The sequence below is a fragment of the Meleagris gallopavo genome, chromosome 1 (assembly GCF_905368555.1).
Source record: "Meleagris gallopavo chromosome 1, MGAL_WU_HG_1.1, whole genome shotgun sequence".
In the NCBI taxonomy this organism is placed as follows: Eukaryota; Metazoa; Chordata; class Aves; order Galliformes; family Phasianidae; genus Meleagris; species Meleagris gallopavo.
In genome coordinates this window covers 188,269,387-189,422,819 of record NC_139404.1, presented here as the reverse complement: position 1 = coordinate 189,422,819, position 1,153,433 = coordinate 188,269,387, and the positions used below count along the sequence as shown (strand labels likewise).

The 1,153,433-nt window shown below is 36.6% G+C and overlaps 1 protein-coding gene and 2 long non-coding RNA genes across 4 annotated transcripts; 1 reads left to right on the top strand and 2 right to left on the bottom strand.

Annotated features, from left to right (window-relative positions):
• Positions 1–27,991: 27,991 nt before the first annotated feature.
• LOC146545837 (uncharacterized) lies at positions 27,992–45,653 on the top strand. Its single transcript, XR_014881297.1, has 4 exons — positions 27,992–28,103; positions 28,808–28,888; positions 29,676–29,732; positions 45,501–45,653. It is a non-coding gene; the product is annotated as an uncharacterized LOC146545837 (long non-coding RNA).
• Positions 45,654–321,150: 275,497 nt separating this feature from the next.
• Positions 321,151–824,677, bottom strand: LOC146545836 (uncharacterized). Of its 2 annotated transcripts, none has more exons than XR_014881296.1 (4): positions 824,284–824,677; positions 616,065–616,114; positions 461,170–461,257; positions 321,151–321,862 (listed from the first exon to the last, which is right to left on the bottom strand). It is a non-coding gene; the product is annotated as an uncharacterized LOC146545836 (long non-coding RNA). The 2 variants fall into 2 exon arrangements; XR_014881295.1 differs by lacking the exon at positions 321,151–321,862 and adding an exon at positions 459,801–459,935.
• On the bottom strand, positions 673,104–674,039 carry LOC104909416 (taste receptor type 2 member 40-like). Its single transcript, XM_010706222.2, has one exon. It carries the CDS (start codon positions 674,037–674,039, stop codon positions 673,104–673,106), a length of 936 nt encoding a protein of 311 aa, XP_010704524.1.
• Positions 824,678–1,153,433: the final 328,756 nt, after the last annotated feature.

The following is a 1,153,433-nucleotide window of genomic DNA, read 5'->3' as shown; positions in this document are numbered from 1 at the left end:
AAATTCCCAAGTCTTCATATACCTACTGAAATTCAGTAGCCATAACCATCTAAGCAGCATAGCATTCATGAAAACTGCATTCAAACAGGATTTCAACAAAAGTTACTTAGATTTTTGGGGGAAATGAATTATGCATCTTAAATATCAACAAGTATTTATTCAACTAACACTTCGCAGCTTGAGTGGTCTCTAGAAATTTAAAGAAAGAACATATTGTAATACTGCATGATAAGCTCAATATTAATTAGAAGTTCTACCAGTCTGTTAACTAATGCAGACAAACTTAAGAATATTCTTAGCTAAGCTTATTATGTTGTAACAAAATTTAGAGAAGCATAGCTGAAGTAGCAGCATCCGGTCTATGACTACTGACCTCAGTCTCACTTCTGTTCTAGGGAAGATCGTGGAGCAAATTCTCCTAGAAGCTATGCACATGGAAGACTGGGAGGTGATACAGGAGAAACTGCATGGCTTCACCAAGGGCAAATCCTGCTTGATCAAACTAGTGGACTATTATGATGGTATAACTGTAAGAGTGGACAAGGGAAGAGCCACTGATGTCATCTATTTGGACTGCAGTAAGGCGTTTGACACAGTACTCCACAACATCCTTTCTACAATTTGGAAAGATATGGATTTGATGGATGGAGTGTTTGATGGACAAAGAACTGTCTGCAGGATCAAGTTCAGAGAGTGCTGGTCAATGGCTCAGTGTCTGGATAGAGATCAGTGATGAGTGGTGCCCCCCTGGGTTCAGTGCTGCAACTGAATCTCTTAAATATCTTCATCAATGACACTGACAGTGAGGTCAAGTGCACACTCAGCAAGTTTGCAGATGGCACCAAGATGTGGGGTGTGGTTGACACACAGAAGGGACGGGATGCCATCCAGAGGGACCTAGAAAGACTGGAACAGTGAGCCTCAGAGAATGTCATGAAGTTCAATAAATCCGAGTGCAAAGTCTTGCACCTGGCTTGAGGCAACCTCCACTACTGGTATAAGCTGGGGGATGAAGGGACTGAGTGAAGCCCTGTCAAAAATAAGATACTGATAAATGGGGAGCTGTACATGAGGCAGCAATATGTCCTTGCAGCCCAGAAAGCCAACCGTATGCTGGGCTGCATCAAAAGGCGCAAGACCAGCAGGGTGAGGGAGGTGATCTTGCCCCTCTATCTGCGATAGTGGGACTTCATCTGGACTATTGCACCCAGATGTGGGGTCCTCAGTGCAGAAGAGGAGTGGATCTGTTGGAGCATTGTTAGGGAAAGGCCACAGAAATGATCCAAAGGATACAATACCTCTCCTACGAGGCTAGACTGAAAGACCTGCAGCTGTTCAGCCTACAGAAGGCTGAGAGGTGACCTGATAGCGGCCTTTCAGTATCTAAAGGGGAGCTACTATAAAGAAGAGGACAGACTTTTTAGCAGAGCCTGTGGTGATAGGACAAGGGAAATAGTTTCATGCTTAAAGAGGGTAGATCTAGGTTGGATATAAGGAAAAAATATTTTACACTGCAGGTGATGAGGCACTAGAACAGGTTGCCCCAATAATGTGAATTGATGACCCTTCGTTGGAGACTTTTAAGGCAAGGCTCTGAGCAACCTGGTCTAGCTGTGGATGTGCCTGTTCATTGCAGGGGAGTTGGTCTAAATGACTTTTAATGGTCTCTTCCAACTCTAAAGATTCTATGATTCTATGATTTCCATTACCAGCTCTACACTAAGCTTTAGATTCTGACAGTGTGTAAGCCTTTGAAATGCTGAAATGGAGCTCTAGGTTGATCGGCTATTGTTTTAAAAGTAGTATCTGCATATGCCTCTGCTTCTAAATTCTGTGATACAGTTCTTTTCTGGAGTGATGCAGTACTGAAAGAAGCAGCCTAAATCATAAAACCAGCTCCCGTAATAGTGTGATGGTAATGGTAGCTCTGAGGAAAAGTTTCCATCATGAATACTCCTGAATGTAGTTGTGGCTCTCTCTTTAATTTCCAGGCTCAGTAAAAGCAAAATTATGTGGTGTTATTATTATGAAGTGCTTCATAGGCATTTGGCATTTCTGCATTATTTTTTTGTGAGACTGAAAAAAACAGAACCCAAAATTACAGAAATCTTCCACCAAAATCTGTGTGGAAATTTGCAACATAAGCAGATAGAAAGCATCAGCCAGACAAAACAAATAGAATGGAGGATCATGTAAAGGAAGGATGAATGAATCACTGTGCCAAACAAACTTCAACCAGGATTTAAATGAGACATCTCCAAAACAAATTTTAGAATCCTGTTAGTTATGAGAATGACTGTCCATTCCAAACTGTCAGCACAGGGTCAGGATGAAACTTGGTAAGCCCTCTTTCCTAGACTTTTCTGAAAGCCTGACCAAGCAGGATATCCTAATCCAGCATTAATACAAATAAATAACAGTCTAGCAGGAATGTTTTCCATTTTGTAATGCATGTGATAGGTATCTAGAGACATGCAAGTCTTTAAGTCAGAAAATAAATGAGTAGGTTATTGAGGACTCTTTGCTCTCCAGAGTAGTCATCTTCAACGTCTTTAATTTCTTAGCACTTTGCTAATTTTTCTATTAGGGGTCTAGGTCCCCATGTAGCAAAGTTAAGTCTAGTTCTGATAGGATTGTTTTTTATTTTTTTTTTCATGTAGGCCTTAATAGAAGTGCAGTGGCCCCAGGAGACCACAAGAGAGCAGAATAAAGAATGTTGAGCTTGTGTTTTCTGCCCAAAGATGACTCTAAGAGAGCAAATACCCTATATAAGAAATTCAAGAAGGATAACACCACATTTATATATATTTTAATACCATTATACTATACTCTATATGACAAGGTAATTCCACAACTTAGCTCTTAAGTGAGAGTAACTCACCCAACTCACCTTTCCTTCACTTTTACTCCTCCCAAGCCAATTTTCTCCTGAAGACTACCACTACCAACTTTCAGTGTTGCATTCTATCTCATGAGGCACAGCTATAACCTGCATTAAACAAGAAACAAATACTTCTTTTTTTTAATGTTTATATACTAATGCAGAAAAATAATTATAATAATTTTTAACTGTTCTTTTGCATTTTAGGGGAAGTCTCAAACCTCTTAATTTTGATGGGTTACGCAAAGTAGTGAGTAAATATAGGTGTACTATATTTTGCACTTGTCAAAAAATGTTTTTTTTGTGGATACAGTTTACTTAATGAGCAAGCTTACCAGCTACAGTGTCATATACTTCTATCTATTCTAGGTATTTACACAATTATGTGTTTCTTTTGCTTTTTCAAAGAGAATTTTACCCAGAGTCATAACTTCAGAGACTAAAGTACATCATTTTCCCCTGAATGCTAATTAGATTGATAACTGATTATTTAAAGCTTATTAAGGAACTTGGTAAATTAATACACGGTATCATAATACATCTTTCAGATTTCCCAAAAATTGATTACTTGGAAGGTTGTTGTATGATGGAATGATAGACCTGTGGGATTTGCAGATTACTGAAGGAATAATTTGCGTCTGTGGCTCACTGAATTTTGTTATAAGAAGGGTGTTAGTTGTGCCATAGCACCTTCCACATGCCCCACAACAGCCACTTCTGCCTCAGCTGGGTTTTTTAAAATGTTCTCAGGCTGTATTTTTCCACAGTTGACTTGCACCACACAACTAGTACTTCTGTTATGAACCAGGAAAATTGGAGCAACTGGTAAAGCAGCCATGAGGCTGGCTTCTGCATCAGCCAAGTAACCATTTTCAAAACAAAATTCACACAAATCACCAATCAGTAATAAAATGGCATTTTCATCAGCAATAATGTGAAATTTTTGCATTCATGCAAAAGCCACCTCCATTGGAAATTCATTTGGCTCTGTTCTTCCTTGTTAAAATATTTTCAGAGTCGTAAAACTGGATTCAAATTTGTGCTTCCCCAGATTTATGTTTGAGGGAAAAATGCAAAGGAATATAAGAATCTCTCAAAAAATGTAAGTCTTTATGAGAAGTTAATCTTGAAATGAACTCTGAAATACGCTGGGTTTTGCATTATACTTTTTAGCACCCCATCACAGTTTCAACCACAGCCTAGTCCTCCCATAATTAGGTATATTGAATCAATTCAGAAGTGCTTAACCTCACATCTTGTTTTTTAAAGAAAGCACTCTAATAGGTGGGATATGAATGAAAATACTATTGGTTTTGGTAGAGAACACTCTATAAATTTGAAAGATTGTTTTTCAGTTCCTTACACAAAATTGGAACAGTTCCTGTGTAATACACCTTCTGACTACCTAGTTGTTTAGATGATACTGAGTTAAAATACTAACAGCGCAAAGGTGCTTATAAATCATTTTGCAGAGGAAAAAATGTATGCATTACTAAAGGAATGCTGAATAAGAGCTAAATTCTCAGTCACTAGGATAAGGCAGAGATTAATAAACCAAGCAGATACAAGGTGAAGCAGGCAGTACAATTCTTTTAGTTACCTAGAAATTCAGCAGTTCAGTGTTATTTTTTTTCATAATTTATATAAAAAGTACATTGATACTTTGAATCGTATAGAATCATGGAATCATTTAGGTTGGAAAGGACCTCTAAATTCATCTTGTCCAACCTATCATCAATATTGAGCACTAAACCATGTTTCTTACTGTCATATTCACACGTTTCTTGAACTCCTCCAGGAGTGGTGACTCCACCACCTCTCTGGGCAGCCTGTGCCAGTGCCTGACCACACACTCTGAGAAGCTTTTCCTGATGTCCAACCTGAACATCTCCTGGCATGTTATACTTAGTATAATCTGGTATACGTTACTCAAAAGAATGTGTCCAAAATATTATTTTTAAATCTTTGTCTATTCATCCAGTAAAGAAGGCAACGTGGCTATCCTTCAGCCCTGAATATATATACCCATGAACCTAGTGAAATAAAATGGACAAGTAAAGACCTGTTCTACTACAAACTGTGGTCCACTTAAGCTTGGAGAGTGGTTCACAGGTCCTTTCCAGTTTTTCCTTCTATGTCCCTCTGCAGCTGTGACAGGAGTAGCAATGACCCACATTTCAATTTTTTTTTTTTTTTAAAGCAACTGTTACTGCATTTCTTTTTTATATATTTCACTATCTCACTTTTGTCCCTTGGCTGATATTACCCATCAGTTATCACCCACCAGAGAGCACTCTGTCAAATCTCCCAGAACACAAACACAATAGCTTTTCTGCATGGCTTCTCCCATGCCAGAACAAAAAGCAATTAATCTGTTAAAAAGTATAGTCAATTGAAAAAGAGGTTGGTTATTTTGAATTCAGGATTTTTTTTTTTTCCCCTTTGGTAATGTTATGCAAATAAGAGCAGTAGTCATGGTTTAATTCTTTTGGTTTGCAGTTCAATCAGGACTTCTTTAAATTGCTCCCGTGTGGAACAATAATCCATAAGCAAAGAAAAAAGAGGAGTCAAGCCTACGTTTCAAGGACACCCACCTCCACTACTTTGATAACCAAGCTAAATATATGTATATATGTATATTTACACATGTATCCTTAGGAAAGCTTAAAAAAACATATTAGCAAAGCACAACTTACCAACTTACCAAAAGTTGGTTCAAACAATATTATGAATATTTGAAAGGATCAAAGAAAACATTTTTTGTTTAGTTGTTTTTCTTTTTTTTTTTTTTTTCTTTTTTTTTCCCACTCTTTCTTCAAGGAAGGCTTGCAATCTGTGATGCAATAAAGAAGTTAGAAAAAATTCTATCTGAAAGATATTATGAATGCTGCACTAATAGAAAGTCCAGTTTCCATGTCTGCACAGAAATAAACCAGCTGCCTTCACTAGAAATGGTTGGAACTTATTGTTATTCTATCTTGATTCAGAAACTACTGACATTTCCCTTATGGTAGAATTTTAAATATATATATGAAAAAGAAAAAAAAAAAAGAAAGATAAACCTTTCATTTCTCAGAAACACTTAGAGAAAGTAGATTTTCTTTTACTTTTTTTCCAAAACCTGTTCTTCACAGACATATATATAACTGATTATTCAGCGCAGCTCTGTACACCTGATGATATTGAATATAACAGAAAACATTTGTGTTCTGCTCGAAAAGAGAAATCGTCTCCATGTGGGTTTGAAGACAAATACCAATCAACATGACAGGCAGAAACAAGCACAAACTATGCTGTATGCTAATGTGTCCTAATTTACTCTTCTTATAAAATGATGGATATTCAAAAAGTCACAGGAAACTATACTGTTTTTCAATTATAAAGGTAACTTTACAAAGGCACTCCAGTGATGACTGGGGCACCCAGTAAAAGGATAGAAAATTAAAAGATGAATATAAATTTCCTCGAAATTTATGTACCTTGAGGACACACCTTGAGTACTGTGTTCAGTTTTGGGTCCCTCACTACCAGAAAGGCACTGACATCCTGGAATGTGTCCAGAGAAGGGAAACAAAGCTTTAAAAGGTCTGGAGCACAAGTCTTATGGAGAACAGCTGAAGGAACTGAGGTGGTTCAGTCTGGAGAAAAGGAGGATCAGAGGAGACCTTATCATACTCTACAGCTGCCTGAAAGGAGGTGGTGGAGGGGTGAAGTTTGGCATCTTCTCCCAGGTAACAGCAGTAGGATGAGAGGGGACGGACTCAAGTTGCACCAGAAGAGGCTCAGGTTGGATATTAGGGAAAATTTCTTCTCTGAAAGAGTGATGAGGCATTGGCACAGGCTGCCCAGGTAGGTGGTGGAGGCACTGTCCCTCAAGGTGTTCAAGAATCTCAGAGATGTGGCACTGAGGGACATGAACATGGTGGGGATGGGTTGATGGTTGGACTAGATGATCTTAGTGGCCTTTTCCAACCTTAAGGATTCTTTGATTCCATGATTCACTCTGTTCAATTTTCTATGCATTCTAATTCTAGCACTATCTCTAGGTATCACTGCACAAAATTAGCACAGAAATAAAAACTTAATCCATTTACAAATGATCCACACCCTGGAAAAATTCACAGAGGCTGACAAACCAGATATTATGAGGTATTTATGTACTCAGTATCATGGAGATTAACTGCGTTTCTATTCTTAGTGAACACTATAGGAGTACTGTCAATGACTTCTGTAAGAATAGGACTTTGAATGGAAAATGATCCTATTGAATGGTCACCAACCATAATCTGCATAAAGATGCCACATAAATAAATTTAATTAAAATCCTTATAGAGTCTTATTATTATACTGGAATGTATCTTCTAATCAAATCTGAGTGTAACATTGTTAGAATAGTAAATTTGATTTCATGTTAAATAAGGTTTTCTGTTGTTGTTTGTTTGTTTATTATTATGTGTGTGTTTCTATTTTATATTTATGTACTGTCAACTTCCAGGCAGTGAATCCACCTGCAATACTCTTTTGCCTTCCACAATCTTACATCCCTATTACTGTCTTTTAATCTTGTCTAGTATATATTAACTGAAGGGAAATGGCTTAGCTGCCTGCATAGATGTAAATCAGCTTATCTCCTATCTCTAATGGTGACTATTAATTTTTTTATATTTCCCTTTCAGCAGTGGGCAAAGAAGATTTTTTTATGGAGAATAAGCATTTTTTTGATCTTCACCTCCAAGAATATGCTCACTATCTAGGTAGATTATCTAGTCGAAATTAAGAAGAAATATTAGTTTTCCTCATGTAAAGTGAGATACAAGCAGTATCTGAGTCAATAACCCCAGACTCCCTTTCCCATCAGTGAGAAAAGCAGACTCTGCTAAAATGCAGTTCTTCACTCCTAAAATAGACATCTGAACTCAGTCAGATGAATTGTGCCCTAAGAGCACCTCCATCAGCTATAAATGGAAGCTAGGACAAGAATCTGATATGGAGATATCTACAGAGGAGATGCATACAGTTATGGGAAATTAATTCCAACCAGATTTTGAATAGAAAGATTGGTTCAGAAAAAAATCCTGAATATCCTAAAAGTTCTTCAAAAATGGAGATGCTTAATCAAGAGTCTTTATTCCCCGATGAAATAAATGAAATTCCTGATTTCTCAACATATCTTTTTTTGGAGAGAATAGAGCAGCTCAGCAAGGGAATTCATTATGGCATGAAAGATCAAGATGTTAATGCAACTACATGTTCTAAAAATATTTTTTTTTCAGTGTGGAAACATACAGAATTATGAGAATAATTACAAATGTGATCAACTCACAAGTAGTTTTTTTAAAATTTTCTCTCTATTTGAGACTCCTTTAACATTAGCAGTACTCAGATTCAATTAACTGGGAATGAATATAAATGAAATACCTGGATATTTAGGCTTCCAAGAGTAATTTACTTTAATTTCTGTTTTGTTGAATAAAATATTGTTTTTGAAAGTGCAGACATTCTTTCTTAGAAACAAACATCTCGTATCGGAATCTTCTAAAACTTATGTTGTTGTTTTTAAATTACTGTTTCTTTTCTTCTCTTTTTTTTCCTCTCTTTTGAATTTTTTTTTCTATTTTTTTCACATGGAATATCTGTGAAATATCTGAATTAAGTAAATTCAGAGTTATTGTAAGAATTATATGTATATATATAATGAAATCAGCAATTTTATATATATTCATATTGGTATAGATGTTAAGCAGAAAAGAAACAAAATATCACGTGGGATGGAATAGATTTTTTAAATTAAAACTTTCCTTACGAAAAGCAAAGATGTAAATGTAAATCAGAAAAAAAAGCAAAAAAAGTATATTGCGGTCTAATCTATAAAAAGTAATTGGATGACATATGTGGAACTAAGCTATTAAATTTAAAACAATAATATTAATTGGTGTGTAGTTCAGAAAATTGGATTCTGACATTTTAACTAAATGCAGCTTTTGATAAGCTTGACTGGTAGATAAATATTGTTAATGTCATATATTTCTGCTTCTACAAGCCAGTCATGATGAGACTTTTAGTTTCATAACTACAGATGACAAAATCTCTGAAAACAATAAAAAAATAAAAACAAAATGAAATCCCACAACCTAAAACTTGGACATTATATTTAAAACTGCTTAAAATATCTCTAAATATATATTGTTAATATTATGGAATCGTATCTGAGTACTTGTGCCTCCCTTGAGTCAATCAGAGAATATTCTTCCTCCGAGGTATTCAGGTTTTTTAAGAATGACTGGGCAAAGATATTATCACTGTGAATATCATCCACTGGTGACATGTGAGGAAGAAGAGCCGTTAATGAGAAATGCTATAGAGACTTTGGTTTCAGTAAAGCAATATCTATTCCAATATGGCCAAAGGCCATGTGTATTGAAATAGAGAATGTAAACTACACTAATGGTATGGGTTTGCTAACCTGGGATATAGTAACTCTGAAAAAGACTTAGGGCCATTGTGGATAATCAACTAATAATGAGATCCCAGGTGACACTGCAGTCAAAAGGAATAATGGATATAAACATGGAATAGTGAGTAGGAGTTATGAAATTAGAATAACTCTGCTTTTGACAATAATGAAACCATTCCTGGAATAATTTGTCCATTTCTGTTATCAGTGGTTTAAGAGAGAAGCTAAAAACCGGGAAAGGATTAACAGGGGAGTAAAGGAAATGACTAAAGGGATGAATAGCAGTGGGGAACATGAGGCAGTCCATGTTTTCAGTTCACCAAGGAGAAGAACACAGTGACTTGCTGGTGTCTCTAAATGTCCATACAGAAAGTCATGGCATCATTAAGGTTGGAAAGGACCAATAAGATCAGCTAGTCTAAATATCAACCGAGGACAACAGAAGTCCTTTCAATCTGGAATATTAAAGCAGAATACAACCAATATTGGAAAGCAAAAATGAATTCATCAAAAGCAAAGGCAAAATAAACACAGAAGTAAATTAGTCAGTGGAATCACAAATACTGGTGGACAATATTTTATCTTGAAGTACTGTAAAGCAGGACTGGATATTTCTTTCATAAAACACCATATGCTGTGCTTCAATTCTGACCATTGAACTTCAGGCAGAGATTAGTGCATATTTTCCTATGGTTTGAACTTTTCATAAAACAAATGTTCCCTTAAGTGCAGCAAAATCTATGAACAGCATTTATTAATAGTTATATGTTGCAGAGAAAATTAGTTGGCACTTGCAACTTTCCTTTTGGAAGTGTGCCTCTCGTAGTGAACAAAAACATCCTTTGAACTTTTATGAAAGACTCCAGCATCTCAATTTCTTACAGCTTGTATATGCTTAACTTAGAGAAGTCATGACTACTTGGCGGTCAATTTCTCAACTTCAGGCAGTGGATCCTGTGCTTGATCATAAGGATCATAGACTTGATCATACAGATGCTCCACACATGGAATCACACAGCAGACTGAGAGCTCTACAGATCTGCATGGACTCTCAGCTTGCAGGGTGCACAGTTTGAATAGCTTTGGTCCTGATGTTCTATTCACACATGTGTGGGGATAGCTGCCTAAACTTAAGATGAGTTAAACAAGAACACTGATGTGAAAACTGTGGTGCATATTGCATATCCAATTAGCAGGTCTGGACATAGATCTCAGCAGTCTAGGAAGACGCTGCGACTGATGACTCCTTACTAAGCAGAGACCCTTAGTACCCTTGCCTTAAACTAGGACTGACTCAAATGTCTCCTTCTCCTGGCCATAAGGGTACAGGGAATGGCCCCGTGATGAAAGTCTGCAGTAAAGGAAATAGCAGATACAGCTTTGAAGGCTACCTTAAGCCACTGCCATTTAGAATGTTATTTAGAAAGACTAGTCTGAACTCAAAAGATATCATTCAACAATTTCCTTGTGATTCTAGTGCTTCATTTCCAGTGCTTTTCCCCAGGAGGCTGTGCCTGAATTGCATTCCAGGGGCAATTCAATAACTAGAATGCAAGCTGGGTCTTATTTTTGAAAATTAACATTTAACTTTAATTGCTCCTTCCCACACTACTTTGGAAATTATTCCTCTGTGCAAACTGAATCTGAATGGAAAAGGTCATATACAATTGTAGATTTTGAAAAAAGAAAAAAAAAAAAAAGAAGTAAGAACTCTAGCTCTAGTTTACCACCTTGTCTTTATCTTAAAAATAGCAGTAAAAACAAAACAAATGTTGTCTGCTCGCCTGCTTTACATTTGAACTATATAAGGAAAGTTATATTGTTGTCTGTTGCTTTGCTGAAACAAAAAATAACCAATTTACTCCTGTGTGGTTCAGAGGAAAATAGCCTTGAGAAAATGTTATTGATGTAGTATATTTATGTAGGGTTGCAAGACAAATTATGCCATCAGCAAATAAGGTCAGAGTAGCAGAGTGAATTACTGGTAAAAATAGGTTGCTTGCAAAGGACAAAGGTTGTTTTAACTGCATATAAACCTTGAAGCCAGATGAGAAAAAATAATAATAGACTCAGTGTGGAATGTAGTATTTTAAACCTTCCCAAAACTCTAACTGATTTTTCTATATGAATATTACCTTTTAAGGAAGAATGAATAATGTTGCATGAGTGAGTATCTGCCTATGATTTTTTGGAGTCTGTTTAAGTGTCTTTTGTGAAGTATAGAACAACATCTTCAGCTGCCAGACTTTGAACCTTGACTTAAAAAAGAAAAAAGATTTCACTTTCTTATTCTTTCTCACACTGTCCTAAAGAATTTAAAGTAGTTTTCAACAGTGAGAGAGAAGGAACCCATCAGTTGATGCTGGACAACCCGTTTGACCACAGGTATATGTACTCTGTACATGAGAGCACAGTATTTAGCTTCTAACAGCAGAATTCAATTTCTGGATACTTGCCTTATGTAACTCTTCATCTATCTGAAACATGTTTAACACAGGTTTTGCTTTATCCAGGGCTGACAACGCCTGCCAGAAAATGCTTACTTATTCTTACTACACTTGAAGTTTTTCAGTTGTTCATAAAAATGATCTTTGAAGGTCTATTCCTATGCTGGTTCTGGGCTAGCCATAATTGTAGCATCAGTTCTTAAGAAAAAAAAAAAAAAAGTCATATTAATTTGGTAAATAATCTTTAAATAAAGCAGTATTTATTCATCATTTGCATTTTTTTGAAAGGGTCACCACATGGCTAGATATATCCCAGGCATTTGTTGCTCTCATACAGTGTTTCAGTCATTGGCAATGATGAAATTTTTGGAAAAGGGTTCAGAGTGGACAACTTTCCATTTTTGGAGTTGCCCTAACTTCTGAGACAACACAATAGGCTGCCATTCACCCACACATTTTCCATTCTTTTGGCTCTGAAACCTGTTATAGCAAAGTACCTGAATTTCAGTAGGATGAAGGGAGAAAGTCCTCTTGAGCACTGGCATAAACAAAGCCACGGCTGTTTACAGCACTAATGATGCCTCAGGTCCATCTGCCCACAACGAGCACCACCTCAAGAGGATTTGTCCTGGAGACAGCTAATTCGAAAGGCCCAGAACAAAGCCTGGGAATGAGCTATCAGTACATATGCAATTAGTGTAAGTCCCTCACTGAGCTCAAACCTCATCTCAAGCACTCAGGTTACACCTGGACAGCCATATCGATAGTAAATGGTGAGACTCTGCCCTACCAGCCTTGAGCCTGGAACCTCTTGTGGATGTCAATAGCCTCAGTGAGCAGTTTTGAAACATAAGCAATCATCAACTATTCTTTTGAAACAAGAATTTTCTCTTTTTAAACCTTTAAATATCACTGCAGAGCTAAACTTTCCTGACAGTAAATTTCTGCAATATGGTCACTGATGTTAAACTGACAGTTACAGCTGCTTTCTCATATTTTACACTGCTCATTTTTAGCTTTCCAAAACTTTACTAAGTACTTCACCTCTTACTTCCTGAGGATGTACAGAACTTTACCATTCTGCTTCTGCTTTCACAAATGTTACCTCCTGAATAATACAAATGAACATTTGCATCTTAAGAAAAAAAATCTGTGAAACAGGTCTCTGCCTGGAGGAAGAAGAAGAGATATTTAAGGAGTGTGATTGAAAAGGAGTTGTCTTCCTTTCATAGGAGGCAGATATATACCTCATAATTATCATAAAGGATGTAGACCCAGAAAGTTCTGCTGAGGATCAGTAGTTAAAGCAATAGCTTGCAAGACAAGATTCCTCGATGACAAACATAATCTATCTGTAGCTCTTGTGTTAACAGAAAATCAGCTCTATTTTGGGCCAAATTTCAGCATCTTTTAAATATAATTTATGGTAACGTAACTCAATTGATTTTGATGCAGCCACTTTCATGTTACATCAGTGAAAGTGAAATCAGGATATAATTGCAGCCTCAGTTAACCAAGTAGATTCAATCTATTGATTAGGGCTTTAGGGAAGTTACAGATGGAGTTTTTAATGTATTTTGCTAAAAAAAAAAAAAAGTTTTTTAACAACAACAACAAAAATAGGAATAGTGTCACTGCTGTTAGTTGACAGGGCTTGACTTAAAGAGGAATGTGTTGGACTCCTGGACTGATAGAATGCATCATTTTGAATTCAGTTGCGCATTCACAATGCATCATTTTGAGACATTGTGTCTTCAAGCTGCATGCCATTCTATCCCCTGAAGGCAACTTAATTTGAGTCTACTTCCTTGATTGGGGACCTCAGAGGCTCCTGCGATGCAGAGCTAAAAGACCTGAGACCACACAACACTGTCCTCCATCACACTGCATACAGAGGGAACTGGAAGATATTGAGGAGCTGCTCTGTTAGTGTTGCATGAAAGACAGAGTCAGGAAGCAACCCAAATTAAAACTAAAATATGGCTGAAATGAAATGTTTTGAATCAATTAATCAAAAATTGTACATTTTAATTCAGTAATGCCAAAATATTCTTTCAGTATGAATTCAATCTTGCAAATTTTAAAGTACAGTGGAAGACAAACTGTTTGTGGGATGTGGAACTAACAAAGCCCATTCTCTAGAAGTATGTTTCTTAAATCCTTTGCCTCAAAAAATCCTTAATACCTTCCTCACTCCATAAGGATCTAGGTGATCTTTGTGGTGCCTTCCAACTCAAGCCATTCTGTGGTTCTATGCTTCCACAAATATATACACTCTCTCCTTCCACCTGTTACTATGATTTTAATATCTACGTACTCAATTCTGTGTTTTGCCACCTCTTCTCGAAGCAGGACAATTTGCTCGGCAGAGAGAACTTGTGTGTGATTAATCATGGAATGTTAGAGACAGATGAGTGCTGAATTCATACTGCAGTTCTTTTTCTCACTTGGACATTCACTTAAATTATTTCTACAAATCTAAATTAAATGTGTAGGATTTAATGTCTCTGAAATCTTTTACTGCAGTAACCAAAGAATTCAGGTGTATTGAAGTGAGGAAAAAAAAAAAAAAATGGATAAAAGGACAGAGTGACTTTCTGTCTGCACAAGGCATTCCTCCCCAGAACAGGCAGAGAGATATTACAAGAAATCGCACATTTGCAAACATTGATTTTTTGGACTTTTCTGTACCTTGAATATGTTTTTTTTTCTCTGTATAAAAGTGTTAGGATGTTCAGTTTGTTTTTAAAAACTAAAACAGAACTTTCAAGGGGTCAAGCTTTTATTTTTACTTCAGCTTCCACTAATTACCACCTAGCTAGGGTCTCATTTCTAACAGTCTTGACGGTAATGAGACTGATTTCTATCACACTACTAGTCTCTTCAGGCTGCATATTTTCTGGAAAAGTGTTATATATATCACAATGGAGGAATCTAATCATTTCTGGAAAAAAAAGAAGCCCAGGTAGCAGGTGGACTATGTGCCTTGCTGTCTTATTTGCTTTATTAGCTACAATATGTTCTTACTGTGGAATATAAAAGTACTATTTAATATATTTACTTTCAGGTAAGGAGGTAAGTGCATTACATATTTTACATGTGGCAAAGTGAGAGCAGACAGACTGTCAGATAGATATTTAAACTTTTGAATGACTAATTTTCTAAATGCCAGGCTCAGGTGTCTGTTAAAATTAGCCTTGTTTTATTATCATTAGTATTATCATTAGCATTATTATGATGATAATGATCAGACACCTGCTCAAGCAGCAGCTGAATTGTTTTTGTCAGTCTTTAAATAAACACATAAAAGAAAATGATTTTATGCCTATGCTGCTCATCATCCCAGAATGAAACAGGAATCCAAACTGAGATATGGACAGGGTGACGAGCTGCAAAGGAACAGGACCAAAACTCTGTAATGTTTCCAGTCTAGCATACTTAACTGCCAACACTGAAAGGAAACATGAAGGACATGAGTTAGTGAGCATGGTGGTGATGGGTTGATGTTTGGACTAGATGATCTTAGAAGTCTTATCCAGTCTTAATGATTCTATGATTCTATGAAATATTTTACGAGCTATTTGTGTACTCAGTCTGGGCTTGCTATTATATTACGTATATGTATATCTTTATAGATGGGTGTATGTATGTGAAACACGTATTATACAACTTCACACTGGGTTATAAAGGTTCTGATAAAACATCAGATAAAAACTACAGAGGTGCTCTTATGAAAGCATGATATAACTGTTGTAAGTGAACGTTTATAGCTGGTAAATAGGGAATAGTGAGTTGGTGGTAAACCATGAAGCACCTAGAATCTGAAGACTGAAAGCTTTATTTTAATGCTATGAAATAGCACATGAAGGAGTATCAATAAGGGAACGTAAAAAGATCGTAAAAAGAAAAAATCTTTTCAGAAGAAGGCTAAGAGAAGCAATGTCTTTCATGAAAGCTAAAGAAAGATTGTACTTCACAACACAAGAAAGGTATCTGTAATTTAGGTAATTGAGTTCTGAAGGATTCAATACCAGCCTACAGTTTTTTGAAATGGAAGGGGGTGAAAAATGTTGTTACTCAGGGTAGATATGGAATATCAGTTCCTGGTGAGTTACCAGACTGACCTCATCTAGCTGGATGACAGTTCCACTTTGAGTACAAGTTTGAACCAATGACCTTCAACAGCATTTCTATGGCTCAAAGAAGACAGAGCAGTAGCTATTCTGCAACCCATTATGCATAATTTCAAGGGAAACAGAGAAGACTGTCTGATGTGGACAACCACAGTTCTGATGGGAGAATAGGGATTAAAAATACTGAAAAAAATTGGAATGTTAATCGTTATACTAGAATATCACTTGGTCACCTAGCATTCATATGATAAAAAGGGTACATCATGTGTGCTGAGTCACACAGTCCTGTAGTAATGTTATTATATTGTCTGCCAGTTAGGGCTGAAGGGAAATTAATGGGCTTTTAAGGACAACGGTACCCACCTAATGTTAAGCATACTTGAACAGTACTTGACTAGCATCAGCTAAATTAATGTAAGAAGATCATATATGTTTTTGCACAATTTTAATTGCAGGACAACTGCAAAACACCAGTGCAGGGAACTTACATCTGCACTAGTTTGAAGTGGAAGTTTGGGAGACTGAGTAATTATCAGAGAAAGAAATGAAGAAGCTGATTATTTAAATCTGAACATTTTAAAGCATTATTAGACCTCATTTTTGGAGATACTAATAAAACACACCTTTTTGACATATTTACAAGGTAAAATGAAGAGAAAAGTAATGCAGGAGAGTATCTGCTAAAGTGTATTTAAATCTTCAGGGCTTGTGTGTGTGCAAAACTATTAGGAAAATGTCTAATACAATATAAAACATATTAGCTGTGTGACCAGATTCAAGACTTGACAACTAACTTAGAAGTCACTCCCATTCAACTTCAAGCAATATTCTGAGAGAGTGAAAAGGTGAAGAAGGAAACTTGAAAATGAAACCTCAAAAAATGTGAGAACAATACTCTGACATATAGAAAGCTGAAATTTCTGCACTACCCAAGGAGCACAATGGCCTCTTGGAGATTTCTTTCCCCAGAGGCAAGGATTTCAATTTACACCAAGCTTCCAGAAGTGATTCAGTAAAATATCACAAAGCTTCCAAACGCTCTGGGGCTGAACCAGGCTCCAGATTAACTCCCATTGGGCTCAGGGAGAAAGAAGGTGATAATTAAAAGAGAAAGTTGGGAAGCAATGTACTTTTATTGCAAATGTCTGATATTGCGAAAAGAGCAGCATTAGTGTCTGAAAAGTATATGAAATAATACCAGTGTTAATAATCACCTTATATTTACCAGAAGATATACAGAATGAACAGAATGATTTACCTCCTATGTCATTTGCCAACGTTAATAAGCACAATACATTAAAATCTACTTGTTGAAGAAACCCTTCAGGTGATGTCATGTGATGATGTGATTCAAAGACCTTAAAGCATCTACTCTTTTCAGTTCTGGTATTGACAGAAAATTGGAGTTCCACATTAGAGAGGTACAAGCTATCTGTAGAAATTAAGCTAATTAAGTGTTGAGGAACAGCCATTTCAAATGGTTGAAATCCTTCTCCTCCTGCTGCAGCAGCTGCTACTACTAAACTGTAACCATAACCATGGTGGTGATGATGGAGGTAGTGAGGAGAGATGTGCTAACAGACAAAAAAAGTTCAACTAATGAAATTTGCCAAAGCAGTAGTTAGGAAAATAAAAAAAGCTATGAGAGCTTTCTACATAAAGTTATTTTTGCCAGCTGAGGTGGCAAAAATATTTAAAGAACAAACTATTTTCCCCATTTTAGACTTTAGGAGAGTCTTCTCGATCTTGAAGTATTTGGACATGCAGACAATTGCTGACTGCAGGGAAAAGCTTTTGTATCTGTGTGAATATGTTCCGTGTGGGTATCAGTATGTCCTATATTTGTATTCTGAGCACTAGGAATTAGTCAGATATTTTTCAGTTCAGGAGCAAGGTCATACAGAAATCACAGAAATCACAGAAACATCAGGAAAGGTTGGAAAATACCTAGAACATCATCCAGTCCAACCATCCACCTATCACCAATACAATAGCTCTCCAACAAAAAAAGTAAGAAAGGAAGCAGAGAATATTAAGGTGACTAAGATCTCTAGGAATGAGCGTGCTACAAGATCCAGCAGGACATCCATTTCTGCATTCTGTCAAAATATTATTAAATCCTGAGATCTCCAAAGAATTCCTTTGTTCTGAGTGGTGCTAGAGCAGGGAGAGAATAGAGTCTGAAATATAAAACCAGAGAGAAGCAGGTAGAGTACAGGGACTTGCAAAACCTGAGTGGAGATTTTTTTCCTACTGACATCCAAAGTTCTTTTGCCTCTCAGATGATCTCTGTGGTCTTTTTCCAAGCTAGTGCCACTCCAAGGCAACTTCGTAGCTCTTCACAAGCTTTCCCAGTTCATTCAGTAAATATCCTTCTTTAGTGGCAGCATTCACTGTTACTGAACTTTTCAAATGCTCCCCTCTTGCTCTCTTTCTTTTGCTATCTCTGTCTCATTTTAACACACCAAGAACCTCACACTTTCAGGTCTTATTTCTCAGATAAGCTCAATTTTCTGCACCACTATAGCAGTGCTTAAAGCCTGGAAGATCTTCAGATTTCATGAACTGAGATTTCTCCTGGCATTATAACATCCCTAGCTGGCACACAGTCAATGAACCCTGCTAATATGCCATCAATCCTCGCTGGCCCTGGAGAAAGAAGAGTGCCGGGACTTGGCCAGAATACTACTGTGCTTGGCTTATTCTCAGCTGGAGTTGTTTAAAACAGTCCCCAGGCTGCTCTAATGTGTGCCAAAGACAGCTTGAAAGTCAGTGAGAGAGTCCCTGAGCCACCCCATTTCCTACACCTTCTGTGCTTGATGGGCTCTGGGTACATCAGGCAATGGGGGCCAGGCAGTGCCTCTGATCTGCTGCCGCCAGCAAACACCTGAATTTCAACTTTCAGATATGCAACTTTGTACCGATATGCATTAGACCATTTTAGAAATAAAATAAAGTCTTGAACTTCACACGTGACTGATGCATGTGTGTATACAAGACACAAACTCCCATTCTGTTTAGTTACATTAATTGCCACATGGTAATTTCTCTCTTCTTGTTATAAAACAGAGAAGTGTTCCTCTGTAGAAACTTAGCATTTATCTTCTGTAAATCCCCTGGCTACTTTTCAAAGATGAGCTACTGAAGAATAGGTGTTCAAATTGAGTTTGTGGAGTTTGAACCTTGTTTCTTGTTACCTTGTCTTAGGAAAGGTGTTTAAAAAAGATTGTAAAACGAGCGTGAAAATCTGTTGTTATGGTCTGTGAGGGTTTCTATACTCCCTGTGTGCTCCATGTATGGATCTAAGCAATGACGTAAAAGAACTTAGAAAATATTCAAAAGTCTTTCATTCTCCTTCACTACACTCTGATTTATTCCTCAGATCTGCTGAGATCAATATGAAAAGGTTAACTTTAAATGGAAAAAAGTTCAGACACTGAGCCATCACCATGACAGTGTCCATTTCCCATACTGACTTGATTCTGCACATGCCTGCCTGGCAGCTTCACTGACTTAGCATGGGGCAGAGAACGTGCACTGAGCATTGCTGGGAATGTTTATTCTGAACAGCACTGCAGGTTTTTTTGTTTTTGTTTTTGTTTTTGTTTTTCCTAAGGAACACAGGACAGCTCATTTTTCCTGAAATTCAACCTACTCCTCTTTGAACTCAAGGATTGACCTTATTTTACCAGTGGATTTTGGCAACTGTAATTGTGTAGCTTTTGTGGATTGGGTTTTTTTCTTTGTTCTGTTTTGATTTTAATAATCCCACAAGTGTTTCTGTTTTAATACACTAATTCAGGCTCTTCTCTATGAATAAATGTATTTAAAGGTAGCACTGTGGTCTGACAGCTAATAGTACTAGAGAAATTAAGAGCTGTCTAATGCTGTGACTCATTCTCTTGCTCCGCAGACCTTCTTCAGGTCATGGACTGTAAATTTTTCTGAGCATGGATCTTATCTTCTCCTATTTGTTTTTGAAATGTTCTATGTATATATAACGTTGGGAAAAATGATGCCTTTTGACGAATAATATCTAATATTCAACAAGGGGCTAAACTCCAACATCCATTATTTCATCCAAATAGGCTTTTCCCAGAAAATATCTGTTCCTTTTAATAAGATATTTGCATTACTCACTGAAGCAGTCTTTTATGTGGAGGGTGGGTGGACTCTGATCTCTTGAGGTCCCTTCCAACCCCTGTAATTCTGTGATTCTATGAAGCTAGTTTTAAAAATTATCAGGTTTTTTTTTTTTAATATATATATTTATACCTTTTTTCCTACCAGCCTGTTCTCATTCTCCTTATTTAATTTCTCCACTCACAAGAAACACCCCTGAGCTCTCACTCTGGTTTACCTTTCAATCCTTTGTTAATACATTTGCCCTGCACTCACCTTCAACACAAATATACACTTAATGCTCCTACATAATAGCACTTTCAAGAAGGACAAATAAACTGAGGAACAAAAATTTAACGAGGGTTAACCAAACACATCGGCATTTACCTCCTAAAGACCTAAATCTCAATTCAGTGCTGGCACATCATTATGTGTTTACACACCACAGTCTGCACAAAAAGATTCAAAATGATTTTACAACAAACAGAGTGTTGGCATTTGGGGGGCAGTGTATTACTTTAAAAGCAATTACCAAATAAAATATTGAAAAGAAATGTTGACAGAAGACTCTTTCATTGGTTTTCCGCACAGAATAAACTTTTAAGCCAGAACAGAACAGGTCTGCTGGGACTTGACAAGGCCCCCCAGAGATCTGTGGTCCTGCAAAGTTTAAAGCAGGCAGTGGAGGACTTGTCAGATGCCATCTACTTTCTGTGACAGGCAGAAGCTTAACTTAGATTGCAAAAGGAACAAATAAAGATGGGAGAATAGTCTGAAAGGAGCCTTGAATTGGCTGTACATCTGCATATATATTACTCTCCTTTTGTTATCAGTTGGGTCCTGAAATTCCTCGTGTTCTTATCTGGTGAGAGGAGTTACAAGTCAGGATAAGCCTGGCTGCATGCATACCTTAGCAGACACAGTCAAAACAAAGGAAGGATCTGCTGGAAAGCGAGGGGAATAATTATAAGATCTTGCATAAATGCATTCCTTTTGGTATGAAGAAGTTTGTGCCCTGGGTCAGAGCGGTGATTCATTGTACGTAGAAACTGGTCTCTGGCAAGCAGACACACTCTTCTTTTGAGGAAAATATAATAAGCCCCTGACAGTGTAACTCTACTGTAATAGGTAATGCTTAATATTATGTCCTAAAGCATAAAGTTTGTATCCAAACAGAAGAAGGATGCTCACACAGCTTGGTCTTGCCCCCACATACTTTTAGAAGACACACTAGCTGTGCCCCCAGCAGGGAGCTGCGCATTGTACCTACTCACAGATCTGATTTTCCAGCTACAAATGCTCCAAATGTCCTTACACCACACTCTCCTTTTTTTTTTTTTTGCTTCTCCTTTTCACAATTTGCTTCCTTAATTTTCTTTTCATATAATCATAGAACCATTAAGGTTAGAAAAGACTACTAAGAACATCTAGTCCAACTGTCAGCCCAACCCCACTATGCCTAATAATCATGGCCCTCAGAGCCACATCTGCATGGTTCTTGGACGCCTCCAGGAATAGTTACTCATCACCTCCCTCGGCAGACTGTTCCAATGCATTACCATTTTTTCTGAGAAGAAATTATTCCTAATTCCCTACCTGCACCTCCCCTGGCAAAACTGAAGGCTATTCCCTCTTGTCCTCTTGCTGTTGCTTGTGGGAAGAAACCATTTTATAAGTTATGATGCTTTAAAATGTGTTTTACCTTCCCTGTGCTATTTGTTGCTTTAGGTTTCTAGCCTGTATTAAACACGTCTGAATGCACGCTCTACTAAGGACTGACATTTTGTGAGTTCTGTTGTTCTCACATCCAAGGGAAAAATGTAACATTTGCTCATACCATGGTTTGAAATAACAAGACAGATGAGGCGGTTGAAAGCTTCCATCCAACATGAGAAATAATAAGAAATTGCTTCTTGTAAGTAATTAAACACAGTCATGCAGTGTGGCTGTGCTTCATTTCAAAGAAAAAGGCCATAGAGAAGCGTGAGATCATAGGAGTCAGTCACACAATATATATCTGACAATCAGCCTTTTATGCTTATTGGAGAAATAATAGTAAGCTGCACTAAAGAAATCCTTCAAAAACCTCTTCTACTTGAACTTAAAAATGGGAAGAGATAGAAACGCTGAAGCAACGCTGGTTTTGCAGCAGTGACACAAGAAGACTGTGAGCAGAGAACACAAAATGGGGAAAGAGAAAGATCACCTTACAGAGCTGCTGTTGTAAGAAGTAACACCTTGCATGGACAACCCTGAACTGGACAAGCAGCAGTCCTCTAAGTGCTGGGGGACATATATTTTGGCAAGACACATTCAGTTCCTTGGAATAAAAGAAGAGACTAGAATCATAGAATATCCTCAGTTGGAAGGGATCACTGAGTCCAATATCTTGCTCAACACAATACCACAGAGAAATCAGACAGTTTTTCTGAGAATGTTGTCCAAACACTTTTTGAACTCCAGGCTTGGTGCTGAGATCATGTACCTAGGGATCCTGTTCCAGAGTCTGACCACCCACTCAGTAAAGAATCTCTTCCTAACACCCACTGACCCACCTCTGATGCAGCTGCAGATCATTCCCTTGAGTTCTGTCATTGTCATTAGAGAACATAGGTCAGTGCTTCTCCTCTGTTGCCCTGTAAGGATATGCAGGTCACCATGAGGAGTTGCAGATTACTATGAGGAGCTGCAGAGCACTGTGGAAAGCTGCAGGCTGCTGGGAGGCCTCCCCTCAGCCTTCTCTTATGTAGGTTAAACAAATCAATTCAGCCCAGCTTCTCCTTTTATCTTTCCCTCTGGACCTTCCACCATCTTTTGTAGTCCTCCTTTAGAAGTTCTCTAATAGCTTTATGTTCTCATACTGTGATTCCCAAGACTGCACCCAGTGCTCAAGATGAGACTGCAGCAGCAGAGCAGAGTGGGACTGGAGATCTGATGCATGCCTGGATACAGTTGGCACTTTCGTCTGTCAGGGCACACTGTGCACTCATATTCAACACACCATCAAAGAGAACCCCAAGAATGAGTGCACAGGGATAAAACAAATGCAGGCTTCAAAAGGAGTCTTGTAAGGGAGATAAAGCAGAAAGTGTGTTTCAGCAGAAAATCCAAATGCCTAAGGTCTTAACAAAACAAAAACAAAACAAAACAAAGCAAAAACTAGCATATAGAAGGAAACTGAAGAAGATGAAACAGGCAAGTGCTTCAGCCTTCAGTTTTATCAGGCACAACCTGTGTGTAAGTCAGGAACTGAAAGCCCAGGCATACATATGGATGATATTGCAAGAAGCCTTGTAAAAAGAAGTTACAAGGAATTCATCCTGGGATGAACATGGGAAATCTGACATGTTTTCTGATGCTGATTCTTGGAGTTTAAGTATGGCTCCGAAGGTGCCATGGGCAGCTGGAACCTTCCAAAGCTTTCTGTCGCTTGGCAGGATCCTTCAGCCTCCTTTCTGAGATATCTGCTGAGGATTCTTACATGAAGCCACATTTTCCATTCTCCAATCAATCACAGAATCATTAAAGTTGGAAAAGATCTCCAAGATCATCAAGTCCAACCATCAACTCATCACAGCCATGATGTTTCAGAATTTGTTTCTTTAGGACATTCAGCTTTCCTCTTGCATTTTAACCTCCATAATCAAAATGTTTGTTAGTCATCAATATTGAGAAAAAAAAAAAAAAAATGGGGCAGCAAGAAGGTTTTATATTGCATGCATTTTGAGGAGAGACAAAGATACTCTGAGAAATAAGTTATACCTGAGAAATAAATTCTACCAGAACATAGTAATTGCTTCTTTGATTGTTGCAAAGAAATTTAAGGGCTGTAGCAATGTAAGGACAATCAGGTGCTTCAGAGCCAGAATTTGTTAACTACCAAGCTATGAAGATGAGGAAGGGTCTAGAGGGCAGGATGTATGAGGAGTAGCTGGAGTCCCTTGGATTGTTCAGCCCAAAGAAGATGAGGATTAGGGGAGGCCTCATGGAGACCTGCAGCTCCTCATGGCGGTCTGAAGCACTTCACAGGGGATCGGATGGGCAGCGCTGATCTCTGCTCTCTGTGTCAGTGACAGGATCTGAGGGAACGTCATGGAACTGTGTCAGTGAAGGGTCAGGTGGAGGCTAGGAAAAGGTTCTGCCCCAGAGGGTGGTGGGCATGGAACAGGTTGCCCAGGGCTGTTGGCATGGCCCCAAGCTGGTGGAACTCAAGGAACACTGGGACATTGCTCTCAGACATTGGATTTGAATTCGGGTGTTGCTGTGTAGATACAAGGGTTGGACTCAATGATCTTTGTGAGTCCCTTCCAAGTTCAGATATTCTGTGATTCTATTATATACAAGCATGTTTTAAAGCAGAAGGATTGATTCTGTCAACCAGCAAACCACCCATGCAGACAGTACAGTTGTAATACCAGTAAGACGTGCTTTAGATCAGATACATCATCTATAATGACTAAGACTAATAACAACAAGTTCTTTAGATCAGATACCAGTCTGCTCTGAGAAACTATGAATGCTCCATCCCTGGAGATGCTCAAGGATGGGTTGGATGTGGCCCTGGGCAGCCTGAGCTGGTGGGTGGCAACCAGCCCATGGCAGGGGGGTTGGGGTTCAATGATATTTGATTTGATACCTTCCAACTTATTTTCATGTAACAGATTGCAACTTCCAAGTTTCTGAATTTTAATGTCCCTCCCGCATTGCACTTTTCTTATGACTGAGTCTTAAATTCCTACCTGAGCCTATATGCTTTTGTTGTTCACTTCTATAGATTTTCTGCCAGCTTTCTGTTTCATTTTTATGGAATATTCATTTGATGAGTTTTCCCGTGTTTTAGCTGCTGTCTGCCAGCCAGAAACATCAAAAACCACCTCTATTCTCTGCAATATAAGAGAATTTCAAACAGAGAGTGATGAGATATCTCCAAGTAAAAGACAGAGGAAAAAAAAAAAAAGAAAAATAATCCCTTATTTCTTCAGAAGCATCTCAGCCATCTCAGACAATCCTTCACTGCCCTGGCAGTTTTAGAAATGCAGCTCTGCACCACTAGAAAGGAAAGGTGTCTCAAAGCAAATATTAAGTATACGCTTTGAGCCTTGAAATGTTGAAATTACACTCAAACACTATCCTGCAAGTGCTCAGAGGATGGTTAAAAATCTCATTCCTGCGGTCAGAATGCTCAGCCCAGGTTTTATGAGCAAGTGGTAGGCAGAGTGAGGGGTCTTCTTGGTGGAAGGCTTGCCTCATCCATCTCCTGTGGATTTCCTTTTCTTCAAAAAGAAGAGCCAGCACAGGTAGTAGAGAGCCCTAGCATTAATCTATTTTCCAGATTAGCCCTCACTGGGGAGTACAAGTGAGCTCCATGTCTGCTCCCGTTCAGGCTGCAGGCAAAGACACCCATGCTCATATCTTTTTCATAGCAATATGTATTCATACAGAGCACTGTAGCTAAAGATTTTTCTGTGCCAAATGGACATGGAAGAATGCATTAGCACTCAGGGGTAGTGGACAGCTTCCAGAGATTTACTGTTGCTTGTTTTTCTCTGGTCAATGAAATTCTTGTACCACTGGTCTGCCTGCAGCCTCAGATTTTGCATGTTTTTCCAGGAATGAGGCAATTTTTCACCCAGAATTTCCCCTTATCACCACTGCTCATTCAGATGCATAATCCCCTTCTATTTTGCCTTGTACTCAGAACCAGCAACTGACAATCTGCAGCTGGTCTCACACTAAGCCTTTTCTCTCAGAGAGAGGTCAGACACTGGAATGGCCTGCCCAGGGAGGTGGTGGAGTAGCCATCCCTGGAAGTGTTCAAGAGGCATCTGGATGAGGAACTACAAGATATGGTTTAGTGCTTGTGGAAGCAATGGTAATGGGAGGACGGTTGGATTAGATGACCTTGCAGGTTGTTTCCAACCTTGGGATTCTATGATTCTATGTTCGAGTATTAGGATATTTCTTCTGGCAGCTCCCAGGTGTGGGGAAGGGATGGCACATAGCTCAGTAAACACTGCGTAACACTGCATCTCAGATCCAAACTTTACTCCAGAGCATAGCAGTCCTCCTTGCCTTGCTTGACAGAAGCAGGAAGAGTCGAGAAATTCTTTATGGCCACAAAAATCAGATTTTTTTTTTGTTATTATTATTTTTTTAAAGACAGATTCACAGGTGTGTAGTGAAATTAATTTAGGGAGTATTGGCTGAATAGGCAGCTGATAATGGAAGAAAATCCAAGTGCTCTGAGCACTTGGGTATCTGGGAGGGCAACTCATATGGAGTGAAGTTGGGGTCTCCTGGGATCGAAAGGTGCTTGTAGTGCATCCCACCTTGCCCTTAATGAAATGACTCCCAGGGCAGTGGCATAGCACCCCTTTTATATATATTTTTCTCATCTTTCTTTCACACACTGAAATAACTCATAAGGAAACGCAGTGGATTGTTACATTGATGTTGGCTGAGCAGTGGTCAGCTGCTGCCTCTGTCTGTCACACTGCAATTTGGTGTCATAGGGACATATTTACCCATTTTTATGATTTTTTAAACACTGTATTATTAATAAAGTAGAATATCACTATGAATGTTGATACATAATCAATGGATGTCTGTAGATGTCTCTAGAAAGAGAAATTATATTTAGCTTAATTCAAAAAAGATTCTCCACTGCTTAGACAACACATCCCATGTACGTGCTGCCAAAATTAGTTTCTAAATAAGCCCAAATTCATGTTGATAAATGAATCTCTGAAACATCCTTCTTCTCTTAGCGCAGAAAAACAAAAAGTTGGGAAAAGAGAGGACATTTTCCTCCTGGCTCCTTCGTCAGCCACAAATGATATCTAGGTTGGATATACTTCAGGTTGGATATTAGGAAAATTTATTCTCAGAAAAGTGGTGAGGTATTGGAACAGGCTGCCCAGGGAAGTCGTGGGGTCACCATCCCCAGAGGTTTTCAAGAACCATGTAGATACCGTAGTGAGGGACATGGTGTAGTGAATATGGTGGTGATGGGCGAATGGTTGGACTAAATGATCTCAGTGATCTTTTCCAACCATAATGATTCTATAATTCTATGATTCTTTGATATTCCTTACCTCTGAAAGAACACAGAAGAAAACACTTGGGGATAGCATTCAAGAAGACGGCATGAGAGTATCTCAAGGGAAGTAGCTCTTCCAAGTATTTCTAGCTGTGTACTAACCATTGAGGCATAGTGAGGATATCCATTAGATATCACAGAAAAAAAAAAAAAAACCTCCAGACTTGTAAAAGCAGATATTTTACATTGCTAACCACTGTATTGCAAAAATAAAAAGCAAAAGAATAACAAAACCCAGCAACAACAAGGTAACAAAGGAGACATTTGAGGCATTTTATCTCTCTGTGCTGAATAAACGCAAATAAAATAGATGCAAATAAAAGAAGAGGAAAGCTGATTTTTTTCTTTCTTTCTTTCCTTCTTTCTTTCTTTTTTTTTTTTTAATACGTGAATGCAATAACAGGCCTAGCAATGGCTACATCTTTGCGTAGGATCATCCACTACGATTCACAGAGCATTTTTTGAGATGGACACAAACATTTACTTGTAAATTAGCCAGCGGTAGGTGCCCACGCATCTTCACAGATTTAATGTAATTTAAGGGAAGCATATTAGAGATGTGGAAAACAGCACAAACCAAGTTTTAAATGTACTCCCTCATGAAAAAACTTCATAAAAAAAAAAATTCTAAAGGTTTTTTTTTTTTTAAAGCTGAAATGTTCATTTCTTACATAGCTTGCTTACAGGCAATAAAGATAATAGTGTGGCGTGAATGTAGTCATCTGTATTACAGAGAAAGGAAAACAGGAGCACAGAAAGTTTATTAAGGAGAATCCTTTAAGGTTTCAGCTTACAGACTCCGAAATGAAAGGCAGACAAATTCTGCTTAAACTCTATGGGGAGTTAGAACTAAGTAATGCAGTTGTTAAACTAGCTGAAAGCAGGAAGTAACTTTTTTTTTCTCTGCGTATAAAGACATGCGGGTGACCAGAACATACTAAGAACAGTAAGGAGGACTCTTAGGAAGGTATTTGAGTGACTTAAACTAATAATTTCATTTCTTCACCAATAGCTCTATGATAATACTATCATTATTTTCATCCTTCAATGTCAATTTTAAATTCTAAATACATTACCTGAAAAGCAAGTGGTGATGTATGCTGCATTTTTTCATGCTGAAGTTAGATGTTCTAATAATTATCTGTGTAGTGCTATGGTCAATTACATACATAACAGGGCGGGAGAAACTGACAGCCTTGTTTCTATCATGAGTTAAAGTCATTAAGCCAGGAGGTTCAGTGCTTCTTTTTCACAAATTTAGCTTGATTTGCTGTGGTGACTCTATTCTGTTACGTTTTTTTTTTTTTTTTTTTAATGGGATAGTTAATTAAGTAACTCTGATTTTTAATATGGTAAGATGTACTTCTCCATATTGGACTTTTGAAGCATTCAGAGTTTTGAAGCATGTCTTTTCAAGTAATTGTGGGACTAGGAAACATCATGAGTTCTGAAACATATAGGCTGTTTGTGAAGTGTTATTGTACTGTGTACCTTATGGTTTCTACAGTACTCTCTATACGTGAGAGTATAAAAGAGGAAAACTGCTAGCTATTATACACACACCCTGAAAGTATTCTGTTTGAAATCACCTTGTTAACTCACTAAATGGAGACAAATTAAACCTATTATAGAAACTTCCATGGAGATTTGCTTCTTTCTGCTTTTTTCTAGTAACATACAGTGGAACTTAAAAAATTATGAAAATACATAAAAATAGAACAATCCAATCCATATTTCCTGAAAACTTTCCAGGTAGGTATTTCAAATTTTAAAGGTTTTTGCAAGCTAAAAGAAACTATTTTGATTTTGTTGTATGTTTTCTGGCAGCAAATGCTTTGCTGGTTTATAGAATATGAATGTTAGTTTTATTGGCTTCATTTTATATCAGCAGAGAGAAAACAAACAGCAACCACTTCTTGCTTAGGAATGTCCCTGAAAAGGAGTTGTCTTAGCACTGTATTTTTGATATATAAACTCAACCGTTATATTTGTATCAATTATTTACCCAAGGATTTTAAGAAGGCTTAAAGAATGTCTTTTAACTGAACTTCCCTGCGAGTGCCCTGTGAGCATGAGCATTCGAGTGCCCTGAATATCAGATGAGTTCTGTGCATGAGGAATCTGAATCACAAGGAAGACAAATCAGATTAGTTCTCCACGGCACCAACAATGTGTCATCAGGTTTTGTGACCAATCTTCCTATGGCTCCAAGCCACAGCAATCTTTCCTAAGTATTTCATTTAGAGAGGATTTTTTCCTGACATAGCAAAGCTAGAGAAACCACTGGAGTTCCCAGGCCACTTCTTGCAAAGCCTGTGTTTTAATTAACATTTAGCTAAGGGAACTTGTGCAAGTATTTTTATGGGCATAGCTAAAATCCTCCTGCCTGATGAGTGACAATATTACATCTCTCTTCAGCAGATGGATTAAATGGGAGGTATGTTGGGATTCAAATGATGAACTTGGCTTCAGAATGTTAACTATTTCATACCTAATACAAAGATCACACTGCTTCACTTTCCCACTATCTCTATTACAGGAAATAATAGCTGCCCTTTTTAAGGAGCTGAAGGGGAAGGACTTCAAACACTTAAAGGTAAGAGCTGAAAACAAAAACATTGATCCTGCTGGTTCCATTTTCTTCAGTTTATATTTCTGAATATAGTAATAACAATAGTGCCAAAGAGACTGGTTCATATTCAAAATTTAATACCATTTCCATTAAGATTGCTGTACTAAAAGCTACCTACAAAAGAGGCAGACATTTTTGTCTTATGCATACAGATTCAGGACAGACATAACATTTCTGCTAAGAACTAAACTTACCCAGTCTAAAAATCTCTAAACGAAATAGAAGAAACTTGTTCTTTTTCTACGTTAAAACAATCTGTTTTGACTTTTCAGTCCAAAAGGATGTTTCTTGCTAAATTTCACTTTAGTGTATTAAAGACAGTTTTAGGGAAGTGTGCTTGCAATCCTGAAATGAAATGTGATATGACAGGTCAAATTAAAGATCTTTTTCTCTACCTAAGATAACTTTTTCCAAGTTTCTTGAGCCACCAATTAATTAAATCTGCATTCTGTATGCCCTCATCTGCTCTACAAAATGCATAGTCTGTGAATATCAGAGGGTTTATTCTAGCAAGTTACACAAGGCCCTTAAGAGTCCACTGACTTCAGTGGTATTTGGCAGCCTTCAGAATCTCACTGGAGAATAGAAAGAATGAGAAACTATTTGGGGAGGAGTTCACACAGGGAGAAGGATCATTTTTAAAGTGACTTGAGAGATAACTTCATATTCTGAGAAATCTCACACACTGTGACCTTTCATCGTGGTATTTAAAACTAAAATGTACAGTGGACTTGAAAAACTTAATGTAGGAATGGATCCTGAAGTAGACTTTTGTAGCTTTAGTTTCTGAAGTACTATATGCCATGCACAAAATAAATACAGCGTTTATTTGCACCCTATTTCTTGCCTTTCACTGCAAATTCCAGCTCTATCCAGGAAAGCAACAACAATAAAATTGGCATCTTATTTTTGTCAGGGCATTAAATAACAATTCTGAGACTCATCTAATCTTGGAATCAATGAAACAATGATGTTAAACAGTGTTTTTTCCTAATATTGACCTCTGAATAACACCTCTTGTCACTGATGTCCATCTGGATAAGGAACCTTTGGCTCCAACACACTGAATGAGACCATCTAACCAATCTCTTTTCCACAAAGTGGTCTATCTATCAAAATCATGTCTCTCCACTTTAGAGACAAGAATACTGTGTAGATAATGCTGTAGTAAAGTATAATGGAGGAAGGATATTTGTGCCAACAAAATCTATGTCTGCTGCTGGAACTTCGTCACTGCAGGCACTGAACACCTACATAACAGTTGTTCTGATAGAAACCTTCAGGTGACTTGCAAAGTAGTAATATCTGCTTTAGACATATGGCTGGCCCATGCAGAAGCCATTTCTGCTTTGACTAATTCTCATTGCCATCCAATTTGGCCTGCTCGTCCCAGGCATTTATGATTCTGGAGAATTGCCCTGGTTTCTCTGCTTTAAACCCATCTCTGTAACATGGCATTAATAAATACAGACCGTTCCTCTACAAAGATAGTCACAATAGTCCCTTTAAATCTACTCAGCTGTAAAATTCTTGTACCTGTGCCAAACTCTACTGTTTAAGGAGACATAAAGAGACACAATTAGAACAATGTAATTGAATTAGATATAGAAAAGCATTAGACTGAATACAAGAGTAACTGAGTTCAGAGGGGCTGCATACGGGTATAGAGTTGGAGGCACTGGAGAACTGGGTCCTCAGGTAGAGAAAAACGGAAGAGGGCAAAATAAAGTCAACTCTAATTAGCTTACAGAGTCGCATAGGAAGCAGCCATATGGGTCTGTGCAGCAACAGCTCTTTGAAGTGAATTAATTGCTTTGACCTGGTGCTGATTACAGCTTGCAGAGAAGGTGGGGCAAGTTTGTCTTGTGGGGAGGCAACTTAAGAGAGGAAGATGCTGAACCTTAGAAAACAGTGACCACATAATTCCTGGGGCAGAGAGAACTTGAAAAGTGACATCTTTAAATCCTAGGCACAATACATCTTTAATACTTCAGTAGTTAGACTGGATGGATACATGTCATAACTGATTCTCCTACTTCAGCTACTTTACCTACCTTCCACCATATCAAACCAATGCAGAACGATAATGCTGTGTTATTGATGACAAAACTATATACTCTCCTAAGTCTTCCAAAACTTCTCACTCAGCTGTTTACTTTACACACCTGTGCATCTTCTATTTGCTTGAAAAGAAAGAGACACTGCCTTAGTCATGAGATCTGCCTAGGTTTGACATAGTGAAGTATGGTACTTTTGTTTTAATCTCAGCTCTGCCCAAGATCAGTTTGGCCAAGCTGATGTAACCTCTAAATGAGATACATATCTTGTTTTCCCTAGTGGCAAAATAAATAGGCTTCTTTCAAGTAAAGTTTAGAACAAAATGTCTAGACTGTTTTTGTGAAGTGAGGTGAACCCTGGTGAGCTGGGGGTACTGTACATGCTCTGCTACATAGCAAAGTGTGTTAGCTTCACAAAAAGAAACCCAGTGCTCCCCAAAGCTAAATGGTTCGATCACCTGGGGAAATGTAAACACACTTTTTCCCCTGTCATTAAATTTCTTTTGTTCTTCAAGCAAAATGGAAATGGTTTGATGGTGTTATGTTGCCATGAGTTCTTTCTCCACTTTGCCCAACCAGACTGAGACTTTGAAGAGTTGGAAAGGAAGAAAAATGTAACATATGAAGACAGATTCCTCACCAAATTAAATACTTTTTCTCAGTTCCTGGATTAGTTTTGTTGTTGCGTCTAACAAAATCAGTATCATACATTATTTTGAACAATAGTATTCCTTAAAAGCCACTTGAATCAAAACTTTGGAAATTGCATTACTTCTTCATCAGGGTATCTGAAATTACCTTAGTGATTTCCTTTACAAACTATAGTGAATGCAGTGATTACTATTAGAGCTGATTGAGATGAAAAATAAATTATTTGGGCTTCCATAGACATTTTTAGCAAGGGCATAGCTTATATTTCCAGTGAATGAGCTCCACTATAAATAGATGGATTTACATCTTCTGTGAAAACACATCTCATGTGGGAAATGTCTACATTTAAAGAGCTTTACATATATACTTTCATCCATACTTAAGGCTAAAACAAATCCAGAATATAGCCTACTGTAGGTATTCAGTGAATCACAGTACAATTTCTTGAAGGGGTTGTTTGTGTACCCCCAGTGATAACTCTTAGTCTTCCTGTTGTGTGATAGATTGCAAACTGTTTCTCAGATCCAATTGCACCTGGAGTTCAGCTAATTTGGAGATCATAGCCTATGACATTCAGCTCAGCTGAATCTAGCTGTCAGCTCCAGCTAATGTAGAGTTTAATAAATATTTAATTAATAGGTGGTTCTTTAAAGATGCTGCTGCAAACAGGGTGCACTTCCCAGTTTACTTTTTCTGGGAAATCAGTTACTCAGAGTAACATACAAGTTAAAATAAAATAAAGTAAAATAAAAGAATTACATTAAACTTCCTTCTTAGCCATATTTTCTCTCTTATCTATTTGTGCTACAAGCTCCATAGGACCTTCCCTTCTTAAGTTTCCCAGCATGGAAAGCTCTCAGAATAAAATAATCATAAATTAAACATAAAAATGTTTAATAGCTCTTGGAGTTTCTTTTTTTTTTAATTTTTACCATTAATGTTCTATTAAAAACTTCCTATCTATTAAAGTATAAACTAGAAATATATTTTGGGGAGGTAATTTTTTTTTTGTCACTTTCAAAGAAAATATTTGTCTAAACTTCTATATGAGGTCAGACAAAACAGAAGACCAGGCTGCTCATGAGTTACAAGCAGAGCAGTTGACTTCATGCCTCAGGATGCACGAAACTTCAAATCATACCCCCTGCCTTGGGCTGGTTGCCACCCTCCAGCTCAGGCTGCCCAGGGCCTTATCCAGCTTGGCCTTGGTCTCCTCCTGAGAAGCCAACTTCTCCAGGCAACCTTTTACCAATGCTTTATCCTGTTGAGACTACACTACCCTGTGACATTTTTGAGCTAATTCCCACAGTGTATAATTCTATCACATGCTCTAGATATAAGAAAATCCTGTTTTTTTTGTTTTTTTTGTTTTTTTTTTTTTTTTTTCCCCTGTGCTACTTAGTTCTAAGATTTGAGTTCTCATCCCATTTCATTTCCATGACTGCTCTTATTTCATCCCCAACAGCAAATCAGTCAGAGACCTTTCTGCAAACCTCCTAAGATATATGGAGGAAATATTTGAAAGTGTTGTAAACTTCATGGAAAGAATATTAAACATATTGAAAGCTGTATTTATATTTCAGTTAAGAATGACCAGCACCTCAGCAAAGCAAGGGCTTCTTGGACTGTGGATGCATACTTACGTGCTCAGCTGCATCCAGCTTTCAGTGGGGTGAGACTTGATGTGACCAAGAAAGGTGCTGGGAGGCAAAAGGTTGTATAGGATGGAAACTTTCTGGCTTTGGAAGTTGGAAACTTGTCTGAAGTAAAGTGGAAACTAATAGAAGGGAGCTGACTTCTTCAGTGTCTACATTTGCATGGTTGCCATTACCAAATTGTAAAAGGGTTATTAATGCAACTCCGTGAGTTTATTTCTCCCTTAGGGTACTCACTAGCAGCAGACTTTATAGCCTATGCTGGTAAAACATTGCAGTTACTGATCTACTGATATTAATGCATATTCACATTTTCATCCTTCTGTTCAGTTACATTTCAATAGAAGAAACATGTGTGAGTGAGCTTGGAAGATATTTACAGTGAGATATACAGCACGACTGTACATGATAGAGATAACTGCATAATGCAAAGTAGCTGCACTGAACACATGAAAATATACAGTGAAAGAAGGGCATCTTCTCTTAAATTCCTACCTTATTAAAGGTAGTTATTTGTTCTAGCATAGCACCACCAGAAAAGTTACAATGACAAAGCAGAAAGAAACAAAACAACTTGATTAAACATAGCATAAATGGGGGCGAGGGGGGCGGTGGGAATTGTCTGACTAACACACACCACCTAGACACAAAATACATCTGATACATCTGTCTTCTCCCTAGGGAAGAAAGGCAATACTCCAACACTTAAGCTTAACATTCTTCCAGTAATTTAATGGATAAGCATTAAAAAAGAAAGAAAGAAAGAAAGAAAAATCCTTTATGCAATTTAGAGCAAAAAGCCAAGTCTTTATTGAAAAGGAAATAAAGGAAATACATAGCAATTGTACTTCACAATAGGCTGTTTTTATATACTTGTTCAACATGATGCCTAAAGCAGCCCTCACAAAAATAAATAAATAAATAAATAAATAAAAATCTTTAATGCATTTCAAGCTTGTTTATTTATTTATTTATTCTCTTTCCATGAAAAGAAGAAATTCCTAATTTCACAGAAGGGACTGTATACAGACATATTTGATGTGTTGGAGCCTTTACACTAACGCTCACTAAGTATAGAGTGGTAGATCAACAATATTCACCTCTAGAAGCCATCAGAAAATGAATCCTATTCTATCAGACTAGAACTTGCATTTGCTCTTCAAGTGATTCACAATTTACAGGAAATTCATCACTGGCTACTGAGGCATCAATAATCCTCTTTTGGCCCCAAAACTCACTGATGGTACAGATATTTGTTTCAACAGCTGTAACAGCCAGTCTGGGTTTAGTAATGTGCATTCTGCTTCATCTGGAAGAGCTAATCCAGCCCTTCCATGAGGAAATAATATGAAGGTTGAAATCGTCATTATCTCTTCTCCTGTTCTTACATCATATAGACAAGGTACTTGATGACCCAAATCTTCAAACCTTTCACTTACCCTGAACAAAGGAATATGTGTACTCATTTCAAAAGCTGCTAAAAGCAGTAAAAACTGTGCTGATTTCAAAGACACTCTGTGTCGATGCCACGTTCTTTAACCATGTGATTTAAACACATCTGTAAGTTAAGATGCAGTTGTTATGGCTAGTAGGAATGTAGGCAGACACCTTGTGCAGCACTCTCTCACTTGTAGTGGTGAGATCCGACCTCATTATATTGGTATCAAATAAAAAGGATGACATTTGGGTAATTAAAATTTTTCTCGTTGATAGTAAATTGTTAAAAAATGGAAATTTTCTTAGAATAAAGAAAAAAAAGTTGATGTGGATGGATGAGGCAGAATAAAACATAAAGAGTGAGTGTGCTAGTGAGATTTGGTTGTGATTTTGCTGTTTATTATTGCTACACACGACTTCTTCCTTTACAAAAGACACTATCAGCCTGTACAAATGGTTTAAGCTGTATACTTAACGGATGACTGGAGTTTTTTATTTATTGACTTTGTAGTAATTAATAAAACAACTATTAGCTAATGAGCTTTAGTAGTTGCAGAGAGTTAACACTACATGTCCAACGTTATTAAATTTGGAAGTGTACATTAAGCCTTGAGTTTTGCAGTGAGACAAAAGTGGTTGTAGTTACTACATTGAAATCACTTCAGTTATCATGCTGGCTCTGAGATTTTTGAGAATCTTGAAAAGGTTTATTAACTGTTTATGAAAAAAAAAAAAAAAAACAAAAGCAAAAACAAGAACAAAAACAAAAACAAAAAAATTTCAGCTCTGTCTAGACAGAAACCTTAGAGTTGGAAGGGACCTTTAAAGGTCATTTATTGCAATTCCCCTGCAATGAACAGGGATATTCACAGCTAGATCATGTTGTTCAGAGCCTCATCCAGCTTGACCTTGAATGTCTCCAGGGGCAGAATATCCACCACATCTTTGGACAACCTATACTAGCTCTTCATGACCCTTACTGTAAAAAACTTCTTCCTTATATCCAATCTAAAGAGTATCCCCTCTTTAGTTTGAAGCTATTTCCCCTTGTCCTGTCACAAGTTACCCTGCTGAAGGGTCTGTCCCCTACAATATAGTGCCCCTTTAGATACTGAAAGGCTGATATCAGGTCTCCTCAGATTCTTCCCCAGGCTGAAGAGCCCCAGCTCTCAGCCTGTACTTGAAGGGAAGATGTTCCACTCCTTGGATCATTTCTGTGGCTATTCTCTTGATGCACTCCAACAGGTCCACACGTGTTTTGTACTGGACTGGAGAACTCTTCATCTGGACACACTAGTCCAGGTGAGGCCTCACAGTACATAGCAGAGAGGCAGATCCTCTGCCTCAACTTGATGGCCACGATTCTTTTGATGCAGCCCTGGATATGGTTGGCTTTCTGGGTTGTGAGGACACACTGATGGCTCATGTCCAGCTTACCATCCACCAGTACTCCCAGGTCCTTTTTGACAGGACTGTGCACTATCCTTACATCCCCCACGAGATTCTCTATCTCTACATCCCATCGTGGCAGGGTTGCCATGACCCAGGTGCAAAACCTTGCATTTGGTTTTCTTGAACCTCACAAGGTTCAAATGTGTCCAAGTCTGTGTAGATATCTCTGGATGGCATCCTGTCTCTCGGATATGTTGACTGCACTACACAGCTTGGTCTGTGCTCCAGACCCTTGTCAAGCTCCTGTGAGGAAAGGCTGAGTGACCTGGGTCTATTCAGTCTTGAGAAAAGAAGCCTTAAAGGGGATATTACTAATGTTTACAAATATATGAAGTGTGGGAGTCAAAGGGACATGACCAACATCTTTTCAGTAGTCTGTGGGGATAGGACAGTGGGAAATGGCCATAAACTTGAGCATAGAAAGTTCTGTATCACTATGTGAAAAAACTTCTTCATGGTGAGGATGACAGAGCACTGGAACAGGCTGCCCAGGGAGGTTGTAGATTCTCCTTCTCTGGAGATATTCAAGACCTGACTGGACACCTACCTGTGCAGCTTGCTGTAGGGAGCCTGTTTTGCAGGGGAATTGGGCTCGATGATCTCTAGAGATTCCTTCCAACCTCTACAATTCTGTGATTCTGTATCATCCACAATGTTGCTGAGGGTGCACTCGATCCCACAACTGATGTCATTGTTAAAGATGTTAAAGAACATGGTCTCAATACTGAGCCCTGAGGTCCACCACTTGTCACTGACCATCATCTGAACATTGAGCCATTGACCACTACTCTTTGGCAGTGGTCTCATGGACAATTCTTCACACATCAAACTGTCCACCCATCACATCCATATCTTTATGATTTGTAAAGAAGTATGCTATGGGAGTTCACCTTCCAACCCATTTGATTTGCAGATTTCAGATTTTTCAGCAGATTGATTTTCACTTCACGCTCACAGATATGCTATGGGATCTCTGTCCTTCACATCCTTGTTGTCCCAGTAAGCCACTTAGAAGGGATTTATGGATCCAAGCTCTAGTCTCCTATTTATCAGACAAAAAGTGAAAATGTCTACCAAAATATTCAATACTAGCCTTTATGTAGTTGCGCAATCAGAGGAATGAAAGATAATGTTAAATCTGTATAAATGTATAAATAAATGTATATATAAATATATATACAGATATATAGTTTTCCTTTCCAGATTAGTGTCAAGGTAGAGAATTGTGCCAGAACAGAAAAAGTGGAAGATACAAGGGGTATGAAAAGGATGAAATATCTTCTTGCAATACCAATGTTGGTTCCCACCATTGTAAATTGATTATGAATCCATAGCACCCCACCAGAATGATGTAGTTGAATGAGTACAGCATCAAATCACACACACAGGACATCCAGAAAAATATATCATTCTTTCAATAGAGGCAGTATCTCCAAAATGGGTATTTCTTCAGCAGGCTCAAGATGTCATCAAACAGTTCTTGCTGGTTTTGTAAAATCTGATCAGAATCTCTTTTCTCTGCTCCTTTTTACTGCCATTCCTTTGTGTTTCCATCCAGAGTATTCATCTTGATTATTCTTTTTTATCATTTTGTATCATCAGACCAGCTTCTTTATTTTCTCTTTCATTACTCATATGAATATCTCTGTCAGTTGCTGCGACTGCCTCATAGTACATATTATTTTCTGTTGCAAGGACATAAAATAACCCTGAAATTTGAACAAATGTCTGAAAGATTCTGACTATTTTTGTTGGTAGCTTAAAGTAATACTATTGTTTTTTTCTTTCTTATTATACATGAATCTACTAAAATAAGCAATACAGTGTTCAGGTTATATGGAAGACAGAATGAACTCTTCAATTAAAAAGTGCTAAGTGCATTCAGTCAAATTTTAAAGTTTCTTGTTTTTTTGCTGTGCTGGTTGAAAGCTGTTTTTCAGTTCAGTTCAGCCACAACACAGGACATGGTTATATACTGCATTGCATTTTCTATAGGTTGTAGGAAACATTGAGCCTCAGATGGTTTTCATATGTCTTTGACTGCATTTTATGAGTTTTGAGGTTGTCACTGTTGCATTCCCTAGAGTTGCAGCAATAATTCTACTCTGTTGGATTAGGCATCTCCTCAAACTTATAGTTATGTTTTAAATTCAGAGCACTGGACAGCTGGAAGTTGAGCGCAGTATTAGGTAAAGTTCTGAAGGATTGTTTCCATTGCTTTCTGCAGTCTGCTGTTTTTCTTTTATATTAAAAATGGCCAAATAATTTTTCTTCCATGATTTTGGACCACGAGTCACTGCAGCCCAGGACTTACGGAGTTATGCAGCCATCCATGAAGATGATTTCTGGATATACTAATTTCAGCTGCAAATCACAAGAGGCTGTTCCTCTGTACTTAATACCAATAAATTTTGAGGAAAACAAACAAAGCTTTATTTGCTCACTGTGTAAGTAATTATTAGATGATAGAAAATATTTTATAAAGTGAATGGAAGATGCATCATTTGACTTATTTAAGACTGTTTCAGGGAAAAAACTGCATACATAATGTTGGAAAAAAAAAAAGGCTTTTGTCAGATGTAAACTCTGTTTATCAATGCATGCTGTTAACTTCTAAGCCTTTATATAAAGGCAAAATGTGATTCGGAAGTTACTATTATTATTATTATTTACTTAGAGCTTCTAGATGCCTTTGTAACGAATGATGATAATAATAATTTTGGTCATGCACTATTGAAACGAATGGTACTGATATCCCATTATTTTTAACAGCAAAAAATCAGGCTATCTACTGTTTCCTTTGTAAAAAGTATAAGGAACTGAATAATTACACAATAGAGTACACACACATAAAATTACTTTTAGGGGAAAGTTGACATGTGATATTTCAAACTCAACATTTGCCTTTCCATAATATATATACTATTTAACATCTATATTACTAATTTCAAGTGAGTTCACACTTTACATGTATACTTCTGTCCCTAAATAGAAATATGTGTTTTCTGTTTTGATGATGGGTCCAGTATGAACATACTTGTTCCAAATAAAATAATTTATGTAGTCTTAGAAGGCAGACTTTTCTTCTAGCCTCGAAATGTGATCATCAACATTCATTTTATTTGCTCTAAATAAATTATTCAGATCTTATTTACCATATTATTAAATTTTAATTGTTCCATTGCATTTTCTCAAATGTAAACAAACCTGTGCAAGAACAAAACACTGCTTAATTATGGCAGCTTCAATTGCTCAACAAAAGAGACATTGCAGAGAGGAATTTTTAGGTTGTCTAATTCTTCCCAAAAGGCAAATACAGCTTTCTCAAAGATATTGCCTACTAATTTTGTTACATATCCACAGCAGTAAGTTTTCTGAAGATCTTGCAAAAGGGAGCATTTAAAGTCTTGATTTTTTTTTTCCTTTAAGATAATTACACATTAGTAGAATTTTCCTTTGTTTAGCACTGCCCAGAAACTTATATTAAAAGTGATAAGTACTGCATACGAGTATAAACCAGAAAGAAAGAACACAAAACCCACCAAACAATTGTAACAGAAGATACCTGTGTTTTGCCTCTTACAGCTACTGAACAAGTGTTGACTTCATATGTTGCCTACTATGAGGTCACAGCACAGTGTTGCAACCAACACCATATTGAACATACTAAAATAAAATCATAGAATTCTTGAGGTTGGAAAGATGAATAAGATCATCTAGTCCAACCATCATGCCATGCCTGTGATTGCTCTAGACCATGTCCCTCAATACAACGTCTACCTGTTTTATTGAAAACCTCCAGACACAGTGACTCCACCACCTCCCTGGGCAGCCTGTGCCAATGCATCACCACTTTTTCCAAGAACCTTTTCATAGTATCCAACCTGAATCCATTCCTGTGCTGGAAAAAAGCACTTGCCTCACTGAAGATTTCACTCACAGGGCATACTGGAAGGCAAAGCTATACATAGGTGGCCTGCACTCAGCAAACCAAGTCTGCATTTCACCGTAACTCACATATCATATAGTGGTGTGATTCTCCAGGAGGTTCAGGCAGTCAAGATAGTGCATGCAAGTGAACATGCAGCCCCATGAGATGAAGCAATGACCGTTTCTTTTTTTTTACATTACTTTCAGTAGCAAAACTCTAATGAATGAGGTGTGAAGTCTGGTCCTAGATACATGTCTGTGAAAGAAGCCTCTGCCTGCCCACGTGCATTCAATCACATTAGAGCAGGACTCTGAGATGGTGGAATGTGAGCCAGCAGAAGTCTGGTTTGGACTTTGGTATATAATTACCAACTTGTGCTTCAGCAAGTAAGTCCCTGAAACCATTAAAAGCAACAGTGAGACCACAGTGGGACTCATTAGTGAGTCACAGACCTAAGTCCATGTGCTTGAATGGTTCCTGAGCTGTCTTGGAGCACAGGAAAAACTGTCACATAGTTGTCAGTCTTCAGCTCTTTCTGACACGCCTGTAGAAACCCTACCAAGGACTTAAGATCCTGGAGTGTTAACAGGTCAGCTGGAATTTTTTGGTATAAATGTTAAAAAATGTGTGGAAAACAGTTGGATAGTTGGTAGACAGAGCAGGACGGCTGTTTTGTGTGAAAGGAATGAACAGCACAGTACTGTAACAGGGACTCCAACAACTTCAGCATTGTTTTTCATTTAGTGTATTATACTCTCATTTCATATGCCTCAAATTATGGACAAAGAAGCACATTTTTGTTCATATTTAGCCATGATTATAGAAGAAAAAAAAGAGTCAGTGTTGCTGTTGGCAAAATCCAGCTGTAATCTAGCAATCACAGCTTCTCAGAAATAGTCTCTTGCCCTATCAGAAAATACATGTGTGGTCTGATCATAGCCAGAATGTTTGTCTGGCATTTCTCCACTGTTCTCATCTATGGCTAATGTTTATGACTACTTTTGCACAGCCCTGGGGGCCCTCTGTCCTTCCAAATATGTCTTTTCCTCGATGATAGATTAAAGGACTCTATCTGTGACCAAGTGTTCTGCTTTACTATTGCTATGCAGGACTATACTATTGCTGATCCAGAAAATAGGCCTGAAATTCAGAGAAAATGTATGGTCCCTACATTTGTTAAAGAAATAGCAGAAGGCTAACAGAGCTGCAGATAGCTGTCTGCTGAACATCCAGACTTCAGTGACTAGGTGTCTGCAAATTGATGTAAATCTTACCTCCTGTAACTCACCTCCTTGTACTAGAACCAGACAGTAGATACTGTGCTTCAGAGCTGGATCCCCAGCTGCAAGCTGGGAGACAAGAAGTAGGAAGTTCTGAGAGCTAATGCTACAAGGTATTTAGCTGAAATTATCTTACAAGAGGGAGTGAGAGTTATCAGGAGTCAACATCAAGTAGATCCTCTGGAGCACCAGGTGAGACCAGAAAGCAATTACTGCCAGCTTGTGATCTGCCCAGTCCATGTGTGCAAAATTTAAAGAATTGGGATTGCCTGGGATGAATCTCTCATTATGCAATAGCAGTTAATTTTTTTATTTTTTTATTTTTTTATTTTTTTATTTTTTTATTTTTTTATTTTTATTATTTTTTTTTTTTTGTATTGCCAAGAAGACACAAGACATGAGGTTGAACAGCAGAATCAAGATTTCTTACAATACTTTTTATGGGCTTGCTTCAGGTTTTTATTTAGACCATAAAAGGCCCACAGGAAGTAGAATGAGGAACTTAGAAATTGTGATTGCAGGGTGATCTATGACCATCAGTAGTGTCACTCCTAAAAGAAGGATTCAGGAATCCTTCTTGCTAAACCATGAACACTGCATGATGCTCCGCTGATGCACCAAGTCCCAGATCCATAAGGTATCCATCTAGCCACATGATGGCTAGATCAAACACTACACTATCTCCTATTACTAGGTAGTACAGCAGGGCTAAACAAAAGATTTGTCCTGTCAGTTGAACTCTGGAGTTTCAATATGGTCTTGGGCAATACAAAGTTTTAATGGTGGTGTCAAAGCTAATGAATGGCTAACAAGTAGAGCTGCAATATCAGTTGGATGAAATGAAGACCTCCATGTTCTTTACAGTTCTAATTATAACATATGCAGTATGTTCAAACCTAGATAAGAAATATTCATTTCAGCTCTGCTGCCTGCCTGAAATAACCTGAATAACTCTTCTCTGTCTGTTGTATTTGCAAATCTAAATATACCACACAAACCCATTCAGTTTGAATTACATCTGGAGAGGAACCCAAACCTCAGTCCTTAGCTCCCACTGCAATTTTATTTTGCAGATGAGAATCTGTGTATGGACAATTTCAAATACAAATGATCATTTATTGTAAGTCTGTTCTGAGTCATCTAAGTAAGAGTGGCTCTAAAATTGAGTGTAATAAAAAAACGGTGTGACTGTTGCATTTTTTTTTAATGGTTGATCTTTAAAAGAAACAGAAAAGATGGGAATGGAATCATCGAATCATTAAGACTGGAAAAGGCCACGAAGATCATATACTCCAACCATCAAGATCTTCAGCGTTATTTTCATCTTTATTTTTGTTCAAAAGTATTATGCTTTCTTTTGATTAAACCTTATGCATTTCATTTTTAGCCCAAGTGAAATATTTAATTTTATTATAATAATTATTATCATAATAAATTTGCATGTAACTTTTTTTTTCAAAACAGATTTTTTTGAAAGAAACATAGGAATCTTTCTAACAACTTTTGTAATCAAAATGAAATCAAATTTGCAGATGTTTCTCCCTTCCAAATTTATATTTGAAAAAAAAAAAAAAATTGTCAAAAACATTCCCCAGAGCTAGTCACATGTACCTGCCAGACTGACATTTTCATCTGAAAGAATGGAATTTTCATCACACGTGATCCATAACACTGACCTCAAGCCATAATTTATGTTGCTAATAATGTGTTCTTGGAAAAAAAAATAATACAAGGTGAGGCTGAAGGAAAGGTTTGCTTGTCAGATGCCATGGCAGCAAGCAGAGTTTGACAGCAGGGAGCAAGGGGTGAAGAGGAAAGAGACGGCTGTTATTATGTGTTATGTTCCTCCATGAACCGAGGAAGACGGACCCACTCCAGTAGTTTCAGCTGTTCCCCCTTCAGCCCAGGATGCTTATCCTTGAACTGTGACACTGAGCTGAGAAGTAATGGCATTATTTTGCAGACTGGAAACTCGACAGGGCAGGGACTATCTCTCTGTTTGCACTCCTTCAGCACTGAGCATAATGCAGCCTTGGTGGAGACAGCCTCAGGACAGTGCAAACAATCATATAAATAACTCCTCATGCACGAGAAAGCCTCACTGGAAGGTTTAATTGCTGTGACAATACCAACATCTGCTCCAGTAAGAGCCTACTTGTATTCCTACATCACATTAGCAATTTGGGATGATTCTCCTTGCGTGTTGGCATCTAAAGTATATTTTACTTTGCCTACAAAGCTCCCCTGCTGTCAAGTGCTTCAGCTTTCCTCCTATGCAGCATTTTTATTCTAAACACACATTTTTAAGTGCAGCTGGGGCTAAGTGACCAGCAAATCTGATTACTGTGAGCGTACAACGCCTGACATCCTTTATGCACTTGATTCTTGACTCAACACAGTGGGGGCTAATGGGAGCTGTGAGGATAATGCCCTGTGTGGCAGGTTGAGAGCACGGCTCTGAAAATTAACATGGGAGGCTTTCCATCTTCATAAGGCTGTTTTTCCAGCAATGACAGTGATGGGTGGTGTGTAATATCAGCAAAGATCAGACCATGGCACAAACAGAAATCTTATGATACCAATGAAGGGGCTCTTGAAGACCTTGGATATTGTGGAGAGGACCTAAAGTCTGACTATTATAAATTAAATAACATCTCAAAAAATCATACTGATTAAAGAAGAGGTGGCAGAGAGTTACCGTATTAAAGTTCTTTCTTTTATCCATCAGAAAAAGAGTGGCTGTATGTCTAAAAGAGAAAGCTGGAAGAGTTATTCACTGGGATTTCGTACAGATATTCTGAAAACTCTTGGAGACAGCAACATTTCTTCCCTCTAACTCTATGCACAATCAAGTTAAATTAGTAATTCTTTCAAGGAGGGGTGATCCCTTGTTGTGTGTCTGCTACAGTTGCAACCTGGCCTGTGAAAATATGCTGGTGTTTTTAATAGCTCCATGATGAGATTTGCTATGAGAATGGCTCAGTGAAAATGCTTGCACTGTGTGGGAGGTCAGACTAGATAATTTTAATAGGCCTTCCTGAACATGAAATATATTATCAAACAGCAACAGAGTAATACAGGCAGCAATTATTTTTGTAATGAGAATGGTGATTGTGTGGACAGCATTGAGCAAAAATAAATGAGAGCCAGAGAATAATAGCAGGCTTCTGTAACATGAAAAGGAACAAACATTCCTATAAACAGAATTAGCATTGTTCATGCTTCATATTCACGCATAATTTTGCTGAGCTGTCACCTCTATTTTGCAGAAGAAACAAACAGGAAAGAGAGTTGAAATGGATGCCCAAGAGCACACAGTGGAGTGCTGGGTGAGAGTTGCATTTTCTGGCACTCAAACCACTTCTACCAGCTCCTTTTTCCCCCTGAGACTTCTCACTCACCTGGAAGTTCTGAAGTACATTGCGCTGGTGAGTTGCCCCTCTCTTGACCCACCTACTCCCACCCTGTTGAACACAGTGATATCATGGGGACCTCTGACAATCGTTGTCCCTCACATCAGATCAATGTGATGTCTCAGGACAGCTTGGACAGAGGGAGACCTCTGCATTTATACTGTCTTCTTTTTCTTGGAAGTTGTGCTGCTTCTGTGTTCAGGGATTATTATTCTTTCCTTTCATTGCTAGACACACATTTCCACACTGGATAGTTTTCCCTGCCCTCACTAGCTACTTGAGACCAATTTGCAGATGCTATGCACAGTGGCTATACGGCCAGAAGCCAAGTTACCAGCAGATGTAAATCAGAAGCTGCAGCAATTTGCATCAGCTGATTATCTGATATGACTCTAAGTGTGTCCTTCCTTCCATCCCCAACACAGGATGCTCTGTCTACAGGATGCAATAACAGTAAAATGCTAGTAAGATTAAAGACCCTCTCTAGTAACCTTTTGCAATCTGGTTTATTAATTGGACCATGGGACTCACAAACCAGTGTGCTTTTACCTCAACTACTAATTATCTGGCACTCAAATCCGAAATTAAAAACCTTACACAGATGATTAGAATCTTAGGGGTACATGATTCTCTCCTGTCATGTTAAGGAGACAGACTCATTCTGTACATACAAAACTGGAAAGAAGATGACAGGAACAATTTTACTGCATTGCTGTTAACACTCATGACACCCATGGAATCCAGGGGAAAAAAAGATAAGACAAAAAGAAAAAGAAAAAGAAAAAGAAAATGAAAAAATTAAACTACAATAGTGATGTTTTGGCAGTCTGTGAACAAGTGCACTTATACAGGGCTATTAATAGATTAAGATCATGTCTACTGTACTCCCAACAGCTATCTAAGGATCCTGAAGTGTACTCATAATAATAGCAATGTTCAGTTATAGAGTTTTATATCTCCGAAGTACTGTACAAACATTAACTAATTGATCATCAGCACCACAGTGATCTGTCAACATTAATCAGAAATACCTTTTGAAGAAAGACCAACCCTGTATTTAACTTGTTCAGGTGGCAGAGCTATTCCTTGGAGGGCCTTGCACTCTGGAGGCTGAGTGCCTTCCTACTGTAAAATTAAGTGTTGTAAGAAACACCTGTTGTGGATGCTCTGTTTTCTCATTTGACCTCTTGGAAATCAATATTAGAAAGTGAAATGCTTCCATGCTACGAGGTTTTTGCATCACATCTGTATATCCTACTTGTGATTTCTAAATACATGCATTTGTATAAATCTGTACTAAAGAAAATACTGACAAGAATTTAGTGTGTTCTGTGGGAGTTCCTACTTGGTAGATGAACATCTTCTGTGTCTTTAAATGATTGCACTATACAAACAGAACAAAATTCTTTACTATTCAGCACCTTTACAGTAGCAAGATTTGTTTCCTTTGACTGTGAAAATTAAGTAGATCCAGAAATAGGAACTACATTTTTCTTCCTTTTCTATTGTTATGAGTCATGATGTTCTTTTGATGATGTTGACATACCAGGAAACGACTCTCAGAGTTTGCCTTGTGTGGTTTCTATTATTTAAGTTGTTGTGGCAGTGTCTTTTTAGCACATGGTCAACTTAAAACATAGATTCATAGAATAACCCAAGTTAGAAGGGACCCATAAGGATCCTTGAGTCCAGTTCCTGACCCCACACAAGATCATTCGAAAATCAGACCATATGTCTGAGAGCATTGTCCAGACTCTTGAACTCCGGCAAGATCAGTGCTGCGACCACTTCTCCAGTGAGGTTGTTCTAGTGCCTGATGGCCATCTAGGTGAAGAACCTTTTGCAGGTATGCAACCTGAACCTCCCCTAACGCAGCTTCATGCTGTTCCTGTGGTTTTATCATTAGTCACCAGAGAGATCAATGCCCGGCTCTTTGCTCCCCCAAAACTCCCTCAGATTTATCAATCAGATTTATTCCATCTGTCTCACCATACCAACTCTGATGGAAAGGACTGCCACAGGATTCCATCACAGTTGTTGAAGTAGGTAATAATATCTCCTTCCTTGGAGAAGGAAGCCACCTGGACACTGTCCTGAGAACCTGCTTTAGGTGTCCCTATTTGAGTTGGAGGGTTGTACACAATGATTTTCCTCCCAAAATCAATAATTCTGTGATATACTAAATAAAATAGGAAAAAAACAAAACAAAACAAAAAAACCTACGAGTCTTCAGCACTATCTATGCAGAATCTAGTGACTATTTTAAGACAGAAATACATGCAATAACACAGAGGTAACTATCCATCCTCTGAATACAATAAAAATTAAAAATCAACATATTTGCACAGGTTGTTAATTATGTGACCATGTAGTGCTCTTCTGAACAACCTGGTTTCCCTGAGTACCCTGAAATGTAAAGAAGCAGAATGTTCTTTGCACATTCTTACTCAGTGTGTGGCCATTTAAATAAAATAAATATATTTTTTCTAATTTTATTTTTTATTTCACTACACACTATCTAGCCAAACTTTTCTGTTCTTTTCCATGTGGGATTATCTGTCATTCTAAGTGCTTCAGAAATATTAATGAACTCCAGCTGTATTCCAGTACAGGGTGGAGGACAAGAGAAGAATAAGATTTAAAGTTTCTCGTTTATTTAACTATTGCATGCTGGATTTTTGTAGTTCTGTTATAACTATAATAAGGTCAGGCAGAGTTTTCGCATGCAGTGTGCTAGATCTTCAAAAAGAAAAGTAATAAGGAACAAAATTACATTCATTATCATAATATTAAAATGCATGTAATTCATTGATAGGTTTGGGAACTATAGTTACATCTCACAGACTTCTGCCACTAAAATAAGACAGTTATCTACAGTACCATAAGGGTTCCTCAGACGGAGTGGTTAGCATATATTTTGTAAGCCCCATGAGGCTCTGCGTTGCAAATATGGTTTGCAACATTTCTGCAGAATGTGAGATGGAAGAAGCAAAACATTAGTAAACCAACTGCTGATAGTGGGCTGATAGTACCAAGCACTGACTGATCCAGACAACATCAATAATGCTGGTGGGTTGGCTGGATGACCAAAAATGTAAGCCTTTCTGAACTGTTCATTTTTCCCTATCTGATTCCACGAAACAAGAATCTTTTTTTTTGTTGTTGTTCCTCCCTCCTCCCAGGCTTCTCCACAAAGCCTCTCTCCTCCCTCTTACTCTTAGCCTTCTGCTTCCTTTTTTTTTTTTTTTTTTTTTTTTTCCAATTTGATTTCAGCATCACCACTTGAATTCTCTTTTTCCCCCCATAACACAATTTTCTTCCCACACTTCTCATCAGTCGTAATCCTATCCAAGCAATTTTGTTCTCTTCTTCTATCTTGTTCCCTCTTGCTTGTTACTGACCTCAATTTCTTCACCAACTCATGGTCTCACAATGTTGTTATATCCTTCATCCTGGTCATCTGTGATGCGCATGGAGATGTACCTCAACAACCCATATCCATTCTCAGTCCACTCTTTGTGTATCCTAGTTCCAGGGCTACTGCTCTGACTTTGGGTTTTAATTACATAAATCATCTTCTTTCTAGTTTGTTTTTAAATCAAATGGATACACATTCCTGCTTGGTTATCAACAGAAGAAGTGCAAAATAAGTTTTTCACTTTTAATGGAGGATCCTGAATCACATGAGGCTAGAAAAACAGAGTTGTCCTTGAAGGATTAATTGGTCTATCCCTCAAGGGTAGAGAAAGATTTGAATATGCTTACCCCGTGTTTTGGCCATAACAGCCTCCCAGGTCGACTCTAGAACTAAAAGCAGTATGACAGCATCAGCAAGGTGCTGATATGTAGGGTTACCACCCTGAATTGTCTGAATATAGCTGAGCTCTTTCCAACACACATTTTATCTCTTGGAAAGAAAAAGAAATAAATTTCATTTGGGAATTTAACTCAGGAATTTCATTAAGGTCTGTCTTGCTCATCATTTAGGCAAATAATCAGATAGGCTTCCAAAAGATGAGCCCCTCAGCTTCTGTGGAGCACATCCAAACCTCTCAAGCCTGCAAAAATCTCAGGAGAATGTGAAATTCCTCTCTGTTCTGTGAATTTCAACTTCCAGTATACAATATAATTTTTTTTTTTTTCTAATCCCAGATGGAGTGTGAAAGGGAAATTGAAATGAAAAGCTTTCTGTCACAGACTTGGGGTACCTCTAAATCTTAAACACCCTTGGAGAGGATATTTTTTGATTTAATACATATTATTCCATTCTACTGGGAACAATCTCTGTACCACTTGCAAATTCTACTTTGCTTCTATGAGCTCTCTGTGTATTTCTACCTTTGTACTATCTTTTGGTGAATTTGCTAGATGAAATCACAGCAAGTCTGTTGCTGAAGGGAAAAATGAACAACAGATCTTCTGAAACCCAGGTCAGACCTCCTTCCAGTAGACAGCTTCTCCCTACACTACCAGTAAAAGTGGAATCTTTTTTGCTTGATGTTATGTCAAAAAACATCACTTCAATGAAGCAATACCAAAATTTTATGCATTTAGCTTTGAAATGTCTCAGCACTCATAAATGAAATGGATAGTGTGAAACTATTTTGTTTAAAATAGTCTACCATGGGATAAAAAAAATAAGCTCAGTGAATTTTCTCAAAAAAATGCAATCCTTTTCTTCTTTGTTTTGACTGAGTGCAAAAGGCAACAGAAACTTCTTTTTTTTTTAATGTAGTGTAATGATTGGCTAACCTCAGAATCAGGGATAGAAAAGCAAAAACAAAAAACCACACACACACACACTCAAAAAAACCCAAACCAAACCAAAACAAAAACCTGTGAAGAAACAAGTATTATCCTAGGAAATTAGGTTCATACCATTCAGATCATTCTGCATGGATAAATTCTCTTTTACTGGAAAGAAACTTTAGGACATAAAGAAAAACCTCCATAACATACGTGCAAACACACAAAAACACTATGTGTATGCTTCCTTGCTTCCTTCCTTCCTTCCTTTTTTCCTTCCTTCTTTCCTTCCTTCCTTCCTTCCTTCCTTCCCTCCTTTCCTCTTCCTTCCTTTCATCTTTATTTCCAATTGATGGGTGACCATAAGCAACAAATTAACCAAAAGTTTGCAGTTGCAGCACAAAATGTATGAGTTATATCAGAAAAGTTTACCTTTAACCTCAGAAGTAGAAGCTTTGTAATGCAGAGAAATACCATTCATAAATTCCTCTTTGATTTCTATAGCCAAGGCATACACAGAAGCAAATGCATTTTAAATGAGGCTACTTCCAAGCTGCTATAATGGATATTTTATCATGGTTTACACTGTAGAAAGTGCTGAGAAAGGAGCAAGAGTATGGGAATAGCAGTGTAGAAACACTGTATGCTTTTATACCCTTTTAAGGATGTGTGTGAGGTGTCCCATGTACAGGTCAGGGAGTAAGGAACTATAAGATGGCTTTTATGCTCATTTTCTTGAGTCTCTAGGCAGGAAACAACTTTTCTATCTTATTTATCCTTATTTGCAAAAAGAATATGAAAATATTTTTTCTAATTTAGAGTATGGGGTTTAAAGTCAATGACAGAAAATCTGAGCTGAAGAAATGGAAAAAATAAATATCATTACCCATGCTCAAGCGTCCTGTTCCCCCCTATACATTTGCAAACTACCTTTGATCCTTCCCAAGTTTGTACCTCAACACCAGATGTATTTCCTTTGATACAATTCTTAGAAACACTGTGATTCAAACTCATGATTCATGGCTGGACTTTCAGAGAGAAGAAGTCCCTGATCTCAGAATCCCACCAGTACTTTTGCCAGTGAATCCAACCCCAAGCTCTGTTTCTAGTGTGCGTTTGAACTACACCACCCCTGTGAATACCAGCTCTGTTAATCTTCTATCAGGTACTCAGCTGACTCCAATGTAAAAATGCACTGTGAATCCTAATAGAACATTTGTTGCATTTCAGCTATTATGGTAAGTAAATCAAACCTCTGTTCTTGGATGCATTCCCTCTTTCTATCCCAAATTACTCTTTCAACTCACTATCCCTCAAGGATGTTTTTTCATTGTCAATATTTTATGCATTTAACTATGATAAATAAAGAATGTAAACATGGAACATGAATGCATTCCAGAAGGATAAAATAGCACTGTAAAGACTCAATTTTGCTTTGATTTTCAGAAATTATTTCTTAAGAGAATTAGAGGTGTACAGAAGAAAAGGCTTGCCAGGCAAAAGTTATAATAAAAAACAGAACATGAAAATAAACAATGTTTTAAAGATCTAACTATCTTTTTACAAAAAATACCTTGGGGAAGTGAAAGTACGAGTGGTATGCGTTGATTAAAGGATGTACATGTAACCTTTGATTTTTTTTTTATTTTTTTTTTTTTATGGAGTACTTCAGACTGATAGGAAAAATATGGCAAGAAAATGAGATCTCTTCAGCTATATGGGGGCTGAGGGAGACGTTTCCAGGACTGTCGATTTCTGGTGCTCTGAATCTAGTAAACCTGATGCATTAAAAACACTCAAAATAGGAAACACTAATATATTTGAAGATTTTTCTGGATGCAAGAGGAAATTCAAGCAATGTCACATTTTTTGATAGAGAAATTCTGCAAATATATATATATAAAAAAAAAAGAGTAAAAAAAAAAGTAGAAAATATCCAGACCATTGGCTTCAAGGGAAAGAACAGGGAAATGAAGTAGAAAGGTTTTTGTAACATGGTCTCTGAATATTCTGGGATCTCATTAAAACATACAGAAAATCTTGGGATAAATGAAAGAACAGGGGGAAGGTGAACTGAGAAAACATATAATTTCTCCTTCAGGACTGGGGAGCTGATATTTTTGCTGTTACCATAGCATCGAACCAGAGATTTTGCCTGAGTAATGCTTGAAAAGATGAGAGCGGATGGTATCGACTCAATGAGTGATATAGACTGACTATAAGTACGTTGTGATGGGGTGGAGTTTTACTTCCATTTTTTCTTGGGTTCTGTTAACTGGCATTAGAGGAAAAGGGCATCTGCTGGAAAATTTTCAATGTTTTGAAGGCGTGACAGAGGCAGGATTTCAGTCAAGATCTAGTGCCAGCATGAGATGTTCATGCCATCTATTTCTTTATTCTGCCTTTGAACATCTTCCCTCCATCATTTTCTAGATGTTGAAGTCTGTTATTTGTGCTTCTTTAGAAGATAAGGAAACAGAAATAATGCACAAGCCCATACTTTACATAGTACAACATCATTTCTGACTTGTTTATCCTGAGATATTACTAATTTTGAATTACAAAACCCCACCTACTACACTATAGAGCTGGATGGAGACCTTGCATTTTACATTGTAAATTGACACAAATGATGCCACTTAGAACATTATGGCAGACTTCAGCAGGAGGCTTACAAATGCTGCTTGTAATTAATAAAAACTCCAATCTCAAATACATTTCACAGTTTGTTCCTGGGGAGAAGTACTTCACACTTTTTGAACTTTCAGGCTGATGGGTTGAGCGCATAATTGGTGCAGTTTCTTTTGAAGTGGATAATCCAGTACACGGCTGAGCAAATGACAAACCAGATGTGGAATGAAAGGTACCCCTCGGGGGCTCAGAGAACCTGAGAAACAATGGAATCTGCGGGACATTTTTAGTGAATCAGATCCTTGTTCTCCTCCACAAAAGTGGAGAAGAAAAAAACAAAACCACGGTAACACATAAAACATGCAGCAACAAATTGATGGTAACTTCTGCAAGTGGGAACATGAACTATATGGCATGTGGATAAAAGAGAAAGCATCTGCAAAACATGTGAGGAAAACTGTGAATATAATGCTAGCAATTATGATTATAGTGTTGTATACGCTACTGCACTTAATTACAATTTTCTGTTCTTTTCATGCTATGGAAATGGACTAAATGGACTACAAAATATATCTCAAAAGACAAGCAATCTGTGGCATGAATAGGATCCTTCTTTATCTTAATACAATGAGGACTACAATTCATAAACATGGCAGCATCTCCCTGATAATTTTTCAGAACACGATTTTGATTAAAAAATGAACATTGTGAAAAAAATTAGCAGCTATTATTATTTCATCTGTGAACATGAATAGGATTATTATGAGAGTTAAGAAGAGGGTACTAAAAAAAAAAACACAACAAAAAATAGTTTACTTTGTGAGTTACATTAAAATGGTAATGTTTCCTTTTCTAAAAAATAATCCTGTGTTATTTTATGAAAGTGAAAAGGCAGAGTTTTTAAAAATCTTCATTTGCGTGCTTGGAGTTTTTCTCATTTTTCTTTATTGGAATGAGAAGGTGTGCAACTTTTGTAGTACTCACATACTCAGTTAAAAGTTAAAACAACAGTCATAATTATTAATCTTAAATTGTGAACCGGAGCAGTTTTTCTGAGTAGATCTGTAAAATATTTTGCAAATAATCAATTCTGTTTAGGAACATTGGTCGAGAAAGGACCCCTGAGGGAACTGAATTAATTTGCAAGAGTTTTGTTTTTTTTTCTTTTCATTCTGCATGCATATAAAAACATACACTCCTGTTTCAAGTGTAGGTTTCAGGCAGTTCAGATGTTCCAGTGAATTAAATGAGCCGATGCAGTTTTACAGGACCTGAAGAAATAAGACATTATACCTATTGATAGGGGGTGTTATATGAAAGCATAGTGTTGTACAACATAAGGTTTTCAGTGGCACGAATTTGGGACAATGACATACTTGGGACTAGTAAACCTGCAAGTTAGAGGATTCTCTGTAAAGACACACTGATAAAACTTGACAGTTCATTGCCCCATCATGTATACAGCAAGCCTCATCCATTTTATAGATTTTTTGAGTGTTTAAGAGTGCAATGAGTTGGATAACTTGTCTCTAAATAACTCAGAAACTCTGGTTATGTGTTTGAAGAGAAAGGCTTAGATGCATGGGAAGACTGCTGGAGGGAAATAGCAAATAAAAAGCTGAAAATCTGTGTGTATGTTTGAAGAGGGGCAGGAAGATCTAGATGCAGGACTATGAAATGAGAAGGAAGACAGTGTGTGTTGTATTCTAGACACATCTGAGGTGGAAAGCAAAGAAGAGAGTGGCTGTGAAGATGGGAGAGTGAGGTATGAGCAAGTCAGAGAGAAGAGTTTAGATTTATTGGAGGTGAAGGAGTAGATGGATTTAATGCAGGTGCACATCAGCCTCCTGGGCCATACTGTCCATACTGGACATTCCAAACATACAACCTGAGAATGCTAGAGGGAGTGAAGAAACTGAGTGAGATAAATGCTTATTAATGAGCTTATTGAGCAAGTTATCCATGTTTATACAGATTTATTTTTTTTTCTTCAGAAACACTTCTGAAAGTAGTAGGGAGAGTTATTTACATTCAAGGGAATTTTTCTTCAGTATCCAGTGTGAAGACACATAACTTAGATTATGCTCTTTGAAATGCAGTAATGTAAGGGTACTGAATACATCAAGGAATGAATTCTGCTAGGCTCATGGGCACAAAAGTCCAGCTATTCACTGTTCAGTCATACTTGATCAACTACACAGTGTCTATTGAGTAGCTTGTGTTTGAGTTCTTAAAAAATGGTCTGAAGTTAAATTCTTAAATGCTCTTAATAACAAATTCATCTTCCAGATTTTCTGCAGACTTCTACTAGATATCTCCTGATTGATATCATCTGTCAACATAGAATCATAGTCTAGCTTGGGTTGGAAGGGACCTCAAAGATCATCTAGTTCCAAACCCCTTTCATGTTCAGGGTTGACAACCACTAAATCTGACATTAGATCTGGCTGCCCAGGGCCTCATCCAATCTAGCCTTAAACACCTCTAGGGATTATTACGCCATTGATAATGCTGGTACACATTTTAGAATAAAATCAATCCATCTCCTGTCGGAATCTGTTAAATTAGAATATTGCAGATCTCCACTATTTACATGAGAGAGTTAATATGCATTCAGATATTCTGTGTGACATATTCTGTGAATTAGTAGTTTCTTCAGTTTTTCTACTGCAATCATCTAATTTAGGAGCAAACTAGCCTCTATTGCTACAGCTTTTACAAAATCTAACATCCTTGCTTGAGGTCATGTTGCTGTACATTTCCTTCACTACCTACTGCTCTCCACAGAGGCTTTGTCTAGACTTAGCAACTCATCTAAGTAAGATTGATTTATCCCAGTCTGGACAAGCTGTACAGCTCTCAATCTCAAATTTGATCTTCTCTCCTCTGTATTTTCATGGATTTATACAGCTCAGAGAAGCTCCTAACACTCCCTCTGTAATTGAGACAGCCATGTTTCATTAGTGGGTAGCAGGATTCTATAACTACCGCACAACTATTTTGTTTGTTTAAACTTGTGTTTCACCAACAGCATGAAAATGACTTCTCCACGAAGTCTTTTTCTTGTCATGCATTCTCTAAATATGTAATTTCTGTTTTCTGAAGGAAAAGTCTTGTTGTGGTTTTTCATAAGAAGTAAAAGATGGTGACTTTTTTTGTTATGGACAGCTCCATCTAGGAATGCTGACTACTAAAAAGTTAATTTGAACATGTATAATGAGATTACAATAATTTAATTAAAGCCTATTTAAAAATCTAACATTTATTATTAGCTTGTGTACTTTCTAATTATTTTATAGGGTTTTATTGCTTATGGCAAGAATCCAGTCATAACAAAGCTGTGAAACTTGATACATATACAAGCAAAGAAATGCATTTGCAAACTTTGTTTAAAGAAGGAATTGTCAGAAATGTCACAGTACAACATTTCACAAAAATGAGAAACTTTGCTTTTAATGGCATAATCCTTCTCTTCCTTGTTAATATACTAAAGACTACATTAATAGTTTTGGAGGGCAAGAGGGGAAAGAGGACTGCACTTAGAAAGCACAGGGCTGTGTAATATCATCACCACCAAAAGATTAAGAAGTAAAATCAATATCTCAGTGTTCACCCAATGCATTGTCTTTTCCAATTTTTCATGTGGACACCAGAAATAGATTCTGATGTCAGCTTGAGTCCTGATCTTGGAAACATTATCCTTGCCCACAAAGAAAAATAATTTAATTGATTTTAAGTGAATAGCAGTTTAGAAAATGAGATTTCTGAATAGAAATATTTTTTTAAAGTCTTTCATAGACTACTCAGTGTACTTAATTAAGTAGTACCCTTATACCTGGGTTATGTAGACAGAACACCTACAGATACAGTAGTGTCAGCTAAGATGGAATCAAAGCTGTTAATAGAAAATGCTAAATCTGTTAGTCTTGTTTTCTGAAGATTTTTCTGGTGTCTTGTCACCATCCTTGATCCCTCAGAAAATCCATAAAAGTCCTGTAATTATTTTAAAATACTTTAATCAAGATTTTTCCACCATCTTAGACCAGGAGGGCATAACACATAAATAGTTTATTCAGCTTTAAATCAGGCTTTCCTGAAAGACAAAGAGGCACTATGAAAATAATACTATAGTTACCCAGAGAATTAAACCCAGGGGGAACTGACTATATCATAAAGATCATGTTTTTAATCCACCTCTATGTGAGTGACAGATGGTCAAACCAAAGAAACAATACATTAAGCAGATGGACTTGGTATCTGATTCCCAATTACAAGAGTTGCCCCAGGTGGAAGATTACTTCTACTGATGAAGGAAAGTGATTTGTCCCAAGTTGTTGTCCAAAAAATTGTTCACTCTACTCACCTTTCAAAGTTAGGTTATGGCATTAAAGATCTGATAAAAAAACTCACGGAAGATGGCTGTTAAGCTTAGTAGTTTATGGATCAAACTTTAAATGTGAATGATAAAAAGTTAGGGACAAGAAGTTGTTAAGATATGCAATCTAGGTGACTGGGCTTTGCCCTAAGATTGAACGTGAGAAAATATTAGCTACAACACAAGAAACTATGAGATGTACATAGTAAACAACAGTGTGGGGAGTGAATAACCAGCTATGTTTACACCTAGCTTGTGCACTGAGAATACGTATTCTATCTTGCCAGTGCTGGACTCCAAAATGGGAAGAGCAGCAGCTTCATATCTAGTAAAGCAGAAGAGAAATCCCTTGCCCTCAAAGACCACCAGATGTACTTTTCCTTTAACAAAAGTGCCAGAAGTATTTAAAATAATCTTTGTATGTAATGTAGGACAATAGAGCTGAAAACAATAGAACTCTATGAAAGGCAATAAAGCTCCATTAAACTTTGTTCAGGCTTCTGCAGACAATCATACATTAGTTACCAGCTGTACATAACTATTTAGTCAAAGCATGTATTTCAGTGATAATTCCCCATCAAGTGGATAAATGGAAGTATTGTTGTGATGGATTCAACAAGTTAGTTCTGTAGATTTCTGTGCATCCAGGGGTTAGAAATATGTTCTGCTCTGAATATAGATCATCCTTTCTCAAAGCTGACACAATCAAACCAGTTTCTCGGATCTCTTCCCCTATCTCATGTGCTCATGGCACTTACATTAGGTTACAGCTTAGCAAATGAGAGGGTGTTTGCCTTTCAAAATTAATTAAAAGTATATAGGCATATATTCTTTTGGGGTCAAACCAAAATACAATTTCTGATTGATTAATATAGGCTTCCACCGATGATACCATTCAAGACAATAGAAAACAGTGAATAAACAGAGAATTACGCTGTCATTTTAAATTGTTTACCCATTTCAAACGCTGACACTCAAAACTGTTTCTGAAACAGAATTCCGATTGCAAAGCAAAGAATTATAAGAGTCATTATGAACATCAAATGCTGGAACATTTCAAGATTTTTCTCTTCCTTCTTTTGATCATGGTTAATCTCTCAAGCAGTGAATTTTATGAGTAGATTCAGTATGCTGCAGTTTCTTTCTTCCTATTTCCAAATATCTCTGTGCTAAAAAAACCCCAAACCAAAATCAGAATGCAATGTCCCACCTGATTATCTTAACTATCTGCATGGAGACAAAGATGAAAACTTCAACGGGTATTGGAGAGAAGTGTTAATTTGACATCAGGTGACTTAATGCCACATTGTGCAACATGCTTCACTTCTTTTTCTTTAATATAAATAGTACTGCAATTGCATTTTGATCCAGTTGTAATTTAATCCAACCTTTTGTTTTTTAAGCAGATCAGGTTTCTAAACTACAGCATATTCTTGGATTGATATTTCTGTTCCATGACAAGGTTGAGAGAGGCAGAGACTGCTGCTTCTCTTCTCTTAATTCTTAGGGACTGCTTTAGTTTCCATACAAATATAACTTGCAAAAGTAATGGATGAAATAACCTTTTTGTCAGTAAAGGCTGGACTAAGCCAACTCACCTTTGTAAACAGAAGGTAAAGATCAGGTTATATAGTTCTTTTGAGCAAGGCTTTGCATCTGTTTCAGATGCATCTGGCAGTAGAGATAAATTTAAATACAAGCACTCTGCAACATCGACAGTGATATTAGTTATAAAACAATGGCAGACACACATAACTATAGATTGGAACATTTGAAAGGAAATTGCACTAATCAAGAATGGAAGAAAAATGTTTCTTTCTTGCAGATGTGCATTTTCTTTGGCTAGATATCCTGCTGAAACTGTCTTAGCTCAGTAACCAATGCCTTTTTATTTGTTCCAAAAGTGAGGCAATAATTTTAATAGTAAAGATAATGTAATTCTTCTCTAAATGTAAACTACTTTGGAATATTAATACTGAAGGTCTCTCATACACAAAATAGTTTCAGTGAGGACACAGGGCAATGATACAGCTGTGCAATGGAGACAGCATCACCTTACAGATTTACTGCATTGCATCATAAGGAGATACAGGAGAAAAGCAAATAGCCTTTTAGGTGAGGGGGCGAGACTTGACATTGACCAGACACTTTAAAGATGGTTTACAAAAAGAGAGAAGTTTGGTATGACCTTCTCCTGACTCTTGTGTTATTTATTTTATAACAGCAGATTAGTGATTCTCTATGACAATCACCTCAGTTTGGTTCAGGAGCATCCGTGGTTCCCAAGAGACTCACTTGAAACAGCTCCTTTTTCTATAATAACTCCCTGCATTTTGGACTGTGAGATGGGCTATAGAATAAATATGATCAAGACTTTTTGCAGAGATATTCATCCACAGGCAGATCTGATTCTTTGGGATATAGGAGAAGCAGTGACAGGAAGGTGAAGGAGACCAAGAGATGACAGGCAAAGCAAGGGGAAGTAAGGAGCAGAAGCAATGGAGTGGCAAATGGATATATTTATAGCGACTTTATGGCTTTCTTTTAAGGGGTAAAATTCCCTATGTGTCTAGAAAGTGTCTGTGATAAGTCCCAGAGCTTGGAGCTGGGTCTGTCTGCACCTCCTGTTTTAATGGAGGGGCTCAAAGCACACCAAAAGAGCTTGACAAATCTAGAGCTAAGTTTTATCAGAACATAAAGGAGATCCTTAAACTCTGTAAAACAGAGAAACCACAGCATACATTTAATACAATATAAAAGGGTTTGAAACAAAATATTCTCCTCTCCAGTTTGCCCTTATAAAAGAGGCCTATTTCTTCCAAGCTTCCCTCTGCAAGATCTGATTGGGAGCCTTACCCTTCTTCCATTTGTGCATTTGCCCCACCTTCTCCCACCATTTTGCTCTGTGCAGTTCTGTTGCTCTCATGGAAGAAACAGCTTTGCCCTAATAGAGGGACAAAGGAAATACCAGCCTCTGTAGAGTAAATGCTGAATTCCAGCTGGAATACACTGTGCATCTAACACATCACCACATATCCATGTTCAGCTAATCAGATACCATCCTTTTGTCTATGATTTGGTAATGTGAGCACCACACTTTATTTTCCTACTTTTGGTTGACTGAAGTTAGATAAAAACAATTTCAGTCTGTGAATGTGATTTCCTTGGTCTTTTGCATAAGCAGTTATTCAGTTTTAGTGTATTCAGAGAAACCACTGTTGCACTGGCTTCCCAGAGATGTGATCTTGTTTATGTATTTTAGTTCAAGAGATTACAAGGCAGGAAGGTTTTATAATTTGACTCCACCCAGTAATTTGTAGGGAAGACATTCTACATATAAAAATCAGTACTTTATCTTAGAAGGCATTCTCTAAAAAGAAAGCACTATGAAAATATGTTTCCAATAATTTCCAGTAGCTCACGGGGATGAAATCAAACAGAGATTTGAAATCTTTTTTAGTATGCTACAAGTAATGCTAACAGTGAGGTTGAATGAAATCAGGACTTAGTGCTTCACGTAATTTTTTCCAAAAAAAAATATAAGTTTGGATTTAGTAGACTAAGTCATATCTTTCTTCTCAAAGTGAAGACACTTTGAGAGAAAAAAGGATTAATATTTGCTCAAGGTTGGAGCAGTTCATTCATTTTTGCTTTTGTGCATTTCAGACAAGATTGCTATCTTCCTTTACTGTAAGCTAAGGGAATCCTGTTTGGCCACTCTCCTTCTTTCATCCCAAGTACTCTGAGAACCCATCAGTCGTTCCCACATCTCCCACGTACACATTTCTTTCTGAAATATAGGAAGGAATAAAGTAGGAGACCAGGGGTGTTTCACTGATATTAAAAAGCAACTTAAGAATAATTAAAAGGAAAACTAGAAATTTTCTGCAATTGGTAATAACTACACAGTTTGCCTGGTAAAAGATGGAACACATGCACTGCCTAAGCATGGTGTTACCACTCAGCCACAAAAATGAACAATTAATTGATCAATTACTGATTTTTATTAAGTATTTTTTGCTATTGTCTATAAAATTCTATAAAATTTAACTCTGTGAATAAGCAAATATAAATAAAGTGAAAAACATATCAATTTAATTGTCGATTTGCAGCTCAATTCACTATAATTTTGTTAAGAAACAGTGCAACCAGAGAAACACCTTTTCACCATTCTCCTCTGTACTTGTTTTTGACTATCAATCCAAAGTACTGGTAGGGCAGGAAGGACAAATTTGTGTTTCTTTCTCTTTCCAATTCCTTTTTCCAGTGGTAAATCTAACAAAGATATGAGCTTTAAAGAAGCTACTAAATATCTGTTAATACTTCACTATCACCTCATGTGTACAAAAGCTTCTCAGAACTTGTAATTTTCTTCTGGCTACTGTTATTGAGCTCACCCCCTTCTATTTCCCTCTCATACCTTCTTAACATGAAAGGAAGACAAAAGAACCTCTTACATAATTTAGAACAGAGAGCAAACTTGTATATTAGTGTATCAGGCAGGGTGTTCAGCTATTCCAAATAGCCCTTTATTGAATGAAAACTCCGTTCAGTTTGACCACCCAACAAAAAAGGCATTATCTGTGAGTCTATCAGTTTGGCGTTCTATTTCATGCTCATTATGTCTCAACGTTACAGTTGAGTTACTCAAAAAGTTCCATGCAGCCAACCTGCACGTGCCATTGCTATCCCAATGTGTTAGATATGTCATTCTCTTATTTTCCCAGACACAAAACACAATCCATGGTAAGACTTATGCAGGTAAAATGTAAATTTCACAAGTATTGCTTCTCAAAAATCTTGAGTGATTTTTCAGTGAATCACGTGATTAAAGTGTAAGGTACAACTACAAGCTTTTACTTTTACATTACTCTTTTAATTAATGGTAAGAAGAGAACTGTGGGACATGAAGAAGAGTAAGCAATGCCATCTACAGTAGCTATTATTCAGTTCTTAAGGACTGAATAATAACAGTGAAATATATTGCTTCCTCACCTGACCAAAGTGAACAGATGATACTAAGACCTTTTTCTTTGGACTGTCCTAACATCAAACTTGAACAGAAACAGGAACCATTTGCTTGTTCAGATTTTTGTTCTCGTTACTTAAGTGTTAAATTATGTTGGATATTAGGAAAAAAAAAAAATATTTTCAGAAAGAGTAGTAATGCATCGGGATGTGCTGATCAGGGGGGTGGTGCAGTCACTGTCCTTGGAGGTGTTCAAGGAAAGAGTAGATGTGGTGCTGAGGGACAGGATCAGTGGGCATGGTGGAGATGGGTTGATGGTTGAACTAGATGATCCTAGTGTTATTTTTCCAACCTTAATGGTTTTAAGACTCCAGGATCCTAAGATAAATGTACATCTGTAAATTTTCCACAGTCTAAACTCACTTTCTAATTTTGAATAAGAAACCACTGTCCTTGGAGATTAATGAAATGTTTCACAACCACAACTGCAAAGTATTCATTTCTGTAAAAAAAGATAAATAACACTGTAAAACAAAAACAAAAACAAAAACAAACAAAAACAAACAAATAAACAATCTTCAAAATACTGAAAAGTTTGGTTCAGGTGATTGAAAAGGAAAGGCTATAGATGCAACTTCTGTCTTCTGTATCCAACCAGAGTGCAAGTGCCTGCAGCTGAGCTCAAACCAAAGCTCGCTTTTTTGACATTCAAGAGAGGTATTTCTGTGCTGTTATTCATTAAGCTCCCTCTTGCCCAGTTATAGAGTAGCTCAGCATTGTGGAAGGAGATGTGCCTGTTTCATGCAGTTCTGCAATAACTGTGAAAAATAGAAAAAAAAATAGAAAAATAGAAAACTAAATTCATAGACCTGGTGGAAATTCTTGTTGAATAATATATATATATATGTATGTGTATATGTACATATATGCATATTTGGTATAGATATTGAAATTGATGTTTAAATTCCCTCTAAATGATTAAAGCCATAAGCTGTCTTAAGAAGGTTAGGTGTAATGTGAGGATAAAGAATTTTGTATTTTTATCCATTTTATTCTAATTGACAGACTAGTTGACTGAAAAAGCCTCACCTTTCAATTTAATCGAAAGGTCTCTTACTACATTAATCTGTGACAAATAAAAATTGAAAGAATAAAAAAGAAAAAAAAAGTACACTTTATTTTAAGGGGAAAAACTAGGAGGAGAAATATTCCCAAACTTCATGAAATTTGATTTTATTTTGTTGATGTTGTTGAAACCTGAATGCTTTTTAAGTCTAGATTTTTATTTATTTATTTATTTATTTATTTATTTATTTATTTATTTCCGTTTTTATTTCTACGTGCACAGGGATTCTCTGTCAAAACCTTTTTGTGGCACCAAAGAGAACTTTAACTTCTGCAAGGCTCAGTGCTCATCTCTACAATGAAAATCAGAAAAAATGATCCAAATTACACAACTCTACAAACATGACATGCTTTTAAAATAAGCTAAATTATACCCACATTGATTTCCTGATAATATGCCTTTACATTGCTTCATTAAACCATTAAAAATTAATTTGGAATTAATTTCCTGCAATCTCCTTTGCAAAGAAGTTCTTACAGAAAGAGGTGATTGCTCCTCTTTAGATTGACATATATATAACTTATTGGCCTAGATGTTTACCATGCATTCATTCATGACAGATTAAAAGTTGGAAATAGACGCATAGAAGTGATCAAGATATGATCTTTATCTGCATTTGCTCTGCAGAGAAGAAATCCAGCACAGAGGTAATGTGATCTTGGGTCACCTCTGATAATTTTCTAAGCTGCAGAGAATGTCAAGAGCGTGTAGAACCGGTCCAGCTGAAGTTGGTCATTCAAATTTCGGATGTTTCTCCTTTGTGATGGAGAAGCAGTTCTCAAAGGCAGAAGGAAGACCCTACATTTTCAGTGACAAGCAGTGGTGATGTTTCCTAAGATGCCTCTTGCTTCTTATGCCCAGGTCCTTGTAGGCAGTAGAATGGGGAATGAACATTAAACATTTTGACAGGACAAGGGGAAATGATTTCATACTAAAAGAGGGGAAACTTAGATTGGATACAAAGAAAAACTTTTTTTACAACATGGATGGTGAAGCACTGGCAGAGGTTGCCCAGAGAGGTGGTGGACTGGGAGACACTCAAGGTCAGGCTGGATGGTGCTCTGACCACCTGATGGAGCTGTGGGTGTCCCTATTTCCCTGTTTATTGAAGAAGAGTTGGGCTAGGTGGCCTTTAAGGATCCCTTTCAACTCAAATGATTCCACGCTTCTATTATATAGTTCTATGATTTTCCATGCTTTCAGAAACTGGTGTGGGCACTACTTTTGTTTCTACTTGGCCTATTATCCACTTTTAGCGTAGCTGAAAATTTTGTTTTTCCTTCATCGAATTTCATGATTTCCTAGTCTCTCGGTTCTGTTCTTTCTTCATTTCTTTTAAAGGATCTTCCTTATTCTGGATCAGCTCAGCTCAGCCTGCAGTTTCCATTAGCCCAATGCCAGGCACATGAAAGACAATTTTGGGAAGTCTGCTACATAACAGAAACCTACTTAACAGAAACCCTCTGAAACATTCCACAAATCTCTACTTTCTTGCAAATCCTTTATGAAACTCTATCACTGAGTCTGCTGAGAAAAACCTTAATAAATTGACTGTTGACTGAGTGAACAAGAAATACAACATTTCCTTGTATTGTCCTGTCTCTTTGCATGAGCATGTTCTTCCTTGTCTTATACCTTATATACAGGGTCTCAAAGACAGCCTGTCACTTTAATCTGCATTTTTCAGTGTTTAGCACAACAGCTCACGACGAGGCCTCTAGGCATTATAGTAAAATAAACAACAGAAAAAGATAACTATGATGGTATTCATAAGGGTTGGGTTGAAAAAACTACACGATCAGTTCACTTCTCTGGACCTTTATTCATTCAAGGTCAAAAAGATGAAAGAGCAGAGCTCCCTCCATAAAATCTCTCAGCCCTTCCCAATCCAAGGCACTTCAGCAAGTTATTTTTATTGTTACTTGTCACATTACAGTTCTGCACAGTTAAAAAACATCATAGAAGCTACAGTTATTATAGTTATTAACATTTTATGGCCTTGTTATTCATACCTTAAGCTCCTTAAAATGAAGTGGTGCATTTTAAGGGAGCAGCCTGTATTTAATTGATTCCACTGTAAAAAGATTGCCCTACTTCAGCGGTTTCCAATCTTTTTCCTTGGGTTTTGCTTATATTAATGATGACAATATCAATTTTATCTCTTTAAGTGAAATGATACAAAGCAGTTCAAATTTCCTTACTGTGCTATGTGTCTGTGTTTGGTTTAAATATTTTCCCCTTTTTCATAATTGAGCACCGTGGAACGATTTGCTGTGCTCTTAGCTACTTCATGCACATTTCTTTTTCACTTCAGAGTATAGAGTCATGGATTCATTTTTGTTATAAACTCCCTTGAATTATATCACATCTATGACGTTTTAAGTGCATGCCCTTGAGAAATGCAAGCAAGTTGCTGATTCTTTTGAGGACAGTTTGTCTCACCTAACTTTAGATGTCTGTAGAGAAGATACCTATACTCACAGTGACTTAATTAGAATCCATTTTTAATCGCTGTAGAGAAACAAGACTGCTCACTTCTACAACTTCAGTAATATATTGCACCATAAGACTTGTCTCTTCTAGCCAGGCTCCTTCATTTCCCTTGACTGTGTTGGAATCCTAGAGTGAAATAGAATTGAATTGTATTGTGTTTCTAGATCTGAGCTAGGTAGCCTGCTGACCTAGCTCTCTGCGCACATCAGAGAAAGAAGTCACCACCCTTCACAGCTTTTGTGTGGTGGCAGTTTTGTGTGTCAAAGTTTCTTTGTTTTATGACTTCTAAACATTTAAATAAAAATATCATAGAATTATAGAATCATTAAGGCTAGAAAAGACCACTAAGGACACCTAACCTAACCAGCAACCCACCACCAACATATCACTAGCCATGTTTCACAGAACTCCACGGTTCTTGAACACCTTCAGGGTTGGTGACTCCACCCCTTCCCTAGGCAGCCAATGTCAATATCTCACCACTCTTTCTGAAAATATTTTTTTTCCTAATATCCAACCTGAACACCCCAAAACACCATGTATTGCCATTCTGTTTTGTATATCTGTACAAGAAACAAGGACAACCTTACTCAAAGCACTTATATAGAAGCAAACGGAGTTGTTATTATTCACCACAGGGAATTGTACTCGTTAGAACATAAAACTCAACTGTTCTGGTCGCTACTGAATAATGACTTCCTTATCTTTCTCGCTGAAAGAACTTCAGCCACTTCTGTCTGGATGAGGTTAGCTTCTATTTCTATGAGATCGAGAAGATAAAAAACAAAATGAATGAAAAAAACATAGGCAACTGAATTACAGTTCAGCGATAATGCCAAAGTGGTATCTGCTTACTTTATACTTCCCACACTGGAGAAGTCATTATAATTTTGATAATTCAGTATTGTGACAAACAGTTATGGAATAGGAAATGGCCACGTTAAATCTGCTGTTTTCAAAGAGGGTAGGTAATGAAAAAAGGAAGTAGTACAAATGTAAACTATTCTTCTCTACACTGTAAACCTTTACAGCCTAACACACTTCTGCTCCATTGGCAGCGTCTGGATTGGAGAGAGCCAGGAGCTGGATGTGCTGTGACTGTTCCCAAACACACTGAACAGGACAGAGGAGTACTGTATCACAGTCTGCACACAGAGCATGCCAGGATGTTGTCTGGCAGCTCATGAAACATCTGTTTCTATGTTTGAATTAATTCAAAATTTAAAAAGATGTTCAAATATAGATATTTTTCTATTTTTCTTGTTTTTAAGAGTTAAAGAGGAAATTCTAAATGGTTGAAAAATCAGTAATTAATTTTGATGATGCAATAGCAAAATAATGTACAAGTCTTTCTCGTCCTCTAATCTGAAAAGCTAAAGGTACTTTCAAAATACTCAAAAACAGATTAAGACTCTTTGCAAGTTGTTTTTTTTTTTCCTCCTCTTTTTACTCACATACACAAAACAAAGTGAAGAAAAATTAAATTACTGCACTTGAATTGTATTGTGTTTCTAGATCTGAGTTAGTTAACCTGCTGACCTGACTCACTCTGCACACATCAGAGGAAGATCCTTTATTCGATGAGAAGAAATCTCTGCAAATAGTGTTCTCCTGAGTTTCCTAACAGGGTGAAGATTCAGAAAAGGAAAAGAAAAAGAAGACACTAAAAAAAACAAGGGAAGTTAAAGTACTAATTGTATTTAAATCACCATGTCTTACAGCTACGTTTGCATATCCCTGCTATCAAATGAAACACCTTTATTCTGAATATAGTCTCTCGACTCTTTAAGTTCGGTGTAACACTGAGAGCACAAAAGCAGCATTCCATATCCTCTACTGGCTGTTTGTCTCCGATGATAGCTGCATATAATTTGTTCCCTGCTATAGCTGTTCAACAGCTGTCTTATGTTGTCCTCAGTAGTTTTATCTACATAAAATAGTAGAGAGACATTCACAACTGAAGGCATTGAGAGATGTGAAAGAGTCAGACTTATGCCAGCTGTCAGTTTTGGCCCCTCTTTCCACCAGCTTCTTGACTATTGTATGGCACTCATAACCCTCTCAGGTGTGGTTACTCAGCCCTTGGCCAGTGATCACCAACAATGCCACTTATCCATCCACATCTCATCTGCCCACATTCCCAAGAATGTTGAGGCAGGAAGAACTAACAAACACCGTGACAAAATTAATTGGTAGCAAGAAGCTGGAAATAAGAAGTAAGTTCTACATGCCCACCATGCCACCTCAAGGCGGTCTCTTAAAATCTTCCTTTTTTACTCTCCTAAATACACCATTAACTGAGTGTTCAGCATAGATTACAGCATTGAAAAATTGATGCTGACTTCAGAAGTGGGAATTCATCAGACATGAGTTTAACCACACAAAATCATCCTCCTAGGATAGAGAGTGGTGAGGCATTAGCACAGATTGCCCAGGGACATCGTGGATGCCCCATCCTTGGCAGTGCTCAAGATCAGGTCAGATGGGGCCCTTGGCAGCCTGATCTGGTGGGTGACAAGAAACCTGTGGTAGGGGGGGTGTTGGAATTAAATGATCATTATTGTCCCCTCCAACTTAAGCTGTTCTATCATTCTATAATTCAGTGATTCTACAAAATCAACGAAAGTAAATATTTGCTATTCAGTCTACAGTTCTAAATTCCGATGGCTGTCTTTTCTTTCCGTTTCATCTCAGATTTTCCACAATGTTCTTAACTATGTGTAAATAAAATCCCTGCTCATGAGCATTAATGAACCTATTAATGTAAACATTGATGCCCTTTTGGAGTAGTTCATTTGACACTTTCACTACATCCAATACTTACTGACATTGATATTGAAAAATGAAATATTTTAGAATAGGTGATATATTATTTTATTCATACAGTTAACATTTTTTACAGGAAAAAAAATAAGTAATTTGAAAATTATTTTACAAGTCATAGAATCATAGAATCACAAGGTTGGAAACAACCTACAAGATCATCTAGTCCAACCATCCTCCCATTACCACTGCTACCACAAGCTACTAAACCATATCTTGTAGCTCCTCATCCACACACCTCTTGAACATTGCCAGTGACAGCGACTCCACCACCTCGCTGGACAGGCCATTCCAGTGTCTGATCACTCTCTGAGAGAAAAAATACTTCCTTATGTCTAACCTAAACCTCTTCTGGTACAACTTGCAGCCATAGCTGAGCTCTTTCATAGTTGCGACCATGTTGAGCTCTTTCCCTCATAATGAATAAAATGAAATTATTAACTCTAACTGAAGTATATTATATTTCTTCTGCCAGGGCATTGCATAAGCACATTAGGATAAAATAGGACATCTTCTAGGAAGAAAGAAAAATGTCTGCTGAATATTGTTAAGCAATGCATTAACATTATTCAAATTCCTCTTAAAGAGCTCTCCTTCCCCCCACAGTTTCTTTTTGACAGCTGTCAGTTGGTGAAGAGATGAGTGAGGGGGTTGGAGTTCTTATCTAAAAGGATTTAAAATAATGTTACTGACAGTATTTGAATCAAAATTACTGCTTAAGTAACATTATAAGGAATTCTGTCTTTTAAAGGCTATTCAATTATGTCGCATTTCTCAGTAGCCGTACCTTTCAAACACCCTTCTATCCCCTGTGGGACTTGTGTCATTTCATTTTCACAGGGTGTAAGATGGCATACTGGTACATGATCGGTTGCCATTATTAACTGAACATTTGGCAAATATAGGACTGAGGAAATACAAAGGAGCTTCAAGGGTTTGAAGCACTGACTTTGCTGTGAACATTCAGCTGTGGAATGATGGGGATCCTAAGGCATGTAGCAAACTGGGTATGCATTACGCTAGAAGAATGGATGAAAAACAACAAAGATTTTCTAGCAGATAATTTTAAGTAAACTTGAAGCATTATCATTCTTCCCTGAACCACTTCCCTTTACTTTTCTTTCTAATCTGTCTTTTAAAAATAGCATTTTTCAACCTTGTTGAATGAGTGGTCCTCTATGAAATAAAACTAATGGCATGTTTTTCCTTGAATAAAAGTAGGAATAATAAATCAATGATGAATTCATTGGATTTATTTGTGCTTATCTTTTGAGATGTCAGCAAAGAAGTTGGAATAGCTTTAAAGAAGATAGTGGTGGAAAAGTTCACATTTTAATATATATGTTCAAAACCAACTTTTTTTGTCATTTATAAACACAAAATAAGTGTTCTTCTCAATACATTGTAAGTCATAATTGAGAGATGAATGGGAAAACTAATAATAATATATATATATAAATTATTTTTTTAGAATTAAGTCTTCTTTCCAGAAGGAGTGATGAAATATTGGAACAGGCTGCCCAGGGAAGTGGTAGAATCATCATCTCTGAGGGTGTTGAAGAAAAGGTTAGGTATGACACTGAGGGCTGTGGTTATTGGGCACAGTGATGATGGTTTGGGGTTGGACGAGATAATCCTAGTGGTCTTTTCCAACCTTAATGATTCTATGATTCTGTGATTCTTATTCTGCTAGTAACTCATTAGATCTCCATTTTAAAGTCTTAAATTCTTGTTTACAAAGTAAAATACCTAATTTCCACTTTTCTAAGCTTAAGGTTCTTTTGCAGCTTGCTAAATTTATAAGGTCTACTACATGAAGACCCATGTAGGTATTGGCAGTCTAAGTTACCTCTTATTTAGGATTTGGACACATCATAAAATAATACACAGCCACGATCCCTTAGTGACCTACTCTTGGGATCAGATGCATGTCCTTATCTCAAGCTTAAATGCCAGCAAAGGAGGTTAATGGTGATATACTTAGTCTCACTGTTTTAAGACTAAGAAGATACAACTGACCAGTTACAGCATCCCTTTAGTTAGTCGTCAAGCCTTGAAACGTGGAACAGATTAGGTCTTGGTACCATTACCTCTGTGAACTGATGTATCAGACTTAGAGATGCCTAGCGGAATGACTGAAGGTAAGTGTATATAATAACTTACATAATAAGGGTTCCTAAATTCTGAAATGATGAGAAATTGTGGCTTTTTTTCAGAAACTTTCCCTTTACTTCATATATAGTGGAAAACAAACGTTAAATAGTCCCAAACTGAAAAAGTAGTAGCAAAGCACAGAGTTATCAAATGCAAAATAACATGCATATAATTCCAGAACTGGGTATAATGATTCATGTTGAAGGCAGTTGATAAATGATCATTTAATAAATTTCAATAAATTTAATAAATGTCAGCATACGTAGACTTAACTTTTTATAAGAATTTGAAAAGAAAAGATAAATAAAGTTATTCCCCTGTATCAAAAACCCAGAGAAAATCTAATATGTTTAGGAAAAAAAAAAAAAAAACAGAAAAAAAAACAAAACAAAACAGAAAAAAAAAACAACCAAACAGACAACAAATATCAACCTATCAGTACACTTTTCCTTCCATAAGCTGAATTTCAGTGGAGCTTAGAGATGTTATTTGACTTGATTATGTTAGTTTTTCTATCCCGTATGGTTAAATAAACAGATCAAAAATTATTTCTACATGTTTTGCATGATTTAGAGATTTTATTTTTAATACATGTCTAAATATTTATCAGCTACATTTGAAAAAAGAAATGTTCCAAGAGCTGCTGTGATTTTCTGTTAGAGAAATAATCATCTAGGCAGATAAATATCTTATGATATAGCCAGGTAAGGCACCGAACAAAGCAACAAACAGACTTTGGAACTTACTATGTGAAATGAAGAGATCTTCCCAGTGTCCCCCCACCTCTGTTTCTTGTTTCTCCAGTATGGTCCACAGAGGATAAAATTTGCTGATGACTGAGAAAGCCAAGCAGATCACTACATGCTCTAAAATCTATAATTATTTCAAAGAATTCTACTTCATTTTCTCATCCTTACTAATGATTATTTATTTATCTTCACAAAGAACTAAAAGACATAATTTGGGGCTCAAAGAGGAGAAATAGGAATCATAACAAGCATTGAGTGAAAATGGGTGGGAGGAAGAAGGTTTGTAACAAGTAAAGGTAATTGAGTGGTAATTGCATGTAGATTTCAATGTTTAAATTTAGAAACAGGGCAGATAGAAAGAGATACAGTTTGAGTTCAGTGTTAAAGAGCTCCGGAGAAGATATTCGAAAGCAGAGAGTAACTCCCAAAACAGCAGAAAAGAAGAAGATGCAAAAATACATGTGATTATAAGGAAGGCTTATGCCTGAGTTTCTACATTTCTCACTTGAGAAGAAGACTGTCAAACAAGTTGACCAGGGGTGATGGATGCCCCATTCCTGCAGAAATTCAATGTCAGTATGGATGGTAGTCTGAGCATTTGACCAAGCTGTAGCTGTCCCTGTTTGTTGCAAGGCAGTTGGAACAGATGAGCTTTAAGGTCCCTTCCAAGTCACACAATTCTACGATTCTAAATGACAGAAGTAAAAGAGAGAAATTTTTATCTTTAAGACTATCCCTTATATTTTCCTCCACTACTTATATTTACATCTTTCTTGGTATCTAGCACCTGGAAATGCAGAATATCACAAGACAGACAATTTTCAAGATTCAGAACTGTGGTTTTTGTTTTGGTTTGGTTTTGATCCCTGTGGATCCCAAAAAATGCTAGGAAAGAGAAATGCTGTTCCCTGGAATGTCACACAGAGGACTGCTGTTGAACCTATATCAATCCACAACATTTTCTTGAATACAAAGCTGCTATCAAGGAGTTGGTGGGCTTTGATTCTGTGTCTATACAGAAGAAAAAAAATAAGTGTATATAAATGAGAGGATTTTCTTTGGTCATTGCATTCTATCCTCTAGACGCTACCACAGGATTCCCTTTATGACTGTAATTTGCATCTTTTTGTGACCTTTTTCTGGAGAAAGCTCTAAAAATTATGGTTTGATTTTTGGGTGGTCTTATGTGAAGTCTGGAGTTGGACATGATGACCCTTATGGGTCCCTTCCACCTTAGGATATACTACGATTCTATGATTCTATCATCTTGAAAACTATGTCTAACTTGGAGGTCGTGTGACCTCTATTGCCTCAGAATTCTCTAATTCCTAACTGAAACGTATTTATAGCTATGATCCTCTGTATCTTGTATCCTCTGATGGTTCCCAACCCAATATATTTGTATTTATAAACTGGTCCCTTCCTTAATAATTTTTTCTGATTTCTAGACTTTCAAAGTAGATCACTTGTGCACCAGACTATGAACTACCTTCTGCTCAAGTTCATATCTGCAAGGAATGCCTTTTAAAGACTACTTCTGTAGCACAAACACTTTCCTACCATTGCAATACACATCTTTCTCTATCATAATGCTCATCCTATCTTCTTTCACTTCCAGCTGCTGAGAAGTTTTTCCTCTCTATTCCCACAGATTAATGTAGTTATGGTGACATGTGCATTTTTCACCTCTGCACTGCACTTCTGTTTTCCATTGTGTATATTGCTGAATGGGAAAAATAATGTACAATCTCAGCTGGTTGCTGACCTCCTCCTTGTATGAAGATGAGCCATAAACATATCTGTTGCTCCCTTGGCTGCTGGCGAACTCTGCTTTTCAAAGCAATTCATAAATAAATCTCTGAATACCTTAGAGATTCTCCTTGTAGGTGCCTCAGCAACTATGTGAATCCTTTTTAACTATTTAAGCATAAATCACAGAAAAACAACAACAAAATCATCGTTAGTTTGGAGTCAACCAGGTGAATTAAGCTTCCAGAAAACACTAGCACAAAATCTCTTAAAAAAGAGATTTTTAAAAAAATAAGTAGAATTGAATTTATAATAACAGTCCCCATATAAAAATAATCTTACCCTGAATATGCATTTTCTTATTACTGTCTTCTAAACATTCAGATATTTCAAAGACAGTTACCAGGACAAAGACCATAGAGGTATAACAGAGGCTAAAGTCACTGCAAGCAAGACACAATATTTCTGCTCTTCAGAGCAGTATACTTGTTTTTAAAAGTAGAAAGAAACTGAATATTATCATAGTCCATGACATTTGCAGGGTGTCCAAAATGGATGTCTATTAAAATGAAAATAAAGCATTTCTGGAGTCCAGTTGGTGTTTACTAAGCTCTTCCGTTAAAAAAATCTCTTGGACCTTTTCTTGTATTTACAAGATGAAAAAGAATAAGGATATTCAGCCAGGCAGGAAGAAAAGAGAAAAGCAACTCAGAAATTGCAATGTTTTTTGAAAGATTTTCTTCCTTTTTTAATAAACGAACTTTTTAATGTAATCTGAGGACTCACATTTTAATACTTGCAGTGAATTGTAATGAATTTTAAGAAAGTGCTGTATATCTCTTTTTGATCATATCTATCAAAAGACAAGAACTAAGCAACTAATGAGCAATAATCACACAGAGCTCACTGTCACACCCAGCCAAGCCAAATCCAGCAGGATTCGGAGGACATGTGCTCTATTACAACACGTAGTAATGGAAGGTTTGACCAGTGTGCATGCATGTTTTTAGTAAAGGAAGACTAAAGTAGACTGTGCTGCATATCACCTAAGAAAACATCAGGAAAAACTTCTTTACAGAAAGGGTTGTTAAGCAGTGGAATAGGCTCCCCAGGGAGGCGATTGAGTCACCATCTCTGAATGTGTTTAAAAACTTTTTGGATGTGGTGCTCAGGGACAAGATTTAGTGGAGGGTTGTTAGAGTAGTATGGTTAGGTTGCAGTTGGACCTGGTGATTTTTAAGGTCTTTTCCAACCTGAGCAATTCTATGATTCTATGATTCTATGAATATAAGGTTAGTACAACTCCCTTCCTATCCAACTGTGCTGTCCACATGGCTCAACCTTGGCAGAGCGGCCTGAATAGCAATAACTGAGATGTCTGTTCAGAAGGACAAGAGGATATGGCCATGAACTGGAGTTTCTCAGGCAGCTCTCATGTGTCATATGAATGCCAGAGTTCTAGCACAGGGACTAGAGTGGGACTGATCTCCAAGACACGGTATTGGGCACCCTGCTCTGAATGTCTCCACTGGAAAAGAGTTGGTCTAGAAGGATCAAGAAGTGCTCTCCAACCAATTCCATTCTGGAATTCTGTAAACACTGAGGGCATATTTGCTTGTAATTGATAATCCAGATGATAATCCATCATCTGGATTAAATAGTAACTATGCAATAAGAAATATGCTTTTGGGAAAAAAAAAAAGAGTCAACCTGAACAGAAATATAAAAGAATCGTAGCACTAAAATTTGTTCCAGTGGCGAAAAGTCTTGCAGAATTTAGTGGTGGTCAATCACTCTGATATTTGTATAAAGCCCAAGGGTGCCTCCTGCTCCATGGATGGTGGGAAGAGCTTGTAGCCGTCTAGTGGACTGGCACTGTGGGCTTAACAAGGAGAAACTCACACCTGATACACATGGATGTCAATGCACACTGGTGTGGATCTGGGCACACTGGGGTGTAGCTTGGGTATGGCCATCATGTCTCCCACAAAAGAAGTACAAAAGTTGGAGATTTTCCTTAGAAAGTGGGTGTGCTTTTGTAATGCCCATTTGCTGGACATCTGTGCTCAGGCTCTGTGTGTTTGTGAGTGTGTATGTGGGTGTGAGTCCAATTTTATGGGACTAGTTACAGAAAGATGTCTCAAAATGTGTAGGAATTCATTATCATTTTGTAAGTTTATAGTGTTGTGGTTTATTTGTTTTACTGTTGAATTGATCCTAAATGTATGGCTCATTGATTGCAAGATAATGATAAGTTGTTAATGAATCTACATACTTCCTTGATACCATTTGATTTGAACCACATGAATTAAGGAGGATTTTTTTCCCCTGCAACACCTGGAAATGGAAGCACTGTTTTTAAGAAAGGGGAATAAAGTAAAATCTTGGGTCAAAAATCAAATTTAAAGGGACCCTTTGAGGGGATATTTGTAAAAGTTTAAAATTTTCAGAAAATGCAAGTTATATTTATTGCACTCATTTTCAAAATATTACCCTTTGACAAGATGTATTCCCATTTTTTTTCTGTTAACTGAAACAGGAAGCGTTTCTTTCAGAACTGGTTTTCCCAGTTCATTTTTAGTTTAGTGTCATAGAGACAGTAGTGAAATTTGAAGGGCTCAGGCAAACAATCAATAAATCACCCTGTCCCCAAACTGGAGAAATTCAGACCAGATTCTGGATCAATGCCCCATTTCATGATTTTATCTCTAGTTGAACTTCACAAGATTATATTGTTCAAAAGATAATTTTGGAGACATCAAAAAAAGAAGTTACAATGATAAACGAATAAAAATTTCCCTGATGATGTTTTTTTGAACACAAAAAAGTTTAACAGGTTTCCCAGTGAGGTTGTGAATGCTTCCTCCCTGGAAGCATTCAAGGCCAGGTTGGATGGGGCTGTGAGCAACCTGGTCTAGAGGGAGGTGTCCCTGCCTATAGCAGGGAGGTTGGAATTAGATGATCTTCAAGATCAATAAACAAAGAAATGAAGATGGCAATCTGTGAGATACTCACTAAATGGACTGCCCAGTAAGTATGAGAGTGAAAAGGACAGCCAGAGGTGGTGATGCTGTCAGAAGAGAGCAGTGGGGAGGAAATAAATAGAGAAGTATATACATTAGAGAGAGAGAAAATAAAAGAAACTAAGAATTCAGAAGTGTACCAGAACACTCTCTGAGTTTATTTTGCACGGATCCAATCCATTTTTATTTTTATTTTTATTCTTTTGGTCTGTAAACTATAACCACTGATTCTTTCCTGCTGGTCTCTGCCTCTTTTAGCTACTTATAAAAAGTAATCAAAGAATTACGGCACAGCACCATCTATGGTTGCTAAAACTCCTCAGAACTGCAGCATTAGAGGCACTGGGCTATGCTCAGCAGAAAATGGGATGCTATTTAAAAATATATTAAAGAATTGCTGAAGCAGCAGTAATGGGGGGTCTCATGCACATAACTTGGGTTACAATTTTTTCTCTGATCTTAGTGGGACCACATTCCAGGAAAGTGATAAAGAACTTCACCATAAAGTATAACTAAGTGCAGTTTATTTAAAAATAATAATAATAAGGGGGAGGAAAATATTCCACTGACACAGGGAAAGAGTAAATATAATATTAGCACAAGCAGTCTAGCAGCTACCCTAGATCATCCAGATTCAAAATACTTTTTCTCTACATTGCTTTAAAAAAGGTTGCTTGTCTTCAGCAAGCCTTGTAGCCTCTATTTTTAAGCAGAAATCCTCTGCATTTTAGTAGGCTTCCATCAGACTACTAACTTCTTAGAAAAAAACGGCTAGCAGGTATAAAATTAGCTACACATAAACTCAAAAAGTTAATATTAAAGCATTGTTTGAGACACAAAGCAATAAGAATAAAAAGCAACTATACCCATAGTTATTATAACTTGCAGTTAATATGTAACACCTTTTTTTCTGCTGCTTCATTTTTTCCTTAATCTTTTCATTCATGTTTTTAAGTCGATGTATACGAGCCATGCCTGATATACCTCTTGAAGGAGTTATTCCCTTTAAAAAAAGATTCTGGTCTTGCAGAACAAGTTATTTCTTGGTTCAATGAATTACATCTGCTTTACTTCGTGGTTTTTAACTGCTTCTTAAGATACTATAGAGGCAATAACAAACTCCTGCAATGAGATCTACATCAGACAGACAGACAGGATGTCAATCCACAGATTCTGGCAGAGGAGGTTGCCATGGAATCGCAGATATTTCATAGATGTGAAAAATGCTATTTTGATGTCTTTTGAATTGGATAAGGAACTGTTTGTCAGTAAGGCTGGATCAAGTAAGGCTCATCAAGGTTTAGCTCTGCAAAGTTAAGCATTTTTTCAGGTCCTGTCAATGATTAACATGGAAAACAAAACATCCTTAGGAGTTCTGGTCACGTTAATTTTTCTGTATACTCAGATTGGGATGGTTTTCTAAATAGCATCTCAACCAAATATAGAAGGAATCTCAGCTCACCCTAGTTACATAATTTTTCATGTTGTAAATTTCATCAAGATTAATTTCACATTTCACCTTATTTTAGGAGAATTAATTAGTTTTGTAGTTGCTTAACCTCTGAAGACCCAAATAAAGCAAAACCTCTGAAGCTCTTTGGGCTTCAGTTAACCCATACGAGTACAGGCTCACTTTTGAAGGTCTGCAGAGGTATCTTCAGACTAAAATGTACTGTGTAGGTGAAAAGTAGCCAGCATTACAAGATCAAGATGAGATTCTAAAATATTGAATACTTCCGCAGTTTGTAACAGGATTTGGGTTAAACTGTCTGTGAAACTATTTGGGGATTTTTTGTTGAAGATGACTCACAAGTATCCTCAAGAATAAATCATGATCAGATAACAAACAATATTTTCTTAAAAAAAAAAAAAATAGTTCCACATTAATAACATGCTTTCACATCAAATCTCTTTTCAGCCAACTTCTATTTCAGAACTGAGATTTGATGTAAAGTATTGCTTCAGTATCACAAGTGTGTGACCTTTGAGCATGACTGCTGTAGTTCAGCTGTGGGAAAAAAATATTTGACTGCTTTGATTAGACTGAAAATGCAAAAAAAAAAAAAAAAAAAAAAAAAAAATCCAGATCCAGGAAAGGTGACAGCCTTGTTCATCAAACAAAGAAACAGAGACTTCATTTCTGTTAACGGCGCCAAGTAATGGCATGCAGAAGATCATTTCAGTGACATAGAAAGAAGAGAGAGAATACTTCTATTGTTAATTATAACAATTAATTTATGATAGGTAGAACATTTAATGGAACAAAATAATTACAGGAGGATTGCTTAACTCGGTTATTTGATTATTCATAACTTTGAGAGAGAAGTTTTCTGCTTTGTACGGTGCATGATTGCTCTGGATTTCCACGCTCTGCTAGTGAAGCTGAACAAACTGGAGATTTGGCTCCACTGAGTGCTTTGAGAGCATCCTGATCCATTTCACTGCATAGCCAGATCCTTCCCATTACATACACTGCTGTAGAGTGTATGGATATCTGAGATTTCAAGACAAGAGCACATCCTGCTCTTGTCAGGAAGGATGTTTCAGAGCTTGACCTTATGTTTAAGCTCTTGCTGAATCAGGATTTTAACAAATGTCTGAACTCCTTCGAGAAACAGAAAAGCGCTCCTGAACTGGGGCCTTTTGGCTAGATAACAGGTATTTCCACAGCTTCCCTAACCCTACCAGGAGAGAATTACCCAGGTCCACAAAGCATCCTGTTGTAACGGGAGGACCCGTACAATAAGGAGGGCTGTAGGAGAAAGATGCCAATCTTTATCTCCAGTCTGCAGAAAAAAAGAATAGTTTGTTAGGATTGTTCTGTAGACAAACTTCTCACAAGGAGAGAAATCAGAGAGAAAAATCATAGAATCATAGAATCATTTGATTGGAAGGCCATCTAATCCAATTCCTCTGCAATGAACAGGGACATCTACAACTCAGTCAAGTTCTCAGAGCCCTGTCTAGCCTGACTGTGAATGTCTCCAGAGATGGGACATCCACTGCCTCTCTGGGCAACCTGCTCCAGTGCCTCACCACTCCTATTACAATTATTTTTTTTCTTATATCCAATCTAAATCTCTACTATTTTGGTTTGAAACCATTTCTCTTTGACCTGTCACAACAGATACTGGTAAAGAATCTGCCCCCTTCTTTTCTGTAGCTTCCACTTAGATACTGAAATGCTGCTCTCAGCTCTACACAGATTCTTTTTTTCTACAGACTGAACAGCCCCAGCTTTCAGCCTGTCCTTGTAGTGGAGACGTTACATCCCTTGGATCATAAATAGCCCCTCCTCAGTAAGAACAGTCATCTCAGTGAAAAAGAGACAAAATCTGGTGTCTTCTGTGTATTCTGCAAAACTTGTGCTCACTTTCTGTTTCTTTATCTAACTCTGAAGCTTTTAGGAGATTAAACTTGACATGATTAAGATAATAAATAAATAAGCAAATAAAATAAAACAAAATAACTGAAGTTTACGTTAGGGAACAGAGTGAAACCTTTCCTGAACTAGGGATTATCATATTACAGACCTGTCACTACAGTTTCCTGTGGGGGGTCGGCATCTTTTCTTACTTGTGACAGACAAAGAAAGTGTGACAGACTTGATCAATATTTCAGTCAACTAAGCAGCTGGATAATAAAAGGACTTGAGGCTGACAAAGTTCTGTTTTGAGACAATAAAATAAATATCTACTTGAAGATGTGTTTTAATTTCTGTTTTGTTTTGTTTTCCTTCTCGTGTTTGTTAAACAGCTTGCATACATCTGAATTTTCCCTTCTCTAGCTCAAGATTTGTTTAAAATAAAATTTGCGAAGAGTCTTAGATGTGGAAAAAAAATCAGAATACCTCTTACATTGAAATGTGCTTTGCATTATAATCATTTTTACTATTATTATTATTATTATTATTATTATCTATTCATCAACTATAAAAGGGCAGCCAGGTAGAAAGGTATTGTTAGCATAGTACATTCATTTTTCACGTCACTCTCTTGTGATGATCCCTCTCCTGTTTTCCCATCTGATTCCAGCCAGAGGTGTTACAGGGCAATGCAGACAGATCCATCCAACAGACAAGAAAAAACATCCTCTGAAAAAAAGTAATTCCATCGCATGCGCACTGTCTGAATTCCAGGTGATTTAACTCCTCAGAAACTTATGCAATTCTATGATATGTTCAAATCTTGCGATGCCATTTTTAACCTAGTGGTGCCCTACTTTTGAAACTCAAGCCCCCTCCTTTGGATTTCTGGCACACTCTCCCGGGATTGTAGCTTGAGACAAATGTGATAAAATCTGACCATGCAACCTCCTCTCATTGGTAGCAAAATCTGCACGTTGTGAGAGGGGCCTCTCAAAATGGAAACACATACGCATGTCAACAGTTCACTGTAATAAGAGGAACATTGGATACTCTCTCCTGTCTGAAGCTCTCCTGTTGTAAATTCTTTCCTTTGACTGCTCCTCTTACCAACATTTGTTCTTTGGTTGTTTGCGGTCAGATTTAGAGGACAGCCTTAGAGATGCCGCCTATTCTACCATGTACAAAGGATTCTGAAAAGGATTATATTGCAGATTTCGTCTTCTGTATAGTCATAACATTTAAAATGCTATTAAACTTTTGCTTTCACTGCACCATGGGTTCCTGTATCCTACAGCTTACCGCATTTCAGAGTCTGCAGGGGTTCATATCGTACTCCAAGCTTTGTGTAATGTTGTAATGTTTCTGTAAAGCCATTATGAGGAAGAATGCTGCAAGTTTTGTTTTTTATTTTTTTATGGCAGCTTTGTGTGGCACTTATTTATATACCTTATTATGTATTGTAGTCCCTACTGATCATTTTTCATAGTGTTCTAACTTGCTAGGCATTCTTTCCCTAAAGGGCCTAAACAAAGTGCTTCTATGTAATCAGAAGGCTTTAAAGGTGATCTGTTAGTATGCTTTGTTCGTATGCAGCTAAAGCTTTACACTTACCTTACCTTCTTTTCAAGCAGAGATCAGCTTCTTCTGCTACTATTCACCATTTGGTGTTACAAAAGCCGCACTTCAGGAACGATCAACCACAGAAGGCACCTTTTGACAATGGTCTGGCCAAACAATTCAGGTCATTGTAGGAGGAGGTGTCCTTCCTTCTGCCTAAGCTCCAACTGACCAGGGATAAGTGACAGCTTTTGTTTTGTTGGAGAGTGATTAATCTGATTTACACTAGTGTAGACAAAACTGAGGGGTTCACACAGAGGTTTTTAAAATATCTGTATCCAAGCTTGCTATAGGCTGATGGAGAATTAAATTAACAAATGCCCATCAGAAAAACTTTTCCTCCAAGATGCTCAGTACAAAAAAATCATAGAATCATATAATGGTTTGGGATGGAAGGGACCTTAAAGATAATCCAGTTCCAACCACATTTCTGTGGTAAGAGTTGTCAGTCACTAAATCAGGCATGTGATCATATTATCCATTTCTTCTTTTTTAGGCTGAACATTAAGACAGTAAGCAACTCATCACAGTCTGATATTGCAGAAAAGAAGGACGAGGAGGAAAGGGAAAGCTAGCGTTTACATTTCAGTGGCTTCTGTTTGTGTTTATGTTCCCACCCCCATGGACTTTACTTAATGCCTTGAGAAACCTTTTATCAAGACAGAAAACGCCAGCCCCAGCAGGCTATGGTAAGGCTTACGCTGCTTGATTCAGACTCTCATGCTGATTCAAATTATTTTCTATCACACATCAAAGAAACTTCCAAAATTTGGCTTGTTCAAATTGCTGCACTACTTCTGGGTGCTGCTTATTACCATTAAACAGTCTAAGCCTCCAGGCTCAATTAACTGTTTCATTTTATAACAGCTTTATCATCCATGCATTCATGCACGAATCCATCCCTCTCTCCCTGTAGTTCCTGAAGGCTATTTGTTCCTTCACCAAGCTCCCTCTGAAGCTTATAACCCTTCAACAATCCAAATGGACAGGGCTTTTTGCAAGGCAAATCACTCAGTGTATACTAAGGTGTTCTGAGAATCACTGAACCTCACACTAGTGGGATGGAATCTCAACCTTTCCTTGAAAGCCAATTCATCTTCAATTGTTATTTATTCTGCTTAACTTTGGTCATCAAAAATTCAGGCAGCTAGCCTAACTATGTTGCTTTAATGCCTCATGAATGCAATAAAGAGACACAGCGCTGGGTGATTCAGTACTTTCAAGGGTAGATGCCTGTGATCTGCAGGATGAATTACCAATAGAGGTGCTACATTATCCGTGTTGTCTGTAGATAATTACCTTTGATGACTAACTTTCATATGGATAAAATTAGATGATGTGATGATAGAATGACCTTGCAGATGAATAGCTCCCAGTGCAGGCACTTTTTAAAGGCTATGAATATTGTGTTATACAAACAATGAGATATAAACATGAGATGTTAGTTATAACAGCAATAGGCATCATTTACATACTTCACATTTTTCAGACCACTTGAAAGCATCTTACAGTTATCTATCTCTATGTATTTTATGTTGAGATTTATTTAAAAGACATCATAAGAATGAGACAGAATAAAAGGCAAACAGCACCAGCTTCACAATGCTCACACCTGCACAAATTTTCATAAATTATATGCAAGACAAAAGAATGTTAAAATGTGCGACAGCAAGACCTTGAATCTGGCGGAGTTCAGAAAAGTATCTGCCTACAAATCTTCTTTAAAACGAGCATTCAAAAAGCACCACAAAGACTCTGGTGCTCTGAAGCTACTTTTTATTTGCAAACCAAGTAGAACAGTAAGATTCAGGAGCAGATAAATTGAGTCCATGAAACAAAAAATTTGAAAACAAGTCACCTGAAAAAACACCCCAGTAACAGTGCCTAGTAAGAGACATATTTCAGCATTAATTAAGGATTTGTTGGATTTTTGAACCACACAAATACTAATTTCCTGTCTTCTGCTACTAGCAATTATCTAAACAAAAAAAGCATGCTAACAGTCTGAAGTGTGTTTGCAATTGTTACAAATCAGATGTAGCATGAATATCATCTTGCCTGCCTGAATTTTGTATTTGTAGAATTAGAAATCACACGAATATTCTATCAGAAACATAATGTTGTTTTTTTTTTTCAGAAATCTAAATTTAAACTTGGTGAACTGTGATCAATTGCTACAGAAAAGTAGAAATAAATAAAAGGGGAAAACATTCTGAGAGGACCACTGGTACCGTTATTTAAGAAGTCAGGCTAGCTTTCCTTCCAATGATTTTGTATCCAGTTTCTTATCAAGACTTTGCTTGCTCCTGGGTCACAGACCAGCAGCAGTGTCAATTACTTCACTATGTTTTGTTGGGTTTTGTTAGCACATATTTCCTAGTCTACGTTGCAGACATGTATTTAATCATGTGATGAACTGGGACAATGTGAACTGGTCTTAAGACACGGTATATAATGGATGCATAGGTAGAAACATCTGACAGATGTGAAACAGTACCGACATGGAGAAAAAGACATATTTGATGAAAGAAAGGAATAATGCACCTTATTTCTCCTTTTCTTTTTCAATATCCCATCTTCTGAATCTCATGTTTCTCATTAGATTTTTGATGTTGTATTCAAGTACTAGTAAGTGGCAAGAGGAAGAATCTCTTTGATGAAGGCAATCTTGTCTGAAACCCTCCTCACTGTTAGCAGAGGGGGGGTTGCTCGTTATTAAGGTAGCACAGTGAAGTCATTTTAAGAATGACTACAGAAAGCTAACTAACCTTCCAGGGAAAAAGAACCACCGGAAATTTTCCTAATAAAAAATTACAAGAAAATCTTTCAACTAGTGTGAAATGACAATGAACCATTAACACCACTACTAATGATCAGCAGCCCAAGCACTGCTCAAAGCACTGAGAGACTATACAAATTATCAAGGTTTATTCTTAAAGGTTAATCTTCAGATTTGCCAAAGAGCGCGTTAAAAATATGCATCTATTTACTCTCAGAAATAATATAATGGAATAAATGTGGAGAATATTAATATAATAGTTCTTATTTAAGATGAATAAGTGTTTCACCATTTTTGGTCTTTTAAAGATAATGTTTTTCTGTATTTACTTCAAGTACGAAGTAATCACATAACTTCAGCACATGCTGTTTAGAGCCCCTGGTGTTAGGTGAGACACAGACAAAAGGCTTGGTAAATGCCTTAGCTATTCTGTGCTTCTATTTTTTCCTGACATATAAAATGGAGCAACGGCAATTTCTTATCTTCCTAGTAGGATGCTGTGAGTAATAACTAACAAATACCTGCAAGGTTCTGAGGACTTTAATCTTATTTATTGGAGAGGTCAAACCCTTGAGCTTCCAGGAGGAAACAAAGATTTTATAATGTGAAAAAACACAGGCTTATTCCAGCACATAGATTAGTCCTGAAGAGAGTCATGTACATTCCAGGCTCCTGGGAAAGAGTTGTAATGTGTGTTGGATAAGGTGATACATCTTTATGTGAATTAGGATCATGCAGTTTTTGTTTCCAAATAATTAGTTATTCAAAGCCATGCTTTATTGCAAGGCTACACGTCTTTGCTCTAAGACAATTCAAAAAGAGTAAGCTCAGATCTGAAGATGCTTTTGTATCCAGTGGTGTCTATTTAATTCTCTGGAGAAAGACAACCTGCTTTGTCAAACAATGCCAATTGGAATGAATGCAAAAGTAGATATTAAAAAAAAAAAAAAAATAGAAAAAGAAAGAGGGAAAGAAAGAGAAAAAAGAGAGGATAAAGAAGGAAGGAAGGAAGGAAGGAAGGAAGGAAGGAAGGAAGGAAGGAAGGAAGGAAGGAAGGAAGGAAGGAAGGAAGGAAGGAAGAAAGGAAGGAAGGAAAATTCAAAATCCTTATAGGCATGTTTAAATGCTCTTATTTACAGTTTATATACATCCAAACATATCTTGGATGTTTAATGTCATGCGGTTGTTTTTTGCCCTTATTCACCCTTACTCTTTAGCCCTTATTCATGTGCACAATGACTTCAATCTTTGCCATAATTTTGACTTTTTAATAGGGATTATAAGAAAAAAAAATCCCAGAGAGTACAGCAAATGTGTATGCTTATCACTTTGGGCCAGAGACCAGTTCTCTTGCACAATCTACCCTAATGATAAAATGATTTAAAAAAAAAGATATTTGTGATGGAAATAGGAAGTATGAATGACTGATGGCCTGACAGTAATGTGTTCACTGATTATGACTAATGAAATTCAAGAGACTTTGAATGAAAATCTGTTCTAGGTTATGCAATCTTTACCCGTATGCTCAAACTTGAAAATGCAATAATTTGATTATGTCAGTCACACAAGCAAAAATAATATTTAATCTAAGTAGCCTGAAAACACATCAGTGAGATGGTAGGCAGTATTATTTCCTAGGTATTTAGAATAGTTATTATGTACTGTCATCTCTTCACTTCGGGTTATTTTAGGTTGTGTATAGCCCATTGGAAATGAAGAGTGAAAGCTCAGTCTGAAAGCAGTGTATTCTTTTACATTGTTGTCACATAACATTGTGTCATTTCATTTGGTATTAAGAGTTGTCACATCATATTATGCTGTAGGTCAAGTAAATGCTAATGTAATGGGACACACCAGATACAGATAGCAGGAAACCAATCAGAATTCATTTGCATGTCCTCATCAACTTCATTAGCTGGTTGGTAGCTCAATACGATCAAACTAGTTTTGAGGAAAAAAAAAGAAAAAAAAGAAAAAAAAAAAGATGTATTTTGTCTAAGTGTAGGTAGTCTAAGAACTACTGAAAAGTTTGTGAGCAAAAGGAGATTTAGGCTACATATTGCCTAAGTATCTTACATGCCAGAATTTACATGTAAAACGCTGAATCCAATTCTAGTAGTACAAGACTTAAGATTTTTTTTCATATTCAATAAATAAGGGCTTTTAACTTGTGAAATATTTTTCCCACAGACTGTCTCTTCAGTGGAATTTTATTGAGCTAGTTAGAAAAAGCATCAATGAAAATGTGCAAAAAAGTGTAACTATGAATACACAGAAATTTTCAAATTTGTCTGACATATGTTAAATCCCAGGCTAAATAATATGTCTAATTATATTCGTTTATTTATTTTACTTTTAGGGGATGGCACTGTTAATGAATATCATCTTTATGAGCCTACAAGATTAGTATTTCTGATATAATCAAACAACTTTTTAAAATATGTTGGTTGCTTTCACAGGCTTACAGACTGAGGATTATCTTGTGTCTGGAGAGTTTAAACCCATTCTCAAGTCTGTGTTGAAAATCAAGAACAAGAAGAACCACGAAACACATAATTATGAGATAAATTTTGGAAAAAAAATAGGACACGTGAGCTACCTTTTAAAAATGAGAACTTCAAATGCATATTAGTTTCTGACATTTGTAATCAATAGAAATAACACCATACACAAATAAGCAAACAAAATAAAGGTCCCAATATATTAGGTAATTGTCTCTCTAAATATTTTACAAATAGAACTCTAACTACTGCTCTCAGAAAAAAAAGCTTTTAAGGGACCTGAACACAAGCCTTTCAATTTCCAGGACAGGAGTTCCATGAATCTAAATTGTGTTGAACTGTGCCTTTCATACACTGAATCTGCAGTGTTTGTACAGGGAGTGCAATATTTTCAGATGTGTCTTGGCCACTGTGCATATGACACGATGTCATCATTTCCCTTAAGAGATTTCTGAAGATTTTTTATCTCAATATCTATCAGCAAAAATTAACTGCCAATCAGATTTGCTGACAAAATTGGTGAAAAATCTTTAAAGACATTAAGATTATGGAAAGGAGCTATAAATAATACACAAACACAAATGGAAAACTTGTTCTATAGATTTTCCTACTAATGTAAAAATTTGATGCTTGGCTAAATTACATCTTCAAATTCTACATTTGGTTGTACAGTCATGGATACTACTTCATATACATGAAGCATCTGGCATGGCAGAGCTGTAATCTTAGGTCAGTTCTGAAATTTAGAGTTAAATAAACAATAGTAGTAATAGGAGAATGCAGCAGTAATTACCAAAACACTGTTTTTTCTCTGATTTCTAATGTAACTTGAAGGCTAGTTTAAATACGAGTCTCTTGAAAGGTTACTCCAGATACATAAGACCTTTGGCTGTCAAATTCATTTGCTAATCATTCCCATATTTATTTATTTTTACAAATCTGTTTTGTCAGAGCATAGATAAAGTGATTTTTTCTTCAATATAAAAATAGAAATCCTCTGAAAACTAGCTTCTCAAGCTTTGTTTAGTTACTGCATAACTTAATATTTTAACTTAACCTTGAGTCATTGTGGAAATTTAAGCATGTCATGAGTTTATTTTTCTTTTTTCTAGTTAACGATATTAAGCTTCAGTAGAGATCTTTAAAATGTTTTCTATTCTGAGGAATCTCTATGCTCTTTAGTACTGGTGATATGGTACCCTAGCAGGAGAAAAGGGAGTCTCATAAATCCCTCCTCGATTGATAAGATTTCTGGTTCTACAACTTTGCATTTTTGGTTGCTTTTAGGTACAGTTTCAGTAGAAACAAAACAGAAATCCAAGCTGTCAGGATGAATTCCTTCTGGCCAAGAAAAACAGCAAACAAAAGTGACAGTTGACAGAGTCATAGAATGGCTTGGGTTGAAAGGGTCCTCAAAGATCATCTAGTTCCTGCTCCCTTCCATGGGCAGGGCTGCCACCACTAAATTAGTCATTAGATCAGGAGACCTCATCCAGCCTGGCCTTGAACACCTCCAGTGATGGGGCATTGACAACCTCTGTGGGCAGCCCGTTACACCTCAACATCCTCTTAATGAAAGAATTCCCCCTAAAATCTGATCTAAATCTTTCAGTTTATAACCTTTCCCCTTTTTCCTGTCATCATCTGCTCATGTAAAAGTTGGTTTCCCTTCTGCTCAAAAGTGCTGCACAAGTACTGGAATACTGCAATGAAGTCTCCCTGGAACCTTTTCTTCTCCAGACTGAGCAATCCCAATTCCATCAGCCTGTCTTTGAGAAGTGCTCCAGCACTCAGATCAGATCATCCTCATGGCCTCTTCTGGACCTGCTCCAACTACTCCTTGTCTTTCTCAAGCTGTGGGACCCAGACCTGGAAGCAGTACTCCAAATGGAGCTTCATAAAAGCCCTTTCCCTTTCAGATTATTATGCATAAAAACACATTTCTAAATGAAAACAACCTTGGTTGCTTTATTTTTATTTATTTATTTATTTTTGCTCCCTAGGCTTGGTGCAGTTTCCATTCAGTTCAGACATCTCTTCAGTGAGTTTGGTGCCTTCCTCCCTCATCTTTATGTCACAAATATATATAGCATGGGAGAAAGAAACTGCACTATGTGTAAAGCCTATCCACACTTCATTCTTTTTTATTTTTATCTTCTTTTTTTTTTTTTTTTTTCCCTTCTCCTTTTTGTGTGTATAAATATGCCTTCAGGCCCCATTTTGTTGGTGAATTTTGATTTCTGTAAGATTCCATCAGAAATTAAAAGATTTTCCTACCCAACTGAGGCTCTCATTTTGCAAAACATCCAAGTAGATGCCAAAATTTCAACAGAAGATTTGTTCCACTGACGTGGGTGCTTACGCACATTTCTGCATCAAGACTGAAGTAGATCAGGTGCTACTGCTAAACAAAAACACCCACACCACCACCAAAGCTGTGCTGAGATGCCCCAAGCAGGATTGTTTTACTTGTTGCTACAACTGCTGGCAAAATGATTGACAAAAGGGTTTGTCATCTTTCTTGAGCAAGTTGAACAGTGACTAACAGTCCTCATGATAATCGCTGAAATACAGTACCGAAACAATTTAGCTGTTAATTTGTCAGATCTGAGTATTCTTCTGAGTAACAAAGTAAATTCATTTATTTGAACACCGATTAATGAAACAAGGAGGATGGCAGAGAGAGTTAGGCTTGATAAAATACCTCATTAGTTTATTTATATAACTGTAAGTATTTTTTTCTGCTATTGTTTGTATTTATTATTTATATTATGACTAATAAGTGAGTTCTTATGTTGCATATACATAATCAGAACAATACTCACTTTGGAAAAGTTTTCTGTCTTTATTCCTTTGTGAACTACTCCTTTAGGGTATACTTCATAGATTAGAAGCTCTTAAGGGTTCTGGGTACAATACCTATTTACATCATTTGGGATTTAGTGTTGGAGATCTCTATTCAGGAAAGTCAGCAGGAGCTGAAGGCACCTTGCACCCTACAGGCAATATTAACAGACAGCTTAAGAATGCTTCATTAAACAGATGAGTTTCTTTGAACGCTCCTTATGGATATATACGGCCAGCCCTCAAAATGACCTCAGCACACTGAGCTCTGCTATTTCTCAGAGCTGTGGATTTTTCTCATATCCCACCAATTTCTGCCATTATGCATCCAAAATGTGTGTCCATGTGTGATGTTTGTGTAAATAAAAATGACCCCAGAGGCTCCTAGCTTGTCCTGTAAATATGAAATATCCAATTCGTGTATGTAACTCCAGCTTCTTTAGCTCTAGTGATTAAATTACCCCTTAAAGGACTGGAAGAGAAGTAGATCCTGCAATAACAGGGAAGCATTGTCTGAGCTACATATCTTAGACCCAATTAATGGTGTGGCAAGTGCACCTTGCATTGTCAGATGCGTCTTTTCCTACTGTCCAACAGCTCTCTGAGATAATTGATTCTGGCACTTCTATTACTACCCAGAAACACAAGGGCATATTTTTTTACAGTCACTCTGGCAGTGGTTTGAGAATGATGATTTTTTTTTCAGGATATTGCTTACACTACCTATTTGTGCCTTCACAGAGGCTGTGTATAGATTTGGCACTCATACCCAGCGATGAGCATAACATAAAAGTGATAGATTCACAGTGCTTTTTTTTGTTGTTGCAGCTTCTTCCTTTCTGATATGTCCACCTGTGCTCTGTGTTTGGTCAGTAGAATGAAATTTAAATTAAAGAAAAACTTAATACTTCAAGATGTACAAATATATATTTTTTTTTAATCTCTAGTATATATAAATATAAGCATATATTTATATTTATACTTTTTTTTTCTTTTGTGTTTGTAACTAACCATGGAAGAGAACTTACTCTTCAGTCAGATACATTTCACAGAGAAATAAATACCATTACGTATGTGCATTCATGAGTGGTTTCTCTGCAGAATATTTGTGGCATGTAGAGATAAAAAAAAAAACACACAAAACCTATACATTCAGTATTATCATTTCTGGTTGCTCAAATTTGTGCCTGTACACAGAAAAATGATTATGCTTTTAGAATTCAAGAAAAGTAGAATTGGAAGAAATGTACCTTCAGTGATTATATATAGGTAAGTGTACTGCATGTACTTCAATTTTCTTCCACTTCCTTAAGACACAGAAACTTATGAATATAAATTTTATCAGTGGAGTTTTCCATGGAGTAGTGCAAAGAAGAAATAACAGCATTGTGTTTGAGCAAGGTAAATCTAAATCAAAAATTATTTTTCAAAGCTGATAGGCCAAACGTTCACAGAAGTCTATTAAATTATGCCTGAAATTCTGTACTCGGACAGTGAACCACATATATGTCCACAAAGACTCATTTATACTCAGTTTCTCCTATTAACTGTAGGCATGAGCCTATTTGACCATAAATAATTGAATCTGGGTGAAATTTACTGTAGGAAAAATGGAACCTTGCTGATAGATTTAGACCTTGCTCAGAGCTGCCGCATTGTGGCCCCATCTGAGTTTAGCACAGACAACTCATATGATGCTTGTCTTTGCAGAGATTGCATTCACACATCTCTGCCCCTCCCTTTAGGTATATAAATGAAGTCCCTCTGAGCCTCCCCTTCTCCAGGTTTAGCAACCCCATTTCTCTCAGCTTCTCCTCTTAGTAAAAGGTGCTTCAGTCCCTTCACCATTTTGGTGGCTGTCATTGGTCTCCTTTGTGTATATCTGTATGCACCTTTATTGGGTATGGCAGAATTTTCAGCTTCTTTCTATTTGCAAGACTCCAGCAATCTTTTATGCAAAGGGTGATAGAAATGTCATGGTCTGCATAAGGAATGGGAATGCCATGTGGCCTGGTGCATCTAGCATACTTGGTAAATGAGCTTAGCTATTGCCACAAAACTGTCTTGTTATTGCATTTTCACAGCCTCATTCTCTGCAAACTCTTCTGCAGAAGGAACCTCCATAACATCATGAGATGTTGATAAGACAAGAAGGAATGACCTCAGATTGAACCAGGGGAGGTTCAGGATGGATATTAGCAAAAATTTCTGTTCTAAAAGAGTGGTTGATTACTGGAACAGGCTGCCCAAGCAGGTGATAGAGTCACCATCCCTGAGGCTGTTCAAGAAATGTGGAGATGTGGTATTTAGGGACATGCTTTAATGGGCAATATTGGTGGTAGGTGTGCAGTTGGACTAGATGATCTTAAAGGACTTTTCCAACCTTAATCATTGTTATTCTATGTCTCCTCCAGTAACATCAATACTACAGGACTGGGAGTGAGACCATAAAGGAAGCAATGCATAGGGAGGAGGAGGAACACAGTCAGCAAGACAATGCTGTAACAACCTTCCTTATCTTCTGTTTTCCTCCCTCCCACCCTTCCTTATCTTCTGTTTTCCTCCCTCCCACCTTCCCTGAACTCTGACACCCACACAATCTTGTTATGTAGAGATCAAAGGAATCTCTGTTAAAAGCTAGGCATGGAAAAATAACACATGCACAGCTACATTCTCTTAAAAAGAAAAAAAAAATATTGAGGACATTTATGTCTGTTGATAATTAGAGATGTTTATGACATGCATTAACAATAACTCTCCACGTTGCCTTTTTGGAAACACGTGACTTCATGTTAATGGCTTGTGTTTGCTAACAATTTACAGGCAGACACTTTCCATTCTAATATACCACTTACTCATTTGTTCTTCATAATTTTAATTTTATGTATATCCCTGCCTGAGTTCCAGAAATGACTTACTCCATCACCCACGCTGCTTCTCCTACTTAAAGATGTAAATGGGTCCCAATTGTACAAGATATTTAGCATATGCTTAAATTTAAGCATATGAATACTCCCACTGAGGTAAATGGGACTATGTACTTAGAGTTAGGCACATACTCACGTTGCTTTTTCAGTGCTAAAAAAAAATAATGTACTTGATTTCCTGATTACTGCACAGCCCAGTGTTAGCTTAAGACATTACTTCACCTTGTGTGTGACAGAGCACAGGAACAGGCTGCCCAGAGAAGTGGTGGGACCTCCTTCTGTGGAGATATTCAAGATCCACCTGGATGCCTATCTTTGTGATCTTTCGTTGAGAATTTGCTTTAGCATGGGGGCTGGACTCAATGATCTCTTGAGGCCCCTTCCTACCACTGCAATTCTGTCATTCTTTGATTCTGTGACATTACTTTTTTTTGTGACCTCGTGGCATATTCTTTTGTAAATCCTTTCTTGAACAGTTATCCTGCTGAGATTAACCTTCCTTCTCCATCTTTGCTGATGTATCACGCTTCCTTATTTGCATAATTGCAAGAGTTTTCTCTGATGTGCTCAAAGTGGAGATCCATTCCAGGAGAGCACACATCTGCACCAAGAAATCAAAGAGTGCAGCATTACCTGGCAGTAAACTGCTGTCTTAAAGGTGTAATTTATGTTACAAGGAAGTTTTTACACAGTGAAATGCAATCTATTCAAATCTGTCCATGTTTTGTGCTGTTTTTCACGCTTTTCCTCGCCAGGGTATGCTTTGGATGGTGATTGTAATGAAAGTGAGATTGGCCCGTGCATGTCTTATATAAATACATTTACACATCTACATCTGAGGAAAATGTAGTCAGGCAACTACCGTCCTTATTTCAAGAAACTCAGCCCCAAGCTTCTTTCTAATTCCTGAGAGACTTAGGTTAGGAAACCTGACCCTGTTCAGAAACCAACAGAGAATGAACTCACCTATTACCCTTAACACTCATTCTGTGAGGATCAAAGCATTTATATCTTGTACAACCCTATAGTATAGAAAGATTTCCAGAGAAAGTTGGTTATTCATTCACAGCTTTAAATACAAAATATAATCTGAACATGTGAAAGGCTATTTGTCTGTCTCTTCCTTTATGCTGTTAATTTCTGTTCTTTTATATAGAACAAACAATAGGAACTCTCTGTTCAGTGATGTTCTATATACTATCAAAATACGCTGTTCTTAAACTGAAAACAATTAGAGCTATACATGCTTTCAGTTTTTTACTACTTTTTACACATGCTTCTAGAACATTATTTAAAAATAATCCTTACTATAATATTCAAAAATTCATTGTTCTTACTGTTACTGTTATTATTATTATATTTTAATAAAAGAAATAATCAAAATTTCTAAGGAAAAGAAAATATGAATTTCACAATGTCCCAATTTATTAAAAATAAATTTTCACTGGAAAAAAAAAAAAAAAGAAAACAGGTGTACTGTTATACTGTTAGCAGTTAAGTAGGAAGAGATATCAGGTAGTGTATTCATGTCTGAAAGAACCAGTTCTTGTTTTACATCTACACATTATCTTTTACACAAAATAGCATTTTAAACAGTTTTTCATAGTCTTTTGAATTGTTTTGCAAAGGCTTTTAAAAATGTGAAGAAAACAGCATTTTTCAGACTGCTCCACTGTTGACTTGAAGTGGAAAACAAGGGGAAAAGGGATCCCTTCTTGATGAATGGAAAACTGAGTAGAGAAACACAGCATCACCCTCTATTGCTAAGGCAATTTTTTTGACTAACGGTCTTACACAGGATAATAGCTACCAATCCCTTCTTGGGCAGAAAAAAAACACTCTACACTGAAACTAAAAGCAAATCTCACTTTTACTTAACTAATTGATAGTATTTTATTTGAATTATATACATATTGAAAAAAATCAGAAAATTGTCTAATGTTAACATGTTTAGTATGAATGCAAATTTAGGTAAAAGACTATCTGATGTATGAAAACATCACCACATGAGGTGTCAACAGGACCAAACTTCAACAAAAAAGTGTAAATGCAAGTGTCAATCATATTGCTTTTTAAAGTATATATATAGTGATCATTCATTACAATGGATGATAGATGCTATTCCTTCAGCATATTCTTTTTTTCTTTTTTTTTCTGGAAATATTCTGATTAGCTGATCAAGAGTTCAGGATCTACAATTATTCTTTGAAATAGCTGTTTCTTTACAGCAAATGGATTCTGGGAAAATGCCTCCTTAGGATTTAAGTGCTAGCTACAGATAGCATTGAGAAAATGAGATGATGCATTTCCTTGAGTATTTCATCTGCCATAAACAATCTCCAGATCTGTAGATAACTTGGTTCATTTGATTTACAGAGCTATTAGAAGTGTTTCTGTTTTCAGCAGAAGGCCTTCTTGCAGCACAAGATCCTGCTTCACCTGATGGCACAGATCAGAGGAAGCAAACAGTGATACTAACGTCTATATAGTGACTTGAGGATGACATGGTCAAATTCTATGGAGCTGATGGGTTCATGATCTCTACTCTTCATTCTCCCTTTTTTGCCAATGAAAATAATCTTTTAGTGAAGTACATCTATTTTTACATGATAGACATTAATAGTGAAGATGAACTACAGTGGAATAATGATTAGCAGCTTGCAGATCATTCACATAGCATAGGATTCCTTTTGTTTCTCCTTAGAAAAGAGATTTACAGTGCCTGATTTATCTGCAGATTGAGGCTTGCAGCTATGGCAAGCAGACTGAAATTGGCATGCATATGACTTATTAAGACAAGATCTCCAAACTGGCTCTTATTTGTGCTTCTTAGAATCATAGAATGATTACGATTGGAAAGGACCTCTAAGATCATCTAGATCAACTGTCCACCTGCCACCAATATTGTTCACTAAACCACGTTCCGAATTATCATATCTATGCAGTACTTGACCATCACGAGGGGTGGTGACCCTGCCACCAGCCAGGGCAGCCTGTTCCTATACCTCATTAGTCCTATAGAGAACAAATTTTTCTTAATATCCAGTCTGTACCTCCTCTGGCACAACTAGATGCCATTCACTCTTGTCTTCCTGCTGTTATGTGGGAAAAGCTGACACTCACCTCACCACAACCACCTCTCAGGCAGCTGTAGAGAGCAATGAACTCTCCCCTGAGCCTCCTCTTCTCCAGGTGAAACAATCCCAGTTCCCTCAACCTCTCCCCATAAGACTTTTACTCCAGACCCTTCACAGCTTCATGCTTTTCTCTGAACATATTCCAGGACCTTGATGCCTTTCTTGTAGCGAAGAGACCAAATGGAAACATAGCAAAGTGTAGCCTCGCCAGTGCCATGTACAGAATGATCACCTCCCTGCTGTTGCTGGCTGTGCTATTTCTGATATATTTCTGACACATTTCTGACATTTGGTTGGATTCTCCTCATACAAATTTGACCACAGCTTTAAAATAAATAAAAGGAAAAGAAATAGGTGCAAGCACCACCCATTGTTGCCATTAACATAAATTCTTCAGCTCTCAAAACTTACAGACAAAGACTCTTCTCAGTTTATGGATTCTTATTCCAATCCTGCATCACTAAATATGTTAGTGATAGATTTATTGGCCCAACTGAAAGCCACATTGAAGCTCTATCATGATAGAAGTAACTGAACTCTAGTGGTCATGGGATATGCAATCAAATAAATTCCACACGTGTAGGATCTGTACCGAGAATATTTGTCTCCTCAGCTCCAGAAATGATTTAATCCATGCTAAAATTTTGAAAAGTAGTGCATAGCAAAAATCAGGATCTAAAAACTAATGGAAAATGTCAGATTAACTTGTATGAAGGAAGAAAAGATTCTTGGTGTGAAAAAATGTGGTTTTCCAACACATTTATAATTGCACTGCACATAGAATAAGTGGTCAAATATTTATCAAAAGTGAATGTTAAAATTGCTTGTGGAAACAAAGTGATAAACACTCATGCAGAAGCTTTTGTGGTTGAATAGAACTTGTGGTGCCTTTTTCTGCCAACTAAGAAAGAGAAACCCTGTGACTGTTTTAATAAATCTCTGCTAGGCATCTAGCTGCAGTTAATACAGAGAATACAGGATATTTGAAGCTTGTCTTTGTATATAGGAAAGGGAAAAAAATCTAATTATATGTGAGTAACTTCATCTACTGGAGGATACTACTATATGACTGGAAAAAGAAGCTAAATTTGTCAGATTAAATATTTATTGAGACATTTTTTTCTGCTTTTATTTTCAACCTGACCAAAGGTGATCATAACTGACTGTATACAGCTGGGACACAATGAAATGGCTTTTGTTAGATATCCAAAACTTATACAAACTTATTTAATATTTTATAGTCCCCGTATGACATTTCATGAGATCAGACTGACTGCTTTTGACAGTACCAAGAAAACCACAAGAACAAACACAAAGTGAACAAAAAATGCACTGAAGAAACCAGAAAAGGTTCCGGAAGTAAAGACAGTGCTGCTTTCAAGAGACTGATTTTGTTTGAATACATGAAAAAGACGACAAATATTTAAATAAAGATGTCAACCAAAGTTAATGAGATTTCAGAGGATTCTACCTGGTCTTAGCCCAACTGGAATAGGTCTGCAAATCATCAAAATCTACTCATTCCTCCATCACAGAAGCACAGAAATATATTCCCATGGTATTCTAACATAACCCCATAATTTATCTGTCAAAACTATACCTGATCATTATTAGTTTTTTGTTTCTGTAACATGAAACTACAAAGCTCTAAGAAGAGATTCTTGTACTATCTTGCTGGCTAGACATCATGAAGAATTTCTCAGTGCATACCAATTAAATCTGATTTAGATGTGATCCAAAGTAGGTGTGTCTGTGGAACTGGAGATTCTTAAGATTTAAAAAATCATTATATCTATTTTATAAAAATATTTTGTCGGATGAGAAAATAACAGAAATGATGATGTGTGACTTGTTCTTTAGGAAGGAAGAACATTAGTATTCTACTAATGGATACAATGTCACCAGAAAGTTCACCTTTCTTCATAATACTGTAATTAGTATTTCATATACTATAATTTTACTCTTGATAAGATAAGCACTTTCTGAGGAAATTTCAGTGTCTATATTGCTAGTGCTGGCTTAAAAAAAAAAAAAAAAAAAAAGAAAGCAATTTAAAATGACAAATTTTTATATCTAATGGTTGTCCCAACTACTTAATGGTATGAATATCAAATATTTTAGGCACCTTAAAGATTTTAGTGAGTTTATAGCACTGCAAACTGGCCATGCTCAACACTGCTTAATTTTCCTCTGTTTTCCTTTTTTTTTGTTTGATGAAACCATCCTTATGCCCAATTCAGCTTTGCAGAAAAGAAAAAAGAAACAGAAAAAAAAAAAAGTATATTTTCTTTGCCCTACCCTGAAAGGCTGAGTGTCACTTTTGATCTGATCTAAAGAAATCTGAGAATATCACTCTGAGGTCTCTTTCATCAGCAGGTACCAATTGAGCAGAAGGGAAATGTTACAGAAAACCTTTAAAAATCCAGGGTTCATGTTTGTGTAAGAAGTTGCATCCAGAGACAATGTGATATATTTCCTCTTATCTTATTGATGTACAGGGACTTGTGTCTGGAAATCCCAGACAAGCTAATTCTTTTCCTAAACCTCAGCTCATCGTGACTCATCCACAGCCCAAAACATTTTTGAAAGGCTTGATTTACTTTCATTTACTTTCATGCGTGGATGACCTGAATCATTTGCTGTAAATTAAAAGGAAAAAAAAAAAAAAAAAAGGAAACTTCTAAAATACTTTTTTTTTTTTTGCACACATATTAGAGATTAGAAGCACATTATTACTGAAAAATTCCCTCTAGGCAGACGGAAGCCATACAAACTTCATAGCCTCCACTGCAGATCAATTCAAGCGCACCAAAGGGGAAATTATCACTCTTCAAATATTTCAGTAGCCTTGACCTCTGTTTTCGCTTAACCTGGGACAAGCTACTGGGCTTTAAGTCTAAACCAGGTGGAGCTAGATCTTTCAGACAGATAATTAGGAAATTTGTCATTGGTTCAGAGCCAAAACCCAAAGTGTTCACCTACATGACTCAAAGGCATAATACATTCCTGTTTTGTCATAATGACAAATCCACAAATATTACAACACCATAGCAGTGAATTTCATATTTTCACTCTTGCAAAACACTAAAACAAACATAGAAATACAATCCAAACTCTCTTGATGGCCATATCTGCTGTGGATTTCAGTGAAAAAATATGCTGTTTTTTTAACTTTTAATTCACTCTAGCTTTCATAGGCAAATGAGGGACACTGGCTGACAATGAACATCTGTAAGGAGATTCAATGAGAACAGCTCTTCTGTGCTGTTCTATGCTCTGAAAACAGGACTGTGCTTCCTCTACTGCTGAGCAAACTGATTTTTTTCCATGCAATGCTTTCCAGGGCTAAGGCTGGCCAACAGTATAGATTAATGGGGTGATGACTTAGAAACTTAGGAAGTGATAATCCATGAAATTGGGCAAATCTACACTGTGCAAGTAAGGGGGGTCCTACAGTGCTGATAGACCCAAAAACCTTTATTTAAAAAATCCTGTTGTAAGTGTAACCAATTGAAGAATTTCAGTTGACTTCAGTGAAATTAACATCTTCTCTTTTGATCTATTCACCCACAAAATATTATAGAAAAGATAATTCAGAAATGGAACGCTACTTGAAAAAAACGTAAGTATAAATTATCGTATGAAAACTTTAGTGATGAATTAAGGTTTATCACTAATCTTTTAAGGCTTATCATCTTATCTTTTTTTTATATTTTCATTAATTACATATGGAAAATTAGTGAAACATAGATCGAGGACTATGAATGATGTCTCTTTACAGATCCAACTATTTTTAAAATGTTAACAGGATAACAGGCAGAAAGCAGAATGGAGATAGACATTTTCTTTTTACACATCAAACATCCCTAGACCTGTGTATCCTTTCACTGCTCAGGAAAGAGCTTCAAGAGCAGGAAATTAGTCATCATACTTGGCTAAAACTGGCCCATAGGTTTTGCCAAATATATTAATGGAAATTTGTGGCTATTTCAATTCATGAAATACTTTGTGAATAGGTACAGACAACGCAGATTTTAGAAGCATTTATTTTACTTTGAAATCTCAAAAAGCAATATTTATTTCAAAAGAAAACAAACAAATCTTTAAAATTGATCAAAAATGGCCTCAAAGTATCCACAATGTGTTGGTTAATCAGATATGAAATTACTGAGGTTTTCTTTGTTCATCAAAACAAATAAACAAATAACCATTCCCTGAATCTCAATGAAGAACACTATAACAGGATCTCTGAAATAATTTCTTAATTAAAAAAAATAAAAAGTTGTTACTATTTCACTCCTATAGTGCTCCTATATGATCAAGTGTGTGTCATGGACTTCTATGGAGGAAATTTCTGCTATTAAGACACATTATCTTGTCTATATAAAAATTCCAATATAGGCAAAACATTTCTATATTCTCTCTCTAAAAGAATTAGAATTTTTCCAGATGTCAGAAAATGTCCAAATAAAAATCTCCTGTAAGAATGTGCCTATGTCTGCTCGAGTACTTTTGCTACCAGTATAATTCCCTTACGTGCCTAAATGCTCCAGCTTTGTAAAAATCTACTGCGTGCTAAACTCGAGTGATACTGATTGACTTCTTCAGAATGTCCAGTTGGATCCCACACCGGCAGGAAGTTGCAGTTTAAGAGCACTTTTGCTGGGCTGTGAATTGGAGCCATGCTTGAAAAGATGAGAGCATGGGGGGAAATTGATATTTAACAGCCATTCCACCTTAATCACCTGTTTTTTGTACATTGGCTTAGTCCAACTTCAGAGGGGAGTTGGTTGGTGCTATTTAAAAGCACTTTTACACCCTGCTTGGGAGAAACATAAAAATAGCCATTGCATATCCATCTTTAAAAGATGGGTGGAGTGAAAGTGTTTTTAAATAGCATAATTTCACAGCAACTGAATCCACGCTTTGCATCAACATTTCAATTCAAAACAATTTATAAATTGTTTTATAAAATGTTGGTGTAAAATATCTACTATATTTCTGACCTCTTCTGTATTTTAAAATAATTGGACAGAATTTATGTTTGAAATTTACTAAGGTATATGGTAACACAGACTCTTTAAGATTGGAAAAGAACACTAACATCATCTATTCCAACCATCAACTCATCACCACCACACCTACTAAACCATGCCCCTAATTGCCAAATCTAAATGTATGATAACCAGGACCTGGGTATCTAGGGGTCATTGTTCAAAGATGCATACAACAACTTTGTTTTGGGAATGTCTCAATGCTTTGGACACCTTGACACTGAATAGGCAGGTCTGGTTTTAAATTATCAATGCATTCATAGAGTCATAGAATCATTTAAGTTGGAAGGGACCCCTACATGTCATCCAGTATTTGTAATTTTTTCTATTTTTTTCTATTGATGTAAACACACATGCAATCATGACCACAGTATGGATAGCTGCACGTAAGTGTATGCTATATAGAAACATATAGAAACATGCAATATCCCAGTTACACTGAAATAGCTTCCTACCAACGCTGCATAACTCCTACTTTGTGTGAATATTGTCAGTATACATGATGTGCATAAATTTGTGCTGTTACTTTCATTAAAAAAAATAAAACAAAAACAATAAGATAGAAAAAAGAAAAAAATAAATTACAAAGACATAATTTTAGCAACTTCTTGACAAGTACTTAATGTCTTCCAGTCAAGCAAGAAAAGAAAGTATGTTAGTTGCTTTTTAAACTATTATTCCAATAAAAAGTAATTATAGTGATTAATTGCATAATGATTACAGTAATCACAGCCTATTCTTAGTTGATTAAGAAAGACAGAAGAGTCTCATAGAAAGCATTCTACTAACTCTACCTCTGTTTATTTTATTTGCCCTTTACTCATTTTCTTATCTGAAGTCACAAATGGAGACAGTTCAAAAACAACCTTGCTAGTTGCTTTGCATTTGATCCACTGTCCACTGATAAGAATAAATTCACAAATGTGTTGATTGCTATTCTGGAGGTAAGAAGTTCTATTTCTTTGTCCTTAATTATTACCATTGTATTATTTCTGTGGTTATTGCAGTAGGGTTTGTTGGTGTTTATTTTTTATTTTTTATTTTTTGTGAGAGTTTACATGTACTTTTAAATACATATAATATTTAATATAATACATTGAGAAGTTGTGAGCTCTGTGAAGAAGTAGATGGTAGTGGCAGTGGATGGTTGTGGTAGTGGATATTTTTTTGAGGGATTGGAAATTTTTGGATGAATCTGCTGGAGAAAACATTCATGTTTCTATCAGTTCCAGTGGAGTTCTCATAAGTGGCACCAATTAAGAATCTGCTCTATCATACTGTCTCTTCTAACAGTCCTCTGGGACACTGGCTTTTGTTAATCAGTTTGGTGCATGTTGATATCAAACACTACTGTGACAGGTAGCAACACAAAACCCTAAATAGAGAGAGGGTGTGATGAACATATATCTCAAAATATGATGTACTTTTGACTTTTCTTGCAAAATTGGATGAATAAAGCAGATAATAGTTGCTTAGGTAAAATTTGCCATCTGAAAGAAGGTCCAATGATATCTCAGTCCCATCAGTGAAATTGATGTCCTACCATCCTATGTTGACTGTGTGTGGGATTTTTTAGACATGGAAACATAGAATGAGGGCATATCTCCAGGAAAAATGCAAAAATCTTTGTGTTCATAAATCTTAAAAAAAGTTGGAAATGAAAAACAAGAAGATAAGAATAAATAATAATGATAAAAGAGGTCCATCCTGCCTAGTTGGAAGTCTGCACAATCCTGGTGCTATTCAACAATATGAGCTTGTCCCTATGAAAGTCTTGCTGAGTTGAGGGTCCCTTGGCTCAGATGCAGCATCAGTAACACAGCAATATTCTCTGAGAACTGTCCAAAGATATTCAGCCCAAGACTGTGCAAATCCATCACAACCACAAGATGAACTAATCTCTCCTAAATCTCATCCTAGTCCTTCAACCAACAATGTCAGATGTGTTCTCCACAAGTCAGTCCTTCACCATCTAGAGATAAGAATACTAGAATCTGTTCAGATAAATGTCAATGTCAAGGTTATTATAAATGGAAAAAATGGTATTCTGTATAATTCCTCCACCCGGTGGCCAGGTCAGGGATTTCGCTAGCCCAGGTGATGGACTCATGGCAGGCCGACTCCCATCTCAGCCATACGTGTCCTTGCAGCTTGTTTAAGGTGCTAGAAGTAACTAGCCTGGGTAACAGGGTAAATCTTAAAGGATCATTATTTACCTGGGCACCCAATGTTTTGTTTTCTGGATCAGGACAGGTAGCTCCATTTGGCCAGGTATGTGCTTCTTTTTGCTGCAGAAATTACTGTTCTCCAGAAATTCGTTTGTTTGTTTGTTTGTTTGTTTGTTTGTTTCCCTCCCCAGTCCTGAAAATACTGATTTATTTTATTTTATTTTTTTTCAGAAAGTGAACCCATTTGCAAAATCAGACTGGTTGTGAAAAATACCACATTTCAGCTTTGAAGAAAATATATCACATTCTACAATTGTCAAAATGCCCTGTTTTGACATTTTAAAATGAAAATAAAAGAAACTTTGAAAGGTCACTATCAAAACAATTCGTTGGTTTTTTTTTTTTTTTTTTTTTTTAAATTAAGTGAATTCTTTAACTTGATTTCTCCCAAAGCATTATTTTTATTGTTTCTGCCTTTGCTTTCTTTTTCCTCTTCTGTTACTGGATAATCAGTACTAGAGCATTTGCAAGGCTGAGACATATTTAGATGCCATGTTCTCTTTCTTTGGTAAAAGGACCAGGATGCCCAACTGCTTTTGTGACTAATGAGAACAAGGAGCTTCATTTCACCCTCTCTCTCCAAAACCTGAAAGTACTTGCAAAACAGAAGACTTGCTTCCCACCTGGCACTCATGCTTATATTCCATCACACTGTTTTATGGCCCACTTCAGTTAAAAGACATGCAATTATCACTACTGCTTGTTATTATAAATTCATACATGCATTAGAGGGGCATTTCTCTCTGTCTCACTCTTTTTCTATCAGTTGTAACCTTTCAGTTTATTCTCTGTTACTCACAATTCCTCTAAATATATCCTTTGCAGGGAGGATATATTGAACCTGTCAAGTTTATTTAAAGAAAAGTTAAACTGGGGAAAAAGCAGGAGTATGTTGACTGGCCAGGGATGCTAAGGTATTCAAGACAAGGCCTTGCTCCACTTAGCAGACTACAAATCCTCCATATGTCGAGGGAAGCACAGAAAAGCAGATGATAAATGGCAAGTGAGAAACTGTACATTGATAAATGAGACTGCAAAGGAAGAATACATCTGCAGCAAATCCTTCATTGTTGCCTGCAACTCTGTTGAATTGCAGAGTGCTATTTATATAATCAAACCTGCCAGTAATCACTCAATTGGAAGCATGTTCTTACATTTATATGATTCCAGAAAATGCAAGGAAATTGTAGTAGAGAGCAGGAAAAATATTCAGGTTGTACCTGTTCAGCAGATGAATGTATTCTTTGTCAACTCTGGATTGAATGTCTCTTAGGGAAGAAGTGACAATAGTCAAGGAGAAGGTAATTTAGGGTCTCTAGAAATATTCATACTATAGGTGGGCTGTAAGAATTGAGTGACCTGTGGGATTTTGACTGCAAGAGCACTTTAAATGGTTCAAAAGTCCAAAATGAACACAAACTAGAATCTTCAGATTCTTATCCAGAGATAGATATCCAATCTCAGGTCCCTTTACTTAAAAATAGTTTGAAGGAAATAGTCATTGATGAGGCTGATTTTTATTTATAGATTAACAGATTGTTGATATCCAACATGGGTTAATGAGAGGGAGTTTGGATTTCAGCAAATCTTTCAGTACTATTTCTTACAGTAGTGATGGTGGCCCGTCACTATCACAGAATCACAGAATGGCCAGGGTTGGAAGGGACCTCAAGGATCATGAATCTCCCACCCCCCTGCTACATGCAGGGCTACCAACCTCCACATTTAATACTACACCAGGCTGCCCAGGGCCCCATCCAATCTGGCCTTGAACACCTCCAGGGACAGGGCATACACAACCTCTCTGGGCAGCTGTTCCAGCATCTCACCACTCTCTCTCTAGTGAATTTAACACACTAGTGGGGTTCTGCACAGTTCCCTTCTGGGGGCACTTCTCTTTAATCATTCCATCAGTGATTTGGCAGTAGGATTTGAAGATTTACTAAGTGAGTTTGCAGACAATACTAAATTAAGAGGAACTGTTAACTCCCTTAGGGGTGGAAAGTAGTGTGGTCACCGACTACATGAAATTTCAGAATAGCAAGTGTCAGATTCTGCACCTGGGATAGGATAACCCTGAATATATGTGCAGACTGTGGGAACAGAGGCTGGAGCGCAGCCTTGTGGAAAGGGATCTAGGGGTTCTGGTTGACAACAAGTGCATGAGAAAACAGCCAAAATGACCAATCATACGTGCAGGACTGGGTGCTGTAATATAAAAAGGACATGAAACCATTAGAGAGCATCCAGAACTGAGCTGCAAAATTAGTGAAGGGTCTAGAGTGAAAGATGTATGAGGAGTATCTGAGGTCCCTTGCTTTGCTCAACTCAGAGAAGAGGAGGCTGAGGGGAGGCCTCATGGTGGCCTGCAGCTCCTCACAGGGACTCTGAACTCTGGTGACAGAGACAGGACTCTTGGGAAGGACAAGAAGCTGCATCAGGGAAGGGTCAGGTTGGGGTTAGGAAAAGTGTCTTCCTGGACAGCTTATAAGCTTATTTCGAATTCCAGAAGGCCACAATGATGTCTCCCTGGAGCCTTCTCCTCTCCAATCTAAACAAGCTCAACTCCCTCAACATTTCTTCATAAGAGAGTTGCTTCAGCCAATGTATGAGACTTGTTTCAATTGATGATAGCCTGAAGCCTTAAAAATTGAATGATACGGTTCCTTGTTTGTAATCCAACTGCTGAAAGAATCTCAATTTGCCTTACAAAAAGTACATTCTTGCTTGTGTAATTCAATTTTAAATACCTTCAGGAAGTTTAAACCCACATATAATATGCAAATTATAGGTGCTCTGAAACATCACATTGATTTACACTGTAATTGTTCCATTACTGGTGATAATAGAACATGTCCATGCGTACTTATTCTTTTAGGCAAGATCACTGTAAAATAGGTTGGCATTACTTTGTTTTGCAGCAGTCATTTTAATGTAAATGTAAATTATAACACGCCAGCCACATTATAATGTGTTGAAAAGTATCCTGAAGATACTGATATTTCTCAGAGATAGGGAGAGAATAGTAAAAAACCCCCTCGTCTGTTCATTACTACAAGTACAATAGTAAATATTAAAATATTATTGATAGGATTCACGTGATGAAAATTCATAATTCATAATAGCAAAGCAATGGAAAATAGTGATGCAGAGAAAAAAATACATCTAATCTAGCTTTGATTGTCCACCCTAGATTAATCCAGGAGCAGTCTTTATTTAATGGAAATTTTCTGTGTTCTCTCTTTCTTTGCTCCTTTTCCACCATTTTACTTCCACCTTACTCCTAGTGAATTTAAGATCCTGAGATAATTTTGTAAATGAACTAAAGGTAGGCAATAAATTTTGCACTCATTCTGTATGTAGAATCCTTGATGAGGATATGAGTGAAAAATAAGATCAAAGTAAACAGCAAAGGTCCAGATTTGACTTATGAAACTGTTAACACAGGCCAAGGGAAAAGATTTTTCCTGGACTATTAGCAGATTGGGTATGCAAAGGAAAGAAAATTCAAACACAAATTATTTAAGAACATATTGTCTTAATCTGATATGTTTTATTCTAAATTTTGTTTTTAAGATGTGAGACACTCAATGGAAACATTTTATTGTATTCACTTGATATTTGTACTAACACATAACATTTTCACTTGAGATTTAGGTAGAAATGAATAGAGTTTAGATATCTTAGTTTACATAATCAGAATGCTTTTTATTCAAGTGCAGTGTGGTACTAATTTTGAGCTCTGAATTATGACTTCTGAATCACTCTGAACGATGACTTCAAGAATGACTCCACTGTAGTCTCAGCCACTTCCTCTGATTTTCTGCTCATATTTACAATTTCTACAAAAGATGAACGTACCATTTTAAGTCAAGGCTACTCCAGAATGTTTTTTTCATATTACTATTTTTTGGAAACTTCAGAGCATCCCTACAGCCACATCGTCTTGTGATGGTTATTCTCATATGAATATGAATACAATTAGCTACAGAGCTTAACCTTTCTGCAGATATTTCAGACCTAAAGAGAAGATGTGTAAAAAGTCATCTCTCTCTTCCAATGCCTCCAACTCCAAAAAACTATTAATTAGTCTACTGAAAGACATTATTGTTCAAGAGAAGCACTCTCTCATATCATTAGAACATCACAAACACAACAGCACCAATATTCCATTTTGGTGTCTTAACAAGTAAACTTGACCTAGATCACAATTGTGACATTTTACAGAAATCAAGACCAACTTCAACTATGATGACCGCTAATATTAAACAGATTATTCACACTGCTAATGCAGATACACCTCTGCTTTCCTGTGACATGCACTGCTTCAGGGATTCATGATGTTAGACTAAGTGACCACTGAAGGTGAATTCTTCTGCCTTGTATCAGAAATAGTGCTGGCAGCAGGAGCAGGGAAGTCATCATCCCTCTGTTTTCAGCATTGATGAGGCTGCACCTTGAGTACTGTGTTCAGTTTTGGGCCCCTCTCTACAAGAAAGACTGTTCAGAGAAAGGCAATGAAGCTGGTAAGGAGTCTGGAGCACTTATAAGGAGTAGCCGATGGAACTGGGATTATTCATTCTGGAGAAGAGGAGAGAGAGAGAAAAGGAGACCTTATCACTCTACAACTACCTGAAGGGAAGTTGAAACGAACTGCAGGTCAATGTCTTCTCTCATGTAACTAGTGACAGGACTAGAGGGAATGGCCTCAAGTTGTACGAGGGGAGGTTCAGGTTGGATGATGGGGAAAATTTCTTCTCCAAAAGAGTGATCAGGCACTGGAAAGAGTTGCCCAGGGAGGTGACTGAAGATATTCAGTTACTTTGTAAATGTGATAATTAGGAACTTGGTGTTGTGGGCAATATTGATCATAGGTGTGCATTTGGTCTTGGAGACCTTTTTCAGCCTTGGTGATTCTGTGATTATGTGATTCTGTAATAATGTTGATTTTTTTTTTTTTTTTTTTTTTTTCTGAATTCACATTGAACCAGTATCATATCAGCAAGGGAAACCCTGGCTTTTTTTGTGGCTTGAGTAAAGCCACAGATAAGGAAAGTAAATCCCCCAATTTATGATGTAGAAGAGGATTTCCCCGGGATCACGGTGCTCAGAATATGTAACACTATGCAGTTGCATTTCTTTATGAGTTATTAATGGAATTTGCTGATAGTTTTCTGCTGCACTGTAGTAAGTAGAGATTTTTTAATTATTTATTTTTAAAAAGGGAGTCGCTATAGAATTTAATCCAGACCAGCTCATCTGAATAACTGTCAACAACAACAAAAAAAAGACAATATGCTACAGAACTTTCAAGAATGCAGGTTTTATCTTATTATATTCTTTTTTTTATTATTATTATTTTATATTTAAAATGTGCTTGAGAAAACCTTCTATTTATTTCTGTCTTACTTAGCGTAATCATTACAAATATGTATGATGATAAAAGAAACTAGTGTGATTTGAAGTTGCCTCTCAGAGTCACTCCTGCCTCTTGCTGTATTTGTTTGTGTTTATGTAAGCAAAAAAATGGCATGCATTATCTTTTTATGAGCCTTGCGATTTATTCTGTTTTGTTGTCAGACCTCTGGGAATGCACTCTATAAACTTTATTGAGACAAGATATCTAGAGACGTTTGCATATTTGTGAGCTCAGCACAATATTACTTTTTAATGCACTTTTGACTTTGCATGGAGAAAATGGAGTAAAAATTGTTAAGCAGCACTATTTCAGGTGGCTTTCTATTTATTTCTGCCTTTATTTTTTCCTTAGGTTAAAAACAAATAAAGTCTCAATCATTTAAATGTAGAAAAACACTACTGTCTGCTAGTTCAACTTCTGACAACTCCTGTGATCAAAAGGTCAAATTACTACCTGAAGTGCCCAATCAAAAAAAGCTGTTAAGAATACCACTTGTTCAAACACCTGTTTAAATACAAATTGAAATGGGTACAATTCACAGAGCCACAGAATTGCAGAGTTTGGAAAAGACCTCTAAAGACCAAGTCAAACCTGCCTGCTAAAGCAGGTTCCCTACAGCAGGTCGCACAGGTAGGCAGCCAGGTGGGTCTCGAATATCTCCAGAGAAGGAGAATCCACAATCTCTCTGGACAGCCTGTTCCAGTGTACCATTACTCTCACAGTAATAAAAGTTCTTCCTTGTGTTAGTATGTAACTTCCTGTGTTCCAGTTTCTGCCTGTTGCCTCTTGTTCCATTGCTGCATGCCACTGAAATAGTCTGCCCCCATTGACTTGACTTCTGCACTTTAGATGATTATAAACAGGTATGAGATCCTCTCTGTCCTCTCCAGACTGAACAGTCCCAGATCTTTCAGCCTCAAATAAGAAACTATTTTTGAGGCAAAATTTATGACCTATTTTCAAACAATAGTCTATTTACAAACAAACAAGCAAACAAACAGAGAAACAAACATGACACTGTTTCTCTATGCTCTACCTGAAATTTGTAGAAATTATCATAAGCACTTTGGCTGTACATTAGCTCAGCGGGCCATGGGTATTCACATACTGGAGCAAGTCCAGTAATACACTGAAAGAGGTTGAAATAATTGGTTTTGTTCATCCTTAAGACAAACTAAAGGGTTGTATTACTTTAGACTTTACCTAAATAATCATAGAGCCATAGAATGGCTTAGTTTGGAGAGGACCTTAAAGATCATCTAATTCCAAGCCCCTGCCATGGGCAGAGTTGCCACCCACCAGACGAGGTCTTGGGCATCTTTGGGAATGGGGCACCCACAGCTTCTCTGGACAGCCTCTACCAAGTCCTCATCACCATCTGTGTAAAGAATTTCTTTTTAAAATCTAACCTAAATCTCCCCTCTTTCAGTTTAAAGCCATTTCCTCTTGTACTATCACTATTAAACTGTGTAAAATATCAGTAGCCCTCCAGCTTACAAGCTCCATTCAAGTACTGGAAGTTCTCTATGACTTCTCCCTGCAGCCTTCTCTTCTCCAAGCTAAACAAGACCAACTCCCTTAACCTATCTTCATAGGAGAGGTGACCTAGCCCTTTGACCATCTTTATGGCCTTTAGGTCTAGCCAGGACTATGAGAAGATGCAGAGATGAAAATCTGGTTATACTGAGAGGGTAGTCAAGCTCTGGAAAACATGAGTAGAAAAACTTTGTGGTATCTGTTTGGTGATATCCAAAATTTGACAGGACAAATTGTTTAGGTTGACCTAGCTGATCAAATTAACCTTATATAGCTGACACTGATCTGATCAGAATGTTGGACTACCTGATCTCCAAAATTCAATTATAATCTGAGTTACCTTATTACTTTATGTATATATACATTTTTACAGATTTTCAGTAGCGTACTATATACTTCTGCTTTTAGCAATTTGAAACTAGCCATAAATTTCATAAAATTAAAATGAATACTGATTTCAGCAAAGTAGTTGTGATCTATCATACTCCCTTTAATGGTGTAACGTTAAAAATCTTTCTTAAAGTAGATCTTAAATTATCTATGCTTGTTTAAAATATTTTATTTACATAAGTGGTTTTTCCTTTTGTTGGAAGAAAAGATCTGAAATTTAATAATTAGATACTAAGAGTAATTACATATGTATTTATTTCCTTTTTTTTTTTTGACAGTTCAGTTTGATCCTCCATCTCAAAACCCTTCAAGGCTATAAAATCTTTTATAAATCTTAAATAAATGAAGAATTTATTCTTGAGAGATTTTTTTTTTTTAAATCAAAATCCCACTGTCCATCTTCTTTGTCTTCATCCCATTTCTACATCATGATTTGATATGTGAGTCTTTTTACATGAGTTGTACCCAAATGTAAGCTAAAACTTATGAGCACTCTAAAAAAAAAAAAGAATAAATAAAATAAAATAAAATAAATGGAGAGAGTTCAGATTAGAGAATGTTTACCGAAAACATCCTTCTATAGTGCAAAAACTCTTGTGATAGAATCTGGAGAATGGAAAGTTACAGCTATCATTTCCACTCCTTGAAAGATTTCTGACTTATTACATTTTCCATCCCTGATAAATTACTTGACATTGAAATAACATTGTTACTGACAACTTGGTTAAGTGACACAAAAGATTCTCTGGTCCCTACCATATAGGGATTCTTCTGAGAAATTTCTAAAGAAATAAAGACTTTTTTCTTTGTTTTCTGTTCTCAAATATGCTAATTATTTTTCTGCTCTCTCAACAATACAGAATCACAGAAACACAGAATCGTAGGGATTGAAAGGGACCTCCAGAGATCATCGAGTCCAACCACCCTGCCAAAGCAGGTTCCCTACACCAGGTCGCACAGGTAGGTGTCCAGGCGGGTCTTGAATATCTCCAGAGAAGGAGATTCCGCAACCTCCCTGGGCAGCCTGTTCCAGTGCTCCGTCACCTTCACCATAAAGAAGTTCTTTGTGGTGCACGTTTGTGTGGAACTTCCTATGCTCCAGTTTCTGGTCGTTTCCCCTTGTCCTGTCTCTACACACTGCAGAAAAGAGTCTGGCCTCGCCACTCTGCCCCCCACACCTTAGATATTTATAGATCTGAATCAGGTCCCTCTCAGTCTTCTTTTCTCAAGGCTAAACAGACCCAGTTCACTTAGCCCTTCTTCATAGGGGAAATGCTCCAGGCCCTTCACCATCTTTGTGGCCCTCTGCTGGACTCTTTCCAAGAGATCCCTGTCTCTTTTATACTGGGGAGCCCAGAACTGGACACAGTACTCCAGATGAGGCCTTACCAGGGCAGAGTAGAGGGGGAGGATCACCTCCCTCGACCTGCTGGACACGCTCTTTTTAATGCACCCCAGAATGCCATTGGCCTTTTTGGCCACGAGGACACACTGCAGGCTCATGGCCAACCTGTTGTCCACCAAGACACCCAGGTCCCTCTCTGCAGAGCTCCTCTCCAGCAGCTCATCCCCCAGTCTGTACTGGTGCATGAAATTATTCCTCCCTAGATGCAAGGGAGGAATAATCTACACTTGCTTTTGTTAAACCTCATCTTGTTTCTTACTGCCCAGCTCTCCAGCCTGTCCAGGTCTTGCTGAATGGCAGCACAGCCTTCAGGCATGTCAGCCAATCTTCCCAACTTCGTATCATCAGCAAACTTGTTGAGGGTGGCCACTATCCCCTCATCAAGGTCACCGATGAAGATGTTGAACAAGACTGGACCCAGCACCAACCCCTGAGGAACACCACTAGTTACAGGTCTCCAACCGGACTCTGCACCACCATTTATGACCCTCTGTGCTCTGCCAGTCAGCCAGTTCTCAACCCACCTCACTGTCCACTTATCTATCCTTTCAAAGAAGGGATATGTTTGGCTACACTGACATCATTTCCTCATTTAACCTGAAAGAGTGACCAAACAGCTGAACGTTCCTTTAGCTGTGACATTGTACCATTTTTGAAAGTCATTGCTTCCATGCACACACTGAGGAACTTAAAAAATAAATCAGTAAGTATATCTGACAATTGAGTAGTTGCTCCATTTATGCCCTAATTCAGCAGGGCACTAGATTGTATACATCATAATTATTCAGTAAAACACACAAAGAACGTGGTGATGGATGTGCTTAGGTGTTATGTTGAATTAGGTACTCAGTTACGAAAGACAGGAAACAAAGCAGAACTGATCATATATGGAAAATCATGTCTCCACGGACCTCAAATGTTAACGATAGTCTGATATTATAACGACAACGATGTACTGATATTATAGGGGAAAAAAAAAAGATGAACAGATTTGGAGAAAGCTACAATATAATTTGTAATTTTGCAAGTTATCCTAATCCTTATAAGCTTTCGGACTTTGCTTTGAATATTAAAATCTCTGGATTATAATTATTATTATTTTCAGGTGTCAATATATGAGGGAAGAAATAATGTGCTGGAGCTTGTTGTCAGAGGAGATTGTGGAGACACAGAGTATCAGGAGGTTCAGAAAGGATTAAAGAAATTAAGCAGACAAATTAAATGAGACAAATTAGATATCCAATGAGCAAAGTCAATACTCCATTATTGAGTGACTGTTAGATCAAATAAATAAGCCTCATTCTATAGGGATTTTGATGAACTGTATGAATGAGTGAGCAGAAACTCCTTGTCATAGAGTCTTATAAGGAGAAGAGCAAGTTCCACATGTGTACAGAGTAAAGCTATTTATTCATACAGATGGGAATCAGCTGCAGCAAGAATTCTTCTGAAAAGGATGTGAGCATTGTGAATGCTGAGTTTAACACAAGCCAAAAGCCCTTAAGCAGTGAATAAGTCATGCTCCATATTTACTTACAGGAGAAGGAACGTGATAGGAGACTGAGTTTGCGTTATTCTCCTAATGAACACTGGTGAATCTACATGAGGAGCACAGTGTTCATTCTTGGACTCTTCAAATTCAAGAAGCACATGGAGAAACAGAGTCAGCAAAGTGCAACCAATGCAATTAACCTAGAGATCACAACATAGGAAGTTCAAGGGTGTTGGAACTGTTTATTCTGAATGAGTCAAAGAAGGAGTCTCATAACAGCCTGCAATTATTTCAAGAGGAGTTACAGAGATGATGGAGCCCAATTCTTGTGGTTACAGATTGTAAAACAATGGATGCAAGCTGTTGAGGGTTCAGACTAAACAACAGAAATATCATTTTTACTGGAATTGTTGCACAACACTGAAATAGGAGGAAGGGAAACTGTGGGATCTTCATCCCTGGAGGTTTTCCAGATATTTTCTAATAGTCACTGCTGACCTGACCTATCTTTAGCAACATTCATGCACTGAGCAAAAGGTTGACTAGATGGCCTCTAAAAGTCTCATGCATCTAATGTTTCTATTTTTCTATGAAGGGAAAAGTAGGGAAGGGAATAGGGAGTTGTGTGCCCTCCAACATTCCTCGAGCAAAAACTGCAGATATGGGGAAGTTTAAAGGAGTTGTCTGCATACAAGGGTCGGACCTATATACCCTCGTATGCAGTCTTTTACAGTTCCTCTCAGAGACTTAGTAAGCCTTAGACCATGTTTGTAGGATATTTCTTGTATTTTCTGAAGCAGACTAAAAAATGCTGCCTCCTTCTCCTCATCCCTCCTATCTTCCAAGTATGATGCATACTTCTGTTCACCCACATATACGCACTATTTGCTACTGCAAGGCCATTTGCAACATACGTGTACATCACTTTAATGATAGAAGAGCCTTATTGACTTTGTGTACACCAGCATAAAATCAAATCTATGCCAAGTAAAAGAGTTTTGTATGGTTGGTTGGTTGGTTGTTTTTTTTTTTTTTTGACTGTCCATACAATATACATTTATTTTTTTCATTCTCTTTTACCTGGGGCACTGTTAGGTATAAACGAATAGAGAAGTGGAAAATAGAATGATTCAAAGTGCATCAATTTGACTGCTTTTCCTCTAAATTTGATGGGACCCAACCCATCTGGAAGAAGTTACTGCTGTCTTAAAAATTATTTACTAAAGTTCTCTTTGTATTTATAGTATGCAAACCAAAATCCATGGTATTGGCCCACAGCAACATTTTGCTCAGGTCTAATGACATCACACAGGAAAAGAAATCATGACATGAGCCTCTTCCTTGCCTACCGATGTCTTCTCTAACAGAGTAGTGATACAATCTATAAAGCAAAATACCAGATTGCAAGTGGAAAATTAAATGGTCTTCTCAGTAAAGCATGAAGAAGAATCAGTTGCAAAGGACCTTGGGAAAGTCAGGGTATAGAATCCTAATGCAACTGCCTATACCGTGTATATACATGAAACCATCTAAATATACGTATACATATAAGTATAGATACAGCAATACTATTTAAATCATCAAAATTCTAATGATCTTTAGCTTGAACAAATCTGAAAAGGACAAAGATCATGATTAACTGTTTTTGATTTTGTTTTGTTTTGTTTCATTTTTAGACAACATAGCTGGAAAAAAAATAAATGTGTTTAAACTTACAAACTCTTCTTCAATGTTCTGTGTATTCACCTTATCAGACTTGTGTCCTTTGGTCATCCCAAATTCTGAACAGCTTTGACTTGAAAAATGCTGACAGAAGTCTTGGAAAACTCAGGTGTCTTTGCAAATTATGGTGTTGTTGTATATCGTTGAATTTTAATAGATATATCCTTTCTGTATATTATTCTCCTTCCCTTTCCCCTTCATGGTGTCTTCTTGCTGATCTGGCTCTTCACATTAGGGCAATATATCAGTACAAAATGGGATGAAACTTTATCATTCCCTGATAAAAATAATTCCATCCCACAAGTAAATTACAATTACAGTGGAGGTTGAATACTTTTATCAGGCAGTGTTAACTCAGTGCTGAAAATGTGCAGGTATAATGCAATTGCCTAGGGAGTATAAATGCATTAACAGCCAATAGGATTACTGATCTTATGCTACAAAAATGAAATAATTTTAATCTTGTAATTTTGCTCTAATTGTCACAATTAAGAACTCTTTATATTCTTCCTTGATTTTCTCAAGGAGTATATGTATGTATTGAAGAGAATAATGTACATAGCCATTTCCTAAGGCCAGCTGGGTACCAGTAGAGTAACGGCAAGTTGCCAGCTCATATGCATGCTGTACTTTTCTTTGTGTAAGACAGCAAATTCAAGAAATTTCCCATCTGCTTCATCTGTTGAATTATATCTTCACTGCTTCACCATTGTGCCAATGTTCATTAGTTTATTCTGTTTCGCTAAGGAAAAATCTAATTATCTGCTGATCCCTCAAGGTAAAATGGGTCTAAAAAATGTTTCATGGATTAGTGTCACCAAAAAAAAAAAAGGAAAAAAAAAAAGTAGAGTATTTAAAAAAAAATTTGTAAAAAAATTTGAAAATACTTAGGATTTGACATGTTATCTCTGAACTGTGAATACATAACGTTTTTTTCCCTATTAGATCAAATCAAGATACATTTTTCCGACTTGATAGAGTTTAAGGCTGGAACAAATATGTCAAGATCTTTATATGCATCATACACACAGACACACAGACACACACACACATATATATACACACACACTTTTATTTGTTTATTTATTGGCTGCAGAATAAATGTTCCTTATTGTTTAACCTTACACAGTAATAAGAACCTACTTCTTAACTGGGTTCTTCTTTGACAATTAAAGGCTGAGTTTTTTCTAGGAAGATGTTAATGATGGGTCATCTTCAAATGTGCTTAATAAGATTTTACTACTATCAGATTCACAGCTAAGCAGTGCTTTAGAATTTACTCCTCTTTTCTATCACAGGCTGGCTTTGGCCTGGAGCTTCCAATAGGACCAGGGAAAGGGGCTGTTTTATAGGCATGATTTTAACTACAGTTTTGTATGTTACACTGGAAAGAACTGATACCTTTTCTCTCCTTATTTTTCCGTATATCTAATGATCATATAAATCTTGAATAAATCAGTAAACATCATGACCACAAGGTTGCAAGGCAGATACCTGATTGCTCTCCCCTGCACATTCCTTTGGAAGAAATGGACAAGAGAATCACAGAATCAGAGAAACATAGGTGTTGGGAGGGACATCTGGAGATTATCTAGTCCAACCTTCCCGATAAAGCAGTCTACAGAAGGTAGCACAGGAAAGCATCCAGCCAGGTCTTGAATATGTCCACAGATTATGATTCTATAAACTCTCCACTCATCTATCCCACACTTCCTAAGCCTACCCATGAGAATGTTACAGGAGACAATGTCTAAAGTCTTGCTTGAAGTCATGGTACAAAACATTCACTGCTCTCGCCTTATTTACCCAATTGGTCATGGTATCATGGAAGGCTATCACATTAGTCAAGCACAATTTCCCCTTGATAAGCCCATGTTGACTACTTCTGATAACCTTCTTCTCTTCCATTTGCTTGGAGATGGCATGTAGAATAAGTTGTTCCACCACTTTCCCAGGGATGGAGGTGAGGCTGCATGAGGGGAGGTTTAGGTTGGATATCCACAAAATTTTTATTACAGAAAGGGTTGTTAAGCACTGGAATAGGCTCCCCAGGGAAGTGGCTAAGTCACCATCCTGGGATGTGTTTAAAAGTGTTTGGATGTGGTGCTCAGGGACATGATTTAGCAGAGGGTAGTTAGATTAGGGTAGTATGATTAGGTTGTGTTTGAACCTGATGATCTTTAAGGTCTTTTCCAACATAAGCAATTCTATGATTCTATGAAGTTTGTCTTCGATTTCTGATGATTTCTGACCAGATTCCTCTCAATCAAAGAGACATCTTCCTTTCTCCACACAGTCTTTATCAATAAAGATGGAAGCAAAGAAGATATTCAGTAACATTGCCTTGGTGGTGTCCTTCATTACCAGGGCACCCACTCCATTAGGAGTGGGCTCACATTTTCCCTGGTCTTCTTTTTTGCTGTTGATATGCTTTAAGAAAAGAGAATGGGGTGTGGAGAATACTTTTTCTCCCATCTTGGAAATGATGCTGTTAGTCTACAGCAATCCTGCCATCAGCACTTTGTCTCATATCTCTTGAAATCTTGGCTAGACCATAAGTCTGATTCCATAATTAATATCAACCACTGGCTGTTTCCAGTACCAAAATAATTTGAAGGCAAAGTTCAGCTATGCACATGCAGAAGAGCATCAATGAAAAATATAGACTCTTTCTCTGGGGGTGATACAGACATAAAATCTTGTGCAATTACACTGAAGCAGATCATTTCTCGTGTTCTACAGAAGTAGATATGATTGAAGCAGGAGGATGGTTGTGAATGAAAAATTAAATAGGGGAAATCTAAAGACATTATTTGTGTCTTCTTTCCCGATTCTTCCTCCCACCTTTATTTTAGAAGGTGTTGTTCATGTGGGCTAGGTTATACATAATCTGTCAGCACCCATATGCAGGAGCCCTGTAATGGAGCTGAAGATAATTCTGTAGCCTGGGTTATCAAATCCTAAAGCTGATGCTCGGGGATGATTTATTAGGTCACTCACTCTGTTCCCTGCCATGCCAAGGTGAGTTCCAACAACATTTCTATGTGCTTAATGGTTTAATACAGTTCACTGAAGTTTATTCATGAAACAGAAAGTGTGCTCAGCACTTTCTCCTAATGTGCAAAAAACCCTGCATAACAGAATTCAGATTTTAGTTGGCAGGAATGGGACTCAAGAGAACTAATTCACTAACCTTTACAGCACACTTTTCCTTTAGCACAAGTGACAGAAATTAAATACTTAATGCAGCTCTCACTTGATGTTGGAAAATGGCAAACTTTATAACAATGCAAAAAGCACCAATTTTGTTCACAACTGTATGTCCTAGACCAATGTATATTATACAATAAATATTCATTTAAAAAGTATTAGAAATGTACAGTTCATTTTGGGAGAGGAAAAATACAAAAAAACCTTAAACTGAAAACAAGTACCTTTTGTGGGTATGTGCTGACACAACAGAGTTTTGTAGTAAAAGTCTATAGGTTGTTGTGTTTTCTTCCTTCTCTCTAAAGGAAAACAGACTTTAATATTTATCCTCACAATGGAGGATCTTGGCGGAATTAAACTGAACGATCAAAAAGATCTTTTAAAATTGCTTACACTTGAAGGAGTTGAATGAATTTTCTAAGAATAGAAGAATGCTGTAACAAAATCAAAATCAAAATATTTATAATTTTGTGATTAGTGATCCATTCCCTCATTTAAAGACAAGGAATTCAGTAGATCTTTAAGGGGAACCTAAAAATAGAAACAGTTGCTTTTTAAAAAAGCATTGAAAGATGCTTCTGACCTTTTGAAACAGTCTGAAAGGAAATTCTTTCTAGAAACAAATATTACGGAAGAAACCACAGCATGCATGCAGTGGAAAGGGCATTTACCAAAATGAATTGATTCCTTGTTTTACAGGGCAGTGTGTCTGGGCCATCTCAGCTGATTCAATTGATGTTACTTACAGTTTGGAATGTTAAATACAAAGAAAATTAAATAATACATTCACTTTCAGATATTCATTCATAAAATGGAATTACAATTTTTATTCTCTGTGTTGACAGCTATTTGACATATGGAGATTTGAAATGTATATATGTTATTTAAAAGATAGATGAATCAATATGAATAAAAGAATTGTACTAATTTTCTTTTTCTTTTTAATATTTCTAAAAGGAATTTTGCATCTTCAGAAACTTCTGATATCTTTTGGATTATTAACCTAGTTGCAGGCAGGACTAGTAAATCTACAGCAATGTATTTTTTTTCTTCTTTTTCATACTTATATGAAGACAACAGAAGAAATAACTTAGGTAACATTTTTTTTTTTTCTTTCTTTTTTTCCCCCAGTCATAGAGTTACACAGAAAATATAAGAAGTTTGATAGTTATGAATATTAGCAATTCTGGTATGGGCATTAAGTATTCTTATCCTGTCAATCTAATGGAAATGAAAAAGGTGTAGGAAAGGTGCTGAAAATTAAAGCCATTTCATATAATTATTAAATGTGCCACTCCACTCCAAAAATGGTGTAACATTAAAGGGCTTTCTTTGATATTAATCAAACTTTCTTGCCTGAAATACCTTCAAAATGTAATTATTCTGGTCTTCAGTCAAGATCAGCTGTCATTCAAATTCACTGTATGGATGCATACAACTTTTTGTTGTTTTTCCTAAATGATTACTATGAGAAGAAATAGAAAGTTTCACAGAAATAAAAAGTAATTACAACACATGAAAGATAAAGCTGTTGGAGAGAATAAAGGTATATCATTCAATATCTCATATGTTCTCAATCATGGAAGTGTATTCTGCACTTGATAGAAGAATGATGGTTTACCAAGAGTTACATTCTCAGTTTGCTAAAGCAGTGCTGTGCAATCACTGTGCATGTCCCAAATAGGTTCAGAAAATCATGAGCCCAAGAAGGAACAGAATTCTCACTGACACAGTGCCTTCTGTGTTGCTCTAATAGAAAGATACATAAATTTCTACATGCTGCATGTCACTGTTCTTTACAAAAAGCAAGCACCTAAAAATGTAAAGACGTTATATTAGTTTTCTATTCCCAGAAGGGTGTATTACTAAGTAATATAAGTTAAGTCAGTTTTGCTGATTTACATCTGCAAAGAATCATAAACAACCAAATTTTGGTAATGGATTACTTCTCTATACCACCATGAATTCTTTCTTCTTTTTCTGATGTCTTCAATTCCAGTAAGACTGAGCAGAAATTTGATTTATTTCACTTTCCCTAACCAAAAGTAAACGTAAGGGGAAACATCAAATAAAAATTCTATCAGTTTGAATTGTCATTTCCTGCAGAAAGAGAGAAAAAGTCCCTTTTTAACCAGTGACCTAAAGCCAGTTTTGATACTCATAGGGTGGAGCAGAAGAGAATGGGTCAACTCATGCCCATATAAATGGATCTGTTTACTCAGATCTGCTTTCTAAAATTAGCTTCTTGCATCAAATTGTCCTTGGTCAGTAAGTTGTTCAGACCTATAGCATGTCCTTTAGATGTCCTGCAGAGCACAGGTTCCAGCTCACAGAATGCATAGAATCACAGAATCATAGAATCACCAAGGAAAAGACCTTCAAGTCTGACCATCCACATTTCATCCACATTTCCACTAAACTCTTAGTATATCTAATCATTTCTTGAACACCTGAAGGGTCCGTAAGTCCACCACCTCCCTGGCAGCCTGTTCCAATGACTGACCACTGTTTTGGAGAAGAAATTTTTCCTATCATCCAACCTGAATCTCTCCTGGTGCAACTTGAGGCCATTCCTTCTAGTCCCATCACTAGTTACATGGGAGAAGACACTGACCTCCAACTTGTCTCAGCTTCCCTTCAGGTAGTTGTAGAGAGTGATAAGGTCTCCCTTAAATCTTCTCCAGAATGAATAATCCCAGTTCCATCGGCCATTTCTCATCAGGCTTGTGCTTCAGACTCCTTAACAGTTTCATTGCCCTTCAATTTTCCAGGGCCTCTATCTTTCTTGTAGTGAGGGGCACAAAACTGAATACTGAGGTGTACTTAAGGTGCAGCCTCACCAGGGCTGAGTACAGAGGGATGACCACTTCCCTACTTCTGCTGGCAACACTATTTCTGATACAAGATAGGATGCTGTTAGGCTTCTTGGCCAACTGGTTGTTCATGTTCAACTGAGAAATATCCTCAAATCCTTTTTCTCCACAGTCTTCCAGCCACTCTGCTCCATATTGGTAGAGTTGCCTAGGGTTGTTGTGGCCAAGGTTCAGGATTTGGCACTTGGTCTTGGTGAACTTCATCCCACTGGCCTTCATCCAACTCTACAGCCTGTAAAAGATTCATCTGTAGGTCCTTCCTACCCCCAGGCAGATCAATATTTCCACCTGACTTGGTATAATCTGAAAACATACAAGATGTGTGCTCAATGCCCTCACCCAGGTCATCAATAAAGATATTGAAGAGGACAGGCCCCTAAGCAGCCCTTGGTGAACACCAGTCATGGCTGGTTACCAGTTGGATTGAACTCCATTCACCACCAATCACTGGGCCCAGCCATACAGCCAGTTCTTTACCCAGCAAAGAGTGTGCCTGTCCAAGCCACGGGCTGCTAGCTTCTCCAGGCTGTGGGAAACAGTAAAATCTAGGTAAACTACATCAACACATTTTCCCTCATCCACCCTTCACTCGATTATGGAAGGAGGTCAAGAAGTGAGATGCGGAACTGACCAATCCCTCTCCTGCCGTTTTCACAGAGTGGCTTAATTTTTTTATATTAAAGTTCTGCTTATAAAATTAATTAGAGTTATAACTCCAGCACAGGAAATTGAAGACTTTAACAAAAGAGCTGTCTGTGAAAATTTCACACTAGTAGTTTTCTCGTATTCAGTGCTATTCAGAGAAAACTAGTCTTCTTTTCTTCATGTGTAATGATTTCAATTTGGACAAAATTATGTAATATCATATTGTAGAGAAAATAAAACTATTTGAAAATGTTATAGCATGTTTTTTTATTATTATTATTTTTTAATTTATTTTTATTTCCTGGAACAAAAAGTTTTATATTTCTGAAACCCTTTTGTTTCAAGATGAATTTTACATAACACATGAATTAATATTAAAATGATAAAATGTTCATGAAATATTTCATCCTATCCTATGAAAAGATAAATTAATCTGGAAGCTTATTGATATCCTAATATTTTTGTAGTGAACAAGAGTCCATTCTTTGGTCAAGTGTGGTTACCTCTCATCAAGCCATGCAATTTAAATTTTCCATTTTAACTTAAATCAATGAACTTATGGGAAAGGCAATACAGTCTGTTTATACTAGACCTGAAAGTTAGTCTGTAATAGCAATTCAGTTCATTCTCCTACTGATCTTTTTTCATAGTCTCCACATTTCTTTTACCATTTTATTGGATCTACTTATCCTTCTCTCCTGTCTCTTTTAGGTTCTTCCTGTACTGTGTCTTTTAAACACTATAATTCCTTTTGTGTTTCATTTTGTGAATGTCTCTTCCAAATAACTGTAGAATAAATGCACTAGGTTCCAAACTACTTTTTCCATATATATAACAAGAAATATACCATCTTTTCCATTAATCTGTTGCCTGTTTTTCTATTCATTTTGAAAGCATTTTAAGGCATGATCGTAAATCATTCTGTCTTCCCTGTACTTAGGACAGTAGAGGTGTATGTCTAACTGTTCCAGAAGCACCTTTGTAAACATTATAGCACTTCATAAACATTATAATAAATAATAGCAATGCTCTATGCCAATTTATCATTGCCGAGAAAAGGCTCACTAAAGTAATTTTATGTAGATTTTTAGCAAAATGTATATACATGTATAAGAAATCCATATTTTCTTATAGAAATGTAATTCCCATTCAAAAAAACTAAGGATAACTCTGATTTTGTCAAGGAAAGTGTTTTGTAGGAACATAAATTAATGGTAAGCAATAGGACAACTGCAAAAGAACAAAATTTGATGTAGCTGAAGTTTGTGTCAGCTTTTTCTTTTTCTTCCCCTTCTCCTCTATTGCGCTGATACTTTATATCACATTCAGTTTTCTGTTCTAATGTTCTTCCAAATTTTGCAGCAACCTTGCAGACCTGTATGCTGAAAACACACTGCGACAATAGGATTAAGTGCCTTTCACTCTTTTACACCATTTCAAATACTGTTAGAAACAATTATGGCAGAATGTGGCGAACATTTAGTAATAGTTTTGGTCTAAAGTAAGTGAGCCAGTGATCTCAAGTTCAGTGGACATACAAATACAACAGACTTCAGTGCTGATAGTTGTATAAGAGAGAGTTGTGAATGGTTCAAAATGAGAAATAACATATTCCTTCAAATTTTCAAGCAAAACTCTCCAAGGATGGGTCAAGGTGTAGAGAGGAGGGAAATCCATGCTTCTTATCCTCAGTGCGTAAGCTCAGTTTTCATTCCTATAGATGTGACAAGCATTTTTCAAGAAAAAGATTCAAAGGAAAATAACAAGTTATCCAATCCGTAAAGAATTACTTCACTTTAATGACGTAACAATCCATATCTTTTCTACGTATATTTTAGACTGTTTAATCATGCATTTGAAAATGGAAATTAGACACTAGTCCTAGATGAAAAGTTCAACTGCGGTATTGAAATTTCAGAACTTACTAAAAAATGATTGGATATCTGATTACAGTTTGAATTTATTCCTAGCAGAAATAAAATAAGCTTCCTGGGGAAAAAAAAAATAAAATAAAATAAAGCAAAATAATAATAATAATAAAAAAATTTAACATGACAGCTTGACTTGCTGGCAATCAAAACATGTTATAAATGCTTTTCTGGGAGGCCTTTTCAGACGAACAGCAGGAGATCATGGCAAAGAAACAATACAGAAAAAACTGCTACTCCCTTTGGACAACAATCTTGGTTTTTCATTCTCATTTGATCACAGTCCACTTTACATACTCAGTATATACATCTGAACTACAGACTGAGATAAATGCATTCACTAAGTTCTCTCACTAATTTAACTTCTATAATTGTTATTGAGGCACTATCAGAATAAAAATACTTTTTCTTCTTACTTAGCTAATTTAAGTATTTCAGTTAGCCAAGTTGCTTTGTCCCAAGATAAGGTGAAAAATAAATAAAATAGACTTCCCAAAGCAATGCTCTCCTTTCTAGTTTGATCTGTCCTTTGTAAGATATCTGCTTCTCATAACAAAGTGCAATAGAAACAATCCACTGAAGCGTTGTACCCAATGGCCCTATGGGCTGTTAATGTCAAAACTAGAAAATATGGAGATTACTTAAAAGTTTTTAAGGGTAAGCAAGGTTCTAGATAAAGAGAATATGATACAGAACAAAGGAAAGACTGACGAGGATAAGAGTCTTTATGAAAGCTTTTTTAGTGAAATCTTTTTTTTGAAATCAAGCGGTCATGAAATTTACTGATGCAAAACTGAGTAGGATTGTAGAAGAAAATCTCAGTACCTTAGAGGAATGATTAGTTTAAAAGAGGAAAGGAATAGAAATTAAAATGAAAAAAAAAAATCAATTATTTAGGAGTAAGTAACAAAAATTTCTGAACTGAACTAAAAGCTTTTTCCTCAGAAATTGAAAGACTTTCACTGATCACTGGTTGTCTACAAGAAGTCACCGTAAGGCCATCAAAAAAAAGGCAAATAGGCAAATGTGAAATTAAGTGCAATAAGTATTCAGTAAGTTCATTTTCAGTACAAATCAGAAAGCAAATTCAGGGAAAATACAATGGTTTAGGGAAAAGAAAGGCTATTTTTATCATAGGAGACTAAAATATTTTTATCGCACATTCAGGCTCAGTAAAGTCTGAGTGGGGAATACGGTTTCTACTGGTAAGAGTATCATGACAGAAAATAATTAACTCAGCTGAAATATGGGGCTGGATAAAGAATAAATGTATTAATTTCATCTAAATTTTGGTGAGGTTTTTTTATAATCCATTACTTTTCCATGGTGATTTGCTAATACTAACAGAAAGCATGCTCCAAAGTGTGAGTTTTAAGAGTAATGCTGCAGTAGATACAAATTCTGGTGCTATTTCTTCGTTTGAATTGCATATTCATGGTATTTAAAGTCTTTTTATTTCTGACCTTCTAGGTGCCACTTAATTAAAACACCTAATTTAAAAGAGTCCTAGTTTACTAATATTTCATGTATATTAATTTAGAATATTAAACTTGAGGGGAAATAAAGCTCAGAACAATTTGGAATACTATAATTCCACAAGGGACTAACAGCTTTAGATGGTCCCACTTTCGGCTGCAAAATTTTGAACATATTAAACAGCTTGTTTGAAGTATGCTGTACATGGTATCCTGTGACTTGATTTTTTTTTTTTTTTTCAGTAGTATCCTTGTATAAGATTCCAAATTGGTAAATCTCTTCAAACATTGTTATGGAGTTATTATTGGTACCATTACTAAAAAGGAATTAAGACAAAGAGAATCCTCTTCCAGTTAATCCAATATTTTCCCCTTTTAATCTTTGCAAAATAAATGGAAGGACATTTATTTGGTGTTTTTTTTTTGTTTGTTTGTTTGTTTTTGTTTTCCCCTTCATGTAACATAAGGAGAAGCTCCTAAAAAACCTACAAAACATGTTTTCTGTTTTACTGACTCCTCATGAAATAAACAGACATAGATAATATAATTATCCATGCTGTTTACCAAATGTTTCGATTTCAGGTAGAACTCTCATGGGAGACAACATTTACATTTAAAGATGACTGATAAATAAATTATCATTTTGGTTAAATAATACAGTAAATTCTGTATTGCATGTGGACATCTAATAGAAGACAATAATTGGTATGGCACTCGTCTTGCCCTCTATATCACTGATCTTAAGGAATAAATGCCCCTTAAAATGTAATTCAATGAATTATCATTAATGGAAGTTATGAGAACTAATCAGACTGTCAGTCTGCATTTTTTGGTGTCCAGAAAATGAAAAGCAAGCAAGACACTTAGTAGAACAAGTGAGACATGCTTTTTACCGTGATAAAGATGTAATCCAATACAAATCTACTGAATGTCATCTTCTCTTGGAGTCAGAATGACATCTCTATTCTCCACACTTTTAATCCTGAGGCACCTCACAGCAGCAACTGTCAAACTATTGCTAATTCAAAAAAAGCCCTGGAGGTGAAAATATTTGACAGCGTCTCTCACTTATCCAAATGAAAAATCAGGTTATTTTCTTTCACCATCCTTTTTGCCCACTTCCGTACATACTTCTTTCAAATTGACTTTCATTTGCTCTGTCACTGGCCACACATAAATCTGTAGCTATAAGATTTCTCTTCCATTGTCTTTAATGATTTGACTATAATTATCTGCAGTGAAACACCAAGATAAAATGTGAATTGCATTGTACAAAAGGGGAAAACACCTTGCTTTTAAGCTGTACACATGACGTGAGAAACAGAAAGCACTTTCAGTTATATTTTTCAGGAACCCTTCCTGTCTTCTGGATATCTTAATTCACCTAATTAACATTTCAGTAAAAATTGGGTAAATATTAAATACAAACCATTGCTAGTGGCAAAGAAGCTTGGAAATAATCTTGAGGAGTGATCCTGAGCTTTATTTCGTTCTCTATTTGCTCTCTATTAATTCTACTTTTAAATAAAAAAATTTGGACTACCCTTTTAAATGTAATGCACTTTTCATAATTTTATGTCTCTTTTGCTATAAACATGATTAAGTTTGTAGTACTGGCGGTTTCATCTTCATGGGCAGCTGAGATCCACCACGTCACTCTCACATTTCTGCTCAAAGGAAGGGGGGAGAAAATACAATGGAAAAAGGCTCAGGGGCTGATAAGGACAAAGGCATCCATCACCAATTACCATTACAAGTAAATCAAATTCAGCAGAGGGAAATTAAGGCAATTTTAATGTTTAAAAACATTCCCAGTCCACTCTCTTCTACTTCCTCTCCCAAGCAGAGGAATGGGGAATGGGGGCTGCCATCAGCCTACAGCACTTGATCTCTGCAGCTCTTCCATGGTCACTCTACACCTGCTTCACATAGGTTCTCTTCCACAGGATGCCATCTTTCCCAAATTATCTCATGTGGGCTTTTCACAGACCCATCTTTAAAGCACTGCTCTAACGTGGCTCCTTACTACAGGGATCCTCTCTACCATAAACTTTGGTATATAAATACAATCCAAATGTTTACAGTATTTAAGGTCACTAGGTCATAAGGTTATTCATTTGGTAAATTACAAGTCATTGAGGCTCCCTCAAAAGCCAAAGACTCTCATTATGGAGATGTACATCATTGTGAGGTAGCATGGAGATCCCCAAGTAACTTTGAAGCAGATTAGAATGGCTGTGATGTGCAGGGCACCAGAATAAGGACTTAATAAAATAGATCCAAAAGTCAGTTTATATGAAGTGAAATCAAGGTGATAAGTCTATCGGCCAGCAAAATATTTTTCATGTGCCTACAACTCTATTTCAGGAGATAACTCAAGGAGCGTGTCCATATGGCATATCTGAGCCCGGTGTACTTGCTCTCATACAGTAGGTAGGAGACCAAAGTGCCATCTGATCTTAAGGACCCTGTCATGACTGGGACTCAGTTGAATGGGATTTCTCTCAGTGATTGTCATATCCCAAGGTTCCTTGTTCTAATCATTAAAATTGATTTATATCAAAATCACTCCATTTTCAGTAGAAATTACTGATTTTGAAAGATTACAAACAAAAATCTTGGAAAGAAATTTCTGTATTTCTTTTACATCTTAACCAACAACCAAGATTCAAAGGCAAATTATGGAGTCAGTTGCTGGACAAAGCCTGACAACAACAGAAAGTTTGCTATATTAGTACATAATTAAACCAAAACAAAGAAGATTTAGACTAGATGTCAAGAGGAAATTCATTGCTCTGAGAGTGGTAAGGTGCTGAGAAGATTGCCAAAGAATCTGTGGGTGCCCCACCCCTGGAGGTGCTCAAGGCCAGGTTGGAAGGAGCCCTGGGCAGTTTGCTGTGGTGAGGTGAAGATAGATGATCTTTAAGGTTCCTTCCAACCCATTCTATGATTCAATGTATTTCCTGTAGATGTGCAAAAAATCTCACGTATAAAAATTTCCTTGTTGAGAAAATATGAAAGAAGCAAAATGCAGAGTTTAAAGAAAAAAAAAAAACAACAACAAACAAACACAATTACCCACCTGCCCCCTGATTTCTTGATATTTTATCAATATTTTTTGGCCATAGTCTGATTAGATTGACTAGAGAGGCATCCATTTCAAATTTTTGTCACAGCATTCCAAAATAATATTTTCAGAAAATCCCTTTAAAATCTTTCATTATCAATGGCAGAAAGATATTTTGTTAAACTCAGTGAGCTCTGGATCATATTCTATGTGCTCTAGTGGTTTCTGTGTTATTTTTTAAATTGCTGAAGCTTGTTTGTAAGGTTGACATTAAGCTGTGAAGAGCAGGACTAAATTCACCATCTTAGAGCCAGTAGGTTATCTCCAAAAGGATGTCAAAGCTCTGATTCATTCATGAAACAACGTTCATACAATCTGTTCTGTATTACAGTTTTCCTGGATAGATTTTCTTGTTTGTATCATGGCCAAGACATTTCAGTGTTCCTGTTCCTTTGAAACCCTCTGGATAAGATTTGAGTGATTTCCAATGCAGAAAATTATTGTGGTAATTAATTAATTACAAAACAACTCTTTGTTAATAAGCCCACCACTGAAACCTAAGTTTTTCTCAGAAAGCTTTCATTTATTTTCTAAAGTGTTTTTGAACTGTTGGTGAAAAAAAACAAAACATAAAAATATGGAAGTATTAACCTTGCTTGCTTTGCTTTGCTCCTCTGTAGGAAATAAGAAGAGGGAAAAGGAAAGCAGGATAAGGCTTTTCTTTAGTCCTCTTTCTCTGGGCAACCTGGATCAGAAGTAAATTCTTGATTTCATATACTTATCATAATGCAGGATGGCATGTCCCCATCACGCAGGTCAGTTTGCTTTTGTTGATATTGTTATTCACCTTTCATTTGTTGTTTTCTAGAGAAGGATGAATTATACTTTATATCCTTTAACATAAGCTGCTTGCAAGAGTACTGTTGCATTTGTAAATCAAACTGTTTTTAAAGAAGGAATTTTCTCACAATCGTCCTGCAATGTGGTTTATGTACAACACATTTATTGCATTTATGAGCAGTGTATTAACACTTACATGGAGTCTGATTCTCTAGTTAACTACTAGAACAATAAAGTTGATGGGTTCATCATCATTCTTGATTTCCAATGGGTAGTGTTGTCCTCAAGGAGACCATTCAGGCTGAGCCCTTTTGCAGAGGAGCAGAGTTATCACACCATCCTTAACATCCAATCTTAAGCTTCCCTCATAACTTCCTATTACTGGTTCTGCACAAAAGAAAATCCTTTAGGATTTATATTTATCTGGACATGTATGTTTTGACTTCAGATATCTAGGCACAGAAATTTGATTTTTCTAGAATAATGTGATTTGAAGAAAGACCAGGATAAACAGTGCTGATTTTCTCATTTTATTTTATAAATACCTTGGAAATGTCACTTGCCTGATCTGCATGTGCTGTTGGTTTTGAATTTCAAATGTTAGAACTGCTAGAAAAATAATAATAATAAAAAATCTAATTCTATTCAATACGCAAGACTAACATCACTCCTAGCTACAAAAAAATTATTTATTTATTTATTTATTTATTTATTTATTTATTTATTTATTTTCCCTACATAGCTGATATTCCATTACTTGGGCAAGCTTGCACTGAGAGAGTGAAAGCAAAGCTCTCAAAGTTCCATTGTCAGCCCTGGCACCCATTCTGGGACTGGAGCACAAATAACATCCTTACAACTAGGTCCATAAATCCAAGATATACTTGATTATAGAAGTAAGATTAACCACCAGAAGCACCATTGGGACTGAGAGTAAAACTGGGGAATCACTGTGTTTTATGTAACGAAATCTTACATTTTCTTCCTTAGAGACTGTGGATATAATGATAGTTAACATGATAACTTTGTGCTTTCAGTGAATTTAGGACATTCCTGCAGTTGTATCAGCAACATGTCACTCTTTACCTGTTAAAATAATCTGTTAAGAAAAACTCAGCTGAGACAATTTAAAAGATGATTAGTAGATTTGGGAGAATGACTTCAAGCATAATAAGCAAAAATGAAACAACACTACAAATAGTGTGCAAGTCGCCTTTTCTTGGCTTCTGATTTAGAAGAAGCAACAGGCTTGGGGTGATGAAGTCTGGACAGGAAATGTCAGAACTGCTCAAATAATTTCACTGTGATCATTTCCATCACAATTTTCTCAATTTATTGATATATATGAAACTGAGTCCTGACTCACGACATTGCCTACGTTTCAAAGACAGTACAAAGTTATTTATTTTGCTTTGAACTTTCTCCACTCTTCTTAGCTACGTCTCCCAGTTACATACTCCAATAATTTTGATGTATACTATGTTTAAAATAAAGATCATCCATCCATTTTAGTGAAGTCTAATCTCAAATCACTTTGTCAAGCAAGCACTCTCCTTTCTAAAGTGTATTTGCTGATCAACTGTATAAAATAACTGCTAGTTCAGTAACATGCTTTACTTTTCTTTCTGGCAGTCCACATATTCACTGCCAGTGAAACTGTTTAAAACTGTAGAATCCTTACGGGGTTTATTCATCACCAAAGTCTTATTTTCTGAAGTAAATTAATGATTTGCTATTCATGGAGACTTTACTCTGCTTATCACTGTATTAACTTGCATCAAAAAATCACACTAAGTCATTTTTCAAACCTTGAGAAAAATAGCCTGGAGACATTCTGGTGAATGAAGGTCTGCAGGGGAAGCAGTGAATATATTTTGAATAATGGAAATGTACTCAGTTAACATCAGGTAAAGCTGTCAGAGGTTATTGCTAGCATTCAGAATCAACCCTCCTTTCCACGAACTCTATGTCTGAACAAAGTGAGAGCTGACATTGGGAGCGTCTGCATAAAGAAGAGCTGCATTTTCTGTACAGATTTTGGCTTAGCTGTGAAGGTTGCCCGGATGCCAATTCACATTGGCATTGTGTCACTGACACTCGGAGATGGGTATAAGAAATCCAGGAAATGCTTGCAACAAATGAGAGTGGAATCTCGGAAAGATATATGTCAATGATAGAAAAAAAAAATGTAAATGAGAGAAAAAGTTTTTGAAAAAGTTGTGTATTTAGTTAATGGAAACAGAAACCACAAAAAGGCAAGAATGTTGAACACTGCTGAACTCTGCACCCAAAATAAAGTAAAGTAAAAGGTGTCTTTGTCATAGGAGAGGAATACTGTACCCTCCTTTTTCTTCTATGAGGAGGTATTTAAAAGCAGTTTGAAGATCTCAGACAAACTAATACCCTTGGAGTTGTTTTTGCAATAGAATCCAACACTGTGCTATGTTAGCAAGGAAGGTAAAGAACTGAACTGGATTTCATAATTCCTAGGTAAAATATAATTAATCAATTGATAGTTGATTTTATATACTCCTCATATGTCAACATCCTTTTTCCTGTGTGGTGACTGAAACAAATTTCTGCTTTGCATAACAGATTGAGTGGACAAAGCAATTTTAGCCACCACAAAAAATTTCCATATGGTACTGAAGCTCTGAATTCATTGTTATTTTGTTTATAGAATCATACAATGGAATCATTGAGTCATAGAATAGCTTAGGTTGAAAGAGACATTAAAGGTCATTGAGCTCCAATCCCTTGCCATGAGCTGGTTGCCACCCACCAGATCATGCTGCATAGGGCCCCATCCAATCTGGCTTTGAATGCTTCCAGGGGCAGAACATACAGCAAAACATCTTACCTGTTGCCAGGATCTTATAATCTAAATAATAATAACAATAACAGGCAATGGTTAGTGGCCATTGACACAGAGATGAAGCATAATGATTAATTGTAGGACTGAGAGTTTTTAATGAAAATGAATCTGTGATTTCTAGATAAACTTTTTCTTCACCACAGGTTTTTATCTTCCCTCTTGCATTTTGTCCAGCTGGCCTATGCATACTGGGAGTTCCTCACAACAAAGACTCTCTTTCTATATGTGTGTTGCAGCTACCGGTGTCTGGGTTTTACTGTCATCGAAAGATTATTCACACAAATATTTCATGTCAGAGAAAGTGAAATAAGCTGTAGTTCATACACATCACGGAATCACAGAATGGCCCAGGCTGGGAATGAACTCAAGGATCATGAATCTCCAAACCCCCTGACACAGGGCTATCAACTTCTCCATTTAATACTTGACCAGATTGCCCAGGGCCCCATCCAATCTGGACCTGAACACCTCCAGGTTATCAATGACACGCAGATTCTAAGAGATGTGGACAGTTACAAATTTGTTAGATTAGTATAAAATTTGAAGTGCTTAATTCATACTTGGAATCACACTTATGCACAGAATTTGTGATGCATTCAACAAACATTATCTGAAAAGCATCAAAAAAGACAGAGAACTACTTGAAAATATGTAGGAAAAAAGGCAGTGTTCCAGAAAATTCTGATATATATATATATATATATTTTTTTTTTTTCCTAAGAAATTTAAAGGAACAAAAAATTAGTAGCTATAGAACATAGTCAATGGATAACAGAGCAAACACTTTGTCTCTCACGTCTCATTGTAATTGTACTATGGGGATGTTGTCTATTTACTGCTTACTTCTTCCCAAAATTTGAGTTAAAATGAAATCTATTTTCTTTACACACGTAATTTGAAATATATGTTGGGAAGAAAAGTTCTAAGTTTGTATTTACCAAATATGGAAATGACAATGTCTTATCAAAGAAGAAAGCTTAGTACTATCTCTTATTATTACACTTTTACAATTATGTTTTCTTTAGTTATCGTGGTCATCAAACTGAGGATATCAACAAAATCTACTGAAATGGAAATAATTAAAATGATTATGAGAAAATTCATTAATTCCAATTTATTTTACTGTATGATTTGGTTGCTTTTTTTTTCCTTTTTGATGACTTCTGCTAGAAATATTCAGATGTCTCAGATTTCAATAGTGTATTTTGGATGCACTGGAAGAACAGTTTGAAAGAGTGAATCTGTTCTGTACCTGAAATCAAAGAAAATGCATTCACAAATTAAGACAAAAATTTATAATAGCATGTTATGAAAATATAGCTGGAACTCTGAAAAGTGAAATGATATAATTTATATCTCTTACAGTTTATAGCATTTAGAGTTTGCCTTCTAAATTAATTAATGGTATTTAGAATAGAATACGAAAAGAAATACAAACTAAAATATGACAAATGTCCTAAATATGATTGCTTTATATTTTAGAACCTTCTTCCCATAATCTCTTGCCTAGGATATTTGCCCTAGTGGCTTGATAAATATTTTTTCTCTCACATTATATACCTGCTCTGATAAAGAAAGGGTTGATTATTTTCTAAACCAGTTTTGTAATTAATTCTAAAGTAACACACCATCCCCCTTGTTGATACTTGCTTCTGCGTGTTTCTGATAAAATATTATTTTTTAATTCTCTCTGGATTGATTAGATATAATGTTCAAAGCGAAATCTACTTATAACTGACCTAAGACACTTTTGCTAATAAAAATTTATTTTAACTTCACTTCAAAGATGAAAGTTTCTTAATTAACAACAGGAATTTACTGAACCAAGTTTGTTACAATCATATCACTATTTCTTGGAGCTGTACTATTTTCTTTATTATTAAAATCTACTGGAGATAAAGGCACAAAAATCATATTTAGACACAATGAAAAACTTACCACTCTGAATACTGCTAATGCTTTTGAAAATCAAAGTTTTAAGAAGTAAAGCTTTTACATAATGAAGAACATTTAAAATTTGTACTTGGAGTAGAATTCACCACTTAACTTCCATTTGCAGTACTTAAATGACACTCAAGTGGTGCACATGACTTCAGATCTGTAGGGGGCAAATTTCTCCCTTAATCAAAGCAGTTTTTACTATGCTATTTGAAAAATGATATTAGCTAACTCCTAAACTCTTGTTCATGTTTTTGTTTAGTCAATAATATGTTATTTTCAAGGTTGCATTTATCAATGTCAAGAACAATATTTTCCAGAAAGAAACCTGTGCTGTAACATTTCAGCCATTATAGTTTAGTAGTCAGAAAAACATTTCATAGTGTATTCCATAATACTATGTATAATTAACCTACATAGAAAGACTGATCAGAGGCCCTTCAAATAAAAAAAAATTAAACGTATTAATATTTATATGGCCATTTGTTGTATCTGAAGACCACATAAGCTTTAATGGTCTATCCTGAACTACTGATCTTTTAACACTGCCAATATCCAGTCTTAAAGAAGAGAAAAATAAAATAAAATAAAAAGAAATGAGTTTCTCCTTGTCTACCTAATCTTTTTTTATTCTGAGATCTTCTCAGTAATCCCAGGTTAAAAAATCTAGACATTTTAGGGTAGGGAGGACTTTAGACATATTTAACTCTCAGGTCCTTGGTTTCTTATAAAGCAAATTAAGCACTGAGGGAGGAACTAATAAGTATAGCTAGAACTGATTCTGCCTATTCTGATGAATAGAAATGGGAAAAACAAACAAACAAACAAAAAACAGATTTACAAAATAAGCATAAGAAACTCAGATTCAGTCGGAAACTACTGAAAAACTGAAGCCTGATGGTCAGAAACCTGAAGTAAAATCACATTTTATAGTACCTGTTTTTCTGTAAGCAATACTGGCAGCTCTACATATTCAAAAAATAGGAATTAAGTCTAGAGAAATTCATAAGCTTTATCATTAGCATGTTGTGATGTTTAAGTCATTTCAAACTTGAAGACTGACATTGACCTCTAAAGCTCATAAAATTCATTTGAATTATGATTTTCCAGTTTAGAAGGCAAATATGAGAGAGAGAATATTTCTCAGGATTGTAGTAAATAAGAGTTTAGTAAATTTATTCTGATATAGATGGAAATGCAGCCAACAGCTTTTTGAATATTCTTCTTGGAATATAAAGAAGATACTCATCTGCTTTAAAATCTATTCCTATAAGTTCCAGATTGATGAACATCTCTGAGAGAAATTTGGATATTCTTTCCCACTGTACAGTTCTATGAAGTCTTACTTTTTAAACTTTTTTTTTTTTTTTTTTTTTTTAAAGGAAGGGAGAAAGCAAGTAATCACTGAAAAGAGCAGTAATCTACTACTGTGACATTTATTACATCTGTTCTGACTTGGAATGTATGTTTGATATTTACAAAAAATCTTGAAGAAGAAGAGCATAAGGAAAGTTAGTGAAATTGGTCAGATAAATACTAAGAAAGAAAGGTATAATATTCCTCAGCTTGTGGTAATGGAAAATTTTATAAGACTAATGAAGATGTTGATGTATCTATTATTCATATGAGGTTTGGTCACTGTGTTTGTCTTCTTTTACTTTTCACAGTATATATTGGCACAGAAACCTCTGTTTTATTTTCTCTTCTTCCAGTGTTTTGAGTTCCCATAACATACATTTCACAAGTGCATTTAAATTTTGACACCATATGCACAAAGTGAAAAAGGTTGGGCAGATAGTAGCACACCAAAAAGGAATCTGGAGAATACAATAGATCACAGTAGTACAGTGGTATGGTGTTACACAAAATAACTTCACACCAAATTCTTAAACAGTTGTATTGTAGTTAAACCATACAAAATGATCTCCCAATTGAACAATAATCTTACTGTCACACTGGTTTGCACATCCATTTTTAAGAACTATGTTCCAAAAAATCTAACCTATTTAGATAGGATCTAGAAGAGAGAATCAAATATAATTTAAGGAATAGAAATCTTGAATTATAAGGAAGTCTACAAAAATAAGCATGACTGAGTGTATTTAAAGAAAACCTATATAGAGACATCCAAATGAACTTCAATTAATTTAAAGGCTCCACAAAGAAAGACATGACAGAGTGTTCCACATATTGCTGCAGCAAAGGAGATCCAGGTCAGACAATAGGAAAAAAAATCTTTTCAGTGATAAGAGTTATTAAGCACTGGATTACTTAAGGGTAGCAGTAGAATTCCTCTCATTTGGATTTTCAAAGGATGAGATGGAGAACTAACAGGTTATAATGGATTCATACGACTCTACAGACAGAAAGTGATTACTGGTGGTCCACTCTGCATTAATCTGAACACTGAGAATCTATGTTACTGCTTCTGTGAATATGCAGGCATTGGTCATCATGAAGATGTTCTTTAATAAAATCAAAACACAGGATATGAAAGTATTTCCACTTCTGATGTGTTTTTTTAGAGGCAACAAGAATATTTCCTTGTACAAATCTCTTCAGGCAGAGATAGAAAGATAACAACATTGTAGATAGCAGCAATACAATAATTTCCTTAGACTTCTGAAAAGATAGAAAGCTGGAATGTATGTTTTTCCTGTCTAGAAACCATTCATCAGACAGTGGCTGTACAAATGATGATCTACTCTTAGACATTGTAAGACATGAGATTGATAAAAACCTTCTTTCTTCAACTGGATACCTCAGTGATAAGTGCAGAAAAGCCACAGATTTCTGCAGTGTATCTGATCAGCTCTGGGGATATCATCCAAGGTCTTCATTAGAAAAGGAAATGTCACTGAGATCTAAAGTTAGGATCATCAGCATTGCCTTTTATGAGGTACGTAATTTTGAGATGTTGCTGAGAAAAGTTGGTATTTGGCTTTTGATCAAGTACTTTGCAATAATTTAATGAAGATAAACATTGTTGGAATTTAATTTAAAAAGTTATTTAACAACTAGAGGGTGCTGCTGACCACTTAGCAACTGTAGGAAATGCCAAACTAATTTACTGTGTTCAGTTCGTAATAGGAGCAATATTACATCTATCTTTGGAAGGCAAAGTAGATTTCCAGGTACACAGAGATTAAAATTATTTTGTTTTAGGGGAACTCTAAGTGGGAGTCATCTCATTTTAACTCAGTTGTCTATAAAATGATTTCCTAATGCCAACAGTTAGATAATCAATAATATCAATAGAGTCCAGAGAGAGATTCAACTGACCTCATAGCTGGGGCTTGATACAGTTGTCTTATCACAGAAAATGGTACCAGTTGAGATGTTTTGATGTTTCCCAGCTGGCTATCCACTGTAGGTCCAGAAAGGCAGAACTGTTTTGCATCTCCTAAAGGCCTATTCTATCTTCAGTGGTTTATATATAAGTTACAGCACAGGGTATATATTTTAGGAAAAGAAAAACCTCTAGACTCCACTGACTGTATCTTCATTGTCAGCTTAGACATTTATATCCTATTTTCTACATAGACAACTTTACTGCTGTGATCCAAAGTCTGGTGAAGTTCTTTTTGTGTATTTTATATTAGTTACAGAATTGCAATGGTGCAATACATCTGGAAATTCTTTTATTTTAGATTTTTTTCTTGTAAATGGAAGCAGGAATAAACTTGCTAGCTTTCTGGGCAAAACAAAATCCCTTGATGGAGTCTTTTGCCTTAGGGAGAAGCAGGGTCTTTGGCAAAGGGTGTATTTTATTGTGTAGCTGAGTCTTTCAATTGAATTTTAGATCAGTCAGCCATCACTCATTCCTGTAAAAAGCATAATTTAAAGGGGAAAAAAAACACAGAATTATGGTCTAGAGGGAAAGACACATGAGAAGTGGCTGAAGTCCCTTGGGTTGTTCAGTCTAGTGAAGAGGAAGCTGAGGAGAGACATCATCATGGCCTACATCTTCCACAAGAGGGTCAATGGAGAGGCAGTGCTGATCTCTCTCTCTTATGATCAGTGATATAACCCAAAAGAATGGCACGAAGCTGCAGCAGAAGAGGTTTAGGTTGTATATTGGAATAAGGTGAGTCAGGGTGGTCAGGCAGGTGGTCTCTCCAGGGCAGTGGTCACAGCACTGAACTTGCCAGAGTTCAAAAAGCATCTGGACATTGCTCTCAGACACAGGTTCTGATTTTGGGTGGTCCTGTGTACAGCCAGAGGTTGGACTTGATGATCTTTATGGATCACTTTCAACTTGGGTCATTCTGTGATTCTCCGATTAAAATAAAGAACATGGATATCATACTGCAAAAGATTTATTGAGGGTGATGTATGTTATAATGGGAAAATCAGATGCACTATTCTTATATTGTTGAAACAAAATGTTACTTCCCTAGCGATGTAAAATAATCACAGCCTATAGAAGTATGAACTCCACTTGTAGGCTTCTTTTTTTTCTATTCAGTTTAGATTGGTTAAGAGAAAATATTTCCCTTGATGAGTCAGTAACATGTCACAAGGACTATCACAGGCATTGTCACACAGATTATTTGAAACACTATCAGTCAAAGCACTGTACAATATACTCTCTGGAAAAAAACATGTACTGGTGAATCATGGTAAATAATCCCTCTTTCAGAAGGATTTAAGTATATTGCAAACAGCTGAGCAATATTAACTTTCTGTGTCTGAAGTAGCCCTGCTGAGATAAGCACATATGTAAACAAATAATTGTTTAGAGTTGAAAAACTGAGAACATAACAGAGGTAAAGCAAAAATCGGAAATGAGAGACTCTTAGGTATGAAATAGGAATTTTACGTGGTTTGCATCAGTTCATAGCTGCCCATGGAGGTTGTGGAGTCTCCTTTTCTGGAGATATTCAAGACCCGCCTGGACACCTACTTGTGCGACCTGGTGTAGAGAACCTGCTTTGGCAGGGGGGTTGGACTCGATGATCTCTGGAGGTCCCTTCCAACCCCTATGATTCTGTGATTCTGTGATTCTGTGATATAAATCAACATGATTCATTTAAATTATAAGCATATTTATCTTCATATGAATATAACCTTAAGGAAAAATTTTTTTTAATTACTTTTTTGTCTGCATCAGTTCATACTATTAAAGCATGATTGTTGCAGACTCAAACTATTTAATTGTATCTTTTGACTGATTATTATCACACTATTGCTCACCCAATGGACTTTATTATCTATGATCCACCAGCTTCACTTATGAACAATTCTTAACATATTCCTCTTAATGTCTTGCTCAGTTTTTTGATACTTATATTTTTCCTACTCTTACATGTGTAAGATGAGAAACTGAAGACAGAAAAAAGAGTATATAAAAGTTTCTATGCCTAAAGAATCAAAGTACATAGATATGTAGATAGGCATGAAGATATATCGATAGATATTAATAGACACACAGAGATGCACATGATCATTGTGCAGAAATAAAAATACATGTATAAAGGGAAGTTTTCCTTAAATTAATCTCAATGTCACATAATATTTTGAAATATTACTTTGGTGATATGGGAAAACTCCACCTCAGTAGTAAGAGAAGAGTCGTCTTCTTCCAATTTTTGTCTGTCTTCTGGAAACAATTATTTTTGGCATGCGCAGGCTCCAAGGGAAGTCAAGCACTGAACTGTATGTCATATTGCACAAGACGGGAAGATAACGCACAACACCTCATGCATTCTGTTCTTAATTATTAGTATTGCACATTAGAGCCATCTCATATAGTTTTCTAAGGATGGTAGAGTCGGGAAGGGCAGAGAACAAACAAAAAATCTAGTTCAGTATTCTGTAGATTTTTCATACAACAACATGTATTTATACATACTGTATATACACTCACTTAATAACTGCTTTTGAATTTGTTTCAAGTTATGTCTTTGGGGATTAGTGACGATTCCCATATATTAAAATAGCCGGAAGAGGCAACAAAACCCTTAGGGAATCACCAGTGCAGTAACCATCACCCTTATTTTATACTCTCTTTCTAAAAAGAATGATTTGCTTTGTGTTAGGTGAGATTCTGTGAAGTTAAACTACGCCTACAGTTTCTTGAAAATTAAAATGATGTGTACCAAATGCTACAGGTTTTGACTGACTCCTTTCAAAGAAGCTAACTGCTAGAATCATAGCTGTGGATGCATTAGAAATGGGAACCATATCTTTGTGTCATAATACAGAAGGAGCGCATGCATGTTTTGCATCATATTTTGACTTCAAATAACTGGAAGAGTATGTGATTAGGTCTGAAAATGCTGTAACAGTTTTCATGAATGTAGATTTTGTAAAAGATCAAATAGCACAGGACAGCCAAAGATGGAATGCTTGTACTTCTGACAGTGGATGGAAAGGAAATGTCTTGAAAATACCCCTGCAGTTTGTGCCTAGTGCAGTATTATGTGATATGTGAGGCTTATGAGGTAATTATGTTAGGTGAGGTAATGTCTAGAATACAGTTCTCTCGTTTCTGAGCTAAGCACCTGCCTCTCTGAGCTGCTGTATAATACAATATGTAGGTATCGTGCAATAATCCTCTTAAGCCTCCTCAGAAGGCTGGAGGACAGGCAGTTATTGCTCATCCAACATTGCCTTTCAATAGCTATCCAGACACTCAAGAGAACTTCCCAATGAACTCAAAGGATGGAGGAGGATCCATGCATTGAATTTAGATACTTCTCCAATTAGAGAGTCCTGGGAAGTGGATGCATGGGATTGTTTGCTGATTCTTTGTTCTCTTACGTTGTGCTTAAATCTCATTTTAGACATAAGTAACGTGTTCCATTAAAATTTAGAAGTGAATAGGTGCATTTTAGGTAGCATTTCAGAATTGAAACAAAACCTCCCATTCCACCTGCTGCCCTTCTTGATAAGCCGTTTATACCTTGTGAGGTGTCCTGTTAAGTTCTGTTCTGGGAGGAAACGTATTTATTCGCTGTATAAGGATACTGGAGGAAAAGCAGGACACATTTCATATCTTCTGCCTAAACAATCCCCAAATATAAGACACTGTAGTAATCACTTTGCCTCTTACCCTCTGGGAAGGATAATGACTTACCTAAAAACCCTCTAGGCTTTCTAAACTACAGGAGAATCACAGGAGAGTCTTTGCAAAGGAGAACAGAAGAGTATTTCTACTCCCCTTCAGGCAGTCATGATACCTTTAGTCTTTTTTTGAGATCTCTACCTAGAGATGAATAACCTCCACTTATATGTCAGACCTATCTTTAACCTTTGCCATCCCGTAGAACAGCTCACCTTTCTCATGTGCACTACATCTGACTTTGTGTATCTTCTCTGATCTACTGCCTAACTTAAGTCTAGCACTGAGACTTGGGGCACTCTTAGTTTCACTTAGAGCTGAGCAGCTGCATGGACTCCATCATTCTCTCAGGTCTTTAAATGTTTATTAAAAAGTTAAATGCTAAGTCCTGCAGATCAGAAATGTGAATGAAGGCATGGTGTTAGGTCATAGGCCTGAAGGAAAAATGAGATACTGGATCTCATTGCCCTGGCTCATTTTCAGTGAAATGGGAAATCTTCGGAGAGAAAATGAAGATGTAGAGCATTAGAGGCTCCAGAAACATTGAATACGGGAAAAACAGGGAACAGAGGGAAACAGACACTGAAATCTACCCTATGTGACATCGCACGTGTTGAAACTGAAAGTATAATATGAAGCATTAGCAGGTATTAGAAGCAGTTCACTTTCCAGGAGAAAAATAATGCTGAAACAAACTACCCTTTTAATTTTTTCAGTTCATCATTCAAGCTGCTGAAAGTCTTTTCCCAGTGTTCAGGAAATAACCTATATTTTATATTTATTATTATTTCATGTTTTATATTTTATACCTTTATTTTATGTTTTATATTTTCATCATTAAGTCAAAAGGACACATAGTTTCATACATGTGTATTAGTATCGTGGACACTGAATAACAATAGAACTAGAAATAAGTTATTGCAAGCAGAATAATTGACATATTGCTTCAGGAAATAATCATTTGTTATGCCAGTCATTCAACATGCCAACAGCCAGTATCTCAAAGATTTCTCTGTAATTATTAGGGAGGCTAAAATCACCCATAATCACAATCTTACCTGTCTCTGTTATCTGATCATATAGTATTTCATTCTCCTGCCTTTTCTGTCTTGTTGGTCTCTTGCAGTCCTCTGCTATTTGGCCTTAAAACACTATCTATGAGCTCAATCCAATCGATTCTCTAGAGTTAGAATTCTTTTGTGTGTTTCAGTGACAGATAAGGGCAAATCTTCTATTTCAGGTCTTTTTGAAACATCCTATAATCATGTATCCTACATTAAGTCTTGTTTTCATAGGAGTAGGGGGAAGAAAAAAGAACAAGAAAATAACCCAAGCTCTTGCTATACTGTCAGTGTCATTCATTTTCATGCAAATTTCTAATTGTAAAAAGCTAACAAAATGTTAGCATGTTTGCACCAGCACTTCTACATTTCAATTTATTTCACACCATACATTTTCATTCTGGCACCCTAATATTATACAATCCCTAGCATGGCATGCATGCTTACCTGTGCTTGTCTGTGTCTGAATGTTTGCATGTTTGTCTATTAGTTCTTTATATTTTTTGAGTCAGATTGCTGATTCCAAAGCAAATCCAACAGCTATGAAGTTATCTCAAAGATATGAACATTCATTAGATGCCATGAATTTATGAAGTGACAGAGAGATACCCTTTACTACGCTTCTACTCAGTGTTGAATAAGATTAAACTACTAAATAGCAAAGACTCTACAAGGAGAGGTACCATGGAAAACATGCACTGAGACTACATAACTTCTGCTGCTCATTTCTAGTACATCTGTGTTGATAGTCATAATTTGCTTCCTTTTCATTACCAGATTTCACTCTTGTTTTTCCTTTCCTTAATTTATTTGCTCTCGTTTTCTTGCTAGAGGAAGATACAAATATGTATCTATTAAATATAAAGAAAATTTAAATATAAAAATTAAATGGATTTTAGCAAGGAGTCTAAAAAATTCTTTTTTTATTTACTTTTATTCTAGTATTTTCTTGCAACTTTTTCCAAGAAGTTCTTTCTGATGCTGACAGCTTTTAAGCTGAATGGCAGCCATGTAATGCATTTGCTGAGGGAGGGTATGGCTAAGCACTGCCAATCACTTTAGACTTCACTCAGCTATATGCTTTAGATACTGACAGAAAGCAATAATCTAGCACAGAGGTGATGTGTAAGATAATGTCATTTTTGCTGTACTTGTATTGTAGTACTTGATCTCCTCCTAGCACATTTGAGATCTATGGATGGAAAAGACATTATAAATTCCAGAAATGTGTCGTCTCCTGTATTCCTTTGAGATATCCCACATTTTCTTTCATACAGTAATATGCTAAGCTCAGCCAATACACCACTGAAGTTTTCCCCTTGAAGATGCTTTTTAGGGATTTGCTGGCTCCCTTGTCTTTCTCTGAATTTCCATGAAAAAATAAACTTTAGTGAAAAAAATGTGGAAAAACATGAAGAGTAGGCACTAAGTACATTAAAAAGGAGGACTCTAAGGTTGTTAAAGTATTGTGACATCAGTGAAGTGTTAGACTGAGGCCTGTAGATTTTCTCTTCCAGTAGTGCTGGAAATGTGTAAGAATTTTCTTTGGAAGTATATCTGCCACCAAAAAGATGAATGTTTTTAATATCAATATTATTAATAAAATATTTTCACAAATATTTTGCTTTTTGCTTATACTAAAACAGACGTGCAGAAAGCTTTCCTTACAAAAAAAAAAGATGAAAAAAAAAAACCAAAAAAACTGAAATCCGTGTTTCTGTTACACATTTTTTTTTCTGACTGATTTTACAATAATGTAATAAAAATATTTCCACACATTGAGAAATTTATGAACTCTGGGAAAAGACTCATCTCACCTAGATCAGGCATTTGCTTATTTCAAAGATACTGACATCTGAGCTCTCCACTCAGGGGTCCTTTTATAGTCATAAAAGAGAAACAGGCAATTTTGAGTCATAGTTCTTCTCTCTCAAGACAACTAAGCAGGGTCAGATAACTGATGATCTACAGTGGTCATTTTCCCCTGTACAGAGGACTGATATTTCCTTCAGATATTGGCACCTACAATGAAAACTTCAGTAGGTAGATGAAATGAAACCTCTAGGCATCACAGGTTCCACAAAGCATGGGTCTGTGTCTACCTTCATTATATAGTACTTGAGATAAACAAATTTCTAATTAATCTGACTCATGCTAGATTCAGATCATAATATATCTTAGGGGACAGCAGAGAAAAAGCTTGGCTTGGATGAGTTTCAGTACTGCGTTTTTAACAACAATTTCAAATGAAAAAAAAAGATTGCCTGAGTCTCACATATCAGCTCAATCAGGAAAATAGACCTGAGTTTTTAATTTTAATCCAAACAACTTTTCTACGGTAAGATAATGTCTGATTGTTGTTGAGCATATTTGTTGTTTGTGTAACTCTGCTGACACAATCACAGTTCATGATTTAATGACAATATGTGTAAAAACAGACTCATTAGCAGAATTAGTTAGTCGTGAAATATTTACAGGAAACAGATACTTCAACTTTAGCCTGTTACCTACTGGCTTGATATTGACTTTCTTGAGTTCAATTTTCAATTAATAACAGTGAGGTTTTTTTGTAATGTTTTGAACGGTTTAACTTGTGCTTGTTTATAAAAAGAAGGATGAAATCTACCTAGCTCAAGAGTGACAAACTTCTATATCTGTAATAAGCTAGTTTTGCTGATGTTCCATCAAAAAATGGAAAATCAATATATATGCTTGGTGATAGCTTGCAATCAAGTTTAAGATATACATACAAATTTGTTTAGTTTCCTACAACAACATCTGATTCTTCTGGAGAACAATATTGAACTTTTCTTTGTGAAAGAGTTCTTAATGAAATGTAGAAAGGACACATAATACAAAACAATTATCCGAAGTACTATGGTGCATATTAAGTACATTTATTGCTCCCTGGATGCATGGAATGGTGCAGGTAAGAGTCCTGCAACAAAATATTAGGTGCTCTAGCCAGAGTGACTTGATTGACTTCTCGAGTAAATATTCTTGAAGACAAAACAATAAGCACATGCTTGGCATGAGAAGAGCACATCCATTACTGCCATTGGTGAGGACACGACATAATCTTTGCTCATCTTGGAAGAGTTTTCCTTCTTTTTACCTCATCACCAGTGAACATCAGATTAAGAACATATAGAGAGGATTTAGATAGAAGTTCAGTGTTTATGAATTGTCAATTCAGCATCTATTGCAAAGAAACGGGTGCTTCACATAGGTATAACCAATCCTAGACTCTCTGGCTTGTCAGAAATAGCTTTGTGGATTTGATTTAACATTTTTTATTAAATAGTTTCTAAAAGAACAATGAGTAACATAGGAAAAAAGGAAAATGTAAAGCTATTGACAGTTTTGAGGATTAAAAGAAAAAAATAGCCATTTTTACATAAAAAGATAATAGGTATTAGAATGGTATTCATTAAAGACTATTAAGGGGAAAATAAATGAGGTTAAAAAATGCTATTAAGGTTGCAAAATGAGTAACTATCAATAATTGCCCTTGCAAACTGATTTGCATGTCTCAGTTCACTAAATAAGGCAGAGATCTCCTATCATGTAAAAATCTCCATCCGACAGTTGATAATGATCTTACTGATTTACAGAGGGAAAAAAAATGTCAGTGGGATATTTCATAATGAAATGCCTTATGAAATCTAAATATAGTGATATCTACCAACTTCCCCTACAATTGATTGTATTTATGGAATTGTCAGAATGTGGCTTGTAATGAGAAACCAGCTCAACCTTGGCAACAGAAAGATGTTGTTTCTCTTTAGTTAACCTCTAAATGTTGCAATTTATTATATATAGATATTCATTTGTAATGAATGCAGATGGTCTCCTTGCTTCTATTATTTTGTCAGTTGTTCACAGCACATCGATTTTACAACTATTAGGGATTTTTTTTAAACTATTTTGTGAATAATTTTCCTACCATCTCCCCTATAAAACCATGCAAAACATAGTAACAACACTGTGGTTTCCCATTTGATATGTAATATATATGTATGTAATATCAAATATTGTAATATATTCGTAATGTAATGTAATAATATGTAATATGTATGATTTCCAAAGGTATTGAAAACAATATGGTTCTGCTCAGAACCATGGTTCAGCCACTCTGTGGCTTTTTTTCCAAGCTCTTCCTATTTTCCATAGTAAGCTATTGCATTTTTTTAATATGTGACTATGCGTAGCTACTACCTTAATATGCAAACAAAACTTCTGCTGTAGAGGTTACTTGAGTACCCAGATTTTGAAAGATATCAATTTTGTAATTTGAAGGTTACTGCATTTCACAAACTACAAGTGTGAAGCTACTGTAAAGTTATATTTCGTGTGTGATTTCTTTCCAGAATCACTGATTTTTTAACCAACAGGGAATTTTATCTTCAGGCTAAGAAGATTTTTCAAAAAGTAAGTTTGTTTTTTTTTTTTAATAAAGTCTATAAAGAACACCTCAATAGCAAAACTGCCTGTTTTATTGTGTGGCATATCAGTTTATGTGACATATGTCACATTGTAGGATCAGTCCAGCTATCACATAATACCACACTCTAAACGGTACTTCGGTATTTTGCTAGCATTTGGCACCAGCATCATAGCACTGCGCAAGGCTACCATTGCAACCAATCACAGAGAACTCAAGAGGACAGTTGAAACAACAGGATTTTTCAGTTCTCATCCAGAAATCTGCTGTTGCCATTGTACATCTATTGATTTCCTGAATTTGTTCCAACTCCACTGCATAAATGAAGGAATTTTGAGACTGAGGACATTACAGTCACTCAACTGAAAATCATTATAGTAATCTCCTAAAACTGACAATGAAAGAAAGGAAAAAAAGAAAAAAGAAAAATTGAAAAGGACAGAATCACAGAATGGCCAGGGTTGGAAGGAACCTCAAGGATCATGAATCTCCAATCCCCCTGCCACATGCAGGGCCACCAACCAAACCTTCAAATAGTTTTAAAATGTCCTAAAAAATTAAAGGAAATTTTACCCTTGGGCTCTCTCAGAATATTCACTGAATAAGTTTTTTTCTGTATTTTCAACATTAATATTAATTTTAGGTGAATAAGCTTAAGCTAAAAGTTTGTATGTTCAAATATTTTAAATAATAATAATAATATTACTTTGGATAGGACTATAAAAATGCATTAGTAACTGATTGAATTGTGCTGATTTGTTTCCACCAGCACTTACAACAGTAGCGAAAAAGAATATATGCCAGTGAAATAAGTCTTCTCATTAATGAATACACATATATATATATATACATTTGTCTTTATTTTTATTCTTTTTATAGTAACGTTACATTTTTGAAGATCCATGGAAATTTATTGAATAATATTTTTGATGATACATGGAAATTCACTGAATAAATAACAACTGGCCAACCTGAAAGTTAATGTAAAGTATTAAGGTGGGTCAAAAATCCCCATTAAAAAACAAAACAAAACCAACCAACCAACCAACCAAACAAAAAACCCCAAAAACATAATAAAACAAACAATAATGAAAAAATCTTTATTAAAACAAACGTGTAAAGCTTCCTCTTACAGTAATGCTAGTGGGTGCAATTGTAATATTAATGAGTCTTGGGAATTGATGATTTCAGAATTCGTAGCCTCTCTCATCTTTGATCCATTAGTGGGTATAGATCCAGCAGGAGTGAGCACAATTGGGCAAAGGATGCCTAAGTGGAAAATTGATCCTTGTAAGTGCTAGCTTACTTGCTTGACACATTAATGTTTCCTGTTTTAGTGCATTGAACTTTTGCTCTGTGATAATGGGAGTTCAAGTCCCACTTGGGATGTTAAACTTTCAGTAAAGACTTAGAGTGAGCATGGGGGATCTGTCATTCCTTTACAATTTAATTAAAAGGATAAGTTGAAACTAATGGAGAAAATATAATGCAATTGCCATCATCATCATCTAATTCTGGAGTTGAGAAATAGACCTTTTCTGTCACTTAGTCAAGGGAATGGGTGACTGGGGAGTTAAAACAGACAGTGAAAAGTATTGAAAGGTGCTACATCTGAAGTCTGAGCTTTTTAGTTACTGTCTCTCTCTTTCTGCCCAGCCTGTGGGAATCAAAAAATAAATAAGATCAAATTAAAAATTCAATGACTTTGAACCAAGTTTGCACCTCAAGCACTTATTAATCAGACGCAATATAAATAAAAAGAAATAAATTGATAGTTTTGAGAATGCCTTACAGACTAATTAAATGGTTTGCAGAGAACTCTTGAGAGATGGGCAATTAAATAATTTCCCAAATAGGTAATTCGGAAAAGTTGAGTAGTGAGATAAACTAGGGAATAGTGTCTAGGGAGGCAAAGTTAATGATAATGAAACTTCCCCAGGTCCTATCCTGTGCTTAGATCAGTTGATTATGACTGAATCTATAAAAAATTTACATTCACCTAAGCTATTAAGTAAAGCTTTTACAAGGAGGAAAATATATATATATATTTTAACAAGATCTAGGTATTTCTCCCCTTACGATCCATTTCTAACCTCAGTATAACTCAAACTTTAGCCCTTTAATAGAAGAAAGTTACAGATTTCATAAGATTGATTTAAAGTTTAATTTTTCAGTTGCTAAGAAAAGATCAAAAAATCTCTAGGCTAGAGACTTCTGGCTTATTCTGCAGATTCCTCAGATACGTCTTTGAACTTCTGAATGTTTATCCAAGCTGAACATGAGGGTTTCCCTTACCCCATAGACATGTTACTGCATGAAAGAGGACATAAATTTTGAACCTACAGGTTGTTGGTAGCTAGCTTTTTTTATTCATTAAGTGTTCAGTGCTGAATGATTACAACTTAATAATGCAAGCACTGGTACTTACATCGATCATCTTCCTGGAAGAATGACTAAAGCAAATGAAAAAAATGTATATGTGATGACCCCTGGTACTTAGATATCAATGCCACAGCTCCTAATATATGGTAACTACAAAATAAGTCTCCACTGAATAGAATTTAGAGCATAAGAAATCCAGAAAGATAAGATTCTCAATGATTTGAAGATTTATCCTCATATTTGATGCAACATTTCTTCTGAAATATCTTTTAGCAGGTATAACAGTTCAAATACTGCTCTCAGCAACTACTTTCCTTATACTGAGTTCAAGTGTTCAGGCACAGGGCCTAAATAGATTTATTTAATATTCTTAACCACTTTCCAGATTTCCCTCATCTGAGAATGTTCATTTGACTCCCATTGCTATAGAAATGGGTGAATATTTCAAGCAAAAAATGACAAATCAGTTTGGTCCCTGGAGAAGTGTCTGGGTAAAATGATTATGGGAGGAAAACAAATGAAAAACAAACAAACAAACAAATAAACTCCCTTACTTCCTTTCTTTAAAAGATTAATTCTAAGGCAATGCCAATTCAATCATGCTGATGATAGGGTGGAAGGACTGGAAGAGGCACGGTGTGTTCTGGGACTAACTTGCGTCTATTGCCTCTTTGGTTAGGATGGCGATGTGGCATTGTTTGATTTTCAGCCTGTGCAATGTACCAACAGATTCAATGAGAAATGGAGCATAATCACATGGACCACTGCCTCAACACTAAAGGTGGCTTCCTGCTAACACCCAAGATCTCTTTTGCCTCTGTAACATACATAAATACCAAGGATTATCAACCTGTTTGGCCAGCTCAACTGTTTATCTAATTTTTATTATCAATGAGTTGGTTTTTTCAACTGTTTGTTTGTTTGTTTGTTTCTTTTGGGGGTTGGGTGGGGAGTGGAATGAAAGATTGTAGACTCTGAAATAATTAGTTATTTCAGATAACCTGTTAAAGAGATAACACTGAATGTTTACTCCATAATTGCTCCATACAATAATGAGTATGTTTAAATATATGATCCAAAACAAGTTGCTATTTGTACTTGTTGCTATGCTTTGTTAAGATTGGCTATGAAACTGGTACTAAGTGTACAGCTATATATTTTTCCAAACAAAATCCTCTTGTGGTCTTTATAGTGATGTTCAGGCATAACCAGATGTCTACTTTGCATAAGTTGCTGTGCATCTGAAGAGTGAGTTTTGTTCCAAAATAGTAGTTTCACAACATCCCAGAGGAGAACGGAGCCCACAGTGTTATGGTTCATGATCAGACACATCCTTTTATGCTTCCTTTTCAACCAAGAACTGTATACGTGCCTTTGCTATAGTCTGACTATTTAAATGAAAGAAAATAATTAAATAATAGAAAATAATCTGGTTGCCCTCTGCCTTTCAGTCCCAGCCAGTATTTGTTCAAATTATCTTACTGAAAGGCCAAATACAGAGAAAATTAATTCTTGGTATCTGATAAGTAAGTAGGATTTATTTACACAAATTTGTTTAATTCTGATCTCCTGCTTGTCTGCTAGTTCATCTGCTCTATTTCACTCATTTCATGCAGTGGAGGGTTTTTCAATTATAAATCCAAGCAGCACAGTATATTTGAGCATTCTGTCAGCTTGATTTGTTTTTATGTCTGTAATGAATTTTAAACTCTCTCCTCAAATGTCATCAGGTACAATTTGAAAACAGAACATTTCTGTTGATTTTTTGGAGGAATTACAAACAACTGGATAAATGGGAAAAATCTGGAGATAAATGAATCAACCTTACAGGAGCTTGTGATTGAGAGACTGAGAAGAGTAGAAAGTTCCTTCTCATGTTCTTTATTTTACCCTATATCCTCTTGTGTTCTCTTTCTTTTCCTTATTTATTTCACTTTATCTACAATATAATGGAAATGACAGTTTTTATAGAATTTGTAGAATTCTGGGAAAGATGAAAAACAGTTGGCTTAAACAGTTACAGATTATGGGTTTGATTATTTCAGTTTTTGGAAACTGGGCTATCGGGTTCCCCATTGGCAGAAAAATCACCCATGGTAAAGAATGGTTAAAAGTGTCTACAACTTTGGACAAAGGACCCTCACATAGGGTTAAGGTATGCTAAGATGAGAAGGTGATTGCATCAAGGATGAGAAATCTTTCATGACAAAGAACAAGTTTGGGGTTTGGGGTTTCCTATGGAAATAGAAATTTTTCCCCATGTCATTTCTCCCACTTGAGGTAAATATGGAAAGTGCATGTATGCATTTGCGTGATTCTACATATGTATATTAAAACAATAATAATTCCTTGTTCCTGTGAGGATTATTCAAGACATAATGCTGTATTTACAATATATATATCAAAAAGTTGTCAAAGACCTGAAGCAAAAATCTTTATCAAAGCCAAAAAACTGATGCACAGCAACTCCTTGCGTCTCCTGTGCCTGAGAAATAAGGGATGCATTTTCCTTGCTAGACCTGTTAAATTTATTGACAACCTTAAGCAGTAGAAAACACACTACTGGTTTGAAAGTTGAGACATTCCCAGGACATTCATCAGTAAGTGACCAGCAAACTGAATGGCAGGACAACTTTGTAAGAAATCAGGGATCACCAAATGGTAAATACTTACTGTCTGGAAAATGTAAGTGCTCTGAAAAATCAGGTAATTAACCTGAAATTCTCTCTTGTCAATAGGAAGTACTCAGGGTGACAAGATACCCTGCTACACACTAATATTGTTACACCTAAAATGTTGCATAAAAATAGGTAGTTTCTTTTTTGTTGTGACAGAGAGATAACTGTGATCTACTTAAACCCGTACTTTTTTTTGAGAGTGATTTACTGCATACATCCTAAAACTATTGAAATCTTTGCAATCTGTTTTTCCTCAGACTTTTCAGTCTGTTGAACTCTGAAAGCTTTATTTTACTTTTGAGTCAAGTCTCTACTTTATCCTTTGGAGAAGTACAATTTTTACTGTAACTATGCAGAATTTGCTGGCTCTTTCATGGACCTAGAGTGAGTTTTGCTTGTGCTATGATTTGCTTTCCTGCTGTGTACCAGCAACCCATCACATTTCTTGCTTGCTGCTCCATTTCAAGTGGCAGTCATGGGGAAATAGTATTGGATAACAATCTTAGGTTTGGAGGAATAGATACAGGAATATGGGACTGGCAGGCTCTGTGATGCCCAGACGCCTCCACAAAGAGCAGAAAGCTTTCTCCCTGCCCCTAGGCCAAGTTTTGTTGGCACTTGGTTTGTGAAGGCTCTGAATTAGTGTACAGAACAGTGGGTTAACACTTTTCAATTACTACATTGTTGATTTCTTCCAACCAAGTCAGGAAAGAAAACAACGTGAACACATGACTGTTGTGGGTATTTGCCACTCTCCATAATGAGTACAAGAAGACATCTTTCAAATTATGAAAATCTCTGTTCTGCTAAGGGAGCGTAGACAGCTTATTTAATAATATTAGATGGCTAATTTTTTATTATTATTATTATTATTATTATTATTATTATTATTATTAAAGTTGCATGACTGAAATCCTACTGTTACGGAGTGAGAAAACTCAGGTCAGGTGATCATGGTGTGGTTCAAGTCTGATTCAACAGCCTCTTAGCATATAGGATTTTCATTTACCTTGAAAAGAGATCAAAGGAATACGTTTTAAGTCGGTCAGAGGAAGAAAGAATCTGCCAGCAAATATGCAAATAAAAGGCTAAATGCATCCTGATAGCAAGAGATAAATGACCTTATCACTTCTGGGTCTTATTTTTTCACCAATAAAATACTTTTCAAATATATTTAGAATAGCAGTACTTATCCTATGTGAAAAGACAGAAATCTACCCTCAAATTCAAGTGTAAGACTTGTAATGATGTTGCTGAAATAACCTCTGTAGGTGTGATAGCACACGGATGAAAGGCAGATACATCAAGCTTCCAAAATATAAGTTTGCAGGAGGTAATTTGCAGACTTACAGAATAAAATTAAACTAAACCAGCAGAGCATAGAGCTAGATGCTGGCATTAGAAAGAACACACAGCTCAAAACAGGACCACGGTCTACTAAATGTCTGAGGAATCAGTGAACAGAACAGAAATGGGAAATTTACTTAACACGCTAGAAAAAGCATTCTTCAATACTTTGACCTCCAAGTTGGATCTCCAAATTTTTCTCTCTACTAGCATTGATCAGACGGGAAATTCTTCCATTTGGTCCTTCTGCAGATTTCTTCAGCTGCCCAGTTGTATGTGTGCTTTGGCACATGCTCTGGCTTTGCTCTCAATATATGCTCAAACCACTCATATCATATTCTCTGAATAACTTGGGGCTATAAGAGTTAATGAACCATCATATAAAACTTGGCATGTAGTATAAATTCAATCCATTTAGTACCTCAGTCTACTGAAGTACTGTCTTTTGAATGCATTCAGGCACCTCTCTGTACTTCGGGTAACTTTCCAACTTGAATATTCATATGATAAGATGGAAATAAAACCTGTATTGAAACGCTATTTATTTCTGATGGTGAAATAGTACCTAAGCTAGTGGATACATGTACTGCATCACCAGCTCTTGACATTACTTTCTTCGGAAACTCTTATGGCTATAAAAATATGCGAACTGCATCATAACTTGTGCTCAGGTCTGAGCTGAGTTTTGCTGGCATTCTAGTTATGTATGTCTTCCATTAAACTATTTAACTGAAATTTCACTATGATATTGGGCTGCAGTTCATGACACATTTTCTCTGATAAACTGGAGAGGTTTCTTTATGAATCTGCACAGGATCAAATCGTGCTGAAGACCTTTTACAATTAAGAGACACTTGAAGGCTGCCCTGACTCATCTCATCCAAAACAGATGACCTGACCTATTTCTGTCGATGATTAAATGGAGACTCGCTCATCTGTAGATATCCACACTGTTGACATAGAACTGCAGAATTATACAATATCCTGAGTTTGAAGAGAATCACAAGAATCACTGAGAGTTCAACTTCAGGCTCCACACAAGACTACATGAATCTTAAACCATATGTCTGAGAGCATCTGACACCTATAAGTAACTGAGATATCTTGCAACTACCACTTAGCAGACAAATTGTGGCCTGTAGAAAGGACTTAAATGTAGTTTCTAATTTTCTCAAGTGAAGAAATTAAGATCTGAAATATCAAGTCAGATCAGAAGTCCAATTTCAAAGTCTTCAATGTGAACATAATAGTTTTATTGTATCTTATACGTATTTGATAATTTTGATGTCAGAGATTTTTTAAGATTGGAATTTCCACAACTGAAATGTCTTCAGTGAATGCAATCATGAAGACAGATGCTTTATTCTTAATTGGAGAGTATGGATTCGTTTTTCTTACCACTATTACTGAAAGTGCTACGAGTGGATTTTCCAGGATGGTGCTATAAAAATAAAGGTTGATTGATTAATTGAAGCCCTAAAGCTAGGAAATGTTTTCCAGGAATGCTTAGAGGAAATGCACAGTGGTCTATGAATAGACACAATTTACTCTGTGCACACCGAGATCCAAATTTACAGTTGTTAGATATGTTTGTTTGGGATAGGGTGTACAGAAAATTTCTGTGGTCCCCATGGGGCCTCATCTAGTACCTGAATGGAGGATTTGTATTAAATGTCAGGAGAAAATTCTTTATTCGGAAGGTGGTAAGGTAATGGAACAGGTTGCACAAAGAAGCTGTGAATTCCCCATACCTATAGGTGTTCCAGGAAAGGTTGGATCAGAAATGCCTGATTATGTGATTGGTAACCCTGTCCACTGCAAGGGATTGAAGTCTGTTTCAAATCTAACATATGATTCTGTGATTGTATGGCAGTGACAAGTATGATAAAGCAGTGACAATTTTTCCTTGCTCATACATTCATGTTATTCTGAATCAGAAGATGAGGGTATCAGAATGTCAGACAGGCTCACTGAGATTTCCTAATTGTACATTTCAGATGCTTAAGTCCATAGAAAATATGTTAATATACATATAAAATATATATATAAGTTTATTTCAGATTGCAGCAACATCTCTAATACCAAGCTCTTCTGGCTCTTCTGAAGTGAAATTGTCTCTCAGTACTTGTCATATACTGCAAGAAACCCAAGGAGGCCTTTTTTTTTTTTTTTTTTTTTTTTGCCAAAATTTAGTGAAAGCAATCAAAGCTTATCCATTAATTTTAGAAGTCTTTGAATCACTTTGCACCTGTTTCAATTTGTGTGTAAAAAAAATAAATAAAAAAAATGAAGGGAGGAGCATTAATTAATTTTTGAAATGAAATATAGGCATGAAATACTAATGAAACAAGTAATGAAATACTAATGAAGCAAGTCACTTCAGGAAATCTAACCAGGAATTTAAACAAACAAACAAATCAAAACAAAACAAAACTAAAAAAGAAAAACCCAAACAACTATTTTATGATTTGAATTAGTACACCAGTTATTTTCATGAAGCATGGCAGGTATATTCTAATAAGAAAGGTTGTCCTTTTCCATCTAGCTGAGATATAAAAGAGGACAACTCTAGCTCACTGATTTCAAGTTCAAAAGCAAAACCTGTTTTTAATCTCATTTACAAATGTCCATAACTTAATTGAATTTTGCTTGGTGATGATAATGCCAGTCTAGAATATCAACCTTCTAACAGCTAGACGCAATCTTTTAATTACAAGTTTAAATTTATTAGTGATTGTCAACGGTTTACGGGCTGGTTCGGCCCGGTTCCGTGACTAGAAGGGCGGAGGGATCCGCGGATCCGCGCCCCCGGGAAAAAAAAAAGAAAATAAGGGACCCCGAAATAATTGAAAACAGTGGCAACAATCTGAGGTAAAACAAAGTAATTTACTAAATATGGTATCAACAGAATTTTATAAGGAGAGAGAATGTGAAATTGATAGTGGATCGGCCTTACCACAACGCTGAGATGAGAAGCGCAGGCAGAGAAGCGCAGGCGAGAAGCGCAGGCAGAGAAGCGCAAGCGAAGCAGCGCAGGCAGAGAAGCGCAAGCGAAGCAGCGCAGGCAAAGAAGAGAGCATCAGGTGACCTTGCCGGGAGTTATATCTCCTCGCTGACCACAAAGCCCCCTGGGGAAACGTAGCTGCTCTTCTCCGCTGGACAGGCACCCGGAACTTGAGCATCAGCAGTCAAACCCCCAGTACATTGCATGATGTTATGATGTGGAATACCGATAATGAAAAATCATGAAACCATGACATTCCACCCCTTATTCCACATCACTACATCATGCTTAATATAGACAAACAAAATATAAACACACGCACTAGGAATTACTGACTGCACTCCCTCAACATCAAGTTCCCTTGCGGTACACATTGAACATCCCCGTTTTCCTGCATCACCCACCAAGTGGACCCAGGTCCCTGGGCAAAAACAGTTCCACGAAGAGGTTTGTCCTTCTCAGAGGCTGGAATAACCCAAACTGCCTTTCCCAACATATTCTTTACATGTACAACAGGGACTTTATCTCCCTCTACGGTATGTAGGGAGCTGGACTGGGTTGGACCACCACGATTGATAGATCCTCTGGTATTGACTAACCAGGTGGCTTCTGCCAAATGCTTCTCCCAGTGCTTAAATGTACCGCCTCCCATTGCTTTCAGCATAGTTTTTAACAACCCATTGTATCGTTCAATCTTACCTGAGGCCGGTGCATGGTAGGGAATATGGTAAATCCACTGAATACCATGACCTTTAGCCCAGGTACCTACAAGAGAATTTTTAAAATGAGTCCCATTATCTGACTCAATTCTTTCTGGGGTACCATGTCGCCACAGGACTTGTGTCTCAAGACCTAGTATGGTATTTCGGGCGGTAGCGTGGGGTACTGCATAGGTTTCAAGCCACCCAGTTGTTGCCTCCACCATGGTGAGCACATAACGCTTACCATTACGAGATCGTGGTAAGGTGATATAATCAACCTGCCATGCCTCCCCATATTTGTACTTTTGCCATCGCCCTTCCTCCCAGAGAGGTTTCATTCTCTTGGCTTGTTTAATTGTGGCACACGTGTCACAGTCGTGAATGATTTGCGCAATAGCATCCATAGTTAAATCCACCCCTCGGTCTCTAGCCCACTTATATGTCGCATCTCTCCCTTGATGGCCTGAGGTCTCATGGGCCCATCGGGCTAGAAATAATTCACCCTTGTTCTGCCAGTCCAGATCTGTTTGGGCCACCTCAATTCTGGCAGCTCTGTCTACCTGATGGTTATTTTGCTGCTCTTCAGTAGCCCTATTCTTGGGCACATGGGCATCTACGTGACGCACCTTTATAACCATATTCTTTATTCGGGCAGCAATATCTTTCCACAGGTCAGCAGCCCAAATAGGTTTACCCTTTCTTTGCCAGTTGTTTTGCTCCCACTGCTGTAACCACCCCCATAGAGCATTTGCCACCATCCACGAGTCAGTGTAAACATAAAGCATTGGCCACCTCTCCCGTTCAGCAACATCCAAGGCCAGTTGGACAGCCTTTACCTCTGCAAATTGGCTCGATTCTCCTTTTCCTTCAGTGGCCTCTGCAACTTGTCGTGTGGGGCTCCACACAGCGGCTTTCCATCTGCGGTGTTTCCCCACAATACAACACGATCCATCTGTGAATAGGGCATATGTCTTCTCATTTTCGGGTAGTTCATTATATGGTGGGGCCTCTTTAGCACGTGATATCTCTTCTGCTGGCGGTGTTCCAAACTTTTTGCCTTCAGGCCAGTCCATGATCACCTCTAGGATTCCTGGACGGTTGAGATTCCCCATCCGCGCTCGCTGCGTAATCAGCGCAATCCACTTACTCCAAGTGGCATCAGTAGCATGATGGGTGGAGGGACCCTTTCCCTTGAACATCCAGTTCAGCACTGGCAGTCGAGGTGCCAGAAGGAGCTGTGTTTCTGTACCGATTACTTCGGAAGCAGCCCGAACCCCCTCATACGCGGCTAAGATCTCCTTCTCAGTTGGAGTGTAGCACTCTTCAGACCCTCTGTACGCCCGACTCCAGAATCCCAGGGGTCGGCCTCGGGTCTCTCCTGAGGCTCTTTGCCACAAACTCCAAGTGGGACCTTTCTCTCCAGCAGCAGTGTAGAGGATGTTCTTTGCATCCTGTTCCATCCGTACTGGCCCCAGGGCCACGGCACGGGCTATCTCTTGTTTAATCTGCTCAAAAGCCTGCTGCTGCTCAGGACCCCACATAAAATCATTCTTCTTCCGTGTCACCTGATAAAGGGGGCTTACAATGAGGCTGTAGTTTGGAACATGCATTCTCCAAAAACCCACTACACCCAGGAACGATTGTGTCTCTTTCTTATTAGTGGGTGGAGACATGGCACTGATTTTGTTGATCACATCTGTTGGGATGTGACGACGGCCATCTTGCCACTTTATACCTAGGAACTGAATTTCCTGGGCAGGCCCTTTCACTTTGCTTCGCTTAATAGCGAAACCAGCACGCAGAAGGATCTGGATTATTTGCTCTCCTTTCTCAAAAACTTCCTTTGCTGTGTTGCCCCACACGATGATGTCATCAATATACTGTAAGTGCTCAGGAGCACCTCCCTGTTCCAGTGCAGCTTGGATCAACCCATGGCAAATGGTTGGGCTATGTTTCCACCCCTGGGGCAAACGATTCCAGGTATACTGAATGCCCCTCCAGGTGAAAGCAAACTGTGGCCTAGATTCTTTGGTCAAAGGAATGGAGAAAAAGGCGTTAGCAATATCAATGGTGGCGTACCATTTGGCTGCCTTTGACTCCAATTCATATTGGAGTTCTAACATATCTGGCACAGCAGCACTCAATGGGGGTGTGACTTCATTCAGGCCACGGTAGTCCACCGTCAGCCTCCATTCTCCACTGGCTTTACGCACTGGCCATATGGGGCTGTTAAAAGGTGAGTGAGTCTTGCTAATCACTCCCTGATTCTCTAGTTGGTGAATCAGCTTCTGAATGGGGAGCAAGGAATCCCTGTTGGTGCGGTACTGCCGTCTGTGCACCGTTTTTGTAGCAATCGGTACTTGTTGCTCTTTCACTCGTAGCAACCCCACGGCAGATGGATCTTCTGACAGGCCAGGCAAAATAGACAACTGCTTAACACCTTCTGTGTCTACAGCAGCTATTCCAAAGGCCCATCGATACCCTTTGGGATCCTTAAAATATCCCCTTCTGAGGTAATCAATACCAAGTATGCATGGAGCCCCTGGGCCAGTCACAATAGGGTGTTTTTGCCAGTCTTTACCAGTGAGGCTGATTTCGGCCTCCAACATAGTCAGCTCTTGGGAACCTCCAGTCACCCCATGAATATAAATTGATTTTGTCCCTTGGTGACTCGAGGGCATTAGAGTGCACTGTGCACCAGTATCCACCAGGGCCTTATATTTTCGTGATTCTGATGTGCCAGGCCATCTAATCCACACAGTCCAATAAACTCTATTATCCCTTTCCCCCCCTGGCTGGGGGCAGGGCCCCTCTATTTGTTACCTTCACTGTCTGCAGCAACTGGAGCAATCACCTTTTTAGAGAAGTTCACCTTGGTGGTTGATTTGTCTTGTAACTCTCTTACCCGTGCTTGAAGTACAGGAGTAGGTTGTTTATGCCACTCCTTCATATCTTCTCCATGGTCACGTAGGTAATGCCACAAGGCAAAACGTGATGTGGTCTTACTGTTGTCACTTGCTCGAGCAGGAGAACGTCTTCTTTTGATAGCTGAGACATTAGATGCCACCGGCTGGGAGGAAATCAAGTTGATCAGCCCCTCCAATAGGCTGTTTTGGGGATTCTGGTCCCCATTTGATGTATCCGTTACCTCCATGGATTTATCAGCTTCAGGCACGGTTGATAGTTTGTCTATTATATCTTCTTGTTTGTTTTCCATTCTGTCCAGCTTTTCAGCTACCTTTGTAATGGCTGAAACACAAGCTCGCAGAGGGCTTAAATGTAACTCAAAGTCTTGAAGTTTATTAACCAATTCACTTATAAGGGGTCTTCTTTCCCCTCTGCCATACATTGCTGCAAATGTGCTGGCGTACCTTTCTGGTGCGGTCTTTGTGAATGTACGCCACATGTTTGGTGTACACCTGACTCTCTCGGGATCAGATACAGATAATATGCACTGACTGTAAAAAAAAAAAAAGAAAAAGAAAAAGATAAAAAAAAGCTTGTGCTTCTTTCTGACTCGTGAATAATTACATTGTTGTATGGGCATATTGGTCTTCTTAGTTCACAGGACGTGACAATGAAAAAGAAGTATCTTCTGGCACCCAATGGCTCTGGAAGCCAGTAGGCACTGGGAAAACCATTGCTGCAATGTACAAGGTAATGTAAACTAGTGAAGTTCTTACTACAAAAAATGAAGCCAGTCCCTGCGCTATATTCCATTTCTGTTATCTAAAGCTAGGAGAGGTGAAATCAAACCTGAGTTTGATATAAATTCTGGTATACTGCAGAGAAAGCTTAATTCCAAATGTAAAAGCTAATCTATTCTTTTATAGCCGTTCTTAATATACATAACTGTACATATTTTTTTTCTGTCTTGCAAGTTAGATATTATTTACTAATAAGAAACATTGTTATTATTATTGTGGAATACAGATACTATCTTTAAGGAATTCTCATTTTAAATTAGCTAGAGAAATGATGCTGCTTCAGTACTTTATGTAAGATTTTTATATGAGGCAAACATAAGAGCATAAAAACGACTAAACAAGGCTATGTATTTTTTTCTTTTTCAAGGGAAAACTTAGAAGCTGCAAGTTTAATCACTGTAATTTGGAAAAAAACGATATAAGATAAATGCAGATGATGTAATATCTATGTAATTAGCTTGTAATTGCAGTATAATTGCACAGTGGTTTTGCTTTGCAGTAGATTGCTAAACGGAATTTATACAAATTTTGACATCATATTTAATTTACTCATACTTTTGTGGCACAATAATTTCAAGTGATCAAATAGAGAGTGCATATATACAGATTTGAAGTTTCCTCATCAGAACACAATATTATTTGCATATATTTATACATTACAATATACAATACAATATTAATATAATATTATTAGTATATATTATAGTAATACTATATTATGTTATATATTATATGCTTATAAAATAATATAATATGATATAAATATATATACAAGATATTGTAAATATTTTTACATATAAGTAAATTGTATGAAGCACAATAGTGTAAGTGTGATATGTAATCTTAGTTAATTATAAGTAAGGACACTATTATTTCACATTTTCATTGATAGATACTGAAAATGGAAAAAGTAAGAGCGAATACATGTTTGTATAAAATCCACACAGCAAATAATATGACAACATCCTAAAAATCCCCTTTGCCATAATAATAATAATTTAATTAAAAAATAAAGCAAATAAAGCATTCTCTCAATCAGATTAAGTCATTTGTATAAATCATTAATAAAGGCTAAAAGAAGCTCAGGTTTGCAAATTGTTGGATCTTTATTTGAATGCTAAGTGCATCTGAAGAAGCAGTGATAATCTGGTGGATGCTAATGAACATCAGGCACTGATACATAGGAGAACTTCTGATGCAGCTGCAGACAAAGAATGGCAAAGAATTTTAGCAGAAATACTCCAGAAATACTGAAAAGAAGTGAGAGAGAAGCTCAGTGAGATCTCATAAGAATTTTTAATTATTGAACCTATGGTTTCCAGCTAAAACTTTCATAGGAATTCAGTTCAAAATCAAAATTATAAAAAAATTATCTGAGTCTAGTATGAAGGTGAGCTTGTACTTTCAGCTATCTTGAAAATAGTTTTGGAGTACTCTGCTTTTCAGTAAGCAAGGTCTCCTGAAACCTATCATCTGTCAGAGTGAAGTTATTGGTCCTCTTTACCATCATGCAAGTATTATAAGGAATAAAGAAATATCAAAATCATTAGTCAGGAAGAATCTGTCCTTTGAAGAAATTAAAAAATAGACAGATAAGACATTTTTGCAAAAGAAATAACGTTTATGAGTTGCATTGTAGATGTTCATAGAATTGTAGATGTTCATAGAATTTGGTTTGGAAGGGATCTTAAAGATTATCTAGTTCCAACCACCTGCTGTGGGCAGCGTTGCCACCCACTACATCAGGGAGCTTCCCTTTAACTGCAGTCATCACCTTTTTCCGCCACGCCATAAAGACACAAAAAAATAAACGAGCCTCAGAAATCTGATTTTTTATCAAGTGATAGTAGTGTTAGTTTTCTCTCTTTTGTAGCAGGTAACTCAGTATATTGTTATAACTTTAAAAAAGAAAAAAAAAGAAAAAAAAAAAAAGAGGGTCACAAAGATGATCAAAAGACTGAAAGGACCGGAGCTCTTCTCTTTTGAAGAAAGGGAGCTGGGCTTGTTTAGCTTTGAGAAGACTTTGGGGAGACCTCATTATGGCCTTCCAGTACTTAAAAGGAACTTAGAAGCAGGAGGGGAAGCGACTTTTTAGACTGTCTGATAGTGATAGAACTAGTGAAATCATTTTAAACCAAAAAAGGGGAGATTCAGGTTAGATATTAGGAGGAAATTCTTTACTCAGAGAGGGGGTGAGGAACTGGCATAGGCTGCACAGGGAGGTTGTGGATGCCCCACCCCTGAGATGCCCAAGGCCAGGTTGGATGGGGCCCTGGGAAACCTGATTTCGTGTCTGGCAGCACTGTTAATAGCAGAGAGGGTGGAACTGAATGATCATTATGGTCCCTTCCAACAAAAGCCACAATTCTATGACTCTATGGTTCTATAAATCTAGTTCCAAATATTGATCTGATACTCTCATTCTCCGTGCCTAGCTTAGTATAGAAAATTATAACTGAAGCTATCATCAAAACTTAATTAGAGTATGAATAAAGATTGTGAAAAGAAAACATAACAAAAAATCCTTTGGGAAGTACACTAAGAAGACTTTTGAATTGCACATAGAACAATGAATACAGCACATCTCGGTATAATATAATCAACGAATGTCCCTCATCTATACAAAAAGTCATATGCAATGCAAGGACGTCAATGCCATTGTACATATACTGTGATTTGATATATTATCTGACATGCTAAATATATACAGAACAAACAGCAATTATCATAATTAAGTCATCTATATATCTATTCATAACACTACTACTTTATAACGAACAAAGGAAAATAAAAGAGACAAAAATGGGTTGCAAAATTCAGTTCCTGATACTGCTAGAAAGTCATGACATAGACATTTAGCACTGGAAGAAATAATGATAGACCTGCTACAGTCAGCTGGATTAGTGATCCACTAGTTAATTTGTCATGCTCCCTGATTTTATCACACCACAATAAACAATGTTGTTTTTCTGGGGGTAACTTCTTTTAGTTCTGTTTTAAAAGTCCTCAAGCTTGATTGTTGTCCTGCCACAGCTGATAGCATCATTTCTGATACTAGCCATCAAATTACACAGGAAAAACAATTCAAAAAACAACCACGACCAACAACAATGCAAACAGCATCATAAATCCCCAAGCCCTTTTCCTACTCTAGCTGTGATCTGCCCCATTGTAGCTCACTAGTTCTTTCTTAATCAGCAAGAAATAAGAAGACAAATCTGAATCACTTACAGTGTGCCTGAAAGATTTCCAAATAAGTGATTGGCTTGATCATCTGCTTCAATGCTTTTTGAAAAAATGACTGTCTTACTTAAATGTTTTAGTATACCAAAGATTTAAACTCTCTCTTTTGTTACTTTGAAAAGAGTCTAGGCAACCAACTTCTTTGTGCAAAGCCGTAAACTTTGGGTTACTCCTGGCTTCCAGTCATGTGAAAGCCAATCCTTCAATACTCATCCACTACAAGGGCCTCCCAATGCCTTTATAATTTGGGAAGAGAATGACTTGCAACCAGAATTAAAAAAGGAAATTAGGAATGTATTGGTAAGAAAGTTTTTGAACAGTCAAGTACAGAACAAGTTCTGCTCCTCAGAATTTTTTTGGAGAAAGTCTGGTGAAATTTTTAAAGAAATTCAGTGTTCTCTGAGGTTCTGAGAACACTTCAACTTAGTCAAAATGGCTTCTTTTGATAAAACATAATTGTTTTAATGTTTCCTTTTTTTTTTTTTTAATCTAAGTCACTCAATACTAATATATTTTCATTTCACATAAAATTCTCTTCCTTTTCTTGAATTTTGGAATGATTCTGAAGCCAAAGTAAACATGGTTTTGTGGAGCTTCTGGATTTCAAATAAAATACACTCTTTATTGGAGAATGGTTCCATCTTCATTTTCCTTGCCAACTCATCACAATATAATCTGTATGCACAGACTCTGCTGTAGACTGGTCTGGGAAGGACCATGACACCGTATCCTGCCCATCTCTCTTGGGTCAAAATTAGCCTTTGGAAAACTGTTGAAAGAGCAGCTGCTTAATCTCATAGAACAGTGTCAATAAATGTTTTCGCCCTAATTGAGAATATTATAATTTAGGGGAGACTCCTTGCATCACACTAATGACATGCATAATATGATCCTAAAAAGTGTGAACACAAGAATAATTTTTTCTTGATGGACAGATAATGATTAGAGTATGATAGCTTACTGTACAGCAAAAAACGTGTTGGATGTTACCATGCTCATTCAGCCAAGTTCCCATGCACATTCAGTCAAGTTCCATTCTTACTTTTTATCTGAGATAAATAAAACATAGCCATATTCAAAAGTCACTGTGATGACAAGACTTCTGGAGTAGTTTAGGGTAATTTAATTCAGACAACTACAGGAGATGACCTTTAGAAAAATATATCTTCGAAGCCTTTGTGCATCTGATAGGTTTATTTCCTCTGTCATATTGTCCTATTCTGTCAAAGGACTCATCAGCCTCCTTAAGAACTAAGAATAGATATCTCTGAAGAGATAGTTTGTTTTGTAATAGACCAGATGGCATTCAGTGACAGATATATTCTAACAATACATTCCCAGAAGAGGACACTTCTGTTCCTCTGATAGTACCTGAATGACATACACTAACTATAGCTTCACTAAAATAGATGGATTTATTACTAGTAGTATTAACATACGCTTTCTGGTTCATGCAAAATTGCTTAGTTTATACTCTAAGAAAACATACCGTTGCATATTGTTTTAGTTTTGCAATTCTGACTCTGTTCCATATTCAGAAGCAATTTACTTCTTAATGGTAGTTTAACTTGATCTCTGGTTTTAAGGGAATAATCAGCCATAGTCTGCATGATTATATCATGTGATATTTCAGGTGTGCAGGCAGGGCTATGCTTAAACCCCAGAGGTTAAATCCATTTAACTCAGATTAGTTTCTAACTAGTCTTTGTAAGCAGTATCTTATAAATCTCCAATGTGTCAGTAGCTCATCCTACTAACAGGAATGTGTTTTTTTTTTGTTATTGTTTTACCAAAAATGAAACAGTTCCAAGACTTATCCTGCAACTGAAAACACATTTTTTTTCCATTTTTGTTCTTCCAGAAGTCACATTCTAGTTCCTACTAAACATAAGCTTGCAGAGTTGGCTCTGATTCTTCATGATAGTGATAGTTTGCACTCAAGCTCTGGATTACACAGAAAGTCTTTATAATGACTCTTTATTGGCAGAAATAAACTGCTGTATTTTAAAAATGGTGGATTTAAGTCAGTGCTTAGTCTTAGTAATAGAAGTATGATAAGCTGATAGTGTGTTAGTGTAAAGATTTTATATTGAACATAAAAAATCAAGCAGTGAAATAGTTTGGTTCATTCACGCTCAAAAACTCATTTCCAGTTACACACAGTACACATAAATTATAGATATCATAATCCTGAGAAGAGATGATAATTCAGGAGTCCCAGATCTAGTTCAAGAAGAAATGATCTTTTGCACACTCACAGGAATGTAGAAACATTGCCTGAAATGTAGGTAGAGGCTTGGATTTGATCTTGGATGTAATTTGTCAAATTATATCTATCAAGTCTAGTTACATGTCAAGATTTAATGAAATGTGACCAACACAATTAAGCACAACAACAAAATGACAGAAATGCATTCACTAAGATAGTTGTTTTATGTTAAAATCAGAAAATGTTTCTCTATATTTGGAATCATTTCTTAAATACAACATGCTCCTTGCCAAATGTCAACCATTCTAACAGAATATTCACAGGACACCATCAGAACACTTCTATTGCATTACTGAGGGTTTAAGTTGTAATTAAATACAGAAACTGTCTGCAACTTACTGTGACAAATTTGTTCCACGATCTTATCAATATAAACCACAACTCAGAGACTATATATAGAGTGTGTACTGCTCACATTTAAACATATTTACACGTATTTAAACTTAGCAATTGTAATTGAACAGTCATTACAGACTTCTTGACCAAACTTTTACAAAAGTGTTGTTGCTGTACACTAAAGCCAAAAGCTTAATGAACGTGTGACTAGACATTGATTCAATTTAGCAGTGATAAGCATGCCAGCACTACCTGGAGTAGGTGATCTCAGGTAACAGCAGCCAGCAAAACACAGTACTCATTAATTATGCTGCAGAAAAGATTAAATCTACAAGATTTGCTTGAAAACAGACAAGCAGTTCCCTGTTCCTAGGGGACAAATCATCTGTGAAGATTTGGTCAAATCCTTGATATCCCCTTTACATGCGTTTTGTTCAGAAAAGAGTACTGAATTTTTAATTATGTGTATGTATAATTATTTGTAGTCCTCCTTCACTTTTTTTTTTCTTTTTTTTTTTTTCTCCAAACAACGCCTTGCAAGCTACAGATGTGATGAGTTCCACAGAAGACCAGGCAGTTAGAATGACTCCATAATGCATTCGTGTACTCACTGGTGACAATCCTACCATATACAACAGAAGATGTTGGTAAATCCATTGTTTCCAAGTACTGGACTGCCATCAACTCTGTGCTTATCTTAGATTTAATCATTTGATTTGAGTCGTTGCTTAGAGCAAGGATTCACAAAAGTACTTACAAAAGATAGATCAATTCCTGCTGAGGTTTGTTGCTATCCGTTCACTACTCTTCTTTAAAATGATGCAACTTTAAGCTTATGATTCCATGCCTCCAGAAAGAAGTATATAATTTTTTCTCAATACAAGAACATTAGCTATTCAAATCCAAGTTGTATAAGAAAAGACATCTCAGTGGAAAATAATGCAACCTAGAGATCAATCCTTAAATTATTTTTAGCGGGGGTGGGGGATGTGGACAGAGAGAAATAAAAAAATTGTAAATCCCTTAAGTCCCCTATTTTCTTTGAATTAGAGTTAAAGGTTCTATGTTATATAGCTGATTTTAAAATTTTATGCCAAGTGTAGAGTGTTCAAACTCCACAGTTAGATCCTGTATTGTTACAATTCCTTCAGGGTGAATTTCTTTACAAAAAGAATTGCTTTCTGTAGAAATGCAATCTCTTCCCACAGGCTACTAAAATTTAAATTTGTGATGGCATATCTGACAACAAACAAACAAACAAAAAAAAGCCCAAAGTGCTGTTATAGCTAAATAAACTGCTGTAACAACAAAATCCTTACGGCATTAAAAATATAATGAACAAACTTGAGTTTTTTAAATGAAATATAAATCATTAAGCACAGAATTTTAGTCAACCCTTTTCAGGTTAGATAAGGTTGTAAGACTAAGAAACTGTACAAAATTTCAAGCAATCACATTCTTACCTTAATTACAGATTTTCACCAAGATCTCAGGAGCAGAGAACAAACCATTTCTTTGAGCCAAGAGATATATTCAACCTGCAATACACAAAAAGAGAAAAAATGAAGACTGACCCATAATTTCCAAAACTATGCTTTTCTTCTATCACTCTGGGATTAGAAAGTAATACTGAAATTGTGCTCAGTGCTAGAAAAAGAAGAGATAAATTATATGTTCTATGAGGAAATTGTAATCATGTGAATCATTTAGTGACTTCTACACCGAGCAGATGATGCAACATGAATGAAAACCTATCTTGTGTCACTAATTCAAATAGTTGTTAGAAGTAATCTTTTTCTTATATCTTTGATTTACCCATCAAGTCTTCTTACCTGTTTTCACACAGCAATTTAGTATATATATTAAAAAATATATACTATATTTCACTATAACGTGCATGGATATATTTGTATCACAATAAGATCTGTGAGCCCCCTTTCTTTGACCAAAACAATGAATTACTTTTGTATACACTCAGAGGAAAAACCTTGTCCCTATGTACATGGATGCATTAAAAAATATATCTTGAAATACGATTGTTCAGTCTTTCTATCTCATTTCACACTAAGACAGCAAAGATACTCCATCCGAGAATGGAAATTTAACACATATACACACATGCATGTATACACATACACATTTATAAATATGTACAAGCATATACATATATTTAATATGATGATACAGAGTGGGACAGTGAGACAAAAAGTTTCTGATATTACTTCATCTTCACAAACTGTTAAACCACAGAATCATAGAAGCACAGAACGATTTAAGCTGGAAAAGACTCTAGAAGGTCATCTACCCCAAGTTCCCTGCAACAAGCAGGGACAAACCATTACAGGAGATGGTAAAAAATATATCTGACACACTATGTTCCTTGATTATTTTGGAAATTTATATGAATGCAAAGGAAGATGGAAAGTGATTAATTATCTGGTCCCTTTCTCTATTGGACAGATATCTTAAACATAAGTCAATGGGTAATCACTTGTTGGCTCTAGGCCCGCAGAAATGAGGAGGACCATAAACACATCTGCCTACAGGCTTACTTTTAAGATGCACAAGGAGAGAAAATAGATCTGAAAGAAATGTTTCCTTCAGCAGGGAAAAAAGAAAAAAAAGAAAAAAAAAGAAATATTTTATTTTCCTCTTCAATTTGTGAATTTATCTGATAAAATTTTACTTGTCCAAAGTTGTAACTATGAGTTCTTCATATTTACACTGCATGTATACTGACTGTCACATGCTAAAATACCACCAGTATAATATTATATATGTATACATCCTCTTTCTTGAGGGCACTGGACTTTCTACAAACACTTACATAGTTATTGACTTGAATTCTTTCATTCATTACTAAGATGCAATAAAGCATTTAGGAAAACTTATAAGCAAGAAAACCAATTTCATGAAAAGTATTTGTTTTGTCCTCATGCAAATCGTAGGACATGAAGACACGTATGAATGTGATGAAGTTGTAATGATTTAATGAGGTTACAACTTATCAGCTGAGTTGTTTTGAATTACTGTTTGCATGATTTTGAGCTCTCATCTCTTTACAGGTTAATGAAAAACTTCAAATTTAAAAGAAGTTAATTTAAATAAAATATCTTAACTTTGCATTCAGTATGGCTCCAGCTGAACATACTGGTAGTTAGAGAGCTTAGCTAAGAGGAAGATGAAGTTTATTAAGCCAAAGCGACTGAACTTTGTATCTTAAGGAAATAATCACACTTTTCTCCATCACTGATTTCAGTGAATCTACTCCAGTTTCCATATGAATGAAGGATCAATATGATCCACAAATCTAGGGGGTATCCTTTCTTTATTTCCTACCTTTACATATTATCTCTGTTACTGTGACAGTATTTTTTCATTTGACTTGCTCTTAGTTCCTTCTCACACTGCCCGCACTATTACTACTTCTTTAGTTTAATGTTAATGACTGAAAAGCTCTGAAATCTAACTAGTAAAATGGGTGCTTGCAATTTAGAAGCACTTTAGAGTTCTCTAAGTCCTTTAATTCAGAGAAAAATCAATTTCTTGACTTGGGCTTGGAATTGAAAAAGATGAAAAATTAAGTGAAGATTCCAGTCACACAATATGTATAAGTTTAAGGAGGGATGAACCTTTATAGACATTAAAAAAGCAAGCATGCCATAATAACCTCATCTTCGTACAAAACAAATCCTACATTTGGTGCTGAATTTAAATACCCAGAAAAAGTACTTATAAGCAGGAAGAAAGACTTTTTAGATGGTCTGATAGGACAAGGGGGAATGGTTCTAACTAAAAGAGATTTAGGTTAGATGTTAGGAAGAAATTATTTACTCAGAAGACAGTAAGGATCTGGCACTGCTGCCCAGAGAAGCTGTGAGTTCCCCATCCCTGGAGGAGCTCAAGGTCAGGCACAAGACAGGGCCCTGGGCAGCCCAATGCTGGGTGGCAGTTCTGCCCTTGACAGGAAGGTTGGAACTGATAGTATTTAAGGACCCTAGCAATTCTATGAGTCTGAACTCATCAAATTGAACTTCAGCCATTCCCCTTCCTTCCCCCAAGTAGACTTCTTGTAGAATATAAAGAGGTTACTTCACTGATATGTCTTTATATTGTACAAAAAGAAACAATATGAATTGTTCTATTGTAGTATTTTACAGGTGAGGGATCACAGGGTGCTCACTCAAGACAGACTGTGCTACATGATGAACCCTGTAGCATTAATAAAAAGGAGCAAACAAATATGCCATGTTTTATTCAGCAAGCATGGAGTTTTCATTTAATGATTCTTTTGAACACAGAATAATTCCTGTCTTCCATGACTGATTTATGAGAAAATGGTACCTTCTATGAGGCCCAGGGTCAAAACAGAAGCTCCAACACTACACAACAACCAGGGAGTGAATATATCACGTTGTTCACCATGAGTGCAACTTTGGGATGGTGAACCTTCCAAACCGAGTATGATGGTTTCACAATGACAGGCAGCTGAGCTCCACCACATCACTTTCTTACTCCCCCTCCCCAAAGAAAGAGGGGGATAAAAAGTCTCAAAGAGACCTGGGACCTGCTCCTGGAGGGATTGCATGGGCTGTATCTCCTCCAGGCCATATCCACTGCTGCACCATAGGCTTGTCCATAGCTAGACTTTGAGTTCTGCTCCTTGTGGTGCCCATGGGCTGCAGGGGAACAGACTGCTCCACCATGGGCCTCTTCTGAGCTTCAGGGAGCTTCTACTCTACATCAAGAGCACCTCTTTCTTCTTCATTGACCTAGTAGCATGCAGGGCTGCTTATTTCCTGTTTCTCACCCCTCTCTCCTAGCTGTTGTTGTGTACCAGTTTTTCTCCCTTCAATCTGTTCTCCCAGAAGTACTCCCAGCATTGCTCATGGCTCAGCTCTGCCCAGCAGCAGGTCCCTGTTGGAGCAGCTGGAGCTGTTCTGCTCCAAGATGGGGCAGTGTCACCTCTGAAGACCTCCTGTTATCAAAAGCTCACCAGGTAAACCCAATACAATGGATGACTTACCTTGCATGGCAATAGGGAAAAAATCCCATCTTCTCGTTTTCAGGCCTTTGAATTTATATCACCGTGATTCTATGTTTGAAAATCTTCAACTAAGATTTTTGTCAAGTTTGTTTTAGGATATGGGGCAAATTGCTTTCATCTTATTTCAAGTTCTTTGCTCATTAGCCTAAGTTATATAGGAAAATTCATCCAGCCAACTATAAGAGGAGTCTGGATGACATTGTGTCTATTCTGCACCATTTTAACATCATGAAATTGGACCAATGAGCAATGTCAGGTATCCACAGTGCTTGTAAGAGTAGTTTTGCTGATCTGCTTTAATTAATTAATTTATTTTTCCTAATTCTTTTGTGGAAGTTGAGTTGAGCTTATATCTCTAGGGAGTAGCTTTCTCTTGCTAACACATATGTTGAAATTACAGCTTCTCTTATTTTTCTGTTAGCTCTTTGATGTTTTCATATTTATACTTATAAAAAAAATTTTAAAAATGGACTAGTCTAGACTATCCAACATGATTTTTCTCATAATCAGTATCTAAAATAATAATAGTTTCTTATTTGATTGTTTTGCAAACTGAAATAATTTCTTTATTAAACTTTTCCAATTTAGTTTTCTTTATATTCAGATTATCATTTTCTATTGCATTGCAGTTCTCCATCATATTCTACTCTTCCTGATCCAGTTTAGTCACAATCATTAGCAGATAAACACCATTACAGATGCTTCTATAATCAACTCAGCTATGAAGCTGAAAATGTAGGTCAATTTTTGTTCACTGAAAAGTGAATCAAATTTCTTTCTGATGATATTTGAAAGTGTGATATGGGGGAAAAAAAAAAAAAAGCAAAAAAAAAAGCTCTACTTCATACCTTGGTAAACTTTGACAGACTCCAAAATCTTGACCAGCATTAATAACCAGTAGCATGAAATCAGAGATTTCTCATGCTGTAACTACTAATAAATGTGCATACAGCTAATGCCTTATTTCAGGTTAGGGCTTATCAACTCTAAAAACCACAATTACGGCTGTGCACTCCAGCTTCTCTCATCTCTATGCAAGTGTGACCAGCCAGAAATATGAGGAAAAAAATTAGCCCCATGAGTCTATCTTATGGGGGAATTACATAAGTAAATGAATATCACTGAAAACACGGATTAAAAGAATCCTAAATAAGGTGTTTTAAATCTCCTGCTCTCCTGTGCAGTTTCAGAAGGCTCTTTTATACTCTTACTCTCAATATCTTAGCAAAAAAATATCCCTATGAGACCACTATGTTTCCAGACATGAAATCACTATCTAAGGTTTACAGTGCTTTATGAAGGACATGAGAATAGATTTTGGATTTTGTTAATTTCATTTTTAATGCTATTATCTTGCCAAACAGCTTGGCAAGTTGTGCACTGCCTTACACTTGCAGTCTTTTAATCCTCAGTCAACCCCACAGGAATAGACACATTTGAAACCTTAGCTATTAGTCAAAAGGAAGACTGATTATACAATCAGAATTACCAATAGGTCTAGATTCTGAAGTAATCTTTTGGTCAGGTAGGATGGTTTTTCTCCTATTACTACCCTCACTGATGGTGAAGCTTTAGGTAAATAATAAAATATCAACGTACTTCAGCTTCTTCTTTCATAAAATGGGCATAAGGTAATCTCCCATATCTTTTGTGCTGTTCTTTGAGGTCTTCTGATGAAAGGTGCTAAAATAAGCACTATGTATTATTCATATGTTAATTCTCTCTGGCATATTGCTTTCAGTAAACTTCATTTAAGAGCACTGGGAAATCAACATCAAAGAAATGCAGTTACACATAGTGAATACAGTCAGTAGTGGAACAGGCCAGGCCTGACACAACTCTGAGAAGCAAATGCAAGCTGAGCATAAAAACTCTGTAATCTCCTTAAGAACAGGAAAAATAAATAAGTGAATAAATAAAAGGTCCCACAAAACTTTCTAATTTTTCTACAGTTGGCATGGCAGTCTTATAAGATTCAGTAGAGAATTAGGCCCTCATCATAGAATTCTGTAGGACAGCTTAAAATAGGAAGAAAATTTAATTAAGAAAGTGATGCTCTGGGACAAACTCATGACTAAGATCCCCTGGGTTCTTGAGTCTTTTTGTTTGTTTGTTTGTTTGTTGTTTGTTTGTTGTTGTTTGTTTGTTTTGGATATTTTTAACGGGAAAATTATTCTTAGAGAGTTTTGAGATTCTGATATTTCTTTCAGCCAGGAGAGATTTATATTGGACATAAGCAAAGAGGTTTTAACAATAAGGGCAGTGATGCACTGGCACAGGTTGCCCAGAAATGTGGTGGCTGCGCCAACCTCTAGAGACATTGAAGGTCACACTGGAGGAGGCTCTGAGTGCTTGACAGGGCCATGGGTGTCTCTGTTCATTGTAGAGGAGTTGAAGTAGATGGCTTTTTAATGATCCCTTCCCAATCAAGCAATTATATGATCCTTTGATTCTATGAAATATCTTGCGTATGACACTCAAACACTGACTACTACAAAATCTCTCATCACTTCTGAGGTTGCGGAACAAGCTATCAGCCCAGAAATTTTAAAATAACTCCTTCTTATTCATTCCGCAGGACATTTCTTTACAGAATCACACTTATTTAACAATCATCTACAAATTAAATATATACACATATGTGGCAGTATTTGTTTCCTTTTAATCATTTCTCTCCTTCATTTTGAAACACTGTTTTCATATGAAATGAAACATGCTGCAGCAATTGAACTTTGAGGGTAAAAAGGAGATTTCACCCAGCAGCAGCAAGATCTTCCCAAAAATGCTTTATAGCATAATTTCCTAACAAGAGCCCTGAAGTCTAAACTCTCAATTTGGTAAGCAAAGGCAGGATATGTGCGCTAAGGGAAACAATTCATTTTAATTTTGTCAGGAAAATTGTTACAGTAAAGGCCTAAGCAACGCTTCATCTACCTGTCACTTGTCTTAAAAGGGCAGATTACTTTTTCCTCAATCTTGGCACATCCAATTAAGGTAGACTTACAAGCCAGGCAGGTGTAAAGTGCAAGCCAGCACTTGTTCACATTAGCAATTATCAATGGAAAAAATACATAAGTACTGAGGCTTGGCACAACAGTTGCCCTGGCAACCGTTAGCACTCAGAGTCTCGACTGAAACTAACATGACAGTTTGACATTTTTTCCCATAAAAAGATGATTGCATTCTCCCTTTCTCTCTCTGTTTTTCCCTTCCCCTCTTTTTTGTGCTGTTTTTTTGCAAAGCTCTCAGCTATGACCCTACCTTGTTTAACTCTAGCTGCTCACCCAGAAGGTGCAGGGCTCTAATTGAGCTCCTCTGTTTTGCTAGCCATTAGCACATCCACTATGGAAACTATGTGTTTACTGCTTATCTGGCCAAATGTGAAAAGGAGAAGGGAAATGTGGATAAGCTGCATTAGTGTTACTGACTTTAGGCAATCAGAGATCTGCTTGTCGGGACAAGTTCATTCCCTGTTATCTTTTTTCATGTTGATAGTCTGCAACTGAGTAAGGCACACAAATCATTTACAGCAGCTTGCCTTGAAACACTGCTCCCTCTTGCTTCTTCTTGAATCTACTGTCTCCATATTGACTACATTCAGGAAGGAAAAGAAAGTCAGCCAGAAGGAAAGGGTATGTATTTCAACTGCAGAGGAAAAACTCAAAGTCATCAAGAAACCCAAGTTCCACCAAAGAACTCAGTTTAAGATAGCTCTGAAGAAATTATGATTTTAAAATATCTACGGTCATAGAATCATAGAATCATTATATCTGGAAAGGACCACAAAGAAAAACTAGTCGAACCATCAACTCATCTCCACCACGCCCACTAAACATTTCCCTCAGTGCCACATCTTTACAATTCTTGAATGCCTCCAGAGACACCACCTCCCTAGGCAGCCTGTTCCTATTCTCATCACTCTTTCTGAGAAGAGCTTTTTCGCAGTATCAAACCTGAACAACCCCTGACACAACTTAGGTCCATTACCTCTCGTCCCGTCACTGTTACCTGGGAGAAGAAGCCCACCTCCACTGCACCACAACCTCCTTTCTGGGAGCTGTAGAGAGTGATAAGGTCTTCTCTGAGCCTCCTCCAGATGAACAATCCCAATTCCCTCAGCCAGTTCCCACATGATTACTGTTCCAGACCATCCTTGTTCATCCCATCCTTGAAGAAAGAAGAACTCGAAGGAAGTTCAACATAATTTTATGCTGTGCGGTATTTGTGGACTCAGTTGTTTGAACTTGTTGACTGAATTAGCTAGCAGGTCTATTATTTCTATTTCGCATTTTTATATCAAGCAGATTTAGAGAGTAATACACCTACATTAAAATTTTGTTGATTAGTGACAACTGAAGTCTACCTGGTTTTTCCTTTTCTGTTTCTCAGAAGTAATTTCCTTTTGTTATTAATATCTCTTTTCTACACAGTCTTTTGACATGCATTGTTTTCATTCAGTCTTATACACTCTTCAATTTTGTTAATATCTTCCAATTTTAAAAAATTAAAATGTTAAAGTTCTATATCTCATTCAGGTTTGAGTGCTTTACTTTCTTCCTTCTTTCTCTCCTAATGTATATCATTCCTGTCGTTTAGTTCATTGTGTTCTTGCTTTCAGCCAGCTCCAAATGAATGAAGAGAAAGGAAGGCTAAGGGAAAATTATCATATTTTCTGGGTAGAAGAAGAAAGCATCTGGGAAGCTGGGTATACAAGAGAAGTTTTCATAGTGAAACTGAGCTGATACTCTGATCCTTACTCATAAATTCCAGATAAGCTGAACAGAAAGACATGCAGAAAATCAAAGTAAACAAATCCTAGTGTTTAGAAAAGAATTCTGCATTTGCTTATTAATGCATATGCTGCACCCTCAGACCTCACAGATTTCAAAAGAGTAGGCTGTGGCTATGGAACAGCATTGACCTGAGAACTCAAGTTGCAGAGCCAAATCTTACTGCCTATATTGCTGTGATCTGTTCCCATGGGCAAACAGAATCCATGGTGTAACTTTATTCTGTCAGCAGGATGAAGGTATAATAAATAAAACTAAGACACATTTTACAACATTAAACAAACTTCCACTGCTAGTCAATGCGACAGTTTTGACTAGCATTACATCTACTAGAATGTTTCTAATCATGAACAAGAAACAAAGTCATACTTCCTCCGGTACAGTTGCATCAGTCGGATGAGTGAACCAATAAACATTAAGACTTCTTTCAGATTTTGGGACTAAAAGAAACTTATTCTTTTTTTTCCACTATTCTGTGCAATCTCTTCTACGACAACGTAATTTAATTTAAAAATCATGATGCTATAAGTACTTGAGAAGCAGTTACAGCTATTCAGTCAGAGAAAGGTCATGTTAACATAAATATTGAAAAGAATGATAATTAGGCAAGGAAAACAGCAAAACACATTAAGAAGAAATGAGGCAATTTTTAAATGTTAACATCTCAATTCAGAAATGTTTACACTACATTTAGTGGTTCAATTTTCAATGAACATTCCAATAAAAATAAAATACTGAGCAAAATTATGGAAGACAATTACAGTAAAAATGACATTGTACACATTTTACCATTCTGAGAGTAAATGAATTGTCTAAACCTTGTTAAACACAACAGAATTCAAATAGTCCAAGCATGACTTCCTGCAGAATGTAGCAAAGTACTCTCTTTTAGGAGTCAAGTGTTTAATTTTCTGGTGATAGTTCAAAAATTGAAATTCTGAATGTTTGAATTAGTTGCAATACATTTAATCATGTCTGTAAATTATCCAGCTCATATCAGTGCACACTGATAAAGGTAAGGATTCACTGCAATGCTAGTGATTTCATGGCCTGAAACATACTGTGACTTCTTCCATAGTGATGCTTTCTACACAGTTTGGGGGATGGTTTTAACATAATCAAAATATTATATAAATGCTTAAAACTTTCTTCAAAACATTCCTTGAGTTTACATATGTACAACTGACTTCCATTCCCCTCTCTCTTATAGCTGTTGCCAGCTGAATATTTTAAAACTTAAAGTAAAAAGCTAAAGTTCCTACTCAGGACTATGAGAATCACGTACATTTGTGCAAGCTACCTAGACATTACTGTCCAAGTTAGATTGTCACAATAATGCAGTATCGTGGCAGTCACCAAATCATGGTAGTCATCAAATCATGGCTGTGTAAATCAACTACAGAAGGCTGAGAAAAAGTGAATGGTAGGAAGAAGTGCAGAGCAATAAAAAAATGGGACTTCAACTTTTTGAATTATTGTTATTATTATTTGTATTTGCCAGAATACAGCCACACAGTTTAACCTCCACATTATTCAGGTCAAAGTAATGTTCTGATTTTGTTTATTTTCACAGAAGAGTCACAATGAAGTAGGAAATGGTCACATAGTAGTCGATCAAGTCATTGAAATTGGGCACATTTAACTAAGAATTCTTTCTTTAATTATATCCTCTACACCCTGTTTTAAAATGCAAATGAATCTACTTAAGTGAATTCACTTTAAAAGGTCTGTCATGTGAGACTATCCTTATTTTAAGAGAATCGGGATATTGAAATTTAAATGAAAACAACAACGACAACAACAACAACAGAAAAAACAAACAGAAGAGACTTCAGGCATAGCAGAGCTTTAAGTGTGTATAAAGTATCTCGACAAAAATGTGTGGCTTTCATTCCCAGGGGACAGACTGTCCTGTCCTCAACCAACACATTTGACAACAGCACAGTGCCAGAAGACATTAGGCTGAGCATCATAACAGAAGCATGAGAAAGTCGTTTACCAGTGTTGTAAGCAGAATTGTCGTGATTTTAGCTGGATATCAGAAAGTCAAGCTACTCCTAACACCTCTTGCCAATTTTTTTCCCCTTACTTCAGAATTTTAAACAAAAAAGGGAATGACAAAAGGAGTACAAAAATGCATTCAGCCTTTGTGAAATGACAGCAGTAGCAACAATAAAAGCCATACCTATGGTTCATTTTTTCTGTTCTTTACAAATTTATTTTCTGTACAAATGTAGTTATTTACCCAGGATCTGTCATCCTTGGGTAAGACTTTGGAATACCTAAAGGGTCAAGTGCTATGGTTTCTGTATGTAGCTTATTAAGTTACAAACAAAAATCAAACAGTGTTTCACAGCATAGTACCTTCCTGCAGAAACTTGGCTAAAGTGTATTTATAGAAGGATTGAATCATAGAATTGTTTAAGGTGGAAGGAACCCTTAAAGGTCATCCAGTCCAGTTCCTCTGCAATGAACAGGACACCTACAGCTCCATCAGGTGCTCAGGGCCACATCCAACCTAACTTTGGCTGAGGTTAGAAGGGACCTCTAGAGGTCATCTCATCCAGCCCCTGCGCTCCAAAAGTGGCACTCAGAGAAGGCAAGGGTGAAGGAAAGGGGGAAGGAAAGGAAGAAAGAAAGGAGGAAGAAAAGGGGGGAGGAAAGGGAAGGAAAAAGGAAATAATTTCTTGATAACATAAAGAAAGAATGCAAAAAATATTTCCTACAGTAGTATTTTGGGGATTTCTTTAAACCTGAGAGGGATACCACAGCCTACTAAACCAGTCCTGTGTTTTGCTTTTTGCTTAGAGAGTTCTGCCAGCAGTTTCACTCAGAATTTTCTGATGTGATTTAAGCCTTTGCTTCTTGCTCTTTGCTCTGTTCCCTTCAGGCCAAAAAAAAAAAAAAAAAGTATTCCTTTTCTCTTTGAAAGTCTCTTCTGCATGTTTGGAAATGGTTATCCTGTGTTCTTTCAGCATTCTTGTCTCTAGACTAAACAGTCTCAACTCTTCCAGAGACTACACTGATTTCACAAAGTCTGCTTGCCATTTTTTGAATTTGAACTAACTCAATAGATTCATAATGACATCAGGTCAACCGAACAAAGTCTTTAAAATACAAATATGTCTTGTATACTATTTGTTGATTCTTTCACAGGAAATTCCTGTTGACTAACACTATTTAAAAAAGCAAGGAACAAATTGCATGAGCTGACAACAATAACAATTGCTGCTGGTTTACCATATCTGACGCATGAGTCAGAGATGTCTGTATTACTTATGAGAGGTCAGTCCTTTGGGTGTGTCATGGTTTCATTTCTTAACCTAAAAACCTTTGCCGACCCATATATATGTGATTTTCAAACAAGTAAACAAGCTTCCTTGTTTGTGTTACACTACTTGTGGGATCTTGTCAATGGAATACAGCTCTCTCTTGAGATCTGGGGCTGGAGTGATGATATGGACTGTTAAAACCTTAACTTTTATGCTTATTTTCAAATCAGGATTTGGTGTTTTTGCCAACCATTTAATATGGGGAAGCAGTCTTTTTCCAAGGGGGATTGACTGTGCACACAACAACTTAAATCTGTGAAAATGAATCAACTGAGTCAGCTGCCGATGACTGCAAAAATGTCCTGGATGCCATTTGCTGTTACCTTTTCAAGCAGAAGCTTGAAATTAGGAGAATTATAGCAAAACTGTCATTGAAGACAGATCAACTGCCCAGAATTTGCAATGCAAACCTATTCTTATCCCTTATGCAAGAGAAAGATAAGTAAAAATATAATAAAATCAACAGCCAAAAGAGTTTCTTTCCCAGTTGCAGCTTCATCTTATTTATTGTTGATATTTATATATGTATATATTTAAAAGCTTAAATCATTTGTTAGCTGTGCATCAAGCTAACCCATATAAATGCCAGTTTTATTGCAGCTGTTATAGCTTTTAATATTATTTATTATTACTTTCCTAACACCTAGAAAGTAGTATGAAGCTTTAGGGCCTCATTGTGTGTCTCTGTACAAGCAAGGGAGACAAAGGCGACTGTTTCCCTAGGGGGCTCACAGCATAGGATTTTGTGAGGACAGAGTGGCTAGACAAACATCAAAAGGGACAGATAGGGTGACAAGGTGATTCAAAAGTCAATATATCTTCTTGAAGAAGCGGAAATAGGTGTGTCACTGCAGAATGCTGTACAGGGATAGCTCTTTGTGCTTTGTGTCACACCTGTTTGTTACTTTATAGATTCTGATAAAGCCCCATACGTGAAAGGCTCATTGTGGGCTCATCATGGCATCTGCACAGAGCGAGTGGTGGAAGGAAAGTGAATTATTTCCAAGAGAGACAAACTCTGGATTTACCCAGCATCACAAGGGAGTGACTTCTGCACAGTCAGAGGAAAACACTGATAGAAATAACTTAGTGAAAAATTACCAGCATCTGTCTTGTCCTGTAAAAATCTATTGCTTAAATGAAAATAATAAATAAATAAATAAATAAATAAATAAATAAATATTTAAATCTGCAAAGGACTAGAAAACTTCCACAGCCTTAAGAGGTCAAAAGGGAAAAAAAATAACAATGAAAAAGAGACAAATGTCTATCTGTTTAACAAATGCAACTTGGAAAGTCAAAAACTATAATGGAAACATCTTGTAGAAAATCCTTGTCATCTGCTCCATGCTTTTTCACACTGTGAAAGATCTAGGTTTAATTCCTCTTTTCAGTTTGCCATGACATAGAGGAGATGATTTATCAGCTGTTGTTGTCCTATCTGAGTTTTTGTAGGTCAAACCTAGCATCCTGGTTTACAAAACTTTCAGAGAAATGTGCTTCCCTGTTTCATAGTTTCTTATCTAAAGTCCAGTTCTGCGGCAGATCCATTCACTGGTGGTCAGCATTTTATTCAGAAGGATTCTGTCTATGCCAGTGCACATTTCCAAATGATCTATTTTCTAAATCAGCTATGCCAGGGTGTGAGATCAGCTGAAGAACTTTCAGGAGTAGTTGATGGGCAAAAAAGGTTTGCGTTCTCAACGATGGGCTCTTAGCTACACAATTTAATCCAGTTCCTCACCAGAGAGGATTCTAATTCAACAAAAGAGCAAAGCTGTTTAATTACAGCCATTTTATGCTAATTTTTAGGATCCATTATTGAGGTAATGTGTTCAATGAGAGAGAAGACAACCCAAAACAACAGACCAGTAAGACTGAGCACAGGAGTGAATAAACTTAAAAAACATTCTGTGGCACTGAAGGCTAATCTTGGCAAAATGGCATATACTATGCATAGAATCAATACTGTTTATTGTTGTTCTCTCTCTCTCTCTCTCTTTTTTTTTTTTTTTTTTTTTTTTTTTTACCCCAGCAGGAAATTTTTGGTCAACATTTGTTGCTACAGAGCCTTTTGGGATGTTCTTTCCTACTGATCATGCTTCCTCTAGAAGCCAAATGTACAGAGGTTGCTAAGACATGCATCTTATTTTCATATGAATGCTTAGCATATTAAAATATGTACCTCTGTAGAGCTGAGAGAATCACAGTAGAAAATCACAATATATCAAAATCAAAATCACAGAATTGTTGAGATTGGAAGGGACCTCTGAGTATGTCTGGCCCAATCCTTGCTCCAGCAGGGACACCCTGAATAGGGTGCTTAGCACCGTGTCCAAGTGGCTTCTGGAGATCTCCAAGGAGGAGACTCCACAACCTCCCTGGGTAACCTGTTCCACTTCTTCTTGGTGATTATAAGTATATTGCCATTTAATTTTGCTTAAATAATAAAAAACAAAAACAAAAACAAAAAACAAACATGTTTCTTTGAAAACTGTACATTAAATTCACCTGCACACACAGATTCCCAAATTCACTAGTCCATGTGCAACATTTATGTATGGATAGAATATCTAAGATCACATATATAGTGGAGATCAAGGAAACACATTTTGAGGAGATGGCATTCATCTCCTTCTAAAGCATAGTCCACTGTGCCAGCAGGATTCCATTCTGAATATTTCAATGCTCAATTTGATTGCTACAACATAGGAATCTAGGAATATTTGCAAGGCTTGTGGCTATCCCACCTGACCACAAGAAGCCACTCCAGAAGAGTGCAGATTTCCCATTATCCCCGTTGACAAGCAGATGGTTTCAACTTCAGAAAAGGTGATAAAACAGAAATTACACCAATGCAATGCAAAAGGTAGATAGATAATGGTGATACTAGTGAATGATATCAGAGCACGGTCATTAATGCTTTAATCTTAGTGTCTTGTGATACTTAAAATAAAGCCTCAGCCACCAGGACCAGAGAGAACAATTTATGCAAAGCTAAATGAAAATCATAAATGGTAATTAATGAACCATAAATTATTGGATGCTATCTAGACAAAGGGTTACTCGGAATGCGTTTGCCGTGACCATGACAGTAATTGACTTGCAGAAGAAGATAGCAGAAAAGCTCCTTGGGATGAAGGATTCAACTCCCTGAATCTCAAGCCGTCCAAAGCTTTGCTGCCATCTGAGTGTCTAAGTTTATCTAGAAAGGCACCTTTTCAGAAAACAGGGTTTTTATCCCCTCAGCACATAGCTGAATTATTCTGATCTGTAGAGAAGTTGCAGGTAGCTAGTATAGCCTGAGTGCCTGATATTTTTAATGTGGCAAGATTACCTTAAATTGGCATCTTGGATGTAGTTTTGTCTTTGCTTAGAACATTTAACTTAGGGCTGGATCTTCTTTTCAAAGATTATCGAGCATGAGAGCACCTCCGAAGATTTATGTGTCTGTTCCTTTGTACTTCAGTTCTTTGTCTGTCCAGTATGGATAATCTGTCAGATATGAATGTCTGTACCTCTCAGTGTTTTTTAAATGGATAAAGACATTTTTAACTGCATAAAGACTAGGGTAATGGAGACTACCATGGCAAATTAGACAGCCAGTGTCACAAATGAATATGAAAATCAATTCAAATATCAAAATAGAGTATGTTTTATTCTGCAGTGTTATTTGGTCTTGCTGGCTTTGGTATGAGACAGATTTCTGCCCTAATTTATTCTCATCATCTTGGCCTTTTCTGTGCAGTCTGTTCTACTTCCTGCAAAATTCCAGCAAAAAAATTTGAATTCACAGTGCATTTGAACTACACTGCACAGCTAATCCACTTGAATTGCTGTCATTTTTACTATTTTTTTCCCCTTAGTTCTGGGTCATCTGCTACTTCTAAGCATCCGAGAGAGACTGGAAGGGAAGGAATGTTGCATATTGTAAGACTGTGCTCATAGCGTATTTAGAGATTCATGTTATCTTGTAACTGTAATGGAAGAGTTCTATTACTGGCTCTCTTTAGTTCTCCATATCCACAATGAATCCTTACAGATCTTTGCCAAAGGGCTTTCCTATTTTCTCCTCCCTTAGAACTATAATCTAATTCATTTGGGACCTGGTACTTTGTCAGTCTTTTAATTGTTCTAATTAACTTGTAATCTGATCTTGGACAATATGAGATCTTTTTAACATCTTCATATTCCACCAACAGAAAAATCTGCTGTTCTCTTAAGTATGTTACCATAATTTCTCTGTTTTTTTTTGTGAACACTGATAAATAGTGTAGTACATCAGTGACAATTTTAACTGTGTCCTTCAGAAGTGAATAGGTCAGAACAAGATTTTTCAGTGCGTGGCTGACAACTGTCATACTTCATAGAGATGCCATTCTTCTAGTTCCCATCTGGAAACACTAAGAACACACATATTTTTCTAATGTGTATATATGTATATACACGCATATATATGAGAGCTGCTTCAAAAGCAGTGCCTCCTATTTTATTATGTTGACCCGTGAAGTCTGAGGCGGATGTTTATAGTATGAGAGTAGAGGTTAAACCTTCACACCAACATCCCATTACATTTTGTTACTGTGTGACAGATGGCAAAAGAGATGCCTGACAAAATTTGTTCTGATATGGAAATACAGATGAAGCATAGGCATGGAACTGAATTCCTCCACTAGAAAAAAAGAAAAAAAAAAAAGATTACACCCATTGACATTCATCAATACTTGCTTAACATTTAGGGAGACCAAAGAGTGGATGTGAACACAATGAGGTGGTGGGTGGTGCATTTCAATAGAGGCAACGCTGTGTCACCTCTCCAGGTGCAGATTTTTATGAGTATGGCATGCAGGCTCTTGTTCATTGCTGGCAAAATCACATAGCTAATGGTGGTGACCATGTTGAAAAACAGTGTTCTGTAGCTGAGAGTTTGCTCTATCAGATGGTGTTATTGTACTCTTTGTATTAACTGTAGTTTCCATAGAAATAAATAGGAGGCATTACTTTTGGATCTATGTATGTAAACACAAAAATATGTCTGATATGAATAATACTTATTCACCTAATTAAAGTATTTGAATTGAACAAAGGGATACATGAGGTACATAAATAACAAATACAGAGATCTGAATTCTGTCATGTACCATTATTACATACTTGGAAATCAGTGATCATAGACATCTCAGATTATGACACCCAAATTGTACTAGATGACCTTTAAAGGTCCCTTCCAAATCAAACAATTCCATGATTCTATGATTTTAAGTCCACACATTGTTTGACCATCTCATGATACCCCTATGACACAAAATCCCTGAAATTAGACAAGCTCCAGGGATGTTAAATTATCTCTATCTGCTGATTAGTGGTGGAAACTTGAAGCACACTGTCATAAAGTACCATCAGTTAAGTATTTTTTGGAATTGTTTTTCTTGGAGTGGTTTCAACAAAAAGACAATAATTCTGTATATGCCTAGAAAAGCACATAGGGAAAAAAAAAAAAAAGAGAGAGAAGGAAGGAAAAAAAAAGGCTCAGTTCTCTCCATTCATTTTTTCATTGTTACCCTGCTTGATGGGGTCTTAGGATGTCCTTGCTCTTGTTGTGGAAGGAAGCACAATAGACCTTTCCTTACAGAAATGTAGAAGTACACTGGAAGGTGATAAAGGCAGGGCTGTGATAAGACAAAAGAAATGGAGCCATCGCTTCTTGAGGAAGACAAGCATGTATTTTTGCAATCATTTTTTTACTTCTTTTTCTTATTATCATATATATTTTTTTTCTTTTCTTTTTGTATTTCCACACTTTGTTGGACATTCCAAACTCTGGAAAGTTTAAAGTCTAACAGTTTTCATAATGTACTTTCACCTGGTGCTGTGAATAGCACAGCTCACAAACCTCAGTCTCTTGGGGATTTCACACTGAGATTGTACTGTTTTTCAACAAAACTGTCATGCTGCTTCCATGTGAGCTTGGCTTACTGTTCCCCTGGGAATCCACATGGAAGAGAGATTTCCCTAATGTCTTGGCAGTAGGGAAATTTTAATTTGATGTTTATGACTTATCAGATACCATAAAATTCACTCTGAAATCAGGGAGGTGCATGTACTCTGTGACCTGCTGGAGTGTGGATTGAGGCTGATTGCCTTTGTGTGATTAAGGCATTTGTGAAGACCTCTGTTTCAATCCGATGGCGGCCAATAAGGATTGCAGCACATGATACTGCCAAGGTTCATAGTCTATTTTGTTAGATCAACAGGAACTGTTATGAAAACAAAACAAAACAAAACAAAACAAAACAACAACAACAAAAAACCCCCCCCACAAAATTGTAGCTTTAAAATACGTGTGTACTCTCTAGATTGGACACAGAAGCAACTAAATTCAAAAAAGGTGATAACTAATTAATTAATTATTAGCTACAGTGATTATAATCCATTTAGTACTTGGAAGGAAATCCATTCTTTGGAAAGCAATGAGAGGAGGAATTAAAAAGGATCATACGAACTATCAATAAAAGTCAATAGAATCAGAAACTGTGTGGAAAAAGGCAAGTGGATGATGACTTTTTATTATTTCCTTCAATAGGGGAAGTAGAGTGGGACCAGGGAAATGAAGAGAAATCTGATCTGAAAACAATCTAAAGGAAATTTTTATTCATAAACATATAGTTAAGCTTTGACACTCATTATGGCAGCATTAGAAGCACAACTGAGTCAAGACAGATCAGAGAAATTCATCTCAGACATCAGAGTTAGGGGTGATCTCTGGCTTGGGATGATTTAAGACGTTGACAATCAGAAATTGAGAAGACAACAATCCTCTGCATATGCATCTTTCTCATACTCATTTTAAGTGATTCTCACTGCCTATTGCCAGAGACAGGATTTTGTCTTGATGAACTCTATGGTTTATTAACTCACATATTTTTCATTTCATTTAAGAAAGTAGCTTGAATATCGAAGATTTCCAGCTCCAAAGTGTTCTTCTTATGTGTGAAATGCTGTAATTTAATGTGTGCTCTGATTTTTGCTATGCCATGCAACATGATCTCTCACAGCTGGGGGCAATTTGAATATCTAGAAAAGTCAGTTGGTACAGTTGTTCATTTTTCTTTCGTCTTCTTCAGTTTCTAATGTCTACTTCCATCAGTTCAAATAAATTGGCATTTAATAGAAGTCTTTAGTTATTCTGAGAAGATGCATGACCCTCTCAAAGAGAAATTCTTTGTTGGTGGTATGCCATGTTGCAAAATGCAATTAGCTGAAAAGCTCTTTGTCCCTTCCCAAGGGATGGCTTAATGGAAAAGCAATAGAAAGATGAGGATGTCATCCAAATGAGGAAAAGAAAAACAATAATTTGAAGTTTTCTGACTACAAAAGATAGGATCTCTACAGATAGTAATGAAAAATAGCATTTTATATCAAGCAATGCACACAGCTACAATAAAGTAGAGTGACACTTCTTTCTGCCTCCTCATTCTACTCTTTCTAGTAGGAAGGCAGGTGCTCTTCTTAAATGAATTTTGCAGATATATTTAGGTACCAGCTACAAGCCATATCCTCTTCTAGATTTTAATGAATCCACACTCCTACTAATTTGTAATTCTTCAAAACATTTAGTATTTGTGCCTATTAGATAGCAATAATTATATTTTAAAGTTTTCAGTATATTACTTATTTAAAAGTGGAGCAGGAATTTAAGTTAGTATAACCAAAGAGATATTTGTCAGAGCCGAAAATGAAAACAGAAAAAGAAAAATGTAAAAAGGAAATAAATATTTTAGTTCCTTTCCAGGATGGATGTGGCTCTGGGCAGCCTGCTTTAGTGGTTGGCGACCCTGCACATGGTAGGAGGGATTAAACTATATGATCATTATGGTCCTTTTCAACCCAGGGCATTCTATGATTCTATGATTTTATGACAAATTTGTTTGAACTTCTTTTCATTAGAAGTTTTCAATCTGGAAATTTCACATAAGACTTTACAAGGTACTTTTGGTAACATGGCAGTGAATAACAACAATTTATTTCCCTTTTCAGAAGTAATTAATAAACAAAGAGAAGATGCCGTATTCCTAGTAAATCAATATGCCAATTGCCAATTCTTAGAAAACAATACTAAAACCCAACTGTATTGTAAAATCTTCTAATAATTGTGCAAATACAGTAGGGAACTGATTGCTGGGAGCTACTTTTGGACTCTCTACTGGAAAGCTGTTGAAGTAATGCAGACGTACCTTTGCTTTTTAGAGAATAATTTAAGAAATATACCAAAGGGCTAAATACACTTGGTAACAAGGTAATCTATTGGTTATAATGGCAAAGTCTGAAGAGGTAATCTGTGATTCATGTAATGGAAAGAGAAGCTGAGGCAAAGATAAATGGTCAAGTAGTATGTGTGTAGCGAACTGGAGACTCTAAGATCATTTACTGTGGGTCTAAGTAGCTGTGGTGTACAACGTGGTGGCAGAGGAGTCAGGGTATGGAAAACACCAAATGAGGAGAAAAAAAAGAATAGAATCAATTTTTAGAAATTCAGTAAACAGACTTTGATGTTAAAGTACAGAGGAAGAGAGGATTTGAAATGAGAGATGTGTTTGCTTGGAAAACCTGCTGCCACAGAGCTGAGAGGTGTAAACGGACACGAGGGAGAGAATAACGTTTCTCCAGTCAGAATTGGAATCTCAAAGCAATAACTCAAAACTATCACGTTCAGCAGACAATTAGAAAATGGACTAAAAATATGTAAGAATGGATGTTATGCTAATAACTATTCCTGGGAAAATAACTTAGAGCCTTGTCTAAATTAACTATTAAAAGCCAAGGAAGGGACAGAGACCATGCAGGCAGGTCAAGAAGATGCTGCAATCAGTATACAGCTGTGCTATAAAGGCTGGCACACTGTTAGGAGGTGAAGGGAGGACGAAGGAGATTTCTATTTGATGTGATGTAAAAGGAAAGAGCAATGCAAGAACTCTGCAATTTGGATTTTTGTTTTTGGAAGACTAAATGTTCTGAAACACCTCTTGAATTCTTGTGTGGGAATAATGACGATTAAAAAAATAAGATATCCGGGGTAGAAATATTTCATTAAATTAAAGAAAAAGATAATCACCTATTCTGATTTCATCCTGTTTTCAATGCATTTTAAAAGGATAGGAAAGAAAACAAGCAAGGAAGCAAGCAACACAACAACAACGACAACAGCAAAACAAGAGCAATGAAACTACACACATTTAGAAGTGGAAAAATCTAAGCACTCCTCTGCAATCAAAATGAAACCTTACGCACTTGCCAGTGTACCTTGTCCTCTGTGTGCTGCACTCACCCCCTGCCCCTAGCCTCCCAGGGCTTATTTCAGAGTAAAACATGAAAGGCAATAGGATTTCCTCCCCAATAGCCCAAGGCAGCTCCCTGCTCACTTGTCCATTTCTCCAACCCCACTCAGAGGCAGCCAGCTCTCTTTGTTAATGCCATCAGGAATCCATATAGGTAATCAAAGCTTTTCAGGTCTGCTACTGTTCCCACATGTCTTTGTGCCTTATTCTTGAATAGCTTCATGTTTCTCTTTACCTTCCCATGAAACTGATGGTTCATATCTTCCATGTAAAATGCTTGTGGAAGGATGTCTGCTGCATGTGTACAGCTTTAGACAAGTAAGTAGTATAGCAGTCAGAACACGTACATATACATTGTAAAGATCACGCACCATCACAAAATGAAAGAAGCACAAATTAAATAACAATGAAGAAGGAATATCACTAAAAATTCTTTTCTCCAGGTGGGTGACCATGCTGAGTATTGTTACGTATCAGTTGCACTCTACATGTAATTGACATAAAACTTCTGGATATCAACTCTATCTTCCACATTAGAAAAGAATGTTATAATTGAATGTGGAATAATATGAACAAGAGCCAAGAAACCAAGATCATTTTATTGCCTACCCAACCTAAAGCTCCAACAATCATGTAGCTTCATATAAGAAACTCACGTATTTTATTCAATAGTTATTAAAAGTTAAAAAGATATGTACAGGAACAGTTTATGAAGTGGAACTTGCTTATATAACTGACCAGATGGAAGATTTAAGAATTATTGCAAAGAAATCTCTAAAGCCTCAGTTCAACGAAAATTTCAGGGAAAAAGGCAAACAGGGTGCAGGTTATAGCTAGGAACCACAACAGAAATCACAGAGGATAGTGGTTCTGCCACAATAGTAATTCAACACTAGCTTCCTGATAAACCCCAGCTTTATCCCTAATCAGCTGCCTCAACACACACCAAATGATGAGAAGCATTTCTAAAAAGAGATGGTATGGAGCAGGCACAATTTGAGCCAAAATATTGTGTTGTAGAGAACCCAAATTACAGTGAAATATGTATATGCACTCTCCCTGTCTTGTTCCAGCTAAATGAACTAAGGATAAATTTATCTGCAAAGTGCTGATAGAGATTGATAAGCACACATTTGTAAGGAAAATATGCAAATAAAATTACCAGGAAGCTGCAGTGAACCCAAAGCTGGGGCTTTGCAACTATAGGTGCTGCCCTTGGTAGTAGATGTTTTGCCATCACACTAGCTCCCCAATGCAATTCATTTGTGGCCCGCAGATTTCAGGACCCTAATCACTAGAGGAAGGCTAGAAATAGGAATGAAGGAGGCAGCAGAAAATGGAAAATTGTGCCAATTTTTCCACAAAAAAAAAAATAGCAGGTGGAGGCACAAAATATCCTCTAAGTAAACGTGGTGACTGTACAGGTTGCAATTTAGCATGGAATCATAGAATTGTTTGAGTCAGAAGGGACCTTTAAAGGTTATCTAGTCCAACTTCCCTCCAACAAACAGGGACACCACAGCTCCACCAGGTGCTCAGAGCCCTGTCCAGCCTGACCTTGAGTACCTCCAGGAATGGGACATCCACGTATACAGGTAACATATGCTCCTGACTTACCACTGTTAATGTAAAAATTTTCTTCCTTGTATGCAATCTAAATCTTCCCTCTTGTAGTTTATAAGAATTTTTCCTTGTGTATCACAATGCAAGAAATGTATGGTAAGATAGAAGTTATCCTTTAAAAAAAGAAATATATATATATATATATATATTCATACAGGCAACACAAGCTCTACTGTTTCATTACTCCCTTCCTCCCTCATTCACACTTTGTAGAAAGTGAGCCATAACCCTGCAGGACTGAAATGGCTCAGTTTGCACAACAGAACAACAAATATGAATGTACGCATAGATAGTCAGACATAGTTCTTGCAGGCTGCTGTTGTCAGGGATGGCACTTGTTCTATTCCAAACACTTCAATTATTTCATGATTGGAAGGGGGTAACATATATTGGATGTAGACTGCTTTCTCTTACCTTCTCTAGTGCAGGAGAGACAATAATTTCAATAGTTCGATCTATAGATCTTAAAGTAATTTACAGATATTATTGAAGATGGCACACCCTAATGAAGTAGATTTGTACTTCAATAGCATTAAAAATGGGACATGCACAACTCAAATACTGTGCTTATCACAATGTTTTCCTACCTAATTAAAAGAGAACAAAGAATAAAATGCACAGCAAAGATTAGTGACATGATGTAATATCTTACCAGCTTAAGGGACATGACTTCTTTTAACCTTTGTGCTTCAGTTTTAGGACCAAAATTCAGACCAACGTAAGTCTATATCTGGCTTTAAGTATGTCCTACTGTTTCTTTATTCCTCCCAAATAATGTTAGACTTCAAATAGTCTAAAAAAAAAAAGAAAAAAAAGAAAAAAAGAAAAGAAGAAAAAAAGAAAAAATATCTTTATATCTCCCCATTTCATTTACACACTGTCATTTGTCTCTATGATGATGCAGCAAAACATAAAGCTTTGCTTGGCTAGTTTGCATTGCATCTCTCCACACTGCTCTGTGCCTTCCTCCTGATTTACAGTACCCCTGCTCATCCCATTGCATCAATCACTGCTCCTCTCATCACAGAAGTAAGGAGGAAGATGCAAGTGTATGTGGGGGAGGAGGGGAACCCAGCACTCAAAGTGCCACGTAAAGAATGGCTGGTGTTAAATTTCTGTCTGCAGAGACAGTGAGATAAAATCTGGTGCGTGAGGCATCTTAGCTGAGAATGACTGTTCTAACTTCATTAAACAGCGATTACTGGATTCAGGAGGGAAATGATGCCTCCTTTAAGGGAACATATAATCACTAACACAGCTTTTTCCCTAAAGGCAAATCAGTATGACAAATAGCTTGTGAGATAAGTGTGGCATTTCTATGGTAATTCTATGTTGTCCTCGACAGTCCAAAGGCAAATGTAGGTAACTATAAAGTAGATGAAACGGAAGCCTGAAATTTCAGCGTGCTATTAACTATAAGCAGAATATGCAGAATATCCCCAAAATAGAGATAGTTCCATCTTCTATGGTGTTGCAAATTAACAGTTCTCATTTCCTGTTGAAGCACAGACTCAGTGTTGCTTCTTGAGCAGTGCTTTACATTTGATGACAGTTTCCTTCTCCCACTACAGTACTGCCATTTACAGCTAAAGGTGTTTTATGCTCAAACATAAATTTTCAGTTTCTTTTCTCTGCCAATCATTTTTCTCCCACAACAGTTAACATCTGTTTTCTTTCTGTGTTGCTTTCTAAAAAAAATATTCATAGAGTTGGAGCAGTACAGATATCCTTTCCTATCTGAAATGTAGTGGAAATGCAACTCTGGCTCAGAGTGTTAGAGTTCAGATTGCTCTATTGTGATAGCAGAAGTGGGAAGTTCAGACATAACCATGCCCGAGCTTCATGTGCATTTTGTTTTCCCAGTGTTCTGGACTTTCATGACTTAATTCTGCAAATAGAATTATTCCTTGTGTAGACCATAGTAAGAAAAAAAATTAGCGTAAAACTTATACAAAATCTTTATCCAAGATATTTTCCAACATTTATCTTTATCCAAGAACTGTACAGTCAAATCTTTTCTAGATATGTATCAATCTAATATTTATATTGAAATTGTATATTGCTTAGGATCAAATAAATATTAAATAAAAGATGCCTACAGAGTTTAGATGCCTACATTCAGTCTGAATATTGGCTTTCTTTTTCCAAAAGAAATCTACAAGGAAAACAAAATCAACAAGTGAAACAGTCTTTTTCTAAACTGTTTGCTTTTCCCATTCCTTAGTTTCTTTGAAAATGAATTTTTCAATATTTTTTTATTAGAAGATTTTTTTAAAAATAAAATCATTAGCACTTTAATTTTTTTTTTCTCTCCCTTTCTTTCACGTTCTTATACAGATATACATGACACAGAAGAAGCTGGTCCAATTAATATGATGGAATAAACTTTATATACAAAATAAATGTAGAAATTCTAAAAAAAAAATTAATGGTGATAAGTTTTTTCACTTTCTACCTGAATAAAATTTTGTTATTTAGTTGTGATCACTGTTCATCTTTAATGTGCTACTAGAAAGACAGAAACAACACTATGGCTCTGAAACAATGCTGTGTCCTGGCATCTCACATATATATTTCCTTTTTACCATGTTTAGACAATGACCTATGTGATTTTTGTTCAGTTACAAGAACAAATTGCCATATTGTCTGCTAATACTAAGTAATGGGAACTTAATATTTTTTGGTGCTGATACTACGATTGAGTTCTGACTGACATCTTTGTGTAGAAAAGTGAGATATTTCTTACCGCAAGCTCAGAATTTCTGAGCTCAGGTGGTGGGATCGTAACACTAAATGAGACTAAGCAGACTGCTTTGGCTAAAGCAGAACACTGGCTTAACCTGAATTTCTGGATCAAATTTATATTGCTGAATTCCAAGGGCCCTGGAACCAAGCAGATCTTACTAGCTTGTGCCTGTACTGCTTAGGAATAGTCACCTCCAAAGCAGATTTTTTTCTTGGCTAGAATTAATTTAAACAGTGCAAAATGCCTGGAAGAAAGCTAACAGTTTTATCACTGGGCAGAGCAAGGGTTCAGTGCCCACATTTGTTCTGCATGGAGTTTCAGAAGTAGCTAAATGGTACCTACCAAAGGACACATCACGTTGACTTCACTAATGAACAGAAAGATAAAACAATACCTTTTCCTCCCATGTTGCACTTGGCAATATTGTACACCCCCAAATGATCTGGTCAAAGCATTGCCAGACAAGGAACAGGAAAGAAAAGTTGACTCAGTAACAGAGAATGTGTAATTTATATGCAGTCTTATCCAACATTAACAAAAATGAGAGCTGAACAGTTTGAAAGCTGAAGAAAAAAATAAAACAGTAAAATAGAAAAAGTTGGCATGTGTCAATGAAAAACACAAAAGTGAACAATTAGGGCAGATTTTGTGTTAGAGTCTGTTATCGGGCAAAGATAAATTGGCTTTACATCAAAACTCAGGATCTGTAGAAGATATTAAGTTGATACATTCACAGAATTATGGAATCGTTAGGGTTGGGAAAAATCACTAAGTTCATTCAGTCCAATCATCAACCCACACCCACCATGCCCACTAACCATGTCTCTCAGTGGCACATCTACACATTTCTTGAACACCTCCAAGGAAGGTGACGCCACTGGTAGTAAATGAGTGGGAGGGAAAATTGAGAAGAAAAAAAACAACTACTCACTATGTCAGAAATATACTGTGTCCATACTCACAATGCTGACATCTGGCATAAAGGTTTGGATTTGATGCATGAGCTAAAATGATATGCCCCCTCTTAAAGCTTATGTTGCAGTCCTTTAGTCAGTTTGTTGGACATTAAGTGGTTTTATGTGAATTTTCACCTTTGAGGCTTTGTCTTCCCTCTCATGACAAACAATTGATTTGAGGAGACTTAGGAGCTGTGAAGCAAAAGGTGGGACTTGGACATGCATAACTACAATAGCAGCAGTTGAGAGCAAATTCACAAAACTCAGTTTTCCATGAATCCACATCTTATGCTTAACCCATCACCGTGTCCCTCCCCTTTTACATGAACATATCCTTAATGACATCACTGAGGAGCTACTGATGGAAAAAAGTATTCATGCAGTTGAATTTTAGTCTTTCTGCAGATTATTACGTTATGATGCATGCCAGAGTCATTATGAAAATGATGAATTTTGACTGATTGTTAGAAAACTTTAATATTCATAGTCCTCTAGCTACATATTTCCTCTTATACTCAGAATTGCAGGTGTTCTCCCTGTAAGTAAAAGACATTAATGTCTGCCTGTAATTTCTCTAGGTTATGCAATTTATTATCTTAGTATATAGGTGGAGTAGTGTGTGTCAAATGAAATAATACCTGCCTTCTATTGATTATGTAAAGATGCTTTGATGTGTGTAATGGTGTGAGAAAAAGACATTGTGCTCTCAGACGTGCAGTCAGTTTGAAACTTTGCTACTTGAAATACCAAAAGCCACCTGGGCAGTCTTGACATGGCAGAAGGTGGTTGTTCATTTTTATAAAATACATTATTAGATATGTATTTTCTGGGTTACAGCATGATAAATAGATACCTTGACTACAACTCACCAGGCAATTTGTATATTTTATAGCAATTTATTTCTTAACAAGAGATGGCGCAGTCATATCAGGAAGTATGGTCAGCTTCAGTCTAGACACTAAATCTGAATGTTTCAATATGCCTACAGGACAGCTAGATTTTCAGTTTTGCACTATACTCAGTAGTGACCAGCACATACAGAAAAAAAAAAAAAAAAAAAAAAAAAAGGTGTAGAAAATTGCTCACTCTAATACAAACACTTTCAGTTAGGGTCCACTGACTGCATTAACTAGCTCCCAATTATCTTCAAAAGTGAATTAGGTGTCTAATTCAACACCAACTCTTAGTTGTCTACCATCCAGAGCTAAATCCCAGGCCAATGATGTGATGCTGCAATTAAAGTGACATAAATGCGCTGATGTTTAATCAGTGGGATAATATTGTTCTCTCAAGCCAAGGAAGCTGTGGGCATGGAAGGGATATAAAATTATTAGCAAGGTTTTCTTTTTCAAAAATGCTTTTCTAACACTGACAGTAAGGAATGGTAATTATCTTTTCTTGATTTCTGCCCAAGCCAGCCTAGACCTTACTGGCCTTACTATAATGACTATAATGGAATTAGGCAGCATTTAACCTAGTAGAATTAAGAAGTGCTAAATTAGAACTTGAGTAAATCTGATTGTCAGAACTGGAATACTGAGGGAAAAATAAGATTATGGACCATAATGTACATAGCCGTGCTTGAATGTCTGGTTAGTCATAAACTGCTATTGTGATTATACGTGTTAAGCCAGTTACTATCACAGTAAAGCCATTAGCATTGCAATACATCTCAGTTTGCCCTGGGGACACATGATACACTACTTACTACCTATTTATTCTCTGAGAAAGCAAAAAAAAAACCCTAGTTTTATCCAATCTGATATTATGTCTACAAATTCAAATATGAACTATTGGGAAGTTCTAAAGAGAACTTTCCTTGTTTTGGTATTCCCAATCTTTGTAGTAAAGACTGAAGAAGGTATACATTATATCCACCTTCTCACAATCCCCTCTACATATACCCAGTATTGCAGATATTTTATAATGTGGTAGAGAAAAGAAAGAATAAAAAATATTTTAGACATAACCGTAAGTAATTAAATTAATTTACTGACAGTTTTTGCTTTTATTTAACTGTCCTTGGAGTTCTTCTATATTTCTAGTGAGAATTTAAAGCCTTTCTTTGCCTACATCTGGGTTTTCATATTTTTATTTTCTTTTCTGCAAGACAAGGGACTTTCAGTGTTTACGATCATTGCTTAGCAGATAATATATCTTTATTCTGAAAGAAAGAAAAGGAATTAGGAACTATCCTACCACTGTTATTACCTATTTGGGGATAAATATCACTGTGACGGATAAAGCCTGGGATTGTACATTTGCTCATGAAAGACAGGTACAACTCTATGGCTTTGAGTTTTTCTCCTGTGTGCTCAGTGGCTGAAAACTGTCTCAGACATAGAAATGCAAAACAGGAAAATAAAACTGAGAAATTTGGAATAGAAAAATGAGGAAATGAAACTACAGTTTGTGAATGAGTGAAACACCCTAGTGCATATTTCTGTGATTTAAGATTCAGTGACAGTGAAGAGACTAATGCAGACCTGGAATAAAGTATCAAGACAGAAAAATATCCATTAGAAAATATCAGGAGATCACTTAGAGTATGGAAGATTTTAATTGTAAATTTTAAGTTTTGATCAAACTCACTGAAATGTCTCAGGATTTTTCATCTTATAGTCACAGCTAGCATGTCCTTATAAAGGCTGATTATTTTCAAGGGAGCTGATTATGTAAACAAGGTGAAACAATGCAAATGGGATCACGCAGACAGTAACATTTTCAGTGCAAATTTTGATTTATTTTCCTCTACGTGTGGACAAATAACGCAAAGGAAGGAAGGCTGGTGAAGAACCCTTCTTGCAGACAAGAAAATCCAACTGCTAGTTGAATTGACCACACACTGCCAAAATGGAAAACAAGTTACTCTTGGTTTATTTTTGACTGAACTATCAAAGGGAGAAAAAAGAAAAATCCAAAATCCTGAATGTTGTTATTTCAGTGTCACTTTCCTACAGTAGTCTCGAGAATAGATGAGGCATGGAGGGACATGGGTTAGTGGGTATGGTGGGGATGGATTGACTGTTAGACTATGCGATCTTAGTGCTCTTAAATTCTATAATTTAAGAATTAACAATAATTCCAGTTATTATTGTATGGGATCCAACTCCCACTTTCTGCTCTATCAGGATATATTTCTGTTTTATGCAGCTGTCTGAAATCTGCTTTTTCTTTAAAGACAGTTACAAACAGTTGTTTAACGAATCTGTCATTTCCTCATCTTCATTACTGCAATCTGATTATGTCTAAGTGCTGCACTGTCTTTTAGAGACATTTCTTGTAGGAAGAACAAGTCACATATTCCTCTGCACTTCTAATATTTATGTCAACTTGGGAAAAATATCTCCTCAGCATTAAATCTTCAGAATTTTTAAAAAAACAAAGTTGATACATTAGACATTAAATCTGATGTGAGGTTTTACAGGTTTGATCTTGCAAGGAGCACGTTGTCAAAGAAAATTCTTCAGCTTGTTCACATGCTTGTGAACTGATTGCCATTTGGGTGGCAGTAATTTAGAATAATATATTAAAATGCTATATATGGGCAAGCAGTTTTCTTTCAGACGTAGTGCATACAATCTAGACTGATTTTTTAAAAACACTGTCAGGTACTACTATAGTCTAGTACTCCTCAAGTTGACATATTCTGAATGGCAGATTGAGGATAAGAATGAAATTCATTTAAACGTGAAGGAAAGGGGGAAAAAAGAATGAAATTGCACAGAGATTTAGGGAATATCTGAAAAGCATTCAGGTCTGCAAATTGCAATCAGGGTAGAAACCATAAGCAGCCTACTCAAGCATAGTCTGGTAAGTTTTATGTAAAAACTTTACGTGAGTCATATGTACATGCCACCTTCTTTCAAACAGGTATAATCAAATGGTTTTAAGAAAGTAAGCTATACTGAAAGAAAGTGATAGAATTTGGCTTTCAGTTGAGGATTAAGGTTGAATTATTTTTTTATTGACAAAATGTGACCCTAAAGTTTGAAATTAAGTTCTACTGTAACTTGGACTCACGATATGTTCTCACATCTAGTATTATGGAGCAGAAATGTGCTAGGGAAAACACGTGCATGGAAAAAACCATATCCCTTCTGACTACATAATAATAAGGTTTCTGACTACATGCAGCCTGATTGTTCTTTGGGTGGCCACAATTTTGTTGTCAATGTGTGCTGTCAGCTAGTAAGATGAATTAATAAAACAGTGATGATTACTCTGAATACTCCCATAAGTGTAGATACACTTCCCAGCTACTAGCATGTTCTAGCTCATTCCTATATTATTGGGGCATTTAAATTAATTCAAACACGCTATTTTCTCACCTTTTCTATCCTTCAATTGATTCATACATCAGTGTTTGAGAAAGTGATAGAATCATGGAATCCTATAATCTTTTGAGTTGGAAGGGACATTTAAAGATTATCTAGTCCAACACCCTGTGAAGAACAGAATCATCCACAGCTACACCAGGTGCTCAGAGCCTCATCCAGCCTGAGCTTGGATATCTCCAGGGATGGGACATACACCACATCTCTGGGTGATCTGTTCCACTTTTTCACCACACTTAGAGCAAAAAACTTTTTCCATATATCCAATCTAAATCTCCCCTCTTCTAATTTGAAACTGTTTCCCCTTGTTCTTTTACAACAGATCCTGCTAAAGACTGTTCTCTTCTTTATTATAGCCCCCCCTTTAGATATTGATAGTCCTGACTGTATATATTCTCCTAAGCTTTTCCACCCTCCCTTCACTCTATTCTGATTTATCTGGGATTTGCACAGTCCTGAATACAGGCTTAATCTGTAATATCATTAATTCTTATTATTCTTCTGTTTAATATTCTAATGGATATTCCAGTTCTGCAATATTAAATAATAATAACAGTGATGGTGCTGAGATGTCTCACAGGGGATTGTCTACAAGAGTTTTTATCTTTCTTCTCCTGTGCAAACTTGATGACGATCTAATTTGCAAGTAATCCATACCCATTGGATCCAGTGGAAAACCCACTAAATAATATAAAAATATCTGAAATAGGTATTTACATGTACACACTGGCATGAAATGCTGTAAAGCATCTAAAGCAACTCGCAACCTAAATGAGAATATTACCTTTTTATTTATTTACTTCTTTTGATGAGACTGGGAAGTACATTTGAAAATACATAAACAGATTATATTTCCCCAGCAGATGAGATAGGTCTTGTTTGGCTAGTATACAGTTAACAGTTGGCTTATATATGGTTAACAGATTCTACACAGCAGGATTGGAATTCATCTGTTTTAATTTACACGCTGAGGAAGTAGCTACCCAAAGCCAAGTCAATTCTCTCTACATCTCCCTTATAGTCAGTGAAGATGAATAATTACTTGCAGGAATTTATCAATAAAAATAAAAAATCACATGAAATGCCAAACAGTATTACAGAAAGCCATGAAGACTGTATTTTAACACCAGTGAAGTGCGTGTGTTGACACAACACCTCTAAGTACATCGTTATAGAAAACTCCTTCAACTCCATCCCATTTTAAAACATCTACCAAATTTTGCTTAGCAATATGCTGCTGACTGTCTTTGCTTTATGACTTATCTGTGAATCATTTTTCACGTTTCATGAGATTTGAGGAACTTTTTGAAATGAAAGTATGAAATGAATTAAATATATATGATTGTTAGAGAATTAGGAGGAAAAGAATAAATCTTTTTCAGGGCAAACTGAAGCATGATAAAGTTATGGTTAAGAAAAAGAGAAGATTAGAAGCATAGGAAGTGCCTAGTGAATTCCTAGTGAAGGAATTCACCAATTATGTGAAGGAACTTCTTCATGGTGAGGGTGATGGAGCACATGAACAGGCTGCCCAGGGAGGTTCTCTGGAGATATTCAAGACCCACCTGGAAGCCTACTAGTGCAGTCTGATGTAGGGATCCTGCTTTGCACTGGGCTTGGACTCAATGGTCTCTAGTGGTCCCTTCCATGCCTACAGTTTTGACTTTTTCAGGCTTTGATTTCCATTTTTGATGGTTCTTTTAGGCACAACTCACAGTAATTTCTGTTGAATGTGCTTGCCAAAATAACAGAAGTCTCAGAAATTGATAAAGTGAGCTACCTGGAAAAAGGTATGTATCCTTGTCTTGATGTTATTCTATCATTTGTAGCCCTACTTGTCTCCCAGCAGACTCATTTGAGCTGAAAGCTCCTTCCAAATAAGTGAAGAGACCAAAATAATAATAATAAAAGACTGTATTGAAAGACAGTATTTAAATTATATTCCATTCTTCTTTCATCGATCAGAAGGAGTCTCTTATTAGAAATATTCCTACTGGGAAACGAATGCAGCTAAGTTATTTATTCAAAAATATCCTGCTATAAAAATAAGGAAATGATATTTTTAAGCCCTTTGAAGATGCTGACATATCTAAAGAGAGGGAATTCTTCAGCTGTGGGAGTTTAGGGAATACATCTCTGAGATTCCCCAACAATATATACATCTTCCAGTGATGAGCTACTTTTACAGTCACAGTTCTCATATGCCAGCTAGTTGTAACACTTTAGTTACCAGTTAAGGATTCAAAATGTGCATTTGTGTAAATCCTCGTTGCCTACTTTGCCATTATTTGTAGTTTTTGCGAGGTTAGGATGTAGTTTATAGCTGAAACACTATAAATGTTTCAGTATAAAAATAAAATGCTTTTCTAAACTATGTTAAATCTGCACAAAAACATCAATTTAACCGTAGCTATTGAGAAAACCCACAAAATTATGGCTGAAATGTTTCTTCTATTTCAGGTAAAATCTCTGAAGGAGTAAAATACTTAATTTTGAGCTGGTTAGATTTATATCAGCTTAAATCTTTGGTTTCCTTGGTAAAGGTGTTAAAATGGAGATCAGCTCCATTTCAGTTTATGAGAATAAAAGAAAAGTAAAACTCACATAGCTATCTAAAACTAAGTGGCAAACATTAAGAGAAAGAGTTGCCCTGCATGGTCTCAGGCTGCCATCTCTGGGTAGAGCCCCTCAATTTCTTTTTTAGACTGGTAAGCCTATGTTCAGGAAAACTCTTGAAAACAGACCATCAGCTGTAAAATAATTACATCTGCACAGCTCTGAAAAAGTGGACACCAGTAACTCAGATGTCTCAGCTGCTTGCTCCAGCATGGAAAGTGCACTCATTTTGCCCTCAATATATTTGCACTCTAATCTTAGTGAGGTCTTGGCTGGACAATGCTATGAATCTCACAGTTTTAGAAAGAAAACTATTTACTATTTCTTCTAGTGACTTGGATTCCTTTAAATGAAATTAAAAGGCAAATTTTTCCAAGTTCCACAGGTGGACATCTCTTTCTTGGGTGCAGTCACTACTGAGGGTTTAGTGAGTAAGCCCTGAGGCTTCTTCAGCATTTGTTCCAAGACCAGCTGATCCATCTCAGTGACTTCTCTCATGGTTTCCCATCTGGTATATATTTTCTTGCCTAGTAGAGACAGCATGTGGTTTACTTTTGCACATGTTCCTTGTTCTTTTTATATCGGTACATAATAACAGGAATAAAAAAATAACTGCAGTTCTCCCAAAAGCGAGAGCACTGATCTCTTAACTAATACATAGGCTTTGCTTAATTTGCCTAAGACACTCTGCAGTTTGGTCTTGCTGAGAGTGCTGGGGTTTTGCAGATGCAGAGGATTATGAAGACTTGGACAGCACTGCCATTTCCTGCAGTTTTAACAAGGAATCTTACAGAGCCAGCAGTGCTAAACATGCCTGGTTCTCAGAATCATGTGAAAATCTAATCTTCTATAAAAAAATAGTTTCAGCTGTGAAGTGATACATGTAGTACCACTTCTGGGCATTATCACTGTGATAATTGCAAAGACTGATACATACATTAATGAGTTTTTTATCTTTTCTTCTTCCCTTTCTGTTATTTACTATGGTAATATATATATATATTTGTGCAAAAAATGCTGTCATTATTTTCTCCTTCACCCGGCAGGTTCACTATCATCACCACCTTGACCCACATTGGCTCAAACTCCTCCTTATAAAAAGTCAATATTCCAAGCAGAGTGCTAGCCAATGCTATAGTTTACTGGGTTATAATTTGTTTTCCATTAGCCATTAAAAGCCAGCCAACCAACAAAAGTACAAAACAAACACAAGCAAGCAGCAACAAGAAGAACAAGCCAGCATAAATCTCTGTTATCTTTACAAACTTTGATCAAAATATTTTGCTGACCTGAGTTTTTTATTGTTGTTTGTTTGTTTGTTTGTTTTTTTCTTGGCTTTCTGAAAATCATGAGCTTGTATGTTGCCTAGGGGAAAAAATAATAATTCTGATGAAAAATGTGCAGGATATAGAAAAAGAATACCATGTAAATGTCTACTTTACTGAAAAAGTTCTACATAGTTTGTAAGCTATTATTTCTCACTCCAGGGTGTTTTGGTTTTGTCTGAGATGGAGTTAATTTTCTTCACAGTGGCTAGTATGATGCTATGTTTTGGATTTAGTAGAAAAACAGTATTTACAACGAACAAATGTTTTTGTTGTTGCAAAGCAGTGTTTGCACTAAGTTGAAGAATTTTTAGCTTTTCATAATACCCTGCCAGTGAGGAGCTGGATGTGTACGAGAAACTGAAAGGGGACAGAAACAAGACAACTGTCAAAAACTGACCAAAGGGATATTTAATACCATGTGATATCATGTTCAATGGTAATACTGGGAAAAGTTGGCCAGGGGGTGGCTGCTGGTGATGAGGGACTGACTGAGAATCAATCAGTGGAGTGGTGAGAAATTGTGTTGTACATCACTAGTTTTGTATACTCTGTTGTCTTTATAAATGGCCTGGGTAGTGGGATATGAGTGTACTCTCAGCAAGTTTGCTAATGACAACACACTGTTGTTGAGCAGTTGTTATGACTGGAGGGGCTGCTATCCAAAAAGACTTAGAAAAACTTCAGGAGTGAATCCACATGAACCTAATGGAGTTTAACAAGGCCAAGTACAAGATGTTGCTCTTGTGTTGGGGCAATCCCAGATATATGTACAGACTGGGAGAAGAACTCATTGAGAGCAGCCCTAGGGGTCCAGGTGGAAGAAAAGCTGAACTTGAACCAGAAGTGTGCGCTTGTGCCCTGGAAGGCCAACAGTATCTTGGGTGGCAGAAAAGGGAGTGGGAGCAGGGAGAGAGAGGTGAGTTCTTCTCCCCACCGTGCCCTTATGAGAACCTTATCTGGAGTACCACATCTAGTCCTGTGGCCCACGGCACAAGATGTAGAACTGTTGGAGCGGGTCCAGAGGAGGAGCACGAAGATGAGCAAAGAGCTGGAGAATCTCTCCCGTGATAAAAGATAAAGAAAACTGAGCATGTTTAGCTCGGAGAAGAGAAGGTTTTGGGGAGGCTTCATTGTGATCTTCCAGTATACGAAGGGAATTTAATAAGCAGGAGGCAGGCTGACTTTTTACATGGTCTGATAAGGACAGGACAAGGAGGAATGACTTTAAACTAAAAAAGGAGAGATTTAGGGTGGAATTTAGAGATAAATTATTTACTGAGAGAATGATGACGCACTGGCCCAGGCTGCCCAGAGTGTCTGTGGATACCCCACCTCTGGATGTGGTCATGGCTTGATGAGGCCCTGGCAGTCTGATCTGATGGGGAGCAAAGAGCCTGTGGCTGGATGATCTGTGAGGTCCTTTCAGTGTCATTCAGTCATTTCATTTGATTCAGTGATACTATTATCATTATTTCTATACTATTATATAGCATATATTATACTATTATCTTCCCTTCCTAATTTGTCCTATTAATTTGTCTTTATCTCAATCCACACCTTTTTTTTTTTTTTTTTTTTTTTTTTTTTTTTTTTTTTTTTTCCAGTTCTGACCCTCATCCCACAGTAGGCACAGAGAGTGAGTGGTTTTGTGCTGCCTGCCAGGTTAAACCACAACATCAGAGGAGGGATCAGGGAATACAAGAGTCATTATATAAGAAGAAATGTAGCAAGTTTGGGCTCTATTATCACTTTTTTTTTTTTTTTTTTTTCCAGTTCTGACCCTCATCCCACAGTAGGCACAGAGAGTGAGTGGTTTTGTGCTGCCTGCCAGGTTAAACCACAACATCAGAGGAGGGATCAGGGAATACAGGAGTCATTATATAAGAAGAAATGTAGCAAGTTTGGGCTCTATTATCACTTATCTATTAACATTAAAATGCAATGTCTTATATTTACAGCAAGTTCTGCAGCTGGTCAACATTTGTTCACTGCAGTCTTTGGAAATACAAATAAAAAATAACTGCTTGGCTGAAACCTCAAATGCCAAAAGAGAATGGCAGACAGTACAAAACAGTATTTACAATAATAATGAGGCAGCATGACAGTTGCTGAAGGAAGCTTATTCAAGAATCAGTTCACAGCTGATACTGAAATTTCATAACAAAAGCAGGTGACAAATTATGAACAACAACAACAACAAATAGTAGAAACTCTTAATATTTTTGAAGCATCTCAAGAAATATATTGTATGGAACTTTTTTCCAGAATGAGTAACGCTTTTCCTCTTACTTTGTTTCTTGGGCATCTAGATTTGCACAAACTAAAACTCACGTCTTAATATGGTGCTGAAGATGGGTAAGTATCATGTCATGCAATTACAATTCTCAGAACAGAACTATTACAGAAGGATCACAGATTTTACTTCTGAGTTTGTTATAGGTTTTTAAAAACTGATGTTGGTCTCATAAAAAACATCCTCTATAAGTTGCTCACTGTTAGTTCGTAGAATCATAGAATCATGGAGCTGTTCGGGTTTGAAGAGACTTTTTATGATCATCTGGTCCAACTCTCCTTAATAAACAGGGACACCTAAGATTGTTTAGAGTCCCGTCCAGCCTGATCTTGAATGTCTTGAAGCCCAAGGATGGGGCTTCCACCGCCCTTCACTGGGGAGGTGTTCCATCCCTTGGATCATTTTTGTGGAACCCCGTTGGATGTTCTCCAAAAGGTCCACATCTCACTTGAACTGAGGACTGCATTCAGATGAAATACTCCAGGTGAGATCTCACCAGCACAGAGGGGCAGGATCATCCTCTTGCCCTGCTGGCCACACTTCTTTTGATGAAACCCATGGTTGGTTTTCTGGGATGCAAGGTCACCTTGCTGGCTTATGTCCAGCTGTCATCCACTGGTACCTCCAAGGCTTTTGTGACAGGGCTGTGCTCTACCTAGCTTGTACTGATAGTAGGGTTTGCCACAACTCAGGTGCAGACCTTGCACTTGGATTTATTGAACCTCATGGGGTTGTCATGGGATCACTGCTCAAGCCAGACTAGGTCCCTCTGGATGGCATCCTATCCCTTGAATGTGTCAACCACAATACATAGCTTAGTGTCATCTGCAAACTTGCTGAGGATACACTCAATCCTACAGTTGATGTCATTGATGAAGATGTTAAAAAGCACCAGTGCCAGTACCAACCCATGAGGGACACCACTTATCACTGATCTCCTTTCAAACACTGAGGCTCTGAGCACCACTCTGGGTACAATCTTACAATCAGTTCTTCGTCCATTGAAGAATTCACCCATCAAATCCATTTCTTTCCAATATGGTGAGAAGGATGTTGTGGAAGACCATGAAAAAGGTCTTACTGAAAGCCAGAGAGATGGCATCAGTTGCTCTTCCCTTGTCAATTGACACAGTTATCTCATCATAAAAAGCAACATGGTTGGTCAGGAAGGACCTGCCCTTGGTGAAGTCATGCTGTTTATACACTATCATCTCCCTCTTTTCCATGTGACTTAGCTTCCAGGATCCGGGCTCTTCCATGGCACAGAGGTGAGACTGACAGGTCGGTAGATCACTGGATAGTCTTTTCTATCTTTCTCAAAAATTTTTCCAGTCACCAGGGACTACGTTTGACTGCCATGACTTTTCAAATATAGTTAAGAATGGCTTGCTGACTATGTAAGCCAATTCCTTCAGGACACTGGGATGTGTTTCACTGGGACCCATAGATATGGACGTTCAGGTTTTTCAGGTGATCACAAATCTCATCTTCACTTATAGTGGGAGAGTCATTGCTCCTTCACTTTGTGTTTGCAATTGTATTCAGTAAATAACAGCTAGAATGAAGCTAAAAATGATGGACTTCACATCTCACAATAGCTAAAGTGCGAATGTTTTTGATCAAGGTTGCTGATAGGAGATAAAACTGAGACAAAGTATCCTTTTCAATAAAACTTTTCCAGATTCACTTTGAAATTACTCAATCAATTGAGTTATTCTCCTATTTTTCTCTCTACTGGCTTTTATCATTATCTATGCAAAATAATATTTAATATGTAAGAACATGAATTAAATAAATTATTTTCTTTTGTGCTTGAGAATGATGTCAGATGAATATCCATGGAAGTTTATACCTTGTTTATCCACATAGCAGATGAAGACAGGCTGAGATAGGAAACTTACTTCAGTCTCTTATTGTAATTTGGAAGAAATCAAGATTAAATAATGAAAAATCCAATTCAACTAAATATATGCATATAAATTACACAGACTATTATATTTGTTAATACTTAAAAGAGTTTATGAAGTTTTGGCTATTTTTTTTTTTTCCAAAACTTTTTTGCCTGACCTGGCAATAAACCTAAGCAGAATTATTCAGAGGAACTAGATTTACTTGATATTCTCCTTCAGACACACTAAAAACCATTATAATTCTACCCTCTAAGGAGTCAAGCTGTGAGCAATACAATTTTCAAAATGGAAAAGAAAGGTATACATTGGTTATGGGCAATCTGTTCTTGTAAATTCTGTAATCAGCCAAGATGATGAGCTAAGGCCTTCCTCATTATAACAGAAAATCAGATTTACCTCTGCCAAAAGTAATAGCAACATTTAGCATTTATATAGCTCTTTATCTCTTAAAGCATTTAAGAAATATTAACTAATTACAGGCAGAGTTTAGAAGATTCTTGATATATATATATATATAGATACATATATATACTACAACCTAAAATACTATGAAAGGAAATAAAATTCTGACAAAGAAACTGAAAATTAATCTCTCTTATGCTTAACTGATTACTTGTGGAGGAAAGAAAATCCAAAAGAACCATCAATAGTGATATGAAATACAGCAATGAATTTAACACTTGCAATTGCTCTATAGTTGTTTATAGTTAAAAAAAAAAAAAGTCTTGAGTTTTTTTTCCAAATCTATGATGCAATATTTGCATGTGTGAGCCATTCACGCTAGTGAAGAACTGCAGTTTAACTGGCTAAACACTGTAGCTTCTCTTTTAAATTTTTTTAATGCTTTAACATGTTAGAAAGGACAAACCTTAATGCTTAAATCCAACATTGCTGTAGTTCATGTGGATGGATTTAGCAGCATCCGTGGCTTGAGTCAGGTTAGCATCCAGATAGAATGAAGTTGCTTTCTAAACAGATAGGCATATAAATTGTACATTTTGCTTTATGAAATAACATTGTCTTTATCCAGAGATATTTCTCATACATTAGTTGATTTTAAGCCTGTGTTGTCAGTCAATTACTTTGCTAAAATTTCCTTTAAGAACACCTGTTATTTGTGTGTGAGTGAATCTTATTCAAGTTTTGCTTCATATTGGTTATGATGTCTATGGTTTCATCTGTTAAACGACTGGGAGGCACTTTACCATATATGTTTTCTTCTGATGTTTTTATCTATGCATCTATGCATAGTCCTTTGGATTACCTTACTGTTTGACAGAGCTTTTCTTTCAAATCGCATAAACCTTCCACACCAGATTTTTCTAGCTACCCACCTACAGAGAATCCAGTAGCTGTCATTCTCCAAAAAAAGTTTAATCTCCAAATCATTGTCACATTTGCCCATAGCTTAATCTACACCGAAGAAACACAATATAAGGACTTCAAGCAACTGCATCAGGCTTTCTTTGTTCTTGATTTAGTAATTGAAGTGGTCAAAAAAGAGCCCTGAGTTGGACTGTGAGCTGCAGGAATTAACCCAGCATGTGCCTTGACAGATGCTTCATCTCTTGGTCAGAAATAGATCTATGGTATTCAGTCTGAGAAACACTGTTTTGACATTATAGAAGTGCTATTCCTGAAATCTCAATAGTGAGTTACCCCAGTGGAGAGCTGCAGTGAGCTGCTAACTGGAGTTTCCAGCACAGGCAAAAAAACAACCTCTAAAACCTGCTGGAAAAGTGAATGAACTCATGTCTGCCAGCTTGTCTGGAGGTATCAGGATGTATGAAAACTGGCTGTGCTGAAGCTTGGGAAGCCAGAAGTATTTACAAAGCATGAGAGGAATTCTAGTGAACAGAATGACCTGTGCATTTCTACAGACATTTGTTACTTTCTTATAAAATGCCTGTGTGATGATCATTCTATTACCACTAACTAAGAGGGATACTCCAAAAGTAATGCCTCCTATTTTAGTATGTTGGTCCACAGCGTTGGAGGCAAATGTTGGTGGGAGGGCAGTAGAGGTTGAACCTTCCATTACATTACAGCTGTGTGACAGATAGCAGCAGAGGGACAGTCTGACAAAATGGTGTCTGACACAGGACATATGAAGCAAAGACATGCAATTGAAGTCCTGTATGCAGAAAAAAAATGCCACCCATTGACCTTAATTGATGCTTGCTGAAAAAAAAAAAAAAAGGAAAAAAAAAAAAAACAACAAAAACAGAATACAGGCATTCTGAACCAGGAAAAAAAAAATGCATTATAGATTTTTTTTTTTTGCCATAAGTAGTTTTTAACAAGTGGTTTTGAACTTCCAGTTAATTTCAAAGCCATTTCTCTTTATTTGATGTTTACTTCTGATATACAGAAAAAATGAAGACTTGATAGAAACTTCTTAAAAAAGGAGCAAGACATGCTATGTATGTGATTTTTTCAATACAACTTAAAGACTGTTACTCAGTCCTTACTAACGCTATTGCAGATAATTGTCTCGATACTTCTGTGTGTAGAATTTCTCTTATTTCTCCAGTTTACCATTTGCATGGGCTTTGATGAAACAAGAAAAATTAGACACATTGCCTCATCTATTGTTGAATGATAAGGATCTGTAAAATACTTAAAGCTTGCAATTAAAACTTCAGCTCTCAAAATACACAAAGGTGGTTTCACCGAAGAGGTGAGTTCTCTAAGTTAGGATGACAGCGGTCTTTCCACATGATCCCACAGGTTTCAATCCTATGGGATTTTCATCAGTGATAGAAATAAGATGGAGTGCATGAAAACAAGTTATACAAGTTAAACTGAGTGGAACAGGCTCCCTGGACCTGGGAGTGTTGGAGTCACTGTCCCTGAAGGTGTTCAAGGTATGTGGATATGTGGCACTGAGTGACTTAGTTTGGTAGACATAGTTGGGGATGGATTGATGGTTGAATTAGATGATCTTGTTTTTCAACCTTAATGATTCCATGATTCTATGAACTTTAATCTGTCTCTGGTTAGAAAAAGCTGCAGTTAAGCACTGTTTTTTCATCCTTGAGTATAGCCCGGCTAATTCAGGGTCTATTTGCCTATACCAATAATGCCATAATAGCCATAAAATTAGTTCAAGTTGCACTATATTGAGTGCTCTATAAACATCAAAAAGAAAACAAAATCAAAACAGAAAACAAACAAAACAAAACAAACAAACAAACAAAAAAAGAACCCCTACCTAATTGCCTTTTCTGGGAGTTTTACAGCATTTCCTCTTACAGCTTACATGCCAGTCTATAATGTCTCCAGCACATTACTGATGTTGGAGATTGAGGGTATATACCACAGTGAGAATTCTCAACCTACAAATGCCTGCATTTCATTTTCTTTTTCCAGTGATGCCAAGAGCAAAGCTTATCATGATTTGAACAATGAAAACCTACAGAGAAAGCTGCAAGAAAAATCAATTTAAGTCCCAGAAGTCAGAATAGACTACAACACATTGAAAAAGAAAGAAAAAAGCAGAGGATAAATAGATACTAGCTTTGTGTACACCATCTGTTTAAAATTCCTGCTTTCCAGGTATCACACCCTTATGCATCAAAAACTCACTGATTATTGGGGAGATTGGCAATTTTAGAAATAAAACAGACCAGCCCTCCCAAACTGTGCTGCTGCAATTAGCTGCATCTGAACAATACAATTCAAAGAACAATTTCTGCGAAGATGACCCATTCTATTCCCACCCATTTTTTTTTCCCTTTTCCTTATGTTCTGTTCTGCTATGCTATGTTCTGTTATTTTCTGTCACTTTGTTATGTTATTTTCCATGTTTGTAGCCCCTTGGGGATGTATAATGTGAATAGCACTGCAAATGAGAAAACAGAAAATACAAAGCAAAGAGTGTAGGTTTAGGTAAAGTGACAGCTGCCATTAGAGATAAGGTAATTCTGCTAAAAGGCTCCAGCAGAGATTAAAAACTGACCCACACTGCCAAGCTGACAAAGGAAGAAAAGAGCTTGTTTCTAGGTATTTTCTCTTTTGTGTCTTTTTTTTTTTTTTTCCTTGGAGGTGGGAGTGTTGGTGGAATTTGTAAATATTTTTTCCTTATTTTTCAGTTACATCCTCTTATAAATATCTGGAGAAAAAAAAATAACAACAACAACAACAAAAAAACTATTCTCCTTTTTATTCTCCTTGTTTTTTTTTTTTTTTTAATTCTTCCTTTTCTCTTATCCAGCCAGCCCTTGTCTTTCTCTGTCATGCTACACAGGAGAAGAAAGGCAGCACAAGAAAGGAAGAAATGTGGTACACAGATATGATGCATTTTAAAATACACATTCACCCTCCTGTGTTTGTTTGAAAATAAATCCATGAAAGCATTCACATTTCCTTTATCTGCCTGATAAAATAGTAATATTTTAATTGACCTCAAATTACACCTTTAAGAAAGTACAGTTTTATATTTATTTCCAAGCTCACTCCTCTTACAGAACAACTCGAGTCAAACTACCTGTCCTGACATCAGGTAGTTAAACCTGCAATATTGGTTGAGAAAAAGGGTGTCCAAGGACAAGATTTGAGAACATAGCAGTTCTTGTGAGATCCTGGACAAATGTGTTATCCAAATCTGTCTCCATCTTTCCATTTGTAATATCGAGATAAAGTACCACTTCCTGCACTGTTCTCTGCTGTATAGAATGATTTTTAGAAGAAAAAAATAAAGGTGACTCATAACACATACTGATGACAAAGTCTCTACTCGCTGAATATATATTTACAGCTCTTGCTGGTGAGTTCAGTGATAGCCACCTTCAGACTTTTGCAGTGCTCCCACTGTCATAGATAATGTAGCCTTTACATGTCTTCACACTCTGCCAGTCAGCGACTGATGTGTGGTTTCCTTCAGACATTAATAGCCCAGAAATACAATTGGTAGCAGATAAATATGAGGAAAATAGCAAACTGATTAAGTTTATTGGATGCAATCTTCACATTGGATCCTAATTGGCTAGGATTTTCACTTTAAAGAGGAAAACTTTAAGCAGTTGCCTTAAAAGACCAAATTACTTCGGAATAATAGTTACTAATGATGCATAAAACAATAAAATCCAACTTTGATCCAATTTGACTACTGTGAAGTTTAACTCTGATAGGAAGGAGCAATTAATACACATTCTATGGGGCAACTAGAAGTAATGAAGATGACTGTGCTGCCTGGAATGCTCTTACTTTAAAATCCTGATATATCATTACCTCATAAAGATAAACTTTTTCCTCTCCTTTCCTATTACACAGATGTTTCATTACCGTCTAACTTTCCATGGACTTCACCTATCCACTGCAATGAATACTACAACTGCCAAACTAATGATTTACCGAAGTCTCACTTCGTTAAGGGAAGCTCAGGTGCTGATAAAATCTTATTTTTCTACAAATATATATGGAATATTTCCAAATCTCCTGGTGAATACTGGAGCAAACTGCCCAGCGAGATGGTGGAGTCACCATCACTGGAGATGTTGAAGAAAAATGGAGATCCTAAATTGAGTGACATAGTATAGTGGGCATGGTGGGGAGGGTTGATGGTTGGACTAGATGTTCTCAATGGTGTTTCCAACATTTATGATTCTGTAGTTCTGTGATTCTTTATCTTGGGGAACAGTGAGAAGGTTTGCTAGACTATACATAGATGGTATATTACTTCAGGAAGTATGTATGAATACGACCAGGAAGTACTTCATCTATGGAGAATATCTACCTAGGATCATCAGCTGGATACTGACACACTAGCCGAATGACTCTTGGCATTATTAACCAGTGTGTCCATATAAACCCAGAGTGCTAATTTACTGAAATGCATTTGTAAAAATTCGTTTTTCCATAACATAAACAAAAAACAAAATTCAAGGAAATGAAGCTCTTAACTGAAGAGACCGATTCAGTACTCTTGTACTCTAGCAAATTAGCCACTCTATTGAAGTCATTGGAGTAGTTTTCAAGTGGGCAAACACCTGGCTGGCACATTTAGAAGGCAAATCTAACCATATTTAGTTGTTACATTTCAAAAGGCAAGTATTTTCCTTATTTAAGATAATTGAACATGCTACTGAAATAAGCTATATGCCTACCTTAATTCATCTAATTGATAGTCATTACAGAACAAATGTACACTTAAAAATGAATATATATATATATATATATATCTGTGTATGAGCTAATCTGATTCTTAAAATTACAGATCTAAATGATTTATTTGGGGATGGGACAATCCTTTCTTTTCAAACTTCAGGGAAATGTAGAAGATGGACAGGCAATATCTATAGCTGACACATGATTAGACACCTGACAGATTTGAACTGGAATACTATCCCCAGGCAATCAAACCTATTAACCTTTTTCCACAAGCTAGCTAAATCTAAAAAGCTCAGCAGTATCAATTTATACATTTGTTCAGTTCTCAATGAAATGGAAGTGGAGTGATTCAAAAGGAAAATCATATGCTGATCTACAATGTAATATTAATAGCCAAGTTTGTGACAAAATTGTACAGAAATATCAGCATTGCTACCCTGAATGAAGCATTTATAGATAATTAAGTCAAAAATAGGATTTACAGATTGCTGGACATTCTCTCTGATGATGTGAATGTGTATAAATGTTGGAGCTATGATAAAGAAAGAAGAATGTAACCAGATTGTTTTAGAACTGGAAATAAGAACAAAATAGGTAAGAAACAAAGTCAAAGTGACTATATACAGAAAATATGTAGTTCAGAAGTTTTAGACCATTATATTTAACGACAAACAAATAAGCATTTTAAAAATGGCTTTATGAACATTTGTCTTTTTTTTTTTTAATTAAAATTTGGTATCTAAATAAAACTAAATGCTACAGAGAGAAGATGATTGTTTTCTTTAATGGGAAGTTGGATCAGTTTACATTCAATGCAGAAATAAGCAACGGAATAGTGAAATTCAATTTGACTGAAATTAAGAAGGTTCATCTTTCTGGAGAGGTGGCCAGCCAATTCATCCAGTGATGTCTTCATTTTTCCAGATTATTACTCCACTGAGTTGACATATGACAATATTACGCTCTGTATAAAATTCTGCCATATAGGTTGCATGCACTTAATGCTATTTGGATTCTGGGATAAGTACTCATTTACCAGGTCACTGTAAACCACCTTTGGCACAGCTGATTTCCTCGAATACTAGATACATCTCTCCAGTTTGGTTCACCTGACAGAGTGATAGAAAACATCTTCCTTGAATAGATACAATTCTTTCACAGCTGACAAGAGCCTTGTCCAGAGGATGAGTGCTTGTGCACTTTTCCCAATTACTTTGTCAGTGCTCTCTTCCCTAGAGATGGATACCAATTGCCTGGATTCCATGCCCTCTAATTACAAGCTACTGGTCCTGTTATCCCAGCACAAGAGCAGCCAGATAACAATGTTCTCATCTTGATGATCTTGCAGGTCACCCAGGGACAGGTACCATTTCCTCCGCCTTTACGATATCTGAACCCCTAACCTCCTTGCTGGCAGGGAATTATGAGAAGCAAAGTCCTTGACTTAACGTACACACTGCTCAGCCACTAAAACATCATTATGCTATCAAGATTATTCTAATCTTAAATGCAGAAAACAGTACCATATCACCTATTAGGAAGAAAACTAACTCTATACCAGATGAAACAAGAACATGGGTGACTTGTGCCAAAAGAAAAAACCGGGCTTATTTTTTTTTTTTACTTTATCATTGTGTAATATCACACATATAAAGTGAAATGTCAGTGAATTTAATGGAAGATCATAAGAGTTCAAAATTGAAAAGAGAGGACTAATACAAATTCTTTTTTTTTTTTTTTTCCATAAAATTAAATGCTGATAAGAAAGAAATCCATGTAATGTTTTGTTTTCCTTTCTTTTTTCAAGCTTTCCTTTCTTGTCTTCGTGCCTTACATATATCTCTGAAAATAAATCATAAATCTGAATAAATTCAGCAAAGAGCAAACAATAGCCTCACTCACTCCATCAGTCAAACTACTTACGCTCCTGGTATTTTTTAGCAAAATGGTTTTGGATTTTTTTGGGAGGGTTTCTTTCTCTTCCTCCTTTTTTTTTTTTTTTAATTTTATGACAGCTGATTATCAGCTCTGATTATCATTTGTATTCTTTGCTGTTAACAGCTGTCAGGCTTCTTTTTCTCAATACAGATGATATCAAATAGCTAGAAAAGACTTATCAAATCAGTTTTTGAAATCTGAAGAGTAAAAGACCTGCATGTGACACATTTGCAGATGTCTGAGCACAAAAATTTCTAAGAATGCAAGCATGTTGGTAGCAAAGCTGAGCAAACACCATACCTGCTGCTGAGTGAACTCTTTCTGTCTTCCAATACCTGTGCCAGGACACTGATTCTGCTTTATTAGACACTTTTGGACACACAGCCATGAGAATTGCAGTAAATATGTTCTTATTTAACTAGTTATCCAGAGGCCATCTAAAATAGCAAATTGCAAAGAGTCAATCTGGGCCGTATTTCCTTAAAAAATGAGAACCTGGGAAAAAAGTGTCAAGAAATAATGATTTGGGAAAAAATGAATTCCCTTCCTGCTATCTTATTACTCAGAAAGGGAAATAATCCTCTGATGATTTACTCAGAGAGTTACAACCCCTGTAATGTCAATTCTGGTGCACATTAACAGATGTGGTATCATTAAGCAGTGCAGAGACCACAGAGCTGTCAGGTGTATGTCCAATGAAATCTACATTTTGTACTGCCATTAACATCTTACAGTAGTACTGAGCATACCTGAAAGCGTTTCACACTTCTGTTCACTAAAAATAGACATATTTACACTGCTTGATGAAGCATGGTACACACAAACTCCAGCCAGCTCTGGCAATGCCAGTTTTCCATGTGTCAAAGCAGCATTAACTTAATAGCTAGGTCTAGTATTCATAAGATGGGCATCACATTGGCAACTCTCCACTCATGGTGATCTCCCTAGTTGAACTAGGATCACTGATAGATGATGTAAAAAAGCTTGGCAGTCACTTCTGCCAGCTCCTTCAGAACCCTTCGGTGCATTCCATCCAGTCATGCGGACTTTTGACCGTTCTAGATGTTAAATCTGTTATGTCATATATTCAATATGTAGACCAGTATTTTTACACATTGTGACATTAAGAATTGTAATCATCAAGTCATATTGTAAACATATAATGTGTAAGACTTTGGTGTATGTTAGCCTGCAACTGAATTGCTAATTTTTTATGTTGAGTAGACACTCCAAAATTGTTTTTCCTTTTTTATACAGTTTCAGCTTTGAGTATAAAAAATAAAATAAGAACTTCAGACATGTATGTCCACATTTGCTATAATGAATCCTGTAAGTCATTCCACACAAGCGATTTATCTGAAATTCTACAGAAAATCGAAATCACTATCAGATTTCAGATGTTCACTGTCACTGTTCCCACATCTAAGCCAGTACATCACTGTGACCTTAGAGAAGTTACTGAATCTCTTTGTTTCTATTTCATGTTCACACATTAATAGACCTGAATGAAATTGCAGTGAAATAGAAAATAGTTTGCTATTATGCTGAAATATTCCTGCATTAAAAACACTTAACATAATGATGCAATAAAAGAACTGATGTAGGGCTGCTGGAAAGCTGGAATGCAGACTTTTGTGATCACACTGCCTATATTACTTAGATGATACCTTGAGGGTTCTTCCTGTTTATGAGGTGATAACCATTTCATAAGCTATATACCTTCCAGGTTTATTATGCAAGGACACAAATACACCAGCTTAACAGCAAAAACTCTTAAGGCATTACACAAAAAATTGGTCTTTCTTTTCATAATCAATCATACGCTGCTTGATTTCCACATCATGTCCCTATTGTTCAGAATAGTTAAGCAGCACAGAAGGAATTAGCCAAATTTTGTTTTATATTTCATGTAAGAGAGCCATGGAAAAAGCTGAATGATGTTGCAACATAAAAAGATTTTCTGGCAGATTAAAACTGTGAATTTAGTCAATATTCTTGAAAACAGACCTCTACAATTTTCTAGAAAAGAAGGACTCAACCCTTTAGCAATGTGAGGGATACTTTCAAAATATCTTTCATGCAGCCTAAAAATGTAGGACTGGTTACAACTTTCCTCTTCACATTGAAGTGGCTGCATGATGAGTCAAAATACAACTTAATATTTATGAAATAATTACATCTGATGGAGAGTGTGATGATTCTAGTTTGGAGAAAAAAGTATCTTCAAGAGAGTAGCTCTGATTTATCTTTGTAACTTGAGTATTTACACTAAAACATTCAGTTGTTTTCTACCATTAATCTTTTTTTCCAATAAACCCAAGGGAGAAAATTATTTTTATTATGATAAGAGACAGAATCCAAAAATAAAATTGTGACATAGAATTTTTCATTTACTTATACTCTTTAACAGACAGTTGTATACTATCTGTCAAAAAAAAAAAAAAAAAAGATAACCTTCAAAAATTCCATGAATAAGAGGATTTTAATCATTCTCAGTAGTTCTTTACCTTTAAATATTTATCAATATTCCAGGAAACGTGATTTCTTTGCACAACCAAAAAACAGTGGTAAAATATAACTCCATTTCTAATGTACTACATATGAAGAGCTTGATAACATTCTAAGAGCTTTCTAAATCCTGTGGCATGAGGATTCACAAGGCTACGTCATCTCCTGTCCTCTTTTGTATGACTTTCTGCCTAAGGGTCTGGACAGGAATCTTAATATCTTATTTGTAAATCAATCAGGCTCAAAATGCCATTCTTGTTTTGAAGACTCTGCCATGCATCTCCCATAGACAAGCACAACACAAACACAACTAAGCTGTAGGCTGCCACTTCACCTTACCACTCAATGTCAAGAATTTAGCATTTTCCAAGTCTAATACCATGTATAATTATTCAACTTTTCATTGCATTTACATTACAGAAGAAAAAAGTAAATCTCTTTCCTCCATATTGTACAATATAGTCTTTTAAGTCACGTCAGCCCAGGCATAATTTTTTTTTTCTTTCTTTCTTTGGAACACTAAAAGTGAAAGTTTGCTACTCCCACCTTTTTCCATTGAAGGACAAGACACTTCAGTGCAGATATTTGTTCTCATTCTAGACTTCCTTTCTAGCATGCAATAACTTGAAACCAAACATTCATTTGATTATAAATTCAGAGAAATTTCTAGAAGAGTTCCCCATGGAAAATGTCCTGAAAGCTCAAGTCAGCTTAAATTGAAACCTAAACCATTTTCTGTTAACAATAACTTTCCCTTGAGAAATACACCTGTTGGGTTAACTTGCACATGTGTATTGAGGCCAATTGTATGAGCTTTGGCAAGATCAAGGGCTGAATGCTGCATTTCAGTTATAAAAATCCCTTGCAATTCTACAGGATTGGATCAGTGTCGCTGGAAAATAGAGAGAAGGAAAAAGTTCTGGGAGTGTTGGTCAATGCTCAGGTGAACATGAGCCAGCATTATGTGCAGGTGTCCAAGGCCAACAGCATCCTGGTTTGTGTCAGCAATAGCACAGTTAGCAGGACAGGGAGGTGATCATCATTTTGTACTCAGCTCTGGTGAGGTGGTACCTCAAGTACTGTTTTCAGTTCTGGGCTTGTCACTGCAAGAAAGACATTAATGCCCTGGAGTATATACAAAGAAGGGCTATGGAGTTGTTGAAGGATCTGGAGCACAAGCCCTGTGGTGAGTGGTTGAGGGAACTGGAATTGTTAATTTTGGAGAAGCTCAGCTTATAACTCTACAACTGCCTGAAAGGAGGTTGTGGCAAGGTGGGAGTTGGCCTCTTCTCCTAGGTAAAAGTGATAGGATGAGTGCTAATGGCCTTAATTTGCATGAGGGAAGGTCCAATTTTGGATTTTAGGAACAAGATATTCTCAGAAAGAGTGGTAGTGCATTGGAAGAGGCTACCTAGGAAGGTGGTGTGGTCACTGTCCATGAAGGTGTTCAAGTAGAGGTTAGATATGGCACTGAGAGTCATGGTTAGTGGGCATGGTGAGAATGACTTGACTGTTGGACTTGGTGATCTTTTCTATGATTCTATGGTGAAATCTAAGGACCAACAGCAATAAAGTAACTCTCAGCTACATGTGCTTCTTCATCTCCTAAGTGCTCTACCGGGACGCTTCAGAATCATACACAAGATCTGGATCCATGGCAGGCAAGTAAAATTTTTATTCCAACTGTGAATGATGACAAAAACAAAAGCACCAAAAACATCAACTGATCAAACAAAAAAACAGTAAGCATAAAGTATTTTTCACCAAAAGAGGAATCTGTCTTGTTAGAATATGAACATATTTCAGCTCTCATCTCTTTTATGCTTAACCTTTTCAGGCAAACCTGAAAAAAACAGTAGTTTCCAAATCTCCCAGTGTGAACTTTGATATTATATGCTAACCTACAATAAGAAGGAAGAGTTTTTAATCTAGAAGGCACTTGTGCCTCAGGACAGCATAGGTTCTGTGTCATTACCTCTGAGCACTATTACTTTAAAATGAACAAAGATAAAGCTGCATTTAAATCTATCACTCAGTCTGGGTTTAGAGAAGTGATGTTTAGACCTTGCCTATCATAATGTTGCCTGTTTTGTGACTTTTCCATAACTTTGGAAATCAATCTTTCAAGAGGAAAGAAAATCAGGAAGAAAAAAAAAAAATTTAAAGTGATTCTTTATAAATCCATATGAAATGGTGCCTTTCAAAAGTCAAGTCAATGAAGAAAAATTGAAAGAAATAAAAGAAGTTTTGTACAGAGGAGTATGATCACTGTGCATACATTTCTAGATATAAAATAAGCTGGACAGTACCACAAGAAAACATAGAGTTAACAAATCTATGGAAGTAGGGTGAGGTCATCTCTATGGTCTGTCATGCTGATAGACCGAAGGAGAAACTTTTAAAGTGTGTTTCATTTAAATGTTGCATGCATGTTTATAGCAGGTAAGTACGGTCACCTTAAAGTGCCCATGTTTCTCCAGAGATGATAAACATAACATAACATGATTAGTGAAGAAGTAACTATCTTCAGTAACTCTGAGGATTTCCGGCACCGTTATCTATACTGTAAAATGCAATGGTTTGCAGGTTTGTTTTACAAGTATTTAGGCAATTTCTCTGAAGCTCCTGTTCTCTAAAATATGTAGTGGGGGGAAAACAAAACTTTTTTTCCGGTCACCAGTGACTACACATAACTGCCATGAATTTTCAGATATCATCAATAATGGCTTGGTGACTACATCAACCAAATCCCTCAGGACTCTGGGATGCATCTCATCAGGACTCATAGACTTATAGGTGTTTAGGTTCTTCAGGCAATCATGAACCTGATCTTTGCTTACAGTGGAAGACTGTGAGCAACCTGAGGTGTAGATACATCTGTTGTAGGAGTGCTGGACTGGATGACCTTTAAAGGTCCCTTTCAACTCACAATATTGTGTGATTCTAACAGGAGAGGCCAGTGAAGAGAATTTACCTCTTATGTTACAAAATAATGGGGATGAACGTACTGTTCTTGAAATGAATGATAAAGAATCAGAGAGTAAATGAGTCGGGATTAGAGAGCAGATCAATGTGGGTGATGTGGTTCACGTCTGCTGTGGACTGCCTGATCAGGAAGATGAAGTAGAGAAATTTTCTTCAGACATTCTAAAAGGCCTTGGTCCTGATGGGGGACTGTCCCTACATCAGTGTCTAGAAAAGCAGGTCATAAACACTATGAAAGGTGTCTGAAGAGCACTGATGACAACTTGCTCACATAGATAATCAAAATGCTGATGAAGGAATGTGTTTCTGCTGGACCTGATACCTGCAAACCAGGAAGAACCATTAAGAGATCTGAAGGCCAGAGGTAGGCTTGGATACAGTCATCATGAGATGTAGAGAGTGCAGGGGATTTGTGAGTTCAGAACCATAAGCTCAGGCTCCTGGGTGAAGGAAATGGGGCAAATAATAGGATTTTGTTCCTGGACTTGAGGAGACCAGAATCTGCCTTGGAAAACCTCTTGGGATATGAGCCTAGGGTGAGGATGTGTCCAGATGATCACATTGATTTTCAGCTAACTTTTCCTCCGTGTTTAAGAAGAGTCCATTCCAAAGAACAGAAACTCCAGCAAAGTTATAGGAGGCTTTCAGGGATAAATAAGAAGCTCCTGGTTACATTAAAATATAGAAAGGAAGCATTCAATAGGTAGAAACAGGGCCAAGTTTCCCAGAAGAAACAGCATGTTTAAATGTGCAGGGATGGGATTAGAAGGACCAAAATATACCTGGAGTTTAATCTGATAAGAGATTTAAAGGGCAACAGGAAAGATTTCTACAGGTGTATCAGCAGCAAAGGAAAATGGAAGGAGAATATTCATCCACTGCTTAATAGGACAGAGGACCTGCTGGCAAGGGACATGGGAAAGTAGAGTGTACTCACTGTCTTCTTATCCTTGATAAGTCTTGCCTCAGTAACCCAAGGTTTCTGACACAAGTAGAAAAGTATGGAGAAAAGAAGAGTTTTCCTCAAGTTATGGAACATTTAAGAAAAGTGGGCAGACATAAGTATGTGGGATCTGAGGGTATGCTGAGTGATCTGGCCTATGTCATTGCAACATCACTCTCAATTATCTTTTTAGATGGGAGAGGTTACTGTGGTGAGAGGGAAGGAAATATCTTTAAGTAACAGTTACAAAGGAGGCCAATAATTTTTAATGTTGAATCTGAATCTGTTCCATAGTATCAGTTGCATATGCACTTACAAAACCCTGAGCAGGCTTAAAAAATTTGAGCTGCTTTTTTTTTTTTTTTTTTTTTAATGTGACTCAGTATATCTCACTGAAACTTGCTTAACTTCTTTTAAAAACTTTGTTTAGAAAGAGAAATGGATGACCAAAGTACATTCTCACCTTAATTATAAAGAAGTAAGGGCAAATTTATCATTTCACATGTGCAAAATAAATATTACTTGTCTTTGCCCAGAAGTGGCAAAAGTGATTGTGATCAACAGGTATTTTCTCAGTCCAGAAGATGCAATAGGCTGGAACCACTTACCTTATCTTTATAAGATTTCTTGTGTTCCTAAGTAAATAAATTGGTGTTTTTACAGCTTTTTGACAAGGAATGTTGAGCAAATCCTTAATATTTGCTCTCAGAAATTATACTTTTGTATTTATTTGTGGAGTTTTGATCCCTTAATTTCATGTTTTGTTCTTTCTTTAAACAAAAATATTTTAAATTAAATATACATTGCCAAAAGGAGTGCAAAAGGTTGCTTCCTACCTTATATTTGTTCAGACTTACTGAAAAAATTGTTGCCATTTTTGCCACTTGTTTTACCTGCCTACAGTCTGTCCTGTATACTGTGATGTATGACACTAAATCAGCAAATTTCTTTTGAATTTAAATACAAATCAGAAAATATATAGAAACATATCATAATATCCTTGTAAAAGGGACTAAAAATACTACTCAGGCTTCTATCTTATCAAAATAAAATGAAGCAGCAGGGTAGAAGTGAACAATCAAGAATCTAATCCAGACATTACGTCTAATGGAAATAATTAATTTCAAATATATCTGAATCTCTTCTAATTTAACTAGGTTTTTTTGTTTGTTTGTTGATTTTTTTTTTGAATGACGAAAATTCACTAGATACAAAGCAAAGATACTTTACTGCAAAAGTGGCATTGATTGATCTCTTCTTTACCTCTACCTTTGATTTAAAAATGGAGATGAATGAATAAAGCAAAGAAAATACAGTATCAGACCAGATTCTGATCTTTTTCTCATAGCTATTATTCAGAGAGTAACCCTGCTAATTTATGAGACTACTTAAGTATAATATGATCATGGCCAAGGATTGAAGACAATACTTTACAGATGCTAACCAAAAAATAGTACCAGTTTATTTTCTTCCGCATAAAGCCATCTGCTCTTATGCCTTATATGAAGAACCTGTTATAGCCCATTTCCTGGAATGTAGCTTATGATGGTTTTGTGTTTATTTGTTTGTTTGGTTTTGGTTCAGAGTCACTCTATTATCACTACCTATAAGGGTTGCTCTGCAAGTAATGCCTCCTATTTTATTATGTTGGCCTTAGACATCAGAGGTGGGTGCTGGTGATATGACAATAGAAGTTGAACCTTCTCACCAATATTCCATTAAATTTTGGTGCCATGCAACCAATGGCAGCAGAGGGGCAGTTTTATGAAATGGTGTCTGACATGGAAGTGCGTATGAAACAAAGATGTGCCATGAAATTCCTCCATGAGGAAAAAACTGCACTCACTGACATTCATCAATACTTTTGAGATCAAAGAATGGAAGTTAGCATAGCGAGGCAGTAGCTGGTGCATTTAAGCAGTGGCAACAGCAGCAGTGATCGGACCTATATGAGTGCAGCATGCAGGCTCTTGTTTATTAATGGGAAAAATGTGCAGCTAATAGTGGCGACTGTTAAAAAATCATGTTTTGTAGCTAAGAATTTGTTCTATCAAATAGTGTTGCATTTATTGTAGTTTCCACAGAAACAAACAGGAGGAAGTACTTTCAGAGAAACATCTATATCATTTTCTATACTGAAAATATATTCTCCCACATAACCCCACTGTAACCAACATTTCCTAGGAAATCTCAGGCTCTCAAAGATGATTTCAGTTAATAGTAGTTGAAAATGTTGTTTGTTCATGTTCTCAATGAGGAACACTTATTTAGATATCTAGAAACAGGTATTAATAGCCAGGAATCTTGAAACATAACCATCCTCAACTCAACAATCAGGTTTGGAATATGAAGTACAGATTAGAACAGACTACCGAAGAATAACTCAATTCTCTGTTCTCCTGATTAAGTTGCATGCCAGTGAAGTTACAGGATGAAAAGATGTTGCAGTATTGTAGAAGTTATGTCTTTCATCAAGTTTGTAATTTTATTTCGTACCATACATTTTCTAAAATATTTAAGATTATTGACACTGATCCTGCATATCTGCTGTTATTTTGTCATCCTACCATAGAAACTTCTATTTCCCCTAAGACTTTTCTGGACAATGTTTCATTTTCTATGCCAGGTATTTTTCTTGAGGCTATTTAAATCAGAGTTCTATTCATCTTGTTTGGAAAACGTTTTCTCTCTCAATTGCTTTAAGATGATATTTTATTCAAAATATGTTGTCTTAGTCAAAACATTTCTTTCTTTCTTCTTCTTCTTTTTTTTTTTTTTAATTTAATAAATTGGTATGTAGTATGTGATGACACTAATAAGATCAGTGGGGGTATGTAAATACTGATAGCTTATGCACTGAAAGAAAGTGCCATTGAGTATAATGCCTCCTGCTGGACAAAATAAAGGAAATTAGAATTTCAATTTCAGTAATTGGTAGCAATACAGAATTCTTAAATAGATTAAATAGATAAAGTGCAGAAAAAGTATTTTCCCAGCTTATCTCACCATTCACTCTAATCCTGATAATTTTGATCTCAACAGAGACATTTATGTCTCCAGTAGAATTCATTGTAATTTGAATTTCACGACATTTATATTCCAAACATTCCTTCTTATTTCAGTACTACTTCCTACTAAATTCTTTTGTCACTTAGATCAGCAGCAGTCTCATTTGTGTATTAACAGCAGCTGAGGATGAAAGTTTCAGGGAAAAACAAATTGACTTCTCTTTTGAAGTCAATAGAAGTCAAGGGAAAAAATAAATGAGTCTGAAGTATAACATTCATGTTGTTGCCTAACTGTTACCCATTATCACTAATTTGTAACTTTCCCAGAACCTTATTAACCTATTAAGGTCTTGGTAAAAAATCATGATTAACTAATGTCAAAGCTTGAACAGGTCTTTATGGTTCTTCAGTTTGTTGGCTCAAAGAACAGAGATAATAAAAATTTGTATAGTAAACTGAGACTTGTGATATTGCTCTATTCTCTGCTTTTACTCTTCTCTATTTTCATGTCTTTCTGATTCTCTTTCCCAAAAGTGATAAACAATTCAGTAATAAATATGGATATCTGAGTGCAAGCAACAAAGGTAATTTCCACACGAAGGAGGATGCACATTAAAGGAGAAACATGAATACTGAAACCAGGGCTCTTGACTGCTGGTAGACCTAGGATGACATCACTCTATTGACTAGATTCATTTTTCTTTGAAATCATCACATTTGGAAATATTTCAATTTAAGTTGTGTTCCATTTATTTATTTTGTTTGTTGGGTTTTTTACTTGTTTGTTTGCTTGGTTTTGTTTGTTTTTGTTTTTATGTTCCATTTTATTTTGTTTTGTTTTACATTAAAAAGTCTATTTGTCACCTAGGTCACTGGAAAATCTCATGAAGTCAGTGTCTATCCTATATGGTTTACAGTATTCAGTTAGAGCAGCTGGGCCTCATGTCCATCTCAGTTAAATTTTTGTGACACTGTTCATGAAATTGTACCCATCAAAACTGTCCAATTCTAAATAAGGTGTTACTTAAGCTTACAGACAACCTTCATGAATCAACAAGGACAAGTTCAGTCTCAAAAAGGAACACTACAGAGTCTAAGCAAGAACAGGGGACCAGAAAGGAATTCAGAGACATTGTCTGAGCAGCTGAATCAAGTTAGGAAAGTTAAAGCCTAGATGGAATTGAATCTGGCAGAGGACATCAAGGGCAACATGAAGGTCTTTTGCAAGGAAAGGTCTTGAAGAAAAAAAGGGAAGTGATTACACAGGACAGTGAAAAGTCTATAAGCCAGTCAGCCTTACTTCAATCTCTGGGTAAGTAATGGAACAGCCAGTCTTGGAAACAATTTGCAGGCATAGGAAAGAGAAGAAAAATATCAGTAGTAGTCAGCATCAATTTACAAGGAAGAAGTTATGCCTGATAAACCTGATAAGTTTCCCTAATGAAATCACCAGAATCTACACATACCTGCAGAAAAGTAAAAAGAGGGTGGAGCCAGACTCCTTTCCCTAATTTCCACTACCAGGACAATAAGCAATGCGCACACACTGGAAAAGAAGAATTTCAATCTAAATATCAGGGTGCATTTTTTACTAGGTATTTCTACTTGAGCAGGTAGTTTCAAGCAGAAGACTTCCAATGGTACATTCCAACCTTAACCATTTTATCATTTGGCAATACTGTGCTGGAAAAAATAAAATTTTGACCAAGTACTCATATGTAAAGAAACTAGATTCTCTTCTTTGCTTTCTCCTTTTAGTTTCTTGGCCATCACTCATTCTATCAAATCTAAGAGTATTTTGAAATTAAGAAGGGAGAGCTGATCTCATCCTCTGCTTATTCGGAAAAGCAGAAATGTACTGGTATGTCTGGCTCTTAAAAGAGAATTGAAATACAATTCTGCTGAGAATAAGAGCCATATTAGAAAGAATTATTACTATTAATTTTAATTAGATGACAATATCTTGGGAAATACAAATGCATTCTGCAAAAGAAAACAAATGCATTCTGCAGAACTAAACAAATATATGTAGAAAAAAACAACAGCCATCAGCAAAAAAACAAAACAAACAAAAAAAAACAACTAAACAAACTATTTGGCAGCAGAAACAATGCTTAAATACCCTTATAATCCTTCAAACAGACACTACCACCTTCAGTATTTGCCTGCCCCCAGCACTAGAATACTATCTCAATTTATGCACTATTAAAATAATACTTCCGATGATATCTACATCTGCCCAGAGACCAGAAGTATTTTCACAGAAGAAAAGAAGCAGATCTGATTTTTCTGTAAGACAAGTTTCCTTCTTCCTGTCGGTACCTTCATCATCAAGCTATTCAAAAACTTCCTACACCTTTCAAATGCTGACATGCTACCTTTTTCCTTTCCTTCCCTTTCCTTTCTTTCTCTTCCTTTTTTCCTTCTTCTTTTATCATTGATCATATCTAAATAACTCGTTTTCAATAAAAAACATTCCTCTATATCTCTTCTCTCTTCATCTATGCATTTTGCATAGGGATATATGCATATATATGTTGTTTTCAAGGGCTTCTGAAATAATCTTGAACGGGGAGATAATCAGAAATGAAAGTTATAAAAAAAAAAAAAGTGATGAAAATGTTTTTTTGACGAAGAAGATATTTCAAATCTGCAAAATGACTTGAGTAGTTATGGATCAAATCACTTTTACAAGGGGCTTGCACAGAAAGCCCATAAAGTTTACAGAGATCTAACACAGATACAGACCATTCTATGTTGGCTCTACCTAAGGCAGAACAGATCTGTAAATGTGGTAACGATTTGCTGGAGGACTCAAGATGCAGTTAAAAACTAGCTAAGCTTGAATACCACATAGCTGTAAGAAAACATTCTTCTGGATTCATGCCAGCAAATTCAATCAAAATTTGCTATGGATTTGTTGGTTTCAGTTAGTTTATTGTACAATGTAGATACATTTGTAAGTTCCAAACCTTTTTACAACTAACACTATTTATGCTTCTGAATAGCTTCAGGTGATTTCAAAAATGACACTGAAAACTCAAACAGTTTAACTCTGTATGATTCTGGACTGAGTGAAGTCCTTCCCACAACAGCTAGAATAGGCCAGGGACCATTCCAAAGAAGCAGAATTAATATTATTTTGAAAAATAAAGGAACATTTACTGTATAAATCTAAATTTGATTTATCTGACCTTGTTCAAATCTCTTGCTTTTTTCAAAGTGGAACAGGGAGATTCCTCCAAAACATATAGATGCATCCCTAAATACAATCACAAAATCACAGAATCATAGAATCACAAGATTGGACAGGACCTGCAAGATCACCTAGTCTAACCGCCCTCTCATTACCATTGCTATCACAAGCTGCTAAACCATATCTCATAGCCTCCTCATCCAGATGCCTCTTGAACACTGCCAAGGATGGCAACTCCACCACCTCCCAGGGCAGGCCATTCCAGTGCCTGACCACTGTCTGAGAGAAAAAGTTTTTCCCTATGACTAATACCACTCCTCATCACATCCTCCCTTCAGAAAGTTGTAGAGTGCAATAAGTAGGGTCTCCTCTGAGCCTACTCTTCCCTAGACTAAATAATCCCAGCTCCATCAGCTGTTCCTCATAAGACTTGTGTTTCAGACACCTCACCAGTTTCGTTGTCCTTCTCTCAACAAGTTCCAGGGCCTCAATGTCTTTTTTGTAGGGAGGGACCCAAAAATGAACACAGTACTCAAGGTGCGGCATCAACAGTGCAGATTACCTCCCTGCTCCTGCTGGCCACCCTATTTCTAATGCAGCCCACGATGCCATTGGCCCTCTTGGCCATCTGGGCACACTGTCAGTTCATGTTCAGCTGAGCATCAACCAACATCCCCAGGTCCCTTTTCTCTTCACAGTCATCCAGCCACTCAGCCCCAAGCCTATAGTGCTGCATGGGGTTATTGTGGCCAAAGTGCAGGACCCGGCAGTTGGCCTTGTTGAACCTCATCCCATTCACTTCAGCCCAGTGATCCAGCTTATCTAGATCCCTCTGTGGGGTCTCCCTATCCTCAGGCAGATCAACACCATGTCCCAACTTCGTGTCATCTGCAAACTTACTGAGGGTACATTCAAACACCTCATCTAGATAATCAATAAAGATATTAAACAAGACGGGCCCCAGTACCGACCCTTTGGGAATACTACTTGTAATAGGTCACCAGCTGGACTTAATTTCATTAACTACTACTTGTTGGGCACGACCCTATCCAGTTCCTTACCCAAAGAAGGGTATACTTATCCAGGCCACAGACAGCCAGTTTCCCTGGAAAAATACTGTGAGAGACTGTCAAAGGCTTTGCTGAATTCTAGGTAGATTATATCAACAGCCTTTCTCTCATCTACCAGTCTGGTCACCAAGTCATAGAAGAAGATGAGGTTGGTCAAGCACGACCTGCCTTTCATGAACCTGTGCTGGTTGGATTCATGCACATGCCGTGTGATCTCACCCAAGATGATTGGCTCCACACTTTCCCTTTTTTTTTTTTTTTTTTACCTTTTATCAAGGTTAGAATGACAAGCCTGTAGTTCCCCAGATCCTCCATATAGTCCTTCTTGTAGATGGTAGTCACATCGGCAAGCCTCCAATCCTCTGGGACCTCTCCAGATAACCAGGAGCGCTGATAGATGGCTGAGAGTGGCTCGGCAATCACCACCGCCAGCTCCCTCAGCACCCTAGGATGAAGCCCGTTCGGTCCCATGGACTTGTGACAATCAAGATGGAGGAGGAGCTCTCTGACTGTCTCCACCTGAATCGCCGGGGGTGTATTCTGCGTAGCAACCCCAGACTTCCAGATCAGAGTGTAAAGTGCCCTGAGGATAACTGATCTGCCTATTAAAGGCAGATGTAAAGAAGGCGTCGAGGACCTCAGCCTTCTCCTTATCTTCAGTGGTCACATTCCACGCTGTATCAAGTAAAGGATGGAAATTCTCCTTGGTTCTTCTCTTATCACTGGTACATTTGTAAAAGGATTTCTTATTCTCTTTTACTGCAGTGGTCAAGCTGAATTCAAGTTGGCCTTTTGCCCTCCTAACTTCCTCCCTGCATGCCTAAGAAACTTCCTTGCAATCTCCCCAAGTAGCCTGTCCCTTCTTCCAGAGGACGTAGACTCACTTTTTCTTCCGGAGTCTCAACAATAGTTCTCAGCTCATCCACACCAGTCTTCTTCTGCTATGGCTTGCCTTACAGCATTCAGGAACAGCCCGTTCTAGTGCCTATAGGATTTCCATGTTGATGGGGATCCAGGCTTCCTGGACTTTTTTACCCTTAAAGAGTGACTCCCAGGGGAGCCATGCTACAAGCGTCTTGAACAGGCCGAAGTTCACCCTCTTGAAGTTCAAGATAGCAGTTTTGCTAGTCACCCTTCTGTCATCTTCAAGAATAGGGAATTCTACAATTTCATAGTCGCTCTGCCCAAGACAGTCCCCAACCTTCTCATCTCCCACCAGTCCTTCTCTGTTAGTGAAGATCAGGTCTAGCAGGGCACCACCCAGCTAGCTGCATAAGGAAGCTATCTTCCACACTCTAGAAACCTCTTGGACTGCTTCCTCTGCATTGTATGATATTTCCAACACATATCAGGGAAATTGAAGTCTCCTGAGAATGAGTGCTGGTAATCGTGCAACTTCCACAAGCTGCTCATAGAATGCCTCATCCATCTCTTCTTGTCTATAACTGACCCCCACCAAGATGTCACCCTTACAGGCCTTACCCCGATCCTTACCCACAGACACTCAACTTTATCATTCCCTACCCCGTGCCCTTCAACATCAAAAAAGTATTTAATATAAAGCCCTCCCCCTTCCCCCCCCCCCCCCCCTTCTCATCTATCCCTTCTGAAGAGCTTGTAGCCATCCATGACAGCACTCCAGTCATGGGAGTGGACCTACCATATTTCACCAATAGCAATAGGTCATCATAGTTATATAGTACATTGCTAGGAGGATGGAAATGAGAAAGTAGGAGTGATTTGTATTATTTAAACACATAGGTTTTCAAGTTAAATGCTTGAAACCCCACACTGGAATGGAGAGAAGATCTAAGGATTTCTGAAGATGGCATCCTCTTTCATTTTTGTTAGTCTTCTAATATCAACAACAACACTGTGGTGCCAATGTTTCTCTGTCTATTAGCTAAATCTTGCAGAACAGAACTAACAGAACTGATGAATCAATAATTCAGAGAATCTGTGGGTGGTTTGGAAAGCAATGAGGAATTCCATTCTTTGCTATGAAAAATAAGGAAATATTCACTTTTTTGTTTCCTGACTTTATCTGAGGTATGACTATCACATTTCCTTGTGAAGCAGCGAGAGTTGTGTCTTCTTTGTCCCACAGAGCTGTCTCTTTGTATGTTACTGGCAAATCCAAAAGCATGAGCAAAAATAGATGTACTTCTGGGCATTCCATACAGTACAGTGCAAGAGTCACTCAACAATTCTGTAGATATCTAGATTGGCTTATATTGCAACTTATTATAACACAAACACTTTATGCAAATCACTTTTTATGTTCATTCATTTTCCATCTGAGAGAAGCTGGTGGAAGAGAGGATAGTGCTCACTTTGAAGAGATCCCTGGACTCCTCTCATCATTTTTAATACTGCCTTAATGCCTAGTGGCTAATAAAAGCAAGCTAACACCCTTCAACCCGCTGAGCACAAAGCAATGTCTACTGGTCCTAGCAACCTTTTTCAAATTTATATTGTACATGTTGTCCACGCTTCTTGGTTATTACAAGCTCTCTGCTCCCATCAACAACAGTAATTGCAACCTTTTCCTGTAAAGTCCATTGCACTGGTACATTTCAGTAGTGCTCCAGAAAGAAGGCCACTCCAAATGCCGTATGTATTCCTGTGGTTTATGAATCAACTTTATGATTTTAATTTTGAAACTGTTATTAAAGAGACAGATTGCATTTAATAACAATTTTAGTATTGCCTGCTGCTCTAACCAGCAAGCAATAAAGCAAACTAAAATTAAAACAGGAATCTACTGCTCAGAGGCAAGCACATACAGAAGGTGGCGGTTTGTTTTTCTAACCTCCATAAAATATCAGCAGGCATAGTATTTTGGTCATTGTGGTGCTTATTCTCATGGCTGCAAAACAAGCTGCATGTCCTGGGAGCCATTTTTCCAATTAAATACAAAACCCCCTTTCTCTGACTGTCCAGCACTTAGGCTTGTCATACGGACTGACTGTAAAAATGTTGTACCCTGAGGTCTGTGCTTGGCCAAATTGTCGTTTGTACTTTTTGCACGTGATTTTTTTCCCTCAGTCCTCAGCAGAAAATAGAATTTACTACAATGGAATAAATTTCTAAGTGACTGCATCTATACATGGTGACTCCCTGTCAGTCACACAGCTTCTGAATTAGCACTTCTGAACTGGCCATTACTCTGCACTGAACAATATATAAGAAAAGAGTTTTCCAAGAACATTTTATTGTCAAAAATCATTCCTCTACTCAAGTGTTATGCAAACACTAATTTCCTGGTACATAAGAATGAACCCAATAATAACATTTATCTTTATGTGACAAAATATTTAATAGTCATCAGGAGAATAGCTTCATCTGGAATGTACTGAGAGCTAATAGTTCTCTTGTAGCAAAAGGCTGAGAAGAACTTTCGTATGGGACCAGAGTCTCCCAAGTCTGAGGAGGTAGTGGAGGTATTCAAGAAAAGCATAGATGCGGCACAGAGACGCATAGTTTAGTGGAATGGGGTGATGGATTAATGACTGAACTAAATGATGTTAGTGTTCTTTCCAACATTAATGATTTTATGATTCTATGCTTCTACAAAGTTTCTATCAGGGCAATGGTAAGAACTATTCCTCATGTTTGTTTTCACACTGGAGTATGGTCAAGCAACAATATGTTTCTGGCCCAAGTTCATAATCCCTCAAACAGTTTCTAGAAGCAACCATTCCCCAGATCAAATGATGTGTTAATATATCATTTGGAACGAGAAAGTGCTTGACAGCACAGATACAGACCGTTCTATATTTATTAGTTACAGTGCCAGAGAATTATCCTACTGTATTTCAATAGCTAAAAGATCATTTCTTCAGCACGTAATATTTCACATGGTACCGTCCTATTAAAGCCTCATTTACTTCACACATGTTAGGAGTAGCGGAAATAATCAGTTTGTAATTACTGGCAAACAAGAAATAAGTCTAATTGCTTCATTAGGTAGCATCTAAAGGGTGTATTAAAGAAATCAGGCACTTTGTTATTCTTAAATCCTTCTAGAAGAACATTGATAATCACTGCCCTGTGGACCACAGTACTGAGCAATTAATGCACTGTAGAAAGCACTGGGTTTTGCTCTGACTGCAGCCTCAGGTTTAATAGTTTCCCAACATTCAGCCATACTACTCACAGCCATAGGAAATTAAAAGTCTATTGGGTGATGCTCTACCAGATTGCTATGTCTGGAACCAGAACTTACAGGGTGAGAGCTTGTCTTCACTTTCAAGCAGCTCTGAGGGTATTGCGAGTTCTGTAACTTCAAAAGGATTTGAGGTGAAAGGAAAACAAGTACATAAATGATACACCTAAAATTCAGTAGAGAGTTTGAGTTAACTAGAATCTCCTCTATCAATTTGTGAACTCAATACCATACTTTATTTTGAAAATAGACGATGTTTACTAACTGCTGCCAGAATGGAGAATTCTTAAATTTGGGTTGCAGTGTTACAGAATGATTCATGCAAAAACGGGCTGCTCTCTCAGAGCAAGACATTAGTCTTTAATGCTTTCTACATGCATATACATTCCTTTTAATTTCCCATTTTCTGTTTGCAAATAACAAAATTTCAATTAGAGAAAAAGAGAGAAATCTTCTGTTTGCAAGCACACTTGGATAATTAATGACAGTGGGAAGGGGATGCCAGATAGTTTAATAGGGATTTTAGCAAAATATTATTTTATCTCTATTTGCTTAAGAATGGCGATGGTTCTTTAAGTAAAAATGAATTATGGCATGCGAATCTGTTGTGTACTAGTTTCTTTCTGAGTCAGGATAAAAATATGTAAATATTCTAGACGACTCTATTCAAAAGAGAGTTACTCACATCCACAGAAATCCTCTATTTGTTTGAAAATTGAGATGATAAAATATGGCACAATAGTAGGAATTTGCTGTGCTTCTTGAAATAGAAATGAAGAAAAGAAAGATATATGAAACCTGGAATTGTGGTGTTTTTAAGACTTGTTTTGCTTTGCTTTTTGATAACAAGACATTTTTCCTGTTAATGTGGGAAAAGCTAGGGCGACTCCCACTTGGCCTACTTGACATCCTTTTGTTCAGGGGCAGCAACTCTGTGACTGTTCAATTCTCAGGGCAGAGACAATTCCAAAAATTAACCACTAAAATCAATGAAAGTTATTTCAATTGACATTTGTGTCACTGTATCAAATCCTATTTTTTAATGAGTGGCTGAGGCACTGCCAGGCCAATTCTAAAATCAGTAGGTTGTGGTGTAATGCTGGCTTTGGCAGTCTCTTGAAGAGTTACATCAGCTGGGGTCAGGAAGGCATGTCTCTACATGCTAAATTCAGCAGTAAGAGTGAGCTTGGTTTAGTGAGCATTGAAATGCCCAGCAGAATAACAGTGACAAATTATATTTTCTGAAGAACCTTGAAAGCATTTTTTTAAATATATTTTACTCATATCTTCCAGAACACTGGTGAGATCCTTACCAAACAAATTCAAAGTTGAGTCTGTAAATACAACGAAAGTACAACATCACCTAATCATTCCCACTCTAAACTGTTTAACAAAGTTATGTTACTGTTGAGCATAACATCCAAGCAGTAGAGAAACTTTTTCCTTCCCTTCCCTTCACTTCCCTTCCCTTCCCTTCCCTTCCTTTCCTGTTGAATGAAGCTGAAGACTGAGAGAGGCTGATTGCAACCATCAGATGATGAGCAATTAAAATATGAAATATATTACCTGGCAGCAAGAGAATTAAAGTCTACATAATAACCAGAAAATAAACATATTCAAATAATATTGCAAAAAATTCCATCCATAAGCAGTTTTGCTGAGGATATCTTGCAATTTGCTTAGAATGGGACTGTGGAAAAATGAGTCATATGTCTGTATCTTATTAATGGAACACCATTGCAGCATACAACTTCACTGACTCAGGTACTGATTAACGTACAAATAGGTGACATACAAACACATATATTGCTAATGCAAAAAGATACTGGATGTCCTTGTGCAAGATGACTCATTTACACAATAGGTGTCTAATGTGTCATTCCCATGACAGATCTGTGTCAGTATTTCTTAGAGTTAAACACAATGACACATCTTCCTGATCAAAACTCAAGTGGCAGATAAACCCCAGATTCTTTGGAGCATATTGCAAATACACTGTGCTTATATAAAATTGAAAAGACTCATAATAAACAACTCAAAAGATGAGGAGACTTTAAATGAAAATAATAAAAAAGAAAAAAGTAAAGAAAAAGGAAAAAAATGTAATTTTCTAGCACATGCTTATAGAAATTTGACACAGAGCTGTTTAGGTGGAATGAAAACATGAACATTATTGGACTTCAGATGATAACAATATTAACTGAAAGCTCCAAATCTGAGTAGACAGACCTGATTCAAAGATTCTTAAGATATTTAGTTTGTAGATGGAGATGTTCAGTCATGTCGACTTGAACTGAAGAGTCATACAACCATTAAGGTTGAAAAAGACCTTGAAGACCATCAAGACCATCAAGCCTGAAGACAGGCTGAGAAAACTGGGTTTTTCAGCCTGAAGAAGAGAAGGCAGCCAGGAGACCTCATTGCAGCCTTCCAGTACTTAAAGGGGGGATTATAAACAGGAGACGAATCAACATTTTACTTGTGTAGATAGTGACAGAAAAATAGGGAATGCTTTTAAGCTCAAGGAGGGAAGGTTTAGATTAGTTAGGGGAAGTTCTTCACAGAGAGAGTGGTGAGGTGCTGAACAGGTTACCCAGGGAGGCTGTAGATGCCCCATGATGTGTCTAAGACCAGGTTGAGTGGAGCCCTGGATAACCTGGTCTAGTACCAGGTCCAGAGGTTGATGGCCTTGCCTTGTGGCACGGGGGTTGAAGCTTGATAATCGTTGGGGTCCTATCACTAGACCATGCCTTCAGTTGCTATCTCTTAAATACCTCCAGAGTTGAGGACTTCACCTCCTCCCTGGGCCGCACCTTCCCATGCTTAAGCACCTTCTCTGTGAAGAAATTCTTCCTGATATCTGATCGAACTCCATGCCTGGTGCAACTTTAGGCCATTTCCTTCCATCCTATCATTTGTTATCAGAGAAAATATTGACATCCTCCTTGTTTCAATCTCATTTCAGTAATTGTAGAGAGCAATGCGTTCTTCCCTCTGTCTCCTCCAGACTAAACAGCTCCAATTCCCACAGCTGCTCCTCTTACACCTTATTTTCCAATTCCTTCATCAGCTTTGTATCTCCTCTCTTCCATACTTTTGAGAAACTTCTGGTAGCGAGGAGTCCAAAATTGAACACAGAATCGTATGGTCTGGAAGGGACCTCTGGAAATCAAGTCCAACCCCTGCTAAAGCAGGTTCCCTACAGTAAGTTACACAGGAAATAGTCTCAGTGGGATTTGAGTGACTGTAGAGGAGAATTCACCATCTCTCTGGGCAGCCTGCTCCAGTGCTCTGTCACTTTCAAAGTAAATAAGTTCTTTCTCTTGTTCAGATGGAACTTCCTGTGTTCCAGTTTGTGTCCATTGTTTCTTGTCCTGTCACTTCACACCATTAACAAGTGCCTGGTCCCATTCACTTGACTCCCATTCATTAGATATTATACGCATTAATAGGATCCCCTTTAAGTCTTCTATGACCCAAGCAGAACAGCCTCAGGTCTCTCTTGTCTTTTCTCATAAGGGATATGCTCTGGGTCCCCAGTAATTTTTATGGCCTGCCTCTGGACTCTCCAGAATTTTCTTGTCTTTCTTGGGCTGGGGAGACCAGAACTGGAGACAATGCTCAAGAAGGGAACACAGTACTCAAAGAGCAGTCTCACCAGTGCCACATATGAGGTGACAATCCCTTCCCTAGTCTTGCTGACTACAGAATGCCATCGGCATTCTTGGCTACCTGGTCAGCTACCTGCTCAGCAGCTACCTTGGCTACCTGCTGGCTCATGTTCAGCTGACTGTCAATCAGTGTCCCCAGGTCCTTTGTTGCCAGGAAGCTTTCCAGCTGCTCTTCCCAAGCCTATATAGCTATGTGGTGCTCTTGAGACCCAAGTACAGGACCTAATACTTATCTTTGATGAATGCCATGTGATTGGACTTGACTCATCAATCTAGCCTATCGAGGTGCCTCTGCAAAACCTTCCTACTCTCTAGCAGTTTGACAGAGAAGGGAGGCATGCAATATCTGAGAGTGACAGTTCTCTTTGGTTTCAAAGAACCCTAAGAAGAATCCCCCTCCCCCCCTCTTTTTAATAAGACAAAATATCCTGTATAGAAACGGTAGGTAAACAATCTGTAAACCACTGATGTGAAGAGATGACAAATGGAGTGTATCAGCAAGAAGACCAGAGGAATTATGACACCTGCTAGGAGAAATGCTGAATACCAACCCAAGATGGTAACATGAGCCATATTGCTCTATTTGGAGGTCCTAATGTTAGACTCATTACTTGTAACTGTGAGTTGGAAGGTTCTTAGTGATAACAATAGCATTCTGGCATTGCTATCACGAGGTTGGTAAGTCATCATTTTTATTTAGCTGTGAGGCCCCTGAGTGATCTTGGACACATGATTTCCAAATTTGAAATAGATTATTTGAGTTCCAAAGTCACTTTGAAGCTATCACAGCACTTTCAATTCCAAAGCAATCTAAATACATATTTTTCACTGAATATCTTCTAGACTGTTGCAGAAAACTATCCCTTCAGCCTCTCTAACTTCTGGAAAATTTTCAGGTCTGTATGTTGATGAGGAGCTTGATCACTGTTCATGGCTAAGACCTTTGCAGAACTCTTTGGACTAAACAGTGAATAACTCACTCCTCCTATTTCTGCCTCCCTTCAACCCCCCCCCCCCTTCCCCCCCCCTCCCCACACACACACACATATTAATGAACTTAGTACTGAAATACTGAAAGTCAACTTTATATTCAGATCCTAGCACACTGTATCACAGATTTGGTAAGAAGAATGTCACCCTTCATCAGGACAAGCTTGCTTTTCATCAACAGCAGAAATGTCTTGTAATAGTCACTTAGGTGGAAAAGATACCTCTATCTTGGTACTTACTCAAACTTCTCCTCCTACATACATCTATTCCCAATACATTTTTACATTAAATGAGACAAAACACTTTAGTCTAAGCTTCATGGGTGCTCATCCTTACCACAGTGAAGTCAAGGCTAGAGATACTTCTATACAAAGGCTAGAATTAGAAAACTTGCAATGCAAGAAATCTATTAAAAATAAGTCAGTTTCCTTTAATCAGGGCAGAGATGTCCAGCAAACTTGTTAGGTCTGGTAATAAATAAACAAATACATAAATATATTCTTCATCCTTGATGTTTGAAGGGAATCCATAAGAAATTCTGACTACATTTTAATAAAGTCCAACCCAATATGCTACATTTTGCAGAGCGATGCTGAGAAAGAGGAGCTCATGGCACTAAGGACTCAAGACCCACTTCCCAAAATAGAGATTTGTGGAAATCACTATTAGATGTTATACAGAGTCAAAAAGGGCTTATGAATAATTATTTAGAAAGCAGGACGTTTAAGAGTGACACGAAGTCTTTGCCTATCTTTTTTTTCATAACATCTCTTTAATTGTTCCTCTTTCTGCCTTCTTCCTCATAGTCCTCATACTTTGGTGGAGAGAAGACAGTCCAGCCAGGTGATGAAGATTAGGGCATAGAAGAGTATAATGCATACAGGAACAGGTTAGTTTATACAGCTTGAAGGACTACATAGATGAGTAAGAAAGTCCATCTTTGCATTCTGTAGTGGAAGGAGAAAACTAAAACACTTTTGGGAGCATAAGAATTACCCCCAAACTGTGCCATTGATGCTATGAGCTCTAGAGGAGGCTTTGCACAGAACTCGATTGTCTATGCTCTCGTACTGACACCTGGTGGCAAAATCGAGTAGGAAGTAATCAAATAAAGATGGCTGACATTTGGCCTGTAAAATTAACAAGCTTCCAAGTTAATTCATATGTCCACACTGAAAATAATGTTTTATCAAATGCATTCTGGCGTCTACTCTTTCTGAAGCTTGGGTCAAGTTCATCTTAAAGGCATTTGGCAAGACAGACATGTACTTTTGGAGCAGAGCTCTGAGAACATTGCTTTCATTGTCCACGTTACACATCCACAAATGTTCTAGACTGGATTGCAGCCCTCAGTGTACTATGTATTGATCTGATCAAAGTGTGATGACTTGCAGCAGTACTTATCATAGACAGAATATCCCAAACATTGCATTTTTCTGCTGCTGGTGTGCTTAGCAATTTTACAATGTCATGTTTGTAGAACAGTGTTGCTGGAATATTTCCTTGGCTTTCTGATGGTTAAGTTTAAAATCTTGGTCATGGTTTATATATTGGAATACCTATTTTGTTTTTCCATTTTCTTTGTAATTAAATTTAAAACTAAGTCAGGCTTCTGGAACTGATGGGTTTCTTTTCATTGTGTAGGCAGCAAAATGGTACCTAGCAATATGCTTAGGATAGTTTTTTATTTAAACTAGAGCTGGAAGAAATCTTACTAATTGTTCCTTAATTATAACTGTTACCTAATGCAGAGCATAGAAGTTTTCAACTACAAAATCATCTGAAGATAAAGACTCTGTTCATATTTGGAGTTGGATATGTAGACAATTTATTCAACTCTATGAGAAAATACAAAGTCTAAATACCACATATTGCAAGTGTTGGCCACACATGCAGACCTCTCCTAAAGCCTTGTTGCTAGTCTTCATCAGTAACAGTTTGAACTATTCATAACTGTGGAGCCAGCAGTCTGAGTCACTCTCCATCTGGACCATTCTTGTGAAAATGTCAGTGGCAGATGCTGCTAGTTAAATAGGATTCAAGTTAAAAGAATCAGAATAAGATATCAAAATACTCAAAAGAGAATTCAGCTGGCTCCTACTGTCCTTACAATACTATATTTTGGAGTTACCCCAGAATAAAGGTTTACTTATCTGTCCCATGGGAAACACAAAAGTCCTATCAGTCATGGTAAGTAAAGAAGTTTGATGTTTATAGACCTTTGGATACTTATTGCTTTACACTCAGGGTTAGAATCATTGTAAAGCAAATGTAAAACACAACTGATGAGAATGACATAACCTCCTCCAGCATGTGGAAAGGAACTCTTAAAGAGGGCTTTATTTGGACAGAATCACTGCAAAACAGTGTCTTGAGAGCAAACCTGTTGGAGAATGTAGCCGCTGGGGATATAGCACTCGAGAGTACTGAGGACATTTCCAATATCTGTTTAGTCTTGTAGTTTCTATAAAGGAACTCATATGAGTTTCCTTTAAAAGTGCTGGGAAGCAGTATGTTTTCCTTATGTGTCTGGGAAGACGTATATAAATACTTTTCGTTTTTTTTTTTCCTTGCCTGAGCCAAGCGAAGCTTGACGTGAAATCCTTAAATATTCTTATTTTAAATAAATATTGAATGGAAAGAAGAGTAAAATATATTTTTTTTTTTCTTTTCTTTTTTTTTTTCCCCAAGACTAGAAAATATTCTCTTCATATGGAATATGTTTTGGAGTAGGATTTGGGCATAATTCAGAGGAAAGTAGGTGATAATCATGTCCTTCTCTGTGAATCCAGTAGGAAAGAACATTCTCCTGGAAGAAAGAAAAAAAATTGAACTTGCAAACCAGGCAAATATACTAACACTGAACTATATGACTTAGAAGGAAAAGGAGGATAAGTGCCTCATTGCCTCATTGCTGATTGTCCTTCTGCCTCCTTATGAGTCTAACTTGATGACACAGTAATCTTAAAAAGCTTCCTCCATGTTTTTTTTTGTTTTAATTATACTTTTCCATAGCAATTTAAACAGCTTTTTCGACATATTCCAGCAGGAAATTACATATTTGGGACTCACATTCACAAAATGAGTCAGGAAATACACTAAATGGAAGATTTTAAATTACTTTCCGTATCCTCTGAGCTAGGACTTCAGATGGAAGTTAGGTAGCACAAAGTCTGGTGAGACTACTCTAGTTTGTCAGAACAAGATCTTTATATGCCAGGGAACAGCAACTGGAATCCAGAAACTTTACCTCTGTAGGCATACCATATGCCAGGGCAAAAAACCTTTCTCTTTTCCTCCCTCACAGTAAACAGAGTCCAAGAGATTGAGTCACTGTAAATTCCAGGAGCTCCTTAAATGTATGGATGCTAATTATGGGGACATCATTTACTTTTCTGAAGTAAGATGGCTAAGTCAGGGTAAAATGCTAAAACAATTTTCTGATTTGCAAAATGAAATAAATTCATTTATGGAATCAAAAGGAACATTTGTGCCAGAACATGAAAATTGAAAATGGATCACAGATTTAGCATTTTTGGTGGATTTGATTGCTCATTCAAATGAGTTAAACACACCTTCAAAGTGAAAATCAACTTAACCGTACTGTTTCAAACTATAACAGCATTCAAAAGAAAACTTAAATTATGGCAAGCTCAGGTTATGGCAAGTAATTTTATGCATTTTGATACATTGACTAAACACATTCCTATTAACAGCAAAAAAATATGCAACCTTGCTTTCTGTTTTGATAAAGGAATTTGAGAATAGGCTTCAAGATTGCTGAAAAAAAACATCAGGATTTTGTACGTTTGTAACTCCATTTTCAGTCAACATAAATACATTACCTGTGAATTTTCAAGTTGAATATACAGAGTTGAAATCAGATATTCAACTCTGAAACTCAAAAAAAATTTGATCATGTCTATTCACTAGACTTTTATAAGACCCATCTTACTGCAGAAGAATATCCTTTGTTTCACAATCACATCTTATTTGTGCTATCACTTTTAGTCAGTATATACATTTGTGAACAAGTATTTTCAAAGATGAAATATAGGAAGAGTAAAAATTTTATCAAAAATCTCTTGACAAACATCTCAAGAATTCACTAAGAACTGCAACCACTTCTATTGTACCAGATTGATGCATTAGTTTCACTAAAACAGGCCAAATATCCCAATGTTTTGTTCACTGTTTTTTACATTTTAATTAAAAATATATTTTGAACAAGTACTGTTTTCAAGCCACAAGACCTAACTGAGTCATCAGGAACTGTTCCCAAAAATGTAACTATCACATGCTGGGCCCCATGTGGAGTACTGCATCCAGGCCTGGGGCCCCCAGTACAGGAAGGATGTGGAGCTCTTGGAGCAAGTCCAGAGGAGGGCACTGAGATGATCAGAGGACTGGAGCACCTCTCCTGTGAGGAAAGGTTGAGTGAACTGGCCTTGTTTAGCTTGGAGAAGAAAAGGTTCTGGGGAGTCCTCATTGTGGCCTTCCAGTACTTGAAGGGAGCATATAAACAGGTGAGGGAACGGCTGTTTGCAAGGGTGGATAGTGATAGGGCAAGAGGGAATGGTTTTAAAATGAGACAGGGGATGTTTAGGTTAGATACTAGGAGGAAGTTTTTCACACAGAGGATGGTGACACACTGGAACAGGTTGCCCAAGGAGGTTGTAGATGCCCCATCCTGGAGGCATTCAAGGTCAGGCTGGATGTGGCTCTGGGCAGCCTGGTCTGGTGGCTAGTAACCCTGCACATAGCAGGGGGTTGAAACTATATGATCATTTTGGCCCTTTCAACCCAGGCCATTCTATGATATGATACGATATGATATGATATGACATAATATGATATAAATACTGAACTAGTCTACCTCTATATTCTCTTTGTTCTAAATCTATATTAGATCAGAGATGCACACAGGAAGTAGACTGCTTCTGAGGAAAATGGTAAGGACCTTCACATTTCTTCCAGCAGGTAGAAATATATATACTCAGTTAGTCTTGGTGTAGATGTTACTGACATCCACCTTCTGAATGCACTCTACTAGCTGTCACATTCAAGTCTATAGGCAGAGGCACACTCTGCAGTTAAACAATTTTAATAGGCTTCCTCTTGCTGACACTGATAGATGGATCACCAGGTTCTCTCTCTTCACACATATGCCTAAAGAGATTGAAATATCTTTGAAGTCCAGAGGCATTTTGTAGAATACATCTAACAATCACACAGGTAAGTCAAACAGGTTGTGAGATTTTAATCTCCTTGAAATATGTTGGAAATATCATACAGTGCAGAGGAAGCAGTCCAAGAGGTTTCTTGAGTGTGTGGAAGTTAGCTTCCTTATGCAGCTGGTACGAGAGCCTGCCAAGGTTGGTGCCCTGCTAGACTTGATCTTCACTAACAGAGAAGGACTGGTGGGAGATGTGAAGGTTGGGGACTGTTTTGGGCAGAGCGACTATGAAATTGTAGAATTCCCTATTCTTGAAGATGACAGAAGGGTGACTAGCAAAACTACTATCTTGAACTTCAAGAGGGTGAACTTCGGCCTGTTCAAGACGCTTGTAGCATGGCTCCCCTGGGAGTCACTCTTTAAGGGTAAAAAAGTCCAGGAAGCCTGGATCCCCATCAACATGGAAATCCTATAGGCACTAGAACGGGCTGTTCCTGAATGCTGTAAGGCAAGCCATAGCAGAAGAAGACTGGTGTGGATGAGCTGAGAACTATTGTTGAGACTCCGGAAGAAAAAGTGAGTCTACGTCCTCTGGAAGAAGGGACAGGCTACCTGGGGAGATTGCAAGGAAGTTTCTTAGGCATGCAGGGAGGAAGTTAGGAGGGCAAAAGGCCAACTTGAATTCAGCTTGACCACTGCAGTAAAAGAGAATAAGAAATCCTTTTACAAATGTACCAGTGATAAGAGAAGAACCAAGGAGAATTCCCATCCTTTACTTGATACAGCGTGGAATGTGACCACTGAAGATAAGGAGAAGGCTGAGGTCCTCGGCGCCTTCTTTACATCTGCCTTTAATAGGCAGATCAGTTATCCTCAGGGCACTTTACACTCTGATCTGGAAGTCTGGGGTTGCTACGCAGAATACACCCCCGGCGATTCAGGTGGAGACAGTCAGAGAGCTCCTCCTCCATCTTGATTGTCACAAGTCCATGGGACCGAACGGGCTTCATCCTAGGGTGCTGAGGGAGCTGGCGGTGGTGATTGCCGAGCCACTCTCAGCCATCTACCAGCGCTCCTGGTTATCTGGAGAGGTCCCAGAGGATTGGAGGCTTGCCGATGTGACTACCATCTACAAGAAGGACTATATGGAGGATCTGGGGAACTACAGGCTTGTCATTCTGACCTTGACAAAAGGTAAAAAAAAAAAAAAGGGAAAGTGTGGAGCCAATCATCTTGGGTGAGATCACACGGCACGTGCATGAATCCAGCCAGCACAGGTTCATGAAAGGCAGGTCGTGCTTGACCAACCTCATCTCCTTCTATGACTGGGTGACCAGGCTAGTAGATGAGGGATAAGCTGTTGATGTAGTCTAGATAGACTTCAGCAAAGCCTTTGACACAGTCTCTCACAGCATTCTTCCAGGGAATGCCCGTGGCCTGGATAGGTATACCCTTCTTTGGGTAAGGAACTGGCTAGATGACCTTGTAGGTCGTTTCCAATCTTGTGATTCTATGATTCTATGATTCTAGGTGCTAGAGTTATATTGTTATGGTTCTTCAAGCAAACTGCATCTACACATATTGTTTTCCCACACAAAAAAAATGGTTTTCCTAATTACAAAGATGTTTCTTTTAGAATGTTAGCGACTTCTCTAAAAAACACTTTACATTCATTTAAATTCAGTGAAATCTCTTTCACCTTTATATACCTAAAGGCTCTGTACATCTTTTTGTTTGTTTGTTTGTTTGTTTCATTTTCTAAGCCAACTGTGACTCTTGTTAAAGCTGTACTGTCTTAACACTATAGACAAAACTTTTAAGAAAAAAGATTTTAAGAAAGTGGAATTATTAAGACATTTGTAGGAATTCATTATGTTTTAAACCGTACAGGACTTGTGTTGCAGAGCAATATAATGTACTTTCAGTGATATCCCCTTGACATGATTCTGTGTTTTTATCTACTGAAAGTGCTGCAAGTCAGAGCTCTCTTGAAAGCGCATGCTTCTCTGGTTATTTATGTTATGATGAATTTAACAAGAGTCTTTTCTCTTCCAAATAGAGTTACATGATTCCCTTCACTAATAAATAGGAAGTGCATATGCATGTCAAGGAGCAGAAATCATGCTTGTAACATTAATGTGATCTCCTATAAACAGATTTTACTTGTAAAAAATCCCCAAAGTTTTGTACAGTCCTCATATTATTTTGCCAATAGTCATTATTGATAGAGCAGGCAGGAAAGGTGAGCAAGATTTAGTTATTCCTAATAAAATTTGACAAGGATATTGGAGGTAATAGTTCTACTCTTTCTTTTGAAGTGCTCAGTTCATAGGAAGCATATGTAAACTCATTTCAACAGGGCTGTAATTATTGTCACTTTGCTTCTAGATGTGAAGAAAAATGCAAAAATTATATCCTGGAAATGGCTGCAAACTATAAAAGGGCCAGTTTGCAAAGCAGGGATCCCATGGGGTACTGGAAAATATCATAAAAATTATGTGGTATCCCACAGCCTTTCAGAGCTTCCTGATCCAGACAAAGCAATTTCTTGTTTTCTCCTCAGTCACTTGCCAAACCTTTTCCTTAAGGGGGGTTACAAATTCTCTAAGCTATTCTCTAATATTCTTCTAAGCTATATAAGTGGGGAAGTTTTTACATTTTGGGAAGAAGAAAGATCTGCAGAGAAAAGAGATTCTAGTTAAATATTATGTATTGAGTATGGGGAAGACCTTTTTATCTCCCTGTGCATCAAAACTAGTTTTCTTTTTTATCATTTAAAATAACGTAATGGTTAAACCAAGATTCTAGGTTTCCCCTCTGTTCTGGAGGAAGAAGCAAGAAAATCACACTTGCATACGTATTTTTATGAGTGACGCTTCATTCATCAAAATAGAACAGCTTAGGGAGAAAAGATTTAGGATTCCTTCAGTCTTCCAGATAACTGGATGAGCAGGATGCTTTGTTGCAAGGCAGAACTTTGTGTGAAGGAAAGTTCAGAAGAGTCCAAAGCCTACAGTTTTACATGACCACATGTACAATTAGAACAACTCCAGTGTACAGAAACAGGGGTCCTATTACAGTCATTTCCTATGCACTGACAGAATTACAGAAGACACCTTTGGCTTAACCGTGATCCAGCAGGGGCATCCAGAACAGGAAGCCCAGCACTACAGCCAGGTGTTTTTGGAGATCTCCATGGAGGGAGACTACTTCTCTGGGCAGCCAGATCCTCTGTTCATAAAACTTCAATAAACACACCACACCATATTCCCTCAGCTGAAACACATGTGGTGTTTTTTATTTTATGTTAAGAATTTTTCATAAGGTATGAGATACTTGATTGCATGAAGTAGAATATAGGAGCCAGACATGAGCTTCACAGACTCTTGGGTTAAGGGCAGCTGAGGACTTGAACTGCTGAAATGAAAATTAGGTAAAAATAATTTATGAAAATCATTTTGTGGATCCAACTGCAACTGCTCAAAGTGGATTTGCACCTCTAAGGGACTGGAAACAGAGGTCATGTAGCTGAAGATAAATAGATACTTTTCTAATTTTGCTTGATATGGCCTTATAGAGGTTCAGAGTGGATATTTTTAAAGCCAGTACAAATTCCTGTATTGCCTTGATTCTGGTCCAGACTGTTCTGCTTCAGCAACTAAAGACTAGTCAGCTGTTAATTGAAAATTAATTTAAACCCCAGAGCCCTAACTGTTTGCTGAAAGAGGTCAGAAGCATTTAGAGAAGGACTGAGATTCTTCTCAGAGCTTTGCACTGTCCATGTGACATACATTATATGTAAGCTTAGACAAGTCTTGGAAAATATCAGAGGGAACCATATGTCTCAAATTAAAGAAACATCATTTTCCCACTGGAGCCTGTGTATAAATATGAGTATAAACGAAATTAAAAAGGAAAAATAAAAAAAAAAGGAAAAAGGCTGAAGAAAACCACCGATTCTTTTAGTTTTTATTCCTTTCTGTTTATAGCTGTGGGTGGGTTTTCAAATGCCATTTATGATGTCACAGGATATTTGCAATGCATTTTGAGTGAATTAAAATTTTGTTTTAATTGTTCTTGCTCTGCAAATTGACAGTTGTAGTTGACATTTGCAAATTTATGGTTTGGTTTATGTGACATTTTGCTATAGTCTAGTTTGTTTAAGAGGGATTTTGCACCTGAAAGCTCATCATATAAATATATTTTTTTTAATGAAATATACCTATCAGTTTAATAAAAGATTCAAAATGTTCTAAGAATCACTGAAGTTGAGGGGAAGTCTGGAGATGATCTAGTCCAAGTATCTGCATAAAGCAGAGTCTGGTGGAGCAGGCTGCTCACAACTGAGTCCAGTTTTGAATATCTTCAATAATAGAATCTCTATAATTTTTCTAGGACACTGATTCCAGTGTTTAACCACCGTAAGAGTAAAAAAAAAGTTCTTTTTCTTATGTTTCAAAGAAATACCCTGTGTCTCAGTTTGTGCCTAATGATCCTGCCAATGCACACCATTGAGAAAGACCTGGCTCAGTCTTTTTTACTACTCCCCATTAGATGTTCATACACATGGAAAAATTCCACTTGAACCTTTTCTTCCCCAGACTAATCATCCCATATCTCTCAGCTTCTCCTGGTATGTCAGATGCTCCAGTCCCTTACTCATCCTGAGGTCCTTAGTTGACCTGACACTGGACACGTCTCGCTCAGATTTCTCTCTCTTCATCTGCTGGCAATGATCTACCTAATGTACCCCAGGTGACTGGTGGCCTTCTTTGCCACGAGGGCACATTTCTTGCTCATGGTGTACTTTGGTGTACTTTAGGACTCCCAAGTGCTCCTCTGCAAAAAACAGATGTTTCAGAGAAGCACCTAATCGAGCTGATTTCACTGAAGTGTGAAGTTTTACTCTCTACAACTTCCTAAGGAGGGAAAGAGGAGTGGGAAAGTAGCCAGCGACCAGGGGAGATTCAAACTGAACTTCAGGAGAAATTTCTTCGCCGTGAGGGTAGTCAAACACTGGAATAGGCTTCCTAGCAAGGTGGTTGATCCCCCATGCCTGTCAGTGCTTGAAATTCATTTGGATAATGCTGTCATTAATTTACTTTAACTTTTGTTTAGCCCCGAAGAGGTCAGATAGTTGCTCTAGATGACCTATGAACTTCCAACTATTCTATTCTATTCTATTCTATTCTATTCTATTCTATTCTATTCTATTCTATTCTATTCTATTCTATTCTATTCTATTCTATTCTATTCTGTTCCGTTCCAATCCAATCTAATCTAATCTGTTTCTTTCTGTTCCTTTCTGTTCTGTTCCGTTCTTCCACTCTCATGCTGTCCTCTCTCATGCATGTTTTGGGCCTCCTTCATTCCAGTTTTCTGATTCCCAAGTTTCCCTTTTTATTCTTTGCTTCTCAATCTAATCCATCAGCATTTGACTATTCATTATCATCATCTCTGTCCCTTCTTGTTCCTACTTTAACAGCCCTCATCATCTGCATTACTTATTTAGGTATTTTACTTGTGCTTGCTCACTGCAGCATTATTCTGCTCTAACTGCAAGGCTAGAACTATGATTCAAGGAATATTTTCTTCAAAGACAAACTCTGAACTATACTGAAGCATGAACTAATCTGAGATACTAGCAGGTGGGGTCATAGTATTACGTATAACTAAAAGAAATTCAGTAGGAGAGATTCGAGGAGTTGTTCTCTATCTGAAGAACGGCAAACAATGCCTATACAAAAGGAAGAACAAAAAGAAAAGAACTCTAAGTTTGACAAATTCTGTGTGAAGTATCACAACAGTTATTGAAAATAAAAGGGCTTCTCTGAAAGTAATGCCTCCTGTTTTATTATATTGGCCCACAGTGTTAGAGGTGGATGTTGGTGTCATAGCAACAGAGGTTGAACCTTCCCATCAATTTTCTGTTACATTTTGTTGCTGTATGACAGATGGCAGCAGAGGAACAGTCTAACAAAATGGTGTTGGACTTGGAAGTGTGTATGGAGGAAAGGCTTATTCCTCCATGAGGAAAAAATGGCACCGATTGACATTCATCAGTGCTTACTGAATATTTATGCCAACAAAACAGTGGAGTCAGCACACTGAGATAGTGGGTGCTGTGTTTTAGCAGTGGCAACAGCAACGTGAAAGACATGCATGATTCAGACAGCTGTGCAGATTTTTACTAGCATGGCATGAAGGCTCTTGTTCATCACTGGCAAAAATGCATAGCTAGTAGTCATGACTATGTTGAAAAATAATATTTTTTAGCTGAAAATTTTCTCTATAAAATAGTGTTATTATTCTGTTTATAGCTGTTGTCATTTTCACAGAAACAAATCTGAGACATTACTTTTGGAAAAGTAGAGGGGCAGAATCACCTCGACCTGCTGGTTCCTTTTCTCTTGATACAACCCAGGATATGGTTGGCCTTCTAGGCTGAAAGCGCACATTTCTGGCCCATGTTTAGTCTTCCATCAGACAACACCCCCAAATCCTTCTCCTCAGGGCCACTCTCAAGCCATTCTCCACCCAGCCTGTATCTGTGCTTGGGAATGCCCTTGCCCAGATGAAGGACCTTGCACTTGGCCTTGCTGAACTTCATGTGGTTGGCATGGGTCCACCTCCCAAGCCTGTCCAGATTTTAGATCTATCCATTTGGATATGCAAATTCAGTCTCTGAATAAAAATGTGATACAATTTTAAATTACTATACGGGTAGACCAAATGCTAGACAAGCTAGCATTTTTAACTTCTGAAGGCAGCATAAGAAAAAGTTTGCAAAACTTTCTGGTTTTCATTCCAGACAAAAATGAGAGAGGTCAAGTATGGAAGATCTAAATCATCCTGAGATTTCAGCCAGTTTTCAGTACCATCTCAGCCAATTTTTATACTCAAGGTATTTTAATAAGCTTTTTCAGATATACATGCTCCACGGAAACTTTTTGAGGTGTATCTTGCTTTTCCTTTGTTAAAAATTCATTCCTGTTTTCACTGGGGATCTGAATATATGCTGATTATGAAGCCTGCTTATGAAGCCTGCTAAGACTACAAGCAAAGGTGTGCATCAGTGCAAATTATATAAAAGTTTGAATACACATCCTTTAAAACCTGGTTTGCATATGCCAAACTCATTTCACCTCTGAAGAATCACTGGATTTTAATCAAACTTCACTCATTCTTAGTCCTCAGCTGGATTTGAGCCATAAAACTAAACTGCAAGGCTATATATTTTGCATCAAATCCCAAGGCAAATCCAGTCCAAAGCATTCACTCCTGTCAAAGTATGTAATTTTTTAATGGGATAAGGAAATAGCATGAGAATCTTTATCATAAATCAAATGCAGCATTCAAATGCCCAGCAGAAGTCTGTATAACACAACTTCGTGCTGCACTCGCTGATTAAACCTTTGTATTACTGTGTGATACTTTTTTCTTCTTTTTTTCTCCTCTCCTCTCCTCTCCTCTCCTCTCCTCTCCTCTCCTCTCCTCTCCTCTCCTCTCCTCTCCTCTCCTCTCCTCTCCTCTCCTCTCCTCTCCTCTCCTCTCCTCTCCTCTCCTCCTCCTCTCCTCTCCTCTCCTTTTTTCTCTTTATCCTTCATTTGCACCTCTCTATCAGGTCAAGAGCTAGAGAGGACAAATAAATCTACTTAGCCCTGAAAAGATCAACTTAATACACATTTTCATTAACTTCTGCAGAATATTCAAGAGATTTAAACAGTGGCACCTAATTCTGATGAAGACTTTAGTGCAAAGAGAAAATGAACAACATGAATTTGTTCTCATTACAAGGATAGCAATGAGAGGAGAACATAGTATAAGCACACTGGAGAGTCATTAGAATTTTAATTCTCCAGTTTCATGATCTGCCTAAATTGTTCTAGTGGTGGGCACAGTATTTTATATCACAAAGTCCTTTTAATTAGCTTTAGAATATAAATCCTCAACTTAATATTTTATTCAAATTCTGAAGGAATTCTTGCTTCTTGATTATAATTTCAATTACCTGCATTTCCAACAGTTGATTTGTACTTATTGCTATCAAGTTCTTTGCTTTTCTGTTCATTACAGGTAATTGCTACTTTCATTTCTTCTCTTACCATTATGTTTTATAGTCTGATTTTCTAAGGTAAGAGAACTTCTGTAATCACTGTGCAATTGTGCACTTAAAAGGAATGTTTCCTGAAAAAAAAAAAAAAAAAAAATTAAACCCATTGGTCAATCTGAAATAATTTTGACAAATACATAAAGATTTCAATGTTTCTAGATTTCTGTAAGTTTTATGGTAAAGGAATTTGTATCAAAGAGATCTTGCTGGGACATTATTAAGAGGAAAAAAAAAAAACAACAACCAACTGTTTTTCAAGTTCATTTCTTGTTAGACACTAGAAAATCTCCTTTAGCAAATATTTATTCTGAATGTCCTGGTAGAAAAGCTTCAATCAGAGATCAAACTGTATTTGATTAAATAAGGCACTGAAACAGGTTGACTAGTGATGTGGTTGATGCTCTGTCCCTGGAGACTTTCAAGGTGAGACTGGAGTAGGACAATTATCTCTGTAGCTTTGGAGCCACAGTTCATCTTCTAATATGTTCTACTAGAAACTTGTTAGCCACTGTATATAAACATAGTAAAATAGAAAGGACTTTATATCTTTTTGTACCTCACAAATATTAAACTTCCATGCATGCATTTCTCATCACAATTAACCTGGCAGGATGTCTGTTTTTTAGAGGTCTTTGTACACGTTAAAAATTACAAAGGATAAAACCCAGCAGCCATCCCTAATTCAACTTAATTTGTACCTTCTCCATCATTGGTCACAAACATGGATCAATGGTTGGACTAGACAATCTTAGTGGTCTTTCCAACTGTAATGATTCTACAATTCTAACCTTCCATTCTGTGTAGATCTTATGCTTATATACATACATGAATGGCTTGAATCTCTTCAATACAGGCTCTTAAAGTAGATACCCATTTAGTTTATGTACATGTAGAAACAAATACAATTAAATTGCTAAACTCTTCAGTTTTAACAAACTAAAAGAATTAAGCTGAGTTGTTCTGTAGGCTTTTCTACAAATGCTCATCTGATCCTAAATTTCTTAACTTGTCTACTCAGTATATTCCATATTGAGATTACATTTGAGTACATCAGCATAGTGGAACAAGAGATAGTGAATCTCAAAGATAGGAAATTCACACTGTTAAACAAAGGTACATCGTTGTACCTTATGTTGATCAAGTCTACCATTACAAAACAAGAAAGGACTTTGTGAATGATCAAATCGAGTTTTTCTATTGCTAGCTCGGAGAAATTCACATGTGTCTGACATCAATGACAGTACAACCATTGACCTCAATGGATTAATTCTAGATTCAGAAAGACACAGAGAATAGGAGAAACGAAGTAAGAAAAACTGCAATTCATTACTGCAAAACCGTTCCAAAAAATAATCAATAAATATAAATGGGAACTTCATGAACACGTAAAAAAATGAAGAGGTAAGAAATGTTGAATTTATTTTTACATTACTGTTCTTAGTAACACAAAAAGAAGGAAGATAAATAGTGAAAAATGGTACATGAAGATAATCCTTCCTCAGAAACTATTAAAACCAAAGCAGACTCAAAGTAAGCTTTAGAATTATCATAACGAAAATTATTTCTTTTTCTAAGTATAATTATGAACTTATACCTGAACTCAAAAGATAAACAAATGCACCATGAAGAGAATGCATAATGAGAGAGATAGTAAACAGAAAATAAGGTATTGTTGAAGCATCTCATCTAAATAGTACGCTTGACCATATTCACAAAATGTAGGTACTGCCTTACCTGGAATCTGATAATCGTCTTTGCTCAGTAAGCTCTACTCAAGAAAAAAACATAGATTGTATAAACTGCTTTACTCTCATGCCTTACAAAGATGAAGATTTGTAGGACACTTATTGGTTATCAACTACCCTCCATGGATAGCCTGATTCTTCTTTATGATATTTCTTGTCACAAAATTCATGTTCTACCTCTGAAATAAGAGACTGCAGTTCCTAACTTTGCCTGGATTTACATTTATTAGCTAAATAGTATGCTTGAAATATCTTTCAGAAACTTTCCTTGTTTTCAGTTTTTCTTGATTTATTAGTTGAAAGAGGCTTCATACTTAAAAAAACTTCAATCAATCATTAACATGATCTGAATAAATACCCCTAGATTTGCAAGTTCCTTATTGTATAAACATTCCTATGAAGCATGTAAATAAGATTACTCTTTTTTGGGGGTAAGGAAATGATGTAGAGGAAACTGTACTGAAAAATCTGAATGCATAAATTTGATGAATCCTGATGGAGTTGGGCACTCAGGATTTCTAGGCATATCTGCAGTATGATACAGAAAGTAAGCAGCAGGGAAGATAAACAGAGAGTACAAAGACTGCTTTGAGATGAGTATCTTAATCTTTCCTTTGCAAAATCTTACTGATTTTCACTGTCTAGAGACAAATACAAATTACTTAGGAACCTTTTCTCAAGATGGAAATGCTGGATTTAAATAATGTTTTCCAACTCCCTTAAATAAATCACCAGATCAGAAAACAACCTAGTAAGGCATAAACACATATCCTTCATTCCTTTCTACAGTGTGTTCTATTGTTTGGAGGATCTAAGAAGGCACAATATGAGGTCATTGTGGCAAGCCATGTTTTGGTTACTCTTGACTTTTGCAAGCAAGTTAATTTGTGAGTGCCTGGAGGCTGTGAAAAAGGAGGAGTCTTAGCCAGCCCACCTTAAAAAGACATACAAAAATGTCTAAACTGGTCTCGACTTATCTGCTTCTCTAACGTCTTTTTTCAAGCCTACATTCAACACAACTACCCCTTCTTATGTCTCATTTGTACCCACCAGATTCAAGCAAAATATGTAATTGAATGTAATCAGACCCACTGTAAGTTGTGTAACTTCCCCAAAACCCAAGTTAAGCACGACTGAGTATAAAACTAGGTCTTTTACAACTGCAAGCCAATTTGTTTTACATTTCAAGACCCTGACTCCCTACTGCATTACTCAGCAATACTGCTGTCAAATGGCAAGAATATAGCCAAGAGTAATTCCCAAGTTGTCGTATTAGCTCCATAAAACATGTCTTAACAACTCTGTCCCTAATGGTTTCATGCACTATGCACTAGAAAGTGGAATCATTGAGGGCCAGCAGGTCAGCATTAATCATTTCATTGTGGACAACATTAGTTGAAGTGATACCACTGATATTAGTTAAATAGCTCACAGAAATAACAGGTATAACAGAGAAGCCTCCCCAGAATTACGCTGGATACCTTAATAGGACTGTTAGACAGATATTTTATCTGATTCTTTGCTTGCTGGCACCTTCATTAGACATTTACATATGAGCATAGGGACTGTCAACACTCATAAAATCAGACCTTTCCGTTCATACAGGGATAACATTTTACAGTAGTAGCTGTGGTAGAAAAACTGCGGATTCAGACATTATGAGGTTACACAATCCTTTGCTTTTACCTACATGATAATTAGAAGAACAGAGCAGAACAATTCATGTTTAATCATATCAGAGCCACTGTAGCTCTCTAGTGATTTAACTCCTCCCTTATAAGCAACGAGTGAATATATGCTAAAACTGCAACATCACTGATGCTGTTCTTGTCTCCTTTGTTATTAAATAGTCCCCTTATGAGCACTGCTCTACGATACAAGGACTAAGACTCTCAAGCTTCATGCTGGGCTATTCTACTACCTGTTTGTTACATGTAATTAGAGAATCAACACTGATTTGGAAGCGCTGGAAAGTGTTGGAAACAGGAATATATTACTTCTCTGCTTCTGAGTACATAGGCAGTCAGCCCTATAATTTTTGTAACTGTCTTAGACCTTTTTGTTGTTTCTCTCTTTTTCTACTTCAAATGAACATGATTCTCGAAAAGAATTAAGAAATGCTGTCTTTCTACTTAAGCTTTTAATTCTCTTACATGCTAGAAAGCAAGCAGGAAAAAGCCAACCAAACAAAACAATTTGTGAGAATTAGTGTATAAATGCAGGCATACAGTCCTGTATTTTGTTTTGCTTAGAGCAAACATAATGGCAAGTAAACAAGTACAGAAGAGAATGCAATGAGTTAGGCAGGAAGGCAGGGATTCTAAGAAAGTTTTTTTATTATTATTTTAGAGTACTTAGAGGTAAGATTAAACATTCACAAGGGCTCTGGAAGGATTTTAATAAGACAGGTTTATATATTGTGATATGACAGTGTGGATTGAAATTCGGGTGCAGTTGTAATTCCAGCAAAGTTATAATGTGCTTCTGTTTTCATAATGCTGTAAAGGATGAATGAAAGTCCATCTCTTGGTTTACAACATGATGAGAAAGTGAATACTTTCATTGGAATCCTATGGAGATATATGATACATCTAACGGAATTATATATCCAGCAGGGCTTAGGAGCAGGACCTGTGTAATGATGCATCATGTAGACAGTTAAATGCAGGATGTTGAATGTCATAGGACCAAAATTAGTGGTTGCTCACTTGCAGAAAGATACATTATTTTAGACACTGAAAAAATCAGATAAGGGATTTAATCAATGCAATTCTTAAATGAGGCCAATTTTCAGCAATATATATATTTTTTTTTTCTGAGTGTGGAGAATTCATACACAGGCATGAGCTTTTGATATAGTTCCTTACTTTCCAGTATAAGTACGCCAAATGAAGATCTCTTTTCTTAGTCATCAGTACTTTCCCTCTGGTTGGCAGCAATCATTGACTCCTAATGTCATGAGTCAGACATCAGAGACAATCTTTCTGGAAAGCAGCAGTGCAACAGCATGCTATACATCAAGCCAGGAGCACTGTCAGATAGCTAAGATGGCAGAAACAAATGAGGTCCAAAGAAACTTTAACAAGGACATAGACCCTTTGCTCAGGTGATATACAGGACGTTAGTCCAAGAACAGGACATGTACAAATGCTGTACTTTTTTAACGCTCTTTTAGATCCAGAAAGCAAAGACCACCACCACTAGCAGAGCTTTGCTGTAGATATGAACTCTTCTATTGTTTTAATCTCTAGAATGTATAGTTCACATACAAATATATGAGCCATAGGTGACTAATATGGAAAGAGAATTTCCCCCTTGGATGTCTGTAAGAACTTATACCTTTATAATAAAGTGATATTTTTATTATGAAAGTTCTGATGCTCAGTTCAGATTATTGCCTGGGCACAATAGGATAAAAAAAAGATGACATATTTCATTTTCTGTTCTTCCTCTTTCCAAACCTTTACACTGTTGATGGAAGGATGGGTTAAGATTAGGGTTACAGTTAGGATTAGGATTAGGATTAGGATTAGGATTAGGATTAGATAGAGGGATTTCAACTTCGCAGCTCATAATATATAAGTCATATTATATACTGTCAGAGCACAGAGCACCTGAGCTCATTTCTCACAAATCTCCATCCAAGTAGGGTTCTGCTTTTTGCTCATTACTACATTACCCAAGGCCCGAGTAGGTAAGTCATGACATCTACAGTCTTCCTATATCCAACAACTTTCCAGTTTTCTCAGTTCTCATTGCTTCCTACTTAAAACTCTGAGTATCTACCATGAATGAGAATCAGCTTTCAGATTAGTGAAAGCACCCTCTGACTGTATTTTTATAGGGTTATGGCTAATGGTGTATAGAAAGCAAGAGATAATGGAATGACTTCAACATGCATGACCCCCTCATGACAATGAGATGATATTATTTCCAGGAGATTCATTTTCTGTATTATGTATGTGGTAGATGAGAAATCTATTAAAATAGAAGAATGGAGAAAATACTGTAGAGCTGAATGAAAATACTAAACACAGATTATAAAATCTTGTTCCATTTAGTGAAATTGTGTTTGGAGGTTATCAAAAGATTGGTTGAGGAAACCAGCCTTCATAGACATCTTATTGTACACTAAGAAACGTCTTCATTTTACTCTCAAGACTGAGAATGCATATTGGCTAATGTCGCATCTGTTTTTCCAGTCAGTTCTTAGAAAATGTTTTAAATGTGAAAATATTTAATTTTGGGCCTGATTCTGCACCCTGATCCCTCTTGGGATGGGATGCTGAAATATTAGCTGTATTTAATTTTCAAAGTGACCAAAAAATATATATATATATAATCAAAACCCAAAAAAAATGTAAGCAAGATGTGGTTTTCATTTAAGCCTAAGTATATCCCAGATTTCAGATTCAGAGCAAGCCAAGTTTTTAAGAATACAGAACCAATTTAATTTCAAAGTTGATTCAGAACTAAAGGGCTAGTTTTGCTGGACTTCACGAAAAGCAAGGAAAAACTTGTCAGTTTTAGATTCATTTAAGTTTGAGCCTTTAAAGTTCACATCACACAGATGACTAAGTGGCAGAAGGTTGATTTGCAATCTTTGCAGCTGCCAATTGTTTACCTCAAGAGGTTTTTTTCTCTTTCTTTCCTTATTTCTTTTCTTTATTTTTTTTTTCTTTTTCTGCCAGATTGTACAAATCAATGCTTTATCCAAACATGAAAAGCATTGTTTTGAAAACCAGTTAAGGTTGCCAAGGAAACTACAGTTTTGTCACTCTCACATCATTTACAAAACCTATGCACTTTATGGCAAGGAAATGAATAGTAAAAGGCATTATAAATATTACACTGACAAAACAATGGGCACATGCATTATTTTCCTGAGGAATATAGAAATGGAAAGGCAAGACCTCTGATCCTAAGAATTCAAGAATATGGGTTCCTCCCTTGCACTATAATACTAAATTCCTTTCAGCTATGAGCTATGAATAGATGCTTTTTCTAAGTTTCAGCCAGTCAGAATATCTTCAGAAGAACTTACAAATTCAAAAATGACCACACAGCTAGAAAGAGGCCATCTTTGCTTTGTTCAGGAATACTGTGAATATGCTATGATTATGAAAATTAAGCCCACAGCATCTCAAGCTGGGCATCCAAATTGTCCATTTTTGGCTTAAACCAGAGCCTACACTTGACAATGTTGTTAATTGTGCCTGATCTCGTTCTCACTTAAGCAAATGGTGATAGAAGAATCCAACTATCTTCCAAGAGGTAACTATTATGCCTACTGATCATACCAAAACATACAGCAGAAAAATTAAATCAGAATGCAGTAGTGTGTTCTGCTTCTCTAAGGCAGTAGTTAAACCACTGTGATTAACTAGGTAAGTGTGACAGGGCAGTAAGTAAACCACATTTTAACCATTATTGTACTTATGGAAGGACTAATGATTTTCCCTGACAACCTTCAAAGTCTTACAACATTTCCTGCATTTTGCAGACATATACTGAGTGAAAAGAGAGTATTCATATGACCTTCTGCCTGACACTTATCTGCGTTTCATTTCTGTATACCAACCTCTGTTGAAGTTGTAAAATCCTTTTCAACTTCAGCTTGTCTGTACAAGACTTGATGCCATCCAGTCTCAACTGTTGACTTCTGCTTATGTGCTTATTCTTTTTATCTTTTTTTCCCATACATTTTGTTTTGTTTCTTAATTTCAGATCCAAAGAGCTGTATTATTTATAATGTGCTATTTGTAACATAAATAAAACAACATGCTGACATTATAGCACAATGACAACATGTAGATCCTTTTTACATGGCAGGCAAAAAGAATTGATGCCTATGCTAACCTAAATATCAGCCATATTTTTATTTTATGCCCCTTAAATTTTTACTTAGGTTTGCTCTTTTATCTGACTTCTGTATGAATTCTAGGGAGTTTTCCGATCAGCCTTCCAATTTTTCTTTCCAAATCATATATCTACCCAAAAAGAGATGCTCTGATACTTTTGTAGAAAGAGACTTAACATTTACTTATATTTTTGCTCAGCAAAGGTATGAAGTAGCTTTTTGAAGTTTAAAATTTCTGTTACAGTGGAAGTCAGTAGCAGAACATTCCACTTCAATTCTGAAAGTCCTTTTATTATAATTTGTCTATGGCTTTGCTCCATTCTTCTTGTTACAAAGCATCTCTATGTTTTTCTATGTAATTCTATATGTTAGAGAGTTGCTAAAAGGTGAAAACCTAAAGAAAGATGTTATGGAGTTAGAAGTGCTGAAGACACTGATGTTACATCATATGCTTTTAGCAGTTTAAGCGGAACAGCCATTCTGTATGTACAAAATATCTTAGATCACAAACAGTAAAATAAAATAAGCCATAGGTAATAGATTTATATATATATATATATCAATGAGGATAATACATCACAATAACTGATTTCTTGGGAATTGGTAGAATGAGAAAATAAAACATTAAATAAGAGTAAATTATATTAAAAAAAATTAAATGCTGAAAAACTAAAACAAAATAACTAAATGCACAACATAAATTACGAGAAACTAACGATAACCTCATAGTTCTTTTGAACATGAAACAAAGAACCATTACTGAAAAGTTCAGTTGCTGCTCACGTATCCTGGTCCACAAGAACAGAAACATGCCTAGTGGCTTTGGAAGGAATTGATTCATATATCTCAAGTGTACTTCATTTTTTTTTTTTATAAAATGCTGTCACCTGTACCAGGACAGATTGTTCCTCAAGCTGCATAAAGAAAACAATCAAGAGTGTAGCTTGGAGCATGGTTTTAAGAGACACTTTAAAATTTTCTGAGTTTCTCCAAAAGTACATCTGCTCAGATGAAGTCTTGACATGGAAATATTGAATGAATTATCTATAACACTTTATATTCATTCACACTAGATTTGTGTGATCAATGCAGATGAAGTGCAACATTGTGTAAAAGGCAATGAAGCTGTCAATAGTGATGTGTTTAGTAGGGGAAAGTCAATAGGCATATGTGAAATGCTACTGACATATATATTTTGCCAGACTCCTGAGGTGTTCAATCAGCCCTTTACACACAGGCACTGTATATACATTAAAAAAAAAAAAAAAAAAAAAAAAAAAAAAAAGTGATCTTAAGGCCAAGACATTGATCTAGAACTGAAAGAGATCTAAATTCAGCTGTTTGTTTCACTGCAGTTTGTGTGCATGTGTGCATTCTTATTTTGGTCATTCAGGCCCAGATCTACAAAGCTGTGTTTTATGTATCAGTCTTCCAGAACTGTATACATATGACTAGAAGATAGATATTGCAAGTTATGTATCAGAACAGGTATGCAGTTCATAGAATCATAAGATAATAAAATTGTTTGAATTGAGAGGGACCCTTAGAGGTCTAGTCAAACTTCCCTGCAATGAACAGGGGCACTTACAGCTCCATCAGGTGCTCAGAGTCCTATCCAGCCTGACCTCGAATGTCTCCAAGGATGCCAAGGATGGGGCATCCACCAACTCTCTGGGCAAAATATGCCAGTAGCTCACTATCTTTATTGTAAAATCTTTTTGCTCCACTTCGTTTTTTATTATTTTTTCTCCACTTTACTGTATAGTATATCAAGCATTTCACGTTCCTGGGACATATTTTTCCAAAGTGTTTTACTGTTCAGTGTTTGCTTTTAAGAGTAGTTTGAATAGCTTTCTGTCAAATTTTGCATAGACGGAATCAACAGCAACAGTGCATTAAGTTGCTCTTGAATTGAATACCTAAAAATTATCAATAGCTAAAGGCATTGAAAGACAGTTATAAACAATGTCAATGCATTGTGCTGTGTTGGCTTAAAGAGGAAGCTTTATTCTCAGAATAAGGAAAGTGTGATGATGTTAAAAGTGCAAATAAAGGAACATGCCCTGAATTAGCTCATGCAGTTCTTTGCAGTAGTTTGTGACTAAATCAAAGTACAATCACATAATTCTTCACTCTTTGTGTCCTGTTGAGTTCTTGTAAGGTTTCTGCAGAAAAAGGACAACCTGTCAAGTTCTGCACATGATACAGAGTAATGCCAGACATGGGTACCAACTAGAAGACAAGTGGCTGGAGAACAACTCAGTAGGAATGGATCTGGGGATGCTGGTGACAGCAAGCTCAGCATAAGACAGCCATGTACCCCAGCAGCCAATAGGGGAAAGCACACTTTAGATTGCATTAAGTACAGTAAAGACAGCTGATCAAAAGAAGTGATTTTCCCACCGTATTTGATAGTAGTGTGGGCTGTCCTTAACTGCCTATACGGGACATCAGCAAAGCTGGTAGAGGGGCTGAAAGGCATTACAAGGAGCTGAGGACCTTTGGAGAAAAGAAGGTCAAGAAACTTATTTCCTCTGGTAACAGTTACAAATTTACTGAAGAAATTTATAAAGAATAATATTTTAGATTGTCCCACTGATGCCAGTACTTTGGTAGTCACTCTCACATTGAATGATATAACAGAGGCAACATGCTGGGGCTGATTATCACGTGATTCTGATGCTGTGGTCTTCTGCAGGTAACATAGTGCCCACCTTTAAAATAAACTCCTCATATAGTTCATTTGCTTGAAAACATACCAAAATTAGTAGAAACCCATTGGCAATGTAATCATTTTTCTACTAAGCTTTGACCGTCTACTCAACAGCCACAAAATATCAAAGAATTCACATAATGCACCTACTATGTGCAATGTCTGAGAATTTTATCTCATTCTGGCTTTAGCAAAATGCCAGATATTCCAGGTACATTTGGACTCTTCATTGCAATCCTATTAAATATACATTTGACGTGGTACCCATTAATCTTACAAGGCACAGTTCTGAGTTACTCAATCTTGTGACATAATGGATTCCCTTCCTATTCTTTAGATGAGCAATCAAATGGAGATTGACTTTCTTCATTTAGTCAAATAGATTTATCTAAGCTATGTTTCAAATGACTAGATTAAGTAGGGCAATGTGGGAGTTTTTATGTCTGAGGAAAAATCCATTAATAGAACTGTTCCTTTAATTTTAGAGTGAGAATTACTATCAAAACACTGGACTCCTTCCTCTGTAGTTTTTTTTTTGTTATAATGATCTGGATAGTCTTATCTGTCTGTACTACAATTGAGGGTATTAATACTCTTGTGACACGTCTGCAATAAAGTATGTTCCTGGACAGAAGAGACAAAGAGACTCCCCACATGAGACCATTTATGTACTACAGTATGTGCAGTGATGAGGAGAGTGAACAAATGTCCTTTTGTTATTATGTCATGGAAATGATTTTCATGAAGGATTAATTCATTAAAAACAACAAAAGGACATTTTCTTTTCTTGCTCCTAATTAATTTTGGGAGGACAAAGTTTCTGTGCAATAGAAAAATATAATTAGGTTGCTACAGGGAATTTAACCACTCCATTGCATTGTAGAGGTGATAAAGACAGAAAGCCTCCAGGCAGTGTGTATTCTTGAGCCCTCTGCTGAACTATAGGAAGACCTCTCAATTCTTTGTCAAGACCCCATTGCAGTAACAGGCAAATCAATTGCATTTCATCATGATCCAAATCTCAAGGGCAAAAAAAAAGAACATTGCTTGAGATTTCCCTTGACCATTTTTTTGAGGGAGAGAGAAATATATTTATTAATTCAAGACTAATCTATTATACCTCATCCTAAGCATATGTAATTGGAATATGATCACAAGAGATATTATGTCTTATATGGAAAGAATATATTACAATATTATCCAGAATACATTGACAGTGGTCAATTATAAGATTATAACTTTTGCTCGTATTCAGCAAAACAACTTCAAAGAAGTTTTTGTTCAAAACTTAAAAAACAAGAAAAAATAACCTCTTGCTCATACATCATTAGAGAATGATATTAGGGCAATAAACAGAGAACTCAGTTGTGAGATAGAAGTTTCTTCAGCTTTGATCCCCCTAATGTTTTGGAAAACTTGGCTTTTGTGGAAAGCAGATTCCCAAACAAAATCCTCACTTTTGTGTTATCTCAACTATCTGCTTGCATGGCATCAGGGCAATCACACTGATGGACTTGTAGTAAACAAAAGAACACTTAAAGTGCTGCTCATTCAAACATTGGGACTTAGTGTTGTATAGCACATAAGAAAATAAGAAGTGATGAATATTTGTACAGCCTATTTCTAAGGATTTTCTCTTGCCCTTTTACATCTGGCTGTGGCATCTATGGGAATAAGTTAGTGCTTTATCATCTTCAGATGGGCTAGAGAAACAGCAGAAGGTCAACACTCAGCCATTGAGAATAATGATTTTGGAGTCAAGAGGCTTCAACTAATTACTTATTCTGACATAAAATGTAACTCCGAATTAATTCACAACATCTGAGTGTTAGCATGCTTATCGCAAATACAAGTATCTGCAGCTCAGTGAAGTCACTGCTCTCCCCAGTTGGAGTTTCTGTAACTTCGAAGATGTTACACACATCTATAGGAAAAATAAATTCTGCATTAGGGATGGGAATACTGAAGTGCCTCGATTTCAAGTTGAAAATCATCTGGAATCCTAGAGAATTCCAAAAGTAGAGGAAAATGATCTAAAATGATCAGTTTTTGTTTCTTGATCTGATTAATTATAATATTTTTGGCCCAGTGTATGTCAGGTATTATGAGTCAATTGTCTCATTCAATGTCTCTAAGATGAAAGCTACTACCAGTTTCAAATTTTATAACAGTACAAATATTTTATTCATTAGTAGCAGAATATTATCTACTACTAGGATACAAAGTGACTAGTAACACGGTTTTCTTCAAATCTTACAAAATTAAGTTGATAAAGAACAAATTGAATAAATGATAAATGGTTTCAGTGAAGAAAAGCTCCAGTGATATTATCATAAATCTAGAAACATATTAGGACGTCATCTTGCATCAAGTATACATCTACATCAATGTCAGGTTTTCAGTTTTTCTTTAAATGCCTAAAACTATTCTGTGGATAAAATCTGATATGATCAAATTTCCTGAAATGTGTTTTTTTATTGTTGTTTGTTTTGTTTTGTTTTTTTTTTTTCTTTATTTTATTTTATTTGGTTTTGCAAACAGAAGAAATAGCTGCTGTAGCTGGGAAGGCTTAATAAATAACATTTTAAGCACATATGGAGTACTTAATCTAAAGAAAGTTTTTAAACTAATGTACAAGTATTTCCAAACAACCCTAAAAATATAACTTTCCCAGGATCACAGGTACAACAGGGTTGCATCACATTCCAAAACTATTTACACTAGTTTCATATCAATGGAATTTAACAAGGACTTCATATTGCAGGTCCCCACCTGTGTAAATCATTCTACAGCATCAGCATGTCAATAGAACTACAGTAGTTACACTGATATGATGCACATACTCAAATGAAATTGTAATGTTAGCAGTCAAAATGTAACAGTGAAGCTGAAGTTCAAGAAAACATAAAACTATTCATTTAAATCTTGACCTTGTATTGGCAATTAACAAGATAATGTAGATGCCGTGCTCTTTAATATATATATATATACTCATATATATATATATATATTTCTTTTTTTTAAGAAGAAGAGGAAGCTTGTATGAACAGTGATGAACAATAATTAGATAGTTTAGATGGCAGCTGAGGCATATTATCTCAGTTAATGACACTCGTGATTTGAATGAACAAATAAACTTTGAACATGACTGTCTATCAGGATCTCCTCACAGCTGCAATGATTGGCCAAAGGGGGCAGCTTTGTCTTGTTCACTTATTTCCTTTCTGATTTTTTTTTTTTTTTTTTTTTTGTCTTACTATACAAATGAAGTTTAATTCATATGCCTTGGGATAAAAAATTGGCAAAGATTACTTCTGAACTAACTAACACTAAGCTTTGGAAAATACATTATAGTAGTTGTACAAGCTTTCCCCTCCCAAATCAGCAAAGATGCCATGTCAAGGAGTTTCACTAGCATAGCAATATCATTGTCAGTTGTCAAGTCCTGTACCACTATTTCACAGGACCATGTTTGAATAATTAGATATATAAATAAATAAAAATCAATAAACACAGTGCTTTGTAATAACCTTCTTGATGTTGACTCCAGTAACGTGAGATAATTTTTCTTGTCTGTAAAGGATGCATAACAGCCTGCGAGGTTTATTATTCAGCACTATCCTGTTCTAAGCTGAAATGTAAGATACCACCAAAATGAGGTATTAAATAACGTGCCTTTGGGGTTCTTCTCCTGTGAAGAGCTTTTTTCAGTAGCACTGAGGATCAAGAAAAGTAGAGCATAAGAGGTAAAAGTAAAATTGGATGACACATCCCACTGCACAAAGTCACCTTTTTTTATTTCCACAGACAAGTCCTACAGTATTGTGTTTTTTTTTTTTTACATGAAGTATAATTCATGATAAAGCACTCAATTATAAAATAAAGAACACAAAGTTGCTGAATGCTGATCTGATATGTTTTTCTCTTCCAATACACAAAGAATGATAATTTTAAGATTCAATCCATCCTTCCTCAAATTAGACCTTAACTGAGGCTGGAGCGACATTTCTAAAGGGTAAATCAGACGTTCAGTAAGACAGTTCATCTTCTGGAAGCTTCTCTCTTTCATCACTGATTAAGCAGACTGTAAAATCTCTACTCTAGGAGATACTTAGAACTCATCTGGATAAGGCAGTCATCAACAAAATCTAATTGCAAAGAGAGATTCAACTTTCAAACTGCTGTTGATCCGAATGGATTGAGTGGGTTGTTGATAAGATGGCTTCTGGAGATCCCTTCCAGTTTAACTTATGGTTCTAATTATTTTCTTTTCATATCACGTCTGTAAATACATAATGACAGGCTGAATGGGAGACTCCACAACATATAACTTAAACTTGCAGAAAGAGGAGGAATTATTATTTTTTTTCTCCTTAATAAGCAATACTTTCTTACTGTCACATAATGGTTGTTAGGGTGAAAGTCTTTCAATCATACAGTAAAGTGCTCTTAGTATCACAATAGGATATGTGGTCAGAAAGATCATATACTACCTTTCTTTTGCAATGGTAATGAGAACTCTTTTCAGAGAATGCTATTGTCCATATAAATTATTCACCAGAAGAATAGACTGCATATAGATTTCTTAAAAGGAATATTTCATTAATATGACAAATTACATCTCTAGCCATGAAATGCTTAGTTACTTTCATGAATTTATTTGGGAAAGGCATACCATCTCAATTTCCACACTGTGACAGAATATTCAGTAGAACTATTTTAAAAACTCCAAATTGAAGCATCCTGTTGTTCAAACATGTATAGTCAAGGCATTGATTGATTTAGTTTTAGGTTTCTATTTGATTTGATGTTATATATATATGCACAGAAATCCTTGTTTCCTTATTCTCATTTTCTTTCAGTCTTTCTCAAAACAAATTTATTCCAATAGTTAAATTGGATTTTTAGGGTCATTGATTCTACTTCCCTCTTTGATACAAACAAACAAGAAAAAAGATAATTAAATCAAAATTCTAAAACTACTATTATATGTGGCTAATGTTTCATAGCTGACTTTATACACAAGGGCTTGTTTCAGTACTGATTTTTTCAGTGATCTGCTTGTACTACCTGTTGTTATCAGAAAAATGGCATTCTTGGGAGCTTGACAACTTAAATTCTTCAGAAATAAAATATTCTATTATTTTAATTTTTCTCCATTAGTGAATTTCAAACTCTATGTAACTCAAGTATTCATATACTAGTGTGGCTTTGGTGATTTACCATATGTGTATTCTCATTTCCTCCAAGGAACCCCATTAACTGAAACAATCTTCTTTTGAGGTTTCAGCTAATGCATTTTGTGAGGGCTGAGATGATGCATACAGTCAGTTTCAATGATTTAATTAACAAATGATAACTGCGCACACTTCTATAGTCAGTCTGCATGTTCTATGCTTATCTCCTCAATTCATACCAATCCAACAGCATACTGATAGTTTTCTAACATTTATTCAGCCAGTGCTTCCTAGGCATCTGCAGATGGCAGATGAAATGTGGAGCATTAATGGAAAAAGCTTTACTGCCACTGCTAAATTAAGTTTCATTTGCTTTTTTAAAGGCTTTTTAAGAGTTATGTATATTCTGATTTAAGGAGCACTCATTGCTTAAGCATTTCTATCATGTAGTCTTCGTGAAAATGTTTGCTGCTGCTTCTGATTTAGTGCAGCATTGTTCACTTTCATCTGACACATTACTAATTTAAATATTTCAACCATGAGAGGCAGGTCAAGGTGCACTGTTAATTACAAAAATCCCATTGTTGCTCCCTTTGAAAAAGCTCTATAATAGAAGCAAGATGAAAGGCAGTTCAGCTGGCAGAGAAATAGCATGAAAACACTAGTTCCCTTCTTCAAAAGCAGTGTTTACAAAACATAAGGTCACTTTGGTTGGAATTGAAAATGCAGACACAATAAGGTAGTTCCAAAGAATCGTTCTGAAGGCAAACTAAACTTCAATTACATGCTATTTACCATTATCCCTTTTCTTTCTCTCTCTCTCTCTCTCTCTTTCTCTTTTTTTTTTTTTTTTTTCTTGGATTGAGAGCAGTTGGAAAACTTGCAGCATGAAATTATACTTCAAGGTGTTTTATGTAGATACATACTCAATGAATTAGACATCAGTGAGAAGAAAATAGTGAATAATTTTTACCAAATATTTGGTTTCATATACCTGCTGTAAATCTGATGGCACAATAATCTGGAAGCCTTCAGGATTGTTTGCCTATATGGGGTGAACTATAAAAGAATATCTGTATTCTGATTATATAGCAAGTTAAATTATCCATTAGAGCTAAACACTCACCAAATAATCAGCCAGCATTTGTTTTGATTGGCCATGCCATCAGATTAAGCTGATTATATGGAAAAAGACAGATGTCAATCACTGCATCACTTTAACAATCTGCTAATGACTAAGCTTATGTGCTTTAATAATCCTGCTTATTTTAATGGTAAGGGGTGGAAAAGCTGAAAGAAAAACTGATTAGAGCAATGAATTGCTTTTTTAAAAGACGTGATTTTAGCATAAATATTTTTTAAACCATCTTCTACTTGATTGCGTATCTTTTTTTTTTTACCAGTGCACTATTAGTAGTAATTTTCCTTAAAGAAAACAGCAAAAGTAGCAAGAAAGAAAACAATAAAAAGTAACTTTTTTTTTTTTTTTTTTTTTTTTTTTGAAATGCAGTAAACTTCTCAACTGTTTGAAGCCATCGTTCTGTAATCTCTATTTACTTGTGAAGTGGAAAGATGTAAATGACTGAAGTCCATCAGCTTCAAACAGAGCTAAATAAAAGCAAGAGACAAAAGCAAAAGGAACTGCATGATTTTTAAGGTCCCTTCCAACCTAAACCGTTCTGCGATTCTGTGAGATGAAAAAGAGCTATGTTGGCTGGCCTAGAGGTAGCTCATCCACTCTGGAAAGGGCAAGAGTTTGTCTCAGTTTTTAACATAATAACTATTTCTGGAAGTAATGACTTCCAACAAAAAACTATTATTCTAAGGACGTGGACCTCTACACTGTATTTCTGCTCATAGCTGTGAGGTTTACTCATTACGTAATGTATCCTTTTATGCTTGAACACAAATTCAGAGACTGATTGAAATATTCTTTTGAGTTGCTTGTCTAAATTCCACTCAATGTTAGCAATCTGTACAGACTATTTCTCCATATAGGTGATCTTAAATATTTATATGGCTCCAACTGCTTGTGCTAAGAAAGGGAAAGGTAATGAAACAAAATAGAATAAATTACTTATATACTACTAAACATGAACTTTCCTAAGCTTGGGGGATGTGAAGACCTAGATAAGTGCCTATAATAGCTCTAAAGATGCTTGTTTTCCAGCTCTTCTCCCTTACAGAATCACCAACATTGTAAAAGACCTTCAAGATCATCCAGTCCAACCATCCACCTACTACTAATATTTCCCCACTAAACCATGTCTCTTAGTAACACATCTAAATGTTTCTTGAACACAATGACTCTACATCAACAGCTTGTCTATAAGAATCTTATGAGGGACGGTTACAAAGGCCTTACTGATAGTAGACAATATATGCTGCCCTCCCCTCATCCCCACAACAGAAACAGAAGGGGTGCGGATCTTTCACTAGTGCTCACTGCAGCACAGAAGGTACCTTTTCCTTTTCCTTACTGCTTTTTCTTCTTTAGGTTACCAGTCTGATATTTCTGTGAGTATCCATAAAAGCTTTTATGATAAACGTTCATGCAAGAATGTACATCAAAGCAGTGAATTGCAGGTGTGCTATGTAAGATCCACACAAGCATTGCTGGCACAATTCTTTCCCTCGCTGCCTAATTTTCTTCATTTTGCAATTAAGAAAGGAGAAAACCACAGAGGTATCGCTTAAATCCAGTGGGATGCATTAACCCATCTCTTTAGCTTTTTCTTGAGACAGAATGGCATATTTGCTCCCTTGGACCAGATGTTAGTTAAGAAGGGTCTGCATTTTTATAGGCCTCTAACTTACTTTCTCCAGGCTCATCATACCATCTACAGCCTTATTCTTATTCTACAGGTTCACTGTACAAGGATAGGATCCCTGTGAGTATTAACAGATTGTAAACATTCTCTGACCATCTCATAAACATTAAATCATGTATTGACAGAGTTTGTAGTAATAAAATAAAAATTAAATTAAATATAAAGCTATCAACTTACGTATATATATATATACGCACATATGCGTACATGCACACATGCATTCATGTATGTGTATACTGCTTCTACTAAGAAAGCTAAAACTCAAAGTATTTACAAGATGGTAAATCTTTATGCTCATAAACACTCATAAAATATGTTGGAAATAGAGACAAAATAAGGTTCTTTTTCTTTTTTTTTCTTTTTTTTCTTTTTTTTCTTTTTTTTTTTTTTCTGTGCTCTGTTTCAGTACAAAAGGATAAATACCGTTCTTCTTCATTTTAATTATTTATTTATTTATTTTATGTGGGAAGAAGGAATGCAACATTCACTGCTTGCCTCACAGAGTCAAAGAGAATGAGCCAATTCCTTGACATGACTGTGAATAACAAAGGCTGGCGGAAAGTTTAGGACACAAGAATTTGTCTAGAAACTCCTTTTACAAAGAAAGACAGGGTTGTAGGAAAGTCAAAACAACAACAACATATTATCAAAAGGTGGGAAGAACTAAGTTTCAACAGAAAGATCTGACAAACATAAGATTAAACTGGCAACACATTTCCCAAGATAACAGAGTCATCAAACCTGAAAAGGCAATTTCAAAGCATTAGACATTTTTTGGTTAGAGTTTTCTTTCTTTTTTTTTTTTTTTTTTTAACCTTAGGTTAAGCATAACAGCTAGGAGATTGGAAGCAGTGATGACATTCAGTCTAAATTTCTGCAAGGCAACAATAGCAACAAATCATTCATTTCCTTCCGTATATTTTACCAAATTTCTCTATTGTGCCACAGATTTGTGGGTGTTCATAAATTAGCAAATTCCACGTGAGTATACAGACAGATGCTTATTGGTATTGAATCTCTCTTGATGTCGCCTGCAGCCCCTGTTGCCAAACAAAAAGTCACTCCACAGCTTGAATCCTATCAGTATAATCTGCAGAACTGCTGGTAATTGATTTAACATAGGAAGAACATTCCTAACAAGAGTGTTCACCCTCTGATGAAAGATAATGGGGAGCTGGCTTCCTCAGACATAGAAAAAGCTGAGGTATACTCAATGAGTGCTTTGCCTCAGTCTTCATTTATAGTCAGGCTTCCCATGTCTGCCAGGACCATGAGCCTCCAGGTGAAGGTGTGGAGAGTGGTTTCTATCTCATTGTAATGGTGGAAGAAGTCTGAGTCCTCCTCAAGAAACTGAATGTGTTTAAGTCCATGGGGCTGGATGATATCCATACTAGGGCTCAGACAGAGATGGTTAATGTTGAATAATGTTCAATAATAATTGAAAAATCATGGCTGTCTGGTGAAATTCTGGGTGACTGCAACAAGGAAAACATTACTCCCATTTTTAAGAAAGGGAGAAAGGAAAACCCAGGGAACTACAGGCTGGTGAGCTTCACCTCTGTGCCTGGGAAGATCATGGAACAGATCCTCCTAGAAGCTATGTTAAGGCACTTATGAGATAAACAGGTGATTTGAGACAGCCAGCATGGCTTCACCAAGGGCAAATCATGCCTGACCAATCTGGTGGCCTTCTATGATGGAGTGACGGCTTGGTGAACGGGGAAGGGTGATGGATGTCATGTATGTGGACTTCTGCAGAGCCTTTGACATGGTTCCTCACCACATCCTTCTCTCTAAATTGCATAGGTGTAGATTTGAAGGATGGACTGTTCAGTGGATTAGGAATTGATTGGCTGATCACAGCCAAAGAATTGTGATGAAAGGTTCTGTGTCAGGGTGCAGGCCGGTCACAAGTGGTGTCCCTCAGGAGTCGGTCTTGGGACCGGTGCTCTTCAACATCTTCATCAGTGACATAGACAATGGCATCGAGTGCACCCTCAGCAAGATTGAGGATGGCACCAAGCTGAGTGGTGTAGTCAATACACTGGAAGGAAGGGAAGCCATCCAGAGGAACCTGGACAGGCTGGACAAGTGGGCCCATGAAAACCTAATGAGGTTCAATAAGGCCAAGTGCAGGGTGCTGCACTTGGGTTGGGGAAATCCCAGGTATTTATACAAACTGGGGGAAGATCTCCTTGAGATCAGCCCTGCGGAGAAGGACTTGGGGGTCCTGGTGGATGAGAAGCTGGACATGAGCCAGCAGAGTGTGCTTGCAGCCCAGAAGGCCAACTGTGTTCTAGGCTGCATGAAAAAAGGGGTGGCCAGCAGGGAGAGGGAGGTCATTGTCCCCCTCTACCTGATCTTGTGAGGCCCCATCTGTAGTACTGTGTCCAGGCCTGGGGCCCCCAGTACAGGAAGGATGTGGAGCTTTTGGAATGGGTCCAGAGGTGGGCCAGTAAGATGATCAAAGGGCTGGAGCACCTCTCCTGTGAGGAAAGGTTGAGTGAACTGGCCTTGTTTAGCTTGGAGAAGAAAAGGTTCTGGGGAGACCTCATTGTGGCCTTCTAGTACTTGAAGGGAGCATATAAACAGGTGAGGGAATGGCTGTTTGCAAGGGTGGATAGTGATAGGGCAAGAGGAAATGGTTTTAAACTGAGACAGGGGATGTTTAGTTTAGATACTAGGAGGAAGTTTTTCACCCAGAGGATGGTGACACACTAGGACAGGTTGCCGAAGCAGGTTGTGGATGCCCCATCCTAGAGGCATTCAAGGCCAGGCTGGATGTGGCTCTGGGCAGCCTGGTCTGGTGGTTGGCGACCCTGCACATAGCAGGAGGTTGGAACTAGATGATCATTGTGGTCCTTTTCAACCCAGGCCATTCTATGATTCTATGAAGAAAACCTGCACAAATGAAAGATGCTTTAAGGACATGAGTTGACCAAAACATTACAGAAGAGCTCCAAGAATGTCCAGGTTATCTCACGACAATGTTTTTTGCTATGAAATTCAGCTATAGGTGAAAAACTTGACTAATGGGTGCTAATCAGCTATTGCCAACTGCTCACCTTGGTCTTTGTCTGCATTATCTTCCTCTCACTTCAGAGGAAGTCAGTGATTTTTGCATCTATAAAAAATGGAGAACCAGTGAGCCCTCTGACTTTTTAGGTTGCATTATTCTGCTCAGTTTCTTAAATATTAATTAAGCAGTAGCTGATTAATACTATGAAATCTTTAGCTTAATAGAGATAAAACAAACGTTACATGTAAAATAAAAAATTAGTGAAAGCTCAGAAATGTACTGGTCTTTGCTACCAATAAGTAACCCCAACCTATATGTGATCATTAAGTGTCCCTAAAGATTTCAGTACTAATTTGTTTGACTTTTAGTTAAAATTAGGCAATCAATTTCTTCCCCTAGGTAGGTGCTTAACGCCACTTTCGCTGTACATCCAATTTGTTCAGTTTCTGTGAGAACTTTAGCATATTAACATAGGTTAGATGTTGGGCAGATTGGATTTCAAAAATACTGGTTCTTTCTTTATGTAATCTAAATTTAACTCTTTCTGATGGGCACATTAGTGCTTTATGGCTACATGTAGTCACCTCTTTTTAACAACATGAAATAGGAGTTACTGAGCATTAAAGCTGTTGTACATGGTTTGCATTATTTGTCTTTAAATATACAGAAAATCAGACAGAGGATGGTAATATTTATTTTTCTAAGTAATGAATATTTAGAACCTCTGAGATGCAGAGATACCTTAACAGACTGAAGAGCTGTGCTGATTGGAACTGATGGTATTCAATGAGAAGAATGTTCTTCCATGCACCCAAGGAGAAACAACCCAGCACCAACACATGCTGAGAGCTATTCAGCTGGAAGAAGATCTGCAGAAAAGGACTTGGAGTCCTGGTGGACATGAGCTAGCAATGATCCCTTGTTAATTAAAAGGCTAATAGTACTTGCTGAATTTGTGAAAGTATCACCAGTAGGTTGAAGGTGATGATGCTTCCCCTCAGAACTCGTGAAGCTGCACCTGGAGTCCTGTGGTCAGTTCTGGGTCCCCCAGCGCAAGAGAGACTTAGACATACCAGAAAGAGTCCAAAAAAGGCCAACAAGAAGAGCCTGGAGCAGCTCTGCTATGAAGAGAGGCTGAGAGATCTGGGGATTCTCAGCCTGGAGGAGATAAGGGCTGAGGGGGATTCTGTCAATGTGTGTAAATATCTAAAGAGAAGGTGCAAAAAGCAGAGCCAGACTCTTTCCACTGATGCCAAGTTCCAGGGCAAGAGGCAGTGGGCACAAACTGGAACACAAGAGGTTCTAACAGTCAAAATACACTTCTGTGCTGTGGAAGTGGGAGAGCACTGGCACAAGTTGCCCAGAGTGGTTGTGTATTCTTCTCCTTGGAGATCATGAAAGCTGTAATTCTTCTACTACTCCCAAGTATTTCTACCCATTTGTATGTTCTCACAACAACTTTGTGGGTGAGAACAGAAATACACAGTTAGGATAGATCTCTAACTTTTACACTTTGCATACTCAAACTTCAAACTAATTTCCAGGAACACTTTTACTGACCACAGCTAAAATATTGACTGTGTCAAAAATTCAGGGTCAAACTCTAATCCTGTTTATGTGACATTCATTTCCCTTGTTTCTAAGCTTACATTAAGTAAATAACTTCTTAAATAATTACTTGATTTGAGTACTTACATTTTAATATTAATCAATGTAGTCATTTTTAAAGAAATACAGTACTCAAAATGGTATTCAATCATGACACTAAAGCAATTTATGAAGTAATTAAAATTATTCCTAGATGTGACAAATTAAACACTTCAAATAATTCAATTAAAATGTGATTACTGCCTCAGTCTAAAATTTTATAATCATAGAATCATAAAATGGCTTGAATTGGAAGGAACCTTTAAGATCATATAGTTCCAACCCCTTTGCTATACTCAGGGACACCTCCTGCTAAACCAGGTTGCTCACAGTCCTGTGCATGTGGGACCATATCAAAGGCCTTAGAAGTCCAAGTGGATAGTATCAGTCAGACTTCCTTTGTTGACAGTTGCTTTCCTAATAGGATTTGTTGTAAATGAAAAAATGGACAGGAACCCAAACCAATAATCCCTGGAGCTATGAATAATTAGCAAAACCAAAAGACAAAACAAAAAGGGATAACATGTATCTCTGTGTCACTAACCACTACTGAAGTGAGTTGCACAGTTTTTATGATTCACAGATGTGAAAAATATTTGTGGGGCTACTTGTAGCAGAAAGACAAGATTCAGAGTAAGCACCTTCTACAGCATCTCCATTGCTGGATATACTGCTGGGAGTTTAATGGTCTGGAGTCTGACCTGCTTCCTCAGCTGCTAGCTGAACTGATTAGAGTTGAGATGACAAACAGGTACATCTGAGATTTTTATAATAGCTGCTATGCAAGAGAGTACATAGGGTAGGTAGGATTTGGCTCACTGAAAGGTAGCCAGTGTAAAATACTTTCTGTAAAACTGCTCTGTGAGTTTTCTCTGCTTGCGAAGACAACGGACTAGTTTGTGGAATTAGGACATAATGTGTCCCATCTTGGAATTGAATGCATACATGGGTACATCCATACTGTCAAACAAAGCAGATCTCTAATTTAATCCCTGACTGAACATTCTGTGAGTGATATTGTATTCCAAGTTCTTATTATAATTATTTTTTATTTTGACTAAGGTATCTAATTCTACCTTACAAGAATCCTACATATGGTTCTACAGAAAGTTTCCTATAAATCTAACATGCTAGATGCCATATGGATGAGGCTAAGCCAGGTTTGCTTTGTGCACTCAAGTGACTCCTCAGCACTCATCCTGCAGCCTATGCACATCTGTATCAGGGTCCTCTCCAAGGAACATGGCACTACTCTCCAAGGAACATGGCGCTAGCCTGAGCATCAGGTTGCAAAAATAACTTTCCTCAGTACAGGAGAGATATGGAGCTGTTAGAGTGCGTCCAGATGAAGGCCACAGAAATGATCCAAGGGACTGAACATCTCCCTACAGACTGAGAGACATGGGACTGTTCAGCTTGGAGAAGAGGAGGCTCCAAGGAGACATGAGAGAAGACTTTCAGTATCTGAAGGGGGGTTATATAAAAGGAGGGGATAATCTTTAGCAGAGTCTGTTGTGGTAGGACTAGAGGAAATGGTCTTAAACAGAAAGAGGGAAGGTTTAGATTGGATATAAGGAAGAAGTTTTTTATAATAAGGGCAGTGAGGCCCTGGAACAGTTTGCACAGAGAGGTGGTGGATGCTCCGTCCCTGGAGACACTCAAGGTCAGGCTGGTCGGGGCTTTGAGCACCTGATGAAGCTGTGGTTGTCCCTGTTCTGGTCTGTCCTTCCTGCAGAGGAGTTGGACCAGATGGCCTTGAAGGGTTCCTTCTAACTCAAACAACTGTATGACTCTATGACAGCCTGAGAATTAGCCCTCCTTGTCTTTCAGGCACTTGCCCCTCCTCACTCCCCCCAGAAAACCCACCTCATAAACACTGTTTGCATGCAGTTAAGAATCATTTAGCACTTAAACATCTGGCCACAGTCTATTTCATTTCCTGCCTGACCAATAGCTGCTCAGAGCTTCACAAAACATAGCACTATAAAAAATTGAAGTGCAGTTAAGCTTCAGTTGTATCTGCAGATCTACAAGAAAAACAGTTGTTTTTTTTTTAGATTGAAAATATGAACTTTTTTCAAGTATATGGATGCATATATAAATATATATTATCTGAACTCTACATATATACTTATCTGTATATGCTGTACACAAAAGTATACACTTGCATACATATATATATATGCTTGTAAGTTTGTATACATACATTATATTTGGTAGTTTTTCCTTTTGTCTTGTTTTTCAGAGGAATTCTAATATCTTAGATTCTCTCCAGCAAGCAGAAATGCCCATCTTCTCTCTATCTTGAATTAGAAATAAGGAAGCTAATATTGCCTTTATCCCAGTAGAAGATTCTACAGAAAATAACAGGGAGCATTCAAATTCATTGAAAACTCTGGATTTCAGCATACTATTCACATCATCAAAAGCTTTGTGGTCACGCAGGCTGTTCCAATTTTACTTTGAATTTTACTGTTGAAAATGATCTCTGAATTCTCTTCCATCTATGATCATTTTCATAAGTAAACAAATACTTGTAATAATACATAGGTACACAAAGGAGAATCCTCATGATCTGAGGCAGCAGCTAATAAATCCACTTCAGAAATGAGAAGAAAAAGTAAATGTCAGATGAAAACTTTTTTTCATTACATGTGTATCACTGAAAGATGCTGTTGCTCTCCTTACAGTTTGATTAGAAAATTATTTCTCTAAAAGCTATTTATATTTTTCTTCCTGGGGAAAATAACTATTGAAAAGACTGAGGGTTGCTGCTTTTAAAAAAGTCCTGTATTCAAGTAATTACTGTTTACATCGTGACTGAGCTTGTGGCTGTTCTTTTGCTTGACAGCCTTCCATTGTGCATGACTGTGTGTCAACACCTTGAAGAGTTTATAAACATCATTACTTTCACCTAATAACAAGAAACATTTCATTCTCTTAGGCTCTGCTTCTTTTCTCACATACATCAGCTTTCCATCATTGAGATGCTGAGTTTAGTCCCAGTTTGAACTATGTAGGTAAAGGAGAAATCGTGATTGCAACACAATTGCATAGATACAGCTGCTGTTGAAGTTTTGATTTACTGTAGCACAAATAATAGAATGAATCCAGTATAACAGTCATAATATATTGAGCTATTGCTACGTATACCTTCATAGGAAAATAAAGCACTTTAATAGAGATCTCTGAGATAACTCTGGGTATGATAAAATATTTCTATAAGTCTGAGGTTCTATCATGGCTTGAAAAAATGAAGCACTGAGATAGTGTGATACAGAGATGACCGATATAATAATCTCTGTCCTTCAGCAGGGATAATGTGTTAAGATGCAACTATTACCAACCATAATACCAAGTATAAAAATGCTTTTAATTTCACAGTCAGTTCTCTTAAGGAAAATTTCTAAACTACACATTTAGGGTAATGCCTTTATTCCATTTGAACCATGATAAAGTATTCATTTCTGTTTGAAATCCCAAACTTTCACCTGAAGATCCAATATTTTTTATAAAGACTTCTGAATTTTGTTAAATTTGGAGGGGTAGAAATCAATAAATAACCTTCAGTATGTATTAGGGACATTGTTCCCTGAAATTCTATTTGCTTAAAATAAATAATTCTGAGTTCAACCCAACCTTTATATACAACTTAGTTCTGAAAGATGAATGATGTTGTATCCAAAGTATGATGTTGCAGTAGTTACAGCAGCATAATTGTGACATCAATGAAGTATGAATGCTGCCTAATTATCATAATTGAAGCTCTTGCAATTATACTGTCACTTCATTTATATTAACATATTTGGTCGATGTATGAAGCTATCCAGGTTTTATAGGTTAAATCAAGATTTACTTTTCTGCATTCATTTTGATAAACCATACATTTTTTTGCCATACACTTGAGATTTAATTGTGATTAGTGAGCGTTTTGCATTTCACAGGTAAGATGTCAACAGCATTTGTAATTCTAGACAGATCCTCATTCCCTTAAATATAACAACAAGTCTGGAAGATGTTCTCCCACGCCTCTGGTTTATCTGGATTATTAATATATACTTTTGCCTACACATCTCAGAAATACAAAATCATGTGAATCTTGTTTATACTACTTTCAACTAAACCTTATTATTAACTTCTAGTTTACTTCTATGTTTGTATTAACCAGAACTCTAGTTAAGAACTGTTCTATGAAAAAAAAAAAAAAAAAAAACTTTCCCAGAAAGCATTAACTTGATGTTTATTTCATCAATTATGGACAGGTGATTTTGTGTTTAATGAGACAACAATAGTTACTGTGTTCAGCTCACACACTGATGCTAAAAGGCTAATTTTTGAAAAAAAATATTTCTAGATTTTTACATTGCAGTTTTGGAGCTGTGACCTTTCTGGTACGAATATAAAATGCAGGTATGCTAATGCATATCACTCCACTGTTATTTTTCTTACTGTTTTGTCTTCATCCATCCCGTAATTTCTTTTTGCACTAGAGTTCTTACTCAGTACTACCATGAAATACTTTGGCAGTTGAAAGCATTTATGATTTCAGCATGCTCCATATCATGTTCAGAATAAACCAGCATATCTTCTGAAAGCAGCTCATAACAGGGGCATAGTGCTTATTGTTCACAATAGTTATCCAAGTCAAAGCTTACTGCAGTTAAGAAGTTATTGATGATCAGGAGTTGTCTATTAATAATGTGTTCGAAAGCTCTTAATTCAGGTAAATTGAAGTTGTCTTTATTACAACATCATTTTTCAGGATTACTTTTTTTATATTATATGAGCTTCAGACCATTGCTGGAAATATAGAGCAAATAGGCCTAAGTTTTGCACGGAGAGGAAGAAGACCTGGCCAGGAAAGTATAGGTTTCTGCAAATTAAAACTTCTCAAAATCACAGTTTAAACTTAGGAGCCCTTAATAAAGTAAGAAAAGGGATGAGAACATAAAAACAAAACAAAACAACAACAAAAACCTAATTCAAAATATAAATGCAAACAATAATTTCAAACTGTATTCTATTTTCAGTGTGGAAGTTGTTTCTAGAAAACTGAGTCTTCATTATTTTAGATGTACTTAAGGTCAATGATGCAAAGATGAACCCAATTAAAATGTTCTGACTAGAAAGCCACTGTCTTAGCCACACTATACTCATTTCAGTTCCTGTACAACTAAAAGGGTAATTTGATTTGTTTATACCTAACCAACAACAGGATAGGATTCATCCACCTAGGGGAAAAGTCTACAGTAGAGTTGTAAACCTAAATCAGATATTTTAAATAAGCAAAACGAGACAAAACTCTAGTAGTGCCTACTCTCTCCACTGATTGGGTGAGATAATACAAAGTAAGATAAGATGAAAGCCATCTAAGATACTTCTGGAGAAATATGAAAAGTGCAAAAATCCTGTTGTCATTTCTGTATTTGATTTAAAGCAAGAATCCAAGAAATATGAATGATTTTAGAAATGCCACTTCTAAAGAAAGAAGAATATATCCCCAAAAGAAGCTTTTTCATTATATACCAGCTGATTTTGCACAGGTGTAGAAAATATAGAAGATTTTACACGAGATAGCTTTGGTGGTAGACAATAAAAGAACAGGGAAATAAATGGCAAAAATAGAAAACCTTAGAGAAGAAAAGTTGTGATACAGAAGTGAAATAACCTGACAGAGACACTCAGTGTTTCAAGGCAGGAGAGGCATAAATAGCTGCCCTTTGTATCAAATGGCAAAAAGCAAAGGAATTCCTATATTTATGTAAAAAAAACTGTACCAGTTGAAGTCAGATATTTCTCTAACAGAATTAGGAAAAAAGCAGAGACTCTGCTCGTTAAAAGCAATAGTATCACATAAGTTCAATGACAGCTAAAGAATGAAAAGTGGAGACGTTTCCATTACAGTGATTTGCAAGTGTTAGAAAACAAACTGGATCTATATGAAGTAGTTCTTAGGATAGTATTTGTGTACCATCTCTGAACAAAGAATTCAGACTATTTTCTAATATATGTATTTTTTTACTCTCTTTCTTTCTTTTTAGATTTTCATGTTGATTTTGCATTGTGTTCTCAAAGATATTGTGGCAATTGAATTTTTTTTGCATAAATGATCACATGTGCCTGGAAAGTAAATGATGATATTTTTCATTCCAAATTTCAATTTATTCAAAGATTAATACAAATTTATTTGTCCAATTAAAAAGAAAAAACATGCCTAGGAATTTTTTTTTTCTCTAAGAAAGCAAAAAATTTCTTGTAAATCTTACATGTCTTCATTGCAGCATTATGTAAATTCTTGTCTATCAATTAAATTTTTTTGGAAAAAAAGTAGTATGAGTTATACCAGAGCTGCTCTGAAAGTAATGCCTCCTAGTTTATTAAATTGGGTGACAATGTCAGGGGCAGATGTTGTACAGTGGATGATGTATATGTTTGTGTGAAAGTTATTTCTTATTTAGATATGTGCAAGAATTGCACACTAAAGTTTATCACAGATTTGACAGTCTGTTGGAGATTCTTTACATGCAGTGTATATCCAAATTGATCTGATAAATCTGGATATATTGAAGAAAGATAATCTCTTGGAAAGTTCAGATTTCTGTAAATATTGTTTTCTCTTTGTACACCTGTCTCTAAGAACAGTAACTGTTTTATTAATCGTTGCAGTGTTATCATTTTACATTTATGTCTAGGTTTTTCTGTTGTTGAGAAATTTCTGAATGCTAGCAAACCATTATAACATTTGTGATTATGTGAATTCATTTAATATATGTGAAGAAAACAAACCAAACAGACATCATTATAGTTTTGCACTTCACATCATGATGTACTAAACCAGTCAAGCCCTATCCTAAACAGAAGACTTTATCACCAAGCCATAGGCACTGCTGAAACAGTGGGCATCTTCCAGTGGCAAGTTAATGAATGGATTTTTGGCATTCAGTGCGTAATCTCTGAAAATCAAGTCACCATCAGATTGTGGCATATCAATAACATGTCTAAGACATGACCAGTGAATTATGTGATTCTTTTTGCCAGAGTCTTTCTATAGGACAGAGTGGACCTGATGGATTGAATCAGAAGTATGCATTTAGTATGTAAGAAAAAGCCTGCTTTGTGGACCCTTGTCTTCAAAGGGCACTTTATATCCACTCTTCCCAAGTAGGACTGCTTCCATCTGAACTTTGTTTACTGGACAACAGACTGTTCAGAAAACTTCCTCACTAACATCTGGAAATTTAACAGAAACAATGTGACCTAAGCCAAGATTTTGTCCACAGACTGACTCCCTCCCTCAGGAAGCTCATAGAAGAGATATTAAAAAAAAAAAAAAAAAAAAAAAAAAAAAAAGATTTTATTTAAAATTGTTGTGTTCATACCAAAGACATAATTAATTCAGAAGACATCAGTCAAGCATTTTGACATGAAGCTTTCTGTACAATAATGAATGTTTAAATATCCCTATTCTAGCAAGTTACAGTGCGTGGAGAGGGTCAAAGAATGACATACAAACTACTAATTGATAAGACAGCAAAAGTTGAAGGTGTAATGCTACCGTAACAGAAAGCCTTAATTTTCACCTTAGAAGTAAAAGGACCAAATCTTGTTCTCATGCCAACAGAAGGCTATAGATCTCCTCTACTTTGTGTTACCTTGCATTTAAGGATAGACCTGAAAATGCTGTCTATTATGTTTCTAGCTGTATTAAATATGAAATTGATCTTTCATGAACAACTGTTGCCTAGCAATGATACTTCCCCTGTAATTTACAGAATACGTAGTTTCTTAATTACAGAAAAAACATTTCTGAGTTCTTGAGTTGCTTCTTTTTGCCATTAGATCTTCATTAGCAGAAAAAAAATCAGGATGTAAGATTAATTCCTACCTTCCTTTTTAATGTAGGAATAAGAATTGGAACCTAAATATCTACCACAACAACAAAGTTATTCAGTTAAACTTCTCATAGATCTTGATCAGGCAACATTCGGTTAACTACCAAGGGATACACAAGCAGGAAGAGATAGGTGAAGGAGAGTGTGACCCCTCTGATGAAAGGTAATGGGGAGCTGGCTTCCTCAGACATAGAAAAAGCTGAGGTATACTCAGTGAGTGCTTTGCCTCAGTCTTCACTTATAGTCAGGCTTCCCATGTCTGCCAGGACCATGAGCCTCCAGGTGAGGATGTGGAGAGTGGTTTCTGTCCCACTGTAATGGTGGAAGAAGTCTGAGTCCTCCTCAAGAAACTGAATGTGTTTAAGTCCATGGGGCTGGATGATATCCATACTAGGGCTCAGACAGAGATAGCTGATGTGGTGCTGTGCCGTTCTCCATCATATTTGAAAAATCATGGCTGTCTGGTGAAATTCTGGGTGACTGCAACAAGGAAACATTACTCCCATTTTTAAGAAAGGGAGAAAGAAAAACCCAGGGAGCTACAGGCCGGTGAGCCTCACCTCTGTGCCTGGGAAGATCATGGAACAGATCCTCCTAGAAGCTATGTTAAGGCACTTATGAGATAAACGGGTGATTTGAGACAGCCAGCATGGCTTCACCAAGGGCAAATCATGCCTGACCAATCTGGTGGCCTTCTATGATGGAGTGATGGCTTTGGTGGACGGGGAAGGGTGATGGATGTCATGTACGTGGACTTCTGCAGAGCCTTTGACATGGTTCCTCACCACATCCTTCTCTCTAAATTGCATAGGTGTAGATTTGAAGGATGGACTGTTCAGTGGATTAGGAATTGGCTGGCTGGACGCAGCCAAAGAATTGTGATGAAAGGTTCTGTGTCAGGGTACAGGCCGGTCACAAGTGGTGTCCCTCAGGAGTCGGTCTTGGGACCGGTGCTCTTCAACATCTTCATCAATGACATAGACAGGTCAGGGTAATCCCAGGTATTTATACAACCTGGGGGAAGATCTCCTTGAGAGCAGCCCTGCGGAGAAGGACTTGGGGGTCCTGGTGGACGAGAAGCTGGACATGAGCCAGCAGTGTGCGCTTGCAGCCCAGAAAGCCAACTGTGTTCTGGGCTGCATGAAAAAAGGGGTGGCCAGCAGGGAGAGGGAGGTCATTGTCCCCCTCTCGGGACTCCGGTCTTGTGAGGCCACATCTGCAGTACTGCATTCAGGCCTGGGGCCCCCGGTACAGGAAGAACATGGAGCTCTTGGAGCAAGTCCAGAGAAGGGCCACTAAAATAATCAGAGGGCTGGAGCACCTCTCCATTGGGAAAGGTTGAGGGAACTGGGCTTGTTTAGCTTGGAGAAGAGAAGAGACCTCATTGTGTCCTTCCAGTACTTGAAGGGAGCATAAAAACACGAGGGGGAATGGCTCATATAAACAGAAGGGTGCATAGTTATAGGACAAGAGGGAATGGTTATAAACTGAGACAGTGGGTGTTTAGGCTAGATACTAGAAAGAAGTTTTTCACCCAGAGGATGGTAACACACTGGAACAGGTTGCCCAAGGAGGTTGTGGATGCCCCATCCCTGGAGGTATTCAAGGCCAGGCTGGATGTGGCTCTGGGCAGCCTGGTCTGGTGGTTGGCGACCCTGCACATAGCAGGGGGTTGAAACTTGATAATCATTGTGGTCCTTTTCAACCCAGCCAATTCTATGATTCTACGATTCTATGATCCTAAGGTCATAGGGCCATCACAGAAGTCTTTGCTTCTCTTATCATAGGGCTTATTGGAACCACGGTATTGAAGGATTTTCCACTTTTTGTGAAAGAATTTGCCTGTTAATGCCAAAAAAGTGAACTTAGATGTTGACATATGCAAGCACAGAAATAAAATAAAATCAGATTTAACTTGATTGCAACTTGGCCAAAGTTGTCTTATGGGATGGTAGTATGTAGTGTTTGAGGGTAGGAGGAACATTTAAAGAGTGTCTAAAGATTCATGATCCTTGAGGTTCCTTCCAACCTATTCTGTGATTCTGTGATTCAGTCTAAAGAAAAGAAGAGCATAAAAGTGTAGAGCATATGTTTGATTTTTTACTCAAATAGTTCACATTGTGAAAGAAAAGTTATCATGATTTGTTGGGGGACAGGAAGAATGGTTGTGGCATTCATACAATTCAAAAATTAGAACAATATTTAGAAACTGTTCTAATGTATGGAGCTCGCTATCTCAGCATCAGCTCTGGGTAAGGGATAGAAAAAAACACAAACTCTGATGCTCTATCTTCACGAGGTGCATCACACAATGTATCTAAAAAAAAAAAAACACTAAATCTTTAGTCTTTAATTCTGCTCCTTTGAAAACTTTTCAGGGCAGTAGCCATTTCCTGAATGTAGTGGTCTGTTCAGAGCTGTGTAGAAGTGTATGCATTAAGTCCAACAATGTCCCAGCTTCATGAACTATTATTACGCAATTATATAAATTGATGATACATCCTCCCTTGACTCTTGCCTTCAATTTTGGTCATACTGACTCAAGAAAGAGATAAGAGGAATAGAAAAGGTCTGTGATATGGCAATGAAAATTATGAAAGGCATGAAAAGACTGTCATGTGAGCAGAAATGGAAGAGAAGACTGTTTAACCTTGGAGTTAGGTAATTGTTGATATTACAGTCACTTATTAAATAGAATTGTCAGGCAAGTCAATTTTTATATACATACAAACTGGAAGAGAAATATGAAGGAAAATAAAGTATTTTTTAAATCATCTGAAAGAAAACTGATTTTTTTTGCAACACATTTCAGGCAAATAACTCTCTAAAGCAAGCTACTACTTAGTCAAATGACTCAGAAATAGAGCCTCTATTAATCTGATAAATTAATGCAATGTCTTTAGCAATACTGTACTGAATGTAAACCTAGAAAAAATAAGGAAAAACAGTGATGTAAATAAGTTGTTCCTTGTTTACTCTTCATGTATTTAAATACATTTAGAGGGTGCATCTGGTGAAGGTAAACTGCAGATGTTTAGCTCTGTTATTTTGCCTCTTAAGTCATTGTCATCATGTGAACTAGCCTATTGCAGTACTTTATGCATTCTCTAAACAATTCTTTTCAGAGAGGGATAATCACCTCCAAATTATCATATGTTGTGTTGCATTTGCCATCCAATCTCTTTAAGATAGAAAAACTTAGACAATCTGACTCAGAAAACAAAAAAACAAACACACACACACACACAAACAACAACAACAAAAACAACAACAAAAGACAACTCCAACCAACCAACCAACTCTCAAAAGAACCAAAAGAACAATTTTACCTAAGTATTCCCTAGTTATTTTTCTTTCGAAAATTGAGACACTTACACTCTAGGGCTCATGCACTATAATGAGAAAGGAACAGTTTCAAGGCTACTAACACATGACAGAGATTCAATGAAAGTATTGTCTAAGTGTGTTCATACCATTCTCCTGGAATAAGCAGAGATTTCTCTATAACAAAAGAGATTTACAATTTATTAACTCAATATTGTAACGTTGTCTTGGCTGAGCAGAATAAGAAGAATAAGACAAGAGGGGCTTGAATGTTAACATATTGTCTACAATCATGAAAAAGAGATGAATGCCAGGGATGCATCTTGTCACTATTCACCCAAATTCACCAATGAGCTCACACACAATCTGTCATATTCACTGTAGCTATGTTCATCTTTAAAATGTGGTGCTGGTTAAAACTCAGGTTCAGTCTTGAGGAATCCCTGCATCATGTATTGTGCAGGGAAAGAAAAATTGACAGAACCCTAGTCTGAACAACTCCAGACACAATATTATTATTCCAGATGTGTTTCCATAACTGAAAAGTGCATTTTCTGTCTTTTAACTTGTTCTTTTGTATTATTTCTCCCTTAATAGCTATTTCCCCTAATTTAGTACCTTTGGAAAGATGGTATATAAATATGCATTTCCATGTTTCATATGAAACATTTAATACAATATTTTTATAAGAAGCACCATGGAACTTGATGGTCCTTGGGGTCCCTTCCAACACAAGCCGTTCTATAACTCTATGATTCTATGGCATCATGAAGCACAAGGCTAGGCTAGCCAGAAGTCAACAGTGATACTAAAGAAAAGATTTAATATTGAATACTGACAAAAACAGAGACTATTTCAGAACAGAAAATATGAACACTGAAGAAGTACATTTATTTGAAGACAAGACTACTCTTAGCATTTCACAAAGAAAAGTACTGATGACAGATTAACTCTGATATAAGAGGTATATAGCTGGTTATTAGGAAGTAGAGCAGGGACTCCACTCTGCAAGAGGGAAAGCAAGAGAAAACAGCATTCTGGTAAATAAAGTACACCTCTAAAACACCACTCAGATGAGTGGGAGAAAGCTTGTTTAGTACTGAAAATGAATTATGTTTACTAATTTTACTGAGCTAATTCAATGATATTGTATTTGTAGTAGCAGTAGTAGCAGTAGAGTTTGTATCTAAGTGACATTTAGAACAATTAGAAAAAAGACTTGCGTTCTCATTAATAAACATTGCTCTCACCAAGTAGAAAATTCTTATATTCTTATCAGTAAATAAAATTCTGCCATTGCTAGTATAGGATTTCAAATTTTTCATAAGTGACCCTGTATAAGTTGTTAATGCTTTAAACTACCCTGAGCCCAAAAGTATTTCAGATATCTGTGAGACAACAAAGTAATACTCTCAGATAATTTAATGAAATAAATTAGCATCACTTCTGATTTACAGCCACACTCTGAGGTTCAATTTCTGGTAATGGTTTTCTACAAAGAGATACATAAAAGAAATTACAGCTTATAAAACCATTTTTGGCTTGGCTTCCTTTGAAGGAAGTGTCTGTGTAACAAGGGTTTTTATCTCTTCAAATGTTCATTTAGCTTAGATAGATTTTAAACCCTGTTTATCACTTTCAAATGAGAGTGATTAAATAGATACAAGACAATGATTAGCAGGAACTATAGGAGAAGAAATAAAACCTTAAGGTGGACAAGCTGAGGTCAAGGTAGTAGACTGGGAGTATTAGATTAGAGGAGCATCCACAGTAGCACAAGATCTTATAAATATGCTAGATTCAGGATTCAGTGTTCACTTGTTTCTGACAAAATAATTAAAAAATGAGATACCAATCAACAGGAAATCAGGCTCCTTTCATGAGTTCTGGCGCTCTGTTGACTACTTGAGATTTTTATTGTCTTTTTGTAGCATTTCCTTATCAGTCTTTTGTTTCTTTAGAAAGAATGTAGTCCAGTTCATCATGGTGATATTTTTCCTTATTCAGAATTGTGGCCCTTCAGAAATAGCACAGACCCCTGCTATCTTTGTTGCTACTAAAACGATGAGATTTGTAGTGGTAGAACAATGGATAATGGTTTTAAATGAATGAAATAACATATTTAGATATAATATAAGGAAGAAATGCTCTACTATGAGGTTGGTCAGATACTGAAACAGGTTGCCAAGTGAAGCTGTGGATGACCCCACTATTGAAGTGCTCAAAGCCAGATTGAATGGGGCTTTAAGAAATGAGGTCTAGGGGGAGGTGTTCATACCTGTGCCAGGTAGATGGTGGAACTAGATGGTCTTTAAGGACTCTTCTAACCCAAACCATGCTATGATTCTATGATAAAGACATCTATGTTCCTTCTTGATTTTCTACACATTTATAGCAACAAATGACAGAAAATAAAAGTCCGTGATCTGAAATAGCCTTTTTTATTCTCAGTATCACCTACTAAATCATTTCTCTACACCATTTAGCTATGTTTATGTACCACACAACCCTACCTACAAATATCCTAATGAGACATTAATAATAAAATGGATAGCATTTCATGGTCTGATTCACCATTCCTCTGCCAAAGCATTTCAATAACTGCAAAATTATTAAGAAGGAAAAAAAAAAAAAAAAAAAAAAAGATTAAATACAACAAAAGATTTGCTGAAGGAGCTCCTTCAGGAGGCAAAATGGATCATGAATCTAAGACACATTATCAGCTGTTAAGTTATCTTATTAAAGAAAGAACAAACAAATGACAGCTTTGGCACAGCATAAATCACTCATGTATGCTGGCTTAGTGCACTGTATAATTTCTGCACTGAAATAAAATGTGGATTTTAGGTACATTTCTCTTCTCATTGACTTTACAAAAAATGTGTAATAAATGATCCCTAGATTTGACTTTTAAGATAGCACATTAAGTCTGGGAACTTCTTTTGTAATAAATTGGAGGAATCAGAGTTGCAATAGTCATTGCCTGCCCTCTTGAATATTCTCTAGGTTTATATTAAAAGCACAGTAATCCACTAGTTGTAAGAGTTTTGGTATTTGTTTGTTTTTTTTTCTTCTTACTTGTTTCATTTTTTTTTTTGTTGTTGTTGTTCCTTTTGTTTCCACCTTTTTGTTGTTGTTGTGTTGTAGATTTTCTTTGCTTCTGCTTTTTTTCCCCCTAATATTTGTATTTAAATGTGTTATTAATATTTTTATGTTACACAAAATTTATCAGAATGGTTTAGAGGTTTCCATTGTGCACATGAGCTTACATCATTTCACCCTTTTGCTTAGTCATATACATTCAATAAAGAGAGAAAATACAGATGCTCGTTCACAATTCAGAAGACAGAAAAATATCTGGCAGTTGTTATTACAGTCGTTTCCAGGAGGGATTTGCTCTTCCTTGTGCTCTGAATTAATACAAGGTTTTATGAAGATATTCCATATGTGGAAGAAATAGAGGATATGGAAGATGAATAAAAATGGGAATTTAGAAAATCTCTTGCAGCTGATTAGGAAACACTATTTCACAGGCATGACTATTTCTTTGATAGAAAAAAGTTAGAAAGCATTCACTGAGATTTCATTCTGAGATTAACGCATTTAATGTGTCAACATATTGCATTATAATCTTGGCTTTCTCTAGCAAGCTTTAGCAAGGGTAAAACTGATGCCTGACTATAAGCATTTAGCCTTACCTGATTCTATCATGTCAAGCTATCATTTTAAACTGGGGAGATTTACATTAGATATTAGACAGAAGTTTTTCACACAGAAGATGGTGTCACACTGGAACAGGTTGCCCACGGAGGTTGTGGATACCATCCCTAAAGGCATTCAAGGCCAATCCGGATGTGGCTCTGAGCAGCCTTGTCTGGTGTTTGGTGACCCTGCACGTAGCAGGGGGGTTGAAACAAGATGATCATTGTGGTCCTTTTCAACCCAGCCAATTCTATGATTCTGTGATATGATTCTATGAAACAGTGCAACTTGTGCGTGTGTGTTTGTGTGCATCACTGTGAAAAGTACCAGAGATTATATTTGTCATGAAAATAAAGAAAACTGTGACAAGTTATCCAGTGGAAGAAAATATCTAATGAGGAACTGTTATGCTAGAGTGAAAGTATTAGTAAGTCGTTACTGTTGTAATTGTAGTTACTGTATGTTTTGTCAAGTAGTGTGATTTGACTTGTAATTTATTTTTTTGAATGAAGATCCAAGTGAAACATAATCAGTTAAAAAGCCCTTTATGGAAACTGAGGTCATAATCAACTCAATTACTTATCATTTTTCTTACACTCTTGGGAAGTTTATATTTTCTTAAAACAAAGTTTATATTTTCTTAAAAACAAAAACAAAAATAAAAAACAAAAAAGCAAAAATGATCGTACATCAAAATTCTATCGCTTCTGTTTCATAGTTTATTTTACTTTTATGGGAAAATCTCTGCAAAGGCCTGTTTAAGAACCATTTAACCCCACTACAGTAAATATTACCTTTAAGGCATGAGATGTAAATACAACTGTGTTTTCCTTATTCAGTTTTTCACATCTATCTGTGGAAGTTTCTGTACTAAGGCTTTGTTTTTTCATATACCAAACACTTTTAGGTGCAGAGAGTCCAGAAAATACAACAAATGAGGCTGAGTTTTTCCTTGTTTTAGTATTTTCTATTTTAGGAAATTTTCACATGATCTACTTCTTGGTTTCTAATTTATGAGGCTACTCAAGGTTAGATAATTGTCTGAACGGTCTGTTGGAAAACATGCTTAGTTAGGCTGTGCTTTGGAGCATCTGAGTGAAACTCACAGTTTTAGACAAATCCTAATATTCAGCTAATATTAAGCCTTATCAAGAAAGGTGCTGCAATTAGAAGTGCAGTTTGCCACAATATAAAAGCCTTATTCATTCACACCTTGAAGTATTGTGTGTTGATCTGTTCCATTTGTCTCAAGAGGAAGTTCGTGACCTTAGAGAAGATTGAGAGGAGCTTAATTAAAATCAAGCAGATGGGAGGCCAGTGGGATTTTAGACTTTAAAAACTCAGAGGGGAATAGGTAGGTGAAATGTACAAAAACTTATTTTATTTTTTTGGTGATAGTGTTTGTGGTGTTTCTCCCCCCCCAAAAAAAATACAAGAAGTTGGGACTCTTTTTGGAGCCTATGGGAGTTTAAAAGGGAGAAACGAAAGCTCCTCTTCACACAATGAAAAGTCAACTGCAAAAAAAGTCCTATCAAGGGATGCTGGAGAAAGCAGATTTCAAACAAATTAGTAGCAGATCCAGAAAATGGAAGTGAAAAGATGAGGATATAAACGTAAGCTTTACATTAAAAATAAAAATAATAATTCCAGATGGTTGGGGAACAAAAGGAGAGTGGACTGCATGTTGTGACCATTTTTTTGTGCTTTCTATAATCAGCTCCTCTTATTACAATTTATCATAGAATCAAAGAATCATAGAATCGCTCAGGTTGGAAAAGACCTTAAAGATCATCGAGTCCAACCACAACCTAACCATACTACCCTAACTCTAAGAACCCTCCGCTAAATCATGTCCCTGATCACATCCAAACAGTTTTTAAACCCATTCAGGGATGATGACTCAACCACCTCCCTGGGAAGCCTATTCCAGTGCTTAACAACCCTTTCAGCAAAGAAGTGTTTCCTAACATCAAACCTAAACTTACCCTGGTGCAACTTGAGGCCATTTCCACTCGTCCTGTCACCTGTCACCAGTGAGAAGAGACCAACCCTGCTCTTGCTGTAAGCACCTTTCAGATATTGGAAGAGAGCAATAAGGTCTCCCCTCAGCCTCCTTTTCCCCAGAGTAAACAGTCCCAGCTCCCTCAGTCTCTCCTCATAGGGCATATTCTTCAAGCCCTTCACAAGCCTTGCTGCCCTTCTTTGGACCTGCTCCAGCACCTCCATGTCCATTCTGTATTGAGGTGCCCAAAACTGTACTCGAGGTGAGGCCTCACCAGTGCTGAGTACAGGGGCAGGATGACATCCCTAGTCCTGCTCACCACACCATTCCTGATACAAGCCAGGATTGTAAGCCATTGGCCTTCTTGTCCACCTGGGCTCACCTGCTGGCTCACATTCAGCCGACTGTCCATCAGTACACCAAGGCCTCTTTCCATCAGACAGCTTTCCAGCCACTCCTCCCCAAGCCTGCAGGGTTGCCTGGGGTAGTTGTGATCAAAGTGCAGGTCCCAACACTTGACCCTATTGAAACTGACTTTCCTGGAGATAAGTTTGGTATATCCTTCCTTGCAGGGCATGTTTTTCGTTCTTTTAAATGCTGAAATCGGAATTATTTCAGAAATAGAAATGAAGTAAGCTTATTAATTGTCTGCCAACTGAATCAAATAAAGGTTCTTGACAGTAGTTTTGCTTCTTGCCTGTCTTCTAATGAGCCCTAAAAGAATGAGTGCAAGAAATGAGTGATTACATTTAGATTTCTGTTTAAAACTCTATGATTTTGCATGTAGGGTCAAAAGGTTATGAGGAAAACCTACTACAATAAGTGTCCTGCTAGGGCATTTCTGTGAAGTTATTGCTCAGCTTTGCAGTTAGCACTATTTTATGACATGGTGGATTTTAGATGCTCACCTTAAGATACACTGAATCACAGCCTGGAAGCATCAGTTTCTCTCCATAGAAAATGAAATGTGGATTACTAGCTTTGATGTAGACATTTGCACTGGAGATATTTGGAGCTAGGTGAATGAATTCTGACAATTCCGTTTAAATTAATGATTACTTTAGCTTATTTTGTTACAATAAAGAACACAAGCATAACAAACAAAAAACAAACAAACAAACAAACAAAACCTATCATATTGAGTCTAGCCAAATTGACATTGAGACCAGAATTTTATCTCCAAAAAGCCATTAGCAGATTGCAGAGTACAACATCCATTTCTACAGGCTTGTGTCTTTGAGAATGCCTTGAAGACCTTCTTATATCAGAGGTGCTACATTTATGCTAAGCAGCTCTGGACAGTGTACATCTCTGATTTGATGACAGAAACATGCATCCTTTGCCATCTCCAAAAGAGTTAATGTAAAACACGTAATACAAGAATACAATCTATAACGTATCCCAGTTCAGAGGCTTTTAGTACTACAGCTTTCTGGAGCACCTCAAACCATGTGTCTTGTTCAAAACCCAACTTATAGTCTTGAAGCAAAGGAAAGAATTTGTCATGTTTCAATATAACATCAGTTGTGGTTTCTATATTTATTTTGCTAATTCAACAGGCTTAGTCAAAAAAAGAGAAAGCATAGAAAATCCAACTTTAATCAAATATGTACATTTTTGGTAGCCAGCACATATAACTAAAACATGCTGTGGGTCTTGAATAAATACTTAACAAATTACAGTTTTATAGGTTTTAGCTGTCTAAACTTAATCTTTTTATTGTTAACTTTTAAATTTTCCGTGAATTTACTTTAATACCTTTTACACACTCTCCTATTCAAAGTAGGAAGTATTCATCTATCAATTGTCATTGAAGAATTCTCTGATATTACTAATAGAAAATTGAAACCACTAACGGTATTCTGCAGACCCATGCCTGCAGAAATGAATTTTTGTATTTTACCTTGATTATAAACATATTTCTACATACTAACATTTTCTTGTTGTTCTTCTTGGTTTCCTTTTAATCCTTTCTTTGATTAATGCTGGAGAGCATCCTGTAAAGCAGTTTTAGAGTGTGAATGCAGTTAGTCATGTAAACAGTGGCTCACCAGCATAAGTAAGGATTTCATTAAGATCAGTACCATTATACTTGGAAACAATGCAAGCCAAATCCTGAGATTTTATATTTTCTTGTGTTTTGAGCGCCATAAGATATGTTCCAATAACACTAACACGTCCAGTATGCTTGTTCTGTTTCCAGGTTATTCATCAATTTTTCATTTCCTTTGTGCAGTTTCAATTTAGGAAGAAAAGATGCTGGAATTATCAGAAATTTTCTGATTCAGTGAACTACTAAGTAGATCTACAGCATGATGGAGGATTCAGAATTCCTTTGTCTTCTCTGAGTGTTATTCCATTGAACAATATAGAAAATTTTTAATTTACAAAAATCAGAAAGAGTAGAAGAAACTAAAGAATGATGAGACAAAACTTTCTGTCTTTCTTACTTTTCCTTGGAGCAAAAATGCCATGAAATACACTGATTTAATTGCTTTGTTCAGATCGCAACAGGAAAATGGAACAGAAATTATACACCAATCAGAATAATTACATTTCTGACACAATGTTCAGATCTGAGTGAATGAATGGACATTTTAACTGAAGTAGCCATAGTTTTTTGTTTGCATTTCCCATCTCATTTCATTATTTTTTTTTCTTATTTATCACTTTATTATTATTTAAAACAATTATGAATGACAAAATCTGTTTCACTGTGTTTAAAAATGGCTTAGATATTTCTGTTCTGCTCCCACTGATTTGAAGTTACTTGATTAGACTATTACCTTCTTCTGAACTGAAAAATTAAATTAGAGCTTTACTCAGTATTATATTGTTTATTAAGAAATATTCAAGCACTGGCTAATAAATAAGTATGATCCCCAAAGTTTTCCTACCAGATCAACAAAATCACCTCTGAATTGTAGAAGAAAGGACAATGGCAGGGAAAAACAGAAGTCTTGAAGGACACAAATTCCTGCTTATCATTTGTTAGCTGACAAGACACAGGACAGCAATCTCTTCCATTTGCAAAAGAAGATTGATACAACTAAGGTGAATGAACCATGTGGGAGGATGCATGATCCTGTGATATTGTGAGAGACATAACAGCATTATAACATTGATGAAAATTGAAAGTGGATAGGATAAACAACATTAAGCACAATGAGTTGGGTTATTTTACCCCTTATCAGAAATCTGCCCTGATATGTCCTCAAAAATATTATTATTAACATTCTTAATTAACAGAAATGATGAGACATTATTGGAGCACAGGAAAAGGATCTAATTAGCATTAATAAGGTGAAGAGTGGGTGTGACGTTGGACTTCGTGATGACTGTCTATTCTTGAAATATGAATCATCTGGCTGAATTCTTGACTTGGCTTGTTTATAAGAGTTGACTTGGAGTTTATAAGAGTCAGCCTTGAGAATCAACAGTCTTTTAAAGTGTATGAATCCATGATAATCATGTCACCTTTCAAAAATCTCTAACAGAATTTCATTTTCTGCCCATATCAAAGGAACAGCATAGGATGAAATGTGTGAGAATATAAAGAAAAAAGGAACTCTTTTTTTGAAAGAATAAAAAGAACTACTAAAATATTGGTTATGTACTTTTCACAGTCATTTTAGAAGTTACAATGTGGAGTAAAGTAAAAATGCAAAAAGAAATCTGTGCTCTTGAAGTAGATAGAAGTGGTTAGTCAATGAAATAGATTGGTTATTGGAAGAAAAAAAATTATAAAAAATAATTAAATTTTCATCTTTTTTTCTTATTTTTTTTTAATCTACTACTAGCTAGTGCTATTATTGTCTCAGTATAATTTTTGTATTTTCCTTTTTGACCTAATCATTACCCATTTGTATTGTAATGTATACTCATTACTTATGTATTTTAAAACCTGTAAGTCTATACAAGTGTGATCACAGCAAAATTTTGTAAAGCAAATCTCATGAAATGTAAAGTATAATTTCCCAAAAGTGAAAAAATCTGTGAGTGAAACTGTTGGAAAAAGAAATTTAGAAAAACAAGTCAGATTTTTGTAAGAATTTCTGCAGTAGCTTAGTAGATGAGAACTGCATTACAATAAGCTGGGTCCATCTGGTTTAATCCTCCAGTCATAAAGAATAGGTGAAATTTAGGAAATGGCAATTTCCTAAGGGGAAAAGCAAAAAAAAAAAAAAAAGCGAACCAACAGAATAAAAACACAAAACCAAATTCCACAAAAGCAAAACAACACAGAAACAAAGAAACAACAGTGATCTTTTTTTTTTTTTTTTTTTTTTTTTTTTCTGGAATATGATCTACATTCCACAAGTAAATGGTTTAAAGAGTCTTTGGGGACAGTACTTTTTAATTTACATCAATGGAATTCAGCTACTGATAATTTCAAGGATGAATAGGGGATAGCACTTACTCTAAGAAGTGATAAATGCAAAATTATCATAATTCTTAGGGATTTATTTACGATCCCACCAAATATCTTTCACTCATATTTTTTCCAAAGTGAAGAGACCTTATAAATTTTCTACTTGGAAGCTGTCACATCCCACTGATCCTCTACATCATTATTCTCAGTACACTTCCAGTCTCTTCTAATTTTTGTTAGTATGACTAGAAGTACTTGTGGTTCAAAAAATTTGCACAAGAAAGTAACCAATGAAATCATAATATTCTTTGTTTGGTTCTCTAAACCTTTCCTAATAATGTCAGAATAATTTCTCTTCTGACCGTGTCAGATTTTCAAAAACAATATATATATAATGACATCTCCCTGCTGAGTACTAAGAGATAATTTAGAAATCATATTGTTACATATTGTTATAATGGTTTATGTTTTCTAGGTTAATACTTTTACAGTTCTCAAAAGCCAAACCAGTCGAGAAGCAACAAAAATATGAAATCTGCAAAAGAAAGAGATTTTGCAAGAAAACCAAAATCTGTAATATTCTTCTTACAAATTTGAGAGCCAGTCATAAAACTTAAAGAAGGGAGTAGTAGGTAATAATTTATGAGGCATAAATCCTGTCAGTAGAAGCTAATGGCTGTAAACAAACAAACAAACAAATAAATAAATAAATAAATGAAATTCTGTAGTTGAGAATGTATCTAATGTCCTCTGAATGGACAACATTTCAAATCACAAGATAAAGTCAGAAGTTTTTGATAAATATTTTTGATAAATACTTTTGTTCTCTATTAATAATAATAAAAAAATAGATTAGAATAAAACGCTGTAATACTTTCCATTCCATTAGTAACCAAGGAGGAGATTAAACATCTGTTAGCAGAAAGACTGGATAACAATTCACATCTGAATTTTGCACAAAAGAACATTTTTAATTAGTACCCTGAGACAGAAATAAGTTCCTAATGACATTTTGAAAATGTTTAGGAGCTAAAATCCTTCTTATACTGGAGATAGGTGCCTATGTACTTCAAATCTTATGAGCATCTACCTGCATTTTACACACCTAAATACTTTATAATTGTAATTAAAAAATCTTTTACAACTAATAATTACACCATTAACTCATCCCTTCTGGTGGCTAAATTGAACACCTGCCTTTAATTATGATGACTTGGAAAAGAGAAGCAGCCTGAAGATTACAGGATCGTAGAATAGGAAATGCAGTATTACACAAGTACATTTTGTTTAAATAAAACCATCTTATCAGACAAGTGCCCAATTATCATTTGTATCAGAAAATATTTAATTTCACTCTTATTTGCTTTTGGTAAACATTAATTTCAGCACATGTAATGGGGAAAAGCAATGATCCTGAAAGCAGAAATCTCAGTTAGAGATGATTTAGAAGCTTTCAGAGAATCAAAATTACTTCTCTTCTGATTGAAATGATTTCTGTTGTTTATTATTATTATTATTATTATGCTTGCAGACTATGGGCAAATGCTCAACAACATCAGCCTGTGTTAATCTGTGAGCAAGATAGCTTAATAAGAAATGTACTAAAGAATAGAAACTGATTATAACAAAACAAAGCAATTTAACAATCCCACACATTGTCTAAATTTGAGCAAAAGGAGCTCTCTGCGTTTCTAAGGAGCTTTAATTTTAATCTGTCCTGAGAAGTTTAAATCATATTTATATTTTTGGCAGCCATAAATATTCCTACAATACGGGTGAGGGCAATATCAACCTGAAGTCACTTCCTCCTTCTATGTAGGCTGGATATATATATGTACTATATCATTTGTTACACTGTGCACTTTTTTTTTTTTGTTGTTGTTTTTGTTTTTGTTTTTTTTTTGTTTCTTTTTTTAAATAAGAATGCACATGAATGACTCTGAAAGCTGCATTCAATCTACAGCTATATGCATTACTGGTGGTTGTGATAAGGTAGAAGAATTTTAGGCTGTATTTGTAAATGGAAAGTAGATGGTGCTGGGGCTCAAACTTGACACTGTAAGCAATCATGGACACAATTATGTTGTTAGTACAGACAAAACAGATTGCAAAATACCTCTGGAGTTGGCCCAGTCCAACTTCCCACTCAGGAAGCACTGGATTATATGTTAAATTGTACCTTGCTGACAGCCTAATCCAGCTGAGTTTTGAAAAGTACTGAGGCTGAAGGCTCTTAAAATTCTCTGGGCACATATTCTTATTGATTAGACTGATTACTTTTCTTAATTCTAACCAGAATATTTTATTTTATTTTATTTTCCCCCAGCTTGTTTTAACTGTCCTTTACCATGTATTTACTGATTTAGGACATCCATTGCCATGATAGGTTTCACCTGAGATTGGATATCTTAACTTTGAAATGTTATGCATTATTAAACTGTGTAAGTACCTTCTGAAGTGTTCAGCTTTGATTCTGTCTCAGCTGTCCCTTAATTTCCCAATAACTTTTCTCTCCATTCAGTCTGGAGTTCTTGCTTTGATTGCTATCACTGAATCTCCTATTCCTTTCCATTCTGACTCCTTCCTAGGAAGTATGGAATACTGAATTAAAGGTTATAAAATCAGTAGGAAAAAAAATATTGCAAAGATTTTATATACTTCAATAATTCACCTCTGCTATGAAAATGAAGAATAATCTACAAAAACAATGTTAAAAGAAAAGGAAAATACAAAAATAAATAAATAAATTGGAACCAAAGGTGAAGCTATTATGTTTCACTAGTTGATGTTATTTTGGTAAATCACCTGATCTGAACAATAAATAAAATTTAAATCTAATGTTCCATTCATCATTTCAAATCATCAGGACCAAACAATCAACTTAAGCCCAGGTTCTTAAGTGATAAAACATAGTGGTGAATATTATCTTATTTAAGTAAGAAAGATTCAAAATCAGGGCAATGGTACCATGTCTCAGGGACACATCTATGTAATAAGCTGGATTCTGGTTCACATTTTCCTTCTTTATCTTACTGTGAATACTAAAGGTGGCATACCTGCCCCTGTGCAGATATTCCTCAGCATCAGAGCATCCTTGGATGATAAAGTGTGATTGAAGAGACATATTTAATTAGTCATTGCCCCAGGAGAGGGAGGATGATTGTCCTCAAACCTAGAAAATTCCAGCTGTCAGATGAAGGAATTATTTGCAACAAGTATGTAGAGTACATAGCAGACAGCTGTTAAAATCTAAATTTACTCCTGAGCTGCATATTAATATGTTTACAACATAAATAAAGATTTATCCCATTCTCTTTATGCAATCTCATCTTTTAGTGATGACCCAGAGAAATGCCACCTGAGCCCAAGGAAATAAATAAGTGAAGGTATTCAGAAAACAAGTTTGGAAGACTGGCAGGAGATCTATTTGTGATATGAAAGCTCACTCCTCTGGAAAATCAGATTTCCTGGGATAAATTCCATTAATCCTTTGGATTTGAGCAGTAGATTCCTAGGACATATCTGCTACTTTGCTCCAAAACAGAATGGTCAAAGGCATGCACAATATATTAACCTTGCTCTATGGTTTTTGTTGTTGTTGTTTGTTTGTTTCTTTCTTTCTTTCTTTTTTTCATAAAGTCACTTTGAAATGATCCAACAGACTTCAGTCAGATGAATTGAAGGAAATTAAGAAACTCATGCAAAATTATTCGACCTGCACAAGGTAATGAGCAGTGTAATGGTGACAGCAGAGTGAATGTGATGGAAAGTTGCAGTAGAGAGACTCACAAAGAAATGCAAGAAAATTGATAAATATTAGAAATCATCAACTTAAAAATATTGTTCTCTCTTCAAAGCAAAGCTGCAGTACAATTTAAAAGAAATTAAAGTAATTACATCTCATTACAAAGAACACTAAATCCTATGGGTTTTTATTTCTAAATCCAAACTTCAATAAAAAGAATAATTAATAACTACTCAGAAAATTCTAGTGCAACCTTCCTGAGATATTACAATGATTTAAAGGATATCATAGGGTCTAGCACAAATTAATGCTCTTTAAAATCTTAGAGAGAAGAAACAAAAAGTATGGGAGGTGTAAAAATACTTAAAGCTCTCAATTACATTTTGTTTTTTCCCAAAGGGTTTTTTTTTTTTTTTTCCTTTAATGCTTCTTCTCAAAAAAAGTATAATACCTTGCAAAATTATTACATTTAAAGCAGTTTTAAAGTTGCTTTGTGCTTTAAGGATGGATTCTCGCATCTATTTCTCCATTACAGGAGGACCTGAGAATCCAAATTACAAAGGAGTCAGCATTCTATGAGGTGTCACAGAGAAAGTATTTGGAATGTCAAATAAAAAATATGAGGGAATAAATGCTGAATATGGAAAAAAATAGAGCATGGGATAATTCGAAAGACATATTATTTGATAATACTTAAAACAGGATATTAATATACTGGAAGTATTTTATTCTGTCTGGAAAAGTAATGATCTAATACTAAATCTTTTCTTTCTTTCAAATGCAGTGATATATAATTAAATGTAGTGATATAAATCTTATTATTGACAACAACTAATTCATATATTTTCATATTAATTAAATAGGAGATGTTATACTCAGGAATTTACTCCGAAGAATGAATGCTAATAGAAGATTAAACAGACATGTGGGTTTGCAATGAGACTTGCAAAGATACAGAAGAGTGAATTTGTGACACTGAAACACTGAGAACTGAATCATCTAATCTATTGTCCAATTTTTTTTTTTTTTTATCTCCCTCACCATACAGTACATTGATCCTTGTGTTCCCTCCTATCCAAATATTTTGTTGAATTTTTGCCTTATGGAATAACCTCTCTGATAGTCATTCAGTTATAGAAACAATGAAATAATGAAAAAAAAATATCTACAGCATGCAAGCACTAAAATTCACAGTGGAAAATTGATTTTTATTATGGGAATACAGCTCACTGAAGTTATTTGAAGCTGGGCTTCAGGAAGAATCTGGGATGTAAGCCCAGATTACAGTGGCATTAACCTTGCTTTTTTGGCTGCATGTGTAAGTCACGTGGCTGAAGTATTACACAAAGACAGGACTGAAAGAGACAGTTCTGCTCATGTAATTATAAGCCTTCATAACTTGATTTGGCTTCATCTCAGAAGCAGATGCTTATAGCTGGTAGCTAGTGTTTTTTGTACCATTACTACTCGGACAAGAAAACTGTTTCCTATTATACTGCTGAAATTACTGGTACTCTTCTAATTTTGGTATGCCTTCAGGGTCAGAATTTCAGGCAGCTAAGCATTTTTTTTCAGAGATGCCTTAGAGTATCCCGAAAGGCATCAGAATCTAAACCATTTTTCAGCTCACCCAAAAATTGTTTTTACATTATTGTTCCTGCTTTCCTTCTGTCTAGGATCTTATAGATGCTCCTTGTTTTCATTGTATAGTGTGAAAGACTTTTGGACTGTGAGAGTTTTACACAGAGACTGTATTGGGTTCTGTAAACCAAAATAAAAAGGGCAGATGTAGTGTGAAATTAGAGTTGTAAGTGATTAACACAATGGAAAGGTTCTGCCCTATAACTCTTAAACGACCTTCAGCTGTGATATGTAAATGTGTAGCAAAGCAGATCAAAGAGAATTTATACTGCTAAAATGGAAAATCGCTTTCACACAGAACACATAAATTATTCAGGCACTGCTTATATCCCTATTTGCCACTCAGCTATCTTGTCATTCATCCCTCAGAAATTTTGTTTTGTTTTTTCTTCTGAAAGTGTTGCTCTTTTTCTCCAAGGTAGTAAAGCGAAGTTGTATCCTGGATTCTAACACAACATGCCCAATTTCATTTTCTGAAGATTTTTTTAATCTGTCATTTAAGTTTAATGTTGTCTTAACTGCAGAAAACGCATTTGATTTTGGCTGTTTTAGAAAGGAAAATTGTTTCCTTCTTTCCCTTTCTATTTGATCCCAGTTCAACAAAGTACATAAATATATATCTAATTTTGCACACATGTGTACTCATGCTGACTTTGTTTGCCATGTCTTAAAGGTGTTGTGGATGATAGAAGAACTATTCCTGACTTCTTTTTCTGATGGGGATATGTGCTTGATTTTTGCTAGCAGGTGGATCAGGTATAAACCCCCACAGAAGTTCAGCAAGCTTGAAATCATTTTCTGAATCCTGACCTTTTGAAGAGCCTTATGATTCTTGCATGCGTGTTAGCTCATAGACCAATAGGTGATATGAAGCATGACAAGGCTTTGACATGGAGTCCCTGAGTTAGTCCATAACAGACTACAGATCATCCCACAGCACTGAAGACAAGCAAATTCTATTCAAAATCAGAATTTTCTAAAGCAGAATGTTTTCCAGGTGGATGTGTAAGAGTAAACTGCTAGTTTAAAACAGATGCAAACACTAGAATCTCTGCAGAGACTCAAATTTGGATTTTATTGAAATGATCAGGAAAATATCATCTTTAACATGATCAGGATGTGGTCTGAACTGAATATAAATAGTGAAACAGTCCAAGTGGGTTAAATGCACAAAGCATTTAAGTGCACTGTGAATTTAAAAATGCCTTCACTTCTACAGTAATTCTAATTTTATAAGGAATTGTGTTCAGTAACAGCTTGAGTTCAGTTAAACAACTATTTTTCTCCTTCAGTTTTATCACCTTTAGTATAATAATAATAATAATCAGGAAGCAGATAGGAAAGTAAAGCCTAAGTAAACGTTATAAGAAACCACAAAATATCAATGATTTCTGTGTAGGTATTTTTCTTCATATTTTCTACTAAAAAACTACTATACATAAATAACAATTGTTCTAGAAGAAGTAAGCAAGTATTGTAAGGATGTTTCTATAAACATTTACTCACAACAAGGAATGTATTCATGTTATAATTGCATGTCCTGATGAGTATACTTCCACAGACAACAGTGTATTATTATAATACAAGAGGAAAACAAATTTAAAGCTTCCCAAATTTCCCTAAGAGAAAAAAGAGAATGGAAAAGAATAATAATAATATTCCCACAAGCATGTTGACCAGTTAGTAATGGAGACGCTATCAGGTGATCTGTGTAAAAACTAATATGTAAATGTATATATTCACAGTGAAATGCACTACAACGGAAGTGCATTTGGCTAAGCAATATATAATGTAAAATAGCAATCTGGTGACATACTAATGCTCATACTCAAATTCAGTTATGCAGCTTTCAGGCAAAAAGGTATCGTACAGAAGTTTGCTTGTATTGGAAAGAGTCACCATAACATTCATGATGAATGAAAATTAAACGTAAGAAACCAAGGCAAAATCCTCACAGATGGAAAAGTGCATTGAGTACAAGGAAGCCTCAGGTTCTATAATTTGCCACAGAATAAAAGTTGTTTACTTGCTTTGCCTCTTTTTGTGCAGGATACAATAGGCTATGAGCATGTCTCTCTCTCCCCAGAGTGCAACAGGTAGGGAAAATCCCTACTCCAAGCACAGCAAGATGAATTTTAGAACTAGATTACCTTTAAGATTCTTTCCAACCTTATCAACTTGATTCCATGAAATTAGGGGACTGTAGCATGCCCCCTCCAATTAATTCCCACAACGTGGACACCCCCCTCTGTTAATTTGGAAATCACAACATTATAGGTAAACCATTGCAATGGGAGGTGATAAAAAGCCAGTTTTGCTAGGAATGTTTCTTTTTAATCAGAAACTTTGGGACAGCATGGACACTCAAGCAATTACAGACTTCTAGTTTCCCAACAGAACTACTGTGAAATTAGCAGCACAATAATTTATGATGTGTTAAATATTCCACCTGATCTAAAGCAGTGCCTGGTTTGAACAAAAATAAAATCACTTAGACGTTCATAATCAGAGTTCCTTCCTTCCATTTTTGGCTGCACTTTTAAAAAAAAACTTCACTGTGATGGACCAGCAAGAGAATTAAATGTTTGCATTAGGATTTATAGCTAAGCAGATATTTTCAGAGAAAGCATCATGAAAGTAGCTTAATCTTCAATGCAAACTGCAAAGCAGGGTGTTCCTCAGCCAATTCCCATGCCAAAGAAGTCTTGCAGCCACTATGCCAAGCATGAAGTGATGATGCTTTGGCAGCTCTCAGTATGTCTTGTCCAGAACTGAGCTTCTGGCAGTCCAGAGGGAAATATGGGAGCACACCTGCTGAACAGCAGTTCTGAGCATCCCAGCAGGCCACTCAGCCCTCTTATTCACTCTTCTTCCTCCTCCCTTATCTACTATCATTTCTATTCCTCAGTTCATATTTAAAATAGAAGTGTGGTAAATAAGACCCCCAATCCTGGTTTTACATAATTGAAGCTAATGATGCTATTAAAGAAAATATATCTTAGCTTTTTGCAGTATGCTAGCTTTCTGCATAAATTTGTAATTTATTAAAAAAAAAAATCCATTAAAATCTTAGTAATTGGCAAGAAATACATTACCATGAGCATTCCTGAACCTAGAAACTCTATAACAGAACATGTGGGTGTGATAAACAAAACTAGAAGATAATTGTAGCCAGATCTTAATATCTGCTTATAATTCTTCTGACTCTATTAATTCTATCATTTTAGTTCTACTGATATGATTAAAGTTACTTGTACTTTCACTGGGGAATTTGAGAAAAAGGTCAGACCCCAAATATTTTTTTCTTAGTAGAGAATAGAGAGATAATCCAGGATTTATGGAGTTTTTGGGGTTCTTGTCAGTAGCTGCTGATGGATGAAAAAAAATATGCATTGAAAAGGGAGGAGAAACAGGCAGAACAAGGGGATGTATTTCTGCACACTATCTTGAGCAGTAAGAAAAAATGTCTGGTTATTATTTCTTATTTGCTTTCAAATCTTCAACTCAAGTTTAAAGATAATACAGAAAGATTAAGCCTTAGAATTGCCTGCTTCAAATGTTGCAGATGTAAATGCATTTCATTAAAGGAGAAGGTGTTGAAATAGGAAAAGTAATCAAGTAATATCTCAGCTAATAGACATCAATGGAAACTCTCCTGTTCTGTTCAGTGAAGCCAGCTTTTCAATGAGATATTTCATCTAAAAATCAAGTCGAAACTTTTTTTGTTTTTCTCATGTCTCTGTATTTCAGAGGAAAATGAAGTAAAATGAGTCACGGAAGCTCACTGAAGAAAGAAATATTGAAATTTCAGAGGAATATTATTCAGTTATATAGCTGTGGCAGTGTGAAAAATGGTTTTGGAAATTCCTCTGCCATGTTAACACTGTTATTAGCTGTAGCCCCTAGATGGTGCTGCTACAAACACTTGCAGATCTACAGAACACAGATGCAATTAAACTAGGAAAAAATATTTATCAGTTGTGCTGTAGTTAAGATCTTCATTTACCTTGCTCTTTATCTTAATGTCTGTCACTAATGTTTGTTTTTCTTTTTCCTTGTATGACTAGCAGAAGTCACAACCATGAAAATAATATTAAATGATAGTAAATGATATCAAACATCACACAAGATATGGAATGTTTATACAAGAATAAGAACATCTGCATCATCTTACAAACGTCTTTTAGTATAGTGGTATGATTATGAGACATAATTGACTAAAAGCTCTCATTGTACTGTTTTGAAAGGTTGAATTGACCTCATCTAGTTTTCAGGGTGAAATTCAGCTTCATATTTAGATATCACAGAATCACAGAATCACAGAATTGTAGGGGTTGGAAGGGACCTCTAGAGATCATCGAGACCAACCCCCCTGCCAAAGCAGGTTCCCTACACCAGGTCGCACAGGTAGGCGTCCAGGCGAGACTTGAATATCTCCAGAGAAGGAGACTCCACAACCCCCCTGGGCAGCCTGTTCCAGTGCTCCGTCACCCTCACCATGAAGAAGTTCTTACGCACATTCGTGCGAAACTTCCTGTGCTGCAGCTTATGTCCGTTCCCCTCGTCCTGTCTCCACGTACCACTGAAAAGAGACTGGCCTCACCGCTATGGCCGCCACACCTCAGATATTTATAAACCTGGATCAGGTCCCCTCTCAGTCTTCTTTTCTCAAGGCTAAACAGACCCAGTTCACTTAGCCTTTCTTCATAGGGGAGATGCTCCAGGCCCTTCACCATCTTTGTGGCCCTCCGCTGGACTCTTTCCAAGAGATCCCTGTCTTTTTTGTACTGGGGAGACCAGAACTGGACACAGTACTCCAGATGAGGCCTTACCAGGGCAGAGTAGAGGGGGAGGATCACCTCCCTCGACCTGCTGGACACGCTCTTCTTAATGCACCCCAGAATGCCATTGGCCTTTTTGGCCACGAGGGCACACTGCTGGCTCATGGCCAACCTGTCGTCCACCAGGACAGGTCGTCCACCAGGTCCCTCTCTGCAGAGCTCCTCTCCAGCAGAATTCTGTTCAGCAGCTTCTGTTTCTTTCTGTTTGAACTATATGAACTTGCCTTTCATCTAGCACATCTGTGAGGTTCAAATCTTCTTTATTATATTAATAATTCCCATCAGGATGTTTCAGATACTTCAGTGTATCTCAGATGGTAGTAGCAAACTGTGTATAGACAGCTGAATTTTGATCCTGATATTTGGCTTGATGAATTCCACATGTACTTTGATGAGAAAGAGGAATTGTAACCAATGCTGGAAAAACAATGGCTAAAGACAGCAATAATATGCTTATGCCTACCTTAGCAACTAAGTCCTCAATACTTCATGGAAACATAATATGCATCAATATAAAGCTACCAGCTCTGATTCTCTGACTGCTTTCTCACCTCCTAAACCATAACAAGCATGCTCAAGAGACTTGATGACCTGAAAACCTAGCTATTAATTTTACTTGTAATAAATTGGAAAGGGAATAGCATGAAAAGATGCCAAACTATAAACGTGTTCCCTGTAGAACAGTGTAGAATAGCACATTGTCAATATCACAGAAAGGTAAAGAATAGATACATCATTGCACTACAGCAGGTAACTTCTTTTCCATAGTTGCTCATAACGTTTTATGGATTGGGCAACAAATACAATTTCTATATGGAGTGTAGAATGGAGTGGAGTAGAATTTGCCTATAATCATTTTTCTCTGCTGAAAGTGCAATTTGGAGAGTTGAGCTGAATTCTTCAGTAGGAGATGACAAATATATGCTTATGTTTATCCTAATAAATAGTGTTATCCAATGTAGTCTTTGCACATTGTAAGCTTGCATCAGAAGAAGAAACTCAGAAGAAGTCCAAGTTGTAATGTATTGGTCTGTGCATTATTCACCTGCATATAGTGACTGAAAAACAAATGGAAATCATTTTCCTTTCTCAGCTCTGTGTGTTTAAGGCCATATTGCCTATGCATCCTCACACAAGGTTTTGAAAAAAATGTATATTCTAAAATTGCAGCAACATAAGGCTTCAGATCCACCATCCACAGGATCTTTATTTTATACCACTGTATAAGAATACCAGAGGCTGTAAGTCTTAGTTGTCATCAGAGACTTAGAGTACCTGACAGATTTCCTTGTTCTTTCTCCAGTGACAATCTGACATTTTGGAATTTTGTTCTGATCTGAGAGTGTAGGTGAATGAGTAACTTATGTGTAAGTCCTGAGACAAGACTGAAAAGCAAAGAGCAAAGGGCAGTAGTGATAGCAGATATGAGCCTCCTGCCTCCAATCTATAAATGCATAAAGTTGTCTGTGGATGAGCAGGTGACATGCCTACTATATAAAATACAAAACTGTACCAGTATCTAAAAAGATAACTCAATTCCCTTTATGATTGAAAAGAACAGAAATAAAAGCTTCAATTTAAGTAACATTAGAAAGCACAGATTATTTTATCTTATTTTATTTTATTTTATTTTATTTTATTTATTTATTTATTTATTTATTTATTTAACCATATGAAAAAAAAGAGAAATATCATCAAGACTGATTTGGACTGTAGATCTGAGCGGTCTGAACACACCATATGAAATGATGAAATATAAGGTATATCAAGTGCCAATGTGAGGTAAAATGTCTAAGAAATCTAAACAAACATCATGTTTTTATAATTAGAGATAGAATAAAACTAATATACCATAAGGCCAATTTCTATCAAACCTATCTATATAATAAGGAGCCCTATGGAAGTAAAATAAGTGATATTTAAAGGCATGTAAGATACGCTATTCTTTTGTACATTGTGATTTAATTTCCATAACTTTAGGAATTTCTGCTTTTGTTTGTTCCTTCTTCAGGTACAAAACCTGAAGATCCGTGTAGAATACTGAAGTGAAAAACAAGAGAATTTAAATAAATGTGACAGGGACATGACAAATTTCAAATACATCACAGGATATTTCCTATAGCACCTAGACAAACACTTACAAAGTATTTCCTAAAGGGTAGATCATCTCCAGTTCCTTCTACCATGATGACTATAATGTCCAAATGAAGGTCATTCAAGTTGAGCAAAGGGCAAAGCATGACAAATATTTCTTTGCAATGTGAATGTAAAATAGGCCGGAAACATTTTCCGTCTATTATGGGAGATTAGGATATAACAAAAGATACACAGCTGATCATTTACTTTCCGATGTGATAGATTCATAGAATTATAGAATATCCTGAATTGGAAGGGACCCTAAAGAACCACTGAATCCAATTCCTGGCTCCACATAGGACCACACAAAATTCAAACCCTATTTCTGAAAGCTGTGTCCAAATGTTCTCTGAGCACCAGCAGCTCGAGGCTGTGCCAATTGCCCCAGGCAGCCTGTTCCATGCCCACCGCCCTCTTGGACAGAACTTTTTCTTGACACTCACCCAACCCTCCCCTGGCACATCTCCACACCATTCCTTTGGGTCCTGTCACTGTCACCAGAGAGCAGAGATCAATATTGCCCCTCTTCTCATTGCTGCAGGCTGCCATGAGGCCTCCCCTTAGTTCCCTCTTCTTTGAACAAACCAAGAGACATCAGTCAGTCTTCATGTATCTTGAACTTCAGACCCTTTTCTATCTTCATAGCCCCCCTTTGGATGCTCTAACAGTTTTATGTTTTACATTGTGAAGCCCAAACCCGCATACAGCGCTCAAGGTGAGGCAGCAGAGCAAGATAATCCCTGATTCGCAAGGCTGTGACTTGCCAGTGTTATATTTCCTTAGGGAAGCTCTCTCCAAAATCAGGCATACCGTTTCTTGGCACTGACTCCTGGTGCAGGATGATCCAAAAGCTAGAGCAACCCAGAGCCAGAGTCACAGCAAGAGCATAATCTGCACTGAGTGTACATCTAAGAGCTGCTCTCAGTAACATTTAGCACTTCCACCATACATCCAAAAAGCTCATTATTATTGCTGTCACTTTGAGATAACAGCACCTTATACAGAGAAAACTCAGCAGTGATCCCAGTTAATACACACTGATGCAGAGATGAAGGTAATTCCTCCTCTACAGTCTACCTTGAGAAGTTAAAACACAGGGCAGAGTGCTGCTGACTGTCCTTTAATCCCTAATACTCAGCATTAGATGTGCCATGCACAAAGCACAGTACTGCACTTCCATGGTATGAAATCTGCAGGAAGAGGCTTGACCACAGTCAGACAGTGGCTTTTGCCACTGGAGCTCTTCATGTTTTGTCGGCACTGTACATGCTATAAAGCATGCTCTCACATTGGGGTTAACCTGATTACACTCCAGGAATAACACTACATCTGTTGGCTGTGCTGCTGAGAGGCTGCAGTGTGGCTGAAGTACAGCACAAGGTCAGAGATCTGCCTTTCCTTGTATTTTGGCTTCAGCTATGGCCAGCAGTGAATGTCAGAGAAGAGAAGCAAGTCTGTTATAGAGATTCATTGTCCCTTTCTTTCAAACCCTGGGAATCAAGAAGTTTTAGGATCTCTAGGTGAGAAGTAAGGCCAGCTGTAAAGATAACTGACAGTTTGAGATGCATTTTATCTCCTTTGTCTCCTGCAAAGATTATAGCTAATGTTAGTAATACAATAGAATATAATGTATGTCCATCTCCCATCATTACGAAGCCTGTTTTCTCACATTCCTTCTGAAAGCTATACTGAGCCTTTGGCTCATAATCAGTGACTGGAAAAAGGCTGATACACAGTTGTTCAGTCACTCTAGAAGGGCAGAGTGTTTGTGAACGTGTGAAAGAAAAATAAGCAAATTTTCAGAATGGGGCTATGCACTGGAAGGCTGTGACAGTCAGCTACAAACATTATCTCAGAGCTGAGCACTGCACATCACCCTACATTGTATAATACCAATGAGACAAAACTTTGTGTCCACTATCATATTTCCTTTGTCTTTAAAGGGATTATTAAGCTGTCATTCTACCATCCTGAACTGCTCAGTTGTCAGTGCTGAAGATAACTTCTATGAATAATAACTCTGGCATTTTAGAATCCGTATACTCAGCCTCCACGATAGGCTGAGTATACGGATGCCTTCAGATGCTTAAAGAGAGGCTAATGAGATTTGGTGTTCTCCTAAATAAATAAATAGATAGATAGATAGATAGATAGATAGATAGATAAAGGAAAACAAAAAAGATCTGCACCCAAAACATTAGCTGCAGTCTCAGAGCAGCATTCAGCTCCTTTCATACAAACCCGATCTGAACTAATGTGAGACACTGTGCTCGTTCTTATGTGAGATGTCAAGTCTGTGTACAGAAATATATGGCACTGGCATTCAAAGATAGGACTATGCTTTTACCAGAGCACACAGGAAGGATTAGTGTTGAAGTTTTCACGTATTTATAAAATGAAATCAAACAGGCTGCCTAGGGGGTTCTGGAGTCTCCTTCTCTGGAGATATTCAAGGCCCATCTTGACTCCTACCTGTGCAACCTGGCCTAGGGAGCCTGCTTTGCAGCGGGGTTGGACTCAATGATCTCTAGAGGTCCCTTCCAGCCCCTACAATTCAGTGATTCTGTGATTGTAGAGTACAAAGGAAAATGGATTAGGTGGTAAAACTTTTAAGTACAGATACTTGCACATTCTGTTGCAGAATATCATTAGTTTATGCAAAATGAATAGATTAATAAATACATATTGTTTTCAACCATAGTTAGAAATGCAGTTTTCTTAAGGATTATACAATTTACAGGCTTCAGGGCTCTGGGTTTAAGAAGACACCTTTTTTCTCTTCTGTCTAGACATTCTACTTCATTAATCCCCTGCAACATTTTGAAGGATATCATTATTACTGCTCATCCTTCTGCCAATCTCTCTTTGACGAGAATATATGAAGACCTTAAACCACTGAGATGGGAACACTAGAGCTCAGATGGAAACATGACACTGAAAAGGAAAGAATTATGGAAAATTAAATATAACTCCAAAAATAGAATGTTAAATATCGTTAATATAAAACTGGATTTGTAGGAAAACCATATCCATTTCTTGTGTTCAATGTATTCTATTGAAGAGCACTATGGAACAAAAGAACAATTTATCAGCACATCCTAAAAAAAATTGTGAAAATGCATGCAGGAAGCACAATATGGCACTAGATTGTAGGACTGGTACTTTAATGTAAAGAATGTTTTGTGCCTATTAGGAAAATCTAATCTGGAGTAGTACAATGAGTTATATAATGAATATTAAAAAAAAATCTGTAAACCTCAGCAATTATAAAGTTTTCATAAAATATTACACTAATCTGATGTCATATTGTATGTCCCAAATTAAATCTGTAGCTGGTTTAAATGGTTCAGTGCTAACAAACGTCAGTGGAAGATTTGGTAGATTCTAAGCAGCTGAAAACAGCTCTAGTTTCTATAAATCTTCAGCAAATATGCTAAAAAAAATGCTTAACATGCAATAACTTTATTTTCACTAGCTTTTAAAATCAACTTGAATGCTCATTAGGGAACCTAAACAAATATGTGTTAATAGGAGAGTCACATTTTCAGTCGATATCACAACCATTAGCACACATCACTGATACAAATCTGTTTGTTAAGCTACACTGTACTTCTGAAAGAGCACAAAACTATAATAGCAATAAGTCTTCTTGTTAATGACCAGCTTATTGGTGATTACAGAGGAAGGAGGGTACAGACCATGACTTTGTAGTGTTACTTTGGAATTTCTCATTTTATGCTGAAAATTAGAATATCTCAGGCTTATGTATTTAAAGATATTTAGCATTTTTTTAGTCCAGCAAATACATTCTGAAAGTAGCTGACACTACAAATTTAAAATAAACAGCCATACTTCATTTCATTTACTTTGCCAATGGACTCACAGAAGGGCTAACATCAATTTAGACTGTAAGCTCCTAAAACAATACTGAATACAGTCAAATCCCTAGCTGTGAATGCCCATTACTGAAGTGAAATTGCTAGATTTCAAATGAGTCTTTATCTTACATAACTTCAAGAAGGTTTATAAAAAGATGTATTTTTGAAATTCTCTAGCTTTTAATTTCCAATCGTAAACATCTAAAGTAATATTTTAAATAAAAAGATATCCTGTGGTGTGGAATATAAAGTATATCTTTGAAATGAAAGACCTCTTCATTCTTTGTCAGGATTCATATGAATCTGAAATAAAAATATGTAAATATACTATTGATTATACATCCATAATTATACATCCATGATTAATGGATACATTAATCATCATCTGTATCAGGACCCTGAGACCTCTACTTGGACTTAATTGCCCTGACCAAACTCAACTGGAGCCTTCATCTACTCTCTGTGTACAGGAGTCCTAATCTCTTTCTGATCTATACTCAAGGTGTACCTAACTCACTTTACTTACCCTCCCTAAATTCACTGAACAAAATAGAGGTGCAGAAAAAAAGGAAAGAGGAGGAAAGAGAAAGAGGAAAGGAGAAAAGAAAAAAGGAGAAAAAAAGAAAAAAAAGGAAAATAAAAAGGGAAAATAAAAAGGGGAAAAAAAGGAAATAAGTTAAAAAAATAAAAAAATAAAAAATTAATAAGTTTTGTCTATGTGATTTTCTGTAATATATACTGGAAAGCTATAATTCTCATATCCAGATATTTTTTATATTATCTTACTGGGTCAGAGATAAGAAATGTGGCTCCTTGTGTACTAATTACATTCCAAACCCTGAAAAGATTTTCCAGTCCTCCAAAGCCTGTTTTTATAAACTGTGAAAGGAGCAAACTTGTCCTAGTAAGAGGTTAGGAAGTGAACATTAATAACAGTCTTCCCACTAGGAACAAAAAAAGAGTATGGAGACTTAAAATTCAGTTATTTGAGTGCTAAATGATTTCAAGTCCTTAAGAACCATTACTTATTGAATCTGGGAACTCATAACTTGTCTTTGCACACCACAACTGAGTGAAGGATTTGTTGAGTTTGTCCAGTAAAATCAGCTTTCTGGTAAAAATCCAAAAATCCTTCCTTTTCCTTTTCCTTCCCCCCCTCCCCCCCCTCAAAAAATGTTGCATAAAGCAAACCAGGACTCTCCTTTTGCCACCCAGTCTTCTAGATTCACTTATGCACCTCACTGCTTTGACATTCTTGTGGGAGGACAGATAATACAAGAGTGCTGTGTTTACTTATGTGCTTCATCTTGGAATTTTATATGACAAGTGGAAGAGATGCCTCCCCCTGCTACATGCCCTCCGCTGAAGCAGTCTGTTTAGTGTGTCAACTCAATAAGGAACAGCGAGCAGTATTTACTGCATTTTCACTCTGCTTGAGCATTTCTTGCTCTTACAGTGTGCTAACTACAATTTGTGAATTTATGCTACTGCTTCACTTAGAATTCCATCTAATTTCTACCAAGAATTATTCATGTGTCCCAGTCCAGAGTGGCTTAGGGCTTTGTCTCAGACTCTATCTAGTCTATGGATGGAGGGAGAATGTAATATCAGTTTAAATCACTGAATTGATTAAAAGGAGCATTCTGTTATATTTAATTTTATCTGTTTGTGTGCCATTCTGCAGCTATAAAACAGCTTTATGGTTTTGTTTTTAATAAACAACAGTTGCTTAAGTTTACTAGTGCAATAATATGCACATGCACTAAACAGTGATATTCGATTCATAGTTTGAGGATGTAGCTATGTTTTTCTATTTATAAAATAAAAAATAAAATATCTCAGTTCTATAGACTTATATGCACCTACTGTTCAGACTGTTGCAGAACAAAACAGTATCTCCATTAAAGATAAAAAAGAAAAAAGAAAAAAAAAGAAAACAAAGGAGAAAGAAAGAAAACAGTAAGCAAGTTATTTGTCTTTTCTAAGACACTTCTCTGTATCCAGCCACATTAGAACACTTCTGTAGGCAAAGTCCACAGGGAGCTCTAGATTCTCGAGAGAGCTTACATGGAGAAACAAGATAATTTAACAAGATTTGAACCATCCCTGTGCTTACAGGGAGGATTAAAATCCTTTTAAGCAACTTGTTCTTACTGGTTTTCTGCTTCAGTAATATATGTGCTTGGTGGTTACAAGCATCCTTAATATCTGTAATACCAAAGGAGAAGTGTCAGCACGCTTTTTTTTGCTTTGTTTCAATATGTTTGTTGTTGGTTGGTTTTGTTGTTGTTCGTTTGTTTTGACTCCACACAAATATTATTAAATGGATGAAAAATTTATCCGTATGGCTTTCATCCTTTTCATTAATTCATAGTATCTCCAGGGACTAACAGACAGTGGCCATATTTCTGCACACCACACATACAAATGTTTTCTCAAGAGTCCTTTTCCTTCAGTCACTCTATTTATAAAGAATAAATAAAGCCAGTCAGTGATATGCATTATCAATTAATATCCTCTGTGTCTTTCTGCAAGCCAACCATTTGGTTGGGATAGATGAACCTCATGACCTTACATTCAATCACAGTTTAGAACATTCAGACCCATTCCACCCCCTGCCCTCTTCCCTTCCAATGTACACAGCACTTCTCAAAGCAAACATGTTGGAGAAATCTTTTTTTTCTCAGGGACAAATGCCATCTCAGAGGTTCAGAAGGGCTGGAAACAGCAATCAGCATTTGGCTTTCATGAATCCCTGGAGAGCCATTTCTGTCACACATAGAATGTACAATCTCTGGGCTGGTGTTAGTGCAGTCTTTGTCGAGGCAACAAATCTATTGCATCAATGTAGGGCAACCAGCATGGGTATTCTCCCTGGAAGTTCAATTTTAATCCTCTGTTAGTAAAAATCAGTGTTATTTTTCTGACTTCAGTGAAGCTATTCCTGCTGACAGCTGCTAAGCTTCTGGACAGCAGTTTCTAGTTGCTTGATTTTATGGCAATTTCTGAATCAGAGAGATGCACATCATACAGTCCTAGACTGCAGTAAATCTTCAAGTAAATCTACATAGCTTATGGAAAAACAAGGATTTTGCATTGGATGTTGTTATCCTGCAGATATCCATAGGAACACAATGCAGTTATCTCCCTAGGTAGCCATTTGATATAGTTATGAAGTAATACACCCTAGAAATATCTTTTTCTCTGTCATATTTATAGCAATTATGTCAAATAGTGAATTTAAATAATTTGGGTTGATTACTGCTGGTTTGTGAAAACACACAGTTTGACGTATTTGCAAGTTTCAATTACTGTATGTGGAATATAATTATGTGAAGTACAGAGCTTGAGGGGAAGCTGTATTTGCTAAATATACCTTGCCTGAAATGCAATACTTTTTTTTTTTTTTCCCCAAAGTTTGAAAATATGATAAATTCAGTTCATAACTAATCATAAAGGAGTTTCCTTTTATAAAATCTGGGTAGATTGGGTGGAAAGAGAAAATGAAAATCATCACAGTGTCAGCAACTTGTCTGCTACATGAAAATATAAGTTGAATATTATTTTAATTATGTTTTATATTTTTCAAGCCATTGTGAACGATTCCTGTCTTTCCACTTATTGTTTTTGCTCAGTAGCCTTTTCAGTACAATACCTTTTTTTTTTTTTTTTTTCAATATAAGTATTTTTAACAAGAAATTTGACAGTGGTAAATTACCAGCTAATTTTTTTTTTTTTTTTTTTTTTTCAGGGGGTGTTTTCTTAAAGTACTATTACACTTTTAGTTAACAGTTCCTAAACAATGAAGGACCCAGAGACCACCTGATCATCAGGTCCTACCACCAGTGATCGTAGGAAACTGCTCCCCATGTGGAACTGCCATGTAAAATTTCTATTTCCATTTAAATATATTGTCACAGTTGTTAAATCTGGTTCACTTGAAAGCAGCTATGTATTGAATTCATGTCTCATAAAATTAAACAAACAAACAAACAAAAAAACAACACAAGAACAGATTGACATTAAAATCCATCTTACGTATGCTAACCCCAAATAACCCTAAAATCCTTCTGTTCATATTTACTCAAATTCTTGGCTTGGAAAACTCCCAATCCTTCTGATGTCTTTATTTTCCTTCATGGTGAAGCTGCATCCATATCAAGTATGTAATGCATATCTTCTTATTTTACTTTTTACAAATAGTGCAGATAACATAAAGACATAAATGAGTATTTCCTTAAATAATTGCAGATCCTTTCTTCTTCATTTATCAAAACATTTCCAATTATAAACACTAAAATTTCAAATTTCCATTTTCTGAGCTGAAAGATATGTTTTTGTCAGATTTGACAGTGATTTGACTTGAATTTTTGTTTTAAAGGACCAGGAAAAGCCTTTTTTTATAATCTAAGTAAAAAGGTCTTTCACACCACAGTGGGACAATCTATTTCCTTTTTTTTTTTTTTTTTTTTAAATAAGCAGACTAAATGAGGAAAAAACTTTAAAAACAAAAATTGTACCCTCTTTTCTCTACTCAGTTATAATTTTGCTGTTATTCAATGTCTCACCTTCCTATACACCTTCATGACTAAACATTCTACCACTGTGTTGGCTGCTATGCACTCATTAAAGTTATTACAAGTGACATTTCATTTTCTTACTTGATCAGTGTACCCAGTATAATTCTGAAAGAATGTTGAACTCGTGTTCTGCTTGCATGAGTATTATATTTTGAAAAAAATCTTCATAATTAAAGATCAAATACAAATGAAATCAATAATTATACCTGCTGGCTGCAAGAGCCTTTGAATAAGATGAAAAATATGCATGGCAGTTATTGTTTCAGATATTGTCCATTTTGTTACATAACAGCTTTGAGTATTGTCGTCATTTTTAATCTATTTGTATGAATTTCTAGAGCTTTATATAAACGATAATATATTTCCTTGAGTGAAGATATGAACAAGGCTTGAATAAGAATGTGAATGCATTACCTCGTTTTGGTTGTTTGAAATTACACGCCTGTAGAACAGTCTGGTCCTAAGAAATAGTCATACTCCATCCTACAGGTAATGATCTAATGATACATGGAATTCAAAATAACCTTCTCATGCATTTTTCCTTCATTTAAATTGCTGAACAATTAGTCAAAATGAATATGAAAATTGTGTTGTTGTTTTTTTTTTTTCTTGTGTGTCTGGGTTTCTAAAAAAAGCTGAAGAAGAAATTTATATAATTGATATTGAAAGCACTGGCTGTACCTTGCCACAGATATATGCATTTACACTGGCCACAAATATATGTTTGTCTCAAACATGCCATGTACTGTTGATAATGGTATTAGTCAAATAAAAGATACAAAGATAAACATGGAGATATATAAATAAATGAATGGTACAGGAAAAATAATGGAAGTTCTCTGCTATGGGGCCATTTGTTGAAAGAGCAACAACAAAACAGAAGGTCAGAAAATTAGGAGTTTCTAGGGTATCATTACCTAAGCAGAGATCAGTGATGCTGGTGATTTTCTGCATCTGTTGAAGACTTCTTGAAGTCTGCTGAACCTAAAGCTATATTCTGTCTATTTTTTCCCTCCAAATATTGTTAGATATGCATTACAGATGTGTCCTTTATCCTACTCTCTAATGCAACACAAACATCAAGTTTGTTCAGAAAATAAAATTATTTATTTGCCTTGGGAAAGTCTTGGCTTCCTGACTGAGTGAAAATAGCTGCAGCTCACCACACTGTCAACCACCGTCAATAATCACAGCAGCAAGACTCTTCAGGCAGTGAGTCTCAGATAAAGAAGTGTTTTTATCTCAGGACTTCCAATCGGGATCTAATTACGAGTTACTTCAATCAAAACACATCCATTATAGACCTACATACTGTATATATATGTGAATAACAACTCAGATCAGGTTAATTAAGATTACCTACTACTATATGTTCCTTTGTTAGAAAATAACTAGCCTTTTTCAGGGCACTGGCACATAAAAGTGATTCATGTATGCTCATGTAGTAAATTCTTACATATATGAAGTGTGTTGTCAGAAGTCTCCCTTTCCCTTTACACAAGATCTTTCTCATGTTCCATGGACATAAACCTTAAATAATTTGCCCTTCTCTCTTGTTTTGAGTTCATTACTAACAGATAAACAATCTGACCCCACTGTAATGTATGCATTTCATTTCATTTGATTATTGTATTTCATGGCAGTTGGTGTGGAACAACAGCATTAAGTATTATACTAGCAGGATAATATTTTGTCTTTTATTTTAAAAGATTTAATAAATTAACAGCAACATCAAATATTATGCCAATTTAATTAATTTTAATTTATAAAAATTGTATTATAATTAATCTTAACAGCATAAATCATTTTATGACTTGAACATTATGGATCAGAACAACAAAAAAATAAATAGAGTCATTAAGAAATATATTAAAGGTTTAATAATATGTAAAATTTTTTGCATATATGTAAATTTATATTTAACTTCTGAGAAGAAAAAGCTCTACTGCCATAGGAGAACTGAGAACTGAGACGTGTAAATGAAAAGAGCTGATAAATCATTCTGTCTGACTCACTGGATCCATGAATTAGAGAATGGCTTTCAAGTGACTTCTGTTCAGCAAAGGAAGTGTTAATAAATATTTCCTTAAAAAAAAAAAAAAAAGTAAGGCTATATATTGAAATAATTAATAACGTACATTGAGTTTAAAGGATAATTAGCACTATGAATTTGCACTATGAGCTTTATAGCCTACCCATGAATCACTCTGTTAAGCCTAAATTCATTTCATTTAATTTAATAGAGCTCAGGTGTCCAAGCTTGGAGTCCAGTTACAAACCGTACAGAAAGTTGTCTTTTCCATTTTTTTGAGAACAGAGACATGACATTTCTAAGCAACCCTAGTAAAAGATGTGAATCTCCTACAGATTCACAGAAAACTGTGATGAATACAATATTCTGAGTGAGTTAGCTAGTTTCTTTGCTCCCACAAGACAGTTCAAAGGGAGACATTGTTCAATTAATGCAAAATAATATAATGACAACTACAGGATATCAACAAAGAAAAAAAGAAGTTAAGCATCTGAAAGTGGTATTAAAGTGATAATATTTATCATGATATAAAACTAACTACTAAATAAAAAAGAGAAGAAAAATTCAAGTGAAGAATAGAAGGGAAAGTTCCAACTACTTTTTCAAAGTATGGCTGCTCCACTATCTTTTTCTGCTAAGTCTGCTTGTTGAATGCTCTTGTTAATGTTGCCTCAGACCTTCACTGTGCCCTGTGTTTAAAAGATTCCGGTAGCATGTCAGCTAGCCTCTGAAACCTCAGTACAGAATCTTGTCGTAATGTGTTCCTGTCTAAGAATTAGGCTTTAAAAACAAGGGATAAATTAGTACTTAAACTCCACTTCTTGCATTTAATTTCATGGATTAAATATGAATGGGAATATAGGAGGTCTGGTCCCATTTAAATGTAAGCAACCTTCTCATGTTGTATGTGTTAGAACAGCTTCTTAGTCATGCACTTTTAACCCAGCCATGACACAGATGCTCTATCCAACATAGGTGGGGAATGCTCTTTGATTAGAGATATACTGATGAAATTCAAAAGACTTTTTGTTTTAAACAAATAAACAAAGAAATAAATAAATGTTTCTCCACAGAAAGGAATGTTTAGGCACTGAAATGATGATCCAGGATTCTACACAGATTTTACCTCTGGTTCCCAAATGAGCTCAGCTCATAATCAGTGTCTTATTTGAAAGCTTTGAGAAATAACACGGCTTTTCAATCTGCCTACAATGTCCAAAAATACCAGAAGGATTTAATAAAAGTACACGTGCCTTTTTTTTTTTTTTTTTTTTTTAATACAATGTTAACAGTTTGATGAGAATATCAATTAAACATGACTGTGTAGTTAAGATTTACATTTCCAAATGCAGCTGCAGCAAGTAACTGGACTACTAATCAAAGCTGTCTTATAATTTAGCACTGATGAGGAAAGCAGTAGCCGTCAGAAGGGAATGACAGAAAAGAGGCAGCTGCTTTCATATCATTTTAGTGTCCATTTCTTTAATGAGCCTGAGGACTCATAGTCCCTGCTGACTACTCATTAGTTAATGGGATTTATGAGAGGAGAGCAGCTATCAGCATGCAAACAAGCACAGAACAGGTGATGACAGATTTCTGTTTGCAGAGAATAAGCATATTAAGGAAAGGAAGCTTTTCAATAAAGTAAATTATCTGAAAGGGATATTTAACAAAAAGATAAGTACTCAGTTCATGAGCTGGGCAGCACTGAAGTGTGGCTTACAGCTTAAGTGAGATTTGTTATTAAACCTGACTTCTGAAATATCTGCAGTCAGACAAGAAAGAAAGTTAAATGCAACCTAGGGGATTCAGCAGATGGATCTTTCCCATTCTTTATGAATGCCCTGACTTGACGTTTTGCCCCAGCTTGACTGCATTAATAAACAGTCAGGCAGATCCTGCAAGGAAACGTTATCACCTTCCTCTCTGGCCCTTCAAAGTTATTTCATTGGTTTGATCTGCTTGGGAAGTCTGAGATGTCTTGAGTGAGTTTTGCAAGTCCAACTCTTTCTTGACCAATAAGACTTCAGACTGTGCCGAAACCAACTTGCAGAGATTAACAAAGAGAAGGCAATATCACAGCACAGAGCATCAGCCACCCTTTTGTGAAGCTGGAGACCCTTTACATACTTATGGCATTGTAGGGTGGCTGTGATTGCACAGTTGGTTGTAATCTCATGGTGTTTGTTCACAAAGGGGTTCTTTGAGCTTCTTTGCATGACTTGAATTCATGTAATATTAAACACCCTTGGGCCAGATTTCAATTCTTTCTTTTGTTCCAGTCAGAAAGTACAAAGCAGCTGGGTTTAGACAACGTAGTACTGAAGAAAACTTTCGATAATGCTCATTCTGTCCCATTCTTATGGGAGGCATTTTGTGTAGGACGTGTGAGCAACATAGCGGAGCTCAGTTCTGCAAGAGCAAGCTCCTCATAGACTTAATGTTATCAACATATGTCAGAGCAGCCATTAGTCTGCTGTAAACAGGATGGGCTGAGGTGGCAAAGACTGGACATGTGAGATAAACAGCCATAAAATCTCTAGACAATATCCCATCATGTTTTGGGGGCTTATGTTAGAAAGGGCAGAATGAAAATCACACTCGTACAATATGCCACTCTTAGAAGTCTGTTCCACAAAATCTTGCAGCTAAGATTTCATTCTTAGCACTGTATACCCCATACAAACTGCTCTGCATATGTTCTCAAGATTGCTATAGCACATGCTTTTTCTAATAAAGTTTTTAAATGTCAAAGATATTACACGTTTCTCTCAATGGCTCTTTCATCGGGTAAGAGATGGAGAAACAAACACAAGCAAGGAGCAGAGCATTTTTATCCACAGTAAAGGGCAGTGAAAATATTAGATATATCTGGCATAAAACATGAAAAAAAAAAAAAAAGACAACAAATATGACAAAATGTAGAATACAGAAAACAGCCCTCCCCTTAAACGATATCTCATCAAATATGTATTATTTCAGAGTAAAGGAGTTGGAGAGAATTCTGCTTGGCTAACCAGGCATAAGGGACAGATAATAAATAAATATAAGTCCCATAAAGGCATATGACATTAGGTTTAAATCTGTCCATTAAATATTTTTAATTTTGGTGCACCACTCACATCTCTGCAATTTTTTTTAAAAAAGCAAGTTTAGTTTCATGAGTCCCATGTAATGCAAATTTCTAGATTCTAAGAAGGTAAAAACTTTTTAAAAAATGGACAAAAGAAAAAGGTGAAGTTAAAAAAAATGTATTTTAAAACACTGTCTTCATCAAGTCAGTCTTTACATCTGTGTCTGATTCCTTTTGAATTGAAACAGGAATTTGCTTGACACCTCTTTCTGATTTCCTAGGAATGTCAGTGCCAGTTTTCTGTGGTCTAAAGTTGTACAGTATCTTCTGCCTGAGTAAAATGCACTCATTGGCTCTATTCTGTTTCAAGAATCTGAGATAATTTAAGTATAAACATGAAAGTAAATTATAATAGTGCCTTCCTTGCTACATCAATGCAGAACTGCATGTAGGGAATGGAAGTGTGCCTTACTTTTCTGCTAAATAATAATTCACAGTATTCTGTGATAAAACGTATCTTACTTAAACCAGCCATTTCTTCAATGGAAATAAACTGTAATACCCCTTGAGATTGAACCACTTGCTGCTAATTGCAAACATACATTCAGGTTGGAACTTTGCCATCTGTACTTCAACGAACAATGTTGAAAAATACTACAATTTATTTATTTTCATGATTAGCAGAATGTCATCTTTAATCAAGCCACCAATGAATATATTACACAAAAGAATTCATCGCACATCAGACTTGGTGCCTGGTTATCAAATTCTTAGGAAGACTTCCCCACACTGAAATGGCAAAACTAGCACTTCATCAGAGTGATTATTTCCAAAGGAAGTAGACAAGAAACAAATTTCTGCACAGTTGAAAGGATTCGGCCACTCAAGATTAAAACAAAAAAATATATCAACTTTATTAGAGAAAAATGAGAACAGATTGTTTTTAATGGGAGGAAGAAAAAAAAAAAATGAAATGAAATAACAACACTTCACTTTCAATCTTTACCATTAAAATAACCAGCTGAATATCTCTTTTGTATGTACATGGCCTGACTGTGATGGACACTTCCAATCCTAGTCAAGAGAATGGGGATGGAGACTTGTCCTTCCCTCTACCACACTTAGTGAGTGTGTAGAGTACAAATACCCCTAAGCCTTCTTCAGGAGCCATGATTAACCTAATGGTTATACGACTTCCAAGACCAAGTCAACAATTAACACTCTGCACTCAAAGCATAAAATTAATTGCTCTATTCATTCCTTTCATTTTACAGCACTTTTTTGCTTTGACAAAACCTGCTTGTCTCACACAGCAAAGTCTCCAGCACCAACCCTAAAACATAAATCCTTAATTGACTTTACACTCATTGTGACAGGAATTTCTTAAAATATTCTTAGTCCACATCTAATACTCTTACCTTATTAACAGCAGTGGGATGCCTGAACAAATCCAGTGAAAATCTAGCAAACTTCCTAAGAAACAGAAAAAAAAAAAAAAAAAAAAAAAAGAAAAAAGAATCAACACATATGTAGAATAAAAGCTATAATCAGAATCACAATTATATAGAGATATTCAGGGTGATGAAAACTTTGCATATTAGCAATTCTTGAAGATATACACCCTCTTTTTTGTTAGCATTGAATATAGGTGAAAATATAGACATGTTTGTTGCTAATATTAATTTTCTGGTCCCAGGACTGATATCTATACTAAATGACAGAGGAAATTAATAATGATTGAAATAGTCTCTAATCTTATCTTTCATTATATGAGTAATCGGAAAATTTCAAAACAGGAGCGGAATCTTCTCTCTGGATTTTTAGATGTTGTTTATTTTTAGCTCCGCATCATCATTTCCAGGGGTTATCATATTTTCTTTTTGCATTTATTGAAGATATAAGAATAATGAAACTAAAAAATTCAGGCTCTTAAGGGTAAATAAAAAATTATTAATAGTATCTGTTAAAATATTAACAAACATATTATCTTTGTGTTCCTCATGCAATTTTAAGAGAATCAATACAAAAGTTAAAGTACGCAGCCTCATAAGTAATGAAAATATGAAATTGTTGGCATTCCCTATTTCCCATCCCAGTCAGTGAAGTCAGAAAAAGTATCTAAGACACATCACTCATTTTAAGAAGCTTTTAGATTTTTTTTCTGTAAACTTAACTATCAACCAGATTTGAAGTTCAACCTTGATCTTTATCCTCAAGTTTACCTGCTAGAGATCTTGTTTCAAATCCAAATTTCTGCCTCCTCCTTTATACCTCATTTACCATTAACTTCATAGAATCACAGAATCATAGAATGGTTAGGGTTAGAAGGGACCTTTAAGATCATTGAGTTCCAACCCTCCCTGCTATAGGCAGGGACATCTCCCTCTAGACCAGTTTGCTCACAGCCCCATCCAGACTGGCCTTGAATGTTTCCAAGGAGAGGGGATTCACAACCTCTCTGGGCAACCTGTTCCAATGTCCCAACAGCCTTGCAGTGAAGAATTTCTTGATTGCATAATTCAGATAATTCCCCACAGAACCCTCTTGCAGAGCTGAATACCCCATTGAAAAGATTTCTCTGAAGGTATTAGATTTCTGCTTTTGTAAGCTTCCAATTCCTTCTTCCCAATCATGGAGTGCAAATGTGATAAAGCAATATGAAGACAGTGACTTCTGTCAATGATAACATGTAGAATCGGTATTTAAAGTGAACAAGAGGACATTAAAGCTACAACTGGAAACCACCAAATATCTTGAAGAAGGAAATGTATAGCTACTAGGCTTTCTGAAAGCTGTGGAGTTATTTGACTTTTAACAGGAATGTTTCTCCAGTTGTACTAGCTACAGGATGAGACAAGAGAAGGGATGGATGAGGTCCTTAAAATAGAAAATAGTTTTAGGTGGAACAGAAGCTCTAAATCCATTTTTTTTTTAGGAAATGAAGGATTGGTTTTCAATATTTTATTTAAGAGTGTTTGCATTTTTTTTTTGTCTTCAAGTTTCTGTATTTTTCCATTTACAGTTCCTAAGCAAAGATACGAGGCTGTCAGACAAACAAGCAAACAATACACCTTTTCTATTTGCTCCTCTTTTAAATTCCTGTTATTAGAATTGTAAATCCCAGAGGTCCATTCACTCATAACAAGGGATCAGCAGGTGTTTTATATATGAAATTTGCAAAGCTTTTGTTTGATTTTCAACTGAAAAAGAAAAAGTAATTTAGTGTAGATCACAGAGTTAATAGAGATGAAAAATAGTGCAATCTACTTCTGCAGCACTGCAATTCCATACTCTGAGATTAAATAATGCTTAAAACTTGAGTGTAGAGTTTACAAGTTACACGAGATTGTAAATTCTAGTTTTCTCCTCTCACTCACCCTCATTTTCATAAGATTTGTGCCAACTTGACTGTAGCATTGTGATGACAATGGCAAATTCATGTCATGTGTGAATTCAATCTAGGTATCCGATTTAGGAGGCTGCAAGTATGCTCATAAAGTTCTTTCAAATTTTTTCCTTGTATGCTGTGGTCTTTTGACTTCAGCCCTGTCTTCCTGCTGATGGCAAAAAACAGGCCAGTCCTGTAGAAAAGCTGATTTCTATCATTGTCACTGACTGACACTATGCATGTTTTAATCAACTCAGGCTAATGTCCAGTATGCTTAATTGTCCTAGTATTTATTTCAGCTTTATACTGGTGTGTTTAGTGATTTCACTTGTACATAGTCCATTTCACCTTGGTGTTACTGAAAGAAAGTCGTGATCTTTATTTTTATAATAGATTGGGATCTTATCAGATGCATGTGAAACAGAACACTGCTGTTAGCGATTTGGCATAATTTATGCCAGGTATTATTATTTTACTTTATTTTCCGTCTATTACAAATGCATATGACTTTCTGGAAATGTTGGCTCTTGTGAAGAAGAAAAACCCCATTAATTCCACTGAATAACAAACTATTTTAAGTGGTTGTATATTTGAGTAGCTCATAAATATGCCTGATTTTAGCACTGAATTTACTGTATTTTTAATTTTCCAGCAGATTGGACATAGTTTTTTAAAGTTTCATCTGAAACCTTAAATAGACCGTCTGGTCTATTTAAAGGGCACAATGTACTTAACTATTCAAAAGGCACTTGATCCCATGAATGCACTTTGGTAGTAATAGGATAGTCATTTTCCAGGCCAGTAAAAAGCTATTACTCATTGGAACACAAACAGATTGTGAGAATGAACACTCATGCTGATGCCTGGCAGCCTGACAAAAGGAAATGGGAAACGGGAAATGTGGCCCTTTCCTGAATTAAGCTGCATTGATTCTATGTGTTCCAAGCATTTGACTCTATTCCTTGCTTCTCATGATACTTCTGACAATAATAGGATAACGGATTTATGTCACGAAGGCACTGACCTTTGTCAGAGGGAACATTTTGACAGGAAAAGATGTGATGCTACACCCTATAATTTTGACAGTGAATGACAGTGTGGCTGTATGTCAACATGGTAAAGCTTATGCTTATGTTTCTATATTGTCATCCTCAGCTTATCTAATTTGTTGTTGTTGTTTGCTTGTTTGCTTTTTTAACATCTTTTATTGCGTAAACATTTTCTAATGAAATTTCTAGACTGAGACAAATCATACTGCTAGGACGCCTTGATTCTGAGGTCACCCCACACCCATAGAAGTAACTTCTGTTCTAGAGAAAGATGAACTTGTAAGATTGCAGGTAATCCCAGTGAACACTGATGATACTTCTGTTTAATCTATGTTGAAGATATTCTCAGTTTAAGGACAAATAAACTATATTGCCTGTTTTTTTGATAAATGTAAAATATTTCATTCTGCCAAGGTTTTTGCTATTAAAGAAGTCATCTTAATGTAAAGTGTGCAAGTTTAAACATTGAGAAAAGAGATGTTATTCTGTGGAATCTGAATATTTAGGTTATAATCAATTACATGGATAAAACAATTTGTCTTTGAGTTTACTGAGTAGAGATATTTCATTACTATAGTATCAAAGATTCTCATTTGTAAGGAAAAGCCGTATACCCAGGTAGTTAAAAAATGTGAAAAGTAAGAAGAGAAACGGAGATAGCCATTTGTCCAAAAATACAGTGCAAGCATTCAGTATCAGCAATTTTACTGAATTCAAAATGATGACTTCCAACTCATAGTTCTTTAATCAATCTGAACTGTTTGTACTTACAGTTTTTTCTACTTAAATAATTACTTAACATTTTTGAGAGGATAACAGTAAAAAAGTAGTATGGCATGCCATATGCCATGTTGAAGATCTTTTTTTTATTTTTTTTAGTCTAGTAGGAAGAATGTCTGCAGTGCTGTGCATTGCAAAGAAAATTGACAGCCTCTGCCCTGGAGGATCTCATTTTGCAAACTCTTATACATGGGTAATTTCATTCACTTGGGGTTTATTTCTGTTCCCAGTGAAATCATTGGTAAAATTCCCAGAAACTCCAGCAGAGATCAAGAAGGAGAATATCAAGATTGACTTATGCAAGAGCTCTTAGAGAACAAATCAAACCAGAATACTATCAAAGCAATGAAAACTTATTTCTTGTCTTTCATCTTCCATGATTTAGGAATAAAATTGCCGAGATGTAGCATCACTTTTCATTCAGCTTTCCGAGTGACATATAATGAGGTTTCATTGTTCACTATGACACCTTGACAAATGTTGTGTTTCCATTGCTCCTAAAAGTGACTATACAACATATCCCCATTCCAGAAACACAAAGCAACTGTAGTGAAAATCAAAATGAATAATGTATTAAACATGAGAAAGGAAGCAAACGTTAACTAATTTCAAAGTGGGTCAAAATCATGACAATTTGGTTGGTGACAAATGAAATAATTTTTCTAAAATATTACCCAACTATGTCTTTTCTTGCTAGATTAATTTGCAGAGAAGAAATATCATTTTCCAAGCAGATGGGGAATTTCCCAAACAGAGGAGAATTCAGCTTCTACACGCAAGATATAATGAGAACTAATAAATTAGGCAAAGTTCCTGTTTACCTAAACTGAAATATTAATGGCCAAACCCATGAGAATTCTAATGACTGCATTTTTATTTTTGCTTTCTTTTTATTTTTTTAGCATGTTAAAATTTAGAGCACAGTAGCACATGTTGTGATAGATCTATATATCACAGAAACAGTAACATTAGAAAAGGTACCAACCACAGAATACAAATATAAGGTAGCTGAATAATTTAAGTTTCTTCCACGCAGATTTCACTGTTATCAGCAGTACTGAAGATAAATTATATGGCTTGAAGTACTGATAGACTTATAGAATCATAGAATCATCAGTGTTTTAAAGGCTATCTAGTCCAACCTCCCTGTGATGAACAGGGTCACCTACAGCCTGATCAGATGCTCAGATCCCCATCCAGCCTGACCCTGAATGTCTTCAAGGGCAAGGCATTCAGTATCTCCCTGGGCAAACTCTTCCAGTGCCTCGCTTTACTGTAAAAAACTTCTCTATATGCAGTCTAAATCTCCCCTAAATATTATAAGATCTTTTCATTGTTATATGACCAATGAGTAGAAGCTTGTATGCTAGTTGTGTGATATGATCTGATGGTCTTCATCCATTTCCCAGATTGTAACAACATATGGCTCCTTCATACGCCACTGTAATCCAGGCACTAGGATTGTAAAAAACTTTTTGAAACAGAAAGTGACTGTATGACTGCTTTAATATCAACAAAAGTGATTCATATAACTAAGGGAATTTAACTTCTGAAGAAATTATTCTGAAGGAGTTGGGAGTATAATATCATAACTATGATATGACTGACGGCATCATTTGTAAGACAGAAACATATTAACTTAGTGATAGACAGATGTGCATAAGGAACATGGAAGGATGGACAGCATATGAATGAATAGCACATATTAAATCCTCCAAAGGAAGAGGCAAAAATTCTGCAGAGGGTGCCAAGGATCAGGATCAGACTGAAGTGATCATGAGAAAAAAGTATATTATGTCAGGAATCTGCTAGATTGCCTTCATCAGAAAGAGACATTAGATGAAATTTTCTTGAAGTCTCCTGATCACTGGTCTTGGTTCAGAGGGTATTTGCTAGGAGGTTCACACAGAACCAATAATTTTCCAAATTATTTTGATACAGATGCTGGTGGGCTGCATGGGGTAGCTTTTACTAAAAAGGACTGTAGGTAGCATGCAAAATAAGTGGGATCTGCATCTGTTATTCACAATTGTAATACTGATGCATATTTAGTAATGTGATAGCTGACTGCAATGATCTTGAAATCAGTTTATGAAATCCTGAGAGAAGTGAAGAATGTGAGTAGCAGAATAAAGTTGCTGCCCTCAGGACTCAAGGAAATTTGTTAGTTGGGATCCCGTAGGAGTCTGTTTTGAAGCACAAAGGGTCTAGAAAACCTGACTGATGATCTTCAAGAACAATCTCCTCAAAGTGCAAGGATTCATCCAGTTCATCCCAGTGTACAGGGAGTTGAGTAGATTTAGCAGAAATAAAGATTGATAAACAAGGAAATCGAGACTTGGCTCAAAGGAGTTACACAGAAGATAGAAGCAGAGATGGGCTGTGTAAAGGGACTATGGAGACATCTGGTGAATGGGCAATTATAGTGTTTGCACAGCCATATCTCAGCTTGTGTTCAGTCTACCGTGAGATGTGCAAGGCAACAAGGAGCATTTCTGCAAGTACATAAGCAGCAAAAGGTAGTCCAAGCAAAATGCTCTTTTTCAAGCTGAATTGATGTTGGTGGCAGTGATGAAAAGCAGACAATCATGACATTCTACTTTCCTAGCTCATTCTTTACTGATACCTTCTCTCAGCCTCCAAGAGCTCTGTGGCTAACTGCAGAATTTGGAGAATAGGAACAAAACAATGGAGGAACTAGCTGAGCCGTGCAAAGATAGAAGAACTCCATGGAAAAACAGTGTGAGGACCAGCTGCCTGGGAATTAGATCTGCAGAAAAGTCCACAACATGCCCTTACTGACATAAGGGCTAAGCAAATAATGGGGTTGCTTTAGCAACCAGTTGACTGAGGGAAATCATGATTGCCCATAACTCAGCTTCCATGAGACTACAGGAGTCCTATTGTTAGTTTTGTGTTCCTTAGAATGATATAGCAGCGTATAAACTGGGGACAGTTAAACAGAAGCTGTCAAGGCAATCAGCAGCTGATGCCAAACTCATCTCTGAGATCCACAGTGAAAAAGGGAAATTCTACTTGGGTATCAGAGTACTATTTTTCATTATGACAGTGATTAAGCACTGGAAAAATGGTCTGAGAAGCTGAGAAGACTTACACAAAGTTGAATGAGATAATCTCAGAAGAACTTTCCAACTGTAATTGTGTATGACACTTTGATTTTAATATATAACAAAGAATACATGAGTGGATAGTGAATGCAGAAATTCAGTTCCAGAAGAAAGAGTCTGCAAGCAAATATTCTTGAAAATTTCAGTTTTATTGACAGAAAACTAGGAACTGCATAATAGTAATATTCCTTTGCAATATGTACACAGACCACTGTGACCATAGCATCATTCTGAGACAATATCCTAAAAACTCAGTCAGTAATAATGTAGATAGTTAAACTCTATCTAATTCATTTGAAAACAATTTGCAAGTAGATTTGAATTTGATTATAATGAATTATTATAATGAAACTCAGGCTGTTTTGGTTTAAATCTTTGGCTTCTAGTACAGCTCCTTTGCACTGATCTATTACCCTAATGCTGAGCTAGTAAGACTACTGGGAATCCTCCCTCTCTAAGGAAAATCTAGCTGACAGAGGAAATGTGTAGCTGGCTTTGCTCCAGGGTACTGAAGAAAAGGCCATTTCCAGGGCAGGAATGGGAAGCTAAAATGGATACCAGTTTTGACAGTAATGAAGAAGACTATCACCTCTCTATACAAGGACCTCATTATGTTGAGTAACAAGACTACTAAAAATAGATATACATTCCACATAATTTGGAATAAAATGTTCTTTGTTTTACCTAAAAAAATAAAGTTCAGAATAACTTATTTTTGGAAGTGTTTAAATTTTAAAAATAAATTAATGATAAAATCATAAAATAATGCTGGAGGAAAAAGACATTATTTATTATATGATTTTTTTTTTCTTCTGTGACAATTGCATTGATTTCCCATAGTAGTAATTGAAATCTTATGCTGTGTTCTGATTTTTGTCTTATAACCATTTAAATACGAAATGACAAAGCTATTAAAGATATGGATGAATATTTGCATGATTTTCTTAAAGCAGAATTTGACTTATATAAATCCAGTCTTCATTAATTTTTTTTAAGAAAAGGGGTAACTTACTATAGCACAGAAATAAACAAGGTAATCAGCATTTTAAGAACATTCTCTTTAAAACTGCAGCCTCTAACAATTTTGAATCGCATTTCACAGAACACATGAATGAACTCATTTGCTGAGAACTAATGAGAAAACCATCAAAACTGTATCCACCATATATTTACGTTTTCTTAGGACACGCTGCTGAATTCTAGGCAAATCTGATGGCTGATAAATTTTATTTATGAATAATGTCAGGATACTAAAAAAAAGAGAAAAAAAGAAAACAACACAGAGAAGTTTCCAGCTTTCAGTACAGACTAAAAAGACTTCCTCCATCATTCACATTAAATCTGCCTCTGGATTCCTGATGAAATTCCAGGCAGGAAGATTTGTTCAGTGTGCATTAATCTACTGAACTACAAAGGCCATTAATTTTGAATACCACTATCAATTACACTTCATGACATAATGATAACTACATGATTATCTTTAATGTACCTTTTCTGATTCTGAGGGATTCAGTTTTGCTCTCTGGATACTTTATGAAGTACTGTGTCTGCACATTGTTAGGTAGAAACCTCAAACATGTATATGTAAATATTAAATATTTCCACTAATGTTCATGACCTCTTTAGAATAATAATAACAAGGTTTTCATTTAATTAAACTAGAGATTTCTTGTCTTTTATATTTTATTTTTAGCATTATAAAATGAACTCATTAATAGAAACCAATGAAATTAAATGCCAGAAACTGAAATTTAAACCAAGTATCCATCTCACTTTGGTAGATTGAAATGCTCAGCCTTAAGACTGACGGAGAAACTCTTGTTCAGTTGAATCATTCACTTTCACTGTGTCAAGGTTTTCTTTCTTGTTTAGAAGACACTCAAATGATTGTTATGGTTTGAAACATAGCACAGTTAAGTAGATTTTCCATTTGAAGATGCATGTTTAACTAACTTAAATAAGTGGTCAAAATCACCAAAAATATTAAATTTGCGAGCCAATTTTCATCCTAAAATTCTGGCATTCTCTGGCTTCTTCAAATTTTCCTTTTGAGTACGTAGATGAGTACATTGCATTTCACAATTATGACACCAATCTGTGGGGTGCAGTCATATACCGGAGGGACAGAATGCCATCCAGAAGGACCTAGACAGGCTTAAGCAATGGGCCCAGGTGAGACTCATGAGATTCAACAAATCTGAGTGCAGTCTTGCACTTGGGTCGAGGCAACATCCACTACCACTACAAGCTGGAGGAAAGGATTGAGCACAGACCTGCCAAAAATGACCTGGAAACTTTGGTGGATGGGAAGCTGGGCATGAGCCAGCACTGTGCCCTTGCAGCCCAGAAAGCCAACCGTATGCTGGGCTGCATTGAAAGAAGAGTGAGGGAGGAGATCCTGCCTCTCTACTCTGCGCTGGCGAGACCTCACCTGGAGTACTGCATCCAGATGTGGTGTCCTCAGTACAGGAGAGACACAGAACTACTTGAGCTTTCTGAGGGACTACTTTCGTGTCCAGAGGAGGGACACGAAAAAGATCCGAGGGAGATGTGGTGGATGCCCCATCCCTGGAGACTTTCAAGGCCAGGCTGGATCATGCCCTAGGCAACTTTATCTAGCTGTAGATGTCCCTGTTCATTGTAGGGGAGCTGGACTAGATGATTTTTAAAGGTCCCTAACCACCTCTAAGAATTGTATGTTTCTGTGATTCTATAAATCACAATACCATTTTAGCAATTTACCCACACTTAACCACCTTAATTCAGAAAAGTTTTAAATGGTGTCTTCATAATCAGCATCCGCTCTCTTGAGAAACTAAGATACAATCTCTGACTGAAATTCACAATTTGGATGACAATTTGCTCAACATTATTCATTTTTAATGATTTTGCACATAGATTTTCCTGATGGACAAAGATGCGAAATTTCATCAAAAGTGAGTTGCCAGTGGCAATTGTGTCATCTTCTATTAGTTTTAGAAGTCTTTCTTTTTTACCAGCCATACTATGGCATCAGTAGCTATACCAAATATGCCAACATAGGTTAATGAAAATTTCTTCAATGTAATTTCTATTGCTTCATAAAAATCAAGAGATATAGTTGTGTCTTTTAATGGCAGCAAAGAAGCCATTTCTTCAGTGACATTATATTATTTGTCAATTTCTCTGATGAAGATGGCAAGTTGAACTGTATCCATAGCATCTATGCTTTCATCTACCACAAAAGAATAAATTTTGAAATAAGAAGTATTTCTTTCAATAGATTTTCCTATTTCTTCAATTCACCTGGCTGGTCTGGTGAGAAAAGCTGAGTTAAGAAAAAAAAATGCTTTATTTATAATGGCAAATTATACCTTCCATGCTTTCCATACATTGCTTAACAAACTCACAAAGTGGTTTTGTTCACAGATTGCTATCACTAGCTTTAATAATAGAGTTTGAGTTGTAACTTAATATATATATATACATATAAAATGAGAAGACGCTCTTTTTTTTTTTAGTTCCATTATTTTCTCTTTATGAAACATTCCTTGAAATGCACCAAACTGAGCAGCATATTTTTGCATATAACATATCCTTAAGTTGTAATATCTGAAAACTGTCAAAGTTTCCTCACAAATTAAGCATAGTTCCATATTATTTGTCTCAACGAAAAAGTATTCGTCTGTCCATCTTTCATTGAACAGTCTTCACTTCTTTGGGTTTCTATTTTCTTTTGAGACTTCACTAAGTAGGTTGAAATATTGTGTATAATTACTGTGCTTTAATAACCAAGCAGCACAAGTGCATGTGACATGTAATACTCATTGGTTCTGATTCAACTGAGTGTGTGTGGTGGGTGTGTGGGTGTGAGAGCTAGCTCTGAGCTGTCCCTTCCCCTCCAAAGCATCCTATTCTTTATGCAGTTCACATTTGAACTACACATAATCAAGTCATGAAAAATATCACTAAAAATCATATAATAACGTTAATATCTTACAATTTTGTGGGTCCAAAAACTTGTCCAAAAGAAAATCTGAGAAACCTGACTTATGCTCAAGGTTATTCTTGCTTTTTTTGAGAGGCTGGACTTTACCATCTCTAGAGGTTATTTCCAGCTAAAATCATTCTATAACTCTGAATATACTTAAAAAAATAATGATTACATTTTCGGTCTATTTAAAGATCTTACATGGAAGGTTGCCTCCAGGATTTCCATCATAATTTTTTGACAGAAATATCAACACCTAGTTGCAAATATATCCCAGAACAATGTTTCTCCTTCTCTGATACATACATACTCTATGCACTATTTTATAGCATTTTTTGATTCAACTTTGTGTCTGTATAAGTTCCTCTGATAGTGTATATATAAGATGGAATCCGCAATGCATAATCAGTAATTAAGCATAGATTTCTATTCCATTTATAAATAAGACAGACTTATGATAGCTGGATATAATCAATGATTATGAGATTGAATATAATGCTTGCATTTTTCTTCTTGGATAATCTCTAAAAGATGCTTAAGATGTACAGATTGTAAAAATAAAAATAAAAATAAAAATAAAACAACATCAACAAAAACTCATTTTTTATTATAGAAACTCATTAAGACATTTATCTATCTAAGGGTTGTCGAAATCTCCCAATGGAATTTTTGTAGGAGAAAAATATGCTTTTCAGATGTTTTAAACCACAGCCTGCCTTCCAATGACATTTTGATTTGTTTTTAAAATTCTGGAAAATGTAATTCTTTTCATATGAAAACATAGAGTACTAGCAGAGAATATTTCTCATCCTAAGTATATAAATTGATCTCAGTTTAGTAATCTGCTCTTTTTCATATGTTATAACACTTCTTGCTGGACTTAATTATCCTGTAGTATTGTGCAGACAAGGAGCTATGATCTTACTATATGCGAAGTGAGGGAGTGGTGTACAAACACCTTTAAGCTGTTGAACAAGATGTCTAGAGAATGGAGTTAGTTGTCATTTTACACTGATTTCCTTTGAAATATTTCTTCATCTATAGAAGCTGTACCATTTATTCATCTATTCGAGGCATCTTCCATGAAGGATGGCAGTAGAAGAGTTAATAAATTCATTCAAGAGATCTTTTGATTTATTGATCTTCTTACGTACATTCAAAAACAAACAAACAACAAACATCTTTTCTCTCAAAAAATGATCTGCTTAGAAATTTAAGAATATATATATAGTAATAATAATTTAAAAAATCGTTCCTCAATTGCATTATGTACTGAACTTGCATTTTGTAGACAGCATCTCTTACTTCTGCTCCTGAAAGTGATGTTTTTAGCCATGCTCAAGAAAGAAGTTACCTAAAAGTCATGTGCTGTCAATCTAGTGTCAGGCACCACTGACTGATGAGAGAAAAAAAGGCAAACTAGTGGCAAAATATCACAGCCTTTTGCTTCCCACCTGACAAGTTTCTTATATACTAACTGTTGTGATTCCATGTTTCTTTGTTAGTAAAATCTCAGGTTAAATTTAAGAAAAAGGAAATTTCTCACTGAATTAATTCCTGAAATCTGAGATGACATGCTTGGGACAATTTATAGTTTTCTATCTATCTTGTAGTTTATCACTTGTAAACAACTTAGAGCAGAAGCTCCTACCAAAAGTAAAATCACTCTTTGCTCTGTGAGCACAGTCGGTGATACCTAAGTATCTTATTGGCATACAAACACATTTTCCTTTGATAGAGCCTAAATACAAGTTTTCTATGTCTATGAACTAAATGTGAAAGTATTTTCATAGGAATATTTCAACCTTTAGACTGTGATTTATAAGCCTACTTTTTATCTCTGTGAGTAATTTCACTGAAGTTAATTCATTAAGTAATAAATTAATTCAGAGGGAATATTGAGGCTGGAGCCTTGTCAGTGAACCACGAGTTAAAAATGTTATACAAGGTCATGAGGGGTTAAGGAGGAGAATGGAACAGAAAATTAAAGATTTTTCCTTCTGTTTAAATATAACATTGCATTCGACTGTGTTCATCTTTTCTCTTTCAACTTTGATTTTCTCAGTTGCAGGCTTTGTAATAAATTGAGCTCTAGTACAGTGAAATAAAGTCAGGTTAAGAAAGCTTGAATTACTTTAGTGTAAATATATATTTAAAAAAGCATTCTATAGCATTGAGTATCACTCATGACCCTCTCAATATCCTTTGCACATTAGATTCATATACCCAAAACAAATCCCCCCCTGAGCTTTGATTTTTTCAGCATTTTCACTGTCACAGTTTTAATACTGCATCTTTAGTCACTGAATCAGATGCCTTTGGAAGATGCACAAAATGATTTTCACAGCTCTCACATATGGTCCTTTCTCCTCATAGGGCAGGCACATAAGAATTCTTCTCAAATTCTTTATCTGGTGAGACTTTGTTTGATTTTTTTTTTTTTCCCATCTTATTTTATTATTATTATTTTCCATTGGTTGATATGAATGAAATAATAATTTTTACCTTAAACCATCTCTGGGCTTGTCTAATTCTTAAAAGATACATTGAAAACCTTTCTGTCCCTCTGCACAGACTTTTTCACTTTATGAAATAATGAAAATATAACACGAACAGATGATTTTCTGAGTAGATAAGAAATGTAATGAGCAGTCTTATTACATGGGACATCTTATATCTTGGCTCATGTCTATACAACATTAAAAACATTTTGGCAGTTTTTCTCCTTGCTCAGTGTTGTGGTCTTCCAAAAGCGTGATTCCTCCTAGCTCCCATGTCTTCAGGCAATTCTGAACAACCCACCATTCCCTATCTGCAAAAGCTAAGTCTTCATTGCACTGCATGCAATGACATACCTTACTGTGTTAACAGCAGTACATATGAGTTTAGAATAATGCTTTTCAAAGAGATCAGCACGCATGAAAAGATAGATAATCTGTAGCAGAGGAAGAATCAAATATGTATATGTATATATATATATATACACACACACTACAAATACATTCAAATGACATTTGGGAAAAGAGTTTCTGATTCAACATGGATTTTCCAGTCACCAATGATAAATTCTCATTCAATAATTGCTGGACATTGACTGGGGACTGACTTATAATAGTTTTACTGTTAAATTTTCTTCCCATTTCTGGTTTGCTGTAGCTACACATCTTTTCCACATGCCATTAAAAGAATTGTGTAGGAACTTCTTTTTGTTATAGATGTGTACAATTCCCAGTGGAAGGGGAACAGATTTATAAATGCAGTTTCCAAATGTTACAGTAATATAATTATGCTTCAAAGTTTTAATGCAGGTTGATAAAAATTGTCTTATTTCATATACAAATTTTACAGTCAACAAAAATCACCATTTTTTTTTTTTAAAAAAAGGTACTTTAGGCAACACTAGCCTGCTGCATGCAGCTAGATGGAGAATACTGTGGACTCACATTACATGATAATCTCAATCAAAAGTATTATGCACTTTTTCTGCTGGAGTGTACAGCATGGCTCAAAGGTATGGCTGGTGGGTGACAAAGGTCTGGCTGAAAATGGTGACAATATTATTAGAATCCCACATAGATTACCACTGTTTTAAGCATGATTTTGTGATTCATTCATAGATAATAAAAACTACTAGACACAGGAAACGGAGATACATTGCTCACTGTTTTTTCTTTCCACATATAGACTGACAATTACTTCAGATTTTTTATATTCTGCATTATATTTTAATATTTTAAATATTTTTTATATTTATATTTTATATTCTGCATTATGTGGAATGAAATCATTGAGCAAGCATGTAATTAATACTGCTGGAAGTGGTAAAGTGTGCTGGATATTATCTATATGCTGCCGTGTCTCAATGAATGTCTCATCTTTTCATTGTAAAGGCCTAAACTGTCTCCTAAGACATGAAATATCAGCAGTGATATTTTATAAGACAACATTACCAAAGAAACATGATAAAGGAACTCTGTTTGGTCCTCTGAAGTCTCTAGTTTGAGATTTTCATCACCTATGTTTGCTGCTACACTCTATTACCCAGTTGGCACAAACATCACTGATTTTGATGAACCCATTCAGTCCAGCAGCACACCGCAGAGCGTGCAGGTCGTGGCTCAAACCATTCACATCAAGACATATAACTTTCATGTTGCTTACCCCTCATCCTCCAGCTTTGTTTCTAAGCAGTCTCCATACTGTAATGAGTTTTTCCAGGCCAAATTTAAAGATGAAAAATCTGTTTTGTAGTAATTTGGGGATATTTATATGATATTGTAATTGAAACATCAGAAAAACTATAGATAGATTAAAGAGGTTAAATAAAATCTTCCTTTCTATAAGTAAAATTTAAGTTCATTCCACAGATCATTGTACTTATTACATGATCCAGTACAGAGAATGCTGGCAAATAGTGGAAGATGATAAAAAAAATTGTCTCTCACTACTAAACATATTTTCAGTTCATGTTCTATTTTTATTACCAAAGTCTACCCTTATTTCAGGGTCCTTTTGGACATTTCCTCTTGGATAGTTTCATTCATCTAGAAGAAATAAATGGTATCTATAGGGTTTTCTTCTCTTTTCATTCTTAAGCTATATTACAGATTTGCTGTGACTTCTTTGGAATGTTTAAAGAAAAAAATGAACTTGCTTCTGCCCATTGAACAAAAGTGGGAAAAAAAAGGAGATATATATTTGGATCATTGTTGAAGGTACTTCATGTCACTTCTGCTAATAATTTGACCCCTAACATAAAAAACATTTAAATGTGTATCACAATGAACTTGAGAATCCCAATTTATGTCTGTAAATTTACCCTAGATTTTTGGTAAGTAGATGATCTGGTTGATGGAGATCACTGAAGTTGTTATGGACTTACCTCTTAATAAAATATCAGAGAATGAATCTGAGATTTGTTTATAGGTGTATAAAAGGGTAAGCCAGGGTAGTTATACAACAGCAACATCTCTGAGACAATGTTAATTTAATTTTGTTTCTGATAAACTTCTTCTGATAACTTTTTCTGTGCGAACTGGATGGATTCTTAGAAAAAAGATGTACATATAAACTTCCATTTACAATCACTAACAGCTCATTTTCATCTCTCAGACACCTTTCCATTGAAGTATTAAATGCTGCTCAGCCCGTATAACTTTTTCAGTTGGTCCAAATAGGCATCATAAGGGGCTTATCTATTTTTTTCCTGAGCTACCTCTCATGGATTAAAATATTAGCTACCAGGTAGGAACATAAATAGCTACTGAAAATTATTCTGGAACATAACAAACAATAAATAAATTAAAAAGAGGATGAGGTAGCAACAACTTTTAATCACATGCATTTCTGTGTTGCAAAGATTTCCAAACCCACCTTGTCTTGAAGGCAATACTAAAACTTGTCCATTTAATGAACTCACACTAAAATAATATGTCCTGTTTATCTAATAAAACATCTTCCAAGCTCTGGCTTGGAGGAAGAAATGTATTTTCATATTATTCTCAGCAAATTGCTGTTGATATTAATTACAGAACAGCAATGATATTGAATCCATTGCTCTTCAGGGCCCACTGTACCTGCTAGTTTGTCTGATTTTGCTTTTGCTTTTCTAATGTATAATAGAAAATCTGACAATTATACTGAGCAGCACATGTACAAGGTGAAGCAATCTAAAGCAGTCTCAAGGAAGATCAAAGGATGTTGTGCTACAACAAAGAAAGCTGTGCTCAAGGCTAAGAGACTGTAAATGGAAGAAAAAAATCACTATCAAATAGAAATGTTTTTCAAACAACAGAGTTAAGGAATAGAAAGAGAAAAGCTGCATATTGCCTTGAATGCCTAATGGATTACTTTTTCTCACTAGTCTCATCTATGGTATTTTAAAAGCCAGGGAGACAGTTCCCTTTTCCAACTGACACGAAGGGGATTTTCTAACAATAGATTTGGTGTAGTTTTTAATCTTACAGTAGATGCTATAGTGCAAATTGTGCATAGTTAAAAAAAAAACTGAGTCAAGAAACTATGATTGAATGACAAGAGGCTAGGAGAGAGTAGAAGAGCTATTTAGAAGGAAAAAAATGATATAAATAAAATAAAGAAAATGATGGAAAATTTGTTCTTAAAGCAAATTAATAGAAAAATTGAAGACAGAGTGTATTTGGTATTTCACTGTTCAATAAAATAAAAGAAATTGCACACAGTTATGGAAGGTGAAACAGGATCATTTAGAAGGAACTTCTCTAAATTATGCACACTATCAATTCACATCTATACCAGAGATATAAAAACTTCAAGTAAAACTTCCCTGCAGTGTGGAACAGAATCGGTTGCTTTTTGATATCTGAGAAATAGAATCCCTAATCACTGCTATTTTCTTCTAAAAGAATCAGAAGATAATATCATATCTATAGAAAGCCTATCCATGGACACAAAGGTATAAAACTTATTTTGTTGAAAGTCCTGGAGGTGTCTGGTGTGAGTTAATTGCTCCTTTTGTAAAGTGACCCTGTAAAATGTTTTGAAAGAAGGATAACTGTGAAAGTTTCCTCTGTGGAGTTCAGTATGAGAGGACAAAGAGGCAAAGATTGTACAAAGACCATGATCTTTTTCTGTTTCCATGGTGATGCAGTTCCAAAAATGATGCAACCATTTAAACTAGTGGATCCTGTTGCATTATATTTTTAAGAAGATTTAAATCTGTTGGTTCTGCATTGGAATGAGTATGAAGTTACCTGAGCTCTGTTCAAGCTCTCTCCTTCTCTCCACATTTAGAAGTTAAATCAATTTCTGTAGAAACCCTACAGAGAACAAAAAGATTCATGAGAAGTCTCACATTTTTAGGCAAAAAAAAATGTCCCATATTTCAGAGTGATGGGAAAACTGAGGTTTTCAGATTAAAAAAAGTTTCAGGAATGTTTCCATCTGTTGATAAAGCATCATACTGAATTATATTGCTGCATTCAAGTAAATAAATGCCCCTGTTTTCTGAAAATATGAATGGTCAGTACTTGGTTATGAGTTTTCTCTCTTATGTCTACTCTCATTACAATGAGATAAACATTTTAATTAGAAAGGATACCATATATCACACTACCCAAACAGCTGGAAAATTTAGACAAGCTATTGGACAACCAGATGTCTCTTCCAAGTCTCAAACTTTGCAACTAGGAGAAGCTAAGATTAAGAAAAAATGCTCAATATACTTAGGTATAGGTTAAGCCATCCTAGAATTCAGAGTGGATCTGAGAGGATGTTAGTAGAGTCATAGGATAATTTTTTCTTGTGAGGAAAAGGAAGACAGACAGTCTTTTTTGCTTTTCATTAATTGTATGAATTCATCCAGGCAGGTAGCTGCTGTTTGGCTTCATCCACATTATTGCCTTGAGGACACTGATACCCTGATGAGATGTGTTATGTTCCAGGGCATAGGATGCAAGATCAGGAATGCTGTGTTTCCATTGTAGTGTTATACACTGGCTGTGCTGGTGATCTGCTGTGATTCAGTTCTGTGTTACACAACCTATAAACGACCTGCCTTCTCTTTCCCCTAAGTAACAACTATTTTATCAACTTTTCTTGCTAACAGCCTATCGTCACCACATAGCTTTTCCTGATACATTTTAGACCATGACCACCTTGAATTTAGAAGATTTTTACTTCTATTTCGGGTACAAAGAAGTGCTCCTGTGTCCCACAGCTCAACTTCTGTTTCACTTTTAACAACTGGTTTAGTAAAAGAGAACATTTTTTGCTGCAAGCCCTGTCTTAGTAGTGTCCTTGGCTTACCATGGCTGTTCATGAAATTATTCAGTTATCATTCTACAAATTCCTATCACCTTAGTCCTGTCCTAGCATAGTTATAGTCTAGTTTGCACCCTTTTACTTTACTTGTATAAAGACATAGGCAGAGGATTGTATATATTCATCCATTTCCAGGCAACAGACAATGTACCTGAAATGAGGAATATCAGTAGCTGTGTTAATTCCCATAAAATATGTGATTAGTTACTGAAGCAAGTTTGTTTATTCTTCTGAAGATCTGAGATTTCTCCTCCTCTTTTCAACCAAAAATCCTGCAGCTTTAGATAGCACTTAATTGGATTATTTATTTTAGATTAAATAATAATGAGAAAAAGATATCCAAAGGGAAGTCTGCTTTACAGGTATCTAATGATGCCACTAGGAATAAAGAGAAATTAGTCACCACTATGAATGTTATTAAATTAATCCTCATATGTGTTAATTACTTAAAACATCTTTTTTTTTTAAATGCAATTTTAATCAGATAGATATTTGTATTGATTGGATCAGAAATCTCCTAGTGTTGTAGGTAAGTGTAGACAAGATGGTAGTTTTATGTCTGTTTTTCAGAAGAGACAAATAATTGTAGATTCCTTGGCCTCTTGAAAGTTAATCTCATAAATGCCCTGACTACTCTCTGAGGATCAGACAGTCATTCCACTCACTAAATGTACTGGGGACCCACAAACTTGCCTCCTGAAACTCTTGTTATTTTGAGTAATGCATGAGAGACACAGTGTCAGATACTGGTGACACTTTCTTCATGCAAAAGAAATTGAAAACTTTTAAAGGGTCTTTAATATTGGAAATACAATGTGGAAAATACAAACGCCTAAAAGGTGAGGGGCAGGAAATCATATTTATCTGAATGAGAAAATACATTCAGCTATAAGTAATGAACAGAAAGATATGGCTGGTGTTTCCTCTGTGTATGCCAGATACCTTTATCTACTTGCAGTTTATTCTACCTAAGAATCAAGCTTACGAGGAAATTTTTAACAAACATGAAAAGATCTGTTGAGCTTCGGAAAGTATTTTTTTTTGGTAATGAATCAACAACTAGAATAACTTTAACACTAGATCTTCGGTAAAATAAGAAGTAAAGAGGCAGATTCTGTAATACTCTAATTGTCTTTGAACAAATCAAATTGTCTTTAAAGTGTCATCACTTCACTGCTATGTCATTAGAAATTCATATAGAACGAAATAGGTATTTATCATTTATATTCAGTGTAGCAGTAGAATCAGTGACATTTTCATTTTGCCAGCTCTCTTTCCTATTTTGCTATAGAATATTTTTTGAAAACGCTACAAATATTTTAGTCCAAAGTGTTGTCATATTTGAGTACCTGAAAGAAGAGATCAAAGGCTACCTGATGTAGAAATATTATTTGTGTACAACCTTCATATACCCATAAAAGCACAATGATTTAAACAAACTTTCAAATTCTTTTTTCTATCTCCTGAAAACAGTACAGGCAGCTTTGCTCTCTCCCTCTGGAGTGGACAAGACAGATATTAGCAACAAATAAGTAATGCTATTTCTTACATATATTCTGCTGTGAATATCTGTGATGCTAAAAGATAAGGATGAGGGAATGTTCTCACAAGACAATAATTTAGATTTTAGGATCGACAAACTCTCTTTCTTTCTCTGGTTCGAACCAGATTTTTGATTGAAATAAGCTAGTTAACAATCAGAATCATCAGGTAAGGAAGAAACCTCCTGAGATCTAGTCCGACGCTACTATACAGGCTATGTCAACCAACAGGTTACATGGGACTTTGTCCAGTTGAGTTTTGATGCTCTGAACGGATGGAAATGCTACAATGTTGGCCTGGGTCATGGATTGGGTGTTCTTGGTGGGATATATACTACTATTTATATAATAATATGTACTGAATTTATTTCAGCAGTAGTTTTCAGATGGCAAAAGGAAGGAAGACCTACAGTAGCCTCCTATAAAGAAACCTTGAAGAACTGTTGAAAACTTTCAGCAGAAAAACTGCTTTGAACTCAAGTGAGCCTGAGCTATTTCAAAATAATTGGCACTATTGGGATAATCAAGTTCTTGAAGAATCCTGAAAGACAAAAGTAAAACCAAACAAATGAGAGAAGCTTTGATGGTCAGTGAAAGACAGATTAAACCAAAATTAAAATAGACACAGGTCAAGGAGCTGTCAGTTCCAAAGGTTGAAAGGATTTTAGCAGGTGGATATGCTTTTTCACAGTTTTGAAAGTATAACTTTTTTTTTTTTTTTTAAATGCTGTACTTTAATTACTAAATTAAAAATTAACATAAAAAAAAAAGAAAAAAAAGGAAAAGAAAAAAACGATTTATAAGAGGCTTTATGAGCGGTATATATCGTCCTTCACCTTTCCCCCAAAGGAGAAACTGGAAATGCTCAACTTTTCTCAGATATAGGAAAACTGCTAACACAGTGCAGCACGGCTCAGATATGAAAAAAACGGACAACTTTGATCTAGAAAACAGATTAAACAGACTACTGAAAGCCCGCTAAAAGCATTGGGAATCACAGAAAGAACTGATTTCTGATGTGCTTAAATAAATGTAACTACTTCAACACTTAATGTAACCCACTAGACGTGATCTTCAGTATTGTGAAAATTTAGGGATTTTTGTTATTTACTTAAATACAAACAAAGAAGTTGTTGCCAGCCACTTACACAGATGTGCCTGGCACACTCATGGTTAAGCAATATAACCTATTAACTCCCTTTATTTTTATTCAAAATTTTTGTTGTAAAAACACATTCCTACTGTTCACTATGTACTAGCTATTCCAATTTCCATGTCAGTTTAATTACTAGCTTTCACAAAAGGGAAAGCAATTAGGGTTTTATTAAAGAAGTTAATAAATAAATAGATAAATAAATACAATTTGTAAAATAAAATAAAATAATAAAAACACTGATAGAATAAACACAACTTTTCAGAAAATCAACTCCTTTTCAATAAATAGTGTAGTGCTTTTACAGCTTTGCATGCATACAGTACCTGTACAAATAATGAATGTACAGATGTTATGGTATAGCAGAGAACTTGGCTACATAGCTGTTACACCAAAGGAGTAAACAGAAATTATAGGTACACTTTATCCTGGGCTCATGTGGAAAACTCCAGTGGAGTAGATCTCCAAAAGAGATCCTTCCCTACTGGTAGTCAGCTACCAGTATGGGTCTAGGAAAGGTGGAGCCAGGCTCCACCCCTTCTGAAAGCACAGGTGAATTGCCTTCACCTGTGCTCCCGTGGCTGACTCATTGCACGCCACAGATGATTACAGAGGTTCAGGCTGTGATTCAGCAGTTCCCATACAGTACCACATAGAAAAAATATCTTTTCCAAGTGTCTGCCTACTCTTTGTGAACATGAATCTGAAAACCTAAATAGTTTGTCAAGGTCTGGTCTAATTTGTTTTCATTTTGCCAACAGCAATAGATAGAAATCACTATTGGACCAAAGGGAAAAAAAAAGTGAATGAAGATGATACCTGCATACCGTTTGAACATGGCCCATGAATGAACTGGGAAAACCAGGTGCAATACTTGGGATTGATGCTGAATTTTACAAAATCGTTATTAAGGAGGAAATACATTTTTAATCTTAGTAGAGCATGCTGTATAACAAAATTATGGAATTCAAAAGACAATTGAGCCCTTTTAAGATAATGTGAACTCTGCAGTCTGATCACATGAAGAATGAACAGCTTGCTGTACTCACAGATAGCCATGAAATGATATCTACGTTGACATGTAATGGTGAGTGTGTGGCTGTCAAGGTGGGCATGCACTCCTGTGACATTAGAGCATCTGAGTCGGACTGACACAGAGGTTGACAAAGCATGCTAAACAAAGAAGAGTCACTTAAACTGGAAGAATTCATTATGTAAATCCCTGTTGCACTTAACTGAGGACAAGTACATGCCAGCAGGCAGATCCCATGTGTTGATTAAAGACTCAGGCATTTAAGTCATCAGCTATGCTAAAGTGCAGTATTTTTGTCTTATTTTGATTTCCAGATCTAAGGACCTTCTCTACTCTTTCAGTCCTGCTACATGTTTATCTGATGTATTTTAAAGTTCCAAACCAGTTCCACAACCAGTGGACAGGTTGACAGAAGAACATTAAGTTTAACTGAACTTTGTCTGCATACAAAACTGGATGGAAGTACTCAGATAAACTCTGAAGACACAATTCTATCATATTCTCTGGGATAAAAGGAAAAAAAAAAAAAAAAGTCAAAATTAAAAGAAAAGTCAAGAAGAAGAAGAATCAGAGAATTTGCCAGCAGTCCCATGAATTTGCCAGCAGTCCCATTTCCTTCTGTAAGGGACAGAGCTACAGGGTCAAAACTTTGCACCATAATAAAGAAAAATCTGGCCTTAAAGTTAGGAATTCTTTTTCTGTCTCATAACATGCAGTTTTTAAAACATATACCCCAAATTTCTTGTTACCTTTTTCCTCTCACAACATCACAATATAGGCTTTACTCTTATTTTTCTAACTGCTTTAAAACAGAATGTGGCTCTTCTGAGTTTGGTGAACCTATTCCTGAGTTATACCCTGTAGTAATGAAGAGTATGGTAGCCCAATATGAAGCATGAATGTGCAGAGCAATAATTGTTCACACCCGGTATAATTGCATTGAAAGCAATCTGAACCAAATTATTGCAGAATTTTTTTTTTTATTTGCATTTGGGGGGAAGCCCATTTCTAACCTTGTGTTTTATCCAAAGCCAAATGGATAGACAGCTTGTATTCACCAGCCTTCTCAGAAAGAGCCTAAAGGGACCTGTTTGCCAACGTTTGATTCCCTGGCAGCAAGGCTTCTGTAATTTCATTAATTAGCCAGAAAAGGGTGTTTTCTGTTTCTCTGGAATTTTCTAGCCAAGGGCAGACTCTATGGATGCACATCAAAGAACAATCACTGACTCTGCAGAAATCCATTGAAGAATCCCATACTCATTGCTTAGAGGATTGTAACACTGAAGAGAGGGGTCCAAGAACACAGATTTTTATGTATGGTTTTATCAGAATTTAACAGTCCTATAGTGGCATTCATTTGACTTGCCAAGCAGAAGGCAATGGTTTCATCTGTATCAAGCATTCAAGCAGAGCAGCTTGTTAGATATTATAAACAAATATGTTACAATGAAAGCATAATTTAATTTGTTAGAAGCAAGGCTAATTTTGTGTCAGAGCAGTCTGAAATATCAACACTTACTTAATGGAGTTATATATGCATAAGAACACATTCAGAGTTGCTAGCACCTCCTTCCATACAAAATTAGCCTTATCTAAAATGGAATTATTACTGAACAGTAGTAATACTCTGCTGTTCATGACATGGAAATTCTAAAATACTGCTTAGTAGTCACAATAGCATAATGAACAAAGTCTATGGCAAATACACAATTATAAGCAGAACTAAATTTAAGCAAAACTAAAATAAAATAAGAATCAGACAGCTTGTTTATTTATCAGAAATGGCACTTCTCTAGTGCATTAAAATATGTTCCCAGCATGCTGACACATAAAAAACCATATAAATGGAATAAAACATGACAAAAACATAATGCACAACAGACAAAACACCTGCTGAGTTTTCTCCAAGTCTTAGACACTTAAAAATGACCAAATCAAGCAAGTTCACTACATCCACTAAATTTCCCCTAAAATGAGGAAAGTTCAGTGGGTTGCAGGAAAATACTAAATTGCTTTCTACATGGTGAAAGCACACCTGCAAACATTACTGATATATCAGTGTTGTCTATCTGCTTTTCAATGACTGTTATCTGAGCAGCAGTGTTCCCTCCAGAGAAATAAATAAAGGAGAAGAACATTTAAATACTTAAAAATCTCTTAAAAATAATTAGAGGAAAATTGTAGATTCAAAAAATGCATTTAAAACAATCACAACAAGAGAAAATTAATTCTGGTCCTGGTCTTCCCAGTGGTCCTGTGAGACAATGGTGTGCCTAGTATTCCATGTGTCTAACTCAAAAGGAAAATGAGATCTACTTATTTTTAATAAAATTCACTTTAATTTGTATGCACACCTTCAAATACCTGCCATATTTTTCTAGCAATCAGTCGTTCAATCTAAAGCTTTTTTTTCAACACGACAGTCACAGAGGAGCAGGTCATCACCTGATGCAAATTACCATTCCTCAAATTATCATATTCAAGTGCTTTTACTCCAGCTGAGAACTAGCTTCCTGAAATAACTTTTAAGGAATTTTTCTGGTAAGGATGAATTTTGGCCACAACAAATGACCACATAACTTTGTGGCAGTAGTCATTTTCTGAAAAGTAAAGACTGACATATACAGCATCCAGGTCCGGGGCCCCCAGCACAAGAAAGTTTGGAACTCTAGGAGTGGGTCCAGAGGAGGACCTCTAAGATGATCAGAGGGCTGAGCACCTCTCCTATGAGGAAAGGTTGAGGGAACTGGGCTTGTTTAGCTTGGAGAAGAAAAGGTTCCAGGGGGACTTCATTGTGGCCTTCAAATATTTGAAGGGAAGATATAAACAGGAGGGGGAACAGGATATAAACAGGGGGGTTTATGAAGGTGGATAATGATAGGACAAGAGAGAATGGTTTTAAACCGAGACAGGGGATGTTTAGGTTTGATATTAGAAGGAAGTTTTTCACATAGAAGGTGGTGACACACTGGAACATGTTGCTCAAGGAGGTTGTGGGTGTCCCATTCCTGGAAGCATTCAAGGCCAGGCTGGATGTAGCTCTGGGCAGCCTGGTCTGCTGGTTGGCGACCCTGCACATAGCAGGAGGGTTGAACTAGATGATCACTGTGGTCCTTTTCAACCCAGCCCATTCTATGAACTATAAATTATCTGTGAATATACAAGTATATTTAGCCTTATGTTGAATGGAAGGTGTTATGTTATTTCACCTTATCACACACTTGTTTGAGAACTGGAGGCAAATGATTCTGGTAGGAAGGTATGATTTTTAGGTAGAATAGGAGTGCAAATCAGTAGAGATCCAACACTTTAGTGTCATCCAAAACCTTTTAAAGGGAAAGTATGTAAGCATTTTTTGTTGATGTATTTGATGTATAAATTGATAAATTGATAACTGAAAATGAAAGAGCTGGAATTTCAAAACCTTTAAAATGCAGCATTTACACAAAAGCAGATAGGAATAAAATATTAATGACATTCATATCAAACACCTAAATATAATTATTAATTGTTAGTATTTTGTGCATTTATAGCATTATTTTCCTTTCTCTTGGATCTTCTCTATCAGTAAGGCTCTCCATTAATGATTACCAGAGTACTGTAGCTGCATTATAACTGATGTTGCGCAAACTTTCAGCAAGTTTAGGGACAAAGGTCTGAGAGAAACTCCTGCAGTTTTTTTTATTTTTTATTTTTTATTTTTTTTTTTAAATTAAGATTTAACTGAGTTTTGTTTCAGAGTAGTGGACTGTGAAACAAGGATAGGGAGATTAGACTTTGCTAGGGAAAAGTTGTGTATGAAATATTACTATGACAAGGTTGTGTGGATAGTTTGTGATGTGTGAAATGAAATCCCTACTCAATGTGCCTAAGCAATACAATTAGTGCTATATTGATCAGGGATTTCTTGTTAGAACTGAAAAGATTTGTCCTGCAAAAAAGCATACCTAATGTATATGTACTTAAATTCTAGTTTTCCACAAAAATATTCATTAAGATGTCTGCTCTGTTTTTGTTTTTTTTTTTAATGTATAGGTTAATGTGAAAGAGTGATTTCAAGAAACTTTTGTGACTAAGTTGTGACTATTTAGTGGATTCTTGATCAGAGTAGTAAATATAGTAAAATCATGAAATTTGTCAGGGATTCAGTACTTTGCATAGTTGGAGAAACTCGAGCTGATTAGGAGAATCCTGTTCAAGTCATTTTTTTATAGAAAATGTCACCTTGAAATAATCATCAGTTTCAAACAATACATCTTGAGCAGGACAGTTGAAACACTTGTACTAAATAGAAATTGTTTGAACCTGAAGAAGGAAAGCAAAGTGAATAAAAGATTTGTCCAGCTGAAAATATGAATTTCTTTTCTTTCCTTCTGATGATAAAATCCAATCTTTTTTTCCATGGTTTCTTCCAGTTCATAAGAGAATAAAATGTTTTCAAAAATGGCTTTGGAAGAAAACAAAAACATGTCTTTCAACCAAGCAATACCATCAGAAGCCGTGTAAAAAATTCCATGCTGGTTTCAGCTCGGACAGAGTTAATTTCCTTCAGAGTGTCTGGTACGATGTTATGTTTTGGCTTTAAGAGAAAAGCAGTGTTGATAACACACTGATGTTTTATTTGTTTCTTTCTAAGGGGCTGCAGTATCTTGAGGACTGGATGGGGAGCAGTTGGCTGGTAGTGCACAATCACTTTGTGCATCATCTGTGCTTATATATCTAGGCACGTATGTCATTACATGCAAATATACATACATTGTTATCATTATTGTTATTTCTCTCTTCTGTCTTAATAAATAGTTTTCATCTCAACTTACAAGTTCTACATTTTATTCAGATTCTCTCCTCTATCCCACAGGGAGAGTGGGGAGTGAGCAAAAGACTGTGTGTGCTTTTCTATCTGCTGGGTTAAACCACAACAAGCTCACTGAGACTGAAGTGGACGAGCTGGTTATCAATTGGTATTGTTCATAACCTTAATATTATTTATGCAGTATTATATAGTTGTCTTACATTTCCCTGATGCAGTTTTGCTGTCAAAATATCCCACATGTGGCTCCTGCTAGTTAATTTTTATGAGCCACTTTGTTTTGAAAGTTATGATGTGGCACTTGGACTAAGTACCTGCAAATATTCCTGTGCATGTTCAGTTTGCTGCATGCCAAAATGTCCTGGCTCTTTACTACACATATGTTGTACGCCGTCTGTGTCCATAAGTGTGAAAGGAAAAATCATCTATTATAATTACTTCTGGCTAAAAAAAAAAAAAATAAAGATTTTGAAGAAAAAAAAAAAAAAAAGGAAGGGAGGGGAAGAAGGAGAGGGGAAGAGGGAAGAACAACCAAAACAAACAAGCCAAACCAAATCAACAAAATACCCTCTTTTTCAACTGAAAACAATGTTGAAATCAAGGTCTCTGGTAGCCGAAGCTCTAGTCATGGCAAGGTGATTCCCATGATTCTTTCCCTGGGGCAGTCTGGAGGGACACAGGGATGTAGTCCAAGAAATTTCCATAAAACAGAATTGAAACAGAAATTTGTATGGGATCTCTGTATTCTGTGTTTGTCAGTACATTCTGAAATATGATCTGAGAGAATTACATTGAAGGATTAAGTTTAGATGGAGAGAACAGATACTTAGTTCAGAAGAAACATTATTCTTTTGTCCTGCATGTTGTGTTGTATTTTTCTGTCTATATTATGTGTTACTGGATACTATATAAAAAGAGAAAAACAGCTAGGGAATACCCATTATGCTGCATAACATGGTTCTCGTAAAACAAAATCCCTTTTACTTACATAGTTTTAAATGCTGCATCATCTTACAAGCTTTCCTTCCTTCCTTCCTTCCTTCCTTCCTTCCTTCCTTCCTTCCTTCCTTCCTTCCTTCCTTCCTTCCTTCCTTCCTCCCTTCCTTCCTTCCTTCCTCCCTTCCTTCCTTCTTTTTCTTTTTCTTTTTCTTTTTCTTTTTTTCAACATCTTGTTAAATACCAAGATATCCAGATTATGAATTATCTACTTAAAAGCATGTTTTCCTCACTGCGCATTGCCTAGCTCAGGGGAGAACTGACTCTCATTAAAGTCTACAGATGAATTATTGCCACTGATATTTTTCATTATTCTTATATTTTTGAAAAGTAATGTTATATTTAAATAATATCTGTTTGGACTCTTTGAATCATGCAATAAGTCTCAGAAAGCATGTTCAACCTGACATAAACTGATCTGCCTCTTGGCTGGATTCTCCAGACACTATCATTGTAACAGGAATAAAAAAAATAAAATATTACTTAGTTCTTTTGAAGTCAAAAACACAAAATATGAGACAGCTATTGAAAAAATAATTTTAAATGGGAATGTTAGAAAAAGATGTTAGAGGGTGTTAAGTCTCTCATGACTCACTGGGAGTTCCCCACGTAGCTGCAGTTCAAAGAATGTTCAAAATTGGAAAATGAATAAACATCAAGATGAAACTTGCATCGGGGTTGAATCACACAATTCATCACAAGTACTAATCTTGCTGAAAGTACTACTGAGGAATGGTAATATTAATAATAAGGAATAGCTGACTTGAGATTACAGGCCTTAATCTAACAGTTGTTCCTGCTGTGGTATATTAGGTAGTCAAACAAATCTTTTACAAGGAACTATTTACAAGCTTGTGACCTTTTCCTTCTTTTCATTCCCATTTTATTTAAATGCTCACTCTAAATTTATCAAGGGGACTCAGCAATCTGATAGGTTCTAACTACATTTGGATACAGGAAGCACTGATCTGAAAATGTTATTTTTTACAAGTTCTACTCTGCAAGGAATTTGTGACTGCCAAGAGCTTAAAAATTGATGCATACTCATTGGAAATAGTTATTATGTAAAGGATAAAAGATTCTACCAACAATTTGTTATTGGTATGCTGATTATGGTTTGTGTGCTTTGCAAATGTTTTACAAAGAAAGATTTCGAACATGCAAACTAGAGCTAACTGAAATGCTTTTTGATTCAAATATTCATCAGAATTGAATGTTAAATAAAAGCTTTTTTCTTTGCTTTTATTTTATTTATTTTTTTCCTTTTAGCAAATATAATCTACCTCAGGAAAACAAAAGGAAAACAAAACTAAAAAAAAGAAGCAAAAAAAAACAAAACAAAAAAACTCAAAAGAGCTGTTTTTTTTTTTTTTTTTTTTTTTTAAACAACATTGATTTTCAGACACCTGAAATGGTTTTGACTGAATTCTTCCACTGTCTCAGGGAAAGCACCATTCAAGCCACACTCTTATAGGACAATTTCCTGCAAAATGACTAATAGTTCTATAAGTAGCAAATAATGTAATTTGTTCTCTCACTGCCTCTTGTCCTTCTGCTATAGAGAAGATAATCCTTGCAGATTTTCCTCTTGACAATATAAGAAAGCCTGTCTGGATAGATTCCATGTGCTACACACCATGCAAACAACTCTTAATTTCAATAGTTAAAAACGTGCCAGAAAGTAGCAGAAGAATTTGGGTATAGCTGACTATAGAAATTGCCTTCAGGACCCAATATCTGAATAAAGTTTATAATTTACCTTCACTAAATAACAAATTTCTTTTGCTTCTTGAGTGCTATCGGCAACTGTAGCAATCATCATGAATAAATGGATAAATACATAAAGCAGTTATGCTTTTACTGTGCAATGAACACAAGAACCTCGATGGGAAGGAACAAGATCTAGCCCAAACACCTGCTAGAAGCAGGGCCACATTTGAAAAAGTCGCTCCAGGCTTTGCTCAATCAAGTTTGAAAATCTCTGTGATTGAAAATTCCATATAATTTTAATGCTGATTTTTTTTTTCCTAATATTTAATCTTGGTTGTTGCAGCTTGTGTTCATCATCTTTCATGTGCACCCCTGAGATCATTCTGGCTCTATCTTCTCTTTATACTTCAAACTGATAGATGGGAAAAACAAAATGTCAACTTGGCCTTGCAGCTGTAAAACCTCTGTTATCTCAGCCTCTGTATGTACATAAGTAGTAGCGACTGTGTTTCAAGCATCATGAAAAAAAAAAAAAAATCAAAAGAGAATCAAAGTCTAAAGGATGTTACTTCTTTCTTCAGCAGATCCATCGCTTTAGGCTTTTTTTTTTTTTTTTAGTTTTCCCATAAATAGCTGTGTAAGAACAAGATCAAATCCCACTGTTTATTTACTTTAAAAACAAAACAAAACAAAATAAAATAAAATAAAGATAATGGAAAGAGGTTAGAAAGGCACCAGGACAGACATGATATTAAATTCTAAGATACTTCTGTAATGACAGATAATGAAATACATTACACGACCTATGATACTATGCACATCCAGTATATTGCTGCACAGTCAAAACAGAGGTACAAAACAGAGGAAGTATGCTTAAGATGGAGAATTAAAGGAGGATTAGCAAGTGCCTGGAGCTTCATGTCCTTACTCAGAGATTCATAGAAAATACCTCAGAATGGTTTGTAAGAGTGATTTGAGCTTCCTAGGTGTAACTGAGGATAAAGAACTCTTCAGAATTAGGTCCTCAGAGAAGAAATTATGTTATAATATGTAAGTATCACCAATAGAGAGAGTTAAGTCTTGGTGCAGCTGAGACATAGGCACCTCTAAACACAATGGAGATGTCCTGAGATCCTTCCTGGTTTCAAGTAGATACTTCATATGGGCATGATGTCCTGAGCCATCTCTACTATGCTTTTCAGGTGTCTTTGAGCATATAAAATATCTCTAACATTAAATCCCTTGTTAATGCTGTCTCAGCAGTCATGTTTGAATATCCATTTATCCATTCAGCTAATCACATATTGGTATCTGAAAGAGAATAGTTCCACAGATAGAATACTGGCTATGATAGAAACCTGGTTCAGATCAGGTCCCTAATGTGGACAGTGACATTTGGGTATTCTGACCTGTAAACTGAACTTCATTTCTGGTCCAAGAGAGTGTTCAACATTTTTATTTTATTTTATTTTATTTTATTTTATTTTATTTTATTTTATTTTATTTGAAAGACAGTTTCTCCAGAAAACAGTTCATCCTGACTTTCTTAGACTCCCATTTTAGGGCAGAATTAATAAGTGTCTGGAAATACTAGTAGCATTAAGTAGTATACTTGAAATTAAATGTGGTTTCTTCCAGCTTCAGTCTACATTTTATTGTTGTAGTTGTTGAAACAATTAATCCCCGCACTCTAGATAGCCCACTGTGAAGGATACCAAGAAAAGTGATGAGCTAAACCTCGACCTTTGATAACAGAAAGAGAGGTGGTGGTAGTTGTGGGGAACAGATCTATGTTTTTATTTTTATTTTTATTTAAAGGTCACTACTTTTATATTTTAAAATCTTAAGTCAATGACAATGTGGGACAGATTTAAATTTGTGCTAAAAAGCTTAAATTCCCAATACCATTCCCCTGAGCCTCACTTCTTGTAGCTTTTTGGCATTGAGGCTTTGGTATTTTTGTTGTTGTTGTTGTTTGTTTGTTTGTTTTGCTTTCACTTTTTTTTCTTCCATATTTGTTTATTAGCTTTAAAAACGTGTTTATAGTACCAAGCTGAACATACCTTTTACTGTAGTATAGGACTGTCTCCAAGGTATATATAATTATATTAAAATAAACTTTCAAGAATTCTTGTTTCAAGAACACAGAGCATTTACTGAAACTGAAGGTACCAAAGGGACTAGAGTTCTTTTGAGTGACAAATAACATGAGCTCTGCATTTTATATTTTAAAGCATACCTTGTTTTGTGTTGCTGAAAGATAAGATTGTTTTCTCATTTAAAATGTATATTTTTAAGGTGCATAAATACTTAAGGGAAGAACATAGCCTTGGCATAATTATCCTTTGTTTCATGTTCTGCCCATGTCTTATTTTTAAAAAAAACTGTTGAAAGATTATTTCCCATGGCATATTTCTTGAAGTACATTTTATTTAAGCTGCAGATTTAAATAAACAACTGTTTTATTTCCCTGTTGTCATTTAAGAAATTGCCAGAGTCCCTAGTGAAACGCCTTCACCTTTACCTAAAGCTGTAAATATGTGGGGCGCAGCCAAAACAACGGCATAGCATTTAGAGTAGCAAACATAGCATGAATTATTATTATAAACTGGAGCAAATACTTACTAAATGGTCTGATTCAAGAAAAAAATTTTAAAAAATGTCTTACTGAAAAGGTTTCATTTCATTTAAAAAAAGAAAGTTTAGGCTAAGTATCATTAAGGGTGCTTTAAGCAAAAAATATGTGACTGGGAAAAGAAATAAATTGACAAATTACAGCTTCAAAAATGGAATGATGGTATTTATCTGAAGACAAAAAGCTGATGGATGATCCGGGTCTATCTGATCTACCCGCTGTTGTTGATATGTTACCTGCCTACTTAGAAAAGTACCGAAATACATAAAATATATATGGTGATTTATTTTTGTAGATAGCATTCAGATGCCTGGTCAGGAGCTATTTATTTAAAGGTCCCTAAAGACTGCAGCATTTTCTAAGAATGTAGATTAGAAATAGCTGCATCTGTCTTTCCCTCACATATTCTGTTCTTATCAGTAGTGCTTGGATTAGTTTAAAGAGCTTGTAAGAGTTTAAAAATTATTCAGGAAAAAAAAAACAAAAAAAAAACTTTCTGAGATCTAATTTAAAATCCATTAAACAACTGAATAGATTTAAATGATCTTTGGTTGAGACAGTAGCTCTTAATATGGTATTTCAGTGACTGATTCAGTCTATCTCATCCTGCAGACTAATTTTGATTACATTTCCTCTTCTAATGACTGTAGTTTACTTATCAATATTCATAATATTGGAAAGATATGCTTAAAAAATTACTGTATTTTTCGAAGTGTAATATTTAAAGGCATACTTTCTTAGTTTTGTTATAGTCACATTTTCAGTAGAAAATGATTCTGTATTTTCTCTATCAGAATTATTTCCCTCAGGACAATGAATCAACAGTGCAAGCCACATATAAACTCTAAAGATATTATTTTGATATCTTCTTGAGTACTATATTAAAGACAACATTAAGAAGTCAGTATGAATTTATGGTCAAACACAACCACTATAAAAAAACCTTAATTTTATAATTTTCAATGCAATCAGCAACAGGTATAAGGAAATATTTTTAAACAAGGAAGTCCATATTTTAAATTTTGAATTACTAACATTTTACTCAATTGCATAATTTTTTTAATGAGCAAAGTGGTAAATTAAAATTTAAGTCTGAAATCATCTTTGCCTTATGTATGAAATTATTTTTTGTTTGTTTGTTTGTTTGTTTGTTTTAGAGTGGAGGGAATAAGAAAAACAGGAAAACAATGAGGTCAGTAATGATTTAAGACATTTGTTTGCTTTTAGTGATGCAGCTGCTCTTGTAATGGCACCAAGAACTCGTGTATCATTCTATCCTGTTTCTAGACATGTTCCATATTTACTCTTCCTCATGAAGCATAGAATCATAGAATCACCAATGTTGGAAAAGACATTCAAGGTCATCCAGTCCAATGGTGTACCCACCACCAATATTTCTCCACTACACCATGTTTGTTAATATGACAGCTAAACTTTTCTTGAACACTTCCAGTCACTGCAACTCAACCATTTCCCTCAGCAGCCCATTCCAGTGCTTGATCACTCTTTTGGAGAAGAAATTCTTCTTAATATCCAAACTGAATCTCCCCTGGCTTAACTTGAGGCCATTCCCTGAATGCTTAAATCATTTCTACAATTGGATAAGATTCTCCTGAGCCTGTCCTTCTCCAGTAGTTCCAGCTTTCTCAACCTCTCTTCGTATGAAAGATACTCCAATCTTTTAAACATTGTTGCCCTTTGATGGACTTCCTCCAGTATGTCCACGTCTCCCTTATAGCAGGGAGCTCAGAAAGTGACGTAGAAATCTGTATACAATAGAACTGTGGAATCTTTAGGGTTGGAAAAGACCTCTAAGATCATCTAGTCTAACCATCTGCCTACCACAAATATTGTCCACTAAACCATTTCTCTAAGTACTAAATCTACTCTTTCCTTAAACACATCCTGGGACAGAGCCCTCCACTTCCCTGGGCAACTTATTCCAATACCTGACCACTCTTTCTGAGAAGCAATTCTTCATAATGTCCAACCAACATGTCTAATCAGGGCTGAGAAAAACTGGAGGTTCCCCTCCATTGGCCTGCTAGTAGATCTCTACCTGATGCAGTACAGAAAGCTGACTGTACCATGAGGACACACTGTTGTCTAACTTGGTGTCCATTCTTAAGTACATTTCTACCAATCTGACATGAAACCATGACTTAGCCCTTTTAATTTGGTGAAGTTGAGTTTCATTTTAGACTATATATCCTACAAAATTACTCTGATTGGCAACACAACTCTCTAGCACTAATTAGGCACTCTTCTCATCTAGGTATCACCTATAAATTTGCTGAGAATGCTCGATAATCCATAATCATGTCATAAGTGAAGATGTCGTACTGACACTAGTAATGGCTTCTGGGATACATCAGTGACTTCAGCTAGAATTCATGCTGCTCATCACAACCCTTTGAGCCCAGCAGTTCAGACAGTTTTCAGTTTCCTTAGTTTTCCACTTTTCTGATCCATTCTTCATAACTTTTTGTGAGGGTGTTCTGGAAGACAGTATGGAAAACAATCTCCTCTTCTTGTCACCAGATACAAGATTTCTTAACTGAGTTCCTGGCTGTGGTATAGCTGCATTCTCATGAAAATAACTGCTAAAGAAAAATCAAATATTCAGATAACATAGGACATATATATATTCCCAGAAAAATATTTTGCACATCAGATGGTTTGCATGAAGGACATGTTTTATATATACAAAAATATGCAGAAGTTTATGTGAGATTCAAGACATTTTATCAACATGGATGCTGCTTTGATCACTGTTCGTACGGTTTGAGGGTAAATATCTCACTACACTGAGTTGACAGACTTCTTAATGTGTGCTTTTTAGAAATACAAATTTCTGCAAGATAAATATCTCTATAAACCTCCCATTATGAATGTGCGCTAATGTATACAGCAGGATGAATACACTAAGAACACAAATCTGTCATTCACAGCCCTTTGCCTCTTTTTTTTTTTTTTTTTTTTGCATTCCTTTTCAGCATGGCAAGACAACCAGATTAAATAGCCTTGTAACACTGTTCTCTCATTTGATCTTGCTTTTTACATTTATTTTTGCATATATTTTACTTCAGATTTTTCATAATTATAGCGCTAGAATAATTTATCTTCTACTGAAAATGTGTTGCATTGTGAAACAGTGTGGAAATGTGTAACATAGGATGAGTTGAGTGTTACAGAAAGTAAATATGACTGTCAATATTGATGGTATTAGAAGCAAACCTTTCTCACTGAACAGCTTTGATTATCCTCATCTGAAGATCAGTGAAGATACAGAAGATCAAAATCTGGTTTCAGCTAAACTGATTTAAATGCAGGGTACTGCATGGCATTCAAGTGATTCTAACAGAAAAGCTGAATTTTAATTTGATATCCAAATACTATATGTATATATATATATATATAGTATATATATATCAGATATAGCAATCTGCCAGGGTAAGGCTTTGGGACTATTTTCTTCTCACTCCTTTGATTCATTCTTTGACAGTATATTTATTTATGCATTCTTTTATAAATGCAGTCACAGCTTATTTTGCATTTCTCATTGGGATATCTTTTAAGCATAAATCAAGCTCTGCTACATACAGTCAGATGGGTTAATAGAAAAGATTACTTAAATGTCAAAAGAACTGATTAAAACAAAGCCCCAGTGTATTACTCAGTAAATATTTCAGACTATTATATATATCTTATAGAGCATAGAGTGGAGGCTTTATTCTCTTCTTCTTCCTCTGGCTTGGAAAAAATTGGAAAATCAAGCACCTGGAAAATCACTTCTTACTCCTTAATATGGGAATTTTTGTTTCCTCAAATGACAGAACAAATCCTCAACCCATCATTAGCACAGCCAGAAACTTGCAAACTTGCCTTCCCACTTTAGCTGTACTGAAGAACCAAAAAATCTCCTAAAGAAACGATTGATTGTGCTTCAATAGCAGATCCACTAGGGTTGCCATGAGATTGTCTAACATGCAAATGGACTTCTGGATAGCGAAGAAAATCAGAAAAAAAGTTATTAAAAAAAACTATCTACCATTAATGCTAGAAAATTAGCATCCCTGAACTGAAGGATGTTTGACTGTTTGTCAAACTAACTCCTAAAGAACTTCCAATCCTGTTTCCTATATACAGTGCAAGTCTTTTAAAGTACTTTTTGTTCCTGTTTTCATTTGGACTGGTTTTGTGTCTTTGGTCCAGGAGAAATCAGTGTAGCATTTCTGTAGAATGTTCCCTTATTTTGGTGGCGCTTTTTCCATTTCACTAAGTGTATATTTTTTTTTAGACTCTAGTTAATTAACAGCTATGTTATAAAATCAACACTAACAGTTGAGAGTGAATGACTAGATCACTTGATCACACAGCAGAAATGGTAATCTAAACAGGTCAGCGAATGAAGTTTTCTCAACAGTATTAAATGGTCAAAATTATCTTCACACTGTGATGATTATCTTTCTCTTTCAAACAGAAAAATAATCCTTCTTTTATGTAGAATCAAAAGAAGATATAGCAAGACTGTGGAATGGAAAATGCATTATACTGTATCACATTAAATCTAACATAGTAAGAACAAAGTAACTGAGAAAAAAAAAAACTATAAAAAAACAGTTTTGAAGGAATGCAGGTGCTATTTCATGTTCTGTCAAAGTAAGAAACGAACTTGGATTTGACAGTACTGTTGTAGGTTCAGCCAAGAACATCCTGAATTCTCCAACTAACAGCTCTTGTAGGTTTTGAATACACAAGACATTGAAAGTACTGAATTCTTGATGGCATTTGGCAGAGGCAATTGGATCTAATTTCTTGCCATCTGTCTATGAAGGACATTATGTTACTACTATTCATATAGCCTTAGTACTACATTCTTGGACATAAAGCAGGAAAAAATTAAATTTGTATTATATCATCACAAAATACTCAAAGCTTCTGGAATGGAATCCTGAAATATTCATTGCTGTCTTACAAAGATAAGTTCAGAGTGCATTAAGCTCTGAATATTGAACAATGAATCTCAAAATGCCCAAGATAATATTAAATAAAATATTAAAAATCCCCTTGGATAATAAATACATAAAAGTGAGGAGAAGCACCAATTTGCATACAAGTTGTTTACCCAATACTGTCTAATCACGCAGAGATCCAAGTTACTAAAAAAGAGTGGTGTTGAGAACGAAGTGAGTAAAATGTAAGGGAATGGGAATGTCCTATCCCTAAAAGACTTGATGTTTGTACATTCACTTATTTGCCAAATTAAAAAAAAAAAAAAAACAAAAAAAAAAACCACCAAGAATAATGTCCTATATGGCAATGTTTTTGCAGTATATTTCTGTATTTCCCTAGTCATGGTGTCAAATGATCTATTGCTTAGGGAATTTTCAAGATACTGCTGTAATTTATTTGTTAAATCTGGAGAGATTTCTTACCTTATTAATCTAATTGATTTTTGAACCTATATAAACTACAAGCATATATCTGGGGCTGAGTACCACAGCTAAACTATAAATTTTACAGCAGGAAAATTTTTGGTTTGCTTTAACTGTTTACCTAAAATAATTTAGATTTGTTTTGTATCCACTTTTCAAAATTCCTAGTGAATTCATGGACCTCTATCATAGACACACTCCATGGCCCATCCAGTCTAAAATATTATGATCATTTATTCTTCTGACTATTCACTACTACTATTGAAGCAGAGACTATTTGATACTTGGAATTAACTTTTAGCCTTAGCTGAATGTACAGGGGACATGGAGCATCTGCAAAGTCTGTCTCACAAAAGGGGCACAAAACAGATAATTCAGACATGGAATCTTTCCCAGTTTGGGACTATAAGGACAGGCACTTAGGAGATTCCTGAATTATCTTGCAGTTCATTGGGATAATTTATTGTATTTGATGTAGTCATAATGCAACCCAATTGAACTCAGTGTGAACTTGGAGCTCTTTACTAAATCTTCACTTCAGGGGAAAATCAGAGACATAAAACTTGAAAAGGATTTATAAATCATGACTGATTTAAATATGACAGCAGGATTTATAAACTTTATTATTATGGCAAGATTTCAAAGCACGTTTAGAGGCTAAATCTGTTATACCTCTGGAGTAAAATAAGGTGGGGTAACTGAAATATTTCTGCTTAGGGATTTTTAACTTGGTTTGTAGATCTATCACTGAATGTCTGGCATCTTACTTGAGAAGTCAAAGAATGGCAGATCAGTTTGTGCATTTTAAAATCACTATGAAATCAGTCAACTCTTTTAGAGATTATTTTAACTAAATATCATTTCTAAAATAAAAGTAAACACACTCCTATAGATCTTGTCAGAAGGTTTATAAATAACAACTAAAGAAATACTAGAATTGTAGTATATAATGAGTTGGAAAGGATCCACAAGGATCATCAAGTCCAACTCCTATGTACATTAAAAATAAAATTCCTGAATTTAAAATGACTCTTTCTGTTTCTTCAGTCAATTCTTAGTCTGAGCCAGAAGGAAGATCTCTGAAAGACTGAGGATTTCCAAAGCATGTGTAGATTCACAACCCAAACCATGAATTCCAGTTTTCTTACAAATGAAATTATATGTTAGAATATTAATTTCATGTAAGGTTAACCAAGTTCCTGGAATATTAGATTAGAGAGTAAATGCTCTCTGACCACTTTTGCAAACACTTAATTTTTCCATTTCTACACAAGTTTGTATAGTTTGTCCGGAGTTCCTCACATTCTACTTTCAGGTTTCATTCTCTCTTATGGAGGCCTCTTCTCAATCAGCTTAAAGTAGAGTCTCAGCAGGATTGTGATGAGATGGAGGGACTGAAAAAAACTTATGTCACCCTGTGTAAATTCTAATTAATCTATGATTGCACTTTGTTCTAGTCACTTTCTCTGCACCACTGTTTATCTTCTCATTTTTCATTTCTTTTATCTATTTGGATAAAAAATCTCTACCTCTTTAGGGCAGAGACTGCCTTTCATGAATATCTGTCAGGGAAGTGATGTTTATACAGAAAATAAAAATAAACGATTGTCTTAAACATTTTAAATTCTACTGAACTTTGAAATAGGTCACAATCTTTGGCTGAGGCATTAGTTTACTACAGATAAGCTCACTTTCTGCAACACCAGATAATTCTTATCTTGAACAAGCTGTAATGTCATCCAATTCTATCATTATCACACTTTAAAAATAGGTGATATCTGAAAGAAAGTCATTTAAAAACAAATAAACTGAACTTGAAAAGTGTGGCAGCAGGCTGAAAGAGTAATTATGGAACTCTACAGTCAATATTGCCTCTGTATATCTCAGCTGCTTGATTGACTGTAAAAAAATATTTTTTATCTTCTTCTACCATTTAATATTTAGCAATGTTTTTCTTTCCTAATATACTTTTATTGTTTCATTTGTGTTTGAAACTTTTTATTTATTTACTTATTTTTACTGAGATTCCACTTTGGAAAAAGGAAAAAGCATTTGAATAGGAGAATATTAATTTTTTATTTGTAAGGCACAAAAACACTTTCTATAAAGCTGTTAATGGAATAACTAAGTGGAAAGTATTTTCAGAGGAATCAAATATAAAAAAAGAAAGTAAAACAGGCAAACAAAATCTACTTGCACCTACCATAAATAAGAGACATCCTATGACAAAATTGTGTTTTGTTAAGCCAGCCACTCCGGGCTCAAAATAGAACCCAAGACTATCAAAATTTTCAGCGGACATACAAAAATAATGCTACTTTTAGTGATATGGGCTCCTGTGTTAGCAGTATCTGATACAGTTTCAAATCCTTGATTTAAAACAAACAAATAAACAAATAATCAACCTTTAACTTGAGTTTCTCTTCCTAGTCGTACAAACTCATTAACAAGATAACTAACACATGATGGGGGAGTGGGGGTGCTATTCCCTTGACAATAAATTTAAAAAATAGTATTAAAAAAATGCTATTTCACTGAAGCTGGTACAGTTTAAAAATAGTAATAATAAATAAAAAATACAATTGGTTTCAACAAATTGCCTTTTAAATAATATTTCAGAGTTTTTATTCAGCCTCTGTCCATATGATCGAGAACAAAATTAAGACAGAATACTGCCAACTATTCCATTTTATATGAAATTGCCATGCAACAGACTGGAAAACTGAGATATTGAAGAATTTCTGAACATCAGTGGAAATCCAAATATATACCTGTAAATACATTTGTATTGAGTTAAGGCTCTCACTGCTGCTTAACAAATTGATTAATTAATATTTCTTTTAAAACATTTTTAAATTTGTGCTTATATAATTTATTATCAGTGTATATGAAATTCAGTCTATATGAACTAGGTAGTGACCATTTAGTCTTAATCACTTAAAAAGAAAAGAAAAAGAAACCTTGAATGTTTTCTCTATTAGAGGATAGTGATTGTTTTTAAAGGGTTAAGATGAGATGTTTTTCATAAAAATTTCTTCGTGTCTGCACTATTCCTTTGAGAGTTTTATGTCTCTGGCATAATAACACATTGTTGGTTTTTTTTTTAGTGGAATGTTCTCCATCGATTTTATCAGTTACAATTGATCTGCAACAGAGTAGAATTTATGAGAATATTGAATTTTGAATGCACATGAGTATATTAAGTCCAATGGAAGTCATCCCAGAGTACTGAAAGAGTTGGCTGATATTATTATGAGATCTCTCTCAATTATTTCTGCAATAGTCTTGGGAATCTGAAGCGTCCCAGTAGAGTAAAAACTAGAAAATGTTGCTCCAGTTTTCAAGAAAGGCATGAAAGAAGATCCTGATAATTACAGAGCTGTCAGTCTCACCTCATTGCCTTGTGAAATTATGGATCAAATTATTCTGGGTGTTATTGAAAATCACTTGAAAGACAACTCGGTCATAGGTCACAGATAATGCAGTATCACAAGGCTTTTCTCTCTGGTGACAGGATCTGAGGGAACAACAAGGTGCTGCATCAGAGGAGGGTTAGGGGGTGTGAGAAATAGGATCTGCCCCAGAGGGTGGAGGGCATGGAACAGGCTGCCCAGGGTTGGAGGCACAGCCCTGAGCTGCCAGAGCTCATGGTGTACTGGGACACCGCTCTCAGACACTGAGTTTAGATTTTGAGTGCTCTTGTGTGGAAGCAGTAGTTGGTCTCAGTGGTCTTTGTGTTTCCCTTCCAACTCAGTATCCTATAATTCTACTGAAGCTCTTACAGTTAAGGATAAAAAATTAATGCTACATCTCCAGAAATCAACCCTAGGAAAACAAAGTTTGCCTGACCATACAGTAGTCCTATGAAATTACACAGGACCTACAGAGAAAAAAAAAGGATGTATCATGTTATAATTGTCAGAGACCTTGAGTGTATTGAATGCAAATGCATTTATAGGACAGTCTAGCTGCTCCAGCATCACAAGGAAGAAATCACAATAACTCTGAATTCATGCTATCGGATTATTTTCAATCTTAAATTTTGTCTGGATATTTATGTGATATTGTTAAATCACAGATGATGAAACCATTAAAGGAGCTCTCCACTTAATTCAAATAGTAATTGTACAACAAAAAATCCAAACAATTCTGTGCTGAAAGAATTAAGGAAGGTCTTAGAGATGAAAGTTTGTCAAAATTCAGTAGAGATCTTATCAGAAGAAATAATATCATGATCCATAAGTCTAGCTCTTTTTCATTTAAAAATATATAAACCACATTTGTATTACAAAACTCCATTCCCTCTAGAACATGCTCCTCAAATACTACAGACAAAATACATCCCTTTAGTAAATGGGGCAAGTGTTTTAGAATAACACACTCATAAAGCATTTTGGAACTGATATGAGCAGGGATAATGCAGAAGAAGAAAAAAGCAAATCTTTTCTAGATTTCTAGATTTTCTAGATTTGATCCTATAGCAGCACCTATGTGTGGCTCTGGGGAAGGTTCTTCCTTTCTTCTAAAATGTCTAATTTGACTGTGGCTGAGAGCGAGAAAGGAAATCTTTTCGTGTAAGGGGAAACTGTAGATTTGTAGTTTGAGGGATTTTTTTTTAACTTTTATTTATTATTTTGATTGGCTTGTTGATTTACTTAATTACTGAAAAGCACAGGATCCTTTTTTCCCATGTTTGCATGGCAGATATAATATTCTGTGTTTGTCTCAGAATCCTGGGCTTTTCGAGTCATAGAACATGCATTTTAAATAGATCTTAATATACTAAATATTTCTGGCTCTATTGATTGGAATAAAGAGAAAAGAGGAAAAAATAAGAAATAATAATTAAACAAAGACCTATGTGAGTTTTAAAGGCTTAAGCAGCACACACAATCTAAAAAATCCCAAGAGAAATCAGCAGAAAAATCAACAGTATTTGGCTGGCAAGAGATACAAGTGTAAAGTAATTTAAATTGCTTTTTGCATTTCTTTAAAAAAAAATTACCATTTACTCAACAACCCAGTAGTGATCGTGCACTCTTTGCACACCCCCAGCAAGCCCGGTGGTTATACCCAACGCCTAGTACATACAATGAGGTGCAAAAGACTTTATCCTTGGGACAAATATACTTTCAAGCAACTAGCTGCACACCAGAATCTCCTCTTGAGCAGGGACACCTCTCAAGATGTACAGAAATTCACTCAGGATGTGGTGTTACCTTGCTGACAGATCCTCAGTAAATGATTTCTTGTTTTTAAGCTATATTAGCTAAGATTTGATCTTAGATTCATTATGCACACCTACCTTCTATATTGCAAATATTCAAAGATATGAAGCCATTTCAAATCTTGTTAAGTAGATGTTATCATTGTTCAAATTACCATTTTATATCTATTTATATAAAAAAAATGTATTTCTGTCTTCCTCTTACAAGTGAAGTGTGCAGTACTTTAGTCTCCTTCCATGACATCAGTGCAGAGTTAGTTTTCTTTAGTTTCTAAGTTAATGACCCTTTGGACTCTTACCTACGAACGCAGAGTAAAACACTTCAAAAGAGGTCCTTCAAAGAAAAATATTTCGAAAGATAAATTACATTTTCTATTAACTGAAATAAATAATAGAACCTGCAAGAATATTCCAGACATATTTTTCAGTAGCAGCTCAAAATATGATGGATTCTTGAGGAAAGTTTATTCATAAAATTCAACAACGAAGTTGAAACAAGAGTGCACAGATAATCACAGTTTATATTTATATAGTAAATATGTATTATATTTACGAATAACAGATAAGTTTCTACTTATAGTTTCATATCTCGTAGACTTAATCCTCAAAAGAGACTGACAATTTTCTTGAAAAATGAGCTTGAGTGCAAATAATCATGACACTGATAACAAATACAATGAACTGAATGCATATATTTGTGTATGTGTGACATATTACCATTTAGCCATATCCCATCCTGCTTGGTACTTCCTGTTCCACAGATACCAATTTTGATGTTTTTTTTTTGTTGTTGTTTGTTTGTTTTTGTTTTTGTATCACTGAGAATAATAATTTGTGACTTTTCTGTCTGCCGGCCTTCCTCTAGTAGATTAACATAGTACAACAAAACAAAACTACTTTTTTTTACCTTGTGTTTTGACAAAACTTTGCTCTTTACTATAAATCCCTACTAGAGTTTCTGATTTGATTTGCAAATCCTTGCAAACTATGTATGTTGTGCCAAAAGTACTGTCTCCTATCTATTTTCATGGAAACTACAAATATATAAAGAGCTCAATGACTTATTTGATATAATAAACTCTCAGCTACAAAAACTATTTGTTCAGCAATCTCCACCATTAGCTGTGCATTTTCACTAGTAATGAACGAGAACCTGCATGCTGAGCTCATAAAAATCTGTACCAGCAGAGGTCTGTCACCGTCATCACTGTTGAAAAATATCTCACTGTGTTCACATTCACTGTTTGGTCTCTACAAATATTCAGCAAATGCTGATGAATGTGAATAGGTGCAATTTCTTTCTGCATGGAATAATTCAATGACACACCTTTGCTTTACCCACTCTTCCATTTCAGACGCCATTTTGTCTGATTGCAACTTTACTGTCATCAAATCATGGAATTGTTCAGGTTGGAAAGACCTTAAAGATCATTAAGTCCAACCTCAACCTAACCATACTACCCTAACTCTAAGAATCCTCCACTAAATCATGACCCTGAGCACCACATCCAAACAATTTTTAAACACATCCGGGGATGGTGACTCAACCACATCCAGTGCTTAACAACCCTTTCAGTAAAGAATTTTTTCCTGATATCCAACCTAAACCTACCATGGCACAACTTGAGGCTGTTTCCCCTTTTTCTGTCACCTGTCACCAGTGAGAAGAGACCAACCCCTCTCTTGCTGTCAGCACCTTTCCAATATTTGTCACATGGCAAGATAATGTAATGCAATATTGGTGGGAAAGTTCAACCTCTACTACCATACCACTAGCATCTACCTCTGATGTCATAGGCCAACATACTAAAATATGAGACGTTACTTTTGGAGCAGCCAAAATATTATGTAATAAGTAGTGATATTTTTTTTATCATATCCATATAAACCAATGAAAATTCTCCAAGGAATGAGTGTCTCATTTATGTCTAGACGGAGTAGCAATACCTAGAAATGAAGTTCTGATCAGTAGACTTCTCCTTTCATACTAATTTACAGTCCAGATATGATTGTGACTGTTTGGTGCCTGGGATTTTTTGTTTTGCCACTGTTTTGATTTTCCTTCATACAAAATGAATAGATTGGCAGAATCTGCATTGTGGAGTTTTTTCAATTTCTAATTAAAGCATTTACTTATTTCAGCAAAATGATGTCTACAGTGATGGGTGTCCTTGTGTTATTTTAGATGTTACAGATGGAGGCTATGCAAAACAAAGAGAATTAAGGAACAAATTGCTAAGTAGGAACATGCACACATTCACTGTGTGCAAGTAGCATTGGTTTAATCTGACAAAGTGAGAAGTGGATACAAATCAGTGGCAATGACCATAAAGAAAGTATAAATATTCTTAGCTGATGGTTGTTCTGAATCTATTTGTAAAGCACAGCTGATGAGTTTAAGTCCATGGTTCGTTAATTCAAAGACCAGTTACTCTCAGCGGGCTACAGGTTTGTCAACTGCAGACTGGATTCCATTAGAAATTTCCAGTGCATGCACATGCCATGCAGTGGAACAAAGGAGTAAGCTGTGATGTCAATTTGTTGCAACCCTGGAAGTTCTCCTACAGTGGGGACTGTTCAGTGGTTATCACTACACCAAGTCTGTAAATTTTAATCTTGGTGAGAGCACTGTTTTATTCTTCAAAATATAGCTTGCTGAAGGGAATTTTCTCCAATTATGGATTTTGGGGATTTTTTCATGTTGTTGTGGTGATTTTGTTTTATTTTGTTGTTATCTGTTTTCTTTTGATAGCATTAAAATGCAAGGAGGGAAGTTCACTAAAAGTAGTTTTACTTTTCATAAAGACTGGTGGGCTTGCTCTTCTGCTACAGACTGTATGACATATCATAAACTAATTTTAAAATTCTGGCAGATATTTGAAAAAGATTTCATACCACTTTTAAGAAAATTTAATTTGAAAGTTTAATTAAAAACAAATATTCAATGATTCTGTTACATAGTAATAAAGCACAATATATACCTGACTATATATAATATATAATTGATATTTATATATTGTAAAATTTCCAAACTATTCTTTAACTTTTCCAGGTTTTTAAAAATAACAATTCATTGTACAGTTTTAAGTGTGAATGCCAAGTATTTCTCACAATTCTATGTGTAACCTTCAGACAGAGAGCTTCTCCAGACCAATCCATTGTTAATCATTCTTCTTCATACCTCTATAGAATAAAATAAATAAATTCATTTCTCTCTCTCTCTTTTTTTTTTTTTTTAAATGGAATTGAACATAAATGAACTGGGACTATTTATCTAATAATACAAATCTCTTGCCAAAGATCCATTCCAAAATGTGGAAGAGTAAGCTTTTATTCTCTGACAAGGGAGCAAACACCTTAAAACAAGTAAAGAAATAAAAAAGTAAAATAATAACAGTAACAAAGAAATGCATACATGAAATATCAGAGAGAGGAAGAATAAAAGTGTAAGATCTGTCTTTATAAGAAGGTGCATATTGAAGTATTAAATAAGTAAGCTGTCAATGAGCTTTGTGATCAAGTCTACATCTCATAAACAGAGATAAAATATGATAGCTGCAGTCTCTGCCTTGGTTTGCATTTTCAACATAATCATAGTTTTTTTGGCTGTTATAACTGAGCACACTGTGCTAGAAATAAACTAGTATGAATTTGCATTATAGTATATAGCTGTCAAAGTATGATGTTACTGATGTCAAAGACAAATCAAGGACAAGGGCAACCTACTTAGTAAATACAGTGATAACTTTCTCGAGTGAGAAAAAAAAATATATATATATATATTAATAAATTGAAAAGTAAGCTTGTTTATGTTCTTGAAAAGAGTTTGGCCACACAAATGTGGTGATCATTCATACATTTGTAAGCCATATGCAAACCAATGCCACTGCAGCTTCACGTCTATGTCTTCGGGTCAGCAAATCATAAGTCTTGTAGAAATATATATTATTCTGAATTTTTCACTTACAAAAACAAAAACAAAAACAAAAAACAAACTTTTCAGACTAAAAATAACTCAAAGAAAGTAAAAGAACAGAAAATACTGTTTGCAGTATGTCAGAAAATCTTAGTCCATCATAGAATCAAGAAATAAAATGATTAAAAAGTTATCTATACACAACTAGCATAACTACTGTCAGTAAATTTCAGCAAGACATAGGACTTTTTTTTTAAGTAGTGAAGTGCCTGTGCTAGTTATTTTTACAGTAGAACTGTTTTTTTCTTTCGTAATCTATTATAGTAATTATTATCATTAATCATTTCCATTGCAGGGAGCACCTTGTTGTCAACAAAAGATCAGATTCTATTATCTGCAGTACAGGGAATTAACAAGACTTGATTTCCAGAGAGCTCATAATATGACTGCAAGGAACAAATGCAATACTAACATATTAAATTGTACCAAGGAATATTCTCAGGCACTGGAATTCAATAACCTATGTTGTGAATCTGTCAGAATGGTCTTTAGCATGTTTTTGGGTAGCTCCACCTACCATTCTTCAAAATGATATCAGCGTATGCATGAGGAGTTACAGTGAACCAGCGAAAACTCCTAGTTGGTGTTTTGTAAGCTATCACCTCTTTCTGTTTTGTTTTGTTTTGTTTCAAAGACAAAACAGGGCATGTTCAGAGTTATAGAAAGACTTGTGTGTGTTTAGATTACTAAGGAGGATGTAGATGGAGAGGACTTGATACCTGGGTGTGACAAATGTGTAGAAGGCTTAGAAGATAAACATCTTCAAATAGCATTTGGTTAGTCCAAAAATGTCTTTGTAAAGATTCTAACCCTCAGGTATCTTAAGACAGCCAATAAAAGCTTATCAATTTTTTTGCAGTTGAAGTCCATGATAATCGAGGAGGTTTTTTTTTTTCCTCATTCCTAGTAATTAGTTTTCAAACTGCTGTATAATTCTCATCTTTGGAGAAGAAAAGTCATATTTTCTCATCTGGGTGCAACAAGAATGACTCTATGGACTCTACCAATCTCATATTTTGCAGGGGACAGGGACTATGTCAGGGAACCTGGTACTCACAACTATCTGAGATGTTGTCTTCAATTCCCTGAGGTCCACAAATATGACAGTATGATTTTGGCAGCTTTTATTCTTAACATACATCACTGCTATTTTACCTATGCTATTAAATCTCTCCCTGCTCTTCTGTTCAACTTTGCATTTCAAGAAAGAAATATGTATTTCAAATGTACTTCTGTGATGGCAATGCAGGAATATAGTTATAAATGAATTCTTCCTCAAAGTTACAGTGTATTTCCACTTGAACAATCTTCTTGAAATAAATAGACCACATCATACTCTAAAACTGAGGAATTTGTCAAACTATTTTGCTGAAAGTGAAGTAAGAGGACATGCTTTCATCTAAATAGCTAGTTGTGAAGGTTACAAAGCTTGTCACATTAGGTATATTTTAGGAGATTTTTAGTTTCCAATTTAGCTTGATATAAATATTCTACTGTAAGATTCTCTACATTAGAAGAAAAAAAAACTCAGCCTTTTCGATGTTATTGGTCAAGACAGTAATGGTAGATCTGTTACTTGAAAGGAGAGTAATCACTATGGATGAAACACAGATAATAGCATGTGTTCTGAAGTTGCTAACAAAAAATCCATTTACATGATTAACATACAGTAATGTTATTTTCTAGTCTTAGAGACAGAAGGAGGAATTCAACTTACTAAACTGAAATGAGATGAATTTTCTTTCTCATCTACTATTTCTTAGTTGTAACAGTTAATAGAGGGAAAACCAATTTAATTAAACTTCAAGAAAGGCTAATCCAGTAATACTGTGAAGTGGATTTAGCTTGATTACATGGAAAAAATCTCTTTCCAGATTGTTCTCCTGAAAAAAAGTATGATCTTTAATGTATCTACAAATTTTCTCACAGGGCTCAATAATGATTCAAATAGGAAAGTCCCGCTAATTCAGCAATTCTTATGGTGAAACAAATTGGACTTTTCAGAGCCATGTGGCTATGAGGACTCTTATAGGAAGGAGTGTTCCTTTCAGAAGAACACAGAAATGGCTGAAACAACACAAATGATAATCTACTATTTCTGTTTGTAAGAGGCTTTTTGAAAGAAAGGAAAAGCAAAAAAGAAAAGGAAAAGGGAAAGGGAAAGGGAAAGGGAAAGGGAAAGGGAAAGGAAAAGGAAAAGGAAAAGGAAAAGGAAAAGGAAAAGGAAAATGAAAAGGAAAAGGAAAAAAGGGAAAGGGAAAGGGAAAGGGAGAGGGAAAGGGAAAGGGAAGAGGAAAGAGAAAGAGAAAGGGAAATGGAAAGGGAAGGGGAAAGGGAAAGGAAAAGGAAAAGGAAAAGGAAAAGGAAAAGGAAAAGGAAAAGGAAAAGGAAAAGGAAAAGGAAAAGGAAAGGCAAAGAGAAAAGAAAAGGGAATGGGAAAGGGAAAGGAAAAGGGAAAAAGGAAAGAGGAAAGAAGAAAGAGGAAAGAAGAAAGAAAAGAAATTATTTACTTCATGTAAAGTTACAACTTTTCAAAGTTATAAAGCAAGATGAATGTATATCCAACAGTTACATTTATGATTTATAATATTCCAAAAATATGTACCCAAAAAGTACTTGGACTTCTGAAAGAATTTGTCAAGATAGCTGTGTTACTTAAAAGTGAAAAGAAGAAGTGATACGTTCAGTCTAGTTGAGGAAGTTAGTAAAGTATCATATCATCATGATTAAAAGTTAAATTTTAGGTAAGACAGATGGTTTAAAGCCTTTGATGCAGGGATTAAATCTGCTTTACTAACAGATTGAAAAATGTAATTGTTAATTTAGTGCAAGAAGAACTCATTACACAAGGTCACCTAACAATAGCACTTGTGCTCCACTGCTATTTAATATTTTTATTCTTAATTTAAATGACAATATAAAGATGGTTTTTATCAAGTGAATACATATCACAGACACAAAAGCCAAAAAAAACTCACCAGTGGAATTGTAAGTAATGAAGGAGCCAGATGCTGTTATGAAGCAATATGAATTGCCAAGCTTAATGATCACAATCCAAGGAAATGTGAATAATAAAATTGAATGTAAAATAATACATTGGAAAACAAAGAGAATTATATATCCAGATGCCAAATTATGACTTGTACAGCAACAACTTAGGAAAGAAAAATAAAGTAAAAAAGTAAAGGTAGTCAATCAGAACTGGACACAGCTTCACCTGCCAGTAGCTGATGCACACACTGGACAGCTAAATGAACACATCATTGACTGAGACCCAGACTTTAAGATATTTATAATGTATCTAGTTAAACAATGAAAACAATGGCTTGAGTTAGAGTGGACTTCATGCAACCTAGATATTTGTTATGACCTAGAGTTTAAAATCATAGAATGGCTTGGATTGGAAGGGACCTCAAAGATCATCTAGTTCCAACTCCCCTCATATAAACAGATTTGCCATACATTAGACCAGACTGCCCAGGAACCCAACAAGACTGTCCCTGAACACCTCCAGGAATGGAACACCTGCAGCTTCTCTTCTCCAAGCTAAACAGCCCCAATTCTCTCAACCTATCTTCTCAGGTGAGGTGCTCCAGACCTCTGATCATCCTTGTGGTTCCTTCTAGACCTGCTCCAACAGTTCTGCATCCTTCTTCCACTGGATGCCCCAGGCCTGGATGCAGTACTGCGGATGGGGTTTCACAAAAGAAGAGCAGAGAGGGACAATCACCTCCCTCTCCTTGCTAGCCAAACCTCATTTGATGCAGCCCAGGATACAATTGGCCTTCCAGGCTGCAAGAGCACACCGCTGGCTCATGTCAAGCTTTTTCTCCATCAGTGCCCCAAGTCCTTCTTGGAAGGGCTGCTGTCTAGGAGTTCATCTTCCAGTCTATACTCATATCTAGATTGCCCTGACTCAAGTGCACCAGCTTGTATTTGGCGTTATAGAACCTCATTTTTTCATATGGGTAGGTAGTAATAGTACAGGGGAAAATGGTTTTAAACTGAGGGAGGGGAGATTTTTTTAAGATATTGGGGAATTTTTTTACAGAGGGGGTGTTGAGACACTGGTGCAGGTTGCCCAGAGAGATTGTGAATGCCCCATCCCAGGAGATATTCAGTACCACGTTGGATGGCTCCCTGGGCAATCTGATCCAGTGCTAGATCTAGCAGTTGGCAACTCTGTCTGCAGCACGAGGTTGGAACTAGATGATCTTTGAGATACCTTCCAACCCAAGTCAGTTGATGATTCTATGTTGTTACAAGGATGCATTTGCAATTTGAAATGTAAAGAAGAGGACCCCTAAAGAGATGCTAAGACTATGGCACTGAAAAGGGAGAATAGCAAAAGAGAGATGGAGTAACAGGTTTTTTTTCAGTATGTCAGGAGTGCATAGAATTCCATGTGCATAGAAACATTTTATATTGAGATATACATCTTCTAAATCACTTGTTTACATCTATTTAAAACAGTTTCTAGATTTCAGATAACTATGTTCTGTTGAATAAAGGACTTTTTCTCTTTCTGAAGGCTTTAATGATGAATTTAATAATGTCATTTCATAGAAATAAAGCTTCTTCTTTCCTTGAAATCTTTTCTTGAACTGTATTTTTCATATTCAATAACACTTTCTACAACTGCAATACAACACATATTTTTATTAAGCATGGATAGTCCTGAAAAACAGGGAGCCGCTCTAGTTAAAGCAGTAGAGATAAACATTTTTTATTTGATTTCTATTTCTGAAATCAAATCATGTAGTGTAAAGTTCTTATTACCTATTTACTGAATTTAATTTATCTTTTACTGTACTGACACACCTTTTACCTCATGCATCCTGGTACTCACATTCTTAAGGATGATGGCAGCCATAAGGTTAAAATACTGAAGGCCATCAACCAAGCAAAGATGAAGTGCTCATATGTTCAAGCACTTAGCACAGGAGGCATCAAAGAAGTAATAGGAAAGCAACCACATACATCTTTGCAAAGGAGATTGCAAACACTACTGAAGCTTACAGAAAGAGGGAAGATTTGAATAATTAATGCTGTTAAGATGAATTTTTCCTGTACTGTGAGCTTCAGTGAAGAAGACTGATTTGTTAATCACAGAATCACAGAATGCAAGAATTAGAAGGGACAATCGAGAAATCAACTCCAAAGCCCCTGCTAAAGCAGGTACCCTATAATAGATCACACAGGTAGGCGTACAAATTTGTCTTGAATATCTCCATGGAAGGAGACTCCACATCTCTCTCAGAAACCTGTTGCAGTGCTCCATCACCCTTACCAGAAAGAACTTCCACATGTTTTTATGGAACTTTCCATACTGAAGTTTTAGGTCGTTATCCCTCGTCCTATTTGTAGGCACCACTGAGAAGAGCCCGCCCTCATCCATTTGCCTCCCACCTCCCTTTAAATGTTCATAAATATTAATCAGATTAATAGTGTGGGGTGTCTTCCTTTGGGAAGTGACACTGGTCTTTCAAGTTCAAAGAAAACAATAGCTGTAATGTAACTGAACGTTTTCCTACAGACAGCATAAATTTCTAGGTTTGCTCTTTGATTCCAAGAACACTTTATTAAAAAGTATCTTGAAAATCGTCAAGATAATTACTTGCCTTCAGTGCGGAGCCATCTGTTGCCATTTACATGGGGCAGATGTCAATTGCCACCATTCAGACATACACATCTCAGGGCTCAAATCTACAAGAGCTAGCTGTTGATAAGCATTTTCTTAGAGTAAGTGTCTCAATGCTAAGTTATAAAACTTACTTACTTACTCCTAAAACAGCTCAGTTCTGCTCTGCAGATGAAAAATTATTTGGATAGTCGATGATTACAGACGTTTGGGATTCAGAGAGCACACAGATAACAGTGTTATCAGTTGTCAGCTCACATGATCACCCGCTTACCCTGTAAAGTCACATGTTGATTTTGCCAGAGATAAAGTCTTCACTTTTCAACATATTTGAAATATAGAGAGGGACTCATGGTATTGTTATCATTGGGGTAGTTGATCCTGAAAGAATACAGGATTTGGTTCTTTGAAGGTTATGTGCCAGAGTTCAAGATGTTGCCAACTATAGAACAATTTCCTGCAATGCGTCCCTGGTTGGAATGTTCTTCCATTCCAAGAAATGAAAATTATTTTTTTCCACCCATATTTTCTATCAGGTCAAGGGGAGATTAGGAGATAAGCAGCAAAACTACAGCTACCACAAAGAAGCCAGGTAATTAAAATAATGTGCCTTCAGTCAAAAAGGTTCAGGCTTAAACCTGAACTTTACTTCCATTGGAAGAAAGCAAAAAAACTGACCAGCTACTTATTTTGTCACTATTCACAATGTTTAAGCTTAACAGTGCCTGCTGCAAATTGAGAAAATATTTCAAAGCATGTTATGTAATTGAATACAAAAGTAAGACGCACTATGTAGAAATAATGGCATAGTGAGATACAGACAATGGAAAACAGGGTTCAATTCCAACCAAATATAAGTCATAAAAAGCATAACGACATAGAACCTGCTCTTTGGCCAAGGTATGAATGAAGACATGACAAAAAGCAGAGGTACTGCATCATGGGTGAGGGCTTTTCAAGTCCTGCATAGCAATTCTTCTCTTAAACAGATGTGGAAGGCTGAAGGATTAGTCCCAGTTTACACCTGGTATTATATGTGTCCATGTAGAAGGCTTCCAAGAGAACCACAAGCATTAGTGAAATAAAACATATTAATGTCCTGCCCTCTCAGTAGTACATTCTGACTCATTCATCCCTTGAAACTCAGGTATGGATTATTTCAAGTAAAAGTGACAGCATCAGCCATCTGTGAACAATCCAGTTACGTCTAACTCCTCTGACCTTTTCTTGCAGTACCAACTGCCTTGGCAACTCCAGTCAAATCTCAGCAGAGTCTTTACTTAGCTCCCACAAATGTTCTAAATCAATCAAATACTGTAAATTCAACACCAGCCTGCTTGTTTTCTTCTCTGGCAATCTAGCTTCCTGTTTGAGTGCTTCATCCATCATTAACACACTACAGAGCCTGGGTGGGTCTGAATCTTATTAACGCGAGCCTGAACACTTCAGATCAGACAGTATGACAAACATTCAGAATGGATTAGTGGCTGTAGAAGTTCAGCTTCAGATGATGAAAAGGGCTGTTGTGAAGATCAAGAATATTCAGTATGGGTATTTTTTGCAGTATAGGATCTTCCTATGAGTCCTAATGTAAGTGAGACAAGGCCAGTAGGAAAAAGTTGTGGTTTTGTGTGAGATAACTGACTGCCATCTTTGAGAATAACTGAGTTTGGGAGCAAGTAGGTCTCCATGGGGCAGACCTCCACAGGTTATTTTGTAAAATACAGGTGACTGTTGTTTACACCATCCTATATTTTCTTTTCATATGTCCTTCTCTAGTGTAGCACATGGTTTGATGACAACTTTTGAGAGGTATAATTATGAAACAGAAACAATTCATCTGTTAGGGTCTCTTATCTAAAATCAGGTGACTGGCGACTGTTTTGTGCAGAAATTATAGTATCAAATTTTAAGAGGATCCTCTCATTCATTTGCCCACAGAATTTTTATTTTTATTTTTATTTTTTTTAATACAATAATAGGCTTGAACAACATGCTTATAGAACAGCAGTGGGGTTCACTGGAAAACTATGGATTAATCTTATTTGCAAACTATTTGCATGAAAATAAGTGGAAAGATACAGCAAAATAATGTATATTTTTAAAGCTTTGGTAATCCTTACAATTAGAAGTGATTTTATACATAATTTTGATAAATATTCATTTATTAAATACTTAATGAGTACTATAACATAATTCAGCTTCTACTTGATGATGGAGTGAATGCATTTTCAGTCACACGAAAGTCAATGCATATGTGTGTAAATCTACATTCCCGTTCACACAAACAAGCATGCAACTTCTTTGTAATTCTGGATTGACATGCTTTTGTGTGGGTTTGCAGCTGTGAAAATATTATTTTTAAAACTGTGAGTCTATCTGGACAAGAAATACACAAGTCTATCCATGAACTCATGAATCTGTAGGTGACCTCTCAGACATTTCTGCTTCCTCTGAGTAGATGTGATTTGTTTTATGAGTTTACCCTTTCATCCTCCATTCACATTACTTCTACGCAAAATCAGGGAAATTTAGAGATGATAAGAAGAAGAACATACACATAAAGGATAAGCGTAAAAAAAATATATATATATTTACAAGTTGATTCTTTTTGTGTATGTTTATGACATTAATGAAGACTGGGAAATCTATAAATAACAAAAAACAACAACAACAAAAAAGACAAACTTTCCAGATCCAGATTTTCTCCAAAAGTGTAGGAAGACTAAGAAGAAATGATTATTTTTGAATTCACCCCCTTCTCATCTATTTTGAAAAATAAAGTAAAATAAATAATAAAATAGAAGATTTCATTTTGTTTAACTTAAGTATAACTCTCTCTGCTCCAATTAATGCCATTATTCAACAACTCAACCATGTTAGAAATTATTAATTTCTTCACGGATACTTTTCTGATGCTCATCACCAAAGTATCTCAGCCTAACAAAGTATCTCAGATTAATGAATCTATCTTCCTAACACCATTATAAGATAGTAACTATTTTTTCCAAAAGGAAAATATCTAAGTAAATAAATACAGACCTCATCATTCTTTGAAACATCTTTTAGTAGTGCAAAGAATAGAAACAAAAACATCTGTCTGTTTCCCAAAAACCAGTGGCTCTCATAAAAACATGAGGTCATTAAATATCCACTGAAGTCTTTTGATTTATTCATCCAGATTAGACCTGTAAATGCAGAGGTGCTACCATTCCAAATTTATGAAATGTTTAAATGGTTGGTTCAAGGTGACCCAGGAAACCACAACGTCTTTACCAAAAATGGCTCAGTGCTTAAAAGAAGGAATATGGAACAGTTTTGAGGAGATGATGCATGAAATTATAAGTGAAGCATTACTTCCAATAATGGTACTGACCTTTTGTAAGTGCTGTGATAAAACTGAACCAGATCTGGAAAATACCTACAAGAATCACAAGTCACCTTGAAAATACCTCCTCCAGACGCCCATTATCTACATTTTAATGTCTGTCTCCATTCACCAACAGTTGCTCTCAAAAGAGAATACAATGGAGAATATGAGAAATGCAGAAAAGTGCTGATTGAATGTTAAGACTTTGTAGCTTTTGTTTGAATTATTTTCTGGATCTCTAAAAATGCTTATCTTGCTATGTTATTTCTGATTGGAAACAAGCTCCAGAAACACTTGCTTTGAGCAGAAAATTGGAAATAAAATCTAAGATATTGCACTCCTCTTTTATTAAAGAAATAAAGAGAAAGAAAGAAAACAGAAAGGTCTAGGGCATTTCTTTTGTTTGATCATTTGTTCGTTTGTTTTGGTTGGTTTGTTCTCTCCCCTCCAGATACATGTTATTTGTCAGTCCTCACTTCTTCATTACAAAGCTGGAGAAATCTTTCCTTGAGCTTGTCCTAGGCTGTACAAATTCAAGAGCACCAAAAAAATCAAAGAGACAAAGGCAATTTTGTGGCTACACAAGGTGCACTCTAAAGCACTGTATTCTTTCTGCTATAAAAAGAGGGTTGTATTTTATTTTCAGCTTTTCCACTATACATATATATATATATATATGAATGATTTAATGCAGCAGAACATTTTAAGTCTTAAACTGTACTGTAATATTTGGAATTGATTTTGAAAATTAACTATTTCTTCCTCAGAACTGTGTACCTGTTTCAGTCAACCACTTTCTGTAAAATAGTTCATATATACATTCAGTTACCACAGAAACCAGAACTCAGTATTCTCTCTTTTTCTCCATTCTAGCATCTTCACTGTGGTAGTGGCTGGGAGGTTCTCTTTTTTTTTTTTTACAAAATATGTAAAATAGGAATGCTTAAGGTGTTATGTGTAAAATACCTATGATAGATGGCATTACCTTGTGAGATGAAAGGTTATTATTTCAGTATCTGTCTCTGTGCAAGAAGGAACAAAACCTGGTTCCAGATTCCAGGCAAAAAGGCCATTCCTAACATAAAAGTCCATTAAAATGTCTTAAATATTTCTGATTTAGTTAATATTTCATTTGAACAACATGTAATTATTTTAGCAACTCACTGAAGTGTCTGAAGAATGTGGTCTGGGAACTTCTTAAATTTGCAGTTTCCTAAGTCAGTAACTAAATCCAAATTGCCTTCACATCCTGGATCATAAATAGTTTACAAGGTAGACTTAGAAAACTTCCTAGGCAGCTTGTCTCAGTACTAATCTAACACTATACAGATTGATGAAGCACTGCATTTCCAATCAGATTATAAAAAATTATATCAAGCTTCATTTTTAAAGGGGCTTTTTTAAATAAACAATTTAAAAATAGCTTTGAGGTTCTGCACATGTCTCCCTGTTCTTTTCCCTCCTGCCAGTTTTTCATGCATTACCCAAGAGAGACACAGAACAGCAGGACCTGAATCTACAAACTACTGCCACGTTTTTATCTTCAAGCATGAAAGGAGTTATGTCATATCAATGGGGCCGCTCATATACTAAGCTTTCAGAGTTGACATGATTTGTATGCATGCCACTGATTACATACAGGGTTGAGTTTAGGCAAGGGAAAACAGTAAATGTAACTTAATTTAAGAGGCTAGTCATATGCATAAAATACACTAGCTAAGCACATTATTAGATTTATTTTTCCTTTATCCACTTAAGAGAGAAACAACATTGGAACTGCTATATTGTTAAATAGGGGAGATAAAATACAGCAACAAAATGACAGTAGCATCTCTTTAAAGGAATTGTAGGATCATAGAACCAAAGAACAGCTAGGGTTGAAAGGAACCTCAAAAATCACCTACTTCCAACACCTTTGCCATGGATCAGACTGCACAGGGCCCCATCCAGCCTGGCCTTGAAAACCTCCAGGAATGGGCCACCACAGCTTCTCTGTGCAGCCTGTTCCAGTGCCTCACCAACAGAAGATGCTTTGGAATTTAAGGTTTTATATCAGAGTGCAAGTTCTTCTCTGTACATCAAAGTTGGCAACACTTTCAGTGTCAGGTTCTACCCTCATGACCTCCCTCGAATTCCTAGAGAGCTAATTCTACTTCTGAGCTCAAGAAGTTATATTTTTTTATTTGCACTTGAGACTGAGCCATAGATCTCATTATTGAGGCTTGAGCACTCCTTTATTCTGAACGGGAAACTATTGGAGTGAGCTTGGACATCAGAACATAACATATAGCTGCTCTGTGCAAAATCTTTGTTGTGTTTTTATCCTTGAAACGATTCTCTCTGTGCTCTCAAGGAGATACAAATTCATAGTCTGACAGACTAATAACAGCCATGGTAGCCTTCATTCTGCCATGCTCTGCAGACAAAGTAATTAATATAAGCATATGAGAAACCAAAATTGACATTCTGATCAATAAAGGTCTGCTTGACAAACTTGCAAATGACATTGAAGTAGTTTCCCAAGGGTTCTTCCAGTATCACTGGAGTGGCACATCATGTACAAACCCTCAGCTGTTCTGCTACACAACATGCAAGCCATGATGCAGCAGGTCATTAAGACTCCTACATTTTTAACATCTCCTTGCAGCAGTCTGTTTCTGCCTGAAGAAAAGAATTCACACATGTTCTTTCATCAACATAATGTGTCTGACATTGTATGTGTTAGTATGATTAAATGGGTTTTGTTTGCCTGTTATCAGTAGGCTGCAATAGCCAAAATGTAACGCAAAATCACTTTGCTATTCTGATCAGATAAATCACAGTCACAGAATCACAGAATGGCCTGGGTTAGAAGGGACCTCCAGCCCCACCTCCCTTTCCACAGGCAGGGCCACCAACCTCCCCATTTCATTCTAGACCAGGTTGCGCAGGGCTCCATCCAACCTGGCCTTGAACACCTCCAGGGATGGGGCATCCACAGCCTCTCTGGACAGCCTGTACCAGCACCTACATCTCATAGTAAAGAACTTCCCCCTGACAACCAACCTAAATCTTCCCTCCTTCAACTTCAAACCATTTCTCCTTGTCCTGCAGTTATCTACCCTTTCAAAGAGTTGTTTCCCCTCCTGTTTGTAGGCTCCCTTTAGGTACTGAAAGGCTGCAATGAGGTTACCCTACAGTCTTCTTTTCTCCAGGCTAAAAAAGCCCAGCTCTCTCAGCATGTCTTCATAGGAGAGGTGCTCCAGTCCCCTGATCATTTTTGTGTCTCTCCTCTGGAACCTCTCCCACAGCTCTCTGTCTTTCTTGTACTGGGGACTCCAGACCTGGACACAGTACTCCAGATGGGGCCTCATGAGGGCAGAGTAGAGAGGGACAATCGCCTACCTGTCCCTGCTGGCCACCCCTCTTCTGATGGAGCCCAGGATACCATTTGCTTTCCAAACTGCAAGAGCACACTGCTGGCTCATGTTCAATTTTTCATCCATCAGGACCCCCAGGTCCTTCTCTGCAGGGCTACTCTCAAGGACTGCTCCTTCCAGTCTGTATATATGCCTGCCTATCTTTGTTTCCCCTTGGGAGAATGAACTTTCCAAACACTACAGGAACTCTATCCCACACAACACCTGTTTCTATACTGACTCTGACCTCAAGAATTTAGAATTGTTATGTTTTAACCTGGCAGGCAACTGAGCACCACACACTCATTCTCTTGCTCCCCCATCCCATTGCAAAGGAGATCTTGTGGGTTGAGAAATGTCCTTGGCTCTGTACAGAAAAAACTAGAATAGTGGTGTGCTATCAGCATTGCTTTTCTTGCAAAGCCAAAACATACTAGACCCTGTGAAGGAAAAATCAAAATAAAAAACAAAAAAAACACCCACCCACCCACCCACACACACACACAAAACAAACAAACAAACAAACAAAAACAATAAACTTGTGTCCCAACTGAAACCAGGACAAAAATATCTACAAATACCCATTTTTTAAAATGTTATGGAGAAGCATTACTCTTGTATGTATTTTTCATCATGATGTACTAATTTAGTTTTAAAAGGGACCACATACTGTTTCTATGGCTAAGAAAAGGATTTGAGGGAGAGGAGGATTAAAAGATGAAAGAAAATATTTTGCAGTATAAACGCAAATGTCAATAAACACTGGTATAGGAACATTAACAAATATAGCCCAGTGATTTTTCCTTGTAAATGGGAAGGCATAAAACAGATCAGATTCTGATCACCATCCAAATATCTACAATAACTCCAGCGTTTTTAATTAAGAAAGATGGAGAAATGTGGAATAAATTCAAAATATACCACATTGCTCAGTTTTGTTTGGATAATGACTTCAGCAAATGATGTAAGTCTGTGATTAGACCTTTCTGAAGAATATTGGAATGCTTGTTGTATCAGGGCCATGAGTGATTTGCTGTAGATGACTTTGTGAATAAATAATCAGAAGGAAACACGGACAGAACAGTATCTTAATAGCACCTCAAACAAATGAATAACACTACATATATCATTTTCTGCTGTGGTAGCTGCATCTTAAATGAACGATTTATGTATAACTAGGAATAGAGAGAGACCTCCTTTCTGCAACACATGGTGACAGATAGCAGCAGCTCAGTTTGCTGGGTAAAGATTTTGTTCTCTTACTCTGCAATTCCAGCATTTAACCACATGCAGAATTTTTATTTTTGTATATGTCGGGATTTTATTTTATTTTTTCACCAGAACATATATGGAAACTCAGGAAATACATCAAGTAGGAAATATTAGGTCTCAGTCTGGGAGGCTGTTTAGTAGCATGACAGGTTAAGAACATAGGTGTTACAATTGTTGTACACAGCAGAGAGGTGCTCATGACTTTTTCAGGTTACATTCTCAGCAGCTTTCTGCTCAGAGTCCTGTATCCATTCCTGCTGTGTCTTCACAGTACAACCACATCCCAAACTGAAACCAAACATGAAGACAGTCAAAGAAGCTGTTTTGAGGGGAAAGATAAAATCATCAAGGCTGCAAATAATGAGCAAGCAGATGGAAAATACTCAGAGATCCACAACCGAGGAAGGGTCAAGGAAATCTAGAAAATGTGCACAGGACAGTATGGGCACCAAGGGTTAAAGAGCCAGTTGGCTGCAGAAAGAGAAATGAATAAACCACACAGAACAGAGAAAAGGAAAGCAGAGCTACTTACTAGTCATAAATCAATGTCTCAGAATGTCTGCTGGCCTTCCTGGAATGGGGAAATTGAGAGTTTCCTTCCCAGGACACCTTCCTCTCAGATTATTACTGCAAAATGGCTCGTGTTTTAACCTTTAGAGGGCCGCTAAATCCCACTCCCTGAGCCTGCTGCTGGAGCTCTTAAATTCCAATAAATCAAGAAAATTGACATTTCCAAAAATAGCTCTTTTACCCATCCTGAGATAATTACAGCCCAGGAGAATTAGAAGCATTAAGCATACATGAAGTCTCACAAAGCCTCTGGGATATGATTCATCTTGTGATAACCACACCCCTCGCCTGTCTGTCCTGGAAAATTATAAAATATCTTCCAGTTTCTCCACCTCCCTATTCTCCATCCACCTTCCCCTCCCTGAAGAAGATACTTGCGAAACTGAAAGCTGATAAAAAGAAATGGGAATAATAGCTTAAAATTTCCCATTGTTCAGTTTCCGGCAGAAAATTTTCTGGATCTTGTAGAGTGAGAGAAGGAAAATCCCCAAAGGTATCTCTGGCTCCTTGTTATCAATCTCATAGCACCAAAATAATTTAGGCACTGCTGTAAGTAAACACAGAAAATAGTAATAAATGAAGGATTGCAAAATGGTAGTGGAACAGATGGAGAAAACTAGTTGGAGTTTCATTTTGTGGAGAAATGAGTGCTGACTCCAATGGGAAATGACTGGAATAAACTCTTTATATAGAAATCTAGTTTGTGGAGGAGCTGAGTTTCAGTTGAGATTGAAGACATCCTAGGTATGTCTTCTTCTCTTCCATGATGGGAGCCTTGGTGCTTCAGTACTGAGGACTACTAAAATACAGGGTCTGGTCTTTAAGAACAGTCCCTCTATGCACTGCTCCACGATGCAGTGCAGCTAGATGGTAAGCACCTTACACTGAAAGGACATGTATGACTGAGAACAAAATGAATTTTTGTAAATACTAGTTTCATCTATAGACTTAACGAATAGAAAACCATGATAAGGCTTTTTGCTACTTGGTAGGATTGCAACTGTTCAACATATATTTCTCCAAATTCTTTCTGAGAGGCATTCGATTTTTTATTTATGAATGAGTCTGCAATGTTTCTTGCCATCCAGCAAAACTCACTTGGACTGTAAACTAAAAAAAAAAACTTTGAAAGTTTAACAGGAGAAAAAGGTGTTTTTATGTCAGTTGGATAAAGATTTAATGAGATACAGCCTTATCTTCAAGACAGCAGTGAACTTCCTTGATTTATGTCCTCTACTGGAAATAAAAAATTGTCTATTGTGGTGACTTGACACTTATTTCTGAAGCAGCTGCCAGTGGCCAGGTCCAGAGAAAAGACACTGTATTAGATGCTATTTATTTGATCCATTATATTTCTAGTTGTCCTGAATGTTGTACTTATTCAGTAGCTCAGTTGGCTACAAGAACTCAAAAACATATTATGCCTGTACTATTAAATTATATATATACTATTAAATTAATTCTGTCTGCTCTCTTCTGTATCACATACAATTACTTTAATGTTGTATACTTTAATGTTGCATAAAACTTGCATTTTTGAATGTTAATTATAGAACTAACTTTGTCTCCCCTGTATTTTTCTTATCCTCACTCACATGTTTATGAAGAAATATTGGTAAAGTGGTTTTCTCAGTTGTTAATTAGACTGTTGTGTATAGAATACTATTCCTTCATTATAGGAAATTGCCAGTACTATCTTTTCCAGAAGAGACAGAAGATAAACTTCAATACATGTTTTTCTCTCATTTGCTCAATGAACAGTTTTCAAAACCCACAGGAACCAGGAAGCAGTAACATTGATAATGCAATGACTGCTTTGCAGTAAAATCAAAAAGCTAATACTGAATTTGAGCTCAGGCTTAATCAAAGCTTTTCAATAGCCAGTGTCAGATGATTAACTTCTTGACACCAGTTTAGAAGTTCTGACTTTCAAACCAAACAGTTGTATAATACCAGTCACTTCAGTAAATTAGGAAGAAATTATTCTATTACTGTTTGTGAATTCTCCTTCAAGCCATTCTGAATAATGCTGGAAATAGTATAGCAACTCAGAGATGATGATGTTTCAACTAAATTCAATATCTAAAGATAAAAGATCTAGTCTAAGTGAAACTCTCTAACACAGTAAACAAATCCCCTTTCTATGTAATCATGACTGAGGAAAGATCATAGAATTATAGAATCATAGAATCGCAGAATGGTTTGGGCTGGAAGGGACCTCAAAGATCATCTAGTTCCAACCCCCTGCTGTGGGCAGGGTTGCCAACTGCTAGATCAATCACTATATCAGGCTACCCAGGGCCCCATTCAGCTTGGGCTCCAGGTATGGGGAATGCATAACCTCTCTGGGCAAGCTATTCCAGTGCCTCACCATCCTCTCTGTGAAAAACTTCCCCCTGACATCTAACTTAAATCTCCCTTCCTTTAGTTTAAAACAATTCTGCCTCATCCCTCTTCTACAATATCCTTTTAAATATGGAAAATCTCAGTGAGGTCTCACCAGAGCCTTCTCTTCTCCAAACTAAACAATCCCAGCTGCCTCAGCTTGCTTTTGTAGGAAAGGTGCTTCAGCACACTGACCATCCTTGTGGCCCTCCTCTGGACCCTCTCAAAAAGCCCCACATCTTTCCAGAGCTGGAGGCCCCAGACATGTATGCAGTACTCCAGATGGAGTCTCACAAAGGCAGAGCAGAGGAGGGCAATCACCTTCTTCTCCCTGCTGCCATCCCTCTGCTGATGCAGCCCAGAATATCATTTTCCTTCTTGTGCACACTGATGGTTCATGTGAAGTTTATCATCTACTAGGGTCCCCAAGTCCTTGGCAGGACTGCTCTCAATGTGTTCTTCTCCCCATCTGTACTCATATCTGGGATTACCTCAATCAAAGTACAATGCCTTGTAGTCAGCCTTGTTAAACCTCATTAGATTGTCACGTGCCCATTTTTCAAGTGTGTCTAGGTCCCACTGGATAGCATCTCGTCTTTCTACTGTGTCAGCTTCACCACTCAGCTTAGTGTCACAAGCAAACCCGTTGAATGACTGACTTGCACTGAGTCGCACTGTTCCGCTGTCCTACTTCAACATGTTAAAGAATGCCAGTTCCAAGATGGGCCCCTGGGGGACATCACTCATGACTGGCCTCCACCTGGACAACAACCCTCTGGTTGCAACCATCCACTGAATAGCCCACCTTTTGAACAATTATTGTCTTCTCTTTATAATTTTGAATATACACTTTTCCCAGTTTATTTATGTATTTATTCCCAGTACACTATTCATTTTGCTACTAGCATTATCTAAACATTTAATACATGTTGATGGTAAAATTCATAATATTTTACTGATTGAAAAATATGATTAAATGTGAATATCTGGTTGCCTTAAGTTACCAGACGAAGCACCTCAGCCATATTTCAGGGAACCTTCTGTATGCCTTACACATTCAAATGTTAAATCTATCTCCAGGGGAGAGAATCTCAGTACTATATCTGTGTGCACAAACTGTCAAAGCAAAAAAAGTAAAGCTCAAAAATGATCAGTTTCAGAGCTACCTCTTCTTTTAGACGTGTTAGCTGTGTACAAAGATTAGAGTTTTAGGAAGGATTTTATAAAGCTCAGGCAGTCAAGCAGTTGTTCAGATCCATTGGCTGCTTTAGAAAAACCTCAGCTGCAACTGTTTCTTTTTCAGCAGAGTTCTGTTCTGTGTTCTGTTTACATTGAGAAATCACTGATGGAAAAATATTGTTTATTTTGGGCCAGAGTTAAGGCTGTAGTAGTGTGATGAAATATGCATTTCCATCTGTTTGATCAGAATAATCCTCTTATATGTATAATGTATTCAGCCTAAGATTTATTATAACTTTAGCCATTAATTCCCCTGATATTAAGTGTTTGAGATTTAAATTTGAGACCACAAATTGGTGCATGGTTGCACTTAGCAACAATAATTGTAAGAAAAAATGTGGAGTTATTTTGCTCTTGAAATTTCCCGGATTTTTTTTCTTTCCTTTCTTTCCTAACATAAAATTATGATGAAATAATTCATTGAATCAAAATTCGTTGAATAGGTGGTGATAAAATACATTTTATTTCCTCTTCTAATTTTTAGATGAACCCATGGAGAAATCTGAAGGCTAAAAAGCAGTACCTGCAGTTATAAAACCAATTTTTTTTTTTCCCCAAAAAAGTTTGCACTGCTAAAACTACAATACTGAAAAAAAAAAAGAAAAAGGAAAAAGAAAAAAATAATCTCCCCCGTATCTCGGCTTTCATTATTTAAAGATTCCATCAACAGCAGAATCCCTTTTCCATTGCTACTTTTTTAAAACTTCGGTGTAGACATGTGAAGGTACCTTCCCATCTCACCTCTCCAAACCACTCTTGATATCTTTGCTCTCACACCAGGAGCCACCTTCTTTCTTAGGGGAGGAACTAACAGTTCATTTAACTTTTTAATAACTTATTTCAGATCTGCTGTCATAAAACAGGGATGTCAGCACTTCCTTGATTTATTGAATCACTTTTTTTTTACTGGCTTTCTTCACTGAATTACAATCAGACCCAACACAGCTTTGAATTCACAACTTTGAACTTTCATGAGCAACTCTGACATAATTTCCTCTTCATTCTCAATTTCATTTCATTTCTCCAAGTCTTTTTACTTGATTCTCCTGCTGCACAACACATTTGTATGTGTGTGTGCATCCTTCATCTCATGTAATGTCTAACGTCTTCCAGTGAAAAAATGAAACAAGAAAAAAAAAATGATTCTCTTCCAGGCCAAAGACTTGTGTTAACAAAAAAACAAAAAACAAAAAACAAAAAAACAAACAAAAAAAATCAATCTATCCAACCATTCAAAGAAAAGTCCTGATGTTCAATCTATTTAAAACAAAAATAAATACTATAAAACCTGTTCCCAGAAATAATTTGCATTTCTTTATTCAGTCTGAATCATAGAATCATACAGGGACCTCAAGGATCATGAATCTCCAACCCCCCCCTGCTGCAGGCAGGGCCACCAACCTCCCCAATTAATACCAGGCCAGGCTGCCCAGGCCCCATCCAATCTGGCCTTTAACACTTCCAGGGACAGGGCATCCACAACCTCTCTGGGCAGCTGTTCCTGCACCTCACCACTCTCTTGGTAACTTCCTCCTGAACTTATGAGTCTGAAAAAATACGTAACAATTATGTGATTTATTGACATTTGTATAATTTTCTCAGTTTTCCAGCTTTGGGTCATGTTCTTAGCATTGTTCTAACTCAAATAAGAAGCTACATAATTCATAGAGTTTTTTTAAATTTGTTTTTTCCGTAGCGTAAATGAACTCAATAACCCATCTGCTTCTCACCAGAGATGAGATTGCAGAGGACTGGCCCCAGAAGCAAGCTACAATTCTTTTTCAGTATACCTGAAGCACTGATAGTATCATCAATAATGTCAGCACACAGTAATGGGCTTTGTTAGTTAGCTAGCTCTGTGTTTGTTAGCTAGCTCTGCAAGCTCTGAACTGGGAAAAGATGCTAGCACTGCCAATAAAAATAGCTATTATAAATGGCTTTGTTGACGGTATTAGTACTTTTAACAAAGATAAACTTTATTAGAACACAATACTCCTATCCTATCTCTGAAAGGTAATCCTGACTTAAATATTTACTTTTAAATAAGTCCCAAGGTTTTTTGCAATAGTCATAGATGGATTTATTTAAAGGTCATAGGTGCAAGGTGACCTATTTTTACTGGTCTCTTGGGTATTGGCTTAAAACAGAATTCTGTCACACTGTGTAGGTCAGAATTTCAGGGTCAAAGATAATTGCTGGTCCCCTTTGAAAGAGAAGCACTACAAAGGAATAAGTGACAGGTTTGTGAGCATAGCAAAGAGACAATACATCCATTGTGCATTATTCGAGTTAAAGCATACTGCTTGCTCATCAAGCACACCCTGAGCAAACCAAATGGATGCATGTAGGAAGGGTCAGAAATTTTGAAACCCACCCCTTCAAACTGTTTTTTATTATACACAAATCTTTATTTGTGTAGTCTACACACACACACACGGACACACACACAAAAAAAGCAGTAATCACAGTGCAGCTCCCCCCCCTTAAAAATACCATTTTAACAAATACCATTTATTCCTGTTATTGGAGAATAGAAGAATGTAACAGCCTGGTTAAAAATAACTATTAAGATACTAGACCAAATACTGTCTATTATTATTGTGTCAGTTCTCTCAGTAGAGACGAGACAAGTAGATACTTTGGGCAAGAAAATTTTCTAACCACTATTGCAGCATTTCTTCTCTTACTCAGAATTAAAATACTATAAAAAATACCTGAATGTAATGTGTTTGCTAAGATAGAACACTCTTACATGGGGATATTCTTTCCAAAAATAAACTACTATCTATTTCCTACTTTGATTGGAGGGGATACAGTGAAATTATACTTGTTTTTGTTTTGCTCACTACTGCTCAGAATCATTTGTTTGCTTATTTATTTTTAGCTTTGTGGTAAAAGAGCAGTTTTTAAGAGATACAGAAAGATTTTATAATAATATTCCCATTAATTTATGGCCTCTATCATGTCTCTTTAAATAGCTTCTATGCTCTGTGTAAAACATGATGCCAGAAGATTACACAAACATTTAAATTTTTTATTGCCATTCTGTAGGTTTGTAGGTTAAACTAACAACTAACAATTAACATCTTATTCTCCTTGTAAATAATACTCTGCCACATGAACAAAGAGTTGGACATAAAATCAGTGCTGCTAAGATCTGTAGTAATACCTTCTTTAGCAATAAATGAAATTATTCCAAACCATTAGCAACCTAATTAGGAGAAAAGCATGCCACAAAATAATTTGTCTAAGTATTTCAATGTCAAGGGTTCAGGGATGACCTGGGAATCTTTATAAAAATAAGATATGCTTGTGGATTTGAAATTCAAATTTGGATTAAAATTTTAGCATGAATTGCTGACCAGAAAAAAAAAAAAAAAAAAAAAAAAAAAAAAAAGAAAAGAAAAAGAAAAAAAAGAAAAAAAAAGAAAAATGGCTTCAATTTCTGACCACCTTTATCTTTTTTTTTGTTTGTTTTGTTTTGTTTTCAAGGAGAAATATGAAGAAAATTCATCAGTGCTGTAGAGATGTTTTCAAATTATTTTTTAAATTATGGTAGTTCTCGCATTTGAGATCAGGTACTGAAATTGGTAGGAACAACATAAATAGCTAATGAAATTCAAATATATTGGAAAATTACACTGAGACAAAAAGCTAGTCCAAAGGAAAATATCTCATGATCTCCCCAATCTTTAAATAATTTGAAAAGTCGGAAGTTAATGTTATTTATCAACATAATATCTCAATGGAAAGCATCAGAACATCTCAGCATCAAACACCTTCAGGAGTGGTAACTTCACTGTTTCCCTGGGCAGCCCATTCCAATGCTTAAGCACCCTCTCCATGAAGAAATTCTTCCTAATGTTCAATCTTAACCTCCTTTGGTGCAGCTTCAGAAAATTTCCTCACATCCTATCACTTTTCACTTGAGAGAAGAGATGAAAACACTCTTCTTTGCAATCTTCTTTAAGATAGATATAAAGAGGGAAAGGTCTCCTCTCATTTTCTTCTTCTCCAGACTGAACAGATCTTCCTGTTCCCTCAGACATTAGTGCTCTCACCAGTGCTGCACAGAATCACAGAATCACAGAATTGCTCAGGATGGAAAACACCTTAAATATCATCAAGCCTAACCACAACCTAACCATATTACCCTAACTCTAACAAGCCTCTGCTAAAACATGTCCTTGAGCACCACATCCAAAAAGTTTTTAAACCCACTCAGGGATGGTGACTCAATCACAGAATCACAAAATCACAGTGTCACAGAATAGCCAGGGTTGGAAGGGACCTCAAGGATCATGAATCTCCGACTCCCTTGCCACAGGTAGGCCACCAACCTCCCTATTTAATACTACACCAGGCTGCCCAGGACTCCATCCAACCTGGCCTTGAACACCTCCAGGGATGGGGCATCCACAACCTCTCTGGGCAGCCTGTTCCAGCACCTCACCAATCTCAAAGTAAAGAACTTCACCCTGACAACCAACCTAAATCTTCCCTCCTTCAACTTCAAACCATTTCTCCTTGTCCTGCTGTTATCTACCCTTTCAAATAGTTGTTTCCCCTCCTGTTTGTAGGCTCCCTTTAGGTACTGAAAGGCTGCAATGAGGTCACCCTACAGTCTTCTTTTCTCCAGGCTAAAAAAGCCCAGCTCTCTCAGCATGTCTTCATAGGAGAGGTGCTCCAGTGCATTTTTGTGTCTCTCCTCTGGACCCTCTCCCACAGCTCTCTGTCTCTCTTGTACTGGGGACTCCAGACCTGGACACAGTACTGCAGAAGGGGCCTTATGAGGGCAGAGTAGAGAGGGACAATCATCTCCCTGTCCCTGCTGACAACACCACTTCTGGTAGAGCCCAGGATACCATTTGCTTTCTTTGCTTTTTCAGACTGTTTTTAGACTTCTTTCATGCATTCAACACCATATTTATAGTTCTTCTGCTCACTGAAAGACATAAATGAAAGACTCAAAGAAAACATGGACAACTACCACAAGAGAACAGTAATTGTCAGAGTAGTAATAGGGGGAGCAATGCTAGAGGCAGCTGGCTTTTGACATCCTTTATTTTATTCTCAGAATGAGAACTAAACCACTGGCAAAGTCTTCCGCTTGGTCAAGGAGCCAACTTGGAGGATTTTCCTCTCCAAAGCATGTTTCTTACAACATGACGCAGGAAAGCTGGACAACTGGTCTGCACTATAATTAAGTTTAAACAATAGCCAGTCTTGGCTTGATTCCTGTAAAATAATGAACACTGTCCAGCCCTGAATTTACCATAAAATCAAAAGCCTTCTAGTGTTGTTTAACTATGATGACTATCTTGTATTCTGTTTGAAAATAAGAACAACTGCTCCAAAAATAGCAGGTCAAATTCCCTGCTGAAACAACTCCATTACTTTCAGATATGTAATCATGGAAGAGAACTCGGCCAAGAAAACTGAAATAAGAATCTGGATTAGACATAAGACAACAGTAGAGCTTTCTACCTTTTCTTTTTTAATTGCTCTCCAGAGACCTGATCCTCAACAAGTATAAATTAGTGTAGTTTCAGTAATTGCCAACTGAGATATGACAATTTGCATAGGTTGAAGATGGTAGCAATATTATTTTTCAGGAGTGAATCATAGAGATAGAGGAATGCTCTGTAATTATGTCAGAAGAAGTTGTATTTAGTTAATCTGAGATATAGGGAACAGTAGGACAAATACTGCCACAGCAGTATGTGTTAATCTCTCTTAAATAATTTGAAAATGGAGCTTGATTCAGGAAAATGAGATGGTCTTTTGGTTTTCCAAAAAAACCAATATCCTATGTAAGACCAAAATGCCGCCTATTCCAGCATCCCATTTCAAAATTCATTCAAAAGTGAATAGGTATGGAAGAATTCTATAAATAGGGCAAACAGGTAGCAATCCTCCTACAGAATATTTCAATACTTTCCAATAGTTTGGGGCCCAGGGAGTGGTCAGGCCAGATGAGGTGCAGTATGGAATCATAGCAATTGTAAGTAAAAAAATCAAGTAATGTTTGCAATGAATATATAATTAGTTCTCTAAAATCCTCTCGCTGCAGAATTCAGATTTTATTGCATATGTGCAACAGTTCTTTACTTTAATGTCTTACAGTTTTTCCAGATGCAACTCTGTAACAGAAAATAACTTTTGACATGAATGTTATCAATACAGTTGCTTGATTCTACTGAAAATCTTAAACCAGTCAAAATTCTAGCTCTAGTTAACACAGTATAAGAATGATTATAAAATACTTTATTTCAGTATGACCAGCATTTCATACTAACAGATACTTGTGTCCTTTTGAGACATATATTTACAAGGCTTTTCACATATGGAGATCCATCACATCCTTTTTAAATGATGCTGTATTAATCCTGAGTTCTGCTTTAGTGTATTGCAGCATTACAGTACATTTATGAAAGTCAAAATGAAAACATTGTAACAACAACAACAACAATAAAAAAGTCAGTGTTGATAGTTGGCTTTGTAACAAGATTTGGAGACCAAAATGTTTCTCAGCTGAAGAATCTGCATCACTACGGAGGGCAGTGAGCTATTAAGAAGTGTAAGTGAGAAATAGTTCTCTGAATTTATTTAATTCACTTTTTTCACTCTGCTAGTTTTCTGATTTTTGTTTCAACTTAAAAAAAAAATAAAATATGTAATAATTAAATACTAGCTACTTTATTTGATTTCTATCTCATATTCTAACAGATTTTGTGTACGGAGATATTTAAGTACAGATATTTGTATTTAAACAATATAAAATCCACTGAAACTGTAGAGAAAAATATGCATATATATAGCATGTGTATGCTATGAAATGTTGTTTTTAAATAAGATACTAGAAAATACTGTTGGCTCTATTAAAATTGATCTAGGAGGCAACAGTCAGCAAAGTGGGACAAATCTTCAAGAAGCATATATTTGGAAAAGAGTTACTTCTGTCAAGGAAAGCACATCCTGCTTAAAAATGTAATAAAGCAATTGCGAGTGAAAGTAAAAAAGGAAATGTTATATGTGATGCTTCAGTGAAGATGCTCATGTTTGCACTGCAGTACTGTAGCAAGAAAGTATCCTGTATTTTCTGACATAATTTAAGGAAGATACTGTAGAATTAAGATCTTCCCATGCTGCTTCATTGGAGTTTCCATAGAGTTTTAAACCAATTGCCTGGGATGCATAATATAGGTTCCATTATATCTACATTGCCATACCCTCCTGCTCAGGAGTATAAATACTCTTCTGGAAAGTGTAATTTGTCTTTTTCCTATTATTGCCATCAATTATTTTCCTACTGAAATGAAAGTTCACTTCTAGCTGAAACGCCCTTACATTCAGAAGGTCTTCAGCTCCACTGAGAAATAAAATATCTGTTGTTGGAAGCCTGCTAAAAGGAACAGAGAAATGAACATGATGTCTGCTATATTATTGGTATTATATTATATGTGTGTCTTAGTTGTACAGTACAAAAATATTGTATTTATGCATGCAAAATATAATTAAAATTGTTTTAATTAGAGAATATGACTGTACTTGCTTGGGAAAACAAGGGAAAACAAATAAAATGAGCAATTGCTGAAGCCTAATTGATTTGCACAATGACAGAAGTCATTAACTGAGCTATGGTTAAACAGCACTCATCTGCTCTCGTCTGCCTATGCTGTAGGTCTGTGAGATATTTCAAAGAACTCTGCTTTTCATGCATGATACGTGTGAAATGGGCATTTTATTGACTGATAACACAATTAGTAGGATGTATTTTGACAACTGAATGGCAAACTTTCATGTAACTTTCTTTTTTGTGCTCTGGAATATTTTATATGTAAGCATGCGGATGCAATACTGGACCTGTTTCTTGCCAATGCAAATGAACTGATCAGTGACATCAGGATTGGAGGCTGCCTGGGCTAGTGACCATGCTATGGTTGAGTTCATGCTCAGAGGGATATGAGACAGTCAAAGAGTAAAATTGGAGAGCTAAATTTTAGGAAAGCCAAATTGCAGCTCTTCAGGGATTTAGTCAACAAGACACCCTGGGAAACTGTCCTCATGGGCAAGACTGCAGAGCAGAGATGGCAGATGTTTAAAGAGGCTTTCCTCAGTGCGCCAGAGCTCTCCATTCCCCGGTGTAGCAAGTCAGGAAAAGAAAGTGAGAGATTGGTGTGGCTGAACCAGGTCCTGCTGGTCAAAATGAAGAGCAAGAAGAAAATGCACAGGCAGTGGAAACAGGAACAAGTACCATGGAAAGAGTATAAGGAAGCTGCTAGGCTGTATAGGGATGGGTTGAGGAAAGCCAAGGCCCAGCTTGAACTGAGCTTGGCAAGGGATGCCAAGAATAATAAAAGCTTCTACAGGTGCCTCAGCCAGAAATGAAAAGTCCATGAGGCATATCCCAACTAGTGAGGGACACAGGCAGGCTGGTAACAGCAGACAAGGAGAAAGCTGAGGAACTTAACTTTTTTGTCTCAGTCTTCTCTGATAACTGCTTGTCACACAGCCCTCAAACATTTGGTTTGGTAAGAGGGGACTGAGGAAACAATGTCCCTGCTATTGTAAATGAGAATCAGGTTCATGACCACCTGAAGAACCTGAACATGCACAAGCCTATGGGTCCCAATGAGAGATGCATCCTAGAATCCTGAGGCAATTAGCTAATGCAGTCACGAAGCCATTCTCAATGATATTTGAAAAGTCATGGCAATCAGGTGAAGTCCTTGGTGACTGGAAAAAAGGCAACATCACATCCATTTTTAAAAAAAAGGTGCAAAGGTTGATCCTGAGAACTACCAACCTGTCAGTGACATCTCTGTGCTGGGGAAGATCCAGGAGCAGATCTGCCTGGAAGCACTACTAAGGTACATGGAGGACAAAAATGTGATAAGGGAGAACAGTGTTGCTTCACCAAGGGCAAATCCTCTTTGACCAACAAAGAGACCTTTTGCCACTGTTTTTTCCTGTAAGCCTTGTCTCTAAGAAGTTTTTAAAGCAGTACAAGGTGTTACAGCTAAGAAAACAGATCTCCTATTACAGAATTGTCAGTCAGAAAAGGTTTAACTTCACGGCTAGCTTAACTTAAAGTTCAAATCCTACCAGCTTTTCTGTTATAAGCAGGTGACTTTCTCAAAGCAATGAATGAGTAAAATAATGAACTACATTTACTCTCTAATTAATGTTTACTTCTGTACAGTACAAGTGTGGCTCAGTGGAAAGGAAAGTGCTGCTTTTGCTATGTAAGACAAAAACAAAATAATGACAGACATAGGTAGAAGGGTCAACATTTTGTCCCTCTCACTGTAGCATTAGGTCTGGTGCTTACAATACCTGTAAGCTCAAAAATAAGCATAATGGATATCTTCATGACATTTCCCAAGGTTCATCTTGTGATGATGTGGATATAAATACATTCTCTATCAGTTATTGCCTTCTTCTTCATACAGTATCTTGTAATACACCACAGAAACAGATATTCTTTACTTTATATTTTAGATCTGACACTTTCCGTTGCTTGGAGGAGGGAAGAGGTTAGGAGAGATGGAGAATTAGAAGGCAGCATAAGTTCTGAAGTTAATAGAGAATTAGTTTTAAAATTAAAGCATGTCTCAGTCAGAAAAATGAGGGAGACGTTTCTCTGATCAGACCTCTTTCTTCACATCAACTAATACCAATCACATTCTCCTTCATGTTCTTTAAAGCACTCTCTAGATCTTACAATACAGTACACCTTAAACAACTCATCATGAAGTATATGTGAGGCTTGAATCTAAGACCAGGCAAACCACCAAACATTTACTTAAGGAAATTTAAAACTATGATTACTGACATTCTTTGACCACGTCAAAGAACATTAAAATTAAATTGAGAACACACAGGAAGATAAATTTTTATCATTATCACTGTAGGTTGCTTAGGGTTTATATTAATAAGAAAGCTATAGATAGCAATCTCAAAATTGATATATGTAAATAACCAGATATATCTATTTTTGGGCGTATTCTTATGGAGATGGTTTCCCCAATTTTTGTAAATCATTTCCCTATCACAGGAAGCCATTCTGGAGTTTATTTCATCTAGTTCTAAGCATCACAGTGTTGCATGTATTTGCATATGTAACAGTCACATGCTGAGAGATTCACATGCTCTCTTTGGAGCACAAACATTATATGTGTCTAGATTTTATCACATGAATCGCACCCAAAATAATTGCAAGGCCAATCACTGTGGTACATAGATAACACCCATCTTACAAAAAGGAACAAAAACACAGAATTGAAAAGCTGCAAGTGAAAGTCTGTCTAGAGCAGTGTGCACTGCATGATTGCATCAAGTTTAAAAAATCTGCCAGATTATGGGTTTATTTTACCGTGTTACTGCTTTTGTTATTTGCATAGCACCCAGAAAAACAAACAAAAACAAACAAATAAATAAAAATCAGTATAAATAGAATTAAAACTCAAAAGTAAGTAAACTTCAGTGAAAGTGGCAGTGACCAGGGGGCAGTATCTGCCAGATGCTAATTCATTTAGCCCCATAAAACTTTAAAGCATACAGGGTTAGTGCCTCAGTACCCAACATGTAGTGCACAATCAGCAGAGATAGTCTAATAAATAAAACTGTAATAATTTGATCCTGTTATAGGCCAATAATTGCCCTGACTTATTCTCTCACTACCGCTGTTTTGTGTCTTGGGTTCTGACTTGCTAACCACCAGCCTAATAAGAGTTTGACTAATTTATCTTTCCCAGTCATTAGTAGCCCAGCAACCATGCGGAGTTGTTTTTACAAATAACTTTGGTCTTTTTCTTGTTCATTAGGAAGGATTGAAAGCAGTAAAAAGATGAAGTAATTAATAAAGAAGAATGAAATCTATGTTTTCTTTTTCTCCAAATCACTTACAAAATTATATCATATAAAACTAAGACAATGAGAGAAAAGCTAATTTCAATGGGAAAATAAGAAAAATTGCTAATTGCCACACTGTTTGTAGGGTGATGTGGGGTGGAAATCAAATAAGAAAACAAGTAATTGAAGGCCACAAGCATATACCATTAAGCTATGAAATTTCTCATTTCTGGTTTAATATTTTATAACTTAAAAAAATTCTTATTACGAAGCCCTTAGCATAAGAAAAGTTTTCAGAAATCACAGAATTTCTGAAACTGTGTTTTCCCAGTTTCACTGTAATAAATTAAATGAATTTGACCTTCTTGTTATTCTTACAGTGGAAGCTTTCAAGAATGCTATTTATTTTCAACCCCACTTGATGAAGCTTCACAACTTTGTAATAATTAAGGTGACGTTTGAGTTAGGTTTGAAAGTTAACAGAGTCTTTATTCCATGGCTATTTGGAGATACCAGGACAAATCATTTCTGAGCTCAGGAAATGGAAAAATGAAAACTCTGGAGGATGGCATCCAAGATTTCCGTACTTGCCAGGAACACAGCTGTCTGGCAAAAAAAAAAAAAAAAAAAGGAATTGGGACTCTCCAAAAATAAAAATGTTGATTCTCTATGTCCTCCTGTGGTCTTGTACTTCTGCTACTTCTGCCTCTCCGGAGATGTTTTAGAAACATGTAGGGAACATGGTTTAGTGAACAGTATTGGTGCATGTGGACTGTTGGACTGGATCTTAGAAGTCTTTTCCAATTTTAATGATTCTATGATTTCATGATCTATATTTAAGGAGACTATTTAAAATCAAATTACTTCAACATCTTATGGGGAAATTGGGCAATCTTTCAGTGAAACTCACTTTGTAATCCAGTCAAGCTCAAAATACGTAGTGAGAAAACTTAAGGCTAGTAAAATTTGTGATTTTTGATAAAACTCCACTACTTCACTTTTTTAGAAAAATCTGATCTTCTTTATAATTGGAACTTTTATAATGTATCAATGTTTTTAATTATAGAAGTGAAACACAATTATTAACATTGTTTGGTTTGGTTTGGTTTTAATAAGATGGAGAAAATAGTTACTTTGCATAGCCAGTTTTACGACACCAGAAAAATTTCATACCCTAGAGATTTATTTCCTACAACTTTTTCTAAGATTCCAACATGTGTTCAGAGTTATAAATGAACAGAAGAAATTATGTTTATGCTTTCTCTTAGCTAATACTACGTGAAAAAAAGATGTGAAAGCTGTTCAATTTACTTTGAGTTTAAATATTGAAATATCTACTCCTATCTACTGTCCATTATCAAAACATTTCTGAGTGTGCTCTGAGCTGACATAACCACATCTTGTTGGTTTTTAAAACACTTGAAATCCAGACATATGTGGTACTTAAAAGTTTATCACTTATCAGTTTATCTCATAAATGCTAACTTGTCAATCACTATAACTTTACTGTGCATCTGAGACTTAAATCTCCCAAGTATAGATCAATTTTGAAAATACTGTCTTTATGTTTCTGTGACTTTGACTGTTTAGGTACTTGTTTCTCTGCTTACATTGAGAGAGAAAGACAGAACAACATAATACTAAAATACAAAGTGAATATATAAAAACAAAAAAGCCCCCTGAGCATCAGTTGGTATGGTCAGACATATCAGGAATTACTTGCTTTCCCAGTGATTCCAGTATTGTATTTTAAAGGAGACTTACTAATTAGCATTAATATATTTAAAAATTCCTGTTCTGCTAATCTTAGTATAGTAGAAATATGTAATTACTAAATAGAAATATTTATATGAATATTCCCACATCAGATATTTACATCAGTATCTTGATGGCACAAACCAATATTATTTTATGAATTTACCAGTTAAAGGACTACTAGGAAACAGCCATATACAGTGATGATGAACCAGAATAAATAACTAGCTCATTAACTATAAATGCCTCATCTTGCCATCACTTCAACATTTACACTCATATACTATAAGGGGAAATAATATATTTTCTAATGAAAATTATAAAATGAAGGTACTTTATTACCATGATACAGTTACATTTAAAGCCAATAAACAAGAAGTTTTAAGAGCAAGGAAGTCCTTCTTTCAAACACACTGGAAAAGAGCACTCACCTGAGTACAGCATGATCTTTTTCACAATTGATATTGACAAAAGTAGAGAAAATGAACAACTTGTGACAGATTGGAAACCTTCTTACTATAAAATGTGAAGAGGTTCTAACTCTTATATTATAAAGATACTCTCTAAAAGAAGCTAAATGGCTTTTCCTCAAAATTTGAGTTCCATTATCTGGAACTCTTTCATCTTCTAGATTTCAAAGCCCGAGTGATAATTTCTTCCCCTTTGGTGGACATAAAAAATCTCCCAGTAGCTTTCAGGATGAAAGAACCAAATCCTCTGGTGGTGAAAATCCCTCAAAGACCTTAGACTAGGTAATTCATGAGTCAGCCCCCACTGCTAATATCTCAACAAAGGATGTAATGGAAGAGCCACTTTTTGTTCTGAGCTGTACAAGAAGAACTGCAGCTTTTCAACCTCTACGGAAAATAAATGCTGAAAATCCTTCCAGTAGCCTTCATGGCACTGGTTTTACCCAGGATTTTGCAATCCATTTCTTGAACAGGGCTCAACTGGGGCTTCTTTAAGCAGAAGACTTCAGCAACTGTCACTCAACACAACACTTCTGTTTTACCTTGCTCTTAATTTAACTCTGCAAATGATAAGTCAACTGAAGAGGTATAAATGAAGGCAGATTAACCTTTGAAACTGCCACTCGGAGATGCTGATTACTTTATTCAAGTCAATGAGTCTTCAGTAGAATTTGCATGACACACACAATGCTTTTAATACCAATACACTGAATATGCACATATTATTACATGCTTACACCATCACATTCATTTTTCAATATTTTATCCAAACCCTGAAAAGAGTCCTTTTACCGCTTGTATTGTTTTCTTATTTCTTATATTTCAATTTATTGAGGGAGAGAGATTCAAGAGGAACACATTTTCTTCTTTTACATGCAAATACTCCCTTGGTAATTATATGGACAGTACCTTCTGCACCTACATTATAATATTCATGTAGCTTATTTTCTGCTTCTGTGAGATCTTCAAAACATCAGTATTTATATTGTACCCTTCCTGGTGACATCTATGTCAAATGACTTCCTTTAGCTTAACAGGAATGAAACTGAAGTGCTGATTACTAGCCCTCATACTAAATTGCTGCCGACTGACTTTGCTTTTCAATCAGCCTTTTCTCTTAAAGAGCTGCTGATGAAGCCTGACTGAAGACTTTGACAGCTATTCTATTTAAGAAACAATTCTATTTATATACCATATGATTACATCTATGGATACACGTGACAGAATCTGGTTTCTCATGATTAAGGAGCGTTGTATGAGAACAGGTCTTTGCTGCTCCTGTATTTTCCATTCAGTGAAATGTCAAACAATTGATGCAGCCTTCTCTCTCTGAAATTGTAAGTTTTTTTTTTTGTTTCTTTTTTTTTTAATTTTATTTTTCTTTCAAATGTATCAATAAGATAGAATAAAGCATGAGCACTGTATGCTGTATTGATAACTACTAGTAGGGATGCAAGCAGAATAAAGGTGGCTTACACATGTACAGGGAAAAAAAAAAGGGAGGGGAAGCTAAACAAGTAGTATTTTAAAATCTAGTTATTATTCTGTAGTTGTCTGCTGTGTAATATAAAAGAAGGCAGGTTAGTAGAGTTTGTTTTCTGTATTCTAAACTTATTTTTGACATTTTAATTTGGGTTTGCACTTCACATGGAATTCAATCCCTGAGATTTATATGGAGGCACTGAAGACTCTCATACTAGGTTTTAAACACTGTTTTAGAAATTAAATTCATAGCCCTAAGATGGCCACCAACATTTCCTATAATAGCACATGGAAAAAGTTGGAGGCCAAAAAAGCTGTACTGTCTCCCATTGGCAACAACAATTATCAGTAGCACTGAGCTGATGCATGGCATTCCACTCAGTTTGGTGCTGTCAGGAAACTTGCTGAGGGTACGCTCAATCTCACAACCTAGCTCACTGATAAGCTGAAGAGCACTGGACCCAAGACAGGTACCTGAGGAACAACACTTGTGACCAGACTCCACCTACATGTAGAACAGTTGATCCTAATCTCTGGCTGCCACCATCCAACCAACTCTTTATCTACTGCATCTTCCAGCCTTCAAATCCATATTTCTCTAAATTAGAGGTTAAGATAGGATTTAATTCTCATCTAGACACTCTAATTTTACACCAGAAAAATTCTTCAGTGTGCTACTAAATAGTACTTTCAGACATTTTAGGTGATAAGCCTCCATGCAGCCATGAGTCCTGTGAGGTTCATATACAACTTTTCTTCTTGTGGCTATTAGCTAGCATGAGCAAGCATAAAGAACAATACAGAAAATCACATGGAGAAATGCCATGGTATAATAAGCTGTATTGGGAATAACTAAATATGTCCATGATCCTCTTCATCCGCCCAACCTTATGAGAATGTCCAAGTTTGTGCCTACCAAAATATTCATGCAGGCACAATATATTTTGTTACTTTTTAGCAAATATAGGTATTTGGGTATCTCGGAGCATGGGGAGTCTTTGTTACCTGGGTTGCCTCAATTCTACAGACATTAGTCTTGGTTACTAATTGCTACCATAGTCTTTCTGCAGCTCACATGGAATAGCATGGCCAAAGGAGCTGACCTTGAAATAATATATCAGATATGGTTCAGGAGCCTTGAGTAAGTAAATTCACTCTTTACAGGAGAGCATGGCTAAAGGGAGTGGATGGCAATAGCATTCCTGTCTTTGAGATTTTTTGCTGCCTCTTACAGTCATTTGGCTTCTTACACATGGACTGGCCAGCGAGCCAGATGGTCATAATATCTGATAAAAGTTTTGAGTGAATGGATTGTATACTGCTGTGCTTTGACAACTGAGCATCTGATGTCAAAAGTAATCTCTAAATGCAGAATAACAAGGAGATAGCTATAATTGCAGGACAGAGAGAATCAGGGGTGGGGGTTTCCACAAGAATGATAATGAGAATGATTAGGAGATGAAATAAAGCCCTTCTCCATGAATAGAGATTATGTGAAGAATAGTGTTATTTTCCAGATAAATTAAACAAGCAAGAGGGGACATAATAAAGTGTAAAAAACCAAACGCTTTGTGGCGAGAGAAATGGAGACTACTATTCCCCTCCAGCACAAAGGAGGCCTTCAATCAAATGAGAAGGGACAATTGCTGATTATTTCCAGACAATAAATAATTAGACTGTGCAATACACAGCTGCATGACACAAAGGGAAACTGGACAGTTATATGACTAACAACACTACTGACTTAATGATCCAAGTTTTGGGTGGGACATAAAGCCCCATAATTTAACCAGTGCATGTTTGCTATTAATAACAAGTCTTTTGGAAATAAGCAGGGTTTTTATTTTCATCATTTTTCAGCATGGCTTTTTTGTAGCTACTTTTCTGCAGCTACAAATGAAGACAATGCAAGATAAGATAAATCATGACTTTGACACCTTATGGCTTCTATTGTTCTCCTATAAATGCTGAAACATAGTTCACTACAGTATGAAATGGACTTTACTTCTGAGCATCATTTATTTCAAATATATTATCCTGAGAACAAAAAGTAAAATAATTCAATTTGGTAGAATTATGCACAGCCTAATAGATTGCTATTAAATTTCACACAAACTCTTAATGACTTGTCCAGCATCAGAGACAGGAGGAATATCTTCAGAAGTACTACTGTTATAAATTTTGCACATAACAGGAATGGTCTGTACTAGAGATACAGAAACCATGCCTGAAAATTTCCACCATCCTCTTCTCTCAGCTTAATGAGCTGACACTTTTACATGGCTCAGCTGCCTGACAGCAGCTCTGTCCTGGCCTGAACTCAAGGCCACTGTAGTCAGCTTTTAATTTGCCTCCTGGTGTTGTTCAGAAATAGTCAGCTTCAGTGCTGCGTGTACAACTCAGACATGCCACGCAGAGAACTAGAGTAGAACTGAGCACAGTTTAATAAACTCTGCTATCTCTCCTCTTGTTAGCATTTCCATGGTCCGGTAGGTTTGGGAACTATATTTTGCATACCAATTCACTACATGATATGGGACAACTGCGCTTTTCCTGAATATTTGCTTCTGCAACTCTTCTTTTCTAACAGAAAATTGTACAGAATATTAGAAAGCATCTAGAAGAAGTAGAGCGGAAGACATGCAGTTTGGGGGATAAACATTACCGTTCACAAGCCATGTATTTCTTTAGAGAACTGACATGTTGCCACTACTTGACCAAAAGCAATAAAACAATCTAGGTCCCAGAGGATTAGCTGGACCTTTGAATAGTGAAATACTTAACTAAATTGGCAGGACTTTGCATCATGCTGGCCCTAACTCCGTAGGAGTCCAGTGAACATCATTTCTGCAGAGTTAATCAACTGGCGAGTGCACACTGTTGTCTTGTCCTTGAGTAACCTAGAATGTTGTTTTTCAACCCAATTCCTCAAAGTAGCCTGCCCAAGAGGAAAGACTTGAATCTCTTATCCAAAGTCCACTAGTTATCTAGTTTTCAGTCTAAGGAATACTTCAGTGTGTGACAGTGACTTCAGCGAGAAAACCAATACTCCACTCAGGGACATAGTTTGGCTTAATCAGAATATATTAAGGTTTTATTTCAGGATGAATTTTAATATTTCCTGGTTTAAGAAGAGCTCACTGCAGTGTCACAGAAAACACAACTATGTCAATATCCATTACCTCTTTTATGTGATAACTGTGATCAGCAATGCGCAAAGCTCACATTGATTTTTCAGATATTCACTGGTTGCCCAGAGAAGCTGTGGAGGTCCATGAAGGTGTTTAAGAAAAGGGCAGGTGTAGCACTGAGGGACATGATTTTGTGAGCATAGTGGGGATAGGTTGACAGTTGTCTCAGTGGTCTTTTCCAACCTAAACAATTTTGTGTTTCTCAGATTTGATGGACAGCGTCCCTTCTTAGAGATCTTCAGAATTCACCTGGACATGGTGACAGTGTAGGGTGACTTGCTGTAAGCCTGCTTGAGCAAGAAAATTGGACCTGAGGTACCTTCCAACCACAATATTTCTGTGAGTCTCTGATTCTGTGAAAACAAACAACAGTACACTAAACAATAAAAGGGTATTTATAACCAGTTTTTTGTTGATGTTGTTGTTGGTTTTTTTTAATGGAAAATATTTTTGGTTTTGTCATTATCATCTACTATATGTGTAATGATAGCACCAAGATTAGGACATGATGTCATAGAGTCAAGATCCCCCAGTGACCAGATTACTGAGGCTGACTCATGTCTCCTTGCCACATAGGTGATTATAAAAGGGATACCCATGTCCCACAACACCTTCATTTTAAATACTATTTCCAATTCTATTTCTGCATAACAAAGCTAGCAATCTAAATATTTCTCTTAGCTCTCAGGAACTTAGCCTTAAAAGCAAGTATTTCTTCATAGAATAGCACAGAAATGGTATAATAATAGTGAACCAAACTGGTGTTTGCTCCAGTATCAGGTTCACAAAAAAACACCACCCAATACAGTTACTTAGGATCTGATATTAAAGCCAGTAGCATAAGAGGAGCATCTAACTTGCACTTTTTAACCTGTAATGAACCATCCAAAATAGAATGCATAAAGAAGATAGAATGCTTCCAGTTGCTGTAATCAAATGCATTTTCACATATCGATCACATACAAATCAGTAAAAACTCATCCTAAATATAATATTTTAGTACAAAAAAATTGCAACAAAGTTCTTATTTTTTTGCAGTTGTCTGGATCAAAGTAGTCTTGAGACAATGTAAAGAATAAGTATCCTTAATAGAAATTTATCTCCTCAGTGATTTGAGGTGGGCTTGCTAGATCTTTACTTTGTCAAGCTGTTTCACAATGATGCAAAGCTATACTGAGTACAGTGTAATGTAATGTTCTGGGCTGGAGATAAGACAGTGTGTGTGTGCTCTTTTTATGCCCTTTTATCTGCTATGTGACCCTAAGCAAGATGCTTCACTTCCCCATGCCTTTCCTCCTAGACATCCTTCCCTGCCATTGTAGTTTTTGTTGAAGTTTCAATTTACCCCCCATATGCTTTGTCCCACATGCCATATATCTAGTGCTTATAGTATTTATATTAATAGCACCATTGTTTTCAGACTATACATCCTTTGTATTTTACCAGGTAATCACAGTTCTGATAAAGGAGCTCTAAAAAACATTACTAACAGCCCAGAAGCACAGAATATACACCTGAAGAGTTATACACATAGCATAACATGGGAGAGCGATGACTTTCAGAGGCAAGCTGGATGGAAAAGGAACGGGAAGAAGTTATATGCTTTTTCTGAGTCTTGTAAGATTTTATAATGAGCTACAAATGGCCCTTTGATTCAGTGGTAATATCTTTGTGCTATTGTAACACAAGTGGTAGAACCTTCAAACAGATTCTCATTTTACATTCAAGGTTTAGTATTTTTAAATTCTAAGTGTGAACTTGATATTATTTTCTTCACTGCTTTTTAAAGTATCTATAATTAACTGAGAGAGTAGCTTTGGGCACTGGCTGGAAATCTCCCTGCAAGGACTTCATAAAGAAATACGTCAATAAATCATGAAATCTTCTCTCCATGGAAAGATTTGCCATTATGAGAAGCAATAGCACTAATAAGTAACTAGAAAGCACATCTATTAATTAAATGAAATGAAGACATACATTGTTTAAGGCATTGCACTTGTCTAAATCTTATTTGTTATTCACGATCCTTCTACTGTTCAAAATTACAGGTTTTCTTGGAGATCTAAGGTGTACATTTGGTATTGATTATAATTTTTCATCATGTTTATGGCTTTAGTGTTCAGAGCACAAATGTGTCGCTGTATCTGGGGCATAAAATGCTTATTGTAGGCAAACACAAGTACTGCTCCAGGCTATCTTACAGTATATCTGACTCAGAAGGATCAATACCACAGAGGAAATAATAGCTTTTTTTTTTTTTTTCTTTTTTTCTTTTTTTCTTTTTTTCTTTTTTTCTTTTTTTCTTTTTTTCTTTTTTTCTTTTTCACAGCATGTTGAAGTAGGTAAGCAAAGATGGGATTTGAAGAGTCTTTCCCATGTCCCAAGGAAGAATGTGCTGCAGCATAAACACTGAAGTGTTGTGAAGAGCCTGTATTTACATATAGATATCTGCATATATATTTTATATATATTTCCCCCTAGCTTTTTGTGTATAGGCTTCTTATCTGTAACAAGTTCTCACCAGACCTATATGTACTAGAAGTGTCTTTGTAATGCAAAGGCCTCTTAAAATGCCTGAAAAGCATTTAGCATGACTGACACAGTGAAATGTGTTGTAAAAGCACAATGATCTGTGAACAAATCGTGCCTATTCAAACTCTTTTCATCCTGTCTTCTGAATACAGGGAGTCATTTGTCTACACACCTTTTCATGTTATTCATTCTTTCCCAGAAACACATCCTCTTCATGAAAGGATATGTCAAAACACACATACCCACAATATGTGTATACATATATGTTCATACAGTTGTCTTTACACTTTCATACTCTAGATGTCTAAAACTATGGAGATCCCACTACAGTAACCTCCTAAAAAAAGGGCTGTTCATGGCCCAGGCACCTTGTTGGTTGGCGTTCTGCATTTTCTCTCTCAACTCGTATGCTATTTGTAAAAGACATTTAACTTTGTCTCACTTGCACAGCCAAATGCTTCAGCTTTCTAAAAGGTTGTGTTCATTAATATTCTTTCTTTTCTGAGAGGGACCATATTTTTCCAAGCAAATCCCTCGTTCCTCATTCATTGTCTCCTGTTCATGTTGTGGAACAACTGTGGTATTCCTAAACTATGTGCCTTTTACGTGAAAACAAGATGTATGATCCACTATAGAACCATGGCTAATGTACTTCACTAGCATTGTAAAGGTCTGAACCAGTGAAGAAGTTGCAATGACAAGTCCTCCAAAGTATATTGAGAATGTGGGAAAAGAAATAAATAACAGCCAAGAGCTCATGTAACATACTGAGGAGGCTCTTGTAATGTGAAATAGAGTGAGTGATTTTATGTGAAATAGTCCTATAGACTTTGTGGACTTAGAGATTTCATTCTTTTTTATTTTTATTTTTCCTGCTTTTATCTTCTTTCCCATATCTACATTTTCCCCATACTGAACTTCCATTTACTTACACCCAGATCTCCCTTTTCATTCACTTGCACATTTTTACTTCCATCCATTGATGGTACTATCAACAGCTTCTACTTCACAAGTTTCTGTGGGATGCCACTAATGGACCTGAGGAAAATACGTTTCTTATTAACCAATGCCATGATACAGTTTGCAAGTTATCCCACAAAGTTAAAGCTGGAAAATAGTATCCTGTACTGAGGAAGCCCAAGGCATGTGGAGTGAGCTGCCAGGAGCAGTGGCAGCCTATACCATGAATACAAAAGCAGCCCCTAGAGAGCATGGACAATCAGAAACATGACAACCAGAGCATGGCATGCTAGCCTTGGCATGGCAGTTAGCACAGGAGGGTAAAAGGCAGTCGCTTTCTTTATCTACAGAAACAAAATTGACATCCACTTGCTGCAACTGCTGGGCTGAGGCTGTAACTCAGAGAGGCCACAACCTTTCCAAGAAGACACATGCACCCAAACAGACCTGCTGAGGAGATAAATAGCTGCTCAGACCTTTGGATGTGGGGAACTCCAGAATCTGGAAGTCCCCTAATGCTTGAGGGCAGAGAGGCCATGAATGCAAGCGTGCTCAGCTCGATCAACTTCTTGAGCAAGTAGCCAGACTGGGAGAGGAAATCTCCAGTCAGCATGGTGTCTGGGAAACTAAGAGAGATTGACTCGTAGTACTGTGCATTGATACGAACAGACTGACAGTCTCAAGATACTTCAAGAGGAAGATAAGCTGGTTTCCAACCTGAAGGTAAAGGAACTTGACTGATCTAATTAGACAAGGGATCTCATCTCTGCTCAGAGCAGGAGGAGCCTCTCCCTTACCCTTGAAGTGTCCCTACACAACAGATTTGAGGCTCTGCAATTGGAAAAAAAGGACATTGCATGAGTAGTTGTCAAGACCAAGGAAAGAACAACTGTGAAAGGTTGGTTCAATCTAGTATTAGAGATAGTGCCACAAAAACAAACAAACAAACAAAAAACCTGGAAGTCGATACTAAATGGAGATTTCTCACTGGATGGTACTAAAGCACCCATATGTCATCTGAAAAATATCTCTAGAGTAGTTTACTGCTTTCCAGAAGCCCGCATTCATAATATCACAAAGAGGCTACCAGATTTCCTCTCTGTGTTCTCCATCACCCCCATTAGACATGAGGAGCCAGGATGAAGGATGGGAACTGATCAGCTGACTGAGTTGCTGCATGGATGATGCCAGAAATCAGAAGTGTTTCAGATGGTTCTTGTTCCCTTCCATACTCCTAGAAAGGGATCTGCAAAGGCTTTTTTCCTCTTCTCAACAACTTCATTCAGTCTCTATCACTCCCTAAATCATGTAATACATATCATTGCCTTTTACCCAACCTTGCAGTTCAGTCAAGTCATGGCAGAGAATTAACTGCCTCCACAGTTAATTGAAAAGTAGATGAAAATATACACTTCACAGGTACTTAGTGGGATCTGGAGGAGAACCAGGCTAGGCAAATACACACCACTGTGCACCATGACCTGAATAATTCTGGTCAATACTTTATGTTTTCTTGAGGTTGCTGTCTGCATATTCACACTTACATAATTTCAGCAGCAACAAATAAATCCTGCAGACACACAAAGAACTATTTCTAAGTGCCTGAGATTCAGGAAATGGTTCTAGTGGTCTAAAGGATTAATCACTTCCCTTGTTTTTCACCCTGGAATAGAGGTAAGATTTTCACAGCAGTAGCTACAACTAATATTTGAACAACTCCAGATACCAAGCTAGCTTCAATGATTTTGATTCCTATTATGAAAGAATCTCATTGTCTCAGAGGGCCCTCAAGAAAAAGCTAAACATATACAATATATGTAAAGTAGATGTTGCATGTATTAGCCGTATATACTGCCATGCAAAATATCTAACTTACTGATACAAATGTTTTGTTGAGTCTACTCTTGTTAAATCAATTACATAGTAAAAATAAACATAAACTCAACAGAATCATTACCCTGGAAGAGAACTCTTTCAATTACTTCCCAGGAACCCACACTTCTCATCCGAATTAGTGGTCACTCAATAGGAAAGTGGAAAAGCAGAGAAACCACTTGAGAAAAAAATAAATAAATCCTGTAATTCTTGTGCCAACATCTCCCCTAATAAATACATGACAGTTTTACACAGAAACTGGGCACTGTAATGAATATCCAATAAAACAAAATTGCTGTATAAAATACACAAGCAGGCATTTGAAGAGGCTGTGAGTGGTTGGATAATAGCCAAGAGCAAGCAACGGGTAACAAAATACCCAAAGATACTTAAGGGAAATGTTTGCATGGAGTTTACTGTCAAGTCTGTGCACTTCTATGCGGCAATCTGCCATCCTGTTGAACTTGCTGTGGCTGCATGTCCTGATGGTAGGAGAAGGAGCTCTGTGTGCCTGGTGTTTATTCCCCCTGCTTCAGCTGATTACCAATCATTCAGATGCAATTTAGAATCAGCTTTAAAATTGGTTATCATTTCTCACAACTGGCATGCTAACTCTTTGGCAATACAACAAATTGTCGCCCGTGCTAATCATAGTCACAGGCTGGTTTGAGCTTTCTCCTTTTGTGAAAAAGTGCTACATACACCTCTTTCATCTCCCAGAGAAGTTGGCCAATGTTTGTTAGTGAAAATGAACAGTGGAATTTCATACATATTGATCGCATGACTTAATGAATGTATGCATACTTTGCAAAGTAGCAGTGATAAATCAATCTTTACTAATATCTAGTGTCTCTATCTAATCAATAGAAAAATCACAACCACCAGCTTCAGAAGCATCTCCCTCATTCCCTTGTTTGGAATACATGTTTGGAAAGTCTTGAATGGCAAATATTTGAACATTTTTAATCAATCGAGATCATCATTGTGCCGTTGTGGTCATGATAGACATCATAAAAGCACAAACAAAAGCATTCAGACAAACTAGTATTTCACATAAGAGGAGTGTGACAGTCATATCTCCATCATTTTTAACAAAATTGCTAGTATGCCATTATTCCAGATATCTAAAAATTTAAATATTGAAGACAACATATTGCGCTTAGCCCTGTTGCCCTTTACAATAGTTGCAAATATATCATGAAAAAAACAGAAAAATACTAAATAGCAGAGGTTATCCTGGCACCATAAAGCTGGAAAACTCACATTAGAAATTGACAATAATTGTGAGAGAGTGCTTTTATTTTTTATCAGGATAGACTCTTTTGGAACTTGAAATCGTTCTATATTTCTGTTGTGAAATATCTTTGAATTTGTACTGTATTCAAACTGTGACTCATTTATTGAGGGAGGAATTTTCATCCTTTAAAACGGAACTTTCATCCAAATCACTGTATAATGAACACAAGCATTTCCACTATTTTCCTTCAGCTCTTCATTCCCTTATTTACAAATTCTCCTTTTGCTAAGGAATTATCTTCCAAGCACTAATGTTTTAGAATACACTTACTGCTCTTATTTCTTTATTTTAATTAAATCAAGACAGATAGATGGGACAGAAGATTCAAATATCTTTCTGAATTGTACATCAGTCCTCTGATCTGTTTTCATAATTGCCTGGCAAGACTGAAAACATCCTGTACAGTGAACCTCAGGAGCAAGTTGCAGGCTACACTGAATCCATCAACCATGAGGCAAAAAACATTAAAACAATTTAATGCACTGGCGAGTATTGGGACATCTGCTTTATTTGCTGCAGGTGTTTCAAACTGGAGCTATGCCAGGAAGATCCCTCTTATAACATCCATGTACACTGTGCAAGCAAGGACACAGATCTTCAATAAATATAAGGACTGGGAGAATCAGTGAATCAGTGCTTTGGGATGATTCAAACACCAGGGAAAGCTTCAGTTACAACAGCCTTCCTGATAGCCAGCAATAGCAACAACAGCTGTGGCTGTGGTCTGTAAGATATTTATCTAACAGAATGTTAAACTGCTTTCCATTTGATTCATTATGCAGTTGACTGATTTGGATGTTTTAGTGTAATTGTCTTGCTTGATGAGGAGTTCTTTCTTGTCTCTGCATTTAAGATAATTTCTCTGATAACCATGTGGACAGGATTTGTTTGTTAAGAGGCAGTGAGTTTTGTTGATGCTGTTCGATTTTGAAACAGGGTGTTGTTGTTCGAAGATGAAGAAAGTTGGATAGAAAAACATCCTTTGTTGTTTATCAGTAGTTCAACCAAAATTTTTCATCAGCTTTCTCTGTTGCCTTAAACTGAGCTGGAGATTTTTGATAGAATTTTGCAAAGGTAACATGATGCTTTGAAATTCAGTGTAATCTAAAAAGCAAACAAATCACCCTAAAAAAATACCTGCAAGAACAGGAATCTTGCTACTGCAGGCAAATATTCATGGTAAAATATTCAATTCTTAACAATATGGGGCCAACAAGGCTACACTGACATTACCTAAACAGGATAAAATAAAAGAATGCATCTGAAGGTGATGTCAGTGTAAAGCCTGTATTATTCTTTTAGCAGTTCTTCAGTATGTTCATATTAGTTTCAAAGAACTTGGAAAGTCAAAGATTTAAAATTGTTTTTCTATCCTTCATATTCCTTTGTGATGTCATTATGGGCAAATCAGTCAGCATTTATGTGACTCATCTTCATACGACTGGGACAGAAATTTATCTTTCACAGCTAAGCCTAAGAAAAGCCACATGCACTTAAAGACATCTGAGAAGAAGAGAAGGAGAAGACATAAATTATCAGTCAATATTAACATGGTCAAATGTGACAGTTTCAGTTAAAAGGCTTGGCTCACCTTGCCTCAAACATAATCCGGAAGATGCACATACCTATAAGAACATCTTTGCAGACATCACTACTGTTGTTCCTCATTAGGAGTAACTGCTTGCACCAATATAGGTTAGAGAATGACCTGCTGGAGAGGAGCTCTGCGGAGAAGGGTTAGGGTTAGGGTTAGAAGAGCTCTGCAGAGAAGGACTTGGGGGCCCTCATGGACAACAGGTTGGCCATGAGTCAGCAGTGTGCTCTTGTGGCCAAGAAGGCCAGTGGTGTCTTGGGGTGCATTAAAAAAAGCATGGTCAGAATGCTGAGGGGAGTGCTCCTCCTCCTCTACTCTGCCCTGGTGAGGCCACATTTAGAAAATTGTGTCCAATTCTGGGCTTCCTAGTTCAAAGAAAAAATTGAAGGAAAAGAGTCTTCGTCTGCTATTTTTAAGGATTCATTTCTACAATAGAAAGAAAATTTGATGCAAGACATACATTTCTGTATAATATATACAGGGGGGCTGTTGTTCTGACCATTTTCAAAAGAACATTGCTAGCAGGCAAGAGATGGAAATAGAAATTTTTTTTCTTTTTTTTTTTTTTTTAATAATCTTATCTGTATGTCTTAAATACAATCAAAGACAAAACCAGAATTTAGACTGGTACTCAAATTCTATAAAAATGAAGATTCTTGTTTCTGCATGTAGCAATTTTGGCATCAGAATCAACACTAAATTTGTTAATTACGGAGTCTCAAAGTTTCTTCCTATTCTATTCTACTGTACACCATTAAAACAAACATATGTCACATGCAAATCATTACAGAGCACTACCACCTAACCATTTATATTAGTTCAGAAGTGTTTTAAAAAGGAAGACAAATTTTCAGTCCCTACAGATGTGTTCCTTCTCTCCCCAGTCATTCACATCATTTACCAGAAGAATGCAAATCTATTAATGTCATAAACAAGTCAATAAAATGTTAACACCAGTAATAATTCCACAGTCCCCACATACTGCACTAGCAAAACTGCTATCCTCTTAAAGATTCTTCTGAGATTTACTTTCCTTCAGCCATATTCTTTCATTCTCCACTCCCCTGAGAAATGTAGGAAGTACTTGAAAGTTACTCCTGGATCAACATGATACTAAAATACTATTTTATTCTATGCTATCCAACTCTCAGATCCTTGCAATTAAAGTCTAGACCAGAAGACATTCAATTTGCAAATTACTGTCTCAAGCATGAACAAGTGCAATCACTGCAGGAAGCTGAGCATTCTTATCAGAAGTCCTTCAGATGTCCTTAGCAGATGTCCTTCAGATGTTACTGTTGTGTCACCATCATTCAGCATGAACCCCAGCATTCCCTGACCAGGTGTCTGGATGAGGTTCAGTTTGCCTAATAGAATCATAGAATCATAAAAGTTGAAAAAGAACATTAAGATCACGTAATTCAACCATCAATTCATCCCCACCATGCTTATAATCATGTTCCTCAGTGCCACATCACCATGGTTTTTGAACACCTTCAGCGATGGTGATTACACCACCTCCTGGGGCAGCCTGTGCCAGTACATCACCACGCTTAATTAGAAGAATTTTTTCCTACTATCTAATCAGAATCTTCCCTGGTGGAACTGAAGACCATTACCTTTCACTCTGTCACTGTCATGTGGGAAAAGAGTCCAACCCTCACCTTGCCACAATCTCCTTTCAGGAGTTGTAGAGAGTGATATGGTCTCCCCTGAGCCTTCTCCAGACTGAACAATTGCACCTAAAGAAGTCAGAAAAGAGTTTTCTTCTGGAAACTTTCTCAGAAGACTGACATGCTGGGAGGGAAGTAATACTAAAAGCAAAAATGTCCTTTACAGATAAATGTGTACACAAAACAACTTCACGATAGAGTTAAACTTGATAGAAATTAGAACTAGTCGGACAGAAACATTAACTGGAATCAATATGTGATTGCAAAAATGTTTGAAAGCCTCAAATAATTAGAACACTTAATGTTGTTTTCTTAGAGGAAAGCAGAAAGGTCAACTAATTAAATTGTCTTAATGTGAACAATGAGAAGTAAAATCTTCAGCTTTTAAGTGTACTGAAGTAGTACACAGACAAGTGTTAGAAAATAAATTATTCAATGCCAAAAAAATTAAACACAGAAAGAGAACTCTACACAGATTGACATTTTTTTGAAGCACTTAATATAAGTCCCTAACAAAGAAAATAGAGAGTAAAATGAAATTTGATAATTTTCTTGGCTCCAGTCATTTTTCACACGTTGTGCAAAAATGGTATCCTAATTCACAAGTGAACTGGCAATTACAAAAGATATAAGACATTTTGTACTATGAAGAAAATGCTGTTTGCCTCCTGGTGAGGTAAAGGAGATCTTTTCATTTGTAGTTTCCCAGTCAGTGTTGGATAAAGAAAAAACAGGGAGAAAAGGTCAGGGAAAATTTTTTTTGTCTGTGGCAGACGGCAATACTGGGGAGAAGAAATATAGTCACACTTTAAGAGAGTTTTTGCTTTTCAGTTACTTTATTGATAAAAGTCTTCTAGCCAGATCACACTGCAGCTGCTGCTACCTGATATTGCTTAACAAAATGCACTGAGGAGAAAAGAACTGGCTTAGAGAACCATGTCTCTCACAGAAGAAAGATTTTGTAGATTCAGCCTGTGTTTATTGATATATTTGAGTCCTTGGTATATTTGAGCTCCAATTAGATGTAAAACCTATGGATACATAGCTAATATATGTAGTAATTCAGGGCTGTTATCATTCTAAAGAAAAGAAAATAATAAAGCTATGTTTGTTTAATTGGATAAGTTATTTTATTTTGCTTTATGTTCAACACACACAAAGACAACTTTAGCTGGAGATTATGGTACTTTCCAAAACTTAGACAGTCTGTTGTATTAATATTCCCTTCAATCTCCTTCCTGCCCTGAAAGAACTACCAACTTTTGCTGAAATTGATAGGCAGTTTCTATAGTTAATGGGCAGAAGTGGAAAAAGAAGGTTGCAGCGAGGTGGGGGTCAGCTTCCTTTCGCAAGTAACTAGGTAATGTCCTCAGTTTGTGACAGGGAAGGCTCAGATTGGATGTTAGAAAAAATTTCTTGTCAGGAAGAGTGATGAGTTGTTGGTATGGGCACCTCAGGGAGGTGGTGGAGTCACCCTCTCGAAGTATTCAAGAAACGCGGAGATGTAGCACTGATGCTCACGGTTTAGTAGGCATAGTGGTGATGGTGCAACAGTTGGACTAGATTATCTTAGAGGTCTTTTCCAACCTTAATGATTCTATTCTATTAGGAAATTCACAGGGCTACCTTGTAATACACTAATACTCATACAAACAAAAACAAGATACCCATCTCCAAAGAAGAAAAAATTCAACAATAAGTCTAAAAACTCTAAAACGGTATATAAGGAAGGAATAACTTTGTTTTGTTGGTATGACAAAATACTCTCAAAGCCACAAAAAATAAAAACAATGTATGCCAAGATAATAAAATATTGAATAAAGTATAAACTCATTTCCAGTACTTATTATATCTGCGTGAAAATAATGTGTATGTGGGGAAAAGTTCTTTAAGACCTATTTACAATGCTCTTTGTCTCTCTTTATTCACTGCTTCATATCTCAGTGCTTTAGGGCTCTGAGAAGCTAGCCTTACATATTGATGCTGTGATTATTCCCTAATAAATAGTTATATGTCATGACGCCATTGCTCTTGCAGAAGCAATAATATAAATATAAGTCACCTGAATCAGTTAGACTTTAATTGTGCAAGACTCAGGGATAGTGAAGTTGCATCCAGGAAAACTATGCTGTATTTCAAAAAACACTGCAACAGATTTTTCCTCTAAGTAAAAATGAAGGTTTTTTTTTGTTTGTTTTTGTTTTTTTTTTTTTTGCCAGGTTTCCAAGTGTCTCTATTCCTTTATCTCTCATGCCTAAATATGCAGCAACTCTAATTTCCATGGGAAAGATATCAGTAGTCTTCAGGAGGGGAGTTTCTTCAGAAGGGAGGACAAGACATGACCAAAGGGTGACCCAACTCAGGCATGGAAGACAACTGATCTCCTCAGATGCAGTCCCAACATGCCCAAGAAGAACAACCTGAGGCTGGATCCTATAGAACTACAGAAGAGCAGGTTCTACCAGCAGCTCAACCATCATTGCACAAATAAGGAGATGGAAAGCCATGTCTGAAATCAAGTCAACAAGGCAGGACTAGCAAAGGCCAGGGCTGAAGGCGAATTTAGAACATAGTTCAGGTTGCAAGCATGAACTTGAACTGAACACCTGAGCAGAAGATCCATGGGTGGGAAAGAGTGGCAGTGTAGGTCAGATTATTGAAGACCCTTAACTGCACTCAAGGCACTTGACATCTCTACATTTAGCTCCGATGCAATAGTCTTAAATCAATATGTGCAGGAGGTAGCTTGTCCTGTGGTGTCTCAGGAGGATAACCTGAAGATTTATTTTGCTCCATGTTAAAGTCCATTGTCCATCAGTATTTATTAGCATTCTCAAAGCCATGCATGCAGGCTTCCCAGTTGCCAACTACCCACATACTTGTGAGGAGGAATACTTAGCACAATTTTACTCTTGACATCTGTAGATAAACGTGTGAAATGAAGAGTTTGGGTATAATGATTTCAATAAACAAAAGTAATGTTAGTTTGTTCCATTTCCTGAATCTAATTGAGAAAAACTTCAGACGTTTATTTTTAAAATGTAAAAACTCTGCAACTTACCACACATTTAATAAGAAGAAAGCATATTTTCTTACTTATTACCTTACTAAATAAAGAGATGAGCATTTTATTATTACTACTATTATTATTATGTTAAATTGATTATTCTTTTGACTTTTTTCAATGTTTCAAGCTGTTTTTTTTTTTTTTTAAGAGGAGAAAAAATTTATACTGTTTACATTTAAACTACTCCCATCTCCTGCTCTTTCATTACAGTTATATTTCCTGTTTTGCTTATATCCAGGAAAGCTGTGATTGATTGGAGGATGCTATCTCTATTCTCAGCCTTTATGATAATTAACCCTGAAACACACAATCAAGGCATTCCCATTAATATGGTGAGACTGTAAGCCTGTATTTCTGAAAATGTTGTACACATTGTCTTGCAGTCCTCCTTGGCATTTCATTAACAATGGGCACAAATGTATCGAGTTATAGAAGCACAGAAAAGACCACTAAGATCATATAGTCCAACCCTAACCCACCCCCACTATGACCACTGACCACGTCCCTCAGTGTCACATCTCCGCAGTTCTTGAGCACCCCCAAGACAGACACTCCACCACTCCCTGGGCATCCAGTCCCAGTGCATTATCACTCTTCTTGGGAAGAAATTTTTCCTAACATCCAACATGAACTTTTAGTGGCACAACTCAAGGACATTACCTCTCATCCTAATATACAGCATAAAACAAACAAACAAACAAACAAACAAACATTACTATTGACATTTTTTTTCCAACATATCCCAGCCTTTAAATTTCTGCCAGTTCATTTTGAGAATCATCTCTTGGTGAGTTTTGGCTTGTCTGTGTGAACAGCAGCAGGCAGCGGCAGGTTCAGTGCCTGAAATGAAGAGTGCAGTTGACATAAAGCCTATTCTGGAAGTTACACATTTCTATGACAGAGAACCATGATTCTGGTACTATTAAAATAAAAGGCATATAGGTGTAGTAACGTGCATAGACAACTCTTAGATCACATCTGGTGCCCATCTGGCCATAAGCCATACCTCTGTGGAATGCATTACCTGATAATCAGACTCTGTTCCGAGTTCCAAAGGTCTAAAGACTGATCAACGGTGAACAACATGACTCTCAAATCTCAGGAGACCAAGATTTGGCTTTTACTTCGCACTGCGCACTATAGCGCTGATACCAAGCAAGCAGAAAAAGACTTCTTAACCTCTTAATCTTAACCAGGAAACAGTTGGTAATACTATGTTCTGTAGGATAGTTAAGTCATTGAGAGAAGAAAGATACTGTTATTTTTTTCATTTCTCTCTTTAAAAAAAAAATTACATCCTGATAGCAGCAATTCTAATCACTGGATTATTATGTTATTGCTTAGGAAAGCTCAGCTTCTATGCATTTGCAATTTTGAACAGCTTGCAACAGTCTGACTACAAAATTCACAGAGATCCTGTCAGAATTGGTGAAGATTAAAATTAAAAAATATATATGATAATGAGAAGTTGGCTTCTTCTGTCACTTCTGTGTTTTTCAGGTTTGCTTCATGCAAACTTTAAATAGACAGACTATTTTATTCCTAAAACTGAAGAATTTATTAAAACTAATAAATATTCTCCCTGGAATGAGGAATCCTGCTAGTGTTCTGAATCTCTTATTTTTATAAAATTTCCCAGAGAAAGGGAACATTAGAAACATTAGAAACATCAGAAACAACTCATATACCACTAGTGCCTTGGTATAGTGAATTCTTTTAGCAAAATACTCTTATTACAGCAATGGGAATTAACTAGAATACAATACAGGTGAAACAGTTATTTAAACTGCTAAACGATTCCATTGGGTATACAATGAAAGTTTGCATAAAGGTTTGGTGGGAGCTCAAAATAAAGAACAGGAACAGAGTAGTAGTGGGAGCATGGAGGGAGATCAGACAGACACAGACAGCCTTTAACCAAATGGAGTTCAATTCCTCTTTTTCCTTTTGAAATGCATTTTATAGAGATTGGTAGACTAAAATACCTTATCTATAAATGCCCCGTAGCACTAATCTGTTCTGCTGCCTCTTTCTATAGATTTCTTTTCAGATAGGCATATTTGTATTTTTAAATGCATGGACAGTGAAAGGACACTCTTTTTCATTAAGCAAAGTTTGCTTAATGAACCATTTATTATATTTTTATAAAATTAATTCATATTTCTATTTATTCAGTGCTTCTCTAAGATCTGAAGATAGCACGTTCTTCACAATTCAGAGGAATGAAAGCTCCAACTGAAGTTCATGATCTGAAGGATGGAAGGAGAGAAAAAAAAAGAGAGTGTGAAAAAAATAGAAAATATAATTCCAGCTTGGTAGAGCTGGGAATCAAAAGCATCTTTCATGAAACATAAATGTGAATAGGGTAAGGGGCTGCTTGACCTCATGAAAGCTGTGCAAGGTACATTAATAGGAACCTCAGGAGTTGGTGCACTTTTGGGTAAAATAGAAGAAAGGAAGTCTGAAGAAGTAAGACAGTAAGACAAATAGCATGTTAATAGAGAATAAAACACATAATGGTAGCAGCAACTCATGATATCATACCAAAGCAAGTTGGATTGACAACATAGTAGGACAAAGCACAAGCATCCTTATGGATTCAAAGCTATTTTTTCATACGTTTTCCATGCTCTTCAGTAGTGTTTTAATAGCAAGATAAACTTACTCATGACTTTTAGAAGACAGGCAACACATTATGGAAATTCTAGTTCTAGTGAAACTCTAGCTCCACTTTGTCATTTTCTGTCCATTTTCAGTATACCAGAAACAGATAAGAGAACAAAGTTACTAAAACATGAAAATCACAAAATTGGCATTTATCCTCTCTACTCTTAAGAAAAGCAATTGTTAGGATCACTCAGAGTAGATGCTTCTTCTGGCCTTCTATGATGGAGTGACAGCATTGGTGGACAAGGGGAAGGCGACCGATGTCATTTACCTGGACTTGAGCAAGGCCTTTGACATGGTCCCCCAGCGCATCCTTATCTCCAAATTGGAGGGATGTGGATTTGATGGGTGGACCACTCAATGGATAAGAAACTGGTTGAAAGGCCGCAGACATAGAGTGGTCATCAATGGCTCTATGTCCAGGTGGAGGCCGGCAACAAGCGGCGTCCCACAGGGGTCTGTCTTGGGACTGGTGCTCTTTAACATCTTTATCAGTGACATCGATGACGGAATCGAGTGCACCCTCAGCAAGTTTGCTGACGACACCAGGCTGAGTGCTGCGGTTGACACGGTGGAAGGAAGGGATGCCATTCAGAGGGACCTCGAGAGGCTAGAAAGGTGGGCCTGGGTGAACCTGATGAGGTTCAACACGGCAAAGTGCAAGGTTTTGCACTTGGGCCGGAGGAATCCCAGGCATCTACACAGACTCGAAGGAGCGGTCCTTGAGAGCAGCCCTGAGGAGAACGCCCTGGGGGTCTTGATAGAGGAGAAGCTTAACATGAGCCCTTGCAGCTCAGAAAGCAAATGATATCCTGGGCTCCATCAGAAGAAGGGTGGCCAGCAGGGACAGGAAGGTGATTGTCCCCCTCTACTCTACTCTTGTGAGGCCCCATCTGGAGTACTGTGTCCGGGACTGGAGTCCCCAGTACAAGAAAGTCAGGTAGCTGATGGAGAGGGTCCAAAGGAAGGCCACAAAGATGATCAGGGGACTGGAGCACCTTCTTACAAAAAAGGGCTGAGGGAGCTGGGCTTTTTTAGCCTGGAGAAAAGAAGGCTGCGGGGTGACCTCATTGCAGCCTTTCAGTACCTAAAGGGAGCCTACCAACAGGAGGGGATTTAACTCTTTGAAAGGGTAGATAACAGCAGGACAAGGGGAAATGGTTTTAAGTTGAGAGAGGGGAGATTTAGGTGGGATGCCAGGGGGAAATTCCTGTCTCTGGACATGTAGAAATTATGAAAAAACAAAATGGAAATGAGACATGCATAGGGTAAATATAAAGAAGACTAATTGGAGCAGAAGAGAAAGATTACAGAAAGCAGAATTCCAAATGTAGAAGTTTGAAGAAGTCCCTTGCATAATTCCTTGAGACCAAGATTCTCTCAGAATATGAGAGACCTCTGGAGATTCTAAGTTCCTAAATTTTGTATCAGAAACCTTCGTTTCTAAGATCTGAGATATTGGATAATTCGTAGCAAGAATATAGAAAAAGTCTAAGTTCATTCAAGGCATTTCAAACCAAGACTGGAAACTTTAGAACACTTGCATGAGCTCTCTGCTGTATGCTCTATAGTGCAATGTAAGGCATCACAGAAACGCTGCTCTTCAGAACTCCTCCTCAGATGCACAGTTATTGCCCCCCCCAACACTCATAGCAAAAATATCTGGAATAATACTGCATTGCTATTACAATGGATTATTGCAGGTCAAAGTCAAAAGAATACGAGACTGTGGATGGCTATTTATTTTTTTTTTCCAAATATGTCAAATTTGAATTGAAAATGTGAGAAAATGCTTCAAGCACGATTTTATTATGTCTACCTTCAAATTAATTTATGTGTTCCACTGTTTACACTGAAAAATGTTACTTGCTAGGAGCCCTCTACTCTGCTGTCAAATGATTCTTCCCTGCCACTATGAGGATACTTAACAGGCTGAAACCTCATAGTAAAGGCTTCTCCACAAAATATTAGCCCTTTTACTAGATGAAACCTTTGGTGGACATCTACTCTCATATTTCTATAACTCATCACCAACAACATTAAGTGTTTGTTCATCCAGTCTTTATGATGCATCTCAGAATGCTAATGCTTTCAATATATTTAATAAAAATTATTCAATCACTGTGGTCTTTCCTCAAGGGAAGTCATTTGAGAATAAAATTATTAAGCCTGGAATTCATAGTAATGGGAATACACAAAAGTAGTTTATTTATAGCTTGACTACAAGTAATTGCTATATTGTTCTTCTCTATTGGTTTTTCTTATTTACCTCTTAAAACAGAATGCCATATCATTAAATCTGCTCCATTGGTATCTGCCCTCTTAACGGCATGTTAGCCTTTATTTTTATGAGGTAAACGTGAAGCCTTTAATTTTCTCTTCTTTACTGCATTTGTCACTCTCACTGGACCATCTTGTGTCATCCTTTTCCACATGGAGTAGTAACTTACCCTGCTAATACTTTTTTTTAATATATATATATATATACACATGTAATTTATTACATATTTCAGCAGAAAAATAAACAGAGAAAACTATAATGTAAGAAATAGAAGAAAGTAACCTAGGTGCATGGAAATCAGTATATCTTGTTCAAGATGGACAACTGTAAATTATCCAAGTTCTTTTTTTTTTTTTTTCCTTTTGTCTGAAAACTAACAGATCCAGTTAAAAGTGATAGGAAAAAAAATTAGCTAAAAATCAGTTAAAAAGAAACACATCTTTTCCTAAGTTATTTTATGTGAACATTTCAACTTCAGCAATATTTCTCATTTTGACAATCATTGCTTACTACCTATGCTGACATGTTAAGATCGTTTAACTTCGTATTTTCTATATCTTTTTGTTTTGATTTTTGTAATATGAAAGCATTAATCTCAGTGTTACACTCACAGTTTCCTTAACAACTGTGTTTTGCACTACAGAATTCCAGCACCTACAAAAACAAAGAGCAGTGCCAAGAAATTTTCACTCTCACTGCTCAATAAAAACACCTCAATGATAAAAAACATTGAAAGAGACCAAGCAAAGTACAGTGAGGTTGTCAAGGTCACATCCCCTGCCAAGGTTTAAAGCGATGATCAGAAGGTCATTTGTGATGTGAACAAATTTTGCAGAAAAGAGATGTCTTCCAAAGGTCTATGCAAGAAACTTCGATCAATGTGATCACTGTGACAGACTGTCAAGATATTCTTGCTGACAAATAAATTAATAGCAATATACATTAAAAAGACATCAGAATGAACTTACACAACAAGGTCAGGGGATGACTAGCTTTCTGTTCTTTCTGTTACCAAGTCAAATCAATTATTGCAGCCCACTTCAGAGGTCAGCCCTTCCTGTGATCCAGGTCTATGCTGCAACACTACATGGAGTGATCTGTGATCAGTGTGAGCACTGCTTAAATGATGCTCCAAAGGCAGGCATAGGTGTGGCACCAGACAATAAAGCACTAGGGCTGAAGGGAACAAAACTAATGGGGAGGGAACAGAATTGGATGAGAGGAATAGCTCTCCATGTTCTCGAGATCCTACATTGTGTGAAACGAATCCTTGAATATTATTGTGACTTCACAAAACGAAGTGAGCACAGGTGTGCTTTCCATAAAATTTCCACCTTAGTAATGGACTGAGCATACTTCATATACTTGCTGGCAAAGCAAGCAGTTATTTTCCTAGCCAGAACTTAGGTTCTTTCAAAGGAAAAGTGTTGCCTGAATTTTAGGTGTTGGTCATTTTTAAAGCTTTTGCTACTGAAGTAGTATGCATGCTAAAGTACTGCAACCACTCAATAATATTGAGGGAGCCTGGAGTTTCAGAAGCTGTTCCTAATTCTTGTTGTATGAAAACTATCAGTCATGCACTGCTGTTGTAACCCAATTTAGAGTCTAAAGAGCTGAGGAATACATGTGCAATTTGCGTGTCCACTGAGCCTGTCAGGATTTAGAAATGCTATGTTAAAAATCAACTGTTCTCTCCCCTTAGGATACCCATATTGAATTATTAATAACACAAATGTTTCCCTGAACTACCATTTTTTTTATTTCAGTACTTTTGCATAATTATCAGAATTCTGTCAGGGCACTGCCAGTTTATTTTAAAGCTCAGTCATACTGCATTGTAAGTAAACAAACCTATACAAGTGTAGTCATTGTGAATACAAATTGTGAGCAGAGCGTACATTTACTGACACAGGGCTGAAAAATCTCTTTCAGATGGGAGAGCACTGATAAAAGCTACCACACAGTGAAATAGGAAGATCTCACTCGACAATTCCTTAATCAAAATATGTACTAAGGTATATTTTCATGTACAATTTTAAAAATATTGTTTTTATTTGTGTACTGATGTATAAAGAATTAGGTAGATGACACTCAATAATTCCTGTGAAGTACTTTTAAAGTACACCAGTATTTCGTGGATAATGAAGCTATCCACAGCATAACTAGTAAACTAGTATTCTGTGATCTGTAAACCTGCATTGATTTTTCTCTCTTAACTACCCTATTCACCATTTATCATAACAATCAAAAAGACATTTACATTAGAAGAAATGCTGCAAATTTGCAGATGAGACCAAGCTGTGCTGTGTGGCTGATACTCCTGAGGGAAAGGATGCCATTCAGAGGGACCTAGACAGGCTGAGAAGCGGGCCTAGGTGAACTTCATGAAGTGCAACAAAGCCAAGTGCAAGGTCTGGCACCTGGGTGACAACTCCCACAGTCAGTACAAGTATTAAGGATGTAAGCATAGAGGACAGCTCTACTGAAAAGGACTTGGGGCACTGGGGAATGGCAACTGGACATGAGCCAGCAATGCGATTTCATTGCCCAGATAGCCAGCTGTATCCTGGGCTGAATAAAAGAAAGTGTGGCCAGCAAGGCAAGGGAGGTGATCCTGCCCACAGGAACAGGTTGCCCAGGGAGATGGTGGATGCTCCATCCCTGGAGACACTCAAGTTCAGGCTGGACAGGGCTCTGAACAATCTGATCGAGCTGTAGGTGTCCCTGTTAATTGCAGAGACACTGGACTAGATGACCTTTTAGGATCCCTTCCAACTAAAAATATTCATTATTCTACGAACTTCTCCAAGTCAATCATCTCATCTCTCAGGTTACTGTATTTTATGTTTTATTATTTAAACTTAGTCGTACATGAAGGACAAACTATAGCCTCACATTCCTGATCTCAGCAGTTTACTTAGCTAAGAGAGTAAGAACAAATGCTAAGAAAGATTGAAATGACACAAAAATGTTATTATTTGATTAGCAGGGACAGGACACGCTAGTTATATGTATTAAACTATAATTAAGCCAAGGTATCAGGTATGACTTTCCCTTTTCACAAAGCTTAATATCACATTATCCACTTCCTTTCTCTCACTGAGGCAGATCATTTGCTCACTAGCATGGCTATACTCTATGCATTTTTCACTATGTTCTCAAAGTAGATAAAATGCTAAAGTGTCATGAGACACAGACCTGTTAGAGATATGCAGAATACACATCAGTAGATGAACTGCTTTCATATTTTAACTGTGTTATTTACAATTTCCGTCCTCATTTCCAAGTCAACCATCAGACATATTTTCTTAGTCATTTGAGTTATTCGGTTTGTGGAAATACAAATTCCACTGGGACTGAAAAAAATGCTGGAATAATGGATGCATTTTAATTTTGTTTTCTGTGTATAATGACACTCATAGCTCAGTGACAATCCAGTGAAAGCCATATGCATCTACACTTAGTGTATGTGGAAAATAAGTTAACAGCTAAATAAACCACAAATTGAAAAAGAAATCAAACAAATTCTAGAAAGCAGAAAAGAATGCTGATGAACTACATGCAGCTTTTCCCTTGTAAAACTGAGCACTGTGTTTGAATGCTGGCTGAATTCTTTTTATTTAACTTGATCTGCACACTGATCTGTGATGTTGTTTTTTTTTCTTCTGCTTCCTTTTTTTTTTTTTTTAAATCATGTATGCATCTAATTAGAAATATTTATTCATCACTAGGAAAATAAAAAGGACAGTCATGATGACTTTCATGGACTTTTTCTCTCTGTTCCTCGAACTCAGAATCTTGTTCAAGTAACACAGTTTAGCTTGAAAACATCACAGCTCATTTCCTTCAAGTATTTTGAAAATATACATTTCAGCTGATAGAAAGTAAAATGAATAACCCTGATACAGAGATTTAAGATCTTGATGGTCTGTAGAAACGTCTACACACAAACAACCCACACTCACTGTACATTGCATAAAGGCTGTGAATCCTCATAGAGGTTCACAGGATGAAAAAGAAACTCCTTAGAAATAAAAATATAATTTTTCAAAAGGATTAGTGAGTTTGGCTGATGAATGTAAAATTTGCACAAGGCTCATGAATAAAAAATGAATAAATATGATCAATTTATATAAAAAGTCTATGTCTTCAAGCTAACAAAGTTAAATTAATCTACCTTCGTCTGATTTTGAAAGACCACGGAGAATATGTTAAAACTCAGGGGATACCTTAGGATACCTTAAGGCTTTCTTGGGCAACATTTGAATAAATGAAATTATTTCCAAATTCAGATTGCATTTGATAGACAAATTATTGCTTCTCTAGGGAAAAAAGAAAAAAAAAAAAAAAAAGATACACTTGAAGTAAATTTACAAAAGCAACAAGTTTTCTTGTTTTACTTGGTAGCCCAGTGAAGCAGAAACATACTTGTGCCTACAAGAGATATTTGTTATAAATCTAAATGTCTCGAACCTATACTTACCACCACTTCATGTGATATTCTGCATAGGGCTGTTTCTTTTCCTTTCCTTGAAATCACCCAAATTACATACAATTTTAGATAGATTTAATAATCAAATAAGAGATCTATCATTACGGCAGTGGGGATACCAAGTTTCCAGTATGTTCTTTGGACCACAGGAAACTGACTGACGTATATCGAGCTGTATATGTTGCTGTAATAATGCATATACAGATATCTGTCACAATTAAAACTGATTTTCAGGCTGTTGTCTACACAGAGGCTTGACAGTAATTTTGCCTCCCTTTTCTAATTCTGGAAAGCTCTTGAAATCAAAAAGACCAACATCAGATGAATGCAAACAAAGTCTTCGGTTGCCTAACTTGCTGTTAAGTCAAGGCTTGGATATCTGCTATTTTTGCTGTTCAGCTTCAGTTTGTGAAAAATGTCATTTGAGTTTGTACTGAGATAGATTAAGGAAAAGATGGAAACAAGTGTGGGAGTGAAAAAAAAAGGTTTTTGGAGTAACCAAACTAGAATGGGTCAGAAACTTTGTAGAAGGAAGGCTGTATCTGTGCTTCAAATATTTGAAGGTATATCTGTGGGGAAAAAAAAAATGAGCCAGTATCAAATGCTCTAATTACAACTCTTTTTATCACACTGTTGAAGTACTTCTGGTTCTGATTTGATGTGAAATGAAGTCAATACTTTTGCTCCACTGAATCAGAATGTCCAATTTTTAAAAAGCAAGAATTAAGGAGATATATATATATATATATTAAAATACCATTTCTCTTCGGCCTCTCTACATTTTTAAACAATTAATTAACTTGGTTCCATTTTGAACCTGTAAAATGGGGTGGATGGCAGTAACCTGATGTAAGAGATGCTCACAAACAATGCAGTGAGAGAACTCACCTAAGTGTGCTAACAGCAGATTCTCTGCACTCACCGAAGGATTTAAAGGGAAATCTAAATCTAATCTCAGGAATTCGACTTTTTCTGAGTTCAAAAAGCTAATTAATCTTTGTATTCATAACTGTTCAGAGGCCCTAAGGGTCAGATGTATTTTTTAAGAGAGCTGAGGGATGGTGGTAGTTTTCCCCACTGTTATCAGCTGGGATCTTGAACAGTGACAGACAGTTCCTGTAGGCTATTTTCCTCCTTTTCTAAATTACTCAGGCTTTCTGAAGTGCCCTTTTTTCAGTAAGCTACCAAAGCTGTTTTTTTGTTTTGTTTTGTTTTGTTATTTTGTTGCTGTTTTTTTAAGAGAAAAAACATGTATATTGATATAGATTGTGGGGCGTGGGGAGGGGGGAAGAGAAAAGATGATTCTTAATGTATCAGTTAGAACTGTTTCTCAAAAATCTTTAATAGTGAAACAACGAGAAGAAGAAATAGGAAAGAAAGAGAACAAGGAGATAGCAAAAGTTTAGTAGGTGTGAGATGTCCTTCTAGGGGGATGAAATATATCCCCATCTATCACCCTCTGATCAGCCTTACTTTCTTCTCTTTCTCCCTGGAGGGAAATATGAGATTTGCTCTGCTAAAACCACTGTATTTCACTGATAAGCAACGCTTACCTTGACAATGTCTCTGCTTACTGCCCTTGCTGCTTTATGTGTAGAGTTATTTGTTTTGCTTCCACAGCAGAGAAACAAAGACTTTGGCTAGATTTCCTTTGATTTAATCACTTAGCATTAAACTGATAAATATAGTCAGCAAAAAGAGAAATCAGCAATGAAGTACATTTTCTCCTTACTTTGTCCATAGCAAGTAAGAAATCTCTTTGTAAATTGGATGTTTCTTTCATAATTAGAATGCATCTCACCTGTCCTCTGATTGACTTACTGGCAGAATAAGTAGCTGAATATAATACCAGAGGTAGGCACATTTATTTATTTATTTATTTATTTTTAATTTCCTTCTAGCACAGCTGAAAAATGTTGCGGAGAAGAGAGAGGACATTTTGCAGTAGGTTGAATTGCCTCTTTCTCATAATGTACGAATTATACTATTATGACAGTAGCCTCCTAACCTCTGTAAATAGTCAAGTTTTTCCGGGGCTGATACTTTTTAACTTTTTATTCCTCTCCTTCTCTCATAGTTATACATGTCATTGTTTTTTTCTTTTTTTCATTTTTCTTTTTTTTTTAACCAAGAAACTGTCTTAGGCCTTAGCTTTTACATGCTTTTTATTGAGTTAAAAATGTCCTAGGTGAAGAAATGCTTACTTTTATTGAAGAAAGATTACAAGGAAAAACAATAAAAGTTGTAAGGAGGATAAATTATCTATAAATTTATGAAAGAAAATTAAATTCAGTAGAAAATTGCTGTCAGATGAATATAGAAGTATTTCAGGAGGAAATAAATTGAAAATCTCTTCATTTTGATGAAAATCTTCCTATTGACAATCACTGATGTAAACCTCACGATTGCTTGTTTTTACCAATTTGTAAAGAATAAAACAGCTCTAAAATATGTTCAGGTTCTTTGTAAGAAAAATATTTCTCTCAATACTTGTAAAACAATAGAAAAACTGCAAATAATGAAAAAAAAAAATAGTTGTTTCAATCTTTTCACATTAACACACAAGTTTGTGTGTATAGGGATTTAGTATGTCCTTCAGGCTAAATGTACACTAACATAAATGCCCCTATTCAAACATGGAAGCAGATAATCCCAGCCACCAAGAGATTTAAGTATAAATTAAACTGTTATAACTCAGATGACAGGGGATAATGTGGAAGACTAAAGATAAACAGTACCAGTGAAGAAGAGGCTTTTGGAGAACTAGCGTGACTTCTACTGTTTGAAACTGCATTTTTACTTTCTTTCTAGAAAGAAAAAAAATCATTCGTTGCCATTTTTGAGATAGATCAACAGATGCTTTAGAATAATTCAGTAGTCTGGGTATTTCAATACAGAGTTTAAACACCAAGTATAAAACCTGAAAACTTTAAAATGAAAGGCTGTAGGGAGGCTAATAAAGCCTACATTATCTATCTACAACCATCACTAGGCTACTGCCTCACAAACACTGGTTTTATTATTTTCAAGGGGGACAGACTTTGCTTTTCAACAATAAAAGAAATTCCCAGAACTCATATCAGGTATTTTGGGGCAGAAGTTAGTTTATTAAATTTTAAATCACAATTTTCCTGCTGTGTTATTGTGTTAATTATTCCTTTAACTGTTGTGTTTCTTAGAGCTCTACAGAACTGTCATACCTTTCATTAAAGCTGCAGCTTAATAATGCCCTTGAAATATTTAAGATGAATAAAAACATATTTGGCAATGAAAATGATTAAAAATGAAAAATTAATTTAAATAGTCTTAGATGTGAACAGTGTATTACATGGATTCAATATTGGAAAAATCATCAAAAAATAAAAAATGGAAATGTGTGTTTAAATGTTAATGTTAAGCTACATATTCTGGTTTAATCTAAATTAGAAATCATTGGACATCAAGAATTGTACAGCCCCAGCCAGCTTGGCCTTGGTTCAAGGGAAGATTCACACTCCCTCTGGGCAACACGTTCCACTATCTCACCACCCTCGCAGTAAAGAATTTCTTCCTTATATCTAGTATAAATCTACCCTCTTTCAGTTCAAAACCATTTTCCCTGGTCCTGTCGCTACATGCCCTTATAAAAAGTCCCTCCCCAGCTTTCCTATAGGCCCCTTTCAGTAACACAAAAAGGTCAAGGTAAATACATGTAAATTAGAAAATATCCTGTTTCCATCTTAATATTTGGGAAAAAAATCTGTCTGAATTTGTTTCTGTAATTGAGGGGAGGAAAAAAAAAAAAAAAAAAGAGTAGAATTACTGAATGTTTGAGGTTGGAAGGGACCTCTGGAGATCATTTGACCCAAGGCCATGCCCAGAGACCCACCTGAGAATACACACATGTGCTTGTACCCTTCAATATGCTTCAAAAATTGTAAGATGATTTTATAAAGGCATTTTGAAGGCCAGTGAGGCTCATATTCCAGTAAAAACTTCTACTGGATTTCACATTAAATAGGCAAACATTTTTGATGAACATTGCCTATGGTTATAAATGAGATATAATAATCCCATTTGTAACAATCTCATTCTTCTAACCATTAATTCCCTCTTACAAATTGCTCACTTAAAGGCCTTTTATCATGAATGGTAAAGGGGTTATAAGCCCCTTTGGAGAGTAATTTGTCCCATCCTGAGGCAACTGGTCTACATGACAATAATGATTCACCCACTACAACTTGTTATTTCTCCCATGACTTGAGTGGGAGTTTCTAGTATATTGTAGCATGTTGTGTGTAATAATAGCTGGATTTGATATTATACAAAAGCAAATAATGTCATCTAATTATTTCATAAAAATACTTTAAAGTACTTTATAAAACATTTCTCAGAAGACAAGGGAAGGGGGAGAAGAGAATACTCTAATTTAAATAAGAAACTAGTGTGCATATTTCTCCCAAATTTTTTGAATGCCTTCAAAAATTACCAAAAAAGAGCAACTCATTTTCCTGACTAATATCCTAGCTAGATGCTTTTGCCTAATTACTCAAAGAAAATATGCTTTGTTTTTCTCTTCACGGAATGAAAGTCCAATTCTAGGTTTCAGAACTTCTCTTACCTTCACTCTAGTGTGTCTTTATTTTTAAAATGATTGTGTTTGTTTGTTTGTTGTTGTTTTTTGTTTGTTTGCTGGTTTGGTTTTATGTGATTTGGTTTTGTGTGCTTGGCTGTTCTTCATAATGAAAAGGGAATGGATAGGTTTGTGGATAAAGAGGAAAAAAATGAAGATATTATTTTTGAGCTTGATGGCTTTTAGAAGTAAGGAAGAAAGTACAACTTGTTCCATTACCTAAGGAGTGTTTATGAATTTTATCCAATAATTATTTAATGAAAAATACATCTACGGTCATTGAGACAGTTGCAGATATTAAGGAATTTTCCACTCGCTTTAGAATCAAAGAGGCAGTATGCAATTCTGGACTATCATAGAACCATCGAATCATAGAATTGTTTGATTTGGAAGGGATCCTTAAAGGTCATCTAGTCCAGCTCTCCTGCAATGAACAGGGACATGTGCATCTAGATCAGGTGCTTAGTCTGGTTAGAGACTTTGTACTGTAACCATTGGGTATACTGAAAATAATAAAAAAGAAATGCAAATAGCTGTTCATATTTTATCTAAGTACTCTGAAAGCCAGGCAATGAATGAGCATCAGCAACATTCAGAACCACCAACCTGTATGATGGCAGCGTCAGTGGAGATGGACAAAAAATTCAGTGACTGAGTTCCCAAGCCTCAAACAATCCCCTGCCTGAAAGGAGGCGTCTCAAGGATAAGTGAGATGTTAAACTGCTCGTTTTCTTCCAGCCAGGTTTCATCTTTATTTGTCTCATGCCATATTTCTAAGAGCTTTGCTGAACTGTTTACCTTTCTCAAGGCAAATCACTGTTGGAACAGCACAGTCCACCCCTTCTGAAAGTAAATGAAGAATTTTTCCTCTTGTAAGGTAAATATCAGCAGTGTCTTTGCCCTGTCCTCCTTATCTCAGGAAACAAAAGCAATCCGTTTTACTATTATGCTTACTCTCAGCAGAGCACAAGTCTGACAGCTTCCCCTTTTCACCTCTCCCAGCATTCTAGTTTCTTGTCTGAACGCACTTCATCATTTTCAGATTTTCCTTTTGGAAGATTCAATACTCAAATAACTATTACTTTGCATTGCATACACAGTAATCTCAATTTTCCATTCATTGAGTTTTCTTCATTTTCTGTGGAGGAAAAAAAAAAAAGTACTTCTTTACATATTTATTTATCTGCGTACTACATGAAATGCAACATAATTCTGGGCAGAATCAGGGCTATTTTTTATTTATTTCTTTGGCTTGGGGAAAGAAAAAGAGGAGATGGATGGATTATTAGAAGTGCATTAATAGAAAAGATTTCTGGAAAGGGGGAGATAATGTGTCATTAGTATTCCTCAAATTAATACCTTACACCTCCAATGTAAAAAGTTTATTATAGATTTTTTTTTTTTAACATCACTTCAAGATTATTTTAATTAGTGTTTAGAAATGTTTAGAAGAAAAACTAACTGAAAATTAATAACTTCAGGATGATTATTATTTTAGTTAACCGTGAAGATATATTCCTTTACATTAACGGCTTTTTTACTGTATAACTGATGATTATGAAGAAGAATGATGAGAGGATTTCTGACATTTACAAAATACATTAGCTCTGCTCTGATATCAGATATTACTATTTTGCCTCAAGCAAAATAGTATCATGACCAGATGACAGAAATGAGGAGCTGAGCAGAGGGGTGAGGACAGCAGAGGAGAAGGTCTTTCTCTGGTCAGAACACATTTAGCATCCCTGTCACTGAGGATGAGAAACCACAGCCATTTTGAAGGGCATATTTCAATTCAGGAATTGTTTACAGATTGGATATTAGGAAAAAAATCTCAGAAAGAGTGGTATTGGCACAGGCTGCCCAGGGAGGTGGTGGAGTCATCATCTCTGGAGGTGTTCAGGAACCGTATGTATGTGAAAATAACTGATGTGCTTAGTGGGCATGATAGGGATGAATTGATGGTTGGATTAGATGATCTTTGAGGTTTCTTTCCAACCTTAATGCTTTTTTTGATCCTACAACAACTAATCTATCTCTGATATTGAAATTAAAACTACATCCTACAAAAGGTTGATTGATCATCATGAGCAGTTTATTGCAGTGCTGGGTGTGGATGAGAAGGGCCACTGGAAGTGCTGACATATCGAATGAGGATGGAGAAAACAGTCTGTTTCTGAAATAATTAAAAAATTCTCAGAATTGGCCACATAAGTAAATAAATACAAATAGGGATAAAAAAGGCAGTATATCATTACACACCTGTAAGAGTTTGATATTGACAGTATCTGGGATTTTTAAATAAGACTTAAAAAAATGTAGCCCTGAAGAAATGCCAGTGGTACAATAGAACTAAATTTAGCTACTTAGACATAATTAAAGTTAGTAGTTAATGGGTGGAGAGAGATTAATTCCAATATCTTAATTTGTCCACAGTATATTATTAATACTCACAAACACACGCACATGCACACACAAAAATGAATAAAAAGAAAAGAAAATAGAACAGTATTTGTGGAAGAAGTTAATGCGAATAAAAAGTGAGGGGTATTACAAAAAACCCTAATACTTCTCAAAAATCTATTGGTTACAAATGAAATAATTACTATTGTAATTTTACATTCTATCTCGCTACATTGTATTTGCTATTTTAAAAAACAATTTATATACTCACGCAATTAAATATAGACTTCTTATATCACTATTAGTAAAAGTAATGTTACTATGATACAATGATAAAGTACTCCTAAAAATATTCTTATGTTTGCAATAATGTGATAATGACATTTCTGAAAGTACTGAAAATTATGAAGGATCTCATAAACAGGAGGAAGACAAGTGATAGGACAAGGGGGAATGGTTTTAAACTGAGACAGGAGAGGTTTAGGTTAGATATTAGAAGGAAGATTTTCACACAGAAGGTGGTGATGCAGGTTGCCCAAGGAGGTTGTGGATGCCCCATCCCTGGAGGAATTCAAGGCCAGGCTGGATGTGGCTCTGGGCAGCCTGGTCTGGTGGTTGGCGACCTGCACATAGCAGGAAACTAGATGATCATTGTGGTCATTTTCAACCCAGGCCATTCTATGATTCTATGATAGTTACAGGACAAAGGGGAGTTATTTTAAACTAAAAGAGGGGAAATTTTTAACTCAAAAGATGGTGAGGCCCTGGAACATGTTGACAGAGATGTGAATGTTCTATCTCTGGAGGTGTTCAAGACAAGACTGGATGGGGCCCTGGGCAATCTGATCTAGTACTTGATCTAGTAGTTGGTAATTCTGCCTGTGTCCTGGGGTTGGAACTTGATAATCCTTGAGGTCCATTGCAAGCTAAGCCATTATACGGTTATAGGATTCCATGACTGTGAAATGTTGCATATAGAAAAAAAATCATAAAGTCTCTGCAGAGAGACTTTGTACACAAAAGAGTACGATTTTCCCATCGTTTCCACATTTTCACTTTCAAGGTTCTGGTTTTATGTCTGACCGTTTGAAAAAGATTTTCTAGCATTCATAACAGAAGGGAAAGTGGATCTCATGGTCAATTATTTGTCAGACGTGGAGTAGATGTGTTTCCTTGGTGGATATTCAAAGCAACAAGAGTTCAGAGATGGGCTTTTTCAAAAGACGTTTCCCTGTCATATCCCTGTAATTCCTTTCTCTATAATTCCTTATTCCCTTCTCTGCTCTGGATCTGGACAAGCAGAATTATCTGCGGAAAAAAAAAACAAAAACAAAAACAAAAAAACAGTCCAAATTTATCAGAGCAACCTTATCAGAGGTACTGAAACAGGAATACAGGAATAGAATGAATCTCAGAGTAAATATATACTGGCATGATGGTCACATCCCTACTATAGCATAATTCTGCTTGTATTGCATACTAAGTCACCTAATTATTTTGAGGGTTCCCCTTGGAGAACTTCAATTTGAAATCTTTTAACTATTAATAAGAATGAAACCACATGTGAGCTCATCCTTGCTGTTCTCCAGTGCCTTCAGGTCCAACTAGAAACATGGAGCACATGGAGTTGGTTCACTGCAAGAGAGAAATGTGAACTAAATGTGGCCCATTAAGGTCATTCATTCCTGGGCAGAAGATCCCAGCTGTTAGAGTAGTTATCTAAGGGAGCTAATGAATGCTTATTATATATAGCAAAGATATAAAAGAGGCAGCAAATTAGGTTGACAAAGAAACTCAATGCCTTTAATGTAAAATAGTCTAATAAGATTGTTTTTACTGTTCTTTCATCAACTATTTCAGGAGAAATTACAAAAGAGAACTACAAAAAGTGCTACTTTATCTGATGATATCCAAAAATAAAACCACAGAAGCAACCCTGTTTAAGGACATTATTTTTCTTATTCTTTCTTTTTTTGAAAAAGCATTAAATTCAGATAGATACATTTGGACTTATTAAAGACCTATTAAGCCATAACTTATCCAGTAACTTTCCTGGATAAAATGCTGGATTTTATTTATTTACCTATCTATCTATCTATCTATCTATCTATCTATCTATCTATCTATTTATTTATTTTTAGGTTATAGAATATAATTCCACTGACTATAATTCATAAAAGCATCTGAAATATCGCCAAGTGGAAAGTTAATTAAAATGGCAAAGATGGGACTGACAGAAATGTTATAATACAGGGAAAAAATTAGGGAGAAGGTAAAATGGAATCTACAGTGTTGGAAAGAACTTACAGCTCAAGGACCAGTCTAGAAATAACCTAATTAAATAATTGTAATCATAATGTTATGTAACGCAGTTTATTACTCTTATCTGTAAAGTGGGAAGGTAGAATGTAGCAGCATAAATAAAAAGTCACACATTTGAACAATAAATGAGAAGGAAAACAGAAAACTGAGGAAAACCTTGAGATCCTGAATTCTGTGTAGTATTCTGATTGTTCATGTTTGGGAACAACTAATTCAAAACAGAATGAAGATCATAGAATATAAAGGTAATAGAATTGCTAGGGGGAAAATGAAAAATCATAAAAAGGTACAATCGGCCATAAAACAGAATCTTCTGAGAGGACAAGATATTTTGTCATACAAATAAGTTTGTCAGAGGAAAGAACAATAGAGACATAAAATAACTATTTCCCTTAAAGTCTAAGAACAAGGACTGATACAGAAAAAAAGATGGTTATAAATTAATAAACTTAGGCTGGATAGGATATGAAGGAAACAGCATATCAAGGAAACAAAATTCTGGGTGATTTTTTTCAGTAGTATGAGAGAAGTGCAGCAAACCTAATTAACTTTATAGTGGATTTGGCAATGCAGATAATCAGCTTATGTCTGCATAACGTGGTCGCCTGACACAATGTGGGATTGAACTGGTAGTCTTATTTCTTGCATTACTGATTTCTGGAGTTTTACCTCAGTTCATTTATGGTGAAGGAGAAATAGCAAGTTATTTCCCTTAGTACAATGCCAAAAGGAGCATGTGAAATATTTTCAATAAACAGTTTTGAAAATTATTGTGGTTACTTCCAGCTATGTTATAAAGAAAATATCATTCATGTACATTGTTAGTTTTTATTGTAGCTATGTTATTCTGTTAATCTCTGTTTTTAAGTAATTTAAACACTACCTCTTCTTTTACCTTTGCCTAACTTTATAAATACTACATATTAGTAGATCAAAATCTCAGAGAAATAAAGCTATTGGAAAAAATAGAAACAAGGAATGTACCTAGTGTGACAAATGACTAATGATTACTGGCCTTGTATCATATCATTTCCTACTTGGTTTTGTCTTGTTTAGTTTCTAGTCGTTTCAGTATAACTGCTAAGAACCAATCTTCTCACTTAAGTAAGTTATCTTTCAGTAAGTTATTGGATTTCCCATAGTTCTCAGAGTTTATATACAAGCTTTTGAGTGCAAAAAACATAGGTAGGGTTGTCTAAGGTCCGCAAATTATTTCAGAGCACAGTCTAAATGAAGTTTAATGGAATAACTAAGCGTATGCAAATCATAGCTAATGTAATTTTATTTTATCAGAATTTATATCTGTGTCTCTTAATATCCACAGTGAAGATGCCATGTAAGAAAAGGAAATGTGTGGGAAGCAGCATTAAACTATCTGGACTCATTTTATAGTGCTTTTGCTCTCATTCCTTTCCCTCTACAGGGTGCTAAAACAGCTTGCAGTGATATCAGGATCTATAGTTGCTTTTACTATAATAATTAATTATAATGATTCATAATTATGCTACACAATACAACAACTTTAATAGTTTTAGGTTACATTACTAATTCAAAAAATCCTCTGTACTTTTCCCGTGTCTCCAAATCTGTGCTCTAAAGCAGCATGAAATATGTATTCCTGGACATGTGTATATATTCACTTTTACCTTTTTTAAGAAATCCAAAAACTGCTTCTCACCTCCAGTACGGTCAACTAGGTTGAACTGAAACACACATAATGTTCTTCAATTTCATGGTTTTGTATTTGTAACTACATAGATTTATTATCATTCCATAGCTATTCAGTAGTAACTACAGCAACAAACAAAGATGTGGTAATTATTTCAATTATTTTTACAGAAACTGCTCTGTATTCTTGTACAGCTACCTACGTTAAAACTTCCACATTATTTCTCATAACTATTTTTAAAACTATAAAATTATTTATCAATTGAAAAACTACATATGAGAGAGAAGAATTTCAATGAAAATGATTAGATTTTCATGGTTGCTATTGTGTTTGGGGATTCACATTCAGCTAAGTATCACTTTGATCTGTTCATAGCAAGCTACAAAAAAAAAAAAAAGATTAGAAAAAATAAAAACAATTAACAATTTTTAAAATTATCTTAAGGACTGAACTATAACTTACAAGTTTTCATTCATCTTGGTGAATCAGACTTACATTGAATTTCTTGAGCATTAATTTTTTCTATTTCCATAGAGTGAGTTTAAAGGATTAATCTCAAATTCAAATATTAGGAAAAATGAACTGAAACATCTTTGTTTTGTTGGTATTGTTTTGTTTTGCTTTGTTATTGTTTTGTTTTTAATTTTGTTTTGTCTTATTTTGTTTTTTAATCAAAGCTAGAGATTGAGATTATAGAACTCTTCTATAAAGCACATCCTAACAGAAATCTCAGAGCAGAGAATTGATCAAAATACAATTTTAACATGGGATTTACTATATGTTTCTGAAAATAAAGCTTCCACAAAGTTTTTTAAAAGACTAAATTTCCATGAAAACTATAAAATGTCATCAGACAGTTCTGTTGTCAGGAATGGAGTGAGTTCTGCTTTTTTTTTTGACTTTGGTTGCACTTTTTACTCCTGTACTTTTTTCTTCCTACATGTAAACACAAGCTCTCAGGTCAGTGTTTGATAAAATAAATTACTAAGCCAACCTAAACTTAGCCAAAAATGTGTGTGTTTGCATGTGTTTAACTAGGATCAATTTCCCAGAAGGACATTACGCTGCCTAATTACTCAAATTTTTGCCAGCTTCTGTCTGGCAAATGGAATTGCTTGTGGAACTACTGAGCTAGATTCTATTTACAGTTCTGCAATCCAGTTTCTTTCAGAAGCAGTTAATTTACCCCAAATTATTTCTGATTAATATAGATTGTTTTACAATGTTTCTAACCCACTCAATCTATTCCTTACAAACCCATTCTTGAAAATTGCCTAAAAATCAGAATGTCATTATATTTGGAAATGAAATACCAGTTGCTTTAACTCAAACTTTCTGCTTTGAGTCTCTAGAGACTGCAGCATTTGAGGCTGAAATATGGTGTCAACATAGTCAATAGTGAATAAATAAATGAAGAAAAATGGTATTTTAATACTATGGCATGATAAAATCTACTGAGAGTGACCAGCCAGGACCTTGTTAAAGTTGTACTGAGCTCGATCAATGAAATCAAATGTTTTATCAGCAAACTCTGTGATGTGTTTTGTGGGCAAACTCAACTGGACCAACAGTATGTCAGTTAATTTTCAAAATGACAGAAGTAGTAATGGATCATCTGGAATGCTATTATTTAGTGCTAATGAATGATTGTTTGGTGACGGAAGAAAAATCAATTATGACAGCTGTGAGAGATGCTGCCTCAGTTCCATTATTCCAAAAATAAATAGCAAAGTTGCCTGCTAAGGTAGGAAATAAAATAGAATTCCTGATAAACTAGAGAGGCAAATGTTATAGGCACAGAAGCAAATGGAACTTATATTTGCTGCATGTAAACAATGGCAGGACACAAAAGTGGAAGTAGAAGTCCTTGAACTACTGAAATAAAAAACATCCCCCCCAAAAAAACAAATTTTTCCTTCTGGTATTGTAAGTGATCAATATGCTTTCTCTCCCTGGGTGATTTGACTAATTTTGCTTGAGCATCAGACTAGACTGATCTGTGATAAACAGTGTCTGAAATGAGATATTGAAAGAAGTATATTATGGTTGTCTGCTAAGAATTCAAGGATTTAAAAAACAACAGAAAGTCCTGTAATTTTAAAATAATAAAAAATTACTCCAGTAAACAGCTAGCAGAAAAGTGCGGGTTGGTCAACATTGATTCCCAGTACTACAGTTCTGACTCTTATACTTGTTAAAGTGTTGTTTGTAGTAAGAACTCACTGCAACCAAATAAAGCTAAAAGCCAAATGTAAACTATATTTCCAGCAAAGACTGAACACAGCACATCATGACCTTCTAAAAAAGTTCATGCAAAATACCCAAGTCTTAGGGATATTTGTGCATCAGAATACCTATAGATACATGTAATTGTATGTAAATACAGACATAGATATACAATGGATGCTCCACAAGGAATGACTCTTAATTAATTGTATTGGCCCATGGCATCGGAGGTAGAGGCGGTGGTATGGCAGTGGATGTGGAACCTTCCCACCAGTATTCTGTTAATTATTGCTCCTGAATGATGGATGGCAGCAAAGGGGCAGTCTGAGACTAAATGACATCTGATTTGGAAAAGCATATTAAGCAAAAGTGTATAATTGAATTCTTTCATGCAGAAAAAATGCCCCCATTGATGTTCATTGACACTTGGTGAACATTTATGGGGTCCAAAAAGTAGATGTCAGTGCAGTTAGGTGAAGGTTGGTGCATTTTAGCAGTGGCAACAGCAGCAGCGGTACAGTGCAGTCTCCAATTCCAGATTTTTATGAGCACAGCATGCAGGATCTTGTTCATCACTGGCAAAAATGCATAGCTAATAGTGGTGACTATACTGAAAAACTGTGTTTTAGCTGAGAATTCGCTCTACCAGATAGTGATATTGTGTTCTTTGTATATGTGACAGTTTCCATGGAAATAAATATGGACAAAATGGACAAAATGTCTCTTGAGATCTTCACATTACTTTTGGACTGACATACATATATATGGATATAGGTAAAGATACAAGAGTTATCTGATAACATCTCACATGAAAGTTGTTATCCAGTATAGTATTGATTTTCAAAGGAGACCACAATTTCCATCTGCTTCCCATGATTGATGAAAACTTAATTTCCTTCCTGAGACTAGGAGGAAGCGTGACAATAAAGCCAAGCAGTGGGTTCTACCAAAATTCACAGCTGAGTGCTGAAATCTGATTGCTTCCTTGTTTCCTCCTTTTCCCCAGCTCCTATGGACTAGTGTTGGTGAGCTACTGTGTTCTCAGTAGCAGCATGTTGTTATGTATGCTCCACTCCTATCCTACCAGTGTGGAGAAAGAGGGGAAGAAGGAAAGGGATGACAGGTCACTGAGCAATGTCCATTTGTACCTGGATCATTTCTCCAACAATCTGCAGCTATAAAGAGCTGTCTTCTCGGTCTCTGTAGTGCCAGCCACACATGGACTTGTCTAAAGAGCAGAACCTATCTGTATGGTCAGAATCTCAACAGAGTGATCTAGCATCCATTAATGCCATTGAAATTTTCCTCAGATTTTAATGGGGTCTGAACATATTGTGCAGATGACAGAAAACAAGTTGCAGCAAAAAGTTTCATCTTTAGAATAAATGACCTAACAGATACTCACTTATGAATAGCAAAAGAGGAAGACAGGAAAGACAGAATATGCTAAAAGTGTAAGTTTATAAACTTTCATAAATTGGAGCAAGTTTAATTTGTGAATTCATTACTCTTGTGACAAGCTGCTAAAGCATCATTTGTACTAGTATGTCACAAAACTAAACGCAACTTGAAGAATAAACTTTCCATTATATGAAACCCCCTTGGTAATGGAACATGATTATTAAAGGCAGTTGCTAATATATCTTATAAAGAGTTTGTCTGGGAATTACCAATTGAAATTAGTGTTTCTTATTTTATACTCCTTCTATATGACAGCACAGCCAAAGAGATTTTTGCCATTAAATTCAGGAGGAACAGGAGAAGTATTTTGGTTTTATAACAGGAATTTGTGAGAGATTATTATATTTGATTGGAACCATACGTAAGTTTATATCTTGAAAAAGAATTCTGGAAGAATGGAAAACTCATGGTGTAGTTATCAAAATACTTTCATGAGAAAAAGATGAAACACTGCCAAAGAACCAACTTGTCCAACACTGCCAAATCTGTAGCTACCTATGTATTTCTGGGAAAATAACTGTGTTGGTGAATTCCAAATTATTTGAGGCATACATGGGGTAAGACAGCCTAACAGTTCTTAGAGTCAGCAGAAGATGACAACATTGTTACCATATAAAGAAGAGCAGGGTAAGAGAAGTGTTTTAAGGTATTTGTAAATTCTGTAAACCCATGTCTATAATGTTGTTCATTAATATTCCCTGGAGAAAAGAAGGCTGTGGAGTGACCTCATTGCAGTCTTTCAGTACCTAAAGGGAGACTACAAACAGGAGGGGAATCAACTCTCTGAAAGGGTAGATAACTGCAGGACAAGGGGAAATGGTTTTAAGTTGAGGGAGGGAAGATTTAGGTTGGATGTCAGGGGGAAATTCTTTACTATGAGATTAGTGTGGTGCTGCAACACGCTGCCCAGAGAAGTTGTGAATGTTGTGAACACCTAGAGGTGCTCAAGGACAGATTGGATGTGGCCCTGGACCGCCTGGTCTAGTATGAAATGGGTAGGTTGGTGGCCTTGCCTGTGGGGATTCTCTTTCAGATTGCAAGATCTGAAATACAATGCAAAGATATTGGAAGAAAAAAAAAGAAGGAAAATGTTTAAAAGGTTTGGGAAACTGCAAAACAAAGACTCAGAAAAGTAATTCTTGTTAGTTTTCACTATCATATCGAATTTCATGTTGTCTGGATCTTTTTCAGAATGAACTTCTCAATACACCCCAAATAAGAAACAGAAGGAACTTTAGTCTGATTGCTGGGGGAGGGGGGAGGGGAAATAAAATAAAAAAACCTGAAAGGATTAACATTCAGAAGGAAATTTAAGAATCAAATATTTAGATCTAGAAGTAACAGCAGTGATAAACTCTGCCAGATTGAAAAATAATTGATGCAACAGTGAAGTATAGAAAAGATTTAGCAAAATTAGAAGTGGCTTATGCAAATTGGGGTCTGAAAACAAATTTTAATGACGAGTCAAAATGTCCTAAATCAACTATTGATAAACATCTAATCACTGAATGCTTTTCTTGGGTTTGAACCTTTAAAAAAATGAAGTAGTTAAGGATAGGTATTTTACAAGATGCTGCATAACTGCATAGAAAACATATTCTATTCTCCTCCATTCTCCTAGTTAGGAAAGCATTTCCTGAACACAGCAAAACCTTGAACAATTTTTTACGCTGAAAATCCCTTGGGGTGAGAGAAACAAGCTGTTAGGAAAACCATTTTAAAACATCAATATTAATGTATATGCATATATATATATATTTATTTATAGCATATGGTAGAATATTATATTCCACTGGTTAAGGATTTCATTTACATCACTTCAACATTAACAAGGGTTTAAAGGTTGCCAAAGTATCATTAACAGAGCTTGGCCTTGCAGCTATCTAATAATGCTTGGTGTCAGCATAGTTTGATTTCACAGCTTTCTTATAAGAACACTTGATATTAAAACAACCTTATTGTGCACTCCATGCAAATTTCTAATCTAACAAATCAACACATTACAAGACTTATTGCCTTATTACCCATTTACAAAATCACAGACTTTCTTCTATATTCAAGGTAAACCCTGACATGACATCTCACATATAATTATGGTATATAACCGATAAAATTCTTAATCAGCTAGGTCTCTCAAGAGCCTGATTGCTTCTGCCTACTTAACAGGAAGCTTTAATATAGGCAACAGAGTAGTGTATCTAAATATATACTCTTAGGGAGGAATATTTTTCCATACATTTTTAGTGTACATATCCCAAGAGTTTTGATCGCAATTTATCTTCGATAAATTCTCAGTGATCATAGAAAGAATGGAGAAAAGTAGTTTGTTTCAGAAGTTAATCTGAAATGTGGGCATTTGATTCATCTTTGTGAATGCAAAATTGAAAGCTACCCTTGTTTCTTCTACCATACTCTACTTCTGCAGTTAACTACTTTGACTGATTTGTGCAAATATACTTCTGTTTTTTTTTCTCTATCCACATGCAAGTGAAATTCACAGTCAATCTCTCTAATGTGAAGATTGAACTATATTAGTCTAATTACAAAAGGAGCAGGTTTTGAAAGCACTGGGAAGCTTTCTCTGTTTCCATCTGTTTTCTGTTTCCTTTCGCCTTTTTGGAATTCTATTTATTCCATTACTAATTTCTGACATTTCTTGGGGTTGATTTCTTGCTACACTGTGAAAACTCTGTTTCACTAGAGACATTAATCTACCGTAGGAGAAAGAGTGGGAGAAAAGGAGAAGGAAAAACAAAGAATGAAATAAACACGAATCAAGTCAAAAACTACATCAAACACTTTATTCTCCCTCCCCCACCGAAAAAGAGCACAAGGATCAAATGTCATACACTTCTAAAAATAATGTCCTCACTGATAGAGATATAAGTGTATGGATGTCAGTCTTAATGGGAAGGTAGCAAGACTGCTGTGTTTCATATCTAACTTTTCTTCCCCTGCAGGAAATTAAGATCTTAAGGACGCTTTTGAATGTATGCATGTGAAAATATGAATCCTACATTTCTCTCAGGTGTGATACTACATGCCATTGAGTGTGTCACTAAAATGCTGAAAAATTGCAAATGTAAACCTTCTCGCTTCTATTCTGGCTGCAACTGCAGAGCTCCAGGCATCTTAAAATAGGGAAATATATACATATAGCTTTTTCATAGTGTTTTGTTTTTGGAATCATGGTTCGACAGAAGTCAAGCTTCACTCTTGCCTTCTAGTTTAAATCATAAATGTATCTGTTAGCAGATGCTACTTCCCAGTTTCAATTTCTAACAATACTTTTAATTGTGTAAGTCAGTCATTTTCCAGAAAGGAATTATTTCAAACACCTTATTAATGCTTTCATTCAGTCTAATTTGAAACATTTTGTGGCAATAAGAATTTTCTGCAAAGAAGATTTCACAGGGCAATAATTTTCCTGATATGTACAACTATTCTATTTATATTTTTCTTTTATCAGTTTCACATAGCTTAAACTATGTCTAACATGTAGATTTGCTCTGATATATAGTACTTCCTATCATGGGATCTTGAAGAGTTTATACGTACTGTAACTAGTTTTTTGTGACCTTAGTGGAGGTGGAACTTAAACACAGTAGTTACGCAAAACAAATAGATAAGAGAGTTTATAAGTTAAGTTAACAAGGTAATACCCCTTGAAAAATTACTGGAAAATACCAATAAATATCCATGCATCTTTGGAGGGGATGATGAAAATACCCACAGTGTATGCAAAAGGCTGATGCTTGGGCTGGAGATAATCTTATTTAATAGTGTTTTGATAGAAAGATTATAAAAAAAGAAGTTGAATGAATTTTTGATGTTAAATGAATAAATTCTAGTGGCAGTTAGTTCAGGTAAATCCCCAGAAACAGCAGTGGCACACTACACTCTGTCCTTTATGACTCCAAAACATTCGTGAGTTGCCTAATCCCTGGGATTACTTCTTAAAGTTTCATAACATAAAACTGTTAGCAAAAAAAAAAAAAAAAAGAGTAAGATTTCAGTCATGAGCTGTAGTGCTTTAGTTTATGAAATTAGTCTTATCTTTCTTTGTCCTGCTTTCTGCATGAAATCATTTCATTTCTGTTTAAATCGTAGATTACAGATTAAAAAAGAAGATATGGAACTACTTGGTTCATACATCTTAATTTCAGATATCAACCATCTTTTCTCCTTTTCCTCTATAGATGTCCGAATAAAGAATGAGGCAGAGTATTCCGTGATTCTGTGATTCTTCAGCATTAGATGATACATTGCAGATAATTTCCCTTTCATCAAACAAGACTTCACAGGATATTAAAACTCTACATAATTAGATTTGTTTTTCAAAAATTGCAGTTCTACTGTTCTGGACATTATTTCTAGTTCTTGACCTGTTTCTATGTCTCTTTCTATCATTTCATAGATTTTGGATCCCATATGTGTATATTCGTCTATGTATATATATTTGTTTTCTGTACTCCACAGAAGTCATAAAAAGGATTTCTGTGAGCTTCTCTGAACATCAAATCAGTGTTTGTGATTGAATTCTAGTCTTTTAATCATTTTGATCTGAATGGCATTAATTAAAACAGGTACCGTAGGGATGATTCAGACATTCATTTAATCTTCCTACAGCAAACATTCAAGCTTGCACCTTTTAGAATCAGCAATACAAAAATTTTGAAGAAAAAGAATGTATGACAACATGATATTTAAATTCAGCCTTAAAGGGCATATATTTATTTCTTTTGAAACAGGAATATTTCTTCTTCACTGGTAGTTAAGATAACTAGTAAACAGAAATTGCTGAACTTTTTAAAATTAATTTATCAAAACTGTTAAATTCAAAAAGCATAGAATTTGTGACACAAGAAACTATCTGAATCTGTACTGATGATTTTTAACAGATAGTAGAACAATACAGAAAGATCTGAAATAAACCAGTACTATGTCAACATCTAAGAAAAAATGAATAAGGATTAATTAGGCCATTTAATTTCAATCTAATTTCAAACAACATCACATGAAATAATGTAGGATACATTAGATATCAATATGAACATAAGAGTTCATATTGATAATAAAATCAAAGCTGAGCAAATAGTTTTATGGATGTTATATCTTGTCACACAACATTATTGTTTTTTTATGAGATCAAATATTTGGCCTAGAGAGAAATACTTGGTAGAATCCCACAGGACGTTCAAATAGAACTTAATATAGAGCATAATAATATAAAATACAAAATAAAAAATCAAGTGAAACAGAGCATTAGATTTCAGATTGTCATTTATAATGAAGAACCATTATCCAGTGAGAGGGCTTTCACAGAAGTTTTGCCTCAGCTTATTGTTTTTAATAAATTTAGAAATCATAAAGGTTGGAAAAGACCACTGGGATTATCTAGTCCAGCTGTCATCCCACCTCCACTGTGCCCATTTAATCATGTCTCTCAAGACCAATCTCTATGGTTCTTGAACATTTCCTGGGATGGTGACTACACCACCTCCCTGGGCAGCCTGTGCCAATCCTGCACTACTGTTTCTGAGGATAATTTCTTATTAATGTCAACCTGAACCTCCTCTGGTACAACTTGAAGACATTCCCTTTTGTCCTATCACTGTTACCTGGGAGCAGTGGCCAAAACCCACTTCTCCACAATTCTTCTTTCAGGCAAATGTAGGGAGCAGTAAGGTCTCCCCTGTTGTGTGATAGGAGATAGAAGAAAAAATGAAAAAGAAAAATCAGGTGAGAAAATAATTAAACTCATCAAGTGGGTCAGTTTCAACATAGTGCATTATTGAGGCAAATGAAGAACTGGTCACATATGAGCAATTAATCTTAGCTACATTTTGTAGCTAGGCTAGATGCCTACATTCGCAAATCTAGTGACTTCAGTAAGTCACTAGACTTCAAAAAGGATTGAGGACCCTTATATATAATCTTGAATTCTTCTACATGTGCTTGAAAGAGTAAGCTAAATGTTTGAAAAGGGTTCTGAGGAAAAAAAAAAAAAAGAAAAAAAAAAGAACATTGATTAATATATTTTATAATAAGTAATCAAAAATCTCTGTATATTTACTAGTCAATTTTTTTTCCACTTAATAGTCTGTGATCTGATTATAAGCATGTTTACAGTGAAGAGATTTCTGACAGCTGATCATTCTTTCCTTCACAAGCAGAAAAATAAATGATAGGAAACTGAAGTTAAACACGTGCATGTTAGAAGTGGTGCATAATTTCAAACAGGAGTAAATAACCTGGAATGACACTCTTAACATCAGTGCCTGTATATCTGTAGAAAAAATATTATGCATCTCAAAGAAATATACAGACTTTCTTCAGAAGACCTTAGGTAAGGAAATTTGGCACATTAATGAAAGAATCAGATGTTTGTCATGGTCCTTCCAGATTTAGATTTTTTGTCTATATTACAAAAAATAATTGTCTAGTTAATGTCCTGAGTGCTCACAAATAACATTTCTATGTGTGGTGAAATAAAAACAACACAGATATTACTTATAAGGAAATTGTTTGTTCAGATAGATTCCTGTCTCTTAACTGTGCATCCTGTATATAATATAGAGAGAAACAGAAACTGAGATTCATTTGTCTCAGTATATCCACTGACAATACATAAGCCTGAAGCATCTACCCCTTTTGCATTGCACAGTGTTCTGCACTGTAAATGCACACAAATCCATTAATGGAAGCAGTCCTTTTAGTCAGAAGATTTACCTCTGTAATTGATGAAGACACAAATGGGATTATGATAGAAGGATTTAAGACAAAGGTTTCAGAAAGAAACTGTTCATTATATGAAAATATGGTGGCCAACTGTTGTGATGTCAGTTTTTGAATTTTGCCCTGTGGGGAAAATACCCCAAAGAAAGTTAAATGACCTTCAAATTCCCTTTTTTTTTTTTTTTTTTTTATGCCTGCCTAGAGTCTCAAGAAGTCAACCCTCAAGTTATGCTTGCTCTTTCTTTTTAAGGTTGTATCACTACAGAAAACTGTTTTAATAGAGTTTCAGGAGAATACTTCTGCAACATGAAGTAGAATCTACACGGCCTCAATTATAATACCAGTTCATAAAATAATTTAAGATGTAAAATAGCAGCATATCAAAATATTCAAAGAATGATTACTCTCAGAGACTCTTCCTATCTTTCAAAATAGGTGTTTATTTATATAAAGTTTTCATATTTCATGAATGATAGATCCACAAGCTTGTCTCTCATTTCTTCTAGTTTCTCAGAAATTAGTCAGTTTACACAGACTAATTGGCAAAGCCACAGATGAGAAATGATGTCTGTCTAATGCTCTCATGTGATTTTACAGCTGGTCATTTTATTGTGACATGTTTCCATGCTTAAGGATAATGAGAGAATTCATTTCAAGTGGCACTTGGAAAAGATGAAGTTACCATAACTTAACATCTACTGGTCATATATATATTGTACAGATTTTTGCTGTACAATACTACTCTGCTATCATTGTCAGCTGTGAAAGTTATCCAACACAAATCTGCTGAGAAATACGGTAATTTTTTTTTTTTAATGTTTCCCTAAATAGTCTATGTAATTTATGTAGATCAGATAAAAAAAAAAAAAAAACTCGGCTCATAAAAATACACAACAAAAATAAGAAAAAGTCCTACGTATAAATTCAAACAATTGCATTAATTGAACATGGCCATGATGCAAATTGACTTTTTCTAAGGTTACACAGAGTATTCAAACATCAGCATCATATGAAATTTATTTAATGTACAGCAAAAACCCTTAGCCTTCACATTTCATAAGAATGCACAGAATAGCCATAAAGTTCTAGAGAAATGGAAGCATGTTACTAACACTGCTAACTGTTTCTTTTTCCGTATGTAATTTTGTGCATATAAAATAGCTTAAAGATATGGCATATAAACCTAAATAAATTGCAGTCTCTTTTCCTGAAACCTAATAATTTCCTAGGCCAGTAATTATTTAAACTCCATTATAGACAGAGAAAATATCTAAACATACACAAAATGACATGGCTAAGCATCAAATCATATACATTTTGATTCAGTAACAACAAAATGATTTAGGAAATGAAGAATACTCAATTCTGAACAAATATGGTATTTGAGAAAGTATTAAATTATACTTTATAATGTAAAACTATATACAGCTGTAGTTTCAGTTCAGCACTGGATTTTCAGCTCTGATTACAGGTAATGAGAACACTAGGGCAGAATGGCACTTACATATGTGCTGTCATTGGAAATGTTACAGTTCAAAGCACATGTATATGTTATGTGAGCTTTGTTGTTTTGATTGTTTAATCTTAATTAGTTTTTTTTTTTTTTGTCCTCTTAATTTATTCATTAATTTATTCTTACAGTTCTTCATGTCTGAAGTTTCAAAATCACATTGGAAATCGTAATTTATGTTGCAAGGTTTTCTCAATTTCTTGATCTTCTGTAGATATATGAATTTAAATAGTGTACCAGTAATAAAAGTAAGGAATTTCTTCATTAAGTTAGAGAGGTTTATCATGAACTAATCAGAACAAGGAGAAACAGAAAACTCAATTTCTTTTTATCTAAATTGTACAGCTGCAGCTTTTTAAAATTCAAATAGTAGGGTTTTGGAACCTCTTCTGTGCTGTATCTCCTTCTGTACTATGGGAGGATGGGGTGTGAAGGGCAGTTCCTCCTCATATCTGTTGGTCTCATCAGCTTCATGGAGTCTTTACCATCATTCAAGTTGTTACTAAATGCAGGAATAAGATCATAAGCTCTTCCAGAAAGTTTGGGGTGTCATCAAAAACCATCTGGATAACATCTTCAGATGTGCCAAGAATGCACATCTACCTCACAAAGCAACTGTACAAAGTCAGAATGCTTGAAACTTATCTGCATTCTTTCGGGATAAATCTATAGCATCAAAGAGTATGAAACTTGTTAGTACACAGCATAGCACGCTGTTCGTGCTATTGCCGAAAAAACTCACAACAGATACATTAAGAAATAATAGCAAGGATGACTCTGGATTGGAGAAAATCTTTGGGGATAATGCAAAGTAGAATAAAACACAGTAAGGCACAAGCTTTCTAAATAACAGCAATGGCAAGAAAAAGAATGTCCTGACTGATCTACAGTGAACCAGATACCATAAAATAAAGGAGACATCCATAAAACTATATGGCTGAAATCAGGAAAGACATTAAGAATATGATTAAGAACATTACTGCGCGACCATGGTAGCATGGTAGTATGGTTTTAGAGGACAGAAATTCCTCACACGTACTTGAAATGTTCCATAGGGTTACAAAAGTTAGAAGCTTAGAAATTAAGAGCCTATTTTAGACTCTCTTCTGAAGTGAAGAAGAGCAGGATAATGAAAAATTACCATCCATAGGCAAGTCAAGGTAGACTATAGTCCTTTAGAGAATGTCCCAATCAAGTTAGACTTGGGACTATCTAACCTAAACAAACAAAAACAAAAGAAAAACAAAACAACAACAACAACAAAAAGCTTTGGTGTTGTTTTTTTTTTTTTTTTTTTTTTTAAATATCTATTCACTTATATCCTCTCATGGCTTAGTGCGAGTTCATGCCGTAAGGATGAAGTACAATTTCTTTACAGATATTTAAAAGGAACTGAATTTTAGAACTTGTTCCACGTATCAGCCACAAATATAACAAATGCTCAAACAACATAAAAGATGTAGGAACTGGCATCTCTATGTTTCTTCTGAAATCCTTCTGTGAAAATTAATCTTCTATACTTTTTATAAAAATGTCTACTTTATTTAAAAATCAGTAGCAATGGTATTTATAAGATTAGGTAATGAAAGTTTTAAGTTGTGTTTATATATTATTATTTTTTTGGCCTGGATGCTATTTTTAAAATTACATTTTTAATAACTTTTCAGACTTCCAGCCTTAGGGTAATAATTTCTTTAACAGTAGTTCAAAGGTTTAATGTCACAGCAAAGGCTTTGAAACATGATGTGATCCCTTTTATCCCAGAAAATTAGTATATTTTTAAAATAATAATGTACCAAAGTAAAAATACTAATGAAAAAATGATATGGAGCCCAGCTCCCAGATATAAATAGATCAGGGGAATAAACTCAGCTGCAATAACATTTTTGTGAGATCCCTTTTGTGTTTTATAAACTGCAACAGTTCCACCTTCTTCAAAACCAGGCTGAAATAAATTCTAATTGAGGAATGAGAAAGGAAGCATTGCTTCTGAACAGATATTTCTTCACCTACAAGTGAAGGACAGACAGAAGTGTTGACTTCAGGAACACTTTCCATCATTTCCATTTGATTAAAACTACCCTGGACCAACATAAAGAACAGAGAATGTTGAACCACTTGAATAGTAATTGTCTGTTGCACTGTATACATACTTCACAGGACTCATTCCAGAGATAATAGGCATAAAACTAAAAGCCAAGCCAGTACTATTCAGTTTCAGACTTTTTATGCAGATTTTTATTTTTATGTTATTCACTTTCCACACTGTAAATAACTGACTCCATAATATGGATTATCCACAAATCTGTTATCGCAAGAACAGCAGGAATTGCTGAAAAACAAGAAGTGTAAACTCTGGAGAGACTGCCACCTGTCTTCTTTATTTGAACTGCTAGGAAAAGCTATGTAAATATTCTAAACAAATGAAAGATTTGAATGCTTATTCAGAGCTAAAACCAGTAAACAAACAGATGGTTAGAGACAGGAAAGATGAGTTCAAGGAAAAATATAGAAGTATATTGGTATGTTGGATTCCTGTTTTTCCCATGAAAAGAGTAAGTAATAGAAATAAGCAAAGGTAATCCTAAAAATATATTAATAAAAGGCTAACATATTGCATAGTATATAGCAGATTGTTATACTTTCTGACTTTCTGTTTACATTTCTTTGTGCATTACATTGTAAAAGTCAGTAATTTCAGCAAAGACAGGCTTCACCATCTGCAAAGTCAAGGTATGAAGAACTTGGCCTCTGTTTAAAATGGAAGGAAAACAGGACTAATCTACATTCTAATCAACAATAATCTGTTTGATTTTTCTTTTTTTTTCAGCACACAGAGCATTAGTAGGAATACTATGCAAGAATGAGAAAAATATTTTTTTTCCAAACTATTATATTTAAATCTAAGTATCACCCAGAACAATTTTACTGACAATGTAATTGTCAGAAAAAAATGTATCTTTTTTTTTTCTTTCTTTTTTTGCCAAGCATAAAATAATGAAAGAAAGGATTGCAAGAACAGAGAGGGAAAAAGAGAGAACAAGAATAAGTGAGAGAGAAGAGAAAGACCTCTTCCACCCTTTTACAAATCAGAACTGACTTCCATTAAAATGCCATGTTGGTTCTGTGGTGAAATACAGAAAAACAAGTATCATCTACATTATAATACAAAAATGTGCAAAAGCAATGTAAAAATAAATTTTTAACAGATTTTTTTTTTTTTCTCCTGGTTGGAAGATTGTCAACAATTTCTTCCACTTTCTATTTAGCTGACCTTTTTCATTTTACTTTCTCTTTGTGCTTCTTCCAAACGGAAACATGTGGAAAAATCGATAAATGCAATTACTCAGTGTAGTTGCCAGATTTTAAATATTAAAATCTAGGTCTAGATAGGGAAACCATGCATGCACATATAAGTGTACATGAATAAGTAAGTTGAATATTGGACTTGTTGGCTAGGCCATCTAGTGTTAATTTATGTCTGAATATTATCCATCACACCTGGCAATGTATTTAATGCATACTTGTGATTTATCTGTGTGTTTTCTATAATCAGTTTGTGGTTGACATTACCCAACTTGTATAGTTATAAATTCACTTTCTGTAATTGCAAGCAGTTGCTGTAAAAATAGTTGTCTAGAGAACACAGAGTTAGCATGGAGTCTGGCTGTAAAAAGCAGTATTGCCCAGATTATATGAAGAGTTTTGGCAACTTCTCTACTCAGCTCTTTGCTAACAAACGTAATCTGGTATGGGGACCATAACCAAGTGATTAAAAGCTTTCTTTCTTATAACTGAAAATATCCCTCAGAATCTATTTTATGCTGAAGGAGGAATTTCAAGATATTTTGTGTAACCCAATGAAATTCCTTGCATGAATTTTGGAGCAGGATATAAGGAAAACAAATTATGATCTGAGATGTTGTTATGTAGAGCTTAGTGGTTTATCTGGATGAAACTTGCATTTAGGGCAAGTGTCACACAGATGAGAATTTCTTGCTAGATCTGACACTTTTGAACTCAAAGTCACCGAAGGAGAAAAAGAAATCTATTTATTTCGATCACTCCCCCCACAAAGCTTAACTGCACTTATTTTGCAAGCTCATCACAGCTGCACAGTCTCTTTTTAAGGCTATTAGGGAGGAAGGTTTAGATAATTTGCTCTGGCATCAAATGTCTTGGAGCATGAGATACGTGCATTTCTCCCTAGACCTCTCCCATGCCTTTTCACATGACTGTTTAAGGAATGAACAAATTAAACAACATCAGATGTATTTTTGGCTGACTTAATCCGAGTCAATGATTCTGCCCACGATATTTTGGGTAATTCAATAAAAACAAAAACATAAAATAGACACGCCTTACCAAGCCTATGACAAGTAGTCACTCAACCTCCTGTTATTAATCATTCTAATGACAAGTAATCTAGTAGCACAATTTGCAATAACCGGGTAATTTTTTCTGTCTTTTCCCAGTTCAGAAGCTTATAATTCTCTGATCATTTTACAAAAGGGTGATGTTTTCTACAAAGAAGGTCATCTGCCTCTTCTTCAAGCACAAGTACTGTAATGCTTTAACCATTCAGCATATAATTTAAACTAAGTCAACAAATTTAAAGACAAGCATGTCTCTTTACTCCTCCACTACTGCATGCATAATGTCTCTTCCTTGTTCTCAGTATCACAGCATGGTCACCTTTTAACCTCATTATTTTCTAAAGTGTCCTGAGAGATGCTCTGAGCTCAGAATGGTGCCATATAAAGCTGTCTCAGTACTGAAAGAGTACCTGGCAGTCTAGACAATATATGTATGCTGGTCTGAAAGTAACCTTCCACTACTTCCATAAAACCTGCAACAGATACAAAAAGGACAATAACGCTATTTGATTGAGCAAATTCTCAGCTACAAAACACTATTTTTCAACAGTCATCAATCATTAGCTGTGCATTTTCACCAGCGAAAATCAAGAACCTGCATACCGTGGGCATGTGCATGAGCAGAGGTGACCCACTGCTGCTATCATCACTACTGAAATGCAGTACTGAATGTCTCACTGTGCTGACATCCACAGTTTGTTCCCCACAAACATTCAGCAAGTGTCAGTGAATGCCAAGGGGTGCCATTTTTTTCTGAATTCAGTCACACACCTTTGCTTCACAGCCACTTCTATGTCAGACACCACTTTCTCAGACTGTCCCTCTGCTGCCATCTGTCACACAACAACAAAAATATAATGGGATATTGGTGAGAAGACTCATTCTCTACTGCCATACCACTAACACCCAACTCTGGCACTGTGGGGCCAAGCAGAATAGAAGGCATTATTTTCAGAGCAACCTTCGTATGATGAATGCTGGATATTGAAAACAGTGTTTAGTAGGAGAAGCCAATAGAGGAAATTTTTTGGTCTCTGTTCAGATTTTTCTTTGCTTTTGTGACTGACTGCAAAGAACTTTTATGTAAATCAGATGGGGGGGAAAAAAAAAAAAAAAAAAAAAAAACCGAGAGATTGTTTCAACAATGAGAGAGGTTTTTTTAAAAATGCTGCAGTACTTTTTTCTTTTTGTATCACCGAGGATGTTCACTGGATTATTTGTGAAATGAAAGAACAAAGGTGATAATTATGGGTTCACTCCTCAGTGAAAGCATCAGTTAATAGACATTGGTTACATTCCTTACTGTGTCATTGTACTTCCAAAGTGTTCTTCACCACCTGTGTATTGTCCTCCACCTCTCTATTGTGTTACCCTATTTCTTCTTATGGATATTTAGCAGTGAAGAAGACAGGCATCTGTTTCCCTCAGTAGCACCTTAGATATTGGAATGCAAAGGTGAAATTAGAGGATTTTGATAATTCCATATATTCAGCACTGCTCTGAGTTGGAATGTATCTTTCTTGTTATATCATATAAAGAAATCCCTTATTAGGGGAGAAAACGAAAAAGAAATCAACACTTTTCCATGGAGGAAGAAAGAATTTAGAACATGAAAATATGACCACAAATTTAGTTGAGATGTGGAAAGCCTATGGAGCAAAACCGAAACAAGCAACAAGCAAAAAATACCAAGCAAAAATCTCTAGTGTAAGAGATTTATTCTTTTCCCCTAGCAGCAGAGGAGATTATGTGCACCGGAGAGAGATGCAGTTTCAGCTTTGCTTTGGTAGCTGTAGCCTCATCTTTGACAAATTCAAGAAACATAAACCAACAGTGGTGACACTATAAGGGGTGAAATTGCAGAGCGTAAACCAGAGCGATGACATCAGAATGAATATTGTTCCTGACTTGAATCAGAGTAGTGAAGGTGTAAAAAAATGCCACCATTTGTGTATTGCCTGACATTTTTCTCCCTCTGGGATATCATCATCCCCAGCAACAGCACAATGACCTTGTACCAGAATTTTTAGTAGCATGGTGGAGTCAAAGGGTTGATCATTCAAATGCAATTATGTATAAGTGTGTTGCATATGCTTGTATTAACCTAGCATGTTTCATCAGCGTTCACATTAATTGTGTTCCCAAGCTACTTGTCATTTTTTTTTAACCTACTTGAAAAGAGCACAATGATGTATGAGTCCTGATGTATGAGTCACTACTACTGCCTATAATGTCAGCTCTCAAAAGACAAGGAAAAAAAAAAAAAACACCAAAAACAGAAAGAAGAAGTTATGAAATTCTGCATCTCTTTATCTCTGAATTCATCCCATACATCCCAGTTAACATCACTGATATTTAAGTAAATGTTGGCTTCTGCGAAGATTTTTATTCATTAGCCTTTTCCTCATTTCAGTATCCATTTGCAAATTAATGTATAAAGTGTGAAAGGCACATAAGAGAATATTGTGGCAAAGTACAGCACCAGTGTGAAAATGTTCTCAAAACTGAAAATACAGGAAATTGGACATTAACCTCTTTCACAAATATTGCATATAATAACAGAGATTTCTCTCACAACTTGCATATGATTTAAGGTGGTTGAGTTCAGCTGTTGTCTTGGCAGAAGTGTGAAACATCTATTAAAGAAAATCATGGTCAGTGAAAGTAATTTCACTGAGATTCTAGAAATGGAAAGCATCCACATATAACAGTGAATATAAATTAATCTTAGCCAGGGAAGCTATTCCTTTTCAAACAAAGCTGTTATATTCCTCTCTTTTATCTTTATTTCACTTTGCTTTTCTCCTCACTCCTTCAGTTCCTTTTCTTTATTCCTATACTCTCACAATTTCTTTAACCATGTCTGTATATGTACTAACAGCAGCAATCTAACCTTAATATATTGAAAGTAATCACTGAAGCAGACTTTCCTTTTCTCCTGAGGGAACATCTCTTAATAAGAATTTTGCTTGCCTTTCTGGATAATCTGGATATTTTGACAGCATGTCACCTTTTATTTGCTCTCATTTTGTTAATCAGTACTGATGGTAACATTCAAGTCCGTGCTTTTAATTTGAAAATGCTACTGAAGTCTTGTGTTTTGACTTTATAATTGTTAGAGTATGCATTATAATCACAAAATCATTTAAGTATAAAAATGAGTTAAAATTTGTTCATATTTTTGTTGTTTTTTTTTTTTGTTGTTGTGTTTTCTTAATAAAAAGATCTGCAGAATGATACTTTAATTGTTTAATTGGTATTAAAATATTTGACTGCATCGACAAGCAGTGCACAGATTAACACTAATTAATTTTACTTCTATTTACAACTAAGAAAATATTTGTCTTCATTCATATAAGAAACCATTTGGAAGTTGACAGATTGCACTTCGGGATGAGTATTTGACAACTAACTGTTCATTTTTTATCAAAGAGCACAGAATCCCAATATGCTGTTAAGCTCAAATCCATGCTCCTGGCTATAGTTGCGCCCTTTTCTCTATCTGTGGTTGACAAAGATGGTTATAATCCTAATAAATAAATTGACAATTCCAGTGTGAATGGCTTAAAAGTAAAAGATGATCAATACAAAGTTTCTGAGCGTTCACAAGATTCTGGGTCTTGCTTCCAGCATAGCTCCCTTGGACAAAGCTAAGAAAAACATCAATCTAACTCCTAAGAAGATGCACTCACTGTGCAAACAGGATTTATCTAGCAACTGGGGGCCCTTAACAGAAAGAGGAGATAGTAAACTTTTAAGACTAGTTATCATTTTTCTTGTATTACTCTTTTAGGAGCTAAATCCAGATGTGTCTACCATTAGATACGGGTGATCCTAATGACTAGTACTAAAAGAGTTCAGTTACTAGCATGAGACACTAGACACTTTATACATGAAGATAAAGGTAAAGAAGAGCAGTGGGTTTTGTTCATCATGCTCTGTTTAGGACAGAGAAATTATGCAACAAAAGAAGAAACAAAATAAATAAATAAATAAATAAATAAATAAATAAATAAATAAATTTGCTTCATAAGTTATCTACAAGTTAGGATAATTTTTCATGTTTTCCTTAAGACAATTTGCAAGGTCCTAGATCACATTAGGATAACCTTTTTTTTTTTTTTTTTTTTTTTCTCTCATCACATTTTCTAGTTACAAATACTTTCTTTAACTACATGTAGAAGTTTTAAAATATTAGAAACAGAAGGACTGATCAGTGAGTTCACTAGAAAGGAGTGGATTCTCTGCCTGTCAAAGCGTCAAGTTTTTATGTTAGAAAAAAATGTACACTTCCACTTGCCATGTCTATTGGAGAGAAATCAGCTAATGTGAACAGCAAACAATTCATTTTCACGTTTTACTTATCTTCCAAATTCATCTCAAGTTACTTGTTATCTGTATTTAAGATTAAATAGTCAAACAATTTGTTTGTGTCAGATTTTAGAATATGTATCTCTTCTTCTGAATACAAAAAAACAAGGAATACCTTTTCCAAAAACTCATAGGGTAATTCTGATCTCACAGCTAACTTGGCTATAGAACAGTATGGATTTTATATTTGTTCTGGTACTTTATATGTTTAAGGAAAAAAGCTAAATCAATTTTTATTTACTAATAAAATACATAAAATGAAATGAAAAAAAGAACTTGTACCCCACAAGGTGATACCAGAAGACATATTTTCATGCACCTGAGATAATAACCTCAAGGTCATTAATAACGTTGTTTAGTATTTATGTCAATTTTTTAAGAACCATCTACTTTGTAAGCAGAAGCAAAATAAATCTTTTGATTTAAATATTAAATAGAAAATTACCATGTAGATTAAATAACTCTATTTGAATCATGCTTATAATCTTGAATTAAATTATGGAAGATATATATTTTCCTCTGTCAGGATAGTTTTACTTTCTCTGAAAACAAAACAGACAAATTCAAAATTATTTTCTTTAGCTCAGAGAGATCAAGAATTTTCAAAAAGTTGTCGAATTGGAAACCTTATCAAATTGGAAGTATGTAAGATCAGAAATATTTTGAATGCTGCAACTCCACCACACTTATTGGCCTTCACATGGGCAAACTGTTCTATAAGACCTTGTTTTCAAAAGGCAGAGATAAGGTAAAGATCATACAGAAACCCACTATTATTAATTAGATCAAGCAAAGAAGATTATTTGAATGAAGAAATGAGAAAAAAAATCATCCTCAAAAGCCAAAATCTCAACAAGTCCAGGACTCAAATACATATTATTTCCAGTAGAATTTGACAAAACCAACTATGCTACATATTTTCCTGGGCACTTTTGATAAAGTTCCCTCTCCAAGGACTGGAGTGTAACATATTCAGAGCAATGAGAACATTGCTAATTACCTACCATAGCATTCTTCTGGAAATGTTAAGTCTTCATTCTTCACAGATGATTATCAAAGATAGCTAACGTCAACACCACATTTTCCAAGAGTACTTTACAGCATATTCTGAATTATGTTGCAAAGCTTTTCATGTTCAAGATTAACAGACTCCTTCCTGAAAGAATACCAATATGTCAGGAGTTCTGAAACTGCCTTTAAATAATTCTAGGCTTTACCCCATGGTGTAGCCATGATTTACAACAAAAAAAGCATCATTACCATTCACATAATCAGGCACAGTACTCTGATGTATGGAAATTAATGTATAGATAACATCCTCCACAGGCAGGAGTGTGAGAAGAGGACATGGCCACATGTTTAACTCAGGGAGACTGAACAGTCCTGAATTTCTATCTGGACAATGGAGAGAGATCACAGTCTCCAAAGTACAATGCTCAGAATTATACTTCTGTTCAGAAACTTTCCCCTTTTCTCAGAGGAATTTAACTCCTTTCATTGCTGATGGGAGTCTGGCCTCATTAGTTTTGGAAATATTGTTGAAATAGGTCAGAATTCAATAAATATGACTGTGCAGATTGACTTGTCTCCACTTTTAGAATTTATCTTTTCTTTGTGAATTAAAAAAAGAAATAACCTTGTTTATTTATTTATTCCAAGTTGACTTTTGAGAGCTATTGATATGCTAGCAGCATTTAGGCGGACAATATTTCTGCATACACCAGGCACATACTGAAGACAGAAGTATGTCCCCAGACCCCACAGTGTGCAACAACTAATTAAGAAGTACTTATCTGCATGCCCCAATTACTTCAGTATTTAAGTGGCGGGTGTAGAGTACATTTTTTGTGGGAGGAACATCACAAAGGTATTACTGTCTGCAATATATTGTATGCAGAAAAATAATAATTCAGAATTTCAAAGGCAAACCTTCAAATCTGTAGGTGTCATTCCTGATTCTGGTTTTAAAATAAGAGAAGACAGCTAATTCATTGGTACCTTCTGGAAATATCATTGTAACAGGAGGAGAGAATTCAGTATAAATATCTCAAGAAAACTAGAAGGAGGTACACTGCAGGATTTATATCAATTTCAGTAAGAAATACAAAAGAGCAAACAGGATAAAGTAGAGGTAACAACAAAATATTTGTTAAAATTCACTTCATAATAGTTTTCAAACTGGTTATTTTTGTTTAAAATATTTTAAATAATAAAGAAGGAGGGAAATTTATATAAAAAATAAAAATTTCTTTAAAATTAATAGGTATCTCAGTGAAGTTTATGTCTTATTCCTCAGAAGTTAGAATTGTTTTATGGTCCCCACTCTAGTATTTCTAGAATGCACTTAAGTATTTCAACAAAAAAGTTTGAAAAGAAAGAAAAGATCTTACCTATGACACGAATGTCCGTTACTGCATCAATCACATCTGCACCTGAGAGTCATCAATAGATTAATGTTGTCTGGAGGACTTCAGTATCCTGTAATGACAAGTTATAAATCATATGAAAAAGAAATCTATCATGTTCAGACAATAATAGCCCAAATTGGAATCCTGAACATTGTGTTCATCTACACAGACACCTGTATCACATATATTACTACTATATTTTGGCATGAACTATATAGACAAAGGAAGTGGAAAGAAAATTAACATTGTAATGTGAGAAAAATATTTTCAAAACTTAAGTCTTGAGATTACATTACAGTTATTTTCTTATTTTACCAAAGCTAAAGGAAAGTAAATTTAATAATTTTTAAAAAATATTGTTAATTTTCATACATATTTTTACATGTGTAAACCTTGATATCAAGTATCTTGGAGCCTTGTTGACTAGGCAGCAAATGTCATTCTACTACAAAGGCAAAATTATTCTCCTGATACTGTTGTATATAAGAACATTTTCTCACTTCTAATACCTAGTTACACCAAACAGACGTAGGTGAGAACTATTTCAAATATAAGGGTAGGATACATTGAAATTAGTGCCTCTTATTTCCTTACATAGAAAATACTATAGATACAAAGAACACAGTAACACTGTTTGATAGAGTAAATTCTCAGCTATAAAGTATGTTTTTTTACATAGCCATCATCATTAGGTGTGCATTTTTGCCAGCAATGTACAAGAGCCTGTATGCCATGCTTGTAAAAATCTTCACCAGCAAAGGTGACCTATTGTTGCTACTGTCACTGCTGAAATGCATCACCAACAGCCACACTGTGCTCACACCCACTGTTTGGTCACCACAAACATTCAGCAAATGTCAATGAATGTCAGTGGGTCCAATATTTTCTACATGGAGGAATTCGATTCCACACATTTGCATCATCCACACTTCTATGTCAGATGTCATTTTGTCAGGCTGCCATTCCACTGCCATCTGTCACACGACACCCAAATGCAACATAATATTGATGGGAAAGTTCAGCCTCTACTGCCATATCACCAACATCCGCCTCTGACATCATGGGTCAAGTAAAATAAAATAGGAGGCAGTACTTTTGAAACTGACCTCAAATATATATTTACATAAATACTTTTTCTAATAGTATGTGCTTGAAGAAAGAAAAGTAAGAGACTATATCTCTGCAGTGGTTTAACTGATATAGCAGTCTCAAGTTCTCTTACTTTCAATTCACATCTGAGATTTCGTCATTGGTCTTTGACATTTAAGTGCTCCAACAGTGAGCTCATTAAATATTCTGGGATGAAATTCAGCATCTAATACATCTGTGCTGTATACACACGTGAACATTCAGTTCTAGGCTTAAGAAATCTTTCAAGATAAAAGTTCAGCTAGAATTTCCATGTTTCATTAGGAAAAAAATTGTTTTAGTGGAAATGGATTTACTTCAATGAAAAATTAGTTTGTCAGAAGATTTACAGCCACTTCTAAAAATGAAGCTTTAACTTCTACTGATCTCAAACCACAAGAAACACTAATTAAATTTCATATGATTGTGCAATTGAGCTTTGGCGAAAACTTATGTGAATTATAAACAAACTCCTTTCTGGGTTTTCAGAACAATGTTCCTCTTGTATTGTCTTGAATTGTTAGTTGAAATTTTCACATGTTCAATGCTTTTTATTTCTTGTTACAGAGCCACAGAATTGTCTGAGTTGAAAGTGACCTCCAAAAGCTGCTTTTAGTTCTCCCCAGAGCCTTCTTTTCTCCAGGCTGAACAGCCCCAGCTCTCTCAACTTGTCTTTGTAGGGAGAGAAGATACACCTTCCCTAGAAACATTTATGATTATTAGACTAATTCTGCAAGCCCGGAATAACAGAAATTTCAAAGTTCTGGAGCATGTCTTTTATGAAGGAATGTTGAGGGAGATGGGCTTATTTAGCTTGCAGGAGAGAAGGCTCTGGAGAGACCTCAGGGTTGTCTTGCAGTACTTGAAGGGAGCTTATAAGAAGGGGGACCAACTTCTTACACAATCTGATAGTGACAGGACAAGGGAGAATGACTTTAAAGTGAAAGAAGGGATATTTACATATTAGGAATATGTAAATATTAGGAAGAAATTCTTTGTCTCAAAGGGGGTGAGGCACTGGAGTAGGCTGCCCAGAGAAGCTGTACATGCCCACCCTTAGAAGTGATCGAGGCTGGATTGGATGAGGTCCTGGGCAGCCGAATCAGCCAGCCCATGGTAGGCATTTGGAGCTGGGTGATCTTTAAGTTCCTCTCCAATCTAAGCCATTATTTGGTTCTGTGATTCTATGGTTGTATGAGGATCAGCCCCTACTATTATGGTAGATGTGACACTGAAGGACATGCGTGGGGTCATGGTGGTGATCGGTTGGATTGGAGAAATTGGCCTCTTAGGGGTCTTCTCCAAATTTAATAATTCTATGATTCTACAAAATCATGAACAATATTTCAGAAGATATTTTTGAAGGAATCTCTGGTTGTCTTATCCAGCCTCAGACAGTGATCTACTTTAAAATTCTTTCAGTCCCAATTTCTTTCATGGTATATCACTCCACAGATTTTGTGAATGATTAATTTTAGTACTGCACACAATTATGTCACAGATTATACACATAATTTTTAAAGACTGTGAGGTATACTACATCTCAAGATTAAGAAGAAAAACAAATTGAATACTGAAGGACAGAAGAAAATATTTAAAATAAGATCATTTAGTCCTTTAAATGTTGGATTCACATTATTTCAGGATTCATGAAACACTCATAAAGTACAATTAAAAAATTCTAAAGAAGACCATTTTTCAAAGTATTTTGTGATTTTCTCTATATTTCCAGAGAGCAATTTATATTGTGGGGTTAGCTTTCTAATTTCCTATGAATACCTGCCTCTCTTCTTAGACTATATGGCTATCCAAAGGCTGTTATTTCCGTATATTTCTGTTTACATTTAATAGGTAATTTAAATTATAAAAAGTAAAGTAGGGCTTTGTGTTTTCATGAACACATTTAATCTCTCTTATTTCTCAGATCGACAACGGTAGATACATTTCATATAACTGTTGTTTTTTTCCTGAGTGTTTGCTTTGTTACCATTGTAGATTTTGAATACTCCCAGCTATATAGCTTGGGTTTTACAGAGTATTTTCTTATGTTACTTAACTGCCAGCTAATAAATATATGCATTTTAATAACATAAGACATTCATATACTCATATTTGAAATTAAAATTTGATTAAACAAAAGAAAAAAAAAAGGAAGTATTAAGTAGCAGAGGAAATATTGGAACAATTTTGGCAGCATCAGTAAGCACAATTTACATGCTGTATCAAATTCCATTGAATCAAGGAAGATGCATACAAAATAAAAAAAACAGGAAAACCAGTTTGTACTGCTCTGGAAAGTACATGAGTGGTGTTTCTTCTGGTATTTTGGAAAAAAATATTATTTCCTTTCTTTCCATAATCATTGAAATAACTCCAAACAAACTGCTGTGCAATTCACAGACATTTACAACTACCAAAAACAGTGCCACCCACAAAGAATACTGCAGCTGATTTATGCAAGAGCAAGCCACATATTTCAGGCTGAATGAGAAAAATGAGAGCAACATTGGATATTAATAGAACACATGAGGTTCAAAGGTCTGTAATTAATCTTGTCAATACATAAAGGCCCTTTCCCTGCATGAAGCAGGCCAGCCTGTATGCAAGAGTACAACATCTTGATGCCTCTCTATTCTATTAATGCAGAGCCAACCTTGAACTAATGGGATCTGAATCCATTAAAGTGATTGGACATAGTCTTAGTCAAGTTCTTGCATGCTATATCACATTCATAAGAGTATGAAATATTTACATGGTTTCATAGATTTTGCACAGGAAACAGGCAAATTGAATGCATTTTTATTAGCTAAATTGCAAAGAATAATACAGATATTTCTAGAAGATAATTCCTTCCTGCTGTTGGTGGAAGCAGAAAAGTTTGCTCTGCAGATATTGACGGTGCAGCTGATTGATGGATAGAAAAAGCAATGTAGTGCCCATAAGTGCATTTCTGAAATAATGTTGTCCTTATTTTAGACAACAATAACATAATTGAATCCATTCCCTTCTAGAACCTGTTAACATTCAAGACTCATGTAGCAAAATTGACTGAAAATAAATTAAAATTGATTAGTTTATTTTATTGGCTGTGACAAAAGTACAAATGCCACAAATGATAATGATGATCCTTACTTAAATAAAAACTCCAGGAAAGTATGTTGCAAAGGCCTCTGCCATTAGCAAGTCTCTCTCACTGATTGATATTCACTGAGAAATGCAACAGTGGGTATTCTTTAAGGAAACTGATTGTAGTAATTAAAAAGTTTTCACAAAAGAAATATTCTGACTCCAAATGTAAACATCTAGGTTAAGTTCCTCGGTGGGAACAGATAGGTGCCTTCAGATGACCATTCATAATTATGATTTAGTTACTAATTCAACAACACGGGAACCTAGAAGATAAAGTATTGGAAAGTATCTAGTTCAAGAACAGTGCAAAGCAGAGGAATAAATATATATATATATATTTAAGATATATATATATATATTTAAGATTAGAGGTAGTATGGTAGAATTAGACTTTCCCCTAAATTTTCGTTCAAAATTAACATTTTTACCCAATCCCAATGACAACTATGGCCTTTGAGCATCTAATAAATTTATCTGAGACAAAATTAATCTTTTTGTAGAGGTCTCCTATGAGCTCCAAACTTCAGGACCAGCAACCTTGTAGAAAATATTTATTTTTAAATTTCTCCTTTGCTTTCAAAATGAAGTATTAGAAAGAATAGAAACATATGTTCTAAAGTGACAATTTCCCCAGCTCGGATAGCGATAGTAGAGTGAAAAGTGAAAAAGATAAGTAATTACCGCTTCCTCTTTTTAGCTTTAGGAGTAGGTTCTGGAAACACTATTTAGTGCTTGATCAAGTACAGGAAGTCTACGACTCTTGTATGTACAAATATTGAGATTAGTCTCATAATTTGGTAAGCAATGACACATTTGTAAATTAAGATTAGAACTGAATCTTGAGTTGATTCTCTTGCTCGCTCACAGTGATTTCAGTGGCTTTGTAATTCCAGGCACCTTGACTCTTTGATCTGGCCCCATTTCCTCAGTACTAATGAATGAAAACTAAAGTCATGAGTGAGAAAATTCTCAGATTTTACATCAGGAACATTCAGTTCTCATCAAGTGCATTTTTGTGGAAATGGAGAAAGGAAAGAGAGAGATGGAACAGTCAAGGGACAACGACACTCTGTGTTCAAAGCAGCTTCAATGTAATCCAACTATTCTTCAGCAAACACTTCAGTTCGCCAACAATTCTTGAGCAGTTATTAGTATTCTCAAGTTCAAAAGTAAAAGCCTGCATATACAGAGAGTCATTCAAGTATTAAAGTGATGTCAGAGACCTCACATTTGTCTGAGATGCCCAAATGCATTATCAAATGCTCTCCAAGCCTTGAAATCATTTTCTTCTCTATTTTGTGGGAAAGGTTTTAATGGCCCAATTCCTTGCTTCCACAAACATGTTTAATAGCTTCTGAGTTTCTGAACACAGAAAAATATACTTAATGACCTAAGACAGCAATTTAAATAACAATTTTAAACTTTAGCTTGTTCTGTAATGTTTCTTAGTAATTTAACTGAAATCTCTCTTTACTTCGTTAATTATTAAATGCACTCATTTTCCTTACAACTTGGAACCTTACTGATCCATTCTATGCAGAAACTACAGTTGCAAAGAATTTGTGTGTAACAATAAAAAGAAGTTATGAAGTGTAAAGCAGAGTGGTTATTTTTATTATAAGCATTTCCAGGTGAGATTGTGTGGTCACTACTGATGACCAAGGAGTCGCAGGAGCACGAATAGGTGAAGTCTGATTTAGGGAACTGCAATTCTGCAACCAGTGCATGAAGTGTATTAGTGTGGCATGGAGGAAATGCTAAATATATGTTCAGCATAAGAATTCAAAGCTAAAGGTATGAAACAAGTTCTTCTCTGAGGCTGACTTTGCATTCTATTCATATAGGAGGGTTGCAGAGAAATGGGCCTTAAAGCCATCATACATAAAATTAATTTTTGAACAGAATAATTCTGAAAAGGATATAGGCATCATTTGGTAGAGTTGTAGCATGGTTTTGCAAAGTGGACAAAGTGAACCTATTTCTCTGGCCAGTACCATGGGTCTGAGCAGTTTCACTGAAGTTCGTTAAGCCACTAAAACAAAGCTGGATGGCCACTGTTTTTCCCCACACCATTTATATAATGTGCTTTTATTTATTATACAAATAACCATGGGAGAAAAAACAAACAAAGCAACACATGGATGTGTTCCTCACATCCATGAATTACACCCATGCCAATTATAGACTTGAAAGCAGGATAGTTTACACTCACTTTTGTTAGGAAATGAGATGAAAATAGAACATGAGGTTCACACAACACAGTTTCTCCTTCAGCTTCCAGAGTTCTGATGTAATTACTACTCATAGTCTATTGGACATTACTCATTACTACTTCATAGTTGAGCATTTTTATAAGAATGATACATTCAGCAGCGTCATATGTTTGTTTTAGGAATGTTTCTTTAGCCAATATGAAGGATAAAGATTGGAGGAAAGAATTAGAAAAAGATGATATATAATGTAGACAATGTCCCTTTCTGACAACTGATCTCTTTCCCAACTCCTCCTCAGTTTACTGGAATGGGAACAAAAATATTTTAATTTCATAAAGACTTCTTAACTACTGTGTTTTCTCCTTGTAATCAGAGAACTTCCCAGGCAACTCCATATGGATTTACCTAAGGGATGTGAACTAATGTTTATACCTTACTTATATCCTAAACATTCTTTGAATTTGCAGCCCCATTCTGCTAGGCAGTGAACAAACACACAGCTGGAGATTCTTCTTGACCCGGAAACTGTATTCTCCAGGCAGATAAATGAAAGCTTCAATATATTATACTACGATTGCTGTCATAAAGTAACTTAACTCAATTGTGGAATTGGAACAATAAAAGAAAATAGTATCAGATCAGATCGAAAGATGTACGTACACTTCACTAGGATGTGTAATAGAGGGCATATACTACAGAATAGTCTAAGCTGGTGCTGCTATACAAGGATACTTTTCTACACACATTCATTCAGCCTCTTGTGTATGTATCAAAATTTCCTGAGCCTCAGGTGGTGTTTTGTGTTTAATAGTCCTGGCTCAATTTTTTTTCTTCTGCAAATTTGTCCAAATGAATTATTTTAAATCACATATAGCCTTTAGAAATGTGTGCTTCTGAAACCTGTGTGAGTACTAAATAAACTAACCAACTCTGCTGTAGGTATCTGAGAGCTGTATTGTGCTGGTACAGAATTTTCAGTGCTCTAAAATTACTCTGAAATTCAATAGAAGACTGCCTGCAGGGAACTCTTTTTTTTTTTTTCCTTTTCCTCAAGTGTCTGAATTTCTTATCATTATGTTATGCAAAACACCTCCTCAATATGAGGAGTAAAGTCAAGGATCGCAGTTTTAATGTAGCTGGTGTTGAACTTTTGATACCTGGAAGACTTCCCAATTTATACATCTGCTCATCTAATCTAGATTTTTTGTGAATAAGGTTTCACTGGGATGTTACAAGGATGATTAGGAATCTTAATGTCAATACTACAGCACTTTCACCCTCTGTCAAACCACAATGGGCCATACCTTAAAGAAAATCAGACAGATGGTTGGATGGTCAAAAAACGTGATGAAACATATCTTCTTGATATTTGCAGTTTAACATGTGCTGGTGTTTATCCATCTGTAGAACAAGCCACCTGCCAGTTGTTTGAGTGATGTGACTGGCTAAGCATTGCTAAGCACTCAGTAATAATGACAACAACACTGCCAGAAAGATAGTTGTATATGAGCTATGCACACTGATGGCTTTTGCAAAGAAAAAGTGCAAATTACAACTCAGAAGAAAGCAATCTTGTGTTGCCAGAATATTTATTCATGGTGTGCATTATCTGCACAATTCAGAAACACATATACTTCTACTATATTACAAAATTTGCTGACATGATGTAGAAAAGGCTATAATACTATGGTGTCTGTATACTCTCTTCATTACTATGCTGAGGCAGAAGTACATGCATATATTTTCAAAACTAGTTATATAGCTTATTGTCAGCAATTCATTCTCCAGCAGTTCTCTTGCATACCCTTCATTCAATTAACCCCAGAGTCATCAAAATTTGGAAGGAAATGTGAAAATAAAATCTTGCGGCATGCAGTGGAAGCAAATATCAGCTAGTAATACATGTGTCTAGGGCAGTAATGATGTTTCAATAGAAAGACTAACTGTCCTCAAATAGTAAATGGACTTGTGACACTAGGTAATATTCCTTGTTCTATTGTAGATTAGGTATCAGTACAAGCTTTTAGAAATCCTCCCAGTTCCTATTTTGCAGAGAATTCAGCAAATTCTCTCCGATTTCTGGATGAATGAACTTTGCATCCTTAAACACATGAACCATTTCCATTTGTATGAATAAAACTATCTGTATTCATAGAATTGGAAGCTTTTTTTACCTTCAGACATTGTTCATCAATATTTCAACAGTATGAGTGCTATTGTTGTGATTTTGCAGGTTGGAACCAAAAGATCTTAGAGGTCCCTTCCAATCCAAGGCCTTCTATGATTCTCTGATCCTAGAAGTTGTGCAATGGCTATCTGAGATATAATCAAGAGTTCAGTTTTAGTTGCTTTACTTGTTTGTTTGTTTTTGAGTAGATTGTGCATAGTGATATTAATATCTTCCCGCATGAGAGTTAGCAAAGCAGAACTAGATTTAAAGTCTTAAACATCAACTATGAGGGGAAAAAATAACAGCTAAAAGGAGCAGGTAAGAAAATGTGAGTATATGGATTCATTCAAAGAGCTTCTTTTAAGGTTCTTAAAGAAAGTAAAGCATTTAAAATAGTAATAATAATAATAATAATAATAATAATAAGCATATTCCTAGTGCTTTTAGTTTTGTTTGTTTACTGCTTTCTCAGACTCCAAAGAAGTTAGTAATGGAAACTAATTGGAGAAGGTTCCGTGCCTGTGTCCAGTTTCGTTCATAATTACTGAAGTCACTGATTTGGCATGAAACAGCTCTAACTTAATCTGTCTGATTAAAAAGGGCACTGTCTCTTGCTGTACTCATTAGAGCAGAAATGAATTGCTCACTGTCATGCACCAGGCTGTTGCCTTCATTTGATAAACCAAAAAATTAGACAAATTTAGTCAAGGAGTCTTGAAGACTCTTCAGTCTCTCTTTTCTCTGCATATCATGAGGTGAAACACTGCACAGATTATGAGTACTCCTTTTAATTTTTCTTAATTGCATGAACTGGTGGGACTGCCAGACTGGACTGAATTTATCTCTGCCAATTCTTGGAAAATACAATGTTCCCTAATGGAAAGGAGGATGCAAATTACATTGTATTAAAGAAAAACTCTACAGAATGCAAGTCAATACTTCACTCACTGGATATCCCTTCACTCATAATGAAAATAGGAAGTGTGGAGCTAGAGGACTTTCAGTATTAATTGTTTGAAATTTGAATGCAGTGAAAGGCAAGAGCATGGTAGAGATTTGCAAGGATGAGAGTGATCACGATGGACAAAATCCTGATGTACTTATGCTCAGATGGAAGCTAAAAGGTTTATGCAAAGCTCTACATCAGAAGTTACAAAAGCCATAATAAACCTATTTCTTAGTACCTGTGTACTTGTGGGCTGATCCTGGGACTCTGTAGTCCTTGGCATACAATAGAACCACGTGTCCTTAATGTTCTGCTCTTTACCATACTTGCAACTCTATCACACATTTCTCAGAAACACAAAACACAAGGCTGGTACTGCACAGCAGCTTTCAGTGTAACTCAAAATAAATGAGAGAAAAATATTATATAGGTCAAAATAGCTGCTATTAACACAAGTAGATAGATATATAGTATTATATCATGGCCATGACTGCTTTTGTACATTTCTGAAATGTAAAATAGGTGACTAGGCAGAAGTGAGAATATAAAAAAAAAAGAAGTAAAAGAAAAAAATAAAATGAGTAAAATGTTTACATCTTATTATTTATTTTTATTTTTATTTTTCTGACGACTAAACGGGTAAGTAGAACAGCAAAACTGTAAAAATTATAGCCAATTTTAACTACCAATTTCAAGTTCTACAAAAAGATCTCTGAGATCTTATAGTGGTCTTCTTGTACTTGAAGGAAGTCTACAAGAAAGATAAGGAAAGACTCTTTATCAGAGTGTAGTGATAGTACAGGGATGCTGACTGCTCTGTCAAAGGTAGTGAGGCACTGGCACCAGTTGCACAGAGAAGCTGTGGATGCCCCATCCCTGGAACTGCTCAAAGTCAAGTTGGATGAGGCTTTAAGCAGAGTGATCTAGTGGTAGGCTTCCCTGTCCATGGCAAAGGGTTGGAAATAGTTCTTCTTTAAATTCCCTTTCAATGCAAAGCAGTCTATTAATCTATGATTATACAATTCTTCTTCCTGTTTGTTTATTTGATTTTCCTCTATTAAGAAGCAGAAAAAATGTCCTTGTTTACAAATGCTTTTTTTACAAGAAAAGAGTTGCAAATTCCATTCCCCCTTATTTCTAACACTTTCGCATGAGGAAGCAAATTGTGACCTCCATACATAAAAATCAGTAATTGGAGGTAAAAGAAAAATGGGTGCTGTAGAAGTCCACACAAAGAAAGAGTACTTTAATTTTAGGACATGAACTGCATGTTGCACAGATGTAGTACTTACTAGTTAACATTCCAAGTTTGGAGTGGAAAGGAGGTTTTTTTTGGCAGAACGCCTGAGCCTCTAGCATTATTTGATAAATCACCTTCTCCCCCTAAAATAAAAGGTCTTGTCTTAACTTCAAAGACTCGGTTTACTCCAGTGTGTCAAATGCACTTAGAATATCACCTTTTTTATCAAGCAGCTTATTGGCGTCCTGGACATGGACTCCTGGAGACAAGAAGTCTGAAATATTCAAGATGAGTTGTTTTTGAAGAAAACTAAAATTCAGGCTTTCTAAGAACTGCATGCATGTATGTCTCCTGTGAGGTAGGGTGATCACCAGACCACCAAGCCGAGTTCCTATGACACCAATCTAAGCAGCTGTCACATTTTCCATCAAACAGTGGCTAGTAACACAGGGATGTATGTAATAAAGCAGATCATTCTCTTCTAATCACTGAAAACATTCATTCTCACTCTGAAATACATTTTGTCCAAAAGGTTTTGATTATTATTTTTTTCATTCTGTATACTTTGCTGAATAGCATGATTGCATTCATTAATCCCAACAATTTGATTGGCTACTGTTAGCCAGTCTTCATTCTCTTGGAAAGCCACTCCAGGTGTGAAAAGTTTTCTCCTTGCAAAGTATTTTCTGATTTATTCTGTGAATACTTCCATGACTTTGACAAGCTTCAGTTTATCCACAGGGTTGAATAAAAGAGAGAGAGTTTTATTTCTTATACTGTCCCCCCAAAAATGGCTTTTCCACTTACCCTAGAAGTATTTACATAAGCTAGATCCAAATCATTTTTCCACAGTCTGTCTGTTCAGCCTTTGGAGATCCCTTCTGAGATAGCACCATTAGCAAAGTTTTCTTTCCTCATCCTCATTTATCTCTATCGGCCTTTGATCTCTCATGAACAAATCTCCTATTTGTGTTCTTCACATCCCTAAGGGATGTCATATCATCCCAACAATATGTCATGTCATACATGAAAGTCACATTTGATATTTTCACCCAGATATTTGTAGGCACTTCTGGGTGGCTGCAGCTCTTTCTCATAAGATGAAGAAAAGCTAAAACAGCTGGATGTTCTATTTTTAACTTGGCAAGAGAAAGAAATGTTCATATCTTCTAAAACACCTGGAGATACCAGGTCTTGATACTGTCACAAGCCAAAATTTGTGATATTAGCAACAAGATGTGGAGTTGTATAACCTCAGGTTCACTGATGGTTGGACTAGATGATCTTACTGGTCTTTTCCAACCTTAATGATTTTATGATTCCAACTTATTCCTTCATTACAGGAGGGATCTTTCCTCATAGGGTTCTCTTTGCACATCCTTGAGGGCAATAAAGCCGAGTGAGTTTTCTGTAACAATCTGGTGGACTATGATCTCTACTGCACAGAATCACTTGCATTTTTTTTATCTGTTTTTAGGGCAAACTTGATTTTTGGACTTTCTGAATTCCACTGAAAATCAATTATACTGCCTAATGAGCAATTCAGAGATGAATTTAAGCCTCTGAGGCAGAAGTGATCCCTAACTAATTAACCTACAATCATTATGTTGGTTTGAGAGTTTAGCAAGTTATAGTTTCCAGTGAAGATCCAAATATATAAACATTTGTGAAACTTTCCCTAATTGGTTAAAAGTATATTCTCAGGTAACAGCATCTTCCCAAAATCAGTGCTGAAATGTATCAGCATACCCTGCTGAAAAGCAAGCATTCATCCCATAAAACATCTGATGACAGAATGGCAACTGCCAGAGCAATTAACAAATAGAGCTTTGACGTTTCATTTTCTTTGGCATATTCAATAATATTTAATAATGGAAATTATCAGTTACAATTTTAAAAACAGTAGTTATCACTTAAGTTAAGGATTTTTGTGTTCACAGCCTTGTAACGAAGTACAGCACAAGTTTGAGCAAATTTGAACCTTACCACTCCGAACAGGAAATCTGCCTTCTCTCTGCACATGTACAGTATTCAGCAATAGGGCAATGACTAGTAGTATCTATATCTAGATTCATCTATTTAATAGTAATTACATCGCCATCAAGACCACTGAATCCCCATGAGAAAACTCAGCAAATGGAAGAAGGACATTGAGAGTATCAGTCAAAAGCAATGTTGCTGCAGGAAGTGTTTTCACCAGCAAAACCCAATTCTGAAAAAAATACACTCTTTTCACCCTTACGGTCTGGAGGAAATCTGTATGTTAAAGATGTAGAGGAGGAGACAGGAAATAGTACTTTCAAAACGATAAAGTTGGATGTTTTGTGTGGCAAATAGAATGGAGCAAAAAGCACTGTCTTAGTAAAATCATTTTTGATGACTGATCTTTTAAAATAGTTTGAAAAAAATAAATGCAAAATATTGTTAATGCTTCTTTTCAACACCTTACTTCCTTAGAAGTGCTACATGCTAAGGCTTCAGAAAAACACTTTTGACTATTACTCATATTAACCCTTCAAACAGTTCCTACCATATGAGCTTCCATAATTCACATTCAGATTCATCACTCACTTTTTCAGTTTTGACTATACTGTTCAAAACAGAATTCCTGTATTTTAATTGACAGAGATGAGGATACAATTTGAAGCATGTTAAATGTGAGTTCTCAGTATGCCAATTGAACACTAGTAACCTATGTTCTTAATATATATAATTTCTCAGGTTCATTTGTTTCTAAATTGGGCGTGGGTATGAACAGTTCAGAATATTTCTGCTGTCCCTATTCAACAATACTCCACCATGTAGAAATTCAAAAATTCTAAATTTTGAGAAATATAGCTTTATTTTTTATTTATTTACTTAGCTTTATTTTTTTATTCTCTTTTGAATTATGTTTTTTTCCTGAAAGTTCTCCCAGTTCTCAGCTGTAACTTTTTTTCTTTATTTAGTTGACAAGTGACCGCCTCCTAAAAAAGACATTCTGAGGTTAACTTTGATTCAACAAGTACTTTTTGTTGTATCTCATGTCAAAACAGTCTTAAAAACTCTGTCTCTCTCTATTTCTCTCAGAGCCTGGACAATGATAGAAGAAATAATTTTTTTTATTCCAATTTAGTCATAGAACAATGGTTCAGGGCTTTCCAAGCTGTCCAAATGTAGTCCTTAGAGTGGAAATAATGCATAAAAATAGAATCATGGAATTATAAAATCATTAAGATCATGACTAAGGTCATATCCAACTCCAACTCATTGCTACCACGCCCACTAATTATGTCCCTCTGTGCCACCTCTTGAAGGTTCTTAAACACTTCCAGGAATGGTACTTGGGGGTTGGAACTTGATGATCCTTGAGGTCCCTTCCAACCTAAGCTATTCTATGATTCTGTAACAGTGATTCCACCACCTCCCTGGGCATCCTTTCCAGTGCATTACCACTGGAGAAGAAATTGTCCCTAATATCCAACTTGAACTTCCATTGGCACACCTAAAGTCCATTAGCTCTTATCCTGTCACTGCCACAGAGGAGAAGTGGCCAGTCCTCACTTCACTACATCCTCCTTTCAGGGAACTTTAGATAGCAATAAAGTCTCCTCTGAGCCTCCTCCTCTCCAGTCTGAACCACCCTAGTTCCTTCAGACATTCTCCATAAGACCTGTACTCCAGACCCCTCACAGCTTCATTGCTGTTCTCTGAACACACTCCAGGGCCTCAACTTCTTCCTTATAACAAGAAGCCCAAAACTGAACACAGTATTCAAGGTGCAGCCCCACCAGTGCTGAGTACAGAGGGACGATCACTGCTCTGCTGGCTGCTATTGCTGATACAAGCCAGGATACCAGTGACCTTCTTGGCCACCTGGGCACGCTGCTGGCTTGTGTTTAGCTGAACATCAACAAACACTCCCAGATCCTTTTCCTCCATGCAGCACTTCAGCCACTCTGTCCCAGACCTTTAGCACTGCCTGAGGTTATTGTGACCAAAGTGCAGCACCCAGCACTTGGTCTTGTTGAACTTCATCCCCTTGGCCTCAGACCATTAATCCAGTCTGCCAAGATCCTTCTGTAGGGCCTTCCTACCCTCGGGCAGATCAATACTTCCTTCCTAGCATTATCTGCAAACTTGCTGAGTGCACTCATTCACCTCACATAGATTATCAGTGAAGATATTAAACAGGACAGCAGCCCAAAACTGACCACTGGGGAACACTACCAGCTGGATTTAAATCCATTCACCGCCATTCTCTGGGCCCATCCCTCCAGCCAGTTTTAATCCAGTGAAGAGTACACTTGTCCAAGGCATGGGCTGCCAACTTCAGCAGCAGAATATTTTTGGAGACAAAGGCTTTCCTGAAGTCTAGGTATACTACATCAACACCTTTCCTTCATCCAGCAGGGGGGGTCTCTTGTTCATAGAACTAGATCAGGTTGGTCAAGCAGGACCTACCTTTCATGATCCCATGGAGGCTAGGCCTGACAGACGATAAAGGAATTCTCTTTCTATTCAAAAATGTATTTTTTGAAAACTGCTAATGGCTTTGGAAAAAATATGAAGCTTAACAGTTTTAGACTTTAATTTGCACAACTGAAACCGATCTGAATTTTCTTACTGTTTGAAAATAGTAGATAAAATAATTTATTAATAACGATGATCATGACAAAAAATAAAATATTTTTTGGTACTCTTAATCCCCATTTATCTTACACACACAAGCTTGAAGTAATCTACTCATATAATAGTTTACTAATGTATCTTTATCCACAGCTTTTTGGTGCAATAGTTCCAAATGTCAACATTTAAAATACTTACACATATTCCATTTTTGAATTCACAACTTTTGCCCCCAAGAATTGAAAAGGGGGAGTTGAGGAAGGAAAAAGGAAACAATAAGAATCACAGAAAGACTGTTAATACAGTTTTACAAGACTATTAAATTCAAATAAAATATTTACGGAAGATAAGCAATGCTTTTGGTACACTATGCAATTTACATTACAAGTAGGAGCAACTAATCTTCCACACATTCTGGTTTATAATAGCAAGGCATGAACACACCAATGGAAGGGAACGAAGATTTCATTATGAAACTATTTAAAAATAAATGTGTGAATATAAATGATCTATTTGTATCCAAGCTCCAGCAGATCTAAAATGAAAGCCAAAAAGCAAGATGGTGTTGAACAATATTGCTTTCACGAATTGATTTATGTTGGGATTTGGTACTAGAGTTTTTCCCAACTTATGAGTCCTGCATAAAAACAACATTCTTAACCTAACAGCAATGAAGATTTCTGCTTACTTAAATGGCTACTTACTTAATTTTGTTTTTAACAGTGTGCTGATACCAATTAAACACAAGTGCACATTAACTGCTTTATAGAGGCTGTTAGTTTTTCTTTTCCAGTTGGTAGCTCAAGACAAATAGCCAGACTGTTGTAAAGGCTGCTGTGTGAGTACAAGATTTTTCATCTTATTGACAATTTGGAGCAAGTGAGAATAAAACGATTTTTGTTGACATAAACCTATGGTAAGCTGACATGCATATCAAACACCAAATTTAAATATAAATTACTGCAAAAATGCCAACATTACGTCTGTATGACCTGAGAAATGTTGATTTTAGGCAGTCATTGATTGAAAAAAAAAAAAAAGAAAGAAAACACACTCTTGAAAACAGACATTCCAGACTAAAAGAAAAAAATAATGCAAGAATAACAAAAATAAGTGTCCATTTCTATTTTTGCTTTATTTCTCTTGTCTTTATCAATAAAATAAAACTGTAACAAAATGAAGTAGATGATCAGAATATTGTAGAAATTAATGAAGTCTAATTTTTGAATTAAATTTCACAATATATTGTGTCTTCATCACTTGCTACAAGCAAACAAGTGCACAGATTGCACATTATATTTATATATATACATATATTTATATATATTGTACATATTGTATAAGTTCAAGTATCTATATGTTCTACAACCGAAAACATTTTGAGTTTTTTGTTTCTTTTCTATGGTTTGAGCGTGGAGAGTTCTCAGTCAAACTGGCTTTCACTCTTTATCAAGCAAGAATCCAGGACCCCACAGTTAAGAACATTTTCTTTGCCAGGTTAATTATATTTGCTCCATGGGACTGACCTGCTCAATATCCTGAGTGTTTATGTAGGAAGAGATCGTAATAGCATTGTGCTATGGATACAATATAAAGCTTCTATATTTTCTTTACTAGACCTATGTTAAAACTGTTGAAAGCTACCCAGAGTCTCACTATGTTCAGAACTCTGCTCTTGTTTAAAACTATAATCATTTTGCTGAAAGACTGCTGTTGTGCATCAGTGACCCAGATGTGTGCCCAAAGATCTTCACAGTCACACATATGAGCCTCTAACATTAACCGCTTTCCAAATACGGCCAAGACTCTGAAAGCCAAAAATGGACAAGGTTGGCATTTTTCTTATCTTATTCTATTACTGCCATTTGGATCATCTTCTAGAAAAGCAAACCAGTCAAAGTCTCCTAGTATTGTTTTAAAATTTACATCTCTCAAATACCTTCAGAAGGTGATTACATTCACTATATGTCTACTTTAGTCATTATCTGATTTTTTAAATGCTAATACTTCTTTATCTTTAACACACATATTCCATTTGAACTCTTTACTACTACAGCTAGTGAAGCTGGTCAGAAATTAAACTTTATAGGCTCTGACATCAATTTCTTCTCATTCCAAACTGTGAAAAATCTAAGACTTGTATGGACAATACAACATACATACACTTCCTGTGAATTATCATTTATTATAGGAACATATACTTTTTCTTAGCCAGAACTGGCTATTCTTTGCCAAGAATTTATCATTCCAGTTTTGTGACTAAATTCGACCAAATTCCGTGAACAAAAGAGTCCTTACTAGGAAGATCTTCCTCCAGAATCTCCCTGTCATCACCAAAACCACACATATTCTGCTCCATCTGCAAGCAAGAACTCTTTCCCAGAGCTACAGTGAACACTGTAATGAAAAGGATTTTTTTTCCTACTAGTGTATGCATAGTTTCCTATAGTTTGCTGCCAACTAAAATAATGAAAATACAGCAAAAACTGTATGGATTACAAAAGGGTATAATTGATCTTTTTATTGGTGTAAATGAATGGTTGTCTGGCTATAGGGAAGAGATAAACTATACAGGAAGAGGCAAACTATGCTGGAATTCATTTTCACCTCCCATGGTGAAATCTTTTATTGTTGTTTTTCTGTGCAATGGTTGAATGCAAAGCCTAAGTCACAACAAAGCAATAATAGTGCATTGACATGTTCCTGGAACTGAAACCAGAGACAAGTAACTCTACTTACTGCCAGGCCCTAGTTCAAGTCTTCTTACAGCCCTCTGGGTATTTCCAGACTCAATAGCTTTGAAAAGGGAAACAGTACATTAGCAGCCCCTCTGAGACAATCTCAGTAGAGTTACAGCATAAAAAGCCCTGTTTAAATTATGTTAATAGAGCTGCAAGCTGCAAAGAAATTATTTATCAGAACTAGTGCAAGACCCTAGAGTATATGCATTTTTTATATCAGACTTCCATTCTCTTACAGTAGTCCTGGGCTTTTCCTGCAAACACTCAGTCTATTCCACCAGTAATGGAGGATCTCTTGAATGTATCATCTGTGCCTTGACCAGCTATGGTTTTTAATGTCAGGACTTCACCTTGCATGTTCCCTTGAACCTCCCTTTCCGACTAGAGGTATATCAAATCCACCAGTACAATCACAGCATGGCCAGAGTTTTGTGTGAATGCTACATGGTGAATAGCACAGATCACAGCTCTGACAAAGTGCCTCCAAGAAACTGTAGCAGTGACCTGGGTATCACCTAAATTGAGAAGATAGTCTTTGAATGTTGGGAAGCATGGACTACCATATCATTAAAAATTAATGACTAAGAGTTCAACCTCAGAAATCCAACTACAGTATGGAATGAATATTTACAATCACCTAGCTTCCCTCAGTGTGTATGTATGGGTCTGTAGCTCTTATGGATTAAACAGAAATTAATATAAACAAGAAGGCAGTGGGGAGAGGGGAAGGGTACATATCAAACATCTAAAGTGATGTCAAAATTATTTTGCGGGACAACTTTGTGCTAGACTTGCTGTTTATGGGGATGTGCACTAGAGGATGCTTCTGCTGGAGACTATCTGTGCCGTAAGGAAAGCAAATTAGATTGTTTCCATACCCAATTTCACCCCCTCTGATTTCACAGTGCAGTCAGCATCTTGAAGGAGAAATAATCAACAAAAAGCCTTCTGATGTGACTGAATAGCATTGATACAATGGGAGGAGGTTTGCATTTGAAATTTCATCAAGAAAGACACCAGTGCAAAGCAGGCTTTGATTCGCATCTTGCTAACACCAGCTCAAATCAGCAGGAAGCCAGTGAAGTCAATAGGCTATCAAAAGCAATGGGGTTAGGCCCACATTAAATGTGTGTGAAAATCAGTGGAAATAAATAATGGCTCAATGTGTCTGCATGTGCATTTAAACTCTCAGTTCGTGAAAATACCAAGCACAAGAAAAATCAAAGGTAATCTCAGGTTATAAATGGGTCGATTTAGTTTTGACATTAAAAGGTGGGGTTTCATCTTCCTGTTTTTTGGGTCTTTAATCATTCTTCTTTTCCATAATTCATAGCCTTTCACATTTTATTGAATCATTCAAGACTACTCACCCTTTCTTTTTCATCTTTTTATTTTAGTTCTAAAATTTGTGTGTGCGTACATGCTTGGGAAGAAATGTAAAAGAGCTACTTAGCATTTGAAGGAGTGCTGCAAACAGTTATTTCAAGGTTTTTGTTCTAAAATAAAATAAAAAGCCAAGGGAGAAGATTTTTCAAATTGTTTCGCATGACTTTTTATTGCTAAGGTTTAAGAAAAAGATTTTTTCCCTGGAATAAGTCATCAGCAGTGTATAGTGCAGCTCTAATTTACACCACCTGAGGATTGAAAGTGACATAAAGTGAGCAGCTAAGAAGAAAGAGACCACACATGACTCACATCTGTCACATCACTTAATATACTGTTGCTAAAGAAATGAGATGGTAAGAACTGGCATAGTAGAGAAGAGAAGCTTCAACTTCCTAATATAGTAGAAGTTTTAATTCCTCCTGCAATTGCTTTAATGATGCACCAAATAGAAATACAGAAATACAATTTGATAATATTGATAAATAATTGATAATTGATAATATGGTTGAAGTGTTTGATCATAGCCTGAAAGATGAGATACTACAGGAGAGTTTGCAGAATGGCTTCTGCAGTTTTGTTCAGCCCAATGTTCCCTTATGGGACCTTTCTCACTGATAACTTGGGATTATCCCTCTCATTTTACAGAGTAAAGAGGCTACAAATTTGAGTGTTGCCTGTGAGGTGAGTTACAGGGTCAGTGCACACATGTAATGGCATGAAGAAGAGGAGTCACATCAGCAAAACTCAGACAAGTAAGAAAACAACACAGACAGTAGCAATTGAGCAATTAAGAAAGCTTTGATACTTACTTTCCTATTCAACTGATCTTTTACATCTATGAAGATACATTTAAACAAACAAACAAACAAACAGCAACAACAACAACAAAAAAAACAATTAAAGGACTCCTAGCCTTAAGATTGTGATCAAGAATAGAATGTGAAGGAGTTTGGGACTGCAAAATCTAGATTTATAGAGTTCCCATTTCAGAGCAGGCATGTGGCCAGGGAAATATGGGTGTTATCCAACTCCAAGATGTCTACAGATTTTCTATCAAGATATAAACGTTTTTGCAGCTTGTTAAGAAAATTTTATGGCTGACTTGACCACATAATTGAGGACAGTGTCCAGATTCACATAGCTGCAGGCACAGAAGTTTTAAGTTTTTCTGCAAAATTAAGTGATTTGGGGGAAGAAAAAAATTGTTCTCTTCCTTCTAGCAGTTTTCATGGTGAAGATAACTAGTCTTTCTTTACATTATTTTTCATATGATGCAGTAAGAATGTATTGCACAATGATGTGTAAGAGGAGGATACTTCCCATCAGTCAAACAAACAGTTGTTCCCACAGTAACATTTGTACACATTCTTATTTCCATTACAGTTTATTGGTGGGTTGGTGTTACTGCTTGACAGAAAGAACGCTGAATGTTTTGCTAGGAACAAAGAACAACACACTCACTCACACAAATCCTTTGTTTTCTCTCTGTTGATATAGAATTATAAATGCAGAAAAACATATTGTCTGGGATAAAAACTTGCAAGCTTGCTTTTTCTTCCCACGCTGAGTATACTCTCCTCCCCATAGTTTCCCTTCTTTTATGAAAAACAAACAAACAAAAAAAACAACTAAAAAACTGCCAAAGAAACAAACAAAATATCATTTGCAAGAAAATGACTTCATCTTTTGTTGTAAACTCTCAGTCCCTCAGATTAAAGCATGATCTTTGCACTTGCCCATGATTCAGAGTTATTGTCACCAGTCTCCATAAAGCCCTGTTTTACAAATTCTGTGGCATTAAACCACAAACCTGTCTGTTCAGCCCTTCTGTGGTGGCCCGTTCTGCATACACTTATGGTATAGACTGAGCAGCTGGACACTTGCCAAGGTAACTATTTCAATTATTTTTACAACTCAATATATCAACGGATATGGAATTATATGTCAGGTCAGCCAAGAACACCTTCCCTTCTGGGCAAGATTTAGGGCTAAAAGAATGCATTTTCTTCAAAACATAGATTTACAATTTAGGACAGTAGAAAAATGAAGATAAATATAGGTAGATAAGGTACATAGATGTACATAAGTGCATAGATAAGTACATGGATAGATAGATAGACCTATAGATAGATAGATAGACCTGTAGATAGATAGATAGATAGATAGATAGATAGATAGATAGATAGATAGATAGATGGATATAGATAGGATAAAACATTAAATTTTGTTAACATTATAAAAGCTGTATTTGTTTTGTTATAATGTAATGATTATTTAATTACTAAGTTTATATCCTTTGGTCTCTTTCATTGGTGTATATTTGTGTCATCTTGATTGCATATTTATTTTATTAATTTTCTTGTTTCTACTAGATCACTGGTAAAGATTTATACGCTGTTTTATGAGAAATTATATTATGCATTATCACATTTGGTTGGACTTGATGATCTTGAGAGTCTTTCTCAACCTCAATGATTCTATTCTTCTATGATTTATAAATAATAACATTCTGTTAGCAAAGTATAAAGATCAAATATTGTTCCACAGCTGCTGAAATTAGGAAATAAATACCTTAACGCAAATTCAATCCGACTTTCAAATTCCTTCTGTTCTCAGATTTCTTCTGAATTTTTTTTTTCATCATTCCTTTCAAATAATATCACTCTTGTCCTTATATGGGCCTTTACATGGGCCTCCAGGTCAAGAAAGATGTGAAGCTTGTAGAAGGTCCAGAAGAGGGCAAAGGAGATCATCACAGGGCTGGATCACCTCTCCTATGAATAAGGGCTGAGGGAGCTGGATTTATTCAGCCCGGAGAAGAGCAGACCCAGGGAAGATCTGATACCTGCCTTCTTATACTTCAAGGAAGCTTTTAACTAGGAAGGAAATACATTTTTTCACATAGATAGTAATAGGACAAGAACGGTGTGATTTTAATTTAAAACAAAGGAGAATTAGGTTAGATATTAGGGGGAAAATTTTCACTGTGAGCATGATGAGGCACTGGCACAGGCTGCCCAGAGAAGTTGTAGATACTCCATTCCCGAAGGTGTTCAGGGCCAGGTTGGATGGAATCCTGGGCAGCCTGATCTAGTTTTTAGCAACCCTGACCATGGAAGGGGGGTGGAATTAGATGATATCTGAGGTTCCTTCCAACCCAAGACATTCTATGATTCTATAATATAATATAATCCATAAGATTAGGATTTGGTTATACAATACAATAAAAAAATTGCCTCTAGCAAAGGTCTTTTCTTGAATTGAGCTCTTTCTTATCATATGAACCCTGAAACTGCCTTCTGCCTGAAGCTTCCCTAGTGCATCTTGTCTGAGAAGCAGCTTGGTGAGCTGTACGGGTCAGAGCAGAGATTCAGTTAGGCCACTGGTTCATATGGTTGGCAACGGAGACTTGGGAAAGAAGAGATGGTCACAGGCCAAGAATCATATACTCCCTGCAGTGGCCTCTCATATTCCATGAATTTGTCACCTTCTTGGTATCCTGAGCTGCTGGTGGTTGCAGATTTAATTATATAGAATGATTGCTCTAGACCATATCATTCAGTGTGACATCTACCTTTCTTTGAAAAGCTCCAGGGACGGTGACTCCACTGTCTCCTTGAGCAGCTTGTTCCAATGCCTCACTTTATAATCTAAAATCACTTCCAGTTTACCTATAATTCCTCCGAGGTTGTAAAAACATTTAAATTTCTAGAAATGTGGATTAGTTGATACAGAAAGGAACTCCGGAGGTTGTATGATTTAATTCCCTGCTCAAAACACAGTAAGCTTTGAAATACTTCAAGACTAGCTGCTGTCTGTAGCGATTTTCAATCACTAGTTAAAAATAATAATAAAAAAAGAAACCTACATAAACAAAACCTAGTAATTAGGCACCAGTGAATTTCTGCTGTAGTTTTCAAGCTGTGGTTTTCAAGCTTTTCAAAGCTGTTTTTCCCTATACATGTTCTACATCTTTAAAATGTGCAGTATACTTTAATGCCAAATCACATAGCTAACACGAGGGGCAGAACTGAAAGCGGATAGTATGTTGAAAGAAAACCTATAGAGAAAAAGGAATAAGCCAATACACAAGAATCAATTATTTTAGTGCAATGTGTATATTCTATATTTTATCAACTGTACAGCAAGTTACGCTCTTATTACAGCCTTGGTTTTATCAGAAAATTTTTTTTCTAGGACATCAGAGACATACTGGGTCCAAACAAAATGCTGTGGGATAACATGCTGTGTCTTGCATCCTGCACTCACTGTCCTACATTCACAGCTTCACAGACCAGAGTGTAATTCAATGAAGAAATTCCCTCATCAAAATAGAGGATGCACTACACGTAGAATTTCTCTCTAAAAACCCCCTAGTTCTGTAAAGCTATTTTGATGTGCTTCTTTTCTACTATAGTATGGGTGTGCTTCTCCAGGCTATTCTGACCAGACTGCTCAACAGATGGCAAGGAAAAGTCGTGTCTGTCCTCAGCAGCGAGCCCATATGCAATTTGAAAAGAAAATGCAGAGAGCTACAGTAACATGACAGAATCCATTACTGGCTTTTAATGCTGATAGTGATGCAGAGATGAGCCATGAGCACAGCTGTATGTGCCTTCAGGAGAACACTTTGCCCAGCTCTGGTTCAGAAACAGATCATTAGAAGTAAATCAATATAACCCGCAGTTCTTCTTTGCTCTGTCCTCTTTCAGAAAACTAATCAGCAGCACAGCACTGGGTATGGAGAGCTATATTCCGAATGAGCCAATTCACATCAGACTGAAAACCAGAGGAAAACAAAAGCCACATTAAATAAATAAAAATTTTAAAAAAAGCTTTTATTATTTCTAAAGAAAAGTGAAGCTAAAATGTCACTTGCAAGGAAAATTCTCATGCTGTTTTCAGGCTATGAAAAATATGATGCTACAACCTGTATCAGTAACTTTTTATACAGAAAGAATGACTGTTAATGACTTTACGAGGGTGGATAGTGATAGAATAAGGGGGAATGGTTTTAAACTGAGACAGGAGAGGTTTATGTTAGGAAGAAGTTTTTCACTCAGAGGATGGTGACAACTGGAACAGGTTGCCCAAGGAGGTTGTGGATGCCCCATCCCTGGAGGCATTCAAGGCCAGGCTGGATGTGGTTCTGGGCAGCGTGGTCTGGTGGTTGATGACCTGCACATAGCAGGGGGTTGAAACTGGATGATCACTGTGGTCCTTTTCAACCAATACCATTCTATAATTCTCTGAATGAGCCAGGGCTGGATTACTTTTCTGCCATTTCATTCATTTTATAGGGTGCATGAAATGTTGAGCATTTTCATGAATGCTAGTAAAATGCCAAGCCTCGATCATCATTCTGATAATTACTATACAGCATAAGTACAGTAAAATAACCTTGTCTTAAATAATTTTTAAGTATATTTTCATTTTACCTGTTCTATTTCATGACTGAAGAAAAAATCAGGTACAAAGTGTCTAGATGGTTTGCATTAGGTGGTGCAAAATACTTATTTCACAGCACTGTGCTGCATTCTGGGCCCCATATGTCAAACTTGTGCTTTTACCATAGCACTATCCTTATTTTTCTCAACTTGAAATCCCAGAAAGTTCTCCAGTGGTCTAAGCTAGATGTTTTCACCCTCTGAAAGTAAGACATTTTAACAGAAAATTTACCAAACTCTCAAAAATACACACTGAAAGAGCTCTGCATTTCAAGAGAGTCCAACTAGCTTTAATGGAATATCAGCCCTGGAAATTGAATTTCCCTCTCATGAAAAATGTGATAGTTTAGGGAAAATATTGAAAATAAAATACAATAAAAACTTGCAAAACTTTTGCAGAAATGAAATTTAATAATGTGCCTTGATGTTCCTGAGAACAAGCTTCTCTATACCAAAATATGTTCCTGGCTATCCTGATCCGGGTAAATACATTTCCAGTATGGGTTCCTGGAAGGTCTGGCCATCAGTTTATCTACAATCTTCTTGTCAATTTTCCACAGATATGCACTGGTATCTGGAGGATGTTTGAGAAAGAAAGCTTACTGGAAGGCAGATTGGTGAGAGAGCTGTCAGGTTTTCTACTTCCTCTTGGAATCAACAAGTTCCTGAAAGGTATTTCACTTTGACAAACAGGCATTTTTCCAATGGAAATCATTCTTTCAGAACATCTTTATATTTTCTTCCTTGCCCCTCTGGCCTGATGAGAAAATTTGACTGTTGAGATTATCACAGATTTGTTGTTCTCCTCTCCAGGCAAGATGGTGAGGTTACTCTTCTCTCATTTCTCCCTCTTTGGCAATGTCTACAGGGTGTAACAGTGAAAAATGTTGTTTTTTTCCTACTGATCTTTCTATGTCATCTTCCTTTACATAATACTACCAGAATATTGGCCACAGCAAGAGTTGTGCTTTACCCTGTAGCAATGTTTATGAGCTTTTGTGTGAGAGAACAGGGATTAGAGATGATGTTTGTTTAGTCTCTAATATAGCACAGTATCACTTGGATGTAATAAAATATGGATGCTTTATTTTTAAATACTGCAGCAGATTTAATTACTGCTGCTTGCAAAAATAAATGCCACTTGTTGCCACAATTATCAGGTACAATAGCAGACATCAAGCACTCTTCTGTTCGCACAGCTTTAATGAGAAGCAGTCACTTCATTCAGGTTCCCTTTTTCCTCCAAAATGCAATTAACAAACAGTGATTAGTTGAGCCAACTCCAAATTGTATTCAAATGAAAGCAATTTGGCTAAATTGTAGGTCCAATAGGTGATACTTTCTGAAGTCCCTAAAAGAATTAATTGCATGTTTCCATTCCAAAACTGTTGTAGGCAGACTAAAGATAAAAGTTCTCTTTGATACAAAGGATTTGTTTTTGACAGTGCAAATCATTTTTCTATAAAAACATATCATTTGGACCAGCCCATAAGACTGCATGAGAGATTTGTATCTGTACTAGAACTTTCTCTTCTTTGTAGAGAATATTGTTCCTAAATGTGCAAAATGCCCTTCAGCATAATGACATATCTGAAGCCCTCCAGCTACTGACATGATAACTTCACATAAAGATGTTTTTAATAACAATTTGTGATTTATGTCCACATTCTGAAAGAAAATGCTCAGATACATTCTAATAACTTCTAACAGCTGATAAATCATTGACATATTTCTATAGGTGTGATTTCCTACTCTTCCTTGCAAAGCACTTGGTCAGAGATATCAGCTTCACATTAAGTACAGAATATCACTGCAGTTTGATTTTCAAACAAGTTCAGACACAGTAGCTGTGGCAACGTGACAACTCCGATGGAAGGATTAATGATTTCAGCTCCTACTCAGAGCAAGCAGAAAGCTTTCTATTTATATCTTCGTTATTTCCATACAGTTTATTATTTCTCAAGTATCCTAAGAGTTAAAAATCTGAGAAAGGAACTGCAAAATACAAGAAAACAAAACATACAAGGACTTGTTAATGTTCAGATTACTAACTCCTCCAAATCTCTTATGAACTATTTTCTCGTATCTAATGAGATCAATAAAAACCCCACTGTTTGTATGCAGAAATAAGACTGTTTTCTTCAGAGTCCTAAGAAAATTCTAATTACCTCCAGCCTACCAAGAATTCTTCCTGAAGAATTAGTGGGATGTGATTTTCGTCACTTTCCATACTGAATTGTTGGAAAGTGCTCTATTAAACAGCTGCCCAAACCTGGGTGTGCTTTACTGGAGAGTAAAGTAATAATGGATTTATACACAACACACACCCACAAACAATAGGTATGTTACAAAAGTGTTAAACAGAAACACCAAAGGCTGCTTGCAAACTGACCACTAGCTGTCTCAAAAGAGATACAATCACTGTTAATAATAAATGCAAGGTTTTATTTGTGATTTAAGATACTTTATTTGTTTGCACAATTTATTCCAGGATTGACTCTGCTTGCATGACAACTAAGGCATTAAGTTAAAAATGGGTCTGATACTTCATGGTTTTGCATCCATAAAGCTGCAGAAGTAGCTGATTTGCATTCAGCCCCCAGTGAGAATGAAGAATACACATAGATGAAAAGTGCAATGTTACATTATTATTTTTTGATGATACTTTCACTGGATTGCCCATGTGTTATAATTAAAGTTCCATCTAGAATTATAATAAACAAACCAAGTTTTAGAGCACCGTTTTTCCTTGATATATCCACTCAACTCTTACTAACTTGGACTCCCACTCACAGTCACGCCTCAGGTTTTGCAGTTTACACAAATGTAGAGGAAAAAAAGGCCCATCAAATTCGCATAGATTTGCCTTTTGTCTTTCTAGTCCTCATCACTTATTAATGACACTCACAGACATAGATTTGACTGTTCTCAATTTTTTTCTCCTCCACTCCCCCCATTTCATGTTGCACAAAGAGCTGTGAAACAAAGACTCATCAAAGACATCATTACACTACATTTATCTCCACAGAACTGCCTTTCTCATCTATTAGCCTCTTTAAATGTTCCAAGCCCTTCAGTGGCTGCATTCCCTCTTATTATTTCAGCTTCCTTGTCAACATTTGCTGACAGTTTCCATCACTGCCCATCTTCGTTTTCCCTTTTTGATTTTTCTGGGCCAAGTACCACTATGCATAATCTTCCAACTGTTTGAATTCAAACAAAATTCCACTTTTTGCTATTGTTAGCAAAATGTGAATTTTAAATGAGTTATTGTTTTCACTGATTTTAATCTGTACTAGTTATTAATCCTATCCTTTTCACTTTTAAAGAGTAAGAAATCTTTGCTAGACAAGTATTTTTATATGTTTTTAATGAAGTTAAGCTAATAGCCTAATTTCTTTGCAGGAGAGTTTATTTGTAGAATAAGCAGGAAGCTTAATTGTAGAAGCCCCTTTGCAAATGTCTTCTCTCATAGCTCAATAGAGCAATAAATTAGCTGTGGAAAAAAAAAATAAAAAATAAAAATAAAGCATATCTGCTGCTAGCATTGCCTGAAATTCTCTCATGGACCTGTCATGGCTAGTTCAGAGGATAAACACGTGCAACCATTTCTCTGCCCATATGAGAGAGCCATCACTCTGTGACATAGAGACAGAATAGGTGGCGACAGGCTGCCTTTCAGAACTTCTTTTCCTTTAGGTGTCCTGTTAAATTGGAGGATTTTTCCTGCCTTCACTTTCTTTACTCCCTGCGATCAGGTATTTGCATACATTGATGAAATATCTTCTCCCATCTGAACAGTTCCAACTACCTCATCTTTTGCTTATAGGAAAGGTACACTAGTTTCTTCCTCATTCTGGTGGCCCTCCATTGGAGTCCCTCCAATACATCCATGTTTCTTTTGTACTGAGGAGTTCAGAACTGAACTTTGGACCCCAGATGTGTCCCCCCAGAGCTGTCCTCAAAACCATCAATCCAAAAGTTTTGTTGGTATTAGAAAAACATCTGCAACATATTGGCAATGTTAGACACCAACACAATCTTGAATAGGGAAAGGGAAAGGATAAGGAAAAGGAAAAGGAAAATAGAAGAAAGAAAAGAAAAAAAAAGAAAAATAGAAGAAGGAAAAGAAAAAAAGAAAAGGAAAGGAAAAGGAAAAAGGATTGTGAATGTCCACAATTTTTTTCTAACTATCCACTGTAGTAGTGATTCAATGTAGTAGTGTTGTTAGTAAGGCTGAGATGTTCTACATGAGAAAGGACACAACAAAAATACAAATGATTTCTGATTTGGAGCAAGGATATAGACAAAATGTCCTTCTTCTAAAATCACCCTTCAAGAGATTCTTTCAGTGTTGGTTTAATTCATGTACCTGAGCCCCATCAACGACTTCCTCTGAAGCTGAAAGCAATGGTCATTTACTGTCACAGATTGATGTTTCTTTTACAAAAAGATTACAAAAAACAATCAGGGAAAGTCAGGGAAAACAAAGAAATAAATAAGTCTTTGTTTCTTGGTACCAGTATGTTTACTTTTACTGCACTGCTTTGCGATCTCTGCTGTCAAAACATTCAGGTTCAATATCATCTACATATCTCTAGTGGGAGTCCCATGGGTCTTCGCTTTGTCTGTATAGAGAATAGGAATACCAGGCCACTTCCATACCTGATCTGATTTGCTAGGCTTCCCTCTTTGCAGCCTTGTGCCCCTTGTCTTTACCTACTCCAGCATGCTGCGTCTTGAATGGGATGCTTTTTCAGTGTCACACATACTCAAAGAATGTGAGAGGAGCAGAATTAGGCTCCTATCACAGGAAGATGTTTTTGAATGCGTATCCAACTTGCTCTTCAATAATTAAACATATATTTATGAGCTAACCAATTTCATTTGCTAACAGTCAAAAAACATGAATATTTCTAAAATGTTTGTATTTTTTCTCAGGCTACTCTATTTTTCCACAATGCTTAATAAAGCTTAATAGCTCTTCTTAAATTAAACTAAATTAATATGCCAGCTGTAGCCATTCCTGAGCATGAAACCCCCCCAATGTTTTATAATAAATTAATACATACGATTATAGCACATCTTAACATGAAATTCTCATTTGCATGTTGGATGCCAGAACCTATTAGTTTTGCTTCATAGTTCTTACATTAAGTTTATCTTGACATCACTCTCCCTGCCGATAAGTACAATTAACTACTCATTAATTTACTTTAAGTGGATTTTTCTATCCTGGTTTGTAACTGAGGGATGTATGTTTACTGAAAAAACTGTTCTAAATTTCAATATTTTCTTACTGCCCCACTAAATGTCTAATCTCTCTCTTCTGTGAGTTTCCATTACCCAGTTGCATTTTGCATTGATTATTTTTTTCAGCATGCTGGAGCACCTCTCTTATGAAGAGAGACTGAGAGTTGGTGTTGTTGGTAGTTGATCTACTGAAGGCTTCAAGGAGACCTCATAGCAGCTTTCCATTCACTGAAAGGAGGCTACATGAAAGATGGAGAGGAACTTAATAGGTGAGTGTAATGACAAAATAATGGGTAATGACTTAAAATTAAAAAAAATAAAAATAAAAATAGAGTAGGTTTAGATTAGATTAGGCAAGGCACTGGAATAGATTGCCCAGAGAAATTTTAGATGCCTCATCCACACGTTAAAGTTCAGATTGGTGGGACCTAGGGCAACCCTAGTGGGAGATGTTCCAGTTTGTATCAAGGGGTTGAAAAATCCTCCCCTCATTTTTGCTACAAACATACATGCTGGTTTGAGGTCAGTGCAGAACTCCAGTAGAGTAGCATCACCACTCCTGAATATTTTTTTTTTTTAAACAGAATGTTATAAAGAGAGAGGATTTTTGTGAAGTTTAACTCCAATCATTTTCCAGTGTCTTATTTCCTTTAATGATAGAGGAAAGAATATTTCTATATTCATCAAGATGTTGTGGAACTGACTTGGAGGAACTAGGTTCACTGCAATATTTTATAGTGAATGGATGTCAGCTTTAAGGAGTAGGAGTAACACTGAAGCTGTGTCAATGGTCCACTGACCAACATAACAAATTTGGAACTTCTATATCAAGAAAATCTTTGTTTCTGTTCCCTGACATAGTGAATCTTCAGATAAATAGCTTTGAAAGAACTCACTGGAATCAAGGTTCTTCCTTTTCAGGGAACTGAATTCCAAGTTGGATTCTGCACTCAGGAATATTTCTTCCCATTCTAGCTGTGATCAGATGATACACAAAGACTATGGAGATTTGTCGTCAACACTTGTGATTTTTTGATAATCCTCTGCAGGCAAATAAAAATCTTCTTGAATCAAGAAGGATATTTGATCACTATCCTTTTGCTCCTCCTATTAAGAGTGTTAACAGCTGGATATTGAGCTTTACTGAGCTTTGGAATTCATGAAAAATTTTGTTTCGAATTTCTATTATGTTGCCTTTGGATAATGAAATTGATCAGCGTAGCTCAAGGTTTTAAATGTAATGATAGTTATTTTGAATAATCTACCCAAGCAACAGTTTAATTCAGTTCACCTCACCCGAGTTCCTCTAACTCAATAGCACTGTTGAAAAGTATTGGCTAAATGTTCAGCAAAAAAGAAGTGAAGGTTAACAGGAAAGCTGGTAATGGTGCCTTTGTTTCCTAGTGCACAAGGGTATTTGAAAACTCCTTGGTCCTAGAAGTCATTGTCAATCTGAAGCGAGGAAGTCCGCATGCTTATAGCTGTGTTACAAAACAAATCAAGTAATGAAGCCATTCAGCAGAAGTCTCTCTGAGATGAGTATCTGTTAAGACGGGAGGTATATTTTGAGGCAGTAAGTAGTTTTTCAGCAGGACAGAAATATTTTGTTGCTCAGATAGAGATCATTATGAAATTTAGAGGATGACAGGATATTTTAAGGCAGTCCCTTTCTGAGCTCTGGCAGTACATGACTGTAGCAACTCCTCCAACTCTGGAACATCTGTTCATTCTGTACAGTTTAAAATTTATACAAGTGGGTCTTTTAAAAAACAAAATAGAAAATGAATCCACATTAATTCTAAATTTCATGTGTTCTGACATAGTAAAAGCAAATAAATAATGGGCTCGGATAAGTTTTGTTGCATATAATATTTGGATAGGAAAAAAAAATCATAGAGTTGTATTTGATAGATGTGTCTAATAACATTTTAATCTATATCCTTTTCCAATAGTATGATTCAAGAGATGCATAATACTCTGTGTGTAAAAGTAAACTCCTGTTTTCCATTAGAATGGGGTTGATAAACTGAATGGGTTTCAAAAAAGTGCTTATGGCCTACTTGTTACAGTCAGTATAATTGGTCTTTTTTCAGCACTTTATACAATTTCATGTTCTACTCTAAACCACTAAACTTTGTCTAAATAGTCGTGATTCTTTCAACAGCAGAAATGTGTTTTTTTAAAACTTCCACTAATTCACTAGAGAACAAAGACACTTCACATGGCATCTACTTAAGTACAACAGTTTGAATTTTAAGCAACCAGCATTTGCAAGGAAATGAAATGCAATCTAAAGACCAGGACTTTTTCAAAGTAGTTATTTGTGGAATAATAAGGCTTTTTGGGGAACTACAATGCACTCTGAGAAAACCTGCAAATAGAAGAGAAATTCACTGAATTGAATATTCATTATTTCCCAGCTCTAGTCAGTATACCTCAATGTTTCTGCCACACAAGGAAGCACTATTTACTATCCAATAACATTAGAAGAAACACAATAGACCTTGTTTTAGATATGCTCCGTAGACAAGAAAAGGATTTAGGTTCATGTTGGAGGATGCCTTTTGTAGTTATCTCCTCCAGTAATGAAAAGGACCATGATTAATTGTCTTCCACGATTTTGTTGCTCTAAAGAGATAAGAAAAACTAATTAATTGCTTGACACAATGGCATTGTTTATTGGTTTCTTTCCTCGCTCTATTTTCTCACAAAGATGAACATTCCTAGATTGCTTTTCTGGACTATTGTTATTGGAGAGAAGTTCTAGATTTCAACTCTTCTAATGAAGAGAAGGCATCTTTGAACTTACTTTTATGTCTTTTCCCATGATCCACTTATATCCATTAATTTTTATTCCAGTGTTGTTTTTTTTTTTAGTTTAACTTACTCTTTTCTTGCAGTCCTTAACTTCTTATATGGTTACACTCCACTGTGCAGGACTGAGCACAGTCAAATCCAAGGCTTCAAGTCAGCAAAGCACCAAGTCTACATTGAATTTTATTGTGTGTGTAAGAAGCTTATCTAAGTTAGTGACTAACTACATATTTCTTCAAACAGATAAACTAAAATCTGTGTTTTGGGGGCAAAATATTTATTTGATAGCTATTCCTTTGTAAAAGCTACAGCACAAATTGCTGATAATTTCCACATAATAAGAAATTATTTTCAAGGATGATATTTTACTTTCTGGATACTTTTTTCTAATTTTAAATGCTTTGTCTAAATTTTCCTGTTAGATTAAATGATTAAAGGATTACCTCCATATACACAAAGAAGAACAGAAGAATAATAACAGCTACTGAGCAGTTCCCAATAATCTCATCAGATATTAACTCCCCTGCCCTGCTCCTCTAATGGCAGTCCCAGGGGACTCAGCTTCATGGGCTGGGGTGAAGCTCAGCACTGCTTATCATCAAAGGAGCACCTTACAGTCTGGGTGTTATTGCCTCTGGGAGTTGTGGGATCCAGGGCAATAAGGTCTAAGGATTGCACAAGACTAACTATGGGATGTTGATGGGAGAAAAGAGAGTTATCAAGATTAAAAAAATGGAAGGAAAAGAGGGATAAGGGGATAAAAAGAGCCACTGACATGTAAATAATCATAGAATCATAGAATGTCTTGGGTATGAAACAGACAATAATGATCATCTAGTTTCAATACCCCTGCCATGGGCGGGTGGCCAGCCACTAGAACAGCTGCCCAGAGCCACATCTAGCCTGACCTTGAATCTATCCAGGGATGGGGTATTCATAACCTCCTTGGGCAACCTGTTCCAATGTGTCATCACCCTCTGAGTAACAGCTTCCTTCTAGTACTTTTAGGTGGTCTTTTAGGTGATCTTTTATGTTTGTTTTCTCTTTGAATTCCATTTCTAGTTATTTTCTTGGTTGCAGTTGACCTGGTTCCTTATCATGACCTCACATGATAACACTAACTAAACTGTAACAGCAGTGTATTCTATTCTGCATGTGTGTGTATGGATCTCTAAGTCACAGCAAATAGAGGGGAACCAGGGGCCACAGAGGTTTGTGCATCCTCAGTGCCAGCAACAGGAGAGATATGAGAACATGAACTTCATCTAGGTTCATACATCATTGGCTCATCAATACAGAACATCTAAGTGGACTGGCTGGTGAATAGCACTGAATATTTGAAACCCAGGTGTCAAGGTGGTTATAAGTTAGAGTTGGATACCAACTGGTTGCTGGAAGGACATGAGTCCAATCCAGTGGCTGAGGAGACTGAGTTTCAGGAATTTGGATGCTGGTAAGGTTACTGGTCTGGACTAGATACTGGACTAGATACTGGAAAAACTCCTTGCATGTGTACGTGTGAATGACTGCATCAGTAGCAGGAGTGGGGCTGCAGCTTCAAGATCTCCTTTGTCCAAATACCATCAATTAGGGATCTAAGTGCAACTACTGGGTGGATGGAGCATCTGAGCTTAGATGCTGGTCATATCCACACTCTGTCTATCTAAGTCTATACATTTCCCACCAACAACGCTTCATCCTAATGAACTAGAGGGGAAGAAGAAGCAAGCTGTTGGCAGTGGTTGACTTCTTTTTGTGTTTTTAAATAATAGTATCATGGAATCACAGAATCTTTAAGTTGGAAAAGATCACTGAGATCACCAAGTTCAATCCCAACCCATTCCCACCTTGCCCATTAACCATGTACCTCACTGTCAAATCTCCATGTCTCTCAAGGGATGGTAATTCCACCACTTCTCTTGGCAGTCTGTTCTGACGCTTAACCAATATTTCAGAAAAGAAATTGTTCCTAATATCCAACTTGAATCTCCCCTGTCAAAACTTAAAGCCATTATCTCTCGTACTATCACTGTTACTTGAATAGAAACCAACATCCCCCTCACTAAACTTCTCAGGGAGTAATAGAGAATGATAAGGTCTCCCTCCTCTTCTCCAGACTGAACAATCCCACTTCCCTCACCCATTCCCTGTAAGACTTGTTCTCCAGATCCTTCACGAGTTTCATTGCCCTTCTCTGGACACAGTCCAGGGCCTCAGTGCATTTTTTGTAAGTGTGGCCAGGCACATACACATGTGCATATGTACTGAATATATATATTTATGTGTGTGTGCCTATGCAGAATATGCATTCAGCTTCACTCCTGGCTGGAGATGGGAACAGATGCAGACATTTCATCTCTACCTGGCTACTGCACTAGAAAACTCATAATTACTTTCCATGGGTCTTTTATTTACATTATGAAAATATGCAAACTGATCAAAACAAAAGCTTTTTCAAAATATGAGTTAGGGAAAAATACAACTGATCCTCACAGAAGGCAATGGAGAAGGGCAAATTGACTTATGTTCAAAATATTTGTTTTGACTTTTTTTAAGTTGATTGAATTTGTCCAGTGTTTTGTGCAAAATCATGAACAAACCACCAGCTCGATCAGCAGACACTGAGCACAATGTAGGTATCTGCATGCAAGCAGAGAGACTAAAATAAATTTCCACACAGTGGTACTCACACTTATCTGACTGATGCCAAGAAAAGCAGGAGAGTTTTCTTACAGTGCATGACCCTGAATATGTATGATGCTGGACATTGGGGTAATCACATCCTCTGCAGCCCCTTGAGCAAATCTGCATGTTCAGGGATCAGTTTGTCTCTCACCCATGGGAGTTTTTGAAGTCATGTCTAGGCAAAAATAGCAGTGTTTGTACAATATATGTCATTTTACTAAAATGAAAATCCTATAGAGGCCATTAGGCATACAGAAAGTTTCTGGGCATTAAACATGCATGCAACATATGTAAGAAAGATACATCACTATTGTAATTTCGCAGTGCTAAAAGCTGTCACATTTAGAGTAGGAGATAATAAGGGAAAAACATTAGTAATGGTGCCATCTTGTGTCTGAAATCTGAAAATGGTTCATAACTTTTGATAGCCATTTGCAACCCACTGCATGAAGCCAGAGTGTATAGCAGATTTCAGCATGAATTAAAGCAGAAGGTCAGAGAGAAATTCAGCTCTTAGTCCTTTATTCTGGAAGTTATTTTATCTACAGATGTAAGGGATTGTGTTTTAAATGAATGTTAGGTCTGATTCATCTAAAAGAATACAATAATACCAGCAGAGAATTTCCCAGTCTACTAATTAAGAAGTCAAATAAATTGCTGTCTTTACACGTTGCCTTTTTTTGTGTGTTTAAGACTGTGTAGTATTCCATATATGAACTCCACGGAAGTCACACTGCTTCTATTTGCTTATACAGGAAACTGCTTCAGAATTTTCAATAGGAAGCCAAGTAAATACTAAATAAGGATGGGCCTCCAAATTACACAATTTTTTCCCCACTTATTTCTTAATACTTGAATTTTTTTTGAATTACAGAATAAGACAAGAACACAATACACAGTTTTATAAAGGGAAATAAAGCTAACAAGACAACAACAGAACCACTAGGCTGTAGATACATAAAAAGTGACAAACTATACTTGCTTTTAGTTGATATAGAATGGCTTAGCAGTAGGGATTGGTATATTAGTTTAGGGACCTGTATATTAGTTTAGCAATAGGAATCATTTAGTGCTACTTCTAAATCTTTCCAGCTTTGCTTTGCTTGGTGTGCACAGTTTTGTTTGTTTTCTCAGTGAAACTGTTTCACAGGAGTACTGTAATCAGAATAAACTACTTTTATCTTGGCATCCACCTGATGCAAGGATTCTAGGATGTCACATATATTGTTTTCTGTTATAGTGCACTAAGATAGAAAGTTGTTCATTGTAGCATAAAAAGCAAGGGAAATTTGCCAAATTGTGGAAAAACAGCTAAAGATCAGCCAAAAGTCATTTTAATGAGGATGATGATAGAAAAACTAGGAGTAAGTAAGTGGTCTAAGATCACCATAGTCCTCTATCACGCATGCCCAGAAGGACATTAGCATATAATAATGAGTTCTTGGAAAAGAATGAGTATGTGTGCCAATGCATTGCATATGTATGTCTTAACTGTTTAAATGTGGATCTTGGACTCTGAGAGAGCATGCTTGATTTGTCAAGTTGTCCAGTGAGTATCATGAAGAATAAAGGGATGTTGCTTTCTAACACCACACTGGAGTGAGAGTTTTCTTCCCAGATACCAGATGACATTGTGGAGGTGATTGGGCTTGCAAAACAAAAAATGAAAATAACTATGACAAGTTCTCAAAATCCAGATAAGTGTCATCATATATGCAATAAACCTACAGGTATTTCAGTGCATGCATTCATTTCCCAGGATACTGAGATATTTGGTCAATATAAAACTACACTTTTTTGGGTTTAAAATTTCCACTGATTTTCACCTAATGGAAAAGACTTCTGGAATGTAAAATACCTTGGATTTGAAAATTTATTTCATAACTTCTACTTATCTAATGGACATAGATATCATTTTCAAAGACTCAAAACACATGTACCGCCCAACCCTAAATATGAACTTCACATCATTTCAAAGGAAACAGTTTGAGGTTGATTTTACTTAGGTGTTTATTGTTCAGTGCAATATACCTTAGCTATATCATGAAATTAATTGCACTGTATGAAGGTTAGACTGCAACAACTACTGAAAAAAAAAAACAAAAAACACACAACCAGCTTTCCTTAGGACCTTAAAATAAATAGTTAAACTCGTAAAATTTATGATAAGCATTTGTTGTGTACAGTTTGCTAATGGATTCTGAGAAAAAGAATCAGCTTATATAGCTTATTTTTTATGTCAGTTGTTGGTGTTTGAATTACAAATCTCTAGATGCAAAATGTTTTACAGTAACTGCTGATCTGCAAGATATCCTAAAAGACGGTTTCAGTGTGGCAATAAGCTGAGCATCTTATCCTTGATCTGACCATATACTTAAGTTGGGCAGAGCTGAATAACAGTTGTCAAGGCGATATTATTCTTATTCATGAAGTAAAATTTGAACACTTGCAAACCACTGTCTAATGTAGTTCTTTTCTAATGTTGCTAGATATTCTTGTATCCTTGCCATCAACTCTTTATTTAAATATGCATTATGAAACCCAATCCATATTTCTATTAATATTAACAAGAATGTGATTGCAACAACTACAGAATAATTTGCACAAGCTAGTTTTACTAACAGCAGCTTGATCAACTGTTTCCTTATCACTCTCACTAGTGCTTCTTGGTATTCTGTCTGTAATATTCTCAGATCATGGGGAAAAACTGTTTTGGTGAAAATAAATCTCATATTTTTCCTTTTTAAAATGTGTCATAATATCTTAAAGATTTTATTTATATTTTATTGGAGGAAGTACGACCCAACAATTTTCCCCAAAAAATAGGGAATAAAATATTTGTAATAATCACTGATTGTTTAATGGTGCCAGTGGGTAGAAAACTGATGAATTGCACTCCAGCACTTACTGTAAATGTTACTCTTTTCTTCCAAGTCCTTTCATTTGTTGTTTGTTTATCATCCTTACTTCTTTATTTATTTATTCTTTTCCTTCCTTCCTTCCTTCCTTCCTTCCTTCCTTCCTTCCTTCCTTCCTTCCTTCCTTCCTTCCTTCCTTCTTCCCAGCTCTGCTCTTGTCTTGTATACTCATCTAACTCTTATAATTACTTAGATGAATTTACCCACACTCATACCTGGTAAAATATATCCAGGGTATCTATATATGATTTTACCCTGCTACCAGAGTACCATGAAAAAAAGTGGTCCTATTTTTACAAAATTAAGTTATGTTCTAATATTGGAGCTGAGACTCACTTCTGGCTATAAATTTATTTGGAAGTAAATCTGTTTTTTTTGAGTTATGGTTTAAATAGTGGCTATTATGACTATTTTGTGAACTATTTGTGTGGGGAAATTGAGGCATATATTATCTTCAATAAAATAAAACAAATAAAATTCTTAAGATTTTTCTTCAAGAAAAGAAATTCAAATCACTCTGTGCCAAGAAGCAGAAAGATCATTGCAGAGCTACAGTATGATGGAATTTGTTAAATAACTGCTAACATTTATGAAATATTGAGTGGACAATCTGCCTACTGACCTGAAAATCAAATGAAAAGCTATAAACAGTGTAAGAAAAAAACTGCAATCTGGCCCAGGGAAGAACAAACAAGAAATACTAAACAAGCAAAACAACAACAGTATCAGCAACAAAATAACATAAAAACAGTTACAGCAGCAAAATCCTCTATACTTTAGAGAAAAAGGGCTAAGACAGTAGCTTGGGGGTTGAAAGTGAGGTGACAAATCCAGGATCACTAATCTCTAGTACAGGTTGTGACCTGGAGGAAACCATTTTGATTCAAAGACTGAAAGCACATGAAAGCACAGCACTTCTTAGTGCTTCAAGGCCTGACTGATACCAACCGATAGGAATTTTTAGGAAACTACAAATCCTGGGGTGCCTGAAGCACTTCTGTATCTCCCTCTGAGACACATGTACATGCATATAAATACATAAAATATTCAGACTTTTTTGACTGCCAAAACACACCTCACCATAGATGTAAAGATGTAAAGATAATGAAGAAAGACATAGAAGATTTTTAAAAATATTATTATGTTTTTAAGTGGTCTTCTAAAATCGAACATAGGAAAAATAAACTACGCTAATATGCATGTCATAAAATATTTTCACAGTAAGTGGACCTTAAAATGTTCCCCTGGATGATTCATATCTCTATATTTTAGATATATTGTAAGGAACTACTGGAATATTGCTGATGAACAAATTGCCTACACCTCCTCGAGAGGGAAAATACTGGGAGACACTGTGCATTGACCTACTAGTACACTTCTTTGCAGCCCCAAATATCTACATTTTTTATATTTGACTGGAAGTGTAACGAGTCTCTCAGTCTGAAACTCTACATGAACTTAATTCAATTGCCTTACAACTGATAGACAATGTAGAAACAGCTGTTTTATTTAACATTGGTCACTATATTCAAAAAAACAGAAAAAAAATTGCAGCAGACATGGTGAAATCAGATAAGAACGTGCATTAATAGAAATTCTTCTCTGCAAATATTTGAAATACTCATATTTCTGTTCTGTTTAATTCCAGTTGGGACATTAGTCCTCATACATGAGCGAACTTAAAATTTATGTGTTTTAGAGCAGCACAACAAATAACAAGATTTTTCTTTGTGCATTCAAAGTAGAGAGAAAGAACAGTCCACCAGCTCAAGAATTAGAAATTTCCATCACAGAAACACTGAGGATACTGGGTATGTGGTGAAAAGACTTAAGACAAGAAAACAAAGATATATTGTTTATATATATTCTTTTTTTTTTTTTCCTATATAGTGTACAGATATATATGCATATTGTATATACCTTTGTGTATATATAAATGGATCCTGATTCTCTGAGTCTTCTGCATTTAAGAATACATTCTGGCAACTCTCTTTCCCAGTAAACTATTGAAGGATGCAGACTCTTGACACAATGGGATGGGCTAAAGTAACAGTCTGCTTACTCATGGCTGGATTGCATTAAAAGTATCTAAATATTTATGAAACATAAAAAAACTGATGAACTCTGTAGTATTTCAACACTTGCTTACAATTCTGTGATTACAAACTAAAGCACAGTGCACCTTTAGAAGTGGAGAAATTCTGCCCCAGTTAATAGAGAAATCCCTTAAAGATGATCTTAAGAGTTTGCAAGGTGACAGAACTTCAGACCAACAACACAAAACGAGCAACATATTTATCAACTTGGGGCACTTCTGTATTATCATCTTGCACTTCCTCCCAGTCTTAGGATGATGCACAACAGGGCAGGTCACTCTAGTGCTGCAATTTATATACCAAGATCCTTTGGAATATAAATCCATAGAGCCACAGATCTTCCCACTTTCTTTTATTTCCAACAATATCATGAAAGAAACGTGACTGCAAGAAGTGAGCAATATGATAAATTTGTTCCATGCAGCACTTCTGAAAGTTTATTTTGCTTATTTATTTGTTTACTTATTTAATCTTAGTTTATTTGTGAAACATGCTGAAGAATGCTTTTGGATTTGTTCTTCCCTGATGACATTTCCTATAAGTCATTCTGTTTCAGAAAGAGAATAAATAAAATCACTCTCCTGCATGTCTAACTCAGTCCTACATTCCTGTTTCTGATTATCTATTTCAACTAAATATTTTGCTAACCTTTGCAATACTTTTGCAAATTTGATCTCATCATCCACATCAAATCTATTTTTTCCAGTTCTGTTGCCATTAGCCAAAAAATTTACAGTCAAAATCAGACCTAATGGGTCCAGGTAACATAACTTTCCTGATTCTGGCTATTATAAAGAATCTTCTTCTAATTATACAGTTGACAAATTGTGCATAGCTTGCTAATAATTTAAAACTGGACTTAGAAGCATAAACTTACTTAGGAAAAGAACATTTTCTAGTGCAACCTTCAACAGAAGTCACCTCCAAAACTGGATCTAACTAAGAAATTAGACTATTATACAACTAGCCTTAAAAAGGAACTAGTTTTAGTCTTACAACTAATTGGATTCTGCCTTACTGCAAAGTATCCTTACTGCCTCCAGTTCATTTCCCCGTTCACCACTGAGAAGTCTTTTATCATCTTTTCATGCTCCCATAGAATGCTGAAGACAGCAGTATCATTCCTCCAGGCCCATCGACCCAGTTCTGATAAGTGTCTTGACTGCATCAAAGTAAAGACAGAGATGGAGGTGACTGTCTCGCTCTACTCTGCCACTGTAAGGCTTCAGCTAAGGTACTGCATCTGGGCCTGGGGCCCCCTGAACTAGAAGGACACAGAGCTGTTGTGTTGGGTCCAAAGGAAGGCCACAAAGGATAAAAGGGCTGGTGCACCTCTCCTGTAAAGAAAGGTGGTGCAAGTTGGGTTTATTTGGCTTGGAGAAGAGAATATTCTGAGGAAATCTCATTGCTGCCTTCCAGTACTTGAAGGAAGCTTACAAGCAGGGCGGGGACAGACTTTTTATATGGTCTGATAGTGATAGGACAGGGGGGAATAGCTTTAAACCAAAAGAGAGAAGACTAAGGTTAGATGTTAGGAAGAAATTTTTACTCAGAGAGATGGAACAGATTTCCCAGAGTTGTTGTAGATAGTCTATCTCTGGAGACATCCAAGGCCAGGTTGGATGGGGCACTGGGCAGCCAGATCTGGTGTGGGGCAACCCCACACATTGCAGGGGGGGTTGGAACTAGATGATTTTCAAGGTCTCCTCCAACCTAAGCAATTATATGATTCTATGATCCTTTAGTGTTTTTTTTGTTTTTGTTTTTGGTTTTGGTTTTTTTTGATAGACTTCTAGCAATGTAATATTCTGTCACTTAAGGGTGTAAATAAGTAACACAGGTTAAGTGATAACACTATGTCTGGGAGGCTATCCCCTCTGACGTGTTCTAGGATTTTTTAAGCATGACTTTAAGATATCTTACAAAATGTTAATATATTTTCCTTCCACACACAGAAAACTGCAAATAGTCATGACTAAACATAATTTTTGGAAGACTAGAAGGCAGGAGTGAAAACCTTCCACTGTAAATTTACAAAAGCACAATTACTGATTGTTTGCCTAGATCTTGTGTTTCTGAACTACAGACTGTGAGACAAGGAGCTTTGGCACACATCAAAGACAGATAGCTACTGGGACATAGATACTTACTTTCTTTTGTATTTCTTTGTCTTCCTTCCAGAAGCTAATCAGTTCAAAGTGTCCTTGTTTACACAACTCAATACTATGAAACAACACTCTTCAACACCATGGCTTGCTGCTGGCTTAGTGCAAAGGTTACGAGGAGATAATGGGCAAAACTTATCGTTGAACTTATCACAGGTAATTGTATAGCCTGACAGAGTAAAGGAAATAATACAGAAATAAGAAGTCCTCTTCTGGCTAACTGATATTAACAAAAACTTTAAGACAGTGTTTTGTGGTATAATTGATTTTCTACTAGTAATCACCAAAGACTCACAACCAGCCAAAATCAAAGAGCCTTGGAAAAAATAAAAAAAATAAAAAAAAAAGACAAGGAAACTTGAGGCTTTGTTTCTTCTCCACCTGCAGGAAACTACATCTTTCTACTTTCCAGGAAACCTGGATTTACAATTTGTGCAAGCAACACAAAAATAAAATCATAAAATCATAAAATCAATAATGGAATGGGATGGGTTGGGATGGGTTGGGATGAGATGGGATAGAATAGAAGAGAAGAGAAGAGAAGAGAAGAGAAGAGAAGAGAAGAGAAGAGAAGAGAAGAGAAGAGAAGAGAAGAGAAGAGAAGAGAAGAGAAGAGAAGAGAAGAGAATAGGAGATTAGTATTTAAATCCAACACTGCACACAGCTAGGAAAGGAGGAACACGCAGGAGAAGCTAATGCAAATACATCTTTGGCTCAATTCCTGACTCCCATTCCTACAAAAGGCAAGAATAAACCTCTACTGCTTCTGCTTACCTGCATGGCAGTGTACATTAGGTATCAAAAATACCGTTGTAGCCAATATTTCTGTTGCTATCAGAAGATTGGTTTGGCTGCAGGTGAGAAAGGTGTCTTTCATACTTCCTCCTCCCTTGGCACCTCAGAGCTGCAATATGATGACAAACTGCCCCTTCCTTTCAGATATATTCAGATTTCTGACTTGCATTGGCTTATTAGTTGTGTAGAGACACGCTTACTAACTGTGTGCACAGTTAGTAAAGAGGATATGAAATACTATCTCAGGAAGAGTATACTTTATATTTTACATACATATTTTGGATTCTGTTACAAACAAAACAGATATGGAACTACCAGTTACGTCTGTAGCAGGTTAAAAGGTTGCACTCTACTGTTTAAAAATGATACTGCACAATGTTTCTGAAATCAATCTATTCTTGAACGCTTCCTTTCTCTATGCAACTAAATTTGCATATCCTGCAGCTGAAAAGGCATAATTAGTAATTTGTGATTAATTTAAGCGGGAGCGGCTATAAAAATCTTAGGTATTTACATAGTTCTCATAAATTAGAGTTACAAACTGTAATTTGTTAAATTGAAATTCTGCTAAAAGCTTGCATTTACATAGATGTTCAGATGTTAAAGTGTTGACATGCATTTTAAAATCAACATTGCTGGCACATTTATAATTCATGTGAGCTAGCTGGAAGGTTTATTTGTGAAGTTATTTGGACAGTAAAGTATGATAGCCAGTAAGAAGCTGCAATTGTAATCACTTGCAACCAGTGAAAATATGGATCCTCTTTATTAGAAGTTGGGTATATTTCTACAGGGGATCAGCATATACTGCAGAAAACAGCTATAATGAATGACATAGTGTCATATCCTGAGCTAGTACTGTATCCCTGATTCACATCCACTATTTGAAAGAAAAAATATCAGGAAACTGGCTACAGAAAACTATCTGTCCAAGTCAGCCCTTCATACTTTATGGAAGTCTGCAGGTGAAGGCACCAAACAAGATATTCACATCCAGAATAAAGTATGAAAAATGTAAAACATCAAAAGTGTCTCATTTTAAGATCTGTGTCAGTGCATCTGAAATGGAAATGCAAAGGTTCTTTTATGGTCTGTGAAAGATCTTCTCTATAATTTTGCAACTGTCAGTGCTACAAATGCAAACAATGAGATGGTTAATGGACAGAAGGAGAAACATTAGAGTGAGGTCACCCATTAGCTGACACAAGTCAGAGTAGACCTACAAAGGCATAGCCAGATTTATATTGTCTAAGATGACATCTAATACACTCAAAAACATTAAATATTTTGGTGCTGAAGAAGCAATATTTTCAATATATAAAAATGGATATTTGCAATCATATGTAGACCAGTCATATTGTTTCAGTTTTGTTGTCGCACTGTGAGGACAAATATGCCTAACTTATGACTAAATGGCTATGTACTGGAACATTTGTACTTCTATAGAAAGGCCAGGTACTGTAGAATTTCCTTCTAGAATGTAAGCATGGCTCTGTAAGAGCAGAAATAGAAAAAATAGCATGGAGATGCACTTGCTGTATAAATACATCATCTGTGAAAAAGATGGAGGAGAATAATGCCCATGGGATGTTCTCCTGTTCTCTGAGGAAGACTTTGATTGAGGAAGACAGTGGAGAAATCATTTAAGCATGTACTAGGTTTCTAGCAACATTAATTTGACTGTGATACTTTTAACATTGGATCATATGTATGAACTCAGGCAAAGCCCTGGAAACAGGAATATAACAGTAAGCACCTACTATTAACACTACAGAGGAGTATCAGCTGTCCAGCAAGCAAACTTGCAGGCTGGTGCTTTGCTCTGCAGTGCTGACAACAGGGTTAGGCTATCCATAAGGTTTAATAGATGCATGCGAGGCTGCTGACTGTAGGTGTTGATGATCTTTGTCAATGAAAGAAAAACATGAATAGAAAGAAAAAAATTACATCAGATATCATTTTCAAAGTAGCAATTGTCTATTTTTACTTCATTTGATTTATGAAGTATTACATTTCCTTTCCTACTCTGTGTCTCGAGATTGAGATCCACAATCCAGTGTAGAGAACAGAAAAATTATGTTAATGATACTTAATTTTCATGCACAGCTTGCCACAGTGACTAGCTCTCCTTAGAAGAGATGTGGAGTTATTTGTTACTTCAAAGCATGCCGCTCGTAATAAGATTATAAGTGTGTGTAAGATATGGGATGTATGCTCAAATTTTCACCACTACCAATAAGACCTAACTCCCATGTGTCTGACTGTTCAAATCTTCACAGTGATTTGCTTTATAAAATTTCAGGTGCCCAGGAGTCTCCACAGAAGTCAACAGAAACAGTGCTCAGCAGTACTGAAAATAGTTTTTAAAACCAGAATAATCACCTAATCCAGGCATACCCAACCCGTGACTTGTGGTTTTGCAAATGGCTGAAAAATTTTTCAATTTTTTTTTTTATATTTGTCATTTTATTTTCAGTTCACATAAAAAAAATTACCTGTAAATTTTTAAATAATATATAAAGTTGCAATCAGATATTTAACTCAAATATTTGATCATATCTCTTTACCTGACCTATCTCACCAGAGAGAAGTATCCATCGCTTTGCAATCACACTTGATTCATCTCATTGCTTTTTGGCAGAACATACATTTCTGAACAATTATTTTCAAAGATAAAACACAGGAATAATCACATTTCATGAAAAATCTCTGACAAACATCTTGAGAACTCCCTACGAATTGTAGCCACTGCCATCGATCTAATCTGATACATTGGCTTCACAAAAAACAAGGTCAAATATCCCACTAGTTTTATGTTTTTATTGTCCTCATTTTTTTAAATAAAAAGTATTAAAAGTTAAAATAAGTTTTCTTACTTATATACATAACTATATTTTAAAAGATCTTCTCTGAAAGTAACGCTTCCTCTTTTATTATGTTGGCCCACGGTATCAGAGGCAGATGTTGGGATATGGCAATAGACGCTGAACCTTCCTACTGATATTCCATTACATATTGTTGCTGTGTGACAGATGGCAGCAAAGGAACAGTCTGACAAAATGTGTCTGACATGGAAGTGCATACGAAGCAAAGGTGTGTCACTGAATTGCTCTATGCAGAAATAATGATACTCGTTGACATTCTTCAACAATTGCTGAACTTTGATGGATACCAAAGAGTGGATGTGAATAGAGTGAGGCAGTGGATGGTGTATTTCAACAATGATGACAGTTTACTATCTCCACTGGTGCAGATTTTTCTGAGCACTCAATGCAGGCTTTTGTTCATCACCAGTTCACTAGTGAAAATGCATAGAGCACATTGCGGTGACTATTTTGAAAAAAATATATATATATATATTTTTTTTTCTGGTTGAGAGTTTTCTCTACCAAATAGTCTGCTATAGTTTCTATGGAAATAAATAACAGGCATTGCCTTCAGAGCAACTTCTGCATATGTGGCCCAAGATAATTCTACTTCACACAGTGTGCAACAGGAAAGCCATAAGGGTGGACACTCGTGACAATCTAATATTTCTTCATCTAGCTGGCATCAGAAATCTTATTTAGATGCCTTCATAGTTTTTAGGGACTTCATTAGAGGGAAATCTCTCTTAAAAGAATTGAATTTTGTCTCTATTTTTATTGTTGATACTGGTAATCATTGTAGGTTGATTAAAAATCACCCCATTTCAACCCCTCTGCTGTAGACTGGTTGTCATCCACCAGCTCAAGCTTCCCAGGGTACTATCCAACATGACCGTGAGGACCTCAGAGGAAGGGACACCCACAGCCTCTCTGAGCAACCTGTACCTGAGCCTCACCACCTTTTGTGTAAAGAATTTTCTCTTAATATCTAAGCTAAATCTCCCCTCTGCTAGTTTAAAACCTTTCTCCCTTGTCCAGTATTATTTTGTGTTTTATATATACGTATACTATATACTGTATGTTAGAGTTAGGGTAGTATGGTTTGGTTGTGGTTGGACTTGATGATCTTGAAGGTCTTTTCCAATCTGAGCAATTCTATGATTCTATGATTATATTACAAATATAGTATTAAATAGTATTACAATGTTTAAAGTAGTTTTTAAAAATTCTTTTATATATATATATATATATTTATTTTTTTTTTTGTAAGGGTACCTTTTTGAATGTTTGCTTTCATGTCCTTGGAGTTGTGAATTTCAGATAATCACAAGTGTATAAATATGCCTTCAGTTCTGAGCTTTTCTGTTACCACTTGAACACAATGCACAGAATTGGTTTGTAAGAGATAAAGTACTGCTTTTATAAGCCATTCAGAGTTTTTTTACTGTACAGAAAAATTTATAATGTAAAATAGGCAGTACATTCTTGTTACCCCTCCTAAAGAAATTTACAGTAGATCCTTACTATGTGAAATGATCAAAACTCAATGAAAAGGATTTTTTTTCTTTCTATATATATTGCTTGTCCATATATCATCGCATTAAATTGAATATTTCATAACTGAAATATCTTATCTGGAGAGACCATGTAATGCCTAACTGTGAATACATGAGGAAGAGAATAACCAAACTTCTGTCAAGAATGGTTTAGGTTGAGGTAATCTGGGGAGGAGAAAAGGATAAGTATAGCAACAAATGATTGCCTAATTACACTGCCTCCATTGTACCTTAGTAAAGAGAAACTGATCAGCCCATGGGTGTCACATTTACATCTGCAGTCGTTTATGTACACACCTCTGTATATGAGATTCTCTACTCCTCTGTAATGAAAGGTAAAGACAGGTATTTTCTGAGAAAACTTTAGATTAACATTTTAATTCCTTGTTTTTGGAGCTTTTGTCAAGGATCAGAATTATAGATCTGTAGAATCATAGAATCATTTCAATTGGAAGGGATATTTAAAGGCCATCTGGTCCAACTCCACTGCAGTGAACAACTATACCTACAGCTGGTTCACGTCTTCACAGCATCATCCAGCCTGACCTGGATTGTCTCCAGGAATGGGGCATTCTGGACACCGTATTCCAGTGTTTCTTCCAGTGCCTGTCCCAGTGATTAGTGTGCAAGGTCACATGGATGATTACAAAAGTGTCTAGAAAATGCATTAATTGATATTCCCATCTGAGTCAATCCATTTCACTCCTACATCATCAGTATCTTCTCCTCTTGTCTCTTACACTGATTATATTGATAGTCTCAATTCATATTCTTCTGTCTCCGTAAAGTATGACGAACAAATATGGAATAAAATTCAACTACTGAAAAATGTGGACATGGCAAATTGAACATCCAGACACAGACAAACACAAACTTTTGAAAATGTCTTCTTATTACCACCCAGTCTAGCAGGTAAATGCAATTAGAAAATCATTTTTTAGAGCACACTAACTAAATTGCATATGAAGAGAAAACCTACAAATTTTAAATATAATTTAATTCATAATCTGGAATAACAAATAACATTTTTAAGGATATTTTAACTTTTTAGTTGCCTGAGGTTAGCAAAATGCCCATTCTAGTAGAAGCTTTCTGAAAGTGCTTCAGTGCTTCACCATGAATTAATCAGATCTGCCATCAAACACAAATGTATCAGTTTTTTCTTCAGTCTGATGATGGTATTGTCCTCTCAGCCCACTGATATTCCAGCCAGGATAAAGCTGGTGTTGGTTAAACCAGTCATAGCCTCCAAACATTTAAAAACATTTTGCAGGAGAATTGAATGATCAGCAAGTCAGAGACCTGGCTTAAAGCAGGGAGATTTCCATTCCCTCCTGATGGACTTCTGCTCCTGAGTAGAAGAGAATGAAGAATTCAAGTGGCCAGATAACTAGATGGAGAGAATCTCAGCAGCTGAGTAGTTATAAAACTCTTTTGAGAGTCTTCTGTTCTGAGAGTCTTCTGTTTATTTTTTGTTTGTTGTTGTTAAACTGAAACATTTTAGGGAACAAGGAGGATAAGTACACATCATACACAGAGCCAGAAGAATTTTCTCTAACTTATTGATTGAAGTAGAAATCACAGCGACAACAATCTCAGCTTCTGCGAGATTATCTGACTCAAAAATGTGTGTTGGGGATATACCTGTTGAAATACACTAAAGGCATGACATCAGCATCTAAGGAAGGCAATGAAAAACACATCATTTTGTGCCTAGTTCAGTAACCACAAACATCCAATAGTAACTCAGTCTTTCCACTCAGGTTGTTGTTTTTCAAATTGTGGCAACAATAAGTAGGTATCCTTTCATATGCTTTATTATTATTGTTAACAATATGTATTTTTAATCTTTCCCTAGATTTAATTAATCATCCTCCACCTCTGTCTCTGAATAATAATTCCTCTAAAATTGTTCAATTTCTATTGAATATTCAAGTTACTTTTTAATATATATATATATATATATACATATATGTATGTATTTAAATTGCAGGCTTCAGCTCTCTGTACAATTCCTCCTGCTTCTGGGAATATTGGAATATCTCACTCTAATTGGTCATATGCTATCTTTTAAAGGTCATAGCCATCATTCCTCCTATTCACTTGAGAGCAGTTCTTTAGAGGGCAGGCTTGGGTGCAGATTTATAATCATACTCCCATACTGTTACTAAAAATGTAAGCAGTCCTATATGGAAGTCAGCTGTCATAAAATTTGTGGCTGTCAGGTGAGGTCCCAGATGACTGGATGACAGGTGAGGTCCCTGGATGACTGGTCATGTCACTCCCACTTATAAGAAAGGGAGCAAAGAGGACCCTGGGAACTACAGGCCAGTAAGTTTCACCTCTGTGCCTGGGAAGATCATGGAGCAGATCCTCTTGGATGACATGCTTGATCACACGAGGAATGAGTGTGTGACTTGAGACAGCCAGCACGACTTCACCATGGGAAGTTCATGCTTAACCAATCTGGTGGCCTTGGCATGATTGAATGATGGCATCGGTGGACAAGGGGAAGGCGACCGATGTCATTTACCTGGACTTGAGCAAGGCCTTTGACATGGTCTCCCACTGCATCCTTATCTCCAAATTGGAGGGATGTGGATTTGATGGGTGGACCACCTGATGGAATTGGTTAAAAGCTCACAGACAGAGGGTAGTGATGATTAAATGATTCTATGTCCAGGTGGAGGCCGGCAACAAGCGGCGTCCCACAGGGGTCTGTCTTGGGACTGGTGCTCTTTAAAGTCTTTATCAATGACATCGACGACGGAATCGAGTGCACCCTCAGCAAGTTTGCTGACGACACCAAGCTGAGTGGTACAGTTGACACGGTGCCATTCAGAGGGACCTCAACAGGCTTGAAAAGTGAGCTCAGATGAATCTAAAGAGGTTCAACACAACAAAGTGCAAGGTTTTTCACTTGGGCCAGAGGAATCCCAGGCATTTGAAAGGATTGAAAGGAGCAGTCCTTGAGAGTAGCCCTGCAGAGAAGGACCTGGGAGTCCTGATGGATGAAAAACTGAACATGAGCCAGAAGTGTGCTCTTGCAGCTTCAAAAAAAAATGGTATCCTGGATTCCATCAGAAGAGGAGTGGCCAGCAGGGACAGGGAGGTGATTGTCCCCCTCTACTCTGCTCTTGTGAGGCCCCATCTGGAGTACTGTGTCCAGGTCTGGAGTCCCCAGTACAAGAAAGACAGAGAGCTGTTGGAGATGGTCCAGAGGAGAGCCACAGAGATGATCAGGGGACTGAAGCCCTTCCCCTACAAAGACAGGTTGAGGGAGCTGGGCTTTTTTAGCCAGGAGAAAAGAAGACTGCGGGGTGACCTCATTACAGCCTTTCAGTACCTAAAGGGAGCCTACAAACAGGAGGGAAACAAACTCTTTGGGTAGATAACAAAGGGTATCAAAGGATAGGTAACAGCAGGACAATGGGAAATGGTTTGAAGTTGAGGGAGGGAAGATTTAGGTTGATGTCAGGTAGACTAGGCTGGACGGGGCCCTGGGCAGCCTGGTCTAGTATGAAATGGGGAGGCTGGTGGCCCTGCCTGTGGCAAGGGGTTTGGAGATTCATGATCCCTAAGGTCCCTTCCAATCCGCGGCATTCTGTGTGATTCTCTGATAAGATTTCCGATCCACATGACTGTTGTCTGAGTTCCAGTAAGCTTGTTTTAGAGACAGGATTGAACTTGCAAATTTTTGTTAGATATTTATGTCCAGACACATGAATTTGCTGTTACAAAAGTGATAAACAACCCAGAACAGGTTTCTTCTCTGTCAGTCAAAACAAAAACAAAAAACAACAAACAACAAACAAACAAACAAAAAATTGAAAATTCTAAAGTCCATTTATTTATCCTTTGAAAGAAGTAGTAATCAGCAAGTAATTTGCGTATGTTACTACTTTAAATAAACAAGAATTTGTAAAACAAAATGTAAGTAGGTTGTTGGTTTTTTTTTCATACTATGCTATAATTCTTTGCTTTATGTGAGTGACACGGGGGTGGTAAATCTTTTAATACAAAGTGGATTTCAGAATTTTCTCTGACTTTGTAGGGCCTTCGGTGGAAATGCAACTATTTTATAATTTCATTTCCATGAAGAGTTATAAAAGACTTATGATTAATGCAGCAGAATTAGACAACAGTTTATAGTGTTTGTCCAAACTATAAGGCAATTTACTTTTCTTTCTTGTAAACTTCAACAGGACATTGGGATCTTCCCAAGAAAAGTTGATTCTCTTTGTCAAGCCAATGAACAGAAGGAATATGATTACCATTTTCTTAGTGGAAAACTAGTTCAGAGGGATTATGTGATATGCTCATAGTCATTAAATGGAAAGCAGGAAATGGAACTAGATTTTCTGAGTCTCAGTGCAGCACCTCCACTTCAGGCAGTACTTTCAAATTTGCCTGAAATTGGCTTTCTCCCAGTCTGCAACATATTCAGGTTCATTTCACATTCGAAATTATACATAGAAGTGACTAAGTCTATGCGACCTGAACAAGAGTGTGAAGTAATATTAAGAAGATAAAAATTAATTATTTTGTATATTAAACTTACGATATCCCAAGATAATGGAGCATTAGATAAATGTTTTTGCAGTTTATGTGAATTGTCTCCAATTGGTTACCCTTCGTAGAAAATGCTTCATCTCATAAATGTGTGCTTTCTATTTAATGTGCTGATGTGAGATATTGCTAAAAAGCATAACTGTGAGACAGCCATATGGAGAAGGATTCTCATTCTGTATTAGTCACACAGTCTTAGTGCTTTCATGTATTGTATAACAACATAATGCAGTGTACTCTCGCAGGGAGTTCTCGAATTTGAGGAATGAACTACTACACACACAGATTTGCAGCAAAATGGCATCTACTCATTAGTCAGTTGAGCCACCAGAAAATAAATTTATGGTTCCAAGTGGAACCATGGCTCTTAAAGTATCAAAAGTTGAATGTGCAGCACAGTGGCTTTTGTAGGCCTTCTTAAGGTATTCTAAAATGTTAACTGTTAACAGCGGTGTACTTACGCAGTACTTACATGGCATCATTACAAGAGGACAAGAGGAACCCCTGTTGCTCTTGCAGTCAGTAAGTTGGACAGAACAAATGGAAAATCATGGCCTCATCCAAAATGCACCCACAGTAAATGGAGCATGCATTGATTTTAGCAGATTTAAATTACATACTGTGACGAGAAGGACAAGGATCTACTTTATCGAAACAACTCTGAGCATACAGATTTAAGCAGAGAGAGAACAAATGACTCATTTTCTTTCATTATTGCCATCATCTCTCCACTTGGAAGAGGTCATAGAATCAGTGTGGCTGAAAAAGACTTCAAAGATCATCTAGTCCAGCCAATCACCTACTACAGATATTGCCTACTAAATAGTGTTCTTCAGTGCCACATCTCCACGGTTCTTGAACACATCCAGGGACAGTGGCTTCACCACTTCCATGCACAGCCTTTTCCAGTGCCCAGATACTTTTTAGGAGAATAGATTTTTTCCTAATATCCTACCTGATGTGATATTCAACCAGAGATACTGGTTCAATTCAGTGACCTGAGACATCCTGAGAGCTTTTCAGCTACATAGATATGGGAAAGGAAGGAAAACAGCCACAGCAACTCCGTGTAGTTCAAGCAACATTCACTCTATCAGATTCCTAAACAATTAAAATTAATGTTTAAAAAAAAAAAAAAGATTTTCTATTTTTGCATTTTTTAAAATGCATGGTATGGTTTGAATACGTGAGATTTGCCAACCCAAGAAGCCACTTTTCATCATAAATGTCAATGTACAGAAAACAGCTTAGCCTCATATGTTTTGGCTTAGGTGCATGGGGAAACTGAAAAAGTGTTTGCAGTGTAGATGGGGGGCATAATGAAAATGCCACATATGTTGCTAGAAATAAGATTCAGATTTATGCAGGCTAGAAACATAAAATATATCTCCTAAAATAACAGTTCATTTACTTAGGGTTCCACTGAGGCTTGAAGGATGACAGGGTGCCATTATAAATAAGCTGTTGTCTGCTCAGCTTTGGATGACAAATTCAGGTGCTACAGTGTTTTGCCTTTTACAATACATCATTTTCTTAAAGCATGTAATGTCTTAGGCAAAACTATACTCAGGTGCTAAAAATTCACAGGAGGACAATTAGCAGAAGTAGGACAATTTTATTTGACAGTTGTATAATAATACAAACCCTGTTGAGTTGTTCAAGGAATAAAAATAAGGAAACTGATTGGAAAAAGTGAAAAAAGGTTTTTTTGCTTGGTTGGTTATTTGATTTTAAAGAGCAATAAGCTCATGTGTATGGTTATTATGAGTCCTTGTGCTAGAAATAAGTGGGTTCTTTCTAGTAGATCATCAGTTTTCACCTGGGTTAACATTACATTACACTAATGATTTTTTTTAAAAATAACACAACTTTTCCTCAAAATTTCTCCCATCATCAAAATTTTGAGATCATGCACTAGAATATTCAGGTAAAAAAAGCATTAGTAACTAATTGTTACTGAGAATGCAGAGATACTGAATGCCTTCTTTACTTCTGTCTTCAGTGAAAAGGTTCTCCCTCAGGTTTCCCACACTCCACTCACCTGGAGGTGAGTGAGAGGGTCTGGGGAATGGGAGACTTCCCTTTAGTCAGGAAAGAGGACGTGCGTGAGCGCCTAGGCAGTACTAAGGTCCACAAGTCCATGGGACCTGATGGGGTGCATCCACGTGTGCTGAGGGAGCTGGCGGAGGTCATTGCTGAACCGCTCTCCATCATTTTTGAGAGGTCTTGGACAACAGGGGAGGTCCCTGAAGACTGGAGGATAGCCAATGTCACTCCGATCTTCAAAAAGGGCAAGAAGGAAGATCCGGGTAATTATAGGCCTGACAGCCTCACCTCTGTCCCTGGAAAGGTGATGCAACAGCTTGTGCTGGATACCATCTCCAGACAACTGGGAGAAAAGGAGGTTATCAGGAGTAGTCAGCATGGGTTCACCAAGGGGAGGTTGTGCTCGACCAACTTGGTGGCCTTCTATGATGCTGTCACATGCTGGGTGGATGGGGGAAGAGCGGTAGATGTAATCTACCTTGATTTTAGAAAGGCGTTTGATACTGTCTCCCACGACATCCTTATAACAAAGCTGAGGAAGTGTGGGATAGATGAGTGCACAGTGAGGTGGGTTGAGAACTGGCTGACTGGCAGAGCGCAGAGGGTCGTCGTTGGTGGTGCAGAGTCTGGCTGGAGACCTGTAACCAGTGGTGTCCCCCAGGGGTCTGTGCTGGGTCCGGTCTTGTTCAACATCTTCATCAATGACCTTGATGAGGGGATAGTGGCCACCCTCAGCAAGTTTGCTGATGATACGAAGTTGGGAGGATTGGCTGACACGCCTGAAGGCTGTGCTGCCATTCAGCGAGACCTGGACAGGCTGGAGAGCTGGGCAGTAAGAAAGCGGATGAGGTTCAACAAAAGCAAGTGTAGGGTCTTACACTTAGGGAGGAATAATTGCATGCACCAATACAGGCTGGGGGATGAGCTGCTGGAGAGGAGCTCTGCAGAGAGGGACCTGGGCGTCCTGGTGGACGACAGGTTGGCCATGAGCCAGCAGTGTGCCCTCGTGGCCAAAAAGGCCAATGGCATTCTGGAGTGCATTAAGAAGAGCGTGTCCAGCAGGTCGAGGGAGGTGATCCTGCCCCTCTACTCTGCCCTGGTAAGGCCTCATCTGGAGTACTGTGTCCAGTTCTGGGCTCCCCAGTACAAAAAAGACAGGGATCTCTTGGAAAAAGTCCAGCGGAGGGCCACAAAGATGGTGAAGGGCCTGGAGCATCTCCCCTATAAAGAAAGGCTAAGTGAACTGGGTCTGTTTAGCCTTGAGAAAAGAAGACTGAGAGGGGACCTGATCCAGGTTTATAAATATCTGAGGTGTGGCGGCCATAGTGGTGAGGCCAGTCTCTTTTCAGTGGTACGTGGAGACAGGACAAGAGGAAACGGACATAAGCTGCAGCATAGGAAGTTTCTCACGAATATGCGTAAGAACTTCTTTGTGGTGAGGGTGACGGAGCACTGGAACAGGCTGCCCAGGGGGGTTGTGGAGTCTCCTTCTCTGGAGATATTCAAGTCTCGCCTGGACGCCTACCTGTGCGACCTGGTGTAGGGAACCTGTTTTGGCAGGGGGGTTGGTCTCGATGATCTCTAGAGGTCCTTTCCAACCCCTACAATTCTGTGATTCTGTGATTCTTAGGAAAATCTCAGCACTCATTTAAACAGAACTGTGGGTGGTTTTCTTCTGCAGGACATGAGCAATGACCACCTTCCTATCTGAAGATAGAAGATATATTTGAAAGGATGTGCACTATACTGTCTCAGTATTCTGAAGTCTAGACAAAAGAAACACAATTATTTGACTTACAAACGGAAGATTACTTGCAAAAAAAAAAACAAAAAAAAAAACAAAAAAAAAACCCACTGCAAAGCACCTTCCCAAAAATACACAAGGCTTGCAGATTGTTATCCCAAAGAGAGAAACAAAAACACTATATTGCTACTTTTACAGGGTGCAGAAAAACATAAAACCATTATAAATTATAGCATAAATTGTTCTGTTAAGTTATACTGAAAGTAAGGAGTTTTGGTGTCCGATGCCTAGAAAGGGCAGGTATGAATGATCAGTTATCAAGAGTTTAGAGGGCATGAAGTAATCTTGCTTTGGGTTCTGAATGAACTAAATATATTTTTGAGGTTAGATACCCAAGCATAACAAAATTTGTAAATGTGGGAGAATTAGAAGCTCTCTTGGCTGCTGTCCACACATAGAAACTACAAAATTCTTGTATTGCTTTTCTTCTTGGTTGCAGAGCTTTGCTTTTGTCCTTCTTTGATACACAGTTTTGTTTTTCTACATGGTCCAAAAGTCCAGACATGAATTTCTCCTAAATCTAACCGCAACCTAGAAATAAAATCACTCTTCTAGTTTTCTGAGAAGTTTCATCTCTTGTTATCAGGATATCCCATTACATAAAATGCAAGTGCCTCAGTATTCTTGTCTCTAAAGTACACAAGCAACACCTTATCTGTCTCCTTCTCCCTGATGCACGCTGACTTCATACACAGAAGTCCAAGATACCATTTGCACTTACTGGACTCCAAAGTGCATACTTACTGGATTCCTCCTTTGAAGAAAAGGACATTGACTCAGGGCTAATAGTTCTGATGGACAAAAGCCTCTTCCTGCAACCCAAAGCAAGCCAGCTGGATTCATGATTTATGCTCTTGGTCTTTCCTTAACATGAGGTAGCTACAAATCAAATGCTTTTACTTCAAGCAAGGTGTTACATAATGCCATTCTTTGTGTCTTATGCTAAAGTACTTACTTCCCGTGTACCACCACAGAAATTAAGCATATAGGAAGCATTACGTTCAGAGTGATGTACGTAATAGCAGAGAAAGCATGTGGGTACACCTTTAGTATATTCTCCCAGCAACGTAAATTCTGCATTTTACAGGCTTTCAGTGCAAGGGCAAAAAGAGCATTTTTTGGTGTTAGTAGCATTTGATTTTTTGTACAGACTCCTACAGGAATGGACTTTACAGCTTAACTCCAGCTGTGCGAAAAAAGTGTTTCCTTTCATTTCCACTGTATTTATCATTCTAATAATTTAATTTTGCATGCCTGGCTGTGTAGTAAAAGAAAAAAAAATAAAATAACAAACCATCTCCCCCAAAATAAAGCAAAGCGACACCAGCAACAAATACAAATCTAACAAACAAACAAAAAAAAACAGTGAATGTTCACTGCGTTTTCCCCTTTTTATTATCTCTTGCTGTTTCAAAGGCTGCTATCAGTGTTTCCTCCCCCATATTCTTTCAGAACAGAGGTTCCTGGTTTCACTCTATAGCTTTGATCATGTTTTCCCTAAATTCTAATATAAATTTCTATTTTTTGTCTACACTTCTTGGAAGGAATGGACCAAATACAACATCAAATTTTCTGAGATTACACAATGATTTGATTATATTTTCTGTTTCATCTCCTATTCTTTGCTGATCATTGATATATCATGTTTTTATTATTTGTTTTTTAAAAACTTTTTAATACTGAACTGACACTTTATTGAATTATGGACTATAATATTAAAATCTCATTCCTGAGTGGTCAAAGATAGTTCATAATCAATTATTGCGTACTCAAAGTTGGGATTGTTTATCCCATATCTCTCCTTAAATGTAGCTAAATCAAATTCCATCTGACATTTTATCTCTTAGTCTTTCAAGGTGAGATTCATTTGGTTGTATCTGAGCACTTTGCCTTTAAATTCCTTTATAATCAGTGGAGAGAAACTGACATTTTTAGGGGATGAATTATCTCACCCTGCTTTATGATGAGATAAGTCACTCCATAAAAGCACTTATTTCCCTTCACTGATTGTAAAAATGGAACAGAGACCTCCATGCACTACAGAAGCACATATTCAGTCAGATAAATGCCATTCCTAGTATTGTAGGATTCGCCTGCAGTTTTTCTCAATTCCTTTTTTCTGTTTTATTGCTCTAACTGGTTTAGTTTTGATCAGCAAGCTTTATCATCTCATTATTAACTCATTTCCTGGATAATCTATGAAGATGTCAGAGCCTTGAGGGACGCTGCTAGAGGCAATTTTCCTTACATCCTCAAAACTGATAATCTATTCCTAAACTTTGTTTTACATATTTTCACCTATTCATATTAATTTAGAAGATAAATTTCTGCTTATCCTGCATTAACTTAACTTCTACAGGAATCACTAGTAGGAAATTTATCAAAAGTTTTTGAGCATTCAAGTAAACAGGCAATAACTGCAGAACCCTTTTTTAGTAACAAACCTCTTCATACTTTCAAAGGCCTACAAAAGCCTTCTAGCAAGTTCTTCTTTTGGCACACACTTTATTTACTCTTTTCCAGTAATATTTGTATTTTCAGGTGTCCACGAGCTCGGCTAGGTATTATTCTCTCAACTGATCCATGCTTCTTTGATATCTTAATTGCATACTGGCTCCATCAACAAGCAGAAACCTCCCTGATTATTTGTATTAAAATAATAATAATAAAACCATGAAAACTCCACACTTTTTAAAATGATTTTAGCAAGCTGTTTTCCAGAGTTGTTTTGGTCTTGTCCATATATGTTTTTCCTGATGATTTTTTTTCTCTTTTCCTTGGTTTAACATGAAAATAGCTTTTTAAAAAGATTCTTATTTTTAGTGGCATCTTTCTGTCCAATCTTAATGATTTTTTAGCTTTTCTGTTCTTTCTATAGAGTATTTTGATTTCCACACACCTTTCTGACTGCCTTATAGTTGTTTCAAGTGCCTGTGATGATGCTTTTATTCTTTACACCAACTCAAAATCTTTAAGCCTTTTACTTCTTAGATCTTAGATGTGGTAGATTTGGTTCTTCATTCATTTAGATATTAGTTAACTTAAAACATTTTGTGCTCACTGTAGCATAGAGGTTCTTTAATAATAAAAGTTTAAATAACCTTCTTTTCCTCTGTACTGGATAAAGTCAAAAGCTACTTCTGCCCTTTGATTTCCGTAACTGCCTGACCCATGAGAAAGGCAATTTCAGTACCAGAGGTGGAGTTTTACCATCATTTTGTGATGTGACATTTACTCAGATACTGAGGATAACTGAAGACTTCTATTTTTATTGTTTTTCCTGTCCTCACTACTCTAATATTTCTTCATCTGTCACAGTAACAGTAACAATTTAGCAGTAACATTTTCAACCAAATAATGACATTTTCTTATATTTCCTGTGACTTCAGTTCCGAAAGATTAATGTATTCATTCTTGATTCACTTACATGTCTGATTTGTATGTTTAATTGTTTTAAATGTTTGTGTGCCTCAAATTGTACAAGCTTCTGTGAGCCTCCAATGTACAACTTGCTGTTGTTCAGCTTCCTTTTGCCAGCTTCAGACACATCTATTAATATCTTTGTTTAAATGAATATTTTTACATTTCCTATATAATAATAATAATAATAATAATAATAGTAAGACATCGAATAATAATAGTAAAACATCGAAATCCTACTATTTGAATTCTTACTTTGGGAAAGGCATGTGTCTGACTGCAAACTTGGATGAAGAATAATTTGTATCTGTATGGGTGGAAGTTAATTGCTGAATGATCACATTCCCATATAGAATCATAGAATCATTAAGGTTGGAGAAGATCACAAAAACCATCTAGTCCAACCATCAGCCCATCACCACCATGCCCACAAACCATGTCCCTCAGTGCCACACCTCCATGTTTCTTGAAGACTTTCAAGGACTCTACACCACCTCCCTGGGAAGCCTCTTCCAATGCCTCATCACTCTTTCTGAGAAGAAATTTTTCCTGATATCCAACCTGAACTTCCCCTGGTGCAACTTAAAACTGTTAATTCAATGTATTTAGATACAATGATAGATACAATGAAGGACCTGTATAACTCTAAGGACAGTGATCCTAGCACAAAATGCTTACCATGAAAACTACAACAAATACAAAGAGCACAATGACACTATTTGACAGAGCAAATTCTCAGCTACAAGACAGTATTTTTCCACATAGTCACCACTATTAGCCTATTCACATGGATGAGTTGATTGAGTCATTCCTCATTTCATGGTGCAGCAGCTGTATATGATCATTTAGAATGTCCATTGTCTTTCACTGTCACTGCCACAACTGCTGAAACATACCTTCCACGTCTCACTGTGCTGACATCTACTGTTTGGTCTCCATAAACAATGAGCAAGCATGTATGAACCTCAGTGGGTGTTAGATTTTCTGCATGGGGGAATTCAGTGATGTACCTTTGCTCCAAATGCACTTCCATGTTAGATGTCATTTTGCCAGACTGTTTCTTCTGCTGCCATCTGTCAGATTTCAACAAAATAAAATGGAATACCAACAGGAAGGCTCAACGTCTACTGCCATATCACCAACAACCACCTCTGATGCTGTGGGCCAACATAATGAAGTACTTTCAGAGCAGAGCTCATGTATTTTCTGATTTTTTTCCTCAGCCACTGCCAGAGAGAGTATACTAGCCTGCATGAGCTATAGTCTAACTTAGCAAATCTTTCCTCATATTCTAATGTAAACCTTTTGACTTACTATTTCCTGACATATTTTCCAAGGAAAATGCATCAAACCTACTACATTTCAATAAGATGATATCCTTGGATTAAATATAAATATTAATTTTGTCAATGATGTGAATTGTGTATACTTGCGGAGGTGAAAAATTATATTACTATAACTGTTGTCATAAATTTTATGGGATGAAAAAGATGATTCAAATTTATCATTCAAGCTGCCATAGGTATATATTGAGCAGCTCTCAGTACTGATTAAAATATACTAAAAGCAGATCTCATAGTATAACATGCTAAGCGTTATCCATTCCTCCTTCTTCAAGGGATTTGCAGCATCTGGCAAGATCAGGTGAAAAGATAAGGTTCCGTGGGTGTGGATTTATTTTTGCATTGGCTGAGAGGAATTTTAAGAGGAGTTCTGCTCCAATGCGAGCACTTGATGAATCATGTAGATTCTATAAGGTCTACTGGACTTTATTCACAGCTGTTAATATATTTTTTGCTAGAAGTTTTTTTGTATACATCTTGCATGTCAAGTCACTAACTCCATGATCCAACATTTCCATTTTCCAGTACATTCATTACTGTCTAGACCCGGGATCTCCTATTGAGGCTTTTCCTTTGCTGCTCTGATCTCTGTAGGTGGGATTAGACGGAGAAAAATCTCTCTTGCTGCTAGAGATTTAATTACCCAAAGGTTGACAGAAATGCATACATAGTCACCAGAAGTAACATATGCTTACAATTGACATCGTCATGTGTAAGGCAACAGCCAGGTATCACGAAGTTCTTGTGATGGAATGGGCTGAGTAATAAACTCAGCAGGTTAAACAAACAAACAAACAAACAAGTAAACAAATATCAATAAATGAACAGAAACAGAATAGATAAAAGGAATCTGAATTCTGTTTATTGCACGTTGTGCTTCCTCCAGAGAAGCATCTTTTTCTTTTAATTTTTACATTTGAGTCTGATCACAATCTGTGCAGATGTTCTTTCATGCTTCAGGTGCTTAAACTGGCTAATTTTAAAGATGTCCATGGGGCATGCATCTTTTAGCACCCTAAGTAGCTTTTCACACTTCTGCTCCCTACAGACTTTGGGAAATATTTCTTTACACTTGAAGAAACTTATGTTAAGTGGTCTGGAAGAAGAAATTTTCTCCTGTCATTTTAGAAAATTTAGACTTGAGCTGAAAATAAGGAAGTTCTCAGAAAATCAGCTTTTTGACTTTCCAGTTTAAGAATTCCTTAATATATTCTTCCTGATAGTTAACATGAATAGACAGCATATCTCATTGTATACGTCGAATGTTCCATCATCAAATCACATATATGGAACCCATTATGTTAATGAAAGACAGGAAACAAAGTATTATCAGGACAAAACTGGAAGCCACTAAAATTTCTTTGGTTAAACAAAGTCAAACTAAACAAACAAATTAAATTGTGTAAGTTTACAGAATAATCCAATACAGTTCAATATAGAATTTAATTTATATATATTTATACCACACCCAGAATAAATAAAAATATAACTGGGTCTGGTCTTACTCAACATTTTCATCAACGAACTGGATGAAGGGATACAGTGCACCCTCCGCAAGTTTGTTGATACGAACCTGAGAGGAGTGGCTGACACACCGGAAGACTGTACTGCCATTCAGCAAGACCTGGACAGGCTGAGAGTTGGACAGAAATGAACCTGATGAAGTTCAACAAGGGCAAGTGCAATGTTCTAATACATCTGGAGAAAAAAAACAACGGTATGTAACAGTACAGGTTAGAGACTGACCCGCTTGAAACAAGTTCTGCAGAGAAGGATCTGGCTGTTCTGGTGGACAACAGGTTGGCCATGAGCCAGTAACGTGCTCTTCTGGCCAAGAAGACCGATGGTATCCTGTGGTGCATTAAAAGAGCATGGTCAACAGATGGAGAGAGGGAATCCTCCCCCTCTGCTCTGCCCTGGAAAGGCCACATCTGGAATATTGTGCCCAGTTCCAGGCTCCTCAATATAACAAAGACAGCTGAAAACTGAAGAGAATCCAGCAGAGAGCTAAAAAAATGATTAGGGTCCAGAGTATCCCCTTGTGAAGAAAGGCTGTGAGACTTGGGACTGTTCATTCTGGAGAACCCCAAGGGGGGTTCTTATCAACATTTACAAATATCTAAATGGAAGGTATCAAGAAGATGCCAGTTGGCGGTGTTAGGTGACTGGTCAAGGGACAATGTTACTCAAGCCCTCTCCTCTTTCCAACCTCAGAGTATTGTACCTGTTGCTTACGGACATTGCAGGAGCAAGGAGGAGACTCCTGTTCCTGATACACAGGGAGCTGTAGAATAGAGAACAAAAATAACCTGAATCATAAGCTACTAGCTCATCTTTCCCCTATTAACTGAGTAAAAAAGACTTTTCTCTCTCAGCAGTGTCAAATGAAATCAAGTAGCATATGCCAAATGACAATCTGCCATTGCAGGGAATATACCTCAGTGGAGACAGGCATTTTATGTTACTTCTTCGTATGCTTTCTCAGTGCTAAAACAAGCTTTTATCTCAGTTTTCTTGTGTTAGAAATTTTGATGGACTTTCTGTATCTAGAGACCAAGATTCAATACCTATAACTGTTTAGGAAATTGGAACTCCTTTCATAAGAACATTGTACTTCTACTAGACTAATCTTTTATTAGTCAAGTACCATTAGGCTACTGCAACAATAATCTGATTTTTCAATATATGCTGGAGGGAAAAAAAAAAACACATTAAGTGTTATTTGTCAAAAAGAGCGATATTTATTAGATCTGACCTTTCTCTAAGAACACAATGAAAAGTGAGTGTCATTTTTATGCTTGAAAAGATTAGTCTTGCTTACAGTAAGCAAAAGATGAGTCTTCCAGGGGGTTTAAAATTATTGTTGGAAATAATAGAATCTCATTAAAAAGCATGTACTATGAAGCTTTTGTGATTTGCCCCAGTCCACTTTTAAAAGCATGGTCCTACTCAGAACCCTACATTTCCAACTTTTGCTGTAACATGGTATAGTACTTGCAAGTTGACATTTGATGCTGTCTTAAAGCATCATGGAATTAACTTTTTCTGTTTACGAAGTTAAGACTTAATGAAACTGCGTTAAATATCAGTATGTCCTTAGCAGGCAATTTCTCAAGTATAATTCTTGGCTTTCAGATGCTAATGATATAGTTCCATACAAGCTTTGTTTGCTTGTTTGTTTTATATTTGTTCCTTCCTTCTTACTATCACAATTCCTAGTTCATTACCATAGGATCAGTTAATTCATGCATTTCATAAAAAGAGACTCCACTGCTCTGAACATCTGGGGAGTTTGTGTTACTTCCCACCCCAGGTCTCTCCTGCTGGTCACCCTAAACAATACCCTGATTATGAATACATGACCCTCCAGTAGAACTGTTAGATTACTGCATTGATATGGATGCTACTCAAAGATAATGAAATAATTTTAAAAGGTAATCCTTTTACCACCCTTTTTCTGTGACTTATAGTAAAGATATCGCATTCCTAGTCAATCTTTGCTACTCTCTCACTCCACAGCTAGGTTCTTCTTCATGTTTCTCACTGCAGTTTTTTTTTTTTTTTTTTTTTTTGTTTGTTTATAATTCAAGACCTTTCATTAACTGGATATTTCTTAGTGCACAAATTCTACATTCTACTCACCTATAGTAATCATTCAAACCCATAAATATTAAATCTTATATTGCAGCTTCTTTTCTGTCTCAATGTCATACCAAACTAATAAACTCCTAATATTCAGACTGGAATCTGACTAAGTTGACATGCACCATGTTTATTAATACATGATTAATTCTAATTAAGCAATTAAGAAAGATCAACTTGATAGAACATTTTTGCATTCATTTTATAAACATCATTGATTAATACACTTAGAGTTCTGAAATCCATACACAACTGAACAAGGTCTGGAATTTATGAATGCCACACTCTTATCAGATGATTTACCTCATATATTTTATGATATATACCAGCAATTTTCATCCTCATCTTTCTGAAAAATAAAAACAACAACAAACAAACAAATGGCAAAAACAACAACATAAACTAGCCATGTTGCAAAGCTTGTCAGACGTGAGCTAAAAAGAGTCTGTCATAAGCATCAGGACAGCAATTGAAAATACATATATCACTTGAGAGAGGTGAGTTGTTACAACATATTTAAAGCCAGCTAGGAGGCAATAAGTTGTAGGCCAGATAGAGAAGACTAGATAATAATCTTCAGAGAATTCGTTACTGCAAAGAATAAACTGAATTTCAAGGGAAATAATCAATCAATCAATCGAACAAACAAACAAACAAAAGGAAAGGAAAAACAGATATGTGAAACAGCTAGAGAGAAAACCCTCAGTTGCATGGAAATCGTGCTTCAAACATTGTCTAGTCCATACTGCCACAAATATGAAAAGGTCAATTGCTTCAATTCTATCCTTTCATACCCTTTTGTTTTCAGAGAGAATGTCTTTTTGACTTTATTTATATAATCAGTAGTGGAGAATTGGTTTGGGGAGGCTTTGCAATACCAGCACTCACACACCTACCTTCAGTACATGAATTATGTTCTGATAGACAATTATAAAGTGTTAGGGAAAGACTGTTGTAAATTATAACTAATACATCATCTTATAGGTTCCTGGCAGCAGCAGAGAATTATTCTTGAGTTAGAAGACTAGATGTCCAGCACTGTGTGCGATGCAGAACACAACTGCATCATATAATAGCAATCCTAGAAAGAAAAGCACAAAACTATGCCCTTGCTTTCTTTGTCTTGCAGAAGACGACGTTCATGCTCCTTTCAACATTCTTCTGACACTGAGTTTGCTATGCTTTGGCTAGTAATCTGCATATTACCTGTACATATTTCTCTATTCTATACAAACAGTCATGTCAATCAGGAGAGCTAAAGATCGGTAAATACAAAGAGCTACTGTAATCCAACATTTTAAAGCAAAAGCCAGAGAGATCTTTCAGCGCTACATGAAAACTTCTGTTTTATTTGCAGAAAAGTCCTCATCTAATTAATAAATGGAGAACTCCTTTCCATTCTTCCTTGACTCCATTCTTCATGACTCTGATATGGCTTTTATATTCGGTTTAATTTAATTCAGTCAGAAGTGTAATACCACGCCCTACTGAGCAAGGTGACAATAGTGAGGTTAGACATTTTGAAATAGATGTCATCTGCTGACTTTCAAAATAAAATGACATTGCCCAGAAGGGGCAGTTACACAAAGATGAAAAGAATGTTTCTGTGGAAAAGAATGCTGCATCTTCAAATGTAATGTAAAGGAAGTTTCTTATTAGCAGCAGAAAGGAGGCTCTCAATTTGAAGGGCAGTGTTGGTTTTTTATTTGTTTGTTTGTTTTTTGTTCTTTACTTGTTCATTTTTAAAGCAAGTAAAGGTATGTATAACGAAAAAATAATTAAAGATATTTAAAAGTACTAATCAAATAAATATATTCTTTAAGCATTTCTATTTATTGCACTCTGAGGATAGAGATAGGACTAACCTTCAAGCAGTTAAGACAGATATGTAAGTAAAACATGTAAACATATGATTTCTATGAATAAGCATAGTAAACTTATAAAACTCATATTTATATGTTTCTGTAGTATTTATCCAAAGTTCAGTTTGTCTATACTGGGTTGTGGAAGGGAACAGAGCAGGAACTTTTCTCCAGTGACAGGACTGAAGTGAATGTCATGAAGCTGACTAAAAGAAGGATAATGCTGGGTATCAGGAAAAGATTCCTCTTCAGAGGGTTGTCAGGCACTGGAACAGGCTCCCCACGGCAGTGGCACAGATCCAAGCTGCTAGAGCATTTGGACACTGCTTTCAGACATAATGTTTGAATTTTGTGTGGTCTTGTGTGGAGCCAGGAGTTGGACTGGATCCTTGTGAGTCACTTCAAACTTGGAATCACAGAATCATAGAATCATAGAATAGTTTGGATTTGAAGGGACCTTTAAGATCATTTTCTTCTAGCCCCACTGCTATGGGCAGGGACACCTCCCTCTAGACCAGGTTGCTCAAAGGCCCATCCACTCTGGCCTTGAATACTTCCAGGGAGATGGCATTCACAACCTCACTGGGCAACCTGTGCTAGTGTCTCACTCTCACTGTAAAGAATTTCTCCCTAATATCTAGTCTAAATCTACCTTCTTCCAGTTTAAAACCATTTCCCCTTGTCCTGTTGCTACATGCCCTTATGAAACTTCCTGTCCTGCTTTCCTGTAAGCCCCTTCAGGTCCTGGAAGGCCACTATAAGTTCTTCTGGGAGCCTTCTCTTCTCGAGGATGAAGAGCCGCAACTCTCTCAGCCTGTCCCCATAGGGAAGGTGCTCCAGCCCTCCAATCATTTTTGTGGCCCTGCTCTGGACCTGCTCCAACAGCTCCTTGTCTGTCTTGTGTTGAGTGTTCCAGAGCTGGATGCAGCACTGCAGGTGGCATCACATCAGAGCAGAGCAGAGGGGCAGAATCACCTCTCTCAACTTGCTGGTCACACTTCTCTTGATGCAGCCCCGGATGCAGTTGGACTTCTGGGCTGCAAGCACACATTCTTGGCAACAACAATATAAAAAGGCCTTGAAAGTACAAATTCTTATGATGTCATAAGAGTAAATTACTTATTTTCTCTGGATTCCATATAGCTATTCTTTATATTTCATTTGTAATGTAGAAAACAGTCTTGAGTATGATTTTAAATCAGTTGCTGCATATTTCAAAATTCAACATAATTGTGTAGTGTTGCATAACATAAGACAGAAACCTACATATAAAACTATAGAAGAAATCTAAAATCCTTTTTTTTTTTTTCTTTTTTTCTCTGAATCAGCAGTAATGCCTTTTTCTGCTGTTTCTCTTTAGACAAATAATTGCCACTTCTGAGATTAATAGCATCCAAGAGCAAAGCTGTGTTTTCAGATGTCATTAGAAACCATAGACTCCAAAAATGTGCTTCTTCTGTGCATTTTGTTTACTTCCTTATCTTTTTAGGTTCTTTTTGTCAACTGGGAACTGTTCATAGTCTAGTTACATAGGTAGTTTCCCTTCTGCAAAGCTGTGAAATACTGCACTCTTCAATGCCATTCATTTTGAACTCTGATAACAGATTTTTCCATAAAAGTATGTTTCCAATAAAAAATTCATATAGAATCTTTTCAAGTGGAAGGGAACCACAAGGATCATTCAATCCAACCCCTAGCTCCAGACAGGACCACCAAAAATCCAAATCCTCTGAGAGCAGTGTCCCAGTGCTCTTGTAGCTCCAGCAGCTCAGGGTTGTGCCCACTGCCCTTGGGAGTCTGGCCTATGTTCACCACCCTCTGGGGCAGAACCTTTCCCAAACCCCCATCCTGACCCTCTCCTGACACAGCTGCATGCCATCCCCATAAGTTTTCATATTCTGAGAACAATGAATTGCTCTGTAAACTCTGATTATCATGATTTGCACTGTCAGGCATTTATGCCTACTGATACTATTAATATTTGTAAATAGTACAAGATATCATTGCAGATTCAGAGCTCATCACAATCCTGAGACAACTCTGCGTCAATGTGTATATTCCAGTATCACATTACTGCCATGAAGATCAATTGGACTTCAGATTTTCTCACTACACACCTGTAATCTAGGCATTTTTTGAAGAAGTAAGAAAAAGCTATCAAAATATTCTCATTAGCTGTTGACAAGAGGCAGAAAAGTTCAAGTTCATTCACATCAGCTGAACAGCCAACTACTTTCATCATCAAGCTAAAACCAAGCTTTACTTGATCCTCTGTTAACAACATTTGTAAGCTACTTAAACACTCCAAGGTGTACAGCAGAGAATTATTTTGTGAAAAGGACTTTACAAACTGTATCCAACTCTACGAATAAAGCAGCTTATGAAGGATTCAGAAATGGCTTTTGATTATCAATATACAGCCCTTGTGAACAGGGACTTTGAATTGAAACTCTTAGTAGTGGGGGAAACACATTGCAGGGAACAATCTGGATTTCAGAACAAACACCATAACAAGTAAAAATCTAAAAAAATTGTTTATTCAAGAACTAACAGTAGGAAACTATTTTCTTTCATTATATTTTCTACCTTGACCGAGGAACAGAGATGTTCAGCACACTGTTCTCTGGTAGTGTCAGCAGTTGACATTTCAAGAATAGCCCATGAATTTAATATAATCCAGCAGCCTCCTACTAGCACTTCCTATAGGTCATCCAAAATGAGAGGAATTTGGAGGAGTCTTTTTACTTCAGAAATTTTAGTTCATTTTTATTCTAGAGCTTATCCTACAACTCTTCAAAACAACAAAATTAGGAAAAAAAAATGAGGTGAAGCAGGAAGAAGAAATATCTGAATTAAAAAAAAAAAAAACAACATGTAATTCATCCTTTTAATATTGGATAAGTTTTAAGTCAAAAAGAAATTAAATTTTTTCATGATTTTGTTCGTTCTTATGACCCTGTTCAGTCTCTTTCTGGTTTCTTTTTACCCATACCCTTTTTCATCACATTCATTAACACATTCATTCTCCATCTGTGACTTGGATAGCACTGGAGGTAGGTCAGAAAGTGAAGATAGCTACTCCAGCCCCTGTAGCCATAATGGTTTTCTACCATGTATCTCTTTACGTCAGTGCTGTCTTGTTTTCCATTCATGCATTCCCGCAGCACTGTCTCTGTGCTGCTGTTCCCATCTATGCAACGTAGAAATTTGAAGATATGTTGCTCTCAGGAGAAAGATTGGAAACATATTCTCTATGACATTTTATTGAAAAATATATTCCCACATATTCTGGCTGCCACTGGCATTGCCATTTGATCCATCGTCTTATGTGGTGATGGATCAAGGATATTATAAGGTGATGATTTCAAGGATATCTAAAATTAATTAAATGTACCATGTGGTGAAAAATTAACCACAAGGAAAACCATATGGATAATTATAAACAAGGATCAAATGCCAATTATACTAGCAAAGTACACTTGAGGCTCATTTTTATTGAGCCTATATGAAGACAACAGAAGATGACAGTGTCAGCAGAAAACTTATTGCAAAAGTTTGAAATCTCAGCCTTACACTCTGTTCACTGCATTAATTAGATCGTTTCAGAGAGGTAGTTCACCATAAACCCACAAACATCTTTACTAGCACAAGTGAGACCAAGACAATCACCATTATAGGAAGGTTGGAAGTACAGAACTATCTTAAACTGCCTTTGGATGCTGAAGTGACTTGTGACACTACATTCTAAACCTAAAGCCTTCTGTTTAGAAGTAGACATCTAATATTTAGATGTCTGCATGCTGATGTGAAGCTTGTAATGTGGGGTAAGCAAGCTCATCAACACCAATAAGAAGGATGAAACACACACCCTTCATTTCACTGTCCAATGAGCACATCCTTGGGCTCTATCTATCTACATATGCTGAATCTGCCTCTGATTGAGTGAATTTTCTTCATAGCAACCTGTATGGTGCTGTGTTTTCATTTTGTAACCAGACTGACCAAAGGGATATCCCACACTTCATAACATCAGCTTCAGCAATAAAAGGTGGGATGAAGGAGAAGGAATAGGAGTACAGTAGGGATTATGGTATTTGTTTTCCCTAGTAGCCATTACATTACATGTAAAGAAACCCTGCTTTCCTTGAAATGATACAACAGCTCCCTACCATTGGAAAGTGGTGAATTAATTCTTTATACTCCTTTCCATACACGCACAGGTTTTTCTTTATTTTATCTTTATGCCAACATACAAGTTTTCTTGTTTTCACTCTTCCTTTTCTTTACTATCCCAAAGCGTGGGAGTGAGGAAGTGGCTGTGAGACTTAACTGTCTGCTAGGGTTAAACAACGACATAACATCATAACTTCCTCCAGGGTTATTCATGCACAGGAATGCATTAGCTGGTGCTTCCACATGGAAGCACCACTCTTTATTGTTTTAAAATAGTACATACCCACAGAAAGATGGATGAGCACAAATGTTCAGAGAAAGGAGTCTGCAGACTGAAGGCAGAGGAACTGCATCTCAACTACTATCTCAACTACTATCAAGTTCCATAGGAGAAAGGATGAGATATCTGAGACTGTTTAACCTGAAGAAGAAAAGATTGAAAGTGGATCTTATCACTGTTTATGAATATCTTATCTGTGGGAGACAAGTGGATGGGGCTAGGCTCTTTTCAGTGACGTTCAAAGACAAGACAAGGGATAACGGGAGTAAACTGGAACATGGAAAACTCCACACAAACACGAGGAAGAGCTTCTTTACTGTGAGGGTGACAGAGCACTGGAACGTGTTGCCCTGAGAGGTGATGGAATCTCCTTCTCTGGAGATATTTGAGACTCGTTTGGACACCTACTTGTGCAACCTGCTGTAGGGTAGCTGCTTTAGCAGGGGATTGGTCTTTCCAACCACTGCAATTTTGTGATTTTGTGTTATTGCTTACATGTAAGCATCTACAAGTACAATAAATTTCTTAGGCTTCCACAGAAACAATAAAGAAACTACATGCTTTGTCACATTCTGAAACAGAGGCTTAAAAAACTTTATATTCAATGCTGAGGTATGTTTTAAGAAACTTATTCAAATAGTTTAACCTATAAAGAACTGAAAACTTCCTCCACTGTCTTTTAACTTCAATTTACAGCATATTGTGTGGTTGCTTATAACAGTGATGCTCTTCTGAACTTGAAGCTGAAAGCCAAATACAAGTTCAATACATGGGCTGGTCTCTCTTATTTCTGATTAATTACTATAGTAAAATAAAAGAGAATAAAACTAGCTGATAATTAAGCCTATAAATAGCCTTGCTCTTAATTTGTCAAATTCTATATTTTCTTTGCAGCAAAGCCAGTATCTTTGAAACTGTTGCATTCATGAACAATTTTTTAGTAGAGAATCTGATTTGTGATTTAATCTCTTCCAAGAAAAGGATAGTTTTTTTTTTTTTTTTTTTTTTTTTTTTGCCCTTTTCCTGTAGGACCTTCTACTCTTTTCGTTTCTGATGAAAAGCATCATCTTTTTTACTTTCCAGTTCCTGATTCACAGTTCCACATCTTAATTTGCTAACCATATGCTCCTCTGATGAAATCAGCAGATGTTTCTTCTCTCAAGCTTAGTCTGCACATATCTTTACAGTATCAAAAGAGCTATATGCCAGAAACACTAACTAAACGAAACATGTGATAGAAACAGATAAAACCGTTATCAGTCAAATTTCTATGCTATTTCGATTACCATCTCATAGCTATCATTAATCTGAACAAAAATAGAACAATAGCTTCAGATTTTGAACCTTTGTTTCCAGTATCAGTGCATCGAAATTCATCTTTGGGAAGTGGTCCTGTTTACTGTAACAGATACTTTAAAAACAGAAAGTCCAACAGTTTTTCTTCACAGGTGACTGGTCAGAGTCAGGCTCAGCACACTCCCTGTGGGTATTCTTAACATCAGGAGCTTTCTGACCTTGCATACCAGACCTGTCACTTCTCACTTACCCCTATCAATATGTTAAAGTGTGTATTTAGCATTTCACCCCTCTTTCTCTCCACCATGTCATATTCTCTTTGTGCTAACAATCTGTATGTAATTCTAGTAGCTGCTGAAAGAAATTCACTTTGTTTAGGTTTATCTGTTTTGTCTGAGTTCTGGGGAGAATACTGATTTACATGTCTGTCTTATTCATAATAATAACTTGCAAGTTGTGTCTCTTCATGTGCATATTTTACAGTTACGTGAGTCTATCCTTCTTAAATATATATAAATATATTTTCCAAATTGCTATTCCTGTTCAAACAAACCACAAATCAATGTAAGAATCAAAAATTCAAATACTTATCTGCAAATAAAAATTTTATGTTATAAGACTCTAAAACATCTTTACGTTTGCCTTTAGATACTGGCATGCAACAAGAAGAACCCTATCTAAAGTTTATTGAGACTTTCAATGTGATTTTTTTGGGTTTTGGATGAATACATCCCCTATGCTACAAATTATAGGATCAAGAAAGTTGTGTTTATTTCATTTCTAAAAATATTCTGATGCCTGAGACTATGAGGGGTGGGCAGCTGATAATATGGTTACGTACATAATTCTCTGGAAGACTGGATCATTCAGCTGCTATAGAGATGCTGGGCTCTTTCTATCACACATATCACAGCTTAACACGGGTCTCTCAGACCCCTCCTAATCTCAAATTTGCATGCCAAATGACATGGTAAACTTCAAGTATGGTGTGTACCATGGTGCTCTGATTAATGGCATAGTCCTAAAGTTTGCTTGGCTTAAAAAGTGTTTTCTTAACACAACCAAAATATAGCTCCATATAGCTATGGCATTTCTTAATTGCCCAGGAAGTTTTAAAAAATTAGAGAAGAAGGAAGAAAGGCAAAAGGTTTTGACGGACACAGAGGAAGAAAACTTAAGTGTTCCCTAAGACCAGAAAGAAGATGTTCTAAAAGTGGAAACATTTTATTTACCTGATTCACCAGCAACCTTGTTTCATTCATCACCATTTGAATGTCTCAACAAAGTATCTATAGCACAATGGTGCAAGAGGGAAAAATATGATGGTTTTACTCTCTCCTTTCCCCAGTCATTTAGGTGCTTAGCCATATCCACACACACGTACACAAATAACCAACTGAGTTCTTTAGAGAGTTTTTATCTCTCTCTTCTTTCTCTCTCAAATCACTGATTTTTATTTTTATTTTTTTTTTTAAACTTCATTATTTAAACAAACACAAATGAAACTTCTACTATTTGGTCATTGAGAACCAAACTGATGGTAGATAACTATGTTAAATCGATGACACTAACTTAAGGCATCAGTTTGTCAGCAGAAATGCTGGAAAAGGCTCTGTTTCAGAATAGGAACTTGTCCTTCAAATCTTGACATACATGTAATTTTTATTATCAAGGAGTTGAAAGAATCCAGCTCTAACTGTGTGTGTGTGTATGTGCAGGGGAGGTGGTAGGGGTGGGGTGGGGAGGAAGAAGAAGAAGAAAAAACCAAAACAATTGAATTTACTGGCAGATGTATTTCTATATCTCCTAAACTTACTGCAATTCTAACTTTCAAAGAAAATGAAAGAAAGCAAAGCAACATCTTTTCAATTGGGTCATCATCTTGTTTAATTGGATGTTGCAGTGGGAAAAGTTGAGAAATGTTGAGTTGGAGAAAAAAGTCTGGAAATCTTTATGAAAAGACACATATTTTCCTGTACCTCTAGGCACCTCACAAAATAAAGATCTGAAAATAGTTAAGGTTATAGGAATAGATTTGGCAGAACAAATAAACAGAAATTTGATGAGAAGTATTGTGTGCTTCTTAGAATCATTGATGAGCACATGCTTTCCTCCTCATTCATGACATGTACATCGATAATCAACCCACTCACGAAAACAGAACAACAAAACCCAATATGCAGTTAAACACGCAGTATTTCTTCTTTCACAAAAGACTGCATTTTGCTTGCAAGAGAAACCATCTGCAAGCTCAGAAATGACAAATGAAATTCAGTTTATTCACAGTGAGATGAGCAGTTCACTCTTGGCAGTTTCAGCTTATTGAATTGAAGAAAATGAACATAGTTCCTTTCAAAGCTAAGAAATGCTCTCTGACAGGTGATTAATATGAAAACCAAAGTAAACACATTAAAATAAATAAATAAATTAGAATTGAATGGGTCAAAAGTTCTATGCTACTTCTAACCCTGAAAGTCAAGGGTCAGAGCCCACAGTCCACAGGGATTTAGGCGGGTGACAAAGGTCTAAATGAAAAATTATGGGGGAAGAAAGGTTTGGCCATCATGAAATTAATTCCTTTGACAAGTACAGTGTTTCCTATAACCTCAGTTTCTTGTTCCAGCATATTTAGTGTAATTAACCTTCTGTAATAAAAGTTGAAGAATTCCCAGACCATGTGTTGTTGAAAGAAATTTTGATAAAAATCATACTTCACCTCTTAATCAAATGCAATTAAGAGGGCAGCTATTTTAACACACTTATTTAATAGTCTAAGTATAAATAAATCCAAACAAAATATTTAAATCTATTTTTGTCTTCCTCTGGGTCTCTTGAGAAATTTCAATGTGCACTTGTTCAGGAGTAGAAATTGAATGTTTTAAAATGAGAATTACATATCTTATTATGACAATTTCAGTTCTTTAATGAGTTGACCATAATGTAAGTAATGCTAACTAAAAGAGATTCCCCTGGAATTTTATTTATTAGCTACATATCAGAAATAAAATAAAAAGGATGATGCTGGCTGACGTACTGGCTGGTATGACTTGACCCTCTTAATTTTACATTATCCACCAACACCTCATCTGAAAGCAAAACCAGCTTTTTTTTTCTTTACCAATTACCTGTGTTTTTAACCATTTGTTGTGCACTTGTCGTATGACTAAGTAATAGTGAAATTACTCCACAGCTTTGTAATCTCTGTTTTTTTAACTGGCAACTCAGCTTATCTCTGTTGGTTCTTGAGACTGATTGCAAGATAAATTCATTCACACATTTACATCTATACTATAAAATAAAAGATAAAATAAGAAAGCTGAAGGCAACCATATGTAGCTATAATTATAGAATTATTGATACAACTGAAATCTTATCTGAGAACAAAACTGAAGTGCTAATCTAACTTTTTTCCTACAAAGAGCTTTAAGAATTACATCTTCCTCTGGCCATGCTCTGTACCTGATAGACATTCTGTCTTATCTTCTCATTAAATTCCATTTCTACATATTACTAGCTATTAAAAAGAAATTTATTAATATAGTGTAGAAATTGCCTCTTAGAAAAACAGCTATTTAGAAATTAGTTATTAGTACATAGCTATTATAGCTATTTTTTGCAATTTTATTTTATTTTATTTTATTTTTGGGGGAGGGGGGTCTGAGATTTACTTCTGGAGGATTCACGTTAAGTATACATATTTCCCATAACAGAACTTCAACCTACTGAGCCGAAGGGAAGAAGAGAATGAGATTCTTGGTGCTGTTTTTTTTTTTTTTTGGGAGTGGTCAGCATGTTTGCTTGCGTGCCTGTCCATGAATATAAGTGAATAATTTGTGCATACGTTAATTGTATGTGTATGTATATGAATACATGTAGGAAATACATGCTCAGCATAAATCCTGTCTGGAGCTGGGAAAAGACTGCAGTAGACTTGCATGTCTTGGTCCCCCAGGTTTCAAAACCAGGAACAGAGGGTCTTACTCATCCAGAGCTACAAAATAGATATTAAAAAAAATAAAGAAATAGTACATAGGACAATACCAAAACCTGTATTCCTTTATCTATTCACTAGGCCTTTTTCCTTTCTTATATAACAGTATTTCTTGCTATGGATGGCATATATAGTACATATTTCTTTAGGAGTAGTGATGTTTCTGTACAAACTAGCTATATAAATCAGGTGTTCATAGATCTTAGAACCCTGTAGCCTTTTAGTACAATATTCCCATTGCTTATAGCATTCCATGAGATTTGTTTTTGAATTTGCAAAGACTTGGATCTGGAGCTTGTCATGCTTTTGCTGAGTGATGTTTTGCTGACCTGCCTGAGTTTTGTTTTACTGTATCATGATGACAGCAATTCCATGTACAGTGAGATATTTATGACTCTAACACAATGCTGTTGTACTGACAAAATAAAAAGAGGTGACAGAGGACATGGTACCAAGAAGTACAGAGAGGAGATAAAAGAAGGTGTACAGGCAGGCTCTGTAGATCCCATGGCTTTAAACAACTCATCCATGAACAATTGAATAAATGTAGACCTGAAGATGGACAAAACTGAGTTTAGTAAAAAGGAGTACCTAGGATATACAAAAGGCATCATACATAGTAAGTGTAGACATAAGGTGGAAATGGAGACAAATGAAGAGCTAGGTGCAAAAGGATGTTAGCAAACATATAGAAATGGTACTCCAGATGGATCTAGAACAGAGAAGAAACCATTAACCATATTGTATTCCTCTTGGGGAAGAACTCCAGATTCTCACAGTTTGTTGCAACCCACCCACAAACAGCCACCACCAGAGCAAAGCTACCAACACAGAGGAGCAAGGAAAGAGTATGAATAGCAGCAAGACAATGGGGGAAGAAACTGAGAAGCATATGTATTTATACTAATTTTAACTGCATTATTCTTTCTTTTCCTCTACAGTTTAGATCTCAATCAATAATAATTCTTGGATTTGACTGTTAAGATTTAATTCATGTTGTTTTTGACTTTGTATATATGTATATATGAAAGGAAGTGTTTCTTCTTTGCCAACGAAGTGTTGAGCAGAATATTCTCACATGAAAAATAAAAAGATTATTCAATTATACTGGCTGGAAATAAATCTGTATTCTGCCTAAAAACCACAGTCCACGATTTAAAAAAAAAAAAAAAAAAAAAAAAGAAAGAAAGAAACAAAGAGAAAATTAATCTTTTAAAATCCCCATGAGACACATAATAGTAACTACAGAAGCAAACTAAGAATAATACTTCTCATGTGGTGCATCACTGATTTTAAATTTGATCTAGAGGCAAGATTTCAGTTCATCTTTAACTAAGCATCTGTTTTTAACACAAATTTGGTAGATGCAAGTAACAACAGGTACATTTCATGTTTGCCGTGATAAAAGACAAGGAAAGAAAATCAAATTAATAGATCACATAAAGAAAAGGAAAAAAAAGAATGCAAATATAAATGGAGAAGACCAAAAGTACTAGGCCATGGTTTTCCTCATTCAGACTTCTTAACGGTGTCTACTTTCACCTAAATAAAAAATCTCTCATCTTTGAAAATACCTGCTAATGGTATGAGGCGTAAGACATCAGTCATTGTCTGAAATGTAGGTATTATCACACACTTGCTTTCAGTGTATTGTGACACAAAATAAAATGGGTAAATGAAATGCAGTGATAATTTTTTTAGACTAATACATTCCAATTCATGTTTTAGGTATTTATGAGCATGCCAAAATTCAGACTCCTTTGAAGGCTGGGAATCTGCAAAAAGAGGAAACTGTTTAATTGAATGTTTCTGTTTGATCTCATGTTCCCAACTGATCATGTCCTTGGCTGATTTGTCTGTATACTCAGGTGTGCAGGGGCATTTGAAACATTCTTGCTTCCAGCTATAACTCAGGGTCTTCCCTAAATCCTATGCTTTGTTAGCCAGCCCATGTGAATGCCTCAGATACATCAGGATAAATTTTGGAGTTCTACAAATGTCTGTCCATATCTATTTAGGTGCCTTAATTCCTCCCAGCTCGTTTCAAATCACTTAATGGATAAATAAATAACAAGTGACAATTCAGAGTAAGGTCTTTGATCAGTTATTCTTTCTGGAGCTGAATCCATCTCAGTTACAACTCCACGCATTAGTAAACAGACAAGTGAATTCACCAAAATTCTGTCAGTAAGATCAGGATTAGATATTGGAATTCTAAAAAAAAATATTTTCAGGACATTTTTCCTCCATGGAATTATTTAGTTTCTGTGTTTCTAAATATCTGGATGTTGTTCTGAGCCATAACTCCTTTAAATCTCTTTTTCTTGCAAAGCTCTCTAGACAAACTACTGTTCTTTTTCCTGCCCTCTTCTCAGACCATCTACATTTATTTTCCAAGGCCATTATCTGCCTCTTTGCTTACAGAGAACTGTTAATCATTTTTACTATTGAACTTGCTCTCTTTCAAAAGTAGCTTCTGCAGGGTATTACATGACAAAAGAAAACAACAACAAAAACAGAAAACTCACATCACATATAGCAGGAAAAATGTTTGTGTCATCAGCTTGCTGAATGCTCTTTACCAGGCAGCTTTCACTATATTACTTATGCCAGTGTCAACAATTCATAGCTTGCATGTGAGTGGTCAGGAAAACAAATTTCTTTTTATGCTCCTTCACTGAAGGCTCAAAGGAATCACCCTGATGCGCTCTTTAACAATGAAATTTCTGCATGAGCAGGAATTTCTTGCTTTTGAGCTGAGAAAAATGTTAAATAGATATAAGACACAACGTTGAGATCACTTTGGTGTTATTATTGTCACATTTATTGTTATTATTATGTGTACTGCAATGATCCCTCAAAGTATTATGGAAAAATCAAGACTATGTTTTATACTACTGTACACATGCAAAGTAAAATGACATAAATTTCCAAAGCATATCCTTGAATAAGGTGTATGCTATATTCTGCATTTGGGAACAATGAATCTCAGAGCTTAAGGATCATAGCTAAGGACATGTGAAAAAATATTTGCTGTTAGAAGGTACTCTTCTCTCAGTCATGTGTAGATAAATGTAAGGCAAACCTCATATCCTTTACAACAGCTGAAACTGTGCTGTTAGATTAAAATTTTCTTTCTCCTCTCCTCTCCTCTCCTCTCCTCTCCTCTCCTCTCCTCTCCTCTCCTCTCCTCTCCTCCTCTCCTCTCCTCTCCTCTCCTCTCCTCTCCTCTCCTCTCCTCTCCTCTCCTCTCCTCTCCTCTCCTCTCCTCTCCTCTCCTCTCTTTTGTTTCTTCCCTTCTTTTTTTTTTTTCTTTTTTTTTTTTTTCTTTTTCTTTTTCTTTTTTAACCTAGTGTTCTCTCTCTGAGATAGAAACACTTCATCTCAGTCCTTTTTTCTTCAATTCTGTCTGAGGGCCTGAATGGTGATAAAGAGATTTAGTCTTTATTTTTCAAATGTAGGAGATTGTTGACATGAATAACATGTGCACTCCAGTCTTTCTGGATGGATTCATGTACATGTTCATATACTAATATCATCAGCAATTTACTAGATAGCAAAAGTCATAACAGCTGCAAAGTGATTTCAAAAACTGAATACTGAGTAAAAGTAGTACAAACAAATAATGACTTCATATATCAGTCAAGTTACTTAAATACCATGATAGCCCTAAATCCCCACTGCAATCAGTAGTTGATCTTTTGCCATAATCAACATGGTTACAAATTTCACTGGGAACTGACAATGTATTACTATATAATCTTTGTTTTGCCATCTCCATCTTTTCATTCACTCTAGAATTATAACTTCCTAAGTCTCTTGTAAAATATTTTGGAGCTATTTACTAAGTGGTAGCTTTTCAGTACTGTGAAACTGTGTTGTAAACAGTTGTTACTTTTTCTTTTCTTTTCTTTTTTTTTTTTTTTGGCTATTTTACTTTGTGGTGATATATATATGTCTGTTAATATACTTAGGATTTGTTGTTCAGGAAATCCTAACCTAATCTGTATTTAGTTCCCAAATCAAAAAATTGTTGTTGTTTTGCCTATCCATCCTGGAAGCTCAGGTAAGCATCTTAGTTACTCTGTCAAAACATTACAAAGAGCCTTATGAGTGTTTCTTTCTAAATATCATAGTACACCTGAGCAGGTCAGATTCTCAGCTGGTACTGGCAGCCTTATTTCCTCCAAAATCAGTGAACCTGCATCCATCTATGCCAACAAGTAATTTAAAAATCCACTCCTTGTAGCAGTGTAGTTTTGAGAACAACCTCATCCACTGAATCAGATTTGTTTTTTTTTTTTTTTTAATCTTAAATAAGTTCTCTGTATGAAAATCACAATTTCCTGCTGAAATTAAAAGTGGAAATGCATTTTAGCTTTATCCTTGAACCAACAACAAGTAAGAGTCCATGCTGAACATGAATCTATAGATTTATTTTTCTTTTATTTTCTCTTTTTTTTTTATTGAAAGAAAAAGCAAGAAAGTAAAAGTGGTGCAGACTACTGTGAGCCAATATATTTCAGCAATAAATTCTTATGTGCCTTCTAAAGAAATTGCCTCAATCCATAGGTAAACCTATGAAATCACAGAATTGTTTGAGTTGAAAGGGACCACTAAAGATCATATAGCCTGAGTAAACCTTGGATTGATTTGTATTTTTCAATGCAGTGTAGGCAAATCACACTTTAAGCGGAAAAAAAATATAGAATCATAGAATTGCTCAGGTTGGAAAAGACCTTCAAGATCATCAAGTCCAATCACAACCCAACCATACTACCCCAACTCTAACAACCCTCCTCTATATCATGTCCCTGAGCACCACATCCAAACAGTTTTTAAACACATTCAGGGGTGGTGACTCAACCACCTCCCTGGGGAGCTTATTGCAGGAATATCTTATCATGAAAAGAAGTACATAAATTTAGATTAAAAAAGAGTGACAAATGTATTTAATGGCAGGGAAGTGGGAGATGCAGGATTCAGTAAAATTGCACAAATTTCATCTCAGCAATGTAGACGTGTCTGGGCTTGTTCTGAATGGCATGTTTCCTTATTTAAGTTAATTGTGCAAAATACTTTGATTAAGTATGGTTTTGGGGAGATGATCTTTAAACATCCTGAATGCTTCAGAAGAGACTCTGAATAGTTTTGATAGACACTGACTGAAGAAGAGACATCTGTCCCCTGCATCTGTCTACATATCACAACACAGTGTCACACAGAAGTATCTGAGTTCTTTCTGAATGAGGTCAGACAGAAGAAAAAATTGGATAGTGGTGTGATATCTTACCAGATAAATTAGAGACTGTAAAGACTTTTCAGGACATAGGGTTATTTAATTCAACTAAGCATTTTATCTAGCAAAACAGGACAATTTGTGTTTGGACTAGCAACTGTTTTCAGCACTGTAGTTATTTTAGGTTATGTTTAGAGTTCAAAATGCACTCACTATCAAATGATGATAAATCTCTCTACTCCTTTTCTGGTTCAAGTGTACTACCTGTATCTAGTACTTAGGGCAGTCCAACATCTTAAGTATCAGCCAATCCAGGCTGAGATAATTCTATTTATCTCTTTATTTATGTATTTATTTTGCCAACTATAAAAATAATAGAATAAAACTTGAGTAAAACTATCCATTTTACAGAATAAAGTGTCAAGATGTTCAACAGCCCAAAATAGCTTTTGCCAGAATAGACTCAGTAATACTCAGCAAAAGAAGGTTTTGATCAATCAGTGGTTTTTACAAGCTGACATGACACACAGGGCAATGTGAAAGCCCATCTCTACAATCTGAAATGAAAATCTGTAATAACAAAGTTCCATCTGTTATCACCAATAAGCATAGTTCATAAGAAGTTAACGAGAATAAACACACTCTAAAATGAAAAAGGGATTTCATTTTTCTTTCCCTCATTCAAGTTCAGAATCCAGTATCATTAAGCTCTTCATTTTCTTTATAAATGGAAATAGAAATGAAGTTACAGAAAGTCAAAATTTTTAAAAGTATTTATATTTTGCTCTCCTGAAACATCTGCTGTACAGATTGGTCTTGGGGATCTTCAACAGGGGAGCCTGGGCCAGAGCTGGAACCAAGCAAATAGCAAAGATTGTTGATGGTTGTCATGGGGTATCAGCTAAAAGTCTGAGAGGCAATGGTTATCATTGATGGGTGAGGCCCGAAATTAGCAGCAGGTGTTTCTAGCACAAAATCAAAAACCCCAGAGAAAGGGTTATGTTCCTTACATGTTCTGTATAAGGAAGAGGAAGCACCAATTTATTATTAAACCAGGAGATCAAAGGTCAAGGTATCTTGGTTACTGTTGCTTAAAATACAGTAAGAGACCTGCCCCATATAATAATGGTTAATAATAGGGGGAAAGATCATTTTTTTCTTTGTAGTGGGAAAGCAAAAACAGTGATGTTAAGCATTCAAATCCACTCTAATAACCATTTCCATACCGCTAGCTTCTTAATGACCAATGCATTAATCACTTTTCTTTCCTGATTTCCATTTCTCCATGAGCCACATTTTATGACCATAATCAAGTCCCTTGACTTATGTGTATCATCATTTACCCATCCATCATTTAAAATATTTGTCTCACAAAGGCTGCCGGAGACAAACATTCTATGAGTCATTAAATACTTTCATTGAAAATCACTCCAGACATGACAATTATTATTAGCTGTTTAATAATAATTAGTAATGGCCATTAGATCAGATGTTCGTAGTGCTCATGATTCTTTTCACTTTCTAAGCATCTTTCTTTTAAACAACTGTCGGAAGATAATAATCAGGTAATCTTCATGGCATACATTCATACATACTAAGGTTATAATGAACTATAAAATGAAGTTCTCTAAGATGCTAAATCTGCAGTCTAAAGTGTTACACTTACATAAGCTTTTTATTTCCAAGACAAGATTAAGACAGTAAAAATCAGTGCTTAATAAATGAAATGCATATAAATGTGTTTCTTGCTTTCTGGAAATCTATAGGAATTTATCACTCATTAAAACCAAATCAGTAATGTGTAATAAATGAAGTTCAGGTATTAGGTAAATTGTAAGAGATATAAAACAATTCCACTCCATCCCAAGTCATGGGCACTGAGCATTGAACAGCAATATAATAAATACATAAAAGGATTAGAATGCATTGTCCTGTGGAATGGGACTTTTTTTTTTTTTTTTTTTTTTTTAAACAGGCTTCCTCTGTCCAAATAAACTCAAATTTTGCATCACAGAAAGCAAACTTCTCCTTTAACTACCATCAATAACGCTTTCAACTGACCTTTTCACGCCTTCTATAAAGAGCTAAATGTTACACACTTTTCACATTCAATAAAAACTATTACTGTGTTCTAGTTCAATGCATATCTGTGTCATCATGGAGGAAAGTCACTTTGCACTATGTATTAATCTTTCCTTTAAAGTTCATTTCCAAGCTTACGAATTGCTAAATGTGTTGCTTTGATTTATTCACAAATCCTACATAGTTTTGTGACAAAGTAACTTGAAGTTCATATGAAGGTCTTAAGATGTTTGATTGTTCAGCTCTATTTGTCACTGATTTTGACTTAAATTTAAAAAAACAAAAAACAACAACAGCAAAAACAGCCAGGTGATATTCTATGTTTAGTTTAATGACAGACAATAAAAATAAATTTCCAAAAAAAAAAAAAAGTTATTCTGTACAAACCTTCACGTGGTGCAAAGGAGTGCAATAGCAATGTCTTCAGTACTCCCTGTCTGATAATATGCAGACAATTCTGATACATGACTAATGACCACAGTCAGTATTTTCTGTGACTGCAGCCAGGTTACCACAACTGAATCTTCCTTGGAGAATCCCAACAACTGTGTCTTCCTCATCTGATTTTGTCTGAATGAGACCCTCCCGAGCTTCCTGACGTCTTGTTACAAGATGCAAATTACAATTTGCACATAAGCATCTTCCTAAAACAAAAATGTAAGGACTAAAGAGCTCTGAAGAACTTATTTTGTCCAGGCTTCAGTCATATCAAATTATGACTGAAAGTACAGAGTCGAAAGCTAAATTCACAGAGGTAACATAACAAAGATTTGCCCTCACTGGACCTAGAATTCCTCTCATACAAATATAGACCACTACACTGTAGAAAACCACTATTCAGCCAGTTGCCCTATATTAACTTTAAAGGCAATGAAAAGCCATATCTGTCTTTAAACATACCTAGTTCTGATGTGTATTTTTGGCTGAGATAGAGTACTTACATATCTCATTCACTACAGGAAAAATCATTATAACAAGCTCCCCACCCTGGAAACTCTTCCTTTTTATCCCTTAGTCTTAGCAGGTAGCCTTCAGAAAAGTTAGGAACTATGGAAAAGTCCCTTTTTTACCGGAGCTGTCAAAACTCTCATCCTGTTCTAGAAAGGGAAGTATTTTACAGTTTGTTCTAAGTTTTTGACACAGAGGCCTTTGACAATTTCTGTGTAATTTCAGTAAAGTGAGCATTGAAATTGTCAGAAGTTTGCAGTATAATCACTTAAAAAAGTGATTATATTATGATCATTGAAAACACTGGAATTTTAATGGCTAGTAACTTCAGAAATCAACATCGTCATTAGTTAGCTAAAATGCTGGACAATATCAAAAGGAATCTTTTAATTATTTTTGAGAGTCAGATTTTGATGAGTGCTGATAAATCTTATCATGTAAGACTAAAGTTTACTTCTGTCGTTTTACAGGTATATCCAGTATAAAAAGAATATTCTCTCACTTCCTGCTATATAATGATGCATAAATGAATTACAACAGTTTCTTCCTGTGAAATAAGTCAGCTTGTGCAGTTGAAGTTGACAACTCAACTTTTCCCAATGCAGAATTTCCTCAATTCCTTAAAAGAGCAAATTTAAGTTAAAATGTAAATGTCCAAGTCTAGATGGAATTTCTAAAGAATTCATACAGATTTAATGCCGATGTTTTGGAATACATCTGTCTATGGAATTGTTAAATCTGTAGAAGAGAAGTCTCAGGGAAGACCTTATAGCTCCCTACAACTCCCTGAAAGGAGATGATAGTAGCGAGGTGAGGGTTGGCCTCTTCTCTCAGATAACAGTGATAGGATGAGATGTAATAGTTTAAAGTTGCACCAGGCAAAATTCAGTTTAGATATCAGGAAAAATTTCTTCCCTGAAGAGCTGATAAATCAATGGAACAGGCTGCCCAGGGAAATGGTGGAGTCACCATCTCTGGAGGCGTTCAAGAAACACGCAAATGTGCCACTTAGGATCAAGGTTAATGGGGACGGTGCTGATGGGTTGATAGCTGCACTAAATGAGGAATTTTCCTCATTTCTTTCCAGAAAGAATCACAGCTAGATAAAAGCTAAAACTATAGGAAAAAAAGCCTCACTCTTAAAGTATTAAATATACTTGGGGGTCATTAAAGAATCACTATCTCAAAATATTTTTTCTTTCGAGAGATATTTCTCTCTCTCTTTTTTTTTTTTTAATTTTTTTATTATTATTATTTTGTAAGGTGTCTCACTCATAGAGAGATTCATCCTGTTTAGCATACCTGAAAGGTCTCTGCCTATGATGATCAACAAATACATCTTTTAACATCAGTGGGGAAAGATCTATTCTTCCAGGAAGAAATCTGGCTGGCTTTTTCAGATGTGCTTTAGAATAACACAAAGCTTATCACAGGAGTGTGATATTTTGGAACTGTTATAAAGACATATGGAGATGTTCTCCATATATTCTATATTAGCATTTAGTCAGCTGAAATTCTCAGTGCTCGAGAGGGAAAGCACTTCTATTTTCCCCCAACACCTTCAAAAAAAGATTTAGGGTCTTAACATAATGTTACTTTAACTTATGGATAGAAAGATGTTAGATCATCAAGTCATTGAATAAGTTCTCTGTTTTGTGTCAAGAATGATAAATGCACTGAGACACACTCAGTGCATGTACAGCCTTGTTTCTATGCCAGTCACTAACTGATGCTACATGACTGTCTTCTACATTTACAACATCCTTCCTAGAGCATTGACAAGATTACAGATACAGAACAGAGTTTTCCACTGAGCCTCAGAAATAAATTTAAAAAAAATGTTGTTAAGATACAAGTGCAGCATTTGCAAATATACTTTTGATCTCTTATTGTGGTAGCTAATACAAATATACAGTTGAGTATCAACAAAGGACTGCAAATATTGCTGTTGTTTGCATGTTTCCCCACACATTTCTACAATAATAAAATGATGTAAAGTTCCCTGATCAGTAGGGAACTTTTGGGCATCATCTGGGAGCAAATATAAAGTGAAGCAAAACCAGGTGAACATCTGGTTGTGAACATCAAGAGTTTACCAAATATCTTCACACATCTGGATTTTATTCATTTTGGTTCAGCACCTCAGTTGGAAGTATGACATCTTAATATGATTTTGATTTCCTACAAATCGTTAGTCACATTAAAATCATTAACACTTTTGCAGACATCAGACTTATGGAAGAAATCTTTGTAATGTTGACTGGATTTCACTTTGAGACCCTATAGCTCCATTGACACTATTGTAAAATGTGCTGTAAAGAAACAGCAAAACAAATAATACCTCCCTCTTCCCATAACCTCATTCCAGATCAATCAGTACAGCTGATTGAAAAGTATCTGTACTTCAGAAAGAGCAGGTAAAGAAAGATCATAGAGTTGTGCAGCTTACTTACTTCACATTATAACTGGCTGGGAGGATAATAAACAAAGAAAAAGTTCTCCCACCGAGATCAAGTGTGTCAATTCTGCTTTCTTTAACAAGGTTCTAGTCATTTTTAGGACATTTCACTCTGTTTATCACTTCATACATTCATGGCAGCACTCCCACTGACTTCAGCAGCAGTTGTGAATGATCAGCACTTCCATAAATCACAGCCATCGCTTTCACTCATATACACATCCCAGCCCTGGCTGCATCCACATCTACATGGATCACATGTTTGGCTTCATTTCCAGAACTTCTGCACTCATACCAGATTTTATTCTTTTTCCATGCTGCTAAAGGCAGGGCATAGGATAATGAGCACAGTATTGACAGTTCCCCTGTTGTCAGTCTGAAGCAGGGCACTACATGCATGATGGCTAACCTTTAGAAAGGACGATACCCAACAGAGTTATACTTGAAAGAAATACAGTATGAACTTCATCACATCTCTGCTGAGAGTCATAAGTGGAGATTTCTGCAGATATAAATGTGTAACAGAGATGTTTCTTGTGGAGGAATTCAATATCAAACACAATAGAAAAAAATGCTTACCGAAAATAGAAACTTTAATTGAGAAAGCCCACATTATCTTCTGTTCTAATCTTCTCTTATGACTGTGTTACTAATTGCGTTAATAAACAAAAAATCCCTCTTCTGAGATTAAAAGCATAATACTTTTTGATCTGTAATTATCACACGTGAAAGTCATCAGGTGTTCAGAAAAGGCTCTCTGAAGTGGTACATTTATTAATACTAAAGACTGACAGTATAGGTTTTATTAAGATTTTTTTTTCCTACAATATTTAAAAAATTGCTTTTAAAGACATTTCTTAGATCTGTGATCCTATTTTACAAATAGACTTTGTCTGACAGAGTGAACAGATAAGCTTTTAATCTCTATTTTTCAATTAGTAGAAATAAAGCATTTAAAAATACATCTGAAGATGCATCCATTTTATTGATATTAGTTACAGAGATAGTTTTCAAACTCTTTCTTATACAACATTCCTATAACATTCTTCTCAAAACATGGATAATGGCAATTCAGAGCAATGATGTTGCCAGTATTTTCATTCAGTGCCTGACTATCCACCAAGTATACAAACCCTCCTCTAAGTCTATAATCTGTCTAGAGCATCCAAGTTGTCTCAGATAATTTAGCAAGTGGTAAATGTAATGTTGGAAGAGTAGCAGTAATGAGTAAAGCACAGCTGAATGTACAATTGTCCCTGGTAGAGGCTGCTGGAAGACAGTTCAGCTCAACCTACTCTGTAGAGTCATCATCAATGAAGTTTCCAGAAGCAGACACAGACAGGAAAAGCAGAAGGCTTGTACCTTCTCAGGGCAGAGACCTTTCTTTGTACTGTAACACATAATTGCACAACTGATACAAAATACTTACAACAAGCAAACATCTCTTAAGAGCTTTCTCGTTTCTGATTGCTATCACTTTCCTGAGGGAATACTGGATTTTTACTGTCAGAAGTGTTCATATCCTCCTTGAATAGACCAGATCCTCCTCTCCGTTGCACTGCTTTTACTCTACTATTACTTGGTGACCATATTGATGTGTATCTTGCTTCTACATGTTTCAACTACTTTTTTTCCCCAAGATACCTCTATGCTCAAAAGATAATTACAAAAAATTTAAAGAAAAAAGGAGAAGAAAAAAAAAAAAGAGTATAAACATGTAATTTGGATGCAGTATGAGTGAGACCTGTTTTGATGTTTTGGTCAAAATGAACCTTCATTGCAGTTTTTCCTAGGACTGAACAGCCTCTTAATGTTTGCTAAAAACCACTGATAGGAGATCTTATTTGCAGCTCTATATAACAGAGCATAAAAATGATGTAAAGATTCAAACCATCTGGAATTTGTACTGTGACTGACTTTCTGAAATCGATTTTTGACTAAGTAACTCCAAGTTATCTGCTAAAACTGCATTGTGCCTCTTGCTTTGGAGTTTGCCATTGTTCACTGTTTCTACTGTGTGCTTGCTGACAGCAACAATACATTACAGTTGTCATCAGCTTCGTGTTTTTCAGGAAGATCACAAACAAACTGAAGACGAACAAGTATCAAAAGAGACAATGCTGGTGGAAGGCATTGTTTAGCCTTGAATATAAAAACAGCAGCAAAGGTTTAGATGTCAGCTGGCTGCTGTCATAAAGAGTCTGGATTCATACAAGATATTAATGCCGTCCAAAATGCAGCAGGAAAGGGCAGGACTGTGTTTACTTGTCCACTTGGGCAGAGCAGGAGTGAGTTTACTGAAGTATATTAATGTTAACATTACAGAAATGGGAACTCGGTTCTACATCTCAGCAACTAACACTATGTAGTTCAAATATCTTTCCTTCAGAGTTATCAGAACCATCATGCTTGCATCTGATTCTTCTTAAATGCTTTTACAATTGTCTGCAAATGTTGAATCAATATGAAATTGCTGTTATTTTTACTACACATTTCATCAAGACAAGACATGAGATTTCTGCCACAAGTGAGCTTCAGCTTGTTATCATAAATTTCATCCTCTTGTACAGGCTGTATATCTTTTTCACAGTCATAGTAACAATATGATTTTTTATTATCATTGTTGACAGTGATGGTAAAGACTGGAGCAGACAATGAGCCCTTGAACTCTGTGAAAACTTGAACAGATTAAAGATACTGAGATGGGAGGACAAATAAACCTATGATGCTGTTTGTCTAACAGAAGAAAACATCATCTTAACTCTACAAAAGAGAAACTAAACTGGGGAGTCCTCTCTGAGTACTTTCTCCTTCCTTTTAGTATCAGTCTTTTGTTTTGTCATTTTGCTGCTTTTTTGTTTGGTTGGGCTTGGCTTGTGTTTTTATTTTTATTTTCATTCCTCTTTTCAAATAGAGAAATATGAGTATTCAGTCTTCAAAGTAGCTCAGAAGTACATTGGGATACAGGAATTTAGGAAAAATTCTTCAAAACAACAAACTGTTGCCTTGATGAAAGATTGAATTCCTCACACAATTAATAGCTACAATAAAAAATTATGCTAGTTAACTGACATATTGTGTCTATGGTCATTCATAAAGAATAGCTTGTATCTCAAACTTTTTTAACAGATCAGGTTGTAAAGAAGAAAATGTTCTGTCATGATATAAATTTTTATGACCTCAAGTATGAAATGACTAAGTGAATTATGCTGGCCAGCTCAAACTTCTTCCAGTAAAAAGTTCTATAACTCCATCCTGCATTTTGTTTAAACCACACACCTACCTTCGTATCTAATTATACTGTCAATAGGATTTTTTTTTTTACAAACAGCAAAAAGTGTTTTAAAACCAGTTAGCCCAGATTCTGTGTTGTCTTGTATAGAGAAGCAATTCTTCTTTGGTCAACAGAATAATGCAGCTGAAAAAGGGAAACTGAGAAGAATCAGTCCTTCTTTACATAAATCAAAATGTCACTCCTGTTTTAAGATTCAGTATTTCATGATCTGCCAGGTTTCTAAATAAATGCTGCATAACACTTGATACATTTGAAGAGCTGAATTCTCAGCTCTCCAATAAGATATAAAACCAGTTTCTAACCCTGACAGTTCTCAGGAGACTGAACCTTAAAATTATCAGTAGAATAGAGCTGAATACTGTATTAATAAAGCTTTTAGTAATGTAATTGCCAAGATCTTCTTTTGGTTTATCTACCACCAAGAAATAAAAAGGTGAGCAAGGGAAAGATACCAATATAAAAGAGCAAGAAAAAGGGAAAAAAAAGAAAAAAGAAAAAGACATTTTGACATTTTCTCTCTGTATAAATGTATCAGGAAATACATTTTGAAAATTTGAATTACATCTGTTTGTATGCGTATATGATCCTTTTAAGCAGGTGAAGATTATTGGCAGGAAAAACGACTGATATTGTAGGCTTTTAAATATAACATTATCTTTGTAGGATTTTTTAGTGCTTAGATATTAAAATATATAAAATACTACATTACAGAGGGAGGGTAGTACATTATATCTCAAGGATGAGTTGAACAGAAGGAAGGTAAGTGCAAAATAATTACAATTCATCTACTACTTTTCCCCTTTGTTTTTGCTAGCTAATCTTTTAAATTTAATTATGAATTTCTATTCAAGCTGAGATTTAAGGTGCGTTTCTCTCCCCACATATTATGTACAATACTTAGTCCAGGATAGAATCATCGCAGTGAGCTGTGGAACTGTGACTTCAGTTCACCATACATTGCAGTGTTTTAGAACTCTGTACTTCAGAATATTCCATCTTATTTTTTTTTTCTTTCTGCAGTGGGTCTCAGATTTAATTATACAATACTGCTAGTAGCCTACTGTTATTCCTGCTGAAAGCATATAAGTTCCTATAGGAATGGAGCCAAAGAGACACTGTCAGCAGCTGAAGCAGTCTAGGAGATTCCCAATCTGATTCCTGAAACTGAGGTCTCATCAGGTTCCCCAAAGCACAGGATTCAAAGTTTCAGTTCTGTGACCCGAAATATAGAATTTAAACCAAAATACCCCGATTTCTTCATGTGCTAGATTCATGCTTACAGGACATTACAGCATCACAGAATCATTAGGGCTGGAAAAGACTTCTGAGATTATCCAGTCCAACCATGAACCCAACCGCACCATGCTGATTAACCATGTCCATCAGTGCCATATCTACATGGTCCTTGAAAATCCCCAGGAATGGTGACTCCACCACTTCTCTGGGCAGCTTTTGCCAATGCATCACCACTCTTTCCAAGAAGAATTTTTTCTTAAAAATCAGCCTGAACCTCCTCTGGTGTCAATTGAGGCAAACAACATCATACACAAATTAATCATAGGCATATCATCATACGCAAATTCTCTCTTTCCCCTGTTACCCAGGAGAAGAGGCCAACTCCCACCTTGCCAGCACCTCTTTTCAGGGAGTTGTAGAGAGCAATAATGCCTCCCCTGAGCCTCCTCTTCTCCAGAATCAACCATCCTAGTTCCCTCAGCCACTCCCCATAAGACTTGTGCTCTAGTCTCTCCACAGCTGCCCTTCTCTGGTCACATTCTTTCTTATAGTGAGAAGCCCAAAACTGAACACTGTAAATGAGGTGCAGCCTAGCCAGAGTGAGTATAGACGGACGATTACTTCCCTGCTCCTGCTGGCTGCACTATTTCTGATGCAAGCCAGGGTGCCATTGGCCTTTTTGGCCACCTGATCACACTGTTGGCTCATGTTATCTGGGGGCATGGTCATATTATCCACACCTATTTTCCATAGCGAAGAGGTTCCCTGAATTTGCTTTTTTTTGAGTTGCCTCTCTTTGTGATCTGTCAAGTATGGGTAATTATACAAATCTGGATAAGGTGATTTAAACTTCAAATTCATTTGTGATAAAATGTATATATCTACATAGATATAAAAAGACAAAAAGAGAAAACAGTACTTAAAAAATACATATATTTGTAATTAATGGAATAAAAATTATTTGTCCTTAACTATTTGTCCATAGATCTTTAGATCAAATATCAGTTATATACATGTGAACGTGTGTGTGATACATACATGTTGAAAAGATTTATAAAAACAGGCTTTTCCACCTATGTCCACACTGTATGAGAAGATGACCAGCACTCACAATAGTTTTCTAGGACAAAGCCAGAAAAGAAATGAAGTAGCTTAAGAGTCCTGAGAATTCATGTCAGACAATATATGCTTTTGTTTAGAGTGTAACATGCAATTAGCAGTACCAGCAGACAGTATTTGCAGCTTCACATGACTGTTGCAAAAGCTGAATTGCCAAAGTACTCCAAATCCCAGTTGGTTATATGATTATGTATGCAGAAACACAAGCTACTAAGCAAATTAAAAGCAAAATTAAAAAAAGAAAAAGAGGAAAATGGAATCACAACAAAGAAAAAAAGAAGAAAAATAAAACCTACAACTGTTAATAGCTGATGAGAAGTGTATTAATTCAAATGAAAATGTATTACACTACAGTCACTAAGCAAAAACTATAAACATCCTGGAGCTTTTTCTGCATTAACTATCTAAGCCAAAAAATCACATAACAGTGAAGAACACACCTGGTTTGTAGGTAGCTCTTAAATTAATAAATCAACTGTCACATAATTGTGACTTCTACCTGAATCGCAGCTTCAATTAATTTTGAATTGGTTTGCAGTGCAGAGGTGAGGTCAAGGTATTTTTTGGCTGCATTCCTAAATTTAAACACCAGACAATCTCATCCTTCTGGTTAAAAGTAATCAATATTAGCAATTTATCATAATTTGCTCTGCAGAGCACACTTATGCTGTTTAATCAAGTGTCCTGCCTGGTTTGTTTGTTCACAGTTGCGTGAAAGACATCCACTGAGCATGCCCAATATATTTTCCTTCTCCTCTCAGTGTCACTGCAGTGCCTATTGCCCATTGATTCATACTCTGAGATGCTGATGACTTATGCAGATTAGCAGGAGCTAGAAATGAGACACCCATCTAAAGATCTCACGACACATGAAATATTTTTGGAAACAGCTTCCATAATGAAAATGAGAGAGAGAGTTTGATTAGAAATCTTCTTATCTTAAATGTAGATCAATCTTTCAATGAGATTTAATGGTAGAATACTAGAATCTGTCAGTTAACAACTGTGACCTTTTACAGATCAAATACAAACGCAACATTTGTGGTAAGAGAAATTTAACTCACTGTAAAGAATTATATCTACTCTCTAACAAACAGGTAAACAGCCGACTCAGCTCTTCAATAAAATGACCAAAAGGCATGAGTTCCATCTTGAAAACTTCATTATCTGCATCCCAGACAAGAGTGAGGGATTTAGGTGAGGCACAACATCAAGTACGTCATCTAATTACTCTTGAAAGTATGTTTATATCAGGAATATCTGTGAGATACACTGAGAAGTGCTCTGGGATGATCTCCAGCTTGAAGACATGGGAAGATGTTAATTTCCTACATGTCTTTTGGATCTGGACTTCTTTGATTTGGAAAGCAAATAAAGGGAGTAAGGTGAGTGTTCTGGTCTTCCCTGGTATGAAACATGAGTTCTGTTGAGCATGTAGCATGTAATCTTGGATCTATGAACTGCTAAGAATAACTGCAGGATTCAGTAAAACGTATAATTGGGAAAGCTTCTTGTAGGAAGCAGTTGTGTCCAAACTGAAGAGCCAGGAACTCCCATGACACTTATGGTAATTCTTTTAAATGAAAGGTGGTGTGCCTGACATTTATCGTAACTCTGTTGAACATAATTTGATTGAAGTACTTGCTTATTAAGAGTGGCAGTAAGCATCACTGTCTGTGGAGAGGATAGCCTAGCTTCACTCAGTAGGAATTAGAATGACTCAGGTTCTATAGGGGCATACAAGCTACATGGTTAGGTGGCTTCCTCTCACAGACAATATAAGGAGTGTTGTCTTTTCTCACAGGTTGAGCTTGCATTTAATGTAATGCTATGTGTCTGTGGAATGAGGCAGCTGCAGTGGTGATGGATGGATATGAATTGGATTTTCCAACATTGGACTACCAGTACTGGTGATATTGTGTGTATTTGACTACAAAATTCCCAGATAGTTGGGATTGTACCTCCATGACTGGAGATCTCTGTTTTTTCTGTAATCCAAGTTCCTAATTCCATTTTTGAGCACTCGAAGTAAGCATCTAAACTCAGACTGTACTTTTTCTTTATCTGAATTATCATGGTTTGGGCATTTTTCTTGGCATTTATTAATGCATCTTTCCTCTTTTTTTTTTTTTTTTTTTTCTCTTTTTTATTTTTATTTTTTAATGTTTTGTTGTTTCCTTATTTGTTTACTTTTCACTCTTTTCTGGGTTTCAAAAACCTCCACATGTACTCCCCTCTGTGTGATGGCATTTTTCCAAGTTTCTCAGTGTTCCCTTGCTATACAAGAGGATGACTATCTATGGCACAGTGCCATCACTGTATTGCCTGAAAGCCATCAAAGGTCAATACTGTTCTATTCTGGCAAAATTTGTGCTATTTTTTACCCTCTAAAGCTAATTTGCACAAAGTATTGAACCCATAATTTAGGCCAGAATCTGTGAGCATCTGTGGAGATCTAACTTTACTACATAAAGTGTAATATTTTAGATCAGCATGGTGAAAGTTTGCTTTCATTAAGCTATGTATTTGTTGTGTTGTGTTGTTTTTTAAAAAAAAATAACCTGCTCTAAACAACATACTAAAACCAAAAATGAAGATTCAACTATATTCCCAGCTAATCTGGGAACTAGGAAGTCTAATTATTGCTAGGATGCTGAACTTAAATCTTATCTCCAATCCTTCATTTGCCATTCAGATCCCCCAGTATGGTAAATCATTCAACTTGTTTGGTTGAAGATGAACTTTAATAAAAAAATAGTGATGCATCATACTTGGTAAAACAGACCTCTGAAAGGCAATCGTAGAATCACAGAATCACAGGGGTTGGAAGGGACATCAAGAGATCATTGAGTCCAACCCCCCTGCTAAAGCAGGTACCCTACAATAGATAGCACAGATAAGAGTCCAGACAAGTCTTAAATATCTCCATAGAAGGAGACTCCACAACCTCTCTGGGTAACCTGTTCCAGTGCTCTGCTACCCTTATTGCAAAGAAATTCTCCCACACATTTTTATGGAACTTCCTACGTTCAAGTTTTAGGCCTTTGCTCTTTGTCCTATCACTATGCACCACTGAGAAGTGCCTGGCCTCATCCATTTGCCTCCCACCTCCCTTTATATATTTATAAACATTTTTCTGATCCTCTCTCCATCTTCTTTTCTCCAGGCTGAACAGACTCAGATTACTCAACCTTTCTTCACAGGGGAGATGCTCCAGCCCTTCATCATCTTTTTGGCCCTCCACTTGAGTCTTCTTTCTAGGTGATGCCTGTCTTTTTTGAACTGATAAGCCCAGAACTGAACTGCAGTCTATAAGTGGCCTCACCAAGGCAGAGTAGAGGAAGAAGATGATTTCCTTCAACATGTTGGCCACACTCTGTTTAATGCACCCCAGGATACCATTGGCCTCCTTGGCCGCAAGGACACACTGTTGGCTCATGACCAATCTATTGTCCACCAGAATTTCCAGATCCTTTCTCCATCAGTTTGGGAAAATTCCTGGTTTATGCGCTTGAATAGTTCTTGTAGTAACCTCTATGTTTCAGTAAGTACCATTTCATAACACCAGGGCCAGGGATAATGTGAGGGTATGAACTGTAACAACTACTCAGGATTACCATGGGACAACAAAGTGGGTGAAGTGCAAGTGAAAATGACAAAGCTGAGTCTATCTGAAAAGACTAGAGAGTGCAAAACCTCCACACAGAAGTGCTAAGAAATTTGCTGTGTTTACTGGCTCTTAAAAATTCAGATGTTTAGTGCTGCAAAGAAAGATTAAGATTACTCAAAGAATAAGTGAAAAAAAAGTACCTAGGACAGAGTAACACAGGGATGTATTCACTACTTCTGCTGTTATTTCATTGTAATTGTAGCTGAGAAATACTGAATATAAATCTAAGGAGGAGATAGAATTCAAGATCCAGAGGAATAGCCACATATAACAAAAAATTAGAGATTGCTTGCTGGATTGTGGTCATGGCCACTGAAGATTTCAGAGCAGTGAGAAAATTAAGGCAAGGAAGTGCAGGCAAGTGTTTTATTATTGTTGTCCGAACCTGTGCACCTTGACTGATACCTTTAAAGTAAAGAATACCTTAGAAAAGAATGTCTTAGTCAAGAAAACTGCAAAAATTTTCTGTCATTTGATTTCTGCTGTTGAGAGCTGTAGTGGAAAAACAAAGCACCAAAGACTTGGAACTTTGGTAGAAATCTTCTTCAGACCCAGTGGTCATTTCTGGGCTTGTGGGCTGGGGGCAATGTCCAAAGTCTCTACCCAAAGGGATCTGCAGAACTGCCGGAGGTACTAGCTGGAACCTGCTGAGATTCAGAGAATATGGTGACCACAAACACAATGAACTGAGGGCCAAATATAGCATTTTGGTCAGTCTCCATACTGGAGGACTTCCTCTGTGATAGATCATTCAGAGACAGATTTTTCACCATTCTATGATTTTCTGTTAAATCTGCAGAGCAGACCAACTCCAATTGATGTATATCTTGAATTACAGCCAGCCATGTTGGTTTTTGTGAGTGACATTGACTTATAGGAATTCACAGAGGTTTCAAAAATTCTGTACTTCAACAAGCATACAGCCAAGTAACTTGCCCAACAGACTAGCAGCGATGGGAAAATGTTTTCAGAATGTATTTACAAAGAATTTACTGTAAACTGTTTTTTTTTGCAGCCTTTACAATTCTACAGACCTTTGCTCCAGCCATGAACAGCAAAAAGATGCATCACACAAAGAAAAGAGAAGCAGTACACAAAATGCTATTCTGACATCTGTGTTTGCATTTGAAAGCGGAGATATAATATAGAATTTGAGACTTTTAAAAATCTTTACAAGAATGAACATAAAAAGCCATTTTCTTTTTTAGTAGCTCTTCTTTATACAGATATAGGACTTATCTGAAGCTAAGTGAGAACCGTTCAATTTCAGGCTGTAATACACAGAGGAAGCATATGTGCTTTATAATAGGGCAATAAAAACTGCATCTGCAGAGCAAGATGACAGGGTGATGCTGTTGCAATCTTTGTGCAAGAGAATGTGCATCACAACCTTTTTGCCACTCCTTTGTAATTCTTATAATCAGAAGCACCAGAAATACAGAAAGGATGTTTCTTTCATTACCAAAATTATTCTAAAAACAAAATCAGAAAGCAATAACTTTTCGAGTGTATTTTTACATTCTCCATGCTACACTCAAGAGGACAGAAAGACTGACAGTTTTCTCCTTGTAGATACTTGTTTCTTTCTTCATGTCTGAACACTAAATCAGAATATTCACAAACCAGGGCTGCTTCTGATTATTATCAAGCAGAAGAACATGAAATAACCTGGATTTCTGTATCAAAGCACTCAATTGTGTTTCAGTCTGAACCATTAACTTGCTGAATATGATTGCATTATTAATGCTAGATATTTCTCTGTATGTTACTTGCTGCCCTGAAACTTAAATTATGCCATACAAATAGCTAAGAACTTCAGCACTTTGCAGGTGAAAATAGTTTAGAAGAAGCGCATCGTTGAAAATAAATAAATAAAAGGATTAAATTTAGAAAGAGATGCAAATGATTTGTTATCTGGCTGAGGGAAGCTATTACTGAAGTCATGTTATCAGGAGACTGAAAAGCTCTGTCTACGGCAGTGCAGATTCAAGTAAAGCAAAATATTTTTTACATCTTTTTAAATAACTCCTGAACTTCATTAGTTGATTATTTGCTGTATGTGTAGTGGGATGCTTTCATTTTCTGAAGTGTCATGTAGTTTAGAGTTTTTGGGTCTGTGCTGTTAAAATACACTGGGTTGATGGGCTGCACATTCAAATCATATCACATGTATAGATTCTGATTTGTTTAGGTTATCCTCAGGAGCCAACTGTTTTAAAATTAGTTTGTGTCTGTATTTTTCTTCTTACTTTTGATAGATAGCGAATAGATAGATAGACAGATAACTTTAAAGATAGATAGATAACTTTCCAAGGCACTGGAACATGTTGCTCAGAGAGGCTGTGGAATCCCCTCCTTGGAGCCCCTGGATGTGGTGCTGGGCACAATGTTCTGAGTGGCCCTGTTGGATTAGGGTTGGACTAGAGGCAATTATGCTTATGCCTTCCAACCTCAAAAATTCTGAGCATATGAAATAGTCTATGGTAACTGAATCCTTTTAGTGATGGATTATCTCAAATCAATTGTCAATATCAGATAAATGCAGGGTTTATGAGTTGTTATTCTATTTGCTTTGAAATATTTTTGCACAGAGCAGCCTAACCTGTGCCATTCTCATATTCACTTCTTCAGAGTGGTTAAGTACCTCTTCCAATGTGATTTAACATATATTCACATATACCCACTGCAGTTCCTTAGGGCATAGCTTTCTCTAATCTGTGTTTAGCAGGAAGTTAGGATCTTGTGCAGAACTGGAAACCTTGTAAACCTTGGTCACAGTGAGCCTGAAGCAAAAAAAAAGCTTGCTCAATGAGTGTTTCTTAGCTTTGCTCTCTACTACCGTAACATGCTTATTTGCATTTGGGACCAAAAAAAAGTTTATAGTTAAAAAGACAAAAAGATGAAAAAAGATAAAAAAGAAAGTTTATAGTTGCCTAAAAAAGGTCTCCACATGAATAGCTCTATATTCCACAGACTTTCTTCCAAGGAGAGGCAGGTCAACATGATATACAAAGAGAATCATAGAATCATTTGAGTTGGAAGGGAGCCTTATAGGCCATCTGGTCTAATGCCTCTTCAATGAACAGGATCACAGGAGGTGGAACTCCAGCTCACTACAACCTCCCTTCAGGTAGTTATAGAGAGCAATAAGGTCTCCCCTGAGCCTCCTCTTCTCCAGGCTGAACAATCCCAGATCCTTCAGACGCTCCTCAAAAGGCCTGTGCTCCAGACCCCTCAACAGCCATGTTGCCCTTCTTTGAACCCGCTCCAGGGCCTCAATGTCTTTCTTGCAGTGAGAGGCCCAAAACTGGACACAGTACTTGAAGTGCAGCCTCACCAGAGCTGAGTACAGGGGGACAATCACTTCCCTGTTCCTGCTAGCAACAGTTTCTGATGCAAGCCAGGATGTCCTTGGCCTTCTTAGCCACCTGGGCACACTGCTGGCTCATGTTCAGCCGAGCATCAATCAATACCCCAAGGTCCATTTCCTCTACGCTGTCCTCCAGCCATTCTGCCCCCAGCCTGCAGCGTTGCCTGGGGTTCTTGTGGCCAAAGTGCAGGACCCGGGATTTGATCTTGTTGGACTTCACCCCATTGGCTTCAGCCCAGCTATCCAGCCTGTCCAGATCCCTCTGTAGGGCCTCACTACTCTCAGGCAGATCGACACTTCCAGCTAACTTGATGTCATTTGCAGACTTACTGAGGGTGCACTCAATGCCCTCATCCAGGTCATCACTAAAGATACTGAAGAGGACAGGCCCCAGCACTGATCCCTGGGGAACACCACTCGTGACTGGTTGCCAGCTGGATTAAGCTTCACTCACCACCACTCTCTGAGCCCGGCCTTCCAGCCAGTTCCTTACCCAGACAACAGTGTACCTGTCCAAGTCACGGTCTGCCAGCTTCTGCAGGAGAATACTGTGGGAGACAGTATCAAAGGCTTTGCTGAAGTCTAGGTATACTAAATCAGCAGCTTTTCCCTCATCTACCATACAGGTCACTAGATCATAGAAGAAAATCAGATTAGTCAATCAGGACCTGCCCTTCATGAACCCGTGCTGGCTAGGCCTGATCCCCCTGTTGTCCCGCACATGCCGCGTGATCTTCCTCAAGACAATCTTCTCCATAACCTTCCCTGGCACCGAGGTCAGGCTAACAGACTTGTAGTTCCCCTGATTCTAACAATCCTTCTTGTAGATGGGAGTCACATTGGCAAGCCTCCAGTCTTTTGGGACCTCACCAGTCAACAAGGAGCACTATAGGTAGATCATGTTGCCTAGAGTTCAGTTCAGTGGAGATGCTCTGTTTAATGATAGCTTACATAGACCCTATAGAGTTCCCTGTCCAGTTGCAGTGATGTTGTCACTCTTGAACATTGCGTTTCCATGCTGAAGCATCTTCCTTCTCATATGAGAACACAGACATAAATCTGCTCCTTATTCTACCTAAATGTCTCTCCCTTGCTGTGCTTAGGGTGAAATTCCATTGGGACACATTTGTTTTTATAAACAATCTTTGCAACAGTTAAACACTGTTTATAGCTTGTGTCTTGAATGTCTTCAGGACTATCCTTTGCAAAGCAGATCAGCTCTTCTGTTAAGCAATTTATTTGTCTGTGATCATTTAAAATAGTTTCTACATCTTGTCACTGCTTATGTTTTCTTTTCTCTTTTTCCTTCACAATTCTTATTTCCACCTTCTTAAATTACTGCATTCACAATTTTTTTTTTCTGTAAGATGTTTCAGCACTGTCAGATCGAGTTTAATATCCTCTTTCATTCTTTATCCCCTTTTTATTGCTGTCTGCAGTCTAGTGCAGACTTCACATATTCTAGTAGGATTTTTCACTGAGTTTTATCTAGTTCTACCACAGTAAAGTACATATTTAACTGATGCTTTTAGATTCTCTCTACAAAATTGCTTAAATGCAAAAACCCTAGATTATTCAAGCTCTGATTTTTGTCTTTTTTTTTCCCTGTTAGTTCCAGTTTTTCACTGCAGAACATAAGAGACTTCAAAGTCCTGACACTGGCATAACAAAGACTCACCACCTTACATCAATTGCTTTTCTGAATGCTCTCAGACAACATGCTTGAAATTGGTTCTCAGTGACTGTTTGGCAGCAGCTAAATTTGCCAAAATCCAAACTGATGGGATGAGTGAGAACTTCAGGAAGAAGTGACAGGGCCTATACTAGCCCCTAGAGTGGGGCTAGTATAAAACAGTGGGTCTGAACAATCTCAGCACTGAAATGTGAGATTCGTGGAGACAAGGGAGAAAAAACAAAACAAAACGTAACATTGAAAAAAAAAAACTTCAAAGCTAACACTGAGTCATATTCTAGAAGGGTAGAAGGGTAGAGATGGAAATAATTACACAATCACAGTTTTTCCTTTTTACTTAATAGAAAGCTGACTGGAATTGACCTGTAAAATTCAGGTAAATGTCTTGGAAATTGGTGGTGAAAAGTAGAGTAAAGGAATATTTATAATATTTGCCTGAATCTTACTGTAATGTAGTTCATAATAACCAATTGTTCAAACATGGCATGAGAAAAAATAAGAAAAATAGCTACAGGGAATGGACAAACTAATCGAAGATTTGCTACTGTGCAGTGAATTTCATAAGGAAATGTGACTTGTGCAATTGCACTCTCTATTCACTGCAATTCTTCTCCCTAAAGCTATTCAGTCTGGGATAAATGGGCAGACAAGAAGAGCAGCAAGATGCAAGATGTAATTTATCTCAATATTTTGTGCCTCCCAACATGACTGCATTGAAGGAAAAGATGCAAGGGGAAATATTGGTGTTCATCTTTTCTTTGGGATGCTACTGAGCCAATTTCCACATTTATGTAAGCTGACCCATCAATGTATACTTATCTCAGACCCAGTTATAGTATTACCCATGTGATGCACAGAGGTCCTTGCAGGAGAGCAGACATACAGAAACATTTGTACACAGAAGTGGTGGAGTTACTGTCTCTCAAGGTGTTCAAGTACTGTGTGTGGCACTTAGTGACATGATTTAGTGGGCAATATTGATGGTAGGTGGATGCTTGGACTGGATGATCTTAGAGGTCTTTTCCAACCTATGATTCTGTGATTAAGGGAATCATGGGCAGTGCTGATGTCATAATAGAGACAGAAGGAAAACTTTAAGGTATTGCATTCATGGCAAAACTAAGTAATCCATGACATATTAACACCAGAAATTGTGTTTTATTAGTTCTACTACTCATGTATACGTTCTGAACAAATTTTCACTAGCTCTGGAATGTCACAACAGTTGTTACATAAATAAATTGGAAGGGAAAATTTCTCGTCATTAAGATGAAATGGGGGAAATCAAAAAACCCAAGTTCTTCTTCAGAATCTGTATCTTTCTGTCTGGGGAAAACTATTTTTTGTCTGTTGTAGACATTGAGCCACTTTCATAAGAAACAGAACCACACTAGCACCCCACATCATTTTCCTCCAGGTTATTCAAGAATTGCCCGGGAACACTAAGAACTGCTGAAAAGTAGTGTTCCTTACAACTCTGGTTGCATGTTGCTGTGGCTACTGTAGACTGTTTCAGAGCAAATCTGCAATTTATTTGTATATTGATGATTTGAAGGAAGATTTTTTTCATGGAGACTGCTCTGTGGGAAATATGATTTATCTTGCGGCTGTATGAATTCTTCTCTGCTGGATATGCTCTGGGGTGGATGGAAACCTGCAGTGTTTGCTGCAGAACAGATAAATATGTGCTTCACAAAGATGGTACTGTTGCTGATTTGTATACAAAACTCAAGAAGTACACAACAGATATTTGTAGCAAACATGAAAAAAGCCACTAGCATAAAATGCTAATTCTGATAGATTTCTGAGCTTACCCTCAGAGGAAGAGACAATATATTCAGAAGATGTATTATCTTGGGTGCTTAAGGCCATTAGTACTGAGTACTGTCCAAATCAACTAATTGTTGAGGACAGTGAGACAAATTTACTATGACAGGCTGAAAGATAATAACTTGTTTACTAAGGTCTGGAAGTTTACATTGAATGAATTGCCAGATGAATAAAAAACAAATCAGGCAGGAAGAGCTTATTATGGTATGATGGATGCTTCCTGTAGGGTATAAGCAACATCATCTGGAAAAGTGCTGTCTTCAGGCTTTATGAGAAATAGAAAAAAAAAACACATATAGGGAGGTTTTATGCCATAGTAAGCACACCTGGCATTCAGGCATGTACAATGCTTTATAACTGTAAGACTTTTCAGTTTTAACTCAGACACTGAAATACTAGCAAATCCTTTGATAAATGTATTTGCCAATGGCAAATTTTTATACATTTTCGTAAGTCCCTATTAAATTCTAAGTCTCTGCAACTGTTGCAGATAACTCTGAACAGCTCTTCTGTCAATTTTTTCACTATCAATCTAATTTCATGCAATGTGTTATGACCAGAAAGCTTGAGCTTTGACAGATGATCATAGTTGCTAATGCAAAAAAAAAGATGTCAGATAAACTAACATATATGACTACTTTTATCTGGCCAAGTCATTATGACTGCACCAAGGAAAACTCATGCTTTGTTGAGATGTTTCAAAAGACTTCTTGACATAATTTTTACCCAAACCTACAAAATAAAAATGAAATATATACAGCTTTTAAAATGAAATAAATATATATATATATATTTTTAAAAGGATTCTTCTGTTCCTAGATATGATGCAGGTGGAGTCAGACATGGGAATTATTGTTCTTAGATGATTTTCCTTATGTTGTTCTGCTTCTCAGCCCCATGGCTGTCTGATAGCGCAATTAGCATCTTTATGGTAGATTTCTGGTTCTTATTACATGGGAATTTAACAGCAATGTTGAGTACAGGATGTACATGAAGATATATATCCTGTGTAAAAACAGCACCAGGAAAAATAACTTTTAACTGGAAGAGGTAGATTTAGCCTAGACACTAGGAAGAAATTATTTATTGTGAGGGTGGTTATATACTGGAACAGGTTGCCTAGAAAGTTGTATACGCCCCTTCCTTGGAGGCATTCAAGGCCAGGCTGGATGGGGCTTTGAGCAGCCTGGTCTACTGGAGGTGTCCCTACCTGTAGCAGGAGGGTTGGAAATAAATGATCTTAAAACTCCATTCCAATCCTAACCATTCTATGATTCTATATGAGAAATATCGACATTGAATTTTAAGCATATAGTTTAGCTAAGTTGTGTGCCTAACAGTCCTACAGTTAGTAGTCAACAAAGTGCCACGGAATCTATCAGATTCAGCACAACTTCCAATCTTTACTTTAATGAATTGCCCTTTGGAAAGGCCTTTCTACTACTAAGAAGCTCAGGAAGATGCACTGATTGAATCACTTCGTTAAATTAGAGGTGACTGGCAATTCCTTTAGAGACTTAATCAAACTAACATTTGTAGAAACCAAAACCAAAACAGTCATTGAAGTGATAGTTAAATGGAGTTCTCAGACGATACCTAATATAGATTCCCAATTAAAGCAAGGCTATCCCCAACACTACAGTTTTCAGTTTTTGGTTAGCCAAGCCTTGAAAACCTTCAGCAACAGTGATTTCACTGCAAAAGCCCGTGCCCAGCTGAGAAGGTATGCATATTTCACATTCTTCCAAAACAGGCCACTGATAATCTGAATCTAAAGTACTGTATTCAACATGATACAGAAGCAAATCTAAGTCCAAAGAATGAAAAGCAGTAACACTGGTGTAGAAATGACTAAGGAGAATTTTGTGTGAAGTTTTGTAATGAAGATAAGGCTTTATTCAAACAAGGAACAAGGGAGTGTTTGAGGGAGGTGTCTGTGAGAGAGAGAGAAAAATCTACATGTTTTCTTCAGGATGCCAACACAGGAGTTTAACTACATTTTTAAAGCCAAAATGCTCCAATTGCTTTATATACAACATAATAGTCTAGCAGAGTCACATAATCTTACAAGAATTCTTAAGTCTATGATAAATTATTGCTTCTAGTTAATGTAGATACTGAAAATGTCATAAGAAAATATAGAGGTGAAAAAATATAATAAGGGATTTTCGAGATATTACATTTTCACAACTTTAGTGGAATCTACTTTCTTCATTATTTTTGTTATATGGATCCAAAAGAATGTGATGAATGCCCCTAGCCAGAATTGTGGTTTTCAGAAAGGCATATGATTCGCTGTTGCACTTGAACAATTTCTATTTTTAATTTGAGCTTGAATGTAATAGCTAACTGTCCTATCTGTTTCAAATATCCTCTCTCTTATAGCTTCATAATAAGACAATGAAAGACATTTGCTAAACTGCTTGTTCTAAAATACTTAGGGATAGTCTGAAGAGGCTTTCAATACAGTCACCCTGAAATTTAAACACACTTTTATGAGGTTAAAAGCAGAGGTAACAATATCTCCTTCCTTATGCAGTAACTTTATTTAGTAGTACGAATTTTCAGGAAATGGTCTTGATACTTTAATGTCTTTTGTTTTGTAATGTTTAGCATTACTGACTGACAGTTAAAGCACATAACCAAAATTAAAATGTATACAATAAAAAGAGAAAAAATGCTATTTTGATTTATTCATTTATCTAGACGTGGTTTGAAATTCTTAATCATTTTGTACTTGGAGACTTTAAATAATCTATCTTAATTTCCTGTCAACTCTGTGGGTATTACATTTATATTTTGAATGACTACAACTCATGAGGCATCTTCATACACTTCCTATCAATGTAAAGCTTGAAGGGCAATAAATTGTAGGATAAAGCCAGGTTTTAAAAAAGCAAACAACAAAAACAACAAAGAAATAAAATAAAAATCTGATAACTGACGCACAAGACTCTTGAGATACTCTTGATTTTTACTGTATGATCTTGTTATGAAAACTTTTTCAAAGCGCAAAGTTTGATGCACTCACTAAACATACATTATCTCATGGTTTTCAAGCCCATCAGCCCAGAATATGACAGTGAACAACATTTATTACAGTTCACAGAGGAGTTTCACATAGAGGCATTCAGACAGATTTATTCTGCACTCATTCAAACTTGAAGTAAACCATATAAAGCACACACAAAGTAATATACTGGCTCCTCATGGCTAAAGGTCACTGGTGCACCTCCGTTAAAACATCTGAAGCAATCCTAACAAAGTTGTCATACTTTCAAGTCATATTTACCAGATCTAATGTCCTTTGAACCATGTCACTGCTGCTGGAATAAACAGGGACATGGTTGTCAAGGACTTTTAATTTTCAGTGACAGCTGTCAAAGGGTCTTTCTTAAACACCAGTCATATTTTAGATAAGAAAATAGAGTTTCAGATTGCATGCCAGCTGCCAAACATGAGCAGTTTTGATTACATACAGTTTCATTTCCCTAGTTTAATTTGAAATCACAAATGATAAATTGGATTTTATGGTTCAAATGAGATAGAAACAGAGACCAATTATCTCTAGCTTATTTATTACCTTTATCAATCAGTGTTTATTTTATGAATTAACTGACATGTCCTAGTGCAAGGAAGTGAGATTGAATTTTTGATCTTGAATTCCACATGAACTTTTAGAAAAGTACAACAGACTAAACAGAGTCAAAGCCAAGACTGTGGGATATCAGCTGGGTTTATAGGGGCTCTCTAAAGTAATCCTTCACTGTAGATGGAAATTAAGTGACAGGTGATCACTGACCTCAAAGGAGTTCTGATTCATGGTTCTAGAAAGGTTTTATTACAACACTGTTGTTTTTTTTACAGCCTTGAAGGTTGGTGCATGAAACTGGGAGAAGTATAGTGCTTTCAACGCTTTCATTGTTTCTCTGAAGCTCAGTGAGCTTCTAGATTTAATAAGGTAGGTATAAGACCAGGGCCTATCTAAAAGAAAAGAAAGAAATTAAAAAAAAAAAATCAAATGAGTTAATACAAATAATATTTTTTAGATTTATGAAATTCATTTTTTTATTCTTTTTTTCTTATACTCCATGTGATGCAATTCATTCTTGTATTTTTTAGCCTATTGCATTATCCTAGAGATGTTTCAAAGCACTTGCCAGTTTTGAAAGGAGAGATGTACAGGGTTCCTCTCTACAGAAGACCTTGGGTACGGCTCCAATGACTTTATACTGGAGCAGACGAACATTCCCATCTGCTTTCATTCTGCAGCCTAGAAATTCTTTTCTTATTTTAACCCAGATCCACAAAGGAACTGTAGAAAAACAAGTCTCAGTTACAGACATCAGGATTACAGCATCCTGTCTACATGTAGAAATAGATAGACAGACCTCCTGTCAGATATAACTGACTCCAAGCTGTACTACAAGTTGACTAAGGTGAAAGAACAAAAAAAATTTCAGATACTGAACTGAAAAAAATCATGCATTTGAAATGAGTGTTATAAAACTCTGCTTAAAGGCAAAATTATTCTTAATTAACCTAGAAGTATATTAAAAGAAAAGCTTTTAAGTGTAAATACAGAGAATATATATTTTAGTTGAGACAGTGATTAAAAATTTGACAAGAAAATCAAAGCTTAAGTTTGGACAGTTTTCCCAGAATCTCTTTTTACAAATACCAGAAGGAGATTTCAGTCCAATAAGAGTCTATAGCACGTCTTGCAACTTGCAAATGAGATTAAAAAAAAAACCAACGCTAAATCATAGAATAATTAAGATTGAAGGAACACTAAGATCATCTAGTTCCACCATAAAGATCTAAAAAATATATCCCTATTTTATTAGGGATGTTTTAGGTTCTGAAATTTAGACTGCTTCTTCAGTGCTACACGGAGCCCTCTCTATGATAGACAGCACATATAAACCTGCTCCCTCCTTTGAACCCTCATCAATAAGACTCAAACAAAATTCAAGACTAGAAGAAGAGTGCAAAACAGTGTCTGAGCATTTGATTGCTAACTTGAAAGAACACTGAAAATTATTCTACATCTGCTGAGTTATCCTACATCAGTGTTTTGTTGAAGCTAGTCACTTAGGCTTCTATTAAGTTGGACTGAATGTCAAAAACACCTTCATTTTATTCAGAGATCGACAGTAGAGGAGGGTGAGATGAACAGCTCTCTGAATGTAGTTGTTTTGTTGTTTGTTTTATATATATATATATATATATATATATATATATATATATATACAGGGTGTTTAATGATGTAACTAGAAAAGATAACATTATTTTACATCTGAGGTGAGACAAATCCTGCCTGGATGTGTCTCTGGGAAGTCTGGTCTAGTGACTGGAGACCCTGCACATAGCAGGAGGGTTGAAACTAGATGATCATTATGATCCTTTTCAACCCAGGCCATTCTATGATTCTATGAGCCTATGACTCTATGGAAAAGCATATAAATGCCCAATATTCAGGTGTCAAGCAATTAAATCTATTCTCTTATTATTTGTCCCCGCTTCACTCTATAGCTACTGATTATAACCATTCTCATGTCACTTATATAAGATCTAACAGCATAGTTCACATGTCTTCATGTGAGTTCTAACTATTCATCGCTGCAGGAACATCACCTCACTACTCTGGTAATACGCTTAGAAGCTTTATATAGAAGCTATGATCATCATTTTCACTGTGTTATGAAATCCATGCAAAGTACACATTACTGGGGGTTCTTAGGCGAGATGCACAAAGACAGTAAGATTAAGTGTATAACTCCTAAAGCATTAATTCCCTATTGACTCAGTATTATACTATGTGTATGTGTGTGTGTATGCTATATATATGTATTTATACATACATTATACCATTTTTAATCTGAATTGGATTTTTTGATGTATGTGAATATATTGTATAAACCTCTGGCTACTAAATGCATAAATCTTCTTGGCAACTCTGTCTTCTCAGTCTTCTGTCACTTTATTGCTTTGATTTCATCCAAACCCAATTTCATCAGCCAATTTTTCTAATAAAGAGAAAAACAGCTGCTGATACTATGATAGCAGAAGGTATGCTATCACAAGTCATTTCAGTAAACTTTACCAATTTTTCACTTCCTACAGAAGACATATTTTGCTATTTCTTACTTATGAGGGAGGAACAGGTTTGATTTTATGAAAATGATCTGCTCCCCCAAGACAAATTTCTTCTCCCATTCATTTTCACAAGGCTGATTCTGAGGCCATTTATTCTGTGGGTTTAAAGAAAATTTAACTGAGTTGTACATATGTATTCAGAGATCCAAATCTCACAGTGTACTTAGTGTTGTTAAACCTACTAATGATGGAATCCAGAATCTTTTTGCAACCCCTGCAACTCATGCCCAGCAGAAGTTGTTACTAACTTGAATCTTCCATTTGCTTATCTTTACACAGTTTTTGATTTGTTTCCTTAGTTTACCAGGATTACCTGCTCTCTCATAAAGCTTTGATCTCTTCCCAATTGCAAAAAACTTGAACGTACAGCTGCAAGAAAAGTTGACATTTGCTTTCTGAATTGTTCTGATATTTTTAATAGCTTCATTATTGTTAGAAGGTTAAACCAATGTTTGGCATGAAGCTTATTTCATCTTCTTTCTGCAATTTTACAGGAAAAATTTGGAGCAGAATTTCTCAGGAGGAAAGATGAGGTTACTTAAAGGATAAGTTTTTTTTTGTAGCCCTGCAAAAAAGGAGCTGATGGACCTGGTGGATGAAAAACTGAACACAAGCCAGCACTGTGCTCTTTCAGCTCGAAAGGCCAATGGTATCCTGGACTCCAGGACATAAGAGGGGTGGCCAGCAGGGACAGGGAGATGATTGTTCCTCTCTACACTGTCCTCATGAGGCCTCATCTGGAGTACTGCATCCAGGCCCAGGGTCCTCAGTACAGGAAAGACGTGGAGCTGTTGGAGGAGGTTCAGAGAAGGGCCATGAAGATGATCAGAGGTCTGGAGCATCTCCTCTATGAAGACAGGCTGGGGGAGCTGGGTTTGTTCAGCCTGGGGAAGAGAAGGCTGTGATGTGACCTCACTGCAGCCTATCAGTATTTAAAAGAGGATTATAAACAGGAAGGGAATGAACTTTTTATAAGGGTTGGCAGTAATAAGACAAGGAGGAATGGTTTTAAGCTCAAGGAAAGCAGGTTTAAATTAGATGTCAGGGGGAAGTTACAGAGAGAGTGGTGAGGTGCTGGAACAGGCTGGAGAGGTTGTGGATGACCCATCCCGAGAGGTGTCCAAGGCCAGATTGAATGGAGCCCTGGGCAGCCTGGTCTAGTACCAATCTGGAGGTTGGTGGTCCTACCTGTGGCAGGGGATTTGGAACTTAATGATCTTTTGGGTCCCTTCCAACACAAGCCATTGTATGATTCTATGGTTCTAAGATTTAAGAATGATCTTAATAATTCTAATGCATAATTTGTAATGAGATCACAGTTGTCATTTAACACAAGGTCCTAAACAATCTATGAAAATTTTGAATTCAGCCTTCTTTGAGCAGAGAATTAGACCAAAAGATTCCCTTTGAACTACATTATTCTAGTACTGTGATTCTAAACAGTACTTTGCCTCCAATCTCAGAGTTGGATATATAACTCTGGATTTTATTATAAAGTAGTAAAATCCCATTTATAATTTCTTACGGTGACATCACTACTATTACAGTTTTTATAAATGGAAGACCAAAAATGGAAACACTTCCAAGGCCAAATAGAAAATATGCAAAAGAATGAAAAGAATGGATTTAAGAATTAAGGGAATATGATGAGAGAATATGTGACTATTTCAGTCACATCTAGTTCTAGTACATTTTTAAAAATAGCTGTGAAACTAAGTCATTCATTAAAAGATGAAGCAACTAAATGGGCTTAGAGTCTTCCTTTATAATATAACATCATGTCTTTAAAGATGTGTCAAGCTTTCAAAAATCATCTTCCATACAGATATAGAGTAGTCAGAGCTTCCAATGTTTAAAAGAATTTCTTTCTCTTCCTTCAGTGGTCCTTATAAAGCATACACAGTAGCTGCAACTCTACTACATGGTATTTCTCAATTCAGAAAAAGCAAATATTGAGTTCATATTTAAGATGCATTTCAACTAGATGAAAGAACTGTAAGCATGAATTATCAAATTCAAATCAATAGAAGTCAAATGCCGAAAACCAAGTAGCTTAAAAAAATCTTGAGAGTCGGTCTCCAAGTCTGTTCAGCATCCTTCATCTCCTTTTAACTTCCTATTAGAGGTGCTTAGCCTGACTTAAATTATTTTCCATATTCTGTTCAAAAGTCTTCAAAGTAATGAGATGACCCTCTTGCATTTTCTTTACTGATATTTTGTATAACAATGCTGAAGGTGTGGTTCATCACCTTTGCAAGCATGTTGAATTTTTTATCATCCATGGCATGCTGGCATAGAGCTGGAGAACTTGCATGTAGGGAGACAAATATAGTACATTCCTCATCTGGATCATTGAGAGAATCTGTGAACAGATGGGTGAGTCTAAACGTCTATATGAGTTGGCTTACTCTGGAAGTAACCATGGTAGCCAACTAGGAAGCTTTCAGTGTGGATATCATGAAGACATGGAACAAGTCTAGGGAAAAGACCCAGCATTTGTGCATAACTACTTTTATATTTGAATTAATTTATTCAAGAAATGAAAACTATGGTAAATAATCACTTATGGACTCCCAAGTCCCTACTAATTTGAAAACAGGAGCTTAAAACAAGTTCCTTAAAAGTACTGGAGAGGTTTCCATTAAGAGTAGATCAGAAGGAAAACGTGATCATCATAGGATTCACTTAATTTTTCACAACTTTTTTATTTGGTTATATTCAGTGAAAAAAAGATTCACCAAATTGCACAACTATATGCAGAATCGCATGCTTTATAAATCAATGAATCCCACATAAAGTTTGTTCATCTGTTAAGCAGATGAAATCTGCGTTTTAGCCAACCTGTCTCCATTTAACTAGGTTATTTTTAAGAATGTATCTCTATCATTGTCCTTCTTTCACAAGAAAACTATCAATCCCTTAGAGTGTTTGTTCCACTTTGTGCACTGTGACTAGCTATTTAGAGTCCTCTGACAGTGCACATTATCTTCCAATTAAATCTTTCTTATTCCCTGAAAATGTGTCCAATGTTCTCCATCATTATCCCAAGGAGTCTACCGCTCCTTATTCAGCAGCTTGTACTCAAAATATTAATTATGTATTTGTATCCAAGACACTTCTGTATGTGATTAATAATTCAGTACAAGTACAAGCTTTGCAGTTTGCAAATGAGCAAGGAGGTCAGTTTTCAAAAGTCTAATAGTAACTTCAAGGAACAGGTGACATTAGAACAAGTTATATATATATAATCACAGAGTCCTTGGAGTTGAAAGGGATCTTCAAAGGCCCAGGATACAGTTGTCTTTCTACGCTGCAAAGGGCACATTGTCGGCTCACGTCCAGCTTGCCACCTGCCAGCACCCCCAGGTCTCTTTCAGCAGGGCTGTGCTCAATCCTTTAATCTGCCAGCTTGTATTGGTAGTTGGAGTTGCTGCGACTCAGGTGCAAGACCTTGCATTTGGATTTGTTGAATGTCATGAGGTTCACATAGGCCCACTGCTCAAGTCTGTCTAGGTTCCTCTGGATGGCAACCTGTCCCTCAGGTGTGTTGACTGAATCCCACAGTTTGATATCATCAGCAAACTTGCTGAGGGTGCACTCAACTCCATTGTCAATGCCATTACCACCCATCAAGTCCATATCTTTCCAGTTTGTAGAGAAAGATGTTGTGTCAAAGGCCTTATTGAAATCCAGATAGCTGACATCAGTGGCTCTTCCCTAATCCATAGATGCAGTTACACCATCACAAAAGGCCAGTAGGTTGGTCAAGCAGGATTTGCCCTTGGTGAAGCCATGCTGGTTCTCCCGTGTCATCTCCCTGCCTTAGCATTGCTTCCAGGAGGATCTGCTCCATGATCTTTTATGGCACAGAGATGAAACTGATAGGTCAGTAGTTCCTGGGATCATCATTTATATCTTTTTAAATAATGAGTGTGTGTAGTGTTTCTTTTCCTATATACAAGGTCTTTGCCTATATAACAGGTCTTATATCCTTACACAGGTCTTATATCACAGAGACTGTGCATATTCATTTTTTTTCACTGAGCTTTATCCACTGAAACTTCTTGATGTATACTGTGACAAAGACACATCAAAATCTTTTAAACAATCAAATAGAAATACAAAATGTACATAATATAGATCATAGAATGGCTTATGTTATAAGGGATCTTAAAGATCTTCTAGTTCCAACCTCCCTGTCATGGGCAGGGCTGCCAACTACTAAATCAGGCTGCCCAGGATCCCAGGATCCTGGCCTTGAATGTCTCTAGAGATGGATTATCCACAACTTTTTTGGGCAACTTATTTTACTTCCTCACCACTCTCCAAGTAAAGAATTTCTTCCTAACATCTAACCTAAATTTTACCTCTTTTAAAGACATTCCTCCTTGACCTATTCACCTGTGTAAAAACATCAGTTCCCCTCTTACTTTTAAGTTCCTTTAAAATACTAGAAGACCACAGTGATGTCTCCTTGAAGACTTCTTTTCTCCAAGCTAAACATCCTCAGCTACCACAACTTTTCTTCATAGGAGAGGTGCTCCAGCCCTTTGATCAATTTTATGGTCTTTCTCTGGATCCACTTCAACACTTCCACATCTTTCTTGTGTTAGAGGCCTTAGGCCTGGACTCATTACTATAGATGGATCCTCTTCATAAAGGTAGAGTGGAGGGACAAATCACTACCCTCACCCAGTTAGCTACTCCTCTTTTGATGTAGCTCAGGCTCCAATTGTCCTTCCAGGCTGTAAGCATACAATAAATATGTTACTGTGAAGTTTTTCAATTTATTTTTATTTTCAACACCATCAAATCACCAATGCAAGGCATGCTAAAAGGCTGTTCTTTTAAGGATGTTCCTGCTCAAAGGTTGAAACAGAGAGGGGAATGTGTTTGAAGTGAGATGTAAGGATGGGTGGGAAATCATTCCTATTAAATACAAGATCTAGTATTTTCTTTGGAAATAAGGTTAAAATTTCCAACCAAGATTCACTTGTTAAGATTTTAAAGAAACCTGAGATGAAGACAACACTACGGTCTCAAAATATGTATTTGTTACACAGTGTTTAAAGTCAGAAGAGATTTTGGAAAACATTATCTAATCCCGACAAAAAATGTTTCATCCAGTCAGCTTTTCATTGAACCAAACTTGTCTTTCGATAAATGTAAGTGGATTTAAGGAAAAGAGAAAGATGAAGATTACCAAAAGAATACAACTGCATCATCCAAATGCCTTCTGTTAATTGCTAACTGAATCCAATGGAAACAACAAAATCTAAAACAAATCTGATCAGCAGTATGATTGGTTGAAATATGAATAGTTGGGTGCAGTTATATTAGGTAGTATAGTTAAATGAGATACCAGCTATGAATTATCTATGACTAATCACTGTGAAAATAACTGCATGTAAACAGTACTGTGATTTAAAGGATCATGAAAGTAAAGGATTTCCTAAGCATTACAAAATTACAATTCTGTTGGTTTCAGAGGGTGACTTAGAAGCCATCCTGTTCCTGAGTGCAATGGAAGTTAAGTCAAAGTTAAGTCTTAAGATAAAGACAATAAGAAAATTAAGAAAATAAAATAAAAATAAATAAAAATTACAAACATTTGCTGTTTATTCATTTTTAAATGACTACCTTTTTTCTTAGGTTTTGTCTGAACCAATGACCAACAAAATTATCGAGCTCTAACTGCCTTCAGTGGATTTGGAGAAGATAAAGCCCAATGGCTCCAACAGGAATATAGGAACAGAGCTTCCATTTAAGCAATCTTCTGGACTCTCTCGTTTTTCCAAATCCTTTCCGATCTCCAGTAAATTTTCAGAGTTTTTTAATGCTGAAGCATTTAATCCTCTTCATTATCCTGCAACTAATTCTATGCAACTACCAAAGGGATGCCTACAATTTTATTTATTCATTTATTGTTATTAATAAAAACAAAACAGAATACCAAAACGTTAACTTATCCTGTAGAAGAAACTTATCGTGTGTTTCATGTCCAAAATACCTAGGAAGGTATTCTGGAGAGCAGCATGCCAACTGTATACAGGTCTAAGTCAAAGAGCTTAATTACTGATGTTAAACTCACTTCCGGGAAGGGGAAAACGGAAGGGAAATAAATAGGAAAAGTTAAATAGTATTGAATAAATAACAGTTACTTTGAGACTATGTTGCTGAAAGTCTTAAAGTAACAAAGACTGTCATTTAACTGCTGGCCCCATAACAAAGCAAATTTTTCTTGTCATTACAGAAATTTGATTTGTTATAAAATTCACCAAGCTTTCCTGTTCCTTCCTCTTCTGCTTCTCTTCTGGTAACTAGATTTTTGTGTCCTGCTTCAGTGATTGATGCAGCATTTTAATTCCATCTTTGGTATGTCAAAGGAAATCCCTGCATATTATATCTCAGTGAAGGATGGGAGGAAGAAAGAGTCTGAAAAGTATAAGAAAAAGTAGAAAAGAAAGAGGAATAGTAATTCGTACAGCCTTTGTATAGCCATTTGCATCCTGACCTGTATCAAAATTGTTAACTAAGTGGGCCAAGAAAGGTGATTGACCCCTTCTGTTCTGCCCTTGTGAGTCCCATCTGGAGTTCTAGCTCCAGGATCTGATCAGAGGATGTACTACATCCAGGATGATAATCAGAGGGCTGGAGGTGTACAGTGCCAGGTTGGCTGCCCTGGGCAGCCTGAGCTGATGGGTGGCAACTAGCCCAATGAAGGGGATTTTGGATCTAGGTGATCTCTAAAATCCTTTTAAACCCAAATTACTCTATGATTCTGAAAAAATGAAGTATTCCAAAAAGCTACTGCAATGCTGAGGACAAGGAGAGAAACGCTTTAATATTATTAATGAAAACATTTTATTTTTTCTGTTTATTTTAAATAAAAATATAACAAGCAGAAGATTTCTAGAACCATGTTAGAAAGCTCATGTAGCCTTCTGGTATTTACACGCAAGAGCAATCACTGTTTTCCCTTCCCATTAAGTTAAATGGCCACCAAACCAGGAGGAGAGCACATCCATTTGTTTTTAGCAGTACTCAAATAAGTCTATGCCCAATTCTTAGGACCTCTTTTGGTAGACAATGGTTAATATTGACATTTAATATGAAACTCTATGTTATCTAGCTGTACAAATGCATGAATGTCACAGTTCAATTCATAAAAGTCTACATCCTGAATACATGAAACAAAACTGAATAAATATTAATATTTGCAAGCATAAGATCAGAACAAAAGACGATTCTGAGTTACGACTGTCTTAATAAAAGAGATCATTACAGTGGAAAAAATCTCAGGATGTGTGAGCAGTGATTCAGAGGGAACATTCAAAGAAGAACAATACACTGACATTGCTTTTTTTTATTATGTATTTGTTTCTAAGGAAAAAACACTTTGTTTTGGGATTTGGAGGAAACAGTCAATCATTTAATTTGTTCAGATATCTTTGTTAATGTAACAGTACAAGGCTATATTATATATTATATATTTATATTATATATTATATATTATATATTATATATTATATATTATATAATATATATTATATATTATGTATTATGTATTATATATTATATATTATAAATAAATAATATATAGAGAGAGATATATATGTTCCCCTCTCCTCGGTTCTTGTGAGGCCCCACCTGGATTACTACATCCAGGCCTGGTGCTTCCAGTACAAGAAAGATGTGGAGGTGTTGAAGCAGAACCAGAGAAAGGCCATAAAGTTGATCAAAGGGCTGGAGCAACTCTCCTATGAAGAAAAGTTGTGGTAGAGAAAAGAAGTCTTCGAGGAGATGTCACTGTGGCCTTCCAGAACTTGAAGGGAGCATATAAACAGGAAGGGGAAAGAGTGTTTACATGGGTGGATAGTGATAGGACAAAGGAGGAATGGTTTTAAACTAAGACAGGGAAGGTTTACGTTTGATATTAGGAGGAAGTTTTTTCACAGAAGGTGGTGACACACTGGAATAGATTGCTCAAGGACATTGTGGATGCCCCATCCCTGGAGGCATTCAAGACCAGGCTGGATGTGGCTCTGGGCAGCCTGGTGTGGTGGTTGGTGAGCCTGCACATAGCAGAAGGGTTGGAACTAGATGATCTTTGAGGTCCTTTTCAACCCAGGAGTTGAAAATCAGGAGTTCTAGGAAAGTCAATTTTTGTTAAAGAGAATGACGCTTAGTGGGCATGAAGATGACCGATATGACTAAGTGTGCTTGGCCTAGTTATTATGTTTCCAAGTTTGTATGTGCTAAAAATAATAATAAATCAAACTACTTATTTTTTCATAATTTTTTCTGTGTGTACTCTGAACTCCCAGAAGTTAAAGTGAAATAAATAAATAAATAAATGAAAATAAGCATCTTTATTTTTTTGTCCTTTGGGAATTTTTTATTGTTTTTCACAGGGAATGTTTAGCAATGCATCTCAAACTTGCTTGTTTTAAGACCATATCCATGAATAACCAAACTGTAAGTGCCAGCAACAATCTGGGAAAATAGGACAGCTCATAATTTGGGAAGAGCCAGAATGGATGTAGTAAAAAATGCAGAGTAGATATGAATTCACAGGATGGATAGAAGTTGCTAAGAAGAGAAATGCTTTCTGAAATCAGATTTATCACTAATAACTTAAGAAAACTAACTTTCTTTTTAATATGAAATTTAAATACTTTCTAGAGCTGAAAGTATTGAGTGGATGATTACTTAATCTTTCTATTGTCAGTCTCTAAAGACCAACTGAAGAAATGATCTTAGTAAATAAATAATAATTAAAAAAAAATATATCCAACTTTTGAAAGATATAATGCACAAAAAAAAAAACAAAACAAGAAGCCTGTGAAGAGAGCCAAATCCTCTGGATATTAATACTGATGTCCGGCAGCCATATTACCTTGTGTTATGATCTTAGAATCTCATAGGATGAGCAAGGTCAGACTTGGTCAATACTCAAATAGAACACCTACAAAGTAAACCCAGGCGCTGTAAGTCATAGTGTTGGCAATTTAGTAGCAAGAACTCTTCCTCTGTCTTGAGCATTTAATCATTGCCCCAGGCATGGTCATAAAGGTCATTCTACTCTTGGAAATGCTGCCTCCGGAATAGTTGTAAATTGCATGCCTGACCACCTGAAGTCCTTAAGAAAACCATGTCCCTTCTTAAAGAGCAGGGGCAATAACCTTTCTAGGTCCTCCATATATCAGCCAGGAAGTGATTTTTGGCAACCTAAAATATTTTTGGTTGTTCTGACTGATTAATCAAGTACTCTATTCACATATTTACAATCAGAGCAATAATTGTTACTTTATTCTTTTATATTAATACACACACACACTTTGTAACAATTGCACTTTGAGCATTGTGTAGCTAAAAGGTTCTTTGTAAGTAAAAAACAGTATATTTTCATCAGTGGACCAAAAAATATCTTTGACAATATTCCAAACCATATTCCATATTATATTACAATATTCCATATTACCACACATAACATAATTTTGTTATTTTACTGTGTTAATATCATTTTTCAACAGTGTTCTGAAAATGCAGATGACTAGTATAGTGCTCAGAATCTTTTCTGACTCACTTATTAATCTTCTTCCTACAGTATTTAGAATCACAGAATCATAGAATTGCTCAGGAATTGGAAAAGAACTTCAAGATCATCAGGTCCTCCTTCTCCTTTTCTAAAACAATGGGGACTTTTTTCAGATCTGTCTTCAAAAATCAATTGTTTTCTGACAACCAGTAACAGCAATATTTTGGCTAGCTTTATTTATCCTTTGTATCTATTTAATTCATATAGGCTCACTCCCAAAAACCTAAAAATGAGTTTATTCTGTTTAATTGTGATAAGATTCCCAAGTGCTGGGCAGCCTGAATTCAGCTCATCGATAACAGTGCCTAATTTAGGCAGCAGACCTGCTGGGGTTTCTAAGCATAAAGTAAGAATGAGCAATTTATACAGCTCCAGAAATGGGAAAAATAGCCTGGCCTGTGCTCAAGAGTCAAGTTTTGTTTAGAAATACAGTGTCAAAATCAGGAAAACTGCAGAGGCAGTTCCTATTGATAGAATTATTACACATGCGTTACAACTGCCTGTTACAGAGCTCATTCTTTTTTTCTGAATTAACATTACTTGATTACACACCGTAACTCGGTATGGTTTCTTCATAGTTTCTAGCTTAGTACTGACTATAGGCAATGAGGAGGAGGTAATTATGCTTCCTGGCTATTTTGTGCAGAGAAAGTCCTTTCCTACAATTCTTTTATTGTATGAAAGTCCTTTCTATAAATAACCACCATTCTCCCACTGTAGTTTCTTTTTTCCAAAGAAGCCTAATTTTCCAGATCTGTAAAAGGTTTTTTTTGTTTGTTTCCTTGCCAATATTATCCTCACTTAAAGCATATCTTGTAGAAAGTACACTGAACTGGCCCCAGTGAACTAAATGAACATAATTTGAGATGCTCATTCTTTACTTGCACAATTAATTGTGTGTGGGTGCAGAGTTTTAGATTGCTTTTAACAAAATTGCAGATCTATTTTTATTTAAAATGACATTAATATGTCAAAGTTTCTTGATCTCAGTCCTCTCATACAGAGGTCTGAGAATTTCCTGTACCCCTTGATCTTATCTTTATTTTTAATATGACAACCTGCATTCAATGGAAGACAATATTAATGAAAATATTTTCTACTGTTGAACTCCATTTTGGATAACCATTCCAGATGTCCTCCCAGTTCAACAGAGAATCATTGGTAATTATGGCAAATTTTCTAAGCTGTTTACAGTTTTTTAATTTCTCTACAATAGTACATCATGAGAACATTGTGTGAAACAACATATGTAATCCAGAGACACAACACTTATACTTTTGCCCTGTATAGAAGACCTTATGCTCTGACCCCAAAAGGAGCCTGTTTTCATAGTGTTCTTGACAAACCCATACTGACTGCTTGTCATTCCCCTGTTTCTTTATTTTGTTGATGCTATTTTTTTTTGTTGTTTCTTTTATTCCTTTCCTAGGCTTTTTCCTTCCATATAATTTGTTCAGTTACATATCTCCGTCGTTTTCTAGAAATCAACTGAGCAACTGTGAACTCTGAACCCAAGCATGGTTCTTTCCTATTGAAGTCAACAGAACTGAAAATAGTGTACAATTTTGTTTTTTTTTTTTTAAGTAGAAACAGACAATGACAATGACAATTGTTTATACGAAATACCTAGGGGGAAACATCAATATGCTGGTTTTACTCATAAGACATAAGTCTGCTATCCAATACAAAACCATTTCATGTATTTACCATCAGCTAAGAAAAAGATTGTCTTTATGAGCCAGTGCAATCAATACATAATTTTTAATTGCCAAATGAAAGCTGCATATTTTTTCCATTTCCTAATCTGCACTTAATTTTTTCTTATCTGTTTTTCCAAGGGCTGTGCATTTTTTATCTGAACACATATCCTTTTTTTTGGGACATACAGCTCACAAATAAATCAATTCTCTGAATCACAAAGACAAAATCAGAGAGCAGCTATGAGGCTTAGGTTTGTTTTTGCACCTGATGTTTCTTCACCCAGCACTTCCCCTAAGAATGATATTATGATTGTAACTCTTGAAGTTGGGTTACCAGGTTACGAAGTAGAAAATTAGGAAGTGGCAATATTCATTTACAGTATCTCACATGGTCAAGAGCAGGACAAACTTGACAAGTTTGAGTTATGGTCTCCAGGATGAGATATCAAATACAAATTTTCTTTGGAATATTCTTAGCTGTTTGACTGGCAACCTACAATTTAGGTGATTGAAGTTGATTGAGATAAATCTCACTCACAATATTTATCTTCATTAAATGAAATCTTCAGATATGTTCTCGACTAACATAGCACTACTGAACTTAGCTTCCTTTGTCAAAAGTCTTTGAGAATCTTTCTGGATTTTATCAGAAAATATTAAATCTTGCATAGACTCATGCCCTAAATGTTTTATCATATCTCAGAATTATTGGCAAATTGAGAGAGCAGAAAATTCCCAGATGAAGATGGATACACGAACAGAAACTATATCTCTCTGTAAAGAAAAAAAAAAAGGCAGAACCTGATGCTCCTAACCATCATGAAAAATCCTTAACAAGAGTTAAAGAAGTCAGAAGAAATGCTTGCAGTGTAAAACAGAAATAAGTGGCAGAATAGGAAATCAGAATCTAGACGTTTGTATTTAAAAGGGAAATCCCAAAACCGAGAGCCTTGCTATTTAAGCAATGAAAAGTTCACAGGAAATCATGGGGTAGACATAGTCATTGCCTCCCAGTAGGAAAACTCCAGTACAAAATCAATTTGTCCTATTTACAAGAGTTCACTACCTAATGGTGCTTAGGAGCTTGCTGTTTTTTTCCTCATCTGCCAAGAGCATACAAAGAGTTTCAGGTAAACTGCTTTGGGTCACATCTTCTGAAGTGCCAAGTACCCTCTGTGCTGTTTTGTAATGATCAGAACCTGACTAGAATACAAATGTGGTACTTTTAATGCTCTCTATGCAGTCTAGAAAACAACATGGTCCCCAAACAGACTGGCAGATAAATGGCACCGGAGCACTCTCTTGGCAGTGAGTGTCTGTGCTAAGGTCTGAAACTCCTTGAGCCATTTCAGCTGTCAGATTGAAGCAGATGAGCCAACCATTATTCTGCCCAGACCCACAGGCCTGATTAGTATCTGTACTGTCATTCCTATTTCTTCAAAAACATAACAAACCTGCTCAACAGCTGTGTAGGTACAAGTGCACCCTGTGGCATATCTCAGCATCCTGTTATTATAGAAATCAATACTCAGCGAGCAAAGTACAAATCTAATGAACCGCTTAATGTTTCTGTCTTCAGAGATGACATTCTGAGGTCTACCAGAACTTTATTTGTTCCCTGTAAGATGCAGTGATGTAGGACTAGTTTTTCAGTGCTCTGAATAGGTTTGAACTGGAGCCACAGGAAATATGCCTAACTTGAGAATAGCAACAAGTTTAACGAGGCAAGACTAATTAACACACATGCAATGTTATGATGATGGGACATATTCCATATCACCTCTTTACATGGAAATACAATGAGCTAGCAAAAGAGTTTCTCCAAGCAAAATATTGGCAACAAATGATTTTAATGGTTACTGCTACACAGAGCAATTTGAACATAAGTAACCTCATTGGAAATCTTCTGGTGAATGGAATAGAATCATAGAATAGAATCATACAATGGTTTAGGTTGAAAAAGACCTCAAAGATAAACTAGTTTCAAACACCCTGCACAGGCAGGGTTGCCAACCACTAGACCAGTCTGCCCAGAGTCACGGCCAGCCTGACCTTGAATGCATCCAGGGACAGGGTATCCACTTGAGCAACCTGTTCCAAGTACATACTTTCCTGTAAATTAGCTGCTTAACATTTAAGTTTAAATAAAATCTGCATCCACGCCTAGATTTTAATATAGTTCAAATAAATACTTGCATTCTTTAAATAACCAGTCAAATTAACTACACTGTAGCATTTGTTTAGGTTTTATAGGTAGACTGCTTGGTATCCCATACTTTAAATTAAAAAATACATATATATATATAGTTCATCTGTTATTTGAAAAATCTACTCAGATATTGACAATGATGTACTGCAAAGCAAAGACCACGTTAATTACTTTTCTATTTATAAAACATTAGATGTTGCCAAAATAATCCACAAAAACATCTTCTTCATGAGATAATGCAATAATTGGTTGTTTACATAAGGAGAAAAAAAAAAAAAACAGCTGAAGAATAAAGTGAAAAAAATGTCACATACAAAGTAGATTGCTCATTCAAATTATTCACCTTAGATTTTCTCTAAATTGTTCTGCAGCAAAAGCCATACAGTGCCATGGAAATGCCATTTTCATTGGATTTGCAGGAAACACTCAGATTTAACTTCCATAATGAGAAAATTGTTGTACGATGCCTTTTTTTGAAAACCACGTTCCTAACAGTGACCCTTATTGGATTTCTTTTTTGGTAATTTTAACAGTTCTGTTATACTCATTCCTCACAGTTTCTGCATACCAGATAAAATTGTTATGTATGTTTCTCGGGAAAACAGAAAATAACTTAAACTATTCTGTTTGCTTTATGATGTAATTTCTGTAATTCAGAAAGGGATTTACCATCTTTGGCCATACCTACAGAATACACAAATGCCTGCCAAGAAACTTTGGTTCCCAGAAAAGGTAAATGTAGGAAGCAATATTTACACAACTTTTAGAAGCATGGGGGTGTTTTCACAAAGGCTTATATTTCCACAGTGGACATTTTTTTAGAGAAGCCAGGAAATTTTAGACTTCTCTCCACTTCTCTGTACTTCAAGGCCCTGTGTTTCATCTCCTTTATAAAGCTGTAAACTAACTTAATTCTATTGCAAGTCTGTGTTAATTTATTCAATGGTACAATAGATCAGTCCAACTTTATTTTTATAGCATATTGGAAAGTTGTACATAGGTATTAGTGTTATACTTCTGACACGGCATCTTATTGTTTCAGAAATAATACACAAGTTTGTATTGCTCTAGGAAAATCTCAATAATGGTCTTTCCCATAGTTGTAAACTTAAATGAGCAAAGTATACTAATATTTAATTTCTCCTAAAAGGAATTTGCATATAGCAAATGACATTGTTCCTATTACTAGTAAATTGCACAGTGTGTCTGAAGCCAGCCATAAGAAACACATACTTTAATTGTCAATTTAAGTAGGATTACTGTGATAGCTTTTCTAAAAGACAATGTAGAGCCCTCTAATAGGATTCATAACAGCATAGATATGCTTTCTTATTTGAGATGAAATTGTCTGTAAACAATTCTGCACCAAACAAAAGGTTTCTATTTAACTTCCTCTGTTACTTTAACAATGGTGTAAAAGTCTAGCAAACTAGAAGTCTAGCAAACATTTCCTGATATGTATAATCTATATATGCATATATATATATGTATGTATATCTACCTTTAAAAACATTAATTTCTAGAGACCCAGAAGGCTCATACACTTTTTCAAACCATGTTTGTTTTTTTTTTTTACCATCTCATGGTGATATACATAAACTATAGCTTTCTACTTCATTAGTTTTCTCCCCATTTTTCATAAATCTAATAGGTTTAATTGAAGTTATGGATATTCAACTATTATTTCCTACATACTGGAATTAAAACCAACCTTGTTAAATAGATATTTATAACAGAAAATTCAGTAAATCACATATTCGTTTCAGTTTTGATTATGAAAGTGTTTCTATGCAAAACGTCTTACTGGAAATTACAGACATATTTCAAAAGTCACCTTTCATTCTTTCCATCACATCAACAATTTTGCATTCATTGCAGTGCTACAACAAGAAATTCGTTTTTTTACTCCACATACAATAATTCTGAAGTTCCTGAACAACTGTGCCTTCAACAAAACCTATCATCACTAACTGATTTCAACAAAAGATCCCTATCTGAAAACTTGTTAGTCAGGAAGTACAACTGGAAGAACAGAAAGAATCAGAAAGAAAACAAAATAATTATTCCAAAACTTTTCAAAGGACAAAAGGAACATGATTACATGACACTGCTCTGACAAAAAATAATGTTTAGGCCTGAAAAATAGATCAAAACCCAGTCAATTACAACCAAAGAAATAAATGGCAATGAAACAACACAGAAGCAGCATCTAATTTAAAAAGCATTTTTCATATATATTACATAAGAGAAGATTGGAGAACAACAATGATCATCTCGCTTCAACCCCTCTGCTATGTTCAGGGTCGCCAACCACCAGACCACACTGCCCAGAGCCACATCCATCCTGGCTTTGAATGCCTCCAGGGATGGGGCATCCACAACTTCCTTGGGCTACCAGTTCCAGTGCTTCACCACCCTCTATGTGATAAACTTCCTCCTAATATCTAACCTAAACCTCAGTTTAAAACCATTCCCCCTTGTCCTATCACTGTCCACCCTCACAAACAGCCATTCCCCTCCTGTTTATATGCTTCCTTAAAGTATTGAAAGACCACAATGAGGTCTCAGAGCCTTCTCTTCTCCCAGCCAAACAAGTCAATTTCCTCAACCTTTCCTCATAGGAGAGGTGCTCCAGCCCTCTGATCATCTCAGTGGCCCTCTTCTGGACCCGCTCCAAGAGCTCCACGTCCTTCCTGTAGTGGGGGCCCCAGGCCTGGATGCAGCACTGCAGATGGGACCTCACAAGAGCAGAGTAGAGGGGGACAATCACCTCCCTCTCCCTGCTGGCCAGGGTTAAGTTGATGTGAACCAACCAGTTAAGAGTAACTGCAGTGTGCAATGGAACAAAGGACAATGCAAATAATCTCAAATAAATAGAATCATATAATAATGGATTCACAGAATCGTAATATGACTTTGGTTGGAACGGACCTTAGAAGACCAATTAGTTTCAACCCCCCTGCCATGGGCAGGGTTCCCACTCAACAGATGAGGCTGCCCACGATTCCACACAACCTCACCTTGAACTCCTCCAGGGATAAGGCATCTACAGCTTCTCTAGGTAATCTGTTCTAGTGCCTCAACACTCTCTGAGTAAAGAATTTCTTCCTAACATCTAACCTAACTCTCTACTCTTTCAGTTTAAAACCATCCCCCCTTGTACTATCACTATTAGAGCATGTAAAAAATCACTCTGTTCCTGCTTAGAAGTTCCCCTCAAGTACTGGAAGACAACAATGAGGTCTCCCCAGAGTTACCTCTTCTCCAAACTAAACAAGCCCACCTCCCTCAACCTTTCTTTATAGGAAAGGTCCTTCAGACCTCTGATCATCTTTGTGGCCCTCCTCTGGTCCCATTCCAACAGTTTCATATTCTTCTTATACTAGAGGCCCCAAACCTGGATGCAATACTCCAGGTGGGGCCTCATAAGGACAGAGTGGAGAAGGACAGTCACCTCCCTCACCTCAGTGCCACCCCTCTGTTAATGTAGTTGGATAGATTGGATATTTTTCTGAAATGTCAGTCTCAATGTTTTCTGTACTTGCAAATGCAGTCAGCACTGTGATGTGCTTGCTGAACCTGACTCTCATAGTGAGAGTGCCCTAGACAACATCAGCTGATTTTCTTTGGAACAGATATTGCAAGGACTTCTACAGAAGCATGAACATGATGTTACCAAGGGCAAATCCTGCTTGGTCAAACTAGTGGCCTTTCATGATGGTGTCACTGCATCAGGAAATAAGGGAAGAGCCACACATCAGTTATCTGGTCTTCAGTAAGGCCCTTGAGAAGGTACCCCAAAATATTCTTCTCTCCAAATTGGAAATGCATGTATTTGATGGGTGGACTGTTCAGTGGATGAAAAACTGGCTGCAGGATCAATTCCAGAGAGTGCGATCAGTGCCTTAATGTCTGGATGGGGATCAGTGATGAGTGGTGTCCCTCTGGGGTCAGTGCTGGGATTGATACTCTAATATCTTCATCAATGACACGGACAATGGGGTCAAGTGAACCTTTAGCAAGTATGCCAATGACACCAAGCTATGGGGTGCAGTCAACACAGCAGAGGGATGGGATGCCATCCAGAGGGATCTAGAGGTTTGATCAGTGGGCCGAGTTGAATCTCATGAGGTTCAATGAATCCAAATGCAAGGTCTTGCACCTGGGTCAAAGCAATCCTCACTAGCAGTATTTTTCAGGAATGAAAGGATTGAACACAGCCCTGAAGAAAAAGACCTGCGGATATCGGTACATGGGAGGCTGGAGAAAGTAGTGCATCAACAGTTTGAGGGAGGTGATCCTGCCCCTCTACTCTGTGCTGGTGAGGCCTTATCTGGATTACTTTGTCCAGATGTGGAAACCTCAGTACAGGAGAGACATGGAGCTCTTGGAGTGTGTCCAGAGGAGGGCCAAAAAAATGATACAAGGGATGGAACATTTCTCCTACAAGGACAGGCTGAAAGAGCTAGTGCTCTCGAACCTGGAGAGGAGAAGACTCTGAGGTGACATGGTAGTGACCTTTCAATATCTAAAAGGGAGCTACAGGAAAAATGGGACAGACTCTTTAGCAGGGTCTGTGGTGACAGAACAAGGGGAAATTGTTTCAAGCTTGAAGAGGGCAGATTTATGTTGAATATAAAGAAAAAGTCTTTTACAGTGAGGATGGTGGAACCGGTTGTCCAGAGATACCCCGTTCCTGGAAACTTTCAAGTGAGGCTGGATCAGGCCTTGGGCAACCTGATCTAGTTACAGATGCCCCTGTTCATTCCAGGGTAGTTGGACCAGATGACCTTTGAAGGTCCATTCCAACTCTAAGGATTCTATGATTCTATGAGGCTCCTAAGTGCAGCCAAGATGACAGCAGCTCTGGATACAACGTGCAGCAAGAACTGGAACAGTTTCATAGCTTCAACACCAAAAACCGAGATACTTGCTTGTTGTACAGCTCAGTAAATACATGTATTTTTTCCATTATTATTAAAAGGCCAAAGGTTTTATATTGACCTAATAGTGCAGAGTCTCAGGACCTGTCTACAGTTGTCTTGGATTGAGATTATTTCAGTTTTTTCAGTCGTGATGAGGACTGTTTAGCAGTCAGATCAGTATTGTTAAACTTGCTTTGTAGCTTAGTTCTATGAATAGTCTGCCTGATAAAGGCCTAACAGTCTCTAACAAACAATGCAGAATAAACATAAAAACTTCATGCAAGTTAGGTTTGGAAAAGGATACCTTGACGATTTAGCTAGCAGTTTGGGGTTGATACAGCCAAAGTCTAGCTAGGAAATAGAGAAGAAAGGACGCAGTAGACATGTCAGGAAAAAAAAAAAAAAAAAAAAGAACGAAAAAAAGGCTTGAAATTATCTTCAGACTGGGGGAAGGATGAGATTTTACCAGAACTACCAAAGTCTTCCCAAGAGACTGCTGCTGACTTCCTGCATTCCACTCTACTTGACATAGGCAGCTGAGGATTCCAAGGACAGATGAAGGGTGAGTGCAATGGAAAGACAGGGGAGGTGTATAATAGGATGTTTTTATGCAAAAATGTTAATAGCATTAGAACTACTCTTTAATAACTAGTCTATTTGGAACGTAAGCGTTATCATAACTGTACTACCACTAGCAAGAATTGTTTGTTAATTAGGTTGTAATAAAAACATATGTGCAATTGCTGATTTCAGTAATCTAAGCAGATGGGTTGTGGTGTTCAGGATAGTACCCTGGCAAAAGAAAAATACTGTTTATGTCTTACTTTCCATACTTTAGTACTTTGCATGACCTTGCTGTAACTTTTCTTGCTGTGTCTACAAGTTTTGTCCAGCACATCAAATGGGAATTTGCAGGGATAGCTGCTTCCATATAAATGGGGAAATAATTGTGTTCGCATTCAGGCCAGTTGCATGCCAAGCCCAAGATTCCTGTCTGAATGAGGTAACTTCAGTCTTCAGCTAAACTGTAGTTCAAATAAATCTTGAGAATTTTGACCTCAAGCTATAAAGCAAGAATAAAGACATTCCCTTAATTTCTAGTTTTCTCTGGTATCAGAACAATGTTCAAATATATTTCAGATGTGAGCTGAAAACGCTAACTGTAAAGACTATGATATGCTCCAGTACTTAATAATGAAGGTTTCATTAATAACAGGAAAATATTCAAACAAAAGAACTAGTGTAACAGAATAATAAGGCTTTTAAAGAAAAATTTCTTCTCTCTATTTTTATAAGGTATTGTGATAAAGAATTGCATAAAGAGTTGTCTGATGTTGAAAGGGATCTCTGATCCAAACAGAACCATCTAGAGCAGGAGGATCGGTACATTTTTCCAGATATTTTTCAAAACTACATTCAGGACGTATGAGGACTGAGACCTGATAAAGAGGAACAGAAATGATTAAGAATTCAATATCTCTGCATTTTTATTGGTCAGCTTTTAGAAATCAAACATCTTTACAGTATCAGGTAAACAGGCTGTTGAAGAAGATACACATACAGTTAGTAGAGATTTGACTGACTGTCCCAAGAAAGCCTTTATGGAAGATTTAGCTCTTACAAGATGCTAGCACACCTTATCTATGCTTAACTATTATTTCAGCCATGCTCTGTGACCAAATTGTTGCCATGTTTGGAATTGAAACTCAGAAAAATTTCTTTCCAACAAGGAGGAATTACCGGTTTTCCACAGTTACAGCTATCAGCCATGCTAATTTCAAGTTGTTCCGTATTTAGTGAATGCGTCATTGACTTATTATTATTTAAAGAATTGAGCTTATAGCACTGAAAACTAAACATGACAATAAAAATGGCTTTTGAGGTTGATTAAAAACCCCAACAGAATTGGTGTTCATTCTCTTGAGAACTTTTATAAAGAGATGAAGACTAGATGAAAAGAAAGCAAAAATTTAATCAACATTATGTCAGGATGGGAACCAATTTCCTACAGGGACTAATCTCTTTTCATATTATGAGCACATTACTTTTGTGTAAAAAATTTTCATATCATTCACATAATTGTTTTCATCTATGAAATTTCACTGTCATTAAAAAAGACCCAAATATAAATTTTGTTTCTTGCTGTTGTTGTTGTTGTTGTTGTTGTTCTTTTAATTTATTTCATGACACTCTACTTTCAACTTCAGCAGTTACAAAGAAATTTATTGAGAAATTTTTGCATTTGGAAGAATGTTAGAGGTAGGTTTGCTCTTAGGAGATGAAAGATACACAAGAAAATCTTTTTTTAAATTACTTTTTATTGGAGGGGAAAGGAGAGGAGATTGTCAATGACTTTTAAACTCTGAGCCTCATGTCTTTTAGAATGGTTGGAACTGAGCAGAGAAAAAAAATAGAAGAGCACTTGCTTTATTTGCCTACCCTTAATGGTGACATTTCTCCAGGACAGTTGTTTTGTGCAGACAAGAAATAAAAAGGAACAGGCAAGCAATTAAATTGTTCATTCAAAAAAACATAGAATTTGGGAACTATGAGTGAACTTTTTAAAAATCTCATGGACTTTTTTATGATCCCATTTTGAAACAAATGATGCTGTCTCTCAATTACAGTTTTACAGTTTTCCAGGAAACTGAAAATTTCCCCAGCACTTCCTCCCCCCAACTTCCCCAGCCTTAAAAAAAAAAATTTTTTTTTTTTTTTTTTAATAAAATTTCAGGTTTTAAATCTGAACTTCTGTACTGAATATTGACTTTGGACATTGCATAGGATACACCAGAGTGGACAGCAAATAGCACAGAAGTAAAGCATGAAGTGTTTCACGTATAATCCAATGGTTCTATATTAAAAAGATTCAAACTCAATTCAGCATGCCTGTACCATGAATTCACACCTTTTGTGAGCCATCTAGATGGATAGAATTAGAAATTGTTTAGTGAAAGTATAGTGTAAATCCCTATCACAAGAAAACAGCCTCAATCTTGCAATCCTTGTAGCAGAATAGTACTTCTCAAACAAATTAATGCTAAAAATACAGCAAGATGAAGGTGTAGTGATAACGGAGAGGGAGAACCAAAAGAATAAGAATGACTGAATCAAACAGAAGGACAATATGGTTCCCTTATGGTGCATTCTGTGCAGTTCTTAGTTTTGCTTGTGATATTTTAGTAATGTGGTAATTAAAGTGGGCTTGAAGAAACTAGACAGGTGACCTGAACACATTCATGTCTGCCAATAGCAACGCTATCAGAGCAAATGAACAAAGTGTTTTTTTTCCTACTCTGCAAATGTAAAAGACCTGCATGCTAGCTCTCTAGCTCAGTAGATTGCAAGATCACACATTTCTATTATCTACTGAAATGAGAAAGGAGCTTCTTTCAGTTTAAATATCAAATTATACGTATTGGGATATCTATCTGATTCACAAAGAATTGTAGTTCACTCAAGAGAAATGTATGATTCTCCAAATAAATAAATAAAAATATCTTGCTGTGACTCTTAAGATAGTCTTGAGCCAAAGTAGTGAAGAGTAATAATATATTGAACATAATTATATGTTTAAATTATATCTTGAATTATTGATGGAATATTGACCCACATAATGTATCTCTAAGAACCAATTTCTAGCATCTGAACTTACAAGTTAATACATCCTAAAAATATATTAACAGAAGAGTAGATGAAACTATAAATTCAATCTTCTTATCACCCTATATTTTATTAAAAACACTGAGATTATTCTGACATGTACAAGGTCAAACTTGAAAGTTATTCAACATTAGTTTAAATAAGTTACAGAATATGGGAGATTTTAGCATACCTTCTACAACTTTAAAAATTTAGTCCTTATATATCTCTCAGAATTAAGAAAGACAGTATTCTGTGGTTTTATTTGAATGAGTTCCATATAATGCAAAGGTAATAGGATTAATGAATGAACAGAACACTAACCAACTTTGAAGTTTATATCCTTATATTATAAAAACCACTAAAGTGATTAAGAAATCTACTTTAATGATCTTAATTGTATATATAAAAAAAAAGAGGCTAGCTTTTTATATGGTCTAATGTGATAATACAAGGGGGAATCGTTTAAAACAAACCAAAACAAAAATGAAAGAGGGAAGATTTAGGTTATATGTTAGGAAGAAAATCTTTACTTATAGGGTGATGAAGCACAGGCATAGGCTGCCTGGAGAGGTAGTGGATACCCCATCACTGGAGGCATTCAAGGTCAGGATGGGGCCCTGGGCAACACAATCTAGTGGGTGGTGTTCCTTCCTATGAGAAGGGGTTTGTGGTTTGGAACTGATGGCCTTTAGGTCCCTTCCAACTCAGGCCTTTCTCTGATTCTATTCTATGATTTCTTCTTTTCTTTTGCTATGTAAATATATAATTAATTTTTGTTTAATTTTATTTCTTATTTAACGTTATAGAGTCAAAATAACTACTTTATTGTCATCTGATCAGATTTTGATCCAAGGCTGAAGGATTACAAATCAGAAAAGAAAAAGAAAAATCTGTCATTCACTTAAAAACACTAAAAATGCTGCAGCACATCAGTGTGAAAACCTGCTTTTTGATTTATAAATTGAAAGATTATTCTGAAGTTACTAAAAAAAAAAAAAGAAATATAGTCACAGTATAAAGTACTGTATTAATGTAAAAGTAACTTGTAAATATCAGAGAACTTTAATACAACATACTATGACGTCGTTACTGAGGAATGTACTTTCATATCTCTGTCTTTGCAAATATTAATGTTTTTTCATATACATACAAACATATATTTATATAGCTTATTTTATAAGTATATCATATTTAGAAAATTTTTGTTGTATGACCTATTTATGAATATACCTGACTTCATGTTATTTGCATATGTTAATGTATTAAGAGCACTTAATATCCTTAACTACACTATGTAGTTTCAGATTGTTAATACTCTAGAGAACTTACAGCTCTAAGAAGACAAAGACGCACATTTAAGAAGGGGAAAATCTGATAGGAAGAAGTATCTTGTAATACTTCACACTGCCAATGAATGTGATGGACATAAGTGATACTGCCTGTGCCTTATCAAGGTAAGCAAGTTCCCAAACCCCCGGTCCTTTTTTTTCATATCAAGACATTCCTCGGGCAATGTTTTAAATAGAGCTAATGACTGGAAAAAATCTGACAAGACACATTAAGCTGGAATTTCTCAATGTGCCATCACTGGAATATTTAACAAACCTTGCTCTATGTTGATGGATGTGCAATAAAACTCAGTCAAGAGCTTATTTGCAATTTGGTTCTTTTAGTCCTTTCCAGTTACCAAGGCTTTCCCTGCTTAATGACTGAAAGACCAATAGCAGTTTTGCAATAGGACTGACAAACTCCTGGGAGTCACAGAGAGAAACAAACATATTTTTCCCAGCAATATAACTTTCCCTCATGGGATAGTAATTGTGAAACTATGCTTGTAGCTTTTTAGCTACTCCACAATAGCTTGATATTTTTTATTTCTGATATTTCCTGGTGGGCTGAAGTGAGAATACTGAGACACAATTCATTCATATTGAAATGAAGTTCCATGATAATTTTAACATTTTGTCCCACTTGATGAAAACAACGATGAAAGATAGATATCTCCGAAAACAAAATGTCTTACAGAAGGAAGTAAGTGTTCCTCTCCCCAGGCAATAAAGTAAACTCTACACTGTAAATTTTGTGTTCACAGGAAAAGAAGTTATACTCAGAAATCATCTGAACAATTCAGCTTGTTCTATATATATGGTAAACATTAAGACTTAGAATACACAGTGCCTAACTATGTTATACATTACGGTCAAACCAGTCACAACTGTGCATTTCTTATTCAAGAACATTCTAACATTATTATTATTTTTTTTTTTTTTAAGGTGAAGAATAATTATCTTTTCATTCACATTAGATTGTTGTGGAAAATGTTTTTAGGATTATATTATTCTGATTAGATAAAGCAAATGAGACAATTAAAGTTTCATGGAAGTTAAAAAAAAAAAAAGCAACAACAAAACAACAGAGAAATAATAATAAAAAAGAATAAAGGATCCAAAATAAGGAGACTCGATTTGCATTGTTTATGCTTTCTACAGAACAAATTGTAAAAAATTCTGAGCATGCTGGATCTTCACCATCTGAAAGACTACGCAGCTGTATTTTGAATGATCCTTGGGATTTATTGGATGCTTAAAGTTAATTACATACTGGAATAGTTTTCTAGACTGGGGCAAAAAAATATACACGATTTTTAAGAGACATTCATAAGATTTGGAAACTAAATATGTAAGGCAATTGAAGTAATTAAAACTTCAAACGAAAATGGCATTTTTTAATTTCAAACTTATAATGAATTCATTTTACCCTAAGCGTAAGTCCTGCAGGAAAGGTTGGGAGAGGATCTTATTTACCTTTATGACACTCCTCACAGAAGCTATCATATAATGAAGTCTCAACTTTATGTTTTTAGTGTTTGTTCAACTGGAGACTGAACTTTACAGAGCAACCAGGCTTTTACTGTGGTGTTTTCTCAGCCTGCAGTAGAACATTCTCTAAGGCTCAGGTAAAAGACGTCATTTGTCAAGAAAGCTCACTAACACACTGAGAGAGGCAGAGAGAGTACACAGACGAAATATATCCCCCAAAAAAATAGCAAAAGCCACCATCATCCCAATGTTCTTCTCATGTATATACTCCAATATTTTATAAGTTCACAGACAGAAACATAAGTGACTGTTTCTCCTCCAGTTGTAGATTCTCTCCTTGGAACTCTTATCCATCATTTTAGGGGGGGGAAAAAAAAAAAAAAAGGAAATCTATCATCTCAGAAAATGTAAGATAGAAATCAGATCAATATAACAGATGTCTGTGCATAATGCTTCACTCATATAGGCACACACATAAACACTCATGGAGGGTTTATCCATGCTTCTGTGTAGTACATGGCTGTAGGATCCAACAGATGTCTGAGTAATAACTGTGCATTTCTGGTCCTCGGGGCTGTTTGAGCACTGTATTACTTCTACTGAAGTTAAAGTGATTTCTGGCACTTGGCATCATAGCAGTTGTGCTGCTTTCTTAGAAAGATACATATAAGCAAATAGAGATGGCAGTGGGAGTATAGGAAAAATACTAATTTGACTTCTTTTATCGGCTTCAAGAGTCCTCTGCAATGAGATGTCATTTAACCCGGTGTTATTCAAAGAGCTGATTTAACCTGGGACAGAAATTGGCTTATTGAGTAGCATGGAAATAGGAACTAATTATTCTTAAATTGCTATGAGTATAAATTCCCAAAAGCTAGCATTTCTCTCAATCTCTCCTTCAGATAACTGTATAATGTCTTTTTTTTTTAATATATATTTTGAGAGCAATATAAATAATTTATAGTAATGTGTTTAATAGATAAATAGCACTTGGTTAAGTGAAAATAAACACCCAAACCGATGAAATATTGAGAGCTACCTGAGGGGTTTCCAAAGAAGGATATCTTTCAGTTAAATTTCTCTAGTGACCTTCTACTGCACAGCGCCATGCTACATAAATCAGAAAAAAATCACTTGGATATAAAGAGGAATGGTCTGATATATCATAACTAGAAAATTTATTTGTAAAAAGAACCATCTGGAAAAAATTCCTTCTGCTTGTTTCCCTATACATAATGCAGAAATCTTGCCTCAGAAAGACAAATGAAGACTTACACTCGCAGTCAGAGTTCTCAGTTTCAGGATCTTTGACAGATTCTTGATTCTATAGTAATCAATTGATTTCAAATTGGAAATGAAGATCATTGTTTCACCGTGATTTAAGGAATGAGACAAAATCAGAAAGCAAAAAAGACTCTCCTAAGTTTTAAAGAAAATATTCTGATTTGTAGTTTTTAAAACTACTCACAGAAATGCATTCCCATGCTTACCAAAATTTATTTATATAATGCTGGGGGGAGGAGTCTACTAATTTGTTTCTCATCATATTTACCTATAAATTAAAAAAAAAAAAAATTAATGATAACAGAATTAAGCCAAAATGTAAGGCTTCAAATATTCAGTACTTTAGAAGAACTCAAACAACTTAAATTTTATTGCTGACTGTTGAAATCAGGAGAATTTGAACCAAATGGTAAACGGATTGGTTCCTTTCTAATCTGTTGCTCTGATAGGGAGTGTGGGAAAGGAAATAATTTTTGTAAAAATGCTTTAGTTTCTTGGCTTCTCTACTAAAAAGAATCATTTTGTTTATGGTTATTGTTATCATGGCATAGGCCTTCAAATTAGGTCCAATCATATGCATTTAGGCACAATTAATTACTGCTTCAGGCTTAGAAAAATGAATACTCCAAATTACTTCATGTGATTACAAACCAGAGAGAAGAGTTTAGTCCTGTCTGTTGAATAAATAACAGGACCCATCAGTGTTGGGAGTTAAAAAAGAAGTTCAACAAAACAGTATGCAATTTTTTGTTTGTATCAAATTAGTTAACTAGATAATTCTAGCTATCTTTGTTTCAAATTTTGTATGTAGAGATAAGGCATGTCTTGATGTTACTAGTCAGATCAGTTCTTTACAATCTAAAGAGGTTTAATTTTAGTGAATAACACTGAAGCAAAAATTACCTTTCTGCTTCAAGCCAAAAATAATCTTCACAAAAACACAGCCACCTTGTCTGCAGATGGAGAAAGGCACAGGTTACAATACAAGGCATTATTGTTGAGCTGTAGCTGTTTCTCTATGTAGAAAAATATGAACATGTGAAACTGCAGGATGTCTTGCTTTCATGCAAATGTCCCTAGCAATAATGGATTGTGCAGCAGATCCTTGGCCAAGGTACAAAGATGTGCCACAAATCTCTCCCTCTTCTATCATGCTGACATTCAAAGTATCCAACAGAGAAAAAGGGAAAGTGCCTTGTAAACAAATTACTTCTTCATTTATTATCTGGGAAAAGAAAATAAAGAGGAATGTAATAGAAGAGAGAAGGAAAGAAATATTTGATGGTACTCTGGGACCAGCTGTCACTGACTTGCAAGGCTTTGTTGATGCTGAATGAGGTATTGAGCAACAGCTCAGTTCTTCTGAGCTTGTCCTACAGTTACTTTGCTCATGCTGGTTTTAGTTAAATATATATATATATATATCAGTACTGAGAGGAGAAAAATAAGTTGTTATGTACAACCTGAGCCCTAGCTTTCCAAGGGGATGGTGAGATGATTTGAAAGGGTTTGGAGATGGGTGGCTGGAAGGATAGTTGGGGCATTCAGCCCTCAGCAACCAAGGCATAGCTGCCTGAACACACACAAATATCCTTTACAAACCCATTCAGATTGTCTCCATAAGGACAATGGGAAATCAGAAAACTCTCATTTAGCTTCCAACCCCCTTATTCAAATGCTGTTATTTCACAGATGTCATCTCTCCTTTTAAATTGCTGATTATTTCAGGCAGACATTTGAATTCATATTTCAGTCATGACAGACAATGTGTGCTGCCCGTAAGGTGGTTCTGAAACACACAGATGTGTTTTCCATCCGAATAAGGAAAATGTCTACCTACAAAGTAAAGCAAATTTCTAGCAGAGAGGTACAACCATAAATACTCACATGATCCTGGGGATATGCCACGTTAATCAGGGCACTACTCTGTGTGTTATACAAAGAGATCCACTTAACTTCAGCAAAATATAGAGTCCAAACCCTAAACTGGGCAAAGTCCTTGCAAGGTGAAATATTTCTCCTTCCTCAGCTTGCTTTGTGGTGATTTGACTGTTGTGAAAGCACACAGTATTCCAAAGTGTATTCACAATATACAAACTAATACCCTATATGTGATATTTACTGATATGCAGAAATAACTACTGTCCTGATAATCAAGGAAGCTTACTAAGTTCAAACAACTATTTATGATACCATTAGCTTTGTGCCTAATTTCATAAACAGGAAAGCAGCATTAAGAAGGAAATCACTACTGAATTAAAGCTCAAACTGTTGTCCATTGTTCATTTGCTACAGCACATAGGTTCCTGGTGACATTTAACTAATGAATTTTCTTGATGATTAACTACCCATTATACATAACCATTGTAATGGAAACATATTAGCTCTTGATAAGAGTGAGGTGGTTATGTCATTCCAACAAGTGAGTTGGTTTTTCCTTTTTTCCTTCTCCTTTTTCTTTCATGAATTCAAACAAAGAAAGCTTGGGAAAATATCATTAAAATTCAACAAATTGATGAAAAGAAAATACCGTTCTGCTGAGCAATTAAATGTGTTTAGATGAAGCTTTTTCACTTGCTGTTGAATTAGTAGAAAAGTAGAACACAGACATGGATATAAGCTAGATCCTACTGAAGAATATTTACTGAAGGTGACTTATTGAAATATCCACCCCTTGAGAGAAGGTGAAACCTTCAGGGTGGAATGTGTTGAATAATTCATTCTATGATAGTTCCCAAAGCAGTGTGACCTGCGACCTTAGCTGTTAACGAACACCAGGGGAGCCTGGTATGCTGACTAAGGAAAAAACAACATGGAGTGTAGAGTAGGGTGGAGGTCCCATGGCCAAATTCAGTGATCATTCTGCAGGGACAGGGCTTTGATGATTCTATTGGAACTGTTAAGCTAACTTGTTTTCCTGAGCTGGCAGTTTTCCATCTTTCTGTCAAAAACGTGTTTTCAACTCAACTTTGCAAGACCATGGTCTGTATGACCAGAGTCACTCAAACTTCACCTGAAAGTATGAAAAAAGTATAAAATGGTTTAAGAGAGAAGAAACTTTGGAGGCAGAATAGTGAGGAAGGTACCATTACGGACAAACCAGTATCAGTTGAAGAACTGAGCCCCTGCTCCCATAGGGACACCTGCTGAGTAAGATTCTCATACTAGGTTATGCTGAGTACTTCCCAGGGAACTTAGAAATCTCTATAGAGTTACTCCTTGATTTAATGCTATCGCACTTGGCCATACTGTTCATGTTCTTGGTTAACCTCACATGCTTTGCAGATAGTCGGTTTATCACCAGCAATCCCAAAGAATTTGTAATCTGTTGCTTTAATAAATTGTGCTAGTCAATATTCGAGTTGTGAGCACTCTCACTGGGCACAGACAAAAGCCTTAAAAGTGGTCATAAGAGCCCATTGAATTGCAGCTATACGAATTTGGCAGTGTGCTATTTGCGAATCTGTAGTAATGATATTTCATATATTGAATGCAACTGGATTTATAGTGCTGAATTGAGCTTTGCTCAGGATCTCAGATCAGACACACCCAGCCCCTCCAGTATTCAAGGACAGGATATAATGTAATGGGCTTATTTTCTGTCAAACTTCTCTGTCCTTTTCATGTGACATCTACTTCATTATAATTGTAATTATACAGAGCACAATCCAGAAATGAGTCAAAACAAAAAAATAAAGGGCCACGTGTACTTTGCAGCCCTGTTTCTCTTAGAACCCATCTTTTAATTATCTGTAGATGTTTTCTGTCTTCTCTTTTGCCCCTTTGCACTGCAATTCACATTCTGAGAATGCTCTGCTGTTGCTTAAACTGTACTGACATCTTGTGGCGTGGAATTTGTAGGATCCTAAAAACTAAACCTTCATAAAATACAAATTGTCTTGTTTGCTTTTATGCAAATATTTCCTTCTTTGTCTGTTACCTTTGGAGCTAGTTAGTGTTTACTTGCTTGCTTGCAACCAAAGATGGGGTGAATGGTGTGCATAAACACAGCAGCATATTTCAAAAAATGTATTTACCATTATAAATCACAGAATCACAGAATGGCCAGGGTTGGAAGGGATCTCAAGGATCATGAATCTCCAACCCCCCTGCCACAAGCAGGGCCACCAACCTCCCCATTTCATATTAGACTAGGCTGCTCAGGGCCCCATCCAATCTGGCCTTGAACACCTCCAGGGATGGGGCATCCACAGCCTCTCTGGGCAGCCTGTTCCAGCACCTCACCACTCTCTCTGTAAAGAATTTCCCCCTGACATTCAACCTAAATCTTCCCTCCCTCAACTTCAAACTATTTCCCCTTGTCCTGCTGATATGCAGGCATAAATATCAGAAGTTCTTTTCAACACTCAGGAGCACCTGCCAGTGCAGTGAAACTGCTTTAAGGCTGAGGTGAACTTGAAAAATATCTATTTAAAATGTTTGAGTTATCATGACAAAGTAAGATTTTCCACTATAAAAGCAGATGCTGCATCTGAAGCCTGTTGATTAAAAAGCCCGTGTGGGTGAACAGGCACACGCTCTCACACACATGTACCAAAAGAGAATGCTATTAATTTCCTAGCTGCAGTTTTATCACCTTGGCAACAGCAAAGCATTTAGAAAAACTTCAGGTCTTTTCATCATTGAAAATGGAGACAAAATGCTGGCAGTAATCATCAGCTGAATAAAGATCTCTTAGTGGAAGTTCATATACAAAATAGATTATACAAGAGCAAAGAAGAGTCCTACGAGTATAGTAAATTCCAAATAATTTTTTCATCTTTTCAAAATAAGAAGAGATAGTTTGAGATGGTCCAAAGAGACCCAGAGAGACTCAAGGAGTGTTTCCATCTTGAGGTTCAACAAAGCTATATACAGAGTCCTAAGGGAATTAGAGTTCTGAGGGAAGTAGCTGATGTAATCCCCAAGCCACTCTCAATGATATTTGAAAAGTCATGGCGGTCAGGTGAAGTTCCTGAAGACTGAAAAAAAGGCAAAGCTGCTCTCACTTTTAAGAAGAGTAGGAAGAATGATCCAGATCAGTACCAAACTGTCAGCCTCATCTCTGCGCTGAAAAAGATCATGTAGCAGATCCTCTTGGAAGCTATGCTAAGGCACATCAAAGAGACAGAGAAGATACAAGACAATGGGCGAGATTTCTCCTGCCTGACCTACAGTGGCAAAATTGCATCATTGAACAAGTGAAGAGGCATTATGCCATCTATCTGGTCTTTTGCAAGGACATTGATACAATCCTCCATATCTTTCTCTCCAAATTGAAGGATAAGTATTTGATGGGTAGACTGTTTGATGAATGAGGAAATGGTTGCAAGATCATATTGAGAGTGGTGGTCAGTGGTTCAATATTGGTATGAAGATCAGTGAAAAACAATGTTCACTAGGGGTCTGTACTGGGACTGATGTTCTTCAATATTTTCACCAAGTCCTCACTCTCAGCAAGTTACAGATGACACCAAGCTACGTGATGCAGTCGACATGCCTGAGGGATGGGATGTCATCCAGAGACACCTAGACAGGCTGAGCAGCAGGTCCAGGTGAACCTCACTAGTTCAAAAATCCAAGTGCAAGGTCTTGCTCTTGGGTCACAGCAACTCCCACTATCAATACAAGCTGATAGAAGAAAGGATAGTGCAGCATCTGATGCATGGACTCAGATGTGAGTGATCCAAATTGTTTGTTACAAGTTCTCACATCACTTATATACCTTCACAGGTTTTCTTTTTCTAGCTTTCCCATCCACCCCTACAACTTTCCCATCCACCTTTACCTATCAGCAGAGCATTCTACAAAACACTCTTCAACCATTCACACAGGTGTTTATCCAGTCATAGCCACAAGTCGTTGTTTCTTCTTCTAGAGGTGTCCTTGGTTCTCATGCTGTTTATCTTGCTCCACAGCTTCTGCTCTGAACAGTTTTTCTTGTATTCCCACAGGATAGAACAGAGCCCTGACAAAATGGATTTAGGTACACTGGTGAATAGCAAGTTGGACAGGAGCAAGCAATGCAGCGTGTCCTCGAGACCCACACAGCCAACCATATCCTGGACTACATCAAAAGAAACATGGTCAGCAGGGTGAGAGACTTGATACTGCCCTTCTACTCTGTTCATTCAGTATTAGGCCACAAAAATGATCCAAGGGATGGAATGTCTCCCCTGTGAGGGCAAGCTGATAGAGCTGGGGCTTTTCAGCCTGAAGAAGAGAAGGATGTGGATAGACCTGAAAGTGGTCTTTCAGTATTTAAGGGGGGGGGGGTACCAGAAGAAGAATACAAACTCTCTAGTGAGGTCTGTCATGACAGGATAAGGGGAAAGGGTTTAAACTAAAAGAGGGGAGATTTAGACTGGATATAAGAAAAAAGTTTGATAAGGATAGTGAAGCATTGGCACAGGTTTCCCAGAGATATGATGAATGCCCAGCTCCTGGGGACACTCAAGATCAGGTTGGATGGGGCTCTGGGCACCCTCTGAAGCTGTAGGCGTTCCTGTTCATTGCAGAGGAGTTAGACAATCCTTTATAGCAGAGGTTCACATCACACAGTAGAACCTGAAAAATTCTTGTTTTTTCTCTACATACATAATACATTAATTATCTATACATTTGTATATTTATCTGCACAGGATCCTTTCAAGAGAGAGAAGCATTACCATATTTATTTTATAGATGGAGAATTGACACAGGAAGAGACTAAGTTGGTACTCTGGGGGCACCTATGAGCAATACCTCAGTGCCTATGGAGGTATCATTAAAAAGATGAGCCAAGTTTCATCAGTGCAGGGTACGCACTTCCATGTCAGATGTCATTCTGTCAGACTGTCCTCTGCTGCCATCTGTTGCATAGCCACAAAATGTAACAGAATACTGGTGGGAAAATTCAACCTCTACTGCCATCCCACCAATATCCACTTTGCCCAAATCATGGGCAAACATAATAAAATAGGAGGCATTATTTTCAGAGTAGCCCTCATATATCTTGGTCTCTGGATGTTTTCAAAATCCCACTAAGCAATGACGAGCAATCTGGTCTAAATTCAGTGCTCATCCTGATTTAAGGAGAACACAGAAATAGATTTCTCAATTTTTATTCAAACCTGAATGACTGTAGTTCTGTTGATCTATATATATCACTGACATTTCACTTAGTACTTAAAAAATGCTACTATACAATAACAATCAGTATCCGTATTTATAACTGCTTGTTGGCATTGTCAAATGAAAATGTGTTGAATTCTTCTAAAAACCAACTATATAGAAAGGACTCACTGACACTAGATAAGGTTCACCAAAGTAACTAGAACTTTCAACACTTTTTTTAGAGAGAATTTTTTTTTTTTTCCAAAAAAGCTGTCTCTCCAAAATATAGTGGTATCTTCCTATAGTGCTTTAAATTAAGTTTAGAAATTATAAGGAGCTAGAGGCAACTGTCCGTTTGAATTCATTTTAATTAACAACATGATCAAATTCTAATAACTTGTCTTAAGGAATCATAAAAAATGGATAAAATTGATTCTGAAGCTTCTCTTTCCGTCCTTGCAGAAATACAGAAATATCCAAGCTATAAGAAAAAACTGGTAAACTACCTGCTAAGTGATTAATGCAGAAAAATATTTCAGGGGACTGTGATTTATTTATAGTTAAAAGTTTCTGAGCGAAGAGATCCCCTTTGCAAGAAATAAGCTGCCAAAAGCCCAGAAAGTAGGTTGATTTGGCAGTGCAAAGCAATCCTAGACGAATTACTTAAACTCATCTTGGGCTTTGGAAGCTTGTGTCTTTAGATGTGTTTGAAGTAGATTCTTGGGAGAAAACTGAAATCTGTGTTGAGGGGAAACCTCATTTATTTTAGACTTCTATGGACTCCTGAAATTAGTGGAATACTTTTTTATCATTCTTTATACTGAGTACAATTTTTACATATTTCTGATTTTCACCACAAATCATTCACAATTATGTATACTTCGTATATATATTTCTTGTTATAGTGGTTAATTCTTAGAGGTACTGCTGACCTGCAGAGAGTAATTTGACCTTTGTAATAATTTAGCTTAATGCTACTCACAAGAACATATCCCTTATGCACTACTTACAACATCTTTAATTTAGTGTTCCTCCAAACCCACCATAATACATAACATTATGTTTTCTAAGCAGTGACTGGAGTTAGGTTATAAAATATATAGTATGGGTATTAAATTTCTGGTATGATAAGATATAAGCCATGCAGACTATTTTAGTAACATTAATGGTATGAATATTTATATTTTCTACTACTAAAGAATTTTAGGTGCTAATATGATTTTTCTATAATGTTTGAAAGGTCATGGAGTACAAGAGAACTGCCTGAAGACTGGAGGAAAACCAACGTCGCTTCAGACTTCAAAAAAGGCAAGAAGGAGGAGCTGAGAAAACTACAAGTCAGTCAACCTCACCTCTATCCTCGGGAATATGATGGAACAACAAGCAAGCAGAAGAAAAGAAGGTTATCAGGAGCAGACAACATGGATTCACCAAGGAAAAGTTGTGTTTGGCCAAGCTGGTTGCCATCTATGATGTCACAATTACCTGGGTAGATGAGAGGAGGGCAGTGAATGTTGTGTACTGTGAGTTCAGCAACACTTTAGACATGGTCTCCCATAACATACTCATAGGTAAGCTTAGGAGATGTAGGATAGATGAGTAGACAGTGAGGTGGATTGAAAACTGGATGACTGGTAGAACTCAGAGGGCTATGATCAGTGGCACAGAGTCTGGTAGGAGGTATGTAACTAGAAGTGTTTTCCAGAGGTCAGTACTGAGTCTAGTCTTGTTCAGCATCTACATCAGTGATCTGGATGAAGTGATAGAGTGCACTCATAGCAAGTTTGATGATGATGCAAAGCTGGGAGAAGTGGCTGACATACCAGAAGATTGTATTATCACTCAGTGAGACCTGGACAGCGTGGAGAGTTAGACAGATAGGAACCTTTGGCAGATTAGAATAGGCCACACCTGGGGAGAAGGAGTAACTTCACACATCAGTACAGGTCTGGAGATGACCTGAGGCAAAGGAGCTCTGTAAAGAAGGACTTGGGCGTCCTGGTGGATGGCAAGACAACCAGGAACCAGCAATGTACCCTTTGATCTAGAAGTCCAAAGGTGCATTAAAAAGAGTGTGGCCAGCAGGTCTAGGGAGGTTATATTCCCCCTCCACTCTGTCCTCGTGAGGACACACCTGGACTACTGTGTTCACTTCTGGGCTCCTCAGTTCAAGATAGGGAACTGCTGGAGAAAGTCTAGTGCAGGACAACAGATTATTAGGTGCCTGGAGCATCTCCCATATGAGGCTGAGAGGATCTTATCAACACTTATGAATATTTAAAGTGTATGTATCAAGAGAGTGGGGCCAGGTTCTTTTCAGCGGTGCCCAATGGGAGAACAAGGGGCAATAGGCACAAATATGAAGTCCCATCTAGGGCTGAGTTGAGCAATGCCATTAAGTGAGGAAGAATCACTGCATTTATGACGTGGCAACACAGGGTGGAGACGAGGAAGGGCAGATGGCCTGAACAAGGCAACATGACTTCCTGTAGAAGGCTATGAAGCTGAGGGATATTGGCCATGAGACTAGTTGGGTATCAGTCAGCACATGTTAAGAAGTTACTTTGCTAGCAGGACATCAGTGAGTGAGCAGTTCTGTTATTATCAATCAGTAGGTGGTAAGTAATTGCATAGCATATGTATGTATTCATATATTATCATCACATCCTTATTTCTACTTTCCTTATCTTAGTAAGTCGTGTTTATCTCAATCCACAACTTCTGTTTTGTTCCAACTCTCATCCCTCATCCCATCTGGGGAGGAATGAGTAAACAACTGTGTTGTGCTCAACTGCCTGCTGGGTTAAACCACAGAAGAGAGTGACACAGACCTGGAACAGGTTAACCAGAGAGGGATGAGAGTCTCCTTCTCTGGAGATATTCAAAGCCCACCTGGATGCTTTTCTAGGCAACCTACTGTAAGGAACCTGCTTTAGCAGGGGCTAGAGTTTGATGATCCCCAGAGGTCCATTCCAGTTCCTACAATTCTGTGTTCCTATGTTTCTTATAAAATAAAAGAATGTCAGTGTAAGATCATAACAAACTGCAGAGATATTCATTGTGCTCCTATATTACTCCAATTAATATAATGTTTGAGATTTACAGTTAAAGTACAAGGACGATCTGGAAAAAAGTTGTGTTGGGATCACAAACAGAAGTTGTCTTTAGAAAAGTATTATCTTGCACTTTTCTCAAGCCTTGATTTTACTCTCATTTCACTCAGTCGAAAACTGATTCATTTTGGAATGAAGACCACAGGCATTGATAGTTGTGTTGTATTTTGCACTGCCTCAAAGACAAAGAGTAGAGCCTTCAGAGATCTGATGTCCTGAGGAAACAGTTCAAACAAATTCTGTAATGTGTCACTGGAGAAATCCTTCAGAACAAATATAAAAAAAAAAAAAAAATAGAAATTAATGTTTTCTTTCTCTGTTTGTCGCATATCAGCTGAGTATATTAATTCCAGTTGATCCCTTTTAGTAAATCTGAATAAAATATAGAAGTTAATGAATGAGAAAAATATTTCCTACTGAAATATTCTTTAAAACAAAAGAATTAAAATGTCAACAAAAGGATTTAAGTAATATATATATATATACACATATACATATATATATATATATATATATATACACACACACACACACACACATACAGGAAAATACAGATGCTTACTTTACTGATTCTAAATATCTGCCTCCTAAGAGTGGACATATCACTACCATCAGAATCAAAAACAATTTCTTAAAAAGTTGAGAAGATGTTGATGAACTTAGTTAAAACAGATTGCTTCTTTATGCATCTACGTATGTATGTTTATGCATGTATGCATGTATTTTTGTTGTTTGTTGTGAGGTGTTAATGACAAAAGGGTAATTTCATCTGCATTTTTTTTCCCAATACAGAATGTTTCCCATTCACAGCCATGCTTCCCAAATAAGTGTTATGTGATAAAAATTCTTTTCAAGCCATTTAATAACAGAGAAACTTTTGGATTTCAAGACTTTTTTTTTTTTCCCTCTCATTGGAATGTTTACATTTGTTTTTCAATGTTTACAATGTGTGTACATTTATTACAACATACAAGACTCAGCCATGCAATTTCACACAGGTGATGGCAGCAGGCACCAACCAAGCAAGAATCCAATTTGTAAAAGCTTCCACTTTATCACATCACCCTTGAAGGATGCTCTATGCAGTAACTATATGAGCTATCCATAATAAATGATCCACAGGGAAAAATGATTAATCATATCTGCAGTTGTTAGTTTAGCAAGGTAAAACACATCCCAGTGCCTTACTGATATATATTTAGAGGCACAAATTCAATGACCAAAGTGGATGGATAAAAAATCCCTATGTAATTTAAGAAAGTTCTTTGTTAAAGAAAAGCCATGAAGACAACTTCCTATAGCACAATCAAATGAGCATGGGAAAAGTGTGATCTCTTCTGGCACATACATGGACTGGTCAGATGGCTGATATTTGCAACAAGTATAGGATCATGCTAAACAGATGGCACAAAAAAAAACATTTCTTTTTTTGCTCTATTTCGCAAAAGAGAAAACAACTGACACATGATGTGCCGTGACATATTGTCCCAGCCTGCTCTGCATTTAGCTGTAACATTTCATAATACTTTTTTCTTCAAATGAGATGTTACAAAGCAGACTTGATCTCTAACATCCTTCCCTCTACCACTAAAGTTTCTTAGGTATTTGTTTTCTTTCTCATTAAAGCAATTTAGCAATTTTGGCCAAATTTCTTTTGCTGTTATATCAGGTACCAGCAGATAATATATAGGCATGAGCATACTGATAATTTTTCCCCAGCAAACTTTTACTGTGATTCATCACAATTCATTTCATGTAAAGGAAGTATAACATGAAACACAAATCTAGGCATCTGTTTACTTCTGAGTAATTAGTGAAAGATATAATGTCCGCACTAAAATTTCTTTCTCATACAGTAACTGGAATTCATCAGAGTAAGATCCAAGCACCTTAATTGTCAAAGAAACTTGTGCTTTTATCTTCTGAATTTCCCTTCCCAAGGTTATGCAGTATGATTTAAGATTCTGGATTACAGTAGATAATATTCTGAATATTAACCAGCTATAACACAAATTCTTAAAAGTATCCCACCAGAACTTTTCAAAATACAATTGGTCCTTTTTCCTTTTTTTTTTTTTTTCTTCAAGAAGTATCATAAAACTCCTCATCTCTTCCTTCCCAACGATCTAGCATTTCTGTACAATGAGATACTGTACTTTATAACAGTCTATTGAACGCCCCAGTCAGCATTCTCCCCTCATTACAATTTAATGTTTATTATTTACAGCTTACGCTTTTCTTACTGCATCATGATATTATTCTTTCATCATGTAACAGCAATATGAACACATCAAAGTCCTATGTTACTGAAAAGTCTGCAATTATCAATCCCTGAAGTATTACATTTTTCCTCTTAAAACAGCAGTGCATTATATTTTTCTTCCACTAAGATTCTTTAAGCCATTAGTTTGACTGAATAACACTACAAATGACCACTTAGTCACTGAGTATTTTTTCTGTTCTAATTCCAGTTATTAATCTCTTATCTGAAAGTAAGCAGCTTTTCTGTTTTCATTATAACTCCTTTTTTTTTTTTTTTTTTTTAAGTGTTATAAAATGCACAGGATGAGAAGTGACTAATGAAAAATAAACAAAAAAAAAAACCCTTTCAAAGTATTTCTGAAATGTCAATTAGGTTATTTGTTAAATTTCTAACTTCACTGTTTCAGTAAAAGAACATGTTTTAGACTGAAACACTAGTTAGAGAATTTCAAGACACTATCTACATGATCTTACTTGTAACATTTATTATTCTATTTCTGGGGTGCTTTGCTTTGTTGCTTATATTGTATTATGTTTTCCCAGTGAAGAATGGAGATAAAAACATTTTTTTTCCCTAATTTATTTGATTTTTGAATCTAAATTTTTTTGAAAAGGACTTTGGCTCAGGAGATTTGAACTCTATTAATCTCAGACAAGTAATTTCATTTTTGTTTTCCCACTGGTCCTCCTTCTCTCTCTCATTAGCTAATGAGATATTGGGACCCCAAATTCAGATAGGACCTCTTTAACACAATATAATAGTCTCCTAGATTACTACTTCATACACAGCAACTGAGTGGAGAAAAAAAACAATCAGGAAAAGTAAACCAACTAGATGAACTATTAAATCTTACAGAAGTTTAAATCTTATCTTGGAGATTCAGATGTAATGATCAACTGTAGAACACATTAAATACAGACAGCATAATTCTTCTTTACCTCAGAGCACAATGTATGTTCTGAATACAGAACCACAGCTTCATTTTAAATGTTCCTTGTATTTTCTTCTTAAAATAATGTTAAATTCCCACCGAATCACAGAATCGCCAAGGTTGGAAAAGACCTTCAAGATCATCCAGCCCAACCATCCACCTATCACCAATAATACTCACTAAACTATGTCCCTCAACACAAAATCCAAACGTTCCTAAACGTTCTCATTTCGAATTAAGTATTTACACAGGGTTTAACTGCCTTTCCATATAATTTTATTGGACTAGATTCTTGTTTATAAATCCAGAAATATAATTTACAGTTGCATTTTATATTTTTTACAAAATATAAATAAGGAACTCATAAAACAAGCTGGGCACTAAACTTGTTTGGAATGGAATTCCAAATGGAATGGAATGGATTTGCAAAAGATCTTAGTTATCTAGGTTGGCATCAAGCCAGATATATTTTCTGATTTCACAGTATACAGAGAGACAAGTCCTGTCTCTAAAAATCCTATCAAACAGGATCTTACAGGTTACCTAGCAAAGCAAAAAGTATTGATTATCTGATACCATCTCCAAGGCAAAGAAAGTCCTGTTCAAGAATATTTAACTCAAATGGCAAGATAACAATATCCATCTTGAGTTCTTCATAATAATTCTAGTCAAGAAAGCCAAGAATGAGACAGACAGCTGTCACAAAAACAGCTGTGAAGTATTAGTAGATCACCACATTATCTAAATGAGGTTTACACCTACACATTGGCTATCATTGCTTCTTTACAAAAACATAAATAAAGTGCACTGGACAACCTTGGTATCATCTCCAAAATGTATTATTCCAGTTTGAACAGCAGATAGATTGCTTTCATTCTCTGCTGTTTTCAGTGATAAAGATCAGCATTCATAATCTACACCTTGCAATTTTTGGTCAGAAATCGCTAATTCATTTTTACTAATGTCTGTAGATGTGATTAAGAATCAGAAAGGTATATGTTCTGTTTCTACTTCCATAGATTTACAAATGCATAAGCAGCACTAAAAAAGTTCCTTTTGAGTTACCATGGATTTACATCATTATTTTCTTTCTTGAATATACGTATGTTGTAGAGTAAATAACGGTTTTATAAAGTCATTCCATTTACAAATAGAAATTATGTGGCTAAACAGTAGATTTCTATGGCAAAAATATTTAAGAGCTCTTTGTGACAGTCATAGATTTTTCTAATTTATTATTATTTTTTTTACTCCATATCTTATTTGAAGAGCTAGTAGTGTATAAGAGTATAAGAAATGATAGGACATTTCACTGCATTTAAAACTAATATGGAAGCAGATTCAATGTAGAGATGCACAATGAAGAGACAGGAGAAAAAAAAATTCACATTCTAAAGCTACAAAGAAAAAAAAAGAATCATTATATGATTTAACAGGTAGGCTGTGAAACTCACCTTCATGGGACACACTGAGCAACCTTATCTACCTTTGAAGTCAGCCCTCAGCTGAACACAGCTTTGAAACAGCTGATCTGGTGAAGTTTGTACCCATCTAAATATTTTGAAATCTGGTGTCTGTTTCACTTTACTCACTCAGGAATTACTTACTCCAAAATTTTCAATAAAAATTTCCCTTTCAGAATTGTCAAAACAAACACTATTTGGCAGAGCAAATTCTCAGCTACATAACACTATTTTTTGACAAGGTCACCACTGTTAGCTATGCTTTCTTACTGACAAACAAGAGCATAAATGCCTCACTTGTAAAAATCTGCATCAGCAAAGGTGACCCACTGCTTCTGTCACCACTGCTAAAATGCACCATCCACTATCTCAGTGTGCTCACATACACTATTTGGTCTCCATAAATTTTCAGTAAGCATCAATGAATGCCAGTGGTGAAATATCTTTTTGCATGGAGGAATTCAATGACATACTTTCCATTCATCTACAAGTCCATGTCAGATCATATTTTGTCAGACTGCTCCTCTGCTGACATCTGTTTCAAGGCAACAAAATATAACAGAATATTTGTGGGAAGGTTCAACCTCTACTGCCATCCCATCAACATTCTCTTCTGATGTGGGACAAAATAATAAAATAGGAGGCATTACTTTTGTATCAGCCCTCATACTTCACTGGATGAAAACAATTAAAAAACAATTCAAAGATTGAACTTGGAAAGTCCACAAATTATATAGCAAAACTAGAACCGATTATCACTAAAAAAGTTTTTGAAAAATATAATATAATACTATAGAAGTCCTAAATCTCCCAATAGAAATACATTCCAATCTCCATTTTCATCTTACAAATGGTAAATTGCTGTGGTATCACAGAGTCATAGATTGACTGAGGTGGGAAGGGACCTCTGGAAGACATCTGGCCCAAATTCCCTGCTCAAGCAGAGTGCCTAGAACAGGCTGCCCAGGACCATGCCTATGTAGCTCTTGAATAATTCCAAGGATGGAGATTCCACCACCTCTGGAAAACCTGCTTTAGTATTCCATCAACCACACAGTATAGATGTGATTCTTCATGCTTGGATGGAACTTCTCTTGTTCCAATTTGTGCTCACTGCATTCTGCCTTATCACTGGGCAACATTCAAAAGTGTCTGGCTTTTCTACTTTTCATTGCATTATATTCAACATTTCCTTGTAAAAACAGGAAAACACAATTACTGATGTTTCACATAAAATAAGTAGATAAATATTGCAGTTTTGAGAGTCATGTTCCAGCATGGCTTACAAATGCCTTAAAGAAAATGTACAAAAATGATGATGTTGAGATAGGAACTAAAGGAAAATGAAAGTGCTACGAATATACTGACATGATTAAAACCAGAAAGTCACCTTGTCCTGTTTATGAGTAGTTCAAACCAAATGAAGTGCTCAGAATCATTCTATTTATCAGAGGTGTTAGTCAGGAAGGAGAGACAACTCCTGAGAATAATTTTTATCAGAAATAGAATGAATTGCCCTTTGGAGATGCTTCTTTAACCTCACTGACTAAGAGAAGAGCCTATTCCTCACTTCACATTACCATGTTAGCCAGGAAGAAAGTAGGGTTAGCTCATAAAACAGCTTTTTTTTTTTTTTTTTTTTTTTTTTTTTTTTTTTTTTTTGTAGTTAAAGAACTGCAGTGAGTTGAATAAGCATAAGGCAGCACTACAAATACTAATGGAATAAAAGTTGAAACAGTTGGAGAAAAAAATACATATATTTGCAAAAGCATTACAGTATTACTGAACACTCTTATTCCATTAAAACTACTTGAGTACAACTATAATAAATTTGTGACAGTGAGATGAGAACCTGGATCTGGCCTTTTATCTAATGCTCTAACAACGCGTGCATCACCATCATAAAATATAATGGGTCAACAGACATTTTGCAAATGGAGCACATGCCCCATCGCACACCTCCTTCCCATGCAAGTGAAGTCTTTTCCGCAACATAATGGGGTGATGTCCACCATTTTGCCTTTGTTTTCAGATCTCAGATCATGGTGGACGTTACGCAATGTGTGTCATTTTTAACTTGCACAGTTCAATACAAAATCCAGTTCAACAGCAAGTGTCTTTGTAAAGGTTGTAGAACTGATATACTGCCATAGACTTATTCAGCTGGATTATATCCAGGTTGAGAGAGATCTCTGACTTGGACACTTGGACAATTTTTAGATCTTAGATGTTGTTCAACTAGATAGCAAAATGTAGAATATACATAAGAGCACTCAGCTTAACATTGTCAAGTGAACTTTCTTATTTTGGTTCTGGCAAGATTTTCTATTCCTTCTTGAAGCCTTCTGTGAGCTATTTCCAGAGGAATGAGCTCCTAGCATTAAAGCACCACAGCTACAAGAGACCCAGAGAATCAGACTGAATCATAGAATCTCTGAAATAGAGATTCTTTGCAGGCAAGAGAGAGGCAAAAAAAACAAGCCAACAATACTACATTATTCGCTGCTTGATTTGATTTCTGGTCAGCAGTGCAATTTCCTAAAAACGAACTGTGACATTTCCTACAGCTGCTTCCTGAGCATATAAAAAAGGAATCAGGTAGCTTGGGACAGCCATAGGGGAAAATATTTACATGCTCTAGGTCTGTAAACAGTGCAAGGAAAAAAAAATAACCAATGTGATGTGATGTGATGAAATTCAATTATATTGATTCTCTTTCAGCAAAACAGAAAGAACATTATGTTTAAAAATGCATGGCAAGAAGCCACTCTTGTTATCATTTGACAATTTGAAATAAACATTATCCATTCTCAATATGGGTTTAAGATTGCAATCTTGTGTTGAACAGATGTTGAACTTAATAGAAAAATGGGTTAAAAATGGCATCTTTCTGATGGCGTTTCATGCTTATGTTTTAATAGAGCCACCTGTGTAACCTTCCTTTAAACATTATTTTTTAACATGTATACAATTTTATTCCTTTGATTTGGTTGACTAACTTAGTCAATCTTTTCACTAGAAAAAGAGCTCTAAACACATAAACAAAACAATAGAAAATTAATAACAATGCTCCTTAGTTGAGGCAATTTAATAGAAGTGGATCTACGTTTTTTTATGGCACATTACATATATTTTGTTTCTGTCGTTCACTTGAAGTATATTTTTCACAGCAAAATCTCATAATGTTTTATGCAAATATTCTGTCAAGGATCAATAAGCAAGTTGATTTGATGGCTTCTCTTTGTATAACATGTTCAGATTATTTGAATCAACGTCTTGTGATGACAGTGATAAAGGATGCCTCATGCTTTGAGTGCAAGAGCAGCTTAAAATAATTATATTTGCATTGTATGGCAAGAAATTGTACTGTATATTAAGTTGGAGAAATACCTGTTTAGTGTCTCATTTACATTGATAATTATTTTAGTAGCTTTTTTTTTTTTTTAATTGTTTCTTCAAAATATTAAAAGAACTATTTGATGGCCTATATTTTACTTTTCATTCTATTGAAAGTTAACTAAAAACATTAAAAACAATAGAGTTATATATAACTATAAACATAGTCATCAGAGATAATAGTAACTCCTTCAATATAATAAATATATTTCAACTCAGCAAATTCTTAATTTTAAAACAGAGTTATCAAGCCAGCTACTACTGAAGCTGACTAAAAGCTTTTTTTTGAACTGGATGGAAGACAACCTGGACTTGACAAATATCTTGACACAACAAATATCTCTAAACCCATCGGATTTTAAATACTGCATATGTATCATAACGCTGACACCACATGCACTTCTGCCAAGACAGTTTATGAGTTTTAGGAATGACAGATGAACTACACTGCTGAGAGTTCTGCAGCAACATTTCCAACATGTTCAGAGATGCATACAATTTACCTGAGCCTAAGCGTGTTGCAAAGGAAGAAGATGAAGACAAAACATTTTGCTCAAGTGCGGATACCAATTTGCAAAGGCAAACATTTGCTTCTGAATCCATGAATACCTGCACGTAATGCAGGTATTAAATTGGATTTATGTTAGAAGTAAATTGGATGTTAAGGTAGCATTAAAGAAACTATTTAATAAAAACATTCAAAACAAGTTGAAAGTATTGAGTTAAAATTATTTAAACCAAAATGACTTACCAATCCATCAGTAATATTTTAATGCAAGTTTTCTCAACAGCAGTTGGAGCCTGGGGAAAGAAGAGAAATTTGTCTCATTTCCTCTTATAGGAAAATAGAAGAGGATTCAGATACCTCAGGTCAGTGAAGTCATCTCAAGCCCATCAGTGCATATCCCTTTGTACTTGAGATGACACAGATTTACACCAGAAAGGCACATAATCACAGGTAGTAATGCAGATAATCAGCTTGTTGGTTTTATATCATCCTTTCAAAAATTATATTTAAAATAAATTGTCTATTTCATAAATTGCCATGAAACCATCAAAGTACACAAAATTAGATTTCTTAAATTTCTGAGGCAAATTATAGTAGTTAAACAGTTTCCTATGATCATAGGATACATGGGTAAGTCAGGCATTCCAAATTAAGTTCTACTCTTTGGCAAGTCCTTGATTGTACATAACTTCTGTTTTTATCAGACAAATTCAACAAAATGTATTAAACACAGCTTTGTAGTGACAAAGAGAGCTACCATAAAGACCATTCAAGACACTTGAATATGCCCCTTAATGCCATACACTGAAACACAATTCCATGTAAGGAGAGAAATCCATATGCATAGAACCACAGAATAGCTTGGGATGGAAGGGATCTCAAAGGTAATCTAGTTCCAACCCCTGTGCTGTGGACAGGGAATGCATACATACATGCATATTGACTTATATATGCATTCATTTATGTATGTATAGATATTTATTTATACATATTAATGCTTTATATACATTATCAAAATGAAGTGTTACCCCAAAAAGAAAAATAAAAAAAAATTAACTTCTGATTTAGAGTTTAATGATTTTAAAGTTTATAGAAAGCAGACTAGAGTAAAAATATTTCAACATATTTTTGAAGTTTCAACTCACAATACAACTGGAAAATTTAAATCAACTCAGGCATTAAAGAATGAAGTTCACTAAATCGACAGAAAATTTCATAATAAAATTGCCACTGACTTTAACAAATTGAGACTCAAGTCCCGGTTTTAGAAACAAAAAGTACCTATTTGAACAATAGACTTGTCAGGGGAAAAAACAACAACAACAACAAAACAAAAACAAAAAACAACCCACAAACAAATATCGTATTTGCTCAGGGTAGAATTTTTTCATAATCAAGGATTCAAGATATTTTAGCAAATGACATAATATCTCAAGTGATCACAAAACAGGATACCTGCATATTTAGCCCTCATCTGAAAGGTGGCATTTTTGTTCATAATTAAATTCTAGCTGAAAAATGGTACTTACAGTAGCAGAGTGAAACATTCCTGCCTCATAAAATATATGCAAAATTATTGAGTCTAATCTCTTAGACCCATTCCATAGACATCATCCAGCTCTCCACAAAGCTGTTGTGAGTCTGGTAATTAATTCTTTATTTGAAAATAGATTATAATAATAAAAGTAAAATTCTAAGCAGTTGATGGGAATAAGTGCATTAGACATTGTGCACAGAGAGAAACAAGATGTGTATTTACTCAGGTGATCTTCTATTCAAAAACTGATTGACCTAACAAAAGTTGATATGTCACATAAAAAAAAATCACAGCTAAAGTCAACACATCAGTGCTTAAGTCAACAGTAAAATATTTAATTCATATTAGAAACAAAATTAATGAGGCCAATGAAGATTCTAAATATTATGAGGCTAAAAACATTGTTATTTGTAAATGCAATGTTAAATAAGCTTATTCAAACCCATTATTTCTGAATATAAAGATGGCTAAATAAGATGAAATGTTCAGTAGGGGCTGGGGAGGGAAGGCAGCTGTCACTAAAAGCATTATAGAAATTTAAATGTTGTCAACAATAAAATCTGGCACTCTACAAAATGTAATCTCTACTCTGTTTCCCTTTAATACCACTCACTGCATCAGACCTGTAGTCTATGTAGAAAGGTATTATGCTTTATCTGAAGAAATCTCACTCAATCTCCTTCACAAGCAGATAATGACAGAAAACATCCCTGACAGCATTAGTCAGTCACAAATACTGATATGCATTATGGGATTCTATTCCAACATCATTTTAGGCTTTTATGGTTCAGAACTTTAATGAATTAGATTGGGTTTCTAGTAGGAAGCTCTATGGTGTAAGAACATCAAATAAACACCTACTCCAATTGCATGTTTTCAAGATTTTCACAAATTCTTTCCATCAAAGAAAATGATCACATCATAAAATCACACAAATTCACGTTAAAAAATAAATAAATAAATATCCAGTTATTAATCAGACTAAGTGCTGAATTTTGATTAAATTATATTAGCAATAGTTAATTCTAATGAAGATCAGAAATGCTAAACTTGAGGACGTCAGTCGTGAAGGCTTTTATGATCCCACTTGTTTTATTCCTACTTTGCATTATATTAGGCTTTCAAAGCCTACTCTGAGGCTGTATGAGTGGAAGCAGATATGCGTCACTATTTGTCTGAATTACGACATAACTCGCACTGAACAATTCAGTAAGGGCAGCATCAAACTGAAGAACAAGCCTTCTAATAATAAAATGGAACTGAAATGGGGACATGAAAGCCAGAATGAGAGAACATACAGAAAAATCAAGAAAAAATGAATACTATTGATGGACAGTTGATATATGCTGTGGGAAATTTCCCAAAAGGCAGCTGACCATCTACATGGAATTTAAGAAAGTAGAGCAGAAAATAGTAATATAAGATTTGACGCAGTCTTGATTGCCATGAAGTGCTCTAACTTTCTAAAGCGCTTGCACACTCCGAATTTTTTTATCTATTACGAACAAAATTAAGATACAGGTACAAATTGCTTTAACTGGAATAATCAATTCTACTGTCAGATCATGAGGAGTCTGCTTTCAGATGAGTAGCTGATAAGTTCATGGAAAGGATTGTCTATGAAGTACTACTTGATTATTATTATTATGACTGAATTTTATGCTTAGAAAACAAGATGCGAAAATTGCTACAATTTTAGCCTCTCTTTTCAGTCTCTTTGTTATCTAAATAAATGTGTGAGTGATTAAAATGTATCTCTTATTACTAACTCTTATCTTGACTATTTATTTGAATCTGTTTTTCCAACATACTATGAAAACTACTAAATATACAAGTCAAATGTTTTCTCTTATTATAATCTGCAAAAAGAGTAAATATTGGGGTTTCTCAAAGAGACATGAAGATTACATTCTACTTAAAAAATTCACAATATAGTCTCTGTTAAAACAATTCTAAATATTATTTGACTTTATATATTAATTACACACAAGTGAAGTAAATAAAACATTAGCCTAATCAAATAGATGTTCTGAAGAATGTCCAGACAGTAAAAGTTGCATTTGATCCAGGGAACTACCCAGAATCATAGAATTACCAAGGTTGGAAAAGACCTCCAAGATCATCCAGTCCTTATCAACGATATTTCCCACCAAACCTGTCCCTCAGTACAACATCTAAACATTTCTTGAATATCTCATGCCTGTCAGCTTCGCCTCAATCACTGGAAAGGTGATGGAGCAACACATCCTAGAAACTATTTCAAGGCACTTGAAGGACAACAAAATTACCAGTAATCATTGTGGTTTCACCAACGGGAAGTTATACCTGGCCCACTTGATGCATTTCTGTAATAATATGACTAAGCTGATTATGATATAAGGAAAAGATTCTTCACTGTGAGGGTGGTTGGGTACTGGAACAGACTCCCCAGGGAAGTGGTCATGGCACTGAGCTTAAGAGAGTTCAAGAAACATACTGACAACAGACAAAGAGTCTGATTTCCAGGGGGTCCTCTGTGGACAAAGGAGTTGGACAAACTGATCCTTATGGGTCCTTTCCAACTCAGGATAATCTGTGACTCCGTGAGTGCACCCTAAATAAGTCTATAGGCAACACAAGACTTGGAGGAGTGGTTGTTGCAGCAGCATATCATGCTGCTATCCAGAAGAACCTCAAAAGGCTGGAGGGGTGGGCTGACAGGAACACGGGGAAGTGTAGAGTCCTGCATCTGGGGAGAAACAGCATCACACACTGAGGCCACCTGCCTGGTAAGCAGCTATGCAGAAAAGAACCTGAGGGGTTCTTGTAACATGAATCTGCAACACGTTTTTGCCAGAAAGACCCACTGTAATAACAAGGAAAAAGCAACACATTAAGATTAATAAATCACAAAGGACATTTTCAGCAAACTTACCATGTGCAAGAAAGTCTGTTGGAAAAGTTGAAGTATGACACCCTCCCCACATTGTGTGCCAGCTATGAACCAATGCTAGCTCTGCTTTAAGAGCTGTATTCCTGTATTAGCAGCATTAGGTTAATTAGCTGCACAATGGAAACATTTAAAATTATATATATAAAAATAATATTATTGTTACAATATGCTGCATTTCAGATTACTCATACAGTCTCAAATCAGTCTTTTGGGGCATACGTATTAAAAGAATTCTTAATTAAAATGGCTGAGACATTCAATTCACAGAATAAGTGAGGGCAAGGAAGTGTAATTACTATTATAGAGGAAGTTTTTTCTGCATTAATTGAATGTTGATGATTCAGAACACTCAGTCCTCAAACATATTTCCATGTAGAGAGAAGAGCACATTATCTGCTTCTCTGATTATTCTGAAATACCCCAAAAACCTGTTGATGTGAAAAAAGTTCATTTGCTTCTTAAACTACGTAATCCAAAGACCATTGCCTTACACTTCTGGAAGACCATAACGCTAGGATTAATTTAACTAACCTTAAGCCACCTGAAAATTGGGCTCGAGGCAACTTGATCTAGTGCCTGATTTAGTGGCTTACAACCCTATTCATGGCATGGTGTTTGGAACCAGATGATCTTTGCAGTCCCTTCCAACACAAGCCATTCCATGATTCTATAAACCAGGCTTCTAATTTGTCTCCATCAGCAGGGAAGAAAAACAGCCTCTTTCAGTGAACACTTCCTCCAATCTTGGTCAGTAGATGAATAAAATAAACTAGGCATTATCCGAACATTCCTGTCTTGATCAACTGACCCTGATGACTACCTGGAACAAGACCTCTAACATTCACATGGTTAATAAGATACTTTCCTTGCATGTGCTACTATGTGTTTAGAAGAGAACATTAAGTGGCCCTATGAAAATTGCCAGCATTTTTGTAAGGACTGTGCAATTGATACGCTCATAAAAGCATTCAGGGAAAGTGAGAAAGTCCCGGTTCATTTGTCAGCAAAGAATATCGCTATTCCACTATTATAGTTATTTGCTGTTAAAATTAAGATTGAATAATCATCTCCACTGAACAGAATATCTAATTATTACTAATCAGACAGTCAGTGATCCTGATATAAGCCTATTGTAGGCTCTGCATGCTACAGAAGCATACATATGTAAAATTAAAATGCAAATGATTCAATCCATAATAAACAAAAGGAGAATTTCTGAATATTACTTCAAATATACATAAGTAATTGGTAGCCTGTTACTAGGTAATTAGGAATTTATGATAAATTCTTTAACAAGAATAACACTTAGGTTTCAGAGAGAAAAATATCAAGATAGAAATTTTACTGAAACCTCAACCAATTTCCAAAAATACAAGTAAAAAAAAAAATGTGGATTACATCAGGCTACCCTCATGTAACTGCAGTCCTATGCTTTTTCATGGGTCTGGAGCCCCATATATTTAGCATATTTAGCATATAAATTCAATATTTAGCATATAAAGTTTTGACTTATAATTTATAATTTATAATTCATATAATCAACAGCATACCCTATTTTCCAAATAAAAACATTGACCTGGAAACCTCCCAGTTCAAAAGGCATCAAAAACTGAGCTAGAGGAAAGAAGGGGAAAGACTCTTTAGCAAGGTCTGTTTTGATTGAACATGTGGAAATGGCTTCAAGCTCAGGGAGCATAGTTTTAGGTTAGATTCAAGGAAAAATCTTTTACAGTGAGGGTGGTGAGGCATTGGAACAGGATACCTAGTGTTGCCGTTGATGTCCTGTCCATGGAGACTTTCAAGGTGAGCTTGAATCAGGCCATGGGCAACCTGATCTTTTAAACAGATATGTTTGCTGCTCTTCTTTGATTTTTATTCTTATTTTTGATGCTTCTGGACAGTGTCTAATTTGTGTTTTTTTGGTTCTTGCATGGATCTTCTTGGGGGTTGCTAAGTCCTTGCTTTCTACAGGAGGGTAACTCACCATGGGGATGCAAAGATCTCAATTTTGCCTCACCCTGAAAGTCCTCCTGCACTCTCTGGAGACCTTCTGGATCCAGGATATTGTAGGAAGTAGAAAATAATTGGTGCCTTTTGATTTTCTCTTCATGAAATATACATGCTTATCTTCTTCCTTCTGTGAGAGGATTATTTATTGTTATTGGCCTAATCATCCTTCTCTTCATTATCATTATAGTAGCTGGAGGTTTTTGCTGAAATGTCCATGCATAACCAGTTTACAGCCAGAAGATAAGAAAAAAAAAATCTTACTCTAAATGCTTGAATAAATGTGAGGGATGAGGAGGCCCAAGGCATGCTTTGGCTGCAGATTCGCTGTAACATATGAAGACATGAGCTCATTTTAAATACACTTTCTCAGGTATTAGAGCAGTCTGGCTACAGGGACTCAAAGGAGACCATGGGCTAATTTTCTTTATTAAGAAACAAAGCAAATTGGTTTATATATTGCTCACTGCTTCCTCAGTTAAACTGTTTCCAGTGAGCTGGGGACGGTTATGCATGTGCAGCACTGAAGTGCTGACAAAGTTTGGTGCTAACAAACTTGGTATGAATCACATTTATAATTGCAGAGATAAAAGCAAAGCCTAATGGAATAATGTGCAAGAAATCCTGGATTCCATCAAGCTGCAGGGATCTGAAGAATAAATGATATCTGTCTGTTAAAGAAATTCCTTCATCCTAAATTACTGACCACGAAGCAAACTCTGTGCAGTTTCCCATATTGCAGCATCCAAGCCAAGACAGTGAGTACTTTCAGGAAGAAAAGCACAGGTGTATTGCGAATTTATGTTAAAGGAATCCATCTGCCAAACAGATGTTTCAAGCCATAAAAGCTACGAGAAATGCCAAATAGATTTTTGCTGGTCTTTAGCTTTGCTGTATTAAGAACTAATTGAAGGAGTATTTGGACAGCTCCCAGATCACTCATTGAATAGGTCTTGGGTAGCTCAAGGATGACTCTGAGCTTTTGCCTTCTCTTTAGCTATAATTGGTAAGCCTCTACAATGCCTCTGTATCTTCAGTTATCAATTTTTGATTTAAAAAATCACATATTTTCTATTTCAAGAGTAAAGCCAGTTATGTATGATTAAAAAGAAAACTATGAGATTTGCTCAACATCACTGATTTTCTGAAAGTTGTCCTCTTTCAGAAAACGACCTCTACTTTGTCAACATAAAGCCATAATTATCTATCTTTTTCAGATCCTGTTTAAACAATAAATGACTGTATACTGAAGGATTCACAAATTTTAAGGGTTAAAGACACCACTGCCATCAAAATTTCATGGTTTCATTCAGTGACATTGTATGGAGCTCCATAGAGTGTATATAGCTCAATTTTTACACCAGAAAGGCTCTCATTCTTGATTTAAAAACAGAGATGCTGAGAAAAATTATCACTTATTTTGATATGTTCTTTTTTTTTTTTCCTAATGCCTTCTGGCAAACACTTCTAAATGCATACACCTTATTTCTAATTCTGCCTTACCAGTTTCTTCTAACCACCATTTTCTTTTGTATTTCTTTACTACATCACAATGTCAAGAGAGCACCACTTTGATAATAGTAGTACAAGAAATCTTACTGTCTCCAGTTTCACAGGCATAACAAAATTGAAACTACAGAAAAGTTGATGGTTTTCCTATCTAATAAAAAACATTTGTATGCTGGGGTTTTGTGTTTTGTTTGTTTGTTTGTTTGTTTGCTTTTTCCAGAGCTGTGAAAAAATTTCTCCTTTATGATTTCACACTTGAGAATATAAAAGCTGCTGATAGCAGTGGTTCCTATAGAAAAGCAATGCAAACGAGAATTCTTATGAGATTTCTGAAGCATTACAAGCAGAAAGAGTGGGAGAGCTTTCCTATCTCTTTGTATTTGCTATTATACTCTTCCATTCACATTCAGGGCAACAAACAAACAAACAACCCTTTAAAAATAATATCCCTTCCTGTAAAGCCAATAGCTTATATTCTGACACTATTAAAAAATAATAATAATTTAATAAAATTAAGAAAAAAAAAGTATTTACTTATTGATTATTCACAGTATTCATGCTTAGAGACAGTTTTTGGAAAGAGCATGCACTGTGTTTCATTCTCCATCACAGATGCTACAGAGCTTCTCTTTCCAAAGTGCCTTTATTTAGATATGCAGGAAAAACTCAGAATTACATTATCTAAACTTTGCAAGAATGGACGAAGAGGGAATTAAGAGCCTCACTCCTTTTCATTTTGAACAGAGTAAATTACCTTGTATTATTATTATACTGCTCCATGGCTGTCTCATTTAAGCACATTTCAAACTCCTGTTAAGTTTATCTTCTGAACCCTTGTGCTCAGTAAGGATGTCCACAATGTAATGGAGAGCACAAGATTGAGAGAGGGGAAAAGTAAGGACATTTGTCTGAACAAGCAGCTACATTATAATGTATGATTTTTTGGAAAGATTTTATAGTGACCTTAAAAAGAATATTTTTCAGAGCAGTTTCAGAGTATTGGCTACTAATGCATGTATTAGACTCATAGGATGGAAAACACATCTTTTTCATTTGCTTCTCGTTATATTCCCTGTTAAATGCTGGCAGTAGTATTACCCATGGATATTTTTAAGTTTCTTCTTTTGCAGTTAAATTCATAAATCTCTGTAACTATAAATGTATCTCAAGGTCAGAGTTACTACAATAACCTATTCATTTTGTTTTCCTTTCACTAAATCCATTATCTGAACAAATCATTAGGTGACCTTTTTAGTTACAGCAATTCAATAAAACTTACATTAGATGAAGTTTCAGGAACATTAGTCTAATGTGCTTTAAAAGATCACCTTCTCTGAGCAATATAATAAGTTTGTGTGAAAAGCATAAAGCATGTAATATGTAATAAAATCTGGCCTTTAATGAACCATCTAGAAAAAAAAATGACTTGTGTTATAATTCAACAGAAAACCTCCCTTAATTAATGGATAAAGAAGCCAATAGTATCTGCTGAATGTTATTTTTTATTATAAATTCAGCTTGTTTTTCTTTTTTAATTGTATGCTCTTGATTTATGCTGCTCAAGAAATTACAGTCTAAATGACCTTGGGAACAAGAGTAATATGCTATGAAAAGCAATACTTACAGCTAATTAAAAAGGCTCTCTGATTATCAGTTAGCATCAACTGCACTGGTGCATAATTTTCCAAAGTGGCAATCATGATTCTAAATTTAATAAATTGACTTATATGTTTGATAGATGCTTATTTTCTCCAGCAGATGCAAGACTATGAAATACCTTTGGCCAAGCAGATAAATAATAAAACTTAGTTCCAAAAATCAGGTACGAAGTTTGCATCAAGGAAGTTTACACAGGCTCACTAAAATCCATGATGTCCATTAAGAAAAGAAAACATTGAATCTGATTCTCCTTGCAACTGAACGAGAAATAATCAACTAAAAACAAGCTGGAAATATCTATGTCTGATATTTTAGAAGGAGAAAGACAGTTTAAACTTTCTTTTCTAGTCAGTCTGAAGATGCCTATTCACAGAAAGAGCATCAGTAGTGACTTTCTACCAGTTCACCATCAGGCGTTTCTCCTGCAGATATATGCACACTCATCTAAGATAGACACATGAAAATATGTAGAAAAATACAGGAAATACCAGGGAATTGTTTCATAGCTTTCAAACAATAAACAATTAGTAAATGTAACAAAACTACTCCAACTCAACAACAGATAGATGATGTGCAAAGAAATAGACCAAAAATGACAACTAAATACTCGTTTCTTTTTTTTTTTTTTCCAGTTTGTACCTCTAGTAGGCAAAATTGTTCTAGCACATTATAAATTTAAGTATACCATAAGGCCATATGGCTTTCAAGAATAACTAGGTTTTTGTGCTTGTTTTATTTGCCTGTAATTAAGTCAATTTCATCGTTTTTTTCATCTAACCTAACACATGCACCACTCCCAAACCATCAAACAACGCATTAAAAGAGCAGTGTTATAGTCCTTTGAATAACATGCCAACAACTTTGACAAATTCCTTTAAAAACACTGAAGAATTAGAAAAAAATATGGTCTTTTGTTATGCATGATCCTGATGGACCAAATCAAAGAACTGGATAGCTAATTTTCCAACATCTTACACTAGCCACGAGTCATTATTTTAAATATCATATAAAAGGACGACTCTGATTTTAGTAATGAATTTTGTTCATAATCTTTTATTTCTCTGAGAAACCACTGATATATGTTTTTTTGAGATGTTATCTCATGGCACTTTTCCCTCCTAGAAGCAGTGCTTTTCTTGAAGTTTTATTAGTTATTGTCAAGGAAATTATTGAAATATGTTTAACAACCTGTTAATTTTACAATTTTGTTCTGTGTAGTTTAAGGGAATCATATAATTGGCTATTAAATAGATGTTTAAAATACACTACACTACGTGCTGATAGAGATAAGCCTCTGATGTATGGATATTTTCCTTGAGTGAAGAAATAGAAATCCACCTATGTGGCAAAGAAAATTAAAACATTCATGAGATTAATTTTCAGACTCTTATTATCTAAGCTATCTCTATTTTTCATTAATACCTAAAATACCCATATAATTTCATCTGCATCCCTTTTTACTCATTAGAGAATTAAATACCTCATCATCAAAAGTTGTTTTCTTTCCTCTTCTTGTTCCTAATAATAGCATTTTAAATTAGAAAAATAATGGTCTCATTTTACTATTTTCTAAGTCAACCATTTTTCCCTTGTTAGATAAATTCCTTAAAATTATTAATTTGTGTAGACAACAATAATGAAAAGCTGCACCATTTTAATTATATTTATTTTCCCTAGGCAACTAGGCAGCTAATTGTTTGAATTACTAAGTTAAAAAGAAATGTTAAATAACAGGAATGCCAGCATTGCCAATGACTTCAGTGGAAGCAGTAGTGAGTTCATAATCAGCTCTTTAATTGCAAAATTCACTCACAAGGCCTGTGAGATTTTTAAATTCCACTTGTCTTTTAGAGTGCTTAAGGAGCCTCAGGCATTTTGCAGTCTTTGAGGTGGACTTTTGAATTTCCACCATAAAAAATGTGTTTGATTTAAATTTCCTTTTCCAAATGTATTTATGCTGTTCTTGGTGGGATATATTCTGCTGCGTTTCTGAATGATGCACATTCACAAGTACTGCAAAATATCGCAGATTGGTGATGGCAATTGTTTAGCTGTGCAAAAAGCTTTCCAACTTTCATGGAAGCCTCCACTGTCAATACAAGCTGGGGGACTAATGGGTTGAGCACAGCCCTACTAAAAAGGACCTGGGAGGTACTGGTCAATGGGAAGCTGCTCATGAGCCATCACTGTGCCCTCACAGACCAGAAAGCCAACCGTATGCCAGGGTGCATCAAAAGAAGCAGGGCAAAGGAGGTGATCCTGCCCCTCTACTCTGCGCTGGTGATGCCTCACCTGGAGTACTGTATCCAGATGTGGAGTCCTAGGTACAGGAGAGACATGGACCTGCCAGAGTGCATCCAAAGGAGGGCCACAAAAATGATCCAGGGGATAGAACATCTCAGCTATGAGGACAGGCTGAGAGAGCCGGGGCTGCTCAACCTGGAGAGAATAAGGCTCCAGAGGGACCTGACAGTGGCCTTTCATTATCTAAAATGGATCAGTGAGAAGGAATGGGATAAACTCTTTAGCAGGGTCTGTTGTGAGAGGGCAAGGGGGAATAGTTTCAAACTAAAAGAACTTGAGATGCTAAAAAAAACTTAAAGAGATTTAGATTGGATATAAGACAGAAGTTTTTTACTATAAGAGTGACGAGGCACTGGCACAGGTTTCCCAGAGAGGTGGTGGTTACTCATCCCTGGAGACCTTCAGGGTAAGATTGGACGGAGCTCTGAGCAATCTGACTGAGCTGCAGGCATCCCTGGTCACTGTAGGGGTGATGGACTAGATGACCTGTAAAGGTCCCTTCCAACTCAAATGATTCTATGATGCTAGGCAGACTGATATTTATATTGTATATACATTTATATCAGAATATAAAGGCAGACTGATATCTGGCTATTTTCAGAGTGATTACCACACTGGAATCACTCAGCTTCAGCTTTGAAATTCTTTACTTAGGACTAAGTTGCCACTTGACTTAGAAACTGGAGGTGTTAGAAAACTGGTCAAGCTTGCAGTATTTCTTTGTTGAGTTCATCGTAGAGGTTGAAATTCTTTAATGTAAAATCTCTACAAAACCCTGATCAACAAAGTTAATTTACAATAGTAATTTTAGCTTTTCGGATACATATTTTTATCAAAGATCTTTTCTGACTATGGTGAACTTTCTATTAAAAAGGGAAGTCGAAGAATAGCATCCCAGTTTCCCAATAATTTAGTAACTTTTGCATCAAGAAGTGTAAAATTGGTTCAGAGGGTATGGTGGTGATGGGTTGATGGATGGACTAGAGTATTTTCAAACGTTAACATTTCCATGATTTTATGATTCATAAAAATCTCAGTTATATTCCTTGATATAAATTTGACAAACCAGATTTCTTACGTCAAAGGAAAGTACTGCAAGCAAGATGTTACTAGGAGGCTTTTCTCCACTTCAGTTTTTCAGGAAAAGAAATGTTACAAAATTTTAAAGACAAATTAGGACAAAAAATCAGATACCCTCTTATAATTTCATTGTTATAACGTAGCTCGACTGAAATAAACCAGGATTAATACAGTATGAATAATTAATAATGGCCTCCAGCTTAACAACTATTTTTAAAGGCTGTATCTTTTCAAAATAAACATGAAGGAAAAAGTCAGATATTAACATTCAACAGCAATAAAACTCCCTGGGAGCAATTATAATCCCTGTCTAAGACTAACACAACTTGCAAAAAAAGTTCTATTCTTTTTTTTCCTCAGACCTTATTTTTGGCACTAGAATAAATTGACACATGTAGGATTTTCATAATGCATTGATGATTTAAGTGCTACAAATAGTTGCATATGTAACAGAGATGGCAAGGAAACAAATGTCAGATTTCTCAAAGACTTTACAACTGTTGATCCAAAATGCAAAGTGCTTGGCAACTTAAAGGATGAAGCTGTGTTTACTAATTTTCTAGCTGGGAGGTTAAATAGGAAGGAATAAACTCTGAAACATATGTGAGCAGTCTGGCTTACCCACTACTGCAAGTCCCCAAACAGCTGGTGTAGAGAAAACCTACTGCTGTGTATTGCTGAGCTACTGATGGGGATGAAGAGAAGAAAAGTCAGTAATAGTTTTCAAAACTCTCTCCTGTAAATGTGTGCTCTTCAGGAAAAATCTCCATGTGGTCTGGCCTTTTACTGGAAACAAGAACAGCTAGGGTTTTTAACAGATGCTATGTTGACTTGCATATTCATAAAGGGTGATGAAAATTAATTTCTGAATTCCAAGTTAATAAATTAGTGAAGTTTAGAGGGGCTGAGAACACTTCCTTTATGAACATCAAAGTGAGATAGAAGCCCATTGTTACCTGTATATTTAGAGACAAGAGTAAGGAAATAACAGGAGGCACCACAACACAGTGACAGTCACTTGTCTGAACTGTATGGTCAAGGCAAAGGACGGAGACATTGACACGGATGAGACAGGACTATATAGCAGAGACCCAGTTCTTCTCCGTCTAGCAGCATATGAGTCTACTCTGGAAAACAGAGGTTCTTTCTTACATATGCCCGTCTAATTCACAAAAAGGCCTTTACTATCACTTGAGGGAAAGCCTGACCCAGAATATTTTGAGACATTTGTGCTTTGGTACAATCCCAATGAAGACAAATGCAAAAACTGAGATGAAACAAACATCTGAGTCAGTGTAAAAATACCATTAAGAAAAAACAACAGCAGCAGAATGGCTAATAGTAGCTTTTTTTTTTTTTTTTTTTTTTTTTTTAACATCTGCAGCCCTCTGGCTAGAGTTACACCACATGAACCACAAGTCCAGTTCCTCTGATTTACTCACTACATTCAATATATCCTGTAGGACAAAATCTTTTTTTTTTTTTCTTTTTAATGTAATAATTCCTTATATTCAAAATTCTCTTTTTAGTGCTGGTGAAATGGTATTTTTTCTTTCTTGCTTCCCTTCTTTCCTCTCCATCTTCTCTTCCCTACCTGCATAGTCAGTTATCTGCACATGCACGAGACATCATATTTCTTACATGACATTGTGAATTCTTTCTTCTGTCTTCTACTTTTTTTTTATATACACCAATATGTTTCTCACTATAAGAAAAGCCTGAGTCATATCAAAAATGCACAGACCAGATCTGGAAATCAGAAGACACTTAGAGAAAATAAAATACCCCTTCGTAGACCTATTATTCAGATTTTTCTCTAATTATATTTCAAACCTGTTACATTCTTAAGTTCCTGAAACAATCTGGATATGAAAGGCCTCTAAATTTTGTTATTAGTAGTAATTTATTGCTATGATTTTTGATTCAATTTTCATACTTTTTTTTTTCAAGTTCAAGAATCATCATTTATTTATCATTTCATCCTCATATAAGAAATATTTTTCTCACAGTTTTCTGCTTCTTCTGTACCTTTTTTTCTTTCTTTCCTTCTTTTTTTTTTTTTTTTTTTAAGTGAAGGCCTATAATTTAGAAATAAAAACAAAATACAATGTTTCAAATATTATTATTATGGCTTTTTTAAAATTACATGTTGTTATTCTCTGGTTTATTTCTCTAATTTTTATTATGATAATTGCTATAATTCTGCACGTCTTGAACCAGACTAAAACTTTAGCTACTGATAATTTGCACGAGATGTCTTCCATTACTTCATAGTAGATTTCCATACTTGGAATCTGCTGATTTATATCTCCCATATCTCCTGAGGCTTTCAGAATTAAACAAGTTCAGCAACAAGAAATTTACTGCAAATCATAATCACAGAATGGCCTGGGTTGAAAAGGACCACAATGATCACTTAGATTCAACCTCCCTGTTATGTGCAGGGTTGCCAACCACCAGACCAGGCTGCCCAGAGCCACATCCAGCCTGGCTTTGAACGCCCCCAGGGATGGGGCATCCACAACCTCCTTGGGCAACCTGTTCCAGTGCTTCACCACCCTCTATGTGATAAACTTCCTCCTAATATCTATCCTAAATCTTCCCAGTCTCAGTTTAAAACCATTCCCCCTTGTCCTATCACCACCCACCCTCACAAACAGCTGTTCCCCTTCTGTTTATCCGCTCCCTTCAAGTACTGGAAGGCCACAATGAGATCTCCCCGAAGCCTTCTCTTCTCCAAACTGAACAAGCCCAGTTCCCTTAACCTCTCCTCACAGGAGAGGTGCTCCAGCCCTCTGATCATCTTAGTGCCCTCCTCCGGACCTGCTCCAAGAGCTCCACGTCCTTCCTGCACTGAGGGCTCCAGGCCTGGACGCAGTTCTGCAGATGGGACCTCACAAGAGCTGAGTAGAGAGGGACAATCACCTCCCTCTCCCTGCTGGCAACTCCTCTTTTGTTGCAGCCCAGAACATAGTTGGCCCTCCAGGCTGCAGGCGCACACTGATGGCTCATGTCCAGCCTCTTGTCTACCCAAAGTCCTTCTCCACAGGGCTGCTTTCAAGGGGTTCTTCTCCCAGTTTGTATAAATACTGCAGCCCACCCAGAATGTTTTTCATAGCTTTACTCGTAGTTATCATAGTCTAGATAATCATATCTTCCCATATTCACTTGCTCAAATACAAATATTAAAGTTTTTAAAATGTCTAAAATATTAAAGTTTCTAAAAATAATAACTGCTTGTTTCTTAGCTGACATTAGTATTTACATATCCAAATTTAATGCTGATGGTAAAAGCAGCAACAAAGTCTTTATTTCATAGTTTTGAGAACACCATTTGAACTAGGTGTATTTGAGTAGACTAAAATATCCAAAGAATTTAGGTTGGTAGGAAACTTTGATGTCAATTCATCCAATCCTTGCTCAAAGCTAACAGTGTTAGACAGTGTTGCTCAGGATCCTTTCTATTTCAGTTCTAATAAGATTCCACAGCCTCTGCAGATACTACTTCTTTCTTTATTCTTAGACAGACTTTTCCCTGCTGTAATTTACGTCTATCTGTTCTTACCCCTTCACTGCACCTCTCTTGTAGTCTGGCTCCATTTTCTCCCTGATATCTCCTTCAGGTATTGGAAGATAAAAAAAAAAAATCCCCCTTCACCATCTGTTTTTCAGACTGAACAAAACCATCTCCCTCAGCCCCTCCTTGTACATCATATACTCCAACCTTCTAGCCAACTGGTCTTGCACTAGTTTGTCAATCTGTCTCTTTTTATGGGAGGACTCAAACTGGACAGTTCTCACAAGTATAAAACAAACAAAAGTAATAATTTTCTGCAATCGTCTGGCTATCCTTTTATTAATAGAGAATTATGAAGTTAGCCTTCATCATCACAATAGCCTAATTTGATTTGCATTCAATATCTTGACCACCAGTTTCAATGGAAACTTTTAGCTGAGCTTTCTAGCCAATTTTCACCTTGCTTCTATTATTGCATGGAGTTAACTACATCCCAGGTATAGGTACAACCCAGCTCCCTCAACCACTCCCCATAAGACTTTTGCTTCAGACCTCTCACCAGCTTCGTTGCCCTTCTCTGGACACACTCCAGGGCTTTAATATCTTTCTTGTAGTGAGGAGCCCAAAACAGAACACAGTACTCAAGGTGTAGCCTCACCAGTACTACAATTACCTCCCTGCTCCTACTGGCTGCACTATTTCTGTTACAGGACAGGATGCCATTGGTCTTCTTGGCCACCTGTGCACACTGCTGGCTCGTGTTTAGCTGAGCAACAACCAACACCTCCAGGTCCACTTCCAGCCATTCTACCCAAAACCTGCAGCACTGTCTGGGATTGTTGTGGTCAAAGTGCAGGACCCAGCACTTGGTCTTGTAGAACGTCATCCCACTGGCCTCAGCCTGGCGATCCAGTCTGTCCAGATCCCTCTGTATGGCCTTCCTACCTCAGGCAGGTCAACATTTCCTTCCAACTTGGCGTCATCTGCACTAAGGGTGCCTTCAATCCCCTCATCCAGGTCATCAGTAAAGATATTAAAGAGGGCCAGCCCCAATACCAATCCTCCACTGACGACCAGTTGCCAGCTCAGCTTAACTCCATTCACCACCACGCTCTGAACCTGGCCCTCCAGCCAGTTCTTCACTCATCAAGATTCCTTCAAAGAGCAACTTTGCTCTCCAACAAATTAGTTTTATATCTCCCATGAGCTTGTTTTCTGTCCTATGGTCTAGGTCACCATGAGTAGAGATTAGTATCCTCCCCTGAGGAACACCATTTCTATCAGAAGGATTTTGACACCTTGATCATCATCTTCAATTTAACTTTCTCTTACTCCTCCTGCTTGACAATGTAAAAAGGCTCTGAATTATTATCCCTTGGCTGATCTAATTTGCTTTATACTTGGATTAGTATACTATGATCACAGTTCTGACTTTTAAAACCAGAATTTTAAGTTCCTGATATGTACGTAGTTTGCTCTGAAAGTAATACCTCATTTTTCTTTCCATGGAAACTAAAACAGATACAAAGAACACAATAACACTATTTTTCAACACAGTCGATGCCATTAGCTACTCTTTTCACTAGCGACAAAGAAGAGACTGTATGCCACGCTCATAATAATCTGGACAGAGTCATATAATCTTAGAATAGTTTGGCTTGGAAGGGACCTTGAAAATCATCTACTTCCAATCCCCTACTATAATCAGGGACATCTCTCTCTAGACAAGGTTGATCACAGCCCCATCCAGCCTGACCTTGACTGCCTCCAGAGATTGGGTATCCACAACCTCCTTGGGCAACCTGTTCCCATGGCTCACCACCCTCAGACTAAATAAGTTCTTCCTAATATCTCATCTAAATCTATCCTCTTCCAGTTTAAAACCATTTCCCCTCATTCCTTCACTACCTGCTTTTATTAAAAATTCCCTCCCCAGCTTTCCTGTAGGCCTCCTGCATGGTCATCTAGAACATGACATGTCTTTCGCATCACTGTCACCACTGCTGAAATGCACCGACCCACCACCTCACTGTGCCAATATCCACTGTTTCATCTCCACAAACATTCAGCAAGTGTTGATGAATGTTAATGTGTGGTTTTTCTTTTTTTTTTTTTTTTTTCTCTCCACGTGAAGGAATTAAATGACATACCTTTGTTTCATCCAAATGTCCATGTCAGACACCATTCTGCCAGACTGCCTTTCTGCTGCTTTCAGTCACATGGCAAAAAAATGTAATGGAATATTGGCAGGAATTTTCCACCTTTACTGCCATACCGCAAGCAGCTGTTTCTGGTATTAGCCAACAAAATAAAATATGAGGCATTACTTTTGGAGGAGCCCTCATATTTAAACAATTTTGTCTATATGAAAGGTACAAAGTAAAGAAAGAAAGAAAAGAAAAAATAAAGTAAAAAGAAAAAAAAGTCTAATTATCTCCTGCAGAGGAATTAGATAATGAGCAGCACTTTGCACTTTCCTTTTCCCCAGTCCCTAATCTTAATGCATTATCCCTAGGAGTTTCTGCTATTTCCTTTGCAGTTCCAGCAATGCTTTGTTTACCTGCTTAATAATGATTACCTGCTGTTTTTTTCATCAGGTTGTCTCATCTTGAACAGAGCACACATACTGCTAATTTTAATTAAGGATAACTGAAGTACTATGCATTTTCTATTTTAACCAATCTGGTAACAATCAGTGCAGTTTACCCCACAGCTGTGTATCTAGGGTGGTACTGCTTCAGGGCATCTCCTCTACCTCCAAAGGTATGAAGAAAGTGAGCTCTGGATCAGAAGGAAGAATTATAAGTATGGAATGGATAATTATGGGTCTGGAAAACCAAGGTCATGCTAGATCATCACAAATTTTTAGAAAGCTTTAGGTGAACAGCCAAGTATAAGTGCTATAATTCAAAGTGCTGCCTTACAGCTCTCTTACTTAGAAGTAAATAACTTTTTCATCCAAACAGACAAAAGTTACCTTTTTCCTTTTGTCCTCCATCCAGAGATTCAAAATCCATTTCATGAATCATAACTTAAGGAACATTAATGGTACCTGCTGAAGTCTGTACACTGAAAAGTACTGAGAAGTACAGGAGGAATATTACATGTGGTAAAAAATGCCTCTGAATGTTCTATGCATGCGCGTGCAACTTTTTATTGTTCATTATAGGTTTTACAAAATTGCTGACTGAAAAAATCCAGAAAATAAAATCTGCATAAATCTGCCTTGCATAGGTCTGTGGTGTACTTATGTTCTCCAGTTCTCCTTCCATTAGGATCAAACACATCAACACTCCTTGCCCTGTAAGCCATGTTTGTAAATCAAGAGACAGAGAATCTGCATAAAATGGCTGAGGGTTGAAGCACCTCTGGGTCCCTCTGGCTCTACTCTGTCCCAGCAGGGATACTCAGAGCAGGCTGTCCAGCACCACATCCAGGGGATTTTTGGAGATCTCCAGGGAGGAGACTCCAAACCCACTCTGGGTCATTTTGCATAGCAGTACAATTTGATTTCCTGACTTCAGGCTCCTCTTGGACTTCAGGCTATACCCAGGACCCCTGGGCCCCACTGTCAGAAGCTTAGTCACACAACTATTGACATCAACAGGCTGACATTTCAATTTTGAGACTTCAGTGTATCTTGAAGAAGAGAATATCATTAGGAGATTTAAAGAGAAAAAACCTCAATAGAGAATGATATAGAGTCCTTTAGATTGGAAAAGAACTTATTGCTCTCTACAACTCCATGAAAGGAGGTTGTAGTGAAGTGGGGGTAAATTTCTTCTCCCAGATAACAGCGATAGGATGAGAGGTAATGATCTTAAGTTATGCTAGGGGAGGTACAGGTTGGATATCAGGAAAAAATTTCTTCTCCAAAAGAGTAGTGAGGCATTGGAACAGGCTGCCCAGGGAAGTGGTGGAGTCAACGTCTTTGGAGGTGTTTAGAAAATGTGTAGATGAGGCAATGAGTAAAATGGTTTAGTGGGCATGGTGGTGATGGGTTGATGGTTGAATTTAGTGGTCTTTTACTACCTTACTGATTCTCTAATTCCATAATCATTACGTTCATAAATCAACCTGGCCTACCAAGTTTCACCGCTACACCATGTCTATGCATCTCTTATATACTCCAAGGAATAGGGAGACAGACCATCTCTGTAGGCATAGAAGTCTGTCTCTTTTTCAACAGTAACACTTAAAAGTAATATTAATAATGCTAATACTAATAATGATAAATCCAGTGTCTAAACTTGTAATACTTTCTCCATAATATAAGATGTGGAAAAGAAAAAAAAAAAAAACAACTTATCTGTAGACTGAGAACTGATAAGCAGTCAGATAAACTTGAAGGTTTTTTTTTATCCCATATTTTTCAGTTAGATATAACCCCTGAATGTTTCCATAAGGCATGATTACTATTTTGGTGCCAGCTATCTTCAGCCATGGAGGAAAGTATGGCATAGAAGCAAACTAAGAGTATCTACATTGTCCAGCTTTGCAGTTTGTTTGGACAGACAATAATGTATTAAACTCCCCAACCAGATATGCAGAAAAGCCTCAAACTGCCTGTTTAGCCATCTGATTGCAAAAACAAGGCTTCTGTATGACTTAATAGCCACTAACTTACATTAATTTAGAGAGTGAAGGCAAGCAATTTACATTATCAAACATGAGGACATGGATGATGAATAATCTGACCGCAGTTATAAGGGAAATTTCTCCATTCGGGGAAATAAAAAATTATTCACACCAGAATTTGGCAGGACATTAGAGTTAATCGCCACTATTCTTCATATAATCTTTAATGATCACAAACAGTCAGGACCTCCAATTTACATCTCATTTACAAGATGGCATCTTTTAGCAGCATGGGACTTCCAAACACGCTCTCAACTATGGAATGATTAAAGATTTATTCTTGCAGTACGTAGCTTTTCACAGTCTAACCTTACTTACATCTGCTGCAATTACAAAATGAAGATGCTTAGACTGTACTTACAGAAAAACAAGGCTGTGTTTACACTTCAGTAGTTTTTTTTTTTTTTTTTTCCCTTCAAGAGAGTAAAACAAAACCTTATGAGGGAGAACAGCATTCTCTTTTCCTTCTAGCAAAATATGACAAAAACTACCATGCTAGTTTGTCTCTGAAGCACTCTCCAGCGAAGCAGATGATCAGAGCAGATGCACACAGCTTGTCTGATACCTTGCTGCTTCAATAATTTTCATTACAGTAATTGTTGCTTAATGCTGGTATAATTTGTTGCTCAAAGAAAACAATTTTTGTTTCCTTTAATACCATTACTGATGCTGCCTTTTTCCTGGAAGATCCAGGGTCTCTCTCACCCACAGAACAGCTTGGAAGTGAAACTGACTTTCCAACTCTGAAAGAAAGCAGAAAGCCAGGGATGTCTGCGCATAAGGTTGATGTGAAAAGCCATGAAATTAGAGATAGCTGTACGTATGCATAGTTCATGTTGTACATCAACAGACATCAGATTGGCAACTGTTGGAGTAGCAGTCATACATTTACATGAGATGTGACTCCTTTACACTGACAACTAAATTTGATTAATGGTAGCAAGAAGTAAAAAGGCTATTTGCATAAAATACACTTCACAGTAAAAGCAATTTCATATCCACGAAGCACATGACTTGGAAGTATTTTTTCCAACCTCACTGTTCTTAGAAAAGAATGTGTATATCACATATATATATAAACAGTGAAAAAAAAAAAAAAATAGATTAATAGAATCTGGGTGAAGTCGGAAGGGACTTTTAAGATCATTGAATTTCAAGCCCTCTACTGTTGGCTGGTTGCCCCACACCAAATCAGACTGCCCAAGGCTCCATCCGACCTGGCCTTGAGCACTTCCAGGGATGGAACATCCACAATGTCCCTGAGTAACCTGTGCCAGTGCCTCATCACTCTCTGGTAAAGAATTTCTTTGTAACATCTAACCTTAATCTCTTTTTAGTTTAAAGCCATTCTCCCTCGTTCTATCACTTTTTGATGGTGTAATAAGTCATTTATCCTACTGCTTTCAGTTGGAAGGCCACAGTGAGATCTCCCCAAAGCCGGAGAACAAGCTCGTCTCCTTCAACCTTTCTTCATAGAAGAGGTGTTCTAGCCCTCTGAGCAACTTTGTGCTCTAGACCCAATCCAACAGCTCCACATCTTTCTTCCTCCAGAAACAATATATGCAAGAACATATGTATGTTTATGTACTTATATGTATCTTCCCCCTTAGTTTAAGTTCTTCCTAAATGTTCAAAGGCCATCTCATCTCTTCTCAGATCTTCTCTTTCCAATCATTTCATGAGGGTTTTTAAGATGACACTAGTTGGACTGTAGCTTGAGAACCAAGTAGAATTTATTCTCTGGTCTGGAAAACACCTGTCACGCTGAAGACTTTGTCCACAATACCCCCTACAGTTTGCCATTGTAAAGATCTGGTGTTCTGCAGGCAAAAACTTGTCAGACTAACTCTTAAAATAAAGGAGTTTCACAGCATACTCTTGAGACTCCTTTTTCAGTCTTTGCAGGCTAATACATTCCTTATATCCTCTGTCTCAGATGATAGAACCAAGAAAGGACATGAGTCTTAAATATATATTATTAAAAAAATAAAAAAATAAATAAAAAAATCCGATATAACCTGGTCATATGGGGGTAATTTCTTCACTCTTCAGAGAATTCTGTTAAATTCTAAGGCATCTATAGATGGTATGGATAGAGTTTTCCAAGTCTTACTCTTCACTGCCAATTATACATATAAGGGATGAAATGGCGTGTGGACCAGTACACAAGAAACTGGACAATTATTAGTATATTTTCATGAGGAAGCAAAAGTCCTCAAAACCCAAAATTGCAGACAAGCACATTTATTTGATCTTCGCTATTAAATTGATCTGCAAAAGTATCAACTTTCCCAAGGTGCTGTCTTGGCAAGAAGTGTCCTTGAACAATGTAAAAGTCCCACAGTTCCTCAAACTCTGTCAGGGTTTCTGTGGCTGATCAGAATGCAGAACAGATGAATGCAGAACAAATGACAATTAATAAAACAGCTAATACAGAATTAAACAACTGCAGACACATGAATAAACATAGTCATATATACATGCAAAAATAGTGGAGTTTGGACCATTTAAGATCTCTCATATGAAATATTTTCTTTGCTGTTATTACCCAGATGAATGTTTACTTTAATGATTTCCCATGCACCAGATTAACAGCATGAAGATGATAAATATGAATGTTATTTAAAAAGATTAATCTCTTCAACCTATAAAAGCCATGAACTTCAATGTTTTTGCTGGTTTGACAATCTGTCAGTAACTGGCTTGCCCTTTCCCCCATTCCCCAAAGAAGAACACGGTCTCATATTTAGATGTGGGATTTATCTGGCTTTCTTAAAGTGTTGGAAGAACATTTCCATTATATAAATAGCATTTTCCTATACAAATATTGGTCATTTCTTGGTTCAGTGCCCAGAAAAGATATGCCCTGTAGCTCTCTGTTCTTCATAACAGGTGCTCTGTTAAGTACGCTGCCTTCTTTCATCGTGCAGTAACCTTCAGTAAATCAGGATAATTTACAGTGCAAGTTCTGCTCTCTGAAACCTGCTGCTGTAACAAAATTCCAAGATGATGTGACGAAATTCTGTTAAATGCAGTGCAATAGTGTGAATCACCAAATTTGAAATGAATAAGCCTTGTAGTGCCTCAGGCATGACATTTTAGTGGCTGAAGAATTTGACATTATATGCATTCTGAGTATCTATAATCCTATAGTTATCCTGACAGCAGAGAACTTCTGCTCAATAGCAGCTTCTATAGAGAGGAAATTATTAAAATATACTGCACATACTCAGCAAGTAAAATAAATTTCAAAATTGGATCTAGTTTTTACATGTGTATAGCATCCAATTGACGGATCTGACCCATTTTTATTTTTATTTTTTTTCTGTTTTCTTTCTTGCTCTCTAAAGCTTTCACATCTGAAGATCTTATCTCTTCAAGAAATGTTAAGGACTCCATGGAGATTGGTTTTCTTTCAGACAAAATTTTCAGGGATGAACACGTGTATCAAACTCCATAGAGATGGAGCTGGCATAAATGAAAGCATGTATTGCTGTGGTTGAGAGCTTCCTGTAAGCTTCACTTGCATACTCTTGGTGTTTGTTTTTGTCCTATAACTTATCATGAAGGAATTTGGACACATGTAGGACCACCATGGTGATCAAGGGCCTGGAATGCCTCTGCTATGAAGAGAAGCTGAGAGAGCTGGGGCAGTTCAGCCTGCAGAAGAGGAGGCTCAGGGGATCCCACCCATGTCTATGAATTCCTGAAGGAAAGTTCTATGAGGGCAGAGTCAGGCTTTTGTCAGTGGTACCCAGAGCTTAAACAAGGGGCAATGAGCACAAGTTGGAATGCTGGAGGTTCCATCTAAACACCAGGAAGCACTTCTTTGCTGTGGCACTGGTACAAGTTGCCCAGAGAGGTTGTGGAGTGCTCTCCTTGGAGATCTTCAAAAGCCGCCTTGGCGTGGTCCTGGGCACTTGCTGTAGGTGTCCTTATGTAAGCACTTATGTAAGTACTGGACTGGAGGACCTTCTTTCCAACATCAGCCATTTTCTGATTCTATGGAGAATGGAAATTATTTTGTCTAAAGGACAACAAGGAAATTTCAATCGGATTGGTTACCTGTACAAGGTAACTGTAACTCAGTTACCTTTAGCAATAGACTTCCATTGGCATGAAGTTTATTTTTAAGGACAAAGCAGAATCATGCTACCTCAGCAGCTCTTCAGGGCACAATAAAATTAATATTATTTATCTTCAGAATAATTGTACTTTCAACCCTATACATGATGTCTGTGTTTGTAAACTAACACCCAAATCACAGCTAAATATCATGTGTTGATAAGGTGAACCTACAGCTGAAACAAGCTACTGCCAAACAACAATAGGAACTGCCCATGTTCTGCAAATGAGGAGCCAGCATAAGCCAAAGAGATTTGGTGTTGTAAACGAGGAATGAGAATAAAAGGCAATCAAAACAGCAACCAAATAAATACATAAATAAAATTCCCCTACAGAAGACATTCAGACAAAAAATATTTTCTTGCAAGGAAATACAGAAATGCCAGTAGAAAGAAAGACCACAGAGCTTGACCCCAAGTTCATCTCATTGATATGGTAGAGTTTCCTCTCTTTACTCATTAAGGAAGAAGATGGCTACTTTTTCATTTGCATATTCTTGTGTTTTTTTTTTTTCCCCAGAGATTCACTTGTACAACTGAAACCCAGAACTGTACAAACTACTTCTGTACTGAGCAATGTACCAAGAAGCCAGTCTAGCAAAAGTCTACATTCAGCATTGAAAGCTTCACTGCATCTTATTTACTGTTGTTTTGTGGAGGAGTATAATAAAAAAGAACTAATTTACAGCTACTATTTGCAATTGCATAGAACTCTTTTTGGGGGAAAAAAAAAAAAAAAGAAAGGAAAAAAATAAAAAGGAAAGAAAAATGTATTTAACTAGAGGTAAAATGACATATATTTGAATTAAGTGACCCATTTTGCAACAGTTCACAAATTCACCGTTTGGTTTCAGATGCCTGAAGAGAAACCTCAGAGATATTTTGCAGCCAGGTCCCTGTACTAAATATGCAATTTCAGTTATTAAATTAGAATAACTACTTGGGAGACAAGTGAATGATAGGAGGCAGCCCAGACCATCTGAGTCTCTAGGAACTCCCACTGCACACAGTGGGCTTTTGATCAGGACCCAAATCTATTAACATTAAGATTCTCAAATCAGCAGAGAAACTCCACAGAAGAACATTCACAGCAGGCAGCATTTGTGTAAGCCAGCTTCATTCACCTGCTGGCTCTGTTTAGCTCTAATCTTTTTTAATATGTGATTGTCATTTGAAATTAATTAGCTTTGTATGTGTTCATCTTAAATTCCCTTCTTCCTCAAAAGATCTGCACTACAAACAAGAGCATCACAGGTAGCCTATAATATATCCCAGTATGAGTAATGATAGACAATTTTTATATTATGGAAGGAGATGCATCGCCCAGTTGTCTGGTGCCACTGTCTTCAATGTGAGTATTTGCTGCTCATCTTATGGATTTTTTTTTCTAAATTTATCTTTGACAGTGACAAGATAGACAAAACTTTAAGGCTGATCTTAGATGCATCTGTAACAAACACTTTCCCAAACTCCATAGTTTATTGGGTAACCTCAGTAGTTATGTTGGCAGAGTTAACAGGCAGGTACTAAATAGGAAACCCAATCCTCAAACACAGTAGCTGCAGCACAGCGGTAACACTTCTCTCTTCCTCTCCACCATGCCATTTCAGGGGCTCTTCAGTAAAAATAAAGTTCACAGAATCATAGAATGTCCTGGGTTGAAAAGGACCACAATGATAATCTAGTTTCAACACTCCTGCTCTGTGCGGAGTCACCAACCACCAGACCAGGCTGCCCAGAGCCACATCCAGCCTGCCCTTAATGCATCCAGATGCATCCAGGCATTTGAATGCCTCCAGTTATACCTGAATGTAGTAATGAACTACTTCAAATTATTTGTGTGGATCAGAGAATCACAGAATCACAGAACCACAGAACTGTAGGGGTTGGAAGGGACCTCTAGAGATCATCGAGACCAACCCCCCTGCCAAAGCAGGTTCCCTACACCAGGTCGCACAGGTAGGCGTCCAGGCGAGACTTGAATATCTCCAGAGAAGGAGACTCCACAACCTCCCTGGGCAGCCTGTTCCAGTGCTCCGTCACCCTCACCGTGAAGAAGTTCTTACGCACATTTGTGCGAAACTTCCTGTGCTGCAGCTTATGTCCGTTTCCCCTCGTCCTGTCTCCACGTACCACTGAAAAGAGACTGGCCTCACCACTATGGCCGCCACACCTCAGATATTTATAAACCTGGATCAGGTCCCCTCTCAGTCTTCTTTTCTCAAGGCTAAACAGACCCAGTTCACTTAGCCTTTCTTCATAGGGGAGATGCTCCAGGCCCTTCACCATCTTTGTGGCCCTCCGCTGGACTCTTTCCAAGAGATCCCTGTCTTTTTGTACTGGGGAGCCCAGAACTGGACACAGTACTCCAGATGAGGCCTTACCAGGGCAGAGTAGAGGGGGAGGATCACCTCCCTCGACCTGCTGGACACGCTCTTTTTAATGCACTCCAGAATGACATTGGCCTTTTTGGCCACGAGGGCACACTGCTGGCTCATGGCCAACCTGTCGTCCACCAGGACGCCCAGGTCCCTCTCTGCAGAGCTCCTCTCCAGCAGCTCATCCCCCAGCCTGTACTGGTGCATGCAATTCTTCCTCCCTAGGTGTAAGACCCTACACTTGCTTTTGTTGAACCTCATCCGGTTTCTTACTGCCCAGCTCTCCAGCCTGTCCAGGTCTCGCTGAATGGCAGCACAGCCTTCAGGCGTGTCAGCCAATCCTCCCAACTTCGTATCATCAGCAAACTTGCTGAGGGTGGCCACTATCCCCTCATCAAGGTCATTGATGAAGATGTTGAACAAGACCGTACCCAGCACAGACCCCTGGGGGACACCACTGGTTACAGGTCTCCAGCCAGACTCTGCACCACCACCGACGACCCTCTGTGCTCTGCCAGTCAGCCAGTTTTCAACCCAAAAGAGACCGGACTCCAAAGGCACACACGGAATGTACTTGCCAAAACAATGTCATGGCTTGAGCTGCCATACTGTTTTCTGCTTAAAACCATTTCATTCATATTTACTGAATCCTTGCAACTCTGACAGACAAGCTGTTGACATGCCATCCTTCACACTACAGCAAGACACAGACACTAATCTGAGTGTTAATATATTTAACATTGGCCACATGCAGATATACAAATTTTTGAATAGATTTCAGTAGTAGGAGTTACTATTGTAACTGGCTTCTGCAACCAATTTGAGGAGAAAAAGGTTTTAAAAGTGCAGTTTCGTTTGGTTTATTTTTTTTTCTACTTATGACAGAAATCAGTTCTCACCTCTGGTACAGAGCTAGTGATTTACCTAGCTGGACAGCTAGATGGTGCTAAAACATACTTGTTGCAAATCAGTTTTACTTCACATTTCATGGTTAGAAATAAAGTATTTTAACTCTGCAAACATCTACAACTCCAATATTTATGTACACTTTCATCCAGTGAGTCCCTGGAAAAAAAATCCTGGTGATTCTTTGGAAAGTAGTTTTGTTGTTGTTGTTGTTGTTTGTTTGTTTGTTTTTGGTTTTTGGTTTTTTGGTTTTTTTTTTTAGTTCCTGTACTAACATTGATATTTTTAATACAGAGAAGTTGAGGGACTTAATTTTATTTTGGGGCCATAGGTGAGTATGTCAGTAATGCAACCTTCTGTTTCTGTTCTTTCTATAGTTTTCACCTCAGTGAAGCATAGCAGCCTCTGGAGTGAAATACAGCCACACTATAGAATAATTTGGGTCTGACGACAACAGAACTTTAGGAATTATATTGATTGCATGTTATAAAAATCCAGGCAACTGAAATATATAGTAAGGAAGTTCTGATTATTCTGTGATAAATAAATACTGATTATTTTTATTTAAATTAAAAAGTAATAACAATTAATAGATGAGAAATACAAACTCCTGCCTTTTTTATCCATTGATCATTTAGGGTTGAAGTGGAGAATGAGTTTGAAAGCAATCTCAGGTTAATTACAGACAATTTTTTTATATTAAACTTTAATTTTAAGTAAAGGTAATCTTATCCATAATAGAGGCTTTTGTGCAGATGCTTACTTAAAATATTAATTATGTAATCAAACTGAAATTGAGAAGTATTTGTAACAATAAAAGTCATTTGTGTACACTCCATTCCTGCTGGCCAGGAATATTCTTTGCTAAACCCATAGTAATCTTCTCTTTATGGCCAATAAATTAAATCAGTCTCATTGCTTAAATTACCTTCTGCTGCAAAGCTGCTCTACTTAGATGAATTCTCTAGTATTTTCAAACAGTTTTCTTTGCAAACAGCAGTTCCATACTGATGTCACATGCAGACCTTCCTATTTCAGTTTAGAAATAGAGGCATGATAGGTAAAAGCAGCTTCTGTTCCTATAAAACCTGCTGTGCCTGACAATGTAGTCCTCCACAGAGGTCTCTGGTTGTTCTCTGAACATTATAGACATCCTGTCACTTTTAGCAAGGATTTCCTATTCAAGTTTTCAACAATAAGCATGCTTTTAGTGAGCAGCTCAAAGAGGAAATGCCCCAGACCTGAAGTAATATCTTAGCTGACCTCTAACTCTAGAAAGAAACATCTATTCTCATAAGAATCATAGCCATATGATAGCTTAGCTTGGAATGCACCTTAAAGTCCATCAAGTCGATTCCCTGCCTTGGTCTGGTTGCCACCCTCCAGATCAGGATGCCCTGGGCTCCATCCAACATGAGCATATCAGGAATGAAGTATCCACAATGTTCCCAGGCAGCCTGCACCAGTGCCTCACCACCATCTGAGTGAAGAATTTCTTCCTAACATCTAGCCTAAACTTCTCCTCTTTTAGTTTAAAAACATTCCTTCCTATTAAAAACTATCAGACCATGTAGAAAGACAGTATCCCTCCTGTTTATAAATTCCCCTCGAGTACTGGAAGGTCACAATGAGGTCTTTTCAGAGCCTTCTCTTCTCCAAGCTAAACAAGCTCAGTTCCCTCAACCTTTCTTCATAGAAGAGATGCTCCAGCCCTCTGATCATCTTACTGGCCCTCCTCTGGACTCACTCCAACAATTCCGCAACCTTCTTCTGCTAGAAGCCCCAGGTTTGGACACAGTAATCCAGGTATGTCCTAAATAAGGAATGTATTTATGCCAAAGTGACTTCTATATCAACCCACAAGCTAGGGTTGGAGAATATCTCTCTCAGAAGTCTAGTTAAACAATTTACAAATTGCTGTTATTCACATAGGCAGTTTGATCAGTATCTACCCAACTTTGGCAAGAGAATACTTCTCACAGATGGTCCCTTTTCCCTGTATTTTTATGTTTTCAGATTTTTACTTGCCTGAAATGCAGGGATTGTGTACTTCACAGCAATACTTTTGAATTTTCTCTTTGCTTTCCTCTGTAGTAGTGTGAACTTGTAATGTCACTGCTACATCTCATTCAGCACAAGCACTACCATGACCTGGACCACTTGCTCAGTGCAAGTGGCAGATAGGAAGAAAAGTACAGGACAGAACAAGCTGGTGAGGAAGGATTTGCTATTGCTGCTTCTTAATAAGATGTGAAATTCTATTTGTCTTGCTCTTCACACACAGTAATACCTGTAAAGATGAAAGAGCTTACAACCAACAGAGAAGAAGACACAGCCATTCCTAAAGTATGTTTTCTTTCGCAGCGGATAATAACAGGTGCTTGAGGGAAGATGCTATTGTCATACAAATTTATGAAGCCTCTCCTATTAGAAACAGTGAGTGTTATGTCTGAGACTTTCATGGTTCTGCTGTTGTTATTGTTGCTTTTCTCTTGTTTTTAAATCCTTTTGCCCACAAACATCTAAACCTTTACAGAATCCTGTTAAACTGTTCAAGTCTCTAGGCACGTGCACACAGCCAGGTAGAGGCAGCTGCACAACGTTACCCATGTTCCATGCCAGGAATGGACGAACCAGATCCAACCCAGAGACCTTTCAAACTTTTTTCATAACTTTTCTCTCTCTCCAGGGCTCATTAGCATCGCTACAGTCTGGCTTGTGGACCAGAACAGCCTCCTGCCCAGCCCAGGATGGGTAACAGACAGAACAGAATGTCTCAATTTGACCAAAACAAAGTTTCTTGTATTTCTTCCCATAGTGAAGATATTTTCCTTCATGGATGTTAACAAATGCTACCTTCACAGCAAATAAAACCCAGGGAGTTTTCAACTGTTTATCCTTCAATCATCTGAGTTTGGAGCGGAAGGGATTGGTAATGGAGACAGAGATTTCTCCTTTCAGATTCTGCAGAGGTTTGGGCTCCAGGCTATGGTTTTCAGAAGGCAATTTCCACAGGTGACAAAATGCTCTCCTTGTCAAAACAAGGCATTTTTTTTTCACAGATGATTAGCTGGTAATTTGGCTAGCAGATGCTGAGATAGGATCTCACAAATCACCAAGTCCTGTCATCACTCCAATCCACACCTGTTTTCCTATCACCAAGATGAGTGCTCAACCTGGATGAAATTAAATTTAAATACCCCCCTCAGGTGCTTATCAGAAACAATAATCCACCAAAAAAAAAAAAAAAAAAAAAAAAAAGCCATCATAACAATTTTGGAGAAGTAACGCTCCAGCTCAGAAAGGGGCAAATTGAGCTGTAGGAAACCAGCACCTCAGCTTTTTAAACGTTCATTTGTTCCTGCTGTTTGTACTCTATCTGAAGCCACATCACCCTGGGCTTCTGACATCTTAGTTGGTTAGTTGGTGATGTTTTAAAAGGATTCTGAAATTTGATGGAATATAAGCTGTAACTTTTGTTCTTTCACATAAGCTTGCCCCTAGCAAGAAAGGAAGGACGTGAACACTGTTGCCCTTTAGAAAATAAGCAACAAACAGGACTTCTGTTTTCTAAACATTTATGTAAGTATCAAGTTGTTTACCAGCTGAGAGCTTATTTTGGAAAGTCTTCCAATTAAAAGCTTATTTTAGAAAGAATCAAAGTCAATTTTTTCCACAGCTACAAATATTTTATTCTGATTTTTGCACTGTGGTTCCCCTGAAAATGTCTGTTCTTCAGAAGCATCCAAATGTAAGCTATCCAAAGATTACTTGAAATAGGCTGTTTTTGTCTAGATCATTGCTCTACACAGTAAGATGTTTTATGTTATATTTATTGGCACGGCTTTCTCTATATCTGTTTCAGAAAAGCTTATGGACTTGGAAGATACATTTTTGCTCCCAAATCCTAGCAGCGTACAAAGGAAAAGTAGCTCAGTTCCTTTACAAGTAGCTAACACGTAATATTAGCAATGTTAGCAATGTGCTAGTAATCATTTGTTATTGTAATAACTTAGAGCTGCTCTGTATTTATTATAAACAATGAATGTGTGATGACTGTGTTTCATTCTGAATCAATTATTTTTAACCTGGAAAATTCATGTCTGCATTAATGGGAAAGAAAAGGACTGGGGAAAGCTCAGAAATATTTTGTGATTTTTTTTATTTTCTCCAGGAAAATGCACCAATCTCTCCTCCACTCTTCTGATTTCATTACTGTAATATCAACAGTTACAATGGTATTAGATTGGAGTAAACAAGTGGTGGATTAGGTCTTGTGCATTTCATTACAGAAACATAAAGCAGATGTGATGCTCATATGGTCCTCTGATAACGTGACCACTGACAGAGAAAATACATTTGTCTAGTAGTTTAAAATGTCAAACTGGAGCACAACTAGTGCCATATTTACTTCCTATCAGTGACATCTGTATACACTTTGTACTGAAAAACAAAACAGATATCACAGTGATTTCACAGTTCTGTGATTTTTCCCTCTGGTTTTATCAGATGACACTGTACTGCATTAGCTTAGGGCACGCTATGAAAGCATACCTCAATTAGAATGACATGGTCAGCCTTTAGGTCAAGTTCTTTGGTTCTTGATTCATGCAAATTTATTTGCACTTCCAAAGATGTCCATGTGCACAGATAAATTCTTCTCCTGCGTTAGCAGGAGCCACACGTGAACTTGTATGACAAATGCTAGTGAACGCTTCTTCTCATGAAAGTTTCCTGCAGCCCAGGAGAGGGCCACAGTGGAGCAGGGGCTGTCCCCCTGCAGCCCATGGGCACCACACAGAGCAGATCTCCACGTGCAGCCATAGAGGAGCCCACGGAGCAGCAGCAGATGTGGCCTGGAGAAGGCCACAGCCCATGGAGATCTCCTACAGGAGCAGCCATGGGACAGAGCTGGGTCTGTTTCACCTGTGACAGTAATTGCTAAATGATCTTCCTGTCTTTATGTCAACCCATGAGACTTTTTTATCATATTTTTCACCACTCTGTCCTTTTGAGAAGGATAATTGAGAGATCAACATGGTGGAATTAAGCCACCTACTAGTGTGAAACCACCACAGGATTACAGAACATCTCTTACTGTTTAGTAAACAGGTCAGAGCTGATAATGTTCTGGTCATCTCATTGCATTCTTCATCACCAGTCTTTCCTTTAGAGTACAAAGGCCTTTTCTCCTATCTCCCCGATATTTTGCAATTTTGACTGCATTCTGTGTTTTCACAACTATGATTACGCTCTGGAGGTGTTCAAGGTCAGGTTGGATAGGGCCCTGGGCAGCCTGGTCTAGTATCAAATGTGGAGGTTGGTGGTCCTGCCTGTGACGGGGGAGTTGGAGCTTGATGATCCTTGAGGTCCCTTCCAACCCAAGCCATTCTATGATGCTGTGATTCTATGATCCTATGATTAGTATTTTTATGCTAAGGACTCACTAACATAATTGCATATTCTGGCCTGAGGCAGATGCATGAATTCCAGGAGACAAGTGTTTGCACTTTGTCAACCTGAAATTTCTGAAAACTGCATGATACCTCTGTGTGACTCCAGGCATGAGTGAAGGTCAGAACAAAGAAAATGACTAAGAACAAGGTATGAATCTTTGTTTAAGGGTTATTCAACTGAAGAGTGGTTGATAAATAAAAACTTCTTGAGAAAGATCTAAATTTTTATAGTGTTTATAAATTTCTATCTAAATGTTTGTAAAATGCCTAGTAAACAAGCTGACTGACACAAATGAATAAACAAATAACAGAGCAGCTTGGAAATTTTCCATTAGTGAAAACTGTAGCTTCTGTGCAATAAACATTTTCTGTGGGGAAAAAAAAAACAAAAACAAAACCAAACTGCCTGAAATTGTCATTTTCCATTAGGATTGTCCCTCAATTTCTATCTATTAAATTGACTAAAATCTTTTTGAATAAGTAAATAAACGGTAAACTGACACAAGTATTTACCAGTAGTATGTTCTATGGTTCTGAAGATGAAATAATCAGCAGAATAACTATGACATTTAGGACTTTTTTTCCTTTTTTTATTTTTAATTAAATCTAATGCCTAAAATAGGTGAAGAGTGGAGATAGAAGAATGTATAATATCTCTGAAGTGAATGTGGTGTTGAGCTATTTGGTCAAGGCTAAACAGCCGTGGGTCTGTGTTTTCCTATTGCTTTTTCTTCTTTCTACATTACCTATAGAGACCTAATTTGCTTTGTAACCTGCAGAGAATGTCACATCCGGAGACCTTTATCCAGGTTTTTCTATGATCCATAATAACAACGTATTGTATACACTTTAACACAATGCCAGAGTAAAACATATAAAGACATTAAAAGAATAATTATTTACAGAGTATTTAAGAAAGCTCTGAGATCTACTGCAGACAGACTCTTTCTGCCATCATCCCAAGCCAGCTGAGTGTCAACCAGATCTGGAAACTACACCTGCAGTAGTAGACGTAGTAAACTCTCTCAGCTAGATATATTAGCCCAAAGAGAGTTGTCTACTAGGGCATCTTTAAAACATCCATACAGGTAAGTGGAATTCATCTGCAGGAAAAAAAATGATCCTCAAATAAGCATGGGTTAAAACATATGTGGCTTAAGCCACTTGACCTTGGTGACAGAAGCCTGAAAACAAAAATAACTTTTACACTGGAGGAAGTCACAAGAAATTTCCCCTGTGAAAATCATTCTAAGCCTTATGTTGCTCAGACACAATGAATCAGTGGTGCCCGTACCATCACCAAGCTTGGCAATACAGCACACTGAACTAGGAAACACACAGAAGAACATGATTTATACTGTGCCTGTTCTCTGAAATCATCACCAGATAAAAGTATTACAGCTGTCACTGTCTGAAAAAGATATAAAGCCACCATCACCCCTAGTCTAATATATATTAGAGATTTTTTATGGTCATAAAAAACCCCTTGTTCGAGGTTATTGTTAATTGCCTTAGAAGAACCCAATATTTTCTAGAAACCTGGAAACATATGCAACAAGAAATCATGTCTTCCTGCAGGTAACTGTATACAAACATCCAAATTACTGTGCAAAGCTTGAAGGAGATGAAGTAGTCCTATAGTCCCATGTCCTCCATGCTTTCTCCCATTGGGATGCAACTGCAGCAACTTGTAGAACAAGAGGAACTTGTTTTATTCTTTCCCTCGCAACACATTCCTTTTCCTGCAGTCCCTTGCCAGACTTCTCCCCATTTGAGTAGCATGCAATGAGTTGCCTAGTAATCATAGGAGAAGAGGTGAAAAGTCTACTGTGTTCAGAGGATACAGCTTCAAAATACTTCCATGGCCAAAAAAAAAAAATGCGAGAGGAGAAAACATCTTCCTCTAACTCCTAACGCATTCAGTAATCCTTGAATAATAGGAGACTAAAATACTTTTGACAGTTCAGCAACCTGCTCTTTTCTTAGCATTTTGTTTTGGTAAGCCAGCTACTTACAGAGTTTGTACAGACTGACTGGTATCTTTTCCTTGGTAATAAATGTACAAAATAAGACTCTCTCATCAATCTAGCTAAGTCTGCTCATCCTGCTTTCAGCTGCACAATGACCTTTTCACACTGACTGAGTAATATGTTCCATACGCATTTTGGAACAGATATAGATTGCTTACCTTCTCTTCCTGCATGGTGACATGCTGATTAATAGCACCATGAGAACTAGATCCTCGTGATCAATTAATCATCTGTCATAATTGTTCAGTGGTTAAATAATTATTAATTTGGGGGCTTGTGATAGCGAAGGTTGACTGTGTTGGAAAGGAGACCATGTTCTCTTTGCTTCACTGGGGACTTAGCTCTATAAACCTCACAGAAGCAGATGCTTGTCAAGGCATTTTATCCTTCTGTAATTTAGATTCTAATAATTCATTTCAGAAATATATCAAGGTATTCATTAGATGTTGGTTGTCAAGGGAAATTGGTAGTGAGAAAACAATGTCCTCTGTAGGAACAGTGATGGTTTTAAGACAGCCACAACCAACCCCTCTCTGCTGCATCCTATATTAGGATTCACGAGTAAAGTTATTTATCTGAATTGACTCGATGAATGTATTTTTTGCCCCTAAAATCTATTATTTAATCTGTCACTACACTTATTTTTTTTTCTGTTAAAGAAAGTGCTAAATACATTTGTTGACATGAACAAGTACACAACAGAGATCTGTGGCGACATTTTAAATAAAATCATGATTACAGTGTTGCATGAGCAACAATACTGACAAAGGAATTATGGAGATCTTTGAACCACCAGTCTACTTGAGTAGGCATCTATTAGCATAAGATTGAGTCCCTGAAGGTGCAGTTGTTTCCATTCTTGATGAAAGCCCTCAGCTCTCAAGATCTTGGAAGCATTAATGAATGCTGCTACAGACCCAAGGAGTTCTTTTCTGAATACCTAACAGATTATTGTTCTTTTTAGACCATCATTGTGCATGATGAGATGATGAGAATTGGTAAATAGCTGCTTAGTGAAAAATGAGTAACACTGTTGTTAAACTACCCTTTCAAGTGATAATGGTCAATTTTGTATTTAATGATAACACCCGATCATGAAAGCAATATTAAAAACAAATAATTACTTTATTTTGTGTTGCTTCTTGCATTTGACTGTTCTTAATGACCAGTTTGAGGACTACATGTATGCAGATGCAAAGCTTTACCAAAAATAACTCAACATGATTAATGACCTTTAACAAAGCAGTTAATGATGTGCCTTCATAAAAGGTTAACTCTCAGAAACTGTAGGTCTAGCTAACCAAGATTTTTTTTCTTTTTTTCTTTTTTCTTTTTTTTTCATATTTAGATGACATTCCTACTACCACACATTACTACAGAATGGATTCACCTGCAACACATGAAACAATATCTTAAACTCCACTTTGATTTGGGCAGTTACAGACATGTTCAGACAAGTCTCTACATTTTATTACAGCAATATCGTTTTTTTCCACTTCAAATTCTCATCTATATTTCTCCCAGTTGTTTTCACTTATAAATTTACAGATGTTGGTACATTATACTAAAACTGTAAAAGTGAATCAATAAATAATGTTGCATTCACTGAGGCTAGATAAGCTGTCAGAACAAAATTCTCCTATTGATCTGCATAATTTCCATAAGGAAGGAGAAAGGAAAGGAGAAAGGAAAGGAGAAATGCTCTCTTTTTTTTTTTTACCATTTCTGAACAAAACATTTATTTTGGGTGCTTTGACCTCTTTATTATATGTCATTCTCCTTCAACATATAGGGTGAACATTCACTATTCAGAAGCATGCAGAGGTATGAAGCATCTTTGTATTTTTCATCTACAGATCTTCAGTTCATGTCCTTTTTCCTCAGTTAAATGAATGCTTATAGATAAAAGCATAATGCCAGATAAATTTCACCTCTTTTATCTATTTTCCAATATATTAAATTGACTGATTTGGTTGATGCTGACTGTAAATTATATTGATTCTTTAAACTGAACATTTTCCTGGGAATTAGTTTATTTATCCAGGAAAATCAGGGCACTATTTATTAGATTTTTGGTAATCCTTTCTTACCAAGATGATGTTAAGTGATAGGGAGATGTATGGTATTCTGAGATCCTGTTATATGGAAATAATAAAGTCTACCTGAACTCAGACTCACTATTTTGATATAAAAATCCTTTTTGTATTTCTCATAATGGACTATCAGATCACATGAAAACAATTTTATGCCTCTTTTTGTGGCAGATAAATTTTATAAACATTTTTATGAATAACTTAAGTGTCCTCAGAGCACAATCTTCATAGTCAACAAGAATATAATTTCAAGGTAGAAATCCATTTTGATAAAATCCTTTTAAGCAATCTCAGCCAATAGTTGGGATGTAATTATTTCTTTATTTATGATACTTAGGAACTGTTCAAGCTTACTTGTTCTGGACAATTTGTCCATCAGTATGAATGTGGACACTTCATCTTATTAGCATCTGATGGTCACAATTATTACTTATTCTTATAGCAAGCTTTTTCTCATATGTATACAAAGGTATCAAATATTTCTCATTTCTTAAGATTTGAACTCAAGTCACATTCTGTGTACAGGCTAAGATTTGTACTGACAACTAGTATCTTTCAGTAGACTAACAAATTTAGTAAGAAGAGACACTATATGTTGGATTCATCAACTGTATGGTAACCAGCGTAACATCAAGTTCCAGTTGCAAAAATTTGCAATGATTCAGTAAAATGTACTATGAAAATGTGTATCTTCAGTTTTTAGTGTGATCAGAGCAGAATTCTCAAAGTTAATCTTCTCAGGAAAATTTGTTACCGTCGTAATTTACAGTGTTTGAGAATTCTGTAGATCTTCTTGCCAATAAAAGCATTTTTGACAGAAAGCCAGCATAATCACTATAAACAAGATTCAATAGTACATTTAAAAAGCAGTTCAAACTCCTATTTACCCAGCATTAACAAAAGCCCAGGTGGTTTGAATCCCCTTTGCATTGCCAAATCAATGCAGCAAGTGACAGAAGACAAAGGGGAAAATGAAAGGCATTTCTGCAGAAGCGAAAGCACAGGAAACTTAATTATGTTCCAACAGAAGTAAGTGGACATGGCTAAACAGCTATATTCTGCAATGTCACAGCTTTGCAGCACAGTCAGGACTAACTGTGTATTTTATCTTCAGGCATATTTTAAGTCTCTGTGGAAATGAGCATTTAAATACTCCTACTAGAGATCATCATGAGTAAAGAGATGAGTGCAGATGCAAATACAGTCTTGATCATCTCCTTTTTGAAATTAGTTGGCTTGCAGATTTCATGTTTAAATCTATGACTCCAAACCACTTGAATAGGTATTGACCAGATTCTTCAGAATCTCATCTTTCACGGATCTATAGGCACCTGCTATTTAAGCCCATGCAAAATTACAGTGTTTTTTATAGGTCAGATTTTGACACTCCTTTTGCATAACTTTTATGATTGATTATAAGCATCAGGTTATTAAAACAAACAAAAACAAAAAAAAACAAAAAAACACAAAAACATTGTATTATCAAAGCTCAGTAAAATCAGAAAAAGCACACAAGCATGAATTAGCATTTTACTGCTAAAACTAAGTTTATAATAAAGTTATTTTCTGAAAACTCACATTTGTTTCTTTTCATTCAATAATGCCTGTATTCTGATTTTTCTCAAACATTTTATAAATAAAACAGGTATTCCTGGATGACATAACAATGACCATGTGTTAAAACCCACATTCTAATCTTCTCCTGGAACTTTTGTCTGACAACAGTATTCAGTATTTTGTACTATTGTTTATAAAGAGATGCTTCTGACAACCTGGACTACCTCAGGGAGAAACTACATAATAAAAACCTTTCAGTCTTCACTATAAACAAAATTTGTATAATAACAGATGAGCTATATAATCACCTTTAATTAATTAATCGTGATTATCACCTCCTCAAGTCAATCAGCTAGAAGTCAGTTTTAACATTCCAAAAATAATGAAAGAACTGATAACAAAATAAGGAACTAAAGCAGGTTCCAGCTGGGGTTTACACAAAAGGCTGTCAAGCTATCAGAATCTATCAGATTTATGATTCTAATAAAGAAAGAGCATTTGTAGATAGCTTTATAAGGGGTTTGCTCATTTTATAAGAATTGGGTTTGACACAACAGTTCTGATGCATACACCCATGCTTCAGATATGTGCATATGAATCTTTATTATAAATTATTTTACTAGTGCAGCCAATTAAATGATTCCATCTAGATTAAAACTTGGGTTCGAACTTGGGTTTGCATTAGGTTTAGCTGGATGAAATTCAATCTAGATAGGTACAGATAAGTATAGGTATATTCATGGCTGGAAAGGAAGCAGTAGGGGAGCAGATAAAGATCATATTGTCACTCAACTAAAGATTGTGACTACCTCTTGGAAAACAAAACGATAACCCAAAGACCATGATCAGTGAATTTCTGTTTCCCTCCTTTTCCTTTTCCTTATGAAAATGCCAACTTTACAGTCCTATAAATATTTTATTCTACTCAAAAATAGTTTTGCCAAGTATCTAAAAGACTAGTCATTTGACTTCACAAAGATTTTTGTCACATAGCAAGTACAAAGATGTAACCTTACAGATAATGTGTTCATCCTTGAATTATTGACTGTCATTATTTTAAGATTTGTACTGAAAGTACAATGTGTTTGTCATTGTTATCGTTAATCGTGTGTTTACTAGGAAGAGACAATTAATTAAGTTGGCTGCTGCCCCAAAAATAATTGAGCTGAAGGGATAGCTCTTTGTGGAGTGAAAGTGATCTACTTGTAATTGACATTATTAAATATTTTCTTCAGTGTCCATGACACAATTAGTTTTCTTATGAGTCTTTAATAAACATTAGAAAATAAACAGAAAATTGGAGATACAGTTCCTCTTCACAGATATATCAGTGGGCTAACAAGAATAGATCTTGTTGGGAATCTTTTTGAGTATAACTAAAAAGTGTTTTTATTGGCAGGCAAGTTTAGGACCTTTTAAAATATTTATATTACTGAATCACAGAATGGCCAGGGTTGGAAGAGACCTCAAGGATCATAAATCTCCAACCCCCATATATATATGTTATATGTATGTATCCTACACATATATATGTAGGATAGGTTTAAATGTTCCTTTCACAATCAGTAGAGATCAAGAATATACTACATATTCTGTTAACTAGGGACTAGATGTCTGTTTGGGGTGAACAGAATTATTTTCTAAGGTTTGTCTGATGTGTTGACTATAACTCACAGCTTGACACCCATATGTCTGTGTCTTCATCAGAGCCTGAATTCCACCCAAATTTTCTCATAAGGAATCTAAATTCATGGACATTGCAACAAGAACTTAGGAAGACCAGCAGATTTAAATGAATGTTTCTTAACCTTCAAGACTGTTGGGATTTCTGAGATAAGTTAGGTGTATCTCCAGACAGGTGAAAAAGGAAGGGTGAATCAGCAGCCACAAAAAGAAAGTAAAGAAAAAAAAAATTAGAAACTAAAACTAAAAGAGATCTCGATGGAAGGACGGTTTGAAACTACTGAGCTCATACATGAGTACTTTCCAACATAATCACCTTTGGATATCAGATATTATTCTTTTAGTACTGGGAATGATCAAGTAGAAGAAGAACTCTCCTGGGGGGGTGAAGTGGGTGGGTTCACAAACTATATTCCCTCTTGCTCCACTAGCAGTGGTTGAGCTAATGAAAATTCTTCATTTACTGATTATGTGAGAGCATTCCTGACAGTTTCAAACTATATACTACTGCATTCTACTTCATATTATCAAGTAATTTAACTTTTTTATTTGCTCTTGTGCCATTCCCAACATGTCAATATTTCCAAGCTCCCTTTAGCAGTGGACTCGTTCTTTCTGAGCTGACTCCTGGATGAGATTTTAGAAACTGTTATCCTAAAGACCACACATAATAGATAGTATGAATGAGACGTCATCCTATCTAGATGTATGAGACCCCCCAAAAAAAATGTCAGCAGGCTTTATAAGGTCATGTTTACCTAACGTAATGCAAAATATATCCTTGGTATCATGCCAGCCTGCAACACAACCTTCACTTTAGTTCAGGTACTTACAGACATAAACATGAGCAAAAGGGGGGAGAACCAAGCAAAGAGCTCTGCAGAGTGAGCATAACCATCCTGCTTTATAAAAATGTGTCATTGAGGACTGCCAACCCAAACTACTCTCCGCTTTGCTTATACCAGCAATACTTCACAGAGGGAGTGAAAAGAACATCTATTTCAGTTAGAACAGCAGGTATTGAGACTCCATAGCATTTTTTTTTTTTCATTGTTGTTTAGTAATGTTGTACAGCAAAATCTAAGTCTGAAACCCTGACATAGCCCATGATGAACAATGAGGCACGTGTCATTTTTTGGACTATTTTCAGGGCAGAGCTGCCTGGCTTTTAATCAGGTCAAGACAGACTTATACTAAACTATAATGTCATTTCTATTTTGTTCTTATTCCCATGATAGTTACTCTGTTTGATAATGCAATTTCAGAGCATTATCATGTAGGTAGATTTCATATTGAATCAGCAAACTGTATAACAAGAGGCTAAGAAAACTAATGTAAAATAGACAAGTCTTACAATAAGCTTCTGCATCTTCTCACTATAAAATGACATTTGTGACCTTTCTCTTCCCTTTTCAGTAGAATCAGATGGTATGAAAAGCTTTGCTCTAGAATAGATCACCACAACTCTTTGGTGCTGTTTAGCATGACATGTATATTGGCCTTGCAGCAAAAAAAAAAAAAAAAAAAAAAAAAAAAAGAAGTCAACAGCAGTTCCATGTCTTGTAATTCTGATTCCTTGGAAATATGTACAGAATTATATAGGCAAATATAGTGTATTTCTCTGCTCACATTGTCTGCATTAGTTTGGCACTGTGGATCCATAACAATTAATAGCAGACCTATGAACTTAGAGAGCAGATGGCAGCACTGCTTGCTTCACATTGGAACCGCACACTTGACTGCCTTTGTCAAATTAACAGTACAGGCTTTATGTCAGCTATATGTTGGCTGAAAGACAACAGGGAGTATCTGATCTGGTAAGAAGCTTCATGGTGCAAATTATCCTGCAGGTGTTTTTTTTTTTTTTTTAAGAAAGAGACTGAGTTTGATTCAGAGCTGTGCTGGGCTGCTTTTAAGTGTGTGCTAATGCCTGATCTGCATTGTCCAGTGAGAAAGTGAAGCACTTGCCTGTCTTGATCTGACACTTAAAGATGCTTTCTCTAACTTGACTAATGAGTTAAGTCATCTGCAATCGCTTAGAGTTCCTCCTCAAAATTCATAAAGACAAGAAAATAGCCAGAAATTGAAAGAAGATGCCCCGAGTGTTTTCCCTCTCTCCATAGAAACTAAATCCATTGAACTGTGAACATGGAGGTACTGAGAATCAAGTCATCTTATAAATTAAACCAATCAGGGAAAAGTTCATTCTCCTTCCTTTGTACAGTAAATGAGATACATCAAATCATAGTAAGCTTTTTCATAATCTAAATGCACACAATTATGTTACGTCATTTTATTTAATCAATTACTAATTCATTTTACAACTACATCCGCACATTTCATCATTCCCTGTATCTCTGAATAAAACTGCTTTGAAAGAATAAAGTTTTTTCTCTTGTAGATGTGAACACTTCCAAAAGAGGGGTACTTAAGCAGGTGTTGAAAAATAGTAATTTATTAGTTATTTTATTAGATTAATTATTAAATTATTCATTTATCATACTACTCATTGAAGACTTCTGAACACCAGATATCTCCTAAGAATTTGTTTATGTTTCTTTTCTGATTCAGAGAGATGACTGTCATCTCTGGTGTACAGTTTAGCAAAAGTTTTTCAGGCTGAGGTCAATGGGATGAAGTTCAACAAGATTAAGTGCCAGGTCCTGCAATTTGATAACAAAAACCCTGGTCAACACTGCAGGCTTGGGGCAGAGTGGTTGGAAAGATGCAAGGAAACGGATCTGGGGCTGTTCAATCTACTAAGTAGTAACTACATTTATTATTGTGTTTCTTCCTGAGACACAGATCATATTGTTCAAAAATAGAAAAGGAAAGTATGGATGTAAAGATAAGTATAAATGTTGGCCGCATGACAAACATAGCAAGAAACAAAAAGAAGAAAAAAAAAAAAGGAAAAAAATGCACATAAAAGAAACCCCAATAACTATCTGGTATGCATCAGAAAAAGGAAAAAGAAGAACATGATAATTTCATAAGTAGCTGCTCATTCATAAATAACGCAACTGCAACTTGTTTTGTAATTCATCCGCCACCATCTGCTCTTCTGTTCTTTCATCTTCGAAAGTTTCTGCCCAGTGCTGCCATACATCCGTAGGTGCTGATAACATGACTGCAACGTATTATGCTTCACACTGATTTTCCAGACAAATCAAGCAGAGGGAGGAACACTGCACTGGCTTGCTGTGCCTATGCAAATTAATAAATATTAACCTGAGATCAAAGAACCCAATAATATATGTTTTTTTTTTCTCTCTCAGTGCTACCCTAAGGACTATATTCAAAGGTAGAGAACTACTATATCTACGTTTTACAGACAAAAATCTTTGCCTTGAAGTATTCTTTTTTTTCGACTGCCAAGATATCATGAGATGTGAATTTGCATACAGATAACCATTAAAAAAAGCATTGTATTTGACTCTAAAACATATGAAGCCTCTGATAAAGGCTAAGTAAAATTCAGTGCCTTAATCACATGGTCATCTTACCCCTCTGAGAAGCAATGGCCTCCTTTTCAAATCATAAGCAAAGCCACTAATTCCATGGCATCAGTAGCTGCTGTGAGCAAAGTAGCACACCTTAAATCAGCTAAACACTAAAGTAAGTATATGTCTCATCCTTGATGAACAAGATTTATCAGCACAGATATTATTTATATTTGGCTTTCAAAGATAGGGAATGAGGGGAATTTGTAACTAAAGGGTAACTAGTGTAACTAGAAGGGTAAAAGTGAAAGTTACATTTGTGATGTTACGTTTGTTTCTTTGTTCCCCATGTCTCTGGCTATATGAATGTAAAAAGAAGGGTTTTGCCTTATGAACCTGTTGCACAGGGATAGTAACTGTAATCTAATGGTTTAAACTTGAGCCTAGGAGATAGCAAGTTCCAGCCTACTGTGTGAGTCTGCCCCTTGCAATCATGAGTTTGCACTGGAGGCTGGGGCCCTTCTAAACCTGTTACATGGTTTATCTGTACATTATGGAAAGTAAAGCTATTATCTAGAAACTCAAGTATGAATGAGGGAATAGGAAATCTAATAACCTAGATCTAAATCTAGGTTTGGTCAAAGATGTTCCACATCACAACTTCCTCTCTTCTGTGTTTGGATATATCATGCATGCATTGCATGAAGGAAAAATGACAATAATAAAAAATAATCCTTACTCTAGAGTATAGAATTTTATCTTGGAGATTCTTGTTTTTTGTTTCTTGCTTTTTTTGTTTTGTTTTGTTTTGTTTTGTTTTTTGTTTTAACAATTTTCAGTTTCAGCCTGAATGACAAACAGGAATTCAGGACTTCTATCAGAAGGTACTAATTAGATACTTTATTTTGTTTGATATTTGTTTTCACAGAAGTTTTGGAGAAGAAAAAGCTTTGGGGAGACCTCATTGTGGCCTTCCAGTACTTGAAGGGAGCGTATAAACACGAGAGGGAATGGCTGTTTGCAAGGGTGATAGTGATAGGACAAGGGGGAATGGTTTTGAACTGAAACAGGGGAGGTTTAAGTTAGATATTAGGAGGAAGTTTTTCACACAGAGGGTGGTGAGGCACTGGAACAGGTTGCCCAAGGAGGTTGTGGATGCCCCATCCCTGGAGGCATTCAAGGCCAGGCTGGATGTGGCGCTGGGCAGCCAGGTCTGCTGGTTGGCGACCTTTGCACATAGCAGGGAAGTTGATGATGATCACTGTGGTCCTTTTCAACCCAGGCCATTCTATGATTCTATGATTCTATGATTCTATGATTCTATGATAAGTCTGTGAAAGAAGTTTTAGGACAAGGGAAGATGGTTTCAAACTAAAAGAGAAGAGATTTAGATTGGATTTAATAAAAAAAGTTTTTTATGATAAGGGTAGTGAAGGACTGCAACAGCTTGCCATGTAGAGGTAGTGGATGCCCCATGCATGGAGACAGTCAAGGTCAGGCTGGACAGAGCTCTGAGTGCTTGATCTAACTGTAAGGGTCTCTGTTCATTGCAGGGGAGCTGAACCAGATAACCTTTAAAAGTCCTTTCCAAATTGAACGATTTTATGATTCTAGTCAATGTTTCACTTAGACTCACTACTCTGGATCTCAAATTTTAGCCTGCTACAGATTTTCCAGGAGCCTTCTATTTCCCAAGATATCTCATTTAACTTTTACATTTGCAATGAAAGATAAAATCTGCTTTTAAATCACTTTTGCAGTTTTAGTTAATAATAATTGCATAGTATCAGAAATGTAGGAGATCCCTCTATACTGCAAAGTATTAATGCTCATCAAATTTTATTTATCCCTACTATATTGTGGGGTTTTTTTGTTTGTTTGTTTTTTAAGTTTGTACTAAACACCCATATTTCTTTGCAAGCTTATGGAAAACTTTGTCTTGTCCAACCTGCCTTAAGATCTGTGAGTTCTCAACTTTCCTTAAAAGTAACTTGTGTGCATTAACTGTAGTATAATCAAAACAAGTCTTTTCAGAAATACCAGGAATGACTGGATCAAAAAAGAAAAAATTGTCAGTTGAAGATTTTTTGTGCCCTTCATTTGTCTCAGACTCACCATTGTAACCTGTATAAACTTATTTCTGCAATACTACTCATAACTTCACTAAAGTAGACAATAAATAAATATATGGATAGGTTATGTTGTACTAATGTATGAAGAGAATGTACTTATATTGCTCTCTGGAACAGAAGTTAGCAAATGCAAATCAGATTATGTAACTTTATAAGATACTAATATTCATGTTTAGTTTGACTGTGGAAAACAAAAAATTATTTCTCAGAGATTGAGAGGTGTAGTAGTGAGTGAAGTTTCCAGTGTATGTATAACAACAAATTGGTCTGTTCTGCAGAGAGAAGAATTTAATTAAGGAACACCTGAATCAAAAATGCAACCTCGTGTTGAGTTCTAGCATAGTTTAAAAGATTTCAGAACATACTTTATTCATCACAGCATTTTTTGTTCCAAGGTGTTGATTGCACCTGCAGATTAAAATTAATGCATTCTTTGTAGTGTAATTTTGTCTATCTTCACCTCCTCAGTACTGCATCTTGAACTTCTCTCTACTAGTTTAAAGGTCTCTACCACTTTAAAAATGTAATTCAAGAGATGTAGGGACCAAAAATTTACTCCACTACTCTTAGGCACCATCATTCCACAACTTTTTATGTTTTTCTCTCAGTTTTCATGTCTTTCTTTGGACTTCCAAAACTTCACAGAGAGGAAGGAGCTGATTAAGAGAAACTCCCCAGACATTTTATTTTATTTTTTTTAATTGAATTTTATTTTGTATGCATTCATGAAAAAAAAAAAAAGGGATATGAAAACATAACAGCACATCTAAGTCAATGTATACAGCTATACTGTAGATACATACTATAGGGTTTATTTCTTTAATTCTTTGTTTAAGCTGCCTGACTTACAGAAAAAAAAATATTCAAAAGTTTTCTTCTCAAGATTCTATGAGGATTTGGCTGAAAGGTTAGAAAATCAATTGCTTATATAGCAATTTCATTTCAAACATGGGCTGAAGCACACACTCAACAATAAATCTGCTTTTATGAGATGCAGGCAAAGAAAAGAAATGATAAAATATTCTGCATTTATATAAATAATTCTATGTACTCTTTTCAAACAAGATGGACAAAAATCCTTTTATTACCACAGGACAATAAAATACTGATATTGCTGGTAAATTCTCAGAACTCCTACAAAAGAGATCTAAACTAAGAAAAACTTAAGATATGACTCCCTCTTGCCCTATTTCGTAGAATCATAGGATCTTTTGAGTTGTGAGGAACCCATAAAGGTCATCTAGCCAAACTCCCTTGCAATGAACAGAGATGCCTACAGCTAGATATGGTGCTCAAAGCCCCGTCCAGCCTGACCTTGAATGTCTCCACACATGGGGCATCACCCACCTCTTTGGATAACCTATGCCAGTGCCTCACCATCCATAATGTAAAAAACTGCTTCCTTATATCCAATCTAAATCTCCCCTTTTTTCTGTCCTATCACCACAAACTCTGCTAAATAGTCTCTCTCCTTCCTTTTTATAGCCCCCCTTTAGATACTGAAAGGTTGATCTCAGGTCTCTCCAGAGTCTTCTCTTCTCCAGGCTGAACATCCTCAATTTACTTTGCTTTTTCACTGAAGCTACTAATTCTTGAGAGGATCAGAGCTAGTTTAATTCCTTTTAAATTTAGTATTGAGAGAAGTTATTCCATAGCAACATTTGATGAATAATTATGAAAGCTGCTCAAGAAGCTCTGTGAATGCACCATGTTTGAAACTGTGTGTGCATACACGCTGTAAGAAGCTGAAGTACTAGATGCAATTCATGGACAAATCAAAGAAACCAATCAGTTATCAAGCCACATACAGCAAGGTGTATTATCACAATAACATTGTTTCAGTGACAAATACAATTTTCTAAAATAAAATCATGGAAATATGTGTATATGTGATTATGCCACTTTGGCTGTTAACTGTAAGTAATGAGTTATCATACTACAAAACAAGTGTGGGAAAAGTATCTTGTGTCAGCTAATTAACTCCTAACATTTTTACATGAGATTTAGATTTGACTCCTGAAAACTTAAGGTTTTCAGCCCACTCTGCTGAAAACTTAAATTTCACCAGCAAATAAAAATACAGGATTATATTTAGTTAATGCCTCAGATAAAACTGAGGAAAATATATTGCATATTCAGTAGATTCAAATTGTTTGTGTTTTGTTTCAGTTACTTCTTCTGCCGAGTATGTAGAATATCAGAAGATGATGGGATCTGAAGGCTTTCCTACTATTAGTGTTAACACTATTATATAATATATTCTTTTCAGATTTTATGTCTCAAAATAAGGAAAGCATTGAACAAAAACTTGCCAGAATAAGGTGGCTTGTAAGAAGATATGCAACACTGAATTAATGACTCATTTTAGACCAATTAAAAGCTGAGTACTGAGTATCCAAACAAGATGCAGGTTATCTCCAAAGACAATGCAAGCAATCTTGATGATTTAGCTGTTGCAGTGAATAACAGAAATAACTTCTCAACTAGAAAGCAAAAATAATGAAAGGAAGGAAAAAGACATGAATTTTATTGATGTTTAAGTACACGTGTTCTGGAATTGCAGAAGTCAAAGGCTTGCTCTTTCCTCTAGTAAGTTTTAGAATAGAGCCATTTACCAGAGTGGATGACTCCAAAATGCAATGATGAAAGGCAATAAAATCCTAATGGCATTCAGCAGGATGATACAGAGAGCTGAAAAATCTCAGCATCTGCTACCCTGAAGTCTGTGAGATGATTGATTATATTAGTACAAAAGTAAAAGCTAAAATAAGCTGAAGTTTAAGGAAAAGAAGTGACAGAGAACGATATCAATGGTCCCAGACATAACCCAAGCATCATCCAAGGGTTCTCAGTATGCTCAAAACAGCAGTTGAGAGCTGGAAATGTTCCCACAGGTCAAGATGTTCAAGCACAAAGTCGTCTAAAGACTAAGAGTCTTGTCCCTTAACTTGGTAATGCAAACAGGTTTTACTCCACAGTAAACAAGAAAGGCAGTGCAACTTGGAAAACTTCTAGAAGGTCAATCTGAAATTTTGACCTTTTCACACTGACTTTGGAATGCAAAACAAGTCACCTCCGTGCCAATGAGATGCAGCTGCCACAGGGACTGGAAGGAAGAAGAAATTGTAAAAGATACCTATGCGTTCATTATGTTTCCAAAATGTTGAACTTTCTTTTGGGAGAATGTGATTTGGAGATGACTTTTGGAACAAGTGCATGCTGGCTGTAATATGTGCCAGGAGGCTAAGATCTTAGATCTTAGCTTTTCAAATCTACAGGAAATTTGAGTAAAGAGATATATCCCAACATAATCCCTTGCAGGGGATAATTCCAGAAAAAAATTTTCTCAATTCCTCTTTCTTGAGTAAAAGCTATGGCACAAGAATAATGCAGCAGGTCAAGTGGATGTTTTTTTGAAAAAAAAAAAAAAAAGAGTGAATGCTTGAAGCTCTAGTGCAAACAGCTTAGAAATCAAAGACAGTTCTTAATTTATCTCTTTAATTTGTTTCTACAGAATTTAGCTTAGTGCCTGATTATTTAACAGAGACAGTAATCATAGATTCATAGAGTCAGAGAATCAAAAAGGTTGGAAAAGACCCACAGGATCACCCAGTCCAACCATCCACGTATCACCAATAGTACTCACTAAACCATGTCCCTCAACACAAAATCCAATCATTCCTTGAACACCTTCAGGGTCGGTGACCACACCACCTCCCTGGGCAGCCCATTCCAGTGCCTGACCACTCTTTCGGAAAAGTAGTATTTCCTAACATCCAGCCTGAATCTCCCCTGGTGCAGCTTGAAGCCATTCCCTGTAGTTCTATCATCAGTTACATGAGAGAAGAGGCTGACCCCCAGCTCACTACAACCCCTCTTCAGGTAGTTATCTCTATAGAGCAATAAAGTCTTCCCTGAGCCTCCTCTTCTTCAGACTGAACAATCCCTGCTCCTTCAGCCACTCTTCATAAGGCCCCAGATCCCTCACCAGCCTTGTTGCCATTCTTTGAACCCATTCCAGGGCCTCAATGCCTTTCTTGCAGTGAGGAGTCCAAAACTGGACACAGTACTCAAGGTACGGCCTCATCAGAGCTGAGTACAGGGGGACAACTACTTCCCTGTTCCTGCTGGCAGTATTTTTTCTGAGGCAAGCCAGGATGCCACTGGCCTTCTTGGCCACCTGGGCACACTGCTGGCTCATATTCAGCCGAGCATCAATCAATACCCCCAGGTCCATTTCCTCTACACAGTGTTCCAGCCACTCTGCCCCCTGCCTGTAGTATTGCTTGAGGTTGTTGTGGCCAAAGTGCAGGACCCGGCATTTGGTCTTGTTGGACTTCATCCCATTGGCTTCAGCCCAGCTATCCAGCCTGTCCAGATCCCTCTGTAGGGCCTCACTACTCTCAGGTAGATCAACACTTCCAGCTAACTTGATGTCATCTGCAGACTTACTGAGGGTGCACTCAATGCCCTCATCCAGGTCATCACTAAAGATACTGAAGAAGACAGGCCCCAGCACCGATCCCTGGGGAACACCACTCGTGACTGGTTGCCAGCTGGATTAAGCTTCACTCACAACCACTCTCTGGGCCCAGCCCTCCAGCCAGTTCCTTACCCAGACAAGAGTGTATCTGTCCAAGCCACAGGCTGCTGGCTTCTGCAGGAGAATACTGTGGGAGACAGAGTCAAAGGCTTTGCTGAAGTCTAGGTATACTACATCAATAGCCTTTTCCTCATCCACCAGATGGGTCATAGAAGGATCATAGAAAGAGATCAGGTTGGTATGTTGCTGTACATCTCAAATAGTTCAGATTTCCTGGCATTCTTTGTCCATTGACAGTCAAACTAAATGTATAAAACATATTAGGGGCTTGAACTTCTGTTGGTTGAATGCCTACATAAAAATTCATAATCAATTTCTTATAATCTATCCAATAGTATTAACAAATAACTATTCACAATAGTTATACTTCTTTCCTAGGGAGACCCAGAAGTTCACCAGGAAAAAAAATGATGATTTTCTGCAGTTCTGATGGGGAGATTTAATTATAATATTGTTTTCTTTAGAAGATAAATAAATCTAGAAATCCCTCCTACTTTTCTGATGCTGTTTCTCAGAATGTGTGTATTTAAAATCACTTTAGCCTTAAACACACATATTGCAGATGCAGTGTTTGAATAATGTCCTCCATGTTGCTGTTTACATACATAAACAGTCACATTTTATTTTCTCTCTTCACTTTTCTGGATAATCATCTCTACTGTGGGAAGGAAACAAACAGTGTAAACATAGAAAAGAAAAGAAAAATGAGGGATTAACTAAAGAATTTAAAGAGAAAGAAAAGAAGAATAATTTCAAAGGAGGCAAGGAAAAGTGAGGAAGGAACTAGAAAAGCATATATATGTAAAAGAAAAATGGACCAGAATCTGGGGTAAGAGAAAAAAAATGACAAGGGGAAATGTAGGAAAGGACAACAAAACAGAACTGACTGTAGAAGTCTGTGAAAGGGGAACTTCAAACACCCCAAGGTCTCAGCAGGTGATTTTTTTTCCCCACATTTTCACAAAGAAAGGAAGAAATTTACTTACAGTGTTGTCACAAAAGAAAAAGTACAAATATCTCAAAAATAACAAGCTGTCTTGGATTGTGTGGTAATTATAATAAATGTGGGAATGAACTCAGCTTTATTTCACCAATAGACATCTGCAATAATAAAAACAACAGCAGTAAACCAAGTATGATTTTAAGAGGAAGAGCTAATAAAGAATTATGATAAACAAAGTGTGAAATATTTTTGTTTCATTGTTTGATTTCTTGGAAATAATAGGACAGATTCCAAAGGTAAGAGAAAAATAAAAGATAAGAAGTTAGGAAAAATTGAATGTAAATATGGCTCTGAGAAGAAAACAAAGGGTAGAAGAGGATAAAGGATACAAGTTTAATCACCTACTAGAACATTTTTTAATTTATGAATTCATTCATTCATCTTAATCTAATCACAATATCACATCTGAATGCCTAAAGGTCAGAAATAGTTTAATTTCACCTCTCCTCCCTAAAAGGCAACTGAGAGATGATGATATAAATTCATTATTCCTGTTCACTAGTTCTCTCCGCTTTTAATGTGATAGCAAAACAAGCCATCTGATCTGCAGTGAGGCATTGCTGATGTAGTTCCCAAATTAACAAAATCCACTTTTGATATTACTGCCTTAGAAAGTATGTGGGAAGACCCTTGGGTGTTTACCTGTACTGCACAAGGATACCAGATAAAGTAGATGACATGGATTTGGGTATTTCCCCTTCTTAGCATTTTTAAAAGCCCTCAGAAATCACACTGTGGTGGTAAAAGCATTCTGACTTGTGCTGAGAAAATATTGTCTCTGTCTTTTCACACACAGACTGAGTACTAAAGAGTACTAAAGAGTGGACATGAACTCTTAAGGTGGAGATAAGCAATGTTTTAGGAATGAGACAACCCCCTCTGACCTGGAATTATTATGAATCTTTGACTTCCTAAGTGCCTAAATTATTTACCATCTTACCTTCTCTATATTTGATATTTCTTATGATCACTTATGTCAATATAGAATTCTTTGCAGTCATTCCAAAGGCAGAGATATAATGAAAATGAAATGAAAATTATGAACCATTCAGCTAAAAGATGGTATTACCTTGAAGATATACTAGCTAATAGTTTTTACACTCAAGGAAAGTAGTCAAGTCAAAAACAGCTGCACATTCTGAAAATGATTTGAATCATTTAAAATGAGTTTTTGTGTGTGCTTATTTCTTCATTTTTAATGTTTGTTTGTTTTGTTTTGTTTCATTTACTTTAATTTTTTTACTATAAACTTTAAGATATGTTTCCCTGAATGTTTTGTCTGTCAGTTCAACAGATACATTATTTATACAACTAACTAAGCTTCAATGACCTTCCATACAGATATCCTCAAACAAGAAACAAACAGGATAAGGAATATTGAGGGGAAGAGGAATTATCTTCAAGCACTTCATAACACTGAAGAAACTGTCCTTGTGATATTAATGAAAAGAAAGCTAAAAGAAATCCGTGATAAGGAAGAAAACAAACAGAGATGGAAGTAATCCCAGTTTATAATCCTTTTGTAAACTTTTTCAGAAGGTAAAACTTTTCCCTAGTCCTTGTGTGAGTGGGAAGTCTTATTTCAAGAAAAAAAGCTTGTACATCAGTCATTGATTCTATTTAACTTTTGAGATTAAACAATATTAATCAGAAAAAAAGTTATTGTCCTGATACTGTCAGATGGAAGTCAGGTGAAAGTCTTAATGACCACTGTTAGTAAACTGGCAATGGAAAAAATTAGAGCTTTAGTGGTTTTTTTACACACCTTTGTTCTGGGATCCCTGGAGCTGACTGATGAATGTATCTCTACAGGCACTAAAGAAATATATATTGGATGAGAGAGCACTTGGTTTTAATGCAGTCATTAGGAACTAACTACTTTTTTCATCTTTGTTACAATGATCTTGGTGTTGCCTACATTTCGTGTAACTTGCAAAGTTAAAGAAGTGGTACTAGGGAACTAAGTCTTATTTTCAATTTATAAATGCATTTGCTACACAAAGAAATCTCAACAAAAGTGTTCTCTCTCTGTTTTTTTATTTTGTTGTTATGAGACTTTTTTGATATATTTTTTTTTGTTTGTTTTAATTTGGTTTGGGTTTTGATTATATATTTGTAAATGCTCTAAAATAGTCATTACGTTGTCATCAAATAAACATTGATTAGACTTCTTTGCTAGGTGTGAATTTGTCAGGTGTGAACTAATTATAGATACAAGCCTGCTACAAATAGTGTAATATTTTCTCATAAAGCAATAATCGTAAGTCTTTTTTTCAAATGTAGCAAAAGAAGATGGTTAAATCTGCAGAGAATACAGATAATTATTTCAGGAAGTGAAAGGTATGAAAGGTTAAAATCAAAATATAATGACAAGATCAGAATATAAATGGGAAATGGCAGCTATTGTGGAAGAAAACATGAAAATAAATTGAAACCTGGGGAAAAGATGGAAAATGTAAGGACAAAACTGATATTTTATTTACTCTTTAATTCACCTAAAATTCTAATTTCCGCATCCATCTATACCACTCTATTTTGTGTATAACAAAACTGTCATCAATACAAGATAAGGACATCAAGTGCTTGACTTCTGTCCTCTCCCCTGGAAGCAATGATGGATATTTTATTAATCATCGCTCTTGCTTCATGTCTCTTCCTCCTGAAGCTGAGGAGACAGTGACAAAGCTAAGCAGAGGGTTTTGTTTTCATTCTTGGTTCTAATCCCTTTGTCTTTAGAATGTCACCAGAAATGAGTTTGGAGACCCTTACAGGGAAACAAATTGTACGGAAAAATGAATTTTACCGGGACATCCCGATCACATTAATAAATAATAGATAATGTCTCCTTTATTTCAGGAGGCTTTTTCTTTTTTTTTTTTTCCCCATGACAGGTTGAGAAAGAGAACAAAGAGTAGACACTGTGTGGCTTGTCTGATTTCGATCCATGATCATAGTGTGAGCAGAAAGAGCAGATGCCCTATCACTGTTCTGCAGTGGGGCTGTGCAGTGGCTTGACCATGGTGGCTTTCATCTGCTTCTCTGCAGAACTTCACAGGAAGGGCTCTCAAAGAACGTTTGGATCTCTGTTGTTGCAGCATGCACAGTAAGCTAAGGAAATATCATAATTCTGCACATTAATGGAGTTTGAATTTTATGATATACTGTACTGCACCTCCAAACATTATTTTGATGTTTTTTGTTGTTGTTGTTATTGTTGTTTCTGAGTGAGAGGGTGGTCTGGCAACAGAGCAGGTTCTCCAGAGGAGCAGTGGTCATGGCACCAAGCTTCCCAAGCATTTGGACAGTGCTCTCAGATATAGGGTTTGAATTTTGGGTAATCTTGGAAGGAGATAGCATTTGAAGTCCATGATTCTTTTGGATCCCTTCCCTTTAGTAAAAGCTAAAATTCAATGAGTTCTATGAGTTTAATCATCCACCTTCTCAATAAGCATTTCTTAGTCTTCTGTTTACACATGCCTCCTATTGGTAATAACATATGTTCTTGGTAAACAATATTTAAAATATCAGTTTAAAGTGTTATATTCACCATTTACTCGGCAATTTTAAACAGTGATTTCACCCCAAGACTAAGTGAATCACCCTCTTCATTAGTTTTGTAGATTGGACTGAAACTTTCACCATAGTGATTTGTAATCTAGCATTATCTCAATTCCTGCAGAGAGGATATGCATCTTAAAAACACTACAGCTGAGCAGAGAACATCGGAAGAATCACCTAACACATTATTGGATAAAACATAATGGAATTTGCTGAAGAATATATATCATCAGCCAGAAGTGAAACTTTTATAAACACAAGGTACTAAAAGAAAAGAACCTTAGAAAAGACTCACACCTACCCAAAGCAATAGCAAATTGTGTGACATATTTCTGATCAAAACAGTCAATTCAACAAGAAGATTTTCTGCTTTGGGCAGATAGGTTCATGTAAGTACAGCCATATACATTGTAATCAACAACTCACTAAAATACAAACATGAAACATTGAAAACAAACCTATATAAAATAGACTTTGAACAAAAGAATCAGTTTTAAGAAGAGACTTATCCATAAAGTTGCTATAAGTTATTTTGGAATCCTTACACAAATAAACCTGATTCAGAATATAATTACAATTACATTGATTGTCTACGTTTCTCCAGATTATCTTTTAATTAGTTTTGCATATATGAAAGCATATTTGTTCATATGTCACACTAGCTACGTCTTGTATAGCACTGGATCATCCAATTTTAAGCTTCTCATGTGGAAATTCCTTTAGCTGAGAACCAGTGTTTGAGTATTCTGTAAATTTTTACCTCTGTTTCAGTCCTGTTTTCTTTCATTCAAATGTATCATGAGTCCAGAAGTCTTGAACTGAGAATTTGAAATCATGTCTTGTACTTGATTTGCTAGTTCAGTACATTGTTTTCTTTCTGTTTATTCTTCTTATTCCTCTTTATTAAATTGAATTGTGAGAGAGCAATATTTGTATAGAAAAAAAAGAAAAAGAAAAAGATAAAAAGGCATGTTATTTCAGATGTTATGAAATGTTAGGGAGGTTTAGAAACAGAAATCCCTTGATGATTAACATATTTGACCAAGAACAAATTAGGTGAAACAATAAGTTCATAAGATCTTGATTCCATGTCTGTAACTTGAGCATGCTTTTCCTAAGCTGTAGTACAGGGCTTAGAGTTTCACATTTTCCAAATGACACATAAAATGTTGGCAAAGCATCCTGAATGCCAGTTTCAGCTTTGAATTAACTATGATCAGGATAATAGAGTGTATTGAAGGATATGCTCCAGTTACAACTAAAGATACTGCAACCTTCACAAAATCTTTGCTTTGAGAAGTTGACAAAGTCAAAAGAATTTGAGCTACAAAACTGGAAATATATAGGATCAGGAAAGAAATAATGGATTTGATAGCAATTAGGTGAACATCTATCAAAGGATCCCTGAAGCTATCTACATAACATTGCATTTTCTTAGTGTGTTTCCACAAAGAATTAATTAATAGTCCTGAAGTTATTATAGATAGTACCAGAGGAAAAAAGCAACCTGTAAAGTAAAGAAGAAGCAGATACAAATGTGAACTATCCCAGCCACTGATATGTGTTGTGCTATTGTCTCCACAGTTCCCCGTTGACCTGCAGAGGTAGGTGTTGGGTGTAATCCATAATAAGGGAAATGAAGTTACAGAAGAGATTAACAGTGATCCTAGAAGCAGCCATGGGATCATCGCAGTTATTCTGAGCTTGATTTGTAGCAACAACCATTGTGTGACATTGATTATTTTGACACAGTAGAGGACATAGAGCCAAGTACTGAACCACAAACTGGCATGGTTTACAAACATCCATATAGCACCAAAAGTTTTGTACACAGAAGCCAACTTAAACACATCTGTAAAGTAGAGACTGTGAATGTACATCATTACAGTCACCTGCAAAATAAATCTTGATGTGCTCAGGAAGATGAGGATCATATCAGCTGCAGATATTCTTTTGCTTTTGATCCAGTTAATGCTATTAACAGCAGTAATAAATCCATTTCCCATAAATCCAACAACAACTTCAACAGCAACAACGCACATTGAAACGATGAGAACTGGTGGTAACATCTTGTTGCTCTGGTCGCTTCTGCCTGTTTAACTTGTGGAGCTGTGCAAGAAGATGAGCAGACCACACAGTATATGACTAGCTCCCAGACTGCTCACTTTATATCTAAGAAGAAAAACACATCTGGAATTGATAGCAGAAAATGATTGCTGGGATTGTTCCTGAGTTTGCAAATTAGAGAAGGACTTAGCAATTAATTCTAACCTTTCACATACAAAAGATTTGCCTACATTTTTCATTAGGAATATGAGGTAGTCAGCTGTATTAACCTTCCAATTTTTATCCTATTATATTCCTACCTAGCATGACAGAAGGCTCTATGACTCCGTGGTTTGAATGTACCTGGCAATGTGGAAGGGATGTATCACACAACCCACCAGAGGCAGCAGCTTGTTAGGAGATAACAAGAGATTACTAATCCACAGACTCATTAATTCAATCTACAAAAGTAATCATAAAGCCATAGAATTATTTGAGTTGAAAAGCCCCTTAATTTTTATCTAGTCTAACTCCCTTGCAATTAACAGGGACATTTATAGCTAAATCAGGTAATGTTGGAACAGTAATATTGTGAAGAAATGCTTTCATGAATTATAGACTATGAAGGAATAAAGAAAGACTTTGACAACAGAGTAGGAAGCATCTGAAATCATCTGGCTACTGGAAAAGTACTTGAAGTTTTTAGACAATAAATTATTTATTGTTTTTTGAAGAGAAGTTTGTTCTGGAGTCCACTTCTCAACAAAATAAAATGACTCAACATGAAAGACAGACCAAGCTTCTAATCACAGTGAAATAAAACCTGCCAGCTGGATTTAATACTTGCCATTATGCCCAAGTTTCAAGTTTTTGATGAATTGTACAGCAGTGAAGTAGGTAATTTAAACTAGTGTAAGTACATATCTTCATCAATTTACTGAAATGAAAATCTTTTTATTTTTGTTTTCTGTCAGTACTTCAGTCATGTTGAATTTACACTAAAGCTTAGGTCCTACTTATCACAATAACAGAAAGGGAGGAGAGGCAAAGGGAGAGGAAAGAAGAGGAGAGGAGAGGAGAAGTGTAACTTGATCCTCTTTCATTTGTTTCTACTAGGAATGATTAACGATGAAAATGCATTGGAAAAGTCTGCCAAGGAAGTGATGGAGTCAACATCTCTGGAGGTTTTCAAGAATAGGCGTGACACTGAGGGATATGGTTTAGTGAACATGGTGGTGATGGAATAGTGGTTGGACTAGAAGATCTTGAAGGACTTTTCCAACCTTAATGATTCTATAATTCTATGAAAATAATGTTTTTTTTAACTGAAAAATTTAGAATTAACTAATACTGGGATTGTAAGCTTCCTTGATTATTCAATTTTATAGTGAGAATACATTAAAAAGTACTTAGCAAAAAAACAAATAGAGATCAAAATTTTAAAGACATTTAAATAATATCATGTCATTGGATACAATTTGTCTCCACAAAGACAAGCTGTAATTTGAGGGGAACAAATATTGGAAAGAAGATACTCTATGAAGGAAGAACATAAAGGACTTTCATAGCCCAGATAGGGCATTAATGCCCTTTTGTAGACTCACTTTTGAGCTACAGAATTCGCAGTCACGATCAGAGCAGGTTTGATTGGCAAAGAAAGCGCAGAAGACCATACAACATATCAGAGTTCCTTGATTTATCCTCTGGAAAAGCAGTTTTTATGAACGCATAAAGGCATCTGAGCCACAGAGTGAAGCAGGCACTAGTAATTCTTAAAAAGTTATAGAACAATATTAGCATGACACAAACACAAACAGTAAATTCTGGAGAGGAGAGTCAGAATTTACATGACTTTTCTTGCAAGATGAATCTCACCATATTCAGAGAAAGCAGGCAGGTTCAGTTCACTGGGTAACAGCTTTCCCCTTTTGATTCATGCATTCCAATTAACAACTGTAATAAATACTCTTTCTACAATCCCTACAATGATTTTAATTGTTGAAGTAGTTAGAGAGATTATTAAAGCACAGCGAACAGTTTTTGGCTCTTGTAAAACATTGCCTATTCTGCTCATTCAGAAATCCACAAAATACCAATTAACTGTTATCTGGTTAATCTTTCAGCCTTTTACTGTGTGCAAAAAGCATATGAACACGACACTAGAAGATTTATTCCTGGTATTGTTCAGGATGATGTGTATCTTGGAAATGTTTCTGATGAACCATCCAACTACAGTCAATGTTTCACAATTTTTAGTGAGAAGTAATTGTCTATAGCTGAATTGGGGATAGGAAAATTAGAATGTGTTTAACGGGACTGTCATTTTTGCATAATGTTTCTGGTATTTTTTGAAGTGAGAGCTTTGATTTTAGTGTGACAGGACAGTTGCTCAAACTATCACCAACCTTCCAAATGCTCACTAACCTCTCTACTTCCTAACAGAAATGCCTTTTGATGCTCTGCATCAATCTAAACCTTGATTAAATTTCAAAAATCTAAAGATTTCTAAAGTGATAGGTTGTCATGGTTTTATGATTTTTGGTTATCAATATTCCACATCATAACATCATGTAGTGCACATTTAAAAACCGTATTTCTAAGAGCACAGTCCAAACACTTCTTGAGCTCTAGCAGATTTGATGTCATGCTCCCTGCCTTGGGCAGCCTGTTCCACATTCACCATTCTCTGATGAAGATCTTTCTAACTCCACCCTGAATCTCCCCTGATGCAACTCCATGCCATTCTCTCAGGTCCTATCACTGTCACCAGAGAGCAGAGCTCAGGTACTAGATCTTCATTACATATGTTCACTTTTAAATAATGAGCTCTTAAGCAAATGAGCTTCTTATAATCCACAATGAACTGTACATAATATTTATAGCACTGGTTTAAGACACTGATGTACTTATTACTAATAGCAAAACGAATAATAATGATAATAAAAATAAGCGGAAAAGAATACTTCTTGTAGAAGATGAAGAAATAGTTTTGCAAAACTTGCAAAAAGTATACATATAAGTCATCTGGGTTTAGACACTTGCCCAGAAACTCAATATTCCTGGCTCTCTTAATGTAAATATGGTTAGTTGTGCTCATGACACTTTCTGAAAGTGTATCAAGGGTTCCTCAGATATTTACCAAGCTGTGGAAGGCTTGTGATCCTTAATAAAACATCCTGTATCTGTTAAACAACAGTAAATCACACTGCCATTTAACACCTCAATGACTTTATATTGCACAGAGAAATAATGCTGTGAAATACAACAAAAACACATGACAAAGGGTGATAAAGTCTATTACCACTAATTTGCAAGTTGTCATGCTGCCGTCATTGTTGACCTGGAGATAACATACTGTTAATTTCAGTAAGATACTATTTGGTTTTTTTTTGTTTTTTTTTTTTCAGAAGGTCAAAATGGAAGACTGATCAGATGCAGGTAGTGGAAGGAGTCCTTCAAAGTAAGGGTCAAAAAGATCGAGCAATGTCACACAGATGAAAAAAAGGAGTAACTAAAATTTTAAAATATACACCAGAAGAAAGGAAAAGGAGACTGAAATAAACTACTGGCTGTAATCAGTCGCTCTTTGCCATGATGGAAAAGAGTCTAATACAAGCATTAATTTACGCAATTAGTTTTTGTAAGGGATGAGTCAAGACAGCATTTGTAAAGATGAGTTTGTGCTTGATACCAAATAAAGTACGAAAAAATATGTGTTTACTTCCTGAGTAACTGGATACCACCTGCTTCACTCATTCGTATTCCCTCCTCTCATTCCCCTCTAGTTTGTGTTTTTACCTTCAACATATCAGCAATTGGTTTAATTCCCTTCAAAATCCACTTTTCCCAAGAGTCTTACTAAAACCTTGCCCTATATCACAGTGTAAGACACAATAGGACCACTCATGTATCCCCTATCTAAATTCAATTTACAAATGAAATAGCTGCTAGGCGATGCTTATGTCCTCTTATAACCCATATGCTTTCCTACCAGTAAGGAAGTTGGGAATGCATGTGAGGTTGGGAGGGTGTTGGGATGGCATAGATCCAGGACAGATGACTAAAGGGTTATTATATGCTATATGTTGTCATGTTAGTAGTAAAATCTGGGAACAGAAGGCTAAATTTTTGGAGTTACAGTTTTTGTCTTCCCAGGTAGCCATTATATAAGTTTAAACCATAGTTTTCCTGAAAATGGCTGAATAACTGCCTGCCATTGGGAAGGAGTGAATGAATTCCATGTTTTCCTTTTTGTTGTATGCATAGCTTTTTCTTTTCCTATTGAAGGATGAGAAGGGTCCCATAGTAAAAGAGTAAAAGGTGAGAAATAGGCTTACTTGGGTTACATAGTTTGATTCTGTACGTCACTGTTGAACTGTCTTTATCCCACCAGTGAGTTTTTCACTCTTATTCTTTCAATTTTTCTCCTATTCCACAATGGGGGAGTAAGCAAGTTCGACAGGTCTTAGCTGTTGTGGAACTAACCCACAGCAGATCCTCAGTTTTCACTTTCAATGACAAGGTTTTTTTGTTTTTTTGTTTGTTTGTTTGTTTTTGCTCTTATTGAAATGAATATTGACTTCTTTGAATGAATGAATGATTTCAAATTCTTAGTTTGTCATCATCATGGAGTTTTCCCTTGCAAGATGATGAAAACTTGAAAAAATTCCAATGATCATATACAACATCTAGAAGAAAATGTTTAATTACATTAGTCAAAACATGCGAAGGATGCAATGACATTTTGAGCTTTGAAAAAGCCAATACAGAATCATCAGGAGAATTACAACCTAAAATTTATTTCTTGTTAAGCAAGGGAAGAAAGGATGAAGAGAAATCCTTTGTTGACTTGTGCTCAATATTCCCCTTTTTAGGCTACCAGTAATTAAGTTAAAGGTTAAATGTCTCAATCACAGGATACAATAAGTAAGTTACAATAAGTAATAAGTAAGCCCCAAACTACTTTCTAGAGACATAATAAACCTTTTTTTCCCAAAACTGTGGAATTGTTAAGGTTGGAATAGTCCACTGAGATCATCTCGTGCAGCCATGAACCCATTCCCACCATGTCCACTAAACCATGCCCTTTAGTACAATGGTTCTAGAAAGAACACACAATTTAAGAAACAGTTTTGCAGCCCATTTGCAGAGAAGAGGGTGCTGATGATCTTGCACACAGAAACATTCATTCACTGTTTTTCACAAACACATTACAAGATATTTTCTACATATCTTAGCGTCAATATTTTCTAATATGTACTTTCCAGGAGTCTATGGTTGATGTTCTTTTGTAGACCTCCACCAGCTCCCAGGTCTCTGTCAAGTTCTGTGGTATATCTGGCAGCCCTCTTCTGATGCCTAAAAAGTCCCATGGCCAGTGACACTAGATAACTATGTTTGGCCAATAAAAGACATTTCAGCACCCAGAAATAAATCACTTTCATTTTGTCACTGACTATGTTTGAACCCAGATGGACTGAGAAATCAGGAATTAGAAGATCTAAAACAACAACAAAAACCCAGAAAAAAACAAAAACAAAAACATAAGAAATCCTCTCATGTAATCTGCATTAATTAATGGAGGAACAAAGCTTAACCACGTTTTTTTTTTTGTTTCTTTCTTAGACTTCTTTTTCATAATATTGTTTTTAAGATGTAATACACATCTTCAGAAATCTGTCCTCTGTTTTCAAATGTATGTGGAGTATAAATTTATCTCATGACAATATGATTTAAACCATTAATACCGGAAGATCAAAATCATCCTGGGCTGCATCAAAAGAGCTGTAGCCAGAAGGGGTGAGAAGTAATTCCCCCTTTCTACTCTGCCCTTGTGAGGTCCCATCTGGGGTACTGTGTCCAGGTCCGGGGCCCCCAGCACAAGAAAGGTCTGGAACCATTGGAGTGTGTCTAGAGAAGGGCCATGAAGATGCTCAGAGGGATGAAGCACCTCTCCTTTGAAAAGAATGTTTGAGTGAACTGGACTTATTTAGCCAGGAGAACAGGTTCCCTGGAGACTTCATTACAGCCTTCCAGTATTTGAAGGGAGCTTACAAGCAGGAAGTGTAGTAACTTTTTACATGGTGTAATAGTGATTAGACAAAGAGGAATGGCTTTCAAGTAAAAGAGGGAGATTTAGAGAAAAAATTTTACTCGACTGGCGAGGCACTGGAACAGGCTGCCCGAGAAGCTGTGAATACTCTATTCTTAGAGGCATTTAAGGCCAAGATGGATGGGGCCCTGGGCAGCCTGACCTGGTGGGTGGCAACCAGTCAGGGGGTTTGGATCTTGATGATCTTTCAGGTCTCTTCCAGCCTAAGTCATTCTATGATTCTATGATTCTGTGATTCTGTGATTTAATAATATATCATTTTCATTTAAAAAATGATCTTTGTAGTTTTTTTATGGAATTCTTCTATACTATTTGTAAGCAATACTTGAAATTCAATAAATTAGGATCTCTGTCTTTCCTGTTGCAATGAAACCATCAAATGAAACAGTGAGAACAATTTTACACAGTGATCCCATTAAGATTGTATTGTCAAAGTCATCGCACTGGTAATTTTAAATATGTAGCTTTTTAATTATCAAATTTTAAGTGCTCACTTTTGTCACCTGTATATTTTTCAAACCTATGTGCCTTTTAATGCATGAAGAGCATATAAGTATTGCAACCATAATACCATTTGCAGGTCCCCATTATTTCAGTACTGTTAGTATCAGCCTTGCAGGTACATAATTCTGGATCCGCTTATGTTTGTATAACTACTGTGCCATTTTGACAGACGACTGCAATGCAAATCCCTTTGTCAATACTCCAACCACCTGTGATGCAAATTTAGATTAATCCTGATTTTCACTGCTTACTTACACTTTTTCGGTAACATAAGCGACACATGTCACAGCAAATCCTACTCACCTTGAAAGTCTGCAATATATTTGACACTGTTCCTAGGAGATAGAAAATGTTATCTGTTCGGAAAGATCTCTCCATATGTCTATTCATAATCTTTATAAATAGAGGAAAAGCCTGTAGTTTGACAACTTTTTCCCAATATAATGTATTTAAGTAAAAGTGTCTGTAGAGTTCCAAAGTCCTGGCTTTTTAAGTCCAGGTTCCCAACCATGAAGAAAATTAATGAAAAATCTACAGTTCAATGTCTCATTTATTTTGCAGTAACTCAGTATTAAATGGGTGCAGGCATAGCTTGGGTAGACAGTGCAATGAAATCCATTACTGACATGCCTGACTCCATATATTACTTCTCAATATCCTATCAGCTCTTTAACTTTGCATTAATGAAATCTTACTTGCTGTGATTACTACATCAAGGAGGGAATGATGCATGAAATAAAAAAAACTGTCAAATCTTGAGAAAATGCTCAAGACAATGACACATGCCTGCTTGCTCTCTGCAATGGAATGATATTCTTCTCAAGTGGGAAGCATTGAGACAAATCATAGAATCATAGAATCACTAAGGTTGCAAAGACGACAGAGATCATCTAGTCCAACCATCAACCCATCCCCACCATGCCTACTAAACCATGTTCCTCAGTGCTACATATCGATGTTTCTTGAAAGTTTTCAGGGGCAGTGACTCCACCAGCAACCTGGGCAGCCTCTTCCAATACTCCTACCAGTCTTTCAGAGAATAAATTGTTCTTAATTTCCAACCTGAATGATGGTCACTATGAGGGATGGATATTAAGCACACTCGGAATAATAGAAAAAGAAAAAAAGTTATGCAGTTTTTCCTATGATTTAAGTTAAAATAAAAGGAACATAAGGCCAGTTCATCCTGGTTTGAATTTCTAGAAAGGGAATATTCTGGGACAGTTGAAGGCAGGCTTTCATAAAATGAAGTACCCACTAAATTCCTTCATGCGATAAAGACAAAAAATTGTGGAATTATGCAATATCAGTTTCATGGAATAGGTTTCAACTAAGGTTGAAAAATTTACTGTATTTTCTAGTGCAGTAAATAGGTGGCATCAAATGAAACGAGTTAAAAGAAAACAAAAGGTGATATTTCACATAACACATAGAAAGTTACAGAAATCCTTGTCAGAAGACACCACCAGTGCTAAAAGTCTGAATGGTTTCAAAGGGTTAATTTAGATGCCCATTGGAAAGAAATCAATTGGTTCTTACTTAAATGCATAAAACTCATTTCTGGTTCACAAAGTCCCTAAACTATGAAAGTTTATTGCCTGGGAGAACAGCAGGAGAAAATATCATGTGTGTTTATCCAATCTATGTAACCTCCCAAAGCACCTATTCTCTGTTTCTGACAAGGAAGTCACTGGAAGTCACTGCACAGATGGACCTTTTTTTCTACCTAGTGTGAATGAATTAATGTTAGTGAGTTACGATACATTACGAGGTCTCTCTGTTTAGTATGTTTTATGAACAACAGTAATTCTCTCATGGTTTTGAATATGTCCAGCCACAAAATACAGCCCCATGCCACAGCTATAATTATTTGTAGTAGTAATGTACCTGGATCCCAAAAAAGAACTGAATCCCGTTGTGCCAAAGGTTGTAAATACATGCACAGCCAAAAGAGCAGTTTTGTCCCCAAGTAATGTAATTTCCAATCAAAATTATATTTGGATACAGAAAGACCTCCCAAAAAGAAAAAAAGAAGACTATGCAGAGGAAAACTACCTAGGGGAGTTGGTCAACACTGGACTGAACTTGACTGAGCAGCAGTGTGTCCTGGTGATCCAAGAAGGCCAATGGCATCCTGGATGGTATCAGAAATAGTGCAGCCAACAGGAGCAGGGAAGTGATGTTCTCCCTGTACTCTGAGTCTGAGTACTCTGAGTACTCTGTACTCTGCTCTGGTAAGGCTGCACCTCAAGAGCTGTGTTCCATATTGCCTTCTACAACTACCTGAAAGGAGGTTGTGGTAAAGTGGGGGTCTCTCAAGTAACTAGAAATAGAACTGGAGGGAATGGCCTCAGGTTGTGCCAGGAGAGGTTCAGGTTGGATATTAGGAAACAATTATTTGCAGAAAGAGTGATAGCGTACTGAAAGATACCTTCTAGGGATATGGTTGATATGGTCCCTGGAGATTTCTAAGAACCATGTAAATGTAACACTGAGGGACATGGTTTAGTGGGCATGGTGAGTATGGATTGAAGGTTGGATTAGATAATCTGGGAGGGTCTTTTCCATCATAATAATTCTATGATTCTGCAATTTTGCTGGTTTAGTAGGATTCATATTGATATTTCTTTTCACAACTCTTTACTTCTTGTAATAAAGGAGAAGCCCAAATTCTCATTCTTTTGTATCACTTTTACCTGACTAATACAGTAAAATACAGTGGAATTTTTCTTGTTTTACCGTGTTGTAGAAATGAGAATAAGGATCGTTATTTCAGAAATAACAACTAGTTACTCAGTTCACTCCCACTTTCAAATACATGCTATAACTCTTTTTATTGCAGATTTTTTTTTCCTTGAGTTGGATTCTGCTTCTATTTCCAATTATGTTCAAATATTTTGTATTTAACTTTACTATGTGTCTCTGACTCAATCCAAAACCATGACATTTGGCCTTCCCAAGAAGAAGCAGAACACTTAAAAAACCTTTCCATGATCTGTACTACAGATTTACTTGCAGTCAACATCAAATTTTCAACATTATTTTGCTTTCAGATGAGGAGAAAGGAGGAAACACCCTAAAAATACTGACAATCTAGAATATCAAAAAATAATGATTAGTTTTAATGAAAAGAATATAACATGGACATGTCTGATTTTCAAGATCTATTCAGTGAACATAGGTGATATATGAATGATTTATTAGTTTAAAGTGGAATAAGAGCATATTTCAGTGACAGAGGAAAGCGTAATATGTCCGCATGGCAGAGAATGTGCCACCCTGCTCCCACCAGCTGCTGCTGGTTTGCTTCTGCCAGATCTTGTGCCCAGTGATCTCCATCACAAGTTTTTTTTTGCTTCCCTGAACTGACAGAAAACTAGCAAACCAGCACAAGTAAATGGTATTTTGCATGCACAGCAAATCAGCTCAGCTCAGTGAAAGCAGGAAGATGATCTCTGGAGGTAGTTCCCATATGGGGCAGGTGGAAGCAGAGTTATGGGATCTAGGAGGAGAGAGGACAAAATCACAGAATCATAGAATCATAAATTAATTAAGGTTGGAAAAGATCTCTAAGATCATCTATTCCAACTATTCACCTACCACCAATATTACCGACATCCTTTAGTACAACATCTACATATTTCTTGAATGCTCTGTAAGGTTGTTCTGGATAAAATGGGTCTTTTCTGGCAAAATACTAGACTACATTGGCTGTGCCATACAAATAAAAACAAAAGCATTATTATACCAGATTGTAAGATAATCCTCATGGCATTTCTTTAGAAAAAAATCATACACTTAATAACTATTTTATCTTAGGTTCCCATGGGGTCCAGAGAAGTACTCTGGTATAGATCCAGTTCAGTCAAAGCCACCACGTCATTTTTGGTTATTTTGCTTTATGGCAAATCAGGTCTACTAAGCAGCTTAGGATAATATATTCATATATATTAGGCTAATATATTCATATATTCACATTTCAGATGAATTAAAAATAAATTATTCCTGTTTATAATCTTTAAAATTCTGTTAAGTCAGCAATCTCATATGCTAGATTCTTCTTTTAGCTATTCTACCATCAAAATTTGTCAAATAAAGAGTGCAATCTTATTTATACATTTATAAAACCAGATGTTTCACCAATTCAGTACCTGGATACTGGTTATTGTTTAATGCAATGCAGACATTATGTATCAGACATTATGGAAATACTTATGGAAATGTTTCCCCTTTTCTTCCTGTTACTCTTAAACAGATGTGAAGTGATTTAAGGGGTAACTTCACTCTGCGTACTGCGCTGAGGTTTGAATCTACTCAAAATTAATGGACTGAGCACTTCTAAACTTGTTTTGTGAAAGCTTAACTGCATTTCCAATGTCAGCTACAATTGTCACAAACCCAGAGGACTATTTGAAACTCATACAACCAGACCATTATATACATTTTTCCCCTTTCTCCACCTCAATAACAGAAGTGATTCCATCGTATCTTCTTTGCTCAGGAAGAACTCATGTCTGACTATATCATAGCTGGCATCTCTGATCGAATCACAGCAGCCACGTTCTCCTTTATTCCCTTCTTCCACTCCTCTCTCTCTGTCTTTGAATTTTCAATCTGATGACTAACAGCAACAAAACTTGATTTCTCATTCTGCTGTGCTTCGCCAGACTGCCTTGTTATTTTAAAGCCTCTCCTCCATATGGTGCCACACTGTAGTCCCAATATTTCAGTCTTCAACGGGAGCATCCATCCAGTAATCCGATATCACGTTGCCCTCTAGTGGCAACTACTTAGCTACTCTTGCTTCACTCCATACAGCTCTTACATGTTTTAATTTCTTTTCCTTCTGCATTTCCAGTTGGTTTGTGCTGTTTCATTATTTATTATAGAGAGATGATAGATAGATAGATAGATAGATAGATAGATAGATAGATAGATGATAGATAGATAGATAGATAGATAGATAGATAGATAGATACTAAAGGTGTTCATAAACTACCAGACACTAGAGGCAGAAAGCAGGAGGGAGTAGATGAATGCATCACTTGCAACTGCTGAAAGACTCACCGGGAATGCATTAGACTTGTGGCTTTACTTGAACAATAGAATAACAGAACCACAGAGATTGGAAAAGATGACTGAGATCATCCAGGCTAACCATCAACTCATCACCACCATGCTAACTATATCATATCCCTCAGCGCCACATCTCTTGATTCTTGAAGACCTCCAGGGACAAGGATTTCACCACCTCCCTGGGCAGTCTGTTCCAATGCCTCATTCAACTACTCATTCTGAGAATAAATTTTTCCTAATGTCCAACCTGGATCTCCCGTGGAGCAACTTGAGGCCATTACCTCTCCTCACCACATCTCTAGATATATACCTCTCCATCACAACCTCCTTTCAAGCAGTTGTAGAGAGTCATAAGGTCTCCACTAAACTTTCTCTTCTCGAGAATGAAAATAGCAGTTTCCTCAGCCACTTCCCGTAAAAACTGTGCTCCAAACCCTTCACAGTTTAATTTCTCTATTCTGGACAAAATCCAGAGCCTTGTTGTCTTTCTTGTAGTGATGGCCCCAAAACTGAACACAGTACTCGAGATACAGCATCACCAGAGCAGAGTACAGGGGAATAATCACCCCTCTGTTCCTGCAGGCTGCACTATTTATGATAGAAGGTAGGATGCCATTGGTCTTCTTGGCTACCTGTCAACTAAAACCCCATATGCTTTTCCTCTGTGCAGCTTTTTAGCCATTCTGCCCCATGCCTGTACTGATGCATGAGATTGTCGTGACCCAAGTGCAGAACTCAGCACTTAGTCTTGTTAGACCACATACAATTGGTCTCAGCTCATTGATCCAGTCTATCCAGTTCATTTGAGTTCATCCAGAGCATTTATTCATCTGAATATTCATATAATTGGCCTTTTTGAAAGTGCAAAGATATATCCTATGTACATGGGACATGCTGTGACAGTTTCTAATCACTACTCTTTCCACATGAAGAAATAATTACAATTTTTCTCTAAGATGAGCATCTCAGTTGTTTCATTCACTCAGTGATCCAATACAGCATAATTTTCAACATTAAGGTAATTGCCTTTGGTTTTGTTTTGTTTAATTTATTTTCCAAAGACACTAAAGCCCAGTCTGACTTCCAGAAGCCACGCTATCAGTGCATTCATTCTGTCTGGACTACACAATCCCTTTGAAAACTAGTTATACGGAAGCTGAGCAGACTCCAGATCTGACAAACATGATGGGAAAGCCCAGGTAATTAACTAAATATGTTTTTATTATCATAAGTGACTATTAAACACCCCCAAAACAGAGTCCACGCTATAAAAACACTATAAAAGCTTTTTCATTCTCTTTGATTAATACTACTGCTACAAATATAGCAGCATTATATATTTATTCCAAACGGTACCATTCATTTAACAGGATAATATCTATTCTACCTTGGCTTGAACTCACTGTTTTCCTTCTCTTCTGCAATCTTTTTTCAGACTCAGTGCAATTTTAAAGTGCTTCATAAATTATCAGGCCAGTGTGAGCATTACCAGAAATTAGTATACATGTTAACATGCCAATCCCATACTAATGAGGAATCAAAATGATGGACAGCACATAAATTTCCAAATACTGAATAAAGTGGTGAATGAGGTGCCCCCAGATTCTCAGGAATAGGCTCTGGACCTTTTCATATGACCTAAAAGGCAAAAAATATATATAAATAAGTATATATATATATATATATAATGAATTAAAAAGTCAGATTTCTTATTATCTGATTGTTTTGATATTCTGAGGGAAAATGATAGATATACTATCCAGTAAGTACTTTGTAGGACTCTGGAAGACTTGCTTGCATGTACTATTAAGCTGAAGACACCATCTGATACAAATGGGTAGTATCCATTTCTGTCACCAGAGGACAAGGAAAAGCTCCTTTGCACACGTGTCCTTGAAATATGTTTACAGTGTGTTCGTTAAGCAAAGTTTGCCCAGAATATAGAATGAGTTCATACACAGCCTTTCTGCTCCTTTCTACTTGTCTTCATTACGGTGCTAACATCACCTCTCAGTAATCCAATCAGCCTTCTGGTTTCAGAAATCTAATAAGCTACTCTAATGTTTCTAAGATAAAAGGTACTAATTGCAGCACTGATAAAGATATGTAACTGAAAACAACAAAAGCAGCTGCTAATTTCTGAGTCTGATGGCGAGCTTCATGCCATTATTTTCTCCATGGTGACACTTCCTGCTGCTCCTGAAGGAGGTGCCACATGGAGTGGCCTAAGATACTATCAGAGAATGGCACCGCTCCACATGGATCTGACCAGACAACTTGTTCTGTATTTTGCAATCAACAGACCATCTTTCTTGGAAGAAAACTGGATAGTGCCTACAGCAGGGAAACAAAACAGTGCCAGACTCCTTCCTGGAAGGCAGAAAAACATTTTCACAAACATAGGAATTAATATGGAGGTTTTGTAGAACTGGAACTTAGGCTGATTTGTTTTCCCAAACAGATTCATCCATCTTTAATCAGCAACGCCAGCTGTCCCTGCTGGGAAAGTCTGCATCTCTTTTTCTGCTTGTCCCCGGCTGTGCTGAGCCAGCATTTCCAAAAGTAATTACCTCACCAAAGTGCAGTTGAACACACAGAAATACTACAAATTGCTAATTTGGTGCCAGCTACGCTGATTCACCAAGCTGAAAGTGCAGGTTCAGCTCAACAAAAGTCACAAAAGAACTTCAGCAAGGACAGGTTGCTTCGCAGCTGGATGGGAAGGGATGACTGGCTGCTGATGGAATACAGATCCAAGGCATTGTCTCAAGCTGCACATTTGAGAAGTGCTATATAAAAGAGAGCAAGCCTTGCATATGCATGTGTGTGTACACCAAGAGAATGATAGCTAGATAGCTATGGTTAGCAGGGTCATGTGGAATAGACTAAGCAGCTGAACAACAAATGCATTTCTTTACTTCAAAGTACTTTTAGTGGCAATGCTCTAACATTTCATGTTCCTGAGATAAACTGATTTGCTGTCAGCAGTCTTGATTTTTATATTCTAAAGTTGTGATTATAGTAGAGTAAGAAAGTAGTTCACGATGCTAAAATCAAATTACAGTATAAACAAATGGTTTGTAATCATGAAATTGAAATACTGTCTCCTTTTGGCAACACCTTACCATTACTAGATGTCACCCTTTGCTATAAAGTTGCAAGTCTTCCATTGTAAGTGATAAAAATATAAGCCCACTCACAGTGACTTCACAGCTACTCCTCTGTTATTCATCTTGAATATTAAAATAAACATAGTCCATAGGTGAAGTACTATTGATGTGTAGTCTTTGCCTAACATGCTAAGATACACTGCCTTTCATCTTGAAGGATCTCATAGTGCAGTACTGTCTATTATGGAAATTGCTTATTCTCCACTGAAACTCAACTGTCACTGAGAAAAAATAGCATTAGTTAATTCATTCTACCCATAGCTCTGTGTGAGCCACATGAAGATATTCTAATCTTGTCTTTTATCAGTGCTGTCTGTACATCATTATTTTTTTAAGATTGAGCTTTGTAAGCACTAATTCCTTATGCAAAATCTCATAACCTTAGAGTGAGTTATTCTGTATTTCTTATTACTAGCATCTTTCCAGCATTTAAATATGGTCAATAATTGCAGACTGTGGCTTGACAGTCTATCTAAAGCGATGAAAGGGGAGTACAATAGTAAAAGGAATCTCTGTCATTAACACATTTGTACAGTTTTGCTTTTGCATTCATTTTGTCCATTAAATTAATATTGAAGTCTGTTTAGTTGAATACCTCCATAATAATATTCAAGAGTCTTCTGGGAGCAGTCCTGCAGTGAAAATGCTCTGGAGCCATTCCAGTTATACAATAGCTGACAGCCAGTTTATCCAATCCTTTGCATCTGCATGGTGGGATTTACGTATCTATAAAATGAGCATATTACTCTACAAAATCATTTTGTCTAGGTGAAACAACTAAATAAGCTGAAAAAAAAACCCAAAACCCAAAGTCTATTGAGCGTCCCAACTTATTGCAATTCATTAATATGCATTTATATGCATTAATGCATATAAAGGCAATTTTGCTTTCATCTGACTTCAAAGAATATCATTAATCTCAATATCATTAATCTCAATGGGAAATTGGCAGTATTGCCAATGAGGTTTATAGGGCCACAGAAGGGATGTATGTTGAACCAAATTCTGTCTCAGAAACATGATAGTACCATCTACACTTCTTTCTATTGTGTAAGCACGATCTGTGTAGTTATTATCACCTCACAGAGTCTCATGTTCCACATTGTGAAATTTGCATGAAAACAACAGCTGTCCAACAACAGTAATTGCAAGAAAGTACTGGGGTTAAAATAGGCAACTATGAATTCTCCTGGGTAAAATTGGCAAATTCATCAGAATTAGTTTCTGCATGACCAGATGAGATAGTATCATACTATGAGCATGTGGATCCTCCAAGTACTATAAAAGTTAACATTAATTAAAATGCTTATTTTCCATCTGTACTTTGGAATCCATTTCTATCCAGTCTGCTCTATGTGTGCATTCCTGCAGAAACTTTGCAATCCGGGCATTTCTGTTAAGATTTCCTTTTCAGTGGAAGAATGGCACAGTCAGGAACAGAGGAGAGAGAACCAAACCATAACTATGTTTGCCACTTTTCATGCCTCCAAACAAATTATCTGGAGAATCACAGAATGGCCAGGGTTGGAAGGGACCTCAAGGATCATGAATCTCCAACCCCCCTGCCACATGTAGGGCTACCAACCTCCACATTCAATACTGAACCATTTTCCCTCGTCCTGCAGTTGTCAACCCTTTCAAAGAGTTGATTCCCCTCCTGTTTGTAGACTCCTTTATCTCAAGAACCATTGAACTCTTGGCAGTGACCATTGAGATTGCTTTGTGCATATGATCTGCCATCAGAGGAAACCATCCTTGGCATTCCCAGAAGAGTAAGAACAGGGACAGAGAAAAAAGGTGCATACAAACAGACCCTTGAAGCCATTCCCTATTGCTCTGCATTTGTGGTAATATCTTAAAGAAAAAGACAGATGTGGCCAGATAAGCCTGGATTTCTTTCATCACACCGTTAGTACATAATTATTTGTTAAAATTTGCACAACTTATAATACTTACATGCTTATAATTTCTGAGTTTTCTAGTGGGGCAGGATTTAAACATAACGTTAAAATATAATGCATTGAGCAGGATGTTGGAAGATGAAGGATGCAAGTGGCAGCAGCTCAAAATGGGCATTTAATAGCAACTACAAAAATTTGGACTGTTACATCTGCTAATCCTTTTATACTACATTCTGCATCTGCTATTGTTTCATGATGCATACTGAATAATCTATCCCTTTCTCTCAATGTTTTTCTCATTATAATTTTATTTTATATTACATTACATATACTACATTTCCTATTTTCTAATACTGCAAAATCATTTCAATAATAATTTTCAGAGAGTTCAATGGTCCAGACCACCCTGAGCACCAACACCTGTACTCCCTATTTGAGCCTAAATTCAAGTCGTCACCTTTCCTTGTTGGAATAATTGGAGTATTCCAAAAAAAAAAAAAAAACAATGAATCCTTGTATGTTCCTGGTATGGCCATTGGAATGACAGATACGATGAGTGCATGTGACCATAAGTGCCAGGCTACTCCTTCTGGCAGAGAAACACATCTGGAGGCTACTCTTGATTGGAATCCATACTTGTAGCAGTTCTTGTGACCTGCAGAGGCTACAAGTATTGCTGCAGGAGTCTACATATGATGTCAAGGCTATTCTGGATAAACTGCAAACAATACTTAAGGTACAGTAGTGAAGTTGGATGCAATACAAGTGTTGCACAAAAACAGCACCTGAAAAAAGATATTCAGATGACTGACTAAACTTGATATTACTTTTTTCATCTAAATCTTAGTAGCTAAGTATGTGCATACTACTAGAGGTAAGACAAATCAGGTCAGGTCTCTATCACTGGAAGAGCAGTATCACAAGGTGCTCAAGTGAATCTTGCCCTTCTGGAACTGCTGTACTTCTTGACACATAAACAATATAACAGAATGTTGGTCTGACGGCTCTCACACAATGTCACATGAAGCAGTTTGCATCAAACAGCCAGACCTCCACCAAGCACATTTGGTCAGTGCCTTTTTAAACTGGAAATAAACAAACAAACAAACAAACAAATAAATAAATGTATATTAATTCTCAAAACACTTTAAAAGCCCCTACAATCAGTAGCACTTCTGTCTCCGACTGAAATTTAATAAACAAAATTTCTTTAAAACCCATCCCAACTAAAATCTTTTATTTCAGAATTTTCTAATCCTTCCTGTTTCACATAGTCCTGATTTCTCATACATTTTCATTGTTCCTCTCTAGTACAATAAAAAATGTGATAGTTAAGATCTCTTGCTAACTCAGCAGCCAGTCTGTAATTTCAGTGAGCCTTATGCATCTGTCTCCTAGGGCTCAAACTAATTTATCTTTCACTCAGCATCGAGGGGAAAAAACCCAGACCAAGTGAGCACAATCAATCCCAATAAAAGTCTTTATCATTATCATTATTTTATCATTGTTTACTTCAGGCAGCTAGCACTTGAACCACTGCTATGATCCTTGATGCCAAAGGCTGACACAGCTCTAGCAAGCACCAAGATGCTCAGTATCTGTGCCAGCTATGAATGATACATGTACAAAGAGTAAGGTTTACTGTGAGCAATGTTAAAGAAGGTTTTGATCATCTGATCAAAGAGTGCTGTAAATCAACTTGCACTTTAATGTAGTGAATACAAAGTTTTGTTCTTTCACAAATGGAATTGACTTGCTTTATGTAGGGCAAAGCTGTTTATAACACACACTGCACTGTTTGAATTGCCATTTTGCACTCTGTGTTGGGATGTTTTAAAACAGTGAAAAAAAAACACTTGAAAATTTAAATACATTTTAAAAAAACATTTGAAGTAGGAGCGATCTATCTGTTGTAGATGCTTAGACAGCAATAAAAAGTATGTATTTCTTCAAGTAAATCATTAAGTTTTGTATTTAATAGGATATATTTTCTCACTGACCTTGAACTGAGATTTTGAATTTTTTGCACACTGTGGCTTCTACAACTCAGATAGAAGTCCATTTATTCACCTCAAGATTTCTAAGAAAAGTGCATCTTGCCTCCGCTGATAATCTAGGTCAAGGCAAATGTTGTTTTCTGTGGTAGACTTCTTAGACGTTTTTGCAGGAATTTGATACTACAAATGCCTCTCCATGTTGACTACAGGAGGAGTTTATAGTGACCAGCATAAAGAAAGCTGCCACAAAGTGCATGATCTTGGCTTTTAATATAGCCAGGTGCGATGAGTATCAAAGAATGAGAGATGGTACTCTCCTGGAGTTGATAGTGCTCTGCTCTGGGTTGCCTAGGACTAACTACCAGAGTCTTCTATTTCTTTAGTGCAGCGTTTAGCATGGGACAATTCACCTATGCACTTGCAGAGGAATTTAATATTGAAGAAGACCTACACATCCAAGTTTTTAATATCAATTATAATGCTCAGAGTGCTGTGTTTGCAAAGAGAGGTTGAGGGAGCTGGGCTTGTCCAACCTGGAGAAGTCTCTGACGAGACCTTGTTGTGATCCTTCAGTATTTCAAAGAAGCTTGTAAACAGGAGAGGAACAGACTTCTGACACAGTCTAATAGAGATAGATGAGAGGGAATGGATTTAAACTAAAAGAGTGGAAATTTAGATTAGCTATTAGGAGGAGACTCTTTACTCAGAGAGTGATGAGGTGTGGCATAGACTGCCCAGAGATATTGTGGAGACCCCATCCCAAGAGGAGCTCAAGACCAGTTTGGATGGGGCCCTGGGCAGCCTGATCTGAAGCAGGGCAGCAAGCCCATGGAGGGGACTGGAACTTGCTGGTCTTTAAGGTCCCTTCCAACCCAAGCTCTATGATTTTATGATACCTATAATGAATAATAAGCTAAAGTCTAAACGTGATGCCTAATGGTCACGTGTGTCCTGCTTGTCTCATCTGATTTGAATCCTAATACAAATCCTAATACAAAACAAAACGCAGTCATGACCCATGACAGAAAAACCATGTTTAGAATCTTTACACAGATCATCTCTTTACTCCATAGTAAGACAGCTGTGTATGCAGTACAAGGTGCAAGGATTTAGTTTACAGTGTTATGACAAAGGTCTGGTCTCAGCCTATGTATGAATTATCAAGAGCTATTACAATGCATTTCAGCTGCCTTACTATAATTCTAGCAGTGTCAGTACCTGTCAGAGCAATTGTCTGGAAAACCATAGCATAAAAAGCATTTTTTTGCTATTAATACAGCAAAAAAAGAGAAAAAAAAATCAAGTGAATAACAAAAACTTCATAAACAGAATAGAGAAACAAAATATCAAGCAAAAGGAACAGAAAACTGATTTGGAAATTAAGAATGAAAATCAGTAAATCCCTTGACTGTACTTGAGCCCTTTTTTCTTTTTTTCTTTTTCAGCAGAGTTTTCTTTGATATTAAACTATCTTCAGATCACATACGTGAGAGTGAAATGAAACAGAAAAAAAGGTAACAAAAGATAAACTCATCTTAATATGTATTCTTGGAACAAGCTTTTCAAATTTTCATATTATTTCCATGTGTTACTTCTCCGTATGCTACTTCTAAACACTCAGAAAAGTTGGGTCATTTTCAAAATTTCAATAAATAAACAAATGCAAAGGAAAAAAAAAAAAAAAGATGACAAAGACAGGCAAAAGTGAATATTATACAGATTAATTTATGTTGCTGTAGACTAATTTTACAACTGTATCTTTGACAGTCGCACTAGAATTTAGAACTTATTTTTTTTTTGTTAGTTGGGTAGTGATTTGAGGTGTTTCAGTGAAAAGAGGTCACATCACAGGAAGAGTCCATTCAGTTATGTAACTTCACCATATGCATTTGTATCTGCAGACTCTAAATCCCAACGTAAATCTTAATGTATCAGACCAAGGAAATAGAATCCATTTTGCTTAAAGTGTTTAAAAGCAAGTTCTGAGTAACATACTACAGCGTAGAACAAAAGATGTTGTACTTTGGAACAGAAATCAGTTCTTTTAGTACTGACTGTGCCTTTAAACACCTGCTAAAGTACATACAACTGGAGTTTCTCAGAAACCAAAATCCTGAGATTGAGTCTGAAGGTCTAGTCACCTTATATAATGCATAAGTAAACTGAATGTTAATGGTGTATTATTGATTTCATACCTAGTCTGGATTAGCTCCAGAGTTTCTTGACCTAATAATACTGGCCAAAAATAAAGTGTGAACCCAAGCCCTTAACAATACTTCATTAAGGATCCATTCCAGATGTTACTGAAGTCAGTGACTCACTCTTAAACTGGCTTTCAATAGTTGAGTCACATCTGAAACTACTGTGTAGGATAAATATAGTAAGGAAAAACAAACAAACAAACAAACAAACAAACAAAAATAGGATAAAAAATTGCATTCATAGATCTTGCAAACATATCTGGTAATTCATCATTGTTCAGTGAAAATGTTTTCATTCAAAGTGTTGTGCTAACACAAGGATAATGCTGGTTGTACAGTTCACAGTCAGTTTCTAAAAAAAAACCATGCTTAAAAGAATTTGGCCCATTTGAAATAACAGGAGAAAGAAAAAAGTTTTTTTTTTTTTTAATCAATTTTGTTTGTTTAGTTTCTCATTAGATTGAATTAATTAATTTAATACGAATCTGGAGATTATTTTATTAACAGATTTCTTTAGCTTTTTGGCTCATGAACAAGACTTCAATGCATTCTAGCAAAAGTTATATTAGACATGTAATGACTATATATTATGAACTAAATGCAAAGTATACAAAGTGATCCAGCTCAAGGCCTGGAGTGAATAAAAGCCTCTAATCCTTAAAAGACTGGTCCAAAATATTTTTCTATATATTAAACATAAACATTTTTTCATCTGATTGTTGGATGAGAGTTCATTAATAGATCTTTTTCTGTGTAGCTCATTTATTGTTCAGTATTTTGTAGACTCATATACATCATGTTGAGGTTTACGTATATGGGAAATGAATGTTGACAAGAAAACATACATCCACAGAACTTTGGTCTCAAAGGATGTACAGATTGAATCCCATAAACATAAAGTAATTAACAACAAAGGAAAACAGTGGCCTCTTTTTTCTCATCCTTCTATCAGATGCTGATAAGAAGTAGGCAATGAATTCAGAGAACAAAGGCTCATTTAGAAAATGTCTTGGTACACATCATCTTGAGATTACTGGGACAAATCAATGCAGAGATACAGAAGAACAACTACAAGTTGGTCAAGTGGCCAATTTTTCTATAAATAGAGAAAATTAGCTAACATTGGGACTTTGAAAACGGCCTTGTGGCATTCAATACACAGAACACCTACTCCCTTTTTAAGAAAGTTGCTTTTCCTAGTCTTTTGGAAGAAAATTGCATAAAATGCCTTCCATTTCATTCATGTCAGAAATATAAAATGTGTCAATTACGGAGGCTTGATGATGACTTCCCCAACCCTTCTGCATTATGGCAAAAAGTAAACAGTGAATCTTTGTTTGCTGGGAAGCATGAAAGAAAAATATCTGTAGCATCATATGCCCCGGGCTGGGCAGTACTGATGGTTGATTGGGTGATGTGTACTCCATGTTATGTGATAAATCCTCTCCAATTTCTGTCTACCAAAATGTTGATACTGAAAGGATTTTTCCCTCTAAGTTGAAGTATCATTTGATGTTACTCCTGGCATAAAGCAGCTTAACCTCTCATTTTTCTCTATGTGACTAAAGGCATAAGGTAGCCTCTTGTAGACACTGCTCAATGATCTAGGAGCTTGAAAGTGCACACCATGAATAGAACTCGGCTCTAGAATCAGTGGCAGTGCAGTTATATCAGAGGACTGCATGTTAATGTTAAGATATCAAATATAAATCAAAGGCCAGAGTGTATTTGTATATACAACAAGCTTACATGACTGTTTCACGTCTGGTCCAAAGGATAGCTGTCTAGCAACACACAGACTGTTTTTGCTGATTCCTGAGAAAACAAGACATTTACTTCAGACCTGTACATTTCAATTTATGTCTAGAAACACTTAAAGTACATTATAAAAACGGTTAACATGTGAAACTTCCAGGAAAATAAACATGAATATTATGGAACTAATGATATATCACTTCTGATTAACAACTAACAAACGTACCTTTAAAACAATTACCGAGCACACAAACTAATATATGCAGAACACAACATTATCTACTACAGCTAAGCTGAAAGTAATGTCTTCCATTTTATTATGTTGTGTTGGTGATATGACAGTAGAGGTTGAATCTACTGTTTCATTTTGTTTCCATGCAACAGATGGCAGCAGAGGGGCAGTCTGATGAAGTGGCATCTGACATGGAAGTGCGTATGGAACAAACGTGCAGAATTTCTGCATGCAGAAAAAATTGTACCCATGGACATTCATTGACAGTTATAAACATTTATGGAGACCAAACAGTGGATGTGAGTACAGTGAGGCAGTGGGGGTGTGTTTCAGGAGTGTTGACAGCAGTGTGAAAGACAAGCCACATTCTAGATGTCCATGAACAGCTGTCAGACTACAAAATCAGTGGATTATGAGCAGAGAACTGTGTATGGAGCTGAATATTGGCTCCAAAGTTTTGGAAATTATGGTGGCAATGTTGGAATACTGAAAAGTTTGTGCAAAAATGCATCCCATGAATACTCAGACTGGAAAAGAAAGAAAACCGTATGCAAATTTGTCAGGACCTATTAAATCAATACAAGGCTGAAAGAGACAGTTTCCTGGATTGTAAAATGACAGGTGGTGAGATACCTTGTCACCACCATGGAGCAGTCCATACTGTGGTGACATGTGAGCTTCCCACTGGAGAAAAAGTTCAAGACACAGTAGTGTCTCAGCAGGTTAAGTGATCTGCATTGTCTTTTGGGAACCCAGACAAAGCACGAACTCTGACCACTACATCATGGCATCAGCTAAGCTGAAGGCTTGAACTTCCCAGATCAGGCCAAAGAAAAAAACCTTTCTCTTGCAACATGATAACACCAGGCCTCATATAAGTTTCAAGATCATGGAGCACGTAATCAATCCTGGTTGGATTGTCTCACCACACCCACCATATAGTCCAAATTTGATGTAGTCTGACTTCCACTTGATTGGGCCAATGAAGGACGGAATAATGTAGCAACACTTTTCTAGAAACATCATTACAGCATCTGTGAGACAGTGGGTCACCTCCATTGGAACAGATTTTAAGCACGTGTCACACAAGGTCATTGCTGGTAAAAATGCATAGTTAATGGTGGTGTTTATGTTGAGTTTTCTAGATTAAAATTTGCTAGAAATATTGTTGTTCTCTTTGCATCCGCAGTGTTTTGCATGGAAATAAATAAGACTATTTACTTTCAGAGCAGCCTATGTATATTACAATATATATAGATAGTATACAGATATATATATACTATTCATAATTTTAATGTGTTTATATGACATTGGGAGTTTTTTGGGAAAAAATGCCAAGTCAGTCTAGGAATTTCCTAACTTTCAGTATATACAGCTTTGTATCATTTTAGTTGGCTCTAGCTAGTTTCCTTTACATATACATTTAATTAGTTACATATTTAAAGCAGAAAAAGAATGTAAACATGCAGATACGTAAACAGCAATTTGCACTACAACTTGCACACAGAAGCAAGTGCAGTGTTTCCCATATTTCACAGTCCAGATCATTTCAGCTGATGGGAAGACTCAGTAACATGAGAGAAGTATCTGTTATCCCTCTATAACCCCTGAGTATGTATTCATGAAGTGTTCTCCATTGCACAGACTGGCTGCTGAGATTGTTCTCTGAGGGCAGGATTTAGACCCAGATGAACTTTTCATGCAGTGTGCAACTTACAAAAAAAGAATTGGTTTTCAAAATAAATTACAGCTTTATGTTAGAAAAACAGAAATATGGTTGGCTCCTATGTGGCTTGTTTATATATTAATATGGCCTCTCTGGTTATTTCTTTTGGATTAATTGGCCCTATGTGTGTAAAATGCTGGGATAGATATTATAAGTCAGAGGTATATTATGTCTAGTATGAGACAGGAAATCTTATTATGGTGGAGGCAGAATTATATATAACTGTAGCCAAGAAAGCACTGCATGCAAAAGATCTACGCATAGCTCTTACCTAGTATGGTAAGTTTGACACTTGCCCTTAGAAATATAATTTTTCTCCTTAAAAATGATGAAAAATTTTTAAACATCTTTTTTTTCCCCCAACAATTAATATATAAAAGTATAAGGTATGTTTACACTGTTTAATTGATTGAATAAGAGTTCTTGAGAACAAGAACTACAAGATTTATGAAATATGCCAGCCTCATCCCTAGTACAAGTATTTATCCTTGGATTTACTCTGACACTTTCTTGTAGCACTGAAATATCCTGGGAGTGCTGCTGCAGCCTGTATGCTCATAAGGAATCCATGCCCATGCATTCTGTGCTCTGAGGAGAAGGTTGGACAAGATGACCAATCTTCACCATTCTGTGAGCTCACACTGCTAAGAAGTGTAGCAAGATCACCTTGAGATTCTTGATAGTGTAAAGAAACTCCACATGATGAAGGGAGTCATATTAATGTAGACTTTTTCTTTTTTTTTAATTTCTTTTCCCAGATCGCTTTTGGAAATATTACCTGTTACATCCTAATCCATTAATAATATTTTAACATCAATTTTGGATAGTCTAACGGGGATCCCTGTGCCAGAGACAAAGCAAACAAATAAATGGCAGGGCTGATCAGGAGTACAAGACCTAAGTAGCATCTTGACTCTGTATTTAGCAAGAATAGAGTAACTTCCTAACTTAGCTAAGGAAGAAAAAAAAGAAAAAAAAGAAAAAATAGAAATATAAGTAATTGTTCTCAGTGTAATATCCTCAGTGAAATGTACACTTTACAACATCAAAAGATACAAGATAGTTTAATAGCTCCTCTGCGGTATAATACTATGAAGCTATTAAAGGAAAATGTAATATACAGAATGTGCAAAATAGTTAAAATTATGTTATTACTTTGTTCTCATATGACTTGCAATACACTATACTGCCAGTTCTTTGATGACCACAACTTTTAGTTACTTCAAAGTCACTGTTAGTATCATTTTTCTTCCTCTTCCTATTTTCATTTATTCACTCTTAAATTACTATTATTATTTTGTTTAAAGTACAGTAATATTTTTTCTATCACAGTTTGGCAGAGGATGGCACCTTTTTCTAAAAGGAAGAAGAGGTGAGGCGTAAGGGAAATTGCTGTTGAAAGATCTGTTCTAAACAGTGTGAGAAAGACAGAAACTTTCAACAGATATTTTTATCTATTTTCTGTGACAAAGTGGGAAGGAAAAGCTATCTATTTGCAGGATAAGAAAGAAGATTTCTTGATTCTGAGAATAAACAGTGCTGTACTTAATTCATGATTCCACCAGTAAAGAAATGGAGGTCTGAAAAAATTATATTGAATATTCATAATCGAACATTTTGAACACCCTTGTTCCTAAAGGAAAGGTTTTGTTGTCTGAGTCTGCTAGAGAGCTTTTTGAGATAACGAGCCACTTTGATACTTCAGTTTCTCTGCAACTTTCAGGTACTATCATAATACATTTGTGCTTAAAAAAAATAAAAATAACAAGAACCCAAACTTCAGTATAGTTTAGGGAATTACTACGTCATGAAATAGATCAATATAGATCAATCACAATATCAGTCTTCAAATCTACTTCTCAAGAGCAACTTTGATAGAACAGATTTTCTGTAAGGTGCTCCAAAACTGTCCTTCTAAAGAGTCAGATTTTAGACATTTTGAGTCAACAATCCATGAACAGAAAAAGTAAATAATATTTCATGATGTCATATGCAGGATTTGTAAACCTTTGTAAGCCAATTAAGAGGAGGGTAGATGACTGTTTTAGAGGGTTAACAGATACGCTCCTAATCCAATGAAATGCATCCCAGTTTGGTCTGGTGAACAGGAAATGGAGGAAAAAAAATGCTAGGATGTTGTGATAGAAGTATATTCACAGGTGTTCTAAAACATCATTTACCAGCTTGTAGGAGCACTGGAATAGGATGCCCACAGAGGTGGTGGAGTTTTCTATGAAGATATTTAAACCCATCTGGATGCCAACCTGTGAGATCTATTTTAGGATACCTCCTTTAGCAAGAGGGTGGAACTCAATGATACTCTGACATCCCTTCAAACCCCTGAAATTCTGTGGTTTTGTGTTTCTGCTACTTCATTTTTGAAATTAAGTAGAATTTATTATAAATCTGAGAAATCAGGTACTACTTGAAGATATTGGTCTTACCTTTAGTTGGCAACTTTATATTGAAATGACATATGTTTGGCAAATGCATTTAACTGACCTGGTTTATGCTTCTTTTGGTAATTCCTTAACTTCTATATGGAACTGCTCTGGCTGTATGAGATTTTTTCATGTCTTAACTCTCACACTGTCTTCACCAAAATACCAATAATCTTGACACCTTCACTGTCACATGCAAAGCCCGATTTTTTTCCGTATCATACAGAAGTTAGTCAGGGCTTAGAGTTGAGGAGTGATTGAGTGGAATAGAAGTATTCAATGTTGGTCATAACTAACGGAATGAAGTAGGGATTTGTTTAGTTCTATTTATTAAAGCACACAAACAAAACCCTTTATTTGATGATTTTGTCTTTTACAGATGTCTTATGTAAAAATAACTTTGGTGTCAGGAAAGATCCTATCCATCAAAATGGGAAAAATCTTAAACATTTTTCTTGCACAGCACTTTGGAGCTGCTGATCTCCTTGACATTATGAATTCCCCAATTATCTTGGATACGTTAGAGAGAGAACATGCTTCTGTAGTCAAAAAGAATACAATTACTCTTATCAGGATTTACCTAAAAAAACTGTTGTATTTTGTACTATTTTGGTGTTCTCTGACTAAGAAACACTTTTCTGAAGGAGATAGGTCTGAAGGTATTTAGAATTGTAGAGTAATAGAATAATTAATTTTGGAGAGGAGATCTGGACATCAATTAACATAACTCCTGCTCAAATCTCTGATCACTGTCACGATAAAATGAAAAGACAAATATACTCATGTATTTAGGTATATTCTTCAACACCTGTATCATGATCACCTGTATCACCAAAATTGTACTCTGCACTTGAGATGAAAGAGAAGTCTAGTACAATTACACTTCTGCAATCTATCTGAAAAATGACTTGTCAACACATTTGACTTTTTCACTGTGCAGTCATATCAAAACTTAACAGACTTTCCCTGATTAACCGCTATGGCCAAGGCTCTCTCTTCTAGCTTTTCCTAATTAATGAGCTCCTAGATGGTAATGGACAGGTTTGAAACTTGTCTTCCAAGCATACTTTATACTATCCCCTTGCACTTCATGAATTTCATATCATTCCTATTATTTCTGCTCCCAAGGTCACTTAATTCTTTCACTATGACATAGCTGTACTTTTTCATCCTCCAAATGATGCTTCCCAATTGTTGCTTCTATGCCAAGACCATAAATGAAAACATTAAACACGACTGTTCCTAAAATTGATTTTTGAGAAATTCCAGTAGCAATCCCTTGTAGGCTAATACATCATTTTTGGTAGATCTTTCTGTAAACTCCCCATTCTTATAGTTTCTCTACTAAACACAATCATCTTGATCTTAAATATTTCAGAATGAGTTTCCATGACATATTCTTTTCTGTATTTAGCAGTATATTTCTTTTGCTTATTAATCAATGTTCAGCAAAAGCTGTCATGATCTACACCAAATAAGACCATATTTTATTACATCTCACTTTTTTCTGTGTTATGTCAATCATTTTTCCTTCAAAATGATTGAATTAGTGGCTTTATAATTTCACAGATTGAACAGCTGCAAAGAAACAAAAGCAGGTATTTGATTTATCAGAAGTGGAACTATTGATTCAATAGAAATTTCTAGCATAGACCAGAGAAAAGGTAATGAAGAATTTAAAGATGCTGAGAGCATGGTTTTGCAAACCAAAATAAGAAAAGGGTTTTTGAGGCATCTTGAAAACTTTATTTGCAATATAGAATGTGTTGGTATTAGGGTAAGGGGAACTTCAAAAAGAAGTAGCTTTCACTGTTTCCCAATCATTTTACATTTGAGATTCAGAGTATATCTGCACTATCTCCACAACTCAGCAAAATAAACATGCCAAAATACAGTCACAGAAATATTTGAACAAAGATAAAATGCCTTCGTTCTGCATTCTATTTCAGAAAACAAATTAATGCCAGATGAACAGTCATGAAAAACAAGCAAAATGACCAGATTTCTTTTACATTCTCAAGACCATTCATTTGTATGCTTGACATTTTAACACTTTGCTTCAGTATATTTTACATGCCATTAATGTTCCCTGGTGAATCTTCAAGATGAAGAGCTACAAATGTAGAAGGAAAGCATGCACTTTAGCTTGCTATATCAAAGCTCCTATTTCCCCTGTTTTATGTATTCAAGTGCAGCTAATTGAGTAAGCAACAGAAAGATAATCATTTAAATAATTTTGCTATTATTCTTACTGTGAAACTTTCATCATCAGATTTTTCAGTTTATGGAAAGATTCTTTAGTCTTAGAAGCATGGGTACTTAACTTTAAACTGCCCAAAAGTTCCCACAGAACTTGTTTCAATAATTCACATTAAGCAAATGTATGTTTTTTACTGAGTTCCAATACAGAAAGTTGCTAAAATGCCTGCTGCATAGAATTTCTGTTCAAATTTCAAGAATGTATCTCACCCTGTTTGCTGTAGCTATATGTTACCCTAAATGACCTACATACATAACTGATGTACCTGGAAATGCAGTTCACATATTTTCCTCCGGAAGACTCCAATTTCTGATTAATATTGTGCTTCGCTAAGTAGTCACTGTCTGAATCTCATTGTGGTTCAGTACAATGAAAGAACGCAAAGTGCAAATCACATTAGATCGGAAAGTGAATCTATAGCCCAAGAACAAAAGTATACCAACTATCACAATGTTTTAAAGTGTAGGCTAAACTTGAGTAGTTGAGTATACAAATATCATATTCATTTTCCCACTATTAAGCTCACATAGAGAAAAGTCCTGGAAACTGAACCTGGATTGCTTTTTGAATTTGAAGAGCTTTTCCTACCTATATAATTCCCCATACAAACTTTCCTTTACATCACCTACTTTGCATGCAGTCCTAATTATTCTCTTTCCTTGACCACAGGGAGGGCAGTAGGTGTCTCTCACATCCCTTTCTGTTAAAGCAGTATGTTTTGCTTCACTTCTCATGAGAAGAAAGAGGGAGAAAGAGAGACAATTTCAATGAGATAATGTGTTTGACCTCTCTGTTAATATTCAAAATGCTGGTCAGGAAGGTCAGGAGCAAACATCAGCTTCCTTTCACACCTCTTAGCTCATTCCACAAATTAATAACATCATACTGGGAGCAGCCTAGACCATGAGTAATGAATGTTAGCTGAAGTTCCTGCTGGCTGCTTCCGAGAATGCATTTATTTTTCTCATTATCTTACACACAATCTCCCAGCTATTGTCTGCTACCCTTGCTCACTCAGGAAACCTCAGAAAGTGCTAAAGATGTCAAGAAGCAATAAGCCTCATTTATTTTTATGGCCTTCATCAGCACTTTCTTTTTTGCTTAAAGGCCTATAATAGAATCCACTGATTAGAATCAGTACCATATCAGAATATAGATATGATAGCCCTTTTCTGAAGGTGAATGGGCTACTGAAGGACACTTTCTCTGTTTGATACTTCTAGGGGATACTGAAGCAAAACGAAGTTATTTTTATTATTATTTATTTATTTATATTTCCCCTTCATGCTACTTTCCTAGACACTGGGAAACTGATAAATAAAAACTTAAGAAAGATGGTGATAAAAAGACCAACTAATTGAAAGAAAATTCTTCAATTGGCACAATATCATAAGGTAAGGAGTAATATTTAACAGCTATTAATAAAATGTATAAATAATCAAAGCCACTCCTATTTGTTAAGGACCATATTTACTTTAAAACAAGAGGCAAGTAATGAATTCCTATTACTTAGATAAGTTGAATTCTATACACATGATAGTAACAAGTGAATAATGTAGTATAATAATTGTTCTCTTCCCTGCACAATTCTGACCCCCAAAAAATGCCCCTTTTTCAGTCCTCAGGTATATAAATCCAACATAAACATTTGGAAAAGTAAGAGTTATTTTCTCCTTAGTCTACATCTATTCTGCATAGACAGTCATAGCAGGTGAAGGCTATAGCAGACTTCTAGACCAGTTCTAGCCAACAATTTCAGATTAATACAGATTTACCAGTAAATTTTACATTGAAATTACGAGCACTGTCTACATAATAATGTACTAAAACTATTATCTCTCACTGAAATGAAAAAATCTTGCAATTTGTTTAGGTATTCCACTTCCTTCTCACGCGTACAACACTGTACATTATATTTTTGTAGAAACAAAATGTCATTTTGTTTGGGTGATCATGATAAGGGAAAGAGTTGCTGTAGAAGAATAATAATACACCAGTCTACTCTGATGTGAACTGATTTATTATGCTTTCTCAGACATAGCTTCACATTAAGACTTAGATTCTGAAATTATACAGAACTCATTCACAGAAGCAAAAACTTACATGCAAATATTCTATATCCAGCACACTGTAAAAGAGAGAAGAAAAATGTGTTACTGCACTCAGATTAATTGGTGTGAGTTCTCACTCAAACAGAGCTGGTAATTATTAAAACAAAAAGAAAAAACAATTTTCATCAGGGTTTGCTGTCCTAAAATTAGGTTTTAGCTGTAATAAGCTTTCATAATTTTTCCCTTTTCTATATAGGTAGCCAGATTTTCCCTTTCACGTCTCATAGGCAATGCATGCCTAATTACATGCATGGACTAATACGTAAAAAATAAGAAGCATATACAAAGTTGCTACTGTGCTTAGTTGAAACAATAAAGAATAAAGATGAATTCACTAATGCAATCACTCTTCCTCAAAGATGTAATAAAGATGGTGTACCCAGCATAGTAGCACAACTGTAATAAGTGCTCTCAAAACCTTGTTTATGCTCCATGAAAGCTTTCACAAAGCTTTTCACACAGAATATTCAATCCCAGCTAATGGAAGTGGTCAAATGTCTATGATTTCCTGTTTCCAAGGAAGCAGCCCATAGTGATCTCTGCCCACAAAAGATAAGAAGATCAGAGGAATGAGGACTCAAAGCATCACATTTGAATGTCTCAGCTACCAGACGTGCAAGAACAAGTGGAAACATATATGCATGCATGTGCATGTGCAGAGACCATGACTATGCATAGGGAAGGATGAAGTATAGTCCATCGCTGTAGGAGGATAGATTTGCAAGAGTTATAATCTATGATCAATCTGAGACTAAACAAGGGATAAAACATCCCTCTGTACTTGACACTGGTGAGTCCATATCTCAAGTATTGTGTTCAGTTTTGGGCCCCTCACTACTAGAAAGACATTGAAGGCCTGGAGAGTGTCCAGAGAAGAGCAACATATCTCTCAAGGATCTGGGGCAGATGTCTTATAAGGAGTGGATGAAGGAACTAGGACTGTTCAATCAGCAGAAGAGGGTGCTCAGGTGAGACCTTATCTCTTTCTACAACTGCCTGAAAGGAGGCTGTGGTGAGGTGAGGGTTGGCCTCTTCTCCCAGATAGCAGCAATAGGACAATGGCCTTAAGTTGTGCCAGGGGAGATTCAAGTTGAACATTAGGAAAAATTTATTCTCAGAAAGAGTTGTAATGCATTGGAACAAGCTGCCCAGGGAGACGAAGGAGTCACTGGAGGTATTCAAGAAACATGGTGATGTGGCATTGAGAGGCATGGTAGTGATGGATTGGTTCGTGATTGGGCTGGATGATCTTAGTGGGTTTTTTTCCAATTTCTATCGCTCTATGATTCTATGAATATTTCCATGATGCCACACTACTGGACTTTCTGGAAATAGTTCCTATTTTCTTCCCTGTGAGAGCTATGTCCCTCAGGACAGTTATGCACTTTTTCCTCAGCTGACTGCTTCTTCTGGCCCTTTATTCTGCCTTCTGGTATTGACTGGGTACAGTATACCACTATAGATGCTCTCCTACATGACACTTCTGAAAGGCTCAAGTTCATTTCTAAAGAGTAGTTATTCCTTTGATTCCCCACCTTACAGATGTAGTGCTGACGGCTTAGAAACTACGGATCACGTTCTTTCCATGTTCATTAGTAGAGCTAAGATTGTCTTGAGAGCAGCCACAAAGCATTTCTCCAAAGACTGACTCTGCACAGTGTAACCTGCTGGAACAACGAATTCAACCTTATCATGCACATCTAGTGGGTTTGGGGGAATTTTATGACAGAAACAAGTCCTTGCCATTCTTCCCTGCTCTAGTATGTACATGGTCACGCTAATAAGTGCTCTGTCATTGTAGTCAGTCTGCCTCAGCTCACAGCAAAATCTGAATGCAGGCTTTGAGTGCAAGAATCAGTCACCTCTCCTCAATCAGCTACAGATCATTAGCTGGCAGTATTGAGAGACTTAGAAGCATCATACATAGATGAGCTGCTTAACAGAAAAAAAAAGCTGAACTCCCAGCATGAGATATAATCTTACTAGGAAAAAACAACAACAACAACAAAAACAACTCACAAGCATTGTAATGGGATAGCGCTAAAGAGAAAACACCTTTAACATTTTTGTTCAGAAATTTTCTCATTTGGAGGAGGGGATTTTTTCTATAATTTTTACAGAATTTGCAGAGCTTAATTAGAACTTGCATGGGTCAGGGATAATCAAATGTATCAACCTTTTACTTCCTAGTCAGTAGAATTGGAAACAAGCGAAAGTTCTTACTCTCACAATATTGATTTCAATGATTAAATATGGAAAACATGCCATCCTACCTAGAAGATATTTTCCTAGATAGGAAGACAGATAGATAACAAAATAACTTTCTTAATTCATTGAAATTATTAATAAATTAAAGTGAAATATGATTGATTCCAACATCATTCAATTTCATAAATGAAAGGTAGATATTCCCAATCTGTGGTGACATTTTTTGAAGGAAAAATTAATAATAAAGGCATGAGATTCAGAAGCAGTGACTTTTCAAAAAACTGTCCAGAAGACCAAGATTCCACGAAAATCACCCAAAAACAAAGAGCACTATAACTGATGTCAGCCACCTCTTTCATATTCAGAATCATTTATCTCTCAGTCATGGCAAATCTTTTTAGTAGAAAAGAATAAATTCAATATAAGAAGTTTTAAAGTAATGAATAACTCTTGTCTATGAAGTGCTTTGATGACTCTCCTTGCCAGAATTCAGATTTTATTATTAACTCTACAGGATGACAGCAGCCTGAAGAGATACAGTTACAAATCAATTTTGCTGTTTCTTTATAACGAGTCACTAATTGACCTCAATTTCTGATGAAGTCACACATTTCCTCCCATACTTTACTTTAGTGATGCAAATATTAGAGGATTTAGCGACCAGTCATAAAGGAATTTATTTTAACTCTGTGCTGCCTTGCATAGTCTTCTAATGGAAGGAATATAAATCATTTTTAAAGCATTAACTTTAACATTTAGGCTGTATTTTTTTATATCCTTTAATAGATAAGATGACAGTCATTTTGTTAATGTGTTTGATTTATCTACTTTAAAATAAGACAGAATTACAGTGAAGTAAGAAATTCAGATTCTCCATAGAATGCTAATGATTACAGACTCTAAAAGATTTTATTCATGGGGCCTTAAAATATAGTATCAAAATGTTTTAACAAAGCAGTGTTTAGTAAAGCCTGTGTAATGTCAAACAAACCTTTAAGAGAAGCTGTGGGTGCCCCATCCCTGGAGGTGCTCAAGGTTGGATGACTCCCTGGGCAGCCTGATCTGGTGCAATTGAATTGTGCTATGTGACTAGAGATGCAGTACGTTTGCAAGTAGTTGCTTATGCACTTGCTATGCATTGTACCTTATAATGAAAGCTAGAAAAGCAAAATTGCTCTGAGTACTAGCCTAACTTCTACACACATAGTAATCCAGTGATGAACTTTTAGAGCTGATCATTTACTACATTTACAGTAGAAAAAGTCATCTTCATAGATTATAGCAATTCTCAACACTATGTTCCATAATGCTATGCATAACAATCACAGATTCATAGACTTGTTAAGGAAAAGACCACTTAAATCACCTAGTCCAACTGTCAAACCATCACTACCAAGCCCACTAAAGCAAGATGTATGTCTTATCTGTCAAATTTAAGCAGTTACTTTTGAAACTCAGTTGCTACTATGCGAGTGTAGTGAGGAAAGAAGGAAAGAAGAAATATTACAGCCCATGAAAAAGCTCCAAAACAAATGCAAGTATTAAAAAAAAAAAAAAAAAAAAAACTTTAGAAAACAATATTAACCTCTTCTCATACTGACAATAAAGCATTTCCAAATAAACAGCACAATGTTGATTGACACAAAAATCCAGAGAATGGTCCTTTGGTTATCCCTACTTGCCACAGTCTTTACAGACTGCTTTTTCTGTATTTGCCCACTATGTTTTAACTCTGCATTCAGTGGCAGCAGTATATGGTGGGAAAGGAAGTAAATCAGATTCCTTTCTTCATTTAAGTAAATAATATTGCTGTAATTATAGAATCACAGAATCATAGAATCACCATTATTGGAAAGGACATTTAAAGACCATCTAGTCCAACTCTCCTGCAGTGAACAGGGACACCTACAGCTCGATCAGGTTGCTGATACCCATCTTTTTCTAATGAATAAGTAAAATAAACCGTAAAACCAACCAACAAACCAACCAACCAACCAACCAAAAAAAAAAAAAAAAACACAAAAACAACCAACCAGCAAACAAACAAAAATAATATAAAACAACCAATAACCAACAAACCAAAAAGCATGAAAAACTTCTAACAGTCTGGGAAATAATTCTGGCATCAACATCCTACAGATAGCTTGAGAACAGAGTACCCTAATTAAAAAAAAAATAATAAGAAAAAAAAAAGGGAAAAATTGAATGTAAAAAAAAAAAAAGGAAAATAAAAGATAAAGAATAAAAAAGACATTTAAAACACTTGATATTTGTGCAAGGACTTCAGGTCCTAAATTAATACAGGCTGCTATGAAATAATGCAACAGCTGCAGCAGAGGAAGATGGGGAAAAGCTGAGAAGGGGCACTGGAGAAAAAGAAGAAAGAAATATGAAAGCTTTCTGATTTTAAAGAAACCACTCCGAGTAAAAACCCCACTCACTAAAAATTATTGGACCATTTTCACATAAATGCTTCTACTTTTTACGGGAGAAAGCTTGGAAAAAAAATTTTTTTTCACAAATAGTAAATCTCTTTCACTTTTTTTTATGACTCTGTGTCAAAGATATATCACATAGTGATGGGAAAGCAGCAAAAATACATATATTCATGGCTCTCAAGGCCACTGATGTTTAGCAAAATGAAGGAGTAGTCATGATTTACCCCCAGTACAAGCAATGTAATGTCAAGAGTTTGCTTGTACTTAGTCTTCTAATCACTCTTTGGGTAAGATATCATCAGGCAGCACTTCTGTGCTGTGTGGGTGCTGGAGTACTGGACAGAGACCCAGAGAGGGTTCAGGATCTCCTCTTTTGAGGTGTCCAAAAGACCCTGGTGCTGGGCACCCTGCTCTGAGTGCCCTGCTGGGACAGGATTGAACCAGAGGGACTCAGAGGTACCTCCAGTCTCAGATATTCTGTGATTATGTGAAAATATTTAAATAGAGTGCTTGCACCTACTTGCTTTAAACTCCATCTTAGATTAATTACACGCCACACAACACTTGCCATTAAAAATATTGAAGGGTAAAAAGATCCCGAGTTGCTCCCATTCTGAAGCAACATTTATGTTCTGTCTTCACTGGAATTTAAAACTTTTGACATGCTGCAACTCTGCTGAAAGCTGTAATCAAACTCTAATTGTGAAAAAGAGAAGGACCATAGTGTGCCATTTCACAGATTTAAGTATCTTCTAAAGATGCTTCAAGGGCCTATAATTAACCTAACATGCAGTCAGTAAGACTGATAGTTAGGGAATAATTATATTAACTATATGTTCATACTCATACATCCACATATCTATATTGCTGCATGCTCTTCAGAATGGTTTTTATTTTGTAGAGGTAATGTGACTTTTCCCCCTTTTTTTCCCTAACATTCTCAAGTAGAGAATAAGGCAAAATAAAGTTTTTGAACCACAGTTCTTCAAACACGCACTGGTCATTGTGGTGATAAATGGATGGTCAGACCAGATGATCTTGTTGGCTATTTCCAACTATAATGATTCCATTATTCTGTAATTCTATAATTCTATACTTGTTTAAGTGTGTTTTTGTATGTGTATTCAAAATCAAACAGGGCAAACCTTACCTGAGCCATTTTTGCATACTAGATCTTTAACAGGAATATTTTACTGCATCATGCAAAAAAGGCGTAATTTGCATTTTATCCACGTTCCATTTTTTCCCCCACTTTCTCCGATTAAAAATATATTAAAATGTTTAAATTGCAAAATCAAATCACAGAAATGTAATGCAGTAAACTTCAGCTCAGCTTCCATAAGTATGTGCATTTTCATGATCTCAAGTTGCACATTTAGAGATTTTTTTTCCCCTAGGACTCTGCCTCATTTAATTAACAGTTAGTTTTCCCCAGTTTGTCAGCGTATCTTATTTTGTATATGTGCCAGATATTATTTAACAGGAACAATTTAAATCTTGCACCAGTTCAGCATCATTAGTTTCTTAATGGCTTCAGGGATGGATGGAAGGCAGCAGGAGAAAGCAGAGGTATAGGCAGAGTAACACTGGCAAAGCAATAGAGATATAGAAGTGTACTAATGGGAGCATGAGGGCTGCATGAGGAGCAGATTCTGGCTGAAGCAGAGAGTAACAAGGAAAACATATCCTAAAAATAGTCAGGTGGGGAGAGTTCTTTTTGGCTCTGTGTTCAAAGATGGCTGGAGAATGTGGTAGGAAGGATGAATTGTGGAAGGAAGGGATGCCATTCAGAGGGACCTCAACAGACTTGAAAGGTGGGCCCGGGTGAACCTAATGAGGTTCAACACAGCAAAGTGCAAGGTTTTGCACTTGGGCTGGAGGAATCCCAGACTGGAAGGAGCAGTCTTTGAGAGCAGCCCTGTGGAGAAAGACCTGGGGGTCCTGATGGATGAAAAGCTTAACATAAGCCAGCAGTGTGCTCTTGCAGCATGGAAAGCAAATGGTATCCAGGGCTCCATCAGAAGACAGGTGGCCAGCAGGGACAGGGAGGTGATTGTCCCTCTCTCCTCTGCCCTTGTGAGGCCCCATCTGGAGTACTGTGTCCAGGTCTGGAGCCCCCAGTACAAGAAAGACAAGAAGCTGTTGGAGAGGGTCCAGAGGAGGGCCACAAAGATAATCAGAGGGCTGGAGCACCTCCCCTTTGAAGACAGGCTGAAGGAGCTGGGCTCATTCAGCGTGAGAAAAGAAGGCTGTGGGGTGACCTTACTGCAGCTCTGGGCAGCCTGGTCTAGTATTAAATATGAAGGTTGGTGGCTTTACATGTGGCAGGAGGGTTGGAAATTCATGATCCTTGAGGTCCATTCTGTGATTCTGTAGAGACCTTGAAAGTTCATACCCAATTTGATGAAGACAATTTCCCTTTGAGCAATTTGGATATGCCTGCTCCTCCATACAAATCGGTATTCACACAAAGATGCAAAGTATATTCTTTGTATCTATTTTAGAGTATGATTTCAAAACTTGTGGCTTTTATATATTTGACTCATGATTTTTGAGTACACTGAAGTTGCTGTGGGGTGCATGTTTTCTCTTCAGATCAGATCAGATGACAGATTGACTTAATCGGTTCCTGTAATATGGGAATTACCCAGAACTAGATGTCCTAGCAAAAAAAATCATACATTTGCTTAAGTATAACTGTTTTCAGATATTTAAGGCACATTAATACCATCCAAGAAAAGTTCTGTCAAGCACAAATGGACATATTTAAATTAAATGTGAATTTATACTTATAAAGTATAATCTCAAATAAAATACTTTCTAGAATGGTTTTAATATTTCATTAATTATATGATGAATAAAATTATCTTTCTCTGTTCCCCCTAACACTATATTCCAAATTGTTTGTGAATATTTAGAGATCTTGGTTAACAGGTTTGATATATATTTATTTTTAATTTGGCTAATCCTCAGAGGTATAATTCTACAGGACTTTTTTTCCAGTGCTTATCTATGGTACATTCATTCATATACACCATGTCTGGAGCATCTCCACTGAAACAGTGCTTCACAACTTTGATATTTTAAACAAACAAAACCAACCCCTCCTCTCCTCCCCCCAAATCCACAAGAAAATATAAATTAAGAAGGGAATATAAGATGTATACACAGCCTTGTAAACAAATTTCTGTTGATTTGGAGATGGTGATGAATCTGCCCAAATCTGTCAGCACAATGGTTGGGAATTATCACAGTTTTAGATATCTATGATATTTCTTGTAGCCTCCCTTCACAAACAGGGCACTGATAAACGGGCACTTAAAAGACATGTTTCATCTGCCTCCTGCAGATGGATACACTTGGATGAGCTGAAGCATGTCTTGTGAAAACAATTTCTCTCCACAGATGAAGATGAGGCTTTAGGGAGACTAGATGTGATGTAGCATCTGCATTATGGCTAGATAACGTGAATTCCACTGAGCATCCAAGAATATTTTTGGATCTTTAAGATTTCTTGTCTGTAAACAAAACAAAACAAAAATGTCTACCCTCAAAAACACAAAATAAAAATTATAATACTGTTTCCTAGCTACAGGAACATGGAAAAATCTCCAGTGTAACTTTTGATTTTCAAGAGCAACTTGTGTAAGGAATTCTGAATGAATGAATCATCTGCCAGCACATACAGGAGAAATTTAGATCAGAAAGATCAGCTTATTATCAATATTTAAAAGGCAGTACTGAGGGTTTGGATCCAGAATAAGCTACACTAATCATTAAACCTTTCTGCAAAGCCTCTGGCTGTAGTACTGACAACAGGTGTGAACCATGGGCTAGTGTTCCATTCAGATCAGTTATGCAGTAGCACCATGTAAATTTGGAGTCAAATATATAATTTTTGAATTATGGAGCTGATTATTTGCATCGGCTTACAAGGGTGTTTCTCAGTTGGGATTCTCTGGAAGAAGCACTGCTTGATGCTGCCAGAGGTGAGACCATCCTGAGGAGATGGAAGTGTTACTCCATGAAGGTTCTCCTCTGGAGGCATTTCATATTATTTGTAAGTCACATCACCAAAGATCACCCTCAGGATATTTACTCAAAAAGACTCTCATTTGTTTTTCTAAAATAATGAAGTTATGGGATTAAATATGAGGTGAAGAAGAGAGTTTTTTCTTTCACATGGTGTATCCATCATACATTAACTGTGTGACATCTCTTGAAAACATCCCTGGACAAAAGTAATGTATGAAAGCAATATCTCCTCCTACATTTACTTCTCCAATAAGGGCAGGGAAGGGAAGGGAAGGGAAGGGAAGGGAAGGGAAGGGAAGAGGAAGGGAAGGGAAGGGAAGGGAAGGGAAGGGAAGGGAAGGGAAGGGAAGGGAAGGGAAGGGAAGGGAAGGGAAGGGAAGGGAAGGGAAGGGAAGGGAAGGGAAGGAAGGGAAGGGAAGGGAAGGGAAGGGAAGGGAAGGGAAGGGAAGGGAAGGGAATGTTGGCCATGCATGTCATAAAAATTTCCTATTTTAGTCAAAGCCAGGTCGGAATAGATGGATGGTCTCAAGTGAATCAGTAATAGTGAAGACGATTTTATTTCACCTGCAAAGAAAACCACAGACACATTTCATATCTACCTGGGTATGACAGATGTCTGGAAACATGCCTGGTACTGATGATAGCTAACATAGGAATCCAGATTTTCCTAGGCTTGTAAAATTTCAGTCCTAAGAGACTGTACACAAAGTACCTCCTGGGGAAGGTCTCTGGAATGATCCTGCTTCCATACTGAGCTCAGTTTGTGTGAGTGTGAGCTGACAGGACCAATAAGCCTGTGAGCAACTGCTCAAGCAATTTCACAGCCCACACAGTCACATTTCAGTGTCTGGCAGTGTTTTCTAGAGCTCTTTAATTTACTGCCATAGATATAGCCAGATCATCTTTCATCTTAAATGGTGAATCAATCTTCCCTCATTGAGGTGTTCCTGTCACACATAGAGAGGAGGTTAGAGAATATATTCTCCGTGAAGTATAATGGCCTCAAAAAGGAAGAGACCTTGCCAGGATTTTCTGCAATAGAAGCTTTGCTAAAGGGGATAATCATCATTGTCATAGTGTTTCCTGTTTAGTCTGATTAGGAAAAAAACAAGGTGATATCTTACAGACATCTATATTACAGAACACATTGCCAGTCTGTGGCATGCTTTCATATGCATAGATCTACATTACTCTAAGAGAACAGATTTTAATGGCAACTCCAATAATAATCCATTCTATAAGTAACAGAATATTAAAGGCCTACAAGGTCAAACACATATAACAATCACTGCCATTTAATGTAAGCCCATCACAATCATGCTTCTTACAGAGAAGAAAAAAAAACAATTTCTATAGAACTGTCAGAGGATTAAAACAGTGACAGTTTATAGACCAAAGAAGAGTGAAAATACTTCCTGGAAGACCTCACTATAGCCTTCCAGTACTTAAAAGGAGCTTATAAATAGAAGGGTGATTGAAATTTTTACATGGTTTGGTAGTGATTGGATGAGAGGAAGTGGTTTTAACTGAAAGAGGGGAGATTTAGATTAGACATCACTCAGAGGGTGGTGAGGCCCTGGAAAAGGTGCCCAGTGAAGCTGCGGATGCTCCACTCCTGGAGGTACTCAAGGCCAGGTTGGATGGGCTCTGGGTAGCCTGAGCTGGTGGGTAGCAACCAGCCCATGACTGAGGGGATTGGGATGATCTCTAAGGTTTCTTCCAACCCAAGCCACACTATGATTCCATGAAAATCAAGAAAGTGAAGCATTGCTCACTCCCATACATAGAAGGATTTCAGCACAATTCCCTAAGCTGATCATACTTCCAGTAATTACATCATTAATTGTTGGGTTTTTCTGTTTGTTTGTTAGCTTACTTAGGGAAAAAAAAGAAGAAAAAAAAAAGAAAAAAAAGTGTAAATTTATTTGATCTGCATGAAGTATTACTAAACTTACTTGATTCAATAGTTTTTGAAAAAGTTGTGTTCTCTCCAATCCTTCCTTGCATGAGCCTGACCAGTTTTCATCCATCACATTTCTCTGTTTAATTTTTGTTTGGTAACACTTTTTTGTGTGTGTGTGAATGGAGGGAAAAAAAAAAAAAAGGATTTTAGATAATTCTCATTGTTTTTTAACTGTTTGTATGAAAACAAACTGTAAAAGAATGAGAGCTGATTCTATCCTTTTAGAATTGCTGCATTGTCTCTCCAAGAAACTGAAATTTTAAAACATAATTAATGTTTGAAACAAAACAAAAGCAAAACACACAGATGATGCATTGCACTGCATCATCTGTTCCATCTCCATGTCTGAAAACAATGAATGTAATTCTACACAGATCCAATTCTGGAAAACTAATCTCTACCCTCTCCCCTCCCTTCCTTCCTTTTAAAATGTAGTTATGGAATTAAATGTTGAAAATATAGAAAGAAATATAGGAAGTGAACAAAAGCAGCTGGTTGATGGATATTTGAAGATCTCAACCAAATTAGCGTTCAATAAGTGGTCTGATTATATTCAGGTGTGTTTTATTCTTGCCAAGCAATGCTGGTTTATTTCAATGTGGATAATAAAATATCAGACTGTTTTTGTATTAAAGGACTAAACCTGTCACGAAAGAAATCCTAATTCTATTTATTCTGATGAGACAGAAAACTTCAAAGTGCAGAAAGAAAGGAAGGATGCAAAGATCTTGTTCTGAGCTGTGATGCTGGAAAGTGTTCCTCACATCCTAGGCTGGATATATAGCTGCTCACTTCCAACTGGTGTGCTGATCCTGAGGGAATGAAGGTTTTCTCCTCTCCCTGTTTTCCTCCTTCCCACCAACTTGCCATGAGAATGCAGTTTGGGTGCATGAGACTTGCAGTAGTGGAACGCACATCAAGGAAGTTCCTTAGTTGAGTGGCTGAGGACAACACCAAACACATCTCCCCTATGCTCCCATGTATGTTTGAGTGTCTTTCTGATCTCCAAATAACCACTGTAATTATTTCACTCTGATCACTTTACTCTCTGACACTCCTCATTGATAAACACTTACATGAGAGTCCAGTAATGGATTGAAATATTTCATCTCCCCCATTGTAAGACAGCCCTGTACTTTAACAGGTAAATGTTTGACAATTTGTCTGGACCTCTGGAATGATTAAATATTTTGTTAAATATTATTTTTCTATCTAACATGCTATCCTAATTACTTTCCTAAATCCTTAAAAACAGTGACTGTCTTTGCAGTCTTTTTGGACATCAAGATGGTAAAAGAGAGTTTCAGGTTATCAAGGACTCAAAAAATATTTTTATTCATATACAAAACAAACCCATCAATGTAAAAGGAAAAAGGCTGCTTCCTAACTGGACTATTCCTAGCACAGATACGCTACATTGCTAATAAAAGTCAAGCTTCCGATGAAGACCAAGTGACATTAGGTCAAACTAAATGAAGAGACACCCTGTGGTTTTATATGCTATGGCTCCAGAAGCCTCAATACTGAAGTTTTAAGTAGTATTTATGTATTTTTTTTCAAATTTGTGACAGAGAAAAAAGACTTTTGGTACATAATGGGACAAAAGAGACAAGAAACGGTTAAATAAGGCCTATCACTTTATTTGTGTAATAGCTAAGAGTGACTGCTAAGAATGACTACCTTTATGAAATTTAGCAATATAAGCTTTACAGTAATCTCTGTAATGCTTCACTGTTTTGTCTTTTTGAGTACTAACAAAGGAGGAAATATTCCAACTAAAACTTTGAGTAGCTACATTTTTGTAGATGTCTCTTCAATGTGTATTACCACAATGTGTCGGCCACTGGCAGGTCTCATTACCCAGGAGAGCAAGAAATGATTTAAACTGAAACTTCTATGTCTGAAACGTTTTACTGTTTGAATTTCAGGCATACAAGAAAGTATGAGACTCTGCAGTCTCCTTATGACTTAGCAAAGTTTCAGCCCTCATTGCATGGGTGAGCATTAGCCAGATCTGAAAATGAGATATTTGTCAGACCTGTGTGGCAATCTGAGCTGCTTTGCAGAAACTCCCTGCTGTTCAATGGATAATTTGCAGTGCTTTCAATTGGCATCCTCATTTGTATTACTCACAGATGTTCCTGAAAAGTCACGTATCCTGGGACCTTTTTCGTGACACAGGATGTGAAACAAACGTTCTATAATTTTAAATTAAATATCTGTAGATTTTATGCATTACCTAGATGTCAAGAAATCCTGATTTAATTTACAAGTTAATTCAGTTTATTACATTCAAATTCTTTGAGATCATTAAAGGTCTTTATATCTTACAAGAACATAAAATACTACAATTCAAGTGGAACACACAACCTATCTCTTTCTACACTGAAGAATATCTGAAATAGCATAAGAAAGCAGCATTAAAAACATCCCTGTAGTTTTCATTTTACCACACAGGTTTGTTACTCTTGTTCTTTTGTTGTTCTCACTGCAAATTCTAATGTTTAAATTTCTTAGCCTCTCTTAATTTGCAATAATGCAAATTCTGTATTATTATATAAGAAGAATTCATAAATTCATCTTTACTGTATAGTTTCATGTCATTAAAGTCAATATATTCATGTCAATATCTCTGGAGAAAGAACTCATTACTGTCTATATATTTTAACTTAAATTTCTGTAGATTTTAAAGACAAATCCTCAGGAATTTCCACATTTTCCATCCAGATTCCCTGCTCATGTTTATGTATTCAGACTATATCAAGAGATTTATTTTTTAATAGTTCAATAACTTTCCAATATTCAGAAATATGTTGAAATGGGGCTTAAAAATTGTACTATTCATAGTATTTGTAGTTATACACAATACTTTGCAAACTAAAACTCAAGGCACATTTTGTTATGCTAAAGAAAAAGCCCTGGTGACTGTCCTAATTTGACTATAGGTGTAAGAACCGCTCATTAAAATCTAACGTCAGACTCAAAGCTAGCATAAAGTTTCATTATGCAAACATGAAATCGACTGGAAGGGCTAATGAGGGTAGAAAGATACCCTAGATATCGATAGAAAACAATCTACTTCTAGCAAAGACTTTCTTCTGGGAATTTCCCGCAGCTACAATAAAGATTTTGTTTACTAATTTCCCAGTACTTGTTAGGTGGAAGAATTATGAAAGTACAGTGAAAAGAATATAGCGAATCTCAGAAATAACTTATTTTTTAATTTAATGATATACTTGACTCAAAGACTGCTATTGTCCTTGTTCTTCTTAAACTGAACATGCAAATTTAACCAGCATTTTATGGTATAGTAAAAACAGAGTAAGCAAAATTGATGGATTTAATGCTCTGATGCTCCTTTCATATGACTGATTTACATTCTACAGATTTCAGACATCTGCTTTCTTTAAAATTAAATTCAGATGCATAGTTTAAATAGGCAGCAAGGAAAAATAAAATAAAATAAAACAAATAAAATAAAATAAAATAAAGTAAAATAAAATAATAAAATAAAAAGAAGTAAGGAGGGTTACGGCTGGTGTTCCAAGCTCTGTTTGTAGGCTGCTGATGACTTGAAGCTAACTGTATCACCATACAATTATTATTATCATATATATATAGAAAATCAGTAAAATGAGAATACAACCAATAATTTAGGAAGAACGTGTGGAGATCATGTTGTTCATCTTTTTACTTTAAGAATATTTTTATTATGCTTAAACAGCCTCCAAGAGATGTTTACCTAAAGCATTCTTTATCTTCCAGAGTTAAAAGCTTCCAAAAGCTACTTTGATATTCTGGTGACCATGGAACTTACTGTCTATTTAAAAAACTGATTTAAAAGTTACTACTGGAAAGAGCTATGTAATCTTAGGTGCCATTATACAGTTTAAGTTATGAATTATATATTATAAAATAACATAAAAATAATGAGAACAGATGGACTGGAGAAAAAGATAACACTGAAAGAGAATCCTAAAGTACTTCCTATCAGTTGCAGACTATTGTTTTGTTTTTATTCTTCCTCAATTAGCAGGAAAAAAAAAAAAAAAAGGAAAAAAAATACAAATTAAGGGACACGAGGAGTTTCAGGGTAACATCAGTTTTTATTCTGCCACACTTTGTGATCTTGGCAGTAAGGCATCACTAATTCACATCTGTTCAGGCTAACAGTCTAATGATGATGGAAATGCCTTGCTCACGTCTCTCTCTGATATTTGCCTTGGGAACGTGAGAATACATTTGCATATGGCAAGAGGATCATAACCTGAACAAAGAATATTTTTCCAATAAGAAGAGTTGTAAAATAAAGCTGAATACTGGGAAGTTCTTTCTTATCCATGACATCAATTCAGCATGCTTTTAAGGAAAAGGCATACAGCAAGCACTCAAGTTATCATACTCTCATATTTAACCTAAAATTTTATTACGTATTTAGTGTAAATTAGCTTGTTAATGAGATATGGAGCTGTTGGAGTGGGTCCTGGAGCTGTTGCAGGGCCACAAAGCTGTTCAGAGCTAGAGTACCCCTCTTATGGAAAAAAAAAAAAAGGATGATGGAATGGGGCTTGTTTAGCTTGTAGAAGAGAAGGCTCTGAGGATACCTAATTGCAACCTTTCAGAAAGGAGATTACAAGCAGAAGGGAGATCAATTTTTGCAAGGTCTGATAGTGATAGGACAAGTCTAATGTTTTTTAAACTAAAAGGGAGAAACAGGCTAGATATAAGGAAGAAATTTTTTACTAAGTGGGTGATGAAGCTCTGGCACAGGCTGTCCAGGGAACTTGTGGATGCTACATCCCTGAAAGTGTTCAAGATGAGGTTGGATGGGGCCATGGGCAGACTGATCAACATGGGCAACCCTGCCTATGGAAGGGGGTTGAAATCTATTGATCATTAAGGTCCTTTCCAAAGCAAGCAATTCTATAATACTATGTTATGGCATAAACTTCATCTACTGAAAGATCAAATTGAATTACTGGATGGTCACATACTTTCCAATTACTGCTCTAAGAGGCTGTAATTCAGGAAGCATTATACTTAGTCAAAGCAATCATGAAAAATTAATCTGAGTTTTTAAAGAAGATTTAAGACAATTGAGTATAAAACAAATTTAAAATATATTAATATTTCTTTCTTTAGAATACTTGGCAATCATTATTATAATCATTTTATTAAAAAAAAAAATGTCATTTTCTCAAAACAGTGACAATTTTCAGTGACAATTGTTTCTGAATACTGTGAAAAATAAACAGCCTGAGACACAAAATTGAAAACCAAGACTGTGTGATACTTCTAGTATTTAATTGTTTGTAGCTTTTATGCATGTAGCAGCTTGATGAACATTTAAATACTATTTGGTGGTGTGAAAGAACTAAACTAAAATCATTTGCCGATGCACAAGGGTCTACCTTCTCTACCTTCTTCTCTAATTACAGCAACTTTATTATGAATCTCTGCTGAATCAATATTAAAGTACACCCATACGTGTTATAATGTGCCAACTTTTCCCATAAACTAGAATTTAAATCTCAGTTAAGTATTTAAGCATATATATAACCTTAAGAGTAGTACCACTAACTACATAGCACAGTGCAAGCTGATCAATTTTAAATATTAACTAAATCCTCTCCTAAAATGTGTAATAATAGACTTCATAGATTGCATAGATTTTTATTTTTTATTTTTTTTTTTTTATTATTATTTATTTATTTTTTTTAACGGGGAGGTGCGGAACCACTTTGCAAAAAATAAAAGTACAGTTATCACAGAATCACACAGAATCACAGAATTGTAGGGGTTGGAAAGGACCTCTAGAGATCATTGAGACCAACCCCCCTGCCAAAGCAGGTTCCCTACACCAGGTCGCACAGGTAGGCGTCCAGGCGAGACTTGAATATCTCCAGAGAAGGAGACTCCACAACCTCCCTGGGCAGCCTGTTCCAGTGCTCCGTCACCCTCACCGTGAAGAAGTTCTTACGCACATTCGTGCGAAACTTCCTATGCTGCAGCTTATGTCCGTTTCCCCTCGTCCTGTCTCCACGTACCACTGAAAAGAGACTGGCCTCACCACTATGGCCGCCACACCTCAGGTATTTATAAACCTGGATCAGGTCCCCTCTCAGTCTTCTTTTCTCAAGGCTAAACAGACCCAGTTTACTTAGCCTTTCTTCATAGGGGAGATGCTCCAGGCCCTTCACCATCTTTGTGGCCCTCCGCTGGACTCTTTCCAAGAGATCCCTGTCTTTTTTGTACTGGGGAGCCCAGAACTGGACACAGTACTCCAGATGAGGCCTTACCAGGGCAGGGTAGAGGGGGAGGATCACCTCCCTCGACCTGCTGGACACGCTCTTCTTAATGCACCCCAGAATGCCATTGGCCTTTTTGGCCACGAGGGCACACTGCTGGCTCATGGCCAACCTGTCGTCCACCAGGACGCCCAGGTCCCTCTCTGCAGAGCTCCTCTCCAGCAGCTCATCCCCCAGCCTGTATTGGTGCATGCAATTATTCCTCCCTAGGTGTAAGACCCTACACTTGCTTGTGTTGAACCTCATCTGGTTTCTTACTGCCCAGCTCTCCAGCCTGTCCAGGTCTCGCTGAATGGCAGCACAGCCTTCAGGCGTGTCAGCCAATCCTCCCAACTTCGTATCATCAGCAAACTTGCTGAGGGTGGCCACTATCCCCTCATCAAGGTCATTGATGAAGATGTTGAACAAGACCGGACCCAGCACAGACCCCTGGGGGACACCACTGGTTACAGGTCTCCAGCCAGACTCTGCACCACCAACGACGACCCTCTGCGCTCTGCCAGTCAGCCAGTTCTCAACCCACCTCACTGTCCACTCGTCTATCCCACACTTCCTCAGCTTTGTTATAAGGATGTCGTGGGAGACAGTATCAAACGCCTTTCTAAAATCAAGGTAGATTACATCTACCGCTCTTCCCCCATCCACCCAGCATGTGACAGCATCATAGAAGGCCACCAAGTTGGTCGAGCACGACCTCCCCTTGGTGAACCCATGCTGACTACTCCTGATAACCTCCTTTTCTCCCAGTTGTCTGGAGATGGTATCCAGCACAAGCTGTTCCATCACCTTTCCAGGGACGGAGGTGAGGCTGACAGGCCTATAATTACCCGGATCTTCCTTCTTGCCCTTTTTGAAGACCGGAGTGACATTGGCTATCCTCCAGTCTTCAGGGACCTCCCCTGTTGTCCAAGACCTCTCAAAAATGATGGAGAGCGGTTCGGCAATGACCTCCGCCAGCTCCCTCAGCACACGTGGATGCACCCCATCAGGTCCCATGGACTTGTGGACCTTAGTACTGCCTAGGCGCTCACGCACGTCCTCTTTCCTGACTAAAGGGAAGTCTCCCATTCCCCAGACCCTCTCATTAACCTCCAGGGTGTGGGATTCCTGCAGGGGAGCCTTTTCACTGAAGACAGAAGTAAAGAAGGCATTCAGTATCTCTGCCTTCTCAGCATCCCCCGTTACGAGGACCCCCCCCTCACTTAGTAAGGGGCCCACATTCTCCCTAGTTTTCCTTTTGCTATTAACATACTTGAAGAAGCCTTTTTTATTATCCTTTATCACTTTAGCCAGATTCAATTCCAGATGGGCTTTAGCCTTCCTCGTTGCATCCCTGCAGGCCCTGACTACATTCCTATATTCTTCCCAAGTGATCAGACCCTTTTTCCACATTTCATGGACCTTCTTCTTTCCTTTGAGCTTGCGCATGAGCTCCTTGCTCATCCACAAAGGTCTCCTGCCACCTTTTCCCGATTTCTTGCTCACAGGGACGCACCGATCCTGAGCTTGGAAGAAGAGCTGTTTAAATGCTGACCAGCTCTCAGAGGCCCCCTTACCTTCTAACACCCGAGCCCACGGGATAGCTCCAAGTAGGTCCCGGAAGAGATCGAAGTTGGCTCTCCTAAAGTCCAGGGTAGCAATCCTACTTATTGCTTTGCTTCTTCCGCTCAGGATCTTGAACTCCACCATCTCATGATCACTACAACCCAAACTGCCCCCTACCTTTACTTCCTTAACAAGTCCATCCCTGTTGGTGAAAATAAGGTCCAGTAACACCCCTCCCCGCGTCGGTTCCTCCACCACCTGCATCAGAAAGTTGTCTTCAACACACTGCAAGAACCGTCTGGACCGTGCGTGCCTGGCTATGTTGGTCATCCAGCAAATATCTGGATAATTGAAGTCCCCCATAAGCACCAGTGCCTGGGAACGTGACACTACATCCAGTTGCTTTTGGAAGGCCTCATCAGCCTCCTCATCCTGATCAGGGGGCCTGTAGTACACCCCCACAACAGTGTCACCCTTACCAGCCTGCCCCTTGATTCTCACCCATAAGCTCTCCACTGCTACATCACTCTCCCCCAAGTGAATTTCAATACATTCTAGCTGCTCTCTCACATAAAGAGCAACTCCACCACCCCGCCTAGCCAGCCGATCTTTCCTAAAAAGCACATAGCCCTCCATGACAACATTCCAGTCATGCGAGCTGTCCCACCACGTCTCCGTGATCGCGATGAGATCATGACCTTGCGACCACACGCAGAACTCCAGCTCTTCCTGTTTATTCCCCATGCTACGCGCATTAGTATACAGGCACTTAAGAGAAGCAGCATCCCTCCACCTCTCTCCAAGCCTTTGAACTCCACTGTCTCCACCCATCAAGTCCTGTTTGGAGCCTCGAACTGCCCCCTCAGTCCCAGCGGTCGTCATTTTGTCCCCTTCCCCCTTCATACCTAGTTTAAACACCTGTCAATAAGTCCCGCCAGTTCCTCAGCTAGAACCCTCTTTCCCCGTGAAGACAGGCTGCATCCATCTGCAGCCATCATGCCAGGTGCCGAGTAAATTGCCCCATGATCAAAAAAACCAAAACTCCTGCGTTTGCACCAACTCCTAAGCCATTTGTTCAAGAGATGGGTTTTTAGGCTCAACCCACTATCGTTTCCTGCCACTGAAGGTACAGATGTAATAACCACCTGCACACCTGTTCCTTCAACTACCCGCCCCAGTCGCCTGAAGTCATCTTTGATAGCCTTCAGGCTTATCTTACCAACTTCTTCACTGCCAGCCTGTACTATCAATAGTGGATAGTAGTCAGAAGGGCAGATCAGTCTGGGAATTCTCCTAGCAACGTCTTTGACTCGAGCCCCAGGGAGGCAGCACACCTCTCTGCGGGTAGGGTCGGGCCGGCATATAGGGCCTTCAGTTCCTTGCAGCAGGGAGTCGCCTATGACAACCACCCTTCTATCCTTTCGGGTGTAGGAAGTCTTGAGGCGCGGGGTTGACCGCTTCCCCCGAGGCAGCCTCACAGGTGGGCCTCCTTCCACACCTGCACACACCTCTCCCTCGGGTTCCAGGGCCTCAAATCTATTCCGCAGAGGCACCTGGGGAACCGAGCATGATCTGGGGGGGGACGCCCACAACGCCGAGTAGGTATCTGTTTCCACCCATCCTTCTCTCTCAAACAGCTTTGCTCTGCTCGGCAACAAAAGGGCAGAGGCTCAATGACTGTTATGTTATGACTGTTACTGATGAGAAAAGTTTCACAAAAAGACGAGGTTATTTCTAGATCATTATCAGCATCATGGAAGAATGTCAGACCAATAGGGCACTGTGTTGAGGGACATGGTTTAGTGAGAACTATTGGTGATGGGCGGATAGTTGCACTGGATGATCTTGTAGGTCTTTTCCAATCTTGGTGTTTCTGTGATTGTGTGATTGTGTGATTCTGTGATTCCCATATGAAGAAAGACTGTGTCTGTTCAGCCTGGGGAAAATAAGATGGGGGATCTGATAAATGTTTTTAAATATCTAAAGGGAGGTGGGAGGAAATGGTTGAGGCCACTCTCTTCTCAGTGGGGTGTAGTGATAGGACAAGGAGCAATGGCTTAAAACCTGAATGTAGAGAGTTTCATACAAACATGAAGAAGAACTTTATGGTAACGGTGACAGAGCAGTAGAACAGAACACTTGCCCAGAGAGGTTGTGAAGTCTCCTTTATAGATATTCAAGACCCATCTGGTCACCTACCTGTGCAACATATTGTAGGGAAATTTCTTTAGAAGAAAGGTTGGGCTTGATCTTTGGAGGTTTCTTCCAACCTCTGCAGTTCTGTTGTACTGTGATTTTGAGTCAGGTGCAGGATAGTTTTTCTCCCAGTAGGCCATAATATTCAATAAAATTACAAGAAAATAACACTGCAAGTCTATTTAGCCTGAAAAGAAATATATATATATATCTGGTAGGTTACTACTATTTCGTAGAACAGGGGCAAAAATACAGTCCAGATTACTATGCATAGTAATGCAGCCTGCATTACTTATATTAAATATAGCCCCTAAGCTATGACAGATTTGATCAATTTCTCTGTAAGGACACAGGAAACCCAAACAGACTGAAGATCTAGTTAAAGCAGATTTCTTGCTCTATTATCCTAACCATTATAGCTGTCTAGACTCTCAAAATCCCAATGAGGTAGGAAACAGTGTTATTCCATTAGCAATACGTGCTTATTTAATATTTACAGAAGACAACTAAGTTACTTAAGAATATAAACTAAAAAACTGGCACCACAGAAATTCAACTGACTAAATATCTCTGTACTGCCTCTGCTCATGTTAAAATTATTTGGGGTTTCATGGTGAAAAAACAGTACTTTCCGTCACAGTGTGTTGAACCCTAAGATCAGTCAGAGGTACTCACCAACAAATGAACTTATTTCTTACACCTGAAAAGAAAAAAAACTTATGGCTATCAGCTGAAAATGCTGTGGAAATCCAGATGTAGTCGCAATAACACATCTGACTGCAGCAAGTAGTTCAAAGATGCAATCTCACAGGATTTACACAAGTAGTTACAAGTGTCTGAAAAGCACACAAGAGTATTATCTGCATTAGTAATAGCCTTATATATTCAATTATAAGAATGCATAACATCACACTTTGGAGCAGAACAGCAGAATGAGTCCTAAGTTGCAAACTAATAAATACCACCATCTTTTCCACAACATACATAAGACCCAAGACTTAACCCTTTTCACAGAGTAAAATGCATTTTCAATCTCTACAGCCCAATTTCAACTGCAGTAGGTTGAATATCCTTTTTTTTTTTTTTTTTTTTTCCTGTTCACCTTTAGATATCAGCTACAGAACAGGAAAAGAATATTAGCAGGTGCAGGTAACAATGGTTTGAAGTGCAGAAGAATCAAATAATTCTAACACTTGGAATCATATAATTGTTTGAGTTGAAAGGAACCTTAGTTCCATCTAGTGCACTTCCTCTGCAATGAACAGGGATGTCTATAGCTTGATCAGGTTGCTCAGAGCTCTGTCCGATCTGACCTTGAATGTCTTCAGCTCTGTAAAAGCTGTGAAAGCTCAGCTTTCTTACAGCTTCCCTTTAGATACTAAAAGGCCACTATCAGGTCACTTTGGAGCCTTCTCTTCCCTGGATTGAACAGCCCCAGCTCTCTCAGCCTGTCCTAGTAGGAAAGATGTTGATCCCTTGGATCATTTTTGTGGCCCTCCTCTGGACACACTCCAACAGGTCCACATCTCTCTTGTAGTGAAGAGTCCACATCTGGACACAGCACTCCAGGTGAGGCCTCACAGCACAGAGCAGAAGGGAAGGCTCACCTCCCTTGCCCCGCTGGCCACGATTCTTTTGATGCGTTGGTTTTCTAGGCTGTGATGGTACGTTGCTGGCTCATGTCCAGCTGCCATCCACCAGTACCACCAAGGTGTTTTGGGCAGGGCTATATTCTATCCTCACATCCCCTTACCTGTTCTGATAGTGGAGGTTGCCATGACCCAGATGCAAGACCTGTAGTCTTACTGGTACTTATCTGACAGTGTCTGCATCTGTATGACTACATTGGGTCTACAAGTAAGGTGATCACTTCAGTTTGTGAACAATGCATAGTATCTAAACATCCTGAAGGTATTTTGAAAATAAACCTAAAGGGTTAGATGTACTTAAGAGACAATAAGTATATCTAAAACAAATACATGAAAATGAATTTGAATCCTGTACAGAAAAGGATATTGAATGTAAAAATCAAATTAAAAGTGTAATTAAAAAAATAATAATTAAATTAAATGAATTTTCATAAAAATTACATGACGTATTTCTTCAAAACACAGTATAAATAGAACAGCACTAATAGAGTCTAGTAGTTCCTTGGTGTCATTTCATTTACAGACCAATATCCCAAAAAGCTTTGTTATGAAAACTGATGAGGTTTTTTAATCCAATTCAAATATTATTTCAGGCCTCCCCAAAAATCTTCAGACTTATATATGCCCTACATAATTTTATTATATGCATGTAAGTTTCTTCATAACTGTGAAGTCATCTTGACTTGTCTTAACTGTAGGATGATATAATGGAAATACTCATGTCCTCTTTGTATAGAAAGGCATTGCATTCTTTTTTCTACATAATTCAACAATTCATCAAGTCTTTTATGGTCATCTATTGAGGTTTTCCTGTATACACTGACCTTTGAGACACAAGCTGAAAGAAATTTCTGTGCAGAGGGAGAGGATGTAGTGTTGTTTTTAAGCAGCTATGTTTTCCAACCAGCACTGAAAATTGCTACTTCATGGGATCCCCACAAATCAGAAGGCAATATAATCTGTAGATAGACACACTGTGTTCTTAATTCACAAACACTACCAGACAAGCTCATACATCTAATTAGTGATATCATACTCTTTTCTACCAAAACACTGGTCTTTTACTTAAAGAAATTCCATTTTGAGTGGCGTACTTGCTATCAAAGTTCATGAGTGTGAATCTACTTACTAAAACACGTGGATACAGTCACAGGAGATGGTATTGCAGTGTGTAATTTGTACTTTGTATTTTAAGTAGATTAGATATATAATATATAATATTAGTTGTAATAACTATATTCTATATTCAATATTCTATATATTGCATTATATATTATACATTATATAATATATATTATATACTAAATATAAATATATATTTTTAATTGTTAATATACACACTAAGTAAAATATGAGAAGAAGCTATGAAAGATCTTACTGTGCTTTGTTATCTTTACTAGTCATATTAATACAATATCTTAAGACCGTAAATAAAACCTTCTGGAAGGAGGTCTGACTGTCTTAGTTCTCAAACATGCATGCACATAAGGTAGAAAGTTACAATGCAAACCATCTTAAATGAGTTTGGAATCCATACAAAATATGACCCAGAGCATCCATTTGCTTTCTGCCAGAGCATTCTGTCATCGTTTGGGAAAAAAAAAAAATGACTCCATTAACTGCAGAAAATTCTCCTACTCTGAGGAACTGGAGGAAGAAAGCAATGAACTTCAGGAACTCACAGAAATACTTATTGGAGTCCATTTAGTCCAAAATCATTGCTTAAAGCAGGTTTTTTTCTGCCAGTGTAAGATCAAGCCACAGTGGCTTTGCCTAACAGAATTATAATTCTTCAAAGACCGGGATTCCACAGTATATAAGTGTAACCTGTTCCAGTACTGTATGGCCTAGCTATTGATAATGTTTTTTCAAATGTCCATGCTGTTCAACCACCAAGTAATAACAGTAATATATGTTCATTGGCCGATCTGAACTCTCCTAGCACTATCCAGAAAAAAATGGCTTCATAAACTTTGAAAATTTGTGTTGTAGCCTCCTTTTGAGGAGGAAAAAACTATCTCAGTTCCTCCAGTGTCCCTTCCTAATCCATATGTTCTCAGCCCCTTGTCCATTCTGGCATCTCTGTTTTGGACCCTGTTCACCATTTCCAGTATCTGAACAGGGCCTACAGGAAAGCTGGGAAGGGACTTTTTATAAGGGCAGTTAGTGACAGGATGAGGGGAACTGGTATTCAACTGGAAGAGGGTAGTTTTAGACTAGATATTAGTAGAAAATTCTTTACTGTGAGGGTGGGGAGACACTGGAACAGGGGAGACCAAGAGGTTGTGGATGCCCACTCCCTGGAAGCATTCAAGGCCAGGCCAACTTTGAGCAACCCTGTCTAGAGGGAGGTGTCCCTGCCTATAGCAGGAAGTTGGAACTAGATGATCTTAAAGGTCTCATCCAACACCAGCCATTCCACAGTTCTGTGATTCTATGATTCTATTTATATTTAACTGGATAAACAAAATGATCATAATATTTCGGACTAAGTATTTCACAGAAAGATGAATTTCCCTGATATACTGACTATACTCCTAACATAAAGCAATGCATAAGGTTTGCTATCTTTGTGATGAGAGCACCTTGCTTGCTCACATTCAGCTTGCAATCTACTACTAACATTGCTCATTTTTTGACAGAGCTACTACACAGCCAGTCATTTCCCTGCCTGTGCTAAGAAATTGTGTTGTTCTGCCTTAATTGCAGCAAGCTTTCAGTACTGAATATCAAAAAGTTTCTGTTGAATGAGTCCAGATTTATCAAGGTTCCTCTTCATTGAGCCTCTGTCACTTGTCTGTCAGCTGTTCCTCACCTGTTTCATACCATCTCTGTGGCTGTTTCTGAGCCATTTCTTGTCTGAATACATTTTTTCCCTTTGATTCCCACCATGCTGTTGCTTTTTATCTTATGCTTTCCCTTCAAATGGAAGAGGAAGAGTGGAAAGATCACTGCAGTGCGTATTCTAAGGAAAAGTATTATCTATGTGAAAGCACATAGCTGCAATAAAATCATTATATCCCTTTTCCATTGTCCATGTTTCAGTTACAGCATAGAGAGAAACCTGCCAAGAGGTAATGAGGTGACCTTCAAGGTCTTCATTTTCATTACAACAGAGCAGTTTTCACACATACACACAGATATAAAGCTTTGCATGGAGGTATTTTCTTAAAGATGTACCCATTGCAGAATGGAAAAGTTTTGTACAGTTTTGTTTTCCAACAGGCATTCCTTTTCATTATCGTTTACTTTATAGACATTCTCCAGAGTGACTGAACACACAGTGGAAATGGAACAATAACAGTATCAGGAGAAAAAGTTTGCCAATAAATCAGTCTCTGCTCCTTAATCTCTCCAAAGGACAGAAATGATGGTCTCTAATCTGCTGCAAAGTTTGTTACAGCAATCACCAGGACTGCTTGGTACCAAACAGGAGACACTCCAGTTAAAGGGCTAATGGAAATATGGGACCAGAAGGCAAGGAAAGAAATCATGCACCTTCTTCCTCATGCAGACTGCAACATAGCCCAGCTGCAACAAACAAACAAACAAACAAACAAACAAAACAACAACAACAAAAACACAAAAAACAGGCCTAAACACAGCAATATAATTTGATCCTTAGGTAGAGGAATTGTATCAGTCCTATACAGCAGTGAATTGTATTAGTCCTATATAGCAGTGTCACTGCATAAATAATTCAAGTGTGAAATGCTATTAAATACAATTTAATTAACCATGATACAGCTTAAGGTTGCTTGGTACATAATAAAGTCAGAATTTCCTAGTCCCAAGGTATCACCTCCACCATGCCTGAAAACATCTACTTGTCATACAAAGTCACACACCACAGCAGATGCTAAATAGGTATTCAGAAGAATTATTACTCCAGATAGTGTGAAGGAAAAAAAGAGTTAACGATGGAACTTGCTCCAGGGAATGATATTTGCTGTTTTTACAAAATGTCTGGTATTATTCAGGCAGCTTAGCATTTTAACTATTGCTTCTTATGTTTCTTACCTTGTGTTAATCCTGCTAAATTTTGTTATTTAGCCTCTTACACTCTCTTACAAATACCCAAAAGAAAACAAAACATCTATTTTGGAAAACAAATAAGGTGACATGTAACTTTTCAAAAATTGATATTTCTGCTCCAAATTTGTAACTTAGCATATATGTATACACACACGCAATCATTTTTTTTTCTCATATATCTTGAGATATTTTTAAAGAACTTTCTATGTCAATATAAAGTTATTTTTAATAGTTTAAAATTGTCTTGGTGGGTATTCCAGTGTATTTTTTCCCACAGTGAATATGGAATGATAGTTTGGCCTCACTATATAATAATAGTTATAAAAGACTCCTTTATTTTACTAATTTTTTACTAATTTCCATTTTCCTGGTGACACTATGCCATCATCTACTAGTAAAGAACGATTTCTTTTAAGTATAGACACTTGAAACAAACAAGGAGCAGTAGGACTTGCTTTGGAAGACATCTAGCTGAAAAGCTAAAAATTAATACAAGTTTATTTAAAGTCAGTGGAATTTGTCTTGTTTGCAGTAGTGAGTGGCTAATGCTGGCCAAAAGAGTGAACCTTTGGTTTATTCTACCACTAAAGCCCTTGCAGTGCATCTCATAAAAAAATCATGGGATATATGCTTTCATATTTAAATGGCACAGATTTTCCCTGCAGTGAATCACTATTATTTTGATCTTCAAAATAAAGCTTACCTTGGGAGTGTTTACTGGAGTGCAGGCTGTATTCATTAACAGCACAGCTAAAGTCCAAAACCACTGCTCTCTTCTTTCACAGTTACTCCACTGTTTTGACAATCCCTTTGCTCTTATTTTCTTTTTATTTGTGTGTCCCCTGCAAAATAGGGTCATCTTAACTGGCCATCACCTAGCAGTTCCAGCCCTGGCATTCAACCACATGCAGTCCTTTGCTGTTCCAACTCATGGGACAATTGCATGCTTGTGCCATATGTTTCTGACTACAGGACAGTTATGCTTCATGTTCACTGTCGTCCTATGCTGACAGCCTGGACTCTGGCCATCAGCCCATATAAATTCCAGCTGCTGCAGTGTTTACACAGACACAAAGCAAGAGGAAGGGAGCAAGAGCAAAGCAAGAGGAAGGGAGCAAGAGCAAAGCAAGAGGAAGGGAGTCACCCAAAGCTACAGGCTGTGGTTACAGGAAAGAAAAGTTGTCCAGTCAATAGTAAGATGGTGAACACTTTTGGAGTTTGCAGCTACTATGAGGAGCTGTGTCATATACTTGCTGCAAATAGATAATCCTGTTCAGCTTTTGTTTATTGTGAGCCACATCTCTGACAATCTGCAGCTGCCAAAGGAAGCCTAGAGAGGGATACTCCTGCTATTGCCTTATGGAATTACAAGTGTCTGTACTCACATCTTCTGGGTTTTTGCCCAATGCATTATTAATCCAGTCTCGGTCTCCTTTTCCCACTACTTTTGGCTCAAAATGACATTTGCACTGGAGTATAGAAAAAAATTCTTTTTCCTGTTCAATTCCTTTCAGGAAAAAATACATCTCTGAAAGAGTGATGAGGCATTAGAAAGGGCTGCCCTAAGGGAGGTGGTGGAATCACAATCCCTGGAAGTGTTCAATAAACACGGACATGTGGCACTGAGGGACATGATTTAGTGGGCACAGTGAAGATGGGTCAACAATTGGACTAGATTATCTTAGTGATCTTTTAAAATGTAATGATTCTATGATTTTATAAGTGTTCAAGAAGCTTTTTTATCCCACTGTACATTTTCTGACTTGTGTTTCTATGTTCTTGGCTTCCTGGCCACTTATCCAGTGACCTGCCTTCCAATTACCAATATATTCTTCCAAAAGAGAAATTTTTAAGGAGCTTAAAATAATTCATCCACCTCTGAGTTACATAAAAGTTCTATTTATTTTTCAAAGTATTTTATGTTACTTCTGTGATGGGATCAAAGAATACTTAAATGAAAAATAGAGCTATAACTTGCAAAGAAATTTCATAGCAATGAATCTCATTCATCCGCCAAACACATGCAGTTCCCTACCTTTTCTTTGCTATATGCTATATGTTTTCCTCACTTACAAATTTAATAGAATCTGTCTTTATCTTTAGGGACACACACTAAGATACTACTTCCTTAAAACAGTAAAAGAAATGTGTACACAATTACCCACACTGTTTTTTCCAGAGAACATTAATACTCAAATTTTGATTTCAGGTCTGATCTCTGAAGGTAAAAAAAGGCTACAATTTATGGTTTAATGTATTACATTTTTCCCATCTTTCAAGTATATAGAACAAATGAATAACTGTATGGAAAGAAAGGAGGAGGAGAAACCTCAGTGAGTCAGTTTAGTCAGATCACTTGCATCATTTTTGCTCGATGACCATAGACTAACTCTTGTATGTGATGTATTCCTATGTCATTTTATGTTCTGACTCATATCTTTCATTGACATTTGTTCAAGTCTCATTCTTGGGATGCATGGAATGCTTGGGATTCATCTCACTTAAATTCTGATGACTATGAAATAAATGTTCATCTGTAAGGTTGTCACATTTGGCTCCTTTTTTTAGTTAATAGAGTTAAATAACTACTTCTAGAACATGATTTATCCAGTATGTTTTTGATATTTACTTCAAAATAAAATGGATTGCCTCTAATATCCAACTACAGACAGCAGAAAGAGCCCAAGTTGACTAGCTCAAACGAGTGCATCGTTGTTGTTATAACAATCCTTCACTGCAACAGAATAAAAAGGACAAAAGTGGATAATGGAATATAGCTTAAACTCTTTCAAACTGCACAGAATTGACTTTTCCACAGATAATCAACAATGCAGGAATCCACGAGTACATAATTTACCCTTAAGAGTTTTTTTATTTTTTTTTTTTCCTTAAATTGTCTATAAAATGCACTCTCCAACTCTTCCATCTGTCTTTCTACTCTGAGTTTCAGGAGTAACAAGAACCTAGTCTACAATGAAGAAGAAGGCTTCTGCCTATCTAAGGGAGCTATAGACAAAAGATACATGTAAGACTAACATACTTGTTAGTGCATGAAGTTCTCTTAACCAATTAATATACCTTTTTTCTATTATTTTCTATTATATTCCTATACTTCTATTCTCACATCTTTTCTCAGACCTATCTACAATACAACAGATATAGCAATCTGTAGAAATGACAAAGTGCCAGAATTCTGAATATAAAAGGATAAAGTTTTTAGATAGCTGTTTTCAATTCTCCTTAGCAGAAGACTTCTACATATCATTTTACATGAGTCAGCTAATCCCAAAGTCAGCTAAGAAACTTTAGTTTTAATTTTTATGTAAAAATTTTTGTTTCAGTTCAGTTGTGAATGTACAAGTGAACATCCCACCCAAAGAACACTGAAATTATTTTCAACTTCATTCAATGTCTGGTGTCTGCACAGCAACAAGAAAATTACACCAATCCATCAAATATTTTACAACAGGAAGGGTACAGAGTAATTATTTTGCTCAAAACACAATACATGTAATAACCACAATTACAAGACAATGAAAACAATTGAATTGAACATGGTCAATTCATACCTACAAATTATCTTAATCAAATTATAACTATAGATATTAGTATTTGAGATAGGGAGACCCTGGCCTCCTCTATCAGAGGAAAATACTTTGTGTAAGGACCGCCAATACTGACAAGATTGTCAATTCAAACAAACAAACAAACAAACGAAAACCAACCAAATAAACAAACAAACAAAAAAAAAAAACAGAAAACTCACATCCCATTGAATTTTGTGCAAATGTTTCATAAATGTGAGGGGACTTATATGAAATCTAGATGGGGACTTTTTACAAGTGCATCTAGTGATAGAAAAAGGGGTCATGGTTTTAAGATGAAAGCAGTGAAAATGGGTATGTTTAGATAAGATATATGAGGATACATAAGGAAGAAATTCTTCATTATTAACATAGTGAAACACCGGAAATGTTGCCCAGAAAAACTGTGAATGCCTCATCCCTATAAGTATTCAAAGCAGACGGGATGGGACTTTGAGAAACCTAATATGTTGAAAGACATCTCTGTCAGTGGCAGGATGTTTGGAAATAATCATCTTTATGAAGGGCCTTTCCAATGAAAGCCTTGCTATGATTTCTTGACTCTGAGTTTCAAGACAAGCCCCACAACTTGGAAAGACTTTGACCCATTATTTCAACACGAGTTATAATTTTGAAATGCTTGCTGACACTTCTTTAAATGTAATACCAATTTATATATATTGTGACATTTTTCAGTGTTGGTTATCTTTAAGTCTGTTAAATGGTTTCTAATGGGGCTATTAAAAGCAAAATTCGAGGCTTAGCAAAGCAGTCAGTAGATGCGAAACTTCTACACTAGTTCTTCTAGTTCTAGAGACTTGATTTCAGAGAAGAATCTTTCATAGAATCATAGAATCACAAAGTTGGAAACGACCTATAAGATCATCTAGTCCAACCGTCTTCGCATTACCACTATTACCACAAGCTACTAAAACATATTTCATACTTCCTCATCCAGGTGCCTCTTGAAAACTGCCAGGGATGGCGACTCCACGACCTCTCTGGGCAGGCCATTCCAGTGCCTGACCACTGTCTGAGAGAAAAAGTTCTTCCTTATGTCTAAGCTAAACCTCCTCTGATACAACTTGCAGCCATTTCCCTGGGTCCTGTCTGTTGCCTGGGAGAAGAGGCCAAACCCGTCTTCACCCCAACCTCCCTTCAGGAAGTTGTAGAGTGCAATGAGGTCTCCCCTGAGCCTCCTCTTCTCCAGACTAAACAATCCCAGCTCCCTCAGCCACTCCTTATAAGACTTGTGCTCCAGACTCCTCACCACTTTCGTTGCCCTTCTTTGGACACGATCCAGGGCCTCAAAATCTTTCCTGTAGTGAGGGGCTCAAAACTAAACACAATACTCGAGGTGCGGCCTCACCGATGCTGAGTACAGGGGGATGATCACCTCCCCGCTCCTGCTGGCCACACTATTTCTAATGCAGGCCAGGATGCCGTTGGCCCTCTTGGCCACCCGGGCACACTGTCGGCTCATGTTCAGCCGAGCATCAACCAGCACCCCCGGGTCTCTTTCTTCTTCACAATCATCTAACCACTCAGTCCCAAGCCTATAACGCTGCTTGGGGTTATTGCAGCCAAAGTGCAGGACCCGACACTTGGCCTTGTTGAACCTCATCTCAATCATCTCAGCCCAGCGATCCAACTTATCTAGATCCCTCTGTAGGGCCTCCCTACCCTCAAGCAGATCCACACCACTTCCCAACTTCGTGTCATCTGCAAACTTACTGAAAGATTATCTTGGATTATCAGTCAGTCAAATTCCCTTAACTATGCACTAAAGTTGTTAAACTGCACATAACAGAGCTCAGACTCCATAAAATACTCAAGATACTCAAAATACTGGCCTAACACCAAATTCCTTAGTAGGGAAAATTTAGTAGGGAAAAGTGAAAACATGAGAAAGATCTAAATCTTATTTTTCTGAAGTTATAATTTGATGGAGCTGTTAAATTTCATGTAAGGGGTGCTGGATGAGGTACTACAGTCTGTTTTACTGAGGAATTCAAAACTAGATCACCTTAATGGATATTTCTGGCTTTTATAGTCTATAAATCTGCTAAATGGGAACAAAAATGTTTTAGCACACATCACCTGATAAAATACAGAAGTCCTTCTGTTACCTCAGAGACTTTAGAACAGGAGTTTTCATGAGAGAAATGAAAGATTGATGAATTTTCACTTAGGTAATAACCGGGTTTAAAACTAAATAAATGTTTATATTTGAAACTGGTGATGTGTAAAAAGTCTAAAGCTTCAAGTGAATAAGGAATAGAAAACTGCTACACTTCCCTTTTAAAATCATGAGTTATGAAGCTTTTGGGGAAAGAAAAGAAAAAGAGGAAAACAAAGCATATTGTTCCTTAGTGTATAGATTATTTAAGAATTTGGAATGCAAACATGCATCTTTGAGCAAGAAAACTGAATAAATTTGCTATTGAAAAGCTGCAAAATTATCATAATGAGTTTGAAAGGCTTTTGTCTAGAGATTGATATATCTGTAAAGATGATGTTCTTTCATGTTAGTCAAATGGGACTGAAAAATCTGAATGTCTTCAACACTGTATTTCCAGCTAAGTGTAAAGCTCAGAAATGTTGATTTACTGTCTGGAAGCAAGACACTAAGAGAAATGGTGGATGCTTTTCTTGGATTGATGTGAAAAAATCTTCTAATTCACTAAAAATATAGAGATTTGAAATTTGAAGATGCTTTATTTACGTGAGCTAGAAAACAAGACTCCATATAACACGAAAAAGGGAAGAAAGCCATGGAAGGGACTATATTGAGCAGCAGAACAGTGAGATCTGTTTCCTGTAACTTCTGATCCAGAGGAGGACTTGATCCTGGAAACATGCAAAATCTCATGTGAAGTCTCTAATTTGGGGTATATTTTGCTGGTTCACCTGTCTGTGTTTTTTTTTTTTTTCTTCCTCTGGGAAGACATCCCAGCCTTGATCTGAGAATGGTAGAACTTATCCAAACAAACACATGCTCTCAAAGTACCCAGTCCCACAAAACTCTTTATTTCCTATCAGTGGGACAGTCTGCACAATATTTTTTTTGAAAAATGCCTTTGGATAGCTACAAATGATAAGACCAAGAGTGTACACAGAATGTATGAGTGTAATATCTGAAACTTTCTGATAGGGTGTTTGCCCCCAAACAGATGACACTGCCATAAAATTAAAATGACAAAGCCTGTATAAATCAACCACAAACCATATTGAGCCAGATTACCAAGGGACTTTTCAATCAAAGAATTCCACCTGAAAAGAGCATCAAAGAAACATGAAAACTTATGACTGTGAGAAGAGAAACTGCAGTGTGAATAGAGCTGCAGTCAAACCAATTCATCCCACTTCCAGAAGTTATCACAACCTCCACCCAAGGCCTGGTGAAGCAGTCAACCCACCAGATAATGTGAAGTTCCTCCACCCATCTGATGGGTGCAGGACTGACACTTATCATGTACAGAAGTCAGCACCCCTTAAGGCACTTCCTCAGCAAAAATAGAATGCTGTCCAAGCAGCATCAACAAAGTCCAAAGTCTACAGTGCAGTCAAGTCCTGTAACAGTCAGCACTAAAACAATGTGAATTTCAGTCCCTTTCACGAAGCTAAATATGCTCACCTTATCATAAATGTCTGCTGATTTACTTACCCACCTTAACTCCTTTGGAAGACACCTTCATTTCAGCAAAACATGTTGAAAGGCGTAGGTATCTTTTAAAGTTGTATCTTTTAAAAACTGATCTGATTTAATCTTTTTCTTCCCTTCCAACAGTGAAATACTGAATAAGAAACTTTGCAAAATTCAGATCATGATACAATTGGTACATGGTTTGATATACCTTTGGAGTAAGAAGTAGAGTACTTCAACAGGGAATATAAAATATATTTTTCATCTGAAAATCATTCTTCACAGAATTTCCACTATCCTCTCTTTCACAGTCTAAAAGAGGTTCCCATTCCAGCAATGCTGATACCCATCAGGAGTAAATTCGCTCCTTTGAAGATGTGTTGAGCAACTGTATCTGTTTCAAAGGATCAGTGGGAATTCAGTACTAGAAGAAGAGAGATATTAATTTGATCTGACTGAGTTATTAAGAGTATTGGATTAAAATTTCTATGTGCAACAAAAAAATCAAAGGGGTAGCTACTGGAGTGCATGTGTCTAATTCTGTTGACTCAAGTCTAATTGTTTTTCTGTCACCACATCATATTTGTGTTATCAAAATATAAAGAAAATGTTCATCTGAGCACAAAAAAAAGACGACTTTCATGACAGTAGCTTGAAGTCCTTGTAATTGCTGAGCTCAGCAATTCTTATAGAAAAAAGCAGATGGTCAAAGATTTGATGCACAGAGTACTGACCCTATTCGTTAATGCCTTTGCATTAAACCTTAATATCCCCAAATGAAAAAGTACTCTGATCACAAAATTACTACTAGTGTCCTTTTTTTTTGTTTATTTCTTTCATTGAACATCATCATTGATCTATTATCAAATGTATGAGTTAATAACAGCTTAGTTTGTCTGCCAGGACTAGGATCAAAATATGAATATGAATTCATAATATATATGAATATATATTATTTATGACTCCCTAAGACTGGAGTTTACTGTTGCTATCCTCTGAAAATATGTCTTTTGTTTGTTGGCTTTAGACTTGAAGCAACCAAAACTTTGCAATCTGAAGACAGCCTTGTACTGAAATTGTGGTTTATCTAGACTTGAATAGAACGAGATTATGTCCATCTTCTTCCTAACATGAAAACATAAATCACTACAGAATGCATTTTGAGAGATTTTTATAGTACATAGTTTCTAAATATTTTAAATATATCTGTAAGTAGCAAGTTGTGCTGATACTTCTTATCATGGTACTTTCACACTGATAGAAAACTAAGTTCCAAAACGCTGCTCTCTCACTTCCAATGCTCTGAAAAACATTGGGAGAACATACAATGGATAAAGAGTCATGGGTTGAGATGAAGACATCATGGTCAAAATAGGACATTAATGTAATTTATTGCCAGGTGCTAACAGATCATTGCAGTGAGAACTGAAAGGAAACTACAAACACCTCCCCCCCGACTCTCTCCCACTTCCTCTGTCAAGAAGTACAAGTGAGCGAGGAACGTGGTCACTGCCACTTTCTGGCTTTGCTCAGATTAAGAAAATGCATAAAAATAAAAATAGAGGAAGAGGCATCCCAATACAGATATAAAAGCCCTATCAATGGATATCTTGTTTGCTGATAATCTTGTCCACTTCTGTCTCTATTATCCTTGGGTCTCTGGGACACTGTAAATGTGTGTATAACGCTAGAGTAAAAGCGTGGTTACTAGGCAAGTTTTCCTTCATAACAGTCTTTGTTGTATTATTGAAGATTTTCTGTATTAATTAGGATTGTGAACTGTAGCATTGCTACGGCTGGACTAACAGTAATTTTTTATGGCATTTTAATTAAGGGAATTTTTTCCTGTAAAGAAAAGCTTTTTACAGTGAGAGTAGTGAGAAGCTGGAGCAGGTTGCCCGAAGAGATGGTGGGTGCCCCATCCCTGGAGATATTCAAGATCAGGCTGGATGGTCTCTGTACACAGACTGAGCTATAGATGTGTGTCCCTGTTTATTGCAGGGGAATTGGAGTAGATGACCTTTGAGGGTTTCTTCTGACTCAAATGATTGTATGATTGTATGAATTAGACTGAGAAATTAATGATAAGCACTCAACTCTACATATGTGTGTGGTTCTTTTTTTTTTTTTTTTTTTGACGCAATAACAATTTTGAGTGTATCAATTGATGGTGGGGAGGGAGGCACAACAAGGAACTAAATCTAGAGAATAGAGAACATTCTCTGAGTAACAGCTTTGGAGGTCATTAAGGCTGGAGAGAATCTCTGTCCTTCCATATGTATGCCCCAAGCACGAGTCCCAGAACCTCAGCCATAGCAGCAGTTCAGTCAGAACCACTATGAGATAGTCACAGAATAGACAAGAATTCTAAAATGCAAACTTGGATTGAATCATCTTTCTCATCTTCTTCAAGCCATATTTCCTTCTGCAAAACGTGGTGTGGAAGCTGTCACTTCCTGGATAGCAACTCTTCTAAGAAATTCAGTGAAAGGACAGCATGAACTGGAACCAGCAGGAGCTGCACCAGACACCTTCTAAGCATTCCTAGAGCTCATTATCAAATGGTGCAAGTATCATCTGAAGAGAGTGCGGTGGGAAGAAAGGATGAAAAGCAGTAAAGTGGATTACGCTGTGTCAGAAATAAAATGTGGACCTTTATTTTGGCATATCTGCACAGTAGTTTCTCTACTTAAAACTCACACTTACTGTAATGTGTCATGAGTAACTTTTTTTCTCTTTTTGTGTAAGAAGATTAGAAAGCTGCTTAGCAACAGGGTGTACAGCTCTTATCTGTGTACCTTAAGAAAAGGCAGTGATCTCAACTACAACAAACCTGTGAATCTGACCCCAGCAGCATGCAAGACAGCAGAACACTCTGTGAAGAGATAATTACAGACAGGGTAATGAATGAGTATTAGGCTTGCCAAAAGTGAATTGCACAGAATTAATCAATCTCATGGATAAATACCATATTTTTGAAATATATTTTGTATAATATATTGGCAAAAGAGATGTAGGGAATGTAGACTCTCTGAAAACAGTTAACGCACTCTCAAAGAAAATTAAAACAAGATAAAAAGGAATTGTCAGTCAAAATAAAGAACTGATACAAAGAAGTCTTCCATCCCCAGACACTTTCAAGGTGAGCTGGATCAGGCTGTGGGCTACCTCATCTAGCTGTGGTGTCCCTGTTCATTACAGGGGAGTCGGACCAGTTGACCTTCAACTCTACAACAGTTGGTCCCTTCCAACGCTAAGGATTCTATGATTCTATTATTCTGAGACTAGAAGTACTGAAGTGGTAACTTTGGTAAAGGGGAGGTTACTAGAAAAGCTTTTCAAGTTTTTGAACTTCCAGTGATGTAGATACAAATTACCAGGGTTTCAAATAAATTTGAAGATAATGCCTATCTTCTTATCCGTATTTCTCTGTAAGTGAAAAACAAGCGAATTCTAGGGAAAGTAATGATGTTTAAGGATTAGTTCTGTCTGAAAACTCATTTAAGTAAATTTAAGATGGAAATGAAAAAGAGCTTTATATCCATTGGAACATGAAACTGAAACAGGTCATTTCTTTCTATGGCATACAGAACTGATCAAGGATATCACGCATTGGAGAAAACGGAATAAAGTAAAATTTGTACTGCTTAAGTTTTCAAAACTTCATTCCCTACACTAACAGATATTTAGAACATAATATCAAACTCTGTAAGGAGGTGATTAAATCATTTCAGTCATTAATAAGCTGCAGAAAGTCAGAGTTTTTTCTGCTTATCCCTAATGGGTTATGAATAAGAAACACCTATTCAATTCTTCATACTATATTCTTAATGAGGATGGGTATTGTTCTGTGTACAGTTTCATACATTTTCCCCAGTGCCTTTGCTTTGCCTGTCTTTTTTCTCACTTGTCTTCTCTTCTGTCTCTTTTCTAGTTACCAGTTTCAATTTTTACTTCTTTTCCACTTCCCTTTAATTTATAATTTATGTTCAAATATCTAATAATGCATTTCCAACTCTGAGAATTTCTGCTTTCATTTGACAGCCAGACATAGCCAGCTAGGACAACATCTCCACCCAGGTCCGATTCCCTCATCCAAACAAGACCTCTAGGACATTAATGAAGGTTAATACTCACTGAACTTGGAGAGAAAAAATGTCAGCGAATCTAAAAATCTGTCATGCTATGAAACAAGTTTATTGATAAGAGTTGAAATACTGAGGTTTGAAATGTGTTCAGTTGGGATTAAACAAACTTACATACAAAACTTATTTTTTTTTTTCTTTACAGTAACAGAGGAAGATAAGTAAATAAATACTTCAGGTCCTATATATTAGCACATATAATCTCTTTAGTTATTGAATTGCACTGTTCTCTGTATTTCTTGTACTGCTCCTCTCAATTTCTCTTTACTGATCTAAATGAAAGGCAAAAAATAAGAATCATTTATAGACATTTCCTCCCTTATATCAGAATACCTGATTTCTCATGATCTTTACACTACTTCATGTTGCTAAGTCATGTAAAGATACATGAATACCAAATGAGTATTGCATCTACCAGATAAAGGAGTAAACAAACAGACCTCCTCACACTTCTGTACTATGTGAGCCTGCACTCTTTAAAATTAGGCTACAACTGACTTAGAGCAAGAATTAACTGAAGGCTTACATCTGAAGACCAAATTTTGAATTAACACTTAGAACATGCTTATACAAATACATCTAGTCCCTGGAATCTATAATCCTCAACCAAACAATCTTGTAAGAAATGAATCAGTGAAAAAGTGTATTGCGTTTCTGATTTAGTCACAGCTGGAAGCTGAACAAAAACAGCACCTACTACCAAGTTGTTTTCATTTGTTGTTCTACTCAGATACAGAGATAAAAATAAATAAATAAATAAAATATTCTTCATTTCACTATCAGCTTAAAAGTTTTGTTAGAGACAACTCTTATGCTGTTCAAAATTTTGATGTCCATTTGTTTTCTTGTGTTTCATATTTTGAAATTAGGATGCTTTAATGCACAATAAATTTGGTTTAATTACTATCATTTGAAGTAAGTGAGGTCTTGACAAGCCTGTTTACATCTGAATTTACTACTGCTATTTATCTGAAAAATGTTCAAAGCCAAGGGAGTTGAATGTATTACTGTTATTGGCATTTGGCAATATTTATTTATTCAGTGGGTACCTAAGTGTTTTAGACTCCATAGGAAAAAATCTATAAAAAGTAACAGTTCTCACCCTCTGAATGATCCCTGTCAGAATAGAGAGGACAAGATTACAAGATTTCTGTTATAATCTGTGACATTAGGCACAGATATACAATATGCTTGGCTTTCAACATATTTTCCAGGGGAAAAGAAATTACAGCTCAAAGTAGACCATAGAATCAATTTTTAGCACTATGGGAATGAGAAAACTTTCCAGGGTCAGCAAATATAGGGAAACTGTAATCAGGAATCTAGACTTTATATTTCTCTAACCCAGTGCATAAGTTACTACATGACAGGTCAAGTAAGAAGGGAAATAGAGCAGAGGTATAGGAGCTATGTCATCATATGCAAGTGTCTGGGGCATGAATTCAGGACAAATTACCTTTCAGTAGCCCCTTCTGCACTTTAGTCTCACTCTAGAACTCTGACTTTGATTAAAAGTTAATGTTCTTATAATGACTTCCCCATGCAAACTCTATTAGAAGATGCAGCAGGACAGAAACTGCACACACAAAACGTAAAATATACATTTGAGACTCCAGACCATGCTGCAGCCTGCTAGTTTGGAGGAAAATTGCGACCTCACCTCCAACTAAAGTTTGTATTACATTTATTTACTCAAAATAAGGACAAAACTTTCTTTCAATATATGAATATATATATATATGTAGATTTAGAATCAGAAGTCTGATCAGATTATTAGACAGTTTTGTTTTACAAAAACTTTTCTTCAAGAGTAGCCATGTGTGTATATAAAATTATATTTTGGATGAGTATATATAATGTTCAGAATAAACTCTCTTTTTAGCATGAGCATCAGTAACTCAGAGGTTCATTGGATAATACAGTTTTAGGATATATTAAGTGTGGGACATATTTGTGGTCTCATACATTTGAAAGTTTCTTAAAAAAATATAAACTCAATAATTTTATGAATTGTTTCTACAGTATGAATATCCAGTCAAATTATCAGTAGTGGGGTCAGTTTCCAAATTCCTTAAACACTTAGAAAACTCAATGAAAAATTTTATTTTGATAGCAACAGAGATCTCCCAGAGAGAGGTGCACATAGAGGATAGAGGAATTAAAGATTTGTTTTCGATTTAAATACTGTAGTAATGTGCAAAAATCTGAGCATTCTGCTTCTTTCATTTAAAAAATAATAGTTCAAGATAAAAATTTATGCTCCTAATTACTGAGCTCAGGTTATTTTAGTAAGATTTTGTCTGTTATGCTACTTGAAATGTATGTTAAAAAAATTGTAAAAAAAAAATTACCTCCCTTTAATACATTTGCAATTCAAATGTTAAACTTCCAAAAAAACCTGCAGTGCATCAATCCAGAACAAACAACTCATCAAACCCCATAAGTATGGCATGATCCCAGTAATGAAAAATGAGCTTTGCTACAGTCCATAATTAGCATGGCAATGACAGGCAGATTTTAAAGCTTCCTGAACATATGGGTAATTATTGAACAGCTATGATAGTAATGCATCAACAAGTCTATTTGTCTTACTGAGGTTCTACATTGTGTCTGCCTCTCCATGAATCTTAACATGCCATTCAATAATCTGTGGAAATCTCATCACTCAAGAAAAATGAAAAGAATCCAACTACTGTAAGGTGGAAAATGGAAAGAATCACTTAAAAGGAGTGTTGAGATTCTAGACAAGCATCCTAAAAAATCTTTCATTTCCAACCAACTATTTCTCCAATGCTATCATTTGCTAATAGGAATTTTCATATTTCTGTAATCATGGATATTTTCCTATAATTTTGTAATTAGGAAGGACTGAAGGGGAAGAAAGCAAAGTTACAAAAAACAGGTCAAAATTAGATGACTGTGGAGTTCATCAAGAGCCTTAAATTTCTATCACATTAGCCTAAAAACATTCAGATTCACAAAACAGAAATCATTGTTAATACTTTCTATTTTGTAGACTCTTCAGTTCTTCCCATGTGGGAGCAAGAAAACTCATTTCCTAGGAAGATAAACAATAAATAAAGACAATTTTTGCAAGTCTGAATAAACCAAACAAATACCAGCCACAAAAAAACACATAGCAACTTTCACTATCACTATTTAGAAAAGGAAGGCTAGATAGAGTAGGAGGGAATAACAGTCAATTATCTGTTATAATAATTTAATAATCTACACTCAAATTTCTATTTGTACTTCAAATCTAAGTTGTGTATCTGCGATTGTATTGGAAGACACAGATGAAACTAGACACTAGATGCAGAATGACTAAGTCTAATTAACCCAACTTGTCACCCTTTCTACAATCACTAAAACTTGAAAATGTTTTGCAGTTTGATTTTCATTTTAGTTATACAGAACTGGGGGTAGCTATGGAGGGGGAGTTAAGAGGAGAAAGACTGCATATATTCTAATTTACACTGAATCACTTCTCCTAGACTAAGTCATACAGCGGAAGAAAAGACAAGTGAGCTGACATCAATCATCCTTATGGATCTTTGCTTTTTATTCATTGTTCTATTGATCTCTTTCAGCATTATTTCATAGGTAGATTGCAATAAAAGTCATTTCTTATTATGTCTTCATTTTAAATCATAAAGCATGTAATACAATAGTTTTTGAAAGAAAGACGGGTTCCCTAAAGGAAAGAACAAAATTCTGGATAAAAGCACAGATTTATTGATCTCTTCTTCAATAATAAAGATTAAAATCTAACCAAGCACTATTGCCTTAATAAATTATTCAGCTCTCTTTCTCCCTTCCACATTCCAACTGGATGCACTACAAATAAAAAAATTAAAAAAAAAAGGAAGTTCAATCATAAATGTTGAAAACACTATCTTCTTCAAGCAGTTACTCATGACAATGTTAAAAACACTCTAAATAACAGCATCTTACATACAAGAAATAATTTGGCCCAAAGCCCAGCTGACTACCATCTAGGGAAAGAAAACACGTAAGTATTGGAAAGGAGAGAAAGAGATACAGTCAGCTCCTTCCATTTTCCAGGAAAATTTAAGGGCACAGTTTTTCCCTAGTGCTGTGGAGCAATAAGAACTGTCCCCATATCCGTTTTCCCATAACTCTCTCTCCTGTAGAAGATTACAACCCCTGTGATTTTTGCTGGAGGCTGAAATTCATCTATCAAGTGCTTTCACTTCACCTCAAATCTTTCATTGTCTAAGCATTTTCTAGATAGGATTTCTCCTGGGATACCCAGGCCTGAAACAGAGATTTCCAGTACAAAACACACTGTTCATAGAAATAAAGCTGGTAAAGGATGCAGTTCATTGGTTAGCTTACAATCTTGCCTTTTCATTTTAGTGTATTGAAAGTTTTATGTTGAGATTTCATTCAAATTTCCTGAAAAGATAAATTGTATACCAAAAAACAATAAAATATATAACTCAAAACGTAGTTCTTCATATTCAGTACACTTATACTTGCACCAACTCCTTTTCAATGAAGACTTGACAAAATAGTATAGAGACCACCATAACATTTTTAGACAATGATAACGTATTGAAAAATAAATGCTTTCTATAACCTCTCTCAAATTAACCTTTATGCCACAACTGCAGTGTGTAATTATGTATCTGAATTGCTAGAGGGGCACTTGACTATCAGCATGACAATGACTGTGGTTAGAAGTGGATAGAAAAGTTTGTTATTAGTGGTTTTGGGAAGTTGTCAAATGTGTGCTTAGTTCCACACTTCAAGCACCAAACAAATCCACAAGTAAAATTTTTCTTTTTATTCACTAAGACATTCAGAAGCCACTCTTATGGCTGTGACCTAAAATAAGAGCAAACTCATCTTAAAGCCGGAGTAACTGCATTATAAAATTCCTCCTTTAGAAACAATCTCAACATATTTTTGATGTTAAAGTCAACATGCCATAGATAACAGTTATAGATATATGAAATACACTTAGTAATTAAGAATTTAACTTTCACATACACTGTGCTTCACAATGTGAATATGTACTCCTCGTTCAGTTGACCTTTAGCTGTGTTAGAATTGATCTCAGCTTATTACAGACACATCTAAAAAATCCCAACTGGTCACACAGCACAAGACAAGCTCTAATTCTGTATAGTATATTCATATCCTAGCTGAAGGCAAATATTAGATGATCAATACAATCAACCTACCCACATATTATCCATTTTCCCAAACATCTTCCAATTTTTCCTGTATAAATGCTACCTTACTTTGAAAGAGAATGTGCTGAAGTTGATCCTGTGGTGATCTCCATCTTCATTTCTCCTTCTGGTAAGGACTGACGAGGAGAAAAAGTGACTTTCCACATTTACAATGACAAAATAATGGAAGGAAAAAGTCACCTAAATATAATTGTTCCTTTCTGCACATGCAAAAACTTTGAATTTGCAGGTGTTTTCCCATGTTCAGATCAGGATTGAATGTCTTTGAAATGCTATTTTGTTCTGGCTTTTTTCATGAAAGTCTTTCATACTCAGAGTAGGAGGGAGAAAATGTCTGATTGTCAGACACTATAGAAATCTTAATTAATCAGGGGGGTGGATTATATATACAACATATATTTTAAGACTTATGAAATTTTTGCTTCTCCTAGAGCAAACAAAAGCTTAATATATGATTCAAATAACTAGAAGGCTTACCCATAAAAGCAAAGAGGTTCAATTTTTACAGTAATGAATCTGCTCCTTGTAACATGAAATGAGGTTCATTTATGAACTGAGAACTGTATTTGTTGACCAGTAAGTCTTCTTCCCTAAAAATAGGCACTCTTTCCTTGGCACTAGAACATACCTTTTTTGTATCACATATTCTTGCTACATCTAAAAAAAGTTTATTATGAATCATAACAAATTCAAATATTCTCAAGCCCTGTATCATTTACTCAGAGTGACATCTCATATTTTATTTAGAAAAGGAAACTAACATATTCATATTCAGTTAGAAACAACCCTCAAAATGAAGGCTGTCCAGTATGAGGTCACTGTGGCAAGGCTGTTGCATCAGTCCTCTATGACGAGGATGCTAATGATGCAGAGTTGGCTATTTACACAGCTACATTTATGCTCAACTATTCAGTATCACTTCCTACCCTAGGATATTCTTTCAAAGCCAGTTCTAAAATGAATAAAACCATATTTTAGATATTCTGAACACTGAAATACAAAAATAGAGCCATGCAGAGATGCTGACTGGGACATTCCTCAGGGAGACCGTGTGATCATCCAGAGTGAAAAGCAGAATAGGAAGATATTGACAAAACAGGACTTACTGAATTGAGGAATAGCTGGGCAGGCACTGATATTGACTCTTAATAATGTTTTCACTTAGGGCAAGATATAATCTGTGATAAAACCAATCTTAATATATAGACATATCATTTAATGGTTTACCCGACAGAAAACCTCAAAGAAAAAGAAATGAACATTTTAAGCCTGTCTGAGTAAGCACAGATTCAAGTTTGGAGTCACTATATGTTGCACTTTTTTTCTCTGTCTATGTGTATATTTCTCTTTCTCAAAGATATGCGTTCTTAGTTTATGTGTCTTTCTGATTAGCAGTTAGATCATGCAATCACAAATGAGTTCTATGTAGAATATCACGACTAACCTTAGAATAAAAAAAATAAATAAATGTTTATTAACAAATATATACATAATAAACAAATAAATATGATTGTTTCTAAGATAAATTTTTTAATAAACCAATATTTTAAAATGGGAATATCTGACAGGTTTTAGCTGATTTTACCAGTAAAATTAAAAAGTTCCTACTTTCATTAAGTTTTGTCACCATGTGACAGATGGCAACCAGAGGAGCAGTCTGAAAAAAACCATGTCTGACATGGAAGTATGCATGAAAGAAAGATGTGCCACTGAATTAATTCATGCACTCACTGACATTCATTGATGTTTGCTGAACGTTTATGGAGACCAAACAGTGTTTGTGAGTACAGTCAGGAGGTGGAAGGTGCGTTTCAGCAGTGGCAATAGTAATGTGAAAGATGAACCATGTTCTGGACTGCTGTGTACAGCTGTCGTATCACGACATGAAAAGAACCTCAGTCAGTTCAGCCATTCAAATCAGTGGATAACAAACATGGAATTGTGTATGAAGCTGAATCTCGGCTTCAACCTTTTAAAACGATGGTGGCAACATTGAAATATCACAAAATTTGTGTGGGTGGGTCTCATGAATGCTCACACAGGAGCAGAAAGAACACCATATGCAAGTTTCTCAGGACCTATTAACCAATATGAGGATGAAGATGACAGTTTCCTGGATCACATCACTACAGGTGATGAGATGTGGTTTCACCATTATGGAGTCAAAATGGCAGTTCAGGTGGTGGTGAATTCCCCACTGAAGAAAAAGTTCAAGGGGCAGTAGTGTTTCAGCAGGTTAAGTGAGCTGCATTGGTTTTGGGGATAAGAAATGTAATCTTTCTGGATGTCCTGGAACTGGACAAGCTATGAACTCTGACCATCATGGTTCCAACTACTCTGAAGGCCTAAACTTCCAGAACCAAGACAGAGAAGACAACCTTCCTCTTGCAACATGGGAACACCATGCCCGATACCAGATTGAGGACCATGAAACCCACAGCCATTCTTAGCTAGACTGCCCTACCATAACCACCATATAGTCAGATTTGAAGTTTTCTGATTTCCTCCTGCTAGGGATGGTGAAAAATGGGCCATTTGGGTAACATCTTCCTAGCAATGATGCCATCAGAGTAACTGTAAAAAAGTGGGCGGTGCAGGTTTTTCTAAGCACTTGCGTGCAAGAACGTGCAAGCTCTTGTTAGTTGCCAGCAAAATGCACAGCTAATTGTGATGACTATGTTGAAAAATAGTGTTTTCTAGCTGAGAATTTTCTCTATCAGATAGCGATATTGTGCTCTATATCTGCGGTAGTTTCCATGAAAACAAATAGGAGGCATTACATTTGGAATGACCCTTGTCTATGAGATCTGAAGCAAACAGCAGAAGACATCACTGAAGCAGAATTTTAGCTTCAGTGAATTTTGTCCTTGGCCACAACATCTATTTGTTCACACCATAGAGAATTTAAGTAACCATGGAAACAAGTGTCTTACTAGGATGGAACAAGATCTCAGTGCCTACGTTTCCTCATAAATCTGAGTTAAAAACATTGTTTCAGTATCACATATGAAAGTTAAGGAAAGGCAAAGCCTTGAATTACATGATGAAGAATATCCAGATTAAAATAACAAATATTCACAGAATTGTGGTTAATGATGTGTAACATCAGGTAGTTGAGTCAGTTCTTTCTTTTTTATACGGATTATTTCAAGAGATGGGCAATAGTCAATAAAGTTCTGAAGTCATTGATTTTGATGAACAAAACCAAAACATGAAATCTGAATTTTACCTTATTAGAATTTGGAAAGGGGAATTGAAAGGTTCTTGGGTATTGTTAAATTAATCAGGATTAGTTATGAAGATCTACGTTAGTTCCTACAGAGAACAAAGCTCTAATGTGTCTGTGAAAATTCAGCTTGAGACTTGGAATCCTTGTAGGTTGCTAATTCAAAAACTTTTTTCTTTTCACAAAAATATATAATATACCCATGAAGTCTCACCTGAACAAAAGCTGAATTTCAAGAAGAGAAAAAAATAAAATGAGAACAATGCAAACAAACAAAAAAACCCAACATTTTTATGGCAATAAATTTTTAAAATTTAGAAAGCATGATGAAAAAATGCCTTGTAGTGACATAGAAGGTTTCAGAAAGAGCAAAATGTCTTTGTTCTGTGCTTTTTTTCGTTTTGTTTTGTTTCATTTAACTGAATCAGAACTTTATAAAATTAAATTTAATAGAATTATGGAGAAAATAATAATATGCACAGAGCATCCAAACACTTGTCCTCTTAGCCAGGGCAGTCTAAAGGATGGGACCAAAGCAATTCAAGGTCAAAGTTTACTCTTTACTCTGTTAAAACTGATATATATATATATGCAGCATCTGATGCACGGACTCAGATGTGAATGATCCAAATCGTTTATTACAAGTTCTCACATCACTTATATATCTTCACAAGTTTCCTTTTTCTAGCTTTCTCATCTACCCCTACAACTTTCCCATCCACCTTTACATGTCAAAAGAGCATTCTACAAAACACTCTTCAACCATTCTCGCAGGCGCTTATGCAATGAGAGCCATGAGACGTTCTTTCTTCTTCTAGAGGCGTCCTTGGTTCTCATGCTGTTTATCTTGCTCCACAGCTTCTGTTCTGAACAATTTTTCTTGTATTCCCACATATATATATATATATGTATCTATATATAGGAGATCTAATCAAAGTATTTATAATAACTAGAGAAGGGTCCAATAGGTTTTTTTATCTGCTTTTGCAATCCAGTAAACAAGGTAATTTGGTACAATAATACAGTGTAGTGCTTAATTTACAGCAAATAAGTGAAAATATTTATTGATATTTATTGATACTGAGAATTTGTTCACCTTGGGCCTTTGCCATTTAGACTGGTTAGAGACAGATACCGCATATGGATTGAAAATGTGGATAACTGAGGTGTGAACAAAATGTTTATGTTTTATACATTCACTATATGAAACTTAGGCACAGATGGACTCTTAAAGGATTCAGGAAGAATGTGTTCTTTCATGAATACTCCTACTTTTTTCTTGTGCTGCATGTTCTTGAATGAGTCTTCAGGATAAATAAGAGCCAAACACTGATACCAAAAGCTGATGTCCCAAACACAGTAATCTATAGTAATATGATTCGGGTCTTGTTAGATGCACTACTGAATGCCTGAATTAAAATCATTTCATTTGAATATTTTTAAAACATACACCTCTGTCACTGGGGTTCCAGATGCAGCAGAGTAGCATCTCTCCACCTTTCCTACAATCAAAAATCATAGAATCAGATCACAGATTGTCTTAGATTGGAAGGAACCTTTAAAGATCTTTCAGTTCTAACCTCTAAGTTGTAAGCAGGGTTGCTATCCACCAGCTCAGACAGCCCAGAGCCCCACACAACCTGGCCTTATGTTCCTCCAGAGAAGGTTGGCCTCGAGCTTTGGCATCCATAGCTCCTCTGGGTAGCCTGTGACAGTGTCACAGCACTCTAACGCTACAAACATTTGGGATGCCTGGGCATAGAGGGGGTCTCAGTGTAGCTCTGAAGCAGCTTTCACTAGAAAGTATACTTAGATTCTAAAATGGAAACTGAAAATACTTAAAAGTATGAGCAAAATTTTTCCCAACAAGATCTGTATTCAGTAATTGTTTAATTACATCTATGAAGATGTTTGAGAATAGTGATGACTCTCTTTAACAGGTCAGTTGTCCCAAGAGTCATATTTACACCAAAAACACAATTTTTACACTTAATGTAACCCCTATGTTTTGGAATATACATGCAACATTATTTTCATACTGTATATTGATCCAGAGTGCTTTCCTTTTAAGCACACAATCTCACTTTATGTAACTGCTAAATAAATACTAACAGAACTTTTGTATTAGAGAGACAACAGCATCATGTAAATAAATTTAAATCTTGCAAACTAATAGTGTGTTTAATAGAAATAATCGGTCTTTTTTAATAGCTACAACTTGCAATTAGTTTTTCAGAACAGTAATTTGTTCTTGTTTTGTACGATGCTTCTTTATTGGCTAGAAACATTTGCTGTAATTATTTATTTTTACAAGGAAAATAGAAACTATATTCAGTAAACTGAAAAGGAACTGTATATGTACAAGCACAACAGCCAGAGTCAGGATGAATAAGGCCTGTGAGATATCTAAAAGGCTAATTTGTCTTTTCCCATCCAAATGTAACTTTCCAAATTAATTCTATTCATATTACTCTCCTATATAGAGTTTACTTGACTGATAATTAAAATAGTGGCAAAGCCAGTTCATTTACAATTCAGTATCTTAGGTTTGAACCACATCAGTTAGTTAATTTGTGATTTGTGTAATGCAAGCAAAATGACTTTTCCATCTAAGCAGAAGCAGGAAGATTCGGAAATGTTTGCTTATATTCACATCAGGGTGATGGAGTGTTCTCTTGCTGGCTTTTCATATTTGTATTTGAGCTATGGTTCTTCAAACAGAACTTTGGCACTGATATTTGGCTACACCCAATACTCTGACGTGAGGAGCATGGAGGGTGGTTAATAGTGAGTCATTTCTGCATGCAAAGCTTTGAATTTTTTTCCTGAATGAATAATGCCAATCATTTTCTTCTTTCTTTTTTCTTTTTTTTCTTTTTCTCTTTTCCCTTTTTTATTTTTTCTTTTCCTTCTTTTTTTCAGTTTAGACTAAGATAAGTAGCACAAACTGAAATCAGGAAATCAGAAGATTGGCTTCTGCTAGTCGTTAACCTGGAAACAGCTCTCCTATTGTAAACATTGCAGGATATATTTAACAATTAGTTATCAGATAATATGCAGATAATTTATATTATCTCTGTCACACTGTGATCCCACCCTCTAAAAAAAAGCCCAAAGCTCACATAATATCAGCTCTGGTTCCTTCACACTTAAAAATCAATGCCCAGTTTCATTTTTAGTGTACAACATTAAAAATATGAGGACTATTAAAGACATTTGTTTTTTCTAATGTGTGGGTAAATTGACAGGATTTCGGGCAACCTTCTTGATCAGGGCTTGGACCAGATGGCCTTCAGAGGTCCTTTCCAACCTCAACCGTTCTGTGATTCTGTCATTCTGTGCATGACAATTTTCACTCTTTCTCCAGTATGCTCTACTCAGAAGATACATATCATTTGGCTATTCTTGGCTGGCTTAATTCTCTCCTTATCCACTGCATTAGCAGTTGCTGTGCTGCAAGATCTAAATACACATTTAGCATGTCAGTGAGATGCTCTCATCCTTCTCATTTTACAGATGTACATAAAACTTTAGAGATTTTAATGAAAAATAATTAAGTATATCAAACTTCTTTAGTTTCCAAACTATGTTTACATATTTATTTTTCACCAAAAGTAGAACACTTGCAGTGTGACTTCTGATCAAATAACTATTCTGAAAATGTTTAGATGCAGCTGGGAGTACAACACCAACATAGACTTAGAATACCAGACTGATTACGTGGAAGAAGACTCTTATCGTTCTAACTAACTGGAATTAGTTTTTAAAAACTGTCCAGTAATCCATATAAAATTTAGTTCAGTTAGGTACAGAAACTAGTTCCTTAGATTGAAATCTCTCCTTCTGCTTTTTCTTCCTCCCTACACAACATGTCTTTTTACCTCTGAATAAATAAAGTTAGATTTTTTAAAAGAATAACTTTGCCTGCTCAACCAAGTTCATCTTCAAAGTAGTTGTTATCTATAAACCAAACAGTTCTAGGATTGGGCAAAAGGAGAAGAATAAAATTTTATCTCATTCTGCAACCATGCAATGAGTCCTAAAAGAGAATTCAGTTACATATCCAAATAAAAACAAGGTAACAAAACCTCATGTTTGAACTCTTTGCGTGTGAAATCTTCTCAGATGATACATAACAATGGGAGTTTCTTCATGGATTGTAACTTGTTAGGTGAAGATGGCTCTGTTTGTCTAGAAGAGGCAGGGCAATCTTTTTCAGCAGGCTGGCCAACATAGTGAGACAACATCTAAACTGAAGAATTTGGGGGTGGGACCCCAAATGTCCATGCTCATGCTACTGTAACTGATCGGGGAATGAGCCAAGTAAACCAGAACAATGACAAATGTTCTCTAGCTGCCTCTCAAGACACAAGCCAAATGGGCAGGAGTCGAGTAGATAGGGCAAGACTCTTTTCAGCAGTGACAGAGCAAGGAGGAGTGGGTACACTCTGGAAAACAGGAGGTTCCATAAAAACATGAAGAAACACATCTTTACTTTGAGAGTGGCAGAGCACTGGAACAGGCTGTCCAGAGAGACTGGAAATTCTCCTTCTCTGGAGATAAACTTAAAATTCACCTGGACACTTTCCTGTGCAACCTACTGCTGGCAACCTGCTTTAGCAGGTTCCCCAGAGGTCCCTTCCAACCCCTATGATTCTGTGATTCTGTGATTTTGTGTATCATGTCTGCCCTTAAAATTTTACACTGCAAGCTGGACCAAAGTGAATTACAGAATCACAGAATTTCTTCATATCTGTCCAACACTAATGCCATAAGCACAGACTATGGATGATTTGAACAAGCATCTAAGTGCGTTGCACAAGAAATACTGAGTATAATATGTCTTCACATCCAAGAGATTGATATTTTTCTGAATAGACAAAAACATTTACACACACTTATTCATTTCATTACTTCTAATCAAATGGCAACACTTACCAGAGGCAAAGCAAATTGAATGCAATTTCAGAACTCATCTATTTTTACTCCACTCAGACCAAATCAGCCCTGTGAGAATAGCAGTGATACTATGGATAATTACTATTGTGACTGTTATATTTGTTTCTTTGTAAGACTTTAATGTTATTAGTTTTGTCCCCTCTATTTCTTTCCCTGTTGAAATTTTAATATGAATTGTTTACTCAAAAATACTTCCATGAATCTATGAGAGTAAATGAATTGTAAACTATCCACCCACATTGTCCTTTTGTCTGCTTTATTAGCTAAGACTGCACTCGTTAATACAGATTATCACTCTGTGAAGGATAAATACTGATGTTGCAGCAGCATCTATAGGCACTGGAAAACACCTAGTGCCATACAGAAGATGAATCCAACCCCAGAAGAACTATTAGAGCAAAGTATGAAGCCAATGCATATCAGTTAATTGTGTATGTCACAAGACTCTCAGCAGCAACAGATATTCATTGTGGTTTTTTTTTCCTGTCATGTGGCATATGGCATATATGTGCCATATGCCTTTAGGGTCAGTGGTTTGTTTAAGACAAGAACCTATTGACGAGTGAATGTCAATACCTCAGGCTCTGACCACATTTGAAAGTTCAACCATTTCAAGTTTGACTGCTGAAATGGGTGGTTGTTTTTGGTTGGAAAACTGACAACGCTGTTTTAAAATGCACTAAAATTTCTAAAGATCTTATATACACTTTGCAAACACAAATAAATGAGGTAGTCAATCAATATCTAGACAAGATTTTGAGCTGAAAGGACACCTTTTAAGTTTAAAATAATGTGGGCTTTTGTTTTCTTGTTGTTCATTTTTTGAAGTTCATTACATCATTTTTTTTTTAATTATAACTATTGTAATACTGAAAGAAGACTGGAAGAAGATAGGATCTCATTGAATCAGGAATTTCTATCCCTTCAGTCTTTGCTAAATAAATTTTAGTGGATCATGTAAAAACAGCAAAATGAAGAGTGCCTGTTATGTACTAAATAAGCAAGCAAACATGCAAAACTAACCAACCAACCAAAAACAAACAAAAAAACCCCCACAACTTCTTGAATGTATAATAAAAACATAAAAAAAAGTGAAAGAAAAGACATTTTTTTTCATGTTCACACTATATTTTAAAAACTCAGCCATTAACTTCTGTCTGTATAAAGAATACCAATAGTTGTATATTGCGACAGCCACAGTAACAAAGCTGAAAGATCAGACAAAGCGGAAGATCAGACACTTCTTTCCAGGATGTCGAAAAAAAAAGCAAAACTAGAACTGACCATACCCATAAATGATAAAATTTCCCCACTCCTCACTAAAAAATAAAAACCAATAAAGCAGATGGTTACACTTTGCCAAAGGCAAAGAAAGATATGGAGGCTGATTGAAAAATTCCTTAATAAAAGTCTGGAAAACAAATGTAAATGTAAAGCAAGTCTCATAATTCAAACCAAGTTTGTACCTAAAAGAGAGAAACAACACTCTTGCAACTTTGCAGTTGATCTCCTTAGGAGCTGGTCATGTTCTCTAGTCTAAGTAAGTGACATAACACCCTAACTGAAATGGTGTACACTCAGCCCTGCCTAGCAATATGCATGGATCATTTTCACTTCCACAGAGATCTATTGCTTCCAGTCACCACTCCAAATTTTCCTGTTTTGTTTTGCATGTAATCATATAAATCGTACTATTCACAGGAAGTCATTTAATAAACAAAACACACTGAAATCTAAAACAGTTTTCATTGAGAATGCTGCTACAGGGTCCCATAATGTCTAATATATAGTTCTGTAGAGGCTTGAGAACTGTTCTCTACACTGATATTGACCCTGAATATTATTCTAGCTCATTGATATCTGCAGCTCCACTCTACTTTGTGTTCAAGCCTGGAGCCCTAGCATAAGAAGGATGTGGAGCTGGTGGAGCAGGTCCAGAGGAGTGGTAAAAAGATGATCAGATGGCTGGAGCATCTCCCCTATGAGGACAGGCTGAGAGAGTTGGGCTTGTTTAGCTTGGGGAAGAGAAAGCTCCAGGAAACCTAATTTCTGCCTTCCAGTACTTGAAGGAACTTACAAGTAGGAGGGGGACCAACTTTTTACACAGCCTGACAGTGACAGGTCATGGAGGAATGGCTTTAAATAAAACAGAGAATGTTTAGGCTAGATGTTAAGAAGAATTTTTTATTCAGACAATGGTACTGATTTCCCGGAGAGGCTGTGGATGCCACTTCCCTGGAGACATTCAAGACTGAGTTGGGTAGGGTCCTGGACCTAGTGATTGGCACCCTATGCATGGCATGGGGGTTGGAACTAGATGACCATGAAGTTCTCCTCCAACCTAAGCCATTCTATGATTCTATGATTCTCTATGTAGGTTTAATGATGTAGGTCATTCTTATCGAAAAACACAGTTGTGGTTCCCCCATCACAAGTCTTTCTCCAGCGTATTTCTTTCCTCTTCATACCACTGCTGTCTTCTTTTCTGATTTTACTATTCATCTTGTAACTTTTAAATATAAGAAGACTAAATGCACTAAAAAAGCTTAATGCATGTGTTCATCAAAATAGCTAATCGCAGTCTTGGTCCAAAAGTTCATTAACCCATCAGCATACTGATCTGAAATGATGCTAATGCATTTTATATAGTCCTGTGATTTTATTACCATGTTCCTTAACAGTTAGTTATATGGTATCACAAAAAATCAGTCTAATGCATGTCAGTGAAATGCACTATAATGGGGCCAATAATCATATGAACTCTAAGTGTGTTCTGGGGGCACTTATTTGATTTTTAGTGCATGGGAACAGAGGAGAAACACAGCAGAAAACAGAAAAATAAAAATGAGATTTTAATGTCTCATCAGTTGAGATAAAATGTAAATTACTCTTAATATGGAAAATTCTGAATATAATAGAGTTCTTTCTGCCAGAAGTTATTTCACAGTGATTTTTGGTGATCACATGTAAGTTCATGTCAGATTTTGTGATGCAGATCAAATCGTTCTTTACACTGAAAGAAAGAAAAGAAATAAAATAAATGAAAATAAAAGAAACTTCTCTTGCAGTTCACACTTCTGCAATCACATAAAGTTTTTATCCTGAAAGCACTTTCTCCCTGTAAGTATACAGACCATCTTTATTGTGACCAAACATTGCTCTAAGATCTCCAAGGCACAAATCAGGAGCCTCTTCTGTTCAGCTGATATAATAAGGTCCAGACTCACTGAGGGAGAGCTGAAATAAGGCCAAAACCTCCAGCAATTAATGTGTGTTCTATTGTGGAATGCACTGGCAACCTGAGGTAGGATGAATTAATTCAAAATGCTTAGACAATATGTACTCTCTGATCTGTAGATTCACAGTGAGTGTGTTTCCCTTGGTGACAGACACATAAACCTCTTCTGCCATACAGAAAATATCTGGACATTTCACCTAATCCAGCAATCAGCATGTCAGATAGACTGCATGTCTAATACATATCCAATATCTAGATTATTCTAGATACTTCCTGCACTACTCAATCTCTGTGATATGTTTTGAAATAAGTAAATATTCCATAAGAGACAGAAAAATAAGGAATCCAGGACATACTACAATTCTCAGTTTTGTAGTATTTACTGAACTTGAACAAATCTCCAGGTCTCTTATTTCCTATGTGATTTAATTAAATGCCATGATATTAGCTACACTGCTAAACTTTTTCTGGTTTCACTGCCACTCTTCCTACACATGAATATTACCTCTTGCCTTAGACAATGTATTCACTGAGAAAGAAGAGGAAGATCTAAATACTGGAATACTTGATAGACTGTAAATTAAAGCATTTACTTGGATAATGGCAGACACAAATAGAAATTCCATATGTGCAGTTAAATTATGACACTGGGATCCTCCAGCATCTGAAGAGAATTATCCATCCATAAAACACTGCAGTGGGCATGAGTGTCTGGCTAGGCTGTGGTTTACCTCGGTTCACTAAAGAAGATGTACCATGTTGTCACCTAGTTTGCATCCTCTAGGTACAACAGCTAAAGAAACATCAGCTATATGAATGCCCAGATTATGCCAACTGGGTTTCCCAGTGCTGCAGTATTAGACATCTTGAGATATGTTCAAAATAGAGCTTTAGGAAGGCAGTGAGACTGGCAGGTAAGGAGACGATATTTGCTTCCACTTTTAGAGGCTGTAAGAATGAGAGATCTGGTGATACGTGCTGAAAATTTAGCTTAGGCATCCTTGCTGCTATTTGTTGCTCCATAGACCTAACAGACTTCAGTTACATATGTAATAGCAGAGTCTGAACACTGAGGTGGCAAGATCTGCCTTAGCTTGTACTATGTACCAGGATTGCCATGAGACATCTGAAAAAAATTCTATGGTCTGTATGTAACAGTGAAGTAGAGATGCTCATCTAACCTTACCTGCATTAGCTAGATAGTAGATCATTCTGAAATGGAGATAAGAGTTATCAAATTTAATAGAAAATTCCCTATTGCATTGCACTACGCAGTTGGATTTTCAAACTTCTTTGAGAGGTTCTATTTCTAATAAATTAACAGCAAACTTCAAGATATTTAATCACGATAATCAATTTTTCTTGGGGGAAGAACAAAAGACTACATGAACTACAAGATAAACTTTCTTAGATCTGTGTTGTCTTGTGGATAGTACCATTAACTTGAAACAGGAAGTAAGAGGAATCTAACTTTCCCTTTCATTAACATTTTCTGTTCACTTGAAAAAGAAATTAAATATCGCTTTATAAAAAAAATGCAATCCATTATCCTTAATTGTCACTACTTTGGTGCTGAGCTTATAATATCATAGATTCGTTAATAATTTGAATTAAAGGAGGGACAGCATTAAGTATGCTTCTAATTCTAATGACAAGTAATTATGTGCTTCCTCTTAGCTCAATTAATATGAGTAAGCATTTAAAAGATTAGTAAATTCTCCTTTTCAAATTGTTACCCTGATTAACATACCATTAATTCACACACTATTTGAATAATAAAGACATATAAATTACTGGTCAAAAGAAAAGCCGACATTTCTGCATAATAAAGAAAGATATAATTGACAGCTGCAGGAGTTTTCTAAATTCTAAATGAATTTTCTAAATTCATAAATTAAAAAACTCACATGATCTTAGGTCCCTTTTTCCCAGTAACCCTGTAGTCTTCTACTGTGCAAAATTTTTCATAAAATAAAATCCTTATGCATGTAAGATACTGTATATCACAGGTACGAAGTCTACAGATCTGTTTGAGTGAAAGATCTTGGAGACAGCACTAGTATTTTTGTTACATGAGGTGGACAATGCTTATTGTAATGGAACACTGATCTCCAGTTGCAAGTTGCAAGTACAGTTAGAACTGAGATCAAGGATATTTTTGTGTGTGTGTGTGTTAAAACAAATTTCAGTAGTAAAATACATGCTAGAAAAGAATACAAATTGAATGTGAAGATAATAAAAATAAAATGTTTTCCATATGGTTACAAAATGTAGACCATTTGATTTCCTTTCTTGACAAAATTGAAAATCCCCTCTGTGAGTCACTTATTATATTTTCCAGAACTGAATATCTTTTTTTCAATATTGTACAATTTGTTGCGCATTTAAGTAGAAAAACTGTGTGAACTACCAGAGATTTGTTGAGGGTCAGTTGGACTGAGCGTGTTTATTAAATAATGTTTAGAGTAGGAGCTTCAGTTTATTTCTCTGTGATGCACATTATGCTCCGGGTAAAATTTGAAGCCCATTTTTCTACTTCTATCTAGTTATTATTTTCTGATTTTGTCAACAAACAGCCTTAATAACAGGCTTAGGTGTTTGATAAACTAAAGATATATTTTAACAATGCTTCATAAATGGTTCTCAAATTGAAACACGTGAATCATAAGGATCTTAAGGGTAGTTTTATGAGAAAATAAGTAGGTAAGAAAGAGAACCTGAAATCTTACATGAAAACAGAACAGACCACTTTTTTATGTCAGAAAATAAATACCATGTGCCCAATATACAGACAGGTTTAGTCTCACGTTTTCTCTTAATAAAAGCAAAGGCAGTAATGAAAAGAGAAACAACCAAAAATGTCCTTTTCATTAGTTTTCCTGAATTATGAGCACATTTATGTATTAATATGTTTTAACTATTTTCAGGATTTTTGGTTTCACTTGGTATTTCATAAAACCATGTAGGATGGAAAGGATTCCCAAAGGTCCCAAACTACCCCAGACTCATGCCTGGAGACCAGTCAGAACTTGCTCAGGAATTTACTGAGTCATTCTGGATATTTCCAAGCAAGGAGCCATTAAGCCAATATTCTGAATATGAAGAGTGGAATTCACTTCATTCCATATTATGAGACATAGCTATACACATACGTTACTACTGAAAAAGCAGTTTTAAGAAAATTCACTTTGTTCAAATTACCTTGAATTATTAAATTAGAGGAAAGATTTTTCACTAATTCACTAATAAAAGAGACACAGTTATTCCTAGGGTTACATCAGTTTTTCTAATGAACATAAAGCTAACAAGGGTATTGTGTTGTCTCCAGGGCAACAATCAATTCTGATACTGAATTAAGCACAGAAATTCTTATAAAATAGTCATTAAGAAAAACTAGTCACATTTGACAACCTAGTTGCTTCAGGTTTCACCTTCATTGTCCATTTCTCGGTGCCCTGGTTGTTGCACTATGCCCCCAACAACTTCCTGGAATTCCATTACATTCCTTAGGACACATAATTATGGTACGCAGAATACATCCCCAGCGATTCAGGAGGAGACAGTTAGAGAGCTCTTTCTCCATCTGGACTGTTACAAGTCCGTGCCCAACAGGTAGTGGTTAATGAAGTTAAGTCCAGCTGGCAACCCACTACAAGTGGTGTCCCTGAGGGGTCAGTACTGGGGCCCATCTTGTTTAATATCTTTATTGATGACCTAGATGAGGGGATTGAGTGTACCCTCAGGAAGTTTGCAGATGACACCAAGCTGGGAGGTAGTGTCAATCTGCCTGAGGGTAGGGAGCCCCTTCAGAGGGATCTAGATAAGTTGTATCTTTGGGCTGACGTGAATGGGATGAGGTTCAACAAGGCCAAGTGTCGGGTCCTGCACGTTGGCCAGAATAACCCCATGAAGTGCTACAGGCTTGGGACTGAGTGGCTGGATGACTGCGAAGAGGAAAGGGACCTGGGGGTGTTGATTGATGCTCAGCTGAACATGAGCTGACAGTGTGCCCAGGTGGCCAAGAAGGCCAATGGCATCCTGGCCTCCGTTAGCAATAAGGTGGCCAGCAGGAGCAGGGAGGTAATCATCCCCCTGTACTCAGCATCGGTGAGGCTGCACTTCAAGTATTATGTTCAGTTTTGGGCCCCTCACTCATTGAGGCCCTGGAACGTGTCCAAAGAAGGGCAACAGAACTGGTGAGGTGTCTGGAGCACAAGTCTTATGAGGAGCGGCTGAGGGGGCTGGGATTGTTTAGTCTGGAGAAGAGGAGGCTCAGGGGAGACCTCATTGCACTCTACAACTTCCTGAAGCAAGGTAGTGATGAGGAGGGGTTTGGCCTCTTCTCCCGGCGACAAACAGGACCCGAGGAAAAGGTCAGAAGTTGCGCCAGAGGAGGTTTAGGTTAGACATAAGGAAGAACTTGTTGGTCCATTCCAGCCTTGTGATTCTATGATTCTATGATTTTATAATCAGGAAGACTGTTTTAAACAAAGTGCTTTCTTTTCTTTCAACTATACCATTCATACAAATATATATATATATTTCCTTTTTCTTTTAGAACAAGAATGTAAAAATAATATGTGGTAAGATGATGATAGAGATAGTAGTAAATATCCTTCCCCTAAAGGCTGATACATCTTCCTTCACAGTTAACTACAAAACTCCCATTGACCTCTGCCTTCAAAATTAAATGTTTGTCATAAATTAGCCTTTTAATTATTCCTCATTATTCAGTCATTTCAACTCTTTAATCTTGAGCTTCTTTCAACCCTTTCCATGAAAAGCTGCTAACTTGATGAAGTTTTTGTATTTTTTTCTCCTTGTTACTGACAGGAACAGTTCATACACAGCATTTCAGCTGCAACATATTACCCAGAGAAATTAGCCCCCAACATGAACAAGGACATGACACCTCTGCATATACAATTCTTAATCATGTTTTCGGTAGTGTCACACTATATGTCATCGCTCAGTCTATTTTAATGTGAATGCCTTTTAATATCCCCTGACAGTTTTGCGACATCTAGATTCCTTTTTTAATCTTATGTAACCAAAGTTTTTAGTTTGGTTGGTTGATTTTCCATTATCTACATAGGTCTCTCTGAAATACCCCCATCTCCTTTCCACTGAAACTACAACAGATACAAAGAGAAGAATAAAAGTATTTAATAAAGCAAATTCTCGGCTACAAAACACTCTTTCAACATAGCCACCACCACTAGGCAATTCGCAAGGATGAGTAATCAAGACTCATTTTGATTGTGGCAGTGTGCTTGTCTTTCACATCATTGTTGTCACTGCTGAAATGCACCACCCACTGCCTCACTGTGCTCAAATTCACTGTTTGGTCTCCATAAACATTCCAGAAGTGTTGACAAATATCAGTGGGTGCAAATTTTTCCTGTATGGAGGAATTCAATAATTCAATGACACACTTTTGCTTCAGACACCTCCACGTCAGACATCATTTTATCAGGCTGCCCTTCTTGTCCCATCAGTCACACAGCAACAAAATGTAATAGAATACTAGCAGCAAGATTCAGCCTCTACTGCCATACTACAAACATCTGCCTCTGAAGTCGTGGGCCAATACAGTAAAATAAGAGGCATTACTTTTGGAGCAGACATCATAGTTTTCCAAACTAAAAACAGTTTAAGACACAACTAAGGAATTGAATGCACGAATACAACTTTCACCTCTCACCATGAATTTCAAGCAAATGCTACCTTATTTCACACATGTACTGACTGAAGCACAACAAAGTTAATCATGATTCAGCCCGTTTCTTTTTTCTCATATTTAAGTCCAAGTTAAATTGCTTTTAGTGTTCTGTCATGCGTTTGCCAGGGTGAGATTATTGTTTTCTATTCATTTATTTTTTGCTGTAGAGTTACTACATTGTCTTAACAGAGTATGGATGATTTAAGATAGAAATACGATCCAGATTGCATCTAGTTGTTTAGGAGCCTGTTTTAAGTCATTCTTTCGTCACTGGCAATACATTCTGTTTTTCATGATTGGACAATATTTGTTAACTCCTTTGTGCTTAACTTTGTTAGCTTATTGGAAAATAAGTCAGCCCTAATTTACTGTTATTTTCTCCTTTTCATTCTTCTCAGCTGGCCCTCTATCCTTCTGATCCCATTCTATAACATGCCAATAATCATGCACTCACCACTAAGAAGAGAACTCATCTCACGTTAAGAACTTTCAGACTAAAACTGAATACTCGTCTCTCCCTGAAATTGTGGTATTTTATCCATAAACACTGGATTTACACAACAGGTTTGTTCAATAGCCTAGGAATATAATTTTTAATTGAAACCCCAAGGGAAGTTTAGATCAGTAAAATGTAATTATCACAATCAGGGCTCTTTCAGAACACCTGGGTTATCTCCTGTTTTTACTGAGGCTGGCATGGGATCATTAGTGATCACATGTCATTTGAACCTCATTTTCCATCTCATATGGAAGACATCACCTCCAGCAATACAGTAGTCATCACACATGCTGGGCACAAACTGAGAGACAGTCTATTAACGGAAATGTTGACAGTACCTCTCATAGCACCTTGCTGTTTGCTGATTCCTCTTCCAGTGTGATCCTGATTATGTGGTCGTATATTCTGTATTGGATTTTTGTGGCTGTGCTTATAGCAGCTTCTGATTATTCCCACAAAATAACATCTCTTCCCTAAATCCAACTGCTCTGTGAATTTTCTGTCCTATACTGAAGAAAATATTACCAGGAACCTTAAATGAAGTTCTGTCCTGAAATGATATTTTATTAATTATTCTTAAATTCTAAAAATGTGGCCCAAATGCAAAAGGCCTGCTAGAACATAGTAAGTCTTTTCAAAGCTGTCTGTAATCAGTTAATAACCCATATTCCTACTCTTCTAGTGCCCACTAGCGATGAAGCGATCAGCAATAAAAAATAAACAAGGTTTTTTATCATAAATTGTGAGTTCTTGGTTTCAAGCCATAATTCTGCCAACTATCTAGCTACTTGACAAGTCATGTATTCCACAATGTAGTGTTTAATTAGGATTATTCAAGCTATTAGTTATTTGCACTGGTAGACAAAGAAATAAAAAAAGCCCATTCAATCCCCAAGGCAGATTGAAAAGCTTAAATGAAGCATAGATTTCTTCCTTACACACTCCTGTGCTCTTGTGAATTTGATGTAGTTGTCAAACAATGCCACTTTGACACATGCTAGCACCAGATAATAAGATTACAATAAAAAACAGTAAAATGGAAATTGACCTCAGTCATTCTTGACCCACGCTCATTGACTCTGGGGATCTTTCAAAGGTATCTGACAGTGCAGTCAGATGGTAATGTCCTTGAATAACTCAGCAGGTACATCAAATAAAAACCAGCTTTGCTCCCCTTTCATTGCAGAATTTTCCATGTAAATCTCCTGTCTGCTGTGCAGTTCTTTTCTCTTCTAATTGTTGGGTTGCTTTTTTTGTTTGTTTATTTGTTTGTTTGTTTGTTTTTTACTTGAATAAGAGGGAAACTACATATGTGAGTACACAAAAACATTCTGATCACTGGGAGAGTTTTGTTTGTTGTAATAGCTGGGAATCAGGTTAATGATAATTGTGAAAAATTCAAAATGTTTGCCAGCTCTTGACTGTGTATGAGTCTTTCTCTTAACAGTTCAAAGAACAGCTAATTCTTTGGGTATGAAACAAGGTGGAGTACTGTATTTGTTGGTTGTTCAGTGTTTGTTTGTTTGTTTTGTTATCAATCTAAATCTCATTTGCAAACCTGAAATTTTTAAGGAGTTCTTCTTGGATCCCCACATCTTCTACATGTAACATTGAAAATCAACATCCAGCTATCCACACAAAATCTTATTCTGCTCCCACATTCACGTGAAAGTCTTATTTCTGAGAATTTGACACTCTGAAGCACTCAATTCTTCATCCATTGAGCTACAGGCATGCCAAAACAGCTGCTACTGCTCATGCCCAGAGAACCAGTGTTTATCCAAACTGCACTGAGGCTAAATCTCCAAGGTAGTGCCCTTACTTGACGGCAATTCCTTCTGTTCTGGGGTGGAATGTCTCAGAACAGCCTGTTTTAACTTCAGACTGAAATTGCCTAAAGCAGTTTGAGATGGTCCTTCGATTTCTAGAGTAGTCGATAGGTTGTAGAAAAATGGTAAATTTATAAAGCTCTGAATGATCTAGGATCACAGGACAGAAAGTAAAGGGGAAAAAAAGTACATATACAGTATTCTTGAGATAGCAGTGACTTGTACTCCTCAGTCTATGATCTTAAGCTTTTCTTTCTCAGCTTTGAACTATTCAAATCAACAGCTCTCTCTCTCATCGTATTATACTACAGTAATGAAAAAGGTTTTTTTTTCTTATTTTCCTTGACACAAATCCTTCTTTACTCTCTCATCTTAATCTTCAATGTAGTTTTTTTTGTCAGTTCAACATTCCTGCTTCTTAGTAACTTGTAAGACATTCCAGGTGTCCCACTGCTTCTATTGTTTCTAAAGATTTTTGAATCCATTTGTACACATGCTTACACTTGATTCCATAGTCCATGGTGCCTTTTTTTTTCTGCAACAAGTGCATTGGTAAGACATATTATGTCCCCACAGTGGTACCTAATTCTGAGCTATGTCATCAGAAAGCATATAAAACATACATCTAAATCTCTTTGTCTTGTTAATCAAATGGTGGAATAAAGAGAATTTGAATGCTTGCTGCATTAGAGACTTAATTCCCAGGTTTATAGATAAGCTTTTCTAATTTTTGTAAATCTTGAAGATGACTGACAATTTTCAAAGAAAAATATTGCTTTGAAGATGACTATATTTCCCTCTTCAGTACATTAGTAAGAGATTTTAGGAGGAAGTTTTTCACACAGAGTGTGGTGACACACTGGAACAGGTTGCCCAAGGAGGTTGTGGATGCCCGTCCCTGGAGGCATTCAAGGCCAGGCTGGATGTGGCTCTGGGCAGCCAGGTCTGGCAGTTGGTGACCCTGCACATAGCAGGGGGGTTGAAACTAGATGATCATTGTGATCCTTTTCAACCCAGGCCATTTTATGATTCTATGATTTTCTTTAATAAATTTTGTTTGCTTGGTTGGTTGGTTATTTTTTATTATTTTTCAGGTTCCTTTTGACAAGCATAAAGCTTATGTTTTGCTGGCAAGGAGAACTTCAGAGTCCCTACCACTTCTCATCCAGGTTTCCAGCAAACTCCATAAATTGTCCATGATAAACCTTCAGGAGGCTGCAGGTGAGCCTTTTTTTGTTTAAAGAATGCTGAGGGGAAAAAAACGTGGATACACCAGGAGGAATTTAGCAGTCTCTGGAGAACTTAACTGAGTTTGAATTTTTGTTAATATTGGAATCTAACACATTTTTTCAGTCACTAGATTTTTGGTCAAGACTCATAAATTTCTGATTTTTCTTGTCTTAGTTTATTTGATGAGAATGAATGTCCTTATACATAATTGGTGACTACTTTTTAGTTGGGATCATTTAACAAAACAATGCAGACTGTAGATCTCTAGAGTCTCCTTCATGAAGATATGTCAGCCATATCACGATATGGTCAGGCTTTGCATTTGAAGCTATGTCTCATTCTGAAAACACATCTTTAGAAAGAGACAGATGGTAGCCAATACTAGATTCTCTCAAATGCATAGTTTTTCTTGTAATGTGATTATAAAAGTTTGTACTGAACAGGAGAGGGACTAGTTTCACATATCTAACTAAAGATTTCCCATTGACATGTACTCACTGGACATATGATACAACCATTCTGTTGTAAGGGTTGGTTGTTCTCATGAAATTTTCTCCATGTAAGGTCCAGCTACCAAATAAAATATCTTTTTACACTTGTGTTTCTTTAATTATTTTCTACTGCCCACCACTAAAGAGATAAAATTATCATCTTCCCTTCTTCTGCTACTTGCATTTAAATTACCGTAACATAGAGAAAGCTTGGATGTAATTCATCTTTTATTCCTCTTCATCTACAGGTAAAATAATCCTCTTCAATAATCTTTTAAGTGTTATTTTCTTTTTATCCTTTGCCATATGAACATCAGTCTTAGTACTTGCACACCTGAAAAAAAATCTAGTGCTTTATGATAATTGTTAGACTGATAGAGGGAAGTAATTTCAAGTTCTGTGGTGCTTTAATATCTCATCTTCTTTCTCTCATATATGAAGTTAGGAAAATTCAAAATAAGTGATGGCATAAACCTATTCACAGACATTAAAAAAAAAATTCTGACAAGTGAAACGAATCATACATGCATGGGTTATATGGTTGACCTAATGCATTCTAGTGTTTCCTGGCAAGTTGTTATGCTTTATTACTACAGGAGCATGAATTGTTGCCCAAATGTACTTTTTTGAATGTTAGTACTTAGTGACTCTTCATCATGCACATGATTGGCAGTGCTGACAATAAGAGCTTCATGTCAAGGAATCTTTTTTCTCACAAGTGCATTAGTTATCTTTTTAATTTATTCATAAATGTATAGTATTTTTATTGTATGATTTTTATTATTATTTTCAATAAAGGCCTGGGTTGAAAAGGACCTCAAAGATCATCTAGTAATCTAATAATAATCAATTATTAGTAGTCTAATAACTCAAACCAACCACTTTCATTTGTTTCTTGTCAACTACCAAAAGAGGAAAGTCTTGATACTCCACTTTAAAAAAAACCCAACCACTCAGATATAATGAGAATTCACGTTTGTACAGTAAAATCAAGGTGAAATTTCAAAGTATGTATTCCAAGGGGCCTGGAGGTGATTAGATAAGTGTTATACTTCAGCATCAAAAATTCTCTGAGTATACATTCAAAGTATTTATCATGCCATGTCAGAAGTGTCAAAACTATTTCTTCTCATACAGCATCCTCATTTTTGTTCATTTTCTCTTTGATGCGAACAGTATCAAGTATTTTGTTAAGAAGAGGACCTTGCCATCAGACTATGGTTGTGCTGTCTATTAATCCTGAGAGAGGAGCCTAACTTCTCTTTGTAAAGACAACAGATGATACTCAGTTGTAGCAAGATCTCTGAAAGGTAGAGGCAGAGAAAATATTGTAAAGAGGAGGGTGATAGAATGACCAGAGATTGAGAGTTCCTGAGGGTACTAGGCTTTAGAGAGGTAAGAAAGAAAAAAGGTTCTTTAAGGTCCTAGAGGAAATTGTTAAGGTTTTACTCTTTGAGCAACAGAAAACTGATGGATTGAAAGCAAGCTTGAAAAATATAACCTACTTTCCATCACTTGTGAATGGGCACAAATTGAAATATGAGAAGTTGTTTATGTATTTTCACGGTAATGGTGATAGATCATTGGAATACATTGTCCAGTGAGGTTGTGGAGCCTCTTTTCTCAGAGATGTACAAAATCTGACTGTACATTGCCCAGGCAATTTACAGTAGTTGAAAGTGCTTCGAGTATGAGTTTGGACTGGAAGATTTCCAGACGTACCTGCCAGTCTCAGATATTCTATGACTCCATGACCTGTGGGAAAATGTTTTTATCCAAATATTAAACTCTCCCTGTCCTATTTTCTCTGTGTCAAGGATCTGTGGCTAGTTTCTAAGACTTAGTTTTAGAGATTCACTTTGGAACTGCTATGATAATTTATGAATAGATTTTTGGTGTTAAATTCTGTATCAAGGTTATGCAGGTATGGTTTTAAAGATCATCTTTCTCTTTTAAAATATTTTTTATACACTGCAGATCTATATTCTAGAAAATTTGGGATTGTAATAGAAAACAGCAATAGGTACCTAAATGCATTAACATTAACTGACACCTATAAATAGCTCTCACAGGAAACTAGCAGTATTTCCATTACTCTAATTAATAAACATTTTCCCACCTGGGCCCACAGTGTCCATTTGCTAATGCCAGTACTGCTAATCTGTGATGGCCACCCTGGTGTTCTTATAATATAATAAGACTCTCCACTGAAGCCTGCTGTGATTGTTGACACACATTATAATGCCTGCTTAATGACCAAACTACTTAAATGTACATGCTCCTATGCACTTACACTTCTGAAGTATTTACTTCGTTTCCCCTCCATTTCCAGATATGCCAATTGGCAAATGAGATAGGATACTATGTTCATAGTATTATCATCAATATGCTAGAAATGCAAAACAAAGAACATATTAAGGGTAATGACAGAGTAATGACACATGCCCAGATGCTCAACTTCAGTTCAGATAAGCAAGATGAAAAATGTTTACTGTTTTGCAGCACACATTTTGCCAGCAGTATCATGTCGTTACTGTGCTATGGAAAGATGCAGAATAACTGATTGTTCCATAGAGGATGGGTACATTGACTTTTGCCTCAGCCATGATGTATTACTGGTATTCCTTTCCCACAAAAATGCACTCCTAAACATTTTAATGTATAGATCTATAGATTTTGGGCTGAAAGTATGTAGGCATTTACAAGTAAAGAGAGGGAAAACTATGATACTGGTCTGAAAACAGCTGAGAATTTAATCATATTATGTGAATGCAAACCTTCTGTAAATGTGTTTTAAATGGACAGACTTCTTAATGGATAAACTAAAACAGTTAGCAGTGAAGCTAAGGAATACCATATTTTCTTCAGCAACAAACTACAATTTAAAGTATGAAACAGAAATAGTCAAGACACTGAAAAGAATTTTGAGTTCCTTTAGTACTGTGGATTTGACAGAACAAATATTTTCCTACTTTTTACTTTCAATAATGAATTGTTTGATTTCAGTGTAAAAATATATTAGGATACTTGAGAGCATCCAAAAGAAAACAGAAGTGAACCTAAGGCACATCCTGGGAGGGGAGACCTGTGAAACCCAGGGAACTACTGACATATCAGCCTCATCACTGTACTGGGGACAAACATAGAGCAGATCCTCCTGGAATCTATACTAAGATACATGGAAGAGTGGGAGCTGATGGGGGATAACCAGCGTGGTTTCACCAAGGGCAAGTCCTCCTGCTGGACCAATCTTGTCACTTTTTATGACGACGTAACTGCCTCGTGACTGTTTGATAGAGGAGAAACTGGCTTCAGGATGTCTGAATGGAGACCACTGATAAATGTTGTCCCTCGGGAGTCAGTTCTGGGATCAGTGCTCTTTAACATCTTCATCTATGGCATCAACGGTGAGATCAAGAGCACCCTTAGCAGTTTGCTTATGACACCAAGCTGTGTGGTGCTGTCAACATGCCTAAGGAATGAGATGCCATTCAGAGAGATCCAAACAGAGTCAAAAACAGTGATCTCAGAAGAACCTCCTGAGGTTCAACAAATCCAAGCACAAAGTCTAGACCTCTGTCGTGGCAACCTCCACTACCAATACAAGCTGTGGGATGTAAAGATGGAGCACAGCTCTGCCAAAAAGGCCTTGGGAGTACTGGTGGATGGGAAGTTGTACATGAGCAAATACTATGCTCTCAGAGCCCAGAAAGCCAATCATGGCTGAATCAAAATAAGCATGACCAGCAGGGTTAGGGAGGTGATCCTGCCCCTCTGCTGTGTTGGTGAGAACTCACATGGAGTACTATGTCCCAGTGTGGAGTCCTAAGTACAGAAGTGATGTGGATCTGTTAGAATGCATCCACAGGAGGGCCACAAAAATGATTCGAGAGATGGAACAACTCCCCTAAGAGAACAGGTTGAGAAAGCTGAGGCTGTTCAGTCTGGAGAAGAGAAGACATCAGGGCTCTGAGCAACCTGGTGGATTTGTAGGTATCCCTGCTTATTGTAGGGAGTTATGCTAGATGACCTTCAAAGGTCCCTTCTCACTCAAAAAATTCTATGATTCTGTAATTCTTGAAACTTGAATTCCAGTCTGGTGAACTCCAGTCTGGTGAAGAGGAATCTCAGAGGTGACCTCATTTCTCTCTGAAACAACCTAAAAAAGGGAAGTGCAGAGAGCAGTGTCAGGTTTTTATTGCTGATCATCAAAGACAGGGGTACTGACACAATGCAAAGCTCTGCAAGAGACAGTTCATAATAGATATGAAGAAAAATTCTTTACTTGAGAGTGGTCAAACACTAGGACAGGCTTCCTAGAGAGGTGATTGATACTCTAAGTCTGTAAGAGATTGAGAGGATAAGTCTCTCAATAACATGCTTTAACTTTCAATTAGTTCTGAAGTGGTCAGGGTCACAATCCCTTCTAACTGAACTATTTTTCTCTTCTCTTCTCTTCTCTTCTCTTCTCTTCTCTTCTCTTCTCTTCTCTTCTCTTCTCTTCTCTTCTCTTCTCTTCTCTTCTCTTCTCTTCTCTTCTCTTCTCTTTTCTATTATATTCTTCATTTGCATGTCCAGATAATCAGATGGATAGTGTCATAGTTAGGCCTGGTTCAGCCTAGTTCAGAGACCAAGGGGGCGAAGGAACCCACAGACCCACAGCCCAGAAAAGGGGGATCAAGAGGATGGGAAAAAGTACAGAAATGGGCCTAGACAATGAAAACAGCAGCAACAAGCTAAGGAAAAATCTTAATTTTCTAAATATAACAGCAGAATGTGAGATAATACAATATAATGAGTTATGATTTGAATTGAAGCTAACAAATCAAATAAAATGAGAGAGAGAATTTCCAAAACCAAAGTCCTTACTCTGATGTTGTAGGTGAGATAGCCAGGGAGAGCAAAAAAGGCAGTCTTGTGACTCCCAGACAGCTTTATCTTTCCCTCTGAACGGAAAATGGAAATGGAAAAATGAGGTCTTCTGAGAGTTGTAGTTCATTCTTCTCTTCTGAGACCAAGAGATCAGAAATACTGACAATACATGGAACTGCAGCATTAAGTCCTTAACTCCCAGTTTACTAAATGGTGTTATGATGTCGAGTATCAATCAAAATCTTAAAACTATAACAGAGGGAAAGAGGGAAAAAAAACTGTAAGAGGCCGTGCAGAGAATTTATCTTAATCCTACTCCACACAGTTTTGTTGTTTTATTTTCACAGAATTGGTACATCTTTTCTTTTCAACTTGGCAAATGAAAACAATATGTTCAACTCATCAGTTTCAACTGAGCACCTAATAATTCTGTCATTGTCATCCTTGTTTATCATATCCTTGCATGTGCTTGCAACACTGCCTACATTTCTTTCCCCACCTTCGCATCCCAACACAACAGAAACAATAGTTCAGCTTATTTCATCTAACAACTTTCACTTATCTACTCATGAGAAGCCTTTGATTGTAACTGGAGTAATAGTCCTATGAAATTGTGAATCTACTACATGTATATATATATATATTTGTAATTATATCTCCACTGTTAGAAAAATTCTCTTCATGTTAAACAAATTTTAAAATGTAAGCAAAATATTAAGTTCTGAATCACAAACTGTGTAATCTAAACATAATCATTTTTTGTAAAGTCACTGTATGGATTATAATAGTAGACTAAACATAATTTTGGTCTTAAACCTTTATTATTACATCTCTATTTTCTTCAGTGGAAAATCCCAAGAATGACACTAATGATGAAGAAACATTGCCTTTTATCCACCTTATCACATTCATTCATAGACAGCTAAACCCAGAAGATAAAAACATGTTTTAGATTGCTTTCTTCACCTCTGAATGCTCAAATGCTAAAAAGCATTAATCAAGTATGTTTTTAATAAGACATTAATAAATGCAAACTGTCAAAACATTTAAAAATGGCATTAGTTATCCTTCTTGCAAATAATCTCATCTGAGAAAAGAAACTGAACCTTAGGCAATCATTTCATTATAGGCTTTATGAAAACAAATACATCTTTTTTAGTTTGAAGCTACCTAAGCCACGTGGTGCTACAATATATACCTTCAGAGAGTACCATCTGGTGTTAAAAAACCAATACTGCAAAGACAGTCACCACTCTTTCATCTGATTAAATAGCTTTAAGATGTGTGACTTAAAAAACAACAACTTTATCTCTTTGTCTAGTGTATCATTGGTGACAACCTCTTCATTTCTTTTGCAGTGAAAAAGATTTCATGGAGAAACTGACTTGTACGTGCACAGTGATGTTGTAAGAGCCGAGAAGAATCTGACTTAAAGCAGAAAAAAGGTATGTCAACATAACTCTATTTCTTGAATTGTTAAAAATTGGAGATCTTTTTCAGATTTTTTTTTTAAATGTCGCACAAGTAATAGATTAAATTAAATTAAAACTGTTAACTTGAGGGAATCACAGTCACCTCCCTGTCCCTTTTCTGATGGAGCCCAGGACATCATTTGCTTTCCAAGCTGCAAGAGCACACTGCTGGCTCATGTTAAGTTTCCCATCCACCAGGACCCCAAAATATGCAGGATTTTACTGTACAGAAGTGCTACCAACTCCACTGATTATGAGCACACCAGGCCACCTTGTGAGGGACAAGTAATTATCACCATTTGTCTGTCGAGAGTGTAAACCCCACAAATCTACAAACTTAACTTGATGGCTGTTCTACTCTCACATTGGGAGTGATCCCAGCAAACAAAGAAATTAGTGAATGTTATTTTCAGAATGAATGTTGTTTTCAGAATGTACTTTGCAAAATTATGCTTACACAACTCCAAAAGGTGATATCTTTTGTTTCTAAAATGGGTTAGTATTATGAAGATTACACAGTCTGGGCAGGACTGCTTCTTACGCAATGTGTTCTCTGACAGTAACACCCCTGCAAGGTGTTTATCTGTACCCTTCATTTAATTTTACTAAAGAAAAAAATGGAATATCAGTTCACATTTGCATAAATGTAATACACAAGCCTCCGATCAACATTTGTCCATTTGTGGCATTTTTAGCTCAAGTAGAAGGATTTTTTGTCCACTGAAAATATCATCATATACTAAAAGTGATGGCTTGCTCTGTCCTGCCCATTTAGCTCTTTTAAGACATGTTCTGTTGCTGCTCTATATAATATGCAGACATTCCATTTATCTTCCTATATGCAGGCTCTTTATCTACTTATTTTTATCTCTATCAGATAATTAGGAAATGTAAGACATAGTTCATACAAGCAAATTATATATTTTTTTCCATTGAAAATTTAAGGCACTTAGGATTCTAAATCAAGTAGAGATGTCTGCAAAGGTAGCCTCTGTATTTAATAGCCAGATTTTCACTAAATCATTAGGTGCCACATTTTTTCTTCTGTTTATTTCCTTTCAAGTTGAGTATAACAGATGGTGTTATTTTTGGTCTCTGTTATGTTCTTATTCTATTCCTGTCAATAAGCACATTTATGAATGAATTTTGTCATGTCAGCCTTGTGGAACACTATGCTATGAACATGACTAATGCAAGTAGGTACTGATACATGTTGGCTTCATTTGTTCATTAATCTCAAAACAATCATAGTTTGTTCAACACGTACATATACAGTATATTAGGAGACAGCCTGCCACACATCAATCAATATTTTAATATACCATTCTTTCTCAGATCTTACAGTCTATCACACATCTGTTCCCTCACTTAAATTAACCCATGACACAAACAGGTCAGAGAAATGCATTTAAGAGTGAGCTTAGTTTTTGAAAATACATATTTCTCTGAAGCCATTTTGCAACGTGTTAAGGTATTTCTAATTCTTAGGACTTGCTCAACAAGAAATCCTTTTGCTGTATAGTAAGAACCCGTGTCTATTTGAAAGACAGCTATCTATTCAACTGTCTACTCAACAGTATAACTATGTTTTATTTATAAATACACTCCAGAATATTTCATTTATTTTGCACTTAGCTGAGAAAATAGTTAAAATTATACAGAGCATGCCTTCCCTAAAGATATGTGCTGAACAACCGAAGCCCTCTTGTTATTGAAGCAAAGTAGGTAGCACATTTGGCTTTCTGACATTCTTTTAAACACAATTGTGTTGCTGTTCTACCTCCTACTTTCTCCCAGTATTTCTTTCCCCAGGAGGGAACTATCATTCCTGTTTTCTTTCTATTTGTTTCAGACATTCCTGCTCACAGGCTTTTTTTTTTTTTTTTTTACTCTTTTCATCAAATGATAAGTTTATCTTTTCTATATTATTAGTGTTACATCTTGAAATCAAGAATCCTGCTATTTACCATCCCTAATACTTATATTTTCCAAAAGAAGATTAAACATATACAATTCATTCTGAGTGTGAAGGATTTTAGTACACTTCATGGTCCTGTAGGATGATTTCATTATTGAAGTTGTTTTGGTTCTGTTCCAAATAACTTTGAAAGGTTGTTTGACCATCTGGTGTAACGTCACCCCAAGGCTCAGGAGATATCTAATGCGTTTTAGATAATCAGGTATAGATTTACAACTTTGAGTTATCATCTCTTTGCAGTCTACACAGAGAATGGGCAATTCTCTGGTAAAATATATATAATATAAAATATATTCTATACATATATATATATATATGTTTACAGTGGAGATTTACAATTACATGTGAGGAGTCTAACTCAGAAATACCTGCAACTTCTTAAAATAAATCCTAACCCTACTATCTCTTTATACTTTCGCCTTTAGCAATTTGCTTTACTCCTGTACTTCCCCTTCAACCTCTTAAGCCTTTTACCCCTGAAGTTTGTAGCACAGTTTCTGCTCAATGCAGGGTCTCTGTTCCTCTGAATTTTCAACTAATAACCCCCCCATAAACATCTTCAATGCCTTTATCTGGCCATGTCTTGTGGAACAGTGTATGTAAATATTTATAAGCACTGGTTTATGTCAACAAGGGTCTTATGTTCCTATAGTTTTGCTGTTAGAGGGAACTTTGCCCTGGTGATAGTTAAATATTGTGTATCAAAGTTTATTCCATAGTCATGTTCTGTTGCACAGGGCAGGATGACTTGGGATGTCTTCTTTGATTATTTTTTTCCTGTGACATGAACAGAGGGCAGCTTCAGGCACATTTGGTTCCCTAGGCCTTCCTCTAAGAAAAAATGACAAAATAATAGTACAATATGGTCTTTTTCTTCTAATTTTCTTTTTCATCTCTCCTAAAATGTCATCCAAAACCATATGTTCCCCCCTCTTCCCCCTTGCCTAACCGTCTTAATTTTTCTCTATTCTTTACCTTATGACTAAACAATTTATTCCGGGTACACTGTGTTTACATATTGTTGTGTTTCATGCTGCCGTCTGTCTTGTTCTGCTGTGTGATGCACTTGGGAATAAGAATTTTTATTAGCATCTACTATTCAGAGAAATGCTACATTGTGCTGGTGTGATTTACAGCATTTAAAATATAGCATTCTAAGCAGGTTACATGCTTGCCAGGGAGACATAAGCGTATTCATTGATTATCAAAAAACAAATTTTGTGTCAATCTGCCTATTGCCATGATGGGCAGGAAAGAGCCCTAGCTCTTTGGACTGTTTTTTTTTCTTTTAATTTAATTTTTTTTTTTTCAGCCATTAATATATGTTTTAAAGTGTATTGTAAACGTGATTGACTAGATTAGAGGGTTTTATATAAGCAGCCATTCATTACTGACTATCCCTAAGCCTAACCATTAATACTTTTGTCAAGTTTTTCCAAGGCTTGACACCTGATCTCCCTTAATTTTCAGATACTTCTGCAAACTTGCAAGTTAGATTATGACTGCATTGCTGACCCTTAAAAAGAACAAATTTGGAGTGCATTAACAGCTATGGTAAAGATGTACTGTCATTCAGTCATATGCATTTCTTGTTCTTTAAGAAGCCACACATAATGAAATATGTGATGAGTTAATAGTGTTAATGGTACAGTTTAAAGAATTTTCTTTCTCTCTTATGTGCTCCATCTCTTTACCCTTGTAAAACTGCAAAGAATGTAAAGCCTTTAGTGGGATATCATTCTATCACTACTCCAAGGGAACGTGTTTGACTGAAAGCTAATTCCTGTACAGTCAGAAGCCAGCCTGCCTAGTCTGGCAGAGACATTGTGAGTGATAACACACATGGAGCAAGTGTTCTCCATGCTCAATTTTCCAGAATATGGTTCAGTTTGGGAGAAACAGAGCAGGATTGAGCATCGTAACACTCAAGTTCCATTTTTTGCCACTAGCAGATAGTGTAACCTCAGGGAAGAAACCTCAGCACTCATCATTTTTGCTGGCACTCTCTTTAGGTTGTAAATCCATTTAAGCAGACAGTAGTCTTTTATAGCCTATGTGTTGCGTTCGTGCAAATGATATTCAAGGCAGCATGATAATTCAAATGATAGCTTCACGTGTATTTCATCTCTACTTTCTCTGTAAAATCTCAAAAACCTCAAGAGGTGGTTAACTATTGTTTTTTTTTGTTGTTGTTGTTCAGACTGATAACTTCCACACTTTCATGTGTCATTACAGAAAAGCAGCACAGCAGTTAATTAGCAATGTGAACTTCTCTGAGGTCTTTCATCGTTTAAAGCTATTAGTGTTTTTCAAGCTTCACATTCAGAGCCTGGAGGTATTTGTCTGAAATGTTTGAGTATCTGGGGTAAACAAACAAACAAACAAACAAATTTAAATAAAATAACTTATAACCATGTCAACATGTTGAGACTTATTCATCGCTGCTCTTTGACTATAGCTGTAGATTGGAAGAAAGAAATAAATCAGTGGGATGGGATGGAGTGTGCAGATAGGCTGGTACAACAGCAGACTGAGATGATGAATCTGCCCAGAGACCTCAAGTAGACATTAGGATGGGCTGAACAACATGCTTCAAATAAACTGGACCGAATCAGACAAAAGGAATGTCTCTGCCTTCCAAGAGAAAGAATCAAAGCCTGTCCACCTCATAACCTTTTGTGTAGTGAAAGGGTGTTGATATAAATAAGTACAGTAGAGCAGGGGGAGAAAAGGGCAGATTCTGCTGTAAAATATCAGATTCGAGAGAACTTGTCTAAAGCATAGAGACAACCTTTTAGAAACAAACAGACAATAACTGGCTGAGTTACCACAGCAGAGAAGAAAGTGCTGTCAGGGATTAGGAAATGTGTAAATCAGAACAGAAATAGGCAGCTCAAGGGACCAGAGATAACTGTGGCTTAAAATGTGAATAGATAAAGAGAAGTCTTTCAGTGAGACCATCTTTGCTGGGCTGTCACAGTCTGCCTGTACTGGTATTTTAAAGGAGATCGGGACACAGACTGAAATGCTGACACATCATTGCAGATATTCAGGTCTGTCTGTATTTAAGAGCAGAGAGGATTGCCAGGACGTTCAATGGAATAACTAGTGTTTTTAATGGTGACCTGGAAAAGAATTAGAAAATCATTTTGATCAGAACTTACAAATATTGAAGGCAGTAAGAAAGAAAGGAAGAGTAGGGATTATTTCATAAATCAAGTAATATTTTAATCTACATGAACTGCAGGAAGTTCAAGAGCTGAGAGGAAGTCAACTTTGCCAAATATGTAATTAGGTTGTAGAAGGCAATAATTGTGGAAAGGATAAATGTTGCTGGTATCGAAGAAATTAATATGATTTCCTTTATGCCACTGTAACAATCAGGGCTAATGCCTTCATTAGGAATATGAACAGAATTTTCCACAAACACTTTTTACTGTAGGAAACAGGAACACTAAGGGAAAACTTGACAACCAAGCTCTTCAAAGAATTATTCTAATTCAATACAATAATTATTTTTTCCCTTTGTACACTGGAGTGTGTGATATTGCATTGCTACCTGCTAAATAATCAGTTAGATCTATTCCACACACTGGTTTCTTTGGAAAGCTATAACTTTCTATATAACTATCTATAACTTTTCATAAACATGAATACTAGTAGGACTGAGGAACAAAGGAATGTATACTCCTTTTTATTTTACAAGTAGAATGTACACTGCTGTAACCAACTCAGTCTAAAGAAATTTGCAGCAAAAGGAGAGGCCAGACATCATGCCTGTTACCTGCAAACAAAATATGACAAACTCTAGCTTGATTTTTACATCCATTGTTGGGAGCTTTTTATTACCTGATGGTTTGAGATCTCAAGAATCTGTTTGCACATTTAAAACCCATTGATCTTGAGAATACTCAGTCATTTTAGTCTAGGGAAAACCTTTGAAAACCTTGTCTGTAACTCTTCAGTACCCTGTTCATTCTCATCAGAACTTTACAGATCAGAAAAAAAAAAAAATAATAATAATCTTTCTGAGCTTAATTTCCATTCCTGCACTAAGTCCAACAACACAACATACACTAGTGCTGAACATATAACAAATTTACAGAATGTTCCTCAACATGGATTTTGCTGATTACCCCCAAGATCTCAGACAGACATTCAGCAATCCAAGATGAACATAGAAAACAGTACAGAGTCCTGGCGCTCAGCTCAGCTTTTCTGTGATCTCATTTATTGGATTAATGATGAAAAATTATTTTTAAACTTCACATTGGAATTTTTTGCAGATTTTTTGTGCTGAAAAAAAAAATACAACTTCAGTGAGTGAGTTATAGAAGTCTTCTACAGTAATGTATCTGTGAGATGTTGTCACTGATGATTTCATTGGCTATCCTCTTACAGGTGGTTGTGTGGCAACTTGGCTAAGCAAAATGGAAAGTTGCAAACTCTTTTTTAAGGTGATGGCTTTTCTATGTGTTTTCTAGCACGTAGTAGCTAGACAAAAGCATTTAGTTTTTGTTATCTTTATAACAGATAATCTTTAATTCTCTGTTTCTGTGCCAGCTAGTTAGAGAACACTAGTGTTCAGACTACAGAACTAACATTATCAAAGCACTGTTTTATTGAGAAGTAATAATGATATCTGTAATCCTCATAACTGTAAGCTGTAATCTTACATAACATCAGGTCGTTTTCCTGCTACAGTTTCATTTGTAAAATGCTTCTGAAATTTCTTCTTCTTCTAATTTTTCTGGTTTGGACCTGATAATTTCCTTCTAACTAAGAACATGCTTTCATTGAATTTTGTGGATTTCAATCAAATGCAGTCATTAGAGATGAATTTTGTTTACATTTATCCCAGCTGTTCAGTCTGGTTTTCATTGACTCCATCTTGTTTTATGTAGGCTTCTAGCATTAGTATAGTTAAACATTTTCACCTTTTTCAAGCCCTCTTGAAAACTCTGCTGGTTTCTCAGAGCCTTAATTACCTGGCTCCTGGTCTGTGATGCTTAAAGTGCTTACTTCATGCTTATCATCTCTATAAATGTTATGGAATTGATGGTGTGAGATCCAATAATTCTATATTTAAATAGACTTCAGTAGTCAGCTGCCCAATAAATGCAGGGGTTTACATTCATCCTATAATATGGTCTATAAATGTTGAATTACCCATATGCCTAACAGATGACAGAAAGCATTAGAGAACTATAAATTTAAACCTCTTAATTCATAAATTTAGACCAGAAACACCTGGAAGAAAAGAGAGAGACCTGGGATGAGATTATACAATTCAAAAAGCTTTAAAATGAACTAAAATATACTAAAGATACCAAATCATATTTCTCTCTGTTAAGGTTACTTCCGTGAAGCAAAAATGTCTTTCAAGAATGTCTTTCTATCAATTCCATCAGATTATTTAATAAACTTTTTCTTTATACAAGATTAAAACAAAGCCCAAAAACAAACTTTTTTTTTTTTTTCCTAACAAGATTCAAAAATAGTTCATAAAACAAACTATTTTTTTTTATTTTTTTTTTACTTTTCTGAGGTTTTCTTTGGGAATATATCGTAGTAATTTTTTCTTTAGTTGCTCTTTGGACATGAGCAGCAAAGTAATTTTTTTAACTTTTTTTTTTTTATAAGAATCTCTGTTGGAGACACCCGTTTTATTAAATAAGTTGAAAGTTAATGCAGTCATTATAATCTCCTTAGATTCTCAGTAGTTTAATTTATGTTTGTGCATGCAGCTGTTGGGATTGATTGCAAAAGTACAAGCTCACACGGCCTTACACAGCATTCTCTTGATTAAGAACCTGTGTCTCCTGAAGTAACAATAATGGATGAAGCTAGGGGCACCTGTGGAGAAAAGGGCATATGCCTGAGATGCAGACAATGCTCAGAAGACACAAGAAAGGTTTCTAAAGTAATGAAGGAACGGCTTTATTGGCAAGTAATTACTTAAGAGAGATGAAAACAAATTAATGTTACTGAAGCAACTCAGTCACTTGTGCAACTAAGTAGGTGTAGCAGACATACCATCTTTTCTTACTGCTTAACAGGAAGGAAAAAAAATGTCCTTTACACCGTGACAAATAACTATGAAGCACAGTAAAAAAAGAAAAAATAGCAAGCAGCATATGTGGAGTAATTAAGAAAAGTTGTGTTGTAAGTAAGCCAAATTCTAGCCTTACTGACAGTCATGAAAATCCTCTGGAAGGTAGCCAACAGTAAAGTTTTAAAGCTTCCAACCTGTACCTCCCATCTCAATCTGCAGTACTGCTTAGTCATGCTACCTTCTCCAAAAATATTTTAGTCTTATAAATGAAAGTTTCGTTGGACCTTGCATTCTGGACTCCACTTTCTATTGTCTTCCTGTTATCCAACATCCTGCCTTGTGGCAATAAGCTCTCCAGCTTGCTCTGTCTTTTCACCCACCTGAGATAGGATGGTTAAAAAATCAACAAAAAGAATATAAGATTCTGAAAAATATTGCATGTCCATGTAATTTTTTAGCAGAATAACTACTCCCAAGGGAAAAGGAAAGAAAAGACAAAGCAGTGAAATTAAACATTCCTAGTGCAGATTAGAATCATAGAATCATACAGTTATAGAATCATGTAACGGCCTGGGTTGAAAAGGACCACAATGATCATTCAGTTCCAACCCCCTGCTATGTGCAGGGTCGCCAATCACCAGACCAGGCTGCCCAGAGCCACATCCAGCCTGGCCTTGAATGCCTCCAGGGATGGGGCATCCACAACCTCCTTGGGCAACCTGTTCCAGTGCGTCACCACCCTCTGTGTGAAAAACTTCCTCCTAATATCTAACCTAAACGTCCCCTGTCTCAGTTTAAAACCATTCCCCCTTGTCCTGTCACTATCCACCCTCGTAAACAGCCATTCCCTCACCTGTTTATATGCTCCCTTCAAGTACTGGAAGGCCACAATGAGGTCTCCCCAGAGCCTTCTCTTCTCCAAACTAAACAAGCCCAGTTCCCTTAACCTTTCCTCACAGGAGAGGTGCTCCAGTCCTCTGATCATCTCAGTGCCCTCCTCTGGACCCACTCCAAGAGTTCCACCTCCTTCCTGTACTGGGGCCCCAGGCCTGGATGCAGCACTGCAGATGGGGCCTCACAAGATCCAGGTAGAGGGGGACAATGACCTCCCTCTCTCTGCTGGCCACTCTTTTTTTAGAGCAGTCCAGAACACAGTTGGCTTCCTGGGCTGCAAGCACACACTGCTGGCTTATGTCCAGCTTCTCATCCACCAGGGCCTCCAGGTCCTTTTCCGCAGGGCTGCTCTCAAGGAGATCTTCCCCCAGTTTGTATAAATACCTGGGATTTCCCCAACCCAAGTACAGCAGCCTGCACTTGGCCTTATTGGACCTCATTAGGTTTTCATGGGCCCACTTGTCCAGCCTGTCCAGGTCCCTCTGGATGGCTTCCCTTCCTTCCAATGTATCAACTACAGTGCTCAGCTTGGTGTCATCTGCAAACTTGCTGAGGGTGCACTCGATGCCATCATCTATGTCATCGATGAAGATGTTGAAGAGCACTGGTCCCAAGATCAATGTCTGAGGGACATCGCTTGTGACCGGCCTCCACCCTAACACAGAATCATTCATCACAGCTCTGGCTGCGTCCAGCCAGCCAATTCCTAATCCACTGAACAGTCCATCCTTCAAATCCACACTTATCCAATTTAGAGAGAAGGATATAGTGAGGGACCACACAAAAGGCCTTGCAGAAGTCCAGGTAGATGACATCCATTTCCGTTTCCCCGTTCACTGAAGCCATCACTCCATCATAGAGGGCCACTAGATTGGTCAGGCATAATCTGACCTTGGTGAAGCCACACTGGCTGCCTCGAATCACCTACAAACTTGTTCTCAGCTCATTAGTTTTTTTTCTTACTCATACTGCCTTCTGACTTTTATCACTGGCTTTCAGAATTCCTCGCTTGCTCAAAGATTTGGCCTTTGTGTTCTAAAATAGTGTCCACAGGAGCACTCATCTGATTACACAGTCTAAAGTACTATTTTGACTAAATCTGTTCAAGTTCTCCTGCCTCTCTTCTTGACAGTCTTTCAAAGTGATTTCCATATTTTTTTTTAATTTCACTGTTCCTGTAATTCTGCCATTCTCTCTCTTTCAACATTCAACTTTGGTGTAATTTGTGATACTTCGCTGTGACAGTGCACTCCACACTCCCCAGTCCAGCCTGGTAGTTATGCTCAAGGACTACTGCATATAGAGGTAGTTACTAATGACCATATTGTTTCATACTTTGTGCTCAGATGCCTGATAACAGACACCTAGTTCAATAGATCAAATTTCAAATCAATTTCAGATCAAAGCTCTGTGCCTATGAGTCTGTCATCTTACCCCATAAATAGAAAGCAGCATAAGAAACGCTTGGGCAGTACTTCTTGCAAGCAGCTGGCTGAACGCCAAAATCTCCCCTTGAGTAGGGACACCTCTTGATGTTACTTAATGCCTGAGCAGAGACTCATCTGGGACATGTTGACATCTTGCCAGCAGATCTTTGGTAAATGACTTGTTGTTTTTAAGCTATACTAGCTCCACTAATATTTGAGCTGAGATTCATTAGGCACCCCCCACCCTCTGTGTAAAAAATAGTCAAGGATATCTAGCTATCTCAAATCAGGTTAAGTCACTGTCATCTTTGTTCAAATATTACCATCTTATACCTATTGTATATCAATAAAAATCTTTCTGCCTTCCTCTTACAAGTGAGTTGCACAGTGCTTTACTCTCCTTCTGTGACACTCTCCTCCTTGTGTTGATCTGACATTACTTCTTTGTGTTTCTTTTCTCCCTTTTCCCTTCTCGCATTTATATCACCTCCTAAATACATATGTTCAAACTGGTAATCCTGGGGCATTTTCAGCCATGAAATCTGGGATAAAATTGTGACATCTGACAACATTACATGCTTGTAGATTTCTGTTTAAAACTTGAAATGTTTCGGTATGTCTTTGCTTTTAGCCAGAAATTCCAGTGTGATTGGACATATCCTCTTTCAATATCTACAGCTGAAGATAATTTGAATTGTAACAATCAAAGCGTTTGTACTGTAAATGTGTAACAAACCTCTATATGTGAACCTGATGTGAATCAATGTAAAAGACTAAACAATGAAAATGTGATACAGCAAGAATTTGAGAGCTGATAGGAGTCATCAAATTACTTCAGATTGGCAAGAAGGGTGTTACAAGGGGACACTAAAGTACTTGATTTACATGAACTTGCATAATTTCACTTCCTACTCTATTTATTTGGCTGCTTGTTTAGTCTTCTGCCTTGTTTGTGTCATGGTACTCATTGTGGGTGAAGATGCTCCCATTAAAATCACTGACCTCTGAAAATCTGGAGCTCAGTTTAGAATTCCTAAATATTTGCTCACTGATACACTTTACTCAGAAGAACTTTGAAGACAGCCTAGGCAGCAGATAGATTTACCAACTCAGTCCTATGGGTTTATTGTTTTGTTGTTTTAATGACTATATTCTCCTAAGGTTCTATAGGACTCCACAAACCACAGTAACGTATGTCCTTATGATTCCTGTGTTAATTAAACGTTTTCAGCTCAATGAATGAGTTCTGTGTAATCTCCCTAGACAATTGAGCTATGCATTCTTAACTGTTGTGCCATAGGTCAAGCAGATGATAACACATTTGCTCTAGTGGAAATAAAGAATTTACTTCTTGTTCTAAGCATTCAATTCCTCTTCATGCACAAATGTAAAAATCTCCACAGTATTAGAACAGTATAATTAGATAATTGTTATATTCAAAGCTATTTGCCTCAGATTAAGTAAAGTCCTAAATATTTTCAGTTTCTGCGCTTGCTAATTAGCAAATTTCTTGTGTGTTTCATTTAAAAATAATGCTAGGACCAATTTAGTACTTTCACCTCTGGGATTCCATTTGTTATATGTTGGTTCCTTACAGACCTAAAGAAATTAAAATTAAATTGAATTTATAGCTTAATCTTTCCCTGAGAACTGCAGGATAAAAAATATTAAAGCTTTCCAGAGGTTTTATTTTTTTATAGCAATACTGTTCACTGTCCCAAACAAAACTCATTCTATTTTCACCAACAATAAATTCACTCTAATCAGAATAGTCATAGAATAAGAAATTCTTCTGATTTCTTGTTAATTTTTGGTAAAATCAGTCTACAAAAATATCACATTTCAATACTGACTTTTACTGAAGAGTAAAATGAAGGCAATTACCATATATATACCCCTTCTATTCATATTTAAAATGGACCTTATCTTGATCTGTCATAAACTTTTACTAATCATAGTATTTGCATTAAATCTGCGGTTGTTCTGAGTAGATAAAAGCACAAAGAGGGTAAGATTCCCATGACACTCCATGTTGTCAACCAGTTTGAACTGTCTTTGCAATCAACATAGAAGGAAAAAAAGTAATAATAATAAAAAAAAAATTAAGACACAATTCATCTAGCTTAATTTAGATGACATGATATAAGTTCTGTTCCTGAAGATTTTCAAAGTGAGGCTGGATTGGGTCCTCAGTGACCTGATCTAGCTGTTGTATCCCTGTTCACTGTAGGGAAAATGGGATAGATGGCATTTAGAGGTCCCTTCCAACTGTAAGGATTCTGTGACTCTGTGAGTCTCAAGATAGCACATAGAAGCAAGGGATATAGCATATTCATCTTGCACAGTCTCTTAATCAGAAATAAAGAACTATTTATGTGCAATTGTTCCACTCTGAGAGACCTACTCTTTTTTATATAAACATAGGCACAAAGAATGTTTTAATAAATACTGTAATGAAACAGTTACAGAAAAGGATATGCTATCAGAGGTGCTACCTGTCCCTTAGAAGGGATTATTAAAGTTGTTTTGAAGTAATGGGAGGAAGATGGAAGATGATCACATTGAATTATATATTAAAAGTCAAGCAATGCAAAATATTTATTTATTTATTTATGAATCACAGAATTGCCTGAGTTGAAAAGGATCACAATGATCACCTAGTTTCAACCCCCCTATTATGTGCAGTGTTGCCAACTAGCAGACCAGGCTGCCCATAGCCAAATCCAGCCTGGCCTTGAATGCCTCCAGGGATGGGGCATCCACAACCTCCTTGGGCAACCTGTTCCAGTGTGACACCACCCTCTGTGTTAAAAGATTCCTCCTAATATCTAACCTAAACCTCCCCTGTCTTAGTTTAAAACCATTCCCTCTTGTAGATAGCACATTCCTCCTGGAATCAGATCCATACTCAGTAGTAAGGCTCTATTCCTAGTGAGGTTGTGAATTTGTTTAAAAGTGTTAAATTAAAACTGTACCCAAACACCATAATTATTGAAATACTTTGACATATTTTCATCTCATTCTATGTAAGTACCATTACTCATAATGTCCAGGTATTCACAACATTGTCTCTAAAATAGTTGTAAATTGCCCTTTATATACATATACATCTACAAAGTAGACAAATGCCAGCAAGAACAAAGTGATCCCCTCTACTTTACATTGTCCTAGCCATTATCCAAAATATTCCTTAACTCTGAGGAATTTGTACTGTCACTGATAAAAGTAGCCAGTGTAAATCATCATATGCTTCCAAGTTCTAATTTGTGCTGAAGAGCTGAGACACAAAGGAAATGCAATTAATTAAGGTTTGGAGCCTTGTCTTTGTCTTCTGTATTTATTTATGTATTCTTCTATAATTTAGGCTGTAAAGTCTTTCTGTGAAGGCAAAATAACTTACCAAATCCAAATCTCTTTCTTTCCCCCATTAGTTCTCTCTGTACCTCACTATCTATTAATCTACTCTGGTGTATTTATATTGCAAATTATTTAGAGAGTGAAAACAGCAAGGAGAATGAGCGATCCTCGCTTGGAGGGCTTGATAGTATTCTTACGAGTGATGCAAGAATGGGCAGGAGATTTCTTAAGAGTGGATGGCATATCAAAGATTTTTCTGCAGTAAAATAGCACTCATTATCAAAAGACATGAAATGAGCACTGCTTCCCATTTATGCTGTTAAACAGATGAATCCAACCAGTTAGCCTACTCATTTTTCAAGATTAAAGGAAGATATTACAGTATAAAAAGATGTTAATGTGTATTCTTTCATGAAGAATTATTATGGACATATAACGCATTGTACAGAGACTTTTATGGATGATGGTGTACTTAGGTTAGTGTACAATTTCCCAAGATTAAGAAATGGAAAGCACATCCAAGAATTCCATGATAACTTTGTGTTACAATTAGAAATGTTGGATGTCTTTGTAATTCACATTTGAAAAAGCATATTTTAAGACTAGTCTGGTCATCAAGGATAATGTGTGTCATTAAGTAATGCTGCAATCTGAATTTTGTATAATATAATACAACCTCAGAAACTGAGAACTCAAACATGAAGCACCTGAGATTTGTATGGTCATAACACACTATTCCACAACTTTCTGTGGATCTATCACAGTGTCATCGTGTCATTTACTGCCATGTATTTTAGACAAAGGATCAGCTTTTTCTAACTTCTTCAGTTCTTGATGTCATATCTGGATGCATCAATATGCAGTGTTTTAGACTAAAAGTCACAGAATCACATAATCGCAGGATTGCAGGAGTTAGAAGGCACCTCAAGTGATCTTTAAGTCCAAACCGCCTGTAAAAGCAGCTACACTAGAATAGGTCACACATGTAGACATCCAGACAGGTCTTGAATATTTTCATAGAAGGAGACTCCACAATGTCTCTGGGCAACCTGTTCCAGTGCTTCATAACTCTTACTGTAAAAAAATTCTTCCACGTCTTTGTATGAAATGTCCAAAGTTTTAAGCCACTACCTTTGTCCTATTGCTACACACCACCGAGAAGATCCTGGCTTCAAACCATTTGACTCCTAGCTCCTGTTAGATATTAATAAACATTAATTAGATCTTTCAGTTTTCTTTTCCTCAGGCTGAACTGACCCAGTTTACTCAGCTTTTCCTCATACTGGAGGTGCTCCATCTTTGTGGCCTTCCACTGGACTCCTAGGAGATCCATGTCGTTTTTGAACTGAGTAGCCCAGAACTGGATGCAGTATTCCAAATTTGGTCTTGTGAGGGCAGAGAAGAGGAAGAGGATCACCTCCCTGAGCCTACTGGCCATGTTCTTTTTAATGCACCCCAAGACAACACTGGCTTTCTTGGACACAAGGGCATGCTGTTTGCTCATGCTCATCTTGCCATCCACCAGGACCCCAAGGTTCATCTCTACAGAGCTCATCTCCAGCAGATAATCCCCTAACCTGTACTGATGCATGCAGTAATTCCTCCCCAAGCACAAATCCTACATTTGCTCTCCTCCCAGCTTTGTATCATCAATAAACTTGTTGAGAGTGGACTCTATCCCTTCATCCAGGTTGTTGATAAACATATTGAACAAGACTAGAGACACTACAAAAACCTGGGGAGCACCACTAGCTATGTATATCCAACCAGACTACGTCACTGATGACAACTCTTTGAGCTCTGCTAGTCAGCCAGATCTCAATCCATCTCACCATCCATTCATCTATCCCATGTTTTCTAAGTTTCATAACAAGGATGTTGTGGGAGATGGTGTTAAATGTCTTGCTGAAGTCAAGGTACACAAAATTCGCTGCTCACCCCCCACCTACACAGCTAGTGATGACAGCATAGAAAGCTATCAGGTTGGTCAAGAATTATTTCCCTTTTGTGAATCCATGTTGACTGCTCCTGATAATTTTCTTCCTTCCAATTGCTTGGAGATGGTATCCATCACCTTTACAAGGACAAGGTGAGAATAACTTGCATGTAGTTTCCCAGAACCTCCTTCCTTTTTGAACACTAAGTGATGCTGGCAATCCTCCAGTCTTCAGGCACTTCTCCTATTCACCAGGACCTTTCAAAGATGATAGAGAGTGGCTCAACAATCACCTTTGCCAGCTCCCTCAGCACACATAAGTGCGTCCCAGCAGGGCCCATAGATTTGTGTGCTTTGATTTTGGCTTGACACTCTCCGACAAGATCCTCAGAGTCTAGCCAAAATAAATGCACACAAATCTTAGACAAAATATCAGCTTTTTCAAACTTCTTGAATTCTTGATGCCATATCTGGATGGATTAACCTGCATTGTTTTAGTTTAAAGCCCTACAGATACTTGGTTCCCTTCTTCTTCTAATACCTCCTAATAACACCTTCACTCACTCATACAGATAAACATCTAGTGCTTAAGACAAGTTTAAGTGACTTTTTAATCTGTAAAAATCAGGTAATTTACATATTTAACTAAAACTCATAGAATCATAGAATGGCTTGGATATTGTAATGTAGAATACTGTATGCAGTTAATGTATTTGTCCGTGAACTCTCCAGATACGCTTTATTTGAAGAACTAGGCTTTATGAAAAGAAACTTTCTCTGAGGAATAAAAGGTAACAGTTTTTTTTGTTTGTTTTCCCAAGTCAGGCACACGTTTGATGTAACAGCAAAAATTATTCTGATTTTATTTTAGAAGTAAAACTCATTTTCTTTGCATTTCAACCCAAACTGGAAGAATTTATCAGCTAGATTACACAGCTGGATTGTTTGTCAAAAGCTGTGAACTTTAAGACAAATGGGTTAAGATTTAGTGTGTAAAATTTACTTAACAATAAAGTGAAGATATATCTAGTTCTATTTTTAGTTTGTTTGTATTTTGTAGATTTTTTAGCAATTGGATTGCTCTGTTTTGGGGTTCTTTTTTTTCCCCATTTTCTAATAGTTATAAGAACATCTGTCTTTGCTTCCCCCTATTTTGAGATTCACAGATGCTGATAAATGGTATTGTATAGAAAGTGGATATAATAGCAGAATAAAATGCCATGGAACAAGGCAATGTGTTAAATATTTGCAAATACTGTATGCACCTCATTGTTCTCTGTCAAGGAGAATTAATGGTAAATTATTTTTAGGAGTTAGCTAAGCTATCTTTGAGGAGAACAAACAGTGCTTTGTGGCTAGATATGATTTTATCACTCTACAGATACTGATGCTCTAGATTTATGCCAGAGCATTACCTCAGGAACACTGTTTAGCATTCAGTTTTACTTCACCCTGCTTTGTCAACAAAAATTCTTGCATATATAGGTCATCATGAACCATTCTTATATGAAAAGAATCACTTGTTCCAGAATAAGATAATTTTTCTTTTTTAGATACATGAAAGCCCTTGTTGCAGTTAAACTCAGTGGAGAACATGTTGACTGTTCCCGAAAATACACCACTTAAATAGTCAAAACTTTTTGACATTTTTGGACTGTATTTCTTGTCTTATCTGACAATTTTATAATTAACTATGCCAATATCAAAGTCCTAGAAAGATCTAGAGTATTTCTAGTTCCTGTTCCTGGAAATGAAATGCAGATTCATCATGAAAGAGGATGATTTACTCTGCACTTAGTGAAATACATAAACTTTCAAGGTCAATGACACTTTATAAGCTAGTTTGCCAAAGGATCAGAATGTGAATGTGTGGTTCACTCAACACACAGACAACAGATTTTAACAGTCAAATAAACAATAATGATCTGGAACTTCTACTGCTTTCCAGTAATGAGAGTAGGTAATATTTTACCACGGAAAATAAATGTTTCTCAGACATCATATTTCAGCTTTTTCATAAATAAATCTGAGGCAGGGAGCTAAAAAGAAATACAAGGAAGTGGGCAGGTAGCTCATACATTTTATATATACACAAAAAAAGATCATAATATTAATTATGATGTACTAATTTGTGTTCTAGATAATGTGAAGTTAGATCACTTGTAGATGACCTAGTCCAAATGCCCTGATTAAAGCAGGGTCAAATCGAGCAGGTTGCTCAAGACAAGAAGTAAAGACTGGAGAACCATGCTGAAAAATCCAGATATTCCAAATTATGATTAGAAATTTGGCCAGTAATACTCACTGTGATGTGTACTTTATTCTAGATACAGACTGTTAATAAATTGATGTGCCCAGAATGGGAGGAATTGGCGGAGGGTCTGTCCACCTAAATTTTTCTGTGGACAACTATAACTACATAGCTGTCGACTTCAGGACTTGTTTTGACACAGTGTATCCTTCTCTAATCTTTAGCTAATTATGTTGCAAGGCCTTGCAGCCTTCATTGTCAGTGTCCCTGGTGGTTTAATGAAACCTGTTTTAAACTATATGAAAACCTCAGGTGGTGTAGGTATATATATTAATTGTAGTGAAAGAATATATAACACTTTTCAACATCTGAAGATCAATCTTTATTTTCTTTATCTACAGTCCACAGAGAACTGAAACCCACTGGGATACAGCCTTGAAGTGTGATATGCAGCTGTCACATTAATTAGGAACTGAGCTTCAAAATATCCCTTGCTAAATCCAAACAAGTCTAAACAGATCGCTTGGCTTTATCTTCTTGAAACGTGTTAAGACACTTCTGTTTTCATCCCAAAGAGGTAGGAAAAAAGTTAATTACATGTCATTCTGTATGTGTTGATATTAAAAAGTTGTGAAGCAATTCAGAGAATACTACATTTATGACAGACAGCATTATTATTTTGTATCTTTGGAAGAGAATAGCACAGAGGAAAAAAATAACTTTTTCTATCATTTGGGCCCATCCAGAACATTTTACGACCACTACTGGTTTCCTATCTCTCAACACGCGCTGTGCTTGTGCAATTGTCATGTTGTCAACATTTAAGCCCTACAAATGGTGAGAAAAATTTGCCCAAAGGAAGAGTTGTGTTATGGAAACATTTCATATTTCAGGTTTCATATTCCTTCCCGATTCTATTCATAATCTAGGAAATCCAAGAGATAGCAATTAAAAAATTTGAAAATCTGTTGCCAGTGGTCCTAGCAAGCCACATAAAAATTTAAAGCATATTTTTCTTCACATATGAATTATGTAATTTCTTATTATTTTGTAACAATAATTTTATTATAGTCACTATCTAAGACTCACCTTTTTCACCTTTTTCACTTCATTTTCTTCCTGCCAAAAATTATTGTTCTCTAAAAGGCTACATTTTGACTGTAAGTTAGTTAGCATTTCAATAGAATAAAATAATCCAATTCTTAAATACCATCATATTTCAAAAAGTTGAAGTGCATTCTGCACTTTCCCACTCAGTTGCTTTATACTCTTTTTTTGTGTGTGTGTGTGTGCTCTAGGCCCCTAATTCAGCTTGAGATTACAATCACTCCGGTTTAGTTTTATGTTCTATGGCTGTTACTAATGAATGAATAGGACCACCTTGTCTCTCACCCTGACTCTACTTTCACTCTCATGAATGACTTCTTTTTTTATGCAAAGGAATTTGTATTGGTCTTGTCAAAGGGCAAGCTGGGGTAACTGATTCTGATAAGAAAAATAATCAGGAAAAAAACAAACAAAAAACCCCACACTGTTTTAACTTGGTTCGAGATCCTGCTTCATTCATAACTGATTCTGCACAATAAATTATGTTTGTAGAATATACTGCCTCGAACGTGGAGAAAGTTAGATCTGGAGATCTTTGCTCTCCAGGAAAGGGTTATTTCCTATTTTCTAACTATTTACATTTTCCTTAGTACAGTCTCCACAAAAGGAAAAAATGTAAATCTACCAGTATTTTCAAGCTTCATTTTACTTTCAGACACGTTAATGTGATCTACATGTGAGTCAGCAGTTTACAGGCCAGTTCTGCTCAGTTCCATGACTAAAAACCATGTCTAAAAAAACCATAAAACCATGACAATGCATGTTGATGAAAACAATGTCAGACTTGACTCTAAATCGATGAAGTGTTTTCTATTAGATGTATTCTTCCAGTTGTCTTGTTCTACTGTGTGTATTAAGCAAGACTCAAAATGAGAAGATTTTGCTTTCTTTTTAATGTACCACTGCCACTCTACTGGAAAGCTTAATGCATCCTTACATCCTTACTTACGTACATACAAATATATACGTGCGTGTGCACATGCACCAACACAAATACTTTTTTCTGTTTCCTGTACCTTCTATAAAGCTCTGCTTGTTGTGAAGCATCTGTGTATAAAATTTAAATTCACATGATCTGTTTCAAACATATCTAATATGATATCTTTTGTGGTTACCATCTGTCATGCAACAACAAAAGTGATATTTTACCTCCAACAGAAAGGAAAAAAAACATGCATAGTATCAATAAGAATCTTTTATCATTGTTTAAAATTACCACTGTAAACACATTCAGTATGTCTCAAAGGAGATATGATTCTTTCTAAATCTCCATATAAAAATGCTTTGAAAGTTTACCAACATTTGATTTGAATTATTCAACTTTAGTTAAACTAATACATTATTCATGTTAAGTGAATCATATAAATAATGCCACTTCTATCTAAAAAAAAAAAAATTTAAATCTGACTTGGATGCAGCTTGCAATTTATAGCTAAGGCTTTAACTCAGCTAGAAGCAAAACTGGGTATGAAATTTGTGGCTCAGTTCAACAGAAAATGAGTCAATATACTATTGCATGTGAAGGTGACTCCTAAATATATCTCCAAGCATTAAATATAGCCACCTTAATAATTCAGTCATTGAATCATTGAACACACATATCCACAATACACATACTTCCCCGTCCTCATCCAATAAGTTCTTTAGCTTTCAGTAGTAGATAATTTTTTTCCAAGGAATTCAATGTCATTGAAGTGTATTCAAGAGAATTGGTAAGTTTGAGTTTCTGTCACCAACTTTTTGACAATCTAGAAATCTATGCCTATTTCATGAAAGGAAGGAAGATTCAGGGTGAAAATAGTCAAGCATGAGGCTTCAGCATCTTTGTTTTAATAGCATTTCACACAGCACTCACATTGCTGCAGTCTGCCTTGATGACGAGTAGCAGCTTCACTGCATGATCACACAATAGGAAATGACTAAGTGGAAAAAAACATTCTTAAAATCTTTGTCTTTTCTATTGAAGTATCTCTTTCTATCCATTATGACTTTTCCACTTCAGTATATCATTAATGAATATTTTTGGTAATCCTTTATAAAAGTTGAAGAACTGAAATAAATGAATGAATAAATAGATAATCCTAGTATTAAAAACTATATTGGGATTATTGCTTATAATTCTTCAAGGAGAAAAAATTTATTCTGAGGATATTTTTAGTTAAAAAAAAAGAGAAAAACAAAAAGAAAAACAAAAACATAACCCACATAAAAAAACACATATCATTTTAAAGGTATCTGAAAAAAGTGAAGGAATGACTTTTTTTTTTTCCAAGGGACAATAGAAAATCTTACTATGAAAGGGGAGATATCAGTATAATAATAAAACTGTTGAGAAAGAAATGCTTTAGTATCTCTCCTACAAAAACTGAGTATTTCTGCAAGTTTTCTTCTAGTCTTGGTAGGTTTTATGTGTCTCTTTTGGGGGGCATTAAGCATCCAAGTAGCACAAAGCAAATTCTACAGCACAGAGGAAACTGTCCTCTCTGTGAAGAAAGATGTTCTGTGATATTTTGTTCTGCACTCCTTTCACAGTTAGATCTAAAGATATTCACAAAGTCTTTACAGTCAATGCCAGGAAGAAAATGGGGGAACAGATGAAATGGAGGGAAAAGAATTTAAAAAGCTCTGCTGAAACATATTGAGCACACATTCATCTCAAAGACTAACAACCCAAATTGCCCTTAGAGGCTGCGATATAGTCTTGCAACATGAAGAAAGTATTTAAATGTCTCAAATGGCACATGAAAACCAAAAGGCAGATTTTCCGTAGGAACCACAAATGCAGGACTACCCACATCAACATAGCTGAAGTTCTTTCAGAAAAATGCATATGAAAAGTAGCCTTCCTCCCTTTAAAGGGAGAGAAGGACAAAAAGTCATCTTCCCAAGCTGATAACAGCAGCTCTTCTGCATACTCTCAAGGGTAGAGTACAATGCATTGTGCCTGTGTCCCATGTTTGTCAGAGAGAACTCTTTGGATGGAGCAGTCCTGGCATTCAACACTCAAGATCAGGGCAGCAGGGAAGGTGACTATTTAGAAAGTTTCTCTGGCAATTGCTAATTCCCAGATGCTTGCCCTAGGGATTATTTGGTACAGGTCCACTTGGCATAGCCTTGTGCCACCCAAGAGACTCTTACAGTAGGTGTAAAAGTCCATCCATCATAAAGATTCCAGTGCTTGGACTAGCAAAGCTCCATTCATCTGCAAAAATAATGATGACATCTTCATCTCTTCTGCTTCCTTTAACAGGGTACCTGTATTCCTCAGAGCTAAATCTACTGTTTTTAATGTTAGTACAAGTAATACTCCCACAAACACACACTTCCTCACCTTGAATTAATTGATTGAAGCCATTAAGACTTAACTTTACCTACTCTTTAATACATTGTTCGTCAAGATCTCATTTTTAAGTAAATTGCTACCTGATTTTGGGTTTCTCACATATTCAGCTGTCTGGATCTCTAAGTCTGAATTCCTCTGTACAGCCATCTCATTCAGAGAGAGGCATTGTTTAGCCCAGGGAATGTCTGGTACTCTTGAGGAACAAGTCAGAAATCATCAGTAAAAGTTTCTGTATGCAGTGTGTTCAATATCTGCATCTTAGTTGGATCTAGTTTCAAGGCTCTTAACTCTGTACTCCAAGCATAGATTTCCAGAGCTTGACTTTAAATTGCAATTCCCCTTCAGACCATCAGACACCTCCTCATTTATAATGTCCTCCCTGAATTTAATCTCCAAAATAAATATAGTCGCAGAGTCTTTCCCATAGTAATGTTATTTCCTCAGATTTTTTGAAATATATTCAAATTTATGAGCCAAAACTCTATTACGTTTTGTTGTCATGTGACAAATGGTGGCAGAGAAGCATTCTGGCAAAATTGTGTCTGACATGGAAGTATGTATGAAGCAAAGGTGTGTCACTGAATGTGGAAAAACCTGCACCCAATGATATTCATTAGCACTTGATGAATGTTCACAGAGATCATACAGTGAATGTGAGAACATTGAAGCAGTGGGTTTTGCGTTTCAACAGTGGTGATAGTGACATGAAATACAAACCACATTCTGGACAGCCATGCACAGCTGTTATGCCATGAAATGAAGAGCATCCAAATTAGCTCATCTGCACAAATTGGCTGATGCTGGTGATTATGTTGAAAAAGTGTGTTTTATAGCTGAGATTCTGCCTCCATCAAATAGCGTTGTTGTGCTCTTTGTGGCTGTGGCAGTTTCCATAGTAATAAACAGGAGGCATTGCTTTCAGAGCAATGGAGAATAGATGGCCTATATAATGTATGTGTGTGAGAGGAATTTAGTGAAAACATCTAACAATTTTTTGTAATTGCTCTTTATACATTTGTATTTTGTTGAGACAAATTGAATTTGCTGGTGTTGCAAATGGGACAAGCATCCATTTTCCCTCAAGTAGTATCAGATATTATCATGCCAGATATCAGTCCACAGAAGTATGGAAAAAATACCAAAGCATCTTCTTGTGTGACACTAGGAAGATCAGTACGAGTTTTCATATTAAACCGGAGACAATCTCTCTCTACCTGAAAGCAGGTTGTAGTGAGATGGAGTTCAGCCTCTTCTCCCAGGTAACAGTGACAGGATGAGAGATAATGGACTCACGTTGTACCAGAAGACATTCAGCTTGAATATTAAGAAAATTTTGTTCTCAGAGAGAGGGGTGATGCATGGAAACAGGATGCCCAGGGTGGTGGTAGAGTCACCATATCTGGAGGTGTTCAAGAAACGTGACACTGAGGGGCATGGTGGGGATGTGTTGAAAGTTGGACTAGATGACCATGAAGGTTTTTTCCAACCTTAATGTGATTTCCTCAAGATTTTTTTCTTTTGGGGACTATACTAGTAATCAACCAAGAGAGGTGGAGCTTAAATGGTCTGACATCTGCTGAAGGGAAGACAAAGCTCTGTACATGCTAGTTTCCAGCTTAACACAAATTGATAACAATACAATAAGAAACTTTCCTTGCTATTCAAATAACTTTAATGCTAGGAGAGAATTTCACAGAGTTAAAGATGAAATGTCAGTGAAATATAACATATTGAATGTTTATTTCTTGTTCTGATTTGATTTTTGATTTGTGTTAGTATGTAAGATACATAGAGAGATACACCTATGAAAGAGAAATAAAACTTTGTTATAAATGCTCAGAAGGTATCACTGTGTTTATGTAAGCTCTTCTTTCATTGTTCATTGATGTAGACAGTAAAAATGAGTAAGTCTTCTACAGAACTTTTCTATCCAGATCTGAAAGTGTCCAGGAATAAACAGAATTCATTCACTTTGTAGATTAAGTCAGGAAGGGCGGAGGAGTAGATGTGATGGACTGTGTGCAGTAAAATGAAGCCTACATTTTCCTATCTCATCAAAAGCGTAGAATACAAATGCACTTTTAAGATAAGTAACTATACATATTTCTCCCCAATTTTGTTTAGAGAAATGACTCTACAATTAAAAAAAAAAAAAAAGTACAAAATAAGCTGGATTAATATCTCAATTACAGTTTTAAATCCAACTCAAAGGCTCTATTTAACCTCTAAAAAGCATGTGTTTCAATTGAGGTATCATAGGCCAACTTAACTACAAGCAGCGTAATCAAGATTTCCACTAATAACAATTAATCTGGAGAAATCAAGTGACTGAAGATTCTGCTAGAGTTACTGAAATGACTATATCCCACAAGACTAAAGTTGGTTTAGCATTATATGGGGTAGGTAGTAAGGTATAATCATTCAGGAAAATGTTATCATTTCCCGTAGAAATACTACCAGCATAGTAAGGTAATCTTTCCATTAATAGAACTATCATTGCCACATAGCCTCATCATTGCTCTTTGGGGGCACATAAGCTTATATTCTGCTTATAGTGAGATCTCTGCCCTTCAGCCTGTTGACAGAAATTATTTTCTACAATGGACCTAGAACTCCTTTTTGTCAACAGCAATTAATATGAGACAAAATATGTAGAATGACACTCGTACAAAAGACTAGAGACTACTTAACACTTCTTATATGACAGTTTGTTCAGTAGTTTGTCTCAGGGTCTGTAAGATTTCCTCCCCAACTAGTATTCCTTAATTGTGCTAAGATGCAGTCCTTCCAAATGAAGCTTGAGACATCTGCCCAAGGATCCTTATGTTACTTATTTTCCCTTAAAAATTCTCAAAAGTTTTATGAAGAAGTTAAATATGATCTGGGATGAATCCAAAATTATTCAGAATCATAGAATTACAGTTCCTTGAGTTGGAAGGGATCTTAAAGGTCATCAAGCGACCACATCTAATTTAAGGTCCCCAAACAGACAAATTTCTAAAGGCACTTATGTATTAAATGAACCACAGTGGCAATTAAGAACAAATAATGTATCATTAACTATCATATTTGTAGTAACTATTAGGATTCCAAGGAAGTGTACATTTATATCCCTTGAGTAGATCTATGAGGCTGAGAAAACATAGGACTGAGTGATCATGTAGCACGTGTTCATGTCAAGTTGTTCATATTTTCAGGGACTAAAGTTGTAGCTCATGAAAGTTATTATTAAAATGTCATCTTTCCTAATGAGCTGACTGTAACATTAGTAGTAGCCTGTGACATAAGTTTGATTTGCAGAAATATCCATTAATTCCATTCTTGAGCAATATTTAACAGTGATATTCTGCAGCTATTGATTGCATCTGGGAAAATTCCACTTCTACTTCTTCAGTGAAGAAGCTCCTAATTTAAGGTGTCCAAATAGGTGAAATGAATCTAAGTGCATTTAAGTACAACTAGACTGGAATTAAAAATTAATAGTAGCTAAGCTGGGTGTCCACTGATGGGAACTGTCAAGATAAACACAGAAGATGCAGACTGCATATAGAACAAAAGTCTTTGCATAGAATAGTGTTTCTTTCACTTAAAGAGGATATTTTGTTGTTGTTTTGTAATGTTTTTTCTACTTTCTTAAGGGAAATATATGTAAAAAATTGCTTCCAAAGGCCTGCCTAAGGTCTATGTTACGAAATCTTTCCTTTACATATAAAACCTATTCTGGGTTTTGCAGTATATTATTGTTTGAAACATATGCACCAAGACTATTTAAATGAGTTGTTAATTAGTCAGTGCTTAAACAACAACACATTTTCTCTAGTGTACTGTACCAATACTAATAACTTATTCTCTTCCCATCTGTTTGAATCCACCTGTTATCATTATTTTAAACTTACAATGTAAATTCTGTGGTGAAGGAACTAATTTCATAGTGTGTGCTCACAGTCAGAAAAAATGATAATGCTTTTTGCTGCTGTTGTAAACTATATGCTAACTATTTTCTTTGTATTGATATTGTAAATTGAAATTCATGCCAGAAATCAGAGATGAATGCTTTGAAGCAAAGAGCATTTTACTTTTTTTTAGGCTTGAAAAGATGTTGGAAAGAAAAATATCTAATATTTCCACACGACAACAAGCTCTGATTAAATTAATGTTTTTCACATTTACTTTGTTATAAAAGGCTCAGTATAAAATCCAGTGACAGCATGAAATTGATTCTCTGGGTATCCAAATCTTCCATGTTATAGTCTCAAATGTTAAGGATTCAGAAGCCTGCAGATGTTTTCATTCTTCATAAACACTTTTGCATTGGAAATTGATTTCAGGCAGGAAAAATCAGGCAACCTAAAGCATCTGCACTGTAGATTTCTGGAGCTGAGTTTGGTCTGTGTCAGAGGTACGCATCAGTAGATCTTCAGGATGGATTGCAGTTTTCTACACAAAGCTACTTAGCAACATCTGAAATGTTCCTACAGTCCTTGTTGTTTCCAGGCTCTGCATCTCTACCCTACAGGTGCCATTGCACATCTACCAGACACTGAGTAGTTGTTTTAATCTTAGGTATTGCCAATAGACCTGATCAGCATCAGGAACTTAAGAAATTATTCCTCTGGCCAATTTAAGGCATCTAACACAAGCTAGAGATTATTTCCACAAATGCATCCTATCCTGTAGTTCCTGAATATAAAAAATACATATAAATGTGTACACACACAATTAAAAATATTCACTCATTTTTTCAAGATCATTTTCTTAGGATGGCCTTTCTTACTTGAATGGGAAAGCAACTGGCATTAAGAGGATATACACATTAGGAGTTTCTGGAAACAATGCAAATTATGAACAACATAGGAAGATAACTTGAGAATATGTAGACTGGAAAAGTTAGTTTTGTTCCTTAATTTTCCTTTTCTCTCTAGAACAGGTGGTTTTATATGAAGCTTGGAATATTTATGAGAAAAAATAACATTCTTATGTAAGACTGAATTATCTTCTATATATATGTTCTCCCATGTTTTGCTCTTGCTGAGGAGGAAAGAAGGTAATAGACGTAGCTGCTCAGCAATCTAGTGTCCTATTCAGGCTCTAGAAAGCCTGCTTTACTGGGAGCTTGGATTTAGATGTTTTCCAGAGATCCTTTCCAACCCCTATGATTCTGTGATCCTGTGATATTCCTCTGCTGAAAATTTGGCCTGTTTTTACAGTATTACTAGGGTAGGTCCTTTTTATTAACAACAGGAATGATGAAATTCTAATCGAGTGATGGAGATACAAAAGTTGATTTATGTGATTTCTGCATAGCTTCTTAAATGTTGAATCACTACAGTTATGGTACTGCACCTACAAAGAAGCACTTTCCTGCCCATGTAAAATGCATGATTTCATTTTTCAGAAACTAAACATAAAGAGTCATGAATGCAGCCAAATTCTCCCTATATATTTCAGGGAGGAGCTCCCAGCTTCCTGGTCTGCATTGAGGTCAAATGCTGTCTCAGACTGCATTTCTAAGAGTTATTTTCCTTCAGCTACTATACAATTGCTTTGCTAAGGCTACTCAAGTTTTCCATACAAAAAAAAAAAAAAAGCCAAAAAACTTAATTTTCCTTTTCTCAAAGGCAGGTGCTATCCAAACGCATCTGCAGCATTCCTGCTCTGGAGAAAAAAAGTAATAATAAAAGAGAATGAAATGAAAAGTCTCATCACAACACGTTTTCAGGGTGAGAAACCTAATCACTTGATTTCTTACCAGTTCTTAACGCTTGCAACTGACGCCTCACTCACATACTGTACATTTGGCAAAGTCTGATCAAAGTGTAATGAGCAGTATCAAAAATGTCTCTATTATTTGTCAGTAAGGACGTAATGTGACATGTTATTCAATGCCACTGGAGAGTTGTCACTTGTGGCTGTTTCTGTTTCAGGATCCCTGTGGAACAACCACTGCATTGCACTTTTCACTTTGCAGGGACAGCTTTTTCATTTCCCTGAAAAGCTACGTGGGATAAAGATTCTGTTGTTCCCAGGCAAATTTTTGTAAGCAATTTCCTTTTAATTACGCTGTTTTCTCTGGAGATTTTTAAAAAAGCTAATCAGAGCAAAGAACAATTTCAGCCTCCATCAGTAATTTCTTCTTGATTTTACAGTTACCATAATTAAGCATAAAACATTCTTGTCTTACCTATAGTAGGACTGATGACCCAAGAACTGCCAAATCAAGAATATATCCTGGATACCCCAAGGGCTTTGCATCTGAGACTGAAAGAGCATATAGGCAAGAGCAAACAAGGATGAGTAAATACTTAGAGATAACAGTCAAACTGCATAAGGGGTGCACGTTTTGACAATCTAGACTGTCAAGTACACTACTCAAAGATCAGTCAAACTGTAGGAATAGCAGGAGTATTTCTTATGTTTGCTGTGTTTGCATATTTATAGCAGAGATCTGATATTTGAAGAAAGCTGGAGATTATTTTCACGAATTCACCTTATCCTGTAGGTCCTGAATATAAAAATATACATGTACATGTGTACACACACAATTAAAAATATTCACTAGTTTTTTTCGAGATCAGTTTTTTATTGTGATGCTTCTTACTTGCATGGGAAAGTGACTGGCATTAAAGGGATATACACGTTTGGAGTTTCTGTAATAATGCAAATTATGAACAACAAAGGAAGATAACCTGAGAGATCTAGACTTGAAATCATAGTTTTGTTCCCTTAAAAATATAATATTAACTTCCCTTGAGAATGACATGTTCTTAAAGTCTTTAGGTTAAAAAAAGAAATAAACTGGACTGATCCAGGTTGTGTACATTACCTCTTATTCCTGCTCTCCAGGTTGCTAGTGTTGAAACTCTGATCAAGAGTTTGCAACTGTCACATCTCCTTTTAGCTCATGTGGGCTCTACAGTGAACAGGAACAGGTAGTTTGTACATCATTCTTCTCTCTAAACACAAACAGCTCATCCTGAGAGTCTAGAAAGATTTTCAGAAAGCTTAAGACTGTTTTTATCCCTTCTAATTTTGGGGTACAGGTCAAAGGAATAAAGGTATCACACGCCTTTGATTGAGCTCTGTTTGCTCAGAGCTATCAGTTTGCAGCCTATGATTTTTATGGTGATCAAGGTCAGGTTGGACAGGACTCTAAGTAACCGAATCTAGCTGTAGATGTCTCTGTTCATTGCAGGGGAGGTGGACCACGTGGCCTTTAGAGCTTTCTTCTAAATCAGATGATTCTATGATCCTACGATTTTTAAATCCTGTCTTTGATTTCAGAACACACTCTATTTTAAATAACAGCTACCAAAAACAATTACATAGAAAAAAATACATATTTTTTAACCAATTCCACTTCTTTCACATATCAAAACATGTTAATTTTGCTATTTTTCTTCTCACAAAAGGAAGAGTTTGACTTATTTTATCTTGGGAAAAGTGGTGCAGTTTTCATGTTGGTTCCAAACAGAAATGTCCTTACACTGCCTTTGAAAAGCATCATTTGAGCAGATGCCAAACATAGCAGTAGATGTTTGTAAAATGCAGATGAAATCTATATGAATTTGATTGGAAAGTTTTTTTCTAAGGAAAATTGTTTCTTTGCTGGAAATCATATGGGAATTGAAATAGCTAAAGTCTTATTTAATGCCTTCTTTTTATCCCAGCCACTTCAATAAATACTAATTACAAGACATGAAAAGACATAAAGAGAAAGATTTACAGAATATAATGAAATAAATGTAAAAAGGTTTTTTTGGTTGGTTTTTGTTTTCTTCTCTCTTGTGCACAGGCAAAAATACAGAGCAGAATGAAGCTATTCTACACAGTGTTTTGAGATGATAATGGTGTTTTTTAAAGCAGAATTTGTTATGGAAAACATTTAGGCCAAGTTTGGATGAATCAAATGTTTACTGATTGTGCCAGAGTACTGTAACTTCTAAGAGAGATTCTATTCCATTTTGGAAGTACTGATGATTTGTTCCTAGGAAAGTTTGGAAGATGCAGAAGTGTTTTACAAATTTTAATTCACAAAATTTTTAAAAACCTCTACTTTCCAATTCAATCTTTTCTGTATTCTATTTGTTAAAATTGCCTTACTCTACTCAGCAATGCTTTTATAGTAGCTCTGTAAATCAGGAAAAAGTACTCATCTCTGTTTTACAGATAGAGAATGGAAATCCAAACAGACCAATGAAGTAAGAATCACAAAAGAAATCTCTGCCTGATAAGGTATGTAACCCAGGATTCTCAGATTTGAAAACAGTTTTTTCTTCAGTCCGGTATAGTAGTAGCTAGGGAATATTTATGAAGAGAACAAAATAAATAAATATATAGGCAAATGAACAAATAAAACAAAAAATAAATAAACTTAATCTATCAAGATTTTTCTCAGTAAGATATCTTACACACAATAAGCTAAGCATACATATCTTCCTCTGAATAAATAGAAACACCCTGACCTAATGGTGTGGACAGAATTTGGGCACTTGATTTCCACCACAGTTTCATAAAGAGCAAGGAGACATCATAGCTCCATTTAGGTATTTTCTTAATACATCTGTGTTACTTCCACAGCTATGAAGTTTTCTCCAGAGCTAGCTGCCATTTGCACAGAGATGGTACCACACTGTTAGCACAACTGTTAGTTGTGGAATAAAGTATCTCCAGAAGGCCCTAGTTCTCCTTTGCTCGGCAGGGCTGGGCAGCATTTGCAGGAGCTCCCTCAAATGAATCAGATACTCCATCCTCCTCATGCAATGTCTATTTCATTCTTTGTTGGTACTAGTTAGTGTGGGACTAACAAGCACCTTTGTCTTAACACATTTCCCATATCCATGCAGAGACAAATGGACTAGATTGGATATTAGGGAAAAAAAAAAAAAAAACCCTCTGAAAATGTGGTAATGCTTTGCAATTGGCTGCCCAGGCAACTGTTGGAGTCATTGTACCTAAAGGAATTCAAGAAACGTATAGATGCAGCACTTAGGGACACGATTTAGTGGCCAACATTGGTAGTAGGTGGACAACTGGACTAGATGACCTTGGAGGTCTTTTCCAATTTTAATAATTTTGTGATTCTATGAACTATATGTAATTCTTGAGCTACAAACTAGCCTGTTTCAATGATCAACTGAGAAGGTCACAAGAATTATGGATTTCTGTGTAGTTCTGTGCCCAGGAAATCTTGGGCTTTTCAACAGTGTGTCCTGATTTCTACTCTGTGGTGAGAATTAGAACATTAAAAATTCCCCTGGATTATTAGATATTCATTTGGTAATTATCCATAGTAAAATGGCATCCTTCCTCCTGTAATAATTATTGTGGGAACTCTTGGAGAAGAAAACTATCTGTGGATCTGCAAAAGAAAATAAGCAAACAAACAACAAGGACAAAAGAATCTGGCACACTTTGTGTTTCACTTAGAGGAATATTTTTGCCACTTCCACATGCATTCAAGATGCTACTTGAGTTCAGTTGCTTCTAACATGTTTTGTTTTTCCTAATGCTTCAACAACAGTGCTCCCTCATACCATGTTTACTGTTAGGCACCTGCCCACAAAGGATTATCAATTTCTTCTAACCAACATTCACATAGATATTCTCTCTGCTAAATCTCCAAAGTAAACAGAAATTCAGGCTATAACTAAGGGAAATGCTGGCTGCAGAAGTCTAGAAATGTTTTTAAAGACTGTTAAATCATTTAGCCAAAAGAGAACCATTTGAAGTGTGAGTGAAGCAGCTATCAGTGAGATAGCCTGCAAGTATCTGTTGCAATCAATTTTATCCCTCAACATCTATTTATCTTGTGTGTCTTGATTGATATTCAAACGGCACATAGCTTTGCTAGAGATATAAAAATGTAGTGTCAGGATTTCCAAAGATCAAACTAGGATTGAGTTCAGCTTCTTGAAAACAAGTCCTTTCCCCCATTCGTAGATGCAATTTTTCAAGAATTATATATGCTGTGAGGAACTTTGAAGTTAATAAATATTATTGTGTCAAATAAAACAAAATAAAGCTCACTCAGTGAGACAAAGATCAACTTTAGCACTATATAATATATGGCTTTAGCCCCCAGCAGTGATTTCTGGGAATTACAGCAGTTGAAAGAAATCTGAGAGCACAGCAGTGATTTGGATTAAAGAGTATCTAAGCTACAAAATAAAATTATCATTTAAAACAACAACATCAACAAAAAAGTAGTTTATTGGTGAAATAGTTATGTAAATGTTCTTTTAAAACTCATATGAACGAAGGAAAAGCTGTACATCAAAAGTCCTGGAAACAGGCAATTTTAAGATGAATTTTAGAATTAATTGTATTTTTTTTTCTGTCATTTAAATCATATCAAACATAGAAAAGCTTTAATTCTTAATTATATGTGATAAGTTTCCATCTTAAGTCCTCTTTTTGCCGTTTAATTCTATAAGAGTGAAAGCTAGCAACCTCAACTTTCACACCATAACTTTTCTCAAGGTCAGAAAGGAGTATTCCTAAGGAAAATACATCTGCTTAGGAAGAGACATAGCTCCCTGTGAAGCAACAGCTAAAAAAAGCAACACATTTCAACATCTTCAGGAAGGGCAACAAGGAAAATTACCATTTGCAGCTGCATAGAACTTCAGCCACTGTGCATACTTCATTCAAATAAAACAGGAGTGATGTTTTGAAGTTAAAGAAGGTACAAAGGTCGACTAAAATGACAACAAGGAGAGAATCAAGCTTTAAGAAGTCAGGACTATTCAGCTGAAAACAGAAAGCTGAAGGAGATATTTCCAGTATTTAGATTCTGAAGTAGTGACCACTTCTCACAGATGCACTGCATACATTCTAGGGACACTGTGTGAAACTCATTCCAAACAGATGAAAGCAGCTCTTCTTTATTCAATACTCATTGAAATTTTGGAATTTGTTGCTACAGAAGATTGTGATGCAGGCAGCATCAGCAGGCTCTGAAAGGAACGACTAATTAGCAGCAGGACTGCAAAAAGTTATTAAAGAAGACAGATGGGGATTGCCCTCCTAATATATGTTCCAGTGATTGGTAGAAAATGGGGACAAAAGGCTTCACATATTTTTCCTGAGCTTTTTCCTAAGTGTCTTCTATTGCCTCTTAGGCTAAATACACTACTGATCTGATAAAGAAGGTCAGCTTTTATACTACTTTTTCCTGTAGGAAGCCAGGAATTTATCTCCTGATTCCTAAAAAGAAGTCCTAAGGAAAAGAGAGATGAAGTTGTAGCTCTTCAGAGTAAGAGTAAAACATGCACTCAACACTTATAACTGTCAATATTGTCTTATGGAAATGATTTCTTACTAGTTTGGAATTGATCTGAGAATCAATTGTTTATACGAATCAGAAAGTAAAAATAATTACCTCTTATTAGATGTTGTAGAAGGGGACATGGTTTAGTTGGAAAATATTGGTGGTAGGTAGACAGTTAGACTGGTGATTTTGGAAGTCTTTTCCAGCCTTGGTGATTCTATGATTAATGACCATCTTTTATCACTAAGTTTTGTTTTTCCATTATTGAATGAATAATAGTGTACTATTAGAAAAATAAAATAATTATCAACAAGAAAGGTAAAATCAACCAACAATACTGCATAAAGTTTGTGTAAGGAAGAGAAGGCAAAAAGACATTTCATGTTTCATGATACATTGCCAGGACTCTCAGTAGAACATAAAACTCTCCACAAGTATAACATCCTAGGCTACCACTTAACATAACATTATGCTGTTCTGCACCTTTGTTATAGCACTCAGTGTAGTATAGTAAATAGGTGAAAAACAAATGCTTAAATGCTTATATTATGTAAATAGCCAACAGACAGTGCAGAGATTTTGAAAACTACCAGCCTGAGATCCTATCTGCCCACTGTAGGTACCTAAGTTTAGGAGAATAAGATTTCATCTGGAAAATCTTTCTGTGTACTTGATTTCCACATCAAAACAGAGAGTTAAAACACAGGGCTAAGACTTCTTACTAGATAGTGTCTTTGTATTCATGGAGTAAATAAAAAAAATTTATCTGACCGTCTTTTATTCAAACTCAAATTTGTGCTGATACTAATTAGTACCTGTATGGCCAGATTTTTATTTTAACTGTTGCTCTATAAACTTGTTTTCAAACCTCAAAATTGCAGTGAAATGTAGGGTTAAACTCCCATTAATTTTTTCTTCTCACCTGTAACACTTTCAGTCAGACATCAAGCTCAGTAAATATTTGTGTATTTCTCCTACAAAAACTTTTAAATGTTCACATGCTCAGTGTTTAAGTGGTTAAATGTTCAATGATCAAATGTTAAGATGTCTTCAAGTTTACACAAAGTTTAAAATCAGCATACTTTTTTTTTTTTCTTCGTACTGGCACCTGGAGCAGGGTGTTAACAAAGACTTTATGTTATAAATGGAAGACTAGAGGGATAGATAGGGGATTTCAGGAATAACAGTATTTATTCTAAATAAACATATCTTTAGCATTTTAAAATAAGGAAAACAGTTCCTCAGATACACAATGTTATTATGTAATTTCAAAATGGTGTATGTTCCTGATTATTCTGGAATTTATGATTAGACTTAGAGGAGAGTCATTACTATGCTTTACTGAAGAAGAAAAGTCATGTTGCTTTAAAATAAAAAATGATGCACTCAGAAAGAGAATCTATTCTTCTTTTGCAGCTAATGCTATTGTGAGGGTTACAGTGTTGGTAGTCATACAGTGCTGGTCATCTGGATGAGGAGCTGTGAGATATGGTTTAGTGCTTGTGATACCAGTGGTAATGAGAAGATGATTGGACTAGATGATCTTATAGGTCGTTTCCAACCTTGTGATTCTATGATTCTATGATTCTATGATAAAGCAGACTGAATCAAATGCCATCCAAAGTTCAAATCACATGTTCCTTTCCTACTGAATTACATGCCCAACTGTACAGTAAATAACTGTTTAGAGAAAACAGAATGATAATTAAAAATAAAGGACAGATATTTCTCAGTAAATATTTTTGTATATTTAAAAAAAAAAAACAAATAATAATGTAATCACAAATATAAAGCTAGTGAAAAACTATTGAACAGTTTAAAAAAAATGAGCACCAGTTATATAATAAAATTCAGAACATAGATCTAAATCAGAATCATTGTCAAACAGGTGCATATCAAGTAGACACATACTTGAGTCATTTTTGTTCTTTTTGGATCTGTACTTCTTAATCTTTTTATCTTTAATTGCTGTGGAATATATAAATATGCAATAAAGCCATATGTACAAAAGATACTAAATTTGTTGATGCCAAAATGCCTCAGGAGAAGTAAATAAAGGAAGAGGAAAAGTTATCCCTATAGTCTGCAGGCAAACTCTATGTGTTCCAAATGTAAAAGCACACATCAAAGGAAGAATGTAGGGCATGGCATTGCAGTGGCTGCTTCCGTCTTGAAAGCTGTGATTTTGAAATGGTCTTAGCATGACAACAGGTAAGAAACTGAGAAATAATTTTCAAACACAACGTTGTAACTCAAAGGATTAATATGATACTATGATTATAAAAAAGGAAATACTCTGCAGAATAAATAACAAAACCAACCAAACAAAAAAAAAACAAATCAACAAAACACGTACACAAAAAGTCAACATCACAATGTTTTTCAAAGTTATAAGACCTGCTGCAATTCTATGCATAGTCCTGTTTTCCACTTGTTAAGAAGGATGCTGAAACTCTTGGAAAAGATTCTGAAAAAAAGTCACTGTATGACTGATGGACTGGAAAATACACGTAACAGTGAAATAGGGGATGAGATCAATCCAGTTAGCTTATCACACAGACCACAAGGAAAAGTCTCAATCACATGTCATAAGAACCTGTAAGAGAAATATAACTTTGATGATAAACCTTCAGTCTAGAAGATAAACATATAAAAATATCTATTGGAAGGTAGATAAGGTCAGACTAGAAATAAACTATAAGTTGTTAGCTAGGCAAGTACATGATCAGAGGTTAATTTATATGAAAGGACTGAAGTGTTTATTCAGTGATTTTTTTTAGAAAAACATTGCTGATATTGCATCTAGAAAGATGGGGAACATCACTGTTAGCAGCATTCTTCACCCGAAAAAAGAATTTCTCATAATAAAATAACTTCCAGTGGTATTTATTTATCCACTGTGCTACATTATTTGCCATTTCTAGATAGTTTGTAGACCACAGCGATTCTTAAAACTGTCTTTCCTCATCTTTACCAAAATGATGTTGAATAATGAATCTTATTTCATCCTTTTTAATGTTTTCCTGTATCTAAATTGTCATTCTTGTCACAAATACACAATGTTATCCAGCCACATTTGCCTGTCCTCAACAAGGACATCTTTTCCTATCTATCATCCTTATCATTGCTGCAGAACTTATCAATGAGATCAAAATAACTGTCATTCCCACAACTTGCTGATTCTGAGGATTTTACAAGGTGATACAACATATACAGTAAAACAATTTGATATATCTGGCCATGTAAAATATTATCTATAATAAACAAAGTGCAAAATGTTGTATTTGAATTCATATAAACTCATGTAACTTACTTGCATATTTACTGTTATCAAGTCTATCATGTCAGAAGTTGACTATTGATTGCTTACACTTGAACAATAAGACCAACTTTCTGATAATTGCTCAAGATACACTAAATTTCCAGAGCATTCCAAATGTGTAAAAGGCCAGATCTACTCTGGCAATTATCTCATATTCAGTCTAATGGCAAATGACTCCATAAGTGGAGAACAGTGGACTGGAAAGTCATTTCCAGTGAATTCCAATTTCCTGTTCTACAAAAGAAGTAGGATGAATATAGCTCCTCAAAAACAGTTTTTGATTGGAAACATAATGTCAGTTCCATCGAAGTACTAAATCCAGGAAAATGTTTTTGAATAAATTATTATCAAGAAAAAGTTTATGAACAGGTACAAGCCAAAATATCTTGACTGCGTTTTGTTGACTTACCAGCCAGTCATTCACCTGAACCAGTACCACCCTACTGTACTATCATTAATCACAAACTTCCCAATTGGAAACTATACATACCACATATGTACATAATGTGTATACATAAAATCCACATGAAATCTCCATTTGCTGAGAAGATGCCAGCAAGAAAGACGGTTTTCACTTAATTATTTCACCTTATACTGTACGTGGTACAAAACAAAGCTGTGAAGGATATAAATTACATCAGAGTTGGAAAATTAAGACAGAGCTTCTCCTCCGAACTACCATGATGCTATGATTTTGTGTATGCAGATAGAACTAACTCCCTATTTTTCCTCTCCCATGTTATAATGCAATAATGTTATCTTTCATTTCATGGCTTCATCCAAATTCCCAATGGAAAAGTTTTATGTAGCACTTCATAACTAAATTTGGATGTTATGAATCACTTCCTCTTTAGGTAAAATGGTTTTCAAACTCAGTGATTTTCAAGCAACTTTTCTAATAGCCCCAAAACAAATTTTCCTATCTGTTAAAAATTCAAATCTAATTACAATAAGGTTAAACTTGACTATTTAAAAGTATATGTACTACTTTTCCCTGACTACTGCAATAAACTCTTCCAAATTGAACATTTCTTATTTGTTGTTTGCCTTTTGTAAAGAGGATAATTTGAAAACTGAGATTTTAGCTTTCAAGCTTTTCCTAAATGCTCTGAAGGCTGCATGTATTTTTCCCCAATTAAACTTTTTATTCATATATAATGACTTGCCTCCAAGAGTGAATTATCTAAGAACATGCTCATGCGTCACAAAGCAGCGAGTGTTTGATCATCTCATTCTTGGAAGAAGGGAAGTTGACTGTTCTTATACCTAGAAATGAGCTTCATGGAATCCTCAGTTATTTTGAAGTAGCTTGGAGAATACTCAATAAGCACCAGTTCTTTATTTACACATTTTAGCTATTTCTGAACATTAGTGTTATTTCCTAGTAGCGAAGATCAGTTATAGATTTGTTTAACATTTATATGTTTTACAAATACTTAAGCAAAAGCACTCTCCCTTAGATTCATGTGCAAAAACACACATAGGTTAAATGAGGCTTCACTCCTTGTCCGCAGCCAGGTTTAGCAAAAGCATTGTTACTACAGTGTCATTTCCTGGAATAAAACATAGATAAGGACTCAGTATCCTACCTCCAAGAAATGTTCTTGCTGAGAATCCCGATCAGAATAATTTGGACACTTAATTATATGAGGTCATGGTGCATGAGTAGATATAGCAGCAAAGTGACATCCAGCATTTTAGGATTCTGCTCCTATTTCTACCACAATCAGGTAAGGTTTCTTTGCAAATTCTCCCATTACACCATTCATTTATTCTGATGTAAAATGCAGGTATTAAGAGCACCATCTCCTGTAAGGCACCCTCAGATTTCTCAGTAATTATTAACGCAGAAGTTCTATATGTTCACTAATTTTTTTAGCTACCTAAATGTAAACACTTTTAAACTGAAACATGTGTGAAGTTATTGAAAACAGTGGAGTAGAATCCAGATCTTCAGAACATATCTGCATTATATCTGGGATAAGATCCAAGTTCACTGAAAAGAACTGATGGCAGCCCAGTGCCTCCCTCACACATTGATACTACAGTGACTGTGCAGGCAAAGGCAGCAGCCATTATTCCTTCAGCATCAGCTTAAATGCAGCCACAGCTTCATTCAGTACAAGATTTGTCGGATTTCCTCTCTCTTTGAGATGTGATCATGGAAACGGTCTTGATTGCTTAATGTTCCTTAAAATGGTGCTAGCTTAGCTAATCAATGTTATTTTGTTGTTAAGCAGGATATTTTTCCTTTCTGAAACAATATTGATTACCTAATTACTGCCATTAAAAGCACCCCAAACCGACACACATTTAAGGCAGTGATAGCACAGCTGCTATTGAAACTCTCACCAGTTATACTATTCTATTTCTACTCAGTTTGCAGAGCTTCTCTATTTTTAAACAAATTCAATTCACTCTCTGTCCTAATATTTAGCAACTTTTCCCTTCCAACTACCACTGACAGGCAGTGCAAAGTTAACAACGAGCAATAGGATGCAACAGCTTGTTCTGGAAAGCAGTGATACAAGACACAAAGAAAGGGATGTGGAGTTGGATATAGACACAGCACCTGTTTCTAATTTTTAAGTGCAAAAATTAATTCCACCTCATTCAAACTTATTTTAGAAAGCAATTGACAACCGGAGAAATTACAAAATTGGCAGGAAACTAAGAATTGGGCATTGAGAATTAAGAACTTCAAACTGTGAATTAGAATATATATGTGTATCCTTATATATATTGCTGTTGCATCATTAGACTCTACAGCTGTATTTATGCTTATTGAAGTATTCTTCTGTTTATATTTAGGCTTAAAATTACACATACTTAAAGATCTGATACCTCCTTAAAAGGGAAACAGCCAACCTGTCTACCTTTGTAATCATCTGAGGTTTAACTGGATATTCAAAACTCTTGTAGGATTTGTCCTAAATGATATATCATCCTCTTTTTTCTTACTTTTCACTGTGAGTTAAAAGTGAATGGTATCAAGCAATGTACATACGATTGTATCATATATCTACATACTTTGGTGTGTGCATGTTCTTTCATGTATGCTATGTTATATTTCTGCATCCTCCTTTTGGAACATCTCTGTGTAGATAACGGAGACATAATATATTTTGAGTTAGTGCATTGCATTTATTATAAACAATAGGTTCACACAGCAGACACAACATGCAAAAAACATATATTGTATAGCATCAGACAAGCTTCTAATTCTCAGCTGCAGCAATGATGGGATATGTACATGGCCAGCATCAGTCTCATGAAAACCCAGTGACTCTTAGAAAAAAAAAAAAAAAGGTAACACTTTGAAGAATCTAGGGAAAAAAAAAAAAAAGAGGAAGAGTTTTTCCCACTATATGGCATAAGAAATAGAAGGTATTGTGATAATTCAAGGAAGCATTTCAGATCAGCTAAGGTTCCAACTCTATAAATAAATATCAATGGATGCCTCTTGCTTATGCAGCTTAGCATTATAGCTTCACTAAGTTTTCATGCCTGCTGCTTTCTGTTGGCTTCTGAGAAAGACAGAAAGCCCTGCATACGTGGATCATACTTTGCTGCCTCAGCATTGTACACTCCAGCAAGAGGGACTGAAGAGTCCTTGTAAGCAGCATGAAGAGCCTGTAAGCAGCCTGAATATGACCCTGAAGGACAAGATGGAACACAGAAATATAGAAAAATAGTTGAGAAGAAGAAAGGAAAACTGGAAAGGTTTGCAGCTGGATCATGCTAGTAATTACACAGTTCCTGCTATTCAGCCTCAGCAGTGGCTTTCTATATAGTCATTAAGATCCATTGGTCGATAAGCAACATTATAGTCACTAAACTGATTTAAATTGGATGTAAATTTATTTCAGTTCGTATAAAATCTTCTGATTTTTAATTTTTGTCTTTGCTGGAAGAAGTTAAGGAAAAGCATTATTCTACCATAACATGACAATGTTTTCCTTTGATACAAACACACACATGACTGATACCAAATAATTCATAGTACCATAAAAGGGGATGGGGGAGAAATGAGGACAAAAAAAAAAAAAAAAAAAAAAAAAAACTGGAAACTGTTATGTTTCTTTTTACTTGGTATAATTTTTCCTGCCAAGAATGGACTGAAGCTCAAGCCACTTCTTGCTATGGTACCTGGCATGCTGCCTCATTTGTTCCTGCTCCCAAGCAGCATCAGCATGCTGGCTGCAATCTACTTCAAAAACAAGTGGGGTCCAAAAATATCCTACTCTCTAAACAGGTTGTATATGTGTGTGCATGCCTGCACGTGGGATTTATGCAAAAATCTTGTAAAAATATTCTGTTTCATCAAAAGTCTCATTTACATACATTTCTTGGACACTGTAGAGGCTGATTAACATGACGTATCGCAATTCAGAAGGAATGTTGACTGAAGCATTTTAGGAGCTTGGGATGCAGGAACATAAGGTAGATAAGCATATGGAGCTCAATGAATGAAACAGTAGGCTGCCTATTCTGCTTTGATTTATGTTCTTCAACTTGTTAGTACTTGATGGCTTTCTGAGATAAAAACTTATTCTAGAAAAAACCTAGTTCAATGAAAAAATTGTTAAAGAGCTTTCTTCATACATTTTTTATATGGCCAACTACATCTTCCATCAACTTTAATAGATATGAGGATTTAGAATGTCATAACTTACCTCTATATTTGAAAGTAGATTGATGTTAAGTTTTCCCATCTTTTATTTAATTCCTGTTATGTAATTTGGTACTGATACTTGGTCACAGTCATACAATATGGAGATTCAAATAATCGCTCCCTTACTGCATTCTGCATCATAAAAGCAACGCAAATGCCACTCTCTTGACAAGTCCAGATCTCCAGTTAGTGGAAATGCATGCTAGTAGCCTTTCTGAAAGGAAATCACCGTATGCATTATTCACACTGCTATAACTCAGCAACTTTCCAGCAAGGAAACAGTATTTCCCTGCAGTGAATTACTCCAACTCACATTCAGCAACACCCACAGCAGTTATTGGTTTCCATGGGCTGATAGTTCAGAGTACAGAGGACAAAGAGGAAGATACTCACCATCCTAGTGTCAGATGATCAGCTGGTGGGAGACCAAATTTCTTATTATTATGGCATATGAGTGTGCTTTTACTTTTATGCACAGAATACTATGCTGTTTTTTGTTGTTGTTGTTGTTGTTCTTTGTTTGGTTGTTTTTTAGCAATATCTGTTTTATTTGTATTTGTTTGTCTGTTTTAGGGCAAATATTTAATAACTGCCACCCACACATTCTTCCTGGGAGTCGTAATTTGCAAATACTGGAATAGTTCTAATGGAACAGAATGAGACAGAATAATGATCGTTGGATCAGTTAAGAGCTACTACTCATTTCTGTGACATGGTTCTTTCTAAGATTTTTTATTTTCTGTCAGAATATGATTTAACAAGGACCTTCATTAAAACAACTTGTGATGCCTTAAACTCTATGTACACCTATGGAGTGTATCCAGGCAGAGGCTTTTTCATTTCCAGTAAATTCAGCCATTAATTCATAAATATTTGGGTTCAAAAGTCAAATATATTTTGCAGCATTTCAAGGTAGGCTGTGATTGTCCTAACTCTGACACCATTAAAATATAGATATACCTAAAAGTCAAGCAGTTATCCCATAAAGTAAGTACTAAGATTACCTCTAGGTCAGTAGAGAGAGAGAGGCTTTCTTTGCTCTGAAGCTCTCACTGAAGGAAGATCCACATCTTTCATACGTGTTTTCATTGGCCCCATGTCTACTTTGTAGTATGAAGCTAAGCTCCCATTTGAGCCAATAATGTTTTGGTCAGTACAGTTAGCAAAGCCTAGAAAGCTATTTAGCTGACCAGACAGATTTTTTTTTAATTATTATTATTATTATTATTATTATTTAGGAGTAATCTGAAGCTGCATAGTACAATTGGCTTCTGATGGGAAGTTAGCCCTGGCATGCAATGCTCTCAATGGTTTGCAGCTGTCCAGAGGGAAATTTTTAGCTCTATTAGGACACCTAGAGGTTATCTAAAACATTTTTGCAATGTTAGCAAGTATGATACAAGACTTATGGGAGACTCCTTCCTTCTGCTGGAAGCTAAGTGGGGTTTCCTTAAACTTCCAAAATATTACCAGATAATTACAATGAGAATCATAGAATACTCTGAATTGGAAAGGACTCAGAAGGAGCCAATCCCTGACTCCACATAGGATCACCCAAAATTCAAATCATATTTCTCCAGCAGTTTTGTACTGTGATCACTTCCATGGGGAATCTGTTCCAATGCCCACCACCCTCCTAATACCCTATCTGAACCTAACACCTAACACAAACCTGAATTAGATAACTCAGTCTTGTCCTGTACCTACCATATCTGAGGTCTTCTAGAAGGGGAGCTCCTACATCAGATTTTGGAAGAAAAAGAAAAAAAGAAAAAAAAAAAAAAAAAGCATTTCAGAAAAGCAGGAATAGAAAAGATTAGACAAAGGTGAGCCTGGATCTCACCTGCATCTCCTATTCCTGCTCTTTGAAATACGGTATACACATAACTCAGAGCAGTACAGGGTAAGAATTACCAGTAATCATAACAACTGGACTAGATGATCTTAGAGGTCTTTTCCTATCTTAATGATTCTAGGATTGTATGAAATAAAAAATAAAAAAATAAAAAAAAAATCTCTCATTGCTTTCAAGTATTTAATGCAGAGATTGGAGTCAATTTTACTATTGCCTTTTCTCCTTCTACACAGAGATTTTCTATGCAAGGTTGTAAAAGACAACTGAGAAAGAGAATTCAACTTCCTTCATCTCCAGAGTATTCCTTAACGTGGTAGTAGACTACACTTATGGGAGATGTGAATTTAAGCACACAGGCTAAAACTCAGATCTCACACAGTAAGGAAAAGCATTCTGTTTATTTGCCATTATGAAAAAAACAAGCATGGTCATACTGCAAGGAGAACTACAGATGAAGCTAGTATAGCATTGGTCAGGTCTGAGACTTTAGGATTCCCTGGGGACTTGACTGCATTTGAATGGCTATTGAGCCTGGATAATTAAGCTCTAGATGGGCTCTCTGAGGAGCCTAGAAGGCTATGCATTCAACGTGAGCATCTACTGATAACAGAAACCTATAGATAACTCAAAAGGAACAGGTTAAACAGGGAAATATGTAAAGAGTTTACTTATGAGCTTAAGCAGCCCTAGGAAGTGGAAGAATTGTATCAGGACTTGGATCTGATTTTCTTTAAATGCTGATTTTAGCTTTAATTAGATATATTCTACGCATGAGAGAAAGAAGAAAAAGAGCGGGGCTTGCTGATCTTCATTCCTCTAGATGTACATGTTGTAAACTCACTGACTAGCTTGCAAAATGTAACAATCTGTGGCAAAGTGATTGAGAAGTTATGGAGATAATTCAATTAAATGTATTTTCACTTTTTTTTTTTTTTTAATGTAATTTATGTCAAGTAGGACGGAATTTGAGAATAAAAGAAGTCATAAACATTGCCTAAACTTGGTTTTCTGGCAAGACTTCTGCCAAGGAAGAAGTATATCTTTACTAAAGTATATTACTGTGGCTAGTCTGTGGATACCTGAGCTTAATACTGCTAGCAGCTTCTGGACTGTTTCCTTGAACTATGCAGTAGTTGTATTTCTCCATGAATATAAGCCTCTATGTTTCCATTAACAGAAGCGTAGCAAGGGTGAATACAGTTTGTGAAGGGCTCTAAATACAAACTTTTGCGTCTAGGGTAGAAAGGAGATGAAGATTCATGGCAAAATTATTCAGGTCTGAGGCTTCCACTCTTATTTATTGCCCAGAGCACAGGAAGGTACCCACCAGGTCCTACCGTTCAGCTCACCATGCTCGTTGTCACCACTGGGTGTCTCACTGCCTCACTTTCAGGAAGGTGAAGACAGGAATGACCCTTCTTGTGGCTACGTGAGGACGGAGGAACAAATTCAAGCGCCAGCATCAGTTTACAAAAAGATAGGTTTTGGAACTGTAAGTTACGGGGGGAACACAACTACTCGATCTCCAAGCCTAGAAAAGATTGGCATGTGGACAACACTGAATAGGAATTTGAAAGTTCTGCAGAGAATTTCTGCCATTTTTGCAGCCTCATTTTCTAAAATAATTTCTACCTAAAAGTGTAGCTCAGCACAGTGAAAACCTGCTCTTCCTCAAGGAAGTTGATACTATTGCCTGTTGTATGTAAATCATCTGCTTTGGTTTCATGCTGTCATGGCACCGTGAACTCACATGGAATGCTGTTAAAATTCACATCGACTCTACTGATCATGCAAGCAGCTAATTAGCTCTGAAGGAGTTAACAGTGAAAAGTTCTTCTGAAGGCAGAATATGCCTGCAACCATATATTTTTATGACATTACTTTGCAAAAAGGAAAAAAAAAAAAGCTATCATATCAAAATGGTGTTAAGGAAAGACACATTCAACATGAGAGTAGTAGCCAGGGGAATCTTAAAGTTAATCCAGCGTGTTGCTGCAAAAAGGCTTGCCATCTGGATCCTAGTTTGCTACAACGTTGAGGCTTTGTGGCATTTTCTTCCCTTCATCTTCATTTCCAGCTATCATTCATTAGAGAGCTGAAAAAGCTGTGCTCTCTGTGGAGAGCTCTCCAGCCTTACAGCACAGACTGATAGAAGACCCTCTCAGAAATCCCTGTTGAAGTATGTAAATACACAACTATTTCCTACAACTCTTCAGTCTCTGTGTCTCTATCTCTGTAATTCGCAAGTGTCAGCATGCTATGAAAGCACACAAAAGCAGGCTGCTTTTTTTCCCAGGTATAAGGATGGATGCTCTGTCATCTTCATCAATCATTCCAGATCCAAATAATCTTTCACATGCCATTTCAAAAATCTTCATTACCTCTGGTCTCACAGCAGCTAAAGGTATCTCTTTGCATAAAACACCTCGAGACACTAGAGGGCCGGTCAGCTTGCAAAACGTAGTGCTGAGAGACCGTAACTTAACAAAACGCATCTCAGCCTCCTCATGCCAGCTCCAGCTAGCAAGGCAGCATAAGAAACGCATCAGCAGTTTTATATGATCAACAAATCTGCTTTGAAGAGGAGCAGGGTGAGATGGCCAAGAGGGTGAGATGAATTACTCTTCCTTCTGCATAAGGGTCAGAAGGGAGGCAGCATGGGGGCTGAGCATGGGTGTGTTAAAGCAGCCAAGGAGAGCTTATTTATCTCTAACAGAATGAAACAGAGAAGTTTGGGGAGGTGTTGGGCTTTGAGGTTTTTTTTTTGTGTGTGGTTGTGTTTTTTTTTTGTTGTTGTTGTTGTTGCTGTAGTTATTTGTTTGTTTGCTGTTTATATGTTTGGTTTTGTCTTCCTTGGCTTTGATGGAAGGAAGGATAGAAGGTGGTTGCTCTTAGATACCTTCATCTGTCATTGCACACAGGCAGGTTTTTGTGCCTGGTAATTGACAAGAAAAATTCTCAATTTTGACTGTTTTTCTTGGAATAAAACTGAGCTTCAAAGGAATGGGTCCAGGTCACGAAAATTCTAACCATACCAAGGGAAAATGAGATTTTACACCAGTTGGCACCCGTGTAACCAACTTCAGTTCACGTAAACAACTTCCTCCTGATTTCAGGAAGGTAATCTGATTTCCTATCCCTGCAAACAGAATTCAACCCATCAAGTTGTTTTCATCACATTTAAGTGCACCTTTATGCCTACAGTCCCTATCACAAGCCACAGCATGCAACAACAGGAAGAAAAAAACACCCAAATCAACACAAAACAAAACCAGAAAGTTTGCATTAAACGCCAGGCTAATTCAGATGGCATTCAAAATGAAGACAGATGAATGGAAAAGCAGTTTTTCTCTGCCCCCTTCCACGAGGAGGAGACAGTGAATGACAGCCCACTGCTGGCTGAGGGTTGGAGCATCCTTGCCACCCTGGGCTGACCTTGGCGCTGGAGAACAGCACTGTCCAGCCTGACCGAGGACGAGCTGCCCTGGGTAGTCAGAATCTAATTACACAGAAGCCATTGCAACCTAGGATGATTTAGTTTTTTTTTTAGTGATATAATTCTGGACACACATAGACAGGCACACATGCTGCTTCACTGTTTTCAAGACAATTCTACTACCTGCAGGGGAGGACCATCTCTGCTGCTTGTATAATTTTGACAGATTACAAATGGGAATTTTCCTGGGGGGAGATTAATCAAATCACTTTCTGCCCTTACAGTACAGCGAGTACAGTGGGCTTCTCTGACCTTAGCAACATCCCGGAATAACTTTTCATTCAAATACAGGACATACCAAGTCAGCATTTTATCATAACATAAGCAATGTCTTGGAGACATTCAGAAGCAAATGTGTAGCATTCAGGCAATAATGTCCCATGAGAAAACAGTGTCTAAACTGCACTTTATTGTCACCATTGATGACCTGTTAGCAAAAGAATCCACAAGTATAAGCAACAGATCAAGTTGGCTGTAAGTAAATGAGAGATGCTGACAGATCTTTACTGCAGAGCACGTAGATCTGTATCAAGTTTATATCAGGAAGCATTCATACGCTGCTTATCAAAATATCTCAACCTGCCAAACTCTTTTATCTAAGTTCCCACCCCCTTGAAAAGTCAGAATTATCATAAAAAAATATATATCTTTGGAATAAAAATCCAAACAGGATGAATATTCATTCTCTTCACAGCTGTTACATTTATGGAAACGCAATAACAGCAAACTTCTTGGATTTGGCAAAGAGTTTGTACCAGATGAATGCATGCCAGTAAAAGAACTTAAGTGCAATGAAAAGCTTGGCTCACTCCTCTTTTCTAAGGAAGTGTGTTGTAGTCCAGAGTAAGAAAGTTAATGAAAAACACTTTTTTTTTTTTCTTTTTTGTAATTTCAAAACATGTATGCAAATTTCAGCTAGCAGCACATGCATAGATTATGTCTAATAAACACATCAATTTGAAAGCAACCTTCCATGTCCGTAGTTAAGGAACCGCTGACTGGAAAGGTTGCCTCAATGGGAATAATAGCATTCTATTTGCTTGAGATACGAAATGCAGCCAGTTGTCATCTTCCCTGAAACTTTAATCCAGTCACATAATATTGCCCCTTAACAAATGATCTGCATCATTTACTGAGGGAAAAAAAAAAAACAAAACAAGAAAGGTACGTGGCTGTTTCTATTGCTAGAGACATGCTCCAGCAGCCCACCGTGGAAAGCTGCATAGACCAGGAATGACTGCAAGTGAGATGCACAGAGAGAAACACTCAGCACAAGACATAAGGTAAAGAAAACTGCAACATACCTTCAGCAGTGTGCTCCTTCCTTCCCAGCCAGACGGTTCTCAAGAACATACACTACTGATGGGACGAGGAAAGTAATTGTAGGTGAACTGGTAATAAGTAGATGCATGAAGCCAGATGTGACAGCCGGGTGTCACCAGGTCCGTTTTAAACTTGCCTCCAGTGCTGTCTCCCAGTTCCTCCAGACAGAATCAGACAGTTGCTGCTAGGATCAGAGCTGAAGAAGCAAGGGTGCTTTTTGACTGCAGTTGCTAATGCTCCACTTTCAGGGAAAGCGCAGAAGTATGTGTGTGCCTGCACTAACTGCACACACTCATCAGCCTGCTACAAGCAGGGAGATGTGATATGCATACTGAAAGAGCTGTGCAGGGAGGAGTAGTTCAGAAGCACACCCAAGCCTGCTCTGCCTGTAATTGCACCCTACTGACCTCCCTGGGCTGCATCACTGCTGGATATTTCATCAATAAGCCTATCAGTCAATAAGCAATAGAACTGAATTGTGCATCAGGAGGGAAGAGGAGGGGATAAAGGCAGCTCCAAACCTTCATGCAGCAAACTTTCAAGACAGCTGTTTTACATTTCTCTGTCCTTAACATTTCCTCTTCAAATGCTGTGGTCCAGGACAGGTGAAGGCAACTGGATTTTATTTTAATTAATGATCCAAAAGAAAATTTCTTTAGCCATGATAAAGCACACTTTTTAACAAGAGTCCTTAATGAGAATTACTATTATTTCGGCAGTTACCAGAATACCAGATCCCAGCTGTGAAGATGGCCCCACAGAGAGAGGTTTTGCACTGATTCATTCAAAGGAAAAAAAAAAAAAAAAAAAAAAAAAAAAAAAAAAAAAAACCACCACAGAATTTACATTCATATTGGATATGAAAAACACAAGAAATATCAGTGTCTTTACTTTTCAGGGGAGGAAGTGAGCTTCAGAGAGGGAAAATGTATGTCCAAGGTCACACACACATGATCTGAATCCAGATACACTACGTTCTGTTCCAGTTTATTATAAATAAATCCTGATTGCTTCTGTAGACATGAATCATCAACTTAGCAAGCAGTTCAGACTGACACTGTTAACAGGAGCTGGTATGAACCAAAGTGGCAACTGTCCATCTTACTAAATTCTACCTTCTTGTCTTCAGGTCAGTTCATTTTTAATAATAATATCATAATAAGACAGCATTGTTAAATGCAATGTTTTACACAACTTTGACATTGCAGACTGGACAGGTTATTCTTCTGCTGGAATGTTCTCCAGTCTTCTAGAAAAATGAATTGTCCTGTTAGCTCACATATTTTGTAAATGAAGTTGTAGATTTAAAATGGTTTTACCTGGTTATCCTCTGCTTTCAATACACTAGTCCTCTTCTGCATCCCAAGCATTGGAATGTTGGGAAACAAAAGCATGCAGTCATCAACACCAGACTCTGGCAGTCTTGGGGTGATTCTGGAGATCATTCATTCCAGGGCTTTTCAAATTGCCCAGAGAAACTGTGGGTGCCCCATCCCTGGAGGTGTTCAAGGCCAGGTTGGATGGGCCCTGGACAGTCTGAGCTAGTGAGTGGCAACCAGCCCATGGCAGGTGGTTGGAACTAGATGATCTTTAAGGTCCCTTAAAACTCAAGCCATTCTATGATTACCCACATGCATCTTTATTCAGCAGGTGTGACAAGATCACACCTCAAGGTGGTGTGGCTGCAGGTCATAAAAGATCTTCAGAGATGTGAAAAATCTTCAGAGATTCTCCCAGAGTAGCAGGCTGTCTACAGGGAATGTTACCTCAGTTAAAGGAAGAGTTTCTTTTGGCTATTATTATTTACAGACTACTGGACAGAACAAATAGCCTCCAGCCCATTTTGTTTGCAGGCTTAATGAACAAACAGTGCAAGATAGACACACTCGAGCAGAGCTTCCAAAATGCAGTACTACTGAAAAAATACCGAATCAAAACTACATCTATTTTTCATAAATATATTATTCTAAACTGGTATTACATGATGCCGTGATCATTCGGTACTTAGTTCACATCTACATTGACATTAATGAGCATTTTCCTACAGGGAGAAGATTTTGGTCACTGAAACAGAATACGAGAAATCCACCAGGAACAGTTCTATGGAGTGTTTTCATAGGTGACAAATACTACTAATTTAATTTTATTACCTGTCAGAATTAACCGCAAGCAAACACTTCAGCTCTCATCCAGCATCAGATCTGCTAATGTGAGGCAGTTCTATTGTGTGGGCTTTTTCTACTCCAGAAAAGGAAACACCTAAGCTGCAAATCTGTAAACATTTAAGCAAAGAGGAAATGTGAGAAAGAAACAATACAACAACAACAAAAACAGACAGCTCAGAACAGGCAGTTCTGGGAGAAAAATCACTACTTAGAAGACATGAGATTTTTCAGATATCTGTGAAATCATCTAGAATTGTTATTATCTTAATGCCAGTATTAACTGTAAACTTTGGAGCTGCAAATTAGTGTGAAAGAGTCAGAAAGAGTGAAATGAGGTGAGGAAAGACCTATGCAGAAATATTGTTGGCAGTTGGGAATGATGCAAGGAGCTAAGATCAGAAATAATGGGAATGTAGTGCATGAGATATAAGATGCCTGTAACTCCTCTGCATGTGCTACATTAGTAGGAGTATACAACTACACAGAGTATAGTGATCAGCCATGGTCCCTCATTCCCCATCCTGATCAGAAGTGACATAAGGGATCAAAACCTATAATCGCCAGCATTCTGTTCCAGGTGGAAAATTCAAAGTTAAGGTAGACTTGGAAGTTTGTGTAAAAGTAAACCATTGTTCAAAGACTGAAGAAGTAATAAGATGCATGAGGCTGTAGGAAACTGGAAGTAGGGCTCATAAATCTATTGTACTCATGAAGTCCAGACTCTATTGTTTCTCCAGATTCAGAAACTAATAGGAAAAGTATGGATGAAAGGTAGATGTGATCACTTCTGTTCCCAATGAATTCATTACAACTGCACATACCTTTCTTGCCTTTTCTGTGCACAGAGGCCATATACACAGAAGTCAAAAGAATGCTGTCCATATGGATCTATTTGCATGAGATTCATATTAAGGTTCCAGTGTAGTCCCAGGCACTGACTCTCTAGAAGATAGCATCTGCAGAAGAAATTTCAAAACAGTAGAAGAAACTGGGAACTTTTCATTTTCATTAAAACCCTTCACCTTTTCAAAACAAATCTACCTGCGTGTATGCAAACAAATTTTAGAATACTTATTAAATGTATAAAAAACACAAAGTAGGTCCCTGACTCTTGCTTTCCATAGGTCATAAAAGGTCACGGTCTGCAAATATGCCATGATTCCCAGAGGAAGTTTGCCCGGGATACAGCTCATGACCATAGCGATCACTGTGGTTGGATTTGGTGGTAAAGTACCTGGAAATCACATCTACTATCTGAAGTGTAAGAGACAAACTGACCTACGAAGCACATACGCATTTTTTAGGGGTGGTATATGAATAAAATTGATGATTCATTAAAAACTTTCTTAGATATAGAAGATAAGAGATGAGTGTATGTGACTATAGCAATTATATATTTGTATATATACGACATACAATATCTTTTGTATATAAGTATCTTACGTATATGTACAAACATGTGTTTATGTGCATGCACTTACATACAAGTGAATATGTTCCTGTACTAAATTTTTTAATATTTGTTCACTTGGCTGACAGCAATATGAACGTAATATTGCCTGAGAATAGATGGTATTTAGGAACCTAAATCCCATATCTTGATACTATATTGCTTTTAGCATTCCACTTTCATATTCTAAAGATATTGACTTTTTTCTTCTCATAATTTCAGAGTGAGGGTATATGAATGTCATTCAAGAGAGGCTGTGTTTAACCTAGAAGATACATTTTTTTTTTTTTAACATTGATAATTTACACTCTAAGATATTAAAATATTATCAAATTCCACTCATATTTTTACAAGATCTGCATGTGAAAGGCTAGTCTCCCAACCTCTTTTTGTGAGCAAAGTTCTTTTGTTGTGATCTATACATAAGAAACTGTGCTTTCTTAAGATATGAATAGTAAGTGATTTCAACACTGTATTAATTTTCACTAACATTTGTGTTTATGAAAATTAGGGGCTGACAAAGACTTGTGAATTGAAATTCACACCAAAAATCAAACATCAAAAATAAATAAATAAATAAATAAATAAATAAATAAAGATATGAGAAGAATGTGATGTGACCGTTGATTACTTTGCAATTTCTTTCCCTATGCTTATAATCTATTTTGTAGTCTCCATTTTAAAGTCAAGATGAAAGTCAATTCAGGCTAACGTCACAAGGATATGAATGTTGTAGCTTAGAGGTTCGATTCTCATCTCATTCAGAGACAGCTTCTCAGAAGGATAATTCTTCATTATTCCTCTGTGACACTGTGTCCTCTTCAACAGGAACTACTGAAAGATCAGATCTCCCCGATTAGTAACTTACATAGATCACAATCTTAAAGCAGTAGTCTATTCATATTTTTATTCTTAATTTAAAGTTATGTCTCTGAAATATACTAGCTTGTTTTCTCTATTTGCCCTTGCATGTACATCAGCATGTGTTTTCCATAGCAAATCAGCCACTAGAGGCTTAGATGTACATGGTCATGCATTCTCTTCAGAAGAAAAACATATACATCCATCTGCCCACTAAATCTCTCTGTGAACCTGTCACTGTGGTTTTGAAAAAGAAACTGGACTGCATTATTGTGGAAGCACTGAGCTGTGAAATCCCATGTGTCTCTGTGTTAAATTAAACTAGCTAGGAAGGATATGAAGAGTGCTGGTGTATGTGCAAACTTTCAAAAATATTTTCTGAAAGCTGCACTGATGTGGGAAAAAAGATCCGACTGACATGAAAAGAAATGTGTTCCTAAGCCGTGAGAAGTTGTGGGTGCCCCACCCCTGCAGGTTCTCAAGGCCAGGTTGGATGGGGCACAGGACAGCCTGATCTGGTGGGTGGCAAACAGCCCACTGTAGGGAAATGGAGCTTGATGATCTTTAAGGTCCCTTCCAACCTAAGCCAATCTATGATTCTATGATAATATGTATATTTGGGCTTTGTAATATCTACCAAGGCTTAAGCAAGTACTTGAACTTGATTAAATTTTGACCTTAACAAAAGTTTTTGACTTCTCAGAATGATTATCTTCCACATGAATCACTTCAACAACAAATTTTAAATGTTTTCTCTCAAATCTTTGTCAGAAGGAAAATGCAACTAGAAGTTTACTTTCTTATCTGTATTAGTCACAAAGAACTACAGTCTTCAATCACATTAATTCAGATAAAAGCAATCAGATTTTAGTGAGCAACAGCCTTTATTGCCAATTCTAACTTTTCACAGAAGATGTATCTGGTTTTTAGAAGGGAGAGATACTCCTGATGCAATTTAACTTAGAAAAGGTGGATGAGATCACAACCCCATGCTTTAAATAATTCAATATGCTACAGAGTTAGAACCACTTGAACTATTAATAAAGGGTCATTATATTTATTCTCTAACTTTGCTATTCAGTTTCGTCCCGTGACAATTTAATCTAATGGGCATTTTCATTACAAACGAAGAAAAAAAACCAATATATTAACCATATGTGCCTCTTAAAAAGCAGTTATAAACTCACATAAATTGTTGTTGAAGCAGAAACATTGAAATCATGTCATTCAGTCTTATGAGGCCTAACCATCCCACAGCCACAGTCCAAAAAGCAGTAGTAGAATATTTCATACACTGAGAATAATATTAAGAGGAATCAGTAATTCATTCTACTGTAAACTGGACTATTTCTTTCTAATGTAGAGAGTTAAAAGTCTTTTCATATTTGCCATTTCTTATGTACTTAAAGGGTACTGCGAAGTCCAGCACCAATGGATAACCTCAGTATGCCTCTTTAATGCTGGGCATTTTGAACATGCATTCAGCGAAAGATTTTTATTTGCTTGCTTTTCTTTAAACAAGCAACTATTCCCATTGCCTTCAGTGAATAAGTACCAATAGGAAGCATAACAGAGCTGGTGTAAGTACTGCTGGATCAGAGGAAAGAGGCTGACATGGCATAGTTACTGAAGTGCTAATTGGGTAATGTGAGAAACAGAACTAAGTACAGAGGAAGGGCAGGAAGTTTAGCTAACTAGAACAAATGTGAGAGCTGAACTCTAGGAACAGATACAAGAGGGGAAGAAAAAAAAAAGAGCTCAAAATGTATTTGATGTAGTAAATCATTATACCAGAAGAGTAAAAAAAAAAAAAAAAAAAAAAAAGAGAGAGAAAACATGAGTGCTATAGGCTGGTGCTTAAGCTTCTGCACTGGACTCAGCTGATGACTCCTTCATTAAACCCTGGAGAACAACTCCAATGCTCTTCCAAAAAACAATCCAAAAAAATGAAGATTTCTTATTTTGTTATTTTGCCCCCTAAATGCAATCCTCACTTTCTAACTGCGTGATGCTTCTTGCTAAAATAATGCTCTTTTGATGTGTCATTGATATCAATAAAAGACGTTATAAACAGAACCAGCCTTGTTCCTGCTCTTTAAATGTGCTGCTCAGCCTCTCTGCTTGGGGTCCAGACTCGCCTTTATCAGAAAACTGGGCAATCAAAGTGCTCTCATGCAAAGCATAAAGCCATTCCCAGTCAGCCTATGGCTCACACCTCAGCAGGTGGGATGCAGGCTTGGGAAATAATTTTTTTTGGAGCTAAAATTTCAGAAATGAATCATGATGGTTCTAACAGTCCTTTTTTTTTCCCTTCCCTTCCATCCCCCTGTCTCCTCCCTGACCTCCTCTTTTCCCTTTCCCTCTCCCTTTCTTTTTCAAATTTTGTAATACAAATTAATATCTCAGTCAAAAGGCTTCAAATAATAAAGGCAAATATTATATAAACTTTTTTTTTTTTTTTTTTTTTTTTAATGTGTATGTTGAGAGCATGGCAAGATGGCATTTTCTCCAGAGAAGAAACATGGAGGCTTCATTGGGCTGAAACATCTGCTCATGGAGGTTTGTGCCCAGCTACTAAGAAGGAAATCTGTACATTCCTCATTCAACCTTGTCTCGGGAAGGACTGAAGTTATATCTTGCTTGTAATTGAGGAACTCTAAAAATAATTTGTTGAAAGCTATTTTTTAAGTAAGAAGTACATCCATCTCCTCTCGGATGCACTATGGAGTTGGAGCAACAATACTGTAGTGATGAAAAGTTCTTCTGGCAAAGATGCAGAAGCAGCAGCCAGGACCCCATCTCATTTACTCAGTGCACAGAGAATAAATTCTTGTTGACATCCAGAATCCATCACTAGATTCTCATGTTTAAGCTCCTTACCATTGCATCTCAGATAAGGATTACTTCTTCAAGGGAAGATTGTTGCTCAAAACTACATTAAAGACAAAATGTCACTGTCAAAATGGCATCATTACAGTTTTTTATTTTGTTTTATTTTTTTACTTTTTCATTATCTTTGACTTCATTAACTTTATTATCTTTGATTCCTTCTAAGCCACTACCGACTCTGGCTAACAAAAAGGCAAATGAACAAGATTGAATCTGGTCTTACAAGAGACTGAGAATCCATCAGGCTATACAGACTTTAGAAGATAGTGTTTTCAGCCTGCAACCGTAGGAATTATAGAAAACAAGAAATCTCAACTGCATTTTCTACCAAAGAAGACTGGGCTACCCTATGACCCTGAATCATATATGCAGATCAGAAGTCCATAAGCCTTGTCTTCTTAGGAAGCAAATATGAAAAAAAATATATATAAAAAAGTATGAAAATTTAAAAAATACAAAAAGATTTCAACCAGACTCAGACATTTTATACTACCTACATGTAGTTCAAATAGGAGACTCAGAAACTTACAGCTACTATTTGTCTTGTGATATAGTATGCCAGATGCTGGACCACTACTATTCATCACTGGTGCATCTGTCTGCATTAAAAGCACTGGAAGGGTGAAAAGCATTCATTTTTGCCACTTAAAAGAATAAATCCAGCCAGTAGTATTTGCCTTGTTGGCTTCAAGGTTGGATAGGAGTGTGGACAGTTCCTTCTCTGGGGAGATATGCCAAATCCAGTTACTGGAAATGAAGTTTTTGGATGTATCATGTAGGTACAGTTAGCTATATTACCTCTCAAAATCCCCTCATGCACCATGTGCTTAGGGCTGAACCTTCTTGAATGCTCACGCTTGCCTGCATATGAAGGTGAGAAAGTTAGTATAGAAGAACTTGTCAGCATTGTTGATTGAAATGATCTTACTAAGCATGAGAAATGTTCATACACATAACGCATCTTAACACCATTTCCTTTTGTTATATGTCTGGTTTAGTCAGTGGCTAAATCTATATGGCTTCACTTGGGAGCCCAGTTTGGTGTTACTACTACTTTGGTGTCTAAAGATCCTGGAAATGATGTGCACAAGAATTCTTATCATTTATTTTAATTAACTAATGTGCCTAGGAGCTCTCAAAGCTCTACACATTCCCTCTATAGGCAATAGGAGAGAAATATGTACCTTCAGAGCCTGGATCAGAACAAATAAATTGCACATCATTCAGGACTTCAGCTGAAGTCCTCTGAACTGCTTTCTGAGAGAAAAGAAGTTTCTGAAAATATTTAAACAATGTTAGAATAGAGGATGAATGTCTCAAACTCCACTGCCTGTCTGAGAGAAATGGATAAAAACAAACAAAAAAAAAATCACATTTTGCAAGCATTGGATCTCAATAAGAAAAGAAAATATTCTAGATCAATCCACAGAATGTTTTGAGTCCAAATAAAGCCATTTATTTTAAAACTGTGTATTTTCTTTCAGAGTCTTGTAGGAGCTATGGTTCAGACATTTCATATCACTAATTTCATTTTTGGAATGAATTACCTGATATAATGCATCATAGTTCTCAGTCTTGATCAAAGGAGGCAATGCATCAAATATGAGCTGAACATCTGTCATGCATTAGGGGAGATGAAGTCCTGGAGATTTTCCTGGCTGTATAAAAGGAGACCAAAAGTGACTGGAACTAAAGATCCTATTACACTTAGGATTGGATACACTCAATCTAATTCTAGATGTCTACAGTACAGATAGTGACTTTTTCACTAGTTATCTAGATTTTATTTATAATCAGGGTAGAAACCTGGCACTTCTGGAGTGACATTCATTCCATTATAGACATCTATAGCCAATCAAGTGATTCCTCTATTTCTTTTCACCAATTGCAAAAGGACTTTGGAGTAAACTAACTATACTGACTAACTGTACTGAAGACAGATATGTAGGTGAAGTGATTTTCACTATTAGGAAAAACATTGACAGGAAAATATTTTCTTTCCTTATTCAAAAATTTTCAGTTTGGAAGTATATCTGTAAAAGAAAGGTTGTAACTTTCCATGAAAACAGCATTGTTTTCAGGAATAATTTCTTCTAAACATAGACCTATTTTTTCCATCAAAAATAATTTCAAAAGAAAACTTTCAGTGGAACCATTTCCTTAGTCCCATACAAGTGAAAACTAAATTTTTATTTTTATGTTTTTCCTTCTAACTTCCAAGCATACAAATACATTTTTGTGTGTTAGAATCACACTGTGTTCTTTCCTGACTGAGCATTATTATCAGAAATAAAGGGAATTCTCTTTGCTTATTTTGTAATTGTACCTACATAACCTTTATTGATATTGAGGCAAGTATTCTCTCCATAAGACAGAAACATTTCACCTGTTTCAATATTTTGGCATTTCAATTTACCCCCTACCCCACTGCAAAGACATTTTCTTCCATTTGCAGTTTTCCTCAATATTTGCTAATTTTGAGACAGCAGATAGTTTCTAAGTCTTTTACAGTTCCTGTGATCTTAAACATTTCATTCATTTTTCTTCATGGTTTATGACCGAAGAGTGTTACCTGTCCTAAAACTAATTCAAAAATACATCTAAAAATACATGATGTATTAATGATGACCTTTGGTTTTTATAAGAAAAATATATCCTAAATTGTAATACAGACACAAAGCTGAATCTCCCAAGATTTATGCCAGTCTTTCTGAGAAAGACTTAATTTGTACATGTCTCTTATTGTGAATTAAACCTTAAGGCTATTCAAATTAAAGTGGAACAAGATCCATTACTATTCAAAAGAAGAAATGTATCCTGTCTAACCTGCTTCTTCTTATATCTATTATGAGAAGCCAGAGATGCAAAACAGCCTGAACAGCTGAACTGAAAAACCATGAGTCCACTCAGTATTTGGTATCAGAAGCAGTCACTGTTTAGAAGTACAGATACACAGAGCTATGACCATACTGACCCAATTTACAGTCCTCAGGCTGGAGATCACAATGCACCTCAAACTCTTTGATTCTACACTGTGGTTTTTTTCCCCAAACATTGATTTTGGGATAAAGCACTAAACAAATCTTGAAAGAATCACTAAATAAATCTGACGTTAGACTTTTCTTTATTAATTTATAAATCAATAAGCATAAAGGAACACATTCAATAAGAATAGAAAAAGCCTTATGATGCAGATATCTTAATTACCACCTCAATTAAAATTATTCTTCAGCTCAGGATGACCTCTTGCATGTAAATCACGAGATTACCTCTATCCCTCTATCCTTCTATGACTAAGAAAGAACACAAGCCCCTAAAAATTAACCCTAATGAGTCTTGCACTTTTCATAATCCCTCTGACATAATATGTAGAAGTGGGAGCTGTAACACTGGAAGTGATATTTAAGCCATTAAGTTCAGCCTCCTGATATTGCAGCAACCATGCTATACAAACCTTTCATAAAATTATTAAGATCTGTCATAAAACTAGCTAGGTCTTGCTCACATTATTGCAAAGCTGTTCTGATTGCTCTGTTTCATGTCGGGATTTATCTATTTGTTGTTGTATCAGACCAATATTAAGACCTTGATCTTAAGTCATTCTCCTTAATTTGTTCTCATTGCTCTGATATTTAAGTGATTTTTCCAACTTGAAATCAGCTGATATCAGCTATTCACGCCCTTCTCTTGTGATATTAGTTTTATTATGATGGTAACTTGTAAGAACAGGCTTTTCTCTTTGTTAAAAAAACTCTCTACAGGTCTTTTTTTCTTCCTTCTGTTGCTCTTTGTTGGTATCCTTCCATCATTCAGTCATAATCATATGCAAAGCTAGTCAAGGCTTGGTCTCCTTTTTATTATTCCCTTTATTAATCTTTACTACAAGTTTTATTTGGACATGTTGATCCAGGTACTGCAATCAACATTTTTATAGAATTCTAGCAGTGAATAAAGAATAGAGTTCTGCAGCTACAGGTATTTTAGTATGTTATTAACCTCACAAGTTGAGAACACCACACAACCAGCTGTGAAGCCATCTTCCTCTTCCCAGAATTCAAAAATATTCAGTGCACCTGCAGAGTGCCAGGTTAAAAGTAACATACTGTTGATGCATGCCACTTAAACTTTATTTCAAGTTTGGTAATGAACTGTATGCATGCATGTAGGAGATAAGCTAAGCTTCAGAATACAAAGTTATATTATTTATGTATTTATGTGCAGGAGTATCTCAGAATTTCAGTGTTTTAGGAGCTTTGTGAACTAAGAAAAACAAACAGAAAAAAAAGTATGGCAATCACAAGGAAATACTATGGCAAATTCAGGTTGTATGTGAGGCTGTGGGCTCTGCTCATCCAGCCTCTAACAGATCTCAAGCTTAAAGTAGATATTTTTAAAACAACTTTAAAGGAGCATAATAGAATTAATTTAATGAGAATGAGATATACAGGAGAAAGCCTAAGTGCACTTCTGGAGAAAACAGCATCACTTTTCTCCATATTTACAGGTCCAGGAACCATAATTTGATTACCTCTTTTCACTGTGTTCGTTGCTATATGAAAGTCATGCACAGACTTTTGTATTATATTCAAGCTGTTACAGTCTCTTTGAACTAAAAATGCAACTATATACATTGTGCAGCTCTACCATATATTAATATTAAATCTAACACTCTGGGAGCTCTTGGGATTCAGTGTTGCTTGTATTATTATGCAGTCTTCTTTATGTAACCATTTTTTTTCCTTGCTTCTTGACTTTTCTCATGATTCTCGTAATTAAAATCTCCTTTCATGCCATTTGGCATTTCACCATCTGCACACAAGGAAATACTTTGGAACTGGCCTGCCTCTGACTTCACACTGTCCACTAATTAAACTGGGTTTTAATCGGAGATTCTTAATCACCCTTAATTTTCAGAGTACAAGGTGGTTGTGTCTGTACTCATTTCCCCAGCGACTTCTTAAAGGATGGCTGTACAAATGAAAACTGACTGTACAAATGAGATTGCAGAGTTCCATATTTATTCCTTCGCAATCATTCCTGATCAGATTTGTTTCATTTACGAGAAAAGTCATTATTTTTCTACCCATTGCTTGGGTAGATTTTATCTGGAATTCAGAAATCAAGCTATGTCCTTTGCACCTGTACTTTCTAAAACCAGTAGGAAACAAGTAAATAAAAAACTCTCCAAGAGGAATTGTGGAGGGAGGAAGTGAGGATTTCATGGAACATCTTGTTCCAGCTTTTTTGGTAACGTGGATGTTTCAGACGAAAATGTTCTGGACTCACCAGACATGCCCTGCAAACTTCTCTTGATATTTTGGGGACTAAAAACTTTAAAACAGAAGATGAAAAATGACATTCACAAAGGTTGTCATTAAGGATTTTTTTCATCACTCAGTCACTTGAAAAGACTTTTTTTTTCCTTCTAATAACTTCTTTTCATTTAGAAGATTTAGCATTTAATGTACTGATTCCGCTGAAGTAAGAGTAACTTACTGAATTAAGAAGAGTAACTGACAGATGATCACAGTGAAATGTTACTGTTACAAGCGTAGATTGGGTATGTTCTTAGTTGAGAAGCATCAGTATCCAGAGAAAATCCTGCCTTCTTAGGTTGCTTTGTCAGTTCTGGGATGCCAAATGTATATGTTCCATTCTATTCCCTTCCAACCTGCTTTCATCTTGTATTTTAGACTGTGAGCTCCTCAGCGTATGCAGGATTTTTTAGCTTGTTTACACATTTGGTTTATAATAATGAGACATAATTTATTATTAAAGTTATTAGCAAGTGCTGTATTGTAAATCATTGTTATGTTCTGTTCCTATTTCTTTCTGCAAGTGCATTTTAAAGGGCTGTATTTCTAAAAACGTCTAACTCATGCTGTAATTTATTATATTGTCTTTCTATACTCTGTGGTTCCTTTCCCAGTATAAGGGAGGGAATATTGCCCGTATTGGAGAGTGAATTTTTACAGGGACATGTAGCAATAGGACAAGTGGTTAATGTTTATAAACTGAAAGAAAATAGATCAAGATTCGCTGTAAGGAAAAAATTCTTCTCTAGTGAGACACCAGAACAGGTTGCCCAGAGAAGCCGTAGGTGCACCATCCCTGGAGGTGCTCAAGGTCAGGGTGGATGGGCCCTGGGCAGCCTGAGAGTCCCTCCCATATGCAGAGGTTGGAATTAGATAGTTGTGATGTCCCCACCAGACAAAACATTCTATGAATCTATGACACCACTATACACCATTATAAATTTATTTTAAAATTGCCATCTCGTTCCAGCTCACTACATCATCAATATATAGGCAGATCATACACCAAATTTTCAAATGCTCTCTTTTTTCATGTTGTGATGTGAGTGCATTATAGTCCTTCTGATGAAAGTTTCAGAACCTCTGTCAGGAATGGATATTATTCAACCTTTCCACCTCCTCACTGTTATTGGAGGCTGGCATGAAGCCAAAATATGAGAGAAATGTATTTCCCTCACCTGACCTTTACTTCACTATCTCTAGGATACTGGCTATTAAATTCAAGGTAATTCTTGTTCTCAATCTAGTCAACAGTGGGAAAACACTGAAATCAACCCATCTACTCTATGCATATGATATTAAAGACACAGTAAATACCAGCAATCTAGTCATTGAGGTTCAGCTTCTCCCTTTCAGTCCCAAAGGTCCTATGTTTGAAACTCTCTCATAGAGGTAGTATAAAATTTTCAAGGAATAAATTTAAGCAAGTCAGTCTGGAAGATAAGAGAGATAATGGTTGTAGGATTTCAGAGAGTGGGATTCAGCTTCTTGTTGTTCCTCATGCTTCATTTGTGAGACCTGGACAAGTCAATGTTTTTCTCTGTGTTACTCACTTCTTTATCTGTGCAAGGCAGTTTTGGGACTAAATTCATTCCTAATCACAAAAACGCTTGGATACTATTCTAAAAATTACAAGATGAAAGAGATAACTGAACTGCAGTCCTAACTCTTGCATCTGGCCAGGCGCTTGTACAACAAAACAGCCCTGCACATCAGCTATATCTAGGATATGTCCACCTTCATCTTCATATTTGTCACTTATTGATTATGGATTAGCAATTGGAAGTCAAGAGCTGGGTGATGCGGGACGTGAAATTAAATAGGTGCCCCTGATGTGTAACAAGTAGCCAAGATGAAGGAAAGAAATGCTCATATCATCAGCACATTGCTGTATATGGTGAAGTAATATATGTGCATATATACAGCCTTGTATCACCACATATAATGGATAGTATCTGGCGGGGAAAAAAAAAAAAAAAAAGAAAAAAAAAGAAAGAAAAAAAACTTCAAGCAGTTGGAATTGTACAGATGTCAGAAAAATCTGCCCTCATGCTGTTCATGGACAGAAGGAGATGTGAAATATTGGTAATGCAGCTTATTGCACGTCAGTGGCAGAATTAACACTGAACTGTACATTATAAAGATACAGATGGTTGGCAGGATACTCAAAGAATATTGGTGACTTTATTGATGTCATTGTTCTCCTCCTCCTATTCCCCCAGTGTCTAAGTCCAGGAATATCTCATTAAACCAAGTCTTTTCAGGGAATGCTGGGGAGTATGGAAGTACAAAAAATTGCTAGTAAAACAAGAACTGCCAGCTGAAACCATCAAGATCATTATCAAGAAAATCTTCAAATGCTACAAGTATAACAGTGATGGTTCTGAGTGCTAATGAGCATCCAGATGGGAAAAGCATTTTGTCACCCGCTGGGGAAGGGTCAAAACCAATCTGACAAACTCAGTGTGCCTCAGCACTGGAAGAAGAATACTCACAAAAAGGTCCACGGGTGTCAGAGAAAGAAAATCTTTAAAGGCATACTTAGCACAGAGAACTTGGATAAAGACAGATATGGGACAAATACAGATACACATGAGCACATATATATGTGCAAGTATGTATGTATGCATGCAAATGCATTATAAATCTGTACTGTTTATCCACACAGAGCCATTGAAAACTCTATGTCTGAGAATAATGCAGACATACAACTGACCTAACACTTCACCTGTAACAACCATATGAAGTATTGGAACAGGCTGCCCAGGGAGATGATGGAGTCATGATCCCTGGGGGTTTCCAAGAGTAGGTGTGCTATGTCACTGAGTGACACACCTTAGTGGTATGGCAGTGATGGGTTAATGGTTGAACTAGATCTTAGAGTCTTTCAAACCTTAATGATTCCGTGTAACTATTGAAATACACTGACGGTGACCCACAGGCTTATAAGATTCAAATAGTCCTGATGAAATCAAAAAGTGGAAATCCAAAGATTCTGTATGCTTCAAAAGCATCTTTTCCCAAAACTTTATGGCATGCTAAAATCATGTGCTTATATGGGGAGAAAAATAATAATAAATAAATAAAAAGGAAAGAAAGAAAGCCAAATAAGGATTGGGAACTGAATCCAGTAAACACGTTTCTGAATGCATTTATCTAGTATTCACCCAGTTCCCATATCAACAAGGAAAAGTAGTTACTTCCACAACAAAATGCAGAATTTAAATACCAGCTCTCTTGATTCGAAGAAGAGATTTTATTTTGAGAATAAAGAAGCTCGGATAGTATTATTAACTATTGTTGAGCCTACTTTTCACATATATTATTATAGATAAAAGAATAACTCCTAAATAGTGTATTCTTCAGTGTCTCCCTAGCAGATAATTCACACAAATCTGCTTGTCAAAAATGCCATCAATTCAGTTCATCTAAAGAGTATTGCCAGGTGTGTATGCCAGAAACATACTCCTCAAAGCCTCTGCTTTCATCATCCATTTTATGAACTATTATTACCATTTATAAAGAGTAAGTGCAATTCCTGTAATTCCTTTCAAGATAGTCTTCCAATTTGCAGGACAATGTGTGGTCTCTGAAAATTTACGTTATATCTGTTTGTCGAAACATTAAATTGTTTTGGAAACAGGTCTGTTTATACTGCTCTTTTAAGTTTGGCAAACACAAATGCTTTCTACACTTGCCTTACTAAGATGTAAGATCTGGCTGAATAGGGTATAATTTGCAGTATTTTCTTTCTCTTTTGTTATGTCAAAATCATCCTTATTGTAAAATAGAAGTTAATTCATGTTTTTATAGCACAAATTGTGAGCTGAAATCTGAGGACATTTTCCCAAGGAGTGAATTTTCTCAGAAACACTTCCTCAAGTGTCATGTCTGATGAAATTATGCCTCAAAGTAGAAAGCAAAGTTGCATTTGCTCTCAATTTCATAATAGACTAGAATGAGTTCCTCATTTTTCTTATGACAGTCAACATTTAGGTACAGTAAACAACCGGGTTTGGCAGATCAGCACAACATAGGAACAGAAAACATGTTGACAAAGTGGAGTTTTCTGCTTTTTTTTTTTAAAACTTGAAAACCGCACTGCAACAGCTGCAGCTGCCAGCCAGAAAACTTGTGCAATCCTCTGTAAGTCTTCATGCATTATTTGTGTCTGTCATGTTCCATCAGACTTTTTGTGTGATGTTGTTGATGCACCAAATGTTGTATACCTTAGATCAGGCTTGTATCTTTCTATGTCTCCAACTCTGTTTATTAGTACATCTGAACACGTGCAGAACTCCATGAGTCTATTTTGTCATGGAACTACTTGATTTTTACTAAACTTGTCTTTTTTACGTTTTTATATATATTTGCCTTAAAACATGAAGGTCAATGTTGTTCTCCCTTAAGGTATTGCTGATACATTTTTTCAAGTTCCAAGTTCTAGAAAACACAGAAAGAGCATAATACATAGAGTTGAAGAATTTCTCAATGTCTAATCCAAGAGAGTTGGATCAGTCCCTTGCCCCCTAGAGCCCTATCTGTGATAAATAAAAATACGTCCTTTTGCTATGAGAAAGAGAAGCTGAGCCATAAGTAGCTGCAGTGGGCTTAAAAATTGAAGCTGTTTTCTACATGAGAGTCAATGGCTTCAGAAGTACAAAGCTGCTTTCTTCTCCTTCACAGTAGGATAAAGTCCTTTATCTGTTTGCAGGGTAGACGTCCCATAGAAATGTATACAATTACTATCTCAGGAATTCTGAGTATTTTCCACTTCCTCACAATTTTCAGAAGGAGAGAAAATGGGAGATTTGGAGGACATTGCTCACAGCACCTGCTTAATATGGACATCACTTGATAGTGAAGCAGTCTCAGTTTCAAGTGATAGACAAACTGAAGTGGTAGATATGCCAGGATAATGAAAAGTTGCTTGTATTGGAAGTGATCTCATTGAGACATCTCATGGTTATGCTGTGATGAAATGACTGGAGTTTCTTAATCTCTCTTGTACTTTCTCCTTCTTCTTAATCTTTCATTTCTTTCCTCAAAACTGTTTTAATATGGTTTAGGTGATTTGTTTAAATTGTTTTTATTTGTTTGTTTGTTTTTGTTATTGTTTTGTTTTGTTTTTTGTTTTGTTTTTAATTTCTTTTCTCCCTCCTTCAAGAAGAAATAGAATAGCATGGAAGAGGCAAATGCACAATTTGGTGAAACTGTATCTTAAAAATCCTTCTAGATCTGAAATATTGTCTCATAAAATCAGAAATTCATGTTTTCTTAAAAATAATTGGAGTAGAAGAAACATTTTCATAGAAAGAATGGTAAGGAATAGGAAGTGGAAACAGGAGCTGACGCTTTGCATGAGTAACTCTGGTTACTCCTTACCACGGGACAGCAAATATCACACAGAGGACTGGACCACTTGCAGCATCATTCTTCACAAGATCCAGTTGTGATGCCAAAAGCAGAGATCCACCTCAGATGAGATGCCAGTAATGCCACAAATGCCACAAGAAACATCTAGATGTTGTACCAAAGGACAAAGTGGGGAAATATTGGTGGTAGGTGGATGATTGGATTGGATGATCTTGGAGCCTTTTCCAACCTTCGTGATTCTATGAGGCTATGATATGGAGTAATAAAGTAACTATGAGCCAGAACTGCAAAAACCCAGCACAGTGCAAAAGGTGTTAAAAGAACAGAACAGTCCAAGTAAATTTTATGAAATCCAGAAACTTTCAGCCCGACCCAGGCCTGTTTGAAGTCAATACAAATTTCTGTGGTGACTTTAAAGGGCTGAGCACAAAGCCCTCAGTGTACAATTTCTGCTGGAGATATTTGAAGTTTTAGGAGCTCTATGGGGAAGACAGAAGTGAAAAGGATCTCTTAGGTCATCAAGTCCAGTCACTCATTATTTCTATTATCTCATCATATACTCCCTTTTATTACTGCATCAGTTTCCATATATGAAAGTCAGAACAAAAGTACAGCAGCTCAATATTTCTCTGATAAAGAAGATAAGGCACAAGAGATAATCAAAGTAGTTTAATATCTGAAGTAAAATATTTAACCTACAATGAAAATGAAAACAAGATGCTTCTGATCACTCCTATGAGACTCATTGCATTCATATTAAGTCCCTAATGACAACTGGGAAACCTAGAATAGGAAAATATTTGCACTGAACTTACCAATTGAAACTTAGTAATAATGACACAACAGATATAGAAGATAGAGAAGATTAATCTTTCTTAGATATGTCAGTGCTATGCAGTAAAAAGACATGAAAACTGGTGTGAAAGGCAGCTGATTTGACTCTGAGCTCAGAAAATATAATAGATCTGCTGAGTAAGAGGGAGTTATTTGTACTGTATTTATTGTGTATTTAAAGGATTCCAGAAAAGCTCAGGTCCCTAGAAGTGTGATTTTCAGCTTTTATTTTTTCTTGCTATAGATAAAACATGTCTAATTTATGTTATTTATGTATTTATTTCCATAGAAAACTCTCATCCTAAGAACAAAGATTTAATGGAGCACACTTTAGTTTAATTAGAACACATTCTCAATGGAAATGCACTTTTAAAAACCTCTTTTTCCCCTTTAGGTTTCATTTTTTTCTATAATTGCAATCTGTTCTTTGGATAGATTCCGTGTTCTAAAAGAAGGTGAACAAAAGATCCATCACGGATCACTCATAGAACCACATTTTCTCCTTTTTCTCTTTGGAGTTAGCTGTGAATCTTCATTTTCTTTTTTCTTTTTTCTTTTTTTTCTTTGTTGTTGTTGTTGTTGTTGTTGTTGTTGGAAAATTATTGGGAGGGCTTACTACTTGTTTGCCATCTTTATAATGCAGATACCTGTCATTTAGTATTCATGTTCCAATGGTGTGAGGTACAAGACCATATCCTATCACTGAAGAAATGTAGTCCACAGAATTAGGTTTTTTGTGCATAATTACTAATTCAAAGTTTGCCCGTTACCAATATATTTATTTAATTGAGGCATTTTGGCAAGTGTTCTTGTAACATTTTGGGGAGTCACCAGATGGCACTAAAACATTGCAAGGTGCCAAAAATCATTACATTTCTTGCCAACAAATACATTACTTTGCAATAAAATAATTTATCTCTACTTCAGCAACAGCTTGGTCTGATATCTCCTTTAAATTCCATTGAACTGGAGGCACTGGTACACACTCATTGAGCCAGAGAGGAGCAGAATGAGCTTAAAGACATAGATGCACGATCCAAAGCTACTATAGCACTGTGAATATTATCATAATTTTAACCTTGAGTTTATCTCCTTTTCTGAAAATCAAAGGCATTTTTACAATGTCTGCTTAGTACATCAGCACAGCATCAACTTCTTCCTAAGAAAGCAATAGTGCTTTTCCTGTTCCAAATCTACCTTTCCTTCTTATCTCCACTGTGCAATGGCAATATTGAGTACCTGAGATGCTGTTATTGAATTTAACATGAATCTATACTCTGTTTTGTATACATTGTTCACAGTGATTGACCACAATTTTCTCTATTTTAGTTCAACATTGACCGAAATCCCCTATTTAAAGATGACTATAAGAAAAATGAAAACAAATTCTATTTAGAAATCTTAGAATATTCAAGTATTTTCTTTTATTAAATATTGCATATTACATTAATATAGTTATTATATATTTGCTGGTTTTCAGACCCCTTTATTCTCATACTATTTTAAGTCTTCTCCTACCTGATTTCATACCCTTCTCCCTCCAGTAAGAAAAACAAATATTTATATCTTTTTCTTATTTACACAATTGATACAACTTCTGGTATTATATCATCAGAGGAAAACATTCAAGTTGAAGAACAACATCATATGTATCCTCCTAGGATAATTCAAAGAACAAACATAATAGAATAAAACATGTTGGTATATAGAATATTTATTATTTTTATATAAATAAATAAATTTTAAAATCTCCATTGAATCACAGGCTCACCATATCGTTTAGAAGAAAATATGGGCTATTCGCCTGCACTCTTCTTAGAGATGGTTATTAACTGTGTATTTCTCTGAAATCATAGAATCATAAAATCTTCTGAGCTGGAAGGGACCCTTAAAGAGCATCTAGTCTACCTCCCCTGAAATGAATGGAAACAACTTACAGTTCAATCAGGTGCACAGAGCCCCATCCAGCCTGACCTTGAAGTATGAATGATGAACCTGTGTAACCTGTTCCAGTGCCTCACCACCTATATTGTAAAAAACTTCCTTATATCCAAACTAAATCTCCCCTTTTAGTTTGAAACCATTTCCTCTTGCCCTATTACAAGAGACCTTGCTAAAGAGTCCATTCCTTTCCTTCTTATAGTCCCCCTTTAGACTGCTTTGGGTCCACTTGTAATGCTTTACTTGTATTTGCCTGCAGGGTCCCCTTTCTATCTAACTGTACCATCTAACAAAAATGAGTCCTCAATCTCTGTCTGACAGTCCTAAATAATGTAGTGCTACAAATCTAATGCCACTCCTAACACTAACAGTGGTAACAAGTACATTGCAGATTTTAACTCAGGTTCATACTCAACATCAAAATCTTTTCCTGCTAAGTTTTCTTGCTTCACGTTCTAAGTCTTGATCACTGAGTATTTGGATTCTCAAACCTCATTTACACACATAGATTTGAATATCACAGACAACTGGATCTATTCAATAGGAAGGACAAGGGAGAGAGTAGGATAAACAGAGTAGTTGGCATTCAACTCCTTATTTAGAAAGTCTAAAGAAGGGAAAATGAGATTTTATGAGTAAATGACATTTTTCACTGAGATATATTTGTAATCTACATTAAAATATTTTCTGTTTGTGGACTTTCAAGATGTATGGAAGAGTAGTCAAAGTAATATTGCTGCAATCACTGCTTCGAACTCCAGTGATAGATACTTCTAAGATATAATTGCAGTAATAACAATGCCCCTCCAACAATTCAATCTAGTGGGTAACAAGTGATAATCCATAAAGACATTTCACCTTTATAATGCATACCACTGCAGCACCTGGCCTGGAGCTTACAGCTGTATTTGTTCAGAAACTATCCCACAAAGCGAAATTGTTCCAGAGCTATTCCCTGAACCCCTGCTCTCGTCTCAGGGCGAATACAAGGCCATAATCTGGCCACATTCTGATATCCATTTATCACATTCTGAATTTCTGTATTATCTTATGAGCAAAGCAAGGAGACAACATATTTTTCTCCAGAGAAAATCCACTGTATGATAGATGAAGCATCACGAATACACGCTCCAGAAAGCATCCAATCATTTAAAGAACTCCCACGACCAGCCACTGTAACCTTGAAATATTTTGGAATATTTGATACATCTCTTTTTCAAATTAAGCTTATTTCTTCCCTCCTCCCCCCCACCCCCAAAAAAAAAAAAAAAAAAAAAAATTGATAAACTTTGGTAAATGTTTTCTAGGTAAATGCTTTGCAGATCTTTCACTATGTACTTTAAAGTTTCCATTTATTTGGGTTTCTCTGAAGAAGAGATTACCTTGAAGGGCTGTCATCTCCAGTGATGTTTTTGCAGTGTGGAAAAATACTTCCTAAGAGTGGGTATTCTGTGGCCCTTTGTTTCATCTTCTCATTTCTACTTTGTTTTGCAGGAAGAATTACCAATTGCTGTTTTATTCCTACAGATGCAACTCTAACTGTCTAAATATGGGAGCACTGAAGCAGTTCATAAACATTAATTAATGTATCCTCATTACATCTCTCTGAGGAGAGTGATGATAGAGGACTGAAGGTATGTTGGTATGGATCCAGAGGTGTGAGCTCATGCCTCTTACTGGATTCATTCCAAGCATCACTCCAAGTCAACTCATCTATAAACGAGTACCACAGCACTGGGATGAGGAAATCACATGCAGCTGGATGGAATATTAACCATATCACTCCCTTGTGGGAAGTTATCAATATTGTTGTACCTGCCAGACTAGCACAATCAGCCCTTGTGATAATTTGTTTCCAGTGCATAAAGAGTGCTGCTACCACCCCTCTGATGCCAGCAACTGGAGCAGAGAAAAATGAAGACCCTCATCTTCAAAGACATTTGAAGATCTAAATCTTTCTAAGCTCAGTGGCAGTTAGCCACACAAATACTTAGAGCATCTGAGTCTAAATCATTTGTCTCAGTTTGTCTCAACAACAGAACAGAAATCTGATTCTGACTCATAGTCCAGACAACTGGGATATTTGTTCTCTCTTCTGCAAATCTTTGCTGGTATAAGTAATAATTACTCAAGAGAGTCACCCCACTGTGTTGAAGAAGAATGTCTTGAAAATACATATGCATTGTCACACAAGTGGGAATTAAGTTTGTTTAGTCATATGAGATGAAAGCTAATAAATACTGTTTTGCATTCACTGTTTGTTGTACTCATTATTCTTATTAAAAGATCCAACATTGTTTTCAGCATGGAGCAAGACAATCACTGCCTTGGAGAGCTTATATAAACTTTTCATATGAGGAACTCACAAGGCATTTATAGTCATTAATTAAACCATTGGAAATTATAATATGTCTTTATAGATGGGAAACTGAGGTTCAGTCTTCACTATATCAGTCAGAGCATCACTTAACTGCTGTCCAAATGGAAAGAAAAAGCTGTTATACTGATTTCTTGTCCTGCACTCTAATCATCAGACCCATTTCCTCCTAATAAATAATTTAAGTTGTTTTTATGTTAATGATCTATAAAGAAATGAGAATTTGTTTAGATTGCCCTAAGGTGAGCGAAGATAAAAATGTAATGCAGATACATGGTATCTTGCTTTTCCTCCAAGCACTTCACTGTATTGTAGAGACAATACAATGAAAGTTTTGAAAATTAAATGCTCCATCATTAGCTAAATAGGCAGAAGAAACTGTCTAAGTGATAAATAAGGGACTCGTGTTGCATCATTTAGAGACAATACTACACTGAAAAGTATCCCATTTTATCAGATATTTTTTGGAGTCTGTTAGATGTACTGGAACCAGTGAAGTAATAAATACATCAAAATACAGAGGTAAACAAAATCATAAAACAGCTAATGTGACAACTGAAACTCCTATGAATACATAAATATTTATAAAGCAATAGGTACTTCTAAAACACCCATTAGGTTTTCATTGGCTTAAACAGTCCAATCACACACGGTGTGCTCACATGATGGAGGAAATTGGAATTACATGATGGGAAAAGGAAACAGTGGATTCTCCATGTATCTCAAATAGCTTAACTGTGCTTAAGTTACCCAGTACCAAAAGAAAAATGATAGCTTTCAGTGTGATTTGAGTTCCAGCTTCCAGAGAGATACAATTCCAAAGCAAATTTCAAGCAACTCAGTATAGTTCTGCACATATTGTGGAATCATAGGATGGTTTGGGTTGGAAGAGATCTTTAAGATCATCTAGTTCCAACCCCCTGCTATAGACAGGGACACCTCCCTCTAGACCAGGTTGCTCACAGTCCCATCCAACCTGACCTTGAATGCCATTAGGGTGGGACATCCACAGTCTCTCTGGGCAAACTGTTCCAGTGTCTCACCAACCTCACTGTAAAGAATTTCTTCCCGATATCTAGTCTAAATCTATCGTCTTTCAGTTTAAAGCTTCATCCTGTCACTATATGCCCCAATAAAAAGTCTCTCCCCAGCTTTCCTGTAGGCCCTCTGCAGGTACGGGAAGGCCACTGTAAGGTCCCCCTGGGAGCCTTCTTTTCTCCAGGCTGAAAAGCCTCAGCTCTCACACCCTGTCCCCACAGGGGAGCTGCTCCAGCCCTCTGATCATCTTTGTGGCCCTCCTTAGGACACACTCCAACAGCTCTTGTGCTGGCAGACCTAGGAGTAGATGCAGTATTGCAGGCAGGGTGTCATGAGCGTAGAGTAGACGGGCGGAATTACCTCCCCCGTCCTGCTGGTCACACTTCCCCTGAAGCAACCCAGGATACGTTTGACCTTCTGGGATGCAAGAGCACAATGTCGGCTCACACTGAGTCTTTCATCCACCAGCACCCCCAAATCCTTCTCCTCAGGGCTGCTCTCAAGTCACTCTCTGCCAAACCTGTATCTGTGCCTGGGATTGCCCCAGCCCAGGTGCAGGATCTGGCTTTATTGAAACATATTTTCATATTCATAGCTTTTTTCTAGCTCATAATTCCTAAACAAATCTATGCTTTGTGACTACAACTCTGGACACAAGGCTTTTAATGGAAGCAGGCAAAGCCCTCACATATGCTGTAACTCAAATGTACTATTGTGAGCACATACTTTTTGTAGCTTTGAATCAATTGAAAAGAGCATCCATATATTTTTCCTTCTTCTAGGTGGTATTCCCTCCCTTCTGTGTAGGTGGTCCAAAGATAAAGAACTCAAAACTCTTGTTCATGTTCTGCCATGGGAGTTAAGACAACAGCAGCAGTTCGTAAAATTTTAAAGGCTTTATATAATCAGGTTCCTATGGGATAAACATGAAAGCTGAACAAAATAAGTTAGAAATGTATGCTTCCTTCCTTTCATCATTTTTTAAACATTTTCCATATTTTTTCTAACTTTAGGACCAGAGGGATCATTAAGTCTATCTAGTAGGATCTATTATATATTACACACCATGTTTGGTACAGGCCCCAAAACTTGTGTTAGAAACAGTCTTTTAGAAAAGTTATCTAGTCCTCTTTGAAGATATTAAAGATGCAGAATTAAGTGCTTTTCCTTATAGTTTGATGTCATCAAACTAAAATTAGTCAGCTCTTCTGGTGCTCCCTGAGAGGCAGGAATGCTGCTGAGGACAATGTAAGGAGCAAATCAAAGTGAATAAAACAGTGCAAAAATTGATGTCTTCTGCTTTTTTGTTGTTGTTGTTTTTTTCTTTTTTCTTTTTGAACTTTCTACTTTGCCTTCTTCAAATCTATTGTTTAGCATTAGTAATTTTGCTAGGAATTTAGGCCCAAGCATTTTGTTCCAGACTTTTAACTTCAGGGGGGGAGTACGTTTTGCACATAGGAGGTATTATGACAAAGGCACAAAAAGATCTACTGATCTCCTTTCTTCAGAACCACTGTGACCTAAAGTCATGATTTTTAAATCCTGTATTTATTGACACACCTTTACTACTTTTTGGCATACTCTGTTCCAGCCAAGTATTTCAAAGGAAACATTGCTCCTAAAATTAGAAATAATAAATACATGTTGTAGCATTGTTGTAGCATTGATGCGTTCCTGCCAATGTTGAATTAATTTAGATTTGCACACAGAGTTTTCAGTCAGAATTCATTTCCATCATAGAATCATGGAATCATTAAATTTGGAAAAGGAATCATTCAGGTTGGAATAGGAATCAGTACAATGGGAGATTTCCTTGCAACAAATTGCACTTATTTTTTGATAAATACTGTCTGAATAGATAATTTTTTATTGAATAAAAGTAAATTTATAGATTATTCTTCTCTGATATTAAGCAATCTCTTTCTTGTGAGTTCTGAATATAATGTAGGGACAGAGTCTGCAGGCTTTATTTATACCACGTATCTTTTGCAGAACTGGTATTGACAGTATGCCTTTTTACAATTTCCCAATGGCCTTGTCTATAAACTCATTCCAGTAGAATTCTGGCATCATTTCAGTGAAATCAAGAATATGAAATGATAGCTGTTACAGTTCTTCACCTGAGTAAATACAGAGTATCATACATAATGTTGGCTGATTCTGCTGCTTTCTATAGATTTCAAAATTTGGACCAAATTTATGAACCAAACTGAATCATTGGATGAAATTAGCTCTCCCACTTTGTCTTTGCAGGTTGATTCTGAGCTTTTGTTCTCTCCACACACTGCAGGGTGCTTCACCTCGGGTCGTTTTGTTCTGAAGGACTCTAGTTGCTATATCACCATGGGGTTAGCTAAACACTATCTTTAGCCCTGTAGATCACTTGCAGCAGCAGGAGGCCTCCATGCTCCCCAGCCTGGCTGAATACAATATTTTTAACATTTCATCAAGTACTTCAAGGAGACTTACAAAGACAAATGAACTAGTGTAGGAGATGACAGCACTAAATGCAATCATTTGTAGTATTAAACTACATAGTAATAAACTAAAGTGGGACTGATCCTGCCTGGATCCAGAACCTGAAAATATATTTTTGTAGGTGTTCAGGCAGGTTACTCTATGTCTCTCTGCAAAAACTAAAAGGCAAAATATATGCTTATCCCTGTAAGTTCTGTCTGAAACACTCAACACGTCTGCTATCTGCTGTGAACTTCACAAAACCAAGTGCAGAAGTTTATATTTAGAACCTCCCTAGATATATTTAGAGTTATGTACATTACAGGGCCAAGAGTAGCTTTTTAGGCTGTGCAACCACCAAGAAAAGATCGCTTGTTTCTAACTCAGTTCTATATCTTCAAGTGTGTAAATCAGCAGAGCTGTAGCTCTTGCTGACCTGATCTTGGCTGACACAATGGCAACCACTAAATTCTGAAGGAGGACAGAAGAAACACTCCTTCCCACCTATATATGTTCTCATTCAAAAAGCTGACCTGCATCTTTCTGAAACAGTATGTTCCCTAATAATAAATATATATATATTTCCTAATAATTCCCTAAATATATATATATATATGAACACATAGACAATATATATAGATATGTACATAGAGATGATACATATGTGCATATATATACATATATATGTGCATATGTATATATTTATGAAGGCGGTATTAAAAAATAAAAAGCACTGCTGAGTTTTTTATACTATTACTCTCTCAAGCCAATATCCTCAGTAGGAGAAACAAATATCTGTGAAGGGAATATATTGTTCCAGAAAGATACAGGCTATATATATATGTAGTGTAATGACAAGAATGACATCTGGCCAAATACTGAATGAAACATCCAGGGATACAAATTGTTTGCATGTGAAATCTCTGGAGAATTGAGAGAAGGGAGTCCATGGAGATTTGCTTATATATAAGCAGTAACTGTTCTAAGTCAGTGTCATCTCGAACATGGAATTTAAAATAGAAGTCCTGCTTCATGGTTATATATACTGTTTAAACATCAACTTTTATTCATCATGTTTATTTTACATCTAAACTAGCATTAGGTCTTCTGCATGAAGGAAAAAAAAAACATCTAAAAAAGGAAAGTTTGGGGCTATGTGTTGACAGATTACATAGAAAACGAGGAAATTGATCATACTGGAATCTTATAGTAAAATAGTCTTATTGCTCTGTGAGATGCATAAACATCTGTGGGAATACAAGAAAAAATGTTCAGAGGAGAAGCCGTGGAGCAAGATAAACAGCATGAGAACCAAGGACACCACTAGAAGAAGAAAGAACGTCTCACGGCTCTGATTGAATAAGCGCCTGCGTGAACGGTTGAAGAGTGTTTTGTAGAATGCTCTGTTGACATGTAAAGGTGGATGGGAAAGTTGTAGGGGTGAATGGGAAAGCTAAAAAAGAAAACTTGTGAAGGTATATAAGTGATGTGAGAACTTGTAATAAACGATTTGGATCATTCACATCTGAATCCGTGCTTCAGACGTTGCAAACATCCTTTATCTAGAAAGGTTAAATTATAGTACAGAAGATTTACATCTAAGAAGGTAAGATGAATTCATAGTTGCTTCAGAATTAGTGCAGTTTTTAAAACAATTTCCAGTCCAATAAATGATTAACACACATTAAATTTGACAGTAATATAATATGCAGTGCAAAGGAAATTGGGAATATTGAAAAGTATTTTTGGGTTTTTAATAAAAATGCAGTGTTTTGGAGCAGAGATTCACAGATTATTGATACTTCTGCATTATCCTGATCATCTATACAGACACTTAAGACATTCCTACTTACCTGAATAACCAGCAACAATATTTGAAAGTAGTTGCCTCCTTTGCATCAATTAGGATCTCTGCTGGATTATATGAGATGGTAAACTACCAAACCTCCTTTACTCTTTACTTAACAGGTATATTCTGTTTTGGAAGCAGAGAAAAATAAATTTGCCATGGGTCCATATAACCTAAATGAGATTCATGCAGTGCAGTCAACAAGCACAAAGAAATGGCTCACCTGGATGTCATTTTTAGAAAAAGATTAAAAGTGTGTTAGAGATTATATTAGTTTATACTGGAAATCTAGACAACCAATGCACATATACAGACTCAAACCTAAGCGTTTCAACGTTGAGTCCAAACATTTTTTTCTAAGTCCTGTACTATAAATCTAGACAACCAATATGTCCTGTTATTTACACTTGTCTATGATACATAAAGATTTTTTAAAGTGCAGCAAGAAAGACAGCTTAGCTAGCATTCATCTCTCTCCTCTATGACGACTATCACCTTATTCATAACATTCAAAATATTAATTTCAGATAACAGTAAAGTATAGGGGTGCACTCATAGAATCATAGAATCATAGAATGTTTTGGTTTGGAAGGGATCTTTAAGATTACTTAGTTCCAACCCCCCTGCTATAGGTAGGGACGCCTTTGTAGTCTATGGAAGTGATGGAATTCTATTAAATATATTCCATAATAAGAAATCTCCTGTATTCTCTCAATTAATTTTACCTGCAATTACAAAAAAAGAGAACATTCTTTAACATTTAATTAAATGAATCATTGATCATTCCTTGGACAAACTGGAGATATTTGTCACATTTCTCAGTCATAGATTAGTTTGTACCAGTAGGTCTACAATAATCAGCATTCAGAATTTCAGAAAAAAATTCAAACCCATGGCTGAACAAAAAAGTCAAAATGTCAGCCAGGTTATTATTGCTGCTGTAGCTTTGGGCCCTATTATACAGATGGTTAATTGGCTAACAAGCAGGAAATAGAGTAGGAGTGAACACTTTTTTACAAAGTTCACAATCCCATCTAAGCAAAGCCAGGTCTGATGCAGTGATCAATCTAGGACATCTGGTTGCAGACGCCCACACATCCAAAAGACTCTTCCCATTCTACCCATTGATTTTATTCCCCTTTGCAGTAGATTGGGTCAAAGACAAGGTGGCTAGGAAGTGTTCCACAGCTGATAATTCTGTCCAGTGCTAGTGATATGATAGTCCTACAAGGCTAGATGGCCTACACAATAAGTTCCAGCTGGTCACACACCATATCTGACTTCAGTGCTGACGGGTACGTGCTTGGATCTTCTCTCAGAAGATAGATTACTCAAATAAACACAATCTCATACTGAAGGCACCTGAATTTGCATTGCTGAAGATATTTTACATGTTGGATTAGAACCCATAATCAACCTCATAACTGGCTCTTCTGTCATTTATCTTCATCTCATTTTACTCAGTTAAATTTAGAAACAGTATCATATTTCTTCTGCTGTCTTTGATATACATAAACAAAACCGTGCACATTTTTCCTTTTAGTATGTCTTTCTGTTTCATTTTAACAATGGTCCAGTATATGAGAATTGGCTCAGACATTTATTTGATAAAGTCTCTTCTCTCTAAGGTACTTAATTCAATAATTTCATTGGCACTTTCATGCTACACATTTATTAGGATTTCATTCCCCCCAGGATCACAGGTTCTACTCTAAACAGTAATTTGTTGCCATAGTAGTTTATCTTCAGATATGTCTGAAGATTTCTGTTAACAGTGCATATTTCGTCTGGCAGTTTCATGTAAAGATTCACTAACAAGGACTGAGGAGAAAGCAAGGAGAACTTACTCAGCTATACAAGAGAAAAATGAAGTGAATTAATAAAAGGGAATTACACTTCTTAGGTTTCTATCCATTCTTTGTAACTTAATGAAAAGGTTTAATGAGGAACCAAAGTGTGTGGGGAAGCTGCACCCCATGAAATATTTCATTTGGATTGATCCATGATTTCAAATAGATCTTGGAGCAAATGGTTAAACACTACCAGAGGATGCTAGCCTCCAGCAGCTTATGTAGCCGCATTATAAATATTTGGCGAGTACTTCAAATACTGTAGAAAGTATTCAAATACTGTAGAAGAAATTTTTTTCCAAATCTAGGGATAATCACAAGATCAATTTGCACCGTAGGATCCTGACCACAGGTATTTTCTCTGTATTTGTCTCTCTCTTTGTCTTTATCTCTGAGGATTTTTCTTCTGCAATTTTGCACAGTTGTTTTTCAGTACTTTCAAGCTCTTAGCTATACCAGCACACTGCAGCAAGGATTTCCACAGCTTGATTCCAAGCACTGCAAAGACTTACCTGTTTGCTTTCATTTCAAACGTGCAATTTTCTAGCTTTATTTAGTTCTCCATGTTTTTGTAGAGGAAAAGACAATGAGAAATGATTTTTCTATGAACAGTCCATGATTTTGAACATCTCTGCTATATTCTTTCCCCATCAGCTCTTTCCCAGGCTGAAGAGATCAAGCATACTTCATCATCCTTAATACAAATATTGTGTCTTTCTTTTGATAATCTGAGAAGGAAGTCCTTTCTTAAGGTCTTTTTCAGCTTTACTAAATACTTGACAATATATTTTGAAATATTTTTGAAATTGAAGAGAGATAACAAAAGGAAGGAATAACTTGAGAACCTCCTCTATAAGAACAGACTGAGAGTGCTGGGGCTCTCAGCTGGGAGAAGAGAAGGTTCCGAGAAGACCTTATAGTAACCTTCCAGTACCTGAAGGGGGCATATAGGAAAGCTAGGGTGACACTTTTTATAAGAGCATATAGTGACAGGATGAAGGGAAATAGCTTTAAATTGAAAGAGGATATATTTAGACTAGATATTAGGAAGAAATTCTTTACTGTAAAGGTGTTGAGACACTGGAACAGGTTGCCCAGAGAGTTTGTGATTTCTCCCTCACTGGAAGCAAAGTCAGGCTTGATGGGGCTGTTCGCACCCTGGTCTACTGCAGGTGTCCCTGCCTATAGCAGGAGGGTTAGAACTAGATGATCTGAAAGGTCCTTTCCAACCCAAACTGCTCCATGATTCATTCTATGATAACTTCATATAGGTAGTCAACATCAAAATGTACTTAGATTTTCTGAATGTCGTCTTTCCTATTCCTTCTCTGGGGTTTCACTTGACTTTCAACAGCTGATATTTGAAACAAATACTTGTCTGATATACCTGTAATTAGAGTTTTAAAAGCCATCAACATAACAGTTTCACTTGATCTTACCTTAGACAAAAACGACTCCTGCTCTGAGTATGCTCCCCTAGAATCTGCAGGGGAAGGAGGATAAGAGAAGGATAAGAGAAGGTTCTTGGCCCTGAGAACTGAACATAAAAAGATGAAAAGGGAAAAAATATTTTTTTTTCAACAGGCTGAGGCTCTGATCTTCATCCCTTCAGAGGCAAGTCCTCACCATGTCACCATGATCTTGCATATGGGGCATGGGATTAAACACCACTGCCAGTTGGGAAGGGAGAAAGCCTTGGCTTTGTGACAACCACCAGGACATCTATCTGGCTATTAAGTTCTTTCTTGTCATCACAAGGCTGGAAGGCAGCATTTTATAAAAATAAAAAAAATACAGTGTATCTACCCCAATCACTTGCGGACTGTTAGAAAATGAAATATGCATGTTTTAACACTGGGTATAAACTAAGGTTCTGCATTCTATATTCCTCTTATAGCCTATAACAAATGTTTTGAAATGGTGATCAACAAGTTTTATTTCCATTCTCATGCTTAAAATTTCCATCTGTTTTGCAAATGTGGAATATAGATGAGACAGCAATCAATAAAGTTTAATGCAATAAACATAAAATAAAAAACCTCACATCACAAAAATCCCTGCAACTATATCGATTTTGCAACAGCAGAAAAAGGTACAGCATTTGCTGAATCCAGATTAGGAATACTGGATCCGTGTAACCTCAGTTTCTTTCCTTGCCCAGCTGTATCAAGTTACCTGCTAACCTAACTGGGAACTCTTCAGTGAGGTCAATCTATCATGAGTGTTCAACATTTTGGCTTTCCTGGATCGCATTGAATGAAGAGTAATTGTCTTAGGCCATGTATAAAATATAGAATATTAACCAAACTTCTTTTTTTTTTTTTTAATTCTGTATTAAAACATAGGAAAATAGGGCAACAAAAAAATAACAAAATGTAAAACTATCAGGTTGGACATCATATTCACATGATCAGTATGTATTCTGTTCTTTCACAGCACTAGGATGAGAAAAAAGACTACTTACTGTTATGTACAAAACAAAGTCAACTCTTCTCACTTTTGATGACCTCCTACGACTAAAATAAAAAGTAAATATATTTTAATAATAAAAAAGTATTTTATATAATTTACAATAAGAAATATATAAATATATTATATATATATATATATTTATAAAAGTATTTTTATAATAAAAAAGTGAAAATAATAATAATACTAAAGAAATGGTTCAAATTAGGATACGGGGATGCAGAAAAGTTTGGACCAGAATTTCAACTTCAGAGATATGAATTGGAAATGAAAATGAATTAGAGGTAACCTGACATATGTTATTCTTCCAGTCTGGCTTAAAATGGCAAAAATTTTCTTCTGATCACTTTGAAGGTGCAAGTTGTCATTCAGTCTGGCTTAGGCACACTGTAAGTGGATTATGAAATCACTCCTGGCTGATACAGATTTATAAAGGGTATATATTTCAGACTGATGGGGCTTGGTTAGCTTTTTGAAGGCTCATGAATATGGATTAGTCCTAGAACCTGTAAAATCGTTGGAGTTAGATATTTGTCCAGTATAATGAGCAAAATATAATTAGCTTTCTTATGAGAAAGTGAGCAATAAAATGAGAGAATTTGTAGTAACCTCACAGGAGAAGGACAGAGTCTGAAAAGAAAGAAACAGGGCATGAGAATGTTTAGAAGGTAAATGCTAATTGAGGGGGGATTTTTAGTAGAAGAAGGCAGTAGGAGTGTAACAGAAGGTCTACAGTCCTCTTTGTGAATGTTACCAGAAAAACTTGGCGCTACGCCCAGGAATTCTGAATCTTTCCCATTTATTCATGAAATAAATCTGAGATCTTGAAGAAGAAGACAGTGTGTAATACAGAAACTGAAAATTGTATCAGAGCGTACATACACACAACTTTGAAACCTATGTTCAAACTATATTATTTTTGACCAGCTGGTGGTCAAATAGTTTTCTTCAGTGCTATTTTGACCTATAATAAAATTTAAGAAAGCCTCAAACTAAAATTATTTGTAGAAAAATATATATAAATAAATAGGGTCAGATTCTTTTATTGTAAATTATATCTTATCTTTTAATTTATTATAAATATAAATATTTTCATATTTTTATTACTCAGTTGATCACAGAATCACAGAATCACAGAATTGTAGGGGTTGGAAGGGACCTCTAGAGATCATTGAGACCAACCCCCCTGCCAAAGCAGGTTCCCTACACCAGGTGATGATTTTCATAAATTGATATGTCATTTCATATCCGCTGTGTAGTAACTATTATTTTATATTGTAAATGGTAATTATTTCTTGGACTGGTATTCTAGCTGATAAATTGATACTGTAACTGGACAGTTATCACTGGTTTTAATACCCAAATGTTGTTTACCATGAGCCATTAAAAAAAAAAAAATTGTAAGAAAACAATATTTTTATAGAATCATAGAATAGTTTGAGTTTAAAGGGATTTTTAAGATCATCTAGTTCTAACCCCCTGCAATAGGCAGGGACATGTCCCACTCGATCAGGTTGCTCACAGCCCCATCCAGTCTGGCCTTGAATTCCTCCAGGAAGAGGAACCACAACCTCTCTGGGCAACCTGTTCCACTGTCTCATCACCTTCACAGTAAAGAATATGTAGTCTAAGTCTACCCTCTTCCAGTTTAAAATAATTTCCCCTTGTCCTGTCAATACCTCCTTTTACAAAAATTCCCTCCCCAGCTTTCCTGCAAGTCCACTATAAGGTTTCCTCAGAGCCTTCTCTTCTCCAGGCTGAAGAGTCCCAGTTTTGAAACTGAAAGAATAAAAACTTTTAACTCTTCTTCATGACATAACAAATTTTGTCAAAATGAAATTTTAGTGAAATCAATCCATGAGTCTTGATGAAGCAATTTATATTTAAAATTTGATGCACTGGACAATTCATCTGCAGTTACTATGTTACAGAATAGAATATGTTAAAACAATGTCTGCAAAAAAAAAAAAAAAAAAAAAAAAAAGTGAAGAGAAATTTAGATTGTCAGATTTAAGTTAATAATGGTAGAAATTCACTAATAAATGTCCACATTCCATAAAAATACATATATGATCATGTAATTCTAGGATAACTAATTCTAGGATTCTTTTCTCCAAAACTTTTTCTTCTCTGAATGAAGTTATTTGCTTTAAGGGAACGATAAATACCAGAATACCAACTGTAGTATCACAGTCAGCAAATCAACAAGACTAAATATCTATGTTACTGAAGGCTTTATTGTAGTTGATTATGAAATGTTAAGCTTATAATATTTTTGTGCAAATCTGAAACAGACATCACGTTAAAGGACAAATAAATAACCCATTCTAACATTTGTTCCAACTGTACACTGAACAATGGTTATTTATAGAGAAGTTGTAGGAAAAATACTGAAATTGAAAAATATTATGGATACAGAGTAATCATGGCAAAAGTGATAACTAGAGTAGCTACAATGCTCATTAATTTAAACCAGTATTCAAATCTAGATGGCAGATCTCTTAAGACAGAAATAGATGTATGATAAAACATAACAGGAAGTACTTCAGTTTTGTTATATGCAGTGTTCATAGACACAGTTTATGAGAACAAATGTGACAGCAAGTGATATGGGAATTTGGGAGAGGAAAGCTCTGAAATCAACAGCAATTTTTCTGTCTCAGCTACTCTCATCTCCCCAAAAGAGATCATATAAGTCATTCAATCTTTCTGTTGTCTCCCTTGTTTGTCACATCAAGAGTTTTGTTGCTTTACATGGTATTGAAGTAAAAAAAATACATACAGATATAAAATTATCTTATCAGGTCTTTTGTTGATGCAGTAACATCTATTACAAATCATAATAAGAAAGATGGAACTAATGAACAGCAGAGTATTTATTCTAGTAGATTGCCTTGTTTTTGCAGATGTCAGGATGTTAGATCGGACCACAGAAGTTCTTGTTTGTTTGTTTTTGGTTTTTTTGTTTGTTTGTTTGTTTTGTATAAATGACGTAATCACTTAAAAAATCTAATTATTTTGATTCTCAATTTAATATGGCACATTTTGTATAAAGATTTTAAAAAGATATTTGATGCAACATACTAGAAATTCACTCTCTCTTTCTACATCACCCAGAATCACCAGATCAGAAATTCATACCAGTACTCAGCAGCAGAAATACCCAGATGTGTATATCACCTCATCAGTGATGGGTGCAGTTATTACGTACAAGTAATGAATTCATTCATTCTGTGATTCCATGATTCTGTGATTATTATCTACGTGTACTAATACATGCAGAGCTCCTTCTGATGTCTACAAAGGTGTTTGTATATGAAAATTCATAATTCCTGTTTTTTACAGTTTGAATTATTCTATATCAACAGTTAGCATTAACATCTGGAAAGTACTGGGTCTGATATTGCAACTCTTGTGGAAAACATATTGTTGGGGCAATCCCAAGCACAGATACAGTTTGGGCAGAGCATGGCTTGAGAGCAGCCCTGCAGAGAAGGAATTGGGGGTATCAGTTGATGAAAGACTCAAAATGGGCCAACAACATGTGCTTGCAGCCCAAAAAGCCAAACAACGATCAGAGGTCTGGGACAGTTCCCCTGCAGGGACAGGCTGAGAGAGCTGGGGCTTTCAGCATGGAGAAGAGAAGGCTCCAAAGAGATCTTATAGTGGACTTTCAATACCTGAAGGGAGTCTACAGGAAAGCTTTTTTGTCAGGACAGATTCTGTAGCAAGAGAATGAGGAGAAATGATTTTAAACTGGAAGAGGGTAGATTTTGACTAGATACCAGGAAGAAATTCTGTATTGTGAGGGTGGTGAGACACTGACACAGGTTGCCCAGAGATGTTGTGGATGCTCCCTCCCTGGAAGCATTCAAAGCCAGGTTGGATGGGGCTGTGAGCAACCTGGTCTAGAGGGAGGTCTAGGAACTAGATGATATTAAAGGCCCCTTCCAACCCATAATCTATGATTGTGTGATATAGACATGAACTAACTCTTACACAACAGTGTAGGTCCACTGATTTCCATGTGGATAAATAAGTCTGACATCATTGCTATCACTTTGGGTCATTCTAAGTAGCAAGCCAGGGGATTAAATTTGGGCAAATTTTGAATATTAATAAACATGGAATTAAGCAGGTTTATGTTGGTAAGACTCAGGTAAGACAGTCTTCTAGAGCAAAAAAATTAAAAGAAATTAACTGATTTGTCTTCTTTTGAGATAGAAATTATGTCTCAGAACAAGTAACAGCAAATGATGCACTGCAACATCCTCAGACACTGGCAAATGCCCAGACAAGCAGCAACTGTCCCCCTCATGCAGCTCCCCTCAGTTTTATAGTTTTTTTCAAGTGATATGGAATATCCCTCTCGTAAGTTTAGGTCAGCTCCCAGAAACATGTATTCCCCAGCTCTCTTGCTGGCAGGACAGTATAGGAAGAGGAGAAACTGAAATGTTTTTAAATCTGTACAGTACTGCTCAGCAACAACAAAAACGTTGGTGTGTTATCAGCATTGTTTTTCTCCTAAAGCCAGAACACAGCATCAGACGAGACACTAAGAAGAAAATTAACTCCGTCTCAGGCAAAACCACATACTTATTTCTCTTCTCTAGTATATTTTCTTTGAAATGAAAGAGAAAAAAAAAAAAAAGAAAAAAAAAGTTGAAATTCTCAAATATCCTTTTTCATGTACATACATTTTTCAGAGTAACATCAATAGTCTTGAAACAGAAGGAGATAATATGTGTGTGATTTTTCTATCTTAAAGTTTTACAGGTGACAAGCAAAACAAGAACGTAACTGTGTTTTAATAGGCTTCAATGAAGCAGGATGGGACAAAATAGACATACTTTTCCTAAAACACATTTTTATTATGCTTCAGTCACTGAGAGCAGTTCTCACTTCTTTCTTATCAAAGTTCATACAAAGAGAATGACAAGTTTAAGGAAATGTAAGGGAAAAAGGTACTGCAGTATAAGACTTAGTAGAGAGGCAGATTAGTATGGCTGCCATTTTTTTAAAAGTTATTTATGTTATATTATTTATGATGTTAAAGAATGATCAACATGGATCCTCTTATTGAGCTATGCATTAGCATTACATTTGTATATTCTGATGATATGGACTGTGGTTCTCATCCTCAGATAGGATGCATCTGAAATACACTAGTTCCTGGAGTATGATGGTTAACACCAGCAGTTGGATTTAGGGTGCATGAACTTCCCAAGAATAAATGAATTGCTTCATGAGACTCTCTTCCATCCTCAGTCCTCTATTAGTCTGCATGTTTTACTTAAGTTAATGTTTCAGTGTCCTATCTCATTGTTGCTAATAATCCCCACCGAAGATAGATCTTTTAAAAATGTCTGAAATTATCCTGAGATTGTCCAGCAAATTCCATCCTCCCTTTTTTTTTTCTAGGATCTGTACTTGAGTTGACTTTCCTTTCCCTTAATAAGGGAGCAGATGCTACAGTTATAACAAGGCCCTTGATCTTTCTTCTTCCTTTTCCCTATTCCAAATAAATAAAGTTTTGCCACTCAGGTTATTCCATAACCCACAAACCCTATGGGAACAGAACAGAATTGAGCCATTGGTAAGATCCTAGGCATGTGTTATACAGGCAGCTGAATTCTGCTTTACAGTTTAGAATTTAATATTTCCAGAGTTATATCTACTGATTAATAAAAAACACAAAGACTTTCCTTGTGCCTAAGTGAGAGTAACAACACTCTCTCTGTGAAGGGTTTGAAGCATAAGTCTTAAGGGGAGCAATTGAAGGAACTGGAATTGTTTAGTTTGGAGAAGGGGAGGCTCAGGGCAGACCTTATTGCTCTCTACAACTCTGTGAAAGGAGGCTGCAGTGAGGCAGGTGTTGGCCTCTTCTGGCTAACAGCAATAGGACAAGAGGGAATGGCCTCAAGTTGTGCCAAGGTTCATGTTGGATGTCAGGAAAAATTTCTTCGCACAAACAGTGATGAGGCATTGGAACAGGCTGCTCAGGGACGTGGTGAAGTCACTATTCCCTGGAGGTGTTTAAGAGTAGGTGTAGTACTTAAGAATATGGTTTAGTGGACGTGGTGGAGTTATCTATTGGCCTAGGTGATCTTAGAGGTCCCTTAAAGCTTAAAGATTCTATGATTCTACCACATCATTGTCAGTATTTAACTTAGTGTAGCTGTGAGAGTTAGTGCTATATAATAATTTAAGAAAGCATATAAACAGGAGGGGGAACAACTGTTTACGAGGGTGGATAGCGACAGGACAAGAGCAAATGGTTCTATGCTGAGGCAGGGGAGGTTTAGAAGAAGCTAACCTGTGCAGGGCAGAGCCAGAGCCCTGCAGCACTATATCCTCTTGTCCTCATATGCCTTCCTACATTACCCTTGACTTTGAACAGTCATCTTTTCTTTCTATTTTATGTATTCCCGGTTTCTTGAGATGAATTGAGCCATCAGCATTTAAAATCTGCATTCACAGGCAGCTTATGGTATGTCACATTATGTTAGTCACCCAGAAACTCAATTGTGAGTCACTGCTGTGGAGTCTGGTGTCACTGGCTTTTAAGCTGTTTCCTTTTGTGGTAGTAAAGAGACTACAGTGATAAGAAGCAAAAAACTAATCTTTTGCATAGTACAGCCTGCCCATGGCCTCAAAAAAGAACGTGTACTTTTTTTTGCACTTTTAAGTTTTTCTTTCTATTTGGTAGTTATCTTGCTGCCTTCTACAGCTTTTTCACTTTGTATTTAACTCCCTTGTGAGATGGATCCTAGTTCTATGCTAAAACCTGCAGTTGTGGTCTTAAACAGGAAAATGAAACCTGAGCAGCTAAGTCTGAAAGAAGATATCTTTTGAACAACTGTACAAAATGCTTACATGTATATATACATGTAAGTTTTTTTGTACTTCTGCTATTTAATTTCATCAAGTAATCACAGTATCAAAAAATTGTAGGAAATTGTTGAGTCCAAACACCTGCTGAATAAGTTCTCTAGCTTAGGCTGCGCAGGAAAGTGCCCAGCTGGATCTGAAATATATCAGAGAAGGAAATTTGCAGCCTCTCTGAGTAGCTTGATTCTACAATCTGTCACCCTCAAAATATGTAGGCCACACCAAAAGTAATGCCTTCTGTTTATTTCCATGGAAACGATGACAAAGTGCAGTAACAGTATTTGATAAAGCAAATTCTCATCTATAAAACATTATTTTTCAACAAAGTCACCACCATTTTTGGTGACCACGAACAAGGGCCTGCATGACTCATTAACATCTGCACCAGGGGTGGTGAGCCATTGTTTCATAACTGCTGTGATGGCATCTTTGCTAGGGAAATGTTGCCCAGGCAGTCCATCTTTCATCAGCTTGAACAGATGGAAGTCAGAAGGCATCAAATCCGAACTATCTGGCTTATGGGTAGAGTAGGACAGTTCAGCCAGGATCAGTAATATGCTCCATAATATTCAAACTGACATGGTGCTCTGGTGTTATCATTTCACAAGAGAAATATTATCTTCCTCTCTGATCTGAATCAGGAAGTTCAAGTCTTCAGCTTTTCTGTTCAGCAGGTCCTGACAAACTTGCATATAATATTTTCTCTGCTCCTTTGTGAGCATTTGTGAGACACTTGAAGGAAACTGTGATACTCCAACATTGCCACCATCATTTCCAATGCATTTAAGCTGATAGTCAGCTCTGTATACAGATTCTTGATCATGATCCACCAATTTGTGCAGGTGAGCTGATAAAGGCGCCTCAACAACTTCCTTCTCCAGATCAGGCAGCTTGTAGTAAACACTCACAACAGTGTTACCCATATTAGCCTGTCTCTTAATTCTCACCCATAAGCTCTGCATTCATTCATCACTCATCCCTAAACAGAGCTTGATACATTCCAGTTGTTATCTCACATAAAGAGCAACTCCACCGCGTCATCTTGGTGCTGACTTTCCTAAAAAGTACATGACAACCCATGACAGAATTCCAATCATGAAAGCTGTCCCACCCTGCCTCTGTGATCACAGTAAGATCACAGTCCTTTGACTGCATACAGATCTCTAGTTCTTGTTTATTTCCCATGCTGTGTGCATTGATATAAAAGCATTTCAGAAAAGAAAAGGGAGCAAAGGGTTTAGGTTTGCCTATACGGATGCAGGAGGGTCCCCCACAGCTATACACACCTTTGAGGTGGCTGGCTGGCTTTCTGGCTCATGTCATAAGAGACATGTAAGGAACTTTTGTCACTGTTCTTGTTAGCTTGGCTTATTCCCCAGTCTGTTTGCAATGGTGTGAGCATAGATATTTTGGACCCTGCCCCCTAAGTCCTTGAATTTAAAGCCCACCTATCTATGTTGGCTACCTCACATCCAAAGATTTCCCTGTCTCTTCTAGATAGGTGGATGCCATCCCTTCTTAACAGGTCATAATAATCTTAATGGTCATAAAAATCAAACCCCAGTCATGGGAGTGGTCCCACCATGTTTTGGTAATAGCAACTAAGTCATAGTTATCCTGCTGCACAATCACTTCCAGCTCCTCCTGCTTTTTGCCCATGCTGCGTGCGTTGGTGTAGATGCCCTTCAGCTGAGTCATCTGCCTCACCCCCAGCTCAAGCATTGTTCCCCTAGGCCCATCTGAGGCCTGTTTTGTCCCTTTCCCCTGCCGTAGATTGTTTAAAGCTCTTCCAATAAGCCCCGCTAGCTCCTGCTCTAGGATTCATTGCCTCCTTTGAGATAGGTGGGTTCCATGGACGGACAACAGACCAGGGGCCAAGAAAACTGCCCCATGATTGAAGAACCCAAAGTTTCTGGCTTGACACTAACCTCTGAGCCAGTTATTCATCACTTGTGCTTTCCAAGCCCGCTCCGTGTCCCTCACTGCCCCTGAATATTTAGAACAAAAAATCACTTGAACTCTCGCTCCTTGAACTAAATGCCCTAAGCCCCTGAAATCTGTTTTCATAGTTCATAGGCTTCTCTGAGAAATTACATCACTGCCCACCTGAACTACGAGAAAAGGAAAATAATCAGTGGACTTAACCAGCTTTGGGAGTTTCCTGGTTATGTCCCTTACCCAGGCCCTAGGAAGGCAGCCCACTTCCCAACAGCTCGGGTCTAGTCTGCATATGGGACCCTCCAATCCTGTGAAAAGGGAGTCAGCCACCACGACCACCCTTCTTTCTTTCCTGAAATGAATAAGGAAAATTAATCAATCAGTCCTAACAGGAGATCTTAATAATTGAGCTATGCTGGTTAAGACCATTTTTTCTCTGAAGATAATGTTCTTATTTCCCTGTCTCTAAACATAGAAGGATCACAATGCTGGAACATCTGAAATGTTACTGCAAAGCAAAAATTGAGTTGGTGTGAAATTTGAAAGCATTGTATTTCAGTTTAGTGACTTTGCCTGCAGCTCTACTCATGTCTCCCACACAAGGACTCAGGAGTAAAGTAAACCCAGAGGAGACAAGCTGCCTTGAAAACCTGTCTGTTTGACTCCAAGGTCTTGCATTCAGCTCCAATAATCATTAGCAGAATTTGCCCGTGATTCCCTGAACTAATTGCTAATGGATAACAGTAGATTTTTACATATAAAGAACTTAAGAGAAAGATTGATTTTTTTTTCAGAGAATGATAAAACAAAGGGTTTAAATGTAAGTCAGGATAAGTCAGGACAAGGCAGGGCATGACAAGGTGAGGCAGGAGAATTTTCCTTAATCCATTTGTATAAAATACCCTAACTCTTTCATGTAACCTGGAGCTTTCTTCTTACAGATATCCTCTGCACTCTCTTCTTATTGGTAAACTTAAATCTATATTAAACCTTAAATTAAACAAAAAAATGATTAATTGATTTTTATTTTTTTTAACGGAAATCTAGATAAACAAAATGCAATAGTTGATATACTAAAAGTACATTTTAACTGACATTTAATAATTCAGTGACTGACTTGGACTGCAGAAAACCACATCAGTTTCTACATCTGTATGAAGAGATCTGAGAAATTGCTATCTCCCAGATCCCAGAAGATAGGTATAGAGGAGCAAGCAAGCATTTGAGGAAGGATAAGGGTGGACAATTTGAGACATAATCTGACAACAATGTCAGATTAGTTCAGAAATTATAAGTTCATATCTAGGAACAGGCTAGCACAGCCTTCGAGGTCTCTACCTATATCTTCAAGCATACAAGAAGCTAGTAAAAGCCATTTCTGCCCCTGAATTTTAGAATATTAGAGATCATAGAATCACAGAAGCATAGAATCACCAAGGTCGGAAAATACCTCCTAGGTCATCCAGCCCAACTATCCATCTGCCACCAATATTTTCCCACTAAACCATGTCTCTTAGTACCATATTTCCATGTTTCTTGGAATCCTCCAGGGACAGTGACACCATTACCTCCCTGGGCAGCCTGTTCCAATACCTGACCACGCTGTCTGAGAAGAAATTTTTCCTGATATTCAATCTGAACCTCCTTGGCACAAGTTGATGCCATTCCCTCTAGTCCTATTGAGAGAAAAAGCTGACACACACCCCACCACAACCTCCTTTCAGATAGTTCCAAGAGAATGATAAGGTCTTCCCCAAGATTCTTCTTCTCCAGACTGAACAATTCCAGTTCCCTTAACTGCTCCCCGTAAAACTTGTGCACAGTCCTTTCATCATCTTTGTTGCCCTTCTCTGGACATGCTCCCTGGTCTCTGTCTTTTGTGTAGTGAAGGACCCAAAACTGAACACGTTACAAATAATATTCTTACCATTTCTGAGGAAGAAAAAGAATAACATTCTTCTAACTTTTCATATACATAGTAGTAAACAAAAAGAGAAGTATGTTATGTGCAGATTGAAATATGAATCTATTGCCAGTAGCCGTGAGAACAAATGATCTAGAAAGGTTAGACATCTAAGCGAGAAACCTCAAAATGAAATGTCATGAGGAATCACAGAATTGTAGAGGTTGAAAGAGACCTATGGAGATCATCAAGTCCAATCCTCTGTTAAAGCAGGTTGCCTACAGTAGGCTGCTCAGGAAAGCATCCAGATGGGTCTTGAATATCTCCAGAGAAAGAAACAGCTCTTTAATTTTAATCCTGAAAGGAAAGGTCTTTCTCCCGTTTGTATGGAACTTCCCGTGTTTCACTTTGTGCACATTGCCCCTTGTTCTGTCACTGAGGATTGTTGAGCAAGTAAAACGCAAAAAGGAAAGAAAATAGTAATGAAAAAACATATGCTAAATAGAAGGAGTAAAATTCAGAGTGGTAGAGCTATGGGTGATTTACTGAAGGCAGAAATCAGCCAATAAGACCTGAAATAGCAGTGTGATTGCAGTATGCAGTACAAGATCTGCAAAGATTTGTTCTCTGAAGGACAGCAAATCTTCAGTATCATCACATGATGATGTGATTATATTTCTCTGTATGAAATGGAAAAATCTGCAGCAGCAGACCTTCCCTCAGAAGAATGAGGTAAATGAAAAGTTGTTGTTTTAGGTTTTTTTTTTTCCTGTTTCTTTGTTGGTTGTTGTTGATGATGGTGGTGGTGGTGGTTTTTTGTTTGTAATGAAGATTTTAAGATTTCATTATATATACATGTTCTGTACTGTAATGCCCTTCAACAAGGAATAATCCATTATATCTGAAGAGCTGACAAATACGCAAAAGCTTTTGAATCCAGAAAGAGGACCACTAGTCAAAAACTGCAGAGAACTGCAAGAATTTGTTCATTTCATATTGCCATTGGACCAAGTACATTGGGAATAACCTTGATGAGCTTTGGTCACAAGAAATTCTATGGAAATCTTGATGCTCCAGAAGGCTGTATGAATGACCATACATCCTACTGAAATTTAGGAGAATTACTTTTTGGGAATTCCCTTTCTTGAATTTTTGGAATGGTGTGAAAAGTCTTTTTCCCACAAGCTTAGTTTCATGATCCTTAGTGACTGAGCTGGAGGACAGAGCAAATAGCTGATTCTTAAATATCCTACTTACGTCGAACAAGATTTTGTAGAGCTCTGCATCTCCCTGGATCACTTCCTTTTCATGTTGAAGAGAGCAGGGTTTACTTCGGCATCAATTTTATGAACAGCATGAAAGCTTTGATCATCTTTGCTTCTCTTCTCTGAACATTTTCCAGTTCAAATGCATCTCTTTTTTTTTTTTTTCGTATATCAGGGAAATTTTCTATATCACAGTGATCAATGGTGGCAAAACACAATTTTATATAGTTATCTTCTGTTCTCTGTTCCTTTCTCTCTGAGTCCTAAGATTTTGTGTTAACTTTGCAGATTATAAACTGACTCTTCATTTATCCCAACACCAAGGTCTCATTCCCTGGTGACTGGAGTGAGTTCAGAGTCCATCATTTTGGATGTGAAGCTATGATTGTTATTAACACCACGCATTCACTGTTTTGCAGTTATCTACTTTTAATTTCATCTGATATTTTCTTTTCCAGCCTCTGAATCTTCTGGTCCATTTGGTCCTTCCAGTTTCTCACAATAGGCACTCTATTTTCTTCTTTTGGATACAACTTTCAGATTTTTGGTTGATCTTTGCTCAAGTGAAAAAAAAAAAAAAATGCTTTTCTCCTCAGCGGTTTCTGCATTTTCCCAAGTGCATCATAATAGGTGGTGCACACAGGCAATACACTTTCCAAGCAGTCTGTATTTTACTTGCTAAATGTTTTAATTCACTACCTCATCATTTTTACCTTTTTTTTAATGAAGTGTCTCATTTTTATATACATACATTTTTTTGAAGTTTAGTACAAGCTTTGCCATTTGTGGTTTATTTGGGAATTCCCAACAGTTCTGAAATACTTTTTTTTTTTTTTTCCCTAGAAAATATAAGATAATAATTTAATAACAATAAGAATTTTTTTGTTAGAATATAGGGAGATATGAAAGTTACAGATCCCAGCAAGCTGAGTAGAGAAGCAGTGAAAGAGGGTTAAGAAGTACACAAGCTGCAGGCAAAGGAGACCCTTGCAACACTCTTTGACCCAGAGAATGAGTGAAACAGGAGCACTAACCTTCAAACATCAAGGCTCGAAAGACAACAATTACATTAGGATGGTTTATAAAAAGAGTGAAAAGAGTCCTTCTGAAATGAGACCCTGAGAGAATACTGTTGCCCCACAGGAGCTGCCGATCAGTCTTATCTTTGCCTTTCACAGAGAAGTAATCTATTTTTAAGACTGCAAAATCTTCAGCTTTTTTATGTTGATTAATATTCTATTCATGAGTTAATTTTTAGGTGTAGAGAAAATCTTGACTTCGTGCCATGTATATCTCCCCAGAAAAGTCCTTCTATTTGAATAAAAAGGGAATAAATATTATTAAAAGTCTATATTACAGTAATACACAATCATAACATTAAGTTAGCATTCCTTCTACTTTGATAAGTCAAAATCATTTATGCTCAAGATGTGTTCCCTTTTGAAAAAATACAGTGGGCTCCAATTTCATCTGTTCCCATTACTGTGGGTGTAAAACTCCTTTTAAGTGATGAAAACATAGCCCAAAATAAAAAGCAAAATGCAGAGTAAAAAATATAATTGTTTGGCCTTGAAGGAATTGTCTCTTTTTGAAAAACCACATACTGAGCAAACAAAAAGCAACAATATCTGTTGTTGGAACATTTATCACTCAAATCAGCAATGTTGCAATGATAAAAGAAAATATACTTACCAGTACAGTCCTGAATACAGATGTCGTTTGAGGAACAGTAAAATATTGAATCCTGAATACAATTTGAATACATCATACTTTTTTGACAACAACTGCACCCTCTTATAATTCTAGTTGGAATGAAAATATTAATGTTAGGAACAAAAAAAAACTTCTGAAAGAATATCCTTTCCCCCAAAATAATAATAATAAAAAAAAGAAGGTAAAGCAATGTTATGCTTTCATGACAATTCAGCAATTCCTTTTCTATAACAAAACAATAGCTTCTTTGAATACTTTGAGTACTAACTTTCATTTTATAGAATCAAAAATGAATCAACATTTAGTAAAGAACAAGAAACTGCTGAAGGATACATTCAGTTCCTGATTCTCCATGATAGATAAGCCTCAACAAACTCTTCATTCAGTTTCTTCTGTACTTCAAATACCTTTTCCAGAGGAGATAAGCACTCATTCATTTATTTCTATTGCTTTTACAGCCATTATTGTGGCCACATACACAAAACTCAAGGAGTCAAGAGGAAATAGCAGTTTTGCCTCAACTTATCTTGAAGTATCAGAGCCAAAGATTTTTCCAAATCTGCATTAGCAATTGCGTTTATTTTATCAGCTGAACTGCTGTTAATCTTAAAGCTGGTATCTAGTCAGAGCAAGAAAGGAAGAAGCTGTGAATGAGAAAGTGAATCTTCTCTGAGTAATGTTTATTATTCTTATTTTCCAGCAATAAATAGATTATTTTTTTTCCCTATGGAATCCTGCTGTCTTGACTTACACCTATACTTGAACCCAAATAATAAGCTGAAATGACTCCTCTAAATCATTATCTTCCATCTCAAGTTACCTCTTTTCCTAACTTCGTGTCATGCAATCATTGTGCTTTTATCTCTTAAAAAAAAAAAAAAAAAAAAAGGAAAAATCTTTACCTTGCATATGTACTGGAATCCTATCGTTCCTATAGAGCAAATTTGGGTGCAGATTTGACGCTCAAGCTTAGGTCACAAATTTAAAATGTTGAGGCAGCTTCATTAGAAGTATACAGAGGTCCTAACTAAGAAAATGTGTTCTCTGTGCAGGAATTACAGATGTTTACCAGCTGCAAGGCTGAATGATCCAACATTTCAAGCAAGACCCACAAGCAGTGTCGCACAGACGTTAGCCTAGAAATCAGGGATTTTTTAATCTGTGAACAACTTATGATATCTCATGTTTTCTTCCTAGTTTCAGTAAGTCAGTAACTTACTGCTGAATTTCACTAGCAGATAACTGTTTTCTAGTTTTATTATTACTAATGTTTATGCCATGGGACCCAAGGAGCTGGAGCCAGGTATTTGATCATATTGCCTTCTCTTCTTGTTTTCATTTCAAATAAAGAGTAAGGATGCTGGTACACTTGTCAAACGAAGACCCAAAATTCATGAAAGGTTTTCAGATAGAGTTCTATTTCCCTCTGGTATTGTTGACAGAAGTTTTTCTTCAGTCAAAGCCAAGCATTCAAGTATCCAAGAATCAGTTCAGCTTTCCCATAGATCATTACTTCCACCATTACTTAAAAAGTTATGACTTCCATTCAAAATGCCATCTCAGTCCAAAGGATTTGAAACAATTTTATATCTACTACAACAGAAATTCAATTCATTTTGCCCATAATTACATGCAATACGTTTCTTTTTTTTTTTCTAATAATTATATCTAGATGTTGTCACCTCTCTTTGAGTGAATAAGAACATTTTCAAACGTAATTATCATGTAAGAGTTGCATAACTTTAATCTTCCTACATTTTTCCTTTACCAAAATCTAATATTTGACATTACATGGATTGTACAGACATGATTAGTTCCTTACACAAATAATGAGAGTAAGATGTTCTTATTCTGACTTCAGTTGGTTTCACACAAATTTTCTTGGGCAGAAAACCTAAAATTGGCTTCATACACTCTAATTACATGAAAATACAGTAATACTTGTATCACTATAGACATCATGGATTTGTATATATATGTATATAGTCTTTACAGTACTCCTGAGGAGCACCATTCCATTGGGTTTATGGACGGATAACTTATGAAAAGATAAATCTTCTCTTAACTATACATGGGAAGCCTATGCTGTGTTATATTCTTTATCCCTTGAATCCTTAAGCCTAAACTAGAGACCTACCCATCCACTCTGCATTAGTTGTATACATGGCATGAATAAGGAAAATAGACTGTCATGGAACATCCAGGCTTACAGCAAACAATGTTATTGTTAAATATATAAATATATATGCATGTATATATATATATATAAAATTCAATTTGTTCTTCAAGACTAAGACAGTAAGACCTTCAGTCTTACGGTAACAAAGAAATGTATATGATCCACAAATGTGAAAGAGATAGAAGAGCACTACTGAGTCATTTCTGAAGCATAATGATCCTCTTCATAGTGACAGAGAGAAAAGCTTATTTGTTCCTCTTTAGCACTTCAGGATGCTACATCCACTAAAACCGCAGTGAACAACAGTATTTTATGGGGAGTTGCTTCATCAAATCTTCCCCAGTCTGTTATCTTCTTAAGGGAAGGGCTCCCTTCAATAAAGCCAATGAAACCCCTGCACTTAGTTTCAAGAGACTGTGGATGTTGCCGTGTCTCTATCAAAAGCAATTAAAGTAAATATACTTCTTCATCTGAATACTTCCTAATCTCACAGCACTCACACTGAGGATATGATTGTGTTCCTTCTGTTCACCTCCCCAGGAATTGCATGAAGGCTCATACCATCTTCTTATCATGACCATTTCTTTCTCAATGCCCAATAAATCCTTTCTTGCCCGGCTCCTGTATGATATGATGCTTAAACATATGATATATGTTTAATACAGTAGCCTAATGTGGAATGCTCCCATCACAACTTTGGTTAAAGTCTATGAAGAATGCATTATGCCAAAGTCAAGAAAGTGTCAATCTCAGCCTCACTGTTAGGGCTCAGTTACCTCCAATCTCTATCACAGCAGCTAATCAAATTATTATTTAAAATAAAACCAAAGTGGAACTGAGCAGGATCGTAATAAAAATAAGTAAAATCAGATTTATTTAGAAATACACTTTTGTGTATAATATTCCAGTGCTAAATGTTAGTCATTTCAATCACAAAGATGGGACAGGACTTTTGCATTATCTCCTGCTATTCTGTAATGCTTCAAATCTGATTAAGAGTTTTGAGCATTCTTATGCAGTTTGTATTCCATGTTTCCACACCACACCCACGGTAGATTTTCAAAAGTATATGGCCATCACTGTCTTGCCTACAGCTCCTGTTGTGGGTATCACTTACATAGATGGAAACAGAAGTTTAGGAAAAAGCTGCAGTGAAACAAGCAAAGTGCAAAGAGTTTGCATGACTATACTCTAAAAATGCAATCTCTGATGCATCTATCATCATTCACATCATTGGTTGAGGCACTTCAGAAGGGTTACTGCAATTTGCAAGAAGAGGGAACATACTAATGGATAGCATACTAAGTGCAAATACACTCTTTTATTTTACTCATTTTAGTACGTTGGCTAAACACAGTCTTTTGAGCAATAAAAAACATACAGCTTTCCTTCTCATTTTGATAAAGATGTTTGAGAACAGGTTTCAAGATTTCTGAAAAAAGATCATCAGGTTTTTTTTTTTTTTTTTATATTTGTGATTCCATTTCCAGCTGACATAAATTCATTATGTCTAAGAAAAAATTAATCGTGTCTCCTTATTAGACTGTATAAGACAACATAAGATCTGTCTTACCAAGAAAAAATATAGTTCTCTTCACAGTCATACCTTATTCATGTCATTGTTTTTGGCAGTATGTCCTTTTGTGAACTTTTTTTTTCAAGGATGAAGAACATAGAGCATAACTTCATCAAAATCTCTAATGATCAACTTGAGAATGCGCTAAAAATTGCAACCACTTCTACTGAACCAGGCACTGGTGCATTAGTTTCATAACAACAAGGTCAAAGCTTGTATTTTCATTGAATTATTAATGCTCTCTATTTATTTATCCCCTTCAACAGTATTTAACAAGTAAAATATCTTTTTTAAAATGTTGATAAGTGAAAGAACTGGCAGTCTAAGCCTGAGAATCTGAAGAATCTAAACACAGTCAATAGCATTTAGTTAATGTTTCTGTACAGAAGCGCAAGGCAACGAAGAACAAATTGACTTACTGGACCAGTCTTTGAGCGGGCTCTTAGCAGCCCTTTTCTCAGTCAATTAATGGAAAGGAGTTCTTAGAATGTATCAAAATGTGTATACATAAAGGGATAAGAAGTCTTTTAATAACCCACAGTAGTGACAAATTATTTCATCCTCCTTCCTGAACTCCAATTCAGATTTAGAAGTCAATGCATTGGAGAACATCATCAAAGCATCAGGCATTTCATAGTGCACACTCCACTGCTGAGGAAGCAGTGGCCTTTTGAAAACCATATTCTCCCTTGATCTTTGATATCTAAAGAAGGAACATTTTGTAAATCCCTGAACAGGGATTTGAATTGAGTTTTAAAGAAGAAAAAGAAAAAAAAAAAAAAAAAAAAAAAAAAAGATGGTAATTTTATTCAAAAAAAAAAAAAAAAAAAAGCATGTGAAGACTGAATAGAATTTGTTCCAAATCCCAAATTTTAGTGATGAGATACAAAAATTTACAAATGACAAATCTGTAATATTTCTGAAGAGAAAAATTGCAGGAGCGGGATTGTGGGATCTTAGAGATGACTCGATACGAGTTAGCAGCTAAGTCCAAAGTTTAGTGGTAGAACATCAGAATATATAACCTTGAAGTACACTTGTCGCCTTCTCATAGGACATTACTCATGCCTGTCAACTTGTAACTGTGACAACATGAAGTTCCCCACTATGCCTACCTCCCATAGCAGCTTCCTCCTACAGCAAAACTTGCAATAAGTTGTTTACGCAAATTCCCTTACAAAGTTATCATGTCCTTGATACTCTGAACATGGCCTTGTTCTTCTAGCCAGTCCTCAACAAAAAATCTGCTTTTAAACTGAATTGATTGAGGAAAAAAAAAATAATTTCTTTGTGTTTTGATCAGTTAAACTGAAGACAAAAATCATTTATGGTCAAATGGAAATTAAATTATTTAGTGTGTTCCCCATATTGTTCTCTAATAAACAGAAAAGTGAGAAGAGTTTTACATTGCACTGATTCTTCCTCTTCTTCCAGATTTGTCCCCTTTGCTGCTTTTCTTGACTCCCCTCACATACCACCACATCTTTTTGAATACAAATAGGAACTAATTCAACCTAGGCTAGATATCAGAAAAAATAGGCTGTCTATTCCATCCTCCTTCAAGCACTTCATTGCTGCTGCTGTACAATTACATTATGTAACTGCAGTAGTTAAAAAGCAGTTAACACTAGAAGTTTCTGAAAAGTAACACAGACAGGATAACATTGTGCTGACAGATCCTGCTTGACTGGAAAAGACAGGTCTTTCCATTAAGAGAAAACATGAAAGCTAGTGAGGATGACAGTGTTAATAATAACATAAGGCTGAGTTTCTGGCCCTTTGCATTTTGGAAATGATAAAAAAAATGAAGTCACAGAATTTTATAATATATATATTCTTGTAATATTTAATCTAATTAACTGCTTATTCTTCAAAGGAACTCACTAAGAATTTTTATTAAAGCTTTTCCACTCTATTTCCACCTGCTTTACTGAAATATCAGAAAATTCTGGGAGAAAAAGAGGCAGAGGAAAGCCAGTCAATCCCTTGACTATCTTTGAAAATCAAAGCAGGTCTTCCTACCTGGCCTCAGAAGAGACCTAACAGAGCAAATACCTAGAATCCCAAACCAAGACTGCTTTAGAATGCTTTAAGCATGTATATTCTATACATAGATATATGCACACATTATAAAAAGCACTACGTAAATGAGCATCGTGATTCTGATCACTTATATACTTACATTGACATGAAAACTGTTGACTCTGTGTACTCTCATCTGCTGATGATGGGCAAAAATGGTTAGCTGCTGGAAAAGTGCCATTTTTACACTTCCTAAATTAAATGTTCTGATTTTTCAAGTTGAGGCAACACTTCATTTCTAAATTGAGCTAGTTTTAAGCAAACAAATGATAAATTGGATGCCCTCTGCAACTTATTGACAAATTCTACTCACATCTGCCCACATTTTAGGCATAGTATTATTTCTGTCATAGTATGACTTCACCGTGCTATAATAAATACTGTCCTAGGCCAGTTGTAGGAACACTGGGTTCAATCTTGGCTCTACTCGTATCAGAATAGGTACGTTATTCCTTTCTGACTTGGTTTCCCCTTGCCTTGTTCAGAGCACACTCCTGAAAGTGCAGATTAATTCTCAGTATGTATTTGAATAACAGCTGTCACTAAAATAACTCACTTTTGGATGACCCATTAAATTCTGATATCCTCAGAATAACAACAGAATATTCTGAATCTCCAAAAGAGAGCTATCAGCAATGAGCTCCAAATATTTATTTAGTAAATGAAAATTACATGATAAGTAAAGAGCTCACAATAAATATACTCATCTCTGCTTCTCTCCTTCCTCAACAACAAAAGAGGAGAAAATATTGCCTTCATGATATGCTCAGAGTGCTGGTAAATCTAGGCATTGTGAATCCAGCTGGAGTCTGAATTACAAACCTAAAAAGGCCCTTCCAACAGCTGCATCTTGTTAGAATTGATGGAGCACCAACATTTCCTTGGTCTTCACTGGCCCATCATGTAACTACAGCTGGATATCTCTCCTGCTGTGACACTTTCAATTACACTTACAGAACCTGCTTGAGTTAGGTACAGTCTCCCATTTTTCTTCAGAGAATCTAAAAGAAAGTATAAGAGAAATTTATTTGAAATTTGGCATACAGAGTGGATTCAGTGCTATGTGTCACTGCTCAGTGGTTCACAGCACTCAAGTTTTGCTCTCAAAATGTTTCAGAGCATACTTGAAGCTCAGTCCTCCTCCTGGGACAGCTAATGACATCTCTGAAGGCATCCAGGGAACAGTCTACAAGTCAGGGTCAGGAGTTCCTCTCTCTAGTAATACCTATGTACATCAATTAGCTTCAATAGACAACTCAAGCTTGATATTAGGAAAAATTTCTTCTCAGTAAGAGTGGTGTGGTATTGGAACAGGCTGCCCAGGGTGGTGGTGTAATTCATGGAGGTGTTCAAGAGCCATGAAGATGTAGCACTGAGGGACATGGTTAGTGGGCATGGTGGGAATATGTTGGTAGTTGGACTACATGATCCTAGAGGTCTTTCCAAACCCAATGATTCTATGATATGTAGTACAGCTGTTCCATTCCTTGTACATCAGATACCTTCCAACATCACATGAAAGGGTTAGGGAGGCAGCACATGCGGAGATACAGACTTTCAATGCTCTTCAGAAGATTTTCATTAACAAAGTTTTACACATTTTTATGAATTAATTATTTGGGTCCTGTACAATAACCCCAGGCAACGCTACAGGCTTGGGGCAGAGCAGCTGGAAGACTGTGTAGAGGAAATGGACCTGAATGTATTTGTTGATGCTCAGCTGAACATGAGCCAGCAGTGCGCCCAGGTGGCCAGGAGGGCCACTGGCACCTCAGCTTGTCTCAGAAATAATGCAGCCAGCATGAGATGGGAAGTGATCATCCCTCTGTTCTCAGCACTGGTGAGGCCACACCTCGAGTATTGTGTTCAGTTTTGAACACACTACAAGAAAGATATTGAGGCCCTGGAATGCGTGCAGAGAAGGGCAGTGAAGCTGTGAGGGGTCTGAAACACAAATCTTACAAGTAGTGGCTGAGGGAACTCGTATTGTTCAGTCTGGAGAAGAGGAGGCTCGGGGGAGACCTTATCACTTCTACAGCTTCCTGAAAGGAGGTTGTGGTGAGATGGGAGTCAGCCTCTTCTCCGAGGTAACAGCAATAGGATGAGAAGGAATGGCCTCAAGTTTTGTTAGGGGAGATTCAGATTCAATGTTAGGAAATTCATCTTCTCCGAGAGAATGTTCAGGCACTGGAATGGGCTGCCCGGGAAGGCTGCCCTGGAGGTGTTCAAGAAATGTTTAGATATCATACTGTGGGACATGATTTAGTGCGGAAATATTGGTGAAAGGAGGATGACTGGGCTGGATGGTCTTAGAGGTCTTTTCCAACCTTGGTGACTCCATGATTTTATTATTCTAATCACAAGATAAAAATAAGATTAGAGGTGACTCATCTCTACTCAAAAGCCATCACAATCTTGGGTGTGCTTGAGGTGACCTTGTTTGAACAGAGAGGTTTGACAAGCTGATTACCACAGGTCACTTTCAACTTCAACTATTCTGATTCTGTAAAGAAAACAAAGAATAACAGTTTATTTTCTGCACACAGAAATATCCATACTACAGGACTAGAGTCAGTCTCTTTTATATCTTGTCCTTCTGCATCCCAGAATTCTTCAGTATTAAAAAAAATTATGTCTAAAAAAAAAACCACCAATCCAATCATTATTAGGAAGTTCTCTTTTGACATGGAGCTTCAGATTTAGAAGAAGGGGACTTGATTTAATAGTAGCTCAGGATTTAACTGAGCAGATACCTAATGAGAAGTATTGAGAATCCCCACTTATGACTTCACACACCAAAAAGAAACAAACTGGGTCCTTTTGTCAGAGCCGTTTTCCTATAACAAAGTAGGATTGCTGTTTGCTTGTAAGGTGTGACTGGAGTAATCAGAGCTATAACACATTCATAGCTCATGTTGACCTGAAGATAAAAACATATTTTTCTTAGCTCATCAGTGATCTGGAACACATCTACTACGAAGACAGGATGAGAGAATTATTGTATTTTATTTTTTAACCCAGAGAATAGAAGGTTTCAGGAAGACTTTATAGCAACTTTCCAGCATTTAAATTGGTCCTGCAGAAAAGATGGGAAGGGACTCTATCAGGGACTACAGTAACATAAGAGAGCATAATGTTTTAAAACTGAAAAATAATAGATTTTCATTTAATATAAGGAGGAAATTCTTCATTATGAGGGTGGTGGCAACCAGTCCATGTCAGGGAGGTTATAACCAGATGATCTTTGTGGTCCCTTCCGTCCTATGCTATTATGTGATTCTGTGATTCCATGATACTATACAATTTTCCCTTTCTTCTCATTTGGGACAGTATCAAAATAAAGGAAGGGAAAAACATCTCAAATATTCACCTCCGCCTTGTTGCAACAAGATCAGCATTAGGTTCCTCTCTTGTGAGTATTTCAAGGCTGAACTGGCAGCAAACAATTTAATAACTACTGGTATTAACACAGCTACTGTTTCTAATTAGGATCTTGAAGTTCCTCCAGGAACTTTTGCTAAGTTCCTGGCAATTAATTTGTTATTCTCTGATAAATTTGGGATTAAAAAACAAACAAACAAAAAAAAAATACAAAATGTTTTTGGAACTTACCTCATTGTGCTCTCCACTGTTATCAAAATTTTGCTTCATCTATTTGGGTTCATAGATTTCCCAATATAGAGAATTGAAGGACTGTGGTGCTGGCTCCTCAAATTCAAGAGATTAAATGTATTAGAATCTTCCAGCAAGGCTAAACATCTTGACTATAAAACATGGCTGTTTCACTAGAATAATATGAATTTAACTGAACCAGCATAAAACATGGCAGAAGAATAGTGAACAGAATGGAGCAGCTAGCAATTTTTACTCTTCTGTACCGAATCCAATTCTCATTCAGAAGGAGTACTTTCAATTAGTTTAACAGAAGATGGGTTGGACCTACAGGGCAGATCCAAATTGAAATGAAGTGTCAGGAAAATTTTTCTACATTCTGTAATCACTAAATAAGCTTCTTATTTAGCATGTAAAAAATTGACACTGAAATGAAATAGTGAGCAGATTCTCTACTGATCTTTGGAGAAAAATTAATTCTCTTCTAGATTTCTTTTCAGACTGATCAGAGTTACATGAAAACAAGCATAATTGTTTAGATATCAACTCATTTTTTAGCAAAACCCAGCAATATATATATATGTGTTTTTATTGGAAAGAAAATTTATTTTCCAATTTGAAAGAAACGAATCCAATAATTGATGAAAATACAAATGAAAAAAGCTTAGTGAACTTTCTCTTTCACAGTCATCAGTCTAACATTAATTAGAAAACTATTTTTTCCTCTCTATTCTTTTGGAATAATTAAGATAAATCTAAAGGGGAGATACAGGAAAGAAGGGGACAGACTTTTTAGCAGGGTCTGTGATTATAGGACAAGCGGAAATTATTTCAGACTTAAAGAGGGTAAGTTTAGGTGTGATATAAGGAAAAAAGTATTTTACAGTGAGGATGCTGAGGCACTGGAACAGGTTGCCCAGAGTTGTGGTGGATACTCCAACCCTGGAGACCTTCAAGGCCAGGCTAGATGGGGCTCTGAGTTACCTGATCAAGCTGCTGATATCCCTGTTCATTGCAGGGCAATGGGACTAGATGACCTTTAAAGGGCCCTTTCAACCCTAAGAATGTTATGATTCTGTGATTCTATGCTTTTGCACCCTAAGATTTTATCAAAATAGTTCCAGGAATTTTTTGGCTAAGTCTTGTAGTAAAAGATTTCTTTACTGATCATTACAGCTGAATCAGTGATATTGCCTACAAATTAGAGCTGGCAATGATATAGATTGTGCAGGTGTTTGCTTCTGTTGTATATATAATTAACTGTTACAGAGGAAGGAAGGAGATGTTCTTATTTCTCCTTTCCTATCAAAACATTTTATAGGAACAGAATCTATTTGTTCAGACTCTTTCACACCACATCAGATTAAGCCTTCCCTGACCACCCAATAGATCTTTTTCACCTCTTATTTCTAAGATTTATTTATTTGCCTATAGCAAAGGAGGAACAAAAGAGTAAAAAGTATATATGATTGTTAAGCAGCTGCATTTTGATGCTGGTCATGTTTGAGCATTTTATTGCTGGGTAGTAATAACTTTTTATGAATGTTTGGAGATAACATATGTCTCATCACCTTGCTTCTCACAGGGTGGAACTGTAAACAAAATATTTTATATGAGTGCTTGCTATAAAATTTAAAATAAATCAAGTTCCTCTCACTCTGGTTAAACATACCCTTGCCAAAGGTTGATTCTGGTGCTCCAGGATTAAGAATCCAAATCACTGCCAGTTCCATAAGCTTCACACCCAGTCTTAGCTCTTACACTGAACGTCCTAAAGCTGCTGAAGGTTTCCTCAGTAAGCAAAGCTTATTAAAACAGACACAGAAATGTACTAAATGTACAGCTTTTGCACAGTAGATGAGATAGAGAGTGGACAAAAGAGCCCTTGTCTATTTGCACTTGTCTGAGTAGCCATCTGTGATCAGAATTCATTTTCTGGCCTGGTTGTCAGGCAGTGAAGCACAGCAAATTCCATACCAAGTCAATTATAACATTCCAGTATAGCCAAAAGATCTGGATACAAAGCTCTTTGAAGTCCAAATTCAGCCTCCCTTAGCTTTGATGACATCTTAATCAAAGCTCTATGAATTTCACTGCACTTACTTAGTCCCCTTGGATCCTCTGCTTAAGTCTGTGAAAATGGAGATCTAGACAAAAGTATAATTCATCTCTACCAGTACAGCATCTTCCTGGTTCCTTCTTAAAAAGACATCTAAATTTTGACTACTTTCAGCTGGAAAGGATAAAGAATTGACTTTCAGAGCTACCACACAAGCCCTAAAACCAAGGCGATCATCAATAGACATCAATCAGCATTCAGGCTGCTTCTGCTCTGAAGGAGCCCAACAAGAGCCTGGAGAAAAATTAATAAACAAATAAAAGTGTTCCTGACTTAATTCTTTCTACCTTGGCCTCCTGTATAGTAACCTGAACTATCAATAGTGAAAGATGAAGTGCAGCATTGCAACACCCATATTATTTGAGAATGAATCCTGTAGAGAAGAGAAAAACAGGATTCCATGGCTACAATTCATAGTGAGATCAGTAGGACAATCTAACATTGGTTTGTTTGTTTGTTTGTTTTCAATTGTGATATGTTTTTTTATGAGATAGCTCTCGAATTTCATATGTTTTGCCACTCTTTCATTTTATTTTCTCTCTTGCCGGGAGCTGTATGCATCTGCTGAGAGAATCCTGTCAATTTGGTCAAAAGGATTTTTGTAGCCAAAGAAATATTTCTGTTGTTCCTTACTCCCACTCAGGGCATTAACAAGAGCAAGAAAATAGATTTCTATGTATGCATAATGCCATTCTTCTTATAAAAGTGCATATGTGGTACACTGCTTCTAGCTTTCCAACAGCTGCAAAATGTTTTTATACTGATATCCTAATATATTTTCAGTGTTTTTCAACAGACCTCAACAAGCTATGTCCTGGACTGATGTTTTTATGCTTTCATCTCTACTGGGAGCAAAGATGTAAGGCCTCTGCTCTGTCCATTTCCACATGAAAATCCCATTCCAACCCTGTCAAAAATCTAAGAAAAATATGGATAGCTGTATATTGAAAGACTGACAATCAAGACCAGGGAGTGAGGAGAAAGAGAAACAGTTTTGTGAACTTCATCTTTAATGCTGTTCCTTAATCACATCTAGGATTGTGATGTTTGTGATATTGTGATACTGCAAATTGGTTACTCATAGGAAATTCAAGACCAAGTGTATCAGAGTAAGAATATGTGCATATGCTCTTTATTTAAGCCTCAGCTGTGCAATTTGGAATCCATAACATATTAAAAAAAAATAAAATCAAAATTAATATCAGTTCAATACATCATAATTTCTTTTCTCACTAGATACAGTATACCATAAAGCCAGGCAAATTGGAGAGAGGAAAAACTGAAGAGGTTTTCCCATGTTATTTCCCATGACATCCATCACTAAAGGTTTCTGAAGCCACCATACTCTGTGCATCTGAACCTACGGCCTCATGCCTCTCGCAGGTAAGCTAATCTATGGGCCAATAAATCCTCTCCCTGTGCATGTTATCACTGTTCTGGATAACATCTGGGGTGGCGTCCTGAGGACCTTTGCATTTTCCCTAGTGAATTCTTCAATTTGTCCAAAGTTTCTCTGTTTTTACCTTCACCTAATTATTATAATAAAGCTAGCTGAAGTGAAAGACATGTATGCTATATTTGCCTAAGATATTTACCCCATTTCCCCAAAAAGTTTTGAAGACTCTTCACATAATGGATGTCAGCATCTCTTCATTGTGCAGCTAAGCACAATACTTTATTGGGTGCAGAAGTACATTAGCAGTTCAACTGTGCTGGTTTATATCAACTAAAGAATTGGACCATAAATCCAATCATTACACAAATTTCATGTGTATGAGGTTAATACAATGCATGCCTTGTACAACCACCATTCTGCTCCTCCAGCATATACATACCGTAGTTTTTCTTGATTGCACAACAATCAAACCAACTCAAAATATTTCAACAGACTTTATACTTGATGCCTTGCATGCATTTGAAAGTATATGCAATATGTTTCCATTACAAGCTATTAATGATTCAGTTTAGGTTTTCTATTTCTAACACCATTGCAAGGGAAAAGACAGAAAAATCAACAGAGCTTATGTCAGAAGGAAACAAAAATATCTTTACTGCTAACTAAACTATTCTTATATGAGCTGTCTGGTAAAGCTGAAGAAGCTTATAAGGGATCGTAATAAGCAGCCTTTGTTGCTAGACCTCTGTATCAAAGTCAAATAATAGGATTCATGAAGCTTACAATTTTCAAATTATTCCATCTGCTCTTGGATGAACAGTGTAAATGACCTTCCAGGGAGACTAGAGTGACTCTGTGACAATCATACCAGCCAGAGAACATTTCTCCTGTATTTGAGTTGAGCAATATCAAGTTACCTCTAATCCTGACCTATCATTAATCACCGCAGAGCCAGCCACAGAAAAAAAAAATATTAGCAATTGGATAGAAAGGTCTGGAAAGAAAGGGGCACCATTGCTTTACAGAAGCAGAAGTAAGTGCTCCAGCAGGCTGTTCAGATTTGGAAAGCCCTCTTTGTCTAGCCATGCTCTCACGACAAAGAGAATCAATAGAAAAAAATCAAATGCATTATCTTTGTTTACATCCTAGGCACTACAGTGTGAAAATCCTCACCAGGCTAAGGAGCCTGATGGCATGTGATGGATGCTCTGTTTAAATGATGCCTTTGAAAGCTTTCACAGTGCTCTGACAGAGGACTCACTGGAGAATAAATGACTTTCCTTTAAATTACAAGAGCCTAGGTTGAGAGACAGACAGTGCGAATGTCACACTATAAATTCAATATATCCAACTGCTTCTGGTGCTAAAGCGCAATTGTTAGTGGTGAAAATACATCCAAGATTGTCTTTGACCCAACAAAGTTTTGGCTAACAGAATTGAGAAAGTTATTATTATTATTATTATTATTATTATTAAATTTTATTTTATTTTCTACTTACAGAGTATGCTTATATTAAACAAAAAGAAAAGTGCTTCAGGCTTGAATTTACTATGCTGCAATTAATACAGAAGTAATTCATAAAAATCAGTGGAAGCATTAAAGTGTACCTTGGGTATTATTTTTAAGTGTGTATTGAGAGTGTACCAGTAAAGATACTTGGTAATTAAAACTGTTATGAAGCCTTGGAATAAGTTGTAAAATATCTGGACATGACAATACAGCATAAACAAAACCTTTCTTTAGATGAAGTATCTATGTTTCATGCAAATATTTCTAAGAGTGTTCCATCTTTGTCTAATGTATGTACACTCAGATTATTCTACATATTCTCTTCCCTGAGCTAAGAATAAAGAAAACTTAGCTGAAACAGAGTAGTTGGACTGGTAGAAACATGTTCTTGTATGTCCCAGTGGATAAGCAAACTCAAAGAGTGTTAACTCCTCTCCAGACTGGACACAGACGCTCAAATATTCGGATAACTGAATGCGAGACATGGAAACCATATCTGGAAAGACTTCAGCTACCATGTGCACATAAAAATAAATTGACTGTTTAGCAGAAAAGCGCTAAATCCAAAGCTTTTGGTATCATAAGTATGATATTTCATACATCTTAAAGCCTCTGTGCTGACTAAACAGAGTGGAAACAATGTCTTTTGTTACAGTGGTCTTCCAAAGACCAGACCAGACTCAGTGAAGAACTGGGAAGAACCTCGTCAAGAAAAAGGCAGCAAGTCAGATGGAAATCACTTGTCTTCAGGACTACCCAAACTCTCTAGGAGATCTAAAGCGTTTTGTCTTACGTGTTTGGTTGGTTTTGTTATTATTTTTTACATTTAGGAAAATCCATATATTCAAATTCCTACAGTGATTTGCTAAAAGTAACTCATTAGTAGCTTCTCTAACTGAAAGATATAGAAGTTCTTATAGAGAACCATAATCTATGAAATTAATATCCAGTTGTCATGCCTATCATATATCATTCAGGTTGCCACTTTATATAAGAGGAACTGGGGAACAAAGAATGACACTGTAAATATTTCAAGAAAATAGGAAATACAAGCTTCAGATAAGAAACAAAAATGAATTACATCTGTGGATATATAAAGTCATTCATCATCAATGTGAATTTATACTCTGGTAACCTTCTAGGAAAAGAAGCAAACTATAATGACTTGAAATTGATTTAGTGATAAATTGTAATTTCCAAATCCAGATTTCTCTTTTCTCTTCTTGTTGAATTTTCTCTGATTTTCCACAAGTTGCTCTGTGTCACCACAGGAAGTTGTCAGAAAGGAAACCCCAAAAGAATCCTGGAAAGAAAAAAAAAAAAAAAAACTGTCTGTAATTTTCAAATGTTCAACATTTGACATAAACAACCAAGGAATATTATGTATCCAAGAAAGGGAAATTCAGCTTTTCCTTTGGCCCATCCTTATCTAACTCTCTTCTCCACAATGAAAAGTACTCTTACTAGTTTGTATGTTATTAATTGAACTCATACTTCTGTACTATTTTTAATTAATCTGTAGATTTGAATAATGATTACTATAAAACAACCAAATTTAATTCAGCTCATACCATCTTTGGTCAGTAAACGATTTTGTCCTGAGAAAAAGACACTGAGATAATGAGAATAAATGAGACTTTTTTTCTCTAATCACTTTCTACCTTGCCTGAAACCATGCAAGCAAGATTAAAAATGCTTAGTGAATTTAGGAGAGATCGTGAATAAACCCAAAAATCAGATTCTTTTTCAAAATATTAATCAAATTAAGTAAAATTACATTTCACATAAACAATGGTTGGTCATTAACTACATTAACTACATAGGTATTAATGATCTAATCTTTGTTCAGCTGTGCACGTTAGTGTGCACACAACTTTAATTATACTCAGAAATTTATCTCAGCTAAGTACACGTCCTGAAGACTGGAAATGTTTTTCCAAAATTCAGTTTTTACTTAGGTCCCAGGGTTGAACGGGACCCTGATTTTAATGTCATTATTGGACCTCACTGACCGCTTTAGAGTTGACATTAGCATCCTAAACCTTCGTGGAAGTAAGCATAAGTACATGATGTGCTGACTCTAGCAACCTTTTATACCTTACGATTATGATAGTTTTTGGAAACAGAATTCGGCTGCCTCCACTTTAATCAAGGGAGAAAGCAAGACAAGTTGGAAAGGAGTGGGAATGAGCTGTGCAATTTGTTGACTACTGCAAATCCTGCTCCATAATTATATTTCTTTCTATGGTAGTTATTTGAATTCACTTAGTAGCCAGAGTACATCATTTTTTTTAAGAAGAAATTTACAATTGAAGGCAATGGAGTGTTAATAAAATATAAATCTGCTGGTTGTTGAGGCTCACAGATAGTAAAACAGACAATTATTGCTCTGAATGTTCCACTGAAAAACAAAAAGCTGTTGGTTTTGGAAGCATTTGCTCAAACCATATTATTTGGTTTGCTCAAAATTTGCAGTATTATTGGATTTTTAATTTTTTTAATTATTTTTTTAGCAGAGAGTTGAAAAAGAGAGTTGATAAGCCCTAACTTATGAAAAAGAAAGGGAAAAAAAAAAAGATTTCATCCACCAATAGAGTTTACTCTCTTTCTATCTTTTGTGCTCCCCGTGTTGTAATCACAATAGTTTAGGCCAGTAAATGCCTTTGCAAACTACTTTATTAAAATTTCAGTGTGGGATTAATGATGAAGTGAGGAGATGAAGCTTTCTGATCAGTTTTTTTTTTCTCAGCAATTGGCCGGAGAAATGTCAGCAAGATACATAGTGCTTAAGATTGAGAATCTGAATGATGTTTGAATCTAAGGATGTTGTCCATCAGCTTTCTCCAACCCATCAGGGAGCTCTTGTATGATCTTAATTTACTCTTCAGTCCCTCAACCTATTTTACTTGGACTTGCGTTCAGTTTTGTACCAAAGCATGTTAAAGCCACCACAACTTGAAAAAAGGAAATGCGTTCCTTCATACGCAATTGGTAACCATAGTTTGCTAAAACTAATCTCAAAAAATAATCTTTCCAAACTCAATAGTTGAGGAACATAAACTGTGCCAAGAGTATTTCCATCCTGAGAATTCTTATGCATCACTGTTTCTGTGTATATCAATGTGAATAACAGAAAGAATTTTTCATACGACTGTGTAAAAGTGCTATGTTGTCAACTGTTTTATGAAGTATGAAATTATATGTGTCAACACAGCAATAGTAAGAAGGGGATTGCAAAATCAAAATCAATACATATATACAACACTAGAGATGCATCATAAAAATAGGGAGTTCATAATAGTTGCTTCTCTACACCAAAATAAAATGAACCAGAGAACAAAAGACAAATAGCTATGAGTATAGGTTCAGTATCCATGTCCAAGAGATGTGTTTCACTATTAAATTGAAAGTTACCTACAGCAAAGCCCAGATTTAAAAACAACAGCATTCCTTCTTTTTTCCTACACAATTAAAAATAGAAACAAAATCCGAGAAAGTTCACAACAATTTCACAGTCAAGTCAGCCTCAAAATTCATAGTCTCAGTCCAGTGTTGCATCAATGAACCTAAAGAGGCAGAAAAACCAAAACAAGTATTGTGTTTCCTCCCTAAGTAAATACTGATTGTGTATGTGACACTGCAGTTTATTGGCAAGACACAGAGTATTAACCTTGTAAAGTGCAGTGAAACTATTCAAAACATTTCAAGATTTTCCATTATCCTTTTATTTATTGCATGATAGGAGTTTTTAAGAAAAGTGATTTAGAATCCCATGAACGTAAATGTGCATTTCTTTGATTCTAGGTCTCTGCAATTGTGAAGCAACTTCAAAAAATCCTCACAGGCACAACAGCATATGTAATATTTTTGTTTAATACTTGTAATATTTATATATAAATAAATAAGTGTATGTAAGACAAATACTATGTACTTTAAAAAAAAAAAAAAAAAAAAAAGGACATCACATTCTTCTATTTTCACATGCCCAATTTCTGGCAGCCAGAATACAGGTCTTCATGTTCAATCAGTTCTTGTGAAAATGCTTTTCATTAAGATTCCTTCCAGCAACGTTTTTCAGCAAAACGTAATTAATTCAAATAGAAGGCGCAATACCACCATTTACAATACAAACATTGGTATACAGAGAAATAGATTCCTGAATCATAGAATCATAGAATCATAGAATCATAGAATCATAGAATCATAGAATCATAGAATGGCCTGGGTTGAAAAGGACCACAATGATCATCGAGTTCCAACCCCCTGATATGTGCAGGGTCACGAAACACCAGACAGGCTGCCCAGAGCCACATCCATCCTGGCCTTGAATGCCTCCAGGGATGGGGCATCCACAACCTCCTTGGGCAACCTGTTCCAGTGTGTCACCATCCTCTGGGTGAAAAACTTCCTCCTAATATCTAACCTAAACATCTGCTGTCTCAGTTTAAAACCATTCCCTCTTTCCCTATCACTATCCACCCTTGCAAACAGCCTTTCCCTCACCTGTTTATATGCTCCCTTCAAGTACTGGAAGGCTGGTCTCCCCAGAGCCTTCTCTTCTCCAAGCTAAACAAGCCCAGTTCCCTCAACCCTTCCTCACAGGAGAGGTGCTCCAGTCCTCTGATCATCTTAGTGGCTCTCCGCTGGACCCACTCCAAGAGTTCTGTGTCCTTCCTGTACTGGGGGCTGCAGGCCTAGATACAACACTCCAGATGCGGCCTCACAAGATCCAGGTAGAGGGGAACAATCACCTCCCTCTCCTTGCTAGCCACTCCTTTTTTAATGCAGCCCAGAACACAGTTGGCCTTCTGGGCTGCAAGCACGCAGTCGAACAGTCCATTCTTCAAATCCACACCTCTCCAATATAGAGAGAAGGACGTGATGAGAGGTCATGTCAAAAGCTTTGCAGAAGTCCAAGTAGATGACATCCATTGCTCTTTCCCCATCCACTGAAGCTATCACTCCATCATAGAAGGCCACCAGATTAGTCAGGCACGATCTGCCCTTGGTGAAGCCATGCTGGCTGTCTCAAATCTCATATGTGCCTTAACATAGCTTCTAGCAGGATCTGCTCCATGATCTTCCCAGGCACAGAGGTGAGGCTCACCAGCCTGTAGTTCCCCGGATCTTCCTTTCTCTCTTTCTTAATAGTGGGAGTAATATATACCACATTCTTCAGTTCTCCACCAGGTTCTAACACATACGCAGATAACAGAATATTCTAATGTGGGCAATGCTCCAAAGTTCTGTATTATCAGTTTATATTTACGTACTTAACTGCAAGGAAATCTCACCTCAAGTAGAAAGAACTCACTCAAATGGGTTATAATTGGAATAATACAAGCTCCTCATTGTGCAAGGGCCAATTTCCTGTTGTGGGATGGATGTAATTAAACTTCCATAGCCAATGGAATTTGTCTCATCCCATTTCCTCCATCTCACTACTGCCCTTGGGTTAATTAAAGTTTCTCTGCATAGGAGTTTGGAATTCAAACATGGTGTAAGCTGAGAAATCTTTCCCTGCTTGTGCATAAAGATGGAAAAATGGTATTCACTCATTGTCTTCAACAGAATTAATTTTAGGACGAACTTAGAACACAGAAACTCAAATCTATTTTTCCACGTATGCCATGTTATTGAAGCTGCTTTCTAAAATCTGTGCAGAAAAGTTCTTATGCAGAACTGCTGTGAAAAAATGGCATTCACAGCTGGTCTACTTTTAGTGCCAAAAGAAATGACAAATATTTTTCTCACCAAAGAATTCAAAAGCAGAATTACAAATATTCTGTATAGGGCTCCACAAATGAAACTTAGTTCTGAGTCTTTCAGTGGTGATTTCTGTCTTTGCATCTGGGCAGGAGCTGTTAAAATTTGTTTAATTATTACTTACACTATAATATTGTCCACAGAGAAAAATTAATTGCAAATTGTATCCATCTTACAGGGAAAGTAATATCAGGATAAAAGCTGAAGCTTTTTCAATTAAAGCTGCTGTCAGTAAAGTGCAGAATGTGATTGCAAATGCAAAAAAGCAGTTTAACTTTAGCTCTCCTGCAAATACACCATGGATTGGGTATGTGAACACCATCTGTCTAAATACTGGCCAAACTGATCTGTTTAATAATTATATAGATTCAAACACAGTCACTATGACACGTGGTATAATCGTGGTTCATCATTCTTTGAAGAAAAGCAAAATCTCTGTTTACTCATAGAGGGCTACTTCATGAGTCATTTTCTGAGTATTTATTCATCCCATTTTCAATTCACTCATGTCTGAATATGCACTCAATTCATCCCAGGTCAGAAGAGGAGGAGTAGAGTTATACCCACAGTCCTGTCAAACTGTAATCCCATCTTACTCCCCTACAAAAGGACAGGTTCCATGTTCACTTGATATTAATTGCCCTATAGTGCTCTTTTCATATCATAAATATTGCATGATTAATTTGTTAGTAAATGTCACACAGAATCTCAGAATCACAGAATCATAGAATGGCCAGGGTTCAAAGGGATCTCAAGGATCATGAAGCTCCAACCCCCCTGCCACAGGCAGGGCCACCAACCTCCACATTTAATACTACACCAGGCTGCCCAGGGCCCCATCCAACCTGGCCTTGAACACCTCCAGGGATGGACGGGGCATCCACAACCTCTCTGGGCAGCTGTTCCAGCACCTCACCACTCTCTCTGTAAAGAACTTCCCCCTGACATCCAACCTAAATCTTCCTTCCCTCGAAGGAAACCATTTCCCCTTGTCCTGAATGTATTTAGTTTTAATTAATTCTCTCCTACAAAATGTTGGTATGTGCATAACTGCTCTTCTGAATAAGGGCGTCCTTTAGACTAAAAGACTTGACCTTCTTCTGTGAAATTCTGCTGTAATTGATGATTACTACTTGTATGTGTTTATTTCTAGATGGGGGATCTTATTCTAGTGTATGTCCTGTTGATCAAGTATTTCATCCAATATTTTGAAGCATAGACCTAGAGAAGAGTCAAATAAAACATTTGGCAAAATGTTGTAGTTGTAGCCATTTTTTGTAGGAAAGGTTTCCACTTGGATCCAGTACTCTCAACAGCATTCCCTTAGGAAGCAACACAATGGCAAGTATAAGTCACAATCAATCAAAATGGTTAAATAACTAACATTAGTTAACCATTTTGATTGAAAGATATCTGCACAGTACCTAAATCATCTTTACAAACTCAGTGGTATAAATTCTGAAGTAAAAGCATATTAATCAAATGAAGTTTCCAGACACGCATCTGATCCATGCATAATGCAACTGGACAGCTAGGAGAAAAATGATTGGTATCACTCTCTGAAGGGGAAACAGCAACTTTGGATTAAGGTAGTCTTTATTCATAGTAACATTTTGAAACAGAAAATTTAGCAGAAAAGGCTAAAGTTGTCACTAACCTATCTTCTGCCTTCATATATCTTTTGATGAGAAAACTACACAGCTGCAGCAGTAATAACCCTTCTCTTGCTGAGTCTGCAAACCTAAGAACTGTACCTGCTAAAATATTTTGCTTTTGTATAAAATCAGGGAAAAGTAAGTAGTATGATAAGATCATTTGCAGGTGATGCCATTATATAGCTTTGAAAAGAATCAGAGAAGTTATCTCTGGACATTGTGCTGTAGAAAAAAAAGGAAGGAAAGAACATCACAGTTCACTACTTACTTGTCAGACATTGTCTTGATTATGTTAATAAATTGATCCTAATGCAATGCTGAGATTAGTTTTTGTTCACTCACAATTAAAAGCTCATAGTGTAGGTGCTGTTAGTCTGTATTACCATAGTATTTAAATAGTATCACACATCTTTCTTCCCAGTATCACTCTGTTACATCCGCGGATATAAATTAACAAAAACAGCCTGGATATAACCTCCATTCCTTTGTATAATTTATATGACTCCATAATTAATGGGTGTGTCTGAGACACAAATTAGTCATTTTAAGTAATGAGACTTTATTAGGAAAAATATATTTTTTCTCACATCAATGCGTAGGTTGTTTGTAGGTATTTATTTCTTTCAAATGGCCAGTATATAGAAGTATTTCATAAATGTCATCATCTTTTTAGCCCTTTAAGATTATTTTTATATTCTTGTTTTCATGTGTGACAATTCCATTTTTGTTTTGTTGGTCATTTTCTCTTTTATTGCAAATAAAAATATGTTTGGGTAAATTGCACATAAAGTTGTTTATTGCTGCTTAAATTTGCTGGAAGTTTAAGAAGAACATGCCCTGCAGAAATTCTCCTTTAAACTGGGTGAAGATCTCACCCATTAGTAAATACGTTGCTTTATTTTTTTTCCATGGCAGCATCCTGGTATCCTGCAGCATATACAATAAACAGAATGACCGTGGTGCTGAGGAGAGGTTTTGCTGTATCACAGGTGATGTTCACTGTGATAGATCCAGTAAGAGTGAAACACTGTTTACTTTAAGGTTATAAACACTGAAATTCTTTATTTTCATCTCCTTTTCTTCATTTACAATTCTTGATATGAAAATGTCCCCTGATGTGATGCATGTCAAAAGCACAGGATAAATGTGTAGACTAGTAAACAAAAAGAAGCTGCAGACAGTCCTTCAACCCAAGTCTTTTGATCTGAGGCTGCTTTGTGTGGTATAGGTTTTGTAAACTTATCTTGAAACAAGGCTACCTCATTCCTTGCTTATGGAAAAAACTGATGCTCTTGGATTATGCTTGAAGAAGGCATTGCCTAGAACAGTACCAGAAAGAGCATGCTGTACAACAGAAGGTCAGTGCTTAACAGTCCTTTCCTGCTCATCTTTTGCTAATTAGTATAGAAGTTAGTAAAAGATACTGGGTTAGGACCCTGACTGATGTCAGATAAGAAAAGCAGTGATTCCTGCAGCAAGGAGCACAGGGCTGACTACAAATGCAATTTGCAGTTTACCAGTTGAGGAGGTATAGATGCAGGAGCAAGATGCCACATACTAAGGAAGGTTAAACCCCACATTTCCAGAGGTGAGGTAATTACATATTATTTGAACAGAACATCTTAGTTGTGCCAAAATTTCTCCTGAGAGAGGTGGAATGTACACGTATTCTGTATTTATGCACCTTCAAAAGCACATTTGATACATATGCTCTGAAAGAAGAATAACTATAGTTATGGAGAAAATACTCTGGTCTTAGTCACCACTTACAAATTACTAATTCACCTCATATTAAGTAGCAAACTTTTATGACTAGGGATTTGGGTTAGTTTCTGGATGTGCATCAGAACTGCACTAACATTTAAACATTTTCTGAAAAGTGAGTAGTGCTCGTGGGAAGTGGCTGAGCTGGGTCACTGAAATTACCAATCACTTTTGGAAAATTCAGGCAATAATTAGACTGAATATTACAGACAATTATTTGATGTCCTATTACCTTATGAATGCTTTGTTCTGCCACTGCTGACTGATAAAAATTCAACAACACCAAGTAAACAAAGTAACTACTTTCAAGAGCTTTTTCCATCATACATGATTTTTTACCCATTGAAGTCAAGGGCAAAATTATCTTAGATTTAAAGGGCACGGGATTAGGTCATTAGTGTCTCCTAATCCATTTGTCCTAGACCTCCTAGAGAGAGACAAGCACTGTAACTGTAGAAAGGAAGACATTTGTTTTAATTTTGCTTATTTGAGGTAACAAAATCTGGCACCAAATGCATTTGTGTGTCTGGGTATAATTATTCTCCTTTCAAAGAACTGCTATTTCTCTCTCGCCTCAGGACCATTAAGGTGTTAAGTACAAAGACACCACTTGATGGAAATAGGCTCCAGACAGTCTGAGATGTGAAGAATCAGCCTTGGGGAGAGTTACCACATTGGACTGTTGATTAAACAAATGTAACTCAGTACCGTATCATCAACAGGGAGTGTGAGGAGGAGTGGGAGCAGAGGAAAAAAATGAGAAGAGTGGAAAGAGACTGAAAATCCTACCCATCCTAGTCTTTACTAAATTGTTTCCCAATCATTTTTTTTTTCTCCTTTAACCTCTCTCAAGTCTGAAATTTAATATTTCTACTGAATGTAAGATTTATGCTACAGCAATTCATAAAGGAGTAATTGGCAAAGAAAGCAGTTAGTTTTGAGATAGCTTATCAGTAAGTGTGACCAGCACTGCTACCCAGCCCCTATTTCTCTGTTAGTCAGCAAGGACAATCAGCCATCTCATCACAGAAACACAAGCTCAAGAAAGATGCAAAATATCTTCACACTAAATTGACCTGGATATTAAAATGCAAATCCATTATCACAAAGCTCTGGAAATTCACTTGGATAATAACAACAAATGTGAATCTAGCTGTAGGCTTTGAATAATGAATTTGAAAATAACCCAAAATAAAAGGTTTTTCTTTAACCTTCTTTACCCGCTTTCCACTAATTTCATGAACCCTTCTTTTTTTGATATTTTTTAACAATATCTGCAGGCCAACATTTGTCAAGAGGACAGAGAAGAAAGAAAAGAGAGTCAGATACTCGGATGAATTGAAGTTGTAAATCAGCATAATATGAATTAGACAGACACAACTGGAGCATTCTAATGTGACTTTGCCTACTTGAACTGGATATTTGCTCTGTCCTGTCCAATTGTGTTTTATTTAGATTAGTAGAGGCTTGAACATGGCAGCCAGATGTGCATAATGCCTGATACATTCCAGCTACCAGCTCTGGAAGGTGTCAAGCAGGCTGTATAGGTCTAAATAGAAGTGTTTGAACTGTAAGGAAAATTTGAGTTTCCTGAAGGCTCTCAGCATTAAAACCAAAATCAGATAATTTGAGAAGACAAGGTTTTTATTCTATACAGCTGTGCTTACCAGGGCTGATAGTGGTTTTGAGACATTATGTTAAGAACAACATACAGTTTTCTCAGAAGCACAGCTGGAGGAGACAGCCATCTTTTGTGTTGTAACTTGTTTGACATTGTGGGCATGTGAGAAGCGTGAGAGAGATGTTACAAAGGGTGATTTTTGGCTTAAATATGGCTGTGGACTTTGAAGAGGTTGGTGGTAAGCATCTGTGCTTACTCTTTTATGGGATGCCCATAAAAGACAAAGTATGTATCAGTGGAGGTTGCAAGGCTTCTTCCAAGACCACTTTAGACATTCTATTTAAAAGTTTATAACCCTGAGAGAATATATGTTTTTACCATGACTAAACTTGGTTATACAGATTTCATACCCATAGTTCCTCTCTGAAAATATTTGGATACACCTGGAATAATTTCAGCAAGCCCCGAATACTGCAAGAATCTGTATCCTTGGGTACTTTATTCAGGATCTGTCCCTAAATCAAGGAAGTTCTTTCGATTCCTTCTGCCTTTCACAGGAAATTATATTACAGGAAACAATACAATAAATTCTAAAGTCACATTTAGAGAATTTAACCCCTTTCTGGTTGTTCTTTACAATGATATCATAGATCTTCAATTTCTCATTGACTATAGTACCGGTAGTTATGTAAAATATCAATAAAAAAATTTATGCATTCTAATGAGATAAAATAATATATCATTAGCTACAGCAATTCCCACATTTACATCATCAGATTATAAATTCTCTCATGTGCCAGAAACATTTCTAGAAGTAAGTAAATAAGAGAATAGCCCACACATAACAAAGTGCCTGTGAAAAACATCCATTGTGAGAATTGAAATAGCACAGATCCTCCAATGTCAGCCTTCAATCACTGCCTTAATAATTGATCCCAATGAGCCTCCAAAACTGTCTAGGGTCTTCCTTGTACTTACAAAGTTCACTTGCCAAAGGAAATAAAATGGGAATTTATGGGAAAAATACGGAACTGAAGGAACATGAGATCAGGATGGAAGGAGAAAGAAAGAGAAGACTAAGATAGGGGGAGAGCTCTGGCACACAAACCAGAAATTTTGGCTCCCACTGTGACTGGCAGCAACAGATACTTTTGTTCTCAACCAGCAACTGCCTGTCCTTTGTAACAGCAAGCCTGGAATAAGGAAAACAATAAATATTTTAGTTATGAAATTTTATTTTCCTTGATTCCTCAGGAAATCAACTCTACAAAGTTTCCACGGCTTCACAGATGAAAATAATTCTCTGTAGTTTTTCATCAAGTGAAAGTCATCTTTTCTCCTTAGCACTTCACATCATTAAATCATCAACCATCATTACAAGGACAATGTGATGTGCTGAATGATGGAATACAGGCAGGGATCCCTCGAACAAGAAGTGTATTCTCAACAGGCTGTTGGGTGAGCCAGTGAAGCAAAGACTGGCAGCATACCTGTCCTGCTGAAAACTGATTGATAACAACAGTAGATTATTTATAGCAAGCCTTATGATATGACTTTTTATAGAACTTCATGCAGGAGAGTAAGAACTCAGCTCATTATTTTTTCTCATCCTGAACCAGGACTCCACATTTGAAATGCTATTGTTAGTGCAGATAAAGAGCCTATTCTAAAGAAGTAGCATCCTCTAGCAAACCTGTTTCTCCCTCTGCAGGTGAGATCTTATTCCTCTTGACTTCTAAAGTCATCACTGCCCAATATGATATTTTAAAGTAGATAAGGACACACAGCTCTGCCAAACCAGCAAAAATATACATAGTTTGACCAAGCATAAATACAAAAGCTACCATGTTAGCTGACATGATGGAGATGTAAGGATTGTATAAAAGGTGAATTTCTATAGCCTACACTAAACAAAAAAAAAGATATCTGGGAAAAGTTTGACAAAGGTAGGAAAGTAGATCATAGCTTGTTCCATTATTTCCTGATTGCTAATATGATCTCCTGAGATCTGTGTGAAAATACTTGAAGAGATTTAAGCACTTGTTTCTGGACCATGTTGTTAAATACCTAAGACAGTTTTTTTCATAAGTTGGGCAGCAGTTAATTGGAAAAGGCCTTACATACCTAGGACCTGATCAAGCATGTCTTGGCTAGCAGACAGAGGAAGAAATAATACCCTTCACAAATAAATAACTGGCCCCAAGCTTCTAGCTGTAACTTGACTAACCCATCAAAGCATGTTCAGTATTTCCTACATGTATAAGCTAGGATCTATAGTTTACACCAAGACCTATGCAAAGCTTTGCTCATAAAGACAAATTTCTGGATAATTACAATAAGCAAAGCTACTGATTATCTTAATTCTTATTGGTGTACACAGCTAGGTTGCTCCTTTTTCATGGTCCTTCTATAAATTCAGCAATACACAATGGTTTAAAAAATTTAGTCTTATTTTCCATATATATATATATATTACTGCTAGTCCATTGTCTATCCCCAAGAAAAAGAAAAGAAAAAAGAAAAACACGTGAATTAGTCAAAGTGATGAAAAAAAAAGCAAAATGAACCTGAAATAAAATCCTATGTGTTGTGTTTCTTTTCAAACAGTTTTAGACCTTTGCAGTACATGGAGTCATTTGCAGTAAGCAGATCTTCCATTTATCTTGTTTTGGTGCTTTGTGGATTTCAAATATTCCTGCACTCCACCTAAATATAAAAGTCAGAAGGAGCTACATATGTTTACATCTATAAGTGTAGGATTTTCACACTTTGTTGTTTCTGTTTTTCTTTTTCCCCCCTAATTCATTCTAGTTGAGAGATACCATTATATTATAAGTGATGAGAGGAATAAAATATTGTTTATTCTTCTGTTCACAGATTGTCCATGCATAAGAATAACTGTGCTACCAATATTCTGATAATCACGGTGCTGTCATTAAACGATCATACTAGATGGTGTACAAAGTCATGATGGAATCACCTGAAGAACAGGTAGGTAACAGAAAGCTTAGGAAAAAGATAGATATATCAGAAGTATACTTAGGACCCTGGGACAAAGTTATTAGAAATATAAATTATTTGAACAGATTTACACAGGGCAAAGTTGAGACCTGATTCCAATAGTTGAGACATGTATCCAGATACTAAAGTCAGGAAATATTTTCATTTTAAAAACTGTATCTGTTTGCCTCATTGTGGCTAAATTCTTATGGCAACAGTCAGTCAGTGCGAAAATTAGTAATTAAATTTTGAACTCCAACTCATAAGCCCTCTCAACTGCTGTCCAAGAGGGTTGTGGCATGACTCTACCTACGGGGGACATATAGGATCAAGCTCACCTGGTCAGAATTGACACAGTCAACACCTTATTCTTCCCAAACCCCAATAACCACTGCTCTAGCAAGCAAGGAAAGGAGAAGTTGTCACCACTTTCCTACAACTTTGCATTATTCTTCATATGAATAACCACTCTTTTACGGAGAAAATAATAAAACCCTTCATATAGATCCTGTTATTGCACAGTAGTTAATGCATATGTTTACTTTGTCCTAACTTTCACCTAAACCATGACAAAAGATGTGTCATCAACATTTTGATTGGCTTACTCAGCATTCCTCAACAAACAATTGTTTAATTAAAGATTGAAGTTAACTTAATGAATTAGAACTTATCCACCTGAGGAACACATCTTCTGTAAGATACTGAGATTTTAATCTGATTATAGAAAAACATGATGGAATATATATAAATATATAAATATATAAAACTATTCCCTCATAAAAATTCTGAGATATTAATACTGGTTTTGGACAGAAAAAAAAAGTTGGTCAGATGCTTTAGATTCCTTGTTTCCATGGTTCCATGGCTCAGGAGCAGAGTGATGTTCTACAGAAGCTTTTCTGTAGCACTCACAAATATGAAATCTTTTGACCAACATTTTTTCTTTATATTGTCCATTTTGGTAATCTAGAGAAAAGTTTGGTGTTGTCTATATTGGTTACAATTACTTCCACGGATGAAGCACTATATAAGAAAAAAAGCAGTAAGAAGCTTTCTCTGCAGTGAGGCCCCATTTTCTATAAACCTGGATAATGAATCAACATTTCTTCCCTCAGGAGATTGTTTTCTGAAAGCTGACTATTAAAATATTGTAGCTTCTGATTCATCTGGAAGATATTCTCTACATTCACTTAAAGAGCACACACATTACCCGAGACTGAAATTTCACCTAAATGTGGATACTTACGGGTTCAGCAGTGGGTCTAAGACAAGGAACTGAGCTCTTCCAAAAGTCTGCAGCAAGGTCAAGGCACTTCTGAAAAATGCTTCACTCCCTGTCAAAATCAGCTTGCATGTCTGGAAACACTTTCATTAACTAGGTACCACTCCACAGATCTAACTTTTATTAAAACTGTGGCAGAAATCCCCTGTAACAACTCTACCCTTACATAGACTTAAAAACACTACCCATAGACTTTTATTGCTCGGATGATAAGTGGCATAAAAGTAAATTTCTCAAGATGTCTGAATGCGTCTGCAGAGCTCTCATTTGGAAAAACCAACAAAGATCTTTCTACTTGAAAACTGAATGTGTTTGATATGTAAATTATTGACAACAGAATTTTGCATTGCCATATTTATAGGAAAAAAAATTTCAAAGCAGAACCATTCTTGAGCATTAGTTTTTCCAAGTAAATATATTATAGGCTGAAAACAAAGATGTTGCAGATAAATTTGTAAATGAAGAAGTCTGATAAGCCTAAAAATTTGGGGGCCTGCAGCTATTTTGATAAGCACATTTTTATCTTCACGAAACAATATAAACTTGCTTTTCTAGTTAATTATTGCAAACATTACCTCAGCTGTTTAGAAAGTATTAGCTGACATAAAGTACCCTTTAAACTGAGAAATCATCTAATTAGAGAAGATCTAGTTGGATGTCATAGAATCATGGAGCTATTTGACTTGGAAGGGACCCTTAAAGGTCACTCCAGTGCAATGAACAGGGACGTCCACATCTAGATCAGGTTGCTCACAGACTGGTCCAGCCTGACCTTGAGTGTTTCCAATGATGGGGAACCCACCACCTTTCCAAGCAACCTGTTTCAGTGCCTCAATAACCCACAGTATAAAAAACTTTTTTCTTATATCCCATCTAAATCTCTCCTCTTTTACTATGAAACCACTTCCCTTGTCCTATCTCAACAGATCCTGATAAAGGTCTGTCCCTTTCTTTCCTGTAACTCTCCTTTAGATACTGACAGACTGCTGTCAAGTCACCTTGCATCCTTCTCTTCTCCAGGCTGAACAGCCCCAGCTCTCTCACCCTGTCCTTGAAGAGAGGTGTTCCATCCCTTGCATCATTTTTGTGGCCCTTCACTGCATGCAGATCTATGTCTCTCCTGTACAGAGGACTTCACATTGGGACACATTACTCTAGATGAGGTCTCACTAGTGCAGAGAATCCTGAAATACTTTTGGACTTGAGGAGTGCTCTGCACCCCCCCAGGGCTGTCCTCAATCTCACAGTCAAAATTCTGCAGTAAAACTATCCCACTTGAGTAGGGGTTTTAAACTGTCCTGTCTCCACAGGACTCCTTCCTCCAACTTTGTCTTTAGCCTTTAGCCTCTTGTCATGATAATGGTCTTATCTTGTATGTGTTTGAGACAATTCCAGGCATATCACAGATCAAGTGCTGTTCATCCCCCATCAAGAGGGAAGGCTTTATGTACTAGGTTCTGCTTCATAATATCATCAACCACAAGGTTTCCATTGTTGCCTTGGTCTCTAAATATCACCCATAGGTTTTTTACTTGCTTTTGTCCATTCTTCAGCTCTTCACACTCTATTCCTTCCTTGATGGCAGAGGGGTAAGCCTCCTCCCCTCCTTCATCACTTTTCTTATCTCCTGTTTGTTTTTCTATCTCCTCCTGTTTGCATCCCAAGCTGTATGCTTGTGTAGAGGCACTTAAGCTGGGCAGCTGGCCTTGATACCATCTTGGAGAAAAACTCCTTAATTTTTTTGAAAGGCTTCCCTTGAAGCAGTTGCTTCTTTCTATTGTCTCTATAGTCCCTGGTTCATTGCTGTAAGATTTCAGGTGTGATGCAGTGTGGCCATCACATCCCAGGGCAGCAGGTTGAAGACCCCCCATTAGCACCAAGTCCTTTTTATCTGAATTCTGTACCTTCTCTTAAGAGAAGGGCATCTCAGCAAGTCATGTATAATAATTATTCCACATAATCTACCCTGAGACTATGGTCACAGAAACTTCACAATATTTTGGAGATGGGGAGGTAACCTGTCATCTTGTTATAAGGATTACACCTCAGAAAGGCTCTCAGACTGCTAACTATTTACGAGGGTAAGATCATTGGTTCATAATCATAGTATTTAGAAAAAATGTTATCAGGTGAGAGCAAAGTCTCACGAGTAATGGTCTGCCTGAAGGAGAAGGTGGAGCACATGGGGAAGCACACCATCAAAATAAACCTTAGATATATTCTGTATAAACCTTGACGCTGAATCTTCTCAAAAGTCTGAAAAAGTGGATCCCTTCTCAAACGTTTCTGTCTAGTCATGGAGAATATGCCTTCAGACTCAATGGAATCTTATCTCTTCTCTCTCCTCCAGAAATTTTAAAGTTGAAGTAGCATGAATAGAGACCACATAAAAACCCCAGGTTGATATCAGCCCAGATATCTACTCAGGTATGAGCTCAAAGGCTCAAAAACTCATCCCACAAAAATACCTATATTTCTGTGGATCCATAAATGTACTAGTTTCTGTGTTTTTGTGCTATGTGGATAAAGATTCCTTTTAAATATATGGCCCTCCAAATACATTGCTACTAGACAAGATAATTTTAAAAAAAAACGAATTTAGAGAAATTTTTAATATTTGTATGCATGGTGGGTTTTTTTATTTGTGTGTTTGTTTTCAATGAGATTACAAACATCTTTATAACATTAATTAAGTTCACTCAAAGGTTTATCAGAATTTCAAGTCTTGAACCCAATGATTCTGTATAAATTCCAACCTTAGTTGGATATGAAAACAGTACCACTAAAAATAACTAAATAGAGTTTTAACATAGAATCAGTGCAAACATTACATCTGGTGCTACATCTCCAGTATGAATTATGTTGGTAGTAATAAAAATCTATAGGTCATAAGTTATGAAAATAACTGAAGGAATTTGTTGTTTTGCTGGGTACATACATATTTTAAAAATGCTTTATTTAGAAACCTGGATGGTACACGGCACTAATTCTAGCAGCATCACTTCATTTTTAACATCCAGTTTAGTGCTAATGTGATATAGTAAGTACATATACAAATGTGAGCTCCTATAAATAAATTAAAAAAAAAGTTAATCTTTATTTAAATAAGTAAAACACAACAAAGTCACACTGTTTTTCTATAAACACAATATTTTTGCCAATTAAAACTAAACAGTCATGCTTCTGCTACCACTACATTTTATAGGTAAGTTATTTTCCACATATTAGAACTAGGCCCCATGAAGATCTCAGATCTGGTATGTATTATCAATAGGCATTTCTGTTCAAAATTCTTTTCTCACACTGCCTGTATCTTAATCATGAAAAATACTATTTTTCTCTGTTTTCTTTTTCCCTTTATTTTCTCTTTTTCTTCCTGAATTCTCAGAGAATCTTTCAAAGTATTTATTCAATCACATATGAGAAGTTATTTTAATATTTATTGCAGATAGATATTCTTATTGGTTGCTTTTTATGCTAGAAATATATTTATACACTTGTCTCCTCTATTTCGTCAGTTCTCACAGTGCATACTCATTATCTTACTGATCATTCAAGAATATCAGAATCAAGACCCATGTCAAATGATGACAAATCACACTAAGAAAAAAGAAAAAAAGAACTAGTAAGTGTCACTGAAATGAAGGAGTAAAGCTTTCCAGACATTTTTCAATTAAAAAGTAAAAAAAAAAAAAAAAAAATAGTGCCCATTTGCAAAACTTGAAGCATTTCATTTCATTTGACCTGTCTACATTTTGACAGACTTTCACTAACTTCCAAGGATGTGGAGGGGCTTATTTCTGCCTTCCAATGAAGCAGAGTCAGCACTTGAGACCTTGAAATTCGTTAGCAGTGATAAATTTGTCAATTGCTGAAGTTTTGAAACTTGTGATGAAAAAAAAAATAGTATTCCAAGAGCTGGAAGACCCAGGACATTTCTAATTCATCAGAAACTGACAAAATAGAAATTATTTTAAAATCAAGTAAATTCTGAGACTGGACCATACCCAAATATATTTATTTGGCAAACAGGAAGTCTAGATCTTCACCCCATCCTCCTCTGAGGAGAAATGGAATAGTGCTCATTTAAAGGAGCTTTGGAAATCTTACTGTAACTTTTGGAACTGTTGCAAAAGTTACAGTAAGAAGCTATAGAGAAATTAATCAGAAGAAAGGATTAGATGAAAGTGAAGGAGTGAATTTGATTGATTTTAGCTCAAAGATCCTTCCATAGCTTTTTGAACACGCTAAAAAATGCAGAAGCTCCACCAGGAGAAACATTCTACTAGATTACAAAACAAAGAAAGGCTGCAGATAGATATACGATATAAAAAATAATAGTTGGGGCTGGTGTAAATGATGAAAGACTTCAAATGTAAAGCCAAAGACAGTATAAATATGAGTATGGTAACAATAACAAGAGCAGGCCCTTGTTGTGAGTGCTGAGAGAGAAGACGTTGAAAAGAACAAATTGCAGGAGATGATCCATTCGTACAAAAGTAGATCTTAGTGCAGTAGCAGTAAGATAAGAAAGTTTTGTATGAGAAAGGTGAAAAACAGACATAAAGAAAGAGATTTTATTTCATTTTCAAAACCTTATGACTCTATGAATAGCTCTAGTATGAAGTTTCAGAAACACAGCTCTGAAATGTACTTCAAGGTGAGAAAGAACAGTCTCAAAAACAGAATACTTTTACTTATGATCAAAGAGAAACTGTGTGTGAGCTAATAGTATTCTTGAAAATAAGAAACAGAGAATCAGAGCTCTGACAGTCAAAATTCTGGCATAGAATTTGCATTCACATGCATTGATCTAACCAAAGGGGATGCAATTGCTCACCCTCTCTGGGTCACTCACCCATTCTGGTAAGAACTTATAGAAGTGAATATATGTGAAATGATTTCAAAGATTCAAAGTACTCATTCACGTCTTTCATACATGTTCCAGTTACATTATCCACTTTAAATATTAATATTGGAAGTGAGTATGAGATATAAAATGAAGGAAAATCATCTTAATTATAAGACTTCAGAAATATTTTATGAGATAGTTCCATGAACCACTGCTGAAACATTGGCTTTTCTGTATTTAATGAGGTTGGGTTATTTTTCTGGTGTGAGATGGGATGTGTTGTCTAAGGCAAGAAAAAAAATCTCTTGCATATTTTAGTTTAAAGACATCAGGCTATGGAGAAAATGATAGAGAAATGGAGGCATATTAAGTTTACACTTGACACCTGAGCTTCTGCTACTCTTTGCATATGCTCTCATGGCCTTTTCTAGTGCTGAGTTAGAGAAGTTTAAGTTCATACATTTTACCTTGCAATTGAATTTCATTAAGTATAAAGGTAATTATAGTAATTCATCCAGTGGGGGATAAAAGTAGCATGTCAATAAAGCTCTTTAAGTTTACATTCCCATATGACTTCTGGCACATGCCTGTAACAGAAGCAAAAATATATAAGTAAAAAGACCAATACTCTAGCCTTTATATGTTCATATTGTTGTAGTTCCATAGAAGGAATTACAGTTTGAAGACTTGTGTAATAAATTCTAGCAGCAAAACTAATGAACTTCAGACCAGACTATATTAAAATAGTTCACTTGGAAGTGACCTTCAAAGATCATAAAATTCAACTGTCTGACCATTTCAGGGCTAACAAAAAGTTAAAGCATATTATTGAGAATAGTGAGAGCATCATCCAAATATCTCTTGAATAGTGACAGGCATGATGCATCAACCAACTCTCTAGGTTTGAGCCACCCTTATAGTAAAGAAATTTTTCCTTATATCTAGCCTAAACTTTGCCTGATACTGCTTTGTTTCATTCCCACTCATCCTGCTATTGGTTACTAGGCAGAAGAGAATGGTACCTTCCTTTTCACTTCCACTCTCCAAGAAGCTATAAAGAACAATGAGGTCACTTCTCAGCCTTCTCAGTCTAGACAACGCAAACATCTTCAGACTCTCCTTGTAAGACATTCCTACAAAGCCCCTTATCAGCTTTGTTGCCCTCTTCTGGATGCTTTCCAGTGTCTTAACATCCTTTTCAGATTATGGAGCTCAGAACTGAACGCAGCTTTGAAGGTGAGACCATAACAGTGTTTAATATGGTGGGAGAATCACCTCTTTTAGTTATCTGGCTATGCTGTGTTTAATGTATATGAGTATTCCTTGCTAAGGATACATTCCACTCCTACATCCAAATCATTGATGAAAATGTTAAACAGGATTGCCCCTAGAACTAAGCCCTGGATAACACTATTAGTGACAGTCTGCCAGCTACATATAGCTCCATTTACTACAACACTTTGAGCTCCACCATTGAGCCAATTTATCATCCAGTGTAACACGAATCTGTTTATCTCACAGCTGGATAATTTATTCAGAAGGATGCCATGAGGGATAGTATCAAAGGCTTTAGTAAAATCCAGAAGGACTATGTCTCCCTCCTTCTCTTCATCTACCAACTGGGTGAACTTATCGAAGAAGGAGATAAAATTGCCAACAGAGGAATTTCCTTCAATAAACTCATGTTAACTATTCCTAATAATAACACTGTTTTTTCAATGCCTCTCAGTATTCCCCAGACTCCCAAGAGCTCTGGAAAATTGTTGAGAAGGGACCAGCAAATATGCTAATATATCTTAACAGAGCTTCAGTGCTCTGGGCTAAATCCCATGTGGCCACATGGACTTATAAAGATTGAGTTAATACAGCCATTTTCTTACAATTTTGATGACCAGAGATGAAAAGTCACTACTCCTCCATCTCTGACCTCTGTCTGTTTCTTCTCCTTGTTGCATGACTATACACTTCAAGTGCCAGTTCAGTATTTTCCTTTAACATCCTTGAAGTGATCTTGAAGTGATTTTTGAAATGGCAGGATTATTTATTTTGAAATGGCAGGATTACTTATTTTGAAATCTAGTTGACCATTTTCGAACTATTATTGGCTCCAACATTGTTTGTCCACTTTGCAATGTTAGCCTCTCTCATCTTAAATTCTTCTAGTTAATTTCTCCTTTCTTTCTAGTGTTTTTGTTTCATTTTGTATTGTTTTTTCATTTGTTGATTTTAGTAAGGAAATATGAGCATAAAACTGCTGTGGAAGATTAAAGAATTAAAATCCACTCACAGAAAACCGACTGAATAACAATTATATACATTTTTCCAGTCTATACTTGTATAAGACAGAAATGCAAAATCGTTCAGTTTCCCTAGAAGTCACTTTATTGTACACTGTAAGTAGGTAAGCTCTGATTATTATGTTTCGATAGGATTTTCACATACATTTTCTGTATATTACTACTCAAAGCTTTAGCCAGCAGAAGTACGCAATTGTATTCAACAAGCATCTGGAAAATGTATATAGGAGTTAAAGTTTCTCTAAGTGAAAAATTGATTGTTCTTCCAGAAGGTTTCACTTTTTTTTTTTTGTCTTCATAGTAAAATCTCCCAGGACAGCTGATAAAACGAACCTGGAGTGTCTAATCTGTACACTTACAAAGAACTGCAAATAAGCTGCACAAGAAGCCATAACTCACAGAGGAAAAGGAAAATGGTCCACATTTTAAGTAATGAAACAGGCTCTTTTTAAACATAAAAACAAAAACAAATAAAAAAAAAACAGAAAAAAAAACACCGCTTTTATTTAAGTTTTTCAGGTTTACAGAATTTCAAAGCATTGCACAAATTGATTTGACTTTTCTTATTTTACTAATTTTTGTAGAAATTTTGATCTAGTCTAATATACTGCGTTGATCTCCAATAGAATGATGTACGTTCATTAGTGCTTTTCCATTATGTTCTGTAGTGGGGACTATTTGTCTTCAAAAGATGACAAGCCATGTTGCACAAAGGAAGTAGAGCCTACTCTATTCCAGCATTTGAAGTCAACACGTTTTCTTTATGCTTTGTCTCTCTTATTCAAAGCATTGAGTTTGAATACAGATGTGCTTTCAGTCACCAGAAGCATTTATTTTCTGAAATCCATAGAATTTATTTTCAATAGATCACAGTATCAGCTTAGGTCCAGTTTTTCAGATTCTCTCAATCTCTGTGACAGCTAAATTTTAGACATTCATCTCTGGAAATGGAACTTCTAATCTCCAGTGGAGACTTCAGCTCCTTATATATAGAAGTGTTCCGTGCTTAGGTTCACAATCAATTATGCAGTGAATCAGCTAACAACAGCCAACAGTCAACACGGAAAGGAAGTCTATTTGGAAGTCAATAATACTCTCATCTTGATGGCTTAGATGAGAACCATCATTCCATAGGACTTTTTTGTACAGATGACTGACTCAGATCATAATCAGGTCTGTCACCTCCTCTTCCTGTGATAGATTACTGATCAGAATTGTCATTCTAGTGATGATAATATAAATATAGTTTTCTCCACAGCCTGAGATAGTTTGAGTCATTTAACCTCTCTTCCTACATGAACATTTTAGTCAAACACAGTGAAATGTACATCCTTCCTGACATTCTAAAAAAATCATCTATAGCACTCAAGAAATTTGACCAAATTAGAGTAAGTAATTACAAATTACTAACTTACAAATTAAGTAATAAAACGTTCACCGTTTAACTTCCAGTAAAAGACCAGTTGCTAGAATGTAGGTCCAAAAAAACAAACAGAAAAAGAGTGTAGCCAATTAAGGTTTTTTATTTTCATATATCCAAGTATATATGTCTTGAATTTGAATATAAATATTCTGAATTGGATCCTATGCCTTGTAAATACGATAATATATTGATTGTCTGTCAAGACCCAAACTCAAATATTTTATGAGTTCCAGTGTCATAAAAAGCAAATTCAAAAACTTTCAGTATTTATCTTTTCAAACCAAAGCATTCTCTTTTTACTGTACATTTTGGGGAGATATACTAGTTTAGTTTTCTTTTTGCTTACATCCGTAATATGAATTTGCTGGCGTACTGCAGGCTCATCTCAAATATTTAACTCCTAGTCAAATATATCCTGCTATGAAAGCCTTTGATATGTTAATAGGACAACGTAAATTTCAGACTTGAATTCAGATTAATGTACAGTAATTACGCACAAACCCAGGTGAAGATCTTTGAGTTTTACTGCCCCTATTTACAGATCAAAGACAGAGCTCAACCTTGACATCAAAGATGTGATTTAACCTTTTGAATTTTATCACAAAGAACAAACCTGAGTTACAATTAAAATCATTTTTAATTGTCAATTAAAAAATACAAACAAACACATCATGTTCAAGTAGTCAAAGGCAGCAGCTTTGCAGAAGAGTTCAAGATGAAGCATTGTATATGAAATGTGGAAGTTTAAGGCTATTAAATATAATAATTAAATTCTATTCTGCTTCTAGAAAAGCACAGATTTTTAGTAGAGCTTATCAAAATCTCTATTATGAGTGAGGGACTAAATTTTCAGACTTGTATCATCAAGAGTACCCCACCAAACAAACCCACTGATGGAATGATCTTAAACAGTTTTATAGATACATGTTAATATGCTAAAGAATATTTTCATAGAAATCAATGGAGATTACTGAGGAATGTGTAAACATAAGATCAGAGATTAGTTTCAAATTTCGGTTTAACAAGAAGTAGAAGAACAATCTTCAGTACTGACTAAATAGTCTAAAGAAGCAACCTCTTATTTTTCTCCATAAATACTTCATTTAAAATGTTCAGCACTTATACTGCGTACAGTCACACACCAACAACATATTGTTTCTATTCCTCACTCAGGCCACAAGGGTTTTAAAAATAAAAGTAATGAAATGTCAGTAAAAATCACTCATTTGCAGAAGGCATTACGCACATTTGACTAAATACTTGAAATAAATAAATAAATAAATAAAATAAAAAACATTTTACCTTAATCATGAACAGCACATAATACTACAATGGAAGTACTGCTCTCTTACAGGTCATTCTGGTTTTAAAAACAGTGCAATATATTCTACATTTGATGTCTTGGTGCTTTTATCCAATCAGTATGTAATTCTTGCAAACTCATTTCTCCTGGTATGGAGCTCGGGGGTAAAATATTACACTTAGCATCTTTCCTCTCCTAAACCATCAGTCATATTTCCCATCTAATACATAGACACCAAGTCATACGGCTAGTTTGCAGACATCTGTCCAGAGGCAACTGTGTATTTCTGCAACATTTCAGATTGGATATTAGGAAGAATTTATTCTCAGAAATAGTGGCTAGGCATTGGAACAAGCTGTCCAGGGAAGTGGTGTAGTTAGTGTTGGTCCAGGAGGTGTTTAAGAAAAGGGTAGATGTAGTACTTAGTGATGGGAGCAATATCAGCAATAGGTGGACTGTTGGACTGGATTATCTTAGAGGTCTTCTCCAGCTTTAATGCTTCTATGAATCTATGATTCTATGATCTATGGACTTTGACCTTTCCCATCCCAATCACACATAAAACATTCTGCAAGTTACCATTAAGTCACACTGTGATCACTGCAACCCCCTTTCTTTGGATCTGACATACATTTGCTCTACTTGTGCCTTTTAAGTAGGCTGAAAGAAAGATTATTTTTCTTATCCAGTTTCTTTGATGAAGCAAGCCCCTTTGTATGACTATCAATTCCTGTTTCCTGTCATAGAAAACACAAGTTATTTTTATCCTATTCAAAGCTTCTCATCTTTTACACCATTTAATCTTGTTCCTCAGGTGACACTGCAATCAGTTTCCAGCACAGACCAGCTGATGAAGTCTGTCCCTGTCATTTGCTTTGTGTGTCTTTGTCCTTTTACCCTCTTACATTCATCTATATATGCAACTTTCCCTTGAAGCCAACAAAATCCTTCCAAATAATGGTATTTAACTCTCTGTGGTATAAAAACATTTGCACTGTTTTTATGCATGTTGCTCCATCTCTGTGCACCCACGTGTTTTCTCCTGCCTCTCACTGTGAAATTTCTTGATCTTTTTCTTTAACCACATCTAGTGGCATCAGCAGGGCCCTGAAAAATATCCAAGACACACTACCGTATTACAATATTAACTATAAAGCATTTTAGTAACTAGTCATAATATTTGAAGCTATTAGGGAACTGTGTTCTATTTTCAAAACAAAAGGACTAATTTCTGCTCCCATAACAGTCAGTAGCTTTGGAAATTGTATGACAGAGGTCTTTGCTTCATCTGAGTCATTTTCTTTCTCTGCTTTGGGAATATTTCACTCCTAATATGAGCATTTCTTCACAGCCTCATTGATTTGCAAAAGATGTCACTGGTTGGCAATCAAACAGTTTTTAAATCCTTCTTTCCCAAGACAAAAATTTGTTTGTTCTACTTGAGAAAAGTATAGTAAATAACATCCCAAGTTATCAAAGAAAGGCATCATTTTTACCTTTCTCATTCAGCATGGTGCTAGAAAGCTATTACATGTCTCCATTCAGCTTGTGTCAAAGATATTGGTATTGCTATATTAGATGCCAAACATTATTTGTTGTTTTGACATGCATTGTACTAACGTTGGTTATGGTCTTAGTTTGTACTAAAAGAACATATTATCCTCTATGCACTTTACTCGGGAGATTTGTTTAGTAATAATAACTGTCATAGTCCTCATTTCTGGCTATAGTCTGTGAACAAGAACACTACAGTTTAAACTCAGCAAGTCAGATACCAAGATTATTTAGGTTTATATTTATTAATGAAAATAATTCTTCATTAATGCAAAACTTGCTATATGGAATACTTTTTTCTATTCAAAAGAAATATCTTGACTTTTAAGAAACTTTAATGGGATCTTTAGGTACTGAATCACATACATCTTATGTAGAGGGTCTTAAGCTTCAAAGTAATCATTTCCTATGACCTATGAGAATCTCTGTACAATGTCTTTGCAAAAGGCAACTTGTAGGTCTAAACTGAAGTTTATTTCTGAATAGTAGGATAACCTTCATATATCATCACAAAACTCTCTTCTAACATAAGGACATCAAGATAACATTGAGAAATTAGTACCAAAGCAGTGAAAACTTATGTACATTATCAATGGGAATTAACCACTGACAAATATAGGAGATGGATCAAACCTTTTGTCTATGCAGACCACTCAAATCCTGGTAACTCATATCTGAAAGAAGTCCATTTAATCTTCACTATATGCTTAGTGTGTTTCCTGGAGAGTGGAATGATTAACACTGGTAATTCCAGTGTTCCTTAGTGTCAGAGCATGACATAAAAAACATCAATCTCTCATTTCATTTTGAGTTCTTAGAACATGCAAGAATATTTGCTGAAAGGACAGAATTCGGTTAGTGCTCTGCAGCAAACTATGGCGGAGCGAAAATTTGATACAGGATGAGTTGAAAACCTGAGAAACATTTACACCAGCTGTATGGATTATTCAGATCCCATAGAAGCCCTAGGAGATGCCATTTAAAAGTAATAACGATAATAATAAAAAAAAAATTAGAAGTTCAGAAAAATACAAAATTTCTTCCTTTGGAAGAGGAACACAGTTACTGAAACTAGAAATAATTATTCAGTTGTACTAGTTAATAGGCAACAGAAAAAAATATATGTCAATAGGCATAAAATATTGGGAAAATATTTTTCCTTAAAGTTGAGATTTTCTGCAGGAGAAATGCCAAGAGCTCCATTGTGATATGTTTTATGATTATTTCTTTCTAGGAATTGGCATAGCACTTGATCAATCTGAATAGAAAACTACCCACTGTGATGTATGATATTAATGTTAATTTTCTCATCCAGCTGATATGAAATATTGATGTTATTGGGATCATGCAAATAAAATCATCTTATTAGTAGTGCATACTTGGTAAAGTAATCTACTTTGACAGGTTTATCATCAGATCATATCATTTTCCACATATTCTCCTAAAACAGAGCTTATACCCTCATGAGACTACAGAAGAAGAATGTTTATGGTCATTTGAGAACAGTATTTATAATAAAGCTGAGTTTGTTTGTTTTGGTGAAATCTTCTAAAAGACAAAACAGCAAATCCAACCTGATTTAAAATAAAAAATAAAACTCTAATGAGTTTGCAAGAAAAATCTCTTCGGATATACAGGTCATGTATTAACTTTGCTTTCTGGTTTTAGGTTACAGTGTCTGTGATTTTTATTTGCTAAATGGAGTTTATAAAATATAAAACTTATCAACAGGAAGAACCAACCAAAGTTACAAAAATGGTATCATCCCACCAATCATGTAAACTGTCTCCATCACAACATACAATAACTCCATTGAACCAGAAAGGAGACTGCCATTTATCTCTACAAAAATGGTTCCTCACAAGTGAGTTTGATTATACAAAGTGGATCTATGTTTGAAATCAGCCAGCTCAGAATCAAGAGACACAGCTCTGGTAACAATCCAAATCTAAATCAATTGCTCAGTGATTAATATCACTTAATGTATGTGACTCATCTCTCCTAGATGAGTGTGAACCAGTTTAACTTCCTATTTCTGTTTCTAGGACAGTTCTACAAACAGCTGTAGTACATAGATTACCAACATGTTACCCTGTTCAATCCTAATCCATCTCCCCCATTTTTTGATGGCTCTAGGAAATTATCCTTTAACTCATCTATGAGCTAAACTACGTTTTTAAGTTGAAGGAAGGAAGATTTAGGTTGGATTTCAGGGGAACGTTCTTTACTATGAGGGTGGTAAGGTGCTGGAACAGGCTGCCCAGAGAGGCTGTGGATGCCCCATCCATCCTTGCAGATGTTCAAGGCCAGGTTGGATGGGGCCCTGGGCAGCCTGGTCTAGTATTAAATGGGGAGATTGGTGGCCCTGCATGTGGAGGGGGGGTTGAAGCTTGGTGATCCTTGAGGTCCCTTCCAACTTAAGACATTCTGTGATTCTCTGATTCTATGTTCAATACATCCTACAAAAACATTTTGACCAAAGCAAATGCGAGGTCATTTGACTTAAGCCAGGAGATTAAAACTAAATCGGTATGATGCAAGATTTATAATGTTACTCAGGGGTCTATATCACTGTCACATATGGCTCTCTGGGAGATTAAGCACTTATACCTATGAAATACAGAAGATTGGATTCTGTCCAGCATCTCTCAGCACAGCAGTGAGAAAACAGAACTAAGGAATCTTTCTGATTCTTTACACATATGGGTTCCAGTGCAATTTAGCACATTTTAAACAAACAAAGAAACAAACAAACAAAGAACAACAACAACAACAAAAGGTAGAAAAATAAATGGAAGAAAAGGCACCTACTACATTTCCTAGTATGCTTCTAGTTTCTCATGTAACTCTTCAGCAGTTTCAACCTCCTTTTTTTTTTCAGTTTCACCTCAGTTTTTATCTGTAAAAATAGCACTAAATCATTTTCTTCACAGGGGCATGTTGACACTTCTAAAGCAGACTGAAAGCATTAAAATACTTAGATAAAAAGTGGCAGAAACATGCAAATTACTGTTAGCAGAATAGTTTCCTTTTTTAGCTCCCTTCTTGTCTTTGCTTCTGCCATTGTTTTCTGCTTTCTTCACTAGAAAGAAACTATGCAGCATATGAAATCTTCCCTCACAGGTTACATCTTGTGAATTTGAAGTGCTTTGTTTGTTTGTTTATTCACTTGGACAGAATCCTTTTGATGGAAATCAAGTCCTGGCTTTTCCTCCTTGAAAAGGTGGCTCTGCAGTGAATTTTTAGTGTCTTTGTTATGCAAGAAATGTGGACTTGAAAAGAGCTGCCATTGGTCTGATTGAATTGTCTGGAATGGAGTTAAAATGTGCCCTGAGCTGATTAGGCCAGCTAGTGTCAATGACAGAGTAAGAACAAAAGATTTAGCATAAGAGAAATTGCAAGGTTTATCTAGAAGAAGTGGAGTGCTCAGCATTATTTGCTTTTAGGCAACAAATATTTTGCTGTAAGACTGCTGAGCACATCATACATTTACTGTTGTACTATGCTGGGGTTTGCACATGTATTTTTCATGCTGGATGCTCTGACTTACTTGCAGTGTTTTTAATAACCTGAATTTTCAGGCTAGATTGAAACAAAGCCACAAGATTGACAGTGAGAAAGCCCATCAAAAAAGTAGCTCATGGAGCAATTCTGAAATAGGTTCTGTCTTCACAGAAGTCACCGATGTCAAATGACAAACCCTCAGAGCATCACTTCGGCAAGACATACTAAGATACCATGACTGCAAAGAAAACCATATTTATGCTATAATGCAATTGTAGCTAAGACAAATGTCCCTGAGCCTGCAGAGTTCTCAAAACTATAATGCTAGGCAGAAGGTAGACACAAGGAGCATTATCGTTGTCCAACTTCAGATTTCAACAGTCACAGTCCTCTGTGTCTTTTGATCCAATCCCTGGAGGACAATACTGTTGGCCCTAAAGGGACTGTAGAATCCCACAATCATACAATGGCTTGGGTTGGAAGAGATGAGACCTTAAAGCCCATCCTGTTCCAACTTCCTTTCTGTGGGCTGGTTGTCACCCATCAAATCAGGCTGCCCAGGGCTCTATACAGCCTGTCTTTGAGCAGCCAGCCATGGGGCACCCACAGGTTCTCTGGGATTATGGGATATTTTTGGGGACATTTTGCTGGGTTGGAAATTTTTAATGGATTTGGTATCCTCAAACTGAATGTCAGTAATGAACCTCAAAAATATATATTTTTGATATCTCATAGTTAAGACAACCATAGACATTTCCCCTCCCATTGGAGAAATAGGAATGAAGAGATGTGTGGGACAGCATGTCACAAAACATTCAATACTGGGACAATGACATCTTTAGGCTACCCAAGATGCTGGTTTCTCTTCTCCCTATCACCTCCTTGCTGAGATCCAGTTTGAGTCTTTTTTGCACATGGACGCAAAGGAAATTCCATGTCCTCAAGACAGTCGAGGAAGGTGGCTGAATGCATCATTTATCAGCCAATGAGAAAGAGTGTTGGAAGTGCTAGTCATGAAGCCTGTTGCTGCAAATTGGTGCCAATTACCAGTAAATGACAAAGGAATGAACATTTACAGTCACTGTTTGCAGCTGTGAGTCAGTGCCCACACAATATCATTTTTTGATATTGTGGGAAAGCAAGAGGGCAGAGAGTCATAAAGATGAGATGGCTGTGATGGAGAAAAAAACATTTCCAGCTACAAGAACACTGTCAACTCAGATTCCTTCAGCCTATCTCTCATTTTGTCTTTTTCTTGTGACACAATCTAGGTTGTGCTTTTGGTGCTGTATTGTTAAAGTTTTGCATCCTCTAGTGTAGAACAGACATCCTTTGGGTCTACCTATAGTATTTGTTTGCTACTTGTTTGCATATGGTTTTAAGAACTGCTATCTCCTAGTACCATAAGGCATTGCCTCTTTCTGCTTAGATGTGACACACCAAGCAGTGTGGAAATATTAGCAGAGTCACTTTCAAAAGGATGTACAGATTTGACGTATTTAGCAAATTAACATATCTGTGTTCAAAAACATTTGAATGAACTCAACCTACCTTATCACAACATACACGACTTCTAGTATAAACAGAACATGTAATTTTTAATTATAACATTCACAATTAATGTTACATGCACCTGTGACTTTTAACATTACTGCATTGATACACAGCAAAGGAGACAGCATGCTTTACTTCTGCATGCACTAGATGAAAAGACTACAACTGGCAGACAGGCTGAGCACTGAATTTCATTATTTACAGTGTAAATTTATAATGTCCTGCATAGTTTACAGTGTACATGGACAGGACAGACCAAGGATAGGAGAATAACCATCACAGAAAGGTGAAATATGTTGCACAAAGTGATGCGTAAGGTAAGTGGTTGAGCCAGAAATAGAACTCAGATGCAGATTTGCTTGAAGAAAGACATTGACAGAGCCTATAGTCCTGCATCTTTCAGTTGCCTTTAGTTCTGTACAGCAACATAAAATAATATCTTCCCTTCACCCTAAATTCAATTGAAAATCTTACACACCCCAAAATTAGTCTGCCATTATTTATATATTATCCCCTACACGTAAGCACATTTATTTGATATAAATACACAGAAAGGAGTTGCAGAGTTTCAGGTCTGTGAAACCAGCCAGACTTACAAAGTAAATCACAGAATCACAGAATTACAGAACTGCAGAAGTTGGAAGATCATCAAGTCCAACTCTCCTGCCAAAGCTGGCACTCTACAGTAGGTCGCACAGGTAGGTGACCAGGCAGGTCTTGAATATCTCCATAGAGGGAGACTCCACAACCTCTGTGGGCACTGTTCCAGTGCTCTCTCAGCATTATATAAAGAAGTTCTTCCACATGTTTGAATGGAGCTTCCTACGTTCAACTTTTAGGCCATTATTCCTTGCCCTATATCTCCATTTCCATAATATGGGCTATAAAGTATGGGTTGCTCAATTTCCATAAGAGCCTGCATGAATATATTAGGGATGATACTTGCATCAGAATGTTGTATTAAGACATTAGGTTTGCTCGCCAGTACCTGACCTATCTTGTGAAAACTGCATGGCACTGCCACTACATAGCATGTATCCTAAATAACAACTAGATGTCCTGGAAATTAAGAGTGACAGAATAATTTAGTAGCAATGTGGGATGCGATTAACTGTAATGAGATGGCATTGACTAAAATGAAATTCTGAATTGAATTATTTTCTAATAACAGTAAGACTATTGGAATGCAGGCCAAATCCTTCATATGAAATGCTTTACTTTTTGAATTGTTTCCATGCAATCACCCAAGTGGACGCTGGGGCAAGAACAGAAGTTTCAGAAAGTGTTTGGTAGTGTGTACATAGCTAGTATGCACCATGGTGAGTAGGAATGTCTTAAATAATTGTTTTGAGAAAAATCCAGTATGTGTTTAAAAATGTGGTGTCTTTTCACTTTACAGCCACACAGTGGTAACATCTGCTTAAGGAGGCCGAAAGGAAAAAGTGAGGACAAAAGCAGCAACAAACTGAAACTGCTCAGATAGGTAGATTCCAAGAAGCACTACTTACTTTTATTTTCAGAAATGAATCCTCAGTAATTATGGATGCAAGGCAAAAGGAGTGGTTTCTCTTAAACCACTTGCTTGCAAAAAAATGGCAAAAATGAGGGGTATCCAATGCCAATTAATACTGATTATTTACGACGCCAAAGAGATATTAATGGTTAGTTTTATTTTAAGACCAAAAGCAAATGAAAGAAATTGAAACTCCAGCCTCTAGACTTAAATTTGGAAACATAAGAGATACTCCATTAATTGACAGTTTGGGCTGTAGGATGTCTGACCTTACATGAGTGGAGAGACAGCTGAGAGAAAGATTTCACCCTGGAGAAATGCATCTTAGGAGTAAGGACAGCAAGGCTGCTTGGGGAAAGCCTCCAAATGATGTCAATCACTTGTTCAGAACAAATACAGTCAAGCAAAAGGTCGGAGACAAAGTAATAAGCAGAAGAAGCCTGTCAGAGGACAGAAACTAATGCCCAGCTTATTTCTAATAGAATGCAATGCAGAGACAGAAAGAAAATTCCTAGTTGGAAGGCAGCCATGTGGAAGGGGCAGACCACAGCAACCCGGACAAAGGAAGCAGAATATGTCACAATTCAAAATGAAAAAATTCCTGCAGAAGAGAAGGATGGTGTCAGTATGTGATAGGGTGCTGCAGTGTATGAGATGAGTGGCAAGTTTATTCAGGCTAGGTATAGAAATGAGAGCAACATCAGAGATAGAAGCACAGAAATATTACCTGGAAGAAATATTACTTGGGAAATAGTTTTTAATAGTTGGGAAATAGTTGGGAAATAGTTTTTAATGATCTAATGAAAGCTTTCAGGGGAAAAAGTCCCCCTCTATTCTGCTCTTGTGAGGTCCCATCTGCAGTACTGCACCCAGGCCTGGAGCCCCCAGCACCAGAAAGCCACGGAGCTCTTGGAACAAGTGCAGAGGAGGGTCACTAAGATGATCAAGGGGCTGGAGCACCTCTCCTATGAGGAAAGGTTAAGGGAACTGGGCTTGTTTAGCTTGGAGAAGAGAAGGCTCTGGGGAGACATCATTGTGGCCTTCCAGTACTTGAAGGGAGCATATAAACAGGTGAGGGAATGGCTGTTTATGAGGGTGGATAGTGATAGGAGAAGGGGGAATGGTTTTAAACTGAGACAAGGGAGGTTTATGTTAGATATTAGGAAGAAGTTTTTCACACAGAGGATGGTGAGGCACTGGAACAGATTGCCTGAGGAGGTTGTGGATGTCCCATCCCTGGAGGCATTCAAGACCCTAGGCAGCCTGGTCTGGTGGTTGGTGACCCTGCACATAGCAGGGGGGTTGAAACTAGATGATCATTGTGGTCCTTTTCAAGCCAGGTCATTTTATCATTCTATGAAAGAGGCAAATCTGAAAGTAGATAAATCTGATAAAAACAGTTTGGGACTTTGTTTTAACAGCAATGAAGTAATTAAAGTAGATTTACAGTGTCTGATTGGCAACAAGTGAAATATGCTTATTCATTATCTTTTCATAGAATCACAGAATCGTAGCATATCCCAAACTGGAAGGGACCCATAAGGATCATCATGTCCAACCAGAGGCTCCACACAAGACCACCCAAAATCTGTTTCTTAGAGTATTGTCCTTAGTACCCTATTTCTTAGAGCATTGTCCTGATGCTTCTTTAGCTTCAGCAGCTCGGGGCTGTGCCCACTGCCTTGGGCAGGCTGTTCCATGCCCACCACCCTCTGGTGCAGACCCTTTCCCTCACCCCCAGCTGCCCCTCCTCTGTCACAGCTCCATGCCGTTCCCTTGGCCCTGTCGCTGTCACACAGAGCAGAGCTCAGCGCTGCCCTCCGCTCCCTGTGAGGAGCTGTAGGCGCCATCAGGCCTCCCCTCAACCTGCTCTGCTCTGTGCTGAGCACACCAGGGGTCCTCAGCTGCTCCTCATACTGCCCTCCAGATCCTTCACCATCTTTTTAACCGATTTTGGCATACTGAGGCTGATCTGATTGACTTTGAAATATTAACGACCATTGAAAGTTGCTGAATTTGGAAGAACAGTGCTAGACTAAAATCTTTTTCTCTAGAAAGCTATGAAAGAAGTGATACGAGTTCGGAGAGGAGGGAGAATCTAGGAGGAGATTTAGCAGGAAAAAAAAAAAGTCAGCACAGAAGATTGAAAAAAATAATTAAAAGTAAAAAATAAAATCAAATATAATTGCAACATTTAATTTGCTTTCTTTAGACATAAAAGATACTTAGAGGGGCACATGAAACTTCTTCTGTTATAGTTTTTCTTTATTAAACTGAAGAAATAAACCATTTCTATTGTCAAGTAGAAATTGCAAAAAGAGAAAAAGAACAAAAAAGGATGAAAGTATTTACTGATGAAACAGGCTTAGCTTAAACCTAAAAATGTCAGCACTCTGTGTTAATTAAATTCTTAAAAGTAATTTGTTTTTAAAGACAGTATTAATTAGAGAGTCCTCCTGAGAAAAGACACTAAGAATACGTACCTCAAATGATAGAGATTTTCATTTTACAGCTGATTCTCAGATCTTGTTGTCACAATGAAACTCAAGGAAAAACATTCTCAAAAAACAAATTCACTCAGCAGATATAATTATAAATAGGGCCACAGTATCTCAAAGTACATACACAAAATTGGAGCAGAAGGAGAATGGGAAATGTGGAAAGAGGAGCTGCCACCAAACTCCATCATGTCCATCAATCTGACATTCAAGAAGTTAGGACTCCGGATCAGGATCAGGATTATTCACTTGCCACAGGCAATGCTGACACCCCTGCTGCTGTGTGCTCCTCTTCACAACAACTGTATTTAGAGCTTTTTCTTGTTGTTGTTGTTGTTTTTACATTTTTCTATTATATCTTGCAGAAGTCATTCTAACTGGAAGCTTACTCAGTCACAAGATCCTTCCCAGTAACACCATGATAATATTTGCTGCCTTGTATTTTTTTCCTACACAAGCTTTTTTGGCTACAAGTGGTGGTATCCCAGACTTCTTGCATTAGGAAACATCATCACGTGCAACATCATCACATATTTGCTTGCCCACAGCCTTTACTATGTCTGACACCTTGAGTTGAGTAGCTGTTATGAGTGAGAGTTTTTACCATCCTTGACTTTCAGGAATAGTTCACAAACCTCTTGGGCGTTTTGGTCCATCTATTACAAGAGGACACTGTTAGTACAAAATTTTTTATGAAAACAAATTTTAATCAAGCAATCTCATTTGTCCACAACATTTCACATAAAAACAATGCAGAATTTTCAATTTCTTTCATCCTATATTGTTTCCCTTCTACTTATACGTTTCCCTTCTATTTATTTATTTATTGATCGATTGATTGATGCAGATTAATTCTGAAGAAACTTGGTATTCTTCCTCTTTTGCCTTTTTAAATTTTTTTCAGGCTGTTGTAAACTACTCAGTGACATTACTGCTACTTACATCTAGCAGAGTCTTTATCACCTTCAGTATATTTCTTGTTCTTATTCTGATACATTTATTTTTATCACTGATAGCCCATCCACAACTGATGTTCAGTCTACTGCAGCCTGCACTACCCTACTTAGGTAGGTCCCTTTATTTAAAATTATTTAAAATGAAATTACCAGTATTCAACTCAGATACAGTTGTTTGGTGCCCAGACATAGAGTCATAGAATGACTAAGATTGGAAAAGATCTCTAAGATCATCCAGTCTGACTGTCTACCTATCACTAATATTTCCCTCTAAATCATGTCCCTCAGTACAACATCTAAATTTTCTTCAACACTTCCAGGGATGGTATAGAATCATAGCATACTTCCTCTCATTAAGTTTTGAAGTGATTGTGTTGTGTTGTGTAATGAGAAATTAAAAAAAAAAAAAAAAAAAAAAAAGCATGTTCTTACTCCTTCTGAAAACACATATATCTACATTCTCTATATCTACATCTTCCATATTATTTATACTTATTCATATTAAAGATTATTTCAATTTTTAGTTTAGTCAAATTTTAAAACTCTTAAATTCCACATTTATTTGAAAGGAACAGAGATTCCTAAATGGGATGCAAGATTACAGAAGATTTTTGAGATGCTTATGTATGGTATTTGTCAGGATTCAATAAATAAAAAAAGATATCATATCCAATATTCTAAATGAAGCCAGAAAAAAAATGAAAAGCCTATTTCTGCTCCCATATAATTCACAAGGATGGGAAAAACACGAACACAGAATCATATGGGTTAGAAGAAACCTCTGGAGAATCACTGAGCCCAACCTCTTGCTAAAGCAGGTTTCCTACAGGAAAATGTCCAGACAGGTCTTAAATATCTCCAGAGAAGGAGTCTCCACAACCTCTCTAGGCAGCCTGTTACAGTGCTCTGCCACTCTCTCAGTAAAGTTCTTCCTTGTGTTTGTGTGGTGCTTCCTATTGTCTCTTGTCCAGAATGAACAGTCCCAGGTCTCTCAGCCTTTCATCATACAGGAGATACTCCATGCCCCTCATCATCTTTGTGGCTGTGGATCAGACCTCAGTTTTTATGTTAAATAAAAATTGACAAAAATCTTAGGAATTATGTAATGTTGATTTTTATGTGAAATCAGTTTTAATCAACACATTGCAGAACCTTCAAAGAGAAGACCTATAATGGTATGACTGGCAGACCTTTAATGTGGCAAAGCAGATGGGTATCACTGAAATAAATATTTGCTGAGGTGGAAAGTAAGGTGGTTATAATTGGCTTCCAGAAGCTTCTTTATTTTTATATATTTCTTTACTCCATTTTCATATTCCTGGCGTTTCATAGCTCTAATTTCACACTTGCCTCCACTGGCCTTGTGCATTGTCTGTAACTTGAAATTTCAGTAATCTGTTTTTCTACTCCCTTGGGTACCAATAAAAACTCCATCTGTGTTAAAAAAATTAATATTGATGTGCAGATTGAGTATAAAAATGTACCTAGACCAGCTTCAAACAAGTCCTGATGATTTCATTAAATCTTTTTAATAGCCACTGTCAGAGGGAACTCTGTGTTCTCAGTGAAAATGAGTTGCTGTATTTCTTCCAAATCATTATTTGTTTTATTTTTTCTAAAGCAGAACAGCCCTAAACTGAAATAATAGACAATTAGTTTGCCTACAGTCAAATTAATTAACATTTGTCAGATCCTTTATGGGACATGCCTTACTTTAAAACAAAAAATTCCACTTTGTATGTTAGTTTTAACGATTGTCCTATCACAAGAGGTCTGTACATTAATTACTTCAGTCATTGCCTTAAACGCTTTTATCTCAGAGTGGGAAAAGAATTATTCTGGTCCAAGGACCTTTATGGCTCATTTTTTTACATTATTAGGAATATTAACAGAACTGTGATTACAGTAACCAAACATTTCAAACACAGTAACAGGCCAGCATAAAATGCAATCTGGAAAACTCTCATGATTTATTTGGAGTGCTTTCCCTAATATGTGTGTCTGATCAGGATATAAATTCAGATTGGGAAATATATATAATAGATTCCAGTAGATAATTGAATATGTAATATTTCAAACCACAGGTCAGTCAGGAAGCAAATTCAAAAAGTTTCCTCTGAAGTCTTCAGGATAACTTAAATGTATCATTTTTCTTGCTGTGAATGGGAAAGCTCTCTCTTAGCTAGGACGTTATGCATAACTTATGAAATGAAGGAAGGTGTGGATTTATACGTGCATCAGCTGCTCTGAGAGCAGCAGCTTCCTGAAATCACACTTTTATTCTGGAACAAGCCACGTGGCTCTCTCCACAGAGAAAGTGTGAGATAGCTCAGTCTTTAATGTGAAGTAAATCATCTGGCTTTATTCATGGCAACTTGTTTGGGTTGCTATATGTCAAGCAGTCAAAGTAGAAACTGTGAATACTTTTTCTTTTTTTCATTTCTCTCTATTGCCTCTATTTCTGGCATTTAGTTGAATAAAGCTGAATAATGCTTAGGCCTTGTTATCTATTGTGCTGAATAAATGACTACAAATAAAAAATATCACATCTAATTTTATTCATGTACAGGTGAAGCATTCAGTTTAAGCCAGTCCTTGCATCGTACAGGTGAGACCTCATAATACTACCACAACAAAAGACCATCTCCTTTAATATCTCTGAAGGAGCTGGGAATGTTCAGCCTGGAGAAGAGGAGGCTCAGGGGAGACCTCATTGCTCTCTATAACTTCCTGAAGGGAGGTTGTAGTGAGCTGGGGGTCGGCCTCTTCTCTCGTGTCATTAGTGATAGGACCAGAGGGAATGGTTTCAAGCTGCGGCAGGGGAGATTCAAGCTGGACATTAGGAAGTATTACTTTTCAGAAAGGGTGGTCAGGCACTGGAATTGACTGCCCAGGGAGGTGGTGGAGTCGCCGACCCTGGGGGTGTTCAAGGAAAGACTGGATGTTGTGTTGAGGGACGTGGTTTAGTGGGAGCTATTGGTAATAGGTGAACGGTTGGACTGGATGATCTTTTAGATCTCTTCCAACCTTGGTGATTCTATGATTGATTGTATGATTCTGTGATTCTCTTCTTTGCCAGTGCTCACAGCAGAGCCATATGGACAAAGGAAACTTGTAGTAACATTTCCCCAAAATATTCTCCCAACCTTTTCTGTCTCAGTGGCTGATGTCCTCATATTTGCATCTTGCATGGGTTTCTCTTCTAGGACTATGTTTAGTATGTCACCAAACCCACATTAATTTTTAACATCCAAAATGTCACACAGTACAGAATTCCAATGCATGACTAAAATTTCTGTGTAGAGGCCAAAGACACGTGGACAACTGTTGAGAAAACTCTTTTCCTGGCCTGATCAGCTTAGCTCTTCCATCAGTGGAAGCCAGTCCACAACTCCATCCATCATATGCATAGTCCTGATCTGAACTTCTCCTAGTTCTCTTATATCAGTTCTGAGGCAGGAAGCTAAACAACAGATAGGATAGAGATGAGCAGTGAGTAGATTCGTACAATGAACAATTGAACCATCTGTCTCTCAAGATATTACCCAAATCATAATTTTCAAAGCATGTGCTACAACTGGACTCTGATCTACACTCTCACAAAGCACACTATTGTAATATAAGCAGTAATAATGAAATTCAACGGAGTTTTTATGATACACACTCTGTTGTGATACTGAATTTATGTCTCTAAACATCCATAAAAATATCAGATAGATGTGATGAAAAGCACATCCATTTTAATTAACATATATTACAAGTGGTTAGGTCATTTTTACGAGCAGTTTTCTAAGTTTCAAATCATTAATTTTGAGGAATTTCTACTACTGAAGGGTTCTTTTTTTGTTTTTTTTTGGTTTTTTTTTTGTTTTTGTTTTTTTTGTTTTTGTTTTTTTTTGTTTTTGTTATTCTTAGGTATATATTTAGTAGATGATTCTGACTCTAACTCAAGACTTTCCAGTATTCACCTTTCCAGTACAGGACCTGGTTATTCTTGAGTTCCCTCTGCAGCAGTATAACAAAATCCACAAGTGTTATTATATCACTCACAGTGCATTAAATCCAACAACAAGCCTGAAGGTTTCATAGCTTGTAAGAGCTCAAGGAATTTGCACTGTTTATAAGCATGAATGCACGTGACCTCTTAGACCTCTGCAAGTATTCCTTTTGAACTGGGATGATAGTAAGAAACATAGAGATGATGCACAAATCCCACCAGTTCATTCATGAATGTGCATAAATGCTCTGAAGTTAAAGCAAAATGCTTAATGTTGAGGAATCCAAGCTTTACTATGAAAATCTGAAGCATACACATACTGATAAACATGGCAGCTATAATAAAACTGTAAGTATCATATTGGAAAGGAAAAAGATGGAAGCATTGGAATCTATATATTTCTGGACAAGAATGTTTATATCATTTTTAAAGGTTGCTCAAGGGTAAGTTTTAAACTGTACTTGCTATATTTTTGCCAGGAAAATTATGTCACTTTTAAAAGAGTGGAGAATACATTACTGAAAGAGCAAATAGGGTTGGAGTGTATGCTGAAGAGTTGCTGTCCAAACAACAGCACACATTCATAAACAAAAACATCACTGATTTAAAAGAACTGATGTGAAACATTAATTTTTAAATATTGTTTTGGTAAACTGAATTATGCAGATTCTAGTCACAGAAGGATGAGTCCAAATTTTATGAAGCTTATGATTTCTTGTGAAATTAAGCACCTTAGTAAGTAGGACAGAACAACATTCTGTTTTTTTCCTAATTTTGCTCTTGTTTCTTTCTTTGAAACTCTCTAGGGAATATTTTATATCTTCTGAGATTCCCCCAAAAGAATTCCAATATGCAGTCTTATTTTATCTATCCAATGGATTTAGTTTAGTTTCAGAGGTTGATAATAATCCTTTTCCAGTTAAAATGGGAAATGAGTGTTGATATGTGAGTAATGGATGGCTGAAAAAAAAAAAAAAAGAAAAAAAAAAGTATCTTGAAAAGCTAGTGATTAGATTTACATGGAAGTATGGAAAAACTGGTTAGAATTTTCTTTCTTAAGAGCTCTGTGATTTAACCCTCTTGGACAGTTAAGCCCCACATAGCCATTCACTCATTACCTCGTAGTGGAATGGGCGAGAAAATGGGAAAAAAAGTAGAAGTTGTAGGTTGAGATAAAAACTATTTACTAAGGAAAAAAAAAAAAAAAGAAAGAAAGAAAAAGGATGACAGAAATAACAGTAATTATTGTATATATATGTATGTTAATAAAACAAGTGACGCACAAAACAATTGCTCAATATTCATCTACCAATATCCTGCCAGTCTCTGAGCAGAGGTATCACTCCCCAGCCAACTCTCCTCACAACACATATGTCAGTGTTATCAATACAAGTTCCAAAATAAATTCAAAATCAAAATCCAAAATAAATTCAAAAAGCCTCTACTAAAGAAAATTAGCTCTACTTAATCCAAAACAAGGACAAAGGGTAAATGAGTAAAGTTATGAGTAAAGATGGAACTAGATGAAAACTCCCCCATACGTTTAAACTGAGAAGTGTGGTGTGGGTTTGGTTTGAGATACTTATTTAAGATGTCTAATAACTTCAAGAATTCACTAAGAAATATGTTTTCATGAACTACTTGCTAATCCAAATTATCAGTTGTCATATGAAACCTCTGCATTTGGAAAATAAATAAAAAAAATACTAAAATCTATGTTTAAAATGCAGAAAGCAGTAGAAATGTAACTCTAATTTGGAGAAAAAAATATATAGGAGCTTCAAGTAATGAAGCTTAATGAAAACTAAGATATTAACTTGTTCTGAAACTCAGGTGTTCACAAACTTCACTCAAGCATCCCTGAACTGGAATCTAGGACTATTCACAAAAAAGAATACCATATTAAAGGAAACTTTTTCATATATTAGCAATTTGCCAGTTCATACTTTTGATTGTTTGATCACAATATAACCTCCTTCCTTAATTAACAGGAAAGTTGGAAAAACAAAACACTGTTGAAAGATGTTTTGACTGCTCTAAGGAATGGACATTGATAGATTTCTTATACTTATTTCTTATATTTCTTAACTTGTTCCTAATAAAATAAAATTGAAATTAAGAGCGAATTTTATTGTGCTTTTAGAAGCAGTTTTTTTCTCACAGTGACTGCCATATCCCCTACCAATCCAATGCTGAACTCTCTTTCAGGTATGTGATTTAGTGAACTTAGTCAGTCAAGAAAAGTGTTTTATATAAATTAGGTATAAATTTATTGCAGATTGTCCTTTCAGTAACACAGACTATTAAATATACTTGTCACAGCCAGGATGCAAACTGCATGCTGCAATTCACCAACATTAGTCTGAGTAGATACCTAGTAGATAGTTTTTCTCAGTATCTAGACTTTTTCTTATTTATTTATTTATTTAATAAATCTTTTTCAACCATTTTTGAGAAAAAAGGATTGTGATATTTTCTGGTATTTCGCAATGTATATTATATGTATATTTTTTGTTCACGGTCTGGAGGATCGTGATCATAATCAAGCAATGTACTTCCTTATCTAGGTTTCCAGTGAAAACAGTCAACAATAGACTAATTCTTATGTATGTGATTGGGAAGAATTGGAGGACTGGGAATGAGAGATTACTTCTCATCATTCTGAGGAAGAGATGAACCAGGAATCGTAAGGCTGTCCACAGAAGGTGAAATTGTAGTTTAAAGGACCTATATTATATAGCTTATGGTAAAAAGAAAGACAAGAAACTCTATTTAACAGTGTACCTTATCAGGACTAAGAAAATATACATATCATCTATGTTCATCCTTATTCTATGTGAATAATATATATATTATAATTTTTTTTTTTTTTGATCATGTAGCTATATATATATCACAGAATTATAGATTCATAGAATGTTTTAGGTTGGAAGCAAATTTAAAAATCATCAGTTTTAAACACACTACCATTGCAGGGTTGCCACCCACTAGATCGGATGGGTCTACACATAAATATATCTGTATCTATGTAAAGACTCAAATTCAAAGATAATTTTCTCTGAGAAGTCTCATCAGTGTAAAACATTGCACAGTCTTCTACTAGCAGGAGATTGACCAGACCAAAGGGAACTTATATTTTAATTAGACAAGTGATAATATTAGCAAAAAGGAAACTTGGTGACTTCACTGCTACCTTTCACTATAGCAGGAGCAGGTCCAAGAATAGCTGGATATCTGGAGGTAGATATTTCAACTGCTACTATTCAATAGTTGTAAACACATCCATCCCAGTACTTTTCTTTCACGATTTTATTTCCACTATAGTATTTGCTGTTCAACACAATGGAGAAGATTAAGACCTTTGGTGATGTTACGAGGCTTTTTGTCTGGATGGGTTTAGTTTATTTAAATGGTGTTTACATTACAGGAAAGAAAACATTTAGCCCAAAAGTAACCCAAATGAAAATTCTTGGAGTCACCATGACCTCTCAGTAATGAATGGAGTCATGCTTTGTTGACCCTCAAGATCAACACCGAATTTGAGAGTTCAGATCAGTTTTTGTTTTTTTCCCCTTTCTAAGAAACAGAGGAGAAGTAAGTCAAACTAGCCAGACATCTCAGCATGTTTTACTCCCCATTCAAACATGTCTTCAGTCACCTCAGTTCATATGATCAACCTTGAAATTCAAAGTAGAAATGAATTTTCCATTTTTAACGAAGGCAGTGGGTAAGTTTGTCAATAGGTACATTTAGAAGCTGTTGTGTCAATACAAAATTATCTGACTGTCACAAGCACTTCATTTGCTTGTGTATTTGCTTAAAACATCTTACTTAGATCTTTGCTTTCACTAGGAAGCACAAAAGATATTACTGACAGTCTTCAGCTCATCATCAGCGTCTCTTCAATTTCTCATTTCCATATTTATCTTTTATGGAATCTATTCTGAGATCATATACTTTTTCTTGTTTTTAATTTAAAAAAGCAGGTAATTCTGCCTGCCTTTCATAATTGGATTATTGTAGCATCCCATCTGAGAGATTTTATTTTCCAGAGAGTAAAGTGTTTAATTTACCCGTAGCACAATTTAATTTCTTATAAATCCTTGAGGATCTTAGTGCTTTTATGAATCTTATCTAGAGAAGATACATCAATCAGTATGGCATCACTAACTAGACTGATATTTTAAAAATATTATTAGAGGTCAGGGAAATCAAATGCTCTCTAGCTATTCTTTTAACGGCACCCCATTTTCTATTAGGAGTATCATTAGGTTTATTAAATGGCTTCTCCAAACTTTTGACGTAAAGAATGTCCTTCGTTAAGAAAGGGCTAGAGTGTCCTTTATCAGGGGAAGCATGGTATTGCAGATGATACAATAAATATTGCATGTCATCTAACCATGTTTAATGACCAAAAACTTTCCTTGGCTTAAAGAAGTATCTTTTTCTATAACTCAGAAATACTCAGTTCTTAGGTAAACATTAGGAGATTGATCCACTCATCTTTCAAAGGAATTATTTCAGCAAAAGATCAGTGTGTAGAAAGGGTGTACTTTCTGTAGAGACAGAAAGTACAGTAAACAAAATCTTGTCATTAAGAAAATTTACGTTAAATTTCAGTAAAGCTAGTTTTGACTGGCAGAGTTTCATATTGAATAGAGAAGCAGAACCTCTAATAATGCTTCTACATGGGCAGATTTCTAAACTCTGAAAGACAAAATATTTCTGAATTATTGTTTAGTAAATTCTTTGTTTATCTAATGAATTATTAACATAAAAAGTATAAAAATTTTCCCTGTTCATTGCAGAAAATTTGGACTAGGTGACCTCTTTAAGGTCCCTTCCAACTCAAACAATTCCTGGTTAGCATGTCAAAGTCCTTTACAGGATCTCAGCAAAAATCATTCTTTGCTATGCATTGTACAGGAACGTCCCACTCAGACAGCACTGGATTAAGCTGAATTTTCAAACTCAAGAGAAACATTTGCATTACTGAACTAGCAGACTGCCCCTCGAGGTCAGATTTCATCAGGGAGACTTATTCTCTGTATCTTTAGCAACTGGTAGTGTAGATCTCTCCACTGGAGATAGTCACTCCAGGATCCTCCAGGAGAGAATCAAAATGCTATAAAAACATGATTCACTTGAACTATTTTACACATTTTTGTTTTGGTAAGTGAAAACACTTTCAAGAATTGCTTATTTTTTCCCCATTGACCATAAAGTAGTTCTATCAATTTTAGTTCTTGCAAGTTGAATAAACATCTAACAACAGAAGCCTGCATTTTCCCATGGGATATACAAGAGCAGCAGCATCTCTTTTTCATTCTGTTATAGTGTTTGCTTGATAGTAGAGCAGTTTTGCAATACCATTTGCATAAATTCATATCTCACATTCTCACTGGTAGACTTATAATTTGCAGAAATGAGTTAGGATATTCTTGGCAGACAACGCCAAGCAAAGACTTTATTGGACATCCATGTTCCAAATCAAAGAAAGGAAAAAAAGTATTACTACAACAGAAACACATATTATCACAGAATCACAGAATCACAGAATTGTAGGGGTTGGAAGGGACCTCTAGAGATCATATTATCTATTTTAGATTTCCAGTAATATCATAGAAAGTGAGAAATGAACTGGGAATCCAAACTCAAAATCCCTGTCTACCTTATCATAGTTAAATAATTATACTGGATATTTGAGACACTTTCCATTAAATATGGAAATAAATTAAAAAGATATACCAGATGTAAAGAATGAATTCAGAGTAGATATAACTCTCAGATTGGCTACATATATAAAAATAAGGAATCTTTTTCAATATGTAATGGAAGCAGAATGAGGTCAGTATTAGAAGTTCCTGGCTTTTCTAACGGATACCGGGTACTCCCAAAGAAAGATGGTTCTCTGTATTAAGTGATCTTTCCATTTAGCTCCTAATGTTCCCCGTCAAACCATAACTTTTAAATGAATTCACTGTCATTGACTTTGATTTCTGCATGCTGAAGTTTTTGTTTTAATTTTGCTTCTCTCTGGAACACCAAATTTGCTATTCTTCCATCAGTTGACAATAAATGGCTTTGAAGCAATTGCACAACAAAGACAGACTATTGAAAGGAAGCATCTTAAAAGCAAAAGTTCTGCAAAGAATGATCTCTGATAATAGAAACAAGTACTGGAAGCAATTAAAAGCTGAAAGCATTTGGGAAAAAGCAAATTAACTGAGCTTCTAGAGTGAACAGACGTGATCTTTGGAGTTTAGAAATATTATTTCCCCCTTCTCACTCCCTAATGAAATACAGAGGCAGGACACCATAGCCTAATATTTTCCACATCTTTTGTTCTGATCTTTATATCAAAGTTATTGAAGGTCTTATGCAGAACAACAACAACAACAGTAATAAAAATAATAATAAAATAGAACATTCTGAGCACTCATTACATGAACAGGAGTAAAACTCAAAAAAAAAAAAGTAGTTTTGGATCATTTTCATTAATTCAAAATGGAATATAAAGATTAGAGAGAGTGTAAAAAAGTGGAGAATGACATTAACTAAGTGAAAATATTTTCACTAGCTTCTCAGCTATAATCTTTTCATCAAATGTTTTCATCAACTGAAGTGTTTTAGCTGACTCATCTTTTGCAAGCCTGATAGAAATGCTGATCTTGAGGACATATTTGAAGACAAGGAGAAAATGGGATGGAACTCCTTAACGTGGAGGTAGAGATTGTTTATATTCCTGCCTTCAGTCAAGCCTGAGAAATTCAGTATGTAGTAGAAACTCAGAGCAAAAGGTCATAATAACTCTCAGATCTTAGTAACCTGTATTTGCAAAAAGAATAAGTGAACATTCATGAAGTTAGAAGTCATAAAAACTAAGGGAGATCAAGGTTATGTGTTCAGTAATGAATGGCTTGGGTTGAAAGGGATCTTGAAGAGCATCTAGTTCCAACCTTACAGCTGACAGCAAGGCTTCCAAACACTAAATCAGGCCAGGGTCTGATCTAACCTGGCCTTAAACACCTCCAGGGATGGGGCATCCACAGATTTTCTGGGCAAATCATTCCAATGTCACACCATTCTTTGTAAAAAAGTTCTTCCTAATATCCAAATCTCCCCTCTTTTTGTTTAAAATTGTTCCCCATTGTTCTATCACTATCAGTCTATGTAAAATGTCAGTTTCCTTCCTGTTTATAAACACTGCCCAAGTACTGAAAGGCCACATGGAGGTTTCACTGGATTCTTCTCTTGGATGAGCAAGCTCAGCTGCTTCCTTTCTTCATAAGAGAGATGCTCCACACCTTTTACCATCTTAGTAGCCCTACTTTGGATCTGCTCCAACAGCTCAACATCAGTCTTGAACATGGCCTTGTTGATTATCATTATGTTCACATAAAAGGAATATTTTGTCATGTCCTTAGCAGAAAAAGCCTTCAAGATCTGAAATGAAGTCAGTCATCAATATCAACTAAGAATGAAAATACGTAAATATAAAATTATAAGATAATCCTTAGAGCCTTATATCTTTACTTTAGTGCTCTAACACTTGGCTCCAAAAAATCTAATGACTATAAAAAGAATTTATTTGAAGTTAGCTAAAATGATTCTTCTTGATGGTCCTTTCTGCAGTTGCTAGCACTTGGAACTCCACCTCCACTTATGCACATGAAATGGATGTCGGGGAAGTTCTTTACTATGAGAGTGGTGAGGTGCTAGAACAGGCTGCCCAGAGATGTTGTGGATGCCCCATCCTTGGAGGTGTTCAAGACCAGATTGGATGGGGCCCTGGGCAGCCTGGTCTAGTATTAAATGTGGAGATTCGTGGCCCTGCCTGTGGCAGGGGGTTGAAGCTTGAGGGTCCTTGAAGCTTGAGGGAACCTTGAGGTCCCTTCCAACCCAGGCCATTCTGTGATTCAGTGATTCTGTGATTTAGATTATATGTTAGTTAATTTTTTCACTCACAGGCTTCCAAAGAAGCTATGGATACCCCATCCCTGGGGGTGCTCAAGACCAGGTTGGATGGAGCCCTGAGCAGACTGATCTGGTGCCTGGTTAAGTGGCTGGCAACCCTGGTGTCAGCAGCAGGGCAGGAACTAGATGATCTTTAAGGTCTTTTTCAGCTCAAGCCATTGTAAGATTCTATGATTTTATGATTCGATTCTATGATTCTATGATACTGTCTAAAGCCCTCTGTATGGTTCATTCTCACAACAAATTGTGTAATCCTAAAACGCTCTTTCCAGCACCCCACAATCCATCTCACTGCAATACCATTCTTACACACTTCATAAAGTGCCTTTCCATTGACCTACAGAGCTGAATGTCACCTCTGGCCCACAGTTCCCATGAGAGAGCCCTGGTGGGGTCATATCTATGAAGGGGTATTCAGATTCTCCCACATGCTCTCTGTGCTCTTCCACATGTGTGGAGATGTACCTTTCATCTAGCAACCTTACAATATGTTTTTGCAAGTGAGAGCAAGAAGTGCATAATTTATTATCTGAACTTCTGCAGGCTTTTCCTAAATAACACACAAAATCTAAGGGCTAGATCCCAAGCTAATACAAATTAGAGCAGCTCTCCTCTGGCCTTTAATAATTCCAACATGTCATCACTTTAAATGTGCCTGTTTCATCAGCTTTGCCACATTATTAAACTTTCATTTTTTATTCCATTTTTCAAGCATTAGACATGGCTACTTGGCAATATTGTCAATATATATAAAACTGTGTGAGAGTTATTTCTTCTTTACTCACTTGTTAAAAACTTTCTGGAACACTGCAAAGCAACGTATCTACATTAATGTTAGGTTAGATACATTATATTGTAATGTAGCATCCATACGGTGTTTGAAGGTTTTTAAATATTTTTCCCCAGTATTTCACAATAAAGAATATACATTTTCTTTTTTCAGATTCCCACGAGATCACAAAAGATAGAGTAAAAGAAATGCTTTTTTATGAAAAGACAATAAAATTTGTCTGGAAAGCTTTAATCTTTACTTTTTTTTTTGTCAGGCTTTCTCTTCTTTTCCTTTTTACCTTCCATTTACCAACAGTTCAATGCATAACTTCCAAAGATGACATTTCTTTCTTCCCCACCAAACAAATTCGAAGCACCTACATCATAAATTTATTTTTCTTCTTATCTTGAACTTCACTTGAAACTTTGCTGTCTAAGAGTTGTGCCTCTCTCATCGCTGATTATTTTGTGGTATTACTTTACAGCTGACTTTGTTCTAACACCTAAGATCAGAAAATCCTGAGCTTAAATATGTAAGTCACAAATTTTAACTGTACTTCAGTTCAAATGCTTCCTGAAGACTGTTCTCCATTTTGTGATTTGTAGATGTTGTGGTTTTTTTTTTTCCCCCACTGTTATTACATTGCCCTCTAGAAGTGCTGACAAAGTTTGGCTGCATGAGTTCACCCCGTGTCAGCCTTTCATACTCTTCTAAGCTGAAATGTTTCTGTTGTCATTACCAAGAAAGATTCAACATATGTAGATGCATATTCTGCACACTATTATGCTTTCAGCAGCCAAAACACTTCTTTTGTCATGCTGTCAGATTTCTCATCTACTGGGAAGTACCACTTTTTGTGTGTAAGACCCAACTTCGCACGTGCTCAGGAGCTGCAGGGTGCAGGGAGAAGGGCTTCCCAGACCCTAGAGTGTTCATGGCTGCTGAGAACTGATTTCACTGTTGTACCTGCAGCTTGAATACTGTGTTCAGTTTGGGGTCCCTCACTACAATAAAAACATTGACATGTGGACTATTTCCAGAGAAGAGCAATGAAGTTACAAGGGGTCTGGAGCACAAGTCTTATGGGGAGTGGCTGTGGAATCTGGGATTGTTCAGTCTGGAGAAGAGGAAGCTCAGGGGAGTGTTGTTCTTTACAATTCCCTGAAAAGAGTTTGTAGCATGGTGGGGTTTGGCTTCTTCTCCCAGCTCACAAACATAGCATAAGTGGTAATGGCCTTATATTGCAGTAGGAGAGGTTCACTTTGGATATTAGGAGAAATTTTCACACAAAAAGAGTGGTAATGCATTGGAACAGGCTGCTCAGGGAGGTGGTGAAGTCACCATCTCTGGAGGTATTCAAGAAATGTGCAGATGTGGCACTGAGGGACATGATTTAGTAAGCACGATGGGGATGGGTCGATGTTTGGACTAGTGGTCTTTTCCAACCTTAATGATTCTCTGATTCTAAGATTCACATTTTATAAAATGTGGGCATGCTATGTAACTTCTTGAATTGGGCTTACACGACAAAGTTTTGATAGTGGAGGGGAGCAGAGGGTGTTACGTTCATACTCTCTGTGAGAAGTGTCCAGAACTACCCCACATCAAATCAGGGCAGCTCCAGTTGTCCAACAGGGACTCACCAGCAGACAAGAGGAAGGAAATGAACAGGAGACCTTAGCTTTGTAATAAATAAATAAACAAAATGAATAAAAAGGGTAACATAAGAAGAGGTAAGCCAAGAGAAAGGGATACTGAATACTCAGATAGAGGAACACATTGTCTTTTTTGAAATAATTTTTGAAAACTGAAGAAAAGGAAGATGTGGACAGAAGTGTCTCACAGCTGACTGTTAGAAGTAATCTTAATATGAATATTATATCTATTTGTGATGTGGTAGTAGGCAAGAGCATCACTGAGAATCAGTTACTGTCTGATGCTATGAATAACGCAGGTAATGTAATAGAACAGGCAGAGATGCCACAGATAGCTCCAGACTGGTCAAGGTACACCAAGGGAACGTAACAAATAAAACTATGAGATTTGAGCAGGAAAGCAGCAGTCACAGCTGCTTGTGTATCCAGTGACTCAGAGGGAAATTCTGTTCATTCTAGGAAAACTTTCACAGGAAGTTGTATAAATAGATGTTGTGTTTCCTTTTCCTTCTTACTTCTAACAGTCTAGCTTCCCTTCTCTTACTTTTTTTTAGAGCTGCAGACCATCTGTTAATTAATGGCAGAACTTTTATTTAACTTATTAATTTCTGAACCATAACTGAAAAGAGTAAAAACTTTTGATGACTTTCTAACAACCCAGCTGATTTCCCAAGCAAGTAGCTTTTGAATTCCATACATTTCCATATATCTTAAGTCAGAAAATAGTTATTTGCACAAGTCTGATTTGTGTAGAAATAGGATGAAATATTTACAGGTTTTATAGAATTCTGCATTTAAATTTAAGATAATTTCATTTTCAAATGCTACAATCATGGAGGAAAAAACTATCCCCTTTGGACATCACAAACTGAAATCTTTTATCCACCCATGTTATTAGCCATTAAAAACAGTAAATTAAAATTGGGACAGTGTTTTACAAGAGGGAGATACTGCTTCTATTGTCACCTAATGTACCATCTAAAACAGCTAATTCTTGCCACTGCTAACGATATTGTCTCTGAGCAACTGATCCCTATGCCTGAATTTGCAGCCCGACACATTAACCTTAGACCTCATTTTACCTCAGAGAATCTTCTTCATTTCCTCTAAAAAGTATGGAAACCTTTTAAGGCTACTCACTCTCATAATTTCATTTTCCTTTGTAAAGATGAATGCATGAAAATTGTTTATACTGTGGAGACTTAAATAGTTTTTCCAAGAGGTATCATCGAAAGCTCATGGAGATCAATGTCTTTTCTTTATGAAAACACACTGAGGTAGATTCTTAGATGATGTTTGAATGTTTGAATGTCTGAAAGTGACTGTTTGAATGTCAAGGTTTACCACACATAGAGCTAGTCAAGTATCCTTCATTTCTATTAATATGAAATAAATAAATAAATAAAAGAATGTGAAAGGATCATAGAATAATAGAATTACAGAGTGGTTTGGATTGGAAGGGACCTTCAGGATCATCTAGTTCCAACCCCCCTGCTGTAGGCAGGTACACCTCCCTCTACACCAGGTTGCTCAAAGACTCTAGTTGTCTAAATATTTACAGACTCTGATTGTTTATCACCTTGAATCTGGAGCAACTGCCTGACTTATGAATTCAAAAACACAATTTCCTGGCAGCTGAAGCATTGCTTCCAGTTAAGTTTCTTTGGTATCATAATGTTCTACAAAACTCTCATAGGTCTAGTCTTCATACTTGACAATTAAACCAATATAATTGGTTTTCAGAATATGTTGTGATGTAATCAGAAATGCAAGTTAGGTATGAAGCCATGTGACGGAATCCTGTGATGAATGAAGTGCTATATGTTTCACAAGGTCTAAAGTGGCACATTTGCAAAGGATCAGATTATGATCTAGTTCAGAGAGTGATACAATAAATGTTTTTTTCATTATCCGAAAGGCAGAAAGTATGATAAGTTTTCTTTATTAAATTGGGAACAAAGCTGTTTACAAAGAGGGAAATTCAGCACCATTAAAAAAACGCAGTGTCTAGGTTATCAAGCACAGTGGTACTTAACTCACGTTTATATGAAGTTGCATCTATAGTACACTGACTTTCCTAATTGTCTCCCTAAGCTCAAGATGTGTGTTGCACTCCTGTGAGACTACAGGAGTCAAACAGAACATCACAGTAAGGCTGTGGAGTTTTTCCTAAACATTCACTCCTCTAAATTTTAACCTTAGTTGTAGAGTATGTTGACAACTTCAAAAAAATCTCAGTATATACCTTACATATTTGGGTCTGAGGTTTGGAAGCATGCACTGAAATGTGAAGATCATAGAATCATAGAATGGCCTGGGTTGAAAAGGACCATATTGATCACCTAGTTGCAACTTCTCTGCTGTTTGCAGGGTTACCAACTACCAGACCAGGCTGCCCAGAGCCACATCCCTGGTCTTGAATGCCTCCAAGGATGGGGCATCCACAACCTCCTTGAGCTACCTGTTCCAGTGAAGATGCCATTCCCCTGAAGGAAGAAATAATTATCTGACCCATTCAGTGAAACAGTCCCCACTTTAGAAGAAAGATTTGATTAGAAGTGCTGATGTTTTTCATCAAAGCAAATTCCCTTGGAAGTGAAGGGAAATTCTGCAGGTGAAGAACTAAATTAAAAAACAAAACCAACCAAACAACAAAAAATTTAGGTTATATCCCCTAGGGCTTATGACATGATGTATGCTATGTTTTTACCAAAAAGTTGCTCTTCATGGATTCTTTGATTCAACACTCCATGTGTCTTATTCCAGGTATTTTAAGAAGTGATCTGTGTAATCTTAGCAAGACGAACTTACATTGCAAAAACACCATCTCTCTGCCAACATTTTGAAGAAGAAGGCACTGTGCTGCATTTTTACTGATTTGTACTGAGTTTGTACCCAGGAAACTCAATGACTTGTTTTCCCAGTTATTTTACAAAGAGAACAAAAGCCTGGATTTGTTAATACTTATTGTAGAAGAGAAAACACTGTTCTTAGTTTTCATGTTCTTATTGTACTGTCTATTTCTCTTGTAATTGGTCACATTTTATTCATCAATTTATTGAAGAAAATGTGACTACCTGATGGAATAACTTTCTGGAAACCAAAAACTTATTTAAAATGTGACCTCACAGCCCAGAAAGCCAACTGTATCCTGGGCTGCATCAGAAGAAGTTGGGCCAGCAGAGTGAGGGAGGTGATTCTGCACCTCTGCTTTGAACAGGTTGCCCAGGGTGATGGATGCCCCATCCCTGAAGACCTTTAAGGCCAGACTGGATGGGGCTCAGCACTTAGCCTGTCAGTGGATGTCCCTGTTCATTGCAGGGGAGTTGGATTAGATGACCTTTAAGGGTCCCTTCTAACTCTAAAGATTCTATGATTCTATTCTATGAGTTTTAGATAGACATAAATTTCTTACTTTAACTCAAGGTGCTGTCAAAATAAAATATTACAAAGTTAATGAAATCTTGAAAAAAAAACAAAACCAAAAACTAATATTAACTGTTTTCCAGTGCTAAAATAAATTCATTTGCTTATTAAAAAAAAAAAAAAAAAGAGAGAGAGAGAGAGAGAGAGAATTATTTAGGTAATATTTTGATATTGCTTTTATTTTATTTATTTTAAAATGCCATAAAATGACAAAAACCAAAGCAATTTGTAAAATCAAGAACATTTTATTATAAAATTCTAGAAATAATAAACTCTTTCTTTCATCACTGATACGAAAGTATGTCATCCAACTCAGACAAATAAGATTATTATGAACTGAAATAATTGAACAGGAGTAGACACTGACTTGGAATATAAGTTAGCCAACAGGGATGTGGAAGATCTGGATTTGTATTTGGCTTTTTCATGTAGCCAGACAACATTTCTAGAGGCAGTTGTTCCAGTTTCCTCCATCTGCAAATGAATGCTGACGCTGACTTCATTTTAAAGCACTTTCCTTTTTTAGATCATATGTGCTCCTACAGAACCAAAGTTTGAGGTTGTTCTCTGTAGGGTCTAATTCCATAACTTCAGAACCCCCTGAAGTCATTCATGTTAATTTGTAGAGTTATGTATACAATATGCAGAAGAGATATCAAAATCTGCCACATGGCAACATGAACTAATAAATTGCATAGACTTAACACTTCTTTCCTACAACTGGTGAAAATATTTAATAGCAATATCTATACACAATGTTCTTTTAGAGAATTTGAAGAAGAGCCCATTGAAATTCTTCTCAAGTTACTACTGAGAGTTTTATCCAGTTTTATCTGTTATATCTTCATGAGAAGATTTAAATAAAATGGCTGACTAGAATAACAAGTTTCTCTGAATACATTGACATTTCATAAATGTGACCTATTCTAAAATCAAGACAGTAGCCAAAGAACTGAGAAGTTGGAAATTGTAGCCTTTGTTCTATCTATGAATCAGAAGGCATATTAAAGCAAACAAGCAAACAAACAAAAAGCCTTTAATTAATATGAGTTAATTTTGAACTTTTTTAAAGCTTGATGAGATTAAACAAAAAATTATACTTGGTCTTCTAAGGCTAATGAAAAATAAAATCAATTGCCGCTACAGTACAGTACAGAAAATGAAGCATGAGGAGAACCTAACAGACCTGCATGAGGTCTTTGAGCAAGTATTAAAAAAAAAACCACTAAACTAGGACATATATTTAGACTAGCAGATGAGAAACCAACTGTATTTCAGTTGGAAAATTATTTCAATGCTTTTCAAATCCATGGTCAAGAATACTATAGAAAGGGAGGATGATGCTGAGCAAACTCTAGAAGATCAGTTAACATAAGTTATTAAGAATAGAGAAAATTTGCTCTTTTTATAGAAAAATGTGCCAAATTTGGAAAGTGGAAAATTTGATAGTCTGAGATAAGATACTAATATTACTGTCACAAGCAGCTAATCAATTACTGCCATCTACAGAGCTAACCTCACAGAACTGCACTCATGAGAAAGTTTTATAAATGTATTGGGGTTACTGTGCAGGTCAGATCTTGTTCCCTCAAATACCAGAGGGAATCTTAACCACTGACTTTGAAAAACGCAAGAACGTCCTGACAAATTTATGACCCAATACTCTGTCCCTGTATAAGAGAGTTAACCTGCTGTTTTATTACTTTTCTATGCCAGAAATCCTCAAAGAAAGGTAAAAGGAAACTTCACATTTATACATATATTTATTTTAATTTAATTAAGAACATTTACTCAGTTTTTTGTTTTTTGGTTTTTTTTTTTTTGGTTTTTTTTTTCAATCTTAACTTTCATTTTTAAGTAGAAAATACTGAGGGAATCACACATGCAAAACACATCTACCAAGACAGTCACACACTACCTGTAAATTCTGCTTGAATTTTAAGAGAGTCTGGAGCAGAACCTCTATTCACTGTGTGTTGGTGAAGTGGTGGTGACAGTAACATCAGTGTTACCATTTTTACAATCCACTAAAGCATGCAAGAAAGGCCTTAAGTGATCTGAACTTGCATATGTATATTTTAAGTGAAATTGTTTGGGGAGTGGAGGGACTAAATTTAACTAACTTGCAGATGATGCAGAAATAAAATTGTATAATAAAACCTATGCAATCTGAAAGATTGAAGATAGAGAGACCACATCATCATTTTCATTTTCTTCAAAGAAGCATATTCAAATATTTGGTAATGTGATTCCCATCAATATTAAATGCCTACAGTATATTTCCTCAGATGCTTTTAGTATATTGAAATGTATAGTATAGAAAAATAACCATGTTTGGAGTGGACCTGTCCTGATAGAATTACACAGAACAATGGCATTTTCTTCTCAGAAGTGGAGTTAACGTGTTATCTATCAGCAACTAAGTCAAGGTTGGGAAATGTGCCATGTAACTTACGAAGCAGACATTTACTTAGGATGTTGGATCTGATGCTGCTGGAAAGCACTTTGTCTATTTTAGTTGCAGAGTAAAGGATCTAGTACTGTTCCCTTTAGCAGGGAAAATGTACTTCAATGCAAAAGAAAGGCAAGAGCAGCTGCCATTTCAGTGAGGGGGTACTGAGCTTCAGTACCACCTGACAACACAGCAGAGCGTATACTTCACTAACTGAGCGGTAGAAAAAGAAAAGAGATAAAGGACCACAGTCCCCCTAACTTCCAGTTTTAAATCTACATGCAAAACTTTGCATTACTAAACAATAATATCACTTCTTCCCAAGAGAGAGCAGTTATTTGCACACTGAGGCAAAACAGTACGAAAAATACGTATACCAGCACCATCTAGTGATGTCTGCCAAAGAATTGGTGCCTTCGTACTCAGGACCCAGAAGAGAGCTCTTGGTTCTATGCATACTTGCACCAGCACATCCATGAACATCACTAGATTATTTGAGATGTCTTTGAATTTCACATCGTAATAAACTTCTACACAAAACAAATTTGTTTTCAGTGAAGATCTTTCATAGAAATACAGGCAAAAATATCTGAACTAACTGAAATGTGATTGATGTGTTGATTATACAGCTTAAAATGGTATAGCATTGTACTCAACAATATAAAAGAGTTGGCTATGTATCTATGAGGATTTTTTCTTGGAAGACAGTTACTGAAATATTTATTCATGTGTTATTCATTAGCAAAAGCCATTGAAATTTGTTTGAGGTTTATGATGTCCTTGAACATTCATACTGATCAATAATGAAATTTTGGACCTTTATTTTGTTCCACCTGACATTTCTTTTACTCTCACAGCTGTGATATTGTATAGGCAACATTCATATATTTTTATTCAGTAGTGGTATTACATGAAAATAGCCTCTATTTGCTCGGGCAGAGAAATATAAAGTATTTAAAAACATTGCCTTTTCACAAACAGAGACATTGTATTCCACATTTTGGAAGGCTCGATGAGCATGTTGCCAATAGGAGGTGAAGTATGTAGATCAGACTCCATAGAATGTGACCATTGTATACAAAAGTCTTCTGAGGTATGCCAGTGTGGTAGAGACAAATATTCAAATATAAGAACTTTAGGTATGAAAGTGAAAGAACTTTAGGTATGAAAGTGAAAGTATGAAAGTGCCACAACAGGTGAAATACAAAGTTTTCTGAGATAGCATCATGAAAAAACAGCTAGCCCAAATACAAGACGTAACAAGACTACAACAACACAGAAGAGAAAATAATGATATTTTTTATATCAATATGGAGCCAAATCCTAGTTTACATTAGACAGCACTTATTTTAAAGTGGATTGAAGAGAGTCAATGAGCTCTTGGTGGGCCTGGAACAAGGACAGAGAAAACTCACATCCAACCACAAGGTAAGTCATACTAGTCAGCAGAGATTACCACAATTTCTTTGAATATATGGCTAATGAAAGCAGACATGGAGACTAAAGTAATTCTCTTCTTTTGTTGATGACTATAATATAAAAATTTATACTCTTTTCATTCACTGAAGATTGCTTACTTCATTGAAGATCTTTCTGTCTTCCACTGAAAGATTGAATTCCTTGTAATACAAAGAATTCAAAATTCAAGGAATTTAAAATTCCTTGTATAGGAACTTTTGGTTTCGATTTTCTGTTCTTGTTGAACTCAAGGATGTACTGTATTGATCTACTACAGCTGCTGCTACACGTATACATACTAGCTTTTTTCAGCCTTCATTCTTAAAAAGCTCACAACTGCATCAGAGAGCATAAACTCATAATTTCCACTGAAATCATGTAATGAAGGAAGTTTTATAATGTATTATCATTGACAAAAAACTCCCCTTTGTGTCCAAATCTCCACTATATCTGACTGCCTAGAGTTCCTTTCATATATGAATATTTTCCCAAAATCCACTCTCTTGTTGATTAGGGTATTGGTTGGATACTTAGTATGTATAATCTTCGTGGATCAGTCTTACATCACAAACATCTTTCCAAATGCTGCAAGATATCCACCACACCACGTGATTTACATTGAAAAAAAAATATGTCAGGAGCAGCAGCTACATCCATCTCTAATGTCATATCCATTGATCATTTCTTCTTTTTATCTCATGCTTAACATTCTATTTAACATAGTGCCTGACTTCAGTTACATAAACCATGGGAACTGATAACACCAATATAGACACATGAAATAAAATATGTAGATTAGATGAAATGACAAGTCTGAGCTATTGCTATATATTTCTCAAAAGGTGCCTGTGAAGTAAGATGAGAGAAGATAGTGCCTGAATTGGCTCCTTTTTTAAAGAGGAGACATAAGAACATGAGGAGCAGTAACTCGGGATATTTTTGCACTTTACAGTTTGATACCACCATTACAGACTGTGATGTTGCCTACTAGCATTCTCTTTATTAATAGTGGTTTACCATCACAGCCTTTTCTTTCTAGAGCAATCCACGTGGTCATAAAGGTGATAAAAGCCCATCTGTATTTGCCACCTATGTAAGTATTCAAACCACCAAAATATAAATGTCAAAGTTATCCTGCTGAGATTTCTAGTTCCCTGTACAATCAGCATTGACAGATACATTCCTGTGGAGGACAATTCAGAGCATGTAAATTAACTAGCTATGATAAAAACCTAAATGTAGATGAAAATGAATGTCTATCAAATGGAAAATACTAAATCTATCTGAAAGGTAAGACTTACTCTCTAAATAAACTGAAGCTATAAAGCAAATATTTGAGACCTTTGAAGAATAGGAGCAGTGATATAAGAGTCTGAAAGCTTCATCTGCTCTTTGCACATATGTTCATATAAATAGACATGTAGCCATGAATCCCTTGGCTGTCCTGAGGAATACCAAAGAAGAAGACTGTGACCCATTGTTCACCTTAGCTAGGTTTGAGTTTGTTCAGTTTAGCCAACGAAGGGAGCATATATAGAGGACACATATTGTGTATACTCTAGCCTTTTCTCTCATATGCAGTAAGCATAGTATTTTATTATTTTTTTCACTTTTGCACTTGTGTCTATACATCATTTCTCCCCAGGTGCCTCCATCGAATGAGTAGCAAAGAGTTTTGTGGGGAGGAGTGTCTCTAAATGACTAATATTATTTACCATGCATTCAGTCACTTTTGGGGATAGGTGAATGAGCTAGGTGGACTTGTGGTCTGGTCCTGTGGACATATCCTTAGCATCACACCATCCCTGAGTCTCTTGCCCTTTTGTCCTGTATGAGGGAGTCAAAGAATTACATCTCCACCTATATGCTGAGTAAAGGAGAGGAGCTTCAGAATTTTTAACTTCTTTTTCATTCTTTCTGTGAAAGTAATTTGAAACCAGATGGGATCATGAAGATAAAAGAATTCCCATTAAGTATCAGCACAGATGCTATTAGTATGCTAATGGACAGATGTTTTCTTAAAGAAAAGATAAAAGATATAAAAGGTGTCAAGAGAATAAATAGACCTTTTTTTTTTTTTTTTTTTTCCTGTGCAGAATCCAACACAGAAATGACCAGTGTGAAAAAGCAATTCAGCAAAGAAAGAAGTTTATGAAGTCCTTTTAGAAGTCTTGGGAACACTGACTCAGGGATTAAAAAAAAAGTTGCTATTAAATGTTTTTTTAATAGCCCTATATATAATGGTATTCCTGAGTGAAGAAGAGATGTTAGCTAGATAATGGTTTTGCACAATGTAACTACATTCAAAAATTACAGCCAGTAAAGTAGTTTCCAAAAAATAAAGTGCATAATACTTCATTTCTGTTCAATCAGCAGAAAACAAATTTGGTGACTAATATCTTAAAACAGCTTCTTAAGTTACAAATAACAGTAAAATATACCTTTATAAAAGACATTCCTTAAAACCACATGTGCATTTATTTATTTTAATCCAGACATATGTCAAAAAGCCGTTACCATGTCCATATCTCAAGTACTGAAATGCTGCCTGATCTTTCTGTTTGTTTTTAATTAAAACCACTCAAGTCTGAACTTGGGAAAAGCAAAGTCTTATTACCACAGAAAGGAACTTCCTATATATGAGGTGATAACTGTACCAAGATGAAGACACTCAGAGGATTTATAGGTTATTAAGCATAGCGTTATTACTGTGTATGAAAGAAAAGGTGCTTTTTTCTCTCCTTGAGAGAGCAGGAAGCACCTTGTAACTGAGTGCCGAATGTCATGTAACTGCTTGGCTTTGATTCTGACTCTACAGATGCAGGATGCACGTTTTTGTTTTATTCTGCCCACAGGAGTAGAGGCCGCGTGTTACGTCATTAGCACGATTATTGCAGTGAGTGCACAGTGATAGTCTGTTGGTATGTATTAAAAGCCCATCAATAAAAGAGCATCTCTGAAAGTAATGCCTTGTACTTTATGATGTTGGCCCATGATATCAGAGGCAGATGTTGGTGGTATGCAGGCAAAATTTGAACCTTCCTAGCAATATTCCATTACATTTTGTTCCCACATGACAGATGGCAACAGAGGAGCAGTCTGACAAATGGCATCTGACATGGGAGTACGTTATGAAGCAAAGGTGTGTCATTGAATTCCTCTATGCCAAGAAAAATGGCACCTGTTGACATTCATCAACACTTGCTGAATGTTTATGGAGACCAAAGGGTGGGTATCAGCATAGTGAAGCAGTAGGTGATGTGTTTCAGTGGTGGAAACAGTGAGGTGAAAGACAAGAAATGTCCTGGACAACCATGAAGATATTTATGAGCACAGAATGCATGCTCTTGGTCATCACAGGCAAAAGCGCATAGCTAATAATGATGACTATATTGAAAAATAGCATTTTTTAGCTGAGAATTAGATCTAGTGAATAGTGTTACTGTGCTTTTTGTAGTGATTGCAGAATTTCTGCAGATTGCAGAAATAAATAGGAGGCATTATTTCTGAGCAAACCATATAGCTCAGCAAAAGTAAAAATTGCACAGGAATCTACTGATGAAGGTTCTACAAACTGGTGGACAGGGTTTTCAAGATAAGAAAGCATACACTGGGATGATCCCAAGGAATTCATAGATTTGTATTAAAGTTTTGTTCAAAAAATACAAGTTATATCATTCATATTGATATTCAGCCCCTGCCTTTGCAACACATTTAAGTCATTAACAATGATAAAATTTCATTTTTTCAACAAAATACATATACTCACGTTGTCTTACTGAATATAACTCTCTAGGCATTTTATTTGAATGTGATCAAATATGTAAGACTGGGTCTCAGCAGATCTTACTGGACAAATGCTGGATAAAAATAGCATTGTCAAAATCACTTATTCAATAAGCTAAACTGGTGTAATTTGGGAAATTCTTTTGACTGCATTTTTCAACTTTCAGTGGAGACAAGAGGAAAATAAGGGACTAAAAAATCTGATAAAAATTATCTGATAGTATTTTTTTCTGTTGTATTCTGTTGAATTTACTACCTGGGCTTATGATCCTGCATTAATTCATCAGACAGAGACCCAGGCAGCTACTTTGTGACATTCACTGTAAACAGTAACCTGATATAGAGCTATCGCTGACTTTAGACTTAAAATTATCCAGTCAGGATTAAAGAAAAAAAATCTATCTTGGAAAAAAAAAGTTAAATTAGAGAATTTCTTTTAAAAAGAAGATCTTTGCCTACTTCGGTTTTTGTACTAGTTCCCATGAGGATGGTATTTAAACACAACAGGGAACAGCAAAAACAAAGTCGAAAGAAACTCACGTTCCTCTGTGAAACTCAGAGATATATTTTATGAACGAAAACGGACAGAACACGGGGGGTGAAATAGCTCAGCTTGAAAGAAGAACAAAAACAGTGGCACAGCATCAGTTTATCTTTATATACTGACACTACTCACAGGCAGAAATCAAGGGAAGGCAGGGCTTCCTTGCAGAGATAAAAAGAGCTGCTGATGGTAGGGAATGATCAGCAACAGAATAGCCTCATCAGCTCAGAGAAAAAAGGATTTGAACCGGCACATGTCAGTGTGTACCAACACATACCAGTTCAGTGCAAGGAAACTACTAGCAGGAGTATGAAAAATGCATCTAGATTTCTCTTGGCTAATTCCTAAAAGTTTACAATATCACTTCTCAAGTGAGTTCATTGCAAGCAAGAAAATCGTAACAGCTGAAAATTCAATCCTGTTGTCAGTGGTGTGATAGCACAAGTAGAAACTTCTGATTTACCATTAGTGAGCATTGTGAACATAATAAAAAACAGGAAATAATATAGGTGTTTTATCTAATACCAGGTGTTGTCACATCTGTAAGGCAGCTGCAGCCTACTGGGAAACATATCACCCACCTCAGTTTTAAGAGTACATGTAGGGTAGCAAAAAGTCTGTAAAAATATGTCTTGTGAGAAAGTAATGAGAACAGCTGAGTTACTTAACTCAGAGAAGAGTGTGGAGCACACGTCAATAGTCTTCAAATATGTAAAGATTGTGCTGTATGTGTAGGGCAGCTGGGAGAAATGATGGTAATATGCTTCACCTACAGAAACTTAGACCAGAATAAAAGCAAAGAAGAATTCAAACAAAAAAAAAAAGTTATGTATTCGCATAAGAGGATTGTACAGTTTCTGTCACAAGAGGTTTATAAGGACAGTTAGGCTAAGTCTCTACCACGTCCAAATATTAATTTCTAGTCAATCACATACAGATTTTTTTTGTCATAATTACTGTTTCAGTATCAGACCAACTGAACTGCACAATCTCATAGGCCAGTCTGAAGTTGGTAAATCTATGTATGACCAAATGTTATGACAGCTATATGAAATCTGAAAAAATCACCTACAGCACAATAGTAACTAGGGCTGTTCCTGCAAGTTGGATCAAGCAGGAGCTATAAATTTAGGTGCTAATTTTACTTTAATAAACCAGAAAATACTCCTACGTGCAAATATTCAATCAAGTCAATAGAACCTTTACTATTAGCAAATCTGTATCTTTTCTAGGAGGTACCATATTGGGAGTCACAGTAAATTTTTGCTGCAACTTATTTAAAACTACTAAGTTATCTATAATAAATTTAAACAGTCCTGTGAATCATACAAACATCTACCTCTCAACATTCTTACATGGGTCTGAAAATGATTTGGGGATACTAAGTTCCACTGCTAAATGTACTGCTCATTGAAGAAACATTTCTCCCAGAATGTAGTTTTTCTTACCTTCAAGTTGTGTTGTGCTATGCTTCCAATTGATTTTGTGACAAAGAGAGCAGGAACTTCTATCTTATTTTTAAACATATTTTCAGTAATATTGTATTCACTAAGTCACATTCTTCCAATGAAATCCATTTTCTTCCTACTCACATAGGATATGGCTTTATCCCCAGAAAACCACTTAATTATTCTTATTGATTATCCAAATGCAGTCAAATTTTGAAATAAGGCAGCCTTATGGGAAATAGATATAGCCTTCTTTTATAAGATCTTTGTTCTGTCTTTTTCCAAGACTCCTTAACCAAAAAGTTCTTTTCTAATTTACCATTTGGCATTCATTGACAGCACTGAATGGGAAAGCCATCTCTTTCAAATTCTTTATTTCAAAGGAACTTGGATCAAAGTACTCCAGCTATTATTAAAAGACAAAATCGAGTATGGCCCCAGAGAGCCTGTGACAGTCAGTCTCTGAGGCTCAGATGCTAGGTCCCCAGAGCTTGCTTGACTTAACATTATTATATAGATTTGTGGTCAGCTGTGGTATCAATTGATTGCTAATATTCACAGCTCAACATAGTCTAATCTGTCTTTTAATAGAAGGTTAGTCACAATTTGTAGTGCAGAGTGAGAAAATCTGCTTACAATAGCCATAAATAATTTGTGAATCCTTTGTAATTCTCATACAAATGAAATCTTAAATAAAAGGTTATCAACTTGTCTATTAAAGAATATAAAAAAGTATTACAAAGAGATCTGTTTCCTAAGGTGTTAAGCAAGCACATAGACACAGTTTCTGCATCATAACTTTGTTATGTAGATTGTAAAACCATTTTTTAATCTCCATTTCCTAGGTGGACACCTGGGGCGCAAAGAGAAGCAAGATTCTGTTGTGCCCACTGCAATAGTATAGTGCCTAAAAAGCAGACAAGGTCAAGATAGACAACCAGGTCTTTCCAAAGAGCCATTTAAATCTTCAAATTTGCAACTGTGTTTCCTGGAAAGGAAGGAGCAAAAGGTATGATTTCTATTCCTAATATTGGGCATTTTATCTAATATCAATTAAATTCAAAGTACACAAATAAATAAGAGTAAAGCAAAATAGAGGATTTTTGTCATTTTCCATTGAATCTTGCTTGATCTTTGTCTTGAAATCTTTGCGTTCTTTACTCAACAGCCACCAGCTTCCACTGAAAGCATCAAAATCTTCCTTTTGTCTTGGTCTTCCATCGCAATCTGCTAATCTAGTGACTGGGGCATTCCCTTGAAGAAATATGGCTTTAATTCCAGTTGGTCTCATGATGGGCACCTGAGCCCATTTCTCACATTTTTTTTCTAGGAACTGTAACCCAGAGCTGCCAACAGCAATGATCTGGGCAGCACACTACCAGATTTACTAACAAATGTCTGCTGAACTTGGAACAGGGGGAACCTGCTGCTTCTGGACCTGACCATATTGACAGCTCCTCTCTAACAAGTAGAAGTTATGCAAATCAAGGCTGTTTATAACACCGCTTTCCCTCACGATGCATTTTTGAATGAAAATGACAATGACTGATGCATACTGTATTCAACCTCAGTGATTCTCCAGTGATATTATGCATGGTTTGAGCATACAAGATAAAATGGCTTTTTGGGGACCCACTCTCTTTGATTTATGTTAAATTTTGGCATCCATGTTGCTCACACTAGAACATCTAGGATCATGTCTGTGTTTCTCTCCTTAGGTAGTGAATTCCCATAAATGATCTGGTCCTGTCTATAATCACTCATCAGAGTAGGTGTTGGTCCTGTTACACCAAACTAGAAGTGTTTTTCCAGTATTCTTCTTAGGTGTTCATCTTCTTTCACTAATATATCAGCCAAAAGTATATTTAAATTAGATGACACTGTGGCAAACATAATGACACACAATGCTCACTCCTCAACTCTACACCACGTCTTTGAGCCTCAGTTGTGAAGCCACGCCTTAGCTGTAAAGCTAAGCAGATTTATTCTATCTTTTATATCCTTCACTCCAAACACTAGCAACACAGAGTTGTGTAGAAGTGCCATGCACTACTGACAGATAAGTTGTGTTTGTATTTTTTGTGTTTTTAGAGAGAGACAAAAATAATAACTGAATGCAAAATTGTGGATTTGATAATCCTCATAGGTCCCTTCCAGCCCCTCCAATTCTGTGGTTCCATGATTCTTCCCTGCTCTCAAATTCTACTGCTCTCCAACAATTTTCAGTTGCCAAGCACTGTCACAAACTTTTAAAAATAGTTGTATATCAAAACCAAAAAGACAAAATCAGATCTTTGTAAACAATTAACTGAGGGGCAGTTGCTGCTGGATCTCCTACTAAAATATGGATATCTATATTGCATCAACTAAATATTCTGTTTTATTCCAAATGATGTTCAGATACATATTTCAGATGGTTTCATTGTGATTTAGATAACTGAAATTCAATAAGCAATATGAAATTTGAGATTAGCATTTTTCTTACAATGTCTAGATGAAATGGTATAAATTTATAAAAAAACATGTTAATGTGGAGCTCACAGCTGTTTTTGAATTCTTTTATGAAATAAAATATTTTATGAAAAAGATCACTTAGCTCTTAATATATGTTCTTATAAAAAGCATAAGAATTTATTGTTTTATTTATTAATCAAAAGCTGCCTTGAATATTACGAGAGTGTACTTATCGGAAGTCTGGAGTACAGAAACAGCAGAAATAGAACCCTACTAAACCCATACTCATATTGTACCAGTGTCCAAGTCTCTGAATTTTAAACATTCAGTTTTGCAAATGTGTTTCCTTGTCTTTTAGTGTAACGACTTAAAAAATAATTCTATTAAGAGTTAGACAGCAAATTAATTTAAATCAGCTCTGTGGTCAAACTTGTTTGCATTCTATGTGTGTAGTACTACCAGGACATGGTGGAGGTAGTTAAACCATATTTCAGCCATATATATAAACTAGTAAATGAAAGCATATCCTTGATAGATATCAGTAAAATTTATTTCTTAAATATATATAAATGTGTCCCAACTGATATTAAAGGCTCAAACCTCCTACAGCATTTGAAATATAACTATCAAACCTTTTATTTTCCCAGTGTAGAGTAGGCTTCTTTTGTATATTTTTTTATTTGCTTGCTGAAGAGTAGTACTCTGAGATGTTGAAAGCAAAATATTCACAAAGATATATTTGAAGTATGAAGTATTGAAGTATGAATAATACTTCACTTTTACCAAGCTTTTATTTTTTTACCTATATAGAGAGAATCTATTTTTAAAGATAGGCAAATCTTGAGTAGAATGATGCTTATGCTGAAATTCTGTTTGGAACATTTTTCTCTACACAGAAGGTCAGATTTATTTTATACTATTAAAATCTCAAAGAACTGTGTAAGCTCTAAATTGTCCTGGCTTCAACATTCTTGTGTTCAAGAAACGTTTAGATGTTGTACTAAGGGACATGGTTTAGTGGGGAAATTTGTGGTAGGTAGACAGCTGGACCAGTTGACCTTAGATGTCCTTTTCAACCTTGGTGATTCTATGATTGTATGATGCTTGTTCATAAAAAATTTAGACAATGTAATGTCAATTCTGCATTAATTAGCAATATGAAGAGGAATTATGGACATTTTTCTGAATATACCACAGAAGGTGAAATTAAAAAGTGATTGTTCTACAAAAAAAGTAAAAAGTTGTGTTTTTTTGTTTTTTTTTTTGTTTTTTTTTAAAGGATTTTAAAACAAAGATTCCACTGGTAAACTGGAGCTATTACATCAAATTCGATTTATGGACACACGTGACTTGGATGAAAACATTCATATTTCAGAGCGTATTGACATCATAGTCAGTAGTCTTGTTTACCAAGAAGTACAGGACAATCTGTCTAAAAGAAGAATATTAAAAACTTGATAATACCGAAGAGAAAGTAGAAAGATATCAGGAAGAGCCTGGAGCTGCAAGACCCTGAGAATCAGTGGGAATCTGGAGAATTCTACAAGAGGCTTTCCAGTATATTAAAAATAGGCATGGGAATATATTGTACATTAAAATAACCTTCCAAACTGAGATTTGTTTTGTATCACAATTTAGCTACCCATAGCACCAGAGAACTAACTCCCTAATCAGAAATTTTATTCGTGTTAATCCGTGAGATTCTCTCTACACAGGATAACTCAGCATCCCTGTGTCGAAACTACTTAAGGCTCACCTTGATCTTAAGCATATGCCTAAGTTTTGATAAAAACTAGACAGATTTAGATGTGAGCATAACTCATTGTTATACTGATATGGACTTAATGACTTATCTAACATGGATTGAGACAATAGAAAGACCTGAGTTGATTGAAGTGGTTTGTAGGTCAGGTTCTAGATGCATCACCATTTTTTCTTTTCACTTTTTATAGTCGCTGAAGTACATTTTCATTTTGCCAAATGTGTTCTATGCGCTTCAGAATAACCTCCTATGCTCTCTTTTTGCCAGCAAAGTCTCTCTGTACGCCAGCACAAGACCGAAAATATTAAATTCCTGTCAAGAGATTGAAACATATTATCAGTTTGGGATGTAGTTACTTTTCAGCAGACTCCAGAATCTACTGCTGTAGGTACAGATTAAATATTTTATTCTATTCCTCTATTTAAACCAATGTGATTGACATGATTAAAGAGGCATAAAAGTACTTGACTTTATTAGGTAGGTGCTTACTGTATACTTAACTATGTATTTAATATACACTAATCTACAATGTGTCTGTGATAAAAAGTGTTTTTATGAGGGCTTCAAACACTGAAAAGTAGTTTTTATTCTGATAGTAATTTGAAACAAAAAAACCAAACCCCTATTCATTAATTATATTGTATTTTCATATCCCCTACTTTTCATAGTGGAAGTCAACATTAAATCCACAGAAAAAGAAAAGTTTCAAGGCCAAAAAGTCTTAAAATTACTAGACCATTTTCCCTACTGAACTGGTTTTGAGTGAAGTTCTAAGTGCTGAATGTGCAATTGAATTTTGCACTGCAGAGGAACGATTTACACCCATGGACAGATTGAAAAAGAATGTTTTGGCATGAGTTTCTAATTAGTTTTCCTTGGGTCAAATTTGTTCTCAGTTGCACTGCTCATCAATTTTGCTATTCTCAATTTATACTGGTGAAAGAGAAAGAGGAAATCTGCACTCTTAATTCTGTCCTCATTTTCATACTTTATTGACAAATAACCTGCAACAATCTAGATGTTATCGAGCTTCCCTGCCTGTGATTTCCTGCATTTTATTAGTAGCACTTTTTTGTAGGAGTAGATTTGATTTCTTTCAGCATAAGTCTACAACTCTGAAATTCTAGGAAAGAAGGAAATCCCCTCAGAAGCAGTTGTTAGTCATTGTCCTATGATGCCGAGTTCCCACGGAGATTTGAGAATGTATTTTCATCTTAGCCTCGCAACTCTACATCTCCTTGGAGTTGAGAAACATAGCAGGCTTCCACTAGACCTCGGCAACACTGAAACTTGCAGTGTGATTTAAGAACAGTTTTCATTTTAGACCTGCAGACTTAATACTCAAAGGAATTAGGAAATATGGCAGGCCTAGCACTATGTCTGCAGCTCCATCTCCCAGAGTTATTTATATTTTGTTTGTTTGTTTTACAGAAGTTTTTAACTTCTGCTCTTTGTGCATTTAGGATTTCCAAAAATATCAAGCACACAAACTTCCATTAAATGCTTGCATATTCATACTTAGCCCAGTGATGGAATTAGAGTTTCCATTCTAATTCCAAAGCTTGGAGATTTAAAGGCTATCAGAAGAAAAAATAAAAAATCTTTTTTGAAAAAATAATGTGGTAAGTGAATTGTGTCACCCACAGTCAAGGAAAGGAATGAGGAGCAATTGTCACTGGTGAGAAACTTGATGTGGCTACAAATAAAAGGGAAAACACAAGTCAGAAAGAATCAGAGGAAGAAAGCACTATGATTTCTATATATTTAGGATGTGAAAAACTCCTAAGCTGAAAAATTGTAAAACAGTTGAAGGCAGTGAGCAAAATACTCATTGCTCCAGTTCAAGTAGAAACACAAGAATGCGTTTTGCTTTACCTTCAACTAAAGTGCAGAAGTCAGACACTTTGCAGAACACAGGAGGAAAGGCCAGACCAGAAAATCAAATTGACCACCAGCTGTAGGCCCATGAAACTCCAAGAATCCCAGGCACAGTAGCGCTAAATTAGAGCTTCGGGTCTGCAACAAATTTTTGGCTGTTTGCTGATGCACTCTGCACTTGAGCCTCAACAAGAAGTCAAACAAAGGAGACAAGAATCCACTAGCAATCTTGACAACCATCATGCTAGAAGGTTTACCTCTGTTTAAATCCTCCGTCTTCATTCACCATACAATAATTTTCTGTTAACTGTTAATTCATGCCACTTTTATTAGAAGCACTTACTATTAGTCATGGCTTCAAAGCACAGAGGAATTAATATCTCGACAAAGATACACGGAGAGGGTCTGTTAACACTTCACTCATGTATTTTCTGACCCTGCATTTGGGTTGTAGTTAAACAAGAAAACTATAAATTCTTTGCTTTCAAATACACAATACAAGTCATAGAATCGTAGAATTATAGAATCATAGAATCACCAAGGTTGGAAAAGACCTAAAAGATCATCCAGTCCAACCGTTCACCTATTACCAATAGCTCCCACTAAACCACGTCCCTCAACACAACATCCAGTCTTTCCTTGAACACCCCCAGGGTCGGCGACTCCACCACCTCCCTGGGCAGTCAATTCCAGTGCCTGACCACCCTTTCTGAAAAGTAATACTTCCTAATGTCCAGCTTGAATCTCCCCTGCCGCAGCTTGAAACCATTCCCTCTGGTCCTATCACTAATGACATGAGAGAAGAGGCCGACCCCCAGCTCACTACAACCTCCCTTCAGGAAGTTATAGAGAGCAATGAGGTCTCCCCTGAGCCTCCTCTTCTCCAAGCCGAACATTCTCAGCTCCTTCAGCCTCTCCTCATATGGCCTGTGTTCCAGACCCCTTACCAGCTTTGTTGCCCTTCTTTGAACACATTCCATTGCCTCAATGTCTTTCTTGCAGTGAGGTGCCCAAAAACTGGACACAGTACTCAAGGTGCAGCCTCACTAGTGCTGAGCAGGGGGGAACAATCACTTCTCTGCTCCTGCTGGCAACAGTTTCTGATGCAAGCCAGGATGCCACTGGCCTTCTTGGCCACCTGGGCACACTGTCAGCTCATGTTCAGCCGAGCATCAATCAATACCCCCAGGTCCATTTCCTCTACGCAGTCCTCCAGCCACACCACCCCAAGCCTGTAGCATTGCCTGGGGTTGTTGTGGCCGAAGTGCAGGACCCGGCATTTGGTCTTGTTGAACCTCATCCCGTTGGCTTCAGCCCAGCTCTCCAGCCTGTTCAGATCCCTCTATATGGCCTCGTTACCCCCAGGCAGATCCACACTTCCAACCAACTCAGTGTCATCTGCGAATTTACTGAGGGTGCACTCGATGCCCTCATCCAGGTCATCAATAAAGATATTGAAGAGGACAGGCCCCAGCACTGACCCCTGGGGAACACCACTCACGACTGGTCGCCAGCTGGATTTAACTCCATTCATCACCACTCTGAGCCTGGCCCTCCAGCCAGTTCCTTATCCATCCAAGCCTCAGGCTGCCAGCTTCTGCAAGAGAATACTGTGGGAGACAGTGTCAAAGGCTTTGCTGAAGTCTAGGTAGACCACATCAACAGCCTTTTCTTCATCCACCAGATGGGTCACTAGATCATAGAAGGAGATCAGGTTGGTCAAACAGGACCTGCCCTTCATGAACCCATGCTGGCTAGGCCTGATCCCCCGGTCATCCCACACATGCCGCATGATCTCCCTCAAGACAATCTGCTCCATAACCTTCCCTGGCACCGAGGTCAGGCTAACAGGCCTGTAGTTCCCCGGATCCTCCTTACGACCTTTCTTGTAAATGGGAGTCACATTGGCAAGCCTCCAGTCTTCTGGGACCTCACCAGTCAACAAGGAGCGCTGATAGATGATGGAAAGCGGCTCGGCTATCACCTCCGCCAGTTCCTTCAGCACTCTCGGGTGGATCTCAACTGGCCCCATAGACTTGTGGCAGTCCAGTTGGAGTAGTAGGTCTCTGACTGTTCCTTCCAGAATCACAGGGGGGTTAGTGTGCTCCCCAGCCGAGATTACCAGGTCAGAGAGAGGAGTATCCTGAGGATAACAGGTCTGACTTTTAAAGACAGATGTAAAGAAAGCATTCAGAACCTCCACCTTTTCCTTATCCTCCGTGATCACATTCCCAGCCTCATCCAGCAAAGAGTGGATATTCTCCTTTGTCCTCCTCATACTGTTAATGTATTTATAAAAAAGTTTCTTATTCTTTTTCACTCCAGTGGCCAGGTTGAATTCAAGCTGGGCTTTTGCCTTTCTGATTTCACCTCTACACATCCTACTGACTTCCTTGTATTCATTCTGAGTTGCCAGTCCCTCTTTCCACAGGCGGTAGATTCTCTTTTTCTCCTGGAGCCTCAAGAATAGCTCCCTATTCATCCACACCAGTCTTCTTCCCCGCCGGCTCATTTTGCAGCTCAGGGGGACTGCCTGCTCCTGCGCCCTATATCCTATATCTATATCCTATGTCTATATCCTCAAACCTACAGTAGCAGATTCATAGATTGGAAGACACCTTTGGAGGCAACTCACTACAAAATCCTGGATCAAAGTAGGGTCTACTTCATAGATCAGACGGTTTAGGGCCTTCTTCAGTAAGGTTCTAACTTTTCCAAGGACATGCAACCCATAACATTTCTGAGCGATCTCATATAAAATTTTACAACTATCACGGTGGAGAATATCTTTGCAATCTAATCTGAATTTTCTATTCTATTGCCTGTATTGAAGTCTGATTCTATCTTCCCCCCAAAAATCACTCATTATGAAATTGAATTCCTCATTCTCTTGTCTGTACTGAATGGATCTAAGTCCCTTTGTCTCCTCCCACATGCCATATGTTTTTGTCTTCAAACTATCTTGTTTGTCATTCATCTGGATTCCCTCCAGTTTGTCAGCATCTTTCCTGTACTGCTGAGCCCCAGATCATACACAAGGCATGTCCAACCCATGACCCATGTGCCACACATGCAGTCTAACATGGCTCATGATGCTGCCCTCCCCATGCCCTGCACTAAAAAGGAGGCAGCTTTCACTGCAGACTGGTCCCAACCATGCACACATCGCTCAAAAACAATCAAATTGACTGAAACCAGGGCACAGAGTACTGTGCAGTGCTGACTCAAGTAAGGGCAAATAATTGCATTTATTTTAATACATTGCTAAACGCTCTGAATAGTGAAGAATATGCAGCTGTGCTTTCCATTTTGGTAAAGGAATTTGAGAATATGTTTCAAGATTGCAAAAAAAAAATCATCAATTGATGTTTGTGACACCATAGTTGATGTATTTACATTACCTGCAAATTTTCAAATGGAACGTATAGAGTTGCAAACAGATATTCAACTCAAAAATCTGATCTAGTCTGCGAGCCCACTGCTTGTGTTTTTGCATAGGTTTATTCCATATGAAATGTAAATTCTTTTTTCCTTTTTTTTTCTTTTTTCTTTTTTTGTTATTAAAATTTCCACCATTTGTGGAAGCTCATTTCTCTAGAACACTGACATCCCTCTAGAAAGCAGCCCTGTCATCAAACAAGTTTACTGCTTCCCCAGTTTGAATTTGCTTTAGATGAACTCCATTACAGTTTCCAAGACATTAATGATCTGAAAACACATCAACTAAATATCAACTCCAGTGGAATGTCACTAGTGACTGATTACCAGTGGGACTTCAAACCAATTCCTACTCCCTTAGCTTGGTAAAACAGTTATTTTAACACTGTTTTTGTTCAACATATCTAGTATATGAACTAACTAAATTTGGCTACCTGAATATAATAAAAGTATGGATAACCAAGCTAAAGTCAAGTAAATTGCATTCACTGATTTCTTGTTTTCAGCACAGTCAACTATTATATTGTAGAAGGCAAAACGTGCCTTTGGTCAAGCCATACTGAATGTTCACAGGCACTTTGCAGTCCTTTACATTCCTGGATCTTCCAGGAAGATTTGGTCAGTAACCTTCCTAAGGGCTAAAGTGAGATTCGTAGTTTCCCAGATCTTTCCTTTTGTCTTTTTTGATTATTGGTATCACACTTACGTTTTTCCAGTTGTTATAAATCTGCTTTGACTACTTTAACTACTACAAGATGATAGAGAGAGACCTTGAAATGACATTGGTCTGCTCCCTCAGCATTCTTGGATGCACTTCATCTGGTTCAATTATCTGATTAATTTGAAGTCCTGAACTAGGACAGGCAGACTAATATCAGGTTGACATTTTCCTCAGTAGATCCACATCTATAAATTTAGCTTATGATCTCAGCCTTCACCACATTGCTCTTCCTGAGCAGTATCTATTCTACTCTATTAATATGCTTCATTTTCTGTTCTTCTAGTTGTTTACATTTCTTCAAAATTGCCATTACCTGACCACTTGTTTAGAGGTAGGATTACTTACTTTAGAAATGTGCAACTCATCTAAAAATGGGACTGGAAATTTCTATATTCTCTCCCCACATTATAGCAAAGCTGCACACTTGCAAATAAGATAAACCACAGCAAAAACTTTTACTCCTTCCTAGTCATATGGCTATGCCCTTTATTGTCCTCTGAGGCCAAAAACACCATCTCATCTGCAGTTCACTAAGCTATTAAACTTCACAATTAGTGAAGCTCTGATTCTTTCCTTCCTTTATTTTAACTGTTAATGCCACACCACAAATACACTTGCATTAGAGCTAAGCTTATTCACTCAAATGAAAAATCAATGTGTTCATTTCTAATCGACAAGCGTAATTTGACAATCATATATCTAGTAATACCTTTTTCATATAGTATTTTCCACACTTGAATCTCAGCTTACTCCAGAAAAAATCAGTATCATCTTTACCTTTCAGATAGCTAACATGAGCCATAGATGCATAATCAAGTATGCCAACAGGCCAGAAGAAAGGTGAGAATGGTATCTCAGCTCTAAGACTCTAAATACTCCATTCAGTGCTGTTTCCCTAGAAAAGTAATTCTCCCTAAAACTTCTTCAAGGCACATAAGAAGTTTTGACTTATAATCCAGATACTGTGAAGAAGATGGACATTGGTTCTTCTACATCAATTGCTAAAACTGACATTTGAAAGCTATTTGGGACAGAGTATCTCTATTCCTACTGTTTCCAAAGCACCTAGATAATCACTGGGCATTATGCAATGAACTGGATGTGATAGGAGTAATAATCAACTTCCTTGAAAGTTGTACTTCTATTACCGGTGACCACCAGACTCAGAAAAAAATATGAACATGGAACAAAACATTAACCAATGAATATGTATTGTCATTTTTAACTACAGTACTAAAAAAATATCAATTATTTCCATGACTGAGAAGTTTCCTTTTCTATAAGATTTGGGAACATACAAAAACACGTTAATTTTAATTTAAACTACATTGCACATTATACTGCAGAAATATGTACTGTGATTTCCACTGTAGTTACTCTACTGTCATCTGCCAACTACAGAGGTAGGTAATCAACACATCAAGAAAAATCTCAGATTTTAAAATGAGCAATGGCTTTGTGAAATCCACACCTTTCCTGTGATTGGACAGTCACGTAGCAGAAGAATGACACACAATATTGTCTATCTATAATTTTAGGACAGGACAAGAAGACCTAAAAGAGATAAGCCAATAAAATATTATCAGGACCTGCTCTAGGAAGACATGTGAAGTGGTAGGTGTTATGTGCTGTTTGCAAAGCCTAGGAACAAGAATGGATTGAAATCTAACATCAGAGAAAGTTGAGAAATAAAGTAAAAGATATTGAAAGCTTTGTGTTACATTATTAATAAAATTACAGCAGAATTAATAATTACAAGTCTTCGAGAATAAAAAATAAAGTTTCATCCATGCTGCCTTCTCACTTGCTTGTATGGCAATATAAATTCCCTTTTTGCACATTTCATTCTGTCTTAGCCACATTTGCACCTCCTGTGGTACAAATCTGCTCAAGACCATTGATTCTTTATGTACATATTAAACACATATCATGCCTTATTTTATTCAAAATGTTTCTAAGAAAAATAATCTTAAGATTTTCAAGCTAAATAGTCTGGAAATAATAAATTAGTGTATATATATATAATATATATTCTTTCAAACAAAAACTGGGGACATATCTGAATGCTTCTCCTGAAGATATGGAGAGTTTTATGGTTTGTTTTCTTTTTTTTCCTTCTTTTTCCACTTTGTTTAGTGTCTCATAAGCAGGAATTTGACAGCTATGAATATACACCCTACAAATTAGACATATTAAAGGCTGGCCTAAATTTCACTGGCTGGTCTGCCTGTCTCTTTATTTGACTGTTCATTCCCACTCATCTCATAATAACAGAGTATGTGAATTACTTTTGGAAGAGTTTATTGTGGAAGGTAATGAGACTATAAATTTGCAAGCTGTTTGCTAAGTTTCCTGGATGAAAAGGACTCAAACAACTGTCACTCTGACTATGCCACAGAAAAATGCCAAAACTTTGTCTTTCAGATTATATATCTGATTATGCCATAGATACTTGCAAATTTTATGTTAATGGTTATACACTTGCAAATTTTATATAAAAATTTAATGTGAAAACTTAATGATAAATTATGTCCAATTCTTACTTATTTTGTATGCAACTCAAAAAAATTTTTCTTACTAGTGAATAATACTAATTCTCCTTTTAAATAAAACTGCCTTTGATGAGACTTTTACTTTGGTATCTTTTTTTACTTAGATTTTTTCCTTTACATTTTTACTTAAGTTGGATTAAAATTGGTGTATTCCCTGTACCAAAATAGTCCTTTAAAAAGAAAACGGGGCATTTTTTTCACCTTTCTAAATTATTTTAAATTCATAAGAGCTTTATTTGCTCCATTGAAAATGCAGCTGCTTCAGAAGGAATGACGGTGGTTTAGTGGTTTTTTTTGGGTTGTTTTTTTTTGTTTGTTTCTTGTTTTTTGGTTGTGTTTTTTTTTGGAGTTCAGAAAGAGATCTCTCTTCTTGGATGTCATTTTTTCCTCCAAAGTAGCTGGGGTCCATAACCATTTGTTGTGCATAGGTTCTCCAGAAGTAATGCCTACTATTTCTTTCCATGGAAACTAAAATAGATACAAGGAGCACAATAGACTATTTGATAGAGCTACAAAACACTGTTTCTGAACATAGTCATCCCCACTAGCTATGCATTTTCACGAGTGACAAACTAGAACCTGCATGCCACACTCACAGAAATCTGCACCAGTGGAAGTGATCCACCATTTCACAGCTGCCATGATACTGCCATTGCTGAAACACACCACCCACAGCCTCACTGTGCTAACATCCACTGTTTGGTTTCCATAAATGTTTAGCGAGCCACCTATCTCTTACCAAATTAACATTCAGTGCTACTGTGAATATTTATATAATCATTAGTGGTTCGATATCTGCATAATTTTTCTCCATTCTTGCAGTTGGTATCTCTGGACACTTAATGAAGTGTGCACCGCACATGTCAGTTCAGACAAGGAGTATAGTGCCAGAACTGTCCTGTAGTATCTCAGATCACTCAAATTCTGCCTGGAGTGATGTGGTTTTTTTTTTTACACTTTGCAAAGATATCACAGGAGTCATCAGCCCTCAGGGACCCAATTCATTTAAGAGTAAAATTTCAATCTAAGGTGCTGTCACATACATGAAGGATCTTCTTAATTTCACCTTCAAAAACACTTCAGCTTAAGTCCTGCCTAGGTCAGAAAGGAGAAAATAATCTTATTTTTTTTGTTCTGCTCTCATTTGCCCTCCTTGTCTTTGGCCTGACAACACAACCAGTCTTCCAGTAAGGTGTCGGATTCATTTTACTGAAGAGGACAAGGACTGAAAACAAAGTCTTGACTAACTTCCCATATTTGGTTGTCCCTTCCAGATCTGTGCTGTGACACAATGAATAGGATGAAGATCTTCTACTGTCTTAGTGTATCTCTCTCTGCAGATAAAGAAATAATCTTGCTTTTCTGTACTATTGTACAGAACTCTGTTGTTCGTGGAAGAACAACACATCTTAACTGATTCCTCTTCTACATTCCTTCCATACTGTGGGACTACTCAGAATGGATCACAAGATACAGCTTGGATGCACACACATGGATCACAGAGAGCTGTCAGATGTGATATAACCTCAGTTTCAGTTGTAAGTCCTAAAAAAAGCCTCTAGACATAATCTGAATATTAGCCTTTAATAAAGAACAGATTAACACTGATCAAAAGTCAAAAGGGATGTAATACACAGAAATGAGCATTTTGAGGTATATATAGGAAGGCGACCTTCTACATGGATGTGTATTTTTGTAGATAGAAATGCTCATACAATTCATGACTTTATGCTTTCAGTCTTTTTTTTTCATCGTCCTTCCTGATTCCAAATGTAACCAAATAACAACAAAAAAATATTCCTTGCACTCAACTATATGTCCAGAAATACTTCAGTAACTGAGAAATTGTAATAGTTATATATCCAGCGAAAGTAAAAAATGTGTTTTTCTATGACTGCTTTGACCCATTTCTGCAAATTAGGCTCTACTGGATTTACAGCTGGATTCCCTGGCTAGTAAGAATCAAAGATGCCAACAGAAAGCAAAACATAAATAAAAATCAAAACTAATTAAATCAAATTCGGTAATAAAGGTCAAAACTATCATTAGTCACACTTTTTCTCATATTATCCTAGAACAATGTAGTGAAAATCTTATCTTTTATCTTTTACTCAAATATAATGGAGGTGTGATAACACTTGTATTATATGGAAGCTCATTCTTTCCTGTTACAGCAACTTTTGCTTAAATCTTTGATAGAGAGATTGAAGAAGCAACAGTAATCATGGTACATTGGAAGTTGCGATGTTTCTGTCTTCCTTGATGAATAGCTGTTATAGCACTTTACACCATTAAAATTGTTTAGTTAGTTTCTTAAATGCTGAAAGCAATTTTTGCAAGGAATTAATTGCCTCTTTAAAAGCTTTAATGATTTTTACTTATTTTACATTTCAGAAATACTTTCACCAGCTATAGACTAAAGATGATTCTCATAGTGTCAAAATTATACATTGACAATGATAGGTCAGTAACATTCTGCTTAACCAGCAAGATGAATTTCATTGCAATAGCTCTAATTTCTGTTAAAGGCATGCTTCTCTCTGCAGGCAGGAGAGTAATCAAGGTGGGAGTGGGGAGGCAGAGGGGGGAGAAATCTAACCCTACCATCTCATTGAAGAAATTTACCTTTCTGAAGAGGAAGGATAGGATGATCAGCACAGTTTTTGTGATGGGATGAACCCATGAAGAGTTCATTAGCTGTATTCTGCCACGATATATACCTGCTCTGAAAATGCTAGGGTGTGCTTTTCTGGGTCAAATAGAATCGCAGTTTTGGCTAGCTCTATTTTAGAAGAAGCTTCTGTCTCATGCTTGAAGGGCTGTAATGATAAACTCCCTCTCCATTCAGCACAGTTCTTGGCAAGTTCACAGCAGTCTTCAAGGTCTTTTTTTTTTAATTATCTGAGCTGCAGCAAATGTTTCCCTAGGAGCAAGCTGGAAGAAACACCTGAGAAGTGAGATAAAATATGCATAAACTAAAAGCAAAACTCATATATTGTTCCATAATTATTTGAATTACAGTACTGCAGGACTTAGCAATTAATATTAAGAGTTAATATCCTCTTGTGAAAGGTGCTATTTGAATACATTTTCTGCTTCTGAATGCATTGTAAAAGATACAAGATGGATTCAGACAAAAAGACATGCAGGAGGAAGCACCTCAGCAGCAGTGAAACTGTCCTATTAAGTAGTCACAGTTTTAGTAGACACAGTAGCAAATAAATTCCTTTACAAAAAATTAAACAGGAGCAAAAAGTTAGCTTTGAAATATCACCTTCCTCAAGCATGATAGGTTTATTATTAGGTAATAACTTGAAGATGAAGAATAGCATTATAGAAAAAAATTGAGACATTAATTCAATCTTAAACAGCAAATCACAGAATCACAGAAGGGCCCTCAATAGATCATCGAGTCCAACCCTCTTGCTAAAGCAGGTGCCCTACAATAGATTGCACAGATAGGCATCAAAACAGGTCTTGAATATCTCCAGAGGAGACTCCACAACACCTCTGGACAACCTGTTCCAGTGGTCCATCATCCTTACTGTATAGAAGTTCATCTGCATGTTAGTGCACCCAGGTCCTTTTCCACAGAGCTCCCCTCCAAGCAAGTCATCCCTCTAACCTGTACTGATACATGTGATAATTACTCCCCAGGTGCAAGTCTCCACACTTGCTCTTGTTAAACTTCATCAGATTCTTCCCTGCCCAACTCTCCAGTCCATCCAGGTCTTGTTGAATTAAACCTGATTTGTCAGCTACTCCTCCAAGCTTTACATCATCAGCAAACTTGCTGAGGATGGACTCTATCCCTTCACCCAGGTCACCGATGAAGATGTTGAACAAGACTGGACCCAGCACCAAGTCCTGGGGATTAGTGCTAGTTACAGACCTCCAACCACACTCTGCACTGCAGGTAACAACCCTCTGAGCTGTGCCGGTCAGCAAGTTCTCAGTCTATCTCACCATCCACTTATCTATCCCACACTTCCTAAGTTTCATAGCAAGGATGTTGTGGGAGACAGTGTCAAACACCTTGCTGAAGTCAAGGTACACAACATCCACTGCTTTCCCTCCATCTACCCAGCCAGTGATGACAAATCAGAGAAGATTAACAGGAACAGCTATTGCCTATGAAGGGATCTGTGCAGGAGTACATCTGCAGTCCACTATTAAAGACTGCAGTTTAAAGAACTCAAGGTTTTTGTAACAGAAGTTATTATTAACTGGTTTTTGATACAGAAAATATTCTCTGCTAAAAAAAACAAAACAGACTAGGAGTAGATTCAAAAGGTTTACTGGAAACAGCTGGGAGAGAAGAATTAAATTTGAATGGCAAGTTCCACTAAGTATCTTGTGTAACCTTTCCTATAATTTTCATGTATCATTTTGTAATTGGCTGCCTGCTGTTAAATACTTCTTCAGGATTTCAACGTAATACTTTTACAAAATCCACTTGCTAGTAACTATTTGAAGAAAGGAATAACTTGTATTCATCAATTCATTCAGAATGAACATTGAGAAATGGGCAGTAAAGTTCAATTTACATTTAAGAAATCCAGCCATATCTCCCTAGATGTATAAGGCACACCTATATTTGAAATATTGTCAACAAATTGTTGACACTTGTCCAACCCTGAAATCTACAGATCATACAGCTAACATGTATGGGAGTCATTTCTTTGCTTGTAGGCACTCTAGATGATCTATATCTCTTTAGACTACCAATATTAGAATAGCTAAGATGCTTCAACAGTCTGGAAAATGTTGCATAGGAACTACGGTAGATGCAGATCCTTGAGGATCTGTGTTGCTCTTGAGCTCAATTACACATCTGAGGTCTTTGCTTGAGTGAAAATCATAGAATCATAGAATCATAGAACCATAGAATGGCTTGGATTGGAAGGGACCTCAAGGATCATCAGGTTCTTACCTCCACGCTGCAGCCAGGGTTGCCAGCCACTAAATCAAGTACAAATGCCGGTTGTCCAGAGCCCCATCAAACCTGGCCTTGAGCACCTCCAGGTGCAGAGCATTCACAGCCTCTCTGGGCAACTTGTTGCTATCCTCCTTGAATTTCTTCTGTTTTTCTTTCCACCTTCAGCTGGACAAGGGTGAGCATTTAAGAAATTCAAATTCCCAGTGTTAAGAGCAAAGCTGGGGAATCAGTTCTGGAGAATTATTTCTGTACAATTACATGCTGTGCAGCCACTTGTGAAAGTGTAAAGTCAGCTTAAAGCAGAAAAATTGATATGTCACCATCTATTGATAGTGGCCTAATAGAAGGCAAAGGACAAAAATCAGATTTATGTAAATGTTACTATTATCATCTCAGATAGAAAGTGAAACTGACACAACTTCATACTTATTTTTATTTTTATATTTATACTGAGTAAAATACTTTTGTCCCATATGGTCCAGAAAGTCCAGCTAAAAATGACAGAAATCAGGTAGTATCTTCAAATCAAATACCTATTGATTATTCAGTTCATAAAAAGTTATTAATTAGCACAGCTACACACAAAACTCATACTTCTTTCCATCTCAGTGAATTTAATATCAAAGCAATTAGATTGAAGATTACTCTTTTTTGTTAATTTTTTCAGTGATGAAATATTTAATTTATACCTCCCAAATGATGTGCAGTTTATCTCTCCAGGATATTTTGACTTCTTTTCTCACCTTGAAGAGTATATTACTTTATCAGTTGCCCACTGAAACAAAGAGGAATACAGGGCAGACTCATTGCTATACACATCATAACTATGTCCATTAATGTACAATATTCTGCAATACTTTTGGTAGTCAGCACTCTGAAAACATTGTTCTCCCAAGAGGTGAAATTGACCACAATGTGAAACAGCAGAGTAAGGTCTAAATGTTATTTTGCTCCTATTTCATGGCACTCATTTTCTCTGTTAGTCTAATATTCCAGATGAGCACTCTCTTTTATTCTGAGAGTAAGAAAGACGTAACTGCTAAAATTTCAGCACATTTATCTGTAAAATTTAGATCTAGATGTCCACTTGAGAACAAGGCAAGAAAAAACTACAATATATTCGTAGCAGCTGTTTGTCTAAATCATTCTTTAAAATTCCAAATGATGCAGATTCTTCAACTTCTAAAAATATTCCTGCAATTCATGGATACTTCTGCAGGAGCAGCACTGTGAGGTGAAGCTATGTTGGAACAGTGCTCAGAGAGCTGTGACCTGTGGGAAGCCCACATGGGGTCAGTTGGGGAAGGACAGCATCTCGTGGGACAGAGACACACGGAGCAGTGAGACGACGGAGGAGCAGCAGAGATGAAGCATTATGAACTGATCTCAACCCCCATTAAACATTCTTTCATGCTGCTCATGGGTGGAAATATGAGAGGATGGGTGAGGGAAAGGTGTAGTTTGATTTTAGTTCTCACTGCTCCAGACTGTTATCAGTGAGCTATTTAATTTCTCATATTAATACAATAGTGAGATATTACATTTAATTACCTTTACACTGAGTCGCTTTTGCCTGTGAAAGTAATCACTGAGTGATTTCTCTGACTTTATTTCAAACTGTTAGCCCTCTTCCATCCCATTTTCTCCCCTCTTCCTTTGAAGAGAGGGAGTGAGTGAATAGTTGTGCTGGAGTTTAGCTGCCCATCAGAGTGAAATAATTGTAGGATCTTTTAGGTGCCTTCCAAACCAAGGCATTCTATGATTCTGTGATTAGTTTGGTAACCATTATTAGAATCACAGAATGTTTGGGGTTGAAAAGGACCTCTGAGTGCATCTGTTCCTATCCCACATGCAGTGGGGACACCAGACCATGTCCAATCAGCTTTTGGAGAAGAAGGAGACTCCATGACCTCTCTGCACAATCTCTGACAGTGCCTAGTCACCTGCATAGTACAGGAGTGTCCCTGATGTTCATGGATAATATCTTGTTTCCCATTTTCTACTCATGGTCTCTTGTGGGCACTGCTGGAAAAGCATGTTCTCATCTTCTTTGTACCCTTTCTTACAATTTTCCCAAGACTCTTCCAGGCTGAAGAAATCCAGCTCTTTCTGCTTCTCCTAATAGGAGAGGTGCTCTAGTTAACTGGTGATTGTGGCTCTTTCCAACATGCTCAGATTTTTTTGTGCCCCAGAACTGGACATAGTACTCCAGGAATGACGTTACCAATGCCAAGTAGAGAAGGGGCATTTTACTTCATTAACACTTAATTCAAGCTGAGATACACTATATAACATGATATTTTTCCCTAAAGCTCTTTTCTTAACAATACTCCTCTGCTTTATTACATTTCAGGAAAAAAAATGGCTAAAAATTTGCAATTCTTGAATTATAAAATTAATAACTGTATTCTCCCATTTGTCATCCAAGTCAGTAAACAAAAATGTTGAAAAATATTGAAAAAAAAACACCCTAGAAACCATATAAGGTTCTATTATATTCCAAGAAGGTAATTACAGCTGCTTTTATCTGTTCACCTTAGTAGTTATATCTGTTTTACATTGCTCTAACTTGATGCTGATAATATAGTGTGAAGCAGAATCTACAATGTAAAATTATACCTTAGATTGCACCTATATGTAGATCTTGATTTGCAATTGCTGCTTATTCTGAGACAATCACTATCAGCTAGCTGTGCACTGGCAGCTGGCCTATAGAATGATGAAACTTCCCTAAAGTCCAAAAAATAATTTCTTTGTGTGCAGGAAATAAATATTCCTAATAGCTATTAGATTTCTTTGGATTTGGATCAAGAAATTAAAGATAATGCCAGTTTCAAATCTTACTAACTACTTTAATTAATGCTTCCCCTTCACACAAATCTGATACAGATGTGCTGGTCTTGAACTGTAACGTATATATGCAGAGGTGATACAACTGATCACCATTAAAAGTGAGATTCATATAAATTCTGTGCAACTGTTACTGAGTAGGTGGCATTAATTTGTCAGAAACATCTGAAATGTCCTTTTAAAAGCCAATTAAATATCCTTTTGATATGTCCATTTAATTAGAAGCTGAAATTTTTTATCCTTAAACCATTGTGTGGAGCATATTGCATGCAGGAATTGGAATTTATTTGATAGGCTGCTCAATGTGTAGCTTCACTTCAAGGAACAAATCTACAGCACAGATAATTGGTGCCCTGCAGCTTTCCCCACCGAAAATCAATTGAATTTCCATTACATTTCAATTGTCTTGCAGTGGGAAACCTACAGAGTTTCAGTGGTTGGTGTTTTTTTATTACCTTCTTCACTAGAGAATAAAAGTTTTTAATGCTTTTCCCTAGGTTATCTACTAGCAACATAAGAAAATAATCAATTCAAACAATCTGCTCTCCATGAAACTCTCTTCCCAAAAGTACAAGTAATCTCCTCCTATATTGTACTAATTTTCTCATCTTTATAAACCTGATGTCAGTCACCATGGTCTGAAATTATTTTTTCACTTGCTTGTCAACTACCACTTCATCTGTAAATGTTTTTACAGAATCAGAGGACGGCTGAAGTTGAAAGGGACTTCTAAGACCATCTGGTCCAATCCCTGCTCAAACAAGGTCATCCTGAGTAGAGTGTCCAACATCACATCCAGGTGACTTTTGAAGATCTCCAAGAAGCAAGCTCCACAGCTTCTCTGGTCATCTTGTGCCACTGCTATAACACACGAGTAAAGAAGTGTTTCCTGATGTTCTGAGAAAATTTCTTATGCTCCAGATTGTGCTCATCTCTTTTGTCCTGGCACTGAGCACCACTGGAAGGAGCCTGGCTCCCTCCTCTTTATGTCCTCCCATTAAAAAAAAAAAAAAAAGTCAAAGTCACTCAGAGCCTTTTTTCCAGTCTGAACAATCCCAGCTCATTCTGCCTCTGCCCTTAGGAGAGGTTCTCCAGGCCCTTGATCATCTTTGCAGCCCTTCCTTGGACTCTCTCCAATGTGTCCATGTCTCTCTTACAGGGCTCACTGCTTATGTTCAACTTCATGTCCACCAGGACAACCAAATCCTTTCTGCAAAGCTGCTTTCTAGCTGGATGTGACCTTGCTGCTAAGAAGGCTAAGGGTATCTTGAACTGCCTTAGGCAAAATACTGTCAGCAGGTGGAGGGAAATGATCCTTCCCCTCTACTCAGTATTGGTGAGGCTGCACTTGGACTCCTACGTCCAGTTCTGGGCCCACCAGTATAAGAGAGACTTGGACATGCTGGAGAGAGTCCAGTAGAGGGACACCAAGATGATAAGGGACTGGAGCAGTCTCCTATGCTTACTCTGATATTGCTAGATGAGTTCAGAAAAGAAAGCATTATTTCAAGCTGTAGTTAGGTGCGGAGCTGAAGACTCACACAAAAAAGTATGTAATCTTGAAAGGAAAAATTCAAAAAATTTGGTTTATGGTTTTTTGTTTGTTTGTTTGTTTTTGATGTTCACTTATTCAACATAGATTTGATCCATAAAGTCCTTCAATTTAGATGAAATTCATAACTTTAGCCTTTTTCTAAGAAGCATTCTTTTTTAACTTGTTCACTGATTGATTTATCTGATTTATTATCTGATGTGTCGCTGAATGTTGATATTTTAGGATAATAAAGACTTGCATTATTTACAGTCTCTAAACAATTTTTACACTTCAAACAACACAGTCTTGAGAAGCTAGAAATCTTCTCAGCCCTTCTATGAAATACTGCTCAAAAGTACTTAGGTACAAACACCTGTCAATCTACCGTTGCTTTCCAATATAAAGAGACACTATCTGTGACTCTAAAAACTGTACTTAATATTTTCATGTTGAAAGCTGTTCTAAATTATTTTTTTCCCATGTAATGCTGAATATTTTGAGTAAGCAACATTTGCTTCCATAAACTTCAGATATGCGCCAAAATCCAAATTTAATTCACGTAGTGTAACCAATGACATACTAATGGATGGTACATTAATATAGCTAAAGAAACAACATTACATTAATTAGAACTTTGTAAATGCTGCAATTAAGATATTCAGTGACAGCTGCCTTTCGTGTCCCCTAGCTTCACCAAGAAATCTCTCAGCACTACTTACTTTGGAATCGTCAGCTGTGCGGATGCAGGAAGAGCCATCTGTTGGCATTTTTTAAATGTTAACTGACAGAGGTTCCAAACAATCTTCTAACAGTAAAAAAAAAAAAATAAAAAATCTTAAGTGTTGTTATTTAAAAAAAAAAAAATCTGAATCTGATTTTGGCAAAATTTATGTCATTAGTGCTCAAAAATGTATGCATCTTTGGCTTCAGATCTGAGCAAATTTACTCTTTTAACTTTATAGTTCCCAATCTAGGATCAGAATAATGTTAGTGCTTTACCATATGCAGACAAGGTACTTTGATATTTCATCCTTGGTCATATTAGGGAAGTGTTTTACCCATTGGAGTTACAGGCATCTACTGAATGTATCCAAAGTTACTCTATGGATACTTGTCCTTCCTCTTTCTCAAGATTTCTATTTCCTTACATGTGGGACTCCCATGGTCCCAGATGAATTTATTCAGAGATGATTTGGATATCAGTCTTACACTATACCTCTTTCTTCTCTATAACTTTAATATCTCCTTAACCAGGCTATTCTTTCACTTAGTAAAATGGGAAATGCAGAAAGTTAACAACACCTTTGCATGTTACAATTTTTGCTTTCATATTCCAATTTTTTACAGATACCAATGGACTTTTGCAAGAATACTTGCTTTTCAGCACATCCCACATCCCCTCAAATGTAGTGAACCTGCTTTAACAGGAGGTTGGACTTAATGACCTCTAGATGTCCCCTCCAACATATATGATTCTGTGAATCTGTGAAACCTAGCTTTTTTACTCCATTTAGATCCACCATACACAACCATTTCCTTGTGAATAACATTTCTCCTTCCTCGATGTTTACACCTTCTAAACAATCTGTTGCTGTTATCAGACCTGAAGAAATAATGAATTCAGTGAATTACACATTTTTCCCTGTGTCAGCAAGCAGATGGCAAAATTCTCAAACTCATTCATCATTTGAAATTATACTGGAAGAGGCTTCACTTGTGCTGTGTGAATGCTACATGAATGACAGACATTCTGCGCATCCACATTAAGTAAGTTGAAGCCACAGTTAACTCCTGTGTATCAATTCACTAGTCATTGACAGTACAGAAACATCAGTTTTGTCCAGAAATATTTTGCAGAGTAAACTAGCTCTCCCCTAAGTAAAATCATGGTAGTTTTGTAATTTGTGTTTATTTCAAGGACAACTTGCAAATGCCAGATATGGACAAGATGGCACTTGATTTACTACACCCTATCTAGAAGAAGATTCAAGGCTGTGTTGTTTAAGGCAGATGTGGCTGGAATCCTGTTAAGTTTACAATTTCAAGCAAAGTGAATACAACTCTCTGCTGCACCACTTCACCTTGAGTGAAAGCATTTAATATTGTAGACAATAAGCCTCAAAGACAAGAATCTTTTCACTCATCCAGGGAAACATTCTGTTTAATTTGACAGTGCAGCTCCTCAGGTGGAACAAGAGCTGCTTCCCCTGCTCTTCCACTGGCAGTAAGTAGTTGGGACATGACTGAAATCCTGGATAGAGGTCTAGGCAATGATTTGGCTTTTCATTCTGCCAGAAACAGAAGAATTAGGGCAAACTCAGACTTTCTAAGGTAAATTCTGAGTCAGTGCAGTTGGGCACTCTAGCAAAAGGTTTTTTAAAGAGGCTAGATGCTAGAACTGAGAAGAGATCAATACTTCCCTCAGCCTATATTTTCAGCCTCAACTCCTCTCCTGTAAACTCAAATCATAAATTGTGAAATAGTGAGGTTCTCAAAACAGCATGAAGAAATTTCTTCACTGTGGAATAGAACAAGCAGGAGACTGCAGTGTAAGGAACCACTGGATCTTCTATCATAAAAACAAGTATTTCCATCCAAATCCAGTATGGCATGTGCATCATATGGGTCTAACTATCCTGCATCATTTCCCTTCCTCTCCCACTCCCTTTCCTCCCCATTCCCCTCCCTCCCCCCCCCCCAAAAAAAAAAAAAAGCTCTTTTACTGGGGAAATTTGAGAAATACTTCATCCACTTATTTTAAACTGCCCTTCATGCTCTACCCCACTCTTTAGTGCAATCCCTTAAGAAGAAAACACAAGCTCAGTTCTTTTCTTTCATTGAGAAGTTTGAAATCAGTTGAACTTACTCCTATAGAAGTTGTAGATCAGCTGTAAATATTTCTTTATACAGTGACTTTTTACCATAAAACTTGGGGAAAAAAAAAAAAAAAAGAGAAAGAAGAAAAGAAAAAAAGAAAAAAAAAAGAACTTGGTCGAAGTACAAACCCTACTCTAAATATGGGGCTAGACTACATTCATTCTCTTTGGCCTGATGAATCCTATAAAATAGTAAGGAATGGAATCGCTTCTTATACATATCCATATTCCCGCTTTGCTGATTTGTATACTGCCCATTTCCAGTTGGGTGATGTGGATTCACAACTGAAGCTGGATTGAGAAAGAGAGCATTCTGATTCCCAAGCTAACGTGTTAAAATGGGATGCCACGTGTTTTGTTTTGTTTTCCTAAGCTAGTCATGAGTAAGAATGCCTTTTCTTCAAAGCTTGATAGAACTTGGTCATAATGTAAGTACGGTTGCTTATACTTTTAGCACTCAGTCAACTATAGTCATGGTGAAACAAAACTTAGTTTCCACTAAGTGTGCTAAAAATGTCCATAGAAATCCATGATAAGATTAATCTAAGTTCTGTACTTGAGCTGGCTCTAAAGTGATTAAGAGTAATAGTTAATGACAATTATCAGAGCTTGTGATTGAACATGAATCAACTGAACAAACTCCAGTTCTGACCATGAGCAAATTAATTGAATCCTTCTCTTTTCCATTAACATTGAATATATCAATTGCATTCAAACTACACAGGAATGCAAAAATGTTTTAATCACCCCAGTGATCTGTTTGGAAGCTAGAGACTTAAAAATTCATTTAAAAAAATCTTGGAAATAAATACTGTAACCTATGGCATGTATCTCATTAGCAGCATTACAAATACACACAAAAGACCATCATCAAATTACTTGTCTTTGTATCAAAATAGTAAATCAATAAACCACTGTGTTGAAAAGGAGAAAACTTTTCAGTAAAATTTATGTCAAAGAGTCAGCAATGTTTCCATCAAAACAAGCAATGAAATGAACATAACAAGTATACCACAAGCTTTATGAGCTTCCATTTGCAACTGATTTATTCATGTTTTAAAATGGCGTTTTGCTATATAACTCCATTATATTTTGCTATATAACTCCATTATGTGCTAAAAGGTATTGGTAAATCAACAATTTGCAGTAGTAATAAAAGCAAAGATTTTATCTATTTGAGAAACTTTTCCGATGAGTTTTAACATAGTTTTTAAACTTTTGGTTTTTATACTTTCTGCACCTCTAAATTCTAAGTATCAGAAAAAGAAAATCAATGTCATTAATATATATATATATTTTTTTTTCCTGGTCAATAGCATAACAAGGAAAGAGGAGTGTAATTTAATGGGAAAATTCAGTACCCAATCAATTAAAGGAATTCAGAAGTCTGAGCATAAATGTAAACGTATTAAGACTAACACAATCTAATCATTAGATGTTGACCTGGTTGAGTATTTTTCTGCAGGATGGTTTGGGATTTAAGCTTGGAAAGGTTTATAAACAGCAGGAAAAAAAAAAAATGTTGGAAATTTCTTTCTACTGAGAAATTCTTCCATATAGGAGAAAAAATACTTGAAAAAATACTTGTATGATGAGGTTTTTAAATTCTATATTTTCAACATGTTAATGATGTTCTCAGAGGTCTAAATCTCCCCACTCTGTTTCCTTGCAGAAACTGGTTATCTTGGAACTGAACCTGAAAATAATATCCTCTTCTAATTGTCCTCTTCTTACTTTGTTCCTCAGAGGAAACCTGAGGACATCAGCACTGATGAAAGAGATTAAATATGTTCAGTTCTACTTTGCATAGCAACTGTCAGGGATTCCAGGTTTTATTGTTGGTATTAAACATATTCCAATGAAAGAAGAAGGTGACAGATCATTGTCCCTGAGGGATTAACGGATACTTTCAGGATAATTATCCTTCCAATTCACAGGGGTGAAGAAAAAACATCTTTTAATCAAATAAGGAGAACATGATTAGTTATTTAATAGTGTTCTCTGTTGGTTTAGGACAAACTGCAATCTGTAATAATAGAAGACTACAATGTGAAATGCACCTAAGATCAATGTAATCCAGAATCCTTGTTTTGACTGCAGCCAGAAGCAAGCAGTTCCACAAAATGACCTAAAATAGAGAGCTGTTTGTCCCAGGAAAACTGCATTTAATCCCTTGTTCCCCAGTTCAGTGATACTTGTAAGCCTTACCCAATCACATCCTTCCCCAGGGGAAGAGGTAAGAGAGCATATAGTTTTTACAGCTCTTATGCTCCAACATATAAGTTAAAAGGATATGAAGCATGGCAAGCTGAATTTCAGTTTCACTGTCAGTGAGATTAAGAACTCTTCAGGTACAAATGCATTTAGCTGTATACAGTGCCTTCTAGAACAGTGATGGTATAATAGGAACAAGCATGTGCTATTAAAATGGTAACTAAAAAAGGGAGGTAAACCATTGTGATGTCTGAGAACATACAATACTTTATAAAATAAACGATTGAAGTCTGGGAGGTAAAAACATCACTTAGGTCTGGTCAAAGATCTGAAGATAAAATTTAAAAAAGAAAAAGAGTTTTGAAATAAGAAATGTTTTCATAGAAAAAAAATCTGGAAAATAGCAAACAAATGCTACTTCAGGGACAGAGAACTGCTTTATTTCTCTGTGTTTTATCTTTTTATTTCAGCATTCTATGTGACTTACAAGAATGCTTTTCTACTGCCTTGCCTTTAGATAGGCCATAAGTCAAAAGGATATTCTTTACGAACATTTCTCCTTATTTCTGTAAAACTGATGCTCTGAGAAAATGTTTTGCTGTTCTTCTTACAATGGAAACGTCTTCTATTAGAAAATTTCATCAGCTTTACTTAATCTGTTTTAAATAATTGACACTGCTATCCTATACTGAATTAAACCCTTACTTACTATGCATTTTTATATTTTCCTTATTTCTGCTTGTTTGTTTTAATTCTTTAACTATAATGGGGAACTTTTATGAGGAAAATCAGTAAACTTTTTTCTAAATTGCTTGATGCATTCTCTGATTTTAAATTCAATGATTTGCTTTCCCCTTTTTTTTCTTTCTGAAATTCTGTTCTATAGCAGAAGTGACAAGAAATAAATACTGCACTTTTTCCTCAAAGCAGGTGTTGTATACTTCTCAGTGTGTTTGGGTCAGAGGTTTCAAGAGATTTCAGCTCTTTTCATCACGGAGTAAAGAAAATCAAGCTGCTTGAGTTTTCAGTACTAAATGAATACGCATGAATACTCAAAATGACATTTAGTGCCACAATTACCATTCAACTTAATTACGGTTGTCAAACAGTTAACACAAACCCAAAGGCCTTTTGGTTGAAAATCATAAACTTCTACTCCAGGCAGCTCAAAATTCTATGAATACGCAGATTGCATGGTAAGCTAAAGGTTTCTTCTACAATTCAGGAAATGAACAGTGTATAGGAAGCTATGCATCATGCTGTACTATAGAGAGATGAGGAGGAACATTTACTTGCTCCTCATTTAACATAGCCCCAGCTCAGCTCTAAATCCCTACCAACAATTGGGAGAGGCAAAAAAATTAAGTATGGTTACTTTTGCTTCCCATTTTAAAGATATACCAATCATAGCTAATGCCCAAAAGAGAAAGTGTTTCCCAATTAACTGGGTCACCAACCCAATAATGAAGAAAGCAGAACCCATCTAGTGTCGTGCTGAAGGGTTCAGCAAGTTCATGGCTCCCATTTAGACATTAACATCTAACCACATTTAAAACTTTTGATCCTCATTTCTTTAGAGCTCAATAACTATCGCTAAAGATGGGTTAAGTCTGATCTTAAATATATATTGGAATAAATGTATAATGATTGTAAGGTCTCTGGACACTGTGATAATGAAATCCGTAAAAATATGGAGTCCACATAAGTGACTCTTTGCTATTTTCTTTCCTAACCGAACTTCATTAATAAATATTAATGCTATTTTAATACTTAAACGTGTTCCACCATGTATTTCACATACTTTTTACTTTGGCACCCATTTCTCCCATGAGAAATTTCTCTCTGTAATTTCTCCCATGAGAAATTACAAAGAATTTCTAAAGACTTTCTGTGCATATCATCTCAGACCAAACAAACTATCATTATTTCCTATTTCACTCTTCCTTATTCTGTTTTGGTAATAGCCATCTACACCATTCTGAATACAGGTGATTGACAGGTGATTCTCTCCTTTAAAGGAGTGCAGTTATCTGAATGATATTTTATAATTGTCTCTCACTGAACAGCAAGCAGCAAAATAGAAAAATCTTTTTTAATGTATTCCTATAAAACTATCAACCTATTCCTTAGAATTTATAGATACTATTGATTTCTGGAAGCAGCTTTCACTAAACAACTTAAGACCTTTCACTTTATAAATGACTTGAAAACTACTTTTTCTTATCAATTAGTTAGTTTCTAATAGTTTGAAAATTTTACTGCCTGATTCTGAAGTATTATAAAAAATGCAAGGCCCCATTTCCATCTTGGCGTGAGTATGTACATAAATAAATGAGTGCTTAGAAAATACTGTGTTAATTACATTACAGATATTTTTAACAAACATTTATTTATTTGAATAAGTAATTATGATAGCCCAGCTGTTCAAGGATTTAGCAAATGGTTTAATGGAGGGATAATGTTAACAATAGTTTATTTTGAATACATACAGATTCTACTGTAACTGCCATTTGTTATTGAGCATTTCTGAGTCTCTCCATTCATTATAATTCCTACTGACACAGGTAGTCTACTATAGAAGAGAGTTAAATATTCCACATATTGACAATATGAGATTGTATACACACTATAGACTATAATAATGTGAACTTTGGTAGACACTTGCTTCACTTCCATCAAGTGGAAGATAGCATCTTTCTGTTGCAACTATACAAGTAAATAACACAGGAAAATGCATGGAAACTAAATCTGGGAAATGACAGAACTATCCAGGAAACACATTTATTATACAGGATAGGTAGTATCACTACTGAACTGCAGGAAGTCTTCCTCTACCTCCTTGCAAAGGACAGATGCATTCTTCCATTACTCCCTGAAAAATAATTCACAGATACTTGCTGTTCCCAAGTGCTGAAGAACTGTAGTCCAGGAGTTTAAGCCAGCATACACAGAAGTGAAAATTGCCTAAGCATGAGGAAATCCAGAGATTTCAGTACAGAGCAAAATAAAGAAAAATCTGACTGCAGATCCAGGATGAGAACATATAGTCACAGGAAATTTGGCCAGAAAGTTCTGAATTAATACAAAATAAAAGAAGCACAATGGCAAAGAGTAACAGACAAGTAACAGGAATTAGCAGGCAATTTATCTGAACACAGAAAAAAACTTTTTCCATGATGAAAACTGATCACTATATACAGGTTTTGAAGATCTCAATTATCAGCAGCGAAGGAGAGGAAAATGACATAGTCATCATAGTCTGATATAGTCATATAGATATAAAGAATGGCTTAAGTTAGAAAAAAACTTAGAATCCATCTAGCTTCAACCATCCTGCCATGGGTAAGGACTCTTTTGTATTTCTTCAATTTAGAGATAAGAATGTGATGTGGGACCACATCCACTCACTCAGTCTGGTTGGATTAACCTACTGAAGTTCACTTTTTCTGTAAATGATCTAAAGAAAATGAGTACAAGCAGGGCGCATAATACTGAACTGAAGCAGGGCAAATCATTTTCAAAATACTGCAAGTAAAGCTGAAAGCAAAGGTAATGGATAATCTAATGTAAAAACACAGTTTAGGGTAGATGTCCGAATGAAAACAGCTGGATGAGCTTCTAAAATGTCTCCAAGACTGAGAATGTGTTTCATTTTTTTTGTTAGAAAAAAATGTCATTTAAAGAAGATGCACAGAATCAAATCAATGGTTATAAAAAATATACAAGTGAATAAGAGATTGAGTGAAATACACAGAACCTTAAGGCAGAGCTGGATGCATCTGAGGAATTCCATAACTGAGTCTGCTCAAAATCAGCACTATACCTATCTGTTTGCCTTGAACCACCAGTGCTATATACTTCAAAAAAACACAGGAAAACAAAAGCTGGGGTTCTAGTACTAGCTCACATGTCATTTAGATCCAGTGCAATCTGACGTCTGACAGCGAGCGTCAGAGAATGAACAAATAGCAATTTCTTACCTTGAAGAAGGGATGGAAGAAAAAGTCAGGAAGCATGTGGTCTAAAATCCTAAAATCACCTGAAGTTTGTGACTTTCCTCAGGACTAGTAGCAAAGTACTAGGATTTAGCTTCAAGGGTAGATTAATCATGAGGGAAGGTAACTAATGGTCCGTAGCGTCTCTTTCATTATATATTCATATATATTATAGTGCATAACTTCTATCAGAGCACTCACTATACAATCTTTCTGTTCTTATTACAGACAGCCTTCCTATGCATCTCCAAAATGATTAAATGCTATCTTTTTTCAGGCGTCTCTACTGAAACCTATTAGTTCTTTTTCAAGACACCAAGGGATATAAGAAAACAGTTATTTTTTTTAGGTCTGAATGTATCAGATAGAACTTGTTATTTATCTGCAGATTTCACTTTGCTTATGTGACTGTAGTGGGAAAAACAGTCTCATTTCAGGGAGCTTTTACTCAACTTAATTATTTTTAGCCTTAAAAAAAACAAATAAACAAAATGCACATACACTCAAAAACAACTAGTCACTGATAGGAGTATTGGGAAAAATAAAATTTAAGTACTTAAACAAATACTTAAGGAAACATCGTTTCCTTGGAATTGTAGGTGTTGGAAGGCACCTCTGGAGACCATCTAGTCCAATCCCTCTGCTAAAGCAGGTTCTGTAATATATTTTACAAATGCATCTAAGTGGGTTTTGAGTGTCTTCAGAGAAGGAAATATTTTCCTTCACCAGATTCAACTTAAACCCAACTTTTATCCTCTTCCAAGCTTAAACTTTCCTCTTTTTTTGCTGTGAGTTGCACTTGACACATCTCAACCCTTTGGTGATATGGTGGCTTGTGCAGGAGGTTATGATCAAGTGAGTAATGGTTTCTTTCTGTTGATCCCTAGTTCTTGGCAACTTTCCTCTACTCTGTCATGTGCTGTCATGGTTTTCTTCTTCTAATACTGCTTCTCAGTGTTCCATTCCCAGCATGGGATATCCAAGGCTACTGTTCCTCGAAGCTGTCCCTGCCCAGAAAGCTGCAGGCTTCTCCATCATACCAAAATGTTGTCCTCCTGTAGACTGAGTCCTGATTTGACCAGTGCCTGACATGGATTTTTCCACGACAAGAGCATACAAATACATTTAGAGATTAATGATAACAAAAGCTGAAACCCTGTTTCCTTCTCCCAAGTCACAAAAAAAAAAAAAAAAAAAAAAAGGTCTGAGGATAAGCAGAATAGTAATCCAAGGCTGAATTGAATCCAGAACATTATGGCAAGCCTTTAATCTCCTCCAAAAATATCTGAAGCCACAAAAATGTATATAAGAAGCTAAACAAGAAGCTACTCTTCTCATACATATTATTCTGTGCCTGGTTACTCTGTTATTTGATATAATTTGACAATGAATCAACATATTTTACATGATGTGCCTACTCAAAGGGAAGGATGAAGGGTTACCAGTCCTTCCAGTCTCAATATGTCTTTATGAAACTTAAAAGACTGAGTGGTACAGACAAATTAGAGCTTCTGCTGATGTTTTATTATTTATATTCAAGTACAACATTCCAAATAATGGGCCACATTATCGTTGTTTGGGTATTTTGTTGCCAGTGAAATTCACCAGGATCAATTTCATTTTCACTCAGTTTTTACTTTTGCTGGAGTACTTCACTGACTTCAGAAGCGATGGTGTCTCACATGGGCAAGAAAGGAGATTTATAACTTTGGGTGCCTACTCCAGATGATTTGCAGTACTGAGGAGATAGAAAAGTAGAGAGAAATCTGCTCTAGGAAAACTCCTGGGAGGCCTAGTGTAAGAGTGATTGAGTCACACTGTGTGGTTCTACATAGTGGGAACTCAGCAGATCTAACTCCCTAATCTAATATATTAAATTCCTAAGAGCACTGGAAATAAATAAGGAACAGCAGTACTTTGACACACTCACAACTTCAGCTAACCAGAAGATGAGTAGAAGAGTGACACTGGAGACTGAGTCCATCATTGATAGATCTTGAAATACAGAGAAATTTCAAAATACAACCATAGACTAAAAATTCTTTAAGAAGCAGGTAGACTCTTAGCGGCCTTTTTTTCTTCTGGGAATTGGAGTGAGTCAATAAAATGCATTTATAATTCAGGTACCTTGAGTACAAGTCATATTTTCTCTTACTCTACCAATTTTTGCTCAATTTTTAATATCTCATTGGACTTTGATCAGTTTCAAGTTCATCCCTCTCAAATAGTCTGAACATTGTGCCACCAGCTTTTCTGGGTGTCATTATATTAGCCTCAGAAACAGCACACGAAATGCTAAGTATCAGTCAAATATTCAGGATCTTGTGCATTCAGAATGATTTGTATCGGATTAAATTGTTCTCCCACAGAGAGAACCATTAGAAAAGGTCATGTTCATGTGACTTTTCTAACTCCTGGCACTTCTGAGCTACATTCCTCTGCAGTTTCTATGACACTGAGTATGAGACACAAAGGAAGAATGTACAGGTTCACTTAGTGTAATGCTAGAAGACATCAAATACCACATTTAAGTGGCATACAGAAACAGTTTGAACTAAGCAGCTGATGCCATTCAGCAAGGAGTACACGTGACCAGGGAATGAAAGGGAAGAGTTTTTCAGATCTTTATATCTTCTGCTGCTGTAGAAGACTTCATGAAATTCTAAAATGAACTTCAAGTATAGTCCTAAGAGTTGTTTTCACAAAGAGTCAACTTTTGCAAAAGTCAACATTAAGAATATAGTAGGAACTCACAGCAGAGAGTGACTCCAGTATTTTGAACGACTTGCACATGACACAAAGTCTATCAGAGAAGTTCTGCACTGTGAGTATGTCAGCAAAAGGGCTAATCATGGTTTTGAGTGTATGAATCCAGTGAAACTCCACATAGAACTATATGTGTCCAAAGGTGGAGTCCTCAGTACAGGAGTGACATAGATCTGTTGGAGCACATCCAGAGGAGGGTCACAAAAACGACTCAAGGGATGGAACAGCTCTGCTATGAGCACAGTCTGAGAGCGCTGAGGCTGTTCAGCTTGGAGAAGAGAAGGCTCTGGGGAGATCTGATAGCTCTCTTTCAGTATCTAAAGGGACTTTCAGTATCTAAAGACTCTTTAGCAGGGTCTGTTCTGATAGGACAAAAGGAAAAGGTTTCAAACTAAAAGAGGGGAGATGTAGACTGGATATAAGGAAAAAGTGTTTTACAATAAAGTAAGCAAAGCACTGGCACAGTTTGCACAGGGAGGTGGTGGAAGTCCCATCCTTAGAGACATTCAAGGTTGGGGTGGACAAAGCTCTATGTACTCTGATCTAGCTGTAGATCACAGAATAATGGAATGTTTTACATTGGAAGAGATATTCAAGACCATCCACCTCTAAATCCCCTGCCATGGGCTGGTTGCTATCCATCAGCTCAGGCTGCTCAGGACCCCATCCCACCTGGTCTTGACTGCCTTCAGGGTTGGGGCATCCACACCTTCTTTGGGCAACCTGTTCAAGCGTCTCATCACCTCCTGAGTAAATAATTTTTTCCTAACATCTAACCTAAATTTCCCCTCTCTTAGTTTAGAGCCATTTCTCATTGAAGGTGTCCGTGTTCATTGCAGTGAAGTTGGACTAGATGACCTTTAAAGGTCCCTTCCAACTCAGACAATTCTACAAAGGTTCACAGGACAGCCACTAAATATCACAATCCCTGATATTTTCTTTCAGATTATCTGATTTTTGTTTTCTGATTGTAAACAGTCTGATTTCATTCGGGACAAGAAATGAATTTGATGCAATATCCACCTTCTGGTTTCTATGATAACTCACATAAACTGGCAAGTTTTCCATGCTTTTCAGATGACAGAGAAACAATTGATTAAGAATCCATTTTTTGTGTGCTTTTCAAATGTATACTCCATAACCATTCTTATCTATCTTTCTCTAGTACTATTCAAATTTCTAGTAGAATATGTCTAATTTGACTTATTCAGAGCCGTGCTTCTCAAAAGAACCAAGGAGATCTGAGCCTAAAAGCTCAATGCTCTAATATTTCAAAATAAAATGCCTCAGTGAATTGTGCCTACTTTCGTCTCAAGGATATGCGTTCTGCATCAAAGACATAGAAAAGTAAATTAATGCACTGCCATGATTTCCAGCATCTTTGTCCATTAATTAGGGTTGCTGACAAATTAAGTACCTTGCTAAGAAAAATAGTACAAAGCTCTTCTTAAAATAAATCTTTTTTTTTTTCTTTTTTTTTTTTTCACATAGTGATGCATTGCTTTATTGACTAAAATGTGTTACACTCCAAAGCCTAACTGTTTTCTTCAGGACACAGAGTCCTGGCAAGCAGACAAAGAAAATTAATTCCATGTTCAGAATTTCTCTCACACTTAGTGGTTCATTTGCTCTTCAGAATGTCCTTTTTATACATTTTTCTTTCATTTCCCCCCAATTAACCCAGAAGAGGGAAATTAAGTTCAATGAACTAATGAACTGAACCTCACAATTCCACATAATCCTAAAGTTCCCATTTGGGAGTATCAGTTTTATGCTTTATCTATAAATAGATATCACTATCCTCAGCAGTGCAATAACTTCATACTTCTGCTTTTTGAAGACAGATTGTGTTAAGAAAGTGAAAGATACGGGAAATAATTTGATTGCTTAGCATAGAATATAAGTACCCAAATTCAGATTATTGTTGAAATTATGAGGCTGAAAATCTCTTGTGAAGAACTGCTTACGCGTGGATGCATTTGAACTCAAAAGGAGACTCCAGGTTTAGCTTAACATTTCTATAAGTTTTCAAAATACTATTTATGCTCATACTCAGAAATACTTCACTATTGCTCTTGTTGATTGAGTTGCTTGTCTCCTCAAACCTAAGCTAAGGATTAGGGAACAAAATTACTTATTCCAGTTCCCTGAAATGAACTATCTAAAATATATAGTCTATAAATCACATATTGCCAGGAACAGGTTATTCAGCAGTATGATGCTTGAAGTCCCTTTCAGCCCAAGCCATTCTATAATTCTACGATTCTATTATCTGCTTTTTTGGAAATAATATATGATATGTCATGCTATCTTTCCACTCAATGAACAATTTATTTTTGCAGACTGCTAAGGAGAAACAGCTTTTAAATGTTTTCTTTACATGACAATTTTGCAAATATTTGTCTATAGATGGAAAACAGGAAGACAGCCATTCTATTAATGGTGATATTAATGTATTTTGTGGTAAGCACTATATACTTAAAATATTTCACAGAATCACAGAATCACAGAATTGTAGGGGTTGGAAGGGACCTCTAGAGATCATCGAGACCAACCCCCCTGCTAAAGCAGGTTCCCTACACCAGGTCGCACAGGTAGGCGTCCAGGCGAGACTTGAATATCTCCAGAGAAGGAGACTCCACAACCCCCCTGGGCAGCCTGTTCCAGTGCTCCATCACCCTCACCACAAAGAAGTTCTTACGCACATTCGTGCGAAACTTCCTGTGCTGCAGCTTATGTCCGTTTCCCCTCGTCCTGTCTCCACGTACCATTGAAAAGAGACTGGCCTCACCGCTATGGCCGCCACTCCTCAGATATTTATAAACCTGGATCAGGTCCCCTCTCAGTCATCTTTTCTCAAGGCTAAACAGACCCAGTTCACTTAGCCTTTCTTCATAGGGGAGATGCTCCAGGCCCTTCACCATCTTTGTGGCCCTCCGCTGGACTCTTTCCAAGAGATCCCTGTCTTTTTTGTACTGGGGAGCCCAGAACTGGACACAGTACTCCAGATGAGGCCTTACCAGGGCAGAGTGGAGGGGGAGGATCACCTCCCTCGACCTGCTGGACACGCTCTTCTTAATGCACCCCAGAATGCCATTGGCCTTTTTGGCCACGAGGGCACACTGCTGGCTCATGGCCAACCTGTCGTCCACCAGGACGCCCAGGTCCCTCTCTGCAGAGCTCCTCTCCAGCAGCTCATCCCCCAGCCTGTACTGGTGCATGCAATTATTCCTCCCTAGGTGTAAGACCCTACACTTGCTTTTGTTGAACCTCATCCGGTTTCTTACTGCCCATTGCCATTTCAGTGATCTGTAGCAGGCAAGAACCTACCACAAACATTCCAGAAGGAATAATTTATGCACATACCTAAGTAATCAAACGTTTGAATCAGAAACCCCAGAAAGGTGATGTTTTCTCCTTCCATCTATAGCTGATGGTAACTGCCTTCTGTTTAACAGTGTAATGTCCTCTTCTATTAATTGTATCAAAGTTTCCACTGTAAGCCCAAAAAGTTATCTTCATATTAAGAACGAGATACAGCAAATGCTGTGTGTATTAGTACAATCCATAACACAAATAGTATGTTTTCATTTAAATTGAAAGATCATGAAACATCTGAGGTTGGAAGAGACCTCTGGATTCATCTGGACAAATTCTGTTCCATCAGGGACACCCAGAGCAGGGTGCCCAGCACTTTGGTGGTCCTCCATATCACTTAGAATTTTGATGTACTAACCAGAGATAATTACCTTATACATTAGGTTCCTTAAACAACCTTAGAAAATCTTAATAAGAATAACTGATTTGAATAGATAACTATTTAAGTGCAAAAATGTGTTTTATTTCTAGTGTAACCATAGGAGCAACGAATCATTAAAATAAACAGCCAGGGGATTGCTGTAATCCCCACCATCCTGTGTTGTAAGATCAAGACTATCGATGATTTCATGAGATGAATAGGATAAAAATTTTTAGTTTTCATACAGGATTAAACAAGTTTGTGTTCTGAAACAGAATTTTTAGGAGAGTAGATCTAGCATTCTGTTTTTGTTCCCATAGTCTACTGAACTGCACATATATTGGAGATCTGTGATGACACTGAATTAAACTTTTTGCTGTGAATCTTTATGTCAATACAGTTGAAAGTAATGTTTTAAGTTGACTTAAAACTAGTGACAATCTTTATCCAAATTGAGTTTTTAATTTCATCAAGGTTGTAAGTGAATTATACAGCTCCATCTGCATAAATTCTAGTTTTCTTATGCCTCAAACATCTACATAATATTTTTAGAAGCACTGTTAAAAAAAAAACATAAACAACTGATTAAGTACAGTGTCTTCTATTGGGTTTACATTGTTGATAAGGTACAAATTTGGGGGAATCTGAGAACAAATCTCCATTTTACGGATATCACAGTCGAGATAAAGTCTCTGTTATAATGACTAATGTCATTATAATAAATGTCTTTACAAAAATAGAAAATATCTCAAGATGAAAAAACAGAGAATTTACTACATTTATTGCATGAAAAAAATTGAGATATAAACCATATTTGATAACCCTTTCAAATGGAGAAGAATCCTTCTAGACTCATGGCATGGTGCTAATACTGTGACAGCTGAGTTATTTAAATATCTTTTCTAAGAAATAAAACTGATTCTGAAATTCTTGAACCCTGAGCAAGAACATGAATCAGTTCTTTAAAATCACAGAATCACAGAATCATAGAATGGTCTGGGTTGAAAAGAACATCAAAGATCATCCAGTTCCAACCTCCTGCTATATGCAGGGTCGCTAACCAGCAGACCAGGCTGTCCAGAGCCACATCCAGCCTGGCCTTGAATGCCTCCAGGGATGGAGCATCCACAACCTCCTTGGGCAACCTGTTCCAGTGCACCACCACCCTCTCTGTGAAAATGCTTCATAACTATTCCTATTTTTTGAGAGCTATGGTCCTAAAAATGGTTCTAGCAATTAGAGGTAAGAATATTCATTGACTTTTTTTTTAGTTTTAAGCAGTTTGAAATATAGTTTTGATAAATGGCCTATGAAATTACTTAAAAATTGGTCACTTAAATTATTGGTTCACCATAGTAGTATCTAAGTAATTATATCTAAAATAGAATATAACTGGAATCCATAATACACCACTGTATTGAAATGTAAAAATAGTAGGTAATAAATAAAATACTTAAGAGGATATATTAATTTTTAAAATCAAGAGAATAACCATCTCTGAAATTTTATTTGTGTCATAAAACCAAGTTACACCTTATTAGTAATAAATTTTAATAGTCTATGATTTATCTACAGAGTATTAAAATGATGCAGAGAAACTAGACTTCTGAAAGTTACTATGAGTAATAAATCTAATTTGTCTGTGAAAATCTGAGTAAAGCTAGCAAAGAGGAAGATGATATCACTGAAATAATTCTTAGAGTAAGAGAAACCTGAAAGAACATCTGTTTTTTCAGTTAAACCAGAATTGATCAGCATCCCAGGTGGACGGGATATTACTAATTGGAAGGGCTTCAGATGGAAAGTTTTGTAACCCTAGAAGTCATGATCCGCAGTGAAAGACTAAAGAAGCCCACTCCAAAAGAAGTGTAAGAGACACCCTGTTTAAGGTCTGCATTTATCATGTTTTCTTTAATTGCAGTTTTCAAACCATCACTACAATTAACCATGAAAAAAACTGCTGTGACTCGAAAAGGATTCTACTCTAATTTGAAATGTATCAAAAAATTGGTTATATCTCAAAATTTTCATGCAATAAATGTAGCAGATTTTTTTCTGTGTGATCTACATGTCAGCATCCTGGCAGAGAACGCTCAGGAGAAAGGGGCAAGGAGAACAGTTGCAAGAAGGATGGGGAACCTTACTGTGAGAAGAAGCCAGTCCATACCGTACCCTACCATACAAGATGTCATATTAGCTTTAATATGATGTCAGTTATCATCCTTCCTTTTTGTTCTAACCTCTACAAATGTAAACTCATCTGATTATTTTTCACATTTATTTTTCAGTAACGTGGACTTTTTTTTTTTCCTGGAAAAATTCTGTTTTTAAAAGTTCTGCATCCTAATTTTACTCTCATAATTATTCCCTCTAAACCTTAGATATTCCAGCCATTTGCAACTACAAAAAATGAAAAATTTTTGAAGATTCTTCACAAGAAGAAATTTAAAATCCTTCAAATAACACTCTCTGTATTAATACAAATTTGAAACTCTAGTAGTGAGAGTGAAAGACACACACACAAACTAAAGTGGTAGTCAGGACAAATCTAACACTGATATTCAAATTCGTGTTTAGATGCTAAAATGAGGGCTAAAGCCAGCATTTTTTAAAAGTAACTAGACTTTTGTATCACAACATTTTGTAGCAGAACTGAAATCATGTACTCACTGAATCATAGAAATAAAAGAGTTCATTTGAAACTGTTTTGGAAAGCCATCACACCTGAATGATGTATGTAAATGTGAATTTTTGGAAAATTCAAAGATTCACCAGGGAAAAACTGAGTACTCCAATTTCAACCTACGCTTTTTTCTTCAATCTATGGGAAGATGGAGCACTTTGTAAATAATAATAACAAAAAGACCCAGGACTATGAAAGCAAAACTTTCCTTTGTGTTCATAAATATGGATTGAAGGGTAAAAACAAGCATGTTTTCAAAACTGCTAAATTAATTTCTTTCTTTGCATTTCACCTATAAAAATGTGCCCATAGTTACCTACAAAAGGGTACTCACGGATGTTTTCAAAATATTTAGGAACGTTCAGAATATTCTACTCAAGGATGAATTCGTTACTTCCACTTTAAAGCTAATATTTCTGGGACAATATGTCATTAAAAAAAAAAAAAAAGTATCACTTCAATATCACTGTAATGTCTTTAAGGGTTCAAGATTATTTCTTAATCTTGCCCTGGTCATGCAAAATCAGACATACATAAAAGTGAACAGACATACTTGAAATACTACCAATTAACAGAGTCCATCTTTTCCAAATGGGAAATGTTACCAACTCATAATTCTTAATACAGACTTTATATGAATATTAACTTAATACAGAATTTATATGAATATAGGAAGTACTATATTGCCTGAAATACAGAATGTACTTTGAACTGTTGTTTCTTTGACTAGTAGCAACTGTAATATGCAATAATCTCTAATATTTACTCGCGATGAATACAATTTGATTATATACTTTAACTGTGCAATGCTATATGTCAATGGTGTTTGCCTTTGTAGAACTGCTCCCAGTTTCATTTTAAATAGTGTGTGGAGTAGAGAGAATTTCTCACGATGTAAAAGTGCAGGAGTCAATAGCTCACTTGGTGGTTTTTTTGCTTGGTTTTCTTGTTGCTGTTTGTTCGTTTTGATTTGGTTTGGTTTGTTTGTTTAAAAAAAAATAGCATTTGCTAGGAAGATTGCCTTACTGGTCTCAATAGATAATTGGAATATGGATTTACCAGATTAAATTAAAAAGGTATTTACTTAAAAGCATATTAGTTCACTGAACTCTAAAATAAATTCCCTGTGAGCAGTGAAGAACCTGGCAAAGTGCAAAAGATGACTTGAAAATAATTAGCTCTTTGCACACAGTGCATTGTGTTAGGCTATATTTCTTAATGTCTTTAATAACACACTCGTTCAAATGAGAACAGATCTTGCAGATATTAGTGAGCAGCTTAATCTTGACCTTGTTGAGAACTGGATGTTCACAGGCCAATATCATATGTCTTGTTTTCTTATCCCTTTGCAAGATTTGTTGCTTTTCTCTGGACACACTCAAGTAACTCCATACCATTCTCTTAGTGAAGAGCAGGGACACCTCCCACTAGAGCAGGTTGCTCAAAGACCCAACCAGTCTAGCCTTGAATACTTCCAGGGATGGAGTATTCACAGCTTCTCTGGGCAACCTGTGCCTGTGCCTCACCACCTTCATAGTGAAATTGTTTGCGTTTTTTTTTTCTGATATCTTAGGTAAATCTAACTTCTTTTACCTCAAAACTATTACCCCTTATCTTATTGCTACAGTTCCCTGATAAAAATTCCCTTTGTATCTATAAAGTCTCCCCAAGACATTCTTTTCTCCAGACTGAACAACTCCAATTCTCTGAGCTTCTGTTCACAGGAGAGGTGCTCCAGTCCTCTGGATCATCCTCGTGGTCTCCTCTGAATTTTCTCTAACAGACTCATGATCTTTTTTCATTTGGAGACCCCAGAACAGAATGCAATACTCTAGGTGAACCTATGACTTAAACGTTGCTGTTAAGTCCTGCTGTGAATCTGAAACCTGGAGCTTGCACCCACTTTTTGTCATTGGACTTCTTGTTAATATGTTACCTTTTCCTTCATTCTGAAAGACTTCCCAGCTGAAAGACAACAGGTGAGGTGGGATTCCTCCTTAGAAAATATCTCCTTTTAGAAGTTTTCCTGTAATTTTTTATTATTTTCATATCAGTGAACATGCTTCTGCATTTTTTCAGAGTCTTGTCATTTAAATATCAGTCAATTCCAAATAGAATTGCCTAATGTGCACAGAAATATGCTATTTTATGTTAATTCATGACACGATTCAGTAGGTAGGTGTATGCTAATAAAACATCACCACTGATTATTTGCTAAGCTATTCCAGTATAATACATTTTGTACACAAACTGTACACCACTGCCATTATATATCAAATTGGCAAGATTTCACCAATTTGGTCAAGAAAAATGAACAAAGTTATTTAAAGATTAGGCTTTTTAAGACTAAATTAAATGATTCTGCAGTATTATTCTATGACCATTATACAGAACATAGTCATTCACTTCTTCCAAGCAGCTTTTCATTTCTTCCAAGTATTGTTTGGTTATGCATGTAGTTGCATATCACTGTAGTTATAGGACAAAGCATCCACATTCTGAATTAGTTAGTTCAGCAAATCTAAGTTAAACTTAAAAACATTGATAGAGATACATACAGTGATAATTACCTAGGATCATCTTGAAATATTCTCCTTTATTTAGCTTCTGGAAGCTAACACCCTAAAACCTTGCTAGCACACACCACAGGAACAATTTCAACTCAAAACAACACCTGTATTTCATTCAAAATTCATTTACAAGCGATACTATCCACTTGCATAAAACAGCTCAGCAACCAAAGTACTCAGCCTGGAACCTTATTATGTTTTGGTTCCATGTTCTTCTCAGTTTGATAAGATCCACATTTACCTCCTCCTTTTGCCCACCAGTATCCAAAACTACTAACAAAGTGCAACTCTAAGAAAAAATAAATAAATACAAGGCTTGTGATCATGACAAAGAGTATAAAGTGTGCAACAAAACATAAAAATACCATAGGGAATCAAGTCAAAGGATTGAGTCAAGCCAACCCCAAGAACTGCAATGTACAATTAGAAAATAGAAACTATGCATGTAGAAGGAGATTGTAGACTCCATCCTCCTACTTACTAACAACAGCATCTGATATTCCTCATGGAAGACATTGTCTATTTGTGGGGATTTTCAGAACTTCTTCAGACGATCAGTTGCACAGTTCATTAACTTTTCACTTTTGTGAAAAAAAAAAAAAAAAAACACAAAAATGGTAAGGATTCAGATACATATCTTTTTAAGCTGGTAAATTCAGGTGTCTGAACAATATGTTGACTGCTGCGAATTCCTTCCTGAAGTGATTAATTACTCCCATACATTGTGTATTCCCACACAAGTCAATCATCTCAGGAAACAAAATTCTGATTTTTCCAGCTAAGAAGTAATAGCAATTGCTGCACGCACATCTGACTATAGGTTTTCCCAAAAGATACACAAGATGTAGTAGAACATCAAGTCAAATACAAAATATCTGAGAGGAGTAGACTAAGGTTGTATGGGAACATATGTAAAAAGCAGTGCAAAAGGGATCCCCAATTTAGGTAGCACTTGGCAGTTTAGGCCATATGCAGATTTAGCAATTTTTGAAGTTAAACTCTTTATTCATTAATTTCTATAATATGAATAATTGCTCCAGAAAAGCATTTCCCATGAGTGTGATGTTTTTGCTGTGACCGTGAATAAATCAGCAATGGAATAATCTTTAAAGGTAGTGCTAAAAAAAAAACATAACAAAACAAACAAACAAACAAAAAAAAAAACCTGTCTGAGGAGGGAAAACTGAAGAAACTAAACATAAATAATAGAGAAAAGTTTACAAAAAATTACACCACAAACTCATTAAAAATGCATTTATATTATATGAAAAAAAAAAAAAAAAGACTGTTGAAAACTGTACTACCTATGCTTAGCATTGCAGATCTGACATTCAGTGTATTGATCAAAACCCTGTTTTGTCAGGGAAATGTTTGAAAACACCATTTTCATATAAATTCAGTAAGCAAAGGGCCACAAGGAAATCTTTAAAGTGTAACTTGCAATTCTGAGGCTTTAATCAAGATAGGAATGATGACGAACAGATTGTTGAGTGTCCAATAATATGGCATATTTTATTTTCTGTTTTACTTTTAAAGGGACCCACTAGAGGAAAAGCAACAGTCATCATTTTCAAAAACCATTCCAAAGCTCCTAGTCAGGATGTTACAATGTGGCACCACAAATCAAGACGTGATACTTCTCCTTTGTCTTAAAAGATCTCTCAAGGATACGAAGCCATGTTCTCATAAACCGATAATCACAAATTAAAAGCAGAGAAAAGATGTCCCTGCCCATGGTAGAGCTTTTGGAACTAGAGTATCTTTAAGATCCTTTCTAACCCAAGCCATTCTGCGATTCTATGCTTAAAACAATTTAGCATTCCTTGTTGTAAGAACCTTGTTTTAATTGTTTATAACTACCTCACACTTTAAGCAGTTGACAGAGTCAAATTTGTTGGATTCCTTTTGTTTTGCTTTCTTTGGCATTCAAGGTTATTTCATGGGGGGATTTTATTTTCTGTTTCAGAAGAGCCAAGATGGCTGAAAAAATGTTTTGGAGAAAAATGCTATTGGCAAATATTGTTTTGCCTACTCTAACAAAACTTTAGAGACATTTCCTTTGAGATGTCCTTTCACAGTTCTTGCTATATCAATAACCTGTCACACAGAATCACAGAATCGGTGGGATTGGAAGGGACCTCCAGAGATCATCAAGTCCAACCCCCCTACCAAAGCAAGTTCCCTACACCAGGTCGCACAAGTAGGTGTCCGGATGGGTCTTGAATATCTCCAGAGAAGGAGACTCCACAACCCCCCTGGGCAGCCTGTTCCAGTGCTCCATCACCCTCACCGTAAACAAGTTCTTGCGCACATTCGTGCGAAACTTCCTGTGCTGCAGTTTCTGATCGTTTCCCCTTGTCCTGTCTCCACACACTGCAGAAAAGAGTCTGGCCTCACCACTCTGCCCCCCACACCGTAGATATTTATAAACCTGGATCAGGTCCCCTCTCAGTTGTCTTTTCTCAAGGCTAAACAGACCCAGTTCACTTAGCCTTTCTTCATAGGGGAGATGCTCCAGGCCCTTCACCATCTTTGTGGCCCTCCGCTGGACTCTTTCCAAGAGATCCCTGTCTTTTTGTACTGGGGAGCCCAGAACTGGACACAGTACTCCAGATGAGGCCTTACCAGGGCAGAGTGGAGGGGGAGGATCACCTCCCTCGACCTGCTGGACACGCTCTTCTTAATGCACCCCAGAATGCCATTGGCCTTTTTGGCCATAAGGGCACACTGCTGGCTCATGGCCAACCTGTCATCCACCAGGACGCCCAGGTCCCTCTCTGCAGAGCTTCTCTCCAGCAGGACAGCCCCCAACCTGTACTGCTGTATGCAATTATTCCTCCCCAGATGTAAGACTCTACACTTGCTTTTGTTAAACCTCATCTGGTTTCTTACTGCCCAGCTCTCCAGCCTGTCCAGGTCTCGCTGAATGGCAGCACAGCCTTCAGGCGTGTCAGCCAATCCTCCCAACTTCGTATCATCAGCGAACTTGCTGAGGGTGGCCACTATTCCCTCATCAAGGTCATTGATGAAGATGTTGAACAAGACCGGACCCAGCACAGACCCCTGGGGGACACCACTGGTTACAGGTCTCCAGCCAGACTCTGCACCGCCAGTGACGACCCTCTGTGCTCTGCCAGTCAGCCAGTTCTCAACCCACCTCACTGTCTATCTATCCCACACTTCTTCAGCTTTGTTATAAGGATGTTGTGGGAAACAGTATCAAACACCTTGCTATCATTTCCTCACTCCATGAATATCTGGATACATCAGGTTCTCTGGGGACTTACTCGAGCATCTGAAACTGAACTACACATCTCTAGTGTCCCAATTGAACTCCAGAGCTCTTTCCTTATAACAGCTGACCATTTCTCCTCTCCCTTGCTACTATATAGTCTAGCTATATGATGTTCTTTCAATGATACATACTATTTAATATGAGTATTGTCAATTCCCAAGCACTGAGGAATCTTTAATAGAAGAAAGACATCATTGTTATATAAATATGAATAGAGAAAAGAAGGTGCAATTAATTGGCCAGGCAAACTTATTCCTGAAACTTCCTAACTTCTGAGAACAGGACTCCTCAATGTTAGTTCCAATTTTACAGCTCTTGCTACAGCATATTTTATATGTGCATGTTTATGGATCATGTGCACCATAAGACAGAAAGTGAAGTGAGGTGGTTGCCAATCATCTCATCTGAACAACACTTTTTACCAATAATAAAGGCTGAATATGAGATGTAATTATGTTTTCATATTATACATATTTGCAGGGAGCATATTTAGCCTTCCAAACATTTGGAATAAAATTGTATAAGTTGAGAAAGATTTTTACTTTATGTCTGGCAGTGAAAATATTCAGTTTGTTTATGTTTGATATTAATTATGAAATGGTGGATATCAGATTAGTTTTAATTAGTAATATTCTGGCAATCATGAATCTTTTCGGGCACAACTTCATTTCTGTAGTAAGGAAAAAAAAAAGCCTCTTAAAGGTGTTTTCTGATAAGCACACATAAACTATAAAGGGTGTGGGAGATAGATCAATGAAATAAATATTTACAAAGGATTAAGGCCTGTAAATTTTGTATCTTTCAAAGAACGTAACTTTCCTGTCAAATATCTTATTGATTTTTTTTAGGCTCTTTAACACTTCTTCATCTCTGTTGAATGCATATTAATGAAAAAATATTATATTGCTAAGTTTCAGAGATAACTGACCTCTTCAGCTACTGTTTCACTTCTGTATAGATATCAAGGAGAACTTGAGAAAATGCATAAAAATGTAGGAGTGATAATACTTATACTATTCTGAATACATCAGGGGTGATCAATCTTATCGGTGCTCTAGCCCAAGTACAAAACTCATTATATAACCAAGAGCCATAAGATTCATACTGTATGCTTTGGGAAGGTGAAAAAACACTTCTGGACAACATTTACAAATACAAGAACATTCCCAATGGTCTCATCATTACATTGCAGAATGAGTTTCAAATGGCTGTACAAACCAAGAGATCTAGTAAAGTCCGCTTTCCCAATATAATGCAAGGATGTCTTAATTTCCCCAAACTTGGCCAACAGCAGGTATTAAGGAAGAATAAGAGATCAAATGCATATAATACTTTTTCAGAAGGTCCTGGCTCCTGGGAAGAATACAAATGGGGCTGGGAACATGTACTAAAGAAAGAATATAATCCTCTTTCCACTTAAGCTTACAGCAAAAACATGGACGTTTTCAGGCCTCAGTAGCTAATTAATAGCAGAAAATGTTTAAATAGGTTAAGTTGTTGTACATGCTTTGAAATTCAATGAAACAGAAAAATCTAATAAGCAAAATCAGGCTCTTTTATGTAAACTAATCACTTATGGTTAAGCTCTCTTTGTAACATCTTCACTGCATTATTCCACAGACAATAAATTACTCCTTTCAATGAAGGCAATATTTCTCAATTCTTACACAGCATAAATCATGTTTTCTTCTCAATCTGACATGCCAGTTTTATTTTAAACAATTGCAGTGAAGTGTGTGCCACAATTCACATGCCATATATATATTATCTTCTATCAATTTAACTGCCACAATCATCATTTTCTAGTTTCAGTTTCATATTTATGTATCTTGTCAGCTGGGAAAACAAATATCTTGAATTCAGTTGTTCACCCCAAGGAAAGCAGAATATTATATTGGATAAGGCTGTCAGTAGCACCTGGGGATTTTCAACATTATTTTGATAGGCCAGCACTTACACAGCTGTTAATGATTTTGATAACTAGAAATAGATCATATTTCTGAGGCCTAAGGAAATGTATTTATTTATTATTACACACTGTTAACTTTGAAATACTTTGAAGCAATTGCTGTTAAAACAGATAACTGGATGCTGAATGTTTTATGATGGACAGTTCTTATTTTCTATTTGCATTTCTCATTAGACCACAATTTTGATTAGTTTGATATCCCTGAGAATAAAAAAAAATAATAATAATTGTTTTAATTACATTAATTGCTCAGTATTATAGATCAAAAAGCTGTAATTTCTAAGCAGTTCCATATGTTATACATGAGAAAAATGACTGGGCTTTCAAAACTAATGAGAAGCCATGCTCAGTTTTAAAGGTGAAATCAAGAACTCACTTTTCTTGAACTCCAATAACAATGTTCTCCATGAGGCAATGAGGACAAATCTTAGTTGTTAATGCTGTAGGGAGGTAGGGAGGCTTACCCTATTGCTGTATGTTATACACGGAGCATAAAGAGGATCACAAGGTAAGTAGTCTTATTGTCATTAAGTCATATATGGGAACAACAAAGTTTAGCAGCAGTCAGTTCTCTGAGAAACTAAAAGCATAATTTTCATGTTTTGGCCTGCAGAGAAGTTGTATGAATAACACCTGGACCTTTTGTCCTGGTGGACAAAAGCTTGGCCATGAACCACCAGTGTGACATTGTGGCAAAGAAGGCCGATAGTATCCTAGGCTGCATTTCAAGGGAAGTGATCCTCCCACTCTACTCTGCCTTGTTGAGGCCACATCTGGAGTGCTGTGTCCAGTTCCAGGCTCCTGACTCCAAGAAGGACAGAGAACTGCTGGAGAGAGTCCAGCAGAAGGTTACAGAGATGATGAAGGTCCTGAAGCATCTCTCTTGGAAAGGCTGATTGATCCGGAGCTGTTCCGATGGGAAAAAAAATAAATAAATAAAAGAGAAAAAAAAAAAAAAAGAAAAAAAAAGGAAGACTGAGAGGGGAACTCATCAATGTTTATAAATATCTAAAAATTGGGTGTTGAGTGGATGGAGTCAGGCTCTCATCGGTGATGCCCTGTGACAGGAAAAGGGGAAATAGGTGCAAAGTGGAACACAGAAAGGTCATGTGAGCATGAGAAAAAACTTCTTTTCTTTGAAGAAGTAAAGACTGTTCCAGAATACTGGCATAGACTGCCCGGAGGGACTGTGGAATCTCTTTCTATGAAGATATTCATACCCTGCCTGGATGTTTTTCAGTGCAACTTACTGTGGGAGACCTACTTTAGCAGGAAGATTGACTCAATAATCTACAGAGGTCTCTTCCAAGCCCTACAATTCTGTGATCCTCTGACTTGGCCATTCATTTTCCACCAATGGAAAAGGGAAAATCAGAACTGTAAACAAGTATAGGCAATGATAATATGATCATGATTTCATCTGGCCGTAAGTGCTATATACTCTTCACCCCTAGTTCTTAAAGAACAGGATTCCTTGACATAAAGAGGTGACATGAATCTTAACAAGCATAAACTTTATGGTCCTTCACTTCCACTAAATTTTGGCGTGCTTTGCATCTTACTACTTCTGATACTTTTAAGTATCAACTCATAACTGGTTTATTAATCAATAGATGTCTTGAAGGTGTGCTAGGTGAGTATGTTTAATGATCTGAAAGGTCTTTAACACCTCTGCTTCAAAAGACATGAAAAATTGGTCTAAATAGCTGTAGATTAGAGGTACTTATTGTCGTACCACTTTAGTTGAAAAGTTACTCTTTGAAGTCTGTATTTTTTCTTCTTTTGACAACAGATCAAACAGATCAAAGAGATTACTCATTGTTTACAAATTTACTATTAAAACTTCCATTATGAAAATGATGAGTGACAAAATACTGTCAGAATTCTTCAGAAAGAACACGTCTATTAAAAATGCAACATGCAGCATCACTAATGGAACTCCCCATCCTTGGAAATTCTCTTAGAAATATAGCAAAGCTTACGTCCCAAAGAAACAAAACTTCTTCCTAATGGAGTATCAATATTCACCTATATTATTCTTTCACTTGTATATAAAGAAACTTAATTCTCTATATACGTATTTGAAGTGAAGATGAATGGACAGTTTCCTGTGATAATGTCTTCCCATGATTATTTACTCTCATTGTTATTGTACATTTTCTTTCATTGTGAAAGTTTCTAGGTCTAGCTTTCAGACACTGGAATTGAAAGACTGTTCAAATCACCTCTAAAATTTTGTTCTCTGTCAGTTCTCTGTAAAATAAAGGAGGATATGTAACTAAAAATTTTCCTCCCTGAAGCGGCACAGAAGAACAGAATAAACATCCCAGGGCATTTGGCTTCTTGGTTTTGCAGTGAAAGTGGGAAGGGATACAATAAGGCCTTATTTCATTAGATACCCGTGGAGGTGGAGTACTATCCCAGCATAATAGAAAATCTTGTCATACTTTTTTCAATTTCTTCTTTAAAAAAAAGCCAGATGTTTGAGGAAGAAAGTTCAAAGGTAGAATCAGAGATTTTGTAGAGCAGAAGAAAGGTTAGCAGGTAGAAAAGGTGATTTTTAGTTGATTGTTGGAGTGATCTTGTAAATTACCCACATAAAGTAAGAGAAAAAAAGCTGTGTGCAACATTGAGAGCAAGGAACATTGTCACAGTGTCTCTCTTAAGCAAATGTATTGTGGACCGTCTAGTCCAGCCCCTTTTTCAAAGCAAGGTCAACTTGAGAAGCTTGCCCTGGAATGTGTCTAATCAGGTTTTGAATGTCTCCAAAATGGAAATCACAGCTTCTCTGAGTGCTTGATTGTTCTTATAGTAAATTAAACAAATAAAAGAAAATGGTTTTCTGATCTTTAAATGTAATTTCATGTATTCCCACTTATGACTATCACCTCTTTCTTTCCAATGAGTACAGTGAAATGGCTCAGTCCATCTTTATACACCAATAAGATCTGTCCTGAGCCTTCTTCTCACTAAAATTCCCAGCTCTCTCAGTCTCTTTTTATATGGTATCTGCTCCAGTCTAGTTCATTAATCCACCATCTCAATGATCCTAGTGATGTCAAGTATCCAGGTAGTAGCTTCTGGTTCTGTGCTGGACCTGACAGAAGCCTATACGTGGTCGTGCATCTGGTCCAGCATGTCCTTATCAAAATAAGCCACGGCAGCTCTGAAGTCAGTGCTGAATACATAAGAAACTCTTCAACTGTTTGGGGAAGTGTTTTTCAAGCTTCACTGAAAAAAGAAAAAGAAAAAAGAAAGAAAGAAAGAAAAAAAAAAAAAAAAAAAGAATTTTAAAGCCCTGGAACTGGTTTATGTGTCCACTAGATATTCAGTGTTATTTGGGATAGCAGGTAACAGCAGATGTAAATATCCATCCAGTGAATCACACACTCTCCCCCAGCAGACTGAGAGACAGAGTTGGAAGGGTTAATGTGAGAAAATTGTGGATCAAGACGAAGACAATTTAAGAAGCAGAGGAAAGAGAAAGAAGAAGAAAAAAGAAAGAAAGAAAGAAAGAAAGAAAGAAAGAGAGAAAGAAAGAAAGAAAGAAAGAAAGAAAGAAAGAAAGAAAGAAAGAAAGAAAGAAAGAACAAGGCAAAGCAATTAAGTGATTCAAAGGCAATCACACGCAACACACTACCAACATTCTAGACCAATGCCCAGCCAGTTTCCAAGCAACTACTACTTACTCAAAAAAACCCTAGCCCCTGTTTTCTTTGCTGAGTATAACATTATATAGCATCAAATATATCTTTTTACAGTGAGTCAGTTGCCCTGGTTGTATCCCTTTTACAGCTGCAGCTTTCTCTTAGAGAAGCAGTGAGAAATAGAGAAGGCCTTGAGACTGTACAAATATCGGTTTAACAAAAATTAAAACACTGTTTTATCAATGCTGTTTCCAACATAAATCTAAAACATAGCAGCATGGAGGATATTGTGAATAAAATTAAATCCATCCTACACAGATGCAGTACAGGGAGCCTCTGAACTTTGACAAGTCTCAAGAGCTCAAACATAGATGTTCAAGAAAGACTTTTATCTTTAGAAACTCACTTTAAAACTATTTTCCAGTAAATAAATGCTTGATTTCTGCAAATTAGTTCCCTTGAAGATGCCTCAAATTTTAGAACAGAATATCTCTTCCAAAAATCTTCAAAAAAAAACAGCGTATGCAAAATGACTAGCTGTTTTCAAAAATCTGATTCTCATCCACTAGATGCTTAGTTATGTGAACAGACTGAAAATCCAGCAAAACTTTCATATAAAAAAATAATAAAAACTTATAATTAAATAAAAATAAATAATTAAAAAATTAAATTTATCGTTAATGAATTTCTTTCTTAGAAAAGACCATTCAGAGGCTAATATCTCACATACATCTTAGTTAGGCTTCATTCTGCAATTCTGCACAAGATAAATTTCACTCATTATTGCAATTTTATCAATGACTTCTGCTCTTAATTATTACATCAGGAGTTTACAGAACTAAACATATGAGCCAAAAAGAAAAAAAAAAATCTTGAATGTCAAGTTGGTTGCAATATTAAGCATGATGCAATTTTGTGCTGTATTTATAAAAGACTCGGGGGATCTTAGCCAGGAAGAGACGATAATGTAAGGATTGCCAAAAAAAAAAAAAAAAAAAAAAAAAAAAAAAAAGCAGCATATTTTGATATCCAGAGTATTAAAAGCCTCCTGAAAAATTACTAAATTCAGCTAGAAGGCCATAATCCAATAATTCTCTTGCTAAAAGACCAGTCTTGCACATCCTCTCAAATCAAGAACTTAGAAAGCCTTGTCCCTTCCCAAAGACGTCTCTAAAACTGAATACACAGGCACTATGAAAAGAAAAATGAAAAGTTGAGACCCATACAAGCAGCCTTTTGTAATGGCTCTAAAGTAGTTTTCCATTTAAAATCATTCTCTCATTCACAGAGAAGAATATATGCAAATATAGTCACAGAGTTTGCATATATTGACTGGTCCAGTAAAAACAGCCACTCAAAACATTACTTCTCACCAATTTCTAATATGAGAAAAGCTCTGAAGATGACTCTAACAGAGTATATCTTGTAGTTGATTTTTTTTCTTTATCATAATAAGAACTTTCCACATTTTTCTTTTTCCTCTTCCATTTATTCTTTATTATTGTTTTTTTTTTCTTTGGGAGCCCACAACTCTGAACTATATATCTACTTCTAGCCAAGGTAAATCCTCAGGTTCCATTAAAAAACAGTCTATTGAAAATAATGATAACAATTCTTCATTTACATCAAAAGGTGTCATAGTTACATCAAAGTTGCATGTTCCCCCCACTGCAGTACTTAAAGAAGAGGAACCATAAACAAGTCAAATCATGTCCATGTAGTATCTAGATGCTTTTTAGAGTTTTCTAGAACTCCTCCCAAAGTTTTATTCCAAATAGAACATGATCCACATCCCAGACAAGCTGGGATTTCACCACAATGTACCCCAATCAAGATTAACAGTTCTACCAGAAAGTATCTTCATAACTTACATATAAAAACAATTGCTAAGTCTTGTCAAATTCTGAACTTTTTTGAAAATATTTTTCATCCTATTGTGCTCAAAAATGCTCATATGGGAGAAATAATTTTGCTTGTACTTTTATAATCAAATAATATGTACACTTCTTGGCCTCTTCAGGTCACAGTTAATTTATTATCACGATTAATGCAGACAGTATTGCCTTCCTTCTACACACTCCTGAGATTTACCACATGAGGTATTTTTAAGTATAAATCCCTTAACATCTGCCTTAATTTAGTAGATAAGATCATTAACAGCCATTATATCTAATCAACATCTAATCCTTGTAGAAGGGATTCATTAGCAGGATGAAAAGGGAGCAGAAGCCCACTAATGATAAATGTTTATTTTACTTGAATAAATTTCCACAAGGGAAGAGCTGGAAACACTTCAAAAAACTCTTTCAGAACAACACTGAGCTGCAGATTGAGCTAACACCCTCAAGCAGCAGGTCATTAAGAACACGGTGCTTGCTTTTATATCTGTAATCACAAAAGAGATTTTTCACAAAATGGAGAAACAGGTTGAATTTAACAAAGTATCGTTAGAGCAATATTTTGCTTGTGGTGACATCTGTACTCACTGAAGTACAAAACTCTTCCCTGAGAGAAGGTAATATTATCATGCTCTCCAAAGCTTTTCACTGCATGGGGAGATATACAACAGCATATCACAGCAACAAAATTTCTGAGGTCTGTGTGAGAGGAAAAGGAGTGTGACTGTTATTAAAATTATTCTCATCCTAAATCCAAAATGCAGCACCATACTATCTATTAGGAAGAAAAATAATTATATCCCAGTCAAAACCAGAACAATGTGGAAGGCCAGAGTGATTTGAGAGCATTCAGTATCTGAGGAGGAACATAGTGATTACATATATTTCTGCCTACAGACCTCAAAATCTTTTTGTAATATTTTTTCCTTTTGCATTAACTAAAGAATACTGCAGGGTTTTAAACTAGTAGTTCTAATAAAATCTCTAAATAATTCAAATCTTGCTGACAACTGTTTTTTTTTTCAAGCTATTCTCCTCCTCTCCATATTTTTTTACAGGCAAATTCTGACTGCACTCATAAATAGTAAAGCACCTCCAAATTATTTAAAAGGCTTTCAGTGTAGCATAAGAATTTGTTCAGATTCTAAATGGAGGATGTTCAAGTATTTATTTTTCATATATTTGTCATACTACTTTTGTTGGTTTATAAAAATGCAGAAATTAGTCTATTAACCATTTATATAAGCAATCCTCTGCCAAATCTTTATTCATCCTTAGGCTGAACAGAGAGGATTTGAAGAGCCTGTGTTAAAAACCTATTGATCCTCAAATAATCTATGTATTATTTCATGGGTTTTTCTCATGTCTAACCTCAAAGGTACACTTGGAGACTAGTGTCATTTTATTTCTAGATTTCAGTTTATTTTTGCATTAAAACTATATTGAATAAAATGCAAATCACTGAAGATTGGGACAGAAATTCAGATCTAATGCTGTGCATTTCTTGAAAAGTATTTATATCTCTGTGTTACATACCAAGGCTCTGACTCCTTTCCAACTTCCCCAGTGCAAGACTTCTGTGCTGTAGTAACAGATTTGAGGGAATGTATATCATATTGACTCATCCTCACCTGACTACAGGTTGGTAGACTGTCTGAATCATGATCATGAACCATTTCACCCTAGAATGGACACACAGAATCTATAATTACAATTTTGTAGCACACGTTTTGTTACCATTAAGATGGTGTATGGAAGCCAGACTGAAGAAATGAGTGTAGCTGTAATTGTTGTGTGATGTTCTGAACTTAAGACTTAGAATTTCTAGGTTCTCTTAGAAGACTTAGTAGGACGGCACTTTCAGTCAATTTTGTGCAGTACAATAAGTATGGGAAAACTAAATGGCACAGGGTAGGAAAAAGATGAGTCATCTTACAGCTCTGCAACAAGACATGTCTCTGGATATCAGCAGGTCAGGAGAATGGATTCTGAAGTACTGGCCAACCAACACTAGATTCTTCCAATGAATTAATCCTAAACTCACATTGTCGTTGATCACTGAACTTGTCCAACTCAAGTTCATCAAAATATCTTTTGAGAAATAATAGCATTTTACTATTTCTAGAAAAATTCTCTACAGTTCTGATCAACATGACCTCCAGTCAGTGGCACTAGTGTTCAATTCCTACATTATACCAGCTACAATAGTTGTCTATGTTCTGAATTCAAGGACAGTCCAACCATCTGATATCTATATTTTCTCATGTAAGCAGCCTGCTCCAACCTAAAAGTTCAGACTACCTACAAATTCCATCTGTCTTCATTGCAGGTTATGTCAAAAAAAAATTTCTGCTCAACTTCCTGCCTGAGCTTGTCAGCGTAGGACTTTATGTGTCTGCTTGAGGATGAAGGCAAAATGAGGCACTCTGCGTTGAGCATCATCAAGTGATCTTCCCAGGAGAATAAGCTAAGAGATACAAAAGCTAATTTATGGTAGACAAGGAAGATAAGTGTTTATGTTGGCCTAAAAATGGCCTTGCTGACACTCTGAACAGAACTGTAGACACCACATTTGGTCCCATTCCAGGTTAGGTTTTTAAGACATATTTCTTTTCAGCAGATTTTTGGAGTTCAACAAAAGCAAATTAATATCAATCTTCAGAATTCTGTTATGAAATCTACAAGAGACACCTATTTAGTTTTTGCCCTTTGTACTTGTCCTTGCACATCGAGTCAGTTTACCTACATCTCTCATTTTGCATATGTTTTATTCTTGTTAAAATCTAAAATCCATACAGAAGTTTCACAGATGTGAGGTTTGACATACTCTAAGAAGCCCTGTCAGTCTCGGGGTTATTTTATTAATTTATTTTTTCAGCTGTGGTAACACTCAAGAAACAAGATGAGCAGCCCCAGAGATAATTTTCACAGTGATATATGCAGCTACAGATAGGACTTAACACCAAGGTCAGGAAAATTCACACAATCTGTTTAAGAACATAATGTTGCAAAACTGAACTCATAAATAGACTTTGATGAAAAAAAATGAACAAAGATGAATAGTGAGAAGTGCGTGTTCATTTGTCACTAACCACCTACTTGATATTAACCCCTACCCAGAAAATACCTTTCTCAGCATAGGAGATGAGTCTCCATCAGATCGATCAGATGGTTCCATTTGAAATTTAGTGTCTGCTCTTTCCCCAGGCTAGAAGTAGTTCTCTATCTACATTGATTTTTGAAAGCTAAGTTAAAATCTTCTCAGTAAAGGGCTAACTACATTTCTGCCACTTTTCATAAGACTGCCCTAAAGTCTAAATGCTGGTGCACCATCAAACTTCCAGCCAGGCATGCGAGAATACATAGAACAGAAAAGGAGCGAGTACAAAAACCAGCAAGGATCACTCCCTCTAAGACAAAGTGAAAGATTCTAAATCAGAGGCTTGAACGGACAGTAACCAACATTTTCTTGAACATTATACCAGTGCCTGTGCAATGGTCATTATATTATCCAAACACCTACCATCTCTCATATCATTAATGTGATGAATTCTAGGCCATTTCACCAGGAAAAAAAAAAAAAAAAGCCTTACGACAGAGAATGGATGAGAAATGTCTTTCACTGTATTACCAAATACTTTTTTAATAAATCAGATTAACTGAAACAGACATATTTTTGGGATAGAAAACATCAGGCTTTTAAGAAATATGTGATCTACATACACACTGAAATTGTCACTGGATAAGAACATGAATTGTCTCTTATCACAAAAGAGTCAGCTTCTACTGCGTCTTATCTGAGATAGCTACTGCAACACCTGACAAATGGGTGTCTAACTCAAGCAGAAGGGTTAACAAAACCTAGATGAGGATTCATTTAAAAAGATATTTTGAAATCTAAGCATGTTACCATTAATTTAATGTTACTTCTTCTTTCACACATGTTCCACATGGTTTTTATTTAACAACTGCATGCCCCTCAAGAAAACACCTAAGCCAGATGTCTATATTTATCCAGAGACTGTGAGGGGATAAACATGCACCTATTTAACATTTATGTTGATATTCCAGCATATTAAATAGTAGGAATCCAAAGCCAGTAAGGACCACTGAGGATTTGGATGATTCTGAATAGGTTCCGGTCTGTTGCAATTCAGGATATCATGCCTTCTTTCCAAGGCACAAAATAAGGATGCTTCAGGCTGGTCTAGTGGTTTAATTCTACATATCAAAGTTTCATGAGAAGAGACAGAGACATATCCACAACATATTGAACTCTGAAACCCTGAGTGTATCAGGATGAAGAGCAAAAACTCTTAGTATTCATCAAGGCAGGATTTCACTCTAGGTGGAATACAGTAGATCTTCCAGACAGTGGATAGGATACTCACATGTAGTCACCAACTTCACTTCTGTACAATGCATTCTGGGGTAACTGGTTGCTAGTACACATACTAGTACACAATTCAGCAATGAAATACAGCAGACATCTACATTTACAACAGGGAACACCGAAATCTGAAAAAAAGCCAATGGGGAAACCATGTGCTGTGACTTTTAAAAATAATGAAGGGGAAAAGAAAAAACAATACACGCTTTTAAAAAGTGTTAAGAGCAGGCTGTAAATTTAGCAAAAATAAGCAGCAAGTCAGCATCACTTGGAGTATATTGAGAGCTTCAGTCATCACTTTCAAGGAGCTTCCTACCTCTTACCCATTTTATTTCATTCATGTTATACGGATAACAGGTTAATGCACCGTACTGTTTTTGCACCTACTTCACTGTTCCACCAAATCAATTTCTGCCAGTGAGGTTTGTTTCGCTCTCGTGCCTCCAGGTACTTACTTATACTTGGGATTTGTGCTTTGTGTTGTTATTGTTGTTTTTGCCCTGAGCAAGTTATTCCGGTTGCTGAAGCAATGCACCACTACACACACAGTGCTAAAACCCAGAATGCAGATGAAGGAACAGGTACACTGCATACTGCAAATCAAACATTAACACAAGTTCTGTGGATACCTTTTATTTTCTGGGGAGAGAGGTGTAAATTCAAGCAAAAACACTATTTTCTGCACACAAGTCCCCAAAGTTCTGCCACCTTTATTCTTTTGGATCAAGTCTGATTAAGTACACAGGGTTCACCAAAGGAGGTAAGTTAGGTTATGCCTTTAGGCACAGCCCTGAGCAAAGAGTGCAAATGAAGGATCCAAAGGCTAAGAACTGCTCTGAGAAGGTTAATTATTTCTTTCACTCCCTCATTTGTTTGCTCCATTATTTTTAGTTTTCAAATAACTGTGGATAGCATAAAACAGATCTATATTTTCACTGCAAAATTGAACAAGATGGAATTGGAGGAAATAGTTTTAATTCTGGCATGGTAGGGGGACTTTGGCTGGCCACCAGACCCCAACCAGCCATTCTCTCATTCCCTCTCCTCAACAGGACATAAGGAGATAATAAGATGGAAAAGATGGAAAAGGACATGGGTAACAATAAGGACAGGATAATACAGTTGCAATCAATGGAAAACATAGTCAACATAGGGAAGATTACTTTAATTTGTGGTCAATTAAAAATAAAAGAGAATGTTGAGAAACAAAACTAAAACCTGCCTCTCTCCTCTCCATCCTCCTTGAAAGGCTCAGCTTAACTTCCTCCTTCTCAACTCTTCTCCCTCCTCTACCAAGAGCAGTGCATGGAAAAAGAAATAGGGGTTGCAGACAGTCTGTAACACTTAATCTTGGCCATTCCTTCCTTCCTAGATTTTTCTCCTGCTTCATTGGTAGTCCCTCCCTGCAGTATGTCAAGAACTGTTCCAGCATGGGTCTTTACCACAGGGTGAGAGCAGCCCCATCATGAGTTTCACAGAATCACAGAATCACAGAATCACAGAACTGTAGGGGTTGGAAGGGACCTTCAGAGATCATCGAGACCAACCCCCCTGCCTACACCAGGTCGCACAGGTAGGCATCCAGGCGAGACTTGAATATCTCCAGAGAAGGAGACTCCACAACCCCCCTGGGCAGCCTGTTCCAGTGCTCCGTCACCCTCACCGTAAAGAAGTTCTTACGCCATTCATGCAAAATTTCCTGTGCTGCAGCTTATGTCCGTTTCCCCTCGTCCTGTCTCCACATACCACTGAAAAGAGACTGGCCTCACTGCTATGGCTGCCACACCTCAGATATTTATAAACCTGGATCAGGTCCCCTTTCAGTTGTCTTTTCTCAAGGCTAAACAGACCCAGTTCACTTAGCCTTTCTTCATAGGGGAGATGCTCCAGGCCCTTCACCATCTTTGTGGCCCTCCGCTGGACTCTTTCCAAGAGATCCCTGTCTTTTTGTACTGGGGAGCCCAGAACTGGACACAGTACTCCAGATGAGGCCTTACCAGGGCAGAGTAGAGGGGGAGGATCACCTCCCTCGACCTGCTGGACACGCTCTTCTTAATGCACCCCAGAATGCCATTGGCCTTTTTGGCCATGAGGGCACACTGCTGGCTTGTGGCCAACCTGTCGTCCACCACAACAACCAGGTCCCTCTCTGCAGAGATCCTCTCCAGCAGCTCATCCCCCAGCCTGTACTGGTGCATGCAATTATTCCTCCCTAGGTGTAAGACCCTACACTTGCTTTTGTTAAACCTCATCCGGTTTCTTACTGCCCAGCTCTCCAGCCTGTCCAGGTCTCGCTGAATGGCAGCACAGCCTTCAGGCATGTCAGCCAATCCTCCCAACTTCGTATCATCAGCAAACTTGCTGAGGGTGGCCACTATCCCCTCATCAAGGTCATTGATGAAGATGTTGAACAAGACCGGACCCAGCACAGACCCCTTGGGGACACCACTGGTTACAAGTCTCCAGCCAGACTCTGCACCACCATTTATGACCCTCTGCGCTCTGCCAGTCAGCCAGTTCTCAACCCACCTCACTGTCCACTCATCTATCCCACACTTCCTCAGCTTTGTTATAAGGATGTCATGGGAGACAGTATCAAATGCCTTTCTAAAATCAAGGTAGACTACATCTACCGCTCTTCCCCCATCCACCCGGCATGTGATAGCATCATAGAAGGCCACCAGGTTGGTCGAGCACAATCTCCCCTTGGTGAACCCATGCTGACTACTCCTGATAACCTCCTTTTCTCCCAGTTGTCTGGAGATGGTATCCAGCACAAGCTGTTCCATCACCTTTCCAGGGACAGAGGTGAGGCTGACAGGCCTATAATTACCTGGATCTTCCTTCTTGCCCTTTTTGAAGACCGGAGTGACATTGGCTATCCTCCAGTCTTCAGGGACCTCCCCTGTTATCCAAGACCTCTCAAAAATGATGGAGAGCAGTTCCGCAATGACCTCCGCCAGCTCTCTCAGCACACGTGGATGCACCCCATCAGGTCCCATGGACTTGTGGACCTTAGTACTGCCTAGGCGCTCATGCACGTCCTCTTTCCTGACTAAAGGGAAGTCTCCCATTCCTCAGACCCTCTCACTAACTTCCAGGGTGTGGGAAACCTGAGGGAGAGCCTTTTCACTGAAGACGGAAGTAAAGAAGGCATTCAGTATCTCTGCCTTCTCAGCATCCCCTGTTACCAGAACCCCCCCTCACTTAGTAAGGGGCCCACATTCTCTCTAGTTTTCCTTTTGCTGTTAACATACTTGAAGAAGCCTTTTTTATTATCCTTTATCACTTTAGCCAGATTCAATTCCAGGCGAGCTTTAGCCTTCCTCGTTGCATCCCTGCAGGCCCTGACAACATTCCTATATTCTTCCGAAGTGGTCAGACACTTTTTCCACATTTCATGGACCTTTTTCTTTCCTTTGAGCTTGCGCATGAGCTCCTTGCTCATCCACAGAGGTCTCCTTCCACCTTTTCCCGATTTCTTGCTTTGGTTTGGCCAGCTAGCACTCTGCCAGACAATTCCAGCCCATAGCCAGGGCATTGGCCTGTGCCAAAAACCATTACCAACAGACAGTTTAATTGGAAATTTGAAGGAAAAGAGTACTTTAAAAAAAGAGTACTAGAAATAAACCAAATGGAGCAAGTTGGCCTCCATTCTACAAACAAGTCCCAGGACAGTAAAATTTATTAATATAAATCAGAATTATAGAGTCCCAGAATCATAGAACTGCTTGGGTTGTAAGGAACATTAAAAATCATCTAGTTTTAACTCCCCATCCACTAGATTGGGTTGCCTAAAGCGACTTCCAGCCATAGCTACTAACAAGTGAAAGAAGATGATGACTGAGTACATCTCTTGAATGGTTGGCCATTCAAATGCATTTCATTCACAATGCTTTTCATCAACCAAAATCACCACAGTATTTTTACTGCTTTTCTCTCAGATTTTGTGGGAAATATGAAAATATGTGTTTCCTATGTTCAACTTACTCATACAGATCTCTTCAGGAATCAGGGCCTTCCATATTTTGTGCTTCCCTGGCTGCTCTTAAACAGGAAAAGGCAGAGCAGAAACTGGATACCTATAGCTTATGTCATCAAGCTAACACTACTTGCATTGGTATATCTAGAAAACTCACTTGAGACCACTGCACAATTGAAGGTCTGGAAGCTATCCTCCCCACACAAAACTTGCTGGTTAAGGAATGTCTCTGAGGCTGAAGAGAAGAAAGTAGGTCACATAGGACTGATACAAACAGCCTTTTTTCTACAGGGCTGGACATGCTTAGCAGTCCTGAATTGTTCGCAGCAATCCAATTCGAGAGAGATAAATTTTGGGCTTTGGCATTACAGCATTTAACACTTTTTGAACAGGAGTACATTCACTCTGTGTTTGCTCTCACCAGGATTTATAGGAATCCATGTTTAATTACTGCAGTACTGGCAGTCCTCCAGCTCACGTTCCACACTATCCCACTTCCTGCCATGCTGCTATTAGCAGATATTTCCTAATATACAAAGAAAAGAATCACAACCTCTAAAGCTTAGTTCAACTATTTTAGCATATCTTGCACCAAAACAGATAAAATTCTTTACACTCACATCATAGAAAATAAAAAAAAAAAAATTCCTATTGCATTGGATCACAGTCCAATTGTTAACTCCTAAACAGCACCTTTGCACTGTTTGAGAGCTGGTTAGCACCAAAGCCATGCCAGGCTCACAGACCATAAGGATGTCATGTGTTCTGACATTAATGTTAATGCCATTTTAATATCAATATGTATTAATATAGATAAACTTTGCATAGTGGCCATCCATTCTCTAAGATGAAAATATACATGTGCATATACACATAAGTATTTTAAATTGTATAGTTGTATCTACATGATGGCATATTACCTTCCTAACACCCTCTTTTATGTTATTACTAAGAAGAGTCATAACAGGTTTTCCTTATTACAAACTACACGTAAATGATAAATGTCTCTATCAGAAGGGCATGCTACTTCTCAAGGTCACCACTTTCTTAGCAACAGAAGAAATAACAGCCCGGTTGCCCTCATGACATCCTGGTTCCCAAATTGGATAAAAATGGATTTGATGGATGTATCACTCGTTGGATAAGGAATTGGCTGAATGTTCACACTGTGAGAGTTGCAGGCAATGACTCTGTTCAAATGGAGACTGGTGATGAGAGGGGTTCCTCAAGGATTGGTGTTGCAACCTGTATTATTTAACATTTTTGTAGGCAACGTGGACAGAGGGATCAAGTGCACCCTCAGCAAGTTTGCAGATGACACCAAGCTGAGTGGTGCAGTTGACACACTAGAGGAAAGAAATGCCATGCAGAGGGAGCTGGACAAGCTTGAGAGGTGGGCCCATGCCAACATCATGGAGTTCAACAAGGCCAAATGCGAGGTCCTGCATTTAGAGAAGGACAATCCCAAGCACAGATATAGGTTGGGCAGAGAACGGCTTGAGAGCAGTCCTGAGGAGAAGGATTTAGGGTGTCAGTTGCTGAAAAATTCAACATGAGTTGACAGTGTGTACTTGCAGCCCAGAAGGCCAACTGTATCCTGGGTTGCATCAGGAGAAGTGTGACCAGCAGGTCGAGGGAGATGATTCTGCCCCTCTACTCTGCTCTCATGAGATCTCATCTGGAGTACTGTGTGCGCTTCTGGAGCCCCCAACACAAGAAGGACACAGAGCTGTCAGAGTGGGTCCAGAGGAGGGCCATGAAGGGCAACAAGAACTAGCACATTCAACATATATGCAAAGGAATGATTATCAGTGGCACACAGCATTACAGCATTGCAGAGGATCAGCTTGGAGCAATCTTGTGAAGAATGCAGGACTGTTGGGAGGTCTGCATATGTTTGCCAAAACTCCGCACTACAGGCACTATTCACAGTGCAGGCAGTGCTATTTTCTGTTACTCATGGGCAAAAAAGAAATGCGGAACATGCTGGAAGAAAATTATCTAACGATAATCATGATTTCTAAGGAAGACTTTCTAACTATACCCCTTATGTGATTTGTACAGAACTACGATGTTCTCTTCTGATCAGAAAATTATACTTAGTTCTAAAATGACTTTTTAGATTACTGTTTTTTTTTTTAATTATTTTTTTTTTCCTGAGAGACCTGGGTCCTGTAAATTGCTCATTTTTGACATATTTGAGGATCTTATAAAAAAACATTTTCTAAGTATACTTATATATGCTAAATGTTAATCAGATCCTCAGTCTCAAGAAATGTACTTTACTATTTTAATCTTGGAAGAATTTTCTTATTCTCTTTGAGATAGATAATTATAATTGCAAGTAGATTTCATTGCTGTCCAATGCTCTGCTACTCATCCTTTGATTTAAACCTTTGGTGGGAAGGAAATAAAAGTTACCAAATCCTAATTAAAGAAATTTACCTCTTAATATAGTTATTTGCCATTCTAATTAAAAAAAAAAAAAGTTTTATTATGTAAGAGCTGGTGATTTGAGGTAGCAGCACCTTTTTAATCACAATACAAAGCTGCAACTGCTTAGATAACTCTTGACTGTGCTTCTAAATTATACTTCTGGTAAAGAAGCAAGAACTGAAGGCTGACATTTTAAAACTCGAATTGTTAGATGCTTTCTTTACTAGCATTTTACTTGATTGCTTTTAATTCTGCAAAGTTGATTTATGATAGCGAAGTCTAGCACACAATAAATTTCACTCTGAGTGGATAGAGGTGCTGTCAAGTCTTATCATCTTTAGAATGAAGGCAGAAGACCCCGGCACAACTCACTTCTAATTAAATTTTACTCTCCATTGAACACTCTGCTGAAGTTCACAGTTGCTGGCAGCACAGGAGAACCTAGGGCTGTGGTGCTGTGTTTGGTACATCTACTGTTTTTTCTGCATTTCTGTAAACATTCTTGTATTTTATCACCTCATCAAAGCTCCAAGCTTCATTCTTAATACACTAAGAGTAAAACAGGCATGTTGTATGTTGCTTCTGGATCTAGATAAATGTCAGGTGCAGAGTGAACCTTTATAAATCCAAGACTTATTTGCTTTAAATTATAGATGATGACAGAAAGCTTGAAGACAAGTATATCAAATTAAAGATTTACACAACTCCCCCAGCTGCTATAAATAAATTTTTTAAAACTCTAATTTGTTCTATTTTTCAAAAATAGGAGAATATGCATCCCATCGAAAGGGCAAGAAAGAAGTAAATGTACTCCCCACAGGGAAGGAAGTGTAAAATAAACATTTACAAGTCCTTCTACATCATGCTTTCTTAACATTCATCTCTACTCTGATGCTTGTGATAACTAAATAGGAAGTTGGCTGTGATATTCTCAGCGTTCTTAATCCTCTCACTGCTATACTGTGCTGCCATTGTCTTGTTCACCTATGTTTTAACTTCATATTTATGTCATATTTTATTCAGGACAGGAAATGTTGTAGCTATGGATTTTGTGCAGCACCTTGAACAAACTGACACCAAATTCTCAGAGTTATTGCAAGTAATAAAACATGAGAAAGAACTGTTACCCATGACAAAGAAGCTGGCATGCTCCTTCCAGTTCATAGACAAGGGTCAAGTGTCCAGGAACAAATCATAATAAAGAACTCTAAACCACGAAGAAGATGACTGTTCTTCTGAATACAGAATGGACAATGAGTGGACAGTGGACAGATAGAAGCCCTACCGAAGACAGCATAGAGGGACTTGGATGAAAAGCTCAACATGAGCTAATAATGTGCACTTGCAGCCCACAAGGACAACTGAATGCTGGGCTACATGAAAAGAAGTGTAGCTATCAGCTTGAGAAAGGCCAAAAAGTTTATTAAAGGGCAGGAGCATCTCTTCTGCAAAGATAAGCTGAGAGAGTTGATGTTGTTCAGACTGGAGAAGAGAAAGCTCCATGGAAAGATCATATAGCAGCCTTCCATAGAAGAGTACCCACAGGGGAGCTGAGGAGGGTCTTTTTGTTAGTCAGTGCAGTGACAGGACAAGGGGTAACAGTTTTAAGCCATAAGGAGGCAATGCATTACTACAAGAATGGTGAAGCAGTGGAACAGGCTGTTGGGAGCAGTGATGGCTGTCCCATCTCTGTCATTGCTCAAGGTCAGGTTATATGGAGCTTTGGGCAACCTGATCTAGTGGAAGATGACCCTGCCCATGGCAGGGAAGTTGGAATTAGATGATCTTTAAGGTTCCTTACAATGCAAACCATACTATGATTCCATGAATTGGGTACAGAATAATAATATTTTGTATGAAATAGCTATCCTAGACCAGCATAATCATAGAATCCTTTGAGTCAGAAGGGACCCTTAAATGTGATGATAAAAATATTTTATAGTTCTTGCCAATAGATTCCTTTCCTCCTCATTGGATACTGCTTTGTGACTGTCCTCTGAATTTTATCAATAAATACATAATTTGTTTCCACTACTGTTCTTTTCAATTTGCATTACTGAGTAGAAGTGAAGTCTTAGGGCATGCTGCATACATCAATCAAGATTTTCTACATTATAAAATTGGCATTTTGAAGAAGCCACTGGTTTTAGGTTTTAGAAGTTTTGTCCATCTCATTGAATGTATAAAATCTAGGAAATATAGTTTTCCACATGCATGAAAACAGGTATCAGCAGCATCAGACAGGAAATTCTGATTTGAAGAAAAAGTAAACCGATATACATTCAACAGGTAAAGACTTTTTTGAGGGAATATTACTTTCCACTTGTTTTTCTCATTGGCAATGTAAATACAGTCTTCACACCATAGTTTCCTATTTCCTTGCTCCCACTCTTTAAATGAAAACACAGTGCCTTCCCTATGTATATATCTAATTTAAATTCACAGAAGAAATACAGCCAAACAAGCTTCATTTTGAGTCCTGCCAGATGCTGAGGATTCTTAATTTCCATCAATGTCAATAGGACTCAAGGACAATTCAGTGTTTGGCAACAAGTACTCAGCACCAACCACTCTACTGCGCCCATGGCACTACATGTTCAAATGCATTCTCTCCAAGGATATCATTAATGCTGGTGCACAGAGCCAGGAATTGTCCCATTCACCTCCAAAGCTTCATTTTGGCTGTTTCAATCACCATCCTGCCAAGTTCTAAGCTCCTTTCAAAGGAATTGGTTCTGGAAATCAGCATATGCAACTGGTGATCCGAGGGTTGTCAGATACCATCAATATATGGTCAGAGTTAAACCACAGATATGATGAGATTTTTTTTAATTGCTATCATACACCAGCTGCTGTTAAAAGTTTGGGTCATAGGATAAGTCCTTCACAGAGAAAATGTCATTAGTTCAAATGTCTTAGTGAGACATGAAAGGAGCATGCACAAACAAAATGGTATCAGAGTTTAAGATCACTGTTGGACTGGGACATTTTCTCCTGTCCAAGAATATTTGTAGGATTAGAAGAATCTCCATTCTGCAAATAAAGACCTTTTCAAAATGTCATTACAATGAGACAGGCTCTTCAACCCTAGAACAGTCTAGCAATTTAACACATCAGTTTCCATGGCCCAGGAAAAGAAATTATCTACTGAGATATGGAGCTGATCTCTCTTTAGCTGAAATACTTCGTGATTTGCACAAAATGAAGCAACCCTGTAGGCAAGACTGAAAAGGAAGCCTGACAGACATGCAGAGTGTGTGTCACTTACCCACTAGGACATGCTCCTTCAAATACAAGCAATGAAGCACTTTCTAATGAAAATTCATGTCATAGAATCATGGAATGGCCTGGGTTGAAAAAGACCACAATGATCATCTAGTTTCAACCCCTCTGCTATGTGTAGGTTTGCCAACCACCAGACCAGGCTGCCCAGACTCACACCGTGTATACTGGAAGTATTGCTGTAATCAAAGTCTGTTGACCATACAAGAAGAAAAAGGAGGTTTCTAACAGAGGTTAGACAAAACACCAACTCAAATATAGCTAAATCTGCTACAGAAAAAGCAGGCTGTAGTTTAAACGTGAGCCAGCTGGTTAGGACGAAGACTTTGCAGAGGTCTGCAGTTTGTCTTTTTTTGTGAAATTATTAAAATGTAAAATTTTTCATTATGTCTAGGAAAACAGACTGTCATATATTTTTTTTTCCTTTCTGAAGATGAAAACTTTTGAAGGAAAAACATTTTAAAAATTCAGAGCAAATATGGCTGTTTATCAGCTGCCAGTGTTTCCTGTACATTAGAGCATCTTGCTAAATTCAATACTTCGTATAAATATTTTTAGTCTATACATTACTGGTCCATTATTTAAATCATATTTACTCTCCAGACTTTCATTTGTGTATGGTTTATTCAGAATATGTAGAGAACAATACTATTTTGGAAACTTTTCTTACATCAGAAAGCTGATTTCATAAAAGAATTGTCACGTATCTGGAGCCTAAATAAGTGTACAGTGTTGCTAAATTTAACTTAGCTCTCCAGAGATTAAATACAGATCCATTAAGTTGCTGCACGCTTTTATCCATTCTCATTTTCCTGAAAGATTTCTCATTTATTAACATGGCTAATTGTTAATTAGGAAGCGCGTACAAATGTGATAAGATTTAATTCACTCAAACAAATACAACTCGAATCTTTAATGAAAAGATTTGGTTGTTCTTTTTTGTCTTTTTTCTTCTTCTTCTTCTTCTTTTTTTCTCTGTTTTTGATTACCTGATAAAAAAGTTTTAGCCTAGATTCACGAGTCCTGTTTAACACCCTAGTTACCATGGAGGGTTTAATCTCCAAATTCACTAATTCAAAACATAAAACAAAGAAACAACAAAAATAAAGCAAAAGCAAAGAAACAAATGAAAATCACAACTTTAAATACTTTGCTGGAAAAATTCTAACTGAAATCTTTCCAGTGTTCTTTCAACAAGAGAAATATATCGTGAAGAAAAGTCAATATTTATGAAATTCTCAACAGGAAAAAAAAAAAAAAAAACTGTTCTATCCTGGAAATGCTGCAAATTTACTTTTGGAAGAAAACATTCAATTTCAAAGTAATTTTATTTTAAATTAGTTTTGTTGTGTAGGCTGACTCAGCAGCAGATACGTTGTATAGAATCTCTGTCAAGAGAAGTTAATATCAAATTTGCTCTCTGCTCCCACTGACATCTGAATATTTTGGAACATGAAGGATCAGGATGCAAAATGGAGTACAGGCAATAGCATCTTAGCATTTGAGACTCAAAGCTCTCAACTTACATTACTAGTAAATTCAATTTGCGAGGTGCAGCTACAGCCTGATTAATAGATTTTAAAAGTAACATTAAAGATAAATTACCATTTTAGTTAAGAGATAAAAATTCACAGTTATAACTCAGTGTACCATTTAGGCTTAAATGAATTTATGTGAAATCTGAGAAGCAGCAAATATATATATGTATATATATATATATGAATTTCCCATAAAATTTGAAGGGTTTGGAAAGACTTCGGATTGATGGATGCAATAAAATGAAAACTTCCATTATTCCACTCTGTTTAAATAAAAATTACTGATTCCTCCTGGCAGGTCTCAGATGATAGTCTAGGAGGAGGCATATATTTTCTTTGTAACAAGGATCTCGAAAAATAATGCAATGTGAAGGATTTACAGGAAAGCCTCTCAGAGTCTTTCATGGGTTTCTCTTTCTCATGGAATTTATTTATTTATTTATTTATTTATTTTGAAACTTATGTTGTATTAATTTTCCTGCATCTACCTTTTAATAACTACAAAGTATATCCAAGTGCTCAGATTGTAAAAATATAGGAATGACTGCAAAATTAGGAATGCAAAATTGTCCCAAGACTCAGTACTTGTCAAGCAGTGTTAGGGCATCATTAGACACCTGCGTTTTGTAGTACATTCTGAGAAAGAAAAGCAACAGGAAACAGTTAAATCCAAAATGGCAGGAGAGATTAGGCTCTGAAAAGCAAAGGGTGAGCAGCTCTGGGCTTTGCAGAGAGGTATTTACTCCTTGTAGACAGGCATTGTACCCAGAAATAGTTTTTAAATCTGTAAAGTGTGCCAATGCTGCACCAAGAAGTGTAATATTTTCTGTTCATTTCCAGAGACCAAAGAAATGTCCTTTATGCATTGACAACAACATAGAGAGACAGAAAAGGAAGAACAGCACAAGCCAAAATTTGGGTTCAATCTTCTATTATTTCCCATATACATTTATGAATTCTGTTAAATGTCCATAACCAGAGAGCTTTGTTGAAAAACTGGATTTGACGTGTAAGCTCGAGGATAGGACTCCCCACTTTCAACACTAATAAAACCCTACTGAACTCAGTTGTTCCAGGATATGTAACATCAAAGGGCACCAGTGCTTCAGGTAAAGGAAATAAGCTGAAAGATCATACTTTCACAGAGGTGGCCACCCTCTCTGAGATACTCAACAGTGCCCTGGAAATGAAAGATTATCCTTTCTGCCTAGCTATAATATCATACACATTGCAGCTCTGCTGTGACTAATACTGTATTCACAGCCATTGCAGTCAGTGTATCAGTTGTAAAATTATAAGGGATGTAAAAACACTCACATAAGCTCTCTCTTTCTTATACTCTCTTTAAAAAGTTATCCTGCAAATCTGTATAAATTGCAGAAAAACAGAATTCAACTGCATGAAGAAACATATTCCCCCACTGCTTTTCATGGGTCTAGAAAAGCCGTGGTGCTTTATGACCCTAATAACTAATGTGACTTTGAGCACCATAATACAAAACATCTGTGTCCACTCCCACAGTGACCAATGAGAGCTAATTTTCTACAGGCAGGACAAATTATCATCTTCAAGGATGATAGCATTTGTCTCTGTGATAAACATGTGATAAACATGTCTTCCCCTTTGGCCTAAGAAAAGATTCATCTAAGTAAGAGAGCAGGAACAGAGGCATTACTGCAAAAAAATACCCCTTGTGGAAAACCAGCTGTTAACTATTTATCTTTGTAGGGCCAATGAGCCTTTATCCAACATACAGCTGTTCCTTCCTTTCCTCCTTATTAGCTACACCTGTCTCAAGTAGATGAGTGTGATTGTTAAATGTTTTTTCTGAGTAATTAAAGTTTTATACCTGTTCCTACTATACCCTGACAGGTAGTAGTTTAAAGACATTGTTAATTTATCTTCACCATAAAAAAGAGACAGCCTTATTTTTATTTTCATAGGGATGAATGAATTAAATATTCCTTGTTTTTAAGGTATCACAAATTCAGGTGAGACAGCTACGTTCTCTCCCTCTGTGAATTCTTAATGCAGATGTAACATTATGTGACCTCAGAATCTTTACGGGGACTGAAATTTCCCAGAGGAAACATGTTTCTCTAAGCACATGTCACATAATTCTTCCTCTTTGCGTAAGATGCCACTGAACATTTAGTGGCCAGTTAGTCTAATTACAGTGCCATTTTTTCTTTCAGATTATAGCACTGGTTTTAGAAGCACAAAGACAGAAGTATATTTCTTACCCATTTATATGCAGTCTTCTAGTGGATACGTAATATTTTCACACTTTCTTTCCATCCTACCCTTCCAATCGTTTGAGTTAGAAGGGATCTTTAAAGGACATCTAGTCAAACGCCCCTGCAATGAACAGGGACACCTACAGCTTGGTGAGGTGCTCAGAACCCCATCCAGCCTGACCTTCAGTGTCTGTAAGGGTGGGGCATCTACCACATCTCTGGGCAACCTATTCCATGTTACACCAACCTCACTGTAAAAGATTTCTTCCTTACATCAAATCTAAATCTCCCCTCTTTTTCATTTGAAACCATTTTCCTTTGTCCTATCACAACAAATCCTGCTAAAGAGTCAGTCTCTTTCTTTCATGCAGCTCCCCTTTAGATACTGAAAGGCCACTCGCAGGTCAACTCTGATCCTTCTCTTCTCCAGGCTGAACAGCCCCAAATCTCTCAGCCCATCCTCATTAGGGAAGGTGTTCTATCCCTTGGATCATTTTTGTCCCCCTCCTCTGGATGAGCTCCAATAGGTCTGTGACTGTCCTGTACTGAGGATTCCACATCTGGATGCAGTACTCCAGATGAGGTCTCACAGCACAGAGCAGAGGGGTAGGATCAGACCCTCACCCTGCTGGCTGCACCGCTTAGGACGCAGCCCAGGATATGGTTGGCTTTCTGGGCTGCAAGGGCACTTTGTTGCTTATTGTCCAGCTGTCATCCACCAGTACCGCCAAGGTCCTTTTAGCAGGACTGAGCCCCATCCTTTCATACCTCATCCTGTACTAACAGCAGGGATTGCCATGACCCAGCCATAAGACCTTGCACCTGGATTTGTTGAACCTTATGAGCTTCACCTGGGCCCACTGCTGGAGACTGTCTAGGTCCCTGTGCATAGCATCCTGTCCCTCAGGTATGTCAACTGCACCCCACAGCTTGGTGTTATTTGCAAACAGCTGAGGATGCACTCAAACCCACTGTAGATGTCACTGATGAAGATACTAAAGACCATTGGTCCTAATACTTGCCCTTGAGGGATACCACCCTTCCTCTTAAGTATTCTTAATTCCATGCTTCTCTGCCATGAACACTCATATCATATAGTCAATTTTCATGCACAGTCAACTGCAGATTCCATCTGAAAACTTTTCTAGATTTTGCATATGAATATGAAATTGCAAGTTATGCAGAATGAAGCTGAGAATGGACCAATCAGGGAATAGAACACAGGCATCCCAAATTCCCACTTCGTGCCCTTTCTGCTGTTCTGTCTTATAAAAGACTGATGGGTTGGTGGTTGGACTAGATGATCTTAGTGGTCTTTTCCATTACTAATCATTCTATGATTTATGATTGCAGTAACATTTACATCCAAAGCCATCAAATCACTTTTGGGGAAACGGCTGCACAGAATCAAAAAAAGGTCTAATGCCACAAAATACAAACTCACAGATTATAGATTTTACAGTAATTTCAGCTTTGTCTTCTCACTTGATCAGCAGCCACACAGTGTCTAAAATTTAATCCAATATAGAATCATAGAAAACAGAATGGCTTAGGTTGGAACAAAGCTTAAAGATTAACAAGCTCCAACCCCCTGCTGTGGGCTGGTTGCCACAAACCAGCTCAGGCTGCCCAGGGCTCCATCCAACCTGGCACTGAGTGCCTCCAGGAATGAGGTGTCTAGAATTTGAGAGTAAGTGCACTGTAGTCAAAATTCATGTGACATGAAAGTTTCTCTCAGCTTGCAAGCAGATGAGTAAGAGCAGTCTCAGAACACAGCTGAGGTTTCCATTCTTTTTATGCCAGGCAAGTACATATCTGCTATATATTCTCAAGCAGGGCTGTCCATAGTCATAAGCTGGAGATTATAGGACCTGGGCTTTGCACTGTGTCCTTGTTTTGGTGGGAGCAGAACTCTACTCAGAGTAGAAGTGTCCGTGAAATACAGCTTCCCTCCAGATACCATTTCATTTTATCTGGATCACTCTGCTTGCCTGAGTTCCCAAGAGCTGCAAGACTGCCCCTGTCTCTCACAAACTCCATTCATCTGCAGATGATTCCTGTTGTGTTCAGGAAAAAGATAAAATGATAATTGCAAATCATTCCAATAGGTAAGCAGGTCAAATAAAGTAGTGTCTGCTAATTCGTCTACCCCACTTCTTGGAATTATAAGGGCTTTCTTGTAGATTGAGAATAAATTAATCATGATTCTATAAACCAGAGAACACTAGTAAACTCAAAGAGAATAGCAAGTACATGACAGGAAGCAGAGCATATCATATGCAAGGATGTATTTGCTCATTAAGCACTACACATAAATATGCAACCTCCTATTCTGAAGGATGTGAAGGATGGGCTGTAGGTGGAAGGCACTAAGGAGTAACAAATAAAAATTAGCTCTTATTCAACCACGCACGTTCTTGTAAAAATTACATGATACATGCAGACAGACAGAAACAAAGCAAAAATGGGGGCAGAAAGATATGCAGAGCATATTCACAAAGATTTAAATAAAGAATGTTTGGCCTTTTGGGAGGTGGAGGTTATCTGAACTTCTTCTAATTGGGGAAAATTTTCAGTTGCAATTCAATTATTTAATGCAGTTTACATTTATTTTTCTGCAAGAGTAATTGCTAGGGAGAAGGGAGGAGGAAGATAAACTACTGATTTTCTTCCCTCTACTGCTTGTCCACAATTATCTGGATGGAGTGCTGTAGGACTCCTGAGTATGCCTTTTCTCTTTGGCCATATACTAAAGCTTTATCATGAATTTTGTTCTTCCTGGCCATCTCCTGTATGTTGGCTCTCAGCAGTGGAATTGTTCCAGCATGCTTTTAGTGAGAAACGTCTGAATGACATAATCTAGGGAGACTGGCTTCTATACTGAATTCGTTCTTATTCTCAAGAATAATCTGCTTCTTTTTTCATCGACTGCTGAAGGTTGTGCGCTTGGCTTCCTGCAGTCTGAAACTGGTATCATTTTAGAGCCTGATGTAGGGTTGAGTGACAATCAGCTAATGAGTTTATCTTCTCTAGAGCCTTGCTCATCTCTCCAGAGCCACAAAAGTCTAATAGGTTGTAGAAGGTGGTTATGAAATCATTTGCTGTTCTACCCTCCTCTTGTGCAAATGAAAATCTCACTGTGCAGCAGCATAAAATGCTTATCAAAGTATTTTCTATTCTGAAGAGCAATGCAGCTTCTGGAAAATGAAAAGGCCCCAGCTATATGCCTCATTGTATAGGGTAAAGTATGCTTTTCTTCTCATTGCTGATGTTAATTAAAAGCCTCATAGAGTCTTTGGAATCTGTTTTCCCATAGTCATCATCTCTTTGAGTCCTAGAGACCACAGTGTGATAGCAGAGTTGTTAGAAAATGCTTTATAAAACATAGCTGTTTCTTATTGTTTTAAGATACTCTGCCCCCATTTTTTCAATCTAGGTTTCTTAGTTCAAAGTTAAGCTTTCTAAAAGGGAAAACTGTAATGTCCACAGTGCGCGTAAAAACAGCTTCAGCTTCTTGACTTCTCAAGCTCTGGTGAGTAGTGAACTCATCTCAGCAAGTTTCTTCAAGAGCCATCTATTTTTTATATCTCTTCCTGATATAATCTCCTGTAGCCTCCAGCAAATCTACCTGATTTGGATTCCATCTTCTGTTCTTTAGAGAGATATTGTTGAGAGTGTTGAGCTGGGAGGAAAGGAAAAGGGAAAAGAGTTAACAGATTATTTCTCCTGGTCTCTGAACTCTTTCAAATGTGTACATAGTGAATACACTCACTGGACCAACTAAGCTGCATGAAAAGCAATAGAATTGTTACAAAGATGTTGAGAAATAATCCAAGATTTATCTTTTCAAGTGGTGTGAATAAGAAGATTTTTCTTATTCAGAGAACCATGCATAGTCTGAGAATCAATCAAGACTGTTTCCAACACATGAATGTTAGTCTTCTGTGCTTAATTATGAGAAAATTTGTCATTTTATCATTTTAAGTATAAATTCAATATTTCATATCTATAATGTAATAGGTACGTTGCAGCACAGAGAAACAGAATGTTTACTAGATCAGGCAGTCTTTGTTTAAAATTTCATTCCATTCTTTCAAGCCCATAAAGACAATAACTTATTTCATTTCAGTAAGGATATAGCTTTTCAGTTATCATCAATAAGGCAGCACTAACACCATTTACCCTAAAAATATATTTTCACAACCACTCGGAACAAAGAGCAAGCATAAAACTCACCAGTCTTCTTTGGGTTCAATGACATTTGTAACAGAGCAGAAGCATCTTTTTAAGTTGTAAAGCAGAATTATCCTGAGTGAAATCCACCTTGATATTGCATTGGGTTTACATGGCAAGGTTTTGTGCCTGCAGGGTCAACCAGTGTGAGCAGAGTCCAGCACTGACTCATGTCAGATCAGAGCCAGCTCCAGCTGCTCCAGAAAGGGACTCTCTGCTGGGCAGAGCTGAGTCGTGAGCAATTCTGGGTGCATGTGGAGGCAACATAAATACATAGACCAAATTGCCTATATCATCCCTCATGAAAAGCTTGGCTATCCCAGAAAGAACAAAAATACAGCCGTCCTGTTCACTTTCCACTTTCCCATATCAGGAGACCCAGAGGTAGAAATGTTCTTTGCAGAAAAAATTGAGACATTTGTTCCAGCAACTGGGAAATTTGGTTCTGAATATGATTCAAAAATTCATTTCATTGGCTACTTTGGCTAACTGGTTATACTTCTGTTACACACACTGGAAGATTTAGAAGATCATGTAGCTTGTAGCTGATTTAATTGGTATTTGGGGAGTTAGGTCTGGCAGGTTGCACAACTGCTTGCTGGGTGGAAATTCTCAATTAGCAGTATGCTAATGAATGCACAGAACCCATGTTTTCTCATTTTCACCTTTTATCCTTTGCCCAGTTTCAGAGGATAAAGCAGACCACTTATAATTTTTGTTAGAACAGGATTAATAACTTGAGTTCATACATTCACTGTAGGGCTGCTTTTGGCATCTCATGCAATAGCAGTAAGGACAAATCATTTAGATACATGTCTAGTATTTCATATGTTTTAAACATTTGATTTTTATATATTTTTTAATGGGTTGTTGCATTTCCTCACAGTAGATTCGTTTTTGCTGATTCACTGTATAAGATTCATTTCTTCCTTACAAATCCAATGTTTTTTTCTTTGGAATAAAAAATTTTTCTTCCAGCTCTGCAAAACTGGCATATATGTCTGTGGAAATCATCATAGAATCACAGAATCATCTGAGTTGGAAGGAACATTTAAAGGCCATCTGGTACAACTCTACTGCAATGAACAGGGATATCTCCAGCTTGATTAAATGCTCAAAGAGCTACATCAGGTCAATCAATCATCTTGCAAGTCAGAATAGGATTTTTTTTTTTATCCCTTTTGTGTTTTTATTCTTCCAAAGTAATGTTTTAATGCATCAATACAATGCTCATAGGAAACACAAAAGAATTCACTCAGTCGGTTTAAGTGCTACCACTGATAAAACTCAGCTGGTTTTGGTTGTTGTGTTGGGCATCAGGAAGTGTTGTGTGCATTCTGTGTAAAATAATGCATTCAGCAATAAATTCGAGGTAGAAAAATTGAATAACAGGCAGATTCTCATTGTCTCTCAGTAAAGCAAAAGTTGTATAGTACAAGCCTTCTGTTCTTGCTCTTGTTGTTTTAATCTGGCATCCACTCTACGATCATGATGCTAGAGTCATTCATAATGCAAACAAATCTCCACTTAAATGGCATGAAGCTTATGAATATATTAGAAGTGGAGAGGGATGTTTCTTTTCCTTTCTCTATAGATACGAAATTCGCCACAGCGATAGAAATGATGAGATTAAAATTAATTTATTTCTCTGCTATGGACATACCAGGCTATTAAAAAAAAAAAAAACAACAACTATAAAAATGGATTGTGGTCAAATATTATTTTCATGTAAGTGATATTTCAAGAAGCCACTTTCCTGCCTGTCTCAGTAGAAAATTATTATCCAAGGCTATTACTATGAAATTAATTGGAAAAAGAAAAAAAAGATTACAAAAAAAAGAACATCCCTGCCTGACTGACTATAAAGTGATGACTTATTTTTAACCTAAAAATGTTTGTCTTTGATGAACAATGAGCACAGAAGCTGATGAACAATGTTTCTCTTCTGTTTCATTTTCCAAACAAGTTTCTCAAAGAAGCTTCCTGCTGTTTTGAAGTAATACAGAACATCAAACTAAATAATTACTAATAAAAAGTTAGTAACTATTTCTGCAACTATGGCATAATTTGTAAAGAATTGTAAGGAAATAACATAGAGAAACTTGGATAAAAGTATAGAAGCTGGATTAGTGAAAAGGTTCAGAACAAAACAAACCCTATAGTTACCTTCTACACATTCTTCAGTGAATGTTTCATGTGCCTATTAGAATAAGAGATATGTAAGAGTTAGGAACAATTAAGTGAAAATGAAAATCATTTTTCGTGCATGCAATGGTAATGGCAGAATTTTGTTCTTTTGGATTTTGGCATGAGTTTTGATTCACCTTATGACTTTTTCAAGCATTCCCAGCTTTCCACTTAGAAGGTATACATTATGCACACTTCACTTACATTAGGTTTTTCAGAGGAGAAAAATAGCTGCTGTTCACATCTGTGATTGCACACCTCAACTAGGATTCACCTGAGAGTCACAGCCAAAGGAAAAATATACGTCAGAGATTTGTCTGCATCTGTCCATGTACTCTCAGTATGAAATAAATACTGTCAGAGTGTGTAAATAAAACAGCAAATGCAGCAGCCTGCAGGAAAACAGAATATACTCAAGTATTCTTAAAATTGGATGCTTGTGGTAAAGTACTGAAGATCGCCATTTAAGCTATGAGAAATGAGTACACAGACAGCAAATGACTGAGGGCTCACAGACCAGTGGCACAGCTATCAAGTAAGTGATCTTTACACATACAGCAACACCTGAGGCCAGAACACTCAAAATCCCTGAGCCCTGCAGCTGGGAAAGAATAAAAAAGGAATCAAAGACTCCGTTTCATTCTTTTCATCACATCCCTGTATTGTCACCCTGGGCTTCTGGTTCCAGATAAAGACAGCAACTTCTGCGTTCTCTTTGCACTCATTAATTTTTAGTGGGATCTCTCTGCTGGAGGCCCTGCTTTGTGTCTAGCCAAACTCCAGTCGTGACTCAGCAGCTTTCCTGGAGATTCTGCTGGTCAGAACACAGTCGAATTGAGAGCTTCCTGTTCTACCAGCTGTACAGTCCATCTCAAAACAAATACTATTTCATTCGCAGCAGTGAAATACTTTATATTTTGTATGCATACCCTAGTCAGTATTGTGCTCACACTAGCTGCAGTTTCTAGCCACATTTCATCTTTGCAGTATATCAGAACCAGAAACACAGTGATAATATCATGTGCTGTGTTCAATTTTGGGTCCCTCACTACAAGAAAGACTTTGAGGCCCTGGAGTGTGTCCAGAGAAGGGCAACAAAGCTGTAAAGGTTCTGGAGCACAGGTCTTATGGAGAGCAGATAAGGGAGCTGGGACTGATCAGTCTGGAGAAGAGGAAGCTCAGGAGTGACCTCATGGCTCTCTACAACACCCTGAAAGGAGACTGTGGCAAAGTTGGAGTCAGCTTCTTCTCACAGGTCGCAACAATAGGATAAGAGAAAATGGTTTCACAGAATCACAGAATCACAGAATGGCCGGGGTTGGAAGGGACCTCAAGGATCATGAAGCTCCAACCCCCTGCCAGATGCAAGGCCACCAACCTCCACATTTAATACTAGACCAGACTGCCCAGGGCCCCATCCAACCTGGCCTTGAGCACGTCTAGGGATGGGGTATCCACAACCTCTCTGGGCAGCCTGTTCCAGCACTGCACCACTCTCTCTTTGAAGAACTTCCCCCTGACATCCAACCTAAATCTTCCCTTCTTCAAAATCATTTCCCCTTGTCCCGCTGTTTCAAGTTGCACCAAGTGTGGTTAACTTTGGATATTAAGAAAAATTTCTTCTCCAAGAGAGTGGTGATACTGATTGCAACAGGCTGCCCAGGGAGGAGGTGGTGTCACCATCAATGTCCTAGTGGCATTTAAGAAAAGTGTAGATGTGGCACTGAAGGACATGGCTTAGAGGGTATAGTGGCAATGGGTTGATGGTTGGAGTAGATGATCTTAGAGGTCTTTTTCAATCTTAACGATTCTATGATTCTATGAACTGTGGTTCAACAGTTTGGGCTTAGAGCTTGTCCTCCCCAGCACAGTACAGCATCCTATATGACAAGTTTGCATGCTGAATGAAGAAGAAAGAGAAAACAGGCCTGTAGCCAGGGAAGCCATTTTAATTGAACGGACCTTTTAAAGCCTAATAGAGTAGGGGTATTTTTATAACCTGCATGTTTGCTGGCACTTCATTTTAATTTACGTGTGGATGAACTTGTGTCAAGTTGTCTGAAGTCTGTTCTTCATATTTGGGCGACTTTTTCTGCCACTTCTCTGTAATGATCTTGGAAGCTCATAAAATTTTACACAAGTCCTTCTTTTCCTGACAGACCATAAAAATCTCTTCAACTAGATACAGTGAGGACGCATCTTTGCATTTAGACTAAAGTCAGTATGCAGAATCAGTATTGGTCTTATTTAATCCTATCTAATTAATGTATTAGGTTTAGTGTGTATTTTCAGTTTGTTCAGTTTTTATACGTTAGTTGCTTTCTTGATACTTTTATTTCAAAATTAAGTTATGAATATTTAGCATCTATTGAAAGTCCTTTGCTGCTTTCAATGAATAACTTTTTATCAATATTCTCATTGGTCCTCATCAATACTTGCTCACCAAAGGGAGTAAGAGGACTTCTACACAATAACAATCTTTTCAAAGTTATTCATTTCTTAAGCAGCAGGGAACACATTCAGATATCCTGACACTGATGTTACAGTCCTAGTTACCAACAGTGAAGAGAATATTTAATCTGAGTATTGGTGTCAGAAAATGGTTCTTGATACGTCAAATGGTAACACAGGGACACCTGCCTTAGTGGAAAAGGGATGAGGGAGTGGACAAAACCATCCAACACAGTGGACCCTTCCTGACCAGCTGCCTACAGTTCTCTAAAAGGCAAAAAAAAAAAAAAAAAAAAGATGTTTTGAACTATATTCAAGTTTCAGAACCTCAACAGTTCCAGAAGGGAAAATCAAAAATGAAGGAGTAATTATCCAGGTCACATGGAGTAGAAAGTCTGAAAGTCAGCAGATGTGATGTATCATTGTGCTGTACACAATCGGTCTGACTGTCTTGTACTTACTGTTCAGTTTATCTTTCCATGAAGAGCAATTGCTTTCCTAGACTCTTGCAATTTCCTCCATAAAAGCAGGTGATTGCACAGAGGAACATGCTGGGAATTCAAAAATTTTTATGGAAAAGTCCATGCAAAATCTTTCTGAAATCCTTGCTCTTCACTGATATGTCAGAGTTATTTAAGCTGACACAGCAGGGCTCGGGACCTGTCAGCTCATGCCCTGAAGTGAAACATCTTCATGAATTGTGCATCTTCATAAACAGATAGCTTGTAACTCACATTCTCACGTGCACTACTAAGATATATTGGACTTGCTAGTATACTTGGTGCTTAGGATAGATCTTGTGCCTTTCAATCATCTGCAGCAAATACCAAAGGCTACACTTCCGTCCATTTCAATGACCAGTCCATAACTGGTCAGCCTGAGCTATAACTTCAGTATCTATCTTTTGATTTAATCTTTCTGCAGTTTGATCTTCCCTGTGTTTTCTCCCCATACTGAGTTTTTGGCTCAGCACAGCAATGTGAAATTTTCCTTTGTCTGTTTAATGAGGTACTGCACATCTCTCCCTTGCTGACTGTTGTAAGGATGAACAAAGGGAAATTCACTCACTGGACTCAGAAAGACTGCAGTCATAAGTGGGAGTGGGCATGGGAAATGCCTCAAAAACTTCCACAGATGCGGAGAAAGATTAACAGCATCTGGCAGTCTAATGTATTTCAAGCATCACTTAGAAGCAACCCATAACCATTACTGAACACACTGAGTGATATTTTTACAGGAAGCAATTCACCTGTTTCCTAGTTTTTGTCTTTCTGAAGAACGGAAAAGAGGTTATAAAAGTCAGTATGTAGGAGTGCGCTACTTCAGAATAAAACACCCACAAAACCACCCTCCTCTTTCTATACAATGACTCATATTGACGCAATTACATTTTCAAGTACCAGTACATGAGATGGGCTATCCAGATGGAATTGATTTAAAAAAAACAAGCAAACAAAAAAAACATCCTGATGGAATGACATGTTTGTCTGTTTCACTGGTTACAGGAGATGTACTAGACTTCTGAAAAGCACACTGGAAACTACACTCAAAGGAGACGGTCCTGTTGAAATGACACCAAAGTGTTCCACATATCTAGCAGGAATTAGAGACTACTGAGGGACCATCTGATTGCAAAAAGGCAGATCAGAACTACCCCATGTAAATCAACAAAAGAAAGGGGTAGTCAACCTTGCATTTTCTAAGGAAATTTCACAGATATTCTAGTTTTGGTTGGTTTTTGTTTGTTTGTTTGTTTATTTGTTCGTTTATTCGTTTGTTTTATTTGTTTTGTGTTTGGTTTCTTTTGTGCAAAAGTGTTGAATCTGAACACAGTAATCATTTTAAATTTTTTTGACATAACAACGTACTCATGCATTCAAAGAATCATGGAATCATAGAATGTCTTTGCTTGGAAGGGACCCCAAGCATGACCAAGTTCCAACCCCCTGACCACAGCAGGGCCATCAACCTCCATACCTAGTATTGGATCAGGTTTCCCATGGCCCCATCCAACCTGGTCTTGAACACCTTCAGGAATGGGGCATCTGCAGCCTCTCTGGGCAGTTCCAACACTGCACCACTCTCTCTTTGAAGAACTTCCCCCTGACATCTAATCTAAACCTTTCCTCCTTTAGCTTGAAACCATTCCGCCTTGTCATGTCACTATCTACACTTGAAAAAAAGTTGATTCCCTTCCTCTTTATAATCTCCATTCAAAACATATTTCCAGAGAACAGAAAAATTGCCAATGGACTTGGAGATTTCTTATTAAAATAAAAATCACTACTTTGCAGGTCAACTTACTCATATTTTAATTATTCAAACATTCAAGCTTTTTGAAAATTAAGTTAGCAGAACTGAGCTGCATAGCTGAGGCATGTACATCTCAGCAGAGGTTGTCTAGGGAATCCACTTTCAAAAGCCAGAATTAATCCATTCGTATCATACAAATTATGGAAACACAAACGGTAAAGGCTATTCATGGTTTATATAGACAAGAATAGATATGAACTCATATTTGCAGGATATTGAGTCTCAAGACTATTTCTGTAGTGGATCTTCCTTATTTAATTCTCCGTAGCGCTGGAGCAGCTCAAGAGCTCCAAATATTTTTCAAAAAAAAAAAAAAAAAAATTTCTTCTGATTGAATGAATTTATGAAGCAACAAACCTAACATTCATGTTTTTCTGCACATTTGATTCTTGATACTGACAGCAATGAAGCAGAGAAAATAACTACATATATCCAATTCTCGGCTTTATAATATATAGCTTGTAACCCCATGGTACTGTACAGATTACAAAGTAGATGTATATGTTTCCTAATATCCTTATAATGATCTCCTTGACTTAAAACTTAATGTAAATATGAGCATGTGCTTATATATTAGAAAGAAAATGGTGAAATCTGCAGAACAACTTTAAATAAAAATGATGAGTACAGCTTTTTCATAGATCAGAATTGTATAACACAGTCATAGAATCATAGATTCATAGAAAGCTTGAGTTGGAAGGAACCTTAAAGATCAAGTTTCAACCACTGTCGTGGGCTGGTTGCCACTCACTAGATCAGTTGCCCGGATTCATATCCAACATGGTCTTGAAGGTCTCCAAGAATAGGGCATGCTGGTCCCAAGATGGATCCCTGGGGAACCCTCTCACTATCAGCCTTTACCTGGACATAGAGCTGCTGGCCAAAAGCCTTTGGCTGCAACCATCTTGCCATTTCATCTGAATTTATATTTCTTTTTTTTTTTTCTCTCAAATTGCAAAGTCACCCATGAATTGGATGGTTTATTTTTTTTTCTATTTTAAAATAAATAAATAAATAGAACATAAAATCATTCTGTCTGCTTTAGTTTATCAAATGCAGATGATCAGGAGTCATCCACTCATATTCACATTTATGACTTTATTGTCCAAGCCTGTTGCAAATTACAGAAACACAGACTAACACCACTGCTAACTTCACACCAGTGCCTGGGAAAGGAAGATCATGAAGCAAAGGGAATTCCCAGACAAGAACTGAGTGACCCAAATTAGTCTTTTTCTTCCCATCTGCCTTGCTTCATTCTGAGCCCTTAAAGGAAAATGTAAATATAATGAATTGCAGCGTCTTTTTAAAACAAAAAGTGGTCATGGCCAACCTGTGTGAAGCCTTTCTGGGGAAGCAATTGTCACAGCAGATGGTGTCCTTTTCATAATCCAGTTGCAGAAATGGCAGTGCAGCAGTATGAATATTGTGTAAAGGTTGTAAATGTCACAGCCTGTTACTGCCTGGGCACCTGTACAGAACAGGTGTTAGTGCTATTAAAGTTGTTCATCCTGTGAGGCTACTCTGCTAAAGCTGGGAGGGGAGGTGCATACTGGAACTGAGTGCTGCTGCTTCTTTTGGTTACCTGGCTTGAGCTCACATTGGACAATGGAGCAGTGAGGAAGGGTTAAACACCAAATCCAGCAGAATGACACATAATTTTCTCACTAACGAGAGGCAGGAAATATATAAATATATATATATATATATATATGTATTTGTTAAAGGGTGTTGCTGGTGTTTTCAAACTATGCCTCTAGCTCAGCTAAATCCAGTGCTTGAACATCCTGCAAATGGTCCTGCTCCATAATACAAAACTGAATGAGCTGCTTGGCATTTGGTGAAGGCCTTTTTTACCTATAGACGGAATGAGACAACAGAGATAAACTCAGGGCTGATTTAAAATGGCACAGATCTATCAAAGCCAATAAACCCAGAAAGATACTCATGAAGGGAAAACCATTCCTGAGCATTGATCAGTGTGTCTCTTGTGTTGTTGTCTTCACTAACAGCAACAATGCTTAATAGTGCTATTGATATTCTATTTTTTGTAGTTAGTCTTTTTGCATTTTTCATATATTCATATTTGGGAGTTTATCTGCCAAAGATTTATTTTCTTTTCAGGAAAAAAAAAAAAAAGAGTTTTTTTAGGAAGCTTGAAGAAAAAAAATATAGTGAATGAGACCTGGCTGCAAATCAAACAGCATGCTATGGACAGGAGGGCAGTTCTCTTTTCTGTATTTTGGGTGCTGTATAACATAGAGATCAGCAGTTGGCTAATTAAGGGCTACACAAAACTATGAATCAGGTAATTAAAGGCAATTCATGGCTCAAAGGATATGAACTACGCTAAGACAATTATTTTTGCCCTATTCTCAGCCACTAGGTGCCACTCTGTGCCATGGGAAGACCCTTGCAGCACCTCTGGTGAACGAAAAAGGCAATGGCTGGTTTCAAGCTATTTGGAATTCTGTTCTTTCATCCTATAGATACAGATCTTCTTTATGTTCTTCATTATATTTTGCTATATATGTGTTCAGACAAGTAGAATTAATTGTACAATGTTGAATTTGACTGGACGTGTCTTGATTTTTGAAGAACAACTTCTGCAGCCTTCAAGCCCTATTACTGTGGAAGAGTAAAGTGGGGAGAGGCATAAAATATATAAATGTAGCGTGCTTGCTAAGCATAGCATTACTAATTCAATACAATTATTTTTCGACTAAGCAGCTGAAAAAGATATGTAGGAACACTAAAAGTTAAATCAACATCGTATTGATATACAAAAGTGCTGATGGTGCAAGGGGAATACAAACCAATCAACAGACTAATTGTTATCCAGAAAAATACTAATAGCTTCTCATTATCACAACTACAACGTATCTGTTAGATAGAAAGGACTGTATCTCTGTCTTCACCTGCTCATTAGAATGGTGCCTCACTTATTAACATTCAATTAGTAGAAAACCTATTCTGTTTTCTCTTGTGTAAAGTCTCCTCAAGAGCTGATAGTTATTTCCAAGGAGAGAATTCACTTTATAATGACATTCTGTCCTTCCACCACTGGAAAAAAATAAGAATAAAAACAAAGAAAGAAAAAAAACAGAGCCCAAACAAGTAAACCCTCAAAACCCTGTTCATAATCCATTCTTGGCCTTTCTTCCAGCTCAGCTGCTTCTGAGTTCATTCATTCCTGCAAGCTGATCACCCATACCATGGGTCCAAGAATGTCATTAAAACAAAGTACACTCAGTGTACTGCTATAGCAACACTGAGTCTTTGTTACTGAAGGTGGCTTTATGATGTATTTCTCCCCTTTCTTCACAGTTTGTGCTAGGTAGAGGTAGGTTATTGGCGTATCTACAGAACTGGGGACAGCTAGGCCGTGACTCTGTGACTCTGCTCCTTGTTGGAAAGTGGAGGGTTTCTACAGTGCATTAGATGAAACAGTATCGTATTCCTCAGCATTTATTTCTAGTGAGAAACATCTGTCTCTGAATATACATTGTTTTGCTGATCGTTCTGCACCTGCCCTTACTGCAAAGCTCTTTTTGAAAACAACAGAAACTCCAAGATTTCTCACTGCCACCAAGCTCATCCATATGAATGACCACCTGATGTGACTTATCCTGTTGTGAAAATGGATGGACTTACTGTCAAAAGAACCTCTACATTATACATTAGGCTGTGTTCTCAGAAAATTTTAAGTGCATCATGCTCCAGTATTATCTCTGGACACTGCTTGAGCAGTCATGTTTTCTGACTGATTATTTCTTGTATTCCAAGTCTTCATAGTCCAACTCAGCATCAAGTAAAACAATGAATTGGAGATCCTAGTGAATAATCCCATTGCCTCTCTTGAAACCAAATTGCTCCCTTTCAATGTATAGTTGCATGAAGGTGTGAGTCTGATAAACATTCTCACAAAACTCTCACAGGTATCAGACTCAGCCCTTACTGCAGTATGCTTGACTTTTCTGGTGTTTCTTGTTTGGAGGTAATTTTTAGAATATTAGAAGCCCTGGTATATTTTACCATACTTAGAAGATCTTCTAGAAATAGAATACCAAATATAAATCTTAATCCAAGGGTAAATACTTTTTTTTTTTCATCCTTGGAGGAAGGAAAAAAATAAAAGGTACTACCTTCTTACAGAAACCACTACCAAGAATTAGACTGAAAAATTACATGGCTGTTTTCAGTGGAAAGAGACACAAATTCCAGTCATGGTCCTCCAACTTTCATATCAGCTATTGGCTAAAAAGACACTTTTGAGATCTCAGAGCTGAATATGCTTCCTTTGTCTCCACCAGTCATGCAAAACAAAAGGATGCCATGACAACCAAGAAAGCATATTTCAGAGACTCTAGTGTATATGCTGACTGATACTTGCAGAGCTTAGCACTACCTGTTGTAACCAGTATAATTGATTTCATTGTTTTTATAGCATTATGTTTACAATACACACACTGGTACTCCAGAAACCCATTATTCTTGTTCAACTGGTTCCTCAGACTCAATAAATGTACAAAATGAGACACTTTACCAGGTTGCCTCATGATATCTGGGTTGGACATTAGGTTCTCTAGTCAAAAATCTCCAGCTGCTCTTTTCATTCCTCACCTAACACAGTTTAGTTTGAAGTAAATTCATATATAAAACTAGTTTACAGGCGTCTAACATCTGTCCTCTGCACAAGACCACATCTTGCATCTAAACCAGCTGCATGGGAAGTAAAGGTACTGGTGTAGGTGTTAGAAGAGCTGCTACAATTAGGCAAGTGAGGACAGTCCTCACTTTAAAACTTCAACAGAAGAGGCAAGTTATGATTTGCGCTCTTCCATCCACCTGCAGCATGCTAAGTTGTCACAGAGAAAGAAAACTCTTCAGACATACCAAGGAAAAGAGTGAGAACATTTTGTTCAATTTCAAAAAGTACAGTTCTTAAAACACGCGCTGTTACTTCACCTATTTACAGATTGCTTATGATTAGTGAAACATGAAAGATCCCACTAATGTCTTTTTCATTATGATGACACATTCCTGTCTAGCTAGTCTGAGATTTCAATGAATACTTCAGTAGGGCTTTGGATGCTCAAAAAAGGCTACAGACACTAAACTCTTGCTTGTAGAACTGTCTTCTTTTGCTTCTTTCAGGCTTCACAGCTGGCCAACTTGATCATCAGACTAGATGCCAAGCATGAGAACATCATAAAATACTCTCTGTCTTGAACATTAGCAAGAGACCCTACAGTTTCTGGGAGACGTATTACTTTGATTAAGTGGAAATGGATACGAAAAGATGAGACTGTTCGCATTGCATGGCAATAAATAATCATCTTCATGTGATGCTGATATCAAAATGAATCCTTCCTTCTCATAAAATATTTTTCTGAAATCCTTTAAATAGGCAATGACTTTGTAGTATGCAAATGGTTCTGAAAGATATAAAGAGCACAAGAACTCTATTTGATAGAGCAAAGTCTCAGCTATGAAACACTAGTTTTAAACATAGTCACCACATTATCTGTGCATTTCCAACAGTAGTGAGTGCATACTATGCTTGTAAAAATCTACACCAGTGGAAGTGACCCAATGTTGCTCTCAGCCCTTCTGAAATACACCACTCACTGCCTCACTGTGCTCCCATCCTCTGTTTGCTCTCCATAAACATTCCATAAGCACTGATAAATGTCAATGATTATAATTTTTTCCACATGAAGGAATTCAGTGACACACCTTTGCCTCATATAAACTTCCATGTTAAACATTGTTTTGTCAGACTGCTCCCTTCTGCCATCTGTCACATGACAGCAAAATATAATTGGAATATATCTGCCTCTGATATCACTGGCCAACTTCATAAAATAGGAGGCATTACTTTCAGAGCAGTTCTCATAAATGAAATCAGGCAAAAAGGAATACATTATTTAAAGCTGCAATGCTGAGACTTTATTACTAGATATAGCCTTTCTGTCAGCCTCTCCTGAAGCTGCCAAGTTAGTCTCCAAGGAGCTATCTAGGGTGTTAAACTGCTTCATCAATCCTGAGTGCCTCCAACCCTCTGCAGAACACAGTAGAGCTACTGCAGGAGTAATAATCATTCTCTAAAATGATCATTCAGAAAATTCTTCCTTACACATGGCTTAACTTTTCCACACAAATGGCTTTGCTTATGGAGTTTGCTTTTGACCATACCCAGGAACACACATCTCCATTTCCAGTCCAGGAATCTAGAACACCCAGAAGGAGCACCCAAATATTTCATTAAAAAAAAGCTATGAAAAATTGGTTTCACCCTCAGTTGAAACAGTCAAGACAGAGTTGAAAGGGCAAAACAAAAATAAAAACACCTTTAGACACCCAATGCTAAGCAACGTAAGGCATTCAAACTGGATATATTTATTCATGGCCATAGCCAATTTACATTCAGTTCTAAGCCTGATATAATTTGGATTCAGACTAGGATCATGAACAGAAATCACAGATGGAAGATTTTATAATTTCTATACATAAATGCATTTCCCTTGACATCTCTGGAAACTTCAGTATTTCAGCCTTGCCTGGAAAAGGTGATAGGCAGAAACCTGCTACAATTCCTAAAAATATTCATATTCTTCCTGTCATTTCTGATCAATGCTTTTCCTTCAAGTTCTCCATCAGTGGAGTTACACAAGATCCACTTTTTTATTTTTTATTTTTTAACATTTAACATTCACCTGAAAGCACTGAGTTAACTACTGAGGAGATTTGAGCTCAAGTTCCATTCATATATAGATAAAATGCTGCTCCTGTACCTCTCATCTGCAGGCTGTATGACCATTCCTGAAAAAGACCACTGGTTAAATGAGATCAGTGAGAACACATATTTGAGTGAAGACAAATCCCGATGAGAGGTTTGATACAGGTGAGCACCTACAACAATAACACAGCCTGTGATGCTATAAATACATACTTGAAAATCACCAAAATTGTTTAAAAGGCCTGGAGCACACCCAGCAATATCCAACTTAGATATATAAGGAAGTACGTGTTCATTTCAGTTCACATATTAACTTTGGATTGTGTGTACACTTTAAAATGTTCCAGTATTTATTGTATTTATTTGAATTAAGAGTGACTAACTGCTAGCCATCTAAATAGGGAAGGAAAAATTAAGATACTAGTGTAAGCAAACTTTGTAAACTGTACTAGTACGTTAGAATTGAACTGTAACCTTTACTCTCATATTGATTTCTGTTGTTCTTGCATTAACTTGGTATTCTGAATCCTCACATAAGCTCATAAGTACACACGCAGACACGTTTTAATTAATTAATTAATTTTATTGATTTAAAGTTTATAAAAAATAAATTCCTCGTAAATTTGGTTATATATGTTTTATTACTATTGTTTTAATTTTCTTTTGCTGCGGGCAAATACTACCATAAGCAAAAGCCAATAAATCTTGATTCAAAACTTATAATCACTACCTAATATTGCAAAAGCAGCAAAATATGAGGCTGTGCAGCAGCCGTCACTTTAGTTAAAAGTAGTTTTAATGACTTCATCCTTCATGGTTGCCCAAAGCACCCTGTGAAATAAACCTTTAACTCTTACATCGTTTCTGTCTTAGGGGTAATGAGCCATATGTGAAGACATCTGCAATGCCTGGAAAGAATGATCATTAATTAGAGAGAAGACAGGACACTTTCTGATTGCTGATATAGAAAGAAAAGCCTTTCAAAAAGTCACTGGAATTAAAAAAGAGTATTTGTCCTCTAGTTTGCAAGATGTGAACACTGTAGGTATGATTTTTAATTCTTGCATGTGCTGGGAAGTAAAATTGCTGCAGTGTGAGATCAAGACACCAGAGAGGAGATGAAGAGCCAAAAGAAGGGAATTCTGTGGAAAAGGCTAAGACAACAGCATATGTTGTTTGTATAGAAACTTCTTTCTGACTTATCTAGAGAGTTTGAAAGCAGACCCAAAACCAGGGCACAGACTGTAGGCTTAACCTCATCTTTTTTCCCACTCTAATTGCCCTTATTTTACAAATCACAAGGTCAGGCACTTTAATCTAGTAATTTTCTTTGGATAGAGGTGAAGCCTTGTCATCTCCTCCTGACTGAAAATCCATTTTGAGTCACATTCATTTACACCTTTATGTGGGCACCATCTGGTGTCATGCACACCATCCTGCAGGGACAGCCCCATTACGCCCTCTCAGTGAAGCATTTTCCTGCAGTAGAGTGGAGTTTTTGTATAAATTTTTAACTTCTTCATTGGTAGCAGTCCTTGGCTTTTTCCAGGCTTGGAGAAGAAGAGCTGGAAGTGTTTTGCAACAGAAAGAAGCAAAAATACACTCACAGATTAGAGAAAATAATTTACATGTAGAAGCAGAAAGAATGATTCCTGGCAGACTGAGATAAGAGGAATGAATCATCACCTTGCTGATCTCTCTCCATTGATCATAAAGGGAAATGAGACAGCTAGTTCAGAACAGATGCCTGACTTTTAGACTCCTGAAGCTAGATGATCGTAATCCCTGTCAAGCTTGAGAGATGAGTGCTTCAGAGCCCAAAGTTCTACGTGTTCTAGAAGGTAACTCCCAGCCAGAAGTCTGTCTTGTGATCAACTTTTGTGCCAGTTCAACTCAATCTCTCGAATTGTATTATAACGACTTACTTGGTTACTATAATATATTCTCTAAGGATGGGTATGTTTGCTAGGAAACTCACCCGTTTACAGCCTTGCAGGTTTATTTTTCCATCACATAAAACAGATACATATGTAAATATCACTGACTTGCACAGGATTTCTTTTCTACCTCTCTGTCTCCACCAAAGTCCACGGTTTACATGTCCTAACAGATATGAAAACAAGCAATTCTAGATTATGCATATGCCATTTAGATATTTGGCACGCTAACTGATCAATAATAGCATATTGCCTTGTAATGTGAAAAATCTCAGTATATAAAACAGAAAATAACTAATTGGGTTCAGTTCAGAAACAACAGATTGGGTACCTAGGTCAGGAGTAAAAAGGCACAAGTTGACCCCCAAATCATGTTGAAGTATGATGACCATGACTCTGAATTAATAAACTCTGCTGGAATATAACATCTAAATGATAGCTGCTTGACAGCATGTCAATTTATAACATAGAAAGCAAATGATTGGTCTGTCATTGGTCTGTCTCTGTTCACTTTCAGTGAGACAAACAGCTAAAGCATATTTTTTCTTATTTGGAAAAAAAAAAAAGTTCTTCACAGTTACTTCTTATTTCATTGTCATTATACTATTATTCTGTATAATTTATTACAATTTCCTTTCATTTCATTTTTTGTATAATTCAGTGATTTCTTTGTGCCACTGAAGACTTCACAGAGAAGTAAAGAACAGAACTTTATGAAAATGTCCTTTATGTTTAATAAAAAGAAGCATTATTTCACCAGGAGTTCCAGCATATCAATGCTCTTGATTTTCATCAAATACAACTTGTCCTCAAATCTTAATTTCTTCATAGCTATTTAAATGGAAACTATGATCTTTGTGAACATGTACTCTGATTTTTCTCAAACAGAGTTTGCTCAGCTAAGGAATTTGGCCCTGTTCCCCAGGTGAATCTACTCCTGGAGGCATGACAATCACTAAATGAGGATTTTGGTGCATTGAGGGAGTTTCTGGAGTGTAAGTCCTTGACATATGGAGACAGCATCTGAACGACTCTACTAGATTATTCAAGTCAGCATCATCATTAATGTATATACATAACCTATGTAAGTTAGAATATTTGGAAAAAAAAAAAAGTGCCAATAGAAATCTTCAAAAGGATCAGCCTGTTCCTGATGTTGCTTTTATTTCCAAGTAACTAGATGGCTGCTACTAGATTCTTCAGAAGCAGAGTGATCTGCTGAAAAATCGCTGGCTTTTGTCCAAGAAGGATAATGGCAACTCAAGGAATTAGCAGGTACAATATCTTCAGTATTTAGGACACTGGAATCAATGATGACTTCTTAATGGATAGCAACAGACACAGCAGCATCACGCATAACACAGCAGCTTTTTGAAGGACTGTGGTTTCATGCAGAGTAAGGGATGTGCAAGTCTCTAATGCTATTTCTTAAAGTCATCAGCCATTCAATGCAGTGAATAACTGTAGCATATAAAAAAAAAAATTACACCATCCTTAGACAGTGCTCATATATTACAAAGGAAAATGAATATGGTGGTACTACTCAGTGCTGACATCGTAGTGAATAGCAGGGAGGAGAAAATCACTGCTATCAGAGAGATAGGCCTCAGGTGACACTTGGAATTAAGAAAACCTGACAGAAAATAAATGTCTATCTTGAACCGTTAGGAGAAGATTGCTTTAAATATGGGTTTTGCTCCAAACAACAGCTTGGCAATTTGTGATTTTTTAAAGGAAAACCTGTTTTCTTTTGCTTGAAACATTTACAGATGACAGCCCATCCCTCAGTGACAGATGCTGATAACAAAAACTACAGCTGACAGAAATTCTCATCATAAAAAAAATAATATTGTGACTAAGAAATCCACCCTGCCAACGCTTATTTGTAGCCTTAACTTGTAGCAGACAAACATTTTGATTTTTATGGCATCAGGACCTAAGTTTAACTGGATTTTTTTAATATATGTATTTTTTCAGCAGCCCAACCTGCTTGGCATTTCCTTTGCTTACGTTACTAGAAACAACAGAAGCTACATTATTAGTTTCAGGGATAAGAGATAAGCAGGCAGTGATTTTCAGGACTGACGTTGCAAGCCTGGAAATATCAATAGAAGCAGAACTGTAACACTGAAAACAGAGTCAAAAGCAGGAAAATAAAAGGGAGATTACTAAAGTAAGCCTTGAGTTTTGCTTCAAAACAGATGTGATAAAACTCCCTAGGTATTTATATCTTTCAAACTCCTTTGTAAAGGTAGTTAACATATTTATCATTGCACATCTGGAGAAACAGGTTCCTGAAAGCAAACAACCCAGACTGACAGTATTCAGAATTGCATTTTTGTATTTCAAGTAGAGCTATTCCTGATACACCCTTCTGGGAGAACAGGGATGATCTCAACAGGGTGAATCACTTCAGCTATCCAAATCATGTTCTCTTTATCCAACATGTCCTCTTTAGACCACATTCAGCTCAGTGAAGGCACACAGGGACTAATAAAGCACAATTCATCTGACCTTTTTAGGTGATTTCTTCAGATCACATCCTAAAGAGCTGTCGGGTATCATTCTTTCATGTCAGTAAGGGGAACTGAGAGTGACTAAGACAGGCAGATCTAAATCACTGGTTAGAGGAAACAGATTATTTGGTGTCCTAAGAGGACTTCTCTGGCACAGTCTTGCCCAGCCATTGAGATGAGAGAGTTCAGAGGAGGCCTATGAAGATGCTCAAAGATTGGGATCACCTCTCCTATGGAAACAGGAAGCTGGGCTTATTTAGCCTGGAGATGAAAATGCTCTGAGAAGACCTCATTGCAGCCCTCCAGGTCCTGAAGAGGACTACAGGCAAGATGGGGAGGGACTCTTTGTCAAAAGTGTGGTGACAGGAAAAGGGGTAGTGACTTTAATGTTATGCGGATTAGACATTAGGGGAAAATAAATCATTCACTGTGAGGGTTGTGAGGTGCTGAAACAGGTTGCCCAAAGAAAATATGGATGCCTCATCCCTGAGGGTATCAAAGGCCAGGTTGGATGGGATCCCGAGCAACCTGGTCTTGTGAGAGGCCCATGGCAGAGCGGTTGGACAATGATAATCTTTAAGCTGTCTTCCAATCCAAACTATTCCATGGTCCTATAATCCAATTTTGGCATTTGTAATAGCTAAATTTGGATGTTGGGACTCCTATCCTGGAGATCACACACACAGGAAGCTACACATTTACGTTTAGTACCTTCCATTAAAGTGGCAGCAGTTTATCCTCATACAAACATCTGCTTTTTTTTTTTTGTTTTGCCTTCTATCTTCTCACAGAAGCAGCTATCTTCCTTCTCCTTTTCTTCCTCACAGATAAGCTATCACATTCCCCCTGTATCTCCCAGTCACCTTTCCTTCTCTCTTTCTCACTAGCCATTTATATATAACTGATGATTATTATAAAAATTCAATTTTAATACCATTTATGTTGAAAATGTTGAAAAAGTATATCTCTTCAAGTCAAAATGGATACAAGCCCTCTTGTCACAGGAGTGTAAAAGACATACAGACCTGATATCAGCATCCCATTTTTTGTGTATGCTATTAGTGTGTTTTCACAGTTCTCAACCCATGGATACCCAAAGGTTGTGGCAGATCTTTGAGACAAACTTTTAAAAGGTTTCTTGAAGTAGGGGGATAAAAGCCCCACTTAGATTTTCCTAAAATTTCAGATTATTTTGTTCATCCTTTGTTGCCCTAAAATGATAAAGCTGCCTTACTCTATGTGCTTCACATGATATTATTCTTCTCAGGGTCTCATCATTTTGGAGCAACTGAACCACAAACTGGCAAGCTCACCAAATGAGGGAACATAAGTGTAATTGCACTTAATTGACAAGGCATCACACACTGCAAACTACAAGTTCAAGGGCAGAAACATTAATGGCAGCAGCATGTATATATAGTGGCAGTTATTTTGATCAGGAATAGGATGCAGAAAGTTTTAATTGCCATACTTAATGTTATACATGCCGTGCTACATTTAACCTATTTGAAAGCTAGTATGCAGGTTGAACAGTATTAGAACATTAATAAATTGCTGCTGCTTGTGGTTCTGATTGAAGAAATAATAGAACTCTAAGCTCAGGTTGCACTGTAGAAAAATGTACTGTTTAATTAGGGAAACGATGCTTCCCTTATTAACTTTTCTAATGCTGCAGCAAAGGTTACACAATTATTTTTTTCAAGGTGAGTCACCTCAAATTCCAGTAGTGTTTTCATGTTTTCTGTTAATTGTAGAGAAATCAGAGTAGGCAGAGGTTTGCATAACCTTCAGGACATGGTGATGTCCATATAGACCATGCCTTCCTCACAGCTTAGATGTCATGTCATATTCATTCATCTCTAATGGGAAGCTGTCATTGACTGCACCTTTAATGTTCTTATCCTATGAAAAGCAATTAAGAGCAATATTTTTTCAGAGGATCAACCAAAGGGTTGGATTACAGTTTCAAAGAGGACTGATTTTCAGTCAACGCTGTGTACAGTGTTGAAAATTGGCAAGGAAATTAAAATAAAAACCAGATGTGACCAATATGATTTGAGAAATTCTGTCCAAAAAATAAAACTGCAGAATTCAATTATGCTTTCATGAGCTTCAGTACACCAAAACTCTGTAACTGCTGTTCAGTATAGGCACATTTCAAACATACAGATAAGTTTTATGTTCATGTTCTGATCCTAAGTCCTTTATATTGTCATGAGAGATGTATTGCTATGAGACAAAATGAATAGTCTTTGCTGATAGGAAGGCTCTGCTAGTCATAAGACTACAGTATTTTTAGTATTCAGAGGCAGAAGAGTGTGTGGAGTTAAGTGTATATTCACTCTACCATTTTCTGAAGAGATAAAATCTTTGGTTCCTCTTTATAGAACTGATTCCACTTCCATGCACATAGGAAATAAAGTGAGGACTCAACTAGTACAGGAGTGTCCAAGTCACAGTTTCAAATTATTTTTTCTTGCCTTTATTCTCTCTGTTATCAAACATGCCTTTGTACAAATTAACAGGGACCAATTAGCAGGAGCTCCAGATAAGCCTTTATATGTTTGATTATATTGCAAAGAAATTAAATGACCAGTGTCTTATCTTCAAGTTACAAAACTAAAATAGCTAACAAGTACAATGCAAGTACAAATCAATCCTCACAGGACTGACATATTCAGAATATAAGTGCAATTAATGTTTTAAAAGTTGAAGGAATAACTGCATGCATCAGTACAGGTTAGGGAGTGATAGTGGACAACAGGTTGGCCATGAGCCAGCAGTGTGTCCTTGCAGTCAAGAAAGCCAATAGTATGCATAGGGTGCTTTAAAAAAGAACATGGACAGCAGGTTGAGGGAGGTGATCCTCCCCCTCTACTCTGCCCTGAGGAGGCCACATTTAGACTAGTGTGTCCAGTTCTGGGCTCCCCAGTTATAAAAAAGATAGGATTCTCCCAGAAGGAGTCCAGAAGAGGGCAACGAAGATGATAAAGGGCTTGGAGCATTTCCCATATAAGGAAAGGATGACTAACCTGGGTCTGTTCAGCCTGGGGAGAAGAAGTCTGAGAGAGAATCTGACTAATATTTATAAATATCTAAAGAGAGGTAAGAGGCAAGTAAATGAGGCCAGGTTCTTCTTGGTGGTGTGTAGCGATAGGACAAGGAGTAATGGCCTAAAACATGAACGTAGGATGTTCTGTACTGACATGTGGAGGAAGTTCTTTACAGTAAGGGTGACAGAGCACTGGAACAGGTTGCCCAGAGAGGTTGTGGAGTCTCCCACTGTGGAGGTATTCAAGACCCATCTGGACACCTTCCCATGTGACCTACTGTATGAAACCTGCTTTTGCAAGGGGCTGGAGTCAATGAGTTCTTAAGGTCCCCCTTCCAATTCCTGCAATCTGTGATTCTTCAATTCTGTGATTCTGTAAAGTTAAAGCAAAGAATTCACAGAGCATTAAGCTTCTATTGCAGCAAGCCCTTTTAACACATCTGTTTAATAGATATATTATGAATGCCAAACAGTAGATGTATACAACAAAAGAAATAATGTTATAGAAGCTATTACAAGATTTTCCCTTGTTTCTTTTCTTTGCCATGCACTAGCTTGTAAATGGTATTTTGTTTAAGAGCTAGACTTGTATAACTGCTTCAACAGTGATGACTTCAGGGACACCCACATAAGAAACTAAAATCATTAGACACATGCACCTTTTAGAAGTTCACTGTTGCAATTTCACTTTGAGCTTGTTTTCTTCTATTCTTGGCTGTGCAGATTTGCCTTATTACTTTCGATTCATGATTCATAATCTCATAGAACGTGTAATGGAATATGCGCTTCTTTGCCAGCAGCAACACTTCAGGAAACCTTTCAAGAATGGTGCAGGAGTGCAATTCAAATCACTTAACTCTCCGCTCACCCACTTCTGGGCATCTCTGACTTTTCAGGAGTTGTTTGGCCTCTTGAAAACCACACCAGTTTTATCACCGATTTCCTGATCGCCTATTAAGAAAGGAAAGAAGACATGGTGTTATAGAGATGTTGATTTCCATAATGGAGAGGTGTTCAAGGCCAGGTTGGATGGGGCCCTGGGCAATCTGATGAGTGCCTGATTTGGTGGTTGGCAAACAGCCCATGGCAGGGGACTTGGAACCAGTTGACATTTGAGATCCCTTCCACCTCACACCATTCCATGATTCTGTGATTCTATGAAGATGCATGTTCTTGGGGCGCTGGAAATAATTGTTTGGAAAGATTTTGAAACGCTCACGACTGAAGGCATGAAAAATGTGCTAAACAAATATTTGCCAAGAAGAAAAGATGTATTGTTGACACTGCCTTCAAGGTCTTATGGGCTTTTTCCAGGTTGTTTTATAAGATTTTATACAGAACTGCATTTTTAATGCAAACACACTCACATCTAAACAACACAGAAGATAACACTAGCAAGTTAGATGTACAAGAAGAACAAGCATGGCTTAATAATTGATAAACATTAATTTAATAGTAATTATCAGGTAGATGGAGGTAATAAAAATGTAAGCATGCAAATTAATAAATTATCTTTAGAAATGAGTAAATCTACCAAATAATTACCTGTTCCAATGGATACACCTTTTTTTTTTTTTTCTTTCTTTTTTTGACAAAATACAGGTCATTAAAATTAATACTTTGAAAAACATTATGTTGGGGAAAAAAAAAAAATGAACAGAAAGAAGTATACGTATCTAGTAAATAAAATGTGCCTGGCACTGCAATCCATGCTCATCTTCTTACTCTCCAAGAACTCTCAGTCTGCATACAAATTCTGGTCTTTGGCCAGCAGTTTTTTTCCAAATAATGACTATAACCGTGAGTGCAGGCCAATATTGTGTTAAGGACAATCTTAACATTTGAACAGCAGGGATGCTCAAGTTTCGGTGCCCAGAAATGTTTTCTGTCAAAATTTAATTTAGTGATATAAATGTAACCAATGAGAGGACTATCACGGCAGAGTAATTTGCAACTTGTATTTGCAGTACTCCACAAGAGTAAATAAGTGATGTAATGGCCCTGAGGGCATCACCATGGTGGCTGTTCAGGATCACAGTCACAAGATTACTGTTTCTGAATAGCATGCAGTGTGGTGGGAAAATGAGTTTGGACCATCCCTTTGCAACTTAGGGGAAAAAAATAAAAGAGAACTGCATGAACCGTGTCTCCTAAATGACAAAAGGAAGGAGAGGAAGTGCGTGTGATTTCTGACTGAATTCAAAGCTCCCAGTCTTAAGAATAAATAAAAAACATAGGAGAATAGAAACAGCATGCAGGTTCATGCCACCAATAGTCACAGACAGTTCCCAGTGTTACCTTTGAGGTAGCTCTAACTCATCAGAGAAAATTAAACTATGGGAGGTATTAAAAGTATGAGTCTGGCTGAACTGCATTTTGTACGGATTTGGGTTAATATGTTTTGGGTCTAGACTGCTACTGTGTGGCCAACATTACCTGGCATCAGCTACCTCTCTAGTAACCAGATGCAGATTTTGGTCTCTATTTCCACATCCTGGGCATAGTCGTTAGAAGCCATAGCCTTTAATTTTGCTAATATGTAAGTGAAATGGATTGAAATCTGAGGTTTTGGACTCCTCTCCTAATAGACAGACATAGTATCCGTAAGAGCTTTATTCAAAATCAGAGTAGAGAAGCCAGTGAATGTAAAGGTGAAAGAAGAAAAGAAAGCCCTTTTAGCCTCCTAGCCCTGCTTTTCAGGATTGAAGCTCTTGGGTTTCCCTCTTTGGCAGCAAGTCTCACTGCCTTTCTGAAACAATGGAAAGTATCCTGTTTGACATTCAAGCACTCAGAAGTTCAAATCCCAGTAAAACTGTCATGAAGTTCATGAATATTTTCCTCCTATACCTTGCAGAAGCACTAAACTCAGAAAGAAAATTATAGGGGAAAAAATTCATAGCAAGTGAAGACATGCTGCAATATCTAATGAGAACACAGCCTTTATTCTGATAAAAGTTCTTTGTGTTACTCTTTTATTAAGAGGGACCATGCCAATTTCTCTGTACACATGGCAGATCAGAAGGGGCTTTTATAATGCAAAGCCTTAGAGTATCTTCTGAATGTACCTGGCATTGCTCTGAATTTCCACTACCTACTGTTCCTCTTCATCTCAATCAAAGAGAATAGCTCTGAACAAAGATTAATGAAAATCATTATTAAGGTGATTATTAGCAGAGATTACTTTTGCTGTTAGTGTCTGAGACATTAATAATGCTCTGTTTATGGGTGAGTGCCATTTTCATTAAAGCTCCCACGTACACACCCTTTTTCTTTGTAAGATTGCAAACCAGCCTTAAATTAAAAGGACAAATGCTGGCAGCCTGGGTATAATTTTTGCTCTATTCCCTTTCCTCAAAGGAAACAGATAAAATCAACTGAAATTATTTCTTAATTTCAGGCAGAAATGAGTCACAAAATCTGTCTATGGTATTTATTTAATCATATTTATTGAAATAAGTTATGTTCTCTGACATTTCACTGAAACATTCAGAAGCATTGAAAGACAATGCTTGTTTAATATCATAGAATCATAGAATCGTTTGAGTTGGAAGGGACCCTTAAAGGCCATCTAGTCCAACTCCCCCCACGATGAACAGGGACACCCACATCTCCATCAGGTGCTCAGAGCCCCATCCAGAGTGATCTTTAATGTCTCTAAAGATGGGGCACACATCACTGGACAAACTGTTTCCACTGCCACACCAATGTTATTGTAAAAATCTTTTTCCTTATATCCAATCTAAATCTGTCCTCTTTTAGTTTGAAACTATTTCCCCTTGTCCTATTGCAACAGACTGTCATGGTTTTATATTTTTTTTTTGTTTTGGTTTGGTTCTCAGTATTCCGCATCAATACATCATGTAGTATACTGGGAGTTAAAGTGTTAATGCTCCAATTCCAGGCACCTATCCCCATACGTTACAGAAGTCATGGGATCTGACCCTTCCGGGTGGGGCGGTCTCTTACTGCCTGGCAGTGGGTGCTGGAGGGTGCTTTCCTGGCCGTTCCAAGCTTTTCAGGTTTGAATCGGTATCGGGAACTCTCCCTCTCTCTCTCTCTCCTGTTTTATTTGATTTATTAGTCTCAATTTCAATCAGATTGTATTATATTGTGTTATCTTGCATTCCGATATCATAATTAGTAAAATAAGTTTTCCTCCATAGATTGTTGCCGCTGTTTTTTTTTGTTTTCCTCCCTTCCTTCCCATTTTGTGGGCTGGGAAGGGGAGGGCAGGGGCCTACCGCCCCCTGTCACGGGTGTAGATTGATCTCGTTAACTCCGTGACAGATTTTGGTGGAGAATGCGGGCATAGTTCTATTTCTTAGCTTTTAGAACGAATCTCTCTCTCTGCTCTTAGAGAGCTTCGTTAGGGAGCATTATCAGTAGTTTAGGTTTCTGTGCTGGAAAACTTGACCTTGAAAGACTAGGCGTGCTGCCAGTGTTCTGGGATATTTGTAAACTTTGAGCACTGCTCAGTCTGGGTAGTGCCTTTTTCTTTTTTTTTTCCTTTTTCCTCCTTCTTCTTGTCAGTTTCAATTCATTAACCCCTGTTTTAATAGACACCAGCAATGAACCCACTTTTCATTGTGGGGGTGTTGAGTAAAGGCTTACAAACCGTCATGTTACTCTCAACCTATTGGCAAATTGTCAAGGCCATAATTACCTGTTGTGGAATTATGTTCATATATAACTACTTAAGGGCATTGACGGAGACACCTGCATGGTACCTGTATGCAATGTGGTATGGTCTGAATTTTGACATTCACATCCCAGATGGAATGGCTAATTTTACAAACAGCACAACGTTCAGACCAGTCTCCAGGCTTCCTTATCGGTTTGTCAGACGGTTTTCGAATTCTGAATTAATACTCATGGGCGCGCTATTGCTTTCCTGGATTGTGATTATATTCCTTTACAAAGGGAAGGAGTCTCCTCCAGAACCAGAGAGTGCTGACTGGCAGGGAATATGGAGAGGTTTAGGAAAGATCTTAAAAGCAAGGGGACCCGCAGTGTCATGGGATTTTACACTTGAACATCTGTGGGATCCTGAGAAACTAAGTCAGTATTTGAGTCAGGGACAGCGCGGCTTACATAACTCTAAGGAGGTACAACTTATTTGGGGTTTGGCTTGTGCTTACCGCGCCCTATATAATACTATTCTGGAGAGAGAGAGTTTCCGAGCTGAGGTTCAGGCCAAAGTGGAGAATCTCCAAGTCAAATCTGATCAGTTACAAGAGACACCAGTAACAATATCAGTTGCTCCTGTGGAAGGCAAGAAATGGAAACGAGTGTCCACGCGTCTAGAACGGAAAAAAGAAGAAGCGGAGGAGGAGGAGGAGGAAGATCCAGGCGAGGGGCCCTCCTCAGAACCACCACCATCGCGAAAAGCAAAAGGAAAAACTAAGAGACATGCAGAAGAGACTGATGATGAGGACATCCTTATTACTATTCGTCGGCCCCTGAAGATGACTGAAATCCAAGGTTCAAGAAAGGAGTTCACACGGGGCCCGAATGAAACTATTGTTTCCTGGTTGGTTCGTTGTTGGGACCGTGGGGCCAATAGCTTGTTTCTAGATGGTAATGAAGCTCGCCAACTAGGAGCCATTGCCAGAGACCCAGCTATTGACCGAGGAATTGGTCGATGTTTGGATGAGTCTGCCTCCCTTTGGGAACGAGTGTTAATAGCCGTGAAAGAAAGAGTAAACCTATTTGGGCTGCTGAATTGTGGAAAGATATTGCCGCCCGAACAAAGAATATGGTTGTAAAGGTGCGCCATGTGGATGCTCATGTGCCCAAGAGTCGGGCTACAGAAGAACAGCAAAATAACCATCAGGTAGACCAAGCTGCCAGAATTGAGGTGGCCCAAATAGACCTGGACTGGCAGAACAAGGGTGAATTATTTTTAGCTCGATGGGCCCATGAGACCTCGGGTCACCAAGGGAGAGATGCGACACATAAATGGGCTAGAGACCGAGGGGTGGACTTAACTATGGACGCTATTGCACAGGTTATTCATGATTGTGAAACATGTGCCATAATCAAACAAGCCAAAAGGATGAAACCACACTGGGGGGAAGGGCGATGGCTAAAGTATAAATACGGAGAGGCATGGCAGGTTGATTATATCACCTTGCCACGATCTCGCAGTGGTAAATGTTATGTGCTTACTATGGTGGAGGCAACAACTGGGTGGCTTGAAACCTATGCAGTACCCCATGCTACCGCCCGAAATACCATATTAGGTCTTGAGAAACAAGTCCTGTGGCGACATGGTACCCCAGAAAGAATTGAGTCAGATAATGGGACTCATTTTAAAAATTCTCTTGTAAATACTTGGGCCAAAGATCATGGCATTGAGTGGATTTACCATATTCCCTACCATGCACCAGCCTCTGGTAAAATTGAACGATACAATGGGTTGTTAAAAACTATGCTGAAAGCAATGGGAGGCGGTACATTTAAACACTGGGAAAAGCATTTGGCAGAAGCCACCTGGTTAGTCAATACCAGAGGATCTATCAATCGTGATGGTCCTACCCAATCCAGCTCCCTACTTACTGTAGACGGAGATAAAGTCCCTGTTGTACATGTAAAGAACATGTTGGGAAAAGCAGTTTGGGTTCTTCCAGCTTCTGGAAAGGGCAACCCACTCCGTGGTACTGTTTTTGCCCAGGGACCTGGGATCACTTGGTGGGTAATGCAAAAAAACGGGGATGTTCAATGTGTACCACAAGGAAACTTGATGCTGGGGGAGTGCAGTCGATAATTCTATGTATATGTATATAGACGTGTGTGTAATGCATTTTAATCATCTTTTTCGCTTATATATGTATATAAATTAAGCATGATGTAGTGATGTAGAATAAGGGGTGGAATGTCATGGTTTTATATTTTTTTTTTGTTTTGGTTTGGTTCTCAGTATTCCGCATCAATACATCATGTAGTATACTGGGAGTTAAAGTGTTAATGCTCCAATTCCAGGCACCTATCCCCATACGTTACAGAAGTCATGGGATCTGACCCTTCCGGGTGGGGCGGTCTCTTACTGCCTGGCAGTGGGTGCTGGAGGGTGCTTTCCTGGCCGTTCCAAGCTTTTCAGGTTTGAATCGGTATCGGGAACTCTCCCTCTCTCTCTCTCTCCTGTTTTATTTGATTTATTAGTCTCAATTTCAATCAGATTGTATTATATTGTGTTATCTTGCATTCCGATATCATAATTAGTAAAATAAGTTTTCCTCCATAGATTGTTGCCGCTGTTTTTTTTTGTTTTCCTCCCTTCCTTCCCATTTTGTGGGCTGGGAAGGGGAGGGCAGGGGCCTACCGCCCCCTGTCACGGGTGTAGATTGATCTCGTTAACTCCGTGACACAGACTCTGCTGAAAAGTCAGTCCATGGTGCCCCAGAGGTCTTTAAACCAAAATTTCCTTCAGTCTCAGTTTCGAGAGTGTTGCTCACTAGAAAAAGCTTTGCATTCATGTCCTATTTAATTGCACACTTGCCAGCCATTTGATTCCAAAAAAATTTGAAAGACTGACTTTCTTGTGTAAAAAGCAATTTTCAATCCCAAATAATGCAACAAGTACATAATTGCCATTCATCTCTAATTTTATGTCCACAACAACTGTTGATGCAATTATGGATTAGACGGATCTTGCTTGATTTTAGGCATTATAATGTACATCTGTGCTAGTCACCCTAGGCTCTATTTCACACAAACCTAGGGAATGTGAATCATCTAATGAATTTCACATATCTATTTTAGGATGAATCATGTCCAGAATTTCCTCCAGCATTCTTCTGAAACACTGTAGACATCAGAAATTTGGCAAGGTGAATTGAATCTACTGATCTTACCTGTAAGAGATGTGGCTCAAGCCTTTTCAGCTCTCTGGATGACCACCCAAGTTCTGGTGAAATCCTAGAAGACCTTGGTGCAGAAGGTGCATCACAAAGCAGCTTAAATCAAAATGTATACAAATTCTAATCTAATTTAAACTTTCTTGCTACCTCCTCTTGAGCCCTCATTCCTTTCCCTGCTGGAATTTGAATGACTAACTCCCCCAAACTGTTCAAATATTTCTAACAAAAACATGAGTTGAAGAAGAAATCACTCCAGTTAGTGAAAACTAGGTATGTCTTTTAATAGGTATATTATTAACCTTTTATGAAACCTGACCAGACTCATTTGCATATAGCCAAAAAAAAAAAAAAGATTCAGACTCTAATAGCCTTCAGGCTCTCGTAATAATAGAATGTAGCTGAAGTAGAAATGCAGTTGCATTCCTGTTCCAGCAGAAAGCATGTGTGTAGTGAAAGAAAATCTTATATATGCAAGGCCGCATCACAAGATTTTACTATTACTGGTCTTCTAAACATGGCCACAAGAGCCATTTTAAGGAGTCTCAGCAGCTTAGTTTACTTACTCCTCAAGTTTAAAGGGTCAGACAGAGCAAAAGCTCTTGACAAGAATCAAGTTTGATAACTGTTTGGAATGTGTGGAATGTGATTAGAAGAATAGCTATTGTTGCTGCAGGGAATGACATACACTAATGTGCTTTTAGCCTCCCGAAACACCTTGACCTCTCTCTCAGCCTCTGCCATCAGCCTCTGACATAGCAAAAGGTAGGAAGCAGACAATGTTGCTCACAGAATCACAGAAGGGCTAATGTTGGAAGGGATCTCTGGAGATCGTCTGGTTCAAACATCTGCACCAGCAGCAACACTCAGAGAAGGGTGCCCAGGACCCTGCTTCATCACCCACACAGTAGAAAAAATGCTTCCTGATATTTGGAACAAACATCCTGTGTTCCACTTTGTTCCCACTGCCTCTTCTCCTGGCACTGGGCACCACAAGAGCTCCATTGTCTGCATTCTCCTTGCAGGTGGTTATAGACGTTTACAAGATTCCCCCAAGTTTTCTCTTCTCCAAGCTAAACAGTCCCAAGTCTCTCAGACTTTTCTCACAGAAGAGGTATTTCAGGCCCTTCACCATCATGGTAGTCCATTGCTGGACTGTCTCCAGTATGTACAGGTCTTTAGTATTGGAGGGTCCAGAAGTGGACACAGCACTCCAAATGCTTTCTAATTCTGAGTAAAGGTGAAGGATCACATCCTTTGGCCTATTGGCAGTACTTTGCCTAATGCAATCAAGAACACTGTTTTCTTAGCAGGAAGGGCACATTGCTGACTTGTTCAACTTGACAACCATCAGGGCCCCCAGTTTCTTTTCTGCAGAGCTGCTTTCCAGCTGGGTGCCTCCAGCATGTGCTGGAGCTTAGGGTTGTTCCTCCCAGTGGCAGAGCTCTGCACTTCTTGAACGTCAAGAAGCTCTCACAGCCCAATTTCTCCAGCCTGTCTGCTCCCTCTGGTTGGCAGCATGACACTCTGGTGGATCAGCCAATCCTCTAAGTTTAGTATCATCTGTGAATTTGCTGAGGGCGCGCTCTCCCCCAGCATCCAGTTCATTAATGAAGACGCTAAACAGGGCTGGACCCAGTATTAACTCCTGGGGTACTCATTACATGAATCCTAATGGAAAATCTGGTGTGGAATGTAAACAGTGAAGTACCAAGTACTTCAGTTTAATGCTGTTAAGCAACAATGACTGAAAGGCAACAGATTTTTGCAACTAAAGCACAGTTTGAAGGTAATGATTAAGAAACTGAAACAATGTCTTTTCACTTTGTTTGAGAGTAAGGTATCCATTGGCTGCAATGTACAGGCTGCTATCAACTAATACAGCTCATCTAGATCTTACAGACCCCTGTGCAGTGCCAGATGTTGGGCTCTAGAGTATATCTGCCTACTTCTTTTCCTTCATGTAGTAATGGATCAATTGTAATAACTAATAAAAATTTTTGGAAATCACAGTCAGAGGAATAGTCAGAGGAATCAATTGCAAATTGAACGTGTCATTATATGAGAGATGCTCTGAAAGTGATGCTGTCTCTTTTGTGATGTTAGCCCACAAAATCAAAAGAGAGTAATGGTGGTATGACAGTAGAGGTTGGATCTTCCCATCAGTATTCCACTATATTTTGTTGTTGTGTGACAGACGGCAGAAGATGGACAGTTGGACGAAATGGCATCTGGTATGGAGGTGCGTATGAAGCAAAGGTGTGTCACTGAACTCTTTCACGTGGAAAAAAATGCACTCACTGACATTCATCAACTCTTTCTGAACATTTATGGAGGACAAACAGTGGATGTGAGCACAGTGAGGTGGTGGGTAATGTGTTTCAGCAGTGATGACAGTGACAGTGGATCACCTCTGCTGGTGCAGATTTTTACGAGCATGTCAGACAGGCTTCTGCTCACTGTGGCTATAATGCATAGCTAATGATAATTACTGTGTTGAAAACTACTGCTTTGTAGCTGAGAATTTGCTATGTCGAATAGTTTTCTTGTGCTCTTTATATCTGTTGTAATTTCCATGCAAATAAATGTGAGGCATTACTTTCAGAGCAACATATGGGTATATGTATGACACTTTAAATGATAACAAAAATCTCTCCAGTTTCAATCTCCAAAAGGTAAGTCATATAACTTTACAATGTTACCATAGATTTCTTAAGGACAGTTGGATGATTGATATATTGTAAATTGCAATACCTGTAAAAGTTGGGGTGACTGAGCAAGATTTGGGTTTATGTCTCCAGTGAAGCCATGAATTATCTGAGGAAATATGACAAGCAATTCATCAAAGTAGAAACCACATAGTCAAACAAGAGTATATATTCCTCTAATGCTTAAGCCAAATCTGATCAGAATTCAAAAGCAGGCTTTCTATGACTTCAGGAGGCTCAGGACGCAGACCTAAAGGGAAATTCATGTCCAAATTGGAAGGCTGAGTATAAAGTAGAATAAAGTTTGAAGTCAGAAAAACACACATATCCATCCTTTATCAATAAAGTACTTACCCCTTTGCAACTCATGTGTTAGTATGCTGTGTTTTTGAGCTCAAACATAATAAGTTACAAAGGATCCTGCATCACTGGCCAATGTAGAAAGGGGGGAAATCTCCCTTGTCCTGGAGAAGAAAAAACAGAAGTGCCATCTGGCTGGCAGTCATGTAAGTCAAGAAAACGACTGATGAATTTTGTATTAGCCCAACAAGAGTTCTGCACTCCGGAGCTTAAAGATGCCTTGACTTTAAATCCTGACTAATGTGACACACTCTGCACTGACTGTTTATTTGGAACTTGCCCCATTTTAAACCACATCAGCTGGCACAGCAAAGGATAATAATTCTTGATGCAGTCTGCAGTTCAGAGCTTTGTTAAATGCTTTTTATCAAGAGCCTGGAGAACTGAAATCCTTCTTTTATGCGAGGATACAAGGAGCAAACACAACAGGAACAGCTGTAGCATCAACATTCCTGTCCTGCCTCAGCACAAGAGATGGCCATGCTGTTTACCTGACCAGTCTTCCCTCCCTGTGCTCATTCCAGCTCCTCCATTAATGGCTGTTAGTAGTTAGTTAGTAGTAGTGTGCTCTCTGATGGGGTCACCTGCCTAGACGACAGTATATTACTTGAGTATATAACTTGAACCATTTCATGTCCCTGGAAGTGTTCAAGGCCGGGTTGGATGGAACCCTGGGCAGCCTGATGTAGGAGCTGGCAAGTCTGCCCATGGCAAGAGGGGTGGATCTCAAGGATTTTTAAGGTCTCTTACAACCAAAGCCATTCTATGACTACGATTTGATCTCTCCCACTAAAAATGACCCATATGAGAAGAGAAAAAACCTAATGATGATTTCAGATTAACACCTTGTAGGAGAGTGAAGGCCCTTTCTTTGGGTGCAGACCCACACAGTCTTCAAAGCTTCTCATATAAAGCTTTTTTTTCAACTTCTTCCAGACCACGTAAGCAAAGACAATCTCATACAAACAATAACAAACATCAAAAGAGATTTGTCCTGAGATATGACAGAAATTCAATTGAAAGCATTGCAAATGTGTATGCACACATATAAAGTGGCTGAGTACTTGAAGCTGAGTTTGCTGTACAAACGTTTCTCTTGTTATTCAGACTAAAGAAACTAGAGAAAACACATTCAGAAAGAAGGCTTTCTAAAGAAAGAGTCACAAAGAGAGTGGAATAAAATAAGAAACATGAATTTGTTCATCACTATAAAGTACCAAAGTGTAGAGCATTGAAGAGGCAGTAATATGGAACCCAAAGCACAATATGCAGTACATTAACGTGTTACTGTGGACAAGTTTAGCTGATCCAAGAAGGTAACTTGACTAATTACCTCATCCCAGCTTTGGAGCAGACTCGTTCAGCCCAACAGGTAGCAGTTCCGGCCCTGGGTCTGCTCCTGTGTGGGTTCTCCATGGGCTGCAGCCTCCTTCAGGTCAAATCCACTGGTGCACCATGGTATACTAAGATGAGCTTTTTAAATTCTTGTTTATCATTCTCTAAATGCTTGAGAAGCCAGTTCACCTCATGGAGCATTTTCAGAAACTTGGTTTTTTGTTGTTTTTTTATTTTTTCCCCAGAAGATTGTCTATCTGTGTGCCAAAACAGATACCTTTGAATGTTTTAAATTATTTATCTTTGCTTGTACGTTGTTATTTTGAACACACAGGTGGAGATATATGCGTGTTTCCATTTGATTCTCAATTTAAATATACTTCTGGAGAACAAGAAGTGATAGCAAAAGAAACAGATGTGAGAAAATTGGTGATGATCATCATCAGAAGCGTTTGGAGAAATTCTTATTTTGGAATGTTGGGTGAATGTTTTTCTTTCTTATGATAATATTTGAGAAATCTGTAAGCAGTATTTGAGTGAGCTCTGAAGGCTTTGACAATATTTACAAATTAAAGTATCTGTGAAGAGAATATTTCACATTAAACAAAGTATTTTGACCACTTTTTCTCTTTGCAAGCACCAATAGTAAAAATGTACCAGACATTCCCAACGTACCTTGCTTACCATACAAAAATTCATTAATTTTGGCCTATCTATATTCTCAGATTCAAAATTTGATAACCTTGGAGAAAAGTTGTTTCAGAGAGTTCAAATCTGGAATATACCAAAAGATACTGCAGCGGCACAAAGCCTCAATTTACCTGTTTCCATTTGGAGGACCAATACAAAAATGGGTACAAAATCCAAACACTTTCTAACCATAATATATATATCCCAGATCTGTAGAATGTCTTCTGCACTCCCAAGTTATCACTGCAGTGCAGTTTCTGGGTCAAATTCTTTCCCAGGATTTATTGTGTTGGTATTTTCTATATACAAAATGAAATGTTTACTCTGGAAATCTTATTTTCATTGAATACCTTTAGCAAAGTTGGATCAAAAGTCTCTGTTAATGAGCATGGCTGTGTATTGCAGCAGTCCTGAAAGGTTGCTTTCTTTTTAGTGGTTGTTGTCTTTTCATGTAGGTGAATTCTAAACAATCACACTATCAGAAATAATATCAGAATGTAAATACAATAGACTGGATTTCCCCTAGATGTGGTACTTCCTTACAGAAGGCATGTATTCATGATGCTAAGTGAAGCCTTCACTTCAATATTCGGAAGTGGTTCATGGAAAGGCACTGTTACTCTTTTCACATCTTCCCATCAAGCTCTGCCTTGGCAAGGCTGTTGCAGCTCACATCAGAGCATAATTTACTTACGTATGACCCAGACAGAGGAGGTGAAAGCTCATCCTATTTCTCATGCTGTCCCTTCTAAGAGCCTTAAGTTTTAGAAAGACTGTGTTTACAACTCTGACTTGTCTCAATGGTTTAAGAAATTATCCCTCTTGCTCTGCTCAATGTCAACAATAAGCTGGTTAAGATTTGCCACTGGAAAACACTTTTTATAATAGAGAATGTCGATTCTTGGACAGGATTTTGGAACTTATCTCAGGAGCATCCACAACTTGACGTGGAGCCACTGATGCTATGTTGGAAACTGAGGTACTCTGGGAACGGACCACTCTCTCTCCTCTGACATATGTCTATTTACAGAAGAATCAGAAATCTGCAATTTATTCCAGCTCTCATAAAAGCTCTGAGAAATAGAGTATTAATTGCAGGAAAAGCAATATTTGTTTTATTAAGTTGAAAAACTTAAAAAAAAAAACAGTAATTGTATTTGAAAACAGATACCATAGATAAAAATGAAATCATGATGGCTAACTTCCTACTCCTGGTCATGCTCCATATGTTTTTCATTCAGCTAGAAAGCATTCTAAATATTTCACAGGTCTGTAAGATAGGTTGTTATCAGTAATGAAGTTGCTGACTGCTGCTTCCTCCAGATGTATTCATCTGGAAACTAGATTGCTGGAGATTCATTTGGAACTCATGTCTCAGCTCTTCAGTGTCTCCTATAACACATAAATGCAATACTTACTTGAGATACAAATCTTTAACACTTTGCCTTGTTGACTATTTTTTTCATAGCATGTGAAGGTGTTTAAGGAATGCTGATGATCCCAGGGAATACTGCTGTATTGGAATGAAAATATATCCATTTAAAAGTGGGAAGTGATTTTAACCACATAAAAATGGGGAGCAAGTTTTTACATAGACTGGTAGCGATAGGACAAGAGATGATAGGAATGGCTTTAACCTAAAAGAGAGGAGATTTAGGTTAGATGTTAGGAAGAAATTTCTTACTCAGAGGGTGGTGAGATACTGAAACAGGCTGCCCAGAGAAGCTGTAGGTGCCCCATTCCCGGAGGTGCTCAAGGCCAGGAACTGGGTGGGCTTTGCAGTCCTGTTCAACCTCAGCCTTTCTATGATTCTGTGATTCTATGAAAAATAGGTTCTTCTTTACACACCTCTGGAAGATGTTGCAGAAGATAAGAGACATACATAGTATCAGCAAGTTTAAAAGACTTTAAGCCTATAAACATATACTTTAGGAAGTAGGAAAGAATTTATTTGGCACCCTGTCCAACAGTTATAGTTGTTGAAGGAAGTATGGTGGAAATGGACTACAGACTGTGGCCAGGCTCACATGCTCTCCTATCTTCCATTATCCAAAGATGCAAAATACCAGACTAAACAGAATCACTGGGCATTTTGTAATGATGAAAGCATTATAATGATGAATATACATGATCTTTAAACTGACTGTAAATAGTTTGTTTACTCTTTGAAGAATTCACCCCTGCAAACCAGAAAGGATGGATTTAAATTTCTGTGTTTAATTCCCTGTAACATACATATTGGAGATCACATCTTGTACAATCATAGCAAAAGCAGCAACAAAAGGATCTCCTGACTACTTCTTGAAAGAGACTGCCCTAAGTTCCAGTTGAGTTTAACAACTAACTGGGAAGACATCTCATTACTTCTTACTCGACTGTTAGACTGAATAAAACAACACAATTTTGCCTTCAGCCATCTTTAAGAAGGCAAATGTGGATTCAAATTCAGGTGAAAGAGGAGAACTTCAGCTGATAAACAGAAAGAAATTTTCAGTCAGCATTCTTCAGGAGAAATAGAAATTTAAACTCAGTGCAAAACTCTGCTGCTGGGAGTTTCATTTTAATCAGACATTTTCCTTTTGTTGTTTTTATTTGCACAGCAGTTCTGAACAAATTGAAAAGAGTTTTTTTTTTCTCCTTTGGTGCAGGCTGGGTTCCTACCACTTCCATTGTGAAGAAGAATTCAATTTCGAGGTGATAAATTCAAGAATACACAGATAAAGCACTTGTAGGAAGCGGGAAGGTGGGGGAGGAAAGACTACCAGGCATGAATGGAAAGTACAGACAAAATATAGAAAAAGGAGCAATTATCAGCTGCATTTTACATACCACAAACAGATAGTCTCCTTCAATCTACTGTCTTCAGCAAGAGAGAAAGTAGTGAGCTTTGCTGATGCTAATTTCATCTCTTCATTGTTTTGGTAGGATGTATTTAGATTTTCTGTGTGGATAAGCAGGACTAGACAGCTTAGGAGAGAGATAACGTACGCACTGAGCTCTTTTGAACCTTGGCAGCTTTCTGGTTTTAATCTCAATTTATTGTCCAAATTCTATCTCCCTAATAGCTAGACTAAATCCTGATTTTGATAAAGAAAATACGGGCTCAGCTCAAACTCCATTTGAGGCCAGATGCTGTGTTCTGAGGTGGAAACATCACCTTCCTTAGGTGGAAACTGGGTAAGTTTTAAGCTTTGCAGCCATCACTGTCACAAATGTGCAACATGAGGTAGCAGTAATGGAGTAGGGACAGATTATGACAAAGGAGGAGCATAGACAAAAGGACAGTCGTGCTAGGTCACCTAGATAATGCCCTGTCTTCACTGGTGGCCAACAGCGACTGTCTGGGGATGAGAGTATGGTCACAACAAACATACAGCAACATTGTCCCTAGTGTTTGCAAATGCAGCTGAAGGACACCTTGAATCAGACCTATTATCTGAGTCCAGTAGCTCTCAGTTTATCGTGACTCCACTGGGGCACTTACTCAAAGTGTACTTTCAACACCCGCAGCCTCTTTTGGCAAGGAATTTCGGATTTTCAGTTTCTGTTGCATGATGAAATATTTGCTTTTCTTTGTTTGTTTGTTTGCTGTGAACATTCTACCAGCTACCCTAGCTTGAAGATCCTGCTCTTGGCTTGAGGACTCTGGTTTCCATATGGGTAGAGTGAGAAATAATTTGCTATGAACCCTTCGTTCACCCCACAGAATTTCACATGCTTTTGTTACATCCCCTTCTAAATTGCCACTCATTTTGGCTGAAAATCTGCATTAAATATACTCTTCCCCCATCTGAAATCTGATTAGCCTCTACTGCCTTTGCTAATCACTGGACTTTTCTAGTAGTAATATAACTTTGGAACAAGGACTAGAACTGCGAACAGAATTTAAGATGCAGACACACTAACATTTTACATTTTCTATTTATTCCATTTCTTTCCTAACAATACTTAATATTCAGTTTTCATTTTTTACCACAGCTGAGCACTGAGTTCAATAGAACTATATATTATAACCTCAAGATCTCATTTCTGAGTAATAACAGTTAGCTCAGATCCCATCATTCACTGTGTGAAGTTTGGATTGTTTTTCTCTACGGATGTCACTTTACATTTATCTACCCCAAATTTTATCTACTACTTAATCATCCAGTCTTTTAGTCTTTTACAGTCCTTCTGCAGCACTCCACAGCTGGTTCTCACTTTTAATTCAGTAATTTAGCTTCGACTTCCCACTCCTGTGGCACACTTATGCTTTTCCATACACTCTTGGAATAAAACACCCACAAACTTTGATCAAGATGAGATTAATGGAACTTTATGTTACATTTCCTTCTAGATTTCAAATATTGGCATGCTTATCTAGACATGAAACCCAGCCTTTGAAATGGTGGAAAGTTACATAAGCAATATTGCTCATGGGAAAAAGGAGAAAGAGAAAGGAGGAAAGAAGAGAAAGATTATTTGACAATCAGGACTATAAGGATTATTCTGTATGGAGCTGTAGATGATAATCTAGAGAGCATGTTGTATTTCATGGTAACCTTCCAGATCAGCTATATTAATGACATCAAACTTTATGTCATTGTGTAGGCTTTCCATATTAATGACCAAAACTACCTCATTATTACTGTTTCTGTTCCAGCAGAACTAAAGATGTGCTAAGCACCAACCTCCATCTCAGAGGAATGACAGCCCAATTCACAGATTTAAGAAAGCAGTTAAGGACATATGTAGGTCTAATCACCTGATTAAGTTCTCTACAAACATCTGTTTTCCATGGATGAACTGGGAACTAAATCACAGCCCTCCGTTAGTGTTCCTCAGCTGTGTTGTTTTACAATTCTGCCTAGGAGCAAAAAATAAATATGATTGCTTTAAGGTGAGAATTTAAATCTTTAAGTTGCCATTTAGACAGAAGGGAACAAGAAAATGTTGTAATAGACTCCTTTCACTACAGTCCCCAGGCCTGCCACATTTGCTGAAGACTTAGTGACATTAGAATAACTCGAAATTGTACTTTGAGATGTTTACTGAATAAACCACAGGAAAGCTAATGAACAAGCAAACAAAAAGAGGCTTAAAAACATGTCACTCATGGTTTGAGAAATGCAGTCAAACTGTATATAAGGCTTAACTGCTTTCAGTGCAAACATTTGGCTTCAAAAGTTGGAAATATTATTCTGTAAAACTTCTTATTAATTATATTTATTTCATTTTGAATTCAAAGCCTGGCCAGCATCAATTTATTCTACACAACTTTATCAGCCCAGCAATGTTATTCTTCAGTTTTACTTTCAGTCTGGCTCTGTCTGATAACATTTTCTGATCGATGAAAAGGCAGAGGTTGTTACCAAAAGTAATGGTATGTTATAAAGCTGCTCTAGTCCAACAATTAAAAGCATTTTATTATGTAATAAAACCAGTGCTACTTTTTTCACTGCAGCCGCACAACATTAATTCAGACACTAATTTGCACATGTTATATTAGTGATGGGGGGCAAAAATGCATTTGATTCTATCAAGCACAAAAAATCATATATCTTTAAATAAATTAATAACCAGAGTACTCGGGAGGTTGTAATGTGATCCTCCATAATTGAGACAAAATGTATTCATAGCTATTGATTAGATCCAACTTTCAGAATGGTCCTTCCTGAGCTGGGTGATATGGAAAGGCATTAGCATGAACAGAAGGTAGAAACAACCTTCTGCTCTGTGCATTTTAGAATAGCTGAGTATTTATCAAGGCTGCATTGAACAGCATGGCTAGGAAGAGTTTATTCTCACTGCTTCTATCTACATTTCTCTAGTCAGAAAAACGTATGCAGAGGAGAGTTTATTCCTGACAGGAGTTTGTTACTTTTTTCAGGTGTGCATTTCTCTTGGTTCACATTAAAGATTGATGAGTGAACAAATACACTTGGCATTGGGAACAGGAAAAATCTTGGCGTTCCATAAATGCTCCCTGCACAGTTTTAGCCTTGCCCTAAGAAAAATGCTTTTTGCACAGGGGAGCTTTATCTGGAAGATAAAATGTTGCACTGTGCCTGAGAAATGAAGCTTTCCTGGAGCCTCTGGTGACGTTTTAGTTAAACTGTAGACAGACCGTAGCTGTGCATATTTCCTTTCAGTTTGATTCAGTTTTTAATGGGAAGCCTGGAAGAGTACAGAGGATTTGAAACAGTATTGTGTCCTTACCTGTGGCTTCTGAGTGGTAAAAGCCATAAACATGTCGATCTTAGAAAGAACTGGTTGTAAAATTTAGGAATTCAAATCCATTGTTACATCTTCAAGGCATCTGATCAGCTGTTCGTAGTTGCCACTAATGGTAGATAATGAACTCCCTTGATTGAATTGTGGTCTGAGAGCATGAAAAAAACAGCTCTGTGGCATTAAGAGTTAAAAGCCAACCAGAATTTTGGAAAAAAACATTTACACTTCAAATCTTGGAGAAACCTTGGAGAATTAAGTATTTTTAATATTTTGGTGAAGGGATAACTAAAAGTCCTACTACAAAATTTCTACTTCTAAATTAGCTCCTGAAAGAGGATAACTTTTTTTAGAAACAGGCTACTGAATGGAGTATTAGCCTCATTCACCAGGACACCTTTTCTTTTTCAAAAGCTAGAATGATCCTCAGCTCATTAGGGAGTTATTTGCATCTGACAAAGATCCAGCCATGTGCTAAAGATGAAGAACTTATAGCCCACCAGTTGTTTTATCCATTCTAAATTCTTCCATGGACTTTCACTGTGATCTTTGTCAGGTCACAAATTAGGCCTCATTTCCTTATCCCTTTTTAAATGGGGATAATAATATTTACTTCACAGGACTGCATTAGGTCTTCAAAACCCAGAATCTGCAAAGCACAGTTAGTCTGTAAGTGAAAATCCCTAGTGAAATACAGACTATCACTAAGCACCTTTGAAATTAAATCAGATAGGACAAGAGAAACGATTAATAATCAAAACAGTGTTGGAATGGCTCACAAGGGTATGGTCAAAGTGATTCATAAGGAATGTCCTTTCCATTTCCAGCAGACTAAACAGAGTGTGACAGAAACCAAGACACAGACTTATGAAATCCCCCCAAAATATGAGTACCACTTAAATCTCAGATTCAGAACATAAGAAAATCTACACTGTCTACTCAATTAACCAGTCATTCAAAATTCTTTTTATTTAAAAAAATCAGAAGTATGAAAATAAAACATATTGCTTGTATACCTGAAAACATGTGATATGCAGTGAAATTGTTGCTGAAGTTTGCATCGTTTATATTATCAGATGGCAAGCTATTTGTTAATAATTGCCTACTATTGTGGAATCCCCTGGCAGAAGGCCGTATGTGCTATGCAATCACAGGCACTCTGGAGTGAATGATGCCAAAGTTAAAACTCCTTATTAGTCATGCATTTGAGCATGGGTTGCTATTTTTCTTTCCCCCATTTCACTAAGACTGAAACCAGTTAAGTTCTTAAAATGTCCTCAGGAAACAAGGGAGAGAGACTATGCTGTCCTGAGCAGGGTACCAAGTTTGCCATGCCTTCTTTATGAAGTGGGAAAAAAAAGAAATAACCAGTTTTTATAAAGTAAGCGTTCAAGATATTGGAGTGACAGGAGCAAAATCAGGTTGTTTGGAACCAGACGTTAATCCAAGAACAGCTGAATGTCTTCTCCAAGGAGGGATTCGAATTGCAGCCCTTAATCCTGTGCAGAGAATCCATGTGGTAAAAAGACACAGACATGAAGAACTGGTACAAAGAAGCCACTCCTGCAGAAAGAGAGACTTGGGGCAAACTGAGTTGCTTGTGCAGCCCATGTTTGGAAAGGAGACCACAGAACCAGCAATAAGAAAGTGTTTGACATCAGCGCTATTTGGGGTCTAAGTTCACAGAGACGATGATCCAATGTCCCACCATGAAGCTCCACATGCTGAAAATAGACTTCTGCAAATAAAAAGAAGCACTGAACTGGTCCTTGTGCAATTCTAACAACACTGATGCAGTATGGAGAAGACCATGCTGCAAGATCTGTTGGCAAGACTGCTCTTCCATCTTCTAGAAATTCAGGTTGAGCCCAAGTCTGAGCACCTCAAAAATTCACTGCTACATACAATGAGCCATTTGCTTTGAGGAAGGGGAACAGCAGAGGACATTAATCAGAGAGGTGGAATTACAGAGTAGTGGATGCATCCAGAGCTGTACACGAATATTGAAATAAAGCAAGCAAGCAATGGTCAGGCTTACCACAGATGATGAGTTATGTTGTTTGTTTATTTTTATTTTTCCTATGTTCCACTGTTTCTAGAACATACTGCATTGCAGGTTACCCTCACAGTACTGTGGCAAGCAGCATAACCTGTGGGAAGTTTCACGACTTCATGACTTTTTAGATAACATCTAAATTCAGTTCTGTGGCTATAAGGTGCCAAAAGGGATCTACAGAAACCTGATGCCTCAGTTAAGGAAATATAGAAGCAATTAGACAATATTTTTTTTAAAATAGACAATGATTCCATCTAAGTGTTCACAACCATTATTCTATTATTATTCCAAAATTATTCCATTACCTACTTAACTGTAATACTGTGAAAATAAGGTTTCACATGGTTTTCTATTAGGTTATAATGTAAGAATAGAATTTGATAAAACAGCAGAAGAAAATTTTAAAAACTGTCCTAGAATTCTGTGTTTCACCCTAGAATCACTCTAGATTCTGTGATACTCAACAATTCTGTGATTCTGTGATTCTGGAAAAAATATATATGTTGAGGAAAGGGAGGAGAACCTTTTTTCATTATAAGGATTTAACCTCTAAATTTCTCACTGAATTTTTGTCAGTAATTCTACTTTTCAAAATACCAGTGTTCAGATATTACTTGATGCCAACGACCTAATAGGACAAGTCAATGAGAATTTGATTACACAAAATATAGCAAAGAATAGCAATTTCAAATACACACATAATGTTTTCATGCTCTCCTCACATATTTCCTTATTATACCAGCATATAATTCAGGGTAATTTTGTTTTTAGTTGCAAACTTTTACAGCTATATGCTCATTTGGGGTAAAAATGAGTAGCATTCATGGACACATACAAATGATATAAATTTCTGCAGATAACAATGAGGTTGTCGTATTTATGCCTTATTCTAGATATTGAAAATTACTGTTTGAAGATAATTCAGTAATACAAACAGGTCATGCAGGGTTGCTTAGTGACTGTGGGAACAAGAAAACTCATATGCCAAGCTCAGTGTTATTGACAGATAATCTTAAACTTGAATGAAGATTATGTTAACCAACTATTAACATATTTTCACTTTGGACCACGAAGTATTTAGCATGCATCAATGGCTCATGGTAAATATTTAGTATAGCTGTTATAAAGACAACATTAAAATTGTGAATCATGCTGATCTAGAAATTAGAAAATAAAATGTCATGTATAAAATAAGAAAGATTGTGTTCTTTCTCCATACATTTTGAAATACTGATTAAACTGTGTTTTCCACTCTTGTTTTTAATTGGGATATTTTATTTTATGAACACAATTTCTTTATCTCTTTTTTTTTTTCCTACTTGCTTCTTTGGCAAATACTTTTTGCCAGAACTCATTAAGTTAACTGACTAGATGCCTAGTAACATAGTAAAGACAAAAGTTAAAGCCCATGCTGAATAAGAGTATTTAAAGCTGTGTTCCATACAGTCCATTTTGAAAATTCACTGCTGAAGAATCCCAGAGTGCTAGTATACAAACTATACAGCAGTGCTAATCAGCAATTCAGAGGAATTCATTCCGCCTTTGGTTCAGTCTTGAAGTATGAAAGATGAAGGAAATTTTGTCTGCTTTCACTAAGTAAGTAATTGTCTGAGCAGCAAATAGTTTAGCATAATCCACTTAAATCATAATTAAACTTCCCAGTCAACCACCCTTCTATTTTCAATGCTTGTTTTTACGAGCAGCAGAATGATTCATTCTTCTTTAGTAAACTACCTACTTAAACATGCATTGCTTTGTAAGATACCCAAGAGCAGCATCAACTTGTTTTGTACACCTTCTTGAACCAAGAGGTATTCTTGAATGCCTTTATCATCTTTATTTTGATCTATTAACGCATATGAAAACCTTGTCTTCCCTGACATGCTAGCCCCTTTTAGCTGAGGGCTTCCAGCTGGTAGAAAATTCAGTCATATATTGAAAGATGAGTATTATCTGTGTATAGGTACACAGTAAGTTGGATTTCTCATCTCATCTTATATTCTAGCCTACCCTCTAGCCAATATAATGAGGAATCTTTGGAGAAATATATCTCACTGTGTAGTGTACACATATTGGCTAGTCAGCAGAATTGCTTTCCAGATTTTACTGAAGAAATGACAGCTTTGTCAGCTAAAACATGTGGATATACCCATAGGTAAACATAAATGTTGATGTTTTTATCTAGAGCTGAATCTTCCTTACAATTTCATGTCACATTTGGACTGGGAATTAAAAATAGAATAATACTTCTCAATTAACTCTTTCTCTTTTTGTAATCAGGGCTTTAATTCAGAATTTGTTTTATCCCTGTACAAAGGGGCAAACTCTTCACAAGGTTCATCATCATCTTTCTGGAGCTGTCTAGCCAATAGAAACAGTCAGGAACATTTATCCCAGCTCTTTGTCTGGAAGATAGAGGCAAAAGAAGAAGGCAGGAATAAAGAGAACAGAGGATTAAAGAGAAGCTTCAAAGGCTTTTAGAGTATATTTGTGCCACTGAGGACTTCATAATAGCTTTGTATCTAACTCCATAACAATTTGGATCTAATTTCACCTAATTCCAAACAGTATAAATACCTAAACCTCTAATACTCATGCTAGGTTCCCTGTATTAAAACAGGAGAGACAGAGGCATTTTTGTGTTGCAACCCATCTAAATCATATTAAGTATCTGTAGTAGGAAGAACAGAATTGTTGCTTAAAATTGTTTATTTCCATCTGCAGAATAAAATGAGTATTTATTGCAGGTGACTGTTTCAAGTGCTGATAACCATATGTGGTCTTAGCCTTCCCTGCCTCAGTACTCACAGTCAAGACACGGTGAGTTCATACTAAATCAGGGAAAGACCTGCAAGAATTACTGGTTGATTCATTTGAGTTAGTACCAGGCATGTATATTCCAACTTATAATAAATAATAAAAAAAAATTCTTCCAGGAAAATCAGAGAATACTAGAATTGTTTGAGTTAAAAAGGACATTTAAAGGTCGTCTACTCCAACACCCCTACAATGAACAGAGGCAACTACACGTAGATCAAGTTGCTCAGAGCCTCATTCAGCCTGACCTTCAGTGTCTCCAAGGAACCCATGCAGATATATATGCATTGAATGCTATCGGATGCCATACTGTTTTCCAGGCAAACACAGCCTTAATCAGATTTTACCCTATTAAAGATACTGAAATCCAGATCCTGGAGAGATGCTCCTCAAGATTTTCAAAGGTAGAGAGGCTTCACAGTGACCCTATCTCAAGATGAATTCTAATACTATAGATATTTTTCTTCAAATTCTTCTTGGCTGTATATGTAGCCTTGTACATGTTTGTAACAGTTCTCAATGAACACCACACTGAGAAATCAATGACTTCACAATAAATTACAAATAATACAGCACTAAAAGCCACTTGGTATTTGTTTGAAGATGAAAATATGATAGATGCTATCATAGAAAGTCTCTCATCGGAGATCCTGAACTGATGGTGTCTCATCAGCTTATATAAGAATTCTTATAACCAGGGTGTTCAAAGGTTACAGTTCCCAAATCTCTGAAGACTGAAAATACATGTTTTGTATGATAGCATCCAATAGACTTGCTCAGACACAAACCACAGAATAAGAGATACTTCTAGACATGTACCAGGCCCATCAGGCAGGAAGGTGAAGAGATAGATGCTAGTCCAGCTCTTATGGATTATGTCTTCAGCCACCGTGACAGTTTGCAGGTCTAACTGATCAGTCAGGTACCTGTGTTCAGGCCCAGCTCTAGAAGTGGAGTATTCATATGCGTATGTAGAAGTGGAGTGATTTACAAAAATACATAAACAAGCTCAAACACCAGAAACAAGATAATCTCATTAACTGTCCTGTCAGATAAGTCCTGTGAGCACTTATCTGTCCTGCTTCTCCTACCAGGGTAGTCAGAGCAGGACACATTATCTACTCTCAGTCTTTGGATCATTCTGAGAAGATCCAGCACATTTTTGATCCTCCAGACAGTTTTTCAAATAACTAAAAGCAAAGGAGCCCAATACACTCAGTAAATGATCTCAAACTAGTTATTATCTTTGGGATTTTCAGTGTACAAAAATCTTCAGCATTGTTTTTTTGTTTTGTGTTTTCAACTTTCAGATTCCTTTGAGATATCCAGCCCTTCCTTCCCTTTATGCTTCCTCTGCTGTAAACCAGGAACTGTACTCAAATGTTAGAAGAGACTTTTTAATGACCTATAGGGAATGAAATGAATAATTTAAAATTTACAATAGCTTTAAATTGGTTCTGCATATTGTAGGGAGTAACCTACATCACAGAAGGGGGATTTGTTCTCTATCTGTTTGCTTTCAATGAAACGATACAAAATCCTGTCTCATATTTTCTTTGTGTTAATTGGGGATTTTCTGTTTCTTCCTTTACTTACAGTGATGTAAGTCAAAGACCTTAAAATCCATTTTCATTGTGCAGAGTGGATTTGGTCAATCATACCAGCTCTCTTTCTATTAATAAGCATGTGAAAGGAAGAGTACTCTGTATGTAAATTAATAGAGCTAATCAGTTGTCCTCCCATTGTAATACTCACGATAGAATTTGTCAGTACTTTAATAGGAAGTAGTTTTATGGCTTCTGTCCAAGATCACATTTTTGAAACCTACAAAGAGAGGAAATTGAGGTTATCTCCACATCCTGCTAAAATGTCCAAAACGTATTGGTTACCTGAATATTAGCTCATTAGTGCTTTTGTTTGGAAGAAATCTCAGTGTGGGAATCATAATGACTGTTCGGAAGTTGATCAGGCAAGATAATTATTTTCTTCTTCCTGGAAACTGACACTAAACTCCACAGACACAACAATCAAAGGTAGTAGCACGTTAGTCCTATTGACATAGTCTACCTAGAATTCAGCAAAGCCTTTGATGCTGTCTTCCACAGTATTCTCCTGGAGAAGCTGGCAGCCTGTGGCTTCGACAGATACACTCTTTGCTGGGTAAAGAACTGGCTGGATGGAGAGGCTCAGAGAATGGTGTTGAATGGAGTTACATCCAGCTGGTGACCAGTCACAAGTGGTGTTCCCCAGGGGTCAGTTTTTATGTCAGCCGTGTTCGGTATCTTTATTGATGACCTAGATGAGGGCATTGAGAGCACTCTCAATATGTTTACAGATTCCACCACGCTGGCAAGAAGTGTCAATCTGCCTGGAGATAGGGAGGCCCTATAGAGGGATCTGGACAGACTGGATAGCTGCGCTGAGGCTAGTGGGATGAAGTTCAACAAAAACAAGTGCTGGGTTTTGCACTTTGTCCACAAGAATCCCAGGCTTGGGGCAGAGTGGCTGTAAGACTGTGTAGTGGAAATGGACCTGAGAGTATTAGTCGACGCTCCGCTGAACATGAGCCAGAGACATGCCCTTTGTAGACAAGAAGGCCAATGGCATCTTGGTTTCCATCAGAAATACTGTTGCCAGCAGGAAAGGGAAGTGCTGTACTCAGCACTGTTGAGGCCTCACCTTGAGTACTGTGTTCAATTTTGGGCCCCTCACTACAAGAAAGACACTGCAGCCCTGGAACATATCCAGAGAAGGGCAACAAAGCTGTGAGGGATCTGGAGCACAAGTCTTATGGGGAGCTGCTGAGAGAACCGGGATTACTTAGTCTGGAGAAGAGGGGGCTCAGGGTGGGCTTATTGCTCTCTACAACTATCTGAAGGGAGATTGTGGTGAGGTAGAGATCAGCCTGTTCTCTCATGTAACTAGCAATAGGATGAAAGGGAATGGCCTCAAGTTGCTCTACAGGAGATTCATGTTGGATGTTAGGAAATACTTCTGTGAGAGAGTGGTCATGTGCTGAAACAGGCTGCCCCGGGAAGTGGTGAAGTCTCCATCCTGGTGGTATTCAAGAAACATTTAGATGTGTCACTGAGGGTCATGGTTTAGTGGTGATGATGGGTTGGTGGGTGGACTAGGTGATCTCAGAGATCAGACGTTAATGGTTCTATGATTCTTTAAGCTCATATTATAGTCAAAGTGCCATGTAGTTTTGTAGGAGTGAAACGAGTGGAGAGACTCAGATTTGTTGCAAACAACTGAATCTCTCTTTTGCTCATGAAAATTAATTTCTACTTATGAGATATCTTGTGGACTTCGACAGCTCACACTTTTTAGAAATGCTAAACTTACTGTGAAGAAATAGGATAGGTAGATATCTACATTTAAGTAATCATTTGTATTCAAGTTAAATGTTTATTCTGCTATCTACACAGTGACACTTAATATCATTTGAGAAGACCTGTGAAAACCAAGACAAGTCCATAGGGCTGACAAATACATCCCAGGTGGGACTCTTTCATCTAAATATAAGCTGCATTTGAAGTGTCCTAAAGTATTATTTATCAACATGGAAACAACTGAGTGACCTATAAAGGAATTGCACTGTTCTGGAGAGGCAGCTGCAGGCCAGGCAGGACACCTCAGGGTACCTAATACAGCATTAGCCACCTATACTTTCATATCCTCGTCTTCATGACAGCAATGCAAACTTCACGGCAGTAATTTTTTCTTTTCTCTATTGACTACGTGTGAAAGTATGGGGTGGAGGTTCAGATGGAGAAAGCTACTTAGTAGATGTCTAGATCAAGTCCAGGCAATTCTCCCTGCAGTGGCTGCATGCATACACATGCATTCATGACACTCTGGGCATAATGTGTGCAGAAAATACTGCTGATCTTACTGGGCTTTGTATGTTTCTCATGTCAGGCTACAGGAGCTGACTTGTAACTTTACAGGTGAAGCTGCATGCAAAGAAATCTGAACTACATTTAAAAAAAAATATTTAGAATCTGATTGGGTCAATTCCATAGACAGAAAAGTTGGGCATAGTTATCAGCACTTGGTTGTCTGACAGCCTAGGGCTTGATATCTGTGGCCACAGTACTATGACCTGAACAGGTGCTTAAGTTTCAATTTCTGAATTAGTAGAAGGTCAGAACTCATGTGACTCATATCAAATGAGGGAGATCAGGTACAGGAGCAAAGTTACATTTCAATTTATATGTTAAATGGAAGGTTGAATTTTGAGTCATCCTCCAGAACTGACCCTGCCTCCTACTAAGGTTAATAATGCAAGAAAGAGAAGAAGCAGAGAGTAGAAGTTGTTTCTCTGGCAGCTACAGGGCAACTGTTGTGGTTTAACCTGGCAGACAGCACAGCCATTCACTCACTCACCCCACAATGTTGGGAAGAGAGAACTGGAAAAAAGGCAAAACTCATGGGTTGAGATAAAGACAATTTAATAAGACAGAAAATGAAGGGAAAATAATAATACTAAGCATAATGATAAAAGAATATTCAAAAAAAATTGATGCACAGTGCAATTGACCACCACCCACTGACTGAATGATGCCCAGGCACTCCCTGAGCAGCATCTGCTCCCATGGCCAGCTCCCCCAAGTTATATTGTTTAGCATGATGCCTATGGATATGGAAACTCCCTTTGGCCAGTTTTGATGAGTCCTGGTTCTGTCCCCTCCCAGCACCTTATGTTAGCATGGCAGTATGAGAAGCCAAAAAGTCTTTCACTTGGTGTAAGCATTGCTCAGCAACAACTGAAACACCAGTGAGCTATCAACAACATTCTCATCCAAAATCCAAAACACAGCACTATACCAGCCACTCAAAAGAAAACTAACTCTATCCTAGCAGAAACCAGGACAGTAATTCAAAGCTGTATCACACTGCTGATAATCTGCATCTTATCTTCTATTGACATGCAATGAAAATGAAAGATTGTCATTTGTATTCAGGCAGCAAGCATTACGCAAATAGTGAAATGGGGACAAAAGGTTCTGCTCTCTTTATAAGCACACAGAGTACTTTCTCCTATACAATTAGACACAAAAGTTCTTCAGTGACTCATAATTCCTCCATTTCAATTCAGAGCAGAGCTGAATGCTACTCAGATTCACTGAGGGGCTGAGTATGCTCAACATATGTTACCAAGGCGCGTGTGCTCAGCCAGTCTAACATAATCATGGGTTTTGTTGGCTTGCTGAAATGTCTTGCTGTTTTCTAACTTCAATTTCAGAGGTAGGTAAACTCCATCAGAGTTAATCAAATTAGTAATTTTCACAAAAAAATACACAAAATCTATAAGGCTAATTATTTTCTTATTTAAAATAAATAAATAAATACATTGCTCTCCACTACATGCTTCATTTTCTCTAGGTTCAAAACAGTTTTATTGAAATATTTTATGCTCACAGCCAATGTTTGAAAAACAGTTCTCTTCTTTCATGTCTCCTTAACAAGATATAAGATTAAATAAACCAGAAATGCACAACAGTGTTATGTAGAAACATACGCTCTGGAGATGAGAGACATTCCTATGTGCAGTTAAAAGCACTGGAATAGGTTTTCTGTCAAAGACTAAATACTAATTAGAATTTTATCATAAGATAAAAATTAAATAATAATAATTATAATAATAATCTTGAGAAAGAAAACATTACTAAAGCAGGGAAATAAAATGAAAATAATAAAATTCAAAAACTATAAATTTGCTCAGCACAGCACCCAAGGACCTTAATTTATTTGGTATCCAGGAGGAGCAACTGCACCCTGAAAAATAAAAAATACATTCAATAATGCATATAGGGATTCTGATCAGTGACAGCAGCAACTGAGTTAACACATAATTACAAAGATAATGTTATTGAACCTAGTCAAGCCTGATAACAAGTTGGGATTCCATTCAGGTCACTGAGACAGATTTTAGGATCCTCTACACTCAATTTCCCGTTCCTGTTACTGTGGTTGATTTTACTGAAGTTACACTACTGTAAAACTAGATTCATGCAGAGTAACTCAGGCCTCAGTATCAATGTTCCTCCCTCTGATAATTGTTTCCATAATTGTTCCTGTCATTGTAGTAGATGATCTGCAAAGAAGGGAAGGAATAAAAAAAGGTTGTGTCCTTTCCTGCTACTTTATAAGGCATGATGATAGCTTCATAAAATTTTATTGTATTACTATACCAAGACAATACTGCCATTCCTATATTTTATTACCACAGCAAGAGCTGGAAGTTGAACTCAGACAAACTCAACACTGAAATAAGATGCAATTTGCAACTACTGAAGGCAGGGAAACTGTAATGATTTGTTGGGAGGGCTAAAGGAATAGAAGGGAAAATAAAAGGGAAAATATCCTGATCCTATGTACTTCAGAATGTCTTGGTTCCACTTCCCTCAGATCTCAAAGATGAAATTATTTCTAAAATGTTGACATATCGTTTGGGAGACAGTCTGTCATGGAAGCCTGCATGTCTACAGTAATTGTTCTGGCCCAGTATCTATAGCTCACAGCCCACACATTTACTATCTGTACTGCCCTGGCTATCTTCTTAAAGCTTCTGCAACCAGACAAAAAAAAAGATTTACAAAATGAAATCAGAAGTAAGCACTTCCTACAGCTGTAACAGGGATATTTTCCACCATGCATGATTTTGTTCCTGGAAGAGTCAGGGAGAGTTAAGTTCCTTTTTTGTCGTTTTTTGCTTTAATCTCAAATCACACCACATCAGAGGAGAAGTCCATGTTCCAACACATTCTTGTCAAACCTTCCCAAATTTAGTTATGCAGGCAAGAATGCAAGAACAAGGCAAAATGGACAAGAGGCAATGGCCTTAAGTTCTGCTGTGGGAAATTCAGGTTGGATATTAGGAAAAAATTATTCTCAGAAAGAGTAGTAACACATTGGAACAGGCTGGCCAAGGGAAATAGTCAAATCAACGTCCCTAGAGGTATACAGGAAATGTGAAGATGTGGCACTGAGGGATATGGTCCAGAGCAGTCACGGGCACGGGTTGATGGTTGGACTTGATGATTTTATTGGTCTTTCCAACCTTAACGTTTCTACAATTCTATGAAATAGCGCTGTTCAAGTGTTACTACTCTCTTCTGGTTATCATCTCCTCAATACTTCTGAAGTATCAGTTTCACCAAAGCTAAACATAATTGTCATTGTATCTAGAGGTCCTCAAGGGATATGGTTTGTCTACTGAAAGTGAACATTTCTAACCTAACTAATTTTGTGTCCTTAAAATATCAGTTTGGCATTATTATCATTTATTATATCCTTTTCTACATATATGAAATGTATTTGACAAAACCAAAAAATTTCTTTTAATTGTAGCCTTGAACTATGGAGACTGGATTAAAATAATGGTTTGTGACAAATGGGAGTCCCTATTAGATTCAGTATTCAGTAGGACATCTTAGGAGCTTTAGTTCTTATGTTTTGCCCTCTTTTTCCTATAGGATGTAGATTCTTTTCAGATATGTAACACAAATTTTATAACTTTACGATCACATTATAGTAAATTCATCATCATTCATGAAATGTCATTCATGCAATACATGCAAATAGATTGAAAAATTATACATTAGAATTGGGGTAAGGAAGTTGTGTACTTTGAATTCTCAAAAATGCTCTCATTATGGAAAAAAAACTTGAAGAATTGCTAGATAATAGTTAAACTGGATTTGCTGCTCTTCTGTTGTAGAATAACTGATAGAAAGATACTACCCTGTTTCTAAACTTTACAGTGATTTTAATGTCAACCCACTACTTCAACCCTCCCGACCATAGCTCCTGTTCCAGCTTCTTCAGATTCTTTCTTTCCAAGAGCTTCATGGATCTAAGATGAATAAAGCAAGGTTATCCTGTAAATAAACTAACACTGGAAGATAATCACCCTAAAGAAATGCTTAGAGTCACTTTCATATACCTAAAGAAAGCAGCAGAGGGCCCAACTGAAACATGGTTGGTCCTTGTTTTGCAGTTCCCCAGTGGAGTCAGTTTGAAAAGAAGAAAACAAATCTGAAAGCTTATGAAAATGATGTGGTCTGGTGCAAAACATTCTATCTTGTGTGGGAGCCATATTCCTAGTTAACCTTTAATAAGGATACAGGTCCCCGATGTTCTCTGAATCTGCTTGTCCCTGTTCCACCTGCCAATATTATTCTGAAAGCTGAGTAAATGTAAAAGCAATCAGTTCTTAAAGTCTATATCATTCCTTCTTTAGCACAATAAACAGCATTTTTGATGTAGGCAAAAGGAGAGAGAACAAAACAAACCTTTCATCTTCTTCTATAAAAGCCACATTATAACTTCTTTTTCATGTCTTTTTTTTCTTTTTTCCCTTATGCTGTCCCTGGAGAATCAGCACAGAGTTTATTTTTTTTTTATAAACCCGTCTCAACACAGACTTGAAAATGTCACTGTTGAGCAACGAATTATCCCAGATGTACAGAGAGGACTGTGGTCATCACTAGTTCATTCTTTACATCCTCAAGGATCTGAGCCACTGACAAAAAAAGAAAGTCAGTGGACAAAACGATTATACAGCAAATAAATTTGACTAGTATTAACAATTTAACATGCTGACTGGCACAATCAACTGACTAAAGCAATGCATCAAACATGGAAAAGTCTACTACATAGTTCACTCGGACTTTACCACCCAGTTAGTAGCCAACATTTGCAAAAAGACAGTATAGATAACAGTGTTTAATAGATTTCTTAAACTGAATGCTTCTTTCAAGTTAAATGTAGAACAATCAGTCTGTTTTAGAAAGACAGACATATCAGAGTTTTTTCTTGCATTTCCAGTTAATTATTAACTACTACCAGTTTAAAGAATACAAATTTGAGAAAATATTATTAATATAAATGCGTGTTTTTTAACTATATGATTGCAAGCTCCTGCAGAAATTGCTAAGGAATTCAAATAGCATTTTTAAAATTAAAGACTATACTGCACATATACTTTTCCCCTACACATTCACATGCTTAAACACAGATCATCAAAACTATTAAAATAGTCAAAGTGACAGCTTTGCAGTTCAAAACTAAAATAAATCAAACAATACTGGCTAGAGAGTTATATTTTCCAGAAGACACTGGGGAGCTAAAAAACTCTATTAATTAGCAAAGTTCACGGTGTCTTATCGTTGATGTGAAAGAGTTCTATATATGAGGAAATATCACAGTTCCCCTTTAGCAGACAGGGAAACTGAGGCAAAAGACTTACTGAAAGAGTGTCTTGGTCAATAAGCAACAAATCCTTCAACTTCAGCCTGCAATGAAATGGCTGTAAATAATCATAAAGAAAGATGACCAGCTGAGGCTTTGTAATACAGGCAGCTCTTAGAAGAAAAGCATTAAATTTGGACATGAAAATGACTGTATGGCAGAGAAAGTACAATAGGAGATCAATTTAGTTCCACTGGGGACTCCTTTCCCACAACAAATTAGACATGAAAATAAAGATGGACTTAATGAGTAAATATGGATAGAACCAGAACAGTTTTAGGAACAAAATTAGAATAAAAGACTACTATGTACAAAATCCCAAGGAGTACATTTTCAGTTTAAGGATAAAACAAGAAACAGTTGATTCCGTGGAAAGTGCACAATGAATTTATCACCACAAGGGAGAAACATCTGATGCCTTTCTTGTAGCAGTCTTATGTTTAAAAGGTTAAATGTGGTCAGACATTGAACACAAACAGACGCAAGGAGATAAGAACTCACATTTCATTGAAGGTAGAATAAATTTAATATTTCTTGAAACACAGATGCTTTCAAAGGTGGTGGACACAATGAGCACCTCACTTCAGTACTTACGAAACTGACTGTTGTCTTCAAGAAAGCCACGTTGAGAACTGATAGAGAATGAACAGGATTCTGTAAGACTAAAAAAAAAAGAAAAATGTACTGACCATCTTTAAAGTAGGAGAAAAGGAGAAATGAGGGAACTTTAAGTCACAGGAAAGTACCATCATAAATAAACTGTTTGTAAATACTTAGACGAGAACAGGGAGACAAATTGCAGTCAGCATGACTTTCTCAAGAATTAATCATGTCAAATAAATTGGATTTCCTTCCCTGGCAGGGTAAAAGGCTTTACAGAGAGGGAAAAAGCAACATATAATCTATATCTTGATTCTAGTCAGCTTTCATTTTGTTTGATACAGTGTTCTCAGAAGGAAGCTTAGGAAAGGCCTGTAGCTTGGGTATAGAGATATCTGGAAAGGCATATTCAAAGTTTAGATATCAGTTGTTTGCCTTAAAAAGGGAATGATGCATCAGGTGGCATAGCGAAGCAGTTTGTCTTTGGCTTAGTACTCTTGCATGTCTGCTTGAAGGAATACAGAATGTGTTTATTAAGTACACATGATATTAAGCTGCAAAAACTTTGGAAGGCAGGATTAAAATTTCAAAGGGACGAACTGTTTGGAGATGACAAAAAAAAATAATCCCTAATGTGATTTAATAAGAATAAGATAATAACAATTAGAGGACATCATTACAAACCACCAAATAAAAACAGATTACAGAGATGACTTAGGCAACTGGGATCCAGGAAAAGTTTTGGAGTGTTGTGAATCACTATACGAATAGTAGAGTGAAATATATTCTCATATGTAGTATACATGACTTAACCCTTTCACTGCATCACTTCTGATAATATTTCATACTCTCATAGAATCATTAAGGTTGGAAAAGGCAACAAATAACGTCTAGTCCAACCACCATGGTTTGGGTTGGAAAGGACCTCAAAGATCATCTTGTTCCAAACTCCCTGCTGCAGGCAGAGTTCCTAGCCACTAAATCAGAAACTACCTTAGGCTGTCCAGGGCCTCATCCCACCAGGGCTTGAACATCTCCAGGGACGAGAAGTGAGGACACAGTCGTTGAGGACACAATAGGTCAGTGAGGATTGTGGAGCACTGCAACAGATGTCCTGGAAGCTCTTGGAACTCCAACATCATGGAATTTATTGAGATTAAACTGCCTTGCACCTTACTTACATAGGAACTTTTGAAAATCTTGTTCAGGATGTAAAAGTCTGATTCTGAGTTTCTCCTCTTCATCTGGTAAGACAAATATTTTCTTCTGAATATGATCACCAATAATGACAAAAGAAAAGCTTTGGAGGACCTGAGCAGGTGATTGTTCATTTTGCTTCCCAAAGAACATTAGTGCGCCCTTGAAAATGCATGCTTATTGAGCCTTGAAATGTACTCGTTTTTGCAACATTGCAAATTCCTTCAGAATTACTCTGCTGCATTTCACTTTGATGATCTTGCTTCTGATAAGAAAAGACATTTTGGCCATTAAGGCGGGATTTTCATTTGAAGTCTCCCTTCCTGTATTTGGCCTCCACTAGCAGGAGGCTAGTGGCTCCTGAGACCTTTGGCATTTCAATCCATTGAAAAATCTACAATCTGGAAGGAAGTCTGCATCTGACCTTACTCAAATATTTCTCCCATTATTTGCTCCCACTTGAGACTTTGTGTCTGAAACAAAAACCTTACTGTTCTGCTATCATTGTACCTTGACTTAATCTGGCACAATAATATCCTTCTTTTTATGCCTATCTATTTTCAGTTCCCTATATAATTTCTGAGCATATTTGCAATAGTAGAAGACCGTAAATTTAAAAGCTCTTCATTTGTGGGGTGTCTTGGACTGCTCTGCCTGCACAAAGAAGCTGAGTGCCTCAAGCTCCAAGGGAGAGCCAAGAGTAATCAGCCACACAGAGATATTTTTATTATCGTTCTTTTTGAATGTCAGTGTAGGAGTATCATACAGCTCAGATGTAGATCTAAAAATAAATATTCCTGGCTTCAAACTTCTCCCATTGATAATTGTATATGGTTTGTGTTTGGGGATTCTTTTCCCATCCTTTCTCTCTTAAAGTAGAACTGAAGTGTGAGACTCAGTGCCAGGAACAGGGATTGAGCCAAATTTCCCATGCTAGAGCATATGCTTACCCTGAGAAGAAATACTATGTAGTGCTGCACTCTTTCAGTTTCACTTGACAGTATTTCTTTGCTGTGCGTAAAAGGACTGTATAACTAAGAAGGCTGGGTGAAAATCTGACTAACCGATGTTACAAGCAACCTTGTCCGTCCACAGATTTGTTGCCCAGAGAAATTCTGGCCCCATCCCTGGAATCATTCATGACCAGGATGAATGGGGCCCTGGGCAGCCTGATCTTTAAGCCATTCTGTGATTCTATGTTTCTTACACACTTTGAAACACCACCTTCAGTCTCAACGTAGAAGTTATGTTAATTTCATGTGGTAGCTTCACACTGATAAACAGCTAAACTCCACTGTTCTTCTTTCTCACACCCTATCAACAGGGCAAAGTGGGAAAACACGACGAAAAGAAAGCTCATGGGTTGAGATAAGGACATGGAATTCACTTATCAGTTACCATCATGGGCTAAATTGACTGTACCTTATTAAAGTAATGTAATTTGTTCCCTATTGCCAGCAGAACAGTGAGAATTAAAAGCAAATTACAAACACCTCATCACGTCACCTCCTCTCCCAGAAGCAGTGCAAGGGAACAGGGGGTTGCTGTGGGTTCACAACACTTTGTCTTGCCACCCTCCATGGTCACTCTCTGCTCCACATAGGTCCCTCCCATGGGAAGGCAAGTTCAGTAAAAGCTTTATGTGGGCTCAGCATATCACTATAGGCAAATAAAATTGATTTGATGATTTGGACTCAGAAAATGTTTTTTTCTATTTTTTTGCTATAAGGGAGGCAGAAGACAAAAAAGTGTATGTGTCATTTGGAAGCACCATGCAAATCTCTTCATTTTTTTGCTGAGAATTTTTTGAGGGACAAGGATGAAGAACTATGAAATATTTAAAGGTTTGCAGGACAGAATTAGAGTATGATTTCTCGGTAAATTCAAAATTCTATTATAGGAAAGAGGAAGAGGAAACATAATCAATACGTAAAGCAAAGAATTTATTGTTACTATAATGGAAGTCTTAACAGGCTAATGTAAAAGTTATTTTTACTACAAATCTAATTATTACAGGGAGAAAAATAAGAAAAGGAAAATAAACTGAAATTAACTAAAGAATACTGCCATACAGAAAAGGTGGTCAATAATAATAAAATGGTTCAGATTGTTAAAAATATTGTCTTAGTCTTTTGTCCTTTTTCCTGGTATTATTCACCTTTCCAAAGCTGTCTAGGTCCTTGAATCCAGTGCTTCCATCTGGTTGGAGCAAGGTGTGAGGTAAACAGAGTTCTACAAGCTGATAACATCTAGGTCCTTCACTGGAAGGATTATAGTGGTGATGGTGATGGATTCTTTTTCTGCTCGGGGTTTGCTTGGGGTAGCTTTATGGTTGCTAACAAACTTTTACGTCTTGCTCTTTTTTCATTGGTTTACATCTTCATGTTATGTGTAAATTTAATAGACATGCACTCTTTTATGGATTCTCCCTGTGTTATTTTTAATCCAATTTGGTCCGAGTCCTGATCGGAATTTCTTGTCTGCCCTGTTTACAGGCTTAGCCTTTCCAGGTGTGTCCCTTTACACCACGTCCCGTGTCTCAACTTTCCCAGGATTCTGCTGTCATGCAGAACTCAGATTTATACCGCATGTTAGAATCAGAGTTATATAATTTCACTCAGAATAACTGCTACTGCAGTTTTTGTATTCGTACTACAGTTTATATAAAAGCTATATATACTACAAAGATAAACAAAAGTAAAACAAATTAGCAATAGGCACCAGTTTAGAAGAAAAATTGCTGCAGGCAGGTCAAGGTAAGTTCAGATAGATGAAGCCTGACAAGCCACAGTCCCACAGTTTTGCAAGCTCAGTGCAAACCCTGAGACAAATTCCTAGCAATGGTAGTATTCTATTACTTGGCTGCACATCTACATTCTCTAAATGTGTTGTTCTTTAAAAAAAGGCCTGCTTACTCTTTGAGCCAACTTGATGACAGGCTATATGATTTCTATTACTTATATTAAACAGGTTCTTCTTTTCATTTTACACTTGGTACATAAATATACCATTTTCTAAATGCATCACTTGCTCTCACACTTAAGCAATGTGTGTTCCTTCCAAATGAGATATGCTATAATTTCCTCACTGCTGAGAATACACAATGAGTTTTGTTCATACTAGAACTGACAGTAACGCCCTTGGAATTTTTCTGCACAACCTACAGAATAAGCCTTACCATGTTAATAAATACTGCAAATTAACAATATTTAGTAAGGTCATATTTTTTGGCAAGGCAAAGGAAGGGAGGGAGAAATTTTAGGAGACCAGTGGTAGCATTAACACACTGACATAGAAACCAGCAAACGCTATCTGTATTGTAGTTACTCATGGGTAGTGTCCCTCACAGCAAGAACAGACATACTTAAAAGCAGAGAAATATTTCAGGTATGCTGAGTTCCTCATCTTGACAATATTTCCCACATTCCTACATCTCTAGGGAAAGAAAAACCAACTCTCAACCAAGAGCATCATGGGCTCACCAGTTATCTACTGGCCGAATTTGGCCTATACGACTCTTTCATTTTGTTTGACATTTTTCCCCAGAGATAAGTAGCTGAGCACTCAGGAGATCTCATCAGTGTCTGTTGTCAACTTGGACAGTGTCATGGACTGTGGAGATCCCAGAAGACAGTTCCCAACAAACTTTTATATTTCTTACAATACTGAGGTTGCAGAGTTTGTTTTAAAAAGCATATATATATATGAAATCGTGGTTACTAAGTCTTCCTTGCTCACCTATACCAATATCATCACTATTATCTTAAATTTGCAGTATCCATTTTGGACTAAAAGAGTGCGGATGAGTGCAGTCGAAAGGTCTGCATACTTGTCAGAAGATGTTATGCCTTCCTCATAGTATCCTTCACAATTATAGAACAACAGATAACTCAAAGCTAAACAGGAAGGATAATTAGATTTTATAAAGTCACCCTTTACTGGTGGAATTGTTCTCTGGCATATGAAATCTGATTTTTTTATTATTATTATTATTATTTTTAATTATTGTTCCAATATATAAAGGAGTTAAATATTTTGTCTTTTGTTCCTCCTGAGAGATGTCTACTATAAAAGATAAATCATCCATCATGTTAACTCTTCTATTACTTTTTGCCTACATACCTTCGTATGTTTTATCTCATATTCCTTAATATACCTCTCACTCTCCCATGCCATATTATTAAAGTAGTAAATGGAAAATGAATTTATTGCTAAAATTTTCTAACAGAAATTCAATCTTCTTTTACTTGTTGTTCACAACAGAATAACTTTTCTGGTCACAGTTGTACTTTGCACATGTTCATCACTCAATTAACTTGTTTAAAAACTATTCTTGTTTTGGTAGTGTCAACTTTTTTGTTCACAGCAACAGTGAGGACTTTAATCATGAGCTGTAATCCTCTCTTTGAATTCATACTTCCCAGATACTTTATCATTGCTACTATTCTTTAAATACCCTGTAAATGATCTGTATCTTCTTGTTGATGCAGTGCTCAGAATTGACTGTAACTTTCCAGCTGTAATCTAAAGCAAATCAAGGTAAAGACTGTCCCCAAGTTATGAAAGAACTGAATTAGCTCATCCGCCTCAATGCATTAAATCATTATTTGTTCATTAGATGAAGTGTTATCATAGAAACTGTTTGAGTTGGAAAGGATTTTAAAAGGTCATATAGTCCAGTTCTCCTACAATGAACAGGGACATCTATATGTAGATCAGAGCCCAGTCCTGCCTAACCACGGATGTCTCTGGAATCCATACAGATATTGCTAACTCCCGTTGCCCAACTTTGAGGTTGTGTCCAGAATGGTGTCTACTGTCAAGGAAGCTGACTCCCTGCAGCCCAGCACCACCAGATTCTGGGGCCCTACTCAAAGTATAGACAGAAATTTTTATGCAACAACAACAACAACAAAAAAACGCTAGTAGTGAATGCTCATAATACAGAAGCATAGAATACTTGCTTATGGAAAGAAACTCCAGTGCCTTCAGTCTTAATCTAGGGGGTGAGCTAGATAGCCTCCTATCTCCTGCTCAAATAGGGCCATCCAGAGCAGTCATTTTTGTTTGTTTGTTTAAATACGTCTGCCTGAGCTTTTCCAAATCTACATCAACCAGCAAGCTCATCTTTGACATGCTGCACTATATCACCATTTCAGCATTTAACATTGCTGCCTTCTGATATTCATTCTGTCCTGAAAAAACAACTATCTTAACTCATGCAAGAGAATGTCTTCTTAGACATTCATGTGCTCATTTCAAAGCCTTCCTAATGTGTCTTTTGATTAAACTGTCAACAAGCTGGAATTTGTTTCTTGTTTTAGTATACGAGCTCTAGAGAAATATGACTGTTGCTTTTCAGCGAGACATTTTGGTATGGACTATCAAACATCACTTGCAAAAAAAAAAAAAGTTACCACATCAAAGTACTCAAAAGAAAAAAATAGCTGTATAAGACAGCTATAATGCTGGGGATTTATCAGAAGTGTGCCCAGCTGCTGGATTTTGGCTTTCTTGCAAGAGGAATTTCAGCTGTCACTGAGTTTTTTAAGAATCATCCTGTGAGAACAGTTGCTACAGCAGTGATTTGGGATCAGGTGAGAAATGCCTTAATGTATTCATATTTCTTAAAAGAGTGCAGAAGTGTGGGTAGCTACTCCTGAAATCAATAATTATAGTCCATCTATGTATGGAGAAAAAAAAAAATGCAAACTACATTGCACTGAATAAGAAATGTAGGAAAAAAGATTTTGAGCTGAAACACATGAGCTAGAAAGTGAGTCAAAATCATGAGGAAGTCAAACTATTGTTTTGTGGAATTAAAAAAAAAAAAGGAGAAGAAAAAAAAGGAAGAAAAGGAGAAGTTTGATAGATTTTAAGGTCGTAAAATTTTACACATCTTTTTTGTCATTATTGGCAGTCTCTGATATCAGTACAGATGCACTTAGCCTTATTTCTTTAAGTAAACAAAGCATCACAACTCACAGAGGTTAATTCGGTTGCAATATTTATAATGCAGTTATGTGGTAGTAGGCTAACAAAAGAACTGTTTGTGAATTTGAGTGATTGAAAAGCTGAATCATTAAATAATTTTACAATTGCATATATTATATAAAAACATATAAGAGCGTTTATGCTAGCTTCAGGTTGTAACAGGTATATCAGAATGAGCATCTCAGTTGTACCATTTGAAACCTATAAACTCAAAACCTGATTATTCTCAGAAGGAATTAATTTAGCCATACTTCCACCAGGAATGTATGGGTGTATCAGACAGCAGATAAGTAACTACACCATGCTAACAGTCACTGTCCTTAAAACATAGAACACCAAAAGCCAATTTTTCTTTGGTTGTTGGTTTTCTTACATGTTTTTCACATCAGCTATTTCTTATGTTCTTATGTTATCTGCAGTGGACTAACCCCCCAAGATCTAACTCAATTTTTTATGCCTTGGAAACTTGCCTAGAATATGCTGATTTCAGTAATAGCAAGAATCTGTATTTCTGTTGAGGATCTGAGTGTATAGCTGAAGATGTGTTTTCTTCTGCCAGGACAGAACAGAAGAGCATTTCAAGGATGACATCCATGGAGATAGGAAGCCAGAGGACCTTGAACACCTGGATGTAAAAAGTGATTTTCCATTTGTTTTAAATCTGCTTATGTGGAATTTGACTTGGGTGATAATCTGAGCAACAAGACCATTAAAAATCTAAATAAATTAGTTTAGCTAATGCAATCACAAGGCATGAGCTCCTAACTGCCCTGATCCTGGATGCCAATATTGGAAAGGCATACTAAGGCTGATAGAGAACTCTTGATATGTATGCTATTTTGCAGTGAAATAGACCAATTAGTAGACTTGTTTGATGGCAAATCCTGTGAACGGTGTTCAGTGGTGCAATCCAAACAGAATTCATACTAGTCATTTTCTTTGCAAAGCAAATATGCAATCTTAAACTATAACATTTTTCAAGAGTGCAATAGTTTTGAGAGACGTCATGAGAACTCTCACATGTAATAAATTTGCATGGTCTAGTACTTCTTTAGCAATATTTAGAATTTTCTAGACAAGTTTGCTGTCAAAATCTCTCTGTGTGAAATTATTTTCCTTATATTTTTTATCAGACTATAGTCAAGGTGTTTCAGAAGGATCTTCTGTTATTTTTTGTTAGACCAAAAGCCAGGCAGACATGCTTCTGAAGTGATATTGATCCCAAAGAAAGAAATGTTAAAGAGTCAGAGGTCTGATACAGTTGGTGCTGGTGGAAACACAGAATGAATGTTACAATTTTGTAATAATATATACATGCATATTTTATATATATATATATATATATATACATATATATATTTCAAATACTGGATAAAGATTCTCATAGGAATGCCAGAGATTTAAAAGACTGAAAAAATATGAAATTCTTAATACACTGAAAATATTCAAATACTAATGATTCAGTACATAAGCAACTCATTGATTGACTTAAAGGATGCAAATACTTAATCACTCCTTTGTAATAGATCCAGCTCAATAGATAAAATCAGTCAATTACCATTATTAATTAGTCCCTCTATTTTGTTGGCCAATTATCCCTGAACATATTTTTATTTCTTATTCCATTAGTTTAATTGCTGTTCACAAATAGTTCCCTGGCTTTACACTTCATTTACTGTGGGCAAAATTGACAGCTCTCCAGCACAAGATCTGATCACCGGTCAAACTCCAGGAAAGCCAGCAATCTCATGGAGCACAGCCAGTCACTCAAATCACACAGGGTTTTTTGTTTTTTTTTTTCTTTATTTTTTTCTGCTCCACGCCATTTATTTATAGTTTCCAGTGAAGGATAACAAGTGTAAAATGTACTTAGTATTCCATTTTATCAATGCCCAAATTCATATCTACAAACACGAGTACACAAAGCAATGGCAGCTATTCCACAAATAGACAAATAAATACACGTTTGCAATTATTTTTGTGAGCGGGGAGAAGAAATGTCGTCAGTAAACACAACCAAAAGCAGAATACATTCAGGACTGAAATTAATTATATATATCACCACATGTCTGTGATTAAAATTATCTGCAACAATATAATTATTTGACAGTGGAAGTATGTACTCTGCAAATTCACCAATAAAACAATTTCTATTGTATTTTTCCCCAAATTAATAGTCATACTCTTTTCAATATACTTTGTATTTTTTGAAAGTCTGGAGCTGTATTATTAATAATATTATTAATAAAATATCTTGACTATTTTAATAATATTAATAAAACATGTGATGGATTTATTAATAAGGTTTTAGAGAGTCCACACACATCCATTAAAAATCACCAGTGATAATGCAAGATTCTGTTACATTCTGTTTGGATGTAATAGACAATCACTTTTCCAAGTAACTTGTAATTCAGAAATTTCAATTGAATTTTCAATAGAATTAATTATTTACATGCTACTTGAAATTACATGGCAGTTAGCAATATATTAACAGTTCCTGGGTCAGTGAAATATCATGGCTGATTTTTCATGGTGACCAAGTACTTTCAATTCTATGCTATTTCCTTCTATTATTTTCTAATGAAGCTAACGTGCCACCACATCTGTAATAGCATTACACCCATTTCTATTATCTAGATGGAACTAAGAGGACCTTGAAATTTTATCCTTAACTCCATATTAATTTAAAATCCTCATAAGAGAGGTGCTTCAGGCCCCTAATCATCTTTGTGACCCTCCACTGGACTCTGTCTTAAAATTCCCTGTCCTTCTTGAACTGTGAAGTCCATTACTCCAGATGTGACCTCATCAGGGCAGAGTAGAGGGGGAGAACCATCTTCCTCATCCTGCTGACCACACTCTTTCAGGAACACCATTGGCCTTCGTGGCCTCAAGGGCGCACTGCTGGCTCACGGCCAGCCTGTTGTCCACCAGAACACCCAAGTCCTTCTCCACAAGGCTCCTTTCCAGTAAATCAGCCCCTAACCTGTACTGTTGCATGTGGTTACTACTTCTCAAGTGTAGGAAGTGTAGGAACATTTGCCCTTGTTGAACCTCATTGGGTTCCTCTCCGCCCAATTTTCCATCATGTTGATAACCAGTGAGTAAATGCATGTTCTTCCCAGGACTAAAAAGATTCACTAGCTAAGGTTTAGACACAATCTGTTTCTTACATCATTTGACAGAAGGATTCTAAAATTGGTATTTGTTTTAAAGAAGATATCTGAAGGCAAAGGCCATTCATAGGTAGGTAGTTATGTAACTGAGAATTCTACAGCTGTATTATTAAGCTAATATCTTAGGTTACGCTCCAATCTCCTCTGCCATCCCTACTGTTAAAACTGAATCCTTGCTTGGAGTCACAAGGTTGATCATGTCATTCAACCTAGACATAAATTCTGCAGTAAACTCTGGTGGTAAAGTGACTGAGTTGTAACAAGGAGATAAGCAAAAATCAGTGAATACTGATAGATCTCCAATTCTTTCTCACAGTTCCTCATTCAATATGAGAAATGCTGAAATACTCAAGGAAGAAAGGATCCTAACATTTCTTATTACAACAAACCATTGGACATGCACCTATATTCCCATACACTCTGGAGAAGAGAGATACAATGCAAATGTGAGAAATGCCCAAAGGCAAACCTAAATATTAAAATCTTACACTGGATCTCATTCTGAATTGTGTAATATAGATATTATCTTGGCAAAGTAAGGTCTAATGTCCTTCATCATCCCTGAATGCAATGAAAAATCTCTGTGAATATTATTCCAGGTCTACTTTGCTTTTCTTCATGTACACTTTATTGAGACTGAAAACATTTAGCTAATGCGTGTTCCAGCAGTTATTGACACTTCTCTCCTCCCACATACTTCACAAAATTAAAAACTCATCATACAGGTCCCCAAAAACCAACACTTAATTAAAAGAGGTAATCAATTCAATACAGCTATTCTTACTGCTTAACACATCCTAACACATGTAGTGGAGAAATTAAAGTACAAATAAACAATTATCCCACCACAAACAAGTACGTAATGGTACATACACTCATTTTATTTCTTGTAGCAGGATAACTGAACTGCTACGTTATGGGAGATTTGTTTTATTTTCTAGTGATTATACAATGTGTCACTGTAATACAGATGACACACTTAGCTAGCCAGCCTTACAAATTGGGATAATAGAGTGAGTTGGTTGAACAGTCCTGAAGTACACAAATAGATGCCAATATTTTATCTGGTTGGATTTCTGTCAGCTAATGAATTGACCTGAACGTAGATGAAACAGAAGGCCGGAGAAGGTTGGATATTCAGAACTCTTAACTATAAAGATATTGAATCATTTTTAAAACACTGATGAGTCCAACTCAAGGAAGTTTAATTGCAACATTAAAGCATGTTAAAAGAAAAAATAATACAGGAAAAAAATGTGATCTATACCTTATTCTGGCAACTCATGCATAATGTTATTGTTTTCCCCAAAAGTCATTCATCCGTAATGAGACCAAAAAAAAAACCAAAAAACCCAACACTATGCCAAATATATGTTCATGCTGTCTAGATAGAGTAAATGAAGGGATATGAATGAACAGCTGTAAGCAAAATAGATTGGAATACATTTAGCAGTAACCTGAGGTACCTCTTGAAGGAGGTAACTAAAGTTACCTAATTCTGCCTCATTTCACACTTCGGTCTTTGACTCGGCATGAGTCAAAGCTCATGGAAAGTCAGGTTATTTCCTCACATTCAATTCAGGCAGCTCTCATTGCAGCAATTGGAGCAGTCCTTTCACTCCCAGACTGCCTGCACACCTGCCATCCCAACAGGATTTAAAATCACAACTTCATTCACGGCGGCTGGAAGTTATGTTTCACAGGGCCTATGCTGGGACTGGGCCTGACAATAAACTACACAATAGGACCGTCTTCTCTAGTGAGCAATTTGTTCCCTCTTATTTTGCCATCTGGTATATCCATAGGGGTTGCCAGGTATATAGGTATATCCAGAGGTTACCATAACCTCTGCAATGGCAGATTAGGGAGCTTAGTGTATGAATTCCTTTCTTCCTTCAACAGCTGCTCAGAGGGCATGTTAGTGTTGTTTGCAGGTTGAACTAAGCTGAAGCTAATCCCCATGTAAGGAAACAGAAGATGGTACAGTCCTTGCCTCCATAATATCTGAGGTGAAGAATTGGCTTCGTTTTACAGATTGTTCTGCCAACCACATGAAGAAAATGCCAACAAAGAAACATCAGCACAGCACAGCACATGCAGTAACTTCCATACATTTCATGCTTTAGAACCACAGGGATCAGCTGCAGCATGGAATGAATTTAAGACACAGACATAGATAGAGGTCTCTGTTTTTCTCCTCTTCTGAAGACATTGCAATTCTAGCATTGCTTTCTGTGCTTATTCATAATCTGAGAAAGACTTCACCCAAAGCCTATAAAAGCCAACAACATTTCCTGTTGCTGTCAATGGACTTTGAATAAGAACCCAAGCAAAAATACATTCCGGATGAAACTTTTCTGAGTACTACAGTAAGCAATTAGAATGCAGATAACACACTGCTGTTTCTAATTGTTCATTATTATAGCATTATAGATATTAGGAATGTTTTTGGTTTTGTTATTTTTTTTCTCTGCTGATGTTAGTACATCAGTCAAATGTCCCTACAGCTAATAATTGAGACATATTTCAATCTGGTTAAAACTCATGTCAGTGTAATTGGAAAACATCAGTGGCAATGTTCTATAAGGGAAACTAGATTTCATGAATTTTTAACAGCTGTATGTGGGCCTTTCTTTTACTGCAGTTTTTCCCATAATAAAGTGCTATTCCCAGGTGATTCTGGCCTTGCTGAACTTTATTTGCTGCATCTGAGCTGGTGTATGCTTGGTGACTACTCACATTTCACTTTCTGCAAATGAGGCAAGACTCCAAGTTAGAAATTGTACATTAAAGCATATTCATGCAGCACTGAATTGAGATTTTACTTTCAAACTTAATTCTGACATAGAAATGAGTAGTTTTTAGCTCTTTTAATATAGCTCTGTGTGCATATGAGTGTGCAATACCCCACACAGTTACCAGTCTCTCATACCTTTATTTTCTTGCTCTTTAGATGTAGTCATAAAGAGCCCTCAACATCCATGGTTCTCTTATCCTGCCCTGCTGAAGCAAAGATCTCAAGGGGCACAGAGTCCTCTGTTTGAACACAGCCCTTTGTAGAAGTTTCCAGCAGGAGGATCCGCAGGCTTCTCTGGTCTCTGCTGTAGGGCCAGCATGGCTCACCTTTGCTTCTTGAGCCAGTGGTTTTCGGATTAAAGGATTTAGATGTCTGGTAAGAGAAAGGCCAGTCATCCCTGCTTGACAAAGCTGGCTGTGGCAGAGTCACTTCTGAAAATTCCTTTTACTGAACTACTTCCTAGAGTTTGAAGTGTTAAACTGAGTATTGATAGTCTTATCTCCCATAATTAATATGAATGACTGTCCCTTTTAATCAGCCAGACATTTATCATTGAAAATGTCTGAAATTAAGGACAAATGGCTGACAAATGGCTCTGCCAGTCTTTGTCTGTATTAGTATCATTTAAATAGGAAGGGGTGTTAGTCTCTGTATTTTTCAATGAATTTTGCTCCTATTAATTTAGTTAATCATGATGTCACAAAGTCATTTTGTCAATAACTTTGTCAGGGAAATTTGATGGAATACCATTAAAACATGACTACGAAGACACAGCCCACAGACATTTACAAAATCTTTGGGGGATGTTCAGAGGGGAAGAGCAAGAACATTCTCACTGTTGTTGATAATATGTGACTGGCTTATGAAAATCCAACAGCAGTGATTATGACAGTGTTTAATTAGTCTAGAAGGTATTTCACTTCCTTACTAAAATTCTAAGGCATGTTTTCTGCAGTTTTCCCTTCTGTAGGAAGACAGTGCTTCCCACTGTCAGCCCTTCTCTTCAGACAGTCTTGAGCATAGATTGGGCTGATCTTTGAAAATAACCCAATCAACTGTAATTAACACTGTGATTAATTTATAACAACTTCCTTTTAAGTAGCTTCCCTGAATAGGAAGCAAGAGGTGTAAGAACATCAGGAAGAAAAGAATCACTCATCTCTCTAAGGCTTTGGCTATCATACCTGCATTCACTTTCTATCTCGTGTGTCACTTGCTTTTGATCCAATCTATATAATCATTCCCTTCATCTCCCTCTTCTCTGTCACAAGGCTGTTTTGTAACTCACCAGAAGTGGCTCTATTACAGTAGCAATTACTGTCCAATGTGGTTACTAGCTGTCTGTCTTCTATTTGAACAAGCTGGATAAATGTTGTCATTTCTAGCCCTTCTGATGATAGTCATTTTCTTTGCATGAGTTAAATTGCTACAGAAATATGCCCACTTTCTGGGACTTCCAGGCTTTACCTTCCTTTTTTATTCCCCACCTGTTTCCTCCAGCAAAATTGCCTGTGTTCTATCTGCCTCTTGGAAGAAACAGTATGAACCTGAAAATAATTTTTTTTTGCCACTTGCTGATGTACCAAGTCCTTCGAGGAATGAATGAATGATGAGTCATAGCCAATGCCAGACATTCAAGACCATTGCCAGAAATGTAATGCAAATGTAACTGCAAAGCAGTGGCAAGTGTTCTCTTGAATGCAAAAGTATTTTGGATTTGTCACTTCTAATGTATGGTTGGGAAAAAAAAAAAAAAAAGAAAAAAAAAAACAAAAAAAACTCCTCCCACAGGAGAAGAAGGGAACCCTTGAGAAGTGGGAAAAACTCCAGAGAAATTTGCATTCAAAGCACAAATTCGATTTCTGCATCCCATCTGTGGAGATGGGTCAAAGAGAGGCAACAAAGATAAATCTTCTGCAATCTTCTGCAAACCTATAAGCAAATGTCAGAGATCCCCAAAGCTGATGAGCTCAAGATCTGCATCCATGGTTGGTCTCTGTCTCTCTTCTCTTGTAGTCATTTTAGTGACATTCAGTACTCATTTTAAACTCTGGTTTTCAGTTCTAGGATTAAGATGAAGACATCAGAAATTCTTAATCAATGAAGGTCAACTAACTACATAGAGTTTGAAAATGCAAATAACCTGAAACCTGAAAGTTCAAAGCCACAGGGTAAACTGAATCTACCAATCAATGTCTTAGATAATATTTTTAATTGTATAATTTTTAAGCCAAATTGACCAGTGTTCAAAAGTTTTTTAGTGCTTGATGACTTTTCAAAGTAGTACCTTTGTGTCCTCCAGCAATATTGCTAAGCTACTCTAGTTTCTCCTAATGCTCCATTTCTCAAACATTCAAATCTAACTTAGTTTTCAACTTCTTTCCTCTAACCATGAATAGAACACCTTCCCCTCCCACCTTCACCAATTCAAACTTGTGTTAGTACACAAGTGGCACAGAATCTTTCCCAGCCCAGAAACTTTCTTGCTTTAAGTTTAACCAAGCAAAACCTGCACATCCTCCTAAATGCAGTGAGGAAATTAAAGTCTCTGATTAGCATGCTATGTGAATCCACATCTCTGTTGCTTGGAAGAGGAAGGAAGAGTCTGTGTCAACAACCTGACCTGTAAGTCTTTCAACTCAACCTATTTTTAAGACTTCTCTTGTTTCACCAACGTATGTATATATATGCCCTGAGTATATCAAAGCTATAAACAACATCTATGAGTCTATTTAAGTACCAAGAAGCTCACAAGCTAAATAAAGAACTAATATAAAGTGAAGGACAAGTAATTCATACAAGCAGGTCTTGGGAAATTGATTAAAATTCTGCATTATTCCAACCTACCCTCCTTCTGAAATTCGCAGTCAAGTTACATGGAAATGATAAAAAGGTTGTCCAGGGTTTTCTGTTATGAGTGAAAAGTAATGTGAATTTTTGATCTTCGGGCCAAAAGAGATATTGATATGAAATCTCAAAATTTCCTAAATATTTTGGCTTGCCCATGGAACTGGTTGAATCTTCTCCACAGAGCAGCACTGTGAGGCACAGGTGCCAGTACCTCATGCTCCTTTCAATTACTCCAACTCAGAGAGTAGATCCTTTACTGTTCCACTACTGAATTTCTCGTCAGTAAACTCATTTTCAGACTTCCCACTCAATGATCTTCATTTAGTTTCCCACTATTGTTTCCAGAATTGTCCCTCTACAAGGAATATATTTTATCAGCAAAGAAAATCAATAAACTCAGCTATAGAATAATTGAAATTAATATCCTGTAGTTTTAAGATTTTGTTTTTTATTCCTTTTCCAAGATGGAAAAAAATGTAAGTAAAACATAAGAGCACTTGAGCTTTTATTCTCACTGCTCTGAACATGGTGTCCTAACCATCTTATGTTCATCTTATGTCCATCTTATGTCCTGGCCTGGTGTCTCTCTTTTCCCCTCACCACAGACACACTGATCCTGCAGAACTTCATTCTGTGATAATTTTTTTTTTTCCCAAAGCCAATTTGATTTTCTCAATCACCAGAGTCAGTGCTATATCTCTTACTGTACTTTTCTTCTTAATAGAAACTTGGCTGCTGGCTGTGGCAAGTTTTATGCATTTATATGCAGATGACATTTCTATTTTCACTGAATGATGAGGCTTCCTCTCTTCTTAATTCCCTTTCTTCTTAAATGGCAAATGTGATCATCTGATTTAATGAGTGCCTTTTCTTTGCAAGGCTTGGTAAAAAAAAAAGTGTGGCATTGCCTTTGTGTTCCTTTTTCTACTCGAAATCTCACCCTTGCAAAAAAAAAAAAAAAAAAAAAAAGTGGAATATTCAGGTGCAAAGGTGTGTAGCTCCTAATCTCCTAGACCTAATCATTTACATTTGTTATCCAGATTCACAGGGTCGCTTAGATGTTGTGTCCAATTCATTCGTATTTAAGAGACTGGTTTTTAACTGACCAAGTAACAACCAAAGCTGTGAGCCATTTGAACTCTCCAAAGTGTAAAGCTCGGTTGTGCAGAAAGCATCGATCACTAAATTTTATCTATGGTTTTTGGAATACTGAGCATAAAAATCCTTCAAACATTTTACATCTCTCATTCAATTGTATAACTTCATCTGTTATCACTCAGCAGCAACAGTTTTCCTGAGTGTACGTAAGGCTATTAAAAAATGTCTTCACTCTTTCAATTTTCTTCCTATCTATAATTGACTCATTTTAACTTTTTCAATTTTCTTACCATCTTAAAATTGAATGATTTAAAAAATGTGAATTTCTGTATTTGATGTAAGTGCAAAACTTGGATAAGAAATAAATCTTCTGTTTCCTCTCTGAAAATCTTCAAAATATAGTCGCCAGGAACAAGAGAATATTTGATTATTGAAATTTATCCTGCGGAATTTTGTAATTTAAAAGCACATCATGGAATTATACATCCACCAAAAACACTGAAAATACAATGAAAGCACAATACTGTCTATGAAGTGTACAGACACATAACAGTATTATAGCTTGGAGAAAAGGCTGTACACCAGCAAAACCTTTAGTTCAGAAAGTGAAGAAATTCCATGTGTTGAACTCTGTTAAATTCTGCAGCTGATTTCATCCTGCAGTTAGACTCCAATCTTTCTGAAGTTTCTTTGCACTATAACCTTTCTAGCCTTTTTCAACAGAGTATTTTAAAGGATGTCCTAACCATTGTATAACCTGCTGAAAAATAGATGAAGTGGAAAGGCAATCTCATCAGGTTGTTCGACTTAATTAGTACAGATTTTGCATTTCATGTTAACTCTCACCATATGTTGTCTACCCCTCCTCAGAAATTCACTGGAGTCTCTTTAAAACCTGCAAAGTACATCTGTGATACTCACTGGAATAAGGAGTGCTGTTAATATAGATTTCTTTTTTTCTACAGGAGAGAGATTTCAGAAACGTGTACCTTCATCAATATCTTTCTGCCAAGATCTTATTTTGGGTAACTTGTTTGCATCTGTTTTATTTTACTTCCTGATTTTATAACAATGAAGTGATCCAGATAAAGTCCTTGGGACGAATCTTTCTAATCATAACTATGATGATCACAACTAAATGATCTGCTTTAAAAAACTCTGAATTATTTCTTGGGAATTTAGTGCTCCTTGTCTACATATAGACATTTTCTTCTGGATAAAGATCTATTGGGAGAAAAGAAGTTTCCATATTGTAAATCATACCAGATCATACCAACCATCATCTTCTATGAATCAGTGTTAGTACCTCCATGGCACTAAATTTTCTCTTTAGCACTTGTGAATCTGGACACAAATTTATAAACTTGCTACAGTGTCGGCCTTTATTAAGGAAGGATTTGCTTCAAAAAAAATCTCAGTTCTACTTTGAGCTTAGTTTCCAATGAAAATAAGCTCACACAAGTTTGCTGGGTGTATGTAAGCCTCAATTAGTAGATTTCAATCCATTTGAAGGGAGGTCTCAAAGTTATTGAGGATATAATTCATCTTCTCATCTGTACCACTCATCTACATTTCACTCTAGTTAAAACAGAAAAATTATGTATGATTCCTCTAAGGCAAGTGTCTAAAATAATCTAGATGAAATCTGCTAATTATCTGCTCTAGTCGTTCAAACAACATGTACTACTGGCCAGAATTCAGTCCTTTCTAGTTCATAAATGGGTCAAAGCTCTGCAGTTCCTTGCCTAAAGAACCAGAAAATCATAGAATATCCTGAGTTGGAAGGGATTCTCAAGGAACATCAAGCTCAGCTCCTGTGTCCACACAGGATGAACACAAACTCAAACCTTATGCCTGAGAGCTGTATCCAAACACTCCCTGAACTCACTGAAAACCAAAGACAACATGAAAGACAACTTGAAAGATGTATTCAGTCCTTGCAGCACAGTTTCTAATCTGCTTCAAGAGATCTCTTATAACTGATTTAATTTGATGTTAAAGTCCCTTTCTTTTACTTTCTTTTTTTTTTTCCATAAGCACAAACAAATTATATTTTATTAAAGATGTTGTTACCCATATGTAAAGATCTTCAAAAACAACATAGTTGTTTTTTTTTTTTTTCCAATAAGAAAAATCCTTGCATTCTTCTTATTGCTCCGTGAAGTTGTTCAAGCAAACATCTTGCAATGTAACATATTTAAGAGGGATGGAGAACAAGGAATAAATCATACTACCATAGGAACTTGTGATTATGAATGTGTTCCTAATCTATTTTTCCACAGAATTCAACAGTAACATTGAGCAATTGTGGAAAAGCAATTTTCTATATATAAAGGATGTTTAACTACATTGTAATGATTATCTTTAACCCCACAGAAGAACTAGCTAGACATACATTCTGAAGCCTGTCCAAGAGCATGCATAAGCATACCCATTCCCCCAATAGCACAATGTTAGGAGTCAGTAAGGGGGAGAGGATTTATTGTTGTGATACTGATCAAAATCAGAGTGATTAAAATTCTTCATAATTAAATTTCCCCTGACCTTGAAAACATTTTTCTTTTTTTTTCTTTTAATCAACATTTCTTTATCCAGTTTGTCTCACTGCTACAAAATCCTTGTGATGGTCCAAGAATAATCAGACTTATCACCTTGAGCTTTTGTTCATATCATCTGTGCTGCATCAGCCCTAAATACCAATATAATACTTGGCTCACAAACATATTACAATTCTCACATCAGCGTCATCCTGTTCTCACTACTTTATTTTGTCCACAGCTCTGTCAAGCTCTATGTTATGAAATTTAAAATTCCATTATTTTTTAATTCTTCCTTGTGCCTATTGTTCCCATAATGTTATGCATGTTCATATCTGAGCTGAATAACTGATTTGAAATGATACAAAGTCCAGTGCAAAAGACTTGATTGTTTCCCTCCCTACAAAGGAAGAACATCCGTGTTAAAGTTAAAAAAAGAAAATGCATTAAGATTAACCAAGTAAGATTATCCAATCCATCTTCCAAGAGCAGGAGTATTATATAAGGCAGTCATTTAGATTCTCTTAATAAACAACTGAGGCAGTCACATCAAATGAATGAGATGCATCTAATGCTTTGGGTATAATCCATTTCCATGAACAGAGAGTTCACTATTTATGTGTATTACAAAGTAAATTCAAAACCTAAGAACTTCTGGTATGAATTTACATTAAAAAGTATAATTAACTTTATTGGAACAGATACTGTCCCTGTGAAGGTGGTATTATTTAAAATAGAAAAGGCAATTGAAATAATCTTATTTCCTCCTAGTTTAATATTTAAGTTTTCCTGACTTCAATTTCCAATTCAGATTCTGGTTAAGACATATTTGCTAGAATAATGTTACCCACTGTTATCCACTGTAATCACAACCTTTTGTCATTTGACACACAGTATCATAGAATCATAGAATGCCCTGGGTTGAAAAGGACCACAATGATCATAGAGTTTCAACTTACCTGCTACATGCAGGGTCACCAACCACCAGACCAGGCTGCCTAGAGCCACATCCAGCCTAGCCATGAATACCTCCAGGGATGGAGCATCCACAGCCTAATTATTCAAACTGTTTCGGTGCGTCAACAACCTCTGGCTGAAAAACTTCACAATAATATCTAACCTAAACCTCTCCAGTCTCAGTTTAGAAATATTCCCCTATGTACTATCACTATACACCCTCGTAAATAGATGTTCCTCTTCCAGTTTATATGCTCCCTTCAAGAGCTGGAAGGCCACTATGAGGTTTCCTGAGAGCCTATTCTTCCCCAGGATAAACAAATCCAGTTCCATAAACCTTTCCTTGTATGAGAGGAACTCCAGCCCTCTGATCAACTTAGTGGCCCTCCTAAGGAACAATTCCAAGAGATCCACGACCTACCTGTACTGGGGGCCCCAGGCCTGTTGGCAGTACTGCAGATGGGGCCTCACAAGAGAAGAGGGGGGAAAACAAATCCCTTTTCCAGCTGGCCGCCATTGTTTTAATCCAGCACAAAACACAGTTGGCCTTCAGGACTGCAAGCGCATACAGCTGAAAAATTTACAGCTCCGTCTCGCGTGCTGCATATGGCAAAGCAGGCAAAACACTGGCAGTTCCCTGTGTCACAATCGCACTGGCAACATGGCCAGCAGTGGGAGATCATGGAAAAAGCAGCACCCCTCTGCTAGGCCGTGGCAGAAGAGAGCAGGATGGTGAGCAGATGCACAGGTGAGAGGGCAGGACAAAGGAGACAGAAGGGAAGGGCAGGGCCTGAGCAAGAAGGTAGGAATGGCTTCTCCTTCTCCAGGGACATTGATACTAAGATAAGTAATTGAGCTAACAGAAGCATGGCAGTAATTTTGGCATCAGCCTCTGGCAACTGCCTTGGTGATGTCCAGGACATGTCACGGCAGGCATAACATTGGCAGTTCCCTGTGTCACACAGGCTTTGGCATTCCAGTGGACGTAGGGCAATAATAAGAACAGCTCCACTGGTCAGCCAGCCCAAGCCAGAGGAGAGAAGGTGGGTGAGCAGAGGCGGAGTTTTGAGGGAAAAACAGCGGACATGGGTGAGAAGGGCTGGGTCTCAGGCATGGAGGCAGGAGTGGCTGTGATGTAACAGATCCCATGTTCTCCTCCTTTGTCTTTGAGTGCCAGAGGCCCAGAGGGGGCTATGACCAGAGCATGGTAGCCTCCTGTCCTCTGCTGCTCACCTGGAGAGATGTTCCACCTTGCACAGGGGCATCTATTCAAGGTAAGTAATGAAATTAACACCATCCTGGCTGTAATTTGGGCACAAGCAGATCGCAGCTGCATTTCCTGTGGGCTATCTCAGACAATCTGTAACTTGTAAAGATTATTCCACCTCAACAGGGACATTTCAAAGTTAAGTGTTTACCTCAGTCAACAGAAGAATGGTGTGTAAACAGGTTCTTTCTGTCTTTCTTGTTTTGGAAAAAGCTTTGAAAACTCAACTGGGTTATTTGTTCTGGTTGAACAAACTGAACTGTGGTGTCAAATGGAATGAAGCAAAAAAAAGACAAAGCTAGACTATGCTGAATAGCATTTGCTATGGACCGAGTGATTATGTGGATTATTACACCTGATAACTAGTAGGTTATCAGACCTACTCTAAAATGATTTCAAGTATAAATGATCCAGCTTATAGCTTAGTCGGGTATGTATGAAAACTGTACCTGAAGTCACTGAACGTCTTGATACAGTTTTTAGCTAAATCATGTATTCTAATAATAATTTTAGGATAAAAAATAGCAATAGTCTTTAATAAATCTTTGAAGATACAATATGTTACTGTCATGTCCCATGGATTGACAGTTCAGGTTTAGATTCACTACTGCTAGAATCTTTGCAGGGTAAAGAAGTAGATGCCCAATAAACTTTCTCACATTTTTGCTCTCTTGCATTTCCCACTCAAGGACATGCATGCTGTTTTTCAGAAAAAGCTCAGTCTTTGACAAGCACCCATATCTTTGGTACTGAAAAAGGGCTGCCCCAGCACTGCATAAAGTCTTTGCAGAAGGGGCCACAGTATCAAAGCATAGGGACTGATTAAAAAAAAAAGTCTTTAGAACTCATTTTGAGTAACCTGAAAAATCAATGAACCCTTACAGTGTTTGGCATAGCCTAGTGTAATAATCAAAGCAATCAAATGTTTAGTCACAAGGTGACTTGTATTTTTCTAAATTAAAACAATAAAACAAAGTAGCAAATAAGTTTGTTCATTTGCGTATATATGGAAGTGTGTGTAGGACAGCTGTGGCATACAGGGTCATCAATAATTTTAATTACCAGACCTGTTAGTCTGTCCCTGAAACAGTGCATTTTAAACAAAATTTACAAACAAAATCAATAAATTGGGCTTTTTTTATTAAACTGCCTAAACGAGGAATTTATAAATTGGCAGTTGAGTCATACAAAGACAAATTCAATGATTCAAGGACTGAAGTCGTATCAGCCTTGACTGATTCTCTCTAAAATCCGTACATCACTAATACAGGCTTTACATGGGAATGACTGAGACTTCAGTAATGCTGTACATACTGGTAGATAAAATCCATCTAGAATGCATGTTCATGACACCACAGAGCACTGAGACTAAACAGTAAATCTCTGTTAAATTGAGATTCATCTCACGTTACTTTAAAACATCTAATGTTACATTAGTTGAATTTGTTGACTGACATTTAGATGCCTAAGGTTATATAAAGTTAACTCCGTGAGGCAAAATGCCCACGGCTTAATTCTAGGTAAAAGAGTAAAGAAATGTTCTGTTTCTGCTTTTATGGTAACAGAGAGTGGAAAATGGACATTTATCTGGTTTGTAAACTATTATCAGGGTTTCAGTTTCTTCTGGCCTATGAAAAATAGTGATATTCTGTGAGACAGGCATCTATAAAATAGGAATTTTGGCAGTGGATCTCTATGATGTTGTGTCAGACTCAAGAAAAATGCAAACCAATCTATCTTCATCTCACAGCAAGTCATGCCATGATTAGCACTGCTTAAATGATGTAAAGGCTGATTGGCTTCTACTTACCAACACTACCAACACTGGTCACTGGGATATTTTCTGAGTTAGCTACTAGGAAATTAATGGAAGAAATAAAAAGTCAGAGGCAGAAAAAAGAGTTCATAACCAGTCCTCCACAAACACACACACACACACACAAAGAGTATTATGGAAATAAGGGCATAAAGAGAGAGTGAGGATATGTGAGGATATTAGAAAGTTTAACTGCCTGAAGACCAAGCAGGATGCAGGAAGAATGATGTTTATCCTACTAACAACGTGGTAACAAGATGCCTGAAGCACTGTAGTGAAGCTCCATTTTACCAGGCTAATTAGTCCTGCTGAGATATTCAATCCTAACACTGATAAATGACTCCAGTCCCTAAGCCAGCTTGCCCAGATTCTCCAGTGTGGACATACTTCTTTATCCCCAGAGAAGTGGGCATGTTAATTCCTCTGACTCAAGATGGAGTTTTATCTTTTTGGGCTCACAGTAAAGCATAAGATTAGACAAGAGTAAGTGTGCACTCTGTTTTTCAACTCTGTTTTCTCAAATGTGCTGTTTAACTGCTGAATAAAATACTTCACTTTAAGTAGCCTCTTGGTCAGATGCCTTTGGTGGAGGTGAGTCATTATAGCACACACAAGTATAGTGAGATCTGCAACTTGGTAATCCAAACCCGCCGAGATTTATTCCTTCCAGCACAAGGGGTCTCATTATCTTTTTATATTGTACCGTGAGATATCACTCCAGATCTGTGTGACAAAAGTATTTACATTCATAGACAGCCAGGCTGGATAGAAATAAAGCAAAGCATGAAAGTTACCAATCAGTTGAACAAAATCATATATAAATAATCCTCTCCATCTTTAAATGCAGAAAATAGACTCCATTTCTTTCTTTGTCAATAATATGAGGGTAAGATTATATTTTGCCTTCAGACAGACTGGAATGTCTACACACTTTGTTGCATTTTCAGTGTCTTGCTGGACACCTTTAGCTGTGCATTTGAAGCTAAATTCCCAGATTGTCCACGCTGTCTAAAGTTCTGATTACCCCTTGAGGAACACTGAAAGCACCTAATGAAAAACACTAAGAGCAAAACTGCTGGAAAGAATGCTTTTAAACTAAAAGAAGGGAAATTTAAATTAGATGTTGGGGAAAATTTTTCACTAAGAGGGTAGTAAGGCCCCGGCTCAGGCTGCCCTGGGAAGTTGTGAATGCCTCAACCCTGAAGGTGTTCAAGGCCAAGTTGGATGGGCCCTGGGCAGACTGATCTGGTGAGTGGCAATCAGCCTTCACTGGGAGCTAGAACTAGATTATATTTGAGGTCCCTTCCAACTCAAGCATTCTATGATTACTTGGCTCTTACTCCAGTATGTCCCTACATGTAGTCCTATCTGAAATATCCTACATCTGGCAGCACCATACGCCAAAGCCACACTTCCATGCCATGCCTCAATATGAGTGACGCCTAACCAATAATTATTTTCTAAAAGTCCACTGTTACTACTACTACTACTGCTTTGTAATCTGACATCTAGGGTGCAATATATATCTAGGCCTCTTCACTCCTTTCCCTGTTCACAGAATATAAAGAAAGACAGTTATTCAAAACCACATGTGCCAGCCACATTATCCATAAGAGACATGGCACAGGCTTTATAGTAGTTTTTTACTGAGATGTGCAGGTATTGGAACATAAAGAATATTACATTTACTTTTTGTCTATGTATTATATTCTTCTCAGGGAGTCTCGGAATAGGATCATGAATCTGTTAGTAAGCCTCATGAAGTTGGGAGTATCATTTCTTTACACCATGGCAGTGCTGACCACGATTTTTTTGTACAGAAGCAGCCCAAATTCAGAGGAAATGCTGAATATCTTGCCTGCACAATGCCACGCAGTTTGACCTCTATTATCTGAAAAAAATGTTTCATATGTGACCAAATCATTCTTGAAGAACATTGTGATGTCCCAGCAGATGATCTGATGAGCACTCAGGCTTACAGACATGAAAGCTGAGGCTATACAGCTAAAATAGATGATGCTTGTGAAAATTTAAAAAATAATGGAATGAGATTCTCTCTGTTTGTGGCAAAGCTTTTGGCAAAAGCCAACTAGAATTGTCCAGGACATTTCTTTGGCACTAGTGATAGCATAAATCATAGACTGCTCTTGATCTTATAGACAGGTTGCATTCAATCTTCCTGGTTTGAAGGCCAATATCATTTATTCATGTAGACATTTATCATTCTGTGTCAGTTGATCTCACAGATAGACAGTGGTCATATGCACATTTAATTCAGCAGAACAGACATAATACCAAAGCTTAATGATGGTAGTCTTCGGCAATGTAGTCATGTTTTTGAGAGTATCAGATAAATGATGATCATTCTCAAGATTCTCAGGCATCTGCCTGGGTACAGATAGAAACAGAGTAGAAGCATATAACATTTCTGTGCACAGAAATGTGGAAAATATGAACAGTAATGCCTATTTCCACTTACAGTTGGGACTTACGAGACTGAAAGTACAGAAAGAACTCAGAAAATTACAGTACGGATGTTGAATATATGATTTATTCAACAGTATTACCCATTCAACATTATTGGCACTAATGCTACTAGAAAAAGATAAAAGTGTCTGAATAGACATGGTAAGAACTGAACCACTTAGAAATTAAAGATATATTCACAGAAAGCCCTAACAGAAGACAATTATGTCACAGACAACTTAGGCATTTATTCGAGCAAATCAAAAAATAGCCCACAAGTCAAGTAACAATTGAATTAAGATACCAATCACCATATCAATTAAGTTTTTAAAATTACATGACAAAGTTTAAAGGAATATTCCGGTATAATGTGAGACATTATTCTTATTGCTAAATCTAATTACAAAGTGTTGTAAATCACTTGGTCTAGCCTTTAAGAAAAAAAAAAAAAAACTACTTCAAATGCGTAATATTCAAAATTGAGAAGAGCATGCAGCTTCCATGTGAATAGATTACAAAGCTGCCAGTGAAAGAAATTCTACTGAAAATTGCAGTCTCTTTTCACAGCAGGGTCATGAGATTGAGCCCAAACAAGGAGTGACCACACTGTCAGTCCATATGTTGAGGGGCATCTTGCAGTGTTACTGGGGGAGGGACTGGTGGTCTCGATTGGGATGAAATAAAGTCAGTAGGGTGCTCAAGGGAGGTACAGCAAGGGCTAGAAGCACCCTCAGGGCCCCAGTAATTTTGACCTCGTCCATGCATTTCAGCTTGTGTTTTAATTTTAAATAAAACAAGCTGTTAAAATGTGACTAATTTTACCTTAAAAGCAGTTCATCTCAATATGAATTTCTGAAAGCAATTTAAACGCTCCTCTTGAATACAGGCTATGTTTACTTGTATTGAATAACTAGTCAAGTATTTAAAGTACTAGACCGGTTCAAGATGGAATAAAAGAACTTTATTCATAACATGATTTTCTGCCCAACAATCCACTGCAATTGAATAGTAATGACATTATTAATTTTTAGGACTTCAGCATTTTTGTAAATTAATTTGGCCTCTCTATCTTGGAAGGCAAAGGTCAGAGAGAGAGTCCTTAAACACTGATTAATTTTTTTTAATGGATGGTGAGAACCTTCAGGGGTGGAAAAACACTTGCTGGTTGTACTGTATTCCAGACATCCCTGTGTCAATTTCACTTCTGAAGTCTGCTGCAGTTGTGAAATAGAATGCGACATTAAACTCTCTGAGATGAAGTACAGTGTATTCTAGTTCCCTCAGACTGAATAAATTACCAAGCTAATAGCATTACTGTTTTAGATTTCCATTAAAGACCAGTGTCAACCCCAAAGTTGTTTTTTTTTTTAACTCATTCCAGTCCACACTGGCAAATCTGCATGTAATTGTGTCCTTGTTAACCTACAAGAAAGTACTCCTTCACTCTTTCAGCTAGCAAATGCTTCATGTTGTTACTGGTAAGTCATTATCAATTTTGCTTGGACAATTTTATGAGATTTTTGGGTAGAAAAGTAGTCTTAAGGAAACAAATGTGATCTGTAATTTCAAGAACATCATTATTCTCCACTTCCCAGTTTATAGTCTAGGATATTTGCCACATGAAACCTAATGGCTTAATAAATTTATACCAGATTGGTGGACATTAGAAAATCACAGACTTGTCCATTTGCACACATGTTGGTCATTGCAATCTCTCACAGGCTATCACTGCATGTAATACCTTGCAGGTGCAAGAAGCAGTAGCTGTATTTTACTATCTGCACCTGATCCATAAATTTAAGAAGCCCACTGTCTCTCAAGTGTAGTGCTCAGGGGCACCCCATATAGATACATAACACAAAGTAGATTTTATATGCTTAGAGGATAGCAAAATGTCTACCTGGGCAGTTCTTTTTTGCATATTTCTGCCTGGCTAGATTGATAAATACTAATTCTGTGTCATTGTAATGTCTCATAGGTAAGTAATTTGAAATCATGAGTTTCAAAACCAGAAGCCTAGTTCTTTGCCATGTAAGTTAAAGGCAGTTTTCCATCAGCTAGCACTCACAAGCTGTACCACTGAAGATAATATTACAGAGCTTCTCCCTTATACTGAAGCAAAATGGCACAGAACATATTTTGTCTAACTTTTTAAACTCTTTCAGACTCCAGTGCAGGATGTCTACATCCAAACTGCCTGTAGGGAATCACCTTTGAATGCTTTCCAGCTTGGCTTGGTAGGCATTTGACAGAACACTAGATGTCTCTGGCCAAAACCATATCAGGGACAATTCTTATAATACAACAGGAGGGATGGCTGAGTTGCAGCACACATGAACATAAGATGGCATTAATTTACTTAATAGCATGAATGTGGCAATAGTGTATTATTATGATAGCAGAACAGTTAAAAGTGGAAATAAAATTACCTATTTTTTACAAGGATAAAATTTTGGGGAGTCACAATTTGACTACTTATGTACCATACGTAACAAAAAGCCATGAAAGTTAAGGTATTTAACACATTTTGTCTCAGCAGAGAATCAGGACCAGGCCAGGTTACTGAAAAGTCCTTTTTCATCCTTAATTAACTGAATAAATAGACATACCTGTTATATCAGAAGAATCCCTTCCTTCTTTTATCTTTCTTTTCCCCCCTCTCCCCTACTTATAATGCCTGCCTCCATCTGTTTCCAAGCCATCAATACCCACATGCTGCAGATCATCAGTCAGATTTCAAATAAGTCTAAGCTAGAAACAGCAGCTCTAAGCACTTCCTTCTGGCCATCAAGGGACATCAAAATCAAACTTGATTCCCTTGCTTTTACATCTCCTCAGCAAACTCTGCATGTCCAGTGTAATTCACTGACAGCCTCGCCCTCTTCACACAAGGTGAGAAAATTGTACATGAAAAGGTGAAAAACAAGTCAAGAAAGAAATGCAGAAAGTAAGTAAATAAATAAATAGATAGATAGATAGATAGAACTGAAACTTGTTGGCCTGAGCTGTTGAACTAGATGATTGCAAGAACTTCTCTCCAACTCAAGTGGGTTTGTGAATCTGTGACATATAAGTGGGGTTATATTATTGAGGACTAAAAATCAATGCTTGATCTTGTATGGTTACATAAATTTACACACTGAGAGTAGTTGTTAGAGGACAAGTGGATTCTATCTTGACAGCTGAATATTCCACTGCTGCAATATTCCACTGCTGGAATATTCCACTGAATATTCCATTCCTGTAGGAGCAGGAAGGATGAAAAGGAATCATAGAATTGTTTGGGTTGGAATGGACCTCAAAGATCAGCTAGTTCCAACTCCTTTGCCATGGGCAGGATGCTGGCCATTAGATCAAGAACTAGATCAGGTTGTGCAGGATCCCATCCAGTATAAGTGTATCCTTTGACACACAGTTTTCAGGCCTTTTAATAGACAGAGTTACCATTCTTCACTGTGTTCTGATTATTAAATGGTGGAAGAGAAAGATAAGAAGTGACATGCCTGAGGTTAGAGAAAAAATCTGAGTTTCTGTGTCCTTTCCCCTAGGAGCTTCTACCTATGTTTCAGCTGAAGTCGTAGTATTAACTTTCATTTGGATGTCACTGTTAAGTTCAAGATCCTGCTTAAGCCATATACAATAGGAGCAAAAGGTGGCATCCTCTACAGCACCTAAATATAAGAAAGGAGTAGAGCTTGATGCTAGACTTTACGCAGGACTGTTGGCCACTAGGTTAGCAGTGGTGAAAAGTATCATAGAATGGCCTGGGTTGAAAAGGACCACAATGATCATCCAGTTTCAACCTCCTGCTATGTGCAGGGTCGTCAGTCACCAGACCAGGCTGCCCAGAGCCACATCCACTTGGCCTTGAATGCCTCCAGGGATGGGGCATCCACAACCTCCTTGGGCAACCTGTTCCAGTGTGTCACCACCTCTGAGTGAAAAACTTCCTCCTAATATCTAACCTAAACCTCCCCTGTCTCAGTTTAAAACCATTTCCCCTTGTCCTATTGCTATCCACCCTTGTAAACAGCTGTTCCCCTTTCTATTTATATGCTCCCTTCAAGTACTTGAAAAAAAGTAGTTGTGTCATCTGTATGAGAAATCTGTTCTCTATTCAAACAACCCAGAAAGCATACTTAGTGTTGTGCTGCGTGGAAGACCTGCTCCTTGCATCAGGTCATGAGGTCTTTATGTTCATTAAAGTATGTATCAGCCCCTTGCCTTCTACTCCCTTGTTCAGATACTGATTCTGTGTTTCCATGCATACATCAGAGGTGGATTTTAAAGAAAGAGCATCCTGAAAATCTTCTGCTCTAAAGTTCTGGAAGAACACCAGGAAGATGGTCCCTCCTCTTATAAAGGGGGACAACAAAGACTGCATTTCACTGGAAGTGGATGCAGTTCAGCAGTGGGGAGTCATACCCATACAAAAGATGCATGCAGAGCCCTCAGTAAAGGAAATGGATAAAAATAATTGAAGAACAGTATAGAGTGGTGTTTCTTAACTGTTGAAAAACAAAAGATACATTAATTGAAATACTCTGCTAGTTCCATGACAGCTCAAGAATTTCACATATTTCACCTTGGTAAGGTTCAATTTCTAACTATAGCATGAAGAGATTGAAAGGAAAATGCTAATTTTTATTTTTTTTTTTTGCTTAGTTTTTTAATGAGTCATGTCATTCTAGAAAGCATCTAAGAAGAATCTGAAACAGCATACACTGCATTTGACCAAATGCTTATCTCTTCCCTGCCTACTCCATTTTAAACAATCTATTTGGAAAATGGAATTTGATTACAAAAGGAATCAATCTGTAATTCAGCAATAAGCAAACCTTTCATAATTTACATAGCCCTGCTGCTTCACCCTAATTAATGTTCATCTGTATCTTATTCTTCCTGCAGCTTTGCCCTTCTAAATGAGTGAAAAATGATAGGAAACCTTTGGAAAGCAGTTTGCTATTACAAAATTATAGAAGAAATTGGACTGACTCTTCTAAAATCCCTAGTAATAGTCTCAAAGGTCTTAAGAAAATATTGTCATTCAATTTAGATAGGATTTTATTTTATCCAGGTGCATCTGGATATCAGAATGGTAATGTGAATGCAACAATCTATTGCCAAGAGTGTAGGCATTTTAATTTCTTTGCAGATGACATAAACCTGGATTTTCCGTTTAACTGGCAAGATAATCAGCATGCAACTGTGGGAAACAATCATTAATATGATAAGATATGGAAACAAGACTCATGCATAGAGAGAGAATGGAAGCATAATCCTGGGGTGAAGGACTGGATTTGTGCTCTCAGCTTGATTCCTGACTGCTTCAGTCAGAGTTCTCTGTCTACAGAAAGAAAATACAGATATTCCCTTTTCTCACCTTCTGCCTATTTGCAGTTGAAAAACTTAAACACAGGGATCACCTTTCATCTCTTACACATTTAAAATCTAGGGTATGGGACTTCAATTGCCATGCAAATTCATGAATATAAGCATATGGAATAGGCTGCCCAGAGAGGTGATGGATCACTGTCCTTGGAGATGTTCAAGGAACATTTGGATGTTGTACTAAGGGACATGGTTTAGTGGGGAAATACTGGTAGTAGTGTATGGTTGAACTAAATGATGCTGAAGGTATTTTCCAACCTTGGTTATTCTACAATTCTGCACTTGAAAAACTTGGGACAGGCAAAACCAAAATTCTTAGGAATGCATAAGTACACTGGAAGAAACTTTATAACATTTGCTTCCTCACCAAAGGGAATGATAGAGTTTGATTAGGTATCCATATATCAGCCTTGGAAGTTCACATTCTACTGCAATAGCTTTTTTCTTCACAGATAAACTACAGTATATGTACAGCTGATTCAGGTGTTTTAAGTCAGTGACTATAATCTACAAATGATTTTTGCATATCTGAACCATGTGCACCAATTCCTAGATAATATTTTAGAAAGTCTATGTAGATTCATTTGTATTAATTACTGCATTTCACAAATCAGGTCAAAATGTACCCATTATAAGGAAAGTTTTTCAGTGTTCCTATTTTTCACACAAGAAAATTATTTGGCTGCAAAAATAATTTATTTGAATCTTCGAAGTTTAATTTATGGCATACACATGAGATTTTTCCAAAGTAACATTATCCCAACGCTGAATTTTAATAAGATGGAGCACAGAGCAGACTTTTATTTTTGATTGTAATTCAGATAATTACGATTACTTTAATATTTTAGACAAAACACTGATAAGACCAGCAATATATATGGAAATGGGCTTTGAGTTTTTGCTGAATTTATTTCTTCTAGGTAACAGCAATGCTCGTTTTCAAAGCTCACTTGCTTCATATCACAGAGCACATTAAAATTATGTTTCCATTTCACATTTTGTAAATGAATTAACCTTATTTAATTTCAGCAGTTTGAAGATGGCCTTGGAGGGCAGTCATCGCTCCCCAGGTCTCGTGTAGCAGAAAGATTTTACTATACCTCTAACAAATCAGCATGGTAAGAGTAAATAGGTAAATACAGGCAGAATTAACATTATCTGAAGGACATGGTTAAGTGCTTAGATGTTAATGTGAGTGACTGGGCTTTCTGGGTTCTTCACCCTATTTCACCACCCACTTTTTGTGTGAGATGTGTAAGCACCTCATTTAAGCCTAGTTTTAAGCTCTGTTGTTTTGTTGTTTTTTTTTTTGCAGGTTGTGTTGTAGCTGTGTCAAGCAGAGTCAGGGTCCAGATCTCATGACTCTGTGATGCTGCATAGGTTTCACACTGGTCACTAAGGCTATGGTTCTCTCCATGGTTCTGCTTTGGACTACTTTGACTGGTGCCATCTAAGATGGATTTGTTCAGCAGATTTGATGTGAGCCCATCTGTACAATCTGGCTTTGATCAATCACTGCTCTCTTGCATTTAGCAACATTGGCATTCCAAGTGGAGGTCCTTCTAAGTCCAAGATGAATAGCATGAACAGTGACTATCAAGGATAATTTGTTTTTTCCTGTACTGATTTAAATGGATGATAGGACTTAGTTACTCCGTGTAGTCCAGAGAAAAAGACTAAAAGGAAGATTCTCAAACACAAATGTCAGCTGCTAACTTAACCCTTGAAGTGCCTAAAACATCCGTATGTATCTCAGACTACCTTCTAAGCATTCTCTGCAAATGATCACTCCTTGACTTGTTATGATGCTGAGCATATCAGAACTTATCTTAGACCAGAACACTGTACAAATGCCTGGTTAGGCCTTTCTCTGCACTGTTAATCTTCAGCATTACCACTCACTGCATGACTGTCAGACAAGATGCTGCACACACAAGAGCAAATCATATCTTTTTTTTAGCATTTTTAATATTTTTAGTCAAGAATCACTGCATTCACCCACAATGAGTCAGGCTTAGGTTCAAGTACATCATGTATCTGAGTATTCAGCTGTGGAATATATTGGAGAAAGATTTTCTCATTATTTCAGTGAGAATCTTCTAAAATACAAAATACTTACTGAACTAAGTCACTGAAGATCCTTGTATAGGAATGTTACCTAGACACACTATTTAACATACAGGTATCGGTGTGATGAAAAGAATGTTATTTGTGATGCAGAAAATGCAGCAGCAATCCACAAGATGATCATTAGCAGGATAAACTTGGCATTGGTACCTCAGGGGCCTTCTTGACCCATCACTGTGGCATTGCAATAAATACAATGTAGAAACAAGCTCTGCAGGCAGACTTTGACTTATAACCTCCATACATGTCCTAAGGATCTGTGATGCCTTATTTCCTTGAGTTCACCCTGCAAACAATTGCTATTGACTTTGTGTGCAGATAAAATGATTCTTCAGTTCTTATCATCATTTGATTTATTTTAACAGTATCCACTATCTGCTGGGGACACTTAAAATGATACTGAGAAACTGGAAATGGAAACTGGGTGACATGAAAGCATGCATCTTTTCCATCTAAGTGTTAAAATCTCACAAGACTATGGAAAATATGGTTGCTCTACTCCTTTCCATGTCCACTGAAAGAGTAATCCGACTATATCCAGCACAGCAGGAGGAATGGATGGACAAATCTATACGACATTAAGACAGTTCACTATACTCAATCTTAGCAGTGACACTGCTATTCTACAGGCACTAAAATGAGAGCTGCCTCTTTAATTCATTCCTACCTTGCTCTGGATCTCCTCTGTGGGAAAGTTTTGCTGTACATCAAAGTCTCTGTTACAAGTTAGGTTCTGTGAGGTTTCTCTGACACTTGATCTTCCCTGGATTTTTTGTTAAGTTTTGAGATATGCATTGTCTTTGTGAGTGTACACATACAGTGTTTAGCAGAACGGGGCTGAGTGCTACCATAATACATCTCATTAACAATAGCAACTGCCTATGGCTTCTGTTGTGTAGAATAATGATCCTTTCTTCGTAAGTAGTAACTGCCCAAAAGGCAAAACTTCAAACTCTACTGGTCTTCCACCTGAGAAATTTTACAATATGAAAGTAATGTAGTAATTCACTTACATGAAAATAAATCTTTGCTTTCAAAGGCTGTTTTCATTATAGCTTTAATTTTAAAGTCTCTTAAATTTATGCCATTTAAATCTGAACATTTTAGAAGGAAGAATTATGTCCAAATTTTTAAAACCCACTTTGTCTATCTATTTGACTTAAGAATCCAATTTGTTACCTGACTTCATTGTTAGTATGCTGATTACTTTGACAATATCTTTGAATGATGCTTGGAGGATTTGGCTTTATTCAAAAGCAGATGTGTGTTTGCCTTAATGCTTTATATTTCTTTGGGGAGTTTTTAACCAGAGCATAATTTCTGTTCTGTTTGAAATCACATTTGTTAATTTTTTTCTCAGCTAAACCACAGCAGGGACCATACTGCTCACATACAAAGAAACAAAACAAGAAAGAGTTTTACAAGAGTACATATGCATTAAAGCATGTTGATAGAATTTATTTGAAGAAAGATTCTGGAAGAAGGAAGAGAACTTTTATTTTGCATTCAGCATCCCATAGGAGTTGCCCTGCCCAGAATAAAAGGCTGAAAAGAGCCATGTGTCTGAGTTATTTGGGTAAAAAGCATTGTATTCAGATATCACCAGAGGTTATAACAGATTAATTATAATGTCACATTCAAGCAGTGATTGTAATCACCAGGTCTTGATGGCTATGAATTGATTCCTACCTATTATGAAGCATGGGATGAGGAATCCATGCTTTCCTTCCCAGATCACATTTCAGATGAGGGTAACAGGCTTTCTCTCAGTATAATGTAGTTCCCATCAATTATAGACTTTTTATTTTCCCTGAATGACTTTGCTGCATATGTTTCCAGTTTCAACCTGTTTGTTTTTCTAGAACCACTTACTAACCTTGGGTACTTCAGTGATATTAACCCCCTACAGTGCCACTCCATCGTTCTCCATATCTGTGTCAGTTAATTGGAAGTGCCTATGAATGCCAAAAATAATCAACCTGGAAATACAGGTCTAGCAAACCTGGAACAGGGACATGAAGATGGTCTGTTGGCTTGAGCAATGAAATACAAGGAACAACTGAGAGAGGTGTGTTTGTACAGCCTGAAGAAGGCTTATGGGAGATCTTATTGCTTTCTTATTGAGAAGCATCACAGATACTTAATGAGAGGGTGCAGGACAGATGGAGCCAAGCTCTTCCCAGAAGAGAGCAGAAATAGCACTAAAGGCAATGAACGCATGCTGAAACACCAGAAATACTGATTAGCTAGAAGGGGAAAAAAAAAATCACCATGAAGATGGTCACATTTTTGAAAAGGGCCCAAAGAGGGTGTGAAATGTCCATCCCTGGAGATATTTGAGCTCTAATTGGAAACTGCTGTGAGCAAAATGCCTTGCTTTGAGCAGGAGAGCTTAACTAGAGATCTCCAGAGTCCCCTTCCAGCTAGTTATTCTGTGATTCAGTGACTGCGTGACCACCTGCCCTTGAAACAATGCAAGAGTTCTTTCACTGTTGGACAGCAAAAAGCTGAGACACCTTACTTACATTTGCATGAATACACTAAATAAATCAAGTGCCAGTAAACGCCCATTAAGCATTCAAACTCATCTGATATTTGGACCTACTATTTATGCTGTCCTTAACAAAGCATACGAGGTATGTAACTGAAAACTCTGAATTACAGGAAATAAGTTGAATGCACAGTTTGACTTATTGCCACATGAAAAAATGATCCTAAATAGAGTCATTCTTATTGCCAGGGATTCCTCTTCCCAGCCACCGAGCCCTACCTCTCTGCTAAATATTAAGATGAATAAGCTAAATGTTAAAAACAAAGATATACAGGCTCAGTAACTCCAAGACAAGAATTGTACCACATGTACACACAAGCATAAAGTAATACACAAAACAGCAATGAAATGAGATGCTTCAGCAGATAAATTCTTCAAGAACTTGTTAAAAAAAATTGATGTTGTTTATCTGAATACATATTCATGTGCTTTATAAAGGAAGGAAAATGTAATGTGATGTGCTTCAGTGCATAATTTATGACAAGAAGAGCTGCAATGAAAAAGAAAGAAAAGAAAAAAAAAAAAAAAGAACACAGCTTTATCATCCAGCAAAATCAAATGATGGAGAGAATCTGCAGAGTGTTGCACACAGCTCATGTAAATACAACAGCCAACCAAAGTTGTGTGCTAGCAAGAGAGAAAGTGATCAGAGGGGCTTTTGAATTCCAAAGGAAGAAGAAATCTGGAAGCATCAGTTCGTCAAATAAATGAGAAAGAAGCAAACCTGAGACAGATACTGTATCACTGACTAAATCAACAGATTAACTACTTTCTGTCAGGAGAATGTCATTAATAGCCAAACCAACATACCACTTTGCAATTATGTATTTTCCTTTTTTTGTCTTCTCTTTCAAAGGTGACGGAGTGGTAGGTCATATTCCTGCATGTCTCTTCTGTCCTGCAATATCTTGTTGATTTCAATCTTCTACCCATGCTATAACCATACACTTTGCTGGACTTGGATCAATGTCCATTCTCCTTTCCCACCCCACTCTTTAAATGGAAATTCAGGAGCAGACATAAAGTGACTTTATGGAGTTCTTTGGTGGGGAAGAGACTGAGAAGAGCTTGAGATCCCAAGTGCTAGGAAGATGATGGTTCCCTGCACTCAGAGGAAGCCTAAGCTGTGTATTACCAAGAGTAATCCTCTCAATATGATCTATGACTATAGTAAGAGAACGTACAGACAGAAAGGAGTGCTTAACATGAAAACTTTCAAGTGTGTTCTTGTCCTCAAATGGTTGAAAGCTGGCTGCAGATCTAAAAATTGCAACTGTCATGAGACAAATATAAAACATTGGCATTTTCCTAAATGACAGAAATACCCGTAACTACACTACAGCTGAATTTGTTCCATTTGTCTTTGTAGATCTTTGGTAGGTATAGCTAAAAGAAGTTTCTCTGCCTAGACCAAATTTCTCAGTTGGCCTCACTGCTGCTTCTCAAAACAATGGTGTGAGTTTAAGCACAGCTTAGGAAGAATTTTCCATGCATCCTAGTATTCATCTTCCTTTCAGTCATTGTCTGTTTTCCATTTTCCTATTTTCTTTGTTTCCTCATTTATGCTCAGCTGGTCTTTCACACTGTTCCTCTTTTGGCACCATTACCATTATTATTTTCCAGTATCTAACTTCCCCTACCAGCCCTCATCTGGGCCATTTGCTTTGCCCTTTGTTTTATTCTTGTCTTCTGGACTGGTCTTGCAATAAGAGATGACTGCACGACAGGGAAATCTTTCATCTTGATGTTAAGCCAGTAAACAGAAATGTTGAGCTGACTCTCTGGGTGTAGATTTTCTCTCCCCATCAAACAGACAAAAGTAAAACACAACAGCTTTCCCCAGGTAAGCCTCAGAGCTCCGTCCACTGCCAGGACACTCCTCATAGATTGTTTGGGATGGATCTTCTCCAAACTTTGCAATCAAAACTCCCAGTTCACCAGTAAGGACTGTTGTGCTGTTCGTGCATCATTTCATTTTATATCTAGCCATTTCATATTCTGCAAAATATATTTAATGATGTATCCTTCCTTTATAAAACACGTCAATACATATTCAAATAAAAACCACCAGAATTTCTCTTTTTTAGCAAGTTCCAGAAAACTTTAATCTGTGTATGTAATCAGACTCAAATTATCCAGGATTTATTTAAGATTTTCAAAGGAAATTCCAAGTGGCTGATACAGGCTAAACCCTAATTATTGAAAATTAGACATTTTGTCTGACTCCTATTTGTTGTTTGTTCTCTCAATTGCATCAAACAATTGTTAGCTACAGAAATCCAGTATTTCCTTCTATTTATTACTAGTAGATTTAGGAGGCAGAAGAGAGATTGCCTGAATGTTCTCTCTCTCTCTCTCTTTTCTGACAGATTGCCTATGAAGTAGATAAAATTTCAAGAAACGTGTGAAATAATGTTTCAAGTCAAATGAAAAGGGTCTGGCTCCCTAGATCTGACATCTTAAGGCTTGTGTTGAGGGAGCAACAGTAGATGCTTTCCTTTCTTAAATTTTTTTGCTTACTATGTTTTATGTTTTCCATGTAATTTGAAAGATGTTTCTTTTTTTTTTTTCTTTTTGTTTCCTTGATTTATGGAGTTACATTTTCTTTCATTTTTGCCCGCATATGAAATAATGTACCATGATTTGGCCAGACAAAAAGGAATTTGTATTTGATGAGAAATTCAAGGTGATTGACATTTAATTCTGTGTTGTAAATTTTCTCTCCTGCAAAACAGAATGATTCCAGTTACCCGGTTCTTAACGAAATCATCCAGGGAGCTTGCATTAGTCCCACCTCCAAGACAGCTGTTTGGCTCTTCCACTAGTTGACTTCCCACCAATGCTTCTAGGCAGACAGCCAAATAGAAAAGTCAGTTGAGAGCAACCTGCCAGGTGGATGTAAGAACAGTCTCTCATAAGCCAAGGGAGACAAACATCACGTTGGGCAGAGAACATGACAGGCCAGGGAATCAACTGGCTAAATACTTGAAAATCCGAATTTTAAAGTAATTTAAATCTGAACCAACTTGCAGCCATTAGTCTTGAAAGAAACGTCTAAGATCCTCAGAATTCTGATGGTTGCTAAAAATAAATCTTAAGACACATTAATACAGAATAAGGCTTATTTCTCAGTGATATTCAGTGAGTAAAAAGGGATTATCTAAGTAACTACAGGCCTGTTAATCTGATATCACTCTCCAGCAGAGAAGTCCCAAAGCTGATATGAGATTCATGTAATGAAAATTAAAGGTAGAATTATAATTAACACTAGTCAATATAGTTTTATAAGAACAGCTCATGAAGCTAATTTGATTTTCTTATGTGATTTAATCATATATATGCGCTCAATAATATATGAGTACTTACATTTATTAAGATGTTTGCCTTGATACCATGTGATATTCAGATGAAAAAATGAACTCCACACATTATCAGTGGGGCTTGAGAACACGCTGACTGATCTCCAAGAGAGAAGTCAGTGAAAAAAAAAATCATCATCAAATGCAGACGTTTCTGAAAAAATTCTGCTGGATTTGTATTATGAGAAGCATACCCACAAATGAATAGATGTCTGAAGTTGGCAAACAGTGACTTGGAGAGGGTTGATAGGATGGGGTGCACACTCTCTGTGAATTCCTACAAGTTTGAGAGGAAAAAAGGAAACATATTTCCTTGTATAAAAAAAGAAGAAATCAATAGGAGAGACAACTGATGTTACCATAGGCTTATTGGCTTAGGTAGGTTGTTGTAAGAGAATACATGTAGGCCATTCTTTTCTCCACCTAATTTAACAGCTAAGATAAAGATATGTTAGCTACAGAAGAGCAACAGGGAATAGCTTTGTAACATAGAGAGTGATGCCTTTGCAGTATTTTTAGCTACTGACCAAGTTATCAGTCATTAAGAGCTTTCTGACATATCTGGAATGCTAGATCAGATATATAAATGATTGGGCACAGAGTTTTTTAATAGCAAGGCTAATTACCAGAAACAATGGTAGCTTCTCCATCCTTTAGCATTTGTCTGTAAATACTGGATGCCTCCTTCCAGGAGAATATGATTGTTTCTTTGGTTAATCTTTGCTCACAAGATATAACATGAGAATAAGTCAGAGAAATACGAAGACTTGCGTGAGCAGGAGTTGAAACTGAAGAATACAATATTATTCTCAATCTTTCAAGTTCATGGAGATGTCTAAAACATCGTTAATGGATGAGTAGTTCTCATGAAGAAATCTGCAAAAAATCCCACCTCAGTTACTGGGGGTAGCTCATGTAAACTACATGAGTCATATCTGCACAGCACAGCACAGAAAATGAAAGTACTTAGGAGTCTTTAGCTAGGGATAGATGTGGCATGTCAGGCCAGCCCTTAGAATGAATATAAAGTTCCATTGGACCTTCAAAAATCATCGTCTTCAACTGCCTGACCTCAGTAGGGTTAGCCAAAGATTAAAACATACTCATAATGGCATTGTCCAAATGCATCTTGAACAGTGAAAGGCATGAGGCATCAGCTTGCTCTCCAGAAAGCCTGTTTCAGAGTTTGACTGCCCTTATGGTAAAGAGATTTTTCCCAATGTTCATTCTGAACCTGCCCTGGTACAGCTGTGAGATTGAGGTTGAATAAATGTATCAAATCTTTGTGTTTTACAAAAGATCTGGATATTCTGGTATAGAAATCTCTTGTAATCTGTTAGAAACTCATTCTGGTTAGATTATTTACAGCTGTAGGACACTAAAATTCAAAATTTCCTCTTCATCTAATAACCTTCCATCTGATTCTGTTTCTTTCTGCCATATTAAGGCTCTGTGTTTAAGAATTCTCTGCAATTCTCAGATTAATACGACTCAGCCTATTGCTAATAAAACAATCTTTCTCCCTTGCCCTTTTTAAGTTGATGTTTATGCAAATTACATCTACAGAGTTGGTCTTTGGATTAAAATTCCCCACTGATGGATAGGTAATTCTCTGTGGCAAATAATGCCTTCCTTACACAGATGCTTGAACACTGGTTCAATTTTCTTGATCATCGGTAATGATGACATCTGTTAGTCTGATTTTATCCAAGTGCTATGCAAGGATTTTGTTATTTTACAGCATTTACACATCTGATCATTGCTGACTGTTCCCACTGCTTGAAAGTGCATCACTGCTATGGCTTTGAATATACCAGCTAGATGTTATATATATAAGGCTATATTTTGTGCCTTCTGTGCCATCTCTAGGGTGGTGTGAGTTAATCAACAGATAGCCAGAAGCCACAGAGATAGAAACATAACATGGAAGCTCCCTGTTCCAGGGATACTGGAACAAGTATCATGGGATGGTTTACTGTGAACTCAGTAGGCCTTTGCAAAGGCTGCTCTCTGCAGTCAGTAAAATATTATAAAATATTATGCCTGTAACCATGAAGGATCATTAAACCTGCAATCATAACAAAAAAAAGTGTATTGAAAATTATGGTTCATCCTGTGATTGAGACTCTGGTAGGTGAAAAATAATCCACCTCAAACACACTTAAAGATGCATAGACTTCCTCCAGAATTGGGGAAAATCAATACCCAAATTTTCGAAACCATTACACATATGATCAGCAATGAAACCATTCCTATGGGAACACTACACGGTTCGCCATTTTCCAAAGAGGAACACTGCAAATGGCCCCTTCCGTGGAGTGTGTAATGATTGCCTTTAACCATATTAAAATAAATGTGGGAAAAACCTTCTAATGCTAATAATCTTTCTCCCTTTTAATGGTGAAATAGTCCGAGTGAGTAGGATGGCTCCCAAAATATGTTGTCTGTTAGAAATAATCTGGGAATTTAATTACTTTCAATATCTTCAAATAGTATTCCTGGCTGTGGTTTACCCAGTGTGGATCTGATATCAAAGCAGCTGGTACTAGCAGCTTTCAAAATGACAGACGTGAGATTTCAGTATTGTGTTTTGTACAAAGAACCCAGCTGCTTGTCACAGGTTTTCTCGCCTATGTCTTATTCCTTTCAGACCATCAGCTCAGTACAAGAAAGAAGCCATCCAAAAAGCATTAAGTCTAATGTCTGGATTGAAGCACTCTTATTATTAATTCTGGAAACAGTATTTTTATCTTTATCTGATATTATGGCATCTTCTGTTGTGGAAAGAATGAGCTTTGCTATATTAAATAAATTATCTGACTTTTGAAACCAGGCAATATATCTATTAAAAGAGGTAACTTACAGCTACTGTGTAGAAGCACATAATGATGGAAAGCCTGGAGCTCTTTCTCAGATCTGCCAATGAATCATGCAAGTCAGTAAGAACATTTTTTAGTTTTAGCATTTGTAGACCAGATTATATGTCCTTAGTTAGGAACTTTCAGTACAAACTATTCAGAAGTAAATGAATTTGTCTCTTTTCTGCATGATGTTCTACTGGTGCTACAGAATCTACAGCATTTCACATATTCACTTCAACACCAGAAAAAGGAAGAATCCATAAAATCCTCCAGGAAGTGTGGCGTGCCATGTATACTTAGGAGTACTTATTACCAGTAAATTGCACATAACTGTATGCATACAGTAAAGAATTTCTCAAAATGAATTTATAAAGCTATTGTAGAAAAATGAGTCACTTTTCAAAATGGAAAAAGGAGAGAACAAGAAAATTTTCCACCAGAGGAAAATATTCACAGTGAAAACAAGCTGCTCAATGAACTACAGTGTGCAGAATTTTTTCTGTATAATTATCCTGGTTTAGCTATAGTAAGGTTTTAAAACTTAAAATAACTGTACCTAGGGAAATTTATATTATATTATATTTACATTATATTCCAAGAAAGTCCTGTGATTCGGGAATACAGGATCTCATGTATTGCCCTTACTGTGAATGTAATCATGCTTAGAAAACAAGAGGAATGTAGGGAGGACATTTCAGTAGTGGAGACCTTTGGAAGTTCTGAATAATGGTGCAGCACGAGAGCCCATAGCTTTGCTTTCATCCTGAGAAGATAAATGAGACATCGGTCTCTTTGGAAATAAGGTAGAATCTCATATCAAAGCTTTAATGCGCTATGCAAGTTCTTACAAAAGATCTTCATAGTAATGAAGACTAGGAACCACAAAGGAAAATGGAAGCTGTGTAATGTAAAAAGGAAAAAAATAAATAGTGTTTCTCCTAAAGTAGGGCGTATTTTTATTTCCATAACTAGAGAATTTCCAGGCAAAGGAGAGGAATACACCTTGTGCTACTGGGCAATACAAATGCACATGTACATAAATATAACCATAACAGAAAGTGTCTGCATACCAAAAGCTTAAATTAATAAAGAAGCAGACAGACAACGTTTTTTTTGCTTTTTCTTCACCTTGTCTAAATTCTGCTGCTCACCCTAAAGGACAGCAATATAAACAGTGTAAAGCCACTTTAAAGAAGGACTTCTTAAGCTCTGGTCCTGTTGCCTAGTTCACAATTTAATGTTTCACTTTCATTCATGCTGAAATGTACAAATTTTCTTCACCTTCAAAGTGAAATGGACCACACCTTTCATTAACAAGGTATTTGATTGCACGCAGTGTCATCCTGCTTACAAGGAAATGTCATATTACAATAATGTGCTCATTAATATTAATATAAATAACTGTATTCATGAAAATTAATGGTAAGTTATTTATCTTCTTTTAAAGTAATTTAAAAGCTAGAAATAAGGAAGCAAGCTAGCAGTATACGATGACCCTCCACTTCATAAAGCATCAGACAGTACCCATCGTCTAGGTCCAAGAGAGCTGAACAAATTCTATGTAATTTGTTCTGCTCCCTGCTTCCAGATAGATTTCATAATAATAATGCAGGGAGGAAGGGTTACATCACCTCCATTTGCACTTTCAAGCTCAAGAAATCATAGAATCATAGAATTGTTTGAGTTGAAAGGGACCTCTGAAGGCCACCTAGTCAAACTCCCCTGCAATGGACAAGGACACCTACAGCTCCAAGCCTCACCTTGAGTATCTCCAAGGACAGGGCATGTACTATCTCTCTGGGCAACCTGTGCCAGTGCCTCACTACCCTAATCATAAAAACCTTTTTCCTTATATCCAGTCTAAATCTCCCCTCTCTTAGTTTGAAACATTTCCTCTTGTCCTAGGCATTATGAACTCACACTTGAGGAACACTGACTTGGAGATTATCTGCACCCAAGTTCTCTATAACCATTAAAAAATGTAAATGCAAATATTTGCTGATTTACCAAAGGTTTTTTGTTAAACCATAGATTCCAGTAATGAAAGAATAAACAACCAGCAACTGTATTTATGAGCCCATTAAAGGAACCATCTTAGGAAACTGCAGTTAAAGTCTGTTTATCATTGCTGCTGTATACTGCTTCCAGAAGCTTAACTTTAATGAGCTATAAAAAGGAAAACAAGCTATTTCTAATCAATTCTCACAATTTAAATAATAATTAACAAATAAATCTAGCAACTATAAAAGAAAATAGTAAGGAGGAGATAGAGCTCCAATCAGGAAAGGACGGCACGTGCCTGACACTGTACAAGAACACACAATTCCAAACAGCATCAAGATCTAGGCTTCTAGAGCCCATGGAGCTATACCACAACCATGACACCTCTTTGGATGTAAAGAGCCAGTTAATGACCTGCTGCTGTGGAGATATCTGGACAGAGCAGTGCCAGTGTGTACTTGAGAGTAAAAAGTGAAGGGAAGAATCTGGGTCTGGATTCTAGGTGGGCACAGATGAAGCTATGGGGGTGATTAGTTTCTGGGAATACAATTCTGCTCCTAGATGGACTCCTGAACAGTGGGAAAAGCATCAAATTTTAGAATCACAGAATATCCTGAGTTGTAAGGGACCCACAATAGTCATACAGTCCAACTGAAGGCTCCACACTGGACCACTCAAAAGCCAAACCCTATATCTGAGAGCAGTGTCCAAAAGCTCCTTGACCTCCAGCCGCTTGGGGCCATGCCCATTGCCCTCTGGGGCAGAACCTTTCCCTAGACTCCCTTGACTCAGATTCCTTGGGCCCTGTCACTGTCACCTCCGCTCCCTGTGAGAAGCTGCAGCCTCCATGAGGACACCCCTCAGCCTCCTCTGCTCTGGGCTGAGCAAACCAAGGGATTTTGGGCTCCTCATACATTTTCCCCTCTAGACTTTTAACACAGTGACCAACAGTACCCTGCTCTACCAGAGCCACTGATTCTGATCTAGCTGTGATGTCTCTGTTAGGATGAAGTGGTCTGGTGGTTGGCGACCCTGCACATAGCAGGGGGGTTGAAACTGGATGATCATTGTGGTCCTTTTCAACCCAGGCCACTCTATGATTCTATGAGTCTATGAATTGCAGGGGTCTTGGACTAGATGGCCTTCAGATGGCCTTTCCAACTCTAACAATTCTATGATTCTAAGACTCTGTTAGTCTTCATGGTATACACTATCTTCTTGCTCCTGCACAGATGGTTGAACCATTCCTAATCCACACAAAGAATTGTCCCTAATTTTTTCATTCTCCAGGATGAAATTTTGAGAACGGAGTGTGGAGTACATAAAAATTCCCTCTATTGTGGACTGTCACATCTGAGGAAATCCAGGTCCTTCAAGGCAAAGACGGAGTTTTAAATATGCTTTTTTCTCTGTGTGAGCCGCAAGATGTTTGCTGAAAACTGATTTAGAAGCCAAGCCTATTTATAAATGTTTTTTAAGGTAATGGTTATATTATTATGGCATCCTTTGGTTTGACTTGCTGCAATGCTTTGCTGTCACTTCCCAACAGAAGATTGCAAGAATGGCTATGCTGGGGTGTGCAAATGTCCATCTAGTCCAATATTTTCTCTACTGATGTGGTCAAAAGCAGAGAGCTAGGAAAAACACAGTAATAAAATTAATGAGGGGCACATACAATGATATTTCCCTGATGCACTCTCCCCGCCTCCAGCATTCTGTGGCTCGGACACATTTTGTGCTTAACAGCCCTTGAATGAATAGTTCTCCCATAAATTTGTCTAGTTGCTTTTTGAGTGTATGTAAACTTTTGACTTCCAGTATATCCTGTGACAGTAAGTTCTGTAGTTCAAATATGTGTTGTGAGTTCATAAACTGGCACTTGATAATTTTACTTGATATCCTCTCATACCTGTGGGAAATGATGAACATTATTTTCATAGTCACCTTCTGGAAGTTAGAAAGTTCAATAACATTTGCAGTCAGCTTAGTCTTAGCATTAATATTCTCTGGCCAAGACAGGTTTTTGTACAGTGTCCAGAAACAGATATTGCCTTTTGCAAAATGTGGCCTTATTAATAATGAAGATATTAATTGACTTCAACTGATATGGAATAAGAGGAAAATTAGAAAAAGAAAAATAAAACATAAGGGAGAACATTTACTTTTCAGACCTCAGATGCAGCTTGATCAATGTATAGAGAATATAAAAATAGGTGTCTGAACCTTGCAGTGTTATTTAAGTGTAAAATCGAAGCACTCTTGCACCATTTCTATTCCACAGGGGTAACTACTCATATGAAACTGAGCACACAGGCAATACTCCAGATATTCTCCTCCCTTCAGCAATTCCCATTCTCATCTTAGGCATTTCCTGATACAGCATGCAGATTTTAAGACCATCATGTTCCTCATTAGTTGTCAAGGTTTGCCTCTGTTTGTGAATCTGAATCTTAATCTAGTTTGACTCGTGTAAATTTTACTGCATGTCTGCTTGTCTCTTTCAGTACATAAATATTTGCAAAAATGTGACCTTAGGTTTTGGCCCCAACTCCACTCTTACACAAAACAGTGTTGATCAACCCAGACAATTTACATATACTCCAAAAATACTCAGAAAAGAATCCTCTTTTCTTTTTTTTTTTTACCTCCTTTGAAGCTGTTGCTGAATACTGAATACTTTCAGCTTCAAAGTATTGCTGAAGCATTAACAGCTACAGCTCTGATTTATATTTTTATTTACATTAAGGGAAAGAGATAATGTAACAGACTTGGAAGGAACATAAAATAAATGAACATGTTAGCATTAAAAACAGATTAAATAAGTCACAGTACATAAAATTAGTTTATCTGGCTTTGTGCGCTGGACTGAAGCCCATATGGGACAAATCAGGGAAACCTCACAGTGCTGAAAGTTTAAACTTGCACTGTTCTGTGTGAGGTGAGGCTCTGTACCATTCAAAAATTGATTTTGTATCTGAATTATGTGAGTACTCAGTAGGCAAGATATATCTCTCTTTTTTACATTGATGAATCTTTAAAATGTATGCAGCTGGAGAACTCCATAAGTTGCTACTTACACTGAATATTAAGCTACAAAAGAAGAGGACAATGCAAATTTCAGTTACAAGTGAGGTTTGAAAGGCAAGACATTTACATCAGGTCATCATACGGGTAGTGAAAAACCATTAACTACCACTTACGTAGCAGTGTTCCTTTTCAGCTGTGTCATCTCATTGATGCTATGCACATTGTGGAATTTTTCACTTTGATTGTCAGTTGTTAGTTCTAAGTTTTTAAGAACCAGATTTATGTCTATAACTGTTATGTTATCTTTTGATTCCAAGAATAAGTGGTAGCGAAGTGCCTAACTCCTAAAGGAGTTATGTACCAACATGCCTTTGTAGATCTCAGTTACACTTCCTTTAGACAAAATAAAAGGAAAGCATGTATTTAGCCCAATTACTCAAACGTTTGAGTTCTTTGACAATGAAAACTTTGAGATAATTTAAGAAATTAGCAATTTTGCTGGTTTCATACATAGTACATTGTCAAAACAGAGCTCCCAGTTTCACATGTGGATCCAAAAAACTCCACGCAGTTTTGAATTGATGGTCACTAGGAATTACATGAGTGTCCTATTGCTTGGCTAAGATTCTTTGGCTACCCTACTATTTACTTCTGTAATAGTAGGCTGTAAAATACTGCAAATTTTATGAGACAGAGGGCAAGGGGGAATGGTTTCGGACTAAAAGAGGGTAAATTTAGATTGGATATAAGGAAAAGTTTTTTACAGTAAGGGCAGTGAGGCACAGACACAGGTTGCCCAGAGAGGGAAGTGATGGATGCCCCAACCTGAAGACATTCAATGTCAGGCTGGACGGGGCTCTGAGCACTTAGTCTAGCTGTAGGTGTCACTGTTCATTGCAGGGGAGGTGGCCTAGATGACCTTTAAAGGTCTCTTTCCTACTCAAACAATTCTATGATTCTATGATAAGCCAAAATTTTTGTTCTGCTTTTCCTCTACTGGCACTCCGTATGAATGAGCAGAATCCAAGGGATTGCTGCACGTCTTTTGTTAATGCAAACGAATTTTATATCAGTGTTTGAATTGATTCTATATTTTTTTTTATTCCTTCAAATTCTTAGAAAGTTGTTTTTTTTTTTTAATTTAATTTAATTTATTTATTTATTGGTAGCTCCAGTTTCTTTCAGCTCTGGTTTGTCCAATGTTATGAAATCCATGACTTCACAAGAAAAGAATCGACAATAAAATCCAGTCTTCATGCTCCAAACAGATGTTACAGTTATACTGATACATTAACAGCACTGGAAAGTATCCTCAGGGACTGGAATTCAATCATCTATACAGGTAAGTTTCTTCAGCTTTTGGCCCCAGTCCAATTAGTTCTTACCTGAGCAATTTCTGGGAATTAAGTTAGCATACATCAGGGATCATTCTCGATAGGCAGTATGGATGCAGGCACCCTGCAATGGAAACTAAGAGGTATTAATGTTATTTATTCGAGTCAGTTCATGACAGTTTTCCTTATCACCAGAAAATAACCCTAGGCATTAGAGGTAGACACAGAGTTTGAGTACTTGAGACAAAGATTAATTACCTTGTTGTAGTAAATTTTAGATGCACAAAGTATTTGCATTCTCTGAACAGGAGACAGCTTTTTACCTAGCCTGGGAAATAGCACAATGTTTTATTAAATGTATAATAATAAGTACCTCCGTGCTGGTAAGTTCTCACCTGGAGTTCTGAGTCCAGATGTGGAGTCCTCAGTACAGGAGAGACATAGACCTGTTGTAGCATGTCCACAGGAGGATCACAGAAATGACCCAAGGGATGGAACACCTCTCCTACAAGGACAGGCTGAGAGCTGGGGCTGCTCAGCATGGAGTAGAGAAGGCTCTGAGGTGACATGATAGTGGCCTTTCAGTATCTAAAGGGGAGCTACAGGAAAGAAAGGGACAGACTCTTTAGCAGAGTCAGCATTGATAGGACAAGAGGGAAGGTTTCAAGCTCAAAGGGAGTAGATTTAGGTTATTTATAAGGAAAAAGTATTTTAAAGTTGGGATAAAGAGGCACTGCAGGTTGCCTAGAGATATGACAGATGCCCCATCCCTGAAGTCTTTCAAAGCCAGCGTGGATATTGCTCTGAGCATCTGATGGAGCTGTAGGTGTCCCTGATCATTTCAGGGGAGTTGGACTGGATGACCTTTAAAGCTCCCTTCCAACTCTAAGGATTCTATAATTCTAATATCATATCTATAACTAGATGATATTTGAAGTCCCTTCCAAGCCAAGCCATTCTATTGGTCCTGTGATACCATTGTCTCACTCCCTGCCACTGTCTAATCACCTATTTAAGGTGATTTAAGGTGTGTGAATACATAGTTAAGCAGGACATATAGTAACTGACAAATGATATGTACTCGTAAGTTATTTAGAGGATGGTATTCCTGAGAACAAACACTGCAAGATTGCTCCAATTTTGCCTAAAATATGTTGACTTGACAGGCTTATTGGTTTGCCTATTCAGTTTCAATGAATAGATTTCAATTTCACTAATTCTTAGAGTATTTGTAAATTTTCTTTAAAGTCACAACTCTTAGAAACCCTTAATCAAGCTCTGACCAATTTCAGAGCTGATTGGTTTTCAACTCTTGTGATTTCAGGGGCTAAAAAATGAAAATGCAACCTTTGTGGTCTTCAAAGCCTTAAAAAAGTTGCAAGGACCTTTATACTACATGATGGTGATTCTTAATGAAGCTCAAGACTGGAGGTAGGAGAGGAAAAGTGGTGTGATTTGTGAATGCCCAGACTGGGTGTTATTCCAACCTAGTCATAAGTATACGATGTGACTGGGCTTATATGCCAGTATTAATTTATATTCTAGCAGTAGTTTACGTGCTGGCACTGCAGCATAGCTCAGAATAGAGCTGCTAACCTCCCTGGAAAATGGCTTCCTCTGATCTCTGACACTTTTTCCTGATTAAAGAATGTTTTTCATTTTTACAACCACATGAGAAGAAACTCCAAAACGTTTTTGAGAAAGAGTGATTTTTTACAGCAGGTCCCCAAAGAAGGTTCTTTTTGCTTTCATGCTGCACTAGCCATTCCTTAATTCCCTAGGTTAACATGTGAATAAAAAATGTTGATAAACAGCTGGCAAGACAAATAGACAAAATTACCATTGTGTAAGCAGTTTATCTGCTATGGCATCATTCCTCATAAATGTCTCTTTGCACATTCCAGATAGCTCTTGATAAAATACCCCTTCTGTTTTCTGCTGCACTACAATTAGCTGACTGACGGTGTAATAACCACGAAAGCTGAATGTATGCTTGATTAGTAAGGATCTTTTCCTAAGCTATACTACAAATTCTTTCAGTTCTTATTATGACATATTACAACGTTCATTGAGTACTAGTTGTCTGTGCATATGTATACATACATATATATGTAACCTGGGATCACCATCTTAAAAAACCTATAGCAGCTGTTACATCACACTCAGACACCTGTAATTACACCATTTATTTTATTTGTTTGCTGGGACAACACCGTGCTGGCTGCTATGAACTCTGCAAGCTGCAAGCAATGCTGGAGCTACCTTCCATGCCCTTTTGGCTATCACTGATCTAACCTACAAAGGCTCTAGGAGCATAGCTGCTATTCAGACAAATACAGAATTCCCCTACCCTTGATATCTTCCCATCTGTGAGAAGGAGTCATCAGCAATCTCTGTGCTGTACCCTCCCTTAATATAATATAAGAAAGCTGGGGCTGTTCAGCCTGGAGAGGAGAAAGCTCCGGGGAGATCTGAGAGTAGTCTAAAGGGGGGCTGTAAGAAAGAATACAGACTTATTAGCGGGGTTTGTGGTGATAGGGGAAGGAGAACGATTTCAAACTAAAAGAGGAGAGATTTAGACTGGAGATAAGGAAGAAATCTTTCACTATAAAGGTGGTGAGGCACTGGAGCAGGTTGCCCAGAGAGATGTTGGATGTCTCATCCCTGGGGTCATTCATGATCAGGCTGGACCAGGCTCTGAGCACGTGATGGAGCTGTATGTGTCCTTGTTCATTGCAGGGGAGTTTGACTAGATGACCTTTAAGGTTCCCTTCCAACTCAAACAATTCTATGATTCTATGATTCTATGAATATCTCTAAACACAACCTTCAGCCTGTTCCCAGGACTGCACTTGCCTACAATCTCAGTTGCAGGGATGCAGGCTGGAGGGGAAGGTGTTGAACAGAACAAGCATTTTAGAGCAGTTTAGAGCAATGCCATTGTTCACACTTTCAAAGCGAAGTTTTTACAATATCTTTTCTGAAATACCTGGCTTTCTTCAATGGACAGTGATGTTCTTTCATCGTTACTTTTCATTCCTGTAATATTTGCATCATAAAAGTTCAGTATCTCACTAAGTTCCACGCAATTCAAAATCATGAATATTCTCAATTCATAAAATCCATTCATCTTTTTGATTTTTAGGTTTATGAAATTTGTGCAGGAATATATACATCTGGTCTTGGTCTGGTTACTTATTTCTAAGTGCCAAGCTTAAAAAGGTCTTTAATTCTTGAGACTAACCATTTTTCTTCTTTGCTTCATCCGCATTTTATGAACTTCTGTCTCAATTTTTATTTGAAGATAAAGATTTTTTATGATTTCATCTTTTTGATGTAGGCTCTATCAAGCCTAAATATTTCCCTAGTTTCTAATAATGGGAAACCTTTCTTCTCTATAACTTTTCTGCTATCATACATTGGGAGACCTAGTCTGTCATATTACCCTTTAAGTCCTACACAAGCTATCAGTGAAGAAAAGTTCAGAATGCAATATGAATTTTTGGTTGGTCTTTTGTTATTAACGATTTAAGCTGATTTCCAAGTCATCTCCCTTACCTCATATTATTCACTTCATCTGCATCAATATATTTTCCTAGCCTCTCCAGTTTGTCATCTGTTGGCATTTTCTTTCTCTTCAGCAACCAGAAGCCCTTTAGGGTGATTATTTTCTGTTCCTGAAAGAACAGCCTATGTTTCTGTTTTCTTAATATCCTCCATTTTGCTCCCTCTAAGCTCAAAAGAAAATATTCTTGTTTTGAGGTCAACAGAATGCCCTCACTGTATGTTCAAATACTTTACCGGAAGCATTAAAGCTGTCTTGTGGTTTCCAAAAACTTCTTGTATGCATGCAGAGAAACACTGTTTCAACTGGAATTCTTGAACATTTTGCATCTTACAGAACACGCAGCATATCAGGGCAAACAAAAAGGATTTCATAATTAAATTTGATCCTTTTTAACAGAGCATTTTTGTACTGCAGTGTTCCCATTACTACATACTTGTACGTATATCACATGCAAAATAAAATCCAGTTGCTTTAATAGGAAACTGATTTTGATGCAGCCAAGGCTTTCCTGTGTTTGGCAAACCACTGCTTGAATTTAGCAGGCACAGAGAATAGTAAATTCTCAGTAACTTTTGCAGAGTTATACCAATTTACACCAACTGAAAATATTTCCAGTGCCTTCTGGGGAATAAGAGACCTATGTAGAGTTCTTCTCTGACCTTTCAAGGGAGGGTATTATTAAAGATTTATTCCTTCCAGAATTCTAATTGGTTTCTTTTGGTGACCTTTCTGGATAATGGTGATGTTTTTCTCAGACTTTACAATGCTCTCAGGTAGGGAATTCTTTTGCTGCACTAACACAGCAACGGAATTCTAATCTGCATCCAAACTCCATCTCCTCCTCCTTTCTCAAGAATTTCTTGCTACGGTCTTGAACCAGAGGATTTGCAATTCTTTTTGAATAAGTATTGATCTCTCATTTCATGCATTAGGAAGAATAAGCAAACAAATAAATAACTGTGGCTATGGGGACATATTGATCAAAAACTGATCTAAAAAAAGCATCTAATGACACAGAAAAGTCCTATGAAGATCTACATCACCTGAGCAGAAGATATAAGGAAAGTGATCAGCAACTGGACTGCTTTTGGCTACATCTGGTTCTTGTTCTTCATGCCTGGAAGCTAGCTCGGCCTCTGTCTCACATCTGTTATAGCTACAGGGTGCAGGTCCCAAAGTGAATTAAGTTCACCAGGATTTCTCCAATGGTGAACAATTTTTCACCAGATTGGAGCCAGGGTACACCAGAGAGTATCTATAGCACGGATTACCTGGGGAGAAAGTCTGAAGTGTATCAGCTTTATTATTCAGATGTACCTTCTTGTGAATCTTCTCACTATTCATTATGGAGATGCCCACTTATACTTAGGTGATATCCAGAAAGATTCATACTTACACCTTCGTTGTTCCAATCAATAAAGGCTGAGTTCCTCAACCCTGGAGCTAGCACACACTTTGCTTTCTATAAGTCTGGGCCTTATGTAAGCTAAAATTATAAGGTAAGATCTTCCTTTTTGTTATCTTTTCATAATTAGTATTTGACTCTGTAAAATCTTTCTTATTATGGTTTATCACTGTATGCACAAAAGCAAAGACAGAGATAAAAAGGAGCGTGGATTTCTCTTTGCTCAGCATGTGAAAAATAAGTTTTGCACTTAATCAACAAGCCTGAAAAATCTCATTCTCTTCAGCAATGTTGTCACCTCGTAAAGCAAAATACTTGTCTCTCCCTTATGAGCTAAAAATGTGAGAATGTATTTCCCTTTATTACATGCAAATACACCACAGGGTAATAGACTTAAATTACTGAGTGAAAGTGAAAGGCCTCTAACAATCAGTGACTGAGAGTAGGGAGGCTTATTCTGAATGCAGTTCCCCACAAAGAAAAGATATTCATATTCAAAAGGTAGACAGAATTTTGCCATTTTAAAAAAGACTTTAGGATATCTGACCACTAGTATTAATTAATTGAAAAAGTACCCTTGGAGGCTCATCGTCAGCTCCATAATATTCTAGGGATGAGGCTAGCATGACAGAGGAGACATACATGAGACTACCCATTCTCAGCAGTGCAAGGTAAGAAAGGATGAAAAAGTTCATCAGTCAAGGCAAAAAGAGGAGTATACATTCAACATGGGTAGTCCTAATGCTTTCTTTTAATGGTAGGAGGAACTACAACTAGAACCAAACATACTGCGATAAAAGTCTAGGCAATAAGGCTGATGGGAATGTTAGTAAGACAGGAAGGAAAAGTACTGGTAGGATTTGTCAATGCCAGGGAAGTGTGATTAGGCATTGGAACAAGCTGCCAAGGCAATGGTGGAGTCCTCATTACTGGAGATATTTAAGAGATGTGTAAACGTGGTACTTTGGGACATGGCTCAGCAGTGGACTTGTAGTGTTGTGTGAATGATTGGACTTGATTATCTTGAACATTTTTTCCATACTAATTGATTCTATAATTCTGCCTGACATAGGAGGATAGTCTAGGAGACTAGCCTGGAAAAGACAGGTGAGGATCTTATCCATCCATAAAAATATTTGATGAGAGTTTGTAAAGAAGATGGAGCTGTCCCCAGTGAAAGGACAAAAGCAATGGTCACAGACATAAATGCAGGAAATCCTTCTGCAACACAACAAGAATCACTTTTTTTCTGTAAGGATGGTCAAGTATTGGAATAAACTGTACAATGAGGTCATGGAGCCTCCATCTGTGGAGTCTCCCTTCAAAATCTGCCTAGGCACAAGCCTACTTAGAAGTCTTTGAGACAATGAACTTCAGGTTCTTTCCAGTCCCTGTCTATGATTCTATTGATTCTATGACTTCTCCATCCATGCTACATGTATGACGATGTCCCCTACAGCTTCAAGCTGCAGCATTTCAGTCTGTGGGATGAAAATGCCAAACTGGGACATAGCGTGGGGATGCAGGAGGGCTGTGGGGGCTTAGCTGTGCTCTGCTCCATTGCAGATCCCCCTTCCACACTATGCCATGGCCATGGCCAGGCACCCACTGTCCATCTGTGGCATCTCAGACAACGTCAGCATGAATGAAGACCAGTGAATCCTTGATAGGGAAGGGAACGCTGAAGAGCAAGTGGAGGACAAGTTCCACAAGACCTTGGGCAACTACTTCATCAAATGCTGTGCCTAGGAACTGAGGCTAACGGGACAGGCATGAGAATGAGTTTGGAGTATGAGCTGTGCGTGGCACAGATTACATTCCCTTTCTGCAGGTTCCTGGATAAATACACCAAACACAACGTCACTTTCTGGGTGTCAGTGTTGGAGATTGAGCCATTGGCTGGGCAGATCAAAAACTAATGCTTCAGTAACTGGGCTTCATGGCCTAGCAGCAGAACAAAATCATCACACAGGACCTGGGCCCCATACTGGCCAACAGCTCACACAGCAACACTGGATGATAACCAACTACATCTCCTATTCTGGGCAAAGTGGTGGGTGCAGAGATGGACACAGAACGGTCTGTTGGTGTACTCAGTCCCTCAGTACCTTGGGGATATTCAGGAAAATTTCTTCCCTGAAAGAGTAGTCAGAAAATGTGGAGATGTGGCACTTGGGAACACGGTTTAGTTGACAGAGTGAGATAGGCTGGGCTGGACTTGGGGATCTTGGGGATGTTTTCCAGCCTTAATGAATCTACAAGTGGATGCGGTAGTGCTGGGTCAGTTGGACTCGATGACCTTGAAGGTCTTTTCCAGCCTTGAGGATTCTATGATTCTGATTCTGTCATTCTGTCGTTCTGTGACGATTCCTTATTTTTCTACTATAAAAAAAAATTTAAACATAACCTCAATGCATTTTATTATCCTGCCAAATAAACCAACATTTTTCTCCAGCTGAAATGTAAATAAAAAGTTGGGTATTATGGGATTTTTATATAAAACATTTGATTTATCTTCTTTTTTTCCTCTCACACTGATTTATGGTCTATTTGGAAAACATTTTTATTGACATTTTATGAACATTATTTCATTCCATATCATTCTACCATGACCCCATGGCATGTTAGCCAGAACAAAACCTCCAAACAAAATTTAAAGTTCTGTGCCTTTGTATATTACCTCTCATTTTTACCATTCATTTCAGCTGTAAAATATCTGGCCTTCTGCCAGCATTATTGTGCCAGCTTCCCGTATGAATGTTAAGCAGGCAACAATGATGCACTATAATTACAGTGCTTGAAATGATTGGAAATAAATTGGTTCTCCAATTATAGATGCATGAAAGAGGCTCGAGTATATCACAGTCAGTCCATTAATTTCTAAAGTAGTTCAGGCGATCTCACTATTTTAGTGACATTGGTTATTCACTGCTGCAATGAATCACACCAAACAGTGGGGCCTTGAAATTAACAAGTTGAAGGACATTCGAAAACAAAAGAACTTAAACCATCCCATGTTACTTTGTGCCCTAAAGAGAAAATAAGCTGTAAAAACAATATTGAAACCTATTTGCTGCATTTTGAGGAAAAAAAAATGCTAATGTACATTTTGGTCTCACCCACTGTCTTCAGTGTATTTACACAATATTCTGACAGAGCACAGAAATCATGCTGTGCAAACCTGCACAGTAAGCACATCCACATTTCTAAAGTGTGCTACAAATATTTTAATGGGAAAGCCAGGACTGTAAATGTAAATACTGCATGTTACATTTCCTTATCTCAGCAGGCTCTGTCTCTCAGGATAACACATTATTAACTTGGTATTTGTAAACCTGTCCAAGTGAAATGAAAATTGGGGCCTGTGACAAACACTCATGTTGAACTCAGCATGTACAGTGCAGAAATTTAACTTCTTAAATATTTTCTGTGCATGTATTCATCCCAGTTGTCTCCAAGGTAATGGTCCTTTAGTTGGTCTCTTTCTACTCTGTGTATAGACAAGTGGGGGAGTGAAGAAAAATACCTGAGCTTCAGACCCCAGGGTGCTTCACCCTGTGTAAAATCCAGTCTCTTCAATTATACAGAGATAAGATAATCTAAGAACGGAGATACTTTAAGTCTCTGTGGCTCCTCCATCTTGATCTGGATAATTGAAGAAGCTGGTCACAGCACAACAACTTCCTTTCAGCAGCATAATGCCTCTAGGCGTAGAATTTGAAGACCAATATCTGAATACCACAAACACTTACAAATCTAAACCTTTTAATGGTAATTTAAAACTAGAGTAATTATTTCTAAAAAATTAAACTTCAAAGAATGACTAAAAGTCTAAAGCTACTCATTACTGCCAAGTCATCAGAGCCTGAAATTACAATTTAAATGTTAGTAATTCACCATTGCTCTTTCAAGGATTTGCAATTATGTCACTCCAGATTCATAAATAAACACTGACACAAAAAAATATATATATCTCAGGTATTCTAGATGAGATTCTTGACAGAACAAAAGAATTGAGCAATAAACTTCTTTCTTATGTATATGTGCCTTATCCCAATACTGTGAAGTAAGTATATGTCATAATAATAATACATCTTTAGTATGCAGACTTAAAAAACTCATTTTGAAAATATTATTGCTAGTTCTTCTGTTCCATTTTCCATGCCAAGATAAAGGTAACTATGAGGGCTGTTAAAGGACACCCATTTAGGTGACACAGCTCCTGAAAAATCCAGGCAATCAAGACAAAGATTTTAAATTCAGGTAGCTGTAGTTCGTGGATCATTTTAGAGGCCCTCCTGTGGAATCACTCTTTCCACATCTCTTTCATGCCAAGGGCCCTAGAGTTGAACACAACAGTCCAGGTGGGGTATCACAAGTGCAGAGCAGAAGGGGACAACCACCTCCTTGCCCTGCTGTCCAATCTTCTTTTGATGCAACCCAAGGTACAGCTAGTTTTCTGGGCTGCAAGTGCACACTGCTGACTCATATCACGTTTTCATCCACCAGCACCCCCTAGTCCTTCCCTGTAGGGCTGTTCTTTCTCCAGACAACCCCTAGTTTGTACTCATATTTGGGATTGCCCCTACCTAGGTGCGTCATCTTGCATTTGACCTTGTTAACATGGACCCCCTTTTCAAGCCTGTCTAGATCCCTTTTGATGGCATCCCTTTCCTCCAGGGAATCAATTGCACTACATAGCTTGGTGTTATCAACAAACATGTTAAGGCTGCACTCAATCCCACTATCAGTGTCATTAATAAAGTTATATAGCAGTTTTCTTCCCCATATGGGCTCCTGAAAGACATCTGAACATACTGAGCACAACCCTCTCTCTCTCTGGCTGCGGACATACAGCCTATTCTTATTCATCAAATAGTTCACTCCTCAAATCTGTATCTTTCCAACTTAGAAGCAAGGATGTCATGTGGGACCATGTCAAAGGCTCGACAAGAGTCCAGGTAGATGATAACATTTGCTCTTCTTTTGTCCACTGATGTTGTTACTCCATTATAGAAAGCCACTGGATTTGTTATACACAGTTTGCCCTTACTGAGGCCATGTTGGTTTCTTCAGAACACCTCATCTTCCCCTTGCCTTAACGTAGCTTCCAGAAAGATCTGTTCCACAATCTCTCCAGGTATGGGGAAGGAAATGTCCGGCCTATAGTTCCCAGGGTCTTGTGTCTTACCTTTTTAAAAACAAGAGTGACGTTTCCCTTTTACAATTACTGGGGGCTTCATCCATGACCATTGACTGTCACGACTTTCCAAATATGTCATCCCTTTATAATGCATGGGACCTCATTCCCCCAGTCCTCATTCCCCCAGTCCCTGTCCTGAGGTTCAGAGACTTGAGAGATATGCTAAGAATGACTATCAGTGAAGACTAAAGCAAAAAATATTTCTGGGTTATTCAGCTTTCTCCATGTCTGCTGTCACAAGTTTAGAACTTGTTTCTCAGAAAGGTTAAAAACTGTTCAGACTTCCTGTTCTGGCTGATGAACCTGTAGAATCTCTTTTTGTTATTCTTTGCATCTCTTGCCAAGTTCAGCTCCAGCTGTGCTTTGGCTTTCCAGATCCCATTCCTACACATCTTATTGGTGTCCCTATACACTTCCCAGACCACATGTCCCTGATTCCACTGTCTATACATTTCCTTCTCACACTTCAGCTTGGTAAGCAGGTCCATGCTGCTTTCCTGCCTTCCCTGCTTGATTTTTTACATGCAGAAATTTAGAGTTCTTTGTTGTATGAAATGTGTCCTTGGAGAGCTGCCAGCTCTGATGCTTCCTTTATCTCTAAAGACAATTCCCCAGGGGATCTCTCCTGCAATTTTTTCAACAGCTGGAATTTCACTCTCCTGAAGTTCAGGTTCCTTACTTTTCTCTTTGCCAGGTCCATATTCCTTGATAACATAAACTCAATTAGGGCATGGTAGCTACAGCCCAGACTGTCTCCATTCTTCACCAGGTCCATGATCTCATTTGCATCAGTTAGCACCAGGCCCAGAAATGCTTCTCATCTGTCTGGGCTATCTGTTACATGGATTAAGAAGTTATGATAAGATGTAGCTTGATTATATAACATCCCCTATTTATTTTAGAAATTGAAAAATAATGGGAAAAAAATCACCATTCTTGGTTACTTTCCCACTCTGATGAAAATTCAACATGAAGTCTCATTTTTGAATGCCTTCTCAACAAGAAAGTTAAAGAGAATCAGTTCTCATAAAAGGTCTGATTTAACATTTCAGCACTGAAATAAATTTCACTATCTTCTTGTTCTGTCTCTGTAGCAGTCCACCAAAAAAACATAATAAAGCCTACATCCAGCATCCCTACCTATGTGCATTGATTAAGGTCTTTGGTCTCTCTTCAGATTTGAAAAAAAAAATAATTCCCTGTAAGGCTTGTTTCTGCCTTTTAAGAAGGAGAAGACAGAAAGATCCAATGGGAGGTGAAATGAATCATCAACTCCACAACCCCTTAAAATGTACAAATCAAACACACACATTAAAGTGCTGCTCAGTGAATTATTTGGTACATGTATTCAGGGATGATGCAGTCTGTTCCCCAAATCAAATAGATTCGATTTAGAAGCAGCAAGAGACAAGTTAATGATGAATTAAGGAGTCTGGTACACATTATTTTTCACAGACCAGAGTGCCAACATGGGAAATACTAAAAAGTAATTCTGTGATCTGAAATTGAGTGAATTTTTTATCATCAGCTTGATCTGAATCCTTCAATCTGAATTCATCAATAATGGTTTCATAATATTGATTTTTTTCTTATCAAATTCAAATTTACCTATTTTTATTTTTGTTGCCAGAAGAATTAAATTTAATCTTTTGCCTATTGCTATTATTGTTAAAATGCAAGACTTTTTCTCATTTACTTTAAGAAACTTATATTTCATTTTCAAAAATATAGTCTGAAAAACTCAAGTGTAGATCAAGTTCAAAATCAATGACACCTTTCCAACATTTTCAGAAAAATGTTTTAATATATATCTAAAAATATATTTCTAAAAATAAATCTTTTTTTTAATACACTTTGGAACTCAGATTACCATCACTCAGTGTAGGACAAGTAAGACTTGTCTGTAAACTTTACAATGTCGAAGAAATATAAGAAGGAAAAATGCATTCCAAACTAGTAAAAAAATATAGCAATAATAGTAAAAATAATAGTAAACAATAGCAAAAAGTATAGTAGTTAAAGTAATGTCTAGGAACAAAGTTTTATGGAAAAAGAATGTTTCAAACAAATTTGCATGACATCTTTGATTAAATTCTATGTGTGACTAGCAAATGCAACGATATTAATCTAACAATATTGGATGTTTACCTCAGAAAAAACAAATATGCAAAGCAGTGTGAAAAGCTGAACAGATTCCAAACTGTCTGGTAGTCTCAAAGGGCGAGCTCTCAGCAAAGAAATCACCTTAATGGGTTCTGCAAGATCAAGTTTCGTTTTGTTTTTTTTTAATAATTTCACAATAATAAAGAAACTTTAAAACCACTGTTCATAATATTGAGTGTCTTAAAACACAATGAAACAGGATGTTCAAGTGAGGACTGCTTCAGAGTATTTTAATGCAGCTACATGCTAAGTTATAAATAAAAAAATAAGAAATGCTGTACTCATAGGAATGGAAGACTTTATATTGAAAAGTTATGAAAATCTAGGATGAACCAAGAGAGAAATAAAGACATCAGTGTCTTTGAAAATCTGCCTACAGATTTGAACTCTTCAAGATCTGTTCTTAAGCACTTCAGAAACCTTGAATTGAGCACTGTAGCTAAGCTCTCATAGAAGTCAACACAATGTCCATTGTCAAATTTGTTGAGAATTAGATCAAGTCCAAGAAAGCACTTCACGTTTATTGAAGTGCTGTACAAATATTAGCTAATTAGATCTCTAACATTAGAAACTTCTTTGAGAGGAAAAAAATGAAAATATCACCTTCTTAACAGTCATTGCTTGCCCCAACATTTCACACTAAACCTAAAATCTCATGAGTAAAATTGAAAAGCTTTTTAATTTTAACATTTCATTCTCTGTCCCATCAACTCGGATCAATGTGTTTGGAGGAGGTCACTGTCAAACTGCTGACTTTTTAGATGTACAATTTAAGCTTAATTAAAGGCTTGATGGAACTCTCTCTGTAAAATGGGTTCATTCAAATAGAACATGATTTAAGATCATTCACTAAGGACCTTTTCTTCTTCCATACAGAATATAATTTTTTGCTTCATCTTACAATAGAAATTAAACTTCATAAAAGAGATGTGGGGCTTGTTCCAAGATGCAGGGATTTATATAAAATATACAAGTTGATACTATCCATTCCCCTTAAGGGTAACATGACTATTGTGGTTTAACCCAGCAGGTGGCTCAGCACCACACACTCATTTACCCACTCCCCTGCTTCCCAGTGGGATGGGGGAGAAAAAAGAAAAATAGAACTCCTGGGTTGAGATAAAACTATCTCTAAGATATAGAACAGGGAAAGGATAACAGTTATGTCTGTATATATATATATATATATGTATATATATAAATATATGAGTCCTTCCAAGGATTTTCAAAGATGCTATTACTTCACTATTTGAGTGCCTTAATTGAAAGCTTCCATCACTCTCTAAGAGATTTAATTAGTAATTGGGTATCACTCAATTGGATGTCATCCATTGGATATCCATTGGTTATCAAATATGGATACAATCTTCCATTTTGGTAAATGTCTGCATTTTTTAGCCATTACTAGGACAGCAAAGAAATACTGAAGAAAATCTGCTTGCATTCTACATCACCACTGTGCAGCTACAGAATATATGACTAATATCGTACTTTTGCAAATGCTAAAGCTAAAGCCTTACTTTTTGAATATAGCTCTCATTCTTCAGGTACACATCTGAATGAAATCTCAGTACTAAACATTTTGCAGCTTCTAGTGAAGAACACTAGAATGTCTATAGCACTAAAGGACTTTTTTAGATGAAATCTATTTATACACTATTTCTGAGAGTTCAGCTACCATTAGTGCCGTATAGTAATGAAGATATGGAAGAGTAATGTGACAATGATTTATAGCCTCTGATTCTTAATACTACCCCATACTACTTCCAGTAAGGGCATTCCAAATGTTTATCTATGACTGCTTATTTGTTCCTTTCAAAAGTTTATGAAGCCCTTAATCTGGAGGTCAGTAAACAAATATGACAGCTGTAAGTGAGTTCAAATGCAGTGTAACAGAGAGTTAATTTTCATTGCCCTGTCTCTAGATTAATCAGCTGAGGACAAAGATGAATTAAACAACGTACAAACAGAATGATATAGCAATGCAGAGCTATTTTTATCTGTCTTTTACACCACAGAACAACACATGCAATGAACTGAGTTCCTGAACTTCAGATATACAGTCACCCACATTATATCCAGAGACAATGAAAGAAACAATACCTACAGTAAAGATGTTAAAAAAAAGAAAAAAAAAAAGAAAGAGAGAATTAAACAGATTTGCAGCACAATATTTACTAGAGTTCCAAATGCCATCACAAATCTAAACTAATTTAATCTGATACGCCTTCCAATCTCTAAAAAGAACTCAGTCAAGTGTAAAATAGCCTCTTTGGCTGAAGGATCATGCGTAGGCTGAGGGCCTACTGTGCTCTGTAACTGCTGAAGCAATCAAACTCCTTCAGTATAAGCCATTCAGCAGCTTTTTAAACACCTAGTAAAGCCAGAAAAACAGAGAAACCAGCAATGTGGGGAGAGGTAGCAACTATGGATTTTCAGAATTTCAGAGTTTAACTGATCCTGTAAGTTTAACATTAGTTGAGATCACCTAACAATTTCACAAACCATGTCAGTTACAGAGATAGCGAGGAAAAAATAAGTGAGGTAAAACTTCTGGCCTTTGATTGAAACAATCAAAACCTAGAAATTCCCCTGAGAGATACCACAAAATCTATATTTTCTCCTCATAACAGGGGAGGTTGTGCCTCGTGAGAAGCTGATGATCAGAGTGCAGAGAGGAAATGAAGTTCAGTCAGAGACCTCGAACATAAGAGAAGAATGAGAACATGAGATGTTTAAATAATAACCTTCATTATGCATACGCTGATAGCAAAGATAGGCAAGAAATGGGGTCAGAAATGTGAGATGTTTCAAAACAATTTTTTCCTAAGAGAATATCATACTATTCACTGAAAAGAAGTTCTAGTGGAAAACTTCTTATCCAACTTTAGGTAAGATACAAAATCATCTTGTCCATCTCTACAGGAGTTTGTGACTCCTGAAATCAAATCTGTCTACTTCACTGAAGTCCGATACAGTGCAATGTCAGGTCAGGTCAAAGTAATCAGAGAAAGCATGGTGGCATAGAGGGAATAAAATGACATGGTCATTGTGGATAAATGGCTTCTATTAGATATAACCCCACCTTTTTGCGTAGGCCAGCCTTGCACGTTTTCTCTCTGCAACTCCTCCTGCAAGTCACAAGGTTCAGGAGATTAAAGGGTCTGCTGACCCCACAGCTGTTGTGTAAGTCAGACAGGAGAAAAGCACTGAGGTGACCAACTAATACATTTTGTGTAGAAAGTATTGAGGAACTGCTGAAGAAGGACAATAATCTTACTGTCTGTCAGGGCAGGAGACCAGACAGTGACTCAATGGCCAGCACAGGAGACCCAGGAGGGAAGAAATGGCACAGACCAGACACCTGTAGATCAGAACTTCAAGAGTAACCAAAGCCCACCATATGCTGACTCCTGGTTCTCAATGGAGCTCAAGTTGGCATCATTTTACATCAGCCCTCAATGGTTGTTTTTCTAATCTTCGTTGTCCTAGAGGGTCCACAGTATTTTGCTTGTGGGGGAGAAATGTCCATTTCCTCCTTAGGTACATCACAGTAAGTAGGTAGAGCATCTAGCATCTACTGAACAGCTTTGACTTTTGGTATAAACAAGTATAGGGAGGAAATCAATTGCATGTGTCCAGTGCACATTACGTTACCCATGTTTCCCACACAAGCAAATATCCTGGTATCACATTTTGGAGCAATGTGTATGCCTCCACAGCTCCACCTTATAACTTTACATTAGGCAGTTTTGTTTTCTTTGTGTGTTTATTGTTGAACATAATTGCAAGGGGAACTGACAAAAGTGTTTGTTGTTATTTAAATTCTGCTTCCACAGAAGCAAGTTTGAGACATGAAAAAAAATAAAATAAAATAAAGCAAGAAAATAAGGTTTTCAGGGAAATGGCTGTGTCATTTTCCAGAATTTTTACAAGCTGTGATTGAGATGAGAGTATCTGTATATCAGCTTAAAGGATCTGTTGAGCTGTAGTAACATGAAAGCAACTACCTAAAGAAATAGACTCTGACCTGCAGAAAGATCTATCACTCAAGAAGAAAAAAGTATTCCTAAATTCAATGAAAGAAACTCTGATTTCAAAGCACCTTTTTTTCCTCTTTGAAAGGGGACAACTTTTACCATTTTGACTGCAGACTTCGTACATTCTCATCAAGGTAGAGTAAGTGGGAAGTGTTCCTGAAGACAGTGCAGAAATGAGATACGTTCATACATTAGGAAAATGCAGTGTGGTGTGTATACATATTTCAGACTTCTTTTAAGCCCAGAAATGGATATATTTTAGCAGTATTAAATTATTTTACATATATCCAGAGCAGCTGGGGATGCCCCAACCCTGGATGCATTCAAGGCCAGGCTGGATGGGGACTTTGAGCAACTTGGTCTAGTTGGAGGTGTCTTTGCCCATGGCAGGGAGGTTGGAACAAGATGATTTCTAAGATCCCTTCCAACCCAAACAATTCCATGATTCTATGATATTTTACTTATAGCCTTGGAATGTCTGCTGAAGTCAGAACCCACAGGTCATCTTCTCTGCTTCCTGTAGTGAACAAACAGAAGGATCCAAACTGTAAACACTAGGCTTCATGGCTAGTGTTACTGCTAAAACTTTGAGCTTTTTGAGAATGGAGTAGCCTACATGGACCTGGATTTGCAGACACAAGATGAGTTCCACCTCTCTCAAAGGAGGAAGAGGGTCCTTTGGAAGAGTTAGCAGGGAGAGCTCATTGGAAGGGCTTTAAACTAGTTCTGGAGGGGAAGGGAAGGGGGATAATAACACTTGAAATGTTAATAACATAGAATCATAGAAAGGTTTGAGTTTGAAGGCACCCTAAAAGGTCATCTAGTCCAACTCCCCTGCAATGAACAAGGACATCTACAGCTCAGCCAGGTGCTCAGAACCCATCCAGCCTAACCTTGAGCGTCTCAAGGGATAGGGAATCCATCACCTCTCTGTGCCAATGCTTCACTACTTCTATTGTAAAAAAAACCTTTTTCTTTATATCCCTATACTTCCTTTTCTGTTTAATTAGGAAATTAGGAATTACCTTCATTCTTAATGGTCATTTCTGAACAGCTTGTAGCAGTCAATAGCTACATGCAGCCCATCATGTTTCAGTGACAGCATGTACATCATGGTTTTCTACTGGCATGGTGGCTTCCAGCTCCTCTTTTTTGTTTCCCAAGCTGTGTGTTTTGTTGTTCAGGCAAGTCAGCTGGGCAGCCAGCCTTGTCACCCTGCAGAATAACCCCTTGATTCACAGAATCAGAAAATTATAGCAGTGGGAAGGGACCTCTGGGGATCATCTATTCCAACTCCCTGACAAGTCATGTTCATCTGGAACTTCCTGTATTCCAGTTTGTGATTGATACCCCTTGTACTGTCACTGGGTGCCACCAAAAAGAACATGGCACCATCAATTTGACTCCTTCCCTTTAGATATTTATAAGCATTGATACAATCCATCCTTGGTCTTCTTTGGGCTGAACAGTCCCAGATCTCTCAACCTCTCTTTGTACAGGAGATGCTCCAAAGATTACTTTGAAGTATTTCCCTGGAGTTTCCCTATTGCCATCTCCTATTACCTCAGTGGTCCCTGGCTCATTGTTAAGGGGAGGGCTGCATTAAAAGAATAGGAGCTAGCTGGTTGAAGGAGGAGATCCTGCCACTCTGTTCTTCACTGGTGAAACCTCACCTAGAGTACTGCATCCAGATGAGGAGTCCTCAGTACAGAAGAGACATGGACATGTTGAAGTGTGTCCAGAGGAGGGCCACAAAAATGTTCCAGGGGATGGAACACCTCTTCAAATGGGGCAGGCTGAGAGAGCTGGGGCTGTTCAGCCTAGAGAAGGGAAGACTTCAAGGTGACCTGATAGTGGCCATTCAGTAGCTAAATGGGGACTGTAAGAAAGAAGGAGATGGACTCTTTAGCAGGGTTGGTGGTGATAGCTCAAGGGAAGTGGTTTCAAAGTAAAAGAGAAGAGATTTAGAGTGGATATTAGAAAAAAGTTTTTTTACAAGAGAGGGTGGTGAGGCACTGGAGCAGTTACTTGGAGAGGTGATGGATGCCCCGTCCCTGGAGACACTCAAGGCCAGGCTGGATGGGGCTCTGAGCAACTTGATCTAGATGTAGGTGTCCCTGTTCATTGCAGGGGACTTGGAACAGATGACCTTTAAGAGTCATTTCCAACTCGATTCTATGATAGAGCACTTTCTTTACTGCTTCCTCTGTCACTTGGTAACTGTTGTGGGTGCTTTTTTTTTGAGAGGAAAATGTTATTTTCTCATGACCGCTTTTTCATAGAAAGAAACATTTTTTCATAGAAAGAATTTCAGCAAACAAACAAAAAGCCCTTGAGAGCTGAAGTACCAACTAATGGCTATTTTGATTTTGAAAATCTCTACATTGACTTTTCTCTAGTCTATTACCAAAGGTACAAAAACATGATTTAAATCTATTCTGTTGGACAGAATTATTCTTTCTTTAAAGCTGGACTTTTCCCCTTTTGTAAATCCTTCTTTACTAGTGTAAATTAATTATCTATAGAAAGGAATAAGAGGAGTGATGTTCCTATTCTGCAGCATGACATAATCACAATGGAACTAGAAATTGAAAGAATAAATCTTGTAATGAACAGTGACATGCTTTATACATATATATAAGTACTACAGAAAAGATATTAACATTCCCCAGTTTTTAATAAGTTCCTGATCCTGATCCAATCGAGCATTCAGAAGCCCTGTTCTGATCTAATGACCTTCCAGAAATAGCACAAAATAAAACTCTGATGTTATTAACTTCCCCATGGGCAAAGTAGCATGCCCAGATTTTTCCATTCTATGGAGCTAACTCAAAGATTTTAAATATTACCATATTACAATATTACTTGCCCACAAGACTAGTACAGCTACAAGCACATGAGCCATGCAGGTAATAGTATCATATTCAGGGAAGCTATTAAATAATTTCCATGTGGTCCAAGCTGTTTTTTCACTACAAAAACAAGCTAACAACAAATTGCCATCTCCCCTTTTAGTTGTAATTGTAGAACTAAACGGGAAAGAGAAGCAAAGAAATGCTCAGCACTGATTCACCTAGGAAAGAAGAATTGAGCACAGAGCATTTATTTCCCTGCCTCAACACCAAAAATCTAGAGAAGCTACACTGAAGAATCAGCTGAAGCAATTTTCTTCCCCTTCATGACCTGAAAAGAGCATAAAAACTAAACCACAACCAGAACATGCAATTCACTGAGAAGAAACTGGCCAGGTACTCCCAAAAATCCAAAAAGCATTAAGCATCCTTTGAGACTAACACTGAAGGTGAATTTCAGGCTTCCGCTATGAGTAACACTTCCTTTTATTCACAGCATCTCTCCAGCTACAAATTAGATCCAGTTCATTACCTGGCTGATATGAAACCATGTGTTAGCCTGATATCATCCTTCAGCCCTCACACTTCCACGATACAGCCTAACCCGCAAGTCCACTCCATATCGGTTATGTAAGAAGTTAAATAACCAGCTGATTGACAGCTGATGCATTTATTAGAAACAATTGCTGGTGGAATTCCCATTTCTCATGTCTTCAGTCATCACAAAGAGCAAAAAAATAAATTCTTATATCATCTTCATCTTTCCCATATCTGCAATCCCATTGCTGTAAGCATACTACCAAATAAAATGGACAGAGATCACTGTCTGACCCCAGAGATGAATGTCAGTGATTAACCTCCTGTCTGGATAGATCTACAGGGTATAAGAGCTTGGATCTTTTCTGGACTCCTATGCTGACCCTAAGGCATCAGATATTATTAATATTCTGCACTTTGTCACATCAAAGTGTCCAAAACAAAATGAGCCTTTGTTAGAGCATATCACAATAGAGCGTGAAGTGCTATGAATGTTGAATATGTCCTAAAAAATATCATGAAAGTATGTATGAGTATTTGAGGACATTACAGCTACTGAGATAGTCCTGAAGGACTCTGGAGTGTGGAGGAAGCTGTAAGGGTACTGACTTGTCCGTATCATAGACTAGAAGCAGTCGTTGGCAAATAGTCCTCACTTCAAATTACAAAATCTTTGGACAACTCATGCAATCTCATTCCTTATCCCTATTTTATCTAGATTGCTATGTTATGAAGCCCTATATTATTTTTATACTAATAAACTAAAGAGTGCCTGAGTCCATCCTCTGTCCAACAGCTGACACCATCTGGAGACAGATGCAGTGTTATAAAATTCCTTTCCCTTCAAAACAGAGCAAACATAGCAAAAGCAACTTTAGGGAATACATGCTGGTCAGTACTAAATCCTTAGACGTGCCTGAAACTCTTGAACTAGTTAGAATGGCTAAAACTGTACCAGAGGCTTCCTCAGTTTAGCAGAACAGACTATCAAGCTGCATTGCTCTAACCCTGGACGTGGCCCTATTTTAATCACAGTTGAAGACTCTTGGCTGCCACTGCAATCCAGTGTATAGCTACAGTGAAAGACAGTGCTGAAGGGACAGGGAGAAAAGGGAATTATTACATGTGTGGATATTGCCCTTAACAAAACTGTAAAAAAATATCCTGCAGCTCTTCCCACATCTGCAGATAAAAATGTCAAATTGTTAAACTCACTATGTATTTCTGCTCCTTAAGTACTGCTCCCCTATAAATTTTAATGCACTTCTTTTATATCGAAGGTATTGTTTGGTATAAGTGATAAAGTGACACATTTGGTAGCTTTGTAAAAACACATTTGAAGAATCCTGGCTGTCATAAAATAACCAAGCTGTCAGATCGCAAAGTCAAAGTGGAGCAAGGTGGTTAACTGAAATGCAACTCCCATGAAGAATTTGCTTGTCACTGTATATGTGGAGGCATCTGCTGCAAATACAGGCTCTTGAGTCAACAGACACTTTGATCGCAGAATGATTTATATCAGCCATCAAATGTCTGAGTGTTAACCACACATCTGTCACTGGGATAATGTGGCATAAAAGAGAATTTAATTGCTTTTGGATTATAAATAAAATGAACATTGCAGGAATAAATTACAAGATCACAGTTAATTTGTCGATTGTGCTATCAAGGGCAAGAAAAACTATTGGGCATAAAAAAAAAACAAAGTTATTTTTTGCTCCTAGGAGGTGTAGTTAGGAATGTTTAAATAATAAATGGCAACAATCTCCTATTGGTAGGTACATACAATCTGAATAAAGAAGGCAGGACTGATGGATCTGGTATGTCTGTCTCATATTTAATCACTTCTTGTAGGTGCTAGTGGAGGAAACAGTCTGAAATAAAGGGCTTGTGAAAGTCAGCTTTAAAGATATCTTTAATATTTAGATCACCTCCTCCTGTTTTCTACCTCTCATCTTTTACTTAACATCGATTTCTTGTAAGAGAACCATTTCTAAGAGAAAGTAAGCTGTCCAATCATCACCTTGCATTGATTCCTAATTTCTGTGCTATGTCCAATCAGGTCATGGTTGTCTAGCATACCAGGGTGATACAAATAACATAAGAAATGCACTTATAGTACCCATATAGCCTGTGCATAGGGATCTGGACCTTAGCTGGACTGTAGTGGTTGTATTCAGATAAAAACTGGGTATTTAGACATGTAGATAAAAATCAGGCCTGGGATTGTCCTGGAGCCACTGTAAACTTGGTCAGGTTACAGTAATCCATCTTCTATCCTCCCATGTTTGTATGCCTCTCCAATTTAAGCAATTTGTGAGAGTCACTTTTTATAGGGAGAGTTTAGAATCATCAGGTCCAGATTTTGATTTCATACAAAAATGTTGTTGTAGCAGCATAATAGAAATAGGAACAACACAAAAAGCCTTCCCTACATTTTATATATGGACTGATGAAGCATACAGGGTAAGTCCTAAGTTAAAATAAACATTAATTCTTGAGCCCTTACCATGTGCCACTTATTACCTTGTACTTTGGCATAATTTAGAGGCATAGTTCAATTCACATACAGTTTGAGAGAGGGAAGTAAATAATACTCTCAGTGTATGTGTGAGTATGCACTGACGGAGGGAGGTTAACAGTCTAGTCCAAGGTGAGTTAATGATTGTGTGAGATTTCTCTTCCCAATTTAATCCATTCTTGCTGGTCAGCAGTGATTGGTAACTAAGTTTAGGACCTAATTCTTCTTGCAAACTGGCTTAAGTGACACAGAATCAGCAGAGAGCTGTCAAAGACTGCCTCAGGGAATACCACCACGCAGAAGGTGTATCATTTGGTATTATAAGAGTGCAAGGGGTCTACACCGTCTTCTTTTACAAATGTCTGCCTAGTACGTGTGATAAGGAACATATGATATTTGCTCAGGTTGGTTTATTTTAAGTCTCACATATTAGCTGAGCAAGCTGCTTTAATTTCTATCCAGGACCATAGCTATACCAAAATATGTGGAAAGCAAAAAGCAGTCTTTGAACTTTCTAAATCTTACTCTTTCTGAATATTAATGGACTATTTGAAGTATACAGTTACATGGTTCTTTATTTCTTATTCATCTTTAAATAGTAAACTCCCAGTACAAAGCATGGGTATGAACTTTATCTGGATCAGTATCACCATAGGCTATTTATTGAGTTTGGACATAGGGCTAGGTTCAGTAAGCAGAACTCCTTTATCACCTCCAGAGGAACAGTTTCTGCAAAGATAAGTCAGTACTACAAGGAGTAAGGTAGTAAGTGAATGAAAAGATTTTTAGAAATGAAGGATCAGAGACGATCGGGTAAGGAGAAAATGCATTTAGGAACAGTTATTTTAACAAGAGAGAACAAACTTAGAGGAAGATCTGAGGAAATGTCAGGCAACTGAGGCTGCTACTGGAGAACTGCTGGGCTCTGCAGAGAGCTGAAAATAGTGTGAGAAAATAAGGAGACCACAGAACCAGAAAATGATGATGAAGAGATCCAGGGACAAGAGCAAAGATGGGATGCCCCATCCCTGGAGATAGTCCAGGTCAGGGTAGACGGGGCTTTGAGCAACCTGATCTAACTGTAGGTGTCCCTGTTCATTGCAGGTGAGTTGGACTAGATGTGCTATGAGTTAGTCTTTTACAACTCAAACAATTCTGTGATAAGAACAAATGTCTACTCTCAGTCTCGCTTTCCCAAAGTCTCTTCACATAAACACATACAACCACAAATAAATAAGTCTTAAACTGCAAAAGGGGAGATTCTAATCAGATATTTGGATGTTCATTCTAATGAGAAATACTCTGCCTAGGAATGTATTACCTTGGAACTAGTGGACTTCCCACTATTAAAAATCTTTCAAAGGACAGGAAAAAAAATTGCTTAGAGCAATGTAGCAGAGTCCTCTCTGGATCAAGGGAAGAGACAAAGTGGTTTCCTGAGGTCCCTTTCTGAGCCTTTGCTAAGCAAGTGGACTATAAGTGTTTTCCTGAGTGACTGTTTTCCTAGTACTGGTTCCACTTTTTCCACATTCCATGGAATGACAAAGGTGAGAAAATGGCCTGTGACACTTTGTTTCATTCTTTGCTTTAATGCAATACTTCTGATATTTTCTACAGATATTCCTCACTTTTAGAGCAAAGTAATGTAGCTCAATATTTAGATATTGTACACCAAACCATTTGTCTTGCAGTGCTGAAGTGTCAGTAGGCCCTCTGGCTTCACACGATTTAAAATTTGTGGAGGGAATGCATTTACTCATTTATTTTACTCATTGGCCTTAATGAACGATAATGATGTGATGCATTACCAGCTGGATTGATAGCAAGTGCTTAGCAAGACTGATATCCCAAGCTATTCAAATACAATGGGAGAAAACATTTGCAGTCCTTCATTTTGAAGGACGAGTGGAAAATAAAATCCTAGCGATCTCTATCATCTTTACTTGACTAGT

What these genes read in the sequence shown, in the direction of transcription:
- LOC104909416 (XM_010706222.2), bottom strand. Translation starts at nt 674,039, where the DNA reads ATGTTACCACCAGTTCTCATCGTTTCAATGTGCGTTGTTGCTGTTGAA.